At 39.2% G+C, this 1,153,433-nt stretch overlaps 5 protein-coding genes, 2 long non-coding RNA genes, 2 other non-coding genes and 3 pseudogenes across 18 annotated transcripts in view; 6 read left to right on the plus strand and 6 right to left on the minus strand.

The window, feature by feature from the left end:
* Positions 1-21,452: 21,452 nt before the first annotated feature.
* On the plus strand, positions 21,453-29,472 carry LOC122213452. The gene is made up of 3 exons (XR_006199521.1): positions 21,453-21,538; positions 23,102-23,205; positions 28,838-29,472. It is a non-coding gene; the product is annotated as an uncharacterized LOC122213452 (long non-coding RNA).
* A 119,059-nt stretch (positions 29,473-148,531) lies between these two features.
* SUGCT (succinyl-CoA:glutarate-CoA transferase) lies at positions 148,532-895,605 on the minus strand. Of its 6 annotated transcripts, XM_042914488.1 has the most exons (15): positions 895,439-895,605; positions 868,395-868,446; positions 867,670-867,743; positions 858,887-858,972; positions 857,563-857,613; positions 849,779-849,899; positions 794,861-794,920; positions 794,561-794,652; positions 757,002-757,145; positions 711,511-711,606; positions 575,235-575,306; positions 567,347-567,444; positions 521,801-521,903; positions 251,335-251,398; positions 148,532-149,907 (listed from the first exon to the last, which is right to left on the minus strand). In XM_042914488.1, exons 1-15 carry the CDS (start codon positions 895,536-895,538, stop codon positions 149,744-149,746), a joined length of 1,377 nt encoding a protein of 458 aa, XP_042770422.1. In that variant the 5' UTR covers positions 895,539-895,605; the 3' UTR covers positions 148,532-149,743. The 6 variants fall into 6 exon arrangements, with proteins under 6 accessions (XP_042770422.1, XP_042770429.1, XP_042770437.1 ...); XM_042914495.1 differs by lacking the exon at positions 794,861-794,920; XM_042914503.1 differs by lacking the exon at positions 757,002-757,145.
* LOC122214646 lies at positions 306,180-306,281 on the plus strand. Its single transcript, XR_006200026.1, has one exon. It is a non-coding gene; the product is annotated as a U6 spliceosomal RNA (small nuclear RNA).
* On the minus strand, positions 608,446-608,592 carry LOC122214723 (annotated as a pseudogene).
* On the minus strand, positions 653,266-654,331 carry LOC122213619 (annotated as a pseudogene).
* Positions 895,606-895,727: 122 nt separating the features above from the next.
* Positions 895,728-897,958, plus strand: LOC122205912 (M-phase specific PLK1 interacting protein). Its single transcript, XM_042914537.1, has 2 exons — positions 895,728-896,369; positions 897,437-897,958. The coding sequence occupies exons 1-2, from the start codon at positions 895,905-895,907 to the stop codon at positions 897,635-897,637; spliced, it is 666 nt and encodes a 221-aa protein (XP_042770471.1). The 5' UTR covers positions 895,728-895,904; the 3' UTR covers positions 897,638-897,958.
* Positions 897,959-929,408: 31,450 nt separating this feature from the next.
* CDK13 (cyclin dependent kinase 13) lies at positions 929,409-1,052,024 on the minus strand. Of its 2 annotated transcripts, none has more exons than XM_042914560.1 (14): positions 1,050,811-1,052,024; positions 1,025,362-1,026,021; positions 1,017,051-1,017,221; positions 1,015,328-1,015,467; positions 1,013,353-1,013,523; positions 972,056-972,245; positions 970,957-971,013; positions 951,764-951,865; positions 951,591-951,668; positions 942,533-942,649; positions 941,849-941,980; positions 935,663-935,868; positions 933,061-933,333; positions 929,409-932,441 (listed from the first exon to the last, which is right to left on the minus strand). In XM_042914560.1, exons 1-14 carry the CDS (start codon positions 1,052,022-1,052,024, stop codon positions 931,588-931,590), a joined length of 4,365 nt encoding a protein of 1,454 aa, XP_042770494.1. In that variant the 3' UTR covers positions 929,409-931,587. The 2 variants fall into 2 exon arrangements, with proteins under 2 accessions (XP_042770494.1, XP_042770485.1); XM_042914551.1 differs by having other exon boundaries at positions 933,061-933,513.
* Positions 963,410-995,231, plus strand: LOC122205924. Of its 2 annotated transcripts, XR_006196302.1 has the most exons (4): positions 963,410-963,595; positions 967,588-967,700; positions 991,190-991,314; positions 995,064-995,231. It is a non-coding gene; the product is annotated as an uncharacterized LOC122205924 (long non-coding RNA). The 2 variants fall into 2 exon arrangements; XR_006196304.1 differs by lacking the exon at positions 967,588-967,700.
* Positions 1,052,025-1,091,906: 39,882 nt separating the features above from the next.
* Positions 1,091,907-1,092,212, minus strand: LOC122213453 (10 kDa heat shock protein, mitochondrial-like). The gene has a single exon (XM_042927567.1). It carries the CDS (start codon positions 1,092,210-1,092,212, stop codon positions 1,091,907-1,091,909), a length of 306 nt encoding a protein of 101 aa, XP_042783501.1.
* A 38,683-nt stretch (positions 1,092,213-1,130,895) lies between these two features.
* LOC122214668 lies at positions 1,130,896-1,130,997 on the plus strand. The gene has a single exon (XR_006200048.1). It is a non-coding gene; the product is annotated as a U6 spliceosomal RNA (small nuclear RNA).
* A 17,309-nt stretch (positions 1,130,998-1,148,306) lies between these two features.
* On the plus strand, positions 1,148,307-1,149,342 carry LOC122213144 (annotated as a pseudogene).
* Positions 1,149,343-1,150,028: 686 nt separating this feature from the next.
* The window catches only part of RALA (RAS like proto-oncogene A), a 72,785-nt gene continuing 69,380 nt past the window's right edge, over positions 1,150,029-1,153,433 (minus strand). For all 3 annotated transcript variants that reach the window (XM_042914600.1, XM_042914610.1, XM_042914615.1), the window contains one exon: positions 1,150,029-1,152,014. In XM_042914600.1, the coding sequence (XP_042770534.1) occupies positions 1,151,892-1,152,014 (123 nt within the window). In that variant the 3' untranslated portion in view covers positions 1,150,029-1,151,891. The remainder of the gene's footprint in view (positions 1,152,015-1,153,433) is intronic.

Below are 1,153,433 nucleotides of genomic sequence, written 5' to 3' on the forward strand. Positions count from 1 at the left end.
GCTGGATACAATGCCACGCTTTTCTCATGCCTGAGCTCATTGAAACCCCAAAACCTTATGAAGAGCCCTCAATATCACCCACACATTACAGATGAGGAAAGTGAGGCTCGAAGATGTCAGCCGACTCGCACGGAGGCAGGAGGCCTGGCGGCCCTGAGATGACAACCGCATTGTTTCGGACTCTCTGAGCCCCAGCCTGTCGTGATAATGTGACTGTTCATCTGAAGTAGACCAGACAGGAATGTGGGTCTTTCAAATCACAGACTTTTTGTGGTCTTCACGTGACATTCAAAAATCAAATATGCCCCTGTTATGTCTATTTTCTCCTAATATTTTCTCAGTGGGAGCTTGAGATTCTTCCACTGGAGACAACCGGTTTATATTCCCCAAGAGCCAAGTGGAATGCCACGAATGACAATGTCATTGCCCTGAATACCTTTGATCCTCTCATAACCACAGATTGTAGCATGTATAAAATGGACATACAAACTTCCTGCATATTTGTCCCTTCTGTTCCAGGCATGCTTGCGCCACAGGATGTTATGTATATCTAGGAATGAATAGGTTTTTTAACAGGGGAATTCCCCTGTTCATCCCAATATAATATAAGCCTCAAACCTAATCAGTGACATGGTAGAATTACCGTTTTTCTGCTCCTGGATACCACAGAGCCACTGGGGACGGGGGAAGCCAAAGCCCTTGGCCCATCCTTAGCCCTGCACTGGGCAAGTCTTCTTTCCAAGGGCTGGTGCCACCACTCACAGTGCCCAGGGCGGTCCTTTCTTTGAGACTCTGACCTTGGAATTCCCTGAGAAGTCTGTGGAGGATAATGACATGGGATGAGACCTAGGGATTTTAGAGGACCAGCCCTAAAGGTCCCAGGTGGAACGACTGAACTTCTTTTTCCAGAACTGTTTCAGCTTCCAAAAGCAAATATATGAATTAGCCACCTCTGTCTCAGTTCTAGAAATAATATTGATATTAAAAAAATTTTTTTAAGTATAAATGCTAAGAACCAGATAATCGTCTATGAAAGCCTGCATTGGGCAGGTGCCTTTGATATGGATAAAGACTGTAAAAGACTTTCTGCCTAGGAGTGTATGTTAATCCTGTGTAAATACCATCATATTGTGTTTACCTAAATACAACCTAAATAGTCATTGCTGCAATACCATAACTGCATTTTGTATTGCACATTTACTTTACGTGGTTGCTGTTGGTTTCAATGAATATAAATAGGATGAAATAAAAATATAAATATAAATATAAATGGTACCAACATGTCAGTTTTGAGGTGAATGTGGCCTTCCGCCCCTGAACACCTCAAGTTCCCCAGAGCTCTGTGGCTACAGGGCAGCTGTCCTCCGGGGGCACAGATGGATCCCCAAGATCAAAGCTCTAAAGTAGCAGAAACCATGCAGATGCCTGCAGGGGGGTGGCAATGGATGTAAATGGCAGATTCCATTTAAGTGTTGAGAGCAGGGATGAGCAGGTGAGGACAGAGGAACAAACCCCTTTGCCAAGAGGGCGTGGCCAGTCTCTCCGTGCCACTGGCATGAGGGACCCAGTGCAACATGCAAATGCAGGGTCCTTTGTCAAGACAGCACCAGTGGAGCATCAAACCAAACATGGGGGTGCGATGTGTGACTGCACAGGTCAGGGGCCCATGCAGGTGGCCTCAGCCAGGAGAGAATGGTGGGCCATGTTGATGACAGAAGCACACAGAGACCAGAGCTTGCTCTCTCCTTGAGGCCTTTAACCTCAGCGCAGGACCCTAGGTGGATGCTGTAGGAGGTGGCCTGGGGTACTGAGGGGGTCGGCTTTCCACGGCCCCGCTGTCCTGCCTCTCCTGGCGTCTGCCCCTCCACTGTTTCCACCAGCTCCCGGGCCTGTTTGGAGCTCCTGAGCTCAGTCACCTGAGTCTTTGATGACGTGGCAAGGAGCTTTCCAGAAAGCCATGGGAACACAGCTGTGGGATTCGAGGTCAAGACCTGACATGTCTTCCTTTCATGTGGTCCTGTTCTAAAACAGAATTCATGTCTTCCCTCCACCCATGATATTTACATTATTTTCCACTTTTATTCCTAACTCATTTTATTCAACGTTGTTTATTTTATAATGTGTTATTCATGTTTTCTTTCAAATATTTATTATGTTTCAAACATGCAAAATAATTGATTACATTTCAAACATAATATACAGACATCCAAACATATCTAATCTTCGATTTAATAAATGTTGGCATTTTGACATATTTCTTTCAGCTCTATTTTCTTTGTTTTAAGAAGAAATATTATAGGAGCGCTTGGCTGGCTCAGTCAGTAAAGCACGTGGCTCTTGATCTCGGGATTGTAAGTTCAAGCCCCATGTTGGGTGTAGAGATTGCTGAAATAAATCAACTTAAAATAAATCCTTAAAAAAGTAAAAGAAAAATAAAGAAATATTACATATATATGTGAAATACCCCATGTATTCCTTTCCCTTTTACTCCAGAATTAACCACAATCTTGACGGTTTTATAACTTCCCCATCAATGGTTTTATGTTTTAGGTTTTGATACTTAAGTAAATATATGCATTTTTCCTTTTTTTTAATTTCTAATTGAAGTATAGTTGACATATAGTGTTAAGTTAGTTTCAGGTGTACAGCATAGTTATTCAACAATTATATGCATCATGAAACGCTCACCACGATAATTGTATTACAATATTATTGACTATGTCCCCCATGTGTGCCTTCCATCCCTGTGACATTCATTTTATAACTGGAAGTTTCACCTATTTTGCTCTCTTCCTTCCCCAATTTCGCTCATCCCCCCACCCCCTCTGCTTTGGCAACGACCAGTTTGTTCTCTATATTTATGAGTCTTTCTCTCTTTGTTGTTGTTGTTTGTTTGTTTGTTCATTCGTTTGGGTTTTTTTTTTTTAGATTCCACATGTAAGTGAAATCATATGGTATTTGTCTTTCTCTGTCTGGCTTATTTCACTCAGCATAATACCCAAATTTTCAACTTGTTTTTTTTTATTCCCTCAACACTTTCAGAATAGATCTATGTTGATGCAGTACATCTAGGATATTCATTTTAACTGCTGTTTAGTAAGTCCCTATATGCATATAGGATAATTTATTCATGCCTCATGCATGAGTCTTTCTGTTTCTTTCTGATTTCTTGTTATTGTAAACAATGTGCAGCGAAGATCTTGGTATATGGGTCCTTGTGCATGTGGATACATTTCTCAAAGCTATGGGTTGTGGAATTTGAACATTTACAGGTTGGGAGCAGCTTGACAATATCCAATCAGGGCTGTTTATACCCCACACTCAGTATCTCAGAGCCCCCAAATCCCATATCCTCTCCCACACTTATTATGAGACATTATTTTTTTGGCCATACTGATGAGTGTGAAGAGATGTGTCATTGCTGATCTAATCTTAATTTTTGTCGCTGATGGGATCAGGTGTCTTTCCTTATGTTTATAGGACATTAGGGTTTTCTCTTTTACCAAGCATTTATTTATATCCTTTGCCGTTTAAATATCTTAGATTGTTTGTCTTTCTTATATTGCTATGAGGATGTCCTTTATACATCCTGGTATGGATTAATTTTCAGTTAAAGTGTAGCAAGTATCTTCTCCGGGTCTGTGGTTCACTTTCTCACTTTGGATGGTCTTTCCTTACACAGAAGATTTTAATTTTAATGTGAAATTTATCATTCTTTGCTTTTTACATCTTTTGTTTTGTTCTTTCTATGTCTTGTTTAGGGAATCCTTCTTTAATCCAACCTTATAAAAATGCTCTCCAATATATTTCTTTCACATAATTTTGTAATTTTGCATTGATAATTAAGTCTTTGTCCATAAGCATGTATCTTTTTTAAAAAATTTTTTAATGTTTATTTATTTTTGAAAGAGAGAGCATAAGCAAGGGAGGGGCAGAGAGAGAGGGAGACACAGAATCTGAAGCAGGCTTCAGGCTTTGAACTCTCAGCACAGAGCCCAATGTGGGGCCCGAACCCATGAACCATGAGATCATGACCTGAGCTGACGTCAGACACTTAACCCACTGAGCCACCCAGGTGCCCGTAAGCATGTATCTTTTTTAAAATTGTGGTATAATGTTATGTGTATAAAAATACACATAAAATTTAACATCTCTCCAATATGTTATTCTAAATATTTTAAAGTAGTAGTCTCCATATGTATGTCTTTAATCCTCTTGGAATATAATTTTCTCTATTACAGAAATAGGGAACATTTTTATTAGGTAGGATGCTGATATTTCTTTTTATTTTGTTAATCTTTTTAATGTTTATTTATTTTTGAGAGAAAGAGAGAGACAGAGTGTGAGCAAGAGACAGGCAGAGAGACACAGAGACACAGAATCTGAATCAGGATCCAGGCTCTAAGCTGTCAGCACAGAGCCCAATGCTGGGTCTCGAACCCACAAACCACGAGATCATGACCTGAGCCAAAGTTGGACACTTAACACACTGAGCCACCCAGGTGCCCCAGATGCTAATATTTCTGAGGTAAGATGCTAACTTAATGTTTTTCCAAATGGGAGTTATCTCAAGATGATTTATTTAATAGCACATTCTATTTCTACTTACTTGTAATGCCACTTCTGTCATATATCAAGTTCATATATCTTTATGTTATCTTCCACTGGTCAATTTGTTCCTTCAATAACACCATGCTGTTATATTTGCCATAACTTGGTCATGATCATTGATACCTAATGCTTTGTGAGGATGCTTTAGGCTGCAAATAATGCTAGCATAAAAAAGTGGGGTTTTATAAAATGCCATATAATAAGGAATCTGAAGGAAAATGGCCATTGCAACTTCAACCATCACTTTCTCACAAAATCCCATTCAAAGACAAAAAGATACCTTCAAAGTTGTCCCTTGCTTTTTATCAGAGAAAAAAGAAATCCTTTTCCAGAAGCCCTTCTAGGCATTTCTGTCCATGTGTCATTGCCCAGTCATGTGTGAGACTGACAACCAACCATCCACCATTTCCACCTAGCAAAGGGAAATGGGGGTTCAGGACTTGGCTTATTATTGTGACTTGTCCATCTCTCCTCATAATTCTGTCATCCACTTTGACTTCACATATTTGGGGACTCTAGTGTTAGATGTTTAAAGATTCAGGATTGTGATCTTCCTGGCAGACTCTTCCTTTTATTCTTATACAGGAATATATTTTCTATTTTTTCCTTACTAATTCTTTGTTGTCTTGCAGACTATTTTGCTTAAAATTAATTTTAATATTCTGGTTTTCTTTTTGTCAATGCTTTTCTGTATCTCTTTTCTCATCCCTCTGCTTTCAAGGTCTATTTCTTTATGTTGTGCATATTCCTCTTGTGTGTATCAGCAAGCATGGGCTATGCTATGCTTCATAACAAACAATTCTAACATTTCTAGAGCTTAAAACAGCAAAGATTTTATTTCCCTCTTGAGCTACGGGTCCCTCCAGGATTTACAGAAGGCTTTGCTCCACCTGGTCCTTACCTGGGGTCCACAGCAGCCACTCTCTGTAGTATCGCTAGTGGGCATAGCAGAAGAGAAGAAAAACTTGATATATCATTCACTGAATGTTAACATTTCCACCCCTCTGTGTCACACATCACTTCAGCTTCTTCAAAATTTGTCGTGACAAGTTACAGAGCCACATCTCACTCCTGAGGAGCAGGTGAGTGAAATTCAACCCAAGAGTCCAGAATGAGAATAAGAAATAATTAGTGAACAGCATTAATAACTGCCATGGCAGATATTTAAACGGTTAAAATAAAATTCAGTGTGAGAGGCTGCATTAATTGGTAAGATTATACTATATATTATATTATGTTATATATTATATTATATTTACTGTGAATATTTATATATGGACTAATTTGTGCTTTATTACCTTGCTTTTATTTCTCTTGTCCACTTCCTTTACTCTCATTTATTGGGATAAAGAACACATCTGCTATTTCTAGTTTTACATGCTTACCTTTAAATTTTGATAAGTGCATTTAATGAAGCAAACCAAACATTTTTGTATTACAAGAAACTCAAAATACAGTTATTCTACAGAGTGTCTGTCCTCTGTTGTCTGTGGTGTTTGCTTTTCTAGCACTTTCGTCTCAACTTACTTTTAAATTTCTCTTGAAATCTTTTTTAAAAACTATTTTTAACAGTCTTCAACTCTGTAGACTTATTGTCCATTTTAACAATCATTTGCTCACTACTGCTTTTTCCCTCCTGTTCATGTCAGGGTTTATTTTCTTCTAAGTTGATTACAGCAAGTAGTTCTTTTATCAAGCACATTTAAAGAATGAACTCCCACTCATTGTTTGTATGAAAACGTCTTTATTTTGCCTTCTCTTTCGAAAGGAAGTTTAGCTAACTTATAGAATCCTACACTGACGACTGTTTTCAATATACAGTTAGTGAGCATTTTGAAGATATTATCCCATTGTCATCAGGTCTCCATTTGGTGATAGAAGTTCATTATCAGCCTAATTATCGTTCTTTTATTTCAAATATCTCCCCCCACCGCAGCTGCTATGAGGACCTTCTTCTTGTCTTTGGTGTTCTGTAGCTCCACTACAATGTGTCTAGGTGAGGATTTTATTTTTAATCTATCTTGCCTAGGATTCACTGAGATTCCTACATCTGAGAATTGATGCTTTAAAGCAATTCCAGAAAATTCTGTGCCATTATCTTTTTGAATGTTGCTTCTCTTTTCACTCTTTTCTTTCTGAAAATTTAATTTGCCATATTAAAAATTTTTTTTTAATTTTTTTATTTATGAGAGAGAGATAAACAGAGCATGAGTGGGGGAAGGGCAGAGAGAGAGGGAGACACAGAATCTGAAGCAGGCTGCAGGCTCAGAGCTGTCAACACAGAGCCCGATGTGTGGGTTGAACCCACAAACCATGAGATCATAACCTAAGCCTAAGTCAGATGTTTAACTGAGCCACCCAGGCACCCCTGTCATATTTTATTTTATTTTATTATTTTTAAAAATTATTTTTAATATTAATTTTTGAGAGAGAGAGAGACAAAGCACAGGGTGAAAGGGGCAGAGAGAGAGGGGGATACAGAATCTGAAGCAGGCTCTAGGCTCTGAGCTGTCAGCACAAAGTCAAACCATCCCACAAACCATGAGATCATGACCTGAGCCAAGTCTGATGCTTAACCAACTGAGCCACCCTGGCGCCATATTTTAGACTCTGCCTAACTCTATTGTGCATATTGCTTATCTTCTCCTTCACATTTCAATTTTTACAGCACTGCATTCTGCATTCCAGGTAATTTCCCAGATTTTATGTTTTTGTTTATTGATTTTTTTTTTCTTGTAGTCTGTTTAATGTAACTTTTAGCCTATCCTTTGAATTTTTAATTGTAATTTTTTCTCTTCGCAGAAAGCCTTGATTTAGTCATTTTGATTAATTGGATTGTTCTTCATGCACAATATCATACCTTTCAGCACATTTTCTATTCCTTTTAAATAGAATAATAATTTTAGATAGTCTCATTTCCTGGTTCCAGATTGTTCTATTCTAGTTCTTGGGAGGGGCATCATCTTCCTATTGATTGTATCAACTGTCTCTTATGGTGAATAATTAATTGCTAATATCATTTGCAGCATTTTTCCTGCAAGTTCATCTTGAAATTTTTCAGACTGGCATTTTTTTCCTGAATGGTGGTTTCTCAAAGAAAGTAACCCATGATCTGATTCTAGCAACACAGAGAACCAAACTATCTGGGACTCAGCTCCACTACAAACTGCAAACGTACTCAAGTGTCGGATGAACTATAACAACAGAACGGTACGTAAAACATGTGTGAGGGAGAAAAAGTAAAGGGAATCTCTTTTTTATCGTTAAGTCACCAGCTCTGAATCCCTAGTGGTTTTTTTTGTTGTTGTTGTTGTTGTTTTGTTTTTGTTTTTGTTATTTTCAAGGAAGCCAAGGATTTCACCTGAGACCAGATTTCATGTTATTTACTGAGTTCAAATTCTGCACTAGCTGGTGCTAAAAATCTGATTGTCACTCTGTGCATGTGATAGGCTGGAGTCTTGCTTCGTTTTCTACTTTTCACTGTGCCCCAGCTTGCCACATTGCTCCTGGTGGTTTTCCTATGAAGGGTTTTTCATGGAGTGAGTATCCTTCTAGGGTTCAATGCCAGTGTCAGTTCAAGCACTATGCCTTAGGGAGTCAAAGTCCATGTTCTCTGTCAAAGGGTGAGTTAGTACTTCAGCCCATCAGTTGTAGGACACTTATCTAAATCTGAATGACCCCACTATCATTTTGGGTTGCTGCTAATTTAGCTGTGCACTGGCCAAGAGTTCACTCTTCATTTCTGACAACTAGAGATTCCTTGTGTTTACTTTTCCTCTCAGATACATTTTATAAGCTGCTGTGTTATTATAAAATATCCAGAATTTATATGTTGTGGCAAGAAGCGTAATAGTTCAGTGCTCCATGTTGCTGGAACCACCCAGAGCTTTACTTTCTGTGTAAGAAATCACCACTCAAGGAAAGACATCACCAATCAGTAATTACTCTGATGGAAATTTATTAAAATATTGAATTTCCTCAATGAATAAAACTTAGAAATACATATATGAATGCGTTAGAATGGTATCTACACTTCCAAGTAAGAAAAATGTTCTCCATGACATCAGTCACTATTTACCTTTTGTGTCTCAGTTCGTGGCCACGTTGTTTTAACTCTGTTTTAGTAATGAAACTTTTCAAAATTAACATATGGAACTGCATTTTTGTTAAACTATTTACTTCTCGTTTCTTGTTTCCAGGTTTAATTTAATATTATCCTTCACTCCAGCTACCATACTTTGTAGAAAATGCGTTCTCTTGCAGAGCCAAGGAAATGTAAAACAAAAATGACACACACACATGTCCCAAAAGTATCCATCTGTTCATTCACCCTTCTGGAATTTAGGAATTTTTTCATCTACTAGTATGGAGACTTTTCCCCTTTAAGGCTCATATATCAGCTATTTTGTAAGACCTGGTAAATCCATAACATAGCATGAGATAAGTTCCAGGGAGTAAGATAACATTTGTTATTTACAATTCATTCAATCCCCTTGACAATTGAGTGTTATTTTCACTTGAAGAGAAATGGTAAAATGAATGAGAATGAAAATTAAGTGCTGGGAGTTGGCAAAATAGGACCTTTATGTTGGTGAATATTGAACACAGGGAAAATGACGAGTGACAGCCAGCTAGGAATTATATTTCATGGGAAGGGACTTCATAGCCAAATATAGACAGAGGGGATTACTGCTCTTGAAATCCTATTTTGGAATATTTCTTAAGATTTTTTTTTTTAACTGTGTTTGTTTTCCCCGTAGCCAAAGCCCCAGAAAACCTATAGTAGCCCTCCTCCCTGCCCTGTTCAAGACCAGAGCTGTTGTGGAGAACACCGCCCCCACCCACCCAGGCACAAGTTGTATTTACTGAATCAGCTCTAATTACAGCTTTTGCTGAGGTTGTGAGGTCGGGAGAAGCAGTCACATCTTTCTCAGAAGGAAAACATGAGGTTGGAAAATTTTATCTGCTGAATTTGTTTTCCCAACCCAAATATAGGCAGGTAGTCTATCCACGGTATATAAATAATTGTGCCTTTTTAGTGCGTCTTCTATCTCGAAATCCTAACAACTGAGAAAACAATATAAAGGCAGCTGCTAATCCATGAATAGTTTGAGTTCTGAAATACACTCATAAGTGTAGGAACAAGAGTGAAGTGAGGCACCACCTCAAGAACTGGGAAATAATTTTGTCCCTTTAGAGTTACATTAGAAATTGACCTATAAGGAATCAGAGTCAGGAGAACAAAGTCACTTTAATATGGTAGAACTGATGGTTCTAATAGATGTATGGCAAGGGCGTGCATGGATGACAGGGAAATCGATATGAATTTGGCAGTTCATCGCTAAAGTTTGAAGCATGAATCTAAACCTTGATCCAGCCAAAAGAAATACCTAAGGATACATGAAGTAATTGTATCAGTGTTGTTCATAGGGAAAAATAAAGAAATAACCTAAGCTCAAAGAGGTTGGTTAAAGAATTATTAGTAATTGTTAGTAATTATTTTATAACTGTTAATAATTACAAAGCAATATTATAGAATAGTTCATACAACACAGGGAAATGCATCAGTTAGCCTCTGTACTTTTGTCTTCCACTACTTCTCCAGACCTATCAGGTAGAGGGGGTTCCTCTAGATGGAAACTTAAGGATCTCCATATTTGGTTTCATTTTTTAAATCATTCTTAGCATGCAATTCTCCAAACTTAGAGCTTGGTTTCAAGAGAAAACTTCTCTCTTTATCTAACTTGGGCCCTCTGGAGGTAGGTAGTCTAGAAGGGCTGGTGGTTCCTTATGCCCCCTCATGCCCCGCTCTATTTCCTCACCTTTCCCCCATTTTTCTATTTTGCCAACTGGGGCTCTTACCCCCTTCACAGGGTTCTGGTGAAGAAGGAGAGTAGTAAGGGAGCAAGAAAGTTTCCTGACTTGGTTCTGTAATGAGAGGTCATGGGTCTGGTTGGAGGCCAAAGCTTTCTTTCTCTGCTAGGCCCTTTGCTGGACTTTTGGAGGCTCCCAATGGACTCATTCGATTGCATTTTCCATGACTTTGCATGTGTTCCCTAAATTTAGTCACTATCCTCGCAGCAGCCCACTCAGCAAGACTATGTAAGTCCCAAGGTCCCCAGGAAATGCTCTTGGGCTGCACTGAGAATGGTCCCACCAGTTCTCCCTGACTGTGAGGCCACATGTGGTCCATAGGAAACACCCACCTTCCTCTTCTCTGAGGGCAGGCAGACTCAGCCTAGTGCATGTAGCCCATGTCAGCTTTTAAGTTTTCCAAGCAGAAGTCGGTTATCAGTCTACTGTGTCTCTCCAACTAAGGAGAACACATATCAAATCAATTCTGAGTGCTCCTTGAAGCCTCTCTTTTAACCAACAACCTGATGTGACCTGGAGAGCATCCCACTCCCTGTCTCTTTCTGGTTTGGATGGGGGTTCTTACATCCCACTAACTGCTCCATTCAGTGAAATCTTTCTAAAGATTACCTTTCCTAATCCCTAGTCTTGCTTTTATATCCTCGATGTGAGGGAAGGCCCTAGGAACTATGAAACTAAGCTTTTAACATCTCCTTTGAAACCCCTACCATGTGGAATACATGGTTTTCAACCCCCTTTGTCTTTGCCATGTATCACATCTCTGGATCTTAGTAGAAACTACATGCCAGAAATGGGGACATGAATGGCCCTTATCCAATAACTCCAGACTTTTTGATCATGACAGTGTCAGAGCTTTGGGGGAGACTTTGTGTATACAAAGGGAATTCCTGAAGTTAAATTTGGAGGCAAGTTGTCATATATCTGAATTGCTTTGCAAGAAAAAAAAAAGGGAAGAATATGATTTCTCCTCCTGAGAAGGAAAAAACACAATCAATGGGAAGGGGGAGAGAGTACATGACTGGGTAACATGGCTTTAGAACAAAACAGAAAATTCCAGGGGAAATGATGTCTACTATTTAAATGTAATAGTCTTTACATCCTGAAGTGAAGAGGGCTACACATCGAAAAATCCTCATATGGGTGATTTGTTGTTACTGTCGAATCAAAGAAAGAACCTGATTTCCACATTTGGGTCTATAGCCAGAGCAAAATAAAGCAACAGCTGTAGGCTGAACAGTAGAGAATGGAATTCAGAAGAAACAGGAAGTCGGAGTCACAGGTGATCATTAGAATGTGAGACTCTGGGAAGTTGCCAGAATCCTGAGAAGAACAATGAAATGAAGGACCAAGGCATCTTATCTAGATAATAAGGAGCAGAGAGACCCATTTGACATCTGGCTTATACATATAAGTATACATATTAAAATGTCTGGAAGATGTTAACTGTGGTTATTGCTAGATGGTAGGATTACAAGAAATCATTATCTTCTTTTTCATTTTTTTTTTTACTAATAGATGTTTCTTAGATTTTCTACCATGTTTTTGTAATTAGAAAAAAAAAGCAAATTTGAGTTTAAAGGAAAAACATAAGGAAAAATATGACTCAGAATCAGGTGAGTTAAGAGGACAGATATCCATGGGCTCTACATTACATAAATGTAATGTTCTATCTGCTATCCTGTTGGCTGTTACATTTTAAAATGCAAAACAATAGATTTCTATTTTGTTTCACCCATGCATCCATCTTTAAGATTAGTTAACATGTGTCCACTCTGAATGTGTTTACCAAACAATAAAAATAAAAATAATTAAGAAATTTCAAACCCTCCACCTTGATCAGAAATGGAAGCCTTGGAGGGAATATGCTAGTGCCCTATCTCCTTCTGGGAAAGGGACTTGGGTCAGGAAAGTAGACTTTCCTTTACCAGGGCAGCCTAACAGATGGAAAGAAAAAATGAGAGTGGGATGGGGGAGAACAATGGAGAGTCGTCACCTTTTCAATCTGTTAAGAAAACCAAAAACACAAAAACAACAACAACAACAAAAACAAAACAAAAACTTTGATCAACAAAGATGATGCCCAGATAATATAGTTGTAAGAGGTGGGGCTCTGGAGTCTGCCTGCCTGAATTTGAATCATGGAATTGCCATTTACTAACCAAGACCACGTTTCCTAGCCAAACACTCTCATCTGTAAAAATTAGGATTATCAGAAGGCCTGTCTCATGGGTTACTGTGAACGTTAGATAAGCTAATATGTGTAAAGTGCTTGCCACAGTGCTTGGCTGATAGTAATGATCACTGAATGTCAGCTCTAAGGATTGGTACTAAGGCACGTGGCTGTGCTGTCATATAAAGCCCCATCTGCCACCACCCCCCTCCTAACTTGTTTCCTTCCTGGGACCTCACTTGTTGACCACCAGGAACCAATCCCACCCCTTCTTGTTCGAGATGGGAGTTCTTGATTTAATGAAAGTCATCAGGTTTAGCCTTTTGAGTCAATACTGAGCTGCCATGTCACCCAGATATTTTGTACTCTTTTGCAATGTGTCTACAGATGTATCCCTTGTTGTAGACGATAGAATTGCTGATAAGGGACATTTAATATACTATTTGGCTCTGAAGATCAGGGATGAAGGAGGATCATAGGCATTTTTAAAATCCAAGAAAATAAAGCTTAGTTCTTTGGGAACCACTTCTGAGATGTCAGCCTATGCTTAATCTCTTCTGTCCCCAAACGTGTACCCCTGAGTGCATATGTAGATATTGTTTTCTGCAATAACCCATTTTGTCTCCATTTGTTTAAAGAATAAAGTCCAAAGTCAAAAACAAACAAACAAAATTTCCCAGCCCAGTGAGGAAGAGGAATAATTATATGTAGGCTAAAGTTGTCATCTAATCCACCCAACAAATTCCCCAAATGGCAATTATTATTGGCCCAGGCTCAGGTAAGATAATTTACCCAAAGACACAGGTAGGAAAAAGGACCAGATTATTTTCTCTAATTTCAAGACAATTGCTTAATTTGGAGAATAAGACCAGAAAAAGATAGGTTCTTCTTTCTCACCTCTTCTCTGTGAATGGGCAGAAGAAACCAAACATTATTTAACTTAGCTCTTATTTTTAAGTTTTTTAAATGTTTATTTCTTTTTGAGGGCAGGGCCGAGAGATATGGAAAGGACCAAGAATCTGATGTGGGCTCTGTGCTGCCAATGCAAAGCCCAGCGTGGGGCTTGCACCCATAAACCGTGAGATCATGACCTAAGCCGAAGTTGGACGCTCAAGGGACTGAGCCACCCAGGCGCACCTAACTTAGTGCATTTGAATGTTACAATATCTGAAGTGTGTTTGAAGACTTGCTAGTTCCACACGAGGTTAATGGATAAACAGGTAAGACGGGGAAAAAAAAAATGAAAACAGAACAAAATAAAGTTTCACGTCAAAGAAGTTTTGGTAATGTTGGATTAAACCAAAGGAGATAAATTTCTTTATTGTGGGAGTTGTCAGATTCTTTTACATGCTGAGGTGGGTCTCCAGAGTTGTATTATGGAACACTGTGTATGTCCCAAAGTAATCTGGGAGAGGTTTTGAATGGGAAATCTGAAATCTTTTTATTTATTTATTTATTTATTTATTTATTTTTATTTCTGTGAATGGGAAATTTTTTTCTCAATCAATATTCCTCTTACGTTCTCCTCTATTCCCATTTGGTGAAACTTTCAAATATACTTGACTGACCACATTTTGGATGGGCAGGGAAAGGGGGCAAACTATAATGAAAATGAGCTTCTGTATAAACTGTTGACATCAATAACAAAGTTTATGATAGGAGAGGTCTGAAAGTGGTGATCCAGTGAAGACCAAGTGAGAAGCTTCCTGGGTCTTGTGTGTGCACATGTGTGTGCACGTGTGTGTGTGCATACGTGTGTGCATGTGTGCACTTGTGCGTCTAAGGATGTACATGTATGCTTTAACGCAGAAATGTAATAGCTTTTAGTTTTTTAATTGTTTATCATCATGTTTTGATTCATGTTCTTAGAGGAGCATGAGGCATGTTAGTAAAAAGATGTCACAGTTAGTTCTGGAGGAACAGTCCCTATGGAATGAGGCAGGTAGAAGGAACTGGTATAAGGGGAAAAATGAGTGTAAGAAGAAGACCAGAGTAGCAGTTTCTCAGTAGACAATGTGTTTTGGCTTTGTTTTTCCTGCCACGGCTATTGTGGGGAAACAGGAGTAGTAGAGTTTGTTACTCACTTTTTAAAAAAATCATGGGGCCCCTGGGTGGCTCAGTCGGTTAAGCGTCTGACTTCGGCTCAGGTCATGATCTCACGGTCCTTGAGTTCGAGCCCCGCGTTGGGCTTTGTGCTGACAGCTCAGAGCCTGGAGCCTGTTTCAGATTCTGTGTCTCCTTCTCTCTGTGACCCTCCCCCGTTCATGCTCTGTCTCTCTCTGTCTCAAAAATAAATAAACGTTAAAAAAAAATAAAAAATAAATAAATAAATAAATAAATCTTAAAAGCTTTTATTTTAAAACAATTTTAGATTTATAGAGAAGTTTTGAAGGAAAAAAAAGCATTTCCCTGTGCCCCAGGCCCAGTTTCCACCATTATTAGCATTGTACATTAATATGGTACATTTGTCACAACTGATGAACGAATACCCATACACTATTATTATTGAGGGCCCATACTATATTCATATTCCCTTGGTTTTTACTTACTGTCCTTCTTCTGTTTCAGAATCCCGTCCAGGATTAGCATATTGCATTTACTTGTCATATCTCCTTGGACTCCGCTTGGCTATGATAGTTGCTCAGACTTTTCTTGTTTCTGATGACTTTGACAGCTTTGAGGAGTACTCATTAAGCATTTTGTAGCATATTCTTCAAGTGGGGTTTGTGTGAAGTTTTCGTCACGGTTAGATAGGAGTTACGGGTTTAGGGGAGGTAAACCACAGAGATAAAAATGCCATTCTCAGGGCACCTGGGTGGCCCACTTGGTTAAGCGTTTGACTTTGGCTCAGGTCATGATCTCACAGTTCGTGAGTTCGAGTCCTGTGTCAGGCTCTTGCTGACAGCTCAGAGCCTGGAGACGGCTTTGGATTCTGTGTCTCCCTCTCTCTGCCCCTCCCCTGTTCACACTCTGTCTCTCTCTCTCCCCAAAATAAATAACCATTAGAAAAAATAAAAACTAAAGTGCCATTCTCATCACATTTCTAAGGCCGCCAAAGATAATGGCAAACTATGGAAACTGTGGTGTGTTCACCAAAATATGTTTCTATTTTTTGCCTAAGCACATGATTAGACTGCATTTCTTAGCCTGCCTTAAAGTTAGTGAGACCACGAAACTGGGTTCTGGCTAACAAAATTCTCAAGCTTTGCCCATAGTGAACCCGCCATGGGTTTTCCACATTATTTACTCATTCCTCACGCTTTGGTCTAAGGCAAAGACTCCAGTGGAGAATTGAAGGCCCTAGGAAATAGTAGAGTAGAGAGAAGGAAGGACCCTGGGTCCATGAATGACCCTGTGGAGCACAACCCCCAAGTGGTCTACAGTGCACTGTGATGTGAATGAGAAATTAAACTTGGCTATGTTAAGCCACTGAGGTTTGTGTATTGGAAGGAACACAAGTGGACCTTCCCTGCATAACCCAGAGGTGATCAGGGTGAAAATCTCTGCTAGTCACAAAGAATCCATCTTTGAGGAAGACCTCCTACCCTTTTGTGAATCTGGCCAATGAGGTCGTTTTCAAAAGAGAGCCAATCTTATGAGCATGCTTTCCTTGTAGCAAGTCCTTTTGAGCCAGAGACCTCCCTGAAACACTAGACCTTCAAAACCATTTGTGATGTGCTGTTCTAACTGAAAGTAGAAACCATACCAGGAAGGGGTCTTTCCTGAGCTGGTCCCTCCTGGTGCACCCCCACTCCTACCTACACACACACACACACACACACACACACACACACACACTCAGTGCCTAGTCCAGGGGCTTTTGTGTGGGATGTTGGCATTCAAGGGAGGAAGCAGGAAAGGTATTTGGGGAGAATATATGTTACCGGATTCTTGGGTTAAAACAGACATATCTAGAAATGAAATTGCACCGAATGTGTTTTCCCACACAGGAGAGTTCACACTGAGTCTGCCATGTCTCGGGGAGTTCATTGTTTGAAGGGCCCTGCCAGGAACCACCCCTGGACAGTCTTGTTGCCTCAATGCAGTTGAACAGAAATGACCTGATTCCAGTATCACCTGAAGGATGGGAAACTGAAACATCCATTTATTTCTACCTAGTCCAAACCTGGGAGATATTAAGAATCACCCAGGGAGCACTTAAAAATATAGAATTTAGGGCTCTACCCTCGAAAATTCTGACTCACAGGTGGAGAGGGAGGCTTAAGAATCTTTATTTTTGAAAAGTTACAGGAAGTAATGATCAGCCACATCTGAAAACCTTGCTCACAACAATTTTCAGTAACAGTCTGACACACTAATCAGTAATACACTAATTTATTTCACTGAATCAATTGTTTTAAATTAGCATGTGCACACACACACACACACACACACACAGACACACACACACACCATCAAACCAATGAAAAGTAAAAAGTCTCTATTCACTCCACTGTTAATTCATCAGTCTTTTTCCCCCCTCTGGAGATGAGAGCCTCTTGTCTGAGCTCCACCTTTGTTCTATTGCCCTTTTCTCACCCTTGACTCCTTCAATGACCATCAGACTGGTGAGGGGAAAAAGTCTTCCCATTGTCAATGACTCATCAATTTCTCCCGCCTACAATTGTATCTCTCCTTTAATTAAAAAAGTTTAAGCTGCTGGGCACCTGGGTGGCTCAGTTGGTTAAGTGTCCGACTTTGGCTCAGGTCATGATCTCACTGTTCATGAGTGGGAGCCCCATGTCAGGCTCTGTGCTGACAGCTTGGAGCCTGGAGCCTGCTTCAGATTCTGTGTCTGCCCACCCCCCACCCCGTCCCCCGCTCCTCCCATGCTTGTGCTCTCTCTGTCTCTCAAAAATAAATAAACATTTTTTTAAAAAGTTTGAGCTGCAATAATACTTCTCCCTTTGTTTTAAAAAGATCACAATTCTCGGGCGCCTGGGTGGCTCAGTCAGTTGGGCATCCGACTTCGGCTCAGGTCATGATCTCACAGTTTGTGGGTTTGAGCCCCCCGTCCGGCTCTGTGCTGACAGCTCAGAACCTGGAGCCTGCTTCGGATTCTGTGTCTCCCTCTCTCTCTGTTCCTCCCCCACTCATGCTGTCTCTCTGTCTCTCAAAAAAATAAAATAAAATATTTTTAAAAATTTAAAAAAAAAGATCGCAATTCTAAGTATTTTATCAAGAAATGAATGGATTGCCAGCATATGCCATGTAATCCTATGCTATACACTTTCATTTGGTCACTACCAGTTTCTCAATCCTGTTCATACAGAGGCTGCGAATTCTGTGTCCCTAATGTATTATGTCTGGAATTCAGAAAGTTTGGTAAAAGTTTTTTCAGGGATCCTGTGTTGCTAGACAGTTCTCCCTAGTTTCATTTTTCCTTGTTTAAGAAACCATCTTCATAGTAATCAGTTCAAACTGATTGCTAGGATTAATGTCAAGTCTGGTACATTCCCCTTCAGTGATCATCAGCTCCAGCCTGGCAAAGACACCCCCCAGGTCCTCTCAGTTCTCTCAGGAAGAAACCGGAACTCACTGGGAGAGGCTGGGATTGTTTTACACTTTTCAGACCCCTTTTATCATTATTTATTAGGGGTTTCCAGTAGGGAAATTGTGCTATTTGACTGAAAAGATGAAAGTAAAACTCCTTCTCATTTTTTAAATTTAATGTGCGACTATGGGGAAAGGGAGGTATGAATGAATTCATAAAAATATCTAAATTTGATGTTTCTTTTTTAAAAAGAACAATTAATATATGTAATGAGCGAATTTTTATTAAGGAGTCACTGGAAGTTTCATTAGAATATTTGCCATACCAAGTAAATCCATTTCCCACAGTCACACACATACATACACACACGTACTCAAATATGGCCACTTTAAAAAAATTGTTTTGCAATAATTAGATTCACATGAAATTGCAAAGATAGTACAGACAGGTCCCACGTACCTTTCATGCAGTTTTCTCCAATGGTTTTTATCTTTTCTAAGTATAGTATAATATTAAAACCAGGATATCAGCCCTGGTATAATATGTTATACACACTTCAAAAAATTTGAATGGAAGGAAGGAAGGAAGGAAGGAAGGAAGGAAGGAAGGAAGGAAGGAAGGGAGGGAGGGAATAAAAAATCTGACCTGGTTATCTAGGCGAAGCTTCCTTCTCAAAAGCCAAATTGACTCACTGACTTTCACTGAATCAACATCAAATCACAACTGCCTTGCTGTGTGAACCCAAGTTGGTAGATTCAGTCAAGTGTTTTGGTTTGTTTTTGAATTGGACTATAGTTCGCCAAAAAAAAAAATTCCCTAAACAAACAAACAAACAAACAAAAAGATCAAAATGAAAAGAAAAAGAAAAAAAAATGATCATGCTGATTTTACACGATGTATGTTTCAGTTACCTGTGCTATGAAATAAACTCAAAATGTAGTAGCTTAAAAAAATCACATTTATTTTGCTCACAGATCTGCAACTTGGGCAGAGCATAGTGGAGACAGATTGTCTCTGTTCTATTGTATCACTGCATATCAGCTGGGGAGGCTCAAAGGCCTGCAGGCTCTCTCTGGCTCTACTTGGCTAGCAGGATTACGGCAGAGTGGGCATGGGGCTTGGGATCATCCGAAAGCTCCCTCAGTCACAAGCATCTTTACCTGCTCTGCTGGGAAAACTCAGAGAGCTGGGGGTTGGGCTACTTCGGCTTCTCAGGTATGTCTGTCTCACTTTGAGTAATGCTCTCTCCCCAGGGTGCCTCCAGAAGACAGCTTTAGGGAAGCTGGACTTCTTACTTGTCAGCTCAGGGCTCCCAAGGTACTTGTGGAGAGAGACCGAGACTGAGACAGAGAATCTATATACGCTTTATGGCCTCGCCTCAAAGTCATGCAGCCTCACATCCACAATCTTTTGTGCATTGTGAAAGTCACAAAGGGGTACTCAGTTTCAAGGACAGAGGATTTAGACTTTACCTTTTGATGGAAGAAGAGCAAAGTTTTGTTTTTTGTTTTTTGTTTTTTTATTTTCTTTTTAACGTTTTTATTTTATTTTTGAGACAGAGAGAGAGCATGAACAGGGGAGGGTCAGAGAGAGGGAGACACAGACTCTGAAACAGGCTCCAGGCTCTGAGCTGTCAGCACAGAGCCTGACGGGGGGCTCGAACTCACGGACTGTGAGATCATGACCTGAGCCGAAGTCGGCCGCTTAACCGACTGAGCCACCCAAGCGCCCCAACAAAGTTTTGAAAGAGGATGTGAAACCAGAAATACTGTTATGAGATACTGTTAGGAAGATACATCAGTGAAAAAAATCTAAAGTTGATGTTTTCATTTTCTTAAGCAATTAAATATGTCATGATCACAATTGTATTAGGTAGCCACTTGAAATTCTGTCAGAATCTTTGCCTTCCTAAATCAGCTCATTGCTGCAGCCACACACACACACACACACACACACACACACACACATGCATATACAGCATATAAATATATAATACCCATATACACACATGCTAACACACCACTTTTTATTATTATATTTTTTATCTATGTCCTCAGCCAAAGCTTCCTTCTCAGAAGTCAGAACTGACTCACTGACTATCAATGAATCCAACATCAAGACACAACAGTCCCCAATGTGGATGCAGGCTGGTAGGTTCAGCCAAATTGTTTTTGGTTCGTCTGTGAACTGGGTTATGGATCCCAAGAGAAGGAACTGAAATCATCAGACTAATTTCACATGATGTACTAAGAAGAACACAGTACCACATGAAAGAGCTTAGTGATTAGTTTACCAAGCCATCTAGCTCTATGTAAATGACCTGTGATAAATGACTGGTCAGCCAAAGGAGCAGAAATCATGTATTATTTCCGCAGTTCGAAGTGAAATGCCATTTGTATTTATCATTGTTCCGAAACAGCTCGGTAGATTGCGTGGGACAAAACTTTCTGCAAACACATAAGTAACATTTTGAAAAAAAAAAAAAAAAACAATATCAGATTTTATCAGAGGTTCTTTACTTGGATTATGAACGGTGGCTTGCAGATGGTGTTATTGTGCTGGCAGCCGCATAACTCACACAGAAATTTACAAGAGTTCTGAATGTGGAAATACTTAAATAAGGTCAAGCTCCTTTGCCTGTCATTTAGAATTTTCATTATAGATCCTGAGAGTCTAGCTCTATCACGATACATTTCCTGATTTGGCATCCTTCTGCTTTCTTTTAATTTTTCTTTTAGTTTCCCTGGATAGAAGATTAGTATAGTTAAATGAATGGGTGGCATTCTCCTCACCTAAAACCTCTAAGAATCTTAGGGCTTGCCCTATGCAGAGAGAGTACAAGTAATCACAACGTAAATGAGGCCACTTGATATATCATTTCTTAAAAATCAATCTTACCTAATGAATTTACCATTGAGGGCCTCAGATAGCCTCCACGTATCACTTTTTGAGTGCTTGCTTACATGCATGTGGCGTGCTGACAACTTTAGGTAACATTGTCTTTTTGATAATGACAAATTTCTATGCAGCTGCTCTTATTATTTCTATTTTACAGGTAAAGAGACCACAGCTCCTCGAGACTGAGTAACTTAAGCAGGATCACAGAGTAGTGGGGCTGGGTTGAACCTGATCCATCGGACATGAACTGCTGCCCTAAGCCGTTACAGTGCACTCCCCTTTATAGAGACTAAAAACCTCCAAAAGAAAGAAGGAAAGAAAGAAAGAAAGAAAGAAAGAAAGAAAGAAGAAAGAAAGAAAGAAAGAAAGAAAGAAAGAAAGAAAGAAAGAAAAGAAAGAGCAATAAAAGGCAATAAGGAGTTTGAGTGGTGATGGAAAGCAGCACGGTAGAGTGTGAGCTAATTAAATCTGGAACCTCACGAGGGGTATAAGTAAGTACTTCAGAGTGAGAGAAAGTTCACTGGAACTAATGAGGGAGGGTCCCTGGGCCCTGGAAAGAAGCTGGTTCCGGGAAATTTCCACACTTGAGAAACCGGGGAATCATTATTTTTCCAGCTGAATGGCAAATGATTACAATTCTAACTGTCTCAGTTTGGCTTCCCCGGTTATTGGTTGACCCGGGGCTGCACTCAAGAAAGCTACGAGAGTGGAAGATGAAGTGAAACCAGGAGAGGACATAAAATATAATTCATGAAAGGAACTGGGTGTAATTCAGAGGGAAGAAAGTGGTTTCAAAGTTACATTGTAGAGAGACAGAGACAAGCTGATTTGGGGTTGGAACAGTAGACATGTTCCCACCAATGCATTCCTAGTGCCTCCTATGTGCACATAGATGTGCATTGTGGGTCTGTCTTCACCGTTGCAATTCTTGTGACCCATCCAGGTTCAAAGGGCACGGTGGGAGAACTACTTACACTGCATTCTGTCCCATGGGATTGTAATTCTCTCTCTTTCCTTACCTCATCTTATCTAGTTTTCTTTAAGCCCTCTAACACAATGCTTTGCAAACTGAAATGTGCTTATGAGTAACTTGGGAAATCGTGTTAAAGCACAGATTCTTCTTTAGTAAGTCTGGGTTGAGGCCTGAGTTTCTGTATTTCTAACAAGCCCCCAGCAGTTGTGGATGCCCTCGTTGGAGAACCACACTTTGAGTAATGGGATTCTAAAAAATGAAATCATCCCAGCACAAGAGAACGAGGATTATGTCTTTCTCCCAGGCATACACTTCTTTTTTGTTGCTACACCCCATTCTCTGTATGTTCTTACTTGCGGCTGAGGCTGAGGACAGGATGGACAGCAGGTGCCACACCAAATCCCAGGCCTGTTCCCAGTGCCTGTTTCTCCCCTGTTCTCCCCCTTTGCCTGCTCCCATCTGGATGGCTGGCCTTCCTTCCTCTCCAGAGGGAATTCAGTGAAACAGCTGCTTCCTCCTCATGTGTATCAACCAGTGTTCTTATAGAACGGTTAGAATCTAGAGCTTGGAACCGAGCATGAGAAATCAGCTGGCCTAGCCTTCTACTCTCAGTAAGTAAATGTCTAAATCATTCAGAGGGAGAGAGATGCCTGTTTTCCTCACCCAAACCACCATCATTTCTTTTGTCTTTCTTAACTGTTCCCATTTTCAAACATCAGCGTGGGCCTGGTGCTGTTCGAGACTCAGTCATCAAGACCCTATTTAGATTAATTTGGTTCCAGGTCAAACTTTCCAATTTCACACATTTATCCCATGATTTCCTAATGCTATCGAATGACATCGTTTTATTTTTTTCCCTTTGTTTTTCTCTTTCAACTAATTTATTTAATGGGTCCAAAATGGGTGATTAGACCATAAAAACATGTGGTATCCTAATTGGATTTTGAAAATGTGTAAACATGGCCCTCCAGTGGCTTCCTATTACCATCTGGACCAAATATAAACTTCTGACCATTGATTCCAATTCTCCTCTTCCTACCCCACCCTGATGCCCCTCTCATTTGTTACTTTTCTTCTCCAGGGTCTCTCTGCTCCAACTAGGCTGGCCTTGTTATTTTGCAGAACGCTTTCCTCAATTTTGCCTCAAGGCTTCTGCTTCTGCCTGAACTGGTCTACAGAGAAGAAGTAAGTCCCTGCTTTTCATTTTTTACACATTTCAGAAGGGTTTTCAGATTTTAGTTCAAGATCGATACCTTTAGGGATGTTTCCAAAATTAACCCCATCCATTCTTCAATACCTTGTGGTCCCTAGTTTACTTCAATGCCTTCCAGTTATTTTAGAAAAAAAAATATGTTTTACTCATGTATACATATGTGACTCTCTGAGTCATTAAGAGACAGTTACAACATGTTTCTTCTGTGTTAGGTAATAATCCAGGTGCTGCCAATCACGGTGAACAGGAAGGCAAGCTTCTTAGTATCAAAGAGTTTACATTCAAGTTTGGGAAGGTGGAGAATGAGCAGTAAACAAATAAACGAACAATAATTTCAGGTGATGAAGAAGTACTTCCTACTGGATGTTATGAGGGCTACAGGGCATGAAGTCAGCTCACTTTTGGTTTGAACTCTCTCTCGGACTTCATAGATAAGCACATCAAAGTTTGCATGTGGACAAAACATGTTGAACACGTCTCAAGGGAAGGTTCTCCTCGAGACCACTTATGTCTGGGAAAATATCACTGAGGAGACCAGGCATCAATTTCGTTGGTGAAAAGTTGCCCTTCTGTAGTCTTCAGTATAGCCGAGCTTCAGAAACTTGAATGTCTCATTAGTTTCTCCAACTTAATTGGATTCGTCTGGGGCACTTGTTTAAAATGCACATCCAGATGTTCCAGTGCAGTTGACCCTGGGACTCTATAATAAAACGCTGTAACACTTTACGTGATGATCAGGACACTGCGATGGATGGATGAATGAATGGATGGAAGGAAGGGTGGCCAGAAGGAAGGCTGAATACATAAATGGACCCAAAGATTTTTAGGCTGTAAGTTAGTAGCCAAATTCACAAAAGGTTTCTGAGCAAGTGGGCATATGATACAACATATGTTCCATGACTCTAACTTCGTCCTGTGGCACTGAGCCTATGATTTGGGAAGGTAAGCTCAGTTCCATCTCCTTCCTCTAATTTTTCATGAAGCAAAAGCTTATTCTCTGAGTCCTAGATATAAAAATCATTTTGAGAATGAATAATTAAAATAGACTGTGTGAAATGTAATCTTTCATTCAATTGCCCACCATATACCAAAATAATTACATTTTTTGGAATCACATTTTCCCCGAATAAGTCACTTCTACTAATTTTGCTGTTATAACAAGATATTTAATACCACTGGGAACAAAGATATCCCCATATTCTGACAAGACCCTCAAGAAGCCACCATGCATCAGGACCAGACACTACCCCTCATAGTGACTGAGAGGCAGTAGGATGTTCCCACTTTTACCAAGCGCCATCCCACCAGGCCCTCCATAGTCTAGGGAAGATGGCAGGAGATGTGCTTAGCAAGGTCCTTATGTAAATTGCAGTGCATGTTCTCACCCCTAATCGAGGGGCAGGGAAATGTGTGTTTCCCCTCCTGAAACAAATTGAGAGGGCTCTTGGAGAGTCACTCATAACGATTGGGGCACCTGCAATGAAGGGAAACTGGCATCTCATTCTCCAAATGGAGGCATCCTGAGCTTCCAAAGTTGGCAGACCCTCCTTCAACATGTCTCCATAGAAGAATAGGTGCCAGACTTGTGGGGGGAGCCAGATGTGTACCACTGAGGTATGGCAGATGTATACAGAATTATGCACTCTGTGGCCCTCTTTCAGCCTATACATTTCTGGAGGCATGAATATCACAACTTGGAAGGACTGTGGCAGAAATACCTGGGGAGGGCAGGGTGATCTCCAACCCATCTAGGATGTTTTCCATCCCTGGATGAGGTGAAAGAGGACCCCAGCCTTCCATTGGCTTCACCTAAAGGAGCTCAAACATTAGTGGAGGAAATGGAGCCATGGGTTTCCTCCATAGCCACCAAGTGAAAACCTGGAATGTCCACACAGGGTTGATGGCAGCCAACGCTGCTTTGGGGAATGTGGGGCAAGCTTAAAAGCACACATATGCCACCTCTGTGAAACCCACTAGTAGTAGACAGAACCAGGGAGAATCACATCAGTGTCCAAAGATTCCTCCCTCTCAAGGGCAAGTAGATATTTCAGGAAAGATTTCTCTGAGTCCCTAGCCCTCCTTTCGTCTTCCGGAGGAGCTGGGTCTAGAGGAGGGAGGGGATAGTATTGATTCAGAGCCAGATCTTGCCCCCCACCCTCTTTGTAAGCAGCCAGAGTCACAGCTCTAGCTGTAAATTGGATATGCAATTAAGGGTTTAAATTAAGCCACACTAAGTTTTAATTACCAAATGTGACCAGGAAGTTATGGAACACACCCAAGATTTTGTTAAAGGAAGAGAAAATAGTGGATTCTGCATAGCACAATCGAACACAGAAACTTTAAAAAATACATACAACTATTTCTTTTTTCTTTGGATTAGAGTTGCAATTCTTCCAAGATCCCATTGTCACAGAAACCTTTACTTTAAGCAATTTTTGTTCTCCCTGGTCAAATAATCCAAGAATGTTAATTTCCCATTTCATTTTCTTACTTTTTGCATATTTCTGGCATTGCATAAGGTGGTTTCACTCATTGATCACCCCACATTAAATCTTTCATCAAAAGTTCAAAGTCAAGTATTTGGTCATTTGCAAGAGAATCTCTCTGGCATTGAAGACTAGGTCTCCAGAGTGAAGGGATTAGATGATGCACCAAAGCATTGCATCTGGTTCCCTGGGTGATATCTGAAGGCGTGTACACAACAGGAACAATACTCCAGCCAGACTCAGAGCAGAGCACATGAGTTCTCATTTGGAACACATGCTTGGGTCTACCCTTGTTTATATTTAGCCACTCTTGTATATACATAGCTTTACTGTGGATTAAGAAGGCCTTGACTTGATGTAAAATGCTTTTGGAAAAGCCTGTTCAACAAGGGCAGTCTCAATTGGTCAAACAGGATTGCGCAGACTGATGAGTAGGGCAACAGTAAGTCAAGTTAGTGTACAAGTCAAGAACGGAGATCCATCGTTTCTTTTCACGTGAAGAGTCTTGAGCCAAAACCTTTGTTTTATTGTTAACAAAGTTAAGACAGAAAGAAAATGCATTTTAAAATAAAATAGCATGTGTGTTTCTGCTCTTTAATTTTAAACATAAATTACGAATCTCTAAGCCTAATATTTTTCCATATCAATAAAATGAAGAATTCTTCCGGGAGCCTCCCTGAGACCCCTCTTCTTTAAATTTATATAAGCTATATAATTAATAAAGATGTATGTTATAATAGATCCCTTCACTTCAGTGGATAATTATGTAGCTTTCAGAAATCACTTCACAATCTTAAAATAGTTTTCTTCAATCAGCCAAGATATTCAATCAATAAATGCCATTCCATGTGATCATGACTGTGACTGCCAAACTATGCAATCTTAAAATGTAGGGGAAAAACAAAGGACAAGAGGGGTGACTATCCAGGACAAGACCAAGTATTTTATGGCAGGAGGCCTTTCAGGTAGACTTTCCGGGTTCCACATAAGTCCCTTCATATCTGGAAGTCTTTATCATTGTCTTAAGCCTGGAAATCAATGACCATCATCCCCTTGAGAGTCCGAAACCTGAAACAACTATATTTCTTTAAGCACCTTTGCAAAAGCGCTTAATTTTCCATGAGAATTCACCATTTTGACCTGGCTCCTTGAATTCAAGGGAAGGGTGGAAAGTCGAATCTAATAAATGGATAACATTCAGGAACTTCAAACTTCATTATTTCTGATGGCAACCCAAAGCTTTTTCCATTGTAAAAAAGAAAAGAAAAAAAAAAAGGTGAGGCATTTTACGTTCAAGTAGCTCTTTCAAAGAGGGGAATGAGAGCACACAGCCCTCTTTACCCTGGTGAGAGCCTCATATTCTATATCTTGTGTCTTTGTTTCGAGTCCAGCCCCTGGTTGAGGGTCAGCTAAGGAAAGACAGAATGAGGTTCAAATTCTTTAATTAGTTTTGTCAGTGATTCTCTATGGTTGGCAATAAAAGAAATACTTTCTGGGAGATCAGGTTCTCCTGCTGGAACTTTGGATAGGATAAAGCCCTTGAAAGGCCAAGATCATTTTCAGCCCATTGTTCTAGCCTGTCTCTGAACGGAGCTTTTTGCTAAAGAGCTTTGGAGCCAAAATTTTTATGTCATCTCCGCAATCATGGCCCACAGGCACCAATAAGAATGTCGCTTTCAGAAATTAATGCACAGAGACCTGCCGTCTTAGAAGGTCTTCATAAAACAGTGTACTCCACGGGCAAATTGGGAGAAAACATTTTTTGTTTGGGAATGTTGTGAATGAACATTGCAGTCTGGGATACATATTTCCTGGAATTCTCAGAAGTCAAGTTCTCCAAAGAGAAAACACTTACAAAAGGGATGAGGGCAGCTCACCAAGGATGCTGAAACTTGCTTAGAAGTCAACATTGGAGGAGAGAAAAAAAAAACTTTCATAGAAACATCTTTGGAATGGCTATACCCTTTCATATGGGCAAGTTCTATTCTCTAGTATCCACATAGATCCACTTAAGACTGACTGCCTAGCCTGATACAAAGGCAATAACCTTAAAAATATATACCTACATTGATGTGATCATGGACAGAGACAAATTCTTCATATAACACAGGATAAAAATATGATTCCAGCTCTATCACAAAAATGGGACATTGCAAACTCAGGCAAAATCCACAAAGAAGTGACCATGTCTTTCCGGCTTATGGAGCAGCTGGATCATGTCTAAAAGGGACCACACCCGCCGCCTCCTCTGTGAGTCATCACCCTCCTCCTTCCTTGGGGAATACCAGCCTCACTTCCTGACGGAGGAGAAAGTTTTATATGGAGGCACCCTTCCTCTCCCCTCTGTGTAGGGTCATAGGGCAGCAAGAAGGTTATCAAAATTTATATTGACATCTAATTTTACAAATGTTTCTATTGGGCAATCTGATTTTCCTCTATAGAGCTATTTCAAACCCAGACTACATATCAATTAAGAGGGAAACTTTATTTTCTAAAGTTATCAAATCTCCTTCAAGCTTGACTATCCAAGAAGAAAATAATAATAATAATAATAATAATAATAATAATTCCTTGTGAGTATCACTTCTCTGATTTCTGGTACCAGATGACTCCCAAAATCATCTTGTATCAACTTCATGTTCATCAAGTGAGAAACTCAAACATCAAGACAGAAAACAAGAACAAAGAGAGAAGATAGACAGTAGGCATTCGTTTTTTGAGCAAAGGCTCATCAGTATCTGTTTCTTCCACAGGAGATATACATTTTGTGTTGTAATTTAGGGCCATGTCCACTGATGTCATCAACAATACCATGTCTTGGGAGCTTTCTTCCCAGAAGAAGAATCAGCCACTTGTTTTAGTGAGAAGAGTATTGAGATATAAAGGATTTCTTTCACACTGCACACAGAATTTGTAGAATATTCAGCTGTCTGGTGACTTTTCCATAATATTATCTGGCTCTTAATTCAACAACTAGGCAAATGTTCCCAGAGATCAGGGAGAATAGGAGTTGCAGCTCACTGGTAGGCCCTGATAGCTGTCCTCTTCCCTCTGGACATCTTGTTAGATCAGCGACGGTTACTTTCTGACCCAGTGGTATTTGTGACTTCTCCCACAGTATCACCCATTGCTGATATCTACACATCAGGCTGGACTCTTTATCTCCCGGCATCCAAATTCTGCAGCAGAGTTTGAAGTTTTTGTGCTGGGTCTTTAAATTATTTCTCCTGCCCACCCTTGCTTAGGATTGCTTGGAAAATGGCAAATAACAACAACAAGCCTGTCTTAACTTTGCCAAAACAAAATTGCCTGGGATTTTTCAGAAGCCACATTCAATTTGTGAGTAAATGCAATGGATCTTCTGGACCAACCATGACTATAAGCACTGGCCTACATATTCAGGGCCTGCAAGGAGTCGAGGCCAGGGGCCTAATGAGAAGCAGTCAGCGAATCTAATGAGAATCAGACAGAAGGCCTAATGAGACATTTAACATGCTCTGCCTCTCCCTCCTCTTTTGTTCCATTTTCATGGGAATCTGTGTTTAGGGAGCTTAGTTGCACTGGCTACAAGCAGATACATATGGTCTTAGTGGGACAATCCAGGAAACAATACAAAGACTTGAAGATGGCCAGGGATAGGGAGGGTGGAACTTGGAAAATGTACCCAAATGCCATGATAATGTGGCAAGGTGGGTTTCCATTCGACTTACATTTCAATGGATTGCATCTATGCCTTTTTCAGAATACAATGTAATCATAGAGCTATTGGTGATGATACAATAAACAGGCAGAGATTGCCATCGCATGACATCACTGCTCTGAGGGAAATAAAGATAAGAAAAGTATGCTGTGCTGTTTCTGTGGCTGACTATTGCCATTCAGAAAGAAACGATAGGAATGCAGGTGTTGCACAATGGAGGATACCTGGAATAGTCTCCTTATGAGGCAACGTTCCTTGAACACTAGGTGTTTTCATTTGTTGACCTTGGATGGAACAGCCAGAAAGAAAGATAGCTATCAAATTATAGGCTGGGCTGGGCTGAAGGTGAGGGCGGGAACACAGACCTTACTTAGTTACAGCTCGCATCTCTGTTACCTGAGCTGGAGGCAGAAAAAGGAAAGATGGATATGTCCGTGCCTCTGTTAGAAATTTTGTCTGACCCTTGGATTTGACATTTGGGGAGCAGAGCTTGATTCTGAGAAAGTAGGCACTATTTCTGTCTTATTTAGCTCGCAAGCACAAGAAATTTGCATTGGCTTTTGTTGCTCTCCTATCAAATAGCAGTTTCTTAGGATATACATACCCTTTGTTTTATTTGCTTGCCCAACTATATGCTTTAAATGCAACTCTATCCCTCTCTCTGTCCATTTACTTATTTATGACAACTTTTCTTTTGGTTGCTGAGGTCCAACTTTGGCTTGCCCACCTGTGTCTGAATTCAAGACCTGAAGGTAAATCATACAGGCTTGCTCTTTGGTGGCGCCACCTAGTGGCCTCCCATGGCAACACAGTTCTTAGCAATCAAAAGACTAAGGATGTAGATGTCTGATTACCAAGGTTGGTAGGGGTGGGACAGAGCAGAAGTGCACCAACCTTCATAAGTTCCAGGTGCTAGTCTCAGAATTCATACATGTCAGCTTTTTGAAACTTTACCAAACTTCTGCTGAGTAAATAATATCATTCTCTAAATGCTGCTATTCCTATTAGCTAAAATGTACTGAATGTTTCCTATGGGCAGAGCATCATGCTAGCTGCTTCATATGCCATTGGCTTGTCTTTCCTAGTAATAACACTATGAGGTGCAAATTATGTGGTCCTTTGAGTCTAATTGCTAGGGTCTGTAATGAGCTCTAGCCCTTACTTACCATGTGACCTTGAACAAATTACTTAATCTGTCTGTGCCTCGGTTTCCTTACCTATAATAGCACATACATCATAAAGTAAGCACTTGTAAAGTGCTTTTAAAAAGTGTCTGACACATAGTAAGCATTCAATATATGCCAGCTAGTATTTTTCATAATAGTAGCCATGGGTCCTGCCCCAGTGCAGCTAAACATCGGTGGACAAAAACCCATTATACTGACTGGTCTTATAAATTTCATGTTGAAAGTCTCAAGTGGACACTCGAGAGTCCCAGGAAGCCTATCGTATTTCCCTTTCATGTTCACTTTTAGACTCCCCCAAACAACTATTTTCTACCTATCCTCATATCTTGTACACCAAGGCTATTCTCACCCTCAGCTGATGACCTTGCCTCATTATTGAGGAAACAAGCAAGTAACTAGGAGCTTTTTCATCTCTCCTCCACCATACTTGCTGACCACCTGTTTTCTGCTCTCTGCCTTTTGCTAAGGGAGGAAGTTCCCATTCCCACCAAATGGTAGCTGTTCCAATTATATACCTGGATCTCATGCCCTCTCGTCTTTTCAAAGACTTGGCTCCAGTCTTTGCTAAATCATCAAATTCTCCCTTCCTACTGGATCACTGCCATTAGCATCCAAACAGGCAACCTTAAAATATTCCTACCTTGAGGCTACACCCCCTCCAGTTAACATCCTATTCCCTGCTTCCCACTGTCTAAGTAGAATGAGGAAAAACATCTCATCCCAGTAAGACCTCTATTTCTACTCTACCCTTGAGTCTGCCTTTGTCAAGGTCACCTCCGTGCCACCACCAAATGCATTGGTGGCCTCTCTCCTCTCTTTACTTCTCAGTGAGATTTAATGCATCTTGTCTGAGTGGCTGTGACACCGCACTCTCCCGCTTTCACTTCTCCCTCACTTGCCTTCTCTGATTGACCTTTAAATGTAGAAGTGCCCACCCGAGAGTACCATCGTAGCTGTCTTCTGTTCTCTGTGTTTTTAACTTAAAAAATTTATCCAGACCCACCATATTAAATTCACCTACATAAAACTTGAAAAGAGATAGCCTCAGCCCTGGTCTTTCCTGAAACTCCAGACTCAGAACCTACTCCTGACTTACCATTTCCATGTGGATATATGTTAGGCACCTCAAACCGCCCTGGCAGTAATTTCGATACCCCCCAAACATGTTTCTTTTCCATTTTTTTTTTCTTAGTAAGTAGCATGACTTTCACCTACTTGGTCCTGTCAGAAGCCTTAGGGCCTCTGATAAGGAGACTTTGATGCTTCTTTTCCTTCCCTAACCTTAAAAATATGTTTCACCTCAGTTTGTTACCCTCAGTGTGGATATTTCTCACCAGCAAGAGCCCCATCATTTCTCACCTGGCTGAAATATGTCTCCTAACTTATTATCCTGATCCCATCTCCCATGTCTACAATCCATTAGCCACACAGCAGCTAGAGACATTACTTAAAAATATAAATCAGATCATACCACTTCTCTCCCTTAAATCCATCGATAGTTTCCTTTCTCATTGTAATTAAATCCAAATTTCTCACCCTGTCTAACAAAGCACAACATAACATAGTGTCTTTGAGAAAAATGGTCATGAAGCTTTTTTTTTTTTATTCCAAGCATTCTCCATTACCTTTCCAGCAAATTTGCTTTTTTAACCTAAGTTAGCCAGAGTCTAATCTAGTCGCTTACAGTTGAAGGGCTGTCATTAGAGAGCCTAAGGAAATTATTCCATTTAATGTCAGGCTCTTTGTAGGAAGACATTTGGGATCTGGATAAATCATGGACATATCAACCAGATTGCAAACTCCTTCCATCCAAAACCAATAGGCTGTGTGTGTGTGTGTGTGTGTGTGTGTGTGTGAAGTGTAATGAGAAATACATACGCACACACAGAACTAGTGATAGTGGTGCTTAGCAAGAACTTGTGGAGTTGCTTTAAATTTAACTTATAATTTCTTGTGGGTTTTTTTTAATGTTTATTTATTTGTGATAGTGAGAGAGACAGAACACAAGCAGGGGAGGGGCAGAGAGAGAGGGAGACACAGAATCCAAAGTGGGCTCCAGGCTCTGAGCTGTCAGCACAGAGCCCGACATGGGGCTTGAACTTGTGAACCATGAGATCACGACCTGAGCCAATGTCGGCCACCACATTCACGGCCTGGTGACTGACTGAGCCACCCAGGTGCCCCTTCACCTGTAATTTGTCTATGAAATCTGCCTGCTCCAGAGTCTCAGAGACAAAGCAAAGCATTCCTCTCTGGTCCTGGAAGGGAAAAGAACTGGAAAAGTAAAAGCCTTTGCTGTGAGCCTGTTATGAAGGAATCAATGAAGACAAAAGTGCTAGAAAGGCACTCTCGAATGCCATACTTGGCCCTGCTTCTGGAAGCTTTAATCTCTACAGGTAAGTTTGGGAAGGGGCTTTAGGAAGCAAAAATAGCAGTTTTCCACTGTATTTATTTGTTTTTGTTTAACCAACATGTAAGTATGGCTAACTGGGTGCAAGGCGCTATTCTATTTGCTTCCTAATCACCAAGTCAGACAATCTACGGTCTCCTGGCTAGCCTACCTCCGCAAGATGAATGTGCTTCAAAGACCAAAATCAACGTGAGCACAGAATTTTTGAACCTGTAATTCCAGTGTGGCATGTATGGAATCGCTGAAAAAGTTAAAAATCGTTGAAACTTAAGTTATAGTGCCAAGGGTTGACGTACCATTTAATCTTCCCGGTGATGGTCGGTCTTGCTTCAGGAAAACATGACGAATGATTTACAAAGAAAAATAAATAAATAATAACTGTGAGCAAGAGGAGAGTTTGTCTATTGGGCAGCCCCCTCACCCTGAAAGATGTTATTAGGAAGGAAAAAATTTTTTTCCACCCTCTAATCTTCTGGCTGGTCTAAGAATTAAACTGACATCAGATGAATAGAAGAGAATCACATTTAGCTACACAGGTACAGGGAATCTACATAAACACGAGAGATTTCAAAGATAGGTAAAATAAGGTATATTTGTCATTTTAGACTAAGGAGAAGAGGGTAGGGATCCCAGGCTTCAAAGACAGAGAAGGCAATTCACGGGAAGAATGGAAAGAGTAAACAAATATTGGCTGAGCCATTCAGAAACATAGGACTTTTTATCAGACAGGCTTTGCTAGGTTCCTCCCTGTCTCCCATACCTCGTTCATATTATACCTAGTCATCTATGGTGATGTCTCTTTCCCCAGGTCCTCTATCTAAATTCTTTTAGGTAAATAGGGGCCAGGCAAGCACAAAAACTTCTAAGTCTTCCATGTCTTAAAAATAATCAGCCTGAAATAATCCACATGCCAAAGAGACACATTTTGGAGTGGCAAATTTTGCTCCCCTCTAATGTCCTCCCACCTAAGTTTATGAAGGCAGATCTCCAGACTTTCTCCAAATAAAGTTTGAAGTATGTTATTTCAGCAGGTCACAACACAGCAATGCCTGTCCTCCCACATTCTGTGGAGGTATGCACAAAATGTGTTACATTTGCATCGGGTATGTATTTATATGTGCCAATGCCTATCAATGCTTACATTAACTGTGACAAAAACATAAATGTGATCCTCTTGTAGGTTTTTTTTTCTTCAACAAATGCCTCCCATAGTGAAATTCCAAGTTGAAGAATCATTTGAAGCTGTACTAAAGAGGGATCACCTAAGCTTTTGTAAAATCCACTGTCATTAGGGGCACAATGGACAAGACTCACTCAGGCTGGGAAGAAGCTAATGGGGAGAAGCTCCTTATAGACCAATCCTGTATACTCAAAAAATCATTGGAGGACTTTCTAGAAGACACCAATACTTAGGCTCTACTTGGACCAGTTAAATCAGAATCTCTGGGATTGTACCTGGCCATTAGCTTTTCTAAAATGTTCCCAGCTGATGCTGATACACACCCAGAATTCAGAAAGCAAACATTATTACCAACTGGGTATGAGGTCCACTAACATCTCCAAATAAGATGACCAGCCCTTTGTGTCTATTGGATGCTACACAGTTGTTACCCCTTCCATATAACCCTACATTCCTCACTGTCTTTATTCTGAGACAACTTTCTAATTTCATAGTAATTATATACACAACCCACCAAACCTAGTTTCAGAGTAATTCAGGAATTAAGTCCTCATTTATAAAGCTTCTTAGAACTGTAAAGAGGCCACTGAGGTCCAAGACTGGATCCCAGAACCACAGAGAAATGCCCTAGCTCTCCTGGAGGGGTAGTTCACCAAGACACCAGGGGCAGCATCACTAGAGGAACAGTCTAAACCATTGCCAAGATAGGAAATAGAGCCAAGTCAAGAGATCAATGCCAAGAATGCTCACTTGAGGAGAAAATGCAACCAATCGTTTCCACTTACCAAAGACTTCTTGAGTACCTATTGTGTTCCAAGTATTGGACCAGGCATTGCAGGTACAATCCCACTCTCTGAGATCTGAGAGTTTAGGGAAGATATGTCATCACATAATTTCAAAATTACATGGAAACTTATGAGCAGAGTGAGAAAGGACATTTGTCCCAAAGTGGCGTATTTGAGAAGATTTCTAGAACGTATAACCTTATCCGAGTCTTGAGAAGTAAATGTTAGTGAAGCAAGTTAGGAATGCCTGGGAAGTGGGCAAAGAAAGGGCAACGGCACAAGTTATGGTACCATAGAGGTATGTGTGGAGGGCGGTGTCGGGTGGATTATAAACTGTCTGGTATGACCAAAGATTAGAATGTTAGGCAGGAAAGAGCAAGGTCAGATTCATATGGTAGGGTGGCTGCAGTGTGGAGAATGTGTTTGAGAGTAGAGCTGAGGTAGAGAATACGGCCGGAGGAGGGTGAGCAGAGCATGACGGCGATGATCTAGGCGAGAGACGGTAGGACCAGCACCAGAGCAGTGGCAGTAGAGGTGGATATGGATGGGCAGGGAGTAAAATCAGCAGGACTTCAGGACTGATGGGATGTGTGGGATGAGGGAGAGAGAGACTAGACTATCAATAAGGAAAGTCAGACACCGTGAGAATGTTACCCTCAGGACGTGGAGTTTGAAATAGGTGGGGACAGGCAATTTAAGATGAAGACCATGAGCCACATGAGGATTTGGGGTGCTTTTTAATAGGGTGCTTTTAATAGGGTGCCAGCTGTGTAGTTCAGGTAGGGCACAGCCTTGAGCTGTTAAATCAGATTGAACACCTGCAGAAAGTGCGGCAGAGAGATCTTGCCTGTCTTCTTTACTTTCATTCTGTAGTTTACTCATCACATTGACAGTTGGGATTAGTACTTTCCTAATTCAATTGTTTTTGTAAATCCCCGTTCATCTGATGATTGATTACAGGTGTCTATAAACAGAAATGACAGTGTAGCTTGGCCTCCCTTCTCTCCTTCCCTCAGCAAACCAGAGGCCTGGAAAGTCTTGAGGCTGCCTCGGGAACAGTAACACACTCTAAATGAGGAGCTGAAGGAAGGTGGAACATTTAAATTAACCTTCAGTGGAAACCCCAACCCACTTGTTATGGTCATTCTTGGCACAAAAGGCCTCTCGTGCTGGCTAAAATCCAGAAACATGAAAATGGTAAAATAACAGGACAGAAAGTTGGCATGGACCCTGTGGTGATTTCCCTGTCCCACTGACTCCCCTGCCTTGGAATTCTGTCTAGACTTGGCTTCAAGGCACATTCTTTCAGCCTTTGGTAGGCAGAGGTGTCCGGCTTTTGCAATGTGTACATGATTTAAAAAGAACTAAGAACAGGCTCTCAGCAAACCACTGCTTTCTAAAGGTCAAATCTCACTGCTCCAAGTGTTACCGGGAAACCCAAATATATTCCAGATCGCTCAGCCCACAGGTGCAGAAGCTGAATGCTGCAAATTCCATGTGCAGACTTGCGAGGTCCTTACTCTGAGTCTCCAGATGCACAGGGAATGTTTTATGTACAGGAAGACAGAGGCTACACAGGGACAGCTGGGTTTTGGAGAAAAAAGTATGGACATGTAGTTAATTCTACCACAAATCCCCATATTGAAGCCACCAACATAGCAGAGAGAAAGGAAGCATCCAGGGGGATTTCATCCACATATTCATCCCAAAACTTTTGAGTGCTTACTATATGTCAAATATTTTCCAATGATATTTTCCTGCCTGTGACAAAATTGCACACACTGGAGAAATATGTTTCTTGCCACTCAGAAATCACTGTGCGATTCAGGGAGTTACGACATTGGCATACCATTTGCCCCTGATTTGTGATATCACCAGGAAAGTGATTTTATGACTTTCCTTTTATCTAACTATCCTAGTCACTTTTCCTAAACGCCTTGGAGAGAAACATACCCTGAGAAGTGGATTTTACAAAGGAATCAACCTGACTGAAGGAAGTTAAGAAATGTTTAACTTGAAATGCAATTGTTGGGCCCTCCTGTACCCAATGCGTATACTGCCAGGAGGCTGTTGCCGTGGAGAGCGATAGGTTTTCAAATTCTCCACAAATAGAAATACAAAAAAAATTTATCTGATGATTGTAGTGGTGATGATTAGAATAGGCTAATAAAAATAGTGAGGGAGGTAAGTAGAATGAGAGAAAAAAAGCACAAGAGTAATCTAAAACTATAATGTGAAGGAAGAGTTCAGGGACATTGATACACCAGGGCATCACTCTTTCAGAGATATTTATTGAGCACCTATTATTTTCAGACCGTGCTAGGTGCTGAACATATAATAATAGTAAGCAAAGAAATGACACTTCCATGAAACTTCCATTATAGTGATGGAAGAGAGAAAACTGAAATATATATATATATATATATATATATATATATAGAGAGAGAGAGAGAGAGAGAGAGAGAGAGAGAGAGAGAGAGAGAGAGAACAGAATCCAGTGGCTAAATGGACTGGTGTAGCCTTCACTTTGAGTGTCCTCAGTCTCATTACCTATCAGAATCGTACTGTTGATTATCAGAATCATCTTCTGATTATTGGACCATGTGGACTAAGACACAAGAAGAGTTTATGATCAGTCTGTCTTCTGTGACTTCCTCTGGCCAGGGTCCAGCTCTCTTGGTCTGTGTGCCAGGTGGTTTCTGAGTTATTCTTGCTTCTTCCAAAAACATCAAAAAACCAATCCAAAGCATGTGCTCCAATCTCTCCAGAATAAGGGCCTAAGACTTGTTAATTCAGATCAAGGAGTTAGAAAAGAATATTAAGGAGCTGGCAGGCTCCGGTAACTCTTTGTTAGAGGAGAGGTATGGATACTTTTCTCTCTTCTTTTCCCTTCTTACTCTGGATTTTTGGGGTATTGCCATTCTAGTAGCAACCATATGGAGGGAACTGACCCCATCCTCTTACTCAAATGTGCTTTATTAAAGCAATAAGAGCTCGTTAGCTTCAAGTTAAATACACCCTGTGCACCTCTGGGGGGCCATCTAGTCCACCCTTTGGAGTCTTGCTTTGGCTGGCTCTGTTCTGACCAGCATCCTGACCTTGGGGGCAAGGCTGACCAACCATGTGAAACAGCATGGTACATGACAGATTTCCTGAGTGGTTTGTGCTTTCTATCTGATTTTCCCCTTCCTTAGGTGTATTTAGGTTCCACCTAATTTGTTTTTAAAGTCTTAGACATAATTTTACAGTTGGGCAATTGGGTAGCTAAGCTGCCTTTGAACTCTTGCCCCAATACTTCACAAGTGTATAATGTTTTGTTTGTTTTTCAAAGTTATTCCATCCTTTTTCTCACTTGTTCCTCATGAGAGGGCTGTTAGAAAGCTTGTACTATTTGATAACCTCCACAGATGAAAAATATGAGTCTCAGGGACTCAGGGAGGTTGGGTAGCTTGTCCAAGAACCTGAGCTGGTAACTTCAGAGCTCTAAGTGATATGAAGTTCTTTGGAGTCTGAAGACTGCTCTTCAATTACATCTCAAATGTGCAGAACCCTGGGATTGGATTCTGGCCACATGTAAAATTCTTGCCAATGGGAAACAAGTCCCCTTCTTACCTGCCTTCTACCCAAAAAGTAATTTGATCTTCCCAGACTCAACGAAGGAAACTGCAGATGAAGCTGTTTCCTGTGCAATGAGATGTGAACATCCAACAATGGTGAGAATGGTGACATTGAGAACCTTTCATTTCCTACCTTCCCTCCCTAGGAACCCTCCACCCAGGCCTTGGCCATGATTCCACCAGTGCTTTCTGACTTGTGAGCTCAGCTCCACTTGTAAAGGAGTTTCCAGTTAAGCTACACAGGATAAGCAGAGGTGATGGGGCATTCCCTTCACCTGCCATAATTAAGCCTTTTCCTCTAGGTAGTGAGAAACGGCAGCATGTAGAACACTGAATACATCAAGAAATGACATCCAATGGAGAGTAGAGAGGGCTTCTAGGGAATGAAAGTAAGGTCCATCCTCATTTGTGATCTACAACTTTGCTAGCCAAGTAGTCCACAAACCAGCTGATCAGTATCATTGGGAGGTGGGAGCTAGTTAGAAACATAGAGGCTCAGGCCTCATCCAAGACCTCTCAAATAAGAATCTGCATTTTAACAAGACCCCATGCCCTTACTTTCTAGTCACGTCTCCTCTGTCTTCCTCTCTCTCTTTCTCTCTCTCTCTCTCTCCCCGCTTCTCTGTATTGTTGTGTCTGTCTTCGTCACAACATCCAATTCTCACAACACTCAGGCTCCTGAATACATTCCTTAAATTTTCACAACTTGTAGATAAGGTTTCCCCCCACTTTTCTGGCACTGAAACTGAGGTTTAGAGAGTAATTCATCAAGGGTAAGACTGCCACTAAGTATAGGTGAACCTAGGATTTGAAGTCAGGTTTGGCTCATTGCAATGCCAAATTTCTTCCCTTTATAACCAGAACTACTGTATACAAATCCTCTGTGGCCCACTTTTTCCAGATGAAGGCTTTTCAGAACAAGGGAAAGGCAATGCTTACCCATCTCAAAGGCTCAGAGAAGGGACACTTCCTTGGGCAGTTCAGGGCTCCCCTGTGCGGTCACAAAACGGATGCGAGAACTTCAGGCTTCACAAATTCAAACATCATCCAGAAGAGAGCAAGTCTCTTCTGATACATTTACTTGTCCTGGCATCTGTTATCAGTCCTTGGCTCATATTGTTTCACTCCCATTCTTGTACTGATCACAGGGGCTGAAGGTGGAAACACTGACTGTTAAACCAACTTGGGTGTACTCCTGGAGCTGTGAGTGGGGTCTTTCCACACAATCACATGGCTAAACAGGAGGAAGTGAATATCTTCCCCCACCCCCTGCACCCCACCCCAAACCAGCCAGGATATAATAGGTGAAATGAGAATATACAGAGAAGGGGAAACCAAAAAACCTTTACACCTCTACAATAGTTAAGGCTGTTCTAAAAATATATTTATGGACAAGATCATACATTAACTGGAAAAAAGTCAAGTCACAAAAAAATTTTTTTAGCATCTCCTATGTCTTTTCAAAAAACTATTTCTCTATAAAATAGGTACCTAAAATAATGCTAAAAAGAATAAGCTATGGCAGATTTTTATTCTTGATGTTTTTCTCAATATTTTAGGGTTTTTTTCCTCTACAACAAACATATATTGTGGACTACATATTTATATTTATTTATTCATTTATTTATTTATTTATTTATTTATCTATTTATTTATTTAGAAGGCATGTGCATGTGCACTTGAGTGGAGGAGGGGAAGTGGGAGAGGAAGAAAGAATGTTAAGCAGGCTCCTTGCCCAGCATGGAGCTGGACTTGGGGCTCAGTCTCACAACCGTGAGATCATGACCTGAGCTGAAATCAAGAGTTGAATGCTTAACCAACTGAGCCACCCAGGCACCCCTTGGACTACATATTTAAAACATTTTTAAGCATATACTTCTTTTCTTTAGCATCATTATTATCCTCAATGTCAATATTCAGATTTTAAGACCTATACAGTTCTATAGCATTATTTAAGATGAACTTTGTTGAAACACCTCCTGTTGGTATTATCTCTGTAGCTATGGCATTCTATAAGAGATCCCTTCTAGAAAAGCAAATCTTCCCTAAGAAAAAGTAATCCAGAACCTGGTAGCACTAAAAAAGGAGAATCTTCTCAAGGCCGGGGGGGGGGGGGGGGGCCATGAGATAATAAGCGCACCTTCTTTTCCCTGGAAGTTGCCCTCACCATAAGGTCTTTTCCCCACACCCACCATTCTGTGGCCTTTAACACTTCTGCACACATTTAAAATGATGGGGGGGTGGGAAGGAGTGGAGGGTGGGTGAGGGGTATTGAGGAGGGCACCTGTTGGGATGAGCACTGGGTGTTTTATGGAAACCAATCTGACAATAAATTTCATATTAAAAAAAATAAAAATAATAAAAATAAATAAAAATAAAAAATAGTACAAACAGCTTTAGATGTGTATCAGCAGAAGACTAGTAAATTAATTATAATATATGTAGGCAACACAAAACTGAAGACCTATTAAATGAATTAAAAAAAATAAAAATGAAATGAAATGAAATAAAATAAAATAAAATAAAATAAAATAAAATAAAATAAAATAAAATAAAATAAACATCTTCACCTTGTTACGTCTTTGCCAAGTTGAAAAACGTTGGATTTTTTATGAATAAAATAGAAGAATGTACTAATGAATGAGGAATTACAAAAAGTTAATAAATTTAAAGTACAATGATTCTATTATATATGCCATGCTCTTTGAGGAATATTGATGGGAGCTCACGCAAATGAAACCTTCTAGAAACAAGGCTGCATCCTGCCTCCTCGATGCATCCCAGCTTTCTCCAAGATTTATTTTCTCTTTTTTAAATTGAACTATAATTGACATATAATATTTGTTTCATATGTATTACATAGTGATTCAATAGCTGTATGCATTGCAGACTGGTCACCACAATAAATCTAGTAACCAACTGTCATCATGCAAAGTTAGTACAATATTATTGACTGTAATCCCTATGATGTACATTATATCCCTATGACTTACTTATTTTATAAACGGAAGTTTGTGCTTCTTGATCCCCTTCACCCATTTTGCACCCCCAAACTCCCTCCTTTCTGGAAATCACCACTCTGTTCTCTCTAAATATGAGTCTGGGTTGTGGTTTGGTTTTTTGGGGTTTTTTTTTTTTTTTTTTAATTCCATTTGTAAGTGAAATCATGTGATATTTGTCTTTCTCTGACTTCTTTCACTTAGCATAATACCCTCAAGCTTAATCCATGTTGTTACAAATGGCAAGATTTCATTTTTCTAAATCTTTCTTTTTAAATTACAGCTGAGTAGTATTCCACTGGTTATATATACTATCTCTTCTGTATCTATTCATCTACCAGTTGCTGTATCTTGACTATTATAAATAATGCTGCAATGAAGAAAAGTGTCCATGTATCTTCTAATTAGTGTTTTTATTTTCTGTGGCTAGGTACCCAGAGGTGGAATTGCTAGATCATAAGGTAATTCTATTTTTAACTTTTTGAGAAGCCTCCATAATGTTTTTCATATGGGTTGCACCATTTTACATTCCCACAGATAGTGCACGAGGTTCCCTTTTCTCCACATCCTCGCCAACATTTGTTTCTTGTCTTTTTGAGAATAGCCATTCTGAGGAGTGTGAGGAGATAGCCCATTGTTGTTTGATTTGTGTTTCCACAGATAATGATGTTGAGCATCTTTTCGTATGCCTATTGGCTGTCTGTATGTCTTCTGGGAGAAATTGCCTGTTTGGGTCCATTTTTAAATCAAAAGGTTTTTTTTTTTGTTTTTTTTTTTTGTTTTTTTTATTGAGTTGTATGAGTTCTTTATATATTTTCGATATTGAACCTTAATCTGATATATGATTTGCAAATAGCTTCTTCCATTCAGTAACTTGCATTTTTGTTTTGTTGATGGTTCCTTCACTGTGGAAAAGCTTTTTAGTTCTATGCTTATTTTGCCCTTTCGTTTGTTTTGTGGACCTGGCCTTTGGAGTCAGGTAAAAAAAAAAAAAATTCTGATACTGGTGTCAAGGAATTCACCACCTATGTCTTCCAGGAGTTTTATGGTTTCATGTATTACATTCAAGTTTTTCATTCATTTTGAGTTAATTTTTGTATGTGATGTAATTTTTATTACATACATGATATATGGTCTAGTTTCATTCTTTTGCATGTAGCTGCCAAGTTCTTCAAACACCATTTGTTGAGGAGACAGTCTTTTCCCCGTTGTATATTCTTGTCTCCTTGTCAAATCTTAACTGATAATATAAACATGGGTTTATTTCTGGGCTCTCTATTGTGTTCCATTAATCTGTGTGTCTATTTTTGTACCAATACCATACATCTTTGTAGTATATCTTAAAATCTGTGACTGTCATACCTCCAACTTTATTCTTTTTCAAGATTGCTTTGGCCATTTGGGGTCTCCTGTGGTTCCAGATTTTTGGATTATCGGTCATAGTTCTTTGAAAAATACTGTTGGCATTTTGATAGGGATTACATTAAATGTCTAGATTGCTTTAGGCAGTATGGACATTTTACATTAATTTTTCCAATCCATAAGCCTGGTTCATCTTTCCATTCGTTTGTGTCATCTTCAGTTTCTTAACCAAGGGGGTTAAAGACCTGCACTCTGAAAACTATATAAAACACTGATAAAAGAAATTGATATATTTCTGCTACTTCATTATTAGGGTGTAGAAATGCAACCAATTTCTGTGTATTAATTTTGTATGCTGCAACTTTACTGAATTCATTTATCACTTCTAATAGTTCCCCCCCACACACACCGGGATTCTTTAGGGTTTTCTATGTATAGTAGCATATCCGCGGCAAATAGTGACAGTTTTACATCTTCCTTACCAATTTGGATGCCTTTTATTTCTTTTTCTTGTCTGAGTATTGTAGATAAGACCTCTAGTGCTATGTTGAGTAAAAATAGGAATAGTGGACATCCTCATCTTGTTCTCAGTCTTAAAAGAAGAGCTCTCAGTTTGTCACCATTGAATATGATTAACTATGAGTTTATCATACATGGTCTTAATTATGTTGAGGTATGTTCCCTCTAAACCCACTTTGTGAGAGTTTTTATCCTGAATGGTTGGAGAATTTTGTCAAATGTTTTTTCTCCATCTACTGAGATGATCATATAATTGCTATCTTGATTTTATTTATTGGGGTTCTCTCTTTTTCATAATGAGTGGATAAAAGTTTATCAATTTTGTTTATCTTTTCAAAAAACCAACTCTTTGTTTCATTGGTCTTTTCTATTGTTTTTCTCAGTCTCTACTTTGTTTATTTTCACTCTGATCTTTATTATTTTCTTTCTTTTACTAACTTTGGGCTTTGTTTTTGTTTTTTTGTTTTGTTTTTTTCTTTTTCTGGGTTCTTCAGGTATAACGTTATGTTCTTTGTTTGAGATTATTATTTTTTGAGGTAGGCCTGTATTGTTATAAATTTCCTTCCTTAAAACTTCTTTTGCTGGGTCTCAAAAATTTTGGACTGCAGTGTTTTTATATTCACTTGTCTCCATTTTTTTATTTACTCTTTGATTTCTTCACTGACCCATTGGTAGTTTAGTAGCATGTTGTTAGCCTCCACATGTTTGTGTGTGTGTGTGTGTGTGTGTGTGTGTGTGTGTGTGCATGTGTTTTCAGGTTTTCTTGTAATTGACTTCTAGTTTAATACCATTGTGGTTGGAAAAGATGCCTGATATTTCAATCTTCTTAAATTTATTCAGACGAGTTTTGTGGCCTGACATGTGATCTATCCTGGAGAATATTCCATGTGCACTTGAAAGGAATGTGTATTCTGTTATTTTCAGATGGAATGTTCTGTGTGTGTCTAAGTCCATATGGTCTAATGTGTTGTTCAAAGACACTGTTTCCCTACTGATCTTCTGCCTGGATGATCTGTCCGTTGATGTAAGTAGGGTGTTAAATTCCCAACTATTATTATATTAATGTCAATTTCTCCCTTTATGTCTGTTAATATTTGCTTTATGTATTCTGGTGCTTCAATGTTGGGTGCATAGATATTTAAAATTGTTTCTTTTTCTTGTTCTTTTTTTTTTTTTTACAACTGTTATACCCTCTAGTTGGATTGATAGCTTTACCATTATGTAATGCCCTTCTTTGTTTCTGTCTTTGTTTTAAACTCTGTTTCTCAGGGCACCTAGGTGGCTCAGTCGGTTGAGCATCTGACTTCAGCTCAGGTCATGGTCTCGCGGTCTGTGAGTTCGAACCCTGCATCAGGCTCTGTGTTGACAGCTCAGAGCCTGGAGCTTGCTCCAGAGAGATTCTCTCTCTCTCTCTGCCCCTCCCCTGCTCATGCTCTGTCTCTTTCTCTGTGTCAAAAATAAATAAACATTAAAAAAAAAATTTAAACTCTATTTTCTCTGGTATGTATTACTACCCCAAATTTATTTTCACTTGCTTTTTCCTGCAATATCTTTTTCCATTCCTTCACTTTCAGTCTGCATTTGTTTAAGGTCTGAAATGAGTGTCTTCAAACAATATGTAGATGGGTCTTGTTTTTGTTTCCATTCTGTCACCCTATATCTTTTTGATTGGGACATTTAAGCTATTTACATTTAAATATTGATAAGTATGTACTTATTGCAATTTTGTTAATTGTTTTTTGGTTATTTTTGTATTTCTTCTCTGTTCCTTTCTTCTTCTCTTGCTCTCTTTGCTTGTGATTGATGACTTTCTTTAGTGTTGTGCTTTACTTTCTTTTTATTTTTTGTTTATCTGTTATAGGTTTTTGGTTTGTGGTTACCATGAGGTTTATATATAACATACTAAATAAATATTATATATATAAGTATTAAGTTGATGGTCACTTAAATTTGAACACATTTAAAAGAACTTCATTCTTCATTTGTACTCCCCCCCACCATGTTTTGTGTATATGTTTTCATATTTTATATCTTTTTAACTTGGAGTCCCTTAAACTAATTGTTTAGATATAATTGATTTTACCATTTTTGTCTTCTAACATTTTTACTAATTTTATAAGTGTTTGCTCTACTACCTTTACTGTATGCTTGCTTTACTCATTACATTGGTTCCTTTCGTAATTTCTTGCTGCTAATTATGGCCTTGCCCATTAAAAGAAGTCCCTTTAAAAATTTTTGTAAGGTTAATTTAGTGGTGATGAATTCCTTTAACTTTTGTTTGTCTGGGAATCTCTATCTCTCTTTTTATCCTGAATGATCACCTTGCTGGGCAGAGTATTCTTGGATGGAATTTTTTTTTCTTTTAGTACTTTGAATATGTCATACCACTTCCTTCTGGCCTACAAAGTTCCTTCTGAAAAATCTGCTAATAACATTATGGTGTTGCCCTTGAATGTAGTAAGTTTCTCTCTCTCTCTCTCTCTCTCTCTCTCTTTCTCTCTCTCATTGCTTTCAAGTTTTTTCTTTACCATTAACTTGTCACATTTTAATTCTAATTATAATGTGCCTTGGTGTGGGTCTTTTTGGGTGTCCTGACGTGGAGTTCTGTTTCCTTCCCCTGATTAGGGAAGTTTTCAGCCAATATTTTTTCAAGTAAGCTTCCTGTCCATTTCTCTCTCTTCTCCTTCTGGGACCCTAATAATGGGAATGTTATTCCACTTGGGGTTGTTCTATAGGTTCCTTATGGTATTTTTTTTTTTTTTTTTGCTTCTTTGTCTGGTGATTTTTATTGCTTCATCTTCCAGCTCACAGATTTGTTCTTCTGCTTCTTCCAATTTGCTGTGGAACCCCTCTAGTAAATTTTTTATTGCAGACATTGTATTCTTCAGCTCTGTTCCTTCGGTTTTATACTTTCCTATATTTTCTCTTTGTTGAAATTCTTACTGTGTTCATTCATTCTTCTCCTTAGTTTGGTAAGCATCTTTATGACCATTACTTTGAGCTCTTTTGGGTAGATTACTTATCTCCATTTCATTAAGGTCTTTTTCTGAGGCTTTGTTGGTCTTTTGTTTAGAACATATTCCTCTGTCTTCTCACTTTGCCTGATTCTCTGTGTTTGCTTCTATGTAATAGGTGAAAAAGCCATCTCCTCCAATATTGAAGGAATGACCTTGTGTAAGAGATGACACATGGAGCCCAGGATCGCAATCACTCTAGCTACCATAGCCAAGTGCTCCAGGGGTATGTCCTGTGTGGGCTGTGTGTGCCAGCCAGCTGTGGTCAAGCTGTGGCTATGGTGCAGGGGGTGGGGCATTTACCCACCAACAAAGAAGGGTGGGCTCCTTGCCCAGTCAGTGGTTGTGAGGCTGGGCTGTAGAGGGTTGAGGCTAACCTCCTTGTGCTAACAGGTTAGAGGAAGAATGTCAAAATGCTCCACCAGCACTGGAATTAACAAAGTGGAGTGAAATTGCAAAAAAAAAAAAAAAACAAACCCAAAAAACAAAAAACAAAAAAACAAACAAAAAACAAAAAAATCAATCAAACAAACAAACAAAAACAGTGCCCACCAGTGCGTCCATCCATGGAGAGAGTCCCAACAGGTTCCTGACTCTCTAGCCATCATTTTAAGGTTTGTAAGTGAGTCTACTTCACATATAGTCTAGGCACTTTTCATATTGCTGCTTTAGCACAGGGTTTCAGGGTGAGTGAGTCTGTGTGAACACTTTATGGGTAGGTTCTCCGTTACCTACAGTTCTGTTTCTCTCTGATGCAGGACTTAAGGGTTGGGGTCCTGATGTGGTGTAAAAAGCCTCACTCCTCATGAAACAGTTCCATATTTTTTACATTTCTCCTGATTATGGGTTTCCAGAATCTGGGGTAGGGTTTTTGGTGGCAGTGTTTCTCTGACTCTCCTGTCTCAATGTGACCCTTTTATCCTTTGTTGTGAGGTTGTTGGTCATTTAATTTTTAGGACCTTTTAGAGGAAATTATTTCATATGTATCGGTAGATTTGTTGTGTCTGTGGGAGAAGGTGAGTTCACAATCTCCCTACACTGCCTTCTTGAACCACCTCCTTCCTATTCTCTTTTTTAAATAGAGATAGATGAAGAGAGAGTTTTTGCAGTGTATTAATCAATCTCTTGGTTATAAGAATGGCTTTTGCAAAGACCCCAGATTGTCAACAAAAGTATTTATTTTATTTATACTGGATTCTCTTTGGGGATAATAAATAAAAAGTAAAATCATGGTTCCTGCTCTAAGAAGTTTGCCATTTCTGGTGGGAATACCCAACAAATGCCTGGAATTCATGTTGTAAAACCAAAAAAGAAATGTATAAAAGCTCTCCATTTATCATTTAGTTCATGGTTGGATGGTCTACCTCCTTCCCCACTGCTTCCTCAAATCATACGTGACCCTTATAAACCAGCTGTAATGGGCATCTCTTCCAGAAAGCCTCCTCTGATCCCCTCTCCCAAGTCATAGAATTCCTCTTCTTCTGAACTCCCAGCATACTCTGTTCTTCCTTTAGGAGGAATTTTGCAATTTAATACAATGATTCTTCACTGGGTTAAATAATTCTTCACCAGGTTATGCTTCCTTTGAAGAAGCATAAAATAATAGCCACAAAACAATAAATATCCTTCTTTATTAAGAACTTACAAGCTTAACATTATAATACATCCTTTCACAGTCACTCATTTAGTGATAATGAGTTTCAAAATGATTATGTAACTCATCAAAATCACACAGGTAGTAGAAGGCCCCACATTTTAGCCCACGTATGTTTTATTTCAAAGGCCCTACTTTGAATCACCAGTGCCTTTTGATGATTTTCAAACTATTTCCCATATCCTCCTCTCCTCCCATTCTACCAGCCTGGATTGTGGCCACTTCACTGTCTGCATACTTTTGTCAATCAATGGTGAGTCCTTGGGATTGGTGGCAAGGGCCATGTCCTTCTCAGATGCTGAGGTGAAATAATATTGAGGATCACTCTTTTATCCTGTTGATCTGCCTTGTCTCCTACTGGGTTTTCACCCTTATGAGGAAGAAACTGTATTTTCTTTATCTGTCTGCTGTCTCCCCTATATACCATCAGAGTGGGTCCTAGAACAGTGTCTTGCTTCAATCGTATGAGTTTTTAAATAGCATTTTTAAATAAAGAATACAGAATAAACAGATTATGTAAGTGAAAATAATATAAGATACAAGTGATAATGTATTTATGTAAAGAGAGGTTTCCTGGAGGAGGTGACATTTTTCATTTCTTTTGGCTGTGAGGACCTTGATTTAGCTGAGGTGAAGGTGAAAGGCAGTCTAGTTTGGGAGAATTACATAATGGTCTGAAGTAAAACATTCCTTGATGCTGATGAGAAATAACAATGCTGATGGATTTCCTATGACCATAGAACAGATGAGCAAGAAAGTTTAATTCTGGGAATTTCTGTTTTCCATCCTAGGGATTATTCTTTGGGCCATTATCACTTCAGTGGATGAAGGTGCTTGCTAAAAATAAGCTCCTAATGTTTTCCTTAGAATTACAGCACACGTCAGAAGAGACTAATGACCCAATGCTGTACTGTTTTCTTTTCATTTCAGTTGGCCTCAAACAAATAAACCTGATAAATATTATCAGAGTCACATATGCTCATTAAGGGTTATAGTCAGTGGCTGTGTTTGTTTTACTGTGTAATAGATGATGAAACCATGGTGATGAGTGGAGTAAGCTGGGATGGTTTTCATATTTTCCCATCTCAACACTGGAGACTTGCTCATTGTTGTTTTCACTGCCTTGTATTAGAAATAGAACAGCTTACTAAAACACTTATTCATTTTGACATGTCTTAAAGCAGTCCACATTCATATCTTCTGATTTAGTTCAATGGTACAAGATAGTTGTTTGAAGGTCATTCTTAAATAATAGCATTTGATGTTAAATAATCACTTTTAGTGGCTGGACAGCTAGTGTGAAAACTTTCAAATAAGAAACAGTATTCTTTAATAACCTATTAACTCACTGTAATTGAAGATTTTGTTGGTAATTATTTTATGGATTAGAGACCAAAATTTGACTCATGCTATATAAAACTTATGTTATAAAAAGTCGAGGTACACTCTACTGCCTACTGTATTTTTTTTTCAGGTTTCAGGCCAGTAAAAGAAAGTAAGTACTGTAATTATTTCCTAATGAAAATATCACATATTTTCATATCGGATCTTCATGGCTTTCATAGTTTTGAAGAGACTATGAAAAACAATGAGTCTTCTCACACTTCTGTAAATTCGTATCAAAAGAATGAAATTGTACGTGTCATTTGACTATCTGTAGGGGCTCATTTCCCCTTCTTGCTCTAATTCATCCTTCTGCAACAGTGATCTTTCTAAAACACAGTCTGATCATATCACCCTCCCATGTAAGAACCTTCAGTGATTTCCTATTAATAAGACCCAAACACCTTTGTTTGATATACATACAACTATTTGCATCGTGGCCTATGTTAGCTCCTTTTTAACTCCTCCTTTCACTCAGCTATTACTTCCTTCTGTGCTACTCACAATCACCCCTATGTCCTGACGCTTGCAGACTTTTGTCTTTCAGTCTTCAAATATCTTCCCCCTTATCTTCTGGGTAGAATTGTTTTCATTATGACTCCACCCAGATAAAACTTCTTCTGAGATTCCCCCTCCACCACCACCAATTTACTCCCTAACATCTAGTAATTCCCACTAATTCCCTTTTCTGTGATCCTACAGTACGTTCTCCAGGCATTCGTAACAGGACATTTCTATCCCCCTGCATTTTCATTATTTGTCTTAATGTCTGTTTTCTCCTGTGCTGAGAATTTTGTCCTTTTTTTAAAGTCACATCTCAACACTGATACAATCTTAACCCCAACAGGCTGCTCCATAAATGTCCATTTGCAACACAATTGAATAAAGGAATCACAGTTTCTCCTGAAGAAGGAACACACCCAGAACTCATGCCTTTTAATGCCTTGATGCTAGTGGTGGTTTAAGACAGAAGTTGCAGACTGGAGTTTGCAGCAATACGGTTCTGCAAAAGTGTCCAAGTATCTTTTAGTTTCTAGTTAAAACCACATATACCCAAGAGAATATCAAGAGTGATTACTTGCACAACCACCCGTCACTTAGTGCCGGTAAAAATGGTGAACACATATGCTTTCTTCTTTGAAAGTTTCTTTGAGTTTCTGCTGAGATGTATTTACTTGGAAGAACAAAGGGTGATTAGCATGTCACTAGCCAGACAGCAGGAATTGTATGTTTGACAGCCACTTCCACAGGGATACAGGCCTGCATTTAGTTTCCAAACAGATTTCAGGGACCTGACTTGGCGGGGGAAGTACAATCTTTCAGGGAAAGCTGCAGGAGACCAAAGAAAACAGACTTGCACTTGATAGCGTTAATGATTCCACCAACATCTTCCAAATCTGCTCTTTAGTTATACACTTGATGCCATTTTAAGATGATAGCCATCAAAATATAGTTATGGAAACATAGAATGACATAGATGGAAGGAGCCTTAGAGGTTATCTTGTTAATACCCTTTCTTATTCAGATATAGATGCAATGGCTAAACAACAAGTTCTATTTGTGTAACTTACTTGGGATACAGGGGAAGAAATTCAGGTGAAGATCATGCATTGAGGTGGCAGTGTGATAGAGTGGACAGGCCATCAATTCTGGATCACGTAAGTCTAAGTTTATCACTTATCGCCTCTATGGCCATGGGGAAGTTACCTAACCTTTTCAACCGTTTCTTCAACTGTAAGAAATACATCTATTGCTATTTTTTTGAGGGGTTGTGCTAAGGATTAGCGATTTGACATATGGAGCATCTAGCCCAGTGCCTGAAAAAGTAACAGAAGCCCTCAAAAACTGATGGGTGTTATTATTGTAGTGGGAATAGAGGGATGCGAGTCATGTTTGGGGTAGACTTTTGTCATTTGAGGCTACAACATCCAAATCTTAGTATTTTGAAGAACCCTAGGGGAGAGGAGTAAAGCTTACCTTCCACTATAGAAGCTGTTAGTGGGAGAGTGAATACATGGTCACCTCAGCCAATCAGAACTTCTTCGCCTGGAGCTCTGAATCTGAAAGTGGCAGGCTGGTGGGGCACAACCCAGCACCCTTACCAGGCCCCTGCCCTGCTTGCATTCTGCCAGAGGATCAAGTTCAGAGTCTCCCTTCGTTCCTAGGTGTGCTCTGAGCTTGGCGTTTTGGGGAGCTCTCTGATATCCCCCAGCAAATTCCTTATGTATTTAGGTTAAATAAACTTGATTTCTACCATTTGTCAGAAATAGTATGATGCTCATTATAGATATAATTGTAATGGAGGCAGAGAAATCCTTTCCAATCTGCTCACAGTCCATTGTTAACACACTTAGAGCTACATCACTTTCTCAATTATTACCACAGCTTAATTTCCTGTGTTTATGGAGAAAGAGTAGTGTATAAAGATGGGAAATTGCAGATGAACCACAAAGTTTACTTTAATTCACAAGATTAAGCAATTATACACACAAACTTAGGCTTGTGAGGTATCTCTGTCTATTCTGAGTTGGGACCTGACCTAAATGCCAGCAAAGGAGTGTTGGTGAGTAGAAGCCCAGAAAATTCAGTCTCACCAAATTAATGCCACTTATAAAAGAAATGGTCAGCTAGGGCAGACGTGACTTAGTGTTCAGTAACCAGTGATTTTCTGATGTTTTTAAGTTGGAGGGAAATATATGCAGATATGTTGGCTTCAGCAATAATAAAAACAGCTCCTTAAATCAAGGCAGGGTTGGTGGGGGGGGGGGGAGGGAGAAGGTAATACAACACAGAATTAAATGAGGAGGGAGTGGGCAGGACTGTCTGTTATGGTTGAGGGTAGTAAGGGAATGATGTGCTCAGTAGCAGTGAGCCAGGTGAAGGTGAGGAGGCCTGGGACTACAAACATCAACCAGAGAACTGCCCTGAACCGGACCCTGACAGAATACAATATACAACTAGAAGAACACAAGAGGGATAAAATGTTAACAGAAACTCAAACAGGGCAATAACATTAACGCACATTCACGTAAATTTGATAAAGGAAAGACAAGGAAATAGTGGATCAGTAGCCTGTGCAGAAATCCATCGTGGCAGTAATTCTCAACATTTTGTGTACGTTATCTGTGACTCTTGTTAAAAGCACAGATCCCTGGACCTCCACTCAATAGGTGCTGCTATAATGCTTTTTGTGTGGAGCCAGAGATGTGTATTTTCTGATGAGGGAGCATAAGGCAAGCTCACAACCCCCAGCCACCCCCCACCCCAGGTGGGATATGTGTGTGATATTCTTCAGACACTCCTGGCTGCCCAAGAACAAAGGAAAGGGCAGAAAACAAATGGTTAAACTGATAATCCCCATCAGTTTACATATATCTCATCAATAGCCTAATCTCTAGGAATTCCCTACTGTCTTAATGATAATGCTTTGCTAGAGGGAAAAACAACCTTAGCTTGACAATAGCTAAGCCTCCACCAATCTGTGGATCCTCTTTAGCATATGGAAATCCCTTTAAGAAACTTCCTCTTGGCTTTACCTCCCCCAACTCTACAGTATATAAGCAATCACTCTGCGCAATCCCTTGCAGCTCTTCCTGCCCATGGGTCCTGTCCCCATGTTTTAATAAAATTACCTTTTTTGCAACAAAGACATCTTCAAGAATTCTTTCTTGGCCTGGCCGTCGACTCCAAACCCCTACCAGTCCTCCAAAACCCCATCATTCTCAACTGGTTTGAAGGTGCTTCTAATGCACGTGGCATTATTCAATATACTACAGCAGCGTCCGGTAAGGTTTCTTCTAGTTTTCATAGGTACAACACCAGGTTGTATTGTCCTAGAAGGATATGCTTGAGACTAAGACATTTGACATTACAACATTATGAATAATCAGGAGTGAATTAAACTCATTTATGAAAATTCTAATTTTCTGGGTAGACTTGTTATCTGGTGATATGTACACCCCAGTGATAATAATAGCCATTGTGTATTGAACCCTCACTGTGGGCCAAATATTGCTTTTCAGTTCACTCTTCAAAGTAACTCTGGGACGATGGCTTTATTTCCATCCCCATTTTATAGATAAGAAATGATAGAAAGGATGAGAAGCTTGGGTATCATATATTGTGATTGCTATTTTTGTGTCAACTTGACTAGGCCATAAGGCATCCAGGCATTTAGTCAAAGGTTATTCTGGGTATGTTTGTGAAGGTGTTTCTGGATGAGATTAAAACTGGTAGATTGAGTAAAGTAGATTACATTTTTTAATGTGGGTGGGCCTCATGCAATCAACTGACCTGAATAAAACAAGAAGGCTGGTAAGAGGGAACTTTGCTTGCCAGATTGCTTGAGCTAAGATGATTTTTCCTGGCCTTGGACCTTGGACTTGCACCATTGGCTTTCCTGGTTCACAGGCCTTTGGAGCCAGACTGAACTGCAGATCTTGGTATCTCCGGCATCTAGAACTGTGAGAAAGTTTAATTTCTGTTGTTGAAGCCACCCAGTCTATGGCATTTTGTTATGGCAACTTAAGTAGTCTAAGTAAGACAGATTTTGGTACTGAGAACTGAGTACTGCTATAACTACCTAACTACGAGGAAGTGGCTTTGGAATTGAATGATGGGTAGAGGCTGGAAGAGCTTTGAGGTACAGGTAGACATGTGGGTATTAAGGGCCATTCTGGGGAGGTCACAAACAGAAAGGAACATGTTATTGGAAACTGGGTGGAAAAGTGATCCTATTACAAAGAACTTGACTGAACTGTGTTTGTATTTTAGTGTTTTGTGGAAGGTAGAACTTGTAAGTGATTAAACTGGTTATTTAGCTGAGGAGATTTCTATTTATTTATTTATTTAGAGACAGATACAGCACAAGTGAGGGAGGAGCAGAGAGTGAGAGGGAGACAGAGAATCCCATGCAGGCTACCCACTATCATCATAGAACCTAATGCAAGACCTGAACCCAAGAAACTGTGAGATTGTGACTATAGCCAAACCAAGAGTCAGATGCTTAACCAACTGAGCCACCAAGCACCCCAGCTGAGGAGATTTCTACACAAAGCATTGGAGTGGTTTGTTTCCTTCTGAACTCATAAAGTAAAAAGAGAGAGAGTAAATTGAAGAAACAATTCTTTTTTTTTTTTTTAATTTTTAAACGTTTATTCATTTTTTTGATAGAGACAGAGTGGGGGAGGGACAGAGAGAGAAGAAGACACAGAATCTGAATCAGCCTCCAAATTCAGACTGACAAGGGGCTCAAACCCACGAACCATGAGATCTTGACCAGAGCCAAAGTTGAAAGCTTAACTGGCTGAGCTACCTAGGCACCCTGAAAAAACAATTCTTAAGCAACAAGAAGCCAGAATTCGAAAATTTGGAACTTCTCAGCCATGGTGAAAAAATGAGAAAGCTTGTTTTGAAGAAAACACTAAGGGTATGGCTGAACAACCATTTGATAGGAGATCCTGAATTCTACTTATAAACTTAATTTGCCACCTCAACAGAAGCCAAGAGTAGAGAAGAGATTATATCAGCTGAGACACTGCCAGTTTGAACTAAAGGAGGCAGAAAACGCGGGACAGTGAAAGAAGGTTGCTGGACTTCTTGGAGTTCACAGAATGGGACCATAGGGCTATTCAGCTGCAAATGTGCGCTATCTTTGAGCAAAGGGAAGAAGTACTCCACAGGCAGTTCAGAGATTATCACAGCTGCCACTCCCACCAGGGATGCAAGGAGCAAGGCTGTCTCAACCTCAATTTCAAAGGTAAGGACTGCCACCTTTGCAGAGACTCCATAGGCAGGGCCACCTTCCTGAAACTTGGAGATGATGCTGCCACCCCAATGGGCCTGGAGGGCAGAGCATCAAATCAAAGAGGATTATTCTCAAGGCTTAATTAAGATTTAATGGAATTTTCCTTGCTAGATTTTAATTTGCTTGGGACCCAGCACCCCTTCCTTTCTTCTAATTCCTCTCTTTTGGAATGGGATTGCCTATTTTCTGCTGGCCACCCATTGTATTTTGGAAGCACATAACTTGTCTGGTTTCACAGGTTCACAATGCAGAGGAATTTTGCCTCAAGATGAATCGTACCTAGAGTCTCACCCATATCTGATGTACCTGCTATTTATCTGAGACTTTGGACTTTAAACTTTAGAGTTGATGCTGGAACAAGTTCAGACTTGGGTATGTTGGAGTGGGATGAATGTAGTTTGCATATGAGAAAGACACTATTTGGAGGGTCCAGGGGCAGAATCCTTTGGACTAAATGTGTCCCTCAAAAATTCATGTGTTAAACCCAAACCCCCAATGTTAGGGTGTTTGGAGATAGGGACTTTGGGAGGAAATTAGATGAGGTCATGAGGATGGCCTTCATGATGAGATTAGTACACTTATCAGAAGACACACCTGACTGCACTTTGGGCAGGGCTTTGGGTGCTCATGCTTGCACTCAAGCTTGCTTGCTCTCTTTTTCTGTCTCTCACTCTCTCTCTTCCGTGTGAGGACACAGTGGGAAAGCAGCCATCTATCATCCAGAAAGGAAAACCTCACCAGAACCCCACCATGCTGGCACCCTAATCACACACTTCCAGCCTCTAGAACTCTGAGAAATACGTTTCTGTTGTTTACCATATATTGCCAGCCAGCCAATGGTATTTTAATATGGCAGCCCAAGCAGGCTGACATACACCTAGGAAATGGTAGTATTGGGATTTGAACTCAGAAGTCTGATCTGAGAACTTTTCCCATGACTACTTTCAATACTTTCAATAAAATCTAGAGAGCTAGCTTTATCTTTAAAGTATGTTTCAGTCTCTCACATTCCCCTTATACCAGTGGGATAGAGAAAAATGTGACTTAACTGAAGGTTCCAGGTGCTTGGATTTATTCTTTCTTCTTAAAATGTCTTTGAGTAGTAGGACAGAAATTTCCCCACTCCTCCCTTCATGAACCTGTGTAGACAGGCCACCAAGGGAAGGAGCAACTGAATCTCTCATTTCTACATGACTTGACCATGTCACCAACACCTGTGTCGAAATGAAGTTTCACCAGATGCAGCCTGGCCCCTGAGGGGACTGCACAGCCACAGCATCTCCAGGAGGGCCCATTGATGACACACACTCCAAGCAGCTCATCAGACCACTGTGTGCTGACCTTCTGTAGTCTGGTGAGAATGGAGCGCTTGGAGAAAATACAAACGCATATTTAGTACTGACATGAAGGTAAATGCAGCAGCATTTCTGGACTTTAGATTAACACATGCAATGTATCAGATTCACAGGTAGTTCGGATCAGTTTTGAATCTTGGTGAAGTTAGTGATTGGTGATAGAATAGAGTTGACAAGAATCACACTTTTTTCATGTGAATGGGAACAAGTGTCCCAAGGAGGTTTGCTTATGGATATCTTGGAACCTGAAAGTGGAAAATGATAAGGGGGAAACCCAAGTTAAGAAAGTCCCCTTGTAAATGTGGAGTTTAGTATTTTGTGGAGACACAGGCAAAGGGGTATGATGAAAAAGGTGTGGGGGACAAGGGACCCTAAATATGTGGGGTCCACCACCTTTCACCTACCTCCAGTCATGGAGGTTCATCATGGAACTACACAATGCAGATAAAACAATGTACTACAAGTGGAGTCATCAGCCATACAATCTTCATAAATTCCAAACCAAACTATGGCATCCTTGTCCTGCTTAAAGCTTTTCAACCCCTCCAACTACATAAAGAAAATGGTTGAAAAGCCTTGACCTCTCCTGCAATAATCTATCTTGTGCACATTCCAATAACTTAATATTTACCTTTTCTCCTTTTCTACCTTCATTCCCTCACACCACTCTCCCCTCAGTTCCTGGAGTGTGTCTGTCCTCTTTTGCCTTGCAGCCTTGACATATGAAGGGCTTGTCTCAGATTAGACTGCTCATCTTCTTGACCTTGGCTTAGTCTTATCCTTCTGGTATTATTACTTGTCCAACCCAAGTCTCACTTCCTGTTTTGATGGTATTTTCACTCTTATAAGTTCCTTTACACTAGAACATTATGAAATTACTTTGCGTGTTGTCCACCTAGACTGCGAGGCCCATGATCACCAGGACTATGTCTGTGTTCCACCACCTGATATTTGCCTAGAATTTGGGAGGTGTTTAATAAGTATTTGTTGCATGAATGAATGAATGAATGAATGAGTTTAAAGTCTCTGTGACAAGAGCTGAGCCTGTTCTGGTCCATGCCAGGATGTCGCAGTTGCCTGAGGTAGAAGTGAAAGGAGCCTGGAGAATGAACACTGACTGACTTGCCCTGTGTCCGACCTCTTTGTGACACTTTGGCAAAGAGAAAGATGAGAAGTGTTGCCACCAACCAGGCCCACAGTGTGTATCTGTGTGAGGGTGAAGGGGTGTACCTGGGGCCGAGGACATGCCTGCACTTCACTGTACCCTGGCTTAGCTGCTTCGGTCTACAGAGGGATGCTTTCTACTTTGTCTGTCAAGAGCAGGGAGCCTTTGGTAATTCACAAAGACACATTAGGGGCTATCCAGGACCCTGTCAATAATTCAAGAGAGTACAGACCTACAAGCCAGTGGTGACCAGAAAAAATATGAGTCTCAGGTCCAGGATAGCTGAGCTTACCAGTCAAGTGACCAGTCCACTGGGCCACAGAGGAAGCCTTTGGATCACAGAAAGACATCAACTAGACCCAACACTAAAGCCTCCTTGAAGAGCAGGGGTTGGAGGCACTGAGACAATATCTACCGGAAAAGGGATGCACTAGTCACTCTAATGCAGTTTGGCACTACTTAACTTGGAGGGGAAAGCAAACACCAGGGGAACCAGAGAAATAAGACAAAGCAGAATAACCTTGTCCTGGTTCTTTATCAAAACCAACATTCCCATGGGAAGGAGTGATTTCCATTTCTGACCAAAGCAGCAGCTTCATAAGTTTATGTCCACCTCCTTCCCCATCAACCCCATGCAACCTGTCACCAAAGAATCCCTTGAGAAATGTTGAAGCTCTAATTCCTTCATACCCCTCTTCCCATGGAATACATGGAGACCTGAGTAAAATGGGATAGCACATGCAAGTTGCTTTATGAATTTACAAAGACTCATGACAGACTTTAAATAATCCAGCCCAAGGGAAAACGAAGAGGATGGAGAAATTAAAGAGGATATTGCCATTCTTTTTAGAAGTAGGAGCTCTGTACTATCCCTTTAATTTTGTAGCCAGCAGACTGTGGAAGTCAGATCAGTAGCTCCCTTTTGCAGATGGTCTATTGCACTTGCTATTGACATTGCAACCTGTTCCCTTTTTTCTCCCTTCCAGCAGCAGCCACAGTATCTACCAAAGGCTCTTGAAAGAAGAAACACATTCAAGGCCATTAGTCTGTGGTTGCGTGTGTATTCGGGCCTCCAACTCACACTCACTCCATCCTGACAAGTGCAGAAGGTGAAAACATTGCTAGACAGTCTGTTTCTGAGAGGGATCAACCTGTTGCTGAAAGATTTATCATCAGGAAACTGTGAGGTAGGAGAAGGCCTTTGCTTGAACTAAAATTGGTCATTCAGAGTTCATTCTGTAACTTGATCATTTATTTATATTTTATGCACCTTCCACCAAGGAGAAGAGGATGCATGTGGGACCATTACTTCACTGAATGTAGTGTGGTCAAGTGACTGTCTCCTTGGACAGCCTTATAGAGACTTTATTGTGCAGCTCATGTGAATGTTGCTTTTAACCCCTTGGGTTCTGTGTGATCTCCAGTGAGTAGGGTGAAAAATTAGATTGTGCCTTTGCTATTCACATCCACTGCAGATGGGATCATGAGACATGGCTACTGCTTCTAGCAGACACATGCTCCGTACACATACATGTCTCTCTCCACCCACTCATGAAAGAGAACATAGCTGGGGAGAGGTGACAGAGGCCTGGAAAAATCTAAGGATGGGTGTTAGGAAAGAAGATTCTTATAAATATTAATTGTCTATGTTCATGAGTTGTTCAGTGGCATGCAATATATCAATGACCAGAAAAGGCAGCGATATCTTGGCACTGTTCTAAAAATTATAGTAACACCTTCTAGGTACACAAGTCCTCACACCTGTCAGAATGTACTTATTCCATTTTCTCACTTAATCTGTGGATATCTCTATTCTTACTTCACAGATGAGGTAATGGAAATCTAAGGGATGATTTGCCCAAAGTCATAGCCCAAAGCTGGGGTTCAAGACTGTCTTTGGATGCTTAGACCAGGGGTCTCTTCTCCAAGGTCTCTAAAACCACATCTAGAGATTAGCTATATGAACCCACATTTGAACTACCCAAGCTTCACCCTCAGCCAGCAGACCCCCAGTCATGATTGGCTCACATGGGGAGGGACACCTCTCTGGGTTGGCCATCCAGATTGAAACAAGGTAATGCAGATGTGAACCTCCATGGAGCTAAGTTAAGCAGGGCTGCAAAAGGAATACCCATAATCTCTTGTTGCTGAAGTCTCAGAAACTATGTTTCTTTCCACTTCTCCAAGTCTTGTTTGGGATTCTCAAAAATCTTCCTTTTCTTACCTAAGATAATATGAAAGATACGGAAGGTTGGTTCATCTAACACACATCCTCAACCAAGCTTTTCCTTGTCTTCCTCTCATCTTGGCATATAAGGGTGGCTACACAGTGTAGTTTTAGCCAAGGAGACATAGGCACAATGCCTTAGGCTTAACTATGGATTCAAAAATAAAAAGGCAAAGATGTGCCCTTCCCATTCCTTGCTGGCTGGAAAGCAGATGTTATGCCTGAAGAGGCACCTGGAAAACATTAAAAACAAAGCAAAACAAAACAAAAAAACAAAAACAAAACCTATGGAGCTAAAAGATCACTGAATCAGGGTATCATCCCTGAACAGTCTACCTCGAGACTTTGTGACATATATAAAAAGAAAAATACAACTATTGGTTTAAGCATCTGTGATTTGGGTATTCTGAAATTTCCAAACAGAAGAGGCAGCTTCTTGAGTTTAGAACTAACAGATTATTGCACTCCTTTTAAGCATATGAAACTGATTGAAAGGGTTTAAACATCTCAGCTGTGACCTAAGGCGTAGGGAAGCCATCCACACATAGAGATCCAGATGAATATATTGTACAGGTAAGGATGGTCCTTGAGATGCCTACTTCTAAAGTTTCTATCCTTTACAGATTGGAACTGGATGAAGGTATACTAGTCGTATTTCTTTAGGTTATTTGAAGAAAGATGTATATAAAATGTGGGGTAAAGGTGGTTATTGCAAAAAGAGAAGAAATGTGGGATAATCTGGAATATTGACCAAACACGTAGTCAGTTCAGATTCCATTTATTACTATTTTATTCATTCATTTGTTAATCATGCCACAAATGTTTAACACCAATAGCAATGCCAGGTGCACATGTTCCATGATAAATAGGGTTTATCAGCTTTCAAAAAATGTTAATATGGATGTCAAGACATGATTCAGCCAACACTTCCTATAAAGTTGATGAACATCTGGATAGTTGAGATCTGCATTAAGTTCCACAGAAAAATGGAAAAGTAGCTCATCACAGCTAAGAAAAATAAAAATAACAACAATAATAATCTGTTCGGTTGTTGTCGTTGTTCACCTAGAATTTGTGCTTTCCCAAGAAAAGATTTGATAAGATTGGTTTGAGACCAGTCAGGGTGAAATAGCACTCTTGGACACATTTTGACAAAGGTAATTGGATTCCCTCCTGTTCAGTCATAATGGCTATTGCTGGGGTGTTTTCATGACTGTGTTAGTCTGCTTAGGCTGCAATGACAACATACCAGAAACTATGTGGCTTCAACCACAGAAATGTATTTTCTCATGATTCTGAAGACTAGAAGCCCCAGGTCAGGGTCTGGCATGGTCAGTTTCTGGTAAGAACTCCTTTTCTGGATTGCTCCCTTCTTGCTCTGTTTTCACACAGTGGAGAGAGAAAGCTTGGATGTTTCTCTTTTTAAAAAGGCACTGATGCTATCAGATTAGAGCCCTACCTTTAGGTCCTCCTTTAACATTATCACCTCCTCTCAGGCCCTATCTCCAAATGCAGGCATTTGGGGGATTAGGACTTCCATTAATGAATTTTGGAGGGGGGGAGAGGGGAGGGACACAAACATTCAGTCCATAACAATGACCTATTCTGCCTGCTTGGAGAACACTCTTTGCGAACATTATTACCACAAGATCAGGAAAAAAAAAATTGCTTCTAATTTAGCTCTTTAGACACTATGGATTTTCCTTCAAACATTCCTTCAAATCCATTCACTATGGATCTGTTTTCCTGGTATGGAGATGAAAATAAAACCGCTGGAGGGTACGGTAATCAGGATCCCCCTCTGCAGAAAAAATAGCTCAGCACACCCTGCCCATTCACTTCAAGGAGACACCATATGTGGCCGAGAGCAAAACCATTTCCATTGATCAGTTTCTTTTATTTAAATTTTTTTTTTTTTTACATTTATTTATTTTTGAGAGACAGTGTGAGACAAAGTGAGAGTGGGGGAGAGGCAGAGAGAGGGAGACACAACCTGAAGCAGGCTCTGAGCCGTCAGCACAGAGCCCGATGCGGGGCTCGAACCCACAGACCGTGAGATCATGACCTGAGCCGAAGTCGGACGCTCAACCGACTGAGCCACTCAGGCGCCCCTCCACTGATCTGTTTCCAGTGCCAGGAAACGCATGGGCAAACCATATAGAGTCACTACTCAGGAATAAAGGAGGGGACTCCAGGGTATAAAATGCTGCCTGAGATCTGTACTTGGGTCTCACACACATAAATAAAAGCAAGGATTTTTCAGGTAATTCTCAAATTGAAGTCAGGATCAGACATTTGCATTCTCATTTAACAGAATAGGAAACCAAAAAGAAGTGAATACGGCAAAGTCGTAGGAAGAGCTTATGATAAAAACAGAATGCTCCATGCCCCAAACCACTGGCCCCAGCCACTACCAAGGTACATGGAGCACAGTCCTATCCTGTAGGAGGCCTGGATGTAAGGACAAATCTTTCCTATTTATTTAGCCCTCCGATGGTTAACCTTGCCTTTTAACAATGTTAGCTACTGCTCAAGGGTCCTTTCCCAAAGTTTTCCTATGTATTAAAGACAACATACCTGGAAAAGAGAGACTGAAACTTTCAACATTAAAATTCAGATTGGCACAAGCCAAGAGCCCCCAGAGAAGGATAGTAAAAAAGTAAGAATTGCATATTTCCACATCTGGTTTCAATGAGACTTATGTCAAATAATTGTATTCTTTGAAAAAAAAAAAAAAAAAAAAAGCAACCCAAAGAATTACTTTGTTTTTTCAGAATGCCTTGAAATGTCATTAAAATTCACCTATCGGCACACAGACATGACATACCACCTGTCCATAATGTTAGATCAAATGAGAATACAGGGGCCTGGGCCTCCTGGATGGAAAGACTTGACCTGCTGCAGAAGGGGGGAGGTGATACTGTGCTTAGCATTCCTGCTCCCACCATACTGGGGCAAGCTATCTCTTTCCAGCTCGACACCAATCAGGAAATGGCTCTGCTAAAATACCCTCCCTGTTAATGCAAATGAGACATATCCCTGGAAAGGAAGAGAATACAAATATGGGCCTGAGTCCTCAAATGAGGGAAGTCATTGCTGCTAGCAAGTGGATGACAGTAGTCATTTTACAGAACACAACTGAGAAAGCAAATGTGCAAGAGTAAGTTTTTAAGAGATGATTTGGTAACACGAACAGAAAGCCTATAGCAGGGCAGACTGTTTCGTTGAGTAATGTCAGTCCTTTGAATTTACCCAAAGGGTATTTAAAGATGTATAGGCAAGATGCGGATTATTAGGAGAGAGCCCTTCATGGTTCTCTTGTGCTCCTAAACAACTTGCTGGGGTATGCCAAGAAGACAACATCTACCACCTCACCCAGGCCATTTCTCAGGCTAGTACTTAATTAAGCCAGGTGAACTTAGAGGAGGAGGTAATGTCTCTAAGTTCTCTTGCAAAGAGAAGGCTTGCTTACTGCTTCTGTAGAAGTGGATTCCATAAACTCGCTGGGTGCACAACATCCATCTGGGCTTGTGGAATTGCTGCCTGGGGCTTGGGGGCCAGGAGGACCAGACCACAAGGTGATGCCCACCTGCCTGACACGCTATAGGTTATAAAGTACCTTGTCTCTGACCCAGAGGTTTTGTGTCTTCTGCCAGCAACTACAGCATAGTACTAGGCTTATTTCTGAGCAGGCAAGTAGGATCAAATCAAACCCCAAACTTAAAACTTAAAACAGCGTGGTTTATGGGGCGCCTGGGTGGCTCAGTCGGTTAAGCGTCCGACTTCGGCTCAGGTCATGATCTCTCGGTCCGTGGGTTTGAGCCCCACGTCGGGCTCTGTGCTGACAGCTCAGAGCCTGGAGCCTGTTTCAGATTCTGTGTCTCCTTCTCTCTGTGACCCTCCTCCGTTCATGCTCTGTCTCTCTCTGTCTCAAAAATAAATAAACGTTAAAAAAAAATTAAAAAAAACAAAAAACAGCATGGTTTAGCAAAAATAATGAAACTAAATGGCCTCCAAAGAGGATTGATTAATGATGGTACATGCATACAAAAAGGATGGCACAGGCATTTCAAACAACGTCAGTTTGTATCTTTATTGACATTGAAACAATATAATAGTATATTTTGAATGAGAAAAGCATGTAATTGAGAAATGTGTATAGAAAATCCACCTTTATATAAACACATAGATATTTCAGTCATACATGCATCACATTTCTGGATGGTTTTGACAAAAGAAATGTCAACTGAAGCTTTCTTGAGATAGTGGACCCAGGAATGAGTTTTATTTATTTTCTCATCTGTATGGTCTCTCATTTTCTGCAGTGAACATGTATTATTTGTGTAAACAAAATAATATTAATTAAAAGAAAAGAGCTGCTAGACAAAAAAGAATGTGATAAAATATTTGTTCTTGAAAGAAACTGTAAACAAGTAATATGCAAATAGAGAGGAGAAGTATAAGTCGAAGTAAAGTTCCTGATGGGATGCAGCTCTTCATGTGCTACAGATGATAATCCACAGATCCTGAAAGAGTAGAAGTTATAGAAAAGTCCTTTATTTGACACTATCTTCTTAGAACATCAAAGATGACTATCAGAACCTACCTTTGGAAAGCTACCTAATTATGCCTAATGTTTTGATGGGTATTGAGACAATCTGTCTTAGCTATTGTGAGTAATGCTGCAGTCAACATGGGATTGTAGACATCTTGCCAATATCTGGTTTTCATTTCCTTTAGATAAATACCCAGAAGTGGGATTGCTGGATCATATGGTAGTTCTAATTTTAAATTTTTGAGGGACCTCCATACTGTTTTCCATAGTGGTTGCACCAATTTATATTCCTACCAACAGTGCATGAGGGTTCTCTTTTTTCCACATTTTCACTTGTCATCTCTTGTCTTTTTGATAACAGCTTTTCTAGCAAGTGTGAGGTGATATCTCATTGTAGTTTTGATTTGCATTTCCCTGACGATTAGTGATGTCAAGCATCCTTTCATGTACCTGTTGACTATTTGTCAGTCTTCTTTGAAAAAATTTCTATTCAGTTCCTCTGCCCATTTTTTAATTGGATTATTAGGTTTTTTGGGTGTTGAATTTTATGAGTTCTTATACCTTTTAATTTAATTTAATTAATTTATTTAAATTCAAATTAGTTAACATACAGTGTAGTATTGGTTTTAGGAATAGAACTCAGTGATTCATCACTTACATATAACACCCGGTGCTCATCCCAACAAGTGCCCTTCACCCATTTAGCCCATCTCCCACCCACCGCCCCTCCAGCAACCCTCAGTTTGTTCTGTGTATTTAAGAGTCTCTTATGGTTTCCCTCCCTCTGTTTTTATCTTATTTTTCCCACCCTTCCCCTATGTTCATCTGTTCTGTTTCTTAAATTCCACAGATGAGTGAAGTCATGTGGTTGTCTTTCTCTGACTGACTTATTTCACCTGGCATAATACATTCTAGTTCCATCCACATTGCTGCAAATGGCAAGATTTCATTCTTTTTTATCACCGAGCAACACTCCATTGTATTTATATACCACATCTTCTTTATCCATTCATCAGCTGATAGACATTTGGGCTCTTTCCATACTTTGGCTATTGTCAATAGTGCTGCTATAAACATTGGGATGCATGTGCCCCTTCGAATCAGCATATTTTTGTATCCTTTGAATAAATACCTAGTAGTACAAATGCTGTGTCATTGGGTAGCTCTATTTTTAATTTTTTGAGGGACCTCCATACTGTTTTCCAGAGTGACTGCACCAGTTTGCATTCCCACCAGAAGTGCAAGTGTTCTCCTTTTTCCACATCTTCACCAATATCTGTTGTTGCCTGAGTTGTTAATTTTGGTCATTCTGACAGGTGTGAGGTAGTATCTCATTGTGATTTCAACTTGTATTTCTCTGATGATGAGTAATATTGAGCATCTTTTCAGGTGTCTTTTAGCCATCTGGATATCTTCTTTGAAAAAGTGTCTATTGATGTCTTCTTCCCATTTCATCACTGGATTATTTGTTTTTTGGATGTTGAGTTTGACAAGTTTTTTATAGATTTTGGATACTAAACCTTTATCCAATATGTAATTTGCAAATATCTTCTCCCATTCTGTCAGTTGCCTTTTAGTTTTGTTGATTGTTTCCTTCACTTTGCAGAATCTTTTTATCTTAATGAGGTCCCATTAGTTCATTTTTGCTTTTGTTTCCGTTGCTGGAGACATGTCTAGTAAGAAGTTGCTGCAGCTGAGGTCAAAGAGTTTGCTGCCCATTTTCTCTTGTAGGATTTTGATGGCTTCCTGTCTCACATTTAGGTCTTTCATCCATTTTGAATTTATGTTTGTGTATGGTGTAAGAAAGTGATCCAGTTTCATTCTTCTACATGTCACTGTCCAGTTTTCCCAAGCACCATTTATTAAATACTCTTTCCATTGGATACTCTTTTTTTGCTTTGTCAGAGATTAGTTGACCATACATTTTTGGGTCCATTTCTTGGTTCTCTATTCTGTTCTATTGATCTATATTTTAGATATTACCCCCTTATCAGATATATGATTTGCCAGATGCCTGGGTGTCTCAGTTGGTTGAGCATCCTACTCTCATTTAGGCATGGGTCATGATCCCAGGGTCGTGGGGTTGAGCCCTGTGTTGGCCTCTGTGTTGAGTGTGGAACCTGCTTAAGATTCTCTCTCTCTCTCTCTCTCTCTCTCTCCTTCTGCCCCTCTCCCCCACTTGCGCTCTCTCTCTAAAATTAAAAAAAAATGTATATGATTTGCAAATAGTCTCTCCCATTCTATAGGTTGCCCTTTCATTTTGTTGATGGTTTCCTTTGTTGTGCAAAAGCTTTGATGTTTATTTAAGCATATTCACAATAGCTAAGATATGGAAATAACCCGAGTGTCCATCAACGGATAAATGGATAAAGATGTGGTGTACAATGTATATATGTGTGTGTGTGTGTGTGTGTGTGTATTCCATTGTGTGTGTATATATATGTGTGTGTGTGTGTACAAACACACATATATATACACGTACAATGGAATATATATATATATATATATATATATATATATATATATATAAAATGGTATATTATTCAACCATGAGAAAGAAGGAAGTCCTGCTATTTGAGGCAACATAGATGAACTTTGAGGGCATTATGGTAAATAAAATAAACCAGAAAAAGAAAGACAAATACTTCATGGTATCACTTACATGTGGAATCTTGAAAAAAAGAAAAGAAGTCATTCATAGAAACAGAGAATAGAAAGTAGGAAAGTGGTTGCCAGGGGCTGGGGTGAGGGGTGGGAGAAATAGGGAGAGGTTGGTAAAAGGGTACAAATTTAGCTACAAGATGAGTGAGGTCCAAGGATTTAATGTAAACTGATGAATAGTATATAATTGTATTGTATAATTGAAATTTGTTATGAAAGTGGAACTTAAATGTTCTCACAAAAAAAGAAAAAAGATAAATATTTGAGGTGATGGATGTGCTAATTAACTAGATAGGAGAAGTCCTTTCACAATGTACCCATATATCAAATCACTATGGTGTACACTTCAAGTATTATACAATTATATATGCCGATTGTCCCTCAATAAAGCTTAAATTGAACAAAGAGACAATCTTTCATGTCTCTGAGTTATACCATAATTTATACCTGAAGTCTGAGGCCGGCCCTCAATCTCAATGATTCATCTCTATCTGTATGTCTTTTGAGTCTGTTAGGTCCCTCCCTTCCAGTTTGTCTCAGGGCTCTGGCCTAACTCCCTGTCCTCCCCATCATTTTCCTGGATACCACAACAATCTTTGAACTGATCTCTGTCTCCATTTCACATTTCTCTGGACTGTTTGTAACTGCTACCACGTGATTAAAACACACACACACATCAGAGCATGTCACTTCTTTGCTTCAGATGCTTCCATGCCTCCCAAATACTTGCCAAGTGGCCTGGCAGGTAAGGCCTGCCATAATCTGCTCTGGCTGGCTCACCACACTTCTTTCTTGGCCTCTGTGCCCAACTCTCCAGACTCTTTTCTTCTACTTCTTGTCCCTTCCTTACAGAATGCCCCCACCCTGACACTGTTAGGCAAATGCTTGTTTCAGGATTCAGCTCTATGGAAGTCTGTCATAACCACCCCAACCACCCCCCCCCTCTTCCCCCCCCCCCCCCCCCCCCCCCCCCGCCCAAGTTGAATTCCCTCCTAGGAGTCCCAACTAGATCATATGCAAATTAATCAAAGCCCTTCTCATCCTTTTGTTTGTTTCATACTATTGTTTCTATTGGCTTATGAGCTCTTTTTTTTTTTCAATGTTTATTTATTTTGATAGAGGGAGAATGGGGGAGGGGCAGAGAGAGGGAGAGAGAGAATCTCAAGCTGTCAGTGCAGAGCCCGACTCGGGGGGCTGGAACTCAGGCTTCATGAGATCCTGAACCGAGCAGAAATCAAGAGTCAGAAGAGTCAGGAGCCACCCAGGTGCCCAGGCTTGTAAGCCCTTTAAGGGAAACGGTGTATCTTATTTATATTTATATTGTCAATATCTGGTCCCATACCTGGCATAAAAGAGCAAATCTATGCATAAACTAAAACATACCGTTAAAATTTAAGAGTCTGAGTTTAATCATACTCAGCAAATCTTTATTCTGAAAGTTCCAAGTTAAGAACCCCTCCTGACAGACTCCGAATATGTTGCCATCAATATTTTACTGCCCAGGAAGGGCTAAATTAGGTGATTTCTACTTGCAAAAAATGTGGCTTTGGAAATCTTCGTTTCTGTGTGACACAGGGCAGCCCACTCTGCTACCCTTGGAGAGAGAACACCTTAGGAACGTCCACATCCCTGGGAGACAGGCCAACAGCAAGAGCTAACATTGTAACAGCATAGTTTGCTTTATAAGATTATCACAGGGAACTGAGCATACTAAACACTTTAAGCTTTTTCTCTAATTTGTTAATAAAAACATTCAAGGACAGAAACAAATGTGAACTTGGGCAAATCAAAGAGATGCAGAAAACAAAACGAACAAAAGCCTTTAGACATAATGGCTGGTTCGATAGGATGTGGGGCTGAATTTGGACATCAGGCTTCTATATTCCATGTAAAATGTATCACATGAGATAGGTCCCCAAAAGATGGACCAAATGTAGATTTGGAATTTTCTTTATTTCTTCAGTGCGACCTCTTATCTTAAGCAGGGTGTCATAATAAGGTGTTTACTGCAAGGTTTCGAAATGTCAAGACAGACCCTGTAGCATGATAGGACTTGATAAGCCATTTCTTACATGAAGATTTTTGCCAAGAAAGACTCTGGAACAACCAGCAGCAGTGGAGTTTACAGAGCTCTCTTTTAAATCACAATCAGGACAAGCCATCCTGTCGTTAAAGGTTCTTTCTCCTCCTGATACTCCTAGCACCCTGAGTGGGCCTTGCTCAGCTGGTCAGAGAAGGAGGTAGAAGAAAAGCATAACTGAGGGGCTCCTAGAAGGGACTGGGTCTCGGGAGCTCACCCAGCATTCACATCCTCTCTGGACACTCACATCACAGGGGCTCCAAGTGGAAGGCTCTGAACTCTCAAGTCTATGGGTACAGAAGAGTAACAGCACATGACCTGCATCGGGTCCACCCCAGACCTCCACAGATGGAGCATGGCCTTCTTGTTTTGCTTTGGAGAACTCTTGCTTTTTTTTTTTCTTTTCTTTTTTTCCCAACAATTCTATACATTACTCAATGCTTATCAAGATAGGTGCAATCTCTTCTCCTTTATCTATTTCACCAATCCCTCCACCCCCCCTACCCTCTGGCAACCACCAGTTTGTTCTCTCTTTTTTTGAGAGTCTGATTTTTTTTGCTTGTTTCTTTTTCCTTTCAGTTTTTTGGTTTGCTTTGCTATTGTTTGGTTTTGTTTCTTAAATTTCACATATGACTAAAATCATATGGTATTCGTCTTTCTGACTGATTTACTTCATTTAGCATTATACCCTCTAGGTTCATCCATGTTGATGTAAATGGAAAGATCTCATTTAAAAAAAATTTTTTAATGTTTATTTTTGAGAGAGGGAGACAGAGCATGAGTGGGGGAGGGGCAGAGAGAGAGAGAGAGAGAGAGAGAGAGAATCTGAAGCAGGCTCCAGGCTCTGAGCTGTCAGCACAGAGCCCTACAAGGGGTTTGAACTCACAAACCGTGAGATCATGACCTGAGCCAAAATCAAGAGTTAGATGCTTAACTGACTGAGCCACTCAGGTGCCCCAAGATCTTTCTTTTTTATGGCTGAGAAATATGTCATTGTAGGCATATACCACACCTTCTTTATCCATTCATCTGTCAGTGGACACTGGATGCTTCCATATCCTGACCACTCTAAACAATGCTGCAATAAACATAGAAGTGTATATGTCTCTTTTAATTAGTGCTTTCATTTTCCTTGGGTAAATACCCAACAGTGGAATCACTGGATCATATGGTATTTTTAGTTTTAATTTTTTGAGGAACGTCCATACTGTTTTCCACAGTGGCTGCACTAGTTTGTATTCCTACCAATAATGCATGAGGGTTAATTTTTCTCCACATCCTCACCAACACTTGTTATTTCTTGTATTTTTTTCATCCATTCTAACAGGTGTAAGATAATATCTTACCATGGTTTTGTTTTGCCTTTTCCTGATAATTAGTGATGTTGAGCATCCTTTCATGTATCTATTGACCATATGTATGTTCCTTTTGGACAAATGTCTATTCGGGTCCTCTGCCCTTTTTTAAATCAGATTACTTTGGAGTTTTTGGTATTGAGTTGCGTAACTTCTTTATATATTTTGGATATTAACCCCTTATTGAATATATCATTTGCAGATATCTTCTTCCATTCAGTAGGTTGCTTTTGATTACTCCATCTTGGCTTATTCATCATTGAGGCCCACATCCCCTACATACCCTTAGCCAGCCCATACTTTTTATCTTGTGATCATCATGACTTCCTTTCCCACAGTCCCAGAAGAACTTTGTTCTGTTAGTTGATGTCTCTTCCAACCTCAGAGGCTGACTCCCACCTCTGAACTGGTCGCAACGAGGTTTGAAACTCATGTGTGGACACCACACTCATCAGTTTCTCTGTTCCTCAGAGCTAGAACCACCCACCAAATTACATACACAGAGGAAACGTGATCAACTGATCATGATTTACTGTACCCCACCCACGTCTAAGTTTAGCCCCGATAATAGGATGAGGCTGTCTTGAAGCAGTTCTTCCCACAGCCGACTTGGCAAATGCAGTTCCATTATTCAATTCAAAGTGGCGGGCATGGTTCAGTTTGTGACCTAGTCTATGGGTGTTGTAAATTATTTGTTGTAAAAAGAGTTGATTTTGCAGTTTCTTCAGAGATATCTAGATTGTCTTATTGCATTCTTTCTAATTTTACAAAAGTATGTTAATAATACCCAAATATATGGGCAAAAAAAAAGAATTTGTTCCAACCCTTATCATAGAATGGTAGAATTAGTGTGTTTTTCATTTGGAAATTTCCTTAGGTTTGTGAAAGAAGAAAATAACAATGGGTGGGTTACACAGAAACTTATAAAATACCATATTTTGCTAAAATTATGCTCTACAGATTAGAAATATTCATTATGCTTAGTTTTCCTTCATTGCTTTCAGTATTAGGCTCTATTTTAGGGAAGAAGTAGTGGAGGAGTGACTTTATGTGGTTATTGTTTGTATTTCTATATGAGAAATCACTGTTTTATTTCCAGAAATTCCCTGAATTTTAGAAAGGACATTCAAAGCTACTTAGCCAGAATTTAAACAAGTACATCATCAACATCATTTTGATTGAGGGTGGGAGTGTGTGAGATTGGGAAACGGGGAGGCGGTTATTTTATTTTAATTGCTTGGGTGTGGGAGGACCTGGTTATCAGTTTCCTATGAAATGCACTCCGTGCTGAGGGGTTCTTTGCTCGTCTTAGTCATTAAATCAAGATTCTGTGATTCTCTCATTACTTACACATGAACTTAGTGACTTACAATAACACTTCATGATCCAATCTCAACTTGCTCTTTTCCAGCCGTGACAAGGATAACATCCCTGCTCCTGGGAGCTTGGCAGCACCTTTCCCACGCCAGTGAGTTTGTACTCTGGCCCATTGCAGAAGCAGCAGCTATTGGGTAGCACAGGGTTCTGTAGTAATGGGAGAGAAAGCACAGGGCATGTCAGTTCTCACCCCACCTGCGCAACAAAGGGGATCCTCTGTGTAACTTTTAAGTTGTGCTTTATAGATACTAAGCCCAGAAAAGATGTGTTTAGTCATGCCCAGGGTCATGTGCTGGTAATCATCAAATTTGCAAAAGATGGAAGAAATATGATGGATGCACATGTACATCTTTTTAGATAAGGGACCCAAAACTAAGTTAAACATCTCTGCACGGGTTGAAACAGCCTCCAGAACAGTTTCAATTACGTCCTCTCCAAGCTCTTTCAACCAAACTGTAACTCTTTTTCAACATGACCGTCCATTGCTCTATGTTTAAGTCAAGATTTTAATCACCACTTAATAAAATTCTTTACTTCTGACCATTACCAGAAAGAAAATATTGCTGTCCTAGGATCACTAATGTATGTTTAGAGGATGATGCAAAACAGGTTTGTTTATTCGTTTTCCATTTTTCCATCACTGAAGAATCCTTCTCTTGAGTCCTCTCTCTCCTGGTCTTCCTTCATAGTCTTTATGTTCTGCTTTCTTCATCCAAGATTCCTGGCTCCCAACCCGTTGTCCTATTTACTTTCACAACCTGTAAAATCTCTGTCCAGTCTATGGAGTCCTGTTTTGTCCTTGGAAGTAGCTTTAGGTTCTTCATAATTAAAATACACATGACAAAACCTTGTCTTGATAATATTATCCACTATCTTTCATAAACTTTATGTTCTGTACAAATAGTGACCTGATCTCTATTCTCTGATTAATTTAAAAAAGAAAGTTCTTGAGTGAGAGAGTGATGAGGTAGAGAAGAAGAGAGTTATGAGGGAAGAGACAATAGGAGGAAATCCTGTCTTGTGGTATTTGAAACTAGGATATTACCATGACTAAATTCTCATAACATTTTGGATTTTCCACCGTCTTGTTTTCCATCATGGTATCTGCAAGTCAGTGAGGCTCAGCTAATGTAAATAACTTTCATTTTCATTTGTCATTATCCATTTTAAAATGAAGTGTTTAATCTCTAGTAGTAGCTGAATAGGTTGATTCTCTATAAGTTTTCCCAAAAAGGTCTAGTTTATCTTTCAGAAGTAGAACTAACAAATTCTTGGAACTTAAATCAACAACAACTCAAATCAACAACTCAAATCAACAAGCAACTTAAATCAACAAAAGTATTTTTTTATTTTGTTTTATTTGTTTTCATGTGAATATATAATACTTTAGAAAAACATCATATGCAACTCAATTAATATGATTCATGGAAGTGTCATTAGAAATTGGCCAATAATCATGCTGAAGTGAAGCAATCTTGGTATTTTGAAAATTGCCAAACATTGTTCTTTTTTTGTTATAATTTATACTCTGCCTCTTTTCCCAGATTAATTGATGAGGGTAAGACTAAAACACATAAGTTAGTGAAGAAAGGACAAAAAGAAAGAAAAGAAGGGAGGATGATAAAAGAATGTAAATACACAGGCCATATAAGCTTACATAGTTGCAAACATCATTAAATTTGGTTCTAAGGCCTCTGTCAGCCAAAGCAAAAAAAAAAAGGGGGGGCGGGGGGGAGACATGGGCTATTGCACAGTTCTTATTATTAGATAAGAAGAAACACACTCGTTCCTCAGGAAAGCAAATGTATTTTTCTTGTATTAATTTCTCAAGGAAATCACACTGATGGGGCCTCATACAGGAAACACAGTGATGTCATACACAGTATATTCAACTGGAGTTCTTCACGCAAGGATACCACACAGACCTCCCGTCCCTTAAAAATTAAGGACACAAAATTAAAATGCAGCCTAATTAGGCAAATTTCAAGTCCAAATATGACGATTTCTGTGAGTCCAGCTCAAGTGGAAGCATGAATGGAATGTTTAACTTTTAGATATCTCTTTTGTTGAGGCTGGTAACAGACATTTTAAATGTTACCTTTTCAGCGGGGACATGAAAGGCCAGTGCTATGATGAGATGGTTGAAAGCAGATCCATTGTTCTCGGCCAGAGATAGTCACCGCAACATATGGGCTTACTACAATGAAGGTGCAGGTGAGCAGTGATTACACTCTTCATTGATGGTTCTCCCACTTCCGCACAGAGTTAGGCCCTGTAGGTAAAATTTCTCATAAAAAGTTATTTCCAGCATATAAAGAATTGAATATGCACCTTTTGCAAACAGGGAAGATTATATACTTGGGCCCTACACAGCAGGGATCATGTCCATGGATTTGCAGACTGAGATTGGAACAGCTCGGGAGGACAAAGCATCCTCACCCAGTTCTGCAAACAACTGACTGGTTTCATAATGTGAATTTTGCGATGCGGGATGGCTGGGTCCCATCCAGAGGAAGCCAAGTGTCTATTACATTTGAGGACGTTGCCTGGATTGTGCTTTCCTGAACCCGTCTCCAGAATCTGGGTCTCAGAAGCAACCCTCTTACTGATTAGCACAGTCAACCCACAAAGATTGAATGTACTTGCTTTTAGGATGTAATGGTAATGTTTAAAATTAAGTTTGAATTTTAGCAGGTTCCTTTCTGTGTCCTTTTCATACACTGTCTTTTTGACCTAAATGGGCTTTTCTTTCTTTTTTTTTTTTTAATTTTTAAATTTTTTTAAGTTTATTTATTTATTTTGAGAGAGACAGAGACAGCACAGGTGGGGGAAGGGCAGAGAAAGAAGGAGAGAGAGAATCTCTGGCAGGTCTATGCTGCCAGCGCAGAGTCTGACACAGGGCTTGAATTCACGAAACCACAAAATCATGACCTGAGCCCAAACCAAGAGTCGGACACTTAACTGACCGAACCACCCAAACACCCCAGTGGGGTTTTCTTTCTACCCAAAAAGACCTTCCCAACCAGGAGCTAGATAGGCAAGGTCCATGTTTATTCAAACATAGTGAGACGAATCTCTTTCAATTTATAAATGATTCACTGATAGGCAATAAATACCTCTTTTTTTTTTTTTTTTAATTTTTTTTCAACGTTTTTTATTTATTTTTGGACAGAGAGAGACAGAGCATGAACGGGGGAGGGGCAGAGAGAGAGGGAGACACAGAATCGGAAACAGGCTCCAGGCTCCGAGCCATCAGCCCAGAGCCTGACGCGGGGCTCGAACTCACGGACCGCGAGATCGTGACCTGGCTGAAGTCGGACGCTTAACCGACTGCGCCACCCAGGCGCCCCAATACCTCTTGAGAGAAGGCTAATCAGACATTTCAGTATCTTCAGAGCAGCAAAGAATGCTACACAGAATATGACAACTTTTCCAAAAACTCCTAATACCATTTGTTCAATTCAGTCAGTGGGCTGGGAGACATCACTTCAAGAGTAAAATGAAGGAAAAAACAGTTGCTCTTGACATGTCCAGGGTAGCCCTCTTGAGGATCGTTCTAATCAGGCTAGATGAGCAAGTCAGCTTCATGCAAATGCACAATCTAAACATATTTGATGTCTTTTCAAAGGATCCAATTATTGAGTGATATAAAATGTTGCTATGTTTGACCTATTTTTAACTTATATCTTGATGATTTGAAGCTGTTTCCAGATAATCTAGATGTGTATGCTCGACCTACCAGAATGAAAAGAACAAGCATGCACCGATGGCTATATATAATAAAGTAACTAGGATATTGATATATGTAGGTATAACTAAAGAACTGATTATGTAAGTAATATTTTCCCACATTTATCCCATAGAGTGCCATTTAACATTATTAAATTGTGTATGCAAATAAATTTGGAAGGGAGTATTCCATTTAATTTAACACAGCTCTCCTTAAGGAGAGCAACACGAAAACAGTACAAATTGGCTCCAGGTAAGGCACGAAAACATATCCTGCTGTTCAGGTTTCTGGAGACAATTATTTCCATTCCTAAAAGCACAGAAACAAAATTGATGTTAAAAAGCTATCTAATTGGAGTCTAATGTCCAAGCAAACAGTGCATTAGTTGTGTTGGACAGAGTAAAAATCAGCAAACATCTCTATCTCATTGGAAAGTGGATTTGGGATAGGATACAATCTTATTCAGTGGACTGAGGAGCTTGGTGACAGTCTCCACTTGGGCAGCCAACAATACCTTCTACATCTGCCAAAAATGGCTCTTACTTCTGGGTTCAAAAACCAAAATACTTGAAAATAGAATAAGCACAATACATACATGTGGGAATAATTCAAATAATAATTAGGTAAATTTTGAAATGGTATAACTCAGAAGAGAGAACTTACGAAATCACAAGCTGGAGGAGTACAATAATGCTGCCTTATTTATTGAAATTCCCAGGAAAGGTGAAATTGATGCTTAAAATACAGTCTCTTTGGTTTGGTCAGCTTCTTCTTTGCCATTATTCTGAGGGCAGGGTGCTAGAAATACACTCCTCTCCAGATGATCCACCTGGAAACCAGCCTAAGAGAGAGATACATTGATTTGAAAATAAACTGGCTAGGACTGATTAGGGTAGAAAAGTTTCCAGGAGCTGATCCACATTACTGCTATCTAATAAGCACATTGAATTCTGCTATATTCCTTATCAAAAGTCAACGTAGAGCCATTGTGTGATCAGCCCAGGAAAAGAAAAGTCACCCACCTATTTCCCATTGAATTGCATACTGTTTTCATGACTTTGATGACTTTTCTACTTAGAATCTTTACTAGTAATGCAAGTATGCTGCCTGCCTGGGCAAAACTCACTATTTTCTTGAGCTCATCGTTATTATTGTTGTATATGGTTTGTCTTTGAAGGGATCCCCATAGAAGGGGCTGGGAATCTTGGGGAGGAGAATCTCTTCAACTATTGATATCACTCAGTCTGAAACATATAGAGACAAACTGCCCACTTGAGGAAAGAGGACAACAAGCACCCTACCTCTGTTCTATCTTAGACTTTGGTTGCATTTGAAGCAAATACAGAAAAACTGGGATTTTCTGAGTTCGTCCTTCCCTCTTTGTCAATAAAAGGTGGGAGATAAAGTCCAACCTAGCAGAAGCCAAAGCCAGGGAGTGGAGTGACTGATAACAAAGAAGAAAAGCAAGAAAGACATGACAGAGTCCTGAAAGCATCACAGAGTCCTCAGTGAGGGAGTCTTTGGTCACACTCCCTCACTCTTCTTGGAGGGCAGGATGGGTTTCTGTGTGTGAACCCATCTGCCTCAAAGCCTTCACTTGGAGAGTGTCCATGTGTAGACAAGAAGTTTAGCCTTCTAAAGACTATTAACTTGGACTTGGTAAACTTTTTTGCAGTTTGAAACCATTCAAGATTATTCAAGTATTTCTAAGTATATTGAATCAACTATGGAATTTAAAGTGACCTGCTGTGGGTGGGGAAGGGAAGAATTAACATACAGTTGCAGTCAATCATAATAGTGTTATTTCATAGTATCATCTGTGTGTACACAACATTTTTTTCCCCTTAAGAGTATATCCCAATCTTTCAAGAATGAACATTTGCCTTCAAAAATCTTCATGGTAATACTTTTCAGATCTGTCTGTTCAGGTAAGTTTTCATATCACCGGTGATGTCTGGGGTTACTGTTGAACACCCACTACAACACATATATATGTTTCTTGACTGATGCATTAAAGTTCTGGAAGAGAAGTAATGTGCCGGTATGCTAAGATATATTAAAAGAAACATAAGATGACATGAATACTAAATGTTTTATTTGAAAAAAGAAAAAAAAATGTCTACAGGCGTGAGAAAGATTGGAAGAAGCACAAGTGAAAAAGACACTCCAAATTTTTCCAAAATGATGTGCCATAGATTTGTAATGTTTCTCTTTAAAAATATATGTTTAGTGCAGGTCTCTGAATTTCTAACATCTTTTAGATTCATGGGGCACTTGAAAGTATTTACAGTATCTGGAATGGTTATATATTGTGCAAGACCTACTCTGGTTTCAAATGTTCTTGTTTGGACTTGGAAGCAAAATGCAGCAGCCTTCTAATGGCACTAATGGGACTCTCTTTGCACTAATGGGACTGATGTCATTTATGTTCACTGAGTGCTGTTAAGAATAAACCTGTATGAGAACAAAAGACTAACGTGAACACAAGATATATATTTGTCAAGTCTCATCTTCCAAAAAAATTGCAGAAACCACCATGAGAAACAACTTTGAAGCATGGGATGCAAATGAAGTGCTATATCCTTTTGTGGGTAGTTGTTTGTTTCCACTTCACAAAGAGCTCAGAATCTTATGATCATCATCAGCAGTTGGGCAATGTAGCATCAAAGGTTTTTTGGGGAGCAGAGTTATTGCTATATTCGACACTAAATCCGTTTGTGGGTTACATTCCAGTGCAAGTGACATGAATCATGGAATGATGGAGAAAGTCATCTATTAAATGTTGCGTTAGTGATCTATCTTGCAATTACTTTGGAACACTATCATGGGTCGCAGTTTTTTGTTTTTTTTTTAAAGAGATAGCTGTGCTTGTATTTTCATGTATAGAAGAAATGGCATGACTAAAACAAATACATAATTGACCTGTAAAAATTATTTTCTGTTTGGCATTCATCTACTTGTGCAATGACACAGTACATGAGGAGAAACTTTGAGACATCCATGACATTTCTTTGTAGAAGCCAACCAGTCTAAGGGTATGCTGTGTTTTGCCAAACACATAATGAGAGAGGATCAGTTATTTCTTTGCTGTCTTCAAAATGGCAATAGAAGCTTCACTGGCTAAAGAAGAGACTGTCTTGCTGCATACTGGATAGGATAAAGGTCCAAGCATTCCTGCTGATATTCTTTATGGTTTCACCAAGAAAGTGCTGACTGAACTTGAGGCTCTACACGAGCAGTAAGTGAAGGCTAATGCAGAGTTGTAAACTGCCTACTTGAACAGTGACAACATCGTTCAAGACAGGTCCTTGGCAAAGGCTGGTAAATGGGCATTTGAGGAACTCTCTTTCAGTAATTAGTGGAATAGTAACTTTATTGAGCAGAAAGTTCAGTGTCCACACATGGCAAACAATATAGGCTTTATAAATGAGCTTAAGAAAATCATTAACAAACAGCATCGAGAAAAATAACAAAAAATAGCAACAACAACAAATTCCATAGAGGGGGTAGAATCTGATTTCCAGAGTTGTACATTATATTATTTAAAAAGTTAAGTTTTCAACAACAACAAAAAATAACACATGCAAAGAAGTGAAACAGTACAGCTCACCCACAGGAACAAAAGCAGTCAGTAGAACTCGTGAGAAAGCTGAGACACTGAACTTTACTAGAAAAAGACTTTAAATCAGATAATTTAAATATGTCCTTACAGCTTAAAAAAAATGTCTAAAAAAAAAAGTATAAGAATTATGCCTCATCAATTATAGAATATCAATGAAGATAGAAATTACAAAAATAACCAAATAGAAATTCTGGAGTTGAAAAGTACAATAACTGAAAGGAAAAATTTACCAGAAGGGAGCAGCAACAAATTTGAGCCAGTTTCAGGAAGATTTAGCAAGCTTGAAGGTAGTATAGCTGAGATATCAAATCTGAAAAATAGAAAGAGTGAATAAAAATGAATTGAGTCTCAGAGACCTATGGGATTCAATCAAGAGTACAAATATACATATAATGGGAATCTCAGACGGAGAGGAGTGAAAGAAATGAACAGAAAGAATATTTGAAGATATAATGTATGAAAACTTTACAAATTTGATGCAAAATATTGATCTACACATTGAAATTGTGTAGATCTACACAATCTACACATGGAATTTCTTGATTCCAAATAGGATAAATTCAAAGAGATCCTGATCAAAACATGATAATCAAATTGGTAAAAGACAAATACAAAAAGAGAATCTTGAAAGCAGCAAGAGAGAAGCAGTTTATCACATATAGGGAAGGATCATCAATAATATTAATAGCTAATTTCTCATCAAAAACCATGAAGACCAGAAGACATTGGGATAACATTCTCAAAGTACAGAAAGAAAATGAGAATTTTATATCTAGCAGGTTTTGTTCTTAAAAATAATATTAAAGAAGAAATGAAGACATTTCCAGAAAAACAAAACTAAAATAATGTGTCACTAGCAAACCTGTCCTATAAGAAATACTAAATGGAGCTCTTTAGGATGAAATAAAAGGACACTAGAGAGTAATTCAAATCCACATGAAGAAATAAAGAATGCTAGTAAGGATAAGCCCACAGATGAATATAAAAGACAGTACAAATGTATTTTTTATTTATAACACTTTTTTTCTCTTTTCTGATTTAAAAAATTACATAAAGCTATAATTATAAGTCTTTATTCATGACCATATGATATATACAGATTTAATTTTATGAAAATAATAAGAAAAGGAGGGGGAAGAAGGAAAGTTTTTGTACACTGTTTGAATTAGTTGGTATTTATCCAAATGAGATTGTTATAAATTAAACTGTTAGTTGTAATCCCCAGGGTAACCACTGAGACAATAATTCAAAAAAAATAGTGAAAGAAAGGACAAGGGAATTAAAATGATACATTGAAAAAATGTTTAACACAAAAGAAGGCATAATGGAGGAATAGAGAATCCAAAAGATATCAGAGTATAAAAACAAAAAGCAAAACAGCAGATGTACCTTATTGACAATTACATTAAATATAAATGGATTAATCACTCAAATCAAAGAGCAAAGATTTGAAAAAGAAAAAAGTCCAACTGTATGCTGTCTACAAAACACATTTTAGATTTATGACACAAATTAACTGAAAGTGAAAGGATGGAAAAAGATATACTAGCCAAACAGTAATCAAAGGAGAGCTATAATAAGTATACTAATAACAGAAAAAATAATCTTTATGACAAAATTGCTGCTAGAGACAAATAATGAAATTTTATAATGATAAAAGGGTCAATTTATCAAGAAGGCGTAACAATTATAAACACACATATACCTAATATCAGAGCTCTACAATGCATGAAGCAAAAACTAACAGACCTGACAGGAAAAACCTACAAATCAACAGTAATGATTGGGGACTTTAATATAGCTCTGTCAATAATGATTAGAACAACTACAAAGAATAATTAGGGAATAGAAGATTTTATAACACTATAAACTGACTAGACCAACAGACATCTATAGACTCCACCTAACAACAGAAGAATACATATTACTCTCAATTGTACATAGAAAATTATCCAGGACAGATGATGTTAGGCCATAACAGGAGTATCAAAAATGTAAAAAAATTGAAATTGTACAAAATATTAACAGTCCATACAGTGATATAAAATTATAAATCAATAACAGAAGAAAATTTGGAATATGTATAAGTATGTGGAAATAAAACTGTTAAATGACCCATAGGTCAAAAAGGAAATCACAGAGGAAATTAGAAAATACTTCGAGATGAATAAAAACAAAAATACAGGCTCCCAGATATGGAATGTATAAGTCACAGGAATAAAAGGCACAGCATACAGAATATAGTCAATGATACTATAATAACGTTGTATGGTGACAGATGGTAGCTACACTTGTGAGCACAGCAAAACATATAGAGAAATTGAATCACTATGTAGTATACCTGAAACTAACGTAACATTGTGTGTCAACTAAAAAAAAAAAAAAATTAATACAACATGTCAAAATACGAGGAGCAGCTAAAGCAGTATAGGAAGGAAATTTATGGATTTAAGATACACATATTAAAAAGGAAGAAATTCTCACATTAATAGTTTCTTAAGAAACTAGGAAAAGAAGCACAAACTAAATGAAAGCAAGAAGGAGAAAAAATATATACAGATTAGAAACTAAATAAATGAAACAGAGAATAGAAGAACAACAGAGAAAACCAATAAAACCAAAAGTTTATTCTTTCAAAAAGATCAACAGTGATCAACAATAATTATTGTTGATCAATAAGATCAAACAGATCGTATTGATCTTATTGATCAAAAAGATCAACAACAATAAACTTTTAGCTAGACTGAACAGTAATAAAAGAAAAGTCTCAAATTATTAAAATCAGGACTGAAGGAAGACACATTAATACTGATCTTCAAAAAATAAAAAAGGCTTTTAAGGGAGCACTATAAACAATTGTAAGCCAACATTTAAGATAACTTAGATGAAGTGGACAAATTCCTCAAGATATGCAAACTACCAAAACTGGGTCAAGAAGAAAGAGAACATCTGACTGGACCTATAGCAAGCTGGAGATTGAATTAGCAATAAAAACGTACCACAAAGAAAAGCCCAGACACAAATTCTTCAGTAGTGAATTCTACCAAAGACTTGAAGAATTATTAACAATACTTCACAAACCCTTTGAAAAAATAGACAACTTATTCTATAAAGCCAGCATTCCTGTTTCCAAAATCATCACTAGAAAGGAAAACTACACACTAGTAGCATCCCTCACAAATATAGATGCAAAATTGTTAAACAAAATATCAGTAACCCCAATGCAGCGGCATGTAGAATGAATTATATACATCATGACCAAGTGGAATGTAGCCCAAGAATGGAAGGTTGGTTTAAACATACAGAATTTAATCCATGCAATGTACCATGTGAATGAAATACAGGGCAAAACATATAACCATCTCAATAGTAAAAGCATTTGACAAAACCATTATCTTCTATGAAAAAAAAAAATACTCAACTAAGAATCGAAATGAAGTCCTTACCCTGAAAAATGGCATCTATGAAAAAAATCACAGTTCACACCATACTTATAAAAGACTGAAAAGTTTGCCTGCTAATCTCAGGATTAAGGAAGAATGTCTGCTTTTACCCCTTCTATTCAACATTGTACCGGTGATTCTAGTCAGGGAAGTTAGGCAAATGAAATAAATAAAAGACATCTAGATTGGAAAGGAAGAAATAAAACTATTTTTCTTTGCATATGACACAGTCTTTTGTATAGAAATCCTATGGAATCCACAAACACACAAAAAGGAATAGTGCTTATTATCACTAGTTTAGCAAGGTTGCAAGACATAGGATCATATACAAAATTGACCATATTTCTGTACATTATTTTCCTGTCACAAAATATGTTTCCCACATAGAGAGTTGGCACAAGATCTCCTCAGCCACAACGTCTAAACAATTATACATTCGGGCACTGTAGGAACATTCAAGTTTGCAAGAGACCCAGAAGCTCTATTAAAATGAATCAGTCTTCACTACTTGAAATTGAGCTCAAAATAATATTTGGTTTTGAGAGAAAGACAAAAACACCACAAACAAATAAAAAACAAACAGACAACAACAAGAAAAATAGTGTATTAGCCTACTTAGGCTGTCATAACAAAATATCATAGACTGTGGCTTAAACAACAGAAATGTATTTCTCACTGTTCTAAAATCCATTCAATTCAAGATCAAGGTGCCAAGTGAGTCACTTCGTAAGTGAGAGCTCTCTTCCTGGCTTGTATATGGTCACCTTCTCACTTGTTCTCACACAGTAGAGAGAAAACCATCAAGTTTTCTGGTGTCTATTATTACAAGGGCCCTAATCTCATCATGAGGGCTCTACCCTCTGACCTCATCTAACTCTATCTCCCACATGCCCCATCTCCAGATGCCATCCACATTGAGGGTTAGGACCTCAACACATGAATTTAGGGAGTCACAAACATTTAGTACATACCACAAAACAAACTACTTGAATCTAGAAAGTCTCTGATTACCTTTATCTGATGTTTTCATCGATTTTTTTAATGTTTTATTTGGGGGGTGAGGGGCAGAGACAGTAGGAGAGAGAAAATCTCAAACAGACTCCATGCTGTAAGTGCAGAGCCCAACACAGGCTCAATGCCACAAACTGCCAGATCATGACCTGAGCTGAAATCAAGAGTCAGACGCTCAACCAACTGAAACACTTAGGCACCCCCCTTTTTTTTTTCTTTAGCATCCTTCTGGTTTCCATCAGCAATTTCAGGAAATTACCTGATCTAGTATCCACAAAGAGCCCATTTCTCCTTGAGGGAAGGAATTTTGTGGATGTTTGGCTGAGTAAAACCAAACAACCAGTCCAAGACAAAGAAAAAAAAAATGATCGAATTCTGAAGAGCTCCTCTCTGTTTTCCCTTATAAACTAAGGCTCAAGATTCTCCCTATTATTGAAATATTGAGTAACATTCATGGTCCTGTTTAGAAAGTATCAAACTGTATTAGGAAGTATTTACTCGGTGTCAGTAATACTCCATTAGCAGAATGAGCAGTGGAATGGGAAATTTCAAATGACCATTCATCAAATGTTTATGTTGTTAGGCTTGACATAAATTTTGTACATCAAGTAAAACACCAAAGGTACACTATGAAGATGTCATTTTAGAGGGGATAAGAAGCTGTCCAGTTTCCTTATCTTGACATCTAGTTCAGCCACTTCCTCCTCCTTACTCTGAAGTGGAGTTTCTCCAGTCTTTTACAAAGCACAAGCCCAAAAGAGCTGTCCTTTGCGAATGAGTGTATTTTGGGGCTCTCGGTAAGGGACTTTGTAGAATAGAGACTGGTAGCATTTCTTATAAATAGTGCTGATATCTCAAAAAAGTTGAAACCATGCGATGGTTTGTCACAATAGTTATCTCTGGGAAGGTATGCAGATAACTGAGGGAGGTGAATGCATTGTAATTGCATTCTATTGAGCGTAGAGCAAGTCAGACAAGACGTTCCCTGAAGGGATTCAGGTTGAAGGTGTCATGCAGAAACCAGTCTTTACATGCAGGGAATACCATGCAGGCTCATCCTATAAGTCAAGAATCCGTTCTCAGTGTGAATGTTGGCATTTGGCTACTATCAGAAAGCTTTACAAGTCCAATAAGAGCAAAAAGGCAAGATTCACTCAAGAAATAGTAAAATTATTCTAAGAGAAAAATCAAGGGCTTCCTCTTATAACCCAGAGACATCACTAAGCTTTGCAAACCGTGGCCTGCTATAGTTCTCTTCCTTCTAGAAACACAGACCACAAAGAGTTCTGAGCATAGACACTCAACTTAGAGAAACTTGCATATGGTGCATTAGGAGCCATATACATGGATCTTCATAGAAGCATAATATCCATGTGACTGGAGAATGGATAACTAAATTATGGCATGACAATAGCATAATATATAGTGTTAAAAATAAGTGTGTTACAGTTGTGAACAACAATATGAAAGCATCTTAGAATCCGCGAGGGAAAAAAGTTCATCTTGACTTTACGGAAGTATTGATGATACAGAATTACTAATTAACAGGAACCTTCTATGTTTCCTTCTACTGTTCTCTAAATAGATTAAGAATTTCTTGGGCATGTGGACTGTGTTTTATGCAATGTTATATAATCAAGCCCCAGAGTGGTCCTCCCTGTTAAAATGTGCCCTGTAATGAGTACCCAGCTAAAGCAGAGAGCTGTGGTTCTTGGACCCAGGATGATGGCTAATGGGCTAATCCTCCAATCTACTGGGCAATTTTCCTGTACAGTTTAACCATAGAAAATGGAAAAAGCTAAGCTACCTAAGTTGAAGGCCAACTGAGGAAGTTCATCACCAGCAGGGAAAAATCTCTATTCATGGTTCAGAGGGATCAAATTCTGTGGCCTTAAGAATGACTCAACATTGAAGGAGTGAAGTCTGGAGGAGTGACAAGGACTCACTTAGAGGTGTAGAGAAGATAACTCATAATACGATCTGCAACACCAAGGATACAAGCAACAATGGCCTGGAGAAAATGGCAGATTTAGAGAATAGATTGGTGTTCCCAGAGAAGACCTTTGGCCAACCAATGCTTGTACCTTGGAGAAGGGCCAGTTGAGGGGCCTGTGTATTTTTTCTCAAGTTAGAATTTATGCTGACTATTTTCTGCCTCTTTAGAGTAAAGTAAAACTACAGGCATCATTTGCATTAATGATTGTCACTTACTGAGTGACAACTCTGTAAGTACTTCATGTGTGGATGTGCTCTGAATGAATGAATGAATGATGCAAAAACTTGGTTAATTATTATCAATGACCAAACTGAAATCACTATTTGACTTAGACTTCTAGTCAAAACTTCTTATGACCCTGATTTTCTGATTCTCAAAGGGTATTTTTCGGACCAAATATTTCCTGGATATAGTATCTTCAACATACAAAGCAGACAATTCTGTGATATCTTTTGGGACTCACTTTTTGCCAAGCAAGTATGATTTTTAAAACCAGGCAAGGGACCAGGGGTTATGAGTTCCTAGATGAAAGCTCCACAGGATGCATACTCTGGATAGAACATTACTCATCTTTCTTCTCCTTCTTCACACTTAAAGGCTAAGGGATCTCCTTCAACTCCTATCTATCATAGAGAGGCTCCAACTGAATCTCAAATGTGTTTGCCATGACATCTACCTTCTGACCCCAGTTCAGCTTTGTAACCTTCCCAGGAGCACGGATGGAATGTCCTTGCACCAGTGTGCCTGCTCTGTGTCTGTCTAGTAGCCAAGAGCTGGGCACTTTCAAGACAGCTCAGGGGCCAGATCTCTCACTGGTAATTATCCATGTTGTCACTGCTCGTGTAAAGCAGCCAAAGAACAGCAACTACCACTGGGTACAGAGAGAAAAGGTAGAGGTCTATAAAGAAACTTGTTTGGGGCAAGTCAGCTACTTGTGACATTTACTACCAGGTAAATTCCATTCACCGTTATCATAAAGTTACTAACTCCAATTTGAGGCAAAGGCCAAGGGCACCTGATTATTAACTCAGAGCTTACTAGGTGTGTCATTGAATACAGCTCATTTTTGGATGAAATGAAATATACTGGTGGGTATTTTTCCAGAGAAGAGACCATCGTAGTGGACGTGTATACTCAGAGGGGAAAGCCAGTGTTTTGTTGCTTCCTTTCAAGCACACATATGATTTCAGTTTTGCCCGAGGCTGCTGTCTTGGGCTCCTTGCCGAGGACCAAGAACCCTGCCCCATGAGTCAGGGTCTATCTCCTGAGGCATGAACTCTAAAGTGGGTGGCAAGAGCCACCTGATGGAGAACAAAGGTGATTTTTTTTTGTTTGTTTTTTTGCTTTCAAAAGTGCCCAAATCTTAGCAGGCACAATCAAAGGGCTGAAGGGTTTACTCTCCACTCTTCTTAACAATCAGGAGTTCACAGGATTCCTGTGAATCAGGGTTGGACTCTGGTGTCTCATCCACCAGGGAGACCAGATGGGATGTCTTCTCCCCTGGTCAATTCTAAAGAAACACGGGAGTAAGTGGTAATCATTTTACTAAGCCCAAAAGGGTCCCTGGGAGACCAATGCAAAGTCCAATTCAGAGAAACACCTGTCTTTATTATCAATGAGCCTCTCACCCTTAAAATCCTGGCAAAAAATCAAGTGTCTCCCCTCACAGCATGGACAACCCTGAGGAAACAATCCAGGTGATGATAAGAATTTTTTTTCTTTTTAACGTATCTGAGCTGATATAAGAATACTTGAGTCTCCTTTGAATCTGCGAATTAACTGACTCTAACATGATTTATATTAATATTATGGCTATATGCAACTTTTCCAGGTGGGAGTGAAAAAGATAGAGATATCTTATTTTCATGTTCTAAATAAGAGGCTGGACCTGCCACCTCCTTCTTGTGACATTGTCCTTTTCTCCAATTTGGGGTCTTCCCTCACATGATAAACACATACACAAGCACACAACACAGAATTCTTCAAAGCACGATGGAAACCTCACTTTCCAGCTGGAGCCCCTGAGAGACAGGAAGGTACACCTACCACTCCCAGAAGCTTGTAGTTTTGGAACCAGTAAAGGCCTCCGTAGAAGTCTGGGAAATGCCAAGTCATCTGCTGATGCTACTCCTGACTGGGCCCTTATTTACCATTAGAGAAAGTCCATAACCTTATGTGGCTATGGCAGCCATTCTTGGAGGTGAAGAGGTTGCTGCCTAAACCAAACTGGGTCTCCCAGAGCATCCCCCTCTCCCTTAGGCCTTGAACCTGAGCCAAACCTCAGAACAACTACACCCCTCAACCCCAGCAGAAGGCCCCACCTACCCCTGCCTCTCTTCGGCTCCACTGATACTTTCAGAGACCTTGCAAGTCCCCTTCACCAGGACCTTTCCATCCAGACAACTTTCAACAACTTTGAACTTTGAAAACACAGGATTCAGGGATATGAGTCTCCCTGCTTTTAGGAGGTCTCTGTTGTCCATGTGCAAATTTACCCTCTGCTCTTCCTAACAATATCTTCTCTTGTGAAAAAAAATAAACAAAAATAAAAATTTCACCTTGCCCACACCTGCTAAAGTGAGTCTTGCAACATATTTTCTGTTTATGTTAGTGCGTTTCCATCTATCTCTCTAGAGCACTGGCAAATGTGGAAGTTGTTAGTAATGTTCAACCTACAATGGGATATATGGGCACAGAGGCTGGACCCAAGGTCACCCAACCCAGGGACATAACCCAGGGGGTCAACACCAACCTGCCTACTTCTAGCCTGGGTTCTTTCTTCAAAGGGTGCTCAGAACAGAGGTACAACAAGACTACAATTTAATAGCCATCCAAAGAAATGAGTTTTGCATTACTTTTTTTTTTTAATCTCCTTACAAAACTTTCAGATAACAAAGGTATTAAGTCCTTAAGTCTTAAAACCACTTATCTTTTATTTACCTCTTGGCCACATCCTCTCACACTATTTCTCCTTCTGTGTCTGATAAGATCTGAAAAGAAGCTACCCTTTCTCTTTCATCTGGGAATACAAGGACTCCTTAGACCAAACAGAAGATTTGCCAGCTAACAGTCTGGGATGATAATTTTCTTGCAGGGCAAAAATGGTGGAGGAGAAAGAAGAAACCAAACCAACCAACAAGCCAATTAAGGACAAGAAAAGCAAAGCACAATTCATTTTTAAGTATCTGACACAACCACCTGCAGACAGGAAGTTGCTGCCGAATGGGCTGCATGAGAATGCATCCTTCTGGCCACTCCTAGAGGAAAAGTCCTATCCTCTCCTTCAGCCCTTTCTGTTGTCAATATCAGCAGGTAGAGGGCAGGTGGCAACAAATGTTGAACTTTCCAAGGCTTCTCATGACGTTCTGGTTAACCTCATTCACAGTTACCATTTGTCTTGTGCATGGTGTATTTTCCTCACAGATGAGACCCAATCAAAGAAAGAAATATTTGTCACAGCATGGTATATGCCAGATATGGGCACTTAGAAAATAAGGGTGACCAGCACACCATTCTTTTCCCAGAGAAAAATAACAGTCTAGCAGATGTGCTAGACATATAAACAATTTTAATACTATGTCATAGTAGATGAATTATAATGTATAGGAGAATGGGCACATATAGGGGCCTTTAGCCCAGTAGAGGAGGTGGGAAAAGGTAGTCAAGGAAAACTTCCCAGAGAAGGTGCTCCTAAGCTAAGTTATAAAGAACAAATAGAGGACACTATAAGAAAAACTATGGATGAAGAAAGAGAAAATAATGGTCAGCAAGATGTGTTCTGGGAATTAGAGATGATGCTAGAACAAAAAAGGTGCAGAGGGGCTGATAGAAGAACTATGAGAGATGAGCTCAGAGAATTGGGGTAAATCAGGTTGCGGAGTGCCTGGATGAATTCATAGGTGTAACTCATAGGTGAGTTACACAACAGGGAGTCACTGAAAGGTTTTGCACAAGGAAGTGAGATGGTCAGATCGAACCTTCTAGCAGCAATCTGGAAAATGAATTTGGGGGAATGGATGATGGAGAAGGAGAAAACTGGGACAAGAAGGCCTGTCAATCAGTTATTATAATATGTAAGGCTAAGAGACCCTAAAAACTAAATTAAAAATGCCTAGGGATGGGATTATTTGTGAGGTAACAGTTATAGGCCTTTCTGAGTGATTAAATGGAAAGTGGAGGAGAGAGAGGATTCAAAAGTAACTTTCAGGTGTCTGACTGGAGCGACTTGGTTCACAATGGCACCAACAAATAACATGGAGAATATAGGAGGAAGCTTACTTTGAGAGAAATAAGGGTGTTAGGCTGGTTGAGTTTGAAGTGCCTGCGGGGCATCCAGGTGGGGATGTCTAGTAGGCGTTGGGTGGGCATATGAGTATGGAGCTTGAAGAGAGGTCATGGTTACAGAAATAAACGTATGAGTCATCTATACCTAAAAGGTGGGTAAATGTACGTGACTCAATGAGCTCTTTCAGGAATGAGGAGAGAGGAAAGACAAAACTCTGGAAAACCCCAACAGTTAAAGTGGGTGGCTCTCCATTCCTGTGAAGTAAATCAGAGTGTTTAGGATAACCTTTTTCCCATCATCACTTTTGAGGGGATTTTTTTATTTGCACCTGATCTTTCAGTCAGTGGCAAACATTTGAATCAAACAATGGTATAATAGATTAAGCATTACCTCTCCTTGTGAAATTTAGACTCTAAGGGACTCTGGCTGCTTTGGTGTTTTAATACCAATGAATGAACCACTAAGAATGAAATTTCAGGCATAAGCAAAGATTGTTGAAGCCAGGACAGACATCATGGAGTTCATTCTCTCTTTTTTCCATTCTTGTTCCATCTTTTTATTCCAATCATCACCATGCAGGATTCTGGTCTCATTCAGTGGATGCTATGCATTTCACCCTGGAGAATAGCTGTAAGATCTGACAAATGAAAATGTCTCTAAAACAAGTAAATTATCCTCATGCAAATTTGAGGCTCCTCATGTAAGTATAGCCTCATTGCTTTAATAGTCTAATAGAGTTTCCATATTTTTCCCTTTCTCACTAAAGATTTCAGGGGGCAGAGTATGTGGTAAAAACTATTTTTTCCCCACCAATTTCATCCTCCTCTCTCCAGGCTCATGGCTAGGCAACATTTCCCACTTCCCCTTGCAATGACGGTCTGGCTAGCTTCTCTCCTGTCCTGCCACTCCTGTCCATAGACCTTGTAGCCTGTGGACAGGCTTCTTTTTCCTTCTTGTAGGCTATGGCCTAGTCATGGCTGCAACTCAGATCCTACCATGCTGATGACAGCAAGGCCCTAAGAGATGATGTAGTCACAAGATGAAAGGAGTCTGCATGGCTCATTGGATCCCACTGACCTTGAACTCTTACCTTGAACTTTTAGAGAAAAATTAACTTTTTATTTCTTGATCCACTAAATTTAGGGGGAAGGTATCTTTGTAAGAGCAGCCTACCTCCACTAACTAATGGCAAGATAGAAATAGTGGGTAAAATGGGTAATAACACCAAGATCCACTCCTTCCTCTCAAGAGAAATTAATAAAGTATAGATAACATCGGAAGGTTATTTTATAATGATTAGAAGAGTCAAAGACATGAAGATAATTTGCCAGACAGTTGACATCCGTGCATTTTTGTCCTCAGTCTTCGCCATTTGGGGCCAATGCTTCTCGACTCAGAAGAGAAACCTAAATTTTACGATGGACTCTTCATGTTCCTCACTATATCCTTTGAATAATAACTTACTGTTGTGTCAGGTATTCCCAGTCCACTGTCAACACCTAACAAAGTCAGTATCTGAAGCCCTTTTTTTATCTACAGTGTCTCTCCTGACTCCTTATTTACTTGAACCAATAGCTTCTTTTTGCACTCTTAGTGATGGTCAGTGTGTTTTACATCCTACAGCTATTACAGCCTCCTTCACATTCTGTCAATAGATTTATATATTGATATTTTTATAGTATAATATCTCTGCATATGAAGAAACAGGCAATAAATGTTAAAAACTTATAGTCTCACACTCAAAAATGCTCGTAGCATGTCTTCATCTTCTCTGCATGCACATACACAAACACCAAATAGTGGTGCCACCAAAAAAGTGGCAGCTCACTAGTTCAATAAGAGAGCTATTCAAGGGTAGACCTGGTTTCAGCTGTGATAGCATGTCATGGCCGATATGATGTTATCAAAATTCAGTTTGTTTCACTTCTTCTGTATTGGTTCCATTCTCAAAAAGACTCTTCTTGACACAAGATCTCAGAGGCTCACAGAGCTACATAATCCCAGCTTCAAATCCAGTGGTAACTAGAGTCTTCCTTCCCTAACAGTCTCAAAGTCCTGGGATTCACTTTCATTGGACATGCTTTGGTCATACCCATCCCTGAATTGATCACTGTGAGCAGAATGCAATGCAGTGATTGGCTTAGACCTCCACTCCTAGAGCTGTCAATGGATCCACACCCAAACTATGTGGACTGAGAGAGAGAGGAAGGAGCAAACCCCAAACAAAATATTAGGTCTGTTCCTCAAAGGAGAGGAAACAGACGACAGAGAAATAAACAACCATCCACAACAATATGCCTCTTGGCTATCCAATATTTATGTACAATCTTAGTACTACTGTATGTAGAGAGATGTTTTTCATTCTCTCTTTAATGTCTACCCCCAGATATAACATAATCAGTCCCCAGAAAGAGAAAGTAAAATCTGATTTGATGCTTGCACCCTATTTCAGGTTTAAGATTATTGAGTGATGTGCAACATTTTTAAGCATGAGGCCAACATACCCAGTACACAAAGGCAGAGAGAGAACAGAAAAACCAGGGTGGGAATGGAAGCACTAGTAATCACTGCTTCGTTGCACATACAAACTTCTGCTTTGTTCACTAATGTATTTCTGTATGTATATAGGTCTGGGGCATAGTAGGTGCCTAGAATTTGCTGAACTGGTGAATACACAGCTGAACAGGAATAGCAAGGACTTTCTGTCTTAACTGTTGAGTGAGTCTTTGCTCAGCTGGTCTAGCTTTCCTGTCCTTCTATCTGAGAATGGCTCCAGTCCTCTGCCTTTGTGGCCAACTTTTCTGCCCTTTGGTAAAACCTTCCTGACCTATTATCTTCTGTTGCCATATCTCAGAATAGCCTTGTGGAATATGCCCCCATGAATAGCTCCCACTTCTTTGGTTAACATCTCTCAAGTCTGAGGGCTTTCTTAGGGTCATTCATAAACAACATTTACAGACAATTGTTCTGGCTCCTCCTTTAGAAATGTTTCAGGTTTTACCTAGTTCCAAACAGAACTCCAAAGGCTAGAATCCAAACTCAGAGACCTTGTTTGGTTATGATCCTTTCAGTCTGAATCCAGCTTGAGAATGTCTGTTTCTCAGTAATAGGATAGGCGCTCTCTCCCTCCCTGAAGTCCTTCCTTGAGCGGCCTTCATCTTTGCTCTGCCCTAGAGCAACCTGAAATGATAGTCAAGATAAGAAAACTGAGCTGGCACGTAGGCAGCAGCCAAGTGGGCCACGTGTGGGTAATCATGATGTTTGTCCTGTAGGAACCATGTATCAGGAGGTGCTTGGCAATGATATGAAAACAACTTCGCCACATATTCTAATATCTTTTGATATGGTTCCTCCTTCCTGATTTGGTTGGCACTAGCTTTTGATTGGTAGAGAATAAATTTTTCTAACCCTGCAAATATCCAGATTACCTAATTCTCAACTTTCTTGTTCTACAGATTTCACCACAAAAAGTGGTTCACATGTTCCAGCATCCTGAATTTCTCCTACCAAACTCCCTAATGCAGCAACGTTTGTAGGCGTGTGGTCCACGGTCTAAGATGCAGTAGTTTGGGACACGATTGTACCAGTGAGTAACTTGACTCACAAACTTGTAAGCTGTGAATAGGAGTTTTCAGTGCTTTCCACTCTATTCCCTCAGCTTAGCATTTTCATAATTTAGGGCTTACTACTATACCACATTCCTGGTAATGATTCTTGGTAAGTCAAGATCCTATCTGTGCTTGATTTCCTAAGTATGAGGTATGAAGCATAGACACTAATTGATGAATAAAACTTGAGAGTCCAGAAGTAGACATGGCTTTGAAGGTGACTTTAAAAAACAAACACAACAGATAACACAGGGAAAGGGAAGGAAAAATAAGATAAAAACAGAGATGGAGGCAAACCAGAAGAGACTCTTAAATACAGAGAACAAACTGAGAGTTGCTGGAGGGGAGGTGGGTGAGGGGATGGGTTAAATGGGTGATGGGCATGGAGGAAGGCACTTGTTGGGATGAGCAGTGGGTGTCATATGTAAGAGACGAATCACTGGGTTCCACTCTTGAAGCCAAAACTACACTGCATATTAACTAACTTGAATTTAAATAAATACAAATGAAAATAAAACTGAAAGTCCTTGTCCCAACAGTTAGCAGCTTTGTCTGAAGATACATAAATCACTGTGGCAAAGTGGAGGTGATTTGCTCTTAGGGTCATACGCTCCACTCCTGGGACGAGGTGGAACCCCACCCAGACATGCACAACTGAAAGAGGGGGAGGATCCTAAGACAAAACTAAATATGTAAGGAAAGTAATGCTGCCTGGGTTAACTCAAAAATATGCCAAAAACCGGGGCGCCTGGGTGGCTCAATCAGTTAGGCTTCTGACTTCAGCTGAGGTCACGATCTTATGGTTCGTGGGTCTGAGTCCCACATTGGGCTCTGCGCTGACAGCTTGAAGCCTGGAGCCTGCTTCAGATTCTGTGCCTCCCTCTCTCTCTGCCCCTCCCCCGCTCACACTGTCTCAAAAACAAATAAACATTAAAAAAAAATAAAAGAATATGCCAAAACCCAAAACAAAACAAAAAAACTGAAAAAAAAATCTCTATTTAACAGCTCTTTTAGTCTCTTTTTTAAATAACATATGTTGTGCGATAGTTTGGATTATTATTAAACAAATATTTCTTTCTTTCCCTTTCCTGTGAGGGTGAAGTTTGTCTTCCTGACCTCCTGATGCTCAATTTAGCCATATGATTTTCTATAGCCAATGGAATGTCAGTGGACATGACATGAAGTGGCCTTACATGAGTTTCTTCATTTTGGCTTGGCTCTCATGCTTTGGTAACAAGACAGAAGAACAACATGCTGTACATAGAGCTGCCCCATCAGTCTGCATCCCAGAATGGACACATATACAGCAGACCTGAATCCAATCCTCAGCCTCAAGCAAACCCACCTGGATGAGTCTATTCTACAAGAGCTGCAGGCCTGCATAGCTGTAAAAGAATAAACGCTTGTGTCGTAAGCCACTGAGCTTTGGGGTGGTCATGCAGCATTATTTTGGCAACAACCTCATTGAGACATTTTTGCCATAGATGCTCCAGAATGTATTCCTAAATGTAGAATTTCTTTCTAAATGCAAGAATACAGAACAAGGGAAGTCATCTTGAAGTTGCATTTACAGAGGAATGACACTTTTTACTTAGAAGGTATGTTTACTTTAGGTCGGCTTGTAGAGATTTGGGGGGATGGTGTGATGTCCTCAGTTCTAAGATGTACCTTTCCCACTCTAACATTTGTGTCCCAGGATGCGTTATTAAATCAATGTGCTTGAGGCCTAGTGGTGGATGGCAGAGTTTCTCCATTTCCTTGGCCCTACCCTCAATGCTGTGTCCTCTAAAAGTAGACTCAGTGTGTCTTACAATCCAGCCATACAGAAGTCAGGAAGCACGTGTAAGACTGGAGCTGATCAAGGTTGTGCTCTCTGACCAGTGCATTGTGACCAGTGCATTTATTAAATATTGAGAGAGTACGAGTTAACTGAAAGCAAAGTCGTATTCTGTTGGGAAAACCAGTGAATTCCACTCTGCAGTGTGGTGGAGTCAGCTTTTTTTTTTTTTTTCTTTGATGCGCCTAATTGCCTGAATGCGTAGTTTTTCAGAACCCAGATTACCGTATCATGTAGCAACAAAGCAATTATTTTTTATTTGGAAATTGTTCAGAACAGTTATTATCAATTGGCCATCTTGACAGTGAAAAAAACTACAAGCATGGTCCCATCCAGCATGGGAAACTAGGCATCATAAACCCATGATGGATGCTGGTACTTCGTTGTCGCTTTGTGAGTGCTGGCAATTGTCAACCAAAACAAAAGTTTAGCTTCGGGTTATCTGATATCAAGCTGCTCTGTTTGATTGCAATTCGTCAACAGTCTCAGCTGCTGAGCTTTTCCCACGGAACAATATTATAATTGGTTGGATAATTGGGGGTTGTGTTCCTGACCAAGGACTCAGTAGCAAATAAATCATAGATATAAGCAATAATGTGTCATACAAGCAAGATACAACAACCATAAACCTCCAAAGTCGTTTGAATTAGTAAAATTATGATCCCAGTGCCATAAAATGGGCAAGAATTTACCAATAATACATAAATGTATCATAAGCCAAATGCATCATAAATTTGGCCAATCTAGAACTAATAGAAAAAATAGCTATTGTAAACATTGAATTAAGACTGTTGTAGGATGATGTGGATGGCCAGAGTCTTCAAGAGAGGAAAAGCAAGCTGTCACAGTAAATTTAACTGATGGATTCTTCTTTATTCCTCAATAAATTCCACTGCTGTAAATATGTCAAATAAAAGCCAATATTGTTTCTTGAAATGCAAGACCTTGGGGAAGAGTGTTTAGGACAAAACACCAATAGACCTTAAATTTAAATTGCCGACATTTCCATCTATCTCCATATGTAATTAGCTGGCACCTGTGCGTACACGCACACATACACCCACACTGTCCCTCCTGCATGAGTCATAATTCTTCCAGTGTCCACCCCTGAACATAGGGATATGAGAAGTAACACCAAGAAAACTCCTTATCATGGTTCCTTTCTACCAGCTGTTCTTAACTAAACATAATTTTTCTTCTACAACAGGAAATTATCCAGCTGTAAACATCAGGGGTGCCAAATTTAGACAACATTGCCTTACACAAAAACTTGTATTATAGAAAAAAGACACGGATTCGGCCATTCAGCCTAGCTGGCTAAACCTTGATCATCTATTTGACTTCTCAATTTCTAGTCATCAGTAACCCTAGCAAGGTAGTCTTCAAGGAAAGCAGGACACTTGATTGTTTCATTCATCACTCTAGTATCAGTGGATACTAGGTATCAGTCTAGTTCCTGGCACATTTCGGTGCCTTAAGGAATATTTGTTAAATAAACGAATGAGTGAATGGAAAGGGGAAGAAAGAAAGATGGAAAGGGCGGGGGAGGAAGGAAGTGGATGATGCCAGAGCCAAAGTTCACTTGATTTTGGTGAACTTGCTTTCCTTTCATTCACTGTCCTCCAGAAAAACAATAGGCACAGGTTCAGCTAATGTTTATTATTTACTAATTACTATTATTAATTACTTCTTGTATTGAACGTTATCATATTAATGGCAATTAAAGGACTCAAGGTGTTAACAATCACTATGTGATTGTTTTCATAGCTGCTCACAAATAGAAGATGGTAAAATAATGTCACTAACTGTCCGTGTCAATGGCACTCAGTTTAAAGGTTATTTTCAAAACAGCAATCACAACATCTAAATAACCTTCATGAGAGGTTTTGGGGAGCTGTGTTGTTTGTTCGCTCATTTGCTTTGTTGTACTTTGTCTGTTGCTTTTCTTCTTAGGTCTCTTGGCCTTTCCTTACCCCTAAGCAATATCCCGAGGCAAAAACATCACCAGTGCCTACTTGGAGGTAAGTGTTCAGGAAGAATAGAAAGTTAGGCTTGCTGGCCATGGTCCCAGAGAAGAGGTTGGGAAAGGGAGGGGGCACAATGATATATATTAATAAAATCCAGACTTATTCCTTTTTTTTTTTTTTGAGAGAGAGACAGAGACAGCATGAGCAGGGGAGGAAGAGACAGAGGAAGAGAGAGAGAATCCCAAGCAGGCTTCTCACTGCCAGCATAGATCCTGACATGCGGCTCAAACTCACAAAACCATGAGATCATGACCTGAGCCTAAATCAACAGCTGGACGCTTAACCGCTTAACTCTCAGAGCCACCCAGGTGCCCCCAGACTTATTCTTATTTTTAGCATTCTCTTATCAGAATCTCCTCCTTCTTTCCTTAAATCACAATCCAGCATCAGCATGGTCTGTTTTACAAACAAAGCCCTACAAATCTCTGGAAAGCCATTTTGACTTTTCCCAGGGCCTATCATAAGTTCTACATGTAAAAGTTAGTCATTAAATAAATGCCAAATTCATAAATGTAGTCGGCATCTATTGTACTCCATGGTCTATATTGGGTATCTGGACATAGATAAAGTATACTTCCTGCTCTCCAAGAAAGGAAACATGGGCTTGCCATAAATATTAAATACTGATCAATAGATAGAAGAGCAGATTAGTGGAATAAGAAACCAAATGTAGCAAAGGCTGATTGTAGCTGCCAAATTCACCAAAACAACAGCTTCAATTCAATAGGGCAGTGAAACCCTTACTTGGTATTAGGCACACAGATAGCCATTCTCACTTTTTATCACATCTAAGTGTCATTACTCTCCAACCACACCTTATAAATATGGATCAACTGTCGAGTTTATATCTCATCATAACAATGGTCCATATTCTTATAGGCATCTATAGACAGGCATGTCAATGTCTCTTAAACGCAAACCATGATGGGTTAACTACTTTCTGCACATAGCAAGCACCAATTTGAGTTTATAAGTCTTGCTATTCTCCATTCAGGGTTGATTTTCTCAGACTGGGCATTTTGCCATCTTTATCATATGTCGACCTACCATCCATCATCCTTGGTCTTAATCATCTTTCTACAGCTTGATACACATTTCTTAAGCCCATGATCACTTCACGTCTCAGACACTTCATCTACTCAATGGGCCCTTCACAGAATCTTCCCTTGTGGGGAATAGGACTTAGAGGAGCATTTTTCATGTTGAGCATGAAAAAAATACAAACAACAAAGCAAACAAAACAACACAGAACAAAACCCCACCCCACCCCCCATCCAATTTAATGCAGGAGCAGCTGGATTAGACTGAATTTTTTTAACTGGATGTGCTCCCTCTTGTCACCAGCTTTTAACAAGGAAAATGAAAAGTGAGTTCACCTGTTGAACCTCAACTCAAGGAGTCAGCTGGTAAAGTGAGCACATCCCTGGGAGATGCCCCTGGATGGGCCCCTGTCTAACCAGGTTGCTGTTTTTAGACTCAGACTTGCTGGCTCTAAAAGCCGCCATTCTGTAGGAATTTTCACACAGATGAATTTAGTCTTCTGAAAACTTTCCTGATAAAGCCACGAGATGAGTCCAAACTACCTCATAACCTTGGAGTCAGCCTGTCTGGAAGGTGCCAGAATAACCAGAGAAGTGGCCTAGTTGAAATCTCTCATGAAATATCTGGAAGCAGGTTATAGTGAGAAAACAGAATATTCCAGATGAAGCTGTACAGAAAGGCAAGGCAAACAAAAGCAACCATTGGCAAAGAACTGTTTAAGGATAGAATATTTAAGGACAGATTTCCCTCTCGCGCTTTCCTCCCTGTGATGTCGCAAGGAAGACAGCAGCACGCACCTCGGTGACCAGCTCCGGCTGTCGTAAAATAAACCAACACTCAACCGGAGAGCGCTGGCCAGCGGCCCACGAGCAGGAGCTGAGTGAACCCCGGGCGACGTGCAGCCGCACGGCAGGGTAGTAAGTCAAAGAGGCAGGTGGAGGCACACGCTGTACAAGTCACACTCGGAACCCAAACCAGTGTCCGCAGTGTTGTTCCCAAGTGATCTACTGCTTTCCAGACCTCAGCCCGCCTTGGCGGAGCTGTGGCCCAGGTGACCTGAGCAGGAAATGTTGACTTTGGAAATGGCTGGGGCTGTATTTCTGCCACAGCAGATGACTGGGTCTGTACTCTTTTTGACTTAATAAAATTTTATTGCTGTGCTTGCAGTATCTGTCCATTTTAGAAAAAGAAATGAGAATAAAGAAAAAAAAAAACCATAAATGTCCACCCAGAGATAGTTTTGTGGGCATTTTAACATATGGCATTCCAATGATTTTCTACCTTATATATGTATCCTTGCATATTCTTCAAAAATGGAGCCATATTTTGCATATTAATTTTTTAAATGTGAATATAACAGGGGCACCAGGATGGCTCAGTCAGTGAAGCGTCCGACTCTTAGTTTCAGCTCGGGTCATGATCTCACGGTTGGTGAGTTTGAGCCCCGCATTGGGGCTATCAGTGCAGAGCCTGCTTGGGATTCTCTCTCTCTGCCTCTATTTCTCTCTCTTTCTCTCTCAAAATAAATAAATAAACTTTAAAAAATGTAAATATAACATGCATGCAAAAATGCACATATAAATGTACAGCGCAATAAAATCCCTATTATGCTGTAAATTCTTCTTTAATAATTCACTGTGGCTGTCTAAAGCTACAAAGAGCCCGCTTTGTTTTAACAGCTACTTGATATTTAATTGTAGGGTTCTTCTAAAATTTGCTTAACCAATTCCCCTTGTTAGACATTCCAATGAAAATTCTGGTAGCTATATATTCTGCTTCTAATTTTTTTTACTATTTCTTAAATTATGTTGTATTACAAATTGCTAGAGGAAGAAAAAAAATGCTGTGTCAGAAGATGGCAGATTTTGACACACTTGGGCAAAATGCTCTCCAAGTTAGTTGGGGGGGTCTTTTGTCATACTGTGTCCAACAATATGCATTATTTATTTTAGAAATGATGCCAATTTGATAGTCTAAACTGGTTTTTTATTAATTATTTAATTCGTAGTTCTTTGATACTGATTTTTTTTTTTAATGTTTATTTATTTTTGAGAGAGAGAAAAAGAGAGAGAGAGAGAGAGACAGAGCATGAGTGGGGGAGAGGTAGAGAGAGGGGGATACAGAATCTGAAACAGGCTCCAGGCTCTGAACTGTCAGCACAGAGCCCGACACGGGGCTCGAACCCACGAACCGTGAGATCATGACCTGAGCTGAAGTCGGATGCTCAACCGACTGAGCCACCCAGATGACCCTGATGCTGATGTTTTAAGTGACTTCCCTGGTGATGCCTTTCCCATTTTTCTATTAGGTTGAGCGTGAGCTTTTTTTCTTACTGATTTGTATACATATCTTACAAAAAATAGGATAGTTACTTTCGAACATTTTGAAAATACAAAGTAACGAACTAGATCTCTATTTCCTAGAGTTAGGAATGAAACACTAAGGACTGCCTCTCTCTCATAAGATAAATAAATTAACAACCCTTTCTAGTTTTACTGTTTCGACTTTCGTGAGGATGAGGTCAGACTTTTATCTTAGATTACAGCTGTAAAATACAGTGTGTCTCAGGCACTGGGCATTGTCTACACACTCTCCTCATCTTTACACATTTCGGAGTTGGAGATCCCGTCCAGAAATAACATCGTGGTTAAGTGACAGGGCTGTGATGTGAATCAAATCTGGACTCCAGTTCTCTCTGCAACCCACCAGCCATGTGACATCGGGCAATATAATACAGACTTCATTACAGTTTCAGTTTTTTCAGCTGTGAAATGGGAAAAGCAATAACGCCTACTTCATAGGGTCTTTTTGTGAGCATTAGATGAGGCAACACATATAAAAATAATAAGAGCTACATGTTCACTACACTTAGGCACTGCTTTACGAGCATAACGCCTGACATTGAATGATCACTTAATAAGTGTTGGCTGGATTAAACTAGTATTATTACATCTGTTCCTCATGGGATCTAACAATTAGAATGAGGAATTCAGAGCCCAGGGAGGTACAAGGTAGATTAAGCACCAACCCTTATGGTGAGGTTGATTTCTGTCTGAGAATGTGACGTATAACACAATACTAGGGGGGGCTAAGTCAGGATGTGGACACTGTTCTTCTGAGTGGAGACAGTGTTTAATCATAAGTGTGTTCAGGAGAAGTGCAGGAGCCAGGAAAGCTCATAATCATGAATCAGAAAGCACGTCCTCACCCTCACATGTCTCTACATACATGCATACCCTCTCCCTCCCCGCCCCACACCTACTTAGGAGAGATATTTTGCCTGAGGAACAGATCCCTACCTCCAGTTTCCTACCCTGAACTCAAACCTGCCCCATTATAAGAACAAAGAAACATCCAGGTAAGCCCATGGCTTCTGACAACAGCACCTTCACAACGAAACGAGAGAACCATCTTGAGTCTCCGTGAGACCACTAGTGCTTGAAGGGATAGCTCCTTCTCTGGGAATATTTTGTTACTTGGTTTATAGACACTAAATTATATAGCAATTTTTAAATTTGACTCCCACCTATTTCTTAGGCAGCCAACTCATGTGCTTATTCTATTCTCTCCTCTTTCCCTCCTCCTAGTGTTTTAGGTAGGTTATATTTTGCCAGAATAATACAAATTATGCCATTTTCTCCACATTAATTTTAGGCTTCTATCTACAATTAAATATACGCAAGGCTCACTGCTAGTCCTTCTGCCAAAGTTTCCTCTCTGATTTAGATGAAGCTTCTCTCTTTGGACATCCCTCAGGAAGGACTCAGAGTACAGGAAGGCCTGAGTGGTATGTATTCAAAGTTGGTGAAGGATAGCTTGGCTGGGTATAATTCTTGGACCACATTCTTGAATTTCTTGAAAATGTTCTCCACTATGGTCTTGTTTATTGTTGAGAAGGTTGATGCAAAACCTAATTTCTTAAATTGCCTTAAGGCCCAAAGGACTTTTAAAATTACCTTTACAGTGTAATAGTTTTATTGATATATGTCTCAAAGTTGAGTATTCCATTTCTTAGACATATGGTAGGCCCTTCCAACCCATAGATTCAGGACTTTATTTCTGGAAAGTTTCCTTGAATTACATTGTTTGTTTTGTTTTGTTTTGTTTTTAGTTCTTATTCATTGTTTTGTTTTGTTTTTCTCTTTCAGGGACTTCAACTATGTAATGCTAGCTCTTCTTTATGGGTCTTCTACATTTGTCACATGTCTCTGATTCTTTTTACTTTAAAAAAAATTTTTTTTACATTTATTTATTTATTTTGAGAGAGAGACACAGAGAACAAATGGGGAAGGGGCAGAGAGAGAGGGAGAGACAGACTCCCAAGCAGGCTTCACAATGTCAACAGGGAGCCTGATGTAGGGCTTGAACTCACAAACCATGAGATCATGACTTGAACCAAAACCAGGAGTCAGATGCTTAACTAACTAAGCCACCCAGGCGCCCCTTTACTTACTTTTTAAAATTGTGTTTTCATGCCCTTGGCTCTTTTCCTTCCTCTATTTGATGCCCCTTATTACATGTTTGGTCAAATCTGTTCTCCCTGGGGTGCCTTGTAACTTCATTTTTTCAGTTGATTTTATCTTTTTCTTAAATTTCTTTTCTGAGCTTGGTTTCTTTGCATTTCACATCCTCCTGACTTATGTTCCTTTTTGTTCTGAGATTTTGAATTTTGTTTCAAGGAATTCTTCATATCTACAAATGCCCATTAACAGATGTTTAAATCAGGTTGGGGTACTACAGTTTCCTTCTGCTTTGAGATTTTATTTTGGGGCAGAACAGATTCTTTGTGAGCTGAAAGGTTTTCTTTCTTTTTAGGTTTACTTCTTAACAGTAATGGTGTTCAGGTGTTGCCTGTCATTTTCTGCTCATCTTGAAATGTCTTGTATTTCTTACGTCAGCAGTAATAGGAGCACAGGTGCAGGCAGGAATGACTTTTTAGGTCCCTTAGTTCAAGAGGCCCCTCTTTGAATGGCAGTGTAAGGGGCAGTTTCTTTAGTAGGTGGCATTTTGGAGGTGCAAGGGGGTTACTGAGACTTCCCACTTTGTGGCTCACTTTTATTTCTATAGTGCTCTTACTTTTCACCTTTTTACTACTTAATCTCCAAAGGCTACTTCACCTCCCAAGTTGCCCATCTTTCCTGGAAGTGGGGCTTTCCTAGGATGGTCATGTCTTCCTCCTCCAATTCTCATGCCACCTTCCTTCTTTAATTTATTGAATCACCAATAGTCTCACTTACCAGATCTCAGGCCAAGTCTCTGTATTTCCTCACTAAGGGTGGGCCCCCCCCCCTTTCCAGGTGTGACCGTATCCATGTAATACTACTCTATTTGGTTGAATAGCATCCCCTCCAAATTCATGCCCATCTAGATCCCGTCAATGGGGCCATATTTAGAAATAGGATCTTTGCAGATGTAATCAGGTTAAGATGGGGGTCATGGTGGATGAGGGTGGGTCCTAGATGCAATGACTGGTGTTCTTATAATGAGAGGGAGATTTGGAGAAAGAGAGATGCAGACACACAGAAAGAAACAGGCCATGAGAAAACATGGAGAAGAAGACCAACTAGGTAGCCATGGAGCCAGATATTGGAGTAATGGAGCTACTTATGGATTGCCAAAGATTGCTGGCAACCACTAGAAGTGGAGAGATAGGCACGGAACACCGTCTCTCCCAGAGCCTCCAGAAGGAACCAAACCAGCTGAACTGTGGGCGAACAAATTTATGTTGCTTTAAGCCACCTAGATTCTGGTAATTTGTTATAGATGCCCTAGAAAACGAACACAGTCACCAACACTAGCCACTGCTGTCCTCTCCCTTTTGCCTGTGCAGCGTCTTCCTGACTGTCGATGCCCGTGTTGGCTCTGGAGCCAACTGCTAGTTTCGGGTGCATCTTTCCCTCTTCCGCACAAACTGAAATCTGTAGTTATCTCAGTCTCATGTACATTATTAAGTGTGAGCTATGAATGATTTTATTTAGATTCCTTTTTAATCTGTATGTTTCTGGAAGACGTGTGGAGAAATTCAGATCTATGTACTTGCTAATATCCTACAGGTAATGTGATTTGTTTTTCACCGAATCAAGTGAGTGACAGATGTTCTGGCATAGTGAGGACACTGGTTCTCAAACTGAACACAACATTGGAATTACCATAGATTCTTGGACACTATTTCCCAAATTCTATTCTAGGATTCCAGGGCAGGGACCAGGATCTGTACTATGAAATAAGCTTTCCTGGTGTTTCTGATCTGTGGATACCTGTGGGTTATCATATGTGAGCAATATAAGACAGGATTTTCCCATTTATGGAATCTGAGTTTTGAAAGAAACAAAGAAATAAATAATAATTTTAGGGAAATATACCAGTTAAGGATAAATGACACATAGATTCAGATAGTTACGCTAAGCCAATTTCTTCAATATCTGTATTTCATACAAGGCATAATCCACAGATACTCTCAAGGTACAAACCAGTCAAAGTTCACTGCCTTGGCCTCATTTACCAGTCACTCAGCTTTTTGTCCCCACAAAAGTCAAGAAACTTCATCTTCCTGGTGCAGTAAATTATTTTATTTATTTATTTATTTATTTATTTATTTATTGCATTCAGATCCACTCATTGCTGAGCTCCATGCAACTCCAGCTCTCTCGTAAGGAAGGCATTCCTTGAAGTTCATTCTCTCAGCAAACATTCTCTTCCTTCATACCTATGGAGGATATTGGTAGTGAGAATTTAATCGATTTCTTATCTTCTTCATAGAGTAAAAACAACACTTCATAGAGTAATGTTTTGATGGGCTGGCTGAATGGATTTAGTATGGACATAATCTTCTGAGCCTTCTGAAAGTGAAGCTAAATGATAAAAAGGCTTGAAAGTGAATGTGAGTTGAGTAGCAAGCATTCTGTAGAAGTCTTCCAAAATGAAGGCCATGTTTATTTTCATCAATTTGGCCCACTATGTCTCATTTATTTTTAAACCTTTCCAGAAGTTATACCTTATTTGCCCATCACCTTAAAAACAAATTACACAGAAACCTAAACATAAGGGCTAAAACTACAAAACTGTTCAAAGAAAACATAGGGGAAAAGGTTCACAATGTGGAAGTTGGCAATAATTTATTCAGTGTGACACCAAAACTATAGGTAACAAAAGAAGAAAATAGATAAATTGGATTTTTTTCAAAATTTAAAAGTTGTGGGGCGCTTGAGTGGCTCAGTTGGTTGGGCGTCCAACTTCGGCTCAGGTCATGATCTCACAGCTCCTGAGTTCTAGCCCCATGTCTGTGCTGACAGCTCAGAGCCCTGAGCCTGCTTTGGATTCTGTGTCTCCCTCTTCCTCTGCCTCTCCTCCACGTGCTCTCTCTCTCTCTCTCTCAAAAATGAATAAACATTCAAGAAAAGTTTTAAAAACATTAAAAATTGTGCATCAAAGGACACCATCAACAGAGTGAAATGGTAACCCATGGAATGGGAGAAAATATTTGCAAATGACATTCTGATAAAGGATTAATATACAGGATATATAAAGAAGTTCTACAACTCAACTAAAAGCACTAACAACCTGATTAAAAAATGGGCAAAAGACTTGAATAGATATTTTTCCAAAGAAAATCAACATAGTGTACATCTTAAATTTACACAATGTTATATGTCAGTTAATTCAATAAAGTGGGGGTGGGGGGGGATGAAAAAAACTAGCTGATGCAAATCTAAAACTTACCTCTGCCCTTTTCTATCCTCATCAGTTATGCTGAGCTGTATTTTTAGCACATAGTATGAATTTTTATTATTGTATTCAGAAATTGTATAGCTGTTCATAGATAGCAATTCATGGGCAGAAAGGACCCATTTAAGAAACTTTAAAGTCTCATTTTTGCTTTCAGATGAGCCAAGGAAGACTGAAACTTATCTCTTTCTTGCTGGAAGCAATAAAAGTATCCAACAAACCACAATATTTAAATATACAGCTGAGTCCTAAGATGAAATATATGACCATTTATCGGACTATGGAGATCACTATAGGCAAAAGAATAACAGTTCTTACCTGAGTATGGTATAAGTATCACTTACATTAATATCTCCAAACAGTCTATGACTTTAAACTCCTCATACCCAAGTACAAATTTTGTACTTGACTCTGTGTTTTGAGAGTTATTTAAGAGAAGCCCATTTCAAATTTTCATAAACAAAATGGGAATGCATCAGGTTATATAACTAAGAAGTCCAATGCAGATGCTTAACCATTTCCTTCTTGTTTTTCTTCTTATCTGTCTCTGTCTCTTGTCCTTCACCCTTATGTCATGCTATCCATTTTCCCCTCTGTTCTCCATGTATTATTACCCTCTCCTGCTTCTACTTCTACTTCATATTGTCTTTTCTCACACACCCAGGAAATATCTGCAAGTTCCCTTTCACCATGTCAGGTGACGTATTCACAGGTTCCAGGGATAAGGATGTGGATACCTCTAGGAGGCCATTATTCAGCATTATCACAGATGGGTTTAAGTGTCTCATTAAAAAGATTTTGGAGACTGGCAGATGAACAGGTTTGCAGGGTGGAAATCAAAAGTTCATTTGGGGGAATGTTATACTCAGAGTGGCAGTGAGTCACTACAATGGAGGTATCAAAGAGGGAAATACCTGTGAGTCTCAAAGTTTATTGGAGATTTACACACTGCAGTTATCAGTGTGAGAGTTAGCATATGGAAAGATGCTCATCTTTTCAACGTTCTCAGTTTTTTCCATATCTGTTCTTTCTGTTTAATTTTCAACATTTTTTGTGGGGGGAGTGTAAGAATATATATATATATATATGTGTGTGTGTGTGTGTGTATGTAGATATATATGTAGATATATATATATACTGTATATATGTATATACATACTGTATATAATATATAATAATATGTAATATAAATTAAAATTTTAAGCATATGTATATTTTTAATTAGTTTCCAAAATAATTCATATTGCATTTTTTTACATTTTAAATTATTTATATTCATAATTTAAACATTTACTCCTTCTAAATATGTATATTTTTGTCTTTAACCTTTGTTTTTTGGATTAGTATTGCTGAAATAAATATATTACATAACATCATGAATGCTTCAATCCATTAATTCTACTTTTATTCCTTTTTTTAACCAATCTCCATCAACCATCTAACATTGCATGGCTCTACTTTAATTATATTTGTTTAATTATAAATTTTAAAACTTATAAATTAAAAAATTTTAAGTTCAAGTTTAGATATGGTTATTATCTTTGTTTAATAATCAAAATGATGAAAGGCTAAAAAATAAAACAAAAATAAATAAACATACTGTCATCCCCTAGCTGATATGATAAAGCTAAAATGTTTTAATCATCTTATATTAACCCTAGATGGTGATGTTACCAAAGACTAGAAGGTGAAGTTAAATATGTGCTTCAAGAAAGGGGTTCCTAGGGGCGCCTGGGTGGCTCAGTTGGTTAAGCATCCGACTTCAGCTCAGGTCATGATCTCACAGTCTGTGAGTTCAAGCCCCGCGTTGGGCTCTGTGCTGACAGCTCAGAGCCTGGAGCCTGCTTCAGATTCTGTGTGTTCCTCTCTCTCTGCCCCTTCTCCGCTCATGCTCTGTCTCTCTCTGTCTCAAAAATAAATAAAAACATTAAAATTAAAAAAAAAAAAAGAAAGGGGTTCCTAAACCCATCCTCTACCTGAAGACAATAGCATATGTCTTCAACTTCCAAAATATTTTTGATTGCAGTACAATATATATAACATAAAATCTACCATTTTTTAAAGGTTTATTTATTTACTTTTAAAGAGAGAGAAAGCAGAGGAGGGGCAGAGGGAGGGGGAGAGAGAACCCCAAGCAGGATCAGTGCAGTCAGCACAGAGCCCAGCACAGGGCTTGATCTCACAAACCATAAGATCATGACCTGAGCTGAAATCAAGTCAGATGCTTAACCGAATGAGTCACTGGGGTGCCCCAGAATCTGCCATTTTTAAGTACATAGTTTGGTGCACTCACATTTTGTGCAACCATCACCACCATCCATTCCCAGAATATTTTCATCTTCCCAAACTGAAACTCTGGATCTCTTAAACAATAACTCCCCTTTCCCCCAACCCCTGGAAACTATTATTCTACTTTTTGTCTCTGAATTTGACTATTCTACATACCTCATATAAGTGTAATCATGCAATAACAAATAATTTTTTTTCATTGCAACGGAATTATCCTAATTTTAATATTGTTAATCAAGAAAATTATGTTGCCTAAACTATAGAATCAACCCATCTTTGGTGGATACAAAGACCTCATGGTTTTGCAATGGAATCTGAGCCTTGGCCTGATGTGGAGTTGCTGCCTCCATCGGCCAAATACAAAGCCCCCTTATTTATCCTATTTAGTTGAACCCTGAAAGTCTCACTGGCATTATGGGGACTGCTTATATACTTTGTGTGTTTCTGACGGTGCAAACTCAGTCATAAAAATATCTACAGTACATGCTTTAAAAGTACTTGCTGCCACTTAACTGTAAACAGACTTGTAATTTAGCTGTAAAAATTCATGACTTGCTGAAAGGGGCTATAATAAAGTCATAATGATTGCTGGCACAAACACCGTTGGAGAGGCCAAGGATGGTTGGCTGGGCACAAAGGATGGTATGTATGATGTAAGTTGAGCAAAGCTTGGGCTGGGGCCATCTGATATTGCTTGTAGAGAGGTTTGTCTTTCTTGTGACCTTCAGTGTCCAGCTATGTCAAATCCTGATGGGTTCCTAAGTATTAACCCAGCGACTCAACATCAATCTTGGCTTTATTGTTGTACAAAGACACCCTTCAAGACCCTCAAGTACCTTGAACAACAGGGGTCTTTGTTTTGGCAAAAACCTATGAGGCAGCCTTGGAAATGAAGAATAGAGATAGAGGCCATTTCATGCTAAAAACAGTTCTCATTGAGAGTCTAGTGTGCCATCTCTTACCTTGTGTGTGACAAAAGATCAGGTCTCCTTTCTCCAGGAATTGCTAGAGGAAGGTTTAGCCAAGTAAGGAGGAGGTTGTTTTTATTCATTCTGAGGCAGGGGAAGTGTAACCAAAAGGTGGACCCCTCAGGGCCAGAACTAACCTGGTATCAATAAGCTTGTTTTGTGCTGTAAGAGCTCTCAGAAGTGTCCAGGGAAGTGAAACTTTGACTCAACAGACCACAGTCTAAGCAGAGCCATGGTCTCACAGAGCCCACCACCCCCACTGCATTAAGAACTATCCTTTGGGTGACACTAGTTCTGGGTGAAGTCCACTTAAGTTTGCTTCTCACCCCAGACACAGCTAAGTAACCCTTCAGAGGAGGAGAATTTGACTAAACAAAATGGCTGTCTTACCTTGGATTTGCCGTACAACAAGCCCCAGGATGGCAGAAAGTACCTTGATTTGGAGCCGGGAAATACCTACCTGGGGGAAAGAATGGTATCTTACTGGCTTGCATCCTCCTTGTAACATGAGGTGATTAAGTTCATTTTCTGAGGTTCTTTCTAGCTCTAACAGTTCTGATTTTTGAGGTGAAGATAACCTCTTGGGGCCCTTGGTTCTCTACCCTTTCAGAAAGATGAGGCCAGAGAAGAACTGGATACAAGAGGACCTTTATTTCAGTCAGAGTTCTTGCTTAGACATAGAAATAAAGAGAAACACACACATATCCTGGAAGCCAACTTGGAAATATCATTTTATTTGAGATTGTATCAAAATTGAACTATTCTTAAAAAAAATACAAGGATATGACTTAAATAAACATGGGTATTTTATTAATTGTCTGTGGTTTCATCTCTGTTTATGCAAAAGAAAAAAGTATATTAAATATAAACATATCATTCTGGCCACAAGTTTGTCTCCAATATCTGGATTCACAAGAAATCCTGGTCTGAACACTGATCTCATGCTCTCTGTTACATGGAAGGAAAATGCATTCTTATTTTCTTGCAGAACCACCCCCTGCACAGTAAATGTTGGCTGTTAGAGCTGAAGGTGATTTTGTGCCTTGGTATGTGCCAGAGAGTCTGGGGCCCACGTGAGGACATTAACAAATCCTGATGGGGCAGGATGATGATACTTTACTGTATCCGAGGCCCTCCTCACTTCTCCATTCCAATCTGCCTGAATTAGACTTGATTGTGTTACCACACTCCTCATGTCTGACACCACCGTGTAAAATGACCAGTGAATCCCTACTAAATTATGAAATTCTGAGATTCTGAGATTCTCTACTTTTAACAATATCCAACACATTACCAAAACTTGCAAGAAACAAAGACGTCTTCCTTCAGTTGGAGAATGCATAAATAAATTGTACATAAATAAGCTCTCCCTCCAGACAATGGAATATTATTTGGTACTAAAAAGAAATGGGGGAGGGCAGCCTGGGTGGTGCAGTTGGTTAAGCGTCTGACTCTCAATTTTGGCTCAGGTCATGATCTTGCAGTTCGTGAGTTCAAGCCCCACATCAGGCTCTGTGCTGATGGTGCAGAGCCTGCTTGGTATTCTGTCTCTCCTTGTCTCTGAGCTTCCCCCACTTGTGCTTTCTCTCTCTTTCTCTCTTGATCTCTCTCTTTCAAAATAAATAAGTAAACTTTAAAAAAATAAATAAAAAGAAATGAGGTATCAAGACATAAAAATCCACGGAGTAAATTTAAATGGATATTACTAAGTGAAAAAAAACAATCTGAAAAGGCTACATACGGTATGGCTTTTAACTACATAACATTCTGGAAAAAGCAAAACTGTGGAGACAGGAAAAACAACATCAGAGGTTTCCAGAAGTTGGGAAGACGGGAGAGATGAATAGGTGGAACACAGGATTTTTTAAGGTATTGAAAATATTTAGTGTGGCACCATAACAATGGGTGCACATCATCACATGTGTCCAAACCCATTGAGTGAACACCACCAACAGTGAGCCATGATGTGCGCTGTGGACTTTGGGTGATGATGATGTGTGTGTGTGAGTTCGTCAGTGGTAAACATGTACCACTCTGGTGCAAGATATTGACAGTGGCAGAGGCTGTGCATGTGTGGGGCCAGGGGTATATGGAAACTGTTTTAAAAAACTGTCTTAATAAAAAAAAAATCCAGCAACCCTTTTCACATTTAGCTTCTCTGCACTATTTTAAATGATTTTTAAGATTGTAACCCAACTTATTCCCATCAGAAATAAGATATATTCTTCATTTCCCTTGCTCCTCTTTGTGCTTATTTTTCAGTTCTGCTTCTTGATTTATTGTCTGGCATCCTCTGCTTTGATATATATGTGCCAAGAAAGTCCCACAGTTAACGTGGATGCAGAAATGCACTTTGATCTTCTGTCTGAAGATGACCATAAATCAAGGCAGATTGGAAACCATGTCCAGCAGGGCCTGAGCTTCCAGAACACCTCGGGATGACCCTCTAAATGGATGCACACCAATGGCACTGTCCAGTACTCTCTAAGGTGATGGCTGCTGAACAGCATGTGTTATGAAGATTGATGGAATTAAACAGTTTTCCTCGTGAGAAGGAGATTGAGAGCCAGGCTCCTGGACAATTACCAGTAAGTTGAAACAAACAGTAAGGACAGCTTTGTCTGGCCAAAGTGGTGGCCAAAGGATCTTGCTGAGGAAGCAGAGACTTAGGACAGGCTAGGGACCTGTCATCTTCTTCCTCACTAGCCTTCTCCCTGAGTCGCCTTTTTATTGTCCCCTCTGTGGCCATTGGTCTCTAAAGGCCATGGGTGACTCTTTCAGTCCTGAGTAACCAAGTTCTGCTTAGAATCTATGCAAGAGCTGGCAGTCATCTGGAATATTTACTCTTCAATGGACTTAAAGCCAAGTAGATACGAATCACAAGATGAAGCACCCAAGAGTGAGTTCAGAGATAGGACATGCTCCCCAACTCTCATCCCTGAAACCTACACATATTCATTCTAACTTACTTATTTCTTTATGTTCAGTGGACCTGTACTTACATATGTGTGTGTGTGCATGTATATATATGTGTGTGTGTGTGTGTATATATATATATATATATATATATCCTTATTAATCTTATATTTTGAATTGCTCTTATATTTTGTTTTTTTATAATTTTTTTTAATGTTTAATTATTTTTGAGAGAGACACAGTGCGAGTAGGGCAGGGGCAGAGAGACAGAGGGAAACACAGAATCTGAAACAGACTCTAGGCTCTGATCTGTCAGCACAGAGCCCATCGTGGGGCCCAAACTCATAGACCATGAGATCATGACCTGAGCCAAAGTCAGACACTTAACCTGAGCCACCCAGGAGCCCCATGAATTGCTCTTATATTTTTAATTATATTTCTGAAAATCACCTAAAATCCTTGGATGAAAAGTAATGTACAGATCGATCACTCCATAAATGAAAAACCAACGAGGTGCCATTTTTCTTGTGAGGCGCCCTCCCTCCAGCCAGATGTTCTTACCCTATTCTGTCCCTTCAGCTCCTCGTGGAAGCATGGCTTCTATGTTGTCTTGTGGTTTATTAAACACAGGTAGCTTCCTGAGAGTGTCTGTGCTCTTCATGGTCAAGGACCATCATGCCTCTTTGGCATTCTTGTCAATGTCCATTGGCACCCACCCAAGCCGGTCCTGGGCCCAGATCATACCTTTGATGACCAAACAAGCACTGTTGTTTTATCCATCCGGCTGCATGGAATTACCTTAGGAGATCAACAGAGGTGAAAACTAGTTTTCTTTCTACATCTATTATGCCCACAGTCAGACTTTAATAGTTGTTGAGTGACTGAGTGAAGGTCCTTGAGGAAGGTGATGAATGAAAGATGGCCTCCACAAGGCTGGCTAGCCTGGGTCACAAAGACCACTTCCTCTGGAGAAAGCCAGTGTTCCTCTGTGTGCTTTACCACCCCCCACCCCGCAGGGGTCTGGTTAAGTATGGGATTCCCACCCTACAAGGCCTGATGCAGAAACCCCTGGACTGGGTTCAGAGTCTGCAGATTTAACAAGCCACCCAGCTGATTCTGAGCCAGGTTTTCCCAGCAACACTGATGAAGGATAAAGACCAGCCTGGAGGGTATGGCCCTCCCTGGAGGAGGGCACCTCCGCCCCCCAAGCCTGATGCCCTCAAAGCCTGGCAGGAGGTGGGGAGCTGGCACCAACCCCACAGCCAATGTCAGCTGTGAGCTTGGATCAGTCACTTCCTCTTCAAAGTTGTCAGTTGAGCAAAACAACTGTCCACATTAACCTCTAACACAGGACACATAAGACAGGACATGTAGAAAACTTTAGTGAACACTTTATTCATGAAAACCAAGTCTCTCCTTTGCTATGAGAACACGTTACTGAAATCGAGGAACAATGCAAACACAAAGCGGCATTACAGACTCCAATCTCAAATACGATGGTACACTCGTCCGTGGTCCCGCACCACCTGATGTTTGCACGGATCCAAACTCTCAGTCTGAGGATCACTGAGAGGCGAGATCGGGCAGCGCGGCAGAGAGGCTGAGGCCTTGAGACAGAGGGTCCTGGGGTGCCCCAGTTCCACCTGTCCCTCCCTGCAGAAACTCCTGCAAGCTTCTTCATCTCTCAGGGACTGCAATTTTTATACCTGCAAAGGGCGGGAGGGCTATAAACCCAACCCTTCTGGAAGGAGAGGGAGTGGCAAATACAATCACAGTGTAAGGAAAAGAGGTGACTGGTGGGAGAAATGCAAGTTAGTGACAAGCCTTCCCATGAGGCTGTGAGTCATGGAGGATGGAGTCCCTGACTGCCTCTACCCCTCAACCATCCCTCCCCCCCGCCTCAACCGCTGTCCCCAGGGCCTGCAGAATACCCAACCAAGCAAGAGCCTGGGCAGATTTAACTGGCCGAATTAATAGGCAATAGGCCAGACCCCATGCTGAGTGTTTCCTGGGCACAATCTCAATCCGTACGGCTAGTTTACTGTACAGAAAAGGAAACATAAAGAGGCTTAGTAATCTGTCCAAGGTGGAACATCACCCTGAGCTCAGAATTCCAGCCACGAGTCCACAGGGGGCAGGAGGGGCCAGAGGAAGAAAAGCTGGGACTTAGGGATGCCTTCATGGAGCCCAGGGTCCTTGCTGGGCCTTGAGGGATGGCAACATTCGAGAAAAGCAGAGAAGAGAGGATATTTAAGAGGAAGCTGGAGCCAACTTTCCAGAACTGGAAATCACAGGCTGTCCTGTGCGAGCTCCTTCCACAGCTCCGTGGTGGAGGCCTGGTGGTTGCCCCATACTCAAAGTGACCAGGGTCTCTGTGTGACCAAGACCGCTGGGCCCTGCCCCCTGCTGTGGAGCCCCGCGTCTCCAGAATCCAGCTGAACTTCTCCATGGAGCCCCACGCTGTGTGCTGATACACTTCAGCGTGCTCAGGGCCGGGTGGCAGCTTAGAGACTTCATTTCCTGGCCTCTTGGCCTTGCGTCACCCTCTTTAATGACATTTCAACATTGAGCGGGTTCCTGGGATTTTTTTTTCCCCCTCTTTTTGAACTAAATATACAGTAGGCATTTTGTGTTTAATTTCCTAAAGAAGAAAGTGTATTGTAGGGGTGAAACGGTAAAAAAAAAAAAAAAAAAAAAAAAAAAAAAAAAAGTAGGGAGAAGTCCTGGAAGTTTATAAAAACCATATTGTGTGCTCCAGGGACTGGGGTGCCTTTCTGGAGCCTCTTCCTTCTCCTGGGAATACTCATAACGTGGGCTTATGAGTTGCGCTTGTGGCTGTGTTTTTCCCTTCGTTCTTTTCTTTCCTTTTCAGCCCGTGCTGCGTCACCTCCTGAGCTGCTTGTCTTTTTATGTGCTTCTCTCAGAGGTGTGTTGCTGGCACAATAGCCCCAAGCCAGCAGGCTCTGGAGCCGCTTCTGTTCCTCAGTGTAATTACCTCCACAGGGTGTATTTATAGCAATGCTGGTGCCAGCGAGGGGGGGTGGGGGGGCGGTGCAGGGAGGGGGAACAGAGGGCCCAGCCTCCCAGGGGCGCACCTCCTTGCCTTCCGAAGAGAACCTCTGTCCCACCAGGTCGGTGGTGGGTGGCCAAGTGGCTGGGGGCCCCGTCTGTTAGCAGAGAGCAGGCCTGACCCCTGCGTGTGTCAGCAGGGCAAGGACGCCAGAGGTTCGACCCTCTCTCCACCCCCATCAGGAGTGTGCTCTCAGAACCCTGGAGGGGCTTGGAGGCCACTGATGGAGAGAAGCCATAGATGGGGGCAGGGCTTGGCTCTGGGCCCCCTCTCCAGCCCCAGTGAGAGCCACTCCACTTTTATGCGGCTCCTTGTGGGAGTTCTGGACATGATTTTGTTTGAAGAGTTTGCCCCTCATCTATAGGAATTCTCCTCTCCTATCAAATGAACCATCTCATGGCCCTCTGAGAGCTCAGTAAGTTTGTTCCCCCTCCTCCCTGCACACACCCTCCCAACTCCCTCCCCTCCTTCCTTCCCACTGCAGTGGCCCCCCAGTGAGATCTCTCTGCTTCTGGAGACACAACCCACCCTTCCCAGCCACCTGAGTGATCATTTTGCAGCATGACTTTGCTCCTATCCTGGAGGTTAAAGCTCTTCTGTGGCTGGCCCACCTCCTAGAAGATAACAAAACAAAACAAACAAACAAAAAACCAAATATGTTAACACAACACTCAGGGCCTGCACACTCTGGGCCTTACTTACTTTCTAGCTGCTCCCCTGTCTCCCTATCATCCCCCATATGGCAACCACGTGGACTTTGTATTCACTCAGTGATTGAACAAGTATTTATTTTTTCATTTTTTGAGACAGAGTGCAAGCACGCGTGTGCAAGCGGAGGAGGAGCAGAGAGAGAGGGAGAGAGAAAATCCCAAGAGCAGGCTTCTGACAGCACAGAGCCCGAGCTAGGCTGGGCTCAATCTCAGGAACCGTGAGATCACGACCTGAGCCGAAATCAAGAGTGGGACACTTAACCTACTGAGCCACCCAGGCACCCCTGAAGAAGTATTTATTGAGCAACTACTATGTTGCAAGAATTCTGAATGAGAGATGTAAAATGACTGCCCGGTGGGGGGGACTTGCATTCTTCAGGAGAAAGGAGCCTACACACAGCAGGGATTGTGCAGAGAACAAGGTGAGTTGCAAGGCTGTTTTATATAGGGTCAAGGCTAGGACTCTGGGCAGGTAACCTTTGAGCAGAGACCCGGCAGGTGAACAGCGGAGACAGGATCTGAGGAAGTAGCGTCCGGGCAGGGAGGCTGGCAGGGTCCAAGCCCTGCAGGGCTGGAGGGTTAGGATCTCTTCTCATTGTGGGAAGATATGAGGGGGATTGGAAACTAGTGGAGGGTATGACCTAATTCCCATTTTTAAAAGACCTCCCTAGTTGCTGTGTGGAGAATGGTGATAGAAGTGGTCAGAGAGGGGTCAGCCTGTTCAGGGACCCCAGACTGACCCACAGAGGGGAGGGGACTGCTGCTGCCCAGGACGGGGGCAGACCCTTCACAGCAACCTCCTCACCCTGCCTTTTGGCGGCTGCAGACACAGAAGTGGATTCAGGAGTGAGAAAGAGGGGCAGAACTTTCCTTGAGCTTGGCTAGAAAAGGGCCCAGTGAGGTAAGACTGTAGCCACCTGGCAGTGATATAGTCAAAGGAGGTTTGTTCAGTTTTTTTGTATTTTGGGGTTTTTTTGTTGTTATTGTTTTTCCATTATTGGATAAAATCACTGGGCTCAATTTTATTATCGGTTAGAGTCACATTGTATCTAATGCTGCATTTAGGAAGTGTACTACATTGTTGTTTAAAACCTTTTCCAGGGCCACCTGGGTGGCTCAGGGCTACTCTTGATTTGGCTCATGGTCTGTGAGATCAAGTCCCAAGTTGGTCTCCTCGCTGACAGCAGGGAGCCTGCTTGGGATTCTCTCCCTCTATCTCTGCCTCTGCCCTTCCCCTCCCTTCTCTCTCTCTCTCTAAATAAATTAAAAAAAAAAAAAACACATCTTTTCCAGTATAATTTGCTATTATTATGAACTTCCGCTGGATAGTGTCTCCGTGGATGGGGCAGAATTCCATTTGCTGTGCGGCTAACACTCATCAAGCTCATTGTTGCGATGTTCCGGATGCTTTTACCTATCGTGATTGATTCCTTTCTCAGTCCCAGCCTCGTGTTCACCAGGTATGAAGTTCGGGTTCATATTTCTCATCCATCCCTCCTTTTTACAACTTTGGATTTTAAGTGATTGTAAAAAATTTTTTTAATGTTTATTTATTTTTGAGAGAGAGAGAGAGAAGGTGAACAAGGGAGGAGCAGAGAGAGAGGGAGAAACAGAATCCAAAGCAGGCTGCAGGCTCCAGGCTCCGAGCTGTCAGCACAGAGCCCAGCGCAGGGCTCGAACTCACAAACCATGAGATCATGACCTGGGCCGAAGTTGGATGCTTAACCCACTGAGTCACCCAGGCACTCCTGGATTTTAAGTGATTGTAAATGCTCCAGAAAGTCTTAGATTTGCATTTTTAACACCCTTATGGAGGTATTAGTCATATTTTTTTTTAAAAAAAACCTGCATATTCTTAACGTGCACAAAATAAATTTTGATATACGCATATGCTCATGAAACTACCACAATCAAGATAATGACCCCCAAGTTGTGCAAGGATTAAGTCTTCTGCATCTTTCATGATTCTTATCTACGTGTTCTATTACTGACTGAGAGAAGGAAGTTGAAATCTCTGACTACCGTGATAGACTTGTCTCTCCTTGAAGTTCTGTGAGTTTTTGCTTCGAGTGTTCCAAAGCTGTAGTATTAAATGCATAAACATTTAGGATTGTATTGTCCTCTTGATGAACTGATCCTTTTATCATTACTAAATGAGCTTCTTTATCCCTGGTCATTTACTCAGAAATTCACTTTGTGTTATATTAGTATAGCTGCTGAAACCATCTTTGGTTTGTGTTACATGTTTTTGTTTTTGTTTTTTCTATCCTTTTACTTCTTATCTGTCTGGATCTTTATAATTAAAGTGGCTTTCTTATAGGTTGCCTATAGTTGGGTCTTTTTTTTTTTTCTGTTTGGTTAGATAATCTGTCTTTAATTTCTTTTTAATGTTTTATTGATTTTTGAGAGTGATACAGAGTGTGGGGGGTGGGGGGCGTGCAGAGAGAGAGGGAGATGGAGAATCTGAAGCAGGCTCCAGGCTCTGAGCCCATGTGGGGCTCGAACCCAGGAACTATGAGATCATGACCTGAGCCAAAGTCAGATGCTTAACCAACTGAGCCACCCAGGAGCCCCAGAAAATTTGTCTTTTAAATGGGGTGCTTTACCTACTTACACCTAATATGATTAGTGATGTAATTTGATGTCAATCTAATTTCTTATTGTTTTCTCTTTGTCTCCATCCATTCTTTGCTCTTTTTTCCTCTCTTTTTGTCTTCTTTCAGATAAGTAATTTTTTATTATCCCATTTTTGTCTTCTTGTGGGCATATTAGTAATAAATGTTTGTGGTGTTTCTTTTTTTTTTTTTTTTTTTCAGTTTTACTCGGAAATAATTGACACACCTCACTGCATAAGGTTAATGCAGACAGCGTGATGGGCTGATTTACTTACATACATCATGAAATGATTACAATAGGTCCAGCGAACATCTATCTTCTCAACGTAGATATCGTAAAAAAGAAGCGGGGAAACTGGAAAAAAAAAAATGGTTTCCCTGTGACAACAACTCTCAGGGTTGCCTCTGTTAACAGTTTCCCTGCCCATCACACAGCAGACCTGGCTGCAGTCATGCCCTACATTGCGCTCGCGGTGCGCATTTACCTCGTGACAGGCAGCACGAACCTTCGTCCGCCTTCCACCAATCCCCCGCCCCCACCCTCTGGTAACCACCGCTGTGATCTCTTTTTCTGAGTTTAGGGGTTTTCTTTGTTTTGTGTTGTTTAGATTCCCCACATGAGATCATACCTTGTGTGTCTTTTTCTGTCTGACCTATGTCATTTAGCATGATGACTTTGAGATCCCTCTTTGTTGTGGCAAATGGTGGGATTCCCTTGTTTTCCATGGCTGAGTCGTATTCCCTTGCATGTATATACCACAACTTTCCTATCCGTTTATCCATCGATAGACACTCAGGTTGTTTCCAGTTCATTTTTTTTTTTTTTTTTTTTTTTTTGGCTTTGAGGCAATGTGGCGATGGAGGAATTTACCTTGTGTGCATGTAGGATTTCACAGGCAGGGATCTTATTCTGTGAGGAAGAGAACCCACTCCCAGGGCCTCGGGGTGTGGACTGGGATGTGAGGGCCTGACCACAAGCTGTGTTTCTGATGCTGAAGACAGGGAGGGTATGTGATTAGACAGAGGAAAGGCCTCCAGGAGCCGCTCTAGTCGGGATCTGGGAGCTGAAAGGAGACAAGAGCTTCCCAGGGCCTGTTGCCAGGTCCAGTCCACCCCAAGGTTAGCAGTGTTCCAAGGCCCCTTCTCCTCCCGTTAAGGGGGTGGCCCCACGGGGCACACAGCACTCAAGTTTTGAAAGTAGTCGTCCTCCCAGGGAATGCTGCAGGCCACGTGAGACTCAGCCACAGACGCATGGATGTCCCCTACTTTCTAGGTGCCCCCCCGGAGCCACCGTGGCCAGCCGACCCACGTGCCCTCCAGGGCCCACGTTCCCACGGCCAGGATCCATGCTTCCAGTCTGGCCCATCGAGCTGCCTCAGGGTGCAGCTTAACTCCTGGATCCCCGCTTCACCCGTCGGAGTCAAGCTCCAGCACGTTGGCATTTTCCTGGCAGCCTTTGTGTCAAAATAAAATCAGTCAAATAAAACATAATCACGCGGCATCAGGCCACAGGCTGTGTGTCTCAACCTGACTGACAGCTCAGGGAGGAGAGCAGCCCAGCAGCCCAGGGTTCCAGGAACAGAGACAGATACTGCCCGGTGGCATCTGAGCCCCTCCAACCCACACTCTGGGGAGGGTCACCTGGGCCTTGCTCAGGCTTCCTGCCTGGAACCCGTCCCTGGCCCTCTCTGGCCCCAACTGAGGCAGGGGACAGTGCCTGTCTGAGGTGGCCCATAAGCTCTCCCCACTGAGGTGAGAACGCCCAGGTGCCCCCAACCTATGGAGGTGCCCCTCAACCTGCTTAGACATCGCCCTTAGATATTCTGTGATGCAGCTACCAAAAAGCCTACATCCCTGTTTTAAAGCACAAGGCTAAGAATGCCATTCGTCGTTGCTTCCTATGCAAATCAAACGTACTCGGATTCTCCAAAAACATTCTGACATCCAGAGACTGGGTGTAGCTCTACTTGCGAGGTGACCTCTTCATGGAGAGCCATTTCCAAATATTTCCAAGTCTCTCAATCCCGTGATGGGCACAGGGGAGGAGGCGAAGCTGCTGGAGGTGAGGAGAAGCCTTGGGATGGAGCCCCACTTGAGGCCTTGGCTGGCCTGTTTTGCCGCCTCATTCCCTGACGCTCAGTTCTTTATCTGCAGAACGAGCACACTGTTGCCTAAAGAGCATGGTGGAGTAGAAGGGGCATCCGCTTTGGAATCAAACAGACCTGGCTTTCAACCCCCCACTCTGCCACCTTGGGGATCAGGTAAGGTGCTATGAGTAGATCTCTCCCGCAGAAGGCTCAACCCCCTCACCTTGTGTCTCCAGCCCCACCCATCCTGGAACTCCAAGGGGTCATGGAGAAACAAATGCCCCCTTGGGACTCCATCTGAATTGCTCAAACACAGAACGCCTGATTCTCCCTGCCGCAGAGGTTCCTCATCCCCGAATATTTCATTTCTGCTGATAGTTCCGCTGTCCCCCTGGTGGCTGAAGCCAGAAAAAAGAGATTTTCTCAATTCCACCCTTCCTGTCTTCACTACTCCTCTTATTGGTCATTGAACTCCATGGTTCTATATCTAAAACTTGAATCAAGACTTGTTTCTGTGACCCTGCACCCCCCCCCTTAGCAATCCAGTTCCCTCCCACCTCCCACTGAGACCCCTGAAGTATCTCTTTGCCGGCTTCCTGCTTCCAGCCCTGCTCCCACCCAGCACCCTCTCCAAGCAAGTGTGCTGTTTCTAACTCAAGAGCTAGACCATGTCACTCAGTGGCTTACTCCCCTCTGGTAACTGCCCATCATATGTACATTTAAATTCAAACCATTCTCAGGGCTCCTGGGTGGCTCAGTCGGTTAAGCGTCCTACTTTGGCTCAGGTCATGATCTCACAGTTCGTAAGTTCGAGCCCCGCATCGGGCTCTGTGCTGACAGCTCAGAGCCTGGAGCCTGCTGCAGATTCTGTGTCTCCCTCTCTCTGCCCTTCCCCCACTCATGCTCTGTCTCTCTCTGCCTCTCAAAAGGAAAGAAACATAATAAATTCAAACCATTCTCTGGGAACTGGGGATGCTTTTAACCATCCAGCCAGCTTTGCCTACCTCTACAACCCCCGATGCCATTATCCCCATCCCCGGATATGTCCTAATCACCCTGGCCTCTTTCCCACCTCAGGGTCCTTGCAGGTGTTATTCCACTGGCCTAGAACTTTCTCCCATTCCCAGTTTCTAGGACCTTTATCCAACATGGGTCTCTGGCATAGGTGCATGAGAAACCAAAGTGAGAGATGTCGTGGGTTCAGAATCACTTCTACTCTCTCAAGCTAAAGGCTTTGACAAGAGTCAGCTTCTTGGAATGGTTATTTTCCCTGATGGCATCCTACTTTTTAGTATACATAGACTTTTCTCACCTGCCTTTCCAATAGTTCTGAGCTGTCAGTAGGTCTAGATTCCTGTGGTGGAAACAGGCCTAGAATATGCTGGGATGCCCACTGCATACCAAAATGGGTATCTCTGAATTCCCTCATCTCTTGGAGTTAAGAGTTCTGGGAGTTGGCTAGTTAGCAGGGTTGGGGAATGGACCACGATGGAGACCTCCCATCTCAGACAAATTTCTTTGTGCGTTAGTCAAGCCCACCAACATGTTGGCCCAGCTCAGTTTTCCATTCACTGCTCCCCCCACACAGCCTGTGTTCAGTTCCACGATGCCACCCACTGTCTAATGAATCTATCTTCCACAACTCTGTTCATTTCTAGCCACGCAGCTTCCTCAGCCACTGTGGACGGTGCTCTCCTTCAAGGCCCAGATCGAATGTTGGCTGGGAAATATCCTATATCCACGTGTTCAGTCCTAACTGGGGCCCAGTGTTCACTCCCCAGGCTTTAAGGCACGGTGTTCACCTCCCACTGGTGGTCCCCACCACATCTTATGGTGGATTGAGCTTCAGCCCCGTGTCAGGCACTGTGCTGAGCAGTTTATAAGCCTTCTCTGACATACTTAGCATGGTATCTATGAGGTGGGCACCATGAATCTCTCCATGTTACCCAGAGGGAGACAAGGCTCAGAAAATGAAGTGACATGTTCCCAGTCACAATTCAAGCCCCCCATGTCTGACTGTCTCAGGCGTTGTCTCAGCCATTGCACCCTTTTGCCTCATTTACAAGCATGCCTGTATCTCCATGGCCCTTGAGACTCATCTTCATCTCTCATAGGCCTCCACAGCACACACTTTGGACAATGTGCTGTTAATTGGGTGGTTTCTTATTCTGCTTCTGGAAAGTCTCTTAAAAGGGGAGGAAAAAAAGGTGAAGGTCCTTCTACAACAGGCTTAGCATTCTGTTATAATGAGAAAAAGTCGGGAAGTTGATATCTAAATGTTCCCAACACCAACATTAGCTTAAATTCTCATCCACACCCTTGGCCTAGGAGGGGCCACACCAAGACAAGTCAGCCTGCCCTTTGGAGCCCGTTCATTAGAGAAGGGAAGTGTTTATGTGGCCTTGGCTCTGGGATGATATAATGATTGCCTTTCCTCCCAGCAGGTCTCACCCTGTCTCAGGAAGACGTCAGGGGTCAGCACAAGGCCAGACTCCGAGTTGATGAGTCACTCTGGGAGAAGGCCAATCGCAGGATGAAGGTTGGCTCCAGGGGATTGGTGAAAGGAAATGGTACCTTTCCCTTGGAGGAATGAGGTTGAATCTGACCTCAGTCTGATGGCATGGAAAACCACCTGGCCTGTCTGGCAAAGGATCCAGGAGGAGGAACAGGGGTCCCCAGAGAGGAGTACTCAAAGGTCAGGCTCTACCCGGGGCTCTTAGGAAATCCTCGCTGCCAGGTCTTTGAAGAGCTCAGGTGAGGCAGGTGTCAGGAACATTGACCCTTCTTATTTTTCTTCCATTTGTAGGTCTGGTTCCATTAAAAGCAGGGAAAGTGGTGGAAAAACGTATTTTGGAGAAAGCAGTAGAGGGGTGAGGCCAAAAAACTTTGGTTCCTCTCCAAGCCAGTACATCTGCTATGGCACCCGTGGAGAACCACTGAAAGGTGTGGTGAAAAGCTAGAGCCCACATGCATTACTGCTCCTTCTTTCCCACATGTCACCACCACCATTACCTCCATTACTACACCTCTCCACCGTCATCACCATCTCCACCCCTACCCCCCATCACCTCCACTAGCTCCCCTCCAATGCCATCACATTATTTGGCAGGTACCATTCTAGGATCTGTGTTTCCTTTTCATTTAATTTATTTAACATGAGCTGTTTTCTTTAATAACGAGGAAACCATTAGAGACATCAGGCAACATGACCAAGGTATATGTCTTGTGGTCACAGAGTTGGAATTCTCACCCAAGCCTGTCTAACACTAAGGCTGTGCTCTCGACCACTGTGCCAGACCGAAGATGCCCCTTGGGGCAGAAGGGTAGAGTCCAGATGAACAAACAAACCACAAAGCAAAGGCCGATCCTACTCCATCCCACCGACAGCCACTCCTCTCTTTCTGCTCACATGGACGTTCAGTGACACCATAGTACTCTTTAGAATCATGGGTGATTATTATCCTTCTTCTCCCTTGGGGCCATGGCTCCCTTCTTCATTTTCACCAGCAAGAGGCAGTTGCCACGTCCCTTCTATTGTAAATCATCATGGCCATTCTTGCCTTCCCAGTGGGTCACTGTGACCTCTGCTTGAGGATTTCAGGGAAATACCAATTTCTTTCACAAAAGCTCCCCAACGTCTAGCACAGCAGGAGACGTAAGCCAAATCTTAACATGTGAGGACTGAACGAAGTGCAGGGCCACCTGCTAGCCCCATGTGCCCTAGGCTTAGGACACACAGCACTAGAAAGGCCACCTTTCCAAGAATCCCAGGCATGTGTTCCTTCACAAGAAGATTAGAGGCCAGGGGAACACAGGTGAGTCAGTCATGAGCTACAAAGAGTTAATGTTGGAGCAGACCTGGCAAGGAGGTAAACAGTCTGTCGAAGGTTCCTGAGTCTTTTCTCTGCCTGTGCCAGTACCAGAGCAATGGCTCAGCCAGGTAGCTGTCTCCTGTTGCTGGCTTGGAAAATTTTCCAGGGGACTCTTCGAGCATTAGCATCTTGGAATGAACCTGATCCCAGTTAAAGAACCAAATGTCAGAAAAGCTGAACATAAATCTTGCCTAGGGTAAGGATTCCTTGACAGATTTTTTTTTTTTTTTCACTAGGGTTACAAGAAAGAAAAGGCCAACATGATTCTATGAGCCATGATCATAGTACTTCTCTTTCTGGAAAAAACTTGTGGTTGCAGAGGTTTTCTGTTATTTGAGCTCTTGGAAACTGTGGCTGTGGGTCCTGCTCCCGCATCAGGGTGCTGGTTCCGTGGGACACTCCCTGCAGTAGACAGGCAGCATTAGTCTATTCTGTCAAATGAGGTGCAGCTGTATTCACTGCTTATAGTGAAATTCACAGGAAGTTAAACCACAATCCGTGTTACAGAATCCATTCCAGGCATTTGCATTTTGCAATATTAAAGCAGGTAAAGTACATCCTCGGGGTCTTCCACCCCCAGCTTCCAGAAGGCCAATCTTATACTACTTACAACAACTGCAGCAGCTAACATTTAGAGAGACCTTACTCTGCCCTAAGTATTTTACATCCATAATCTCACTAATCCTCATGACAATCCTATGAGATACATACTATCCCCATTTTATAGATGAAACTGACCCAGAAGGGCTCCAAAACTTTTCTAAATTCACACCGAACATATGTCAGAACAAAGATGTGACCTTCAGGCTGTTGGATTCCAGGGATCCTGCTACTAACTTCTGGGTAATGATACCTCTGGGTCAAATAAAAGACACTGAACCCCAGTGGAATTGTTGCTTCCACATCTTCCAACCCCCAAGGTCTTCAAAGACACACACGCAGTTGACTACAGGAGTAAATTTCAGGTGAGTTACTGGGGCCAGTGCACCGAATTTCCAGAAGCAGGCTGCTTTTGATGGGAATGTGTGCCTGGGAGAGCTCTGTACCTGTGCAACTCAGGAGCTGGACTGATACCTAACGAACACACCTGTATCATTAACAAGAAAGAATAGTGAGACCCGGCAGACTGACCACACCAGTGTAAGTCAAGAGCACTAGGTTCTGATCACCTTAATGTATAATCTCTTGCTTTGGGTTAGATGGGACGACTGAACCATGAGGAAGAGAATTGGAGTGAGTGGTGAAGATTATTCTCCATCAATCCCTGGGCACTCTGTTGTCAGCACAGAGGGCTAGGGCAGAGAAAGAGTTCTATGAAGAGAGAAGGAAAGCAAGCTGACCCACGTATTCTGGGAGTGTGTGTAAGGGACAGGTGGATGTGGGTCCAATCTTTTGAGCCCCCACATCACAGCAAATCATTCTAAGGGATACCAAGGACAAATTACTGATTCTAGGGCAAACGAAATAAGATGAATCTGGTTTTACCTGATATAACACCAATTCTGATCACCTCTTTTTCTTCTCTTTAAAACTGGACTAAGAACTCAATGACTTACTTTATTGTTCTGTTTAAACAATTAAATTTATGCACCAATGTTAAAGATACCTGTAGTATCTTTATTATTTTTTTAAGTTTTTATTTATTTATTTTGACAGAGAGAAAGCACAAGCAGGGAAGGGGCAGAGAGAGAGGAGAGAGCGAGCATCCCAAGCAGTCTCTGCACCACGAGAGAGGAGCCCAAAGCGGGTTTGAACTCATGAACAATGCGATCATGACCTGAGCTGAAGTCTAACGCTTCACCGGCTGAGCTCCGAGGTGCCCCAGTGTCTTTATTATTTTAACTTTATTCTTTCAACCTTAACCCAATTTCAACAGGAAGCAAACTTCACAAGCTCTTAGTGTGAGCATTACTCTCAGGACCTTATTATTATTCTAATACTGAGCAGATACATGCTTTTCTTCTGCTAGTGACACTGGGGATCTGGAGAGCTCACACATACACACACACACACACACACACACACACACGCGCGCCTTCGATGCGTGCTACAAATAGTAGTATAAATTCTATAGTAATCATTGGGTATTGCTTTCCTTTGGGGAAAAGAAGATAAGTTTGTACCCACAGCCCTGGTGGTTACAATGGTCTTCTCTGTAACCGGAGTGTAAAGAAATCCAATCAGTTGATGATAGACACAAGAGCCCCGTGACTCACAGAACAACTGGGTCATTTTGACTGCTTCTGAATAGGAGTAAATAGAGCTTTATGTAAAATTGTTTATACTGGCCAGATTTCAAAGAACTTAAACTTAAGTGTTTGTTATTTCATAACCTTCATAAATTAAAGACTCTTTCCTCCATAATTTTCATACTGGTGGATCATCCTCTGATTCCTGGAGTGTAGCGGGAGACATTTCTGCTTGTGACAGGTTTAGTGAGTTGCTTTCATGTCTATGCAGACATTTCAGAGCTTCCAAAACTTGTCTAAGAGGAAACTTGGAAGCAAGCAAAGGTGTGAGAACAGGAAACTTTCTCAGGGATTTAGACAACAATTAGAGCCAATGTTGATTTACTTAGCAAACCAAGTGATCCTCTTTGTCTGCTGGCTCTTACATGTACATTTTTTTCTACACTAGTCTTCGTGTTGCCCGAGATTGGGCTGCTTCCCAAGGCTTCCCATACAGATTTTCCTGCTGCTCCTTCTGCTGTCAACTTTCCCTGAGGAGGGAGTGAGGACCGCAGAATAAACACTGTTTATCAGGAAGGTTCTATCTTGACTCTCTACCGGACCAACCTAGGGGGTAGAAGCCAGTGTCAACATCTACATGGGGAAGGATGTCATTGTACTTGAGATCTGGAAAAGAGATCTGAAGTAATCTCCCATTCTGCTGCTTTACTTGGCATAACCAGCCACTGCGGTTCTCATGTTAAGGCCCAACAATGTCCTCGTTTATATCAGCACATGGGGCCACCTGCATGTCCCAGCAGAAGCAAGAGAGAGAACATTTGATATGCAATAAACAAGTGGCTGTCATTCAGATGATCCGTTCACCTAAGTCCATCAACATGTGCCTGGGTCACAAGAGAAGAAGCAGTAGGTTCAACTTGAAAGGCCTGTTTCACTAAAATCTCTATAAATCATTGGGTGCCCAAGAGAATTGCTTTTCTATTCATGCAACGAGATGGAACATAAACATGGAGAGGAATTCTTCCCACTTCAAAGGAAGTCAGAGCCATACATCAGGGAGTTCAGAGAATATAGCAGAGCTATGTACTTCTGTAGTGGCAGGTTATGGTTTCAAAGCAACCAAGGCTTTGGGTGATGGGTCATGAGAAAAATTTAATAATGGATGTGTCCATGTTTCTGAGAACATGGGAGTACATGGTATCCCATGCTAAAATATGGGAATAGTTCCAGTGTACTTTAGAGGAAGCAAAAGGTCCTATAGTGGGAGGATGAAGAGAAGATAAGGATCAAGGCTATGTCTGTTGTAATTATTAATCCTGGTTTTATATCATATATTGGTATGAGATATATATATATATATATATATATATATATATATATATAAAATTTGGTGTGGCTTCCAAGGACTGAAGGCTTGAAAGTCATTCTCCCTTCACCTTACAAGAAACTGTTGCTCAGGGGGACCTTCCATGGCTTCATCATAATCCAGCCTTCTCTAGGCCAGAGGGAGAGTCTAACTGGCTACCTTTGCACACTCACAACACAGCTGTCCTTCTTTGTCCTGTCATGAAACACTGGCTCAGCACATGTCACTGAGAACCATGAGAGATAAAAGGTACTCAATAGATCCTCTGGCTCAGTGCTTTCTAAACTGTCTTAAATAAAATATTTTCAAATAAAATTTTACTCAGACACCAAAATATAAAATAAATTTAGTAGCTGTGATTCAATATGGCAGGTCAGCATCACTTTTTAATATTCTTACCTCATAAATAAAAATGGACTGAATTAGAAAAAAAATCATCATTTTGCATTCACTAATGAGACAATGGATGTAGGCAATAATCATGAATGGAGGTTGAAACCCTAAGACAAAAGGCTGGTGTGGGAATTTTTTTTTAAGTTTATTTATTCATTTTGAGAAAGACAGAGACAGCATGTGCAGGGGAGGGGCAGAGAGAGAGGGAGCAAGAGAAATCAAGCAGGCTCCACGCCACCAGCCATGGCACCTGATGCAGGGCTCAAACCCACGAACAGTGAGATCATGACCTGATCATAAATCAAGAGTAGTCAGACACTTGACCAACTGAGCCCCCCAGGTACCCTGACAGGGAACATTTTAATGGAAGGATCCAGCTGGTACCAACTGAGCCCATTGACCAAACAGCATTAGAAAAATGGGTTAATCAGTTGTACTGTGGTTTCAGAGGTAATGCAACAGAAGTACATATGAAGAGTATCCACGAAGTACTCTTGCCTTAAAAAATATCAAACTCACATCCATTCAGTCTTGTAGGTTTAAATACCAGTGCCCAGGACATAAAAGAACAAATCAAACAATACCATGAGGAAGCAATCAGCCAAATTCAGAACGTGGGACACTCTACAGAACAGATGACCTAGTTTCTCTAATTGATCAAAGGCATGTGCAGTGGATTTTATTATTGCCCAATTATTCATCTTGGAAGATGAAGGATTCAAGAGGAAGGATTATTCATTCGTAAAAGGATCATACATTTGTGCCTACTGCCTTTTGGCTGGCCCCTCTCCTGGTGGAACTGTGTGTATTCCTGTTCCGCTCACACCGGTTGGGCCTCATGACTTACTCTGCATGGTGGTGAGTAAGTGAGACTAGGCCACATCTAAGAAAGCTTTGCTGGCCATCCCGTCACTGGTTTTGTTGCCCTTTTACTTCTGTGGCAAGAACGTCCTGACACAATTTCTGGGTCCCAGAATAAGAAGACACATGGAGAGGAGCTGAACCACCGCCAAACTGCAGACGATGGGCAATGGAAGCCAGAAACAAAAACTTTTATTAACATTTTTTGTTATACCATTGAGATTTGGGGGTCATTTGTTACCCCAGGAGAGCTGGTAAATTTCATATGAACCTCCCACCACCCCAACATACACACACACCCACACACACTTGCACACACACGTACACACATACAAAGAACTGTTATAAAGTAAAAGAAACTTGAGCAATGTAACTGTTGAAGACATGTTGTGGATCGTGGATCACAGTTCAAACAATTCAAACTTTAAAATGTCACTTTGGGGATAATTGAAACAACTTGGATAATGTCTGTATGTTATTTAAAAGTAAGGAGTTATTGTTAATTTTGTCAGGTGTGAGCATGCTCGTATACACATGTATTTCTCAGAGATGTATTCTGAGGTATGTATGGGTCAAATGACACGATACCTGAATTTTCTTCTGAGTATTCCAAAAGACAGTAAGAGGATGAATAAACGTCACACAATGTTGATAATTGTTGAAGCTGGATAATGAGTACACAGAGGTTGATTATACTATTATCTATAATTTTATGTATGTTTTAAAATTTTCCTTATAAATAAATATTAAATTGTAGCACATAAATTAAAAAGCATTAACAAACAATGATAGGATATAATGGTAGTCACCAGCAGGCAAGGAAATTCCAAAATTTATGGAAGATGCAGTATTTGGATGAAGGGTAATTTAGAAAGTAAGATTAAGAAAGCTTCATTCTTGTGTGGGTAGCCTGAGTGTGTGTGTGTGTGTGTGTGTGTGTGCACGCACGTGTGTGTTGGGGTCTGCAGGGGTGACAGTGTCCTTAAAAAGAGCAAAGCACAGAACTGACAACAATGGGTGCAAGTGAAAGTCTGTATAAGCAACAGTTGACATTATGACATCCACCCATCCACCCACCTATACACAGAATCATGCCCAATAAAGTATTTACTGTTCAGGTGAAAACTAGCAGACTTCCTTTCTTTTATAAATAAAACAAAACAAAATCTCTCTGGGAAAACTAGGACAGCACGTATTGGTACTGACACACAAGGGCAAAGCACTCCCCAAACTGGTATTTTAATGTAATGGTTCACCCTGAAGTGAAGCCCGCCAGAAAACCAGCCCCACAGAAGAATACAGACCAGGTGACCATTGCTCCATTGCTGAATGTGAATGGACTATTGAGGTTCACCATACAGAGGAAGGGCTGCAGGATGACAGAGATAAACACAGAGGAAAAATGACACCAGAGAAAACAGAAATAATTAGGAAACAGAGGCTAATATTTCTGAAAAAGGAAACACTTTCAATTAAAGAGAGAAGAGATCAAAGAGATTTGAAACAAAGTGGCATCCAGAAAACAAGACTAGGATTCTATGAAAATGGAAAAATCAAAGTTAGAAGTTAAAACTAAATCCCAACCTCGACTCTGTCCCATCCAAACAAAGAAAAGATAGATGAAGATAATGCAGGCCCTACCAGATGAGAAAGAGAACTAGGATACTTGCCATCTCAGGGAAGGTGAAGGAAGTATTAGGGGCACGCAGAAGATGGGTGGGTAAAGGGAAGGACAGTGCACACCAGAGCTTTGTTCCGATATTCAGTTTCGCATCATATCTGATTGTGTCACTGTGCATTTTCAGAATATATGACACTCACACGTGCAGAAACAATTTAATGTGATGAGCATATTTTAGAAATGTAAACCAAAGATAATTCAGCATCCTAACTGGCAAATCCTCGAGTATCTAATAATTCACTCAGGTTCTTATTTCCAGAACCAAAAATCTCAAACTCTCGTCTCTATATTGTCAGCACTTGGTGTAGAAAGGTTAAGGTTCCAAAAAGACAAAACAAAACAACAAAATTAAAAGTTTCTCACAGCAAAGGCAATTACTTCCCTAGAGAAGTTCCTGTCATTTTTGTTTCAAAAGCTTGTGGATTTTAGATGAGAGTTATGTATGAAATTTTTATAGAAAGAAAAGGTTTTCATATTGAGAACTTCAACTCACACACACGCCCCACTCACAGAGCACACATTAAGTGCTTGCAAGTTCATTATTGAAAAATCCATGAAATATCTCAAAATCACCTTCACACAGGCTATGTCTAAAAATGCTTATCAAAGTGCTTAAAATCCATTTGGTAATGATTTAAAGGAAGCTATCCAATGATGAACCTTGCAATTATACATGATTTCCAGTAAACACACATAAACACAGACACACTTTTGGATATAACATGAAAGATACTTTAGGAGGCTCTTGCTAAATGGTTTATTCCATTTTATCTAAAGATCATTTACAGTTTTGATCACCACCCATAATCCAAGAGAAACTTTGTTGTTCTGAGAGCATCCTTTGGCAAAGGGAGGCTTCAAGTGGGTTAAAGTGATCAATACACAAAAGGGAGATATTTCTTCAAAAAAAAAAAAATCACAGGTAGACTTCAGCTTTAAATGTTTTTGAACTTCATCCAGGTTCTAAGTGAAAAAGAAGAGAAATCCATATATGTACTGAGAAAGAGAAAAGTGATTATGAATTCTGGGGAAGAGTACTGTCAAAAGGCAAGAAAGAAAGAAAGAAAGAAAGAAAGAAAGAGAGAAAGAAAGAAAGAAGAAAGAAAAGAAGGAAGGAACCAGCTGATCCCAGGGGAAATTCGAGCCCTGATAACGTGCTGCCTGGAATGGCTCCAGGCTGCCCAGGCCTTTCCCGAAGCAGCGTTTGCACAGACAGCGTCTGTTCGCGGTGGGAGCCGTGGCACTGAGCATTTGTCAAGTGTGGCAGCCCTGGGAGGGACACACACATACACATTCATTCAGCATCACGATTCGCTAACCCACCTCAAAGGGCTTTACCATCCCAGAGTACCAACTCTGCCTTCCTGAGACAACCCATGTGGCGTTTGGAGAGGAACCTCTGATTTATGGTGGTGAAGCTTTCCTTCCTTCTGAAATATAGCTCTGGCCCGCTGGAAGGAAAAAAGCCAAATTAAACACTGTACGTAGACTTCTAAGTTGTGGGTGTCATTAGCTCCTTAGTTGTCTTCAACTTGGTAAAGACACATAATCCCCTTTCCTTTAATGTGTTAGAAAAAACTTCTTAAAAACTTCAACATGCCCAGCCTGTACACTTCCTAGTATCATCCTTCATGTTTTTTCCATGGAATAAATTGACAGACAGCTTGACTCCAGCATACTGTTTAAGAGTGTGGGTGCCTTAGTACAAATGATGGCTCTGATGCATAAGTGTCCCCTGCCCTTAGGAAAGTCACTTATACAATCTAATTCTCTGCTCCCTCCCCTAAGAAATAAGGATGAAGATAGTGTCAACCTTATAGACCTATGATGAAGGCTGAGATAATCCCTGTAAAGTTAGGATATCCCCCTGCCCAGAGGTGTTGTGGCTGCAAACCACAAAAGGAGTAACTCAAACTGGCTAAACAGTAAGTAAATGTGTGTTTCATATAGGCTGGAATCCAAGAGAGCACACTTCCAGCACAAAACGACTCATAGCTTGATGGGTTGTCAAAAACCTAGGTTCTTTTCCTCTCTAATATCCTATTTTTGGCATGAATTCATCCCAAAGCTGTGTCTTCTCCTGGTCACAGTTTGGCTTCCTAGGGCAAGTAGGACTACATCATTTCTCATATTCAATAAGGAAGGGCAAGAAAAACTTTCCAGAGGCTTTCCAGTAGACTTCTCTCATTCCATTGGCCAAAATTGGGTCACAAGCCTATTCTAAAATTATCACTGAAGGTAGAATAGGATCACCAGGACTGGCATGGAGTCACCTTTGGAGGAGAAATGGATGTAGGGGAAGATCACTTAACCACCCAATAAAGATGACCTCTTATTAACATTAATGTCCACACTGTGTTTGCTGCCCTTACAGTCTTATAGGAAGTTCTCCTGAAAATGGAACTGGCTAGGGGCGCCTGGGGGGCTCAGTCGGTTAAGCGTCTGACTTCAGCTCAGGTCATGATCTCACGGTTCTTGGGTTCAAGCCCTGCATCAGGCTCTGTGCTGACAGCCTGGAGCCTGCTTTGGATTCTGTGTCTCCCTCTCTCTCAGCCCCTCCCCCACTTGCCTTCTGTGTCTCTCTCTCAAAAATAAACATTAAAAAATTTTTTTTTTAAAAAAAGTGAAACTGGCTATAGTTTCAATGGTCTTGAAATGGCAAATGGATTTGTGTGTGTGTGTGTGTGTGTGTGTGTGTGTGTGTGTGCCACTTCAGATTTATTTCTAGTGGCTGTCCAGAGTGGTGCTTAAGAATTCTGGGGTTCTGTCTTTGGAAGGGAAAGGCAAAACGATCAGTTATAGGAATCAGCCACGGGTGCGAGATATGGCTTCATCAATGCTCTGGGTAGAACTGAGTAACTGGGCGTTCTTTCTCTCTGCCGCCTTTTAAACTTTAGGCCACAAAGAACTACCTCTAGCATGCCTTCAAGTCTTTCAGACTAAACTCAACAGTGCATTTGCGTTACTGAAGAATGAGTTTGACAGAATAGCTGGTCTTCCAGATTTCTGAGAGAGTGAACTTTCTCAACAGACCGATTTAGCAACCATTTACTGAGCACATACTCAGTATTTCCTGTTTTGTGCCAGATGCTCAGCAGAATACAAAGGGAGTGTAAGACATACATCCTATCCTTAAGAAACTTCCAATCTATCTCTAAAAATAAAGCATGTGGATGGTAAAACATCAAATAGTAGAACAAGATTACCTAGAATTCACAGCCTGAGAAAATTGCTACAGCCATTTTAATTGGCCATGACTAAACCGGCCGGCAAGAATCCCATAATTAACGGCAGCACCTTTTTTGCAGACTGGCATGTGGGCTCAGCCCAGTCTGTAATAGGGACTGATGCTTTCCATGGAGCAGGCAGACAGGTAGCCTCACAGGTTTTCAGACTTAGCATCAGTTTCTCCCATGTGCTAACAGTCGCCATGATCATGATCTTGTATCTATGTCTTCTTTCAGAGGAGGATCAGTCTTGAAGCCTGATGAGATGGTAGGTTGCCGGAGCTCTAAAAGTATGGCGTGGCTTCTGAAGGCTCCATCTTCCAACACAACCCTGAGGATTCATGGCTCAAACGTGATTCATCTGATCCAAGCAGCTCTGCACCCTTGGCCTTGGAGAACATATTGTGTAGAGAAAAGATCGTTTGTCACAAATCCTTACATGGTTGCCATACCAACGCAGGGTGTTTATAAACCACTTGGAGCAGCTAAGCCTGATCGAAAATGTATAGAGTAATAATAACAATAACTTTTACTCATCACCAGGCACTTAATCTTTAGTACTGTCTAGGCAGGAACATGCTAATAAAACTAGGAGGAAATGTTCCTGGTTTACAAGACATTTATAATCTGAGTGAGCTAATACGACGTAGATACACGGAACAAAATGTATCAAGTAACATGCTAGACTGCTATCTCGGGTCCAGACCCTCAGGGACTCATAGCCAGAATTATGACAGTCGGCCCCCTTGGCTCCAGTCCTTCTGTTCCAGTGTGCTCTATCACAAATACCAGGTTGTGCTACCTTCCCAAAGTACAGCGCCGGGCAAGTCACATGCTTGTTAGAAAATCTACAAGGGCTTCCCAGTGTCTACAGAAAAATTGCCCTCTTGCCATTCAAGGTCTCCAACCACCCTCTATAGTTTGCTCCTCTCCAGGCTTCCAATCTCCTGCCAAGAGAACGGCCCTCTATCACTGCTCTCTCTTTCCAAATGTGGCATGGCCCTCCTGTCCTCCGTGGCCTGCTCAGTTCTGCATACAACACTCTTCCTGCCTTCACTTGTTTTAGTCTCACTCTTCTTTGAAGATGAAGGTTTGCTTCCTACATAATTACTTCCCTACACACCAGATTATAGAGGTTATTCCCTCCTCTGAACTCCCCTAGTACTGGCATTTGTATGTATACTATGAGTTATTCTGCATCGAGTTCATATGTGTCTTGCCTTCCCAGCTCGATTTCCAGTTCCTTGATGTCAAATACCTGTTCCCATCCTCTCTACTTGCCCAATGCTTAACGAACACGAGATTTTCAGTGATGCCACAGACAGCAAAATAAAACTAGGCATAAGTGTTGGACAAAGTAAAGGACTGATCAGTTATCATCAGAATGGACTGGAATGAATTTTAAAAGACTTCATAGACAAGTGACTTTTTATTTTTTTTTATTTTTTTTTTTTTTTATTTTTTTTTTATTTTTTTTTTTTTTGACAAGTGACTTTTTAAACTGGGTTTGGAAGAAAGGAATGGAACAACAGGCAAGAAGGAGAGGAAGCAAGAAGGGCGAGGGTTAACATGGTGACTGTGGACATGGAAAGGAATGGGTGGATTCGGGAGCCTGGCCATGTTCTGATAGTTGAGTAAAATCAACAAACTGGTACAGAAGTCTGGATGCCAGATGCCCTTCCCTCTGCATATCTTCTAGGTGTAACTTGCGTAGGTCCATAGAGTTGACAATTACAGCCAAGAAAAAGTCGTCATTTAGGCTTAAATTCTATCTTATGACCTTTAAATGTTCCTCTTCCGTTCAATTCTTTGAAATATCATTTCCTTTGGCAAGGGAACTTTTTCCAATGGGAGCTTGGTGGTGAGTTTTTTGGTCCTCGCTTTAGCCTTGTCAGAACAACTGGGCAGAATTGCAAGTGTTGATTAATATTTTGCACACGCGCTTATTCTCCTTTTCATGTCCTCAGATCCCCCTCAAAAGCTCCATGTTGTAGAGAAAACCCTATCACATCCTGACCTGTAGGTTTTCAGAGATATTGAGGATATTACTGGGCATGTGCTGATCAAAGAGTCAGCTGGGTTCTGCTGAGGTGACAGCTGAGACCCCATCTACAAGCCCTGACCTGAGACCCTTCCCATGCTAGACACTTCAGCCTCAACCACATCTCAACTCTTCTCCAGAGCAGACATCTGCAGGGTGCATAGATCAAAGAGATAAGAAGATGTGCCAAGGAATGTGGGGATTATCCCACTTCTATTGTTAACTCTGTAAACACTCCCTACCATTCTGGATTACCAGATACCTAAAAGGGGTTCTCCTAATTCCTCATTTAGATTGTCTTTCTCCTTTAAACAATATTGTTCAAACCTGCCACCAGTTTTGTCAACACTTATGGCATTCTCTGTGCCTCCATAGAATGAAAGACCTACAGAATGGAAGAATTTAAAAGGAGGATCTCAGTCGTTGTCTCATCAAAGTCCTTAACTCTACAAAGCAAACTACAATCCAGAAGGAGACTGCAGCCTTGGCCACTGTCACTTGGGCCATGTTACAGTTCTTGATTATACTGAGGACTAAGATTGTTCTGGCAATTTGATTTATGTCTTTAATGTAACTGCAACTACGAAAAACAACGGAGTTCCTTCCATTCCCGAGAATGCTTTGCTCCGTCCTCTTTAAAAGCAACTCACCACAAGAAGCCAAAATAAAGATTTCACATTTCCAAAGAAAAAATTCAGGATTATATTATACCCAGCAAGCCCACCTCCCTTCTCCCTTAAACTTACATAATGTAAAAAAAAAAAAAAAAAGACATAGAGGTGACAGGCCCCCACTCTTCTGTCTCAAGGATCAGCATTTCTTATAGCAGCCCTGTTGACATTTCAGGCTGAAAAATTCTTTGTTGTGGGGCTATCCTGTGTGTTGTTCACATTTGTCAGCATCTCTGGCCTCTCCTCACTAGAAGCTAGTAGCAAACTTCCCCTTCCCCCGCTTCTCCTTTAGACCACTGTGGACATGGAGGTTATCTGAGGGGTCCTGTTCAGAAGTTTCTCATCAAAATTTGTGTTCCACACCCCCTCACCTCCCGCCCCACCAACTCTACTATTGCTGCTGTAATTTCCATCCTGGACTCCCACAGAGAGGCAACACCATCCCTTATTGTTTGTGAGGTCCCCACACAAGCTGTGCATGTGTATTGTGCTTAACAGAGTGGAGATCATTGACAAAAAATACAACGTCAAAGGTCAAAACTGAAAATCATATATATTTTTGTTAATGTTTATTTATTTTGAGAGGCGGGGAGGGGCAGAAAGAGAGGGTGAGAGAGAATCCCAAGCAGGCTCCACACTGTCAGCACAGAGCCCAACGCAGGCCTCAATCTCACGAACCGCGAGATCACTGCCTGAGTTGAAATCAAGAGCCGGACTCTCAACTTACTGAGCCACCCAAGTGCCCCGAAACTGAAAGTCACGTATTAGAAATAACTCTTTGTCATAATCTAATGGAGAACTTTATTAGTTATCTATCGTTGTGTAACAAATTGCCCCACACTGAAGCTAATCTAATCTATTAAAAGTAAAGCTAAAATAACAACTACTTATTATTTCACATGGTTTCAGGAATTATTTCGCACAGGTCAGGAATCTGGGAGTAGCTCAGCTGCATGGCTCTGAGATGTCAGTAGGCTATGGGCCGGGACTACAGTCAACTCCAGGCTATACTGAGGCTGGAGAATCTGCTTCCAAACTTACTCATGTGGTCTTGGCAGGCTTGCAGACCTCAGCTCCTCACTGGCTATTGGCCAGAGGCCTTAGTGCCTTGTTATGTGAGCCTCTACATAGAGTTGCTCACTCCATGGCAACTGGCTGTCCCCAGAGTGAGGGATATGAGAGAGAGAGAGAGAAGGAGAGAGGGAGATAGAACAGAAGCTTCAGTTTTCACCTCCTCTATATACTATTGTTTCCACAGACCAGCCTTAGTACAATGTGGGAAGGGACAACACAAAGGTCCCTTTTGAGGCCGGGGCAAGGCCAATTGGGGACCATCTTAGAAGCTTCCTACCATGGAAACCCCTCAATAACTTAAAATTTTCCTAAGTTTAACCTCTTCCCAGATCAGAAACGTGATGATTTCTGACCATCCTCAGTTTCACCTGAGAATGGGAAGGGATTTTTATCTTGTCAGAATGATGACCCTGAAGCATCACATAATCAAAATAATTCAACATACTCCATTCCTTAAGTAACAATAGTAAGTCAATTCATTTTCTTTAATTTTTTAATGTTTATTTCCTTTTGAGAAAGAGAGAGAGAAAGAGACAAAGTGCAAGTGAGAGAGGGGCAGAGAGAGAGGGGGGACACAGAATCTGAAGCAGGCCCCAGACTCCAAGCTTTCAGCCCGATGTGAGGCTCAAACTCACAAACTGTGAGATCGTGATCTGAGCCGAAGTCAGACACTTAACCAACTGAGTCACTCAGGCGCCCCAATTGATTCATTTTAAAGGAACTTTCAACAAAAGGGGGGTCTTGGTTGCCCTCTTTCAGTAGAAAAAATAATTAATAAACCATAACATATTACTTCCTTTTTAAAAAAAATATTTATTTATTTTTTTGGGGTGGGGGGAGAGAGAGTGAGAGAGAGCACACGCATGAGCAGGGCAGAGAGAGAGAGAGAGGGAGACACAGAATCATAAGCTGGCTCCAGGTTCTGAATTGTCAGCACAGAGCCCGATGCAGGGCTCGAACTCATGGACTACGAGATCATGACCCTGGACTGAAGTTAGACACTTAACCAACTGAGCCACCCAGGTGCCCCATCACTTCCTATTTCAACTAGCCAAGATTCCATGAAAACTATTTGATAATATGAAATATTTATTGAGATCCTTCTCTGAATTAGACATTTGCTTATATATTGCTATACAACAAACCCCTTGAAAACAGTAGATTGAAACAACATCAATTTATGTGGGTCAGAAATTGGGATAAGGTTCGGCTGGTCAGTTCTGCTCCATGTGGCACTGGCTGGGGTCTCTTAGCTGTATTCATGTGGTTGCAGAGGTGAGTGGGAGGTCCACGGAAGTTTCACTACCATATGTGGTGCCTTTGTGCCCTTCCAAGTGCCCGTCTCTTTCTGAAGATAATGGCCCTGGGCCTCCTTGGGAAATGGTGGTAAGACTTCGTTCATGGGGGTTGATTTCCAAGAGCAAAAGAAGAAGATGCTAAACACCTTCAAGGCTTGGTCTAGAACTGGCATAGTATCACCTTTACCTCATTTCATTGGTCAAAGTGATCCACTTTTGGAAAGTACACCCTTTTGGAAAGTTCTCTCATGTCAATTCTTTTTGTGTTTCAAATCTTTGGCCTAACATCTTTGACCTCTTAGACCTAGATTCAAAGGACTTAGGGATTAGGTCAGGCCCACCGATAATTTTTCTATCTTAAGGTTAACTGATTTTGGACCTTCCTTACAGCTGCAAAGCCTTTCCGTAGGGGCACTTAGTGCTTGAATGAATAACTGGGAGAGAGTGTGTGTAACAGGGACTACAAATCTTAGGGACTCTTTTAGAATTTCTGCCTGCCCAAGTGAGACAGCTGGTAAAATATGAACATTTGTAGATTAATTAATAGTTCACACCAATGCTAATTTTCTGCCTTAGACATTGTACACTGGTTATATAAAATGTTAGCTTTAGCAGAAAGTTAACAGTGAACAGTATGTAGGAACTCAACGTACTATATTTGGAAGTTTTTGTCAAACTATATTTGGAAGTTTTTGTCAATCTAATATTATTTAAAAGAAAAAGTTTAACCTAAATAAATCAACAAATAGGGTAAGTCACCAGGCCAGTCCAGATTCCAGGAAGAAGGAAATAAAGTGCATCTCTTGATAGGAACAGAGGCATGTGCATAGAGGGAAGGAGGAATTGATGGTGACTATCTTGGAAGATTATCTATTACAGGCACCCCGAGTAAGAAAAAATGAATATGAGCAGTTCCTTTCATAGAGAACACATTATCTGGTGGGTGAGAATATGTCTGTCCAACAGATATTTACCGTGGATCTCCTATAGAGTAAGCATCGTGATAATTCCTGGAGATACAATGGTGATGAAAGAACCCACAAGGATATTATCATTTAATGGGAGAGCACGATTGGTGACCAGTAATTATAACTCAGTGTGTGATAACTGTCACGCTCAGGCAAACACAGAGGACTGAGATGGTAAACAAGATACAGAGCTCACTCCCAACTGTGGAGATCAGAAGCAGCTTGATTCCCAGATCAAGAGACAAACACCAAGATGTACTTCCCGCTCCCCTCTACTCTGATATCTTGAAAATGCTCCAAACCAAAAGACATTGTTTGTATGGCTCACTGCTGTATCTTCTCACGGGGAGGGGCGGGGGGGGATTACATTTTTCACTGAATTTTCTGATTGAGTAGGTTTTTACACAAATGAGTATCTTCCTACTAATACAGTTTTTAGCTCTTGCTAGGGTCATCAGGATCATTGTAGACATCTCTCATAATTCTTCCACCTTTCCAAGGAAAATCTGAAAATGGGTATCCCTCATTTTCCGACATTTTCCAGTGATCTCTGATAAGCCGTAGTTTATTTACACTGGAATGTCCCTCCGTCAATGCCCATTAGGTTTCAATACCACTCTGGCTGTTGTCCAGCGCAAGTGATGTTCATCTAAGTGGTTAAACCCAAGAGCTCTTCCTTCTCTCATTTTTCTCAAGCAGTGGCCTCTGGGAGAGCTGCTTTGACCTACTTCATCAGCCACTTTATCAGGACTCCACTTGACCTTTAAAAAAAACTAGAAATGGCAGTTTGTATTTGTACGTTTACACACAGAAAAATATGCTGGGGTGGGGAAAACATTTTAAGATCTTAGTTTGTAAAAGGATATATTCTTAGGACTTTTAACACGCGGGAAACTGTAATATCTCCCTGAGGTGGTAACCCGAGAAGACTTTCGCGAGGGTTTTGCTGACAACGTTTGAGCTCAGCTGACCCTCTTTGGAACCTTGTTATCTTTAGATCATTAGCAAAGGTTGAAAATACTTGGACTAGGGTCTTTTTGGTCCTGACGTGTCTTGTCCTTCACGCCTTTGCAGATTCCGAAAGTCCTGGGCCCTTGAGCTTTAGGGATATGCTCTGAGGGTAGCATCCTGGTAATCACAGCAGGTATCATTTAGTCCCACTGAATGTGGTGGACTAGAGGACACGTGGATGGCCCACTCAACACGATGCCCTCTTCAGGAACATCCGCTAGGCCCTCCCAGGCAAGTTTGTCAAGTCGGTTAGTACATGTAAGTCTACCTAGAATAGCACTTTACGTACAGTGCCTACTAGATGTTGTTGTTAAGCATCAAATGTAACCCCAGTCACAGAATGCATGAAAAGACATGCCAGCTGAACTATAGCTGCTATGTGTCCTAAGAAAGTAAAAAGATTATAATAAGAATTCTTATTTTACAGGGATGAACGGGGTAAATCTACCTCCATTCTGTATAGGAAATAAAAGGTAATAACTGACGAGTGGCAGAGTCTTCTTCCTCCTCCAAGGGGGCCTATTCTAGGTCTGAGGGCTCGTGCTCCAAGCTAACAAACCTTCCCTCAGTTACTAAACCTTCCCCCAGAAGTGCACCCACTCAGAGACCCACCAAGCTAGTCGCTTCACCTCACGTCCCCGGGGTTACACAAGAGTCGCTGTGCACAATGTTGAGTTTCCACTCCTGTCATCTCCCCATGGTTTTGTCAGTGAGTTCAGCTGAGCACCACCTCTGCTTGCACACGGAACCCACATCCTTTCATCTAAGCTCTCCCAGAAAGTGAAGCTGGAGAACCAGACACAATGTTTGGGACTCAGAAGATGGGAAACATGGGCCCAGAGATGCAAGCGTCAGGGATTGGATATTTCCGACTCTGTCATATACTTAAGAATCGGACACTAGTTCCCTCTGGTCTCAGACCTTTCCCATTGTACAGTTCAGCAAATCAGGCTGAGAAGATCCTACGTCACTGGGCACTGTTTCCAGAGGTGACCTGTGGGTCACTGCACTTCTGTCCTGTCCTCTAGTCTTGTGCCAGTGCCCGTCTGGTTAGACAATAGCAGTGCCATGCCTGTATACATGAGCCACCCTAGACAGGGAAATATAGTTCATTTTTCTGCCCCCAGAAATAGTGATTCTTTAACAGTCCTCTCAAAATGGATGCTACGATTATCTTGACCCTCTCCAAAGAAGGAACACAACAATGTTCATTGATGGTATATTTCAAAGCTTCTGTCAAGAACAGACAGGAAGTTCTTTGTAAAACCTAAAAACATAAATCCAAGACCCTCAGGGTGAATGTGTGTTACACATGTTGCCATGTCTCTTACCAAGAGATGCTATGGAAATCCGAGTTCTTCTTTGGGGGTCACGAAGAGGTAAAGGGGTGGAAAGAAAGACATTTTCCTATGGCAGTTTCACATTAATTTCTTTCCTCTCAACATCTTGGCTGTGTGCTCTGAAGCGGAGTGTCTTGCTTCATGGCGAGCACGTGTGCAGAAGTTCTGGGCAAGAAGAAAGGGTGCAGGCAAAGGGATGAGGAGCAGGAAACATTGTTGCTCCCATCTGTGTGGTCAGGAGCCAAAGAAACCAACTTGAGTTGAATAGACTGTCATGTGGTTAATTTGCAAAGAAAAAGAAAGGGTGGACGGTTGGGGGGGCGGGGGTGGGACGGGGGTGGAGGAGGGATGTGTCAAAGAGTGTTTCATCTTGTGGAAAGAAGAAAGCAAAGGTTGCTCCGAGGATCCACTCGCCCTGTTTAACAGATGGCAAAACCAAGGTAAAGGAGAAGGCAGCAGGCCTCTGGAGGCCATTTGACTAAAATGGCAAGCGACAAACTACTCACTCCCACCTAGAGACCGAGAAAACCCACCGTTTCTAAGAAAGAGCAAGAAGCGGAGCCTAGTTGCTGGAGCAGAACCATTGTCCATCATGCCCTCCCTCCCCTTCCTCTGAAGGCTCAGTAACCACAACAGTACGACCCTGGCTGTCACAAAGTCTAAACTCTGCTCTGTATTATATTTTATTTATTTTAGTTTTTTCTTAGGACGGAGGGCATGGGACAGGCATGGACATGGCTGAGGGCATTGCCACAGCCCAGAGTAGCATTTGGAACACTCCTTCGTTTCTTTTCCTGAGTTTCGGGGTGGGTAGGGGGCAGGGAGGGCAGCCACTTATTAATTCAAGATAGCTAGTGGAGGTGAAGTCATGGCCAGAATTACTGCTAGTTATCTTCCAAATTACTGAGCTAGTCCTATTTTTTCTTTTATTTAAAAAAAAATTTTTTTTAACATTCATTCATTTTTGAAAGACAGAGAGAGACAGAGTGCAAATCGGGAAGGGGCAGAGAGAGAGGGAGACACAGAATTCGAAGCGGCTCCAGGCTCCAAGCTGTCAGCACAGAGCCCAATGCGGGGCTCGAACTCACGGACCGCAAGATCATGTCCTGAGCCAAAGTCAGCCGCTCAACCGACTGAGCCACCCAGCCGCCCCAGTCCTATTTTTTCAAAGATCAGTCACAGGGTTGGGGATCCATGCTGTGTAACAGGGATGTATAACTCTGCGCAGAAAAGGGGAGAGAAAGAAGATAAGAAGAAAGCAGGATGGAGGAAGAAGATAAAAGGAAGAAAGAATATTATTACCACTGAGAAAGGAAGGAAGGACAGGAGTTTCTAAGAATGAGAAAAAAAGAAGGTAGGAACAGTGGTAGGTAGAAAAAAAAAAGGGAAGAGAAAAAATGGAATTACAAGGTGAGTTTTTTCCTGTCACTTTAGACTTTCAAACAAAGGCAGAATGCCCTATCAGTTTACTCCTGGTGCTGTAAAAAATATCACACATTTAGTGTCTTCAAATAATACAGATATGTTGCTTTGTGGTTCTGGAGACCACAAATGAGTCCAAAATAGGTCTCACTGGGCTAAGAAATCAGGTAGAGCTGTGGTCCTTCTGGAGGCTCAAAGGGAAAGTCCACTTTTCTTGCCTTTTTCATCTTCTAGAAAATGCCCACATTCCTTCATTTATTTCCATTTCAAATCTAACAACAATTGGTAAAGTGTTTCTTACATCACATCCCTCTGACATTGACTCTTCCACATTGGAAGGACCCCTGTGATTACACAGGGACTGCCAGGATAATCCAGGATAAGCTCCCCATTTTAAGGTCAGCTGATAAGCAATCTTTATTCCCTCTTGCAAAGTACAGTGGCATATTAGTAGGTTCTGGGCATTAGGACATAGGCATCTTTGGTGGGCCATTATTCTGCCTACCAGAGCCTTTTATTAAGAGTATTGTAAAATATGGGGTGCCTGGGTGGTTCGGTCAGTTGAGTGTCCAACATTTGATTTCAGTTCAGGTCATGATCCCAGAGTCATGGATCAAGGCCTGCATCAGGCTCTGTGCTGAGTGTGGACCCTGCTTGATTCTCTCTCTCTCTCAGCCCCTCTCCCTCATTTGTGTGCTCGCTCTCTCTCTCTCTCTGAAAAACAAAACAAAAAATAAAATGGAATGAAATAAAATAAAATAAAATATTGCCGAGAGACAGAAGATTGGACAAGCATTTTAATGTTAGGGTCTTAAGGAATAGGGAAATAAAGGTATTTCTCAAGAAAGAATATGAAGTGGGTGAAATCTATTTCCTGCAGTGTTTGAGCTCCTTCTAGTGCTTGTCCTTCCCTCTTGGCATCTACACCTCAGGCTGGGTTCATACTGCCATGGGTTCACCAGACTCTCCGGAAAAAATGCAACCTTGGGTCTGTCTGACCTGGGCATGCTTTCTCTTTTCCTTTCCTGCTAATCAAATTGACGTATGTCACCTCTTGTTTTTTCCAAACTCTCCTTTTTTGTGTGTTTCCCCCCTCTGGTGTGTGAAATAAATTTATGTGTGCAAAATGTTCCCATTCGTTTGTCTGTAATACCAGAGTGATACTAGAAGACTTGTTTTGTTTTTTGTTTTTTTTTTTCAATGTTTTTTATTTATTTTTGGGACAGAGAGAGACAGAGCATGAACGGGGGAGGGGCAGAGAGAGAGGGAGACACAGAATCGGAAACAGGCTCCAGGCTCCGAGCCATCAGCCCAGAGCCTGACGCGGGTTTCGAACTCACAGACCGCGAGAACGTGACCTGGCTGAAGTCGGACGCTTAACCGACTGCGCCACCCAGGCGCCCCTAGAAGACTTGTTTTTGAATGGGTGTCAGGGGAAACATGTCTTGGAGTTGCTTAATCACCACTAATCTCACCACATACATGCCCTGCTTATAGCTAGTTTAAAAGTGCAGGGCCATTTGCACTCAGAAGATAGCTTGGTATGTCTATATACAGAAACTATTTAAGAATCTTGTAAGAGTAGCAATTTATAAAACCTTCAACCCTGGTAGAATTGTAAGAAATACAATTTTATCCTGATGTCTGAGGAAACTTCTACACACCAGTATGAGAGCCTTGGTGATGTATTTTTTATTTTCCCTAACTGCTGTTGGCAATAGAAGTGTGTACCCTTTTATGTTTTTAACGTTTTCATCTTCCTTATTGAATGATGAATGTGCCAGTCCTGGTACCACAAAATCGAGAAGGAAAAGAAGGGAGCTTGATATTCTGGCCTCGTAAGGATCATTGATACTACGATGTTCCAGGTGAACAACCTGTTTTCTTTAGGCCCACTGCATCTGAAGAATCTCATCAATTGTAAGAGCTTGGTACAGCAGAGAGTCTCCCATAAATAGAGGCAAGTGCAAGAAGAATCTCATAATCTTGGGAACAAGTTTGAAAATGAAGAGCCCAGGGTCAGGGGATGTTTTTCCCACTCATTTCCTTTGCTGGTTGAGAATTCATGGAGAACAGTCAGAGGAGAGACAGAAGATCTGGACAGTCTGTTCAGCTCTGGGCTGGCATTCTTTCCCAGAGCCTTTAAGCCCACTATTTGGAGAATAAGTCCTATGGACGAAGGCAAAATTGAGCTATGTGGGAGAATGGCAAGCCAGACTCAAATCGACAAAGCTTTTCAAGTAGACAACGTGCTACTGTCATGGGATGAAAGAGTCCATGTTGAAATATCGTATTTAGGTGAGACATGAGTGGGGTGGATTTCCCTGAGAAAGGCTGAAAGTAGGGGTCATGAAGTCTTCATGCAAAAGCCCTCCATTGTGGGGCTATCGGGGTTAGGTGGCCTAGTGACCTCATATGAAATAGCCTATATGAGACCGCCTATGTGTGTTTTTTTAAGTGTTTATTTATCTTTGAAGGAGAGAAAGAGACAGAGTGTGAGTGGGGGAGGGGCAGAGAGAGAGGGAGACACAGAATCCGAAGCAGGCTCCAGGCTCTGAGCTGTCGGCACAGAGCCTGACGCGGGGCTCGAACCCATAAACCGTGAGATCATGACCTGAGCCAAAGTCGGATGCCCAACCGATCGAGCCACCCAGGCGCCCCCCTCCTGTGTTTTTTTAAATCAAGATTGTACTTCCATGGGGCACCTGGGTGTCTCAGTTGGTTAAGCATCCAACTTTTGCTCAGGTCATGATCTCAAACCCTGCATCAAGCTCTGTGCTGGCAGTGTGGAGACTGCTTGGGGTTCTCTCCCTCTCTACCCCTCCCTCACTTGTTCTCTCTCTCTCTCTCCCTCAAAATAAACAAAATAAACTTAAAAAATAAAAGATTGTACTTCCAATTCCTAGGAGATGAATCGAAGACAAAGGAATACCAAATAACTGGACTAGTCACACACAATTGGTCAATGTTCATTTCTCTTCTTCTAGGGAAACATTCTGAATATCAGAGTGCATGCTGGAAAATATCATGCTTGATTAACCAGAAAACCATGGCAGCAAAAAGTTGAAGGAAAAAATCAAGAGAGGGAAGACTAGCTGCTTGTGGACACACCCTCAGTTCCATAATGATTAACCCACGAAGTTTCGAAGAATTTTCTAAGTCAACCTCAGACACAAACCTGCCAGAAGGCGGGCCTTGACACACACTGAACTTGAGCATATGGTCTCTTAGTAGTGTGCTCAGCTTTGGGAATGTGTAAGAAAATAGGCCCTGATAATTAAAACAGCACATTTGTTTATAAAGCATAACTTGATCTGGGCATATTGCTAGAAATTTTAGCCAGCGCAATGCTTCTTTCAGGACTAATTATTGATCTGAACTTGAAATATATTCTAAATGATTTCTCTCACTAACTCAGTAGAGTAAATGCTTTCCGTTGGGTAACGAACAGTTTCAAAGTTCTCTTGGATCATTCTGAATTGTGTAGGTGGAATCTGGATACATTTGTCTCCCATGGTAACTCTTCTATGGATGAAAACTACAGTCTCGATGGATTTCAAGGTTTTAGAGGCATTTTGTGACCTAGTCTGAACGATCGATATCGTCCTACACAAGGCTACCCAGATAGTTAGGGTTACTGTTCAGTAATCAAGCAATTTGCATTTCAAGAGAATCTACTTGAACCAGCAGGAGAAATGATGAATCTGTTTTTCAAGATCATGTGGTCTTGCCAATTCTCTGTCATCCCGTCTTTTACCATTTTCATTGCTAATTGTATCTGGCCTGAAGGGAATGTCTCCAAATGTGTGTCTACGGGTTAGCCATAGGGAGGAAAGCACTGCAAAAGGCATGAAATTACCGTTGTATGATGACATTCTAAACGGCAAAAGGCAGGAGAGCCTCAGAATAAAATGTTCACAAAGAGGAAAGCGGGGCGCTCCTCTCCCAGGAACTAGTAGGCATGCTTCTAAAAAGTCCCACGACGCCTGTGAGAAGACATATTTCCTTATTTATTTGAAATCCTTGATTCTAGAAACCTACTGGGGCTTACAGCATAAATGGCTCCAATCACTCCAATACAAAAAGAACACAAAAGGAAAACTAACTATGACTCACAGTTTGAAAGATGAACATTTGTAATTTAACTTTCAGTTACCACTTGGGATGTCATGACATGGCTTTAAGATACGCGTGCTTAACAGTCGTGAACTGTGATCATATCAGGATGTGATCATCTGATCCCTTGGTCTATACCTTGGGCTTTGGTGATTGGTACTTTGAGAGATGACTGATCCCAGAACATAATACAAATCAGCTACTAACTTCTGGACAGAAAATGTTTTCTATACTTCAAATTCTCTGACAAAAACTTAAATATGTAAATGCAAATATTTAATATTAAGGCATGATGTATTCTTCTACAATGAGTGCTCAGATTATATTCTCCTATTTGTCATTATTTAAACATTATTTAATACTAGTCATTTGACATTCGTTTAAAAACCTGTTACATTTGTACTTGGCTCAAAATAAGGTACTGATCAAAGAACCACTCTTCACTCCCTAATGCAGATAGACACATACATTCCAAAATGCATTCATGGAAATTGATTTTCTGCCACATGTCATGAAATGATCAGAGAAATACAACATAAAGCAAATATTTACCCCCATGGAGAGAAAGAAGCTCAGTTTTATAATGGACATCAGCAAAGTCCACGGTTTAAATTACAGATTAACAAAGGGTTCATGAGCTCAAAATTAAGTTATTCTGTTTAAAATCAATCACTGAAACTGTCATTCTACTTATTGCTTTGACTTCCTAACAAAGGTTTAAATGAGGACTTTATGTGCAAGTAGAGAACGGCAAGAGATCTGCTCTTTTTCAGACCTGCGTGGGCTGGAGGGGCAAATGTTTGGGCGATTAATGTAATTAGAAAGAGGAATGTATTTTTCCAGAAAAAAAAAATCTTTACAAAAAACCCCCACAAATTCACAATTAACCTATTATCTGGGTGGGGTGGGGGGAAATGGTAAGGAGTAAAAGGTGGGGTACATTTAGAAAGCACGAGATGCATTGATACCAGAGCCATTCTGGAGGCGCCAGGCAGGAAATCTGGAATTACTCTAACTTCTCTTTGCAGAGGCAGGCACCAGAACTGTGGAGAAGGGTCCAGAAAGACTATTGCTTTTGCTAGTGAAGTACATTCAGATTGCGGTTTTGAGAAGGCATTTTTCGTCACTGAGCTTCATGTTGGGTCACCACTCCAGTGCTGAGCAGCTCCCCAATGGCCTTGTCATCGTATCTGAGGACCTCCTTCAGGACGCGCGTCGTGTGCTGCCCAAGCAGGGGAGGCGGCCTGGCCTCTGACATGTCGAACTTACTGTATCTCACAGCTGGGCCTGTCAAAAGAGGAGGAAAGCAGGAAGCCTGTTAATGACTAACCCTATGAAATTAATTACCCAAGCAGCCTGGGGTGTTTTCAACGAATGCCAAGAATATCACTGCCAGTTACAACGGTGTAGGTCCACCATCATTTTGGAAAGACGTGTGTTTTCACATGAGGCTTTTCCTGCCTCAGTCTCGTTCAACTGTGCAGTGGTCATCTGACCTGCCCCCATCATGCAGGGGGCGGCATGTACACGCCCAGTGGGTGCCAGGATCGTTCCGAAGTCTCCAGTCCTGTTGCAGAGGCGCTTAGGGGTCCGTCACACAACTGGGCAGGCTCTCTGGATCCAGACGAACCGTGACCGCAGGTACACAGTGTCTCTCTGAAGCTGGAAACCTGAGCCCAGGTGGAAGGGGGTCTAGCAGTTTATTATTCAGGGTCGAATTCAACAGACTGCAGATCAACTAAACTTCTGCCAGACCCTGGTGAAGCCTTTTGGTGGTACAAGCTTCATTGTCAGGGAGATTTGGGTTTGCACATCAGCTCCCCTACTCTGTGGCAGAGCCGTCTCGGACAAATTGCTTAAATTCTCCGAGCCTCATGTTCTGCAACTAAACTGGGTATGATCACGTAAGGGTTTAAATGAGATAACGGAGGGGCGCCTGGGTGGCTCGGTGGGTTGAGCTTCAGACTCTCGATTTCTGCTCGGGCCACAGTCTCGCGGTTTGTGAGTTGGAGCCCCCTGTTGTGCTCCTCGCTGACAGCATGGAGCCTGCTTGGAATTCTCTCTCTCTCTGTTCTTCCCCCCACTTGTGCATGCTCTCTCTCTCTCAAAATAAATTTTAAAAACTTAAAAAAAATTATTAAATGAGGTGATGGACAAGAGGCACACACTAAACATTCCCTAATCCACGCCAATGCACGAGACTGGCCGGCTACTATGAGGAGAAAGCTGCCGCCGAATCTCTCTTGACACGGACAGAGCTGGGGGAGAAGGCGATTTATTGCCCTCTGTTTGCTGAGCACTGAGCCACTGTAAACCCGGAACTCAAATGGTACTTTCAACACCTACTGGAGATGGATTCTATTATCCTCCTTCTTCATTCACGTCAGGACAACGAAAGCCCAAAAAGCTCAAGTTTTGCTCGAGGTCACATGGCTAATAACTAACAGCACTGGGATGCTGGCTGTCCTTCACATCTAATTTGGTTAGGCTTTGGGAAAACAAATTAGATAGTTGCAAGAAGACTACAAAACAGTACGTTTCCATCTCTTAAAAAATTCTCCAGCCTGCTCCCGATTTGGGGAGCGCAAAGGAAGAACACACAAAACCAAAGCGCGTGTGGGTAACAGAATGTCAGTTAGTAAAGCAGCAAATGTGCTTCAAGCTCTCCAGAGAATCCCATTAATAAAAAGTACTTTTGTAGAAGCCATTGTCGATGATAAAGAGGACACAGACCTCCCCAGCCGGTCAAAAGCCACACTTTTTTTTTTTATGTTTTTTTATTTTTGAGAGAGCACAAGCAGAGGAGGGGCGGGGGGTGGGTGGGAACAGAGGATTTGAAGTGGGCTCTGCGCTGACAGCAGCGAGCCCGATGTGGGGCTTGAACTCTCAAACCGTGAGATCGTGACCTGAGCCGAGGTCAGACGCTCAACTGGCTGAGCCACCCTGACACCCCAAGCCACGTTTATTTATTTATTTATTTTTTTAACGGGGGAGGGGCAGAGAGAGAGGGAGACACAGAATTGGAAGCAGGCTCCAAGCTCTGAGCTGTCAGCACAGAGCCCGACGTGGGGCTCGAACTCACGGACCGCGAAATCATGACCTGAGCTGAAGTCGGACGCTTCACCGACTGAGCCACCCAGGCGCACCCACCAAGCCATGCTTTTGTGTCAACACACACCATCCACTGTGGACAAATGGCAACTTTCAGCTGCTGGCCAGAGTTTTGTTTCTCTGAAGCTCAGTGAAATTCATTTCTTCTCCTCACACTTCTTTTTATTGTTTTAAATTATATTTACTTTTTTTTTTTCCTGACGTGTAGTGGACACACGACGTTACATCGGTTTCACGTGTATGACACAGCGAGTCAACGAGTCCGTCCATTATGCTGGGCCTGCCACACATGTGGCCACCCCCTGACAGTGTTCTCCCTGCTGTGCCTTTCATTCCTGCCTCATTCATTCCATAACTGGAGGCCCGTATCTCCCAATTTTCACCCATTTTGCCCATCACTCCCCCTTCCCTCTGGCAACCACCAGTTTGTTTTCTGGCTTTAAGGGTCTGTCTCTGCTTTTTGTTTCTTTATTTATTTGTTATGTTTTTAGGTTCCACGTGGAAGCTCACGCTACCTTTTAAAATGTCCCAGGGAAGACTGTTTTTTTTTTTTTTTTTCACTGGTTGGTCCCTTTTTCAGTTAAGGAGCACACGTTGGGAGGCAGGGTCCACTACTCTCACGAGAAGGCTGATCATTTGATGTTTCAGGGATGTGATCCTTACCACTCTGAGTCCGTTCCATTTTGACATTAATTAACAACAGTTTTAATCGAAAATTTGTCTTTCGAAAGAAGGATGCCACTGAGGGTATAGGCTGAGGTCAATGTCATGTGACTCCTTCCTAACAGAATTCCTGGAGCGTGACTACCAGCTGGAAAATAGTCACTTGACTACACTGAGAATCTGGGCTGGAACTCGCTGCTGGGATTGCTGCTGGTGGTTGTAGCACGATAGCTGCAAATATTTCATAAGAACCTGGGATCGATAACTCAGCCACCGTGCAGTCCTGTTAGAGAGCCTTCACAACAATCCTGGGCGGACACTGAAGTTAAAGGAGACTTTAGGTACAGGCTTAGGGTTCAGGTTAGGGAATGAGAATAATCTGTCCAACATCACCCAGGTAGGAAGAGTCAGTTTCCAAATTTGGTTCTGTTAGGTTCAGGAACTTGGGTTTTTAAACAAAATAATTTGTCAGGGGAAATCCACATAACATAAAATGAACCATTTAAAAGTGAACAGTTCAGGGGCACCTGGGTGGCTCAGCCGGTTAAGCATCTGACTTTAGCTCAGGTCATGATCTCACGATTCGTGGGTTCAAGCCCCGCGTCGGGGTCTGAGCTCACAGCTTGGAGCCTAGAGTCTGCTTCAGATTCTGTGTCTCCCTCTCTCCCTCTGTCCCTCCCCTGCTTGTGCTCTCTCTCTCTCTCTCAAAAAGAAATAAACATTTAAAAATAATAAAATAAACATAAAAATGAACAGTTCAGGGGTGCCTGGGTGGCTCAGTTGGTTTAGCATCTGATTCTCGGTTTCAGTTCAGGTCATGATCTCAAGTTTTGTGAGTTCAAGCCCTGCAGTGGGCTCTGAGCTGACAGTGTGCAGCCTGCTTGGGATTCTCTTTCTCTTCCTCTCTCTCTGCCCCTCCTCTGCCACCCTTTCTGCCTCTCTTGAAATGAATAAATAAACTTAGAAACTTTTTTAAGTGAACAGTTCAGTGGCATTTAGTACATTCGCAATGCTGTGCAATGACCACCTCTATTTAGAAGTTGCAAGATGTTTCCATCACTCCGAAGTTAAACCCTCTGGGCCCGAAGCAGTTTCCCTCAACTCGGCCCTCCTCTAAATCCCTGGCAACCACTAACCTACTTTCTGTCTCTGGATTGGTCTATTCTGGATATACCTATTCTATACAAATAGAATCATTCAATATGTGACCTTTTGTGTCTGGTTTCTTTCACTTAGCATGTTTTTGAGATTCATCCACCTTGCAGCATGGAACTTTGAACTTCCATGCAGTGATGGCATAAGGGAATTCTTCAGGTCCAGCCATACTAAAGGGCAGTTCAATTTGTGTTACTCCCACTAAACACTATTCTTTCTTGGAAGCTTCCAGATATACACTAAAGACTATGCTACCAATTTGGGATGAAGGGTATTTAACAGTTTGCACAAAAAGTCTTAAAGAATTTAGAATGGTTTTACTACATACCATTTACTAGAATGGTATTATTAAAGCACTAGAATGGTATTGCTTGGTTTTTAGAATTGCTGGCATAAAGACACCTGGAAGATACTGTATGTTTGGAAAGCTTATGCTTCTCTAAATAAGTGTATATTATTAAGGAAACCATATCACAATTTAATAAATTGTATATGTTTTTCCATAAGCGCTGTCATAAACCAGGTATTTTGCATATGGTTGAGTTCAGAACGATTCTGAAGCTGGGGTTTGTTCATCTAATTTAAGATCAAAATATAGTGTATATATATATCTACTGTACTGGCAATTTTCAAATTGTAATTTTTATACATTTTTAAAATAATTATTGTTTTGCCACGTGGTTTATTAAAAAACAAAAATTTATAGTCATATGTATTTTTGCAATGGAAATATACATATATATATATATATATATATATATGTATATATATATATAGTTAAGCAATGGGACAATTAAAAGTGATATCCAGATCCCAGAGAAAGCTAACTTCTCATGAATCAATTGAAATCCCCTGTTCTTGCAGCCCTGTGCAATAATCCTGTGTACCAGGGACATCCTTTCCAGTCGAGACTTTGCACAAAGGGAATAAAGGGTTCTTAAAATACATTTGTCTCAAGAAGTAGAAAATGCTTGACATAATTATTTACATCTAAGGTCCAGAAAGAATGAATAATTTGATCTTCCATTAAAAAAAGATGAGCAGATAAGTCACATGTTCTTAAATTACTTTTTGGCAAAGTAACATCTATGTTCACATATGCTTTCAAACACTTGCAAGCTGTGTGATCTTGAGAATTCTTAAAGTCCCTGAGCCTCAGTCTACACATTTCTAAAATGAGGTTGACAGTACCTATGGAGGGTTGGTTTGAGCATTTGGGTAACATAACATGGATAATATTCACTGTCAGTAATAATCCAAGAAATACATATGAAGATAATAAAATAAGGTAAAATTTTGTTTGTAAAATTAGCAAATCTTGTGGCTATTTTGGTTTGTTTTTAAGAGGTCAGTGACAGGTAGGAGTATAAACTGATACAACCCTTCTGGAGGGAATTTTGTCAACTCAGTACGACGAGTTTCTTGGATGGAGAAATCCTGCTTCAAAAATTTTCTTCTATGGATGTAATGAGGAATGTCGACAAATTCTATAGGCAAGAATCTATACAAATTTCCAAATACATTTTATATTCTTAAGACCTATCTCCTTCCCACAGAGCTTTCTAATTTACAATTTACAGGCTGTGAGGGTTCTCTGTGTGGAATTCTGTATGTATTTTTTTTTTAAAACTTCTAGCTTCCAAAAGTGACCTTGTTAGGACCCGGTGTTTAGCAACTCTTTGTCTCACATACTGCTCCCATAGGTCTATCTCCAACCCCTTTCTTCCGGATGAAGAGGTCACACAGTCACAATTATCAAAAAATATTGGAATATATGTCCAAAACTTGGGCACTGGTCAAATAAATTATAGTGCCTCCAAACGATGGCAACCTGTACAATAATTTCAAGTTGTATTTTGTGGGTCTTTGAACACAAATATTATCTTCACTCTCTCTTGAAGTACCACTGACATAAGAGTTTAGAAGTTAAACAAATATAAAACTTCAAGAGTAAAGAAAGTGGGTGGTAGCATCACTGGTGAATAGGATATTACAACAAAGTTAAGAATGACATGGATAGGATAATGTTGATGTGTGAAAAAGAGCGAGAGAAATCTGAAGCCCAGAATATTCTACAAGGAGACTGAGAGGAAATGGGTATTCATTGGCCCATTTCACCCCCCAAGACATTCTGAACTTAAAATCCGTGGTGAGGAGAAAGGTCTTGTTACTTTATTTTTTTTTTTTAATGTGTATTTATTTTTGAGAGAGAAACAGAGAGAGCACAAGCAGGAGAGGGGCAGAGAGAGAGGGAGACACGGAATCCAAAGCAGGCTCCAGGTTCATGAGCTCCGAGCTGTCAGCACAGAGCACGACGTGGGGCTCAAACCTACAAACCATGAAATCATGACCTGAGCCGAAGTCGGACACTTAACCGACTGAGCCACCCAGGCGCCCCGAGACAGGTCTTAAAATAGAAGTAGAACTTAAAGCGGAAGGATTGAATGTGTTAGTTCAGACTAACTTACTAGTTTGTACTTGCAACTAGAAGGAAAATGAAGCTTGCTTTCAAGTTTCTAAATGAAAATGATATTCAACCTAGAACTGCATATCCAAACAAATGATTAATCAAGTGCGAAGACCTTTTGAAACTTTCAAAGATTATAAGTTTACTAAATAATTTCTTGATGTTGAATCCAGTAAAACATGGGAGTAAATGATGGAAAATTTTGATACTCAGAACCAACCAGGGAGCACAGGGAAGGAAAGTCCCAGGATGATAGCTCAGACCAAGACAGTCAATAACATAGAAATGGAAGAGGACAGAGACATTCAAAAGAGGAGTCTAAGAAAGCAAGAAGAATGTTAATTGTATAACTAGAATAACTTAAAGATTGGAACAATGTAATAATAAGATAAAATTAGGGGCACCTGGGTGGCTCAGTCGGTTAGGCATCTGACTCTTGGTTTCAGCTCAGGTCATGATCTCATGCTCTCATGAGTTCAAGCCCCATGTCAGGCTCTGCACTGGCAGCACAGAACCTGCTTGGGATTCTCTTTCTCTCCCTCTCTTTATGCCCCTCCCCCACTTGCTCCATCTCTCTCAAAAGAAATAAATTTTTAAAAAAATTTTAAAAGAAGATAAAATTACATTATACAAGAAAATAATAATTAAAAACTCTAGAAAAACGAAATTTGCATAAGAAAGAAAAGATCCAAATATGAAGCAAATTATAATGTGGCAAGATTTTAAGTAACTGATGGAACACAAAGAAAATCCAGTTGACCTTGATGCCAAGAACATCTGGGTAGTACGTATTACCTGTGCATCCTCTATACCAGCACTAGGCATATTGTATTCCACTGTCTACTTAGTTGTCCGTATCTCCTGTGAGGGCAGGAACATGCCAATTGGGTTTATTAATGTGTCCTGCATGCTTTTTACGGTCCTATGAAATGAAGATAATGGCAAACATCCTTTCTTAAACACCTATAATGATTGTAGATTGTGGTTTTTTAAATGCTTTTTTATTTATTTTTGAGACAGAGAGCACAAGCAGGGGAGAGGCAGGGGGGTGGGGAGGGTGGGACAGAGGCTCATAAGCAGGCTCCATGCTGACAGCAGCGAACCTTATGGGGGCTGAAGCTCAAAAACCATAAGACTGAACTCATGAACCGTGAGACCTGACCCAAAGTTGGACACTCAACCGACCGAGCCACCCAGGCACTCAGCTGCTCTAGATTGTGTTTTTTATTTGCATTATCTCATTGGAATTTTCAATTTATAAAATAGAGACCCTTATAACTCTCATTTTATGGATCAGAAAACTGAGGTCCTTTAAAGGGTTAGTTTGTCTAAGGTTAAGCAGCTAAATAAATAATAGAACCAGGACAAGATCTGTGTATCAGATTCCATGGGGCATGCTCTGTCATTTGACATAAATGTATTGAATTAATGACTGCCAGTAATTAAAGGTATTTGAATAAGTACCATTTATGTCATTTTAATTAGTTTTTCCACTAATTAAGTCTACATATAATTTTTTAGTATTTATCCCTGTGTCAAGATCTTGGCCCTATGAGCTAGATATATATTAGCAAAAAAAAAAAACAAAAAAAAACCATATCTGGTCCCTACTCTCATGGAATTTATATTCTGATTTGGGAAACAGACAATAAACAAGCAACTAAATAAATAGCTAAAATTTTATAGAAAAAATAAAATTGCTTAAAATCTAGCTGGAAAGAAAAGAATATTATAGGCAGAGTGGGGAGAGGCCAGGGTAGCAGGAAAGGACTGTTCTAGATGGAATGTGTGATAAGGCCAGACTGATTAGATGATCCTTAAGCTGAGCCCTAAATTGAGCTATCCGTACAACTAGTGGAGAAAAGAAAAGTCCAGGCAGTGTGAACAGGTTTGATGTTCAAGAAACTAAAAAAAAAAGATCCAATGTGGCTAGAACTCAATTTGGCAGGAGAAGAGAGATTCTAAATGAAGTTGGAGGAAGAGGCAGAACAGAGTGTAGAAGAGGATTTAGAAGAAGCAAAGAGTTCAGAAGTTATAGTCGTGAAGCTAGATCTTATTCTGAGTTCCATGGGAAGCCACTGGAGCTTTGAGAGCAGTGAAACAACACTCGTGTTGCCAGGCAGAGAGTGAGATGAGATGTGTTTGGAGGTTGCTGTGGGCAGACCAGCAAAGATGGTGGTGGCCCGGACTGGGGTGGTGCCTGTAGAGTTTGAGAAAAGTGGATGCATTTGAGGGACATGTTGGTGATAGGAATGAGAGGGCTTGCTGATGGATTACATGGGCCGTGGGGAAGAGAAGGAGCAATGGAGAATCCTGTGTTTCTGGATTGAACAACTGGTGGGGCCATTTGCCAGATGGGGAAGACTGAATGGATTCTGTATGGACAAGTTTGGGTGGAAGCAGAAGTCAAATTCTCTTTCTGACATGCTGTTTGAGGTGTCTGTGAGATAGCCAAGGGGAGAGGTGAGTGGGCCATTAGTTATGCGAGTCTGGAATTCAGAGAAGATTTGGGTCCAGGATATACATACATTTAAGAAGCCACTTACCATCTAAATGTCCATATTCCAAAACACTGTATTTTCATGGTAACTGTATTTATTCCAACGTCCTTGGTGCTGAGGTTTTATTTTTATTTTTTATTTTTTATTTTTTTTTAAGTTCATTTATTTTTGAGACAGAGAGAGACAGAGCATGAACGGGGGAGGGGCAGAGAGAGAGGGAGACACAGAATCTGAAGCAGGCTCCAGGCTCTGAGCCATCAGCCCAGAGCCCGACGCGGGGCTCGAACTCACGGACCGCGAGACTGTGACCTGAGCTGAAGTCGGACGCTCAACCGACTGAGCCACCCAGGCGCCCCAGTGCTGAGGTTTTAAATGAGATGTTTGCACAGCCTTTTCTTTACTAAGTTCTAGCTCAGTATCTATCACATCAAAATGTGTTCTGTCCCCAGGAAGCAAAGTAAATTAATAAAAAGCTAATCTCGACAGTCGATAAATTTGGAGAAAAATGCATTTCTTAAAAAGGGATTCCATATTCTTGGGCTTAAACAAACACATTTCCATTGACCTGACAGCAGAAAACACGGCATTTTTATTTTTGAAGGAACTGTGAGTGTTGTTCCCCATAGAAAGAGATGGGAGGGGGGACCTGAGTCATAGCCACCTAGGGATAAAGTAAGGTGGGAAAATTTTTCCTCTGCCTTAATAGAGGAGGTCAAACTAAAAAACATGGAAACAAATGGGCACATAACTTGGTACCAAATCTGCAACCCCAGGTGCTGTCCTTTTGAGGAGACCACCTAGTCTAATGATTGGTGGTCAAGACCATGGGTATCCTTATGCCCTTCACCAGGAAGGGGGCTGGGTGGCACAGCTTGTAGGCTGTACCCATCTCTAAGTGAGGACTGTGTGTGTGTGTGCCCTCACACAAGGGATTTCTAGGAAAGCGGCAATGACCTTTATTTCAACTTCTATTGCATTCTGTGCATGCGCTTTCCTGAGAGGCTGCACTGATAAACTTCATGGACTCTAGAGTTCAAGAGCTGGAGGCCGACACCATGCAGAGGCAGGGGAGGAGGAGTCGCATCACAGCCTGCAAGTCAGACATGGTAATGTCTGAAACTACTACTTACTGAGTCCCTCCTCTAAACCAGGCCCGGGGCTCAGTACTTTCTAGATCCTCACGATCACTGTAGGCAGTTTTTTGTATTTATGAATGCATTCCATTCCTATATCCCCGAAGAGCAATATGTTGCTGAGAGAGGTTGTGAAATGCATGTAAGAGCAGGTATAGCAGGTGCACATATAGACCTGCTGACTTTGTAGCCACGGTTTTTGACAAGTGATATGGCAAGATGATGAAGAGTGTGGGTTCTGGAAGCAGAGTGTCTAGTTTCACATCCTGGCTCTGCCATTTACTAACTGTATCTCCTCGATAGCGACCTAATCAGCCTGTGCCTCAATATCTTTCTCTGGAAAATGGGGACGATAATAGCACCTACCATATCAAGTTGTGAGGACGTAAAAAAAAAAAAAAAAAAATTCTTCGAAAGTACCAGAAACACAGTAAGCACTTAATACATGCCAACTGCTATCATTTTCTTTCCTTCTCTTCTCCAGTTTGCCTTAACAACTTAGATTCCTCAGCAGAGCCCCGGTCACCTCCTACTTCAAGACCTTCCAGAACACTGACAAGTTAGCTGCATTTGTTTTTTAATGTTTATTTATTTTTGAGAGAGAGAGAGAGAGAGATGGGTGGAGAGAGAGGGAGACACGGAATCTAAAGCAGGATCCAGGCTCTAAGCTGTCAGCACAGAGCCCAACACGGGACTCGAACTCACCAACCATGAGATCATGACCTGAGCCGAAGTCGGGTGCTTAACCGACTGAGTCACCCAGGTGCTCTGAGTTAGCTGCATTTTCAGTTCATGGCAGCAAGTTGGGGATAAAAGTGTTAACTTTTAAAAATTCCTTTAGAGTCAAGGATACAAATATTTCAAGGGAAAGGAAAAGGGAGAAAGGAATCAACCATTACTTAAGCACATATTACATAACAGACACTTCTCAAATGTTTATTTTGTTCATTCTCCATTACAACCCCTTGAAATAGGCATTTTCTTCCTCTTCCTACAGATAGCAAAGAGAAGGCTAAGGAAGGTTAGATTACCCATGTCACACATCTGATAAGGGCACACTTACTGTTTTCAACAGCATCAGAACCTACACCGGAAATTAATTTTATACTCCTTTAGATTTTAACTAGGTATAGGAGAAGGAACTTAGAAAACATGGAACTTATTTGACTTATTTAACAAACACTATGCGCCAGACACTATTTTATGTGCTTGACACATTTGATTCATTCAGCCCTTAGGATAATTCCAGAAGCTACTATTGTCATCACCATTTTACAACCAGGGAAACTGAGAGACTTGGTGGGGAAGTCACTCGCTAGGGGTCACAGAGTCAGTAAGAAGAAGAGCCAGGCTTCACACCCAGTCTTGCTCCAAATCCCCAGTCATTGCCAATGGGCCACACTACTTCCTGGGCAGCAAAAGAAGAGGGGGTTAGCTAAGGTTGAAACTGAACTCAGGCGCCTTGGGGTAGAACATGCCAAGGACAATTTCACATTTCATCTTCTGACCAGGCTGTTCTCTCCGTCTTTCTAGATTACAGTGCCTCCAGATACCTCATGCACTATGTATTCATTACTACCTCATCTTTTCAAATTAACTTGTCATATGCCACTAATTTCCTTGTAGGAAGTCCCGGGATCAGAGCAACATCAATACATCCCCAATTTCCCGTGTTCCTGACTCAGGCAATGTACGCTTCTACCCGCCCCGAAAGGAATGAAGTCTTCCCTGTGCTCTCTGTGGAAAGTTATCTGGTTCAAGGCCCAGGGAGGGTCCAGTTCCTAGTGTGCCAGAAAATTCCTCAGACAAGCCCTGTGGTGTTTTCCAGCTGTGGTTTGAGGCCCTTCAGTAACAAGACCCTGACTATTTTGTCTCATCTCCTTTTAGAAAACTTCCATGATTCTCTTAGGCTAAAAAGGGAACTACCCAATCTATGCAAACATCCCAAGCTACTCTAACTATATTCAGAATTCAAGCTACATTTCTATAATCCAGACCAACTTAATAATGTAAACAGTTGCAGGAAACAGAGGTAGCCAAAAACATGTGGGAAACCATAATGAATATTCAAGTAATGGGAACATAATATCACATCATCATCATGAGGGAAGGGACCTAAACAGTCCTTTTTTCCAGAACTCCATGCACCTCCCGTCTTGATGATGCATTTCTAAAGTGATGAAACAATCCATTGCTCAACCTCACAGCAAACTGGCAAATGGTCAACGCTAAGGGTTAAGTTAATTAACATAGCTGGCCTGTCCAATCATAATGGAAGCAAGAATAAAAAAAATGATGCTAAGTGTGTGGATCTTTTTTTTTTCAATGTCTGATATGGGTGTCAACTTTTAAAAATATCATGAATACTTAAAAGCAAACATCTGTTTTATAATATATGAAATGCTATATCAAACGTTTTTATTTTGACTTCTTTGGCCCATCTCTAAGATACATGCTGTAGATACCATTTAATCTTCAAGGCTTACTAGTGTACTAAGAAGCCAAACTTTATTTTGCTGAAAATAATGATAGCTCCAGTACCGAGTTGTTTCACAATTTCCCCTCCAGTGCTTGAACTCATCATCATAACAATAACAATATTTTTTATATGGCGCCTCTCAGCCATAGCATCCAAAGTGCCAAATGGAGCCACACAGTTAGAACACATTAAGCCCATTAGATGTGAGATAAAAACAGATAAAGCCATTTAAAATAGCATGGGTGATGGGGGAAAAGCCATAGAGAATAAAAATGGCTTTGGACTTCTTTAACAAAAGCACTCAATCTGTGGCACTGCTTTCGTGGTCAGGCATCCCAGAAACTCAAGGCAACATGTGGTTTGTACCACCACTGGGATAGGGCACCCCTAGTCTCATTCAGAGTTCACAAGCACCATTTATCATTACTGCGGTCACAAATTTTAATTCATTATTTTGCAACTCAATAAAAAATTCTTCAAGTGCCGCTACCTGTAAGGTAAGAGTATATTTTCAACTGTGTCTATGACCCTGTGGTAGTCATGAGTGTTGTCCATTGATTTTCCAATTCTCACCTTCCAGGAGTATGCTGGCATTACATGCCCTAACCCCTGTGATGTTGGACGAGGCCATGTGACTGTCCAACAATCTGTGAATAGAAGGGCTGTGTATGCCACCTCCAGGCCAGAACACTCAACTGCTGACTTAAGAGCCTCTGGGTCTCTCTGGTGCTGGTGTGGTGACTTGGCAGTGTGTGATATGGTGACTGCTCCACCAGTCTGGGGCCATTTCAACCCACGATGGACATATACCGTGAGCAAGAAATATATCTGTGTTGTTGTAAGCCAGTGTTACTTGGGAACTGTTACTACAGCATAACCTAGCCCACGAAGGCTGATTAGACGCCTCATCTTTAATCCAGAGATCTGTTTGCTGCGACCAAACGAGGGACCCCTTAAGCCTCAGCACTCCTTTAAAAAGCAATCAGTTCAGATGGCCCAAATACTTTGAAACTCTCATTTTGTGTGTAGCCAATTTGGACCAGTGGAATGATGATAACAGCTATTATGTATTGAGTACTTACATGTGTTAGGCATTTGGTAGAATGCTTTCCATATATCACCTTGCTTGAAAGACTAAATGACTTGAAAAAGTAGGATTATTATTACACCATTTTATCGACAAGGAAAGTGGGGTTAAGTAACGTTATCAAAATTACACAGCCGGTCAACTAAAGAATTTCGTTACTACTTAGGCTGCCTAAATACAAAGTGCATGCTCGTTAACACTGGGATGTATTTCCTCCCTGCATAATGTGGAAGAAAATCTGTTCTCATATCAGTGGCTGAATAAATACCATTCTTTGGCAGATGGTGTTATAAAGCAGTATTGTATTATAAACACTTATATATTTCATGATTGCTAATCCATTAAGGCATTTATCTTTCATTTGAAAAAGAAACAGGGTGACTTGTACTTGATTTATCTATCTTGTTCCAACCCACTGAAATGTCATAGTAGATTATCCGTTTCCTGCTGGAAAAATATATGGCCCATAAGGAAATGCTATTCATATTCATTAACAAACATGCCATCTCCCCTCAGAGTGTGCTCCCCAAACCGGTGGCTGAGGTCCCTGAAAAATGCTGGACTAGAAGAAGCGCTCCCCTTAATGCTTCTTTCCAACATTTGTGTTTGCTTCTAATTATTTTCAACACTTCTGCAAACACTAAAAAGGGTGAAGAAACACCTTGCTGACAATGTGCGCTTTGCCAAAATAATCAATTCTCCCACTTCTTTGCCTTCTAAAATTCAAGTATCCAATACAAGCTCTTTGGGTGCATTCCCAGGATTTTGTTTGGTTAGACTTCACCATGGAAAACAAAATTGGTTCAGCTGAAGTCTGTAGCCAGAACATTTTAAGCTTCATAGACCTTCAAAGTAGTGACCTCCTCCTCACCTCCTCTGCCTCTGTGCTCCATTAAGGAAAATACCGGAAGAAGTTTCCAGTCAGAGAAGCCAGATTGCATTTCGATTCAGTTTTGAGGGGAGGAACTGAACAGAGCTGGAGCAGGTGGTTATTTGTGGCTCTTACTACAAATGAGCTTTGAAAAGTTCTTCTGTAAACCTCTGAAGGTCTTTCATAATTTAATAAAATTTTTCTGTGCTTCTTAATCTCTGTCTTAAAGGAATCAGCTTTATATCTACCGTCTTCAGCTTTGCTTTCCCAAGAGTGTCTGAGATCACACAAATCACAATCATAGCCCAAGCAAATGGAGGATCCAGAAAATTAGGTCCCCAAACTTGCTGCTGGGAAAATGCGGATGTGTTGACTCTTTGCCACAAGAATTGATCTTAATTTTTCCCTTTCACTTTATTGCTGACGTCCACAGGGAAGGATTTTAGAAAACGCTTTCCCTCTATGCCCCTATTTCCATTTTGGCATGTTCATACTCTCAACCACCTTAATCGTCAGCCTTGCCTTGTAAACTTGCTATCCCAGTGCTCTGGCCTCTGAAATGCCTCTCACATATTCCCATACTTACCTTTCCTGCCCCCTCCTTGGGCCCAAGCACTCTGAAACAGGAGGGCTTCTTGCCTAATCTTTATTCCCAGCTCTTCCCTCCAGCCCAACTGCGCTCATTCTCTCCTGGCTCTGACTCTGTGCCAGCCCCTTTGCTGACCTGGAAGGTATCTCAACATGGCCATCCTCAAGCCCATGTTATTCTTGAGGCTCTGCTCAGGCTAATTTGCTGTTGAGCCTTCCTTTTGTTCTCACAGGTCAAAGGAACATCTCTCTTGCTTGGTTCCCTCCAACATTTGATCTGTTTTTTCCTCAATGATGTATCTCAAACTCTGATTGTATTACCTCCTGTGATCTTTTTTGAGACCAGAATTAATGTTCTGCTCATCTTGATCTTTCATAGCGTCTACCACCTGGTGAGTGTCCAGTAAATAACTGAAGGAGTAGACAAAAAAAGAAAAAGCCACCTAACTCGAATCCTAGATTAGGAAACAAGGCCACTAGAAATATGTGAAACACGGAAGGACAGAAACGCTAATGCTTGTTTACATGGTGTATAAATGGAGTCATCCTGACTCCTCTTTCTCTGACACTGCATAACCAAATCATCAGCAACTCCTATGGGCTCTACCTTCAAAATATATGCAGAATCCAACCTCTTTTTTTATAAACATCCTGGATCTAGCCACCATCACCTCTTGCCTGGATTTCTGTGGGAGCCTCCTATCATGACTCCCTGTCTGCATGCTTACCCTGCAATATATTATCAATAAGGCGGCTGGAGTCACCTTTTAAAACCCTAAGTCACATCACATCATTCCTCTGCTCAAAATTCTGCAAAGCTTTCTTTGTTTCATTCTTGACAGAGGGCTCTGAGATTCTGCATAATCCACCTGCCTCCCCACTAAGCTACCCTTGACCTCCCATCTTACCCTCCCCACTCCTACCCACCTGCTCCAGGAGAGCTGGCCTTCTTGCTCTTCACCAAGCATGCTCATCCTTAGGGGCTTTGTTCCAGCTGATCTCCCTGCTTGCAACGTTTTCCCTTCTGCTATTTACACTAATTATTCCTTTAAAGCCTTCACTTCTTTGCTCAATGAAGTCTACTCTAACTACCCCACTGGACATTTTAACCTGCCATTCTGATCCTGCCACTTCCAATCTCCTTTACACTGTTTTACTTTCTCTTTTTTTCCATCGTACTTTTCATGTATGTCCACTTTATTTGTCTCCCTTTGCTAGGATGTAAACTTTATAATAGCAGGGAGCATTGTCTGTTTTCCTCAACAAATATTTGCTGATTGTGAGTGAGTGAGTGTGTGAGTGAGTGAATGAATGATTTCATTCAACTAAACTTTGAATGCAGTTCTCAAAGTTCTAAAACAATGAAACTCGAAGTGTCCATAGCCTCAGACCTCAAGATTCTAGCGAAATAAATCCTGTTGAATAGACCCCAAAGCAAAGTAAAACCCTATTGCTGACTATGAGCCAAAATACTTACACACAAACAGAAAAGTGCTAAATGCAGTGTGTTTGTTCTCACTACCTCTGGGTTATCCAGTTGTGCAACTTATAGTTATGCTACCCACGAAGACAGACACCTGCAATATTCCAAAGATGAAACATTCCAACAGCTGTGCAGAATTTTTTAGTATCAACATTCATTTCATGGATTGGGTAAAAACAGGTGTTCAGAAGAATTTTGAAGCTCCATGAGGGCAGGAATCATACCTGCTCTGTTTGCATTGTCTCCAGAAGCCAGTAAATTGGGATGCCCAATACATATTTGTTGAATGAATGTATGCCTGAAGAAAAAGGACCCCTATATTTTCAGAAATAAACAAGGCAGTAAAAGGCAATTTCACTGTTCACAAAAAGAAAGGTTTTACCATCTGGATGTTGGTACAATGATACCAAATTTTATCTTAATTTAATTTGTTTAGAAGTTAATTTTTTATTTTGACAATAATATGTAGGACTCTATGAACAATGTAAAATAGCTCAGGAAAACACTGTCAGACTCAAAAAAATATTTAGTCCTTCTTGGAAGAACATAAGGTCTTTGGATTTTTAATGACTATTTGTTTTTCTATTTGGAAAACATAAGTCTTGGTTTTATTTATATGAGACTATAATCTTTACAATTGCACATTAATTTAATTTTGTTTCCCATGTTTCTTTGCTAGTGGGTGTTGTAAATTTCACTTAATAATAATACACGCCTGTTGTGATACACAAACATTTTCCTACTTATTGATTCTTCTCCCTTTTTCCACATTCTCCTCGTTAGCTATTTATATTGGTGCCTACAAAATGCCCTGCTGACTCTCTTGCACATTAATTCTATGGTTATTCTTTCCTACTACCTTTTGAATTATTTAAATGTATTTAACACACAAGGTAATAAGGGCTATTAAATATCTGAAGTGTTGTTTTCATTTTCACAGTTTCATTGTAAATTTGAAGATGGTCATTTACTTTTTTATATGTTAATTAAATACATGGGTAATATTCTCTTTCCATATAAGAGCTCCTTGCACAGCTTACAAGAACACAAACTTTTCTTCTGCTAAGGGTAGAGTTGGCTGTTGTCTATGAAATGGTGAGGATATCCTCAATCCATGCTGAGTGGGAAGACATTCTTTCCACATTGGAATTTCATTAATTTTGCCTGAGTAATAATCCAGCTTAACCAAATGAAAAATATGAAGCATTATTTCTTACAAATAAATAAAACTAGACCAAAGATGTCTTGTAAATCCATAAGAAAACTTAATAATACACACAAGTGGATTTTAAATAGTAAATCAGTTCTTTCCTACAAAGGGTACTCTTTCTGTGTTTCAGCATGCTTATTTTTAGGAACATTTGAAACATTTCCTGTGTAATCATCATTAAGTCAATAATTTGTTCAGGGATTTGTCTTTAACAAGATAGCACAAAGATAAACTTCAAAATGATCCTCTAAGTATCTAAGTGATCATACCTTCAAAGTTGATGAAAACCAAATTTAAAATTACTACTTAAAGTTACTATTCTCAGGTCTCTAAATTCACAAGGTCCATAAAACCAGAAGACCTGGTCCCAGATTATAGATTATCCTGAGTTAGAAAGTCTTTGATGAGCAGTGATTCAGGGATAATTTGTCAAATGTCAAATTCTTAACAAAAATAAGTACATAAGAAAAACTTTAAGTAGAAGGTTTCTACAAGACATTTCGAACCATGTGAAAGAAAACGGGTAAGCATTATAACAATAATGTGTGGTAAATTAAGAGTCCTCTCTGGATTAAACTTTCCCTGAAAGTTAATTTTTAAGTTACCTTAAAATTACATGACAATGTATAAAACAGTTTATGTGAGGAAAGTGACTATTTTTGTACACTATAAAAGGATCTGGTAGTTGGAACACTATAAAAAGAGTGTTATAAAGTCAAAAACATCCAAGCACATGATATGTATTTTGAGGATAACCATGATTTTGTCTCCAATGAAATGGAACATTCAAGAAACATCCAAGTGACTACTCTGGAGTGAGTCTGATTGCCCCGCCCAATGGTGTGACAGTGAATGTGCAGTAAACCCCATAGAGCCTATTAGAAAGTCCTGGACATCTTCTTGGGGAAAACCCAAAAGAGAGGACCATCCTCAAATTCTTGTTTTCTTTAAAAAGGACAAGTGTGCTTGTTTTCTTCATCCTTTATTGGTGACAGCCATCTAACCAAAGACAAAGCAAATGCCTCAGTACCTCAGATGTTTGTTAAAGTGTGAGTAAAGGACTTCCTACCTCAATTTTCTAGCTTGCCAAGTCAATATTACAAATTGCTGGGCCCAGCCTTACACCCACCAGATCAAAATCTTTGAGAATAGCGCTTGTTATCTGAATTTGAATATGCACATCAGAAGTTTTTTGAACGCTAAGTTGGAAAAGTCCTGTCACTCCCAAGCTATGTGGATTTGATGTCAAATATTTCCGTGTCCTCATCTAGAACAAGAGGGTGATAACAGTATCTAGTTCACATACTACTTTAGAAAATTAAATAAAAAATGCTGCCAAGTACTTAATCCAGAACCCAGCATATATTAAGCAATTGAAAATTGTTAGTTCTTCTTTTTCTTCTTATTATAATTAACACTGCAGGGTTTTAGGGGCAGGAGCTATGAGAATTGAGTTTCTGTTTCATCATGACCAGCAGTGATTCACTCATGTTTAGGATCTAGACTGAAATTTGTGCAGAGAGACTCTTTTTTTTTTTTTAATTTTTTGTCTATTTTTGAGAGAGAGAGAAAGAAAGAGAGAGAGATAACGAGCCGGGGAAGAATAGAGAGACAGTGAGAGACAGAGAATCCCAAACAGGCTCTGTACTATCAGTACAGAGCCCAATGTGGGACTGGAACTCATGAACTGTGAGATCATGACCTGAGCTGAAACCAAGAGTCACTCAACTGACTGAGCCATCCAGGTGCCCTGCACAGAGACTCTTTCTGAAGGGAGGCTATTTATTTTACAATTAGAAAAGATGAAGTCTTAATAAAGCATTATATCAAAAGCAATACCATTCCTCCCAAGTCCTCCCTGTTCCAAGTAAAAAAACTTTGGACACAAGGCAAAAAAAAAAAAAAAAAAAAAATAGGAAAATTCTGAGGAGTTGAAACAAAAAGCTGACTGCCAAAGGATCTTGTGACTTGAAGAACTACACTGAGGAGAGTTTTCTGGGCTTCCTTGTTGCCTCCTACATATCCTGGACAAGGCACTACAGAAACCTCCAATCTGGGACCACAAACGGACACAGGCAAAATAAATAGCAAGAAAAGTCTGTTCCTTCTAAGCCAGAGCACCAGGAAAGGATGGTCTAACTGAACCATAAACCCTTTGGTCAATACCTGCCATACTCTGGGCAAACACCAAAGGAAGTCCTCTTTACCACTACTGCCCAGTGATTCTGGTGTGGCCAAGCCAAGAGCTGATCTTCTAGACTATTACTCCAATACCACTACCATGGAAGCAGGCAGTGGCATTCTGATTTTCCAACCCTGTGTGGTCAGCAGGACTAAAGGGGAGAGCAGATACCTCATTTCCTATCCAATGGAAAAGATGGTACTCTAATTACCTGCCGAGATAATGCCATGGTCATCCAGCAGTGAGTTGAGTGGGTTTGGGGAATCCAGTAGGAAGCTGACCATAAAGACCCACCCTTCATGCTACACCCTAACAGGAGGGTTGTTTGCTAAAAAAGAGAGAGAGAGAGAGAGAGAGGGAGAGATTGAAAAGGATACAGAGAGTCATATCATAATATCCAAAGCACCCTGGATACAATAGAAATTCACTGATCAAAGCAATAACCAGGAAAATCACAACTTAAATGAGAAAAGACAATCAACAGATGCCAATGTCAAGATAAATCTGACAAGGATTATAAAGCAGACATAAAAATGTTTCATAAATAAATGAAACAAATGAAAAAATAAAATCAGCATAAAAAAGAAGTTGTTAAAAAGAAAAAAATAGAAATTGTAGAATTGAAAAATACAATAACTAAAATTTTAAAAATTAACTGATTTGTTCAGCAACATAGTAGAGATGACAGAGAATAAAATCAATGAACATGGAGACAAATCAACAGAATTTAGCTGTCTAAGAGAAAGAAATAGACTGAAAAAATAATTGCACAGAGAATCAGGACAACAACAAAAGAGCCAAAATTTCTATCACTGGAGTCTCAGATGAAGAACAGGAGAAAGTGAGACTTTCTGAAAAATATTTGAATAAATAATGCCCCCAAACTCCAGAAAACTTGGTGAAATACATAAATGTATTGTTGTAAAAAACTGAACAAACAAGCCCATAGAAATTGATGCCAAGACACATCATAATTAAACTTCTAAAAACAAAAGACAGTGAAAAAACATTTTTAAAGCAGTCAGAGAAAAGCAGCAGCTTATTTATAGGGGAAAAACAATTCGAATGACAAGAGATTTCTCATCTGAAACCATGTAGGACAGAAGGAAGTGGAAATTTTTTAAATTACTGAAAGAAAAGAAGTGTCAGCTCTGAATTCTATATCTGGCAAAAAATATCCTTCAGGAATGAAGAGAAAATCAAGACTTTTCAGACAAAGGAAAACTGAATGAATTTGTTGATAGCAAACCCTTATAAACAGAAAATTCTCTAAACAAAAAGAAATGATAAAACAAAAAGACTCTGAGCTTCAGGAAGAAAAGAACACCATTCCACTTCAAAGAAGCAGAATACACACTTCTCAAGTACACACAGACCATCTCTAGAATAGATCACATGTCAGGCTACAAAACAGGTCTCAGTAAATTCAAGAAGTTTGAGATTATATTAAGCATCTTTTCTAACGATGACGGTATGAAACTAGAAGTCAATTTCATAAGAAAACTGAAAAAAAAAGAAACTTGGAGACTAAACGATATGCTTCTGAACAGCCAATGGGTCATTGAAGAAATCAAAGTAGAAATAACAATATGTAGAGCAAATTAAAATGGAAATATGACATACCAAACTATAGAATGCAGCAAAAGTGATTATAACAGGGAAAGTGCATAGTAATACAGGCCTACCTCAAGAAACAAGAAAATCTCAAACAGTCTAACTTCACACCTGTAGGAACTAGAGAAAGGAGAAGAAATGAAACCCAAAGTTAATAGAAGGAGGGAAATAATAAGGATCAGAGCAGAAATAAATGAATTAGAGACTAAAATGACACCAGAAAAGATCAATGAAACACAGAGCTGGTTCTTTGAAAAGATAAACAAAATTGATAAAACTTAAGCTAATTCACCAAGAATAAAAGGGAGAAAATTCAAATAAATAAAATCAGAAATGAAAGAGAACTTAACAACTAATACCACAAAAATACAAAGGATCATAAGAGACTATTACAAACAATTCTATGCCAACAAATTGGACAACCTAGAAGAAATGGATAAATTCCTAGAAATACACAATTTTTCAAGGCTGAATCATGAAGAAATAGAAAATGAATAATCAGACTACTAGTAAGGGGATTGAATCACTAATCAAAAACCTTTCAACAAATAAAACTCCAGGACCAGATGGCTTCACATGGCCTCTACCAATCATTTAAAGATTTAAAAGTTATCCTTCTCAAACTCTTCCAAAATATGTAGGAAGAGTAAATGCTTCCAAACTCACTTTAAAAGGCCAGCATTACCCTGATACCAAAAGCAACAAGAAAAGAAAATTACAGGTCAATACTCCTGATGAATATAGATGCAAAATCCTCAACAAAATGTTAGCAAACCAAATTTAACAATACATTAAAAGGATCATACACCATGATTGAGTGGGATTTACTCCACAGATGCAAGAATGGATCAACATCTGCAAGTTAATCAATGTGATACACTATATAAACCAAGCGAAGGATAAAAATCGTAATAACTTCAACAGATGCAGAAAAAACTCAGATGGTTTCATGGGAGAATTTTACTATTTAAAGAATTAACACCAAGTTTAGACAATCGCTTCTAGAATACAGAAAATTAGGGTACACTTCCCAACTCATTTTATGAGATTAGTATTACTCTGAGCTCAAAACTAGACAAAGTTAGTACATAAAAACAAAACTAGAGGTTAATGCCTCATGAACCTTAATCTAAAAACTTCTCAACATATTAACAAATTAAATGTGTAAGAAAACAAGTATACTCAATGACCAAGTGGGATCTATTACATTTAGCAAAACTGGTTCAACATTTTAAAATCAATTCCTTCAATCCACCATATCAATGGACTAAAAAAGAAAAAATCATATGATCATATCAATTGATGCAGAAAAACCCAAGGCAAAATCCACCATCTATTCGGTTTTTTTTTAATTTTTAAAATTATTTTTAATGTTTATTTATTTTTAAGGGGGGTGCAGAGAGAGAGGGAAACACAAAATCCAAAGCAGGCACCAGGCTCTGAGCTGTCAGCACATAGACTGATGCAGGGCTTGAACTCACAAACTGTGAGATCAGGACCTGAGCTGAAGTCAGATGCTTAACTGAGCCACTCAGGTGCCTCCCAACATCTATTTGTGAAAAAATTCCTCAGCAAAGTAGGAATGAAGGCACTTTCTTAACTTGATAAAAAGTATTTACAAAACCCAATAGTTGCCATCATACCTGATAGTAAAAGATTGATTACTTTTCTTTAAGATTAGGAACAAGGCAAGGATGTCTACTTTTATCATTTTTATTCAACAATAAGTACTTTAAGTTCTAGTCCCTATAATAAGACAAGAAAAAAATGAAAGGCATATGAATTACAGCGAGAGTAATTAGTGTCCCTTTTCACAGATAACATTGTCTATGTAAAAAAAATCCCAAATAATCTATAAACAAACAAACAAAAAACACCTTTTAGCAAGGTTGGCTTGCTAGAAGTGAACATTAAAAAAAAGGTTACAGGATACAATACAAACATACAAAAAGTAATCACATTTCTATCTACTACCAAGGAAAATGTGGAAACTGTTATTGCAAACATAATACTATTTCCAACTCCTGTAAAGAAAATGAACAAACTTTGTACAAAACAAGTATGCTGAAAATGACAAAATACCGGTGAAAGAAATCATCAAAAAGTAAGTAAATGGATCTACATCCATTGGAAGACTCAGTGTGCTTGTCAAAGGTGCAAAATCAATTAAACAGAGGAAAGATAACCTTTTCAGCAAATGGTAATGGAGCAACTGACCGTCCACAGGCAATCTAACCTCAAGCTAGGTTGTACACCTTATAAAATTTTTTTTCAAAATGGATCATAGCAATAAATGCAACATGTAAAACTATAAAACTTAGAATAAAGCCTAGTAGAAAAATCTTTGGGAATCAGGACTAGGTGAATAGCTCCTAGATTTGACACCAAAAGCAGGATCCATAAAAGGAAAAATTGATAATTTGGGTTTCATTAAAATTAAAAATATCGTTTTTTCAGTGAAAGACTATGTGAAGAGAATTAAAAGCCAAAGTATAGACCTGGAGAAAATGTTTTCAAACCACATGTTCAACAAAGTAAAAAAACATGAAATGCCAAACAATCCAATTAGAAATGAGAAAAATACATAAACAGACATTTCACTGAGTACAATATACACTTGGCTAGTGTATATTCAAGACTGAACCATGAAGAAATAGAAAATGAATAGTTCATGAATATGTTCAATAGTATCAGTGAGATGTAAATTAAAAAATCAGAATAACTAAAATAAACAATAGTGATAACACCAAATCCTGGTTATGATGCAGAGAAATTAGATCACTCATACATTGCTAGTGGAATGTAATTTACAGTCACACTGGAAAAGAATATGGCAGTCTCTTTCAAAACTATATGTGCATTTACCATATGATCCAGCTATTGTACTCTTAGATACTTATCTCAGAGAAATTGATGTTCACCCAGAAATCTGTTCACAAATGTTCATAGAAGCTTTATTTGTAACAGCAAAAGCTGGAAAGAACCCAAATGTCCTTCAACAGGTGAATTGTCAAACATCGTTATATGAACTACTATTCAGCAATAAAATGAATGAACTGTTGATACAAGCAACACTTTGGATGTAGCTCAGGGAAATTATGTTAAGTGAAAAGGGCCAAAATGAAAAAGTCACATAGTGTATGACTTCATTTATATAACGTTCATGAAATGACAAAATTATAGAGATGGAGCGCAATGCTGGTTAATAAGGATTATAGAAGGTAGGATGGTGGGAAGTGACATTGCCTATAAAAGGTAGGATGACGGGTCCTCGGGATGGAACTGTTCTGTACATTGACTACCATGGTATTTTCATGAATCTACATGTGTGACAAAATTGAATAGAACTAAATATACACACACACATAACTGAGTCCTGTAAAACTGGAGAAATCTGAAAAAGATCAGTGGATCATATTAATGTCAATTTCCGGTCTGTGATACTGTATTATAATTATGCAAAGCATTACCATTGGGGTAAACTGGGTGAAGGGATTATTTCTTATAATTGCATATAAATCTAGAGTTATCTCAAAATAAAAAGTTTTTAAAAGCTATAAAAAGACTACAAACAAAAGCAATACCTTACATTTGATTAATGCTTTTCTTTTTTTTTATTACAAATCATTCCATATTGAACAACTCATCTCAAGAAAATAGATGATACTAATGATTTACTCCAAATAGAAGATACTATTTCCCTAACTTAACTGGATGGATCTTGAAATCGGAGCATTGATCTGGGGAAGTGATTTTTCTGAACCAGAGGGCTTAATAATGGGTTAAGAAGATTTACCTCAAACCTAGAATAAACTTTGCCTCAAATCCAAGACGATGTTTATGTTTTCTAAAGTTTTGAAACCAAATGAGAAAAAACAATACAACCATTAAATATGGTCTCCTGCCAAATTGTTGGCAAGCCTCGGGGGATTGCCTACATGTCATGGAATCAGTTTACAGTGGGCCGAGTGCAGCAAATGCAGGTCCTTTTGAAAAACACTGCTTCTGGAGAACTCGCATGAGAATATGAGTGCCAAAGAGAGAGCACCAGCAGAACTTAATTTCTGCAATCAATATTTCAACACGCAAGGAATGGGGGAAGGTGCTCTGAAGCAGACATCATCTGATAAGAAAAAATTAGAGGGGCTCCTGGGTGGCTCAACTGGTTAAGCATCTGACTTTGGCCAGGTCATGATCTCATGGTTCATGAGTTTGAGCCCCGCGTCAGGCTCGGTGCTGACAGCTCAGAGCCTGGAGCCTGCTTCAGATTCTGTGTCTCCCTCGCTCTCTGCCCCTTCCCCACTCATGCTCTGTCTCTCTTTCCCTCTCTCTGTCTCTCAAAAAATAAATAAACATTAAAAAAATTTGTTTTAAAGAAAAACTTTGAAGAACCTGAATATGAAACTTAGGAAACACCTAGAAGGTATTTTAAAAATAAAGAGTTCACATTTAAGTCATCTGGAAATTAGATTTTAATTCTTTTCCTCATTTGCTTCTAAGAATTTGGATGAATATGGAAGAGACCAAAGACCCAATTTCAAAGCCATTAGCAAGGTGAAATGGGAAAGAAAGGCAATGTGTGGACCTACACTGCCCAGTACCATAAGCACCAGTCCTATGCGGGTATTTAAATTAAAATTAAAGTTGACTAAAATTAAAATCCAGCTCCTCAGTCGGAGTAGCAAATTTCCAGTGCTCATTAACTACATGTGGCCAGTGGCTATCATACTGCACAGTACAGAAAACATTTCCATCATCTCAATCAAGTATTGAGAAGCTCCAATCCAGATGATGAAAGAAAATATTATAAAATTTCAAAACATTCTTTTTTTTATTCAAAAGGGACACAGTTTCCTAAAATGGCACCTCTATAGAAGTATACCCATGGTCTCCTTGAAGGGCATGGTTGGAAAGGATCTGAACATCATCATGTCAAAACAGCTTTCATGTGCTAAAATCTTTCTAGTGGTCCAAGACTACGTTTGAACACATCCTTTCCTACGGCAAGCAATTATTATTTCCTTAATTCTTTTTTTTATGTTTAGTTATTTTTGGTAAAAAGAGAGAACAAGTGGTGGAGGGCAGAGAGAGAGAGGGGGACAGAGGATCGGAAGCAGGCTCCGTGCTGACAGTAGAAAGCCCGATGTGGGGCTTGAATTCACGAACCGTGAGATCATGACCTGAGCCAAAGTTGAACACAACCATCTGAGCTTCACAGGTGTCCCTCCTAAATTCTTTTTCAGGTCAAAAGAAATATTTCTGTACTTTGAAACCATTCTATGGCTTTAGGTCTTTCATTATTCTGGCTGTTCACTGCTGAATACAAATCTGGATTCCAATTTATCCCCCTCTCTAATCAAATTAACTGTGCATGTTATTAAGATGCTCAGAGTATAAAAGTGCCAAAATTACGTGCATGTTTCAGGTGCTTAGAGTACAAAAGATTTATCTTTTCCCTTATTCTGGATATCATATCTCTATTTTTACAGACTGAAATCACAAGGTGTCTTAGTAACCTCACCAGTCAGTTTATTTGCAATGAACTTTCAGTCAAATAAAACCCTGGTTAATGTGTCCCACTGCTCCAGCTAATTGACATGTTTTGTATCTTATTTCTTTTTTTTTTTTTTTCTTCAACGTTTTTTTTTTTTTTTTTATTTTTTTTTATTTTTGGGACAGAGAGAGACAGAGCATGAACGGGGGAGGGGCAGAGAGAGATGGAGACACAGAATCGGAAACAGGCTCCAGGCTCCGAACCATCAGCCCAGAGCCTGACGCGGGGCTCGAACTCACGGACCGCGAGAACGTGACCTGGCTGAAGTCGGACGCTTAACCGACTGCGCCACCCAGGCGCCCCTGTATCTTATTTCTAATAATGTGTCTATGAAGTGGATCAACAGTGTGCTTTTCTGTATTTTAGGTGGCAAATTCATTAACACGCTCGGTTTTGTGTCAGATGCAAATGCAGGGCCTTTTACATCTTTCCCAATCTAAGTGATAAAAATAGGGACAATAGAAATCAAGGATGCTTCCCAAGTCCTTGGAAAACTCTCATGACCATTCACCTTCAGCCCCATAACCATGAAAGTTTTGAAAAAAACCATTCTGAAGTCAGTCCAGCTATAGTAGTACAAGTCCATGTTTCTCTGTTCTACCACAAAGACATACCTAGTAATCTAGGTTCCACTGAATTTCCTACAACACACCTCACGTTTCCCAGAAAACTAAAAAGCAGGTGCCAAAAATTTTAAGTTTAAGATGATAGAGGGAGGTTTTTACAACACAAAAAAGAACTCATCAACCCTGAAGCACTAAGATGCACTTAGACTCTCAGGATGGCACAGTGGGCAACTAGAATTTTATATTAATGCAATGCTGAGAATATTTTCCAATGATTCTACTGATTTTCAAACAATAATAAAAGTGAGGTCCTGCTTATCTGAATTCTAATGAGTTTGGTATTTCCCACAGTCCTGTATCTCTGGTATAAAACCATTGGAACTGGCTTTAGCATTCTACATGCTGCCTTCACCGCTGTTCAGATAAGAGTTTTTAGAACCAAATCCTACATTGACTCATCGGTCCAGAGACAAATAGAGGAAAACTTGTAGCATCTGATCTCAAAGCAGGTGGCTATACAGTAATGATGTAGCAGGTGCCAAGATCCTGAAAGGCAAGGTTCTAGAGAAACACTGCAGGACATAATTATTTTTAATATCTTGCCAACTTGAAAATGGTTTGTGTCCATGGCTTCAATTTTCAAAGATAAATATAGTCAGGGACTTTAAAACAGAGAATCTGACAGATTGGCCAATATGTTTATGAACCCATGTTGAAATGACAAAGCCTAAATAGGTTGACTTCCCCTACAGAAAATAGGAATTTGAAAGGAGCCAGTCGAGTCAATGTTTACTCTCCACATAGGAACATTAGGTCCCAAACTGGAGAGAAATAATTCAGCAGGTAGGGGAAAAATACTTTCCAAATAGAGAACTCTCCTTGAGTTGTTAATGTTCCTTTGTTACACCCAGGATCCTGGAATACAATCCATCTCATGTTAACATTCCTACACATGGAGTTTGGATAAGGATTTTTTTTTCCTCCAGAAATCTGAAACTAAAATGTGATCTCTTCGATTGTTATTAAGTTTTTAAAAAGGATTGTTGAGGGGCGCTTGGGTGGCTCAGTTGGTTAAGCATCTGACTCTTGATTTTGGCTCAGGTCATGACCTCACAGTTCTGGAATCGAGCCCCGGGTAGGGCTGCGTGCTGATGGCATGGAGCCTGCTTGGGATTCTCTCTCCCTTCTCTCTGCCCCATGCCCCCCTCTCTCAAATAAATAAACTTAAAAAAATAAAAATAAAAAAGGACTACTGATTAGATTAGATTCTTCTCCAGCAGTACAACAAAGAAAAAAATGGGCTGCTGGAAAGGTAAATCCTTCTAAAGGGAGCACATCCACACACAGAGTGCTAAGCTGCATGGTCTGAGGGGATAGAGGCCAACAGACAAGGAAGATGAGGAGTAGGAGTGGCCAGTTCTCAGCCTGGAGCATATGGATGTCTGGGCTGAAATCTCCCTCTTTAGATAATTCTCAATTGCTAGGAGTATTAAAAAAAACAAAAACAAAAAAACAAAAACAAAAAAAAACCCCACTTAGTGACTAGATGGAAGTTTTTATATGTCCCGCTCATAGTTGTTTTTTACCAAACAATATTAATTTCTGGAGAGCAGGTGGCCTATTGTGTAATGCTAAGTATAATACTAACAGGGCAATGAATGCGCTAGAAAGCATTTTCATAATCATATCATAATAGATGGTCATCGTGACCCTGCAGAGCAGAGGGTAATTGTGATTTTTCCCACTTAACACAGAGGAAAAATAAGGCTTGAGAGACTACATGTTAAGGAAGTGGAGCAAGGAGTGGGGCCCACTGGCTCCCATTCTGGGTGCTCTGCATGACTGGGCACTGCCACCCCATTGCATTTGCATTCTCCAAAGACATCAGGACCTACACAGGAAGCAGTCATACATCTGCATGTGTTATCCCTTCTGAAGGGTGACTCCCTCCCTACTGCTAACATTCTGTCATTACTCTGCCTGCTCCAGTCATTGTACCACAGCACAAAAGACACCCCCCCCCCCAGCACGTGCCGGGCCCTGAAACTGATGCCATTACTACATCCAGATTCTAAGCACAGGCTATGCCCTGCCCAATAACCCTACTCTGCAAGCCCTCTTTTGTGCTTCCCTCCTTCAAATGCCCAGCACCTTCCACTACCCGAGGCCAACAACCACCCCTACTGAATTCCAGCTGGGATGGGGGCACGTGACAAGGAGAATGTCACACAGAGACCGGAGCATGAGGTGAATAATGTGAACAGAACTGTTCTTGGTGTCCCCAGTTGGAACTCAAAATCCTGTTTTTCCACAGAATCCATGTGACTGATGTCGACTTGCTAGTGAGGTTCAATAATTCTAGGAATATCTAGTGGTATCTTGATTGGGCATTCACATTAGTCAGGGCTTCATGGATGACCCAAGGCCCTATTCATCATTGATGATATTGCTTCTATGGGGAAATGTGTTTCAAGTTGCATCTGACTATCCTCCAAAGAAATTCTAGCAAACAAACCCATTTGCAAGTTGGGCACCATCTGCCTTCTAGCACTAAATGTTCTCTTCGACCTAACCTGTTTGCTCATGTCCAACTTCTGGGTGGCCCGTGAGAACGATTGCTCCTCTGAGACCACAGCAGGCATAAGCAATGAGTAGAGGGTGAAAGTTCTGGGGAAAGGTCCCTGCGGCAGAGGGAGGGAGTGAGGAGAGGGAAGGAGACAGAGTTGGAATCATTCACGAGACGGCAGGGATCAGAAAGCCTGTGCTGTTGACAAGCTCCAGGGAAAGAGGCCTTTTAGGGGAATCAAAATGGAACTTTGAGGCAAACAGGATGGATGTGTTTAAGAAAGCACGAGCTGCAGAAGAGGCAGGGCTGGGCACATTCTGTCACTGAGTAGAAGTGGTGATTTTAAGCTAAATATTTCACCTCTCAGAAGGCTGAGTTTTCTGATCTCTAAAATGGAGATACCGCTAACTTCTCAGGGTGTTTGTGAAGATGAAAATAAGTTTGTCTGTGTGACCCACTCCATCCCTGGAGCACAGAACAGACAGTTGAATGCTGTTTCTCCTTACTTTCCTCCTTGGAGAGCCACAGTGTGGTACAGGGGGAAAGACTGGAGCAAAAGGAAAGGTGTTTGAGTTCCATCTTGGAATTGGCACCAATGGAGCCTGTGAGCCTTCTCCAAGGGTCGGTCACCCATGCTGTTCAGAGATGACTTTTGTGGGAACTAAATGATTTAATGCCTGTGACCAGTTCATGTTTGAGAAGTATTATTAATTCTGTATTTCCACAAATGTGCAATTGAGTGCCCACGATGGGCCAGGCGCTGGTCTAGAAGAATGAATACAGACAAGGACAAGGAAAGTGACAGGGCTGTTTTGTCCGACAGGGTGATGAGATTTGCCCAGACCTGAGTGAAGAGAAGAAGGGGGAGAGAGTCATAAAACTATCCAGGTAAGGGGCGCTTGGGTGGCTCAGTTGGTGTCTGACTCTTGATTTTGGCTCAGGTCATGATGGCTCTGTGCTGACAGTGTGGAGCTTGCTTGGGATTCTCTATCTCCCTCTCTCTGCCTCTCTCCTGCTTGCTCTTTATCTCTCTCTCAAAAATAAATATAAACATTTTTTAAAAATTAAAAAAATATGCTATCCAGGTGAAGAGGCATTCAGACAGAGGAAACAGCCAAGACATATGGCCAGACTACTGGGGCCTGCCTGGCCCTCACTGAGAACCAGGGACACACGTCCCTTGGAAGGTCCTTATGACTCTAGTCAAGGGAGCAGGGACAGGATGGGCTGGGAAGGGACTGGTGGCCCAGTGATGAGCACTTTACAGACCACAGAGAAGCCTTTCTATTTGATTCTGAGTGCAAGGAAGCCCTGGGAAGCTTTTAAAGAATCCATATGGATTCTTGGCTGTAGTCTAAGGGTGGTGGAAGGTGGAAGCTGGCAGGCTAGGAGGCTCCTGCAGTCAGCGGTCCGGGCCGGATGGCACTGGGGCCAGGCGTGGGGAAGCTGAGACGCATTCTGACCCAATGTGTATTTTGAAATCAGAGCCAATAAGATGGGCTGATGGGTGGGTCGTGGAAAGCAACAGAAAGAAGGGAGCTGGGAACAAATCCGGGCGACTATTTTTACTCTAAAGAGGATGGGAACTTACTGTGGGAGAAATAGTTTGGGGAAGTCAGGCTTGCTTTTGAGCAGGTTGGGTTTGATGCACCCTCGGGTGTCTGTGTGATGCACGGCAGGTCCTGGGTGCAGAAGGGCATGGGCCTGGGGACAGATGCTCTGGAGGCCTCAGCAGGGCCCAGTGATTAAGGATGCTTCTTACAGGATGTACTAAGGAGCTACTTAGAAGATACATCAGACACAGTGTCTGAGAGGTGTGGGAGCAGATACACATCTGGGGAGGAAGAGTGGAGAAAGACTGAAGCCCCACCCAACCCCTGGCAGCAGGTGAAGGTCAATGGGGATATACTCCCAGGGTAGAACTTGAGAAGGCATGTCCTTGGGCAGAACAGGTGCTTTCTAACCCCAAATCTGCATGTTTCTCTTTGTTATTGCTTTTGCTTGCTTCTTTTAATTAAAAAATTAGGGGGCATCTGGGTGGTCCAATTGGTTAAGCATCCAACTTCAGCTCAGGTCATGATCTCGCAGCTTGTGGGTTCGAGTCCCAAGTCGGGGTCTGTGCTGACAGCTGGGAGCCTGGACCCTGTTTCAGTTTCTCTGTCTCCCTCTCTCTCTGCCCCTCCCCTGCTCATGCTCTGTCTCTCTTTCTCTCAAAAATAAGTAAACATTAAAAAAAAATTTTTTAAATTAGGAAGTGTTTCAAACACACTGAATACCGAAAATAAAACGAACACTCCACCCAAATTTGTAATTTGTGAACACTTTGCCAGTTTGCTATATTCGCTTCGAATACAATTAAAGTCTCGCCCCCACCCCCTTCTTTCCTTCCCAGAGGCTTTAGTGAGCTAATGAGAACAGCACCCAGCAAACGGAAAGTTCTCCATAAAGTTGGGCACTGTGGTCCTGGTGGATGTGGCTGTTGGTGTTCTTATTATGCTGACGTGTATCCTCATGCATTTTCTACCTTTTTTTATTACATAAATATAACTTCATGACAATTTGCAGTCCAATTTTCTCTTTAAAAAATTAATGTACATGGTTAATATTCATACTATATTTTTATGTACCTTTATTTCACTCAACATTGTTTTTTTTTTTAAGTTTATTTATTTATTTTGCATGAGGGGAGGAGCAGAGAGAGAAGGAGACGGAGAATCCCAAGCAAGCTCCTCACTGTCAGTGCAGATCCCGACATGGGGCTCAAACTCACGAACCCATGAGCCAAAATCATGACCTGAGCCAAAATCAAGAGTCGGGCACTTACCCAACTGAGCCACACAGGTGCCCCTCAACGCTGTGTTTTGGAGGTGTCATATCTTTTCTCTCTTTAGTCAGACACAGCTTAGAAAGTAAGAGTTAGGGGGGGGAGGAAGTGAACTCTGCAAGGAGAGGAAGGTGGGGTGTTTGGAAGTCCCTGCTACGCACCTGCTCCCCAGCACGCTCTCTATCCCTTCCCCCTCTCCATCCCTGCTCACCTGTGCAGCTAGGGCAGAGGAAAGCCAGGCCCACTCAGTGTTGTAACAATATTAAACGCTAGCTTCACAGACCATCTGGTCCAATTGCCCCCAGCTCGTTCCAATGCTTGATCCCCAACAAGGAGCTGAAAGTGGGTGACAGTCCTCACCCCAAGGAGTTTATAACTCTGGGGCAGCCTCATTTTATTAATGAATCCTCTTCTCTTCTACTAGCAAAGAGGAAGTGAACACAGAAGCTCTCCTTGCTGGTTACAGTTATTTCCCTGCACTCTCATATTCCAATTACCTGTTTTATGTTTATTCCAGAGTCTTAACAAGAGACGCAATGTTTGGATTTAAGCTCCAAAGTGAGGAGGGTAGACAGAGGGCACATTCCACATAAGGATTCAGGCATGAATTTCAAAGTGGCAATTTGACCAATGTCATTGTGGAGCTTAAGCTGGAGGACAGGACTGGTTTTCAGGACCCTGCTTCCAGGGTGTGACAGATGGCCCCCTCGGTGCTGGAGGTATCAAAGCAAAGCCACCGGTGGGAGGAGCTGGCCCTCTGTGGTGGGTCAGTTCCCATGGGGCGGCGAGGGGGGGGGGTGTTGTGGGGGGGGGGACCAGAAGCGCTGTTGCTATTGCTCTTATGAAGTTTAAGTTCTGTGGCTTTCTCCCTTTGCTAGCCTTGCTCGGGACCAAAGGAGAGATGGAGGGTGACCTCCCTCAGGGGGGCAAAGGTCTTGCAGCTCAGGTCCCCTGTCCCCTGGCCACAGCGAGCAGAGATCAGGCCCACAGCTTCAGGCCTGAACATACCCAGGAAGGGAAACGGTCCTCAAGGTTAGTAACAGAGCCACCCTTCCCCTGCCTAACCTTTCACATGTCAGTCAATTCTAGAGGATTCTAGAATCCTGGGGGCCCCATGTAGAATTGGCTTGAGCAAAGGAGCGACACCTTGGCCTGTAAATGAAGGTAGCTCAGTGTGTCCCCAGCAGCCGCTTTGCCGCCGCCCCACGCCGCCCCACTTCCGGTTTCTCTCCACTCTCCTGATGGTGTGAACCTCAAGCAGCAGGTGCCTGAGCCCTGCGGAATTTCTCCACCTCAGAATGTCTCCGAGCAGGGCAACAACCTTCCACCCACACACCCTATCACCTCTGATCCTTTGCCATTTGCATTTGTGGGTTTTCATTTGACCCTACATTCCAGAATCTACTTTTGTGTTTTTCTTTTCTGTGCTTTCCTTTCTCTGCCCGTCCCTCCTTTCTTCCATGGCCCAGGCTCACAGAGCATCTTCCCTTGTTTGTATGAGAGGGATTCCTTTCTATTCATCTGGGTTTGGGTTTTGTTTGTTTGTTTGTTTGTTTTTTAGCTATGCCTGACACAAAGATTTGAAATAGAAGGTGCCAAAGAAAAACAAGATAGGCAAATCTAGTGGATTTGGAGGTGAAGGAAAGCAAACTTGCATCCCGCTTTTCCAAACCTCAGACATATTTCTTTTGTTGGCCAAGTTCTCGGTTACTCACCACAGTGTTCTTATTTTGTGCCCTAAGGGACAGGAGAAGGCTCTTTCCTGCTCAGCACATACTTAATACGTAAAAGCAATGCCCTTCCCTTGTCTAGCAACGCACTTATTGGCAGTGGAAAGACAGGGCACCCCAGAGGCCAAGCACTAGAAACCCATGGCCAGTTCTTCCCAAGACGACGCCTCGTGAGCCCCAAGTCAGACATCCCCGAGTCAGAAAGAAACAACATGGTAGCCCTTTGTGTTGAGCTGTGAATTTCTGAGAACCGTTTCTCTAGCCTACAGCAAGTCTGGGCTTCAGTCGTGAGGCCCAGAAATCTAGCTTCTTCACCCAGCGCTTGCAAAATGTTTATAGTGAACTCAAATACCTTCCACAGATTCCTCTGATTCTCCATCTGATTTCTCCACCAGCTGTTCCCTGCCTGATTCATTGTGCAGACTTCTTTCTGGTGTAGTGGATATTCCCTAGCTACCCACCATAATGCTAGGTCTTACAGGTGTATAGCATGCTTGTAATGCTTGTTCATACACTCCCAGGGAAAAAAAAATCATAAAATACAATCTTATGTGTAATTTTCCTGAATACTAAATGCTTTGCCCTAAACTTTTAAGATAGTGTATCAGTTGAAGGATGCCAGGAATTACTTCACCTCTTGCATATGTACCTGTTATAGATTAGATTCATTTTCAAATTAATTTCAAAGCCAGCTGTGATTTTTGCTAAAAGTAATCCTTGCTGGTCTGCTTTAGCAACTACCATTTAAAACTTAAAGAGACAACTAGCTGTGCAATATGAGGAATTAAAAATACATAGTGTTTGGATTGTTTATTATGGTTTCAAGTTTTGAGTTGAAATCTCCTTCTTAATCATATTGTCTGTAGCACTTAATAAAGTTTTAGGGGAAAAGGAAATACATATATATAAGGTTTAACTTTTGAGTGATTTATTTTTCTGTATTTTTTTTCTCCTATAGTCATTTAGTTATGTGTACAAACATGCTAAAATTGAAAGCCAGGCTCCTACACCAAGGGGCTTATGGGAAGTTTGAGCTGGGAATGCAAGTATCTATGTAATCTTTTGTTTGCTTGTTAGAGAGACAGAGAGAGAGAGAGAGAGAGAGAGAGAGCTGGGGAGAGGGGCAGAGGGAGGGAGAGGGAGAATCTTAAGCAGGCTCCACACTTAGCACAGATCTCGATGCAGGGCTCAATCTCATGACCCTTGGATCATGACCTGAGCCTAGATCAAGAGTCAGATGTTTAACCAGCTGAGCCATCGAGGCACTCCTGTAACCCTAACCCAGAATACGACCGCTCTCATTGCCACAGTTGTGTATTTTGACCATCTGACAGCAGGGCAGGATGGGACACCTGCCTAAGCTACTTAATGTGCTGAGTCAACTCTGACAGAGCTGGGAGGAAGTATCCCCTTCAGAATGGACACTTCTGAGGCCACCCTCCATTTTCCCTCACTCATGTGCAATGCCAGTACTTTAAAAGAGTTTGATTTTCTTTTTCTCTTTTTCCTTTTTTGCATGGAATTGACACAGGGATTATAAGAAAGAAAGAAAGGAAGAAAGACAATTGACATAAAGAAAGACGAAAGAAAGAAAGAAAGAAAGAAAGAAAGAAAGAAAGAAAGAAAGACATCTTCAGCCAATGCCATGCACTTCAAATTAGGTTTCCTCAGAAAATTTGAAACCTTAGAAATGTTTTTCACTCAAGCCATAGAGAGATATAAATACTAAGCATATAGATTCAAACTCTTCTAAGTAATGTTGAAACAAGACAGTCAGTGTTCCAACAAGGGCAAGACCTTGCTTGTTGTATGCTTTTTAGGACTCTTATCACTGTCAATTGTAGCTTGATGAAAGGACTACCACATGTCAGAGACAATGCCATATGTTCACCGAAAACAATTTCTTTTCCTTCTGGGCACACAGGAAGACTACATTTCCCAGTTTCTTTTGCAATTAGTTTTGGGCCGTGAATCCTGGATTCCATCCAGTGGGATGCAAGAAAAGTTTCGTGTGCCACTTCCAGGACTGGTCACAGCCCTGCCTCCTGCTGCCTAAATTGTGACACCTCTCTAGCCCTTATTCAGTAACACAGGGACCACCTAATTAATGGTGGCACTACATAATAGAGAGGTTCGGGGGGCCTGAAAGACTGCATGAGGTGATGTCCCCTCCTCCAGGACCTGATTAGACCATGACAGAGGCAAATAAGGAATAATTATTTGAGATCCAGAGGCTGCTTGTTACAGCAGCTAGCATTACTGACAACTCATTTATACCCCATCACATAACAAATGTTCTCTCTGTTGCTTAGTTCCTGCCTTACCCGTAGCCATCATTTAAGGTAAAAAAAAAAAAAAAAAAAGGGAAAATACTTCGTCTACACAAGTGCTTCCTCTGTCTCCCCACCTGCTGTTTCTCGCCTTGGTCCCTGCTTCTACCACACACAGACAGGCACACACACCCCTTTCCCTTTACACACCCCTTTTCAGTTTTGAAAGGGCAAGCGGGCCTGTCAGCGAAGACTCCTTGGGCTTTAAGGACATCAATCAGCTTCCTAGTTACAGGGAAAGTTCTTTCCTTCAGGAACGGTTTTTTGAGCAAGGAATATATTTTCCTGTCTCCAGCCACAGAGTGAAGTCAAAGATAGAGCTAAATGCTTGTCATAAGCTTGAGTAAGAGGGAGAAATTTTATATCCACTGCTTTCTGTCACTTTCTCTCTTTTGACACCCCCCTGAAATGCTGCATTAATCTAGCCACTACCTGCTGGTCACCACTAAAGCATAAGCTTTTAGGAAAGGGACCAATGCTTATTCCCTTTTTATCCTCAGGATTTGCAACCTACTAGGTGGTCAAAAAATGTTGTCTATTATCTAGTGGTAAGATTATAAGCCAGGAGACAAATTGGCTTTGACTCTGTCAAGAGGAATTAGGGCAATTTAATGGGACTGCAACAGCTGTCTGGCCCATCTCTCCAACCACGGTTACTTGAGTCCCCAATCTGATACTTAAAGGAAATGAAATGTTAAATATAAATACTACCTTTTAATTCACCTTCAAATAATTTCTCTTTCTTTTTCCCTTGCCTCAAAAGAAGAAGGAGGAGAAGAAGAAGGGGGGGGGGGGGAGAGACAAAAGAAAAGCTTGTAAGAGGTCCATTTTCCTTTCAAAGCAGAAAATGGAGGTCTCAAATGCTTGCAAAATCTGCCCTTTACAACTCATATTTATAGTAAGCAGGGTAGCAGAGTTAGGTGGAGGAAATGGAAAAACTATGGGAGCAGACGTTGTATTTGCTAAGTAAGTACAAATGAAAACTACAGTTTCCACCTTCATTCTCCAGTGTTAATTTTTGAAATCCCCATAGTAGGAAATCCACTTGAAATATGTTTGCCTTTGGGTCTATTTTTAAGTGAACAAATCTTAGTGCTTCTGGTATATGTATGTACTACAGACAGTCTTAACCTAAGACGTTAAGAGAGGAGCCTGGGGGCAATTTATCAATGACAGAGCCCAACACCAGAAGAGAGATTGTAATGGCTTTTTAACAAAGGTTCTATTTTTAAGACCTAATTGGCTTATCCGCTGGGATTATTTCTGGTATTAAAAAATTTTTAAGGGATTGTTCCAAGAAATTCAGACAGGATGTATGGTAAAACTCATCACTAAGGTGATAAACAGCAGTAAATATTTATTGATGCAAAATAAGAAGCTCCAGAATATCTGGGGACTTGCTGCTATGGTAGTAAGTTACGAGACACATCACAACCAAGGCCTGCTTTTGTCTTTCTCCTTGCAGCCAGAGAAATAAATGCAATCCTTAGACTCATTAGAACATCGAAGAGGACCCATGACCTGTCCCTTGGGGATTTGGTCAAACTTCTGCCTGCTGATTGTTCACTTTGACGTTCCCACTCTTTTGTTCTTACTACTCCTGTTGGTCTTTCTAGCTGCCACACACATGGCATTCCTCCATTTTCTTCATGTTCTCCTTGTCATTTTAGTCGTTCTCCATCTCTCTGCCAGAATTTCTCCACATCCAACAATATCAGGCTGCTTCCGATAGGGAAGCCCAAGGACAAGTGTAAATATGTATAAAGTGAACAATGGTCTCTGCCGGATTCCCTCCAGCTCTTTAGGGACCCCAGTCTATGAATCATCTTCTCCTGTGCATACACCACCCTATGTTTCTTTCTCTCTCTCTTCTACTACTATATGTATATAGTAGTAGAAGTATCTTCTATCCTAAAGGACAATCTTGTCTTGGAAGCAAATGTCCTATTAGCTACTGTACCTCCTTCCCTCAAAGACTCATCTATATTCTCTGTCTCTACTAGCTTGCTTCCCATTTGCTCCTCAATCTACTAAAATTCAAACTCTGGCTTCTGTCTCCACCACTCCACTTAAAGTGCTCTCCCTGGTATGCCAATATTTCCACATTACCAATGTCCATGGTAATAAAGAAGAAGCTTTAAAACAGGAAGCATCTTCCAGGGCTACTGCCCCTTGTGGAGGAAAGAAATCCTTGGTGGTTCTTTATGAAGAGGTAATCAATGGTCTGGGCTGGGTGCCATATTGCCTTGCCTTCCTGGCTATAGCTGACTGGACCCCAAGGGGTGGGGATATACAAGTAACTCAAGGCCTCCCAATCTATGGACTATGCCATCGTTTTCCATTTATAAACATGGGGATGAACTAGACCAGCTGGATTTTCTCCCTGAAAAGCCAGTTAGAGATAGTATATGGTTGTGGAGCCAAAGTATGCAGACCTTCGTAGAGAAACAAAGAGTTAGGATTGGCAGGCAGCCTGAAACAGGATCATGGAGCCTCCTCTATGTTCCCGTAGAAGCTTCAGGAGGCAACAAAATATCTTCATTGCAAGAGTTGTATTGTATCCTGAAAACCTTCTGGTTTCTAAGCTGTATTCCACACTCTACAGGATCTGACTCTTCTATTCTCCCCAGACCTGGTTGCATGAATGGGGCTCCTGTGGACCTCATTTTCTGAGTGTGTACTTTCTGTAAAGCCACTACTGTTTAACAAAATTTGAATGAACATATTCTTTGCTAGCAAAAAGCCTACATGAGTAATAGAGACACCTATAAATCATCTTATTTCTGTGATATTTGACTCTGCTGGTCGCTCTCTCCTCCCAGAAGTTCTCTGTCTCTTTGGCTTCAGTGATGAAAGTCTTCTTGGTATTCCTCCTATTTCTGTAGTATTCCTTTTCTTTCTTTCCCACTATCTTTATTTCCCCATGTCAACCCTTAAAAATGGGTATTCCCCAGGCATACCACGATCTACTTTTCTTAAATCTCTACACTCTCTCTTCAAAGAAGTACATATACACTCATGGCTTCAACCTCCATTTAAATTCTAATGACAGTTGCTTTCTGGACACCTTGTCTTCACGGCATGTTCCACAAGATCTTCAAATTCCACATGGTTAAAACCAGTCATCATTATCTTGTACAAAACAGCTCTTTGCCTTGTATCCTTCCATTAGTGACTCTAAATCCACCTAACCCATGCTTAAAGGTCTCTCTAATAGATCTTCACCACTGCCTTCCTCCATTGCTACTTTCTTCAGGTCCTCCTCCCTGACTCCCCAGTGGTTCTGTGTTCACATAGTACCTTCTGTATACGTCAGTCATAGCACCAAACCCCTATACAGAGAGTGCAGATTTCCTGTCTCCTCCAACACTGTGAATTTTTGTGGGTAGAGATCCAGTTTCAGGCACATCAGTACTGCTACCACCTGGCACAATAATGGCCAGTTGCAGGTACATATCAGTGTGTGTGTGTGTGTGTGTGTGTGTGTGTGTGTGTGTGTTGAGTACATAATAAATAAATGAATAAGTAAATAAAAGTTAGATTTATCTGAGCCATACACAAAAATGAAGACGCCTAATTGCACCAAAACCCACTCAACTAAACATGGGAAATGTAATCTTGAACGGCAGAGGTATTGGTTCACAGTCTCTAAACCTCTCCTCTCCAAAGAACCTCTCTTCTGAAAAGGTGCTAGACACAAACATTTCTCCCTCACTCCAGTCCCATCCCTTTGTCAGACTCCTTCTCTGCAAGATTTTCTTGCAGCTCTTATTTGACTTATTTTTGTCTACTCCTACCAAGCCAGGCCCTGCCTCTGAGGTTAATGGCTATAGCTAATACTGCAGAGTTGTAATGACCTCGCTCATCAGGATTCTGTTCGTTTCATATTACAGAGGACCTTTGCACACACAATGGGATTGCTGACGAATGCCCTTAACAACCTCCTCAGCTTTAAAACTGCTGTCTTCATAAGCCATTGACTCAAAGGGAAGGATTTGTACAAAAGCTTGAGGAACCAAATGCTGGATTGATAGTTTTTAATTGAATTTATCCTAGATTCTACTAATGGGAGGAAATCCAGTTATTTTTTGTTTTGTGTGTGTGTGTGTGTGTGTGTGTGTGTGTGTGTGTGTCTTTGTATGTGTGTGTGAGAGAGAAAGAGAGGAGAGAGGGAGAATACATATATGCACACATACTTGTGTATATAAAATAAAATATAGTTTCACCATTGCCCATCTTAATTTGCCCAAACTAAGGGAAAAAATATTAGCATATATGGTAGAGGATAATAGATTTATGTAAAATTAACACTTAGAAGGAAAATCAGAGATGGGAAAAATAATAGGAACTAACATTTATGCAGCACTTAAAATATTCAGGCACTGGTAAGCACTTGAAGCATTATCTTTAAAAGATCCTCCTAACAAACTTGTTTGTAGATAAGAAAACCGAGACTCTGTTATGGCTGAGTCACCTTTGCAAAGTAACAGAACCAGGATTTAAAATCACATATCTTCATTTTCAAAATCCTGTTCTCAACAGGAATAACACACTGCCTATCAAATTTGCCTCATAAATTCCAATGTGCTCAGTATCCAAATAAGAGAACTGAGGCCCAGAGGTGTGAAACAGCTTTTCCAAAGGCACACAGTTGATCAGCGACAGAGTCAGGCCTAGGCATGAATTACCATGGGGCATCTCGCCTCACCATTGAAACAGGTGACTTCTAAAGGCAGATATCAATGAAGAAGAAAGACAAGTCTGAGAGGTGGGCAAAGTAAAGTCCTATGCTCTCCTCTTCTGCTTAACCTCGGGACGGTCTGCGTTCTGTTTCTTATAAAATCTCCAAGAGACAACAATTACATTCATGAGAAGGAAAACAGTCTGTTTGAATGACACATACAAGAGATATTTTTGCATAAAAGCAGGGAATTGGGCCACTTACAGCCTCTTAAAGATCAAAAGGCCCTTGGAGGAATGTTATTCCTCACCACCAGCTTCTTATCCCAACCCACAGCTGACTGACTTCCTTATTAGGCTTGGACAATGGAAGGGCAAAGAATTTAAACCAAGGAGGCTTTGTGAAACTGCTGAAGAGTAAGGCTTGGGGAATGGAGGCAATGTCCCCAGGGAGCATGGCTGGAAGTAGACCATTTGGGCAGTGAGGGAAGAGACAGTGCCCAAGCATAGAGACGCCTCTGTGCAGATAATCCAGACTTGGCTGAACATAGCTTTTACAAATCTAGGGCTTCTTAGCTTTCCAGATGGCCATTCCCACTTGTTCAGACTGCCTGGGCCTCTGCTGCTGGATACCAGAAGTCCTCTATCTGCAGATGAAGCTGGGGGCCAATCTCCAGAGAGGAGTCCTTCAGATGTACCTGGGAATCAACCAGCTCTCTCAGGCTTGGAATTCACTGCTCAGCCCTTGTGCTGCCTTCACCTACTTCAGTGGTTCTCTTGGTGGCAAACAGGGTAAGGCTGGGGTGGCCTGGGGACATGTAGCCAGAGAGCCCTTCCATCAAAATTCAAACTACCCCCTCATCATATTATTCTCATCATATTACTGACCTTCTGTCTGGCCGTCCAGCTTCCTCCTGCAGACTCTTCCTCAAGGGCCCATAGTCCTTTCCTAAATTTCAGCTTATTGACTAAGTTTTAGTTACATGGTCTGGTCCTTGGGCAATGTGCTTGCTTCTTCTCAGAAATGGAGTCATTTCCACAAGACACTACCTGCCTTGGCAACCTTCCCTCCCCCTCGTCACTAGTCTTGGTTTACTGAAGATCTATCATGTGAGGCATCACATCCAGATCTCCAATTCTATCACACTAAGCATCAAATCATACTTGTTCTTTGACAATGTAAATAGAACTGGCCTATTACTTGTCAATGATTCTCTCGAACTTGTGGGATTGCACAGAACCAAAGTTACCGCCACTGCTGAGAAACTACAGCTACTTCTACTACCACCATTACTAATAGCACCTTCTCAGTGACGGGTGTTGTGCTAAGCACATTACAGGTATGAACGTGTTTAATCTTTACAACTATAAAAGATGGGTTGTAGATATCTTTATTACTTTCTTTTTATAGAGCAAGAAACTGATATATACAGAATTGAAGCCAGAGATTGCTGCCTGCTATGCCATGGCACCACATGGAAAACAGGTTGTGAGCCTTCCGATCATCTCACTCCTTATGGCCGCTGTGCCAGACTCTCCAGTCTCTGCCTCAAGCGGCCCCATTTGTTTACTCCAGGGTTCTTATATCAGCATTTGTACCAATATTCTCACTTTTCATTTATTCCATGACATTCAAAATGGTTGTGAAGCACCAGTTTAAGCCACTTGGTTAAATGGTGGAGCCACTCTGAATTCGCATCTGTGGAAATCAGAACCCGATCTCAAGGTAAACATTCATAACGATGTTTGTCTGTCCTAACAAAACAAATTAAAGGGGAAGGAGCAACAAAACCAGGCTAAAATTCCGCAAGGGTGGCATCAAAGAATAACACTAATCAGAACCACTGTTGTTTCTCTCTTTTTATAAAATTTCGAGAAGAAGGTAACAGAGATGAGCAAGAAGGAAAGTCAGGTTGAAGAGGGAAGTAACAATGATGATGGTTTAGAAGAGAAGGCTATGGCTGTCTTGAATGGAATTTCAGTCTTCAATGAATTCCCCAGGAAGAAATTACTCTCAACGTTCATAGAAGCATGGACAGGATAAAGTAGATTTAAAGCAGGATGGATTTGGGGTTGAACATCTGCAACTTGCAACCATAAGTTTGATGAAACTTACTGGCTACTCAGGACCACCTGGAACCCTTTGAGAACAAAACCTCATCAGTATCGTAGGATTTAGACATCCCCCTTCTTAAAAGCTGGAATTTAGTCCAAAATATTGAGCCCTAGGTACTTGTAAACTTGAAAAAAAAAAACTTTAAGCTTTTGGTTTTCTTCTACAGACAAAAGATCTCATTAAACTTAATGATTTTCACTTGGGTGCTTGATAGCTGAGGATTTGGAAGCATATCTACCCATTGCTTCTAGGAGTTTTCCCAAGTGCTTTCCAAGATGCATGCACCACTTCCAGGAGACTTTTCTTCTCACTGCTGTACATTTGTGGTGTTTGACTCTGAGGCTCCTTAGATGCCATTTCACACACACACACAATGATCTTAGACCAAGTCAGAGCAACACCCTCATTTCATGCTACCATAACAGCTTGATAATACACATGGAACCATTTAATATGTTCAAAAGAAAAGCACTAGCATTTTTATATTAAAAAGTACCCCCAAAGGAATATGTGCTCTTTTCACAAGGGCATAAAACAAATGACAAATACCATTAAATCAAGACAGAAGAAATATTGATTTCTGACAGTGGAGGCATTAACATTGTCCTAGGCTGGGTTCATGTTTGGATGATATCAAAGTGATGGCTCCCAAAATGGTCTACAAGAACTTGAACTTTAGAGGGAAGCTAGCCATCTTACTTTGAGGTGTTGTCAGCTTGCAGGCTGTCAGCTTGGGTCGAAGTGGAGAACCCCAAACATACTTTGGCTTCCAGACAGTGAACGAGCAAATGATTTTCTTTCTAACTAAATCCAAGGAAGAAAACTATTCATGTTTGGTTTGATGAATGAGTTATTCAGAAGCAGTGAGTTCATCTCTTTTGGCATCCAGAAATTGGTGAAGGCCCGTATAAATAGTAAACAATGCTTTCTTGGCTTAGACCCCGACTCAAACAGTATGTTACATGCAGCCAGCCAGACTTTGCCCTTAGACACACCCAGATGAGTCCCACTGTAGTCAATGAAAATTCTTGGAGAATTTCAGGGGAGTAAATTCAGCTGGGGGGCTATGCATGAGGATCTAAGGGCAGGGTTTGAGCCCAGAACCTGGCTCAGTGAGTTGGATTCATGTGCCTTTAAAGACAATGCCTTTTCTCCTTGCAGCATATTAACTAGCATGCTTCGGGCAGGCATGGGAAAACTGATCCAGGATCCAGTGAGTCCTAAAGCTGTCCAACTGTCTGAAGTCATACTATAAAAAGACATAGTCATTTTACTTCTGATGTGTGCTTTCGTGTAGACATATCAAGCTGACCACAAATAAAAGTGAAAACAGATCCAGAATAAGTACAGCAAACAATGGAAAACAAATGGATCCTGGAGTTCAGATGCAAAAGACTGGTTTCGCATGCTTCCATATTCTGCTTCTTTTTACCCTAAAAATATTTTCTTAACATTTCTAGCATTATTAATGGAATTAAATTATTCCACATGGGTGCAAAATCAGTCCCATGGTGCCAACATTTGTTTTCCACACTCAAGCTGGGATCAACACAATGCGCCTCTATGACAATGGCACTGATCTTTTATTATGGCAATTTAGGACTCAGTGCTTACCCATGGGAAGTTGGGCATCATTCAGAACATATAAATGACAAGGACTTTGTCCTTGAGTGTCTTATCATGTTTTCTAACAGATGCTTTTACTTAAGATATTCAGTGCTTGAATCACCCGCAATGTCGATTACACTGAAAGGATGTTTTTTGTCTGAGAAGAGTGATGGCCTGACAGTGATATTCTTAAGAGGAAAGTGGACAAACCCACTGTTCCCCCTCACAGATACATAAATGGAGAGGTGCAGTCTCCCCTTGATTCCTTCTCTTACAGTTCACATTAGCTAAGAAGTACTTATTAAGCATCTAGTATGTGCCAAGTACTTTTCTACATGTTAGAGACATAATTAATTAAGAATGCCAAATGTCCAGGTGCCTGGGTGGCTCAGTCAGTTAAGCGTCTGACTCTTGATTTTGGCTCAGGTCATGATTTCATGGTCCGTGGGCTCTGCACTGATGGCACAGAGCCTGCTTGGGATTCTCTCTCTCCCTCTCTCTCTCTCTCTGCCCCTCCCCTGCTCTTCTCTCTCTCTTTCAAAATAAATAAGTAAGCATTAAAAAAAATTTTTTTTTAAAGAATGCTAAGCATCTGCTCTTATGGATCTGGCATTCTATTTGGAGTGCAGAAAACAAACATACCAATACTTTCTTGTTCACTTATGTACTTGCTTAAAATTTGGGTAAGGGCCTGCACTCAAGTTTTATATCCAATGTTATATTTATGCAGAAGGTGCATAATAACAACGCCAAAATGTGTAAGCTTTTGGAAGCAGAAAGAAGTCTACCCACTTTTCTCTGGGGCAGTCATTAATTTGTAGATGATTGCCATTACCATCACCATCCTGGAAACAATGACTAAAATACAATTGACTCAAAATCCCACGTTCCATGTGGTCGCCCTACTGTGAGGAACTGTTTTTCATGCAGTAAATAGACCTTGTGTGGTGTAGTTGGTCTTTCCAGATAGACAAAGTAATATAAATTTCTTCAGAACCACTGCTTGATTTCCTTAGGTTACCCAGAGAATCCATCCCTAGTTGTATTATCATATTATTTGTGTACCCTTTTTTTATTTTTCTTCCAAAATTTTATTTAAATTCAAGTTAGTTAGTATATAGTGTAGTATTGGCTTCAGGAGTAGAATTTTGTGATTCAACAATTGCATATAACACCCAGTGCTCATCACAAGTGCCCTCTTTAATGTCCATCACCCATTTAGCCCCATCCCCCCTCCAACTCCCCTCCAGCAAACCTCATTTGTTCTCTGTAGTTAAGAGTCTCTTATGGTTTGCCTCTTCTAATAACCCTGAAAATTAATCATAGTAGTTTCTACTATTTTTAATGGTTCAAAAATATCATTTTGGATGATGGACTCTTGTTTCCTTCTGGAGGATGGAATAAGAAAACACAGTGTGAGGGAAGGAAGGGACGACCACAGGAAATACAATGATTTTCTTAGAATTTAAATGAAAATGTGTCTTGGGGCTCTTGGGTGGCTGAGTCAGTTGAGTGTCCGACTCTTGATCTTGGCTCAGGTCATGATGTCACAATTCGTGAGATCAAGCCCCATGTCAGGCCCCACGTGAACAGTGCAGAACCTGCTTGGGATTCTCTCTCTCTCCCTCTTTCTCTGCTCCTCCCTAGCTCATGCTATTGCTCACTTGCTCTCTCTCTCTTAAAATAAATTTTTTTTTTAATAAATGAAAATGTGTCTTTCTGAGGCTTATAGGCATAGAGACATAGGCTTTGGAGTCAGGAAAAAAAATGGCTTGACTTCTGCTACACACCTAGTTGTATGATTTTAAACATAGTTGAAACTCGCTAAGACCAATCTTCTCCCCAGTAAATGGGAACATTTTACTTATAGAGCTGTTGTGTGGACAAAATGGAATATCTATAAATCCGTTAACGCAGGGTCTGGCATATCTGTGAATACTCCATAAATGGTTACTGTTTTTTATTATTACTATCATTGTTATTTTGTTTTACTGTTACATATCATGAAGCCAGATGGAGAATCTTGCTTGATCATGACCATGAGTAACAAGGAAAAGAATGGATTATAAAAATAATAATGATGATGATGATGATGATGATGATGATGATAGCTTTGTTTTCAAAAAAAATTACAATTGAAAATAAAAATCAACATTTTGTTCTATTTCATTATGGCCAGTTACCTGGAGTAGGTAAATATATACTTTTTAAAGAAACAGGTAACCAATTCTCAAGTGTCCCAAATCAGGGAATAAAAGTTAGCATAATTGAAAATCATAAGTAGTCTTTAAATTTTAGTCAAGTGTCTTATTGTATCAAACACAAAGTAGAACAAAAAAGTAAAAAAAAAAATCCCATCATTTCTATACTCTCTGGTGTAAAACAGGCTAAACTCTAAGAATAGGAAGGAGGGGGGATGGTTATGCCTAGCATTGCCACCTTCAGTTCCAAATTTGCAAGAAGTTAGTTCCTCAATATTGTGATTTGTACCAGCTTCTCAACAGATGGAAGAAATGGTCAGTGGTTTTCTGGTTGGGTGCTCTTTTTAAAAATTTTAAATTCTGGTTAGTTAACATACAGTGCAATACTGGTTTCAGAAGTAGAATTCAGTGATTCCTCACTTACATGCAACACCCAGTGCTTATCCCAAGTGCCCTTTTCAATACCCATCACCCATCTAGCTCATCCCCCCTGCCACCTCCCCTCCATCAACCCTCAGTTCGTTCTCTATCTTTAAGAGTCCCTTGTGGTTTGTTTCCCTCTCTTCCCTTTAAATGAGCCTGGTGAAATGTCCAGCTTCTGTATATCTCCATTGCATGGGAACTGGGTGATCTTTTTTTCCCCCACTGAGTCTCAAAGAGGAAGTTCCACTACTCACTGCTTGCAATCACCAGGGCTCACCGGGAAAGGTGTTTACAAGGCTTTAAAGATGACCAAGGGGAACTTGTAAGGATTTTACAGCCTGAAAGGAAAACTTCATCCATAATGAAGGAAAGGGAGGAGCAGAATAGATAGTAAATGTAAGACCCAGCAATTTTGAGGTTTTAAAATGCTGTTTGGGTGATGATCAAATTGAAAAGTCAGAACTGTGTGTTGTGTGCATGTGGTATGTAAAAGAGAGAGAGAGAGAGAGAGAGAGAGAGAGAGAGAGAGAGAGAGAGAAAAACACCAGCTGACACCACTGAGGAAATTTCCATAGGGGATAGAGAAAAAATGCCTTCATCCATTCTCCACAACCGTGCCTCTGCAGCAGATCTTCAAGTCATTTGTCTGGTCTAGTTTGAAATGACTAAGTGATGGGGCTTCCAAAATGTTCCCAGTGAGACCATTCCACAGTCTACAAAATTTCACTGTTTCCTCTTATTTAGCTTAATTTTACTCCACTTCAATTCACTGTTCCTATCCAATGGGGGGAGGGGGGAAAGTCAGTCTGTTCCTTAAATTCATGTCATAGGAAAGAGTTTCTGTTTTATTTTCACTTTAGTGATTGGGTTAAATCATCTGTAGCCATGCCTAACATTTGCTTGAAGGGACTCAAGACTATATACGCAGATTGTTTTCTTGTTCGAAAGAGGTATATTGGCTGGTCTGTGAGGTCAAATCCTCATCCAGTAAAATTATGAGGGCATTTTTAGTTGTATCCACTGTGGCCCACAGGGGCCTTAAGCACATCTGATAAGCCACCTATGACATAATAATATTTTAAGGGTTGTTTTTTCCCTATTCCTATGTCCAAGGTACATAAGTGTGAGTTCAAAGTTCAGTCCTATTTGAAATGTCCCACAAACTTTTATTTCTAAACTTAGTTCGTCAGAGGAGTACACTGCCACCTGCTGTACCTTCCAGAAGAAGGGGCATCCTCTCTTAAAAAAAAATCAAGTCTTCATGTTCATGGTTAAGATCTTAGTCTACCTCGCTGTTGCCAGCTTCTCAAAACTGCTTCTTCACAGCACAGGTGAAATCTGCCCATGAAGATAAACTTGAGGTCTGCAGAGTTTCTTACCTGGGACACATCCACAAGATAGGAGAGGTGTTCAGGATAAAACTGTAGCATCTTTCTGTCCTCTCTGAAACAACTCCAAGTCTGCAGGTACAAGGCACAAATCCCTAACGAAATACCTCCCAGGCACACTCAAGAGGCTCTGAATTATTTGGGAGTGCTTACGTTAACGCAGACTCAAACTCCAAGGCTTGACAGATCAGAAATTTCTGCGGGTGAGGCCAAAATTAATAAATGCGTCAGGTGATTTGTACACACCATAGAATCAGAGTACCAAAGGTTTTCATTATTTTGGCTCTATCCACAATGGTGCTCACAGACTTTTAATTTGTATCCCCTGCCTTCCATGCATTGTCCTCCCCCTCAGCTGCTGGTGCTCAGAGAATGGAACCATCATTCTCTATGGACATGTGGATCTGGTTCACACGAACAACACTGCTTGCCTCTGCCGTGTGACTGCTGTAACCCTGGCTTGGTAAGGTGGTTGACTTAGTTGTCACTTACTGGGGGGTTTGTGATCCTGGCCAAGCCACCAGTCTCTGTCCCAGTCTCCTCAAACCTCACACAGTAGTAATCATAGCACCTACCTCAGGGGCTAGTGTGAGGACCATAAGATTCAATTAATTAATGTTAGAGAGCTTCAAATATAGTCAACACTGTGGGGACACTATAAATTTAGGGTATGTACTTTAATTTCAGTACACAATATAGAAGCTCCTGCTTCCCCTGTATACTGTCCTGGGTAGAAAAGAAAGAAAGAAATGGAGAAACTTGGATCTATGGGAAGCAGGGGCAGAAAAAAGAGAAGAGAAAAGAAGAGGAGAAGAGAAGAGAAGAGAAGAGAAGAGAAGAGAAGAGAAGAGAAAGAAGAGAAGAGAAAACAGAAAAGAAAAGAAAAGAAAAGAAAAGAAAAGAAAAGAAAAAAGAAAAGAAAAGAAAAATTGGCCTCTGTGGTATCTATCATAAATAAAAAAGACCTTAAAAGGCTACAGTACAACTCCCCCACCCACCCCGAGGCCACAGCCACTCTCCAGGGTGAGAATATTAGCAAGAGGGTCCTAGAGCCCTGCAGCCCCATCATTATGTGAAGAGAAAGGGGTAAGTTCTGCCTTTTGGCTGGGCAGGCAAGAATGACTGTGGACATTTATGACAATGAGTCTTGAATGTCAGAAATGAAAACAAACGTCTGCCTGGAGCACAATGTCATTTTCCAGGAGCACAATGTCATTTTCCAGGCCCGCGGTTCCTGGAGCCGCCATAGGGTTCGTGCTACGAAAGAATTTTCCTTTGCACAAAAAGATTCCGAATATGATCTTGCTGATTATCAGGAAGACAGCCCTCCTCAAATTTGTTACCTGGCTCCATCTGTGACAGGTTTGCTATGGTAATGACTTTTTCACGGCAGGTATTCAGCATTGTGCTTGTTTCACAAACTTCCTTCACCACATTTTCCAGCCTGCTGCCCAGGGTAAGGCTTCTCCATGCCAAGTTTTGTGAAAATTAATAAATCTACTGCCATAATCCTTACTGCTTCAACTGACAAATTTAATAAATGACAGGATGCAAAGCCCAGGTTCCTTAATGGGATTGCTTTTTGTGGTTTTGTGTGTGTGTGTGTGTGTGTGTGTGCGTGTGTTATGTTTTGTTTTTGTTTTCGTTCCTTTTTTTTTTTTTTGGCCTTTGACAAGTTTTGCACGATAGCACTTGTGAGACATAGTCAAGTGCTATAAACCTAATCCTTAGCAATTTCCTCCTCAGCTCAAATAACCTAAACATTTGATGAATGGTAAAGGGTTTCATGTGTCAAGCATCAGCCAACCAACCCGTGTCGATCCCTTGCTCTGTCTTTCCTTCTAGTTGTTTGGGTAATTTTCTTTAAAAAAAAAAAAAAAACCAAAAAAACTTCTGTCAATATTGCAAACAATATGCACAGGATGTTTTCAGTATGCTTTCTTTAGAAGGTTTCAAAGTAGCATGCTATTCCTAACCAAAGCTATCAAAATATTTCAATAACCCTGATGTTAGTTTAAAAGAAAACAAAAAAGGTTTGATTTGAGTGTTTAGATAAATAAGAAGGCTGGATTCTAAGAGATCCAAAGGGCCTCATGGTCCACAAGAGGAGGGGTGGCTCACGACACCTTTCACGGGAGAGGCAGTCCTGGTAGACTGTCAGGCCTTTTAAAGCCAAGTGGAGATGTGTTTGAGCCTAGGACCCACTCTGCCTTGAAGGAGCCTTCATCCACAGTGGCAGTGGGCTTCCTCAGCCCACAGTATTGGCCTCCAGCAAAGCACAGCAATTCACCCTGGAGCCTACTGCAATCTTCCTCAAGCAATGATCTACTGGGATTTATAATGGCGCAGTGTAGTATAACTCATAATTGGGAATGACAAGTTATTATGTATTTGTGAACCTAACATTTTGGAATGGAGCCCATCTAGCAAAAATGGCTTAAAAAAATAAAAAAGGAAAGAAAGCCATCAACATGTATTAGTAAGCGGTAACTATGTCAGCCAGTATTTTAGGATCTTAGGTATTTTACCTTCTTGGGTCATTAGGATGATTATGTGAGATAGGTATAATTTCCTACGCTTTAAGGTAAGGGTCGTGATGCTCAGGAAAGGTAAGCAGCATGTACAAGACATAAAGGACAGAGAAAATACATGGCAGTATTTGAAACTTGTAGCATTAAAGAAAACATGATATTTTTATTTAAAATCCAAGACACCAATACACTCTGAAATACTACCCACTAGTGTGAGGATATATTATATGGTAAAATTGGTTAAAACTTTACTTCTTATTTTGACTAAAGCTATGTCAGCAAGCAATGGATTCTGACTTTATCTCTTATAACTGTTAACTTACAAACATTTTCTATATCTTTTCCCTATCTGGAGGTTCTAACTCAGCAATCCTAAAAAGATCATTTCCTTTCATGTATATAATATATAATCAGGTATACAGTTCTCGCAGTATCTCAGAGAAAAGAGAGCGTCACAGAAAACAACAGAATGTATCAAAGCAGAATTTCTTTTTCATAATTGATTAATCTCAGCACAATCATTCATTTGACATATGCATGTATTGATCCAGGTCTTATGCGATGGGCTGGGGATAAAAGGTAAGTCAAACTTTTTTGGGTCTACACTCAGAGAAGGTCCCTGGTCAGTGGAGAAGATATAGTAGCAAATTATTATTATAACACAGTTTGAGAGATGCTAGAAAGCATACCTGCAAAGGGGTGTAAAGAAGCTTGGAGAATGTGTGTGTGGCTGGGGATTCCATCAGAGTTGCTGATGCCTGAATTCTGATGGTGGGATTAGAGCTCTCTGGATGGACATGAAGGGGGTGCACACTTCAAGCACAGGAAAGAACATCAAACTGCATAAGGGCAGCAATGTGTCTAAGTGGGTCACACATATGTCGTGAGTTTGGGAGTGGGGCAAGAGAGACAGAGAAGATGGATGGGGTCCCAGTTGTGAAGTCTTTGGATTCCAGGGTATGGAATTTAAATTCTGACCCATATGCAAAGGCATACAGGGTACGAATCTAATATTGAGAGGTCCAGAATCCTAAAAGGACCCACCACTTGCATTACCCCTTCCAAGCAAAGCAGGTCATTCCTTCTGGATTCCGTGTCTTTGATCATATGACCCCATAAGTTTGACACGATAAACCAGGCTGAGCATCAGTGTCTGACCCAAATATTAGACATGAGAAAGCAAACTGGCTTGTAAGGTAGAGAGGATGGGGAATTTAGGAAAGGAGAGGAAGGGATACATTTAAGAAGCATATAGAACTTGGAATGGAGGGCTCTTTTGACCAGAAGGATGTGGAGGATGAGGGAGAGGAAGCCCCTTAGGCATGAACTACTAAGTTTCCAGCTACGGTGACTGATGGGGCCAATAATTCATCGAGTAAACACAAGAGGAGGAAGAGATTTCAGAAGATGGATAGAGAGATCTTGAAATAGGAAACTGAAATAAATAAGCTGTGTATTGTGAAGAGAGTAGTCATATTTTCCGAGTGAAAAATTGGTTTACAACTGCCCAATATGCAGTTTTTTTAATGAGAAAATAAGACAGGTATTTAAGCTTGGGTTATTACTACAACTATGAAGTTCTGTGTACTTTAAGTTAAATACGGAGATCAAAGATCAATTTTATGGTTAAAAAAACAATTCATGCTGTGCTATTTCATAAATACTAACCTAAATGCATGGAATGAAGTTGTACATCACCTACTCTCCTCTCCATCCTATTAGAAACGTGAAAAGTTGTCACAAGACTTAAAAGAGCCCCTCCAGATACCCTATAGGCTACAGGTTGAGGAAAATTGGCCATGCCCACTAAAAAATGCTTTTTCAGAAATGTCCTGATGCTCTTACTATTTTGTTCATATCCCAGTTAACCCTGGCTCATCCCTGCCTTGCTCCTTGACATTTGACTTCCAAGCTGCCCCTGGCTTGCCTCCAGAAATCAGCCATAGGCTCATTCATTGCTGACATCCACTCAATGCCACCTTCTCTTCAGCACTTGGTCATGCCCAAACCACTGGGGTTACCAGTTGGCTCCAGACTTCTTCCACTAGTTTAGATTCACTACATAAAGTCAAACCCTTTTTCCAAAATGGTAAAGATATTATATATATATAACCTTGGTGATATGGTGACAGACTAGACTATAGTGGTGAGCACTGGATAGTGTATAAAATTGTCAAATCATGATGTCCTACTACCTGAAATTAACATAACACTGTGTGTCAACCATGCTTCAATAATAAAGCTTTTTAAAAGATATACCCTGTAGCTATACCTGCAATAGGAGGCAATGTAACTTAGCAGTTAAGGCCAGGAATCTGGTGTCAGAAGAAAGCTGGGTTCAAATTCCTCATCTGCCACGTATGTTGTAAAATCTCAAACAAGTTACCTTAGCTTGTTCACTCTCTAAGCCTTGCCTGTAACAGGGATGATAATAGACACGGCCTCTCAGCTCTGAGGTACAAATGTAATATAGTATGTGTTCAGTACTGAACTTGGTATCTGAGAGAGAGTAAAAGTTCAATATCTCTTCTTCTCTTTCTCTTCTGCTTTCTCATTATTATGAATTTTCTATAATATTATTTTTGCTAGTGCAAATTCTGTCAATTTGCCATCTTACAAAGCACAATCTCAGAAATGCTCACCTCCCTTCTTAGCCTTAACTGAAAGTTCTTGCCTTAAAATATCTATAATGTACTCTTTGAATACTTTTGTATATAGCCACTTATTTTAAGGATTGATGACCAAATGGAACACCAACACTTGGATCCCAAACCCAATATTCACCCTTGCTGTCCTATTTCAATATTAGTAGACATCATGAACTGACTATTTAAAAGAGTCAAGGCACTGTGGTGGTTTTTTTTTTTTCTCTGAAAGGTATTTGTTGTACACAGAGAAAAGGAAATTCTAAAAGAAAAGAACTTTGAGGTCTAGGATCCAAAGGCGTTTATTACAATCAATTGAGAGTGTTTAAAAAAAAAAAGAAAAAAGAAACATTTAAAAGAGGTCAAAAAAGTACCTTGACAGAAACTCTTTCATTTACATTGTTTCAAGTAAAATATCACATATTCAAAATGTTCCTATTAATTTTCATATGCTAAACTCACTCAGCATGTTTGACTACTTCCCTTCATAATGTTTTGGCACAAAAATGTAAATAACATTATCCTTCACCTTCCCAAGTTCCCACAGTCCACTTTCTGGGTAAGAGGGGGAAGAATACACTAACAGTCAGAAACTGCACATTCTCCTGGTTGAAATCCAAAAGTAGTTTTTTAAAAAAAAAAGTTTTCTGTCACAACTTGTTCTTGGGAGTTTGTTCCCTGCCAACTAAAAACGATGGTTTTTGGGAGAGTACAAACCCTCTTCAAAATCAGACAAGATGACTATATCTCTGCATTGATTTGGATGGAAGCCTTCTGAAAACATTGATTTTCTACATCAGGTCAAGATCTGGAACCCTGGCTTTTCTACTTCAGATTTTATTTTCCTTGAAGAACTTCTGGAGCATGCCTATTTAACTGCCTTTGGGAGACAAGCCAACTTCCCTTTCATCGAGTGAAAGAAGACGGGCTCCAAACGCATTTCAATTTGAGGATGGGGTACTACTAGACATAGTTTCACAAGGAGCTATTTACAAAATGTTTCATTGTGATGATAAAGAGGAAGAGAGAGTTAGAAGAACCATGTTCCAGTCTTGGCTCTGTTATTAACTGCCCCTATGGACTTAGGGATGTCATTTTTACCTCTATGTCAGCTTTCTTCAAGTTCACCTCAGGGAAGTGCACCAGTCCTGTGTTATCCACTCTCAGAATTGCACAACACAGTACACACCACACAAGTTCTTTCACTGTAACTTTGCTTAAACCAGTGTTACCCAAGCTTATTTGACCACTTAACTACAAATTCCTGTTCTATGGAATTCACTTTGGGAAATGCTACTTAGGTATACATTTACTCATCAGGAAAAAAAAAAAAGATGAGGGTATTAGAAAAACATATATTAGGATTCCTGTAAATTTTTATATTGCTTGATTGCTAAAAATGTCTGTGGCATGAAATGAGAATTGGAGAATGAAAAAAAAATCTCAATTACATTTTAAAAAGAACATGAAACTTCTGTTTATGGAAATATGGATTAACTATCAAGGAAAAAACCCTCTTCATCTAAGACATTTAAAAATGTTAGGATATATTTTGTAAACAGTTTAAATGTATGGCTGAGTTAACAAGAAAGTAAGAAACCCTCGGGGGGTGATGAGGGGTTGAGGGAGATGGGGAGGACCCAACAAAGAGAGAAAATCATAAAAAGTTAAGTAAGTTCTGAAGTGAGCAGGTGCCCCAAGACCATCTATCAATGCTTACTTACCTGTAGCTGTGGAAAACAGAAGACAGAGTCGATGGGTTGTACAGGTGAGAAGTCATATTTGAGACTTCTGCTTAAAGCTGAGATTCCCCGCCCCCACCACCAAATGTTATTCCTCAGTGATATGGTAAATCAGAAATAAGATCCACCTTGTGTGGCACAGTGGCATAAAAAACAAACAAACAAACAAAATTCTGCCTTACTCTGATTCTGATGAAAATTGATAAAATAATTTCCTTGAGAATGTATAACCACATATACAGTCCTCATACAGATTTGGAGCTTGAATTCACACCATTGTGGTAGTCACAAAAAAACTTTAAGGAGAAATTTACTTTCAAGAGTCATTAGGTTTGAAGCGTCATGGATGTCTACCAGAAACCAACACAAAGGAACACGTTTTCAATCTAGGCCATGAAGAATTTAGACAAAGTTCCAATGAACATAACATGCATAACATAATATACCTGGCAACAAGTCACCGTAAACTAGACAGTGCAAAACAAATAAATAATCAGGTATTTAATTATTTCAGATATTAGATGATCAGATCCAGTATATAAATATGTTTAAAGAAATCAAAGGAGGAATCAGCGCTATAAGGAAAAAAACCAAAAGCTGTTAGAACAATCAGAAGTATCTGAAAACATAGCATCTAGAAGTAAAAAATAAAGTCATTAAATTAAAAACTCAATGGAAAGATTAAACATCATATCAGACACAGCTGAAGAGGCATTTAGTCAAGTGCAAAACAGAACTGAAGATACTACTCAACATGTGATAAAAGGAACAAAGTGTTGGAAAATATGAAAGAGAAATGAAAAGACCTAAAAGATAAAGTGGCAAGGTTGAACACACATCCAGCTGGAGTCCAGAAGGAGAAAACAGAGAACTCACTTTTGAGGAATTTTCTAGTGTTGATGAAAGACATGACTTCTCAGATTCAGAAAGCCTAACAAATTCCGAGTAAGTTAATAAAAATATCAATAGATCTATAACTAGACACATCTCAGTAAATTGGGAATAAAAGAAAAAGTCGAGGAGAAAACTTTCAGTTGAACAACAGAGACAGAAAGGGAAAATACTGCCTACAAAGTAACATAATTAGACAGACAACTGACATCCCAACAGCAAAAATTAAGCCAGAGGTATAGATGTTCCTGATCAGTGAAAATGGTCTCATTAATAATTATGCAAACACAGTAAAAGGAATCAGAATCTGACCAATGAAAAAAGTAACTAGAAAAAAGATACCATTTGGCAAGGGTAAGCATCCCTGAAGTCTGTAGGGAAGGGAGTAGTGAGCTTGGCTGCCTATTTACCACATCTAAGATGCCACTGCCTCTTCTCATGTTTTTTGCACCCCCCCCCATTCACCTCTTCTACAAATTCAGAAAGGTGTATTATGGTTGCTCAACCAGAAATTCCATCTAGGGCCAAATTTGTAAGTATTGTGTAGGCAAATCTAGCAACTCACTAAATCTAATTATGGCTTTCAAAAAAATCAGTTAAAAGAAAGCACATATGAATGTCGTATGGAAACAGAGTCTAAAGCAGTGGTTCCCAAACATGGCTATGCATTAGAACCATCTGGGGAGTGTTCCTTAAAATGTAAATAGCTGTACTATATCTGATCTACTGAATCAGCATCTCAAACACAGGAATCTATACTTTTAAAAAAGCTCTCCAGTTGATTCTGATACACTGAGAAGTTTGGGAACTATTGGTCTAAGAGAATTCCAGCTAGATCTAGCCTTGTGCTTCAAAGACCCAGAACCTAGTTCTTATCAGCTCTAAGTTCCATGAAAGCTGATACACTCAAAATCAAACTGTCTTTAAGACTGAAATAGATACCAGGATGGCCACTCCTTAATTATATAACTGTCACGTGAAGCACAGATCTTCACGTTTACATGATTGGCCCTTCTCCACCTATAGTCAACTACATGAAACCATAATCACAAGAAGAGACTTGAACAACTTACATCAGCAATCATTGTCACATGTACCCCATAGTTACATTAAGTCTAGTATATTCTATCAGCATAGTTTCTTCTTGGGAATTAGCAGGTTGCTGATGAATAGAGAATCAGAACGAGGGGCATTAGGTAAATTAAAAATCCCTTGAGATATCCTTCCCACCAAAGGGAGGGTTTTCAACAAGGCTGGAATATGCAAGCGTGTTGACAACAAGCAGCTTTGTGGATGAGGTCGTCTGCCTCAGGAGCCTCCTGATGATGACGCTGACAGTATTTGGGTGGGATCGGGATGTGCACAGATGATACTGCCTCTGTAAAACTCTTTAGCAAACCACCCTAGCCCTGCTTCAGATTAAAACTTTTTGAACATACACTGTTCCTTTCTATTCTAAGACACAAGCACATGTTCATATTTCTAAAGTCAAGATGTGTCTTAAGACAGATGTGTAGATTTAATATGACTTTTTAAAAGATTAATTCAGAGAGCTCCAGTTATATGATACAAACTCTTTTTTCTATTATAATTGCAAACTTTCTGTGGTGATGCCTCACATTTGCTGGAGTTATCCTAGGTCAACCCTCGAATAATCAAGTATGGCCAGAGGGGCAGGATTAAAATGGTCATGCTCTCCATGTGTGTGGGAGGAATTTCCCCCAGGGGGTATGGGGGGTGGGGGGGGGGGGGAAGAAAGAAAAGAAAAGAAAGGCTAGGAAAACAAAAGAGGGAGATAAGCTAGCTGTATTCATAGTATTCTTGATTAATTTCAAAGGGAGCTTCTGTCAGAAACAAACCGATTCATTAAAGTAGCATGTTTATAAGAGCAGGGTGGCAGCCCAGGTGAGATCTTAAATATATTTTTGGATTGTTTTAACAGTAAGAATTTGGACGGAGGTGAGGCAAAATGTAAATCCAGGAATAATATTTCCATTTTTCATTCATTTGTGCCTTTATTAAATGTGGGCCTTGATTGCAAAAACTTGCCAACCTTTTACTGTTTGTTTACATGGGACCTATGGAAACAGCATTAAGCAATTTGTTCCTTCAAACTACCATCTTGCTCTTAAAATTCTAATATGCAACACTATGGCTGTTCTTTTGGGTCTACCAAGTTGACCTCATTAGCAAGCCTTGCAGAATTCTGATCCCTAAAGTAAATCCACAGATAAAATATCCAGCATTGAATGGTAGTTCCTGGAAACTCAGATCAGTTTGAAATTTGGTTAAGCAAAACAGCAAGTTCAAACAGTCTCTGATTTTTAATTATTTTGTTTTCATCTTTAAGTAAAATTATTTGTCTGTATCGTATAGACAGTAAAGAGTTACAAAGATAAAGTTTATGGTAATGGTTATTTGATGAAAACAAACTTATGTTACACTAATTTTAATCCAGGGGTCTTACCTTTACCATAACAACTTTTATTTTCTTAATTGAAAAGGAAAAAGATACATTTTGGGTAAACAGCAAATGCATTTTATGTCAAATATAATTAATGTCTGATAAATAAAGTTTATGAATTTTGGAAAAGAAAAGGTTTTTGTTTAGCTTTTGAACAATCTTGAGTAAAATAGCTTTCTCTGCTCTTTTGACATCTGTTAGCTCCTCCATATCCTGGAAACATTAAGTGTATTATGCTTTCAGCTGGAAGCAAATAAGAACAAATCTCAGCCACCTCATTTTATAAATCCTTTCAATCATTTGTAATATTCTTTGACTAGCAAATAAAAGGACTGCATCAAAAAAGCAATTTAACTCATTGCTTACAGATGGAAATAATGAACATCGGTCATTGTCTAAGGACAGAGTATAATACTATATCCAAAACAGATCACGCTCAAATATCTATTCATCCCTTTATAATTTAAAGAGTGTTTCTAAAAAACCCACCAGTAATACCTCAAATTTCTATTTTCCCAAGGTACAATGATCAGAATTTAAAGATTACACGCACATAAAGAAACATGTGGTGACATAATATTCCTGAATTATTACACTATTGCATGGAAATTAATTTTATTTTCCTGAGAATAATTTCAACAGACTATCTTATTACTCTCTCATCCATTGGAATTGTTCTCTAAATCTGAATTAGGCTTTCAGAGAAAAGAGATTTTAATAAAACACTCCTCTTTGTGTGTTGGCATATCAGTATATATCTAGAAGTTGTACCACAGCAGTGAAAATTCAGTGATAGAGAAATTACTACTTGTATCACGTTTTATCTTCCTCACATATGTACAGACCATGCTTACTTCAAAGGCGGTCTTTGAGATCAGCCATTTCAGACCTTGAGGTTTACCTCTGGCATTTACTAACAAAGGGAACTTGGACACATTTCCTAATCTTTCCAGGTCTCTTTCTTTATTCATCTGTTAAGTGTGGGCATCACACTCACCATGTTGGGTTTTATGAGGATTAGACAAGTTGGTGAATATCAAATCTAGTATGGTGCTTTGAAAACAAAATAAGCACACAATAAAAATTAGCTTCTTTTTCTATTTTTAATCCATAGAATTATAAGATAAAATAGGCTCTTTTTTCTTTAGGATTCTCTATTTCTTGGGCCCGTTAAGAAGCAAATGACCTCATGCAAAACCCAACTCAAAAAAGGCCAGATCAATCCAAGTGATCATACCATGTCACCAGGACCCTCTTGTCATGTCTTCCTTCCAGTCTCTTGGCTCATCTCAAGCAGGCTGCCACCAAGTGGCAGCACATATGACATCCAAGAGCCTGTGCTTACATGTTAATAGTTGAGTTCTCTTTCCCAATACTTCCAGCAAGAATTTCAGAATTTTCTCTATCTTGGTCTGGTTAGTTGTCTAACCCTGAACTAAACTCTAAGGCCAAGAGAATGTGATAAAGAAGAATGCATGCATCCCTACTTGAGTCACCATGAGTGGGAGGAGACGAGAGAGGGCCAAGTGGAAAGTAACAGCTGAGACAGACTTGGGAAATGTCTGAACTGTAAACGTATGCCCCAGTCCACACCAAGATCGATCTAAAGAGAATGGAAACTTTATAGGCTGAACATGTTCTATCATTTCCATTTGGTCTTTCATTATATGTTCCATTTCTTTGCAGAGACATTCTATTAATTACTAACATTTTGTACTTTTTTTCCTTTATTGCAAGTGTGTTTGCAATTTCTTGTTGAAGCATTTTTATAAGACTGCCTTAAAATCTGTTATATAATTGCAACATTTGTGCATTCCCAGTGTTGAAATCCGTTGGTTGTATTCTCATTCAAGTGGAGATTTTCTTGGTTCTTGGTATGAAGAGTGATTTTCAATTATATCCTACACATATTTGGTATTATGAATCTCTACATCTTATTTAAGTCTGTTTTTAATAGGACTCTTCTGACTCTGTGCTGGCAGGGGAAAGGGGGTGCTTTTTCATTGCTGCCAGCAATGTGGTAGAAACCCAGTTTTTCCATTCCATCTCCACTGACACCCTATGCTGGTGGGGTTGGAGGGGCTCCTCAAGGCAGTACGGGCGGTTTGGGTTCCCCACTAACTTCTGCTGATATCAACCTGGCTCACAGAAAGGGGAGTGCCTGGTTACTCCTGCTCACCTGGCTTTGACTGATACAGCAAGTAGAGTCGTTGGCTTGCCATTACCGAAAGATGATGGAATTCCAGGCTTTCCACTCAGCCTCCCCTGACACCACTCAGCACAGATGGGGACAAGCGCCTTGTTACCACTGAGTGGGAGTCAGAGTAGAAGTCCATTCTCTTCCAGGGCCTCCGCTTTCACCATGGGGGACTTGCTCGTTACCACCAGGCAGAAAGGAAAGTCTAGGCTCCCCACCTGGCTTTCTCTCACAGCACCCTAGCATGGGTGTGTGTCGAGTGGGGCTCTCATTTCAACGGGGCAAGGCAAAAGTCTAGACTCCCCACTTTGTTTTGCTGATAGAGGTGGGGGTGGGGCTGCAGTTTGGCGTTTGACTGAAGTGGGCGGGGCGGTTATTGTCTAAAAGTCTTCTGTCATTCTAGCCTGCGTATTTCCTGACCCCTTTGGCAAGAGAGAACAGGCACTTCCTGGAGTTTTTTTTTTTTTTTTTTTTTTTTTATTTATTGTCCAGTTTCAGCCTTGGAATTTGGAGCTGCCAGCTTCTCCAATACCCAAGTGTGATATGTGAAGAAAACAAAAACAAAACCAAACCCAGGCAAATCAGTGCCATGTCAGTCCCTGGGTTCCAGGATCCCTGGCTGGTTCTCCTGATTCTCTCCATCTTTCAGAACCTTTTATGTTCATCTTCAACATCTACTTTTCTCTCAGTTCTTGTCCCATTAAGTCCTGGCTGCCTGAGGTATCCCAAAACTTAAACCCAAACCCGGCAAAATCTTGCTCATTCTAAGTCACCACTGATGTTGTGCATCAAGAAATGGTGCTGTTCTAAGTGAGGGAACATATTGGGCCCACCTCACTGTGTTTCCCTTCTCTTTGGGATTTGGCCCCGGAAGCCCTAGCTTTCTTGGTAGTTCCCCAGTGCTTTCAAACTGATCTTTAAAAAGTGTCCTGTTTTTCTTGTTGTTCTTGCTGGGAGGGTTGGTGTGCTAAAAGCTAGCCTTTGCCTTACCAGAAACGGAACTCTCAGATATCTCCTATGGGTGGGTGTCCACACAGCACTGTCCCTGGCATTCTTGTCTTTTATAACTGCCCCAGGCTTACAAATTAATTCTGACAATGAAGGCCACAAAGTCGGGACAGATTCCATCCTTAAGGTTTAATGGGAAATGCATCAAAAGTTTATCAATGGATTATTAAGTATTTCCATGGCTGATATTCAGTTTGTGTGCACCGGCATATCCATTCTGGTTACTAAAACATTGATATGTTAATTACTAAATAATTGTTGTCTTCCATTCCCTGTGCCCTCCCCAGGATCCCACTGAAATTTCTAATGATCCAAGGTATAAAGGGCGAACACCTGGTCAGGATGTCCCTTCAGCAGCCCCGCTCTGATGTCATGGCTAGCATCCTATCATTTTTGGTGAGGGCCCAAGCTTAGCTGTTGTTAAGTATTTTCAATATCACTCCTGTGTACGCCTGAGCCATACAGATCCTAGTTTGCTTTTTCTCTTATTATAGGAATTAATTATATTTCCCTCTTAGTTATTTCCATAGAGAATTGTTTGGCATGGTTCTTCCATTCATTTGGATGATAGGCAACAATATAATTAGCAGAAATATTCAGAATTGTTTCTGCTAATGAGCCCTATTTTAATTTCTAGTCTATGAATAGCTTTACCTTTTATTAACATAATTAAAATCAGAGATAATAGCCAGGTTAAGCCAAATAACTTCTGATAAGGCTAACCTCACTGCTGAGATAATTTTCTCTTACTAATCAAAAATGCTATGCTGACTAGATGAAACTAAGAACACTCTATAACACATCTGACAGAAAATAATCATTGCAAATTTATGAATAGTGGCCATCTTTATTTTTCTATTATTCACTGCAATCATTTACTCCTTGAACCTTGGTCTCCTATATCATTGCTGTTATGCTTGTCTGAGACAACATGTTCAAATTTCACACGAACACGTGAGAATTTTATGTTTTATGTTTACTACCAGTCTTCATCACTTATTCACTTCTTTCACTTATTTACTTCTACGGGAAGATTCGAGGCATTTATTAAGTTAGATTATTTTTTTCTTTGAACTAAATTACAAACCAAAGCCCAATTAATGATTTTACTGACTTGTCATGCAGGGGTAAAATCTTTGCTTCCTTGTATTTTTTCACTGAAACTGACCAATCGAGATGATATCACATGCAATTTTTTTTTTTTTAATGCCTTAGCTCTTTTTTTTTTCTTCATATGCTACTTTGGAAATGCTGTTGCGTGCTGCCAGGAGAAGGAAAAGCATTACAGACGCATTGCTAGTTCCCAGCCATTGTGACCAAGCCTTGGATGCTGTTCTGGGACCTACCTCAAGTACCTGGTGAGCAACCGAGTCCAAAGAAACCTCAATACCTAATTTACCCTGTTTAACTAGGACTAAGCTTCTTTGACACGGATATGTGAGACTGACCTACCTGAAGCTACTGTTAAGGATTGGGTTACAAGATACAGGAAGACTGCCAGATGGTCAGGATCTATTTCATATTGAGCTAACTGGGTCATGGTTCCTACCCCTAAAGAACTGGTGAAAAACAGGTAGTCAGACCAACTCCATCTGAGAACAGCTTTCTTCTCTAGGAATGACAACTTGACAGTATATGCTTCCTTATAGAAAAACAGTTGCTATTAATTTTGTGGGCATTCTGGTACAGTTTAGAAGGCAACTTTCCATCGTAAAAAATGCCAAATTTATAAATGTCAGGGTGTCCAAGGGATTAAGAGACTACCACCAGCTAGCTATTGGCCATCATCAGAAATGTACATGTCCTCTTATGAGTGGTCTCTCAAGATGTTATATGCAACATTACCTTGCGTTTGTGGATCCTATAGATAGATAATATGTTAATGTTCTTTCTTTCTGGCAGGAAGTAAAGTTTTAAGTGAGGAAATGGAAGCTCGGTGTGAGTCAGTGACTCGCTCACAGTAACAAAACACCTAAGTAGAAAAGTTGGATTCTAGTCCAATGTCCTTTGCAATTGACCACCCTCCGAGTAATGTTTGCATATGCTCGATGTCTGATACAGGCATATCTCAGAGATATTGTGGGTTCAGTTTAGACCATCACAATAATGGGAGTCAAATGAATTTTTTGGCTTCCCAGTGCACATAAGAATTCTGTATATATTATACTCTAGTCTATTAAGTGTGCAATAGCATTATGTCTACAAAAAAGTACATACCGTAATTAAAAATGCTTTACTGCTCAAAAATGCCAACCAGCATCTGAACCTTCCGCGAGTTGTAATCACTGATCACAGATTGTCATCACAAATATAATAATAATGAAAAAGTTTGAAATATTGAGAGAATTACCAAAATGTGACAGGGACATGAAGTGAGCAAATGCGCTGACAGATTTGCTGGAGGCAAGGTTGCCACAACCTTCAATTTGCAAAACAGTAAAAAAACAAACAAACCACACTATATCTGTGAAGCACAATAATGCAAAGTCCTGTAAAATGCGGTATGTCTGTAATGCCGTGCAAACAATTGTCAAGGAATTTTTAAGTCATTTTTGCATTGCGCTTATAACTGTTTTAAATTTACTCTCTTCCCTTGTCCTTACAGAAAAGATAAAATAGAGGTCAAAAATAGAGGTCATCCTCTGGCCCAAGAGATCAGGAATTAACAGGGTATTAATAAGGGATTAGTCAACAAGAATTCCTCCCCAAAGCAAGTGAATCTAGTCTTCTGCATGTAATCTTGGCAATGTAGGATTTTGATGATATACAAGCGTTAGCCATGGCTATGAGAAGAATATGGTCCCAGCAGTGCTGAATGACCCAGATGAAACATGGAACATGAAGATGAAAAGAAATCTGTCAGCCTGCCTAAGAGAGACACCATCAGAGAAGCTCAAGTCTCAGATAACAGCAAATATTTACTGAGGAGTGGAACAGAGATAATCTTTCATGAAGCTTTGAGATCACCCTCCTCCTGTAACTGCTCTAACCCACCTGCTCCTATGTGCCCTCAAACCATGCTGAAACCATCTTGCAAATATATCAACTTGCCATACGATGTTTTTAAACTGAAAAGGTACTGTTGGCAAGGGCAGAAATGTCTAGGCATGGTAAAAGGCTTTTCTCACACCTGACTTAGTACAGGTTCATTCAACAAGCATTGTCTGAGTCACACATCCATGCTCAGCACTGAGGAATCAAAAAATGATAAAGATACCCTTGCCCTTCACAAGCTCAGAATCTAATTGGCTTTCTGGTGCAAATTAGTTTTATGTGAATTTAAAGGGCATGAATCAACTATATATACAAAGATCTAAAACTTCCTGGGTGAGCAAATCATAGCGATCCAGTGCAGATAACTGAGAAATCTCTGAGAAATTCCAAGGTGAAAGCAAATCTAACATCCCAGTCTAAATAAATAAACTAGCATTCGGTCAAACCCACATCAACACTGGCTCATTTTCTCAACATGTCACCACTAATTTCCTTTCCTAAGACATAGTTAGGGACCTTCAGAGTTTAGCACCGGACAGAGAATCTACTGCTAGGAAGGGACATCTGGACAAACACCCCTCAGGTTTTCCTCTTGAATTTATCTCCCTGTTCAAGTTCCCGTCTCTGATTCTTACTCCCCTCCAAATGGCCCCTACTGCCTCTCCTGTTAGTGTCTTGAAACAAACATAAACCAATTGGTTTTGTTCATTAACTGTTCATTAGCTGAAATTGGCTAAAACTTTCAGAAGTTTCTCTACTAAATGTTCAAGAACAAAAAGGAAATAAAGAGAATATTATATATACAGGCAAGCTAATTAGGAAAAGTTTTCTGACCCTGTCGAAGCTAGGTAGCTTATGGGGCTATCTCCTTCTGTACGGGATTCCCTGAAAAGGGGGTGGCAACCTCTAGATCTCCAGGACTAAAGTAACTCTACCAGCAAGGCAGACTGACTCCCCTTCGTAGCACCAGCTGGCCCCCACATGGCAAGCTTCAGTTGCCCCCACCCAGCGCTTTTAACAAAAGACACAAGCTGTATTTCAATTTCTGACTGGAAGTCTGACCAGTCTTTGATACCGGGAAGAAATCCACGCTCAAGAAGAACCTTCCTTGGGACGCCTGAATGGCTTAGCTGGTTGAGTGTTCAACTCTTGGTTTCGGCTCAGGTCGTGATCCCAGGGTCATGGGATCGAGCCCCCAAGAGATTCTCTCTTTCTCTCCCTCTGCCTCTCCCACCCTCTCTTGTGCACACTCTCTCTCTCTCAAATTAAAAAAAAAAAAAAAAAAAAAAAAAGACAAACCTTCATCAGCACAGAACCAGCTGAAGCTCAATATCTTACCACAACATTATATCCACACACTACTCATAGAGGCAGAGTTACAGGTGGGGAGCTAGCCCCTCACTCATTCCTGCCGACTCCCATCCCCCTTCCTACAAATGCATAGCAGGGAAGGAAAAGGCAAACTGAGGCCAGAAACGTCACCTAAGGAACAATGAAATCTCCTGAGTTTCTTGGGCATCCCTGTGATAAAAAGACTCTTCATGATCAAGAAGTATGTTCTTCCATTCTCCTGTTGCTTTTGCTAAACAGGAACACTGGCAATGTCATGAGTTGGATTTAATCCAAAAAAAGGCAAGGTATAAGGCCCATGCACTACTTTCAACCTTAACAGCAATGACCTTTTTTCTGGATTCTCCAGTTATTTTCAGACTCTGTGAATCTGTGTGCCAATCCAAATACGTGCTGCCCTCGAACTTTTTTAGAGGGTCCTTCAGCTTGGAGTTAAAGGCAATGATCTAAATTTGGTGGCTGCAGCAGCAATTCTGCTGAGGATTTCGTCTGAAATCTTTAGTTAGGAAAAAAGGAAATTTCCAAAGCCCATGCACTATCACTCAGGCCACAGATAGTAATCGAAACAAACTGGTGATGGCATCTCAAAGTTTTGCACATACTTATCTTAATAGAGAATCTTAAAGTAACAAGAAAGGAAACAGCAAAAAGACTTGACATTGGTAATGCAAGTATGAGAAAACTAGAGACTTAGAAGTTACTAATGAATTGTCGGGCACATTTAAGAAGTATGGATATAAAGAAATAAGGATATATAGGATATCGTGTGGCTTATGAAGCCCTGATATTGCACACTGAGAAAAAAATTAACGAACATACTTTAAACTTTCTAGGAAAAAAGTATTCTAGTTCTTCATACTCTATTCCTAAAAAATAAGGTACAGGCCTCTTTTCCTTGTTTTTCTGGAAATATTTTTTCTATATATTAAAGTAACACTAATAATTTACAAAAATACTGAATACAGACGGTGAAGAGTACCCATAATCTTACAACCCAGAAAGATATATTTTTTTAAATTTTTTTAATGTTTATTTATTTTTGAGAGAGAGAGAGAGAGAGCAGTCAGGGGGTGGGCAGAGACAGAGGGAGACACAGAATCCGAAGCAGGCTCCAGGCTCTGAGCTGTCAGCACAGAGCCTGACGCAGGGCCCGAACCCACGAGCCATGAGATCATGACCTGAGCTGAGCTCAGACGCTTAACCGACTGAGCTACTCAGGTGCCCCTAGAAAGACAGTCTTTATATCGTAATATTATTATTAATATTTTGATGTATTTCCTAACAGACATTTTTTTTTCAGGAGCCACAAACCTCATTATACCCATTGTGCTAAAGGTTGAATGTTACAAATCAATCTGAAAGTTGGGTTTTAAACAAATGGCCAGCTCTAACATCTTGATAGGAGAGAGGAGGAAAACAAAGAGGTAAGTACCATTTCATATTAAAAAGTCAGCCAAGGATGTTGCCTTGTCTGAGAAGCTGGTAGAGTTGCTAATTCAACGACAGGAAAACAATTGCTAACCCACTACTGTAAGCTCTACTTGGCCCACATTACCCTCTGTAGTTTGATTCATCCATGGACCCCTGCACTTTTTAAGAACTCCTCTCAGTCTCACAAACAACATTTAGTCTTTCTGTTCTGATCTGAAGTCCCAGAATTTATCGGCATGCCTCTCAACACGTGCTGTAACTTACACATTCCGTTATCCAGATAAATAGACATACACGTTGGTGTACACATATGTGGGCATATGTTTAAGTAGATTATGTTACATGTCTGTGTATGCGTATTCCTATGTAACATGTATGTGTATGTGCACATGTGGATGTAGATCTATATCTCCGGTACTGGAGCATTTTTTCCAAGTTTGGCTCTTGCGCATCCCCACTGCTGGCAGGGGCCTGAAGCATTTTTCCTGAGCCAGTAGATTTCGATTGTTACTTATGTTTTATTATGATTTACATGACTATCATTTTATTCAGGAGAAAAGGTTATCAATCCCGCTGATGTCCTTTTAATTCCGAGGGAATGGAAGATGGAAACGTACTGTCAGAGACCCAAGGCTAAGAATATGCAGATAATCAGAAAGCCTGGAGGCTAACGACGTTGGGTGTATATAAACAACACTGATACATTATGTGCATAACTAAAGAGGAACAGCCAGCTGAGGCAGACTTCAAGGAGAAGGAGGCTCTAACTGTACAGGAGAAGAAAAAGAGAAATGAACTCTCTGTAAAAGCCCGTGTGATACCAAACCTAAGTAACAAAGTCATCAGCATGAGGAACCTAGTGCCTGAAGAATGCAGAAAGATAAAAATCAGTGACATTGTACTTATTCTTTCTTTTGCCGAACTTCGTCATGGGAAATGGTTCCTTTCTTCCATTTTGGAGATTTATCATGCAATTCTTTATGTTTTCGTGAACTTCAAGCTGGCCCCTAAAAACTGTTTCCTCAAAATGTTTAAAAGTTTTCAATGTTGGTGTTTTTAAATTTTTTAAAGACAGAAAATAAAAAAAAAAAAAAAAAGAAAGAAAAAGAAAAACCCACACTAGGAACTCCAAGTCCTGCCAATTTTTCCTTCCTGCCAAGTCCTATTAGTATAAATGAACGGTTTATTTTAAGAAATGCCTGATAAATTACTCTACACAATCAGTAATGAGGGTACTGTCAGCAAAGGAGAATCATTTCCAAAATTTACTTGGCATTAAGGAGCTAGTGCCTTCTAAGCTCAAACTGGGTTATGTGGCCCCAGCCTCTGTGGATTCCATAAATCTCTCCCTTCTCAGAGGACAGAAGGATCAGCCGGGATGTGTAACTGCTGAGGTTTCTCTGTGTCAGCTTACAGTTTTTAAGAAACTGCAACAAAACATGGTCATTTTCAAACTTCCCTTGTCAACAGTTTCTACCACTCTGCACAGAGTTCCATTTCTTCTTGGGCTTTGCCCCGGAGGAAAATATTAAAGACCTCAGGTTGTTAATAGTAAAAATCAAAAATCCCAGGCCAGGACAAAACAGAGAACAGCGGGACGTAGAAAGGAAAAGGTCAAAGAGCCTCACATTTCCCTGGCGACATAAACATTCACTCAGGGCCTGATCCATATCCAATGTGACTTTGGAGAAACACAACTGGAGCACGGGAGAGGCTGCGAGTCACTATCCAAACATAAAAGCAAAGGAGGGCAACAAATGACCACTTCCTCTGGAAAGAGGAAGAAAGGAAAATGCCTAATTAAAGCATGTGTGGATTACGAAAACCACTGCAGCTACAGTTCAACAGTGGGGGACGAGAATCATCCATACTGGCCCATCATTGCGCCAGTGTGGCCACGGGCACCTACTTACATAACCATCCTGTGAAATCTCTTGTATTTCTATTAAGAAAATTCTGGAAATACCTTGTCTTAAAGCTTTACTTTTCTAAAGGGAGACATGGGTGGATGTTCGGTGTGATAAGTTGTGGCAGCAAACCCCTGCAAAGCTGTTGGGGGGGATGAAGAGTTTTGAACCGTGGAGTCTGTGATTTGTAAAGTTTTTTTGTGTGCGTGCTCTTTAGAGCAATAGCATTATAAAAGTTAATGTGCAAATAAAATAAACAAATACCTCTAGTCCTCTGCCCACCCATGAGCGGTGTAGACTGGTTCCCCTCATCTTTCCTAGGCCCACTTATAAATCCCCAGGGATGGGCTTCTGCAACTTTTGCCATAAGACTATTTTCCAGCCACCATCTAAAAGACTTCCACTTACTCTTAGTTAGCCGTGTCTGTATAATGTTCGTGGTGACCCCGCACTGAAATCTTGTTAGGCCTCCAAGGAGGAGACCAAAGTGTTTCACACAATTTATACTACTCATATTTTGTATTTAATATGTTTAAACACGAGGATCGGAGCTCAGCGTTTAATGCAGTGCAGTCTGTATACAAGCTGACTAAATTACAGATGAGCAGAAGAGACGCTGCATACTTCCTCCAATCTTATAGCAAGAGGAGAGACACCAGCTCTTCTTAGGAAATATTTATACGTTCCACGCATTCTTAGCGTCATTAACAAGCAAACTCCACAGTGCTCATTAGTGATCCCTGAGGGGAACGGATGCCCATTTTGCAGATGAGGGTGCTGAGACCTGGAAAGAGATGGGGTGAATTTTTCGAGGTCGAGAACAAAGAGGCACAGAACAAGGAAAGGCCCCAGGGGATCTCAGACCCCTGAGCCATCCTAGCCTGGTCTTTTTCTGCAAAGTCACTGCTCAGAATGCAACCTATCTCCTCTTTACAAGGCTGGGGGAGGGTGGGAGTGTTGGTCAAGGCCCATGCTAACATTTCTCGAGTGGCTGGAAGGAAGCCGAAAGGGCCCAACAAACAGCCTCTACTCATGGCTTGATTTGTACTTGGTACAAGCCATTCAGGAAATAACAATAGAGTGAGAAAATCTCCTTTTCCAAAAGATCTCAGCCTCATCTTACTTACCAAGAAGATATATGGTTCTAGAAAATATTTTATTTCAAGGCTCCCAGGTCTGATCCCAGGTTACTGCTAACATCATATTTCATTAATTGGAAATGTCAGGCTAAGAAAAATATAAACTTTATATCAAGTAGAACCCAGCTTCTTCAGCCTCCAAGCCTATGATGCACTCTGATTATTTTCTGATCACCTACAGAGTACAGAGCACAATGTAAAGAATCCTTCCTTCATAGCCTCACCTCACCGTTGGGCAACCAAGCATTCCTAGATCATTAAATTAGGAAGTAAGCCAATGGCAATAATTATAGGAAAAATGAGTACTTCTAAAATGAATCTACCTCAGCCAGAAAAAGAAACTGTTAAGATGGATGTAAATTTCACACAGGGTAAGTGGCATAGTTAAGTTTCGAAATGTAATGTTAAACCTACTGTCCACTCTCTGAAGCCAGAGAAGTGGCTACTGCACTGTTCCACCAGTCCCCCCAGGGACATCCCGCTGATTCTTGTGACTCTAATTCCAGGCTTGGTCATTATACTCTCATGTCTCCAACAGGGCTGGAAGCACACACATACTGAAGTAGGCAGCTGTGATGTGTACAGTCTCACTCTACAACCTCTGACCATACCTGACTAAGCCAACAGGGCTCTGACTCAAGGACAGCCAAGCCCTGGACTTCCATCTATGTGACATCATGATCAATGAGTTGGCCTGGAAAGAGAAGCTGTGCCCAGGTCCCCTCTGTGGAAGTGAGAACTGGGATCCTAAGTCACTAAGCTAGTTCTCTGGAGCCAGGACACCTAATAAGTAGAGGTAGGCAGAACTGGGGTGGCCACTGTAGGCCAGCTGCATGTTGGATTTATGAGGAAGGAGTGACCTGTGGGTGCTGAGGGGAAGCCAGGAGAGAAGGGCAGGGGCACCACGCCTCGGAAAGACAGAGATTACGAGGGCAGTGTGCTTTAACTTCTGTCCTTCTGAGGCTGGTCATTCAGCTTCTCCCATGCACAAACTTGCAATAAATCCTCCTTCACGTGAGGCAACTTAAGTGCATGTCTGTTTCTTGTAACCAAAAGAGCCTTGAGAAGAACAAAGGCCCCCAAGGAAATGATTAAAGACCTTCTGGGGTAGTCCAACCGTCGCAATGTGCAGCCCCAGGCACACACAGCTCTCCCCAAACCCACAGCAATGCCAGGACTCCTGGAAGAGAGTGCCCCCTAGTGCAGCTCCTGGTCAATTAGAGCACTTCAAGTAATTTGGTCATTCTTCACCCCAAATTAATATGAAGGACCGCTACAATTTTATACTACTTGCACTTAGATTAAAACATGACCCAAAAAAGTGAGTGGCTAAAAAAAGAAGCGTAAATGGGAATATGATTATTCAGTTTGGGTGTGATGTCTTTTTGCTCTAACACTTAATTAACAGGAAGGCTAGGAGTTTACCCCGATGTTCATGGAAAAGGTGAGTGCCCATCCATCGCATATCTCCATAACATATCTTTGTGTTCAAGCTAAGGAGAAAAAAAGTAAGTAGGAACCATCCTTAGAGACTAATCTCAGTCCAGGCACAAGAATACGGGTTTCATCAGAGTTTGGTGAATACGAATCTGAATTCAAATCTCCAGATTAAGTATAGTATTTTTATTGTCTATAGAGGGAAGCAAATTCTTCCTTGCCTCTAGTAGTGGGATTTTTAATTCAAAATTTCATTTCTTGACAAAGGATTTTTCATAGATGGGCGTCCCCATTACACTATTACAAAGCTTATAAGAATTTTAGGGCTTTTTCTCTGGTTCACTCCTCCACTACAAAATATCTTTTCATTAAAGTTTCAAAGTGCTCCCTGAGGAGAAAAACCTATGTTTGCTTTGGTGTTTATTACATGGGGCATTGTTCCACGGGTGGCAAATTGATTTTATCCTGCAGGCCAACTCCAAATGACTGAGCCTTGTGCCAAGAAGGGCTCTTGAAAGCCAAGTGACCCCTACGCTTGGTGGTAAAGAGCCCAGGATTGATTAGCAATGTCTGCCACAGGCATGGGAGGGAGGAGAGCCAGGATGCTAGGTGCAGGCCAACTTCAGTTTGCACCTTTAATGTATAAGCAAGTGTTTGACTTAGCACACTGCATTTTTGAGCCTAGCACAAAACTATTCAGCTTCAAATATCCCTTTTAGACAGAGGTGTTGACACTGAAGACTAAAATAACATATAGAAAATAACACTGATACAAAATTTGTTGCCTCTAGGTTTGGAAAAATTAATGGTAACGATTAATAACTGAAATTTCCAGAAGAATATGAAAACTCTAATCCAGGAAGTAGAATTTTTCTCATGATGTGAAAGAACCATATACCAGCCCAAAAGAGAACTATAAACATGGGGGCCGGGGGGGAAGTAATGATGTCATAAGCTAGGACTCAGATCCTTAAAAAAACTCAAAAAATCCTTTAAATCTAAACAAGGCTGGATTCTCTATTCAGAACATGGCTTTTTTTCCCCCTCCTCATTTTGATAGTTGAGAAACTGAGGCAGAGTAAAAAGGAAAAACTGATTCAAAGGCTCCAGTGTGAATCGAGAGCAGGTTCTGGGCATAGAAAACGTTTAAGAGTTGCTTTACAGCTGACTTCCTGTAGTCCTCAGACACCAGGATTCCCCAGCTAGCTTTCCCAGTGACAGGATGGAAGTGACCTCTGGGCACCTCCCTACAAACTACAATACAGACCAGCAGGAGATAGGCAAAGTTTCGTGATAGGCAGAGCTCCAGTGAGCGGTCAGGAGATTAGCTGACATTGAAGGGTGATGTATCCCACCTGGATAGAGTCTTTTGAAACTTTGGAAACAGGAAAAGAAATGTTCTAACAATTCCAGAAACCAAATCACTTCTGGAAGGCTCATCTGTGTTCAAAATACGTATCGAGTGTGTATACCATATGCGGACTTGATTTTATGTTGCTGCTTCTTTAAAGGAATCTGGAATAGTGCACCTATTTTGACTTATTTATACTTCCATGAGAGAGATAAAGTGCTGAAATAATCCACTCACTTTACACTTAAGCCAGAGACAGTTTAATATCTTAGGTTTGCCCTCCAAAAGGCATAAAGTGCATCCGTCTGAAATCAGACTAGATTCTTTTCCCGAAGTAAAGGAAAAGAAGGTGTAATGACTTTAGAATCAGGCTCACATCAGTTGGAACACTGGTCCTGCCTCTCACCAGCTGTATGACCTTAAACATACCCTTAATCGATCTGAACTCTGGTGTTCCAAAGCAGAGAAAATAGTATCCACCTTGCAAGAGGAAAGAATATTTTTAGAGTAGTGTGTGTTAGGCACCTAATCCAGTGTCTCAAATAGAGTTAGCGTTCAATGCATAGCAACTATTAGCTTATAGACATACCTCTTGGTTTTGTTCATTGAGAATACTTGTGGATGCTTACTTTTCCAGAAGAGAACGTGGGACTCCTTCACACGCCAAAGACCTCAGGTATAAATCAGTGGCTGGGTCCAGAAATAAAATACATCAAGTTGAAAGGCTATGTAACTGCACCAAAGACACCCCGCTCATTCTGAGCGGAGCTCGTTAGCGTGTGCAGGTCCTTAAAAATCACCTTCTTCTAAGGGGCGCCTGGGTGACTCAGTTGGTTGAGCGGCCGACTTCGGCTCAGGTCATGATCTCGCGGCTCGCGAGTTTGAGCCCCGCCTCGGGCTCTGTGCTGACAGCTCGGAGCCTGGAGCCTGTTCTGGATTCTGTGTCTCCCTCTCTCTCTGCCCCTAACCCAGTTGCATTCTGTTTCTGTCTCTCTCAAAAAGAAATAAACATCAAAAAAAAATTTTTTTTTTAAATCACCTTCTTCTAGTATAAGCCACATTAATGGTTGCAGAGGGAAAGTAGGTTTATCTTTCAAAACCTTCCAAAATACTCAGGCAGCTCTTATGGCTCTCAAATATAAGTTTGTTTTTGTTATTTGGTTTGTTTCTTTGCTCATTTATTTATTTTTTGGTATCTCTTCTGTGCAGAAACAAATCCTGGTGATACCACAGTTGAAACTGCACTGTGTAGTAAGTAACTATTAAATAATACTGCAAAATATACATTTTCCAATAATATGCATTTGGCCCACTTAAAGGTTTTGTTGTGGTTGGTTCACAGTTTTAAAAAAATGCGAATCGTTTTAACAACTTTCCCCTCTTTTTTTCCTGAATGTTATTAATGGAAGAGCATTAATGACCATAAAAACTCATTGTATCTTGACATTCAGGACAAATTCGTGGGTTTTGCCAAAATGCTTCAGTTATATTTCACAATTCCAGTGTTTGGGGTAGATTGAAAACATGTAACCTGTGGAAAAAGCCAACATAAAATCAAAACCCAGGAGTCTTTCCAAGTCTTTATAATAATCTGCATACAAATATCATCAGCGTCAGAAATCACTCTGTTGGGAAATGTAATTGCATTGAGGTGAGATACCTTTGGCCTACAGGTTCTACTTGGGCATCTAAAAACCAAAATGTAGCAAAAATCCACCAGATCAACTGCCTTCCCATGTCCACAATGAGTAACAAGAAAATGACAGATTAATTTCCTGGGACACTGGTGTCTGGGAACTTTTCAGGCTTAATTTTTAACATCTATTCCAAAACAGGAGAGCAACAGACACATAAACACGATTGTACTTACTGAGTTCCCTTTTACGTGTGTCAGAGAAAATCTTTTCATTTTAGTTTTTGAAGATACTCTTTTGGCAATAATAACTCTGGCCTTTCACTAGATGAGTTAAATCTACTTCATAGTATTGTTTTCTGACCTTTGATAAAAGCGAAGGAAGACTGACTTCTCAAATTGTGACACAATCACAAGCTTTACACAATTTTGGTGAGCCTTAAATTAGGGGGGTGCAAAAGAAGCATAACAAAAGAAAGATTTCGGTTCCCAGATGAATTAGGCAGTACTGTGGAATCCTAACATCTGATGTAGTACATTTGCCCTCCCTAAAAGGTGTTCAACACATTTCTGTACAAAACAGATTTATAGCATCCATTTTCACTCTGATTTCCTGTTTCTCTGTCCATCCACTGAGCAAGTATTTGGAAGCCTAAAATGGCTATGTGGAGTGTTTTAAGAGTTGACCTAGGAAGTGAGCACCCCTCTGGGAGCAATTTGATTGGTTAATACTAGTTCTGAGCCCAGTATGTGAATCTTTACGACTGCACAGCTTCAGGAATGAATTACTTGACCTCAACTTTCTCCATAGGGGTGCACACCTTAATTTTCCACACTAATTTTCAAATAGAATTACAAAAACACTTTACTTATCTAGAGGTCAACTATTTGACAAACCCCACTACTTGGAACACAGACAAAAAGCAAGCAAAAAAGTATCTGTGCAGCCAAAAGTGATGTCATAAAAACCCATAGATTTTCCCCAATGGAGAGTTGCTAATCAGTTAGAGCAAAGTTACCTTGATTTCATTAACAATTCTGATCACTATACTGATGTTGTTTTTGAGCCTACAACAGATGAGAAGAAACGAATCATGAGGGAGAAAGAGGAATGGACAGAGGCAATAAACCTAGAACAATATGATAGAAGAAAAAAAGATATTCAAAAATTATAGGAAAAGGACAAACGACCCCATATGCCTCAAGAGTCCATGAGGACATCACTTACTATATAAAGAAACAATAATTAACAGTTCTAATGATTATGAAAATAATGTTTTATTCTTTTTAATTCATATAAATTAAAAGCCAGATAGGTATTTAAGTCATTTTATAAAATTCTATAAAATAAGGAAAACATTTCTCAAGGATTAGCACTTAGAAGGTTAAGCTCAGTCGGTTAAGCATCTGACTTTGGTTCAGGTCATGATCTCACGGGTTCATGGGTTCGAGTGCCACATTGGGTTTCTGTGCTGACAGCTGCTTTGGATTCTGTGTCTCCCTCTCTCTCTATGACCCTCTGCTGCTCATGCTCTGTCTCACTCTGTCTCTCAAAACTGAATAAACATTTAAAAATGAATAAATAAACTATGTTTAAAAAAGAAGAGGATAAGCTTTGGTGATCTACCTACCATTTACCTACTGATCAATTGATCAGTCCATACACCATGGTCACCTTTATGAAAAGTTCACTCCCTCAGAAGAAAATGTTTTTAAATGCCAAAGCCAAATTACAGTGGATAAAATTATTCAATTTGAGAAAGGGTGTATACTCAGCACAGATGATCATGTAGTAATCTAAAGAAATGCTTTTGAGGAGTACCCGGGTGCCTCAGTCAATTGAATATGTGACTCTTGATTTCTGTTCAGGTCTCGTTCTCAGAGTCATGGGATTGAGCCCTGCATGGGGTTCTTTGCTGAGCATGGAGCCTGCTTAAGATTCCCCTCTCTACCTCTGTCCATTGCTCTTGCTCTCTCTCTCTCTCTCACTAAAATTAAAAAAAAAAAAATGCTTTTGAGCTCAAACACAGAAATTTGGCTTTTTTTTTTCTTTAAACCAGAGGCATGTTCTCCTCCAAAGAATAAAGGCTTTTTTTGTCCACAAAACCACAGGAACTTGAAACAATCTGCAAGACTTGAAGATAGGCTGATATTCAGCAGGTGGTAGCAGGAATATAGAATCCAAAGCCAGAATCTGAACCTTCAAGGAGAATAAGTTGCCCTCCTTTCCTGCTTCTCCATCCTTGGGTGTGGAAAGCAAAGGAAAGAGAAGTGTAAGAGAGTACATGTTGGAGTAGCAGGCTGGAAGCTGGCTGATCCGGGAGGTGAAAGCAGCACTCTAATCACATGGGCACAACAGGTATAGATGGAGACAGGCCCAAGCACACTGGAGGCTATGGTCACCCTGGTTTTAAGGAGCAAGGTGAAAAATATGATGCCAATTGCCCTACAACCATTCTTTTTTTTTTATTTTATTTTTAAAAAAATTTTTTAACATTTATTTATTTTTGAGACAGAGACAGAGCATGAACAGGGGAGGGGCAGAGAGAGAGGGAGACACAGAATCTGAAACAGGCTCCAGGCTCTGAGCTATCAGCACAGAGCCCGACGTGGGGCTCGAACTCACGGACCGCGAGATCATGACCTGAGCCGAAGTCAGACGCTTAACCGACTGAGCCACCCAGGCACCCCTACAACCATTCTTGAGGTAGAGGATGGTGGGAAAAATAGGAACAGGTATTCCTTAGAATACGCTGAAGAAACGTTCTCCCCATTTGCTATGGTCATTCATCCATTCTCTCAGTTCACCTCAGTTGTAACTACTATAACACATTACAATTTTTAGTATAGTCTCCCTTCCCTCCTGGATTACGTGTTTTTAAGAGAAGGATAATTTCCCTAACTTGAGATGGTTAACTAAATCACATCTGCAAAGTCCCTCTTGCCATAGAAGATAACATTCACACTTTAATGGGGACTCTTGTCTGGCCTATCACAGCAAGGAATTGAGTAAAAACCCCAGATTACAAAACAGGAAATGCAAATTTTGATTCTAGTTCAGTCACTCACTTGAAAAGCCACATCGGTCAATTCCCCACTCTGCACTTAAACACAACATTCCTGCTAAGTGCCCACCCACTGTCTATTTCCACTGAACTCTTGTGATGTCACCATCTTGCCAGAAGATCAACACTCTCCCCACCCTTGTCTTTTCCTTTACTGCTCCACGTGTAAGAAAGTTCGTCCTTATTTTAAGCCCAGTTCCCCTCCCTGTAACGTCTGTTGGTCCTAGCTCAGTCCTACAAAGGCATATCTCTCTCTAAGTTAATCACCATATCCAAGACTTTTCATAAGCATGTCCAGTGCAGGACATGATGTCAAGATCCTCACTCTGCTGGTGGCTCTCTCCTTCAAGAGCACTTCATCACACATTTCCCTCATCAAGATACACTGTGCAGCAGTCTAACAGTGCAGCGTGCTGAGGTTTGTTTGGATGCTTAAAGGTGTTTACATTAAAAAAGGAATGGCAAAAACATATTAGGTGTCTTATGACTGTATCACCAGCAGCATCAACCACAACATGAAGGCATCTGGATTGCAATGTGGTAAATACATTATTTGAAAGTAAGTGAAGTGACTATAGGGCCCAGTGTTTTAAGCATCGAGCATGGTCTTCATAGCCAATATTCTTTTGAAAAGCACCACTGTGGTTAATCATGTTGAACATACTTCTTTCCTACACATGGTGATGGAGAGATGGATGGTTGGGTCTGCAAGGTCTTTAAAACCTATCAGTTGGTGTCATCTATCTATCCCAATAAACTGAACAGACTCCTGGGTGTCCTTCCCTCCTGGTCAAAAGGTAACTCCCACCAAGTAGCCTAGAGAAGTTGCAACATCTTGATGCCTTTCATAGGGATCAAGAGTCCATGGGGCCATCAAGGACCCTGGGAAATTCCTGAAGGGTTGTCTGGGCAGGGGAACAGATGGATTCCTGCAGACCTACTGCCATGAACTCTCCAGGAGCAGGCATGGCCTCTTCCAATGATGCTGTACAAAGTTCTCAGAAATAAGCTGTTAAATAGCTTGAGACCACTGCCTCTGTACTCTCACCTGCTGAACAGAGAGGAAAAAGCCCAAACTTAAGCTGGAAAACACTCCCTGGGTAATATCCTGCTTGGCTCTCTGCCCCTTGATACTCCTTCCTCCCTTCTGCAGAGCCTGGGAGCCTGGGATCCTCCCAGAGAAGACTGAACTCAGAAGACACAGGGCCAGTCCAGTGCTCACTGCATGCTTTAGACCCAGTCATGGGCTCTACCTTGATCCCAAACCAATTCCTGCCTTTTGGTCAAGTTTTGAGAAGTAGGTTCTGCCTTCTTCCCTGGGACACAGCTCTGCCCTTAAAACCATCCCAGCAGCCTCATCCTTCCGGGATATGGGAAAATCAATGATGTCATCTTGCTCTTGCCTCTTTCTTTCTCATGCCAGGATTTGAGTTGTGCTCCTAAATGCCAACCCTGGGGCTGAGGTCTTGCTAAGCAGAAGGTTATAGCTGAGGTCCACTGCATACTATTTGTTATGATTCTGTGATGTTCCTTGAGCCTACAATCTCAGTGCATTTTGTCCCTTGTCTGTCAGGCACCTTGTCATCTCTTGGTAAATATGAAACCATGTTTCCCAGTTATCATGCCCCAGCTGATAGGTTGACATTCTCTCTATTGCCAGTAGGCAGGTTGTCCTTGCCATTCCCCTGAGCCACACCAGCATGTCTATCGAGTTCTGAGTCCTCACATGACTGGGCTCCTCTTTCCTGCAAGGTGAACACCTCTGCCACTGCTTGGGTCATGAGACCCTGGGAATCCCACGAGTGATCCTTTGAACTAACGACATTTTGAAAAATACCCCATTAAGATAGTTTTTGGAGTGCTAAGGCTTAGGAATACCATCCAGTTTTCTTTTATATCATGTGATTCATATTCTATAGCACACCTTTTGTGTATAGAAGTATAGATTCCTCTCCAAGTACAGGAATTAATATTAGAAAATTCTATGAAGAGTGGCACCTGGGCGGCCCAGTAGGTTAAGCATCCCATTCTTGATTTCAGCTCAGGTCGTGATCTCACAGTCCTGAGATCAATTCCCACGTTGGACTCTGCCCTGGGCGTGGAACCTGCTTATGATTCTCTCTCTCCCTTTCCCTTTCTCTCTGCCCCTCCCCCCATTCATATGCACACATTTCTCTCTCAAAAAAAAAGAAAAAAGAAAATTCTATGAAGAGACCACCTACATTATAAAAAGAAAAAAAAATTAGGAAGTTAATTCTTACTGATCTGTTTGGTTTTAGTCTTGTGGTTTAGCTTAACTTTTATCTTTTTTTTGCAAAATAGAGACTTAAAGGTCTTAAGGAACCTTAAGGAAAGGTCACTGGAACATTTTCAAATGCACCTAATAAGCAAATAGACCAGATAATACATGTCTAAACATTTCTTACATTAGATGTAGAAATGCTGCTATTGTATAATCATCATCTTCAGAACAAGATCTCCCTATGAATAGACTCCAGTTTTTATGCCAACACTACTACCTATGATCTCTCACCTCCATCTAACATTATAAAATTTCCCACAACACATATATAGTAATAGCAAAACTGACATGTATATAAACTTAAAATACTTGGCAAGACATTTTAAAATACATCACACAAAAACATACACACACCAAATTGCATAGAAGTCCAGAAGATAGGATTGGACTGCTTATATTGAAACTACATATATCTGGTAAAGTCTAAAACTGGTTGATTTTCAAGTTATCCAGAAGTTCTTTATATTTACTTTAATAGAGCATTGTAAGGAAAAATTGTTTCAAAGGCTTAATTATCACTAACATACTGAGATTTAGATTTTTGTTTTAGAAAGTAAAAATAAATTGACTTTGGAATTTGCAGGAATTTGGATTGGGAGAGAAATAAATAAGCATAATACCCATATATAAAAATATAAAGCTGGGAGAGCATGGGTGGCTCAGTTGGTTGAGCGACCGACTTCGGATCAGGTCATGATCTCACAGTTTGTGGGTTCAAGCCTTGCGTCGGGCTCTGTGCTGACAGCTCAGAGTCTGAAGCCTGCTTCAGATTTTGTGTCTCCTCCTCTCTCTGCCCCTCCCCTGCTTGTGCTCTTTCTCTCTCTGTCTCTCAATAATAAATAAACGTTAAAAAAAATTAAGAATATAAAGCTGGATTTTCTTGTAACACCAGACTTGACACGAGGATTTGTGTAGAAATGACACGTATTGCTTTTTTTAAGTAATTTTCTGGGGTTTTAACCATATCACATGGGAATGCAAGAGTAAAGTTACATCATAACAGAATTCTGTTGTGTTTAAACAGAAGAGAGCTGAAATAAACATTCTCCTTTTCCCACCTCACATGAAAGGTTAAATGTTGACATTTCTTTTTGTATAGTGAAAAATTTAATAAGGGTAAAGAAGAGAAGTCCAAAGAAAATAATAAACATGCATGAAAACTCAGAGGGTGATGTGATATTCAAGAAAAGCACAGGGAGCCGCCATGTTGTGGGAAGATTTCCTGCATCTTAGAGGAGGTGTGCTGGTTGACTAGAGCAGAAGATTTAGGCAATTTCAGAAACTGCTTAAATATGAGTGTTCCCTCTATTTTTTTCAGTCAGAAATTCTATTCCCCCCCACCTTGGCTTGCCTCCCTTTGGCCTTCTTAGTCATTACTTCCTATGTCCTTTTAATGTTTGTTTTTTCTCTTTTCTTTTCTTTTTCTTTTTTTTTTTTTTCTTTTTTTTTAAGAGGAAGAGAGTATGATTGGGTGACGAGGCAGAGAGAGAGAGGCAAAGAAAGAGAGAGAATCCCAAGCAGGCTCTGTGCTGTCAGCATGAGATCATGACCTGAGCCAAAATCAAGAATCAGATGCTTAATCGACTGAGCCATCCAGGCACTCGGCTTATCCTTTTAAATAGAGGCAAAGGAAATAAATAATAAAGATGGGCCCAATTTGCTTTTTATATTGGTTTGGAAACCTCTGATTCTCTGATTTTTCTTTTGGCTCAAATACTCAAATAGATCATGTGAAGGCTTTCAAGGGAAGCACATAGTTTTTATTTACTTTTCTGAAACAACATGGCCCTAACAGCATTTATTGGACTCTCTGGATCCCAGGTAGGGCGTCTGGGGACAACTGAATGCAAGAGCCCACGAAGCTGTGTCCGGCAAATTTCGTTTCTGTGTTGGTTTTTTTTTTTGTTTGCTGGTTTATTTTGTTTTGTTTTTGTTTGTTTGTTTTAAAGGGAAACAAACAAATCTATTTCCACAGAAAATATCTTGGTATTTCAACCAGAATGGAACCTCTGGTTTGGAGTTCCTATCATTTTAATTTGATTTAAGACCAAATGTGTTTAAGTGACAGCTTTTTTTTTTCCCCCCTTGTCTTACTGGAAATTTTCGCAATTTAAGATGCGGAAAAATGAACCAGAAAGAAACAAATCTGTAATTCACTACAAACGAACTGCTGAATCTAAAACTCCAAGCATGGAAGAAGCCATCACTTTTGCTTTCTGATGCCTCAGGGACTCTATTGCAGACCACGGAACTGAGAAACATCATTGTGATGAGAACCTGAACTACCAGGCATGCAGAGGACCTCTAAAGTTGTAGTAATTGAGAAAGATGAGCCTCCAGCACCATCAGGGAGAAATTCTCTCCTCAGAAAGAGCATGTTGTTCCAACCCGTGTCCTGATGTGGAAAGCTGGGTGTGTCCCAGCTGCCGTAGTGCTCCTGTCCAGGAAATCCACAGCTCACCTTGGACACTAGGTGGAAGGGGCAGGAAATAGGACTGAGGTTCCCTTGATCAGGAGTGTCGACAGGGAAGATGCATTGGCCATTTCAATGCAGGAAAACAGCCCCAAAGAAGCTTAATTTTTAAAAAATATGATCTTTAGGATGACATTGTTTTGCTTCTAGAGTCTACTCCACCCTACTGTCTTGAATGATTCCAGAAGAATTATTTAAGTAACTTATTTTTTTCAACCTTCCTGTCAGACCTGGTTTTTCCATCAGTACTAATATACCATTTTTGTTTTTTTTTTTTAAAGAAAAGAAGAAAGCATTAAAAGATAGCCAAACAAGATGATATATATCATCTCTGCTAAGGTCCTGCTATGGAACCAAATTCCTGAGATTTGAAATGCGTTCCGTGAATGTAAAAGACATAAGTAGTCAGTCCTGATGGTGAAAAAAGGCGAATGAGGTAACGGTCACACTGAGGGGCTGTTTGTCTCAAGTGTCCTATAAATAGGAATGTGAAATTAATTTTTTCAATCTACATTCCCCCTAGTCAAAGCAAACATTCACTCCTCAGTGGTAAGCTGAGGTAAGGTATTTAAGAGAGAATAATTAGTGGGGCACCTAGATGGCTCAGTTGGTTAAGCGACCAACTTTGGCTCAGGTCATGATCTCACAGTTTGTGGATTTGAGCCCCACATCAGGCTCCCTGCTAACAGGGCAGAGCCCTCTTTGGATCCTCTGTGTCCCTCCTCTCTCTAACCCTTCCCTCCCCCCCACCCCCCACCTCTCTCAAAAATAAATAAACGTTAAAAATTTGGTGAAAAAAAAGAGAGACAATGATTAGAATTTGTTACTTCCGTGTTTATAATTTGGGAACTTCCTACTGAAATAAAAAGTACAGCACAGTGCAGATTTCCTCAATTTCCTGTAAAACTCGAATGCAGGAGGACACTTTTGGGGGAAACTTTTTTTTTTTTTTTTTTTTTTTTTGTCTTCCAATGGAGTCTACTGGAAAGATCTCCCCCTGCTGTGTGGAGGGTGTAAGGCAGTTGAGAAATAAGGCTTCACCCCAGGCCCGCTATTGTAACAGCTGGTGGCGTTGGCATTTTCATGTAAACACGCAAGCCTAAGAGGAATTTCTCCTTTATAATTGGGCCCATTCCCCCTTTCTGGGACATTCCACAATGCCACCAACAATGAAGTGCTCAGAAAGGAGGAATCATTTCTGTTTATGTGAAAATAGATCTGAACTCCATGAGGCAAGGGAAGAAATAACAAAATCTTCAAAGACCACAAAGAGAAGTTATAATCAAATCTGGATGCCGTTTGCGAGATCTGACAAAGCTCCTCCATACATCAGCTCTGACTGCGCGGAAAGCTGGAGCCACCGTCCCTTCCTCCAGCCCTGTCTAGTTCATTCCCCGTGCAAGTGCTTGGCTCCAGCCATGCCATAGCATTATCTGCTCTGGGTGTGGGCAACAGTCTTAGTGACCATGCACTCGCACACATGAGCAGACCATTTCACTCTCAGGAGTACTTCATATACACTAAGCCATTGGTCTAAAGTGTATAAAAGCGATGATCAAAAATGCCTTCAGGAGGCAGCATAACATCGCAATAAAAGGGCATGGAGTTTTGAGTAACTCAGAATTGAATGCAAATTCCGGGTCTGCAATTTACTGGAGTAAGTTTGCAAGTTACCAAATAACTTTGGTCAAGTTATTTAATTTCTCAGTTTGCTCATCTGTAAAATGGGGATACTAAGGACTCCCTCAGAATGTCGATGTGATAATTAGAGACGATCTCTGTCAAGCACCAGATGCCTAATCACACTGACTGTTGGCTAGTTTTAGCGAGTGTTCCCTTAAGTAACTCTTCTTATGCTTTACATCACAAGCGTACCTCCCCACGCAGTAGAACACAATGCGTAAATTTTCTATGATTCTTACCACCAAGAATATTACTTATAATTCAGCCTAAGGGAAAACGCATCTAGAGGCTGAAAACAACCGTAAGCGTTGCTACCAGCTCATAATACCCTGCCGCAAATTAAACGTGTTTCTCCAGTCTGCAATTTCTGCTCCTAAGAAACATGAAGATGTATGTATTCACTTTAAAGAAAGAAACTTTGTTGGCCTCAGGATTTTATAAGCAAGAAAAGTATCATCCTGAATCTTTGCCCAAATAACTCCACTGACTTCCTGTGTGAAGGCAGTCAAATCACCCTTACTGGTAAATAATGTTTCCCTAACAGACTTCAATTCAAGTTTCCCTTTTGTGCTTAAAGCCTGTTTCTTCTCATTTGCCGCATTAGGCAATTAATTGGGTATTTATAGGCAGCTATCATATACCCCACTGTCATCGCTACTCAGTCATACATCTTAAATTCTCCACATCTCGCCACTTAAATTCTACCCTTTAATCACCTCATCATCTTTGTCACATTTAAAAATTTTCCTTTCACTTAATCAACTCCATTTTCTAAGCCAGCGTAAGAACAATTGTGCAGAATCCCCCTAACGCAGCGTTACTGCGGAGCGATGAAGAGAAAGTGTTCCTCCTTAAGTGATTCCTTTAGATCCCAGGATAGTTTTTGCTCCTAGAGCAAGAGCATCACCGTGTGAGCTATTCCTGATCTGCACTTCAGTGTTGCCCTCAATCCGTGCCCAGTGCCTTTCACTGCTCAATGTGGCTCTCGCTGGCCGGGGCTGAACCAGCTCGGAGGGAAGGCGCCCCACCTCCACGCTACAGCCTGCTGGCCCCCCTGAAGCCCCCATGGCTGTGCTCCTGGCTGACCCTCTCCTGCCCAGTGTTTCTGGGTGTTCATCCCTCACAAAAGAAAGAAAAAAATCTTCTAATATTCCTCAGGACGCCTGGGTCCCTTGAGCTAAGAAACAAGAGAAAACTCTACCCTTCAGAGAAGGGACACTTTTCTTAGCTGGTTTCCCCTCCCTTTCTAACTGTAAACTAGCCAAATTTATCCAGTAAATGACCATTACAACCTGTCCCATGTGGCTCTAAGGGACACATGTTCCCAGTGGGGTAACCCACAAAATGCTTTTCCATGAGCTTTGGGGGAGAAAAAGGTTCCACTGTCAAATAACGTAAGGAAACGGGGCATTTAGTATCTCCCTCTTAGTGACCGAAAACATATCTTAGAATGTTCATAGTTCTGAGAAAAGTAGAACATTCACTGACCTTTGTTTAACATAGGTTTCCCAAAGCTGTTTGACAAGAGTCATGTCTTGCTGGGACAATTATTAAGACTTCAAGAAACCATGGGGTCTGCAGAGTATATTTTGGAAATGTCGCACGGCGTCACAGCCCTTCTCTAATTTCCCTTAAACAAACTGTTACATCATCAGCTGCCATCCCTGAATTATTATTTTCACCTGCATGTTTTGTCGGAGAACAATGCTGTTTGGGAAGGATGCTTTCACGCTACACCGTCTCCACTGACTCCACGCATGACATATTTATCCGAGAGCACCTACCTGGAAGATGAATAAAGAGGCTGGTTTGTCCTAACACACACAACTGGCAGTGACTGTGCCACCGTTTCCGTATCCCCAGGGCATTTCCCCGGATCGGTCGCTGTCAAATGCAACCACAAGACCGAGTTCCTTGTCTGCCTACATTTGGCACAGAGTAGATCCCAGACAAAAGTTTGTGAAACAAAAAAAGAATGATTTGCGTCATTTGTATCATTGCATCACATCTGACCTAGAGAAAATGCCCATGATTATTTCCACTTTTAAAATTTGACAAATAACTAATAACGTGGCTAGTTTTATTTCTCCCCAAGAGTCTTTGTTGCTGCAGGTACTGTTAAGAGTTTATTAATTATTGGGGCACCTGGGTGGCTCAGTCAGTTAAGCGTCTGACTCTTGATCTTGGTCATGATCTCACAGGTCATGATCTCACAGTTTGTGAGTTCGAGCCCCGTATCAGGCTCTGTGCTGACATCCTGGAGCCTGCTTGGGATTCTCTCTCTCCTTCTCTCCCTGTTCCTCCCCTACTCTCTCTCTCTCTCAAAATAAATTAAAAAAAAAACTTAAAAACAGAGTTTATTAATTATCTACAGCATGCTTCCACTTACTCCTTCTATGTGCTGAACTTTGGCACATAGTATTTAACGATTGTTAAGTCGCAGTGTGTGATTTTGTATTACAGATAAGATAGGTCACTGAGTCAGACAAGGGAGGCTGTCTATTATCTCCATTTATAATCTGCAGAGCCGGGTTTTGCACTCAGGTCTCACTGGCTAAGTCTACATGCACTCCACTCCACATCCTTGGATGCACACCACATGGATAGATCACATGTACACAGGAAAACAACTTAGAAGTTAGCTACATTTTTTTAGCAACCATATTTTTATTGGGACAAAATATCGATAATATAAAATTTACCGAAGTGTCCAGTTCTGTGGCATTAAGGGCATTCACACTGTTGTCCAACCATTAGCACTGCCCACTTCCAGAAATTTTTCATCATCCCCAACTGAGACTTTGTACCAATTCACCACTAACTCCCCATTCATCCCTCCCCCAGAGCCTGGCAACCAATCTTCCACTTCCTGTCTCTATGAACTTAACTACTCTAGGTATTTCATATAAGTAGAACCTTACAGAATTTGTCACTAATTACTTTTTAAATTCTTGCTCTAGATATAGTACCAACCATTCACTTGAAAAGAAAATCATCTTAACTTTCTTATACCAACACCAAATTGTTTGCAGTTTAATTAGTGTTACTCAAAGGGAACCAGGTTCTGACTTTAAAACAAAATCAGTCCCCTGTGAGCCAGAGGAAATTTGCCCACACAGCACCAGGGCCATGGTCAGATCATAGGAAAGATGAGAAATCTGGGTAAGTCAGGGTGACAGCTTAACATCTTCAGTTTTTTTTTTTTTTTTTGATGATTGAAATCTGCATATACATCCCAAACATTTCTCTTTTTTTTCCCTTTCAAACTGCTTTTCTGTTAATGTGTGAAAACGGCACAACTTGAGGGAAATGTAACCCACATGTTTTGGTGCATTTACACTTCCATGCTCTTGAGAATATCAAAATGGCCTAACAATATATTTTCCAAAGACTTTTTTGTCTTTCAAAGAAACATAATTATAGACTTGGTAAAAAATAAAAAATAAAAAATAAAGACAAACTTAATTCCCAAAGGAAATAGTCTCTAAGTTCAAATTCTTGAAATTTAAGCATTCTTTAAATAAATTGCCTAGCTGATCTTTTTTAAATGAAACATTTAAGATACATTAAGGGGTCTTCCTGTGAGAGACTAAAGTTGTAAGGTAAAAACTCAATGATTGGCTCAACTTTAGGAGATGGTAGTAATCGGGAAAAAGAGGACAGAGTTCAAGGATACCCAGATGTGGGTTCCCAGTGACCCTGCAACACTCAGCGAGTGTCAACTTTCCCATCTGTAAAAATGCACATGATAATAAGCAGCGCCTGGGTGGCTCAGTCAGTTGAGCGTCTGACTTGATTTCAGTTCAAGTCATAGATCTTAGGATTTGGTGAGATTGAGCCCTCCGCTGGGCTCCACCTAGACAGCATAGAGCCTGCTTGGGACTATCTTCTCTCCCTCTCTCTCTGCCCCTCCCCCACTCCTGTGTGCACTCTCTCTCTCTCTCTCTCTCTTTCTCTCTCTCTCAAAATAAACAAATAAACTTAAAAGAAAAATAATGAATGGTTAACTGAATTGTCCTGGAGATTAAACACACTGTGTCTATAAAGGGCTCATATATGTACCATGTATAGAGAAAGACTCAACAGATGTTCCCTTATAGTCCCTTGTTTCCAATTTGAATGTTCCCCAGCAATGAAGTCATTAAAATCTATTCACAAAACATATTTGCATGCAGTATGGTGAATTGCATCTTTCCTTTAAATTGAAAGGCCGAAAAGATCAATCCCATTAGAACATCAAGACAAGACACTAAAAGGCAAAGTGAATCACTTAAGGTCACATGCAAACTTGAAGGCCCAGCAACAAAGAGAAAACAGGTTAGGTCTTTGAGGGCTTAATGGGAGGGGGTGGGGGGCGGACTGTGCTGAGGACAGTCTCTAAATCTATACAGGGTACTGCTTCTCTTACTTGTCAGTACATGGCCATACACTCTCTTCAAATCCCTAAAATATCTTGGATTAATTTTTCCTTTCCTATTTAATTAAAATTAGGTTTTTGCTTAATTGTTTGAAAAGCACTTGGTTTCTTGTAATGAACTGGAGAATAGGGTTCCTAGGGACACTTTCAACAGACACAGGGTTCTGAGTGGGTTAGACTAATTGTTGGGCCATTCCAAGAGCCCACTGCACCTTATATGATATTCTGATGAAGGACAAGCTGGGGGAGCACTTCAAAGTGCCTCATCCCTCCCCCTCTATGCCCCCTCTGGGCTCAAAGGATGAGCCCAGAGACACGCTGACTAGTGATGCCATAGCAGATAAAGACACGACAACACGGAAATTTGGTTCCATAGAAGCTGATACATAATTCACACACAAAAGATAGCATCACTCTTACAGAGAAAGAGATGAGCAATGAACCCCAAGCGCCCAGCTCAAAGCCAAGTAAATCCTTATGGTTTGGAGGTGATGTGATACATGGGATATTGCCCATGACCTATTGGTTGTGTTAAGATGGCTGCAGGTTCTTATCTAACCCTTTACTACCATTTCTTCACCTCCACCAATACTTCTCATTAATATTAACATAACACTGTAGGCCTAGTCAAAATTAAACTATCATCCTTTTAAACAAAAAGATGGCTTACTCCGATGTTTTCTCTGGCTAAGTCTTAACAGGAATGTATCTTGACATTAAGGAAGCATATTTAAAGAAAACAACTTTCTTGGATCCAGCCCGATTGTCACCTCTTCATGAACCAAAGAGTTCCTACCTGGGAGCGCTAGAGGAGAGCAAAGCCATTTCTCTCAGAGAGGACTGGCTCTCCAGCCATGAATAAAATGGTAATGAAGCCAAGCAATTCACTCTAGGCTGAAGCCCACTTGGAGGCAAAAGTAGTGTCACTTCTTGACTATCCAAGGTAACTCTATAACACGGAAGTCTAAACTGAAAGATTATTTTAACTTTTTTTGTACTTAGCTATTAGATGACATCTGATTTTACTTCTCCAGCCAATGTACATGCCTAATTACATTTAATTAATTGATCCTCTAAAGACCCATCAGAAAGTCTGTATTTAAATTTGATCCAGAAAAAGACTTCTCTGGGTACCCAATGTAAGTTGGCTGCTACTAGGGCAGCAAGGACTCTAGCACGGATCCCAGAAGACATCTAATCCATCCACCTTTTAGGACAAAATAACCAAAAATGCTTAACCATCCCTGAGACTCCCACTCTTCGTGTAGCCATTTGTTTTTATTTTGTTTGGTTTGGATTTCTAGATTTTGTTCAACATTCAGTGGTCTTCTCAGATGATTTCAAACACCCCTAACCTCAAGGATCATTCTGCAGAGTGATAGTTGGAGAAAACACCTCCAATTAAATATTCACCCAGAAAAAGTCTTCAGCCTACATGTCACTTCCTAATAGTGAAAACAACTCTGCGCCCCAGAACTTTATTGATAACTTAGGACTGACTTGCAACAAGAGTTTATTGTCTACTAGACAGATTCACTTATCTCAGTGCTGAGATTGATGAGGACAGGTTGAAGAGGAACAACTGAGATCTTGGCCATTTTCCCAGTCCCTACTAACAGGAACATGAATTCCCTGAGCATGAAAGCCCAGCTCTCACAAAATATTTCTTCCTCATGGCACAGATAAGCATAGTTGATGGAGATCCCTAAGTCATATCAGCGACAGTAACTTGGCTCTTAGGGCTTCTCCAGTTCCTTATGGAAAGACATTCCTGGAGATGCGATTCACTCCTCCTCTGCTTCCTCCCTGCTCTCCTAGGAAGGGAAGTCACTGTGCTATTCATTTCTCACTAAAGGATAACAATGTCTACGGCCCTGCCTCATTGTAACAAGAATGCCAGAGAAGGCTGCAGGCACTCAATGTCAAATCACCTGGGAATACACTGATTTATTTAACTCTCAGTACATTGCCATGGGTTAAGGGTTTAATAAAGTTAAAAATAATTGAGGACTTTGGGAAGTACCATGGCTAGTCTATTTGAAAATTCATTTCCCTGCCAGCTTTCTCTCATTCTGTTGACAGCCTGTAGAACCTTGCTTTCATCTGTTTCCTCTCTTTACAGCTTAACCTGGTCCCCGAAGGAGTATGCTCTTTCTAGAAGATAGATTGAGTACTACACACAACATGAAAACTTTACACACTCTTCCTGTTGTCATCTGAAAGATTTTTCTACCTGGAAGAAATAACTTATCTCACCTTCCACTCTCAGATTGGCTTTACATAGGATTCCTTACGAGCACACCGACATTTTTAAACTTTATGGAGGGATACAAGCTGAAACTTTGGTTCCTCTTAATTTTTCTTTCTCCCTGGTGAGATCTGTGACAGCTTTGTCCATTGCTGTAAACGATTGTAGAAATGTAACTGCACTTTGAGGGTATGTGATTTCAGAGACACTAAGTTTCTATCTAAAGGGAATAAAACAGCTAAAAGCACAAGGACGACATGAAAGCTTAGCGGAGGAAGACTGGTGACGATACAAGAGACTAGGTGGTCACTCCATGTAAAGTGTGTACTTCAAACTGGAAACAAACTAAAAATGTACAATAAATCTCTTTCAGATAACTTCCACGTTATTCTGTTCCTAAATAGTCCATCTGTTCATAAAAAATCCATACTGCTTAAAATTGTCACAAATCATGTTTTTAATTATTTTTCACCTAATAGTTTTTTATTCTAATCATCACCCAGAAAATGTCTATTAATTATTTAGTTGGTATAGAGGGTGCTGGTTTGATTTCAAATGATATTTTTGTCCTCCAGAAGCTTACAAAAGAAGGATGTTCATCATTTATAAAAAGTCTTGCAAAACATTCAGAAATTAAAAAATAGGGGCACCTGGGTATCTCAGCCAGTTAAGTATCTGACTTTTCAGCTCAGGTCATGATCTCATGGTTTGTGGGTTCAAGCCCCTGTGGGGTTCTGTGCTGACAGTGTGGAGTCTTGAGTCTGTTTTTGGTTCTGTGTCTCCCTCTGTCTCTGCCCCTCTCCTGCTTTCACTCTGTCTCTCAAAAATAAATAAATGTTTAAAAAAACTTTTTTAAAGAAATAAAAAAAAAATGTCAGGTAATCACAGAAGTACATTCAACTTTTTCAAATTTCACTATAAAATCCAGACATCAATATTCCAATAAGTTGGTTTGAGCTCCATTAACTCACAGCAGTGATTGTCCTTCCTGCCCCAACACTGACTAGTTAAAAACTGTTGCAGAGTCCAAATACGAATGTTAAAATATTATGGGGAAAAGACTTAACAAAAGTTTTATTTAAAAGAACTTAAAGAAGTGTCTGGGTGGTTCAGTCAATTAAGCATCTGACTCTTGATTTTAGCTCAGGACATGACCTCACGGTTCATGAGTTCAAGCCCCACATTGGGTTCTGTGCTGACAGCGTGGATGCTGCTTGGGATTCTCTCTCTCTCTCTCTCTCTCTCTCTCTCTCTGCCCCTCCCCTGCTCAGGCTCATTTGCTCTCTTGCTCTCTCTCAAAATAAATAAATAAACTTAAAAAAATAAAATGAAAGAACTTAGAGCTGCTTGCTGAAAAACACAGATCAGGGTACAAGCAGGCAAGGGTAATTCAATTTAAAATCATTTCACATCTTCTTGATCCATTCATCAGTTGATGGACACTTAAACGGAAGGCTGATGGGGGAAGGGGAGGAGGGAAATGTGGGTGATGGGCACTGAGGAGGGCACTTGTTGGGATGAGCACTGGGTGTTGTATGGAAACCAATTTGACAATAAATTATATTAAAAAAATAACACATTTAAAATAAATAAGTAAATAAATAAATAAATAATAAAATCCCTTCACAGGCACAGAAGACTACTTCCCTTTAAGAGCACTGACACACTCCCCATTAAAATACTTCCCAGAAGTGCTACTGGAATCGGACAATTGCAGTACACACAGGGAAGTATCTGTAAATGGTTATGGTGAGAAAGTTTAGAGTTACACATCAAACTCTATTTCAGTGACAGCCTTTGAAGTTTGGAACTCAAAACCAAGGTGATTTGGCACCTACATAGACCATGGAGGACAGCATGTTCCACTCTGGCTAAAAGGCCAATGGGCAGCAGAATTACAAGATGCAAATGACAAATGGCGTCTTGGAAACGGGCAGTCCTTTGGAATGTGATAACCAGTGGAATATCTTTCCACTACAGTCACAAATAAGGTGATGTTTATATAATGGCCAATCTCTTTTTGATGAAATGTTGTGGTGTGAACTTTAACTTACTTTTTAATTTAGCAATTACATACAAACTGCTATCAGTTTCATAGTTTAAACTTCAGGACATTATGAGTTTTACAAAAATCTCCAATGGAGTTAGAAGGTTTCTAGAAATTATACCTAAAAGCAGTCAGTGAGAACATCTGCCAAACCAGGTTGAGGCTTCTACCTGAGCTCCTCTTCCAGATCCCTTCTCCAGATACTAAGGACCTCAGAGACCTTGGCATAGATCTCCTTTACATTCTGATTTGTTTTTAGTTTGGTCATTAGTTCTGTGTTAGGTCTTATTCTTCCTGCCTCTGCCTACCTCGTCAGGGTGACTGTGAACCTGCCCCTCTCACTTAGTCCCTTTGAGCCCTTCCTCAGCTCCTCCTGTACACCAGCATGGCCTCCTGAAGGCCCCCACAGCCCACACCAGATTTGCCAACTGACAGCTGGCCATTTTTTGTGTGTCTGTACATTTCACTTCTTAGGGAAGCCTCCCCTGATGCCACACACTAGATGAGGTCTCCCTGGTCTGTGCTCTCCCAGCACCCTGCTGTGGCCTCAGGTTCTCCATGGAAATTCTGGTTCCCCTTTTCCTTCTAGTCCAATAAGCCCTCCCTGGTGAAGTGTAAGCCTCCTGAGCGACTGAGCCTGATCTGGGCACAGCTCTATTACCAGAGCTTCATCTAGCCAATAGAAGACCATAGAGTGAAGTTTGTGTGTTTGAGATTTTACTACTCAACTCAGTTCTCAGGTTACATTAGTTAATTATGAGCATATTAGTACATTGTGCTCACTGTGCTGATACCTCCGTCATTAAACTAATGGTGACCTGCGACTAATGAACGTTGCCCTCCTGGGGACTCTTGGAATACCAGAATATTTAAGCCTGGCAAAGAGAGATAGGATGCATTTTGTCATTTATATCCCCACTAAGAATTAATTTTTCTTAGTCTCTTTCCACTTTTAAAACTGTCAAATAGGCTTTAAAGCTCAAATGAGAGAGTAGTTTAATGAACAATATATGAAATAAAGAACAATGGTATGAGCTTAACTACGACTCATACTTACAGATAGTTCATGAACATTAACTAGTTCATATGTTTTCAAAGACATGTATCCACACAAATGAAATTTCTTTCTTAATTATTGACTATAGATTGGAGGTAGTGGGAAATGATATGAAAAGGGAGTATGTTGCAACAGATATAAACTAATAAAAGGAATAATTTAGATCGTACTACTCACTTTAGTATCAATAATGATTACAAATATTGAAACAATGTATTAAGTACTTACAATAATTATTTAAGTAGCTAAAAGAAATTTTGAAGAGGTTAATAATTTCCTATCCTTGTTAAAAGAATATTAAAATTGATTGACCAAGACCTTTAAGGTATTGATCAATTAGTATCCTATATGAGAGCTCTAAACTGAGCACCTAAGGGAATGGTGTGGATTTATCATCTCTAAAAATGGTGCAATAAATATTGTATAAGAATTATTGCTGACCTCTTTGACCTCGGACAGAGAAACTTCTTACTAGACATGTCTGTGGAGGCCAGGGAAACAAAAGCAAAAATGAACTATTGGGACATCATCAAGATAAAAATTTCCCCATGGGAAAAAAAAAGTCAGCAAAACTAAAATGCAATAGATGGAATGGGAGAAGATATTTGTAAGTGACATATTGGATAAAGGGTTAGTATCCAAAATCTATAAAGAACTTATGAAACTCACCACCCCCAAAAAACAAATAATCCAGTAAAGAAATGGGCAAAAGACATGAACAGACACTTTTCCAAAGAAGATATTCAGATAGCTAACAGACACATGAAAAGATGCTCAACATCACTTATCATCAGGGAAATACAAATCAAAAACACAACCTCACACCTGTCAGTAGCTAAAATTAACAACTCAAGAAACAACAGATGTTGCCAGGGATGTGGATAAAAGGGAACTCTTTTGCACTGCTGGTGGGAATGCAAACTGGTGCAGCCACTCTAGAAAACAGTATGGAGTTTCCTCAAAAATTAAAAATAGAACTACCTTACAACCCAGCAATTGCACTACTAGGTATTTATCCAAAGGATACAAAATTTGAAGGGGCACATGCACCCCAATGTTCATAGCATCACTATTGACAATAGCCAAAGTATGGAAAGAGCCCAAATGTCCATTGAGTGACGAATGGATAAGGAAGATGTAATATATATATATATATATATATATATATATATATATATATACACACACACACACACACACACACAATGGAACATTACTTGGGGATCAAAAAGAATGAAATCTTGTCATTTGCAACAATGTGGATGGAACTTGAATGTTTTGTGCTAAGTGAAATAAGTCAGTCAGAAAAAGATAAATATCATATGATTTCACTCACATGTGGAATTTAAGAAACAAAACAATGGACCTAGGGGAAAGGAAGGAAAAATAAGATAAAAACAGAGAGGAAGACAAACCATAAAAAACTCTTAAATACAGAGAACAAACTGAGGATTGGTGGAGGGGAAGTGGGGGGGGATGGGCTAAATGGGTGGTGGGCGTCAAGAAGGGCACTTGTGGGGATGAGCACTGGATGTTCTATGTAAGTGATGAATCACTAAATTCTATTCCTAAAACCATTATTACACTATATGTTAACTAACTTGGATTTAAATAAAATTTAAAAAAAAATTTTTTAAAAGAATTACTGCTGTTCTTCAAGAGACATATTTCTAGAACTGACTAAGAAAACTTTTCAAATTAGTGCATTGTATAGAAAATTCAGTAAAGGTCACAAGAAATTCCTTAATATTAAAGGAAATTTAAATAGGTAGTTTTAGGTAATGTTAATAAGGATTTTTATTGGAAATGTAAAGATACATATATAAATATATAAACTGCATTTAATGAATTCAAAAACATGTCTCCACTAGCCAACTAGAACACAATGTAGCATAATATCACTTTTAACTCCACTCTGGGTTTCCTGTTTTGGCAGATTCACCTCATTGAGGCATTGTGGGAGAATTAGAGGTGTTTCTGCAGCATTCAAACTATAGCCTAAAACTTGTCCAATGGGGACATCCTTTACAAAGAAAGGCAGAACTATCATAGGTAAATACAATCAGTGAAAGGGGAAATCCACAGGAAAAAATGTAATTATTTACTTATAAATTCCCTTTACATTTAATACCTCTTACGCTGTCTGAGTGGCCTCGCAGTAGGATACAGTGAGTTAGGAAATACAACAGCAACTTCTTTTTTGACATCCATAAGCAGAATTGTCTCTCCTCTTTCACGGGTGGTCCAAATGTGCTGCTCTCAAGAGATGCTCAGATGCTAATTCCAAAAATAACCTAAACATATCCATTTCACCAGAAATCTGAGATTTCCTATACTGATAATCTTATAGAACGGATACAAGGTAAGTCAATAAAGTAGATATACCAAAAATATGCCTGAACTCAACAGAAATTAAAGAAACAAAAATAGTATTTTCCAAAGGGAAATAAAGATAAAAATAACAGATAAAAACGAAAGAGCTGAAGATCTGAGAATTGTATTGTGGTAAATTGAATTTTTGGCCTCAATTATTTACCCCTCTTTGCCCAGGCTTCCATGTAACTCTGCAATTTCTCTTAAAAAGAGAGAAACATTCCTCCACTCCTTGGAACACAGCCTAAAACTTGCTTTGGCCAATGGAATGCCGACAGAAGGGTCTGCTAGTTATGCATCGGTTCTTCTGTGGCCTTGTGGTTTCTGTTTGCCTTCTTATTTTCCTGCCATTGCCATGTGAAGAATGTGAGAGATACGTGGGGCAGAGCTGAGCCCATGTTATAGTGAGGAACCACGCTTGGCCAGACCTGCACCCAAAAGCAAAGTCACCCAGGCAAGTCCAGCTTGGCTACCCCCTACCTGGTCTACTTGTGTGGAATAAATAAATGCTTATGTTTGAATGGAACTGAGATTTTTGTGGTTATTTGTTACACAGCATTATCATCACAGTAGCTAAGTGATACACTTATAAATTAAAATGAGCAAAAAGGGGGGCACCTGGGTGGCACAGTCAGTTAAGTGTCCATCTTCTGCTCAGGTCATGATCTCACGGTTCATGAATTCAGCCCCACATGGGGCTCAGTGCTGACAGCTCAAAGCCTGGAGCCTGCTTCAGATTCTGTGCCTCCCTCTTTCTCTGACCCTCCCCTGCTTGTGCTCTCTCTCTTCCTCTCTCTCTCTCTCAAAAAATAAACATTAAAAAATAATAAATAAATAAAAATTAAAAATAAAATAAAATGAGCAAAAAGGGTATGCTTTTTCCTTAGGAATCTAAAAAAAAATATTTCTCTCTCCCCAAGATTGATGTTCATTCATTTGCCAGGAAAGCCAACAAATTCACATCTGATTGATTGAGAGAGTGCCAGAACCAATAACTTCATTGTAGGTTGACCACTGACTTACTTTTCTCCCTCCTATACCAACAACTATAATTAACTTTCAAATGTTTACCCTTTCCTCCCATGTATTGAGGATATTAATGACTATGATCTCATCTGTAAACTTGTAGAATAAAGTTTCATCAGAGGTTCTTGAATGTTCTTTAGATCCCATGGTTCCAAGCAGGTGTTTGGAGGAGACAGCCTGATGGAAGCAGTGGAAGAAAGCTTAACAGTTAGTGTGCTAACCTCTCAACCAGCAGAACTCTGCTTTAATATATTTTAGATATTGAGGTTTCACTTGGAACTCAATTCCACTGTTTTAAAAATTAAAATTAAAAACTGCTGGATAGGGGCACTTAGGTGCTTCAGTCAATTAAGTGTCAGACTCTTGATTTCAGCTCAGGTCATTCTCTCACGGTTCATGAGATCAAGCCCCCTGTCAGGCTCTGTGCTGATAGCATGGAACTGCTTGGGATTCTGTCTCTCCCTCTTTCTCTGCACCCCCCCCCCAAGATAAATAAATAAGTAAACATTTAAAAAGTAAAAATAAAAAAATAAAAAATATTAGAGAAAATATTTTTTAAGATCTCCTCACACTGAAAACACTGATTAAATTTTTTTGACCACCCCCACTCTTCACTGCTATTGCCATGACCCTAACTTAAGAACAGAATCACCTGAAGTACCGTAACAACTTCCAAACGTGACTGCCTGCTTTTAGTTATAAATTGTGCCATTTCACTCCCCTGCATCAAATTAGAGTAAAACCACATCTGGCAGGGTGTCCCGGCTCTGCCTCTCTCTGCAGTCTGACTTCCCACTCCTTACCTCACCTTTCTTATTGGCTTAAAATAACACCCTGCTCTTTCCCAACTCAGAGTCTTCTCACATGCTGGTCCCTCTGCTTGGTATACCGTTCCCCTACTCTTCAAATGTCAACTTCTTATTATCCTTCAATTCTCCATTGATAGGTGACCAGGCTTTCTCTGATCACTCAAACTAATGTAAGTCCCATCTGCCTCCATTATTCTCTACGACAATACATGGTCTGTCCTTTCTTTCTTTCTTTTTTTTTTTTTTTTTTTTTTTGCACTTATCATGACTTAACCCTTACCAGAACATTTGTTGGTTGCTTTTATTACCTGACTCTCCATTGAGTTTGAGCTTCATGTGGTCAGGTCTGGTTTATTTTTACATTCCCAGGACCCAAAGCATTGCCCATGGAATGTGTATATGGAGTATGCTCAGTAATATGAGTCAACAAGTGACTGTCTTAGCTTTTATGATAATTCTTTTATTTTTCCTCCACCACATGTCTACATCTCATAGCATTTCCCTGTTCACATGTGGTTCCAGTCTCTGACATGCTTACACCTGCTCTCTCTCTCTCTCTTAGTTACCTTCCTTAATTCCCAGACAGTGGTCCTTATACTCCTGTACATAAGAATTTCTCTTTCAACTTACTTTATCATCCCACTTTCCTCTTCTTTTCCTTCTTGCACCAATGGTCATGATCTGATCTGTTCTGGGACTTTGTTATCAAGCTGATCCTGAATCTTGAAATTAGATTATAGCTACATAATACCTAACAATAGCAGTTATTCAATAAGTGCCATCTGATACCTAGAGAAGTAAATATTCTATGCTGTTTATTTATTTTGAGAGAGAGAGAGAGATAGCGAGCAAGCATGGGGGAGGGGCAGAGACGGGGGACAGAGGATCCAAAGCAGGCTCTGTGCTGACAGCAGAGAGTCTGATGTGAGGCTGGAACTTAACAAACTGGGAGATCATGACCTGAGCCAAAGTTGGACACTTAACTGACTGAACCACCCAGGCACCCTTCTATGCTGTTTTGACTCAGGTGAGTGAGGGGTTTGGGGAATGCCCAAATTTCAAGCAAGGTAACCAGCACTGAGCTTCAAGTAAACAATGACCAAAATTGTATCCTAACTAATTTCATTATCCTCTGTCAGAAGAAAAGACAAAAATAAGTGTATGGTTTATATATAGCCTATAAAAGAGGGACCCGAGGAACAAGAACATGGTGTGTTTTCCCAGCAGTGCCCCAAGTAGAGACAACTGAGCTGAGGAACAGTAACATTATGGTTGTTAGAGAAGTGAGATTTGTCGGGGTAGCAAGCTGGTCATGAGCTCTCACTACAGTTTGGATGCTCTGAGGCTTCTGGCTGCTGGAAAGAGAACTCTCTCCCGGAAGTGAAAAAGTTGGCATTTTGGCTCGGACCAAAATGTCTTAGTGAGTTTGTTTGGTATGAGTCAACTTAGAAAAATTCAATGTATTTTGAGTTAAGTGAAAATATTTTGTTTCCTTATCTACAAAGCTGAGATCCTCACCGTAAATCATAGTTCAGGAAAAAAAATGTCCTGGTCTGAGCAGCCACTAGCCTTCCCTGGATGCCAGTTCCATTGTGCCTGGCTTACCTTCCCATTCACCTATGAACCATGTGTAATTTCAGAATAGTTGCCACATCTATTGTTGTCTATCTTCGGCAGTTACATTGTGTAGTTTTGTGAGCATGTGATTACATAAAATGGAGTCAGATAATATGAGCAATTTTGGTTACCAGGGCAATCAGATATTCGTTAAAACGAAGACACAAGTCCGTAGCCTAGGTATATGTGCTTGTGGGTAAGATTCTAAGGTTTCCCTTTCATCCAAATGAAGAAGTTGGATAATGTCTTGACAAACTGTTTGGGGAATCACCAGCTACCCGCAGGGATCAGCACAGGGAATAATTAATGAAGGAAGGTATTGAGGAAAATAACCAAAGTTTTCAAACCTGGGACTGAGATCTTCCCCACGGTCGGATGCTTCATCTCCATAATGAGGCCATTGTGTAACACCTTCAAATGTAAAAACAGACAGAAAACTAAATTACAAAATAAAATTACTTAATCTCAAGGAGTTTGAAAAGCCCCCTATTTGGCCCACCAAAGAAACATTGCAAAACACAGAATTTTCAAGTTTGGAATTTTAATTTGAAAGTAAATATTTGAAACAAAAATGTTTCCATCTTATATTAAACCAAGTGATGCCAAAAAGATTTAGAAGGCACTACATTTTTTTTTTATAAAGTCTTCCCACTCTTAAAAATGCTATTTGCTCCTAAATATACAGTATGATTTTCCCTTTTTCATCTGTGTTTGATCCTCTAAATACTGAAGCTCTGCCTCTTCTGGCATTACTTCATCACAGGCCATGGCCAAAGTCAACTGCAGAAGGACAGAATGGGAGGAAGAACCAGGACCAGGAACTGAGGAGCCCATGGGGATGGTACATGAGCTCCTAGCAATTTATTCAGTGGAAGGTGTGGGAGTCAGTCCAGTTTGAAAGGTGAATCAGAATAACCAGAAGGCTCAGTGACTGCCGGAAGTGGACATATTCAGGGCTGCTGTGACCAGTAATAGGCAGGACCAGCTGACCGGGAGCCCAGAGTGGACTCATGTCAGAGGCTTGAGCTGGAGATTGGAACCAGAGAGGTTTTTGGTGGTAATAAGACCATTATTATAAGACAAGATCTCAGAACTGGGAGTCAGTGGGGAGCTGGCAGGGAGGAAATTGAGCAAACAAAACAAAACATAGACCCTGTCCTGAAGGGCTGGTTAGGTTCCCGTGCACTAGGACCACGATAGGTATTTGGTGGTCCAAATAGCTTGGACCTCCAAGCTAGGTAGGTCCTGGCCTACCTAGACTTGGCCTCAGGTTCAGACTCAAGGCCAATTACTAGGACAGGGACATTCTATTAGGGACACAAGCAGAAGAAATGTGGCTTGATGTTGAATTGCTTGCTACTGGAAAAGAGCTACCTACATCCTTGGCTTTCATTTTTCCTATGGGGTGGGCAGGAACACAGAATCTGCCAGGGATCAAGTGCCCTCATAGGTAAAGGATGAGACAAGGGCATGGAACTAGATTCTAGACTACAAAAGTTGAATTCTGGGAGGCAAAACGTTTGGTCATACACAAATGAAAATTCTACAAAGTTGTTTTCCTTTGTTTAATTGTTTTTAATAGCTACTGTCTAAAGAACCCCAAAATTCAATTTACTATTATTATTACTGACTGTTCAGTGAGACATATATGGGTGAGTCACATATGAATTGTGCTCTATCTGTACTATCTACCAAATGGAGAGCTTCTCTCTTCCTGTTTTGTACATGGATCTAAAGGGCAAGGGTTTCAGTGGCACAGTAAACTTGCAGACCATGATTTCATGCTAACATCCCCAAAAGCAGCAGTTGTAATGGCTCTATAGCATTTTGAGCTTCAGGTAAAGGCAAGATTTGCATATCCATATCCTTATCCTAGTCTTTTCCCAGAGTTAAAAGAGCATGGAATAAATAAACTAATAAAAATGTAAAACTCAGGGAAAGAGGTCACATTTCTTAGGCTCTCTCCATTTCCTGTGAGCTTTTTGGTCACATTGCAGAATAACCCACCAATAAGACAACCTTATAGGTGACATTTTAAGGTTAGAAGTAGAACTCTGCTGTGTCTAAATATTCTGGCTTCCACTGATTTCTTTGGGAATGGTCACCACCTTTGGGGTGATGCTCTTTAAACAACCGTGTCAACCTCCCTCAGTGAGGGTGATGCCACACCATATGGAGATCCTTTCTAGGGATGCCTTGCCTCTCTTTTGGAATCACCAGCTTTGCACCCAAGAGCTGGCCAGAGAAAATTCTTGCCAGTGTTAGAACTGAGCTATAATTTAACTCTGGTGTGGCTCGTTCTCAGCACCCGCCCAGCACAGCCTCCTCCTGTGTGGGGGTGGGGGCTAAATGCCAAGGCGAGGTGCTAAATCTCAGTTCTACTGAGGACAGGAACAAAAATACCAAGCTAAATTTCACTCGAAACAATTATCTGCACACTGAATCATTCTTCTCTTCTCGTATCTGTTGCCCTCGTGACTACCTCTTTGTAATAACACTGCAATGCTACTCACAGAAGACAAAAGTGAGTGTTCTTGGCTAAATATAACTTAACTGATATTGTTGAAATTAATTAACGCTGAATTTTAATCATGTAGGAAACGTTAAGTGTCAAACGTGAAAGGGTAGTTGGTAAAGGTCAAGGGACATATGTCACAGATCTGCAAAGCAAAAGCTAGCAGTTGATTGAAGTTTTTCATGGAAGCAGCTTAAAGAATGTGCTTCCTTCGCCTCTACCCTCATTACGGTCTGTGTATGATATTCCCAACATGAAACTTTGAAATCCAGCCTTACCAGTTCCTTTGCATTGAAAGTCCTTCAGTTTTAAGCAGAAATATAAATTCTTCTCATGTTTGGCTCAGGAAGGTTAACTGCGGTTTTTCATCTGCTACGGCATTTGTACAATTATGAAATAAATGGGCTAGTCTGAGCCCCCATCTTCAGAAAGATCTGACCTATTCCATTGCTTGGTTGCTATCCCCCTTTTTAGGTAAAGTTTGGAGTCAATACAATTCCATAGGCTTTCTTCTGCGAATCAGGTCAGATTATCTCGGGGAACAATCGAGGCCGTGGCACTGCTGTCCCTGGAAACCCTGCCTAATGACTCGGAATCTTGGAAAACTCTCCAGCCTTGTTTGTGGGGCAAGTCCTGCTCTGCTTAGTAACATATTCGAGAACCTCAGAACGCAGGCAGGCTGTCTGAATTTTAGCATAAATCTCTCCTGCTGCACTTCAAGCGTATTGTCTCTCCCTAACTTCACTGGAAACGGAGGACCTGGCGCTTACTAACATTTGTAGAACGCTTCTTTGGGAACGGTTACTAAATGTTCCCCATTTCTTTTTCTCACCCAGCCTCATCACCCCAGCCTCTATTACCTCAACCTAGAAATTCAGATTTAAAGTGTTTCATTTTCATGGGGCGCCTGGGTGGCTCAGTCGGTTAAGCGTCCGACTTCGGCTCAGGTCATGATCTCTCAGTTTGTGAGTTCGAGCCCCCCCTCCCACTCCCCATTGGGAGTCACCACTCTGTGTCACCACTCTGTGCTGACAGAGCCTGGAGCCTGCTTCAGATTCGGTGTCTCCCCCTCTCTGCACCTCCCATGATCATGCTCCGTCTCTCTGTCTCTCAATAATAAATAAATGTTTAAAAAAATTTTTAAAATATAAAAGATTTCATTTTCTGACCACTAACAATGGAATGGGGGAACCTCAGCTTTAGGGACCTCCAATACCATTTTCTCTCAAGGAAATGTCACGCCTGGAGCCTCAGTCTGGCCATCCAGGGCACCTGGGGGTATCTATTTCATTATTTTTGAATGAGGCAAGGAAGCTTCCCTAGAACTTTATAGTGGATTTCATCCTTCTTTCACTTATTTTATCCTCCCTAGATCTTTCATGGTTGGGTAGCTCTTCTAAATATCATTTCTTTTCCTTATAATTGCAAAAGCCTATTCCTGACAAGAATAGAATTGTAGAGAGTGTACTAACCTCTTTAGCAAAGAATCGGGCCTATTTAAAATAAGGTCTTTCTTTTTTCTTCAAGAGTTTCAGAGATTGACAGGCTAATGACAGAGTCAAATGGTAATGTATTAATGATGGGGGGAAGGGGGGGAGTAAAATGTATACCTTGAAGTGAAATACGAGTGTAAGTTAAAGTAAGAAAGTCTTTTGATAAAGTCCTATGGCAGGAATGGCAGAACAAGTCTGTGATATAGCACTAACAGGAAAACAATGTAAAAAAATAAAAAATCAATTCCCCCCTATCTGGGTGGTGAAAACCTCTAAGAAAAGCAAGAGATCTAGGTCAAGAGTAGAACTAACAAGGCATATTCAGATGAAAAGAGACTGACAGAATGGCGGCATTAAATGACATACACAAACGATATGTGTAAAGACCATATTAAAAATCAATATGATACCGTCCATGACATTAACAGTGATGCTCAACAGAGAACGGACGATGAATAGAGACATGGCCAGTCGTTCAGTTTAACAAACATCATAGAGCACCCATGTACTGAATGATAGCAAGGGGTTGGCAGTAAAAAGATGAATGAACATGCATTCAAAGTGCCTATAATTAGAAGACAGGGATGGGAATAAGAGACTTGAGCCGATTTTTATAACAGTTTAAGCTTCAAATGAAGGAGCAAAATCTAATAAGTAACAAGTAAGTAACTTTATCTACCTTGGAACGAAGCTAAAGGACATAGATCAAGGAGTTCAGTGGAAGTCACAACACAAAGATAATACAGAGATAAAACATTAGGTTAACAATTGCAAGGATATATATAATTACAGAAGCTATTGCTCAACAATACTCTTAAGGGTCAGTCATTGTGTTAGAAGGGAAAGAGTTGTCTCTATTTAATCCTCTCATGAACTAAACCCCGTAGGAATTACTCTCATCTGCATTTCTACTGATAAAGTGATGGAAGCCTAGAAAGGTTGAGAACTTGCCCAAGGTTTCACAGCTAATAAATGGTTGACTTTGGATGATAATTAAGGTGCCTCTGACCCTAAACACTTTGCCAGTTGGAGACTTAGTAAGAGAAAGAAAAAAAAAAAAAAAAAAAAAGACCAGCATAATTTGATTTACCATTAAAATAACTAGCTGATGTAGTCAATTCTGTAAAATAAATTAGTCAATTCACTGGGGTAAGAAAATCAGCCCAACGGATTGCTTGGCACCATATAGCCCAATTAGTTAATAAACTGAATGCTCCCTTGTAGCTAGCCAAGGCTACCACAGATACAAAGGCCGTGAAAAGAGGAAGGATTTTGGCCCCAGCATAGCTCAGATTTTGAAGGGGACAGACCCAGCGAGTGACCTTGGGCAAGGCACTTAAGTACTCTGAGGATCAGAACCCTCCTCAGTAAAAAGGTGGCAATAATATCTGTTTCTCCAGAGTCTGTAAGGATTAAGTGAGAGATGGGCGCAAAACTGTGAGCACAGGGCCTTGGACACAGTGAACTCAAAATTCATGGCATCTATTCATCATTATCCGAGATCAACATAAATTGAATGAACTAAGTAGCAAGTGCCTCCTTTTGGTTTCATTTCTTTATGGGGGGGGGGGGGCAGGATTGGAAGCTGTTGTCTCTTTTAAGCTTTTAACAAATCCCTAGATTTCTCTAGACATGAAAATGTTACTGGGTCCCCAAAATATATTTATTTTTAAGAATTCAGTTACCCAGTTCCCGTGTTGCCTTCCTGCAATTTCCTCAGTTTCCTAAAGCTTTCCAAATATCTTGCATCTGCCTTAGTTATCTTGCCCACATCTGAAGGCACTGCAGAGGCCATGCTGAGGAGCTACACGAGGACCATGGTCATTAACAGTGAAGAGAGCCAAAAAGGGTGATGTGGGAATTCAGCAGAAACAGTGGATATGCACATTATACGTGGGAAGTGAATCTACCACACTTGAACACCAGAATCATAGCATGCTTCTTTACAGGGAAAACTCAGAAAACCATTTCCAAAACATGCACTAATATCTTAGAAAGCAAAAAAGCACTGGAGTGAACTAATTTATTGCATTGTCCACTCAGTCATTGCTTTCACTTGATAGGAAAACAGCAAAGACTAATATTTGAAAAGTTACATAACTGAAGGTCTAACACACAACTAATATGTTAAAAGTTAATTCAACTATTTTGAAAACCAAAAAATGCAAAAATAACACATAATTAATGGAAAATAATGAACAAGTAAACTTTTCCTTGATAACGGAGGTCAGATTTAAGTGATGACATTTTTGTTTTTCTTATTTCTTTTGAAACAATTGGCTGCAACCAAACTTACTATGGTGCTAAGGCACACGACCGAGCTTTTTTTCCTCTTTTTTCTAATTAAAAACATGAATATTTGTTATTCAAAGAGGTATTATAACATATACATATAGTTTAATGAGTACTAATAAAAACTTAAGAATGCTTACATCTCAGGGGCACCAGGGTGGCTCAGTCAGTTAAGCATCTGACTTCAGCTCACGTCATGATTTTGTGGTTCATGAGTTTGATCCTCGCATCAGGCTCTGTGCTGAGAACTTGGAGCCTGATTAGGATTCAGTGTCTCCCTCTCTCTCTGCCCCTCCCGGGCTCACACTCTGTCTGTTTCTCTCTCTCTCAAAAATAAACAAACATTTTTTAAAAATTAAAAAATAAAAATGAAAAAAAGAATGTTTACAACTCCAAGTTTGCTCCAATCCCTCCCTCTTCTGTCCCCAAACAATCACTCTGCTGGTTTTTTTTCCTTCCTTTTTTTCCATCTTTGTATCCCATATGTTTATATCTCTAAGGATTCAGTGCCTGTTTTCACCCATTTGTAAGATTTATAGCAATGAAATTGTGTATATATCTTCTTCTCTGATTTGCTTTTTCTCTTTAACATTGTTTTCGCGACTCACCCACTTGGAAGTATGTGGCTGAGGGCCAATTATGGCCATTAATGTAACATGTCATTATAGAAATACATCATAATGTATTAATTCACTCTGCTCTTACACTGTTTCCAGTTATTTTACTACAACAAACACTGCTGTCATACACATCTCTTCATGCAACAGTTGCTCTAGGGCACGTGCCTAGGGCTCAAAGGCTGACATAGGGTACATGTATCTTTCATGTTAGGCAAATTATTTTTCTCAATGATTTACCAAAAATTCCCACCAGTAGTGAATATTTTTATTTGTTTTACAATGGTAGCAAAACTTGATATTATCAGTGTTTTTAAGGCTTTGCCAATCTAATCACTTTGAAATAGTATCTTACTGAAGCTGTAACTTCTATTTCCTTGATTACTAAGGAGACTGAATATATTTTCCCTGCTTATTATTTCCTCTTCAATGAATGTGTGTTCAAGTCATTTGCATTTTTTTCTATTGGCTTAATTAACTTTTCTTATTGATTCATGAGTTCTTTGTGTATTCTGGTTATGAATCCTTCACTGGAACATAAATTGAAAATATTATGGCTTTATTTCTCACTCATTTTGTGGCATTTTGATGAACAGAAGTTTTTAATTTCAGCATTCTTGAATTTATTTTTTTCCGTTTATGTTCTGTATCTTTTATGACATATTTAAAGAATTCTTCCCTACCCTAGATGATGCAAATAGTCTCCTAAATTTTCCTATAAAAATGTTAGGCATTGCTCATTTATAATAAAAGTTCACGGCAAGTCAAGGATTGAGAGGAATTACCTTAGCTTGATAAAGACTGTCTACAAAAATCCTAAAGATAACATCATACTTAATGGTAAGAAACTGAAAGCTTTTGCTCTAATTTTGAGAGCAAGGCAAGGATGTTTGTTGCCACCATTCTTATTCAGCATATTACTAGAAGTCCTAGCCATGGAAATAAATCTAGAAAAAAGGCATGATCTGCATAAAAGCATACAGATTTTAAGGAGAAAAAATAATGGAATAAATAGTAAATATAAAAGGAAGAAATATAAAAAGAAATATAATAAAAAGAAGAAGAATAAAAGAAAGAAATCACACAGATGACATGACTGTGTGCATAGAAAATTCCCATGAATATACAAAAATACTCCTGGAACTAATAAATGAGTTCTTCAAGGTCAAAGGGCAAAAGGTCGACACGCAAAAAGCAATCACATTTCTGTATCCCAATGATGACATGAGGAAACCAAAATGGAAAACACAATGCCAGTGACAATTGCTAAAAATAAATGAAATGCTTAGACAGAAACGTAACAAAATAGGTATGGACTCTGTATGCTAGAAATTACAAAATTTTTGTGAGAGAAATCAAAGACTGCCTAAATAAGTGGGGATGCATATCATGTTCTTGGATTTGAAGACTCAACATAGTAAAGATGTCAATTCTCCTCAAATTTATCTATGGGTTTAATGCAATTCTCACCAAAATCCCAGCAAAGATTTTTTTGTATATTTTAAAAAGCTTATAAAAAAATTATATGGAAAGACACAGATTTTAGAATAGCTTAAACAACCTTGAAAATAAGAATTAAATGAGAGAGAATTAGTCTACCTGATATTGAGGTATACTAGATAGATGCTATATAGTATACAGCGACTTAGAAACTATGGTAATGGAACAGAATAGAGAACTCAGAAATATATCCACTCGAACATGCCCAAATAATTCTGGCAAAGGTGCAAAAACAATGGAGGAATGACAACCCCTTAAATAAATAGTCCTGGAACAGTCGGCAGAAAAATGAAAAATCTCAACCTAAATCTCATTCCTTATTCAAAAATTAACTTAAATGCATCATGGGCTTCAGTGTATAATTTAAAACTCTAAAATCTTAGGAAAAATCTTTGATGTTGCTCTGCAAAGATCATGTTAAAGGGATGGAAATTAAAGCTACAAAATGGGAGAGATATTTAAAGCAGTATATTGGGCAAATGACTAGTATTGTGTGTGTGTGTGTGTGTGTGTGTGTGTGTGTGTCTAATTCTTATGACTTAACAGTAAAAAAAAATCCAAGGAGAAAATAGGCAAAAGGCATAAACAGACATTTCACCAAAGAAGATATATAGATGGCAAATAAGCACATGAGAAGATGTTCAATATCATTAACCGTGAAGGAGATGCAAGTTAAAAGCATAATGAGAGGAGCACCTGAGTGGCTCAGTAAGTTGCACATCCTACTTTGGCTCAGGTCATGGTCCCACAGTTCGTGAGTTTGAGCCCTGTGTTGGGCTCTGTGCTCATAGTTCGGAGCCTGGGGCCTGCTTCAGATTCTATGTCTCCCCCTCTCTCTGCCCCTCCCCCACTCTTGCTCTGTCTCTCTCTCTCAATGATAAATAAACATTAAAAAAAATTTTAAAAAGCATAATGAGATAATACCAATGGCTGAAGTTTTAAAAAGGTACATTAAATATTGGTAAGCAGAAAATGAATCATGCATACATTTCTGAGGAGAATGTCAAATGGTACAGCCACTTTAGAAAACAGTTGGACAGTTTCCTTAAAAAAACTAAACCTGCAGCTACATACAACCTAGACACTGCACTCCTCAGCATTTATCCCAGATAAATGAAAAGTTATGCTCATACAAAAACCTGCACATGAACGGTCATAGCACCTTTATTTGTAATAGCCCAAAACTGAGAACAACACAGATGTCCTTCAACCGATGGGTCATTAAGCCAACTGTGGTACATCCATGTTGTGGAATACTAAGCAATAAAAAGGAACAAGCTATCGATTCACCCAACAGCCTGGATGCATCTTGATGGAATTGAGCTGAGTGTAAAAAGCCAATCCTCCAAAGATTACATAGTATATGATTCCATTTACATAGCATTGTTGAAGTGATGAAATTCCAGAAGCGGACAACAGATTAGCAGTAGAAGATGCAAGAGAGATGGCAGTCGAGGAGAGCTGAGTGTGTGTGGCTGTAAAGGGCAGTAGGATTGATTTTGAGATGGAGCTGTCTGTATCTTGACTGTATCGATGTTACTATCCTGGCTGTGATACCGTGAGATAGTTTGGCAAGATGTTACCATTGGGGAGCGGGACAAAGGGTACCCGGGGTTTCTGTACTATTTCTTATGACTGCATGAAAATCTATCATTACCTCAGAATAAAGTTTTATCAATTTTTTTTAACTTTGGTTTTCCATATTTTGCTTTTTGAGAAACTGGAATTGAATTTTGCATATGATGTAAAAAGGGATTCAATTTCATTTGTCCCCCTAGAAAACTTCTGAGCAGTCTGTCCCTCCTTTCCTCATGAATCTGCAATAGCAGTTATGCTGTCGATCATTTCCATACATGTTGGGGTTGTTCCTGGCCTCTCTGTTCTGTCCTACGGGTACAGTTGTCTACCCCATGGCCAATACCACACTGACCGGATCACTGTCTTTCATCCTAAGTATCAGTGTTTCATTTGGCATGATCCCCACCACACCCCTGCCTTCAGGGATTCATGGGATTCATGGGATTGTCTTCAGGGATTTGTGGCCCTTTGCTCTTCTCTGTAAATTTTAAAGGCAACCTGTCAGGTGCCAGGAAAACCCTACTGGGAAGAAATAAACTCATTATAATATTATCTTACTACCTATTAAAAATTTACTTTAATAATTTCAGTTTATTTAGGTAATTTTTAATATGTTTTATAAAGTGTTAGCATTTTTCATAAAGGCTTTGAGCAATTTTTCATTACATTTATGCCCTATAAAAGCAGTCTGTTTTAGCTGCTATAGTAAAATGGATTCTTTTTAAAAAATAAAACTTGCTGTTTATTGCTAGCATATAGAAATGAGATTTACTTTAACATTTTGATATCACATCTGGCAAACTCTCTTATTAATAACTGATTGGTAGACGCTATTGGTTTTCTGTAAAATGAATGATATCATCTCAGAATAAATACAGTTTTATTTTTCCTTTCCAAATCTTATACCTTTCATTTTGTTTTCTTATATTATATTATTGGCTAGGAATACCAATACATTGATAGTGTTAGCAGATAACATTTTTATTTTGTTCTCAATTTTAAAGGAAATGTACATAATGTTTCATCATTATGTTTATATCAAAGCATTGTAGGGACACTGTATTAGGCTAAAGAATCTATTCCTAGTTCGTTGAGAACTTTTACCATAGATGTTGGCTTAATTCCTTTTATCCATTTATTAAGATCACATAATTTTTCCATTTATGGTAACATAGATAACATAAATTTTATCCATTTATGGTAACATAGATGTTACCAAATTCCTTTTATCCATTTATTAAGATCACATAATTTTTCTCCATTTATCTGTCAACATAATTTTCTAATGCTGAACCAATCTGACATTTCAAGAAAAATTAATTTTGGAGTTTTGTTTGCTAATGTTTTGTTTAATATTTTCTTGAATCTATTTCATAAATGAGAATGATCTGTAATTGTCCTTGTATTGCTCTTGCTGAGTCTTAGTAACAAGATTAATCTTTCCTTCATAAGGTGAGCTAGAGTAAACCTTCTTTTCCTATTTTGTGAAAGCATTTCTGTAATATTGGAATATCAGTTCCTTCATATCTGATGGAAATTCACCTACAAACTATCTGGAACTGGTGTTTTGTGAGTGAGAAGATTTTCCATTATCAATTTACTCTTTTAATCAATATAGGGCATTTAAGGGACACCTGGGTGGCTCAGTCAGTTAAGCGTCCAACTTAGGCTCAGGTCATGATCTCACAGCTGTGGGCTTGAGCCCCACGTCGGGCTCTGTGCTGACAGCTCAGAGCCTAGAGCCTGCTTCAGATTCTGTGTCTCCCTCCTGCTCATGCTCTCTCTCTGTCTCTCTCTCTCTCTCAAAAATAAATAAACATTGAAAAAATTTTTAAAAATATATATAGGGCATTTAAGATTTTTCTTTCTTAAGTACGTTTCAATAATGCGTATTTTCTAGGAATTTTACAACTCCAATTTACTCAAATTTACTATCTTAAAATTGTTCATCACTTATACAATTTTAGAATTATTGTATCTTTTTGGCGAATTGAAATTTATACGAATGTGTGGCAACTTCTATAGTAACACGTTTTAAAGTCTGCTAACATCACTGAAGTTACAATGAGCTTAATTTTGGTTTGTTGTGTCTTCATATACCATTTTGTGCTTTGTAATCAACCTAAGTTTTACGTTTTAGGTGTATCTCTTGAAAATGGAAAATCACAGGACTTAGCAAGTCTTTTATCTGGAGGATTTAGTGCATTTACATGAATCGGGATAATTAATAGGTTTGAATTCATTTCTGGCATCTTATTTAGGGCTTTCTTGTTGTCCCACTTATGAAAAAAAAAATCTCGTCTTGCCTCGTTTGAGATTGGTTGATATTGTTTTCCTACACTGACTGTTTTCCACGTTTACTAGTTTGGAAGTTACACATCTTCGCCTTTCTTTCTCCTGCAAATTTTAACATGCATATTTAACTTAAAAAAATAGAAATTTCATTCATACCTATCCAGTTATCCCCATGCCAATTTATATTCCAGATGGTCCCAAACTGTCTCTGTTGCCCGTATTCATAGTGTCTAATTTTTTTCACTGTGCCCCTAGGCAAATGGAAGAACCTTTTGTTTTGGTTATTAACTAATTTTGTTTTGTTCATTAAATAACTAGGTCAAAACAACTTATCATGTATTTGGATCCTAATAACTTAGGAGCTATTTGAAAAAGTAGACATGAACTGAAAGAAAAAATAATAATTTTATTTCATCCTTAAATAACCACAGTTATTGTCTCGTAGCACATGTGCACTTGTGAGGCACTGCACAACTTCTCAAATCTTGGAATAAAATTATGTACTTCCGCCATTATTTCTTGTTGGATATTTATCTTCTCTTGGTATTCGCTTTGTTTTTCCATAGAAACATCCATATGAAAACTTGGTTTCATACAGATAAGATGTAATCGAAAGGAACATAGTGAATTCACTGTTGAAACCGTGAACTGCCTTGAGCTAGCATTCCATGCTGCCTCCAACAGATGTTCCTGTGTCTTCCTAGAAAATGTTAATAACTTCTGTTTCCCCTGCGTATTCACTAGGATGCTGTGGGTGCCTCAGTACATAGTTTGGGAACAACAGTTATATGTTCTTGTTGGCAACATTTGGGTTCTCTTTTTTAAAATAAAAAATGAGGCAATATCAATATTGTTTTTCAAAGTCAAGGGTTTTTAGCTTACTACACGTTTACCATATTTTTGGCTCACTTTTTTCTTTTTTATTGTAGACCTTCCTTCAGTGGTTATATTCCCTTTTTCTATGCGATGTTCTTTTTTTTTAATGTTGATTTTTGAGAGAGAGAGAGAGAGAGGAGAGAGAGAGAGAGAGAAGAGAGACAGCAGGAGGGAGAGCACGAGCAGGGGAAGGGCAGAGAGAGAGGGAGACAGAGGATCTGAAGTGGGCTCTGTGACAGAGCCCGATGCGGGCTCGAACTCACGAAACTTGAGATCATGATCTGAGCCAAAATCTGACACAACTGACTGAGCTACCCAGGCGCCAAGATGTTCTTTAGAATTTCCTTAATCATTTGTTCGTAATAAATCCTCTTCAGTTTTACTTTTTGTTTGTTTCCTTTTTCTTCTTTTTTTTTTATCTTCTTTGTTTTTATCTTAGAAGTTACTTCATTTTTCCCTCATTCTGAATGATAGCTATACTGATTATACGTTTCTAAGCTGATAGTTATTTTCTGTTGGCACACTGAGGATATTCTTCCATAGTCTAGTGATTTTCATTGCTGCTTTTAAGAAATCAGCTACAGGCTGAATGGTCATTCCCATGTAGGTAACCTGACTGATTAAACATCCTCTCTATGTTTTTGATTTTCTACCATTAGGCTTAGACTCACTTTTTATTTAAGTTTTGTGATTTTTATGTAATCTATTTTGCCTTCAGTAATCTGAGGACTTACGTCTTCACAAGCTCTGGAAACATTCCGAACCATGTTCAAGTATTGCCTCTACCAATTCTCTCTGGCTTCTCCTGGAGCCCCAGTTAGATATATCTTAGACATATATTTGCCATGCATTGATCACTCTACATGTCTCTGCATCTCGTACATGTGCTTCATCCAAAGATGATTTGCACTGGTTTCTTCCAGGCCAGTGCTCAGGGGCACCACCAAAATGGGACCACATTAAATTAAATTTTGTGCTTGTATATTTTGGGACCCCAGTAGAATTAATTCCTGCTCTCTATGCAGACCAGTAGGTTTGTGGCTAAAAAACATTCATGGGAGATTTTCTCTTTATATCTTTCCTGCAGGAGCCAAAGTCCAGACAGGCCAGAATAACAGCCATTTCCTTCTTCCTTCAATGCAGGGTTTTACATTTATTTGTTTTGCTTTGTTTTTTTCCCAAGTCTACCCATGGAGAATGCTGACTTTTGGATGTCCGAGGTTTATTCAGAAGTCCAATCTCCCAGCTAGCATGTGCTTTAGGATTTTTGTTCTGTCTCCATGTGTTATGGCCCCTCCAGCCCAAGTTCTAAGCCAACAGATATTAGCCAGTATTGGTCCAATGTATGCTTCTCTGCATGCATGTTTTCTAGTGATTTCTGTACCAGCAGGATTTCTCAGGTCACAGAGTCCTCCACATTGACAGAGACAGAGGTCCTTCACTGTCGTCATCCATGCTCTGGATATCACTGTGTGGCATGCCTCTGGATGTCTTCTCTAAGCTTCAGGATTCAGGCTTAATTTGGTGCTCTGACTTTCCCAGGAATAATTATCCCAGGGAAGAAGAAAAATAATAACTATTAAATGGAAGAGGAAATACAATAGCATCCAGTTAAATATAAAGGTGATTTATGAATTTTAAAGTCAGGATATTAGGACTTTTATCTTTAACTCAGTCCTCCTTGGCAGTGGGGCCTTTAAGGAAATTGTCCCAGAACCAATTGCTATGAACTTTGGTGGAGGTTAAGAAAACATTTGTTCCCCTCCAGCCCGTGAAAGGAACCATTCCAAGAGGCGGTCATCAGGGTGGTTATGTGTGCTGTCTTCATGTAACAAGAACCAAATAATTCCTTTGTTCTTAGGAATCTCCCAATTTCCCAGTGGGAAAACTGAGTTTTGATTAGTTATGAGGACAGGTCAGGAGGTTTTAAGTATGTCATCTTTCTTCCTGGACACTCCTTCCTGGACACTTCAGTGTCCACTTCCCAGACACTGAAGATATTAGGCAAAGATTCAGGAGCTCAGTCTAAGATGCATAACCCAATCTAATTTATTTAATGAACCTTTTTGATTGTTTTCAGAAGCTATGGAAATAATCATATTTCTTATTAATATTCATTTATTGGTCAAGAAATCCTCACTTAGGGGCGCCTGGATGGCTCAGTTGGTTAAGTGTCTGCTTGGGCTCACATCGTGATCTTACGGCTTGTGAGTTTGAACCCCACATTGGGCTCTGTGCTGACAGTTCAGAGCCTGGAACCTGCTTCGGATTCTGTGTCTCCCTCTCTCTCTGCCCCTTCCCCACTTTCCCTCTCCCTCTCTCTCTCTCTCACAAAAATAAACACTATTATTTATTTTTTTTTTTAAATCATCACTGAAATGTGAATCACTGCCAACTGCTCTACTCTTTCAGGGACCAAAGTAACAAATGAGTGCGATAAGGAAAAAGGCCAGTTGGATAACAAAATACGGCACAACAACAAAAAACTTACGTGGAGTCTCTGAGTGTGCACAGTTTTCTAAGTGATGTGTCAGGGTTCAAGAGCCTAGCCAGCATCAATGTAAAAAAAGGACAGGGGTGAGTGTGAGAGATTAGCACCTACCTACCACCTACAGCGCAATTTGCCACCCTGGGCTCATTTTATCCACACAGAGGCCCAGGGAAATAGGTGTTATTATTTCCATTTTATAAATGAAGAAACAGGGTTGGAGAGGTAAGACGACTTGAATATCATTAATAGAGAAGAAAAAAAAAAGGAGGCATACTCACGCTTCTCCCACAGCAGAGCATATTATTGTTTCCCACTGCATTATGCCGTCTCTTAAGTGTTCAGTACCTTTTCTCACTATAATAAGATCCTAGTGTCCTGACCTGAGTGCAACATAGATAGATGGAGAAAGAATCATTGGGGACCCCAAGTATTCCAAATGAGTGCCACTAGCAATTTGTCATTTCTTCTGTTGGCTCAAGGGCCACCGGGAAGCTCAGGTATAGAAAGATGCAGGCCATATTTTATTGAGGGCTTCCTTTCTGTGTCTTTGATGGAAGCATGTTGTAAACTCTATTGAGATTAAATCTCCCCTGGGAGCTAATTACAATAAGGCATCTCTTTATTGGGTGTAGTAAAGCTTTTTCTTACTAAGTCCACAGGAACACAAAGGACAGCAGGAGGTAACCAAGCATCAGTATCTGATTTCTTCTTTCATAGAGTCATGCATGCCAAATATGTTTGACTCATTACCATTCTTGATACAGTATGATATCAGTTTAACCAGGAAAGATTTTCAGCATCGGGAAACCATAGAGGAAATGATGTCGTGGCACACACAGTATCTGAAGAGCCACAAAGCAGAGTGGCCGTTGGTAAATGGAATGATTACTCAGTTGTCTACCATGAGGAAGCAATACCACTTGCTTACTTTATGTCAGCCATTCTAGAGAACCATAACTACCCAAGAGGCAATCCGATGACAGTCCTGTAACTACAGAAAGATCATAGACACTGCACACCGTATCTTCCTCACACCAGATTCATCATTCACAGAATCTGCTCAGATTCAGAAAAGAACAGAACCATTATGATAATTAGCCTGTTGCTAAGACAAAAGCACTAAGACGTGGTTGTAAAATTGAATAAATTGCATGTTTTCATTTACATTTTGGTTTGGTTTTCAGGGGAATTGTGTTGTTGGGGAAATACTTTGCTCCAGGGCAAGAGATAAGGACAAGTGTTTTAGGAAGGAGTCTTTGTGACTCGGGTTGGGGGAGATAATATTGGTAAGTGTGAGGAGAGTCACTGATAATTTTGTGGACAAGTGATCCTTGGGATATTGCCAAAAGATTTTATCCACCAGAAAGGGCTGAGTCATGTATATATAATTATGGCTAGAATTAGTTGGATATGGAGGGGAGGGGAGGGATGGTGATACATAGAAACCAAAAGAGAAAGATATGAACCCAGTTGAGGGTTAAGCCTGAGCCCCTTTTAGACATATTCATTTTCTCAGCTGACTTTTTGCATCCAGTGGCTCATAATTGCAATCACTTGTTATCAACTTGCCTCATAGACACATTTTTCAACCTGGAAATTCACGGCAGTATCGCATCTCAGCAGAGCGGACAGAAAAGTGGTTCAGGCCTCTGGTTTGCTTAACTTGAATATCATGGGACACACTGTCTTCTGAATCCTAGTGGTTTGATCTGTCTTCCTATTTATAACCATGCTTTATCCTTGGGGCCTGACATCTGACAGCCCCAGTCTGATTTGGACATTTCACTTCTGCTCACACTGAAGATTTTCCTTTGAGCTGAGCCCCATGGCCAAACACACATCTTGTTTAGCTTAGTCCTTGAATCAACCATTATACCGTATGTAGTGAGGTTGAATAACGGCAGGGTTATTAGGGTTGTTATCAACCCCTAATGCCTGAAATTTACAAGCATTGCCTGATTTGGAAAAAAGAGTCATTGCAGATGTGATTCAGTTAAGAATTTTAGAATACCAAGATTATCCTGGATTAAAGGCCTAGGCCCCAAATGCCATCACAAATGTCCTTATAAGAGACAGGTGAGAGAAGATAACACCAACACACCCAAGAGGTGGTGGCAGTGTGACCAGAGAGGCTGAGGATGGAAGGAAGTGGCCACAAGCCAAGGAACACCTGGAACCACTAGAAGCAGGGAGAGGCAAGGGAAGGTTCTCCCCAGGGGCTGTCAGAGGGAGTAGGGTCCTGCCCACACCTTGATTTTAGATCTGGCCTCCAGAACAATCCAAGGATAAATATCTGTCCTTGTAAGCCATAGTTTGTAGTCATCTGTTACAGCAATCCTACAACCCACTGTATCTAGCTCTTCAGTTACATCCAGATAGATCCTCAGAAGCTAGAATTATCAGTTTATCATGAACCCCTATCTAAACACTCTCCCCCTTCCCCTCTCCCCCCCAAAAAACCACTTGCCTAATCTTATCAATCCAAGTGAGATTCAGAGGTCCTACATAATGGAGACAGGAATGTTTACGTCCAGATTTAATCCATCCGGATTTCAGTCAACCAGCTGGTATTTTATTGAAATTATTTGCATGAAGGAATAATCCTGTTTTGTACTCTTTTGGAACTCGCTTTGTCGTTTTCAATAACCTTGTAAAAACTTAAAACCAAATGCTGTTGTCACATCAAATTTTTTCTTCTTCCACTTCGGTGGCTTGTGTGTGCACCTGACCTGAGTTTAGGTAGAGGGACTGCTTCATGGGGGTGTGTACCATGATATATCCTTGCAATTTTGGCTCCTTGGTAGCACACAATTATTTTCTGAGGACTCTAGAATATTGACTTTCCCAACTTTTTACTTAATGTATGAAGGCATGATTTATGAGTGCTTTGTATTTCCCTATCACATAAGAGTACCCAGAACCTAAACTAAGGAAATGATGAACATTTGACAGGTATTTCAAAAGATCTTGATCTTGTCTGAAAGCCATGGTGACAAGTAGCAGGAACCCTTGCCAATCTCAGTCCTGCCAAGGCTAAGGACTTGGACAAAGGTTTTTCACCTCTCTGAACATCAATTTCTTCACTGTTAAAAACTGGGTTAATGTGATATACCTCATAGCCTTGTTAGGAGAATTAGATGAATTACACTATTTTTACCGGAATACTATGACAGACTCTCAAATTCACTAGAGTCCAAATAAAACTCCTTGTCACCACACCTCAAACCTGTTCCTCCCAATTCCCACGCACTCAGCCTCACGTGTCTTCTAACTGGGAAGTCTCCTTGACCTTTCCCCCATCTTACACATATCCACCTCTCCCCCAGTCAAGTTAAATTCATTACCAAGTCCTATCACTTCCTACCACTTCTCAAATATGCCCTTTACTCCTTTTTTTATGAAGATAGATGTAAGTTGAGACATCAGAACCACTTGCCAACAGCACTAAAGAGTCTCCAAATCGGTCTCACCATGGGCCTCATCTATCATCAAAGACAGCAACCATCTGAACTGAGTCTCTAAAGTTCAGATCTGACCATGCTATCCCTGCTCTAGGTTCTTCCATGGTCTCTCTGCATTAAGAGAGGGTGCACCCAAGCAGCTTTCTCTGGCTTGCATGATATTTTATCACCTTCATCATTCTTGTTCTTAATGGCCAAGATTTAAAATGTGGAGAATTTTACATATAAATCTAGATTTGTGGATTTTCACAGAAAGTGAAAGGGTCTGGAGAGTCTGGATGTAACCTACGCGAGCTGAGAGGCAGCTATCGTCTTTAGCTGTGACATGTGCTTTCCTGTCTTCCCTACTCCTGGTTACCTTCTCTGATTTAGTCATTGGCTTTAATCTGTCAGGTACCCATAGGTATTTGAGCTGTGACTTCAGATCCATAGGATAAAGTCTAAACCCTTTCACATGGGCAACAAAACAAAACCCTCATACCCTTTCCCTGGACTACTTTTCCAGTCACACCTCACCAAAATGTAGCATCAAACACTTCCAGATTCCTGAACATCAAAGTCTTCCAAACCTCCTTGACTTTTAACATGCTTCCACCCCCACACACACCCACACATACGCACATACACACACACACATCCCAATGCTTTCTTTTTTGCAAATATGTACCCTATAAGAAGACTCAAAAGGCAGTACTTTTGTCATCTTACTTTGCCAGCCCAGAACAACTTTGTGTTTCCTCTTCCAGTCCTACACTATTAAATCATTTATCGCATAGGCTTCTAATTATCTGTGGACATACAGTCCCTGAGAAACGGGACTGAACCTTTTATACCCCTACTCTCCAGCACAATACCTGGTATAGATAAGTGTTACTAACTGTTGATTAAATTTGTAATGTTTTTATTTATTTTTGAAAGACAGAGACAGAGCGCAAGCGGGGGAGGGCAGAGAGAGAGGGAGACACATAATCCCAAGCAGGCTCCAGGCTCTTAGCTGTCAGCACAGAGCCTGATGCAGGGCTCAAACCTGAGAACTGTAAGATCATGACCTGAGCCAAGACCAAGAGGATGCTTAACCGACTGAGCCACCCAGGAGCCCCTAGTGTTAATTAAAAACACAATATGCTGATGTGCTTATCCACTATTTGGCACATAGCAAATGCTCAAATTTATTTGAATTAGAGTAAACAGTATTGAGCATCACAGACTAAAGTTTAATATGAATAAGCTGCACTCTGGATACCATCAAAAGAGAAGATCATAGTGTAGCAGCTCAGGGTACAGGCTCTGGAATCAGACTTTTTGAATTCGAGCTCTTCTGCTTGCCAATCGCTCAATGTTTGGTAAGAATCTTTTCTAAGTTAGTTTGAGAACCTGAAAATGGGAATTCTAATAGTACCTGCTTCAAAGGTTACTGAAATGATTACATAAGGTATTTATAAAACTCTAAGAGCTTTCGGCACACAGCTGAAATTATTAGCTGTAATTATTACTTTGTTATATAAAGCCTTCTTTATATCAAGAAATCTCCGTTGGGGGCGCCTGAGTGACTCAGTCAGTTAAGCATTCTACTTCAGCTCAGGTCATGATCTCATGGTTTGTGAGTTCGAGCCCCACATCAGGCTCTCTGCTGTCAGCACAGAGCCTGCTTTGTGTCCTCTGTCCCCCCTTCTCTCTGCCCCTCCTCTGCTCTCACTCTCTTTCTCTCTGTCTCATAAATAAACAAACATTAAAAAACAATCTCCCAGGGCGCCTGGGTGGCTCAGTCGGTTAAGCGTCCGACTTCGGCTCAGGTCATGATCTCGCGGTCCGTGAGTTGGAGCCCCGTGTCGGGCTCTGTGCTGACAGCTCAGAGCCTGGAGCCTGTTTCAGATTCTGTGTCTCCTTCTCTCTGTGACCCTCCTCCGTTCATGCTCTGTCTCTCTCTGTCTCAAAAATAAATAAACGTTAAAAAAAATTAAAAACAAAACAAAACAAAACAATCTCCCTTGAATAACAAACCCCCATTGGACACATAGAACAGGACTCCAGTGAGACAGCTATATTCTGAAGTCTCACATTTTACTAACTGAGGTAAAAATTATATATATTCAAAGAAACTAGAAAGTTCTTTTTTCTCATAGGTGGGGCCTTCAGAAAACTCTTTTCCTAAAGCTCCAACTTAGTTATAAATAAATATACTTAAAGAAAAGCCATCCTAGTTAAACAAAGTCAAGCAATAAGATACAACATACCTACAATAACAACTAAATACCATATTTTAATTATGACATTTCTAAATATGTATATTCTTAAATAAGGACAAACCTTTCAAGGGTGAAAGGAGACATATAATCTTTACCTTGAAGGTAAGGGTCTAAATTTATATAACTTTTTGAGAAGAGGATATATATACACACACACATATATATATATAACTTTATAAATATAAAATATTAACATATATATTTCATATTTATATAATATATATAGCTTTAAATATGTACCCTTGACCAAGTAATCCTAATTCTGTGACTCTGCTCTAAAGAAACAACTTTAAAAAAATTTTTTAATGTTTATTTATCTTTGAGAGAGAGAGACAGAGGGCAAGTGGGGGAGAGGCAGAGAGACAGGGAGACAGACAACCACCTCTAAAGAAACAACTTTTAAAAAGGAAAAAGACTCATACTAAAAAAAGGTTCATCTCTGCATGTTTGTAGCATTATCAAGTTAGTAATAACTTAAATGTCCAAAAATAGAATGATAAATAAATAATACAAATCATGACTGAATACTGAAGAACTATTAAAAGTATATTTACAAAGGTTCTTTGGCAACGCAGGAAAGTTACTAATTAAAATTCAAGATACAAATTTGTATGAGTAAGATAATCCCAAATATGAAAAGAAAAAAAAGATGAAAGGAAATATGCATCACTTATTTTTGTACATAGGTATCTAGAACCGCAACATTCCTAGGGCAGGCAAAAATTCTTTCCTTGCCTAGAGTAACTAAATATTTCATCTTTAGGGCACATGCATTCAGATCTAGCCAAAAAGTTTCCATTAAATTGATGGCGACGTTGGTTGTCAAGAGTCAAAGTTCAGAAAGCTCAGTTCTTTTTTTTTTCATTTGTAGTCTTTCAACATTTTTTATTATATCATTAAAAGTATCATTTATAAAATTTCCATTTTTTAAAATTAGAATATAGAGATGAATTAGAATTTGTACCTTGACTCTATAAGGCAACTGATGAATTCACTTATTTTTTTTGTCTTTTCAAAACTTTTTATTTTATTTTATTTTATTTTTTTTAATTTACATCCAAATTAGATAGCATATAGTGCAACTATGATTTCAGGAGTAGATTCCTTAGTGCCCCTTACCCATTTAGCTCACCCCCCCTCCCACAACCCCTCTATCAACCCTCAGTTTGTTCTTCATATTTATGAGTCTCTTCTGTTTTGTCCCGCTCCCTGTTTTTATATTATTTTTGTTTCCCTTCCCTTATGTCATCTGTTTTGTCTTAAAGTCCTCATATGAGTGAAGTCATATGACTTTTGTCTTTCTCTGACTAATTTCACTTAGCATTAATACCCTCCATTTCCATCCACATAGTTGCAAATGGCAAGATTTCATTCTTTTTGATTGCCGAGTAATACTCCATTGTATATCTATACCACATCTTCCTTATCCATTCATCCATCGATGGACATTGGGGCTCTTTCCATACTTTGGCTATTGTTGATAGTGCTGCTAGAAATGTGGGGGTGCATGTGTCCCTTTGAAACAGCACACCTGTATCACTTGGATAAATGCCTACTAGTGTAATTGCTGGGTCATAGGGTAGTTCTATTTTTAGTTTTTTGAGGAACCTCCATACTGTTTTCCAGAGTGGCTGCACCAGCTTGCGTTCCCAAAGAAAGATCAGTTCTAATCTGAACAGGATGACTAATTTGGAAGAAACTATGCCTACATGGAAGGATTTCTTGCTGAGCCTTAGCACAGCTGTCAGATACGAAGGCATAAGTGAATATTTTCAGTCGGATGGTCTACATTTGTATCAGCGTGTAATGAGAAAGGATGATAATGGCCCTTGGGACTCACCTAATGCAAAGTGCTTCTCAGGGAGGACAATGTCCAGAGGGTTAGATCCTCTTGCTGAAGATGATAAGGCTACCTGGTGACCAGTTGCCCAAATGCTGCTGCTTTCTAGCCACTGAGACTAGGGACCCAACAACTGGGGCTGGGAAATGCAAAAGTGAATTCATATCTCTTGGATAAGCTGAAGAATAACTTCCCGGGGACACCAATGATAGATGTTCTCCTAAAGAAATCATGACATCTTTGTATAAAGCATGGAAAAGCATACTTGTGGAAAGCAAAAAAGAAATCTCTAAGGCCACAAAATCCTCGTATAGAGAAAAAGTTACTGCCTTAGCTAACAGGGAGCGAGGAGTCACTAACAATAACACGATACCATTCCTACTAATATATTATGCAGTATTTGACAGCCCGCGGGGGCCTCACCTGTTTCTCCAAACACAATGCACACAGTCAGTGCAGCCTTTCAATCACACACACTGCTCTGTGAGAGCCTTGCTTAAGTACCTCATTCATCTTTCACCTGTCATGCAAGTGTTGCGCCTTGTTTATATATCATCCTTTGTTTTCTGAGCACATGGCCCTTTGGCTATAAGCACTAACCCCTCCCTCGATAACCAAGCGTACTCCTTGCATGACAATGCCTGTTCCAAATGGCACCTGTGCAGTCAGTGACAGTGTGTGCCCTCATGGTGAGGGGAGCCCACCCATTGCGGGTGCGCCCAAAGTTCACACCCTGGCATCTCGGCGGCTGGATTACCACACTGGGGTGAAGCCTCCACTTTTCTTTCACCTTGCCCCACACGTAATCTCTCTCCGTGAGTTACTATGCAAGAATAGAATACAAAACATCTTAGGTGTCTTTATGGACATCTGAGAAATAGGTGTCTTGAGCATACAGATTAGTACATACTAGGTTATAATTGCAGTATTTAATAAATGTTTACTATGTCCCGAGCATTTTCTACAGATTATTCCCTTTCATTGTCTATTAGCCCCATTTTACAAACAAAGAAACTGAGGTATAGAGTCCATGTAATTTGCCAAGGTCACCCCACTAGTTTAAATGCCAGAGTGGTGTTTGAATTGGGACTACGTCCCAGGGCCCAAGCTGTCAACCCCCATTCTGTACGGTCTTCTAATTACTGTCTTCCTGATGATAAAGTTAGCTGTTATTCTTCATGAATTGCTTGCTTTTCCTCTCTGTAAAGTTCTCTCTTTAAACCTCTGGCAGGTTCCTTGTCTAGAAAAAAAAAAAAAACATATCCTCCCAAATCAAGACTGTCAAAGGATTTAAAGCAGTAGAAACAGGGCAACATCTGGTTTCTACAGAGAAAGAGTTTGGGGCTTGTATCAAGAGCGCTAGTGACTTGGATTAAGTCTGTTGAGAAACAATATTTTAAGGTAGGTATAAGCAATTAATATAGGATTTGAGAGATGATCTCTAGGAGGGAACGTATGAGCCAAGCAGAAGAACAGAAAGTTCTGGTGAATCCCAATCATTAAGAGAGAGAGTGAAAAGATAACTGAGAAGGCTTGGATTCTCAGCTGTGGGGAAGAAAATAGGGGTCTCTACTGGCCAACATCCTTTATGGCCCTCAGTGTGTCAGAGTGGCCCCCTACTCAGGCAGCCAAAGGCCCCTTTAATGGTGGCAGAATAGGCGTTTAAAAGGACTTTTCTTTTGTTTTCTCAAATCTTAAATAAAATAAGCGCATTGGTGTTTTATCTGCTTCCAATTTGTCTTATTTTTAAATAAAGGATATAAGGTTGATTCCAATAGAAACTTGGCTTTTGTGCATAGGAGATAAACATACATATACAAGTCGTATATAAAAATGTGTGTATATATATATATTCCGTATAACATCATATACATAATAAACACATATAGTACATATATAATACATATTCAAGTTGCACTGAACTGACTTCAGAGGAGAGGTCAGTAAATCACTTGCAGCACCTAGATCTCAGATTTCCAGGCCGCTGTCTTCAGCAGGCCCCAGATCTTCTTAATAGGAGACAGGGGTGACCAAATATGCCTGATAGACATGAACAGGTCAGATGTGGCAACGGGCATCTGCAATGTCCTCCCATGTGCTGCGGACCCCCCACGTGAGGAAACCCTCTGTGTGCTTCATTTTCTCAGGTTAAGAAAACAATACAGTCGATCAGGGATTCGTTCTTCACCTCAGTTTAGAGTCAAATCTAGTGCTTCCATGATCTCATCCCAGTCCCTGGCCCTTAGCATACATATCTTTTCATTTTCTTCACATGGTGCCTCCTTTGTTTGTTACCTTCATTTTATTGTTCTGTTTCACATGTGTTTCATTACAAAGTGCCTAGAATCCTGTTAGGAAATAGACGGGAAATACGCAAATATTGATACATTTGTTGATTTCGCAACAGCTGCCCAGTGTCTCTGAAGTGGTAAGTACTGGAGATGGAGGGGCATAAGATCCTCTCTCCTAAAAATACAAACAGAAAATATAGACAACTGCAGTGTGTAGGGCGTTAACAGCTCAATTTCCTCATTATGTGTCTAACGGATGGAGTACGTGAGATAAGGAACTCTGTTTCCTGGAAAGTCATCATTTTTTTCCCCCCCACCAAACAGTTCCTCTTAAAAACCAAAGTAGTCAGAGATTTCCTGTGGTTTTATAACTTAATTGGAAGTCAATATCAGAAGTAGGAGTCTATTACCAGAAATGAGCATCAGAAACTGCTCTTGTTAAATCAAAACCTCACTCTCTCAGATAACTGTGACTTCAAGGAAACAGGACATCCCAGAGGATAAATCCTCACCTATTCGGTGATCAGGGGAGGTATCTGTGCTTTTATGATCTTTCTGCAAATAGAAGCAAAAGGAAAGAAAAAATAGCAGCCCCTATGCCTGCTGGGAAGGGGAGAGACAGAGTCCAGTCTATCTACCTCCTGCTAAATTCAGAGATCTTATGTTCGGTGCTAGGTGAGCGTCCAAGGTTCAGTGTCACAGACATGTACCTGATGTGCTTATCAAGTGGCAAGACCCCCAGTTTCCCCGGCATACTTCAGATGCATTTCATTCTTCTAGTTAGCTAGAATTTTCACCAGTCCTATAAGAAGTTCATAGAAAACTCTGCCAGTTTGCGTTCTGTATTTGGACCCCACGCTTGCTGATCTCAGAAGCAAATCGCTTACACAGCACTATTGATAGATTCATTTCAGATGGTAAACATTACTTGAAAGTACAGATGTTGTTTATGATGTATACAGCTTATAAATAACTTTATCAGATTGAAGGATATTGCCCTAATGTGTCACATGGACATTTTCTGACCCCCCCAAAAAAAGTGTGTGTGTGTGTGTGTGTGTGGTGGGGGGAGGATACTTCACTTCGAAGGGACACATTAGAATGATGTGGTAAGAAAAGGAAAGTAGGAACATGGTAATTGAGCTTAGGGAACAAATATATACGCACTGAACATTATATGGAAATGTATTGCATTCCTTCACACATTCAAGAGGTATTTACTGATTGAATCTAGGTTCAAACTAAAAGAAAATATCAGGGTGCCTGCGTGGCTCAACCAGTTAAGTGTCCAACTCTTGATTCTGGCTCAGGTCGTGACCTCACAGTTTTGTGAGTTCAAGCCCCATGTCGGGCTCTGGGTTGACAGTGCGGAGACTGCTTGGGGTTCTCTCTCTCTGCCCCTCCCCACTCATGCCATCTCTGTCTCTCTCTCTCTCAAAATACATAAATAAACTTAAAAAAAAAAAACCTAAAAGAAAATCTCTCTTACACATTTGTGATGTTTAATAATGTATCAACCGTCCCTTTTGGATGTGTCCCTGGAGTGAGTGGCTTTACCAACCCGTAGTTCCAAGTAATGTGTTTCTAAACCTACTGCTTTATTTACATACACCATATATCCTTCTGAGAAGTCTAAACCCTTAAGAATAAAACTTATAAAAGATACTATGTGGCCATCCCTCTTCAAAAACTACCTTTGGGCAAGATTACATTATAAAGTAATTCAGTAAGGATTCTTTTTATTCCCTATAGCTTTTCTGATTTCAGGCTACACTCAAATACAGAGGACTCAACATACTAGGATTTTGCTAAAATCATCTCCCATAGAAGGGAAATTAGTTACTATATTTACTATATTATTTGTCTGAATGGATATAGTCAAATTAATGCAGACTTCCACATGTGAGCTTTTTGGAACCAGAAACCAAGCATCTTCTGGGAACACCTACTTTTCTCAGTCTTGATTGGCATGATAGACCATGGATGAGCAACATGTTGTAAAGCGTACAAGACTATTAAAATGCATAGTAGTTTGATTTTTTATAGTTTCTCTCCTCTCTGAGCCAGTACACTTCAAAATGTTGACTTTCTAAGAAAGAAGATTCAGTTACCTGTTTGACCAGTTTCCTGAATGATGGATGCAAAGTTGTGCCTTCCAGGGATTTGTGGTTTGTTTTAGGTTGCCTTGAGGAGGGATGTACAGAACTAAGAGGATTGGGGATAGCTTTGTTTGGCTTTATGTTTTGAATGCCAACCACCAGGCTTAAGCAAGGCAAGTACCAAACCCCCTCAGGAACACACACTCACTGTCCGTGTCTGCACTTGTGTGCCTGGAGCCTTACCCGTCGGATTCAGACTTGTACTACGGCACCTTGTTCTCACGTCCCTGCGCGTGACTTCTGGAGGGTTGAAAACAGTGTGAAGACTTGGACTCGATTTTCCCTTAACTTTCTGTTTATCTCATTCGCTGAGTAAAGGCATCAGTGAAGAAATCCCTAAGTCTTGCCCAGCACTCTTTGACCGCCATTTCAGGACAACGCAGTTCCGTGCGAGGAGTCACTGAGAGTGACATCCTGTGCAAGGTCGTCTGCCGAGAGGCTGCTTGCTGAGATGGAGCTATCAGACCAAGGTGTAGGTTTAGCCCCTGAACCTGACTAAATCTCCTCATGAAGCTGATTCCTTGTAAGGAGACGCTTTTGCCTCGGCAGGAGAAATGCACACAGCGTGCGTTCCGGACTCATCAGCTGCACCAGAGGTGAAAATTCTGTGCACAGGGTTGTGGGGAACGGAACAGTCTCTGGCCATTTGCCAGCACCACAGCCCGGGATCTTCACAACATCTGTCCTCCTCAGGAGGTGATAGGTCTAGAGAGCACCCCCTTCCACCCCACCCCCCCGGGAAGTTCCTGTTTGGGGGACCACAAGCATCTTAAGAAAATGCAGATTCATCGGGGCTCCTTGAAGCCCACTGTGTCTAGAGTGGATAAACAATGCGGTTTTAGAATGTTCATTCCATCCTCTTGCCCGTGTCGATGGGATTCCAAAACAACCAGTGGAAGAAGTGAAAAATTCATTTTCATGCTACTGGTTTGACTGCTTTTTGGAATTGACTATATTTGGTCTAAAACTGACTGTTTTCTCATTGAACGAGCCAACATTCCCAAGGAGCATTTAAATGAGCTACATCGTCACAGCATGGGAACGGCTGAACACTGCAGCAAGGTCTATTTTCACTTGATTATATGTGTATTTATTATACAAAAATAGAGCAAAACTATGACTCTGCCAAAAGGCTCTCCTACGTTATAGTATAAGAGCAGGCTCGGATTTCTTTAAATTGAGGAGCTGCATGCTTGTTTGGTTTTCACAGCCATCAGCCTCTTTTTCTGTTAAAAATGTTCCCCAATTGATTATTATGCACTGTGCTTATTATTTAGGAGAATTTACTGGTAGCAAAGTGTGCCTGTTGGTAACCCAGAAAGAGGAAGTTCTCTGCTCCATCAAGTTGTGGTGGATGGAGTTGTTCAGATAAAATAAAAACTTCCGGGACAATGGCCCCAAACAAGGCCAGCTTGCCTCAGACTTAAACAGGTTGGTTTTCTTTCCTGTCACAGCCTTCCGTAAGACCGGCTTTCACCTAGGACCACAACGGAGGTGCAGCACTAAAAGCCTTCACGAAAGGGCAGTCTTCAAGTACCTCCAATTCTAGAAGGAAGTCTCGTTGGGAATCCTATTTGCTTCTTCAAGCAGCGTAAACCGAAATTTCAAAGCCTACCATTTCTCCACAGACTGTATCTGCATGCACGAACCGGGACACAAGAAATCCTATCCCCACTACAGCAACCCCAAACCAAAGGACACTCCTCAGGGGCCAAGAAGGTCCAGGTTATAGGAACGGAATGAAGCCACTTAAGAAAATGGCCAATTATGGAATGTTCTGTACCTAAGTATGTCCATTAATTAAGAACTGAACTGAAATTACTAATGGATTTCGTAATGGCCACCAACCAGCTGCCAGTTGGCTGTAGCTTGGTGACAGATGGTAGTGACTGATCTGGACTAGATCTGACCTAGAGATAGTCCATCATCTATTAAATCGCAGGCCCAAATAAAATTCCATGCATCGCAGCACTTCACCATTATGTCTCACAGAGAGATGCGCTGATACTATTCCTTATCTGCTGCCCCTGGGCAGAGAGCGAACTATTCAGAGGGCTTAAGTAGAACATTCGGTGAAGAAAGCCCACGATACCTCTCAAGAGATGAAAAACAAAAAGACCGCTCGAATGAGTGGCACTTGAATGAGGAATAGTGTAACATGGGAACTCTGTGCTAATCTGGTTGGTTAACCCCCAGCCCCATGATTTACCTCCTGCCTTTTTTTTTTTTACTTTATTATTTGTTAAAATGTTTATTTATTTATTTTGAGAGAGAGCGTGAGCAAGCACAATCAGGGGAGGGGCAGAGACGGAGAGAGAGAGAGAATCTGAAGCCAGCTCCACACTGTCAGCGCAGGGCCTGATGCAGGGCTCGAACTCACGAACTGAACTGTGAGATCATGATTTGAGGTGGAATCAAGACTCAGCCACTTAACCAACTGAGCCACCCAGGTGCCCCTACCCCCCCACCAACCTTTTCTAAATCAAGGGGTGCTCACTTCCACAGCAACTGACAGGCAGTGACTGTCTGGGCCCTGCTTTCATCCCTCAACACATCCTCAGAGTGAAGAGAGCCGTTACAGCCTGGCTCCAGAACCTGCCTACTCAGCGGCCTCGCATAAACAAGTCACAGAAGTGGGCAAATCAAAAGCCCCAGTTACTGTCACCCAGACTCATTGTTTGGGAAAATGAACCTTAGCTGTGCTTTTGAAAGATAAGGCTCATAAAGACCAGGGAGGAAAATTCCTACTGTAATAAATGCAGGTGGAACTTAGAAAGACATGAGAAAATATAGTTCTGTTTTAAAATCTTGTATGGAACCTGTGGTGGGGCTTCCTTCATGTTGTCCAAATGTCATGTGTCTTCCTGTCCTATTTCAAAACTGGTATGTAAAAGATGAGCTTGAATACAAGACACATACATTCAAGAAGCAAACACACGACAGATTGGTGACATTTGGTCATACCAAGATTATTGTGTTAACTTATCTCAAAGAGGCAGAATACTACTCTTGACAAAGTTCCTATTTAACATGTTACACTAATCTTTTTATTAAAAAACAAAACAAAAAAGAACCTCTTGTCTTAGCTTGAAGGAGCCTGGGTAATCCACACATGTGCACTGAGAGGCCCTCAGAGATTTGGGGGGAAGCCTACAGAGGCCATGGATAACATTTCTTTGTAATCTCATGCTTCTCTTAAAACAGTATTCAAATTTTGCATTTGACTCCTAAACAAATCTATTTTTCTGTAAATTAAAATATATGATGTTAATGTTGTTCCATTATATAAGATGAATGCTCCAAGAAGGTACATCATTTAAAAAAAAAAAAAACAAAACTTTTTTTTAATGGCTGTTTATTTTTGAGAGAGAGAGAGCGTGTGTGTGCGTGTGCGCACATGAGACATGAGTTGGGGAGGGGCAGAGAGAGAGGGAGACACAGAATCCGAAGCAGGCTCCAGGCTCTGAGCTGTCAGCACAGAGCCCGACGCGGGGCTCGAACTCACGGACCACGAGATCGTGACCCGAGCAGAAGTCAGACACTTAACCCACTGAGCCACTCAGACACCCCGAGAAGGTGTGTCATTTATAATCCTACGGCTTTGGGAACCCCTGCCATAGCCCCATGCACCTCTGAATATTGCCAAGCCAAACTTTGGCAAATACAGAGCTTACAGACAGCTTGTGACCTCACCAAGTCATATGACTCTAAAATGATTACATGACTTGTCCAAAGTCACAGGGAGCAGCAGAGTGACTACAATTTCAATGTGTGATGGTCCCACTGGAGGCCTGTGTGCCGAGCGCCGCCTCAGAGGTCGCACATGAACTTGCGTGTCCTCACACTGGTTCTCCAGGTGTCTCACCTCATCTTGCCCACCAGCTTCTCTTATTCGTCCCAATTCTCCCTCTGTGTTCACCCAATTTTCAGCCTTATTCTGCTTTTGAATTTTCTGTCATGGGCTTTGGTAACTCTTTGCCTGACCCCCTTCTGGTCAGCTTGAGCTGCTTTTGAGTCGATGGCTATGCATTTTGAGGCCCCTTGACTTGCAGGACCTGAGGGCTGGCTATAGCCGTGTAGGTTGTCAAAGGGATCAATGTGGGAAGAGCAAGTGGAACCAAAAGTTTCTGAAGGAAAGGAGAGTCAAGAGTGGAGAAACTGACTTACTGCAAACACTAGACAGAGCAGCCAGAAAGTTATGTGAGGAGGAGGAGGAGGAGGAAAGAGGGGGCGGGGGAGGGGAGGGAGAGAAGGAAGGGGAGAAGGAGGAGGAAGAGGGAGGGGGAGGAAGAGAAAGAGGAGGACGTGGCAGGTGAAGAAGAAAAAAAAGAGGAGAGGAGGAGGAAGACGGAGAAGAAGAGGAGGAGAAGGAGAGAAAGGAGCAAGGTAGAGTGGGGAGCAGTAGGCAGGGAAGGATGAGGTGGGGAGGCTGGCCAGGGCCAGATCACACATAGCTCTGTAAGCCATGTTAGGGGACTGGAACTTTATCCTAAGGACAACAAAGAGACGCTACAAAGTTGAAGCATGCAATAACTCGATGAAATTTCCACTCTAGGAATGCTGCCTAGGAAATCTCCAGAACTATCTTAGTAGCTGAAGCAGCTACATTCAACCACCTTTTCAAAGTGGTCTCCTTTCATATCTGTGGGGTTTTTAAAAAATTTTATATGATGTAGTCTTTGGGAAGAAAGACTATAAATAAATATTTTTGTAGTCTCTAATATTATAAGAACTTGTTCCCAGAGTTTGTGGCAATAGTGTGGACACTGGCTCGGACACAAGTATGTGGAATCCGTTTCAATAAGTATTATTTAAAATACTCAAAGTTCTTTCACTTGAAAAAAAAAATGCCACTGCAGAATCACTTAAAAAATGTTTACGTATATACCTAAATCTCCAAACTGCCGATGGCAATTTTAAATGGAAGGCCAAAAGCTGTTTCTCTTCCTTTTTATTGGACTATTATTAACCAGTCATAAAGCCTAGCAGTTCATTTATCAGAGGGAAAAATATGTATAAATGCTTGACGGATGAAGGCTATAGCCATAATGTTATGACTTTATTTGAATTACATTATAGAGACAAAGCATGCCAATCCATCCGCCTCAAGTTACTGCTCTGTTACCTATGGTAACAGTCAGATATTTTCCTCATTACTTAATAATACCAGATCTCAAATAAGTATCACAACGTGAAAAACAGATGTTAAAATGTGACACTGAAGGTCAGGTTACACTGAATACTTGTTAATTTCAAAGTGCCTGGTTACTTCTCAAGAATCGTTTCTGAAATTTTTCACAAGGTCTTGTTGAATTTGGTTGCAGGGGTCAGAGTCTTAATATACACATGAGACACAAATAGGAACTTGACTTGTTATTAATCAAAGTAGCAATAAAACAGGGAGAAACCAGTTTTTATACCAGAATGTTCATTACTTGGCATGAAAAATGATTTTCCACAAATGCCTAAAACCAAGGGCATAGTTTATATTTCTTATTTCAATAATTTTCATTTGTATTCTCCCCTTAATGTGTCAAATAGTCTTTTAAATCTCTTCAAGGCAGACTTTCATTTTAAATAGACATAACATTTCATTATTGTGCTAGTATAAATTATATTTTTAAAAGAAACTAAAATATATGAGAAAAAATAAAAATAAAATTAGCATTATAGCACCACCCTCAGAAAAACCACCTCTAATATAAATTTAGTTCCAGCTTTTTCCTCTGTATATTCATATCTACATAGCTACATCTATAGATATTTTCTTGGAGAAATGAAATCAAAACATGCAGCAAAGATCTTTTCCTGCCAATTAATCTTCATCTACAGCGTCATTTTTAAATGACTGAAGGCAGTGCCCTGATATGGATATGCTATAATGTGTTGCAGAAACTAATCACTGATTTCTGAACATTTAAGGTATGCCGATGTCTTGGTTTTATAAATATTATGGCAGCGAACAAATATGTAGCTTAATCTTTCTACACATTCTTAATGATTTCCTCGGCGCAAATTCCAAGAAGTGAAATTTGTGGGTCAAAAGAATGCATGTTTCAAAAATCTTGGTACATAACTGCTAAATTATATCCAGAAAGATTGTGCTAAGTTATGTTCCCATTGGAGGTGAGTAGATGACATGTTTCTGTCATGTTTTTTTTCTCTAGTTTGCTACCATACCTCCTCGATCCCAAGAGGCACATTTTCCACCCACATTTTAACATCCTTAAAATCAATTCATGTTTCATAATTGATGGCCTATCATATTTTAACTGGTGGTTTGTTATTTTTCCTGCTTTCAGTGACATTGATAATATAGTGATGCATCATATAATTGATGTCTTGAATGCCATAAGATATGGCATTTGCCTTTATATGTGTGGCTGTGCTCATAGATACACAAAGGACTTTAGTTTTTATATGGTCAAATGGTTTCCTCAATAGCTGTCTTGCTCGTAATTTCTGATTTTACGGAATAAACATTCACCTAGGTTTCCTCCTGTTATTATATTTTACTTAATTCTTTAATAAAGTTGAAAATTACTTTTTCACAAATGAATACACCAATCACTCTAGTGTTTATTGAGCAATTCCTTTTTTTGTTTGTTTGTTTGCTCACAGTAGTCCCAATCATTTTGGCATCCACAGAACAAGCATTTAATAGATTTCCATTGATGGATTAATTTGTAGAAACAATTTGTACACTTTGGCTTAAGTTATAGGTTTGAAGCCACGGTGCAGGCTTCTGAAGGGATTCTAGTTTTAGGGGTGAAAGGCCATTTTGGCTTCAGTCACGTAATATATAATAGGACCCAGCGAACTAAAAACTAGTGTTTCTCATTGCTGGTGACCATTCCTCTGGCTGGAAGCAGGGAGGAGGGATTACCAAGCAAGACTGGAAAGTTTCTGCTTTCAGTACTCAACAAAACTCCACAGGAATTTATTAGGAGCCTACCGGGACTAAAGTCAGGAATACATCCCCCACTCAGCTCAGCAAATGAGTTCACAAGTTCATCTTTTACAATGCCCACATCCAGTCGGTGCACTCAACTAACACTTGCTGAGCAGCTACTCTGTGCCCAGCACTAATGACAGGCAGATGGGTACAAAACTGCCCTCAGAGAACCAGCCAGCGGAGAAAAAAGATTAAGTCGATTAGGAAGTGCTGTAAAACCCAATCCTCAGTTTAGCGTGTCCAGGGGGAGAGCGATAAGGGGACAAAGAAGGAGACAGTGGTCCAAGAGGAAGGGAGGAGGACAGAAAACCAGATGGAAGAGATGTCTGAAGAATCAAAGGGCTCCGAAGATGCAGAATGGGACTTGGTGTGTGTACCAGCAGCCTGTTGGGTTGAGGAAATGACAAGCTGACCTATGGGATCAGTCACTGAAATGGCAGTGAGAATGTCCAATGGCAAGTCTGGGGAAACTGAGCCAGAACCAGGTTAGAAGATGCAGTGGGGACGAGAAGCCTGGACACATTATCCACTCAGTAGCTTGCATGCTTGGTGACATGCTTGTGCCCAGCCAAGAGATAGAGAACACAGGAGGCTGGGGGTGGGGGAGATGGCGGGTAAACTCCACCCACACATGTAGAGTGTGAGCTGCTGTCCGTGGCCATATTCGAGGGGGATATGCCAGCTCACCGCTGGATATGTACATATCAGTGGCTCAGTGAGCAGTGGCTCACATCCAACTGCAAATCGCCTCACTTCATTTGTTCTTCTAGTGAGAGCACCCGCTGGGAAATGAAGAGTTGGGCCTTTTTGCTTGTTAGTTTTGTGGGAAATAAGGAGAATTCACCATTGGAGCATGCTATAGAGTGATAGTCCTTCCATCCTGCAGTCAGGCAGGAGAGAATGTGCCAGGAAGTAAGAGAAGGGGCTTCAAGAAGGCCAAATGTTTGCAATTGTGCAGATTGGGTCACAGTGGCAAAATCTCTCCATCCCACCCCCACATCAACACCTCCATTGTGTTTGCTGCACTGACCATAAACTGCTCATTCTCTGTTATGCAAATGGCATGAGCAAATACTCAAGAATGACCTATCTGTACTAGGTTGGTCTGTTTTAAAGCAAAAAAAAAAAAAAAAAAAGGATTTTATGCTTTAAAATATTGTTTCAGTAGAATAGAAGGCGTGATTTTCAGAATTCAAGTCATACCCTTGCAATTCTTCTTTTCCAGACAATCTTAACTCCTGGCAGGTGGAAAGAAGAGGCATCTCCACAACCCACTCGGCATACAGATTTGTGATTTGCATCCCGAGTTCCCGGATGTGACATACCTCCAGTGTGAATTAGATTTTTCTACTGTTAAACCGGGGTCAGAAGTAACACTACCCAGGATGGGAGTTTAGGTTGATAAATTGCCTTCCTGGAAGGAGGAAAGGATGGATGGGAGCTGTACAAGTATTAAGTATTTCATACACATATTATTTTTATGTATTGTCCTGTATAGTCTGACTTGTAAAAATTCAAAGAGTTTCTAACTTCCTCCAGGGTGTTACAATCGGCTTTAAACATGTCCAGAGTTAAATTTGCTTCTGAGAACAAGTGTTTGTGTTAATGTGACTTAATTGATAACAGCCCATGTGAACCCTATTATTTAAGACCTATGCATTACTAAATAGTTTCATTAAATAATGGAGAAGAACTTTAAAAAGAAAAACAAAGAAAACCCACACAAGCACATGGTTTTCATTTTGGCAGTAAGGGCTGGAGAGAGGCTCTGCTCTGAGGTCGACTTCGTGGCTTCAGGCAAAACTGGGAGATTAAACAGAAACTACAGCAAAACCAGAGACCTCAGTTTTAGAGACACTTAACTCAGTACATGACAAATCTCAGGAAATCTTTGGACTTTTTTACGGGGGGAGTGAGTAGTTGTGTTTCTTTTGTTTTGTTTTGTTTTGTTTTGAGTAATTAATGTTAGCTAAATAGTGTCGCCATGGAAAGTGACATAAAGTTAAAAATATTTCAAAAAAAATTTTTTTAAATAAAATAAAATGGAGCTCCTGGGTGGCTCAGTCAGTTAAGCATCCGACTTCGGCTCAGGTCATGATCTCACAATTCGGGGGTTCGAGCCCTGCATCTGGCTCTGTGCTGACAGCTCAGAGCCTGGATCCTGCTTCAGATCCTGTGTCTCCCTCTCTCTCTGCCCCTCCCTTGGTCATTCTCTCTCTCTCTCTCTCTCTCTCTCTCTCTCTCTTTCAAAAACAAATAAACATTAAAAAAATTAAAATATTTCTTAATACCTTTGGACAGTTTCTACATGGCAAAAGCGAGGTAGATGCCCAATGATCTCCCCTGATGTGGTCATAATGCCCCCTTTCCTAAAGAGGGAAGAGAATATGAAAGAAAATGTACAGCATGTTGCAAGGGGATGAGAGTAGGGGTTAGAGAAGATGGGGGCTAGAGTCTGAAAGAATAAGTGTTTGAAAGAATAATTCAAACAATTCTATACACACCTGGTACTTCTCAGACAAATACTCAAACTGATGCCTGCTACCTGCCTATGTCCAAAGTTGGACTTAAAGTGCTACAGGATATTAAAACAGAATCACGGCCACCTCTGTTTTAGTTAAACACAAAAGGCCCAAAGGTTAAAAGCAAAATAACAGGTGGCTGTGGTTCTAGACCACCTTTGCAGGACTTGCAAGGAGGTGGAGAGAATTAGTTTTGTAGCCCTTAGGTCAACAGCCCCCTCCTGAGAATGAGAATGCTGGAGCATAGCAGCATTTATGAGAATACCACCCTCTGGCCATGTAAGAATCCTCCTTCCCTCAAGCTTATAAGAGAGGCTTGGGGAAGACAACAAAGGAAGAACTGGAGGTGTATCGTACCCACTGGGTTCAAGCCTGGGGCTGAGGAAATGCTAACTGGCAGGTGCAGGGAGGCACGTCTGAGTCAGGGGCCTGCAGTGGGATTTTCTGAGTGGAAGACCCCTGAAAGCATATCATGGGAGGGCCAGCCTCGAGCAGTCTCCAAGCGCAGAGAGAGTCTACCCAACATCAGTCAGGTGAGGCTTTTTCTGCCCTGCTCTCTTTGAGTCCTTTTCCAGCAGGACACTGGAATGGTGGTGGTGGGAGGCGGGGGGGCGCGGGGGGGGGGGGGGAGGGGAGATGGGGGATGAAGGGGGAGGGAAGGGGGTAGAAGACAAATGACAGTGAGAAAATGGAACAGAAGCCAACTGTGTACCCCTCCTCTGCCCTGTGTACCCCTCCACTGTAGACTTCTAAATTAAAGTAGGCCTGGGCTGGGGGAAATAGGAACTTTCATCTTAAAATAAGTTCAGGGGCACCTGGGCCGCTCAGTCGGTTAAGCATCCGGCTTTGGCTCACGTCATGATCTCCCTGTTGCCCAGTTCAAGCCGCATCCCAGTTCAAGCCGCATGTCAGGCTCTGAGCCGACAGCTCAGAGCTTGGAGCCTGTTTCAGATTCTGTGTCCCTCTCACTCTCTGCCCCTCCCCCGCTCGCACTCTGTCTCTGTCTCTCAAAAATAAATAAACATTAAAAAGATTTTAAATAAGTTCAGACATTTTATTCTCCCGTGGCAACTGACATATGAATTACATTTGAGATGAATCTTGCAACTGACAGTGATGTGGGAGAATTCTGTTATCAGATCACTGAAAAGGTTACAGGATCTCCCCAAGATCCAGTGACAACAAAATCCAAATTTTCTGGTTTCTTTTAAAGTTTATTTTTTTATTTATTGAGAGAGACAGAGAGAGAGAACAAGAGGGGCAGAGAGAGGGGGCAAGAGAGAGAATCCTAAGTGTGCTCTGCACTGTCAGCACAGAGCCCGAGGCGGGGCTTGAACTTACAAACTTAACACACTTACAAACTTACAAACTCATGACTTAAGCCAAAACCAAGAGTCGGACACTTAACTGACTGAGCCACCCAGGAGCCCCAATCCAAAAGTCTAAAATGAATGGAGGACTGTCAGCATCTTCTAAAATCTCCTAAATTTAACTCTAAAGAGAGGTGAGACCTGCCCATGCCAAGGACCCCACAGGGGACCCACCTCTCTGGCTCCAAGACGCCATCCTTCTCTGAGTCTAGGTCAGAGGCTCAATGTTGAAACATTTGATCCAATGTCCTTCTTTGCAAGGATACCATCTAACTAGTAGTTCTAATAAGTATGAGAAAAGAAACAAATATACTTTGGTTTTATATGGGTCATTTCCTTACAAGGAAGGGTTGTTGCATACCCAAACCAAGTTTAAGATGATCTTAAACTCTTTTTCTCTACAGAGGCAATAGGTAGTTTCTTTTCCACACTGTATCATGCTATATATAGGAGGCTTGTGCAACATCTTACAACAAATTAGAAGGGGAAATCAAGTTACCTACACCATACAATGTAAGATATACACTGCTTTCCAGCTCTGCCTCATGAAACACAATATGTTTTATCTGGCTAGAAAATAGAGCTGATCTGTTCTTATGAAATTGCTTGTGGCTGAAAGGAGGGAGGTTTTATATATACATATATATATACATATATATTTTTTTTTTTTGAGAGAGAGAGAGAGAGAGAGAAAGCATGAGCAGGGGAGGGTCAGAGAGAGGGGAGGCATGGAATCTGAAGCAGACTCCAGGCTCTGAACTGTCAGCACAGGGCCCGATGTGGGGCTTGAACCCACAAACCTTGAGATCATGACTTGAGCCAAAGTCAGACGCTTAACCAACTGAGTCACCCAGGTGCCCCACAGGGTGGTTATATTTTTGATCAGACCTCACTAACCTCCTTCTCTGTTCCTATTCCCACTTTAACAAATAGTATATCCTAGAAGTTATAAGATGATTGTAATCTGGCAGTCAGTATGAAAAATAATTGGAATACTCAATCACTGATTCATTGTTGAAAATACCTATTTACAAGCAAGTAGCTGTAGTCTAAATAATTGTAATGTATTGAATGTCTGTGTCCTGCCACACCCCCAAGGTTTACATGTTGAAATCCTAACCCCCAGTGTGATGGTATTTGGAGGCGGAGCCTTTGGAATGGAATTAGGCCATGAGGGTGGAGCCCTTTTGAATAACTCAGTGCCTTATAAGAAGAATGTGTCTTCTTCTCTCTGCTCCCTCTGCCAGGTGAGGCCATCTGCAAACCAGAAATGAGCCTCACCGGACACCAGGTTTGCCAGTACCTTCACCTCGGGCTTCCAGCTGCCAGGACTATGAGAAGTAAACATCTGTGGTTCAAACCACTCACCCTATGATGTTTCTGTTATGGCAGCCTTACGTGACAAAGACAATAATGGAAAGGGCAGCAAAGTCAAAGGCAGTCAGAAGCATATAGCTCCTCCCATTATGAGTGGGTCAGGCCAGGTGGGCTTGCTGACACTGTCTCCTCATCTTCAACGTGGGCCTGGCTTACAGAGCCATGAATAAGGACAAAGAGCCTCTGCCATAGCGTGGGTGCTAAGTGCAGGCCGGCCGTCCTGCCCTGTGCATGTCGAGGGAGGGCAAAGCCTTGAGACGGGACATTGTGCTGAGAAGAGTTCACAAGCTTACGATCCAGCTGGGGTACCATGAAGACATTTTGACAGTGATTCGAAAGTTCCCGTAAAAACAGAATTCACAAAACAGTGTAAATTCATATGCGTGGCTCAGAGAGTGAGGGCTAGAATTCCACAGGAGGGAGTGAAGTCCAGAAGCCATAGTGTTTGGGTCTCAAAAGAATGGGGGACCGGAGCTTGGGGAGGGGGACTGGATAGGAAAAGAGGAATTGGTATGGCTCCATTGTAAGATTTCACGACAAAATCCTGATGCAGCTTTCCTTTCTAAACACAGAAGCTGAGCCTGTGTCGTCCCCAGAAAGGGAAGTGTGCCACCACAGGGCTCCGTTCTGCATTTCTTCCCTCTTCTGCCTTCACTCACCAGCGTTCCCTGACGGGTCCTGCTGGGTGTCTGGGATTCTCATCTCCGAATTAGAAGCTTCAGCACCTTGGGGTGCCCGGGTGGCTCAGTTGGTTGAGCGTCCGACTTCGGCTCAGGTCACGATCTCACAGTTCGTGGGTTTGAGTCCCATGTTGGATTCTGAGCTGACAGCTCAGAGCCTGGAGCCTGCCTCAGATTCTGTGTTTCCCTCTCTCTCTCTGCCCCTCCCCTGCTCTCTCTCTCTCTCTCAAAAATAAATTAACATTAAAAAATTAAAAAAAAAGAAGAAGAAGTTTCACCACCTTGTTCAAGCAGGGATCCTAACCTAAGTGAACATGAGCCTTCTTGGGCAAACACACATTACTCCCTATTCCTTTCCTCAGCCCATTCCACTGGTGAGAACCCTTCTTCCAATATCTTCGGGCCGCATTCCACACTCCAAACACAGAGCACCGACAGACAAACCAGGAGTTTATTTTAGATGGCATCTTTTCAAGTCAAAACTCTTGAAGGAAATTTTCTTAAATTAAGATCCCAGGGAAAAAAAATAATCAAATGATAATACAACCACTGATGAACATTCTGGCTGATCTTTCAATAAACTGATGATTATTTGCTAAACTTGTCCACTCAGATAAAATTACCTAGTTTTAGCACTTTTTGTTATTATTGTTGCTCCTGGGCTAGTTTTTATTTTTTATCTTACTTATTATTTTTTAAAAATTTTTAAAGTTTGTTTGTGTATTTTCAGAGTGGGAGCAGAGAGAGAAGGAGAGAGAGAGAGATTCCCAAGCAGGGTCTGCATTGTCAGCACAGAGCCCAACACGGGGCTCAACCCCATGAACAGCGAGATCATGACCTGAGCCAAAATCAAGAGTTGGACACTTAACGGACTGAGCCACCCAGAGTCCCCTTGACAAGTTTTTTAATGTGACTACAGAGGTTTTTTGTTTTTTGTTGTTTTTTTAATCTCTTTTTTTCCTTAGGCATGATTTTAGAAATCTCTCTCAACTTCTCTCATTTACACAAACATATAGACAGATACCCTAAACCCTAAAACTACCCTGTTTAGCAAGATCTAGAAAACTGAGGATGTAGGAGGAATGGGGTGGAAGAAAGAGAAAAATTCCATCTGAGGTAGAACATTAAAGACCTCACCCCCCAGTGCCCCATACTCATCAGCTACAGAAGAGAGGCTGGGACATATGTATCGTTTCCATAAACTGTGAGGCAGATCATAAGCAGTTTGTTCCTAAGAGCTATAGAATAAAAACACACACATAGCTTGTTTCTATGTAAATAAAAGCAAATTCAAGGATATGTTTGTGATAATGTCTGTCTGTCCTGCATTCTACAACACTTTCCGTAATGGGAAAGAAGTGTCCCATCTTAGAGCTAACACTCAGAGAATGTTTTATGACACGGGGTGTGGGGGAGAGGGGGAGATGGTAGTTGTGGTAAGGATGAAAGTGAGCAGAGGAACAGTATCTAAAAACTATCCTTTAGGGGTGCCTGGGTGGGTGGCTCAGTCGGTTAAGCGTCCGACTTCGGCTCAGGTTATGATCTCGTGGCCCGTGAATTCGAGCCCCAGTTCGGGCTTTGTGCTGACAGCTCGGAGCCTGGAGCCTGCTTCAGATTCTGTGTCTCCCTCTCTCTTCCCCTCTTCCACTCATGCTCGCTCTCTCTCTCTCTCTCTCTCTCAAAAATAAATAAACATTAAAAAAAATAAAAATAAATAAATAAAACCTATCTCTTAGAAAGTTTGCTGAGTGTGGTGTAGTGTATACATACCCCTACCCCTTCTTCAAGAGAATTTCGAGAAGGACTTCTGTTACTTCCAGTGTTTTTGGGATTAAGATTTGTGTTTCTTTTGTCTGAGATTCTTTAAGGGAATCTTAAGTATGATATAACCCAACCATCTTCAAAACTGTTCACCTAACCCCTGACTAGTATCAGCACCACCTGGGAACTTGTTAGAATAGATCTTTGGGCCCCACTTCCCGTCTGTGTCAGAAATTGTGGGACTGGAGCCCAGCGATATGGACTTCAAGTAGCCCTCCAAGGGATTCCGATGTGCAATGAATTTGACAACTATAACCTGTGGTGCATAGTCACTACTGAGAAACCATCTGTGGTAGAGGTTGTGGACCAGCCAGCACACCCATCCTTTGCTTGCTTTGAGTAAGACTGCTGAGGATGTTCTCCTGTGACCTTCTCCAGTGACTTATCCTTGGCTGACAGACAAGGATACATGCCTGGGAAGCCAGCCACCCACCCACCACCCCAGCCCCAGGGCACCCAATGACTGCTTGGTATCAGGTTCTTTACCCTAGACCCTTTGAAGGGAAGGAGGGTTCTGCCCTGTGAGCCCTGTGTATCAGGCCAAAGTTAGACTTTACCTAAGATCGCTTCCTTGGAGATTCCTTCTCCTTCCCTATCTTGCTGTCTTCACTCTCTTCCAGTTTTTTCCTAAAGACTACTCCCTCATGAAATCAGTGCACCCCAATCCCTTTCTCACATGCTGCTTCTAGGGAACCAGACTATGACATTATTAATAGTTCTAATGATTAGAAATGTTTGGAAAGCTTCTCTTAGAGCAATGATAGGTGGGAATGGTTACTGTTTGGTGGGGGGAAGAATTCCCAAATATGGGAATACCCATGGGAGTCTTCTCAAAAGTATATGAGACTATACTCTGCATCTCAGCAAGGAGAAAATAAAGGTTGGGCTTGAAACTTTTAAACTGATGGGCTAGATGATCTCTATTGACCATTCAAGTTCTGAAATGTATATGTCGTGACAATCCCCAGTAGTGAATATTATACAATTTTATTTATGTTCAATTAGATGAAGAGAAAGGATGAGAAGTCGCCAGAGGGGAAGGTATTCACATTCACTAACATAAAACAATTCATTCGACACGTTTATTGAGCTCCTATATAGGGCTTCCACAGTAAACTTTGCAAGCAAAGTCTCTCCCCTCAGGGAGCTTCTGATCTGATGAGGGAAACAGGCAGTAAACAGAGGAATATGTGTAATCTGATATCCAAGAGTGAAAAATATTATGAAGAAAAGTAAAGCAGGGGAAGGAGATAGAGAGTGATAATGGGGTGGGGGCAGGGAGCTCAGTGAGGAGGCAATATTTGAGCAGACCCTTAAAAGCAGTGAGCAAATTTCACTTTCTATAAGCAAAGTTATGAGACTATCTACTGTTCTAGACAGAAGAAACAGCAAGTATAAAGTCTCCAGGCAAGGGCTTGGTTAGTTGGGGGTGGGAGAAAGGAGGACAGGGGCAGTAGATGGGTTTAGAAGGTAGCCAGGGCCCTGACCGTGTAGGGGGTAGTAGGTCAGAGTGGAAACAAGATGTGATGGGATGCCCTCGGGGGTTCTGAGCAGGCAGTGGCATGAATGCATTTATGTTTGTAAAAGTCTCCTTAGAGAGAAGAGACTGCAGGTGGGGCAAGAGAATCAGAGACCACAGATAAAATGATATTGCAATAGACTAGGCAGGAATGAGACGAAGGTGAACAGCTTCCAGGAAAGCTTATTTATCTACTCATTGACTTTAATCCCTTGAGAGCTCTGAAGGGCCCTACAAGATGTGCACACCCTGTTTAAGTCTCCTTCCCTCTTTGCCTGATCACAACCTGGAACAGGAAGGAAGGATTTATGAAGGCACTGAGTCTCAGACATCCAGACCGAGTTAGGGACAGACAGCATTATTGCACAGGGTACCAGGGAAGTGTTTCGATCCTGGAGCCCCACGTTGACATTACTACTATTATGTTTCACGAAACAGCTCCCTGATTCCTGTTGCTTCATACGGTACTGTGCAGGTCCCGGGAAGTTTTACTGAGAGCAAGTTCTACTCTCGAAAGCCACAACGTAAGGATTTTTTTTTCCCATTTCATTTTATTCAAAGTGTATAAATACGTTGGTAAACAATACCATGAAAGAAGACATTTGATAACATCTATGCTAACAACTAAAAATTTCCACTTGGTGTTTTGCTCCCAATAAAACCTATTCTTTGTTAAAATTTTATTGTCAGTGAGTTTTTAAGTGCACAGAAAAAAGATTTCAATTACAATTTATAACCGAAGCAAGTTTGAACATAAGGAAGTCAGTTCTTTCAAAAGGAACAAAAACCCACCAGAGCTTACTTTGAAACAATATTTAAGGCTTCACTCCACGGAGATTTCTAATACTCTTTTTCTAAGTGGAATTCAATTTTCCCATTTGTAAGTTTCCCAATGTTGGTGGTTACAGAGTATGTGCCTGTGGTCAGGCGATTTAGGAAAAATGGGAAGCATGAAGGTGCTGGTTTTAAAATTAAATCTGAAGCTTTCACGTGCCTTAAGGACCACGTCCAAAAGAAATTGCTTTCCTTGGGACCAAAGGTACTATCTCGCCATTCAAAATGCAAAGGGCCAGAAGTTTATTTATACCTTCTCCATGATTTGTTTCCCAGATTTGGCTTTCTATAAGCACTTCCTTCAGGAAAACACACACTTTTCCTCCCCTGCAGCCCAATTTCCTGTAGGAGGGCCTCTTCAGAAAATGATAATCACAGCGTCCTTCTTGTGTTTTCCAGTGACACACAGAACACTCACATTCACACATACAAAACACCTTTCAAAAGAAAGTGAGGATGAAGCAGGGTAGAGAGAGTAAAGAAATTTTCTCCTTTTCCCCAAACTGCTTCTCCTTCTTAAAAACTACTTGCTGTTGCTGTGTTTTCATGGCATATACTGGGATTTCACATCCATTCTCCTCATTTGAGGGCAGATTCTTCCTTGGGTTAGATGTAGATTTATGTAATCTGAGCCACTAGCAGAGTTAATTCTACCCCAGGCAATTACAGGATGCCCAGGGCTGCTGTTGGGACATGCTAACCACAGACGTGTTCTTGTGTTCCAAGGTGAAGATGACAATGAGGGTGGGGAGCTCTCCAATTGTCCGAGCTGTGATATAACCACAAACTCTGTGACGCCTCCTGTAAGGAACAGGTCTGAGCAGACCTATTTGAAGAAGGGGTGGGATAGCTGAGTTCCATAGCCTAGCTTCTTGAACACAAAGTTATCATCCAAAACTATCTGGTAAACTCTTGGAAATGCTGTGGTTTCCTCTGGATTAAGACTTAGCCGGGTCCCTAGAGATGGCTACCCACTGGGAATGGTCTCGGGAGCCTGAACAGACTAAGACATTGATAATTAGCTTTGTACACAAATCTTATCATGATCATATTTCCTCAAATCTAAGACTTCCCACACTGACTTTTCAAGAGGGAATAAGAAATGTCATCATGATTGAAGGCACATACAAATATAAATAATAAAAATATATTTCCATTGAATTCAAAGATATTTTATTAGAAATGAATATGATCATAAAAATCCTAGACTATGTTAAGCCCTTCCTCGGCTGTACATTTAAATATATTACCTCATTTAATCCGCATAAAAATCATAGCCCTCCGAGAGAGATTGAATTTTCCTCATTTTTCAGATGAGGAAACTAAGGCTGAAGAAAAATTAAGAAAAGTGTTGGCACCTGAAGTTTTGTAACTCTGATCTCATATCCAGGCCCCTGAGGATTTCTGAGATATACTGCCCTGGAAGGGAGCCACCAATGGGTACAGCCTTCCCCTTTGATAAATTTCAAGGAAAAAAGGCAATAATTTCACACCAACAGCACAATTAAGTGACCCAAGACCCTGATGTAGGTTCTGTCGTGTCCGATGGCATAAAGATCAAACCCCACTGCTTCCAAGACCAAATTTTTAGGAGATAAAGTGGTGGACTGGGAGGAACAATGGCTCTGAGGTCTGAGGAATGCAGGATTTGTTAATTACGTACTGCTGGAGCTGAAGAGTGACATTTCTAATCATGTCCACATGATAACTTATAAAATAAATGGTACTGAGGAAATCGGAAAGTAGAAAACAGGTTCTTTACTTCTCAAACATCAAACTAACCTCCAGATGAACCAACAAATTTTGAATAAAAATGGAAGTGTAAAGATCTTTATGGCGATGGAATAGTTCTGTATCTTGCAGTCAAGGTTTTTATTGTCAATGAGTAGATTACATCATGCGTAGATTACATGCATCTACATATGTGATAAAACAGCACAGAATTTTGCACAGACGTTGCCCTGATGTCTATTTCCTGATTTTGATAGTGTACTATAATTATGTAAGACATACCCATGGGGGGAAACTGGATGAAGAGTACACAGGACTTCTCTACTATTTTTGCAACTTCCTGTGAACCTATAATTATGTCAAATAAAAAGTAAAAACAAAATTTAAATATAATCATAAATAGAACATGGTAAAACTGAATACTGAACTTGGCATGGCCAAGGAAGAATCCAATTTTTAAAAACTGATCAATTTAACCACTTATAAATGAAAAGTTTCTAATGTCCAAAAGCATACAGTTGAAAGGCAAATATTCAGATGTTTTCCATATATACAGAAAATGAGGGTTTAGTTAAGTTAGTATCATTTATATCCTGGTTAAAAGAGTGGGCTTTGGTTGAAAGGGCCAGAATCTTTGGATTAAAAATCATGGCCCCATCATTTGATGGCTGGTGACTTTGAGAAAATTACCTTCACTGAGCTTTGGCTTTACTGTCCGTGAGATAGAGATAACGGTGGTGCCTTCCTCAATGAGCTGGTGTGAGGATTAAAAGACTTAAGAATTGAATAGTATCTGGAGCACAGTAACACATGCAGCATTAGCTGGGTTCTTATAATTGTTACAATGCAATACAAAAACCAAAACAAACAAACAAAAACAAATGCTAAATCCTTCTGTGATGCCAAGCTCTTGGCTATTCAGGATCTGACTGGGGTAAACTCATTCTTGATAACTCTGACACAGATTTCCCTGATATAATTAAATCCTCAGGCTGAATCAGGCCTGGACATTTATGCTGACAGCTAATGATCTGTGGTAAGCAATCCTTACCCTTGTGGTCACCTGTGAGCTAGAATTTTTTGCTGTCTTCAACACATCTACCTCTGCGGTTATTCATCCCGTGTCCCGTCTACTGTGGTGTTTCTAGGCCACCGTAACTAGGTAACAGGATGTTTGTGAGAGCCCCTTGTGCTGGTATCCGGTGTTGTGATTTGCATTCTCCCATGCATTGGGTTGCTCTTACTATCTCTGTTTCATGAAGAGATGGCAACTCAGAGAAGTTGTAGTCAGTGGACTGCCCAAGGTCACACAACCAGCCAGTAGTAGCACCTAATCTCAAAACCAGCTATTCTGAATCAAAAGCCTGGACATTTCCAAAGTGATGGGAAACCCTCTGACTCACAATTCTAAGTACCATGTCTAAACTAGGATTCCCAATACAGATCTATGAGGTTCCACATTTTTCTGGCATGGGCTTTTGGACAACTTTGTTGACTCCTTCCTGATGGGTTTTCCTTTTCCTTCCTGATTCTTGCCAGTGTTCCAAATAGGAGTATTTATCATACAAGTCCCATCGTGGCAAGTCAACTGTGAGACCACACTCTATGGAGGGGCACATGTTGCTTTCTGTGCTCCTTATGATGTTTTAGAGCTCTGTTTCTCCTAGTAGATTGGAGGCTTATAAAACACAGGGACCACCTGTTGTCATTATCTGGTATCTACTCAAAAATAGCTAGTACAATAGACTGTAACTTCAGGTTGTTGGCCTCTTGATCTGGAACAACACTTGAAAAGGCACACTTGGTCCATGTTTCTATTTAAGAAGCTCTTGTGTATATGAATGACCACCTGGATTATAAGTATAGAAATCTGAGTATCAGTTACCCTGGTGCCAAGGAAGAGGAATATTTGCTTTATTGCTAGCTCTTGGAGCTAAGAATGGAATTCTCATAAAATCACTATCCAGTGTGATCTCAGGCAGGTGATTAAATTGTACTGGATCTCTTTTCCCACATGGTGAAAGGAATTTATCACTTTTAAGGAAATCTACTCTGCAAGAGAGCACCTCCAATCCTTCCCACCTCCAAAGACATTTGAGTATTTACAGAGAGATGGGGCAAGGTGAGAAGAGGAGAGAGCTCAATGCACACATTTGGGCCTGGGCAACAACCAACACTGATGGAGAAGACAGGCAGACACAGATATGTATACACGTTCTCTCCTCTCTCTCTCTCTCTCTCTCTCTCTCTCTCTCTCTCTCTCTCTCATGCATACACACTCACAAATATACACATTCACCTATATATACACTCACACACATACATGCATTCACACACATACACACAAAATGTATATTTCTCTTATTATAATACTTTACATAGATATTACTTAGATGCTTTTCCTTGGAATCACAAAAGGTAGGCAGGAATGGTAGAATGGCTTTGTTACGTGTACAGAAAAAAAAAATGGCCTCTAGTCAAAATCTTCTTGCACACTTGTGGGTGGACTTGAAAGTAAGCATGGTTTTTTACTGTAACATGTTCCGTGTTTAGCTCTGCTTTATAGGTGAGGACCCTACAAAATAAGAAACCAGCTCGGGAAAAGGCATTTTGGTGATCTTTTATGGAGATGGAAAGGCCTTATAGGTGCTTGCACGGCATTTATAACAACACCCTGTTCCACACAGTTGTCTCAATCCTAAAAACATGGAGCATTAATGTTGATAGGTCACCATAAAACTGAAAGTAATTTAACAGTAGGTTGGCCCCAAAAGCAAAGAGTGTTAAAGTGAGGTGGGCGCAGTACCCTTAAAAGACACATAAATCTAATGTACCAACAGCATATGCTCCAGACGGCAATGCTGAGTGCACAGGGGAGGAAAAGGCAGCCAGGTGTCCACAGCCCAAAAAGCTAAAAAGGTAATTTGTGGCTTTTAGAGGTCATGAATAATGATTTCACATGGTTTTCTTGACTTTGATGTTGTTACAGAAAATCACATGAAAATGTGTGTTTTCCACTCTATTATTTCCCTCATCTGAAACAGAGCCAAGTTTCTTTCACATTAGGAGAAATATCTCAACAGGACCAACAGTTAGAAACTGGATTTTAAATTTCTTCTACACTCGTCCTAGCATCCTGCGTGCCCATCCAGTAAGATAGTAAAGGCACAAAAGAAATCTGGTCATTGATAATTACCTCTCTACGGCCACCTAGACAATGTGAGAGACACCTGGCTGCCTTCACATTGCCCTGTCTCTGGCAGAAGGCTCGGGCTTCTGGTGCTGGTGAGGGTTATTCCGGGAAGCTAGTGCTTGGCCGGGTTTACACAAAGGGCCGAAACAGAGTGAGAATCACAGCCCGTGATGACGTAAACCAGGTGGGTCTCCCATGAATCTGAGTCTTATGCATTTCTAGGGCTTTGCCTTGACAAGCCTGGGCCAGTGAAGGGTCCTAACAGTGGCCCTGAGGTATCCCACAGACTCCCAGCCTGAGGCAGGATTTTTAGAACGTGTCTCACCTGAACTTGCCATGTGGCTTCAGGCAGTGCATCAACTCCTACAACCCACTTTCCTCCACTGAAAGGTAGGGGGAAGGCCCCACTTACCTACTGCACAGAACTGCTTAGTGGAGTTTTAACAAGTCAGGATGGCAGAGCTTATGATGTGTTTACGATTGCAAATATACTAGTGGCCAAAAGCAGCTGAGGAGATGACATTTGGTAGAAAGGAGAGCTCAGATTCCCCTTCCATCAGTGTACCCGAATGGCTTGTGGAAGTTGGACAATTCCTTTCACCACTATATGTTTCTCTATTTCCTTAAATAGCTTCTGTCATTTTCCAGATAATCACCTGGAAAATACTATGCATAGAACCTGCATAGAATCACTGTTTCTCAGGACACCTGTCTTTCATAACGTAGTGCCTACCATCCGAAGCACAGTGCTAGTCTTAGGAGCAGCCAGCCTGCCCTGCTGAGGTTGCTTTGTGCCCTCCTGCCACCCAGCACCCTTCACAGACGGCCCCCCGTGGGCTGGGCCTCCGGACGCTGGGACGGCGGATGAGCTCAGCTCTCAGAAGTGGCTGGCCTGGCTGAGACAGGGGTGCCCTGCCACACTCACTTCCTAGAGTACGAGTTCAGCCAAAGCCACATTAAAAGATGGTTGCTTAACGTTGGCAGAACTTTTCGGGAGGCACCAAAGGAGGGTGTGTGGGAGGGGGGGAGTGGGCAACAGTGTCATAAAATGACGAAGCCGGACAAACGTTTCCTGTCCTCACATTTAAAATCTCCGATGGGGGTGGAAGGCAGCCTCAGAGGCCCGGGGCTTTCCTGAAGAAACTATAAAAGGAAAAAAAAAAAATGATAAAGCTGGGCTTTAGCAGGCTACTACCACCCAAACCAAAGAGGGGAAGAGAAGTTTCCCTTCAGCTCCAACCCTTGCTTGTAATCTTCAGGCTGGATTTGCTGCAGGAAGCTTTTCAGAGGGGATGTGAGGTTTGGTTTTGTTTCTGTGGTAGCTCTTTTCTCCTCCGTGAGTGGCTGTAGGTCAGATCTAGTCTTCTCGTGTTGCCACTATAATATATTTAAGAAGTTGAACAGGAATCAGTGGCGTCTTTGTGCATCCCACACCTCCTAGTGGTCTCCAACAAAATGTATTACCTGCTCAGAAAGTATCCCTTGCTATATGAATTGTTGCTGCCTGAAATCAGGAAAATAATCTCTTTGGACAAGGGCCATAACTTGGATATAAAAACCACTGACGTAGTCGATACATATGTTTTCTTCATGGGGTTTCCAGGACAAGGGAAAATCATGGAGCCTTCCCTCTGACATCTGTCAATTTTTCAGTTGCAACAAGAATATGAGTAGCTGATATGAAGCAGAACAAATGGAAAATTGTTCAAAATACTCAGCACAATTGGCCTATTTCCTTCAGCTTTCCAAGTTACTCAAGCAATAGCGTATTGGCGATGTTTCTCATGATAGACTCCCTGTAGAGATTCAATGCTCAGGTCTATCATTTCATGACCACTTAAATCCTGCAAAGTAAAATCTCATGCAGGCAAGGCCTGAGAGACCCATCCCCTAAGAAAAAGATAAGCTCTGGGGCACCTGGGTGGCTCAGTCAGTTAAGCTCGGACTCTTGATTTCAGCTCAGGTCATGATCTCATGGTTCATGAGTTTGAACCCTGCACCAGACTCCGCACTGACAGTGCAGAGCCTGCTTGGGATCCTCTCTCTTTCCCTTTCTTTCTCTGCCCTTCTCTGTCTCAGAATAAATAAATAAATAACTTTTAAAAAGAAAAAGAAAACTTCTCCTGTTTTCAGAGTCTCCAGCCCTAAGATGGGACTGGAGATGTGACAGCAGACCCACTTAGCGAACGCATGTACACTGTGTAATTTAAATCACAGTGTGTAAGGCAGCCTTTCAAGAGACTCCACACATCTTCAGAGTTCCAGGGATTGTATTTGACTCACAAAATTTAGAATTCTTCACCCACACTTATCAGTGTCATCTTCCTTCTCCTTGTTCTACCCTCCTCTATAAAGCAAGAGACACATGTAGCTGCCTACAGCAACCTCAAAGATTTCTCCAATAAAGCAATGAAAAGTGTGGCGGGGGGGGGGGGGGGGGGGGGGGGAGTGGAGAATGTTCCAGAAAAGCTCACAGAGTTTTGTGGCTTAGGAGTTAAATCAAATAGCCTGGGGTTCCAATTCTGATTCTGCTAACAATTAAATAATGAAATACACCCTCTCTGTATTTCAAGTTCTTTAACATGAAGTAATTCCTTTGACCTTCATAACAAACCTCTGAGGGAGAAAGGGAAGCCTCGTCATCCCAAGTTTGCAGATGAGCAAGCCAACTCTGAGGTCTGCATAACCTGCCAAAGAGTGCATTGCTACATAGGCAGAACTGTTATCGACGCAGCCTTCTTGCTCATGGTTCACGCCATGTGGACTGAGCTCTCTCTCTCTCTCTCTCTCTGAGTCATGACCTCTCTTACCTGAACATACATATCTACTCACTCTCCACCCTCTGCGCCCCTCAGGAGCATGTGAGGCCCACCTTGGATGGCCTGAGGACATGTCACTGCATCACGTGGGCAGCACGTGCTCAGTAAATATTTGGCAAATTGAAACAAACTGAATCAACCTGATCAAATTGCAAAGCAGGTAAATTTTGTGAATTACCCTTCATCCTGTAACCCCTCGTTCTTAACCTCGACTCCCGCCTGTCAAAACCTATACTTCTAGATCTTTCAAATGCATAAACTCTATGATTGATAGGGACTTAAAGTGTTCTCTATCCCTGTAAGGTGACATTTGAATCTAGTGGATGTGGCTGTAATTAATTTCAGGCACAGCCAGAAAGTCTGGGATGACCTGAGAAAGTCAGGGCCTTCCGAGCAGGCCAGAAATCACATGTAGAACTCAGTGGAACTTCAGCCTGTGCCGAAATCACAGGCATTCACAGTCACCCACCTTGGTTTTTCTCATCTATGAGTTGAAAAGTGTGAGTCATAAACTGTTGGAAGTATTTTTAACTCCCCAATTATTTGGATCGTAAAATGCAATGTTTCAACCCTAACCGAATGCTAAGGCCAATCTTAGCAACCAATTAGACAGAGTTGACTTTGAAACCAAAGAACAAGTCCAAGAGAGAAAGAGTAAGCTATTTAAAAAGATTATGTGGATATCCCAATATGTGTAACTCAAAGCACCCATGAACTCTCCATGCAAACAACAAAGTACGATTGTGTCTTCTCCTTGACGTGGACTAAGGGACACTGCATCCTGAGCGCCCCCTCAGCCCGGAGCTTGCACTCCACTTACAAATGGACACATGCTAAGGTGTCTGCATTCTGTCCTTTAAGATTCCTGAGGCTCACATCACGGGGGAGCCCACTCTTCAGCCTCAGCTTTTTCAGTTTACACTTTGAGCCACTAAGTTCTGTCGCTGCCATCTCCTGTCCCTGCCTCTCCTTCCTGGCACCTCTTACAGCCTCAGTTCAGGCCCCCTGAACCTGCAATACTCACTGAGGGATACCGCCTTTCCCTCCCCAATGGCCTCTAAGCCCTAATGCCTCCCCCAACCCCTGCCATGCTGACAACTGGCAGGCTTCCGCCCTGGTTCTCTCTCTGTCTGCCAAACTTGCTCATGCTATACTTTGGCTCCAATGCCCACCCCAGGAACTCCCACTTGCCCTTCCAGACTCAGCTCATACAACCTGGGAAGTCTTTACTGACTGCCAGGCTGAGTTAGAATCCCTGCCCATGCTTTCCCAAAATCCTGAGTATATATCAAACACAGTGTTAATGACACCAGATAGTATTCCTATTAACTTCTCTACTTGTGTCCTTGGTTCTCACAACATGCCAGAACTTGCTGACTGGCTGACTGACTCACTAAAAGAAGAGACTGCAAGAAGTGTGGTCAAGAAAAGTCCCAACTTCCTTTGAGATTTTCCTTAGTGCCTAACACAGTGTCTGCTGCAGGTTCCCAGGTAGTTAAATAAAACTGAACTACATAATCCTTTCCTTGACCAGTCCTCATTCATTCGGTCATCAGGTATTGACCATCCAGGACGTACTGTGGAACTGTGCGTAGTAGACACTGTGGAAGAAACGACCGGGTAAACCAAGGGCCTGGAGGGGTCTAGAGTCAAGAGGAGTAATAGGTTTATAAACAGTAGAGAGTCGTCCACGTCTGAGTGAATCACCAGCAGCCCTTTGTAGGGGAAATAGGGAAGATATAGCCATGGAGAGGAGTTTTCAGGCAGGTCTTAACTGATGAGTACGTGAATATCCTTTGTTTGAGTCTTCTTAGTCATGTGTGTACGTGTGCCCGTGTGTTTTGGATACGTGCTACTACTATCCACAAAATTCCCTGGAATGAATATTTATGCAAATGCTAATTATGCACTAATTACACACTATAATCTAAAACTCCCCTAGGTTATTTCCTGCCAACACAACGTCCCTTTGCTGCGCGTCTCTTAACATTTTAGCTGCTCTTTGGATGACAGTGGTTTTAACATTCCACAGACCCTGGTCTACCATCCCTGAACTGCTTCCTGTCCTGAGTCCTGTTAATCTCTCACGTTTATTATCATTTTTTCAGCTGCAGTCATTGCGAACAGTAGTGTGCTTCCCCCACATAATAAATATTCATGTGCTTATGAAGTCGCAGAGAAAACGTTGCTGAGCATGAAGAGTTGATGTCAACAGTCAGGAGTGGATGAAACACAACACTAAATCTATTAGCATTCCCACATCTTCCTAGAGGCTTAATTGTTTCAGACAAGAGGCTGAAGCATGGAGTTTGGAGGTTTTGAGAATGACTACAAGATGGGAAGGAAAACAAAAGATATAATTGGCAAATTATGGCTCTGGGAGTCACTTCTTTTCACAACAGCACATGGGTAAGAAGCCTTTTCACATTATCTAATTTATCCCTTGGAGACTGGGATGGTCTACTGACCCCGAGCATGAGATAGAACCTGGGCAGCGGTGAGCCAAGCCCTGCTAGGAAATGAGGAATTGCCTGCAATGGGAACTCCTAGTCTGAACTCGTACCCATATTTCTGACCTTAGACCTCTGTTCAGATGCAGCTCTTGGCTCAGAGACAGCTACTGTCATGACACAAGTGGAAATTTCTTTTTCCACAATTCCTGTCTGATGGCATCTAAGAATCAATGCAAAGTCACTTTAAGAGTGTTCTGAAATACTGCTTGCTTCTGCAGTGCATAGACTAAAACTGGAACGATTCAGAGATTAGCATGGCCCCTGCGTGAGAATGGCACTCAAATTCGTGAAGTGTTCCATATTTAAAAAAAAAAAAGAATGCTTTGAAATATTAACAGTTATTTGCTGGACATGAGTGCATGCAGGTGTGCACACACAGTACACTAAGCAAATGCCCAGTAGATGTATGATATTAGACAGAAGTGAGAGAGAGGACGGTGACGTGGAGTAGCGGTATAGGGTAGTAGATGAGCACTTTGTCCTCAGAAAAGCTTTGTAGTCCTAGCTCTGCTACTTACCAGCCATGAGACCTTAGGAAAGCTGCTGAACCTCTCCAGGCCTCAGTCTCATCATCTCCTTAACCCAGTGGTTCTTAAGTGGGGGCAATTTTGTGTGGGCTATTTGAGTGCCAATGACAATTTCAATGCCCCCCCCCACTAATACCTCATAAGTTTTCATCTTATGCCCAATACTGCCTTCAATCTTTCCTGAAACCAAGACTTAGGTCATAAAACAAAGGGATGGTCAGCAAAAATATGTCTAATTTTCAAGCCAAAGCCACTACATGACCAGGCGACCCAGTGGCATTGGACTATCTAACGTCCCCAAAATGTCTCTAGGCATGCAGTCCAGATTCATTCCGTTTCTTCTTTTTTTTTATTTTTTAAAATGTTTATTTATTTTTGAGAGGCAGAGAGAGACACAGTGCAACCAGGGGAGGGGCAGAGAGACAGAAGGAGACAGAGAATCCAAAGCAGGCTCCAGGCTCTGAGCCGTCAGCACAGAGCCCGATACGAGACTCAAACTCATGAACTTCAAGGTCATGACTTGAGCCAAAGTTGGATGCTTAACCAACTGAGCCATCCAGACACCCCTCATTCTGCTACTTCTTAAGGCAAGATGCTAATTTTATCTTAGAAAATGCAGCATCATCTCCCAGGCAGTGACATGCTTGGAAAGGAGAGATCTGGCCACCAATGGCAAAAATTGTTTTATCTCTTTTTAGGTTTGTTTGTTTAACAAGACCAAAAGAGGACAAAGTCATATCTTTCTCACTGACTTCAGCAAGGGCAGTGTTCTATTTAGACACCAGGAAGAACAATGTGGAAATTGTTCACTAGCAATGTGAATCATTTTCAGACAATCCCCAGAAAATCTGGGATAAGTTAGGTAGAAGAGAGATAGATGACAGTACGTGGAAAACTTTATTTATGAATGTTAATAAAATTTCTATTGCAAAGGAAATACTAGAGACAACACTGAAAAGCCCTACATTGAGAGTGAAGCTTATTCCAGCCTGACTCTAAGATGCAAACAAGCCAAAGACCGATTCATTAAGTGCCAAGTTCAAGAGAAAGATGGCAGGCTAGTGCTACAGCTGGAGAAGTTCCCCTCCTCAGGGTTTTGCCAAGAGCCTGCTCACATGCCTTGCAGACCATGATAGATACATTAGGGCAGACCTGACATCCTTGCCGAGCTTTCTTCATGTCAGCTTTTTGCAGCATGGAAATGTGTTGGTAGGTTTTGGACTAAAGGCAATCTCCCTCATTCATACCTGGGACCTTTGACAGAAATTTTCAAAATGGAAAACAAAAATGGCAGCCAGTCAAAATCAAGGTTCTAATTTTTGCAACATCTGGAGATCCGTTTTGAAGACAACGGCCGATAAAAGCAGAATGGGCTTGGATTTATATGAAAATGCACCCCAAGAAATATACAGATATTTGTTGGTTACACCATGGATTCTGACATCTTTCATTTGTTTGAGCTGTGGGAATGTTTTCAAAAAGTGTGGTGAAAACATGGTGGGACAAAGATTTTGTGAGGGCTTGATATATTGACTTCTATTTTCCACAGGTTGGAATGAAATTGTTTTAAAACAGCAATTGAGGGGCACCTGGGTGGCTTAGTTAGGTAAGTATCCTACTCTTGATTTCAGCTCAGGTCACCATCTTACAGTTTGTGGGAGGGAGCCCCACATCAGGCTCTGTGCTGTCAGCAAGGGGCCTGCTTGGGATGCTCTCTCCCTCTCTCTCTGTCCCCCCCTTCTCTCTCCCTGTCTCTCAAAATAAATAAATAAACTTAAAAAATTAAAACAGTGATTGAGACGTATACCACTCCTTACAAGTTTCCAGGTCATGGAAACAGTAAATATTTTAACTGCGTATAGTAACCAGAATTTGTGAGGAAGTGAGTTTCAGTTAAAGTGTCATCAAGGTAAGATGAAGGTTTCAAAATTCTAATACTGAGAAATATGCTGAATGTCAGAGTCAAGTAAAAAGCCAGGCTTTCTAAAACCTGGCTAATCCTTATTCCATGATTATATCTCCAAGAAATTGTGCCCAAATGGTGTATACTCATGGGGATTTGTAGAACATGGTAGCCAAACAGAGTGACCTTTGCAGCCCAAAGATCTGGGTTCAAATCCCAGCTCTGATACTTGTGTGGCTTTGGGGAACTTATTTAACCTCTCTGATCCTCAGCTTCCTCATTTGTTAAATGGGAATGATAATGGTACCTGCCTGATAAGGGCTCTTTATCAAACATTAAATGAGTTTAACATCTAAATGCATGTGAAGCATTTGGAAAGAACACTGCCTGAAATATTTTCAGCGTTCCATCAATTCTGGCTCTCCTCATGTCATTTCATCTTCACACAAACCTTGTGAGATAAGTACCATCCATAATTCTCATCTCACACATGGGAAGATGAGGATTTGATAGGTATATTAACTCGTTCAAGGATAGACAGCTCATAAGTGGTGAAGCCAGTACTTGAAATGACCTGCTTTCAGCCCAAAGTCCACTACATAGTATATTTGGGAATATGACTGAGAAGAGAAAGAGTTGGTTTTTCCTACTAAGGAAAATAGTTGCTAGGGCAGAAATTAGCAAAATCGCTAGTCCAGGAAGTAACTTTCCATTTCTTTCTATGGGACATTTGCCACTCTATTCCTCTCCCTAAAGCACTCAGAATAGGAGAGAAGGGGTGTGATTACAGAGATGAACCCTTTCCAAACTCTTTTTCCCTCAATTTAATCAGATCCCTTGCTTAACACTTAGCACAAAGCAGGAAGAGCCGAATGCCTTTCTCCTTCCTCTTCCCCAACAAAGTTCACAAGAATGTGCACCTCTCATCACAATCAAGTCTGTTGTTAGTAGACTTTTGCTGACTGAGTGAACATCGGCTGACTTATGGGTAAAGGCAAAGAGGTCTAAGAGGTTCTCGCAGGATTTTAAAAGGAAGGTTAATGTTGGTGCCTGAGCCCTCTCTTTACCTGTCTTTCTCTTGGGACCCTCTGTCCCCTGCCATGATCCCTGCCCACCTCCCCTACACCACCCCACCCCTACTTCTTGCCAGGAATCCAGGCTCTTTGAATTGTTCTTGGGTTGGTGAAAGTGTCCACTATGGCAACACATTCACATCAGTAACAAATGTTGAAGCTCAGTTTTTCTCATGCAGGTTTCCATCAGCAAAAGCTCCCATTCTCTTTGTACACTTTGGAAGACACCTTGTGCATTTTCAATGACTGTCCGATGGAAGTCCTTAAAATCAGGACCTTGAAGCCTTCCAACATTTGCTTCTGCTGTTCTTTCTAGACCTCGGATACCTTCTTCTTTTCCCTCAACTACCCCCACCTGTTTGCCCTGTTAAACCGAAAAACTCCTACACCTCCTCTAAGGGGAAGAAAAATGCCATGCATCACTATAGATTTCCTAGCCCACATGAACATCTGTGTCCCCTGCAAGGCAACACTGTTTCTTTACATTCTTCAATTTCTCATAATGCTATCACATTTAGCACAGTGTATCATAATCTTTGTTCAGCACCAGATAAAGTCTTGAAATGTAATAGCCACTCAATAGGGTTTATTGAGAAAAACTATTAAAAGGTGACTTAGGTAGGTGAGGTTTAGTGAGAAAGAGTATAATTTTTGATATCCGAGAGATCTAGGTTCAAATTCCGGTTCAATCACCTCCCAGTTGTGTGACCATAAGAAGTCCTCTACAAACCTCTGTTTCTTCATTTATGAAATACACAGTATTGTTATAAGAAGTAAATGAGAAAAGAATATAAACAGTTTTGCTACATGGTGCACATTTAACCAATTTTTGTGTCTCTCTTAAATTTTGCACACATTTTCATGTCTTTATATTCCTCCTCTCCTCCCCGACCCACACACTATTTCTTCTTAGAACAGAGGAATGTAGCTGTTGAAAGTTTGGATAAAAGAGTATTATAATGACAGGTTTTAGAATCCTTATAAGCAGAGCCTAAGAGAAAGACAGAACCATTTGACTTAAATACTACAAGCCTGATATCAAATATACATGGATATGGATATAGGATCTTAAACCAATGGCCTTTAATATTTCTGGGCCCACTGACAAAGTTATCACCATTATGGAGTAAATATAGCAGGCTATCTTGGTTTGGCTCCATTAAAATTGTAATACATCTAACATGATTATTCTGATTCCACTCTCACCAGAAAGCTGGGCCAGCCTTCTGGGAAGAATTATGGGTCATGCTGATTTTGACTCTTTCCAGGCCCCTATGGCTGTGACATTTCACAATCAGGAAATAGCATGGCTTCTGATTATGATCTGGCTGTGAGAAGAAAGCTTCTGGTCTTATTTCAGTAAGTGGCTCCAGTAAAGTAATCAGTTTTCTGGAGTCTACCACAAACTCATATATATTTTATCTTACATGAGACAGTATTGATTGACCTAAATGCAAACTTGATTTCTTGTGTCTTCAAGGAGAGGTCCAGGTCACCCCAAGACTTCATTTAGTTTTGTTTTCCCCCCTATTCCTATAGACTTCACCAGGATTCTTTGAGGTCCTCAGTTCTCTAACAGAAGGAGATCCACTCTCAGTTTTTCCTCGGTTTTTTTTTTCTTCTGCCTCCAAGAAAAAAAATCAGAGAGCCAAAGGCAAAAGGCCCAAGTATAGTTGGTCTTGATGAACTATTGTCTTCACTGTTGGAGGAGAAACAGACTTCGTCAGTGATTTTTGGCCACAATCTTTAGGTCCTCCTAAAGATTCCAGCTTAAATGTCTGTATGGATGAATCTCTCTTATTAGTTCATTAATATGACTTGCACCAGGACCTATGAAAATGTGTCTTTTCAATAATTAATAGGTAACTTAATTAGCCATGGGGAAGAAGTCAGCACTTAAGACTGATAATAGTTGATTTATACAGTATATTTGAAGGAGACTGGATAGAAAAATCTAAAGTCTAAAACAGTTTCTTGTTTTAAACTCTCTTTTGAACAGAAGTCAGCTCACATCACAAAAATGTTCTTGTTCATACATATAATGATTCTGTAAATACAAGTTTTAAAAAGAGCTTTAAGGCAATAGTCGCAGACAACCAAATTGTAACCATTATGTTTACCATCTTGGCCCATGTCCCAAGCTCCACATGTTTTTGGCATAGTTTTTTTTAAATCAACAATAAGGGCTCAACTATGAAGACCCCTTTTTGTTGCTATTCCAAATGAATAAGAGAACAAATCCATTTATCTAAAAATGAATTTGAAACTCTTTGGTGTATGGTGACCATATGCATCAATCCTTGAAAAGTAAAAGCAAAATATTAACTTCCCTCTCTGGTGGAACACTTTAGATTTCTGACATGAGGAACTGATCCTATTAACTGGTAATTTACAGTGGCTACTTATTGCTTAAATGTGGAAAATCCACAGGGGTAGACATTGGGACTTAAGGAAGAGAGTACCCTGAGTACAATAATATGCACAGCTAATCCTCATCATTCACCCTGTATCATTCTCCACCATACAATTCCCTACCCACTTCCTCACCCTCCACTCCATCCACCGCACCCCCAGCTACTCAGTTAAATAAGAAATGTCTGGCAGAGTTTGCTACAAGAATGTGAGTTGCAGCAAACGGACCTGGTCTATTTATAAGAAATGATTCTTCTGCCATTTTCTTTCTTTCTTTTTTTTTAATATGAAATTTATTGTCAAATTTTCATGTCTTTCATTCCAGGATTCCAAGAAGTTCCCCTGTCTTTACTATATGATGTCCTTCACATGGTGAGAAGGAAGGAACTTTGGATCAAGGGAAAGTTTCATCTCTACGGAGGGCCAACAAACCAGCAGCAGAAAGTCTCCCTCTAAAATCCAAGAGGAAGGGGTGTCTCAGTAGCTCAGTTGGTCAAGTGTCTGACTTTGGCTCAGGTCATGATCTCATGATTCCTGAGTTCAGGCCCGTGTCAGCCTCTGTGCAGACAGCTCAAAGCCTGGAGCTTACTTTGAATTCTTCCTCTCTCTCTGTTTCCCCCCACATGTGTTCTTTCTCTCTTTATCTCTCAAAAATAAATAAACATTCAAAAAATTTATTAAATAAAAAATAAAATCTGAGAGGATAGCTATTCCATTAAGATTGTTTCATTAGGAAATTTCTAGTTATCTCATCCTTTGAGAGTGACATTCTAAACAAACCATACTGCTCCTTTTTTGCTTGGAAATCTACGTTTTGTTTTGTTTTGTTTTGTTTTTAATTCAGACATAAAAAGATTTAAAAAAAATACTGCCTTCCCATTATTTTTATTTTCCCCAGAATTGGGGGACCCATCACTTCCCATAAACTGGACACTTAAATCTTCTCCAGAACAATGAGATGTCTGCTCCAGTGAAATCCGCTTTTTCTATTACTTGATAGGCTTAAAATGAGTAAACACAGAGGGAAAAATGCAGGGTGGTGGAAACTGGAATACATAACGCTCAGTCTGTGGCTTTCTGAGCAAGTCTTGCTTATGATAAACTTTTAAAGAAATGTAAAACTGGGTCTGAACCTCATAGAATTGAGTCAATTTCTTTCCTTTCCTTCCTTCAGTGACAAACTATACAAGGCATAGACAAACTCCCACTCCAGCCCCCATAGGCCCATAAATTAGCCTTTAAGTAAATCCATTCCATTTCAGAATTCCACAGTGGGGCCTTAGAATGTTTACTCCCCCCAAAGTTTCTTGCAGATATGAATATAGAATTCAAATACTTAATCTGCCAATTTTAATTTAAGGGTAAATGTATTTTTATTATATAGATCATTATATGATAAAGTATATAATACATTATATATTATATATAAATTTTTCATAAATTATTTTTTGACTAAAAATAGAATAAAATTTCATTATAGTAAATATGGGGAATGCAGAAAAAAATTTTAAAGGGGAAAAGTTATCCATAATCTCATTCCCAAATATGATTAGTATTAGCATTTGGGTGCATTTTTTCCTTCCTAAATGTTTTTATATTGTATATTACTTTTATTACAAATGTGATCAAAGTGCACAGAAATTTTGTATCTTGCTATCATCTCTGAAATGTTACATACATTAAAAAAAATTTTTTTAATGTTTATTTATTTTTGAGACAGAGAGAGACAGAGCGTGAGCAGGGGAGGGGCAGAGAGAGAGAGGGAGACATAGAATCTGAAACAGGCTCCAAGCTCTGAGCTGTCAGCACAGAACCTGATGTAGGGCTCCAACCCATGAACTGTGAGATCATGACCTGAGCCGAAGTCAGACGCTTAACCAACTGAGCCACCCAGGTGCCCCCATACATTTCAATGGTTTGATGATAACCTATTGTTTGTATATAACTGCTTTGGGACTTTGGAAATTGTTTGTAATTTTTTATTATTAATGGCATCTTGGGGGCAAACATAATTTCAAGATAAATAAAAGTGCCATACCAACTACTCTAGTAATTGGGAACAATGCCAGGTTTTTGATTTATTGGGACAAACTGGAACTCAGAAGCACAATGGCTAGCAGGTCTTGAAGCATCTCACTTTAGATCTCTGGCAACAGACACCTCTTTGGACTCTGCAGATCCAGCTAGAATTCTGATAAGATAGGGAGATTGGGTCTCTAATGGCATCCACTGCAACATGGACATTAGCAAGAAGGTTCAGTCTCTTGGACCAAAATTCATCACGTCATGGGAGGCCAAAGGTCTGTACCTGCATAGCACTAATATTTACTCACTATAGCACTAAGAATAGTACTAAGATTTTACATTTCTATAACACCTGCTAGATTAGGTCTTAATATCTTGAATGTCCAATAAATTTTATTGAAGGATGAATAGCTCCATATTACCAAATCACTTCCTTGGTAAATAAGTTCATTGATGAAATAACAAATCTGAGCCTATAATTCCAAATACACATAAAAGAAATGAACAAGAATTATTTATCTTCATCATTTTCAAGTATAGCCACTTCTCCTTTGCTTGAGACTTGCTGACTTATAGAACCCAGAAGATTCTCTGAAGATGCTCCCAAGAGGATCCTCATGACAGATCCTTAGAGGAGTGACATAGTCTTGTGAGGTATATGTGGGTGATCAAAAGTTGAGACTAGTGCTTGATTCTCATCTAGAGATTACTGAGGGAGGGCAGCAGCCCATGACAACAAGCATCAATTAGTTGCAGTAAAGCATAGTGTTTGTGGAAAGAAAAAAAACTATAGTGCTTGTGTGAAAGAAAAACACATGCCCCCCCCCCCCCACAAAGAGATAAAAAATTTCTGATATGAAGTAAGGGGTAAGTCTCTCCAAAGGCAGGAGTTGGGGGCATGTCCATGCATTTTTCTTTCACATCATCCAGTTCCATAGAGGAACTGGATGGAACCTCTTTCACACCATCCAGTTCCTCAAGGAACTCTTTCATACCATCCAGTTCCCCATGGAACTCTGAGGATGTAAAAGAGGAATTTAGTTATTCCTAAGCTCCTCAAGAAAGAACATACAAGTTAGAAGAGGTGCATGAGCTATGGGGCTGCAAAAAGGCTACCAAAAACAGCTAGGAGGCACTAGTAGGCAGAAAAGGGATTGGGGCATTGTCGACTGGTACTGCTAAGGGAAAATTTACCTGACACTCTGAGAGGGAGCAGGAGTAAAGATGGAAGTAACCACAGGTTGATGATGAAGGGAAACTTCAAAAAGTCATTTGAACAGCAAAACTACAGAGAATTAACCCAAGTTAGAGCAAAAAGATAAAGAACTCCAGGAGGGATGTCTTTAGGTAAATACTAACTGATAAATAACATTTCGTTGTTATTTATCTTATCACAAGCACTACATCAGCACAGTCTACCAATATCAGAGAAAATAAGACAGAACTGGAAATGAGAATACATGTTCACAGACAAGTGTCCACTGATGTCAGATCTCTGCCTCCACACCCCTCATCCACTGCAAAGGGAGCCATGCCTTGCTTAGAAAGGACAATTAGACATGGTAAATTGAACATAAATGTTTATTATTAATCCCTCCCAATTCTCCATGAAAATGACAGGAAAGGAAATTTTCTAGACCTAGAAAAGGACTAAGAAGGACTGGAAGGACTAGAAGACCTAGAAGGACTAAGAGATAAGGGAAAGAATTGACAGAAGATGAGAAATGGTAGCAATATTTTGTAAGCTGAAAATGCAATGGATGAGCCATCATTTACTTAGAGATGGGAAAAAGCTGAAACTGTGGATTAGAGAGTGGAGCAGTGAGGAACATTAAGCTGCAAAATCCTGGAACTAGAGGCACCAGCAACCTCAAAAAAGGCAGGGGTACAGGGTAAAACTGAAAGCAAGCATATGCAGACAGTTGATGTTGACTGCCCCTCCTCATCCTTCTGGAGAGGCTGAACAGGGCCCACAGCTGAGGACAAAAGTTATATTCCACGCAGGAAACTAGACAATTAAGTAAAAATCTGCATGGCAATCATGAGATTCCCTAGCCTCCTTCCCCAACTTGACCTCAAGAACACAGATTACCAGGCTAAAACTCCAAAGACAGAGATTTGTAGGATTTCTCTCTCAAGAACTGAACAAACCAAGAGAATATCTGTAGATGCAGATATTTGGGGTCCCCCAATGAAAAGCCTTCCTATCAGCCTACACTCAAGAAATGAACAGTCCATAAACTCTGCCCTCACCTATAAGCTTCCAGCTAGCCTTTTAGTGTCACCTTCTTCAATATTAATAGGTACCCAATATGTCTTTCTATGTGATGTGCACATTTTCATTTTTACAAAAGTTAATTACTTTAACCCTTTACATATAGTATTAGTGTTTTGCACATATACATGTAAATGTATTTCATCATAATAGCTCTATAATGTAAGTACCATTACTGTTCTCATTTTTCAATAAGGAAACTGAGGGACCTAAAGACTAAGCAACTTGCTCAAGGTCACAAGCTATGAAGTGGTGTGGCCAGTTTCACAACCTTTAAGTTTGGAACCAGATCCAATGCTTCTAATCTCTAGATTATACTGCCTCAAAATAAATGTACAGACAAAGTTAGACAACCAGAGAGAGAGGGAAACAATGGAAACAGGCAACCAAGGACCAAAAGAAAAGTGTAAGTTAACTATAACACATTTACTCAATTTATTCATTTGTATTACTCAATTTATTCATTTGTAAAACAAAGCAAAATAAAATGCCAAGATGCTCCCTTATTCAGAGAATGAGTATGGGAACAGAAGATTGAAGTAAATGAGTTATAAAATAAACTTATAGAACTAAAAGGAAAAGACAGAAAATAGGAGAGAAAACTAAGACGATCTACCTAGGAAAGACAGAGTAAGCTGTCATTATGAAATTACCCAGAGAAATAATACAAGAAAACCTCCAGAGTGAATGATCCCATGAATATCCAATTAGCACAATAAATGATAAAAGAGTTCCACTATGACACACCACTGATAAATATAAAAAAGATTATTCTGGAAGTTTCTAGGGAGGAAACTAAACACAATCAGAAGATAAAGATTTAGAATGACATTAGGCTTCTGAACAGCAATTCTGAAAGACAGAAGACAATGAGTGGCTTCTGACCAAGTAATGATCAAAGGTGAAAATAAAATAAAGAGCTTTTCCAACACGTGAGGTCTCAACAAAAATTTTGTCCCTTCTGTCTTTTTTTTTCCTATAGAAAGACAGTGTTCTAGAAAATAACCCCAATTTGATGATGCAGGGAAGCTTCAAGAAGTCATTCAAATAGCAGAACTAGGGAGAATTAATCCAAATCAGAGCAGCAGGGGAGATGTCTTTGGGTAAATACTCAATGATAGATCATCTGTTTTGTTGTTGTTATTCTTGTTCATCTTACAGTGGAATTTTACAACTCCATTGCAGAATTTAGGTATGAATTACTCCTACAAACATTAAAAACTAAGGAATGGATAAGCAAGACAGCTATTAATTCAGAATAAAAATAAAATACTCCTACAACAGTATGTCTCTCAATTGTGAGAAATAGTTATTTACTCCCAATAATGTAAATACTGGCTATGGATTTAACCAAAAACAGTTACCAATTATGTTGGAAAGGAGGAAGGGAAAAATAGGTTGTAAGTTGTATGGGAGATGATTCTAGAGAACTGAATTCTCATCTGAATTCTCATTCTCATCTGTAGGACAGAATAAATATATAATGTCCACAATTCCAAGAAGTTAGGAGATAGCAAAACTGTGTTATTTAGAAATATGAAGGTAATTAGTAGAAGAAACAACTTTAAGCGTTTTCCAAAAACAAGAATTTGGGAAGGAGATGGTGGAGCAGGAGGATGCTGCTTTTTATGATAAGCCTATGAATTCTACTTGTTTCTTCAAACCATGGATATGTATTACTTTGATAAGATGGCCTTTTTTTTTAATTACAAGGAAACACTTTAAAAGGGTGGATTAGAGTCTCAGAACTGGACTCCAAGTAAAATCTCATTGCATCTATATCCCCTAGATACACAGAGACTCTTAGGTCCCCAAACATGTCAGGTCCTATTTCCTATAATCTGTGATATTACCTTACACAGGAAAAGTATAGATGTAATTAAGGTTCCAGATGGTGGTCCAAATTAATCACATGAGACCTTAGGAGTGGAGAACCTTTACTGGCTGCAGTAAGAAAGATGAAACATAACAGGGCCCAATCCACCCTTGTTGGACTCTGAAGGTGAAGACAGGGGGCCATGAGCCAAGGAAGGCAGCAGACCATCCCTCAGCTGATAATCAGCAAGAATATGGGGACCTCAGTCTTATAACTACAAGGAACTGAACTCTTCCATCAACCAGGATGAACAAGGAAATGGATTGTACCATAAAGTCTCCACAGAGGGATACAGCCTACTGACATCTTGGTTTTAGCTTGGTGAGGTCCATGCCAGACTTCTGACTTACAAAATTATTACACGATACAGTCATGATGTTCTAAGCCACTACATCTGTGGTAATCTGTCATGGCAACAATAGAAAACTAACACAGAGTGCCAGATTCTAAACCAACTCATGCAATTACTATGGATGAACATTGAGTGACAGTTTGAGAGTGAATGTGGACACTCAATGGGCTTAATAAATCCATAAATTTAAAAATCACCAGAGAGATTGTTTTATCTTCTTAATACAGTTGACTAAGGTCAACTGTGAGTCAAGCAATGGAGAACCCACCAGCCCATCAAACACTAATCAATAGTTTTGAGCATGGCTAAGGGTTCTGAAGGTTCCCACAGTGGAAAAGGAAGCTTCAAACATCCAAATTGCTTCCACATTCTTCTGCTAGAGCCATTCCTATCAAATGCATCCAAGCCAGTGGGATGGGTTTATGATGGAATATAAATATTTGTAAGCACCCAACATAAAATCATAGTCTCTGATTTCACAAGTAAGCCCTGCAAAAACAAGGTGGTAGTCTTGGGCACAGGTGAGCAGGTGAAAAAACTGACCTGCTCAAACAGCAAAAGTTTCAGGGCTAAATCAAGCTTAACTAAAGGTGCAAACTGCCCTTTATTTCAACCTGAGAGCCAGCAAATGAAGAAAATAGCTCTGATCTTTCTTTCTTCCTTTTTTTCTTGTGGGAAACTTCTTTTTAAATTGAGATATAATTATCATATAACACTGTGTAAGTTTAAGGTGTACAACATGCTGCCTTCATACATTTATATATTGCAGTACCACAGTGTTAGCTAACACCTCCATCATGGCACATAATTATCACTTCTTTTTTGTGGTGAAAACTTTAAGATTCAGTCTCTTAGCAACTTTGAAGTATAATACTACAATACTGTGGATGCGGTGCTGTGCATTCGATCTCCAAAATGTATTCATCTTCCAACTGTAAGTTTGTACCCTTTGATGCATGTCTCCCCATTCTGCCATCCCCCAGCCCCTGGTAACCACCATTCTATTCTACTCTCTGTTTCTATGAGTTCAGCTTTTTTAGATGGCACATATATATGAGGTCATACAGTATTTGTCTTTCTCTGTCTGACATCTCACTTAGCATAATGTCCTCATGGTTCATCCGTGTTGTCACAAATGACAGGATTTCCTTCTTTCTCATGGCTGAATAATATTCAATGAGGAGTGTGATGTTGGGACCTTTTTCCTGATTTTTTTTTTCTTGCTACATTAAAGCCTGATGAAATTTACACAGAATAATTGGGAAATTGCTTTTCACAGAAAAGTCTAGGTTTTTTTTTTTCAAGCAGAAAATGCATCTAAACCAATTTTTAAAATAATAAGTTACTGACATAAAGCAAAGAAAATAAACTGACAAGCTACAAAATATAAAGGAATCCTATTTCCACTATGGACGTGCCACAGGTCCACAACCTGTTGAAAGAATAGCAATGATAGAAATGGAATGGACCCTTTCCACTTTGGCACTACAGATATTCTTGGTCTTCAAATCCTTTGCTTTTGGAGACACCAAACAGTTAGTATACAATAAGAAGAATGTAATTTACATCACAAAATTACATTCACAAAATGAACAAAGAATAAAGACTATTTTCAAGCTAAGTAAAAACACATAAAATATAAACTTCTCTCCTTCCTACCAGAGAGAGTAAGGGGATTTATTTTTGTCTCTTGCCTTAGTTTTGTGTGTAATCTCCTCAAGGTCCCTGGCACTTAACGTGTATTTACAAAAGGGGATCAGGCTGTTTTGACATTAATGTCCTAACAGAAGTCTTCAGTTGTCCTTTGCTAGTGGAAAGTGTAAGTTTTGCTTAAGTTTAAAGAAAATTCATGGGCTTTCCTAATGGAAGTGTGGATGTTATCCGATGTTGAAATGGATCATGGTAATAAACTGGACCTGTGCTTCATCTCATTTCTCATTACTATCCCTAGGGTCTCACTTACTGTACTACTACTGAATTGATAGCCATCCCCAGGTAGAATGACTGTGGCTACACTGGCCACACATCCCAGCTTTGGAACAGGGAACTATGGTCACCATACACCACCAAAGAGAGCATAAAAAATGAAGACAGAGATGTGATTTCCAATCATAAATGATGTCAAAATTCCCTCCACATTGGACTTTACCAATGTGAAATATAGATTTCTTTCCTATAAAACTTCATGAGACAAGGAGTAGTCACATCCCTGAGAAGGGTATGGGGAATATAATTACCTTTGACAATAGAATGTTCCCTGGGACTTTCAAGGCAAAACCGTTAGGCCTTTTATTTTTCTTTTACTTCTTTTGTGGGTGTGCAATCCTTTCTTAAACATTTGGTCTACATATGGATAGACCTGTGATTTTAAATGGCCTAATGAGCTTCAGACAGACTTCTAAGTAACACTCATGAATAAGCCAAAGAGAGAGTTTCAGATGCTAACATTTACTGTACTAAGAATTTTTTTTTTGTTTGCTGATTTTTTTCCCCCTTTAAAAAGTTAACACTTATTGAGCATAATATATCCTGAATCTTGTGCAGGTGTTAAACAGCTGACTTTAATTTTTTAAAGAACCAAATCCATCTTTTACCAACCCCCCCACAAAAAAATTAGCCCTATTTATTTAGGTAATTTTGACAGTAAATCCTTCCTCTCTATTCTGTCCCAGAAAAAGGATTGCATTTCTCTGTAAAAATAAACTTTCTGTGAAGATTAAGACATGACCTCATGACAACTTGGTCCTTAAAAAACGATGGGTCCATAATGTGACATTACATTGTTTCTTAACCCTTTAATTTAGGATGGAGGGACACATATTAGCAATACTGGCTTAAAAATGAAATAGTCTATCTTTCTATAATGGCATAAAATGCCATGGAATGGCAAGTGGCTCTAAATTAGGAATCATCTAGACTGGGTATGAAATTCCCATCATAGGAGAATACTGGAGTGAGTAAAAAGGAATCAATCACAGCATAGCAAATGAGATTTGAAAACAGGAGGGGATATTTAACAAAAACAAACCAATTGAATTGGTGAGGGGTTTGGCCTTGGACTCAGGATTCTACCCTAACTTATGGGCTTTTTTTCTCATAAACTTTCTGGTGTTACCACTATTTTAATGACTAGTTATTTTCTGTTGCCATGCCAGACAAAGTGGTCTCTGCTTCCACCGACCAAAACAGGAGCCAAAGCAACAAAACAGGAGCAAAGTGGAAAAAGGTACCCAGAGTACTACTCATTGTTAATAAAAGACCTTGACTTCCTTGAAAAACAAGATAATACAGGGCAGATGTATGAGGCGGGATGCAACCTTTGTCCAGCTTTCCGGAAAGTGGTTATTATGAGATTGCAACTTTCTTTTAAATATTCCAGTGTAGACAGTGATGTGTCCATGCAGGTTAGTTTTCACCTATACCCTTGGAATGGTCATCTGCACTAATCACCCCAGGGGTGGTGAGTTAGTGTGGGAAAAGTCTTAATCAGAAAACCAGTTCCAGACATAGTTACCACAAGATAGTCTTCAGCTATCTTCAAACCTGATAAATGCCAGGGGCTTTGTTGGTTAGCATAGTGAATATTGGAAATATTCTTTAATCATGATATTAGTAACAAAATATGTGATAGGAACATGGTAGGTAGGGGCATTTTTACTTTCACATAAATAAATGACATTTAGGAATCTGGTAAGCCCAATAGCCTGTACCCTTCAGAATGGTGGCCTGGGCTCCTAGAAGAAGTCTCGTATCCAGCCTTTGATGGAAGAATCATTGGTCACCACTATCTGGAACTCTAAGAAGCTACCAAAACCAACCAGAAAGAACCTAAAAGTTATGAATAAGCAAATTGGCTAAGGTTGCTTTGCAATCAGGAGACTTGCCTAAATATTTGGGGCAAGTAAACAAATTGGTTGTAATGAGGGGTTAATTGAATCAAATTACCTATATTTTCTTCATGTAAGAAAGCAATACTTGTCTTAAAAATCCAGAATTGTATTCAAAATTACATAGTCTCTTGCCTCTGGGTCTCATATACCACGTGAGTTATAATCACCCCGGAGAAACAATTCACACCACTCACTCTACGTTAATGTAATGGAGTTTTTCCAGTGAGTTTACTCAGGAGGGGAAAGCAGGAGTTGCCCCGCATGCCCTATTTGTGGATTGTTTTCCTTCTGTTGATGACTGGCAGTTCAGAAGGATTTTTCCGGTGAAGTAAGGAGGTATGGATAATTATCTCTTGACAGCTAAATATAACTCTAGATCAAGCCTTTTTACTTCACACATTCATTCATTCCTGCTCACAGATCAGGAGGAGAGAAAACTGTAAACATGTCACCATGGCTGCCAATGAAACACTGTGAGGCAAAAGCTAAAAGAGGAGCAGTACCTTACATTTTCACTGCTGTAGTAGCCAGTTCTCAAATGGCAACCAATTATCCTTGCTTTCTAGTATTTTCGTACTTGTGCAGTCTCCTCCTTGAGGAATAGGGCTGACCTGTATGATCAATAGAATACTACAGAAGTAATGGTGTGTGAACTCCAAGAATAAGTCATAAAAAAATATTATGCTTGGGTTTTATGCTTGAATCTCTTGAACATGGGAAGCATGGAGAGGCTTAGCCAGTGCCAACTTGCCAGCCATGACTGTGGGCCACCTTGGAACAGAACTTGCAGCCCCAGTCAAGCCTTCGGATGACTGCAGCCAAGTGAGACTACAAACTCATAAGAGACTACAAGGCAAAACCACCCGGCTAAACTGCTCCTGAATTCCTGACCTACAGGAACTGTGAAAGAGAATAAGCCACTTATTTTGTTTAAAGTTACTATGTTTGGGGGTAGTTTGTTACATAGCGATAAATAACTAGCCACGGCTAACCCTACAGCATTTTCAACTCCATTCTTTTTTGAAAGTCTCCCACATAGAGGTTTCTAAAAGCAAGATACTGATTTTCTTATTAGCCTTTCTTTTACTAGAAGTGGCCATGGAAACTGTTCTGGCCAATGAGACATAGTCTGCTAAGAGGGTTGTCTTAGAAAAAGAACAGGTACAAACAGAGTTCACTCACATAGCTCTCCCCACCCTTCCAGGTTTCTGCTCTGAATATAATGATGTCCAGAGGTGCCTGGGTGGCTCAGTCGGTTAAATGTCTGACTCCTGATTTCAGCCGGGGTCATGATCTTGTGGTTTGTGGGTTTGAACCCCACGCTGGGCTCTGCACTTACATTTCTCTCTCTCAAAATAAATAAACTTTAAAAAAATAAAAAAAATAAAAAAAATATTAATGAATATCATGACGTTTGGAGCTGAGGCACCTATCTTACCGCTGGGATGCAGCAAAGGAGCGTGGAGTAAACAGGAGAGAGGTTAGGTTCCTGACAACACTGTTGGCTATGTGAGGTAGCACTGGCTGGTTACATCCTACCACCTCAGAAAGTGACTAAAACAAACCCAACTTTTACATCACTGTCAGCTGGGGTTTCTACGACTTACAGCCGACAGCATTCCTCACTGATAGAGAATTTGGAACGGTGGCTGGGGGGGTGGTGGGGAGGCTTGACACGTAGACCTGGCTGAGGGGAAGAGGTAGGACATCAGCCTCTGAGGTTCTGATTATTTGTGTTTGGCAAAAAGATTACCTCGGTTATGCAGTGATGAAGCACCTTGTTTAAACCGCTGCCTGCTGGGATGCCGACTCGGTACCAAAACAAAAAGATGTAGTGTTAGGGGGAAACGCAGAAAAATGAGCTGTGGCAGCATTTTTTTCCATACATCTTTTTTGGCTGTTTCAGAATGTTTAGGAAGCTCACATGGGGAGGCAAGGGACTTGAGTGGGCACCTCAGGACACGGCAGGTCAAAGAGGACACGTATACACTCAGTAGTCATTCCGAAGGCTGTGGGTTTGCAAGCTTGGTTTCCAGTAACAACTGTTGTGCGAAACTGAATAGGTGACTTCCAAACATGAAAGGTTTTTCTCCCTTTGTCTCTCCTGTGCTTTGATACATAGCAATGAAGCAAACCTTTTGTAGAGTCTGATGTATACTTTTCCCATTTAGCCCACGAAAGGGAAACAGAAATGGACAGGCCTAAGGTCTCATGAAACGTATTTCACTTTTTGTCCTGTGATAGAATATCAGCCATTAGAAAGGTAGTCGTAACCGTTTGTCAAGCCGGTACTAGGTTTCAAGGCATTGCTATATGCATTACTTTATCTGATATTTACAACAACAGTCCCTTTGCCAAAGGAGAAAATTGAAGATGCTTGCAAAGGAAGCCCAGCCTCATTTGGCTCCAGAACTCTTCGCTCATATCATTATGCTGTAATGCCTCCAAGTGTTTCTGTTAATTATTTATTTAGAATATTGCTCACTGTTGTCTGCTTTCCTGATGTGACTGGCCTCCACCTCCTCACTGGTCTCCCTGGCTCTCCTCCAATCTGGCTGCAGTCACAGACATCTTTCTCAAGTCTATACTCGCTCATGTTTATACATTGTTGTTTAAAGGCTTAAGTCAAAACTCCCTGACGTGACGCCTCCAAGTTCTGTGTCACTCACCCCTATTCCCTGCCCGCCTGCCTCAGCTCTTGGCATTCCTCCCTGTCTTGACACCTCTTTCACGTCGTAGCTCCCCCTGCTCATTCTGTGTCCTCTCCTGACCGGCTTTCTCTCACTTCCTTATGCTTTTTCAGTCCTACCTGCCCCCTCTCCCTGGGCACTGTCTCTTGACTTTTCTGGCCTGGTGACCTCCCACACGTCCTTCATCTCAAACATCACTTCTCAAGCACTTTATGCTTCAACCAATTTCAGTTCTTACTGTCTTTTCTTTGTCTCTCTCTTAGCTTGACTCTGTAAGTAATTTTTATCCTTGTGCTCCCAGGGTTCCATTGATGCTCAATTCATTCATTCTTTTAAAAATATTTCCATGCTCAGAGCACCTGGGTGGCTCAGTCGGTTGAGCATCTGACTTCAGCTCAGGTCATGATCTCAGGTTCCTGGGTTCGAGCCCCACGACAGGCTCTGTGCTGACAGCTCAGAGCTTGGAGCCTGCTTCGGATTCTGTGTCTCCCTCTCTCTGTGCCCCTTCCCTGCTTGCACTCTGTCTTTCTCTGTCTCTCAAAAATAAATAAACGTTAAAAAAAATTTAAAAAAACAAACAAAATGTTTGCATGCTCATTCAAATCAAAATTGGTCAAGATACAACCTATTCTAAAGAGCTCACAGTTTCTAAGGAACAAAAGTGAAACTGTGTTCTGTCCATTAATTTCCATCACAACCAGCACCAAATCATCACAGTAAAACTTTGTTGGTACAATGCACGCTACCCACATTTGTATAATTATAGGCAATATTCTGCTAGTTTCACAGATACAGCATCTTCCCCTATTCTATTTTTTCTATTCTCTTCTATTCCATTCTATTTAAGTAGGCTTCATGTCCAGTGCACAGCCCAACATAGGGCTTGAACTCATGACTCAGAGATCACGACCTGAGCTGAGATCAAGAGTTGGAGGCTTAATCGACTGAGCCACCAGGAGCCCCACCCCTTATCTATTTCTAAACCATAACCATTTTTCTAATTTCCTGGCTTATTTTTTAATTTGCCTTAATTTTTTATTTCTCATCAGATGAAGCTACTCTTTTCTAGAAGTTAAAGCATGCATGCAGAGGCCACAGATTTGGGTCTCCATCCAGTTTCTTTCCTTCTATGGTTGATAGAGTTCCTCCGTGGCCATCAAATGGCTCAGTATTATCATTGCTTTTCATAACTGTATAAGTTCCTATGTCTTCATAAGTATTTCAATAGAAAGTTAAGAAAGGGCATATTATGAAATGTGAATATGATGACATTCTGAACCAGACGGCTCTTCTCACCCTTCAAAGGACTTCTTTTGTCTTAGCTGGCACAAACCAGCTGAATTTCTTGGACGTCAAGTGTCAGATTAAGCAATAGTCTGTAATAGAGAGTTTCACTACAAGGTACATGAAGTTTCCATAGACTATATCCTGTGGTAAAAGTCTCTATTGCGTGCAGTTACTCCTTACAGAAAATTAATTATTTCCAGGGAGAAATACCATTTAATACTATAATGACAAACTTGTTCTTCCAAAAACAGAAAGAACAGTTTCACATTTTAAGCCTTGTGTATTTGTTTCTTTAATAACTCAGCTTAATCTTTCATTTACTCTTCCTCTCCACCTTAATTTTAGAACTTTTGAATGTTTAAAATCTGGGCCTGGTTTTCATTGTTGTTATTGCTGTTGTGGTTGATTGTTGTTTTAAGTGACTTTGGCAGAAAATGAGTTTGGGAAACAGAAGAGGATTCTAGGTATCTGCAATGTCTTTTAAGGTAGCAAAACTCCTTGTAAAATTAGGGGAGGAATTATTTCTCCCCAATAAGATAGGTAAATTCACAATGCATACAATTTTTGGCCACGAAACATTAAAACTGGCTCCAAAACACAAGTAATTTGGTCTCAATGATTGGTTATACAAAAACAACATGAAAAAAAATGTGCTACACTTAATTCCTTTATGTTTATTAAGTGATAGGTGACTATAAAAGAAGTTTATGGAAGTTTATGAATGGTATATCCTCCATTTGTATGTTTTATTTCAGTCACAGACATTTTATGGGTGGTTATATAATATTCTTCGGCTTTACATAGTGCCCTTAAATAGAATCACAAAATTCCTCACTGAGAGTTTCATTCATAAAGAAAAAAAGAAAAAAAGAGCTTTGATGCAAGGTTTAAATAGAGGAAGTGACTCAGTGATTCAGGGGGAGTGTTGGCAGAAATGGAGTAGCATCCAAGAAGAAGAAACAAAATTATAAAAGGGCATGGGAGGTTAGAATTTGATCAGTGATGTGAGCAGCAGGACCCACAGGTAGTATTCAAGAAACATTTAAGCACATAGCACTATCCAAATCTGTATTAATAGTTGAAAAACATGTTACTCTACAGAAAATCTAATCAGTGATTGAGGGGACAAAGATGAAATGTTCTCTTATCACAGAGGGGAAAGAAACAAAGAAATGAAAATGACGTGAGAAAGAAAATAGCAGATATGGAGGACAGAGATTCCAAAGTGTACATGGTGGTGGTTACCCGGTTGTATGCCTTTGTCAAAACTCATCAAGCTGTACACATTAAAAAAAAAAAAAAAGCATTTTAGGGGTACCTGGCAGGCTCAGTCAGTAGAGCATGTAACTCTTGATCTTGGAGTCATGAGTCTGAGTTCCATGTTGGGTCTGGGGATTACTTTTAAAATGCATTTTACTATACTGTAAATTACCTAAAGTTTATTTTTATTAAAATTTTGATTTTGAGATAATTATTGATTTGCATGCAGTTGTAAGAAATAATACAGAGAGATCCTAAGTAGTCCCTACTCAATTTCCCCCAATGGTAACATTTTGTAAAACTGTAGTACCATATCACAAGCAGGATACCAACATTGACACAGTGAAGACACATTCCTTTACCACATTGCCATAGCCATAAAGATCTCTTCTGTTGGCCTTTGACACCCACACTACTTGATTCCTGTCCCCACCTTCTCCTTAAACCCTGGCAACCATGAATCTAGCCTCTATTTCTATAATTTTGTCATTTCAAGAACATACATTTATTCATTTATTTTTTAAGAATGTACATTTAAAAGGAATGATACAATATGTAAGTTCTGGAACTGCCAGCATAATTCCCTGGCAATCAAGAAAAGTTACTGTATGTATCAATAGTTTGTTGCTTTTTAAAAAATTGCAATAAAAACAAATGACATGAAATTTACCATCTTAACCATTTTAAGCATACGGTACAGTAGTGTTAACTATATGTACATTGTTGTGCAACAAATCTCTAGTAGAACTCTCTCAACTTGCAAAACTAAAACCCTATATCCACTTAAAGCTTCAAATTCTCCACCTCTACCCTAGCGCCTAGGAACCACCACTCTACTTTTTAGGTTCTAAGAATTTGGCTACTTTAGATACTTCCTAAGTGGAATCAAGCAGTATTTGTCTTTTTGTGTCTAGCTTATTTCACTTACATGTCCTCAACTTCATCCATGTTGTAGCATATGACAAAATTTTCTTGTCTTAAGGCTGAATATTTCATTGTATGTATATACCACATTTTCTTTATCCATTCATCTACTGATGGACATTTAGGTTGTTTCCACTTCCTGGTTACTGTGAATAATGTTGCAATGAACATGTGTATGCAAATATCTCTTTAAGATCCAGTTTTTAATTATTTTGAACATATACCTAGAAGTTTGATTGCCGGATCATATTCTTAGTATTTTGAGGAACTTATATACTATTTCCATAGCAGCTGCACCATTTTATATTCCCACTAGCAGTGCACAAGGGTTCTAATTTCTCCATATCCTTACCAACATGTGTTTTTTTCTTCCTTTCTTTTCTTTCTCTATTTTTCTTTGTCTCTTTCTTTCTCTCTCTCTTCTTTTCTTTCTTTCTCTCCTTCTTTCTCCCTCCCTTTCTTTCTTCTTTCTTTCTCTCTCTTTCTCTTTCTTTCTTTCTTTCTTTTCTTTCTTTCTTTCTTTCTTTCATCTCTCTCCTCCCTCCCTCCCCCCTCCCTTCCTTCCTTCCTCTTTCTTTTTTGTTAGTAGCCATCCTAAAGGGTGTAAGATGATATCTGATCGTGGTTTTGATTTACATTTCCCTGATGATTACCTATGTTTTTGTATACATTTGTATATGCATATGTACATGTATACATGGCCATTTGTATACCTTCTTTGAAGAAATGTCCATTCAAGTCCATTGGCTATTTAATCAGGTTATTGTTGCTGTTGTTATTGTTGTTTTGTTGTTATTGAGTCATAGGAGTTGTTTTTTATTGTGGATATCAGCCCATTATCAGATGATTTGCAAATATTTTCTCCCATTCCATAGTTTGCTTTTCCACCATGTTCATTATTTCCCTTCCTGCACAGAAGTTTTGAAGTTTGATATAGTCTTACTTGTCTATTTTTGCTTTTGTTGGTTGTGCAAAGAAATCATTGCCAAGTCCAACATCATGACTTTTTCTCCTACATTTTAATAGTTCATTCTTTTTTGTTGCTGAGAAATATTCCATAGTATGAGTGTACTGGTTTGTTTGTTTCTAGTTTGGGGCTATTAAGAATAAAGCTGCTACAAACATTCATACACATATATTTTTTTAAATGAACATAACTTTTCATTTATCTGGGACAAATGCCCAGAAGTAATATTACTGGGTCATGTGGAATTCAAATAGTTTTTAAGAAACTGCAAAACTGATTTCCAGAGTGGCCATGCCATTAATTATGCCCATCAGCGAGGTACAAGTGACCCAGTTTCTCCATGTCTTCAGCCAACATTTGGTATTGTTACCATGTCTTGGCGTGATAAGTGGGTAGTAATATCTCATTGTGGTTGTCATTTGCAATCCCCTAATGGCTAAAGATGTTGAACATCCATGTACTTGTGTATCATCTTAGAAGAAATATCTGTTCAAGTCTTTTGCCTATTTTCTAATCAGATTTTTTTTTTTTTACTGTTTGTATTAAGCTTGTTTTGTCTTGTTTTTAAACTAGGACTACTGGTCCTTTGCTGGATAATGTGGATTACAAATATTTTCTCCCCCTCTCTAGCTTGTCTTTTATCTTCCTAACAGTGTCCTCATGGAGGAAAGTTCTCAATTTTAATGAAAGTCAATTTACCATTTTCTTCTTTTGTGGACTTGCTTTTGTTTCAAGTCTAGTAATTCTCTGCCTAGTCATAGATTCCAAAGATTTTTTTCCTGTTTTTTTGAAGGTTTTACAGCTTTATGTTTTAGATTTAAGTTTTTGATATATTTTGAGTTAATCTTTGTATAAGTTATGAATATTACATTTATTTTGTTTTTTTTTCCCATGGGTGTCCAATTTCTCCCACACAACTTGTTGAAAAGTCTATCTTTCTTCTGTTGAATTGCTTTTGCACCTTTGTCAAAAATCAGTGGAGCATATTTGTGGGGGTCTATTTCTGGGTTCTTTCTGTCTTCCCTTCCATTGATCTACATGTTTAGCTGCCCTCCTATTCCACACAGTCTTGACTAGTGTAGCTATATAAGTCTTAGAATTGAATACACTAATTTTTTAAAAAGAAAATTTAACATTTATTTATTTTTGAGAGTCAGAGCAAGACAGAACATGAAGGTGGGGGGCAGAGAGAGAAGGAGACACAGAATCTGAAGCAGGCTCCAGGCGCTGAGCTGCCAGCACAGAGCCCAATGTGGGGCTCGAACCTATGAACTGTGAGATTATGACCTGAGCTGAAGTCAGACGCTTAACTGACTGAGCCACCCAGGTGCCCCAAATACACTAATTATTTTATCCTTCTTCTTCAGTACTGTTCTAGTTAGTCTAAATCCCATGCTTCTCTATAAAATCTGGAATAAGTTTGTCTGTATCTTGCTGGGATTTTGCTAAGAATTCCATTAAACCTATATTATCAATATTCTAAGTGGCATCTTTCTTACGTTGAGTCTTCCCATCTATAGACATGGCATTTCTCTCCATTTATTTAAACTTTCTTTGATTTCTTTCATCAGCATTTTCTGTTTTAGCATACCAGTCCTACATACTTAATTATTTCATTTTTATTTTTCAAATAATATAAACGACACTGTATTTTAAATTTGTTGTCCACATGTTCATTCCCAGTATATAGAAATAAAAATGATTTGGATATGGTAACATCCTGCTACCTTGCTGAACTCACTTATTAGTTCTAAGAGTTTTCTACAGATTTCTGAGGATTTCCTATATAGTCAGCTATGCCATCTGCAAAGACCATTTTAATTTTCTTCCTCTCCAATTTGTATGCCTTTTATTTCCTTTTGTTGTTGCAGTGGCTAGAACTTCCAGAATTTTGCAAATGCTCTTGATCAAGTTGGTAAAATTCTCCTCTACTCCTATTTTTCTGAAAGTTTTTTTCATAAATGGGTTTTAAATATTTCTCATGTGCTTTTTCTTCATTGGTTGATATGATCATATTATTGGTCTTCTTTAGCCTATGAATATGGTAACTCTCTAGTACTCCACTGATTGGAAGACTCAATATAGGAAATGTATAGATGATCCCTATATTGATAAATAGTTTTCACACAATTCCTATCGAAATCCCAGCAGGATATAGGCAAGCTTTGATTTGCAAATATTGTACCTTGCATTTCTGCAATAAACCCCACTTGTCATAATGTATAATCCTTCTTACATATTGCCGAATTTATTTACAAACTTTTATTTAGGATTTTTGCTTCTATATTCATTAAGAATATTGGTCTTTTTTTTTCTCTTTTTCTCTATTGGTTTCTTTGTTTTTGATATCAGGGTAATATTATCTTCTTCATAAATTAACTAAATAATGAGTTTTATTCTCTTAATTTCTGGAAGAGATTGTATAGAATTTATGTTAGTTCTTTTTTAAATATTTCTTTAGGGAGTTTTAAAATTATGACTTCAATAGCTTTTTTTTCCCTCTAAAAAGACAATTTTTAATGCAAAGGTAGAAAATTTAGGAAAGATAACAAAATGAAGAAAATGAATTACTTATCATGTCCCTGGTGTCTTTGGATATTCATCTATATATCTGTAACACATATTTTTTATTTGTCTATTTATGTATTTTTTTTAAATTAAGGTCATGTTCTTAAACTTATATTTGCTATTTATAATTTTACAAACATTTGTCTGTGTCATTTATATATTGTATAACATGCTAAATTGATACATATTATCCTATTATAGAAATATTTTTTAAAAACAGATCCCATATTATTTCTTTCTTTTTTAAAAATTTTATTTAAATCCAAGTTAGTTAGCATATAGTATAATAATGTTTTCAGGAGTAGAATTTAGTGATTCATCACTTACATATAACACCCAGTACTCGCCACAAGTGCCCTCCTTAATACCTATCACCCATTTAGCCCATCCCCTCACTCACCTCCCCACAAGCAATCCTTAGTTTGTTCTCTGTATTTGAGAGTCTCTTATGGTTTGCCTCCCTCTCTGTTTTTATCTTATTTTTCCTTCCCTTCCTCTATGTTCCTCTGTTTTGTTTCTTAAATTCCACATATGAGTGAAATCATATGGTATTTGTCTTTCTCTGACTTATTTTGCTTCGCCTAATATATCTAGGGAAGGACACAAACATTAAAATCCAAGAAGCACAGAGAGTGCCTATTAGACTCCAATTGCATTAATAGTTATAGGACTATTCAAATTATTTATTTGATTACTTAAGTATTTGATATTGGGTGAGTTGTGGTTGTTTGTGTTTTCTGGAGAAGTGATTTTCCAGAGAAGTGATCCATTCCATCTAAGTTGTCAAATTTATGTACATACAGTCATTCATAGGATTCCTTTATTATCCTTTGGATATCTGCAGGGTCTTGTTAATATCCCGTTTCATCATTGAGCTTGGTCATTTGTTTTTTTTCTTTTTATCTTTGTCTGTCTTTGTACAAGTTTGTTAATTTTATCAATCTTTTCAAACCACCTGTTCTTCGTTTCCTTGATTTTTCTCTATTGGCTTTTCTATATTTAGTTTCATTGATTTCTGCTCTTTATTAATTCCTTCCTTCTGTTTGCATCTGTTTTATTTTGCTCTTCTTTTTCTAGGTTCTTGTGGTGGGAATGTAGTTTATTGATGTGAGACTCCCTCTTTTCTGACTTTTGCATTTAGTGCTAACAGTTCCTTGCTGTTTTAGCCATGTCCTGTGAATTTTGATATGCTCTATTTTCATTTCCATTCTATTCAGTTAGTTCCTGTTTGTTTGACTTCCCTTAAGACTTTCTCTTTTATCCACTAATTATTTATAAGCATGTTGTTTCATTTCCCAGTGTTTGGAGACTTTTCTAGGATTATCTTTCTGCTATTGATTTCTAGTTAAATTCCATTGTCCATGTGTACTCAATGATTTTTACTCCTTTAAATTTGGTGGTTTTTCTTGTGGCCCAAGGAATGGTCTATATCTGTCTATGTTCTATGGACACATGGAAAGAACATGTATTCTGCCATTGTTGTTGGATGTCAGTTGACAGTGTTAAGTTCTTTCATTCCCTTGTTGTCTGCCCAGTTGTTCTCTTGGTTGTTGAGAAAGGGTGTTGAAATCTCCAACTATAATTATGAATGAGTCTATCGGGTTTTTTTAGTCTTTTTCTTTTGAGTCTATCAGGTTTTTGAGTCTTTTTTTGAGTCTATCGGTTTTGATTCACACATTTTACACTCTGTTGTCTGTTGCATACACATGTAGAATTTGCTATCTCTTCTTGATATATTTACACTTCTATCACTACATAATATCCACCTTTGTTCTCATATATTAGCTCAGCTCTGAAGTCTACTTTATCAGAATTAATATAGTCAATCCCATTGTCTTCTGATTAACATTTTCATGATCTTTTTCCATCCTTTTACTTCCAACCTACATTATACTGAAGCAAGTTTCTTATAGATAGTACAGAGGTGGGTCGTGTTTTTTTAATTCACTCTGCCAATCTTTATTTTTAATTGGTGTATATAGATGATTTACCTATAATGTAATTTTTGCATATTTTATAACTTAAGTCTGCCATTTTGTGTTTTCTATTTCTCTCACTTTTTTTCTTTTTCCTACCTTCCTGTGGGTTTCTCACATGCTTTAAAAAATTCCATTGTGGTTTAGATATAGTATTTTCAAACTGTGTACCTTTGTACAGTTTTTAAATGGTTGCACAAGATATTATATATACATATTCGGTAACTGTCCACTGCTCTTGTCACTTTACTAGTTTTTTTTTTTTCAGACATTTTATCACTTTAAATGAAGTGTAGAAATCTTACCTCCTTTTACATCTGTTTGTCCTCCCTTGTATATAATTGTCTTAAGTAGTTTCCTGACATACATTTAGAACTACATCAGACAGTGTCTGACTTTTTGCTTGAATCTTCAAACATAATTTTAAAAAATTCAAGAAGAGAAGGAAAGTCTATTGTAATTACCCATATTTTTACTCTTCATGTTCTTTCTTCCTTGCTAATGTTCCAAGATTCCTTCTTTTATCCTTTTCTTTCTATTTAGGGTTTCCTTTAGCCGTCCTTTTAGTCTGCTAGTGACAAATTGTCTTAGTTTTCTTTCATCTGAGAATGTCTTCATTTTCTCTTCATTCCTGAAGCATATTTTTGCTGTTTATAGAGTTCTGGGTTGACAATTTCTTTCTTTCAGCCCTTGAACGATCTTGTGCTACTTCTTTCTTGGCTTCCATGATGTCTGATGAGAAATCTGCTGATATTTGAATTGTTTTTCCTCTATAGGTAAGGTGTCCTTTTTCTCTGGCTGCTTTAAAGATTTTGTTTTTCCAGGTCTTTAGTTTTTAGAAGTTTTCAGAATTATGGTGTGCTTTGGCATGGATTTTGTTTGTTTGTTTTTCTTCAGGATTTGTTCAGCTTCCAGATTCTCTACATTTATGTTTCTTGCCAAATTTGGGAAGTTTTTGGTCATTATTTCTTCCAGTACTTTTTCAGCCTCACCCTTTTGATTTTGTCTTTCTAGGACACCAATAACAGGAGTGTTAGATCCTACAGATCCCCGAGGCTCTGTTCTTTTATTTTTTTATTTTTTTTCCAGTCTATTTTCTCTCTGCTGTTCATCTGAGGGAATTTCTATTGCTCTATCTTGAAGTGCACTGATTCTTTTCTCTGCCCCCTCTGCTCTGCTATTGAATCCATCTAATGAGTTTTGGGTTTTTAAGGGATTTTTTTATTATTATTCTATTTTTCATTTTTTTACATCATCTATTTTTCTGCTGGCACATTCTGTTTCTTATACTTTCTATTGTTCTCATCTGTTTCAAGCACATTCATAATTGTTAGTTTAAGTATTTTAATTATGATTGCTTTAAAATATTTGTTAGATTAATTCCATTTGTTTATTTAACTCTGCTTCAGCAAAGCCACCTTCCTTCCTTCCTGCCTATTAACTGTACTTACATATTTATTGGCACATGGAGCATTAAAATGAACAATCAAAGAGATTTCATATAACCCTCCCTGCTCTGAGAAAGCCCAGCAGTTTGGAAGGGAACGGCCCCACTGTTTGCTTCAGAGGTTCCTTTCATTTGGTCAAAGGAATTCAGAGTGGCTCCTCTGCCCTCACCATCATTGATTTGAGAATGGGCACACACAGCAGCCTCAAACCTTTCAGTACCTAGTGCTCCCTGAGCTTCGCTGTAGTTCAGGGACAAGCAATGTCAGAAGTAGGCCCAGTCAAGCTAAAGTAAAGCACCCTCCATCTCCTCTGGAGATGACTGAGGAAGCAGGCAGCCATGATTGCTGCCAGCAGAAGCTCTTGACCTTGAAGGAAATCATCTGAGGACAAATCAACATAGAGAGCTAGAATCAAAGTCAAACCCTGATCCATCACACTCAGAGTTTACACTATGCAGGATTGTTCAGTTACTTAAGTAGTTCCTATCCCTGGCCATCCTTTAGATTCTTCTGGGAAGGTTAAGGATACATGAAATCCATCCAAAAGAGTCTTAGGTAAGTGTTCTGAGTTGGGCCCCGGGCATTTGTATTTTTTAAAAGCTCCCCAGGTGATTCTAATGTGCCTCCAGGGTTCTGAGCCACTTCAATCAGTACTCTTTGTTGTTGATGACTGTGGAAGTCAGGTTCTTCCTTACTTGCCCTTGAAAGCACTCTAACGCCTTATTTCCAACATGCATAAAACTCCATGTTTTATTTGCATAAAAATCACTTGACGATTTTGTTAAAATGCAGATCCTGATTCACAGCTCTATAGAGGGAATAGTTTGCTAGGGTTACTGTAATAATGCACCACAAGCTTGGTGGCTGATACAAAAGAAATGTATTCAAAATTCTGGAATCTAGAAGTCCAAAATCAATGAGTTTGCATGGTCAGTTTCTTCCAAAGGCTTTGAGACAAGGGTCTGTTCCAAGCCTCTCTCCTTAGTTTATGGATGGCATCTTCCCTCTATGCAAATTTCTAAATTCCTGTCCAAATTTCCCCTCTTAAAAAGGAAGCCGTTCATATTGGATTAGAGCCTACTGTAATGACCTTATTTTAACTTATTTCTATAAAAACTATTTCCAAAGGACATTCTGAGACACTGGAGATCAGGCCTTCCTATGTAAATGTTGGTGGGACACAATTCAACCCAAACCAGGAGGCTTAATAATTTGCATTTCTAACAAACCTCCAGGTGATGCTGATATTGCTGGTTCATGGATCACACTCTGAATATGTTTCCTATGAATGAGGCTGGGTGGAATTGAAGCCCTTCTATTCAAGATGAATGGCCTTGAAACTACCTGAAGGATAACCAAGTGATGGGCAGAGGGCTAGAAATGGGTTATTGGTCATAGCTATGGTATGGATTAATTTAAGAACATGTGTACAAGAGACCACCCAGCTCACAGACGACCTCCAAGAGAGACTGAGGGGGAGGGTACTTTAAATAACTAAGCACAATATACATTACACCAGAAAGTCGTAAGTAATTTTCTCTTGATGGCTTTAAAAGTAAGAAATACTTTTACATAATTTTCTTTTTTATATAAATTTTCTAAATTAAAAAAAAATATTTATGTATTACATTAATAAGCAGGAAAAGAGAAAAAAATGTTATTTTTAAAAGAATTCTCCTTAATTAAAAATTAAACAAACAAAAGCAATGAAATTAATGAGCCTTTTATCTATCATCATAAAAGGGGGCAGTAATTCTTATCTGTGGTATGGAGATACACTAGTACACTAATGCTTTGCCATTATTTGGACACTAAGCTGAAATTTGTATTAATGTCGCTTCAAGTAGTAAAATCTCCTGTGTTCTATATATGGAAAACACGACTACTACCCATTTGAGATTTTTGGTCATAAATTTGAAATGAGTCCAGTCAGTAAAGTTGTAGTTTTTTTTTTTTTTTTTTTTTTTTTTTTCACTAGCAACATTCAGCTGCACAGATACATGTGTGGCATAAGTAGATAGTTGGATTTGACTAGACTTGGGGTTTTTCCAGTCAAGTACAACAACAGAAAAAAAAAAAAAAAAAAAGAGGAGCAAAGAATGTGAGATTGTAAGTGCTGAGCACTGGAAACGAGGCCAGTAGGCAGAGTGGTAAGGGCACCAGGAGAATAATGAATTGTTGAAAAGAGACACAGCTGAGGATTAGTGGGAGACTCTTAGAAAGATAGAACCAGAGTAAGTGAGTTAGAAATATAGCAGGTGGGTTGCTCTTATCAAATTGAGTTTTCCGAGGTGGCACAACGATCAGTGATTAAACATCTCCAATATTAGTGCCTGAATAAGTTGCAACATGTGGTAGGTCGATAAGATCATGGAAGCCAAAGGGATAAGAAAACCAAGGCACCGGGGTATTGTTTGAAGTAACTGCTTGGACGTAGAAATTGTCAAGAATGAAGGGATAAGTGGTCAAAAGTGAGATAATCATCTAAATGCTGACATCATCATTAGATATGAGATCAGAAAGCCAAGAGATGCCGATGGGAAGGGCTATGGATAGTAGAGTCTGATGACATGCATGTCAAAGACTGAAGATGACAGGACAATTTAGAAGCAGAAAATAGAGAAAGTGATACCCACCTGACCTTCTAGCCCTGAGATCTGTACAGGAGGAAGTCAACACCACTGTCATGTTAGAGGGCTGTAGGAGAGGCAGTGTTCTCGGGACAGAGCCAGGTTGGTTATGGTTAGAGCAAGAAAGTCAAGGGAACTTTCCAAGAAAAGGTTGAGGGTATAGGAGAGTTGATGAGATATGATGGGGAGGTTTGGAGAGTGAGAGAGTAGGGTATAGCAAATGGGATATGACTGGTGTGGTTACACAGCAGGAGGGGAAGCACAAGGTGAGGAGCTCTGAAGGCAACTGAGGGTGTGAGGACTGCTGGGACTGGTCTTGAGTTTGTGCACTCAGTGACTGGCAAGCTCGGGGATTCTCTGTGGCTGCTAGACATTTGACCCCAGGGAATGTGGTGCAAACCCTGCAGGGAGGGGCTCGTCTATGTGTGTCATGCTTCATAGATGGCAATGACTAGCCATCTACCAAAGGTTCATACTCTCCCTTCTCAGTGTTGAGAGAGAGACAGCTTCCCAACCAAAGGCTACATTTCCCAGCCACCTCCTCCACCCTCATCCTGTGTTTTTAGGTAAAGGCATGAATTAGGTGTAACTAAGTTCTGGCCAACAAAATGTGAACAGGAATGATGAATGCCACTTCCAGTCTGGCCCACAAACACTTTACACATTTTCTGTCTCAGCTCTTTCGCTGGCTGGGTGTCAAGGTCAGACTGACATGGCAGGCCTGATACTGAATATGGCAGAGCCTCTCTCAGCCTGAATGACTATACAGAGCAAGTCTCCTGGTTAGGAGGCTTTATGTGGGAAAAATAGAAATTATATTGAATAAGCCACTGAAATTTCAGGTGTATTCATTACCCAGATAATACTACTTTAACCAATAAATATCTATCATGTGTCTCATAATTAGAGCCAGGGACCTCTTCCAAAAATTACCAAGATGTAATTTAGTAATTTACACCCACCAACCATTACCCCACATCCCTCCTCCCTAGCTTATATAAAGACAGCGTTAAGAGGAGGTGAGACCTGAGTTGCTGGCTTCATGAGTAGTCCAGTGTGTCTAAGCAGAAGGAGAGAGTGATGGTGCCCTTCACCCAAAGTCAAGTGAGAAAAAAGGTAAAAAGTGTGGAGTGATGGATGTGTTCGCTAACTTGGTGGTGGGTATCCTTTCACAACACGTACGTGTATCAAATCGTCACGTGGTACTCTTTAAATACATTACAATTTTATTTGTCAATTATACATCAATAGAAAGGTATAGGAGAAAAAGGTATTTGAAAAAAAGAGAGAAGGAAAGAAGATATCTGCCTTTGCTATTCCTCCTGCCTGAGCCCAACAGATAAGGATCTAAGTGTGAAAGAGGATGTTGGAAGAAGGTAACCCGGAGCCAGGGCATAAACTCCTCCACTCTAAGGGAGAAGTCTAGCCTTTGGTAGGAAAAAGAGAGGGCTTTAAAATGAGTATGGGATTCGACTAATATCTGGCCTAATATTAAACTAACTGGAAATTTATGGAGTCATACCAATGTAGATGGGAAAGTGGGGGAGGGGTTCAACAGAGTTAAAAACAGTCATCAGTAAACATCAAGACCATTTCCTGCTTCTATCTCAATGAATTGAGACTCCTCAATATAGTGATTATATTTCCTATGGTCATTCTAACTTGTAAATACTTAGAGGTCGCTAAGTGAAATGCCACATAGAAAGGATAACGAGAAGTCATAGATAGGAAATGGAAGGTTAGCAGAAATCCTGAAACAAATTGATAGAAGCACAGTGTGTTTGACTGTCGTTTGGGGCTTTAGTTTTTAGTAGTGGGACTGCTGGGTAGTCGAGCATTGTACTTTGTGTCCGTGGACCACGTATTGCAGCCCAGCTCTATCACTTGAGAGCTCTGAAAGCTTCACAAGACACTTACCTTCTTTGGCCTGAGGTTCTTCATCCGGAAAATGGTTGTCTGTGTGCCTAATACTAAGCAAGGTTTTTACTGTCCTATCTAACTGAAGCCGTTGTTTTGGTGAATTTGGCAGCTACAATCAGCCTTTGCTGCATTTGGTTTCTTATTCCATTAATCTGCTCTTCTATCTATTGATCAGTATTTAATATTTATGGCAATCCCAACGCTTCCTTTCTTGGAGAGCAGGAAGCATGCTTTATCTATGTCCAGACACCCAGTATAGACCATGATGCACAATGGATGCCAACTACATTTGAGATTACCATTATCATTGAGGTTACCAGCAAAACGCAGTAGGACCCACCTGGACACCGGTTATAGAATGTGCTTTCCTGAAAGACACTTGAAGCAGAAGCTGACATTTGTAAATTTACAAGGATGGTAAGCTAGTTTTTATCCTGTCTTTGTTGTCAACGTCAAACACAACACAGATATAGTACTGACACACCAGGACCACGAGCAAATTATTCCTGGGCTGACGACCACAAAGGAAATTATTCCTTTCTGACTCACCAAAGGGGGGAAAAAAGTACAATACATATATACACAAAATCTATAATAGTTATATACATATAACTGTTTTCATGGAAATTTGATTTATAGCTTTAAAGAAAAAAATAGCCTTAAAACCATGTAACCCCTAATGTATCCTTTCCCTAAAGCCATAAACACACCTCTAGTTATCCCATCCAACAAAAATACACCACAGCAGGTGGAGTCACAAAAAAGTAAATGGTTTCAATATTTTCATTCATTTTAGTCTATTCCCTCAACAAAAACTTCAAACTGCAGGTGCACGCAGCATACTTCTGCTATGACAAGAGCAGTGTATCTTTGTAACCCGGGCTTCACCTAATGATGTGTGAACTAAATGCTAACTGCAGCAAAATGACTCCAAGCCAAGAAAGCCCCAGCTGAGGGTCCTGCCTGGAAGAGGGGCTACGCCACAGGAACATACCAGACTAGAGTTGGATCTTTGGTCCTGGGGAGATCATCGTTCCTTCCTTCCCTTCAACTTCTAATGTTTCGAGAACAGCGCGTAAATTAAATTGGAATTTTCAGTTTGCAGACATTCCTCACTTTAGGGTCCAAATCTGATTTCAGTCTGGAGACCAGAATCTAAATGAGTTTGAGAGAGGAGTAGGCTTTACGAAAGGTCAGACCAGTCAAAGTAGAACACTCACCAATTATTGCAGGCAAGCAGTTTCACATCTGGAATTGGTTATATGTGGAACAGAAGGAAGAGTTTTCTTAGGACAGTTGGTTTAATTACATGTTTAAAACAAGAAAGAGTAGCCTAGGATTTCGAGCTAATCTCAAATGCAAACAGGTCACTTGCAGATAATGAATATATTCGCTTCTTATTTCAGTGCGAATCATTAGTACTATATCTATATGTGGTTTCTGTCCGTGGTTGGTGAACTAAGGCAAATTTTTGAGTGTCCCTTTGAGGTGCACATTTTGCCTGGGAGTTTGAATGTTAGGGTGAACTCTAGGTGTTCTTGTCTCTTTAAGAAAGAAAAGATGCTGAGAAAGAAGCACGGTTTTGGCATCAGAATGACCTAGATTTTAATTTACTAGCTGTGTGGCTTTGGGAACGTTACTTAATCTTTCTTTATCTTTTCCTTATCTGGGAAATGGGAATATTTCTTATCTGGAGGAGATCTGTGTTCTGATTATTATATTAAATTATCCAGCATATGTAAAACAATTATGAGACTGTGTGGCTATAAGTATCCCACAAATGTTAACTCTCTTGACCCTCTCTTCTTTGTTAGCTTATTCTTCTGAAAGCAATATATTTTTGGCAAATATAATGAGACAGGAAGCTGTCTGTACCCTACAACCTAAAATGTCAGTAGGACAGCACAAAAAAGTATAAAAGAAATTAAACATACACATGGATTTGAAAGTGTTCTCCTTTAGATGGCTCAGAAAAGTTCATCATTGCAGTTAAAGGCATTCCATGAAAAGTATGTCCTGGCATCTATTTTTATGATTGCAGCAAACTGTACCTTTATGATTTCACCACTGCCCCCACCACCCGCCCCCCGAAATAGTCAATAGTAGCAGATTATAATCATCTTGCTACACCAAAATCAGGTCAGGGCCCTGGGGTTCGGGTGTGTCAATCCCTTTGTAACTAGTCTCTAAACCATGGACAAGTTCGTCAACTGACACTCTGCCCGGAGTGCAAGAGAGAATTCTGCTTTGCGATGAAGAAGTTCAGCGTAGCTAGGAGTGATGCTGAAAGTGACATTTCACTCCTGGGGACCGGGTTATGACCTTTCAAATGAAACTCGGCCAAAACATTTATATCACATTAACACCAACGGAAAAGAGAGGGAGGATATGATTCTACTTGCGAAGGCACCGTGGCACTGGTTGTGTTGATGGCCTCTCCTTTAAGTTTTTCTGAGGCTTGTAATATATGTCATAAAATTAATGGCAATGTTGAATCCCTTCCATTTCCCCACGTGAGTCCAGGCACGGGGTCCACCTGTGAGGATGTGTCAGGGACTGAGCGAGTCTAGTGCTGTCACTAGAACGATGGAGTTCAGGGTGACATGCAAAGAGGATTTCAAAAACACCAGATGCTACAGACCCAAAGTGGTGGAACAATGCATCAGAATTATCAAAAGAAAAGAGACTTGTTTGTCCACATTTTTAAGCCCTTAAGGACGGTTTTCAGGCACTTAGTTTGGGTCTTTGTGTGTGGGAAGCCTCAAATGCAGGATAAGAGGGAGTCGATATTTAAATGGCAGGCAAGACAAGGGAGCCGCTTGATGGAGCTGAGCATTTGCTCTCCTTACACTCTGTTCTGTTTATAAACATTCCAGCTATGTGGATAATAAAAAGCCAAGCACGGGCCTTTGTCATCCCTCCATGATCTTTCTGGTACTGGAGGGTTCAGGAGGAGGTGTTGAGTTTCTGTGTGCTAAAGCTTGTCAAGGGCACATCAAAATGCAATAACGAAATCAACTACCAGACAGATTGGATGGCAGATTTTGGCAGCTAACAAGGAGCTTTCTTGTTATAGGATGTGCAAACTTGCGGATTGCACTGCAATTAGACATTTTTTTTTTCCTGAGCTCCTCTTATACTTTCATTCTCGTAAGTGACAAGAGCAAAAGATTCCTTCTCACTCCCTAACGTACTCTATCCATCTCCTTGTTGCTAAAGTAACTCGTGTCTTAATTTAACATCAAATTGTCAAAAATCAGATCAATGCTATTCAGTGTTTCGGAGATATTGATACTTCAAGGAAAAGTCGGTGATACGTGAATTAAAACTAATTCTCTTGCATTTTTTTTCAGCGTGTGCAAAATATCCTTTTGGTACTTTGTGTAATTGTTGTTGTTGTGGTTTTAACCATATGTCTCCAGTAGGAAAGCAAGATCTTTGTTTCTTAACAGCTGATGTGTATTTGCTACTGTGTCACACAGGAGTCCGTAATACTGTTAGCGACAACTAAATCATTTCCACAGAAACTAATTTTAGCATCCAGGCAGGGAAAAACAACACTACTTTTATGCTACTTAATAGATGGAGTTCATGCGAAACAGCCCAGTGAACCAGGTCAACCGGTTTTGTAGAGGTTAAAGGTGAGACACCTAGAGGGCTAAGTGGTTTCCTCAGGGATTTACAGCCTAACTGCGCCAACATTAGGACTCCATGAAGCTGACCAGGCAACTCCCAGATCATTCTGGTTGTTTATGCTATAAACGGGACTGGAAAGGAGTAAAGTGGGAACTGAAAGGGAGGGGGAAGGGGAGGGGGTGTTTGAATCCAGATTTTTAAATACGCTTAGGGAATGTCCATTTACGAGTTGGCTATCATCCTCCATCGTTGCTTCCAGTAGGAGGGTTGATGTACCCAACTGTCACAGAGAGGGCGTAACGAGCACCAAAATCACAATGCAGTTTATGAATTTTTTTACAGGATGAGAGGTTTTAATTTTAGTCAACAACAGCGAAACCTCAAGAATTGAACTGTAAATCCTTAAGAGAAAAGAGGACCTAAAGAGAGGAAATAGCCCCCATATTTACCACTCCTTATTTTACTAAGAGCAAGAAGAAACGTACTTACACATCCAAGTTTTCCTTGACTCAGAAACCATTTTTTGATGCATTTAATGTGTTCTAGACATACTGCATCAGATGGACCAGACAATATTGGGTCTGTGTCGGGCCAGACAATACGTACCAGGTTCTGGCGATATAAAAGTAAACTAGAAATCTCTGCTTAGCCACGGCCAGGTAAAAGTGATGAGGAGAGAGAGGTACTGAGACCAGCTCATGCAGGGGACCTGGTGGAGGCACAGAATGGAATTATCAAGTCTCCTTTTCGTGGAGATGAAGCAGGAACTGCCTCGAACAAGCACTTTCAAGACCAGCTGGGAAGAAAGGACAAAATGGGCAGAGGGAATGCCACCAGTCAAAGCACAGCGGGTTGGAATGCGGTGTGAGGGACGAAGTGGGAGCTTTAGGCAGACATGAGATTTTTGAAGATCAAATATTCCATGGCACGGAGTTTGGATAGGAAGGATGTTCGGGGACAGGGCAGGGAGTGGGAGTGGCACAATCTATGCCTTACAAAGGCATAAGATCTGCTTAGAGATCTTGCAAAGACCTATAAGCAGCACTGTGGCAAACATATTGGAGAGGGCAAGTATTATGATATCAATACAGATTTTTCTTCCAAAACAATGTTTGGTAACAGCCACTGGTGCAATTCTTGTCTTCCTGTTAAAATATCCATGAAGGCACAGAAAAAGTTAAACACACCTAAAACCAGTATCAACAATGTCTGGATCTAGGAAAACAGGCAATAATTCGAAGGTGGGTGGAGCTGGACTACCTAACATCTCTCTAAGAGTCTATTTGCAGCCCTGGACAGAAAGCCAGGAAGCTATTGGGTGGTAAATAGGAGGGAGGCGATCCTAGAGATACAGTGATACATTTTTTTTTAACGTTTACTTATTATTGAGAGACAGAGAGAGACAGAACGTGAGCATGGGAAGTGCAGAGAGAGGGGGAGATGGAGAATCCGAAGCAGGCTCCAGGCTCCGAGCTTTTGGCACAGAGCCCAACGCAGGGCTTGAACCCACGAACTGCAAGATCATGACCTGAGCCCAAGTCGGACGCTTAACTGACTGAGCCACCCAGGTGCCCCTACAGTGATACATTTTTAAAAAATGTTTATTTATTTATTTATTTTCAGAGAGAGAGAAAGCACAAGCGAGGGAGGGGCAGAGAGAGAGGGAGACAGAGAATCGCAGGTAGGTTCTGTGCTGCCCTCGTAGAGCCCGATGCAGGGCACGAACCCACAAACCGTGAGATCATGACTGGTGCCGAAATCAAGAGTCAGATGCTTAACTAAGCCACCCAGGCGCCCCTAGGGTGGTACATTTTAGAAGCCTTGGATCACAAATGTTAGAGTATTTGATGTATTAAATCACCAGAGAAATAAGAAGTCAGAGAGGGAGTGAGTTGCTCCTTCAATGGGGTAGAGATGCAGCATAATTTAAGCCTAAAATGAGAGGCAAATATATAAACCTGCCTCCACATGCGCAGTCAAGAAACTAATTCAGTCTCAGGTACGGAGAGATCTATCTAATCGCCTTATTTATTGAAAAAGTGAGTCTGGACCCTGTTCGAAGATGAGTAAAAAGAAAATTGACATGGAGAAAAGATTTCGTAGAAAAAAATAGCATTCAGCAGATAGGGATGAATAAAACACTTTGTAATATTACTTTAGGACTGAGAAGAATTTCCAGAAAATGTTTGTTTTCCTCAATGAAGGACAAGAAGACAAGGCAACTATAAATAGGAACAAATAATTTTAAGGAAACAACAGGATGAAGTGAAAAATAAAATGAGGAATTAAAAGGGTGAGGATAAAATGAAAAACCAATGGCAAGGACATTGAAACCACACTATTAGAATGAACATCTTTGAAATCTACATTGAAGTTAGGGTAGAACCAATGATATAAAAACTCAAGTGTGCATCATCATGGTGGGCATAGAAGTTTTTTTAGAATTATGGAAAATTCCAAGCAAGAAGAAGGAAATGAGCGCCACAGATGATCAAAACCATAAACTCAACTTGAGGCTGAAAGTTGTTTCTGAAGAAAAGAATAAAATAAAAGAAAACCAGCAATAATCAAAGACATAAAAGGAAAAGATTTCCTTGAGATGAAGAAAGGGCAGTGTAAGCAGATTGCAACAGTTGACAGCTTATAGTTCACAGGAAAACCAGTGAGAAAGTGCAGGCCTAAGCATATCCCTAAGTTAAAATTAAGTGGAAAAAATTCCCAGGTTCAGGAATACAAAGCAACACATTTTAATCACTCTTAACAATATCCTTTACAGCAATAAATACAAAATGACAATGAAGGGAGATCTAATTTATTGCTGAAATTTGGTTAAGGCATATCCATGTGATCACTGCCAATCATTTCTGCCTAAATCAGATAAGAGGTGGCGGAACATTGCCCCCAGAAGCATATGCCAAAACTCTCAGTATCAGTTTCCTCTAAAAGATGTAAGGTGATTCTAACCTTCTCAGAAGTATGATTTTAAAATGTTCTCACATGAACAGAGAACTAAAACCAAGATGTGGTAGGCAGCCTCTAAGATGGCCTCCAATGATCCCCATCTCCTGGTATTCATGCTCTTGTGTAATCCCTTCTCCTTGACAGTGGATTGAATTTAGTTATCCTCTTGTAGGATATATATATATCCTACAAGATATATATATCCTCTTGTAGGATAAATATAATGTGGCAGAGGTAGCAGAATGTTACATCCAGGATTAGGTTACAAAACGAATGTGGCTCTTGCCTTGGACACACATTCTCATTCTCTCCCTGGCCCTGGAACTCTTGCTGCCATGTTGCTCGCAATTGGGAGTCCCACATGGTAAGGAACCAAAAGAGGCCCCCTACCAAGAACCTGTGAGGAACTGAGGCCCTCAGCCCAACAACTTATGAGGAAATTAACCCTGCCAACAAATCCACTCCCCTGGTTGAGCCTTCAGATAGGAACGTATCCCTGGAAAGCAGGTGGATTGCAATCTTGCGAAAAAGACCTTGAGCCAGAGGCATCCAATTAAGCCATGCTCAGACCCCTGACACAAAAACCCTGAGATAATAAATGTTTCTTATTTTAAGCCATTCAAGTTTTGGGGTAATTTGTCATGCAGCAGTAGATAACCAATATATAACATGTTAATACTGAGTAAATAATAAGGGGAGAGAACATAATTCTTTGGCTTCTGGGTCACTTGGTGCTCTGAAATTTCTACCATATGGCCTATTTTTGAACAACTGAAAATTAGTCTTGGTCTGGAGATGCGAGACATCCCTGATCAGATCAAGAACTTGATACATGTGCTAAATCCCATCAAGTCTCTGATCATGGACTACAAGGATTTAGAAATCAGCCAATCAGTCAATTAATCCATCAATATATCTCTTTTTAAGTTTCTAATAAAATTGCAATCTATCTTTAACACTAAACAAAAATGTCCAAAATTATCTTAAAATAGAATATATAATTAATGTAGAACACCATAATCTATTACAAGTTAGGCCTAAAACGCCATAATTTATTCGGAAGGCCTGATAGCATAGTGGTAGAGAATCCAGCTCCAGAAATAGAAGACCCTTTTTTGAATGTTGGGTCAACCAGGTTTACATGATAACCTTGGGCGAGCTCCATAATCTCTCCATGCTTCAGTCTCCTCATCTGTGAAGCAGAGATATGCTTTTGCGTGTAAACACTAGTACAGCATCATGAAACCTACTCAGTAAATGTGAGGTAACATCACTGTATTTTAAGAGCTAAAAGTGGAAACGAAGGGAAAAGTAAATTTGCTCGACTCCTACTAATCTCTCGTATAGGCAATTCAGATAGTGCTGTTTCAATCTTAATTCTGACAATTAGAAAAAATATAAGACAAATAATGATTTTGAAAAGCATAGAAGTAATAAAAGATACACTTTTGAAAACAATGGCTAAGTATACATAAATAAAAAGACCAAAAAAAAAAAAAAAAAGTAACATTAGGAAGCAGATAAAAAGAATCAAGTAAGTCAAAGATGTTAGACTAATTACATTAATGATAATAACAAATGAAAATTGATTAAGCCCTCCCATTTTTTAAAGAAAAATGTCTTTATACAAATTTGTATTATTTTATATGATTTCTAGGGCTTCTGTAACAAATTGCCAAAAACTGGGTGGCTTAAGACAACAAAAAATTATTCCCTCCATTTCTGGAGGCCAGCAAGGTGTCAGCTGGCCTGGGATCCCTTAGAAGGTTCTAGGGACAAATCCTTACCTGCCTCATTCCAGCTTCTGGTGTTGCCCACAGCCCTTGGTCTTCCTTTTTTTTTTTTTTTTTTTTTTTTAATTTAATTAATTTATTTTTTAATTTACATCCAAGTTACTTAGCATATAGTGCAACAATGATTTCAGGAGTAGATTCCAGTGCTTCATCCCCTAAGTATAATACCCACTGCTCATCCCAACAAGTGTCTTCCTTAATGCCCCGTACCCATTTAGCCCATCCCCCCACCCACAACCCCTATAGCAACCCTCTGTTTGTTCTCTGTATTTAAGAGTCTCTTATGTTTTGTCTCCCTCCATTTTTATATTATTTTTGTTTCCCTTCCCTTATATTCATCTGTTTTTTAACTTAAATACCACATACAAGTGAAGTCATATGATATTTGTCTTTCTCTGACTTATTTTGCTTAGCGTAATACCCTCTAGGTCCATCCACGTAGTTGCAAATGAAAAGATTTCATTCTTTGTGATTGCCAAGTAATACTCCATTGTGTATATTTACCACATCTCTTTATCCATTTGTCTGTCTATGGACATTTGGGCTCTTTCCATACTTTGGCCATTGTTGATAGTGCTGCTATAAGCATTGGGGTGCATGTAACTTTTCAAAACAGCACACCTGTATCCCTTGGATAAATACCTAATAATGCAATTGCTGGGTCATAGGGTAGTTCTATTTTTGACTTTTTGAGGAACCTCCATATTCCAGAGTGGCTGCACCAGTTTGCATTCCCACCAGCAGTACAAAAGACATCCTCTTTCTCCGCATCCTCGCCAATATCTCTTATTGTCTGAGTGAGTTGCTAATTTTAGCCATTTTGACTGGTATGAGGTGGCATCTCATTGTGGTTTTAATTTGTATTTCCCTGATGATGAATGATATTGAGAATTTTTCATTTATCTGTTAGCCATCTGGATGTTTTCTTTGGAAAAGTGTCTATTCATGTCTTTTGCCCATTTCTTCACTGGATTATTTGTTTTTTGGGTGTTGAGTTTGATAAGTTCTTTACAGATTTTGGATACTAACCCTTTATCTAATATGTCATTTGCAAATATCTTCTACCACTCCATCAGTTTCCTTTTAGTTTTGCTGATTGTTTCCTTTTCTGTACAGATGCTTTTTATCTTGATGAGGTCCTACTGGGTTCATTTTTGCTTTTGTTTCCCTTGTCTCTGGAGACTTGTTGAGGATGAAGTTGCTGCGGCCAAGGTCACAGAAGTTTTTGCCTGCTTTCTCTTCAAGGATTTTGATGGCTTCCTGTCTTATGTTTAGGTCTTTCATCCATTTTGAGTTTATTTTTGTGTCTGGTGTAAGAAGGTGGTCAAGGTTCATTTTTCTACATGTTGCTGTCCAGTTTTCCCAACACTATTTGCTGAAGAGACTTTTTTTATTCCATTGGATATTCTTTCCTGCTTTGTCAAAGATTAGTTGGCCATATATTTGTGGTTCCATTTCTGGGTTCTCTATTCTGTTCCATTGATCTGAGTGTCTGTTCTTGTGTCAGTACCATACTGTCTTGATGATTACAGCTTTGTAGTATAGCTTGAAGTCTGGGATTGCGATGCCCCCAGCTTTGGTTTTCATTTTCAGGATTGCTATGGCTATTCGGGGTTGGCCTTCCTTTATGGACAGGTGTATGACATCGGTTCCTGCCTCCATCTTCCTGCGGCCACCTTCTCTGTACGTGTGTGTGTGATTCTGCTTCTAAATCTCTCCCCACTGATAAGGACACCAATCACTGGATTCAGGACCGACCCCAACCAGGATGACTTCATTCTAACTCAGTTATATCTCCGAAGACTCCATGTCCACATGAAGTCACATTCATAGGTACCAAGGTTAGGACTTCAGCATATATCTCTTGTGGCACACAATTCAACCAATCACAGCTATGCACTATTTATAGAAGGAAACCTAAATATACCCAGAAACAATTTAAATATGTGACAATAAAGAAACAAATTAGCATGCCTCTACGTAACCAAATATTTAAAACCAACTGAAAATCAGTTGTGGAAGAATAATTAATATGGGAGAAAGTGTTAGGGATATGATACCAACTAAAAATACGGAAATATAAATAAACAGGTAAAAAGATATAATGACCTATGCACAAATATGCATAGAAAAAAGTTTTAGAGAAAACACACTAAAATATTAATAGTGGTTAACACTGGTTGATAGCATTAGGGGTGATTTTATTTTCATCTTTATAATTTTCTGAACTGTCAATATTTTCTTACAGTTAGAATTTTTTCAGACTTTCACAGTCTTTGTCTGCTTTATAACAGTAAATGTAGTGTGTATGTTTCATACCTGCCTTCTGATAGCTGTGGATATTCCTGTGTTTTTTTGAAGGAATTCAGTAAAACTCACAGAATGTACGGGATTGAGATGGCTGTTTCCACGTCACATATTAGTTAAGATCACATACCAATAACCTGGGCTTATGTTCAAGATCTATTTCTTCCTGGCTGCGTGAACTTGGGCAAGCCCTAACCTCTAGGTGTTTCAGTGTCCTAATCTGTAAGCAGGAAATATAACAGGGCTTGACTCAGAATATTGTTTTAGCAAGGTTTTTGCTCATATATTTAACAAAAATGATGGCTCAACTGCTTTTTACCTACAGTTTGACCAACAATTTCATACAGTGTATGAAATGTAAATTTCAGGTCCAGCAATGCCATATCGTGTATGAAATTCCAATTATTAATATTAGCAGTATTAGTAGGAATAAAGGGGTGGTAGTAATAATGTACCTTCTAGATTTCCACACGTATATTCTGATTCAGTGCATTCCTGAAATGCAGCATGATAATTTCAATTGTACACAGCCACAGAGGTCCTAAAGAGACCCAAAATGACGATAGGATAGTCGTTCCTGCCCACCCCCTACCAAATACACAGGCAAGTCTGATATATTTCTAGGTATTTTTTTAAATATTTATTTATTTTTGAGAGACAGCGAGACAGAAACAGAGTCTGAGCGGGGGAGGGGCAGAGAGAGAGAGGGAGACACAGAATCCGAAGCAGGCTCCAGGCTCCCAGCTGTCAGCACAGAGCCCGATATGGGGCTTGAACTCATGAACCGTGAGATCATGACCTGGGCCAAAGGTCAAATGCTTAACTGACTGAGCCACCCAGGCGCCCCTCCAGGTATTTTTTTATATCCTTCAAATGATTTAATATTGTAATGATTTGATGATTATAGGCTTATAGTCACCTGTCCAGCCCCCAGTGAAAGAGGCCACAGAGGATGCTGAGGGCCCTGACATTAGTACAGATAGTGTTAGAACAGAGAGTATTCCTGCCATATTGTGTCAGGCTGCAGGTGTTGAAGGTTGGTGGCCTTCCTGTGCACCCAACCCAACCTGCCAAACCCTGGGCATTGTGTTCAGAGCACTCTCTCCAAGAGCACAGCAGCCCAGCAGTCCAGGATTCACACACTGCACTAGCTGCTGGCAGGTATGCCCAATTTCTGAGTTGGCATCACCACCTTGCTCACCCAGACCCTTGCAGAGTTAGATGATTCAGTCATGTAACAAACATTCATTGAATACAAGGTCTTGTATTAGATGCTGAATAAAATAGCACCTGTGGTCCAGGAGCTTAGTGAATTAAAGCACTACACAAATATAGATCTAAACATTGTAATAAGCAGCAAGAAGGGTATAAAGATGTAAAAGAGCCAAGAAGAGGTGACCTAGTGAGACTGGGTAGTCAGGGAAGGTCTCTTTGAGGAGGTGACAGTTCATTGAAAACCTCAAGGATGAAGGGAGAAGCCTAGACAAAGAAGACGGCAGGATAGTGACCTGCGTGAGGGAATTCTGCATGAAGGTTCTGGAGGGGAAACCACTGGACAAACACAAACAATAGAAACAAAGCAGGTGTCCTGGCACAGGGGAGAGAAGAAAGATACAGGCTGGCTAAACAGAGGCCAGCCCTTGCAGAGCTTGGTCTTGTAGAACACAGTAGGAAATACATTTTTTAAATGTTTTTTAAATATTTATTTATTTTTGACAGAGAGAGAGAGAGAGACACAGAGAGCGTGAGTGGGGAGGGGCAGAGAGAGAGGGAGAAACAGAATCAAAAGCAGGCTCCAGGCTCTGAGCTGTCAGCAGAAAACCTGAGTGGGGCTTGAATTCATGAACCGTAAGATCATAACCTGAGCTGAAGTCAGATATGCAAGTGACTGAGCCACCCAGGCACCCCAAGAAATACATTTTGATTCTGTTTTATGTGCACTGAGAAGGCATTGATAGGTTTAAAACCAAGGAACAGAACAATGCTTTTCCAAATTATGTTTTTGAAGCATTGACGGCTTTCTGGAAAATAGAAAATAGAGAAGAATGAAATGGGGAGACTAGTGAGGAGGCTAGGAAGAGTTCCAGATGAAGTGTAGTAGGGCCTCTAACCAGTGGGGAGGCAGGGAGCTGGATGCATTTGAGTTTTCTGTGGGGAAGGAAATGATAGAGCTTGCTACTATACTGTGTCTAAGGAAAAGGACACTTTTCCAGGATTCTTGCTTGAGCAAATGGCTGGCTGCAGGGTCACTGATGAGGAAGCTTGGAGAAAATTTTATTGGTGGGTTGGTGATGGTGGAGTTGAAAATGAGGCTAAGAGTAGAGTCTTCCATGTGATATTTGAAATATATTTCAGATATGGTAAACATCTAGTACCCCGGTGGAGATGTAAGCAGGCTGCTGGATATACACATCTGGAACTGATATGGAGGTCTGAGCTCGAGATGAAAACGTGGATGTTGGTCAGGGTCAGAACTGCCTAGACCTTGTGAAACAGTTCCCACTTTGACTTGAGCCTTGGCCTGAACCCCAACTTGGTTGGCTGAGGGACTGACCTCCCACCGATCCCTTCTCCCTGAGGTGGGGGCCTTGCAGTAGACTGAGGTCCACTCTTGGATCCCGCTGGGATCCTGTCTGACGTATAGACTAAAATGACCTAGATATTTCCTGCCAGGCTTCTAGAACCAAGATCTGGCCTGCACTGGACTATGTGCCTGTGCTCTACCAGACACTTTGATTCTAAATGAGTCTTAGTGGAGGGGCACCTGGGTGGCTCAATCGGTTAAGCGTCTGACTCTTGATTTTGGCTTGGGTCATGATCTCGTGGTTCGTGGGATTGAGCCCTGCGTCGGTGACCATTGCTTGGGTTTCTCTCTCTCTGCCCCTCCCCTGCTCTCTCTCTCTCTCTCTCTCTGTCTCTCAAAATAAGTAATAAAAATAAAATCATTAAAAAAATTTTTTTAAAGGAGTCTTCATGGAAAGGCTGTGTCTCTCCAAGGAAGATAAATCACAGTGTTTCAGGGATGCAAGGGTGAGAAAAATCACGGGGTAGAGAGCCTCTGCATTCCACTGTGTGCTCATGTGCATGAAGTGAGGAACATACAAGAAAAGCAGCCCTGAGAGCATTTCTGTCATGTCTACATAGCCTCTGGCCCTTTCTGCATTGCTGGTCCTCCCACGGGTACACACTAACCCGGGGGGAGAGAAGAGAGCCATGGTCAACAGCACCAGGCCCTGGAGTTCTTCTAGGATGGTGTTCTCACTTGTCCTCAAGATCAGAGGCTCCCCGTTCTTGCTGCCCAACCCCAGGCATGGTGGGGAAGGCATTTTAAGCAGAGTAGCCAATAGAAGGGAGGCAGGAAGGCACGGTTGAGCCTCAGCCTGTGTGGAAGCCAGCAGCAGTTCAGGTATATGCTCTACACTCAGGTAGGTGTTGACAAATAGATGGAAAAGAGCAGGGCACAGCACGTGACTGTGCCGAACAGAGTGATCTGCTCCAGTGGATTAAACACCCTCCTCTACGGACTCAGTCAGCGGGAATACATTGCACAAGCCATGGGAATGGAACATGAGTAGGGGGCAGGGGTGGGAAGAGGGCAGGAAAAGCACTTTGAAATATATCATGCCGGAAGCCCTGGAGAAAAACAGAGACAGAAATACACCAACAGCACACCTGAGGCAAGGCATAGGATGTGCTTCCCCTGAACACAGGTGCAGGGATGAGGACGGACCCACAGAAGGATTCTGGTGGACACCATGAGGCAGTCTGAGGCCAAGTGCCACACAGGGCCTGCCCAGGAAAGAAATAAAGAGACAGAGGAATGACAGGGGCTTTCTCCTGGCGCTGCAAACTTCATGCCACAAGGCTTCCCACCAGCTTGCAACTGACAGACACCTCCGTTTGCCATGGAACAGAGGGAGGCGTCCTGAGATTAAAGCGTTGGGCGTGTCTTCTTGTGAAGACCAGATCCACTTCTGGTAGGTCACAGGGCTGTGAATTCACCTGCACTGCAAAGGCAGTGTGAGGAAAAGTAAGTCACCGGGACAGAAGAGAGCATGTGATCAGTAATGAGAGTGGCTCATAGATCCAGTAGAGAAATCATTGTGCACCAGCTACGGGCACAGCCTAGAATAAGAGAGGTGGTGAGGTGAGAATAAGAGGACAGATTGTTAGTCTAGACACAGAAGGCACTGCCGCACCGGCCAAGAGATCAGGGGGTAGGGGCGGGGATGTTCTGTATACTGGGGAAATTGAGAATTAATGGCCAGGGAATGAGGCTTTCGTTGTTGGAGTTTCTCCAAGGAAACTTACTCCATCTCCCACCCCTACAGTTTCAGAACTTACTGAGAAATGAATGCAAGAGTCACATGGGGATCGATCTGTCAGTTTTATTGCTAGTCAGTCTGGCTCAGAGAATGTGGCTAGGACTGAGGTCACGGTCAAGCTCCCCCCTTCCCCATACCCACCCCAAATGGCAGGTTTTGCAGACTAAGAAGCACAGCCTTCCCTGTCTGATTTCCACAAGGAGGAAAGAACATGCCCTGTCTGCAGGCAAAACTGGGCTGACAGAAAGAAAATCCAGCGGGGGTTGAGCCACACAAAGTCCAGTTCCTTTCTTCAAATTAGTCAGTCAAAGAAGTCCCTGTCTCCTCTGGGAGGGGGCCTGGAAGAAAGGCTGAAAGTTTCCTCCCTTCCCAGTATCTCCAGAAGGACAGATGTTTCTATTTTATGGGCCTCAGTAGGGACGCCTGGAAAAGGAAGGAAATTATTTTCCTTGCATTATACTGGCATACACTGTCAGATTGTGCATTTTGATATTTAGAGGAAAAATTCTAATTTCTCAGTAAGCTAAAAGACCTGAAGATCGTTTGTTCCAGGGGCCTTCAATATTTGTTGTTATGGATTTTAGTTGTTGAGGTCATTCTTCAGATAGAAAACACAGGAGACGGAGCTGTCCTGGCTGAAAGGAGGAAAAAGGTAAGAGGTGTAGAAAGCCCGGGCAGAACCCACAGGGACGCCACCTCCCCTTCCTCAGGAGCCACCCAAAGGCAACTCAGAGGAACCGTAGTACTTCAAGCTGTAGTTTCTAGACCTCTGAAGTAGTTCCTACTGTGCTGGGAAAATGCTAACCCCAGAAATTATGTTGCTTAGTTATTAAGAAAACTGCTAACTCAATTTGTGCAGCTGAGTCACAGGTGAAGACAGAGCTTCTGAAACCTTCATGGTGATTGTCACCTAGAGAAGGGCTTGAAAGCAACACAGAGAGTTTCCACTCACTTGGAAGGGACTGTATGAATACGGGTCTTTCTTTTTCTATCACCATACACCCCATCTAGTAATGCCCCTAGGTCTTAGAGGCGGCTGCGTGTAGCTGAGGGGTTCACTGAAAAGCATTATGAAGAAGAGCTAGGGATACCCTTTACTGCCGTTGCTGCTGATACAGACCTTAACGAAAGGGTAAATAATTATCAGGATGGTTTAGCCAGAGAGAAAGGGATAAACTACTGGAGCTTCCCAGGTGACCTCCAGCACTATAATTCGAAGAAGGTGTCTTTCTGTCTCTCCTATCCCAAAGGGACCAGAAGACAAAGATAATCAATGTTGGTCATAATAGACATCTGCTAGTTAATACCTCCTGCCCTCACTATAGCCCTGGTCTTCCAGGAGAAAGGGGTGGTAAGGGAGGTGTTTTTAAACCAGAAGGATAAAACTGATTTACTTACTGCAGACAGAATTAGGTTGAATCAATGAAATGAAATGAAATAATGAAATGAAATGAAATGAAATGAAATGAAATGAAATGAAAGCATTGAATCATATGTTATTGATTGTTTTATAAATCATAAATGATTTTTGTTGTTGTTTTTGTTGTTGTTGTTGTTGTTGTTGTTGTTGTTTTATAAATCATAAATGTCCAAGTATTGTCTCTCCAGCCTGTTTCAACCTCTATTTCGCTGTCCTGGTTCCAACTGACTTGGACCTTCCAGTATATTCTAGGCAACAGGCTTTGGTCCATGTTCGTCCCTGATTCTGTTTTTTAATTTAGGACCGGGACCAGAAACAATTGTATGGCCTTTGACTTTAGGTTTATGTATGTTCTACCAAGGGCGACTGAGGATGTCACAAGCATTGTCTCATGCCTTCCTGTCCCCAACACTGGTTCCTGTCCGAAGCCCTTGTTCACCCTACCCTCAGCTCATGCCCACACACCCACACCATACAGTGGCTGCACTGAGACCACCAACTGACTTCATATTGGTTGCTGAATGCTTAGAATACAGAACAATGTTTACCGCTGTCAAAGGTCACAGAAGAGCCAGGAATCGGAGTTTAGTAGCTCGGTATTTGATCACTTACTTTCCCTAAGAACATTATCAAATGTAGGGAAGAACATACTTATTTCTATCATCCCTCTCATAATTGTATCCAGGGAACAATCCCTGCAAAGCACATGTGTGGTTTTAAAAAGCCACCCTGTGAGTGTCAGGGGAAATCACATCATCACATGTTGGCAAGCCAGAATATCACTATTACTAAACTTACTTTACAAAACAAGGTGGGGGTAAAACCAGGGGAAGGGAAACTCGAACATCAAACAGGATTGATGGGCTTATCATCATTGTGCTACATTACAGGGTGACCTCTGCAGACTGGAAATTGGGTTACATCAACAAACCTTTCACTTTAAAGTGTGAGATGAAAGAGTGCCTCCCCCAACATTTCGCAGTATTACTGGCTCAGGTTTAAAGAAAGTATGCAGCCAGGTACCTGTGTCACATTTCAATCTGTGATATTGACATGGATGTGAAAACCCAAGCCTTTGAAACTGAGCCTTTCGTATGTTGAACAAAAACCTGAAAAGCACTCTGCTGCAAAGACCTGAAGGAGAGAGAAGGTAAGATGATAAAGGGGAAACCTTTGCACGTGGAACGTTTCTGAATTCTCCTGACATGGGCCATAACTCAAGCCCGCTAGAGTAGAGCTTAGTTCAGATAACTGACATCGGTTTGTTTGGTTTTCCTCCATATCAAGGCTTACTTACCTTGTAAAGATTCCAAAAAGTCAGTGATGTGTTTCCAAAGTAAGGAAGATTACTTATTTAACACAACCAGCCTTTTTTAAGACCAACTCAGTGGTAGTCCCCCAACACCACCCACCTAATAGCACTATCTTGTCTTTGATTTATTTAGCCTAACAGGTTTCTGTTGCCCCAGCAGATTCCCAAGCAAGCAGTGAAGAACTCAAGTATTAGAAGACCTCAAGTATTAGATAGTAGCTTTAAAATATTTTAAATACAATATTCCAAAAGGAAAATGTCTCTGTCCCATACTTGAAGTTTTTAGTCTTGTATTTTTGACCTAGAAGTCAACAGATACCAAGCCACATAGCTCATCCTCTGGTTTAATCAGTGGGCATGCATGTAGGAAACAGAGAATGCAGGGAATTTCTCAACTTCCCACAAATCATTTTAAACAAGGTCCTCAAATTCTGCACAGCCGTGACCTTCAAGTTAAGGTCCAGGAAGGGTAAAAGTGATATCCTAAAGGGCATTTGAACTCCTTGAAAATGGGGCTAAAAGGCAATCTGCTAGTATCTGGTGCTGTAAAAACAAGTCTCTAAAAGTAGAACACAAGAATGCCCTGATATTCTTAAAGCTCTGAAAACATCTCCAGCCCAGGTCCTTCCTTGGCATCCAGCCAGGTCTCGGTCCCCTTTACCAGGAACAGAACCCCAGGATGCATTACCCTTCCTAATTCTTCATAGTCTGCTTCGTTTGGCAAAGGACCTAAACCTAACCACAATAGTTAAAAAGAAAGGCTTACATTCTACTATAAAATATACAAATCATGTGATGTATACAACGAACAAAAACAGTTTCAGTACTATTTGATGAGAGGAATTTTATGTGGCGCTTTTTTTTTTTTTTTTTTTTTTTGGTAATTCGGCATTCCAGTAATGTGAAACCACTGTTTAAGGTAGAAAATCATTTTTCAATCTCAGGAAACATCGTTACTAGCTGCCAAAAGTCGATCCATATAATAAGAACTATTTGCTAATGCTGAACACCTGCACTTTTATAGATAGCCTCTAAGGATGACTGTAGCTGAGTCTTCGAGTCTACTGATACAGCAGCCAAGCACAAACACAGAATTTTAGATAAGAACGCTTTCTGGGGAAAAAAAAAAATGCTTGCCTGTGGAATTAGCCTTGCATGTATCCACACTAAGTCTAGTATGTTTAGTGGTAGACTCCGAAGTCATCACATACAATAAAGAGCAAACAAAATACGTCCAGGATGCGGATCCCAGCTGCTAGAAGCTTCCATCTTGAGGTGGTAGGATACACAAATCAAGACATACTAAAGGTATAAACATATATCATGCTTATGGAAGCCATGTGTAAATATTTATTTCACTTCCCATGGTTGGTTTTAGCTTTTTTCGTTTCACTGTTTGATTTTCTGACTTACTGGGTTTAATGGGAAAAGAGAGCCACCAGAAGTTTGAAGGGAGGGTTCATTAAGAAGGTATAAGCATTGTTTTATATTCTTCTGAAATGAAGAATTTCTAGCAAGCATCTTAAGGATGGTTTGCACATTCTCACATACGTTTTCAAACACAGTGATGCTAGAATCTTCATAGCTTGTTCAATGAAACAAACACCAGAGAAAGATGACTTTAATCGCTTATTATTACAAATAATAGAAAGCATTTATTGAGCACCTACTAAGAGCCATAAACTGAATGAAGTATTTTACAAACACTATCTTTAATTCCTAATATCTTTGTAAAGCATTTGCTATTACCCTCATTTTACAGGCAAAAAAAAAAAAAAAGCATAATTAATGTGACTGGCTCAAGTTAGATAATTGCTAAGTAAATGATAAACCTAGAATTCAGGTTCATCTGGTTTGAAATGCTATGGTCTTTTCTCTCTATTATGCTTCCTCTTTGCCAACATCTACTTAGCAATGATTTTTTGCCAGGCACTGTACAGGGAATGTATGAGTTAGGAGGGTAGATGTGGTCCCGCCCTCACGGTTCACAGTTTAGCCAGGAAGACAGACGTACAAAAAGTACTAATAAGTGAAATGTGGGCTATTAACAGCAGGCTAGCACATTAGGGAGCACACTCTGGACCTGGCCAAATGGTACAAATTCTGCAGGCTGCACAAGAAACTGCCGAAAAATATCTACTGAGTAATCACATTCATCTCCCCAAACTGTAAGTCATTCCACTGCTAACTGAATTCAATCTCAGTTATCTTGATGTTTCCAATTAAGTGGATATCATCCAATCAATGTTCCTTGGTTGACTGTGACTTCTGAAGGGCCAAAGAATAAGAGCCGAGGTACTAAAAGGGCTCTTAAATGCAAAAAAAGAATAATCGGCCTTGGATTATTCTTTCCTTGGATTTCAACTCTTCATAATGCCCTCCTATCACCTCCTCTGTGTGTCCTAATGATATCTCTGAAGCCATCCATTATCCCTTCTCCCTGCCCAACTGGACCCTCTTTGTCTCCATCACACTACCCTGAGGTCCTTTTACATCACAGGCACTGTATCCCTAACCATCCTTCTCCTAATGCATGTGCCTTGTCCCTTCCTCACTGCTGACCTGTGCAGCACCTCTGTGCCCTAGAAATGAACACGTCCCACAGGCAGATAGGACAAGGTGGTATCATTCTCGGTACCTTTGTCCTTTCCCCCCTCATGCTAAGCAGAAATGTGAGAACTTTTCTGGAAGCACTCTAATCCAGCTTTCCCCACTTTGGGACATGTGCTCAGTCATTGTGGGCTTGAGATATTTAAAGGCAGACACAAGCAAAGCACCAGGATGAACACAAAGTGCCAAATGAGCCAGAACCCTTCAATATGCACATAATGGATGACGACATGGGAGTGATGCTGTCATAGCTCCATCTAGTCTCTTCCACCCAGAAAGCATTTCTGAAGGCAAGTCAGAGTGACAGCATTAAAGGGAAAACCCTGAATTTGCTCTAACTTATCTCTAATAAACCACTCTAGAATTTCACTTAACTGGTGGTAAACAATGATTTATGCTTCACAACACACCTCACAATCAAGGCATTGTGGTTACTAACCTGCCACCAAAAATGATTGCAAGATGTTTGAAGGCAATGGTTAGTAACCTTGCCTTCTGAAGGCAACTGACCCTTACTTTTAAGGCAAATCATTGCTCAATAGAAGTAAACTTAAAGACTTTTCCAACCATCATATTACATTCTCAAAGGAGTACATTTGTGCTGTTAGCATAATAATCAGTTAGTGTGGGGATATCGCTATTATAAAACTAAGAAACCACAGAGGTAAATATATTAGAACACTTGTAAGGGTTCTCAATTAGTGGCAAAACATGAAGAGACCACGCTCTGGCATTCCTAAAGAAAGAAAGGCCATCATGCTGAAATGCAGGCAACCAATTTCCTAAGGCCAGTGAGCTATGTGCTATGGTAGTTTTCTGACTAAGGTCTGATAGTAAAGAATTAACATCAAATATACCAGAAAGACGTTTCTATTCATGAGAGTAACCCAGGGTCTGATGCCGTACAAAATGATCCCAGGACTGAGTGTCTGCTGTTCACAACTAAACATATTTTTATGTTTTAGAGACACTGGTTCCTATGAATTAGCCACACTTCTCCCTGATACCAGCACGGAACTCAAATGTTTTGGTGGAAGCATTGGGCGTGCATGACAAGACTGCAAATGTCCTGGGGCTGGTGCTAACTGGGTGGTCAGTGTTAACACGCTTCTCACCAAGTCCCACTGTAACTCCGTGAGGAATTGAGGATATTTGGCTTTTCCAGCCTTTGGTGAATAGAATGAGGAAGCTGGGTTTAGTAGTTAAAAATCTCCATGAGAACTTCCCTTTTAGTGAGGTTTCCCTGGAATGAAAGGATATTCCTAGTTCATCAAACATAAATAGGAAACGTGTGCTTCATCAGCCATCTTATTTATTAAAAGCCAGTTGGGTGGCTCACCAAATAAAACAGCATTTTCCAAATTTTTCTAGATCTTGTGGCCCCGGGAGCACATAGCAAGCAAAAGTCACTGCTCCTTCCAATAGTAATATTTGCCCCTACCTTTGTGGAATCCGTCAGGACAGGGAGGAGTGAGGAGTTCATAGCTTTATGAATACTTTTGGGACACACATGTGCCCAGAGAAATATTAATTAAAATACTTTAAGACCAAGGGGTGCCTGGGTGGCTCAGCTGGCTAAGCATCTGACTCTTGGTTTCGGCTCAGGTCATGATCTCACGGTTCATGAGATCCAGCCCCAGGTCGGGGCTCTATGCTGTGAATGTAGAGCCTGTTTTGGATTCTCTGTCTCCCTCTCTTTCTGCCCCTCCGCTACTCACACTTTCTCTCTCTCAAAATAAGTAAATAAACTTAAAACATACTTTAAGAATACTTTAAGGACAAAATAGCCAAACACTGATTCGTTACAATGGGCGTAGACCATGTGTTACACTTGTTGTTTCATGGTAGCAAAATATACATAACATAAAATTTATCTTTTAACCATTTTAAGTGTACAATCCAGTGGCATTAAGTTCATTCACAATGTCGTGCAACCATCACCATTATCATTTGCAGAACCTTTCATCCCACCAAACAGAAAGAAACCCTGTATGCGTTAAACAGTAATGCACCAGTCCGCCTTCCATCCAGCTCCCAGTAACCTCTGCTGTGTTGCGTGTCTCTGTGGATTTGCCTACTCTACATATCCCATGAAAGGACTGTGACTTTAATGTCTGTAATTCTTTCCTGCCCATCAAAAGGTGAATCTAATTTCTCCTCCCTTGAATATGGGTCTGCCTTTGTGACTCACTTGTTGTTTTTTTTTTTACATTTATTTATTTTTGAGAGACAGAGAGACAGAGTGTGAGCAGGGAAGGGGCAGAGAGAGAGGGAGACACAGAATCTGAAGCAGGCTCCAGGCTCTGAGCTGTCAGCGCAGAGGCCGACGTGGGGCTCGAACCCACAAACCATGAGATCATGACCTGAGCTGAAGTCGGATGCTTAACCGATTGAGCCACCCAGGCACCCCCTTTGTGACTCACTTCTAGTGAATAATACTTCTAATGAGGTAAATGTGGCCCTGGCTGACTGAGCCTAGGTCAAAATAACAATACAGCTTCTACCTGGCTTCCTCTCTTCTCACCCTGGGAACCCAGACACCAGAGTCCACGGAAGCCAAGAGTAGGTATTCTGGCCACAGCCCCAGCTGAAGTCCCAGCCAGTGGCTGGCACTAAGCACCGGACATGTGAGCGAGTCTTGAGGTAACTGCAGCCCCCAACTTTGGAGCCACCCCGGCTGACACCAAGGGAAAGACAGACAAGCTGGCCTCATTCAGCCCTCCTCAAATCTCATATTCACAAGCAAGATAAATGTTGTCAATGCTTTCTATCACTAACTTTTGAGATCGTTTGTTACACAGCAATAGATAATTGGAGTAACAACTACTCAGGGTAAATGCCGGTATGTCACATAGCTGTGTATCAGCTGAATGTCAGACCTCTGTGTATCCCATACGATGGATCAAGCAGGAAAAAAAAAAATCAGAAACCCATTCCAGGGAATTTGGAAGATAAGATGGCTTTCGAATAGTCAGTGAAACGAGTTCATAGTAACTTAGACTAGAGTGAAGGCAAGAAGAAAGCAACAGTCTTGAATCTACCAGGGTTACTGGAGTATCTACATAATAGCTAGTAATATTCATACCTTGGAAATGAATATTCATACCTATGAAATGAATAAGTCACAGGAATCAAAGGCACAGCATAGGGAATAGAGTTAATGGTACTGTAATTAGCGTTGTATGGTGACAGATGGTAGCCGTGCTTGTGGTGAGCACAGCACAACATAGAGCTTGAATCACTATGCTGTATACCTGAAACAAATGTCACACGGTGTATCAACTATACTTTAAAAAAAAAAAGATAAGAAGTATTATTGATGTATACGTGTAACACCAGCAAAACCAAAGTGTGTTTCTCCTTGGTGAGAAAATAAAATTCAAATTTTGCCTATTTTAATTGCTTTCCCCTTCCTTTAACAAATATTGGTGATAAAAACAAGATAATAGGTGATCTTCATGGCAGAAAGAAAGATAATAATGCAAACAGGCTGTGTTCTGGCAAAAATAAGACTAAAAAAAAATAACGTTTCAAAATAATACCTTAATGTAAAGCTTCAATAAAATGTGTTTATAGGCAGAGTTTTGGGGTTTTTTTTTTTTGGTTGTTTTAATTTACACTGATTGCCACTCCATGCTTTATCTGGCTGGGAATGCACTTCAGTTCTAGAAAATTCTCAGCTGTTATCATCTGTTAATATCTTTTCTTCATCCTATCCTCCTGGAACTCCTCTAAGAAATATATTTCAGGGGGCGCCTAGGTGGCTCAGTCGCTTAAGCATCCGACTTCGGCTCAGGTCATCATCTCATGGTTTTTGAGCTAGAGCCCTGCATCGGGGTCTGTGCTGACAGCTCAGAGCCTGAAACCTGCTTTGGATTCTGTGTCTCCTTCCCTCTCTGCCCCTCCTCTGCTTACACTCTGTCTCACTCAAAAATAAATAAACATAAAAAACACTTAAAAATATATATTTCAGTGTGTCATTCATCCTGACTCTCATATCTTTTATACTTTTCATATCTTTTTTCTTTTTCAACATGCCATGTAATTTACTCAGTTCTAATTCCATTTCATTAAGTATTGCTTCAACTTTATCCAATTTATTATTTATTTTCTTTATTAGAGTCCTTGTTTTCAATTTTTAACCTATATGAAAAATTCAGTTGCAAGGTTTCTAATGGGTCCTTAGCTGCATTCATCCATACTACTTTCAAAAATTTTTATTTTTATTTACAATCTCCTACTACTGTTTAATGTGGATACGAGGCCTTTTTTTAATTATTTCAAAGATTTCTAAAATAATGCTATTGAAATCATTTGACAAATGTTTGATTATTTCTAAATCCTTCAGTGTAATTCCTCCCACTTATTCAATAAACTGGCTATCTGTCATAGTATTGAATTTCTACATATTTTCTTTTTTAAAATTAAAAAAAAAAGTTTAATTGGGGGCTCCTGGGTGGCTTAGTTGGTTAAGCAACCAACTTCAGCTCAGGTCATGATCTCACAGTTCATAATTTCAAGCCCCATGTCGGGCTCTGTGATGACAGCTCAGAGCCTGGAGCCTGCTTCAGATTCTGTGTCTCCACTTTTCTCTGCCCCTCCCCTGCTCACGCTCTGTCTCTCTGTCTCTCAAAAATAAATAAACGTTAATTTTTTTTTTAATTTAGTTGAAGTATATTTGGGCGATAATATTAGTTTCAGATATACGACATAGTGATTTGACAATTATATCTCTCCCTGCCCTGCCTCTGCTTGCACTCTCTCTCTCAACAATAAATAAAACATTTTTAAAAATTCATCTTTTTATCATAATGAAGAAAAGGTAAAGTAAGTCTATATTGCATAAAATGACAGTATTTGCTATAATAAAGAACTGAAAATAATTCTCTGAAGCAAATGCTATAAGTAATGCAGGGGTCTGACAAATATTTGATTCAATGTTAGTGTTACCAAAAGAATACAACTTTTAAATACATGTGCATATTTATGCAAAAGGAGAAGATACACAGAAAATCACACGTTACATTCCTCACATGGGAAACGAACCTTTTGTAGATCTCCATAACTCTGTTTAGGAGCCTTTATATCTTTTGAATTACTGAATTTTGCTTCAGAAATTTTCATAACTTAACGGGCTCCCAGCTACATGAGAACTGCTTCTTTAGCTCTTCTAATTGTCAAGGACAAGTTCTGATTGCACCAAGCACCTGCTAGAATTTACCGTTTTTCTGATTGAAGGTGCAGAGACCTTGATATACACACTGACAGTAGACTTCATATAAATATGTGTATACCTGTCATTTCATTGCGGGCAAACTTTAATATGTTCAAAAACCCTGAGCTGAGTCAGCCCATTTCAGTACAGGCCTATCTTTCTGCAAAGAGGTCAGTTTCTGCATATGGGGTTGTATCATTTATAGAAAGTTTATGTTATTTTAAAAAGATACACTTTCAGTCCTTAATATTATGTATTAAATAACTTAAAAGAAAATACAATGCAGACAATTTCAATTTCTGATTTTACTTAAACAGATGTCTGTACAGGAACTCAGAGGCAAAGTTACTGAGTACCTACACTGGATAATACAAGGAATGTGTAAGACACAATTCATCCTCTAGCTGACTTTATACTATTTATAATATAGTTGTTTTGGGGTGCCTGGGTAGCTCAGCTGGTTAAGCGTCCGACTTTGGCTCAGGTCATGATCTCATGATATGTGAGTTCGAGCCCCGTGTCGGGTTCTGTGCTGACAGCTCAGAGCCTGGAGCCTGCTTCGGATTCTGTGTCTCCCTCTCTCTCTGCCCCTGCCCTCCTCACACTCTGTCTCTTTCTTTTTCTCTCTCAAAAATAAACATTTAAAAAATTATAATATGGTTGTTTTATGCTATGTGATGAACCCTTCTAAATCAGTCTCTCTGTTTCTCTCTCTGCTTGTCTCTCTCTCTCTCTCTCTCTCTCTCTCTCTCTCATAGTTTTTGAGATATTCTCCTAGGGATACATTTTTTTTTAACTAGGGGAAGAAAACAACTCTCTTTATAATTCAGTCTGTATAGAGACTTATGAAATGTGCAGGTTATGACATGACTTAGTGGCATTTAGAAATACTATTGTCCTTAAATTCAAGGCATTTATTGTTTAATGGCACTAGTCATTATTGTTTAATATTTCTAAGTGGGAGATTCTAAGTCTTCTCTTTTTCAAAAATACAGAGAAAATACTTTAGGTTTTCAAAAATTTGTGTGACTGACATAGAGTTAATACTCATTAGTGTTTTTTAAATGAATGAATATGATTGTACGCCATCTGCATAGGAACAGCTATATTACTTTTTCTTCTTGCTCAGGCGTAGAAGGGCAAGAAAGTCAGAAGAAAGAAATTGGTGGGTGGCTCCATATTCCCTTTTTCATTTTTGCTTAGGTTATTTTCATGCTGAGTGAGGTTGATTAGGAAATGGAAAGCAAGTGGGGAAGGACAGATGCCTGAATAGGGATCACACACTGCTTAAGAAGAGACTAAGAGGTAGATGATTCAGATAAGGAAGTCTGGCATTTACTAGCCTTAAGCTTTATGCCTGGCATAAAAGAGCACAAATCTCATCTTCCAGCAAAAGCAAGTCGTTTTCCAAAGAAGACATTCGAATGGCTAACAGGTGCTGAATATCCCCATCATCAGGGAAATACAAACCCAAACCACAGTAAGACATCACCTCACACCTGTTAGAATGACCAATCACCCAAAAGACAAGAGACAATAAATGCTGGCGAGGATGTAAAGAAAATAGAACTTTGGTGCAGCGTTGGTGGGAAGATAAATGGGTACAGCCACAATGAAAACCAATATGGAGAATCCTCAAAATATTGAAAATAGAACTACCATATGCTCCAGCAATCCCACTCCTGAGTATTTGTATTTATCCAAAAGTAACAAAATCGCTACCTTGAAGAGATCTGCACTCTCACATTCACTGGAACAACATAAGAGTCCATCAACAGAAAATGTGAGAAGTGTGTGTGTGTGTGTGTGTGTAATGGAAAACTCTTCAGCCAGAAAAAAAGAAGGGAATCCTGCCCTTTGTGACAGTAGGGATGGACCTTGAGGGTATTACGCTAAATGAGATAAGTCAGGGAAAGACAAATACTGTGTGATCTCACTTATTTGTGGAATCTAAAACACCAAACTCATAGAAACAGATCAAATTTGTGGTTGTCAGAGGCAGGGGTAGGAGGTGGGGGAATTGGGTGAAGGTGGGCAAAAGGTACGAACTTCCAGCTATAACATAAACAAGTTCTAGGGATGTAACAGAAAACATGATGACTAGAGTTAACAATATTGTGCTGTATATTTGAAAGTTGTTAAGAGTAGATTGTAAAAGTTCTCATCATAAGGGAAAAACCATAACTGTGTGAGCTGATGGGTGTTAACTAAACTTATTGCAGTAATAATTTCACAATTTATACATATCAAATCATGATGTTGTGTACTTTAAACTTACACAATGTTATATGTCAATTATAGCTCAAGAAAACTGGCAAAAAACTTTTAAAAGCTTTTGCTATCATGCTATATGATCAAGACTGGGGCAGGACTTCCATCCCAGGAGGAAAACAATCTCAGACAAGAATGGGTCATCCTGAGTGTCTAGTGGGACAAAATTCATTCCACACATATTTATGCAAGACACTATTCTAGGCCATGGAGACACTGTGGTAAATGAGGCCCCGCTTGCACGGGGCTGGCATTCCAGTAAAACCAAAAGGGCTCTGGGCCTGGAAGCATCTACAACGGGTCAGGTCAGGGTCCAAAGAAAGAATCCAGTAACTTCAAAAAACCAGCTGGGTTAAAATTCAGAGGTGGGTGTAGATGTGGGGGATGATTCCAGGTTCTCAAAGAAGAACCTTCAAATCCATGCAGCAGTAAAGTGGACCTTTATTTTCCTAGAGAAGATTGGGGGTCGGGGGGGCGGTGTCCTCTCCACAATCAAGGGAATCTCAGCTCTGTGGTCTCCTCACTACGCCTGTCATACTCTACTCAGGCCTTTGAGATGGAACAGCTCTTATATCTCAGGAGAGATGGACCTCTACAGAAGGATCTGATCTGAGGAATCTGTGGTATTACCTTCTTGATGACAAAAAGCCTAAAACTAATGACTCCATTCCTGCCACAGTTATTCCAGATCCAATACACACACAACATGTCAGATCACAAAGGGGCTTTTTTGACAACTTGTGAGGCATCTGCTGATGTAGGTCTCCGATGAGGAAAAACCTCTTGAATGTTGAGTGTGTACAACTGAACCTAGACATTTGGTGACAGGGACAACAAATGTCCCATGGTCATCTTAACGCTCAGGTGGGTGCATATTATGTTCAAAATCCATAACAATACACATACAGCCAAAGTTCGGAAGAAAGGTGCCATGAAACATAAGTTGGGAGTGTATGTTGAAGGCTAAATGGTTCCTTGCTACACAGAAATAATGCCGAGAGAAACCCAAAACCATCCAGGGTACGGCTGCACGACACGTGTGTACAATACAGTGCTCATGATAATGATTAGTGTTTTCTGTTTCCATCCAGTTCTGTTCTATCCTCCTAGAACATAGGGATATGGAGACAGGAGACAGTGGAATGAAGTAAAACAATGTGGGACTTTGGAGTCAGACAGATTTCAGTGTGAATGTCAAGTTAAGCACCTACTACCTGACCTGGGTCACATTACACTGCCACTCTGAGCTTCAATTTTCTAATCTGTAAAACAGAGATATTAATAACTATCTCAGATTAATAAAATCTCATAGGATTTTCATATGGAACAAATGAGATTCTCTCTCTCTCTCTCTGTCTCCACACACACACACACACACACACACTCACTCACTGGGTAATCAATTCCCATTCTGTTAGCTCAGAATCCTGTGTGTACTCTATTATAAGGCTTTTTAAGTATTTTTTACAAATTTACCTTCTCTACTAAACCGAGAGCTCTTTGGAGACAGACGTGTAGCTTATCTTTCAGGCATGAGGATTCAGAAAGTTCTTGGCATAGAGGAGGTACTCAAAAAAATGTTCTTTTCTGTCTCTGCTTTTCTAACTTTCACTATGTTCATGTCACAAGGGCCCTTGTCTCCATTTAAGCGAGGAAGAGAGAACAAGAGAAAGACAACATCTCAGTGCCAACATTACCAGTGCGCACATGCAAAATCTTTTCACCACAAATGACGTTACAATCAGAGGTCTGGTATTTCTAGTGTTTTCTTGCCCTTGGCTTGTGGTTACTCTTTCCTGAGAAATAGTATCGTGGTTCTCAGATATCGGGTCAAACAGATATGAAAGGATACCAGGTATTTTATAGTATGAATTGAAGACGTGGGAGATAAAGAAGGAAAAGATCTACTTCCCCACTTCCCGAGAGCCAACATGGAGCAAGACAGGTGGCTTCCTCCTTCCATGTGACTTGATAGGGAGCTGGTATCAGAGGACTCTGGGCTTGGGCTAAGGAACAGTCACTGAAGGAGCAAAGCAGAATAGGTGAACTGAGGAAGCCCTGACGGAGAAGTGGTTTCCTGACAGCACAGAGCAAGTGGGTAGAGGACGTATTGGCAAAGACAGAGTGTGGGACTAAGCTGGCTAATTGAGGGGAGGTAAGGGTCATTCTCTGCCTAAGTGGAGGCTTTTTTATTATTATTATAGATAGAGAGTGTGAGCGGAGGAGAGGGACAGAGACGGAACGAATCCTAAACAGGCTTCACACTCAGCATGGAACTCAAGATGGGGCTTGATATGGAGCTTGATCCCACAATCCTGGGATCATGACCTGAGCCAAACTCTGAAGCCAGACACTCAACTGACTGAGCCCCCCAGGTGCTGCCTAAGTATAGGCTTAAATCAAGAAGCAGGAAGCCAGAAGTCAGGAGAAGTATAACCAGGCTGCCCCTGAAAACTTTCTTCTCCTGAAGTGCCAGGTTTTTATTTCCCCTACCGAAATCGGCCTCACAAACTTAGAGATGTTTCTTCTCAAACTGTAGCTTTTCATTGTTTGTTTGTTTGTTTGTTTGTTTTTAATGTTTATTCATTTTTGAGAGGCAGAGAGAGACAAAGTGCAAGCAGGGTAGGAGCAGAGAGAGAGGGAAACACAGGATCTGAAGTAGGGTCCAGGTTCCGAGCTGTCAGCACAGAGCCCAATGTGGGGCTCAAACCCACAAACCGTGAGATCATGACCTGAGCAGAAGTTGAATGCTTAACCACCTGAGCCAGCCAGGCGCTCCAGTAGCTTTTCATTCTAACTCTGCCCTTTGTAAGTGGAGTTCTGCTTATAGACTGAAAGATCTTTTAAAGAGTCATGAATATTTTCCTCCTTTGATGTTTAACCTGGCATGTCAATTTTATATTTGGATAAAATACATAATACCGATTCACAGGATTGGTAGTTTTTGATGTATAATCTGACTGATGAGGCCATCTTCAACTCTGATCACCAATTTTGAACAATACCTTTTCTGGCTCATTCTTCAAATAAAAGAACCTGAATCTCAACTTAGTTACTAACATACTAAGTGGCCTCAGACAACACATTCTCCCTCTCAAGGTCCTTCAAGACTAGCCCCCTCCTCCTGTGACACTCTTACCCCTTATTCTTGCCACACAGGATTAGTGGAGGTCCACAAACATCATCCTGAGAGCTGTGGCTTGAAAGCCCCTCTGTCTCTTGTGTCTTTGGGAAACTGAGTCTACCTTTAAGGCTACCCTCAAAGGTCTTCCTCTGTGAGGCTCTCGTCTAATGATGCTTAGGAAGAGAAGAAGGAATTTTCTCTTTGCTCCTGGCTTATTACTTATTTTCTACATGGGAGACTTTCTGAGTTCAAATGATTAGCTAAAATGTTGAAATAATACATACCCTGAGGGGTGGCACACAAGGTTTTTTTGCTGGATAAATATACCATTCTTTGATTTCAACTACATACATACGCTTAGTGAGTGTCAGGCTGTGTGTTTGGCTGGGCTTATGCAAACATGAAAAAGGCCTAGCTCCTCATCTTGGGGATATCACGGTTTAGTAGAAGCTGAGTAAATGGAAAATTATAAGATGATGATGCAAGGACTATGATAGAGAAAAGCAAAAGTTGCTAAGAGATGATACAGAAGAAACAAGTCCCAAGCGGAGAACACAGGGAGAAGGGAGGAAGGAGATCCTGAGCAGCAGCATCTGTGGGGTGAGGACATCTGGGCAGACGAAGCAGTGGGCTGGAAATCACAGCGTGCACTCTGGGACTGGATGCTGTTCAGTGAGGACACAGCACAGGCAGTGAGAGGACAGAGCTGACCGCAGGGGAGGAAGGTGAGGGCTGTGGGTCCTGTTCTGAAAGAGTGAAAGCAGGTGACTCCATCCCATGTGTACCTGGAGGCTGTGAGACGGTGATGTGAAGAGGGAGACCTCTTAGGACTGGTATAAAACATGTGAGAAATGATGAAGGCCTAAATAAGGCAGTGGCAGTGAGAGTGAAAAAGAGACAGCAGATCCAAGGAAGATTTGTTTGTTTGTTTGTTTGTTTGTTTGTTTGTTTGTTTTTTAAGATGTTATTTTTAAGCAAACTCTATGCCCAACGTAGGGCTCAAACTCACAACCCCCGGATCAAGAGTCACATGCTCCACTGACTGAGCCAGCCAGGGGCCCCCCAAGGAAGCTACTTGCAACATTCTCTCTGTATAACTTAATGACAGTTGAATGTGGGGGCTACGAGACAGCCAGGTTCGTTTCCAACGGGAATGTCTGCTATTGTTGAGAAAGAGGAGGAAGGGCCAATTCAGGAGGTGAGAGAAGGAAAGATATGAGTTTAGTTGGGACACATGTAAGATCCTGTGGGGCGCCCAAGGAAAAATTTCCAGATGACAAAGGACTGTATGTGTCTAGCCTGTAGTAGGGACAATTAGACTAAAGATAAGACTATTGGAAAAGCCAGCATGTACGTGGTAGCTGAGTTCTATTTAGAAGCAAAAGAAGGAGGTATATATAGAATGAGAAGTAGGTCTTATAAGCTTTGACTATGATGGAAATCCATTAAGAGATATTCAGAAACCAGAACACTAAACTTTGTTTTGCCATAGAATTCCCAAGCTCTACCCTTCACCTTCAATCTCCTTCATAAATTCCCCAAGGAAATACAGGCCCATATTCTAATGCCAGAAGCAGATACAAAGGATCTAGGGCCTTTAAAGTAGGCTGAGAAGGCTGTTTAGTCCATATGCCCTAAACAGAAACACAAGTCTTAGTCCTCTGTATCTGCCCACTCCAATGTCAAAGGAAAAGTAGACTGAGGTAAACAAGAGGACAAAGCAGGGGTTTTCCCATGGTCTACAGCAGAAACTGTCTAATCCAGGCACCAAGGAGTTCTCAGGATAAGGTATTTCCCTGGAAGTAATGGTCCCAAATCCATGTCACTCCCAATTTCATAGGAGAAAGAGAGGTATTGTATAAGGGTAATAATCAAGAGATATATTGAGAGAGAGTCCGCTGCACCTGGATCTAATAAATGTCATTGCTCTTGATCCCACTTAATCAGCCCTCTTCCTTGGGGATGAAGTTAGGAATCGGAAGTTACTATGACTTGCCAAGAGCTCCCCATTGAACCCAAAAGGCCAAGCATGGGACCCTAATAAATAACTAAATTTTAGGGACCAATAAAACAAGAGGAACTTTTAAGGGGGTGCCTGAGAGGGAAGACTAAAGGGGCAGAAGGAAAACTAGAAGAGGGTGTATGTACACTTCCAGAAGTCAGGGGAGGATAGAATTTAGAAAGAGCAAGTGGTCAAGAGAGCAAAATATGACTGGTTATGACCAGAAGGGTCAAAACCTGCCTCAGTGTAAATGGTTTTCAGTGGAGAAGTGCAGGATCAGACCTCTAACAGTTGAGTGCAGGAATGCACACGACTGGCATATATACTAAGATCTGCATGGCTTAGAGCATGAACTGAGAATTCTACTTTTGCATGACAGCTAGACAGCAGTCCTTGGTACTGGCTAATGGCCAAGTCATAACAGAATTCTCAGCTAAGTAAGAAGGCACCTCAATAACATGGTCTTTGCTTAGTTAGTGCCCAGATGGCTCACTTGAGTTTCTGACCACCAGATGGTGAAGTATCACAAGTGTTCTACTTTTCGATGAGCTGTGAACCTATACATTCTCCTTTCCTGCTTACCAGTTGGACAAATGTGGGTTAGTATTTCTTTTGGAACTGGAGATGAATAAACTTTTTATCTTAAATTTCATTCTAAACAAAGATGAGGAGATTAAAGAATGCCGCCCCACCACGCGCGGGTAGGATCTCAAATATAACATGTCCAAAACTGAACTCACACACTTACACACGCACCAGCAAAGAGGCAGAAAGACATGGAGAGAGAATAAATTATGCCATCTGGTATTATATTAAAATAAAACACCTATAGTGAAATCATACTAATAATACTTTTGTGGGATGATGTGAATACTGGATTCAACTTCCGGCTGTGCCACTTACCAGCTGTGGATCATTGGCAAATTAATCTCCCTGCTTCCGTTTCCTTTTTGGTAAAGTGGGATGATGACAATGACATCCAGCTCATAGAATTTTAAGAATTTAAATATAAGAACACATATAGCATGGTTCTTGGAACAAAGTTAAGACTCAATAAGTGTTATCTACTATAATTACTATGGCACTTCAGAATCTGGTAGGGCTTCCAATTGATCAGTATGACTGTCAATAATAATTACCACATATGTACTAGGTCAAGGTCATTTGCATTAATAGAACACACATACACTTGCATATACATGTGTGTAACAAGATAGCTTCTCCAAAAAGGCAGTCTCCATATTATAAAGAGCTTCAATCTAAAAATATATTGATAAGAATGTTTTTTGATCTTGGAAATGTTTTTTTCCCCTCACAGAAACAATGACTAGAATAAAGTATTCGCAGAATTCGAGGACTCAAATTAACTTTTAAATGATGACACTTCTGAAAATATAATAAAATGAAGTGCAAACATTCAAGCTGCAAGGGAATTAGCAGATGCTGAGAATACATTGGTCCAAGATCTATTCTAGCTCCCTTCTAGTTAGCAAGAGATTGGAGAGTTAAAATTTGGGGGAAAAAAGAAACACAACAACTAGAAGACACTCTTGTAACTAGGGTTTCAGGCAAGACTTAGTTTCCACCAATCAGAGGACCTTACATGAAATTCTGATCTCGAATAGTGAGTCTCATGGAGAGAGAAGCAAGTGTGGGGCATCTCACTTTCCGCCAGAGACTGTGTTGTTCCTGAATTAGGTTCTTCCTGGCTTAGCAGCCAAAGTTGCTTTCCTGAGGGCAGCAGAGGAAGCAGAACCCTCGTAGCAATAGCCTCCTTACCATCAGTTTCTCGCAGAAGTGGTGCAGCTTTTCAGCAGCACAGCGGAGAGGTTCTGTAATCAATTCTGCCTCCTGCAGTGGAGCCATCCCTGACCAACAGAGACAAGTGGAGTAAATACAGCTTTGGACAGGAATCCAGTCACTGCTTAGGCAAGTCAGACTCACTGAGATCCCTGTGTAAGAGTGGTATATGCTAATTACTACTGCAGTTCCTTCTTCCACTTCAGAGCCCATAGAAACCCAACAATCTTTATAAAACAACTTTTTATAAAGAAACAACATGGGATGGGAGGGTGGAGGTGGAAGAATAGAGGCATTCAGGGGTACAAAAGGAGCAGAAGCAGCTATTTGCATGTATTGATTATCTGCAATGTAGCTACTTGTGTTTTTTAAATGTTTTATTTATCTGTAAGAAAGAGAGCTAGCATGCACATGTGTGCTAGCAGGGGAAAGGCAGAAAGAGAGGCAGAGAGAGAATCCCAACCAGGCTCAACACTCAGCACAGAGCCTGATGTGGGGATTGATCTCACGACCATGAGATCATGACCTGAGCCAAAATCAAGAGTTAGACGATTAACCTACTGAGCCACCTAGGAGCCCCTGTAATGCAGCTATTTGAAAGACAGGCACTATTTGTACAGAAACACTCAAGCAGAATAGATGATAGAGATTAAGAGTGTGCTTATTATCATGATGAGCACTGAGTAATGCACAGAATTGGTGAATTGTTTTATTGTATGCCTGAAACTAACTGTATGTTAACCATACTGGAGTTAAAATTAAAAATCTTGAAGAAGAAGAAGAAGAAGAAGAAGGAGGAGGAGGAGGGGAAGGAGGAGGAGGAGAAGGGGCTTTTGAAAAGTCAGGATTCTTAGATTCCAATACAAGTTAACTCACTCAGAGCCGATGGTAGTGGGTGGCACCTAGGAGTCTGGCAATTGTAATGGGTATTGAGGTTTGAGAGCCACTGAAGTATAAGTATAGACAGCAAATTTCAAAGTTTTTACTACTATTCACTTTCAGAAATAATTTAGAACCTGAAGGGAGAAAGAACACTTTATCTTGGACACAGGTTTCCTTTTAGCTTGTAGTTATTGATGTTAAACAGTAGCAGGATTGGCTGCCTGATGAAATCTTTCCATTCAAGGTGACAGGAGCCCTTGTGTGTGTCTCAGCACTAGCCCGAGGGCCTGATTCGGATGTCTCACCTCTCAGCTACCACTCACTTAAAGAGAAATTAAATGGCAGAGTCTTATGATTGAACAGTGTAGATATTTTGTGCCTATGGTTATTGGGAGGAGAAAGTTGTCAAATCATCGGACTGATGCTTACCACCCAATGTAGCTGCAGGAAGCACCTTGCATTTGAATGAGCCCATTTAAATTACAAAACATTTACAGTAAATTTGGAAATAAAGTCACTTAATATAGTAAATGTTGGCATGCTTGAGTTGCTCAGTCAGTTGAGTGCCTAACTCCTGATTTAGGCTCAGGTCATGATCCCAGGGTTGTAAGATCGAGCCCTGCTCCATGGAGCCTGCTGAAGATTCTCTCCCCTTCTCTCTCTCTCTCTTTCTCTCTCTCTTCCTCTTTCTTTCTCTCTCTCCCTCCCTCTGCCCCTCCACATGCTCACACTCTTTCTCTCTCTATAAATAAAAAAATATATTTTTAAAAAATAGATGTAGTAAATGTTGATCACATAAAAATCCCAAATTCCAACTAGCCAATAAACTGATACGTTCAGATGAACACAGGCCACATGTTTCACTATGAGGATGTGAAAACCATCTTTAATTCCTTCACAAATTTTGAGAGCCATCCTGCCATCCAGCCCTGACAAAAAGAGTTTTACCTCACGGGGTTCGAATCCACCTCCAACCTCTTGTCTACATGCCTTTGCCTCTTCACCGAAACCAGGAGCTGGATAATAGGCCTCTCCTTGTTGGCATTTAGAAAGACCTCTATTTTTATTTTTTTTACAAGAAAAATGCATATAAAAAGTTAAAGAAAACTGAAAAAGTAGAACACATTCATCCTATCACCTTCCTTCAACTTTCAATGCTGAAATCACTTGGAATTTTGAGCAAATACAGAGTAAATATGCTGATATGAGAATGTCAACTACAAAAAGGAAAGAAACTAATATTCATTACGCATTTTCTGAGTGTCAGGCACTATGGCGGGGAAGTAGGTATTATTGTGCCCATCACACAGAAATAGAGGCTATGTAGAAAACAAGCAACTTGCCATCAGACACACAAGAAGATGTAAACCCAGGATGGAGGCCCATGACTGGGCCCCTTCCCCACAAGCTCTGTCATTATTGTTAAAAAAAAAAAAAAAAGTTTACTTAGCACATTTCATTTCGAGATACAGATATCTAAATATACAGTTAACATGACTTGCAGATAAGCTTGGTTCTCTGCTGTATACTGGAAAAAGCACATATTCCCATAAGGGAGCCGAAAATAGTTGCATTCCTCGGAGTCTCTCAGGAGGCAGGAAAAAGACATGGAGCCTGAGGAACTTCCCATGGGGAGTAAGGGGTGCTAGAAGGTGGACTGAAACACTTAGGGAAAGAAGTATTCTTCTGACCACTGGGTGGTTGAATAACGTAGCACTGTAGTCAAGAGCATGGCAAGTCTGTGTGGGGCCCAAGCAGGCTGTCCTAACTGTGAATCTGCAGCAAGGTGCTTAACCCCCATCATTAGTGAAAAGAAAATAGAAATAATGTACTTCACAGAGTGTGAGATTTCAATCAAATGACAAATGTGAAGTGCTTCGCACGGTGCCTGATGCTGGTTTTTACTACTGCCTATTAACAGTGCAGGAAGAAGGCAAATTGTTTACCCACCCTTTACACAGGCCCCTGACTCTTCTCCAAGAAGGGTTGAAGTCAGCCTCCAGTCTGGGCTTGCTGATCCGCCTGGCCACACCCTTCCAACGGGGCTATCCTGTGTTCATGGAGCTGGGGGGAACCCTCTCAACGGCTTACCATGGTTTCTTTTGGAGAGAAACCTAACTTTGTTTACAGAAATACCCTACTATGTTGCTCATTGCTCCGGGTAGAAAAGTTGAGGTTCTGGGGTACGTGGTTAAGAAGGAGGCAGGAAACAAAACCTAGCTGAGGAAATGCAGAGGGATTTTGAATTGAGGGATGGCAAGGAAGAGAAAGAGTCTGGGAAGAAGAGAGGGGAGGAGAAGGAGGGAGAGAAGGGAAGGGGAAAGGGAGGGAGGGGGAGAGGAGGAGGAGAAAGGAGGGAGAAAGGAAGGGAGGAGGGAAGGAGGGAAGAGGGGGAGAAGGGAAGGGAAAAGGGAAGGGAGGAGAGAAGGAGGGAGGAGGAAAGGAAGGAGAATGGAAGGAAGGAGGGAAGGAGGGAGGAGGAAGAGGAGGGAAAGGGAGGAGGGGGAGGAGGGAGGGGAGTAAGAAGAGGGAGGGGAAAGGAACTGAGAGGGAAAAGGCTTGGACTGAACGTGCCCTGCAGAAGAATGCCCTGCAGCCTGCAGTCAGTTAGAAATTCCTGGTGGCAAAGAGACTTAACATGGTTTCAGAACAAGGATGCTTAATCTTCCATTTAAATGTTTTGCTGGGATGTCAACCCTCTCCTGTGGCCTGCAGGTCTTCACTATGGAACAGTTCTCTGTGGGAGTGAATTGTGGACGAAGTGAGGGTGCAAGTGAAGAAAAAAGAACTGAGTTCCCCTCGAGGTCAGCAAGCAACACAGAGGAAAAGGCAGCTGTGGGAGGTAGGATGCAGTGAGGTCAAGAGTTTGCCAGGGAAAACTGCCCCTGAGAGTAGGTTCGAGAATGTGCAGAAATCTGAACGATGGCGCTGGAAACTTCCAGGAGATAGGAAATGGGGGGCAGAGACAATTTTACTTAAATCTCAAAGGACAGGGTGACCTCAGAGACAAGGGAGACCTCAGTTAACATCTGAGTTATATTAGCATTTCCAGATCAGGGGGGAAGAGATAAGAATATGCTGTGATAAGTGGGATGCTAGAAAGCAGTCATTCTCAAAGCGTGTTTGTATTTTACAGAGAAACTCTTCAAAGGAAACATTACTTGGAAGTCCATTGTGAAAACAGATAAAAGAATATTTGCTCAGCTTGATGTGTGTGCACATGCATGTGGTGTGTGGGTGAGAGAAAGAGAGAGAGAGAGAGGAGAAGGAAGGGGACACAGAACCCTACCTACTTGCTTCTCCCCCCGTCCACTTTCCTGTCATCTGTCACCTTTAGAGCAGCTCTTCCTGTGACTGGGACCTCATCATCACAATTTCACAAACCACATACAACAGTGCATCTGGTTATTCTTTAAAGATGAGCACATTGAGGGACTGAGAGCTGGCTCAGTAAGTAGACCATGCAACTCTTGATCTCGGGGTCATGAGTTCGAGCCCCATGTTGGGTGTAGAGATTATTTAAAAATAAATTAACAAAAAATTTAAAAGATGGAGCACATTCATCAAGCACACAGGTCTCCATTCAGTTTGCCTGTACTCATCAAGTGGGTCTAGGCAAATTACCTTAACACTTTTTTACTCTTCATATAGATAGTGGGTGTATCAAAGACCCCACAGGCTTATTGTGATGATTGAGTGCAAAATTGCATGTAAAGTATTGTAAAAAAGTCTTGGCACAGAGTAAATAATAAATGCTAACTGTTATTGTTCCTTTAATATACTTCCTTTGCAATGAAATAATACAGAGATATTAGATTATCAAATAATTTCCAGGTTGGCAATTACTCAAAAGAGGTCTTAGCAGAGAGGAAAAAGGGGATGGTCCAACAGAAGGAAGATACTGGGGAGATAAACCAGGGTGGGGGGCTCTGGGGCAGCCACAGATTGAGAGGAGAGTGAGGGACGCACCTCCATCCCAGGGGAAGGAAAGTTCTCCATCCCAGAAGAGTACCCACTGATACCACTCCAAATCAGAAGGCACTTAAAACACACAACTAAAGTTACTCCACTACCTGGTGAACTCAAATCCATTTGACTGATGTGCTTCAGGCCACATGCTGACTCTTTCTAGTATTTTGGTCCAAGGACCTTTATCTATCATTAGCAGAAATAAAGTATCTGAGACATCAAAACCCAATGTCTGGAGGGGCATGGTATCTTGAGGCAGAAGGCAGAGCAAGACATTAGTAAAAAAAAGAAGCATTCACAACTCCACTGCTCCAGCTGTATTCTGAAAGGAGAGGACCAGCCATTACAAAACATCATTTTCTCCTCTGCCACCCCACAAAACTCTTGACTGCATACTAAAAAATGTGTGTGTTCCCAAAACTTAAAAGACACATATTATCTGAGTTAATGATCTTCCAACAAAATCCAAAAGCTGAAATAGTGCATATTTTCTTTAAAAAAAAATTCTTGGAATTGTATTGCTTTTCATAAAATTTATTAGCTTAATCATTTTCTATAAAAGGAGATGTTAAAAAGTAGAAGGAGTATAAAAATGATTTGTGGAGGCTCATAAAGCAATAAATTGTACTTTGCAGAATGCAAAAGATGGGAGAGAAACTCAGCTCTCATCTATCTACAGTAGCCACGTGAAATCCAGGGCAGAGTACAGTTCTGCACAATGCACACTGTTCCAAAGCAGCCTGGGCAGTTTAGTTTTGTGGGGTATGCATTTGGGGACAAAGTCTGGAATCCTGGGGCAGGCTGAAATAGAGTAGCATTGCTGACGCACTTTTGGAAAGAAAAGTAAGAAAGTAGTTCTAAGACTTGGGAAAACAGCCACAGTTAGACTCTGGAGTCCCTGGCATGGGGAAATGGGCAAATGGAGAAAGAGAGTTAAAAGCCTGGAAGATAATGAAGTGTAGCCTTCCCTTGTGGAAGCAAGGAGTGGTTCCATATGTCTTTATTGGCAGGGAGATTTCTAGAAAATCCTGTTATCAAGCATCAGAGAGTTTGGACAGAGATCAAATGAATTGCCCAAGGTCACACACTGTGTCAGGGCAGACCCAGAGTTAGAACTCATAGCCCTGAAGTTTCTAGTCTATTGCTTGGCTCCTTAAACCACAAATGCTTGTCAAGGAAGTAGTCTCCCTAGAGCTGAGGCAACACAGCTGGAGAATATTAACCCCAAGATTTAAAACACACAGGATTTCACTGGATCATGGATCCACAACCTGTTTCAATGGATACACAGGGAAAGCTGGAGAGCAAAGGAGGGCGGGGCAGGACTGGCTGAGGAAATAGGGAGTTTAAATTAGGTGATCGGATCGCCCCACCCAACAAACCATCACCCTTAACACACACACACACACACACACACACACACACACACACACACACACACGTTATTGGCTGATAAATTCAAAAATACTTGTCTGCAAGAAGAATCACTGTTTTAGAATAAGTCACTGGTGTGTGTGTGTGTGTGTGTGTGTGTGTGTGTGTGTGTGTGTGTGCATGTACACACACATACATGTATTCCTTAAACCCAGGAAAAAGACTCCTATTAGATCATTAAGTAGATATGAGTAATGAGAAGATGAACAAAACAAAACACAGGGGCAGTTAAGTCTAAGATCATTGAAAAAAGTACCTTCTACCTTCTAAATGATCTTGTATTCTTGGGTTTGTAACCTTTCTTGGCCATTAACTCCATCAAGAACTTAATTAAGGCTGTGGTCCTTTCCCAGGAAATTGCTCATGGACCCAGACTTCCAAATGTAATGTTAAAATTTCAGGAGTTCACAGATTCCAGAAGTCAACAGACCCCCTGTATGAAAAGCTCTGTTGTAAGAGACTTTGCAATGCTCAGAAGAAGATGTGAATGGTGTTGACTGGTCCAGTGGTTCTTAAAACCTGTCCAAGCCAGCTGCCTCATGACCACATAGGACACTTGCTAAAAATACAGATAGACATCTGAGTATCTTCCAGATCTGGATCAATCTAAATTTTCAAGTTTATAAAGGTGGAGCAGGTACCACAAGAACCAGTATTTTAACAAACGTCCCAGATGATTCAGATACACAGTCAGATTTGGGAACTACTGCTTTGGACAGCTGCTTGATGATGCTGTTAACTACTTGGAAACAATGTGATAAAGGTAAACAAGAGCTGACAGAGGAGGATGTAAGAATAATGATCGTATTTTGCAATCCTGATTTGGTACCAATGGTCTAACAATGGCGAAAATATTTGACATCTGGCCCATCCTAGGAAATCTGGGACATATGGTCATCGTGATATAAGATGAAAAATGTCTGAGAAATCACTGCTTTAAAGATAAGATGACCAGATGGTCTAGATTAAGATGGAAAGTTCCATCATTTCACTTCACATCCTGCATCCCTGATTTTCCCTTGCTTGTTACCTTCTCCTCAAGCTATTGAAACACCCTTCTTCCTTTTATCTCCAGATTTCTCCAACTGTTCCATATGTCAGGAAACCTCACTCTAGCCCCTTCTGAACAGCCTCAGGGCTGGCTCACAGGCCAAGACCAGCCTCCCCTGTTCTCTGCTGTGTAGGCAAAACCCCAGAGACTTAAACTGGTTCCTTCTCCTTAGGTACCTACTTCTACACACTCCACCCTTGAGACTCTGTCCTCTCAAGCTACAAGCCAGGGAGCGAAATGCAGTTTAGCAGTCCAGCTGACATTGGTCCATCATCATCACTGATCAATACAAGGAGAAAGACAGGGGAAAAAACAACAACAATAACAACAAAGTAACAAACACAGGAAAGCTCCCTGTTCAGTGTTCTTTCTATTGCATTCCTTGGCCTGGAATTGCTGACTTTCTTGTGGACCTTCTATTTCTCGTTTCCTGTTTATTTCCCCACCTGCTGCAATCATAAATTATAATAACAAAAATGTATATAATATGCATTCCATATGTAAATATAAATAAGTGAATATAATAAAAAGGTCTTAGAATACAGGATGAATAAAAACGCATGATAAATTGTTGGTGCTTACTTCAAGAACTGTTTTACTGTTTCGGAATAGCAAAAGGAAACAGACTGCAAAATACAAAACATACTTCTCACTATACTTACCATAGTGGTTTGCCATATGATGTGTACTGAAAATAGATGCTGAATTAAATCAAAAAAGTTAAAAGACTGATAAGAGAAAGAGCTCACCAGGACTATGTCCACCTAAAAACCCAAGTTTCTCCCCTCATTTTACTATTTTGTTCTTCTTGCTACTTAGCTAACAGTGAGTAAGGGCTTTCCAAGGCCTTGGAAGTTAATACTACCAATCTGTTTGTGTTCGAAAGGATTATTTTTATCATTAACATCATTATTATAGCCACTGATTAAGTTCCATGCCATCTAGATAATGTTAGCTCATGTAATTTTTTTCAAAAATTTTGTGAAGTAGGTACTGGCTTCCCAAACTTTGACAGAGATAAAAAATGAGGCTCAGAGAGGTCAACTATCTTGAGCAAAGTCACATAAATTGTGTCACACCAGGGTTGTGCTGGTAAATGTTTACCAAGCAACTCTTTGGGGTCAGGGAAGAGTTCCGATTTGTAGTATTCGCTAGTTCCCATGGTATAAATACTCCCAGCAAGGAATTTCAAACTGCCAAGGAGATGTTACTGAGCATAGAGTTGGGAAGGGATGGGGCTCAGTGACATCTTAACTGTGGCAGTGCTCCCACACACCATGGCTTGAGTCTTGGACAGCCTTATTCAGAATGTGGAATAATTCACCCACTGCTCCATGCAGGTGACCATCTGAGTGGGGGAGGTGGACCCTGGCCATGTACCAGACAATTTGCAGACACCAGATTCTTTTTTCATTCACTGAAAAGGTGAGGGAAGGCACCAAATTATTCTGTTGTTACAGTACAAAGTTAGAATCAAAAGTGAAAACTCTTTGTAGACAACTTTGAAAGCCGAATTGCAAGTAATAGAGCAAAAATATCATATACAGGATGACAAGTCTACTACTAATGGGGAATATCAGCATTCTTTTGACATGGGGCTTAGTTTCTTTATTTAAGACTCTTTTCCCCCCAAACCGAATGTTTTAATTCAATAAAGCAAAGTCATACTACCTAGTCCTCAGCTATAACATACAGAGTTTTTCCTCTTCTTTTCTTTCATCTGTACACCACGTTGGCTAAAATAATTCAAATGTCATTGACTTGTTACTCTTTGAAATACTCTAATATTCATCTCTTAGGACAAAAGTTATACATCAATACCTGTCTGCTATACCTGTCTAACTCATAACTACTGATGAAAAGGAAAATGAGAAAAGCACCTCTCCATTGTTCTTTTTTTCAATGTTTGTGTGTGTGTGTGTGTGTGTGTGTGTGTGTGTGTGTGTGACAGAGAGAGAGAGAGAGAGAGAGAGAGAGAGAGAGAGAGCTCAAGCCAGGGAGGAGAAGAGAGAGGGAGACACAGAATCTGAAGCAGCCTCCAGGCTCTGAGCTGTCAGAACAGAGCCCGATGCGGGGCTCAAACTCCCAAACAGTGAGATCATGACCTGAGCCAAAGTTGGATGCTTAACCTACTGAGAGACCTAGGCGCCCCAGCATCTCTTCATTCTGAAAAATGAGACTATGGCATCCATCAGTGCCGTTGCCCAGAAAGAAGCCAGTGGATGAAAATGTAGGTCTTCAACATTTCCTTTAAAACTAATCATTAGCCTGGTCATGCATCACAAATGAATGTGAGGAAAAGGAATTTTACAAAAGCTTTGCCTGGCTGACAAAATCTGTGAAATACAAGGTAAGAATTACTTCATGTATGATGGTAAAAATAAAATAAATCTTCCGCCTCTATCTGACTTTAAAACCTATTTCATGAAAATATGTCCTCATACCTGTTAAAAATTTCGAAACAAAAGTCGTACACCTAATAGAGAGGTCATTTATCACTAATGTATGAAAACTGGCCAACACAAAAACAATAAATAATAAAAGTGTCAGAATGACTTCCTTCATCTAGCTTTTCATGTAAAATTTTTAAGTACTCTGAGTGAAGAAAAATTAATAGATGAATAACATTTGGCAATGTGAAATACAGAATATATTTTTCAACTATTTGTCAGGGTATTTCTTTAGCTTTCATTGTAAATATACTGGCCTACGATAGCATGAAGAAAATAAGACAGATATTAAATATTAAAGAATTAATGGACAAGGCAGTAGTCATGACTAATAATTTAGCAGTTTCAGTAATTTAATAAAAAGCAGTTCTATTCATGAGAAAACAACGAGCCTAGCAGTATCTTTGACGTATGGGTTCCTATAGAAGCAGAGATGCCTGTAGGTCTTTATAAATAACAGAATCTCATCTCTGAAAGGATGTGTGGGCAGCATCCCAAAAAGCTACCTAGCCAATGTGGGATTCCCACGGTATCCCTGGCCAGAGTGTGAGAGGTGATGGAGTGGTTGGGAAGAGAAGGGGGGCCGGATATCTGCCTCTCCTTAAACACCACCATGGGGAGAAAAATGTTCATCTCTGCAACACAGTCTAATGTTGGATGATTAGCTCTGATTATGAGAGTGTCCATTTTTCTCAATAAGACTAAGTTCAGACTACATGTCCTATTTATGCCTTCTAGAAGACAGAAGCAAAGTAGCAGAAACTGTAAGATTTAAAAGGAAAAGATCAGATTTAAATTCTGAGGTCATTCACCATTAATGGGCTGAGATCAAATCACTTAGACTCTGAGCCTCAGTTTCTCTATCTGCAAAACAGTAATAAAAACAGCTCCCTAGGATTGTGAAGATCAAGTGATATAATTATGTGAAGTGCTTTATAAATTGTAAGTTGCTCTACAAATAACAGACAATGTGAACTCCAACAATTACTTCTTACTGTTTGCAACTACTTGACAGTCCCTAAGTTATTTAAAAATAGCTACCGAATGCCACCAAGGGTTGTTTCTGGAGGGTGGAATTCCAAATCAGAATGAATCAAGACAGGTTACCAGCCTAGCTGTCTCTACTTAAGTGTTTGTAAGTGACAACAAAGTCATTTGGTCATGTACGATTCTGAGACAGACTATGGCTACCACTCCAAGGACGCACATGGTTGCAGTAGAGGTCTGGTTAGATGCTCATGTATTTCGGCAGGAAGGCTAAAGCATTTCCTGTTGGATGAGATGTGGAGTGTGAGAGGAAGAGTCAAGTGCAGCTTCCGGATTTCCGGCCTGAGAAGCTGAAAGGATGGGCCGGCCACTAACAAACATGAAGGGTAGAGCAGGTCTAGTGGAAAGACCTATTACATTTGAGATGTTTACTAGATATCAAAGAGGAGACGTCAAGTAGTGATCTCACAGAATAAGAATAGAAAGACCAAAAGAAAGACATCAGTGCTATATAATGTTGAAACCAATTCAAGAGTTCTTTGAAAATAATTCTTGTGATGTCAGCTTTGCAACAGGCCTAGAAAACAGTTGGTCAAAATTAAAATGGGAAATCAGTGGAAATCTCCAAGAATGGCTTCTAGAAAGAGAATGAAATGGATTACAAGAAATATACAATGTGATTACAGAGCAGAGTTATAATAAAGTAGAAATATATTTTTGTCCGCAGTATATAAAAGGCAACTAAAAACAGGAAGAAAAATATTATTGAGATAGTCTGATGGAATACATATGAAGAACCTGAAGTAAGACATGATTTCCAATAATTGGTAAAATGTAAGAAATAAGAATTTATTTGACTTTTTTTTTTAAGTGACGTAAGGGGCATGTCACTGAAACGATCAAGAAAACACAGTCGTTTCTTTCCACTTAGAAATATGTATGTAGTTATTGATTTTCCATATTTAAAATAAAGTTATAGGTAAAGATCTGAAGAAATAAAATTTCTGAGGTGTTTTAAATCTTCTTAGATTTGAAAACTTAACTCCTTAATACGACTAAAAGTTATTTTTATGTATGGAATCCTTAGTGAGGGTCTACAGTGATTTGTTTTAAGTAACTAATTCTCTTTTTTCCTTGAAGAGGTCAGTTAATAATAATTTTTTAAAAAGAAATCTAACCAGTGGAACTTATATCGGAATTTTACCGGACATCTGAGCTCTTTTACTGTGAGAATCAAAACTTCTTCTTTAAAAAATATGTCAAAAGCACACATTTCATGGGCAAACTTCAGATAGCATAAAAGTATAAAGCTTCAAGCCCAACAGAAACCTTGGAGGAGATCTTATTCAAAGCCCAGGACTAGATGGCCTTCCAAATGCTTTCATCTACCCTTGATCATCCAAGAGCATTCATTAAGCTCCAGTATGACAAAGGTGTTCTACTGGACATTAAAATGATGTTCATCCATCTTTTAAAGACATACCCCCAGTCTTTAGGAATGCCTTCTTCAAAATAGAAGTAGAAGCAAATGTCTTTGGAATTTTTTTTTTTTTTTTGGTCAAACATTCAACAGGAAATAAAATAAAGGTGAAAAATGAAGTTTGAGTCTAAAAAAAAAAAAACATAATATTCATTTGCCTTGTAGCATGGTATGAAAAACAGTCATAACTATTCCTGACCTTTAATCCACTAAAGATATCCTTTTCATATTTGAACTGGAAACTTTATTGAATATCTGGATTCATTCATAGGCAAATGGAAAAATCTAGACTTTGCCACAGCAAGCAACATTAATCAAATAAAAATATCCTGATAAATGTGTTGTCCTCAAGCCCACACCATGCGGAATGGACTGCCACTTAAGCTTTAAGCTCTCCTGAGAGTAAAGTGTACAATAGGGGGTCACAGCCCACTTCTACTGAAGACCCTTGCCTGGAGACCATAAAGGCCCTTAGTCCACTGCCACCTTCAAGGTCTTCTCTCTAATAATCCCACAGTTACATCGTCCACTATACACTTGAAACGGACTAGTTAATTCCCGAAATACTTCTCTTTTCCTCTGAAGATAACTAGGTTTGTACTCCTCTTCCATCACGTACTAGCTCTTGGAGCTTGCACAAATCACCTGAACTTTAGCCTCGATTTTCTCAAAACAGACTTCAATACCTAGTTCTTAGGTTTCTTTCAAGAATAAGGAAGATCCTACAGCCAGATATGTAAACGTACTGTGCAGTATCGGGACGTAGTAGGCATTCAGTTAATACATAACTGCGGTTTGCAGTTATATATTTATTATAGTTTTGACATTTTAGATAGTCATCCTGGAATCAAAAGTGTACAAGTGACCTTTGAGGGAAAGGCAGCTGTTCCTATTTCCAAGAGTTAATTAAGTGCATTAATTAAGTCCTAATGATGGATGAAACATTTTGAATGGTGGGTGACTTTCAAGACTGAGAGCAAACTCTTCTATATCACCAGCAATAATAATTTGCTCTCCATTCTGTGTGAAGAAGAGGGTTCATTCTTCACATTTGAAAGAGTGTCAAAAACAACGAATAGGATAAAAGCTGAAGCAGGGAGGAAGATTTGATTTTTAAAATAAAGCTTATACTTGGTCTTATGATTATATACAGCAAAGTGAAAATTATTTGTATTTGCTCTCAAATGACACTTACGTGTTCCCTAACAATCTAGGAACTACAGTGTAACACAGAACCCACATTTCCATGCACTAAGGAACCTACGAGGTCATGTATTCTGCCCCACCACTTCTTTGAACAGATGGGAGGTCAAAGCACTGGCAGATGAAGTTGATGCCACAAACGTGTCCAGTAGCTGCTCTGTATCAGGCATGCTGCCTGTTGGGATATGAACTTAACAAGGCCACCAAGACCTTTTGATTTTCTGTCTGACTATCTTCTTATTTTCACGATAGCAAAAATTAATTTTCTTCCTACCTAAGAATTAAAGGGCATAAATTAAAATATCACCATAATAAATTATCCCATTTAGTATTCTGGGGTTAGGAGGTTCTGGTAAAATGGTTTTTTGGGTCAATGGGGATGTCCTAAAATATGTTTGTTTCAATCTCTATTATAAAAATTATCAGTCGTTTATTAGTCTATATTGTACTGCCTTGCATTGGTAGAAGGAGGATAAGGAGGAAGAGAGGGGGAAGAAGAAGAGGAAGACGAAGAAGAAGAAATACAACATCTTTGATGGTTGAGGGGCTTGGGGTACCCTAGGTGTCTCTCAACAATCTGACTGTAGATAGAATATGTTTACTATTGGATTAAATTTCTGGTGGATTCAGGATTTGGTAGAGAATCAGATTGTATTTTTAAATTAATTCTATTTTTCATTTTTGTCATTTTCCTCTTTTTCTTAAGTTTGATACCGGGGAAAAACATTCTAGTAAGTTCTGAATTCAAGATTTTTTTATTTTTAATAAGCTGTGGTATGCCACTTATTTAATCTTTAAAAAATAATAGTGCAATTACCATTAAGCCCTGGCACCTTTCCCTATTTCTATCTGAAAAAATGATGACTATATAAATTAGCATTTCTCAGAGCATGGTCCTCAAACACTAACTCTAAGACATTGCAAGAAATAAAGATGTCACAGCATCCTGGAGTGCTTGGGTGGCTCAGTCGGTTAAGTGTCCAACTTTGGCTCAGGTCATGATCTCACGGCTCATGAGTTTGAGCCCCATGTGAGACTCTGTGCTGACAGATCAGAGTCTGGAGCCTTCTTTGGATTCTGTGTCTCCCTCTCCTCACTGACACTCTGTCTCTCTCCCTCTCTTTCTCAAATATAAGTAAACATTCATTTTTTTTTTAAAGAAATAGACACATCTTATGATCATCTCCTGATGAGTACACGGGACTAGCACAGTCTTACAAAGTCCAGCAGAGAAGAAGCCTGGGTATGCTGTATAAGCCAGGGTGTCCCAAATGAATGTGAAATCGTGCACTCTTCTAGCTAGAGCATCTATTAACATCCTCTGACCTGCCATTGTAAACAGACTGGGGAAGCAGGCAATAGCCACACGGAAACATGTTGTCTTCTTGAATGCAGAACTCAACAGAATGAAGAGAAAACAAGAAAAATGAAGCAACAATCCCTCAAAGTCAACTGGATAACAGAGTGGGTTTTGAAACAAACACTGCCTTGGGTTTGCTTACGGTTTTTTATTTATCGTATTCTCCCCTTCCCAGAGCAGTTTCCCTGAAGGAAACTTTAGGCTTTCAGAGAGCAAGTACTGTAAAAAATTTTAGGCACAGATACGCCATTCAAAACCCTGAACAGAAACAACTTAAAAATTAATAGAAATCAAAACTATAACCCATAGCATTCACTACTGTGTTATTTAGAAATACTGGGTGCATGATAAGGCTGGGAGACATCAACAAAAGTGCATGCTGGCTGTTGTGAGCAGGCCGTACCACTTGGCTTATTGTCCAAGAATGAAAGAATCAAAGATGGGGAAGGCACCGTGTCACAAGGTCATTGTATATGTTCCTTGTCTCTCTCTCTCTCTCTTCTCCTTCTATCTTGGGTCTGGAAAATAGTCATAACTGAACTAAGTGAATTCTGATTCCCCACAAAACCAGAGAAGAAGCTGTCTAAACATGGTTTCTAAATGCCCAAAATAAATGTAGCAATGTGGTTCATTTTGGCATTTTCAGTCAGTTCCCCCACCAGCTACTCCAGCTGTGTTAAGTAGCCTCATGGTGTTCTCCCTTAAGCCCTATTATAATAGCCCACACTCTGACTTTCAGAGTAAGACAGTTTGGTACACATAGACTTTGAAAGTCTGATATAGCTTATAGAAGTATTCATTAAATTGGGCTCCCAGGACTTAATCTGTGACTTTAAAATTCAAAGTATACTTGTGAAATGCAAATGTAAGTGTCTTTCTAATAACCATGATAATGTTAGCTAATCTTATTTGGATGCTACCATATTCCAGAAACTACACTAAGAGCTTTAGGTAGGTTTTTCTCTTTTAATCTTCACAGCAGCCTTGTAAGGTATAATTTTTCCCATGGGAGAGATAAGAAACCCAGGGCACAGAGAGTTTGGGTAAAGTTCCCAAGGTTGCACAGCTCTCACGGGATAAAGATGATGTTTCAATTTAGACAGGCTGACTCTAAATCTCATCCTCTTAATTCTGATACCTTGCTGCTTCTCATAAATAAAATAAAAGCTTCAGTTCGGATTGGCCATCAAAGCAAGTAAAAACAAAAGTGTCATTCATAGATGTCTTGATTTTTCCTGCTTGCGTGGTGGTTGAGTATGGGGTCTGAAGCATGATAGCCTCAGTTCAAAGCCCTGCTCTGCCTCTAACCAGCCTCATGCCTGTGAGCAAGCATTTGACCTCAGTAAAGTCTCAGTCCCCTCCTCTGTAACATAAAGATAATAATAATTAGAATTTTTGAGCACTTACTGTATGCCATACATTCCAAGCCCTTTGCATTTATTAATTCTATAACGTAGTTAATTATTATCTTTACTGATACCTAAGTAATAGCTAAATTGAATGTTTTAATGCATGTAAAGGACTTTAAAAAATGCCTGACAAAACATCAATAAATGTTAGCTATCAGACCCATCATGCATATACACTTAATCATAACATGATTTTTGTTATGGTCTTTGTTAACACACAGGGATGTTGTTTACAAATCTGTGGTACATTATTTTTAAAAGGGGGGTTAATTTAGGTTTCTGACAATGCTTTAATGTAATATAAATGTAAAAAATATCAACAATAAAGAATGACGGAGGAGGCAGCTCTTCTATGATAGTGGCTTAAAAACAGCAGCTCTGGGGCACCTGTGTTAGTCCACTGAGCGTCCAACTTCGCCTCAGGTCATGATCTCACGGTTCGTGAGTTCGAGCCCCACATGGGACTCACTGCTGTCAGCACAGAGCCCGCTTCAGATCCTCTGGCCCCCTCTTCTTCCCCTCCCCTATTTGTGCTCTCTCTCCCTCTCTCTGTCTCTCTCTCTCTCAAAAACAAATAAAACTTAAAAGAGTTTTAAATAAATAAATAAATAAATAAATAAATAAATAAATAAATGCAGTATCTCTGTCTATGGGCTGCCCAGATCAGAAAATGCGCTCTACTATTTAATAGCTGTGTGACCTTGGGCAAGTGGCTTACCCTGTCTGTGCCTCAGTTTCCTCACCTGTAAAGTGAAGATTCTAAAAATGCCTAGAGGGTTGGACAATGGAGATAACAATAATGTTTGCCTTCTAGGATTGTGATATTTAAGTTAGATAATAGATGTAATGTACTTAGAGGGAAGCCTGGAAGATATTCCAAAAAAAATGTTTGCTATAGTAGTAGAAGCTATTACTGTTCCTACTACTGTGAAATTCTACTACATAACTCAGTATATCTTGTAGTTGTTTTTTTTTTCCTCACAGAAGTACTGCCCCCAGAGAAACAATGGAACACATGGAATGTGGGGATACCATCTGATTTAAAATAAAATCAGTGCTCCGTGTGAAGACCCAAGAACTTTGTCTCCCAAAGTTTGCAGAAGGACAGCCAGGGTGTTTGAGTCTGCTTACAATCACTCTTGCCATTAGCAACCTAAAATGGAAAACTTCATGGGGTATTATTTTCTCAGTCGTCACCAACCATCATGATATAGCATGGGGACATAAACGGCACTCTAAAGAAAGCTGAATTTACTGAGACATTTGTTGTACTCGAACAAGGGAATGACTGATTGATTGTTTACGGATTCACGACCTAACTGTCTTTTCATTTTCTGTGTTGGAAAAGGAATTAGACCTCAAAGCATACGATCATTCTGGAATTTTATTGCTAAATCTGATGTCTCCTGACTATAAAAATGTATGAGAGAGCCAGGAAATGTACAGCAAGTATATGTGAAAGTGCCCGCTTATACTATTAACAGTGGGAGGTCAGGCTTCATGCTACTGGAACTCACCATGCTCAGGAGAAATGCCTGAAATGCATGTCCTTCCTCAGAGTCTACGTCCTTCCTTCCCAGCCTCCCCAGCCTGGGTTCTGGATCAGAGGAGGAGTATCCACTGAGATGGAGACTCTGACCTGCACTCAGTGGCTTTGAGAATTACCGTAATTAACCTTAAACTGACATGGGGCAACGTGGAGGTTCATGGTGGAATCTGAAGTCATAAGCATGAATAAATCCCCTTGGCACGAAGCGGGTCCACATAGCAATAAGATGTTAAAAATCAGGATCATCGTTCAAACCAACACTCTGATCCCAAGGGCAGTCCAAAATCATGGGGATTTTCTGGTCTCTTCTAAGAATGCCCCCTCTCCAAACACTCAGTTTGGGGTTTGTATTTTCCAAAAGGGAGGAGACCTCATCTGCTTACACCTCATGTAAGCTGACCCATGTTTTTCTTACCCATTACGAGTCAAATGTCTGGCTCCTTTGGGAACTGCATCAAGGTTTAACTGGATTTTTTTTTTCTGATATATGTATGTATCTATTTATTTGTTTTATTAATACCCCCTCTTCCTCAACAAAATATATGAGATAACTAATTGAAACCAAAATCTAAAATTCAGGGCCAAGTAAAATAAGACCCAAGCTAAAGTATCATAGGCGAAAATAATCGGGTCACAGATTCAATGTTAAGCTTCCTGATGGTCAAAGCAAGTAAAGAAAAGAACTGTAAGAATGAAGTTAAAGGGACTGAAGATATGCAGCCGGATTTAATGGGATTATTTCAAAATTACAGGTCAGACTATTTCAATGCATGTGTGTCTACTTAAGACTCACAGATGAATGTTTCCTTCACACATGTCTCTTCCAGAGCAATATCCTGCAGCCTTTTCCCATAGAAAGGCCTCTAGACTCTCTAGAAGGAAGGTCTCTATGAACAATTGCATTTCAGTTTTTAAACCAAGGAAGTGGATTATTTCCAAGTAATGACCCTTATATTACCAATAATGCATTCTTGTTTTGCTAAAAATAAAAGCAAAACAGAACAAAACAAAAATCCTCCCAGTTTTGAAATGTAGACTCACCAAGAATTTGGAAACAGATAAGTTCTCATTTGCTGATCCAACGTAACACACACAGCAAAAGCTCAGTAAATATGCTGGATCAAAATTAGCCCCAGTTCCTCAAGTATCAGATATATAACCATAAGCCACAGTCATGGTTTTCATATTATTTATTAAGGATTTTAAGTGCAATTTTAGAAATATTCATATATAAATAAAAGAAAGTTTATAAAAGAATAAAATCATAATAGTATGTGTATCATAAGGAATAAGAGAAAGTATTTAACATGCAGTGAGTAATTACCCTGTATACACCATCCTGGTCTCTGGTAATTACACATATTATCTAATTTAATCCCCACAGTAATCCTATCAGGTAGACACTGTCATTATCATTGTTTTACAAATGAAGAAACCAGGGCTCAAAGAGGTTAAAAAATTCACCCAAGATCACAAAGCTGGCAAGAGAAAATGGCCCCCGCGCATACATAATTGCGAAGCTCATGGGATTCCCAACACACATCAGAACTTTCTCACAGCCAGGCACATGATAGTAGGCCCATTTGCTAAGTGTGGAACCCAAAAAAATCAACAAGTCAAATGGTCTTTCTAATGTATAGGAGAGCCAGAACTAGAACTTGGAACTTTTCTACTACATCATAGTTGGTATGATTGAAAGAGAAGAATTTGTAACAGTGGTTTCATTGATAGAAAGTTGGTGACACTCTACAAAGCTTAGGTTAATAAATCAAAATAATGTGCTTTCTTTCTTTGTTTGTTTACCCATTTTGGCTCATTGGTAAATAGACTTTGTAAGTTTATTTATGAATTCAACTATTGTACTAGAAGTACAAAGGGGTATAATTGAGATAAACTAAAAACATAATAAATGGACTAAAAATATACCATTTTCACAAGGGAAACCACAGTTTTCTAGGCTGCAGTCCCTGGAGCTAGAGAATATACTTCTAATGAGCTTTGAGTAATCACATAAATTGAAAACCTAACCTTGTAATGCCTGATAGTGATCTAAACTACTTAGCTATGTTTTGTATTATACCACAAAACAGTGGTTTGTTCACGAAATGTAACAAAATATCTTGTGTTACTCATACTTTGGCCTTAGGCTTACATGTGTTGAAACCATAATCCCCAACGTATTTCAGAGTATGTTTGGACAACCAAAGTTACTCTATGAAAATGACCCAAAAGGAAAACCCTATTCCATTAAAAACACAAATTGCTAAGAGTTAAATGTTTAAGTATTGCCTAGAGTGTATAAAGAAGATTTAAAATATAGTGCTCATTTTTCCCACTTAAAAAAAAAAAAAAATGAAAAAAGAACATTCAGGAACCTTGCAGGAAAGTTGTAAATTAGCTATATCCTGATCTACTTCATATATGTTGCATTATGTAATGCAGAAGAAACGAGATACTACAGCCCAACAAAGAGCTGTTTGATACCAAGAGCTTCAGACTCAGAGAGATCACCCTGGTTGGTAAATGTAGACTTGTCAAGGTAATGTCAAGGTTAGGGTTAAGGTGAATGCCAAGGGTCACCATTAGACTTCACAGTTTGAAGATTCTCAAGTCAAAAAACCTGAAGCCCATCTTGGCAAAGTTTATGGAGATTACTCAGGCCGAAAATTCTCCAAGGACAGTGCTATACGGTAGTTAAGAAAGTAGGCAGCGGAATCAGATAGAAACAACATTTGAATACCAATTTTGTAATTCACTAGTTCCACCATCTTAGGAAAATCCCTTCACCTCTCTGAGCCTTAATTTCCTCATCTCTAAAATGGGAAAAAGTGCTTTCTTCCTTCACAGGGTTGAAAGGATTAAATGAGATGATATATGTAAAATATTTAGCAAATCTCCTGGCACTTGGTAAATGCTCATAAGTTTTAATTATTATTATCATCATTATTTATTATTGTCATTTTATGAATAGCCGTTGTGCCCTTAGTACCTAACATAGTGCCTATAAATAGTAAGGGATCAATAAATGTTTGCTAACAAAATCGAGCTTTGGGGCTAATGGTTTGAAATATTACATTCGTCCACTTAATTATAAAGGAAACCTTCAAAGCACCGCTCCTCAAACTCTGGGAAATATTGGGTTGGTCATCAGATAAGACTGGGAAATCTAAGTTAAACAAAATCAGTATTTTCTCTCCTGCAGAACCTCTCGGAGCCTTTAAAGAGACAGCATGAATTATGAATCTCCTAAAGAGACATAAGAGGCAGCGTGCAGTGTTTCTTAAATTTACTGTGCAGTTTCCTTGTCTATCAAACAGAGGATTTTACAAGATCTCTAAATTCTTCCCTCCTCGTTAAGAGATTAGAATTCTAGGCATTTTTCAGAACTAGTTATGCATATGAATAGAGATTAAAATGAATGCTGATCCCCTTCCCCTTGAGATCATAACAAATTAGATCTTTTCCCACTTTTCCATTCCAAAGCCCACCCAAAAAGAACTGAATCTTTATGCTTTATCATGTATATAGCTTAATCCTGGCTTTTAACTTGCATAGATCAAGTTCATTGAGAGTTTATTTTTAAGTCATTTCTGATTTAATATGACTTTTTGAAAAAATGTATTAGATGCAAAAGCTAACAGGCTGCATAATGAAGACTGGATCATGTAAGGAGCACAGGTTTTTCTTTTTCTTTTTCTTTTTTTAAACTTACTCTTAAATAGGTTTTTCATTAAGAGAACATGTTACCCAAATCCACATCCTCGACAACATTTAATATTTAAAAAGCAGGTTATGAAAGGCACTTAGGTGGCTCAGTTGGTTGAGTGGCAGACTCTTGATTTCAGCTCAGGTCATGATCTCATGGTTCCTGAGTTTGAGCCCTGAGTCCAGCTCTATACTGACAGCACGGAGTCTGCTTGGAATTCTCTCTCTTCTTCTCTCTGTGCCCCTCCCCTGCTCACAGTCTTATTTTATTTTATTTTATTTTATTTTATTTTATTTTATTTTATTTTGTTTCATTTTAAAAAAATAAAAAATTAATAAAAAGCAGGTCATGAAATTGTCACCTAACTCAATGGAGTAAAAGAGAAGTGTGAGACGTTCCATTTTTGCCTATCTTCTGTCCACGCAGAGTTCTTGGACACTCTCACTGATTCCTCAGGCTCCAGCTGGTGAATCTCAGATCTCCCTGTTAGCCATGCCCCCTTTCTGAGCTCATGACCTGCATTGCCATCTACTGAAGGGCATATCCTCACATGCAGTCACCTCGAATTCAGCAGGCCCAAAGTGGAGCTCACTACGGCTACCCCAAATCTTTTCCTGCTCAGCCCACTATCACCGTCACCTGGCATCTAACTTGTCTTCATTCTTTCATCTTCCTCATCCTCCACAGCCAGGTCCACCTCTTAAGAGGCTGTCCAGTTAACCCTTTCCCCAGGATCCCCACTCTCTGTTTTGTTTTGTTTTTCTCTTCGACTCCCAGCAGTTTTCTAAATAGCCTCCTCTTGATACTTTGACATTGCCCAACCCTCTATCCACCCTCTACCTTCCTGAGATATTTCCACAGTGAAAAGCGGTCATTTTGCCCTCCTGGTTATGGCCTTTCTGTGAGGCCCCACCGCCCGCTGTACAATCCTATCTGCTCAGCACGCTGGATCCCTTTCTTTCTTAATACCTTTTATGCTGCAAGTCTAAACACCACCTTGGAGACTGAGCCCCTCGAAATTCTGGGTGTCTCTTCTCTCCTCTCTTTCCTACTTCTCTATACAACACTGTACAGTGCCTGGTATATAGTAAGTGCCCCTTAATGTTTGTGAAGGGACTAAAAAAAAATAAGGCATGAAATTCAAATAAAAGTTTAAGCCCTGATATTGGAATATTAATGTTAGAAAGAGCTGAGTTAAACATAAGGAAAAGCATTCGCATATGCCAAAGTCTTCCACTCTCTCCAAAATATGACATGTTAAATAGAGAGTGTGAGTTAGTAAGTGATTCTTCTTGTGATCCTGTTTACTCTGAGCACAAAGACACTTTGATGTATTGTGCCATTGAACCGAATGCCCTGACAGTATGATTAAAGCCACAATCAGCAGAGAGGAAATGGGTGAGTATGAGGTTGACCAGGATAAAACATAAAATGAGTTGTTTGTTTGCTCAGATTAGACTTAAAACTACCTTAGAAACCCAACGCTCTGTTTTCATGACCATCATCTTACACCAGCAGAGCATCACCCCTGAGAAGAAAATCTGCCCCTGGGGTTAGCAAAAGCGTGAAGTTCCTTAGGCCAGGTGCCGTGGGGCGGCCGCTAGTGTTGCTCTGACCAGCAGAGGGCGCACAGCTCCCAATACCTTGCCAGACCGGTCAACACAACCGGTGGAGCTGGGGTGAAGTTGTTCAATAAACCAAAACCTCCAAATCCGGGTCAGTGCGCCTGCCCTCCTGTCCTTGCCTGCTCCCTGGCGCTCCGTTCTGTTCTTCCCACTGACAATGAGGTGTCAGTGAACTTCCAGATCTCAAGCACACCAGTTTTGGAGTAAATGAGGAGAGGGCAAAGGGGAAGCTGTTCACTTAGAAGTGTGATAATTTCTTGGAAAAGAAAGCTTTAACTCACTAGTACTTAGCAGGACAGCTACAGAAAAGCGTCCTACACTGGTTATATCATACATTCTGATTCCTTCAGGCTTAGAGGTGGAGGTTTGCAAAATGCCCCTCCCCCCAACATGAAAGCAATTACTTTCTGCTCTTACTGATTTGGTTTAGATATTTTAGGTATCGGAAGTGTGACTTTAAGGTCATCAGGCTATTAAAAGGCTGAATGGGGGTAAACTCCTTCCTCTAGGTAGATATTTACATTTTATGAGGGTTAACGAGTGGAAGCAGAGAAAAAATATCACATACTCTCACATTCTAGAGACAGATGCTTCTGTTGTTAAGAGTAAGGGCCAGTGATCTAGAAAAGCAAAATAAAAATAAACTGAACAGATTCATGTAGCTCTCAAGGAACCCCACAAGGATTTATTTGAGGAGAACAAAGGAATATCATAGTTCTTATGGGGAGACTGTCTGCTCGATTAACCCCAAAACCTGCTAGAAAGGAGCAGATAGCAAGGGTCTCTTGTTAATACTCAGAAAGAGTGTGCGGAATATTGTCTTTTTCCTTCAAAATCTACCTCAGGCAGACGTGAGAGGTCTACCTGGGATTTTACCCATGCACAGGGCTCCAGAAGGAGAATGGGGAATGACTGCTGGAGGCCCACAGGTGCTCCAGACGGGGAACAGAGCTGGGGAGTAGTGAAAGACAAGCTGGGTATACCCCATGGCCATACCCCATGGTCGTACTATGGGGTATGATTTTCTCCCCGTGCCAGAAGAAACGCTTGGAGAGTTTTAAACAGGGAGTGAGTGACCTGATCAAACTTGCATGTTGGGAAGTTCACTCTAGAAATAAAAGACAGTGGGGCAAGCTTATGCATCTCAAATATGAAATGTGAAATTAAATGCCATGCTTACTAATTATGATAAGGCCTACCAAGATCATAAATCTATTTTTGAAAAACCAGAGTGTAGCAAGTAAGAATGGGGAGTTTCTTCCATTTCTGCTCCACTTGCTTTACCCTAGACCCAGGGCCCCGTGCCTTGCCACCATTTTGGTGGACCAGAAGGCTTAGAGCCAACTGAACTCAGAATAAAACCGCAAGTGACCTAACTTGTAACACTACTTTCCAATTAGAAAAGTAGTGTTATTTACAGAGGGACTTAACCTCACAAATATTTATGGAGCTGCTACTATGCTAAACCACTGTACTAGACTCTTCTGGGAACTCTGGGGCTAATGAAATGTAATCTCTGTCTTCTAGAAACTCACAGACGACTTCAAATCAAGTAGAGAGGAAAACACTTTTTTCACAGGTTATCTTAGGCAGATAAAAATACCAACAAAAGCACTTTATGTTGTCATTGTGCATTTGTATACATCCATATGTATCTAAGCCCTCTTAGTCTCGAAAACCCAATTCTCTAAGCATGAACAAATAGTTTGAATTTAGGGGAAAAAAACAAATTTAAATCCATATTAAGTCGTATTTCCCCTAAAAACAGGCTGGATATTCTAAAAACACATGAGCACCAAACTAGAGAATGACCACAAATGAAAAATGTACCTAATTCCTCCTAAAATTTAAGTTCCCAACAAGCTCAGATGAGAGTTTTTTGTTCCCTCAGACCTATTTATGCTTAAAATGGCTTGTCCAGCCTGTTTGCTCCAAAATCCCATCATTGCTGCAAGTCTGAAAAGCAGTCACCCAGGGCATTAGGCATTAGGCCTGTCATTTTCAGGAAGCAAGTGGGCAAATCTTAAGGGCATCATTTCTATTGAAAAGGATGATGGGGGGGAGGGGGAATGCCTGGCTGGCTCAGTCAGGTAAGCGTCCGACTTCGGCTTGGGTCATGATCTCGCGGTTTGTGGGTTCGAGGCCCACGTCAGGTTCTGTGCCGATAGGTCAGATCCTGGAGCCTGCTTCAGATTCTGTGTCTCCCTCTCTCTCTGCCCCTCCCTCACTCAACACTCTTCTCTCTCAAAAATAAACATTAAAAAATTTTTTAAAAACATTTTAAAAAATGAATGAAAAAAGAAGAAAAGGATGATGGGGCTACTATAAACAATGTCTACGATGGGATTGCTAATTCTTGGAAGGGAGACAGAGTGCACATAGAAATAACTGAAGCAGATGGCAAAAAGAATTGAAGATGTCAGAAGGGAAGGAAATGGTTCTAGTAGGTTCTCATGAGGTCACTAGGATTTCCTACTGCTTCAGTAACTCATGGTTTTGTGTTTGTCTGTTTGTCCCCATGCCTGAAGTAAGTATACAGCTATAGCCATACAATCTAACCCTGTATTATAGCAGACAGGATTAGGGAACAAAGGAAATCTTTTTCACTCAGCAAAGCTGAGCTGAGATTATTTAGTACAAACCACTTTTAAAATCCCGAGTGTTGTTATATGAAGAGGCCTTCCAAATAATGACATAAATTAACATTTTAGTTTCAGTACAAAATTGAACTTGTGTGTCTATAAAAGGCCAAAGGAACTATTTCTTTTTTTACAAAAACGTTTTGAATGTTTATTTATTTTTGAGAGAGAGAGAATGCAAGCAGAAGAGGGGCAGAGAGAGAGAGGGAGACACAGAATCTAAAGCAAGTTCCAGGCTGACCTGTCAGCACAGAGCCCAAAGCGGGACTTGAACCCACGAACCGTGAGATCATGACCTGAGCTGAAGTCAGACACTTAACTGACTGAGCCACCCAGGGGCCCCAGGAACTATTTCTAATGAGATATGCTTTAAAATGCAAACTTCCAGGCAAAGGGCAATTCTGGACTTTCACATACACTTGAACTTGGCCATTTGAATGTTTAGATCTGATTGTGTGTAATATTTTCTAGGCTTGGGCTTTCTGCAGCAAACTGCTATCATCCAACACTGGAAGCGGGTAGAGCAAGATTACTGTGATACTCCACGTGATGGAATCTCGTGTTAATGAACCGCAACGTGAAGCCAGGGAACTGCGTGGTTCACATAATCATTTCCGTTACACACGTGAAACCTTCAGAAAATACTTCTAAGCAATATTATTTTATCACGCAGAAATCGATGACACTAGCGACACATGGATTTGAGATAAAACTGTGCTGGATGGTCACAGCCCACAAGAAAGCCTGGTACCTGCAGGCCCACGATCTCTCCCTCTGGCTCCGGAACAGATAGAGTAGGAGCTTCAGGTCTACACCACAAGACTCAAGATAAACTTGAGTCCCAGGGAATATTTGTAGTGTACATTCGGGTGTCAAACACTACAGGTCTCTAACTTGTACAATTATTACCCTGGAAGCTATTTGTTTCCTTTTGTACCATCTAGGCCGGAACGTGTTTGTTCTCCAATTACCGCGAACAGTTCTGTATTTTACGTAAACATGTGACCTAAGAAACGTAGTCCCGTCCTCCTCTTCCTAGAATTCGCACCAGATTCGTAGAATTCCGGGTATGTTGTTATTAGAATGACAGAGGTACATGTCATGTTTCCACCAGGGAAAATACTGGAACGGAGTACGGAACACAGGTAACAAAAAATGTCCTTGAATGGCACCCATATCAATGTAAAGATGGTTTCAAAACAAAACAAAACTGCCTTTAATTAGAAAACCCCACGCACATATCTACTTCCTGTGCACACAGTGAATGCCTGTTCAACTGGATCTAATCCACAAGTTAGAAAACCTGGACTCTTTACAAATTCTGAACCTTATGCCCTCTTGACCAACAAAAGTGGTTCACCTTGATTTTAACAAATTCCACTTCTCCCCCCAGTATTTGAGGCTTGATTTTTCGAACCACATAGGAAGTCGAGTACTAAGTTGTCTGTGTCTCCTGCCGGAGAAAGAGGAATGGGGACTGTTGCAACTTTATCCCCTAGACTTATGTGAAAGCCCTGGAGATTAAGCTGATGCCCAGAGGTTCTCCTAAAACATGTGACATTCGCAAAATTAATGCCTTGGATGACATTCTTCAAATGATGTCACCGTCATCCTTGATAACCGATTCATCTAGTGACAGTGATGTGTTGGATTCTGGGGAAGCGATTTTGCAGCCTACCCTCTTCAGTGTGGTTAAGAAACACTTGCAAGAAGTAACTTTTATGTGTGCAGGAATCCAGCTTGAATCTAAACTGGGGTTTAGCACACCTGATGAAGGGGTGGGTAAGAACTCTGGCTCTTACGCTTTTGTTGCTGGGATTCTTTTGCTTTTATGTGTGGAGGGCAGGTTCCTAAAAATGAACAATAAGATGGCTTTTATACACATCCAGGAAAACACTGTGACAGGCAGAACAGTCCATAGTCGGGCGCCTGGATGGTTCAGTTGGTTAAGCTTCCAACTCTTGATTTTGGCTCAGGTCATGATCTCATGGTTCGTGAGTTCGAGCCCCGTGTCGGGCTCGGTGCTGGTGTTGCAAAGCCTGCTTGGGTGTCTCTCTGTCTCTCTCTCCTTCTGCTCTCTCTCTCTCTCTCTCTCCCTCTCACTCTCTCTCAAAATAAATAAATAAAAACTTTTTAAAAAATTAAAAATAAAAAATAAATTAAAAAAAAAAAAAAAAAACAGCTCGTAGTCTACAGCAGGTACAGAACCCCAGAAAGGAGAGCTGCAAGGAAAGCTGACGGAGCGCTTTCTTGATCCGCACAAGGAACGCCGCTCCAGGGCCAAGAGACAAAGTGTAACTGCAAAGAGGAAGAAAGGCAATTTCTTCATTTATGTAGAATCCAGGACAGTTTTCCCACAAGGAGACATGCAGGGACCCCAGCACCTTGAAAGAGCTTAAAGAGGGCAGGTGTCAGCTCTTTTCAGGCACACACCAGTATTCCTATGGCGGGCCCTGGTGGCCACATAGGGCACTTACCCCTAAGTGTCCCTGGGGCTTGCACCCCAGCAAGGGGTTCAGGGCTGAAGTGGGGAAAATAAGAAAGGACTGTGTAAGAGTGTGATTAGAAACCAGGAATTATACTAGTGAGTGGAGATGATATTTCAGTTTATGAAGTATTATCCACAAGCTGGTAAGCCTAGGGAGACTTGGTTAGAAATAAAAAACAATTGGATTTTAAATTTGCTTCTAGAAAGAGTAAGAGAGTTGTGTGTGTGTGTGTGTGTGTGTGTGTGTGTGTGTGTTAATATTTATTTCTGAGAGAAACAGAGAGACAGAGCATGAGAGGAGGGAGGAACAGAGAGAGAGAGGGAGACACAGAATCTGAAGCAGGCTCCGGGCTTCGAGCTGTCAGCACAGAGCCTGACAGGGGGCTGGAAGTCACAAACTGCGAGATCATGACCTGAGCTGAAGTCTGACTTTTAAACAGACTGAGCCACCCAGGCTCCCCTAAAGAGTAAGAGAGTTTTAAGAAAATCAGATGGGCAGTTTAGGGGAAGAGAAAAAAAAGACTTATAATCAATAAGGTTACTTATGTTACCCAGAATCACGTTCACACGGGAAATCTTGTAAAATGAACCCATCCAAAGGGGGAACTGTACAGCCTTCTGAGGGACAAGCTTTGGTGCTGAAGTTAATGTAACCCCTGAAGCAAAAGCAAGTAAGCCAGTGCGATCTGGTGTAAAAAAGCATAGCTATCATCTAACCTCCCACGCTTCATTTCCTCTACTTTAAATAAAGACATTCCTAAGCCTCCAATTTATCGTCAACAATCGAATTTCCTAATTAATGAGAATGTACAGGCTGCCCACGACTTCTCCACAAACTCCCCCTGACATGGTGGTCTCCTACAGCAAGGATAAGGAGCGATGGCCAGCAAATCTCAAGCACCAGCTTCTGAGGCTTCCCTGAAAGTATTGGTTTCAACCTCCCTTTCTTGCATCTGACCACAAAGTCAGGCTGCTTCCTGTGGCTTCTGAAAGGGGCAGCAGAAAGGAGAGACGGCATTTTATTTAGGGGGAAGTGAGGAGGCAGGCGAACCACGTTTAGGCTGTGCCCACCTCTGCAGCCACTGTCACGTTGAGAGCTGTGGATGGAGAAAAAATATGGTCTTGGAGATGATGGAGATGATCTCTTTAGGAATCACTATTCCTCTGTCGGTGTTTTGAAAATCCCATATGCTCCCTCTTTCCAATTTAGTTCAAAGAGAATCTTCTCGGTTCTAGAAGTCATGTATCACATGTGAGAAGTTTGGAAATTGGCACCCTGTACTACAAAGATGCTGTGTTTGGGACGGTCAAAGTTATCATCTTATATTACCTGCTTTCCCATCTGATTATCCACATCATGTCCTACAGTGATTTCTCACTCCCCATGTATCCCAACAAACTCCTTTCCAGATGTATGTCTCATTAGATCCCCCTGTCTGCTCCAACCCCCTGGGAAAAAAAATCATATACTTTGAGGCTCAAATCAATTATCACTTCAATAAAGGCTCCCTCCTATCACCTTTCACAAGAGCTTCTGCTTCTATAAGAATGACAGAGCCTGATGTATACATCAGAATTTACTGTGTATGTACCTGTCTGTCTCCCTGAGCAAGGATCAAGGCGTTGATTTCCTCCTCCTTGGTGGTGAGGATTATTGGACTGTCGCTGATAAATCATGACTCTAACTATGATCAGCTGACACCACAGAGAGGGACCTGCTATGGCCCAATACTTAGGAGAGAGGTGTGGTTTCAGTATAGTGAGTGCTGTGGTCCACTTACCCTTCCATACTGCTACACTTGGGCAACGGCTAAGGATGTAAGTGTGGATTGAAGCAATTGGAATCTGGGCATGTGGCAGTACTTACACCTATGGGGGATCTGGACCAGCAGGAGTATTATCACTCTAGAGGACAAAAAAGCCACTTTGTGAGAAACTGGGGACAGACACAGAGACGCTGTGGTAGACACAGAGAAAAGGCAGTAGTGGACTTTTCAATCTTTTTATGACCTTTTTGGATAAAACAAAACACTGCATTTTGGGGGACAAATTGATGGAGAAGGCAGATGATAGTCTCTGAGCACTCCAAAAATTAGCTAGAAAAATATTACCTGCACGCATACTTTGGGCCAATAGTGGACTCTGCTCCTTTTAATCACTCAGGGACCCAGACTGATAGAGGAGCCACCATCGCAAGCATTTACCAGCCCATGGCACCAAAGAGGATGATAGCTATGTAGGGTCTCAGGCCCGATATTAAATGTTCTGGCTTAGAAATGACATACGCTCTTCGTTCACAACACGTTGGCCAGATCTAGTCACATGGTCCCATCTCACTGTCGGAAACCAAGAAGTGCAGCCCTACCATGTGGCCAGAAGGGAGAGAGCTGGAAATATTTGGTAAGTAGTGCTGAGGACTAGCACATGACCTTATTTGTACCCCAGGCTTGTAAAGAAGATAACAGCTCTTACAATAAATTGAACTGTATTGTACTGGAACAGGTTTTCCTATTGATTTAGTTTAAGTGAATACAATGCACATTGTTCATAGATGTCTTGAGGGTCTCTGTATCCAGTTTGAAAGATTCTAGAAAAGTCTATTTGAACGTGCAGTGGCACAACTATACAGTTATATCTTCAAGGACTTTGGCTAAGGAAGCCTGATCAGACCAGTCCCTGTTGTTTGACAAACATGTTGGGGAAAAATTAGTCCAGTTATTAACAGATTTTGATGAGTTAAGAATTTCCTCTTGAAGGAAGAAAAGTCTGCTAGAAATCAAAGATGGATGAGAAAGGCAAACATCTGAGATCTGGTTCCTCATTTTCCACCTGCCTGTTGCTTAACTTCAGAGTCTTATAAGCTTATGTGCTTCAGTTTTTCTATCCAGTTGCAGATAACATTATTTCATACAATTATCCGATGTTCATTTAATATCCACTGGATACAGGCACTTGGCTGAAGCGTTCATTCATCACTTCATTGGTAATACAGAGACTAAGAGAAAAACGCATGATCCTTGACTTCATGAATCTTGTAATCTATTTACCACCAGTGATAGAAATCACTTGATTCTAAATAATATAATGTGGTAATACATGATTAACATCATATGAAAATTACTAAGGCTTTCACTAATGTGTTAAATGCACTGATATATAAGCCCCTAAAGGGAGCTCATAGGAAAAATAAGTGATAGGGGAGATAAGGAATACAAGAAGAATACAAGGAACACATTAACACCTCACTGTTAGAAAGATCTTCATCCATCGCCAACTAGTAGATCTCTAGCATGCAATGAAACATGTCCAGGTAAAAGATACATGAAGTCAAACCTGACAGTGTGTGACCCATTTATGGAACCGGAGCCTTATGTTTTCTGAGCTAGCTCATAGGGCCTTTAAAGGTTTTCCTTTGATTTCCTAGGTATTCAATTTAGAACAATTTGGTCTTGTTTTAAAGGCTCTAATTTCCTAAACAATATATGAAAATGTACATTGCAGCAGCACACAACATTACCAAAATGTTCTCTCTATATTCGCAAAAGCAGTTGCAGAATTTTCTCTGTGCCTCTGTGGTCCTCTTAATATCGGTAGTACCAACGTGTCTTCAGAGGACTTGGTGTACTCCCAATGCCTATTGTAGTTTTATTATTTAGCTATTTTTATTGGAAGGAGTGAGTCAACTATTAAAACACAAAGGATCCTTTTAAAGCTGCAAAGAAAATGTGCAAGAAGCAATGAAAAGGATAAGAAATGATTTCTAAATTAAAGTTTGTTTTATTATTAACAATAACAATAAAGTAAGTCACATAGCTCCTAAGTCCTCCCAGATGAGACATCTGTAGGATTCTCTGGTCTGAAAAGAACCTTAGCTTATAAACATGTCAGTCATGTTCTGAATAAAATGAACATTTCACACTACATGGGAATGTGACTATTTGCCCTTCAACATGTCCAAGATTGAGTGTTGTTTTAAGATGATCTTCCATCCAATTATTTGTCCTATTTAGGACACTTTTTTCCATCAACTTTAGGCAGGAGAAGAGGTACCAGTAATTGCTTTTGATGAATATACATTGTTTAAGCAACAAAGTTTAAGATCGTAAGCTACCAACCATTGGTACAAACTCTAAGTCCTACCCAGCTCACAGGTGTGAATAGGCTATGTTATGTTTCAGCCTTCATACAAAGGCTTCATACAAACACCCTCTCCATATTTTGGTTGCCACATTTCACCTTTAACAAGTTGTGACCGCTGAGTGATCCTGAAGAAGACAATGGTAATATACTGTAGCTAGTTCCTAACATTGAAAATTCACTGTATTCTTTTTTTACATGGAAAAGGAAGGGAGGGAGGGAGGGAGGGAGGGAAGGAGGAAGGAAGGAACGAACAAACGAATGAACGAAGGAAATTAAAAGGAAAGGTTAGATCTAGTAGCCCAGTAAGATACGCAACATGCAGGGAGCCACTAAAAGTTCCTGAAGTTTCTCCTTTTCCACACCTCTGTCCAAGAAGTAATGCGAGGCTTTGTCCTCTACCTCTAACATGTTTTCAGTCTTACCAACGTCAACTTGCCAGCTACCTACTCCCAACTTCCTGTGAAATGCTTTCCAAGGTTCACAGGCTCTACTCCACTTGCTTCTCTGCCCACAGCATTAACATTCCTAATAATACATTATAGCAGAAATTAAGCAGCGCAATACATTTCCTGAAGCATCCATAGAAGGAACGGGGGAATGGAAAGAATGTGGCCTTTAGTGTCATACAGATCCGTCACTTTGTAGTGTTATGACCTAAGCCAAATAACTTCACCTTTTTTAGGCGCCCGTTTTTATCTACCATAATGTGGAGGATAGTAGTTTTGTCACAGAATTATGGCACATAGCATGGAGGATAAGATATTTAAAAGCACCAGGCACACTGTAAGCTTTAACACTTTTTGTTTCATCTTTATAATATGAAGTATATGGAGAACACTCTTTTCTCCAGAGGTTTGACCAAAAAAAAAAATCCCTTCTTGTTTCATTATCAATGCCAGAGGATACTCCAAAGCAAGAATGATTCAGTAATGACACAGAAAGAGGAGACGGTCGATAAACTACTCCTAGGAGAAAGGATGCATTAAAGGTGTGATTTTCATTCTAGACCAGCAGAGTGGCCTGCAGGGTGGTAGGGCTGGGGAAGCCCAAGCAGATGAGACTTTGGGTTTCTTGCCTGACTTCAACCAAAGCAGCTCTACTTTGCTCTGTTTGATACCGACCGTGTATAAGGGTGGGATCAGAAAATGCGCCAGTGATGGTCTAGTTACGATTTTCTTGTCGGTGCCACACACCTGGCCGTACTTCTGTGAAGGGAGGAGTTTCCCCAGAAGAAGACAGCTCTTCTCACTGTGAATAACCCTGGAAAAGTTTCAGAGTCAGGCAGGCACATCTGGGGCCAAGGTTTGGCCCTGAACCCCAGCCTGGAGGCTGAGTGGTCTGGGAGGTGGAGAATGAGCCACATCTCTGCCCTGTGGGGGAGGCCGGGCGAGGCTGGCACTGGCCTGAGGAGGGTCTGGGCTGGGTCTGGACTTGTGCTTACTTTTGAGAGTCATTCCCTGTGCTGTATTCTGCCTCTGCCATCCCCAGATCTGTATGTGTCTCATACAAGAGACACGGTAGACTCTGATGGACTTGTGTCCGCGTGTGGGGAAAAGTAGTCCAATGTACTTCGTTGGAAACCCAAGTGTGGAGTGGCAGTCATTGTTGCTGGAAAAAGGTGCCTAGCCTGGCGTGCTCTCCCAAGGCCACCATTTGGTGACTTGAAGAGTTTGAGCCAGATAAACAAGAGGCAGGGAGAAGGAGGAGCTTATTCTTGGGCATGTATGAGGCAGAAGCAGACAAAATAATTATAAATTATCACTTATACGGCATTCTATGTGCCAAGCCTTAAGTGCTGTACAATGATTTACTCATTTAATCCTCACTGGAACCCTACTAGGTAGATATTCCCCTGGTTTTACAGAGGAGGAAACTGAGGCATAAGGATGTTAAGTAACTTACCCCAAGTGGGATAATTAAATTGTTTGAGGACATTTTGAGATAGGCTAATTGTCAGCAATTTGGCAAGTGGAGGTTCCCACCATAATAACTGGGTACGAAAAGTGTGATCGTATTTTGCAATTATGATGGAAGTGATGATATAGCAAGGATTTGACACCACATTTTATTTGAAAAAAAGTTCTGAGATTTTTTAAGTGAAAAATTTCCTATTTAAGATTTTTTTTGTTTACTTTTTAAATTGATTTTAGTATATTGTTTTCAAACTTCCTAACCCATGAACCCCTCAGACAGGCCAGACCCTTGGGGTAACAACTCTCCTGGTTCCCTTTTGCCAACACCAATTTTCTGGTCACCATCAAAATCCACCTATGGGCCCTGAAATCAGCATCCAGGGATAATACACCTATGTATTATCTCTATGACCCTGAATTCCTAACAGTTCCAGGAGGCTTCTGCCTTCTTACCTGGCCGTGTCCTTCATCATCTTTGTCTTCTTCCTCTTTCTGTCACTCAGTCACTTAGAGTCTGGCCCACAGCTATGCTTTTCTCAGAGGCTCTGATCTAGATTAATCACCTGGCTCTTGTTGTGACCTTAATTCCAAGCAGGATATTTCATTTAGCTCTTTGGAGAGCTTTTTGATGTAAATGCAAATGGAAAAAATCACTGTTTATAACTGAGAAATGTGGACAACAGACATCTCTAAACTTTATTCGCCATTCTCAAGACCCAGAGATGAAGAAGAGTAATGAGTTGAAGACCATCCTTACCTCCTTGGTAATGGGGGAAAGATAGGGAATTACTACCATCTCGCATGGGTTCTCTCTCCCTCTCTCTCCAGACAACCAGTGATTGTAGGGCTTTCCGTACAGTAGCCCGCACAAGCAGGAGCAGCAGGCTTCATTATTTTATCTGAGTCTCTGCCCCAAGGGAATGAGGGAAACAACAGGACTTGGGGCTCTGTCTTTTGAGCCATCAGTTTTCAATAGCTAAACTGATTATGGCAATTAGCAATTCACAAAAGAGAAAGGGACTTGAATGAAAATCAAAGTCAACTTTTCAACAAATGTTTAAACCTGTCCTTTAACATTGCCAAAGATTTGTCTTCCGATGTAAGTTTGATACCTCCTGCCACACAGCTAAAACATTCTCTCCTTTTGCAAAGTTTTTCTCTATTTTGTGAAAAGAAATAACTAGAAATGGGTAGAAAAGGCATCCAAATACTTCTCCAAAATGCTTTCAATCTAGTAGAAGATCCAAAACAGAAATTATAAAATCAACAAAGTTACCATTTTGTTCTTTGGTTTTAAGTTTTCATTAAGTGTCTAAAGAAATAGTTATGGAGATATTAACATTGCCTTAACACAATTAAGAGACAAGTTCTCTGACCCTATTTATAATCTAATCTCTTTCCCCCTATATATCTTTAAAGTGAAATTACAAGGGGAAAAATAAATGGAGTAAATATGAAAATGTTGCCTAGGTTCACACACACACACACACACACACACACACACACACACGGGTATATTATGTATTTAAATGATCTATAACATTATTAAATGGAGTGACAGGTCACTATGACACCAATTACTGATTTTTTAACCAGTTCAAAAAGCACTTTTATTTAGATTATTTTAATTAGAATCTCTTTGAAATTTTATTATATGTAGATGTAGATATATAATTACATATTTATTTGTACCCCAACAGAAATATTGCCTAGCTATCAAAAATATCAGATGTCAGCTTTCTCTGCAAATGTATGCATTATACCACTCAGGATTCTAGGAAAAACAAAAAGTACATGACTGGGAGATAAAAATCAAAGAAAAAATACAACATTTGTTCAGTGCTTTATAGCCAGCAAAGTGTTTTCATATTCACTACTTCAAATTCCACATTAGTAAATGGAATTATTCAAAAAATAACATATCCTGTAATTTACACTTTCCCTAAGAAAGCTATTTTAAGATTAACCAGGGTTATTAAAGTATTATTATGTATGATAATAAAGCTTGAACCTGGAAAAATGCTTAAAGCAGAAAACCCAGAAAAATACTTAAATCATAATCACTAATTAATCTTGTTTATAGTTCTTTATTAAGATTAATCACTCTTTACACATAAAACCCTAAGCATTAGAAATGTGATCATGGGAAAGTTATTTAACTACTCTGTATGTCCGTTATAAACCAATTCTTCAATTATAAAACACAGATAACCCCTTATCTGCCCAGAGACAACAGACTGTGCCATACAATATTTTGACATCCCCTCCGCCTAAATATTTAATGTATCCGTGATTTTATGAACACACAGCAACATGAGTGAAGACAAAGTCATGTGAGCCTTTTACATAATCAATTCTGCATGACAGCTTTCTTAGAAATACAAATATAAAAAGAGGAAATCAGTATATGCAAAAAGATCCATTGTACTATTGTCTCATATAAATGGCTTAAAAACAAGAATTTCATTATGTACTGGGAAATTTTAAAGCAAGCTTTCAAAGGAGCTGGTGACCTCATAGGGTAGTTATTCTTCACTTAAACAAAATAAAAAGAAAATGGGATAAGTCATCTGACATCTTACCATTCAGGTTTAATTAAAATATCTCTTCCTCTTCCACCTCGAGCCTCTTTCCCATGCCAATGGCAAATAAACACCACGTTGAATAAACATTTACTGTGTCAACTCATGTTAAATATAAATTTAACTGCTTTAGACACACACACACACACACACACACACACACACATCTCTTTTAAAGTCTTAAATGCCTACATCGCTTTTTTGTTGTGTGTGTGTGTATAAATATATGTACATATATAATAAATATGAAGATATGTTTAGACACAAAAAATTTAGAATTATTTATTTTTGAAAATATCTGAGTTAGAGAAACCAACCATATTCCCACCTGCCTTTGTGAAAATAAACTTGGATCTATTTGTAAGTCTTTCTTTCTTTTTCAGTCAAGTTTATTCAAGTATAATTCACATATAGTGAAATTCACCCTTTTTTGGTTCACATTTCTGTGAGTTTGACAAATACATGGTCAGGTAACCACCACCACAATAAAAATGTAGACTATTTCATCACCCTCCACCCCAATTTTTTTGTTTTCCTGTAGTCAATCCCTGCCCCTCACCCCTAGCCCATGACAGTCACTGATTTGTTTCTTGTTCCTATAATTTTACCTTTTCCAGAGTGTCATATAAATGGAATAATACAGTATGTGGCTTTTTATTTTATTTTTTAAAATGTTTTTTTAACATTTATTTATTTTTGAGAGACAGAGAGTGTGAGCAGGGGAGGGGCAGAGACAGAGGGAGACACAGAATCCAAAGCAGGCTCCAGGCTCAGCTGTCAGCACTGGGCCCAACGCGGGGCTCGAACTCACAAACCGTGAGATCATGTCCTGAGCCGAAGTTGGACGCCCACCCGACTGAGCCACCCAGGCACCCCAATAGTATGTAGCCTTTTAAATCTGGCTTCTTCCATTTGGCATAATGCATTTGAGAGTCATCCATATTGTTACATTTATCTGCAATTCTGTAACTGTTTATAATGCTAAGGAGTATGCCATTGGTTGGGTATATTGCATTATTTGTTTACCCATTTACCAGATGAAGGACATTTGGGATATTTTTTACTTGCCAGTCTTTCTTAATATGTCAAAGCATGAGACAGTATAGTATGGTGCTTAAGAGCCTAGTTTTTTGAGCTAGACAGACCTTTGTCCAAATCCAAAGTCTGTCATATATTAATTTGTTCCCTTAAGCAAATCACTTATATTTTCTGAGTCATAATATTGGTGTGAAGATTAAATTAATGTGTGACTTGTAGTGTGAATTAACAACTGCTATTATTATTACTATTATCCTTAGTTCTCAAACTGTTTTACTTCAAATCTTCAAACTGATCCCAAACATAACATCTTCAACCACCTCAGAGCTTCCACTATGCCCCTTTATTTAAAACACATCACCCCCAGGGCGCCTAGATGGCTCAGTCAGTTAAGCGTCCGACTTCAGCTCAGGTCATGATCTCATGGCTTGTTAGTTAGAGCTCTATGTGGGGCTCTGTGCTGACAGCTCAGAGCCTGGAGCCTGCTTCAGATTGTGTCTCCCTCTCTATTTGCCCCTTCCTTGCTCATACTCTGTCTCTCTCTTTCTCTCTCTCTCTCTCAAAAATAAATAAATATTTTAAAAAATTAGAAACACATCACTCCTTCTTTCTGCTTCCCACCCTTAAGACCCAAGTTCATCTTCTTCCATAAGGAAGGCCACATGTTCCAATTCATAGCCCACATTTATCTTTCCATTCTCCACATTCCTGTAGCACACATTATCCAATCTGGTGGCACATGTGGCTTTTTAACTTTAAATTAATTACAGTTAAAATAAAATTTAAACTCAATCCTTTGGTCACAGTAGCCACATTTCCAGTTCTAACTTGAAAAGGTGGCTAGTGGCTGCCATATTAGGCAATGAAGATACAAGCATACCTCGTTTTATTTCACATCATTTCATTGTGCTTTGCAGATACTGCAATGTTCACAAGCTGAATGCTTGTGACAAACCTTCATCCCGCAAGTCTGTTGGTGCCATTTTTCCAACAGCATTTGCTCACTTGGTGTCTCTGTCTCGCTTTGTTAATTCCTGCAATATTTCAAACTTTTTCTTTATTACTGCACTTATTATGGCGATCTGTGATCAGTAATCTTTGATGTTACTATTGCAATTGTTTTGGGGTACCATGATTGGTGCCTGTATAAGATAATCAACTTAATAATACATGTTGACTGCATCACCAACCAGCGGTTCCCCCATCTCCCTCCCTCTCCTCAAAACTTTGTATTTCCTGAGACACAAAAATATTGAAATTAACCCAATTAATAGCCCTACAATGGCATCTAAGTGCTCAAATGAAGGGAAGAGTCATACATCTCTCATTGTAAATCAAAAGCTAGAAATGATTAAGCTTAGTCAGGAGGGCATGTCAAAAGCCAAGATAGGTGAAAAGCTATGTCTCTTGTGCCAAAAAGTTAGCCAACTTAGACATACAAAGGAAAAGTTCTTGAAGAAAATTAAATGTGTTACTCCAGTGAACACATGAATGATGAGAAAGCAAAACAACCTTATTGCTGATATGGAGAAAGTTTGAGTGGTCTGGATAGAAGATCAAACCAGCCACAACATTCCCTTAAGCCAAAGCCTAAAAGTGCAAGGCAGAGCAGAAAGTGCTGATATAGAAGCCACAGCAAGCTATCCAGAAGATTTAGCTGAGCTACTGACACTGGCTACGCTAAACAACAGATTTTTGATGTAGAAAAAAACAGTCTTCTCCTGGAAGAAGATGACATCTAGGACTTCCATAGTTAGAGAGAAGTAAATACCTGGCATCAAAGTTTCAAGGGACAGGCTGACTCTTCTCAACTGCTAGTGCAGCTGGTGACTTTAAGTTGAAGCCAATGCTCATTTATCATTCTAAAGATCCTAAGAACCTTAAGAATGATGCTAAATCTACTCTACCTGAGCTCTATAAATGGGACAACAAAGCCTGGATAGCAGCACATCTGCTTACGACATGGTTAACTTAATATATTAAGCCTGCTGTTGAGACCTATTCAAAAAAAATTCCTTTCAAAATATTACTGCTCATTGACAAAGCACCTGGTCACCTAAGAGCTCTGATGAAGGTGGACAATGGGACAATGATTAATGTTGTTTTCATGCCTATACTAAAAACATCCATTCTGCAAAACAAAGATCAAGAAGTAATTTTGACTTTCAGGTCTTATTTTTAAAAAAAAATCCATTTCATAAGGCTACCATTGCCATAGTGACTCCTTGGATGAATTTTGGTAAAATAACTTGAAAATATTCTGGAAAGGATTCACTATTCTTGATACCATTAAGAACATTCATGATTCATGGGAAGAAGCCAAAATATCAACATGAACAGGAATTTGGAAGAAGCTGATTCCAACCCTCATGGGTGACTTTCAGGGGTTCAACACTTCAGTGGAGGGAATACCTTAGGACAGGATGGAAACAGCATGAGAACTAGAATTAGAAGTGGAGCCTGAGGATGGGACTGAGTGGCTGCAATCTCACCATACAACTTTAATGGATGAAGAGTTGCTTCTGATGCAAAGAAAGTGGTTTCTTGAAATAGAATCTACTCCTGGTGAAGATGCTGTGAAGACTTGCAATGATAACAAAGGAGTTAGAATATCACATCAACTTAGTAGATAAAGCAGCAGGGTTTGAGAGGATTGACTCCACTCTTGAAACAAGGTACTGTGAGTAAAGTGCTATCACACAGCATCACATGCTACAGACAAATTGTTCATGAAAAGAAAGGTCAATTGATGTGGCAAACTTCATTGCTGTCTTATTTTAAGAAATTTCCACAGCCACCCCAACCTTCAGCAACCAGCACCCCAATCAGCAGCCATCAACATTAGGCAAGACCCTCCACCAGCAAAAAGAGTATGACTCCCTGAAAGCTCAGATAGTTGTTAGCATGTTTTAGCAATAAAATATTTTTTAATTAAGTACACTGGTTTTTTAGCTATAATGCAATTGCACACTTAACAGACTGTAGTATAGTGTAAGCATAACTTTTATATCCACCAAGAAACCAAAAAATTCATTTGATTCACTTTATTGAGATATTTGGCTTATTATGGTGGTATGAAACCAAACCCACAGTCTCTCAAGGTATGCCTGTATAAACTATTTCAATCATTACAAGAACTGCTGTTGGACAACATTAATGAACATTTAAACTATACAGTTCCATTTGTGACTGGGTTACATGATATAGTCATATTCTCAGTTTTTCTGTGCACAAAACTAATAATTAGCAGACAATGACTGAGCATCTATTCTGTGCCAGACACTGCCAGGGACCGAGGACCTGAAGAGCTGCCTTGTATTACAATACAAGCATACAATGTTGTAGCGTTTAGGTGATGCCTAACCACCTGGATGATAAATGCTGAAGAAATTTAAAAGAAGCAACAATTACCAAGGTCTGGCTGGTAAAAGAAGTGGGTCATTAAAAATTTAGGACAAAAATGATAAGGAGAAATCCAGGTATGTAAGAAGTAGGTGGAACCCTATCTTCTACTTTTTTATATTCCTTCCAGAGCCTCAAGCCCAGTCCTATATGCACTGATGGGGTTATAACTAACACACCAAGACAGGGAGGAACCAAATGATCAGGAACGGGAATAAATACAGTCACGTGACAGAGGGTGCCATGTGATGGACAACCATGTGATGAGCATCCAAGAAACAGATGCTCAGAGCAGATCAAACCAAGGGCAGATTGGCAAAGCTGTGCATAGAACCAATCCAGAGGTAAGGGATAAGAAGCAAAGTCAAGTCAAGTTGAAAAAAATGAATAGATGAACAGAGAACAGGAAATCAAAGTGATACTGAGATAAACATAGGAGGGGGGCAGTGTCCAAAGATTAGCTCATTGCAGCCAGGAACAATTCATCACCTAAAAGATTGAAGGCTATGAGAACGGGTGCCCATACAGGAGGCTCGGCTGGGGAATGCAGCCAGTTTGGAAATGTGGTTCCAGCTATCTTTTATCCCTGATGGTTCCAGATGGGATGGTTTGTCTTCCTGTCTCAAATGCTCAAATGACATATGGAAATCATACAAATCTTTTGGATAGGCTATGTTTATTGGCTAACGGCAAGATAGCTGAAGCCTTTGTATTAATATTTTTGAATTAAGCATAAAGGCAAAAATCTGCAAAAGCAATATTGAAATGTAAGGTATAAAGTAACATCCTTAAGTTTACTGGCTTTCTGCAAGGACCTAGCTGCCTCTAATGGTGTCCCTCCTTTTTTCCATCACTTTATTGGGCTTATATTTGGCCCGAGTGACTTCCTCAAGGAGCTGGTTACAGAGACATGGCTTCAGCTGCTTGTTGGGTTCCACCACATATGTTTTGCCAAAAGATCTAGAGTCACAAAACAGCGTTCTTCCCGGCTTGTCTGAAGCAAACTGAATCTTAACAAAAATGTAAACTTCTAAAGTCCAAGCTTTGGGTGAGAAATCAAATGTGTTTTTAGAAGAAAAGGCAAAACAACAACAATGAAACTTGACAGCAGTAGCTCTGTCACTTCTAAATGATCCGCCTTGAAGAGACACTGTAAGTCTCAAGAACCAACCCAGTTACTATGTCACCCAGCCTTTGGGCACAAGGCCAAGACTCACTGTCTGAAACCACAATGCTCACATAATCTTCAGAGTCTCTAGAATAACCACACTTGGCCCGAGTCACCAATGGACAGGAAGCTCATTAAGAATCCCCCATTTCCCTCCCACTATCATCTCTTACCACAAGAAGCCACCTACAACAGTGGGAACTGGGGCCCCTATCATTCCAATCACATCTACTCAGGGAGCAACCTGGGAACCACTGAAGGGTGAATTAAAAGGCAAACCAACAAGGTCAGCTTGGATGTTGTGAAAGGATTAAGCCATGACATTGTCGTCTGGGGTGCACTTGCATTAGAAGACCCTGGTTTTCTCATTTCCCATGTACACAAGAATGTCAGGAATTCTTCCTGAGAGGGAGCAGAATGCCAGGTTCTCCTGGGAAGCCAGAGTATTACCTCAGATACAGAGAACTATAATGGCAGGAGAAAAGCAGCCGGCATAGATGACGTGCCACAGACTCAGAGAAATATAAATAGCACAATAGGTCAAGATCAAGATACACATCAGAATCGTAGTTCTATCACCTTCTGGTTGAGCGACCTTAGAGCAATACCTTAATTTCTCCCGCCATCAGTGTATTCATCTGTAAAGTGGGATAACACATTCTTTAACTACTTTGGTGGGGTGTTGTGACAATCAAATGAGATAATGGCTGGGAAAATACTTCACGATCTGTACATTGCTACGCACATGGGAGCTATTATTTGGTCTTCTTCCCTAAAATACTGTGCCTTGGAACTCACTTAGCCTGGGGTTTTCCAACCACACTTCTAAAAGAACATTTTTGGAGCCACTCAAATGAAGACTTACACAAATATGAGAATCTGTTTTCTGCTTCTTTTTCTCTGATCCAAGGAACTTGCTTCCTTTCACAGATTTAGCTCTTTATGTCATTAACTAAATTTAAATCATGCCTAAAGACTTACTTGTTTGGCAGCACAGTTTCATATCCTGTTTGGTTTAATTTTTAAAATTCTTTTGTAAAGCACTCCAAGATGTTTGCATGAAGATCACTCAACAAACGGAAGCCTCTCTTGAATACACACACAAGGACACACCCACATCAAGGGGAAGAAACATAATACAGACTTTTGTTAACATGGTAAAACAAGTATACAGAAAACAGTTCCTAAAATTACATCCACTGCCACACTGTATGGCCATTTCTTGGCTGAGAGATGCTTAACCCCCTCAAAACCAACTGGGAAGGCTAATGTGATCTTCTAGAATCCAAGTCCGCCAGCTCATATAGAGTGTAGATTTAAGTGTACAGCTCAACATAGACACGGTATTTTCCATGAAGCCGGCATCCTGGCAAGAGAAAATTCCCTAGTGTTTTGCCATTTATCAAGAGACTAAACATCAGATCCTGAACTGTGTTACATAAGCACAATACCCTTATTGTTAGCAGCTGTTTGTTGGTCACCATTGCACAACTGACCAGGTGCATGGCAGGATGGAGTCTTGTCTTTATGCAGAGATTCAGGGTAGATGGGCTCGGGACTTGTTCAATGATGGTAAAACACTGATTCTAAGCCATCAGGATTATTATAGTCCATAAGGTACTTTGCCAACTTAACGCATACGTGGTAGAAGTTAAAGCATGCTGCAGATACAGGAAGTGCCACCGGTTTAATTTGGAAGCATTGTTTTCGGTTTTCTATGTTGAAGAATTGATTTTAAGCTGAACTGTCTGGATGTGAAGGTAAAAACATTGAGTCAGTGTGTCACTGAAGGTCATCAGGCAAGTCAAAAGAAGATCTGTTTTGGAAGATTGACTGTGAATTAACAATGGCAAGGATATTGACCTTTCATGATCGCTTTAAGAAAAATACATAATGCTAAAATGTGCTTTATTAGAAGAACCAAGGAAAGATCTATCCATGTAGGACAAAAGAGTTTTTTTATAGAGCACTAAAAAATCTATGTCCTTCTACAGTCAAGAAAAAAAAATCTCTTTTACTTTTATATTGTCTTATTATAGGAATTCAAAGGCTATTTTTTGCACCTATGCACTTCACTGGGTTTTTTAGGTTTTTTGAAGTACATCTAGCTTTCCTGATGTAGCCAGCCATTCTGTGAAGTTTTTGCTTTCAAAAGCTTCAGATAACTAGTTACTTGTTATTTCAGAGAATTATGTGGTGAAGCAAGTTACTGAACTGCCAATTTTTGTGTGCAACAAATTGTATTTGCATAGTGAGTCACTTTTTTGTGCTTGTGTTGGTTTACTTTTTAAGGAAGATATACCTATATATAAAAGAGAGCTAACATAAGGGTCTTTGGGGAAAAAAATGACAGTATCTAGGAAATATTAATAATAGCAGCATTATTATTATTACTGAAAATGCCACACAGTGACATTATTAAACCCTTGCTTTCCTAACCTTTTTGGATGTAAAGCTAATATATACTGAGCATGGGCTCTGTGATAGGCATGAAGCCAGCAGCCCGCTCAACACAAGAGCATTCGTTTCCCTGGTGCATAGACAAGGAAGTTAAGGCAAAGTGGGGAGAGAAAGCTGAGTCATTGGATTCCAGAGCACTTGCTGTTACCCAGCAACCCAATTTTGTGTTTGCAGCAGTAGCTGGCAGAGGGGGAGGAGACCTTCAATAAAAGTCTTCTGTTAGAGCACTAGAAACAAGTTCTAGTTCAAAGTTTGGGCCACAGTGTCTCATCAGGACAGATAAAAAACTAGGGCCCACAAAAAAAAAGCACTATTAAATACCAAATTATGGGTAAAGTTTATAGCACTTGTAGTAATGAAAACCAATCTTTAGGCCCTATACCTTGATTATAATCGTTTAGTGGCAAACAGTGACCCAACATTAGTTCTGGTTGTGAAAACAATAATGGGATTCAGATACATCACTGTTGGAATATTATTTAGCCACAAACAAGAATGAAATCTTGCCATTTGAAATGACATGGATGGAGCTAGACAGTATTATGCTCAGCAAAATAAGTCAGTGAGAGAAAGAAAAATACCATACAATTTCACTCATATGTAGAATTTAAGAAACAAAACAAACGAGCACAGGGAAAAGAAACAGAGGCAAACCAAGAAAGAGACTCTTAACTATTGCGAACAAACCGATGATTACCAGAAGGTAGGTGTGGGTACGGGTGAAATAGGTGACGGGGATTAAGGAAGGCGCTTGTTGTAATGAGCACTGGGTGATGTATGGCAGTGTTGAATCATTCAATTGTACAACTGACACTAATGTTACACTGTATGCTAACTAACTGGAATCTAAATAAAAACTTTAAAAAATACATCATTGTTGAGAGACACCAAAACCATTACGCAATTTGTTAATATGTCTTCAATTAGGAAACAACACACAGAATATACCAGTGAAGTGTATACTTCATAATCCTCCCAGTGCAATCATTCTGAAGGGGATGACTCTATTTTCAGACCCAATTATAGATGTAGGTTTATAGTCTACCTATGACCCTATTTTCCGGGTGAGGAAAGAGGATTTCTTCTGTTTGCCTATTGTTTCTGGAAGCAACATCTCCTAGTGGCTTTTCCCTCTATCCTTATAAGAGTTGGTATATGTTTGTCCAGGATTGGACTTTATAATGGAATCCGTGAGAGATTGTGTGTGCCCCTGATCCATACTCCCAGTACCAAAGTATAAAGAAGGAAGATGATGTTTCCTGAAGTTCCGTTTCCCCAGATTAGTCATGTAGGAGGAGGGACATTTACTTCTGTGCCCATTGGTCTCCTGTCTTTAGCTTCATAGATGAGTCTTTACAAACATGGAGGCGACTGTAACTCTTTGAGATTCTCTCCACTTACTTTGAGGTGGACTTTTCCTTCCCATGCTATAAATGCCAGGCTGAGTAGAACCTCCCTAAATTAGATCCTATTTTTACTACATCTTGCAGAAATTATTCAAATATTCTAGCCTGTGGGGATTCCTATTTCTTATTTCCTGTGCAAGTACAGTCTTTTACCTGATATGTATCAGGAAAAAGATTATACACACACATACACACACATCATTTGGGAGGTAGGGTATTAAATGTGTAGGATAAAATCACAATTTTGAAACAAAAATAAAGTAATCTTTTTTAGGCTTCCTCCACAATTACCATACTTAAGAGGGAAAATTAATTTCCACATCTTTCTCCAAAAATACAATAAAAACTAAAATAAGTTACTGTCCTTCTTCTTCCTTTAGCTCTGAAAGTAAAACAAAATATGCCAAGTTGAAGATTTTCTGGAAACCCTGAAATATAAAATAGTCTTTGGCTGGCTGACTCCTTCTAAGCTTAAATGTCACTTAGCTGCCCATCTCTCATTTAAATTGTATCCCCCACATGAGTTTCTCATAGCCCATGTAGATTCAAGTAAGACTACCCCTATTGTAATAGAGATTTTAATCCCTGCCTCCTCCACTTAATACTAAACTTCTAAAAATTTTAACCATTATATACCCAGTGCCATCACAGTACCCGGGCACATAATACAACTCAGTAAGTATGTATTGGGGCGCCTGGGTGGCTTGGTCGGTTAAGCGTCCGACTTTGGCTCAGGTCATGATCTCGCGGTCCGTGAGTTCGAGCCCGCGTCGGGCTCTGTGCTGACTGCTCAGAGCCTGGAGCCTGTTTCAGATTCTGTGTCTCCCTCTCTCTCTGCCCCTCCCCCATTCGTGCTCTGTCTCTATCTCTAAATAAATAAATAAACATTAAATAAATAAACATTAAAAATTTTTTTAAAAAACCTTTCTTCACTGAAAACATAAATATTTTAAATGTTCATAGGACATATTTTCCAGGCAGAATATTCACTACCTTTGGCAGCCTAGAGTTTGTCATCTCATTTAGACAGATACACATATACATAAATACTATATACATAATATAGTTAGTATATGTGTAACATATATACTATGTCTATAGTATAGATATACTGAAATGGAAAAAATATATCTTGTTCATGCTCATGCTTCAACTAATGGATTCTGTCTAAAGTTTGCATTGCAAACACAAAGTTCTAGGTTAAGCTTTTCTCAGGGCGTAATAATTAAAGACATAATAAATATAGATAAGCTAGTCAAACGTCTCCTTAATGTTTGTTTCCATACAGTGCCTATACTGGCTATGAGGATCATTTCAAATGGATGAATAAATCGCTTTATAATTACTCCTTTTTTCTATAATAAACCTGACCACATAGGGCTATTCTCTCGGAAGGAAAGACTGCATGAAGAAATGCCAACTCTACCTAACCCCTAAACCATCTTGCTCCAGTCCAGGCAGGACTCCCTCAGATCAGTAAAGGGACTACTCGCTTTGGCCTCACATGAGGTGTGTTAGCTACAGTCTCTTAGACTCGGCAGATAGATTTGCTTGGCCTGCAGTGCTCTGGTTCTGATCTCCCTGAATGAGTTTCCCTTTCCCTGAAATTTCTGCCGTCGAGATTTAGTCACTGTCTGCTGATTAAAGCCTCTAGAATGTAGACACTCCACGTGCTAAAGCACACCCACACCACTGATGTCTATTTCTATAAAAATGGATGAGTGTGCACTTGTTTATGTGTTTTCTCTGTGTGTGTTCCTGGGCCCTTTCATGTGTGTGTCCAGCTGAACTGAAGGACTAGAGAGTACTTCCTGCGGCCAACTACAGCATGAAGGCTCGGCTCTGGGCTTGGACCACCAGGAGGATCCCACCAAAGACCCGCCGCGTGGGAGAAGAAGTTGTACTGTCTCACCTCTCCTCAACAGCACTAGGCTGCAAGGGAAGGCGGAAGAAATCAGAGTCCTGAAACCATGGCTTGGGTTGTTTTAAGGCAGAGGGTTGAAATGTAATTTCAGTTTCTGTAAATCACTGGGTCCATTTAATGGTGTAAATGTGTTGTTGATAGCTGCAATGAAAAGACAGGATGCTAGTAATGGTCTTTGAGTGGCAAGGTGTTTCCCTTTTATTTTACCATTTACTTTCCTGAGGTGTAGGCGGAAAGCACTATTTTTTTCATCTGTTGTTAGTATTGTACTGTCCCTAGTGCCTAACATAGTGCTTAGCACATTGCAGGCATGGACTAATATTTATTAAGTGCTTACTTGGTCTAGATACTATTCTGAGATCTGGGGATATGGTGATAAGATAAAATTCTTACTGTCATGGAGCTTGAATTCTATTTGGGGGGTGGGGTAGTAGGAAGCAGAAAACAAATAAATAGAGAATTAAAGAAAGAAGAAAAGATGAGAAAGTGGTACATGCTATTAGGAAGCGTCAGGGTGAGGGGTTGAGGAGCTAATTTAAATGGAGTGACTAGGATGGGTCTTTTTCACTGAATGACTGGAGCCAGCCACAAGAAGATCACAATACCTGTCCTTTGTGGTTGCCCATGAGAATCATTGGGGATGTTAAGGAATCAGAGATTCTGATTTCACTGTGCTCAGATGGTGGGGCCTGGGTACTGGCATATTTGAATGTTCCCAAGCCAATTGTAATGGACAGCTAGGAATGAGAACCACTGAAGAGAAAGAACCTTCCAGGCAAAGAAACTGCTAGTACAAAAGTCTTCCTATGGGAGTAAGGCTTGTAATTAGAGCAATGATTAGAATATAACCCTTGATTAGAATCATCTAGAGGGCTTTAGTCCATGTGCCATTAGAACGTCCTAAACCCATCAAATAAAGACTATGGAGCAGTGAGGGCCAAGCAAGCATCAGTGTTCTAGAAGACTTTGTAGAAGACTGCAATATACAACTAAGTGTGTGCCACTTAAGGTGACCAGTTATCTTGGTTTGCCCAGGACGTGATTTCCAGGACATGGGCCTTTAGTGCTAAAACTGGAGCTGTCCTTGGAAAACTAGTCAGACAAGTGGTTCTCAAAGACTGGTCCTACTGAATCAGAAATGCTGGCGGTGGGACGGGGGGCGGACAATCTGTGTTTTAGAATCACATGATTCTGATATGGGCTGAAGTTTGAGAACCCCTATGTTAGAGAAGACAACTCTGTGTCTATAATATAGATAAAGTTAAAGAAGTAGACACTGGCTAGAAGAATGAATGAATGAATAAAGGAAGAGACAAATGAATGAATGAACTTACCAGGATTCTACTGGGGGATAAATATTAAACTCTCCTTTGATTTTAGGAACATGTAAACTGGAGAAAAGGCATATTGTGCTCAAGCAATAAAACAATTGTTTATGGTTTTTAAACAATCATAGGCAAAAAAAAAAAAAATCAGCATAAGGTTTAAACTACTGTGAAACTCCTAAGAATAGAGTACCTTGTTAATACAATGCTAAAAGAATATTACTCAGTCAAAAAATGCATAATTGTTACATTTTTCTGAAAGAATTAAAAACTGACAAATGCTCTGTCTTGCCATCAAGGGGCTGCCTTTGTACTAGAAATGGGGTGGCCCAAATCCACTTCTTTTCCCTCCATTCCCCAAATCCACTCCAACCCAAGCATCTGTCTTGAGCCTAGCAGGTGGCAAGGCCAGCAGGCAGTCAAGCAGGATGAAGGAGATGTCACACCGTAGATACATGAAAGGGATTGCTCTCCTTTGGACCTTCTTGATTCCCTGGTGACCAACCAAGCAGTCTCTTGACTTGGTTCTGAAAAGCTGGGCCTACTGGTGTCCTTGAAGCCCAAGATACTGAAGAATATTGAACAAGTAGGCTGCATGCTTGGTGTGGAGACCAAAGAACGGAGTGGATTTCTAGTGTTTGAACATAAACCTCATCACATGCTTGCTGCTGCATTGAGGTCAGAGACAATCTGCCCTCAACCATTCCCCATGACCACAACCACTTGGGGTCCCCTAACCAGAGGACTTAAAAAACAAAATTAAAAACCACCATAATTTTTAAACTAAAAAAATTGTTACATAAGTTGAAGGAGAAATTGGTCTCTGTCAAGAGTCAAATTAATAGCCTAGAAAATCAAAGAGAAAACATGCAAAAAGATAGAAATCATAAGGAACAACAACAACAAAAAAAAAACTAAAGACAAATCCACAAGCCCTTAACATCCAAATAGCGGATACCCTGGGAGGTCAGGAAGAGGAACTAACAGAGGAAAGATAAGTATTGAACAAATTTTTTAAAAATCCTCCAAAATGAAGAAAGACTTGAAAGAGTAGACTAAGTTTCAAATAGAATTGATGATAAAATACATTTAGACACATACGACTTAAAAAATCCTTAAATCCAAGGATTTAAAAACAAAATCTTACAATCTTCTAGGTTGAAAGAATGATTTCCTTACCAAAAGAGAAAAGAAACAGACATGAATCAGACTTGTCACTTGCAAACCTAGATGTTAGAAGACAGTAAAATAATATAATCTATAATACAGATTATCTAAAGGATTGCAACTCAAAGAACCTGCACCCATTATTAGGCTTGAAAAAAACACCTCGTGTCTTTAGATATGCAAATATTCAGATAACAAATAAACCATATACCCAACTAAAGAAAATACTCAAAAAACAAATCTATTGAAACACTGAATCTGAACAGAAGCCTCAAGATTGAGAAAGGAGGAAACATTAATTAGAAATACACACACATACATACATATGCACATATACTATCTCCATATAATTAAATCTACAGATAATGATACACTGACAGACTCTCTAGAAATGTGTAAAGTGCTGCTAAATAAGGACTCCTGAGATAAAAGAGATATATACCATGAGAGAAAATTTAATTAATTCCAGAACTTAAAATATTACATTATCGCAGTACAACCCAGAAGTTTGGTAAAAATATGGGGAGAGAGGAATAGACAGTAAAGGTTTTCTATAGGTTTCATTCATCTCCCTGGAAGAATAGAGTATGTTCCTAAGAGAAATCCTGGTATCTTGATTTCATCTGACAATTAAAAAATATGTATAATATTGTGAGTATTAGAGAGTGAAGGCAACCACTAATGGAACAGAAAAATAATTTAGAAAAGGGAATAAAGTAAATGAATTACAGCATCAGAAAATTGGTATAAATTTTTCAAAAAAAGAAAAGGAAATAAATATTGAATGTAAAACAAAAATGGGGAAAAAAGAATGCTAAGTATATCAGTGGTAAAATAAATGTGAATGGGCACATTTTCCCACTTAAAAGCAATTGGCAGATTATATTTTTAAAAATTAATCCAAAGTGCTAAAGATTTAATATAAATAAATGAGCAAAAAGATAGGCAAATGCAAATAAAGAGAAGATAAAAGAGCCAATATTAGTATCAAAAATAAGGAGAAATTTGAAGACAAAACACTAAAAAGTTCAACAGATATGTAATGGGGGTGCCTGGGTGGCTCAGTCGGTTAAGCATCCGACTTCGGCTCAGGTCATGATCTCACAGCTTGTGGGTTCGAGCCCCGTGTCGGGCTCTGTGCTGACAGCTCAGGGCCTGGAGCCTGTTTCAGATTCTGTGTCTCCCTCTCTCTCTGACCCTCCTCCGTTCATCCTCTGTCTCTCTGTCAAAAATAAAGAAAAACGTTTAAAAAAAATTTTTTTAAAGAGATATGTAATGATAGAGGCATAATTTAGTTTTTAAAATATATAAATACCAATCTTGAATCTGGATATATGAAAACACAACAAAATTAAATACTTAAAACAAGAAACAAAACCAAATAAACACAAAATAGACCCATGAGAAAAGGATACAATTCCTATTGATAATTTAGAGTCGTCCTGGCCTACAGAAATAGAGATCAGAACTCGAGGAAACTACAGCTCCTAAAAAGTGAAGAGGGAACCCCAGAAAGGAAAGAGCCTGAAAGGGAAATGTATAAATTCTGCCCAAACCATGATGACCCTGACCTGTCCATGTAGCACTGACAGCTAAGACTAAGAAGAACTGAGCCAAGATTTGAGGTGCAAAGGAGAGAGATTCTGCAGTTTGAGTCCAGAAAAACTTAGAGCCTGTTTTGAAAACCAGCACTCTTCAGAGGAGTATACCAAAATACAGAATCTCTACAACAGATCATTCACAATGACCAGAAAACAAAGCAATTTACTCACCATACGTCTCCTCCCTAACAACAACAACAACAACAACAACAACAACAACAACAGAAAATACTCAGGAAAATATAACATTTTCAAAAGAAAAAAAGAAACAATGGAAATGACCCAGATATTAGCAGTTACATTCTGAGATGCTTCCATTCGATCTTCCTTTCCTGTCTCCTCCACTCAGGGTAGACCTGTGCTGAGGTTGAAACAGCTCTCCCAGCCTTTCTCAGTTCCCTCTCCATTTTCTCTAACAGGTGTTTCCTCTATTAAAAATCCTTGCAAGTTCAATTTCATCTTGGTGTCTGCTTCTCTGAGGACCCAATTAGGCAACTGGTCTGAGAAATCTAAAAGTCCAAACTAATGGTATAGTAATGGTTCTCAAATACTGGTGGTCTTGACACTTGCAGGTATTGTTAGAAAACAGCCTGCTGGGTCCCACCCCCCCCCCCAAGGGATTTTGACACTGACTTTGCAGTCTAACAAGTTCCTGGTGATCCTGATGTTGCTGGTCTTGGGCCACACTTTGAGAACCACTGGTCTGAGTTCCAAACATGATCGTATGGTTTCCAAACTGTGTCCTGGGGAAATCTGATGCTTGAGGATCAGCTGTCAGCAGAAAGGTGAAGCTTCGGAGGCAGGGCTCCAGACCCTCGCCTCACTTCATTCAAAGCAGATCTGTTGTTATCAATTTTATATATTGATATTTGATTTGATAAAAGGGTTCAAGTGATAAGAAATACATTTGAAAACAGTGGCTCTAACAAAACTCAACCAAGCCTCTTCCTATAAAATGAGGACAATGCTGGCAATTCTCTCCTTCTGGTCTGCTTGACCAACAAGACTACACTGCCCAGTAGCTTTTTGGAACAGCCCTCCCCTATGACCTCATTCTAACTTTCACATAATGCTCAGGTTTCCAAGAGCCTTCTGATTTCCCAAATTCACATGTTCTCTGCTCTCAAAGGACTGAAGATATTTTTTATTTTATTTTTGGGGGGCATAAACAGCTTTTTTAGAAGCTCATAAGCTGAATTGAAAAAGCATTTTCTGGGGTGCCTGAGTGGCTCAGTTGGTTAAGAGCCTGATTTCAGTTCAGGTCATGATTTCGCAGTCTATGAGTTTGAGCCCCACATGGGGCTCTGTGCTGACAGCTCAGAGCCTGGAGCTTGTTTCGGCTTCTGTGACTCCCCCTCCCTCTCGGGCCCTCCCTTGCTCATGATCTGTCTCTTTCTCTCTCAAAAAATAAATAAACATTAAAAGAAATAAGAAAAAGAAAAAGCATTTTCCTCTGGAGAGCAGACCCCTTTCTCTACTTTCTCTCTTGCCTTTTCACAAACTGTCACCTTCATTTGACAGCTGCAAGGCAGAAGAGAAAATAGATGGAGTAGCCAAAAGTTACGAAGCTGCCGCTAACATTCAACCTTTCAAGCTGCTGCTCTACCAACGGATAAACACCTTTTGTTACTTAAAAAAATGTTTTTAATGTTTATTTATTTTTGAGAGAGAGACACTCTCAAAGAGAAACAGTCTCTCTCAAAGAGAGAGACAGAGGGGCAGAGAGAGAGAGGGAGACACAGAATCCAAAGCAGGCTCCAGGCTCTGAGCTGTCAGCACAGAGCCAGATGCAGGGCTCGAACTCACAGGCTGTGAGATCATGACCTGAGCTGAAGTCGGACACTCAACCGACTGAGCCATCCAGGTGCCCTTCACTTTCTGTTACTTTCAATTCTTTCAAACACACTCCTGTTCTGCCACTAGCACTGGGCTGTTCAAAATGCTAAATAAGCTTTATGAGCCTTATTTTTTAATCTTCTGTGAATAAGAGGCCCATCCTTTACGCTCCAGTGCTAATTGACAAATGCCAAATATGAGCAACAGCGAATTAAAAAACTGTTTTGTCCCAGTTCAGCAATCCTGTCTAGTTTTCACAACACAGGGCAAGGCTTACACGTGACATACCTATTCAGGTACAGGTGATTCACTGTGAGGAAACCTTAGAGACTTTTAACTTTTCTGCTCTTTACCACTCTCTATATATCCACTTAAAGAATCAATAGGACTTCCGAGATTAAAAGATGAAAAAAAAAAGGAGTTGAAGTTCTACATTTGATGTTGATTAGATGTTCTGGCAAAAAATGTAGTGGGAAAGTGCAAAGAGACAAATTCAAGATTTTTAAGCAACTAGTAATTTAAGTGTCATCCTCTGTCTTCCATGATCCTCAGAGCTATCTTTTAGTGGTTAGCATACTAAACTTGTTGCCAATTAAAAAAAAAAAAAAGTATTGGTGGTAAGAAATTACACCAAACAAGTTATACACAGAAAGAAAGGCAATAATAACAAAGTAAAGATTAGTCCCCTTCTTTCAAAAGTGTAACAGTTACATTTTTCATATTAGTGGTGGTGACTTTTGAACAGATATATACAAGGCAGACAACCCAATGAATTTATCCCCAAACTTCCAAAACTTCTCTCAACTTCCCTCTCCAAAGCCACTCTTGTACCTTATTGCAGTATACTTGTATATTACATATACTGTATTATATATTATACTTGTATATAATTGCATACTTAATTGAAGTATAGCACACTGAAGAAAATGCTTAATGATACAAGAATGGATGTAATTGGGAAAAAATACTTGAGCACTGATTCCACTGGTTGAATTTGAATTAATTTCAGATTCAGCCACTATATGGATGTTGGACAAGATGTGTACTTTGTGCAATTCAGTTTCCATAGCTATACATTGAGTATGATAACTTAAACCCCTGCAATAGTTGCAAGGATTTCATTGAGATGTCTATAGGAGCAGCTGCTATAGTTATTTGTAATAGTAAGTGCTCAATAATGTCAGTTAATTGGAAGTAAAAGCTGTTGCTCCAAAAATCTGTGAGACTGAACTAATAGACAACATATGTGTTCAGAAAACAAAATTAGAAATAAATGTTAAAAGGGTTTTAAATTATTTAGAGGTTTGTTCTACAAAGGATTCCATTTTCTATATTGTGGAACTGGGGAGAAAAGGGTTAAGTGAATTGGGGTGCCTGGGTGGCTCAGGTTGAGTGTCCAACTCTTGATTTCAGCTCAGATAATGATCCCAGGGTGGTTGGATTGAGCTCAGCGTGGAGCCTGCTTGGGATTCTCTCTCTGCACCCCTCCCTCATCTCTCTAAAATTAAAAAAATAATAATAAAATTAAGAGTTAAGTGAATGAATAAATAAATCAATATAACACAATGTAAAAAGTGCTCATAGTCACATATGTAAAGGATTGCTAGAGCACAGAGAAGGGACAGCTGGCACGGGAGAGGGGGTGAAGGGAGGTGGTTGTCTGGGGAAGGTTTCACTTTGCACAGACACAGCAGAGGAGCTGAGCCTTGGTTATCAGTGGGGATTCATCAGACAGATGAGATGACAGGAGGGGGAGGGAGCAGCAAGCATACCAGACAAATAGAACTTACATGTGTTCACATAACTTATGACTTCAGCATAACATAATATCACAAAGTCACCATGGAAAACAAGAAAAAGGAAACATCATAGGTCATTAAAACTGGCCCATTTATAGCAGACAATTTTAAGTGGAGAAAAAGAGGAGAAGAGAGAGATATATCAATGAAGCTCTCAAATCACGTGCTCCAGAGGAAAGAGCACAGGAGTTCAAGGACCTGGTTCTAGTCGAGCTCTGCCAGCCACTACCTGCGTGATCTTGGGTAAGTCTCTTCAAACCCTGAGCCTTGTCTTTCTCATCTTGCAAATCTGAGTTGGCTTATCAGATCATTAAGGTATCTGTCATCTCTTAAAAACCCCAGGAGACAATGAAAACTGAGGCTCCGCTTTTCCATACCTATTCATGAAATACATCAGTCAAGTCTCTAGTGCTTGTTTAAAAAAAGCAACCCATTGTTTGGAAAACTCACTTCACAGTAAAAAATTGTGTATACATAAATTTCATGTGTGTACATATACACAAGTATATAGGCGCGTGTGTGTGTGTGTGTGCGCGCGCGCGCGCGCGCGCGCGCATGTGTGTGTTATTACAGTTTATTACTTAGGGGAAAAGTAGGCTGGATTAAGTCACACCTGGTTAAGGTGGAAGGGGAGGGAGAGAAGGGAAGGAAAAGGAATTTGAAATGTCTGCAGAGCTCGTTAGTACCCTGATACCAAATGATTCAAGGACATCTTTGGCTTTGATTCAAACAGTTGTTCTGTTCTGAGTAACATGACGACAATCAAAAGATCCACAGGTGGACTCTGGAAAATCTTGTCTGATTCTTCTGTTATAAAAGTAACAGATTTGCTGTATAGGTTGTGGAATGCAGGACCATTCCAGAATGAGTCCTGTCAAAGTCAGAGACTCAGAGGAGCGGCTTTATGCCATTTTGGTTAAAACAACAACAACAAAAACAAAAACGTGAGTTGTTTTTCAGTTGCTCCGGTATTAGGAAAGGCTGAGCAAGCGATATTGAGACGTCACAGCTCAAGATGAAACAAAACGTGAACGTCTGTGCTCACACGTTGTGATTGGATGGGTGTCTCGTTACTCTCATCTTCCTCAGCCCCAGATTTTGCAGCCAACTCTCCAAACGACTCAGACAGATCTCTTCATCAACGTGAATCACTTACCTGTGCAGCTTACATCCTGTCTCTTCTTGTTCCAGAGAATTTGATGCCACAATGAATACTACCAATGACACTATTTTATTTAGAAATAAGCAGACACGCTGGGTCTTTCTCAGACACGCCCTTTGTTCTTTATTAATCACAGCATCTAAAGCCAGTGGGGACCTCGCACATCATCAGTTTAGCTGCTTAGTCTTAGGGAAGAGTTAATACTTTAAACACACAATAATATGATGAGATTAAAATCAGAAACTTCTTCCAGAAGTTGTTAAAGCTTTTCCCCAGATGCCTTTTTCCACCACTGCTCTTTAAACTAAAGATAATCCCCATTAAGTTTAGGCCCAGATTAATGCAATAAATAACTTCCACCACTTCCTCATGATCTTCAAGGCTCGTTCTAACACAAGAGTACCTGCCATCCTCATACAAGACCCCCCAGCCCATCTCTTCATGTTTCCTTCCTTGACCCCCGACAAAACTCTCCAGCATCACCTGACCACAGATGAATGGACCCTGAGCCATGTGAGAGCTAGTGCTCCCAAAATTTCTAGGGATGAATTTATTTCTCTCCAACTATAGACGATAAGCTCCAAAGAATCTTTTCCTTTGGGGACGCAAAAGAAATATTACCCTTGCTGCCAAACCAATTTTCTCCCCCAACCACCCCGCATCCTGAATTTTTACAGGCAATTTTCTACACTAAAATTTGCATGCATAGTGTAAATTTTTCAGGAGCTTTCCTCCTCGAGAGCCAAGTTCATATGATACACCTTCCAACAAACACTGACCACATCCTGACCAAAGCTAAGCACTGTGTAATGCTAAGCAGACCTGAGCCTGCAGGAAATAAGATGCCACATTCGGGACAGCTGTCAGCACTTGTCTAGCACCCTGCTTCCACGCATCCCTCCCTGCAATTAGCCAGGAGTGAGATCTGGAGGTGAGTAGACAGCTTCACACTCCAGAAGCAAAGGGAAAAAGTCACTGGATGGCTGTCTTAGAAATATTTTGCTGAGGTTGACCACTGTCTGAAACTATTTCATTTCTATGTGTTTCCGACTAATCGTTTTCTCCTGAGACAGTTGAAGACCATCTTACACATTCTTACATAATCTCAGAGAATTCTAGAACACCACAAATCCACGCTTTATTTTTAAGAAACTGGTGCCTGACAAAAGCTTTTCTGAAGACAGAAGAGCAGCTGGGTGATGACTCCTGATACATTTTAGCAAAGTTTAAGTAGGATTCAAGCCAATGGATTTTAGTCATTGATGCATTCATTCATTCAATAAACATTTTCTTGTGTACCTAGTCTGCTCAGAATGCTGTAGCAAATGTTGCAGAGATATGAAAATAGAAGAGACTCCTCTCAGAGTTAGTAATGTGTGTCCGTGCACGCTGCACACTCCTGTGTACAAAGAGTCTAGAATTTTGAAATAAGAGAATAATTACAGGGTGCCTGGGTGGTTTAGTTGGTTAAGTGTCTGACTTCGGCTCAGGTCATGATCTCACAGTTTGTGAGTTCAAGCCCCGCGTTGGGCACTGTGCTGACAGCTCAGAGCCTGGAGCCTGCTTCGGATTCTGTGCCTCCCTCTCTTGCTGCCCTTCCCCTGCTCTCTCTCTCTCTCTCTCTCTCTCTCTCTCTAAATAATTTAAAAAAGAAAATAATTACATGCATTCCCAAAATACAAGAAATCATTAGGGAACCCAAAACTGTACATTTCACTTGTGTTCACATCTCCCCCTAATGCATTTTATAGTCAGATGAAGAAAAATGTAAGAGAACAGGTGATTTATAATTAAATATGGGGGCACCCGGGTGGCTCAGTTGGTTAAGCATCTCACTCTTGACTTCTGCTCAGGTTGTAATCTCACGGTTCTTGAGTTCGAGCCCTGCATCGGGCTGTGCGCTGACAGCATTGAACCTGCTTGAAATTCTCTGTCTCCCTTTCTCTCTGCCCCTCTTCTGCTCAAGTTCTCAGTCTCTCAAAAATAAATAAATAAACCTTTAAAAACTTATAATTAAATATTGATCCTCATTAAGATATTTAGATTTTCAAAACTTTAATGTTTTTAGTTTCTCTTACTCAATATGGAGGCATTGAGGGTGCTGATATTTAAAGAAGTAGTTAACACCTCCAGATGATTAAGATGTGGCAAGCTTAACTATGGAAAGCACAACAAAATGCAATTAATTTTTAAAGATCTTTTATAAAACCATTGCAGGTCAAATTACAGACTGAAAGGGCACTTATGGGGTGTTTTGATCATTAGCCAGCTTTTACAGATGAAGACACTGAGGTTTAGAAGAAAGGGGTCCGTTTATAAAGGCTTATAGATTTTGCCTAGAGGAGACTTCTCCTCAAATTCATGGTTTTTTACTCATACCTTAGACACGATTCTAACTAGTTTGGTTATCTGATCTTTCGCCTCAACAGAAAGCAACTTAGAAAGAAAGAAGATAAAGTTACCGGACTCAGATGCAATCATTGCTTCACAGTCAAAGAATTAACAATAATGCACAAAGAAACCAGAGGAACAGCATCAGCAGCATAAATAAAAACGCCACACGCATCTCGCAACATACAGTAACTCGGTGACGTGTAAGGTGAGGGCAAGAGCTCTACACATTTCACGAACAGCCCCGCGAGGTCTAACTGTGCTCCAGTCTGTCGTTTTCAGTCCATTGCTCCATTCTCTTCCTCCTCACTAAACTCCTCCAGGCGAGGTGACACTAGGAAGTGTCACTGGATGGGCACTAGGCAAACGTTTGCCAAATAAATAAATGCAAGAATAAATATCTATAATGTTAACTCTGTGTCATTCTGATAAAGCTACCTCTGGTCTAAACTAGCTTTTTAAGCAAAGAGTGAGATACATAGAACTGTATGTCTACCAACAATATTTAAAATGAGTCAGTCTTAAGGATAAAAACAGTAGCAACTTCAGGTAACTGGCAGGACTCTTATTTCCCGAAATGGGATACAGTTTACCACTGAACGACTGCCCCCAATGCAGTAATCTCTCTCAAAACCCACATTTTCTTTACTATATGCAAATAAGGTTTGATAACAACGTGGCTATGCAGCCTTCGCCTCTATGGAAGCAAGCTGCATATCGTCAACTCTGGATGCCATGTTTCAGATTTTGGTGGAAGAACTGTATCAATTTCTGCCTATTATTTTTTCCAATTAAATAAATGAAGGGCAGCATCTACCTTATCATTTAGGTTGGGGCTCAAAGTTTAATGAGATTAAAAGCTTTTCGGGGCATTTATATGTTCACAATAGACCACAGGTCAAAGGGATTAGATGGTCTGATTGTTTTTCATAATGTAACTTTCACCTATCAATGAATGATTTCCAAGTTCATTTTTTATGATCTTTTGACATTCAGATAATTGAGATTTTTACGGTAAAAATTCAACCTCCCATTTACATCTTCTCAGTGACTTGCTAATCCAAGTTGCTCAGTACACAAGTTTAAAGAAGATTCCTCTCTGCCCCGGCTGTGCCAGTTCAACCTGGGTTGGGAAACATTGAGTTCTGACACTCTTAAGAGCTACCAGGATTCTGTGATGGAAATGAAGCTGACGGCTCTGTCAGGGCTGTGAGAAGCAGAATTCGATCCAGCTCATTCCTGCAGGGAGGTGCTGGCTCTACGGGGCTGCAGACAATAAAAGCAAATTTGGCGGCTGAAAGGAGCAGATAGAAGTCAAAGGCACATGGGAAGAGAGAGCAAGCAAAAGGAAGACATTCACACTTTTACTGATCTGGTGAATGCTGCCTTTGCCAAAGGTTCAGTAACCACTGTAGGAAGGAAGGCCGGTAAGTGTCTCCTTAGGATTCCGCTGTTTCTTACAATCTAAACTTCCTGCCTCCTCATCTCACCTCCCTTATTTGATATTTCAGGTATTTGTAATGGAGTTATAGGTCCTTGGTAGCATATATGTCCTGTGCTGAAACTTCCTTTTTTTCATTTATTTTTGGGAGAGCATAAGCAGGGGAGGGGTGGGGAGAGGGAGACAGGGGATCCAAAGCAAGCTCTGTGCTGACAGCAGCGAGCCCGATGTGGGGCTCGAACTCACAAACTGCGAGATCATGACCTGAACCCAAGTCGGACGCTCAACTGACTGAGCCACCCAGGTGTCCCTGTGATGAAACTTTTCATGAGCCAAAGCCCTGTTCCTCAAGTAAATGAAATACCTGCTTTTTTAAAAAGTCATCTGGGGCCAGTACGTATATTCCCTATAATCTTTCAAACAACCCTTCAAGTAGATATTATTATTTACGTTTTGCAGACAGGAAGAACCGAGGCTCACAGAGAAAATTAACTTACCCAAGATCATACAGTTAGTGAGTAGCAGAGCCAGGATTTAAAGCCACACTCTTCAGAATTATACTATTCTCTTGCCTTCTACTGTTGCTGATAGAACAGCCATTCTCACTGAGGAAGTTATCAAGCATTTCTGCTAGGGGAAGATACTTTCCTTTTATAAAATGTAAAGTAAGGAAAATCTCCATAACCATGTCAAACACTTCTATAATCTTGACATCAATAAATAACAAGTTTACCTGAGACTATGTCCTCGGTTTCCCAAGAGCCGTCATGTGTCTACAGTGTCATTTTCCAGCCAACGTCTGGACAGGCATGTTTACACTCTGCAAAGGTGATGAGGCCAACAGTGCTGCCCCCTGGCCCCAAGAGAACTTGGAAGTACTGTCCCTGGGTGGGGTTGGGGGGCGGGGGGAGGGCAGCCAGCCTCTGTTAGCTGACAAGCAAATTCTCTGGCAATCACTGAAATGGATATTTATGTTCTTTAAGTTTTGTTCAAGTTTGCCCTTTAAGGTATGGAGAGAATCCTTTACAAAACCTTCATAGATTTCTAGTTTGGGGTTACCCATTTGTTTGTCCCCTGATCTTGAGGGGTGTGTGTGTGTGTGTGTGTGTGTGTGTGTGTGTGTGTGTGTGGCTGATAGGTAGACAGATGTTCTCAGGGTGCCTGAGGAGCTCAGCTGGTTAAGCATCTGACTCTTGATTTCAATTCATGTCATGATCTCACAGTTCATGAGTTCGAGCCCTGCATCGGGTTCTGCATTGACAAGGCAGAGTCTGCTTGGGACTCTCTCTCCCTCTCTCTTTCTCCTCCTCCTCTGCTTGTCTGCTTGCTCTCTCTCAAAAATAAATAAATATTTTTTTAATTAAAAAAATAGATAAATGTTCTCACTGCTGTTATATGTTATGCTTACTGTGCACCCGAAAGATGAATTTAAAAAGTAAGACATGTGGTCCGACCTTACAAAATTAGCCAGTGTCTTATCTAACTCAGAACCTGTCTTTTCATACCATCATAAGATACTCCACTAAGTAATAGTCTCTGTAGCTTCAAAGGGTCATAGTGTTGCTGAATCTGACATTCCGTTTGACATTTTAAAAATTCTATTTATTTATTTATTTATTTATTTATTTATTTATTTATCTTGAGAGAGACAGAGAGAGTATGAGCAGGGGAGGGCCAGAGAGAGGAAGAGAAAGAGAATCCCAAGCAGTATCTGCGCTGACAGATACAGGGCTCGAAATCATGAACTGTGAGATCATGACCTGAGCCCAAATCAAGAGTTGGACGCTCAACTGACTGAGCCACCCAGGCGCCCCTTATTTGAAATTTTAAATTTAGGGCTATCTTCTTCCCCAGGAGTTACTAAGGTCACAATTACGGTCTGGTTGTCGTGGCTGCTGCGGGCCTCACAAGGTAAGAAGCTGACTTTGTAGAGTGTTGGAATGTAGGCCAAGAAAGAAGAGATGTGAGAATGGCTTTCCAAGCCAGACAAACTTACACGACACTGATATTCCCTGAGTCACCCCTTTGAGAGCCCTCGTGATGAGGTCAGTTGGACCAAAGGCCTGAGGATCAGGGAGGGAAGTATGATGCCCATATTGAAATTCCCAGAGTCGGGGAGGCAAACTCTGTTCATGTTGCATTAATATTTTCAGCGACTTCTCAGATAATGTTCAGCCCTATAATGATTACAGTGTGGTTAGGAAATGAACAGTAATGAACAGTGTTGAATCATTTCATCTTCTAAGAAAAAAACCAAGAACAAAGTCTAATGATTATCCCTAGCAAGTAAAATATTGCAGACCACAAAATGGCTTGCCATTCTGATCCATTTCAAGCGTAAACAAACACATACTTGCATGTACACCCACCCCTACACGGAAACCGTCGTCAAAAGCTGAAAGAGTTAATTTAGGCCTTGGAGAAAACCCACTTGAAGCACTGGTTCAAAAGCTCTTAAATAGCAGAAAAATCAATACACTTTTATCAGACTTCAGTGTTTATAGAAGCAATACAAAACAGGATTTTGTTAAATGTATATATTATGCCAGATCAAACTATAAGTGAAAACATCTGTGTCTAAGTTAATCTCAGATACAGCACGGAGATTATTTGAATTGTGTGTTTCCTTTTGTGACCTTTTTAGATGTGGCTTTGGGAGGGGACAGGCGGGGGAATAATTTTCTTAAGCTTTTAGCTGCCTGCAGTGGTGCCAACAGTCAAACATAACAGCAATATTTTTTTTAAGATACCCAAATGAATAACAAAAATATAAAGAAAACCCCTTTAGTAATTTCAAAATAGTGTTGTATTGGGAATCTTAAAAAATAAATTATAGACACATAAATATAGGTATGTGGATCTAAGACTGCTATAGGCTATCCATGACATAAAATTTTCAATTAAAACCACTTTTATGAGCAATAATCACATTCTGAAAAGGCATACACAACTTGCTAGTGGATTATACTACTTCCCCGATGAAATGAACCTTAAAACATAAGCAAATATAATGTACTTAGTTTAACATGCACTGATGTTTTTAACACAATAAAGTCTTACAGAAAATGTCTCATAGAAAGTTCTTAGTTCTCGTTTAGAGGAGACAAGAAAACAAGAACTGAAGTTGATGGAAGCTTTCCATTTTTAGATCTGTTTTTAAGGGATCAGACATCTGTAAATCAAATCCATTTGATTGAAACAATAAATTTGAGTCAATTCTGAAATTTCATTTCAAAAGTGTAAGAGAGAAATTCATGGGACCCCTCAAAGTAAATGACAAGCCCGGTCTCTGAAATATGTCAGGAACACATTAACACCATGTAAAAATAACAGCAGAGCCAAACCAAAGTCACAACGGCCAAATGTCCCGAAAACAAGGCTCTAGGAAAGGAACTCGTGGATCTAATATTAGTTGTATCTTTGGTAGGTAACCGGGACTTATGATTGAATTCCCTCCATAAGCATTTTTGGTGTAATCATGCTATTCCTTCCTTGTTGAGCTGATTATGTGCTGGGCAAGAGACAAGAACTCAAGGTTAAGAAGACTGAATTGTAGATGCTTCAAGTAAACCACAGTCTTTCAACAATCTATAAATATTTGTTGATTTATATATTATGCCCAAGTACTATCTTAGGTGCTGGAAACGTTAACCATGAACAAAATAAAATAACTGACTTCATGGAGTTTATATTCTAGTGGAGGAAAAGGCCACATACACATGTATACACACATGCACACACACCGTGTGTGTGTGTGTGTGTGTGTGTGTGTGTGTGTGTGTGTGGCCAGGTGCTTATAGGTAATATGAAAGTGAAGCCAGAAAAAGGAACAGAAAATAAAGAGTATTATGTTAGGTAAAGCACCTCTGTTGAGGTGACATCTGGGCAGACCCCTGAATAAAGTGAGGGAGTAAGCACCATGGTTTCTATAGAAAGAGTATTCCATAAAGACAGAATAGCAAATACAGCAGTCACCTCTTATCTGCAGGGCACACATTCCAAGACCCTCAGAGGATGCCTAAAATCACAGATAGTACCAAACCCTATATATACTATTTTTTCCTATATGTACATATCTATGATGGAGTTTAATTTATAAATTAGGCACAGTAAGACAGTAATAACAATAACCAATAATAAATTAGTTATCTAGATACTAGAATTATCATAACAATCTACTGTAATAAGAGTTATGTAAATGTGGTCTCTCTCTCAAAACACTTTCTTGTACTGTAATTCTTCTTCTTCTTCTTGTGATGATGTGAGCTGATAAAATGCCTGTGTGATGGGAGAAAATAAGGTAGATGGCATCAGCCTTGTGACATAGAGTTAGGCTACTGTTGACCTTCTGACACTATGTCAGGAGGACCATCCGCTTCTAGGCTGTGATTGGCCGTAGGCAACTGAAACTGTGGAGAGCAAAACCATGTGTAAGGGGGCACTACTGCACAAGAATCCTGCAGCATGAGCTTGCTAAGCTTGCCTGAGGACCATTAAGGGAGTCAGTGGGGCTGGAGCAAAGTGACGAAGTTGGGTGGAGGCAGGAAATAAGGAGAGAGCTAACCTGGGCCACATTATGTAGAGCCTCGGAAATCCTGCCAATTGTGATGGAAAGCCACCGGAGGGCCCAAGCAGAGAAGGGACATGATAATCACGGTGTCCAAGGACCAGGGCAGGTCACAGCAGCTTCTAACTAAAGCCGAGCCATAAAATCCTTAACATGCAAGTACTTAAAACAGTGCCTAGCACGGACAGATGTTTACTAAAGATCTGTTGAATGAAAGAAACGCTGAAGGAATATATGATGTGATGGTAGCATCATATCACCCCAATAAAAATTTATCCACCATTGGATTAGACCTTTGTTCCTTTAATTAAAAGCATGTTCCCTGCTCTAGTGGAGAATGCATCTGAGCAGCATCACAACGTGGTCACTGTAAGCCATCGGTGTGTTTCATGAATTGGTTGACAAACAGATTCTGCCCAATGTGACCAAAAGCAGAAAGCAGTTTTCATAAGCCTCTGCATAAAAAGAGATCTGGGAGACGAAAGCTGTGTCTTAGGTTCTTGATAGGAGTTGAGTAATAACAGAATTGGAAGGAAGCCACTGAAAGGGGAAGTAGGAAGACAATGACAATGATTCTGCCTATTTTTCAGTGGCCCAAAGGCCAGTCCTGACAATACTTGCCCACATCTACAGTGTATTTGCAGTGCCCACCCTACTTCTGCAGAATCCAGGGTTTCTAGTCAAAGGGCGTGGGTATCATTCCTGGATTATTTTTATACTCATAGCACAGGAAGTTGGATGTGGCTCTACTTCTAGGAGAACACGGTTAGCAAGTGCCTTTTATGTAGACCAAACTAATACTGGGGCCCTTTGGAGGATAGAAAATGGTCTTCATTCCTAATATACTAAAAGGCTGTTCTTAATTCATAAGTATGTCTCTTAGAGTGTCCAGTTTGGTAGCAAAAAGGAAACTTGATTATTAGAGAGATCTGAGTCCATCCATCCTTAAGTATAGGAGTTTAGGCTCCTATGACAGGCCATGTTAACAAGGACCATTGGCCCAGGGCTTAGTAATAGCAAGCCTTTTTTATGTCACAAAATTATCTTCATTCTCAAGATGTTAAATCATCTAAAGTCTAAAGGAATGGACAAATCTCTAGCCCAGAAAAGAAAAAAAAACCCTGAGATTCTAATTAATGACTTGAGGAAAGTAAACAGAATAAATTAAAATGAATTCTTACATACAGAATAATTTCAAATACATTCCTTTCCCCCAGTATACATATATTAGTGTTGCTTTAAATTTTAATGTTTATTCATTTTTTGAGAGACAGAGAGCATGAATGAGGGAGAGGGAGGAGAGGGAGACATAGAATCTGAATCAGGATCCAGGGTCTAAACTGTCAGCACAGAGCCCGATGAGGGGCTCAAACCCATGAAATGCGAGGTCATGACCTGAGCCGAAGTCGGATGCTTAACCGACAGAGCCACACAGGCACCCTAGTGTTATTTTGTTTTAAAATAATTTTTGGGTGATGTTAAAAGTTACACAGGCTTATTGTTTGAAACTTTGTATATTTTTAACAATTAAATTGCCTACAATTCAACAACTCAGATCTAAGAAATAGTAGTATTTTGGTATGTTTCCTTCCTTCCAGTTATTTTATGTACATGACATATAATACAAATATTTTATATTAAAATATATATAAAATATTATATACATATATAACATAATATATATAACATAATATATATTTTATATTATATTTATATAATATATATTTTATATGTATTATATGAATACAAATATATAATGTAAAATATATTTTCTATATTCATATATATTTATATTTATCTATATATCTTATATATTATCATTTATGTTATAATATAAAAATTTATATTATATATTATATAAATATTTGTAATATGTATCATATAAAATGTATCATACACATCACACATATATATGTAATCTCCACTTGTATTATTTATGTAATGATCGATTCTGTGTCTTGTTCCACTAAAGACTTAACATTGAAAATCCAGTGGGCAGTTATTGCTTCTAAATGCCATTTATAACAGAGAGGATTCACATTTCACAGGAAAATATTTTGAATTAGTACATTAGGTTAGGCTTGAGTTCAATGAATTTCTTTGCAAAACTGTGTGATATAGATGGATTGTCATGGCCAAAATGGTGATGGAATCTGCCAAACTTTCTATATCAATCCTATAACTCAGGGGCTAGCAAACTGTACCCCTGGGGTCAAATCTAGCTGTCACCTGTTTTTGTAAATAAAGTTTTACTAGAACACAGCCACACCCATTTGTTTTTGTATTAACCATAGCTGCTTTTCTTCTACCATGGCAGAGTTAAGTTGCAATAGAATGATATTAACAGAGACTGCAAGGCCTGCAAAGCCTGAAATATTTATAGTCTGGCTGGCCCTTTATAGAAAAAGTGTGCTGACTACCCCCACCCCCATCTAACTCACAGAAGAAAAATACAGTGTGGGCATCCAACTCTCCCCTCCTCCATATTTATTTTGGCTTGGTTAGGTTTTTAACTGCCATAGTCCGAGTTTCCAAACCAATATGTCCATATTGAATTTTTAGAGGTTTAGGGACACACTACAATTTGTTTTGCTTTCTGCTTTATTTACCCTCAGTTGCAAGGTGGTGTCCTTGAGGTGCTGAGGGTTAAGAGAGGTAAAGGCAGCCTAACAGAAACAGTTCTGATTTGGGCAATAATCTAGAAGAGCCTCTCCAGTATATACCTATGGTCCTCGTGTGACTACCTGCCAGAAGCTGTCTTTTCAGATCATGTTGTAAAGTAATTGCCAGATCCTTAATTAGCAAAATCAATTCTATAGAGGGAGTACTGTTTCCAAGTAGAATGCAGAAACTCAAGAAAGTTCTTATCCTAACAATGAGAAAAAGCCAAATAATTTACAAACCAAGACTTTTCTTGGGTACTTCCTAGAGCTTAAAGAAGCAGGGCAATCAGGTGAACCAAATTCCAAGTGGATCACCCCTCTGGGAAGAGGTGGGACACAGGAAATGTTTCTCCTTTGGCAGAGTGTGGGAAGAAGAGATGTCTGTCATAAAGGCTAAGAGAAAAAGAGCTAAACTTTTAACAAATTCTTCAAATCTGACCATGGGCTAGCATGACAGGATAACCGGAAGCCACGGGCAAAGGGGGAGTCTGCACCCTAGCAAGCTCTTCTCCGTGGGTATCCACAGGACAGGAGGCTAGAGAGAGCCCCTGCCATGGCATGTGCATGCAAGTGGCACTCAGCTGCTAATAGGGGACAAGCGTTAACCACCCTCACTTCCCTGGACCCGCCTCCCATGGGAAGACAAGCCCTAAAGGGAGGCAGGGAATGCTCTAGGAGCGAAGGCAAAGATCCATACTGTTATGATTCACTCGCAGTGTCTTCAGGCTCATCACCTCTGTCCCATACAACTGATCAATACCTGTCCCTTCTTAAAATTTTTCAGTCTCTCCATATCCTACAAGATGAGGTCCAAACTCCTCAGTATGGCAGAAAAACACCTACCTTTCAAATGCTTCCCCCAACTCACCCCTAGGCCCACCCTGAATCTTATGCTCCAACCAAACTGAATGAATTGTGATCACACCATCACCAACAACCTGCAACCTTTTACACTTCAGTGCCGAATATGACTCAGTCACTCCTCCTGGAAGATCCTTCCCTGCCTCTTCTGTCTGGTAAACTTGCATTTGCTTTTATGCTTTAGCATCTAGTTTTCTGTGAAATCTCTCAGCACTAGCCCCAATGTGCTGCCCATTATTTCCCTGCTAAGCTGTGATACCATCAAGGTAGAGATATTGATCCCATTGTGTGGTATTTTCAGCAGAAACTTCAGTCCCTACCACAAGGCCTGGCACATAGTAGATGTTCAATATGTGTGCTGACTAAATTTTAAACCTGACATGAAGGCCCGTACACAACACCTCTTTCCACATCTCAGATACAATAAATGATTAAATGTTAATGATCAATGTTCCCAATGGGAGGCATCCCAGTTCTCCAATTTCAGATGAAATCTATTCTTCTGTTTCTATTTAACAGTTCTGAAGGAGGGGTGCCTGGGTGGCTCAGTCGGTTAAGCGTCTGATTTCAGCTTGGGTCATGATCTCACAGTCAGTGAGTTTGAGCCCTGCATCTGGCTCTGTGCTGACAGCTCAGAGCCTGGAGCCTGCTTTGGATTCTGTGTCTCCCTCTGTTTCTCTGCCTCTCCCCCGCTCATGCTCTGTCTCTCTCTGTCACAAAAATAAATAAACACTAAAAAAAAATTTTTTAAAGAGTTCTGAAGGAGACTTTAGGAAAAGGGAGCTGAATTTTCTCATTCCGCTTAGAGGACAGAAAACCTACATAAAGTCTTTTATAAGACAGTTTTGCCAATACAGCCCTTGGTGAGGTAGAGGAGAATCATCATGGCATCATGGCACTGGTAGAATTCTGTAGCAAGCTGCTTTTACTTACCTAGGTCAAAAGGCTTGTATCTAAGCCTTACCCATTCATGAGTAATTTCTGAAGGGTATGTGTTCAGTGATAGCACTCCTAAATGAATCCAAACACAGGCGATGCTTTAAAGAAAGAACAATGTGGTGATAATCACCATTTAATTTCAAGTGTTGCATATTTGTTTCAACAAATTTCAAAACATTTCCCAAGGGATTTTAAAGAAAGTCACCAAGTATGTTTAACAAAACAACATATGGAATGCTAATTTTGTTGTGATGCTATACTCTAATACAGCAAGAAACAGATTTTTCATAAAATCAGCAGATTTGCAAACACTAATTAAGAAACACTGAAAACTATCAAGGTCAATTTAAAAATCCATTTGAAAACAAATATTCCTAGTCTTGTTAGTTCTAGTAATTTCCCACTAGGGATTTACTGCTCATCAACCAACTTCCACCATGGAAGTCTTGCAGTAAAGGGAAATAAACAAAGGTTTACTTTTGATTTTCAATACAAAGCCGAACAGTAGGGTTTGGAGGGTTGAGTGGAAATAACCAATTTGTCTCTATCTGTATAATCTCTACTCAGGAATCCAAGACCTTGGGTATAGGATTTCCATTTGGCTTAAGATATATCACCCCTAAGAGACTTTTTGGGAGTTCTGTGCATGCCATAAGGGAGTAAGCTGTGATGCTGTTAACTCCGTGAGAATTAACTCTCTGCCTTGAGTGGAGAGAGCAAGTAACCCCCAGAAATTAGTTTGATAAGTAAAACCTTAAAGAATACTGCCCTCTTCCCTGCACCCATTCCTTTTTCTGCCTCTCTGTTCATTGGCTATGTCACTGTTTGTCAGGTCCCTCCACTCAAAAAGCAGAGAGAATATACATAAATATGTACGTACGTATGTATTATGGGTACATGTATATATATGCACATGTGTGTGTGTGTTGCTTTCCAAATGCTCAGGTTTTCAACTAGTGGGTATTGACCGAGTACTCACTTGGTCAACCTAACTGTATACTCAAAGCTACTCATCTCTTGTCACAGTTAACTCCATTTACAATAGATGAAGAGATGTGTTGTGTTTACACTGCCCGAGAACAGATCCACCAGTAACAAGCATCAAGATGTCTTCAACAGGATAATTTACAACCAACTCCCTTTTCACCTAAGACCTCTAGACCAGTAACAAAAGAGGAGCCAATTTGAATCCAAATTGCAAACATAAGAAATATACTATTGCATACAGAAATTTTGTATTGAATAGTTCAACATACACTATTTTGTCCCTTAATGACTTGTCTTGTTCTGAAAAAGGCTTAGAGTAGAATAGTTTTGTTTGAAATAGGTGTGAGACTGGCTGAATTTGGGAAACTTATTGTTAAATACAATTTGGGCTAAAGTTCCTATTGTGTCCCTTTTGATGAAACTGGATGTGAGTTAACATATATTTGAATAGATCAGTCCTCTGACCCAACAGATTGGCCAGAGGAAGACCAAAAAGTCTTAAAATAAAGATGTAAATATAACAAGCAAAGACAAAAAATATATCAAAGTAAATGTCATGAGGGTTAGTCAAACGTGCTGACTGATTCCTTGAGGAACACTACCTCATAAACAAACGAACCTTCTCTTCTCCTTACTTCTTTCATTTCACTTCCCTATTTATGATAAAAATGAGGAGAATCTTGGACTGTGGGGTAGGAAGAACAATCTTAGCCAATGAGAGGCTCTGTTAGATTTAATTTACTCTTACGTCTAAGGTTTTTGCCTACAGACACAAAGAGCACAGCAACTAAGACACAAGACATTGGAAGTTTTAAAACATTATTTATCGCTAAGTCTAAAACACTCAAACATCACAGCACAGTGATTGCCAAATTTAAATGAGAGTCTGTGGGATTTTTAAAAGTTTCTCTTCAGGGGAACATTCCAGCTCTATGGAGAGGTGTGATAACGTAAGAAGATGGAGCATCTGGCTGGAGACCAATTTGCCTGTGAGCCCAAACCAAGTGGACCCATATGGACAGCTTTTATAAAACCATAAACGGTAAAGCTGAAGAAAACTCTAGGCTCAGACTGCTTTATGGCATCAATAATTAAACTTGACTCATTGCACTCAGGGGGTTATAACTAATTCTGACTAAAACTAAAGAATTTTCAAATAATCTATTTTTCAATTTATTCATGTTTATCCACAGTTTTTTCATTTCTCTGCTTTTGTTTGGTTGTTTAAAAATTCACAGCTACTCAAGCACTTTGCTTAAATGCACGTAGATGAATCACATGTCTTTCTTCCATGAGAGAGAAACGAAACATTGAGACAGATAACAAAGTCCCAGAGACAGAATAGGAATAGCAAAATGAAAGACTAGGATTAGTGCATTTTCATTGTACTCTGGTAAAATACACATAACATAATATTACCCATTTTAACCATTTTTGAGTATACGATTGCATTAAGCACATTCATAATGTTATACAACCATCACCACTATCTATTTCCAGACTGTTTTTATCATCCTAAAGGGAAACTTTGTACCCATTAAACAAGAACTCCCCACTCTCATTCCTCCCCCAGTAACCTCTGGCCTACTTTCTGTCTCTACGAATTTGTCTATTCTAGGTACCTCATGTAAGTGGAATCATATGGTATTTGTCCTTTTATGTCTTGCTTACTTCACTTAGCATAATGTTTTCAAAGTTCATCCATGTTGTGCATGTACCAGAATTTCATTCCTTTTTATGGCTCAATAAGTTCTATTGTATGCAACATTTTGTTCATACATTCATCTGTAACGGACACTTGAGTTGTTTCCACCTAGTGGCTATTGTGAATAATGTTGCTATGATCATTGGTGCACAAGTATCTCTTAGAGTGTTTGCTTTCATCTCATTGGAGTATATACCTACTGGATTACTAGACCGAATTACTGGACCATATAGTAATTCCATGTTTAAATTTTTTTTCTTTGTTTTTTCCCCATCACCTATTTCAGCCATCTCCCCCCACCACCTCCCCTCTGGTAACCATCAGTTTGTTCTCTATAGTTAAAAGTTTCTTTATTGGTTTGTCTCTTTTATTTTCTCCTTTGCTTCTTTGTTTTGTTTCTTAAATTCCATGTATGAATGAGACCATACAGCATTTGTCTTTCTCTGGTTGATTTATTTCACTTAGCATTATACTCTCTAGCTCTATCCATGATTTTGCAAATGGCAAGATTTCATTCTTTTTTATGGCTGAATAATATTCCATTATATATATAATATACATTATATTGTATATATATAATGGAATATGCATATATATATATATATATATATATATATATATATATATATGCATGACACCTCTTCCTTTATCTATTCACCAATCAATGAACATTTGAGCTGCTTTGATATTTTGGTTTTTTTAAATAATGCTGCTATAAACACAGGGGTTTGTGTATCCCTTTGAATTAGTATTTTCTCATTTTTGGGGTAAATACTCAGTAGTAGGATTGAGTAGTATGATGGATCGTAGGGTAGTTCTGTTTTTAACTTTTTGAGAAACCTCCATACTGTTTTCCATGGTGATTATACCAGTTTGCATTCCCACCAACAGGGCACCAGGGTTCCTTTTTCTACATCCTCACCAACAATTGTCGTTTTTTGTGTTGTTGGTTTTAGCCATTCTGACAGGTGTGAGGTGGTATCTCATTGTGGTTTTGATTTGTATTTCCATGATGATGGAAGTGATGTTAAGCATCTTTTCATGTGTCTGTTGGCCATCTGGATGTCTTCTTTGGAGAAATGTCTGTTCATGTCTTCTGCCCATTTTTTAAATGGGTCATCTGTTTTTTGGGTGTTGAGTTGTAATAAGTTCTTTATGTACTTTGGATAATACCCCTTTATCAGATGTCATTTGCAAAATCTTCTCCCATTCCATAGGTTGCCTTTTAGTTTTATTGATTGTTTCCTTCACTGTGCAGAAACTTTTTATTTTAATGAAGTCCCGATAGTTTATTTTTGCTTTTGCTTTCCTTGCCTCCAGAGACAGATATACAAAAATGTCATGGTCAATGTCAGAGGAATTACTGCCTGTACTCTCTTCTATGATTTTTATGGTTTCTGATCTCACATTTAGGTCTTTTAATCATTTTAAGTTTATTTTGTGTATTGCATAACCAGTCCGGTTTCATCCTTTTACATGCAGCTGTCTAGTTTTCCCAACACCATTTGAGGAAGAGATTGTCTCTTTCCCATTGTATATTCATTCCTCCTTTGTTGAAGATTAACTGATCAATAAATTGTGGGTTTATTTCTGGGTTTTCTATTCTTCTGTTAATCTATGTGTTTATTTTAAAAATTTTTTGGTAAATGTTTATTTTTGAAAGAAAGAGAGAGAAAGAGAGATAGAGCATGAGCAGGGGAGGGGCAGAGAGAGAGGGAGACACAGAATCTGAAGCAGGCTCGAGGCTCTGAGCTGTCAGCATGACCTGAGCCAAAGTCAGACGCTTAACTGACTGAGCCACCCAGGCGCCCCTATGTGTCTATTTTTATGCCAAGACCATACTATTTTCATTACTACCACTTTGTAATGTAACTTGAAATCTGGAATTATGATACCTCCAGTTTTATTCTTCTTTTTGAAGACTGCTTTGGTTATTTGGGGGTCTTTAATGGTTCCATACAAATTTTAGGATTGTTTGTTCTAGTTCTGTGAAAAATGTTGTTGGCATTTTGATAGGGATTGCATTAAATCTGTAGATTGCTTTGGGTGGTATAGACATTTTAATAATATTTGTTCTTCCAATCTATGAGCATGAAAGTTCTTTCCATTTCTTTGCATTGTCTTGAATTTCTTTTATCAATGTTTTATAGCTTTTAGAGTACAGATTGTTCACCTCTTTGGTTAAGTTTATTCCTAGATATTTTATTGCTTTTGGTGCAATTGTAAATGGGATTGCCAATGCTTAACTTTTTGAAAAACTGCTGAACTGTTTTCCACAGCAGCTGTACAATTTTACATTCCCACATTGCATAAGGGTTTCAATTTCTCCATATGTTTACCAACACTTGTTATTTTCTGTTTGTGTGTTTATACTTATTCATGTGATTATTCACTATTTGCATATCTTCTTCAGAGAAATGTCTATTTGAGTCCTTGGCCCATATTTTGAATTGGATATTTTTTTGTTGAGTTGTAAGAGTTCTTGATATATTCTGGATATCAATCCCTTATCAGATGTATGATTTTTAAATATGCTCTCCCTTTCTATGGGTTGCCTTTTCACTCTTTTGATAGTGGTTTTTGGCATATTAAAGTTTTTAATTTTGATAAAGTCCATTTCATATATTTTTTTTCTTTTGCTGCCTGTACTTTTGGAATCATATCTAAAAAGTCATTCCCAGACCTAAAGTCATGGATATTTTCCCCTATTTTTTTTTCAAACAGTATTGTAATATTAGGTCTCACATTTTAGGTTCTTAATCCATTTTGAGTTAATGTTCATATATGGCAAAAGCTTTTGTATGTGGATATCCAACACTTTGGTTGAAGAGATTGCCCTCTCCCAGCCATTGAATGGCCTTGGGACCTTTGTTGAAAATCAACAATTGATCGCCTATATAAGGATTTATTTCATATATGAAGGACAGCCATGAACTGTCATCCTTATACTGGTACCACACCATTTTGATTGCTATAGCTTTGTAATAAGTTTGGAGACTGTGAGGTGTGAGTCCTCCTGCTTCATTCTTCTTTTTCAAGGTTATTTCAGCTATTCAGAATTCCTTTAGGACTTTTACTTCTTCAAAGAAAAAAAAAGTGCCATAGGGATTACACTGAATCCATAGGTCACTTTCAGTAGTACTATCATCTTAATATTGTCTTCCTATTGTTGAACATACTATGTCTTTGGATTATTTATGTTTCCTTTCATTTCTTTCAATGCATTTATTTTTTTACTTCTTTATACAAATATTTAATTGGCATTTACTCTATTCTGGGAACTACACTCAAATGCTTTACAAGTATTGATTTATTTATCCCCTCTTAACATCCCCGTAAAGAACGATTTTAACTCAATTTTATGAACAAAGAAACTGAAACACAAAGAGGTTTAGTGACTTGCCCAAGGTCACAGAGCTGAGAGTGGCAGAACTGGGATTTAAACCCAGGCAGTCTGGCTCTGGAGTCCAAGCTCCCCACTATGATGTTACTTTCCTTTTCAAGCATTCATTCATTCATTCAATAAGCATTTCCACAATACCAGAAGCAGGCCCTGAGACAAGAGTTCATGCAGAAGTGATTTATTAAGGAAGTGCTCCCAGGAGAAAGCCACTGAGGGAGTAAGAAAAGCAGGATAGGAAAGGAGAAGATGGCAAACAGGAGTGTGATTTCAGGTGAGGTCCCTGTGTCAGCCTCATCCCATGAGAGCTGTGCAGCATGTGTGTCCCCCTCAAGGCAAGGGCTTTTGTACTCCTGCACTAGCTGTAGGTCATTCTGCTGGGGGTGCAAACTTCCAGACAATTCTAGCTCTTCACGTGGTTGAGATAAGCGGCTCTGGTGGTTCAAGTTTAGTCCTCTAAAGAAAGTCAGAAATTCAACCTGGTAGGAACAAACCATACAGAAGTGTGAAAGATGGATACACAGAGGTGGTAAATCTCCAAGGAGATGTGGGCAGAGCAACAACAGAAACAGTGTGTGTGTAAAGCACTGTAGTGAACTTGAAGAAGCGAGATAAAAGAGACTAATACCTTTGCCTTCAAGGAGCAAAGCCAGGACATGCATACTTTATATAGAGTAGATGGTGGTAAATACTATGAGGGACAAATAAATTGCTACGAAATTGGGGAGAAGAGATCATACAACAACGGTTTCATGCCCTGGGTAAGGGAATCATAAAAGACCACTAAAGCGGTGGCATTTAACCTGGGTGTTCCAAATGACAAGATTTAGGGAAAGCCTTCAAGATCAACCAAACTACATGAGCAGCCGCACAGAGGTATGAAGGCATAGAGCACTTTCATAATCAGATAGTATTCAGCAAATATAAAGAGTTCCAAATATGTATGATTTCCCACCCCCACCCCAGAAAGTGTTAGAAATGCAAAATCTCAGCCCCCACTCTAGACTTACATGAATCAGATACTCTGCAATGGATCCAGTGGTCTACTCTAATGAGCCCTGCAGGTGACTCTTCCACTCCCTCTCTTAAGTGAATAACAACAGCAGGGATGAAAGTGGATCTTGGACTAGACGAAGGGACAGCCATGCCAGAGAGTAGCCTGAACTACAAGCTTGATGCTCAGGCGATGAAGAGATCCATGAAGCCAATTCAATGAAAACAAAAATGATAGAGAGGAACAATTTCACTGGCCAGAGGGAAGGGCCTGGACCACCATAAGGGCCATCCTCCCTATTCGTCTCCTGGAAGTCTAGAAGTTCTTGCTGTTCCTTCTTCCTTAAGGACTGGGGCAGCTCCAGGGGCTCACAAATACTCACACAATGACAGGCTAACAGTTTTTGCCAACAGGCAGCACCGCCATATTTTGGAATTGTGTATCAAATGCCGTATGAAAGATGAGAGAATCCCTATAAGCAAATGGTTTAGAAGTGACCACGAATATGTAATATATAAAAGTATGCTTTATGAAAGAAGAACAGTTTGGTGGGACAGGGTATGAAGAAAGGAGTCATGGAAATATGATTTTAGGAAGAGGCATTCTAGATCAGGGTGAGGAACCATCAGGCCGGGGCATGAAATAAACAAGAGCTGGGGCTTTAGGTAAGTGTCTCTGGCAAGGGAAGCAAAAAGAATTAGAAGAGATCCTGGAAAAAAGGGAATATCTTAGGAGGCTCAGAAGTAGAACTACGGCAAGGCAGAAAAACACATGAAAAATTCTAGAGATAAACTTGACAAATATTTAACCACGGAAAGACAAGGGAACATTTTTTCTGCAGACTGCTGATATCAATTAATGTGCCACAGCTCTTCTACAAAAGTTGGATTTTTTTTTCTGAAACCAAACATTCATTCTTAGCCACAGAACAACAGTCATTAAAATTATCCCCACGGCAAAGCAGGGGACAGAGAAGCTGCAACCATGCAAATGCTGTTTAACTCTCATATTTACCATAGGAGAGCTCATGAAACGTGGACAAGCTAAATGACTCCAGGCGTCTTTAAGACACATGCATGGGATCACACTTTGAGCTTAAGTCTATAAATACATCCATTCCCTCACAAAGCTGGCAGGTTATTTCAACAAAATGCTGATTAGCAGGCCACTACATTCTCCAGATCAGTTGTCAGAAAAACACTTACCCTCAGAGTTAGACATTGTCTTATTAATTGGCCCATCATAACAAAAGGTAACATCTGCATAGTTTTTATAATTTAATAATAATGGCAAATATTTAACAAGTGCTTACTACATACCAGGAACTTTGCTCTTTATATGCATTGTATTTTTTTTTTCTGAGACACAGAGAATTAAATGAATTGCTTGAGGGTACACAGCTTTTTTTTTTTTAAGTTTATTTATTTCTGAAGGAGAGATAAAGCATGAGCGGGGGAGGGGCAGAGCGAGAGGGAGACACAGAATCCGAAGCAGGCTCCATCCAGGCTCTGAGCTGTCAGCACAGAGCCCTACGCGGGCCTTGATGACAAGCCATGAGATCATGACCTGAGCCAAGGTCGGCGCCCGGAGTTTACACAGCTCTTAAGAAGCAAAGCCTGGATGCAAATCCACACATGCCCACTCCAGGGCCAGAGTTCAAAGCACTAGGTCTCTTCATACATTATATCTTATAATTTAATCCTTTAAAGAACGCTTTGTGGTACTCAGTATTGTCACCATTTTACAGGTGAGGAATATGAGACCCGGAGAAGTCAAATGTCAAGTTCAGCAAGAGTCTACCTGGAAGGTCTAACCCGAGTTGTCTCAGTTCAGGGTTGTGCTGCTCCCCTACCTGCTGTGGTGGTTACTGACTGAGATCATCCTCAGTATTTCCAAAACGTGCCAGTATTTTCTGAGAAACCAAGCAGAGCGTTTGAAATACAACATGGCTGACAGCACTGAAGATACATACAAACGCAAGCATGCTTGGATGTGAGTGCATGCACACACGCACACAAATGTGGCAGCTTGGTAGGGGTGATAGGAGTGTGGGGGAAGTGTCCACGCTTCAGCTTTTCCATGACCAGTTAATGCTGTATCAGCCCGTGTGGGTATGGGAAGATCTACAGAGTCATGTATCTATAAGATACACATGCACATATAGATACCTGATTTCAGAAAGGAATGAGAACAATCACATGGGCTAGCTGTGATTTCTGGAGATCCAGGGAGGAATTACCATCTGTTATAAAATATAATCAATCATATTGATAAAAAAAAAAAATCCACGGAGCATTTACAACTGCACTAAGCAAGAGCTGCCTTATTCAACCTCACCTTTCCAGGTCTAGTCTATACAATGGGCTCAGAGACAACATCAATCTAGAGAACAATCATATAAATTTTGCTAACTAAAACTGGTGTTATCTGAGTGTTATTTTTCTAAAAGAATTAATCCTCTTGGTTAATTCCCAGTCATTCCCTACCTTTTGGCTATATCCTCGGTCCATCTCTCTCTTTCTTCAAGACACCAATATTCGTTTTAAAGAGAGGAAGTGTAGCATGACATAAGTCAACTCAGACACGCTGCAAGGTATTTTATAAAAATCTGGGACACAAGCCCAAAGGGAATTATTACCTGTCCGATTGCTTCCATAAATCATTGTTGCCATTACGAACGTTATTTGTCAATATTGTTTTAAATGAAATGCATTCCGAAAGTAAACTATCATCGGCTCACAACACAAGCGGAGATCACCCTTCCTCACTCTTCAGGAGAACGGCCAGAACCATCCCAGATCCTGAGTACAGAATGACAGATGTGAGCTCAGCCAGGTACGAAGTTTGCAATCACGGCCACAGCTTCATATAAACAGAAATCAGTATGTCCCAGATCCTGTGATTAGGTCAGGAAACCTCAAATCCCTGAACCAATTGATTAATACAGCGATGATGGGTTCAGGAAACAAAGCGAGGGGCGGGGGGTGGTTGGAAGCGGCTGTGTGAGAAAGGCTATACTTAAACATAATTGGCCCCTCTCCTTCCTTGCCTTTGGGGAAAGTGTGATGGAAGATGCTGCCTGGGTAGCAGCCTCTGTGTTTGGGCAAAGTTCTAGGTTATCGTTTATGTATCCGTCTTGCACTTTGATCTCAGTCTTGCTGACAAAGAAAATGAGGAGCAAGCAGGGTAAACCCCCAGCTCATGGTAATCTTGACGGAGGACACGGGGGTTGAACAGTTCCATGTGGCCTGGCAGGTCAGCGCCAGACCCTGTGTGATGGAGCAGGGGTGTGAGCCCAGGTGCGGGGACTCCGGGCTCACCCGGTGCAGCCCGGGCCCTTAACCTATTTAAGCATCAGGGGGAACTTAAGAAAAAAAGCATGCAATGGCAACGTCAGTCAGGAAATGGTTACAAATTAGAAAAAGAAAGAGAAATCGAGGGCAGAGGGCCTTCTTCTGCCACAGTAATAAAAGCAACTTCCTCTTTACCCTAATTTCGGAACCACAGAGTAGAATTCTCTCCATATGAAATTCCTTACAAGTCGCAGGCTGCACTAAACCACTGCCTGCCTGTCCTCTTCGATGCATTCACAGCATAGCCGCGCAGAAACAGATGTTACTGCTTTGCTAGCACGCTGTCAAGGGAAAGTGTCAATGTGACATGGGAAACAGCGACCTATGGCCTCTAGAGAACAAGTCTCAAGCATCTCATAGATGCTTTTGTTCTCTAGGCAATCCGGATCCTTAGAGTTTGAGAAAGCGCTCCAAGATCGCCTAGCTGAAGTTCAACAATTCTGATAAACTCTGTACTTGAGCTGAAAGTGGCCTCTCACGGCTTGCACACCAGGTGTAATGCTGGCCTGTGAAACCTCGTGTATTCCAGAATCTGTCGTTCTCAGGCTGACTAACTGAACACCATCACTGCAGAGCAGTTTCCTGGGCTGGGTCAGAAGTATTTTTAAAAAACTTTTTTTTAACGTTTATTTATTTTTGAGAGACAGACAGATCATGAGCAGGGGAGGGGCAGAGAGAGAGGAAGATGCAAAATTCAAAGCAGGCTCCATGCTGTCAGCACGGAGACCGACATGGGGCTCGAACTCACTGACCGTGAGATCGTGACCTGAGCTGAGGTCGGACGCTTAACCGACCGAGCCACCCAGGCACCCCTGGGGCAAAATTATTTACATTCTCCTTCTGTGTGTCCAAGATTCCTTTATATGTCTGTATTGCGGCACTCATCCTACCACACTGTAAACATCCAGATTCACGTTGGTCCCTCCAACGAGACTGACTTCTGTACGGACAGAAAGTATGCTTTCTACTGTCTCATGTCTACAGAACTCAACACATACCATGTTCCGTTGGGGTGCGTTCTGTGAACAAATAAATGTACTCCAGTCTGCCTTGTCAATACTCATTATGACCCAGCACAATACATATTGATTTCTCTTTCTGGCTGACATCGGATACTTCCTCATGATTGAACCAAACTGCTTCATTTACGATAACACTAAATGTGTTTTAAAGTCATATGCGAGTATAGGTTGACCATATTTGTAGCAATGATGGTATTCCTAGTAGCATGCAGACTGGAAGCCGATTCTCTCCCTCCAAAGAGATTGTATATTCTGAGGGAAAATAAATAAAACTTTACATTCAGCAGAAACTGAGTTGTCTTTTATACCAGAAAGCAGCTTTTCAACACAAAGGCCAGAACCCTCACCGAGGATTTAACCAAAACAGATGAGGGGCAGAGGGGAGGTGTAGAGTGGGGAACAGGAGAGCAAGAAAGTTGTAATCTGTAAAAACAAAAGTGGCCCGAGAGAATCATCAGGAGGGGGTCCTGGGGAGACCCGTTGGCCAGAGAGCATGCCCACTTGAATGTGGAAGGCCTGAGAAGGGCTTGGTGAGGGCCTCTGAGCAAGAAGTCATCACAAAGACACAGGACACCTGCAGCCGATGAAAGGCAGGAAGCAGGCTGCCAAGGGGGGAGAAAAACCACAAAAGAGACAGAAAAAGCAAACAGGCCAAATGAGTAAAAGGGAAAGCAAGAAGAAGGGAAACACTTCCTAGCGAGGAGAAATCTAATAATATAGTGAATGGGTCCTGAGGAGAAAGGTGAAATGTATGTGAACCTTGCCAAACAGCTAGAGCACCTTGCAAGACAGAAAAGGGAGTGTGAGAGTAATGGAAAGAGAAAGGAGCCATGGCTATTCCGGCGAGGGAGAACTTCCCAAGTGAAGTGAAACCAAGGGCCAAGAAGAAGTATATTGGTGTATTTGTACTTGTTGGTAATGTTAATACAGTTATTTCATCATTTTAGTTCATGCTTTCTCCACAGTGTATGATTACATGGTTCTCAGATAAATCTTTGTTGGTTTTAAGTCTCAAGATACGATGCCGTAAGGATATTCTTGTCCCAAATGTGAGAGCAGCAACAGCTGTTCTCCACCCAAATGGGAATAAATAGTTTTTGATTGGATCTGCCTCTGTTCCTGTCTTCCTGTCAATAAAGACCAGAGGTGGAATAGAGAAGAATCGGTCCATGAAAGCAAATGCAAATTCATAAAAGACTAGGTGTTGAAGAGAAGATGAAATCTGGACTGTTAGACCATTAGCACCTGCTAAATAAACATTAAAAAAAAAAAAAACCCACACAGATAAAATCCAGGACAGTTTAAATTCCATTAAAGTATCTCTTCCTCAGGTGTTAGAGCCACTGTTATAAATAACAGTTCCTTGTGGATAGTCACCCTGAACCATTGCTTGTATTCTCAACTGTTCTCTCACCTCCAGTGTCTAGCCCTTGCAAGTTATCTTCTCTGACAAAGTCAGAATATCAACCTGAGAGATAAACCCAATCATGCCATTCTCTGTTTTAAAACCTCTCCCCCTGTAGAATGAATTCTGAGCTGCTTAGAATGACATTGAACAGTCATCAGAATCAGACCTCAATCTACAGGCCCATTTTTTTCCTTCTACCATTTTCCTCCTCCCTCATCTTTTTTTGTTCCCCCACTACACAAGACCCTTCAACATTCTAGGAACAAAAATATATGTTCAGATGTTTGTATGCCTCTTCATGCTCTCCCCAACACTTCCAATTCACTTTCCACTACTGACACATCTAAATCCTACTTCTCTTTCAAGGCCCTGCTCCAGTGTCTTTTTCTCAATGAATCTTTCCTTGACCCTCTTAGTCACAGTAATTATTCCCTTTCACACATTTGAATTATGTTAATGCCTAATTGGCATCACTAGAGAGTTGTATGTGTCCAAATTTCCAACTAGACAATAAACACCTCAGGCAGTTTTACCATCTAGGTGTTTTCCTCCTCAACAAAATTTCAGCCTATCCTTGCATTTTGTTAATGCTTGTTCTAATTTCATACTCAGTTTAAATTTAGTGATCACTCCAAGGCCTCCTAATATGTATTCGTAATAATCACACGAAAGAGTTCTATTTTCGGAATGCAATATTTTCCATCCATAATTTCTTAATCAAATCTATAGAAAGTCTAGATCATCAGACCAAATATCAAGTGAAAGTCCAAACAAAAAAGTGACAGTGGATGTCATGTTAACAAAGGGCAAAATCCATGTCATTAATTAAATGGAACAATGTCAGGGCGCCTGGGGGCCCAGTCGTTTAAGCGTCCAACTTCAGCTCAGGTCATGATCTCATGGCTTATGAGTTCGAGCCCCATGTCGGGCTTTGTGCTGACAGCTGGAGCCTGCTTCAGATTCTGTGTCTCCCTCTCTCTCTCTCTGCCCCTCCCTGGCTCATACTCTGTCTCTGTCTCTGTCTCTCTCTCTCTCAAAAACAAACATTAAAAAAAATGGAGAAATTTCTTACAGAAAATTGTATCAGGGAAAGCACAAGAGTGCCCCAAATAATTTTTTATCTTATATGTATGACACAGATTGTTGGCTATATCTTGAGATGTAGAAATAGTGTCTCTTTGTGTCTCACTGCACCCTCAAACAGGACCACTGCAATAATCTACACAAGGAAAAGTACTCAATAATGTGTCAAGTGATTGAAAGATTGAGAAACTCACTATTTATGTTTAATTTGTGAGCTACCAAATTTTCAAAGCTGATAGGAACTACATAAGATAATTTCTTTAGGACTTAGACTATCGAACTAAAAATAGCCTAATAGTGCACAGTAAGTTTTATTAACAATTCAAATCAATTACAATAAAACCTTGAATTGCTAGTAACTTGTTCTGCAAGATGAACAAACAATTTAATAAATTTTAACTTAATAAACAAGCGATGTCTTGCCATATGAGTAGTATGTGACACTGAACATCACATGATCACAACTGAGCCCGTGGTTCTTGAAATTCACTTTGACACACAAGTGCTCTGGATCACAAGCATGTTTCTGGCACAAATTATGCTCTCAAACCAAGGTTTTACCACTCTTGATATGTTTATATCTTTATATAAAAATATAAAATATGACTCTTTCCTTCAAGACGCTGATAGCTTATCTGGAGGGCTAAAATAAATACAGGCAAGAAAGTAAAGAACATAAGACAGTATAAAACCAAGGTCACCAAATTAAAAGATTTGCTTTAGGAAGTTGTAAAAAATATAGTTAGGAGAAGAAGGTGAAAATTAGGCAAAGTAGTTTAGAGCTGATGTGATAAAGAAAGTAACAATTCACCTGTGTTTTTTTATAAAAGAATAATTAGGGGCGCCTAGGTGGCTCAGTCGGCTAAGTGTCCAGCTCTTGGTTTTGGCTCAGGTCATGATCTCCTGGTTTGTGAGATTGAGCCCCACATTGGGTTCCATGCTGACAGTGTGGAGCCTTCTTGAGATTCTCTGTCTCTTTCTCTCTCTGTCCCTTCCCCGCTCACTCTCTCCATCTCTTTCACAAAAATAAATAAATAAACTTAAAAATGAAAAAAAAAGAAGAAGAATTAGACATGTATGCAAGGCTACATGTACAAAGTGGTATCTCAGAATAAAATGGAAATTATCTTGGTATCCAATACCGAATTAGTTAACAAATTATGGGGACGTTCATAAAGAAAATACTGTGAAATGATTAAAAATAATCCTTCCATAGGTATATGTGCGTGTTAGTGGAAAATAATACTCAGGATGAGTATTACATGTAACATTTTATAAAACTACATACACAAAAGTCTAAAAAGCTATAGAGGTTACCTCTGACTCTTGAATCAAGGAAGACATCTATTTCCTTCTTTTACTTATCTCCATTATCTGTATTTTTTATGATAAACATGTATTTATTTTATAACAGAAATAAATACTATAAGATTTTCTTAGTGCCTCAGAGCAATTTGGCACTCAAAGTCAGCCTTCCCTTCTCTCTGTGTCCAAGTGATGATATAATAAGATTAAGTCCAGGAAAGAGTTTTGAAATGATAATAAGCTCTGATAAAAAGGAAGAAGGAGAAGGAGAAGAAGAAGAAAAAGAAGAAGAAGAAGAAAAAGAAGAAGAAGAAGAAGAAGAAGAAGAAGAAGAACAACAACAACAACAACAATAACAACAACAACAACAACAACAACAAGAACAAGAAGAAGAAGGAGAAGAAGAAGAGGAAGAAGAGGAAGACATAGCCATTATACCTTCTGAAGGAAAGTATGATGGTTAATTTTATGTGTCAACTTTACTGCACCATGAGATGCCCAGGTATTTGGTCAAACGTTAATGTGCATGTGTCTGTGAGGATGTTTTTGGATGATATTAACATTTGGGTCCATAGACTAAATAAAACAGATGACCCTCTCCAATGTGGTGGCCCTCATCCAGTCAGTGAAGACCTGGGTACAATGCTGAGTTAAGGGGGGGCTTCACCTGTCTGACTGTGTGAGCTGGGATCTCAGACCTTCAGCTTCAGACCAGAACTATGCCACTGGGTGTGGGGGTGTACATATGTGTATCTCCTACTGGTTCTGTTTCCCTGGAGAACCCTAATACAGAAGGGATTCTTGATAAGAAATAGGTTTAAAGGGGTGCCTGGGTGGCTCAGTCAGTTAAGCGTCCAACTTTGGCTCGGGTCATGATCTCATGGTTTGTGAGTTCGAGCCCTGTGTCAGGCTCTGTGCTGACAGCTCGGAGCCTGGAGCCTGCTATGAGCTCTGTGTCTCCCTCTCTCTCCCTCTCTGCTGCTCATGCTTTGTCTCTGTCTCTCAAAAAAAAAAAAAAAAAACCATAAAAAATTTTTTTTAAAGAAATAGGTTTAAAGACAGTTAATCTTATAAGTGATGTGTGGGATGGACTACAGGTGAGAAAGGCTAGAGGCTAAGAATCCAGCCAGAAAGATGCTTCAGGGATTGGGCAAAAAGGATGAGGGATGGCAAGCGTGGAGGGGTGCAGCCAGCGGGAGAGCACAGCTATGGTGTTGGGAAAGTCAACAGGGCTGAGTTCTAATTCTAGCTGAGCTATTATGCCTTGGAGTGAATAAATCATTTCCTTTCTTGAAGCCTCTGATTCTTCATCTATAAAATGAGTTGTTACCAGAAATCCTCCAGGGTCCTTTTTCTTGTCTATAAATCTCAGATTCTATTATCAATAGGAAACAACACTTAGATGTTTTTATTCAAACTGTGAAAACACTGGCTTAACTTCGTTCTTATGCTATACTGAATATCCCATCAGTGCTCAATAAATAATACATTAAAGCAAGCTCTTTTGGACATCATGGTTTAATTGTAGGGCCTGAAAATGCCCTGCCTTTTGGCAAAGTCTCTGCAATATCAATTACTTTATTAACTTTGCAAACATATAAAGGAAAAATGGCCATGTCACTTTGAAACAGGCCCATTTTAATCTAATTCTCTTTCTTAATCACGGAAAAAGCCAATTTATGAGAATAACACATTTCATATCAGATAATTTATTTATAATGAAACATTAAGTAACTTCAGCACTTATGCAATTTGAGGATATTGCACAGGGGTTAAGTGAGTTCCAGTAAAGCAGACCATCATGCCAGTTTGATCTGTGTGCATTCCCTTCCCATAGGTCTGCTATACCTGATGGTTACCGATATCTGAGTCTAAGACAGCCTAGGAAGAAAGAGCCTCGTTAACTTTATTGCAAATAGAAATCTCATGTCAAAGTTGAGGGACCCTTACTGGAGTACTGTACTCGAAAATTAACTTCCCTGGATGTTGAAACTCATGCGATCCATATTATATATCATTCTGATTTTATAGGTACATGTGGTTAAACCCATCTCATCAAATTAAAGCAACTTACAAACAAATCACCAGGCCACAGAAGATGCAATAAGCCCACAGAGAATATATTGCCTCACCCACACTCACCAATGCCATCCTTATCCTAATTGTATGGTTCTCTGGGTATTGTTCGAATCACAAATTTGAAAGAATACACCATGATTTTTCTGTGGCTAGCATACTTAGTTATTCTCTGCATGCCTGTACAAATCAATAGAAAAAAAGAAAGAAGTAAATGCTAAATCTAAATCTCTAAATATGCTAAATCTCTTCAGCCTGTTGTCTGATCTCTTAGAACCTGGACACACGGACCAGCTTTTACTTTCATAAAATTCGTTTCCTTCCTCTGTCTTGGACTCTTTTTACAATTAAACCTGGATCTAACAGCATTTAGCATCCTGAAGCTTTCAGGTAAGGCAATATTCTACATCATATTTTATTTCTGGTCTTGGCAGTAAACTTGGAAGTAGCTATTAAGTCCAGATTTCTCATCTGGTCAACTCTTGGAAAAAGTACAATAGGGAAAAGAAAGAAAGAAAGAAAGAAAGAAAGAAAGAAAGAAAGAAAGAAAGGGCCAGATACCTTGACCAACAGGAACTATATGAAATCAGAGGAAAAGTAGTCCACTTGTGCTCCAATAGGAAAGAAAAAAGGGAGGCTCAACATTCCCATCATCAAATGAGAACTTCTTCCAGTGGAGGGGCTCCACGGTAAGCCTTTCGCAGACTTCTATCTAGGCATACTGAACGTGTCATAATGCCTTTCAACTCTTACCTCTTCAGTCCATGCTATCAACTGAGATTTGGTAGATCTCACCTATTATTTCTAAAGGGGGGGGGGGGAGAATTTGTTCCCAAAATATCTGGTTGTCTATCCCCACCTGCCTTCATTTATACAACAAGCCATCTAAATCTCGCAGGCTATTTTTCCACAGGCTTGTTTATAATGTGGTAATGATTATGCTAATTCCAGCTGGGAATACATCGACGTGGACATGTTTTGTGAGTTTGTTGGGATGGGGGAGGGCTACATAAGTGCACGAGGACAACTCCTCAATAAAATTATAGTACATGTGTAGCCCTTTTTCCATATTTACTAGTTTGTTGTAAGCTCCTTCTCAAATGGGAAATAGACCATGTTTCCTTTGCAGAGGAATAGTTATTGAATAACGAAGACCATGTGTTCTTGCTACGTCTTATTCATCTGAGTACTTCTGCAACTCTTTTCTGAACCAAATTAATAACAGTATACTAAACTTATTTCCCCAGTGAAAACTTCTGGCTACTAACAGTGTCAGTATATGCAGCTCACTGTCCCCAAGAGCACAGGTCACCACTACGCAACCAAGTCCATGATGGCATCTGAGCGAGGAGAATGCAGCTTTCACGGTATGCAAGGGAAAGCAGACACCCTCTAATTGAATGATACTGTTTACACAAGCAATAGGGTATTACATCACTTTCCCTACAAAGAGAAGAGAATGTAAAATTTCAGAAAAGACAGATAGCAATTTCATGTGTTGCTTGTCACCACAGTCCTCTCCAACATAATAAAACACACATGGAAAAATCCCTTGTAGCAAGCCTGCTGCATAGCCGATTCTCCCTTCGTCTGGGTGGGGGGGTGTGTATGTGTCTGAAGGAAATGATACCTCTCCTTCGCTCACACACCCACTTGCTGCACAGAGAACTTCAAACGGCATTTCTGAGAAGTGTCTGCTGGATGCTGGGGGCATGGAGGCAAGAGGCTGGCAGCGAGCCTCCTGGGTGGTTAGGGAAGAAGGAAGTACCTCCTTCCTACAGATCAAGAAAATGCACAACCACGTGATGGTTAAACACAGGACAATCCGGTGTTTAGAGAAACTGCCCTTCTTCATTTTTACCTCCCTCCCCAGAGTCAAGTAAATTGTAGACAAAGACAATACAATTCTGGTAGTGAACGGATCTCAAAAAAGGATTCTTCTAATTTTTCTACTATATTACAAATTACAGTACCTCCTTAGCACGTATGACTTTTGCCACATCAATATAAAGGCATTTTTCTGTACCCATACTTGGAAGCAAATAGACTCCTTTATCTCAACAAAACTTTCAGTGAATGTTACCAGTTACAGACGTTTTGTAACACGCTTGTATTTCAAATACGGCGTTTTTGTTCCCAACCCAATATACAGACATGTATGCTTATTATTAAAATGCACTCTACAAAATCCCTACTGGGGGGATTTTAGTTCCATTTGGACATCACAACTGAGACATTCTATTCCGTCCACAGCATGTTCACTCTCTCCAAGTAAAAATTCTTTCTGGTGTTTCTGATATAAACTGAAAAAGTTCATTATAATTCACACATGAAAAATCTCTTTAACAGTTGGAATCAGAAGTAGTAAGAGTTAACGGTCCAGTCCAGTGGATATACTTTTGCAGGTTTCCATCTGAAAGTCATAACATAACCTTTCATTCTGTGTGTCATTGGTACAGAAGGTTTTTCAAGGCAGGGTTCTTCAGCTTGCAAGATGTTAACCAGATGTACTGTAGAGCCTTCCAGGTCTAAACTATGAAGAGTCTGTTTTCAGTCTGTGTGTTGAATTCTTCGTTTGTTTTATTCTTTTATCAAGATCTTCAGGTTTGGGTATTTCTTTTGTTAAAATTATTTTGTTGCTCTCGATTGTTTCTTAAGCTGCGTATTTGCTTAGAGCCAGATTTTGAAACATACTCTTTTTGAACTAAGTAAGGCATACTAATTTAAATTTTGCCATTGAAAAGTATATTTTCAGCAGGAAAATCTCTGCTCCCTATAGCAGGTGCTGGAAGCCCAATCCCAGATGTTCTGATGTGTAAATAGCAAAGAAAGAATTTGAGAAATGGGTGGAGATGCAAGAAAGAGGAAGGCATAAATAAAAAACAGACCTGTCGAAACTTCATTTCACTTGAGTCTATCACTAAAAGCCCTTTCTCAACACTCTGGCCTTTGTTTTCCATTTGTGTGTGTCTATATGCAACCGTTTCTCTGTTTGCAAATGCCACTTCCCAAAACATGGAAACTGTCATAGTACTTGGCCTCAGTGTTCACCTGGCTATACATTTCCAACAAACCAAACTCTACTCCTACATCGACCAGAGTGATATGTCCTGATATGTTCCAGTTGAGTATGCTGAGATTCAAAACCCTATCTTATAGATGTGGTCATTCCTCTCATCTTTATGGCATAGAAGCTTAGAGTTTAATCAAGGCAGCATGATAAACAGGGCCCAGCTAAAGCTTCGACCTCAGTCTCCATAGTTAAAAAGCTAGTTTTGCCCCTTTTGTTCTTACCCATTTGTTACTTGAAGGGATTTCAGAACGCATAGCTTCAACAGGGTTAAAAGGGTGCTTATAAATGTTTTCTCCTTATTTAGCTTGATGTTGGCACAGCCCCTCCATCATTTCAATGAGAGACACATGAGCAGAAAGGCCTTTATAATATAGGCAGAACTTTATAACATGGGCAGCTTCCTTCTCAAATATCCTTTTGCTATCAAACTAATCAGTAGTAAGGGATAATTAAAGCCATACACAGCATAGGGCTGAGTTCTGACTACTTTAACCCCTTCACTACCAGGCCCTTCTACATCTACGCTGACAGAGGAATAGAGAGCATGGCCTTGAAAGGGAGGCGAGCATGGGGGTTAAGGGCACAGGCTCTGAAGCCAGAGATACCTGGCTTTTCGTCATGTATCTAGCAATTACAGGATGTGCAGCTAGAAAGTTACTTACCTCTTCAACACACTTCCCCATCTGTAAAGTGAATGATGATGATTGATGATGATTAAGAGTAGAATATCTGTATCATCTGGCCATTGTGAGGATTCAGTAGATAAGGTGCATAAAAGACTCAGCTTAGAGCCTGACACTTAGCTGTTACTACAGTGCCGCACCTGTACTCTATGCATCAGCCAAAGTGAGCCCTTCTCTCCTCACTGAACCCTTGCCCCTTGTCACTGTATTGCCAAGCATTTGTTGGCCCTGCTTTCCCTGGAAGGCCCTTTTCATATACCCCAATATCTACTCCCTGTACTGGCTTCCCGTCTTCTCTAACCTCTGTTCAGATTTTACCCATCCTTAGAGACATATGTCAAGTGCCACTTTTCTATGAAGTTATTTCCTGAACTCATCAGGTTGTAACTCTTACCACCTTGAATCTCCATGATTTTTGTTTTGCTTGTTGTAGAGCATTGAATTCAACATGCTCCTCATTTAATGTCATGTCACAAAGATTGGTTAATGGATAGGGGCATCTGGGTGGCTCAGTTAAGCATCTCTTAGTTTTGGCTCAGGTCATGATCTCACGGTTCATGAGTTCATCAGGCTCTGTGCTGACAGTCTGCTTGGAATTCTCTTTTCCTCTCTCTCTCTCTGTCCTCCCCCGCTCACTCACACTCTCTCTCAAAATAAATAAACTTAAAAAAAAAAAGATTGGTCAATGGATAGTCCCTGTGTTATATTTATTTTCCCTTTTATTCCCAATCCCCATTTCAATTCTCTTCTTCCCACAAAAACCCATAAATATGTATCTTTTTATTAAGTGTTCTTGGGAAATATACACTATTTTTATGCAAGCATGCTAATTTATTTAAATAGATACCATGATAAATTTTACTCTGCTTCTTTTATTGTTCCATGCTGTTTCGTGACCCTTCCATGTTTCTTCTGGTATTTCTAACTACTGCGTAATACTCTATGATTTGCATTGCTCACACTTCACCTACACTTTTTTTTAACGGTTTTTGTTTTTGTTTTTGTTTTTTGAGAGACAGAGAGAGAGCCAGGAAATGAGCAGGGCAGGGGCAGAGAGAGAGGGAGACACAGAATACAAAGCGGCTACAGGCTCTGAGCTGTCAGCACAGAGCCTCATGTGCGGCTTCAATCGATAACACGAGATCATGACTTGAGCCAAAGTCAGATGTTCAACTGACTGAGCCACCCAGGCACCCCTCACCTACACTTTTGACAATATACTCCTGGCTGCCAGAAATGAGTATGTTCATACATGGCCCCGTATGGCCCTGTTTGGGAATTTTATTGAGATATATACTGAACAGAACAAATGCAGCATCACAGGAAGAGGTAAGCCTATTGACTAAGTAATGCTACACTGTCCTCAGAATGTCTGCACTGGCATGCACTCTCACAAAGGTGTGTGTTGGCCTCTATATCCCCACATCTCTGCCAACTTCTGGCTCTATCCAGACTTCTAATTCTTGTTACTTTATTCAGTGTAAACAGACATCACTATTTACATTTGCATATTTCTGCTTACTAATACATTTATTCTTTATGGTTCTATTTTTTTCTTAGACATTTAGCTTACATAACTTGGAGAATTTTTAAATAAAATACTTGCTTTTTTTCTCTTTACCTTCTGCAAGATCATAAATTCCTCTAAGGTGGTTTGTTTTGTTTTTTGCTCATTTTTGCACTCCCTACGGTGCCTACCACAGCACCTGAGGAAAGACATAAAATGTACGTACACAAAAACACGCTGCAAGCACGGAACTATGAGTGGATGGGAAAAGTTACAGAGAAAAATGAGTGCTTTGAATTCTAAAATAAGTTGGCTATGGTTCACCCTCTTCTTGCTAAAACCATGATTTCCCTTGGCCAGCTGAAATGAACACGGCAGCACCCATAGGGACAGGTAAGAAGAAGGTGAGGAATTCTAAAGTGGAGATTCTACTGAGATACATACTAATCAGATGTGTAAGTATATACTCTTCACTACTCACTTTGAGGACCTAATGGAAATTAGACTGGCAGCTTCATCCTGATAACTCCCAAAGACCTGCTCTTAAACACAGGAGCAACGATTGGTTAAGAAAATGCCCTGTTCGCCAACATCAGTATGTCCTAGAGAGTAAGTAGGCATTTACCAAATGTCCAGTGCAGACAGCTATACTTTCTATGACTTCCCTGGTAAGGACAGAGCAACAGTGGTCTCTCACTTCCATCGTGAACGCTTGTTGGACGTAGATCACGAAGGCTGCCAAGCCACACATTATGGTGATCAAAACAAGGTCTTTGGAGTCAAACAGACCTGGTTAGAATTTTCACTGCCACACACCAGTTATGTCCCTTTTTTTCCTTCTTCTGACATCAATTTTGTCATCTGCAAAATGTGGACCATGACACTGGCTTTAAAGGGTTGTTTTAATACCAAATGAAATCATGGTGTAGTGCTTGACAAATGGTGGCTATTTTATTATGCCTGGTATTTCTTCAACTTATTCCACATTATGAAGATTAAAGCAACAGATGAAGGTATGCTGCTAATATCTGAAATAAGTATTGGAAAGAAATGTCTATACCTATGATACGTGATTCAGTGGGAGGTTTCCCCTGCAAAATTGAATTGCATTTGCTGTAGTGGGGAAAATATACTATTTTAAGAAAGGAAGATTTGATTCCAGTTTGAGCCCCAATTATGCTACTTCCTGGATGTGGAAATTCAAGCAAGTGAGTCCCTTGACCTCAAACCAGTACCCACCACACTGTCAACAGAGATAATATTATCTACACCACAGAGACACTGTAAAAATTGGATGTTAACAATGAATGTGAAACCACTTTGCAACCTGCAAAGTAGCATAAAATATGTTAAAATCATTGATTTCCAAAGACAGGCACCTTGGTTATTACTGGCATTTAGTTAGTGCTAAAACAATAACGTGTTCTATGATTGAAAATGTCAGGAGCATTTTTCTAGGGATGAAATAATGTTGGCAATTTTTTTTCCGTTTACCTTATTGAGAGGTGTTCAACTTCTTCTTCGTACTTTGTGAATGAGAAGATTCTGCCTAACATTTGAGACAAAAGGAAAGGAATCACCCTTTCCCTAACTCTATAAGGACTAACAAGAAAAATATCTATTTATAGAGTCAGTAAAGGAGTTTGCTTCTCCAGAACAACGGTTTATTTTAATTTTACGAAAACCGTGAGGCTTGTAAGGGATCCAGTTTCCTTCTCTTTGCTGGCTGATAGAACTCTCAGAAAAAAAATGTGAGGTCACTTCTGAATGTGCTGGAGTACACAGCATTTTGTATTTTGTGTTCTCAACTCTTCCCAGATAGATTTTATTATTAATATATAATAATATATTAATGTATATATAATAATATATATATATACACATTTTTTTGGCCCAGATTTTCCTACTTGGTCTTTTATCTTCTTGAGTAAGAAAGTTAAATAAAGACCCAGAACAATCTCAATGATGAGGGAGGGGTGAGTTTGGAGCTTCATAGAGTCTTTTAAAGGAGAGCTACCTTTCACCTGTGTGTCTTCCTTCTGCTCTGTACAGTCCCAGAGCATCTCATTCAGTATTTCTTCATCTGCACACCCACTGTACAAGTTCAGGGGTATTCTGTGTTCAGCGTTTCCTCAAGAAAATATCTCTGGTGAGGGGTACCTGGGTGGCTCAGTCGGTTAAGCATCCGACTTGGCTCAGGTTGTGATCTGGTGGTTCGTGACTTCGAGCACCATGTTGGGCTCTGTGCTGACAGCTCAGAGCCTGGAGCCTGCTTCGGATTCTGTGTCTCCCTCTCTCTCTGTCCCTCCAACACTCACACTCCATCTCTCTCTCAAAAATAAATAAACATTAAAAAAATTTTTTGAAAAGAAAATCTCTCTGGTGAAATTTCTGTCCTTGTTTCTTATCATTCCTTTGTATCGTCAATACTGAGCCTTCAACTTTGTCGTTTGTGTTGTTGAGAATCATTTCTTTAAAAATTTACCCAGATTACTAGCTTCTATATTCTAGGCCTTTAATATTCGAAAGGACATGGCCTATCTACATGCAGTGCTTATATAACAAAGGTGTTTATTTTGTTTTACACAGTTCTAACCTCTGACTGGAAACTTAGAGGCAAAATGACCAGCTCTAATTAAAAAAAAAAAACAACAAAAAACAAAAAACAACTTAGTGAGCAAAACTATAATCTTATCTGGTTGAGTATATTTTAGGGAGGAGGAGAGAGGATTATTTTGACTGCAGAGATCATGTCATAAGCCTTCATTTTCTACTGCAGGCTGTGCACAAACTTTAAACTTTTTATATCATTTAATATCTCCAGGACATTTATTTGGTAATCAGAAATAATCCTAACATTTGCATCCTTCCAGTTGCTTTCAAACAAAGTACCAAAGTCTAAGCATTAAAAATTACTAATGCTAAGTGGATGAATAGGTGGTAATGATTTCTTATGTCAAAAAATACCAAGGCTAGACGATACAACAATAATAATAGTCATTATTGTCATTAATCACAGTAATAAAACTGAACTACCAAAACACAATACATTGTGCTTCACTACAGACACATTCTCTTACTTGATTTATTATGAGAGCGACATCAATAGTAGAATTAAGTTGATCACCTACAGATGAATGTCATTGAGGCTACAGAAGGGTTAAAGTTCATTAGGTAAAGGAAACAGTGTTTTGTAGATATCCTTGATTTTTATTCTAACAACAAAAAAGGAGTATAGAAATTCCAATAGATGTAACAGAGCACACTAAAATGATTCATAATTATTAATTATATAAAACATGTATACGTTCTTTTCTAAACTTCCCCAAGTAGAAGTTCCCTTGCTCGGAATGTAGTCAGTCTAAAACTAGACATGCTACTGTGTTTTGGCTGTTTCTTTTTTTTTTTTTTTCTTTTCTTTTCTTTTTTTCTTTCTTTCTTTCTTTTTTTTTTTTTTTTTTTTTTTTTGAGAGACAGAGAGAGAGCATGTGCAAGTGAGGGAGGGGCAGAAGGAGAGGGAGAAGGAGAATCTTAAGCAGGCTCCACGCCCAGAGCAGAGCCGGACAAGGGACTCGATCTCATAGTCCTGGGATCAAGACCTGAGACAAAATTGAGTCAGATACTTAACCAACTGAGCCACCCAGACACCCCTTGACTCTTTCTTTTTAATCTCCAAAATTCTTAAATGTTCACCACCGATAGTTTCTTATCTGTATTAAACATTATTAGGAAAAGTACTTAACAGTCATTTGGGTTATATTAAGTTCAAAATCGTTAAGATCACTGACAAGAGGCCAATACATCTGAATGTTAGGGGGACCCCACAGTAAACGTTTTATAATGGTTTAGTCAGAGCTGTAGAACCACAAAAATTATTCCTCAAACAAGCACATAGGATTTAGTCTACATGTACATCTAAGATTCTAATGGATGTGTCTGTTTTCTACTGTTTAAATTACTCCCTCCAAACACCAGAGTTGCACATGGGATGTATCCAGAATTATACTGAAGTTATTAGTGGCTACTTCTTGTTAATAAAGATTAAGCTTTTAGGATTAATCAATGAAGCCTAAAAACTACTCAACCACGGGGGGGGGGGTGATCATGATAAGCTTTAATTGTGGATTTTATAGTTTTACCCCAAACTTTAACAAAAATATGAATAATAGCTTCAAAACCTTTTTTTTTTTTAATGGCAAAAGTTTCCCATCAGATTCAGTGACCCACATTTATAGGGAATGTAGCTTTCTTGAACCGGGGGCTCCAAGGTCCGCCACGCTGCTCTGGCAAAAGGTACAATTTTACTTCCCAAAGAGAAAACACAGGCTTAAAGGTGCTATGGTATGAAACTGCCAGAAAGAAGTAAAGAAGAGGCTCATTTCTCAAAAAATGTAGAAAGACCAAGACCTGATGATATTATTTGAACTCCTAAATGCAGCCATTCCTGAGACCAAGAATGCCTCCCAGACTTTGACAATGATGTGAATCTCTAATTTCATTCCTTTCTCTTTAATCCATTTTGAATTAGATTTTGGTCACTAACCAATTAAAGAGTCTAAGATGTTGGTACTCATTTTTTTTTTTTTTTTTAGTCTTGGTAGCTTATTTCCTATTGTTCTGTCAGATGTCACTTAGAGCATAACTGAGACCTTAGAATTTTCTGCTGCTAATTTCCTTGAAAACTAGATAATCTTCTTTGAAATGCATAACGTAAAGCTAACCAGGCACATTAAAAGAGTCTAAGAAGCTCTCCTTTAGAAGAAAATTTTCCAGCTTCTCTCTTCTCCCCAGGCTGAGAAACACATCCCTCTCTCAGCTCCCACGGCAGCACCCGCATGGTAACTAGTGACTTACGCATCCGCAGACTCCTTGGGGACCAGGACCAGGTCTTTCATCTCTGTATCCCCAGAGCCTAACCAAGTACTTAGCATGTGGCAAGCCTTCGGGAAGTGCTTATTAAGTTAATGGGTCTCAGCACGACACGGCTATTTGCCTGGCCCTAGCTGGCTAGCTCACCTCCAAGTCTGAGAATAGCCAACCAAAATTTTCCATTCTCACATTCCTCACAATTGCCTTGCCTTCTCCTCTTCCCATTAACTAATCATTTTGCCCCCAACCTCATTTTGAGCAAATGAACAAAGCATGAACTCTTTCTGCATATCTTTTCACCTTCACACCACCCATCTCCCCTTTCTTTCTGCCAATCTCAGGGCATAAAGTGCCTTCTCCTTGGTTCTCTTTCTTCTCCCTTCCCATACCCTGCATGGTCACCATCTTTCTTTTTTTTTTTTTTTTTTTTTTTTTTAACGTTTATTTATTTTTGAGCCAGAGAGAGACAGAGCATGAACGGGGTTGGGTCAGAGAGAGAGGGAGACACAGAATCTGAAACAGGCTCCAGGCTCTGAGCTTCAGCACAGAGCCCGACGCGGGGCTCGAACTCACGGAACGTGAGATCATGACCTGAGCCAAAGTCGGCCGCTTAACCGATTGAGCCACCCAGGTGCCCCAGGTCACCATCTTATTCCACTTGCCATGCTCCTTCTTTCTCCAGATATGCAACCTCTTCCTCTCGGCTGTCAGTGCCTTCTCTGAAGTGTGCAAGTCTCCCCCATCCTTGATCTAACATCTCCTTTTTTTTTTAATCCTTCCAGAAATTATTTTTTTAATATATGAAATTTATTGTCAAATTGGTTTCCATACAACACCCAGTGCTCATCCCAAAAGATGCCCTCTTCAATGCCCATCACCTACCCTACCCTCCCTCCCACCCCCCATCAACCCTCAGTTTGTTCTCAGTTTTTAAGAGTCTCTTATAACATCTCCTTTTAATCATCCCTCTGACCTTCTATTCACAGCCAAGCTCCTGGAAAGATTGATCCAACGGGTTCACTCACTCCCATGAATACCTAAACCCCAATGCTACGAGCGCCCTGCCTCTCCCATTCCACAGAAATCTTTCTGAATAAATAACACCTGTCAAGCACTTGTACAATTTTGCAAACTATTTGGTCACTGATGTGGGGTTCCTATGAACTTTAGTTACTTGGCAGCAATATTAAAATAAAACTCTGTGTTATAATGTTTCCCTAAAACGGGGAAGTCAAGCCATAGTGCTAATGGCAAAAGGATAACATAACTGAGTATTTTGTTAGTGTAGATCTGCTATCAATGTATTCATAGATAACAGTGCTATTGTAAACCTGGATTCCATATACAGTGTGAGAGTCATAAATATAAGTAATATTGTATGCACAAAATTATCCCTAAATCATAAAAATTTGGGGGTGCCGGGGTGGCTTAGTCGGTTGAGCGTCCGACTTCGGCTCAGGTCATGATCTCATGGCTCATGGGTTTGAGCCCTGCATCGGGCTCTGTGCTGACAGCTCAGAGCCTGGAGCCTGCTTCCAATTCTGTGTCTCCCTCTCTCTCTGCCCTCCCCTGCTCATGCTCTGTCTCTTTCAAAATAAACAAAGATTTAAAAATTTGTTTAAAATAAATAAGTAAATTATAAAAATTTTAAAACAAAATCTTTTTTAAAGCATCTTAATATCTAGATAAGTGATAATCAGGATATTACATTTAAATGTATACAAACTTGTTCTCACATCAAAAATTTAATCTATAGAGAACGGTTGCTCACAAAATATTTTAAAATATTCACAAATCATTCAAATAATTATATTTAAAATCATTGCAGTTTTGGAATGAATCCCTTTGTGATCAACTGTCACCCACAAATTATAAAAACATGTTAAGAAAAAGAAAGAGTAGGCGAAACTTATGGTTGAAAACATCTTATTTCTTAAAAACATGTTTACCATTAAGATGGCATCAATAATTTTTTAACTGTGACTAAAGGTTTTGGGAAATTACTGAAAATCAGAATGGAAGATAAAATTGTTTTAACTTAAGAAATAAGTTTTTGATTCTGACAAATTTGCCCAAATTCCATATAAAATCACTGGCATAACAAAGATCAAATTCCTACTGAATACCATTAATGAGATTTAATGTTCTTCAGTCTATTCAATATCAGATGTGACAATAGGTACACCCCAAAAACAGAATCTATTTGTATAAGATACAGGCAGTTGACATCAGAAACCATACTAAGGAGAGACCTTGGAGAATAGTGGGATCATCCAACTAATTTTTTTTTTAATTGCACCAATTCAAAATTATTTTCCTAAAACTTTAAACCAGGTCTAATATCATGCCATTAACACACATAGACATTTTGCTGCAAAATTTAAGTGTATTTACTCTGTCTTACATGTCTTTTGGATTGAGAAGTGGTAAAGTTTCAGAGGAGACGGCAAGAACTGGAAAGCATTCCCAATACTATCAGCTCCTTGTGTGCATCTGCAGAAAGATTGGCCATTTGTCAAAATATCAACAAGTAGAGATTAATAATGTGCAAGAAGCTACATAATTTTTAGAAATGTGCTGGACTTGCACCCTAGTGCATTATTAGGTGTGATCGAAACATTCCAAAAGCTATGAAAACATCGGATGTTGTAGAAAATGATTTTTCAATCAAACAAATAGGTGGCTGATAAATCAAAGGATTTGGTGATAGTGTTGTACAAATCTGAATTTACTTTGGGTTTAAAATTTCTTTATCATATGCTGAGTCTTTAGAAAGACTTCTTTCTAAAAAGGTTAAACACAGAATTACACGTATTTTCTTACTTTCAAAATTAGAAGTGATTCTTCAGCTAAATTTCAAAATGGATTTTGCAAAAGAGTGGAAACCATATAAAAAAGTATTCTCTCCAAACATGTAAAAATCAACAAAACCATCTTCTTAGATAGGACAAGATTATAGTTTTTTGATTTAGGTATTTCTCCACAGCTCCCATAAAAAAGATAAATACTGATATTTAATTACTATTCTGAAATATGTATTGCTTATATTGGATGCAATATTATTCCAACTTAAATTTACCTTTTAAGGCCAGTAATTTGAGCAAAATGAAAGAGCTACCCTTTAAAAGAAATAAACGCTGAAACAATTGAAGATTTGCAAAAACTCTGTAGATGATACAAACATGATTCACAGATTTTAATTTTACTGATAACATAAGATTAAATTTTTTACAGTTGAATTACCTTTACACATTCTGGTTCTTTGTTTATTCAATACAAACTTCATAGTAATGCACCCTGCATTTCATGGCTATTGCATGGTATATTACTTTAGCTTGTACATATATAGTTATTACATAGCAACTCATATTCTATTCTGAATTATCTGAAAAAGTTTTGGAGTTTGAGGGGACAGTTTATCAAGGGACTTAGTAGCATGTCACAAATTTTAAAACACAGAAATTGTTAACCAACTCAACTGAACTTAAAGATAGCTATTCTATTCATTCATATCAGCTGAGAGAAGTGATGATGTGATATTGATTTAATTCCATCATAATTAAAATACTGTTATAATTGACATTTTAACACTTATTTATAGGTCCAAAAGCTTTATTGTTGTGGAACAATGTTGATACTATTGTTTGGATGAGATAACGGAATCAGCATGTTATTTTATGAAAATCCTCTCTTAATATTAAAAAAAAAAAAACCTTATTTTGTCAAATGTTAAAATGAAATGCCTTCTAAAACCTCTTGCATGCTTACTTAGGATCAAATCTGGAGAATTCAATCCTACAAATTAAAAGTAATCTGAGACCACACACACACATACGCGCATGCACACGCACACTCACACACACACTCAGTTTGGGGTGTCACACTTGAAATGTTTCTATTTTTTAATGTCTATTTCTTTTTGAGAGAGAGAGAGACAGAGACAGAGTGTGAATGGGGGAGGGGCAGAGAGAGACAGATACACAGAATCTGAAGTGGGCTCCAGGCTCTGAGCTGTCAACACAGAGCCCAACGCAGGGCTCAAACTCACAAACCTACATCATGACCTGAGCTGAAGTCGGAAGCTTAACTGACTGAGCCACTCACGCGTCCCTTACATCAAATGTTTCTTAATCTTTCCTGATTTGGTCCCTTTAAGAACATAAGGAGTCCTATAGGTTCCCTCCCTCCATTCCAGACATAGTATATACACACAGACCCCTGGCTAAAGCCTAACATGGGAACTCTCCTAAGGAAAATGGGCCCCAGGTTAGTCAATTTTTCTTCAAACAAGATGATTTTCCTTTTGTGGTCCCCAAAGGATCATAAGACATAGTTTAGTTTTGTTTTGACTTGTTTTGTATTGTTGTAAGAATTCTAAAATAAATTCTTCTAGTGTTTCTCCTGTGGTAAAGTCACTAGAAGACATCAAACCGTTTTGGTTGGATCCTTATTCCTGAAGAAACCATGCACAGATTTTAAACAACCTCATAAAAATCCACATGAGGCCACCCGTCCAGTCTGCCCCATTCCTTAGACCCATTCCCTCGGCTGTTTGATCTCATCTCTCAGGCTTTTGGAAGGAGGATATTCAGAAGGACTAGCTAAAGACTGTCCCATACATGTGGCAGAAACATATTTTTAAAATTTCACATGCTCAGTACAAACTGTAAGCACATCACTGTGGAGGTGACTGGGAACTTCTTCCTTGTTATAATAAGAGCAAGAACCATTATTATTATTATAATTATTATTATTATTATTACATTTTTGAGTAGTTTAATTTTCTAAACAACCACAAAGCAATTCTAATTTAATTCTTTCTCACATGTTATGGATAATTATATCGTGGCGGGGGGGGGGGTGGGTGGGGAAAGAGGCCACGAAGAGACTAAAAAAAAAAAAAAATCCTGTGACCTCCTCGGCTGCATCACTGAATTTGTAGTCAGAAGACCCCCCCCCCCCATCTCTGCTGCTTACTGTGTGGCCATAAGCATGTCTAAGCTTCCCAACTCTGCTTCCTCATCATTAAAACAGGCATAATACCACCCACCAGACAGAGTTGTTGTGAGGTTTAAACTAGATAGCTCATAACCTTTCTTCCACTCTAATTTTTAATCCTTACACTGAAGTGTCTCTATACTTCGTCAGCATGCATCTTGTATTCTAGTCACACCAAACTCCTGAAGCTTCTCTAAAAATGTCATCTTCTGGACACCTGGGTGGCTCAGTCAGTGACGCATCAGACTCGGTTTCAGCTCAGGTCATGATCTCACTATTTGTGAGTTCAAGCTCCACATTGGGCTCTACACTGACAGGGCAGAGCCTGCTTGGGATTTCCTCTCTCTCTCTCTCTCTCCCTCTCTCTCTCTCTCTCTGTCCCTCCCCTGCTCATGCTCTGTCTTTCTCAAAAATAAATCAATAAGCTTTAAAAAAATGAAAATGCATAATTAAAAAAATAAGTTAAAATGTCATCTTCATTCTTTCCCTTTGTTTCAAAATCCTTCTTCATCTGTTTACTTGGATAGTATAGATTAACGCATCAACACTCAAGAAACCCTTTCCTGACCATCTCCAAGTTGAATGAGCTCATCCTCCAGGCCCCGCAATCAACTTGTACAAATGTAATATTTACCTGTCTATTGGTCCAACTCCCAGACCACACTCTACATCCCTCGAGTTCCTAAACTGTGCCCTCCATCTCTTCCATCTCAAATTTTGTACCTAGCACATGCCTAACCCACAGTGCGGGGTGTGGGGGGACTCAATGGATGATTAAATGAACATACGACATACAGAAAAGAATTGGGCTTGGTTTTTGTGATATTAGTAGATTCGGAGTAGGTTAGCACAATCTGAAACTTAAACCCTCAGAGATGACGGAGCCTAAGCGTGCCCTGATATCACTTCATTTTTGTGATTTAAACAATAACTGCTGGTCTTCCTGAGATATGTTTTATAAAGAAAATGAAAATCCTCATCAAATGAATCCCACATATGGTCAGCACACTCTGTTAAGAATGTTTTATCTTGTTTGTATTAAGTTAGCATCAAGGTCTTTCAGCTTACAAATCCCATGAAATAGGAAAACTGACATACAAGACTTCAATACACCACAAAGCTAAATTGTAAGCATGCTTTTCTCAGGTTTCAGTGTGGTCACTGAATTCGACTGCTTAGCAGTAGAATTTGAAGGCTTATATATACTTCCTGCTATTGGCCCGTATGATTCTTTATTAAAACAATTATATCTTTGTGCCATAATGTACATAGTCTCTTTCAAATAACAGTAACGGCAGAGAAGGAAAACTAAATTCAAATAGTCATTTTCTGTAGCTAAAAATTACAGAACTATTCCCAATTTGATAGAAGTTATAATTAGAACCATTCAAAGGGACAAAAAAATAGCAATAAAGCAAGAAACAAATAAACCGTAAGAGTGAATCACAGTACTTTATACCAAATAAACACATACATCGCTGGGGTTCTTGTGCTAAGGAACTACATGACAAAAGAGGCTGACTGCAGGCAGATGATTATGTGGGCAGAAACATGCGGGATAGAATTTAAAGCAGAGAAATTGGAGTCAGGTGAGCAATTAGGTTAAAAATCTCCAGACAGTGGGACTCTGGGGGCATGTGGTCCGTTGTGGGGCTGAATGAGCTGTGTTTATACTCCCGCATTTCTAGACCTTGGGAAACTCAACCTTTCATGTAGAATGACGATCTTAACTAATACTCAGTGTCGTGGGGTGAAATTTCTGTTCTACAATTCACCTACTTTAGCTTCCTTCACTGGTAACGTTTTCCTTCCAAGTCTCATTCTTACTGATGACACAACAAACAAACAAAAAATCTTTTAACTTGACAATTGAAAGGAAAATTTTTTTCCTCCCTCATCCTTCTTCCCGAGGTGGCGTTGTCTGTGTGCAGAGGAGCATCTGGTTCCTGTATCCCCTGGGTTTTCTCTGGCTTCGCTGAGATGTCCTGCAATGTGCCGTCTGCTGGGAATCCTCTGTTAGTGAGACTGATTTCTCTGACCTGGTTTTTGATGGTGTCGGCCTGGTACCCACTGCTGATGGCCATGAAGCTTGCCTTCCCTCCATTCTGCATCCTCCAGTACCTGGCCCTTTGGTCCACTTGTCCTCTCAGAATGGGAACGGTGGAGAGCAAATGGGGAAGAAGAAGCTTTCAGCTGCTTTCTCTGCTGGACATCTTGCCATGACGAAGGGTCTGCAACTTTCCCAGGCTTTTCCCAAGTGAAAGGGAATACTGACTGCTGAATTCAGACAGATTTATTAATATTTAATTCTCCCCTCCCAGTTTCAAGATCCCACCATACGGTCACAGGATGCGGAAGTGAAAATGTTCTGTCACCTTTCTGGACCTACTTCTCTTCCAGTGATTCTCTCCAGTCCTGTGACATTTGCTCCTTCTCATATGGTGGGAATGCCCATGAGTTCTGATCTGTGCTCTGCTCTGCTCTTTTCTGCTCCACGACCCCTCCTCCAAGTTCTGATTTATAAGAAAACCATTACATACGCCCCTCTTTTTTTTTCTTCCTCAAAAAAGAATGGCTTCTGCAAATAAAAGGTGCTTACATAGCAAGACTATGACCTTGCTATCGATGTGACAAATTCTATTTGGAAGTTCAAAGCCGCATTATAACTCTGCTGTTCTCAGCTGGGTCTTTCCTTCCCAAGAAATAATGGGTGTTATTGATTTAATGAGGCAGGAGAATCAAGGCACAAGTAGGAACTTGTCATTAGGAATCCAAATACATCATTTTAATATCTCCAAAGTATCTTCAATGTGCATCTCAAGTCCAAATATACAATCAGTTCAGAAGAACTCATTTCTATGAAGTTATATTTAACTTGAGCCATTCTTAATGGTTTCAATAGAATTAACAAGTTGTGCTTTTTTGTGCAAACTTTTCATTCATCAGAGAAAACAGAACAGAAATAAAAATCACAGATCCCACTAAACAAAAAAATCCAAAGTCTACTGGCCTAAAAGAATTCCCCATTGTTAATGTGTGGGGCAATTACTGTAAAAGAAGATGGTTTCTAACATGGAGAAACAGAACTCATGACCAAAATATCACTTATTTGATTCTCATAAGGATGGTTCTGAATTTATAATATTGGAGCCATATTAACTCTCCACCATTCCCAATGATATTCTAAATAGCCATTGACAGGGAGGTTGTCATAATCTTCCTTCTCTGGGAGAAATAAGTAACCAAACCAGGAAGTCCAACAAAGTAAGCGATAAAAGCTAACATTGACGGACTCTGCTATTCTGTGCCAGAAACTGCTCTAAGGGCAGTACGTGTATTATTTATTCTTTGCCATCGTGTTTCAAGGTACGTGTCCTCATTTTGAGTTGACGAGTTAGGAAATGGAAGCACAGAAAGGTGAGTGGCTTTCTCAGCAGCACTCAGTAAATAAGTAGTGGAGTCAGAACTTGAACTCGGGCAGACTCATCCAACCCCTGTGTGAGTGCTGCCTCACAGGCGAGGAAACGTGAGGGCACTGAATGTGACAGGTAAAAAGAAAAGAACGAGGCACAAATGACTCTGCTATCTTTATAAGGACAAAAGAAGGAACTGAGATTCCATATTAGAGTTGGCATGCCTAATAATTCCCAGAACCATATGTTTCAAATGACCCAATCATTGGGTCTTTCGTTTCTGATCATTTGACATTTTTAAGCATGAATCATCGAATGAAAAATATTACAGGGCTTTCTTTTGAACACATTGTTTATTTGTCACCAAGAGATCTCAGATATACTTTAAACAAATTCCTTCTCTAAAGGAAAGACTACATACCCTCATGAATGGCATAATCCAAAAATAGAAATTATTTAAAACAGCTCTAACACCTTTTCTAAATTTCCTACATTGTGAAATGACAGCAGTGTCTCCCTTTCAACACTGCCTTCTAGTCAATGTAAAAAGAAATAAACCATCCCCACATGCTCATATTTGGTGTTTACTTTTCCGTCAGTCATCTAAAACGGGACGCAGGAAAAGGGATGTGTCTGTCTCTGTTAGAGAGAGAAGAAAAGTGAAGGAAAGAAAATCTAATGCAACAAGAGAGTTGCCAGATTTGGAACTGATTGAAAGAGTTTCGTGTCACCAAACATTTTTCAAAGACCGATCAATCTGCAACTCTTTTTATAAACCAACCTGTAATGACTGGTGTTTCCACACATTTTCTTCACACAGTTGCTTCTGAGTTTGGCAGTGCCTTTGATTTGAAAACGAATTTCAAACTTTAGATGATCACACAGAACCTTTTTGGCATCACGGGAAAGAATATTTAGATCATAAAGACTTAAAGGAATGTAAGCTAGAGTTCCAAGTAGTTTAAACTTTCATTACAGAGATGCCGAAAGCCACATTGCTCTGCTTACACAAGTATGTTTATAAGTGATGCCATTTGTAACTCTGACTAATTAAATGAGAATTTAAAAGGGTGTGAGAAAGAAAGGCACGGATTTAAAATTAATATTAAGTGAAAAATATAAATTCTGCAGTATAGCAAATACCAAGAGAGACCCAAGCATCACCATGAGATTGCTCCTATTCACATCTTCTGGCATCAAGGGAAAACCACCTTGGAAAAACCAACAAATCCTTAAAATAACAGAGAAGTGCCAGCACTAACAGTGGTATACTTAGTAATCCCTGGGAAAATTCAAAGAAAGTAGAGTAATGAAATTTGTCACCTGCTGACTGGTTTCTGCTGCTTCAGAAAACAAAGAGCCCAGCAGACTAGGGTTCAGAATGTACAGCCAGAAAAGAAGGGAATTCCTAACTGCAAAGTAACTGACTCCATTATGAATACAAATCTCATTAACCTTCCTCCCAGTCCCCAAACCGCTGGTTCTCAAAAACTTAGTCCCCAGCCGGCAGCATCAACATCTTCTGGGAACTTGCTACAGACACAAATTCTCAGGCTCCACCTAAGACCAGCTGAATCAAAACTCTGGGGATAAGGCCTGGTAATCTGTGTTTTCATCAACCCAAAAGATTATCTTAATGCACACTAAAGTTTGAGATCCACTGCCTGGAATGGCACCACACAATCCGTAAAAAGTAAAGATGCCCATCTTCAGTCTGTGGGTCTTAACAGTTCATAGTTACTGAGGGCTTCACTGCGAGCAAAGCCTCTTCATGACACATACATATATATATATAATGTGTTATATATATATGTCTTTATGACTTGTATGTATTACTTAGATTCACCCATGTAATCCTTATGGGCAACTTTGTAACTGCTATGCCCATGCAACTCACCAGCTCAACAGGGCACAGTGAAATTAAGACCTAAGAAAAGACAGTGCTACTATGAAAACAGTAAGTTTCTTGAAAATCCAGCTACGGGTAGACGCAGAGGCAAAAACAGAGGAACGAAGAGAGAACTTTCATGTGTCTCTACAGCAACATTTACAGCTAAAAAATCTTCATAATATTTTGAAATTTCTTTTGAAAGACAAACAGGTCAAGGTCTAGTCTTTTCCCCTTCCCCTCCAGAATGGGATCTGGACCGAGTGCAGCTAGCCAGACACAGTGAGTAGTTTGGTGGTCAGTGAGGTGGCAGGCACCATACTACACTGTCCTCAAGTCTGACCAGCACATTCCTCAAATACCGTCTTTTCCATCCCCACGGCCAGCTCCACAGCCTTAGGAAATCAATGGATATTCTTAGCATCACTGGACAGGAAACATAAAATAATTCATTTCTGATCATTTGACATTTTTAAGCATAAATCATCTAATGAAAAAATTAGATGAAAATAAAGAAACAAAACATGATGGGGTCGAAGTGTTTAAACGACAGCTAAAATTGGGGGGGGGGGGCGGATAGCAGCCTCTTTTTATCCCCTTATTTAAGTTCTGTTACCTCTTTTAGTGATCTAGGCTTGAAACCTTGAGGTCTTTTCGAGCATTCCTTTCTCTTTATACTCTCATCCAAGAAATCGCCAAAGGCTAAAATGATTTTGCTCAGACTCTTATATATGTCACTTGCTTCCCATTCCAATTTCCCTTTACTTTATCTCAGGACCTTATTATCTCTTCCTAGATTACCACAGTGGTGTCTGACCTCCTGATACTTATCATGGAGACAGCTCTCAAATAAAGCCACTTTTATCACGACACTTCCCTGCTCAAAACCCATCCAAAATACTCCGTTACTGACAAGGTAAAGTCCAAACTCCTTAAACATAAACATGAGCATCTTCACAGCTTGGCTCCAGCTTTATCTCCAATGGTTTCTTTTTGTGAATCCTAAATTTGAATCACAGTTGTATATTCACTGTCTCCAAAACATTTCATGGATGTCCCAGTAACTGTTCTTCATCCCTCCTCACAGCTTCAGACAAACAATAATGGATGTAAAATGCAAAGTGAGAACAGGCATTAAGGCATGGAATACATTAATGTCTGTTTACTATCCCAGATTTAATTACAGACTAGTGCTTCCAATTTTATTATTCTGCCATATTGAATTTATAGCCATTAGAAGAAAATAATAAGTGTCTAAAGATTTAACATGGGTCTTTGGTTAGCCTATATGGCAGCATTTGGATTAAATATGAAGTCTGCACTTTCAGATGCCAAAGATAAAAATGTTGATATAGGAAGAGGGCTTCTACTCTAGAGTCCTGAGGTCATGAGGTGAAGCAAACATCCAACACCCTCCTTCCTCTCTCCACAGAACCACCACCAAGGAAGTTTTCCTGGGATTTGACCAGATCTGTCGCTGAAGGAACAGGATTTCCTATTTATCCTTAGGGAGTAACCATCCAACTACCAAAACCATTCAACAGAGTCCTTCAACTCTAATTAACAAGAATCACCAACATTTAAGGGAGACCAATGGAATGATAAAAAGGTTCCAAACAGAACAAATCCCTATGAAAAAAGAATTTCTGAAAGAAATAAGAAGAACTTTTCAAAGGACTGTAATTATTATAATCAACAAAACTAAAGAAAATATTGCATTCTTTAAAAAAAACATTGTGGATATGAAAGAAGAATAGGAAGAAAAAGGAAGAGAAGGAAGAAAAGAGTTAGCATTTTTGGAAATTGAAAGCAGTGTGGCTGAAATAAAACAAATCAATAGATGAGTAAACAATAAAGTGGATATGAATATGAATATGAGTAAAGGTTCAATTAATGATTCAGAAGATCATAAGAAATCTTCCAGAGTAGAGTAAAAGGGACAAAAAATTGGCCTTAGCAAAAACATTAAGAAAAAAAAAAAAAAACATAAGGAATAAAAGCATGTAGTGTAAGAAACAAAATTAGCATTCTTTACCAACAGTCTGATGTCTAGCAAAACATTTAGAAAATTATTAAAATAAATATGAGTTTACTAAGCCAGATGGAAACAATGTCAACATAAAATCAGTAGCTATCTTACATGCTAACAGTCACAAATTAGAAGATGAAACCCATAAAGATTTCATTCAGAATTCAAATAACACTCATATAATAACTAAGAATAAAGATCAAGTAAATGTGCAAAAGATATTTTTAGAATAACTGTCAATCTTATGAAGGACACATAATAAAGCTTAAATCCTAGAGAATACCATGTTCCTGGGTAGGAAGATTCAATATTGTAAAAGTGTGAATTTGCCCCAAATTAATTTATAAATTAAAGAAAATCCTTCATTATACTAAAATCTATGTAAAATACATTCATGAAATGAACAAAATCATTTCTTAAAAAGAAGAAAATTTGGCCTGACATACTATGCAAATACAGTATTTAAAAATCAGCAAGTAATCTAGAGATACATAGACTGGACGGTAAACAGAATAGAGAATCCTGAAAAAGATCCATGCATACATGAAATTTATCATGCTAATGGTAATATTTCAAACCAACAGGAAAAAAAAAGACTAACAACAATAAATGGCATTGGGATACATAGCTTTTTACTTAGTTAAAAAAAAAACTAAGTTATATTATTATCTTATCCCACACCATAGACAAAAATTCTTGATATAATAAACAGCTAAAAACAAAGCTATAAAGCGTCAGAGAAATAATGAATTTTAATTACTTTGAGAGGGCAGACCTTTTTACATAAGACACAAAGCTCAGTCTCCATAAAGGAAAAAAAAAAAAAAACCCGACTTATTCAACTACACTAAAAACCAAATATTATTTTTGGCAAAAAATAAATAAGTTTAAAAAAATTTTTTTTTTTACATTTTTATTTTATTTATTTTTGAGAGAGACAGAGCACAAGCAGGAGAGGGGCAGAGAGAGACAGCGAGACACAAAATCCCAAGCAGGCTCCAGGTTCTGAGCTGTCAGCACAGAGCCCGACGTGGGGCTCAAACCCACAAACTGTGAGATCATGACCTGAGCCGAAGCCAGACCCTTAACCGACTGAGCCGCCCAGGTGCCCCAATAAATTTTTTTTTTTTAACGCATAAAGCTAAAAGGCCAGCATCACTCAGGAAACAAGTTTACTGTTTATAACTAGAAAAAAGGATTAAGATCCATAATATACAAAGTTAAGAACCTCTTAAAATCTAAAAGAAAAATGGGCAAAGGATTTTAACAGGACAAATGGACAGAAAAAAAGTTCTCATTCTCATTTTTAATCTAGGAATCAAAGAGCTAGTGCTAATGTTTATGAAATGCAAATGCCACCTCTTTTTGAGTCACAGGAGTGAAAGCTGCAAAGATGGATGGCCTCTAGTATTGGTGACAGTGTGAGAAAACCATTCTCCATTCAACGTTGATTGGAGTACGAATCAGCACAGCCCTCTGAGAAGCATTTTGGTTGTTTTTACTGAAATTTAAATTGTGCTTACTTGCTCTACCAGAATTAATACTTCAAGGAATTTATTCTAGAAAAACTTGCATGTTGTCTTACTCCATGCATCTAAACATTTCAAGCCACATAGGCGCCATCTAAAAAATTTTGTTATTCCCGTATACCAAATGTGCATCCTTTAAAAATCATTTGATATTTAAATAATTAATCATTAATATAACGTAATATATAAATAATTAACGATTTTAAAACAATTAAAATCATTCTTTAAAAACACTGACTACATTCCTTCCCGTTGCACAATTACCCTTAACCATTGCATAATATTTACGTGGAAATTCTCTGCCTCTATTTTTAGATACTATGTGCAACTTTATTGGGTCCACTGAGTCAATAATTGTTCTGGGTTGCAGACCACTGCCATAGGCAAAACAATAACCCCTCAAAGATGTCCACACCCTAATCCCCAGAAACTGTGAATGTGTTGTTTTACATAGCAATAAGGGCCTTCTGAGTGTGATTAAATCAGCAGGTTTGAGATGGGGTGATTACCCTGGGTAACCTGGGTGGGCCCAGTACAGTTACAAGGGTCCTTTTAACAGCAAAAGGAAGGCAGAAGAATCTGTTTCAAAGTGAGGTATATAACAAAAGGAAAGACTCAGATGTACACTGCTGTCTTTAAAAGGTGGAAGGAGACCATGAGAGAAAGAATATGGACAGTTTCTAGAAGCTGGTAAAGGCAAGGGAATTAATTCTCCCCTAGAGCCTCCATAGGAATTTAACCCTGCAGACATCTTGATTTTTAGCTCAGTGAGACCTATTTCAGATTTCAGACCTGCAGAATTATAATAAATATGTATTGTTTTAGTATGTAAAGAAAATTGTTTTAGCAATCATAGAAAACCAATACAATCAGACACTGTTACAAATACTAAGATATCCTCCTGCCTTTGAGATCACAGTACTTCCAGTGGAAGAAACAGATACAAATTACAAATTTTAAGATACATGTTAAATGTCAAAGATATAAGACTTTCTGATTCTTTTTAATGATGCATAGTTTCCTTATGTCTGCTGATAGTCTCACTTTAGAAATCTGTAGATGTCTGCATGTTAATAAAATTGATTTTGGTGGTTTGTTATTACTGACCGAAAGTAAATAAACTTACAACTTTGTCCTAAATATCTTAGTCTTTGCTATTAGGACATTCTTCACATCTTTCTGAATTCTATAGATAATGTCATAAAATTATTTATTATTAAAATAGGGATAAAGGGACATTCACTTTCTATATTTCATACCCAGCTTCACTTAAGAGTTTGGCAACATTGGTTGCCTAGGTGGCTCAGTCAGTTAAACATCCAACTCTTGGTTTCAGCTCCGGGCATGATCTCAGGGTTTGAGTTTGAGCCGCTGTCGGGCTCTGCTGCTGGCAGCATAGAGCCTGCTTGGGCTTCTCTCTCTCATTCTCTCTCTCTGCCCCTCCCTTGCTCGCTCTCTCTGTTTCTCTCAAAACAAATAAATAACTTAGAAAAAAAAAAGAGTGTGGCACACATTAATTATAATACATTATTGAGCATCTATGCATAAAATATAGTTTAATAGATATTGAATCCTGAAATTTTTAGAAAGTAAACAAAATGTGTCAGTTAGAACTTCTTAAATAGAATTTAATAAATAAACCACATGGGAATTTACTCCTGGGGAAGAGAATTGCTGGCATTGCCCCCAGGTGTTATAGCCGGCCGCACCTGCAACAGTAGTGTGAACCTGTCCGCAGCAGGGACAGAAAATGATTAGCGAATACATGCGCAAATAGGAAGAACTTTGTTAGCTTGGAATTTGAAGGTTCTTCCTAGAGTAACTTCCAGTAGGTCTACTCACCAGCCACAACTAAAAGGAAAAAGGACAACTCAGTCTAGTTACTCCCTTGATGGAAAATTTCAAATATTTATGAGATGCTTTCCCTTGTGGTATATTTAACATTCCCTACACAAAATTTTCTCCAAATTAAATTGTTTTTATGCGACTTTCAGAATCAGTCAGGGTCAAGTCAAGAGGCAGAAAGCACACCATTTCTCTTTTCAGAGACAATCCAATAAGAATTCCCCCCAAAGTTGTTAGCAAGGTAACTGAACAGATAAAAAGAGAACTCTAGGGCCACCTGGGTGGTTCAGTCGGTTGAGCATCTGACTTTGGCTCAGGTCATGATCTCACGGTTCGTGAGTTTGAGCCCCGCCCTGTGGGGCTTGCTGCTGTCAGCGCAGACCCCACTTTGGATCCTCTATACCACCCCCGCCCCCGCTCTCTGCCCCTCCCTTGCTCACACTCTCTTTCTTAAAAATAAATACAACATTAATGCACAGTTTTGAATGGTGTATGTGCACTGTGATAAATTTAATCTGTTAAAAATGAGAGGGAGGGAGAGAGAGAGATAAAGAGAGAGAGAGAGAGAGAGAGAGAGAGAACTCCAAGGTATTACAAAGTTAGCAATTCCTAGGACTAGGGGAAACAGTAGAAAATGTCGGCATTATTAAACCTAGGCCCTTAGAGATAGAAATGGCAGAGTTAAAACTCAGACCCCTGAGAAGGTGCTGGTGCTGGCCAGTGAGAGCCGGTTTCTCTGAGATTGGACATTTTGCAGTTAATTCTGAAAGTGCTGGAAAACTTCAAACTTGACTCAGCTGCTGCCACATAAAAGCCCTGCTGCCCGCAGGGGAAGGGTTGCTGGCATGATGAGTTCAAGAGCCACAGATGAACTGGAGTCCATGGGAGGATGCAGAAAAATAGTAAAGAGGAAGTCTTTTTCTTGCTCCTCCCACCTTGCTGACTCCCTCTAGTGCCTCCTCTGTGCCAGCTTCAAACACAAGTCAGGTGGCAAAGCAGAAATGTGGTTTATTTTTTTAATTTTTTAAAAAGTTTTATTTATTTATTTTGAGAGAGACACAGACAGGGCGAGTGGGGAAAGGGCAGAGAGAGGGAGAGAGAGTGAGAGAGACAGAGAGACAGAGAGATAGAGAGAATCCCAAGCAGGCTCCACGCTGTGAGGACAGAGCCAGATGCTGGGCTCGAACTCCCAAAACCACCAGATCACGACCTGAGCTGAAACCAAGAGTCAGATGCTTAACCGACTGAGCCACCCAGGCGCCCCCAGAAATGTGGTTTAGAGTCCCAGCTCCAACATCACAAAGCAGAATACAAAAGCATGGATATGAGGCTGAGAAAGAACTTAGTAACTGGTCATCCCCTCGAGGATGCACATTCACATTTCGTCTAAACGACAACAACACAATTCCGTTTCCACATAACAAGATGCACCTGTTAGTGCAAACGAAGACACCCTCCCTTGAAAATTAATAGAGACAAAAATCTTAACAGTCATGGCACCCATTCCTGTGCAATGCTACTGTATACCAAATCTGGCCACAGTCCCATCTGAATTTTCTCTTACCTGGTACCAACTGGAAAATAATCTCTAAAAAGCTATAAAACACAAAGAGGAAAAGACATCGCTGCTACACTATTTATGAAACTGGTCATGAGTCTGTCACTGATGTTTATAACATCCTTCTTTTACTACCTATTCCAAGTTTCCTCCCCCTCAGCCAAAACTTCAGTAAGTCAGTGTTCTTACCTGATGAGGTAACCTGAACCCTCATTCCTGATGTGTCTGAATCCTGTTTCATTGTAACTTTTACCTACTGGACATGGAAGTACTAAGAGGCTTCCAAGAAAATGTGCTGGTTTTCAGACATGGTCTTCCCTGCTCTCATTGTGTGGTACCAACCCTATTTTCCCTTGGCAGTCAGGATCAGCCACCCCAGCTAGCAGCTACATTTGTTACTTGTTGCTTCAGTGGCATTTGAATCCCTACATAGTCAGGTGGCTGACTCATCTTCAGTTCAATGAATTGGTACTGGGTCACCTGGTAGAGGCTCTCTTTCCTTAGGAAATGTGACTATTAACCAGCAGAGCTTAATGTTGTAGAGAGAGAAACCAAAATTCTGAGAATGGGCTCGTAGATATTACAATGAGTGGAGCCACTCCTAATTCCTTGGTTTCCAGACCCATAGAAGACACAACACCAGAAGTGGGACTCTGATTCAAAGCAGATACTGCATTCTGTAAGACAGCGCCCATTCTTCCAGGTGCGGTCTCCATTCTACCCTTCCATGGGGAAAGCTGCTTCTGAGTGATGAGACAAGGGCTAGGACAAGTTAATTTCACAGGCTTGAGCCTATCACCACACAGTTTTGTGGTGAGATGCTGCACGATGTTGTGCAAAGTATCATGATAATGGATAATACATTCTTGTGAATCCCTGGATGCTGGCAAAGGCATTATGGGCAGGGAAGGCAAATCCACATCAGGATTACATGCCAGTACAGGGAGGGGGGAAATCATGCCACCTCCATGATGGCATGTGCCTAATGTAATCAACCCACCCTAAGTGGTCTCTGCTATTGGCAGGGTAGGCACTACACAAGGCGCTAAGCCTTGATGAGGAGAAATCTATATTGTTGAGCCCATTCATAGCCTCTATCCCTGCATATGGCTACTTTGTACATGGATCCATTGAGCAGGTACTCGGCGGGGGGTGGGGGGGGACTGAGAAAAGAGGTTTACTGACATCCATTAAAAAATGCGTCATTTTGTCTGCTTGATTATTGAGAGCTGTTAATGAGCATGAACATGGTACACAAATATCTTCACACTCTATACCTACTCGGGGGGTGGGGGGCTGGGGGTCACAAATAAGACAACAGAAGCCTAGAGAGGTTTGGCAATTTCAGGGAAGTTCAACAACTTGTCCCAGGTTACAGAATAGAAACTAGAGAGACAGGACCCTTCCTCAAATCCATTTGATTCAAGCCTACACAATCTCTCACTATTCTACAGTGCCTCTAAAAGAAGGAAGAAGAGGAACCAGAAAATTAAACTTAAACAGAGAAAGGACATGAACTATACTATCAATAAAGCTAAAAACAACAACAACAACAACAACAACAACAACAACAACACACCTAATTTTTAAAGTTTATTTATTTTTGAGAAAGAGAACACAAGCAACAGAGGGGCAGAGAGAGAGGGAGGGAGACAGAACCTGAATCAGGCTCCAGGCTCTGCACTGTCAGCACACAGCCCAATGTGGGGCTTGAACTCAGCAACTGTGAGATTATGACCTGAGCTGAAATCAGACACTCGACCGACTGAGCCACCCAGGGGCCCCGAAAACACCTAGTTTTTAAAGGTGAGGCTCTTCGCCAAGGTCAATGTTGCAAAGAGTTGAATAGACAAGGTATGGGGTAAAAAATAGACTAATAGGAAATCATTTTTCACCTTTCAAATGAGAAATGGAGATATTAACCAAGTATCACTGGGTCCTGCTAGGTGTTGTAAGGAGATCAGCAGGATAATCAAAAGACAAGGAGGGGATAGCGGTGGGTGACAACAAAAAGAAGACCAGAAAGGAGTGACCAAAAAAAGAGGGCTGAAGGGGGGCGAGGTAACATTAATAAAGGTCGCGTTAACGTTATGTATGTATGAAGGAAGTATGAAAAGACTGGGTGAGGAAAGCCAATGTTAAGTCCTGTATATTCTCCAAGTGCCCAAATAAAGGAGAATTTATAATGGCATCTACTTCTAGAACCACTTAGATTATTAAACAATAGGTGAGTTCACCCAGCAACAGTGAGCGGGTACATAGGAGGCACTCAACAAATAGGAATTAACAGTGACAACAGTAGTGACTAGAACAGTAGCTTACGTTTATTGAGGCCTTAACATGTACCAATACTGTGCTAAGTGATACTTATGCTATCTCATTTCATCATCACAGCAACCCTACAATTGTCAGTATTATAGTCACCAGTTTATAATTGAGGAAATTAAGGTTTAGAGATAAGTGACTTGTTCAAGGTTACATAATTAGTGACAGAGACAGCTAGAAAGCCCCCAGAAAAGATCATTTTAATAACCACCAGAATTGCTTCAGTCTGTCTCATCTTTAGCCTTTCTAATTATATTCAATGCTATATGTTGAAAATTATGGATATTCCAGTTTTGTAAGGATATCATGTGTTTTTAAGTATTTTATTTTTATTCTATATGTCTAGGACACTTGGTATTAGAATCCTCTACACGTGAATTGGGTGCCAAGCCTTATTTGGAACTTTCATTTTCTTCCAGCTCAATGTAAAAATTCCTTATTATCTCCTTTTGATTATCCATTCTGCCTGTATTCAGTAAGCCAGTTTCCCATTGTTTATTTCCATAGTCTTCCAAACTTTAAAATTAGAGGTTACTCAGCTTCCTCTTTTTAAAGACAGTCCAAATTCCAAAGTATCAGAAAGTATGAATCATATGCTTTGGTAACTGTCATTTACTCAGTCCCTGGAATGAATAAGTAGTTGAATGAATTTTTCAACAAAGTTGAAGTCTGTTGGACACCTTTATAAATTATCCTAATTTTGCACGAGATAGAGTTCCATGAAATTCACACTGACTCTGTATCGGCAATGTAAGATTCCCCTACTGGAAGGAAAATCCACATGCATTATTAAGCAAAAATAATCTCGTTTTTGTTCACTATTATAAGCTAATAAAATTTATCAATATCTTGTCTTATCTTTATGAATTACCTCCATTACAGTACTTTTATTATGAATTCTACTCTTCTGGCAATTTGCTTCGGAGATTTAAATCAGACATATGCTGTCAGGATTCTTCTTTTCCTTTCCTTTTCTCAGTTCAAAGAATTTTTTTGTACGTATTGTCCATAAAGCATCTTGTGATGTCTTTTATACAATGTTGTTTCACTTCATTTTTTGTTTAACTATTTCAATTATTTATTTTGAAATAAGTTCAGACATAAGAAAAGTTAAAAAAAAATAGTTACAAAGAGTTCCTATGTATGCTTTACCTAGCTTCTCTTAGTGCTAACCTCTTACATAACCGGGTAAACTGTCAACACTGAGAAACTAACATTGGTACAATGCTATTGACTAAATTATAGACTTTATTTGGGTTTTAGCAGCTCTTCCACTAATGTCCTTTTCCTATGCCAGGATCTAATTCAAGATTACACCACCACCACCACCATCATCATCATCATCATCATCATCATCATCACGGGTGATATTACCAGACTGCAGAGTTAAAGTGTGTCTACCAGTTTTCACTGCTGTTAACTTATATTCTTCTTAGCGTCATTAATAAATATTTGGGGGAGGATGGTGATGTACTGAAAATATCCTGCTTCTCATTAAACATTCACACACTAATATAAGCATTCACTGGTGGATTTTGCCTACTGTAATTACTCTTGTGATGTTTTAATGGTGATTTTCTATTTCCTTCATCCCTTCTACATTTATTAACTGTAATATTTCTGTAAGACTTGTCCCTTATTCTTACTTATTCATTCATTTAATCATTTATTATGTCAGTGTGAACAAATAAATATTTTATTATTTGAGGTATGATTCAAATACTTTTGGCTTTTTGGTTTTTATGCCTTTGTTTGGATTATTTGGTGTTCTACATGTTCTAACTTTGACCATGGAAAGTTCTTTCAGGTTAGCTCCCATATCCTTTTGATATGTCCCCACACTTTTTTTTTGGACCTCCATATTTTCTGGCATCACCAGATGCCTAGGTTTATCCTGAATTTTTCCTGCACAAGCCCTGGAACCAACTATTTTTCCAAGAAGCTCTGATACTATGTAATAAAAGAATAATATTTAGAGAGCAAGGCCTGGGAGTTAAGTATGTTCATGACAACTGTGGATTCCCTGCTTCTATGACCTCATGTGTATGAATGCTAACTACTCATGCACATATATCTGTATTTGTTTCTGTATTTCTGTATCTGTATGTATTTTTAAAAAACAACAACAAATGAATTGATATTGATTCTAATCAAGCACCAGAGGACTCATTCTATTATTCTTACTGTGTTTATTTATAAATTCTTTTACAACAAAAGAAACCTGGCTTTCATTATCTACAATATATCTGCTTGTCTGTTCGACCCTATTACACATATGAAAGCGGTTTCAGAGGTGCTAACCCATGCCCATTTGAAAAACAAATTTACCAGCTACAGTACATTGTTTGTATGTGGTAATTTTTGTCTTTAGCCTTACAGTATTTAGTCAAAAAACTGGCTTCCCAAGTCAGGTTAGCTCCTTCCTTCCCTATCCTCTGTAGTGTAGTTATGCTGTTCATTTGTCACAGTCAAGATCTGGGTTTCTTGACATCCTGGTTGATTTTTTATCAATTTTGATACTCTTCATACGATAGAGTGGTATGAGTTTTGACCAATACATAAATTTCCGTATTACCACCACAGCACCATATGGAACAGTGCAATCACCCCCAAAATTCTCGTGTGCTGTCCCCTCATAATCAATCTCTACCTCAACTCTTAACCACTATCAATCAACCTGTTTTCCAGCTCTTCATTTTCACATCTTCTGGAATGTTATATAAATGTAATTAAATAATATGCAGTCTTTTGTGCCTGGCTTAAGTGCAGCAAGATGCACCTAAAATTTACCTGATGTGGGTGTGTGTGGCAGAGGTTGGTGGGGGCTGTTTGGTAACTTCCAGAATGATAACACAAATAGCTCCATGGATTCACTCTTCAGTGAAACAACCATAGCTGGTAAAAACCACTTTTAAAAACAACCATTTAAAGTTTCTATAAATTATCCAAAGAATATACAGCAAAGGAAGAAATATTTATTCAATAAAAGCTACTAAATCTCAGAAAGAAGAGCAAAAGTCTGTGGCATTTGGGCCACAACCCACTCCCTCCACCAGTCCCCCTCTTTTAACCACCACTGAGATCAGCAGGATAAAACTCTACTCCCAGTGGGTGCCTCTAAGAACACAGGGCTCCCCATCCACCCAGCTCCCAACCAAGGGCTACAGTGTCTCTCCAAAAGTTATAGGCCAATAGCATTTCTTTTCTTTTTTTTCTTTAATGTTTATTTATTTTTGAGAGAGAGAGAGAGAGAGAGAAAGAAAGGCACAGAGAGAGGAAGATACAGAATCCAAAGCAGGCTCCCAGCTCTGAGCTGTCAGCACAGAGCCCAACGTGGGGCTTGAATTCACAAACCATGAGATCATGACCTGAGCCAAAGTCAACACTTAACCGACTGAGCCACCCAAGAGCATTTCTCATTGCCAAACCTCCCCTACTCCCAAGCTCAGTACTGCAAATTCTCTATTTCAGGCAAGAAGTGTTAGAGGTATAGGGCTATCTTTTTCCACACAGCTCTGACTCATAGAACATGGTTTTGACCCCAGGGATGACAGGCCAAGAATACTGAGATCCCAGTTACTCTTGTCCCACCTTGCTCATAGAACAGAGATTCCCTAACTGGGAAAGGCAAACCAAAAAGACCAGAAGTCACCACTCCCACCAAGTGCTCTGCTCATAAAGCAAGGATGACACTCTGAGAGAAGCCACCACTGTCCCTGACTAGATCTCCAGAGCAGTGCCTCAGAGATTTTGCCCACAGACTGAAGGAAGTGATAAGAACAGGAAGATCAAGAGTTCTCCCAAAGGAAGTGACGTATTTGGAAAGAGTATGGGGAAGTCTAGGACTAAGGATGCTTTCGAAAACAATGGAGATCTGCTGATAGGCAATTAATAGGAGGCTAGTAGCTATATGAGAGCAAAAAAAGTAAACTGGAGGCCACTTTATTTATCAGAAGCAACCAAAGAGAAAATTAAGTAGAGTCCCTCTTGGGTCAGAACAAAACACAAAAGCTGGCCTCAGAAAACCATCCCTACAAAGGGGAACCAATTTAGTTGGATCAGACTATGGGGCTATTCATGCTCAAAGGCATTGCTAAAAACAATACAGAAAAACCAAACAATAATAGAGCCTAACACCCAGATGTGATATCCACTGAGGCAGATAATTTAACAGAGAGATTAGGGAAAGTCAAAGAGAGCTCTGCTAAAACCACTGCAGTCCTAGGTTGAGACTACCTATGCCCAAGGCTACACCTTCTGAATGTCAACAGTAGAGGGTTCAAACTGCAAGGGGAAGAGGGAGAGGAGAGACCTCACAGAATCAATCCAGAAAAGTCATTAAACAATAAACAAGAAATAACAACAAGCATTGCAGAGGCATGGTGAGGGAATCTGTACCCCAGACTGCTTACAGTACACTATCTAAAATGTCCAGTTTTCAGCAAAAATTATGACACATGCAAAGAAACATGAAAATGTGACTCATACACAAGAAAAAGAGTAGGCAATAAAAACTACTTCTGAGAGTATCCAGATGTCAGACCTAATGGATAAAGATTTCAAAATAGCCTTATAAGTATGTTCAGAAAACTAAAAGGAAACCATGCTTAATGAATTACAGGAAAGAATGATGAAAATATCTTGCCAAATAGAGAGTATCAATAAAGGAAAATAAATTATTTTAAAAGGACCAAATGAAACTTCTGAAGCTAAAACAGTAGAATAATTGAAATTAAATATTTACTACAGGGGCTAAAAAGTAAATTTGAACTAGGAGAATAAACACTGAATGAGCCTGAAGATAAATTGATAGGGATTATGAAGTCTGAAAAAACAGAAAAAAAGAATAAAGAAAAATAGACTCAGATAAATGTGACAGCACTAAATACAGCAACATAGGCATAATGAGTGTACCAAGGAAGAAGAGAGAAAGAAAGGGACACAAAATGGCTAAGTATTTCCAAAATTTGATGAAAACATTAACCTGCACATCCAAGAAGTTCAATGAGCTCCAACTAGGATCAATTTAAAGAAATCCACACCCAGACACAACTTAGTCAAAATGTTAAAAACCAAAGACAAAAAGAAAATCTTGAAATCAAGAGAAAAACAACTTGGAACAAAAAAGGAACACCAATAATATTGGCAGCTGATTTCACATCCGAAACAAGACAGGGGTGCCTGGGTGGCTCAGTGGGTTAAACTTCTAACTTTGGCTCAGGTCATGATCTCCCAGTTCATGAGTTCGAGCACCGCATTGGGCTCTGTGCCGACAGGTTAGAGCCTAGAGCCTGCTTCGGATTCTGTGTCTCCCTCTCTCTCTCTCTCTCTCTCTGCCCCTACCCTTCTCACTCTCTCTCTCTCTCTCTCTCTCTCTCTCTCTCTCTGTGTCTCTCAAAAATAAGTAAACATTCAAAAAAAAAAAAAAAAGGAAAGAAGAAACAATGCAGTACAGAAGGCAGGGGATGATATATCAAGAAGTTTCACAAATATTTGGGGGAAAAAACCCAAAAAACTGTCAATCAAGAATCTTACATACATACATCTTGCAAAATTATTTCTCATAAATTATTTTTCAGTTTTTTAAAAATGTAAATGAACTAAAGACATTCCCAGATAAACAAAGACTGAGACTGTGCTGTTAATAGACCTTATAAGACATATTAAAGGAAGTCCTTTGAGTCCATATGGAAAAACCAGTAAAGGCAAGTATCAAAATATAAAAGACATAAGAAATGTATATTTCGTCTTCTTTCTTATCCTAACTAAATAAAAAAAAAACCCTATTACACACATACATGTATGAGACCAACTCATTATATGAGTTTTGAATTCATTATATGAGGCCAGTATTACCCTGAAATAAAAACAAAACAAGACATAAGAAAACTACATGCATATATACATACTCTTATGAAAACAGACCCAAAAAATACTCGACAAAATATCAGCAAACCAAACACAGCATCAAATAAAATGAATTATACACCACGACTGATTGCAATTTATCCCAGGAATGCAAGTTTGATGTGACAACTGAATACCAATTAAGGTAATACACCATATCAATGAAAAAAGACAAAGAACACATAATCATTTCAATAGATACCGAAAAGCAACACTCTTTTATGATAAAAGCATTCAACAAACAATAAATTCAAAATAACTTCCCCAGTCCTGATACAAGGCACGTATGAAAAGACCACAGCAAATGTTATACTTGGAAGTAAAAAAATGAATGCTTTGTCCCTTAGATCAGGAACAAGACAAAGATGTCTGCTCTTGCTACTTCTATTCAACATAGTACTGGGGACTCTACCTAAGGAATTCAGGCAAAAACTGAAATGAAAGCCATCCAGATTAGATAGGAAGACAGCATAATCTTATATACAGAAAATTCCCAAGGAATCCACAACCCCTCCTAAAAAATACTATTGGAACTAGTAAGTGAATTCAGTAAGACTGAAGGAAAAGTCAATTTTATTTCCATGCAGTAATAACTAAAATTACAAAAGTAAAATCGAGAAATAAATTCCATTTACAGTATCATCAAAAAGAGTAAAATACTCAGGCATAAAATTGGCCAAAGAAATACAAGACTTGCACATTGAAAACGACAAAATATGTTTGCAATAAATTAGACTAAATAAATGGAAAGACGTAATATCTTCAAGGATCAGAAGACAATATTGCTAAAATGGCAATGCTACCAAATTGATCTACAGATTCAGCACAATTCCTATCAAAATCCCAACTAACTAATTAGCAGAAACTGACAAGCTACTCCTAAAATTTATGTGGCAATGCAAGGGAGCTGGAATAAAAAACAATCTTGGAAAGGAAAAACAAAGTTGAGGTTCTCTTCATTTCAAAACTATGACAAAGCCACAGTTCAAGACAGTGTGGTACTGGCAAAAGAACAGACATACAGATTAATGGAACAGAAATAAACCCTCACATTTCCTATGAATTGATTCCCAACAAGGGTGCCAGAAAATTCAATGCAGGAAAGAATAGTCGTTCAATAATTGGTAGCATGCCACTGGTTATTTATATGTAAAAGAAAAAAGTTAGACTCCTATCTCACACCATATGTAAAGACTAACTCATAGAGTTAATTAAACTAAATGGATTAGAGACCTAAATGTAAAGGTAAAACTATAAAATTGTTAGAAGAAAACATATTCATAAATCTTTATGTCCTTGGATTCTTGAATACAACACCAAAAACACAAGCAATGAAAGAAAAAAAATAGATAAATAAGACTTCATCAAAACTAAAAGTACTTGTGCTTCAGAGACCATCAAGAAAATATAAAGACAACCCACAGGATGGAAGAAAATATTTGCAACTCATACATTTGATTAGGGACTTGTATCCAGAGGATCTAAAGAACTCTTTATTTTTTTTATTTTTGAGAGAGGGCAAGCACAAATAGGGGAGGGGTGAGAGAGAGGGAGAGAGAGCACAGAGCCCGACCCCAAGGTTTGATCTCACTAACCATGAGATCATGACCTGAGCTAAAATCAAGAGTTGGACGCTCAACCAACTGAGCCACCCAGTTGCCCATAAAGAACTCTTTTAACTCAATAATAAAGACAAATAACCCAATTGAAAAATGGGCAAAACATTTGTATAGGCATTTATCCAGAGTGGACATACAAATGGTCAATAATCACTTTAGAACATTTTCAACATCATTATCATTAGTGAAATGCAAATCAAAACCATAGTGAGATACTACTTCATATCCACTAGTATGGCTATGAAAGGAAAAAAGGAAAGAAGAAGAGAAGGAATAAAGGAGGAAAGGAGGGAGAGGGAGAAGGAAAGAAGGAGGATGGGAGGGAAAGGAAGAAGGAAGGAAAGAAGGCAGGGAGGAAAGAAAGACTAAGTAAGGAAGGAAGAAGGAAGCAAGGAAGGAGGGAAGGAAGGAAGGAAGGAAGGAAGGAAGGAACGAAGGAAGGAAGATAATAAGTGTTGGCAAGGACATAGAGAAATTGCAACCTTCATGCACTGTTTGTGGGACTGTAAAATGGGGCAGCTACTTTGGAAACCAGTTTGGCAATTCCTCAAAAAATTAAACAGAATTATGTTTACTCCTGGCTATCTATCCAATAAGTATTAAAACATATATCTACACAAAGCCTGTACATGAATTTACATAAAAACACCTTTCAAAACAGACACTATGTGGGTATAAACCAAATGTCCATCAACTGATGAATGTACAAGCGAAATGTGGTGCATCTATACCAAGGTACATTATTCAGCCACATAAAGGAATGGAGTATTGGAGGAACCTTGAAATCATTAGGCTAAGTGAAGGAGCCACTCACAAAAAGACACATGTTGAATGATTCTATTTATATGAAATGCAGAGAATAGGCAAATCCATAAAAACAGAAAGCACATTAGTGGTTGCAGGAAGCTGGCAAGATGGTAAAACGGAGAGGAAATGCTAATGGGGCTTTTTAGGGGGTTATAAAAATGTTCTGAAATTAGAGGTGATGGTTGCACAATTCTGTGAAGTGTGCTGAAAATCATGGATTATACACTTTAAAGGGGGAATTTTCCACTATATGAATAATATCCCAATAAAGCTAGTAGTTTTTTAAAAGCTCACACACTGTAGGATCGCATCTATCTAACATTCTTGAAATGACAAAATTATAAAGATGGAAGGAAAACTCATGGCTGCTGTGAATTAGAAACAGGGAAGTGTTTGATATGGCCACAGTGAGGCAGCAGAAGGGATATGGATGTGGTTACAGATGAGTTCTGGGCCTGGATTGTGGCCATGGTTACACAAATCTACACAATCATGTAATAAAACGACATAGAACTATATACACACATTCTACCAACGTCAGATTCCTGGTTTTGCTGTTATGCTGTAATTATGTAAGCAAGACATAATCATCGAGGGAAACAAGTGAGGAGTCCACAGGAACTCTCTGTACCATCTTTGGAATTCCCTGTGAATCTAATTATTTCTAAATAAAATGTTTAAAAAAAATTTTTTTAAACCTCAATGGTCTTCTAATCTGATCTTTGTCAACGATGTCCTAATTATTAACCTGGTTCTCAATGAGTTGCTCAGTACCTAAAAAAGATACCCTGGCAAATAGATATAACATATTAAAGGCTTTGAGGCAATTAAGTCTCTCATTGCAAATAAATTATTTGGTACCTCTGTTCATTAAGTAGTCTCCTATTTGCTTAGAGTAAACCTAGTATTGTGATTCTTTCTCCCCAGTGCTTAGCACACTGCTTTGCACACAGCTGATACTCATGAAATATTTGACTATGAATCAATTCTGATCTTTAGGTCTCAATAAACAACTGTAGCAGCTCCACTTCATTACTGGGAAGCCTCTCCCAAAGGGAACAGCGAGGGGTGCCTGGGTGGCTCAGTCAGTTAAGCGTTCAGCTTTGGCTCAGGTCATGATCTTGTGGTCTGTGAGTTTGAGCCCCATGTCGGGCTCTGTGCTGACAGCTCAGAGCCTGGAGCCTGCTTCAGATTCTGTCTCCCTCTCTCTCTGCAACTCCCCTGTTCACACTCAGTCTGTCTGTCTGTCTCTCTCTCTCTAAAAATAAATACATATTAAGAAAATTTTTAATAAATAAATAAAGGGAACAGCAATCTCAGTTTAGGGCACCTTCCTTTTTTGCATATTTAAAGACCATTTTCTAGAACTGTTTTAGGTTCACAACAAAACTAAAAGGAAGGTACAAAGAGTTTCCATATATGCCCAGCCCCCACACATGCATAGCCTCTCCCATTATCAACATCTGCCACCAATTACATCACTACAAATAACCAACAATGACACAGCAGAATAACCCAAAGCACCTTCTTTTCCACATATAAATCTCTCAGTCTCTGAAAAAAATACAGTCCTTCTTTACTTGTTCTTCTTACTACAGTTGGCAGAAATATACTTCTCTGAGCCACTGACCATGCAATCACCACTATTTCTAGGAGAATCTCCTAACTTAAACAAGCCCTAGTTGCATTCATAAACTTTTGGGGGATAAGAGTCATTAAAAAAAAGTCACTTTTTCAATGAGATGATGTCATTGTGTGCCTTGGGTCAGAGGACCCCAGACTATAGAATAGCATCCTACTCGGCCCGTGTCTGCTCCTGCAAATAGGTGTCCTGGCTTCCCCACACTTCAGTCTGAGGATAAGTAAAATGAATCTCCACGAGACTAGGAACTGAATCTTATCCTGGAAAAAGTTCTTTGAAATAGATTTTACCCTCTGACATGGCCAAGAACAGGGATTAACATAGGATCTGTTAGTCTAGTTGCAACACAACGATACTGTTCCCCAAGATGCCCACACATGTCTAGAATTATTAAAGTAGCTGATTTCCTAGAACCTGGAAACTACGTTTCCACAATGCTCAGATATGGTCATCTACAGCTAGATTTTTACCAGAATTTGAGTTTATGAGGGGTTCAGGGCCAGAGTTCTGGCTGACAGGATATAAAACAAAGAATGAATAGCTTCTAGTAACTCTTACAGTGCATGATTTTTGGTAGGCTATATCAAATATGGCTTGAACCTGAGGAATTCTATCTTATATCCTGAATCTCTACCATGAAACTGATAAACTCCACATATGTCACACACAGCTGTACATCGGCGTGTGTATCCTGCACCCTACATCCTCCTGGGCTTCATTGCTACCCAGGATCACCAGACAACATTGCTGCTCATACAAGTTCCTCTGCTCCACTTCCAGTAGTTGGTATCACACTACAGTCTGACATTTTGGATGTAGATCAAGCCCTTCAGCATGGCATACAAGTACTCCATGAAATGACTCTTGGGTTCCCTATTTTCACCTCTTACCATATCTCCCCCACACTCTAGGCTCCAGCCATAACCCAACACCTGAGCTTCTCAGACCTCTGCAGGCAGCTCCACATCTCCTATTTCTTTGCTTGGTTAATGCTTCTGCCTGAAGTGCTTCCCTGTGCACCATCGCATTTTCCAAAAAACATCTAGCCATCTTAAAAAATGAATCAATAAAAAGTGCTTTCATTTTAAATACTTCATATGCACTATGTCATTGAAATATTTTTTTTAATTAATGAGATAGAAATCATTAAAAGCTCCATTTTACACAGGTGGAAACTGAGGCATAGGAAACTTGAGTAATGCTCAAATCACTCCATGAGTAAGTGGCAGAGCTCAAATAAAAGTCAGTTCTGTCCAACTATAATGACCATGTTCATAAACAACACTCTCCTCTCTCCAAAGCATTCTGTGGTTCTACAGTAGAATCCTTGGGGAATCTTCTAAAAATCCAGACATCCTTAATTCTATACTAACCTGTGTTGTCAGAATCCCTGTTGCTGGAGCTGTGAGATCTATATTTTGAAATAGTTCCCCAGGTGACTAATGGATACCCTGTTTGAGAATCCCTGCCTGCTGATCTAAAAGGGCTTACATCAACTATTGACACTTCAATGTACCAAGAAATTGGGTAGCATCTGAAACCAATTTTGAAAATTTAACCATTTTTCATAAAAGTTAAATGAGACATATCTATTTTGCAAAAATGAGAATCTGTAGAGAAGTATTTCCAAGAGTAACTGCATTCTGGTAACATTTTAATTACATTTTATAAATTAGCAAAAATCTGTTTTGTAAAGAAAAATGAATTTAAATTATCTTTCATTTAAATTTTTGACAAGGAATCAACTACAATTGTGTGGAGAAGATCTGAACATTTGATTGAGTGTATGCTGTCTTCGTGGTCTTCAGGCATCAGAAATAAAATCTCAACTATGATGCAGAAATATCAGTAATAGTTCAGGCTTCAATTACTCAGTGTTTCATATCTCTAAAAAAGTAAAGGGAGAAGTATTATAACCAGTCAATTTGAAATGTGAGGGGAAAAATGGTATATAACAGTCTTCAGACTTTTTAATAAGCATTGTTTTTAAGTGACTGAAATCTGAAAGAAAGGCAATGAAATTTGAAATTTTATTTTATCTGTTCCGTAGGACTTCCCTTTGTTACATTTCATTTTAATTTTCTTTTAATGCAAGCCTCTTTGTTTTTGCATTTATATAATATAAGTTATTTGAAATGAAATTTTTTCCGATTTTTTTTTTATTTTTATTTGGAAATAATTTTAGACTTACAGAAAAGTTGCAAAGCACAGTACTCAAACATCACTTCATCCAGCTTCTACTATTAACATCTTTCCTAACCATAGTAAAACTATTAAAACCAACAATTTTAAATGGGTACTATATTAGTAACTAATCTAGAGACTCTGAATTTTGACAAGTATCACACTGGCCCTTTTCTCTGGTCCAAGGTACAATCCAGGATCCCACACTGCAGGTAACTGTCAAACCTTTTTAGCATTCTCCAATCTGGGACAGTTCCTCAGTCTCTGTCTTGCATGACCTGGACACTTTTAAAGAGGACTGGTCAGGTATTGTATAGAATGTCTCTCAAATTGAGTTGATCAGATATTTTCCCATGACTAGGTTAAAATTATGCATTTGGAGCAAGAAAGTGATGTCATGAATCATCTCAAAGGGTTTCTGATGCTGACAGATCTTAGTACTAACTTGGATCACTTGGTTAAGCTGGTATTAGTAACCAATCCCCCCCCCCCCACCCCAGCATAAAGTTACTAGCTTTTCCTTTGTAACTGAGAAGATAGAGACATACTTTGAGATTACTAACATCCTCTTTTTCACTGTAATTTTAGCATCCATCAATGGTTCTTTCCTGAAACAGATTTTACTGTGATGTTTACCTAAAGGTAATTTTCTATTTCCTCATTCCTTCTATGTTTGTTAATTGAAATCCTACAATCTGACCAGCTCTTTTCCATTCTTCCACATTTATTTATTGATTCAATTATTTATTTACATTAGTATAGACTCATGGATATTCTATGGATTACAGTTCATTACCATAATTATATTATATTTATTTTGTTACTCAAAGGGTCCCATCCGGGCCCTTGGGAACTCTCTGAAGTTGGTTCCTTTGTACTTCTTTCATGTTCCCATCATTTTGTGAGCACTTCCTCACTGTCACCACAAAGTGTTCCAGGCTTATATTACGTTTGCTGTGAAAAACTGGACGAATGATTTAGCGCTGCTCAGAAACAAGAAAATAGACTTTTTTTTCCTCTTAGTATCCCTGACCATTGCTGGCTCTGATACGTTATTCCTCTTTCTGAAAATTCTGTTTTTCCTCATACTCCAAAATATTTCATTTGCCAGGGAACAATGAAGAAGTGCTAGATGTATGTCAAATGCCTGACATGGAAAATTGGTATTTAAGGAGAGTACCTTAAGGACAAGCTGACGAGTCATTCCTACAAGTCAGAAGATTTTCTTCTCTTTAGCAGAAAAGCCTTTATTTTAATGAAAAAAGTAAACAAAACACCAATATATAAAGCATTCAAAAGCAAGAATGTATTAGTCTAGTTATGTAAATGTATCGTTCAAAACGATAACATTTGCTTACCCTACAATCCGTATAAAAATTGGGGTTTTCTATTATAGTTCAGGTTATTTAATAACTTTTTTGTTCAATTTATTTCTATATTTTGATTACATATTTCATAAAAACCCTAATTTGCATGAATAAGTAGTTACAAAGTACACGAACTTTTTGAGCACTTCTACTTAACTATGATAGGATTCTCTTTGAGAAAAACTATTCAAGAGCTTTTCTAAAAATAGTAAGAAATTTTGCTTTAAAGTTGAAACATTCAGGTTCTGGGTAACAGAGAAATAAGTATACTCTACACTGTCTCCCACTGAATGCGGCTATAAAACCTCGACAGAATACAGGGAACGGCTATTTGAGGATTCAAAAGTAAACAGCAGCAGATGGATTGGGGAAGAACAGAATTCAAATACCACCATATAAGCAGTAAGTTTACCAATTTTTTTACTGCTGTATCCCCTGGTCTGAACTCATCACATAGGAAACAAAGAAGTGAACACTGGGAGGCTGCTATAGGCTGAATGTTTGTGCCCATCTTCCATGCCCAGCCCCCCATCCAAATTCTTATGTTGAAATCTAGTCCACCAAAGTGATGGTATTTGGAGGTGGAGTCCTAAGGAGGTGATTAAGTCAGGAGGGTGGAGCCCTCATGAATGAGATTAACACCTTCAGACCTCAGGGAGCTCCCTCACCCCTTCCAACATGACAGAACAAAGCATAAAAACAGCTGGCTATGAACCAGGAAGTGGATCCTCACCAGACGCCAAACATGCCAGCATCTTCGTCTTGGATTTTCCAGCCTCTAGAAATGTGACAAATAAGTTTCTGTTGTTTATTAGCAACACAGTCTACGGTATTTTTGTTACAGCATCCCAAATGGACTACAATCGATGCAGACAGGGAAAACACTGAGAGAAGCCCTTTAGTTCTGGTTCAAGGAGTGGGAAAGTGAATGCAAAACAGTCAACAAGACAGTGGAACCCCCCTGGTTTTTTCTCTTTCTTTTATCTATCTCACTCCCCGGCTCTCAGGCAATGCTGTGGTGTCAGGGTAGCAGCAGCTTTGACAGCAGAGGCAGTGGGAGCCAGCAGAAGACAAAATCCTAAGAAAGGGAATGTTCCTTGAAGTTTGATGGAACTGCAGTTGCAAAGGGTGGACTCAGATCTGATGGCACTTTTTCCTTCATTGTCCTGCTGCCACTTGGCCCCAAAGACAGGTGCAGTTGTGGAAGTGCACAGAGAACAGCATAACTAAAGTCATAGCATTCTGGCCAGAGGACCAAAAAGATGCACCCCAGGAAACTGGAAATTACCAAAGGGATCTTGAGAGAGGAACTCAGGAATATGGCTGTGTAACGTTACTTATGAACTCCTAGACACATGTATGTGTCGAGTTCAACAAACCACACTTTGAAAACTGAATTAACAGATACAACACGACCCAGATCCCATACTGGCTACAAGGTGGTATATATGCACCCCACATTTGGATAGCTCTGCAAAAGGTTAGAAAATTGAAATGACATTAGAACCATTTCCCACTGAAGGCTAAGCAGAACTTAGTATGAACCCAATCATGTTGAAATGACCAATGTCATGTGAAAAAAAAAAAAAAAGAGAGAGAAAAACAATTGAATAAAAAAACACAGTCAGGGTGCCTGTGTGGCTCAGTTGGGTAAGCGTCCGACTCTTGATCTCAACTCAGGTCACAATCTCAGGGTTCGCGGGATAGAGCCCCACGTCAGGCTTTGTGTTGATAGCACAGAGCCTGCTTGGGATTCTCTCTCCCTCTCTCTCTGCCCCTCTCCTGCTCGATCTCTTTCTCTCTCAGAATAAATTAATAAACATTAAAAAAAAAAAAAGTTCTCAGTGATCTGTGGGACAATAACAAGAATGCACGGGTATTATATTCATCCTGTTTACAACTACATTGTAAGCCTACAGTGAGACTGTAATTAGGGACACAAAGACCAAGAAACCCAAAGGAATCTGCTTTAAGGGAGTATATGAAATTTTCTACTCTTTCATAAAACTCAAGACCTAACCCAGACTTCTCCATGTTCATCCCTATACAACAAATTAAACCCTCCCAAAACTCTGATTTGTTCTTTAACAATAGATTTCTAACCTCTTCTGGTATCTTTTTTTGTTTTTATTATTATTTTGAGATATAATTTATATATCACGAAATTCATCCTTTTAAAGTGTACAATTCAGTGGTTTTAAATACATTCTCAAGTTTGTGCAACCCTCACTACTATCTAATTCTAGAACATTTTCATCATTCCAGAAGGAAACCCCATACTCATTAGCAACCATTCCCCATTCCCCCTCCTTCTCTCAGTCCCTGGAAGCCACCAATGTATTTTCTGTCTTTCTGAATAGGTTTTACCTCTTCTGGACATTTCATATAGTTGGAGTCATACAATAGGTGGCCTATTACAGGTATCTCCCTTCACTTAGCATAATGTTTTCAAGGGCCATTCATGCTGTTGCAGAACTTCATACAGTTTTATGAATGAATAATATTCCATTGCATAGATATACCACATTTGATTATCTATTCATCTGCAGATGAAAATTTCGGTTGTGTGTGTCTTTTTAGATATTACAAGTAAAGCTTTCATGAACATATGTGGGCACATTTTTGTACAAACATATTTTTCTCCAATTATTATACCTAGGAGGGAAATCGCTGGGTCAGGTGGTAACTCCATGTTTAACATTTTGAGGAACTGACAAACTATTTTCCAAAGGAGTTGCACCATTTCACACTGTCACCAGCACTGTACAAGGGTTCCAATTCATTTATACCCTTAACAACACATCACTTTTTCATTACAGTCACCCTAGTTATATCACACTGTAATTCTGATTTGTATTTCCATAATAATTTATGATGCTGAGCATTCTTACATGTGATTAATGGCCATTTGTATATCTTCTTTGGACAAGTGTCTATATAAATCGTTTATCCACTTTTAATTGTATTATTTCTCTTTTTATTATTGAGCTGTAGAAATTATTTATATAATCTGGACATGAGACACTTATAGTATCTTTGACTCTAAATTGTAGTGTTCCCAATATTCAAGTAGTCACTGAGTCCAATCACTTCTTTTTTAGTGTGGCTTTTATCTCTTATTTTCCAGACCCATCATAATCATTTTAGTTCAAGCTTTTAACATCTGATGCCTAGAGTAATCATTCAGCAACATAATCCTCTAATTGATCTATGGCAAAAGCTTTCTATAAGATCTTCTTTCCTATGATTTTAAAAGCACCCATCAAATAATTTTTTACTTGGTATCCAAGTTAATATTTCCTACATAGAAGTTCTTGATATATATGGCTTTTTTAGAAAGTCTTCACTTTTAATCAATGCCTATATTAGGCTGACAATCTTTAGGAATTTTAGGGGTTGATAATATTTCAGAATTTAAGTACAAGGTTACTGTCCCTTTTTCTTATGGCATTAGTGGAGGGTAGTGCAGAGAAGTAAGCAAGAAAGCTAATCCTATTAAAAAATAACTCCCTGCACCCAGTATCTGGTTTAGAAATTCATTTGAATTGCTGGAAATACTCTTTTAAGTTTTTATTTGAAAGAGAAAGAAACAAAGTGATGCTTTAAGATCTTTGAGGGGAAGGGTGGATGAGGTCATGCTGAGCTGGTAGGGAGTCAGAGACAATAGAAAGGAGAGGAAGCAAGGATAAAAGAGGATAAAAGGATGAGGGCCTTAAGTCCTTAGTGAGTGAGTGAGGAGCACACAAAGTGTCTGCAACAGAGCAGGGAGACCATCAAGGAAGGTGAGAGAACACAGAAGATACTTAGTACTATACACATAATATGTAAGGCCATTTTTGTTTCCAACACTTAGCCCACAGGGAAAATTCAAATCCTTTAGAGAAATATTTGAGGTGCTTCACGATCAGGACCCAAGCTACACTTCCAACTTAATCTTCTACCATCTCCTATAATGGTTTTCAAAATATAGTTTGTACCAGAATAATTCTGGGAAATCTACATAAGCCAATACCTGAACCTCATCCAAAGACATTAAAAATCACTGGGCTTGGTTAGTTCCAGAAATATGAATTTTAACAAGGCCTCTGGATGATTCTAACCCAGGTGTTCTTTTGGAGACCACTCTAAAAACACTTCCATAAAACTTTTACATTTGTCTTTCAAAAGTAGCAATAAATGGGAGACCAAACCTAGCAAGGTAAGGACAAGGAGCCTAAGAACTCCAGCAGAGCACAGTAAGACCTTCTTGAAGGTGTAAGCATAAGTGTAAAGAGGGTCAGCACAAAGTACAAAGTAAAAGAAATTTAGACGTGGATATTCTGATAGGGTAAACAACTTCAGGACATCCTAGAAAGACAGACTGTAAGTTACACTTAAAAATCAAATCACAATTACTTCTGGAAGTCTAGGAACTGTGTGAGTGTCCAAGGTTGTGATCTCTCAGAAGCAGTCACAGAGGAAATCCCCAAGCTATTAGTCCCTGGCTAAAAAAAAAGGCAGGGGGTGGGGGGAAGGAGACTGTAAACTCAATAGCAGCTTCCAAGTCACACACACGACCAACTACAAAGGATAAAAATCTAACTGGGTAAGAACATCCTCAGGGTTCTTAGTAAGTGGCTTATACCTACTCAGGGAAGACCTGGAGCTAAAAGATAAAAGTAAGTGGAAACCATCTGAGCTGGGACCTCAGTGGCTATGCATTGCAAGGAAAATGGTTCTCACAGAATGGATGCAGGCAAGTCACTGTTGTATTACCTGTTAAGCAACAAACAAAACAATGCCTGGGGTTGGAGGAGATCTAATATATCCAGATGGCAACAAAAAGGTATGAGACATGCAAATAAACAGTAAAGTGTGATCAATACACAGAAAGAAAATGCTGGCAATAGAAACTGCCTTTGAAGAGGCCCAGATGGTGGACTTAGCAGGCAAAAACTTCAAAGCAGCTATTATAAATATGTTCAAAGAACAAAAGGAAATCATGCTTAAATAATTAAAGGAAGATATGAGGACATTGTCTCATCAAAGATACCATATCAATAGAGAGATAGAAATATTCCAATTATTTAAAAGGAACCAAATGGAAATTCTGCAGTCAAGAAGTACAATAACTGAAATGAAAATTTCACTGGAGGGGCTCAACCATATACTTGAATTGGCAGAAGAAATAATCAGTAAATTTGGAGATAGATGAATAGAGATTATGCAATCTGAAGAAGAGGAAAAAATGAAGAACAGAGCCTTAGAGAAATGAGAACAGAGCCATTTAAAAGCACCAACATACACATAAATGGGAGAACCAGAAGGAGGTATGAGAAAGTGATGAACAATACCAAAGAAATAATGGCTGAAAACTTTGGAAATTTCATGAAAAACATTAGTCTACACATCCAAGAAGCTCAATGAACTCTAAGTATGATCAATGTAAAGGGATTCACATACACCCAGACACATAATACTCAAAATGTTCAAATACAAAGAAGAAACCCTAAAGGAGCAAAAGAAAAATGACTGATAACATACTAGGTAGCCCAGTAAGACTAACATGTAACATCTCATCAGATACCATGGAAGTCAGAAGGCACTGGAGCAATGTATTAAAAGAGTTAGAAGTAAAAAACTGTCAAACAATATTATAGCCAGCAAAACTATCTTTCACAAATGAAAGCAAACTAAAGATAATCCCAGATAAACAAAAACTGAAAGAATTTTTTGGTATCAGATTTACATTGTAATAAATAGCAAAGAAAGTTCTTTAGGCTGGAAGTAAATGATATCATATAGCACTATGAATCCACACACAGATACACAGCAGAAAACCAATAAAATAATAATTAAGGCAATTACAAAAAACAATGTAATTACATATTTGTTACTTTCTCCTCTTGACTGATTTACATAGCTACTGCAAAATCTATAAAGACCTTATCAAACTCAACACTCAAAAATCAAATAATCCAGTTAAGAACTGGGCAGAAGACATGAATGCACATTTTTCCAAAGAAGACATCCAGATGGCTAACAGACACATGAAAAGATGCTCACCATCACTCATCATCAGGGAAATATAAATCAAAAATATGATGAGATACCACCTCACACCTGTCAGAATGGCTAAAATGAACAGCACAGGAAACAACAGGTGTTGGTGAGGATTCATAGAAAGGGGAACCCTCTTACACTGTTCATGAGAATACAAATTGGCACAGCCACTTTGGTAAACAGTATGGAGTTTCCTCAAAAACTTAAAAATAGAACTACCCTATGACCCAACAGGTACACTACTAGATATTCACCCAAATGATACAAAAATACTGATTCGAAGGGGCACGTGCACCCCAATGTTTATAGCAGCATTATCTATAATAGCCAAATTATGGAAAGAGCTCAAGTGTCCACTGACTGATGAGTGGATAAAGACGATGTGGCATGTATGTATGTATGTGTGTATATATATATATGTGTGTGTGTGGATATATATATACACACACACACATACACACACACACACACACACACACACACACACAGAGAGACAGAGACAGAGACAGAGACAGAGACAGAGAGAGAGAGAGAGAGAGAAATATTGTTCAGCCATAAAAAAATAATAAAATCTTGCCATTCACAACAACAGGGATGGAACTAGAGAGTATTATGCTAAGTAAAATAAGTCAGTCAGAGAAAGACAAATACCATATGTTTTCACTCATATGTGGAATTTAAGAAACAAAACAGATGAACATAAGGGGTAAAAAAGAGAGAGAGGCAAACCATAGAACAGACTCTTAACTATAGAGAACAAACTGAGGGTTGCTAGAAGGGATGGGCTAAATGGGTGATGGGCATTAAGGAGGGCACTTGTGATGAAAACTAGGTGTTGTATGTAAGTAATGAATCACTGGATTCTACACCTGAAACCAATATCAACTGTATGTTAACTAACTAGAATTTAAATAAAAATGTGAAACAAACAAAAGCTATTGCAATAAACAGTATGTATATAAATATACTATTGGGCCTATAATATGTAAATGTAATATATTTAACAATAATAGCACAAGGGGGGTGGACAACAGCAACAAGATTTACTGGATTAAGGAAAGGACATCAGATCCAACTCAAATCTTTAACTCAAATCCATAGGTATAAATTAAGAAAATAAGATGGCATAAAAAGATTAATATAAAAATTCTATGAATATTTATTTGCCCTTATTTCTTTCATCAGCAACTCTGAAAGATTTAATACTGTATAACATATTTTATAGAGAAATAATTGTAACAGTGTATTGCTGAGTTTATAATATGTATAGATGTTATATATCTGAAACTATATATATACATATACATATATATTGTATACATATACATGTATATGTATACAATATACATATATTATACATTATACATACAATATACATATACATGTATATGTATACAAATATACATATATTGTATATATATATGGAGCTATATAGGAGTAAAGTTTCAATATTTCACTGTAACTAAGTCAGTATAAAACTGAAGTCAATTCTTTTTTTTTTAATTTTTTTTAACGTTTATTTATTTTTGAGACAGAGAGAGACAGTGTGAACAGGGGAGGGGCAGAGAGAGAGGGAGACACAGAATCCAAAACAGGCTCCAGGCTCTGAGCTGTCAGCACAGAGCCCGACGCGGGGTTCGAAGTCACAGACCGTGAGATCATGACCTGAGCCGAAGTCTGATGCTTAACCGACCCAGCCACCCAGGAGCCCCTGAAATCAATTCTTTTTGACCACCTACCCACCCTTCTTGCCTCTGGCAACCACCAGTTTGTTCTCTGTATTTATAGGTCTGATTTTGCTTTTTGTTTGTTCATTCATTTGTTTGATTTTGTAGGTTCCACATATACAAATCACACAGCATTTGTCTTCCTTTAGGACCTTCTAGGTCAATCCATGTTGTCACAAATGGCAAGATCTCACCTTTTTTATGGCTGAATAATATTCCTGTGTGTGTGTGTGTGTGTGTGTGTGTGTGTGCGCCACACCTTCTTTATGCATTCATCTACTGATGGACACTTGAGTTCTTCCATATCTTGGTTATTATAAATAATGCTGTAATAAACATAGGGGTGCATATATTTTTTGAATTAGTGTTTTCATTTTCTTTGGGTAAGTATCCACTAGTGGTTATAAGTGAAGGTAGTGGGAGATACAGGCTGCCAGTTATGGAATGAATTAGTCATAGGAATAAAAGGTGCAATGCAGAGAATATAGTCACTGGTATTGCAATAGTGCTGTATGGTGACATATGGTGGCTATACTTGTGAGAACAGCATAACTATAGTTGTTGAATCACTATTTTGTACACCTGAAACTAATGTGACATTGTGTGTCAACTAAACTCAAATAAAAGAAGCTGAAGTCAATTCTGATAAGTTAAGGTATATATTATAGGCCCCAAAGAAACCATTAAAAAAAGCTCAAAATATCATTAAAAGTTATGAAAGGAATTAAAATATTACAGAGGAAAATATCTACTTAATACAAAAGAAGGCAATGAAAAGAACAGCAATAAAAAAGACTTGAGACACATAAAAAACAAAAAGCAAAATGTCAGGTGTAAATCCAACCACACCAGTAATAACTAAGTGTAAATGGCTTAAACAATTCAATCAAAAGGCATACATTTTCAGGTTGGATTAAAAAAAAAAAAAAAGATCCAACTATATACTGTCTACATAAGAGATACTTTATATTCAAACATGCAAATAGATTGAAAATAAAAGGATGAAAAAGATGTACAATGCAAACAACAATCATAAAAGAGAATGCAGTGACAATACTAATATCAGAAAGTAGATATTAAAACAAAAAATCTTGGAGCACCTGGGTGATTCAGTCAGTTAAGTGTCTGACTCTTGATCTCAGTTCAGGTCACAATCTCACTGTTCATGACATTCAGCTCTGCATTGGGCTCTGTGTGGACAGCATGGAGCCTGCTTGGGATTTTCTCTCTCTCTCTCTCTCTCTCTCTCTGCCCTTCCCCACTCATGCATGCTTGCTCTCACTCTCTCTTGCTCTCTCTCTCAAAATAAGCTTTAAAAAATCAAAAACAAAATCTTACTAGAGTGAAAGACAAACATTTTATGATGATAAAGGGATAATTCATCAAGATGATATAACAGTGATGAACATATAAGCATGTAACAACAGAGCCCAAAATAGATGAAGCAAAAGCTGACCAAAAGGAGAGACAGACAATTTACCAATAACATTGGGAGATTTCACACCCAACTTTCAATAATGTCTACAACAACAAGGCGGAAGATCAACAAGGAAATATAAGAGTTAAATAATGGTAAAAATAAATGAGACCTAACAGACATCTACAGAACACTCCAATAGAATACACATTCTTAAGAATACATTGAACATTCTGAAGAATGGATCCTATAATAAGACATAAAATAAGCCTCAATAAATTTGAAGGAGCTTAAATCATTCAAAGTATGTTTTTCAAACACAATGAATAAAATTAAAAATCAGCATTAGAAATCTTGAGAAATACACAATTGTGGAAATAAATAAAAATGTTTAAATAATTAAAGTTCTGAAATGAACACTTACATTAATAGGTTTTGAACAAGAATGACAAGAAAATTCAATGGGAAAAGAATAGTCTTTTTTTTAACAAATGATGCTGAAAAATTTGGATATATCCATATGCAAAATAGTGAAGTTGGACTCCACACCTTATAGGATGAGCATACACACACACACACACACACACACACACGTGCCAGATTGTTCACAGACCTGAATGTAAGATGTAAAACTTACAAAACTCTTAGAAAATACAGCCGTAAATATTCATGTCCTCAGATAAGCAACGGTTTCCTAGTATAGCACATAAAGCACAGGTAACAAAAATAAAAGAGCTAAATTGCAAATTCAGGGTCCATTTTTAACTGCTGAGTTCTTACAGAATGTTGAACTCCATTTCAAGGTCCCTTTAGACTTTGAATACACCATTTTGTGGGTCTTCTTTCTTCATCATTAATCATTTTAGGAAAGTTCTTCAAATATCAATGGTGCTCAGTCCCTGTCAATCATTGTTCATGTTCAGTACTACCAATAATACAAATAGAATGCTTTTTAATTAATAACTACAATACCATGGTAATGAAAAATGTTCTTATTTGACTAAATCTGTGAAATCATAACATTCAGTATTGGCTGTCTGAGACAGAGAAATACAGAGAGAATAACTTTACAAAACAAACAAACAAACAAACAAACCCTTCAGATATTCCCAGGTCCCAAATAATTTCAAAATCACTGAACAGTAAAAGTTTAAAACCTCCATTAAATTCCTCTTAATCACTGAAAAAGAATATATGAGTAATATGACAAACTGATTACAAAAAGTATTTAAAAGAATAAAGAGTTTTTTGGTAAGTTTCATGATAAAGACATTTTGCAAGTCTTTGTCATATCTTAAACTTCTGTTAGTTCATTAAATAGGATGATTTGTGACTATTATTTCTCACTACTAAAATGCCCAAAACATTTATATGTAACTCTTCTGTGATTGATGGACACTCTTTACCTTGAACTGGACTGCAGGACCTCCTTGGAGGAAGCTTTATTTTTGTTGATTTACTGTTTTCCATCATACTCTCTTCCCTTGCAAAATATCTACTACAAAACCAATATATATATAGGTATATGTATTGGTATATATATATTATATATTATGTAATATAATATCTATGAGAGTGTGCATGCACACAAGCTAGTGTTGGCCATCAATTACTATTTGCTGAACAAATGAGTGAATGTCTGATTGAATGAATAAGCAAATACATTCTCCTTTGCCCTGAACCATGCCTTTGACATTTTTATAACAAGATAAAAAGTAAAGGAGGCTTTTTTTCTTTAACATAAACTCTACAATCTTATTTCCATCACCATCAGTCAAGTAATGTTCAAGGCATTTGAATTGGCTATCTAAATATATAGAAGTGTTATCATTCAAAGAAACTGGTGCATCCAATTTTCTTAGCTATATTTTAAAAATAAGCACAAAATGCCAGTAATGTTATAATATGTCCTTAATTTTGATTTGACATTTTAATCGGTTTCCTCTTACATTATTAGGATCCTTCTCAACACAATAAAATAACACTAGATATTACTGCCTAATGCTTTTTATTTTAATATAAAATTGAAGGCTTACACTCTCCATTTTTATTTCATTTAATCACGTAAGTCTAAAACACATTATTTCTTCAAAAATTTAAAGTATTAAACCCAGGTTCATAAAACAAACACACACATAATATATCTGAATTTGTTCACCATCTAAAATGTGTCATGTATATATTCAGAGATGGGCACAAAATTTGTTTTTTTATCTCCTTCATCTCCCAGGAATTATTTCCAGACATATTGTTTTACTTCAGATCTTCATCAACTGTTTTCCTGTTGCAAGGAGCACTGTAGGTATGCGTGCTTCCCAGCAGTATTAGAGACAAGGATATAATTTTGTCTGAGGTGTATAAGACCCCCAGGGCTATACAACTGCATTTCAATAAATATTAACTAATGTCATTGAGAAGGCAATCTTTAAAATGCATCAACAATGTGTGTGTGCATGCGTGCGTTTGTGCGCATGTGCAGAAGCACGTGCATGCATGAGTGTAGAAAGGGCTTGAAAAACAGCTTTGTATATTGGGGTGCTTCTGACACTTACTACATGAATATTGAAACTTTTTTTCCCAGATGCTCAGATATTTTGCCAAAATGTGCTAAAAAAAACCAAATCACTTAGAGAATATGAGCTAGCCTAGAGATTAATAAAATCTCCAACTTCACAGGCTTCCACAAATAATGATATGAAAACAACAGATAATTTTAAGCCATCAAATATTTCAATACTTCATTCTGTTTGTTTCTATGACATATTTACCCCATACGAAAGATTTGCTAACGGAGTTGTAATGGCCTTCTGGGACCGGAAGAATAAGGTTTCTGTAGAAAATGTTAAATTAATTTTGATGGTGATACAAAGTTAAGGAAGGGTTGTTAAGGGATGGCTTGCGGCCATGGGGTGGGGTTTTGTTTTGGTATCCTTTTAGAGCCTGCAGGTGTTTGGCACCAGCTAAAATCAGGGCCAGCTGTGATATTTCAGTTCTGATATTTCCCTCCCAATAGTTCTCAGAAGTGATGCTTCAGGGTGATGTCTTACACCTGATGTATTCAACTTGTGTGGTAGAAATGTGAAGACTTTGTTAAATAACATCAGTTTTGCGACACCCTTTGCCCTCTCTTCCCCACCCACAGGTCATGGCATCAAGGAGAAAAAAAAAAACATTAATCAGACATTCAGTCATTCATCTCTATATATTTTTTTTAATTGCGCAGTTCAGCAAAGAATACACTAGAATCGTCAAACACACAGTATTAACCAAAATACAAAAGACAGGATAACACAATCTCTTTTGATTCTCATGGTAGATAATGATGCTTTTAAATGCTCTCAGTGGTGAGATCCATACCTATTTTTGCAAGAATTTGAATAGTTTCTATTAAAAGCTGCATTTTCTTTTAAGTTTGTTTGGGTTGGAAAACCTCAAACCACAATGTATTTCATGCACATGTTCCCAAGGGTATGTTAAATAGGACCATACTGAGGTCATCTAGCAAGTTTTTTAAACTTTTTAAGAATTCCTTTAATGTATTGCACAATCTTGGCCTGATTAAAAAAAGATATTTTAAGAAAGCACTTGGAAAAAACGACCATGAAAATCTATATGCAGATAATCTCCATTATACTTCTATAATACACAGACTTTTCCACAGATAATTTATCACTGAGGGAGAAAAACAATAAAACTACCACTAAAAAGGCTTTTGGATCAAAATTTCTCAAAGCTATCAGTAAATCCAGACCAAAACCCCCATAGTATTCTTGATTGACTTAACAGTGGATACTTTAGGATCATTTCGACTACGCAGTCTGTAGCATATAACCAGAGGATAAAAGGTAGACAACCTTGTCTCTATCCAAGAAAAAAAAAAATCATCTGTTCTTTCAGTTGAGTCAAAAAATCAAGTTTTCTTGGAACAGGAGGCCATGATGAAATTATTTAGGTTAGCAGTAGTTTCTACCGTCAAGTAAATTTTTGTTGTCTACCAAGTCTAAACCATAGATGAAATGTACATGTCCCACTATAAGCAGGCCCACAGAAAATTCTCTCTTGCACTGTGATGCTTCTTTTTTTTTTTTTTTTTGGGTTAGACATACCCCCTCTTCACTTCATCAAAGCCTCACTTCCTGCGCCATGTTCCAGGCCTTGTACTTCACCCAAGTCAATTTTCAGTTGAACTAGCAGCTGTGCTGGCACAGCACACACGGAGAGCCAGCCACGGGCGCCAGCGGCACGGTCCCACATCTGAGCACAAGTGGCCGGTTCCACATACCCAGGGCCAAGAAACTCTACAGCTCATGGGGGAAAAACAAGGGAGGACACCTTAAACGGAAATGATACTTGTACAGAAAATAAAAAATAAAATAAAAGGAATTTCAGCAATCAGAAATGATGAAGGTTGAGAACTTGGCACAGAGTTTGTAGATGCATTTTCTTAAAAGAGTATTAGAGCTCGGTTTTAAGCTAACGATCCCCTCCCCACAGCCACACTAAGTTTGTTTGTATCCACGAAACAAAGGTAAGTAAAAGAGGGTGTTTCTTTTTTTTTAAACAAAAATATGACCTTAAAGAACACCATCATAACCAGGGATATTACCATCTGGCAATCCCTACTGCCCTTGATAAACACTATCTCTCGTAACACAACAATATAGAGACAAGATCCTATTTCACCACTTTACAGTTGAGTAAACTGAACCCTAGTAAGTTTATAAAGCTGCCCAACAATTTTGACTTCATGGTCTTAACCATTATGTTGTGCTTACCTCCCCTAGGCTTTCCAGACAAAGGGTTTCCAGCCAGCACTATAGATAGAGCTTGTCAGCCCCACTCAGGGGTGCACAATAGCCACCTGATCATTTGGAAAACCTATACTTTGCAGAGTTAGCCAACTCATTCATTCACTGATCCATGCATCAACAATATTTAATGTGTATCTGCTATTTAAGTCCATTTTAAATTTATTTTTCAGAACGTAAGATAATTACTAAGTTCATGCTAAATCCCTAGCACTTGGTACATAATAAGTACAAGACTGGTTTGCCCAATGAACTTTTAAAGCAGTCCTAAAAAACAACTCCATGATTTTGTCACATTTTACATTCCTTCCAAAATTCCAAATTATATGGAATTCTTTAAAAAGAGCCCAGCAATTCCAAGCATAGGGGAAATACAGTGGCCTTACCTCTTGTGCCAAACAATCCTACATACAACTGCCAGAGCCATCTTTGGTAACTTTCAAAATGTAAGGGTATGCTGCTCTCTTGTCTTTCTAAAACTCCAAAAAACTTTGAAGTGTACGCTTGGTATTTAAATCGCAAAGAAGAATGAAATTATATATAAAAGAGACCAACTCTATTCTTGCGACTAGGGTACCTTGTCAGTAATCATCACTGTACAGTTAAAAATTTTTGATGTTAGAATTGTAATAGTTACAATCTTCTTTTTGGTGGCTAAGAAGGCAGTTTTCAGAGACCCTTGGGGTAGTAGCACAAGTTGGTGTCCTGGCTCAGGTAATACCACTCTTCTCCATTTGAAAAATGATTGAAGTCCTAAAAACATGCCATAGACCAACAATAAAAACTTCATGCAGGTCCAAAAGAGACGAGATACAGAGATTCCAGTAATTAAACTAAACTACAAGGGAAAATTGGGAATGAAAAATCTAATTATCCTAGATTCGGTCTGAACCAGAGCAGACTGCATTGATCAATTTGAAGAGTGGAACCTTGGTTCCTTGTTCAACAAAACCTAGAAAATAGGTCACATTAGAATATACCTACTGATTTTTAAAATAACATTCTTTGGGGTGAATTTACACCTGATGAAACAGGTGGAGCAATGGAAATGCTGATGATAAAACTCTCAGAAATTATCTCTAGAGAAACATGCCCTCACATTAATTGAATTAAACACCAAGTCCTACACGCCTCAGTACCACTTTTAAGCGGGAAAATAATAGTACAACGCACCCACCCATTCCCCCCCAACAATTTAAAGTCAGAGCTTGGCCTCATTCAAAGTCGTGAAGTGAGGAAACTGGTCCTCTGGGTCTAGTACATTTCAGGGCATGCATGCTGCTACATCATTGCAAAGAGTCACCAGACAGTGATCCATGATATAGTGAGGACCCTTCCACATAAACTCAGCACACATCAAGTGGGCCCCCTTATCTCAAATACTTATTGGCCATTGTTTTATTACAGACAAAGCCTTGCCATTTTCACGATCTTGGCAGGAAAATAAACCCAAAGCAGAATTCCTGAATTCATTCACTTTTTTTCCTCCAGTAAATACTGTAACCATTGAATCAAATACATCTCAATTCTCCTTGAAGCAGGTATTCATGTAAAATATAGATACCAAAGGTAAAGAATTAGGTCAGCTTCCAACGAAGTTCTCCTCTCTTAGAAAACATCGTATTCCATTTTCAATAATTCATTTCAAAGAAAAATCTGTTACAATGAAAAGAATTTTTTTAAACCTGTAATTTTGAAGCATTGGAAACTGACAAGATATGTGAATAATCATAGTGAAACCTTCATAGAAAAATGGAGTTCCTCTACCTTTTGGGATTAATATGTGAATCCAAGAAACAGTAAGTTGCCTGCAGTGATACTGATTAATAAAATCAGAAATTATTTCGATACCATCTAAAAATAATTATTTGAACAATGTTATAGAAAAAAATATTTTTTCAGGTGATCCTTATTCCTGGGCCCAAGAAGAAGCCTATAAGAATTGTACAGATCAAATCTCTATTCAAGAACAATTAATTCTTCACAAATAATGCCCTTTATTAATCAAAACATATAAAAGCCTCTCATTTGCAAAATCAATGTAACCTGCTTTGTACAGTTTAAGATAGCCATCTGACAAGATATGGACTATAACTGTGAGAGCTGTCATACTTCCTTCTACAGAGAATGATCTCCAAGTGCCTGATCCCAATCTTTCAATTGTCTATATTTCTATTTTTCAGGAAAAACGAATGTCCTGACCTTGCAGGCTTTATGTAGAGACTGTTGAAGAAATATGTTAGATCTGATGGACATAAAAGCATGATTATAGACAGCCAGTTCCAAATTGATTCTTTTTACTTCAGACCCACAGTCTAACATAATAGTCAAAAATCATGTTACATGACTTAAGCTCAAGACCAATGGCTAACAGGTATTTATATGAATCAATCTGGATAAGAAAGAGAGGCAATATGTACTAAAAAACTGCAATGTACTAAAAACTTCAAAAACCAAACCTGGGGTTCTGCAAATACATTCTTCATGTTGTTGATTGGGCCGTATGCAACCCCACTGCCTTCAAAGAGGTATAACCACTTGCTGGTCATTTCTTTTTCAAACCTAGGAACACACCAAAAAAAGATGTATTTTTACAAAGAATGTAACACAACATTTTTTCTCATATGGCCCTCTTTTGAAGCAACCAATAATGACAAAAATATGTTTCTTAGACTCTCTTTGCTCCTAGTTTTGAGAATGTTGTCTAACTGAAACAACTCGACTTGCCCTGCAGTGGTAAGAACAGCCACCCAGGTCCCATTGTTTGAAAATCCACCTTTAGAGATAAAACTCCTCCTACTTCTGTCCCTGTGTGCTTTTTGACAGAGAGCCCACTGGAGAAGAGAGATTATGTGGGGAATGGTTTTAACTGAGTTTCAATTGTTGTGGTTTTGAGCAGTTTATAAATATAATAATAATAATAATTGCAATTTTGAGCATAATGTCATTGTGCAAAGTATTTTTTAGGTATAAGGCATAATACACCAGTGTAAGGTAGACACTGACATACTAAATTATTCCTCAAAACAAAAAATAAACAAATGTTGCATTAGCGGTGCCTGGGTAACTCAGTCAGTTTAGTATCCGACTCTTGATTTCAGCTCAGGTCATGATCTCATGGTTCGTGGGTTCAAGCCCTGCATCAGGCTCTGCACTGGCAGTATGGAACCTGCTTGAAATTCTCTCTGCCCCTCCCCTGCTCACACTCCTTCTCTCTCCCTTGTTCTCTCTCTCTCAAAATAAATAAACATTGTTAAAAATGTAGTTGTTTTAAAAGAAAGCTATGTGTTCTACCCCTATTATATTTAAGGTACATCAGAGCTAACAGCCACAACCATTGGCCTAAAAACAACTTTAGGTACTTATTTGCACTGTGATTTACTAATCAGAACAAATCTAGGCATGTGAAGACTGATATATCAGTTTAGCCATTACCTCTCAAATCCAACCAAGTCCCTTACCTCTGTTTGTTTTTTCTATAATTTAAAATTAGGCTCCACAGACCTAAAAGCCTAATTGATTGCCTTTATTTTCTCTATTAGGTCTCAAGAAAAGGGGACCTAATTCATTAATGAGATTCACTGTTTTGTATTTTTTCTTGTTAAGACAATGAAATAGAACACAATCTTGGATCTTCAAGGCAACTGAACAGTGATAACTTGTAAAAGAGTTTAGAATTACTAATTGTTAAAGTGGCGAACTATTTTCAGTTAAGTAATAATCTAGGTGAAAAGAGATTTTTAAAACGCCTTAGGTAAAATAGATTATTGGGAGCAAGTAGAAGGTACTACTATGGAAAAACAAGTGAAAATATAATTGAAATTGTATTCATGGATTTCCATTCAGCAATCTTACACATAGCTAGAATTAACGTTAAATTTGCAGATTCTGTGGGAAATTATGTAAGAGAAATACACTACTCCTTCCACTGTTTAAAACCAGGGTAAAAACAGTATCAATACTTTGAGGACACTTTTCTAATCTTATTATTATGACAAGATTTTCTTGTACATTTGAATCGCAGCCAGTAATGTTAACCATCCCTATGTAGTATACAACCAAACACTTCCCTTCTACATACTGAAAAGCATTCTTTCATGGGAACACCACCATGCACATTAAATGTCTTACAATAATCAATTCTTCACAACCTTATTTTCTTTTCAATGACTGTTAAAGTCATCTCCTGGCCAAGACTTCCTGAGACATATATATCACCAGAATGATATATGCTGAAAGAATAAAAGAGATACTTTGAACTTGGAGCCTTTTCAATCAAGGTGTCAATTACTTAAATTTTCATAAACGGAGTTTTATAATGGTTAAGCTGATAAATTTTCAAGACAAGTGAATTTATCGCCACTGGCCTCACCCAAGTGGCCTAAAAGAGCCGCACAGAAAATGCATGTCAATATCCAAACAAACCCATGGCTGCAGACTTGCCAACAGAAAACTCAGGGGAATAGTTGCAGTTTTAGTATTTATATAAGCTTTTCACCACTGGGCAAAAGCAAGGGATTTATTTCATGTTATGGAAAACAATGGATGCACTTTGGAAATGAGACAAGGGAGAGAGGCAGTGTCTGGAGCTGCAGTTGTGACCACTGTTTGTGTATTTGCGTGGGTGTGGGTGTGGAAGTGTTCGTAAATGCCTTAAACTCAATCAGTCAGAGACAGAACATCGCTACATTCCGCTGCTCCCAGAGGACACATCCATCATTTTCCTCTGAAAATCTATCTCTTGATCTAAATCTGATGTGGAATCCTTTCCTTTATCTATGCAAAAAAGCTGTAAGCGCATGTTTTTATTAACCACAAAAATTCTGCTGAAAAAAAAAAAAGGAAAAGGAAAGAGCTGCTCTAAATCACTTTTCAGGCAGTATAATACTGAAGGTAAGACAGGAAAGTGTCCCTAGATCCAGTGAAGTGAGCCTCAAAACTAGAGCCTCCTCTGGGACGTTACTTGGAAACTCATTAAACAAACCAGACTTAATTGTGAACTTATTAAATCAATCCACATATTACATTTTAGATTTTTGCTGAATTCACTTGATGTCAGAATGAGTATCGTTAACCAGATCGCATCACTTAGGTAGATGAAACACGAAGACGGACTTGAGTTTAAATTTCTTTGCATCAAGATTTCACTTAAAAAACAAAAACTCTTCTCTTTAGAGAATGGTGTAACGTTGCAGCCAAATGCAAGACCAGAGAGAAACTAAGAGGCATGGGCCATGAAGGTGGAGTTGGAAATAATTCTAACGTTAATGATTACTAAATACTGGTTATTAAATTGTTTGGTCTATATCTTGTAGCTTTTATCCTCACAAGCTTACTGTAAGGTAAATATTATTCTCATATGATCAGTAGGAAAATCAGGTTTGGAGAAATGAACCTGCTCAAATTCATACAGCTTTAGCCCCCCCAACCTTTTTTTGAGGTATGACTGACCAATAAAAATTGTACACATTTAGCTTGTACAACATGGTTTTTTAAAGAGTGAAATGCGGTGCAGTGATTTAATATACATATACATCATGAAATGATTATTGCAGGCAAATTAATTTACACATCCTTCACCTCATGGTTACCATTTATGTGGGTGAGGGGGGGAGTGAGAACATTTAAAATCTACTTAAGAAAAATTTAAGTATAAAATATGGTATTAAAACCTATAATGACCATGCTATGCATTCAATTCTCAGAACTTACTCATCTTATAACTGAAAGCTTGTACCCTTTGACCAGTATTTCCCCACTTTCCCCACACCCTAGTCCTGGGCAACCACCATTCTACACTCTGGTTCTAGGAGTTTGACTTTTTAGATTCCACACATAAGTGAGATCAATGCACTGTTTGTATTTCTGCATCTGGCTTATTTCATTTAGCATGAAGATGCTTTTTCACTTCAAGCTCTATCTCCTTACATTAATACTCATTCATTCCTGATGTTTTTAGTAATAGTGTGTTTTGTGTCAGTCATGGGGATTACAACAATAAAAACGCCCCTGTATTCAAAGATCATAAAGGAGACCTAAAGGGAGAACACAGCTAAAGAAATTGATGAATTGCAATGCAAGATGCTAAAGCAAAAAAATGAGTATACAACCGAGTTAAAGTACCAAAAAAGGAGACCTGAACGGGGCCTGGTGAGTCAGGAAGGAATTAAAAAACCAGGTGACATTTGAGCCAGCTGTTGAAGGATGAGTTAGCATTTTCCATGGGGAAGATGGAAAGAAGGGTCTTCCAGACAGAGAGAACAATATGTACAAAGACCCATCCTGGAAAGAATCTAAAGTCTCCTGTGCCCTGAGTGGCAAAAGATGAAAAATTGAGAAAAGAAGGTTAGAACTGGAGTGCAAGGCATCTTGTCTGCTATGCTAAGGATATTGGATTTCCACTGGCAACGAGGAATCCAGAGAGGTCTTTCAGCGGGGGACTGACATAATCAGCATTAACACATTAACACAGAGAACGGAGAGATACAGATGAGACCAGAGGCAAGAAAACTTGAAAGGAGGTAATGTACTCTCTCTCCGATGCATCTTAAATCTTCCCCTCTATCAATATCTTCCATATTATTGTCAATAATAAACAATTTTCATTGGAAAAAAAAAAACGTTTTCTTGGAGCTCTTACCCCTTTTGCCCTCTTATTTATCCATTTCCAGTCTGTCACGGCTGCATAAGCCTCAGAAATCTGATTTGTTCACCAACACTTTTTCTTACCCAGACTCCAAGAGTCTTCAGTTACCACTTGTCAAACCCAATATTCTTTTCACAGTCCTCATCTTACCTGCTCTCTGCACAGCATTTGATGCTTTTGACCAGCCTATCTTTACATCCTATAGTACTATACTTATTGGATTTTTAAGACCTCTTTGGCCATTTCAGTTTCTTCTTTTTTTTTTTTTTAATTTTTTTTCTTAATGTTTTTATTTATTTTTGAGACAGAGAGAGACAGAGCATGAGCAGGGAAGGGGCAGAGAGAGAGGGAGACACAGAATCGGAAGCAGGCTCCAGGCTCTGAGCCATCAGCACAGAGCCCGATGCGGGGCTCGAACTCACAGACTGTGAGATCACGACCTGAGTCGAAGTCGGGTGCTCAACCGACTGAGCCACCCAGGCGCCCCTCAGTTTCTTCTTTAAATTCTTTTACCTTTTTCTTCCAGTCTCAATATTCTTTGTTCTTTTTCACCTATCTAAGTAATCCTGTCGTCTCCATGGAGATGATACCCAAATCTGTATTTCTAGCCCTGACCTTTCCCCCATCTCCTCTTCCTAGTTGCCATAGGATATTTCCACTCAGATGCACTACCATCCCCATAAATACAACACGCCCATGGATAACTACTACTTCTGTTGCCCCCATAAACCTTGTATTTCTCCCTTTCCTGAATTCACACTTTTGGCTAACTCAGGAACTCGTTTTTTCGTCATCTCTTATAATTGACACATAACGGGCCTGCAGGATCAACATTTCAATAGTTAAGTTTTACTTATCTAGTCTGACACTTGGACTGTGGCAATAGTAGACTAAAAACTTATTGCCTCCAATTTTCCTCCTTTTACTAAAGTGAATTTTAGATGTCTCAAATCTGTCCAATTGTCTCTTTTCCCAGGATGACTATCTTCTCTCACACTAGAGAAACAAACTATCTCTTCACTGCTATATCCCCAAAACTGAGAACACAGTTGGCACCCAATATTTGCTAAATGAATGAGTATACGACTAATTGGTCAGAATAAGAGGGTCTTAGTCACATTAGCTTGAATAAGTGGGGTAGATTACTTTCTTCCAAAACCTTGCTGACAGTAGGTATATTTAGATACTGAGGTTTGGAGAAGGAAGACAATCTGAGGGTCTTAGGTTTAAATGCAGTATCACAATATCTCCTCTTTTCCTTCTTCCTTCACACTGCTCTTTAAATTCTTCACAGAAATATGTCTTATTGAAAATAAATTTCAAGTTCCCAACAACTAACTTACAAACAGATGCTTAAAACATAATGTTTTGATTTAGGGACTGACTATGTTATCCAGAAAATCATAAGATCTCAGGAATTAAAAAGACCTTAAAAACTATCTATTGTTTTCTATGGCTCTATAAAATCATCCTATTTTGCACATTGTACATATTTCTATTAATAGCACACTGTCAGTCCAGTTACTGAAAGTATTCAAACACAGGAAGTGTGCACAACAGAAAAGGCATGAGATGTGGATAGATATTGAGTTACAGCCCCAGCACCACCTACCTATATGACCTTAATAAAAATATCAGTTAATAACATTCACAATTTTTCAAATCAAATCAATTCTCACAACGATCCTGTGAGAAAGGTATCATCATGGTCATTTTAAAGGTTTAAACCTTTAAATAAACCACAGTTTAGAGAGTTTAAGTAACCTTTTTAAGTCGTATCAAATTAAGTAGCCAAGCTGGAAGTCTATCCTGGGTCCAAAGCCCATGTGTTAACCACAACTTTCTACTGTTTGACTCAAGGTAGCAAAGTCCAGGAGAGCAGACCAGACAAAGCTCTGTGAGTCATGTGCAGCCAAAGACCAGCCCCAGAGAAGGCTTCAAAAGGAGTACTTGAAGCCTAGCATCTTGGTGTTACTCTTAACTGAGAGCCTTTTATCTACTAAGCACCATAAGAAATACTTTGCATATATTATTTCTAGTCATCATAATCCTGGGAGGTGAGTTTTATGATTCTGATGACTGAGTAAATTAAGGCATAGAGAAGTCAAGTAGGGAGGTATATGTAAGAGAAGGCTCAAATCTATCCACGGGTGGGATTTTGAACTCGTCTTTCTCTATGTTTGCTCAGTAGGGTTGACCTGCTAGAAGTCAACATCAACCCAACCAAGCTCAGCATACAGTGGCACCCTTAGGCCACTGGCATATCAAAGTTGGGGGACAGAAGCAAGTTAACTCTGTACTGGGTGAGGTGCTTGGTCTCCAACAATTCCCAATTTCTTTCCCACTGACCATTGATCAATGCTATGGTCCCATAATGTCTCATAATATTGACCACCATATTCCAATCTGATCTTTTCAAGAATCCTATGAGAAAGGACAAGTTATCATTATTTTGAAGACAAAAAATTTGAAGCATAATTGGGAGTCATACTCAATCTTTATATTCTTGGCTCAGAGCTCATCTCACTATGCACTGCTGCCATTTATGAAAGATAATCAATAAACAAATCAATAAATGAAATGTATTTCCAAACCTCCCTTAGCTTTGTGATGGTAGGTAAGTGGTTTAACTTTTCTGAGTTCTAATTTTCTCATCTGCTATAAGAAAATTATAGTTGCAAATTGCTTAACATGGCACATAGCACATAGTAAGTACCCAATAACTGGTATTCCACTTAGTAGTTGTGTCACTTATACTAAAAATAAACACGATAATAAAATATGCCTAAACTGCAATCCAAGGAATGCATTTTAACAATTTATACAGCAGATCCTATTTACTGCTGATCATCTCTCAGATATTTTATGGCTGTAAAAATATAAGCATATATATGTCAAATCATTCATTATGCTGTACACCTAAAACTAATACAGTATTATATATCAATTACAGTTGACCTTTGAACAATATCAGCTTGAATTGCGTGGGTCCACTTACACACAGACTTTTTTCAATAAATACAATACAGTACTGTAAATGTATTTTCTTTTTTATGATTTTCTTAATAACATTTTCTTTTCTCCAGTTTACTTTATTGTAAGAATACAGTTTATAATACATATAACATGCAAAATGAGTTAATCACCTGTTCATGTTATTAGTAAGGCTTCTAGTCAACAGTAGCCTACTACTAGTTAAATTCATAGACACTCAAAAGTTATAAAGAGATTTTTCAACTAACTGCGTGGGAGTCTGGCACCCCTAAGAGTCAACTGTGTACCTCAATCAAAAAATATTATTTATTTATTTTAGAGAGAGAGCAGATGAGAGGGGCAGAGGGAGGGAAAGAGAATCCTTAAGCAGGCTCCATGATCAGCACAGAGCCCAATGCAGGGCTCAGTCCCATGACCCTGGAATCGTGACCTGACCCAAAACCAAGAGTCAAATGCTCAATCTCCCGAGCCTCCCAGGCACCCAATCAAAAACTATTTTTAATTTTGAAAATAAAAATTCAAAGCTTCTGGGACTTCTAAAATGTATTTACATGTCACTTTGTTATTTTTTTTCTAGAAAATATCAGTGTTTGTGCAGTGTAAATCATTGGTGATGCCACCAGTGTCAGGAATCTCAACTGGTCTTCATTACATCTGGAGATCTCATGGTAGGTAGCCACAATGCAGAGATTTCAAGCTAAGCAGGGGGTAGTAGAGCAAATACATTTTAACCAGGATAGCATCCAGGAGGGTTGTAACAATTTAAAGAGGTACCAACATCACTATAGCTTGTAGAGAAGCCACAGATGTTAAATCTTGTCTTTCTGGCTCATCCTAGTGGTTCAGAGGAAGTACAAAGTCTCAATTCCTGTCAGTGACAAAAGAGAATGCCTACTGCGAGGTCACACTGTGTCCATAGATAGACAAGGTCTCATTTCCTTAAGAGGTCCATGGATACCCCTGGGCAAAATATGGTGACTTAAAAGTTAGTGACAGCAACTTGGAGCCTTTGCCCTTTTACCTATATCTCCCGCCTGACTTTATGAGAGGCTCAAAGAAACTTTGTCTTCCATGGTCTTCAGAGTTTCTTGAGTGAAGAATATGGCAACATTTGTGGCAAAAGTAAAATCACATCCATCTTGGTTTTATGAGTTTCTCCCCACTTTTGGGTCAGAACAGAAAAGTATTTCAAGGATAAACTATATACAGAGACTCTGCAACAAGTTTTTAAATCTTTGAGTCCCCTCAATCATTTTTCCACATCAAAATTCAGGACTCAAAAATATAAGTTATTTTGGAGGTCTAGTTAGTTGTATTTTCAGAGAAGTTTTATATGAAAATCCAAATGTAACTTAACTAACATTGGAATATGACTTTATGTTATAAAAGCATTCTTCAATGCACACAATGATTTGTTCATATAATTGGAAATATGAATCAATTTGCAAAAAAAAATATATTTTTTGCATAAGCACAAAGGTAAACCTTATCTTGCTGCAATACTGTTTCTACGGAAGAGTTGTCAATTTGCCAACCACAGTTTTTTTTAATATAAGTGTCAATATCTGTATACCCAGAACCCATAATCTTCTAAAATTTGTACACATTAATTCCATCCCCTTATACAAATAAATATAAATACATTTGTGGATTTCCTCTAAGGGTGGCTCTCCAGAACAGTGGAGAGAAAGTTTTCACACCCCATCTTCTTGATATACAAAAGACTGTGCCTTTAAACTCCAAATAATTTTGTGAAAAACACAGAAAGCTAAATAAATACCTTGCGGGGACTTAACAAAAACAATGGAGAATTGCAAAATACATTACACTGGAAGACAGTGAGAACTGAATATAACTTTGTAAAGAAATGCTGTCCACATAACATACAAGTTTTGGGGAGAGTTTATTTCAATATAATAGCAATGCTTTCCTGTGATTTTTAAAAGAAAATTCAGGAATGTTATCCACTAGAGTTAGTTTTTAAATTATTAAGTTTATTTTTTATTTTACTCTTGTAAAATATTTCAAACATGCCAAAAAGTATAGGAATAGAAAGCTATAGGAAAGAAAATAATACAAATACTTATGTCCCCTCACCTACCCACATCATTAAAATCTTAACATTTGAGCATCTGTGTTTCCTATCTTTAAGGAACAAATGTTGCCAACAGAGGTGAAGCCCCTTTTGTACCTCTCTTTTACCTTGTTGCCCTTTTTCTCCTCTTCAAAAGAAGCACCATCCTATTAAATACATGTGTATCTGTTGGAATTAATCCATGAGCAATAAAAGGTATCATGTGGGTTTTTAAAATTTATACTGGAACTTGCTTTCATATTAAGCATTTTAATTTCAAGATCTATCTGTATTCATACATACGGATTTGGTTCATGTGCTTTATCCACTGGGCACATTCCTGTGTGAATATTCCGCAATTTATCTTTTTTCCTACTTATGGTCTATTGTTTCCAGTTTCCTACTATTACACATGATGCTCAATAGAACCTTATAATTTTCTCTATCTATTCAAGTAGGATTGATTCCCTAAGGTATACATAGAGAAGCAGAATTGCTGAGTCATAAAGTAGACATATCATCAGCTGTATTAGATTTTGCCAGACTATTCTCCAAAGAGCTCCATACAGCCTGATGACAATTTTTGCTTCTTTCATGCTCCATATTCTCACCAACTTTTGTTATTGTCAGACTAAAGTTTTGTCACTCTGGTAGAGATGAAATGGTATCTCATGGTTACTTTAATTTTTTTATTGTTTATTTATTTTTGAGAAAGAGACAGAGCACAAGCAGGGAAGGGGCAGACAGAGGGAGACACAGAATCCAAAGGAGACTGCAGGCTCTGAGCTGCCAGCACAGAGCCTGACGCAGGACTCAAACTCACGAACCATGGATCATGACCTAAGCTGAAGTCAGATGCTCAGCCAGCTGAGCCACCCAGGGACCCCTCTCATGGTTACTTTAAATTAAATTGCATTTCTCACAAGTAGAGAAGGTAAACATCTTTTCACAAGTTTAAAGAATATTTTTTTCTTTCCCTTTCATATTTTTTGCACTTTTCTCAATTGGACTATTTCTCTTTTACTACTGACTTAACGTGCTTTAAATTTTTTCTACACTATAGCTCGTCTTTTAGCTTTCTTACCTTTTCATACAATAACTATTAATTTTAATGTAGACAAATCATAATTCTTGTCCTGTCATTTTTTTGCTTTCTGCTCTGATTTAATAAGCAGTATCTAGCTTGTAAGCTTGTCATGAGGCATTAAATTTAAAGGTGTATAGAACAGTGCACGGTATGAGTCAGTGCTACAGAAGTGTTAAATAAATAAAGCTACACTAACATTACTGGATAGGCAAACTGTTGGCAACAAGGGGGAAGAAACTAGAAGTTTTGGAAACAAAAATTTGGTAGATAAATATACTGCCTATAGAAAAGGTCTCTTTGGACAAATCTGAGTAAATCCGACCCAAACCAATAGGATTCCATAATATCCAGGCTAAAGTCTACAATGCATTAACTATAAACAGGCCTGTGACACTTCTATAACCCACAGAAAAACAGCTGGAATTTGTTGGTCGGTGTTCCTACCGTAAACAGAACCACAGACTTAATATTTCCTGTAATCTTCTCAGACCTTATTTCCTCTTAGAAATTTATCTCTACTATTACTGATAAATTATGATTAAAGTTATCCCTTTTTCCCTCTAGCATTCACTAGCTCTCTCCTTTGCCTGAATGTCAATCTGCAGGCCACACAAAAGATGGAGTGAGAATTCCCCCGGGGAATCCAGTCACTGCCTTCCAGAGCAGGGTCACTCAGAACTTTTCATACAACTTGCTCTTAAACCCATCAAGACACTTACTAGGCCACTATTTCTTAAGATTCACACTAACTGTTACCACAGTAATAATTCTGGCCCATACTAACGATCATTCACAGTTCAGAAACATACTCTGTTTTGTACAGATTTTAAATGAAGTGTGGGTCATAATATTATAACGGTTTGACCAGCATCTGCTGTGACTGTACAAACAGCCCAAGCAGCATCACTGCAAAGCTAATATAGGAAAGTTGCCCACATTTCCAAGGTCCAGAAATAACTTATACCAAGGCCTCTCATACTAAAACATAAGCCTCTTGAACTGAGATCTCTTTGTGAAGACCTACTAGTAAAGCAACACGTAATTTTTGTAGAAAAATATTTAATATCAACAGACACAAAAGAAGAAATAAAATCAATTACAGAAATAATTTTAGGAGCGCCTGGGTGGCTCAGTTAAGCTTCTCACTTCAGCTCAGGTCATGATCTCACGGTTCATGAGTTCGAGCCCACGTCGGGCTCTGTGCTGACAGCTCAGAGCCTGGAGCTTGCTTTGGATTCTGTGTCTCCCTCTCTCTCCATCCCTCCCCCGCTCGTGCTCTGTCTCGCTCTCTCAAAAATAAATAAACATTAAAAAAATAATTTTAGAAATTTAAAAGAGATCACAATAGTTTTTTTCTTTTCATTGTGTTAAAATAAATACACATAACTTTAAATCTATCATCTCAACCATATTTAACATTTTATTTATTTATTTACTTTTTTTGAGAGAGAGAGAGACTATAACTACAAAGTTATAGTAATCAAAAGAGTATGGTTTTGCATAAAGACAGACATACAGACTAACAGAATAGAAAAGAGAGCCAGAAATAAACCCTAACATTTATGGTCAGATGACTTTTAACAGGGTGCCAAGACCATTCAATGGGGGAAAGGACGATTTTTCAACAAATGGTGCAGGGAAAACTAACTGTATATCCACATGTAAAAAGAATGATGTTGGAATCTTATCTAACACCATGTACAAAAATTAACTCAAAATGGATCATGGACCTAAATGTAACACATAGAACAAGAAAGCTCTTAGAAGAATACATAGGACAAAAGTTTCACAACACTGGATTTGGCAATGATTTTTTGGATAGGACACCAAAGGCACAGGTAACCAAAAAAAAAAAAAAAAAAAGATAAACTGGACTTCATGAAAATTTGAAAAATTTGTGCATCAAAGACACTATTCATAAAGTAAAAAGCCAATGCACACATTGAATTCAAAATTACATTAAAAGAATTATTCACCATGATCAAGTGAGATTTCCTGGGCTGCAGGGCTAGTTCAATATTCACAAATCATCAATGTGATACAACACATTAATAAAAGAAAGGTTATGATCTTCTCAATAGATGTAGAAAAAGCATTTGACAGAAGTATCTATTCTTGATAAAAAACCCTCAACAAAGTAGGGATAGATGGAACATACCTCAACATCATAAGGGCCATATATGAAAGACCAGCAGCTAATATCATCCTCAACGGGGAAAAACTGAGAGCCTTTCCCCTATGGTCAGAAACAAGACAAGGATGTCCACTCTCACCATTACTATTTAACATAGTACTGGAAGTCATAGCCTCAGTAATCAGACAACGAAAGGAAATAAAGGGCATACAAATTGGCAAGGAAGAAGTCAAACTTTCACTATTTGCAGACAACATGATACTCTACATGGAAAACCTGAAAGACTCCACCAAAAAAATAGCTAGAACTGATACATGAATTCAGCAAAGTCACAGAATATAAAATCAACGTATAGAAATCTGTTGCATTTATATTCACCAATAATGAAGCAACAGAAAGAGAAATAAAGGAATTGATCCCATTTACAATTTCACCAAAAATCATAAGAAACCTAGGAATGAAACCTAGAAAACTAGGAATAATAATAAACCTAGGAAAAAGAATAAAACCTGGAAACCTAGGAAACCTAGAAAGCTAACCAAAGAGGTAAAAGATCTGTACACTGAAAACTATATAATGCTTATGAAAGAAATTGAAGAAGACACAAAGAAATGGAAAAATATTCCACGCTCAGGGATTGGAGGAACAAACATTGTTAAAATGTCTAGGGGTGCCTGGGTGGCTCAGTCGGTTGAGCGTCCAACTTCAGCTCAGGTCATGATCTCGCAGTCCGTGAGTTCAAGCCCCACGTCGGGCTCTGTGCTGACAGCTCAGAGCCTGGAGCCTGCTTCAGATTCTGTGTCTCTCTCTCTCTCTCTCTGCCCCTCCCCTGCTCATGCTCTGCCTCTCTCTGTCTCAAAAAAATAGATAGATAAAAAACATTTAAACATTTTTTTAAATGTCTATACTACTCAAAGCAGTCTACACATTTAATGCAATCCCTATCAAAATACCACCAGTATTTTTTTTGCAGAGCTATAATAAACAATCCCAAAATTTGTGTGGAACCACAAAAGATGCTGCCAAATAGCCAAAGCAATGCTAAAAAAGAAAAACAAAACTGGAGGCATCACGATTCCAGATTTCAAGCTTTACTACAAAGTTGTAGTCATCAAGACGGTATGTTTTGGCACAAAACCAGACAAATAGATCAATGGAACAGAATAGAAAACCTGGAAGTGGTCCCACAACTATATGGTCAACTCATCTTCAACAAAGCAAGAAAGAATATCCAATGGAAAAAAGACAGTCTCTTCAACAAATGATGGTGGGAAAACTGGTGGTGACATGCAGAAGAATGATACTGGACCACTTTATAACACCATACATAAAATAAATTCAAAATAGATGACAGACCTAAATGTGAGACAGGAAACCATCAAAATCCTAGAGAAGAACACAGGCAGCAACCTCTTTGACCTTGGCCAGAACAACTTCTCACTAGACACATTGCTGAAGGCAAGGGAAACAAAAGAAAATATGAACTATTGGGACTTCATCAAGAGAAAAACTTCTGCACAGCAAAGAAAACAATCAACAAAACTAAAAGGCAGCCTATGGAATGGGAGAAGATATCTGCAAATGACATATCTGATAAAGGGTTAGTATCCAAAATCTATAAAGAACTTACCAAACTCAACACCCAAAAATCAAACAACCCAGTTAAGAAATGGGCAAAAAACATGAATAGACCCTTTGTCAAACAAGACATCCAGATGGCTAACAGACAAATGAAAAGATATTCAACATCAATCATCTTCAGGGAAATATAAATCAAAACCATGGTGAAACAGCACCTCACACCTAACAGAATGGCTAAAATGAACAACACAAGAAACTATAGGCGTTGGCAGGATGTGGAGAAAAGGGAACTCTTTTGCACTGTTGTTGGGAATGCAAACTGGTGCAGCCACTCAGGAGAACAGTATGGAGACTCTTCAAAAAACTAAAAATAGAGCTACTCTATGACCCGGCAATTGCATTACTAGATATTTACCCAAAGGATACAAAAATAGAGATTCAAAGGGATGTATGAACTTCACTGGTTATAGCACATTATCAACAATAGCCAAACTCAGGAGGGAGCCCAAATATCCATCAACTGATGAATGGATAAAGAAGATGTGATACATATACAATGGAATATTAGTCAGTTATCAAAAAGAATGAACTCTCGCCATTTTCAATGACATGGATACAGCTAGAATGAATTATGTTCAATGAAATAAGTCAATCAGAGAAAGACAAATGCCATATGATTTCGCTCATATGTGGAATTTAAAAAACAAAACAGATGAACATATGGGAAGGGGTGGGGAAGAGAGGGAAACAAACCATGAGAGACTTCTAATGATAGAGAACAAACTGAGGGTTGATGGAGGGAGGTGAGTGGGAGATTGGCTAGATGGGTGATGGGTACTATGGAGGGCACTTGTGATGAGCACTGGGTGTTTTATGTAACTGATGAATCACTAAATTCTACTCCTGAAACTGATATTGTACTGTATGTTAACTAAAATTTAAATAAAAATAAATAAATCAAGTTCCTGTATCCTAGCATTAAGAGAAAAAAAGGCAATGCACAGAATGGGAAAGAATATTTGCAAATTATATATCTGATAAGGGATTAATAACCAAAATATATAGAGAACTCCAAAAACTCAACAACAAAGAAACAACACAGTTTAAAAAATGGGTAAAGGACTTGAATAGACATTTCTTCAAAGCACATGAAAAGATGCTCATCTTTAATCAATGGTGAAATGCAAATCAAAACTACATAGAGATATCACCTCACACCTTGAAAGTATGACTATTTCAAGAGAAGAAAAAAACCCAGAAAACAAGTGCTAGCAAGGATGTGGAGAGATTGAAACTCTCGTGCACTGTTGGTGAGAATGTAAAATGGTACAGTCACCTGGAAAACTGTATGGATATTCCCCAAAAAACTTTAAAAAAAAAAAGAATTGCCATATGACCCAGTAATTCCACTAATGAGTATATACCCAAAAGGAGTGAAAGCAAGATCTCAAAGTATTTGTACACCTGTGTTTATAGCAGCATTATTCACAATTGTTATTTTTTAAATTTTTTTTAGTTTATTTTTTTATTTTGAGAGAGACAGCATGAACTTTAGTAGGGGTGGGGTAGAGAGGGAGAGAAAGAATCCCAAGCAGGTTCTGCATTGTCAGTGTGGAGCCTGATGTGGGATTCAAACTCACAAACCATAAGTTCATGACCTGAGCCGAAATCAAGAGTTGAACACTTAACCCACTGAGCCACCCAGGCGCCTCTATTCACAATAGTTAAAACGTGGAAGCAACCACATATCCATCAATGGATAAATGATTTGCGATGCTTTGTAACCATTTCAAATTTAGCAATCACATGTCCAACAGTCAAGGAATAGTTACTTACTATGGCATTTGGATATTTGTGTTTTATTTTCTTAAGGTATGTGAATGTTGCTTCAATAAACATCATCACAGCTTATTCTCTATACATGATCTTATTTCCTCAGGATTTATTCCTAGAAATGAAAATCTTTTAAATGTGCATAATTTTAGAACATTTTTATATTCATTCATTGAACAAGTATTTACTGAGTTCCTACTAAGTGCTAGGAAGTGTCTAGGATTATAGCAGTGAACAAAACAAAAATTCTCATCTTCATGAAGGAGACAGGATAAATGAGTAAAATCTATATTTCTTGCAGAAGTGCTGTGGAGAAAAATAAAGCAGAAAATAAACACCTTCCATGAGTGGACACACCATTAATAGGATGACTTAAGAAGGTCTCAGTGAAAAGAATAAATGTTGCCAAATGCACTGTATGGACAGTTTCTCTTACAGTAAATCGGAAACTATCATTTGATTTGATTTTTCCCAATTTGGTGAGCCAAAAGAAAAAAGAAAGACATCTTGCTAATCACTAATGCTTTTGATTATTTGTGTATCTTTATTTATAAAATGCCTGATTATATTCTTTCAATAATTTTCTATTGGGTTTTCCTCTTTCATATTAATGTGTGACAAGCTTTGACAAGTTTTGTATTTGCCTTTAACTTTTACTTACGGTGGTTTTTAATGTACAGAACTTTTAGAATAATTTTGATTCTCAAGGACACAGGTGATAATAGAATTAGAATAACTCATAATTATCCATTTGCATTATCCTACATCACATACACAATAATCTCAGAATAACTACTTTAATCCTACCACAATTACGATTTTTTTAAAAAATATTTTTGTTATGTGGCCCCAATTGTACTCCCCATGTTTAACTTTCTGTATCTATGTATCTACATAGCCAGAATATATTGCCGGTGCATACTACATACTTTCTCTTTGACTTTCATTTACTTATATTACATATATTTCATATTTATAAATGGGGCTTGCCACAAGTCTTTAGGTCACTATATTTCCAGTTACTTTTGTTAGCCCATTTTTTAGTAGATTACACAATTCCTGCATAATTATTAACAATTTGTATCCTTTTTACTTTAAGGTCAGGTTGAGTGTTTATGAAAATCCTTAGCTTTCTTTCTTTGAATATCTTTAAAATGTTACTCCCCCCTTTTTTTTTCTGGAATAAATTACTGCTCCTGAAAAAAAATCTGATAATTTAAATTTCTTGCCCTTATACATTATGCGTTCTTTTTGCCTACTGGCTTGAAAGATATATATATTTTTTCCTTTAAAGTCCAATAATTTTACTATGTCTTAGCATTGTTTTTTAGAGTCAATAGTCTCAGATACATGGTATGCTATTTCAATATATAGCTTCAAATTATTTTTTTTAACTTCAGGAAATTGCCATCAGTTATAGTGACTATCTTAAAAGTCTGGAAACAGATAATATTATTATGTTCTTAAATATTAAAAGTGTCATTTATGAACTAAACAATCTATTCTTTAGGCTACCTATATATGTGTTGAAAGTACATAAAGAAAGGAAGGAAATGAACACAAAATTCAGTGTAGCTGTTCCTTCCTCCCGGAGGGTACCAGGAAGATGATATAGGTGAGTCACATACAGATAGATTAATATTCTAGTTCTTGCATGAGTAGTAATTCCATGGGCATTCATTACACCATTTTGCTTTAAAATTTAAGTATATATTAACTGTATTTTTTTAACTGTCTTTTATGACATAATGTACATTAGCTTATATTTCCAGACTTTTATAGACACCCTGTTGTTTCTGTATTTGTTCTGTTCTCCTGCTTTGGTTTTATACCTTGGAGACTGCTATTAGTCATGTGTTAGATTTTCTTCCCCCCTCCATCTTCAACATTTGGCACTTTCCTCAAATTCTTGCTTGAAATATATTTCCATTGCTTTTTAATTTTTGAATTTTTTTTTTATTTTCCTGAAGACTTTTCTGTTGTTGATTCCCTCTTGTGTGCCTTCTCATTTAATCTTGATTTTTTTTCTTTCATATGTAATATTTTCTGAGTTCTTTCACTTAATTTCTGTGTGTTTCAAATTCTTAGTCAAGTTGCTCTTTCAGATCTTACATCATTTTTAGTGTCTTTTACTTCATTTTTATCTGTTCTATGGGCATGTCTTAATGGCATGTTTTCATTGCCTATAGGAATATCATTCTGCTTCTTCTCTTTTTTAAATTTTATAACTGATAGGATTTGATCTCAGCACTTTTCTGTTACTTTCTCCTTTTTTATGTAAAACTAGTTTTCCTGAATTTTTATTTTTTTTTATATACTTTTAAACTTTTTTTAATGTTTATTATTTTTGAGAGACAGAGCAAGATAGAGTGTGAGTGGAGGGAGGGGCAGAGAGAGAGAGGGAGACACAGAATCCGAAGCAGGCTCCAGGCTCTAAGCTGTCAGCACAGAGCCCAACGCAGGGCTCAAACTCACGAACCGTGAGCTCATGACCTGAGCTGAAGTCAGTGCTTAACCGACTGAGCCATGCTGGCTTCCCAATACCCTGCTCAATTTTTATCTCACTCCCTGCAGTTTTTCAGCATGGAGTCCTCTCCTGGAGGGGACTGTCCACAATTCATAACAACTATACTGCCCCAGTTTCTTCAGAGCTCATTGGGAAGCCCTGCACTCAGTTCCTAGCTTCTGTTGCTGTTCTCAAAATTGCTCGTCCCTTCCTGAAGAATGCGTCTAGGTTATTCTGAACCTATGCTCGAGTCCAGGACAGAGGCCCCAGTGCTACCCTCGGTTTTTCCCCTTACAGACAGATGCTATTATTCAGGTCCTATGCTTTTGGTAGTTTGTCTCCACTCACATTTTGGGGTTGAAGAGGTTTGTCCTTTTGTTGTAAGTGTTTTCCTTGTTTTTTCCTCATTTTGTTCTTTAGTAGCTCTGTTTTTATGTGGAGATTTGGGAGATCCAAAAATGATGCTGCCACTGCCACCACCGTCTTCCCAGAAGTTCAAGGGTATTGTTCAAAAAAATGTTTAAGTTTAGAGAGAGCAGGGGAGGGGCAGAGAGAGGGAGACAGAGAATCCCAAGCAGGCTCTGCATTGTCAGTGGGGAGCCCAATGCAAGGCTTGAACCCACGAACTCAGATCATGAGCTGAGCTGAAATCAAGAGTCAAATGCTTAACCAACTGAGCCACACAGGCGCCCCTCCAGGGTATTATTTTTAAGAAATGTGGAGAAGCTTCCTTTTGGCTGTGAGTCACGTGCCATTTTGAAGTCAAAGGAAACTCATTTATGATTCAGTTTTTATTTTTCCTGGCCAAGTTCAACCTGTTATCACTTGACCAACAGGCATCTTTTACTTACGTGCTTCTAGTCCTGCCCAGGAGTAAAATGTATAACCCAGGTGATGTATGACGTCCACCTCTTCTACTCACTTCAAATACACATTTAGACCATTAGCATCATATCAAACACAATCTGAATCCAGGTATAAGCTAATGCAAAGCAACACACCCTAAAAGGCAAGCTTGCAATTGTTCCTTAATTTTCCTGCTTCAAAACACTGCTTTTCAAGGCATCTCTACTGAATCTGATTTACACTCATTAAACAAAAGATATTTTCTTTCTTCTTTATTTTTTTTAAGTTTATTTATTTATTTTGAGAGAGACAGGGGCAGGGGCAGAGAGACAGGGAGACAGAGAATCCCAAGCACGAGTGCAGTCAATGCAGAGCCCAACACGGGGCTTGAATGCAAGAAACCGCAAGATCATGACCTGAGCTGAAACAAAGAGTTGGATGCTTAACTGACTGAGTCACGCAGGTGCCCCAAATAAAAGACATTTTCAAATGAAGTGTGAAAATCTACTACTTCACAGATTTACCCACTTTCTCATCTGGTGTCTTCCATGAATGAACACCTTTAGGAAAGGGCACATGATTTTGTTACTGGACATAATACACTAACATGAAAATGATAGGAAGGAAAAGAGTTATAAGACAGAGAATCTACTTTTTTTATTATTCCAAAGGATACCAGAGGGAGAATGAATTCTATTGGTAATGTCTTCCAATCCTTAAAACCCAGAAGGGTGGCCGTCCAACCTGCTTTTGCATGTAGATAGTACAGACAGTGCTCTGCCAGGGAAGACAGTACCTTCAGAAGGAACTCACTTCATATTTGGAAATCTCTGAAGAAGGATTCTAGCTTCCCAATCTTTCTCTTCTTTTCCCATCCTCCCTAGCTCCACCCACCCTGGTACCCTTTCCCTGAGGGTGGGAACCAAGACTGTAAATGTTAGAACACAACCGTTCACATCCATCCTCGAATCTGCCTCTGGAAATGTCTTCCCCACTGATCCTTGTTGACTCCTGGGGAGCCTCAGACCACATTCTTCCCCATAACAGTCTTTTCACATTCTAAAACAGCAGCCATGATCCTCCATCAAGTCCTCTCTTCTGGAAATTAAACACCCTGACATCCTTTACCTATTCCTCAATATGGCATATACAAAGAATTTAAACAATTCATAGCCTACCCATCAGTGGAGAAAAACATGTTATTCAAAGGGAAAAGATGAAAATAAACCATCACAGAAAAACATGCTCAGCCCCACTTATAATTTAAGAGATGCAAGTTAAATGATTTGAGGTATCATTATACACTGTAAGAAGTGGGGGGAAAAAGTATGGTTACATATTACTGAGGTCCTACAAATTAACTCAGATTTTCTTGAAAACAATCTGTTAAGAAGTAATAAGAACTATAAATCTGTTCATGCAGTTTGAATGATTCCATTTGTACAGTGATATTCAAATCAAAAGCTTCTAATGCAGTAAAAAAGTAAAAATATCCTAAATGCCTAGAAAACAGCAAAATGCCTTTGTACACTACAGAATATTTATACAACAGGTTAGTACATAAGCAATTTAAAGTAAATATATAGCCAATATACACTAAATACTTTATACAATATACACAGAAATACTTTAGGAAATGCAAAAACAGAACTCACAATTGTATGTGCATATAATTATATCTAATTATGTATATACATTAACAAAACTCCACAAAACAATTTGGCAAGATATAAATAGAACTAAAAAAAAAAAAAAAAGAACTCATCGTATTCTTTTTTTCTTCAAAATTTCTCAAATCCTTAAAAGAAACCAAGATGATTAAAGCAGTCTCATGGCTCCATAAAAAATATGGGGATCCCCACTAACAGTAAGTACTATGGGGCAAGAGATGGGCTTGGCTTGCTTTCTGTTGTATCCTTATACGACGACAGAGCCTGACATTTGATAGATGACATTTACATAGCATATTCTATGTGCCAGACACTACTTTAAGCTCTTTACATGGATTACACATCTAATATAACAACCCTATGACATAGATACTATTATCATCCCCATTTGATAGATGATGAACCTGAAGCATGGCGAGGCTTCAGTGACTTGGCAAGATCACACGGTCAGGAAAAGATCCAGGATTAGAATCCAGATAGTATGAGTTCCAGAATCCATGCTCTCCCCACCCTTCCCCTATGCTGTACCACTTCAGTAAATGAGGAGGTGAGCAATAAAAAATGTATATATGGAAGAATGGATCAACGGATCGATCAACTGATTGACTAATGAATTGTTTGTGTTTACTCTCTCTGGAACCTGAGAAAGGAAACTGACGTATTAGACACCTATGCACTCTGGAACCATGATAGGTGCTTTCATACATTATGTCACTAAATCATAGCACGCACTTTGCAAGGATGCCTTATATGGCCCATTTTTTTCAATATGAGGAAACTGGGTTTTTTGTTCATTTGCTGTTGAATCTTGGAAAAGTCACCCTGAGACACAAAAATGATGCTTAGCAGAGTAGGAGCTCAATACGTCATTGAATACAGGACTTTAAAATAACTTTTTAATACTTATAAAAAGAAGTATTCTTTTGATTGGGTTCATACAGGAGTGTGAAGGAAATACGAATGGGCAGCGTTCCTGGATTTCACCAAAGCTACCCACAAGGTCATTAAAAATGTCCTTGTGGATAAGACAGAGAAATGCAGTTTGCATAAGGACATGATGTGCAAATTTCAAGCCAGGCCACCACACACCCAGACAGTTCAGTTTCAATCCTGGATAGTAAGGGTGGTGTCTGTTGTTGAATCTAAATGAGGATTAGGATGATGTCATGTTGGTTGGATTTGTGCATAATAAGAAGCTAGTAGATACAGCAATCAAGTTGGTTTAAACAGAGCCAATTGTGTCTTAAACAAAGTTAATTAAAAAAAAAAAGGAAGTTACATACAAAAATAATAAATGCACAGAGAAACAGGGCTTAATAGTAGCCAGAGTTTATTTTTAATTTTTTAAACGTTTTTTAAATGTTTATTCATTTATTTTTGAGAGATAGGAAGAGAGAGAGAAGGACAAGCAAGGGAGGGAGACACAGAATCTGAAGCAGGCTCCAGGCTCTGAGCTATTAGCTCAGAGCCTGACGTGGGGCTCGAACTCACAAACTGTGAGGTCATGACCTGAGCTGAAGTCGGATGCTTAACCCACCGAACCACCCAGGTGCCTCCAGGGCACCTTTTTTTTTTTTTTTTTTTTTTTTTAAAAGGTGCTTTGAAGGGCACCTGGGTCACTTAGTCGGTTAAGCATCTGACTCTTGATTTTGGCTCAGGTCATGATCTCACAGTTTGTGAGATGGGGCCTGGTTGGGCTCTGTGCTGGATGTGGAGACTCTCCTGCTCCCTCTGCCCCTTCCCTGCTGACTCACATGTGCTCTCTCTCTCTGAAAGGAAGAAAGAAAGAAAGAAAGAAAGAAAGAAAGAAAGAAAGAAAGAAAGAAAAAGAAAGAGAGAAAGAAAGAAAGAAAGAAAGAAAGAAAGAAAGAAAGAAAGAAAGAAAAGAAAAGAAAGAAAGAAAGAAAGAAAGAAAGAAAGAAAGAAAGAAAGAAAGAAAGAAAAAGGGGGGGAGAGAGAGAGAGGAGGGAGGGAGGAAGAAAAGAAAAGGAAATAAGGCGTTTGTGGTCGCTTATTGAGAGTCAACATGCCACATGGCTGCGGAATAAGAGTGGAAACTGGGACAGCAACAGAACTGTTACCCAAAACAAATGAACTACCACTCCATTAGACTGCCCCCCGGCCTGTACAATAAGTAACACATTATCTAGTGTCTGCCCTATGCCAGGCATTCTGCTGAGAGCTTTTCCTCTGTGTGTATTCACCCATTCAATTCTTCCAACAATTCTAGACGTAAGGATTATTATTATTATCCCCAATTTACAGATGAAAAATGTAGAATATCAAAGCCTCACAGCTTGCCTAATATCTTACAATTGATAGGACAGGACAAGTGTTGAAAGCTGAGAAGTCTAATTCCAGCTTCAACTGAGGTTAACCACGATTCTATTCAGCCTTTCTTGTCCTCTGACACGAATAGCTGCAGAGGCTGTAGAATCCCCACCCCATGTGCCCTTGACCAGCATGAGCTCTACCTCAGCTCTAGAGAGTTCCAGCCCACTGATGGCTTCCTCTTGCAAATGCCTGCATCGTTTCCTTATATGTGGGCTTTCTCCAACACCGTGGGAATTTGCTGGATGGCACCCGCAGGGGCAATCCTCAAGCACTAGGGACGGGAGATGGTGGATAAATACCCAGTGTCCCCATTCTCTGGTGAGATGATAGTGAAGCACGTTCCAGGCCATTTTCAATGTTCCCAGAATGACTGACCCCAGCTGCCCACAGTGGCAACCTGCTCATCAAAGCACCCTTCTCTGTCTTATTTTCCCCTTGTTTATTTGTGTTTCATGAGATCATTTCCCTAATAAATTCCCTCCACCCAAGTCCCTGGATCAGGATCTGCTTTAGGGGAAACCCAGCTAAGTGATTTCTGAATCACTCTTAAATCTTCCACTAACTTTAAGTAATTAAGTAATGACTTAATTTAATTTCTTCAAGAGTTTAAGTAATTTATCTTTTTAAGCATACCATGGATAGCTCTGACATTAATTATACACGCTTTGATTGTTTTATGTTCTGAGCTAAACTAGAGCATGTCTTGGGGGAAAATAAAAGGGGTTAGCACGATTTTCTTCTAGGTCATTAGCTAAACCCAATAATAGGTTTAGGGAAGGAAAGATGGCAAAATAATGGGAAAGGAACATGAGACAGGAATTTTTAACATAATCACTGTAACTCAAGTACAATGTATGTCTTTGCCCACCCTGTCACCCAGCAGTGGATTTCCAGTACCAAATTACAAAACTGCCCCCATTCTCAAGGATATTTCTGAGAGGGATGAGTTCCTTAAATCATTTCCTTTTTGGATAAGCTCAAAGGGAGTTGTTGGTACTTAGGAAAATAAATCATACTGGATCTATCAAACTGGAAAACCAAATCATGCCACCCTTTGCTACTGCATTCTGAGGTCACAGTTGCCCCCTTCTAATTCCAGGAGTAATTTCAAGAAGCAGTGGAAAGTGTTATTGATTAACCAGTAATGCTAGGTTTCTGCTTTCTTATAGAATGAACAGTGCAGACTTAGAAACACCTTGGGAATGGGAAAAGCATAAGGCTTCTTGGGAAGGTATCCTAAGTGCAATCTTACTTTGTAGCAATTTTTTATTTTACTGAAAAATAACATTTTAATGATTAAATGTTGCATTCTACTGCCAGTTGTTGCATGGAAAAAAATAAGGTGACCCGCTATCAGAAAATTATTGACATTTCTCAAACATACAGCTTTTGCATGGACATGTTGCTTTAAGATGCTTCATATGGTTACTGTTACAACAAATATGTAAGCTTTATTGAACAATACGGTAAACAACCACAAAAAGCATGCATAAATTGTTAGTAGATTCTCCAAATTATGGCAGAATTCATTGGTGGACTGTGTTTCATCAAAATATTCTTTCCCCCACTGAAAAATGAAAAGTTTTGTAGCACACAAAAGACACGGTCCTTTTTCTTCTTACCAACTTTACACTTTCCTTTCCAGAAGTCAAAGCACAGAATATATACAACCTTCTCAGTAAATGTAATAAAAGTACAACTGAAAACAAGTAAAATGTATAGGACATTATCATAAAAATGTAGCTACTTATCCAGATTAACATTAAGGTTAGAAAAAAATCAAAGATACCTGTTTTTATTTTGAAATGCACACCAAGTGAAATTAAGAACATGCACTAACGACAGGAGGCATCTCCTTAAACAGCATTAACTTCTTACCTTTATTTTGACCTCTATGTTCTGTGCTATTCTTAGCACTCAATGACCAAACACTTATAATAAAACTGTTGGTGTGTTTACCAATTAGGCCAGAGCACAGAATTTTTTATTTTTTAGTTATTTTTGGTGTTATGTTGTTTGCTCTCCTAAAATGGGTGAAATTACAATTCTCTCCAGAGACAACCATGGTTAATATTAACCAATACTTCTCCCCTTGGTGCCTTTCCTTTGCTGTTGTTAATATAGTTTATAGTTTTTCCTTTTTAAATTAATATTATATAATAAGCATTTCCCTTCCTATAAAAAATTTAATTTGGGGTGAATGAACAATATTCTACAGTAAGTGCTTACTTATTACCCTAATGCCATATGTTTATGTGCTTTGCATATTTCATTATTGCAAACAACTCTGGAAGTGTCTTTAGCTTGATTCCTCTAAAGAGATTTACTAGAATGCAAAGGATGGTTATTTTAAAATAGAATTATAAAGTCACTAAGAATAGTCACTTTAATGTTCTATACACCTACTGTCCACGTTCTTTCTCCTCAGCATGGCATCAACTTCTATATCTTACTATGTATTAGGACACATTAATTATTTTGTTTAATAAATATTTGAATAAATAACATATTTGAGCCATCTTTATCTACATATATCTAATTATTAGCAAAACCAAATACTTCTTCATATATTGACATTAAGATTTCAGCTTTTATGAGTTATTCAGGTTAATCTGCTGAGGTTGCTGTTGTTGTTTGTTTGTTGTTTTCTAATCTATTTGGCTGTTCTCTTGTAAAATAACTACCATTATCTGTAGTTACTGTTGGAAATACTTTTCCCACTTCATTTTTCTTTTAATTTATTTATGGTGTTTAAGGGGAGCCTAGGTGGCCCAGTTGGTTAAGTGTCTGACTCTTGATTTTGGCTCAAGTCATGATCTCACAGTCGTGAGATCAAGCCCCATATCACGATTCTCTCTCTCTCTCTCTCTCTCTCTCTGACTCTCTTACACAGAAAATAAATATATGCATTTATGGTGCATTATGGTGTTTTTAGAGTTGTTCTAATACATAGTAGGGATAGTAATCTCTAATACTTCTTAATTCATTTACTCTATTCTTAAAGATAAATTTTAGAATTTGTTAAATTCCCAAATTAATGCTGTTGAAATGGTGTTTGGATTTTGTTAAACAACTAATAATAAGAAAAACTGACATCTTTACAATATTTAGTTCTCCTAGCAATAAATTTTGTGATTTTTTTTTTCATGTAACTCCCATACCTTGTTACCATTTTCCTAGGTGTTTTGTATATGGTGTTACTGCTGGTAGGTATGGAATCTCTCCTTCATTACATATACAATTATAAAGGAAAGCAGTATTTTCTGTACATTGATTTTGTATTTGATCACATGCTTAACTCAATTAGTTGTAAGTTTTGTTAAAAGTATTATTCCTTTATTATATGCAGATCAGTGTTTAATACTCTTTTCCATCTGACAAATATAATCATTTTAGTGAACAATCTGTATTTACTAGTGTGCATTCAGATATTGATTTTATTCTCTCTCCCAACTTTCAACCCATTCTCTGGATTTAGTATTTTCTAAACCCTGGATAAAATCCTGGAAAGATCCTGCAGCCTTCCCAATCTGTCTTAGGTAATGAATGCATGGTCCTTTCGTTCTGGTATTAAAATAATCTAGTTCAGTCCAAGATCTACATAACTCTACTCTGCTACAATATAACAGTAAAAGGTAGAACCCCTGTGCAAGTTCAAGTCCTAGGTTTCCTGTAACTTTAATATTTGAGATAAGCTCTACTTAACTATAGAGGTTTATGTTTTTAATACATTCTTATATTCTGATATTATTTCAGTATCTAGTTTCCTAAATTATATTAGATTATATATCCTGATTTCCAAACTGTGTTCCAAGGCATGCTAACATCCCTTGATATGTTAATAGGAATTGGGGCTAGTGGAGTAGAAAGGAGAAAACAGTTTCTCTGGCCACATTCGTTTGGAAATCACTGCTTGCTACACTTCTCCACTGAGATTCATAATATATGTCAGCATATTAATGTAAGGAATTCTCTAAAAAAATAAAATATTTTCCTCCAGTTTAAATGTTGGTTGACCTTGGGATGCATCTAGACTAATAAAATATGATGGAAGAGATACTGTGCAAGTTCTAGAGTCCACATCTCAAAAGCCTTGTTGCTTCTGCCTTTGCCCTTCAACGGTATTCAAAGAGCACCATATAAGCAAGTCTCTGTAGCCTGAAGGATTAAAAAGATGAACAAGAGAACCAAGTAACTCCATGTAACCAATAGCCGGCACCAGCCAGACAAGAGAGTAGGGCCATCCTGGACTTTCTGGCCCAGATAACCTACTAGCTAAAAGCAACCACTTAATGGAGCCCCCAAGTCCAACAGGACCACCAAGCCAACTCTCAGAATCATGAGAAATAGTAAATCACCATTGTTTTAAAACAGGCTCAAAAACTCAAAATTGTGACCCACGGGCCACATTTAGTCCATCTGTTTTTGTACAACCCTCAAGCTAAAAATGGACATAGGAGTGACATCCCGAGGTGTAACATACATCATTCCTGACTGTTACTCCTCATAAGAATGACTACCAGCTATTTAAGAAGAAGACACCACTGAGAGAATTCTTTTTTTTTTTTAATGTTTGTTTATTTATTTTTGAGGGGCGGGGAGAGAGAGAGAGAGAGAGAGAGAGAGAGAGAGAGAGAGAGAATGAGAGAGAGAATCCCAAGCAGGCTCCATGCTGTTAGTGTGGAGCCTGACATTCGGCTGGAACCCATGAACCGTGAGATCATGACCTAAGCTGAAATCAAGAGTCAGATGCTTAACCGACTGAGCCACCCAGGAGCCCCACTGAGAGAATCCTACAACAGAGGGCTGAGACTTAAGTGCCCCCCCCACCCCACAGAGACCAAGACAGACTGCATTAGAAGGGCAAGACAAGTGGTGACACGATGACCATACTGTTCCTCACCCCAGTCAGCATAGCACCACAAGGAGAGGTCTCCCCTGCGGCTATGCTTCCTCCAGTGAAAATGGGAACCCTCTCCAGCATTGTGGGTCACTTTGCAGGAACCCCTAGTCTGATCTCAGACCACAGAGATTACAGGGGAACCTGTAGGGCACAACCATTGGGGATCCAACCGTGAAGGAGAAAAGGGGAGGGGCTTGCAAAAACCAGTTCATGCTTGTACTGCCAGAGCAGTCCTCCCAACCAGTGGCTTTGCTCATCCGCAGAGGCAAATTAGGGCCACACTCTGACCAGGGAACTCAGTGGAACACACATCTGCCCAATTTGGATCCTCAAACAAGGAGTTTTGAGGGCCCTAGAGCCCGGTTTGCCCACGCCCAGGCAAGGAGTTGAATCGCAGCCCCACCCACTGTGGAGAGTGGCCTCCAGCCCCATCTGACCAGGACTGATGACAGCTACCGGAACCTGTGCTGGCCCGTGGCGCCTAAGGTAAGAAATAAGCAGGCAGCACTAATCACCCCCAGAGCAGAGCTAGTACTGAGCATGGAGTAATCCCATGCTATATACAAGCAATAGATTAATTCATAGCCAAAGCTAATAGTAGCTCCCAGCCTCACCCAATAAGATAGCCTGTTTGAAAAATTGAGAGTGGTCAGGAGCAGCCCCTCCCTCTATCAGCCATGCAAGGGAGCTGAGACATAGCCTCACTCACTTTGGAGAGTATCTTCCAGGCCCATCTAACCAGAAGGGCCAGTCACAACCCCTGCAAACTGTGCAGCCCGGTGGCACTGAAGTGGAGAGGTGGGCTGCCTGAGCCCACAGTCTACAGAACAAAGCCAGTAGCTTTGTTTGGTCAGAGAATTTAGGGGCAGGTTGGCTTGAGTTAAAAATAACAACAACAAAAAAGAGCTTTGCCAGCTTTAGAGCTGCTTCTACGGTACCCGGGGAAGGAATCTAATTCATAGTCCCATTTATCACTGAATACAGCTATCAGCTGGTCCAACCAGGGAACCTGACCAAAACACACAGGAAGCTGCATGGCTCATTCGACAGCTCCTCAGAGAGTGGCACCTGAACAGAGAGCATAGCTCATGGCTTCCCCCACCGTCTTCACCTGACCAGGAAGTCCAGTGCATACCCTGGCCTGATTTGGGTCCCCAAACAATGAGCTGTATAGGCCCCAGGTCCCATCCTGCTGCCTTGCCAGGGCAGGGAAGCTAATTCATAGCTCCAGCTACTACTGAACATAGCACCCAGTCCCTACCATCTGGTAAGCCTGACAGAGAATCCAGGCAACCGTGGACCCATCCTACAACCTCACTTGGGCAGGGAGCCAAGACAGCAGTCCTACACAACTTCCTCAGGCATTGGCACACCACCTGCACTCCCATCCTCACAGCCTGAACGGTTGCCTTGCCCCCAAAATAAATCATAATAACAGACCCCACCTGCTCAAGGACATTACCAAGAGACACACCCAGAAACCCAAGCCGCCTGGTGAAGAACTGTTTCTGCCAAAACAAGCCCGTTAAGTGTGCATGTGATTACTCAAATGCAGAGATAAGAACATAAGGAAATCAAGGATGAAAAACAGAGAAATATGACAGCACCAAAAGACAACAATAAAGCTTTAAAAACTGATCTTTAAAAAAAAAAAATGGAGATCTATGAACTGTCAGACAAGGAATTCAAAACAATCCTCTCAAAGTAGTTTAGTGACCTTTAATAACACACCGACAACTAAATAAAATTAGGAAAAGAATGCATAAGCAAAAGGAGAAGTCTGACAAGAAAATAGCAGCCATCAAAAAATAATAATAATAATGAAACAGCAATCCCAGAGTTCAAAAATATAATAACTGAACTGAAGAATTCAATAGAGTCTCAAAAGTAAACTCGGCCATGCGTAAGAATCAGTGATCTGGAGGATGGGACGTTGGAAATTATCCAATGAGAGGCACAAAAGGAAAAAAGAATGAAAAAGAGTGAAGAAAACTTACAGGAATTATAGGGCACAATGAAGAAAGAGACAATATTTGCATTATGGGAAATCCAGAAGGAGAAAAAAAAAGAGACAGAAAGTATCTTTAAAGCAAAAATAGTTGAAAATGCCCCAAACCTGGGGAGAGAAATGGACAGCCATATCAATGAGGCCCAAAGGACCCAAACTAAATTGAGCCCTATTTGGGATCAAAGCCCTATTTAGGATAAAATTTAATTATAGTTAAATTGTCAAAAGTCAAAGACAAAGAATTTTAAAAGCAGGAACAGAGGGGCGCCTGGGTGGCTCAGTAGGTTAAGCGTCCAACTTTGGCGCAGGTCATGATCTCACGGTTCATGAGTTCAAGCCCCGTGTCGGGCTCTGTGCTGACAGCTCAGAGCCTGGAGCCTGCTTTGGATTCTGCGCCTCCCTCTCTCTCTCTTTTTCTCTCCTGCTCACACTCTGTCTGTCTCTCTTTCTCTCAAAAATGAAGACTAAATAAATAAATAAATAAAAGCAGGAACAGAAAAGAAAGAAGGTACATACAAGGAAACCCATAAGATCATCAGCACATTTCTTAACAGAAACTTTTCAAGCCAGGCAAGAATGGGATGACATATTCAAAATATTGAAATAAAATAGCTGTCAGCCAAAGCTGTCCTTCAGACTTGACGGAGGGACAAAGACTTTCCCAAACAAAGGCTGAGGGAGTTCATTACCACCAGATCTGCCTTACAAGAAATGCTAAAGGGATCTCTTGGGGTAGAAGTAAAAGAACAACAATTAACATAATAAAAACGTAAAAGGTAGTGTATATCTCACTAATAACAGTAAATATGTAGTTAGATGATAAGAGTGGTATATAATTCACTTACAACTTTTGTATGAAAGTTTTAAAAAATGAGGATAGTAAAAATAACCATGCCTGCAATAGTATTAGTTGCATGATATTAAAAACACATAAATTTTAACAGCAGTAACCAAAAACTTGACAAGCAGGAGCAGTAAAAATATAAAGTTCATGAATTCTATTGAAGTTAAGTTGTCATCAGTTTAAAACAAGGTGTTATAAAATTAAAACATTTTACATAAGCCACAAAGGAAAATCCTGTAGTATTTAAAAAAAAGAACATGAGAAAGAATTCAAAACAGGGGCACCTGCAGGCTCAGTCAGTTAAGCATCCAACTTCAGCTCAGGTTATGATCTCACTGTCCGTGGGTTCGAGCCCCACATCAGGCTCTGTGCTGACATCTCAGAGTCTGGACCCTGCTTGAGATTCTGTGTCTTTTTGTTGCTCTCTGCCCCTTCCCTACTCGTGCTCTCTCTCTCCCAGAATAAGTAAACAAACAAAAAAATTAAAGAACTCAAAACATACTGATACAAAACATCAACACACACACACAAAGATAGCAGGATAAGAAACAAGAAACAAAGATCTCTAAAACAACCAGAACACACACAACAAAAGACAAAAGTAACCAAAAATGAGTAGGCTTAGCTATACTTACATCAGACAAAATAGACTTTACAAATGATGAAAGGAGACAAACAGGGGCACTATATGATGCTAATGTGATCAATTCATCAAGAAGACATAACTGTAAATGTAAGTGCATTCAACACTTGGAACACCTAAATATATAAAGTAAAAACTAACACAGCTAAAATAAGAAATAAAATTGAATAAAATACAATAATACAATACAATACAACACAATAAAATACAATAATACAATAATAGTTGGGGACTTTAATACCCTACTCTCAACAACAGATAGATCATCCAGATAGAGAATCAATAAGGAAACAGCAGATCTGAATAACACTAGAGACCAAATGGACCTAAAAGATTTATACAGAACATTCTATCCAACAACAGCAGAATACACGTTCTTCTCAAGTGCACATGGAACATGTTCTAGAATAGGCTATATGTTAGGCCAAAAAACAAGTCTTAGCAAATTCAAGAAGATTGAAATGATAGCAAGTATCTTCTCTGACCACAGTGGCATTAAACTAGAATTCAAGAACAAGAAAAAAACTGGCAATTCATGAATACATGGAAATAAACAACACTCTCCTGAACAAACAATGGATCAAAGGAAAATTGAAAACATAACATGCCAGAAAAAGAGATCAGACTTGTGATTCCCAGAGGTGGAGTGGAGAGGAAGGAAGAGTGGAGAAAGGTAGTCAGAAAAGACAAATTGCCAGTCATAAGATAAGTAAGTACTAGGGATATAATGTACACCACGATGACTGTAGCTAACACTGTTATATGAGATGTAGGGAAGTTAATAGAGTAAATCTTATGAGTTCTCATTAAAAAATGGATTTTACCTTTTTAAATGGTTGGAAGGAATCAAAAGAAGAATATCTCATAACATATGAAAGCTCTATGAAATTCAACTTTTGGTGTCCACAAATAAAATTCTATTGTAATACAGTCATGTGGGGTGCCTGGGTGGCTCAGTCGGTTAAGCATCTGATGTTGGCTCAGGTCATGATCTCGCAGTTCAGGAGTTCAAGCCCCTCATTGGGCTCTGTGCTGACAGCTCCAAGCCTGGAGCCTGCTTCAGATTCTGTGTCTCCCTCTCTCTCTGCCTTTCCCCTGCTCTCTCTCTCTCTCTCTGTCTCTTTCTCTCTCAATCAAAAATAATAAAAATTTAAAAAAATTTTTAAAAATTTTAATATAAAAAAACGGAATACAGTCATGTCCACTCATTTAAGTATTGTCTACGGTTGCTATCTGGCTACAATGGTAGAGTTAAGTAGCTGTGATGGAGATCATTTAATCCACAGAGGCTCAAGTATTTATTATCTTTATAGAAAAAGCTTGCCAAATCGTTTTAAAGCGATAAGTTTCAGTATGGTTTGCCATGCCACAATAGTTAACTACGATTTTACAATTTTAATCCCATTTAATTCCTTTTTACTTAAACACTTTGCTTTATAGTTTTGTCTATAATTGTATTTCTAAATTTATTATTAAGTTTTAGAATATTTCATTGTAGTTGGTTCTTTTGAAGCTTACTGAAATTTTTTTTTTGTAACCTAGTCTATAATCAGTGTTTGTAAATGTTCCACAGACACAAGACTATGTGCTCTCTGTTAGCAGGGTACGTAAGGTGACGTATATCTAATACTTCCATCTCATTCAATATACTAAATAAATCCTCTTTTTAGTTCTTAATCTAGTTTAGAAAATACCATGTTAAATTATTATAAAATAATCATGTGTCTCACAATTTCTAACTTTCTAATGTTTTAGAATATATAACTTTCTATGTTTTGGAATATATTTCTATATCTTTCCATGCTTAAAAATAACTTGGAACAATCAATGACTCTTATTTTAAAGATACAGTATAGATCAATGACCGCCAGGAAGGGTCAGTCCCAGGGCTATGAAGATACAGACCAGCACTCCAATTTTCCTTTTTTTGTTTTCCTTCATTAAATTGAACAGAGTACTGAGACTTAAATAAACTCAGACATTCCAATGTCTGGATTTTTCTTTCCAAAGTTAGCAAATGAGAAAAAGAAAAACAATTCACAATAGAGGGAAGAAAAATCATTAAGAAAGGAAAATGTCAATTTATAAATTCAAAGATTAAAAGTTGTGTGTGTACCTGTGTGTCTGTGTGTGTGTGTGTGTTTGTATAAGTGTGGGGGGTGAGGTGCAGGGTGTTTACTTGTTTCCTTTCCCCGGCCAGTATTATTCTAAATATGAAATTTATAGAGAAAAGAGAAAAAAAGCAGTTATTCTGTGAGTGCTGTGGAAAAGGCATTGATAATCAAGAGATTCCCAATTTGAGCCTCACTAATGACCTATGTGTTATTGGCCAAAACATGTTAAACTAGAACTAAGGTAGGTTTAGTCTGACATTGGGAGCGGCGAGTAGCTTGCCAGGACTACTGTGGATCATCCAGGTGAAGGCGGTCAGGAGCAGCTGGTCACCAGGGAATATTCCAGGATGCTGGACAGCTGGTGGAAATCAAGACCCAGCAGGGACGTCAGCTGTCAGCACTGGAAGAGAGGTGGAGTCTGCTCTTACTAGAAACATCAGTTAATGTAAGATCAAAAAGAGCAGAGGAAGGCCTATGCGAGGGCACCAAAGCTAAGAAGAGATAAGAATAGAACCCAAGTAGGGGCAAAGTAGTTGCAGCACAGAACTCGGTGTGAGCCAAAGGCAGGCAGGAAATTGGGCAGGGCAGGATGAGTCTGGGGAGTCTGAGGAGCAAAGCAGTGTCAAGAGACTGAGTCAAACTCCAGATTCTCTATCCAATTTGAAAGTCAAGAGCAAAACAAGGTCAGCCAGAAAAAGGCTGGAGAGATGTGCCTACACCCTTCCCAAAGGAAGGCCTTCTGAGCTGGCTTTGTGCAGTCTCCCACCAGATCAGGGGTCTCCAGCCATGATGCTGTTAAATTCTAAGTTCTTACACTTAGGAAAGGGTTAAGTCCAATGAATGGTATCTGAGGCCCTACCCAACTCCCCAAATGTTTAGGACTTTAGCATTCTATAAATCTAAAAATATACATTAAGTTCCAGTGGAGAAACGAGGGTATTAAATGTTTTATCCAGGGAAACATAGTTTACTGGACTCCCTCTCACAGCCATCACCCCCCCTTCCTGCCCCCACACACATATATAAATATCCCACCACCACCATCTAATTCTTTCTACTAAAAGGCAGTATGGAATGGTTTATAGCCCTCCTGGAAAGAAAAAAATGGGGGTGGGGGGGGAGGAGCAGGATGACATTCCATTTCATCCTGACTCACTTAAAGATATCATTCGATCCTCAGTCACAAAGAATTCTCCTAACAGGGTAGAAACAGCCCTTCGTTTGGAGTTGCAGTAGTTCCTTATACGATCCGTAAGCCAAAAGGATACATTCCAGGGCTGTGTTTCTTTCATTCTTTTTCCCTCCAGGCTGATTTTATAGTAACAACACACAGCCACTTAAAGCTATCTCCAAATAGCCAACATTCAGAAAACGTACCACATAAAATAGAGACATTTTACAAGGAACCATCTATTAGCTGATAATGGCAGAGCTGCCATGGAATGCAAAAGAAAACCAATGTGACCCTCACCAAAACATCAGATCCATTTATCCCAATCAGCCCTCTGCAACAAATGCCAGATTAACCTACAGTATCATTCAAGGCATTATAAGAGGTTTGAGGGGGGGAGGCTGCAATAAACTAAACATGTAGGTTGAGGATATATATAAATCACATGAATTGCAGCCTCATAAGATACTAATAGAAGTCGGGGGGGGGGGGGGGGGAAGGCTGGCAGGAAGATTTTAAAATGTGATCACATGGGAAAGAGAACTTTAGACCAACCAAAGAGTTTCAGGGGGAGCGAACAATAAGTTTCTCTCTATATATTAAAAACATGTAGACATGGGAGAGTCGATGGTTGCCAGGTTTAGAGAGGAGAGGAATCAATCAGAGTTAAAAGAGACTTCCCTAGCCTCCCAGCCCTGGCAGAAGCATCATTGGGGGGAACTTGATCTCTGGGGCTCCTGAGTGCTCTCAGCCTTTCACTCTGCTCTCGGCCTCGCTGAGGCAGCCTGGGCTTTGATGATTTCTCTACTGTCTCCACATGAAAATCTAGTCTGAGGGGAAAGTCTGAGAAAACTTACGCTAAGGAATAAGAGTTCAAGCTTTAACTCTCTCTGTGCTGTCTGAAGCTTAAGAATGGACAAACTTAGGGTACCTGGATGGCTCAGTCGGTTAAGCGTCTGACTCTTGATTTTAGCTCAGCTCATAATTGCACAGTCTCGTGAGTTCGAGCCTCGGGTTGGGCTCTGGGCTGACAGCACAGAGCCTGCTTGAGATTCTCCCTCTGTCTCTATCCCTCCCCTCCTCACACTCTCTCTTTCTCAAAAATAAATAATAACAAAAAACTTAAAAAAAAAAAGAATAGACAAACTTTTGGGGCAAAAAAAAAATCTATAATTGCAGACCTCTGAAATCAGCAGTGTAAGGAAGGGTTATATTCCATGCAACAGAGGTTCCTTCCAGCCCTTCTGAATTCTATCATATAGGTGGACACTGATAAAATTCTCTCTGTTCTCTGAGCAAACTACTTATTCAAATGAAGGCTTCATGCAAATAAATGAAACCCAATTATTAGGAAGGTGATACATAATATCCATTTAGAATTTAATTTTAAAAAGAGATCAAATTCTCAATAACTGGATGAGGACAGGAAGATGGAACCAGAAAAGGAAGACAAGAGGATGAACTAAAATGGGGTTTAAGACAGGGATAAAGGGAAGGAGTGAATGATAGCTCGCCATTAAGAAATTAAATATAAAGAAGAGTTGGCCCTTAAACAGAACAGAGATTAGGGGCGTCAACCCCACACACAGTTGAAAATCCGTGTATAACGTTTGACTTCCCTAAAATTTAACCAAGAGCCTCCTGTTGACCAGAAGCCTTACCAATAACAGAATAGTCCATTAACACATATGTTGTATGTTATATGTATTATATGCTGTATTCTTACAATAAAGTAAGCTAGAGAAAAAATGTTCCTGGGAAAAATCGTAAGAAAGAGAAAGTACGTTTATAGTCCCATTTTTATGTATCGAAAAAATTCTGCATGTATATGAACCTGCACAGTTCAAACCTGTTTTGTTCAAGGGTCAACTGTAGCTTCATTTTCTACTAAGAATAAAAATTAAGGAAATTATAGATGTTATTTAGCAGATAATTAAAGTCAATAGCTTTCAGGAAGGCCAAAAATGCCCATTAAAACTTTGAAAAAACTTAACCATAAAAATGACACAGGAGAACTCATGGACATATTTTTTCAAGTTCAAAGGCCCTGGCTGAAGCTTTTCATAGAGACTATTAACACAGCATAGCAGCTAAGGAACGCAAAATGTGTCGTTCTTTATGAGGGTATAGCCACCAATGCAAGGAATAACTTAAATGGAGTGTTCACAAGTTCCAAATTCATCGCCCCCACCAAGAAACAAGTGTCTCTTGAAAGGGAATAGACTATGGGCCGTTAAGGTCCATTTTGGTTTAAAAAACTAAGCACTATTAACAGTCTTCATTAAGAATAAAGTCTTTATTCCAAGCCTTGTGAGCTATTTTTAACTTTTCAAGAGAGTTGAACAGAAATCATTTAGCTGCAAAAAGGATATACAGGCCTACTACAATATCCTGCTTTCCTTTCACTGGGATCAAATCAGTACAATAATCAATGATACTCGTTGTATCATCCTAAGCAGGGTTTGATTGGCAGTTGAATAGACCCTGATTAAATAAAAATTATGGAATTCATGAAATATTTACAGCTTGGGAGAGAAAAATTTCTCAAAGATAGGGGGTTCATGAGTAAAAAAAAAATTATACAGGAGAAATTTGATGGTAAAAAAAACAAAACTGGGGAACTGTGATTTGTGATTCTAGGGGATTGAGATTCTCCTAAAACAGACCGAACATTGCTGTGTGCTGTGTTGGGCTAGCTGCTCTCAGGCCTGCTCTGGTTCGTAATTCTCACTATGGTGTAGGTATCGTTATGCACATTGTATGTATATATATATATATATATATATATATATATATATATATATATATGAGGACCTGAGGCTCCAAGAATCGGGGCTAGTTCAAGGCCACAGAGTTAGTGGAAGACTCTGGCCTCAAATTCAGGCCTTTTGACATTCAGTGATCATAATACAGTCCTCTTAGGTTAGTTTAGAAAGTTTTCATCTCTGGCTACCATTGTTCTTTTTTTTTTTTTTTTCCTTTGCCTTCCAAGATTTTATTTGAATTCAAGCTAGTTAACATACTCGTAATATTGGTTTCAGGAGTAGAATTTAGTGATTCATCATTTACATATAACACCCATTGCTCATCACAAGTGCCCTCCTTAATGCCCGTCGCCCATTTAGCCCATCCCCCACCCAACTCCCCTCCAGCAATCCTCAGTTTGTTCTCTGTACATAAGAGTCTCTTTTGGAACCTGGATGGCTCAGTCGGTTAAATGACTTTTGGTTTCAGTTCAGGTCAGGATCTCATAGTGTGAGATCATCAGGCTTCTCTCCCTTTCTCTCCTTCTGTCTCTCTCTCAATAAATAAATAAACTTAAAAAAACAAGAGTCTCTTTACGGTTTGCCTCCCTTCTCTGTTTTTATCTTATTTTATTTTTCCTTCCTTTTTCCTATGTTCATCTGTTTTGTTTCTTAAATTCCACATATGAGTGAAATCATATGGTATTTTTCTTTCTTGAACTGACTTATTTCGCTCAGCATAATACACTCTAGTTCCATCCACATCACTGCAAATGGCAAGATTCCATTCCTTGTGATGGCTGAGTAATATTCCATTGTTCTCTTTTTATCTTAACAACACTGGGAATTTGTCCTCTTTTCCTTTTGGCCACTTCTTCCAAACTTGGATGGTATTGCTCCTTGGGTAATACGTTGACTAACTGAAAGATTGTTTATTGAGTTCCAGAAACCCAACAGGCATTAGAAATAAAAATCAAAAGAGATATATTATCTCTTATGATGTGTCCATGTAGGTTCATCAATTGCACCAAATGTACCACTCTAGTGGGGAGTGTTGATAGTGGGGGAGGGGGATATATGGAAACTTTCTGTACCTTCCTCCTAAAACTTCTCTCAAAAACATTTAATTGTTTTAAAAAAATAAGAGGGGCACTTGGGTGACTCAATCAAGTGTCCGACTCTTGATTTAGGCTCAGGTCATGAGCTCACAGTTCGTGAGATCAAGCCCCAGGTCCAACTCTGCACTGACAGTGTGGAGACTGTGATTCTCTCTCTCCCTCTCTCTCTGCCCCTCCCCCCACTCCTGCTCCCCCCCTCTCTAAAAATAAATAAATAAACTTAAAAAAATAAGAAATTAAGAAATGTGAAACTTATTTAAGAACTTTACTGTCTTGTCAAGGAGGACAACTGATGATAGTTGGGTGCGATGGATGCTTTGATGTCATGGCATCAGAGGGGCTGTTTACAACAGACAAGTGAGGCAGGAAAGTCTCCTGGGGCTCGTGCTCATTTGGAAGGAATGGAAGCAGCCAGTGAAGCCAAGAAGCTTCATCATTTTAGTGAAAAGCAAACAGCATATGGGAAGACACAGAGGATTAAAACACCAGGCCACGTTATAAGGAGTTGCAGGTGGTTCTTGGGTGACTAGGTAGGAGGCAATTACATGTATTAAGGCAAATAGTTCAATCTTTGTCCTCAAAGCTGTGGAGACTCCCTGAAAGACCTAGGCAGGGAAGCAGAAGGACCAAATTTGCCGGATTGAGACCAAGATGTCAGTTTTTATAAATTAACATTATATTCAGGCACCTTTGAAAATACAACCCCCTACCAACAGCCAAAAAACACTCTAGGTCCAACTCTCCAATATTCTAAACAAGCCAATTAAAAATAATTTGGGGAGCGCCTGGGTGGTTCAGTCGGTTAAGCATCCGACTTCAGCTCAGGTCATGATCTCACAGTTCGTGGGTTCGAGCCCTGCGTCGGGCTCTGTGCTGACAGCTCAGAGCCTGGAGCCTGCTTCAGATTCTGTCTCTGGGTCTCTCTGCCCCTTCTCTGCTCGCTCTCTCTCTCTCTCTCTCAAAAATAAACATTAAACAAATTTTTAAAAAATTAAAAAAATAATTTGAGCATCATGGGATCAAGCCCCATATTGGGCTCTGTACTGAGTGTGAAGCCTGCTTGGGATTTTCTCTCTCTCCTTCTGCCACTCTCCTGTGCCCTATCTCTCTCTAAAATAAAAAAATTAATACAATGATAAAATTAAATTTAAATTTAAAAATAAAATAAAATAATTTGATACCAAATTTTGGAAGTGATCAGATTAGATGAAGCTCTTTAATAAACCTTTGATTCAGTTCACCAATATTTATTTAGCACTTCCGCTTAGAAGGCCCTGAACTCCAGCACTTAATTTCATTGTTTTTTGGGGTGCCAGGGTGGCTCAGTAGATTAGGCGTCCAACTTCAACTCAGGTCATGATCTCACGGTTCATGAGTTCCAGCCCCATGTCGGGCTCTGTGCTGACAGCTCAGAGCCTGGAGCCTGCCTGCTTTGGATTCTGTGTCTCCCTCTCTCTCTGTCCCTCCCCCACTCACGCTCTGTCTCTCCATCTCTCTCAAAGTCTCTCAAAGATAAACATTAAAAAACATTTTTTTAATAAAAAAAATTTCACTGTTTTTTAATACAGTAAACTCTGAAAGTAAGTAAATATTCAATCACATATCAGAAACTTAAGAAAAATCAGATCATTCGAAACCAAAACCAATTACTATTTCACTAAAGGAATTGTCACAGCATTGTAAAAAAGGTAAGTTTATCTCACATTGTTAATTTTTATTTATATCATCTTAGTGTAACCAACTTTTTAGTAACGCCTTCACTAGGACTATATTGACAGACACTTGCTTAACATGTGCAGCATTTTTCAAAAATCAATTTAAAAGTTGTCATCAGTTTCTTTCCAAGTTACCTTATTTTTCTTCTCCTATGACTTATTTTTTTTTCTCCCTGTGAAATTCCACTTGATCAGATAGTTCTTCCTTTGAGTTCTCTTTTCTCTTCTCTTCACCTCATTCTATTTGTCCAAGACTCATCTGGGGTGGGGCGGGGGGTGCGCCTGGGTGGCTCAGTCAGTTAAGCATCCAACTTCAGCTCAGGTCATGATCTCACAGGTTGCGAGTTCAAGCCCTGTGTTGGGCTCTGTGCAGAGAGCTCAGAGCCTGGAGCCTGCCTTGTGTTCTGTCTCTCTCTCTCTCTCTCTCTCTCTCTCTCTGCCCCTCCCCTGCTCATGCTCTGTCTCTCTCTCCTTCAAAAATATACAAACATTTAAAAAAAAAAAAAAAAGACTCATCTCAGGTGGCACCACCTCCAGGAAGCCTTCCTGGACTTGCCCACGTTGAGGGAGTTACCCTTCTCTGGGCTGCGGGCACCCTGTGAGTGTGTTTACCAGTTGTCCTGAGCAAACACTACTTAAGCCACTGCTTTACCTGCTTATTTTCCTAACTAGATCATGAACTCCTCACAAGCCCAGATCTTTTGTTTCATCTCTGTAGCTGCAGGACAAGGGCACACAGTCAGTGGCCAGTAACAGTGAAGAAAGGAAGGGAGAGAAATAAAGCAAATTATATTTCTATTTTCTCCATCATTTCTCTTCTCCTTCCTCCTCATTTCATGTCTTCCTCTTATTTTCCCCAACTACTAACACAACATCTTTAACCTTCTCCTCTTGGTTTCAATGCAGGTTATGATGTTCACTCTCTCCCTTGAGGTCCTCACGGTGGCAAAAGTGCTGATTCAGTGTGTCAGGGGCCCTGACTTAGGAGTTATTGCTCCTGGGAGCTGCAGAGAAGGGGTTTGTTTTAACGGGCCCTGGATTAGTCTCTATTATGTCTCTTCTGTTTTAGCTGGGGACTTTTAACATGCTTTCTCCTTGCACCGTTTTCAGTCTTAGCAGCTGGGTAAACAGACGTTCTGCAACACCCTGGATAAAACGGCAAGCCCAAGGGAAAAGTCTCCCATCTTGAAATTTAAAAAAAGCAAAACTTGTTCAGGGCCGGCCTGGTGGGGGGCGGGGGTGGGGGGGTGGGAAATAGTAACACCTGAGAACACCTGAGACACACTGTGTGCTGTCTGCGGAAAACTCAGCGGATGACAAAAACATGCAGCTGCCTTCCTGAATGAGCCTGGCTGCTCAGAGAGAAGCATCACACGATTTTTAGCAGGAATAACAGAAAAGTGAGGTAAGCGACTGGCTTTCCTGGTAGGCTTTCAAAAGAGTCTATGAATTCCATAGGAGAACACAAAGAGGACTATAGTTAACAATACTGTATATGTGAAGGTTGCTAGGAGAGATTTTAAAACCCAACACAAGAAAAAGAAATCTGTAACTGTGAGGTGATGGGTGTCAACGAAACTTACTGGGATGCTCATTTTGCAATACATGCATATATCACATCATGATGGTGTATGCCTTAAACTAATACACGGTTATATGTCAGGCATGTCTCAATCAAACTGGAAAAAAATGTGTCTTCAGGTTGGATAGAAAATAGTAGTGGCTGAGAAGCAAACTGACTATATGATGAAAATAATCCCTTCATTTCACGAGTTTAAGAAACTACTTTGTTATAAAGTCTATCATAACTTTTAAACATGATTTGCTGGCCACCTCCCCCCACTCTCTCTACTGTCTCCCTGGACCCACCCTGGACCCACATCCCTCCATTCTCTCTCTCTCTTTCTCTCTCTCTCTCTCTCTCTGGACCCACCTCCCCCCAACTCTTCCTTTTGATCATTGAGTTTGGGCTCACTGTCCTCTCTGGTACTCCCTAAACTCCCACCCATGCACCTGCTGCCTAAAGAGCTTCTTCCAGTTCTCTGCAGGTCCCTTCCCTCACCTCCTTCAGGACTCTGCTCAAATGTCCCTTAAGCAGAGAAGCTCTCTGTGACCAGCTTAAATGAAATAGCCTCACAACCAACTTTTGGCACTCCTCATTTTCCTTCCCTGCAATATTTTTCACCAATGTTCTTTGTTTCGTTTATTCTCTATCCCTAGTGATCAATAAATATTTATTGAGTAAATAAGCAAAGACAGGGTAACGTTCCGTGCACCACTTTAGGGGAGGCAATATGACATATGGAAAAGATACAGCCTTTTGAATTCTAAACTAACTATTCACTATGTTTCTAACCTTGAGACTAACCTCCCTACACTTCAGAGTATTCATCTGTAAAGTGGGAATAATAACGCTTTCCTGATAATTAAAGGCATCTACTCAGTGCTGCTTTCTCCCCTTCCCTTCTCCCTGCCTCCTTTCTGTGGTTGGGAGCTAGCGTGTCTGTGATTCACAGGTTCTGCTGTGGAATGAAAAGAACAGCGTGTCAAGCACACCTCTGACAGAACCATTCCCAACAAGTTAATGCCGATTCTGTTTGTGTTTGATAACTGGTAGGCTGGATACGAAGCACGGAAGGACACCTGCTTTTCTGCAAGTGTTGTCATCTGACTGGGACCCCAAAGAGGGACGTTTGAGGATGGTTTCATGAAGCTGTGGAACTGACCTTGGAAGCACGACTATGTTTCAGAATCGTAGTGAGTCTGGGAAGCGTTCCAGACAGAGAACAAAAGACCCCACCGAATGGGAGTGTGGCCACAGCAGGGCCTTTATGTTGAGAAAAGGTGGAAAGAAAAAACCATGTCAGACTGTGGAAGACCATGATGTCAGACTAAAAAGACCAGCTTTCATCCTATAATAGAGAGCCACTAAACATTTTTAAATTTTCATAGAGAACATAGAATCAGCTAATGAAAATGATACACTTTTAAACTTTCACAGAGACCCCCTGAAAGCCAGGCACTGAACAGTACCGGTGAATCCAGTGACATTTGTTCAGAAAAACAAACGACAAGGTCATAAATGGGAATGAATCATATCCTAATCTTCCCCGCTCATCACCGTTCGATCCATCACGCAGAAGAGACTTGAGCTGGCAGAGACTGAAGACTGCTTACCACAAGAGAGCACCAAAAAACATCAACACACTCACACAACAGAGCCTCCAAACAGTGCAGGCTCTCTGTGGTCTGTGCTTTAACAGCAGGACCTGTGATAATGTGACCTCCCCTATCGAATTTCCTCTCTGAAGACAACCCCCCAGTCTCTTCCTTGTGATTGGATTCCTTAACTCCTTGTTAAGCCCTGAATAAAGACATAAGAACCTTATGGGTTTCCACAATGAGGAAACTTCCGCTTCTGCGTGCGTAAGAGTAGAAAGAAGAAGGCGACAAATTATGTAATTCACAATGAAGAGAGAAAATAGAAATTAATCTATTACAGATGCTACTAAAAGTCTTTCTACAGCAGAATTCTGTCACAGAATTGAGCAAGGAAGAAAAATCTTAAGACATGGGAAACCAGTAATGTAACTTTGTGGCCCTTGATGTTATAAAAGGGGCCAGCAGCTGAGTACGAAGATGACACTTTTATCTGCCTCAGTTTTGTATTTTTCTTGGGTCCACTTCTCACAGCATGGATACGATCTATTTAGACTCTCAAAGAGCTTTTGATAAGGTTCTCACAAATGCCTATTATTGAAAGTGGGTAACCGTGGTGTGAAAGGAAAAAGTCCTATCAATGAATTAAATGAGAGGCAAAGAGCAGAAATAAATGGCCAATTCTCATGTGAAGAAAGGTTAATGACTGAGGGCTCTCAGGCTCTGTGGTAGAATCAGACTGATATTTAACGAACGACAGGGATAGGGGAGCCCGATTCTGGCTCCTGCATTCTCTGCACATCAGTCCCACACAGAGCCCCCCGCTGATCGACCGGCATGGGGCACAAGGCGAAACAGGCATTGCGAAGTGTCTGCGATCCAGGAAAGGGAAAATAGGTAATGAATTGTTGCTGATTCACACAGAGATCCCCAAATACCAAGGGGACAGAAATAAAAATTACAGTAGCAGAATCTTATTGTCTAAGAACTTTGGTACATACTACACAGAAAAATAAGGGCCCTTTCAAAAGACAAGATATGATATTTGAACAAAAGTACTTAATTCATGGGCATGATGACAGCAAATGTTCCGTATTGAAGAACCGCTTCTGTGGGCATTTAGACCCACAAGAACCCTGATGCCTATTCTGTAGATGGAGTTTAGACATAAACAAAAGCGAAACTGGTAGGAAATATGCAGGATTGGTACCCTTTTCTGAGGGATACCTGAAAGACTGATACGGGTTTTAATGAAAGCAAAACCTGACATGAATGTTATAATTTGGAAATCAAATGCTCTAATTGACTAGCATTAATCCTTTATGACCCATAACTCAATCTGGCATTTTCCAAACGTCATCATGATAAACTGCACAGGAGAACAGAAAAGCCAACAAACTTTTGACTTCACTGTTCTTTGCCTCAGTTTCCTTATCTGTAAAATAGGAATAGAATTTACCTCACAGAATGATTGTAAGGGTTAAAAGGGGTCAGATATGTAGACTGTTTAAATAGTAAAAGGTAAAAAAAAAATGTTAAATCATTATTACTAGTAGTATTGTTGTTATTAGAATTCATAATAGACTAATCCCAAACACTCACATGCTACAGAAGAGCAACCTAATTCAAGTCATTTGACTTTCTTATTTATATCATTGTTATGACTCAGTACTTAATAAGACATGTAAAATGTTTTCAAATAAAGAAAAAACATGGCTTTGAAATATCTTTCCACTAACCAGCTTTGTGAAATGTTAAAGAAATACAAGTTAATTTAAATAAGGCAAAAAAGAACACCAAAAAACAAACAAACAAAAAAAAACCCAGGTAAATGCTAATGACATTAATTCTTAAGTGTACACACAGTAAATCCAAGCTTACCGTGCAGATAGTATTTTGATAAGCTCTTTTCTATTCTGTACCCGAAGGTGGTTAGTTTTATACTTGGAGTCATCAATCAGTTCAGGCAAATTCAAGATCTAAAAGGGAAAAATAATGTTTTTTAACATTTATTTATTTACTTACTTTTGAAAGAGCGGGGGGGGGGGGGGGGGTGGAGGGACAGAGAGAGAAAGAGAAGGAGAGAGAGAATCCCAAGCAGTGTCTGTGCTGCCAGCACAGAGCCTGACTCAGGGTTTGAACTCATGAACCCTGAGATCATGACCTGAGAGGAAATCAAGAGTCTGATGCTTAAGCAACTGAGCCACCCAGGCGCCCCCAGGAAAAATAATCTTAATGTATAATTCACGATTTTGGGGGTACTTGCCTGTGAGTGCAAGTGTTCAGCAACTACCACACCCTTCCCAACACCATCCTTTGCTGACCTTTATGCTTCCAGACAAAAGCATATAGAACAGCAAAGGAATATAGAGGGAAGGATCGTGCAATCAAGATGGGTAATGTTGAGGGGCCCGGGTGGCTCAGTCAGTTGAGCGCCTGACTTGGCTCAGGTTATATTCTCACGGTCAGTGAGTTCAAACCCCATGTCGGACTGTGCTGACAGCTCAGAGCCTGGATCCTGCTATGGATTCTGTGTCTCCCTCTCTCTCTGCCCCTCCCCCACTCACTCTCTGTCTCTCTGTCTCTCAAAAATGAATAAACGGTACAAAAAAATTTTTTAATATGGGTAATGTTGTGACTGAGTTTGTCATTTATGAGAAGTTTTTGCTACATTTGTGTAGGTACCTACAAACAGGAGCATAGAAAGAGTTATCAGATCCCCATCATAAGCTTGTCTGGAGAGAGTAAGTAGAGAGATACAAAACTGGATAAAACGGACCTAATTCTGAGAACCAATATCATAAGTACTTGTCTGCACTTTCACAAAGCCCACGATCAACATATATCTTGTAGGTACATTCACTTATTTGTTCCACATGTAAATAAAATAATATTATCTGTCCCAGAAGTCCAATCCAGGATGTTGTACAAGGTGCTAAAATAGAGGAAAAGCATATACATTTGCCCCAAATGCTCACCATTAAAATAATGTCAAATTAAAAGATATTCTTCCTATAGAAGTGTCACTATTTTTCTTTAATATGTCTCCCTGAAGGAATAACAAATAGAAATGCTTTTATACACTTCCTCTTTTGCTCCTCCTCAATAAAGGGAAATCTATCTTGCAAGTCCCTTCGGACATCTTGCAATTTTAACAAGACCGTAATGAAAGTACCAAGTGGATTTGGAATGGAAAAGAAGTTTTATAAAGAATGTGTGGAGGCAGTGTTTGGCAGTTGTGTTGGAAAGTCAGAAGGAGCATTTATGGGTTCCGGGCAGGCCATGTGGCCCACAGAAAGCTTCACTACCTCTAGTAATGTATTTGCTTTAAATATAAACATTTAATGGTTTCATTTGTTTCCCACAGTTTAAATAAAATCAATCCATTAATCATCTCACAAAGGACAGAGAAGTGAAGAAGGTTCCCTGGAGTAAAGAGAGCATCTCCACGGTGTCATTTCTCTTTTGCATGGTTCACTTATTCATTTCCTTTAGGAATAATAAAGACAGCGTTACTCTCCCAGAGTTTAAAAAGCGACACCACATAGAGCATCCTTTTTCAAACCCTCCCTGTCACCACACCTGATCCCAGAATGGCCTCCAGCCTTGTCCAGGAATGGAAACCCCTTCCCTCCCCAAGAATGAATAAGTCATTTCAAGAAAAAGCAAGTGCCTTCACCAAATCACAGGTTAAATCTGTAAATCTAGCCTCACCCAGAAATAGTATAAGCTACATTAAAAAAATAAAATAAAAAACACTCAGTGGTGCGCCTAGGTGGCTCAGTCAGTTGAGCATCTGACTTTGGCTCAAGTCACGGTCTCAAAGTTTGTGGGTTAGAGCCCCACATTGGACTCTGTACTGACAGCTCAGAGCCTGGAGCCTGCTTCGGATTCTGTGTCTCCCTCTCTCTTTGTCCCTCCCCCCTCATGCTCTGTCTCTCTCTGTCTCTCAAAAACTGAATAAATGTTAAAAAAAAAAAAAAAACCATTCAGTGATTTTACTCAATGGGAACCAGGATATCCTCATTTGTCCTTCTCTAAACTTGACATATTAGACCTCTTTTCTATTTGAAAGTTGATACGAAACAGTGGGTCACAATAATTATCGTTCTGTGTTCAGCCACGCTGCCATTCAAAATGTTCCTAGAGAGACCGCTTCGTTCCGGGTGCTGTGATCACAACCATTCCTTACGTGCTCGAAGCAGTGTTGCCTGGGACGGAATGAAGCCATGTCAGTGAAAGTGCCTGACATCTTGAGCACTAAATCCATGGGAAGCATTCCAACGAGGTGCATTTTCCCCCAAAAGAAATAATGAAGTATGGGTTTGTTCAAAAGAGAAGGATGGGAAAGAGGAAGGCGGGGAGACAGGGAGGGAGAATGTCTTTAATTAACCTTCATTTTCTGAGAATATTTCTACTGGATATAGAGTTCAGGGTGGACACCTCTGTGCCACTTCTCTCTGGGCTCCCAGGTTCTTATGAAAAATCTGCAGTCAATTGAGTCCGTGTCCCCCCACAGGTAATATATCATTTTTCTTCGGGTACTTTCAAAACATCTGCCTTGGTCTTTCCTTTTCAGCGGGTAGTCTTGGGTGTGTTTGTGCATGGATTTATTGGGGTTGATCCTATTTGGATCCTATTGGGGTTCGCTGAAATTATTAAATCTGTAGGTTTTTGTCTTTTGCCAAATTTGGGAAGTTTTCAGCAATTACATCTTCAAATATTTTTTCAGCATAGACTTTTGGGGAGGAGACTCCCTTTTTTTCTTTCTCTGTGGTTCAGACTGAATGATTTCTACTTATCTATCTTCAAGTTCCATGACTAGTTTCCTCTGTCATCCCCATTGTGTTATTGGGCTCACCCAGTGAGGAGATGCTTTTTTTTTTTATTTGGTGGCTGTATTTTTCCATCCTAGAATTTCTAGTTGGTTCTTCTTCATATCTTCTATTTCTTTGCGGGACATTTCTATTTTTCCATTTATTTCCACAAAGTCTGTGATGCCTATCGGAACATTTTTATAATAGCTGTTTTAAAGCCTTTGTAAATTAATTCCAACATCTGTGTCATCTTGGCATTGGCATTTATTGACTGTCTTTTCTCATGCAAGCTCTGGCTCTGCATATGCTGAGTAATTTTGGATTGTATCCTGGACGTTTTAAATATTATATTATGAGTCTCTGGGTCTTGTTTAAATCCTACAGAAAAATCTTGTTGTTATTGTGTTTAGCAAGCAGTTGACCTGGTGAGGTCCAGGCTGTGAGTCCCACAACCCACCTTTGGTGTGCTTTGGTTCTAGAGGTAGTGGAGTTCTGAGCGCTTGCAGTGCTATTCGAATCTGTCCCACATGTGCCCTACTTAATGGTTATGCTGCCACCTGGGCAGTCATCTGTTCCTTAACTCAGTCCTCAACTCCTCTGGGGTGCTGGTTAGCACCAGATCAGTGTATGTGCAACTCAGAGGTGAGTGAGGGGTTCACCAACAACTTCAAGGATTGCTTTCCACAGCTCCTGCCTCTCTGCAGTCTCTTTCCAGCTCCCTGGTAGAACTACCCCCTTAGGTAGCCTACTCCCCAGCAGACTTGCAGGGTGGAGGCCAAGCAGTGGGGGGAGAGAAAAAGGCAACAGGAATTCACCCCTCTTTCTGGGGGATCACTGCTCAGAGATAAAGAGGAAAGTTCTCCTTCCTCAGAGTTTTAGTTCCTGTTCATCTGCTGATACCATTACAGGGGTTGTTTGTGGGGTGGCGCATGAGAAAATGGAGAGGGAGAAAAGACGGAGGATTTCCACACTCTCTCTGCTATTAGAGCTCTCTTTTGTGGTCCTCACTCTAAGAACAAAGGGCATCTCGTAGGGCTCAGCTCTGTTTCCTAGTGCCTACTTCCATGTTTCAGGCTCCACTGTATAAGGAAGTCATTGCAGAGAAACTTACTGCTGCCTTAGAGATACTTTAAATTCTGGTGTTCTTCCCCAATTCTCCTCCTACTACTTACTTCTCAGAGCCCTCTTACACCCTCTCATAGATGCTCCCTGCATTCTATCCAGGTTTTATCGCTGCATTCAATGGAAGAGATAGGGAGAAGTGTGCTTACTTTATCTTAACCAGAACCAGATTCTCCAAACCCAATTTTTTAAGATTTATTTATTTTGAGAGACAGAGAGAGAGAGAGAGAGAAAGAGAGAGAGAGAGAGAGAGAGAGAGACAGCAAGTGGGGGGGGGGAGGGACAGAGACAGAGAGAATCCCAAGCAGGCTTCATGCTGTCCATACAGAGCCCTACAGGAGGCTCAATCTCACAGAGATCATGACCTGAGCTGAAACCAATAGTTGGTTGCTTAACTGACTGAGTCACCCAGATGCCCCCCCACAAATGTAATTTTTATTGAGACCATTTATTAAGTGCATACTGTGAGTCAGGACTAGACAGACTATTTTACTTATCCAATCTAACTCTTGCAAAATCCCAAAAGTTATATATTAGCATAGTCATGTATTATAATATTCATTTTGTCATGAGAACACAGATGCTTAACAAAGATTAAGCATCTTGCCAGAGGTCACCTGACTATCTCCAAGACTCACAGTATGCCTTAGAACTATGCTATAACGTCCTCAAACCACCTGCTCCAAAATCAGCTACAACGCTTACTGAAATTGAAGTTTCCCATACCCCACCTCAGACACACTAAGTCAAAATCTTTGGGTATGAAGCTCAAGGAGATTTCCTATGCATGCTAGAGTTGAGAACCAATGCATATTGCCTCCAATAAAAGAAACTTTCAGTCTAAATGACTTTTGAAAGGATGTCAATGTACTTCAAATAGGAATACCCATTAGTGTTGGCATCAATCAGCTTAAAATAGCTTACATATGCTCATGTTGCCTACTCTTCTGTATCACGTTAAGAGACATAAAATGGGATTTGTTCTAAGCCAAGGTTTGGTTTATATGCAGGAAGATTTTCTGAACCCCAAGCCTTGAACCCAATTGCTCTTGTTCTCACCCTAATTCCTGACAATAAGAGCTCCTTAATAGGACCCCCTGCCCCAGAAGTATTAGTCAACCAGTAGATCTATTTCAATTTTGGAAAGAGATTAGGCCCAAGTAAATTCTACTCATTCATCACAGACAATACTGCTGTATTTCTCCCTAGGAGGTAGAGCCTCCCTATCTTTTTTTTTTTTTTTTTTTTTGGATGTTTGTTTATTTTTTGAGAGAGAGAGTGAGAGAGAGAGACAGAGCATGAGTGAGGAAGGGGCAGAGAGAGAGGGAGACACAGAAGCCATAGCAGACTCTAGGCTCTGAGCTGTCAGCACAGAGCCTAATGTGGGGGGCTCAAATTCACTGACTGCAAGATCATGACTTGAGCTGAAGTCTGACATTCAAACAACTGAGCTACCCAGGCACCCGAGCCACCCTATCTTTTATGATAGGCCTTAACTGGCAAAAGAACAATTGATGGGCATCATGTGAAAACCTGGGAACTTCATCTTCCGTAAGGTCAATTTGAATCACAAGCCCCTTAGCAACAGATAAATCTGAACCAAAAATACTTATAAGAAACCCACTATACATGGCATAAGGGAACAGAGCATTTTTCTCAGGTTAAAAGGTTTTATAGGGCAAGTTCACATGTAAGGATATAATTATGAAGGTTAAAAAAAATCAATCAGTTTGCAATGTTCGCTCAAGATGCCTAGTAAGTGATGTAAATAGCATTAAAATCCTGGACACATAAAAATTTTCTTCTGAGTGTTTCAAAGAATTTGATAGACATTGTCTTACGGGCTCATAATAGGGATTATCATTCCTAACTCACATATGGAAAAACAAGGTCAAGTGTACCACTCTCAAAGGCCCTCTGATGGTCTCCTTTTAAACAAACGTATCCTAACACACCATCACAGTAAGTCATATTTTAGTACTCAGACTTATGGCAAATATTCTGCTTTGAAATAAAAATCTTTTCCAAAAAAAATGTTCTTATGGATATTTATGAGGAAGTTCAAAAGTTTCAAACTGATCAGCAGTAATGAATCAAAAATAAAAAGAGCTCAGTACAGTTATTTTCAACAGTGAAGAATATGTCAACCAGTAATTTCTACCCCCCCCCACCCCGCCCCCCTTTCTGGAGAGAGAAAACTCCAAAACATATGGCCCAGGAAGAAAATCTGTACTCATTTATAGCAATGAACTGGCTTTTACATCTCTGTGGCTAGAGTACGCAAATGACTTCACAGGCAACGGCTTCCGTATGTTTCATATTTTTAACGTTGACCGTTCATAATAAAGATTCTTTGATCCTGGATCAAATGTTTGAATCGATTTTCTCTACACTTACTCAGAGTCACCGTTATGAAAGCTCCCTCTTCCCCACCTCAGATGTTCCAGCCCTCCCTGCCATAGGAACCAGCTCCATTTGTCACCTTCTCCCTGGTACTTCCCACCCCTTTGCTGTGGTTTTGAGCTGCGCTCCCTACCCTCTCCTGCAAAAGAGGCACCACAATAAAGAATTTTTGTGCATAACAGGTTAACTGCAATACAGAAGGTTCTAGCAGGCTAACTGCAATAAAGAAGGCTCCTCTAAGGAATATTTGGGCATCTTTAATAACGCCGGAAGTTCACAGTGGTACGTATGAGGAGTGCAAAAAAATTAAAACGTCCTCAACAGGTGAGGCCTTTCCCCTACAGGAAAGAAAAATTAAAACAAAAACTTAAATACATATTTTTAAAGCTAGATCATACTTCTGGGACTAGAACTGGAAAAAGTGAACGGGAACCTAAAGACTTAAATAAAAGCAAATCTAAAAAACCCTAAAATCTAGGTAAGTAGTAAAGACATCAAATAAAAAAAGTGTCTAAGCGATGCCAAAAATGTAAAATCTTCAATATAAAATTATCTCAAACTATTCCAAGGCCTTTTTTTAAACCCAATGAGTAGCAACATCTTTAATACAACCTTAATTGCTAACACTTTAAAACATGAATTTTGCAGAAAGGTATTCTGCAAAATTAAAAGCTAATGTGAAAAGTTGTTTTTAGTTTTCTAGTGGTTAATACAATAAATTTGGTATTATACTGTATTTGGGCCTAATTAGATCTCATGTTATTACAAAAAAAAAAGAAAAAGAAAGAAAAAGAAAAAAGAAAGGAAAGAGAAAAGAAAAATATCCTGGCAATAAAATTCCCTTTAAAATGCATTTTTTGGGGGGCACCTGGGTGGCTCAGTCGGTTAAGCATCTGACATCGGTTCAGGTCATGATCTCATGGTTTGGTTTATGGATTCAAGCCCCACATGGGGCTCTGTGCTGACAGCTCAGAGCCTAGAGCCTGCTTCAGATTCCGTGTCTCTCTCTCTCTCTCTCTCTCTCTCTCTCTCTCTCTCTGACCCTCCCCCTCACATTCTGTGTCTCTTTCTCTCAAAAATAAATAAACATTTAAAAAAAAAATTAGTGCATTTTTTTCTTTCCTTTTTTTTTTCATTGGACTGGTAGTCAGGTCCTGTTTGAGGATAAGTTAGGTTCCTATGTACTATGATTCATTTCAAAATACAGCCAGATAACCTGAAAAAAACATATAGTCAGAATGCTAATTCAGACCATGTCCCGAGCACTTGTACGTATCAAAATGGCACATTGTTAGGTGTGAAGGCAAGGGGTCTGGAGTTGGCTGTAGACTTAACAACATTGTTCTAGGCAAAACTGAACTTTCCTGGCTGTATACAAAACGAGTTGTTGCACGGGTCATCCGCCCACCCCAGTGATTCAAGATTACCTTGCACACAGTAGCAAACTGTTGGTTATTTCCTGCTCCAACTACAAGATATCCATCCTTGGTTTTAAAAGCCTAAAAGAAATCAATAAATACATAAGTACACACATACATACATACAAATACATAGATACATGAATATATAACTTTATATATTGAAAATACCATAAAAGTTAGCTTTAATTTCTAAAACTTCTATATCGAAAGCATGTTCTAAAGTACATTACTAATTAAATAAATATTAATTAGTAGATTTTGTTCTTATATTTGCATAGTTGGTTTCTTTTGTTTTGTTTTGTTTTTCTTAATTTGGGATTTTCAAAGCACTTCCTGGCTCTTCCATTAACTGTTGTAACACGGCTTGGAAAAATAAAGAAAATACTAAATTAAACTAAAACAGTTTTATTATAATGCATAACATGAAATTCTGTATTCATTATAGTATGGATTAATGTTGGGCTTTTCCAAAGTTTTATATTTTGTTTGTTTCCATTTTTCCTTGGAGGGAAAAGGGCAAGAGGATACAATGTTTTCTACAAACTGAAAGAAAAATAAATGAATGAGAGGGAGGGAGGGAGGGAGGGAGGGAGGAAGGAAGGAAGGAAGGAAGGAAGGAAGGGAGGGAGGAAGGAAACAGGGAGGGAGGAGAGAGGAAGGGAGGGTGGAAGGGAGGATGCATACACTGATACATTTTATCTTTGAAGATCTCATATGTAAACTTTTGGACAATTTACTTTTCATTAAGTGAAAATTGACACATGTGGATCTCTGAATCTCATGTGGCTTTTTTGTACTTGAAAATGTTTGTTGCTTCTAGGAGACACATTCATTTGAGCAGCAACAAGAATATAAGAAATTGATACACTCACCTCCCAGAGCATCTGGAGAACTCCCTTCTCCACATTTGATCACAGTGATGGTTGGAGGAACCAAATTTTACCCACAGAAGGCCTCATTCCCACTTTCTTAAATGAGTTCCTTTAGTTTCCTTCTTTTCTATGTAAACATTACTCTGTATTTTCACCTACTCTTTCTTTACTTACTCCTACCTCTGAGAAAGATGACTTCAATCTTCCTTGCCAGGGCTTGCTCCTATACTAAAAACCCTCGTCCCACCCTCACTCATATCCTTCAGAACCTTGCTCAATCATCCTTAATCTCTTCATTCCGACTAGATCCTTTTCTTTCTGCCTAGATATAGGCTCATGTCTACACTAAAAATATTAACAGCAACAAAACAAAATTTCTATCAATCCTGTTATCCTTCTCAGGCTATCTTGAAATTTTCTTCCTTCCCTCCATCTCTGAATGATATAAAATTCCACCCGCCTACACTTCTTCACCAACGCCACATGCCAATGCCCTTTGTCATCAGGATTTTTATCCGATCTTTACACTGAACTATTCTTTCTTGACCCCTCTGTATTATTTGGTACTGTTAACCATCCCTTCCTCCAGGAACCTGTCTTATCACTAGGCTCCATCTGGGTTCATCTCCAATCTCTCTGACCTGTATTCCGCATTCCCCTTTCTCAGAATTATCTTCTTCTTAGCCTTCAGGATCTGTATGTGGTCTTTCACTTCACTTGCTTCCTATAATAGCCATTAGCCGCATGTGGCTATTAAATTTAAATAAACTAAAATTAAATTAGCCAGTCACAAAAGTCCACATATTTTGATAGCATTTATATGATACGTCCAAAATAGGGAAATCCATAGAGACAGAAAGATTGGCAACCACCCAGGGCTGAGAAGATGGGGAGAATTTGGGGGTGTGACCACTACCACTAATGAGTTCTGGGTTTCCTGATGGGGTGATGAAAATGTTCCAAGATTGTTGTAATGTACACTTTACATGAGTGAATGATGATATATCAATTATATCTCAGTAGAGATGTTATTCAGAAAAATGTAAGTAAAAGTTCAGTTCCACAGACCCACTAGCCACAATGTCAAACATTCAAAAGCCATGCCTGTCATATCAGCGTAGATAAAGAGCATTTCCAGCATCATTGAAAGTCCCATTGTCTGATGCTGGGAAACTGAAGCTGGAAGATGGTATGTTTTCTTTTTATTCTTCCTACTAGACCTAACATGATATCTGAAGAATGTTAGGCAATTAATAAATTGTCGTAAAATGTAATGAATCTCTCAGATAACTGCTTCCATATAATAGACTCATGGCTAAAATGAATCTCAGGCAAAACATTATTAATGGGGTTTATTCTATTTACATTTTGCTTGATTTGGTAATGAATGCTACTAAAAAGATTTCACATGAACTATTTTAAAAGTTTATCTTCCCTGTTCACAGGGCAAAAGCAAAGTTTGTGTTATAAACAATGCATTGGTGTTTCTCAAACTATAGAAAGGGAATTTGCAATGGAGGTATGAGTGAGGAGCAAAGGATTTTGAACAGAGATGCCCCAATAAACCATTGATAACTATGAAGGTACACAGATTGTCGGCTTGTTTTTTTGTTTGTTTTCCAGAGAAAAACTGAGTTGGGAAGCGAATAAGTAATATGAAGTAACAATGTATGCTACCAAGTATAATGTGAAAAAAGATTTTCAAAATTTTAGGGGTGCCTGGGTAGCTCAGTTGGTTAAGTATCCGACTCTTGATTTTGGCTCAGATCATGATCTCACAGTTCGTGAGTTTGAGCCCCACATCAGGCTCCACACTGAGAGTGCAGAGCCTGCTTGGGATTCTCTCTCTCCCTGCCCCTCCCCTGCTCAGCCTCTCTCTTTTCTGTCTCTCTCTCAAAGTAAATAAATAAATAAATTTTAAAATTTTAGATTAGTGACAAAAAACTCAGCAAGTTTACATTTTTGGAGATCCTCATTCCCTTTTAATTAATGAAGAAGTGTTTCTTCCTTAAGCCTTAGCTATGCCATGAAATATGTCTTTATCAATATAAAACTTTCAAAACTTTAAGCAGAGATAACCAGTTAATGATCACAGGAAAATGAAGACTGCATAGTGGCTGAGCCACTAAACACAATTAAAGATCATCAAATAGATTTATAAGGGTAAAGGTAAGATTGAGTTCTTTAAATACTTATTTGTTCCCTGTTACTGTTCCTACAGTGTTTATTTAATACATATATTTTAAGTAAAAACTTAAAAACAAAGTATTGGCTGAAGAGTAAATAATTATGTCTCAGAGTCGCATGTTGAAATCCTAACCCCAATATGATGGTATTAGGAGTATGAAAATTAATAGAGGGAAACGTCACTAAAGTGGAGTCAGGAGATTAAAAGGAAAAGCTGTATCACTTGTAATTGACAAGCGTCAATTACAAGAATAGCTGTCCATTACAGACCCCAACACAAGAGTCATCAACAGGAAAGAAAGGCCTCACAGGGACTGACCCTTGAACAATGGCAACCCACACACACATAATCCACGTGTAACTCTCTCTCAAAAATAAATAAAAGGTAGGGATTCAATAAATATCATTATTATTAAATAATTGCATCCTACCTAAAAGAAACTTTCTTATGTATTCTAAACCCTTATATTCTGACTCTTGGGCCCTCATCTACTCTGCAACAGACTCCTCTCTCTCTCTTTATTCCCTTGGTTGCCTCATTCTCCAGACTGAGCAAAGTAAGTGATAACAAGCCATACGCACAAACTGCCAGCAGGCTTTCCACACCAGGGAGAACTCACATCAAAAGCATCGAATTGGGCTAAAAACACTCATGGCTAGGGTGTTTCTCTCATAAGGAATTTAGGCCTCAGGAGGCAAGAAACCATTGCTTCTGCATGAAATGATGGGGGAGAGGGCAGCAGGGGTCTATAGTTTTAAAAGGACAAGGCCAAACTCCAGTATTTACAGCAGCACTATCGACAAGAGTCAAAGTACTGAAGAGCCCAAATGTCCATCAACAAGTGAATGGATAAAGAAGATATATATATACACAATGGAGTATTACACGGTAATCGGAAAGAATGAAATCTTGCCATTTGCAGCTACGTGGATGGAACTAGAGGGTATTATGCTAAGCAAAATTAGTCAGTCACAGAAAGACAAATATCATATGGTTTCACTCCTATGTAGAATTTAATATGCAAAAGATCTGAACACAAGGGAAGGGAAGCAAAAATACTATAAAAACAGAGAGAGAGACAAAACATAAGAGACTCTTAAATACAGAGAACAAACAGAGGGTTGCTGGAGGGGTTGTGGGGGGGGATGGGCTAAATGGGTAAGGGGCATTAAGGCAGACACTTGTTGGGATGAGCACTGGGTGTTATACATAGGGAATGAATCACTGGACTCCTGAAATCATTTTTGCACTATATGCCAACTAACTTGGATATAAATTAAAAAATACATACATACATGCATACATACATAAAATTACAAAAAAAGAGAAACAAAAAAACAAAAACAAAACAAACAAACAGAAAAAGGACAAAGCCAAAACCAAGCCATTCCTCTTAGAAGACCAGATTTTATTAAGCTTATTACCATGGGTTGTGCTTTCTCTAGGGTAAGTTTCACCATTGGGGAGACCACACAGAAACTGCACAGTTTTCTTCACATTCCAGTTCACAATGAACCTTCTCTCCTGGGTGAAGAGGTGTTTCTCAGACTGAGAAAATATTGATGGGCCAAGTGATTGGACGTGCCAAAGAAACTGTACCACTTACGAGCAAATTGGGAGACATGTAAAGACAAGAAGGTATGGGGAGTCAGAGTTTCATTGCTCTGGTTAGAACAGTGTCACAGGTTAAATAGGACCACACCTGAGAGACCCAGGGGTGGCGATAGAAGATATAGGAATAGAGAATACTGAGCAGACATGAAGTCAGAGATATAAGAAGGTAAATCTGGAAGTGTCTACTGCTTCCGAAATGCTCTGCTTTCCCTGCTTCCAGGCCAGCTAACCCGGATTGATGATCTCTTAATTATTGATCTGGCTACAGATAAAATCACAGAAGGACCCTTCGAAGTTCTGCACCAACTCAATATATTTCATGGTCAAATGGAAAAAGGAAAAAAAAATAAAACTGAAACTTCCTGTGTCACTCTCTTAAGCTACCATATTGATGCATCAGTATTTCCTCTCGTCTAAATAAAGTACATACAAGTGGTGCTGTGTCTACTTCAAAAACAAGCCCTCAAACTCTTGGGTCTCCCAGGACTACCTAATTTTTAACAAGATTTTCTTCCACAAAAGGTAACTATTGCTAAATGACTTCATCATACACTGGAAAAAGACATTCCATGAAGTTCAACTCACTGCCATGAGAATGTTTTCTGGAATGTCAAGCAGTTACCGACTTTGGGTCTGTGCTAGTACATCATGACAAATATAGAGCACTATTTCCTACCACAAACAGTTCAGTTCACCTTATGGTGCTGAAGCTGGTTGAGCCAGATGGCAGTGAGGCATAAACCACTTAGAGCTCAAGAACAGTGTCATCTATGGGATGAAACCATGCAACAAGTGGTAAACGAACCCAGGAGTCCCTAATCTCGCCTACTACCAATTTGCCTTCGTCTGTACATTTTTCATCATGAAAAAAAAAAGCCATTTTGAAGACCGATTTCTAAATACAAATCTTTGCCTTGAAATTTAGAATAGCCTTTACAGAGGTATTACATGCTTATTTCCTTCCACCCCAGATCAAGGCCAGGATTTGCTGATTCCACAGGAAATTTGAATGTTCAAAAATATACTGGAGGTTCTTCAAATCAATTAAGTCTCATTTCAAATTGAACATATGTATGATCTTCAATCACTCAGTTTCTGATACTATGCAAGTGCAAAGAAGAAAATGGGAAATGTCAAATTTTTTTTAATATTCTTCCCACACTGTCAATGGATTTTTTTTTAATAAAAGAAGTCCTTTGTCATGAAAGCCTCCTGTCAAAAATGGAGTCATCGTGCATCCTGGACACAATGTAAAATGGCACATGGGGTTCCTTTCCTTGGGAAGTATGGGCCAGAAACTGGTTTTGATGATGATCCTGAATTGATTTCATTATAAAGAATAATAAGCCAGATTATTTGAAATAGGCAAGCAAAAGCAACAACCAAAAATTCCTGGATAAGTCCATATTGATTTTTCAGGAGCACTTCAAGGTGTTAAGCATTTTCAAACTTCTCTTTATCTCAAACATGTTACAACAATCACAGTCCCAACGAGTTATGTTCCATCCATGAAAATACCATTTCTGAAAATGAGCCTACATTTATTTCAGACTAGTTTAAGGCATTCATTCATAGACCAGAACTTTATTCAAGATGCCACCATAGTTCACTTTCAAGCCAAAAATCAAGCTATAAAAGGATATTAATTATAATTACAACGAGAATATTCTAATGTGGATTATAGAGTGGATTGCCAATAAGGTTTTCCAAACATATTTTAATTCCATCATGTCTCAAGATTCATCAATGACAAAACATAAGCGATTAGGATTAGGAGGAGGGAGGCCCTGACATGAGACCTGCCCACTACACCTGAAGCAAAGCAGTGGGGTACAGGTCCAGTTGACAGCAGAATTTCACCGCAGAGTATGGAAAGTTTAAATAAGCATGGTTCAGGAAAGCAGTTGGCAAGATAAAGTATGGGAGTATAGGTAGAGAATAGGGTGAGAAATTCTGACAGAATAATTCTTGAAGGCAGTTGGCCACTGAGATGTACAGATAGAGCCTATAGGGTCCCGGTTATGGGAAGGAGGCTCAAAGACTTGTGAAAACAAAGCAAAAGTTAGAGGGACAGGAAACAGGAAGTTAACTAGACGAGAAGCTCAGAGAATAGAGACAAAAGCAGAAGCCCAAGACTTTGAACAAAGATATATGAATCAATGACAGTTCCTATAAGCACGGGAGTCTGGCTGGCATATAAGAACTTAGAGCCCATGGTAGTTATACCTAATATCTGGGATTATGTCTGGCATGGCAGGCTTCAATACATTTTGTTAAATGAAAGCCAATGTATTAACATTAAATAACAGCAAACTAGGCAACTCATGAACCATTACTCACTATACAAAAGGCATGGCAGCAAAACTGGGAAGCAAGAAGTAGAAGAGATGAAAAAATGTCAAGGACTCGAAGAGGGTGCTTACTGAGCATGGCAAACACACTAAGAATCAATTCCCACAGCAAACGTCCTTCCTTAGAGATGACTGCCTAAATTTAAAGGTGAAGATTAAGTTTTAGGGGAGATGGAGAATATAATTCCAAAAAGAGTTCCAGATATGTCCTGTAGTTGGAACAATGAGGGACTTAGTCCCCCTAATTAAGTACTCCTCCTTCTTTCCATGGTCAAAATTTAGCCCCTTCACAATGTCCCTTTCCAAAGACCATTTAGTTGTCTGAAAGATCTCTTCCCTTATCTCCCTAATACTCATAGCCAAGGGTTTCTTAACCCATCGTGATGTTTGCAAGTCGCTACCTTGTAGGATGGTGAGGAGAAATCTCCTTAGCATATTGTCATGGGGCAAGGATCCATGCATACTGCCACTACCTCCAACCACCAATCCCACCATTATCACCCTAATCCAGTATCCACTCTGTCTTGAAGCATATAGGATCATCCTTAGTATTCTTCCCAAGAAACATTCCACATAGCTATTACCAAGTCATTGGACATGAACTGGAATTAAAATTTATTTTCCACCCAATATAAAATGAGTTCCTGTACAGAGGCTTGGAATCAAAGTATACAGATTCTCAAAATATCTGTGGGCTTGGTCTAAAGATCACGAGAAGCTACGTGGCTTAACATGGTGGAGAATAAGCACTTTAAGAAGGACCTGCTAACTCACAGGAACAGGTAAAATGTAGCCTTCATGGGATAACCAAGTATCTAAAACAAGTTAACTCAAGAGTCAGAAAAAGCACAGGGGAAAGCTCTGTCTTAAATATCTGTAGACATTTCTAAGGAAAGTGATGGAAAAAGCAGTAGGCTATAAGTAGCTGTTAGGAATTTGATGAGATTGCCATATTCCAGGGTCTGGACTGGTCCCTCAAAGGACCTACTCCTTCACTGGATTATCAGGACCTGAAAGCCTGACGTAGGCCATCTAAAGTGCATGGGAGATTAAGGTAGACACCAGGATGATAATATTGCCACTATACAGTGAGAAAGAACTATATTAGAAGCCAGTATCTTTGAAGACTAAATGCTCCATAAATTTTCTCCCTTGAAAACTAATAATCAGAAGGCAAAATTATCAGAATTGAACGTGGATTAAATACTTCTTGTCTCAAGTCCTCTTGCATCTAGATGCTGAGTCAAGTCTGAATCTGTCGGTGGAAAGGTCAGTAGACCCTTCCACATATGGCTATAAGAAGCAGGGGGAAATGAGCTCAGACTTGTTCAGCAGAAGAAGCCATGCTGAATCACTAGAGATCAGAGATCTCAAAATGTACCTCAACCATTTACATTTCATGAAATACACAAGAAAAAACAAGATGCATTCTGAATACTATTCTGTGCATTCCTGTTTCAATCACTGGTGACCCAAAAGAGTTGGACTCACATGGGCACATATGGCATGACTGAGTCATGAGAGTGTTATACAAGGTTCTTTTAGACCAACTAAGAAGTTGTCCCTTCCAAAGTAACTTAACAGCACAGCATTCTTACAAACAACCTGAAAAGAATTTTCAGTAGTCCTTCTAGTAGGTCAGAAGGTGAAAGAAGCAATAATCCCTTTCTGGTCTTCTACATAAGCACTTAACAGAACATATTTGGTACTTCCGTGCATCCCTGTCAACATTAACAGGTCATTTTAGTTAAAAACTCAAAGGTAGCAGGAGATTCTGTTTTATTTTAGAGTTTATTTATCTATTTTGGATAATTTATATTTTAGTTCCTCTGGATATCATGTTCTACAAATGAAGGTGGAAACTTATTCTGCATACGAATTTTTATACATAATAACAGAATGTGCTGGAAATAACTTACCATTCCCTGTCTCTTCAAACACTACAATTCTTCATCCCAATTGCATTAAATATGTTTAATATCCATTCCATCCCAACCCTCACCCCTTGAAGAAGCAACCTCATTCTTCATGTGACTGATCATTCCTCACCCCTGGTTGACTAGAATAGTGTGGATACCATTCCCAAGCCAGCTAATAGATTCACTGGACAGGAATCAATTACATCAACTTGAGAATTCAAAAGGTCACGTGGAGATGGGGCTGAAATGGCCATATTAGGCTTACGTAAGTAAGTAAGAAAGCCTCAGACAGGCTACAAGTGAGACAAAAGACTAGACTACACAAAGGAAACTGATAAGGACTAAGCAACTGCTCCATGTCTGATAGTACCCTGATTTTCATGAAACCAAACTATACTTTTGTTTCTGCAAAATCTCTATAGCCTTACAATGACCTCCCTCTTATCCACCTCATCTCTATTTATCAGAATTATCTTGGCTGCATTTCTGTTTGTTAGAACCAAAAACGACTTAATCATAGATTTCCTAAATGGTGCTATATGGTGCGAACTGAGGATCAATAGATAACTGGAGTTCTCTAGCAGAGCAGAGTTTTGGGGAGCAGTGAACAAGCTGGGTCAATATCTTATGGACTCAATGTCTATTTGCTTAGCACAGGGCCTGATATAAAGGAGGTCCTTATACTTATTTGAAATCTTTTCCTTTTACTAGAGATTTTAAACAGGTATTTCCCAAACTAGTTCCACAAAACACTGTTACATAAAGTGTTAATAATAGCCTTCTCTCTACTTTTCTCTCTCAGCACCACACACATACAAACTTTTTCATTTCTTCACTCAAATAAGTTTGAGAAACGCAAGTTCAACAGCTTTTTAAACTCTACTTTTCAAAACCCTTAATGTGATAGTGAATTTTACGAATCTCCAAAAGAGGCCTAGAGTCTTTAAAAAGGAGTTCCTCAAATTAGTTTGTTCATGAAACCCTTTTTTCTACGCATACCCATTAATTTCTCCCAGAGGAGTGTTCCACAGAACAATATGAAAAGGGCCAAAAGAGTGTTCCACAGAACAACATGAACCTGTCAGATCTTTAAAGGAGCAAAGACCCTGCTGTCATCCAGAAGAGCCTACAAACTGTTATCTTTCATTTTCTTCAAGGTTAGTTTCACAAATTAACTGATTTAAAGTCTGATTTAACATTATCCCCTAATGGATAAACCATGCTTGAAATTTTATACAAGTCCCTAAATAAAGGCTTTGGCTAAACTCCAAAAAAAAAAAAAAAAATGCTATAAATTATTTTACCTTAATCTATATTTTCCACCCAATAAGTTCAGTTTTTTTTAAATATGATAGCTAATTATTTAGATAGGATAGTTTTTTTTTTTTAATGACCTTGAAATCTTATAAATCTGGTGCTCTGAGGAGAGAAGAACATGTGCAAAGACTAAATAGTTTAAGTTCTTCAGGAACCTCTCTAAATGTTAAAAATTAAAATTCAGGTGACTACACCTATTGCGGTGAGCACTAAGTTATATATAGAATTGTTGAATCATTATCTTTTGTACCTGGAACTAATATAACATTATATGTTAATTATACCTCACTTATAAATAAATAATAATAAAATTTAGTGTTTAATTATTTACACTGCATACAATAAATTACTTTTCTTCTCAGAGCAAAAGGGACTCAGAGGGTCCCTCTCTACTTCCATTTCCCTACCATTTACCCCTTCCCTCCATCCCTGGGATGTGCCCATCCCAGAACGCCAGAAAAACTACTGTCAAACGCCATCTTAATCACAGTATGTTTTCTCAAAGTCCTCACCTTTCTTTATCTCTTTGTCCTCAAACCTCCCATTTTACCATTGGGAGAAACTACACAATCTTACTTCCTTCAGATTCCAACCCCATCCATTCTGGGGGGGTTCTTGAGCTTTCCTCCTCAGGTGACCTCTCTCCCTCCTCCTTACCTTTTGGCACTGTGACCTCACTCACTAGCAGAGATTCAACCATAACTTCTATAGGAATTCTTTTTCGGACACTGACCCACTCCCAAGCTCTTGTACTAAATTAACCAAAGTTGGTAATCAAGTCTAAACCAGGACTGGGACAAGTTGAGAAACTGCATCAAGGGAACATCCTCATAAAGCTGGGACACATAAAGGGCTACTTTACCAGTAAACGTGTAAATGAGAAAGATCCATTCATAAGAAAAGGTGAGAGAAAAAAAGACTCCCCTGAATAATCCTAATCATGGCTTTTCCTTAAAGAGGTTCGAATTTATCTGTAAAGGTGTGGATCACAAAAAACAAAAAATTAACAGAAAGCCAGTCCTTCTTTCTACTGCCTTCAGTTACTATGCAAGAAACAAATACAAATCCTATTTAGAAGGAAACCCTCAACTGAAATTGAGGGAGATTTTCACTGAGATAATCCAGTTGTATTTGAGCCTATAATGCAACATTATACATGGAAATAAGCTACCATGAGCCAGAGTTGGAAGCAACAATAAAAAGCAGAATTCGAATAACAAGATCTTCAAATAACAGTATTTCTAGAAATAAAATATAAAATAAGCATGGCTAATATTTTTAATGGAGTATAGATTCAAACATATGAGGAAAGTAGAAGTTACTCTTTAAAAAGGTACATTTTTGAAAGAACAAGATATCATTTTTTAAAATAAAAATATCATTGGGAGAATGCCTGGGTGGCTCAGTCGGTTAAGCGTCCAACTTCGGCTCAGGTCTTGATCTCACAGTTCGTGAGTTCAAGCCCCACGTCGGACTCTGTGCTGACAGCTCAGAGTCTGGAACCTGCTTCCTATTCTGTGGCTCCCTCTCTCTCTGCATCTCCCTGCTTGTGCTCTGTCTCTGTCTCAAAAGTAAACATTAAAAAATTTTTTAATAAAATAAAATAAAAGTATCACTGAAATTTAAAATTCAAAGCTGAAATAAGAATTGTTGCCTGAAACAGACATTTTGAAAAATAACCTAGATAGAAGCTAGATAGAATTAAGCAGAAAGAAGAGATCAAAACTATAAAAGTGATATTAAGAGACAAGGAGGTTGGGATGCCTGGATGGCTCAGTCAGTTAAGCATCTGACTCTTGATTTTGGCTCAGGTGATGATCTCACAGTTGTGAGACTGAGCTTCGCACTGGGTTTCACACTGGGTGTGGAGCCTGCTTAAGATTCTCTCTCTGTCTCTCTCTCTGTCTCTCTCTCTCTCTCTCTCTCTCTCTCCCCCTCCCTCTCTCTCTCTCTCTGTCTCCTTGTCTCTCTCCCCCAGCTCTTCCCATGCTCTCTTTCTCCTCTAAAAGAGAGAGTGAGAGAGCAGGTTAAAATGAAATTCTCCAATTACAGATGGAAAGACAAAGATAATGGAGGAAACACAGTATATAAAAGATAAATATCCAGAATTAATTAATCCTATAAACTCAATGAATCCCAAGTGGGACAAACAAAAGGAAATGGACAATCAGATATACCACAGTAAAAGTGAAGAATACCAAAGCCAAAGTAGACATGTTAAAATCATCCAAATGGAAAAGACAGGGGCACCTGGGTGGCTCAGTTGGTTAAGCGTCTGACTCTTGATTTCAGCTCAGGTCGTCATCTCATGAGTCATGAGTTCCAGCCCCTGGTCAGGCTCTGTGCTGACAGTGAAGAGCCTGCTTGGGATTTTCTGTCTGTCTCCCTCTTTCTCTGCCCCCCCCCACCACTGCTTGTGATCTCTCTCTCTCTCTCTCTCTCTCTCTCTCTCTCTCTCTCTCTCCCTCTCTCCCTCTCTCTCTCTCTCAAAAATAAATAAACATTTTTTAAAAAGGGCTGAATACCTGTAAAGCATATCATTTACACCAGTAGCAGAAACTTCAATAGCAATTATAGAAGTCAGATGATAAAACTGGGGTATAATAACTGTTAACAAAGAATTTTATACGTAGCTAAAATATTGTTAAAGAATGATCTTGAAATAAAGTTATGTTCAGACTAGCAAAATCTAAGACAGCTTATCACCACCAGATCCTCACTAAGCAATTTCTAAAATATATGCTTTAGGAAGACAGAAATTGAATCTAGAAGAAATGAAATACAAAAAGGAATTGTGAAAAAGGAAAGAAAATACATATGAGTTAACCTAAAGCACTAATATGAAAAAGGAGAAGGTGGGGAGGAGGAAGAAGGGAGGCAGTTAATAGTAGGAGTGGTGGTAGCAGGAATGGAAATGAATCACTAAGATCTCCCTTAAAGATGTGAGATGACATCAGCAAAATGGCAGAATAGGAAGCCGTAGCTGCCCATCCCCCATGTAAACACTGATTCAATAACAATACATAGATCAATTTCCTTTGTGAGAAACTCAGAAAAATGGCCAGAAGTCTGCTGCACCCCAAGTGAGTGTGAAACCAATCACATCAAAGCCAGCAGGAAAATCTGTAGAACTCACTGGCCATATTCCCTCCCTGCCCCAGCTCAGTGAGGCATTGTTGAGCAAAAAATCCCAGCTCCTGGCTTTTCCTTGGGGAGGGAAAGAAAAAAACAAAATGTATGTCCAGTAAGCAGACTTTCTGAAGGGCTACCTGAGGAACTGGTTTTTGTCTTGCCTGAATCTAAGTGCTAACAAGAATGATGTTGGGCCGTGAGCTGCTGAGAATGAAAGTGAGGGTTTGGACTAGCACACACTCTCTCATCATAGTCCTTCCCCCTGGTTCACTGTAGAAAAAGTGAAAGAAAACTCCTAACTCCTGGCTTTTCCTTGGGGAGGGAAAGAGTTGGAGACTGTGTATAATTTTCTAAATTTTCAGGGGGCTGCCCAAGGCACTAGTTTCTGTTTTGCATGTCTCAGAACACTTATAGGACACAGCATACTCTAGATGCCTTAGGATTCCAGATGGAAAAAGATACTTAGGTGGCCTGTTACTATTTCAGAGGAACAACAGTACAACAGATAGAGGCCAACATAGTGAAGTGGCCTCCCACTCAAAGGGTAGGAAAGAGGAGTGGAGTGTGCATCAATATTCTGGCTTCTCAGGGGCTGCTCAAGGGACTGGTTTCTGTCTCTCCAGTCTCGGAGCACTGATTTGACACAACATACACTGGATAGCTGGGGCCAGGAATGGGGGTGATGCGGCAGTGTAGAATGAGGATAAAAGAGAGCTAGGAATTTGTGTCACTTCTAGAGAAACTGCAGTAATGCGCACAGATGCCAGAGGGAGCAAAAGATTATGAGCTCCTGAAAAATAAAACTAGCAAATCCCTCTGACTCTATATAAACCAGTCCAGAGAATATGCACCCACCAAAAAGATTTGAGGAAACCCCAGAATATCTAGCGAGGATAATTGGTAAAGGTCTTTCCCTGAACAGAGACAGCCCATAAAAACTGGAAAGCTAGCTGTTTTTTCAAGTACATGAATCCCAACACCAAGTTAGATATAAGGTACATGAAGAAACAGGGACATATTGGTCCAATCAAAGAAACAAAATTAATCTACAGAAACCAATCCTAAAGAAATGGGTATAATATGAGTTACTTGATAATATACTAAATGACCATCATGAGAATGCTCAATGAGCTCAGGGAAACAATGTATGAACAAAATAGACTAACATCAAAAACATGGAAAATATAAAAAAAAAGAACCAACTTAAAATTTTGGAGCCAAAGGATACGATAACTGAATTGACACACAAAGAATTTGTTGTTCACTTAATTGAACAACAGTCGACTTGATCAGATTGAAGAAAGAATCAGTGAACTCAAAGATAGGTCATTTTAAATTATCTAGTCAGAAGAAGAAAGGAAAAAAGAATGAAGAAAGCATAAGGAACTTATGAGACACAATCCAGTAGACTAATATACATTTATAAATGTCCCAAGAAGGAGAATAGAGAAACAAAGGATCAGAAGGGTTACTAGAGAAAATGATTAAAACTTCCCAAATCGGCGGGGGGGGGGGGGGGGGGGGGGGCGCCTGGATGGCTCAGTCTGTTGGGCGTCCAACTTCAGCTCAGGTTGTGATCCCACAGTTCATGGGTTCAAGCCCTGCATCGAGCTCTGTGCTGATTGCTGAGAGCCTTGAGTCTGCTTCAGATTCTGTGTGTGTCTCTCTCTCTCTTCCCCTCCCCTGCTCACATTCTGTGTGTGTGTCTCTCTCTCAAAAATAAATAAAACATTAAAAAGAATTAAAAAAGAAACTTCACAGTTCTGGGGAAAGAAATGGATATCCAGATTCAAGAAGCCCCACCTTCCCCCCAAAAATCCAACTAGAGTAAACCTAAAGAAGTCCACACCAAAATACATTATAATTAAAATGTCAAAAGTCAAAAACAAAAAGAGAATGTTGAAAGCAGGAATAAAAAAAAAAAAAGCAATTCATCACACACAAACAGGCTCCCATAAGACAATGAGCAGATTTCTTAGCAGAATCTTACAGACCACAAGAGATGGGATGATATATTCAAAATGCTGAAATAAAAGAACTGACTACCAAGACTAGGATTCCCAGCAAAACTGTCCTTCAAAATAAAAGACAAATAAAGAGTTTCCCAGATAAACAAAAGCTAAGAAAATTCATCACCACCAGATTTGTGTTATAAGAAAGGCAGGAGAGGGAGATTCATGTTCTTGCCAAAAACCCCACCCCAGGCATGGTGACTCACTTTCTGGAAAGATCTCAAAAATATGAACTTTCCCCTGAGGTTGAGGGGTTTGTGTTCTGTATCAGGTACCCCAACCTTGAGTCCTGAACTGGAGAGTCAAGACCATGAAACATAAAACCGATGGGAATTATGTCCAGGAGAACCATAAAACTGTACGGGATGAAGAATCTACCCTTAAAGGGCTTGTATGCAGACTCAGGCCAGGCAGGGTTCAGCACAAAAGTAGCAGTTTGAAAAGCACCTAGACCATATATCATATGTGAAGGAGAGCTACTTGCAAATCTTAAAGAGACTGTCAGAAACACAAGAACCTGTTGGGACCCTTTCCAGGGACAAAAGTGCTAATGGGTACCATTTTTGCAATCACACCATACCTTGATAATGCCTACCCTGGTGGGTGCCTTTATGGCAGTCTTCCTCTAACCTGCTAGCACAGTTGGGAGTACAATGGCTCTCCCTCCACAGCAGCCACACCATAGCTGATGGGCACACACAGCCTATGCAGGAGAGCCCCCTGGAGCACTTGGCTCTAATGGCCAGGGAGAATTGTGATTCTAGGCCCCACATATCATATCATCTCCTATACAAGGCAACTCCTTTAAGACTTGGAGAAGTAGCTGTTTTGCCTAATACATACAAACTACACAGAGAATCAGGCAAAATGAGGAGACTTAGAATACAGTCCAAACAAAAGAATAAGACAAAAACTGTAAAGAAAACATTAGCGAAATGGGAATTAAGTCATCTACCTGATAAAGAATTCAAAGTAATGGTAATAAAGATGCTTAAGACACTAGAGAAGAAAAATGGATGAACACAGTCAGAACCTCAACAAAGATACAGAAAATATTTTTAAACTTAAAAAAAATAATGCAATGCCAAACAAGTCACAGAACTGATGGAATAAAATAACTGAACTGAAAAATAAACTAGAGGGGTTACAAAGAAGACTGGATAAAGCAGAAGAATGTATCACTGGCCTAAAAGAAAAAACAATGAAACTTACCCAGGCAGAGCAGCAAAGATAAAACAAGAATTTTAGAAAGTGAAGAGAGCTTAAGGGCCCCATAGGAAAATATCAAGTGGAATAACATCCACATTATAGGGGTCCCAGAAGGAGAAGAGAAAAAGAGATGGGCAGAAAACTTATTTGAAGAAATAATAGATGAAAACTTCTGAAATGTGGAAAAGGAAATAGACATCTAAGTCCAGGAAACAAAGAGATTTCCAAACAAAATGGACCCAAAGGGATCCATACCAAAGACACCACATTATGCAGGCAGTCCCTGATTCATGACAATTCAATTTATGATTTTTTGACATTATGGTGGTGCAAAAGTGATATGCATTCAGTAGAAACTGAAAAAACTGAAAAAGCAAATTTTGAATTTTGATCTTTTCCCAGGCTAGTGATATGTGGTGTAATACTCCCTCATGATGCTAGGTGACAGCAGCAAGCCACAGCTAGCAGTTTGCCAGTCAATCACAAGAACAACTGATATACTTACAACACTTCTGTTTCTCACTTTCAGTACAGTGGGTGTTCAATACATTACACGAGTTATTGAACACATTGTTATAAAGTAGACCTTGCATTAGATGACTTTGCCCAACTGTACACTGATATAACTACTCTGGGCATGTTTGAGGTAGGCAAGGCTAAGCTATGATGTTCAATAGGTTAGGTATATTAAATGTATTTTTGACTGAAGATATTTTCAACTTACAGTAAGTTTGTCAGAACATAATTCCATCATAAGTCAAGGAATATCTTTAATTAAAATTTTTTTAATGTCTATATATTTTTGAGAGAGAGATGGAGGGCGAATGGGGGAGAGGCAGAGAGAAAGGGTAACAAAGAATCCAAAGCAGGCTCCAGGCTCTGAGCTGTCAGCACAGAGCCTGACTTGGGGCTCAAACCCATGAACCGTGAGATCATGACCTGAGCCAAAATTGGGTACTTAACCAACTGAGCCACCCAGGTGCCCAGAGGAATATCTGTAATTAAATGCTTAACGACTGAGCCACCCAGGTGCCCAGAGGAATATCTGTAATTAAAATATTAGAAATTAAACATTAAGAAAGAACTGTAAAATTAGCAAGAGAAAAACTTGTTACATACAAGGGAAACCTTATAAGGCTACCAGCAGATTTTTCAGCAGAAACTTTGCAGAAGGGAGTGGCATGACATATTTGAAGTACTAAAAGGAAAAAAACAAAAACAAAAACAACAACTTCCAACCAAAAATATTCTGCCTGGTCAGAGAAAGACAAATATCATATGATTTCATTCATATGTGGAATTTAAGAAACAAAACAAATGAGCAAGGGGGAAGAAAAGAAAGAGAGAGGCAAACCAAGAAAGACTCTTTAATATAGAGAACAAACTAATGGTTAGCAGAGGGGAGGTAGGTAGAGGGATGGGTTAAATAGATGATGGGGACTAAGGAGTGCACTTGTTGTGATAAGCACCAGGTATTGTAAGGACGTGTTGAATCACTAATTGTACACCTAATACTACACTGTATGTTAACAAACTGGAATTTAAATAAAAACTTAAGGGCCGCCTGGGTGGCTCAGTCGTTAAGCATCTGACTCTTGGTTTCGGCTCAGGTCATAATCTCAGTTCGTGAGTTTAAGCTCCACATCGGGCTTTGTGCTGACAGTACAGAGCCTGCTTGGGATTCTCTCTCTCTCCCTCTCTCTCTGTCCCTCCCCTGCTTGTGCTCTCCTCCCTCTCTCAAAATAAATAAATAAACTTCAAAAAATTTTTAAATAAAAATAAAAACTTAAAAAGAAAAGTATACTCTGTCTGGCAAGGTGATCATAGGACAGATTAAAAACTTTTCCACATAAGAAAAGCTAAAGAAGTGCATTACCACTAAAGCAGCCTTGTAAGAAATGTTGAAGAGATTTCTTTAAGTTGAAATGAAATAGCACCAATTAATAACAAGAGTAATTTTTACAAGAGTAAAAATCCCACTAGTAAAGGTAAATATATAGTAAAGGTAGTTGACTAATCACTCATAAAGCTTCTATGAAGGTCAAAAGGCAAAAGTGACAAAATTAACTAAAATTACAATAATTAGCTAAGGAATACATAAAGTTAAAAATGTAAAATATGACATCAAAAACATAAAATTGGGGGGGGTGTCAAAATGTGGAGTTCGGCAATGTATTCAAATTTAAGTTTCTCTGACCTTAAAATAGGCCATTATATGGATAGTATGTTATATGTGAACCTCACAGTAACCACAAAACAAAAATTTACAGTAAATACACAAAAGAAAGTGAAAAAGGAATCTAAAAATAACACCAAGAAAGTTATGAAACTACATTACATGAGAAAAGAGAGAGAAGAAAGAAGCATATAAGAACTACAAAAACAGCCAGAAAACAATTTTTAAAATGACAATAACACATACCCACCGATAATTACCTTAAATATAAATCAGCTATATTCTTCAATCAAAAGTAGCTAAATGGAGAAAAAGAGGAGTTTGTCTATATGCCGCCTACAAAGGACACACTTCAGAAGTAAGACACACACAGACTAAAAGTAAAAGGATGGAAAAAGATATTCCATACAAAGGAAAACAAAAGAAAACTGGTGTAGCTGTATTCATAACAGACAAACTAGACTTTAAAACAAAGACTAATAAAAGACAAAGTAGTGCAATACCTAATGACAAAAGGGGTGAACTGAGCCAGAAGATAAAACCTTTATGAATATATATGCAACCAATATAGGAGCACAAAAACATAAAACGCAAATATCAACAGATCTAAAGGGAGAAATAGACAGCAAAACAATTATAGTAGGAAACTTTAAAACCCCACTTACATCAATGGATAAATCATCCAGACAGATAATCAATAAGAAAACATCAGCCTTAAATAAGACCAGAGGGACTTAATGTTTATTTATAGAACATTCCATCCAATAGCAGTAGAATACATATTCTCAGTTCACATGAACCATTCTCCACATCACATGTTAGGCCACAAAGCAAGTCTACAGTAAATTTAAGAAGAATGAAATTGGAAGTGCCTGGGTGGCTCAGTGATTTAAACATCTGACTCTTGATTTTGGCTCAGGTCATGATCTCACAGTTTATGAGTTCAAGCCCTGCATCAGGCTCTGGGCTGATAGAACAGAGCCTGCTTGGGATTTTCTCTCTCTCCCTCTCTCTACCCCTCCCCACTCATGTTCTGTCTCTCAAAATAAATAAACTTAAAAAAAGAAGAATGAAATCATATCAAGCATCTTTTCAGAAAAATGGTATGAAAATCAAGTACAAAATGAAAAATGGAAAAACCACAAAAATGTGGAGATTAAAAAACATACTATCGAGGAACTAATTGGTAATCAAAATCAAGGTAAATAAAAAAATACCTAGTGACAGATGAAAACAAAAATGCAGTGTATCAAAATCTATAGGATTCAGCATAAGTGGCTAAAAGAGGGAAGTTCATAACATTTCAGGTCAACTCAAGAAAAAGAAAAAGCCTGAATAAACAACCTAAATTTCCATCTAAAGGGGCTAGAAAAAGAACAAACAAAACCATTAGTAGAAAGAAGTAAAAAATAAAGAACAGGAAGGAAATAAGAAATAGAAACTAAAAATGCAGTAGAAAAGGTTAATAAACCTAAGAACTGATTCTTTGAAAAGATAAAGAATTTGGACAAACCTTTAACTAGGCACTCCAAGAAAAAAAAGAGAGGGCCCAAATAAGTAAAATCATAAATGAAAGAGGAGAAGTTACAACTGATACCACAGAAATACAAAGGATCATAAGAGACTACAATTAATAATTGTATGTCAACACATTGCACAATCTAAAAGAAATGGGTAAATTCCCAGAAACATACAACCTTCCAAGACTGAATCATAAGAAATAGAAAATCTGAACAGACCCATCATGAGTAAAGAGAGTGAATCAGTAATCAAAAACCTCCCAATGAACAAAAGTCCAGGATCAGATGGCTTCACTGATAAAGTCTACCAAAAATATAAAGAACACCAATATAATTAGTCATATAATTAATATCAATCCTCTTGAACTCTTCCAAAAAACTAAAGAGAGGAAAACACTTATAAACTCATTTTACCAAGGCCAGGGTTGCCTGGGTGGCTCCGTCAGTTCAGCATCCGACTCCTGATTTCAAATTTGGGTCATGATCTCACGGTTCATGAGTTTGAACCCTATGTCAGGCTCTGTGCTGACAGCGGAGAGCCTGCTTGGGATTCTCTCTCTCCTCCTCTCTCTCTGACCCTCCCCAGCTTGCTCTCTCTCTCTCTCTCTCTCTTTCTCTCTCAAAATAAATAAACTTTACAAATGAACAAACAAGGCCAGCATTACCCTGATACCAAAACCAGACAAGGACACCAAATAAAAAAAGTACAGGCCAATATCCTTGAGAAAAATAGACGCACGAATCCTCAGTAAACCTAATTCAACAACACATTAAAAGGGTATGACACCAAGATCGAGTGAGACTTATTCTAGGGATCCAAGGATAGTTCAACATCCACAAATCAATCAACATGATATATCACATTAACAAAATGAAAAATAAAAAACATGATCAGATCAATATAAACAGAAAAAAACATTTCACAAAATTCAACATCTATTTATGATAAAAAAAAAACTCCCAACGAAGTGTCCATGGAGGAAATGTACCTGAATTTCATACAAAGTGTATTTAACAAGCCCCATTTAATATCATACTCAATGGTGAGAAGCAGAAAGCTTTTCCTCTAAGATTAGGAACAAAACAAGGATGCCCACCCTCCCCACTTTTATTCAACATAGCATTGAAAGTCATAGCCAGAGAAAATAGCCAAGAAAATGAAATAGAAGACATTCAAAATGGAAAGGAAGACTTAAAATTGTCACTATTTGCAGATTTCATGATACAGTATGTAGAAAATCCTACAGACTCCATCAAAAAACTATTAGAGCTAACAAATGAATTCAGTAAAGTTTCCAGATACAAATCTAATATACAAAAATCTGTATTTTTATACACTAAAATGAACTGTCAGAAATAGAAATCAAGGGAAACAATACCATTTATAATTGTATCAAACAGAATAAAATATCTAGAAATAAATGTAATCAAGGGGGTGAAAGATCTGTACTCTGAAAACTGTAAGACACTGTTGGAAGAAACCAAAGACACAAATAAATGGAAAGAATACTCTGTGCTCATGGACTGAAAGAATTAATATGTTAAAATGTCCATACTATCCAAAGGAATATACAATCATTGCAATATGTATACAATGTACAATCAATATAATCCCTATAAAATTCTAATGGTATTTTTCACAGAACTAGTACAAATAATCCAAAATTTATCATCTCCCAGAAGCCCCACCTCCTAATACCATCACCTTGGAGATTAATTTTCAATATATAAATCGGGGGGGGGGCACATTCAGACCATGGCAAGTGTCATTATCACTTGTTAGTTATCAAATAAACATAAAATGCTTATTATGCACTCGGAACTCCCCACAGTTTGATCCCAATCCACCTGTTGAATCTCACCACTCACAACTCCTAGACATATATTTATATAATTTGACTAAAATTTAAAATGTAGCATTCTCTGAAGAAAAGACATGCTCTCCTGCTTCCATACCTTTTAGTCATACTTTAGCACCCACCATTTCCATAAACCTTCGCTGATCATAAACCCAGATATTCTCCAGTGCTATAAAACTTGAAGGGCCTGAGATCCAATTCCAGAATTTCCACAAGGTGGTTGTCACCCATCTGCAGTAACACTTCCAGTGATGCAGAAGTTAGTATCAGCCAAAGTCACCAAGTCCTTAAATAGGTATTTCTGACCATCAACAGAGGTACTTTATTTTTTAACCCAAATCCATCTTTTTGTAGCTTGCTCTTCCTTCAGGTAGTTCCTAACTGCTGGAGGTCACATAGAACAAGTCTAATACCACTTTACATGTAAGCCTTTCAAACACCTACAGGATCAGAATAGATAAGGGTGGGGACCAGGAGTTTCAATTTTCTAAAACATATCTGGTACTGCTTTAAGCCCTCTAAACCTCAGGCTCCCCCTTTCCAATTTACTGCTCTTAATGTTTTGTTCCAGAGTTGATCACAGCAGGCAACTAGCCTGGCTTTCATTAGATAATCCAGTTCTAAGTTTTAGATTATTCTTTTATCCCTCTAAATCATAAGCTCCTTGAAGCAAGAGATGATATCTTATTGATCACTACCTTTGCCCCTGCACTTAGCAAAATTCCTTGTATAATAATAAAACATCACAGGCAGAAAGGTTTCCATTGCCTCCTCTTTACCTCATTGGTGAAGGAGGGAGCCCCTACCCTAGGATTAAAGGGAATGGCCAAACACATAACACCTAAAACTGGGAAGATAAGAACAACAGTTTATTAGTCACTTGTACCCACAGCCTAGGGAAGGAGGGCACTGCACACCACACAGGGCCACATGGGGGCTGCATTCAGGAACAGAGTGAACAACCAGTGGCTGTGGGAAGCAAGGCTTTGCAAGATCAGAGGGCAGAGTGCCGCTCTGGTTCCCACAGAACCATGTGATGGGTTTGTTTGGATAATTCCACAGGCGGGCAGAAGACTGAGGCGTGTTCCTCAGAAATAAGCAGGAGCTGATAGGGAGATTTGATCAGCTAGAGGACTTTATCCCTGGGAGCAGAGTGGGGACAGGAACTTGCAATTAGGCCATTCTAGGCTCTCCTGGTTCCAGATGCCAAGGCGGCACATCACAGTAATATTAGGTCTTATACCATATAGGGCTTTTTCCCCCCCTTTTAATTTCAGCATTTTAAAATGCCATCACATTGTCTCCCGGCTTTCACAGATTCTGGTCAAAAATCAGTCCTTATTCTTTATGTTGCTCCTTCACAGGTAAAACGGCTTTTCCCCCTACTCTGGCTTCATTTAATGAATGAAGATTCATTTAGATTCTGAGGTTCTGAGATTTCTTTTCAGTTGCCTGAGATTCTTGATTCAGTGGCTGGATATCTTTCATCAGGTTAGTAAAATTCTCAGCTATGATTTGTCCAGACATTACTTAATCCCATTCTCTGTCCTTTTCTTCTGGGATTAAAGTCACACATATGTTTGAGCATTTGCACATGATCAATTTATACCTATACTTTTTCTGCTTACATTCTTTCTTCTTGTTGTTTTTTCAATCTTGAATTTCAGTCTGGATGTTTTTTACTGACTTATCTGTGAATTCACTAATTCTGTCTTGCTGTGTGTAGTCTGAAATTAAATTCATCTAATGAGTTCTCATTTCAGTTATATTCTCCAAATGCTCATTTAATTAATGTTATATTTCTGTGTAAATATCCTATCTTTTTAATTATCATTATTTTTTCCATATTTCCCTCTATTTAACACACTAATCATGATTAATAAAATAAAACCCAATAAAATTTAAAAATCCATCTGGATCATCTCTGTGTCTGTTTCCATTGAGGATTTTATCTTTTTCTTATTAGTGACTTTTTTCCAGCTTTCTCACATCTACAAATTTTCAGTCGTGGGTTAAACATTATAAAGATTATATGCCTAAGGTTCTGGATGATGTCAACTTCTTATAAAATTCCAGGATGTTTATGTTAAGTTCTGTTATGGCAAATATATTGTAGCACCTGAAAGATCACCTTGATCGTATCAAGATTTGGCTTTAGCTATCAACAACAGCCAAATTATGGAAAGAGCCCAAATGTCCAACAACTAATGAGTGGATAAAGAAGATGTGGTTTATGTATACAATGGAATATAACTCAGCAATGAGAAAGAATGAAATCCTGCCATTTTCAACAAGATGGATGGACCTGGAGGGTATTATGCTAAGCGAATTAAGTCAGGCAGAGAAAGACAAATATCATATGTTTTCACTCACATGTGGAATTTGAGAAACTTAACAGAAGACCATGGGGGAAGGGAAGGGGAAAAACAGTTTCAAACAGAGAGGGAGGCAAAGCATAAGAGACTCTTAGAGAACAAACTGAGGGTTGATGGGTGGGAGGAGGGCAGGGGAGAAGGGAAAATGGTTGATGGGCGTTGTAAAGGACATTTATTGGGATGAGCACTGGGTATGTAAGCGAAGAATCATGGGAATCTACTCTCGAAGCCAAGAGCACGCTGTATACACTGTATGTTACCTAACTTGACAATAAATTATATTTTAAAAATAAATTAAAAAATAAAATGGTCAAAAATAAATAAATAAATAAATAAATAAATAAATAAATAAATAAATAATAAAAAACAAAAAATAAAAGAATTGACTTTAGCTTTTGTTAGGCGTGGTGTGTGTCAGCATTTTCCTTACTCATAGACCTTGGCCCTTATGCAGAGGATGTGGTCTTTCCAGGTCCTCAAAGTAATAATATGGAGTGCTGACAAGACCTACTTTTGGCAGAGCATGTAGAGATTTATAATGAATTTTCATATATATTGTTTTATTTGATCAAACAGGTTCTCTTACAAAGAGAACTAAAAGAGAATATTCTGCACATACTACAAAACATCCAAAAGTTCTCCACATTTACTAGGCTATTCCTTGTCCCAGGATTATTTAATCAAACTGCCATTATTCATTCATCCAACACATATTATTATGCACCTACTATATTTTCTTCAGGCTGCTATATTAGACACTGGGGCTATAAACACGAATAATATACTCTCAAGAAGTCCAATGTAAAATCTTATGATCTTGTGAATAAAGGAAGAAATGTGAGAGCTAACAAAAACAAAATGTCTTCTGTCTTATTTGTTTCCACATTTTCCTTTTGTGGTTGATTTTTGGCCTTGATTTTCAATGCTTATGTCTACATTCTAAGAAGAATCTGGGAAGATCTAATGTACAAATACATGGTTCTTATTAACTGTAAATTGATGTCTTTTCTATTAATCTTTAATGCACAACTTTTGCATGTAATATGCCCACATCATTTCCTTACTCAAGCTGCTTCAGGCTGCACAGATTTCCCCTGAAACTCCATGATCAGAAATTAAGAAATTAAGTAAACAGGGGTGACTGGGTGGCTCAGTTGGTTAAGCGTCCGATTTCCACTCAGGTCATGATCTCACGGTTTGTGAGTTTGAGCCCCACGCTGGGCTCTGTGCTGACAGCTCAGAGCCTGGAGCCTGCTTCAGATTCTGTGTCCTCCCACTCTCTCTGCCCCACCGCTGCTTGTGCTCTGTCTCTCCCTGTCTCTCAAAAATGAATAAATGTTAAAAGAAAGAAATTAAGTAAACAGAAGTTAAGCCTTATAAACAGTTAAGAAAAACCATATATTTTCATGTCTTGGGATACAGCAGAAATTTGTAGTTGGGGCAAATTTGTTGCTGAGATTTTTGAGGCTCAGGTGGACTGCTATTTGGGTTTATCAAAACCTAGAGCAGCATTTTAGAGACTAAACTTTAACTACAACTGTAACCAGTCAGCACAGCACTTAAAAGTCACTTTGGAGCAGCAGCAGAAAACAAATTAAAAAAACACATTACGAATGCCATATCTAAAAGAAGACATTTACTAGCCACCAGTAAGTTTTAAAGTTAAGGCAATCATAATAGATATTAACTAGATGTTTTTTAAAAGTCATCTTTCGAGGGGCGCCTGGGTGGCTCAGTTGGTTAAGCATCCGACTTCGGCTCAGGTCATGATCTCTCAGTCCGTGAGTTCGAGCCCCGCGTCGGGCCCCATGCTGACAGTTCGGAGCCTGGAGCCTGTTTCGGATTCTGTGTCTCCCTCTCTCTGACTCTCCCCCGTTCATGCTCTGTCTCTCTCTGTCTCAAAAATAAATAAACATTAAAAAAAATTTTTTTTAAGTCACCTTTCTAAAACAATGGAGGAGGAAAATCCGGCAGTGATCTTGGAGTCTAGTTAGAATAAGGTCACTGAAATGTGTCTTAGACTCGGCCTCTTGAGCCTGAGATATACCCACCTCACTTGTATTTATTGGAAAGTATACTATTCCAGATGCTTCATGCCCTAAGAATACTGAATACCCACGTTGTTGGCCAGCTCAGGCAACAGGCTTCTGCCTTAATTTCTCTTAAGAGAAATTACAAATTAATTCTAGATTAAGCACCTGCCTTAAATACCTCTTTTATCTGTTCAGACTAGAATGCTATCCTAAGTTGCGGGTGCCTTTGTTGGGACCTGAGAACATAGCAAGTTCTCCAAGCACTTTCTCAAGGGATAGAATTTACCTCCCTGTAACAGATCTTCTACCACGGAGAGACTGATTACATGGAGCTGTAGTGATGGCTATTGTGTACTAAGCAGTTACTATACTGACCGGACACTATGCTACATTCGCCTCGTGAATCAATCACCTTGTTCTATGATCAACACAACCGTAAGATACAGGTATTAATACAAACGTGTTATTGAGAAAAGCAAAGCACTGAAAGATAAGTGACTTCCTCAAGCTATCAATTAGCACAGCACCCCTGGAGCTTAAGGTGCCATATTGCCTTTCTGACTTTGAAGCTTCCATCCCACTGTCTGGATACCTACCTGGTGCTTGACTTTCTGGTTCAAACTGACATCCTTAGATAATTGTTACCTGAACATACCCGAGATCACAATATCCTTTAGAAAAGGAGTATGGCTCCATCCAGGTGATTTCACAAGGGCCAGTCTCTGCCACCAGGTGAAGTTCCCCAGCACCAGCCTCACCCAAACCTTTCTTTCAGCTCTATGCTGCTGGTCCCAAACCATCTCTCCTAAGTTTACAAAAGCTTCAGTTTTGTCTGAATCCAGTCATTACTTCTTTTCCCTAAATGTTCTGGCTTAGAGACAAGAGACCAAGATTCTGTCACTAACCTACTACGTAGCCTTAGGCAAGTCACTTAAACTTGTCAGGTCAGTTTCCTCACTTATAAATTTAGGGTGTTGGAATGGTCCCTTCCAGCTATAAAATTCTGTGATTTTAAGATCAAACATGAAATCCTGATAGGAGGATTGTAGTAAAACAGTGAAAAAGAAAGAAAATGGTCTGGTCTAGAAGATCTTGCTTATTTTAAAGCAAGTGTTTGGGGCTATTTTATATATGTTTACATGCACTTAGAGACATTTAAAATGAGTACATTTTATAAGGTAAGAAACAAGAAAGCCCTCACACATGATATTTAAAAATGTGGCTCCAGAGTTCACAACACCCTCATCATGTATAAATAGAACATAGCATTTACAACCACTTACTCCATAATGTATTTCTTTTGGCTGAGAGGTCATGTTCAACTACATGAGTTTCTCAGAACACTGACCTTTGTTCTTTATGTTGTTGAACAAAGTAAAGCTATTTTGTAAAGACACAGTGTCCTTAGGCACTCAATCCAATTATTACCGTGTTTTTTGTAAGTAATTATAATGGCTCCATTCACTGAGCACCCACTACTGGGTGTGACTCCCATGCTTGGTAATTTACATACATAATCTCATTCTTCCAAAAGACTGCAAAATAATATTATCCCACTTTACTCATAAGAAAATCAGGCCTCAGAGAATACGGTAGCTTAGCTGAACACCATTAAATAAGAAACCGAGATGAGAACGCAAGTCCATCAAGCTCTACTCTACCTTTCTGCCTCAAAATAAACCGGTTTGCTATTGAAATAATAATAGTTGTAAAATTTATTGAATCCTTATTGTGTAATAACCCTGTGAAGCCTCCCAGAAATGTTCTCAGCTAGAGAGTACTATGGTCTCCATTTTACAGGGATAGAAACTAGAACACAGAGAAGTTAAGCACCGTGTCCAGGGTCATACAGTTAAAAAAGATGAACACTCTCAAACCCCTTCCAGCAAAGCACCTACCATGTAGTAGAAGCACTGAGTCTTAAAGAAAAGTACTCATTTCTCCTCAGGCTTTTCGAATTGCTATTTAGCATGATTAGACTGAGAAGGCAATGATTACAGAGTCTCAAATCATGAAATGCTTCCTCCTCTACTGTTTTCCCATACATCTACACATATAGCAAGCGTGTATGAAAAGAGATTAGCTCCCAGGCTTGCACATTCCTATCACATTTCAATTACTTTAGTTCCCCACAACTTCGTTCCCTTCTTTATAAAAACTACACCAGCTGTGGTGCCTGGGTAGTCCATTAAAGCATCCTGCTCTTGATTTCAGCTCAGGGTCATGATCCCAAGGGTCGTGGGATCTAGCCCCAGGTCAGGCTCCGTGATGAGGGTGAAGCCTGCTTAAGATTCTCTCTTTCTCTCTCTCTCTCTCTCTCTCTCTCTCTCTCTCTCTCTCTCAAACAACAACAGCAAAACTACACAGGGCAAGTATCTGTGCCCTGTGCCCATATCAGTGAGGTCAAAGATGATGATTGTGGTGACACCTTTTAAATGATTATTTTAAACTCCACTATGTCTATCGTTTGACACACTACCCCACCATGGCAGAGCATGCTCTCAAATTTAAATGTCAGAAAAATAATTTATGAGAGAAAGCTTAATTAATCACTTTGAAATCCTAAGGCTTGTTTATCCTTATTGAAAATTGAGTATAAATAGTCTGTTCAGCCTAAAGAGAGAAGCATAAGAAATATTTGGTCAAAGAAATAAGAAAAACCTCAAAATGGGGAGCATAAATAATATATGGTCGGTTGTAAAATATGTTTTAAATATCATAAAGTTTATGATAAACCTTAATTCCAAATAAACCGCTTGATGTTGTAAACATACACTGTGCTAGAGTGTTTAAAAATATATACACAGAATCAAATTCTCCATTGCAACATTAATTTTCCATTACCTTTTCAAGAGCATCCTATGAAAACATACACATATAGAAGATGGATACTTTACGATAGCAACACATAGGAGCCAGTGTAATGAGGTTTATGTCAGTGTTTCCATTTAAGCTACTTTTTTTCAGTAGTTAATGACTGCACCGTAAAAATGCAATTAAGTGAAATATGGCATCTGTGTTCTTAGTAAGTAACATTTTTTAAAAGTGGGTGGGGGGGAAGCAACTGTTGACCATTTGGAAGAAGTTTTTTTCAATTATTTTGAAGAACAGGTTCTGTCAAGGAAAATTAAATAAAAGCTTTTGGCAATTAGATTCATAATATATTTTGGAAGTTTTTGCCAAATAAATTTAATCCTATCTTTTTCTTTAAGTTTATTTATTTATTTTGAGAGAGAGAGTGCATGCAAGCAGGGGGAGGGGAAGTGAGAGAAGAGAGAGAGAATCCCAAGCAGGCACCATGCTGTCAGCCTGGAGCCCGACAGGGGACTCGATCTCACAACCATGAGATCATGACCTGAGCCAAAATCAAGTTGGACGCTTAACTGACTGAGCGACCCAGGCGTCCCTAATCCTATCTTTTTCTATAAAATAATCTACCATTTCAGACACTTTGACATGCACTTTTTTTTTTATCAGATATGACATGCATCATCAGTAACATTAATATTTTTCTACAGTCATTTGTCACGGTATTTGGGAGTCCAGGTGTTCCTAGAAGGGTGGTATACCAAAGAGTAATAATGGAATTAAGTGTGAGATGAGACTCAATTTAGAAATATACCCCTGAAAACTGTTGACACAGTTGGGATGACACATAAATGTCAGCTCTGTACAGCAACTTTGTGTGAGGCAGGCAACCTACCTAACTTCTCTGTGCCATAATCTGATATAATAATAATACCTGTCTCTGAGAGCCTGGGTGGCTCAGTTGGTTAAGCATCTGACTTCCCCTGAGTTCATGATCTCACTGTTCGTGGGTTTGAGCCCCACCTTGGGCTCTGTCTGGACAGCTTGGAGCCTGGATCCTGCTTTGGAGTCTGTGTCCCCTTCTGTTTCTGCCCCTCCCCCACTCATATTCTCTCTCTGTCTCTCTTTCTCTCTCTCTCTCAAAAATAAACATTAAAAAAATAATAACATTACCCATCTCCTAGGACCCACTCATTCAAAAACTGAGCACCTACTGTGGCAAACAGTTATAAACTAGACTTCCTGGGACTTCCTTTATTAAAATACAAAATAAGATACTCTTAAATCATAGAAGTTGTTCGAAATGAAGTAATTCTTAGTGATTATATGTTTTAAAAAGGATGTTTGTTTTGGCAGCTGGTTAGTTCTCTAAGATGGAAGGATGAAGAGCAGCAAACCATTTCAAATCATATTAATTACGTGGCTGTTAAAGAACATCTGCCTATTTTAAGTGAGATAAATTAGCAAAACTACCCAAAGCACCTGATGTTTAACCCAACAGATATTCACTGAACCTCTACTTTATTTAGGGAAAGTGTCAAAGATCACATCCAATGTGCACAGACTGGAATATCTTGACAATGTAACGATTACAAAGTGTAAGATTTTCACATGAAGAGGAAAGAATGGTGGAAGAATAGGTGGAAGAAAAAACAGACACTAATACAACACACACAATAGCCAGGAATATGCTGAGTTGTCACAAAAGGTTCAAAGATAGTAGAAAATGAGTCCGGACACGGTGGAAGCCAAATTGTGAAGAGCCCAAGAAAGTGTTTATACATGAATTCAGTGAAAGATGTGTTGACAGTTTTTCCAAAGGATTAAATGAAATAATACATATGGTAACTTTTAGCATAGTGCCTGTCACCTACTAACCACTAAAACTGCTAGCCAATAAGTTAGTTATTAAAAATTTAATTACACCTCATTCTAAATACTAACAAAATACTACCAACATAAACAAAGAACCCTCCCACTTGTTCCCACCATATCTCGTGCTTATTATAAATTTAAGACTAATTTAGAAGCATTTAAATCCATTTTAATTGGGTTCCACAGACTTCTAGGGATCAAAAAAAAAAAAAGTTCAAATAGTTCCTTCAGTTATGTATACCTAGTCTTGATCTGGGAAAAAATGACTCAAGTGGTAGATATTGGAATTTGCCAAAACATGGTCCCTATGGACCAAAGAAGAAAGTAGGGGCAAGATAAAGAGCTCAAAACTGGGTGAACACATCAGTATTCACACAGCCCTTTTCTAACAACTGTTCATTTAACTCCAATAGCTCAGGGTTAATGCACAGTCTTAGGGATAGTGACAACTATTAGTCTTGGGGAGTTCTCAAGGAAGCAAGCATTTCCTGACATCCTTAGAAAGTAGGTGTCATACCGACTGTTTGGCTCACCACAGTATCTCCAGTGGCCTGGCACACAATTACTAGGTAATTGGTAAATATCGGTGAAAGGAATAGATGACAAAATGAATCAGGGCCAATCTTCTGTCTAGACCAGAGGGCAGCAGGAATACCAAGCCTGAATTCTAGTAAAGTACCCTAGAGCCCGGTCTGGTCAGGACAAGGAGTCAGGTGTCCCTTGTTCTGTGACCTCTCAGTGCAAGATGATGCAGGTGGTGATATATTGAGGAGAAAACAAGGGAAAAGCAGCAACAGATCTCTAGGAACTGGACAATAAGACAGAAGCTCAGGAAATTAGATGTAAGCAGAACATGGAAGACAGAAGCTAGAAAAGTCCCCAGAGCTGCAAAACACAGCTCCTAAAGCTGTTTAAAAGGTGCCAGAGGAAGGTGCCTGGGTGGCTCAGTCGGTTGAGTGTCCAACTTCGGCTCAGGTCATGATCTCGCGCGGTCTGTGAGTTTGAGCCCCGCATCGGTCTCTGTGCTGACAGCTCGGAGCCTGAAGCCTGTTTCAGATTCTGTCTCCCTCTCTCTCTGCCCCTCCCCTGTTCATGCTCTGTCTCTCTCTCTGTCAAAAATAAATAAACATTAAAAAAAAAAAAAAAGGTGCCAGAGTTCTCAGAAATCAGTTAAGAAGCATCTATTACAGCTCTCTACCTGGCTGGACATCTTTGAAGACCCAAAGATGGGGGAAGGTAAGAAGGGGACTCAGTGAGAGAGCACAAAGTGAGCACATCAACAAATCCATCTGATAAGTTGTTAAAGGAAATACTGAAAATACCGTTGGAAAGATGGGATAGAGCCTTTGACAGCAGTCACATTAAGAAAGCTGGATTTTAGCCAATAAAACCTTCGAGAGCCTCTGTAAGTTTGTGAGCAGGAGAGAGACCTGATCAAAGCTCTGCTTCCAGGTTCAAGAGAGTATATATCAGAAAGAAAACAAGGGAGAAGGTAAACTTGTATAATCTTCCAGGTAAGCAAAAGTGAGCTACCGAGTTAAGGCTGTGTTCGTGGAAATGGAGATGCAAATCACAGCAGCACAAAGAGCCAGTCACAGAAGCCTCCCCATGGCACTTAGAAACGTCAAGGAAATGTGCAGACGTAACCTTCGTACAAAGCAACTTCCATAGTGGAATCTGACTCCTGCCCATTGAAGTACCTGTGCCTAGGAAACTTTCTCTGCACCAGGAGAGTAATGCACCCATAGTTACCCACCCACATAACACAGAATGCTAGTCCTTGTCACCAGAATGTCCTCTTTCCACCTTCTTCATTCAACAACCCTTTCTCATGCTTCAAATTTCACCTCGGCTTCTGATTCTCCCGAAGTTCTCTGATCTCCCCGCGTCTGTTACTCCACAGCAGCCGTCCATTCTCTGCTCCAGTACTTAACACACACAAGGTGTTGATTCCCATTTTCTGTTCTTCCTCCTGAGACTGTAAGCCATCACAGGGAAAGGAAGTCAAACACACAGGTTAGGAGCACAGGCTCCTGGTTTTTTGTTTTTTATTATTTTTTATAATTTTTTACACTTGATCTTAGCCAAAAGGCCGAGAAGCGATTATTTTTTATAATTTTTTAATGTTTTTGAGAGAGAGAGACAGGGTGTGAGTGGGGGGGGGAGGGGGGCGCAGAGAGAGAGGGAGATACAGAATCCGAAGCAGGCTCCAGGCTCTGAGCTGTCAGCACAGAGCCTGACGCAGGGCTCAACTCATGGACTGCAAGATCATGACCTGAGCCGAAGTCAGATACTTAACTGATTGACCCACCCAGGCACCCCTCACAGTCGCTTGTTTCTGCAGTTTACCACCTACATAACACCGTTGGGCCCCTATCCTCTTCTGCAAGATGCATGTAAAGCCTACCTCACAGGACTACTGCAAGAAGTGTGGGAGACAATACTTGGAAACTGATTAAAGCAGTGACTGGCATGGCAGAAGCATTGAATCATACAGCTCTTCCATTAACTATTCTCATGCTGTTGCAGATTAAACAACAAAGCAGACCAGGCTACTTGACCAAAGTCAAGGACTAGAACTAGGCTTTCTACCAAGATCTCTAGCCTCTCAACCACCTTCCATCCAGATATGCCTCTTGGCAGTGGACTTTCTAAGAGAGGACTTGGACTGTAAATTCACAAGGAGATACCAAGCTCTTGAATCAATTGGTCATTTCTTCCGACAGCTATCGGACAAGAAAAAATGCAAAGAGGGAACACCAAAAGTATAAACTGCACTCGGCGTACCTTTGCAACCAGGTTAAAAAAAAAAAACAGGGGGAAAGTAGCTTTTTACTGGTTAAAAATTATAACTCTCCTCCTTTTCCTTCTAATTCAAGCCAAAATTATTTTTTCCCCTTCAGTAACGAATCAAGTGATTCATGAGTATATTGGGGATTCTGTCTAGGTTTAGAGTTGGCTAGCGATATAACAAAAGTGGATGTGGTTAATTAAGTAAAAGGAAGAAAATGAATTTCTGCTATCAGATCTCTATTTGCACTACTTTTTAGTAACTTTGTCGTCAGCCAAAGAAATTCAATCCATAAAACCCACGAAGAACTCTCCGTTTATGGTATCCATTTACAATATATAAACACAAACTGTCTTTTGTTCCATTGCAGCAGGAACTCACTGCCCCATAGATGAACACATTCCTTTATGATTCTGCTGCCTTTCAGGACATCAGCTGAGTTAACATAGTTTACACTGATGTTCTTCTTTACAATTACATTTCTTGCCATAATAACTTCCAAATATATTTACAGCACTATACTTTAGGCAGGGAGTAAGAGAAAAAATAAAGCATTATTTCAGGACCCTAATGAACACTAAAATTCTTACTATAAATACATTGCAGTTTATGGATTCTGATGCTGTAATAAGGCATTTTAATTTCTTTGCAGTTTTCCAAAATTAAGTTGTCCAACCTTCAGAGGACAAATGGGAAAATGTAACTTCCTCTATTTTACAAGTGAGAAAAACTAAAAATGGGGATGCTTTTCATTTGTTTTTTAAAAATATTTATTCATTTTTGAGAGAGAGAAGCATGAGTGGGGAAGGGGCAGGGGGGTGGGGGGAGAGACAGAGGATCCGAAGCGGGCTCTGAGCTGTCATCAGCAAGCCCTATGCAGGACTTGAATTCAAAAACCATGAGATCATGACCTGAGCCAAAGTATAATGCTCAACTGACTGAGCCACCCTGGTGCCCTGATGATGCTTTTCATTTAAAGAACCTCCTGGCAATTGACAGATTATACAAGTAATGCTGTCACTGCCTATCCAGACCACACCTCACCATAATCTGCCTCTTTCTAACTCCTGCACCCTAAGTGGCTTTTCCTCTACCATGGGAACCCTCTCTTGCCTTAGTTCATGAGAGTTAGACAGGGGCACCTGACCAGTAGCAGCTCAACGGTGGCCTATTCTTGACCATAACTTTGAGCTGGTCCAATCTCATTCTCCCAAACATTTGATACTGGGAAAAGGAGAGGCTGGGCCATTAAATGTGAAGCTGGAAGCAAAAATACATTATGAAAGTGACTCAAGGCACATAGCAAGGCTATTTATTGCCTTGCACCACACATGCACCCCAAAATAATGAAGGAGCAAAACAACACTGACTAGCTGGTGAGGAAACCAATCATTGGAGATCACAGCATTATCCAGGGAGAAGCAGAGAGGGCAGAGAGACCGGTTCCTAGAGAAGACACAGTTCCTGAAATTTCCAATCTGTGAGTCCTTACAACAAATGTCTTTTTACCCAGTGGCTCTCTGCTTGCAATCAGATATACAGCGACTTTTAACGTGGTGTCTATTGGATAACTGATACAATTTCAGAATTAAGAAAAAAAGCACTTTCACAAAATGTAAAATTCAAAAACATAACAGAAAGGAAAATTTCTTCTCTTTAAACATCAAAATAAATATGCAACTTTGGGGTTATAGTCACATGAAAAATACAGATTTGTCTTAAACCAGGTGACATCATGTGAAGCTTGAGGCTCATATGAAATATAAATGCTTATCAGATATACCGATTTTCTATGCTACATAATAAATTACTATAAACTTAGTGGCTGAAAAGGGCATCCAGTTATTATTTCAGTTTCTATATGGCAAATCGGGACACAGCTCAGCTGAGTTCTCTGTGCAGGGTCTCAACAGCTAAAATCCAGGTACCACCCAGGGCCTGGTGCCATTGGAGGCTTGACCAGGAAAGGATCCCTTTCCAAGCTCCCTTCGTTTGCTGATTCATTTCCTTGTGCTTGTAGGACTGAGGCCCTCAGCTGCCAAAGGCCACACCTCTACAAAAGGAGTTCACAACATGGCTGTTTGCTTCGTCATGGCCACCAAGAGACTGTCTCTCACCCCAGTCTACTAAGACAGAGCCATAGGCTATAACATAGTCATAGCAGTGACTAGCCCATCACCTTCCCCATGTGCTGTGTGGGCTCGAGAACAGGTTCTAAGTTCCACTTGTATTCTAGGGAAGGGGATTACACAAGGACATGGACCATTGAGGACCATCTCCTAATTCTTCAGACAATCATTATCACTGACTACTGTGCTTCTGCCTTTTCTGTTTGCAAAATAAGCTACTCAAAATTCTTCTGCTTTGGAAGTATCTTCAGAAAATTATGAAGAAATATCAGTTCAAGACACAAAGTTCCATACAAATACCCTGTGGTCTAAGTCCCAACAGTAATCTTTGATCACCAAGACATCCACTTCAATAAGACTTTCTTGAATAAATATATTGCCAGCCACACTAAGTAAAAAGTCAAGCCACCACCACCAACAACCCCCCTGCCCAAGGCACTTTTGTTTTAGAGATGTTGATTTCTAAATTTGGTCACTTGTCTTTTCTGTTCCCCACACTTTGAATTCCCACTCTTATGTTTAAATTCACCAATAAAGAGTGAGGCAGCAAAATCCCAGGTCTCCACCCTCAACCCTAATAAAAGCAGAACCCCCAGCCTACACACTCTTGCTCTCTCTCTCTCTCTCAATCTCTCTCTCTCTCTACCTGTGATCTTATTGTGGCCCCAGGTGTGCTGTGTAATTTCCAGGTCTTATAAGTAATAAACCTTGACTTTTTCAAAGTTCCCAGTGGTTGTTGCTGAAGGGTGTCTTGCAATCATATAAGAATCAAAAGGGATAGACCAACCATGACGCTGGTTATTGATAGGCTGAAACCAGCACAAACACACCCTCTCCAGCCAAAATTAATACAGATCACCAAACGGCAAAAATGTTCTTATAAAATTAATACTTTTAAAAGAAGTAAAAATAATTTTAAAAAATAAATAAATAAAAATAAAAGAAGTAAAAATAATTTTAAAGAACAAATCCCATAATCTGACAAAAGCAAAACTGATAATAAACATTTTCCATAACATCTTCCACACATCATCCAGAGAGATGACAGATAGACAGATGATAGATAGATAGATAGATAGATAGATACAGATTTATGTGTTTATGCTTTTACAATGGTGGTCATAGCACAGAAACAAATGAGTTAAGCCTTTCCCAATACAGTCTATTAAGTTTCAGTGCCTACTTAAAATACCATGAAGTTGATACATCATAATTCAAGATACCATTCTCCTATTAGATATTAGATTTGTTATTAGTTGTTGCCATAAATAAAATTCCTCAGGGAAAATTTGCAAAAGTGGGAATTATGAGCCAAAGTACAAAATTGCTGTGTTTCTTGAAAGGCATTGCCAAGTAGTTTTTCAAAAGTAGATTACCTATTTATACAGGCCAAAGCAAAGCAAAACTATTTAATTTCATTAAAACATCAGATATTATCTATTTTTTGTGAATTTAAAGGATACAAACTTAAGACTTTTCTTTTAAGTCACATTAGTTTAATCACCAGTAAGGCTGAAATAGCCTATCTATATTTTTATATAGGCTGTATTGTTATTGATGTAAATTGTGTTCTTTGATCATTTTTCTATTGAGGTATTTCTTTTCAATCCATAGGAGCTCATTATATAACTCATAAATGAGGATAATTTTACCTAGCATTTTCTTTTTTTAAAATGTATTCTGTACTAACATATTTTATAAATCAGTATGTTTATACTTTTTAAAAAACAATAGAAAAAGACTAAAATTAAAAGAAAAACAAAACAACGGACATTCAAGTGCAAACAAAAAGGAAAGCAGGGGCAGTGACAGTAATCTTTGATGAGCCAGAATTTAAGTTAAAAAAATTAAACATGACAGAGAATAGCATTACACAGTAATACAAAATATGATTTATACAAGGAAGGTTTAATTTCAAAAACATATAACTTAAAAGTTAAATAACAAAGATGTTAAATAAACAAAGTGAAATAACTGAGAAGTAAAATAAACAAAACAAAATAAATAAAGCAAAAGCTAATAGAAATACAAGGAGAAATTCATAAACAATACAATCAGAGAGAGATATTAATCTTTCAAAAGACCAAAGAGCTAGTACATTAAAAATATGTAAGCACATAGAAAAGTTAAATAATATAATCAATAGAAAAATTGAATCACATAATCCAAAAATAAGATTTTATATAAATACATAATATACAGTTTCACATACTATAAATGAAGAACATTTTCTTAATGTCCACAGAACACTTTTTTAAAATAAATCATACATTTGAACACACACATACACAAAATGTTTAACAAATTCAAAATCCGACAAACTGTATGGGTCACTTCTATAAACCAATAAATTAGAAAATTATAATAAAAGTTAATAAAAACAAACCTCTTTGGAAATTGATCATTATTTTCCTAAATAATGCCTACATTAGAAAATAAATGAAAACTGCAATTACTAATTATCTACAAGACAATGAAAAGGAGAGACTAGTTAATATCAAAACCTCTGGGAAACATAAAATCTTATTTACAGAAAAATGTATAGCTTGAACTATTATTATTAAAAAATAAAACTGAAAATAAAGGAACCAAGTATACATTTTAAGTATTTAAGAAGAAGCCACAAGATAGGGGCACCTGGGTGGCTCAGTCAGTTAAGAGTCTGACCCTTGATCTCAAATCTTGATCTCAGGGTTGTGAGTTCAAGTTCCATGTTGGGGGAGAAGGAGAGGTGAAAAAAGAAGTCACAAAATAAACCAAAAGAAAATACAGCACAGAAATTAACAAAAGGAAAAGCTGAAATATATGATAGAAAAATAATAGAAAAAATAAAAAATTCTTTGTTAAGACCAATGAAATGCATAAATTTTCACAAGTTTGATAAAAAAAGAAAAGATAAATAAAGCAGGCAAAAAGAAACAAAAACAGAGACATAAAAGATACACAGGAAATTAGGAAAAGGCCTAAAAATATTATATGCAATTCTGACAACATATTTGAAAGCCTAACATAAATGGCCAATATTTTCTAGAAAAATATCAAAACCAATGAAAAAAGTATCAAAAACTGAACAAACCATTAATGATGAAGATTATAAAGGCTATTAAATTATGACAATCTTAAAACGAATCATTTCTAAAAGCACGAGACCCAGATAGATCTACAACTGAACTCTTGCCAAGTTTTAAAGGACTCAAATTCCAATGTTATTTAAATTATTCCAAATAAAATCTATTAATATTTGCAATATTTCAAAAGAATGTTGCACTATGATCAAGGAGGGTTTATTTCAGAAAGCCAAAGATGATCAAGAAATATAACAAATGAATTGCATCCAAAACTTCAAAAAATTTCATATTTATGTATGATTCTATAAATGATACTAAATGTCACTTTATAAAATTCAACAATAATTTCTAAGAGCTCCAAGTAAAATTGAAAGTAAAAAGAATACAGTAAGACTATATAAAAAGATAAACATCATTAAAATCACGATGACCCTTTATCACAGTTGTTAGCCAAAATTGGGCTTTGAGACTCCAGTATATGAAGATAAGAAACAAAATGACTAACATACTAGAAAATTATACCTAGAAAATTCAAAAGACCCTAAAAATAAAGCTGCTACAATCCATGAGATTATTTGATAAGGTGACTAGATATGTCATATGCAAAACCAACATTTTATGCCTGACAAACAAAAGAAATTAAAATAAAACCAAATTCCTATTCACAATAGTGAAAAAAATCTATGTAGGCATAAAATTTTATTCTCAGATACAAATAAGATTTTAACCAGTCAAGAGGCAAACCATGTCCTTGAAAAGGAAGATTTGATGCCAAAATATTATAAATATATATAAATATGTCTTCCTAATGCATATACTTTGAAAGTATATATTTTTCATTTCTTCATTTTTTCTGGATTGCAAGCAATCCAGTTGGAATCCTAATTATTTTGACTTAAGTTAAAATGATCTTAATATTCATATGGAAGATGGGTCGCCTGGGTGGCTCTGTCAGTTAAGCGTCCTACTATTGATTTCAGCTCAGGTCATAATGTGGGGTTCATGAGTTCAAGTCCCCATCAGGCACTGCACTGACAGCATAGAGCCTGCTGGGAATTCTCTGTCTCCTCTCTCTGCGCCCCACCCCTGCTCCCTCTCTCTCTCAAAAATAAACATTAAAAAAATATTCACATGGAAGACTACATTTGTAAGAAAGAAAAAATATGAAAATAAGAGTAAGTTGAGGGCTTGCAACCATCTACTAAAACTTACTATAGAGGTGCCTGCGTGGCTCAGTTGGTTAAGTGTCTGACTCTTGATGTCAGCTCGGGTCATGATCTCAGTTGGTGAGTTCAAGCCCAGCACTGGCAGTGCAGAGCCTACTTGGGGTTCTGTCTCCCCGTCTCTCTCTGCCCCTCCCACTCATGCACTCTCTCTCTCTCTCTCTTTCTGAAAATAAATTTAAAAAACAACAAAAACCAAAGAAACTACTGTAACATAATCTTAATCAAACAAGAAATAAATAATTCAGTGGAATGGAAGAGAATCAGTAGTAGGTCCCAATATACACAAAAATTTAATATGACAGAGATAGAATTTTATTTTAGAAATAAAAAACTAGTCAAAATTCTGTCAAAACTAGCTATCCATCTGTAAGTAAATTAAGTTGGACACTACTTCCTGTCATATAAAGAAACATTTCATATTGGGGCGCCTGAGTGGCTCAGTTGGTTGAGCGTTCGATTTCAGCTCAGGCCATGATCTCATGGTTCATGGGTTCGAGCCCCTCATCAGGCTCTGTGCTGACAGCTCAGAGCCTGGAGTCTGCTTCGGATTCTGTGTCTCCTTCTCTCTCTGCCCCTCCCCTGCTTGTGCTCTCTCTCTCGCTCTCTCTCTCACTCTCTCTCTCAAATAAATAAATAGATAAATATGTTAAAAATTAAAAAAAAAAGAAACATTTCATATGGAGTAAAGACACAAATGTAAAAATAAAACAAAAATAGAATAGGGGAACCTGGGTGGCGCAGTGGGTTAAGTGCTCCTTCAGCCGAGGTCATGATCTCATTGTTCATGGGTTCAAGCCCGGCATTGGGTTCTGTGCTGATAGCTCAAAGCCTGAAGCCTACTTCTGATTCTGTGCCTTCCTCTCTCTCTACCCCTCCCCTACTCATGTTCTACCCCCCTCCTCTCTCTCTCTCAAAAAGTGAATAAACATCAAAACAAATTTTTTAATAGAATGAAATAAAGAAAAATAAATGTTGAGAAATCTTTTAATCAAGGCCAAAACCCAAAAGTTCTGGAAGAAAAATCAATTACATTTGATTAGTTAAAAAATAAAAACATAGTGAAAGATGAAAGTTACATTGAGAAAATATCAATATAAGAAGAATTCCTACGTATTGAAAGAAAAATACTGAAACAAACAAAAATATAATATGACTAGAAATGCAAATATCCAATATTAAATATTTAAACAGCAATGCTCTTCAACTTCTTACCCATTAGGGTTGGCAAAAACTATGAAAAGTGATAATACCCAGTTTTAGGGAAAATTAGAGGCAGGACAAGAGCTTTTTCACATACTGCTGGTAAAAATGTGAATTGTTTCTTCATTCCCTTAGTTATAGAAATCCCATTCCTGATAACCTATCCTGTGTATATAACAGCCATAGTTTATTCATATTTAAATGAATATTCATTACAACATTTATTATCATGGCAAAAAAACAAATGGAACCAGTATACTGTCCATCAGTGGAGAATAAACCAAGTTATATCCAAGCCATGAAATATTATGCAACTATTTAAAAAAAGACCTTGAAAAGTGAAATTTCCATGGTAAGTATTATTAGTGGATAAATATTGTTGACTTTTCTTTACACTTATCAATATAATAAAAAAATTATATCTCAATACTGTGATTTGTACTTATTTAATTATTAATTACATGAAAAGATTTTTTTCACATTGTTATTAGCCATTTGTATTTTCTTCTGTATAAGTTATCTCTCAATATTGTTCATTTTTTATTAGGATTTTCATATTTTCCTTATTGGTTTGTAAAACTTCTTTACACCAAAGCACTTATTCCTTGACCATCAAATCATGTTATAAATATTTTTACTTACCATATAATAGCATATATGGAGTGGGCTTTCTCACACACAGACGTTATACATTTTCAAATAGTTAAATCTCTCAGTAACTTAATTTGTCTTTATATTGGACTTAAAATGTACATTGCCACCCAAAGAGTATATAAACGCTTTCCCATATTTTCTTTGAGTACTTACAGAGTTTTTTTTTTTTTTACATGTAAATCTTTAATCCATCTGGAGTTTATTTTGGTGGATGAAGTGAGTTAGGAATCCGACTCTCCTATTAAAGTAGGGTTTTTGCCTGAGACAGCAGGCAGCTCCAGGAAAGAGGTCAGACATAGCCAAACAGTGTTTTTTAGGGGAAGCAGGGAAGAAAAGAAACTAGCTTTGGAAAGCTAAACACAGCTTCCCCACATACGGAGAAAAAAACCACACAGAGAGAAAATTTCCCTGCTTGGATGTCCCCCATGTCTCCAACTTCTTCCAGATTGCTGGGTCACTAATATAAAGTTACCCCAGAAAGCCATTAGACTGTAAAGCTTAGGGAAGAATCCTAATATTATATAGGAGAATATCGTGAAAAGTCCCCTCTCGAAATCCATTCATGCTATTTATTGGCAAATACATGGTCAGAATACATCTTTTTCATTTAAGAATGTATAAATATAAAGATGAAATGATACCCATAAAGAGTTTATGCCCTATGAAAGAAAACAAATACAACATGTAAGAAGTAAAGAGCATATTTAATGTAAATATGGCAGAAAACATAAGTAAAGTTTAGAAAGCATTTATTTATGCTCTCAAGTAAATTAAAGAAAACATTCTGGACTCCCCAAACAAAAAGAGTGAATATGAACTAAGAAAAAGCACTTACAGGAAAAGAAAATCAACGGACTTGCTAAAAGCATGTAGAGAGTAAAGAGAGAATGACTCAATAGAATTAAAATCACACTAAAACTTATAAATGTCAGCATCTATACTGCAGAAAATCTAGTAAGTCAGCAGAAGCACAAACTTTTAAACCTAGCCAACATTGAAGAAGAAAGGGACACAATATTAAAATGCTCCAAAAATGGTAAAAATTATAGAAGATACAAAATGGAGATTCAACATTACAATAATGTATTTTGTTAAAGATGAAATCTAAACAAATAAAACAAAAACATCTAATATGGCACAAGAAACCACCCTTAAAAGAACAGTTGGCGTTGTTCAATCTTCTCTTGGAAGAATAAAGAAAAAGCATCAGCTAGTGTTTCAAATACAATTACTCTGAGCAGTAGTAAGGATGATGTCTTGGGGCGCCAGGGTCACTCAGTCCTTTAAGCTACCAACACTTGATCTTGGCTCAGGCCATGATCTCACGGTTCGTGAAATGGAGCTCCACGTCAGGTTCTGCACTGGCAGCACAGGCCTGCTTAGGATTCTCCCTCCTTCTCTCTGACCACCCCCCCTCACTTGCACGTGCTCTATCTCTCTCAAAATAAATAAACTTTAAAAAAAAAAAAAAGAATGCTGTCTTGTTCAGCACCTTCAGCCATCAAAAAGTGTTAGTTCCTGATTAAATATTGTCTTCCTAACGAGTAGAATAGATGCACCTGTAAGAATTAAGCGCTGTATTTGTGAGTCAAACTTAGAGGAGGAAATAAGCCAATGAGAGGAGAGTGGCTTCTGATATGTGTCATAAACACTATGAACAACAGCAGAGTCTCTGGTCTAACAGACAAAATTTTGGGGGTTGGGAACACTATTAAAGGAATGATCAGATATGAAACCATACTGGTGCCTTTTGACTTCCATCCTTCAACAAGAATTCATTTACATCATATTTGCCATCAACAATGCCCAACCAGAAGAGGAGCAGCACATAAATAGGGTTGGGTTAAAGGGGGCAGGAGGAATGCCCTGCCACATTTCTGTCCACCACACTCAATACATGTCCTTTTTTTGCAAGCCTGATTCATTGGCTTATGTCAGTGGGTTAGGGAGGAGTGAGATGTGCCATTTTGCCAAATCTGTATTCTTTTAGCTTAATCACAGTTTTTCCATAAAAAATAAAATTACTGAGCTGAATAAAAAAATCTAAATCTGCTGACCAAAAACCTTCACTCTATACAGGATACAACTAATTATACCTAGAAAACCCCTGATATATATTTGTCAAAGGTAAATACTCCTTAAAAAGTTTTTTATAACGGTAGATTGGTCTAGATCACTTATTCACAATATTACAGATAGAATAAAATTATTTTAACGGGTAAAGATTGCTTAAGAATTCTATAGCCAGACAAATCATCACCCATTTGTAAAGACAACAGAAATATATTATCAGATATGTAAAGGCTTATAAAATATACCAACTATGTATACCAGAGGAAAAATAAAATGCTTGGAGGCATATTTCAACCACAGACAGGTTAAATAAGACAAAAACCTCACAAATATGCAAACTGAGCTATGAAAGAAATGGGAATGAATACTGTCACCACTTAATCTCATAATTATAATAAAATAGCTACTAAAATACAAATATAAAACAACATAATAATTATCGAAAGAAATGATACAAGTTAAAAAAAATAAGTAGTAAGTGAGATGAAAAATGACAAAATCTGCAAACAAATCTGGAAGCTGTAGGGAGAAGAAAACTAAAGGCACAAATTCCTTTAATTCATATCAAGAGAAACAATATGGTTTGTTTCTTTTTTTAAGTTTATTTATTTTTAGAAACAGAGAGAGGGTAGGTGGGGGAGGGGCAGGGAGGAGAGAGAGAGAGAGAGAGAGAGAGAGAGAGAGAGAGAGAGAGAATGAATCCCAAGCAGGCTCCACACTATCAGCACAGAGTTGAATGCAAGGCTCAATCTCATGAATCGTGAGATCATGACCTGAGCCGAAATCAAGAGTCAGATGCTTAACCAACTGAGCCACCCAGGTACCCCAATAGGGTCTGTTTCTTAAGGTGGATAGGTATACAATATATTTTCAAGTATATACACTCCACATTACTAGAAGGAACAAAAAAGCAATACAGCAAGTTTTGAAAAGACACAAAGCAAAGGGAACAACAGAAAAGTTTTTTTAAAAAAACTCACATAAGAAGCAGAACCAAATATATCAGTATTACAGAAATAAGCATTTATTTAAAACTATATTTTAAAAGACATAACTAAATCAAAATAATGGGGTGTGCCGAGCGTGGAGCCTACTTGGGATTCTCTCTCCCCCTGTCTCTCTTCTCTCTGTCTCTCTCAAAATAAATAAATAAACATTAAAATAAATTAATCAATCAAAATTGTTCTATAAAGTTTAAAATATATATAAGAATAACAATGATAATAGCATATACTTATATAGTGTGTAGTACACTTGAGACACGAACCATCACAAGCATTTTACATCTGGTTATTCACTGAAATCCTCAAAACGTTCCCATTCTATAGATGATATAAACTGAGGGACAAAGTGGTTAATTAATGTGCCTAAGGTCAATCAGGTAGTAAGTGGCATAGCCATGACCAAAGGCAGTCCCGCACCAGAGCACATGATTTTAATCATGATATTGCTGCTCCACACAGGTGTTCCTCAATGCTACCCCTGCAGATCTATCACCTGCCTCTCTCTGTTGCCTTCATTTATGGACAAAGTCATACCAAACAGATAAAATAATGTCATACAAGCAAACAAAAATTAGAGAATTCAGGGCAAAAAATATGAAATTGAATAAAAAAGGATAACTTAAAATAACTACATAAATTAGGGAAAGTTAATATTATACAACTCAAGATCTGAATTAGAACTAATTAGAAATAATAAAGGATTTTGGTGATGTGTCCAGTTATGAGCCATATATATCACAAGCAGTTAGTACCTGGCAAACATAATGGGAAAAGATCCTATCCACTACAGTTCCCAAAACATGTAAGATAGCCAATAATAGGCAAGAAAAAAAGTATATGACTTAACATGAAAAAAATATGCAAAACCGGGCTGAGGGGTGTACTGTAAGGGTTGATTACTGTCATATTCCTGGATGAGACAATTCAGTTATGAATCAGGTCACCTCTAGCCAAATTAATTTTTATATTTAAAGAAATTCCAATCAAAATCTGAAAGGATTATTTTTCTTAATTTATTTATTTTGAGAGAGAGAGAGAGAGAGCACATGCCAGCAGGCGAGGAGCAGAGAGAGAGGAAGAGAGAGAATCCCAAGCAGGCTCAGCACAGAGCCCAACATGGAGCTCAAACTCACGAATTGTGAGATCATGATCTAAGCCAAAACCAAGATTCAGACGCTTTACTGACTGAGCCACCCAGGCACCCCTGAAAGGATGCTTTATAACTTGACATTTTCAATCAAACTTTCCCTGAAAGTATACACAGATAATAATAGGCAAGAAAATATTGAAAAAGAATAATGCTAGAAAGCTTAGAAGTCTGAAGTTGTTATAAAGCTAAAATACTGGTAATAGAGTTTAGCTGGGAGACAATGGACCAAACATAAAGTCCAGAACCACGTGGGCCTGGGTGTATTTGTGTTCATAATATTAGTTCATATCACTGACAGATTAAGTTAATGAGTTAACTATTTGAAAGAAATACATAAATGGATGCCTGGGTGGCTCAGACGGTTGAGTGTCTGACTTCAGCTCAGGTCATGATCTCACAGTTCATCGGTTCAATTCCCACATCGGGCTCTGTGCTGACAGCTCAGATCCTGGAGCCTGCTTCAGACTTTGTGTCTCCCTCTCTCTCTCTCTCTGCCCCTCTCCCACTCACACTCTCTCTCTGTCTCTCAAAAGTGAAAAAAACATTAAGAAAGAAAGAAAGAAAGAGAAAAATATGAACTGTACTCATGCGTAAAATTACAAATAATTTTTATTTTGTTGTGTTGCAGATTGTTTTGTCTTTCCTTAGCATTTTGATATTTTCCCGAGCTCTCCAAATTTCCAACATTGCAAATGTTTTAACTGTGTAATTAGAAAAACCTCATAAATGTTATTTTAATGCTGTGGATTCCATTAGAGTTGTAATTAGAATAGAAAAATACGTTGTTTTCATTCTATAAACTTGAGATTCCCTCCACAGTGAAAGGCAACTAAGGAACAAAAATGGCTTTGGTAACAAACTATCACCCAGATAAATCTGTGAAAGAGAAAACGGGTGAAAACCTCCTTAGAAAGCTGGGAACTGCCCTGGAAAGGCAGGACTCGGTGAGGCGACAGAGTCAGAAAGGAGTTCCATGAGGCCACCTTCTGCAGGTAGGAAGGGCATGCGTCCTGGGAGGGATATATAAATAATCAAAGAAAGCCCATCCTTTCTCAGTTTGCATAAGCCTGTTTCTAACATGGTTTCAGGAAAAAAAATAGTCAAATACAAGTGACTATTTTTTCTACGTTACTACTAATACAGATGAGCATCTCTAGAAAAATCACTAGAGCATATGTTCTTAGTAGCGACTCCAGCATATATGATGAATAGAATATGCACATACCCACATTACACACTGATCATTGGGACGCCTGTCCTTTAAAAGAAAGATGATAGCTGGAAGGAATGCTCTAGGAATATTGTCACATTCCTTTAAAGTCACCCCCTTCAATTTACCTATTACATTTTCTGACATAATGACCACTAAAAGATTACATAAAAGTATGTTTGGTTTGAGTGACTTGGAAAAGCTTACTGGCATCAAAATCAACAAGTTACTAATATCCTTCCAAGAGAAATAGGTAAAATGTTTTCTTTAGGACTAAAGAAAACATCTGAACTCAGGGGTAGGTTAGTGAGTTAATGTAATAGAAAACTATCCCAGCCTCATTGGGGACTGAATCAGATGGCTCTTATTTCAGAGACTGTGTCCTGTTTTAAGCGAAGATAATCTAGTTTAGAATGAATATAAATGAAAATGTTCCTCTGGTCCATGTTGCCAATTCTGTGTGCATTGAGAAATAAATTGGGGAAGGGGGTGTTAAAAAAAAGGGTACTCCTATTACATATACTCCTTAAAAAGCCTTCTAAAAGCTCAGACTTGCCAAATCCTTTTGCTGAGGATTGCCAAAACTGAATCAAAAGCAAAGTATTGTCCATGTTGTTTATTCTTCAATACGTACAGGCTGAGCTCAATATATTTTTTTTTCTTGGCATGATCTTCTTAAGTTCTGAAACTATTTCTATCCTTTTACAACTTAAATTGGACTACTTTCAAACATATATATCAGATAAAAAATAATATTCCTTTTGTTTAATTTTTTGCCCAGTAGCAATACACACACAATTGTATGTCTTTATCAACTTCATCAAAAGATACAACAGAAGAGTAAGGGAATACATTTACCTTAAGTTCATATAACATTCTGACAATGCTTTCTGACTTCTATTGTTTTAATCAAACAAAATAACTGGAATTGCTCTTAAATTTTAAAAGCTGTTTCATCCAGCTCTTGAAATCTTGCATAGCTATGTTTATTATATTTTTATTCAGGGAGCCAAACAAGTCAGGGGAAAATTTGTCTTCAATCAACATATAGATGTTGATAGTAAAAGTTCATCTTATGACAATAAAATAAATTGCAAGTATTTTTCTAGAAGCTTGTGTATTTGGATTCTCATTTTCATTCATATTTTCTGTTTTCTTTGTTGTAGTCTTGAAACCAATAGACCTTGCAACTCCTTTTTTTTCCCAAAAAAAAAATGTATTTAATGATCTCACATACATATCTGAAGTCTACTGGAAAAAACTTATTTGTTTTAATTTTGAAAGCTAAGCTTCATCTCAACATTTTTTTAAACCAAGAACCTAGGCTATCATTATGTTTCCCAGTTTTCTGCTTATATGTATAATTTTTTAAAATATCTATTTATTTGGGGAGAGCGCAAACGGGAGGGGCAAAGAGAGGGGGACAGAAGATCCCAAGTGGGCTTTGCAGCGACAGGCTGACAGCAGCGTGCCCAACGTAGGGCTCGAACTCACAAACCCCGAGATAGTGACCTGAGCCCAAGTCTGACGCTCAACCTACGGAGCCACCCAGGTGCCCCTTATGTATAATTTTTTTAAAAGCTTAGCAAAAACAGCAAATAAAAAGAGACCCTTTGTTTCTAGTCCCAAGCCAAATGATCATTGTAAAAACTCAGAATTTGCTAAGCTGTCAATGAATATGAATAAGCACCTAAACAACCAGCACCTTTTACGATAATATTACTCACTCTTTTCTGACTATGCGACGACCTTCTGAATAAATGAGATTTGTATAAATCAGCTCAGAACTGAACTAACTCTAATCAGATTAGCTCTCCAACACAAATAAACTACTTTACTTTCCTAATTGCATCACGATTAAAATCTGCTGTGATAGCATTATAGGACTTCATAAATCTAAAGGGACATTTCCTTATTGTTCAAAATGCTAAGTTTAGGGGCGCCTGGGTGGCTCAGTCGGTTGAGCATCTGACTTCAGCTCAGGTCATGGTCTTGCAGTTTGTGAGTTCAAGCCCTGCATCCAGGCAACAGCCCAGAGCCTGGAGCCTGCTTCAGATTCTGTGTCCTCCCTCTTTCTCTGGGCCTCCCCCATTCATGCCCTGTCTCTCTGGCAAAAAATAAAATAAATATTAATAAAAAATTTTTTAAATGTTAAGTTTATAAAATATTTCCTATAATAAGAAACATTGGCATTATCAGAAGCAAAGTTAAATGTGCTTTGCAATAAAATAAAATGTAAAGCAGTACATGTTCAAATGCTAACTTTAAAGCAGGAAACCTATTATATTAATGATAATGCAAAAGGAAAAGACATTATCCTCATTATAGAAATGAAGAAAATGAGGTCCCTATTCATGTAACAGGTTTCCTATCACACCTACATCTTCTATCTCTTTTAAACCAGCATCAGGGCCCCTTGGTGGCTCAGTCGGTTAAGCGTCCGACTTTGACTCAGGTCACGATCTCACAGTTTGTGGGTTCGAGCCCCAAGTCGGGCTCTGTGCTGACAGCTCAGAGCCTGGAGCCTGTTTCCGATTCTGTGTCTCCCTCTCTCTCTGTTCCTCCCCTGCTCATGCTCTGTCTCTCTCTCTCCTTCAAAAATAAATAAAAACATTAAAAAAAATTTTTTTTTAAGATTTATAAAAAAAAAAAAAACAGCATCAAACACTGAGTGTGAATGAGGTTACAGTATCCTGACTGGGGACTCTCTTACTCTTTCTAGCCATGTGAGCAGAGATCAATAAACTGATGCCACCACAGCGTCGTCTGGACAGTCCAGGAGGGGCCTGGATATTTAAATCCTTCTTGCGTTCTGGGGGATCTGCAGAGAGACTCTCATCTCTGATCTCCTATGCAGCTTTCAGGAAGGTAGTGACGTTTAGGTTTCAATTTCAGGTGATGAAGAGGCTTAGAAATTAAACCACATACCCTGCTCAGTACCCCAGAGAGCCCTGCTGTGATGTTTCAAGCTAAAGCCCGACAAATTCCATCAAGATACTAGGATTAAGGACAGGAAGCACTTAGTCCCAGCGTTACAAGGGCACATTTCTCCATCAGAAGTACAGATCCAGGAGAGTTTGGGATCATGCTGAAGAGCCTCTGTTGGCCTAAAAATTATTTTTGTCTACAAGAAGCTATGTTACCAAAATGCCAGAACATCAGGAACTCCTCTAGGTACAAAGATAGAGCAACAAACGCGACTAGACACCTCTCCAAAGGAATGTCTTCCCCAGACCGAGGAAGCTAAAGGAAAACAGAGGTCACCACCATGGTACTCGCTCCTGTGCAAGGTGTCAGAGGCCTTACCAAGCTTCCTAGTTAGTAAGACCAATGTCACTTTCCCTCTTCTACGTAGAAGCATGGAACAGTAACTCTTCAAGGAACCTCATCAGCTCGAATTCTTCATCTTACTGACGAGAAAACACAAGACCAGTGAAATTCAGCAACTTGCCCAAGGTCACTCAGTCAGAGTAGAGTTTCCTGAGATGCAGGCAGGGGCCCTCCCATGGCAGAGAACAGTGTTTCTGTGTCTGCTTCCCTTCCTACGTGACCTGCATGCACTTTGTGTTTGATCCCTGGACAAAGCCAGTATGGTTCTTCTCTTGATCCCTGCCTTATCTCCTTTTCCTGTGACACTTAAAACCTGAGAAAGAAAACCTACTAAAGGAAGGAAGGAAGGAAGGAAGGAAGGAAGGAAGGAAGGAAAAAGGGGAGGGGAGAGGAGAAGAAAGGAGAGGGGAGGGAAGGAGAGGGGAAGGAAGGGAAGGGAAGGGAAGGGAAGGGAAGGGAAGGGAAGGGAAGGGAAGGGAAGGGAAGGGAAGGGAAGGAAAGGAAAGGAAAGGAAAGGAAAGGAAAGGAAAGGAAAGGAAAGGAAAGGAAAGGAAAGGAAAGGAAAAAAAGAGCGAGCCAAGACTGGAATGATGATTCCATCTAGATTGATTACATTTCATCAGCCAGCGAGCCAGTCAGAAAGAATCACCAGGAGCAGATGCTGCTTCCAAAATTAATCTTCAAAGAGATTAAAAAGGCATGTTCATACTGTAAACTCAACCTGTTTGCCATATAGACAAAGAAAACACGAAAACATGCTTGCCATCAAACTGCATCAAATTAGTTCCATTCTCTTATGAAGAAATTGAGTAGAAATAAATTATGAATCATCTAAGCACATCAAAACCAGAGACAAGGTCAGCCTCAGACTGAAATTAAACATTTTAGCTACTCTGACCTATGTTCAGGTCATAGAACATGCTCGGGCTACGTAAACAATTCTCGTGAGTTTTCCACTGGATCCTCCATTTTTATGCCTATATAACCTTCCTCTTTTGCCCAACATACTAACAGTGAAAAATATAGTTATTATTCCATCTTTGAAAAAGCTATTCCTCTGTCCGTTTAGATTTGCAGTCCCTCTAGCAAAAGTCTGTGTTCCTAAAGATGGTGTCACTATTTTTAATACAATAAGATGAATAAGTTGTGGCATATTCAAGTGTGTGGTGAAGAAAACCCTACCCAGCTTCATTCCTCATGACAAGTCTTGTTCTATTTATTAGTGAGCAAAACTTGCATGGGACTCTTTACCTACTGACAAGGATTTTTAGATTGTTTGCCTCATCTATGTCCTTATTTTTGTGCCAGGTCAGCAGCATTTTTGTGTAAAACCTAATAAAATTATGGGGAAATGACAACAAAAAGAAAAGTATTGTGTTTAACATTGTCATCTACTCCCCAAAAGCAAAAGAAGGAAAATGGAAAAATATAAGAATGAACATTGAACATGAGGAATAAGGTTACAGCTTAAAATATAATAAGTGGCCCAGACGTCGAGACCAGCTAATGCCTCCCTGCATTTGATCAGGTACTGAACTGCTTCTAACCTATTGGAAATTAAGTGCAACATGAATTTTCCAGTAAGAAGTCTCTGGTGCTCTCACCTATATCCACGGATGACAGTAGTCCTCATCACTAAAAACACACAGAAATCAGCAAGTTGGCAGTGCTCACTGTGGAGGGTCCAAAGCTTAATCCGTTTGGAGACTGAGCTTTCTCTTACTCTAAAAAGGGTGGATCCTTCCCAAGCAGGATGAAGCAATAAGAGAGGACTTCCTAAAAGTTGAGAGACTGAGACAGAGATTTTATTCCAAAACCATTTAATGTGGCTCTTAATAAACTACAAATACGAACTCCCATCCTAACACATTTGGGCCAAGAATAGAAAAGTTAGATACATGTTCAAAAGTGGATTTACAGGAAATAACAGAAAGAAGATACATGGAAATAAACAATACCTGCAGAACAAAGAGAAATCGCACTGTCTGCATGAGTACAGTGTTATTGGGCTTTATTTTTGTTTTATCGTTAGTGTTTCTCTACAGGAGTTTATAAAAAGAATGTTGCCCTTCTTAATTAAGACAGCTAATTTCCAAGCCATACAATGTCAGAAAGCACAAGAGCAGACAGCTTGATTTTCTACATCAGCCATAAACTGCACTCCCATAACCCTCTCTATTCACTCATCTTAAAAATGAACATAGGGGGCACCTGAGTGGCTCAGTCAGTTGAGCGCCCGACTCGATTTCTGCTCAGATCATGATCCCAGGGGCATGGGTTCGAGCCCCACATCGTGCTCCACACTGAGCATGGAGCCTGTGTAATATTCTCTGTCTGTCTCTCTCTCTCTCTCTCTCTCTCTCTCTCTCTCTCTCTCACTCTCTCTGCCCCTCTACTCCACTTGTACTCTCTCTCTAACATAATTTGTTTTAATTTTAAAGATAAATTGAACACAGATTACAACAACTCATCTTGAATGTCTCAACCACCTCAAATGAAAGGCTGAGAGGATCACAGATGCTTTAGCAGCACAGGATCTGGGACCACCCTCCCGACCACCTTTAGCTTCTTCATTTGAGAAAAAAAGGGGGGGCAGGGCGATAATAGCACGTATTTCATAGATTGGGCATAAGAGATAAAGAATATAATCCATATGAAACATTTAGAACAGTAAATGCTCAATACATATTAGCTATTAGCTATTATTATTATTATGTGTGTTCACTGAATGTGCTTTTCATGAAGCAATTTGGAATGTTTAGTTAAAAAAAACGGTAGTTGTTGTAACCAAAAATATTACAGGGAGCAACCTGGAGCATTTTTGAAAGATTACCAGAAAGAAATGGGATCATGGTTAAGGACGAAGGAACCCTAAGTAGACTAGAGTACTCTAATAGTTGGGATAGGCTTTTCCTTAGGGACCCTTCTTTATTCAAATAGTATATATTCACCAAGTTGCTTTCTCGTCTTGATTTACAGCTCCTGTTATTTCTGGTCTTATGTAAACTTCCCTTCTAGGAAGAAGGATTTGCTATTTTAAGTTATTAAACTAGTTTTGAGCTAAAATCAGAATTTGGTCATTGTGAGTACATTTTCCCCCGGGCTTAATCACTCCTTAGATGAACTGAATGGCCAACTCCCAGACTGCAAAATTGAAGTACAAACCCCAAAGAGTGGAGAGGAGAGGAATGAAGGGTTCCTTAACCTATCTTTCCAGAACTCTCACAAGGTTGGCTGACTCTTCTCTGCTTGGATACTAACAGTGTGCTGCATAAATTAACAAATTAGCAGCCTCTCACATGCTGTTCCACTTCCGTTTTCTTATCCAGTCTTCAGTGTCCACCACTTCTACTCTACAGGGTTGCGGAGCACCCAGAGGGCAGAGTCTTTGTCTAATCATCCCAAGGTGTAGCCCTGTTGCTTACCTGGTATATAATAGACCCCTTAGGAAGACGAAGTGAAATGAGCATCCTGCCACTGCATCTTTTATTGTCATACAACAATCTCTCAGGTTTAGTGTAATAAAATCCCAAGAAGATTTTTAAACCAGCTGGTAATGAGGGGAAACTCTCCTTTTGAAGACAGAGACTGCAATTTTTAAAAAGCATGGCTTTGTGACATGCAGGCTCGTCCAGAAGGAAAAAGCACCAGCTGGTTATCTTTCCTTACTCTCCGAAGTTAAGAAGAATCAATTCAAGATTGACAAGAAAGGGGTCAATCACAGATAGATTAACATTAGGATGAAAAAAATGATGTAAAACAAGAGCATTTTAGCAACTTCAGACAGATCAGTTGGGCAGCTTTTTTTGACCATTACTTGTATCACAGAGATCCACCCAGTTCTGTTCAAACCCATCCAACTACAGGGGTGGGAAGCTTTGCCCCCTCATACTCCACCACTTTTCTGGAGTGTGGGTTCATACTCTATATCTGTAGGAATTGAGTTGAAGGGGGTGTGAGTATCCAAGGACACTGAAAGGTGTCACTTAGGTAAACAGAGTAGAAAGTAAGCAAAATGTGGAGGCACAAAACTGTATCACATCAGTCGAAAGTCAATGAAAAACATGCTGACAGGGGGTTAGGTCCTCACCAAATGCCAATTAGAAGAACAGCTCCTCACATCCTTGCCACAGGTGAGGCATCAGTAAATTCTTCTCAGATGAAGACTCAAGTTAGCTCCCAAGAGTCTCCCATAACAGTGGGCACTGCTCAACCTTTAGAAACTAACTCTGCTCCTACTTGTGAGCCCTATCTCCTCATTCGATTCCACTCTTTCCCTCCTGCCCCACCAACCCAGGGAATCTTATCTAGTCTTGGTGATGAGAAGCCTTGTTCTGCCTCATTGGGTATAATAGTCATTTGTTGTACCTTCAATCTATCAAAGAGCTTCCGCTCTTCTTTCTTGCAGCCACAGGACCTCCATTTTTTTCAGAGGAACCATCCCTCTCCCATTGTCAATGAACACACTTCGGTAAAACTGACTCTCCTCCTTGAGAAGTAGGGTAAGATCATGAATTAAAATAAGTTAATCTTCTTACAAACTCTGTCAGTAAATAGACGAAGAGGGAACACTTTCCAACTCATTTTATGAGGCCAGCATTACCCTGATATCAAAATCAGATAAACATATTACAAAAAACAATGCAACAAACCAGTATCATTCCAGAATGTAGACATAAACATTAAGTGCATGCACACACACACACACACACACACACACACACACACATACACACACACACATACACACACACACACACACACACACACAACTGAATTCAGCAACTTTTAAAACTTATCCAATACGTCATGACTTTGTAGCGTTTATGCCAGGAATCAAGGTGAGATCCATTGACATAATTCACCATACTAACGGGATAATGAAGAACATCCACATAATCATCTCTATTTATGCAGAAAAAGCATTTAATAAAATTGAACACCAATTCATGATTTTTTTTAAATCCTCTGTAAACTAGGAATGGAAGAGGGCTTCCTCACTCTGATAGATGAAGCCTTATAAAAAACCTACAACTATCATGAAGTTTGTGTAAAACACTAAACCATTTTTCTCTAATATCAGGAAAAAGCTGGGATCCCTGCTTTCTATGCAACATTGTACGGGAGGAACTAGACAGAGCAGTAAATCAAGAAAAAGACACAAATGGCATACAGATTAGAAAGTGGAAAGTCAAATAAGCTAATGTGCTCATTTCATTGACATGAGCTCTGTTTGGAGATGGACACATGACCCAAGTCAGGCCAGTGAGGTCCAATTCCCGAATTTGAGTATGAAATCTCTTTTCTGCTGTATTATTTTTTCTTGTGGTGAAGAGACTCTCAAGTCTCTGGGGTCCGTCACACAGTCTGAGAATAGAACTACCCCATTAAGTGCAGGGCCTAAAAATGACCTAGGGACGTTGAACCATGAATCATGCTAGTCTGAGAGTAGTTCTATCCCTGGACTATTCCATTATATGAAATAATAAATTCCTTTTTTGGCTTAAGCCAATGTAGGTTGATCACCTAAGAGTCTAATTTTTTTTTTCTAGTATCTTCTTTCTTACCTTAAGTCCCCCTAGGGGTTAGACTTTTGAATTCTTTTCCTGCTGTTTTTTCTACCTTGAAGGTTGACTCTAAATATATCTTGCATGGGTAAAATAACATATAAATTAGTATATAAAAATAAGAGCCTGTCATATGTGTGAGAAATAAATGTAATGTGGTAATTTTTTTTTAATCTCTAACTGGTGAATCAAAGTCAATCCTCTGTAAACCTCTTCCCAATGTAAGAGCCTGACAATGTAGATTCATCCATTATACTTCTGGATTCAATCTCATCATTAAAATAGCAGTGGAATGCAATCAGACATGGCAGATTTGTTCAGCATAGATGTATAAAATGTATATTTTATTTATACTGATTATGGCAAAATGCAACAGGAGATATGAGAACTATATGGTACACATTTTGTTTTTGAGCATGAAGGCTCAATACAATCAACTGTTGTCTACAACCCCAGGCCATCCCTTTATGAGTCCATCCTTCGTTCATTGTACAAATTCTTCCTAGACCCCTACAAAAATCCTTTTCCAAAATGATGCAAACTAAGCCACATTTTTCCCACTCTGATTACCCTGTGTATGTTTTATCTGTGGCTACTGTCACTGATTACATTATTAATATAATGTATATACACTATTACATTGTAATAGTATAATACACTGATTACATTATTAATATAAAGATTGGACCTCATCATGGAAGTAATTTATTCTTTTCTAAGACCTCAGTTCTACTTGGTCAGAATGTCTCAGGATAGGTTAACCCAAAGGAAGACCTCGTTTGCTGTGTGATCGCGGGAAGCACAAGTTAGGGAGAAATAAAAGTGAAATCAGGAAAGGAAGAAAAGCCAATAAAAAAAAATGAGATAATGATCAGATTATTGCTGTGGCAGGCTGAGACTCAATCCCACTGGGGCCCTTCTGGCAAACCACATACAATATACCTCAGAATTGTCACATCCAGGAAGAGACCAGATAGAATGTGAAAACACTGACAGTCATCCCTCACTGGTGGAGGGTTGCCCAGGGAGGCATGAGTTCCCTGGCATTTCTGAGCTAGCCTATATGTGGGTGAAGCAGTCACCTATGACACAGAAGTAAACAGAAGTGTGTCTGGCAGAGACACAGAGAGACACAAATGCTTGAGGTGGGAAGCTTTCAGGGACCACACACTGCAGGAGAACTCAGAAGTAGATGCAAGCAGCATGGGGGCAGGAGGGTTGACGTCAACAGTCTCAGTTACACAGGCTGAGATTTCAAGGTATCTCACCTCTGCGATCACAAGAACCCCAACATTCTTCTGTCTCCCATTATTTCCTGGATTTCTCTACAGTCTCCACATGCCTCTTCATTCACCCACTTAAACTATTGTATTTCTACATCTAACAACAGATCCAATTCCTGTATTAAATATAATATTTTCCCTTTTGATCAACATCATCCAAAAGACAAAAGAAACTTCTGCTTGATATAATCTGTCCTTTTTCTGACCAGTCTCTGTCTTTAGACTCCTCAAGAATGATCTTGTGGAAACAGGAGCATTAACTTTCAAGAGTTTCAGGAATAAAGAAGACATAGTCCCTGCTCTCCAGCTGCCTAGCAAAGGAAAGAAATCAAGGTCACAAATAACTAAAACATAAGGCAGAATGAGCTAAGTGCCATAAGAGAGGTACATACAAAGTGCTTTGAGGGCTCAACGGAGATAAATATCACATCCAGTTGGCAGGATCAGGAAGGATATGTGAAGGAGGGGGCTTGTGAGCAGAGTTTTGAAGGATGGATGGGATTTTGTCAGTAAAAGGTGGCTAGAGGGCTTTCTAAATATAGAGAATATTATAAGCAAAGCTCCAACCACAGAAAAATGCATGCTCCTCTGAGAAACAGTCTGATTTGGCTGAAGCATAATGTACACATCACAGAGCTATACGGGGGGATATGGCGGGAAAACACCACTCTGCATGAACTTTTAACCATTTCAGTAATTTATTATCGGAGCTTTCAACTCCTAAAAGTGGCATGACATCAGTGTCTCTGGCGGGAAGGCCAATCAGCAGCATATCATTTTCTAATACCAGGTTAGTATTCATATTTTAAAATTTCCGCACTATCAAACTTGTTGAAAGGAAATGTAGGAAGTCAGAGGAGGTCATTCCCTTACGGTCATATAAACATAGCATAAAAGTTTAAAAGTCTGTGATCTTTTTTATCTCTGTTTGTCCAAATGGTGTTTAAAGAAAGAAGTGTTGGTTACCGTTTTGCAAAAGAGTTGGATCAAGGTAATAAAAAAAAAGATGAATGAACAAAATCAGTCAAGGCTTAATATTCTCTTCAACAGGTGTCCAAACCTACACGTATATGTGAGTTTAAAAGGAAATTAGCCAAAGTAAATAACGTGGGAAATCAACGTTAAACACATTTGTATGCATGTGGTTTTTCTCCACATCCTGGGGGAATTAACATTTTAGTCTTGCTACAGTTCCCCTATTAATCTTTCTCTTACCAGAGTCAAATGGGAAGCAAATCTGCGAAAGTGTTATAACCGAAGCTAAAAGGAAATGGTTTCTTTTCTTGCAGAACAAATACTTCAGTTCAGCCTGAAGACTGTTGTAGACAATCAAACTAACAATTGTTTTGTCAACCTGCAAATACACTCACAGCCTTAGCCCAGCTCACAAAGGCATGAGTTCGTCTGCATCAGAAAAATCAGTTCATACTTTTCAGAGCCTCCCCACTTCAGAGTTGTGATGAGGTGTTTTGAGTCCCACTTTTCATGTTCTTCCCAATTTACCTGAAATGGGTCTCAGTAGGAAATATTATTTGCTAAGTAATTTGCTTTTGCCCTACGCAGGGCAAAACAGGTGGGGCTCACTTCTTTCAGTAATGGCCTCACTATGAGTGCATGAGCTAATCTTGAGACATTTAATATTCCCCCATGGAATACTGGCTGGGTGGCTCATCTGGGTGGCTCAGTATGTTAAGCATCAGACTCTAATTTCGGTTTAGGTCATGATCTCACGATTTGTGAGATCGAGCCCCATGTCGGGCTCCGTGCTGACAACACAGAGCCTGCTTGGGGTTCTCTCTCGCTCCCTCCCTCTCTCTCAAAATAAATAAATTAAAAAAAAATATTTGTCCATGATTTCCATGGTTTTCCTCCCATAAAACCTCTTTTACATGCTCTTGGATATAGTTTTCTGGAGTTTCAGAAAAGTTCTTGTTAGAGGCTACTAAATAAATTTAAGGTTTTTCTTAAGGAAAAATTTGGTTCTGCCTCTAAAACCCAAAGTGTGCTTGTTCTATATGAAGACAGATACTCTATATGTGCTAGAATATAAATTAAAGCTCTGATTTTCATAACAGAATGTCAACTTTCCACTTATAAGTTCTAAGACCTAAAGCCAGACTATGTGAATTGTTAAGCAATTCAGAAACCTGGATGACAGCTTCTTGCCACAGAATTCTCCTTAAAAGCTCTCTAACTTCATTAAAAGATCACTGAGACAATGGGGCCAATGAAGGAGCTCCCCTACTTTCTGAGCCGGGTAGAAATGGGAGTAGAATGGCTTAGAGCAGATTAATGACTCTCAGACGTTAACGTTTTTATTTATTTTTGAGACAGAGAGAGACAGAGCATGAATGGGGGAGGGTCACAGAGAGAGGGAGACACAGAATCTGAAACAGGCTCCAGGCTCTGAGCTGTCAACACAGAGCACGATGCGGGGCTCGAACCCACGGACCGTGAGATCGTGACCTGAGCCGAAGTCGGACGCTCACCCGACCAAGCCACCCAGGCGCCCCTCTCAGACTTTAATCTGCATATAAACCACTTGAGAATCTTGTTAAAATCCAGATTATGATTCAGGAGAACTGGGTTGAGGCTCAAAATTCTGCACTTCTAACTACCTTCCAGGTGATGCCAATGTTCTTAGTTCAGGACCACACTTTGAGCAATGAGGGTGTAAAGCAGGAGTCTGCAAACTGCAGCCCATGCCAATACAGCTAATGAGATAACGGTTTTCATATTCTTTTTTAAAAAATTTTTAATGTTTTTATTTATTTTTGAGACAGAGAGACAGAGCATGAGCAGGGGAGGGGCAAAGAGAGAGGGAGACACAGAATCCGAAGCAGACTGTCAGCACAGAGACTGATGCGGGGCTTGAACTCACAGACTGTGAGATCATGACCTGAGCTGAAGTCGGACGCTCAACCAACCGAGCCACCCACGCGCCCCGGTTTTCACATTCTTAGATGGCTGGTCAGGGGTGGGGTCGGTATCAAAAGAAGAGTAATATTTTGTGACATGTGAAAATTATATGAAATTCACATTCAGTGTCCATTTTACTGGGATACAGCCATGCTAACTTATTGGTGTATTATCTTTGGCTTCTTTTGAGCTAGGACAGTTGAATAGTTAAAACAGAGACTTTAGAGCCCACAAAGCCCAAACTATTTACTGTGTGGCCCTTCACAGGAACCATTTGCTGACCACTGGTCTAAAGCAGTGGTTCTCAACCCTGGCTGCATCATCAAACCACCTACTGAGCTTTAAAAAATATTGATGACCATGGGAACACCTGGGTGGCTCAGTCAGTTAAGCCTCCAACTTTGGCTCAGGCCATAATCTCATGGTTCATGAGTTCAAGCCCTGCATCAGGCACTCTGCTGTCAGCACGGAGTCTGCTTTGGCTCTTCTGTCCCCCTCTCTCTACCCCTCCCCTGCTCTCTCTTTCTCTCTCTCAAAAATAAACAAACATTAAAAATATTTTTAAAAAAACACTGATGACCATGTACCACCCAAAATCAGTCAACTCAGAAACTAAGGGGGTAACACTGGCATCATTTTTTCTTAAAAGCACTCCCAGGGACTCCTGCTAGCAATCACTTTTGGAAACCTCTGGTCTAAAGGAACTACCCCCTTCCTACGCAATGTCTCAGCACCTGTAGACAAAGTCACCAAAGTCAAAGCTTAAAGTCCAGGTCAACTACTCATAGCTTGTCCCCTGGGTGACCATCTACATTGTGGTCACCAGGACCCAAGACACAATACTAGCACAATCCTTTGGGTTTGTTGTTGTTGTTGTTGTTGTTGTTGTTGTTGTTCACTCCAGCACTGCAAAACAGGTGATAAAGCTTCACCCCTCTCTACGTCTCTCGCCACATTTATTTTCAAGAATTGTCATTACTTCCTTCTTCCAGATGGCTGAAACAAGCAAGCTGTGTTATCACCGGACTAACATACAGGACCTGTAAGTGATCTGTAAGTACACCCATATTCATTCTTCTCCTTCCTTCCTTCAGGAAAGGAATGGCCTCGTAATCCCATGCCAGGTCTGCGTCTCTTTAACTCAGCCCCAGGGCCTCATCTGGGTCCTGCACATTGGTCATAACTCTCCTGTATCTTTAACCCTTCCCTCTCAGTGGCCTCCTTCCCCACAACCTAGAAACCTGTTAAATCAACCAAAAAGAAAGAGAACTTTCTTGGCATCTTAATTCCCAGCCTAACATTTACGTCTAAACCCAATGTGTCATGATTTGTGTCAACCACTGTCACCATTGTACTAGATTTCTTCTTGCAAAAGTCACCTGTTACCTCCATTGCCTCATTCTATAGACATTTTCCAACCCTTATAACACTGCTCTCCAGCACTCCACACCTGTTTATTGTTTTCCTGAAATTCTGTTTCTCTGATGCCACACACTGTTGCTTCATCATCTCTCTGATTATTCTTGCTCTGTCTCCTTAGTAGGTTCCCCTCTCTTCACCCAACCTAGGTACCCCAGTGGCCCATTGATAGCTCGCTATTCTCACTTGCACCATGATCTTAGTTACTATAATAGCTGCACCTATCATAGCTGCTTGTGATTCCTAAGCCTCTCTACCTCAAATCGCTGCCCACACTGTCAGACTGATATAGTCAATTTCTGTTGAAATTGAAAAATACGTTTGGCTGTATCAAACCCAACATGTCCCAAACTGAACTCATTTTATCTTCTGCCTAATCCTCTTCCTCTATTTTTCTCAGTCTTAACTAGTGACTCTACAAACCACCCAGTTATGCAGTATGGAAATCTGGCACTTAGTATTTACCCCTTTATTTCTCTCATCACCCAGAGTTAAGCACCATTAAATACTGCAAGTATGTACCTTAATCACACCCTATATGGATCCCCTAGCACCACTGACGTAATCCAAGTCTTCATCATCCTCAGAAGACTGCAACTGGACTCCCTCCCTCAGTTTTGTCTACTAAAACCATCTCCTCACCCATTCAAGAGTGATTTACCTAAAACACAGTTATAACCATGCCAGTTATCTGCCTGAAAACTGTCAGGGTCTCTCTATCCTATCAGAACATGCTTAAGCTCTTCAACACAGATTCTCCAATATTTTGACCTTACCTCTCTGGCATCATCCCCTGTCTCATTTAATACTCCCAATACACTGCAAGTAACAGCAACAGTTCTTCGACTTACAGAATCCTCTACCTGGAATTCCTTCCTTCTCCCTCTCTACTCTCCCATGTCTCCTCCAGAAACACCCTTAGCTCATTCATATACCTTAGGACTCATGTCCCCCAGGCTTGGTGAAGTGTCTACCTCAATATGTCCATAATCACCTGTGCACTTCTGTGTCACTCACATCATAATGCAGTAGTTGAGAAAACTGGCTAATGACAGAGATCTGGATTCCAACCACTGATGCACCATTTGTCAGCATTCTTACCTGAGAAAATCATGTAACTTCTTTAATTTCTCACCTCCTTCATGTGGACAGTGGGGATAATATTCACCTTATTGCTTTGTCATTAAGAATTAATGAGATAGGGGCACCGGGGATAATATTCACCTTATTGCTTTGTCATTAAGAATTAATGAGATAGGGGCACCTGGGTGGCTCAGTCGGTTGGGTGTCCGACTCTCGATTTAGGGTTGGGTCATGATCTCACAGTTGTGGGTTCATGCCCGCGTCAGGCTCTGCACTGAGAATGGAGCCTGCTTAAGATTCTCTGCCTCTCCCTCTGCCCCTCCCCCTCTCTTGAGCTTGTTCTCTATCAATAAATAAGCAAATGAATAAATAAATATTAATGATATAAGGTGCTTAGGATATAACCTGGCACAGAGTAAAACCCAATAAATTGGAATTTTAATTATTATCAATATTTGTTGTTGATTTTAAAGCCAGAACACAAACTTGATGAATGTGCTCCATAATTATTCAAATGTCTTACTTTTGCAAAGGAATCTGAAAAATACTTTGATATTTTTATCTACTTAAGTTAGTCTTACTAGGGGGCGCCTGGGTGGCTCAGTCGGTTAAGCGGCCGACTTCGGCTCAGGTCATGATCTCGCGGTCCGTGAGTTCGAGCCCCGCATCGGGGTCTGTGCTGACAGCTCAGAGCCTGGAGCCTGTTTCAGATTCTGTGTCTCCCTCTCTCTGACCCTCCCCCATTCATGCTCTGTCTCTCTCTGTCTCAAAAATAAATAAACGTTAAAAAAAAAATTAAAAAAAAAAAGTCTTACTAGTGCTCACAAATATCTCTTCCTTACAAAAAGAAATTATCTTGACACATATTAAACCAATAACAAGAGGTGGGGCGCCTGGGTGGCTCAGTCGGTCAAGCGTCTGACTTCGGCTCAGGTCATGATCTCACGGTTCGTGAGTTCAAGCCCCGTGTCGGGCTCTGTGCTGACAGCTCAGAGCCTGGAGCCTGCTTCAGCTTCTGTGCCTCCCTGTCTCTCTGCCCCTCCCCTGCTCATGCTCTGTCTCTCTCTGTCTCAAAAATAAATAAACATTTAAAAAAAACAATAACAAGAGGGAAAGTCTGACGATGACAGGGCAGCATAGTTTTTCTCTGGATAAAGGAACATGTCAAACATATTTCTTAAGTTCTTAATTGGTAAAAACATGAATACTGAGAACCATGGAGGACTTTTTCTAGAAGAAAAAAGATCCCTTATAACTAAATCATTATGAATTATCCACACTCAAAATAATAGGAGATCCTGCTTTTATTTTACTTCAGAGCATAATGTGAAAATATAAAATGTGAAGTTCTACAAGAACATCTGCTAATTTTTAAAATGTTCACATGTTCTGACTTGTGCTTTTCCAGTGATTTGTATTTAAATTCATTTCAATTCCAAAACCAAAATTCTCTCATTATACGTTAAGCCTGTTATAATCACCCTAAGGAAAATAAAATGTAACCTATTACCAACATGCCCACTAGCCTGCTTCATTAAATGCCTATAATTACAGACTATTTGTCAGTAGTGCGTAAGGGGGATTCAAACAAATATATTCCAGGTGTAAACCCTCTTACTCAACAGACTTAACTGGATTCATTTTTTTCAGTCTGAACATCGGGATCATTCTGATTGGATTTCTGCTTCATTATTCTACTTTCAATCAAAGAGTGTGTGCGGGCATGTACAAACAAAACTCAGCAATGCAATAACTCAGCAATACAATAAGGTGAGCCCGAGCCCCTCTCCCCCTCACAGTTGCAAAGAGGATGCTTCTCTCTGTACTTGCAACCAATTCCAACTCATCCCCTCATAGGCTGTTTCTCTGGGCAAGTAAAAAACTCTTTAAGCCTATCATTCTCTGTGAAATGGGGATAATAATATCTATCTTAGGAAGGTTTAGGGGAGCATAAATGAGAATGCACAAAGACGTAAAGTACTTAGCACAGCACCAGAACGCATTAACATGATCTCCTTACACGGCACCTACTGAGTGCCAGGCTGTGTTCTGGGGACTTTCTGTGTATTAATTCCTTTAAATCTTTAATAGCCCCACGGGGTAGGTACTATTATCATTCTCCTTTAATAGATGAGAAGCCAAATGTAAATCACAGTTCTGATTATTTCACAGGGCAACAGGACCAGATAAATGGTATTAATGCTCACCACTCCTAAAGGTTCAGCAAGAAAAGTAAATCTTAATGCCCCTAATGCCTAATCCTAAGGCATCCATTGCACGGAACAAATTAACTTCTCTCCTATCAAACTAGAAAGTACCATCCACAGGAGAGTTGTGAATAGCCGCTCAAATAGTTTTCTGCTTTCTGTTGTTCAGCTGAAAAACTCCAAAAAACAAAAACAAAAAACAAAAAAAAGTACATATGCTCTCAGTTCTATCCAATTATTCTCTGCCTTTGCCTCAGCATTACCAATAGCCATGGTCCTATTTGTCCAAGTTATGGAGCTCCGATTTCTGTGGAAAAGAAATCAGACCAAGGGCACCTGGGTGGCTCAGTTGGTTAAGTATCTGACTTCAGCTCAGATTATGATCTCACAGTCATGGGTTCAAGCCCAACGTCGGGCTCTGTGCTGACAGCTTAGAGCCTGAAGCCTGCTTCAGATTCTGTGTCTCCCTTTCTCTCTGTCCCTCCCCACTCATGCTCTGTCTCCCTCTCTCTCAAAAATAAATAAATATTTGAAAAAGCAGACCACAGAGGTAAGTCAGCACCATTCATTTTGGGGGGATGTGGTATAAAAATTTATACTTGGATATGTGCTGGGATAATGCACTGAGATATTAACTAGCTTTTTGGTTTCAGTGCCATTGAATGATGTCAAAGGGTGAAATGACATTGAGTAGTTTCTATTTTCTATTTTGCCTACTTAGTTTCCACCCCTACTTTCTAAGAACGGATGGCCAGGCCTTCTGCACTCCCTTGCCACAGTGTAGGCTGCAGGGATGAGGCGAAGTAGCCTTAAGAGAACTTCTTTTCCTTGCTATAGCTTTCCAAAAGCTTTGTTCTAGGGAAACAAACAAACAAAAGCTAATGCACTTTAGCATTAGCTAAATGTGAGAGTGTGAGATTGTGAGATAAAGGTGAGGACAGGGGTGGCACAAGCAGCAAGACTGTCCCAGGCTTAATGAAGGGCTGGAAGTCTGTGGGACCTTCAGCAAAGGTATCTGCAGCTTCTCTCTTACAGAATTCCAGGAAAGAGGCTGGGTCTCCATAGGGAACAATAGCAAAGTGGCCACGAAAGACTCCATTCAGAGCACCTGAGCCCAGTGGGTCCCCACATGCTGGGTGACACAGTCGCCACAACACCATCTGACCCCAAAGGATTGGCTGGGGAAATAAAAGTAGGTACATTAGGGGGTCCAACTAAGGCGCTTTAGAAAGGGAGGGAAGACTTTTGTTCTTATAGTTGTTGTCAAAACAAGTGACAGTCACAGATGCCAAAAACATCCTACAGTGACATGTTCTACGCCACAAAACCTGTCCCACCCAAAATGCCAGGACACTCTGTTAAGAGACACTGGCAGGCCATGGGTATCAAAGTGGAAACTAATTGGGACGAAAAGACCAAGGATCACCCTTGAACGCTCTGTTCTGTGCAACACGCTCAGGAACTGGACCCCGTAATTTTGTGAGTGAGAGAGGGAGTGCCTTTATGACTGAGACTCAATTCAAGCTAGTGGGATGGGAGTTCAGAGCTGGATGTAGATTTATTTAAAAGAAAGAAAGAATGTAGCATTTCTTATTACTGGAGCTTACTGAAAAGACTGATATGCCCCATAGCTATTTCATTTTTAAGAGCACAGTGTTTAGGGCCTTTCTGAAAAGCATGAGCACCTCTCGAGTGCTCTTCTGAACAGTCCTTTGTACCATCTTCTGTACTATTCTGAAAATGGCCTTCCACACTGCATCTATGTCTTAGAACAATGAAGAAAGAACCAATCCAGGTTCCTGTCCCAAAGAGAACACCCCATATTTCTTTACTCTGAATTTCTTATGAAAATGGCAGCAGTGATTGTATTTTTAAAGTTTTATTTTAAGCCATTTTATTTATAATCAATAAAATCTGGTTAAGCATCTGCATATGCATCCATCCCACCTAACAATTGTTCCATGTCACAAGAAGATTGGCAAGGAAGGACTCGGGCAGTGCTTTATAAAGTGACACAAATTATTAGTTTCGTGAGAAATGTCCACACGTCACCTTAAAAGCTGTAAACAGCCATGTGCGTTAAAAAAAATAAGATTAGAAAGAGACATGAACGATTTTTGACTTTTGTAGAAAAATTAATTTGATCGAAGGAATAAAACACTAGATGTAGCATCTAAAAAGGTACCATAGGGTGGGGCACCTGGGTGGCTCAGTCGGTTAAGCGTCCATCTTCGGCTCAGGTCATGATCTTGCGGTTAGTGAGTTCGAGCCCCTTGTTGGGCTCTGTGCTGACAGCTCAGAGCCTGGTGCCTGCTTCACATTCTGTGTCTGCCTCTCTCTTTGCCCCTCCCACCCCTAGCACTCTGTCTGTCTGTCTCTCTCTCTCTCTTGCTCTAAAACTAAATAAACATGAAAAAAATAATAAAATAAAATAAATAAAAAGTACTATATGGTGTAATTCTTCATACTTTTACTAAAAGGAAAGAGGGGGAAACACAGTCGCTTTTTTATATGGGAGAAGATTGCACAAAGTCAGATTTCTTGCCCAAGGACAGTGATCAGTGGACATAGGATCCAAATACTGCACAGAGATTAAAACACTAGTTAGATCCCATTCTCTTACAAGCACTGTATCTTTTTTTTTTTAACATTTATTCATTTTTGAGGGACAGACAGACACAGAACATGAGCAGGGGAAGGGCGGAGAGAGAGGGAGACACAGAATCCGAAGCAGGCTCCAGACTCTGAGCTGTCAGCACAGAGCCCGCCGTGGGGCTCGAACTCATGAACTGTGAGATCATGACCTGAGCCAAAGTCAGACGCTCAACCGACTGAGCCACCCAGGTGCCCTGACGAGCACTGTATCTTTTTAAAAAGACATCACTCATTGAATACTTAGTACATACAAAGCAGTATGCTTCAAATATTCATCTCACTTAAGTTTTACTAAGAGGTAGATACAATTTTCCCCACTTTACAGCTGAAGAAACTGAGGGCAGTGGCATTAAGTAGCTTACAGAAGGTCACCCAGCAAGTAAGTACTGACTGAAATCCAGCCAGGACTGTTGGACTCCAAGGCCATGCTCCCAGCTATGAGTCCTCCTTCTTTCTTTACCCCTCACAGGGGTACCCCTCACATGACCCCTCAGGTCATGATCTCGAGGTTTGTGGGTTCAAGCACCATATCAGGTTCTGTGCTGACAGCTCAGAGCCTGGAGCCTGTTTCAGATTCTGTGTCTCCCTCTCTCTCTCCCCCTCCCCTGCTCGCGCTCTGTCTCTCTCTGTCTCAAGAATAAATAAACAAAAAAAAAAATTTTAATGTTATGATCATTGAAAAGAGCCCTCCCTGGTTTTATCTTCCATAGTTCCCAATCCCTTCCTCTATCAGTAACACTAATCACACCACATTTTAATTACTTGTTTCATATGCCAGACACAAGACCCTTGAGGACAGGAAAGGTTTCTAGCATCATTTACCATACTCTCAACACCTAAACTCCACGCCTGGCACATAGTAGGCTGTCAATAAACATCTGATGAATGAAAAATTGAAGAAGCCAGGGCAGTCTTATGAGCTAAAGGAAGCATGGCGTAGTGGTAACACCAGGGTCAGTAAGCCTTCATTGTCCACTGCTGGATAATCATTGACTTATAGAGAACCAGTGGTCCAAGGAGACAAAACAAGAGCAGAGATGAACAACTGTAACTCCACCTACCTACAACGACTTTGAAAACTCTTCACAAGAGAACTAATGGCTAACCCCCAACGTAGGCATGAAACTCTCATACCTGGTTTTCTCTGTGTTTCCTCCATCACACTTACTTCTATCCTTAAATTGCATACATTCATCTTTGTATCCCCAGCATCCCATAAAGCACCTACACATTCAGTCTTTCTTTATCTTCTACCCAGTGCTCTTAGCATTGACCTACAGTTACGATTTCTTTATGCCTCTTTTCAATAATGACTGGCCCTTACCTGTAGTATTTCTCCACAATCAAGCCTCAACCCATATTCCAAATCTATTACTCACTGTCCATCCCTTGACCCATTTTAGTGTCATCTAAAGAGAACTACCTGCTGATGTTCTGACAATGTTCCTTTGATCATGCAGCTCATTTTGCACCAAACGCCCTTCATTTTCATGCTTGAGCCCAGCTCAATTATCATTCCCTCCAGGAAGCCTTCACAAACTTATTCCCAATGGACGTTAATTCTTTCTTCATCTCAATTCCCATATTTTATCTAGATTTTTCTTTCAGCATATATAATTTTAGTCTATAAATTCATATATGGCTTTACATTACCTACTAGATGAAAAGTTCCCCGAAGGCAAATGCCACATATCAGTCACTTCTGTATCTTTTACATCAAGTAGCACAGAGTCTTCCATGCAGTGGTGCTTTATAAGTTGAGTAAATAAATGAACAAACAAGAAGTTAAGTGCATCTTTGTCCTGTTATTCTTATGTCTTGAACCTGGCTTAATAGAAGGGGCATTAAACATAAATCATAAATCCTACTTCCATTTTTCTCAGAAGTAGCTATGAATCAGGCAAGTTACTTAACCTGCATGGATTCTAGTTTCCTTGTCTGACAAAGGAGTGAACAAGGGTTGATCTCTCAAGCCAATATTAATGTGTCAATATATTATATAGTATAAAATATGTGAAAAATTCCAACCAGAGGAAATAGGATTCTCCTTACCCTGTGCCTAGTAACTCTCAGTGTTTCTTCAGAGCTCAACTCATCAACACTTCCAGAGAAATTTCCCTGATGACCATGATTACATCAAACCCCTCCACACAATGCTCTCACAGCACTATAAATCTCCACTTTGCATGACTTACGATACTTAGGATTTTTATTCATTTCTGTATTACTTAATTAAAGTCTACCCCTATTTAGCTCCCCTACATTTAATAAAATGAATATGAAAAATGAAAATGAGTGTAATCTGTCTTAGAATATGAGATCTTACAAACAGAAGTATATTTCTCAGTAGTTTTCTTTGTAATGTATATAATCACGTATGTTTCAGCATTTAAATGCTTTCCAAAGATGATGGAGAAAAGCTAGGTGATCACAATTTCAAAGAGTTAACATAGTTTTCAAAACATCTAATTTGACATTTCATCAAAGACTATATATTCAAATAATATGGTCTCAGACATTTCTAAGCACGAAATCTAAATTAAATTCTCTTTTGTTTTATTTCAACTCTTTGCTATTTTAATTTGTATTTTTTCTCTATTTAAAAGAAATTTGTTGAGGCACCTATGTGGCTCAGTCAGTTGAGTGTCTGACTCTTGATTTGGGCTCAGATCATGACCCCAGGGTCATGGGATTGACCCCTGCATCAGGCTCCACACTGAGCATGGAGCCTGCTTAAGATTCTCTTTCTTTCCTTCTGCCCCTGTCCCCTGTTCTCTCTCTCTCTAAAATAAAAATAATAATAATGATTTAGAAAAAGAAATTTATCTATAAAACAACTCATCACATGTGTTTTCTTGGGTCATTAGGTAAAAATACCAATTTAGAGATTCTATTTATGATATAGAAAGTAAGCCCCTTATTATGAGCAAGGAAAAAAACAAAAATATTTCTTTATATCCATAACTTAATATTTGATTTTTAAATCAACAAATAACAATTAAACAGATTTAATTAGTTAAATGAAATATCAATGAAATCTTTTATAAATGCAAATCTTTCATGTGAATACTAAGGAAAGACTATCATTTGTAGTCTAACCTAGCTGTAGTACAGCTAACCAAAGCAGTAGGAAATAAAATTTGAAATGCTTAACTTGATATAAACATTTGAAACATATTGGTTTCTTTATCTCATGAATATATCTAAATTAACACAAATATATTAGATTTAATAAGGTGTAACCCTTTGTTCCTTGCTAAGTCCATGTAAACCATTATAGTTAGCACTGTAATTACGAGTTAAAGGTATGATCTTAGACACAAAGCCAAGGTTTTATATCGTCTTTCACATGCTCCTTTCTGTACATTTGAGGAGTATTCTTTACCATAAAAAGGAGAGATTGACTGAAACTAGTAACCCATGACCTCTTCCTATCCAGTAATGTGGAGTGGATGTTCCAAATCCTTGGGAGTGTTGTTCTCTCAAGGGACAACATGAGACGAGCTAAGCTCACTTCCTTCTACCTTAAAATAGCTCTTTACATTTTTAACCATAAATATATGAAGAGTATAAATGTGTGAAGAGTAAACCTACAAGCAATAAAATTCTATTCCTCATAACATAATTCTGAGAGCCACTAGATTATGCAAGATCCTGAAAAACTATCTCTAGAAAAGAAACATGCCCATAAGACTCTTAAAACAGGATACTCAGGGACACATGAAAATAAATATACTAAAATAGCATTGCTTATATTTTCAAATATATTAGGCATTTTTTGAAAAATAATAACAGTGCTATTAATTCAGTATCCATGTCTTAATTACCAGGTCCAAGAAATGTCTAGGGTTTTACAGACAGATGCCCCTCCCTTGATGGTAGGAACTACATTACTCTGGTTCTGTGTAATCAGCAGAACTTGCATGATGTGTTGGATGAATAAGTTAAGTTCATCAACCTCTTCTAAAATAACTGTCCAAAGAAAGAAATATAAAATAAATATAAGCACAAATGACTGACATGAAAAAAAAAGACCACTTATTGTCTTGTTCCTTAACCAAATTTTTCCAGATGTTACATAGTTATCTGTTCTGACAGAATTTTTGTGTGCCCATTTGTGATTTTTTTTTAATGATTAGGATATTTGGCACAGTGGGGGAGACAAGGGAGATAACATATTTTGGACTTTCCAATATAATCATTAATGTATCAGGTTTCATTACATCCACACTGGCACAACACCACTGGGTCTAGGGTGGTTCCTGTAAAATGGAAATAACCTCATCACACTGATTTAGAAATTACTGAATTTCATATTTTTTTCTGAAAAAGCAATCAACAGATTTAGGAGTTTCTTGTGGGGAAGGGGTTGTTTATTTTGTTGTTTTTTTTTTAAGTTTATTTATTTACTTTGAGAAAGAGAGAGAGAGAGAGCTGGGGAGGGTCACAGAGAGGGAGAGAGAGAATCCCAAGCAGGTTCCACACCACCAGTGCAGAGCCCGATGTGGGTCTTTGAACTCAAAAACTGTGAGATCAAAACCTGAGCCAAAATCTAGATAGAGTCAGATGCTCAACTGACTGAGCCACTCAGATGCCCTGTTTATTTTGTTTTGTACAAGAGCAAAACTGGTAATGCTTTGTGGACAGTTTTTTAAAGGAATTGGAGTTTAAAAGAATTTAAATTGTGAAGGTGACACATTCACATTTTAATATTTTATCCATGTGAACAAAAGAAACAGTACTATAAGACTGGGACAAACAAACCTAAATAATGCAACTGCCTTATAATATTCCTGCACAAAGGTAACTAAAAACACAATTTACATATTATTAAAAGTTTTTCATTATGATTACTATTACTAGTACTACTATTTCTATTATTTATATATTATATATCCAGCCGCATTCAGGGTCATACAGACTTGCAGCATAATTCTGTGATAAGAATCGAGCTGACTCTTAAAGAATCAAATAACTTGAATTTAAAAAGATAAAACAAAGTGAATTCTTTCATTTTTCTCAACACATTCCACCACACATTCTTTAAAACCAAAATTCCCATTTTATAGACATTTACTTTTTATTTTAAAGTAAATAATTCTGCACCATTTCAGAAAGTCAGTACAAAGAAGAAACTGAATCACAAAACCTCTATCCCAAAACCTAACAAAATAAATACAAAAAGGAAAAAGAATCAAAATGTGCAAGCAGCAAGCAGAAGAAGACAGCAGTAACACCCCAAATTTTGTTAAGTGTCATCATAGACAACAGACTGAAGATTTATGATATCAACATTTAGCTCCTTTCATTATTGTCCAGAAGCATTATGGAGATGAGGGAAACTGAATCCAGAAAATTGTGAAAATTCTTATTGATATTCCTCGATTAGGAATGAAGTAGAATCTAGAGGATGAAATGCGACTCAAAGAAAAGGCCAATAGGAATCGAGGGAAACAAAAAAAGACCAGTAATGCCACTCCAAAGTACAGAATCTTGCCCTTTCAGAGGTAAACCATAAACACAGCAAGAAGTGTCTCAAAAGACTTGCCATTTGGCTATTCCCTGTTTAGGAGGCAGCCTGCACACTCATCATCACCTCAAAAAACAAACAAGGACTTATAAAAATGAATTAAAAAGAAATTAATACTAAAACTATAGTAAAGTCATAAGGCAAAACTATTGTTAAGTCCTCTCCCCTCCATCCTATAAAAACACTTCACCCAAAAGCCACATGTTGGAGTGACATCAGCAAATATGGAAGACTAAAGACCCCCAAAATTCTCTCCTCCACATAACAATAATATCATTGGTGAAAATAGTCAATAAAACTTTTTCAGAACTTTGAAAATTAACGAAAGGCTTGTGGCAATCCAGAGAGCATTTATTTTGGAAAAACAGCTGAGTCACAGTAAGAACAGTGAGCTTCATGACATTTTAACTTAACCTGTTCCCATCCCCCAATTCCAGCTACCCAGTAGCCTTGAAAATCAGTAGTCTGCAATCACAGTGAAAACCAGCTGTCTAGCAGCCACTAGCGAATACAGAATGGGGTTGGAACTTTCAAGGCCTCATTAACAGAAAATTGTCAGTATTTGACCTATCTGGAAGACCCATTTGGAAGGCTTCTTTTTTTAATTGTTTTTTTTTTTTTTAATTTTAATTCCTGTATAGTTAACATACATTGTTATATTAGTTTTAGGTGTACAATATAGTGGCCTGAAAATATCCAAGGTATGATCTCAATCTTTTTGTACTTGTTGAGGGCTGACTTGTGTCCCAGTATGTGATCTATTCTAGAGAATGTTCCGTGTGCACTCGAGAAGAATGTGTACTATGTTGCTTTAGGATGAAATATTCTGAATATATCTGTTTAGTCCATCTTATCCAATGTGCTATTCAGAGCCATTGTTGATTTTCTGTTTAGATGATCTGTCCACTGTTGTAAGTGGGGTATTGAAGTCCCCTATTATTATGGTATTATTACCAATGAGTTTATGTTTGTGATTGATTTATATATTTGGGTGTCTCACGTTGGGGCATAAATATTTACAATTGTTAGATCTCCTTAGTGGATAGACCCTTTAATTATGATGTAATGCCCTTCTTTATCTGTTACAATCTTTATTTTAAAATCTAGTTTGTCTGATGTAAGTATGGCTATTCCAGCTTTCTTTTGACAAACATTAACATGATAGATGGTTTTCCATCCCCTTACTTTCAATCTGCAGGTGTCTTTAGGTCTAAAACGGGTCTCTTATAATCAGCATATAGATGGGACTTGGTTTCTTATATATTCTGATACCGTATATCTTTTGATTGGAGCATTTAGAGCATTTAACGTTTGACATTTACAGTGAGTACTGAAAGAGATGAACTTGGTGCCATTGTGGTGCCTGTAGAATTGGGTGTTTCTGGTGATGTTCTCTGGTACTTTCTAGTCTTTGTTGCTTTTGGTCTTTTTTGTTTTGTTTCATCTTTTCTCCAAAGAGTCCCCCTTAAAATTTCTTCAGGGGCAGGTTTAGTGGTCACAAACTCACTTGGTTTTTGTTTGTCTGGGAAATTCTTTATCTCTCCTTCTATTTTGAATGACAGCCTTGCTGGATAAAGAATTCTTGGCTGTATATTTTTCCAATTCAGAACGTTGCATCTATCCTGACACTCCTTTCTGTCATGCCTAATTTCTGTAGATAGGTCTGCTGTGAACCTGATCTGTCTTCCCTTATACTTAAGGACTTGTTTTCCCTTGTTGCTTTCATAATTCTTTCCTTGTCTGTCTTGGAGAACTGAAACTATGAAGCCCTCTATGGTCAGTACACTAAGCAGATGGAAGGACTTGCGCTGGTCTTCCAGGGTGTGTGCTTGGAGGGTGCAGTTGGGCAGGACTTGGTGTAATGGCTCCCTTCTCCACTAGGTGGCGCTGCTTACATTACTTGGGTGGATCAGTGTGACACACAAGCGTGTGTGCAGGAGAGGTGGAAATGGCTTCACCCAGCTCCCTAGTCTTGGGCACAGGAACTTTGCTCTCTCACCCACCAGCGATCAAGCCCCTCCTTTGTCTCAGGCCTCTGTCCACTCCCCACTTCTACTCTGTCCATGTCCAAGCCATCCGCTTACCAGGCAGCACCTCCCTCCAGAGTTTTATATCAGATGGGGTTGTATTTCAAAATCACACACTTCAGAGACCCCTGCAGCATGGACTCAGGCCAACTCTCTGGGGGAGGGTCTTGCTGAGCAGTGGCCAGGTGCCGGCTTGTCCCAGAAAATGTTTGTGCAATAGTGCAGCAACAGAGCTTCAGAGATTATAACAAATCATAACACCCAGCTGGCACAGGTTTCACCATACTCTGGCATCTTTTTCCCAATACCAGCAAACACGGCTGCTCTCCAGAGTCTGTTGGGACTTTTGCCTGTGGGGAGGCTATATGCCCTCTACCAAATGCTCTCCAAGCAGGGGAACTGCTTCTTCCTGTGTGGCACATGAACCTCTCAGACTCTGCTGCCTGTTCCTGGTGACTCACCCTACTTCCTCCCCAGAGCACAGCCAGCCACTGAGCTCCGGAACTTCAGACTGCACTCCACTGTTTATGGAATCCTGGTGATACTGAAACCCTCTCCTTTCTTCCCATCAGTGATTTTGGGGAACAGATTTCTTGTTCAGTCCCCTGTGAGTGTTTTCACTCTCTCCCTCTCTTTCTCTCCAACTACTTCCGGGGGAGTGTTTTTCCTGCACTCTCCCAGTGTGCTGCACTCTCCCCCTTTCTCTGTCCTCTCTCTACAAAAACAGCTACCCTTCGGCTTTTCTCTCCCCCCTTCACCTCTCCGCAAGGCAAGGTGTACCTGACAAGCTCGGAGGCTCAAGTTATGCAAATTGTGTTAATCCTCAAATCAATTTCCTAGGTGTGCAAAAATGGTTTGGGGCTGATCTGGCTGTGTTTCAGGAATGGGACAAACTGAGGGTCTCCACTCTGCTCTGCCATTTAACATCTTCTCTCAGGTGTACAATATAGCGATTTAACAATTCTACACATTACTTAGTGTTCTAAGTATGCTCTTTATGGAAGGCTTCTTTTTATCTGACCTAACTCAGAGTTCCCTCAATGCCAATAGCCTTGTCTTGAGGGCATTTGTTAATTGTTTAACATCACTGCTGACTGAGGCAGTGCTGGGGCAAACAAAAGACTAAGCAAAAAGCTTATCAAGGGAAATCTGGGGAGTGAAATGTCAATAAGGAGCTTTGAAAAGCACCAAAATATTCCTGGAAATCTAAAAGGTCCATCACATGTGTGGGGTTGTTTGCATCTCCAGAGCTGTGCACATGCTCAGAAAAGGAGCTGAGAAGACCCTAGTTCTCAGCTGTGACTGACCTTGAAGCTATGTGCAAGCAGGAAGTAAAAGTAAAGCAGAATTGTCAACTGCCTTTCTGAGTGTGAAAGACATACACAACACATACAAGACAGCCCCTCAGCAGAAACTTGGAGACTTACTGGTTCCACAAACTTACACAAATCTCTGTCCAATCATTAATTGATCACCAAGCTAACAGAGAAGAGACTTCAGTGATCACACACAACAAGTACAGACTTTACAGACTGAGTTCAGAAAAATCATTAGGCAAACAGCAACAACAAACCCTGAAGGGGGAGAAGAATCTGATTTCCAGAGTTGCCACATAATATTATTTTATTATAGCACTCATACTATTCTTTATTTATATTTTAATGTAAAAATTTGAAGTACAGTGAAAAGTTGAAGAAATTCTTTAATACACATATATCCACTACCTAGATTCTATAATTAACGATGTACCGTACTTTTTTTTATCACCTCTCTATCCATCAATACATCTTTTTTTCTCTTCATTTTTTAACAGTGCACTTCAAAGTAAGTTGCAGATACTCAGTATACTTTAGCCCCCAAATACTTTAGCATATGTATCATTACTTAGAGTTTAGTATTTTTCTTAGTTTTTCCTCCCTTAGGTAAAACTTATATACAATGAAATGCACCAAATTTAAGTATACAGAAATCTCTGCAATCTAAACCTCTCTCAAGATACAGAATATGACTTATCACAAAATAAAAAAGTTTCCCATACCCATCTCAGTATATCCCTCACCCTTTTCCAGCCCCCACCCAGAAGCAATCACTGTTCTGAAATTTCTACCCAGATTATCTTCACTTTTTCCAGACCCAATCATATAAATGGACTCATTCAATATGTACTCCTTTATGTAAGACTCCTTTTACTCAATACAATGATTTTTAGAACCCCCATGCTATTTTTAAAAATATATTTAATGTGAATTTACCTACTTCATGAAAATGACTATCAAGGTGAGACAGATGCCCACTATCATAAGAAAGGGATTAGATGGGATTCGAGAGGAAGACTGGCTTGTGGAACTATGATAATGTGCCCCTTTTCTCATATGTGAATTCATCTTTCAGGGAACTAGCTGATGATTCCCCAGTAAAGACAGATGGAATGTCAACTTTCTTTAGCACATCAAAGTTGTTGGATCCCATGCTAATGAGGTTATCAGAGTCAATATTGTCAACTATGTCTGCTTTGTATCCTGCTCTCTGTGAATTTAAAACCTTTACATCAGGGGCACCTGGGTGGCTCAGTTGGCTAAGCATACAACTCTTGGTTTCAGCTCAGGTCGTGATCTCAAGGATTCGTAAATAGAGCCCCACATCAGGCTCTGTGCTGACAAAGCAAAGACTGGTTGGGATTGTCTCTCTGCCCCTTCCCTGCTCATGATCTCTCTCTCTCAAAATAAATAAACACTAAAAAAAATAAATAAAACCTTTACATCAAAATTACAATCAAGTCTTCTAATTACCACAGTGAAAGTGCCAGATGAATTGTCTTTTAGTGGGGGAGGCACTATGGGTTCACAGTGTTCTCTGGTTTTGAATTAATCAAATACATTTGATTTGTATTTAGGAGCACCTGGGTGGCTCAGTCAGTTAAGCGTCCAATACTTGATTTCCACACAGGTCATGATCTCTTGGTTCATGAGTTCGAGTTTCAAGTCTGGCTCTGCACTGACAGCTCAGAGCCTGCTTGGGGTTCTCTGTCTAACCCCCCGCCCCTCCCCCACTCATGCACACATGCTCTCTCTCTCTCAAAAATAAATAAACATTAAAAAGAAAAATAAAGAAAAAAAAACAAATCTTTAAACCTTCAGCTGGAAGTCTATAACCAAGTCTTACTGGACAGTCATCAAATGTCTGAGATGCATTTTCAAAATTATATGCTAAAATGTCTGCTTCTATAGGTAGCAGGTTTAAGAATGCAAAGAGCTGGATAGTCAAGAATGAATAGACTTGTGTGGCTGATAGCATGAGCATCCTTATGGAGAGTAGCATCTCATTGTAAGATCACCTGACTGGCCAAGTGGGCAAGGATAAAACCTCATCCCCTCTGCATGGTGTCCAGGCTGAAATCTGGACAGATGGGACCAAAACTCACCAATGTCTTAGGTAGAGTGGGGGTTGCATTTCATGAGAGCGGCATGAAAGCTGAAAGCAAGTACCTGGTCACCAGGCTTGGAACTGTGCTGATGTCAGCACTCTGAGCTTGACACACACCATCCCCAGGACTCAGCAAAAGTCAAACCCACCACATAATATTATTTTAAATGTGCAATTCCGATAACAAAAATATGAAATATGCAAAGAAACAAAATTTATGGACCTTAACAGGGAAAAAAAGTAGTCTACAGAAACTGTTCCTGAGGAAGGCCAGACATTGGACTTACTAGACAGACTTTATTAGTTTCCTACGGCTGCCATAACAAATTATCATGATCTTGCTAGGTTTAAATAACATAAATTTATTCTCGCATAGTTCTGGAGCTCATAAGTCTGAAATTGAGGGGCTGGCATGGTTACATTCCCTCAAGAGGCTCTAGAGAATATTCCTTTCCTTGTTTCTACCACCTTCTATCACTGGCTCTCCTTGGCTTGAGACTGATCACTCCAATCTCTGCCTCCATCTTCACATTGCTTTCTCTTATTTTGTGTATCTCAAAGCCTCCTCTATCTCTAGTAAGGATGCATGTGATTACAATTAGAGCCCACCCAGAAAACCCAGGATAATCTCCACCTCTCAAGACCCTTAATTTAATCACATATTTTGCCATAAATTACTCTTTTGGCATGTAAGACAGGCTTTAAGGATTAGGACATGAATACATCATTGAAACCACCATTCAGCCTGCTACAAAAATTGTAAACGAGCTATTTAAAATTTCTTCAAAGAATTAAAAGAAACCATGTCTCGTGAACTAAAAGAAAGTATGAGAGCAATGACTCACCAAATAAAGAATATCAATAAAGAAACACAAATTATAAAAAGAACCAAATAGAGATTCTGGAATTGAAAAGTAAAATAATATAAATTAAAATTTCACTAGGTGAGCTCAATAGATTTGAGGTAACAGAAGAAAGCATCTGTGAACTTGAAGATAGGTTAATTCAGAGTATACAGTCTGAGTAGCAGAAAGAAAAAAGAATGGGGAAAAAAAGTGTAAAAACCCTTAGAGACTTGTGGAACACAATCAAATGTACCTACATAGGCATAATGAGAATTCCAAAAGGAAAAAGGAGAGAAGAGAGAAACAGAAGAAGAGAAAGAGATAAAAAGAAAGAAAGAAAACAAAACAAAACATATTTAAGGAATTAAAAGCCAAAAGCCAAAAACATCCTATATTTGATGAAAATATTAAAGAAAAAAAAACTAACTATACATCCAAGAAGCTCTGTTAACTCCACGTTGGATAAACCAAGAGCTCCACAGCTAGACATATCATAACCAAACAACCAAAAGCTAAAGACAAAGAAAGAATCTTGAAAGCAGCAAGAGAGAAGAGACCAATCACATAGAATAAATCTTAATATTTTTATAAATAAACTTTAATAAACTTAAAATATTTTAAAAGCCCTATGTTTTAAAAATAATTTTTTCTGCCCTTGAGATGGAGGCATCTGGATATAGCTGCTTGGGAAGGTAAGAAATATTAGGAAACAGAAATGCAAGGCTAATTTTCTCTATTAGAAAAAACTATGAGGTGGGGAAATAAAAAACTTGAACGTAGCTTCCTTGGGAAGTCCATGTGCTCCTAACTATTTAGGAATTATAGCAAAAAGGAAAGACACAATAGTGCAAACTTTTACACCAACTGTGCCAACCCACAGCTCCATGTGGCTTTCAGCTCTTTATCACATTTCTCCCCTCTCTCTGCCTACAGGAAACAGAAGATCAAATTGAACCTAAGCCATTAATATTTCATCCTTAAGCATAAATACCAACAGCACCTATAAAAGGTGGAAAAATGTTAAATGGAATTCATTCACACCATATTTGAGGAAAAAGAAAGCTGATATACAGCATCTCATATCAAAGTTATATAAAATTAAAGGCAATTATACAACACTGATGCAAAATCACTGCTTAAAGAAAACAAACTAGGAAAGTGCATGGAGGGTAAAGGAAGATGAAGGATATGTTCTGGAAGAAGACATATCACAAAAAAATAGTTTCCCATAGCAAGTATTTCACTCTCCTGAAAAAAGTAGGGACAATGTGAAACCTTATACAAAAAGAGATCAGAGGCAGGATGATAAGAAAGCTAAACTAAATGATATGGGAATAGGTAGAACTAAGAAAACATATTTAGAGTAAAACACTGCATAATTAATAGATAATTATAAACGATGACGAATAGGATAGAGTTCCAGCTCCCAGTAAGGGAAATAAACACAGGCCAAGTTTTCTCTCCCAATGAATCCAACTATAAAACCTGGACAGAAAGCATTGTGCAACTATTTGACTTCAAAAGGTAAATATCAGCAGGCAGATCAGAAAACACCAGAATGTAAAGTATTACCAAACTGGCAGTGAGTTCGTCATTCTGTTTACCTCCACGTACCTCCTGATCTGAACTCAATACAGCTCAAATCCTAAAAGTGAGCACTGCGGTGCAGACAAAGAGAGATCTGGAAGTAAACTTCTAGTTCAAAAAGAAGAAAAAAAAATCTTACAGTTCAAAGTGAATGGGGGAAATTTCCATAGGTTCATTTTCTTTTCCTTTCTTTTTTCTTTTTTCTTTTCTTTTCTTTTGTCTTTTCTTTTTTTCTTTGACCCTCTCATGCCCTAGTAGAGAGGTAATATTGTCAAAAAGGGCGATGGGTGGAGAGGTAGCAGTGAAAGACAGCCAGTAATATGAAAGTAGAAACTATAACTATATGGAGGGGGAAGCTCTCTGTTCGTTGGAGTCCCAGTGGTGTAAGAACAAATCCCTTGCTTTTATTTCCTTTCTCTTGGTTGGCCTCCCACCACATGGCCCCAGAATTAGTGTAATTGGAGAAATAGGCAGTTTTTGGCCTGAGAACCATGAAGAGTAGCCCAGGGAACTGGAAAGAACTAGAAAGGTAGTACAAAGGAAAGAGGTCTGGGAAGAAATCCTATGAAATTGTTTATGAACACCTTAGTTCACCCCTTATCTATGCCTATTAAGATATGGCCTTCATTGGTATATCAAAGATTTTGAAAATTGAGCTAACAGAGACCTTAGCCCAAGTCTCAGACCACTGAGTAGTGCAAATGCAGGACAGATTCAAATAGTACTGCAAAAACTTTGAAAGTAAACCACCATTAGAACCAACAGAAGGCAAACAGAAAGCACTTTGAACTTATGGCCTAAACTTAACCAAGTCAAATGTCCACTAAAACAAAAATATAAAACTTTGCCATAGCATTTAAACAAGACCCAGGGTCCCACAACATTATATTCAAAGCACCCATAATAAAATTCAAAATTTCTCAGTATATGAAGAGCTATGAAAATTTCAAACCACAGAGCAAGACATTTAACACACATCGAGGATGAAATAGCACATATACGAAAATTATCTGACAAAAATTTTGAAGCAGCTGTTTAAAAAATGCTCAAGTGATACTAATACTCTTGAGACAAATATTAAAATAGAAAGTATCAGAAAAAAATATATAGAGAAACCAAATAGAAATTTTAGAAGTAAAAAATACAATAACCAAAATTACAAATTCACTGATGAACATGAGAGCAGAATATAGATGACAAAGGAAAGTGTCAGTGTACTTGAAGATAGATCAATAGAAATTATTCAGTCTAAACCTGAGTGGAGAGAAACGTTTGAAGAAAGAATGAACACAATGCACAGAACAGAATGAAGAAAAAATGAACAGGGATCTGTTGGACAATAACAAAATGACTAATATTTACATCTTCAAAGTGTCAGAAAGACAGGGAAAAGGGTTGGTGCTGAAAAAATGTTTTAAGAAATAATGGCTGAAAATTTCCCAAATTTAGTGAAACAGATTAAAGAAGGTGAATGATTTCCAAGTAGGATAAACTCAGAGCAACCCATGCCCAGGCACATAATCAAACAGGTGAGAGTTTATGACAAAGAAAAAGTACTTTGAAAATTGCCAAAGAACAACGATGCATTACCTATAAGGGAACAATAATCCAAATAACTATGGGTTTCTTACCAGAAACCATGAAAGGCAAAAGAAACTGAAACATGTTCAACATGCTGAAAGAAAAGAACCATAACCCAGAATTCTATATCCGGTAAAATTACCATTCGGGAATAAAGATGAAATAATGACATTCTCAAATGAATGGAACTAAGAGAATTTGTAGCCAGCAGACCTGCAAAAGAATTACTAAAGGAAGTTCTTCAGACAGAAGGGAAATTGTAATCAAATGACACTTTAAGAGAGTTTATGCAATTGTTAAAAAACAAGTCATTATATCCTTATGGGTTCACATGAGAAAATATTCAAGATACGCTAAATGAAAATTGCAAATAGCAGAACCATACTTCTATTATAATCAAAATGGTTTAGACAACAAGGGGATAACTAGAGATAAGTAAGATCAATGACAGATATATACACATATAAAATTTATAGAAAGACATGTAAGAATGTATTAATAGTGATTAAATGGAATTAGGGGGAACTAAAAGTTTTACTTTCCCTTTGCAGCCTTTTCTGTCATTTAAACTTTCTACCTTCAAAATGTATTAATTATGCAATTTTTAAAGAATTACTCAATATTCTACTTTAGCAGTAAGAAATTTTCAGCAGTAGTGTGAGATTTCCCTATTGCTATTACACATTGAATTCTTGTTACAATGCACACTGGAAAAACATCTTCCACATCCTCCATCTAATATGGGAATTTAGGCTTCCCATCAATACCCATGGTTTTATTTTTCTTCGGTTGTATTCCCATTATTTATTCATTTACACATACTTATTTGAGTATCCATTCTGTCATGGAACTAGAGTCTGAATTCATAATCTCTGACCTTACAAAATTTATATTCTCTGAGAATACTGTGGGATACATTACTCTGAGGCTACATTTCCACAAATATGTACATAGACAAAACAATTGTAAACTGATTAATCCTATGGTAAAAATTAACAAAAGATAACAAAAAATAACAAAAAATAACAAAAAAATAACAAAAAAATAACAAAAGACAAAAACAACAACAAAAAACACAACAAAATAAAGGTGGAAGGAGCTTACTTTTTAGATGAGGTTTAGTTAGGAATTTACTTTTTAGATAGGTCAGAGACAATCTCCCAAAGGAGAGATAGTTGTGCTGATATGTAAAGAACTTAAAAGATAAAAACAAGTCAGCTTCATTAAGAATGGAGAAGAACATTACATGCAGGAAATAAAGTATGTGCAAAGGCCCTGAGGTGGAAAAGAAGTTCATGATTTCAGAATCCAGACATAAATATACATAGGTAATTTCTCATAACCTTATTTCTTCTCCAAAGGCTCCAAAGTCCATTGGAAGAAAAGAAGCAACTGTCCCCACAAAGTATCCAATCAAAGGGACTTGCCTTAATTAGGTATCTCAGGAAACAACCTTACACATATACAAAAACAAAACAAAACAAAACTGATTGCACATTTCTACTCTTCCCCGACCCTTAAAAAATGTATCTATCCAACAACATGCTTCCAGTGTCCCATTAAAGTGTACTAGTAACATCAGCCAATGTTCAGAGCAATACTCAGGAACTTAACTCACTTACCGTGATTGCTTTTCCAACCTCAGAAGACAGCATTGTGACCCTGTCTACACAATAGTGCGTTCCCAAGAAATTGGACCTACCTCAATTAAGCTTGAAATTTTAGGACCTCCCTTCCAAGGACTGTCCCTCATAGATCATGATATACTCCTACTCCCTTGGACTATGGCCAACTCATCCAGGCTAGTTTTCATGGAAGAGGTGGGGTGGTTGGGGGAGGTGGAGGGACAAGTAGCATCCATAATCTGGTCCTTGGCAACTTTCTGCCAAGGTCCCCCGGATAAAAAGCTATGCTCAGGCCAGATGAAACTGCTCCCTACGTCCACCCTTCATCCTTTCCTCCATGTGATCGTTTTTGGTCATGTGATTCATTCAGCTCAGGACTGCATATTCAAAGAACATCCAAGTCCAAGCAGATGATATAGTGAGGGCAGTCAGATGAGAATAATAGAGAGTAGTGGAGACTGAGACAACCAGAAAATGCTTCTTCTACCTAAGGCATTCAAATTCAGACTTTTTAAAAAAACACCAGACTACTCACACCAAACTCATCCGCAGGCTGAATCCAGTTGGTTGATCACTCATTCAGTTTGTGACATCCCTAGTTCCACACATCTAGATTTTGCCTTTCCTTGAAGGTTTTGAAGCATTGCCTGTCTCATAAAATTTATGCTGATCCCCTTAATATGGATGCAAACTTTGCTTCTGTCTCCACTTGATAGAAAGAAAAAATAAAGAATATAGAGCCAGGAGACTTGAGCTAAATTCACTTTGCTCATCTATGACTTAAGGCAATTCATATCTCTGAACCTCAGTTCCCTCGTGTATAAAATAACAACACATACCTCAGATGGTCACTTTGAAGGTTAAACCAGAAAATACATGCAAATATCACCATATAAATGTTAATTCAAACTGTAATTATTGACATCTTCAACACAGAAATAGCTTTTCCTCAGGGCTAGATTAATATCCCTCTTTCCTGGATCTTTCCTATATAAGCACTTGCCCAGCAAAGTACCTGACACACTTTATCAAAGTCTTGCCCTATGGGCGTATACAGTAGTGTTGTACAACTTTAATAGGGCTTCATGTAACTCAGATGCTTCACGAGGAACTTCAAATCTTACTTCACAGCAAAAATGTAAAAAATATTTACCAGAACATTTTTGTATTTGACCAAATACGAATGGGGGCCTTGGGTATATGTGCTGATAAATTGCAGGCATAAAAAGAAAAAAATTAATACAGCTATTTTGTACCTACCCAAGTGAACTCTTTATGATAATGAATTCAACTTGCATATACTTTTTATCTACAGAATATTCTAAACATCCTCACAGATTTCTATTACTCTTGTCATTGACTCATTTCTATTAAAACTCAGTTATTTTGTCAAAACCCCTGAAAATACTTCCAAAAGTGATTTGCCACAAACGGAATGAGTCAATCATAGATAAATCACTTGTCTATCTCTGCTGTTACTTACAAAAATAAATTCACATTCAACTTCTGATATCAAGGACAATCAGAAATACACATATATAGACAGAATGATGTCCACAGACAGTATCTTCCTAATTTAAATATGAGGACTTCCTGGTATTATATTCCTTTTTCAAAAATACATACTCTCCCATTGAAAACTTCTCCCATTCAAAATTAATATCCTCAAATTATGAGGATATGACTTAAAGTCTCATAATGCTCTTCAGGGATAAAATCTATAAAACTTTAAGGTTACATTTCACTGATCTAAATTTGATATAAATCTTACTTTATTTGAGCTAATAATCCCGTCTTTATAAATTTGTGCTGCAACTTATTTTTATTAAAAATCAACATGGATTTGAGGGGCACTTGGGTGCCTCAGCTGGTTAAATGTCCAACTTCTTACAGTTCATGAGTTCGAGCCCCGCGACAGCTCAGAGCCTGGGCCTGCTTCCGATTCAGTGTCTCCCTCTTTCTCTGTTTCTCTCCCACTTGCACTCTGTCTCTCTCTCTCTCAAAAGTAAATAAAGATTAAAAAAATTTTTTTAACTCAATATGGATTTGATATTATGAATTCTTAGAGGGCAACATGACTAAATTACTTGTATTGAATTTTTCACAGTTATCTGATTAAGAATGTATCTGCTCCTTAGGTCACAGTCGTTGCTGTTTTTTACAACAGATAGTACCTTTTCATGTAAATGAGCATTCTTCATTAAATATTCTTTTTTCTTAGAAAGCATTCTCTATGATCCTTAAGTTTCTCTTTCAAAGCTGATATAGATGTTGGTTTAGTTGCCTGAATAATTTTACAGATTTTTCCCATTGACATAAAAAATTAATTCTATTAAGAATGAAAATGGGGGCGCCTGGGTGGCTCGGTCGGTTAAGCGTCCGACTTCGGCTCAGGTCATGATCTCACGGTCCGTGAGTTCGAGCCCAGCATCAGGCTCTGTGCTGACAGCTCAGAGCCTGGAGCCTGTTTCAGATTCTGTGTCTCCCTCTCTCTCTGCCCCTCCCCTGTTCATGCTCTGTCTTCCTCTGTCTCAAAAATAAATAAACATTAAAAAAAAAAAAAAGAATGAAAATGACATTTGAACGGTGTTTTCCAGATGAGAAATAAATCTATATCCTTCAGGAATATATATGTACCAGGAAAATCAGAAGAAGCAAAACTATGAAAGCTATGCCTATATAAATGGTAAATAGTGCAAAAAGAGCTCAAAAGAAAAAAAGTGCTTGGGATCAGCTATGGCACATATTTTTTTAAATCAGATTAATGCATTTCGTGTGGAAACAAGAGAAAAATATGGAAAGAGCTAACCATTCAGTATATTTCAACAGCCAGTTTTATTAATCAATTGCACAGTGCTGTGTGAACATTAATTAATTAAAGATGTAAGGTCTATGATCTGCAGTACGAGGCATTTTGTAATGGCCTCAATCAGTCTTCAAAATTCCAGATGACTAATAAGAAAGAAACAGACACCTGAAAGATGATGTTACAAAGACTGTCTCCATGGGAATCTGCCAGCTCTTCAACTCTTATTCCATCACTGAACTTATAAGAAAACAGGAAGAGCGTCAGAAAAATAAAATTCAAAAACAAAACTTAACAACAACCAAAAAAACCCTCAAGCCAGTAACCATGAAAACATACATACACACACACACACACACACACACACACACACACACACACACACACAACCCTGGATCTCATTTGAAGCACGTTACATAATCCTGATTTAAAAAAAAAAAAAAAAAACACCGTACTCCTCAACCTATACTATTTTTAACACACACACACATATATATATACACCCGCAAGCAAATAATTATGTTTCCTGTTTATTTAAAAGAATTATAGGGGCGCCTGGGTGGCGCAGTCGGTTAAGCGTCCGACTTCAGCCAGGTCACGATCTCACTGTCCGTGAGTTCGAGCCCCGCGTCAGGCTCTGGGCTGATGGCTCGGAGCCTGGAGCCTGGAGCCTGTTTCCGATTCTGTGTCTCCCTCTCTCTCTGCCCCTCCCCCGTTCATGCTCTGTCTCTCTCTGTCCCAGAAATAAATAAAAAAGGTTGAAAAAAATAAAAATAAAAAAAAAAAAATAAAAAAAAAAAATAAAAGAATTATAAAGAATTTCCTGTGAACATGATTTTTAAATTAGGGAGGAGAAAATCAGAAGAGTCTTTTCTTCCTGTACCTCAGGAAATGAAATGGAAGTTTTTGTAATAATCTGTTTGAATATCAGTACAATGTTGAATGTTACCTCTGAGCAGTGACGATTAAGATCCTAAGGAAACAATACCAAAATTCTTTGATGACCGAAACATCTTCTAAAAATATTAAATTTAATGACGTTTGTTGCACAGCTGAGACTTCTTATTAATATTTTTCAACAATGTGTAACATTTTGTCAGGTTCCCAAATTTGCTCAGTTAGCCAGGGTAGAGAAAACAAAATATAATGAATTCATTGTCTCCATTTCTTTGATTACTTTTTTTTTTTATTTTTTTTAACGTTTATTTACCTTTGAGACAGAGAGAGAAACAGCATGAATGGGGGAGGGTCAGAGAGAGAGAGGGAGACACAGAATCCGAAACAGGCTCCAGGCTCTGAGCTGTCAGCCCAGAGCCCGACGCGGGGCTCGAACTCACAAACCGTGAGATCATGACCTGAGCCGAAGTTGGACGCTTAACCGACTGAGCCACCCAGGCACCCCTCTTTGATTACTTTTAAAAACTTGAAGTGCCGAGGAAGTCATGCTTTGCCTTTAACCTGACTCCACACCTGCATTCCTGAAGGTTAACAACTGACTTTCTTTCTATAGTAACCTTTCCTATACTCTTTCCTCACTGGCATCGCTGCTTACTGACTACACGCCCACAAACTGTAGGAGAAATCAAAAGAACAAACTGAACAAACAAAGCACAGAAAGCAAAGCATAAAGAAGAGTTCCTGGCTCATCCTGCACTGTATTTATGAAAAATAAATGAAAAATAACCAATCAGCATTTACTGAGCCCTTATCTAGCAACACACTGTTTTTAAGGAACTAAGAGAGAGAGTGCATTGGATAAATCACAACTGAGAACTTGGTCAAAATGGATTCTTTTTGCATTGTTTCTTAATGTTCATAATAAGAAAAACGATTGTATAAAAGAAACATTTATGGTCTTTTGAGCTGGGACTGTCTAGCTCTGTGTTACAAAAGTCTCTGGGAAAGTCATATAATTTCTCTGAGCATCAGTTTCTCCACCTGTAAAATAATAATCATAATATATGTTGTACAATGTTACTAAGAGTCACTTAAGGTGAAGTGTTTAACACACCATAGTTCCTCCATACATTAACACTAAACTTGTTATTTGTTGGTTTCAAGCATGTTTTGTGCTCACATTTTTGCACAAATACAAATTATAGCTGAGGTGCTTTATAAAAACATTTTTTTCTTATTAAAAAGTAATATACACAAATTGTAGAAATGTTCAGAAAACACTGAGCAGCAAAAGAAAAAATGAGAATCACCCCAACTCTTAAAAGTGAGATAACCACAGTTAACCTTTAGGCATGTCTCCATCTCTCTCTCTCTCTCTCTCTCTCTCTCTCTCTCTCTCTCTCTCTCACACACACACACACACACACGCACACGCATTTTACCCTCTACACACATCCTAAGCATAGTGAAATGAACCCCTGCAAGTGAGGATCCCTAGGTATAGGGACACTGTAGCCCCAGCTACATATAAAGCAATCAATTTCATACAGAGGGACTTGGCAATTACCCCCTCTTGGGGAAAATCACTCTTGATCCTCCAGATTGGGCAAAGTTAGAAAAATATGCATGTAGGAAAGAGCAGGTAGAGTTCAGAGTCCCACTTATTCCGTCCTCAGGGATCTCATGAGTTAATCATCACCACCATGGCATGCAGATCCCAGGGGTATCACTCTGCACATGGTTTACAATCTGCTTTACTTTTTCCATGTTGATGGACTTTTTAAAGTTAACACTGAAATGCAAGAAGAATGTGTATATATTTGCCTACAATAAGAAGAAAGTAATATATACAAAGAAAATAGCATGGCCAAAAGCAGAGAGGCCTGAAGGAAGATGGCATTTTCAGAAAATTACATTTGTCCCATATGGCTGTAGCTCAGGCACTCTGCCATGGAGAGGGGAGCAGTGGAGAAGGGAACCTAGAAGGGAGGGAGGGCCAGCTAGTAAGGGAACTCATCTGCCATGCTAAGGCTTTTAGACCACAGAGACAAATGGTTAGAGGCATGAAGTTTGCTGTCAAACTGTCCTCAGTTCCAGCTCCAGGTACACCACTTACATGACCTTGGGGAACTTAGTTAACTTCCATAAGCTTGGGTTTCCATTTATAAAAATGGGATCATAGTAGCATGCGTATAAGAATTAATTGAGTCCATATACAGTCAGTTCTTGTTATTTGCAGTAGTTATATTCAATAAAGTCACAGGGAGCACTGAGTTAGCAAATACTGAGCTGTTCTCCTAGGTGAAATACACGGTTAGGTTCCTGAGAGCCTCTGGTCACATTTTCATCGACTCATTGTTACATAGACTTGTTTTATGTGTGTTTCTGCTTAAAGACACCGTATTTAATATATATTGTTGACTCATTAACACTGAACTCACAGCCAACAGCACTAAACTCATGCATGAACAAAGCTTATCTAACACTTGTAGTTTCTCCAACAGGCACATTACAGCCTCCTTGCACTTAGGAAAACTAGATCGTGCATCAGCACTACACTTGTGTTCCATTTTTTTTTTAAGTTTTTTTATTTGTTTTGAAAGAGAGAGAGCGGGGGGAAGGGTCAAAGAGAGACAAAGAGAGAATCACAAGCAGGCTCCACACTGTCAGCACAGCGCCAGACGCGGGGCTTGAACTCACAAACCATGAGATCATGACCTGAGCCAAAGTCAGACGCTTGACTGACGGAGCCACCCACGCACCCCTACACTTGGGTTCCATTTTAAACAGCAAAAGCACAAGAAAAGGCACAAAAATGTGAAAACCAAGTTACTAAATAGACCACCAGAAGGGCACCAGTTTGCAGTATAAGAAAAGAACATAGCCGTGTTTGACTTCAGCTGGGAACATGCATGACGGACAACGCTGCTGCTCCGTGCAACACTGCACATGACCATGAAACCACACAAGTACTGATTTGGGGTTACAAATAAATGTCAGGAGGTAGGCAAATTGACGATACAGAGTCCGTGAATAATGAGCATGGACTGCATATAGGAACTCCAAGGTATATTCAATAAATTCTTCTCTAATTTGTCAGAGGTAATCACTAATTTGTCAGAGGGAAGTCTTCTCGGCTGGGTGGTGACACTCAGTTTTTAAGGATAGAAAGAAAACTTTAAGGAGGCATCGGAGCAAGGAGAGCAGAGAGGCAGAGAGAACAGCTAAGGAAAGGAGAGGAGAGAGATTTCAGAGATGTTTAGGAGGTAGAATCAATATCACATCAGGATAGATAAAGTGAAAGAAGAGAATTCAAGATTGACCACAAAGCTTCTAATTTGGGCAACTTAGTAAACAAAGTATTCAGAGAAAGTATGGAAAGGAAACCGGTCCATCCTTAAAACTGATCCCTCCCTGGCTTTTGCAAGAACCATTCTTGTTTTCTACTTACCTCCTCTAGGTGTCCTTTACTAATTAATCTGAGGGGGAAGGGAGGCAGATATGATGAGACAGCTTTTTACTATTCACTTTCTACTATCACTGTGGAGTACCAGTGATCAGTACATCAGAAGCTCTACTCCCACTAGCGAGTAGAGTCAGATATTTGCAAACTACCCTAAATCCCAGATCCAATGTGCCCGGGGTGCCTCACCTTCCCCTACTCCCAATTTAGCTGCAGTGCTGTGTGTTACACAAACAACACCAGGGCTGCACAAACCACGTGTCCTGAACTAAATTTTTGCCACCTGTCCAATATCATATTCCCTGGATGTTGGAGCATGGAGTATCATACTCCCTGCATATGGACTTCACCTTGGCCATGACCTCAGTTAATCTCGCCATCATTCTGAAATGCCGCTAGATGTCACCAGTTGCCTTCCTCCTTTCCACAACCATCCTCCATTCTTGACATAGTCCCACAGTTATAGGAACCTAGGGTCTACTGCAACTGATCCTTGAGATCATAATCTCTGGGCCTAGTTTTTTCCTTGTGGCCTCCATCCAATACTCCTTCTCCATTTCCTGCCATCTGCTGCTCACAATAAACCCAAAATGGTTACAACTTTTCTATGTCTCTTAAATATATGACTTGGACTAATGCCCCATCCTCCTTCTTAGGGACCTGAGCAGAGTCATTCCTTGGCATGGCCCTACCACATCTGAACTTCCTTCCTTCTCTCAATGGTCTATTGTAACATTCCATGAGTGGTTGGACATAGATGTATATAAAATTGCTAAGCAATTATATACCACACTGCTGCAATGTGGAAATGGAAAGTCAGGGCTAGGATAGGATATCTGATAATACGATGGAAGAAATTGTAAAGATATTGATATAGACATTGAGCCTTAGTTTCTTCACAAAGAGCTCAACTTAGAAGTTTTCTTTCCACAAAAGCCAGAGAAATGTGTAATAATACTCACCTCCCTCCTCATGCTCCACCCTACCTCCAAGACAAAGAGGGAAGACAGTTACATCGGCATTTTGCCACATTTTCTAAATTACTGGTTCCCATTTGTCACTCTTCAGTCCAGTGCTAATACCACTGGATGTGAACTACCTGGAGAACTTACCAAAAATATGGACATCCAGGCCCCAATCAAAAGTTCTAATTTGGGACACCCAAAACCCAGGAATTTACATTTTGAAAAGGTCTCCAGATGATTTTGAAAATCAGCAACTTGGGGAATCGGTACATTATAGGAAAATGGATTTTCTTCAGTTTCATGTTGCCTAATTCTGAGTAGTGGTAAATTATGATCAACATTAATATTAGCTATAGATATTCAGCCAGAGAATATACTCTGTCCTTAAAGTCTGAACTTCAGGCAACTGCAGACAGAAGATGAAAACTCTATGCCATCATCATATCAGCTCAGTGTAAGAGAAGCATTCCAGTCAAGAGAGAACAAGAAAGAATATGGAAGTCAGAATACAACCAATCAAGGACAATGGGTCCATTCAAGTACTCATTCACTCATTTTTTTTTAAGATAATATATAGTGAGACCTATTATGTGCCAAACAACGTGCTATGTGTGGGGAATACAAGAATAAGCAAAACAGATCAAGCCCTTGTTCTTACTGAATTTATGATCTATTAAGACAGATAATGAACATTACACAAATAATCACACACACACAACATATAGATAAAGTCTTATAAAGGGAGATTTGACTCAGTAGGCAAGAGCAGGAAGTATGAGAATGTGGTCAGGGAAGACTTCCCGAGGAGGTGACTAAAAGATAAGTAGGAGTTTATGAGGCACAGAGATGAGGACAAGAGTGTTTCAGGGAGATGGAAAAATGTCAGAAAGAAAGGCTTAGGGACTAAAAGAAGAGTGATTCATCTGAGGGAATGAAAGCAGGCAGTTTACATGTAGTGCAGTATAGACAGAAGACAATGGTAGGAGATGAGCATGGGCAGGGAAGCAAGGACAAATCGTGCGAGACAGGAAGGCCAGTTTAAAAATAGGTCTTCAAGGTTTGCGAGGCAAGCGTGAAAGCAAGGGAACAATGAGATTCTGCAGGATTCTGAGGGATGATGGCCCAGACTAGGGGCAGCAGTGATGGAGGTAAATGGACATAACGGGAGAGATCTGTGAGATACTGAAAATGAATATCTTTGGGGCATCTGGGTGGCACAGTCGGTTAAGCATCCGACTTTGGCTCAGGTCATGATCTCCTGGTTCATGGGTTTGAGCCCCCCATCAGGCTCTCTGCTGTCAGCACAGAGCCACTTTGGATCCTCTGTCCCCTTCTCTCTCTCTGCCCCTTCCCCACTCTCTCTCACTCTCTCTCAAAAATAAATCATTTTAAAAAAGAAAAAAAAGAAATATCTTTGCTTTAGTTAAATCTTACTTTCTTAATTTCCATTATATTTATTCTTACTCTTACTACTCATGGCAAATGATGTTGGGTTTCATTGTATGGAAGTAAAATAACAGTTGTGCTTTGTTGTTTTTTTTTTAAATAATGGATATTTTTGGTGTTGTTTAGTGAGTTGATATACTTTTAGCAAATACCTCAGTGCCAGCAGTTTTTTAAAATGAGTTAGGGTGGTTTTTTTTGTTTTTTTTTTTTTTTTTTGCATTTTACTTTGTAATTTTTAAAACTAGAACTGTTTTCATATATATTAGATTAAATTATATTTTGCAAGTCAAATGACTAAAAGCAAATTCTTTTCCTATCACAAAGGTCAAAACTACATTTTTTTTCTGGCGTTAGATAGTAGTAACAGTTATACAACCTTGTGAATATACTAACGTTTTTTTAATGTTTATTTTTGAGAGAGAGAGAGAAACAGAGCATATGTGGAGGAGGGACAGAAAGAGAGGGAGACACATAATCCAAAGCAGGGTCTAGGCTCTAAGCTGACAGCGCACAGCCCAACACGGGGCTTGAACTCATGAACTGTGAGATCATGACCTGAGCCAAAGTCGGATGCTTAACTGACTGAGCCACTCAGGCACCCCAAAATTGCACATTTTTAAAGGATGAATTCTGTGGTATGTGAATTACATCTCAACTTTGTAGAACTATATTATTGCTTCCAGACTTAAGCTTCTACTTCCAACTTTCCTCCTAAGTTGGATGTAATCTTTAATACTCACAGCTATATAGTACTACAACAGAAAGAGATAACTATACACACACACTGAGGCCAGATACATGTAGGAATTCCTTGCCAAGCTCCCTTCTCTAGCATGCAGGCTTAGTCTCAGAGTCTTTATCCATAGCACTCATTGTTATCCTATACATCCCAGGAGGGATGGTGGTGGTGATGGGAGACTCTGGAGATTATTGAAGATTGGTTGGTTGGTTGGTCTTTGAACTCAATTATCTGAGTCAAGCACATACGAGGCAGCTATACCCAATGTCCCTGAAGAGCGTTTCCTTGGACTCTGAGTCAGGCCACCTGTCTTACTCTTAAGTGTCACGATCGTCCATATTCTTTCCTGGGATCTCTCCTCACTCTGGGCCAGAGCTTCTCAAACCTTGACCCAGGTCAACCTGGATCAATTAAGTCAGAATCTCTAGAGATACGTCTCAAGCATCAGAATTTTTTTTCGAGGTCCCCCAAAAAATTCCAATGTGCAGTCAAAGAGAAAACTACTGCTCTTCATTCCCTCCCTGGATAATTTCTTCCACATGGTCACTTTAATTAGCCTCTTTATGCCAATGATTCACGGATCAGTACTTCCAGTTCCCACAACCTTTGCCATTCAAAATTAAACAACCTTAAACAACAAAATAAAATTTTACTTTTAAACTGACACAAAATTTTAAAAGTATGCTGAAGTTTAAGTAACTTCTTTCTAGATTTTTCTAATTTTCTCTCTCTTCTTTGAGGTATGAGGTGCCTAAGCTTTGTTGGTATCCCAAAAGCTGACTAGATTGCCTGCTGGGAAATCAAACACATGCTAGACCTTTCCTTTCCTTTCCTTTCCTTTCCTAAGTTTCCTTTCCTAAATTACAGATATTGGGATGGTATGGCAGGGAGGGATCTCCATCTGAAGATCCCATAAGCACTAAAAAAATCAATATGTCTAAAAAAGAACTCATCATCTCCCCAATTCCCCAGACAAAACCTGTTCTTCCTCTCACATTTCCTATCTCAATGAATGGCACCAACATCTACCCAGAGGCTGAAGTAAAAAACCTGGGACTTAACCCTCCATCTTTTATATACCCTCACCTTCAATTAGAGACCAAGTAACCTCAATTCTAACTCTTTAACAGATCTGGTATCTGTTCGCTTTGTCTCCATCCCCATAACCACCATTGCCTTGAGCCCAGAGTGCTGCAACAGCCTCTTAACTGGTCGTCTTACCCACAACCTTTCTTCCTTCTGCACTACTACCAAAACTGTATCTCTGAACACAGACGCCTTTGTGTACTTAAAACCTTTCAGACGCTCCTTCCTGCCGGTAGGATGGTGTTCGTGTTTCATAACATGGTGGACAAACCTCTCCAGATGCTTTCACTGCTCCCTCTGCTGCTAGTCCATTGCCCTCATCACTATGTCACCAGACTTCAGATTTCTTCTGGGAAATCTCTCGTCTCCCAAAACCAGTTAGATGCCCCTTTCATTCATGCCCGTATGATCATGCACTTACTCTGTTACCGTATCCATCGCTAACTTGATTGTCTTCCCAGCTACAAGTAAGCTCCTTAGGGGCAGAGGCAATGTCTTATTCTTCACTGTCACCCAATGCTTGGTACATTGTAGGTGCTCAGTATTATTGAAATAAACAATTAATTAATTAATAATCATCCTTAGTATCCCTTCTCACAAACCTCATTAGCAAAATCTGCATTAATCCTCTTCAAGCAAAGTCAGAATGCAAGAAAAACAGTAGTTAAAAAAAAGTCTTGCACACACATGCACAACAGACCCATGGCTACCCTGTGGATATTAAAAGGCTGTGGTTCATTTATCCAACATTTGTAAGTAGTTACTGTTTAACTCTGCCCATAATGACCTTGTATTATGCAGTGTCAACAGTCACCTAGTCATCTTAAATTAAGAAATATTAAAGTAAGAAATCTGTCATTTAATATAAATAATAGCTACCATTACCATTCTCCAAGCACTGTGCTCAGCAGTTGACACATATTGTCTCATTTAATCTCCATAATCAAGCTCTAAAGGAAGATCATATTACAGCTTCTCAGAGAAATAAACCAAGGCTCGGTAAGGGTAAGCACCTTGCCTACAAGAACACAATTAGGATGTGAAAAAAGCCAGTATACAAACCCTTCTCTTGTATACTGTTATAGTGGGCAGCAGGGTCGGGGGAGGGGGGGTGGTGGGGATGAACAGGAAACCTGTACTTTCATAGCCATGTCATGTTTAATCTTGCTCTAGTAACAAAACACAAAGTTAAGGCTGCTGTGAGAAATGCCTCTGACTTTATAATAGTGTATATCCATGGAACACAGCCCTATGTCAAAGCTTAAGAGCTGAGTTCTCTAATTGCATGTGATCTAAATGAATTTGAAATGTAGTTTAAAGTACACCTTTGGCAAACAGTCACAGGTATCCATATCCTATGTCAAAGCACACTCTTGAAGGTACACACTAATTGGGGAGGGAGGACTTTATTTAAATATTCTAGTATATTAAATAGCTAAAATACACTGAGTTCACCCTCCTGGAAAATGCAATTAGCTACTAGCTTCTTCGGTTTGAAATTCTTTCCTTGCTGAAAAGTCTTTCATTTTCTCTGCATAACTTTTTTTAATTGAGGTGTAACTGACATACAACATGTTAGTTTCATAGAGTGTATTATGCTAAGCAAAATTAGTCAGAGAAAGACAAATATCATATGACTTCATATGTGGAATTTAAGATACAAAACAGATGAACATAAGGGAAGGGAAGCAAAAATAATATAAAAACAGGGAGGGGGACAAACCATAAGACACTCTTAAACACAGAGAACAAACTGAGGTTGCTGGAGAGATTTTGAGTGGGAGGATGGGCTAAATGGGTGATGGGCATTAAAGGAGGGCATTTGTCGGGATGGGCACTGGGTGTTATATGTAGGTGATGAATCACTGGGTTCTACTCCTGAAATCATTATTGCACTATACGTTAACTAACTTGGTTGTATTTTTTTTTAATTAATAAATTTTTAAAAATAAATAAATAAAAGTTAGTTTTAGCCAAAAAAAAAAAAACCCACAAAAAACAAAAACAAAAACAAAACATGTTAGTTTCAGGTGTGCAACACCATGATTCCACAATCATATACATTGTGAAATGATCACCAGAGTAAGTCTGGTTACCATGGGTCACCATACAAAGTCACAAAGCAATTCGTGTGTGTGCATGTTGAGGGCTTTTAAGATTCACTTTCAGGGCGCCTTGGGTGGCTCAGTCAGTTGAGTGTCTGACTCTTGATTTCAGCTCAGGTCATGATCTCAACAGTTCATGGGTTCGAGCCCAGCATGGATCAGGCTGTGTGCTAACAGTGTGAAGCCTGCTTGGGATTCTCTCTCCCTCTGTCTCTGCCCTTCCCATGTGCTCTCAGTCTCTCTCTCTCTCTCTCTCTCTCTCTCTCGCTCTCTCTCCCTCTCTCAAAATAAATAAATTTTAAAGAAAAGATTAACCTTCTTAGCAACTTCCAACTTTACAATATTATTGGCTGTAGCCACCATGCTGTACATCAAATCCTCAGGACTTATTTGTAACTGGAAGTTTATACCTCTTGATCCTCTGCACCAAGTTCATCCATCCCCCACACCCTCCCCTCTGGCAACCACCAATTTATTCTTTGTACCAGTAAGTTTTGTTTTGCTTTGTTTGTTCATTTGTTTTGCTTTTTTAGATTCCATATATAAGTGAAATCATATGGTATTTGTCTTTCTGTATCTGACTTACTTCACTTAGCATAATACCCTCCAGGTCTATCCACATTGTGACAAATGGTAAATTTCATTCTCTTTATGGCTGAGCAGTATTCTAGTGTGTGTGTGGTGTATCTCCACATCTTCTTTGTCCATTTATCCATTAGTGGACGCATAGGTTCTTTCCATAGCTTGGTTATTATAAATAATGCTGCAGTGAACATTGGGGTGCATATATCTTTTCAAATTAGTGTCCTTCTTTTCTTCAGATAAATACCCAGAAGTAGAACTGCTGCATCATATGGTAGTTCTATTGTTAATTTTTTTAAGAACTTCCAAACTGCTTTCCATAGTGGCTGTACCAATGTACATTCCCACCAACGGTGCCTGGGGGTCCCCTTTTCTCCACATCCTCACCAATCCTTGTTGTACTTTTTTGAAAACAGCCATTCTGACAGGTGTGAGGGAGTATCTCATGGTGGTTTTGTTTTGCATTTCCCTGATGGTTGACGGTGTTGAGCGTCTTTTCAATGTGTCTGCTGGCCATCTGGATGTCTTCCTTTTTTTAATCTTTATTTTTGAGAGTGAGTGAGAAAGAGAGAGAGAGAGAGAGACAGAGAGAGAGAGAGAGAGAGAGAGTGGGGGAGGATCAGAGAGAAAGGAAGACACAGAATCTGAAGCAGGCTCCAGGATCTGTCAGCACAGAATCCGATGCATGGCTCGAACTCATGAGCCATGAAATCATGACCTGGGAGCCGAAGTCAGATGCTTAACTGATTGAGCCACCCAGGCACCCCTGGATTTCTTCTTTGGAAAAATGTCTGTTCAGGTCCTCTGCCCATTTTTTGTAATTGGACTGTTTGGTTTTATTGGTATTGAGCTATATGAGTTCTTTATATATATAATTTTAGATGTTAACCCCTTATCTGATACATGATCTGCATATATCTTCTCCCATTCATTAGGTTGCCTTTTTATTTTGTTGATAGTCTCCTTGGCTGTGCAGGATTTTAGTTTGATGTAGTTACAACTGTTTAGTTTTACTTTTGTTGCCACTGCCTTTGTAATCAGATCTAAAATAATATCACCAAGAACAACGTCAAGGAGCTTACTACCTATGTTTCCTTATAGGAGTTTTACGGTTTCAAGTCTTTAATCCATTTTGAGTTAATTTTTGTGCATGGTGTAAGACAACTGGTCCAGTTATATTCTTTTGCATGTAACTGTCTGTCCAGTTTTCCCAGAACCACTTTTTGAAGAAACCGTCCTTTTCCCATTGTCTTTTCTTGCGTCCTGTGTCATAAATTAACTGACCATATATGTGTGGGTTTATTTTTGGTCTCTTAATTCTGTTCCATTGATCTCTATGTCTCTTTTTATGCCAATACCACAGTGTTTTGATTACTATACCTTGTAATATTGTTTGAAACCAAAGAGTATGATACCTCCAGCTTTGTTCTTCTTTCTCACAATTGTCTTGGCTATTCAGGATCTTTTGTGAGTCCATACAAGTTTTAGGATTGTTTGTCCTTGTTCTGTGTAAGATGCCATTAGAATTTTGATAGAGTCTGTATAACATTGTTAAGAGATCTAGTTATAATATCTAATGGTAAAGAGTCTTATTGAAATAGCCTACAGAGTATTTTGTTTACCTGCTATACCTCCCTAATATCTGAATTACCTTATATAATAGGTTCCCCAGTTATTATTACTTAAATTAGTAGCCTGGGGGTGCCTGGGTGGCCCAGTCGGTTGAGTATCCAACTCTTGATTTCCACTCAGATCATGATCCCAGGTTTGTGGGATTGAGCCCCACATGGAGCTCCACACTGAGCATGGAGCCTGCTTGGGATTTTCTCTCTCTCTCCCTCTGCCCCTCTCCCTGGCTCATGCTTGCTCTCTCTCTCTCTCTCAAATTAAAAAAAAAAAAAAAAAAAAAAAAAAAATATATATATATATATATATATATATATACACACACATATATGTATGTATATTGTATATGTACATACATATATATGTATACATATATGTATATGTATATGTGTGTGTGTGTGTGTGTGTGTGTGTGTATATATATATATATATATATATATATATATATATATATAGCAGTCTGGCCAAAATAATTCCCAGATACTAAACACTTTATGCTTCTCAGGGCTACCCCTCTCTATTTTAACTTCTCTAAGATTAAACAATCCATTTCAATCTCACTATCTTTAAGATCCCATAAATTATAATGATACATAATAAATCATTCATATCATTAATCCAACAGACTTATTCTAGGCTTTTTATATGCCAGAAATTCTCTATAATTTATTACTCAAAAAAATACTGAGCATCTATGTGCTAGAGATTTAATGTTAAACAAGGTAGGCAGGTTTTCCTAACTGTCAAGTCGTAAGCAGGGCCTAGACATCTGTATTGTTCAGTGGCTCTGAGATTCGAAGTGACCTAGATGATGAGGAGAATCAGCGGTCAGCAAACAATGGCCTGCAGGCCAAACCTAGACTGCTGCCCATTTTTGTTTGATCCACAAACTAAGAATTATGTTTACATGTTTAAATGGTTAAAAAAATCAAAAGGAAAATAATATTTCATAATAGATAAAACATATGGCATTCCAACTTCAGGGTCATAAATCAATTTTTATTAGAACACAGCCACACTCACCTATTCACACCTCTGGTTGCTTTTGCACGTACAAAAGCTGAGAGGTTGTAACAACGACCCCATGTGGCACTCCCACAGTCATGGCTTTGCACGCCTGCCTGGTGCACTCCAAATCACAGTGATGCAGCTAGAATTCAACAGTTTTTCAAATGTCACATGTATCACCTTACCACAATGCACACCCATCATGTCAAAACAAAACAAAAAAAGAGGTGAAGTGTGCCATACTCTTAGCACACACTGGAAGATGGGCTATTTTTTTATTGAATTAGATAACAAGGTGTTTGGTTTATTATTCAATGATATTAGGTCCATGCTAACTACTACAATATACACAATTAAGTGTTCATTGCAATATGCCCAACTCATAGGAAAAGAAGTGGTCAAAAAACTTAGAATAAAATTTAAAACAGAATATCTCATCACAGCAGAATTTCTTCACAAAAGTATAAAAAAATTAAAAGTGAGATGGCAACAAAAGTCAGTTTCTGAGTGGCTGCTCTGTTGGCCAGGCAAGGAAAGCCATTTACCAATGGTGAGTTAATTAAGTTGTGTTTGATTGCAGCAGCTGAAGCAATGTGTCCAAAGAAAATAAACTTGTTTAGGACCATTAGTCTTTTGGTAAGAACAGTTGTTCAAAGAGTTGAAGACATTGGGAGTAATATCAATAGTCAATTTAAAAATGAGGCAAATTATTCTGAGTGGTTTTCCTTGGCTTTGATGAGTTGACAGATGTTGTTGGATACTGCTCAGTTGTTCTTTATAAAAAGAGTCAATTTTGCCGATTTTGAAGTGACTGAAGAATTAGCCTCTATGAATAGGCCGCATGGAACAACTACAAACAAGGATATTTCCAAAGAAGTTGAAAAAGCACTAATTCAATACAACTTAAGCTATTAAGTGGACTCTGCAAAGATATGTTACAACTTAAGGTGGTAAAAATTATGCGTGGGGCAAAAACAGACTTAGCTGAACAAAGGTGCAGAGCTTGTAAAAATATCAGGTGTTTAAAGCCAAGGGCTGTTCATTGTTTTATTTGTCAGCATGTATTTTGAGGAAAACACTTGACTCTATCGAGTGACATTAAACCAGCAGTGTTAATGGTGATTTTCATTTGTTCTGATAGCCTTAACTGTCGTTAGTCTCATGAAATTTTCTCAAAAATAGAAGCTGAATATCGTGACCCACTCTATCATACAGCAGTACTATGGCTTAACACTGGTCAAGTTATTTTTTTATGTTTATTTTTTTTTTGTTTATTTTTTTAACGTTTTATTTTTTTTAATGTTTTATTTTTTTTAATGTTTTATTTATTTTTGAGGGAGACAGAAAGAGGGAGAGGGGGAGGGGCAGGGAGAGGGAGGACAGAGGATCCATAGCAGGGCTCTGTGCTGACAGCAGCGAGCCTGATGTGAGGCTCAAACTCATGAACCCTGAGATCATGACCTGAGCCCAAGTCCAATGCTCAACTGACTGAGCCACCCAGGCGCCTTTGACTGTGATTTTTTTAAAGCTCATGGTCAAGAATTAGTCTTTTCTGAATAAGAAGAACCACCCTCAACCACCATAAATGAATGCTGAGTAGCTCTGGAAATTACCTCTTCCTGTAGAATTGGTAATGTTTTTTTCATGAATTCAACCTAAAATTATAAGGAAAAACAGAACTAACATGCAAAACTTTTACGGTGATAAAGTCATTTCATTGACAACTAATGTCTGAATCACCAGTAATGCTTTATGTACTCCCCATGCTGGCAAAAGTTAAAACAAAAAGTGAGATTTCTATTCCCACACAAACTTGCAGCAGATTCATTTTCTGAACTCAAACTACAGCAGTGGTTTTCAGACTTCCATGCAATTGCAAAGGAAATTTCCGTATTTCAAAATCCATTTAACTGTGCCATCAAGGAGCACTTCCATTTTAAGTGATGAATCTGCAATGTAACAACACAAAAAAGGAGAACACCAGGAGAAAACTCTACTAAATTCTATAAATGTTCTCTAGGCAATGAATACACTCAATTAAAATCAGGTGCTTGTGGATTGATATCACTATTTGGCAGCACCTTTCTGTGTGGGAAAAAAAAATTTTTAATGATGAAATATGTAAATTCTTATTACAAATCAACATTAAGGGAAAAACATTTGCGATCAATTCTGGTGATAGGGAACATTAACTTTGTACCCCAATTAAATAAAAATATTACCCTCCCCCAAAAAGAATTTCACTCTTCTCATTAGTAAATGTGTTTTACAAAAAATAAATAAATAAAAACTGTACTCAATTATTATATTTCTAATTTTACTAATGAAAATTTTGTGAAAATTTGTTTTCTCCCTTATTATATAAGTACTTGCATTATGCCCTCAATTTTGCCTCTTGGCTTGCAGAGCCTAAATTACTATCTAGACCTTTACCAAAAAAATTTGCCGACTCCTGCTCAAAAGAGTTGGTGGTAAAATGGAGGATGTCACAGTCTCCAAGGAGCATAAACTGTTTATATTTCCCAAAAGTGGAACAGTTTACAATAATATAAAGATAAAAAACTATCACAGGTTATGATTGATATAAATCAAAAACTCTTGAAGTATACCCTTATCTGAAAGAGGGACAAAGTACAACATACCTTCCTAAGGCTCTTGCCAAAAGATTCTGACACAAATTATGACATCAGGAATGACTCCCCCTTGGGGCTCACAGCCTCCACAAAGATGCCGGCATTCCCTAGGTGATAATGCAGGGATCTCAGGTCACAAGGGGGGAGGTCAGCAGAATCCAGCGGCCTGGAAATTAGAGTCTTCCTTATTTATCTGGGCACCATGCGAATGTCCTGGCTTTCCATGCAACTCAGTGAAGAGGGCAGGAGCCTCTAAAATAATGACCGAGATACAATCTCCCAATACAATTAAAGGTTCACAGCCAAATCTGAGTCAATGTAAAAAAATAATTGCATACGTATTTGTGGACACGAGTCATAACTGCAACTTAAGATGGCCAAATCCATAACCATGTGAGGGCTGAATGGAATAAATTATATAAAGTATTTAGCCAAATGCCTGGGCCCAAAATTATACTGGCTATTATTAATATTTATCCAGCCACATCTGTTACTCCTCTCTTTTCACATTCCCTCCTTCCTTTTCTCCTTTTTATTCCTCGGAGTTGCCAATCTTCTGCATTTCCGTGCATCAGCACGTAATGTTCCTTCTCTCTGTAACTGCCAATTCTCCCTTATCTCCTGGTTCTTTTACTTGGTCCAACCTCCATCCATTCCCAGTGTGCTCTGCCCTGCTCGGCGCTCTTGACACTGACCGTATGGACCGCAGTACCCAGTTCCCTTGCCAGTTGACTTTTAATTAGATTTGACCAATGGCAGGCACCAATGGGAAGAGGAAGAGATCAAGGAATTTCTTAGCAGCTCCCTCCCAGCTTAGGCACTGTTATCTCTGGAAGCAGCCGGGTGTCTCCACTACTACAGCTTTAACCAGGTGGCCTCTCCTCCACAGCTCTAGCCCTCACTGGGCTCCGGGACCTCTATTTCCTTCTCATCCCTTTGGCTGTATAAAGAGGTAATAGTGTCCCACTTTGCCTGCCTTTCCATCCTTTCATTGCCTTCTACCCTCACCGTTGTATTTAGTACCTCCACTTAAACTATCAGGGCTGAATTTGTTTCCTGCTGACCCCTGGCTGATAAATCTGCCTAACAAATTCTCTTTTTTTTTTTTTTTTAATATTTATTTATTTTGGGGACAGAGCAAGTGGGAGGCGGGGGAAGAGAGAGGGGAACAGAGGATCTTAAGCTGGCTCCACATTGTCTGGCTGACAGCAGCGAGCCCAGTGTGGAGCCCACAAACCTTGAGATCATAACCTGAGCCGAAGTCAGGTGCTCAACTAACTGTGCCACCCAGATTCCCCTGCCTAACAAATTCTTATCCAACCTTCTACATTCAGCCTGAATAGATGCACTTCTGTGAAACCTTGTTCAGCAACACTTTTCCCCAGCTTGAGCTGAGTCTTCCCTTGCTGGTGTTCCTCTCATACTCTCTTCATCGTTCTGTGATTGTTTTGCATATTCCCAACAGAATGTCAGCTCCCTAACAAACAGAGTCATATCTTATTCACTGATTAATCTCTGCTGCCTTATAAGTACAGAGGAAGAGAGGGAGGAGAGAAGGAAAAACTCTAAATGTCCTCATTTACTCTCAGGTGGGAATCAAGGTGAAAGGGAGGTGGAAAATGGCCTAAAATAATGGACCAATAACAGAGCTCCCCACCCCACTTAATTGTTTTCCTCAATGCAGCACTTTTTTCCTTAAAGCACTGTCTCAGACTCTCAAAACAAATATAAAAATGAAAGCAGAAAATAGTGATAGTCATCAAAAGAGCTGCAACATGAACATGAGACAAACCCAGAATCTTCAATTTTATCAGAAACAAGTGAGGAATAAAAAGAGAGAGAGAGATGGGGAAAAGGGTTCAGACACATTCATATTTGATATCAACGAAGCTGATGACAGCTGTCATTGTTTCTTATACTTAATATGTTATAATATTAAGACTAAGAGAAAAATCTCAAATTTTATATCATATGTTGTAAAAAAAAAAATCCAAGTCCATCAGACAAAAGTAAGAGCAGGCTATAAAAGCAGAAAAACAGATACTAGTTTGGCTTAAAAACTGATTTTATCTTTACTGCAAAAGTAAATATCTGAGCCCAATTTCAAAAAACTAAATTTTTGTTTGTTTGTTGGAGATGTTTTTGGTTTTGGTTTACCTATTTGTGAGGTCCCCTTCATCCTCAATGTGCACACAAATCCCCTGGGGATGGTGTCATAATGCAGACTCCAATTCCTTGGGTCTGAGAAGGAACTGGGGTGGGCCAATGCATTTCTCAAGCTTCTGCTGAGTTCTGCGCTGCTGGCCTGTTAGCAGACTTGGAGTAGTTAGATTGTTCTTGCTCTTGAAGTCTCATTTTTAAAGTAGTTTTCTCAAGCCTTCGCTGCATTAGAATCACCTGAAGGCTTGAGAAAATACATATATCTGTTGTATTTTAAGTGTGGTGGTGGCACCCATGATAAAATTTCATAGACCTAAACACACACTCCAGTGTAAGCCAAATTGGTGAAAATGGGGGCGTCTGGGTGGCTCAGTAGGTTACACATTTGACTTCGGCTCAGGTTATGACCTCACAGTTCGTGAGTTCGAGGCCCACGTCGGGCTCTGTGCTGACAGCTCTGAGTCTGGAGCCTGCTTCACATTCTATGTCTCCCTCTCTCTTTGCTCCTCCCCCGCTCCCACTCTGTCTCTCTCTTTCTCTCAAAACTAAAATAAACATTAAATTTTTTTTAAAAACCTGGTGAAAATGGATCCCTGTATTATTTCTTTCAACTTCATGTGAATCTACAATTATAACAAAAAGTTAACACACACACACACACACACACACACACTGCCAAGCCCTATCCCCAGAGTTTCTGATTCAATAGGCCTGAGACATGGCCTGAAAATTTGCATTTCTAACAAGTTCCCAGGTGATGCAGCAAATCTGGGGACAACACTTGGAGAACCGCAGATGTCAAATAATGGTTTCCTACGCTGGCTGCACATTAGAATCACCTGGGGAGCTTTTTAATAACTCTTAATACCGAATTCCAACACAGAACAATTAAACAGTAATTTCTGGGGGTGAAACTTAAATATTAGTGTATTCTAAAAAGCTTCTCAGATAATTCTAATATGAAGCCAAGATTGAGAACCACTCAATTTAAATTTAAAATCTCCATGTGTTCAATCATAATCCACCTTATATCATTTAAGAAAGATGTACGACAGTGGCAAATTTTCCACAGATTAAAAAATAAAGTCAGAAAATAAAAGTTGGCAAAATAGAACTATGCTTTTATCCCAAACTCTAAATGTGATGTCAGGCAGTCATTAAAGACTGCTTATAAATGTTTAGTTAACAAAATTAAGCCTTATTTGTTCTGGGGATTTTCTAAAAACAGCCTTGGGATTCTGATCACAGTTATTACCTAACCCACAAGGGTGTGGTGTGAATTAATGAGATACTACTAACAAAAGCTTGAAGCATCTTGGAAGGATAGTGGAAGAAAATACAATCAAACTATTATAATTATACTGAATCTCAAAATAAGTCTAATAATCCATTCAAGGAAGATAGGAACATAGTTTGTTTATTTTTTAAAGGGAGGAAATAAACATAAAAATATTTTCATGGGAAATCATAAAAATTTGACAAAAGAAGATCAATTATTGTCATATTTCAGGATGCAACATACTTTTTTTAATGTTTATTTTTGAGGGAAAAGAGAAAGAACAGGAGCAGGTAGGGGACAGAGAGAGAGAGAGAGAGATACAGAATCCAAAGCAGGTTCCAGGCTCTGAGCTGTCAGCACAGAGCCTCATGCGGGGCCCAAACCCATGAGCCATGAGATCATGACTTGAGCCAAAGTCAGACACGTAACCAACTGAGCCACCCAGGAGCCCCTGAAATGATTTTTAAAATAAGAAAAAAGAATGCTATAAGGATCATGAGTACTGGAACAGAAATGTTGAAGATTTTCTGCTAGGTACATTCTAAACAAGCCAAACTAAATGAAATCACCAGGGACCCACAGATAACTCCCACAAGTGAAAAAAATAACACTGGCAAAATGCGAGAAGGACCTTATTAGAGGAACCAAATCATACGGCAGTTTGGAAGCAAGTGGCACAGCCTCCATTTGGGGAATAAGCAATGTTTGAAAGCAGGGCTCTGGGACCAAGCACCGTATTTTGTGCACGGACAACACCAGACAGAAAGCAGAATACCAAGGGCTGGACTCAATTATTTCAGATAGGACACCCAGCTTATACTTGGAACAAAGACAAGTATAATGTCAGACACAGAAAGCTAGTCACTGGAACAACAGGCTGAGAAGCAACCTCATTGCCCTGATGGGACTGTCTATCTACTCCATAATGACTTTGAGTCTAAGTTTGGACCAGTGAGTATTTCACATTAAGATTTAAAAGAAGCATTTTGAACAGTAAACAGATAGTGATGAGTACTAAAGAGAAGCAAAGCCACCTGCTTTGTAAACACCAGACAACACCGACGAGAGCTCATTCAGCGAGAATTATGCAGAAGAGAGATGGAGAGGATGCATAAAATATTCTATAACATAGAAGAAAGAGAACAGAGAACTCCAAATACATGAAAAAGACAAAAATTTCAAAATTATTTATGCAGGGAAAATAAGTCAATTACAATGAATACCTGCTTTGGTCACTCAATAAAATTCATGGAAATACAATCTTTCTGAAATAGGAGATAAACCATACGATTATGAGATAATGGCATGACCTGAGAGGTCAGAAGGATTTACAACAGAGGTAGGCAGGAATATGATGACAAAAATATATTAAAAGCAAAAAGCCAGTTTCAGCATTGCAGAAGTACCAGAGTAAGTCGTGTGTGGGACGAACCCCAAAAGTTCTTCCAGAATGAAGAAGGAAAAAAAACGAGAATGAAATTGAGGAAACATAATAAGTATGGAGAACAGATAGACACCCAAAATAAAGATAATCTGGTATTTCTAAGAAGAGATAAAAAGATAATGGGAGTACAGCCCCCTAATTTTTTTTAAAAAAGACAGGTTTGTAAATTAAAGACCCCCAAAATTACTAAATGAAGACCAACCTAGATATATCTTGCTGCAAATTTCAATTTCTAGGAAAAAAAACACCATTTTGATAAATCAAAGATGAGATTCTGATTTGTAAAAAAAATTAAAACTAAACTTGAATTAATTAAAATAGAACAAGAGGGTCAGTAATCAAACACCCAAAATTAGAACAAAGACCTGGTGACAGAGGAGATTCATAAAGCTATACAAAAATAACATTATATAATTCAGTGCAGGTGACCATAAAGTAAGCTGAACAACTGAAGACACAAAGAAATACTATAGACTAAAACTGACTCCCGAAGAAAAAGCCCTGGAGTCAGATTTTAGGAAAGTTTCTTACCAAACACTCATAGAAAAGATACTTCTGTTACGTAAAGGTCAGCTTCAAAGTTGGTAAGAGACTAGCTCTTACATGTTCTCACCACAAAAAAGAAAAGATAATTATATGACAACCAAGGCATTAGTTAATGCTATGAGGGTAATCATGTTGCAATATACAAATGTATCAATTCAATGTATTGTACACCATCTTAACTTACACAATGCTGTATGTCAGTTATATCCTAATAATTTAAAAAGATCTAAGAAAAAAAGTTCAACTCTTAATAAAACTGGAAAACTGCCTACTTTGATATCCAAAATCTAGCATTGTCCTCAAACTACAACCTAAAACATAATAAAGAAAACTTATGAATCAATACTTAGAAAAATAGATGTAAAACTTGTAACTAAAATACTACCATATTAGATCAGCAGCATATAAGAGAAAAATAAACTATGACTGAATACAATTGGTCCCAGAAATATCTGAATAACTCAATATTAAGAAACTTATACGAATGCATTAATCAGTAAGTTTAAGGGAAAATCCTTGCCCAACAATTTATATGTTCAATGTAATCTTAAGAAAACTTGAAAGGGATTTCTTAACTTGAAAAAGACTTTTTACCTATTTTGAAAGAAATCATCACCAAAAAATCTAAGTAAATGATGAAAATGAAAATGAGGGGCGATATTCACCACAGAATATTAGAGCATATTATAGAGTCACAATGTGACACAGGTTTGAGAGAAGACATCAATAGAATAAACAGAACACAGGAGTCAGAAAATGACCAATATATGTAAATTTGATATGTCACAAAATTAACCCTTTAAACAGTGGACAAAGCATGGATTACTTCAATATTCTGGAATAATTCACATATTATTGAGAGGGAAAAAAACTGTTAAAATTTACTTCAGATTATATAGCCATAAAAACCTGAGATGAATTTAAAATTCCAAAAAATAGGAAAACAAAATCATCCAGGCAATTTACTCCAAAAACTGAAATCTTAAAAGAGTGATGGATTTGATCACATTAAAAAAACCAAAGTATTCTACATAAAGAAAACGACCACATATAAAATTTACATGTGAATAACGTAAGAAAAATATCACAACTGTATGTCAAAAGATTAATATCTTCAACATATAAAAAGTTTTACAAATGAATGAGAAAAAGATTAACTCCACAAATGATTAACTGAACAAAAACTGCAAATAAGCTCACTAGCCAATCGAGAAATGGTGTGTGGGCGGAGGAAGAAGAATGTATAAACTTCTGGGGTTGAGCTAGAACACAACACAAATACCAAGTGTTGATGATGACTGGGGAAGGAGCGACAGGATACTAAGAATTTGAAACAGGAAAGATAAGAACAGAACAGATCCCTTATATCACATTGTTAAGGAGCTTAAATTTAAACTCAAGTGATAAAGATGATGTTTTTCAATGTGACAAGTGACAAAAATCAAACACGATAATGAAATCCATAAAAACACTAGGAAAACCACGTGGGTAATTTCTTCTTCTAAAAATCTTTGTTATATACATGCCTATTCACCACATCATCATTTTTAACCCATGTGACATTAAAAATCATGTTTTTGAAGGGCACCTGGGTGGCTCAGCCGGTTAAGCATCTGACTTCAGCACAGGTCATGATCTCACGGTTCGTGGGTTGGAGCCCTGCATCGGGCTCAGTGCTGACGGCTCAGAGCCTGGAGCCTGCTTTGGGTCTCCCTCTCTCTCTGCCCCTGCCCCGCTCACACTCTGTCTCTCTCTGTCCCAAAAATAAATAATAAACATTTTTAAAAATCACGTTTTTGAAAGATACATAATGATATGGCAGATGATCAAGATAAAGAAAAATGGAAAAGATGGAAATGCACATTTATATGCATATGTGTTGCACACATATATACACATGTGTACATACACATTTGTCTATGTATACATGTACATACATGCACACACATATGTACATTTATATATACACCTCTCCAAACCTAGCAATTCAAATAAGCACACAAATACATCTACACAAACACATGGACACACACATAAAAAATGAGAAAGAACAGACTAGAAAAAAGGCATACGAATTTCAATAATAGTTATATTATATCTTGGATGATGGATTTCAGCCAATATTTTTTCCTTTATATACTCATAATTTTTATTGCCTATAAAAAAATTAATATTGGGAATGCAAGCTGGTGCAGCCATTCTGGTAAACAGTATGGAGGTTCCTCCAAAAACTAAAAATAGAACTACCCTACGACCCAGAAATTGCACTACTAGGCATTTATCCAAGGGATACAGGTGTGCTGTTTTGAAGGGACACATGCACCCCATGTTTATAGCAGCACTATCAACAATAGCCAAAATATGGGAAGAGCCCAAATAGCCATCGATGGATGAATGGATAAAGAAGATGTGGTATATATATACAATGGAGTGTTACTCGGCAATCCAAAAGAATGAAAATCTTGCCATTTGCAACTACGTGGATGGAACTGGAGGGTATTATGCTAAGTGAAATGAGTCAGTCAGAGAAAGACAGATATCATATGACTTCACTCATATGAGGACTTTAAGAGACAAAACAGATGAACATAAGGGAAGGGAAACAAAAATAATATAAAAACAGGGAGGGGGACAAAACAGAAGAGACTCATAAATATGGAGAACAAACTGAGGGTTAAGGGAGGGGTTATGGGAGGGGGGATGGGCTAAATGGGTAAGGAGCACTAAGGAATCTACTCCTGAAATCATTGTTGCACTATATGGTAACTAATCTGGATGTAAATTTAAAAAAATAAAAAATAAAACAAGTGAATAAAAAAATAGTAAACAAAAAACAAATCAATGTTAAGGGCACCTGGGTGGCTCAGTCAGTTAAGCATCTAACTTTGGCTCAGGTCATGATCTCACAGTTGGTGAGTCTAGCCCCACATCAGGCTCTGGGATGACCCTGCAGAGCCTGCTTGGTATTCTCTCTCTTTCTCTCTCTCTCTCTCTCTCTCTCTCTCTCTCTCTCCCTCTCTCTCTCTCTTCCCCTCTCTCACTTGCACCTTCTCTCTCTCTCTCTCTCTCTCAAAAAAAAAAAAATTAATGTTAAGTTATTCTGGATACCTCAAAATTTAGTTTACCATTCATGCAATATATATTTACAAATAAGTAAAAATATTATTTCCATAAACTTGTTTTTATCCAGTCGATTTCAATTGTTAAATTATAGAATTTCATTATTTTTGCTATTATTTCCAATGGCTTCCTGATTAACTTTGTAATTTACTGAACATTTCCTTCTTGGCAATAATGACATTTCACATATAAATTTGGAAACATTCAAGCTTATATTAGAGGATAATGTATAATCAGAGCCACAGAGGGTCAAGAGAAGATGGAAGTCCAACCATAAGCAGGACAATTTCTCAACACTACTTAAAACATATAACATATGATGCATATATACACATATATGTGTACATATATACATGGACACATATGTATATGTACATGCATACAAACTATGCCATAATAAGCAAGCCAAGAATCTATCCAATCCATTGTTCTATGTATAACAGTATCACCAGTATTTATAGGCTCTTCGCTGATGTATTTTTAACCAGTGTTCATGAAAATGATTACTTCCTCACATGCATTTTGCCTACATGATCCAAAAAAGGATTCCTATAGGCAAAACTAAATGAGAAAATCCATATCTTAACAGTAATCAATCTACTCTTTTATATAAAATAAAATTCTTCTACAAAATACCTACACATAAAAAATCATGTAATTACTATTAATCCAGGTAGATAGCCTGTCCCGGGATCTTAGGAAAGATCAGGTATCTAATATATAACCCTTAAATGTTTCACTGGGGTATAATGAAGAAAGACAGAGATGATGAGACAGTTGTAAGCACAGAAGATGTGGGCCATAGCTGAAACCATGAATGATCTTCAAGCAAGTACCCAAGACCAGAACCAGCCAAGAATGCGAAAGTCAGCTGTCAAAAACAGACAACAGCCATAGTGACATCATAAATGACAATTAAAGAAGTCAAGAACTTTGAGGATATTCCAGAAATCAGTAAGAAAAAAATGAAAATTGTAAAATTGCTTAATGATCTGAATAAGGAAGTTACAAAAGCAGAACAAAAATATGGCTAAAATAAAACTCTTGAGATCAAATAAATGTCAACTAAGATAAAAAAAGGCAGTATCATTTTTCATCTGCAAATAGGAAAAGATTTTTTTAATGATAATATCTAGCATTGCTGGTAAGAATGAGGAAAAATAGACACTTTCACATACTGTTGATGTATTTTTAAAAAGCAGGGCTCAACTAGAAAAAAAAAAAATGTCGGCCTGCAAGGGAAATATAAATGTCTCCACGTGAGATAGGGAAGAAAAATCTTCCCTAAAAATCATGGCAGCTTCTTACATGGAACTTAACTAACCCAGTCAGGTCCAAGTAGTATATTAGTCTGCTCGGGCTTCTATAACAAAACACCACAGACTAGGTAGCTTAAACAACAGGCATTTATCAGTTCTGGAGGCCAGAAGCTCAAGATCATGGTTCTAGCCAATTAAGTTTCTGGTAAGAGTTTTCTTCCTGGCTTGCAAACAGCCACTTCTCAGCATGTCCTCACATGGCCTTTCCTCAGCGCGTGCACAAAGGAGGGGAGACTCACAAAGAGTTCTCTGGTGTCCCCACCCTTATGACCTCATTTAACCTTAATTACATTCCATAAAGTAAATGTAGCCACACCGGGGGATGGGGCTTCCATATATGAATTTGAGGGGCTACAAACTTTCAGTTCATAACATTCCATCCCTGGCCCCCCCAAATTTCATGTGCTTCTCACATGCAAAATACATTCATTCCATTTCAACAGCCTCAAAGTCTTAACTCATTACATCATCATTAAAATCTGAAGTCTCATCTAAAATTCATCTAAATCAGGTTTGGGTGAGACTCTGGGTACAATTCATCTGAGACAGAATTCCTCTCTGGCTGTGAACTTATGAACCCAGACAAGTTATGTGCTTCCAGAATATAATGGGAGAACAGGCATAGGGTAGCCATTCCCATTCCAAAAGCGAAAATCCGGAAGGAAGAAAAGGGTGATGGGTTCTAAGGAAGTCCAAAACCTGCCGAAGTAAATTCTAGTAGATCTTGAGGCTCAAGACTAACAATACTCTGATTCAGCGCTCTGCCCTCCAAGCTCACTGGAGTGGTAGCATCATCCCCACGGCTCTGTGGGGCTGCCCACACAGATCTTTGCAGTAGTCACCTGGCACACTGAAACTAAAGAGGGGGCTCCACCTCTGAAACCAAAGAGCAATCAGCCTTAACCCCTGGGCCTTCGGTGGAGGGAGAGCCCCAATGATTTCTGAATTGACTTTGAGGTAATTCTTCCCTTTTCTTGAAGGATAACCAGGACTGCAGCTGGATAGCTCTATGGTCCCTTTCTGTAGAATTCCAGAGGTCCCCAGCCTTCCTTCACTTTGTCCTGTCTCCAAGCCCTTCAGTCCAAATTGGCAGTATTTCTGCTCATATAATCATATGATCTCTTTATCAAATTATAGTTTAGCCACCTTTGGTGTTCTCCTCTAAACATGCTTTCTTATTTTTTGCAATATGGACAGGCTGAGAAATTTCCAAATCTTTAACTTCTGGTTCCCTTTTAGTTAACAATTATTCTTCAATTCATGTCTCTTCTCTTACATTTTACTCTAAGCAGCCACACTGAGAGTTAAGGCAAAATCCATATATGAATTTTGAGTGACACAAACATTTAATCCATGTCTATAATGTATATATTACATCATCATATGTATAATGATGTATATATGTGCATGTGTGTGTACATGCAGATAAGATAGATGAAAATATATATATACGTATATACATTTGTGTTTACGCACATATGTGTACATATAGGTATTTTTGTGTATATACATTTTTTTAGGTTTATAAAATTCTAAGTAGAGCCTGTAAGGTAAATGCTATTTTACTATCATTTTTATAGTTGAGGAGCTGAGGCACAGAGAAGTTTTGTAACTTTCCCAAGGTTATATAACCCGAAAATTGGGTAACCTGTATTCAAACAGAGATAATATGGCTATATAGTCTGTGCTTTTATTCACTACCCTATAGTTATTTTCTCTATGTTAGGAATGAAAAGAAGAAAACAATAATAGGTACAACAGTATCTATTTTTTTAATTATGGTAAAATATGCTTAACTTTATGAGAATAAATTAGAATACTTAGATTGCATGGACAAATTTATAGAAAAAAATGTAACTCAGTAAAACTGACTTAAAAAGAAATAGAAATCCCATATATAGATCTTTAATCTTTCAAAAAAATCTATAATTTAAAATCTATTCATCCAAAGACTACTAGAACCATTTGGTCTAATAGACAATTTCTACAAACTTTTAATATACAGATAATTCTAATCTAGAGAACAGCAAAGGAATGGATATTCTCTATCTCATTTTTTAAATTTTTTTAATGTTTATTTATTTTTGAGACAGAGAGAGACAGAGACAGAGCATGAGTGAGGAAGGGGCAGAGAGAGCAGGAGACACAGAATCCAAAGCAGGCTCCACCCAGGCTCTGAGCTGTCAGCACAGAGCCCAACACGGAGTGCGAACTCATGAACCATGAGATCATGATCTGGGCCAAAGTCGGACACTCAAACAACTCAGCCACACAGGTGCCCCCTCTATCTCATTATGAGATTTATATTAAAACACACACACACACACACACACACACACACACACACACACGAGTACCATGACAAAAGGAAGTTCTGTGCCAGTTTACTTATAATGTAAAACAGATGTAACAGTCCCACATAAAACTCTAGAAAAATAAATTTATAAAGATGTAAAAACAATACAGTAAATCAATGGGTTTTCCTGGGAATCCAAAAACTGATGCAATATTAGAAAATCTATTTATATAATACAGGCAAAGTTGAAGATACAAATATCTATGACCCAGCACTTCTATTCTCAGGTATAGATTCCAAAGAATTTCAGATATATGAACAACAAAAATGTACAGAAGTCTTTCAACAGGTAAATGGTAAACAATGTGCCATACTGATGGAATGGAATAATACAGGGCATTAAAAATAAATGTATTAGAACTGTATGTGTTAATGCTGATAAAACTTATAAAAATGAGGTTGAAAGAAAAAAAGGCAATTTTCAAAATGATGTATCAGTATGATACTATTTATATAAAGTTTACAAGCACCTAAAACAGTACTATGTATTATTTGAAGACATACATGTATGTACAAGGCTAAAAGCATTCATGATATTGATAATACCAGACATAGGACAGTGTTCATCCCTCTACAGGGAAGAAAACGAATGGGAAGTCACCTGGACGCATTCGTCGATCCATGCCTTGTACACACACAGGCTTCAAATACTCAAACCCTCTTCTCCCCATTCTCTCTTCTTCACTTATCAAGCTTCTACTCAGCCTTCAATATTTAAATCAAACTTCATTTCCTTTTTTTTTTTTAAACGTTTATTTATTTTTGAGACAGAGAGAGACACAGCATGAGCAGGGGAGGGGCAGAGAGAGAGGGAGACACAGAATCGGAAGCAGACTCCAGGCTCTGAGCCATCAGCCCAGAGCCCGACGCGGGACTCGAACTCACGGACCGCGAGATCGTGACCTGAGCCGAAGTCGGCCGCTTAACCGACTGAGCCACCCAGGCGCCCCTCAAACTTCATTTCCTATATGAAGACCTTTCTCACTCTTCTGGTGAAATGCCATCATCTACATAGATCTCTATGGTTCCTTTTCCTTTATCTTTTTTCCAAAAGATTCTAGGACTGAAACACAAGGCACGGTTTCAAAGAGGTTTCTGATTTCTTGGCTTTGGAAAAATCTGGATTCAGGTCCCAAGTCTGCCTAATTTGCTCTATCACCCTGGCCAGAAACATTCTGTGAGGTGGCATGTTGGTAATTATTATAGATAAATATCATGACTCACTAGTACGCAAATTAATTTATATTTTGCAAGTAATTATAATAGCTGTGAGTTCATGGGCCAATAGAAATTTCTAATACATATAACAATAATAATCTTAGGAATTAACAGATGAATTAGAGTAACATTTTGAGATAAACTGGAAAGTGAAATGCTGATATAGATGTATATATTTGGGTATAACTATGAAACTCACTCCATAGCTTAGCCTGGATTTTAAACAAACAAACAAAATAAAGATGTTTATCAACAGTGATTACTTCATATTAGAAAGCTTCTTATATGCCACGCTTCTAAAAACAGCAAGATATTTCAGGCTACATTGCTTCTCAAGACTGAGGGAGACCAACAGTTAAGATTTTGGGACCTTCTATTAACTTCTAATATGCTGGGATTGGAAAGTGACAACATCGGTAATAGGTTGCCCAGCATTTTTTTTAAAGACTCTTGAGAATGGAATCCCAGGTAGTCTATACACTTTCCACAGAGCCCACCACTCTGAGTTAAGCATCTAGTAATCACCAACTAAACAGAGATGTGTAAGCTTGTGTGTCGGGAACTTTATGATTGATTACACTCCTGAAAAATCAAAGTTCAGAAATTGGTCATTTGTCTCTCATTTACTTTCCTGAGATTTGATTTCACCCTATATTCCTGGTCCTCATTCAGAAAACAAGGAGTGATGTCTCAGGTCCTTCTTTTCTGTTGTTCTATAACTTACAGAAAGGTAGCTTTCAACTAAGTATAAAGTACTTAGTGACAATTATTAAATCATCTTCCTTTAAAGCGAGTTCCTTGTAGGTGAGTTAGAGAGAAGCTGGATCAGCATCTGGGATGGAATATCCTGTACCAAGTGACAGACTGAATGATTTCTTCCAACGAAGAGCATCTAATCTCATCATGCCCCCTCTGGGACTCTGCATTCAATATTTGCCATGGACCATGGTTCTAGGCAATTATACATGTTATTTAATTTGGTCTTCATGACAGTGTTTTGAGGACTGTGTCAGGGTTTGAAACCAGGTATCTGTCATGTGCCTTTTTGAGATAGGAGGGTCAAAACCAAAAGAATACATAGGCACAATGGTTTGGCTTCACGTGTACCTTTGTTTTCAGAATCTCCCAACATTCTGCCGGCCTATTCAGAAGGATGAGACATTCTGACGGGCTACTCAGAAAGGAATGATGCCAAATTCCTTTTCTGGCTTCTAAATGAAAGCAGGTTTCTAAATAATTCAGAGCCCAAAATTTTACGAGTTTACTCTGGTTTCTCCATAAATGGGTAGCACTTCTCCCAGTACTTTCAGCACTTTCAGCCTCCCAGCCACTTTCTTCTCCACTTATACAATCTTTCAAAAGCTCATTCGTGCTGATTTTTTAATTTCACCAGCCAAAAGAGCTCAGTCCTGCCCCCTCTGAAATTTCATGGTGTACTTACTCTTCCAGATTATCTATAAACATGTTTAATAAAGAGCCCCAGCAGAAATCCCTGGAGGGGCCTCACTGTTTACACGTCTCCATCAACAGCAGGCTCACACATCCTACTTTTTGTTTCCTCTATTCACACCTATGTGTGACAAAATAGTCCTTCTCTAACCATGGTAACACGATTTGGAATAGCTTTGTTGTAAAACTTTGTAACTGACTCCTTGAAGTCTAAACAAATCACATTTGTTGTTTTTGTTTTTTTCCTGGTGCTTATGAACCTCCTCAACCAATTCAGACATGTTCTAGGAAACAGAATGCTCCTCTCCACTCATTACACTAAGTGGCCAATGATCCCTTAACTTCTGGAGTTTACCAATATGAGTGAGCTTCACCGGTAGACTTTAGGGCCTCTCCATTAGAAATGAAACAAGAGTAGACTTCACGAATACTGAAGAATACATGCAATAGCTTATCTTGCACTTTGGTCACTTATTCCCTTGAGCTTCTTCAGACCTTTATAACAGATGCCATAAAGTTTCAACAATTTACTCATATCTGGCATGCCAAGCAGGTAGAACGTCCTGTTCCCCTACCATCATTTGATCTCATACTACATCTCTCGCCTCTTTGCTTCAAAAGACGTGATGACAGTGGAAATGTCTATGTTTCAACAAAGACCAAAGCAAAGAATTCAGTGAGCCTCCAGATCTCCTTTCTTCCCCGGGAGCACATCTTTTGCATCCTGATCATCAAGCGGTCCTATTGATTCCCCAGTTGACCTTCTGCCTTTCATGTATAAAAAAGCTTTTATTTCTGGATTAGAGTCCTTTTTGTGCTGTTTCTTGAATTCCTTTACAACCTGACTTATTTACACCTGACCTGTCACACTTTGAGGCCTTCCTTGTTCTCGACTGGCACAATCTTTTGCCTACTTTCCCCCGACCCCCACTTTTGCTTCTTTTACACTTTATGAGATGGATGCAAACGTTTTTATATAAACTCCTAATCTTTGGTATGTGACATATTTCCCTGCCCTTCCATTAATGTGCTTAAAGCATTTCCAGGTTTCCTACAAGTTACAGACTTTTTAAAATATTACTTTCAATGTTAACTGCATGCACACATTGATTTGATCATAGTTCCATTCTCTAGAACTGAATAATAATGTGACAGGATTTTTTCGTCTTTTACTCCCCTTCAGAAGGTTGAATGTAATTGAGTTGTGAGCATTATTACAACAGTCACAGATAATTTCCTGCACTAATCCCTGTCTAATCTTAGGCTCAAGGCCAGTATAATTTCTCTCCTTCCTTAATTTCAAAACTTCTTGCCTTATGAAACAGATATTTGTGTGAGATCTTCCAATCTTAGGGTATGACTTCCCTCATAACTATTATTTGGTCTAATTCTCCACTGTTATCAATAGAATTTCAATATCCTTACCCTATCTGGTTGGCATTTAGTGGGGAATCTTAGCCACGGTCCAGGAATGGGTGCTGGGAAGTCTGAGAAGCTCCTGAAATCGTAGGCAAAACCACACATGTCTATGGGAATGTGGACTTTTCTGAGAAAGAATTTCAGAGTTTCTCACAGGGATTAAGAAACAAACAAAAAAGTTTAGGATCCATAGTGTCCCTAAATATATTATTATTGGGCATGAATTTCTCATCCACACAGAATGTATTTACCCAGCATTATTTTGTACACTTTTGTTTACTGTTTTTATTATACTTATTCTGCTTTCATCATTTCTGCTCATAAAATGTTATAACCCCATCAGTTCATCCATCCCTAATATTCCCATGGATTCCCTAACCCTGTTGTAACCAGTTTTCACCAGTTCCTACTAGTTTCCTCCTTCTACCAAGCCTAAGGAGGGGGGAAAAAATGGAATTGGGATCCTTACTTGCTACCAATCATTCTATCCACTCTTCTTTTTTAAAAAAAAAAATAAAGGTTTATTCATTTTTTGAGAGAGAAAGAGCATGAGCAGGGGAGGGGCAGAGAGAGAGGGAGACACAGAATCCAAAGCAGGCTCCAGGCTCTGAGCTGTCAGCACAGAGTCCAACAAGGGGCTTGAACCCATGAACTTCGAGGTAATGACCTGAGCCTCAGTCGGACACTCAACCGACTGAGCCACCCAGGCGCCCCATCCACTCTTATTTATACTTCCAGAGTTTATATATCCACTATGCACTTAAATACGTGAGACTTTGCTTTTCCCCCAAAGTACCAATTCTGTTTCGATGGATGGACAGTTTTTCCATCCCATCTTCATCCAACATGCCAGAATCCCTTCTCCTCCGACCCCTCCTTCCACACCCCACCACCATCTCCTTAGCAAGATCTGTGTCAAATTGGGTCTCATGCTTCCTGTGCACTTATCAACTTTCTCCCAATTTTTAGGTTAAACTCTAAACTGCCACTTAACAGATTTGCTACACACAGAGCTCATTTTCTGGCCCCCCACATTAACACAACACCTCAATGCACCATTATATTTGCTGAACAAACCTCAGATTCTTTTGCAATCTACACAGTAACACCATTATAAGTTTTGCTCCCTACCCCCTCTTCTTTGAACTGGACTGAACTTACTGACTTGACTCCTTGCAATGGAAACAAGAATGATATGATGAGGGGGAAAGAATGATCCATGCCCTTTTTAAGGTTTTTTGTTGTTGTTGTTGAGCATGCATTTTAAACTACTGAAAATACATATTAAGATTCACTATGTAAAAAAATCCAGTGCAGATTCCAAAAGTCTAGCAAAGAAACAAAAAGAGTGAGAGTGTATTTTTAAGATACATCATGCTCATAATTCTTAATATTTTAAATCCTCTTCTACTTGAGGCAGCACACTCCTACAGCTACTGCTACATCAAAATCTCCATTGTTCTTCATCAACAGGATATTATCAAATGAAACCACAGGGCGGCTTACAATGGAATTGCAAAGACTCTTACAAGGATGTTCTCGGATGAAGTATCTCCTCAGACTTCTGCACAGCAGCTCTCTGAGTCTGCTGCTAACCAGGTAATGTTCCAGTAACCCCAAGGTCTAGAGATCCTTCAGGACCAAAAAAGTCATTCCAAAGCAGTTAAGATAAGAAAGAGCAAATGAGCTGAAACATATGTTACAGAAATTCAATTGAGATTTGGCAGTTTGCATCTCAAGGGTTTTTGTTTTGTTTTGTTTTGTTTGTTGTTTTTTTTGTTTTGCTTTAAAAGCATTGTTTAAATTGGTGAACAGGGTCATGGGCCAGGCCAGCCTGTCCTGTGGATGCACTGATGATCCTAACAGTCCTCTCAATTTTCTGCTGAACGGGACCACCATTTTATGACCCTGAGGGAGATGTCTACCAAGAGTTCCAGTATGGGCTGTGAGGAAGACTTCTCTCCTCCCTGCAGTCCTGGGCCAACACCTGCTCTATCGCTCCACCACCCTCGTCATCTGCTCCCTGCCCCACCTCCACCACATGCACATCGGCTGGGCAGAGGAAAGCAAGACTCTTCCTTGACTTGGAGAGAAAAAGTATAGGGACAGGGGCTCCTGCCACAGTTGGTGCAGGGATTTTAACAGGAGAGATGGGGATACCAGCCACAGGTCTGGGGGCTGTGGGATGGATGCAAAAATGGTGATAACAGCTACCATCTACTACACTATGTGCCTGACTCTATGCTTCACACACTTAACTTTTTTTAAGTTTATTTATTAACTTTGAGAAAGATAGAGAGAGACAGAACACCAGCAGGGTAGGAGCAGAGAGAGAAGAAAAGAAAGAGAATCTCAATCCGTGCTGACAAGGCAGAGCCAGACGCGGGGCTAGAACTCATGAATGGTGAGGTCATGACCTGAACCAAAATCAAGAGTCTGATGCTTAATCCGTTGAGCCACCCAGGCACCCCTATGCCACATACTTCATATGCACTGTCTTGCTCAATCATCACCACCACCCATAAGGCAGGTAATAGTATCTCTACTTTACAAACAAAACTAAGGTTCAGTGAAATGAAGCAGTTTGCCCAAGGTCTGTCTCACTCCAAAGCCCATGCTTTTAAATAATACATCTAAAGTATGCTTCTACATCTGACAGCATCAAGAGCAACAATTAAAAACAAAGGACAGAAGGAAATTCAACAGTAAAAGGGATGGTGGTGCAAAATGCTATCGCTGCAGATGTAGAAATTTAAACCATGGCTAGAATGGGAATAAGCATTTTAGGCTTGCTTTCCATAATTTAGATTCTGTTTTTAAAAATGAAATTGATTTTCAGTAAAATGCTTGAAATGCTTACTTTTGTTCCTCATCATTAAGAATCACATCATTGTAAATGATGTTGCCAAAAAGATTCTAAAGCTTAGAAATACTATGGCCACTTTAATTATATTGAACAAAAGAAAAATTATATTTAAGCAAAAACCATATTGTTTTCATACCAATAAGAATATTCACTTGACTGAAATCAAATTAAACATTTTGCATTCGTTTGGTGATATTACCAAATTAAATGACCCTCCCACAGACCAAGAAGAGGAAATATACGTGCTCATCAAACACACCCAAGTGCACGCGCACACACACCTGCTACTTTATGAGTCGTTTGCTACCCTTGTTAACTGAAACAGATGAAAAACCACATCAGACTCAGAGGGAAGAGAGTTTTGCAAGGGTTTGATTTATTTCAAGACTAACTTTTCTCAAGCTGGGCATCCGGCAAAAAATTGGATATTCTAAAGCATAGTCCTTAACCTTTTCACCCTCTTTCCTAATATGCAGACCTAACCAGTTGTTATCAGGACTTGTCCTAGGGGCCTCATATGTTTCTGAAAGTATATCATCTCCCTATGGATTTTACTCTACAGTAAAATTTACCTGTAAATGTCCCTTACATCCATCTGCATGGCTGGAACTAGCACCCCAAAAGGTTACACTTGGGACACTTCCTCCTAAGCAGAAGTGAACTTGATCTTTTTTGTAAAACCACCCTGGAGACACCCCGAGAATTCAGAAAGGTCCACACTTCCTCCAACAATCACACAGAGATTGATGCTAATTTCAGGATACAGCCTTGCTTCCTTTCTGCTCCCAATCACTTCTGCAGAAATCAAACCTGCTCTCTGTTCTCTCGGTAAGCCAGTCATTCAGAGCAAGTGCAGTATATTCTGTGCTAAGGTTATATAATGACAGAACTAGCCCAAGCAACAGGGGGCTTGAGGAGGGAGAGACAGAAGGCATGAGTGCTAATTCAACAAAATGAAAATCACTTCCAGGAATCTCTCTCCAGGACTTTGAAGCAAAAAGAAAGGTAGTTTTACCTAAAATAATCAATGTGAATATCAGTAGCTCTAAGGATAGGGAGGAAATCACCTAATAATGTGCTCATTATTCACAGATTTTTTTTCAAGTCCCCATTGAAAAGTGCCATCCCATTATCAGGTTACAAGAGTGACATCTAGTGGACACATAATACAATGACCGAAAGTATTTTACATGTACTTTAGACCAGGGCATCTCAAAATCTAACATGAACATGAAATCACCTGAGAATCTTGTTAAAATACAGATTCTGGTTCAGTAGAATAGACTAGAATCTATTATTTCTAACAAGCTACAGGTAATGCTGATGCCACTACTCCATGGACCATTAAGAGAGTGGCACGGACCTAGAACAGTTCATACCTGCATTTACCCTCAGGAAAGAAAAGAGGTAAGGGACATTTGAGAATCATCACTTCCAGGTTAAAATTAGGTCAGATAAATTATTACCATGATTTTTTTTAAGTTCCTGGTTCATTCGCCCAACTCAGCCTGCACACTTATGGTCTCCTGTCTGAGCAGAGTCCTGAGGCCAACACTCCTCATCCTAAATACCACCAACAAAACTAAGAAGGAAAAGAGCTTACTTCACAACCATATTTATTTGTGACATGATTTTCTCAAGTCTCAGGTTCACTTCAGAACTTAACATCTTGTAAGTTTTCTTTCATTGTTATTATTTTATTTGCTCAATATCAAATTATATTATAATAGTAATTTGAACCATATCAGAACTCAGTTCTTTTTCCCTCAGGTAACCCAAACCTGAGCAGGAAGCCATTGGGGTAATGTCTAGGCACTAAGCACACCTCCTCAGAATTTCAACAATATTTTGCCTGGACATTCCTAAGTACAGAACAGGATGTGTGACTATATCCAAATCCAACTGTCTCCAGAACCCAGTCCTATGTGATTTATCTGAGCCAAAGAGCCTTGACCTCCATGCAGAGCACCCACACTAGACTCTTAGCTGTAAGGTAATGTATGAGCTCTGTCACCCAGTTGATCTGTCAGGCCCCACTCAGACTCCTCCTCAGCTAGATGAAACCCTTTGGTTCTAGGCCACAGTGCTAGGAGCCATCAACATTGAGGAAAATCAGTCTCTCTTTCCCCAAACACACACAGAACCATGTACAAAACCCACTTTCTAGTCTAGGAGAATCCTTTAGTACAAACAGATTGATCCAAGACAAATAATCTTTTTTTTTTTTTAAGCAGTGGGATTCCTATTTCAAACAAAGAAAAGTGGACCTGTTTTGGCTGAAATAGAATTAGAGTACTTGGAGATCTAACTATCTGATTTCTCCCCAGCCTGCCCCTCCCATACTCTAAATACTCCTCTTCAGGCCTTAAATACTCCTTCTCACCCCAAATCCCACCCCAGCTACTACCCTCACAGAAACACAGTTTGAAAACCAGAAACTGTGAGTCTCACAACAGTTCAAACCATCCCAAGCTCCCATATCGCTCAAGGACAATATTGTTCTCATTACCACAGACAGAGCTAGAAATATCTGTTTCACTAGAACTTGACTTAGCTATGATTCTAATAGTTTCAGCATCTGCAATCAAAGGATTTATTCAAAAGATGTACAACTTGATTTCCTGATGGAAATCTGCTTTTAAGTCATAATTAAGGATGTTTGTGATGGGTCAACAACAGAATTGTTTCTACATCTTCAATTATTCTTGGCAGTCCCAAAGGGGAAAAGTAAGTAGAGGAAAATGTCACATAATTCTTCCTCAAAAGTGGGACAAAGACAGAAAATGAAATAACATGCCAGTGTCAGTAAGTAGCCCTGCATCACCTGCCTATTGTTAGAATCCTATTACACCATTTACTTGCATATGACCTTGGGCGAGTTGGTTACCTAACCTCTCTATGCCTCAGTATCCTCATCTGAAAGTGAGGACAACAGCAATATTTCAGAGGGTTGTTGTGATGACTGAATTAATATAGGTAAAGTAGTTAATAACTAACATGGAGTAATCATTCAATAAATGTTACCTCTAGTGATGGTTATAACTATTAATATATTATTAAGAGTAATGACTATTAATATTATTCAAAATGGTGTTTAATTCTCTTGGATAATTTTAGCCAAGTTTTTTTTATTATTCTTTTTTTTAATTCAAATATAATGAACATGCGGTGTTATATTAGTTTCAGGTATAGAGTAAAATGATTCAACAATTTCATAAATTTCTCAGTGCTCACCAAGGTAAATATACTCTTAATCTCCTTTATGTATTTCACCCATTCCCCCACCACCTCCCCTCTGGCAACCACCAGTGTGTTCTCTGTATTTAAGAGTCTGGTTTTTTCTGTTTGTTTGTTTACTTGTTTTGTTTCTTAAATTTCACACGAGTGAAATTGTATACTTGTCTTTGACTTATTTCACTTAGCATTATTCCCTACGGATCCATCCATGTTGTTGCAAATGGCAAGATTTCATTTTTTTTATGGTAATATTCCATTATTTATTTATTACCATATCTCCTTTATCCATTCATCTATGGATGGACACTTGGGCTGCTTCCATATCTGGGCTAATGTAAATAATGCTGAAATAAACATAGGGGTGCATATATCTTTTCAAATGTGTGTTTTCATTGTTTTTGGCTAAATACCTAGCAGTAGGAGCTACTGGATCACATGATAATTCTGTTTTTAATTTTTTTTAGGAACCTCCATACTGTTTTCCACAGTGGCTGCACCAATTTGCATTCCCACCATCAAATTTTAGCCAAAATTGATAGGTATAAACAACATACAATCCCATCAATTCTGCTTATATATTGAGAATATTGAGAATGCAAGAGAAGTTGATAAAATCCTAAATGAATTTCAGGTATATTTCTTAAAATACATTGCCTGTCCTTGTGTTTCTATTTTACCTCTTAGTAAAATGCATTAAAAAACCATATTGGGATGCCTGTGTGGCTCAATCGGTTAAGCATCCCACTCTTGATTTCAGTTCAGATCATGAGCTTGCAGTTTGTGAGACTGAGTCCCATGTCAGGCTCTGTGCCAACCGCGTGAGGCCTGCTTGGGATTCTCTCTCTCCCTCTCCCTCTCTCTCTGCCCCTCCCTGCCTCTCTCTCTGTCTCTCTAAAGAAATAAATATTTTTTTTAAAAAAAAGACTGTATTTGTCAATTGGAGGCAATTCTGATTTTTAAAAAGCACATTAGTTTTTGAACAGTCATAACTACATTTATTATTTGTGCAATATGCTCTCCTTAAACATCATATTGTCAAATTTCTTTTAAACTTCAGAATTTTATTTTAAACTAAAGAAAGCTGAACTTTTTCTAAGGAGAAGCCCAGAGAGTGGCAACTATTATGCCAGTAGCTGGCATATTTGCCCTAATTTTATCTGCCTGTTGGACTGCCCAATTACCTATATTCTTAGGACTGTGGCAAAGTCCAGGCCAACTGGCTTCAAAGTAACCAGAATCTCCAAATAAAAATTTTTGTTTTGCTTTAACAAGAATCCAAAATTCATAAGAACTGAGGCACACACATAAGCTTTATAGCAAATACTCCAAAGCTACCTTGCCAAAAGCTGTAGAATAAAGGATGTGGGAGATATTCAGATAATTCATGCCTTAATTTACCCAAAAAAAAAAAAAAAAAAAAGACAGACATTTGAATATTCTAACTTGTCACTACTAAGTAATCCAAAAGTTTTCAGAAACCTCAGAGATGCAATCTAATGTATTTCCTATCACCAGCACTTTTGTTTCAAATAAATCCCCAGGTATTTTTTTACTGGGTAAACATTATCAAAGTTCATTGCAATCTAAGATTACAAGAACAGATGTTTAAAATATTCTCTAATTCTCTCACTTTTTAAAACTGGAGGACAAATCACCGTAATTTTTGGCCCTCAAAGGGAAATGTAACTTTTATAGAGATAGGTTCTCATCTTGTGGGCTTCTCAGAGATTATTTCTGAAAATCATTTTTGTCATGTTTCATTTTGCTAACTATGAATATATACTAAATCTCAATTAACCAGACAATTCGATAAACAAGAAGCCCTATTCCCCTTGACAACTCAATGATATTGCGATATATGATTCTCCTCAAACTATATTTCTTTCAAGAAGTTGTTGAGAGTAAATTCTCAAACTAGATTTCTTTCAAGAAGTTGTAAGAGAGTTCTCAGCACAAGGAGAAAAAAAATTTTTTTCCTTTTTTCTTTTTCTCTTTTTATTTTTTTGCAACTACAAGAAAAAATGGACATTAGCTGAATCTATTGTATTATCACTTCACAATATGTGTAAATCAAACCATCACACTGTACACCTTAAACTTATACAGAAATGTATGTCAATTATTCCTCAATACAACTGGGGAAAAAAGAATGGTACATTTTGGCAGTGGTACAACTTGCAATTTCTTCAAAAGATCTAAGAACAGTTTTCTGTTTTCTAAAACAAACAAAAATACCACAGCATGTTGCTCTCCTTTCCATCTTGAAAAGAAAGAAACAAATTAAAGTAGAAATTCCATTATGAAAGAAATTCGGCTATGTATCTTTATTCTTTATTTACTCTGCCCCTCCACTGCCATGGATAGCTTTCACAGAGATTATTTCGTAGTTTCCTAGAAACTTTCACAAAGTAATAAGTTCAACTACAGAAGTAATAATAGGAGCCACCTTCCACTGAATTCTTACAAGAGTCTAGTACTGCAGCAAATATCCAGCGTATGCTATTCCATTTAATTCTTTCAGACAAACATGGAAACTACTATCATTATCACCTTGTTGTGTGGGAAGCAGCTAACACTAGTGATATCAAAAGACCTGTTCGAGATTTCACAGTCAATAAGGGGCAGAGCCAAGTTACGAAACCTGGTCTGACTCCCAAGTTCAAGCTCTCCCAACCATGCCTGCTGTAGTGCTTCTGACCTCCTTGAAATCAAAGGCCGAGTTCTTCCTCATCTGGAAGCCTTCGAGAACTAAAACACTGCCTATTCCACTGGAGGCTCAAGAAACGGTTTAACTGAAAAATCAAGAGTCATTTGAAAGCATACGTTGAAAACATGATGGAAACCTACCATTAATTGCCCCATAGCTCAAAATTCAAATGTACTTCAATGTCATTTATTAGGTTTGATGCCTTCCAGAATCATAATAAATAGGTCATTTGTCAAGATGATGGAAAAATATGAGAAGAATTCTACCATCTATCAAAGAAACTAAAAGACAGGCATCCACAATGTATCAAGCACCAAAAGAACTACTAGTTTAAATATAGAGGGAAAGGAAGCAAGTTTTAGAAATATTAAAACCATGGTTCTGAACCAGGGTCTCGGATTTTCTACCAATGGCCACAACAAAGTTGCTTTCTCTCTCTTGGTCTCCCTTTCATCAACATATTTACATATATATAACTTTTACATATGTGAGTATATATATATAATTTATATAAAGTATATATTATGTAAATTTATCATATAATTATATATTATTTATTATATAATGAATATATAAAAATTTATATAATTTACATAATATATAATCATTGTTTCAATGGAAGCCAGCATGATTATTTTACTGTTATTTACTAATACATCAATGAAATTAAATACGCAATATAATCATATGCCTGTTTAAAGTATACTTTCAAATTCCAGTGAATGCTTTAGTGTGACTATGGTAAAAAAAAAAAAAGTCACACAAGAAGAGACAGATATATATCATTTACATTTTCACTTTTTACAAAATCTTAACATGGGCGAAAAAAAAAGATTCCCAAGGTTACCTAATCTGTTATGATTTAACAGCATTTTAACGTTTTCTAAGGAATGATAGCAAAGTACTGCATCTCTTCAAACTTGGAATTTACTGCCTGTCTGAGTCTCTGCTTGTGCCAAATTAAATATACAGTATAATGTCCATACCAGAAATAACAGAGCAAGCTTCCTGCTCTATTCCTTGGTTGAATGAGCCCAAACTGAAGAAAAGGAGACATGATTTTATTTAATCATCTAAATAATTGTTTTCTTCAATTTCTTGGTTTAGAGGGTACTCCAGAAAAAGGAAGCTTTAAAAGAAATTGCCATGTGAATTCTCAGGCCATTTAGAGGAAAGGTTTCTTTTGAAGGCCCTACATTTGAAAGCCTCAAGAAAAAGCATAAAAAGAGTAATATTAATGAACTGCTCAGAAAGTCAACTTCCCTGAGCTATTCCACAGCACCCAAATGGCTGAGGACTGAGGACTGTAAAATCTCTTTGCCTGTGAGGTACAAATGATATTGCAAACTAGATGATGTAGTCCTTCTTCCCAGCAGATACCACCCAAAACTCTTCTGAGGAATTCTGTAATACAAGAGCACAGAGAAATGGGATGGTAAAAGGAAAAAGATGCCTTGGGGGTCTAAGGAAGGTTGCTGGGGTTTTTAAGGTGAGGAACATGATCACATGACTACCCACAGATACACAATGCAGGTGACAGAGGAGATAAAGTACAGGGGCAATGCCTTTAAATAGGTAAAATGTGGAAAGGGACAATTCATTCATTGTGACAGGAGGGAATGAAGTGAACCATAGATGGGAACACATTCAGGAGCTGGGGAGGCATGGCAAAGAAAAGATGAAATAGTTCTTTTCCAATCGCATCAATTTTCAGTGAAATAAGAGACCATCTTTGGCTAAGGATGAGGAGATGGGGGAAGGTCTGAGGACAGAGATGTGAAATGGTCATCTCAGAGAGAGAAAATAAATATGTAAATAGTGTGCCAGGATTGTGGGTAAGGATGAGGGACCACTTGAGAAAAATGGTGGTGAATGGAGAGGGAGCTTGTCAACATGGTAGCTGTGTTTTCCTCTAGCCATATTCGCTACTTGAGTGTGGGCGCAGATTGAAAGGAGCATTAAGTCTAATCAGCAGTGGGCTTTTGCCACTTGAATACAAAGGAGACGGTATAGTTACCAATAAGAATATAGTCATTTATTACTCATAGTGCAGCATCAATATCACCTGGAATCAGACAATGCATCTTACGATTTCTATGTAGAGATTCATATGCATGTTAAAGCTTGAGAAATACCTGAGTGGTAGTCAAGTGCAAACAGGAAAAGATCATTAAGGGCCATGGGACGCTAAAGAAATGAGATGCCAGGATGTTGCTTGGGTCATCTAAGTGGATTGTAAAGCCACCAAGACTGTTAACAGAAGAAATAACTGGGTCAAAGGAAGAGATGAACGGAGCCATGTGAGAATAATTGTGCGGGTGATAACACATAGCCTGGAAGGCTTGGAGTCCTGGTGGTGATTGAGGCAAATGTGTAAAGGATGATGGGATTGGTGTTCTTTTAAGGGAAGGAGGTAATTGTGGTTGTCTCATTCCCCAGATTGGTCTCTGTGGCAGTACATACTAATCATGAAGGCAATGCTGTAGCTGAAGAGATTGTGGGTTTTTCCCACAAGGAAGCACATAGAACTCTGTGAGCATCCCCAAGTCCTGCTGGTAGTATGGACTGGGAGAGAGATGGTCTTATCAGGAATCCAGAGGGAGCTCAGTGGGCTTCTGTTAGATCCATATACCAGCATGCTCCTTAGGGCACAGTAGCAATACATTGTTAAGCATTTAGGGCAGATATGGCCACCCAAAGATCTGTGCTTGCACTACAGAGCACAATAATTCTGTATAAGAGTAGAGAAGTTCGTTGGTCTCCGAAAAGAAGAGGGGAGAGAAAGAGGAACAGAAAAGATGGGGAGATTCTTATGCTATTCAAGATAGTGAAACTCCCCAGTAGCAGCCAAAAGATATGGTTAAGACAGGTGAGACTTCCTGTCAGAGACTGTATAAGTTTCATCTATAAAATCTCCCCCTTTTCCTTGAAAATGTTCAGTATAGTCTCCTCTCTTCATGAGTATATGTGTGAATGAATCTTCTGGAGAGAGGGAGAGGGGTCAGTAAGGATCATGAGCCTGGAAACCAGAGGGGAACATACAAATACAGGCTCCTAGCATGTTGAAGAAATATGGGAGAGACTTTTGGATACACTTGGGTTATGAAATTAGGGGGATTATGATGTTAAGCATGTATGTAAAGTGCAGTGGCCCCACTGATAACCATATTACACAATAAAACATATTCTTTTTGAAGACCAGCCAATTGCTTTCTCTGCACTCTTCTCTCCCATCCCCCAAAACCCTCCTGTCTTTATAAATATAAATGTTTGAAGGGCTGAGAAACACTGGACTAATACCAATGCATTAAAAATCATCAGCATCGCATCAGCATTATGTAATTATTAACCCCTTGGGCTAGGTGTTTCTCAGAGGCAAGGCCCAATGGTAATGGTAACAAAAGAAACACTGAAATCCACTTTTTAAAAATCTGAATTCTCAGAAAAGCACCCACCAAATCTATTCAACAAGTAGCAGAATGACTATCTCAATTCTGTCTACTTTTGTTTGGTTTACTCATTTTCAGAAAGTTGGCAGTTGAAGAATAGGGAAGAATGAACACAAGTGGATAATCAACCCGAGAAGTTCAGGATTGAGGGTACATAAAATAACACACAAATGAAGGATCCTTACTTTTCAGAAATTTACATTCCATGCATTCAAGGTCTGTGATCTTTCAGATAGGGTTCAACAAGAATTAAGCAGAGTGAGCAGGGTGCCTAACTAATTCCTGAGACCATTGGGGTCTTCCATTATAGACTTTCAGCTCCAAACGCAGACAACTCAAATTAGATGCAAAGCTATAATTATTCTAGAAAACTGAATTATAATTATCCTGGCACTCACCCATAAAAATATTTCCCAAATCTATTTTAAAAATTAAAAACAGACCAAGGTCTAGAAACATATCTAGGATCCATCTTAATATGCTGGTTTCATTCAAGCTGAATTTGCATTTGTTCCTTAATCACAGTGCTGAACCGGTCCTCTACCAAGAAAAAACAGATGAATTCTGAGTTCCTGAGGAAAGATCCTAGTAGATCTTCTCTTATTTCTTACAGATAATAAAGCTGCAATCAACTAGATCAAATAAGCACAGTATCCACTTTATGTGACTGGGACAATTCTGGCAGGAAAAGTACATTTCTGTCTTCAAAGAATATATACACATGCACACACAGAGTCTCCCATATCCTTTACCTACTCTAGTAAAAGCCAAAAGTTTCTAAATTTCTTTTTACCTCACAGTAAAATAATTGACAGCATACTCAAGACTCCTGAGCACAGGAAGGACAGCCAAGGTCTATACAAAACTTTTTTTTTTTTTAATGTTTATTTATTTTTGAGAGAGACAGAGAACGAGTGGGGTAGGGGCTGAGAGAGAGAGAGGGAGACACAAAATTGGAAGTGGGCTCCAGGCTCTGAGCTGTCAGTCCAGAGCCCCAAGTGGGGCCGAACTCAAGAACCGTGAGATCATGACCTGAGCCAAAGTCAGACGCTTAACTGACTGAGCCCCCCAGGCACCCCAATATACAAAACTTTTTCAAAAGACATTCTATTTTTTCTGGGGCGCCTGGGTAGTTCAGTTGGTTAAGCGTCCGACTTCAGTTCAGGTCATGATCTCACGGTTTGTGAGTTCAAGCCTCGCATCAGGCTCACTGCTGTCAGCACAGAGCCTGCTTCAGATTCTCGGTCTCCTTCTCCCTCTGCCCTTCCCCACCACCCCCTCTCAAAAATAAATAAATAAAACATTAAAAATATATATCTTTAAAAGACATTCCATTTTTTAAAAAAATAATCAAAAAATAAACTGTAAACCTTACACTACAACACAGTGAACACATCCCTATGTGATATGATTTGGAATTATACTATAAAGCCTTCCGAGTCAAAAATGCTTTCTCCACACACCAAAAACTAAAAATACGCCTTCCATTATTAGTGATGAACTCCCACAGGTTCCAACATTTCCCTCTGCTAAAATGCCTTTGAGATGGATCTCCACAGTCAGTGATAAGTATCAATTAGTTGATGGCAACCTTTCAGCCATGAGCAAGTTTGACGGAGAGGGTATGGTTTGGAATAGAAGAAGCAACTGGAACCACAGCACTCTCCTGTCAAAGGTAGCAGGATCTGAAAGACTAGTCAACAAGGAGCAGATCAGAGTTGGGATTCATCTATTCAATACAGGTATCAAATTCCTTTTTTTTTTTTTAACACTTATTTATTTTGAGAGAGAGAGAGAGAGAGACAGAGGGTGAGCAGGGGAGAAGCAGAGAGAGAGGGAGACACAGAATCGGAAGCAGGTTCCAGGCTCTGAGCTGTCAGCATGGAGCCCGACTCAGGGCTTGAATTCATGAGTGGTGAGATCATGACCTAAGCTGAAGTCGGACGCTTAACCAACTGAGCCACCCAGACGCCCCAGGTATCAAGTTGCCTATCAGAGAAGTGAGAAGGCTGAATTTGATGATCTCTAAAAAGTTCAAAAATGCAGCTTTTGGTAGGTCTGGCTAGAAGTTTAGCCACAGAGGGCTAAGAAGTAGGGAACCCAAATGTCACTAACAGTGGTCATAAAAGCACTGCTAAAGAAAAAAGGGGAGGCACTCAAGAAAATGTCTTCAGGGGTACCTGGGTGGCTCAGACAGTTAAGTATCAGACTCTTGGTTTTGGCTCAGGTCATGATCTCACAGTTCATGAGACTGAGCCCCATGTCAGGCTCTGTGCTAACAGTGTGGAGCCTACTTGGGATTTTCTTTCTTTCTCTCTCTCTCTCTCTCTCTCTCTCTCTCTCCCTCTCCCTCTGCCCGTCTTCAGCTCACACTGTCTCTGTTTCTCTCAAAATAAATAAATAAAAACTTAAAAAGGAAAAAAGAAAAGAAAAGAAAATGTCTCCACTACTGTAGTTACGCCAAAAGGCACTTCTACAAGGAAATCATAGTAACGCCTCAGGGACAAGGAGAAGATACACAGAAATAGAAAGCGAAAAATTCCAGATTCACATTGGGTCACTGAATTGCTCAAATTGGTATTAAAAGAAATGGAAAAGAAGCTAGTTTTGCTGAAGGAAATAATGTTCTTAAAACTAAAAGGATGAGTAGCAGTTGTTGATGGATTGATTTCCTGGTAAATGCAAAATGCGGACTTCTGCATGCTCTGTCAAGGCCATTAGCACTGAAATGGCTACAGTAAACTTCACTCCTTCATTCAATAGATATTTACATGGTGCCTAGTCCATACTTCTGCTGGATGTGAGAAAGGATATGGTGATGAAAAAGACACCTCTATCTCTTAAACGTATTAGAGAAGATATAACAAATATATTAGTAAATACAATGAGAAATGATACTACGAAGCTAAGCAAAGGTTAAGGGTTTGGAAGAAGAGTTAGTTTCTGTTCTTATTTTATTTGTGAAAGATCACAATTCCTTCACATATTCATTCACACTAGCCAACATCAAGAATTTCTAAGGACAAGTTTAGACACTTAATAAAGAACAGCAGTTCCTGAACCATCTGCTTTGCTCTGAAAATAAAGATCCGTCACACGCGAGTTTTCATTTTACTCCAACCCTGTGAGAATATTATTGTCAGCTGGGGTAGGTAACATTTGGTTTATAACTGACATGGTGAACAAACCATGCTTTATAAAATGGCTACAATCAGTGTTTCTTTGGGGTGAAAAAAACACAAACCATCATGTGTGGCCAAAAGTCACTCACTTTCAGCAAGTTCCTTTGATCCATTTAAGTGTCCTGTTACTAATCTTCTGATGAAGAAATGTGCAAAACACAGAATTTAAAGTGAACAACAGAACCTTGTTATAGTCAGACAAAGATACATAACAGAGTATCCTGAAAGGTTTTTTTTTTTCTTAGCAAGGGAAATAATTTCCCAAATTCATATCATACGAAACTGCAGATTACAGTTGCCCAACTCTATGTTGTATGTATTATTCTTACCTGGTAAGGAACAATACTGCCATGAGCTGTGCCCCATCGTTCTGCTTCCTTTTGGGCAATCAGATAATTAGCAGCTACCTGGGTCAGACAGGCCACCTACCAGAGGAGGGGGGAAAAAAGGTAGTTAACCCACAATTACGAACAGAAGGTTATACTGTGAAAGTTCTCATTTGAGTTCATTTCATGTCAGGGCAGAAGAAAGTAAAAGAGAGAAGAAACTCCAAATAGGTTAGAAAATACACAGGAGGGATGCCTGGGTGGCTCAGTTGGTTACATGTCCGACTTTGGCTCAGGTCATGATCTTGAGGTTCCTGAGTTCGAGCCCCACATCGGGCTCTGTGCTGACAGCTCAGAGCCTGGAGCCTGCTTCCGATTCTGTGTCTCCCTCTCTCTCTCTGCCCCTCCCCAACTTGTGCTCTCTCTGTCTCTCAAAAATAAATAAAAACATTTAAAAAATAAAGAAAATACACAGGCCACCATGCCTTCATCACGCAAAGAAAGATAGAACGGTATTACATTATTGCCTGAGACTAAGTATGAATAACATTCAGCTCCCAGAAAGATCACTGGAGGACAGGGGTGCCTGGGTGGCTCAAATCGGTTTAAGCATCCAACTCTTGGTTTTGCCTCACCACAGTTTCATGGGTTTGAGCCCCACATTGGACTCTGTGCTGACAGCGCAAGGCCTGCTTGGGATTCTCTCTCAGCCCCTCCCTTTCTCATGCTGTCTCTGTATCTCTCAAAATAAATAAATTAACTTAAAAAATAAAATTTAAAGATCAACTGAGGATGGAGGTCGACCCAGTAGATGAAACCCTGGTCCAGCCTTTAGCATCAAAACCACATCAAAATACATCAGCATCTAGTACATTCCTTTCCCCTCCTCACCCGTGTCCTTTTGCTTTCTGTCAGGATGACAAAAAGAAGAGCTGGTGTCATCCCTGAGCAGCTGAACCAGCCATGAGCCAGGTTCCTCTAAAGTTCTCATTTCATGAAAAAAATAACAATAATAAACCTCTACTTTGTTTCAATCAGTTCAGCTGCCCAAAGCATTCTTACTGACACAGAGAATCAAAATTATTTGACTTTTTGAAATTCCCCGTGAATTGTCCTCATTTAAACAAAAACTGCTGTACCTCTCTCAAATTAGTCCTAACCCCATACCTTCATTATTATACCTATTTCAGGTTTCAAAAGCCTTAGATCTCTTAAAGGGATCATCTAAAACCTTAGGGTCAGCTTCTGACTCTTGCAGTATTTCATACACATATCTTGAAAACCTACAATGATTCAATAGCATAGTAGGATAACATGAGGATAATGACTTGATTCCCGATGACCCGCCACGAGGAGCCTGTGTTCTCACGAATACCCATGCCCCCAAGGGCTGTGAACTATGGAAAGGCAACCGAATAAAAATTTTCCAAAGTTTCCAGAAAAAAAAAGCTTCTGGCCCCATAACATAATCAGGATATTCCACATATACCATGGGTTTATTTTCCCCATTCTGGATCATCAGGTGTGACTGGGAATCTCCCAAGCCAGTAAGTTGAACATATCCCAAACTAAGTCTGGCTCCTGGAACAACTCAGGGGTGGTTTTTCAGGGCTCCGTGCCACGACCTGTCATTGCCCTCTCCCTGGCATGGCTTCTTGCCTCCCTCAAGGCCTATCAAGAGGGCTCGGCCTGGATGAATCTCCTTACAGCAGCAGACATTCTCCTTTACTTTATTCTTGGGATTTACACTCACTTTTATGTTCATTTACTGCTCTGTTGAAATTGGAACTGCCTTATGGCAGCTGGTTCGGCTGTACTGCCCAGGTGGCAAAACTAATAAACTTTGAGTCATCCACTTCTGGACCTCCATCTGGTCTCGGGCATTTGAACCATGGAGCATTCCAGGGCTGCCTGGGGCTGCCTCGTGCTAATCACCATTTCACAGATCACTTCTGTGTCTTTCAAAATGGAAAATCAAATCAACATTTTGTAGTCAAAAAAATGCACTGGATAGGAAGTCCAGTTTCATGATTTTGCATCTCTGTAAACTCTAAGAGGTTGTACGGCTGTAGGTATTTAACTACTTTGACCTTCAGACACATTCTCTATAAAATCTTGGGCATTTGGCCAAAATGGGTGCTTTTCGATCTTTTTAAAAAAAGGGGGGGGGGGGGGGGAAGCAGAACTCCTGTACCAAACCACATAATGCACAAAATCCTAATGTGTGAGGAAGTAACCCCCAGTGTTCTGGTTGAAGCGGAAGCAGGCCTACAATGTCACCCGGGGCAGCATAAACACAGAACTCAATTTGCAAATAGTAAATGGTCTTAAATTTGCTTCCTAGGTCTATACTTCTGACTCTTATTCTTCTTAACAGTCTGGCAGATAAAAATGATACCAGGGATGCAATTGTAGTCATTTTCCCATTAAAGCTCTTCCTGAAATTGGGTAAATTCTCTCAAGTCTGAGGTTTTTCTATAAGAAAGGTTTTTCTTTGATCTAACTATATATGAGAGATGGGGGGAGGAGGTTGTTCTTCTCAAATAAATTCTGGTAAAAGTCACTCTCCAAGTTGCTCTGGTGCTACTGAAGGCCAAGGATTCACATTAATAAAGGTAATTCTCTGCAAGCAAAGAATCATAAGAGGCTTGGTATTTCCACTCTTTTAATTTCAAAGTCAACTGAGAGTCAATAGACCAACATCAGCAATAGCTGCAAGAGGTAGTGAACTGACTGGATGATCACAGGTTAACCTGAAAATCCTAGATTGATCTGACATGGTTGCCAGGAGGATGTATGGGCTGGATTCTAGGCTGGAGATGAGCCCGACTACCTCCTTTCTTGCCCATGACCTCTTTCTCTCATCTCAATTTTGACTTCTGTGTTTCTGACCCTACCTTGCTAAGCTATATCTTTGATAACTATTTAGTAAAAGCAGAGTTATTTAGAGTAAGTTTGAATGAAGAGTCAAAACTCATCTCACCAACTGTTTCTAAATGGGATGCCCTATCAGTTTCTTGCACACAACAATAACTCATGAAAACAAAAGAGCATTTCAGGACTAACAGCCTCTCACTGGGCAGAAAGGTTAGATAAGATTTTAAGCCACTGCCACCCAAAAACAAAGTGTGATTTGTCAGTAACTATTCAGAGGCAAATTTGGGGGAAAAATGAATTCTATTTAAAAAAAAAAAAAGGGAGCGACAGGGCTAAATTTAGCAACCCAGTGTTTAAAAGGGGCATTGCAAAACTAAGAGTAATCTACTATTTGCAATGAAGTATTTTAAGGCAGGAGAAGGGGGAGAAAGTCAACAGCTATGACGTGATTATGTATGAAAAATCAGAGGCTTCCTGGCAATTAATGACAAATTTTCCACAAATCAAGAGAATGCAGGATGTGACTTTTAGGTTAATAACTACATACTGTATATCCATTCTAAATATTGCATTAGATCATTATTTACATCCCCTAAACTTAGGGCCATTATTTCATCATGTGGACGCTATATAATTTACTCAGAATGTTGCCTTTATATGGTTTCATCTGAACAAAAAAGCCAACTTTGGTTTAATAATAATCATTCTGACAGAAAAACTATTATTTTAGATAACATAGTGGGTCCTGGTATTGTGTGTCTAACCAGAAAACCAATGGCATGGTCAAAGTGGCTCTCAAAGGGCACAGCCCCAAAAGACATGAGGAAGAATACACCCAATTATTTCCCAAAGCAGCCCCATGGGGTCTGTCACCATGTTTCACTTCTACCGAATGAGGATCAAACTGCAATAATAGAATTTTTCATCTCCAAAAAACCAAGTATGATGGGAAAAGTGGGGAAAACAATACTGGGATTGGGGTCCATTGCATCACAACTGGTCAATTTTTCCCTCCTGCTCCCTTGCACATATTCTGGCCTCCAACTAAGCTGGGCTAAACACCAATCATGCTTCACTTCTGCACCTGCCCATCTTTCCAACCATTCTTCAAAGTCCATTGCAATGTCACCATTTCCACTAAGTATCCTCTCATCACCCAAGCAAACAAATATTTCCCCTGCCTCTGAACAAACACAACCCCTTAATCTGCCTAACTCCAGCTGCCCTTTCACAGTCCACCTTATACAACTACACTTATAAGATGGCAAAGCTAAGAAAACCTAGATCAGTGGTTCCTAAACCTACCTGTGCATCATAGTCACCTGTAGAATTCCTGGACCCACCACCCCCCCGCCCCGGACCTACTGAATCAGACTCTCCAGGGATGGGGTCTGGGAAAAACATAATTTAACCAATGTAACCAGATTTGAGAACCAAAGCCTCAGGGAAATCTAGCCTAATCTCTTAAGGTTAGAGATGGATAAATAAAGGAACAGAGAAGGAAATAACTTACTTGAAGTCACACAGCTGGCTAATGACAGAACTTTAAACTACTCTAACTACAGTGTCCTCCTCCAACCTAATAACTTATTATCCATAGCTTATCCTATCCCTCCTTTTAAACTGGGAACTATTTCAGGGTAAGAACTGTTTGCTACAAACCCTTCATATATTCTCCCAGCACCTAACATAGAATTTCCACACTATTTTTTTAATGTTTATTTTTGAGAGAGAAAGAGCGTGTGAGCAAGGGAGGGGCAGAGAAAGAGGGGGACAGAGGATCCAAAGCAGGCTCTGTGCTGACAGCAGTGAGCCCGATGTGGGGCTCCAAGTCATAAACCGCAGATCCTGACCTGAGCTGTAGCTGGATGCTTAATCCATCCACTGAGCCACCCAGGCGCTTCCACGCACTAATTTTTTTAACGCGTGAATGGAAACAGTAAGTATTAGTTTATTTACTCAACAAATACTGAGTGCTGCTTTGTGTAAGGTATTATGTCAGCTACTGGGTACAAAAGTAAATAAAAAGACACAGTCCTGCTCTCTTTGGACTTAAGAATAGTGGAGAAGACAACTAAACAGTTATAGGAACTTGCACGGGGAGAACTTTAAAAACAAAGAGAATATCATGTGGGCAAGCCCTAAGGCAAGAAAGAGAGTGGCATACAGGGGAAAAAAAATCTGAAAGTAGATGCATATAACTGAAGCATGACAGGAAAGAGACAGGAAATGAAATTAGAGGTGGACAGATCCTGCCGGCCCCTGAAGGAGTCATTCTCTGCACATCTTTCAGAATGATCATTTTATTTTATTTTATTTTATTTTATTTTATTTTATTTTGTTTGTTTGTAATTGATCTCTACACCCAACGTGGGGCTCAAACTCACAACCCCAAGATCACAAGTCTCATGCTCCACCGACTGAGCCAGCCAGGTGCCCCTCAGAATGATAGTTTTAAAATCAAGAATTATATTATATCATCCTTCTACTTAAAACTCATAGGGCTTCCCACTGCATTTGGAATTAAACCCAAAGAATGGACTGAAAAGAGACAAGAGAGAAAAGGGACCAGTTACAGATACTGTGAAGGTCCAGGCATAAGCCTATGACCGCTCAGACTAAGTTCGTGGCAGTGGAAATGGCCAAATGAATGGATTTAAGATCTCCTTTAGGGATAGAATGGACAGAACATGTAAAAGACTGTATGGGAAGGGGATGGCAGATAAAATGGTGAGGAAGAGGAGGGAGCTACACATAACTCCCAGGTTTCTGGCTGAATATCTGGGTAGGCTATGAAGGCACTAACAGAAATAAGCAAATCCAAGAGAGGAAGGAGGTGAAGGGAAAGGAAAACAAGAACCCTCCTTTGCATATGTTGCATTGGAGATGCATGCAAGACAATCATTGGGGCTGCAGTCATCAGCATATAGAAAGTATATAAAGTCATTCCCTAAGGGAAAATAGGGAGAGAAAATTAGAGAAGAAACCAGGAACAAGGTAAAACAAAAGAAGATAAGTCTCCATGCCAAAAATAGCCTCTAATCAGAGGTATGAATGATGATGCAATTCAAACCACCAGCACCAATTTACCCCAAAATAGGGAGTAGGTGAAATAAACTATGATATTTAAACATAACAGGAGATAAAAGTAGGCATTTAAAATGGTGCAACAGAAGAAGATAGTACCATGTGAGGAAATGTTTATAATTTTTTTAACTTTTTATTTTAGAACGGTTTTAGAGTTACAGAAAACTTACCAAAATAGTAATGAGTTCCCATATACTCCACACCCAGTTCCTCTATTATTTTTATTTCTTTTCTCTGCTGATTTAATTTCTTATTTATTTTTTAGCTGACACAATGTTACATTGGTTTCAGGTGTACCACCTAGAGACTCAACTTCTCTAGACGTTATGCTGTGCTCAGCACAAGTGTGGCTCCCATCAGGCTTCCTTCAACGCCATCCCAGTACCATTCACTATATTCCCTATGCTGCGCCTTTTATTCCCTTGACTGTTCATTCCAATGCTCCTATTAATTAGCCTCTTACCCCAGTGTGATACATATTTTACAATGAAAGAGCCAATATTGACACATTGTTATTAATTAAAGTCCGTGTGTTCAGATTTTCTTCATTTAAAAAAAAATATTTTTAATGTTTGTTTACTTTTGAGAGAGAGAGAGACAGAACTTATTCTTTTTGAAGCAGGCTCCAGGCTCTGAGCTGTCAGCACAGACCCAGGACGCAGGGCTCAAACACACAAACCGTGAGATCATGACCTGAGCCCAAGTTGGATGCTTAACCGGCTGAGCCACCCAGGTGCCTCAGATTTCCTTCATTTTTAATGTTCTTTTCAGCTCCAAGATCCTATTCAGGATACCTATCACATTCTATTTGGTGGTTGCTTCCGTAGGCTCCTCTTGATTGTAACAATTGATCATACATTCCTTCTTTCTGAGGACCTGGACAGCTTTGAGGAGTACAGATCAGGTATTTTGGAGACTGCTCCTCAATAGAGATTTTTCTTCTATTTTTCTCATAATTAGAGAATTATGGGTTGGTCTTTGGGAATTTGGACTTTTTGGAAGAAAGCTCACAAAAGTAAAGGGCCATTTTCGTCCATCTTATCAAAGGTACAAACTATCCATACGACTTAACATTGTTGGTGTTGACCTCCATCACCTGCCTGAGGTGGTGGCTATCAGGTATCTCCACTGTAAAATCATTCTTTTTTTTCTCCCCCTTTCCACAATGAAATCTTTGGGGGTGAGGAGTTATGCTCCTCCTTTTCAAGGATGAACTGTCCACATAAATTATTTTGAATTCTGCATAGGATATTTGTCTCTTCTCTCCTATTTATTTATTCAGTCATTTATTTATATCAGCACAGAGTCCTAGGTATTTATTTTATACTTTGGGTTATAATCCAATATGACTCTATTTTGTTGCTCAAATCATTCTTTTTTGGCCACTGGGAGCTCTTTCAGTTGGCTCCTTTGACACACACCCCATCATGGTGAGGTTTTTGTTTTTAAGCACTTCTTTTTTTGTGGCACTACAGGATACTCCAGGATCATCTCTAGAAGTCCTGTTCCAGGCTTACAAGAAAGCATAAAAAGAAGGGGGATCAAAAGGTAAGTAAAGGGAATGTCTATTTATATATTATGTTAATATATTATATATAATATTTATTTAAGTGTCAACCAGTGCCTCATTCATTCATTTATTCAAAAATCTTGACATCACACCTACTATGTGCCAGGAACTGTTCAAGGCACAGGGGAAATAGGAGTGAATAAGACAGACATGGTTGCACTGTCATGAAGCTTACATTCCAGGGTCAGCTACATTCAGGCATAAAAAAACAGGAGGATATCAAGAAATGATAGATAGAAATGATTTTCTAGACCAGCAGGTTAGAAAAGTCTCTTTGAAGAGGTTAACACTAGGGGCACCTGGGTCACTCAGTCGGTTAAGCGTCCAACTTCGGCTCAGGTCATGATCTTGCAGTTCAGGTCATGATCTCCCAGTTCTTGCGGGTTCGAGCCCCGCATGGGGCTCTGTGCTGACAGCTGGAAGCCTGGAGCCTGATTCCGATTCTGTGTCTCCCTCTCTCTCTGCCCCTCCCCCACTTGTGCTCTGTCTCTCTCTGTCTCTCAAAAATAAATAAATGTAAAAATAAAAAATTTTTTGAAGATGTTAACACTTAACTGGAGACCTGTAGAAAGCATGTGAAAATCTAGGGGAATCTTTCTAGGCAACCACATCAACAACTAAAAGACTTTCTTGCGGTAAAAAATTTACCATATTTCAGAACAAAAATAAGGTCACTGGAGCAGGAACGTAGTAGGTAAAAAAGGCAATAGTATAAGATGGGGTTAAGGAGGGGGGCGCCTGGGTGGCTCAGTCAGTTAAGCGTTGGACTCTTGATTTCAGCTTAGGTCATGATCTCACGGTTTGTGAGTTCAAGCCCCCGTGTCAGGCTCTGTGCTGACAGTGTGGAGCCTGCTTGGTATTCTCTCTTTCTCTGCCCCTACCCTGCTCATGCACTCTCTCTCCCGATTCTCTCTCTCAGAATAAATAAATAAACTTAAAAAAAAAAAAAAAAAAGATGGAGTTAAAGAGGGAAGCAAGCACCAGAACATGTAGGTATTGCAGGCCTGAGTAAGGACCTAGAATATCATTCTAAGTGTCATGGGAAGCCATTGATTTATAATAATTAGATCATCTGGCTGTTATATGGAGTATTAAGGGGGAATGAATGAAACCAAATGATCTCACATGACGTTGGTATTACAGCCTCTATTTTACAGATGAAAAAACTACGCCTAGGCAGATTAGGTGTCTCGTCTAGGTCACACAGTGAGTTGCTGAATGGCAAATCTATGACTCACTCGCAGGTCAGTCTAATCTCCAGCCCATAGGGCTAAGGAGGGAACGCATTCAGGAGTGGAATGGCTATCCCATGTTGAAAAAAGAACAAGAATTATACCTATTCATACTGCATTTACCATTTTAAGCTTCTAGTATTCACTAACAATAAAAGCTAATATCTATATTAAGTACTTACTGTGTACTGTTCTAAGCATTTTATGCAAATTATCTTATTTCATCCACATGACAACTGTATGAGAGAGGTGCTATGATGAACCCATTTTACAAATGAGAAAACTGAGGCACAGAGCAGTTTCATAATCTTCCCACAGTTATATACCTAGTAAATGGACAAGCCAGGACCTGAACTCAGCTAGTCTGGATTCAGGCATTCTATTCTGTATTTCATACAGAATCAAACTCCTTAGTATTCCTGAATGGCCACGATCCTAGAAAAGTTTTATTGACTGTCCTACTTGGTAAAGAAAAGACAGTCAGTAAACATCCTTTTCTATTAGGTAAACCTCTACAGATAAGTCCGACCTTAATTATTACATAATCCTTAATATGGTACTCACTCAAAGATTTCTGCTTTGCTGCAACTATGTCTTTACTTCTATTCTAATGTAATTAGAAATAAACTTCAACCTATAAACATTTTACCTGTAAACACTGGAAAAACCAGTAGAGCTGTTATGTAATTTTAAAATCTCTACCTTTATTTGCTTAGCAAAGGAAGAACATATTGTCAAATCCTTCTCTTTGGGGCATTTTTTTTTAACCTAATGAAAGGAACACACACATTTCACATTCCTCTGAACTATCACTAATGGTAGTCAAATCATATTGATGTTTATTTTATATACTGAACTCAAAAAGAAAACATATTTGCATCATACTCAGAATAATTTTGCCAATCCATCTGAATCAAAATCAGACATGTGGAAACTGGATCTCAAATGCCAGAAGGTAAGACCAGACAACACAGAGAGACAGAATTTCAAAAGCATGTTTAGTGTAATACATCAAACATATTTCTTACCATTAACCACTGACCCAGTCAATCATTTCACTCAAAAAGTGGTTATGAATAACTAAAAGGAAAAAATGTGATGAGTAAGTGGAAATATAGAAAGGTAACAGTTAGTGACATGATGTACTTATTTATTCCTGTGATGTCTTCGGTTTCAAATGTTTTCTTCGAATATGGTTTTACATTTGAAATAACTTCATTCTTTAAAATATTTGTTTCTTAAAACAAATGAATAAACAAACAAAAAGCAGAATCAGACTATAAATATAGAGAACAAACCGATGGTTGCCAGAGGGAATGGGGGTGAGAGAGTGGGCAAAATGGATGAAGGGAAGTGGAAGATACAGGCTTCCATTTATGGAAGGAGAAAGTCTCAGGAATAGAAGGCATAGCATAGGGAATATAGTCAACGATATTATAACAGCACGATATGGTGACAGATGGTAGCTACACTTGTGTTGAGCACAGCAGAAGTACAGAGTTGTTGAATCCCCACGCCGTACACCTGAAACTAATGTAACATTGTGTGTCAACTACACTCAAACATTTTTCTAAGTTCTGTTTTTAGAATACATACATTGCTCTGCAACAGCTAGTTTTAAAAAGAAGTTATAAGAAATGAAAGTTACTTTTGTTTATTGCTTCCTTCATGCATTTAGCAGATATTTAATAAGCCCTTATTATATGCAGAGCACTCTGTCAGGTGCTGTCAGAGGTCCCAAAATAAAAAAAAAAGAGAGTTTTATCTCTCAAGACAGTTAAAATCTTTTTTTCCATTTTTGTAAATGTTTTTATTTATTTTTGAGACAGAGAGAGACAGAGCATGAGCAGGGGAGGGGCAGAGAGAGAGAGAGGGAGACACAGAATCTGAAGCAGGCTCCAGGCTCTGAACTGTCAGCACAGAGCCCGACGCAGGGCTCCAACTCACGGACTGTGAGATCATGACCTGAGCCGAAGCTGGATGCTTAACAGACTGAGCCACCCAGACGCCCGAAAGCTAAAATCTTTAATTCAAAATAGAAATAATCAGTCCCACAAGAGACTTTTTAAAAAAAATCTATCAAGTAGACAGGACGCCTAGGTGGCTCAGTAGGTTGGGCGTCCCACTTTGGCTCAGGTTATGATCTCGCAGTTCGTGGGTTTGAGCCCCATATCGGGCTCTGTGCCGACAGCTCAGAGCCGGGAGTCTGCTTCAGATTCTGTGTCTCCTTCTTTCTCTGCCCCTACCCCACTCATGCACACTGCCTCTCGCTCTCTCTCTCTCTCTCTCTTAAAAATAAACATTAAAAAAAGTTTTTAAATACAAAGCAGCATTTTTCACAGAGCTACAACAAATAATCCTAAAATGTGTAAGGAATCACAAAAGACCCTAAATAGCCAAAGCACCTTGAAAAGGAAAAGCAAAGCTGGAGGCATCACAATACTGGATTTCAACTTAAATTACAAAGCTATAGTGATCAAACCAGTATAGTACTGGCACCAAAACAGACATATATATCAATGAAGTAGAATAGAAAACCCAAAAAGGAACCCAAAACTACATAGTCAATAAATCTTTGACAAAGCATAAAAAGAATATGCAACAGGGAAAAGATGGTCTCTTCAACAAATGGTGTTGGGAAAACTGGAACAACATCCAAAACAATGAAACTGGACCATTTTCTTACACCATACACAAAAATAAGTTCAAAATGGATTAAAAACCTACATGTAAGACCTGAAACCATAAAAATTCTAGAAGAGAACGCAGACAGTAACATCCATGATGCCAGCCGTAGCAACTTCTTTCTAGATATGTCTCCTAAAGCAAGGAAAACAAAAGCAAAAATAAACCATTGGGACTTCATCAAAATAAAATGCTTCTGCACAGCGAAGGAAACAATCAACAAAACTAAAAGGCAACCTATGGAATGGGGGAAGATACTTACTTGCAAATGACATACCAGATAAAGGGTTAGTATCCAAAATATATAAAGAACTTATAAAACTGAACACTCAAAAAACCCAAAAAATCCAATTAAAATGGGCAGAAGAGAAAAAAGAAAACATCCAGATGGCCAACAGATACATGAAAAGATGCTCAACATCACTGATCATCAAGGAAATGCAAATCAAAACTACAATGAGATATCACCTCACACCTGTCAGAATGTCAACAACATAGAAGCAACAGATGGTGGCAAGGATGTGGAGAAAGTGGAACCCTCTTGCACTGTTGGTGGGAATGCAAACTGGTGCAGCCACTCTGGAAAACACTATGGAGGTTTCCATCCAGCAACTGCACTACTAGGTATTTATTCAAAGAATATAAAAACACTAATTTAAAAGGATACATGTACCCTGATGTTTATAGCAGCATTAACTACAATAGCCAAATTATGGAAACAGTCCAAGTGTCTCTCCACTGATGAATGGATAAAGAAGATGGGAGATATATATATTATAATATATAAAAATTATTAATATATTACATTAATGTATAATATACAATGTATTATACATAATGGAATATTACTCAGCCATAAAAAAAGAATAAATCTTGCCATTTGCAACGATGTGGATGGAGCTAGAGAGTATTATTACTAAGCTAAATAAGTCAGTCAGAGAAAGACAAATACCATACGATTTCACTCATATGTGGAATTTAAAAAAAAAAAAACAATCAAAGGCAAAAAATAAAAGAGAGAGAAGCACTCCAAGAAACAGACTCTTAACTATACAGAATAAACTGATGGTTACCAGAAGGGAGGTGGGGGGGGGGGGATGGGTTAAATAGTTGATGGGGATTAAGGAGGGCACGCGCTGTGATGAGCACTGGGTATTGTATGGAAGTGTTGAATCACTACACGGTACACCTGAAACTAACATTGTATGTCAGCTAACTGGAATTTAAATAAAAACTTAAAAATAAATTAAAATAAAATAAAATAAAATAAAGGTTAAGCTCAGAGAGACATGCTCCTGCCGACCTTGACAACACAGCCTGCATGGGCTCTACAGCCACAAGGAACAACCTGTCAACAACCTGAAAGGGTTTGAAGGACTCTGAGCCCCTAGTGAGAGCTGCAGCCCAGCAGACACCTTGATCGTAGCCTCTTAAGACCTGAGCAAATGGTCCAGGCTTTCCTAGACTCTTCACCCATGGAAACTATAATGTAATAACCTTGTGTTATTTCGAACTATGCATGTGTTAATCTATTACATGGCAATAGAAAATTAATACAAGGCTGAAGCCGCTGAAGTAGATGAGTCGGCTGAATGCTTCCAAGGAAAGCAGAGGACAGGGGCAGGGCTCTGGAGTCAACCAAAGAGGGAACAAAAAAAAAGAAAAAAAAAAAAAAAAGAACATAACTCTAAAGGATGTGAAGGTGGGAAGAATAACAGAAAGGTGTGGTGTCTGGAGGCCAAAGGAGAAGCATGTTAGAAGAACAGTGTTGAATGTGTGCCAAATAGCCAAGTGAGGCCAAGGAGGAGGACTGTGAGAATCTCAGACTCAACAAAAAGAAATTAGCCTTCAAAGGCAATGTCAAGAGAGAAATTGGAGTGGATATCATAACGCAAAGGATTAAGAAAAGTCGGTGGAAAACAGAAAACTCAATACAAATAATACATGTAAGTCTGGCAGTAAAAGGAGGAAAGAGACAGAACAATAGCTGGAATGCTTAGCCAAATTACCAAAAATGGTGTCAAGTGAAGATTGTTCGTGATGTTACCTTTTCCAGGGTATACAGACTTTAATAGAAAACTAATGAACACAAAAGCCTTAGAGCTAAAGGAATGAATCTCTCTGAGTGGAATTTCAGGCATTTCCCTCAAGTTCATGGGAGAAAGATTTTATAATTGAGTCATTTTCCTAGAACCTTGAAGTCACAGAGCTATATAAAACAACGCTGCATAGAACAACAGCTTATAAACCAAGCTCCGACATGAGAACAAAAATTCATTTACACACTCTGACTACATCTGATCATTCTAACTGACTAAAATCCAAGAATGTAAAGGTGATTCGAATGAGGATTTTTGTCTGGCCACATCACACCGCACTGCTCTCCTGAGCTTCTGTGGCATGGCTCCCAGAATAACAAGGGAGACTCACCAGCATACAGGACATGATTAAGTTCTTCAGTGGTGACTCTTCTTAAAGTGTCCTCATGGGACTTCAAGGGAGAGGTGCAAAACCAGGTGTGAATTAGGGCAAGAAATCATGTCAGTGACCAAATGATTCAGCAGGTAAAGTATGTGTCACATTATTACACTTCAAGAAAAAATTCATGCACTGAAGACAGGTACACAGTGCCAAGGACTGCCATTTAATTAACAAAATCAACTCAGTGATAAAAACAGACAAACAAAAAACTCTAAGAACACCAAGAAAGAAAAAATACATTATGTTTTTTTAACGTTTATTTATTTTTGAGACAGAGCACGAATGGGGGAGGGTCAGAGAGAGAGAGACACAGAATCCGAAACAGGCTCCACGCTCTGAGCTGTCAGCACAGAGCCCGATGTGGGGCTCGAACTCACGGACCGCGTGATCGTGACCTGAGCCGAAGTCGGCCGCTTAACCAACTGAGACACCCAGGCGCCCCTCTATTTTTATATACTAATTCTGTTGTATTTGAAAGTGTTAATCTTGTACTTACATTTCATATCTTCAATCAACAAATACGTATTGAGTGACTACTTTGTTCCAGGCAACGTGCAAGGTGCTGGGAATACAATAGTGAAAGAGATAAATCCTCTGCCCTCATGGAACACAGGGTCTAGAGAGAGGACACGTTAAACATGTACAGCCTATGGGGCGCCTGGGCGGCTCGGTCAGTTAAGCCTCTGACTTCGGCTCAGGTCGTGATCTTGGGGTTTGTGAGATCGAGCCCTGCATCAGGCTCTGTGCTGACAGCGCAGAGCGTGCTTGGGATTCTCTCTCTCTCTCTCTCTCTCTCTCCCTGTCTCTGCCTGTCTTCTGCTCTCTCACTCTCTCTCTCTCAAAATAAATTTAGAAACTTAAAAAAAAAAAAACAACCATATAAAGCCTAGTGAGGTGAGGAATTTGGGGACAAGCCTAGGGGACTTTGAGCAAAGTGACCTTGGCATGATAAGCATGATAAGCATATTCTTTTCACACTTCCCTGCCCCCTCCTGCCACCAGGACACAAAAACTGCTTTTGGCAAATATAACTGCTACGTTACAGCCATCTTTACTGGTGTGGGAGTCACTTCACGGGAACAGAAACAATAATAACACTCCACTCTACATACGAACACCTGGGCAACCTCACCTCTGTTCTTACTAACACATCTGACCAGAGACTAAAACCAAGGAAACTGATTTCAGAACCTTGCTAACTTACATCCCACAGTCAGAACTCAACAGCAAGCCACATGACACAAGCTGGATGGCTTTTAAGGTCTAAGTTGCAAACTGTGGATGTGTTTGGACTTTTCAACATCACCTTTAAGAGACCTCAAAGGTACACCGACATAATCAGCCTTTGATGACACACTGTATCATATATCCACATTCTCATATGCCCCTAATTTCATACATTTGCATACGATCTGCATTCTAACGTATCCGCAAATCTGTTTTTCTCTGCTAGAGGACTGTAATATGATAGAGCCCTTAAGGATCCACTTTGCTTTGTTGTGTCAATCCTCATATTCATCAGACAATGATCAGTCTCTTAGCCACATCCTCCACCTACTCCTTAACCACAATTGGAGGGCTAGACAGTTCTGAAGAGGGCAGAGTCTTTGAATCTTTTTGATATCCTCAGCAGTTTGGTGGAAAGATATTTGGATCCTGAGTCCCAGGGTCAGCCTAGCTCTTCACTACAAAGTTCTGAACCCCGACTCAGGTTTGCAAAACATAACCAACTTCTTTATAGCCCTGTTCGTATAACTTCACAATAACATGGTAAAAGCACTTTGAAAATACTCAAATGTAAGAATCCTAAAAAATTATCCTTTAAAAAAAACATATTATCCAAGCAAATACAGACCAAAGAGCTCACATGGGGTTTTACTCTACAACAATTTAGTAATTTCTATTAGATTGATGCTCTCCATCTTTCATTCATACAAATAATCCATCTAGGAAAAACAATTCCCAGAGATGACAAAAACAGGTCAGTCAGCTTTAGAAATTCCAGGTATATTGATTGTTTTTATTCATGAAAGAAGTTTCTGAACTGCAAATTTTTTTAACTCTTATAAATATTAAACACACTTTAAAACACTGCTGGTTCAGAAAAATAGCAGTGGAACCACTGATTAAAATCAACACTTTGTACCTGAAACAAGTATAATTCTGTATGTTAATTCTATCGGAATTAAATTTTTTTAACTCAATGTTTGGATGAATCAAACCATTGATTAAATCTTCAGGTAGACTATAAAGCAGCAAAAATTGATTTCTAATGAGATTTCTAAGACAAATCATCAGCAGTTTACCTCCAGAGGTTGCAAACGGGCAGCTCGTGAGCAGGATTCCATTCACAACTGCATTTTGTCTGGGCTACGTAGCATTTCGAAAATTAAAAAGTTTTATATAAAAATTCAAATGTCTTACTTCAAAAATTGAAGATCTGGCTATACTGGGCCAGTATGGTGGAACTGGCTTACACTGGCTCCGCAGAGTTGATTGTTAGCATCTCCTCCAAACACGTTCAGTAACGATCGTATTAGAGGCTTGAAATCAGCCATGTGGAAATGTTTACACAATGAGAATTGGCAAATGCTACAAATCGCTGCTCTTTTTTTTTTTTTCTTTTTTTCTTTTTGCTTTAAGAAAACAAGTTGAACATTTACAAGCACACCCCACACTTGGGACCACAATCTCACATGACGGCAAATGCTGGAGTGAGGAGTGACTAAGCCCTTCCTAGCCCATATCCACCACTATTGTTCCTTGTCTGGCTCACTTCACTCATTTTAATAACCTGCCTGGCATATTTAAGTATTTGCAACTCCTGGTTTACAGTCATAATGTATTCAAAACAACTCTTAGGTGATAACAAAGAAAAAAACAAAGAACAAAAACCAAAAACCTAAGCCACTGTGCTTGCTTGATAATTAAAAACAAAGACCAGGCTTAAATTCAACACAGTTGGACAAAGTGAAATACCATCTACAGATTCCTTCTTCTCCCTATTTTAGTCATTGTGGTATTTAGGCAAACAAGAACATTGTGATGGTTTTCAAGTCATAAATGGAACAGTTAGCAAATATAGATATTTTTTAAATGATAAGAGTATTGTTTAACTGTATACCCTTAAGAAACAAATAATGAAAAGCTGAGGATTTTTATTTCTAGTGGGGGAAAGATCATCATTGCTTTTCAAAACTCTGAAGGCTTTGGTTTGTCTGCAAATGGATATATGACAGATATCTTGAAACCCTGAGCAGAAAAATTCTGACACGAGACAAACCTCTGATTAAATGACTCTTGACTAGAATGTCTGAACATGAAATCAGATATGATAGTGGTCAGAAAAATTCCCTTTCATGTCACATTACATGGGTTCACACACAGATGAACCCATGCTTAGCCTGCCCTAATACATAGGTCTGTGCTTCCAAAGACAATAATGCTTTCATTTATCCCTCCCTTCCCTTGGGGCATGAGTATCAGAGTCCCACCCACCAGAAGAAAAGCATTTTCCAGAAACCACTTCCACAGTCCCAAGAACAAAGACAGAGGACAAAATCTGGGGAGGAATGCACACCAAGGGAAGTTCCTAAAACAGTTCCCATCGACTGGTTCCGTAGATGTGAATACTTCCCTGCCAGTAATCACCACCACCGTAAGGAAGGGGCAATCTGACCAAGTGCCAGAAGCCTCAATACACACCACTTTTCAAATTCTATCTTCTCTCCTCCACCTCTCGCTACATTTCTCTTCAGTCTCAGACCTACTTCAGCATGATTCCTGGCCTTTTCTTTTTTTCGACATGCCCCAAAATGACAAGTATTTGGAACTCTATCCTAGTCCCCAAATTATCATATGTTCAATTTTACTGTGGCAACAAATCAAGGATAGTAAAGCAACAGGAAGAAAGAAATAGAAAGGAAAGAAGGTGAGAGGGACAGAGGAGAAGAACAAAGAAAGGACAAAAGCATGTTTGAGGTAACATGAGAGAAGGGAACCAAGTTGATAAAAAGGAGGAAAGCCACTATTGTGTTTTTGATTGCTCTTAATATAAATGTTGAGTTAGGGGCGCCTGGGTAACTCAGTCATTTAAGTGTCTGACTTTGGCTCAGGTCATGATCTCACGGTTCCTGAGTTTCAGCCCCGTGTCAGGCTCTGAGCTGACAGCTCAGAGCCTGCAGCCTGCTGCAGATTCTGTCTCCCTCTCTCTGTCCCTCCACTGCTTGCACTCTGTCTCTCTCAAAAATAAATTAAAAAAAAGAAACACACACACACACACACACACACACATATATATATATATATGTTGAGATATATATATATATATATATATATATATATATATATATATATATATATGTTGAGTTGGGGTAGAATCCAAATACTATTCTTGGTCACCCGTGAAACATTTTGCCTCCGATTTTCGACATGCTCTCACTTCCATGGGACATTCTCCAGTATACATGGGAAAGCTTAGGAAATGATCCAGCTAAACTTAAAAGCAGTTTGTTGATAATACTGAAAACAAAAACAAGGCAGAACAATAACAAAAAGAGCAAGAGTTTTACCTACATTCAGTAATGTGTACTAGCAGTGCTAACTTACATCGAGTTTTTTGTTTTCTGTATATTGATTTTCACTGATCTAATGCTAAAGACCTGGACCTCAAGAATAACAGAGTTCTTCTCATTTTATTTTATTTTATTTTTTATTTCAATTCCAGCATAGTTAACATGCAGTGTTATGTTAGCTTCAGGGGGTACTGAGTGCTTTTAGTAAAAGAACTCAAGGTGAGCCTGAGTACTTCTGCTCACAATTCTCAGGCGCGTACGGCAGCTGACTGAAAGTATTTCCTGGACTTACAAGTGGTCTCAGCCCACTGCCTAGTCTGAGCTCCAACCATCATCCACGGGCCTCGCCTGTATAATGACATAAGCAATATGTCACCACTATTTTTAGCTTAATTTTAGCACACACGTTCCCTCAACTTAAAAAAAAAAAAAAAGCAGTAGCAAGATTTTTACTTTTTAATGGTTGTATTCTAAATGTTTTTTTTTAACCTTTATTTATTTTTGAGGGACAGAGAGACACAGAGCACAAGCAGGGGAGGGGCGGAGAGAGAGGGAGACACAGAATCCAAAGCAGGCTCCAGGCTGTCAGCATGGAGTCGACACAGGGCCGAACTCACGAACTGCGAGATCATGAATGGGCGCCGAGGTCGGACGTTCAAACGACTGAGCCACCCAGACACCCCTTAATGGTTATATTCTAAATAATTAATCGCAAGACTAGTTCACGAGCTCGAGTCCCAGGTCGGGCTCTGTGCTGACAGCTCAGAGCCTGGAGACTGCTTTGCATTCTGTCTGCCCCTCACCCACTCATGCTCACTCTCCCTCTCTCTCTCTCAAAAATAAATAAACATTAAAAAAATCTTTTTTAAAATTATTTTTGGGAAAAAATTAAATAAATAATTGCAAGACTTACTCAAAAGTAAAAGCTTTGTGTAAAAAAAAAAAAAAAAATCAGTCTCTGCTGCAACCAATATAGCTCCTACGTCTGGACATCTAAGGTTAAGAAAGGCAGTAATAAGGTAAGAGTGTGCAAAAGGTGGGGACAAGGAAAGGAAACAAAACAGGAAAAACTAAGGTAGAGACAACAATAATAATGATAATACAATAATAAAAGTTAACACTTATTTAGTGCTTACTATGTAATGGACTCTGCAGTAAGCACTTTACATGTATTAACCTATTTTAATCCTCATAGCAATTGGAGGAGGCAGACAGTGTTATTATCCCCATTTAATGAATGAGAAAACTGAGACAGAGCCATTTTATGACTTGCACAAGTCTTTAGCTACTTAGTAGCATATTGAGGATTTAAATTTCAGCAGTCTGGCTGGAGAGTCCATGCTCCTAACCACTACTCTATAGTCTAAATAGAAAGGTTACCAAATGAGAGAAAATAATTCAACAAGCTTAAAATTAAATTTAAGGGGTGCCAGGGTGGCTCAGTCAGTTAAGCATCCAACTTCGACTCAGGTCATGATCCCATGGTTTGTGGGTTCAAGCCCCCCATCAGGCTCTGTGATGACAGCTCAGAGCCTGGAGCCTGCTTCAGATTCTATGTCTGCCTCTCTCTCAGCCCCTCCCCTGCTTGTGCTCACTCTCTCAAAAATAAATAAACATACATTAAAAAATTAAATAACAAAAAAAAAGAAATGAGGTTTTACCTTATAAGGAAAAAAATACATTTTGCATTCAGATTAAAATGTTCTACCTAATAAACACAATATAAATTTTCATGTGTATTTGGCAACAGGTAACAAGCGCAATTACAAACATTAGAAATGAATATAAAAAGCCTTCTCCAGAAAGATGGGAGCACAAGATTTCAGCCACCAAGGACAGCCTATTTCTAGTGCAGTTCATGAGCCCACAGTGCCATCCAGTGATAAGGTAGGTGAATCACGCATACATTTCTCCTGCAGGTTACTATCTTTCCTATAGCTAATCCAGAATTTCCACACAAAAAAGGAAACTTACATTAGTAATACCTATCTTTTAATTTACTATAACTTTTGCAGAATGACCCTTACATTTAAATTTCCCCCTACTCTTTTTAAAAAAAATTTTTTTAAGTTTATTTATTTATTTTTACAGAGAGAGAGAGAGCAGGGGGAAGGGCAGAGAGAGAGGGAGAGAGAGAATCCCAAGCAGGCTCTGCACTGTCAGCATAGAGCCTGATGTGGGGTTGAACTCATAAACTGTGAGATCATGACCTGAGCTAAAACGAAGAGTCAGACACTTAACCGACTGAGCCACCCAAGCACCCCTCCCCCAACCCTTCTTAATTAAACATGCGAGTTTGACCAGAACATCCCAAGCTATTAACTTGAGGGGTAAGAAAGGTTGCTGATAATTTAGTAGAGTGATTCATTTCCCTCGAGAAAACATTCAAACTATTTATTAATAGCATCTGTCACCTAGTGACACCATATAGAGCACTTCAGCACTCGTGAATGTAACTGTTCAATTCATGGATAATGGAGTTGAGAAGCAGTCAGTGGCAAGGGCTGAAATATCCACTCCAAAGAACAACACAAATTGTGGGGAGCTCCCCATCAGCAGCACCTGTACTGTGGAACTTCCAGAAGGAAAATGGATGCAGCAAGTAACCATGTGGTGGAGGAGTGAGAGGTGTAGGGAGGAGAGCCAAGCACATATCCAACAAAGCAAAATTTCTCTAGAGACCTAAATAGGCAGGTGATTCGCTTTCAAAAATTCTCACGCTGGGAATGTTTACAATATGACTCAACTGAATTCTAAAGTTTAGTTTTTCATTCAAAACCATAATATTATTGGGGCACCTGAGTGGCTCAGTTGGTTAAGCGTCCAACTTCGGCTCAGGTCATGATCTCACAGCTTGTGGGTTCGAGCCCCACGTCGGGCTCTGTGCCAACAGCTCGGAACCTGGAGCCTGCTTCGTATTCTGTGTCTCCCTCTCCCCTGCTCATGCTCACCTGCTCTCTCTCTCTCCCTCTCAAAAATAAATAAATGTTAAAAAAAAATTTTTTTTTTAAATCATAATATTATCACTGATTATATCCTAAGACAAAATAACTATATATGTCCCTGGAAGCAATTCAAGAAAGATGCATTAGTGAGTTATTTTAATAAAATCTTTTGCTGAAATAGTCACCAAACTTTTAATAGTAGTTATTGCTAAGGAGTGGAATTTCAAAAAACTTTTAGTTACTAAGTTACACATTTGTATATTTTTAACAATTTTTTCATGAACATGCATTTCTTTTGTTAAAAGTCTGGAAAAGTCCTGTGCTCCACTCTATTACACTCATCAGGAAGAAACACTAAATAAGACATTTGTCTCTATTTTCTATATATCCCTTCTATATTTCAATCATGCAATTGATATGTTCACATACACTTCTAAAACTCAGCTTTTTTGCTTAAAATAACAAATAACAAAGAACTGCTTATAAATCTAATTATTTGGTAAAGTGTATTTCCCAGTTATCAGCTAGGCCAGATTTTTAAATTCTTTCATTTTTCAAATGCCATGATTGATAACATATCTATGGGTACAAATATGATTAAAAAGAAAAATATGTGAACTCTGGTCACCAGTATGTGAGAAACAGAGTCTGACTTGAGGTTCATGTCTGTGGTCCCTGGAATGTCCCTCTCTCCAGCTGTTTTCCTTTAAGCTAAGGATTCAGGATGAAGAGTTCCCACACTCCTAAAGACTGTAAGTCACAGTGACCAGTTAGCTGCTGATTTTCATTTATTCCACACCATCAATGCCTAAAGTTGTGTTCAATTTACCATACAGTCATAAAGCTAAGGTTGTTTCCAAATTACCTTATGTTCTTTTGGTTCCCTATCTAGCTACAGGTCCCGTGGAAGCTTGTAGAGCAAAGACTTGAAGTACAGTGATGCAAATAACTAAACCCAGCCAAAAAAGTTGTATCAAGTATGACTTGAGTTTTGATTAAAACTTGGGGCACCTTGGTGGCTCAGTCAGTTAAGTGTCTGACTTCAGCTCAGGTGATGATCTCTCCGTTTGTGAGTTTGAGCCCTGCGTCGGGCTCTGTGTTGACAGCTCAGAGCCTGGAGTCTGCTTCGGAGTCTGTATCTCCCTCTCTCTCTGCCCCTGCCCCGCTCACACTCTGTCTCTCTCTCTCTCTCTCTCTCAAAAAATAAATAAACATTAAAATTTTTTTAATTATTTGGGGGAATTTTAATGCCATTTAATTGTACAAGTATCAAGATGATATATGGAAGAGATATACCTTGCAGGTTGACTGCAAGAAAAGATTATGGTAGCATGCAGAAGAAGTGTACATGTGACTCACCTACCTTATCCCTGGAAGACCAACCTCCTTTTAAAATTCTGGGGTGCCCGGGGTGGCTCAATGGGTTAAGTGTCCAACTCTTGATTTCAGCTGACAATGCAGAGCCTGCTTGGGATTCTCTCTCTCCCTCTCTCTGCCCCTTCCCTACTCGTGCTGTCTCAATCTCTCTCTCTCAAAATGAATAAACTTTAAAAAAATTTTTTTTAACGTTTTATTTATTTTTGAGACAGAGAGAGACAGAGCATGAATGGGGGAGGGGCAGAGAGAGAGGGAGACACAGAATCGGAAGCAGGCTCCAGGCTCTGAGCCATCAGCCCAGAGCCCGACGCGGGGCTCGAACTCACGAACCACGAGATCATGACCTGAGCTGAAGTCGGCCACTTAACCGACTGAGCCACCCAGGCGCCCCATGAATAAACTTTTAAAAATAAATAAATAGGGGCACCTGCGTGGCTCTGTTGGTTGAGAGTCCAACTTCGGCTCAGGTCATTATCTCAGCTTGTGAGTTCGAGCCCTGCTTCAGACTCTGTGCTGACAGCTCAGAGCCTGAAGCCTGCTTTGGATTCTATGTGTGTGTGTCTCCCTCTCTCTTTCTGCCCCTCCCCTGCTCACACTCTGTCTCTATCTCTCTCAAAAATAAATAAACGTTTTAAAAAATTAAAAATCAATCAATCAAAATAAAATCTGACCCACAGGTCAAATGCAACAGTCTCCTGGGATGCTGCTTCAAACTGCAGGCTTCAAAGTTCTGCCCCAGAACTGGAAGTGAATGCTTGAGTGTGAGGCCCAAGAATCTGGGGGTTTGTTTGTGTGTTTGTTTGTTTGTTTGTTTGTTTTCATCTCCCTGGACACAGCTATTAGAATGGCCAAAATCCAGAACACTGACAACACCAAATGCTGGCAAGGATGTGCAGCAACAAGAACTCTCACGCTGGCAGGAATGCAAAATGGTACAGCCACTTTGAAAGACAGCTTAGTGGCTCCTTACAAAACTAAATACAATCTTGCCATATGACCCAGCAATTGCACTCACCATTATTTACCAAAAGAGTTAAAAACTTACATCACTCAAAAACCTGTTCGTGGATGTTTATTATAGCTTTCTTCATAATTGCCAAAACTTTGGTTATTCATAATTACCCAAGCTGTAGTATATCCAAACAATGGAATATTATTCAGCGTCAAAAAGAAATGAGCTGTCAAGCCATGAAAAGACATGGAGGAAGCTTAAATGCATATTAGTAAGTGAAAGAAGCCCATCTGAAAAGGCTATGTACTGTATGATTCCAACTATATGACATTCTGGAAAAGGCAAAACTAGAGACAATGAAATGATCAGTAGTTGCAGGGTTGGGGAGGGAATGAACAGAGGATTTTTAAGGTAGTGAAAATATTGTGTATGATATTATAATGATGGATACATATCATTGTACTTTTATCTAAACCCATAGGATACACAATGCTATGTACATCCCTAAGTTAAACTATGGACTTTGGGTAATTATGATGTGTCAGTGTAGGTTCATCCTGGGTAAAAATGTACCGTTCTGGACAGTGATATTGATAATAGTATAGGAAGAGAGAGTATATGAGAAATCTCTGTACCTTCCTCTCAATTTTGTTGTAAACCAAAAACTAGTCTTAAAAATACTGTTGTTGCTTTTTTTTTTCTTAAGTTTCCTAGTGAACTTCATACATCATAATTTGGGGATCACTTTGTGGAGTGGCAGTTCTCAAACTTTGCTGTACATTAGAATCATCTAGAGAACTTTTAAAAATTCCAATGCCCAGACCATATCTCCAGAATTTCTGGGGGTGGTACATAGGTGACGTTTTTGAAACTCCCAAGGGATCCCAATGTGTGGCCAAGTTTGAGCACTGGCTATTAGGTAAAGCACAGAGGCCAAATGCAGCATTCCTTGGCGTCTAGGCATATTCAGCTTGAAGTTTTTAGCAGTAACAACAAGAAAAAATGTTTAATACCCACTTAGCCATGGTGGCAACAAATAAAACCTAACACACTGCCATTAAGAAAAATGTTAAGTATGGTTTAAACATGGAAAAAGATGGGGTGCCTGGGTGGCTCAGCTGGTTAAATGTCTGACTTCAGCTCCAGTCATGATCTCATGGTTCATGGGTTCCAGTCCTGCATCAGGTTCTGTGCTGACAGCTCAGAGCCTGGAGTCTGCTTCGGATTCTGTGTCTCCCTCTCTCTGCCCCTCTCCCACTTGTGCTCGATCTCTCTCTCTCTCTCTTTCTCTCTCTCTTTCTCAAAAATAAACATTTAAAAAAATTTAAACATGGAAAAATACTTTTTACCAATATGACAACATTCAAAAAAGGGAGGAGAAAAAGTTTTCAACAGTTTGAAGTTTTCAACAGTTTGAGGCAATGGAAAAGGAAACTTATTAAGTCCAGCCTTCATTGACAAAAAACTTATGCTCTAAATATCACAGGTCAGTTTCATTGTATGACAAAGGAAGTAACAAATATTGTACATTTTTTTCATACCATTATAAACCAATCTGCAACAGTTTAGGGATATTTAGTAGATGCGGAAGCAGAATGTGTATCAAAACAAAACAAACTAAATATTCAATTAGGTACCAATGTCAGAGAAACCAAATTATTTCTCCAGTCAAATCTTTTTTTCTGTAGTTAAGAAGACTGACAGATGCACCTGGTTTTCCCTCAGTGGCTTACAAGACACTACATTAGTAAACTGGAAATAGTATATCCAAATACAATGGAAAACTACAGTCCTAGAATTCAAAAACCCTATTTTTACTCAAAGAAGTGCAAATTTCAGCCTCAAACTGGGCCTATAGGTTGAACACAACACTAAAGGAGAATGTACTCACTTTACTATTGTGGCCTGGCTTGAGTTCAATAAACTCAAAAATATAAAGAATTATGGAACTATTTGGTGGGAAGGAAGTCATCGTTTCAGAAAAGACTCCACAATTTACATGATTTCAAATCATGCTTTAAGTTCTGCAGTTTCCTTTAGAAAAAACCTCAGAACCTATTTGTGTTATCATCTATCCTCTAAGTGTGGTTCCATTTCAGAAAGAATTGATTGAACTGAAAACAAACTATCCCACCAAGAAGACACCGTGTTCCTGGAATTTTAGAGATAAATATATAGATTCTAGAGCTACCCTGAAATTTCTGGCAATCGTCTCTCAGTAATGGTTTAATCCTCTGGCCCTGTGAAAATTCATCTAAAGTATAAAATTGCTGAAACTAAAAATGAGTACTTCAATCAGTGACACAAAGCTTGAGTTGATATGGAACAGGGAGCCTGGGTGGCTCAGTTGGTTAGGTGTCTGACTCAATTTAGGCTCAGGTCTCGATCTCACAGTTAGGAGACTGAGCCCTGCATCAGGCCCCACACCAGGCGTGCAACCTACTTAAGACCCTCCCTCTCCCTCTCCCTCTGCCTCTCCCCTGTCCTCTCCCTCTCTCAAAAAAATAAAAACTAAAGAAATAATTGATGTGGACCTTAACATACACAGAACATGACTTCTTTAATATTAACAAAAATTTATATATGAAGCCAAACTTTCTATAGCCATTTCTGCCTGCTAAGGTGGTAAATTAGTTGCTGCTAATTCCCACTGCTGCTATTACAGATGACCCCAAACTTAGGGGTTCAAAACAACACAAATTTGTTATCTTATAGTCCTGGAGGTCAGAAGTCTAAAACCACTGTCACTGGGCTAATGTCAAGGGGTCAGCAAGACTGATTCCTTCTGGAGGCTCTCTGGTGAGAATCTGTTTGCTTTCCCCTGACAGTTTCCAGAGGCCATCTGCGTTCCTTAAGGTGTGGCCTCTTTCCTCACACCACTCCACTCTCTTGCTACCATTGTCATAGCTCAAACTATTGACTCTGATCTTCCTCCCTCTCTCTTACAAGGACACTTGTAAGTACAAAGGATACTCTCCCTGTCTCAAACTCCTTAACTTAATCAGATCTACATTGTTCCTTCTACCATGTAAGGTAACATATCCACAGGTTCCGGGAATAAGGACATTAACATCTTTCAGGGCCATTATTCAATCTACCACAGACAGTAACGGGGAAGAAGTAGATGGTGGACATGGTCATAGTTAAACATTATGTTTCCCTTTCAACACAACTGGGCAAGGATTTCTTTTACTAGAATTTCTATGCTAGAATTTCAACACATCTACCCATTCTTCTGCCTTCTAAGACTGTTCTGGCCATTGCAAAAGCCACTAGCCACATGTGGCCAATTGAGCCTTTCATGAGCCCTTCATGAGCCCTCCAAATTAAGATGTGCTAGAAGTATAAAGTATGTATCAAATATGGAAAGACTATTGGCCTTCCTATATCATATATATGTATGTAGCAGTATGTATACTATAGGTCTGGTCCTCTAGAGAACTCTGACTTTTTGAAAAAATTTTTTAATGTTTATTTATTTTTGAGAGAAAGAGAGAGACAGAGCACGAGCAGGGGAGGGGCGGAGAAAGAGGGAGACACAGAATCTGAAGCAGGCTCCAGGCTCCGAGCTGTCAGCACAGAGCCCGATGTGGGGCTGGAACTCAGGAACCACAAGATCATGACCTGAGTTGAAGTCGGACACTTACCCGACTGAACCACCCAGGTGCTCCTAGAGAACTCTGATTAATACAACTTCCAAAATGAGAACCCTGGAAAAATTCTCAAAATCAACTTTTTCAGAACCTGCAAGTTGAGCAAAGCCTTGGAGCTTGATGAATGATTATTCAAGAAAAATGACTGAATTTAAGTAAGAACAGTGAGCTTTTCTCTTAACTTGCCATATTACCATCCGCCTTGACCAGTTCCAAGGCAACCTTGAAAATCAACAGCCTCACAGCTAGCAACCTAGAAGCCACATAAATGGGCAGAATGAATTTGAAGTTTATGAAAGAGCACCATCACCAGAAAACTGTCACTATTTAACCTGCCTGGCAGTGCCCTAGAAGAGCGGCATTTTCAGGTTTGCCTTATTTGACTTGCCTCGGAGCTTACTCAGTACAAAAAGCCCTGTCCTCAGGACATTTGGAAAAACAATTAGCAGTAATTTTTTAACATCACAGCTAGCTGAAGTGGCAATACCCATGAGAGGAAACAAGAGGCTACCCCCAAACTTAAAAAGAAGCACTGGGTAAAGAGATGTCCATAGGGAATATTGGAAAGCTCCAACATATTCCTGGGAATCTAGAAGGCAACATGCATGTGCAGGGCCATGTGCATGAACAAGAAAGACCTGACAAGACCTAATTAATGTTTCACTTACAGCCAACCTTCAGGTTCTGCACAAATGTGAAGTGAAGGCTAAGGTAGAGTTGGGAATTCTGTTCCAACACACACAGTGCAAAACTAAGAGATATATCGGCTCAAGACAGTTAAGGGAAATTCTCTTCCTACCTTAGGTGGTCTAAGCCTAGTACTCCTCAGACAACTGAAGATCTCTGGCCAGGGTGGCTCCCCAATATGATCTGAAGGTCTGAAGGTAAGCAGGTGAGATGGTCCATGCCTGCGAGGGCTAAGGACCCCTTTCCTTTCTCTCTTCTCCCACTCTGTCCCCCTGAGGCCTCCATTGGCAGAAGAAGCTCCCTCAGGGCGAATCTGCACTAGTTTTGGACTTGCAGGGGACCCTTTCCTGACACCTCCTGACTCTCAGAGGCCTTGCTTCCTGTGTGCCCCCCTTTTCCTTTTGTTCCCACAGATCGGCCATCATCTTGATCTGGCAGCAAAATATGAGTGAATCCAACAATTCCATATACAAATCATGTTTCAACAAGGATTCCAGCCAATAGCATCGGAGGATCCCCTACCCCTAAATCCCGGGGACCTGACCACCAAGGAATTTCACTCAAATCACCCATCAGCCTATTACTATAATACCATGCTTTGGTCTATAACTGCACAGAACCCCTGACAGATTGGTAAGTTTGGGTAGGGACAGCACTCCACCCCCATCCAGCATGAAGCAGTTACTGAATTTGAGCCCTCTGCCCAAATGCCAAAGATGTATCATTGTAGATATGTCAGGGGGAATGTAGAGGCTGCTTTTAGGCAAGCGGCTTGAGCAATGGAAACCTGAGTAAAGAAAAAGGGCCCACAGTGACCACTGGGCTAGATGCAAATAGACACATTAGGTGACCCACCTCAAAATATCCATAAGCCCTAGCTGACCAATGGGCTACTTACAACTGGGCACAGATACCAAACAAGGAAAATTCCATATGTGCCTATACCTTCTCACTTCCCCCCTTAACTACAGCCCCCTCCATCACTGCCTCCAGGCAAACAGTCTCTCCTTCGCTGTCCTGCCTCCTGCTACCTTGTAGTGTATTCAGTAAACTTCAATCTCCAAAAGAAGAAAGAAAGAAAGAAAGAAAGAAAGAAAGAAAGAAAGAAAGAAAGAAAGAAAGAATGGAAGAAATAAAGGAACAAAAGAACAATGGAAGAAATTGTCTGCCTAATCAGCAGCTAACCACTGAACTGAGCACAGACTTCAGCGGCTACACAAGACAAACAAGAAAGACTTTACAGAATTCATTCGATAAAGTCATTAAGCAAACAAATAATAGCAACAACATATAGCAACGATAACAAACCGTCGGGTACAGGAAAAATTCAATCTCCATAGTTTCTACATTCTATTATTTAAAATATCTACTTTTGGGGACATCTGGGTGGCTCAGTCAGTAAAGCGCCCAAGTCTTGATTTTGGCTTGGGTCATGATCTCTGCTCTGATAGCATGGAGCATGCTTGGAATTGTCTCTCTCCCTCTCTCTCTGCGCCCCCCCCCCCCCAACTTGTGCTCTCTCTCTCTCTCTCTCAAAAATAAATAAATAAACTTAAAAAAATAAGATATCCAGTTTTCAACAACAACAAAATTAAGAGACATGAAAAGAGATGGTAAATTATGGCTATGCACAGTGGGGGGTGGGAGGCGGGAGAAGGTAGGGGAAGGCAGTCAAGAGGAACTATCTCTGAAGAAGCCCCAGTGTTATACTTCCTAGACAAAGACTTTAAATCAGGTACTGTAAGTTTGTACAAAGAAAGACCTGAAAGAACCCTGCCTGAAAAATTAAAGAAAAGTGTAAGAATGACTATGAGAGTGGAGTCAGAAGAGAGGAAAGAATAACAGTGGAAGAATAAATATTCAAAAGAGCAATGGCCAAAAACTTCCCAAATTTGATGGAAAACATTAATCGACACATCCAACAAGCTCAGCGAATTCCAAGCAGGACCCAAAGAGATCCAAATCTAGACACATAAAAAATCAACTGACAAAAGACAGAGGCAAAGAAAGAATTTTGAAAGTAGAAAGATTTCATACCTGACTTCTCATTAAAAATCACAGGTCCCATAGAATAACATATGTGGGTAGAGAGAATTCCAAACAAGAATTTTATTCCTGGAAAAACTACCTTTCAAAACTAAAGGAGTAATTAAGACATTTTTAGAGAAACAAAAAAAAAAAAAAGGAAGAATTTGTTGCTAGCAAACCTGTCCCACAAGAAATACCAAAGGGAGTCCTGTAGGCAGAAATGGAAAAAATAAATAAATAAGTACTAGACAGTAACACAAATCCACACAAAGAAATAAAGAGCACCAGTAGAGCTACCTAAAATAAGTAAGGATAGGGGGCTCCTGGGTGGCTCAGTCAGGTAAGCATCTGACCTTGGCTCACGTTGTGATCTCAGTTTGTGGGCTCAAACCCCACGCTGGGCTCTGTGCTGACAGCTCAGAGCCTGGAGCCTGCTTTGGATTGTGTGTCTCCCTCTCTCTCTGCCCCTCCTCTGCTTGCGCTCTGTCTCTCTCTCTCTCTCTCAAAAACAAATAAATAAACATTAAAAAAATTGGGGTGGGAGGGGGCAACTGGGTGGCTCAGTCGAATAAGCATCCAACTTTGGCTCAGGTCATGATGTCATGGTTCGTGAGTTCTAGCCCATTAGGCTCTGTGTTAACAGCTCAGAGCCTGGAGCGTGCTTTGGATTCTGTGTTTCCCTCTCTCTGCCCCTCCTCTGCTCACGCTCTGTCTCTGTCTCTCAAAATAATACATAAATATTAAAAAATTTTTTAAACAAAATAAGTAAGCATAAAAGACAGTATAAATATATTTTGTGCATAAATCTTTCTTCTTCTACCTGATTTAGAAGAGAACTGAATAGAGCCTATAGTGGTAAATCTGTGTTGATGAGCATACAATGTATAAAGATGTATCACAATAGTGGTGCAAAGAAAAGAGGAGGAAACAAAGTTATATTGGAGCAAAATTTTTACCTGGTATTCAAATTAAGTTGGTACTAATCTAAAATAGATTGTTTTAGATTGAGATATTATTTATAATTCCCAGGACAACACTGAGAAAATAAAAAATTAATATATGTATTATATATATAAAGGGAATTATAATAATACACTACAAAATATCTATTTAACCAAAAAAAGACATTAATGAAGGAACAAAGAAACAAAAAATATGTAAGACATATAAAAAACAATAGCAAATAGCAAATTTAAAAAGCAGAGATTAGCAAAATGCATTAAAAAAGTCAATCTAACCATATTCTGTCTATAAGAGACACACTTTAAATTCAAAACCACAAAGAGGTCAAGGTAAAATGATGAAAGAAGATAGACCATGTGTCATGGGCTGTGCCTTCTCAAAAGTTCATGCATTGAAGTCTTAATCTTTGTACCTCAGGATGTGACCACATTTGGAGACAGTGTCTTCTAAGAGGCAATTAAGTTAAAATGAGGTCACTGGGATGTGCCCTAATCTAAAATGACTGATGTCTTTATGTAAAGAAAACATTTGGACACAGAGTGCAAAAAAATGATGATGTAAAAACATAGGTAAACATGACCATCCACAAGCAAGAAAAAAGGCCTGAACCAGATCCTTCCCTCATGGCCTTCAGAAGAAATCAACTCTGACAACACCCTCACCTCAGAGTTCAACCCTCTAGAATTATGAGAAAATAAATGTCTAGTGTTTAAGCCACTCAGTCTATGGTACTTCATTATGATAGCCCTAGCAAATAATACCTCATGAAAATGGTAGCCAAAAGACAGATGGAATACATACAAATATCAGACAAAATAGACTTTAAGACCAAAAACTTGTTACTGGAGGCAAATGAATTCATTTTACAATGATCAAATGGTCAATTTATCAGGAAGACATAACAATTATAAACATATATGAGCCTAACAACAGACCACCAAAGACCTGAAGCAAAAACTGAGAGAACTGAAGGAAGAAAGAGACAATCCAATAATAACAGATGGAGACTTATATACCCCACTTTCAATAATGGATAGAGTGACTAGGCAGAAAATCAACAGAGAAATAGAACTTAAATGCATAAATGTAAATCAAAACCACTTTACATGAATTACTTTATAAGAACTAAATTAAAAAATTATAGAGGGGCACCTGGGTGGCTCCGTCAATTAAGCATCCAACTCTTGGTTTTGGCTCAAGGGCTGATCTCTCACAGTTCGTGGGATTCAGCCTTGCTTCAGGCTCTGTGCTGACAGAGGGATTCTCTCTCTCTCTCTCTCTCTCTCTCTTTCAAAATAAATAAATAAATACATTTTTAAAACAAATTATAGAGAATAGCTAGTCATGTTAGGAAAGGATGTGGAAAAATTAGATACTTCATAAATTGCTGGTGACATTATAAAATAGTGCTGCTGTTTTAGAAAAAAAAATGACAGTTCCTCAAAATATTAAACATAACATTACTTTACAAACCAACTAGACTTAACAGGCATCTATATAACACCCCACTTCACAAGCACACCTGGAATATCCTCTAAGACAGACCATTCATTAGGTCAAAAACAAGCCTCAGTACATTTAAAAAGACTGAAATTCACACAATGAACGTTCTCCAACTACAATGGAATGAAGTGAAAAATTAATAGCAGAAGGTATTTGGGAAATTCACAAAAGAATGGAAATTCAACAGCACATTCCTAAAAACCAATGGATCAAAGAAGAAATCACAAAAGGAAATTAGAAAGCAATTTGAGATAATTGAAAAGGAAAACACAACACACCAGAACTTATGAGATGAAATTTAGTGAAACAGTCCTTAAAGGAAATTTACAGTTGAAAATACCTACGTTTAAAAAGAAAATGACCTCAAATAAATAACTTAACATTCCACCATAAGACACCAAAAAAAGACGAGCAAACTAAACCCAAAATTAACAAGAGGAAAGAAATAATAAAGAGCAGGAATGAATGAAATAGAATGGAGAAAAACAACAGAGAAAATCAATGAAATCTAACGTTGGTTTGCTGGAATGATCAACAAAATTAACAAATCTTAAGGTAGACTGAGAAAAAAAAGAGAGAAGACTCAAATTGCTAAAATCAGGAATAAAAGAGTGAACATCTCTAATCATCTTACAGAAATAAAAAGGGTTATATAAAAATACTACAGGGGCACCTGGGTGGCTCAGTTGGTTGAGCATCTGACTTTGGCTCAGGTCATGATCTTGCAGTTGACGAGTTCGAGCCCCGTGTCAGGCTCTGTGCTGACAGCTCAGAGCCTGGATCCTGCTTTAGATTCTGTGTCTCCCTCTCTCTCTGCCCCCCACCCCCACTCATCTCTGTCTCTGTCTCAAAATAAACGTTAAAAAAATTTTTTTTAAATACTACAATCATATTCCAATAAATTAAGTCACCTAAATAAAATGACAAATTCCTACAAAGACACAAATTACTGAAACTGACTAAATAATAAATAGAAAATCGAAATAAACATATAACGAATAGGGAGATTGAATTAGTACTCATAAAACTTACAAAACAATTAAAAGTCCAGGATTTTTTAGCTTCATTGATGAACTCTACCAAACAATTAAAGAAAAACTAATGCCAATTCTCCACAAACTCTTCCAAAAACTAGGAGAAAAAGGAAAAACTCATTGTATGTGATATACCTGATACCAAAAACAGAAAAATATCCAGAAGAAGAAAACTACAGACCAATTCTCCTTTTGAATATAGACCCCAAAATCCTTAGCAATATAGTAGCAAACTGAATAGAGTAACAGATACAAAAAATTATGCAACATGACCAAGTGAGATTTTCCCCAGGACTACAAAATCAATCAATCAAAGTTAACCAATTAATAATCAAATAACAATTTAATAGGATAATTGATGAAAGCCAAATAATGATCTTAATAGTTTCAGAAACAGCAGTTGCCAAAATCTAACACCTTTTGTTATAAAAAAACACTCAGCAAACCAAGTATAAAAGGAAACTCCTCAATCTGATAAAGAGCATCAATGAAAAAACCACAGCTCACCTCATACATACTGGTAAAAACTGAACGTTTTGCTCTGAAATAAAGAAGAAGAAAAGGTTGTTTGCTCTTGCTACTTCTATTCAACATTGTACTGGGATTCTTTCTACCCAGGGCAGTTAAGCAAGAAAAAGAAATAGCAGGCATCCATTTTGAAAAGGAGAAAGTAAAACTATCTTTATTCACATATGATGTGGTCTTGTATATGGAAAATCCTACAGTATCCACTAAAATACACTTAGAACTAAAAAAATGAGCCCAGCAAGGCTGCAAGATACAAGATGAATCTACAATCATGTTAAGTTCTATTGCTCAGTGCTAATCACCTTACTGATTAAGATCATTCTCCCAAAAGATAAGTCAAGATATATTCTTTTTGTAAGTCCTTCTTAATAGCCAAAACATGTTCCCCAAACATCCCTATTCATCATAACAATATATTTCTAGCATTGGGCACTTAAAGATTTAAGTGCATAAATAAATTAATGAATAGTGGGAGGGCCTTATACACTCAAGGAGAATAAAAATATAGCAGCCTCTGGATGCAGACCTAGTTCAGGTTCCAGCTCTACCACTTAGTTAATGACTATGTATTATTATTCTGTGCCTCTGTTTCCTCCTCAGTAAAATGGGAACAATAGAGCTGTTGAGGAAATAAATTAGTTAATATATGCAAGGTTCTTAGAATAGTGTCTAGTATAAAGCAAACATTATACAAGTTTTATTAAGTTGTTAAAGCCATTCTCAGTAATTCAACTTCAGAGAATAAAAGCAGCCTATGTAACACAGCATCTACTCCAAGGTCAGCAAGGTGATAGCGCTTTCCCAGTGTTGCACCTTGGCAGACACCGTTGTTAATAACCACAGCACTGTCTCACCACAGAACCTGTCTCAATCTTCTTGGTACTGGTCTCCAGTCAGCCCAAGTGATTAAAGATTAAAGCTATTTGCAGTCCTGTGTTGTTTCTTCTATCATCCCACTAAAACAGCACTTTGAGAACTTCTAGTTCTGTTGTTAACAGAACTCAACTCCTACCCTACAGGTTTGACCTGTTACCTACTCCTAACTTCTAATGGGCCTACTAATTATAGATTATTGGGTTATTATTTAAATGTCACAACCCATGCTTATTCCTCAGATGATTATTAATAAATGACCAGGTTTAGTGCCAGTGTCTACTTCAAGGGATGTCTTGCAGTCAGTCACATCAGACTTTTGTCAGTTCCTAGAACATGCCAAGTCCTGTCCTGCTTCAGGCCTTTGCATTTATTGTTCCCTCTCTCTGGAATGATCTTGCCCTGGCTAACAGACGTGCCCCTGTTATCTTTATTACACTGTTTATTTCCTTCTGCAAATGTGTCACTTATTACTCGTTTTTTGTCTGTGTCTAAATTCCATTAGACAAGGAACATACTGGCTTATTTATCATTTATTGCATACTTTGGCGTATAGTAGATGAGAAACAGGGAGCAAGGATGGACGGATGGCAGGCAGATAGACTCCGTTAGTGCAGATTCTCCTTCATTTCTTACTCCCTACAGTGAGTATCCATAGGTTGAAAAAAAAGAGAAAAAGATCTGAATAATAACTTTTAAGGTGAAAATATATTTAGTATATGGCATTTACCACAACAGAAAGGTAAATTAAAGCATATTAGAAGATTTTCTATGAAAATGGTTGAAACCAAAGTAGTTTCCTTTTAGCCTCCAGTCATCTACAAAATGAAATCAACCAGAATATCCAAATTGCTAAGTACTTGAGCTAATCAAGATCTTGTTATGTATTGCTGGTATATAATGACTCAAGGATACAAAAAAACTTAAAAATTACTCACCATTATACTTCATATACATTCTGTAAAGAACTTAAAGTGATTTTCCTAGAAATTAAATCTCAACCACCATGCTTCATGCTAGTGGTTTACTTTTCCTTTAGCTACAATGATGACATAATGGTTGGGGCCAAATAGATGTGTTCCACTAGGAATCAGTTGGTCTATAACTATGGCAGGTATAGAGCTACTACTAATTAGCCAACACAGAGGATATGATTACTACATTTCATTCTACATAAAATGTTCCAACCCTAGGAAGTACAAAGATGAAGGTAGAATCGATTAACTTAGCAACAAAAACAAATTGTTGTAACTCTAGTAGAAGAACATAAGTGATTCTCATACTGTTAAATCCACCTTTAGGAACAGTCCATTAAATTCATTATTCCATAAGATTCTGCAAAACTAAAATCTAAATTCAGTGACTATTTATCAGCACCAATGGATCTTTCTCCTATCTCTTTTGTATCTTGATCTTAATCATGTTCCTATTTTTTTCAGAACATTTTGAAAGTACCAAATTGTTTTAAAGTATCTAATAAGAGAATTAAATTAGATCACAATGAAATTTGTCCTCCTGTTTTATTCTTTTCTCCTTTGAGATATTCTCTCATCACTGATTATCAATTATTACAATTAAAAGCCCTAGTTTCCCTCACTGTGGTTCATGTCATATAAAAATATGCAATGCCCATGAATATAACTAAGGATTTCAGTTATACAAAGCTAGAGCATCCTCCCAATACACTTACATTTCACTGGATCTTCTAGAAGAAGGAGAAGGAGGAGGAGGAGGAGGAGGAGGAGGGAGAGGGTGAGGAGGAGGAGGAGGAGGGAGAGGAGGAGGAGGAGGGAGAGGGGGAGGAGGAGGAGGAGGAGGAGGAGGAGGAGGAGGAGGAGGAGGAGGAGGAGGAATAGGAGCAGGAGAAGAAAGAAAGAAAGAAAGAAAGAAAGAAAGAAAGAAAGAAGAAAGAAAGAAAGAAAGAAAGAGAAAGAAAAACAGCCAACCATGTTTTATATTACAGCCAACTTGCATTCAATCCAACCAACAGTATAAAAATAAAAACATAAAATAATAGATTATCTAAAATTCTAATTTTCTTTGGAAATCATCTGAGATTTCATTTTTTGGTGTGTCTTTACCTTCCTAATTAGTCATCTTCATATTAGATAAGTGTTGATTTTTTTTTTTTTATTCCCTGAACTATAATAAAGGAGCAGGAGGCCTTGGAGAGAATGCCAGTTAAAGAATGGAAGCTGGACAAGGATTTAAAAATTGGCTTCATGGGACACCTGGGTGGCTCAGTCAGTTTAGTGTCCAATCCTTGCTTTCAGCTCAGGTCAGGGTCTCAGTTTGTGAGTTAGAGCCCCAGGTCAGGCTCTGTACTAACAACGCAGGACCTGCTTGGGATCTTCTCTCTGCCTCTCTCTCTCTCTCTCACTCCCTCTCTCTCTCTCTCACACACACATACACACACACACACACACACACACACACACACACACTAAATAAATAAATACATACATACATACATACATACATAAATACATAAACTTACAAATTAAAAAAGAAATGTTTTTAATGGGCCTCAAGTAACTAAGGATTGTCAGGCTGACAGGAGTCTTCAGGGCAGGAATGCATTAGGCTCCTCAAAAACGGGAGATTCAAATGCAAACTCACAGTTCTCTGATTTCTTAAGCTTTCTGATGATATTACCTCCTCTTTTTTCTCTCCCTACTCCATGCTGTCAACTTCCTTGGTCATAGGCTGCTGCCTCTCTCCCTTTCCATCCTCTATTCACCCTTCAGCATGATCTCAACCTTCAGCCTCTCACTTCCTTCCTGGATACGTAATTGTCTTTCCTCACAGATCTGGCACATTTACAATATTCTTAAGGAAATTCTTTCAGAGCTGACATCAATATGATACAGTGCTCGTGATACTTGAGAGGTACACAAAATGTTTTCATTCTAATTTCTTTTTTTTTATGTTTATTTATTTTTGAGAGAAAGAGAGAGAGAGAGAGAGAACGGGGAAGGGGCAGAGACACAGATAGACACAGAATCTGACACAGGGTCCAGGAACTGAGCTGTCAGCACCGATGTGGTGCTCAAACTCACGAACCACAAGATCATGCGACCTGAGCTGAAGTCAGATGCTTAACCAACTGAGCCACCCAGGCGTCCCAATTCTAATTGCTTTTTAAATCAGAAAAAAATTAATGCAATAATAATTAATACACATTAATGAATTATATTCATCTTTATACCAATGCATCTGTAATTCATAGTATTTTTATTGGAGCAAAGGACCTACAAGGGCAAAATTTTCTAGGGCCCACAGAAGTCATAATGGGCCCTGAATTGTGAGTCAACCTAGCCCTACATCCTTCCCACTCAAAACTGGTCCATGCTAGCCTTATGGATAAGACCCATACCAGAAGTGACCATATGAGTATTTATTTCAAAACCTGACTTATGGTGACGGTTGTATCACTCAACACATACACTAAGAATTATTAAATGGTCCATTGAAACAGGGTGAATTTTATGATGTGCAAAATATACCTCACTGAAACTGCTTCTTTAAAAAGATATAGAAGGGCACCTAGGTGGCTCAGTTGGTTGAGCCTCCGACTCTTGATGTTGGCTCAGGTCACAATCTCAAGTTCATGAGTTCGAGCCCCACATCGGGCTCTGCACTGACAGTGTGGAGCCTGATTCAGATTCTTTCTCTCCTTCTCTCTCTGTCCCTCCCCTGCTCTCTCTCTCTCAAAAAACAAATAAACTAAAAAAAAATTTTTTTTACGATACAGAATAAAAAAAAAGCAGAAACACAGGTGTATCTAAAAACACAAAAAGATAAATTTCAGATTACTATACTTATTTTAAATTCAGAAGTTGATCCCCACAAAAATGTGCCATAATACTGGGAGTTAAAATTTTATCTACCCTAAATATGAACACTTTTACAAACATGAAAAAAGAATAATGACATCAAAAATGTCAAAACATTCTATATGTGAAAATAATTATGGAAGTTTGGTGCTAAAAAAACTAACTCATTGTAGTAGTAATTAAGGGAGCCTGGTTGCAATTAAGTACAGGAAGGATATTAAAACTTCCAAAAGATATTTCTGTCAGCCACAACAGAAGAATAAGAGCAACAGAATAATTGGAACCACATCCAAATCCACTTCCTTGTTATTTACCAATATCATCTAAAGAATACTGTTTAGATGCTGACGTGAGACAATCTTCAGTTGACAACTTTAAATCATATTAAGACTTAAAAAAAAAATCAAAGAATTTTATGACAAGGGTTAAAAGTTCACAGCCTTGAAACTACAAAAAATCTGGTGCCCACTATAAACCACATCCTGGCAACTGTCATGTCTCTACAATGAAACGGTTTTGTTGTGGTCGAGGCAATCAGCTCTGAGTTAATAATTAGCTACTATTCAAATCAAGTGTAATTTGTGTAATTGTACACTAGATCACTTTTAGGAGAGGGAGTACAAAATTTCATTTTTAGCAACTGATATTGAATGTTATAGTCATTCATTTGTCATCCTGTGTAACGCAATCAAAATGAGTTAGAAAAGCCTGTTTTTTTACCCACTGCATGAAATCACAGTCACTTTCCAGGCATCTGAAATGAAGTTCGAATGCTATCTGCTTAACGCAGGTGAACATTTATATAAAAAAAGAAGAAGAAGAAAGTGAATACATTTTTTAAAAGGTGAAGTTTCCTATTATATTACTTTGAAAAGCATCTAGAAATAGCACTTCACATTTACATGAAGCAGATTTTAATCATTTTGGGGTTGGGTTGGGTTTTTGGATCTAGGATCTATGTTATCTTAAATTGAAAAACTAAGTAAAGTGGGATGTCTGGGTGGCTCAGTCGGTTAAGTGTCCAACTTCAGCTCAGGTCATGATCTCATGGTTCATGAGCTCAAGCCCTGTGTTGGGCTCTGTGTTGACAGCTCAGAGCCTGGAGCCTACTTTGGATACTGTGTCTCCCTCTCTCTCTGTGCCCCATTTTTTTTAATGTTTTATTTTATTTTTGAGACAGAGAGAGACAGAGCGTGAGCAGGGGAGGGGCAGAGAGAGACAGGGAGACACAGAATCTGAAGCAGGGTCCAGGCTCTGAGCTGTCAGCACAGAGCCTGACGCGGGGTCTGAACCCACGAACCGCGAGATCATGACCTGAGCCGAAGTCAGACACCCAACCGACTGAGCCACCCAGGCACCCCCAAAAAAATTTTTTTAAGGAAAGACTAAGTAAAGTTAGTCAAGATTTCTCTACTATGAAAAGTTATAATAATTATGATAATAAAATAATTATGTCAATAACCAGTTTTTTTAATCTCAGCCCATTTCTTTCTTTTTTTAATTTTTTTTAACATTTATTTATTTTTGAGACAGGGAGAGACAGCATGAATGGGGGAGGGTCAGAGAGAGAGGGAGACACAGAATCTGAAACAGGCTCCAGGCTCTGAGCTGTCAGCACAGAGCCCGACGTGGGGCTCGAACTCACGGACTGCGAGATCATGACCTGAGCCGAAGTTGGATGCTTAACTGACTGAGCCACCCAGGTGCCCCAATCTCAGCCCATTTCTAACACTGCAAAATATTTTTTAAATAACCTAATAAAATTAATGCTAGTCATCAGAATACTTTTATGAAGAATTTTTCACATCCTTGAGAGCAGTAGATTCTCTAAACAACCCAGTTATGTTAGTAGAATGTTGATTGGCCCCCCAACATTTATTTCCCCTTCCTCTGGACAAAAGATAACCACACAATGCTTTAGGTGAATCACATCTCCCCAGTTACAGTCTTATGGTTTGGGTAGAGTTAACACTATCACTAGTACCTAGAACAGCTTAAGCCAAATAGCATATTTCTTTCAGTCCTCATTAATTGGTTCAGGAATGGTCATTTAACCCAGTAAAATATATGGTCTTGTTTTCCGGGGCTTCCAGAAAAAAGGCCTTCCTTTCTCTTCCATGCAAACTGCTAAACGATTCTGTAAGTTTCCTTAACCGTACAGTATAAGGACGTAAGACCTGGGACCAGAACTGCTTCACCTATAGCTCCACATCATGAAACATGGAGAAAAGGGGACAGAGGAAGGCAGCGACAGCACAGAATAGGAGTGAAAACAGGAAAGTAAAGAAAGACAAGTGAGAAATAGACAGAGAAAAGAGATGCCCAAGGGTAGAGAAACACACGTGAGAAGAAGTACAGAGACAAGACAAGGGCAGAGGCAAAAAGAGAAAAACAGAGCTTGGGCTGCAGTGGGTTAAGACAACGAAAATGTTCTTCCCACCCGCTGCCTGGCACCTCAGACAGCCTTCAACAAAAAATAGTGTCTGTACCACTGCCCTCTGAAACTCAAACGTTGTCCACAGCCCAGAGGTTATTCAGCACATGGCAACTATAGCATGTACCCAAGCAGACGTAGTCTTTGGTTGAAAAGACCATCACCAACAGAATTTGTAGGTAGAGAAACAGAGGCCTTGGGAGGTTAAAATCCAGATTCCGAAGCATAACATACAAGGCCCTTAACTACCTTGGTCCAACCATGCTCCAAGGCCCTGTTAGAAAACCACACCTTAGACTCTCCTTTCTGACACAGCTGCCTCTTGTATTAAACCTTGGACTGAGGTGTCACTTTGCACTCCAACCTAGCGACCACAGAGCCTGGGGCACAAGGAGCCCTCAGTTGGCCAGAGTGCATAAAAAAATCCAGGTGTCCATGACTCCAAATGCTGTTTTTCTCAAAATTCTCACATTTCAACAGAAACACTGGTCCATCGGGTTAAATTCCATGATAGTTTTCATTCACTGGATCTAAACATGATTTAGATAATGATCCAGAGGGGCCACCTTGTTGCACTATCTTATTCTGACTCTTGGCATGCAGGTTGGGGGGCAGGGGAGCCAGTCCTGTTATGTTTTCCCTTGTTACTGAGTGCTCTTTTGCTTCCTCTGCCTCTTACTAAATTTGCCTTCTCCTCTGGAGCCCCAGTGTAGGAAAGCTGGATCTTGCCTGTCCCTCAGTGCTAAAAATCTAGCCTTTATGAAGCAGGGAAAAGAGAACCAGCCAGGATATCGGAAACCAAATTCTCGCTGTGACTCTTTGGTCAAGCAGATCAACCTCTCCTACTTCAGTTTCCTTATAAGTAAAATAGGAATAAAAATTCCTGCCCTACCTACCTCAGGTGATAATTACGAAGGTCATATAGAATAGTAAACATGGGGCACCTGGGTGGCTCAGTTGGTTGAGCATCTGACTCTTGGTTTCAGCTTGGGTCATGATCCCAGGGCCGTGGGATCGAGCCCCACATCAGGCTCCACACTGAGCATGGAGCCTGCTTAAGATTCTCTCTTTCTCTCCCTCTGCCCCTTTCCCAGGCTCACACTCTCTCTCTCTCTCTCTCAAAAATATAATAAAATAAAATAATAAAAATAATAAAAATAAAATAGTAGATGTGAAAGTCCATAGCTCTAAAACTAGACTTAATCAATTTTTTTATCATAAAAGGTAAAAGGTAAGGACAACAGTCAAGGTATGTAAACAAGCTAAGTGTTCATCGGTGGATGAATGGATAAAAATAATGTGATACATATACACACACACAATGGAATGTTATTCAGCCATAAAAAAAAAAAAGAAGGAAATCCTGTCATTTGCAATAACATGGATGGACCTTGAGGGCATTAAGTAAAATAAGCCAGACAGAGAAAAACAAATACAGTATAATCTCACTTATTTTTGGAATCTAGAAGACTTTTTTTTACTTAAAAAAAAATACTGAGCTCATAATACAGAGAATAGATTGGTGGTTGTGAGAGGCAGAGGGTGGGTAAAACGGGTGAAGGGGGTCAAAAGGTACAAATTTCCAGTTATAAAATAAATAAGTCATAGGGATGTAATGTACAACATGGTGACTAGTAATACTCTGCCACATATTTGAAAGCTGCTAAGAGAGTAGATGGGGAAAGTTCTCACCATGAGAAAACAAAATCAACCGATGTTAACCAGACGTGGTGAGCGTTTTGCAATGTATACAAATATCAAATCATTATGTTGTACAACTGAACTTAATATGTTATATACCAGTTTTACCCCAGTTCATTTATTTTTGAGAGAGAGCGAGAGTGGGGGAAGGGCAGAGAGAGACACACACACAGAATCTGAAGCAGGCTCCAGGCCATTAGCTGTCAGCACACAGCCTGACACAGGGCTTGAACCCACAAACAGCGAGATCATGACCTGAGCTGAAGTTGGATGCTTAAGCGACTGAGTCACTCAGGTGCCCCAATTTTACCTCAATTTTAAAAAAGATAATGAGTCTTAAATACACAAATAATTTTAGCAAACTTTGACTAGGTTAACTACAGCACCATCAGCTACAGCTAAATCACTGCTACCTAGTTTACTGAAAACACATCATTTCATCATAAGTTGTTTATTAAGTACTTATTCAATTCAATGGTTTTCTACCTTTTTCTAATCTTTCGTAGCAAACCTAAAGGCTGTGTGACATACCTACTGGTAACAGTGGGTCCCCGACTGATCTCAAAAGACTGGGAGAGACTGCTATTTGACAAATACTGGGATATGCTATTAGGTTACCACTGTAAACAGGAACAAACACTCCTGCATTCAGGGAACTTACAGTCTTAGGAAATAGCATGAACAACAAACACAGACACATACCCAAAATGACTGGAATGTGTATATGTGTGTATGCATGCATGAGTTTGGACTTACTGTACCCTCACTTCGAAACAGCCCTACCAGTCATACCACCCCCCTCCATTCCCATCTCCAGGGACCCACACACCTCTGAGTTGTGAATCATTGCATTAGGTGATGGAAGAGAATTAAACTCTATAATACTCTACAGGAGAATTTCTTCCAAAGCTAATTATCATTGACATATAAGTAAAGCAGTCTAAATACAGTTCAGGAGTCTTAAGGACTTTAAACTAAGCCTAAGACCCTCTGTGATCAGACAGGTCAAACACCCATGAAACCTTCATGTCTTCCATACTTATTAAATGTGTAACTTGTAAACAGTCACTTAACCTCCATCAGGTTTCTTACAGCTATTAAATTAGAGGAGGAAAGAAAAAGGCTTTCAGCTTCTTCCCATAACTAACATCTGTGTTTTTCTATTCAAAAGACCATTCATTCATTTGGAGAGAATTATTTTACCCTTTTATTTAACCATTAAAATGCTCACTGTAACTCAAAGCTAATGTTGAAACTCCAGACATTGTAATTCACCTGCAACCATTTGATATTTTTCTTACCTCTAGATAATTCCTCAATTTTGTCTAAGAGAAAATATCTCGAAAGCAGTTTTCCAACTTTATTAGTCTCCCGTGTATGCCATTTAAATCTGAAATTCCTAACTGAGATCTCCATCTATAAAGTAATTTTTCTCACGGTAAAATATCTCCTTGCACAAATTAAACTATTTTCTTTTTTATTCTATTCCCGAAAAATTATCTGTTCCAAATCAACGTCCACCTATGGTACAGCACCTGGGTCTGCTCCAATAAAAAGGAGGCAAAATGTCAATGTGAGAGTTAGTTAACTCTTTTATTCTACCAGTTTAGTATTTAGCATAACATAACTGATAACTGTCTAAACCAAGGGTTCTTACTCCGGAGTCCATGGAAAGAATTCTGGCATCTAATTAACCTGAACAGAAAAAATTAGATCTTTATTTCCATCCAACTCCTAGATAAAATTTAGCATTTTCTTCAATTACGAGTATAAGCAGCAAACCACAGGAGATTAGTAGTACCTATGGCTTGATCACCAATAAATATTATACATATTTTCATATCATATTATAGTTATTGTAGGTATCTTAAAGCATCATTTATGTTCAACATTTCCTCAAAATTGTAGTAGTTACTAGGCCCAATAATAGATCTTATGGTTTAATGTGTTAATAAAAAAAACGATATGTTATTATAACACAAAATTGGTTTTTACATTGAAATAACTATATTTCAATATAATTGGCTTCCCTTGCAATCCTAAGTATATCATTTTATGCATTTAGAAATATAATTCTAAGAAAAGGTCCATAGACTTCACCAGAGTACACAAGGGGTCTACAGTACAAAAAAGGTGAAGAAACTCTGGTCAAAAGAAGTTACAGAGCTCATGTGACAATAAAATAGAACCAAACGTACTCTTGTCTCACTCTTGTCACACTCATTCTAATATAAACAGTCCTTAAAATTCTAATTCAACAGCAATGCCTATTACAACAAAATCTTCATGGCCCACTTATTTTAAGATGACAATAATTAACTATATCAAAACAAAATAGCTTTTGCTGTTGTTGTTTGTGGGTTTTTTTCTGTTGTTTTTATTTTTGCACATGTGACCATAAAATTTGATATGAAAGAGTATGACCCAGATACACGTCTTTACAGCACAATCTAGAATGCTTTTTGGATTGATACCTGAGATGACAGCAGGTTGCAATCAATGAACAGTCCTTTCCCAGTTTTATATCTTTGTATCAATCCAGCCATAATGGCTCCATATGCATACAGGCCAGTAGCAAGATCAGTCATGGCCACTCCTGGACGAACTGGATCTCCATCCTGATTGAGGGTTGGGGTGAGAAAAACAGAGAAAATTGAAAATTGAAACCATCAGATGATTTCTCAAATATTCTAAGATCAAACAGAAGAAAGAATTGTATATGACTTGTGCATGCACACACACGAGAAAAACCAACAAGCTGCTACTGTGGATACCTGTTGGTGGTGAGAATATACATTTACTGTATTTCTCACTCCATCTCCTACCAACCAAACTAAACCAAACCAAATAAGATAAAATATTTTTTAAATGTGTCTGAAGTTACTTTTTTTAAAAAATAAAATGTAATGTTTATTTATTTTTGAGAGAGAGAGAGAGAGAACATGAGTGTGGGAGGGGCAGAGAGAGAGAGAGAGACAGAATCTGAAGCAGACTACAGGCTCCGAGCTGTCAGCACAGAGCCTGATACGGGGACCGAACTCAGGAACAGCAAAATCATGACCTGAGCCGAAGTCGGACAATGAACTGACTGAGCCACCCAGGTGCCTTCTTAATATATTTTACCTGTTTGGGGCGCCTGGGTGGCGCAGTCGGTTAAGCGTCCGACTTCAACCAGGTCACGATCTCGCGGTCCGTGAGTTCGAGCCCCGCGTCAGGCTCTGGGCTGATGGCTCGGAGCCTGGAGCCTGTTTCCGATTCTGTGTCTCCCTCTCTCTCTGCCCCTCCCCCGTTCATGCTCTGTCTCTCTCTGTCCCAAAAATAAATAAAAAACGTTGAAAAAAAAAAAAAAATAAAAAAAAAAAAAATATATTTTACCTGTTTATAGTAACAAAACAAATAATTAAATTTGAATTTAAATGAGTTAATCTATTGGGAATGAAAAAGAGCATTTTTTTTTTCCTGTTGGGTAGGAGGCTCTTCCAGGAAAAAAGGCAGAAGACCTGGGCTATTCTCCTTATAAGCATGCTAATTACTGGCAAATATACTAATGGTATTTGCTTAAAAAAAAAAGTAATACTTATCCATAGAAGGCTTTTAAAAGCAGATTATTCCTGGCTTAGAATTACTATGATAAACAAGCCTAGAATCTATAGGCTTATAAGGGATGGGACACCAGCTATGCATTATCAAAGTATAAAATGTAACATTTCACAGCCTGCAATGTTCCCTACTGTATGAGGTAACCCATGTACTTCATTAGGTATAGTACCTACTGCTCTGGGATTGAGAATTTTGTCTATTGTGGGAAGAAAGAAAGCCTCTCTCAATGTTCAAGACCTCAGTCTGATTTTCCTGTGCCTTTTGGTTCCTTGTACCCTTAAAATTACAAGTAAAGCTTAATACTGATTAACATCTTCAACTGATGTCAGTCGGTTTTGATAATCCAATCCTTGACCTATACGTACAGATACTAGAGCTGTGCCTGGCAAACAATAAGTACCAGATAAAAACGAGCTAACACTATCATTTACATTATTATCAGTCATTGTAACATCATAGAGTTCTTATTTTTCACTACCTTGAATTCTGTTAAGCCTTACATTACACAGAATACCTAAAAAAACCTACATTTCATCTGGTTGATGCATTTATTCAATCACTTCCTTATTCATTAAGTCCAGCTGTTATTCAACCATTTTCAGAAGCTAGTTTTCCCTTTTCTGCAACCCATACACAATCTGTCAATCACCTTATAAGAGTACTAAATAATGTTAAAAGCAAGTAAATGAGAATATTTAATGACTAAACTTTTTTTTTTTTTTTTTTTTTGCTTTTCAACACCATTTCAAGAAAGATATAGCAATGAAAATTGGCAACTTCTAGCTGTTTTCTAACTATTATGATTGGAAAAACTTGTAGTTTTGTAGCATTCTATGTACTAATACCAAAATAGTAGAAAGAGAAATTAAGAAAATAACTCTATTTACAATTGTACCAAAAAGAATAAAATCAGTAAATTTTAAATTAAATTTGTCACTGGGATTTAAAATTATTTATTATGTTAAAAAATGAGAGACAAGGGGCGCCTGGGTGGCTCAGTCGGTTAAGCGTCTGACTTCAGCTCAGGTCACAATCTCGCGGTCGGAGTTCGAGCCCCACGCTGGGCTCTGGGCTGATGGCTCAGAGGCTAGAGCCTGCTTCCAATTCTGTGTCTCCCTCTCTCTCTTCCCCTCCCCCGTTCATGCTCTGTCTCTCTCTGTCTCAAAAATTAAAAATAAACGTTTAAAAAAAATTTTTAAAAAATGAGAGACAAGTTCAAATCTAAGTTTATAGACACATTTCCTCACTATAAAATAATGTACTCATATTTTATCTGCTATGCTTCTCAGACCAATAGGAATAAAGTAGATAATAAATCTTTTAACTTATATATAAACTTATTGAAAGGGGGAGACTTCACCTGATTAATATTCTAAAAATATCATTATGTTATCCAGAATAATAGTATTAAATGTATGGACATTAAATAAACATGAACTCATCTACAGAAACAACATTATCACTCTTAAAAGTGACAATTTGTGCCAGATAATTTTAGTGAAACACTAAGTGAAACAAGCTTACTAACACGCTTTAGATTCAAAGATACAAATTGGCTGAAAATAAAAAGAAAGCATGGGGAAAAACAGATCTTGCAAACAATAGCCATAAAAATGCTGGAGTGGCTATACTACTATCAGACAAAATAGATTTTAAACAAACCAAAAAAAGTCACTAGAGAAAATAAAAGATTTTATAAGGAAAATGGGGCCATGGCACTGGGAAGATATAATAATTATAAACATATATGCACCCAAAACAGAGCTGCCAAAATATAAAAAGCAAAAAGTGACATATTTGAAAAGAGAAACAGACACTTCAGGTATAATAGCAGGCTTCAATACTCAAATACAAATAGTGAATAGAACAACTAGAGAGAATATCAGAAAAGAAAGAAGAGATTTGAACAACACCATAAACCAAATACATCTATATTTAAATGACTATAAAACACTTCATGCAACAACAACAAAACGCACATTCTTCTCAAATGCACATGGAACATTCTCTAGGACAGATCATATCATAGGCAATAAGACAAGCTAAAATAAACTTAAAAGTAGTGAGTTCACACAAAATATGTTCTCAGATAACAACTGAATAAAATTAGAATCACTAACAGAGGCATATTTTGGAAACTCAAAAATATGTGCACAGTAAACAACATAATCCCAATATACCAATAAGCAACAAAGAAAATCACATAAGAAATTAGAAAATACTTCAAGATGAATAAGAGGCATCCATATAGGTAAAGTTTAACCTAGCTCTATTTACAGACAACATTGTACTACACATAGAAAATCCTAGACTCCACCAAAAAAACTATTATTTACTGAGTAAATGAATTCAGTAAAATTTCAGGATACAAAATTAATACCCAGAAGTCAGTATCATTCTATATACTAATAACGAAAGAGAAATTAAGAAAATAACTCCATTTACAAGTATACCAAAAAGAATAAAATACCTAGGAATAAACTTAAAGAAGAAGGTGAAAGTCTTGTACTTTGAAAACTATAAAACAAGAACACCTATAAAACAACAAGAAAACAATGAATAAAATGACATTAAGTACCTAAAAAAAAAAAAAAAAAAAAGAAAACTATAAAACATCGATGAAAGAAATTGAAGATGACACAAACAAATGGAAATATATGTCATGCTCATGGATTAGATGAATTAATCTTAAAAATGTGCATACTACCCAAAAGCAATCTACAGATTCAATGCAATCTCTATCAAAATACCAACAGCATTTTTCATAAAACTACAACAATCCTAAAATTTGTATGGAACCACACAAGTCCCCAAATAGTCAAAGCAACCTTGAAAAAGAAAAACAAAGCTGGAAGCCTCACAATTCTGACTTCAAGTTATATTACAAAGCGGTAGTGATCAAAACAGTATGGTACTGGCACAAAAATAGACACATAGATCAACAGAACAGAACAGAGAACCCAAAATAAACCCACAATTATATGGTCAATTAATCTATTACAAAAGAGGCAAGAATACACAATGAGGAAAAGACAGTCTCTTCATAAATGGTACTGGGAAAACTAGACAGCTACATGTAAAAGAATGAAACTGAACCACTTTCTAACACCATACACAAAAATAACTCAAAATAGATTAAAGACCCAAATGTAAGACATGAAACCATAGAAAACCTACAAGAGAACACAGGCAGTCATTTCTCTAACATGAACTATAGCAATAGTTTTCTAAATATGTCTCCTAAAGCAAGGGAAAAAAACAAAAATAAACTATTGGGACTACATCAAAATAAAAAGTTCTTTCACAGTGAAAGAAACCATCAACAAAACAAAAATGCAACCTAGTGAATGGGAAAAGATATTTGCAAATGATAAATCCAATAAAGGGTTAAGATCCAAAATATGTAAAGGATTTACACAACTCAATACCAAAAAAAAAAATTCTGATTAAAAATGGGCACAGAACCTGAATAGAAATTTTTCCATAGAAGACCTACAGATGGCCAACAGACACATGGAAAGATTCTCAACATCACCAATCACCAGAGAAACAGAAATTAAGACCACAATGAGATATCACCTTACACCTGTCAGAATGGCTGACATCAAAAAGATAAGAAATAACAAGTATTGCCAAAGACATGGAAAAAAAAGGAACTTTTGTGCTCTGTTGGTGGGAATGTAAACTGGTACACTCCATACTGTGGAAACAATATAAGAGTTCCTCAAAAAATTAAAAATAGAAAGACCATATGATCCAATAATTCCACTACTGGCTATTTACCCCCCAAAAAACAAAAACACTAATTCAAAAAGATGTATATACCCCTATGTTTGTTGCAGCCTTACTTACAATAGCCAAGATATGGAAGCAACCTAAGAGTCCATCAAGAGCCAAATGGACGGGGTGCCTGGGTGGCTCAGTCGGTTAGGCGACCAACCTCAGCTCAGGTCAAGATCTCACAGTTCATGAGTTCGAGCCTTGCATCAGGCTCTGTGTTGACAGCTCAGAGCCTAGAGCCTGCTTCGGATTCTGTGTCTCCCTGTCTCTCTCTGCCCCTCCCCTGCTTGCACTCTGTCTCTCAAAAATGAATAAATGTTAAAAATTTTCAAAAAAACAGAGAGAAACAAATGGATAAGGAATATGTGGTATATTTGTACATGTACACACACACACACACACACACACACACACACGCACACACACACTGAAATATTACATTGTCATAAAAAAGGGTGAGATACATCCATTTGAGACAGCCCGGATAGACCTGGAGGGTATTACGCTAAGTGAAATAAGTCAGAGAAAGACAAATACCATACGATTTTGTTTATATGTAGAATCTAAAAAACAAATGAAATAACAAACAAAAAGCAGAAACAGACTTTGTTTGATGGTTGCCAGAGGGATGGAAGGTGGGGGCTAGGGAAAATGGTGAAGAGAGGTGGCTTCCAGTTATGGAATAAATAAGTCATGGGAATAAAAGGCACTGCACAAAGAATATAGTCAATGGTATTGGAACAGTGTTGTATGATGCAGATGGTAGCTACATCTGTGGTGAGGATAGCATAACATATAAACATGTGGAATCACTATCTTGTACACCCGAAAATAATGTAACATTGTGGGCCGACTACACTCAAATAATTTTTTTTTAAAAAAGGAAAGAAAATGCTTCAAGACAAATGAAAATAAAGGTAAACATACCAAAATTTATGAGATGCAGCTAAAGCAGTATTTGAGAGCAACTTATAGCTGTACATACCTGTATTTAAAAGAAGAACTATCTCAAAATAACAGCTAAGCATTTAAACAATTGTCTACCAAGCATTTAAAGAAGAGTTAATATTAATTCGTAATAAATGCCTCCAAAAACTGAAAGAGAACACTTCTGAGCTTATTCTTTGAGGCTAGTAATATACTGAGGTCAAGCCACACAAAGACATCAAAAGAAAATAAAACTATACAGACCAATATCTCTTATGAATATAAACACAAAAAAAATTCTCAACCAAATACTAGCAAATTGAATCTGGCAATATACAAAAGGATTATACACCATGAGCAATTGGGATCAATTTTCTCAGGAACAAGGTTGATCCAACATTTGAAAATCAATCAATATAACAGACCAAATCATTAAAATAAAGGAAAAATGCAAAATGATCATCTCAACAGGGGCAAATAAAGCATTGATAAAATTCAACACCCTTCATGTTGAAATACTCAACACACTAGGAAGAGAAGTGAACTTCTTCAATCTCATACAGGACATATGTGAAAAAGACAGAGGCCATATCATAAGTAAATATGAAAAACTGAATGTTTTCCTTCTAATATCAGGAATAAGAGAAGGATGCCTGCTCTCATCCCTTCAACGTTGTACTGCAGGTTGTAGCCAGTGCAATTAAGAGAGAAAAAGAGAGGCGCCTGGTGGCTCAGTTGGTTAAGCGTCTGACTTCAGCTCAGGTCATGATCTCGCGGTTTGTGAGTTCAAGCCCCGTGTCGGGCTCTGTGCTGATAGCTCAGAGCCCGAAACCTGTTTCAGATTCTGTGTCTCCCTCTCTCTCTCTCTGACCCTCCCCTGTTCATGCTCTGTCTCTCTCTGTCTCAAAAATAAACAAACGTTAAAAAAAATTTTTTTTTAAAAAGAGAGAAAAAGAAATAAAAGGAATCTAGACTGGAAAGAAAGAAGTAAACCTATATTTGCAGATGACATAATCATATATACAGAAAATGCTTAGAAACCCACTAAAAAACTCTTAGAACTAATAAATGAGTTCAGCAAGTTTGCAAGATACAGGCAATATAAAAAATCTATTGCATTTCTACACAGTAACAATAAATAAACTAAAAATTATATTAAGAAAACAATTCCACTTACAATACCATCAATATGAATAAAATACTTAGGAATAAATGTAACAAACTTACATTCTGAAAAGAAAGAAATTAAAGACCTAAATAAAAGGAAAGACATCCCACTGTCATGAATCAGAAGACTTTATATTGTTAATATGGCAATACTCCCCAAATTGATCTACACATTCAATGCAATTTCACCTACCAAAATCCTAGATGCCTTTTTTTGTAGAAATAATATCTAATCTTATAATCCATATGAAAATACCAGGGACAATAGCCAAAAAAAATCTAGAAAAAGAAGAATAAAGTTGGACAATTCAGACTTCCCAATTTCAAAACTTACTGCAATGCTACTGTAAATAAGGCAGCACGGTATTAAAACAAGACAGATATACAGACAATGGAAGTTTTCAGATTTACTTTCAATTAATTTTTGTAAATTATATTTAGTTAACATACAGTGCAATATTGGTTTCAGGAGTAGAATTCAGTGATTCATCACTTACATACAACACCCAGTGCTCATCACAAGTACCCCCCATACCAAGATAATTCAATGGGGAAAGAGTAGTCTTTTCAAAAAATGGTAGTGCAAAAGAATGAAGTTGGAATCCCTCCTTACACCACATAAAAAAAAAAAAATTAACTCTAAATGGATCATAGACCTAAACATAAGGGCTAAAACTATACAACAGAAAAAAATATAGCCATAAACTCTCATGATTGTAAATTTGGCTATGATCTCTTAGTTATGACATCAATAGCAACAAAAGATAAAAATAGATAAATGAAACATCATCAACTTAAAAATGTGTAGAATTTATAAAGAAACTCAATAATTTACAACTCAATAATAAGAAGGCAAATAACCCACTTTTTAAATGAGCAAAGTGGGCAAAACAGACATTTCTCCAAAGAAGATATACAAATGGCCATTAAGCACATGAAAAAAGATGTTCAACATCACTAGCCATCAGGGAAATGGAAATGAAAACCACAATAAACTTACAACCCAACAATAAAAAGACAACCCAAGTTTCAAATGAGCAGAGTGTTTACACACTCAAAAACAAGATGTACAGATAGCCAATAAGCACATGAAAAGATGCTCAACATCCATAGCCATCAGGGAAATGTAAATGAAAACCACAATGAAATGCCATAGTACACTAACTAGAATGGCTGTCATGAAAAAGAGAGATAATAGCAAGTGTTAGCAAGGATGTGGAAAAATCAAAATTCTTATACAGCGCTGACGGGATTGTAAATGGTGTGCTCACTGTGGAAAACAGTCTGGAAATTCCTTAAAGAGTTAAACATAAAGCTACCTTATGACCCGGCAATTCGACTTCCAGGAATATACCCAAAAGAATGAAAACATACGTCTTCACAAAAAACTCAATGTACAATTCATAGCAGCATTATTCATCTTGGCCTAAGAGTGGAAGTAACCCAACTGTCCATCAACCAATAAGTGAATAAATTGTGGGATGACCACACAATTGGATATGTTAGGCAATAAAAAGAAATGAAGTACCGATACATGCTAAGACTTTACACTAAGTGACAGAAGCCAGTCCCAAAAGGCCACATATTATATGATACTATTTTTGTGAAATGTCTAGAATAGGCAAATCCATAGAGACAAAAAGTAGAGCCAGGGTCTGACAGGAAGTGGAATAGGAAGTGCTGCTAATGAGTTTGGGGTTCCTTTTAAAAGATGAAAATGTTTTAAAAACATTTTTTTAATGTTTATTTCTTTTTGAGAAAGAGACAGAATGCGAGTGGGGGACAGGCAGAGAGAGAGGGAGACACAGAATCTTAAGCAGGCTCCAGGCTCTGACCTGTCAGCACAGAGCTCGACTTGGGGCTCGAACCCAAAAACCGGGAGATCATGACCTGAGCCAAAGTCGAACACTTAACCAACTGAGCCACCCAGGCGCCCCTAGATGAAAATGCCTTAAATTGGTTGTGGTGAAGGCTGCAGAACTCTGTGAATATAAAACCATCGACTTGTACACCTTAAATGAGTGAATCATATGGCCTATGAATTATGTGTTCATAAAGCTGTTTCACTTTTTAAACACCATTATAATGCTGATAATTAAACAAAACAAAAAAAAAAGAAGTCATTGGAAATAAAGTTTTTAAAAAGTCTTTTTATTTTTTAATTTTTTTTTAACGTTTATTTATTTTTGAGACAGAGAGAGACACAGCATGAACGGGGGAGGGGCAGAGAGAGAGGGAGACACAGAATCGGAAGCAGGCTCCAGGCTCTGAGCCATCAGCCCAGAGCCCGACGCGGGGCTCGAACTCGCGGACCACGAGATGGTGACCTGAGGTGAAGTCGGACGCTTAACCGACTGAGCCACCCAGGCGCCCCTAAAAAGTCTTTTTAAAGTCCTGCTAAAAGGTCATGTATTTAGTGGAAACTCAAGAAGCTACATTTCATTCAAAGCTCTTTGGTATCAATAACTAAGGATGTACCACTCATCTTCCAGTATAATTCAGAGGTGGCTATGCTCATACTTTGGAAATCCCTCATAATCATATTCCTGTCATTGAAGAATTGTCAGCATGCCAGAGAAATAAGGAAGTGCCAATAAAATACCATTTAGTAAGCAGGAAATCCCACAGAGAAGCACACTGTGGCTGTGAAATGACTAAGTATTCCCAGGTGCAATCTAACAGAATCAGAGCGGGGACTGTGTACATACAAAGTATGAAACTCCCCTTCCACATCCAGAGCTCCAGCCCTATTGCCTTGACAATACAAAACAATGTGTCTCTCCTCCTGAAATTTGGGATAAATGGGGTGGTGTTATCTCTGCATGTCAATAGATATAGGAATTTAGGGGCACCTGGGTGACTCAGTCGGTTAAGTGTCCAACTTTGGCTTGGGTCATGATCTCACGGTTCCTGAGTTCAAGCCCCAAGTCCGGCTCTGTGCTGACTGACAGCTGGGAGCCTGGAGCCTGCTTCAGATCCTTTGTCTCCCTCTCTCTCTGCCCCTACCCCGCTTTAACTCTGTGTGTGTGTCTCTCTCTCTCAAAAATAAATAAATGTTTTAAAAAATGTTTTATTTTTGAGAGAGACACAGCATGAGTCGGGGAGAGGCAGAGAGAGAGGGAGACACAAAATCCGAAGCAGGCTCCAGGCTCTGAGCGGGCAGCACAGAGCCGACGTGGGGCTCAAACTTACCAACGGCGAGATCATGACCTAGGCTGAAGTCAAATGCTCAACCAACTGAGTCACCCACGTGCCCCTAAAAAAACCTTTTTAATAGATATAGCTCATAACACTTAGCCAAAACACATTTGAGGAAAAAATGGGTAATTAACTGATCTTGTTGAGCAATATGCACTAGAATTCCATCCATCATCATTGTTTGGAAGAAGTGGATCTAAACTGTATGTTATGTATATGTATATGTATATGTATATGTATATGTATATGTATATGTATATGTATATGTTAGAAATACTAAGTCTTCCCAGTTATTCACTTTCTACATCCATTCATGTATTTTTGCATCCTCAACTGTTACCAGTGTTGTTTTCTTAAGCTCTCTCATCCCCATTCATTCATGCAATTCAAAAGTAAAACCTGAGCATTAGTTAAAAATAAATAAATAACTAGCAAAATCTGACTAAACTGGAGTATAGTTTAGGTAATAGTCCTGCACCAGTGTGAATGTCTTAGTTTTGATCATCATACCTATGGTTTTGTAAAAACATTACAAATGGTGAAGGGTATGGGTTGAAGGTTATACGGTATAGGTAAGGGTATTGGTAAAAGGTATAGGAACTCACTGTACTATTTTTGCAACTTTTCTTATAAGTATAAAACTGCTTCAAAGTTTAAAAAGTTGAAAAGTAAAACCTGAATTATTTCTTTAAAAAATAAATATGACAATTTTAAGTGGTAGAAATGTTTTAGTGTTTTTTTGTTTCTTAATAATGCAATCTAGAGAAGGGAAAAAAAAAAAAAAAACCTAAAAGGTCATTTTGTTTCCTTTACATCACAGTGTCCTAAATTAAGAATTTTAAAAAAGATTATCTTCCATACATGATTTAAGGCTGTGTAATATTTTCATTTATTTCTCCATATCCCCACAACTTTCAGAGGTTACCAAATAAATTTTTAAAGGAAAGAAGGGAGGGTGGAAGAAAGAAAAATTATGTGATTTTCTAAGTTATTATTTAAAACCTTGTTTGGTTAAAAAAAAAAGTACGTAAGAAACTGTAAATCAATTCTGGAAGGTGTTCAATAAAGTGGCATGAGTTTAAGGAGTCACCAAGCATTTTTCTCCTTAGTTATATTACTCAACCTAATTATTTCATAAAACAACAAAAATGTTAAAACTTTTTTTTAAGTACTTGGCTTCATTTCCAAACTAAAAAGTTATCCTTAAATGTATCTGTGTCCGTATGTCATACATTTATTTCATACTGAGTCATTCATTATACTAATGTAATCTACAGAAAATTTTGTTTCTACCTTGGGGCACATGAATTTTTTCAGTGACCTATTTTCTAAAATATGAATTCTTCCACCATTACTCTGGAAAGTTCTTAGCCATTCTAATTTTTTCCCAATTGTCAAATGCTGGTAATGATAAAATCTACTTCATCACAAGGTATGAGAATTAAATAAGAAAAGGTGTATAAAAGCACTTTATACACAAATGTGACTTTTTATAAGATACTTGGTGTGGGGCTAGGAGATCCATCAGAAACATTTAGCAATAGTCCAAGGGAGAGAGCCATAGAGAGAACCTCAATTAAGGACAGAGGGAATGGGTTGATGCCAGAGATCCTTAGAAATTTGAATTCTTAGACTTTGATTATGATCAAATGAAAAGAGAGGTTAAAATTAAATGAATTTGAGGGGGAGGCCACTGGATGGCTCAGTCAGTTAAGCACCAGACTTCAGCTCGGGTCATGATCTCACAGCCCGTGAGTTCGAGCCCCACATCAGGCTCTGTACTGACAACTCAGAGCCTGGAGCCTGCTTCAGATTCTGTGTCTCCCTCTCTCTCTGTCTCTATGTCTCTGTCTCTGTCTCTCGAAAATAAATAAACATTTTAAAAAATTTTAATTGAATTAACTTGGGAAAATAATCAACATGAAATTAACTTTCTTAATATGAAAGTAATATTTTGATTACGAAAAACACTGCAAGTATGACTTAGAGCCCCAACTAGTAGGAAAAATATCTTTAGTACAAAGGGCAACATGGCACACAACAACAACAACAACAAACTATGATATATTCAGATCAAACAAGTCTTCCAGGGCACAAGAATACAGTCAGTCACCACGGTCACTGCCCCCACATTTCATGGGTGCAGGCACTGGAACCACACAGTATCCAAACCTTCTGTTCTAAATACACACTGTACCCAAACCACTCACTGAAGCTAAAAATATGCTGATAGTGACATCCACATATAAATTTCTATGAAGTACTATTTCCCTTACATGAAGAGAAAATCTATGTAGTGGCTGAAACACTGAACTCAGAGCTATAGATCCAACTCCTCCATGCCTTCACTTTCTCACCTGTAAAAAGGCCCAGCAAAATCTATCACCTATGTGCCTCACTGACTCCTCCAACCTAAATCACATCTTTTTAGAAGTTAAAAGGATCTCATGGCTCAGTCCCCTATCAGCGAAGGCAGAAAAGCAGGAAAGTGTGTAGTTGCTAAGAGATCAGTCGATGCTACTTACTAGCAAACAGATACCCAGTAAGAAAGAGAAAATGTTGTTTTGCATCGAAATGCATTAAAGCTAGGCTTTTAGGGGTGGACGGTACCAACAGGAGAAAAATCTTTAGATGTTTCACCTGGAGACTGGAACAGGAAGATCACCTTTCTTCATCACATCCTGAAAGACTTGAAGTTTCAAGCCAACACATCTCCATCTCAGCCTCAACAAAGCACAAGTCAGAAGCCAAAGTCACAACAAACTGGGACCCCAGAAGGAAGGAAGGAAAAGAGAAACTGAGAAGGGAGAGAAGATCAGAGAGTCCACACCAGATAGGCAGCTCAAGGGTAAATGTAACAAACCAATTTGTGCCATTCTCTGGCTGCTTGTGAATGCTTCATTACCTGTTAGGAAATTTCTTTCTGGTAATGAATTAAAGGTTTTTGTACTTCTAAACATTAAAAATAATACTTAGAGGTATTAAATTTACAGAATATAACATTCTTATAGTGCACTTTAAAACCAGTATCGAGGGGTGCCTGGGTGGCTCAGTCGGCTGAGCGTACGACTCTTAACTTAGGCTCAGGTCATGATCTCACGGTTGTCACACACACACATACATACAAGCCCTACATCGGGCTCTGCACTGGTGGCACGGAGCCCGCTTGGGATTCTGTCTCCCGCTCTTTCTGCCTCACCCCTGCTTTCTCTCTCTCTCTCTCTCAAAATAAATAAAAATAAACTTAAAAAAAAAAAACAGTTTCTAAGGGGCACCTGGATGGCTCAGTAGGTTAAGTATTAGGATCAGGTCATGATCTCACAGTTTATGAGTTCAAGCCCTTGCATCAGGCTCTCTGCTGTCAGCAGAGTCCACGTAGGATCGTCTATTCCTCCTCTCTCTCTGCCCCTCCCCTACTTGTGCTCTTTCTCCCTCTCTCAAAAATAACTAACTAACTCTTTGCACAATCCTTCGAAGTAAGCAATCCTTGTGAAGGACAAGGAACTGAAGAACACGTTACAATCATTTAGTAGCTGAGTCAAAACAAGACCCCAGGCAAGTGGCCTCGAATCCACTGCCTCTACCACATTACTGCATTCAGCTATATTCCTAGGGCTTCATGAGCAGGTTTGGATTCTTAACTATCTTGTATTTAGTAAGCTAGTAAGAAGCTCTCTTCAGGTCTCCTGCAGGTCTACAATGCTGTATGAAACTTCCTGCTTTTCAAGGTACTTTAACTATGTTAAAGTTACATTTAGTTTTCCACAACAATTCTGTAAGTACCAATATTATCTCCATTTTAAAGATTATGAAGGAAGGATATAGATGATAAATGAACTTGTCAAAATCACAGAGAGCATCGGGTACAACTCGGACTAGGACGCAGGAATTCTGACCCTAAAGCTTCTGTTCTTTTCACTACCATCTTGCCTCCATACATTATTCTAATTCCAGTTCATCATCTTTTCTTCAGGCAATCACTAGAGCCCAAAACTTTCAAAGATGTGAGTTGATGTGTCATTTCTACAACTTCAGTAATCAGTCCCGATGTGAGATCATTTGTTCTATGTGATTCAAGTGAACTGCAAACAATCTAATGCACTTACAAAGAAATATGATTTTATCAGTGTGAAAAATGTAAACCACACATTTTTCAGAAAAAAACTGTAAAAATCCATTCACTGGATGGATTAATGACTCCAAAATAAAAAGTAGACAAAATTAAAAATTTTCAAAAATGTTTAACACACCAATTAGAATATTTTCTTATCCAGTGATTAAATACCATCTAAATCATTTTAAGTTAACTCCCACTGTGAGATGCCCAAAATATCATAGTTTAAATAGGGTAAGACTGGGAGAAAATGGAATGGATGGTTAGGGAATTCTGACATTTTAAGGGATGGCCTAAGAAATAATTTGGAAAGTTTTTTTTTACTTCTTTCCATGTTGTTCTTCAAGAATAGTTTCTGTGTTAGCGCTTTCTGTGCTAATGCATCAGAAAGAAGCAAAGTCAAATCTAAAAGTCAATGTTTTTCTTTTATGAAGTTTTTTAAATTTTAATTCCAGTTTAATTAACATACAGTGTTATATTAGTTACAGGTATACCATATAGTGATTCAACAATTCTACACATTACTCAGTCCTCATCATGGTAAGGGTAATATACCACTGTGTGTGTGTGTGTGTGTGTGTGTGTGTGTGTGTGTGTGTGTGTGTAATCTTCTTTATCCATTAATCAGTTGATGGACATTTGGGCCCTTTCCATAATTTGGCTATTGTTGATAATGCTGCTATAAACACTGGAGTGCATGTGCCCTTTTGAATCAATATTGTTGTATCCTTTGCAATACCTAATAGTGCAATAGGGTAGTTCTATTTTTAACTTTTTGAGGAACCTCCATACTGTTTTCCACAGTGCCTGCACCAGTATGCATTCCCACCAAAAGTGTAAGAAATTCCCCTTTTCCCGCATCTGTTGTTTCCTGTGTTAAACAGATGAACTCTTGAGGGCTTTTCCTATCCTATGATTTGTACCTACTTCATTTAATTTCATTTCCCATCAATGAATGATGTATCAAAGATGCACACTATGTACTTTGAATGCAATCACTTCTTGTAGAGAAATCTTTTACATCAGTATTACGACTTATCCAGTACAATTCTTCCTGAACCCTCCACATGCATGGAATTGCTAGGTTAAGCCAAATAAAAGCATGAAATAATCCGGTGAAAACAATTACTTTAGTTGTTTAGTCAGGACAAAAATTAGGTAGAACCAGAAGCATATTAAGGCCAAATTTGGTGGTGCACAATAATAAGCCATCAGCACATAAGGAAACATTTATCTTTCTGCTCCCTATGACTGTGCATTTGTTTTATCCAAATGGATTATCAAGTCATTAAGATACAAGTTCTAAAAGATGAAGAATAAATGGTGGTAACATATCCTTTTTACCTGCTCAAAATTGCTATTTAATGTGTCAAGAGATAATCTGCTTTGTTCCTTCCATCCTGCTTCCTTCTTTGGTGATTAGGTTCAGACACTAACAGTAGAGAAGGCTGATACTGAGATCATTAAAGCTTAGTCCATAATTGATTTTTGCCACAGGCAAAGCCAAGAAAAGATCAATCAATGCTATGAAAAGTCCATTGTTACTTATAGATTTCTCCACAAAGTGGAAAGATTACAGAAAGATTGAAAGTACTTTGCCACTTCCTGATCCTTGAATCTGGATGGTCTTGTGACATGCTCAGAACCAAATAAAAAGTTGCAGAAGGGTTAGAGCATAACTTCCACAACTACTACAGCACAAAACATATATGGAATGGGGCCTTTGCCGTGTTTACTGGAACACTTGTGCAAGTAGAGCCCTGAGCCCCCATGTAAACGGTCCACACGAAGAAGCCCTGAGATTACACGGAGAGGTGCCTGGCAGCCGCAAGACGCTCCAGCCCCCACTGCTCCTGCTTTGACTACAATTACTTGAGAAAACCCCATGCCAGAACCACGCAGCTAAGCCCTTCCCCATTTCCTGAACCATGGAAACTATGAGAGTTAATATAATAATTGCTCTTGTTGGAAGTCATTAGGTTCTAGGGTGAATTATTACACAATAATTGTTAGCAGAATAGAAATCAAGGCTCACAACTGGCCAAGAGGAAAACTGGCAATACATTATAGAAGGAACACTGAGGACACAAAAGGGTACAAGCTGCAGTTCTTAACCCTCTTCTGTAGTGAAAGTTCTTCAACATCCCTTACACATCAGGAGAGGAATTGTAATTTACTCACACCACTGTGAGCTTTCTGAAAAATTCAAAATTCTTTTCCAGTGACTCTGACTATAAACCAAGTATTTAATATTTTTTGCACTGGCTTATCCTCAATATACAAAGGGAAACACTACTTCTAGCATTTGACTAAAATCACATTTGACTCTACTGAAAGCTATTGTGTTTGCACAGACTTAAGTATCATTCCTCCTAATATTTTAGAACTTTTCATGCCAAAAGTGCAGGTGTCTATTCCTCTCTGAACATGTAGTAAAAGAAAGAAAATTAAACTTCCTTCTCAAAAGTAAATGCGGAAACTATTCCTCAGTTACAGCTAAGCAGGGTTATGGTGTCTGACCCCCAGCCAGAGGGATAACAATGCGTGAAAAGAAGGTGGTTCAGAACTAAGACTAACCGAGCTAAATCTCATTTCCTCAAGGCTGCATACTCCCCTTTAAGGACCCTCTTAACTCCTCCTTTTTAGCACTTTACCCTGATCTCACATAGATAAAAATGCCAGGGTGCAAAATATACATTGTGATCTGCCCTACAGTCCAATGTCCTAGGGAAGATGCTAACTCAGAATTCAAGCTCTCATTAACTTTCCATCAAAATTCTTTATGGTTCAAAAGGTAATTCAAGACACTCTGCATCTTTCTTTTTACAGTGTATAATGAAGTATGAATCAAACACTACATACATCCTTGACTGGTAAATCTTTCCCACAAAAGAACTTAAGAACAATCTATTACTTGGTTTCCAAATAGAGCAGTAAATAAAGACTCCTAAAGATATAAAAACTCTCAAAAGGGCATTGGGCCTACCTCACTACCTTTAGACGGGTGCATTTCTAAATTTTCCAGTACAGATGCTTATCCTCCTCTCCTTAAGGATCTCCAGAGGAATAAGAACAGTTACTGACTACCTAGTACATACCAGGCATGCGCCAGAAAGGGAACAGGAGCTAGCGTTATTTCCCAGGTGCTTGACTACACATTATGTCATTTAATCTGAGGACATCTTTCCCCCCGCATTGGGATTTCTTTTAATATGAAATTCATTGTCAAATTGGTTTCCATACAACACCCAGTGCTCACCCCAACAGGTGCCCTCCTCAATGCCCATTACCCACCCTCCCCTCCTTCCCACCCCCCATCAACCCTCAGTTTATTCTCAGTTTTTAAGAGTCTCTTATGGTTTGGCTCCCTCCCTCTCTAACCTTTTTTATTTTCCTTCCCCTCCCCCATGGTCTTCTGTTAAGTTTCTCAGGATCCACATAAGAGTGAAAATATATGGTATCTGAGGACATCTTTCAGGACGTGTTAGTACTCTCATTTTTACCAATGAAAACAATGAGGTTCAGAGATGTTAAGTGGGACTATGGTTCCTGTCTCAAAGCCCAGTGTCTTTCCACCAAACTAATAGAAATGGCATGACCTTCTTCTTCATGCACTGCACTGTTCAATACCCTTCATTTAGCTAACTAAAATCTCCTCTCTGATGTGAGCACGTTTTCTCTTGTTCATTATTCTTTGAGCAATGAAAATAACTATTCTACATTCTCTCCCCAAAAATAGATGAAAATAGAAATCAAATTATTTCTTTGCCCTATCTCAGGTAAACAAATCCAGTCCCTATAGGCTTTCATTGAAAAAAAAAAAAAAAACACTATTTTATATCCCTGGGATAATTTTGGCCATTCTTTTCAGGATCTTCTCTGATTATAACACTTTTTCAAAGCATGATGACTCAAAATGAACACAACGCTCTCAAAAGCAACCATTTAGTGAGATAGAAAAAAAAAGGAGGGGGAAGATTTTTCTATTACAAGATTCAAAAAACAAAAACATTAGAAAGAAACTTATTTAAATGTTTTTTAATCCTTACTTCAAGCTGTACATGTTTTCAAATATTTTTACCGTATTTTTCCAAACAGTCACAACCCCCAAATTCTTTATTCTCATTTTCTGAGTATGAGATGTTTATGTGATCTACCCAATAGGAAAGATATTCTTTTTATTTTCATGTCTCTTAAAGAACTTTAGGGGAGCCTGGGTGGCTCAGTTGGTGAAGTGTCATGATCTTGCGGCCCATGGTTTGAGCCCCGCATCAGGTTCTGTGCTGACAGCTCTGGAGCCTGCTTCGGATTCTGTGTTTCCCTCTCTCTCTGCTCCTCCCCCTCTTGCACTGTCTCTGTCTCCGTCAAAATATAAAAAAACATTTAAAAAAAGCGTGAGGGAGTGGGGGCTCCTGAGGCACTCAGTCAGTTATGCGTCCAACTTTGGCTCAGGTCATGATCTTGTGGTTCGTGAGTTCAAGCCCCACATCAGGCTGTCAGCTGTCAGCACAGAGCTTCAGATCTTCTGTCCCCCTCTCTCTCTGCCCCCACCCCCAACCACTCGTTCTCTCTCTCTCTGTCTCTCTCTCTGTCTGTCTCTCTCTCTCTCTCTCTCAAAATTAATTTTAAAAAAGAAAGGACTTCAGATGGAAACTCAAATGCCATAGATGTTGCTACACTTTACCAACCTCTTTTTATCAAATGGAAAATGATCCTTCCTGAAACAATGAGATTCCAAATTCATATGTAACAGTCAGTGAGTACCAACTATGTAGGAGATCTGTATTGTACTCTAGGCATACAAAAGTAAGTGTTCCAAAGACACTCTCCCTGAATTAAGCCACTTATATTCTTTTTTTTTTTTAATTTTTTTTTTAACGTTTATTTTTGAGACAGAGAGAGACAGAGTATGAACAGGGGAGGGGCAGAGAGAGAGGGAGACACAGAATCTGAAACAGGATCCAGGCTCTGAGCAGTCAGCACAGAGCCCGACGCGGGGCTCGAACTCACGGACCGTGAGATCATGACCTGAGCCGAAGTCAGACGCTTAACCGACCGAGCCACCCAGGCGCCCCAAGCCACTTATATTCTAAAGACAGAGAGACATACAGTTAACAGCATAATGAAAATTATACAGGTACATAGAGAAAGAAGTGGCAAATGTAGCCTAAAAAAGTAAGAAAGGAACCAGGTTATAAATGATGAATAAAAGCCCTGGAAACAGACTAGTGCTTTCAATAGGGGCACTACTGGCATTTTACAGGGAGAATTTTATTTATTTTTTAAGATATTTTTAGTGTTTATTTATTTATTTATTTATTTATTTATTTTGAGAGAGAGAGAGAGAGTGAGTGTGTGTACACAAGTGGGGAAAAGGCAGAGAGAGAGGGAGAGAATCCCAAGCAGGCTATGAACTGTCAGCACAGAGCCTGACACGGGGCTCGATCTCACAAACCCACAAACCGTGAGATCATGACCTGAGCTGAAATCAACAGTAGGACAATTACCCAACTGGACCACCCAGGCACCCTTGGAGGGAGAATTTTAGATTCATGAGCCCATCCATAGATTAAGGATGTTTACTCATCCCTACCCTAAGTACTAAGTGCCAATAACAATCGCATGTCATTTTAAAACTCCCCAAAGTAGGGATAGAGACTATCACCCAGATGAAAACAATTTCTAGAGCATAGGCTACCTCAAGTTCAGAACTGACAAAGTGCAGAGACCCATCATCCTACTTCTTAGTTACAGACAGTAGCAAGGGAAATGAAGTAAAAGAAAGGTGAATGACTAAATGAATAGGAAGATGGGTTTAAAAGATTAAGAGGGATAATAAGGTGAAGATATTTGTGGTGTGGAAGATGCAATCAGAGAATACATACCAAAATGGAATCTTTATGTTACACAAAATATAAAATGCAGACATATCAGTTGGTTTGATGAACCAAATTAACTGTCACTACCTAAAAGATGACTATAGAACAGGCACTGAGCATGGTTTCCCATGTAATTCATGTGATGCTTCTACCATCACTTGACCACTTTACAACCACCGTTTTAACAAGATGTTTTCTCTGTCTTTTAAAGGAGAAAATTAATGTAGACAACTTGTCTTATGTTAAACTGAATGACAGGATGAACGTTCAAACCCAGATTCCTAATTCCTGGGACCATTCAATGAAGGTGTTAAAACAGTTCAAGATAATGACAGGCATGGGGACTTGACAAGACAACTGTGAGGGTCAAAGTTCCAGGATAATATGGCAAAAGAGAGACAAGACCAGGATGACTATAGCTAGAAGCACGGGAAAGTGAGAGTTTGTGCAGAGATTTTAGAAGTGGAGTGAGTGTTGGCCTAAGTTGTGGAACCAAACACTAGATGTGGGGATGGACAGCAAGAAGACTAGGACCCCATCCCTAGCCTGAAGTTTGCAGAAGGTGCAGTAGCCAAGCACAAGCATCCTCCAATTGAGAGGAATTTGAAAAAGGTAAATAAAACCCATACATGATACAAATAATATTACAAAACACCCCAATGTATAATCCCTTTCTATATTGGTAAATGTCCTTTTTGTCCTACAACATTTAAATAAACTGTTTATATTTACTTTAGTCTTTCCTCCTGGTCTTAAAAAAAGGATTTTTTTTTTCACATTTCTTTGGGATGTTTCCAACTTGTTGACATTTCTCTGGCATTTTTGGTGTTTACAAATCAACTCAGTATTACATTTCCAGGAGTACCAGTGCTATATATAGATAAACTATAATAATCTTCTTCCTCTGCAATGTGAAACAAGAGTGGATACAGCTCAAAATGATATTGACAATATCAAAGGGATCAACATAAACAAGTAATTTGGTTGAAGAAAATGCTAAATAAACATAACTTATTCAAATTCTGGTTGTATATACTGGACAGTTTAGAAACATGATAATAATGACCAGCCTCTATAATAAGAACTGCTGACCATTAGGAATCCTCACTCCTGGGCACCTGGGTGGCTCAGTTGGTTAAGCATCCGACTTGGGTTCAGGTCATGGTCTCGCAGTTTGTGGGTCTGAGCCCCACATCAGGCTCCATGCTCAGAGCCTGGAGCCTGCTTCACATTCTGTGTCTCCCTCTCTCTCTCTGCCCCTCCCCCACTCACACTCTCTGTCCCTCTCTCTCTCTCAAAAATAAATGTTAAAAAAAAAAAAAATCCTCACTCCCAAACAAACTAGGTGCTGAGACTTCCTCACCCCCAAAAGGGTAATACACATGCATCCTCATTCCTCAGTCTATGTAATCCCAACATATAATTTTTTAGATGAGAAAATCTCCAACTGATGATCAAAAGAAAACATCAGGGGAAAACTAGATTGCAAATAAGAGAAAATATGCAAACCTACAGATTATAAGCAGACAATTCAGCCTGTTTTTTTTTTTAACTCTTTCATAAAATGAAGAAAAAATAAAATCACATCTTTAAGCCTCCTGCTATTGTTCTTTTCTATTGCAATTTATGGATGAGTTCAAACTGAAGGACGTCTCTATTACTATTCTCTTTCAAAGTTTAAAGCAAGTATTTGCTTTTTATCCTATGAAAAGTAAAGAATCATTAAATATAAATGTGTTAAATTTTTTAAAGGAATTTTCTTTTTTTTTTAATTTTTTTTCAATGTTTATTTATTTTTGAGAGACAGAGAGACAGAGCATGAGCACAGGAGGGTCAGAGAGATAGGGAGACAACAGAATCCGAAGCAGGCTCCAGGCTCCAAGCTATCAGCACAGAGCCCGATGCAGGGCTTGAACTCACAAACTGTGAGATCATGATCTGAGCCCAAGTCGGAAGTCGGACACTTAACCAACCGAGCAACCCAGGCACCCCAGGAATTTTCTAGAAAAAAAGAACAGTACATTTTTAAAGGTATTTAAGTTACAGGGAAAAAAAACAACAACCAGTAACCGAGAATAATTTGACATCTTAAACTATAGAAGATTGTATGGCTTTTTATAGTATAAAGAAATTTTTAGCAAGCATTGGCTATTTCAGAATAAGACATAATCCTTCTAAAATGAAATGCTTTCCACCCCAGTCTGTGATATTTTGTCAGAGCAGCTTGAAAGGACTCAGAACCTAGAGAACTAGCTGATTATTGTACATTTTGTAAACAAATAAAAAGAATCAGGCATTAAAAAAAAAATAGAATGCTTTCTATAAAAGAAAAAACTTAAATAAAGGAGGCCTTTTCTCCCCAAAGAAATATAGTTCATTTCTTAAAAAACTGGGATTGTGTGTTTGTGTATGCATGCATGTGTATAAAATCTTTTTTTAATATTTTTTTAAACTTTATTTACTTGAGAGAAACAGAGACAGCATGAGCAGGAGAGGGGCTGAGAGAGAGGGAGAGAGCGAGACAATCCCAAGCAAGGGGCTCAAACTCATGAAACCATGACCTGAGCTGAAACCAAGAGTCTGATGTGTAATCAACTGAGCCACCCAGGATCCCTGTGAAATATCTTATTAGAGATCTGTTTTAGAGGAATTTGAGGATTTTTGCATTCCTTCATTAATTTCACAGCTGACTCTTTCTTTGTGTTCACTTCCATTTAGGGGTCAAATATGAAGAAAACAAAGCAAAACTACACTGTAATACACACTCTATGGAATAGCAGCTAAAACACCAAGTAAGCTTCAAAAAGAAGTATCAGTAGTGTTAATGTCAGTCAGTAGGATCAGGTTCATAAATCCAATTCTATACAAACTAAACTAAATTGAATAGTCAATAAATCAACCAACAAATCGGTTGTACACAAGGGGAAAAAAAAAACATAATTATTTCTTTTCTCTAAATTTATTTGCAGTTTCACTGAACTGACCTACGATCTAGTTGTTTTAACACATGTAAATGTACATCTGCATTCAGTCAACCAATGTTTGAGTGCCTGTTATGTTCCAGGCATTGTCATAGATTCTGGCAGTAACAACAAGTTCGTGACCTCACAGAGCTTACATTTTAAAGGTGAAAATGGACAGTAAACAATAAACGGGTAAGAATAAGGGCACCTGGGTGACTCAATCAGTTACGCATCTGACTCTTGATTTAGGCTCAGGTCATGATCTCACAGTTTGTGGGTTCCAGCCCTGCGTCAGGCTCCATGCCTGCTTGGGATTCTTGCTCTCCCTGTCTCTCTGCCCCTACCCCATACGCTCTCTCTAAAAATAAATTTTAAAAACTTTTAAAAAAAAGAACGAAATATAATTCCACACACGACGATAAGTGCTATGAAGAAAAAATAAGGAGGGTAAGGAGTTGGGGAGTGACTGGAAATAATGTGGGATGGGTGGACAAACTAAAAGTAATGTTGCCCTTTCAGGACTGACCTCTACTACTAGGACACTAATTCAAGTATTCCATTTATTCAGTACATACTCTTATTCAGGCACTACAGTGGGTAGAATCTTCACAACAATTATGAAAAACAGGTATGTGACTGCCATTTTATAGATGAGGAAATGGAAATTAATAGTAGCTTGTGTAAAGTTACTTAGATAATAAATAGCAGAGCCTAGATTCAAACTCTGTGTAACACCAAAGTCCATGCTCTTTCTTCTAGATCACACAACTGCTCTGATAAAGATCAAAATGGCCTCATTGTTTCCAAACTACAATTCCTTACCATAGTTATAATATTCATTAGCTTTACAAAGGTTTAACAAATCAAATCCTTCGTATACACTACATTTCCAAGAGGTGTTAGGAAATAAGAGGAATGATATGTTATTAACCCTTAAAATTCAGTACTTTCAGAATTATCATTTATAACGTCTGTGGTAATTGTATTTGGAAATTCTTAGCAACATTTTCTGTGTCTCACAAAACATCTTCCATGATCTGGACACTATCCCAAAATATTTATTATAATAAAACCATATTTACCAACATATGGTATATCCTTAGGACTTTTTTATCTTGGAATCTTATGTGACCTACAGAATTGTAACTTTAATAACCAAATAAAAATGTTATTACACATTGTTTTATTTGGGAAAATACAAGTCCAATTGGAAAATTACTGTTTTCAGCTGGTGAACAGACACATTAAAGCACAATTCTACCACCCCGTTTATACTTTCCCCATCATCTTCTTTGTGTGGATTTTAGGTTTTTGTTTGTTTTTCCTACGTCATACAAATTGGTCCTATTATGAACCAAAGAAGTAAAATTCTGCAATGATGGAATGATAACTCTAAAAGGCACAGACCATGAAAAGAACCAAAAATTGAGGAGCACCCATGTGGTACAGCTCCTCACTTCCCCTCCCTTGCCCAGACAATACTAAGGAAAGATAGGTTTAGTTGACCAAATACTGAGAATCCAGATCAAAACTCTCTAATAGGAAAGAAGCACGATGAAAGGGTTAAAAAAAAAAAAAAAAAAAAAAAAAAAAGAACTCTCAGAAAAGTTAACACAAGTACCCTTAAAGGAGGGGCGCCTGGATAGCTCAATCTGTTAAGCATCTGACTCTTGATTTTGGCTCAGGGCATGATCTCATGGTTCCTGAGATCAAGCCCCGTGTCTGGCTCCATGCTTCAGCGCAGGGCCTGCTTGGGATTCTCTCTTTCCCTCTCTCTCTCTCTGCCCCTCCCCCATGCTCCCCCCACTCTCGCAAAATAAATAACTAAATTTAAAAAAAAAAATGCCCTTAAAGAAGAAAGTCTAAGGTCCAGAACCAAGGCAAGAAATGCCACCAGGATTTGCCTTGTCCATTCTTGGGAGTTCCACACACCATTGGCTGGCTGAAGCAGGTGTAGCACAGGGCACTTGTTGGGGTCTAGAAAGAGGGCAACCCTAAGCCCCAGTAAAGACTACACTCAGTCCTGCAAGGCTTGGCCTCCTACCACCCCCCACTCAACCTCTTCTACCTCACCCCACTCCTATTCCTATACCTCAAGCAACTCCAACTTGGAGAAATGATTGTTGCAGTCCAGAACTTCAGTGCTATAGAACTTGACTAGAGCTGGTATTAGAGACAGAGTAAGTGAATAAAAGTACTTAAGTATAAATACTAACTAAACTTTGACTAAGTCAAAGTACTAATCAGCAACAATTGGGAAGTGATGAAAGGGAGATAGAGGGAAGAAATGTAACAATGCTAATAATTTCTCATAGCACGAAATCAACACACAATGTTTAAAAATGAACATGAGGTTAGTTAACGAAGCATGAAATGACTCCAACATTACTTGATGGGTTTTCATAATCTCTTGTCTCAACCTTGAAAGGATCTGTTATGAACAATTACTTTTGTAAAGAAGGAACACTTAGCTAAATTCAAGCAATGCCTTCTATTTCACTTAATTTATTGTTCCTTTGTTAAATTCAACTAAATTTAATACTTATTGGCTTTAAATCAACAAGAATATTATAATTAAGATACATTATGATCTTGTTCTTATGAAATTATTTCCATTTATCATGCCATCTGAATATGTCCACTTGTAAAGCATAAACAGATGTCTGGAATGATGCTCACCAAGTATTACTACTAGTAACTTCTGAGTGGTGAAATCTAGGATAATTTGTTTTCTAATCCATTGTTTTCTGCATTGCTTAACTTCTTTTTATAACTTTTCAATTCTAGTTAGTTAACATACAGTGTTATATTAGTTTCAGGTGTATAATAGAGTGATTCAACATTTCCATACAACACCCAGTGCTCATCACAACAAGGGCACTCCTTGATCCCCATCACCTATTTAATCCGTCCCGCCTACCCATCTCTTTTCTGGTGACCATCAGTTTATTCTCTATAGTTAAGAGTCTGTTTCTTGGATTGCCTCCTTCCCTCTTTTTCTTTTCCCCTTTGCTCAGTCATTTTGTTTCTTAAATATCACATGTGAGTGAAATCATATGGTATTTGTCTTTCTCTGACTGCCTTCTTTCAGTTAGCATAATACCCTCTAGCTTCATCCATGTTGTTGCAAATGGCAAGATTTCAGTCCCTTTTATGGGTAATATTCCACTGTATATATAGACCACATCTTCTTTACCCATTCATCCATCTAAGGACACTTGGGCTGTTTCCATAGTTTGGCTATGGTAGATAATGCTGCTATAAACATCAGAGTGCATGTATCCGTTTGAATTAGTAATTTTGTATTCTTTGGGTAAATACCTAGTGGTGCAATTGCTGGATCATAAGGTGGTTCTATTTTTAAATTCTTGAGGAACCTCCATACTGTTTTCCAGAGTGGTTGCACCTCTTTGCAACCCCACCAATGATGCAAGAGAATTCCTTTTCTTCCACATCCTCGACAACACTTGTTTCTTACATTTTTTATTTTAACCATTCTGAGAGGTATGAGGTAATGTCTCATAGCAGTTTTGATTTGCCTTTCCCTGATGAGCAGTGATGTTGAGCATTTTTTTGTATGTCTGTTGGCCATCTGGATGTCTTCTTTGGAAAAATGTTTATTCATGTTTTCTGCCCATTTCTCAATTGGGTTATTTGTTTTTTTGGTGATTCAGTTTAATAAGTTCTTTGTAGATTTGAGATGCTAACCCTTCATCAGATACGTCATTTACAAAAATCTTCTCTCATTCCCTAGTTTGCCTTTTAGTTTTGTTGATTATTTCCCTCACTGTGCAGAAGCTTTTTTTTGATTTAGTTCCAATAGTTTATTTTTTATCTTGCTTCCCTTGCCTCATGAGACATGTCTAGAATGAAGACGCTACAGCCGATGTCAACAGAGGTTACTGCCCGTTATTCAATATAGTACTGGAAGTCCTAGCCACAACAACTGGACAACACAAAGAAATAAAAGGCATCCAGATCAGCAAGGACAAACTACAACTTCCACTATTTGCAGGATGACACGATACTATACATAGAAAACCCAAAAGACTCCACCAGCAAAACTGCTATAACTGATAAATGAATTCAGTAAAGTTGCAGGATACAAAATCAATGTACAGATACCTGTTGCATTTCTATGCACCAATAATGAAGTGGCACAAAGAGAAATTAAGGAATCAATCCCATTTACAACTGCACAAAAAACAATAAAATACCTATGAGTAAACCAAACCAAAGAGGTGAAAGACCTGTACTCTGAAATCTATAAAACACTGATGAAAAAAATCGAAGACAACACAGAAAAATGGAACAACATTCCATGCTCGTGGATCAGAATAACAAACATTGTCAAAATGTCTATACTTACCCAAAGCAATATACACATTTAATTCAACCCCTATCAAAATACCAACAGCATTTTTCACAGAACTAGAACAATCCTAAAATCTGAATGGAACCACACAAGTCCCCAAATAGGCAAAGCAACCTTGAAAAAGAAAAACAAAGCTGGAAGCATCACAATTGCAGACTTCAAGTTATATTACAAAGCTGTAGTGATCAAAACAGTATGGTACTGCACAAAACAGACACATAGATCAATGTAACAGAACAGAAAACCCAGAGATGAACCCACCACAATTATATGGTCAATTAATCTTCGACAAAGCAGGAAAGAAAATCTAATGGAAAAAAGACAGTCTCTTCAAAAAATGGTGATGGGAAAACTGGACAGCAACATGCAAAAGAATGAAACTGGACCACTTTTTATACCATACACACACACACACACACACACACACACACACACACAAACTCAAAATGTATTAAAGCCCTAAATGTGAGGCCTGAAATCATAAAAATCCTGGAAGAGAGCACTGGCTACAGTAACCTCCATTGACATGGCCTGTAGCAACTTCAGCAAACTCAACACCCAAAAAACAAATAACCCAGTTAAGAAATGGACATTTTTCAGGGGCGCCTGGGTGGCTCAGTCAGTTGGGTGTCATACTTCAGCTCAGGTCATGATCTCACAGTTTGTGGGTTTGAGCCCTGTGTCGGGTTCTGTGCTGCCAGCTCAGAGCCTAAAGCCTGCTTTGGATTCTGTGTCTCCCTCTCTCTCTGTCCCTTCCCCTGCTTCACACACACACACACTCTCTCTCTATCAAAAATAAATAAACATTAAAGAAAAAAAGAAATGGACAATTTCCAAAGAAGACATCCAGATGGCAACAGACATACAAAAAAATGCTCAACATCACTGCTCATCAGGGAAAGGCAAATCAAAACTACTATGGGACATTACCTCATACCTCTCAGAATGGTTAAAATAAAAAATGTAAGAAACAACAAGTGTTGTCGAGGATGTGGAGGAAAAGGGATTCTCTTGCATCATTGGTGGGGTTGCAAACAGGGGCAACCACTCTGGAAAACAGTATGGAGGTTCCTCAAGAATTTAAAAATAGAACCACCCTATGATCCAGCAATTGCACCACTAGGTATTTACCCAAAGAATACAAAATTACTAATTCAAAAGGATACATGCACTCCAATGTTTATAGCAGCATTATCTACAGTAGCCAAACCATGGTAACAGCCCAAGTGCCCATCGACAGATAGATGAGTAAAGATGTGGTGTATATATACAATGGAATATTACTCAGCCATAAAAGGGAATGAAATCTTGCCATTTGCATTGGCATGGAAGAAGCTAGAAAGTATTATGCTAAGTTGAAAGAAGGCAGTCAGAGAAAGACAAATACCATATGATTTCACTCATATGTGGAATTTAAGAAACAAAACAAATGAGCAAAGGGAAACAATAAAAGAGAGAGAGGCAATCCAAGAAACAGACTCTTAAGTATAGAGAACAAACTGATGGTTACCAGAAGAGACGTGGGTGGGAGACAGATTAAATAGGTGATGCGGATTAAGGATGGTGCTTGTGATGAGCAGCAGGTGCTATATGGAAGTGTTGAATCACGAGCCTGTATACCTGAAACTAATATTACACTGCATGTTAGCTAATTGGAATTTAAATAAAAACTTAAAGAAAAAAAATTGTCACATCTATCCCAGCCTTCCACAACCACCACCCTAATTGATCAGCAGCTACCAACATCAAGGCAAAACCCTCCACCTGCCATAAGATTATAACTCACTGAAAGTTCAACTGATCGTTAGCAATTTTTGGCAATAAAGGGTTTTTAAGTTAAGGAAGTGCATTTTTTAAGATATAATGCTATCGCACACTTAATAGACTACAGTGCAAACATAAATTTTATATTCACTGGGAAGCCAAAAAGTTCATTTGACTTGCTTTATTGCAATATTGGCCTTATTGTGGTGCTCTGGAACCAAACTCACAGTATCTCTGAGATATGCCTGTACATAAATATTTCAAATTTCAATTAGGTCCTTATTCTCAGACATTACTGACAGGAGTATCAATTGGTTGAATCTCATGGAATATCAATAGCTATCAAAAGTACAAATGAAAAAATCTTTTGACACAGCATTTTTCTTCTAGGGACTTTTTAATATATATATATAATTACACATGTGAAAAATAACAGATGCAAGAATATTCCCTGTAGGGGCACCGAGTGGCTCAGTCAGTTAAGCGTCCAACTCAATTTGGCTTGGGTCATGATTTCATGGTTCATAGATTAAGACTCACATCTGTCAGTGCAGAGCCTACTTAGGATTCTCTCTCACCCTCTCTCTCTCTGTCCCTCCTCTGCTAGAGCACACTCTCTCCCAAAATAAATAAATAAATATTTTTTTAAAAAAGAATATTCCCTGCAGTCTTATGGAAATAGCAAAATAATCAAAAGGAATGAAATGCCCATCAAGAAGAGGCTGCTTAAATAAATTATGGCATATCCGTAGATGTGGACACAATAAAAGGAAGTGTACTGATACAGAATAAGCTCCAAAATATATAAAGTGAAATAAAATACAATACAATACATTTAGTTTATGTAACCCAAATTGTGAAAATTTAAATTCTAAAGCTTCTAGAAAAAAAAAATAGAAGAAAATCTTCCTGACTTAAGGCAAGTAAAGATTTCTTAAACAAGACATAAAGGACAGTAACAAATAAATGGAAAACATTAATTTGACTTAAAATTAAAAACTTCTCATCAAAAAACATTATGATACTAAAAAGGCAAGCCCATAGATGGGGAGAAAATATCCGCAATACATTTATCTGACAGACACTTGTATCCAGAATACAAAAAGAAATCCTATGAATCAATGAGAAAAAAAAAATAACGCTCCAAAAAAAAAAAAAAACCAGAAAAGATTCTAACATATAGTTCAAAAGATATCCAAATGACCACTAGCAATATGAAAAAATTGTATATCATTACTCATCTGGGAAATGCAAATTCACATCACAATGAGGTACTACAGCATACCCACCAACATGACTATAACTAAAGAGACTAGCAATGGCAAGAGTTGGTGAAGATAATTAAAACTTCCACTCATTGCTGGAAGAGTATAAACTGGTACCATTCTGGAAAACTGGTAGTCTACTAAAGCTAAATGTATCTCTAACCTATGATCCATCAGTCCCACACCTAGGTATATATCCAAGATATAAAGGAGTGTGAATGTCCAAAAAAAGACATTCAAAAGAATGTTCATGGGAGTTTTATTCATAACAGGCAAAACCTGGAAACAGCTCAGATGTTCATTAATAAAACAGTAGATAAATTGTGATATATTCAACCAGTGAAATACTATATAGCAGTAAAAACATGTCAGTAATGCACACAATTGAATGAACCTCAAAACATTATGTTGAGCAAAAGAAGCCAGACATTAAGGTACTCCTTTACAATGTGATTCTATTGATAGATGTTTAAGAAATAAAATAGTCCATAGAAGTGAAAACAGTGGTTAGGAGAAGGTGGTATTACAATATTGTATTATTGTAATATTACAATATATTTGTAAATCATTAAGCCATACCCTCAAGGGGTGCCTGGGTGGCTCATTCGGTTAAGCATGCGACTTTGGCTCAGGTCATGATCTCACAGTTCGTGAGTTGGAGTTCCACATCAGGCTCTCTGCTGTCAGCATGGAGTCTGCTTTGGATCTTCCGTCCCCCTTACTCTCTGCCCCTCCCCTGCTGGCGCTCTCTCTCTCTCTCTCTCTCTCTCTCCCTCTCAAAAATAAACATTAAAAAAAAAAACCATACCCTTAAGATTTTTCACGAGTATAATTATACCCCAGCTTTTATGGGATTTTAAAACATCAAGAAAATATAGTACCAACTGTGTTTCTTCAAAGCTAAGGGAAGACTATTTTGCTTATTTTTTTATTAAAATTTTTTAATGTTTATTTATTTTTGAGAGAGAGAGAGACAGCATGAGCGGGGAAGGGGCAGAGAGAGATGGAGACACAGAATCTGAAGCAGGCTGCAGGCTCTGAGCTGTCAGCACAGAGCCCAATGCGGGGCTCAAACCCACGAACTGGGAGACGTGAGCCGAAGTCAGATGTTCAACTGACTGAAGCACCCAGGTGCCCCTATTTTACTTATTTTTGAACAGAGTTTCTCTGAAAGGATGCAAGAGAAAAGTGGTAGCACTGATTGTTTCTGAGGAGGACAAGACAGTCGGATTTACATTGAGGAAAGGAGATTTACACTGTAGACTCTTAAATTTAGGGTGACAAAGACAAGCCTGGTTTACACCCCAATGTTATTATGTAAAAACCCTCTTCCACTCTTAAAAGAGTCCTGGTTATAGTTAAATTATATGGTCAACATATTCACATGTCTTGTAGATTTAGTATATGAATGTATTACATCTTCAAAATAAAATACAAACTAAATGTAATACAGTGCCTTTGGACAGCACCGTAAGAGCATTTTCTCTTTATGCCATTATTTGTGCTTCCTTGGCTTTCACTTAATTTTTTTTTAATGTTTACTTTTGAGACAGAGACAGAACATGAGCAGGGGAAGGGCAGAGAAAGAGGGAGACACAGAATCTGAAGCAGGATCCAGGCTCCGAGCTGTCAGCACAGAGCCTGATGCAGGGCTTGAACCCACGAACCATGAGATCATGACCTGAGCCAAAGTTGGCCGCTTAACCGACTGAGCCACCCAGGTGCCCCAAGTGCTTCCTTTGGTTTTAAAAGGAAAGATAAATATCTAAGAAGCATTGCTTGTGAACCTCATTTTATCAATCCTGCACACTTGAGACAAACTAATCTGAAGTACAGCTTTCATCACATCATACCTCTTCAAAAACCTCCATAACTCCACCATGAGCAAACAACATCCCAACTTCTTCGCTTGAACTTAGACTTTGCAAAGTAGCACCTTCACCACTTTTCTCCCACTCTTCTGAAACCTTAACTCAGCTCTTCCATACCTAGCCCATATACTTGCCCTACATAAGCCTGATTCTATCCTGCTTCTCTGTCTTTATCCACTCTGATCTCCACTACGAATGTCTCCATCCATCTGAATGCTATCCACTTTTCCAGGTGGCCTTCAACTCAAATCTTGCCACTTTCTTCAAGTCCTGCTCTGAACCACACTTATATTTTACTTCAAGTTACAGTAAATTCTCTACAACAGATTCCAAGTGAGCCATAAATTGGCTTTTGAAGAATTTATTAGTTACATTTAAAAAAAGAAAACATTTTTAGAGTATCTATTGTTCTGGGCACTAAGACATCAGGTTGAATAAGAGGATGTCCCCACCCTGGAAGATCTCACAGAAACAGCTGACAACTGCTCCCATACCAACTTTTCCTCACATATCTGCCATTCTCAGCTGCCTGCAAAGCACTTAATGCGCAATCAACATTCCACATACAGACACACACACCCACACACATACACATTTCCTAACCCAGGCCTCTAGGATCATAAAACTCAAAGGCTTTCAAAAGTTCCTTCTCCGGAAGAAAAAGTTAGAGATCCTCTATCTTACAGCTCTCTACATTGTCTGCTACAGAGCATTCCACTTAATTTTATGCATTTTCTATTCTTTTCTAATTTTTCCGTAAGTATATGTTGAATCTAGTCAATCATATTGTTACTTATAGAGTAAGATACTAAACTTATGATATCTAATACAATACTATACACATATGGTAAATACATCATTGTTCATTGACCGATCAAAATAATCCATCTTGATGTTTACGTGTACTATAAATTATAGGTGAATTATTACTCAGAATACATGTTACATATTTATCAGTCATCTACTTTTCAAAATCTCATACTTATTGGTTTTGTTCCCAACCCTTCTCCATATTCCCTATGCATGAAGAAAAAAAAAAAGATAGATGGATAGATAGATACCTGTTTTGAGTAATGACTAGTTAGCATACAGCCATGAACATGAAAAAGATAATATGATTTTGTTTGAAGCACAAGATTATAATTTAATCATAATATATAGACCTTAGTAAGTCATTGGCTTCTGTCAGAGGCTATCAAAGAATATCTGCTGCCTACTTTCAGTGCAAAGGGGTTTTTAATAATAATACCTCACATAATGTTTCCAAGTGTTTCTCAAACCATCTCCATCAGAAACATTTGGGGTCATCATTAAATACGCATTAATGATAAGCCCACAAATCAGTATCTCTAAGAGTGGAGATGAGAAAACTACAGATATACCAAGCACTTGCTGACTATTTTATATACTATCCCACATTACACACAATTTTGTGCTTTTATGTTTTATAACAGATATTTTATTTGCTTAATCTAATACTTGAAGAGAAAATATGTGAGTATCACTTCGAGGTGCACTTCACTGAAACACAGAGAAGCTAGGTGATATGTTCAAGGTCACACAGCACAGTGCCAGGTATTCATTTATTCATTCATTCAACATGTATTCATTAAGTGCTTACCAAGTGCCAGACTGTTCTAGGCAGAGATACAGCAGTGACCAAGCAAAGACCATGGTCTTATGAGGCTTATTATTCTCTTGGGCACATTTTAGGCAGCCAGTAAACATTACACAAGAGAAATTAGATACAGTCAGGCCTCCAGACTCTTAATCAAATGCTTTCTCCCTACAACGCATGATTGATTCACTAACTGTAACATATCATATCATGTAGCCTGTGTAGGCAAAATGCAAATACAATAAAAATCAAAATTCATTCTTCAGGCAGTATGGAGAGTGGATATAGTGTCAGGGTGTAAGGAGTAAAGGAAATCTGGGTTAAAAGCCTGGCTTTTGTGCTTCATATACCATGACAGCACTCTGGACAAGTTATCTAACCCTTTAAGCTTTTGTTACAGAATTTATCAATGCCTACCTAGAAGGATTGATGTGAGGATCAAAACCTGTAACAGCGTATGTAAAGCATCAAGCATGGGTCCAGGAGAATGCAGGCATTGGTTAGCTTTTCCTCCACAATCAAATATGAATCTTATCTGACAACACCACAGCATGCCTAACCTAAAAGGCCAGATTTGAGATCTAGTGGAAGTCAACTGTAACTGGTTTGCTTAAATTTCATCATAGAGACTGCTTTCACAAATTTTATCCTACATTATATACTTAGGTGATACCCCGTTGGGATAAAAAGCGCAATATTATCCTGTTATTTAAAAAAAACATGCGGGGTGCCTGGGTGGCTCAGTCAGTTGAGTGTCCAACTTTGGCTCAGGTCATGATCTCAGGCTTGTGAGTTCGAGCCCTGCATCAGGCTCTGGGCTGACAGCCCGGAGCGTGGAGCCTGCAGCCTGCTTCAGATTCTGTATCTCCCTATCTCTGCCCCTTTCCCAGTTCACACTCTGTCTCTCTCTCTCTCTCTCTCAAAAATAATTAAACATTTTTTAAAAAAACATGCATTTTGAGGTTTTATTATCATGATGCTAGTCTATACATTAGGAACATCACTTCATTTTCTAGGAAGAATTATATCGGATCATCACTTAAAAAGTGTGTATATATAATAATGTATCTTCTCTTTTTATCAAACTGTTAAGTAATATAATAAGACCCTAAAGACTAAGTTCAGCTACCATGTCCTACCTCCCCAACCTAATTTTCCCCCTTCTTTGTCAGCTCACAACAATCCAATGACACTGGCATTCTTCTGGCTCCTCAAACGTACCAGACCCTCCAGCATTTAGACACCAGCATTGGTCACCAGGCTGATGCCTAACTGGGTCGCACCTTATACATCTGGTCCTCAGAGAAGCCTTCCCTGACCAACCATTCCGACAGTGTTAGGCTGCACAGTGTAGGGTGATGTGGTGAAGCCTCAGGACAATGATACATGATAGAGAAGCCTGGGTTCCATTCAGTCATCTGACAAGGTAGATAAAAGTTCACGAGCAATAGGATATAACTGGCAATAATGCATCTGCATTGGCTAGTTGAAGATATCAGCCAGAGCTTTAAGTGTTCCTTCCTCTGCCAAGAGGTATAAAATATTGCTGACAACAGGGAGTACTATTAAAGGGAACTCCCAATGTGGCCTAATTCTCTCCACTTCTGCTTTTATTCTTTGCTGTCAAAACACATTTTGCAGAGAACTTTGGAAGTACACTATTATAATGGTCTGAGGCACACTGTTGTATATGTTAATAGTATATAGAGCCCTTTTTCAGAGTTCTTTTTATTTGTCTTTAATGTTTACTTTCTGCTAATGTTTGTTTTCTCCACTTAAGGACTGTGCCCCCCCTGCCCCCCGCCGTTGCCTGCTTTATCACCAGTGCCTGCCAGTTCCCAGCATAGAGAGGGAACATGTGCAAGAACCATTCACTGGATCGATTAATTAAGATATAAAGATGTGTCCATGTGAAAGAAAGAAATACAGTATATGGAAGTTAAGTTTACCTAATACCTGTAAAGTACATAAAGTAATGCTGGGCACTTAGTAAGCACTCAATGAATGCTGTCTTTATCTGCTTAGCTAGAACAAAAATCTCCCAAGTAGGATAACAGAAGACAGAACAGCTGTTAGTGACTGACAAATACTAAGGTTGAGCACATGCTGGGTGGTTACCCCTGTCAGAGTATATATCACAGTGCACTAAAGGAACCAGAGTAATGCTTCACAACAACTGTTTTTAAGTTATTTCATTTTAACATGTGCATATACAAATTTAAAAGTCCAAGATCCAGGGCGCCTAGATGACTCAGTCAGTTAAGCGTCTGACTCTTGGTTTCAGCTCAGGTCACGATCTCAAAGTTCATAGAATCAGGCCCTGTGTTGGGCTCTGCGCGGAGCATGGACCTTGTTTGGGATTCTCTCCCTCCCTCTCTCTCTCTCTCTCTGCCCCGCCCCCACTCTCTGTCTGTCTCTCTCTCTCTCTCAAAATAAATAAATAAACATTAAAAAAAAAAAAGAAAGTCCAAGATCTTTTCACATATTCGTGGTTGAGTTCAGTACTCTTAAAACAAAACCACCCACAATAATAAAGTCTTGTACACATAAGCACTTCTATGGGATAGAGCAAAGAGATACATCCATCCTCCATTCTCCTGGCGGATGGAAAGAAAACTGGTGCCCTTAAATATTTTAAGAAAAGGCTATACACATTTTTCTTAGACTTGTGAAAATGAAACAGGCAATAAAAGCAACAAATACTTGTATCTCAAGACACTGAAATCCCAACAGCTGCTTTAAAATTAATAAAAAGAAGGAAAGGCAGATAAGAGAAGACTCAAGGTCACTCTGCCTCTGTTTAACCCAAAACTGCAGGAATATTTCCTAAAGAATTCACTGACTAAAGTGATTCAGGGAAGGAACACCTAACTGGGAAAAGGTTTCAGACCTACCAATCCAATCTGTTTTGGAAATGGATGTCTTTAACTATTTTTATTTATTAGACTTTCACACTTTTTTTTAGCTTCCACGCCATTCTTACCGTTTTCTCACAGAGTCCATTTTCTAAGAGTCTTCAAGTGAACCAAACACATTTTAGTCATCTCTACATTTTTTAGGAAATTCCCAACCTATTATTAATAAAGAGGGTTTGCTATAAAATCAAATAATTCTCCCACTGTCAGAACCTAATGTATATAACAAATCAGACACAACTCCACCTGAGGCTTTAAGCAACAAATTTTTAAATACATAACCACTTATTAATACTCCAGAAGGAAAAAGAGACCTTCCGCTCTGTACATACGCCAAATGAAGGTATGGTCTAGTCAGCCATTCTACTTGACAGAAGGACTATTCCTAAGTTACATCCGGGTGCCTATACCAAGCTTGAACAGTGTAATACACGCAGAAAAATGTGTTCATCGCTTATCTGTTGCTTCTTGCTTTTTAAAAAGACTGTTATAAAATTAACTCAAATTTAGGCTTATAGGTTAATGAAGAGGAAAATCCCTTTGGAAGAAACAGGGAGTAAATTTATGAATATTCTAAAGCTAAAGAATGACACCTACCTCAGGCCCTGTGATGTGCATCAGACCAGAAACAGCAGAGGCAACAGCATCATAACCAGCTCGCTGAGACAGTGGACCTGTCTGACCGTACCCTAAGACAAGAACAGACATAGTCGGTAACAAGCCGGGGGAGCAATGGTACAATAGTGTGTTAAAAACTCTTTGTATCCAGAAATCTTGCAGCAATTTATTACTATTACAAGGCATATAATAGTATCCCTTGAAAGGAAGCAACAAAAATTATTTATGATCTTATACCCCAAAAGGGTGCAAACTGGAAACTCGAGGTCTGAATCCCACCTGCATGAATGTTCTGTCTGGCCTGAAGAGTGTCCTGGAATGTTTTTATTGAGTTTCCAGCTGTTTAAAAAGCAGGAGATAACACATAAAATACAAATCTCTGGCTTTTCTTGAAAAATCAGAAAATAAGTTCAAAACTAGGTCCATGCAACAATCAATTAGAGTAAGTAACAGCTCTTCCCTTTACAGAGGGAAATAAAATTCTCCAATTTGCCTTTCCTCCACCAGTCTTACTCCTTTATGCCTAAGCCTAATTCAGTCCCAGACTCCAATCATATATGTTATTCTTGTTCTGTACAAACCAATAATACAAAGTAAAATAAAACAATAAACCAATGTCCCTCTGGAATCTGTTTACATATTTTCTCAGGTATGTAAAAATATATACACAAATGATGATTAAAAACTTTGAACATAAATAATATGATTGCATGACCTAACAGTGTGTTCTAAGATTACAAACAGAAGGTGAAGTTATTATTTTTTTTTTCCTCCAGCAAAAATCAAGAGAACACAAGAAATAGTTTCTCCTGCTCTCCTAGGTTCCTAAGCCCTGGCACTTATTGTTGAATAATAAAGAGTATTTCAGGTGCTACATGAATCTGTCTCCAAATACCATGTTATCAACCAAAGAGTGAACACATGAAAAGCCTTCCAGATCCGTAAGCTATTAGCTGAAATCTCCTGTATACCTTACTTTAGAAACCCAGAAAGGGGTGCCTCAGGGCCTTTGCTTGCCTCTCCAGTTACCTAGGACATTCTCTCTCCATTTCATTCCATATATCCATATACATCACTCCCTCACATCCTCCAAATCTGCACTCAAATGTCTCCTTACCAGAGAGACCTTCCCCAAAGAACTTTTATGAAAGAGCACTCTCCCTTCTCACTCTTAATCCGCCTTATCTGACTATATTTGTCTTCATAGCACTCATCCCAAGATATATAACATAGCTATATGTTTACTAATTTAGTCTGGTCTCCTCCCTACGAAAATGTGTGCTCCAGAATTTTTTTTCCATCTGATTCACTGCTGGGTTCACAGAATCCAGAATAGTATTCAGTAACATTTATTGAATAAATGAATACTTGTTACATAAAATACATTAAAAGAAATAATCTATAACAACTAAATTAATAAAGAAACTAAAGAACTTTTTGTTTTGTTTTGTTTTTGACCAAAATTGCAATCTAGGAGGTGCCTGAATTTTCCTCCTCCCACAGACACACCAAATGCACAGCTCCACGTGGACTAATTCCCTCTGAGAGAAATCCAGAATTAGTTGTTTGACTACTACATGGTGTAATGGAGAAAATACCCACATCTGAATGGGTAGGAAAGGCTGAGTCACACTCCTGCCATAAACCCCACTCCTGGCACAGCACCATCCAATCAAGAAGAAACTCCCAGCTCCAACTTCTCCTTCAGGAGTAAAAGGTTTGGGCCACATATCAGGTGTCCCAACTTTTAAGGCTCCCACCTGAGGGAAAGGCCCCCAAAGCACCTCACTCTGAGATCCAGCAGGACTAAAGCAGAACTAAAGTAAACAAAAACGAGTCAATGACAGGTGCATAAACACTAACCACAGGCTATCTTCCCAGGGATCGGCACAGAGGGAGCAGGCAAAAATGTCCATCTCCCAGCTTTTCCCTACAAATGGTCTCACTGCATAATTTATAAGCTACCACCTGAGGATTTGGACTGTAATTAACATATATCTAGGTGCTGACTGCAATTCTACCTGGAATTCAAAAGAGCTAGTGGTTCATACTCCAATAATAACACCAGGTCACCAGCATCTCTCTGGAAAGAGCTTCTACACATGTCTGGACCCAGGCTTTTGTAACTATTGCCCAAGGGATGGGCCCCAGATCATCTGACTCTGACAGCCAGTGTGGGTTTACATTCACAAGTCCCACAGTGCTATACCTGCTATAAAGAAGCAGTTTTTAAACAGGCAAACTTTGGGGCGCCTGGGTGGCTCAGTCAGTTAAGCATCCGACTTCAGCTCAGGTCACAATCTCACGGTCTGGTCCATGAGTTCAAGCCCCGCGTCGGGCTCTGGGCTGATGGCTCAGAGCCTGGAGCCTGCTTCCGATTCTGTGTCTCCCTCTCTCTCTGCCCCTCCCCCGTTCATGCTCTGTCTTTGTCTCAAAAATAAATAAACGTTAAAAAAATTTTTTTAATAAATAAATAAATAAACAGGCAAACTCCATGGCTATACATCAGGCTCAGCACAGAAAGAGAGCACAAAAACACCTATCTCCCAGTTTCTCCACAGAAGGAGTTTGAATGCATACTTTCTCAGGTGTTGTCTGAGGACCAGCTTCTAATAAACCTACATGTACGTGTTAACTGCTATCATCCCCTTTGGGGACACTGATGGATCTTGGCACACACTCAACCAGCAAAAGACATGAAGAACAAACACAATGGCTTGGGCAATCATAAAGATTTGAGAGGAAACTTGGAGCTCAGGCCAGGGTGATTAATGAGGTTTCTCTCCTATACAAAACTGGTCTCAAGACTGAGAGAGGTGGCTGTTTTAGATAATATATAGAAACCAACACAGAGAATCAAGGAAAATGAAGAAACAGGAATATGTTCCAAACAAAAGAACACGGTAAATCTCCAGAAACTGACCTGAAGGAAATGGAAATTATTTTTCTGACAGAGAGTTTGAAATAACAATCATAAAGGCAAGATCAGAAGAGCAATGCATGGTCAAAGTGAGAACTTCACAGGAAAGTAATGCATGACCAAAGTGAAAATTTGGACAAAGAGAGAGAAAACATTTAAAAGTACCACAGAAATCATAGAGCTGAAGAATACAATAACTAAAGTGAAAAATTTGGTAGACGCATTCAACCACAGACTAGATCAGCTGGAAGAAAAGATCAGAGAATTAGAAGAAAGGCAGTGGAATACATCCAATCAGAGGAACAAAAAGGAAAATGAGTGAAAATAGCTTATGGGTTTATGGGACATCATCAAAAAGACCAATATACATATTATAGAGGTCCCAGAAGAAGAAAAGAGGCAGAGGAAGAGGCAAAAGTTTACTTAAAGATATAGTGCCTAAAAACTTCCTTTATCTGAAAGAAAAAACATGATATCCAGATCCAGGCAGCCCAAAAATACCTAAAAAGATGAATCTAAAGAGACTCACACTCAGACACATTACATTAAATTGTCAAAACTTACTGCCAAAGGGAGAACCTTAAAACCATCAAGAGAAAAGCAACTTGTTGCATATAAGAGAACTGTCATAAGACTAACAGTAGATTTTACAAAAACTATGCAGGCCAGAAGGGAGTAAAATGAGATATTCAAAGTGCTGAAATAAAAAAATTGCCAGCCAAGGACACTCTATTCAATAAAGCTGCCTTTCAGAATTGAAGGAGTAATAAAGAATTTCCCAAATGAACAAAAGCTGGAGGAATTTATCCCCATTAGACCAGCCTTGCAAGGTATGAAAACAAAAGAGTGCTAACTGGTTACATTAAATTTATCAAAGTATGACACTTTGGTAAATACATAGCTAAATTCAGAAAACTCTAATGTTGTAATGGTGGTGGGTAAGTCACTTATATAACTGTAATATAAAAGTTAAAAAACAAAAGTATTAAGAACTCCCATAACTACAGTAATTTCTTTTTTTTTTTAGGTTGTAGGTTTTTATTTTATTGTATATATAATTTATTGTCAGATTGGTTTCCATACAACACCCAGTGCTCATCCCAATAGGTGCCCTCCTCAATGCCCATCACCCACTTTTCCCTCTCCCCCACTGCCCATCAACCCTCAGTTTGTTCTCAGTATTTAAGAGTCTATTATGGTTTACCTCCTTCTCTCTCTGTAACTTTTTTTCCCCCGCCCCTTCCCCCTCGTCTTCTATTAAGTTTCTCAGGATAAGAGTGAAAACATATGGTATCTGTCTTTCTCTGCCTGACTTATAGTAATTTCTAAATAGATACATAATATAAAAAAAATATAAACTGTGACATCAAAACATTAAAATGTCAGGAAAGAATGTAAAAATGTTTGTATACATCTAAATTAGGTTGTTATCAACTTATAATAGACTGCTATAATTATAAGATGTTTTATGTAAGCCTCATGGTAACAGAAAGCAAAAACCTATAACAGCTACACAAAAAAGAAAGAAATCTAAGCATACCACCACAGAAAATCATCAAATCATAAAAGAAGAAAACAAAAGAGAAAGGAAGAAACAAAGCAATTGCAAAACAACCAGACAACAATTAACAAAATGACACAGTTAAGTCCTTACCTATCAATAATTACTTTAATACAAATGCACTAAGTTCTCTAATCAAAAGACATAGAGTAGCTAAATAGATTAAAAAAAAAAAAGACCCAACTATATGCTGCCTACTAAAGACTTCCTTAAACTTTAAGCACACAGATTGAAAATGAAAAGATAGAAAAAATATTCTATGCAAATGAAACCAAAAGAAAGCAAGGGTAGCTATAGTTATATCAAGTAAAATAGACTTTAAGCCAAAGACTCTAATAAGAGATAAACAAGGGTATTGTGTAATGATTAAAAAAAAAGTCAATCCAACGGGAGGATATAACACTTGTAAATATTTATGTACATGCTCCTAAACAACCAATGGGTCAAAGAAGAAATCAAAAGATAAATAAACATCTTGAGACAAATAAAAATGCAAATACAACTTAACAAAACTTGTAATATATAATATATAAGCAGTTCTAAGAGGGAAGTTTACAGTGATAAATGCCTACATTGAGAAAAAGGAAAGATCTCAGATAAACAACCTAATTTCACACCTCAAGGACTAGGAAAAGAAGAACAAACTAAGCCCAAAATTAGCAGACAGAAGGAAATAACCAAAATCGGAACAGATAGAAACTAAAAAGATAACAGAAAAGATCAATGAAACTAACATCTTTTTTTTTTAAATATAAACAAAATAGACAATCTTTAGTTAGAATAACCAAGGGAAAAAAAGAGACAGAACTGAAATAAATAAAATCAGAAATGAAAGAGAAGTTACAAGTGATGCCACAGAAATACAAAGGACACAAGAGACTATTATTAACAATTATACAACAACAAATTGGACAACCTATACATTGGACAACTGCCAAAATCTAAAAGAGGAGGGCTTCAAAACTCATTTTACAAGGCCAGTATTATCCTGACACCAAAACCAACAAGGACACTAAAGAAAAGAAAATTACAGGCTAATAACCCTGATCAACATAGATGTAAAAATCTCAACAAAAATTAGCAAACTGAATCCAACAGAACATTTTAAATACACCATGATCAAGTGGAATTTATTCCAGGAATGCAAGGATGGTTCAACATCCACAAATCAGTCAATGTGATACATCACATCAACAAAATGAAGGATAAAAATCATATGATCATGTCAATAGATACAGATAAAGCACCTGACAAAATTCAACATCCATTTATCATAAAAGCTCTCAACAAATTGAGTATACAGGGAATGTACCACAACCTAATAAAGGACATATATGACAAAACCAGAGTTAACACCATACTAAATGGTGAAAAGTTATCAGCTTTCCCTCTAAAATCAGGAACAAGACAATAGTACCCACTCTCACCACTTCTATTCAACATAGTATTTGAGGACCTAGCCAGAGTAATTAAGCAAATTAATTGAAGAAAAAAAAAAGTGCATCCAAAGCAGAAAGGAAAAATAAAATTGTCTGTGAATGATACGATCTTACATATAGAAAACCCTTAAGACTCCACCAAAAACTGTGAAAATAAACAAATTTAATAAAATTTCAGGATACAAACTCAATATACAAAAATCTGTTGCATTTCTATACACTAACAACAAATTATATGAAAGAGAAATTAAGAAAACAACCCTATTTACAACAGTATCAAAACAATAAAACATTTGTAATATATTAACCAAAAAGATAAAAGATCTGTATGCTGAAAATTATAGACATTAATGAAAGAAACTGAAGAAGACACATTAAATGGAAAGATTCCCCAAGCTCTTGGACTGGAAGAATTAACATTGTTAAAATGTCAGTGTTACCCGAAGCCACCTACAGATTCAACACAATCTGTATCAAAATCCCAATGGCACTTTTTATGAAATTAGAAAAATAATACTATAATTTATATGAAACCAGAAAAGACCCTAAATAGCCAAAGCTATTGTGAGCAATAAGAACAAAGCTGGAAACACCACATTTCTTGATTTCAAAATATATTAAAAGCTACAGTAATCAAAACAGTACATGGTACTGGCATAAAAACAGACAAAGAGACCAATGGAACTGAATACAGAGCCCCCCAAAAACCACAAATATATGTCAACTAATCTTTGACAAGAGTACCAAGAACACACAATGGTAATTGACGTTCTGTTCAATAAATGGTGTTGGGGGAAAAAAAAAAAAAAAAATATATATATATATACATATATATATAAATATAAATATATATATGTGTGTATATATATATATATCTCCACATGCAAAAGAATGAAATGTATCCCTATATTACACTATACACAAAAATCAACTCAAAATGGTTTAAATACTTAACTGTAATATCTGAAATCATAAAAGTTCTAGAAGAAAACATAAGGAGAAAGCTTCTTCACATTGCCCTTGGCAATAATTTTTTGGATATGACACTGAAAACAGGCTAAAATAGACAAATGGAATTACATTAAACTAAAAAGCTTCTGCAAAGCACAGGGAACAATCAGAAATGAAAAGTCTATCTACAGAATGGGAGAAAGTATTTGCAAACCATGTAACCTGATAAGGTGTTAATATCCAAAATTTATATGGAACTCATACAACCAAATAGAAAAAAAAACAAATAATCTGATTTAAAAATGAACAAAGGACCTGAATAAACATTTCTCCAAAGAAGACATAACAAGAGACCAATAGGTACATGAAAGATGCTCAACTTCATTAATCATCAGGGAAATGCAAATCAAACCCACAATGAGATATTACCACACACTTGTTAGGATGGCTATTATCAAAAAGACAAGAGATGACAAATGTTGGCAAGGTTCTAGTAAAAAAAAAGGAACCCTTGAGCACTATTGGTAGGAATGTAAGTTGGTATAGCTATTATGGAAAACATTATGAAAATTCCTCAGAAAAATAAATTAATAATAGAACTCCATATGATACCACTTCTGGGTATATATCCAAAGGACATGAAATCAGTATCTCAAGAAGGTATGTGGACTCTCATATTCAGTGCGGCATTATTCACAATAGCAAAGATATGGAAACACATTATGCATTTTGAATACATACAATTTTGTCAATTATTTCTCATTTAGCTTGGGAAAAAAGAAAAAAAAAGATAGATATGTAAAACAAAATCTCCAGCTAAAATTATCACTTAGTATTAAGAAATTAAAGTGGTTCAAGATTAAGTTATATTTATCAGTACCGATGACAGAAAAGATGTCACAACATGTATCTCCTATATGCCTTATTTTGGAAAGTTTCACACAAATAAAAGTTGGAAGAATCATATAATAAGTCCATTAGCAACTTCCATAATTATTTATTCATAGACAATCTTCTTTCCATTACACTTATTTTTCAGCTAAAACTATTATATGAAGAACAAAGTAAAAACCATAAAAAGTCTTGACTCAGGTAAAAACTATTCACACAAAATCCTAGACTCTGCCATGCTGGTGTTCCAGTTTCAGAAACAAAACTTGTAAATTCTGAACTGTTACTTTTTAAATCTTTAGAAAAGCAAAAATGGGATATGAAGGGAATATAATGGGAAATAAAGCATAAGGCAATATTTCTCCAGAAATACAAAAATTAATACCAAGCATTAGGAGTGAATTTATATTCCAGGGCAGCTAATTTACAACTGTAAAGGGCGCTCTAGACCAGCCTTCCAGTATTCCACACAATAGTTTTTAAACAGCTGGTATCTCCAACATAAACAGGCCCCCTGGAGCAGAGAAAAGCTCCACCATAAGAGAGGAACATTGGGGTGCCTGGGTGGCTTGGTTGGTTAAGCATCTGACTCTTGATTTTAGCTCAGGTCATGATCTCAGGGTCATGGGATCGAGCGATGCATCAGGCTCCAAGCTGGGCTCCACACTGAGCTTAGAACCTGCTTAAGATTCTCTTTCTCCCTCTCCCTCTGTCCCCACCCTCTCTCTCTCTCCAAAAAGAATAAAATAAAATAAAAATTAAAATTTAAAAAAACCTGTTAGCTCAACAGGAAGTCAAGAGAAGGAATTAAGTTTCAGTCCACTCTCAGGTGCTCAGGAATTAGGAGTCCAAATCCCTCAAATCAATCAAGGCCCATCAGCACAACTCTATATGGAGTCTTCTAAATAAAGGCCTGCAGGAAAATATGCTCAGAAAAACAAACAACAGGCTAAATAAAAGTGCACCAAAATAGTTGCCTTGTGATACAAATTTTCTTGTTCAGTTTACAACAAAGAGGAAGCACAACTACCAAATTACTTTAAATTACAAATTCCAAGTACTTTTTTTTTTCCATCTAACTTCTTTTTCTTTTAACTATTTTTTTCTTTGAGCACAGAGGCCAACATGCAGCTTGAACTCACAAACCATAAGATCATGCCCGGAGCCAAAAACAAGAGTTGGACACTTAACCACCTGAACCACCCAGGTGCCCCCAAGTACTTCTTTTAAAGAGAGATGTAGTTGCTCTCATGGAGACAGTAGGGCATACTGAGTCAGAAGATGAGTTTTCAGGACTGAAAAAAAAACATGGATCCACATTATAGTTCTGCCAACTACTAAATCATCAGCAATTTATTTGATCTTCCTGAGCCTCAATGTCCTCATCTGTAAAATGGCAATATTCACACTTATCTCATAGATGTCTTATGAGGATTTTATTTGATAAGACAGCATAAGCAAAGTGTATTTTACATCAAGGGCTAAATACACTTCATTAATAAATATGCCTTAATCAGTATACTAATAATGCAGTAGCTTACTCTTTCCACAACATGTTGAGAATAAAAAGAAAACTACCTTGAGGTATGTTGAAATGATGACAATAAATATTCTAAGCATTGCAATTACGTTATATAATAATACATAAAAATTGAAAATTTTTGTACTTGAAAGCTTGCATATGTTCGTTTTGGAGAAGAAGCGGACAATAATAAAATATATATATTTTGTAATACTGACGAGGGTCAGGAGCAGAAAAATGTTCACCTTTAGCCCAGAAGGCTGACCTATAGCCTGCGTAGTGCTGACAAGGATCAAACATGCGCTGGTTGCTACATTTATCTTAAAGGGTCTCATGACTGCCTATACATCCCACTGATAGTTAATATCGAACTGAACGATAAGTATGAGAGAAATCGTGTAAAGGTAGTTTTATGAGTAGAAATTTGAAGAAGACAGTTATGATCTAATATGCCCGGTATGTCCTCTCCCCATTAAGCACTAAGCATATAATCACCAGCTTCATACAGCAAAAAGTGGGGCTCTTTCTGTCCCCAGGTCCTGTCCCTGTGTTACTTAAATAAATTTAGTAAGTTGCACTGTACAACCTCTCAAGAACTCTTTCTTGACTGTTACACTTGATCATCCTGCAACAATATGAGTCAAAAATTATTCCACCTTTTCATCCTACACTTAACCTTAACTATCTGAATACTGACTACCAGGACTATTAACCAATATTTCTGACAATAAATAGAAAGGGTTTTTTGTTGTTGTTGTTGTTGTTGTTGTTTCTTTTTTTTTTTTTATGAAATTTATTGTCAAATTGGTTTCCATACAACACCCAGTGCTCATCCCAAAAGGTGCCTTCCTCAATACCCATCACCCACCCTCCCCTCCCTCCCACCCCCCGAAAGGGTTTTTTTTAATTTTTTTTAACATTTATTTATTTTTGACAGACAGAGAAGAGCACAAGCAGGGGAGGGATAGAGAGAGAGAGGGAGATACAGAATCTGAAGCAGGCTCCAGACTCTGAGCTGTTTTAAAGCTGGGAACTGATATTATCAAATAGTATTTTGTAAAGATTACTCTGTTGGCAACGTGAAGATTGATTTATTAATAATTTATTAAAAGGCTGAAAAAATGATAAGCCTGGGATCCAGATAGTTCTTTTTAATTTTATTTTAGCTTACAATTCCAAAATAAGTATAATCAAAACCTAAACTAAAGAGAAGAAATCTAAGCATGTCAGTTTTATTGCATATTCAAGTAATGGGGTAAGGAAAATTAAGGAGGTTATGGAAAATCAGAGAGGAACGCCACACATTCATTCATTTTTTCTCTCGCTTTCTTCTCTCTCTCTCTCTCTCTTTCCCTCTCTCTCTGTCTCTCTCTCTCCCTCTCTCTCCTCTCTGTCTCTCTTCTCCCACCCCTTAACTTCATTCACATTCATTTTAAGGAGCAACCTCGCCATCTTGTGGTTTTTATGAACATTGACCATAAAGCAAAACACATTTCCAGACCTACAAGCAAAACTGTGAGGAAAAGAAACTTAAAGGGAAAAGATTTCTTCTTTTAATATTTGTCCTGAATACCACATGATCTGGTCTGCCCGCTCCTGGCTTCACCATTTTTCTTCTTAATTATATCTGTGTTTTCCCTTTGTCCTTAACTTACGAGCACTTAGAAAGCAGGAGCTCCCACGGGTGCTTTTGTTTTCTATAACTCCTATGACACCTCCCACAGTGCTCAACACGCTATCAAAGGTTAACCTTTTGAAGGTCAAACACCCCTCTGACAAACTGGCAAGAAGTTAGAACTCCTCCCCAGAAGAAAAAAACAAAACATTTCAAACCCCGTTCATGCACCCCTAGTGAAGAGGCAGGTTAAAGGACCCTCTGCAAGTTACCATTGCTTGCATCTATCTACTCCAGGCCCACGGCACCTGCATCATCAGTATAACTCTCCTGCTGGGGATCAGTTCAAGGACAGCTATGAGGCTTCCTAGCAACTATGAGCTCCAGCATGCGGCTTTGGCCTGATAATAAAAAGAAAAGGGGGGAACGAAACACAGCATCTCTCATCATTAGCCTCCTGCTCTAGTCTCTCTCCCTCATGCTTCCCTCTTGTGTTCCTGGTGATCTTCCTAAAATCTAAATCAGTGTGTCCTACTTTCCTGCCTAAAGCTTTCTAGGGGCTTTCCAAGCCATCTAGAGTAAATCCAAACTCTTCATGTCCGTGTCTTAGTTCTTGCCTGCTCTCTGGACTAATCTCATCAGTTTTCCCACTGCCCTCTACCTCGAGTCCCCCTGTTATTCTTACTGTTCTCTGAATACACCCACAGCTTATCTCCATCCTGGAGATCTTGCACTACCGAGAATGTTCTTTCTTCCAGTCTTCCCATGCCTGCTACTACTGATTATGTCATCCTGAACATACCCTCTTCAAAAAGGCCTTCCCTAACTACCCAATCTAAAATAGACTTCTAGGAACTCCCTAGCACTTTATCATATTTTCAGTCTCTCTAAAGTACTTATCACTATCTGATGTTTAATTTTTTACATGAATATATATCTCCCCTCTAGAACGTTAGCCCCATGAGAGCTGTGACCGAGGTGAATATTCTCTGCGATTCCTTCAGCACCTAGATTAATGTCTACCAGTATCTCAGTAAATGTGTGTTAAACAAATGAATGAATATAATTAAATAAGCTAGGGAAATAAAAATAACACTTATCTTACTACTGGCTATAACACAAAGATTAAATTGTACCTCCTCTAGTAATACCTGAAATAACCTGTTTGGGGCTTGGGGAAAGGGACAGTGTGGGAAGGTCCAGGCAAACTAAATTTCCCAGGTTCAACCGCTGACATTCCCCAAGAGTCCATACATATTTGGCCCCCTCTCTTATTCTCAGTGTTCTAATGAACTTCATCCATACCGTGGCCTCAAACAAGATACTGGCAACACCCTATCTAGAATAATAATGACGATTTATCAAGTTACTATGTAGTAGACACTGATAGATTTTTGTCCATTAGAATCACTTAATTCACATAAGACCCTTATGAGTTAGGTACCATTATCCCTTTTTTACAATGATAAAATCTGAGGCTTAAAAGGTTAAGTGACCCATCCAAGGTCATACAGATAAGAAGTAGCAGAACCAAGATTTTAACCCAAGTCTGAATCCTTATACACAAAGATGTTTGCTTGTGTGTGTACAGACATCTCCACCAAAAAATCGAAGGCACCACAAGTTTAAAGATGCCCTAAACAGAAAGTATTACCCCAGCACATTCACCCTCAAGATCACCAACCCAGACTGGGAGACCACTTTTGTTTCACTGAGTGAAACTTCACCCACACATTTGCACAACTCCAAAACCTAGAAGTCATCCTGGACTCTTTCAGTTCCTGCCCATGTCCAATTGGTCCCTAATTCCTTATTTGATCTGTTAAGTAATTCTCAATCCATCTAAGTCCTTATACATTGCAATAGCTTACTTACTGGTCCCCCTGTCTCAGTTTGTTCTTCACATGGCTACAAAGATCTTTCAAATACGTAATTCTGATCAAGTCATTTCTTTCATTAAAATTTTTTAATGTTTTATTTATTTTTGAGAGAGAGAGAGAGAGCATAAGTGGGGTAGCAGCAGAGAGAGAGGGAGGCACAGAATCTGAAGCAGGCTCCAGGCTCTGAGCTGTCAGCACAGAGCCCAACACAGGACTCAAACTCATGAACTGCGAGATCACGACCAGAGCCAAAGTCCAATGCTAACTGACTGAGCCCCCCAGGTGCCCCTTAAATTCTTATTAAGTTGCCCATAGTATAAAAATTACTCAGTATGACCAACTGAGTCTTTTGTGACCTAGCCTCTAACTACCCCATACATCTTATCTCCTCTCACTCCTCCAAAACAACTCATATTCAGTATAGCTGCTCTCCAAATATGCAAGGCTCTTTCATTAACTCTGGGCTTCTCTCTGTACATGCCATTTTACTTGTGATCCCCACTTCCCCCATCTGTCTAGGAAATATAAACCTCCTCAAGATACAGACTTAGTCAATAATGGCTATTATGGACGATAAAGAAGGAGGTTTCAAAGAGGACTACTATCTACCCCGTTGATAAATTCAAAACAAAAGAGGAGTATGTTTAAAGTTAATACTATGGCTATTATCTAGATAGTTAATACTACTATTCCAGCAGCTACAGAAACTCCAACAATAGATTATTTACCAAAGAAGATCAGAAGGCAATAAAATATTTTATAGCAAATAATGTAATCCTTAAAAACGTATATTAATACAGTTGGTCAACTGCACAGGTTTGAACTGTGCACGTCTACTTACATGCAAATTTCTTCCAAAAATACAGCACAGTACCATAAATATATTTTCTCTTCCTTACAATTTTTTTAAGTTTATTTATTTATTTTGAAAGAGAGAGAGAGCACAAGTAGGGGAGGAATAGAGAGAGAGGCAGACAGAGAGAATCCCAAGCAGGCTCTGCACTGTCAGCACAGAGCCAGATGCAGGGCTCAAACTCATTAACTGAACCATAAGATCACGACATGAGCTGAATCAAGAGTTGGATGTTTAACCCACTGAGCCACCTAGGCACCCCTTATGATTTTAATAAAATGTTCTTTTCTATAGCTTACTTTATTTAAAAGTACAGTATATAATACACACAACATACAAAATATGTGCTAATCTATTGTTTATGTTATTGATAAGGCTTCCAGGCAACAGTAATTAGGCTATTAGTAGTTAAGTTTTGGATGTCAAATGTTATACACAGATTTTCAACTGCATGGGGCGGGGGGGGGGGGGGGGGGAGTCAAGAGCCCTAACCCCCACATTTTCAAGGGTCAACTGTATCTGAACTTTGTTTCTTTCTTTGCTCATTTTCTCATGTACAAAATGTTTCTGAATTAAAATGATAGATTATGAACTAATAATTGATTTTATTTTTAAAGGATATTTATTTTCTTATCTGTCCACTGAAAAGGCCTAGAACCAAAGACTAACCCAGTGGCAATGAGCATTCTTAGTATCCAGACTGTGGTCTCTAAATGCCATTTCCTACTAAAAGGAACTAGGATTCCATGAAGAAATGGTTGATCCCAGGATAGAGCAGGAAACATACAAAATTTACCTAGAATATCTTGTTTGGCCAGAAATCAAGGATCCTATCAAAGACTACTGGTCATGTCAAAAAAATATGCAGATGCCAACTTGAACTGACCTGCAATGACCAAAGATGAGACGATTTTGAGTATGAATCAAAATAATAGCTGCAATGGACTGAAACACAACAAATATGGCAAATCTTGAGAATTCATAATGATATTTTTTAAATCACCAGTCACCCTGGGAGGATAATAGGGAATAAATTTGTTATTATGACAATTGGTGAATAAAAGGAAAGAATTTACATCTGTGTTGCCTTTGCTTGTCAAATACTAATCCAATAGTTGATGAGAGGATATTCTTTTACAGAAATTTCCCAACCAATATATGAAGAAGGACTGGAAAAATTAGGATATTATCATTTCATAATTCCTAATGAATTAACAGATGTAGGCAATCATCATCAATGGCTTCTAACATCACAAAGAGAGCAATAGCCAGCCCTTATGTGCCTCCTAATGGAACTACACATCACCTTCTGTGAAATACCCTTCTATTTAATGTTTATTTATTTATTTTGAGAGAGAGAGAGTGCAAGCAGAGGAAGGGCAGAGAGAGAGGGAGGGAGAGAATCCCAAGCAGGCTCCGCGTTGTCAGCACAGAGTCCAACATGGGACCTGATCCCATGAACCATGAGATCACGACTGAACCAAAATCAGAAGTCCAACACTTAACCAACAGACCCACTCAGGAGCCCCTCTGTGAAATATCCTTAACAAAAAAAAAAAAAATATCAAACCAAAATCTGAGCAAACCTACAGATGCCAATTTTTTAAAGAACAACAACAAAATTAAACACATGGGCACCAAGATAAATAAACTGATATTTTAAACAAATAAGTTATGGGGCACCTAGGTGGCTCAGTTGAGCCAAAGTGTCCGACTTTGACTCAGGTCATAATATCATGGTTTGTGAGTTCCAGCCCCATGTGGGGCTGTGTGCTGAGAGCTCAGAGCCCGGAACCTGCTTTGGATTGTGTGTGTGTGTGTGTGTGTGTGTGTGTGTGTGTGTGTGTGTGTCTGCCTTTCTCTGCTCATGCTTTTTCTCTCTCAAAAATAAATAAACATTTAAAAATTAAAAAAAAAAAGTTGCAGGAAAAACAAGATTGAGGAGGAACAATCAAATTAAAGAAGATTTAAGAAACATATCAATCAGTTTCAGTGACTAGACTTCATTTGGATGCCAGTTCAAAATTAACAAACTATAAAGAGAAAGAGAGAGGGAATTGGGAAAATTGGAACACCAGCTGAATATTTAATAATATTAAGGAATTATAGTCCTTTTTTTATTTACATGTGATGACACTGAGTGTTGATGCTTTAAAAATAATCCTTTTTTGGATATATTCTGAGGTATTTAGAAATGAAATGATATAAAATCTGAGATGTGCTCTTAAATAATCAGGGGAGAGAGAATATGTGGGATTATAGACAAAATAAGATTGGTCATAAAGAGATTATGGGTGTACCTCAAGAGCCATTATACTCTTCTGTCTACTTTCCTGTAACTTTAAATTTTTCTACAATGTCAAAAAATCAACTGTCAATGATAGGAAAATTTCATTTTGTATGCCTGAAAGTACACCAAGGCATATTTGAGTTGAATGGGTCTGGGGCAAAAATTATGGCTTTACAAATGAGAAAACTGAGGCCTACAGAGATTAACTGACTTGCCCAAAGTCATAAAGCCTATCAACAGCAAAACTAGAATGAACACTCAAGTTTTCAGTTTCCCAATCGGGTTCTCCTTCATCTAAACAGGAGAGTTTTATTCTATTCTGAAGAATCTTCTTGGCCACTTTCTATTTTATACAATTAATCCAATAATAATAGTTAACATGTACAGAGCACTTGCTATGTGCCAGGAACTGTGCTGGTGCTCTGTACATGTTTAAGTCTCATGAAACCTACATGAGGTATTTTAATTACCGTTGAGAAAAATGAAATTTTGAGAGACTAAGTGCCTAACCCGAAGTCACACAGCTGCTTACTGTGATTCTATATGTAATTATCAAACTGTTGACATTCATTACTGTGTAACCACTTTTACAAAATATTTCCATGAGTATCAAAAGTGCACACATTGTTCAAAGACCAGAAATTTGATATATTAATCACTAGGTTTGTTCCCTCAATGATCTTTGAAATTAGACTCCTCACTCTCTATTACAGGGAGGCATCAAAACTGGGTAACTAACTGTACAGCACCCAAGCATCTGAAATATAATACTAATAAGCATATGTTCCTAGTCAGAAAGGGTAAGTGAATTTGTAAGTTAAGCAGTATTCTGCAATGCGGCTAAAGCATACTAAGCAAAATAAAAAATAAAAAACAGCTTACACTGACGATACATGTCTTTATCACAGAATTACCACTTCGTTTTACAATACACAATTTGCTGACATTAATATAAAAGTATCTGTGTTCAAGAATTGTTTCTTATGAGATATTTCATTTTCCCCAACTAGTTAACATAACAATAAGCACACAGTAAGTACTTAATAAACATTTGTCACCCGACTGGTGCATATTTTTGTATTTTATACTATTTCATGCATGCCAATGATATTCTTCACATAAACTATCAAATGTTTTTATTTTTATTTTTTAATATAATTTATTGGCTAATTGGCTAACATGCAGTGTGTAAGGTAAGTGTGTTCTTGGTTTTTGGGGTAGATTCCCATGGTTCATTGCTTACATACAACATCCAGTGCTTATCCCAACAAGTGTCCTCCTCAATGCCAATCACCCATTTGCCCCCTCTCCTTCACACACCCCCCATCCATCCTCAGTTTGTTCTCTGCATTTAAGAGTCTCTTATGGTTAGCCTCCTTCCCTCTCTGTTTGTAACTATTTTTTTCAAATGTTTTTATAGGATTGACAGGAGTTAGGGATAACTGGGTATCAAGATACAATCTTGTCTATAATATACACAAAGTTTTTTTATGGAAAAGAGATCAAAACTCTTCAATAATTCCATCATCCAACAGGAATCTACATTTTCAAAGACTGTCATGATCATGTCAATGCATCATGCTAAAAGTGACTTAACTACACCTCAATCACGTGCATACACACACACACGCACACACACACAAATTATCCTTAATTCCTTAAGACTTATTCAAGTAGGGAGGGAAAAACACTATTACAAACCAAATTTAAATAATGAGAATAGGGCCGCCTGGGTGGCTCAGTCAGTTAAGTGTCCGACTTCGGCTCAGGTCATGATCTCATGGTTCGTGAGTTCGAGCCCCGCGTCGGGCTCTGTGCTGACAGCTCAGAGCCTGGAGCCTGTTTCAGATTCTGTGTCTCCCTCTCTCTCTCTCTGACCCTCCCCCGTTCATGCTCTGTCTCTCTCTGTCTCAAAAGTAAATAAACGTTAAAAAAAAATTTTAAATAATGAAAATAAATTGCAGAATTTGTCCTGAAATTAAGAATCCAAATATATTTTCACAGGATCTATTTTAAAGAAACTATATTAGTAGTTACATCCATATCCCAAGAGTCAATATTTTCTATTAGACAAATACAGTTCACATTCTGACAAATGCCCCATAAAAATCATTAAAGAACAAAGAGAATGACTATTGCTATATATATTCTTCATTTTCAGGTACAAAATCAAATTTTAAACGTCAGAAAGATAAAACACACCCTATGAGTTGAAAAGAAAATAAAAATTGAGCCAGACTCTCACGTAAAACCAACTCCCTATAGCTAGATTCCCACACCCCAAACAGCAGCACCACGTCAGACTGTGAAAGAACATTCTAGGCAAAGACCATAAAAATGTTCATTACTGACCTCTTTTGAGAGACTAAACATCATCTCAAATTAAATCCAGATAAACAGATAACTCGATTGAGTAACAAATTAACAAGAATCACCTTTAGCCTTCGTTCATTGCCAAGAAAAAAATATTCAATTAAGTACAGTCTACATCTTTATTTAATAGAGATCAATGAGGGAAAAAAAGGATAACAGTAACCCAAGTAAGAAAGATATCAAATAAAATCCGGTAATCCTCGAACTGCCCAAAATCGCAAATAATTAAAGTCTTTCCAAAAGTACAGACTTCTGCGTAACCAATGTTTCCAAAATAAGCACATACACATAGTATTATATGTGTATACAATAAATCCAAAAGCAGGAAAATAACATGAAATCAAGAGGAATAGTATAACATGTAATGGCACTGGTGAAAATAATCATTTGTAAAATAAGCTGACGGAAGCTTTTAAAAGTTTGCAGTTATGAGGACGTCTAGTGCTTAGATCTTGGTTTGTAAATACCATTCTCCACTCAGTGGAATCAGGGCTACTTGGAGAAATGGTCAGTTCCAGGACTGGGACAGGGAAGGAGTGGGGGTGACACAAAACAGGATAAACCTACACCATCTCATGCCAAAACCTCAGAAAGTGCTCAAAAGATGGTGAGCACATATCAAAAGAATACAGAGGACATCTTGAAGGTGTTCCTAGTGGCCAAATCTGGGGCAATCTGAGCACCAAAATATATAGTGAGAATAAAGGATTGGAACTGATCAAATAAAATATGAATTCAAGAGTCAACCCCGATATAAGTAAATAAAGGAAAGGGAAAGCTCTTCCTTACTGTAGAAAGTCAACTAATAAATGTAGAAGGAACGGTAGAATTAGAAAATCACTAACATCATCATAACAATGGTAAACTCAAGTAAGAACTATCAATATATGACAAAAACAGTGGATGGTAGCTTAAGCAAATACCAGAATATTTACATAGTCTCAAAGTATACTGTCCCTCACCCATTACAACATCTCCCTTTAACTGTAAAAGAGAAAACAATAACTTTACCCTGTAGAAACTACCACCTAAACCCAATGGTCAAAATTACATTGCTAGTAATAGACTAATCAAAAGCATGTTCCTCCTAAACACTGAGAATAAACTGAGGGTTGGGGGGGGTGGGGCGGGTGGTGGACAGGAGGGGAAAGTGGGTGATGGGCATTGAAGAGGGAACCTGTTGGGATGAGCACTGGGTGTTGTATGGAAACCAGTTTGACAATAAATTTCATATTAAAAAAAAAAGAAACCAATTTGACAATAAATTTCATATTAAAAAAAAAAAAAAAAAAAAGCATGTGCCTCCTGACAATGCACTGAGAACTTAGCATCCCTTCTGTGGCATGAAGGTCAAAAGACCTCTCTTGAATCTCTTCATGAAGAAATATCAGACAAATCCAAATTGAGGGATAGTCTACTAAATAACTAACCTATACTCTTCAAAAATGTCAATGCCAGGAATCACACAGAAAGACTCAAATGCTACAAAGATAGGCCCAGATGAAAGGAGGCTAAAGAGACATGACAACTGAATACAATGCAACCTACGTTTTCTTTCTTTTGCTGTAAAAAGACATTAATGGGACAATAGATAAAACACCAGTTAAGTCTGAAAATTGTACGATAGTATTTTTCAATGTTAATTTCCTGATTTTGGTAATTGGTTACATAACAGAATTCTATGTTTTTATGAAATACAAACTAAAAAATTTATGGGAAATGGGCATCACATGGCTGTAGCTTACTCTTATTGGGTTCATAAAAAATGTAGACAGGGGCATCTGGGTGACTCAGTAGTTTAAGTGTCAGACTCCTGATCTTGGCTCTGGTCACGATCTCACAGTTTATGCGCTGATAGCATGGAGCCTGCTTGGAATTCTCTCTCCCTCTCTCTACCCCTACCCCACTCATGCTGTCGTTCTCTTTCTTTCTCTCAGAATAAATAAATAAACTTTAAAAAATGTAGATAGATGACAGATTAATAGATAGATAGATAGATAGATAGAAGCAGAAAGAAGTATAAAGCAAAAGTATTTGTATATCCAAGTCCATGGGACTGGATGGGAAGCAGAAAACTGGTTCTCTAACCTCTGAGTTAACATGGAAGCAGACAGCCATGCTAGTGTGTATGCTTTCTCTCAACCTCCCATCAAAATACCTATGGAGAGAAATAGTAAAGATCAAAACTTATAATAAACTATAAGTAATGAGTTCTAACACACACCTGAACGCCATTAAACTCAGCCCTGTGCTTAAGGAAGAAAAGGAAAATAAAGAGGAAGACGAGGAGCGGAAGGCAGCAGTGGCCAAGGAGGAATAGCTAACATTTCCTGAGCACTCCCTTGTAATAACCCTGTAACAACCTTTATAATAACCCTTTCTTACAATGACCCTAAAATTTACAGATGAGAAAATTGCACTTGCAAAGGTTAAGTAACTTATCCAAAACCACGTAAGTAGTAAGTGACAGAGCCAATGTTTGAACCAGTCTACTGTATAGGGGACAATGCCCCCTGCTCTCTTTGCCCTGCTTTGATCTGAGCAGCTCTACCTTTATCTGTGTTAGGCTTCTATGGAAGATATTCGAAGAAAAGCCTCAATAACTTTAAAACACTATATTACACTATTCTCCCTCACAATGTTGCCAGACGACTCGCCCTAAAGTTGCAATGAGAGTATCACTTGGGAAGACACAAGACAAAGGCTATAAAGAGGTCAGGACAAGCTAAGTCCAGTACTTTAAAGCAAAGCTTCAGGAAGGAAAAGAACACCCACCACAGTGCTCAAACCCAAAATAGGAACCTGGATAATCATTTCATTTCTAGTAAATCAGTTACATTTTATTCCACTAATATTGATTGGATAAGTATCTACTGAATATCTATCATGTGTAAATGTTACTTTCAAGAAATCAGTAGCGTTAAGAAAACTCATGAGCATCCAATAATGACAGAATCCAACTCTGTGTAGCTTCCCCATTTGCTAAGCTTAGTTTCTAATGCCTCCATGTTCGGGCATATGTTAGAAGGGATGGGGGTGGAGAAAAATGAGAAGAGGTATGGTCAGCAGGGAATGTCTTCTTAATTGGTACTATCATGGTGATCTAGACTTGGCAGGGGTTTAAAGCCTACTTGTTTCACAGAGTACTTTAATGGGTTCTTCAAAGACCTCCCCTACTCCATCAGCGGGGGTCTCTTACCTCCAGGGTCTCTTTACACTGGTCAATCTCTCCCTTTTCCAGTTAATCACTTATGATCCTTCCTCATCCCCAGACGTCATTAGTACACCACCAGCTTCCTTCTGCCCTCTTGGACAGGATCTAAAGCAATCACACAATGTTTTTCTCGTTCTCACCCTGATCCACAGGAAATATTGGCAAGACCACAGTGGCTCCCAAACCACAGCCCTCCAGACATCCTCTGTCTCTCTAAAAATCTCAGGCATGAATCACATATCAATCCACTTATCTACCAAGCTCCAGGGAACAAACACCAAATCCTCCCAGGGGTCCCATTCAGGGTCCTTTCCTTTGGTTTAAGATTCTAAATTCGTAAAACTATTTCTTTTGAAACTTTAAATGTTCGATTAAAAAATCTCAGTGTAAACATGATTACGGAAATGCACCAGAATCTTACAATTGTTATCTCAGGGTGGTAGCATTGTAGCTCATAATTATTTTTTTTATAGCCCTCTACTTTCAGAATTTCCCACAATAAACATTTATCACTTTTATGACTGACAAAAAGCAATAACAGGTTTTTTTCATTAAGGAAAAACATAGATAATGTAAATATCTGCTTTATTCTATAATCAGATGTCTAATCAACAACAGTTTCAAAGTATACTTCCCAATATTAGAGGAAAGCTGCTTTTTATTTTTTTTCTACGAGCAACAAATGTCAAGAGGAGATCTAACCATACTCACATCTTTGGTGTCTCCACTGGTGGTGAAGACAGAGACCCCTACCCAAAAAAAAAAAATGTTCAGTTACTGTATCCCCAGTACAAATCTATGTTTTTATGTCACTAAGCTTATCTTCCTCACAGTTTGAACTAAACTCATATTAAGATAAATTTACATTTTCTTTCAAGAATCCAAACAATGGCAAAGGAGGAGGATTCCAAACATTTTGTGTCAGGGGGAGTCAGCTCAGGTTCCATCTTTTTTTCTTTTCCCCTGTGGATAATCCAAAAATAAATAATTTAGAATTTACCATGCTAGAATAAGAAACTAAAGTGAGGCTGACCTTACTTTGTAGGAAATCGGTATTTCTACTTATTTATGGGGAATTGTGCCAGGAGTAGAAAATTTCCCAAACTATATGAGAAATTATTGCATAAATTGTAGTCTCTGTTGCAGCCCTCAGTTTAATGGCCCTGATGAAGTGATTAGAGACTTTCAGATTTTGTCATCTCCACATGCAATTTCGATTAAGCAGTTCGTTCCTCCATCATCACTCAGGGACTATCACTTGGCCTGATGGTCTGATAGCCTCAAAGTACTTAGTAACAGACTTATCACAAAGCTCTGAACCAATGCCAAGTTTCCTCCTGATACAGTCAAGTTCCAAAGCCAGCTTTATGTTTTTAATTAATACTATCTTTGCACCAGATGTAAATAAATATCTGGGACACTCTGGGAATATCATTAGAGCCAGATGAAATATCAGGGAATGTATCAAAACTGGTTCTTTAACTTCTGAGTTAACAGGGAAGCAGACAGCCATGCTAGTATGCTTTCTCTCAACCTCCCATCAAAATAACTATAGAGAGAAATAGTAAAGATCAAAACTGGGGAAGGGGAAGGGAAGGGAAGGGAGAGAGGAAGGAAGGAAGGCAGGCAGGAACGAACGAACGAACGAACGAACGAAGGGAGAGAGGAAGAAAGAAGAAAATAAGGAAAAGAAGGGAAGGAAGGGAAGGAAGGGAAGGAAGGAAGGAAGGAAGGAAGGAAGGAAGGAAGGAAGGAAGGAAGGAACTTTGAAAGGAAGATAACATGACAAGCAATGTTCCATGGAGAATTTCCATGGAAAACATCATTGGTGCAAAGGGTTAAGATGCATTCTTGAGTGATAGATCATACACATCCTATTCTGTACCAGAACCATACAGGCCACCTTCTAATAAATAGGAAAAAAATATTTTTCCCCTACATGTTCCTATGCTAACAAAAAACAGCCAGAGATTAGGGCAGACTTCCTCATCTTCACAAGGTCCTAATAAATTAGTTGATACTTTTTATAAGGCAGTAAACAAAAAAGATTTAGAATTCTAAGGAAAAAAGTTTGGTCAAAGGGATTTTTTAATAAGGTCTCTTTTCATTTCGACATTAAGGTATTATCTGTAATGGTTTTTTTCGGTCCTTTGCTGATAAGGACTTTTTAATTTTGTACTTTTGTTTCGTACTTTTGTTTCACTGTGTCTGCTCAATGTTTGCTTTAAACATGCAAAGAGCTGTCACACCCCTACAACCAGCATGCCTGGTGGAGAGAGGTCACCCATGGAAAATATCCACAGACACGGCCCGGCCACCACCTCTCCAAGAGACAAGGTGACCTGACTTTTATAACTGAGATGATTGATCATTCAATGACAATTAATGAATGACATCCAATTACAAACTGTTTTCTCATTTGGAGCACTGGTAGTCAAGCTTCCTCCACTCTTTCCTAGAACTATTACTACCACAAAGTAGTATGTGTGCACAGTTCTCTGAAGAGTAAACTAAGCATCTCTTGCTTTCACCCCTTTCTTTTAAACTGTGTGAAATGTCCTGGAATGAAGCTCCCTAACCATGCATGACCAACTCGAGGGACACTAGTGACAGTTTGTCACTCTTTTTCCAGAAGGATTATCACATTGCAAGTGGTCAAACATCTCTGTCCACTCTTTTCCAAGAGTACCCTGGCACAGTCACTACTTCTAGAAGCCATAAAGCATATAAAGAAATGAAAGCTTTCCAGAACCACAGTTTGGGTCTTCCATCAGTCCCTTTCACTTTTCTGTTTCTATAACCATTCCAATTCCTACAAATTCCTGGTACAAAACACAGAAGAAATTGCATAAGGATTAGTAGACGGGCAGGATACTGGGATGCTTTGTGATATCTAAGCAAAAGCACTGTGAGCAGGAGTGAAGACAAGGGTAATTCTGGAAGCAATTCAGGGTGGGGAAGTTGGCTGGGAGGGGGTGAAGGAGACTTCACATGGTATCTGTGACCCTGGCTTCATCATAGTAACAGGAAACAAAAGCAAGACACTAAAAACCTCAGTGCAGCAAACCTCTGCTAAATTCAGATACGGATTCTATAAATAATGAGCCATGCAATCTAGCATGGAGAGAGGGGAAACGCTAGCCTCCATGTGGACAGGGTAGAAAAGAACACTCCACCAGGAACATCCTTGCATGTGGCCTCCTAGCTACCCTGTCAGCCCTTCCCCTTCTTACATAAAGAGGGTACAAATAAATTACTACACCCTTCTGAAGCAAGTTTAGCCAGCTTGTCCCTCATGCTTCCCCCTTTCTTTTTTTAATTTAAGTACAACTGACTTACAATGTTATAATAGTTTCAGGTGTACAACATATTGATTTGACAATTCCGTCCATTACTCAATACTCACCATGGTAAGTGTAGTCACCATCTGTCACCATACAATGTCGTTACAATATTATGACTGTATTCCCTATGCTGTTCTCTTCATTTCTGTGCCTTGTGTATTTAATAACTTCAAGTTTGTACCTCTTAATCCTTTTCATCTATTTCGCCCATCCCCTACCCACCTCCCTTCATGCTTTCTTGTAAGCTATCTATACATCTGCACCAAGAAAAATAATAAAAAAAAAATTTTTTTAAGCACTTTTGTTTCCCAAAACAAAGAAAGAAAGTAGAACAGGACTTTCCTATAGATGGAAGTTGTAAGTAAATTTCACTGTTGATCCAGAATCTCTCTCCCAATAAAGGTAATTATAAGCAGCTATTTCCTAAAATGTCTGAGCTGTGGGTTGTAGTCATCTACCTCCATTTAACTAATAATAGAGAAACAGCCGTTCCAAAATCCAGAGCCATTCATAACAGAGAGGTTCCAGGGGCGCCTGGGTGGCTCAGTCGGCTAAGCGTCCAACTCTTGTTGTCTGCTCAGGTCATGATCTCATGGTTGCTGAGTTTGAGTCCCACATGGGGCTCTGCGCTGCCTGCTTGGAATTCTCTCTCTCCTGTCTCTCTCTCTGCCCCTCCCCCTCCAAAATAAATAAACTTAAAAAAATTTTAAAATGGCCGACACTCAAAAAAATTTTAAAAAGTGGGTGCGTGGGTTGTTAGTCAGTTAAGCATCTAACTCTTGATTTCAGCTCAGCTCATAATCTCACAGTTGTGAGTTTGAGCCCCATATCAGGGTCTTTGCTAAGTGTGGACCCTGCTTGAGATTCTCTCTCTCTCTCTCTCTCTCTCTCTCTCTCTCTCTCTCCCTCTGCCCCTACCCTGCTCGTGCATAAATTAGCACACACTCCTTTGCTCACTCTCTCTCTTAAAAAAAAAAAAAAAAGTATCCAATGGGTTTCCAGGCATGGATGGTGAGCTCTGGCATCACAATTCTCTCTCCCCATTCTGACAGAAACAGCCAAAGAACTACACAAATGGGTAAAACCTGTATCTCTGACCCCCAAATTATTAGGAACTTCTATTAAACACAATTCAAATGGATTAGTTTAAACATAGGTCTGGAATGCAGACATGTAATTCACACCTGTAGGCTTCATTTCCTCACAGGAAAACAACAGTAGGGAGTGTGTAGGGATAGAGGCAGGGCAGTGAGAGTGCCTGGTTCAGAGTCTGGCTCCACGGCTTACTAGCAGAGCAATCCTGGACAAGCCACTTAACTAGCAAACTTGGACTAGTGATTTAACCTCACCGTGCCTCAGTTCTCTCTTAAAAATGATGAATGATAACAGAAGTTACTTCACAGGGCTGTTGTAAAGACTGTATCAGTTAATATATTTAAAGTGACAAACAGTACCTAACATTCAATATGTTCAATAATTGCTATTATTATCCCACAACAATGTAGACTCTATGAGGGCTGGGATTTTTCACTGTTTTGGTTACTACTGAGTTCCCAGGGATAGAAGGGCCTGGAAGGAGGGAGAAGCATTGTGGGAAAATGTTCGCACCACACCCATAGGTGTTTCCTCAACCAATCTATCTCAGAATGAGCGTTTCAGAAGAAGGCGTATAGCTTAGGGGTCAATAACAAAATGGTTCTGTTTGGTTCCAAACAGTGCTGTTTCATGTTCTCTCTAGGATACTTACCACATGGGTTCCATTTCAAAATTAGTAAAAATGGAGATAATATCTATCCACCTCACAAGGCTATCTTGGGGGTTCAATGAGATCATGTATATAAAAAAAAAGCACTCGGTTGCAGGGCTGAGGCAAGGAAAATACAAGATGAGCATGTCCTAGTACCAGAAGGTAATGTTAGAAAAAAGGAGGAAGTGGAGGAGGAAATGTTGGGGGAGAAGAAGAAACAGGGAGGGAGACAGAGGGAGAAAGAGCAGTAGAGAGAAAAAGAAAGGAAAAGATGGAGACGTGTTAAAAAAGGACATAGAATCCAACCTAAAAAGTGCAACCCATGGCCAAAGCTGGAGAAATTTTAGCAACAAAGCAACAACAGCAATTGATTATAACCAAATGAATAAGACAAATATGCATGAGCATGGGCGGATACGAATGAGTAAACAAACACATGAGCAAGAATGGACAAATCCTCTTTTCAGAATTACGACAGATATCTGTAGATACTCCCACTCCAGAAGATGTACCTTAAGTCCCCTTTACTTGCGAGTAGACTGAACTTAGTGACTGGACTCCCAAGAATACAGTACGGAAAGAGAAAAGTAGTGGATTTATAGTGGAGAAAGCTGGCAGACAGCACTCTAACCAGGAGATCAAAGTTAACATCACCAGTGACAGGTCATGTTGATATAGTATACTGCTGACATGACGCCATGAGAAGGACATTTCACTTCTGTGATGTTCTTCCCAAAAAGCCCATCACCCCAGTTTATTTTGCTAAGAATTTTTTTTAAGTTTATTCATTTATTTGGAGAGAGAGAGCACATAACACACATGAACGGGGGAAGGCACAATGAGAAGGAGAAGGAGAGAATCCCAAGCAGGCTCCATTGTGTCAGCAGGGAACCTGATGCAGGGCTCGAACCCAGGAACTGTGAGATCATGACCTGAACCGAAATCAAGAGTCGGATGCTGAACTGACTGAGCCACCCAGGCACCCCTACCCAAGTTGAATCGTAGGAAAACATCAGACAAATCCAAAGTGAGGAACATTCTACAAAACATCTAACAAGCATTCTCCAAAAGTGTCAAGGGCATAAAAACAAGGAAAGCCTGAGGAACTGTCACAGATTGGAGAAATTTAAGGAAATATAATAACTGTATGCGATGCAACATCTTGGAATGGATTCTGGGACAGAAAAAAAGACATTAATGGAAAAACTGGCAAAATCTGAATAAAGCCTGGAATTTAAAATATCATATCAATGTTAAAAAATTAAATTAAAAGAAAATATTATACCAATGTTAATTTATTAATTTGACAAATGTATCATTGTTATATGTTAACATAAGAGAAAGTGGGGTAAAGGGTATATATGAACTCTCTGCACTATCTTTGCTCCTTTCCTGTCCATCTAAAATTATGCCAAAATAAAAAAAATTTCAAGGACTTACCATATCTTTAACACATAGCATCAGTAAGTGTTAGAAAATGAGCACAGCACCTAAGACAGAAAGAAACAAGCCCAGTGGTCTGAAAGAGACTGACTCCAGCTTAGGCAGGTCCCTAGAGCTTTTCTATTAGTAGATCACATTTGGTAGAAACCAGTGAGCCTCAGAAGCAACAGAACATAGGGACAGTAATAGCCACAGACAGGGCAGCAGGACTGGAAAGCTTCGGGCTCAGATTATATGTGACAAAAAATACTCTCCGCCCTCCTGTCCTCCTCCTACTGCTACCTCCATTAACTTTTTTTCTTTTTTCTTTTTTAAAAGAAAGAGCAAGGGGCGCCTGGGTGGCGCAGTCGGTTAAGCCTCCGACTTCAGCCAGGTCACGATCTCGCGGTCCGTGAGTTCGAGCCCCGCGTCGGGCTCTGGGCTGATGGCTCAGAGCCTGGAGCCTGTTTCCGATTCTGTGTCTCCCTCTCTCTCTGCCCCTCCCCCTTTCATGCTCTGTCTCTCTCTGTCCCAAAAATAAATAAAAAACATTGAAAAAAAAATTTAAAAAAAAAAAAAAAAAAAGAAAGAGCAAGAGAGCAAGCATGAGCAGGGCAGAGGGGCAGAGGGAGGGAGAGGTTTCACACTCTGTGCAGAGCCCAACATGAGGCTCCATCCCCCCCAGATCCTGAGATCATGAGCTGAGCCACTGGACACTCAACCAACTGAGCCACCCAGGCGCCCAACTAACTTCTAAGACAGATTCTCAACTCTGGATTCACGTTTGAATTACATGGTGAGCTCCTAAAAAAATATGAGCCCAGGCCTCACCCTGCCCTCTCTGAGATTCTGATTCAATGGGGAGGTGTCTAGGCATCACTATTTTTTTTTTTTAATTATACCAGGTAATACTAATGTGCAGCCCGGATTAAGAACTTCTCTCTTAGAGGAAAAGTTACCTTAATCAGGACCCACTAACAGAGGAATGTTTGTACCACACATGTTACTTCCAGAAATTGTTAGAAATATTTTGGGAAAGCAAGTCATAAAAAAAGAAAGAGTGGTTGCATGGAACTAGAAATATATATCATACAGGTAGGTAGTAAGTAGTTTCAAAACAATAAAAGGGTCAAAGTAATATCACGGATGGAAAAGTTGGAAAGGCTCTCTCTTAGTAGATCACATTTACCTGAGACCTAAATTAAACATAAATAAACAAATAAATCCAGCATTAGAAGGGCTGGATAAAGAAATTCCAGGCATAAAAGTCATGCATAAAAGCACTAAGCATTAGCTTGGAAGGTTGAAGGACAAAAAGAATGCGAGCGTCCCTGAGGTTCAGTGAGCACTGTAGTAAGGAATATACGGTAAGATGCAGTTGTAGATACAGGCAGGGTCCTACAGGCCAAAGAGGAGTCTGGATCCCATTCCATGTGCTTTGGGAGGGTTTTTGAGGGAGCTATTGGAGGGTGTAAAGCAGGAGAGGGACATGGTTGCTTTGCAGTCATTCCGGCCACTGTTTGGAGAACACAATTGTGCAAGCAGGGATCTCAGTGGTTTGGAGTTCAAGCCCCACCTTAGGTATGGAGCCTACTTAAAAAGTACTTAAAAACAAACAAACAAAAAAAGGATACTTTAGTTAAAGTGTGTGTGTGTGTGTGTGTGTGTGTGTGTGTGTGCGTGTACCTAGTCTGAGAATCTCTGACATTAACTGGAAACGTTAATCCTTTTATATTTAAAGCAATTGTAGAGCAGCACCGGATCCAAGATGGTGGCCAGTTGGAGGCTGAGGAAGGAGCTTGAAGAAATCTGCAGATGTAGAATGAAAAACCTAACAACCCAGGTTGGTGAAGCTAATTTATTGACTTGGCAAGGGCCTCTTGTTCCTGACAAGCCTCCATATGATAAGAGGGCCTTCACAATGGAAGTCATGTTTCCAGAAGAGTCCACGTTCAAACCTCCGTAGATCACCTTTAAAACAAAAGACCACCGGAACAACCATGAAAAGGGGCAGGTCTGTCCGATAATTTGTGCTGAAAGCTAGACGCTATAGCTGAAGAATACTCTAAGGGCGGTAAAATGTTACGTAAGAATGCTTCAGAGGCTACAAAGAAATACAGGGAGAAGCCACCGACGGCAACAAGCCTGTGCACAGAGACCCCTACACTCAGACACCCCCCAAAACAGGACCCATGTGCCACCTGGCATTTGCTCCCAGCAGTTACTCACTGTCTACTGTTATCTGAATCAAAAGCAGTCTAGGTAACCTGTAAAGGAAGGATTAAAAATTTAAGATGCTCTAGTTCTGCTTTGTTTTGAAAATCACTGCATCAATCTACTTTAAAAGTAGACAGCCTGGGTAGCTCAGTCAGTTGAGCAGTGGGACTCTCCATCTCAGCTCAGGTCATGATCTCAGGGTCCTGAGTTCAAGCCCCCACCTTGGACTCCAAGTTGGGCTGGGTGTGAAGCCTACTTAAAAAGGAAAGAAAGAGTGGTGTTTCTTTTCTTGTCCAAATTTATCCAAAATCTTCCATTTACATTTAGCCCTTAAGGTTAAAGAAAGAAAGAAAAAACAAAGGTTGCAGTTCCCTTGCAGCTCCCATTTTCTTGCACTGGGTTTATTTTTCACTCATTCCCTTCCCCAGACCAGTCTCCTCCGCAAGGAGACAGCTCGTGGCTGTCTGGTGGCTTCTCCCATGTTGCACTGCCCTGTGTGGGAGTTGGTTCAAATCTCCTGGAGGCTCCAATTTATAACATCCTTTTTTTTTTTTTAATTTAAAAACAAGCAAATCACTACTCACCACCCCACCACCTCCTCCTCACCACCAAACCAAACAAAAAACAAAAGTCATGAAAAGGGAGGCCCAGTTCTTACGTAAAAATCTGGCCGGCTGTTACCACAAAAACGTCAATCGAATGGGCAAACCCTGATGTCTGCCTGCGTGACTGACTTCCAGCCGGGCCTGGCCTGCTCAGGGAGACCCGGTCTGTGGGGCCCCAGGGAAGGGCCCGCCGACCAGAGGATGGCCGAGCACTTGGGGGAGGAATTCCTCGCCAGTGGGTCTCCGGAGGCCAAAGGGTGCCTCTCCTCCCTGCAGCCACTGGAGAAAATGTGCGGGTCATTGCAGGCAACGCTGAAGACCTGTCACGAGCTCGCTCCCCCGGCTTCTCAGTGCGGCGCAGTCCCACCGGGACCCTCCCTCGACGACCCTCCCTCGGCACAGTTTGACCTTTTTCGGAGCTGGAATTGGCTGGGATTGGCTGGACACAGCTGTAGCCTCCACCAGGCTGGGTCGCCTGCGCCCCGCTGGCCCCTTCCTTCGGAGCAGCCGGCCAGGCCAGGACAGAGACCAGGCCTTCCCTCTCCTTCTGGACTCAAAGCCTTTGCAGAGGCAGGCTGCACTCGAAGCTCACTCAGCAACATCCTTTACATGTGCTTTCTATTGTTTTGACTGCTTTTTTTTTTTTTTTTTTGTAAAAATAAAATTGACCTTAGAATCTATCATCAGGAAAAAAAAAAAAAAAAAAAAGAATTGTATCGTCTATTTGGTTTTAACTCCTCTATCATCTCCTAACGTCCTTTATATCTGTCCCAACTGTTCTATGTTCGGCTCTCCTCTCTTAACTTCTTTTGGATAGGCTGCATATCTGTTGTCATTCTTTATCCCTTGCATTAGTTTAGAAGCTATGCCCCCCACCTTGTATTTTTTTTTTTTTTTTTTTTTTTAGCTGTCTTTTCTATTTTCTTAGCTTAGAAAATGTAGTATTCATCCTTGGAATTACCAGTCTATCTGATCTTTTTTTTTTTTCTTCTATCCTTCTCCTGGACAGTGCAAAGACATTAGAACACTTTTACCCCCTCCTAACTTATTTGCTATGGTCATATATGTGTGTATGTGCTACACATATTATGTACTAATGTATATGTACATACATACATATTTTTAATACCCACATATTATGTTTTATATAGTCAGCATTTATTTAGGTTTACCCATTTAAGCTCATTTTCCTTCTGAAGAAGGGCCTGTAGAATTTTTTGGTACGAGTTTGCTACTAAGTGAATTCTCTCAGTGTATTTTGTTGGAAAATGTCTTTGTCGTCAACATTTTTGGAGAATATTTTTGTGGTTAGAGAATTCTTTTTTTTTTTTTTTTAATGTTTATTTTTTAGAGAGGGAGAGAGAACAAGCGAGCAGGTGTGCACACAGGGGAGGGACAGAGAAACAGAGGGACAGAGGATCCAGAGTGGGCTCTGTGCTGACAACAGTGAGCCCTCGGGGCTGGAACTCACCAAACGAGAGATCATGACCTGAGCCAAAGTCGGAGGCTTAACCAACTGAGCCACCCAGGAGCCCCTTTAGTTACAGAAGTATTAATTGACCGTTCTTTTATTTCAGCACCTTGATAAAGATATTTGTCCACTATTTCCTAGCTTTCAATGCTGCTATTAAGAAGCCAGCTGTCAGACAATTCTCATTCCTTTGACAATAAACTGTCTTCCCCTTCCCCTTCAGCTACTGTTAATATTTTCTCTGTCTCTGATGTGCGGAGATAAGGATTTCTTCCCATTTACCCTGATTCAGGTTAGAGGGACCCTCCTCATTCCACACACTCACTTTCTTCATTTGAAGCTGGTTTCAGAGGATCTGACACAAGATTCAAATGCTCTTGATAATAGCTGAGCTACCAAATGAAAGGACCCAGTCCTAGGATGATTATACCAGTGCAAAGCCCTCTCTCTCTGAGTCCTACTATTCATGATACAAATAAGAAATAAACCATAATTAAGTCATGGAGATTTGGGACTGACTAGAGAGCAGTATACCTACCCTAACCAATATAGTATCCTTCCAGCCGTTCAGGCAAAAAAAACTTTGGAGTCATCCTTGATTCCTTTCTTTCTCCTGCATTACACATCCAAACTTTCACCAAATTCTGTCAGTTCTAACTGGAAAGTAAGTCCAGAATCTGACCACTTGCACTACCAGCCTCCTGGTTCAAGGCCATCAGCCTCTCACACTCGGCTCTTTGTTGTTTTTTTTTAAATGTTTATTTTTGAGAGAGAGAAAGAGACAGAGAGAGAGACAGAGAGAGAGACAGAGCATGAGTGGGGAGGGGCAGAGAGTGGAAGACACAGAAACTGAAGCAGGCTCCAGGCTCTGAACTGTCATCACAGAGCTCAACGCAGGGCTCGAACTCACGAACCGCGGGATCATGACCTGAGATGAAGTCAGCCACTTAACCAAATGAGCCACCCAGGTGCCCCTCACACACAGCTCCTTCTTAACTGGTCTCCTTGCTTAACTCTTTCAAAACACAGATTGTATCACTACTCTGCTCACAAATCCCCCATGGGCTTGGCATCTCATTTAGAGTAAAAGCCAAAGTCCTTAAAGCTGCCCACAAGGCCCCATGAATCCAGTCCCCAACCACCTGTCTAACCTAAACTTCATTAAGTGTCCACCCACTCTGATCCAGCCCTATTAACTCCTCAATGTTGCTTGAACAAGGCAAGCTCTCTTCTACCTGAAGACCTCTGCCCTTCCTAATCTCTGCTTAGAATGTTCTTTTTCTAGATACGAGTTTATACGAGACATTCCTTCACTTCCTTCAGGCCATTGCTCCATATTCCCCCAATCTATGGAGTTGTGAGTTCGAGCCCCATGTTGGGCTCTGTGCTGACAGCTCAGAGCCTGGAGCCTGCTTCAGATTCTGTGTCTCCCTCTCTCTCTGCCCCTACACTGCTCATGTTTTGCCTCTTTCTCTCTCTCTCTCTCTCTCTCTCTCTCTCTCTGTTTCTCTCTCTCAAAAATAAGTAAACATGAGAAAAAAAATTTTTTTTTAATTTTTTTTTTTAATGTTTATTTATTTTTGAGACAGAGAGAGACAGAGCATGAACAGGGGAGGGGCAGAGAGAGAGGGAGACACAGAATCTGAAATGGGCTCCAGGCTCTGAGCTGTCAGCACAGAGCCCGACGCGGGGCTCGAACTCACAGACTGTGAGATCATGACCTGAGCTGAAGTCGGACGCTCAACCGACTGAGCCACCCAGGCGCCCCGAAAAAAATTTTAAATGTATAGTTTAAATGTTGCACTATCCATTCTCTAAAATTTTATATAATATTGACTCAACTTTTGCATTACAGGAATGTATTATCAAAGCCTGCCCAATACTTTCTGCCCTCGAAGCTGCCATCCAAATGCTCTCTTTCCTTTAACCTAAAAACTCTTGAAGAATTGACAACTCATTTTTTTATTTTATCACCTCCCATTCACTCCTAAACACCCTTTATAATTTGCCTTCTTCTCCCAACATTCTAGTGAATTGTTCCTGAAGGATTAACAATAACCTCTTAATGTTTAATTTAATGGCTTGTTCTTCCAGTCCATATCCTGTTTGGCTCAATAATGACCCCAACAAACATGTTTGCATTACTTCTGCATTACAGACATCATCCTAGTATTGGGAGCATAAAGAAGACTCAGTTCTGCTATCAAGGTGATCACAGACTCATACTTGAGGGGAGAAGGAATTCAGCTAAAGAATTACATTATATTGCTTTGCATTGAGTAGATACAACACTTACTTTGCTGAATGAATGAACAAATGAATGAGTGGATCCATGCATCCATCTAAATATGGATGAATACAATCTAATAAATGCTGAAATCAAAAGAGTAGAAAAGGGGCTATGAGAGTACAAGGTCAAAAATGTCCTCTGCACAGGATCTGACACTGATTATTTTATCTTCCCCGTGAAATTCTCTCTTCCCACTGCTCCCAATATTGAACTTATTTTCATTTCTCCCTGATCCCAGAATGGCTTAAGCTAGACAATTTGAAATCATCTCAATTCCTATCTTTTTCCTTTCTTTTGGTCACTCAATTCACATGCTAAATCCTTCTTTGATCCACCCCCTCCACTCTAGCCCCATTGCTTCTTCTTTGTGCAGAATGTTTCTCCCGTTATTTTACTATAACGGATGAACTGCTGTCAGGATATTCTCTGCTTGAATGCAATTCTCTACCTGCAGTTAATTATCTTCTTAAAATGGATTTGACCAGGACATTTCCCTGCTTAAAGTCTCTGATGATTTCCTATTGATAACAGGATAGAGACTGAACTTGTAAATCTGGCATATAGTCTTTCTGTGGGGCCTCACTCTACTTTTCAAGCCTCATCTTCTACCTCACATTTTATCCACATAGGCCTCTGTACTTTCTTTGAACACACCATGTCTTTGTGTCTCAATTCCTTTGCCCGATCAATCCCACTGTCTAACACATCTTATACTTCCACTCCCTGCCTGGAAAAAAAAAAAAAAACCTAATCATATTTCAAAAGCCAACTTAATTATTACTTCCTTTGTTAAGACTTCCTTAGCACCCCACCACCACCGTGGAGTTAGTCAACCCCTAATCTGTGCTTCAGAGTACTTCTGTCCATTCCTTAAATTGATCTGTAACTATTGGCTTCCATACGAACCACCTCCTTTCCCAGGGGCTGCTGGCTGCCCATGTGACTCATTAATCTTTGTGCTCCTGGTACCTATCAAAGTATCTACATCAGTAAATATTTCTTGAATGGACAGCTGTCACCTCAGGATACGTTCCACAAATTCTTTCTTGCTTTTAACTGAGAAAAGAACCCTCATTTGTATTTTTTTTTTATTCCGGCTCATATAACAAAGCAAAAATAAATGAGCTTCCATACAGCATATAAAGAAGTAAGCACAGAAAGCAGCATTGAGCCAGAGAACGTGGGAGACATTAGAATGTGAGGATTAACATATTTAGTTCAGTCTCTGCCCTGAGAAATGGTAGCTCGAGAGCAATTTCTTGTCAACTTTGAGTTTCACTATAGAGGGTATGTGGAAGGAAAAGGTCCGGAGTACCGTGGAGGAGAGGGGGGTAGAAGGCTCAAGGTCTGAGAATAACATTGCTTGTTAAGACTGTATCACTTTTATGGATTCCATTTGCACTCCTACTTAATCCTTATAATAACATCACCAGGGAGGCACCAGCATCAATGTTCCTATAGTACAGCCAGAAAACAGAGATTAAATAACTTGACAAAAGTTATACAGCCAACAATGTTAGAACTGGGAATTTACCCCAGGTCCTCCAACAACTCAGCCTTTGCTCTCCATTATGCAGTCTCATGAAAAAGAGTACGACTAGTGTTACACACAATATAAAATTTACATAGCATAACCTGAAACATATTTAATGACTTCATGTCTCTAATATCTACATAATAATTTACAACTTTGAAGGAAGTTTCGTGAATCACATCTCAGAGTCCACTAGAAGTTTATGAGGAAGCAGGGCAGATTTCTTTCCATTTTAGAGATGAGGACATTTAAGCTCAGATCAGTGTAATGACTTCCCCAAGGTTACAAGACATTACAATACACACATCATAAATCCTCATTGAGAGCTTTTTTAGATTATGCTACATGGTATTTTTTATAATTGATAAGCAATTAATATAATTACAAGATCTGCCTATATGTTAATTTGCCAAATATGTTATATGAATAATACATAATAAATGCTTACCACAGTGCCTAAAACATAATAAGCACTCAATAAATATTAGATATTATGGGAGTGCCAGGGTGGTTCAGTCAGTTGAGCATCTGCCTCTTGATTTTGGCTCAGGTCATGATCTCTCAGTTCGTGGGTTTGAGCCCCTAGTTGGGCTCTGTGCTGACAGCATGGAGCCTGCTTGGGATTCTCTCTCTCCCTCTCCCTCTGCCCCTCTCCTGCTTGCTCTGTCTCTCTCGCTCTCAAAATAAATAAATAAACTTTATTTTTTTATTATGTTCATTTATTTTTGAGAGACACAGAGCACGAGTGGGGGAGGGGCAGAGAGAGAGAGGGAGACACAGAATCTGAAGCAGGCTCCATGCTCTGAGCTGTCAGCACAGAGCCCAATGCTGGGCTTGAACCCATGAACCGTGAGATCATGACCTGAGCCAAAGTCTGGCGCTTAACCGACTGAGCCACTCAGGTGCCCCTAAATAAACTTTCAAAAAAGACTTAAAATATTAGATGTTATGTTATATAGCCACTCTAAATGTAAATTTTTTCTTGATTCCATTTATTATGTCTATAATCATTTTCATTGTAGAGAATTGTTTTCCTTCTTGGGAATATAGGCACAGAACTCAGATTCTAGCTTTAACATCATAATGCACTTTCTATCCTAAATATCCTTAGAGTTTTTACTCAAAAGAGAATGAAAGGGAACAAACAAATAAATAAAATAAAAGCAAAAGGATAGTATTTTCGTCTCCATCCTGCGGTATCATCCCACCTTCAGACCATTAATAATGCTCCAGATCTGGGACCTGCAAACTCTGTCAAGCACTAGATAGTAAATATTTTAGACTGTGTGAGGTTGGGGGGTGTCTCTGTTGCAACTACTCAACCCTGCTGTTGCAGTGCAAAAATAGCCATAGATAATATATAAACAAATGGAGATGGCTGTGTTCCTACAAAACTTTATTTTCAAAAGATGACAACTGGACAGATGTGGCCCACAAGCCCTTCCAGGTGCCTGCTCTATGTAACTGAATTGAGGAACTTCAAGGAATCCAATGAAATGCTAGAAGTGCAATGGTAGGCACATGAGAGGGAAACATTTGCCTCTCCACACCCATATCTCACAATCTGAGATTCTTCCTGTGCCTTATCCGGCACACCCACCCCATTTTCACCTGAGAAGTACTTGGGCCACACAGTCAGTGACTATTCCTTTCACATTAGCTTTGGTTGTTTCCAAGACTGCATAACTCAAGAGAGTCAAAAAGACAGACCAGACAGCTTAGGTCCATTATCTCCATGGCTTTCAGATATAATAAACAATTTAAGTCCAAGTGACAGATCAGACCTGAGATGGTGGAGAGGGTAAAGGACAGAAGCATACAGCATCCCCCCCAAAGAAGCAAAAGACCCACAGAAGCACTGAGGATAAAAACTGAAGACTGGGGGCGCCTGGGTGGCTCAGTCGGTTAAGTATGGGATTTTGGCTCAGGTCACGATTTCATGGTTCGTGAGTTCAAGCCCCGCTGAAGCATAGAGCCTGCTTTCGATCTTCTGCCTCCCTCTCCCACTGTCCCTCCCCAGCTCACACGCTCTCTCTCAAAGATAAGCAAACATTATAAACAAATAAACAAGTAAATAAAGACTTAGTTGCTGATAAATGATCCTGAGCACCTTCAACTAAATGCTGACAGGTAAAAGATCTAAATGAGGGTATCTGTGTGGACACAAACACGTACAGCCTGGTGGAATCACTGCACCCACATGCTGTGTTAGAAATAGAACTGATAGTATGTGAGACACAAGCGCCCAAGGTTCTGTGCGGGAAGAAGAGTAGAAGATTCAAAACATAATGGTGGAGGGGTGCCTGGGTGGCTCAGTCTGTTAAGCAACTGACTTCAGCTCAGGTCACGATCTTACGGTTTGTGGGGTCGGGCTCTGCGCTGACAGCTCAGAGCCTGGAGCCCATTTCGTAGTCTGTGTCTCCCTCTCTCTGCCCCTCCCCTTCTCACACTGTCTTTCCTTCAAAAATAGATAAACATGTAAAAAAAAAAAAACATAAGGGTGGTAATAGAACAAATAAAGTTCTGAGTGTATCTAATATGGTGACGGTAGGAGGTCCCACACTACCATTTTGGCTTTCCTTGGGGATCTGTGAGAAACACGACTGAAATTTCTGGCTGGAGTAGGAGAAATGAACCCTCCTAGAAATATCTGGGACTATAACATTTCATTTGTCAGATTGGAAATTTTTATAAAACTGTACCTTTATTTTGAAGTAAGACCGGCAATTCTCATAGAACTCTCATGATTATAACTATTTATTCTGACAGGCAATTCTTCTTTCCAGAAAGGATTCATTTAGATGAATAAATATTTGCCTCAATCCTCTGAGTATTTCATAGGCAATGGTAGGAATGATAAATTATTCACAACAGAATGATAAATATAGGGTGAAAAGCAGTAAGAATCTAAACACATAGAATTAGTATTATGGAATAGGATTTTGACCAAAAGAAATGAAATATTGGTCATTATTAGTATTAAGCAAATTTACAATTATATTCTAATATATATACAGATAATAATCCCATCAAATTGAAAAGAAACAAAATCCTTGAAATAAAGGGCTTTTAATTTATACATATAAGAATCAATTTATTCTTGAACAAAGGAGTGTTTTATATATTCAATACTTAGTCATCAAATATTTATATTTGTATACCACTATTCCAGATACAGTAAAACATTTTCTTGTGGCTGTAGCATAGTAATTATAATTTTTCCCATAGTATACCTTGTAGCTTAAACTATTATTTATTTTACTTAATTATTTAACTTATTTTTTAATTTGAATTTCTACCTTTTAAATCATGATAAAGTATGCATAACATAAACTTTGCCATTTTAACCAGGTTCAAGTGCACAGTGCAGTGGCATTTATATTGCCATCACCATTCAACCATCTCCAAAACTTTTTCACCTTCCCAAACTGAAACTTTGCATGAAACAAGAACTCCTCATTTTCCCTCCCCACAAGCCCCAGCAACCACAGGTCTACTTCCTGTCTCTATGAATCTGACTATTCTAGGTACTTCATATGAGTGGAATCATAAGTATTTGTCCTTTTGTCGCTGGCTTATTTCACTTAGCATAACATCTTCAAGGTTCATCCTTTAATTTTTTTTAATGTTCATCCACCCAACTTATGGCCATCTTGAATAATGCTGCTATGAACATATATGTGTAATATCTGTTCAAGTCTCTGTTTCAATTCTTTTGCACGTACACCCAGCAGTGGAATTGCTGGCTCATATGGTAATTCTGTTTAAATATCTGAGGAACCTCCATTGTGGTTTACATCATTATACATTCCCACCAACAATGCACAAGGGTTCCAATTTCTCCATATCCTCACCAACACTTATCTTTTGTAGTTTTTAATAGTAGTCACCCTATGAGTGGTATCTCATTTTGGTATTGATTTGAATTTTCCTAATGATCAGTAACATTGAGCAGCTTTTCTTGTGCTCATTGGCGTTTGTATATTTGCTTTGGAGACAAGTCTATTCAGGTCCTTTGCCCATTTTTTAACTGGCTTGTTTAAGACTAGCTTTTCTTATAAGCAAGTATGTTAGCCAAATTTTTAACATTGGTATTTTTTCACTTGATAAACTTTTGTGGATTTTATGTTCTTTACAAATCAGAATCACTGATTACACAATCTGATATTCTAGCAACATCCTTTATCTTTCAGGGTGCAGGACTATTACTTACTCCACATTTTTTAACCTCTGTGATTAAAAATACTGTAGTTCAAATCAAGGACTGAAAGTTGTAATATTGCACTAATGCTGGCTTGGAAGACCATCCAAAGACTGGAAAATATCATTAGTATTCATGAAATAAATGCTATCTAAATTTTATCTAACATTTATTTTTTGCATCCTTTGAAGTATAACATTTCTTCTTATCTAGCATTGCTTCTTTAAATTTATGGATTTATTTCCCAGGCCTATTACCATAAAGGGAAACAATTCAGTTTGATGACAGGGTTTTGGGATGATGGCTAAGTCTTGGCATGTTGATTTGGCATGACACATGAAACACTTGATTTGTGAAGATTTTGAAATTATTACTGCTTTAACATTACCTAACATTGTCATCTTTTTTCCCCTCTTGCTGGTCGCTAGTCCCCAAGAAGTTCTTTAAATTGGAAACCATTATCCATATATTAGAAATTGAAGACCAAACATGAAACCAGCTGATTCTAGATGTATACCATATTTCTAGGCCAAGCCTGTCTCTTTTCTTCTGGAATTTTAAAGCACTGAGAAAACAGCTCAACCTCCCCACATCTTGAATTCCTCTTTTTTAATTTCTTTTAATGTTTATTTATTTTTGAGAGATATAGACAGAGCATGGTCAGGGAAGGGGCAGAGAGAAAGGGAGACACAGAATCCAAAGCAGACTCCAGGCTCCAAGCTGTCAGCACAGAGCCCGACGCGGGGCTCAAACTCATGGACTGTAAGATCATGACCTAAGCCGAAGTCAGACGTTCAACTGACTGAGCCACCCAGGTGCCCCTTGAATTCCTTTTTTTACTGATCAATAGTATATGAAAAATAAAAGTAACTGGGGACTGGAGTAGGCCAAACATACATTTATGTATAAAATTCTGTCATGAGATGGTACTCACTGCATATCCATAAATACACCCAGCAGAGATCTTTTAAGAAGAGCAATTTTGTCTCTTTTAACATGATGGCAAGTCATTTTGTCCATGTTCCAGTCCAGTAGATATTCTTAATCCCACAGTTTCATAAAGAGTTCCCAAAGGGGGAGCCTGGGTGGCTCAGTCAGTTAAGTGCCCGGCTCTTGATTTCAGCTCAGGCCAGGATTTCATGTTCGTGAGTTCGAGCCCCATTTGGGATTCTCTCTCTCCCCCTCTCTCTCTGGCCCTCCCCTGCTCATATTATCTCTCTGTCTGTCTCTCTCTCTCTCTCAAAATAAATTTTAAAAAGGGGTGCCTGGGTGGTTGAGTCGCTTAAGCGACTAACTCCTGATTTCGGCTCAGGTATGATCTCATGGTTCATGAATTTGAGCACTATCTGTGCTGATAGTGCAGAGCCTGCTTGAGATTCTCCTCTCTTCCTCTCTCTCTGCCCCTTCCCTGCTTGTGCTCTGTCTCAAAGTAAATAAATAAACTTTTTAAAAAATAGTAAAAAATTTAAAAATAAATTAAAAAAAAAAAAGAATTCCCAAGGGAAGCTATTATAATGCTCCTTATACCCAGTAACAACTGAGTATCAGCTATAAAGTGGTATTTGCTATTGAGAAAAGATACTTACTTGGAAATTATGTATATGGAAAAACTTGACCTTTGCATTTGTGTTCAAATAATTGAAAACACATAGGAAATTAGCCAAAACATTTTTATCATTAAATATTATCCTTTAATTCTTAAAAATTTTGAAGATAGATATCTCAGGTCTGCTCTACTTAATATTATTCTTTATCACCTGAAAAACATTTCTTCAACAAAATAGTTAGAGTGTTCAAATGTCTCACCTCAGTTCATCTGAGGCTTCAAATCCAAAAAGAATGCCATTAATTGCCAGAATACCAGTGTAGGTCATGCTGAACTATTATGAAACCAGTCTTGCTGCCCTTAGCTTATCATCCATGAAGGGATGCAAGAAGGTAGAGGCAAATAAGACCTTTAGCAAGGGTTTCCCTAGAAGGAGTTGTCAGCAGGCCATGCATTTCACCCCACCAAACTGCCTCCCCTTTCCTTCAAGCCACTTGAGGGACTCTTCAAAAAGAGTATCTGAGATCTTGGCCCTGTTCTGAGAACTGGAAATTATGTAAGGACTTGACACGTGGCCTAAAAACATACCAAAAGCAAGAAGTTATGGTTAAATCAGGTAAAAGCAGCAAAAGTAACAGGTTTGGGAGTAAACTGCACTCCTGCCAATGATGAAGAGAAAGGAGGAGTTTTCCTTATGAGCCAAGTAGACCATCAGCAGAGCACAACTAGCTCATATAAAAGGAATTCTATGGGGCATCTGGGTGGCTCAGCAAGACTTCAGCTCAGGTCATGATCTCACAGTTCATGGGTTCAAAACCAGGGTCGGGCTCTGCACTAACAGTGCAGAGCCTGCTTATGATTCTCTGTCTCCCTCTTTCTCTGCCCCTCCCCGCTCATGTTCGTTCTCATTCTCTCTCTCTCTCTCTCTCTCTCTCTCTCTCTCTCCCTTCCTGTCAAAAAAAAAAGTATAAGGAATTCTATCCATGAGGGCTGCCTATAGGACCATGTGACCTGAATGGATAGTCTCTATGTACAGAGGACCACAATGAGACAGAGACTAGAGGGGAAGAACTACAGTCTGAGGTCTCAGGATCCTACAAAGCTCCCCGCAAGACAAAGAGCCACCACCTGAGATTCAGGGGAACAGAAGTCTCCAGCACAGGGCTCCAATTACACCAGTCAACTGAAGGCTTTTTGTGGGCTCACCAACTCAGTTCCCTTTCCCTAAGAGGACCTGACTCTGAAGGAATTACAGCAGCTAGCAGTATGGAAGAGAATCATGGAAGAATGAAGAAAATATCACCTCCCAACTCTCTCTCTCTCTCCCTCTCTCTCTCACTCCAGGTTTCCAAAAAGACAGGCCCAAGTTGGGGAAAGAGAAAAGTCATAAATTCCACAAGAGTCTGAAGTTATGATTTTAGATTGAGCTGGACTTTTTAATACTTTACATGAAACAGCAGGAAAAATATTGATAGGACTTGCCTGGGATTTCATCCATGAGCAATGAAAATGAGTCAAGACTGCAGGTTGCAGAGGTAGGGTGGGGGAGAATAAAGTTTCTGCCTATTCTCCACTGAGTCCAACTCGAACAACACATCTGTTATATGTGTGAGGGTAAAAAGAAGTATTTGAAGATAAAAAGGTTATTCCCTTCGGGAATAAAATAAAGGCATAAAGTCACTTTCTGGAGCCAGTCCATGTCTACAGACAAAATATAATCTCAGTCCTCAGCTTTATGGGCTGTGTTTTGAAATCTTGTATTTATGTGCTAAGTTTCTCTTCCCCTGCAGAGATGGTGTCATTATTTGTTTAAATAACGAGTTTGGTATGAAATGGTAAATATGTCAAACCACACTTTTGCTGGGGATCACTGACTATAAAGTTGGACAGATGGCCACAATACTCTGAATTTCTGGAGAAAAAAACACTTCCTGAGAAGACAGGGTGCAACCAAGACATTCATAATTTAGACCAGTAGTTTCCAATTATTTTGACTATAAGGACACTTTTAATGTCATATCCATATTGATTATTGACCCAATCTAGAAATGATGCTTATTGCCATGTGAATCCCACATGAACTAAACTGGACTACAAATTTTAGAGGTGAAAAAAAAAAAAAAAAAAAAAAAGAAAGAAAGAAAGAAAGAAAAACAAAAACAAAAACCAAACTTGCCCATTGTTATTCCATTTGACTTAACTCTGAGTCTTTCTCTTCTTTCCTTCCTTCCCTTCTTTCTGCCATCCTCCTCCATCCATTCCTCCCTCCTTTCTTTCCTTCCTTCTTTTTCTCTCCTTCAAAATTTTGATGGATTTACAGTGCAGGCAGACTTCTAATTATTCTTTTCTAAGAGATGTGGTTATGCGGTGAATATGCAGAAAATGATGAGAATATATATATACACACACACAGACTAACTCACTCCGGAAGAATCCAACCGCAGCACTGTTTTGTTTTGTATTGCCGTTGCCATGATATGAATGTTGGATGCAGTTGCTACATGATTTGCCATATCCATTTGGGCTCACCCCTCTCGGCTATCAACTCTGAAGCACTATGGAGGCATGGTGATTTCTTTAGTAATCTACAGAAATTTCATTTTAATAACTACTCTCTGTAACATGAACTGTATTTCAACGTCCAATTTTTTTTCACTTTTCTGAATGGCTTCATGAAAATATAATTTATACAGCATTAAATCCACCCACCATAAGTACATAAATCAATAGACAGAGTTTTACAACCATCGCCACAATCTAAAAAGTCTCCTCATGCTCATTTGCAGTTAATCCCCTGCTCCCATCTCCAGCTTTAGGCAACCACTGATCTGCTTTCCAGCTTATAAATTTGTCTTTTCCTAGACATTTCACGTAAACGGAATCAGACAATACCTAGTCTTTTGCATCTGGCCTTTTTCATGTAGCTTGATGTTTTCTGAGGTTTACCCATACTGTAGTATGAGTCAATACTACACTCCTTTTGACAGCCGAGTGGATCGCGCTCTTTATCATATGTCTCAAGTCACAGTCAAAGCCAAACCTCATGCCGCTTTTCTCCTATGTCCTTCTTGTGTGCGCTAATATGGTTACCATAGATTTTGAACATTGACCTGTCCTGCATTCCTGGGATGAATCCCACTCGATTGTGATGTATTGTCATTTTATACACTGCTGGATTCAATTTGTTCATATTTTGTGGAGAATTTTTGCTTCCTTGTTCATGAGGGACATTGGTCTTTGGTTTTCTTTTCTTGAAATGTCTTTAGTTTGGAATCAGTGTAATGCTGGCCTCACGAAATGAGTTTGGAAGTATTTCCTGCGTTTCTAATTTCTGGAAGAGGTTGTGTAGAACTGACAGCATTTCTTACTCAGTGTTGGTAAAATTCACCATGAAACCATCTGGGCCTGAAGTTTTCTTTTCTAAAGGGTATTTAACTAAAAATATAATGTCTCTAATAGATATAGCACGATTCACATTAGTTCCTCTTGACTGAGTTTTGGTACTTTGTGTCTTTTAAGGAATTATTCTATTTTATTTTATCTCAATTTTTTAATTCGTGGGCATAGAGTTATTTGTAATATTCTGTTGATATCCTTTCAATGCCTTTGCTGTCAGGAGTGATGGCCCTTCTTTCATTCCTGATACTTTGTATTCCTGATAACTTTGTATCTTCTCTCTTTTTATCTTGGTCAGTATGACTAGAAGTTTATCAGTTGTGTTTTGTTTTTGTTTTTGTTTTTGTTTTTTTGAGTATAGTTGACACACAGTGTTACTTTAGCTTCAGGTGTACCACATAGTGATTGAACTTCTCTATACATTATGCTCACCACAAGTGTAGCTACTTTCTGTCACCATGCAATGCTATTACAATATTGTTGATTATATTCCCTACGCTGTGCCTTTTATTCCCATGACTTACTCATTCCATAACTGGAAGTGTGTATCTCCCACTCCCCTTCACGTATTTTGCCCACCCTTTCCCCACCCCCGGCAACCATCAGTTTGTCCTCTGCATTTCTAGGCCTAATTCTGCTTTTGTTTCTTTATTCATTTGTTTTGTATTTTAGATTCCACATATGAGTGAAATCATATGGTGTTTGTCTTTCTCTGATTTTATTTCACTTAGCATAATACTCGAGGTCCATCCATGATATCACAAATGGCAGAGCTCATCCTTTTTTATGGTTGTGCAATTCAGTGTTCAATATTTATAATGAAGTTCTTTGATGACTTAATCAGTATTTGATTCCTACTTATTTTAAAGATTGTTTTTAATGTAATTTGGATCGTATCCCTCTACTGCTTAAATCTTTCCCAGTATGCCATGGCCCTTGCACCCTTATATAGTGTCTTGTCAAGCATCCTGGTTGTTTTTGGTATTTCAGTCACAGTGGTATTCTCTTAGGCTTTTTAAGGTATCTAGGTCCTTCCTACCTCAGGGCCTTTGCACACGGTGTTCTCACTGCCTGAACTGCTCTTCCCCTTGATCCTTGAATGGCTGGCTCTTACTCATATTTTAGGTCTAAATGATAACTCCCCAGAAAAGCCTTTGCTGACCATCCCATTTACACTATGCATCCCCTCCTCTATTAATCTCTGTCACAGTACCTTATTTGATTCTTTCATAATAACACAATTTATTAATACATGCCATAGTATTTTTTTAACTTCTTTATAAAATGTCTCTAACGCTAGGCTGTAAGCTCTCAAAAGGCAGAAATCATGTCTGCATTGTTCAACCTGTACACTCAACACAGCCAGGCAATACAGAAGCTCAAGAAACATGCATTGGAGGGGTGGCTGGGTAGCTCAGTCAGTTGAGCAGCCAACTCTTGATTTCAGCTTGGGTTATAATCCCAGGGCTGTGGGATTGAGCCCCACATCTGGCTCCATGCTGGGTGTGGAGTCTGCTTGAGACTCACTCTCTCTCTCTCTCTCTCTCTCTCTCCCTCCCTCCCTCCTTCCCTCTCCAAATTTAAACTAAATTTTTTAAAAGCAATATGCATTGGAGTGGGAGGAGGAAGACAGAAGAAAGTAAGGGAGGGAATTATTTGGGCATTTCTGGATCTTTTGTTATGTCAAATGTAAAAGGGTATACAAGAATAATATAACAAATACACATGCTTATTTGGCAAGCAAGTTGAAGTCTTGTGTCTTGTGTCCCTTCCATGTCCCATATCCCTCCCTTTCCACTCCCCAGGGGTAAGCATTCTCTTAAATTTAGTATTTCTCACTACCATGCAGGTCTTTATATTTTAACCACATTTAAGTGAATTACTAAAAAATATACATGATTTTTATTATTTTAACTCTGCATAAATAGCATCATCCTGCATATCAGTTTTTGTAACTTGCTTTCTTCACTGAATTTTATGTTTGGAAAATGCATCGAATTCATTTCACGTTGTTCTAGCTTATTCTTTCCACTGCTTAATAGTATCCCATTATATTACACACTTATCCATTTTCATATTGAAATACACTTCATCTCATATTTTCACCTTTTGGCTATTAAAAACAATGCTGCTGTGAACATTTTCCATGTCCCCTCATGCACATGTTCAAGACTTTCTATAGGGACATGCCTAAAGGTGAAACTGGAGATCATAGGGTAGACTCATGTACAATCTCAAAGAGCTTGCCAAATTGCTCTCCAACACGGGTATCATTTTCCAACATGGATATCAGTCCTCCAGCAATGTTCATGGATTTCTTTGCTTTATCCACACTTAGTAGTGTCAGACTCTTAAATGTCTTACAATCTCTTCAGTGTGAAATGGAATATTATTTCTGTTTTAATTTGCATTGGTCTAAAAACAACTGAGCCTGAGTAACTTTTTATAGCCAGTCAGGTTTCCTTTTCTGGAGATTGCCTATTTTTCTGCTGAATTGTTTCTTTTTTCTATTTGATTTTAAGGAATTTTTAATATATTCTGGTTATTAATCTTTGGTCCGTTACCTTCTAAGGGTCTGTGATTCATCTTCTTGCTTTTATATGGTGGCTTCTGATGCACAAAAGTTTTTCATTTGAATAAGTAGTGAAGTTTATCAATCTTTTCTTTGTAGTTTATACTTTTCGTATGTTGTCTACAAAATTCTTCCCTGCCCTAAGGTCATAAAGATGCTTTCCTATATTATTTTCTATAAGTTTTAAAGTTTTGCTTTTTATATTTAGGGCATAAATTGACCTCGAACATTATTTTATTATATAGAATAAACTAAAGTTTATTCAATTTTTATCTTTCCCCATAAGGATAATTAATGTTCAACCATCAATTATTGTTTACTCTATTCTTTAATGATTTATAGTATAAGCCCTAAAAAAACATGTTTCCATATATATGCCCACATGTTTCTGAGCTCTCTATTCTGTTCCATTGATGTATTTCTTTATCCTTGTACTAATATTATGGGTTGCATGTCTTTATATCTAAAAGGGCAAATCTGCCTACCAGGTTCTTCCTTAAAACTGCCTTAACTATTCTTAGCTCTTAAGTAGAGCCCTCAGACTTTTTCTATTTAAAATTTTAAAATGGGTCTAATTCTCTAAAATATTCTCTTTGATATGAGTCCTGAGGTCCCTCCTGAGTACCTATCCCCAAGAGAAATCCTGTAATCTGTCCATACAAGGACAGAGATTAAGAAAATGCCATGGGAGTTGGGGGGTGGTGCCTGGCTAACTCAGTCAGTAGAGCTTGCAACTCTTGATCTTGGGGTTGCGAGTTAAAGCCTCATGATGGGTGTAGAGATTACTTAAAAATAAAATTTTTAAGAAAAAAATAAGAAGATGCCATTGGGGAATTCACAAAAATCAAAAGGGTACTTTGCAAACCGCTTTCCTAATAATAATAATAATAATAATAATAATAATAATAATGATTTATTAAAGGGCAAACAGTGTTCCTACCACAAAATTAGTCTAGTCAATAATATAATGTAATGTTTATCCTTCTAGGAAGAAAAAATAATGAAGTTGATAATAAAAAAAGTAAATATTTTAAAATGTGGTAGAGAGGTATGGCCAACTAATCTTTGACAAAGCAGGAAAGAATATCCAATGGAATGAAGACAGTCTCTTCAGCAAGTGGTACTGGGAAAACTGGACACCGACATACAGAAAAATGAACCTGGACCACTTTCTTGCATCATATACAAAAATAAGCTCCAAATGGATGAAAGACCTCAATGTAAGACAGGAAGCCATCAAAATCCTCGAGGAGAAAGCAGGCAAAAACCTCTTTGACCTTGGCCGCAGCAACTTCTTACTCAACACATCTCTGGAGGCAAGGGAAACAAAAGCAAAAATGAACTATTGGGACCTCATCAAAATTAAAAGCTACTGCACAGCGAAGGAAAAAATCAACAAAACTAAAAGGCAACTGACAGAATGGAAGAAGATATTTGCAAATGACACATCAGATAAAGGGTTAGTATCCAAAATCTATAAAGAACTTATCAAACTCAACACCCAAAAAACAAGTAAGCCAGTGAAGAAATGGGCAAAAGACATGAATAGACACTTCTCCAAAGAAGACATCCAGATGGCCAACCAACACATGAAAAAATGCTCCAGATCATTCATCATCAGGGAAATACAAATCGAAACCACAATGAGATACCACCTCACACCTGTCAGAATGGCCAACATTAACAACTCAGGCAACAACAGATGTTGGTGAGGATGCAGAGAAAGAGGATCTCTTGCATTGTTGGTGGGACTGCAAGGGGGTGCAGCCACTCTGGAAAACAGTATGGAGGTTCCTCAAAAAACTAAAAATAGAACTACCCTACGACCCAGCAATTGCACTACTAGGTATTTATCCAAGGGATACAGGTATGCTGTTTCAAAGGGACACATGCACCCCAATATTTGTAGCAGCACTATCAACCATAGCCAAAGTATGGAAAGAACCCAAATGGCCATCGATAGATAAATGGATAAAGAAGATGTGGTATATATATACAATGGAGTATTATTCAGCAATCAAAAAGAATGAAATCTTGCCATTTGCAACTACATGGATGGAACAAGAGGGTATTATGCTAAGCGAAATTAGTCAGTCAGAGAAAGACAAATATCATATGACTTCACTCATATGAGGACTTTAAGAGACAAAACAGATAAACATAAGGGAAGGGAAGCAAAAATAATAAAAAAAAACAGGGAGGGGGGCAAAACTAAGAGACTCTTAAATATAGAGCATAAACAGAGGGTTACTAGAGGGGTTGTGGGAAGGGGGAGATGGGCTAAATGAGTAAGGCACATTAAGAAATCTACTCTTGAAATCATTGTTGCACCATATGCTAACTAACTTGAATGTAAATTTAAAAAATAAATAAAATAAAAAAATAAAATAAAACAGGGGTGCCTGGGTGGCTCAGTCAGGTAAGAGTCTGACTTCGGCTCAGGTCATGATCTCGCAGTTCACGAGTTCGAGCCCCGCATTGGGCTTCACTGACAGCTCAGAGCCTGGAACCTGCTTCGGATTCTGTGTCTCCCTCTCTCTCTGCCCCTCCCCAGCTCATACTCTCTCTCTCAATAATAAATAAAACATTTAAAAAAATTAAAAATAAATAAACAAAATAAATCCTAGCTCTGAAAAAAAATAATAAAATAAAATAAAATAAAATAAAATAAAATAAAATAAAATGTGGTAGAGAGGATTTTTAATACTAAATTTTTATAATTAATAACACGCTCAGAAGATGCAAAGGAAAACAGGTACAACCTAAAATTAAAGTGTTAATGGGGCGTCTGGGTGGCTCAGCCGGTTAAGTGTCCGACTTTGGCTCAGGTCATGATCTCACAGTTTGTGGGTTTGAGCCCCACATCAGGCTCTGTGCTGACAGCTCAGAGCCTGGAGCCTGCTTCGGATTCTGTGTCTCCCTCTCTCTCTGTTCCTCCCCCGCTCATGCTCTGTCTCCCTCTCTCCTTCAAAAACAAATTAAAAAAAAAAAAAAACATTAAAATTAAAGTGTTAAGGGAAGTATTACACTTCTACAAGTATACAGAAGTAGAGAATGGTCACTTAAAACAAAAAACTTAAAAAATATAAATAATGTACTTTAAGAGATTTTTCTCTACCCACTGGTACAAAGGAAACACTAGTTTTCTCAAAAAGTAATTCCTGGGGCACCTGGGTGGCTCAGGTGGTTAAGTGTTCGATTTTGGCTCAGGTCAAGATCTTGCAGTGCGTGAGTTTCAGCCCCGCGTCGGGCTTTGTGCTGACAGCTCAGAGCCTGAAGCCTGTTTCGGATTCTGTGCTTCCTTCTGTCCCTGCCCCTCCCCCACTTGCACTCTGTCTCTCTGTCTCTCTCTCTCTCTCTGTCTCTCTCTCTCTCTCAAAAATAAAGATTAAAAAAAAATTTTTTTTTAAAGTAATTCCTAGTGGCTTATAGCTTTTTAAACACTGCCCCCTAATGTTCACACTCTGAAATGATAAGAGGACCTCGCTAACAAAAATAATCTGGTCCTTCCTCCCCTGTGATCAGTCTAGCATTTTTGTCCTGCAGACCAGATTTCACATACTGAGGCAATCTCAACCACACAACTGTCAGAGTGCATTAAAGTAAATCTCTCAACCATTCTAAGATTACTCTCATCAGCAATAAGGCCAACATGTGAGTGAGAACAGACTATTTGGGCTTGGACAGCACTGACAGAACAGCAATGCCACTGGGAAACATCAGGAAAGTCTAGGATCCCAATCATAACATGTGCAACTTTAGACTGATCTAATCAGTCTTATTAAAAAATATCAAAAACAAACACTGATTACCAAGAATATCAAACTTTTAAAAAAGAGATGGCCCTTACTTTATATACACAAATTCATGACTCATAAATGACCTTTGCTTCCAAAAGAATCTGTTGAAATTTAAACTCCCTGATGAGCAAACTTGTTCATGACTTCCACCACTGAAAATATGATTAACAACAAATGAAAGAGAAGAGCAAGGATATGTTATTCTCAAGTCAAGCTGTTCGGTGTCTTATGGTCGCAAAGTCCGTGTCATTACTTAACAATGATATATGTCTAAGTTTGGAAAGCATAGGGCACTTAATATTTAGTCAAGAGGCCTGAGTTTTAAACCCATCTACCATTAAATATCTGTATGACCAGAGGTCCCTTAGATGTTCTGGACCTGTTTCCTTATCAGGAAATAAAGGAGAATGCACTGTATGGATGTTATTCTAATGATTGTCAGGAGATGGGGATGTAAAGGATTACAGAATTATGGAAGGTATTTTTCCAGACTACAAATGCTTTTCCCCATCACTTCTTTATTTCCCCATCTGTAACACTGAAAAGAATATGAAATCCCCATTCTCCCCATAGCTGAGAATTTCTGAATTATATAGTCTATCTCCAAGGCCCTTTGCCACACCAAAATGTTAATACGGGATCTGAGAACTGGAAGAAAACACAGAGATTCTCTAATCACAAGCCAAGGCCCAGAAGAACTCTTGGCTCTAAACATTTAGTTATAGTATGTGGAACTTTGAGAACTGTGAGGCTCCCCATGTGGATTATTAGCATTTTATTAGGCTGGGGGATATGATAAAATACATTATTATTCCCAAACTTTACCCCTCTTGAAATCCACACCTTGCCATGTGACTCCGTAGTTCCTGCCACGTAGAGTAGAATATATTTCGACCACACATTGGTAGTGGCCTTTGGCCATATGACTTTCCTTGACCAAAGTAAAGTAAGCAAATCAGATGCGAGCACATGCTTTAAATGTGCTTGTGAATTTGGGCTTGTTCTCTGTACGCTTGCCTTTCACTATGAGAAGATGCATTTGGTAGCCACTGATCCAAGGAGTATAAGAGACATGGAGAACAGGCCAGGCGCCCAACATAAAACTTGGAGCCCAATCTAACCAGTCATAGATCAGCCAAATCGCAGCCCACCCAAATTCATGAGAATGAGAAATAAAGACTTACTGTCATATGAGATTTTGCATTTGCCAATTACATAGCATTTTTATGATAACAGGATAATTCAGAAGATAATATTTTACCTATTTTAATAATTCAGACTTCAACATTTCCATTGGACTGTGATATTTTAGGGAAAAATATTTCCCTCTCTCTGACACATATAAATATTGTCATACAGATACAAAAACAAAAGTGTGATTACAGGTCTATAAAATAGCACATCTAAGAAAGACTCAGATCTAGAGGCAAAGAGTCATCTACTATGTACAGACTCTGTCTCTCATGCTGATTCAGTAGAGAAGTTAATGATCATTGGGCCCTTCATCCTCTCTAAAATAATATCAAATATTGCAGTTATAGCCTAATTTATATGAAAATAGCACCACAAAACTATACCATGAAAAGCACTATTTTTACTAAAGCAATATGTCATAGTCAAAGTATTATTGTATCCCAAGTAACCCGAATGCATAGAAACAGAAGTATTTTGGTTATTACTTTATGACTAACAGATATCTTTAATCCTATCACTCTTCAACTACCTCTACCATGACTACTCTAATTCAGGCCACCAACATCTCTAGCCTGGACTAGTTCAATAGCTTCACAATTGTTCTTCCACTTCTACCCTTGTCTTCTACAATCTTTTTCTCAACACGGTAGCTAAACTCATCCTTTAAAAAAAAAAATGTCACATCATATCATTCTTCTGCTCAAAACACTCCATTGGCTTATACACTTATTCAAAATAAAAGTCAAACTCCTTCAGTAAGAGTCACCCTGAACTCTTCATGATCTTGCTAACCAACATCTCCCTGATTTTCTTCCTATGACATTCCTCTTGGCTCACTCTGCCTTGCTGGTCCTCAAACATGCCCAGCACATTCCTGCCTCAGGTCCTTTGCACTTGCTGTTTTATTTTTATTTTTTTTATGTTTATTTATTTCTGAGACAGAGAGAGACAGAGCATGAGTGGGAGAGGGGCAGAGAGAGAGAGGGAGACACAGAATCTGAAGCAGGCTCCAGGCTCTGAGCTGTCAGCACAGCTCACAAACTGTGAGATCATGACCTGAGCCAAAGTCGGTCGCTCAACCCACTGAGCCAACCAGGTGCCCCTGCACTTGCTGTTTTTCTTTCCTGAAACCATCTTTGCCAATATCTACATGATTCACTCCTTTACTTCATCCAGGTCTCTGCTCAAATGTCACCTTATCAAGGGAAACTTCTCTTACTTCCAAGCATAAAATAGCTCCTCCTTACCTCATCCCCCTCGCCGTACTTTATTTCTCTTTTGCCCTTATCACTACTGGGTTCAATTATAAAAGACAAAAACAAAAGAATGTTTTTGTTTCTGTATTTACTATCTATCTCCCTAACCTATAATGCAAACCTCAATGAAAGTATAAATATGTGTTATTCAGTGCTACATCCCAGGACCTTAGAATACTGCCTGGCAGATCATAGGCCTGCAGTAAATATTTAGAAGATGAATGAATAAAGACTGAAAATATTAAGAAAGTTTTCTGACAAAAACTATCAATGTAACTTGGAATTTTCAGAGCCACCTCTCTATATTGCATCCCTAATTAATACACAATTGCTTATAAAATAGAAAACTTAACTAATATAATGACTTTTTTCTTTTGGACCTAAAGACACACACGCACACACACGCGCACACACACACACACACACACACACACACACACACACACACAATGTTCACCGGCTCAACAATCTGGAAGACTATATATAAAGCACTCTTTTCCTTCACCTGGCTTAACGCTTTTGAATATATTAAAGGGATATGTTGGGATCCTGTGCTATCTTTTTTTTTTAATGTTTTTATTTTTATTTTGAGACAGAGAGAGACAGAGCATGAACAGGGGAGGCGGAGACACAGAATCTGAAGCAGGCTCCAGGCTCTGAGCTGTCAGCACACAGCCCGACACGGGGCTCTAACTCACAGAGTGTGAGATCATGACCTGAGCTGAAGTCAGACACTCAACCAACTGAGCCACCCAGGCACCCCGAGACCCTGTGCTATCTTAAAGCCAACTAATATTTCACCTATATTTCTATGTATTAATTAATAACAGTACTTCGTAAATGTTTGTAGAATATCAGTAGAAAAATGGGCAAAAAACTACAGACATACAATACAAGAAGAAATACAAACAGCCAATCAAAGCATGGAAATCTTCATTTAGGTTAATGTTCTTTAACGATGAGTTGGGGGTGAGGGCAAGGGAGAACGGAATCACTTCAGGAAAGCCAACACTAGCAAGAGGTTTCTTACGTACATAAAGAAACCCAATAACTGAAAAGTCTACTCACTGGGGAGGGTGTGGGGTACAGATACCTGTGATGGAACAATAGATGATGTGAGGAGCAATCTTGTCTATATCTTCATATCCTAGGCCCATTTCAGACAGTTTGCCAGGGACATAGTTTTCCACAAACACATCACAAACAGCTGCAAGCTGAGGAAAGAGGTGAAGATGAGTCAGACTTCTTCAGGGACCTTCCAGACTTTCAACAAGCCCCCACATGACACAATTCTAATTTCAGTAAACACAGTTGATCTTCACTTTGTAATAGTCCAGAAAAACAACAAGAAAAGTAGAATTACAAAGTAGAATTAAATAAACACAAAGGCTCTGGTCAACTACTTGAGATATTACTGCCAATAAAACAATGGCCATTAAAATATTCGGTAACTACTATGGCGTTAAGTGGATTCTGCTTATGTTAAATGTAAGAAATATCTAGGTTACATGGTCCCAACATATTCTCAGAAGTTTCAGTAGGAAAGGTAAAATATATGTATAAAAATATATGAAAAACATCTTCTAAACTCTTTATAAAAAACTAAATATGATGTTTTTTGCTATTCATCATGGTCACTATGCAATGTTTGTTCCTCATTACAACCTGAACATATAGGTGTTTAATACATGTAAACATGATTCAGAAATGTCTTCATACTTTTCAGATGCTTCCTTTCCAAAGAGTTCTAAATGTATTTAATGAGTCATTTAAATATATATATTCATATTAATATAATATATATACATATATACATATATATAATATATATAAATATGTATATTAAACCATAGCTCAGTGAATCAGTAAGTCAGAAACAAGACCCAGATTTTGATTCCCAGATCACTGCAATCCGAATTAGAGGACAATGAACCACTGTAAACCTTAACCTTAAATTTTCAAAATTTCAGTTGTGACTACACACCTTTTAAGGTATGTTTTAAAGTCATCCAAAAATTATACTATTTCACCCAGAGAAATTCATTACAGTAATCCTTTTTTTTAAAGAATTTATTTTTAAGTAATCTCTATACCCAACGTGGGACTCGAACCTACAATCCCAAGATCAAGAATCACATACTCCACCAGCCAGGTGCCCCCATTACAGTAATTCTTGAACATATTCAAGTGCCTAATAACTATTCAACAATTTTTTTAATTGCCATGGTGACATAGACTTAAATATATCCACGCATACAAACTAATGTAATAGAGTAAGACTCTAGATAAAAGATGGGCAAACTTTTTCCATAAAAGGTCAAATAGTAAATATTTCAGCCTTTGAAGGCCACATACATTCCCTGTCAGATACTCTTCTTTATTTTCCTTCAGCAATCTTTAAAAATGTAAAATCGATTCTTAGTCCAAGGACCATACAGAAACAAACCTGATATGACCCACATTATCTACAAACCTCTGCTCTAGATTAAAAAGACCGAATTAGCATCAACTTTAGATGGAAACATGTAAATAAACTGAATGCCTATATGTTACTGTGTCACTGAGTTTGGAATATATATATGGAATTGTCAGATTTAACAAAATTTGGAGGGAGGGGATCTCAGGAAACATCTCAAGGAAATAAGCTGTCATCCTCCAGAGCTCCTGAAACAGTGGCACCAGGAGCCAGGTAAACACTTCTCTAGAGAGAAATGATAAATATATTAAGACATAGGACAGAGATAGAAAGGTTGAAGTATGCACTCCAAATCTCAAGCCATATAGGTGTCTTTCCAAATTTCAGGTACCAATTAACATTTGAGCTGTTTGTAAGCAACTCCATACAGGGAGAGTCCCAATAAAAATGCATTTACTTATTTATTGTTAATGATTCTACCAAGTACTGCTTGCTTAGGGATTTGGAGGAAGGCCAAGTGTTTATTTTAAATAAAACAAAATGGTACACTTTAATTTATTCCACAAATTCTTCTGAGCCTCTATTTACTATTGACAAGGCACTCCTGTGGGCTGTAAAGAAAACAAACTACATCAAACACATCTAGACTTCTACACTGGTCATCTCTTGCTGCATATATTCTGCATGGCGCACTATATAGCACCTTATGCAAATGACATTTAATGAATTATTTAATTTTTAAAAACTCTGTGTGGGTTCCCCAAGAAGTTAAACATAGAATTACCATATGACCCAGCAATGCCTCTCCTAGGTATATACTCAAAAGAACTAAAATCAGGGACCCGAACAGATACTTGTATGCCAATGTTCAAGGCAGCAGTATTATTTGCAATAGCCAAAAGGTGGAAATAATCCAAGTGTCCATCAGCAGACAAATGTATCCATCCATAAAGTGGAATATTACTCAGTTGTAAAAAGAGAATGAAGTTCTGATACATGCTAGAACATACACAAACCTTTAAAATATTATACTAAATGGGCTCCTGGGTGGCTCAGTCGGAAGGGCGTCTGACTTCGGCTCAGGTCATGATCTCGCGGTCCGTGAGTTCAAGCCCCACGTTGGGCTCTGTGCTGACAGCTCAGAGCCTGGAGCCTGTTTCAGATTCTGTGTCTCCCTCTCTCTCTGACCCTCCCCCATTCATCCTCTGTCTCTCTCTGTCTCAGGGGCGAATAAACGTTGAAAAAAATTTTTTTTTAATATTATACTAAATGACATTAATCAGACACAAAAATACAAATATTGTATAATTTCACTTATATAAAATACTCACAATAGGCAAACCCATAGAGACACAAAGTAGATGAGAGATTATCAGGGGCTGGAGTGAGTGGGAAGTGGAATTATTGCTTAATGAATACAGTTTCTGTCTGGGGTGATGCAACATTTTAGAAATAGATAGTAGTGGGCCACCTGGGTGGCTCAGTCGGTTAAGCGTCCAACTCTTGGGTTTCTGGTCAGATCATAATCTCATGGTTCGTGAGTTCAAGCCCCACATCGGGCTCTGTACTGACAGTTGCAGAGCCGGCTTGGGATTCTCTGTCTCCCTCACTCTCTCTGCCCCTCCCCTGCTCACTCTCTATCTCTTTGTCTCAAAATAAATAAAACATTTAAAAAAAATAGCAGTGCTGATTGTACAGTATTAGGAATATATTAATGCCACTGAACTGTGTACTTAAAAATGGTTAAAATGGAAATTTTTATGCTCTATATATTTTACCACAACAAAAAATTTTTTAACTATGTAAGGTATTTGTATTTTTAGACTTCTAAGGAATCCTAAGTCACATCTCAATCTACATAAAGTATATAGATGAACCACAAACAAATGCACTATTTCAATAACAGAAGGAAATAAATATAATGAGTAATTTATATTAATATAAAAGTATAAAAATATTTCAAGTAACCAAAAAAAGCAGATTAAAAAACAATATACATGGTATTATCTCACGTTTTCGGGAAAAATAAGTATACAAGGACATAAAGAGATTGGATATGATATACTAAAATATTAATGTCTTTGCATGAACTTGTATTATTTCTTGGGTAACATGAAAAAAAAATGGTAACTAAAAAGAGCTGTGCTCAGAGTACCATGTAGTCTGGCTCTACAACATTACAAGAAAAATACAGAAAAGTTGAGTTTAAGAGCTACATATTTCTACTAATAAAGATGCACAGTAGTTTTTTTATGATTACCCAAGAAATCAACATGTATGCATTTTGATATTTATTTATTAAGAAATACCCCAAAAAAGTTTATAGGGCAGAAATTATTCCTTTCTCCATTTTACAAATATTTATTTTAGATATGTACTAGCCACTTACTAGATATTGATTCCAAGCTGGTCTGTCATTGACCATATTCTCTCTCCCTCTCTGTTTTAGGATATTCACCCATTTCAAGATTATATCTATTCCCTTGGGGCGCCTGGGTGGCTCAGTCGGTTAAGCGGCCGACTTCGGCTCAGGTCATGATCTTGCAGTCCGTGAGTTCGAGCCCCGCGTCGGGCCCTGTGCTGACAGCTCAGAGCCTGGAGCCTGTTTCAGATTCTGTGTCTCCCTCTCTCTGAACCTCCCCCGTTCATGCTCTGTCTCTCTCTGTCTCAAAAATAAATAAAAACGTTTAAAAAATAAAAAATAAAAAATAAAAAAAATAAAAAAAAAAAGATTATATCTATTCCCTACAGCTTTAGCTAATCATTCAGAAGTATTCTAAGAAAATAGTGCAAAACTCAGAGCCATGAGAAATTGATCTCCACACTAACTACAAGTATTATATGTGATAGTTACCTCAGTAGAGACCAAATGTTTACTGCATTTCCCTGATACAATGATCTACCAGGAAATAAAGGGAGAGAAGAAAACTAGTTCCCAGTTTTACTGGTATTATATCCTCTTCCTCATCTAAGTGCTTACAAATCATTGAAAAAATCTATTCTAGAATCTGGCCCAGAATAAAAAGCAAGCACAATTTTGTATGACTTAGAGAACCTACTATCTTTTTTCTTTCTGAAAGGAGATAAAAAAAATTCTTCCCTCTAGTCACAGAGTAAATAAGAACTAAAATTCATTTGAAATATAGAGTATCTAATTCTGAGTTATCTTTATTAGATGTAATTTAAGAACAGACTAGAGATCAGAAATAGTACAGTAATTTTTTTTTTTAATTTTTCAATGTTTATTATTGAGAGACAGAGAGACACAGAGCATGAGCAGGGGAGGGGTAGAGAGAGGGGGAGACATAGAATCTGAAGTAGGCTCCAGGCTCTGAGCTGTCAGCACAGAGCCTGATGCGGGGCTCGAACTTACAAACTGCGAGGTCATGACCTGGGCCGAAGTCAGTTACTTAACCAACTGAGCCACCCAGGCGCCCCAGTACAGTAATTTTTTAAATGTTGTATCAAATAATGTGCTTACTGGTAAGAAATGTATTCTAAAAGATTTAAGTGCAAAGTTTCATGATATCTCCCACTTTAAAATAGTTCAAACACACACACACACACACACACACACACACACACACACACACACAGAGATAGGTATACATATGTAAATATGCAAATATAGCAAAATATTAAAATTATTACATGTAGGATAGGGTTATTGAAAGTTCATTATACTATTCTTTCAACTTTTCTGTACGTTTGAATTTTTCATAATAAAATGTTGGAAGAAAATAAAATCCATGACATTGCTCTATGGACCATAATATGTGCACACAATATGGATATTGTGACTATTGACTAACATAGAGAATTATTTGAAATATAAACGACATATTAGAAAGTTATCAAATCATATTGCCATGAAACTACCAGGCTCTACATAGATTTTCAAAGCAGAGTTTTGTTTTTTGCACAAGCTGTTTTTGGTTAGCCTTGTACAAAGGAGTCATATTTTTTGGAGCTCTCATGTATCCAGCTGATTGGTTTGTAAGCTACTTTGGAACTATTTCTATAAACTAAACTCATTATGTTAGCAATCATAGCCACCACGGTCTGTATACAGAGGTTGTTTTACTACTCTTAAGCTAAAAGAGAAATCCATGCCAGAAAGATTAAAAAGACTAAGCAAAAGATAATTTTTCCCCTAGGCAATAAGATACATAACATGAATGGTACAACCAGCAATGGATATGAATAATGTCCCCATACAATCTATTTAAGTTTAATATGAGTTGAAATGTACTTTATTGTTATCAATCAGACATGAAGAGAAATCAAGCCCATGATGAAATTTATTTAAAGTTGTTACAGTATAGTAGAAAACTGGCAAGATCCAAGGAGAATTAGAAGCAAGTCCTGGAGATTCATTTACTTTGGTCTGAACTACACAAGCAGGTCCAAAATACTCAAATGTACATTTATGTCTTAGTAGCAAGAGTTATGAACTCCACCCAAATACTGCCTCATTGAGAAGCTCTAATGAAATTGCAAAGTATGGGTTTAATCAAATCTGAAACCTTGACTTTTGAGGATAAAATATCAGAATGCCCTGAAATCGAAGCAAAGAAGCAGGAGCTATGAACACTAAAGATGAAACTGAGAGACAGGACATAAAGAAGAATTGAGGCAAGAACAATTGCCTAAAACAAAATTAAATAAAATCAACTAACCACTGAGGAGAAAATAAAAAGAATGGTCTGAGAATGCAGACAATGGGAATTGGGTTCAAAGTGAGGGTAGGCCATTGCAGAAAAAATAGAGCAGGGCAACAACAATGGAGAAAAATTTAGAAAAATCAAACTAAGGTTCAATTGAAAAAGAAAACAAACAAACAAACAAAAAATGTAAGTTATACTGTAGAAAAGATATGTGGAAATAAGGCACTAAGATCAGGACAATTACCACGCCTTGTGTTCAAAATATATCTAGTAAACAAAAATTCTAAATTTGTTGGAATGACCCATGAGATCCAAAGCGGATGGTCACTGATTCTAATCCTAATGATTAAAAGAAATTATCTTTCAATCAGCCAGATGGATAAGGAAAGTAGCCAACAGAGCAATGATGTCAAAGTTGACGCTTTGATATGAAACAAATTTGGGGATTTGGTTCTCTAATCAAGTACATCCACTAGGGTAGATTTTAAACTTTAACAAAGACAGCAAGCAAGTTCTATCTCACATGATGAATCCAATTTCATGTGCATCAAGAACAACAATAATAGGGGCGCCTGGGTGTCTCAGTCGGTTAAGCATCCGACTTTGGCTCAGGTCATGATCTCACGGTCCGTGAGTTCGAGCTCTGCGTCGGGCTCTGTGCTGACAGCTCAGAGCCTGGAGCCTGCTTCAGATTCTGTGTCTCCCTCTCTCTGTGCCCCTCCCCCGTTCATGCTCTGTCTCTCCCTGTCTCAAAAATAAACATTAAAAAAAATTTTTTTTAATAAAAAAAAGAACAACAATAATAGCTAATACTTAATGAGTACTAACTATGGCAAACACTCTTCTATATATTTTACACATATCAACTCAATTCTAACAAGTTTCAGATGCAGGTACTATTATTATCCCTATTTTACTGGTAAGGAATGAAGGGCATAAAGATGTTAACTAAGGGGCGCCTGGGTGGCTCAATCTTCCAACTCTTGATTTCAGTTTAAGTTATGATCTCACGGCTGTGAGATCGAGCCCCCACGTCGGGCTTCATGCTGAGCATAAAGCCTACTTGGGATTCTCTCTCTCTTACCCTCTCTCTCTGCCCCTCCCCTGCTCATTCTCTCTAAATAAACAAACATGTAAAAAAAATGTTAAGTAACGATCAAAAAATAAACTTAAGTAACCTACCTGCAGTCACATAGCTAGTAAGTAGAGAAGGCAGGAATTGAATCTCAGCACTGGAACACTAAGGTGTGCACCAAACCATCACACAATCTTGCCTCTCAAGAAAAGATGCTCAGATTAGGTCTGGATATATTAGCCATCTGAATAAGGGTTAGAAAAAGCTTGAGCTCTCCAGTGATGTGACCTGGGTTGAAATTCCAGCTCTTCCCTTTACTAGCTATGTGATCTTTGGAGCAACACTTGAGCCCCATGAGGCTCATTTCCCTCCCATGAAAATGAGGATCCTAATACTTCATTTACAAATAAAATTCTGAGGATTTGAGGAGATATACTGTAAGTGCCCAAGCCTAAGATCTGATGTAGAGTAGGGATTCAGTCAATAGTAGCTAGTATTAACTGAACACTTACACACTGTAGAGAAACATTATACACAACATATGAGAAATTATAAAGCATATTTTACTTACGATAAATGTAAAGTTAAATTCCCAAATGGCATTCATAGCAAAATTAGAGACTGCCAATGAAATAAATTTTTAAAACACTTTTACTCTGATGCTCAAATCCCCAATTACAACCCAAGTGACAAGATGCCTTCCATAGAGCATACTGTACCTCTTTGATGATTTTCACCCCTCTTGGATCCTTGATATTAACAGCTATACTCTAAAAATTAAAATATATATATCTTAAAATAGTATCATAAATGTTTTTCATAGTACTAACAGTTCAATAAGGGAGCCATCCATACCATAGATTCTCTTCTTAAAGCAAATGTATTTTCCTCATGAAGAAACATTTAAATTATCTTTACTGATTTTATTTGCAATGTAGATATGTTAGGATGAGAGCAAGTGTCATAGACTCTGGGTCTGGAGTTCTCTCTTGTCCAGCAAGAAACTGGGACACAGGATTAAAAATGCAAGTGAGGCTAATGTGCAGGAGGAGACAAAAGCCTGAGGAAGGGTCCTTGCTCTGTTTTTCTTAGGATCAGAAGGCTTAAAAATGTGGTGATGGATATGCACAAAGAGACGATGAATCGTGAATATTACCTCATGGACATGAGAGAAAGGGGATTTTGAAGATATGTGGTGTTAGGGGTTTGGGTCAATACAAAACAAAATCCTGGCTCCCGGCAGAAGGTTGTTTACAGCAGACATGAGGCCCCACCTCTGTTTGCCTAAACTGGCCTAGGGGACAAGAGCATGCTATCTCAGGGTCAACAAAGTATCTTTCTTTTGCTAGTTAGCCACTTCGCTGGCCCATAGGGGTCTACACCTCTATTTACCTGTTTACCTAATTTGGTCCTTCCTTCTGTGAAAGCAGCTTTCTGCTATTGTACTAAGTTGGGGGGGGGGGGGGTGTTTCCACCCTGAATACCTAATCTTGGATGTTTTCATCCTAAAATTCCCTATTCCTATACCTTTGTCCTACACTGGGGGCCTTTGCCCTGTTTACCTAATCTTATTCACCTAATCTTGTTTACCCAAACTTGGGTGTGTACATCCTATGGCTTTCTAATTCTTTATGTCTAGTTAACCCATTGATGAAAGCTCAGGGAAGTCCTAAGCTTATTCCCCACAAGCAAGGATTATACAAAAAATTTTTCAAACTATAATATCAAGTGTTAGGCAATTAGCAATCTCCAAAAGAATGAAATGTAGAGAATCAAATGATTTCTTCCTCTAATAAAATTATTCCCATTATAAACCATTATAAATTCTCATGAAATTTTTAAGTTAGTAGAGAAGGAATATTAGTTTCAAAAAAACTCTATTGTTTCTATTTGGTAACTAGTGAATGAATAAAATTTCATCTTATTTGAAATATTATTTATATATACAAAAAAAAAGGGTAGAAATGAATGAACCAAGGTAATACCTAAAGTTTTATTATTACAAGAAAATTACACAAAAATCAAAGAAAGAAATATTCTTACTTTTTTATTTCGATTAACACTGAGAAAATAAGTACTTTCTGTCCCCACAAAAGGTGGCCCCCAAGTTCGTGTATCATCACCAGCTCCTGAAAATAACAGTATGAGCTATTAATCTTTATCTCTGAAACATCATAAGACATTCAAACCAACCCATCATATACATTCACAGATGCCTAAACAAAATCAGCTCAATTCAGTGGAATTGGCAATCTAGAGGGGCCATAAGAACTTGCTGGAACTGTCCAAACTCAACCTGCTCATGTTAATAATGAAATCCTTCCAAATCATCTTTCACTAGAAGCCATCCCTAAAAGTCAAAATCCAGAAAGAAATGCCCTACTAGCAATCTTTAGATTTAATAAATAGCAAATCTGAAAAAAAAAAATTAATAAATGGCAAATCTAAAAGAATCACTCTCAATTTTTGGCAAGCAAGTTGGTCAGCTCTTTGGGTGTTTCTCAGCATTAAATGTACAAAGAAATGCTGAGTCTGCAAAAGATTTTTGTTAAATATTATTTAAACCAGAATAATGGTAAGTGAGATTTTATAATAAAACGGCATCTTAAGAACAATGATAAATAAATAAATCTATAAATTTTTGTGAAATTCCAGAAATAAACCAAGCATATATGGTCAACTAATATTTAATGACTTAAATAAAATCAACCTACCACTGAAGAGAAGATAAAAAGAATGGTCTGAAAATGAAGACAATGAGAATTGGGTCCAAAGTGAGGGTAGACCATTGCAGAAAAGTAGAGCAGGGAAACAACAATGGAGAAAAATTTAGAAAAATCAAACTAAGCTTCAGTTTGACAAGAGAGCCAAGAACACTCAATGAAGAAAAGATAGTCTTTTCAACAAATGGTGCTGGGATAACTGGATAGTCACATGTAAAATAATGAAACTGAACCTATATCTTACACCACACATCATTCACAAAAATAAACTCAAAAAAGGGGCGCCTGGGTGGATCAGTTGATTAAGTGTCTGACTTCAACTCAGGTCATGATCTCATGGTTCGTTAGTTCAAGCCCTGTGTCAGGCTTTGTGCTGACAGCTCAGAGCCTGGAGCCTGGAGCCTGCTTCAGATTCTGAGTCCCTTCTCTCTCAACCCCTCCCCCACTCATGCTCTGACTCTCTTACTCTCTCTCTCTCTCTCTCTCTCTGAAAAATAAACAAACCTTAAAACAATGTTTTAAATTAACTCAAAATGAGTTAACTGAGTTAAATGAGTTAAAGACAACTTTAAGACCTAAAAGCATGAAACTCCTAGAAAAAACATGGGAACAAAGTTCCTTGACATGGGTCTTAGTTAATGATTTTTTTTGGATTTGACACCAAAGTACCAAGCAATAAAATATAAAATAAACAAGTGAGACTGCATCAAACTGAAAAGCTTCTGCACAGCAAAAGAAACCATTTCACTTTGTTGAAGTGAAAAGACAACTTACAGAATGGGGAAAAAATATTTGCAAATCATATAGCTCATAACAGGTTAATACCCAAACATCTAAAGAACTCACACAAGTCAACAGCTAAAAAACAAATAACCCAATTAAAAAATGGGCAAAAGGGGGCACCTGGGTAGCTCAGTCAGTTAAGTGTCAGACTTCAACTCAGGTCATGATCTCACAGTTCCTGAGTTCAAGCCCCGTGTTGGGTGAGCTTGAGCCCCACTTCAGGTGAGTCCCACTTCTCTCTCTCTCTACCTCTCTCTCTCCCTCTCTCTCTGCTCCTTGCTCACATGCACCCTCTCTCTCTCTCTCAAAAATAAATGAATAAATACATAAACAAACACATTTTTTTAAATGGGCAAAGGACCCAAAAAGACATTTTTCTAAAGATAGACAAAAGACCAACAGGTACATAAAAAGAAGCTCAACATCACTATTCATTGCAAGAATGCAAAATAAAACCACAACCTCACACCTGTTAGAATGGCCACCGTCAAAAAGACAAGAGACAACAAATGCTGGCAAGAATGTAGATAAAAGGGAACCCTTGTGCACTGTTTGTAGGAATGTAAATCAGTACAGCCACTATGGAAAACAGTATGAAATATCCTCAAAAAATTAAAAATAGAACTACAATATGATCCAGCAATTCCACTTCCTGGAATATATCCAAAGGAAACAAAAACACTAACTCAAAAAGATATGCATCCTATGTTCATAGCAGCATTATTTACAATAGCCAAGACATGAAAACACCTGTGTCCATTGATGGATGCATGGATAAAGTTGCAATATATATATATATATATATATATATATATATATATACACACACATACACACACACATATATATACATATATACATATATGTATACATACACATATACATATACATATATACGTATATATACGTATATATATGTATACTACGTATATATACGTATATATGTATACATATATATACGTATATATACGTATATATATGTATACATATATATACGTATATATATGTGTATATATATGTATATATGTATACATATATACGTATATATATGTGTATATATACGTATATATATGTATATATGTATACATATATACGTATATATATATGTGTATATATATATAGAGAGAGAGAGAGAGAGAGAGAGAGGGAGTATATACACAACTGTATGTATACACACACACACACACACACACACATACACACAATGGAATATTAAGCCATAAAAAATGAGGAAATCCTCCATTTGTGACAACATGGATGGACTTGAAAGCATCATGCTAAATGAGATAACTCCGATAAAGACAAATATTGTATGATCTCATTTATATGTGGAATTTTAGAAAATAAAAAACCAAATTCAGGGGCGCCTGGGTGGCTCAGTCAGTTAAACATCCGACTTCGGCTCAGGTCATGATCTCACGGGTCCGTGAGTTTGAGCCCCGCGACGGGCTCTGTGCTGACAGCTCAGAGCCTGGAGCCTGCTTCGGATTCTGTGTCTCCCTCTCTCTCTGACCCTCTCCCATTCATGCTCTGTCTCTCTCTGTCTCAAAAATAAATAAACATTAAAAAAAAAATTAAAAAAAAAAAAAAAAACAAATTCATAGAATAAGAGATCTGACCTGTGGTTACCAGAGGTGGAGGGTGGGGGCAGGGGAGATTGGAGGAAGGTGGTCAAAAGGTACAAACTGCCAGGCATAAGGTCAAGTAAGTATGAGGGATGTAACGTACAGCATCATGACTATAGTTAACACTGCTGTATGATATACAGGAAATTTGTTAAGAGAGTAAATCCTAGGGGCATCTGGGTGGCTCAGTCAGTTGAGTGTCCGACCTTGGCTCAGGTCATAATCTCAAGGTTCGTGAGTTCGAGCCCCACATCGGGCTCACTGCTGTCAGCCTATCAGTGCAGAGCCTGCTTCAGATCCTCTGTCCCCCTCTCTTTGCCTCTCCCCTGCTTGCACTCTCCCAAAAAATAAATGCTAAAAAAAAAAAAAAAAAAAAAATTGAGAGAGTAAATCCTAATAGCTCTCATCACAAGAAGAAAATTTTTTTCTTTTTTCTTTTCTTATCATGTCTACAAGAGAAGAGGGATGTAAGCTGAACTTATTGTGGTAATAACACGATAACTAAGTATATAAATTAAACCATCATGTTCTGTGCCTTATACTTACACAGTGATGTGTGCTAATTATTTCTCAATACAATTGGGAAAAAAATTTGTGTTATATGGGCACCTGGGTGGATAAGTCATTTAAGTGTCCAACTCTTGATCTTAGCTCAGCGTCCTGAGTTCAACTCTTGATCTGATCTCAGGGTCCTGAGTTCAAGCCCCACGTTGGGCTCCACACTTGGTGTGGAGCCTACTTAAAAAAAAAAAATGTGTTATAAACAATCAAAAAAGGCAAAATAAGTAAATGAATAGCATATTTATTTAATTTAAAATACTATTCTAGAATAAAATTTTACTCATCTAGGTCTTGCTACAAAGTAAAAGTTTAAAACCATCAAAATATAGGGTGTTTTCTTCTGAACATCTACTTCAAGTCATATGTTTGTGTTAGATTCAAAGACAACACTATAGAGTTACAGAAAAAAAGTTTCCTTTGCACAAAAAGCCACTGACAACGTAGACAGAGCTCAGAAAATGAATCAAGGATTAAGTGGCACAAAATAGTATCACTTAAGAATTTTATAAAGTCTGATTAAATATTGATATTAGAAACTAATCATTATATAGGTAATTACAGTTAAAGTATTTATCTCTAGCCCCCAAGAAGAGAGAACTTGAGAATGAATTAAAGTTTAAATTCTGATCTCATCTAAATGATATAATTAATCTATTGGCCCAGTAGACTTTACCCACTGAAACTAATCAAGAAAAGCAAATACAGCCTTTTGGAAAACAAAACAGAGGCCAAAGAACAGACTTGTGAAGGAAGGAAGGAAGGAAGGAAGGAAGGAAGGAAGGAAGGAAGGAAGACAAACCTCATAAGAGAGAGGACAACAAGCCAGAGGAGAAAAGAAGCATTAGTTCTAACTGGAGATGAACCAATAACAACACAAAGCAATCAGTGGTAAGTATCAAAAGGAATGGCATGCTCAAAACACCAGGGGAAAAATAAAACTACAAGATCCGAGAAAGGCAATCTTCTAGTAAAAAACCAATTAGAGGCTTCATGGAAAAGGTATGTGTGAATCTGGACCTTCAGGATCAGACAGGACCTCACAGAGTCAAGAGAAAATCCAGCCACTTCCATTTTTTTAAGGCTCCCAATATATTAATTTTTTTTAATAAAGCAATGCCAACATAAGGCTAAAATTAAATAATTTTAAATGTTTACATTCATCTCAGGTGGAGATATTGTCAGGAATCTAAATTGAAGGCCTACAGGGCTTTCCTGCCCCATCTGTCTTTGGGAAGTATCCAGGGCTTTGGAGAGGATCAATGGCCTCTCTAAAGAATCAGTGCTGATGGGAGGGCCGGGTGGCTTAGTTGGTTAAACATCCGACTTCCGCTCAGGTCATGATCTCACGGTTGGGAGCCTACTCTGGATTCTGTGTCTCCCCTTCTCTCTGCCCCTCCCCTGCTTTCACGTTCTCTCTCTCAAAAATAAGTAAACATTTAAAAAAAAAAAAAAGAATCAGCACTGATGGCACATGACAGGATATAAGGGCTAAAGTTTACAAACTGGGAAAACTGGCAGTTTGAGAGATGTCTTATTTGACCCACACATAATTTAAAGTTTTTAACTAGCTGCCATGATTTCAAAATCTGGAGATCTCATATAAAATTTCACACTGCCTTTCTTAAATGATATTTCAACACATTCAAGACACTCAGCAAGTATTTATTGGGTACCTACTATGTCACAGACACTGCTCTATGCAGAGCAGACACAGCAGTGACCAAAAGATCAACACCCCTGCCTTCATATCCCTGCCTACAGGGGATAATCCAGGAACCCCAGTCACATCATCTGCTGCCCTACACTGTCCACTTCACTCAGCTAGGTTACAGACTAAGGTAACTCTACAGAAAGAAGGAGAAGAAAATTTATTTGCTCTTTGATTATAAAAATAAGAATAGTCCAAGTCCCAATTCCCAAAACTGTAACCAATTCTATGTAATTAAAGAACAGGAGAAGCAGACATGAGAAAAGACTAGTTCTCTACTGAACTTTGATAACTCTGCCAAGCCACTTCGCCTCAGATCTGGGTTGAACAACTATCTCAAAAACCCAAAACTGCTAAATACACAATATGAACAATAAAATGCATTGGGCAGAAGGGTTAAGGGAAAGAGAGTAATCAGTCAGGCAAAAAGCAATGAACACCTACCTGCTAGCAGCAAAGCTTGCTACCAAGTGTAGGACTGTGGAATGCCTACACAAGGAAGGTGCCCCCCACTGAAAAACCGAAAAAGTACAAAGGAGAAATAAGGCCCACGTAAACAGGGGATAATGATCTCTAAAATTAATATAAATACAAATATGTAGACCAGTGATCAACTGAAATAGCAAGAGAGAGAAGATCAGATGCTCTACCTAGGATTAGAAGACCTAACAGCTAAAATTTCAAAGTGCTGTCGTGTTGAAATTGCGTAACAGTGTGGAAATTAAAGTTTTATGAAATGTGGAAAAGAAAAAACAGATATTCAGCTAGAAAGTAAACATGTAGACAGCATGTAGCCAGCAATGACCAAAAGTGGTGAACAACACTATCTAGATAATTGAAGCATTATCCCTGAAAGCAGGAGCTACCACCTGGAGCCTGATAAACACAGGGTCCGATTATACAACAGAATAATATGTAATATTCCCCATGCTGATCAGAGAATCTTATGGTAATTTGCTTCAGCCTCCTAAGAAATCTATTTATCAGGAAGATGAATCTTCCACACCAAGTATTCTACTTTATGGCATTTAATCACTTATGGGAAATTAATAAGGTGATGTAATAAACTCGACTCTTATGGTCTTACAGATATACTCACACTATTCAAGGGTAGACCATTTTCACTGATTTAGTAATTCTGTTCCAGATCCATATGGATCCGATCTTGAAGAACAAATAATAATGCTAACTTTTAAAACCTTCCAAAACAATAGAATGATGTAGAGGATATGGAGAATATGGACTGTGCCCTTCAAGTGCTTGCAGGAGAGAAAGAGCATACAACATGACACTTTCAATACCAGCATGAGCTCAATACCAAAATACTGAGAAAGCACCAAACGGAAGTGAGAATTATGTACACAGAATAGGTTTATCTGGTGGACACAGGGGAAAGAAAAAATAGGAAAGATGTCAGATAAAAAACAAATACAAAGAATTGATCTCAGCTTCGGTGTTTCTTGCTCAAAATCTTGAAAATCATATAATGAGAAAATGTTTCTTTTACTAGAAAGAGAAAAGAATGACTTGGATTGGAGTATCTGAGTTCCTTTCGGAAGGACTTGGATTCCTTTCCCTCTCTCCTTCTTGTGTGTGCTAAAAGGGAAGACCCTTTTACCCTCCCTCCTCCTCGCGTTCCCTTCATCCCACAGCGAGGGAATGTGGCGGGGTCGACTCTAAATTCAGTCTCAACAGTAAGGTTTTAAAAAAAATTTTTTTTAACGTTTATTTATTTTTGAGACAGAGAGAGACAGAGCATGAACGGGGGAGGGTCAGAGAGAGGGAGACACAGAATCTGAAACAGGCTCCAGGCTCTGAGCTGTCAGCACAGAGCCCGATGCGGGGCTCGAACTCACGGACCGCGAGATCCTGACCTGAGCCGAAGTCGGCCGCCCAACCGACTGAGCCACCCAGGTGCCCCATCAACAGTAAGGTTTGTATGGGGCTAGGGAGGGCCAGGACCAGACCTGAGCGCCTGGATATTCCTTATTACCTGTGTGACTTTGGACAAACTGCTTTATCTCCCTTTGTCTCTGTCTTTTCATTTATTTTTTTAACTTTTTTAAAATTTATTTTGAGAGAGAGAGAGAGAAAGAGAGAAAGCAGGCACCAGAGATGGGCAGAGAGAGAGGGAGAGAAAGAATCCCAAACAGACTCCGTGCTGTCAGCACAGAGCCTGACTCAGTGCTCCATCCCACGAACTATAAGATCATGACCTGAGCCAAAACCAAGAGTCACTCAACCAACTGAGCTACCCAGGACCCCTGTCTTTTCATTTTTAATCGAGGAATAATAACAGCAACCCATAAGGCTGTTGTAGAGATTAAATAAATTAATATAGGCAAAGTGCTTAGAACTGTATATGGTACTCTGACAAGTGTTAGCATCTGTTACTACGAGCTGCATCTCAGTTTCTACCAGAGGCTTTCAGGTGTGTGTGAAGGACCTGACTTAAGCTTTAGCCCTTGGCACTTATAAAAAGCAAAAAGAGGGGTGCCTGTCTTCGGCTCACGACATGATCTCGCAGTTCGTGGGTTCCAGCCCCATTTCAGGCTCTGTGCTGATAGTGCGGAGCCTGGTTCGGACCCTGTCTCCCTCTCTCTGCCCTTCTCTCCACCCCCCCACCCCCTGGTCATGTGCACATGGGCACAAGCTCGCACGCTCTCTCTCTCTTTCAAAAATAAAATTTAAAAAACACTTTAAAAAAGTGAAAGGAAATCATTAGTATAGGTTCAGAGGAAAGTAAGGAATGGAGGAAAAAAAATAAACATTTCAGTCAATTCTCTCCTCATTCCACATATAGGTACATGGATATTTCAAAAACCAGTTAAAAACTGTTATTAGAGCGCTTGGGTGGCTCAGTTGGTTAAGCATCCAGCTCCCGAGTTGGGCTCCATTCTGACAGCACAGAGCCAGCTTGGGATTATCTCTCTCTCTGTCTCTCTCTCTGCCCCTCCCCTGCTTGAGCTCTCTCAAAATAAATAAATACACTTAAAAACAAACAACAACAACAAAAAAAAACATTAGTTTGCAGTGCCTGGCTTGCTCAGTCAAAAGAGCATGAGACGCTTGATCTCAGGGTCGTGAGTACAAGCCCCATGCTAGATATAGAGGTTACTTAAAAATAAAATCCTAGGGGCGCCTGGGTGGCTCATTTAGTTAAGCATCCGACTTCCGCTCAGGTCATGATCTCATAGCTCTGTGCTGACAGCTCAAAGCCAGGAGCCTGCTACAGATTGTTTCTCCCTCTCTGCCCCTCCCCTGCTCAAGCTCTGTCTCTCTCTCTCTCTCTCTCTCTCTCTCTCTCTCTCTCTCCTTCTCTCGGTCAAAAATGAATAAACTTTAAAAAATAATAATAATAAACAAAATCTTAAAAAAAAACTGTATTAGTCTGTTTCTATGTTTTAAAGGGAGTAATAGCTTTACCTGGTCTTTCCACTTTTATAACTTCTGCTCCAAGATCTCCTAAATTCATAGTAGCAAAAGGTCCCGCCAGTACTCTACAATATTAACAATGACAAGTAATCACCACCTTGAAGATGTTTATATTAATTCTTTTCTTAATAATCCATTAACACAGACAAGCTCATATAATGCTAGCAAGATTTAAAATTGTTAAAACTGTTCAGAATTGCAATTTGACCTTATGTATTAAAAGCTTTAAAAAGTATACTGATGCAGTAATTCCACTTTCAGCATTCTATCCTGAGGAAGAAATCCTAAGATTTCCTGAGGCAAAGATTGATGAACAAGGAATTGTACATCAGGAAGGAAGCCTAATTTACAATAGTGAAATCTTGGGGGATGAGTAATTATGTGACAACCATATAATAAAATATCATCTTACATTTTTGTTGAATTTTTAATGACATGGAAAAATACTCAGAATATAATATTATCTTTTACATGTGGGTAAAAACTATAATTTCAGTATGGTTCTAATTTTTGTCTTTAAAAATAATATATAAATATGCAGATTGAAAAAAATGCAAATATTATACTAATTATCTGTTAGAATGATGAAATTATACCATTTTTTTATTTTCTTTTCTAAAATTTTAATAGTAAGCATTAAAACCCAAAAATGAATGAATGTTTTTTTGAAAGAAGGGAAAATTCAATCACCAAAACATAGATAAACCAATACAAACCTTGTTAGATCCAGAATTTTTACACCCTCCAGTGGCTTCATATTGTCAGTATCTGGCAAAACACAGAAAATATTTTAAGAGCATTGATGACGAATTTTCAGAAGGAAAAGTGCAAAATTGTTAATATTCTGTTTTAAGTAATCTCTATTACTACCAAAACTATATTTTTTCCTTTACTATATTTCTGCTTTATATGTAACACAGAAACTTTTGACCTGATCCAGTTAAGTCAATCTGTAAAAATTACAACCTCTAATACCCTATTAATAAAGTCCACAGTTACACCTAAGATAATTTGTCTAATGAAAAATAAGGATTTTTAGGGCACTGTCAATATAGTTTGTAACAAATTATACTCTGGCGGAGGGATATGGATAATGGAGGTGTGTGTAGGCAAGGGGTATATGGGAAATCTCTGTACCTTCCTCTCAATTTTGCTGTAAACCTGAAACAGCTATAAAAAAAATAAAGTCATAAAAAAAATAATAAAAAGTGAACTAAACAACAAAAAATTACTAACAACTAAAAAAGAACAACAAAGACCTCCACGTATTTATTCTACACTTCAAACAGGGAGAAAATATGAATTTTTAAAGTTTATTAAATAATTTATTTACAAAAAATATTTACATATAAAATATATGTGTATTTACTTCTTCTCTTCACCCACCAGCTATAAAAATTAGCAGATAGGTCAATAATTGTATCATTAATTCACTAAAAATATTTAACATCAACACTAAATCACAAAGTCAAATTCTAGCCAAATGGCTTACAAAGTTTAGATCATGATGACTGAGATCAAGCTGAATTTATGGGGGAAAATGATGAACTACTGGTTCAATACATTTTTTAAATAGACTTTTTTAGAGAAGTTTTTAGATTCACAGCAAAACTGAGCAGAAATTACAAAGAATTCTCATGTACTTCTTTTCCCCACATGTGCCCAACATCGCCCATTTTGAACATCCCTCACCAGAGTGACACATTTTTCACAACTGACAAAGTTACCCTGACACATCACTATCGCATACTTTAGAATTCACTCTTGCTCTCGTACATTTTATGGGTTTAGACAAATGCATAATGGCGTGTATCAAACATTATAATACACAGAATACTTTCACTGCCCTAAAAATCCTCTCTGCTCTGCCTATTCATCCCTTCCTCCCCACCTCAAACTCCTGTAATCCAATCTTTTTACTGTATCCACAGTTTGCCTTTTCCAGAATGTCATATGGTTGGAATCATACAGTAGTAGCCTTTTTAGATTGTCTTCTTTCACTCAATAATATTCATTTAAGTTTCCTCTGTGGCTTGACAGATCATTTCTTTTCAGTGCTGAATGATATTCCAATACCTTGATAGACCAGTTTATTTATCCATTCACCTACTAAAGGGCACCTTGGTTGCTTCCCAGGTTTGGTGGTTACAAAGAAAGCTGCTAAAACATTGTGTGCAGGTTTTTCTGTGGACATTAAATTTTCAATTCATTTGGGTAATTCTCAAGAAGTGCTGATTACTGAAAAGTGTGCTAAGAGTATGTTTCGTTTTCCACCCCACCTTCCAAAGTAGCTGTACCGTTTTGCATTCCCACCAGCAATGATTGGGAGTTCCTCATGTCAATACATTTTTTTAAAAATCTTAATGCATCTCCATCACCAGTGGATTAAGAATAAGAGTTACAGATTTACACATATACCACACATTTACACACATATCATTATAGTCTTGAGAAGGATCACAAGAGACACAACAATTCTTAGCTAGGAGTGTCCTCAGCTAAGAGGACATTACCTCAATGTTCTGGTAAGGAACATTGAAATTCCATATAGTGGGCACTTGCTCCTTGAAATCAACCCATTCATTCTTTTAAAATAAGAAATTGCTGGAGCTCCTGGGTGGTTCAGTCAGTTAAGCATCAGACTTCGGCTCAGGTCATGATCTCACAGTTCGTGAGTTTGAGCCCTGCATCAAGCTATCTGCTGTCAGCTCAGAGCCCACTTTGGATCCTCTGTCCCCCTCTCTCTCTCTGCCCCTCTCTCTCTCTCTCAAAAATAAACATTAAAAAAAAAAAAAAAAAAACATTAAAGGGGCACCTGGATGGTCCAGTCGGTTAAGCCTCCAACTCTTGATTTTGGCTCAAGTCATGGTCTCACAGTGGGTTCAAGCCCTGTGTTGGGCTCTGCACTGACACCACGGAGCCTGCTTGGGAGTCTCTCTCTCTTCCCCTCACTCTGCCCCTCCCTCCCTCTCAAAATAAGTAAACTTTAAAAATACCATTTAAAAAATGTTTGTGGAGGGAAAGAAAGGACAGAAAGATGAGGAGAAAAAAAAAAATCCTCATTTTGCCACAATGCATTAATAGATTGCCATAATGGAACACAGTGAAAAAACTACAGTCCCATTGCAGCAATATTACAGGTGGGGTTTCTTGGTGCCAAGATGGATGCTGCAGTGTTTATAACCTAATCTCATATGTGACATATTATCACAGCTACCATATGCTATTAGTCACATAGGCCAACTCTGGTGCAGTATTAGGGAGTACTCCATACACAAGGGTGTATGAGGAGGTAAGGATCATTGCAGCCATCTTGGACACTGGGTAATACACTCATAGTGGTTTCAATTTGTATTGCTGTGATGACAAGTGACATTGAGCACATTTTCATATGTTTATTGGCCATTATCATACCTCTTCTAGTAAACATCTGCTTGTGGGGCATCTGGGTAGCTCAGTCAGTTGAGCATCAGACTCTTGATTTGGGCTCCAGTCATGATCTTGAGGTTTGTGAGATCAAGCCCCAAGCTGGGCTCTGTGCTGAATGTGCAGAACCTGCATGGGATTCCCCCTCTCTCCCCCTCCCCCACTCATGCTCCCTCCCCCACAAATAAGTAAATAAATAAATGTTTTAAAAATACATAAACATCTACTTGAAACTTGTGCCCATGTTTAATTCAGTTCCTTAAGGAGCCTACACAACATTGCTTCAAGCACCCTTACCATCCTTGTCACTTACACTGCAACATAAACATCAAGCTGATGAAGAGAGGCTATTGAGTTTTGCCCCCTATAAAATCAAGTTGCCTAACTTCAAATTCATTGTTACCCAACAACCTATTGCTCAACCCACCTCTTCCCAAAACAGCTATTGCAAATCTTCTCCACTCCATAAGTCTCCAAATCCCTTTCTTCTCTAGCTGCCATGTCAAATAGCTTTACTTGAAAATTCCTCTTTGGAAAAGAATTTTATCAATCCAAGAGAAAATAACTAAAAATACTGATAGTAGTCATTGACACATAAAAGTCCAGCCATATCATATCACCCGACATTGAAACTTGTCAATCAAGAAACCTTATTGTAGTGTTCTGGAGCTGCCGTAACAAAATACCATAGCCTGAGTGCCTTCAACAATAGGAATTATTTTTTCATAGTTCTAGAGACTAGAAGTCCAAGATCAAGGTATCAGCAAGTTTAGTTTCTCCTGAAACCTCTCTCCTTCATTTGCAGATGGCCACTTTCTTGCTGCCTCTTCACAGGGTCATCCCTCTTTGCACTACATCCCTGATATCTCTATGTTCTAACCTCTTCTTATAAAGACACCAACCAGTAAAGACCCACCCAAATAGCCTCATTTTAATGTAAGTATCTCTTTAAGGGAACTATCTCCAAAAACAGTCTGAGATGTGGGGGATTAGGACTTCAATGTATAAATTGAGGGGGACAAATTCAGCCCATAACAAAGCTCGACCCATGCATACAGTTTCTAATCAGCTTTTTATTTTTTTTTAATTTTTTTCTAATGTTTATTTATTTTTGAGAGAGATAGAGCATGAAAGGGAGAGGGGCAGAGAGAGAGGGAGACACAGAATCTGAAGCAGGCTCCAGGCTCTGAGCTGTCAGCACAGAGTCAGACACGGGGCTTGAACTCACGAACTGCGAGATCATGACCCGAGCCAAAGTCAGACACTAACCAAGTGAGCCAACCAGGCACCCCTCTAATCAGCTTTTTAAATGTCCATCCCCTATTGTATAAAAGAACAGTCAAAAAATCAGCAAGATATAGGGAAAACCTATATCAGGAAAGAAAGAGACCAAGGCAAACATGAAAAAGAAAGAGCAAACAGATATAAGACAGGTAAACTACATTACAATTCCATCAATATGACATTCTTGAAAAGACAAAGGATATAGATAGAAAATAGGTAAGAGTTGGGAGAGGCTGGGAATGAAGAGAGAATGACTGCAAGTTTTGAGAGGTGAGGGAAGTGTTCTATATCGTAATTATGGTGATGGTTACATGACTCTATATGTTTGCCCAAATTCACAGGACTACACGCCAAAAAGAATTTTACTGTACGCAAGTTTTATGTCCATAAAAAATTATCAATATTATCAGAAAAATGAAGAACTTGCACCTATAAAACAGAAAAGGACACTTGTAAAAAGTATTTAGAGAATGAAAATATGATCTTGGAACTTTAAAAAATGACAGAAGAACGAAAATGTAAGAGAAAGGCAGAAAGATAAAGATAAGAAAATTACCCAGGGGCGCCTGGGTGGCTCAGTTGGCTAAGTGTCCAACTTTGACTCAGGTGACAATCTCACAGCTTGTGGGTTCAAGCCCCGCGTCGGGCTCTATGCTGATGGCTTGGAGCCTGGAGCCTGCTTCAGATTCTGTGTCTCCCTCTCTCTCTCTGCCCCTCCCCCACTCACACTCTGTCTTTCAAAAATAAATAAACATTAACAAAATTAAAAAAAAGAAAAAATAAAATCACTCAGACAGTAGAACAAAAAGAAATGATAAAAGTGAAAAATGGAGGAGAGGGGGAAAAAAAGAATCAGCCTAGGAATTCCAATAATACAGGTTTCTCAAAGAGTGAACAGCAAAAACAGAAGAGAGAACATTAATAAATAATTCAGATCAAGATCACAGAATTGAAGGATATGATTTTGCAGACTGAAAGGGCCCTTGCAGCACTTGGGTGCTGTAGTCGGTTAAGCTTCCAACTCTTGGTTTCAGCTCAGGTCGTGATCTCAGGGTCTTGATCTCAGGGTCATGAGATCAGGTCCCTCATAGGGCTCCGTGCTGAGCATGGAGCCTGCTCGAGATACTCTCTCTCCCTCTCTGCCCCTCCCCTCTATATCTCAAAAAAAAAGGAGGGGGGCTCTGCATGCCCTGCCTAGACTTTAAAAAGACACACCCCATTTTGAAAAGATACATGCACCCTTATGTTTATTTCAGCATTATTTACAATAGCCAATATATGAAAGCAGCCCAAGTGTTCATCAATAGATGAATGGATAAAGAAGATATGATACACACACACACACACACACACACACACACACACACACACACAGAGTGGAATATTACTCAGCCTTAAAAAAGATGAGATCTTGCCATTTGCAACAACACGGATGAACTTAGAGGGTATTATGCTAAGTGAAGTAAGTCAGACAGAAAGACAAACATCACATGATTTCACTCAGAGATGAAATCTAAAAAACAAAATAAATGAATAAACAAACAAAAAGCAGAATCAGACCTATAAATACAAACTGATGGTTGCCAGAGAGGAGAGGGGGTAGGAGGATGGGCAAAATGGTTGACAGGGAGTTAGAGATACAGGCTTCCAGTTATGGAATGAGTAAGTCATGGGGATAACAGGCAAAGCATAAGGACTCTAGTTAACAATATGGTAATAGCATTGCATGGTGACAGATTATAGCTACATTTGTGGTGAGGGTAGTATTAACATACAGATTTGTCAAATCACTATACTGTATACCTGAAACCAATGTAACGTGTCAAATATACTCAAATTTTTACAAATTAATTAAGTCAAATTAAATTAATAACAATAAAGACACACACCAAAAATGAATAAGTCATGGGAATGAAAGGTACAGCATAGGAGGGGTGCCTGAGTGGCTCAGTCAGTTAAACATCCAACTCTTGATTTCAGCTCAGGTCATGATCTCACTGTCAGTGCAGAGCCTGCTTGGGATTCTCTCTCTCCCCTCTCTCTCTCTGCTCCACTCCTGTGCTCTCTCTTTCAATCTCTCTCTCTCTCAAAATAAATACATAAACTTAAAAAAAAAAGGTACAGGATAGGAAAAATGATAAATGGTGTTGTAATAGCATTGTACAGTGACAGACGGTAGCTACACTTGTGGTGAATATAGCATATATTAAAGTGGTCAAATCACAATATTAGATACCTGCAACTAATGTAACATTGTGTCTCAACCACAATAAAAATTTTAAAAGGTGACAAAGTGCTAGAAATTTAAAAACAAATAAATAAATTAAAAACATACACCAAAGCACATCAGTGTAAGAATTTGGAACACTAAGATTTTTTGTCTCTGCCAAAAGAAGATCTGAAAAATCTCTAAGGAGGAAACAAGCATATATAAAGGATTGGCTAACAGAATCTCATTGAACTTCTCAACAGTACTGGAAGCTAAAACATAAAAATGGAACAAAAACCTTAAAATTTTTGAAAGGAATATGTATTTCTCTTTTAAATTCTAAACCCAGTCAAGCCATGAGTCTTGTGTGAGGGTAGAAAAAAGAAACTTTTTAATCAGAAAAATTTTACCTTCCCATCCCTTCTTGGGAAAATTATTTCTAGAGGATATGGTCCACCAAAAACAGAAAAAGAAAGAGGGGCACCTGGATGGCTCAGTCGGTTGAGTGACCAACTCTTGATTTTAGCTCCAGTCAGGATCCCAGCATCGTGAGTTCGAGCCCCATGTTGGGCTCTGTGCTGACAGAGTGGGGTCCCGCTTAGGATTCTCTCTCTCCCTCTGCCCCTCCCCCACTCATGCAAGCAAGTGCACTCTCTCTTGCTCTCCATCTCAAAATAAATAAATAAACACTTTTTAAAAAGAAATAAGAAGAGGGGCACCTGGGTGGCTCAGTCGGTTGAGCATCCCACTTCGGCTCAGGTCATGATCTCGCAGTTCCTGAGTTCGAGCCCCACGTTGGGCTCTGTGCTGACAGCTCAGAGCCTGGACCTGCTTCGGATTCTGTGTCTCCCTTTCTCTGCCCCTTCCCTGCTCATGCTGTCTCTCTCTGCCTCTCAAAAATGAATAAATGTTAAAAAAAAAATTTTTTTTTAAAGAAATAAGAAGATAAGGGATCCAGAAAATGAGGGATCTAAAGGAGAAAGATGAAAGGAATCTTCAGAATGAAAGTAAAGAAAATACTAACACAATAGCTGAAATATCTTCATGGTTCAGTTGGGGGTGAATTAAGGACATATATTGAGAAAGTAAATAAAGAAGCCATACAAATATTAACACAAGGAAAAACAAAAAGGTGTGCAAGAGCAGCAATGTCATCCAAATCTGAAGAATAATTGTATAATCATAACGATGCAAATACTTGAATTCTGATCTAGCAAAATGTATGATTTGATAAGATAGAAAGTGTATGTGTAGTTGTTGGCATGGTGGTGAAAGAGAGCTAGTCTTTCTCACTACAGATAATTCCTAAAAACAAAAGCAAGAAGTAGCATTATAATTACATTACTTAGAAATTTGAAGGTAAAAGCTAAAAGAAACAGCTAAAAGAATTGACATTTGTTGTCTCTGGGAAAAAGGGGCAGAGGCATCAGAGGTTACTATTTTTCGTAGTTAACCATATAGATGTGAAGTATATATAAAATATTGATTTTAAAAATTAAAAAATAAACTATAAGTTATGTTAAATTCATGAGCGACAGTTGAGGAATCATTTTGCTGTACTGCCCCCTGCAATGTTTTGATAAATATTGCACTCTGAGGCTTTCCATTTAATTATTTACACAAACTGCAGCAGCTTCAAGGGGAAATTATAGTCTATTGTCATCATTCGCAGATTCTGTATTTGAGGATTCAACTACTCACTAACTCCAAAATCAACATTTTCAGTGCTTTTGCAGTCATTTCAGGCCATGCACAGAATGCAGAAAAATTTCAGTCACTTGATGTACATGTTCCCAGCAACACTCTTCTTGTTTTGCCTTGTTAGGCCTTCTTGTCTCAGGTCTCATACTGTAAACAAGTGTCCTTAGTGTGGTGTACTTAGTGTCACATTTTCACGTTTCTGTGCTGTTTTGTTGGTGATTTCACCATTTAAAATAGCCCCCAAGTCTAAGTCGCCTGGGTGGCTCAAGTCGACTGAGCATCCGACTTCGGCTCAAGTCATGATCTCATGGTTTGTGGGTTCGAGCCCCGTGTTGGGCTCTGTGCTGATAGCTCAGAGCCTGGAGCCTGCTTCTGATTCTGTGTCTCCCTCTCTTTCTGCCCCTCCCCAGCTCGTACTCTGTCTCTCTCTCTCTCTCAAAAATAAAGAAAAAAAAATTTTTTTTAATAAATAAATAAATAAAATGGCCCCAAGAGTAGTGCTGAAGTGCTGTCTGGTGTTCTTAAGTGCAAGAAGACCATGATGAGCCCTATAGAGAAAATATGTGTTAGATAAGCTTTGTTCAGGCATGACTATAACTATATAAGTTATAATGCTCTGGCCATGGATTCAATGTTAATGAATCAACAATATATATTAAATAAGGTGACTTTAAACAGAAACACCCATAATACAACATTATGTGTATTAACTGGTAGACAAAAATGTGTGACCAAAGACTTGCAGGAACTTAATCCTATATTTCTCCCAGGAGCAATGGTTCAGTATTCACTAATTTGGTGTTCAGTTTATAGAACAAAACTACTTCTAATAACGAGAATTAACTGTATAAAAGAGGCAAGAGAAAGATCAGCACTACCTCAACCAGAAAGCCCTGACCAGCCTTGGGAAGCTTTCAAACAAACCTGAGTGCCATCATCAAAACACAGTTTGGAAGGGTGGGCCACAGGGGAAGAAAAGGTAAAGAAGATTTGATAAATTGATTCTAAAATTCATCTTGATGAGTATATGATCAAGAATAGCCTAGAAAAAAATTTTTGTGGGGAGAAGAATATTTAGCCTACAAGGTAAAAATAAAAGTATAATTTTTAAAATAAGATATTAACATATGAACAAAGAAACAGCCACACATAGAAATGAAAAATTATTACACAACAAAGAAGAAATCTCAAATCAGTGGGAAAATGATAAATTATTTAAGAAACAGTGTTAGGAAAATTGACTATCCATATAGAAAAGAAGACGTGTGATCTACACTTAAGTTCTAAGATCTAAATACAAATAAAATTTAAAGTAAATAAAACCATTAAAGCAAGAATGTTTGAGAAACTTTGAGAAAAGTTCTTCTCTATCTAAAAAAAATTTTTGAAATTAAAACATCATCAAAGTTGACAGTTCTGACTACATAAAATTTTAAACTCAGTACAATGAAAGATACCATGATTAAACTTAAAAGATAAATAACATACTGGAAGAATGGAAATATTTGCAATAAAAATAAAAGACAAAGGTTTTTATTACATATAAAATACTGTTAGAAATCAGTAAGAAAGAAAGAAAGGAAAAATTGGAAATATACACAGTTAATTCACAGATAAATAAAAATTTCTAGTATGCGTAACAAAAGACATTCATAGCAATTTCATCTACAATGAAAAGATGAAAGTTATAATAATAATAATATTTTTCTCACCAGATTGGCAAATATTTATAATACCCAATATTGGCAAGGGGGTGATGAAATGGGCACATTCATACACATAAATCACTAACAACTTTGTAGGGCATAAAAATTTTAAATGTTAGGGGCACCTGGTTGGCTCAGTCGGTTAAGCATCCAACTTCAGCTTAGATCATGATCTCGTGGTCTGCAAGTTCGAGTCCTACATCAAGCTCTGTGCTGTCATGACATTTCAGAGCCTGCAGAACCTGTTTCAGATTCTGTGTCTCCCTCTCTCTCTCTGTCCCTCCCCCACTCACACTCTGTCTCTTTCTCTCTCTCTCTCTCTCAAAAAATAAATAAAAACATTAAAAATTTTTTTAAATGTTAATATCCTCATACTAGGTTTTCCTGTTGTTGGCATTTAATTCACAAAACAATTCCACAAGTATGCCTAGACATGGGTAAAAAAAAATGTTCATTGCAGAACCTTTTTGTTTTGATTTTCAGCTGTACTTCAAATGTTTTTCAATCAACATTGTTAAAAATAATTTACATATAATAAATTATACAATTAATTAAGTTTTGACAGATATATATACTTGTGCAGTCACCTCCACAATCAATAGAACTCTCCATCCCCTGAAAGTTTCTTCCTGTGAAAGAAGATTCTTCCTTTGCAAACTACCTCTCCCTCCACTCTCAGCCTTAGGCAACCAATGATCTGCTTTCTGTTACTAAAATGTAGTTTGCATTTTCTAGAATTTTATGTAAATGAAATCACTTAATAGAGACTCTTGCATGTCTGGCTTCTTTCATAAAGCATTATAATTTTGAGATTCATTCATGTTGTTGCATTTTTATAAGTGAGTAGTATTCTACTATATGGATATACCACATTTGTTATGCATTCAGCTGTTGATGGACATTGAGTTGGTTCCAGTTTTAGGCTACAATGAATCAAACTGCTATGAACATTGATGTACAAGTCTTTGTATGAACATGTTTTAATTTTTCTTGGGTAAATACCTAGTGAAACGGCTGGGTAATATGCTAAGTGTATCTTTAACTTTCTAAGAAACAGCCAAACAGATCTTCCAAGTGGTTGTAAAACAGTGCATGTGAGTTCTAGATGCTTCACATCCTCGCAACACTGGAAATTGCTGTTATTTCCAAAGTTAGTCATTCTAATGAGTAGATATTTCTTGTTGTGGTTTTAATTTGCATTTCCCTGATGAATAATGATATCGCACATCTTTTCGTGTAATAATTGGCCATTCATACATCTTCTTATGAACTGCCCCACTATGTTTAATAGTGAAGCAAAATAGGGGCACCTGGATGGCTCACTTGGCTGAGCGACTGAATCTTGATTTCAGCTCAGGTCATGATCTCAGGGTCAAGCTCTCCAGTCACTGGGTGAGGAGCCTGCTTAACATTCTCTCTCTCTCTCTCTCTCTCTCTCTCTCTCTCTCTCTTTCGCTGTGCCTCTCCCCTGCTCACACACTCTTACTAAAATTTTAAAGAAATGAAAATACTGAAGCAAAATATTCAAAACAATGCAAAAATCCACCAACAGGTGAAATGTTAAATAAGCACTGGCACATTCATACAACAGATTCTCATATAGATATTTTTAAAAATGAAACAAGGGTGCCTGAGTGGCTCAGTTGGTTAAGCATCCAACTTTGGCTCAGGTCATGATCTCACAGTTCGTAGGTTCGAGTCCTGACTGGACTCTGTGCCGACAGCTCAGAGCCTGGAGCCTGCTTCAGATTGTGTGTCTCCCTCTCTCTCTACCCCTTCCCGACTCACACACTGTCTGTCTGTCTGTCTCTCTCTCTCTCTCTCTCTCAAAAATAAATAAACATTAAAGAAAATTTAAAGGGAGCCTGAGTGGCTCAGTTGGTTGGGCGTGTGACTCTTAATTTCAGATCAGGTCATGATTTCACATTTCATGAGTTCAAGCCCGACACCAGACTCTGCACACACAGCACAGAGCCTGTTTGGGATTCTCTCACTCTCCCTCTCTTTCTGCCCCTTCCCCACTCGTGATCTAAATAGATAAATAAATAAATAAATAAACAAACAAACTTTTTTTAATTTAAAAAAAAAGAAAAAAAAATGAAACAGACTTACATATCCTAACACGAAAAGTGGACCAGTATATATATTTCTTTTTTTTTTAAGTTAATTTATCTTGAGAGAGAGAACGTGCACATGAGCAGGATGTGGGGGAGGGGCAAAGACAAGAGAGGGAGAGAGAGAATCCCAAGCAAGTTTTGCACTGTCAGCACAGAGCCTGACACAGGGCTTGACCTCACCAACCGTAAGATCATGACCTGAGTCAAATCAAGAATTGGATGCTTAACCGATTGACCCACTCAGTCACTGAGCCAGGTGCCACAACCAAGATATATTTCTAGTTAAAAAATAAAATCAAGTTATAGAATAAAATGCATATTATCCTATTTTATAAATATACATAATAGCATTAATAATATATGTTGGTAGTTGTAGAAGCATTCATGAAATTTTATCAGGGATTAAATCTTGGGAAAAGAAGTTATGGAGAACTTTTACCAGCTAAGTTTTATTTTTCTGTAATTTTGTTTAATTTTGATTATGTTTCTAATCAGCAAAAAAAAAAAAAAAAAAGAAAAAACATACAGAATAAACAAAAACATTGGAAAAACATTTTCAAGAATAAAAACATAGAAAAAGACCTCAAATATGAGAGGATAGTTTGACATCATTAGGAATGAATGGACAAGTAATTCTCTTTGTTATAAATGTCTCCAAAAATACTGGTCTTGGGTTCTCAAATCTCTTTTTAGGGCCCCTGTTTTATTTCAAATGATGCATAAGATACGTTTAGGAATCTCTTCATCCCATAAATCTCGTTTCATTACAAATCTATTAAGAGAAGTCTATATTTCACTACAATGTCATCTCACAGCCATAAAAATTAGTAAATTTTGTTTAATGAAGCAAAAACTTTTATTTATTTTTAATTTTTATTTATTTGAGAGAGAGAGAGAGAGAGAGAGAGACAGAGTGTGTGTGTGTGTGTGTGTGTGTATGAGGGAAAGGCAGAGAGGGAGACAGAGAATCCCAAGCAAGGCTTTGCACTGTCAGCGCAGAGCCCAACATGGGGATCAAACCCCTGAAACGTGAGATCATGACCTGACCCGAAATCAAGAGTCAGACACTTAACCAACTGAGCCACCCAGGCACTTCAATGAAGCAAAAACTTTTTTTTTTTAATATAATTTATTGTCAAGTTAGCTAACATACAGTATATCAATGGCTTCGGGGGTAGATTCCCGTGATTCATCGCTTACATACAATACCCTGTGCTCATCCCAACAAGTGCCCTCCTCAATGCCCATCATCCATTTTCCCCTCTCCCCCACCCCACCCCCATCAACCCTCAGTTTGTCCTCTGTATTTAAGAGTCTCTTATGGTTTGCCTCCCTCTCTCTTTGAAACAATTTTTTCCCTTTCCCTTCCCCATGGTCTTCTGTTAAGTTTCTCAAATTCCACATATGAGTGAAAACATATGATATGTGTCCTTCTCTGACTGACTTACTTCATTCAGCATAATACCTTCCAGTTCCATCCACATTGTTGCAAATGGCAAGATTTCATTCTTTCTCATTGCCAAGTAGTATTCCATTGTATATATAAACCACAAAAACTTTTAAACTGAATTCATTTCATATTAGGCAACAGAATTTTGTATTGTCTGAGAAGACACCCAGAAAGGACTTCTGGAACACACTGAAGTCAAAATTAATAAATGAGCTTTCAATAGTAAAGAGCATGAACTTTGGAGACTGACTGGATTCAATTCCCTGCTCCAGTACTTGCTACCTTATGACCTTCAAGGTAACTTCACGTCTCTGAGCTTCAGTTTCCTCATGTGAAACACCTAAATCATAGAGTTTGCAATATTACATGAAATGTTGTGTGTAAAGTGCTCAGCAAACTTCTTGGCATATAGTAAAGGCTTACTAAAAGTTTACTTTTGTCATTATTATCACTATCATATATGTATTACACAGTCACACCACCTATTAAAGTAAATAACTTATTCTAGATTGGAAAATAAGAAAAGAAAAACACAATTATTTTAAGGTACAGAAAAAAATATGACTCTCAACACTCTATACTTAAGGATATCTACATCCACATTTTGGCAGTTTGTGAAAGACAAGAATAAGTTGGATGGGAGTAAAGGGTGATTATAGGAGGAAAAACAGTTGGAAAGGGCAACAGTTGTTAATTTTCTGTGATATATCAAGCAGTTTGTATATCGCTCTATTTATTTAGCCTCTAGGATGGAAAGCTATTATAAGAATACAGCCAAGCAATCATGCAAAGAAGTATAATTGTAATGAAGGAGCCATCAATTCCCTGCTTGCTAGAGCTGTTTCTAAGACTCCCCTGGTATGTGGCCCTAAGGTTTCCAGGACACAAATAAACTTGAGCAGCATGAGAGTAGACATAATTGACAGATACCCAGCTAAGTGGCTCATCTGTGTGACAGCAATCATGGCATCCCTCCCCACCGTACTAGCCAACATTTAAGAAAAAAAAAAAAAAAAGGCGAAGTCATAAAACAAACTGATCAAATAGAACATGTAATATACATTAAAAGGATTTTTTTAATTTGATATTTTACAGAGAACTTAACTACCAGAACTTAGGAGTGAGAAAGCAGAAGATGGACATTTTTTTCAAAGCATGTTCTCTTAATCTGCTGAAGCTTTATTTAAAATAGTTAGCATGATGTTTTCTTTCTGGCATGTGTTAGAAGTCTTGAAAAAATCTCTGTTACTAATGATATAGTTTGACAGGTAATTTTAGGAGTTTAGAGTACTTCAAAAATTACTATCCACCGGAAGACATTCCAGGGAAAGTAGAATTTCTGAGTTGTAAAAAGGTAGTGTGGGAGTGATACTCAAGTTATGAGCCAACCATACCACTTAGAGACAACCAGAAAATAGATGGGTAATAACTTAGAATAATTGGGGTGCCTGGGTGGCTCAGTCAGTTAAAGCATCTGACTTCGGCTCAGGTCATGATCTCACAGTTCATGAGTTTGGGCCCCGCATCGGGCTCTGTGCTGACAGCTCAGAGCCTGGAACCTGCTTTGGATTCTGTGTCTCCCTCTCTTTCTGCCCCTCCCTCCCTCCCTCTCTCTCTTTCAAAAAATAAATAAACCTTAAAAAATTTAAAAAAATAACTTAGAATAATTTATAATCTACCTCCTATTGACACCAGTTTCTTACCAACTGCCCTTCACCTATAAGAATGCAGCTATTATTACTGTGGGATTTGCAATCAAACAGGTTTTATAACTGCCGGATGCCACTATTTTAATGAAAAGAGAAGTTTATAGGAAGAACGATGGCCTCTGATCAGAAAGAGGGCTTCTGAATCATGAGTAAAGCGTGCCACAACCAAAATACACGTCAGTGCTAATTCCAAATCCCTCTGCTCCTCCACACTTCCAGCTTTCTCTTGCAGTGAGATTGGGCTCAAATGCCTGGGGTCTGGCCAATGAAATGGATAGATGGAAGTAACTTAAGCCAATTCAGTACAGACCCTTAAAAACATCCCATGAAGGAGCACCTGGGTGGCTTAGTCGGCTAAGCGACCAACTCTTGATTTCAGCTCAGGTCATGATCTCACGGTTTGTGAGATAGAGTCCAGCATCAGGCTCTGCGCTGACAGCATGGAACCTGCTTGGGATCTTTGGTCTCCCTCTGTCTCTGCCCTTCCCCGGTTCATGCATGTGCACACACACACTCTCGCTCTCTCTCAAAATAAATAAATAATTTTTTTTAATCCCATGAAATCCTCCAGGTTTCTCTTCTACTGCAGCAACCCTGGAGGCTGCAAATTTCACATAGTGAAGACAGACGTGCAAGAAAGATGTTTTTATTGTATTAAAGCCAATGAGATGGTGGGCTAATTTGTGCTGCAGCACAACCAAGCCTATCCTGACCACTTGAGATGCCAAGCATTGAAGGAAGAAAAATGGTAGCCTCTAAGCAATTTCACGGCAAGAAAGCTAACAAGTGATAAGTCCATTTCAGGGGTAGATTGTTTTACTGTCCCTTTAGCAGCAGTCTTCAAACTGAGATGTGTGAAAACTTTCTTAAGAGATACATGAATCATTTTTAAAAAATCAATTTCCAGGTTTTCAACTTCCATACATACATTTTTTTAATTTTTTAAATGTTTATTCATTTTTGAGAGACAGAGACAGAGAGAAAGAGACACACAGAGAGATAGAGAGGAGCAAAGAGGACAGGGAGACACAGAATCCAAAGCAGTCTCCAGGATCCAAGCTGTCAGCACAGAGCCAGACACGTGGCTCGAACCCAAGAACCGCAAGATCATGACCTGAGCTGAAGTCAGATACTTAACCAACTAAGCCACCCAGGCGCCCCTCAACTTCCATATGTATTCTTGCCTAAAGTTGATTAGCCAGTGAATAAGCCTTCTTTCATGATAACCATTCTCCCCACTAGGCTAAAGAAAAGCATATTCCTCACACATCCCAGATCTTAACTCTCACTTTAGTTCATATTATAAAATGTATTTAAGTGATAAAAACTTTTGGTTATAAAGTCTTTAACTCTAGATTGATTTATAAAGTCTATAAATTGGTAGCTTTCCAGCCTTCCACATACGAATCTTTAGTAGCGGTCTAACTCCTAAATAACTTGTAAACAATATCTTGCATATAAGTTGATACTTAAAGGAAAACAAAGACCATGCTTCCAAATACAGAGGCAGGCCTTATGGTGGCCTAGCTGTGTTCATGATACAAACTCTTTAGTACTGTTAATACCAATTATCAAATTGTCCATGAGAAAGGTAGTACTAATATATGCTGGCACCAGCAGTGTATGAAAATAGTGTTCTCCGCCATCTTCCATAACACTGAATATGATCTCTTGGCTTTGTAGGATTTTTATTTACTTGTTGCAAATTTGAAAATTAAAAATGTGCATGTCATTGTCATTTTAATTTGCATTTATTTAATGACTTCTGAAAGTGAAGAGTTTTTCGTAACTGCTCTTGTTTCACATCTTCCCTTATAAATTATTCTTATAAATTCTCTTATAAATTATTTTGTTTGCCCCATATTGCTTAGGCAGAATTTTCTTATTATTAATTTTTATGGACTCTTTATGCAGTAAGAATATTAACCTTTTATCATTAGTATTTAATAAAAGTAACTTTTCCCTACCTTCAGTTTGCTTTGAGTAATTTTGGAATTTTACTTTCAAAAAAATCATTTTACTTTCCACCTTTGGTATTTATTGTTTCAGAATTCCTCAAGACTACCCATACTTCCAATGATTTGCTAAAAGGATTCACAGGATTCGGCATATAGCTGTTTCTGTGACATTACAGCAAAATGATACATGACAAAATCAGCAAGGGAAAAAGACAGGCACAGTCTGGAAAAATCCATGTACAGGCCTCTTATGTTCTCTCCCTTCTGTGAGGGGCCACACAATGCATGCTTCTTTCTCCAGAAACAAAAAAAATACAGTAACATGTCCAAAGCTTCTGCTCAGGGAAGTGTATTACAAACTCAGAATCTAAGGTTTTCACTGAGCACTATCCACATAGACATGCTCTGTTTACCATGTACCAAAATTCCAGACTCAGAGGAAAAGCAGGTTAACCATAAAAGACATGGATTGTACAAACCATCTAGGCACCTTTATTAATTAGGTTCAAGTGCCAAGTTCCCAGATGCCATCCAAGGGCTAATTGAAGACAGTTCTTCTAAAGGCCTTCTAAAGGCCTGAGGCCTGCTATGTTAATGATTTTCTGCACAGGTACCATGTTATCCCAATCCCAGATTACATAAATGTTCGTGTACAGGTGGGTTTCCCATTTAAAAAGCTTTTATTTTCCTATTTAAAGGTTTAAGCTACCTAAGGCTTATTTTTTCTATTTAAATATTAATAGTTGCTTCTTAGATAAGAAATTAATCTTGCTTTCTATTTTTCTAAACACTTCAGGTTTTCTACAAATTTTATTGTTTTTATAACTGGAAAATATACAAGAATATGACTTCCAGTGAAATAAAAATTTTATTTTTTAATTTTAAAATAACAATTTGTGGGGCACCTATGTGGCTCAGTTGGTAAAGCATCTAACTCTTGATTTCGACTTCAGGTCATGATTACAGTTAGTGAGATCAAGTACCGCATCAGGCTCTGTGCTGAGTGTGGAGCTCAGCTTAGGATTCTCTCTTTCCCTCTCTCCCTCTCAAAATAAATAAATAAACATTAAAAAAATTAATAATAAAATAAATATCTGTCTCAAAAACAATATTTATACTCTTACATATCCCTTCATATAGAAGTACTCTGTCAGCAACTTTATTCTCAAAGAAAATTTTTATATAAGTGTGAGTTAATGCTTTAACATCTGTGTTAACACCTGAGTAAAGAATATTAGTCTACAAAGAAGTAAATATGTGGGGCACCTGTGTGGCTCAGTCAGTTAGGCGTCCGACTTCGGCTCAGGTCATGATCTCACCATTTGCAAGTTCAAGCCCCTCATCGGGCTCTCTACTGACAGCTCAGAGCCTACAGCTCAGAGCCTGGAGCCTGCTTCAGAGTCTGTGCCTCATTCTCTCTCGGCCCCTCCCCTGCTCGCACTCTGTCTCTGTCTCTCTCAAAAATAAATAAACATAAAAAAAAATTTTTTTAAAGAAGTAAATATGTATAAAACAATTCACCTGTGCTTGACTACCACAGACAATGCATACATGCTTAGAGTTAAAAAGAAGATGATTAACAGTAACCTTTGGCTCTCATATGTGGAGGCCCTTTTTACACAAACAGGTTTGAGCAATGATGGAATGCAGAAAGGGCCACAGTGACCACCTGGCTGAACACAGCCCCATCAGTGACCCACCCGGAAATACCTATAATTCCTAACTGACCAGTGGGCTACTTATAACCAGACAGTTACCAAAAAAGGTAAAATTTCATACCTCACCTCCACTCCTTACAAGCAGCCCCCTCCCACTGTCTCATCGCAGACAGCCTCTCCTCTGCTGTCCTGCCCTCAGCTCCCATTCCATGTGTTCAGTAAACTTCTATCTCCTTTGTTCTGCTTCAGGTGAATTCTTCCACCTCAGGGGCCACTGGCTTCCACCCAATCATCACCCCACATTTGAGGGCCCCCATCTGATCAAGAGACCCCCCCATTTAGAAGGCACCACATTTGGTGCCCCCTCCACCCACATTTGGGGGAACCCTGCACGAGGAGCCCTGCCAGTCTGGGACTCTCCTCAAATTCTCTTGGGAATCTCTCAGGACTTTCCCTGGGTGAACCAGCTCTACTGCTCTTTGGGGAACTGATGACCTCTGTCAGGGGTTACTCCTCATGCAGGATTCAAAGCCCCAGGGAGAACCAGCCTGACGCCCTTGCCAGAAAGGGTGAGGGATTTCCCCTTTTGCCCTTCAGAGGGGAATCCCTCCCTCCCGCTCCTTTCTCTTTTCGACCCTTCAACAGTCTAACCCCTAGTACTCCTCAGATAACTGAAGGCCTTTGGCCAGGGCGGCTCTCCAGTGTGGTCTGAAGGTCTGAGGGGGAAAGCTAGAATTGTCCGAGCCTGGGAGAGTGAAGGACCTCTTTTCTCTGCTCTCTCATTCTGTCTCCTGAGGTCTGTTCCCAAAGTCTGACACAACTGGCAGGTTGCCCAGTCTGAATCCCCACACACTATGGACTGCCTTGGGACCCTTTCCTGACACTGGCTGACTCTGAGCCGCTGCTTCTTTTGGCCTCCACCCTTTTCCTCTGTTCCTGCAGATCCAGCTGCCATCTTGATCTGTGGGCAAACATGTTCCCACGCATCTGCATGGGTCTGACCCAGTCTGGCCAAACCGGTGTCTGGCTCTCCCTGTCGCCAGGGGACACCCCACCAGGAAGTGCCATGCCATTTGCTGCAACCTCTTGGTAATACACACCAACACGGTGGGATACCCCAAGAGTTGGTCACCCTGTATTTGCCATGACTTCTCTCCATGGTGGGACACCACCTGAAGAGTCCATCCCCTCCTATTAGGTCTGGTCCTTTTTCAGGTCAGCCCGACGCCCTGACTAAAATCCAGACCATGAGTCCGAACTCCATTCTCTTTGGCAGGACACCCCTTTGGGAATCAGTAGCTGGTCTTTCCGACGATGGGACCTCTTCTCTTCCTTCTGACTCACTCTTGGGCTGTGTTCTTAAAAGCAGGAACAAATTGGATCCACAAGGCCTGATGTTTCTGGGCCTTAGTACAAACCCCCTGATTAAGAAGTATGGCCCTTCCACAGAACGCTTTCGTATAATACTTTTTTCAGCTTGACCTCCTTTGCTAGAACTCTTCCAAATGGTTAGAAGTCCCATATCTTCCGACATCTTGGTCAGTTTCATGGCCCTAAATCAGCACCTTGACATAAGAGCCATTTGCAGAATGTGTTTGGCCAATAGCCAGTCGCTGCCTGACATACTGGATGCTGATTGCCTCACTGTGCTTCCTGCTAATAGATGTGGGGGCTTCTCCCTCATTCATTTCCCAAGTTAATGGCTATGATAATTTGGAGCCAACTGTCTCTGGTTAATCTATCTTTGAGGGGGACTTTAAGAAATATTCCCAAGCAGCTGCAGAAACTCCCTTTGTTTTGGGAAAGTTTCCTGTCTTCTCCCACCCCATGCGAACTGCCTACATTTTCATCTGATGACAGGAAAACATGGCATCTGCAAATCTGTCCAAATTGAGAAGCCAAGCATTAGGACTGGGGAGTCCTTTTTCTCTGCCTTCTAGTGGCACCTCACCTCTTCTGCCTCCACCTCCTCCTGTTTCTGCACCACTTTGGGTTCAGCCTACCTAACTGGTTCCTATAGCATCCTCAGTGCCTCCAGCACCATTGGCTCCTCCTTCTATCCTTGCAGAGCCTGGATCCTGCTTCAGATTCTGTCGACCTCTCTCTGCCCCTCCCCTGTTCATGCTCTGTGTCTCTCATTCTCTTTAAAATAAATAAACATTAAAAAAAAATACTTTCTGGGGCGCCTGGGTGGCTTGGTCAGTTAAGCATCCGACTTCGGCTCAGGTCATGATCTCACGGTCCGTGAGTTTGAGCCCCACGTCGGGCTCTGTGCTGACCGCTCAGAGCCTGGAGCCTGTTTCAGATTCTGTGTCTCCCTCTCTCTCTGCCCCTCCCCTGTTCATGCTTTGTCTCTCTCTGTCTCAAAAATAAATAAACGTTAAAAAAAAAAATACTTTCTAAGGTTCTAACAAACTTCTCCAGGTTTAAAACTGTAAACTGAAATTTCTGACTAATTCGGCTTGTTTGCTTGGTATGTTATATTCTGGTAGAAAGTCGTCACTCAAAATTCCTATTATTAAAGTATTTTGTGTCACAGAAAAAAACGAATTTTCTGTGTAGAAGCCAAGAGCACCCTTTTGGACTTAGACCACCCACTTCAGAGTTCCTCACCGGTGCCCCAGGTAAAAACTGACATGGGGACAAACTGATTGACTTTTAAGTGCACCCAGGTGAAACATAATTCAGTATTTAAACTAATTGAAACTTTTATTCTACCAAGATTTACTGAAGGCCAAATAAGCTCATGTTATTCCTGTTTCAATTTGTTAGCAAAAACATGACTTAAAATAATGGTGAATTTTGTTTGTCTCAAAATTTTCATAGGTTAAGATAGCTTTAAAAGACTTTGGTAACCTGAAATTGTACAGTTCCGCTTAGATGATAAATGGGATTGAATTCGTTGGACTTCTAGGTCTTTTCCAAATAAGATAAAATATTAACACATTGATTACTAAACATGAGTTTTATCTGGTTTTGACTTCTTATTTCAGAAAAACTAAGAATATTTGGGTACGTCGGAAAACATGCTTTGTGCTTAATTGATTCATAAATTTGCGATCCAAAGAATCTTGGTGCAACAGTTCACAGCTCACAATTGGTTACTGCTTAGTTTTCACTGGAGACTAAGGTTGCTAAGAGTTTACAATTCTGCTTTTCTCTCTGTTAAAAACACAAAGTTTCCTTGGATTGTTCATCGGCTCTTGATAAGAAAATGTAAACAAAGTTGTTTTCTCTTTTCTTTGCCCCGAAAAACCAGTTTCTATGTTTTGTCTTTATCAGGTCTTTAATGATCCATAATCCTATTTAGGCATGTGCTTTAAAACTTTCTAAGGTTTTAGAGGTGCCTGGGTGGTTCAGTCAGTTAAGCATCCAACTTAGGCTCAGGTCATGATCTCACAGGTTGTGAGTTCGAGCCCCGAATTGGGCTCTGTGCTGACAGCTCAGCTGGAGCCTACTTAGGATTCTGCGTCTCCCTCTCTCTTTCTGCCCCTCCCCTGCTCACGCTCTGTCTCTGTCTCTCTCAAAAATAAATAAACATTAAAAAAATAAATAAAGACTTTCTAAAGTTTTAACAAACTTCCCCAGGATTTAAAATTGTAAACTGAAGTCTGTGACTAATTCAGCTTGTTTACTTGATATGTTATATTCTGGGATAAGGACATCACTCAATATTCTGATTATTAAACTGTTTTGTGTCACAGACATAACCAAGTTTTCATGCCAATTGCATCATAATGAACTCTCACCAGATTGTTAACAATGTCTTTGTGATTTATATTGTTCTGATGCTCTTGCAAAATGAATTTTGTCTTCAAGGAGATTTATAAAAAGGGCTTTTGACAAATACAGGTATTTGACATCTTTAAGATCATAAAACTGAAATGGGTAAGAACCTCCAGAACTAACTAAAAAGCTGCATTCTAACTGAACAAGAATTAGTAACATGAAACTAAGTGAATTGGGGAAAATTACTACAGTTTTTGTAACTCTTGTTTGAAACATTGCTGGTTCTGTAACGTTTGCTCTTCCAGATTAAGGAAACTTTCTCTTAAGATATCTATGACTTACAGAAATGTGGTATTCATTTGTAAACAAATTGAAGTATTTAATTTTTCTCTCTATCTGAACCCTTTGAAGTTCAAAAAGTCTCAGTGAGTATCCTTTCTTCCATGGTAATCATAGTCATTTGCATTAAGTTCAATAAGAATCTGTTCTCCTTTTAACAGGAAACCATTGGAAACACTAGTTCTTTTACCAAGGTTTAGACTGGAATGCCATATCTGAGAAAGACATGCATAGACTCAGATGACCAGACAGCTTTAAGGAACTGAGGTTGACTTTATGAAACATGGAGTCATAAAGTCCCTTGGAAATGTTGGCCTGATACCCTGCTTACAGAGTTCCCAGCAGCCTTACCAGGTGAGTAAAGAATGTCACTTCCTGGCAGGTGCAGGAACCTCAGGATACTTTGGGGACCTCGAAGAGGAAATCGCCCAAATCTATACGTATTGGAGGTATGTCTGATGACAAGTATTTGGCTTGGCTTCTGGCCTAGAGAGGCTACTAACAGTTCAATTGAGATTCCTCATGAAAAGTTCCAGCGAAGCAGATTTTAAAAGATCTATAAGGCCGGGGCGCCTGGGTGGCGCAGTCGGTTAAGCGTCCGACTTCAGCCAGGTCACGATCTCGCGGTCTGTGAGTTCGAGCCCCGCGTCAGGCTCTGGGCTGATGGCTCAGAGCCTGGAGCCTGTTTCCGATTCTGTGTCTCCCTCTCTCTCTCTGTCCCTCCCCCGTTCATGCTCTGTCTCTCTCTGTCCCAAAAAATAAAATAAACGTTGAAAAAAAAAAAAAAAAAGATCTATAAGGCCAAATGCTATTCTTCCTGGGCTTGCATAAATAATTAGGCCAAGGGGCGCCTGGGTGGTTCAGTCAGTTAAGCATCTGACTCTTGGTTTCAGCTCAGGTCATGATACTAGGTATGTGTATCTAATATGTCAAGGCATTGTAAGACAGCCAGTTGGTTAGGCCTATACATACAGGGGTTGAACCACAGGAAAGATCCCCAAAAGTATAAATGTGGGAGTATATATATTATAGCTGCCCAATTGCCACCTTTCCCTGAGAAAGGCAGAAAAAAGTTAATCTTCCTAATGTAAGCAAATTTTCCTTAGGAAGAAAAGGGAAGGTCTCTGAGTTCTTACCCTTTGGAATGTAAATAAATGTCTCAGGGAGAGAAGATTAACGTTACAGAGGGAAAGATTAATTTTACAGCTTTACAATCTCAATCCTGAATGTCTCCAAGGCTCAGAGTTTTATACCTCTTTGAAATAGAAACATAAACTTCCTGGGAATTCTCTAACAATCTAATCTCTTAACAATCATTTAACTTCCAAACCTTGCCCTTTAATCCAGGTTCTGGTTTTCTTGACTTAGAAAGCTGTGATCACGCAGAAAAATGAATATACACACTTCTTGGTAATACACAGTAAAACAAGCCAAAATATTCAATATTTTCAGCCCTTGTTAATATCTGACACCTCCTAAAATACTGGCTTTTGTACTCTTTCTAGAGAGCCCTGGGAATTCCTCAGAGGTGCCTCAGATGCCTCTTTTCAGGGGAGCATTTAGAGGTGCATAGTGAGCAGGGCTCTGAAACCCCAATTCCTGCTTCAAGCACAGCCCATATGCTCTCATATTTGGGGTTTCCAATTATGTTTTTTAAAGATAAGACTCTACAAAAAAACAAAACAAAACAAAAACTTGAAATCCACTGGAAGAAAAAAAAAAAAACACTGAAAAATCTTAAGCAACCTAAATAAAAATCCTGTCTTACAGAAACAGACATGGTTCCATTGACATTTTCGCTTAAATTTCCTTGGCTTGGTACTCTTACTTGCATTAATGTGAAACTTATAAAATACACAACACCATAAAATTAACCAATTATTTCTGGGGCTCCTCATATTGTTCATAGGTACTCAGAAAGTTCTTGATGTTCTGTCTGTTGATGTCCTATGTACACAATGCCACTTGAAAAAAGACACTAAGTGTCTTCCATGAAAGCACCAACCTATCCAGTACCCAATTTTCTAATGTTGATACTCCCTAAACAGGGCTGCAATTCTTTTTTTTTTGGCGGGGGGGGGGGGGGGGGGGGGGGGGGGGGGGGGGGGGGGGGGAACCAAACCTCTGTTGCTCACAAAATAAGAAGTGCCCTTTTCTCTCCACAGGACTCAGACTTCAGGGGGGCAACTACCATACTCTCATATCTATCATCCCAGTTCTTCACTTTTTTACTTCTCCTTCCCCTCATCTCTCTCCCCCTGAACTCACCACCATACATTCAATACAAACAGATGCCTCAGACGGACCAGTTCAGGCACCCACATTGCAATTCCCATGCTAACACCTGAGAAGATTGTAGCTACACTTATAAAAAATCAGTATTAAGGCTATTACCTACTAATCTCTAAATCCAAAACAATATGCTACACAGCATTTTCAAAATTTTACATGTTCATTTATCTATTGCAGTTTCCAAAGCACAGACTAATAGTCAATTCATATATCTTTACGTAGGAAAAAAAATCTCCTGGGATTCAAGAAGCCTGAGTTCTAGTCGCACCTCTGTTTGTTATGTGAACTTAAGCAAGTCAACTTGACTTCTCTTGGGCTATTTCTCATCTCTAAAAAGGCAAATGGCCTATGCTCAGAAGTGATCCAAATGGAATATGGAGTTTTCATATAATTAAGAACTCTCACACAATCCTCATATGTATCTGCAAACCTGGTGAAGGGTACATTGTCATGTATAATCTACCTGTCAAACATTCTGCACTGTATTTCTTTCCTTTACTCATCTATTTTTTTTAACATTTATTTATTTATTTATTTATTTTGAAAGAAAAAAGAGAGAGCGGGCTTGCATGTATGCATGAGGGAGATGGGCAGAAAGGAGAGAGAATCCCACGCAGGCTGTGCTGTTAGCACAGAGCCTGACACAGGGCAGGGGCCCAGGAACTGTGAGATTATGACCTGAGCCAAAACCAAGGGTCAGAGGCTTAACTGAATGAGCCACCCAGGCACTCCTCCCACCCCATTTCTAATACAATTGCATACGTGTAGAAGATAGCAAGACACCGCTACAGGGAAGATCGTTCTAAAAGTGTAAGCCAAGTAAAAAGACAACATACGGTATTTTAATCAATTCTGCAAATCATTTGCCAGTTATAAAAAAATTAATAAAGGTAATTTTGGCCTCCAACACCCTCATTTTTCTGCTTCTCTCCCCAGAAAAGTAGATTGGTTAATTTTACACGACAGGTATCACTGATGATGTCGTGACCGACCCAATCGTTTATTCAATAAATACCTGACTGCTCAATTACCAGGCATTAAGCTAAGCACCACAGACAAGGCACAAAAGTTAAATTTTTGGCCAAGATAGAAATACACAATAAAGTAGATAATCTGGGTCCTCACGCCTTCATTGCGTCACAAGGCCTTGATGGCATTATCCTGCCCTGATCGATTCTACAACTTGGGTCTAAAGGACAAATTTGGTGAACAGAACTTGCTCAGAATAAATAACAAAAAACAAAAACAAAAACAACCATTTGTGTCTCCACTTCTCAAGAGGGATGGAAGCTGAGAAGACAGCACGCTCTTCGGCTAGCCATGTCACCGAGCAGTGACAGAGAGGCAGTGAGGAGTGACAGCTGCAAGGCGTACAGCCTGGAAAGGAGAGGTCCCCGCTACCCGTTAGGCTGTGATTTAATGAGTCCTAAAGTTCCTTAAGATTCTGTTTCCTGCGAGCTGATTTCAAAAGTCATGGTGGACTATCATTCCCAAATTCTGAGGGAGTAAAGAAAGTTCTTTAAAACGGTAGTCAATTTAAACTACATTTTCTAAATAAAATTCTGGGACAGGTGTCTGGTACAAAAGCGTGTTTTATTATACAGTAGGTGTCGTTCCTGAATTAGCACATTCGTCTTTATAACCAACAGTTTGTGAAACAGTCAAGATTTTAAAAGCTTCGGTCAAAGTTTGCTCTCTGAAAATCAGCATCTGCCTCGGAGCCGCCTCCCTAACCCGCTTCCATTTAACAAGAACAAGGAAGGGGCTGAAGTCCGATATGAGTTACCACAGGCTCTCCCCCCAAGTTATGCAGAGATGTATTCTGAAATCCTTTCTGAAATGCGGCTGGGTGCACCTTTTTAAAGTTACTTAAACTCGGGGGACACAGGGAAGGGGGAAGGGGCAGAGGCGAGGCGTCCACCCAGTACGATCGCGCAGGGGCGAACTCTCGGGCCCTCGGCCGGGAAGCCGGGCAGGTGACCCCGGGGCGGCTGCGGGCGCGGGGCCAAGCCGGCCGCGGGGCCAACGAGTGAGGGCCCCGGGAGATGGGAGAGGCCAAAGGGCGGGCTGCGGGGACAGGAGACACTTCAGGAAAGCGCGGGCGCTCTCTCCATGGCGCCGCCCGAAGGGGAGACAGGGGCTGGGTTCCCCTTCGCCGCCCGGACCGCGTCTCGGAGGGTACCTGACTGCGGGCGGCCGGTCCACAGCCCCCTCCCGCCGCCCGGGCCGAAGAGAAGGCGGGTTCTCCGCAGAGCCGCAACCTTCGCCAGCGTCGCCAGCATCGCGCGCCTCTCGGTTAGCCTAGGACCCTGCGTGAGGAAAGAGCACAGCGCGCGCGCCGTTCGCCGCCACTGGGGGCGCCCGCGAGCACACCAGGCCCCGCCCCCAACTGGGCAGCCCCCCACTGGGCGGAGCTCCGTCGAAGTGCTCTGGATCCCTTGTCACTGCGTCCGGGAGTTGTCTAGTTAGTCGGTCCCGACCGCACACCGCAAAAGACGACAGAGCTCTTTGCTGGAGCCGAGGGTTCGGCCTTTCTTTTGTTCTTTTTATTTATCTTTCCTTTACTTCAATCCGCTCAATCTCCACCCAATTCAGTAATCCACGTTCTGGCCTGTGCCTAGCGGAACCCTTGTGACACCGGAACCAATATGCTGTACTGCGCTGAAAGGCAGAGGACTGTTTTGGCGAAGGACCACCGAGTCTCTGAGAAGGGTTGGTCGGGACAGTTCCGGCGGGAGAACGCGGCAGTGAGGTCTTCGTCTTCATCTCCTGATATGCACCGACAGAATTTTCGACCCCCGACTCCTCCCTACCCCGGCGCGGGTGTAGGAGGTTGGGGTAGCGGGAGCAGCTTCCGGGGTACCCCGGGCGGAGGCGGACCGCGGCCGCCCTCCCCTCGGGACGGGTACGGGAGTCCGCACCACACGCCGCCGTACGGGCCCCGGTCTAGGCCCTACGGGAGCAGCCACTCTCCGCGACACGGCGGCAGCTTCCCGGGGGGCCGATTCGGGTCTCCGTCCCCTGGCGGCTACCCTGGCTCCTACTCCAAGTCCCCCGCGGGGTCCCAGCAGCAATTCGGCTACTCCCCAGGGCAGCAGCAGACCCACCCCCAGGTAATAATAGCCAGCGTTTGCCGAGCTCTTACTGTATGGCAGGCATGGTGCTAATAATCCCTTTACATGGATTATTTTGTTTAATCCTCTATGAGGTGAGATACTATTGTTGGCCCTGTTTTGCAGATGAGTAAACTGAGGCTGAGAGAAGTTAAGTAACTTTCTTTAGATTATCTTAAGTAATAGAGCTGTACTTTGTGTTTCTAGAGCCCTCCTGCTTTGAACTAGTACACTGCCATTCATACATAGATTTCCCTAATTCCCTCCCCTTTGCCAGGGACCTTGCCAGTTCGTGTGTGTAAATTATTCTCCGGGGGGGGGGGGGGGGGGGAACGAATGACTCACCAGCATAGAGTTCCTCTGAGTTACTGGGTTCTAGCCTGGTGCCATTTTCTTACTACCGGTACCTTTTTTAGGCGAGGGCGGCGGGAGGGGGTTAGGAGCTTCAAACGACACTGTCTCCTGCTCCAAGCCTTCTTAAAGGAAAATCGGTGATACTGGAAGTTTCCCATTCTCAGTAAGTGAATTCAGGAAGGCCCAGGGGGTATTTCTGATGTGTCTAGGGTTTCTGTCGTTTAAAACTTACATGGTTTTCTAACTTTCCTTATACTAAACCAACCTCACCCCCTTAGACTCTGGTGCTTTATAAAGAGATAAAATTTCGTAGGATGTAAAGGTTCTAGAAATTTTGAAGGTGTAAGGTTAAAAAAAAAAGTTTTAATTTCCTTTCAGAAAAAGATGAAAATTTTGAGGAAAAATTGAAATATAATTAATTTCTTATTTCATCACCAACTGATAGTTCTACAGAGTTACTACACTAGAAATCTAGAAGTATTTGAAGGTGACAGTTGGCATGGACTTATTAATAAACAGGTATATCAAACTGGCTTAAATACTTTTAGGAACAAAAACACTAGATTAAAGGAAGAACCGACTTTGCAGTTGAACATGTTTGGGTTCAAAACACAATTTTTAACTAGCAATGTGATCCCCACTAGCTTTAAAAAAAAAAAAGTGCCAATTATCTCTACTAAACATTTTTTTAACTGATGATTTTTTTTCTAAAGGGTTCTCCAAGGACATCTACACCATTTGGATCAGGGCGTGGTAGAGAAAAAAGAATGTCTAATGAGTTGGAAAGTTATTTCAAGCCTTCAATGCTTGAAGACCCTTGGGCTGGCCTAGAACCAGTATCTGTAGTGGATATTAACCAACAGTACAGCAATACTCAAACATTCACAGGCAAAAAAGGAAGATACTTTTGTTAACATTTCTGAAATTCACCGGGAAGCTTCTTGTGACAGGAACATCTTGGACAAAACTTTTACTTGTGTAATTAAGTTGAACCCTAAGATGGTGACTTTGAATAATTAGTTGGGTCTTCTTGGTATTTTTCATCATATCAAGTATTGTTGATAATAGAGAAAACATCCAGTAGAATAATTTGCAATATTTAGCTCTTTGGAAGTGCCTACCACATTTTAGAAGATTTACAGTTTCCAGATATTTAACGTTCATGGTTATATAATGGACATTTGTCTTTTCAATGGTTTTTCCAATGTTTTAAAATAAAACATTTTGTCTTTCTAGATATATTGTGGTTTTGTCGTATGCTAAAGAAGTGGAATTATCAAAATAATGCCTGTAATCACTTGCTTAGAATTCATAGATAAATATTTTGCATACTACTTTTGAAAGTGAAATAAACCATCCTTTGAGCTGTAGATAGTTCTATATTTGTTCATAGGGAAAAAGGGTGAAGGAAGAGAACAGAAAAGAATTCTACTCATATTTATTATAACCATTGTTTGTGCATAGTTATGTAATGCTTTTGTAAAAATGCATTGAAACTTTATTGAAAGTCACAGAAACCCACTTACACTTAAAGAGGGTATTTATTCTTTTTATACTCATTTAACTAGAAAGGGCAATGATAGACCTATTTCTTGTGTAGCTAGATTAAAGTGTTCTGTATCTGAATTTCTCAACATCTCAATATTACGGGGCCATCTTCTCTTGAGCCAAGGAAGATGGATACCAGCAGTCTGAAATCACTTCCATTGTGAAGAGAACATTTCCTAATACCGTCCATCCCAAGAAAGACAAATTTGTCATGCCTGATTGATGTTTCTATAGTCTTGAACCAATAATTATGCCCAAGGCAGTGAGGCCTTGAACTATTGACCTCCCCTATAACAAGACAGGGTCCCATAATCTTCAGCCCTGCTAGGCCTGCCTGGATTAGAATAGTGGTTTTCCAAAGGAAGGGATGCTACGTGTATATACCTGTATTTCTCCCGCAAATATTTAAATAAAGCTAAGTTTTCTAACATTCAGGCTTTTTAGATGTTTTGAGATCACAACATGATGAAGGTAGAGCTAGTTAAAATTCTTTTTAAACATACCCAAAAAAGAAACATCTAAAAATGAAAAGGTCACACACCTATTTGAGCCATACTCTGTTCTGTTAGGTCTTTGGCAGAGGCAAAGAAGAAAATGAGAAGGGAAGGAGTTTAGCTTCACAACAGCCAGGACTGTTTGTACCAACTACTAGCTGATTCAGTTATTTAACTTCTCTATGCCTCAATTTTTTCATATGTAAAATGAAAATAGTACCCATGTCATAGAGGTATTGTGTTTGAGGATTCAATGGGTTTATATGTGTGCAACTCTTAGGCCAGAGCCTGGCACATAGTAAGCACTCAATAAATGGTAGCTATTACTTTCTCATTCACCCCTATAGAGCCTCAGCTCCTAGAATGATGTCTGGGAAATAGTAGGTGCTTAATAAATATTTGGTGAATGAATGTAGACCTTCTGATTATAACTACTATATTGCTCTGCCTTGTCTCCTCTATATAAAAGGGATAGTAAATTAGTAATTTTCCCCAATATTTTAAAGGAAATGTCTTTATTCTTTAACACATTGTCTTTCCAGATTATTTGAGGTCATGATGTGTGATGGAAATTAGAGCAAGTAGAATACTTATAAATCTTTTAATGAACTTTATAGGTAAGATATACTATCTTCAGGAAATGACATTTGGAAATAATTATTAAACCACCTCTTAGAGATCACTGGGTTATTGGCAAAGATGAAAAAGGATGTCAGGAAGAATTTTGTGCCAATGTATTCATATCATATTTGGAAGATACACAAATTGTAACGGTTCCAATGGTTTATGTGCATTTTATTTCACTATAAGTGTAATGTTAAAAACTAAATGTAAAATTTCTTTCTTGCCAAGTACCCAACATCTACTTCCAGGGGTCTGACCTTTTCTGACTTTTCTTAAGAAAAACTTTTTTTTGTCCTCAGGGAGGGTGCATTGCTATTTCGCTCTAGTTAGTAGTGTCTTCAGATATCCAAGTTCTTGCAACATTGATAATTTGGTTTGTTGCTATTATTAGCCTATCTTTGTTTAGCTGAATGAAAGGAATTGATCATTCTTTAAAATGAAAAATAATTGTTTTCTAGCGTTTCAAAATACACATTTTTGCCTCCATAGAAATGCTATATAAGTTGGAAAAAGTTTTAGTTAAGTATACATCCTGAATATTCAGATAACTAAAGAACAGAAGTATAATCTGTAGTGGGGTCTTCAAACAAGGGTGTGTGTACTTCTGGGAGTCTTCAGCCTTCCAAGGGAAATGCAGGCATAAAAACCTTTGCAGATCCTCAATTCCCATATATACTCTTTGTTAAAATGATCTGCCTAAAGAACATTTTCATGTTTGGTGAATTGTGCCAGTTCTCCTTTTTATCTTCTGCCTTTTCATAATAACCCTTCTCCCACTTTACATAAGAAAACTATGGCAGCTTGTGTTTTCCAAAAACAAGCCCAACAATATTTCAGGTCCCACATACTCTTCCAGAACCTTGCACTACCCCATCAAGATGTGGAGTTACATCCCTTCCCTTGCAACCTGAACAGACCTTTTCTGACTGCTCTATTTAAAATATGGTGGAAGTTAATTTTCATTGTGAGTGAAGTGTGGTCTTAGAAATGGGTTATATTGGCCAATGTGGAGATTTTCAGAATTCAGATGTGTGGTCAAGTAGGAGATAGTATAATGATAGTTCTTATTTAATGACCTTGCCTTTTTTGTTTCCTGATCAAAAATTCATTATTCCTGTGGGTGAATCATGTGAAAGTAAAGCAAAGAGCAAGAACATAAATGAAGGTAAAGGTACCTTATTTTTAGGTAACAAATGATAAGATTATTTGCCTCATCTATCTTAGAATATTCGAAATTGGTACAAAAACATGATGGGTTTTGATAAATGCTGTCAAGCAAACTATTTTCACCATTCTCAATAATGGTAAAGAGCCTGATAAATAATGTCTCAAACCTGTCTCAGTAGCATAATTAGCATGATTTCAAGGAGGAAGAAATTAAAAGTTCCATGTTTATTTCTGACATACTAATATTAGATTTTCAAATGAATAGATCACATACCAAAGGTAAGTTCATGATTGTATATTTTCCAGAGCATTTTTCAGATTTCTTAGGAGAAACTTATTAACCTTTGCCAGTTCATTATTAGATTTTGTAAATCCTTATTAATTTTTTACCTAGCCCAAGTCTCTTCCTTATTTCCTAAGCTTTTTTCATTCTTAATATGTATTTAGGTTTAAATTAACAAAACTATTAACTATTATGGGTTTTATTATAAATAAAACCCATAATAGTCATCAATATACCTGGCTTACTAGTGATTCAATATAGTTTTTACCTCCTAATTTCCACAACCTAATTTTTCATCTAATCTAAGACGCTATTCTGTGATTCACTGTTACACACCACTTAGTAAAAAACACTACCCACTATGATATGCCATCAATTGTAAGATGCATCCCAGTTTCATAAATGTTAAGATGTGTATCTTAGTTTGATAAAAATACCATAAACAATAATCATAAAAGCAGAACATATACTTATATTGGTAAATGGAATAAGTATTCCCAAAATGTACACTAGGACATAGTACATTTAACTTTAGAAAATCAACTTTATTTAGTTATGATTAATTCTTTTATATTACATCCTAATTTTGTAAAAACTATAACTTTCAAACATACAGTTTCTAATCTATATAAAATTATCCTCAAGAAATCTGTGCAATTTCAAATTTTGTGGGGGTATTTTTACTCCATTTTATCTTAATTTTAAGCTCCATGAGCAAGATGACTCTGTGAAAGAGTTATAGATAAGTCTTAGTAATAAACATCTTTGGTTAACTTTCCAAAGAATTGAGAAGGAAAATGGCTTGAAAATAAGGTCTTTAGTGAGGGTAGTTTTCAGCTCTTTGCTTTCAACAAAATTGAAGAAAGCTTAATCAGATTGTCAATTAAAATCATTAAAAATAATTTGATGACAGACTAGTTTATAAGTTTTGGCATATAACTTAAAAGGAATTCAAGAAATGAGTGACATCACTACAACAATTCTTTCTATCCCTTTTTACTATATACGTGAATGAATTTTCTTAGCATTTATACATACGTATATTTAACATTTATACATTATATATTATATATGTATACATTTTATATATTATATATAGTACATTATACATAGAAAATAGTAATAAAATAGATGTCTTATTCTAGCAATTAGCAATATTTATGAAAATAAAATACAGCACTATCCTCATTAAGATACATTTCCAATAAAACTTAATGTTATGTTTTTAATAATTTATTAAAATTAATATTTATGTTTTTATCATTTGAATAGTGATGATAATCCAAACAACAATCTTCAACACTTGGAGGTTTATAGTTATTAGAAATATATTTTTTTAATTTCTAAAAATATTTTTTATTTCAGTAAATGTTTTTCATGTATTTTGAGTCAGAGATGTATAATAAAGTATCAGTAAAAGACTATCAAGCAATACACTATATTCCAATGAGATAAAATTACATGGGAAAGTATAATGGAGATATAATTTAGAAATAAAATAGCATAAAATTTCAATAACTTTTAAGGAGTAATGGTGAATATCAAATTGCTGTGATGTATCAGCTGGATACCTTTGTAATTTAATGGACTTAGCTTAAAATTTCAATATTACAGAAATTACTTCCTTTACGATAGAGAATATATGACCAAAAATTTTAAAGATCTCCAGCAGAGGAGGAAGAAAGTATAGTAAACCATAAATCCAAAAGAAATCAGGGAAGGAAAAAAAAGTAAAAATGACAGTAGTAAGTCCCAATGTATCACAATGAATCTAAGAAAAATAAAAATTTGTTTTAAAGAAACATCAGATTGGATTAGGAGAATGGAATCAATATATTTGCTGGTTTTAAAAAGATACATCTAAAAGGGTTATAAAGGGTTACAAAAAGATTCAAATTCACAATCACAGTGGGGATTTTAGCACATCTGTACCAGACATGGACAGACATATCAAGCAGATGTGGAATTTGTAAGGATACAGACAAAACAGAGGTTATGTGTATATATATGTACATTCTTTCCAACTACACACAGCATATAATTTTATATGTTCTAAATGACAGAGTGCAAATTTCAAAGATGTGATTGATATGCAGATCAAGTTCTCTGACAAAATGCTTGATAAATTTAAAAATAAAAAGTACCCTCCATCAAAAAATAAAAGGATAAATCAGTGAAACAGAAGGCAAACTGTAGAGAATGTTAAGAAAGCAAAAGCCTATTCTTTGGATAAGTGAAACAAAAATTGATGAAGGTGGGTTGCCGGGAGGGGGGGGGGGGGTGCAATGACAGATGAAAAAACCTAAACTATTAACCTTTGGTGTAATATCAGAAACTATGCAAAAAAAGAAAAAAAAAGACTGTAAGAAAACAATAGCAATGGAAGTAATCACCTAGAAGGATAATGCAATAGTGAAATAAATCATCATTGCATCATCCTTTTTTATTGCATTGCCTGAAGTACTGCATCATATTTTAAGAAGATATACAAGAAGTCTAGAGACAATCCATGCAACCATTTTTTTAAGCTTTCACTGAGCACAGTTAGCAATTTGTAGTTTTTTATTTTGCATTCATGATGGTAAAGAAAAAGGTATTTCACAAGCCCTCTGGATTCTAACCCTAACTATAAATTTTCAAATGAAAATACCCTAGAAAATTTTTCCGAAATTCAAGAATCAGTGAGTGGGCAATACATTTCTAAGGACAAAGGAAATATGTAATCCATATAATTTGTCATCTAAAAGGACTTCATTACAATACTGTCTCGCAAGAACATCTTTTGTGTTCATCAAAATTTACATGATCTAGTTTGTAAGACAAAATTTAAAGGCAGATGCATATTTAAAGGTGATTGAAATGAAATGATGTAAAAGTGAAAAATTGGATTCACCATTTTAATTAGTGTTTACAAATCTACAAGTGAAAATGTTTTGCCATTACAAAGCACAGAAGATAGCCATTCTCTTCAAAAGTGTGACATCAAAGTCTTAGACTATATTGCATTTTGAAGATGCAAGTGTAAGAAGAACCAGAAGTAATACTAATCCAGAGCCCATTAGAGATTTACTTGAAATCTGGAGTCAAGATTTATAAGTTGAATATGTTCTAGGCTCATGACAGTTAAGGAATGTCTATTATATTCGAAATACACTACCAGTGTCTCCTATATTAATACCATGAAAACAAAGAAAATAACAAAAATTGGGATTTGCTATGTTTATATTTTTATTCAAATTTCTAATAAAGTGCTTCTAACTATATATTCTGTACATTTTGATAAATAACTTAAAATACATCTAAAAATTAAAAGGATGTGTTGGCCCCAGATAACAAATGATGTTTATTTTTTTCTGGTATATTGAGGATTAAGATGAAGAAATTCTATTACTACTGATAGAAGCTTTGAAAGTCATTCAAACATAGTATGGCCAAAGCATTTGAAAACAGTTAAAATGAGTAATTTTTTAGAAAAGGACATGATCCAAATTGACTCAAAAAGAATAGAAAGCAGGAATAAACCAACAGCCATTATACATATTGAATTGATAATGATTCTCCCCAAAAATGACATCAGACTTAACCAAACCTTCCTGGAACACCTAATCCCTGTATTACAAAACCTTTATCTAAAAAAAAAAGAAAGAAAAGAAAGTATCCAACACAGGCTACAACCTTGGTATTAACTTGATCTCAAACCTGGCCAAGGACCTATTAATGGAAATTGTACAATATTTAACTTATGAACATAGTGGTCAAAAATCTTGAGCAAGATACCACACTAAAGTAATTACAAAACAAGTAAAGTGGGGTGCCTGAGTGGCTCAGCCTGTAAAGCATCCAACTCTTGGTTTCAGCTCAGGTCATGATCTCAGCTTCGTGGGTTTGAGCCCTGCATCCCACTCTGTGCTGGCAGTGCAGAGCCTGCTTGGGATTCTCTCTCTCCCTCTCTCTCTGCCCCTCCCCTGCTCCCTCTCTCTGTCTCTCTCTCTAAATAAACTTAAAAAATATTTTAAATAAGTAAAAATATTTGTCCATGAATTTATGTTTATTTAAAGTTATGATAGGTCAATTCACTCACAAATTGTGTATAATAACCTGACCATGAACTCAGCATAAAAATATTTTTATTTTTTTTTATTTTTTTAACGTTTATTTATTTTTGGGACAGAGAGAGACAGAGCATGAACGGGGGAGGGGCAGAGAGAGAGGGAGACACAGAATCGGAAGCAGGCTCCAGGCTCTGAGCCATCAGCCCAGAGCCCGACGCGGGGCTCGAACTCACGAACCGCGAGATCGTGACCTGAGCCGAAGTCGGACGCTCAACCGACTGAGCCACCCAGGTGCCCCAAAAATATTTTTAAATCTTACTGAATAAAGTATCTGGAAGCCTCCTTGCAAAAATTATTTTTGCAAATAAAATAAGAGAATTAAAAGATGAGCTATTTTCTTCTGCAATATATAACCTAGAAAAATACTTGCTGTTGTATTTTTTTTGCTGAGATATAGTTAAGAATGTTCTTTGCAGTGATGTTTGTAAGATCAAAAGATTGCCAATAATCTAAATGACCATTGATAGGAAAAAGGTTAAGTTGTAAATTTGCAAAATGTAATAGAATTCAGCAAATTAAGCTACAGACACAAATAATTTTATGTAAAAATAATTTTATGTAAAGAGCAAAAAAAAAAAGCCATGTGATATTCTTTACATGAAAATTTAAGTCTGCCAAATAATAAAGTGTATAAAAATATGAACGAAAGTAAGAAATCCTACTCATGATAGTAATTATTTTGGGGTAGGGAGATAGAAGCTTCAAATGGATTTGGGTGGATGGGTAGATGGGTGTATATTACAAGCTATCAAAAGTTGGAAAATATTAAAATCTGCCCCTCCCCCACTTGTGCTCTGTCTCTCAAAAAATAAATAAGTGTAAAAAAATTTTTTTAATTAAAAAAATCAATGTAATTCATCATATTAACAGGCTAAAGAAGAAAAATCATATGATCTTATCAATATAGGCAGAAAAAGTATTTGACAAAGTCCAGCACCCATTAATGATTAAAACTTTCAACAAACTAGAACAGAAAGGAAGTTTCTCAAACTTGAGAAAGAATATCTACCAAAACCTACAGCTAATATCATACTAAATGGTGAGAAAAATAAGCTCCAACCAAGATCAGGAACAAGGCCAGCATGTCCCCTCTTACCATGGCTTTTCAACACTGTACTGGAAGTTTCAAAAAAAAAAAAAAATTAAAGGTGTACAAATTGAGAAGAAAGAAATTAAAACCTATTCACAAATGACACTATTGTCTATGTAGAAAAGCACAAAGAATCAAAAAAAAAAAAAAAAAAAAAAACCAAAAAAAAAAAAAAAACAAGACAAAACATCCTGGAATAAGCAATTACAAAAAGGTTGCAGTATACAAAGTTAATAGCTTTCTTGTATACCAGAAAGATTAGAATTTGAATTTAAAAATCCAATATAGCTTACATTAACACCAAAATAATAATAGTAATAATAATAAATACTGAGGTATAAATCTAACAAAATATATGTAAGATCTCTATGAGGAAAACTACAAAACTGGTGAAAAACACAAAAATTTGAAATAAATGGATATACTCCATATACACAGATAAAAAGACTCAATATTGTCAAGATATCAGTTCTTCCCAATTTGATTTATAGATTCAATGCAATCCCAATCAAAATGCCAGGAAGTTAAATATTGACAAAATGATTCTAAAGTTTAATTGTAAAGTCAAAGGACTGTAAAATTTAATTGTAAAGGCAAAACAGCCAACACAATATTAAATAAGAACATAGTTGGAAGATTGACACTATCAGACCCCAAGACTTCCTATTAAGCTACAATAACCAAGACCATGTGGTACTGGTGAAAGAATAGACAGCCAGGTCAATAGAGCAGAATACAGACACCAGAAATAGACCAACACAAATATAGTCAACATCTTTGATGAAGGATCAAAGGCAATTCAGTGGAGAAAGGACCGTCTTTCAACAAATGGTGTTAGAACAACTGGACACAGACCTTACACCTTTCAAAAAATAATAATGAATCATAGACCTAAATAGAAAACACAAACCTATAAAAGAAGGTAACTTACAAGAAAATCTAGGTTACCTTGGCTGTGGTGATGACTTTTTAGATACAGCACTAAATGCATGATCCATAAAAGAAAAAGTAAGTTAAACTTCATTAAAATTGAAAATTTCTGCTCTGCAAAAGACAATGTTCAGAAAATGAAGAAACAAGCCATGGATGGGGAGAAAATACATGCAGAACAATGAGATACCAGTTGTAATGGGTAATCCAGTGGATAAAATCCAAAACGCTGAAAACACTAAATGTTTACAAGAATGTAATGCAACAGGAACCCTCATGCATTGCTAGTGAGAATGCAAAATGATGCAGCCACTTTGGAAGACAGTTTGGCATTTTCCTAAAAAAACTAATTGAACTCCTTCCAAATGATCCAGTAATCATATTCCTTGGTATTTACCCAAAAGAGTTGAAAACTTATGTCCACACAAAAACTGCACATTTGTATTTATAACAGCTTTATTCATAATTGCCAAAACTTGGAAGCAACTACATGTCCTTCAATAGGTAACAAACTGTGGTACATCCATACAGTTGAGTTATCCAGCAATAAAAAGAAATCACTTATCAAGTCACGAAAAGTCACGGAGAAAACTTAAGAGCTAAGTGAAAGAAGTCAATCTGAAAAGCCTACACATGCTATCATTGCACTGATGTGACATTCTGGAAAAGGCAAAACGATGGAGACAGTTAAAAAGACCAGTTGTTGCAGAAGCTTGGAGGGATTGGTGGGTGGAGGGAAGAATGAATAGGTGAAGCACAGGGGATTTCTAGGGCAGTGAAACTATTCTCTATGGCACTGTTAATGGTGGATACATGTCATTATACAATGACCCACACCCATAGAATGTACAGCACAAAAAGTGAACTCTAATCTGTGACTTTATATGTTAAATAATGTATTAATAATGGCTCAGTTACAATAAAGGCACCACACTAATGCAAGATGTTAATAGCAGGGGAAATGGGGGTAAAAGGAGGATGAGAGGGTATATGGGAACTTTCTGTGTTTTCTGCTCATTCTTCTGTAAACCTAAACTGAGAAAAATAAAGTCTATTAATTAAAAAAATTTTTTTTTACTTTGACTTCAGTGTGGAAAACAGAATAGACAATAGATTCCCAAAGACCATTTAGTAAACCACTAAGATAGGGCCACAGAGGGTCATGCATTGCATTGAAATAGTGACAATAGAGCTGGAAATGGATGGATTCCAGGATAAAGCAAGTTTAAAGTATTAGTCCTACAGCTCCATTTTTTTCTTTTAATTTTATTTTGAGAGAGAGAGCGAGAGAGAGCACATGCTAGTGAGCGGGGGAGGGGCAGAGAGAGGGAGACAGAGAATGCCAAGCAGGCTCCATGCTGTCAGCACAGAGCCCAACTGGGGGCTCGATCCCACAAACGGTGAGATCATGACCTGAGCCGAGATCTAGAGTCGGATGCTTAACCGACTGAGCCACCCTGGGGCCCCCCTACAGCTTATTTCTGTGTGAGAGAAAATATAATCCCTTCTTTGTTTTTCTCACAGTCCTATTACCTTATATGTAATCTGTGTTAAATGTTTGCAAATGCCTAGAATTGAATTGTTGCTGTAGCACCTTAATTCTGTATACCTTTAAATATACATTTGCAGAAATCATTTAACACAAATTAAATTTTAAAACCATGTATATAGTAAGTAATTTGGCCTTCAACTTTCATTCATCTTCCCTTGTTAGAAAGATGTTTCGTTTTTTTTAATGCTCCAACCCTTTTGCACCTAATCTCTAAATATAAATCTGTTTTTGTACGTTAGACACACTTGCCCAAGATTTGGGAAGTAGAAGTTAGTCCATCTTCAGGGTGGCTTCTGGCTGTTGCCACTGGTTAGGAAGATTGTAGTTTTCCTGAGAAGATTCCAAGGTTCATTTGCCAACTTTGTAGGTGTCTCCGGCTTCTTGACCTAGTTCCCTAGTGCCTGGATGCAGTTGTCTTCCTATTATCTAGATGCAGTTGCTGGCAGTGGTATCCCCAGTTTTAGTGTGGCTTCAGTGCAGTAAGTTCCCTACTGGACAACTTCTATGTTTTCAGAGAGCATTCCAGCGGCCCAACTTAAATCCTGCTCCTTCAGGCATGCCACTGGTGTTAAAAGAACCTTCCCACTTAATAAATATAGTGAATTTTGTTTCATGCCTTGGATTAGTTAGATGTAACACAATCCATAGAGATTTTAAAAGCAAAGATTTGCTGGGGCACCTGGGTGGCTCAGTCGGTTAAACGTCCAACTTCAGCTCAGGTCATGATCTCATAGTTCGTGAGTTCAAGTTCCTCATTGGGCTCTGTGCTGACACCCCAGAGCCTGGAGCCTGCTTCGGATTCTGTCTCCCTCTCTGTCCTTCCCCCACTTGCCCTCTGTCTCTTTCTCTGTTTCAAATATAAATAAGCATTAAAAAAAAAAAAAAAAAAAAAAGGAAAGATTTGTGTTATCTGGAAATCCTTGTTAAGTTTGTTTTTGTAATAGGGAATGAGGAATGGAAGAGAACAGATAGATGCCCTTGAGGATGAGATTGTTAATGTACAGACCAACTTTCATTACCTCAGCTTACAGCTTCAATGAATGTCTCGGCCACATAGATTATCCAAACCCTGCTAGTTCACTAAGTTTTTCATAGTTAAGATTCATTAAAGAAACGCCAAAACCCAATGCCTATGAGGCTAGGGTAAAAAGAGTCAAAGAAAACTGTCAAAATTTTATTTTTCTTTAGGTGAGCATATCGTCTGGGATAAGTATATTTGGTGGGGTTTTATGACTCTAACATTCAAATTTCTTCCTCTCCTTTATTCTCTAGTTAGGGTAAGCTTACACCATAAGAAAGTATCAGCATGCTTTCTATTTGTTTTGTTCTGATTTTATGAAATGGCCCTTAAACATATTAGATCTGTAATTTGATGCTGCAAAAGCAACATTTAAGTAAATACTGCACATTACCTTTCCCTTTGGTCTTCTAGATTGTTATTAATCCTTTGGAAGTCAGAATCCTTAATACTTCTTATAGAACAGTGAGCTCTATGTTATTGAAGAATCTTCAACATTCGGCTCCCAGAGAGAGGACTGCAGGGGAGGGGGATGAGCCATTTCTCTTGCCATCTTTTTCCTACCTGCATTTACATGTGACAGAAGCTGAGAAGTTAATCTGTTTGTAAATTGGTACAAAATGCCCAAAGCAGAAGTGCAATGATGCCAGATTTTCCATTTTTCAAATGACTCCTAGAAATCTGGACTTTTTTACACAAATCCTCCCAGTTTCACACTAATTCTTTAAGTGTTTAAACACTGTAAACCAAAGAAAACCACCTATAAACTGAATCCCTACCTTGGGTCATCAGTTTATAACCTTTGTTCTGAGTGATTCACAGAGAAATGTGCACATGTTGTCCCTTGGTAAATGCTTTTTCGTGTCCTCAATAAATGCAAGGGCCAGGGATAGAGGAGGGGGTACACTTTTCAAGCTAGGATTGGAATCTATTGAGTAACTTTTCCAAATATTCCCCAAATATGTAGGTATAAAGGAATTCACATTGTTGGTTGATATTCTACATGTTAGGACCAATTTTGTAATTCAACAAAGTTTAATGGATGATTGTGATAATTTTTTTTTCTTTCACCACAAGAGCCCATAGAACACGTGATGAAATTCCCATTGAAGGACACTATTGTATTATGAATCCTGAATTTAAAACAATGAACTACTTCATCTCAAACTTTGGTACTATGTACTATGCTGTAATCATTTTAAACTCGTAACCCTAGAAAATGAATTGGACCAAAAATCAAAGGTAGAGGGAAGAGATGTTAACAAAATAAAAGTCTGTACATTGCTAGAGTTTTCTCTCAAAAGCTGCATGTTTTTCATGCCTATCTTTCATGAAATATTCTGTATGTTTGTCATGAGCAAAATGTTTATCACTTTCAGCTATATGGCATGGATTAAGAAAAAAATCTTAGTGGCTCAGCCTATCACTTGAGCCAATTAAATTATCTGACTAACTGAACAAGGCAAATTAAAATAACTAAGGTCCAGCTGTTTTTAATTTGATTTTCTTTACCATAGATATCTCACAGGACAGCAGTCTATATTTGCTACCTCCAGTGACAGAAATACCATATGTCCTTAAGAGCAATTCAGAAACGTGTAAAGCAGGCTGTAAAAGTCTTATAACCCCAATCCAGGTAACAGATTAAATCTTTCCAAAGATTTTAGATGCCCAAATATGTTTTCAAAAGGTATCATACTAGATGAACAGTTTAGCATTAACCCACTCCAGTTAGAAATTTTTGAACTAGTCTGCATCCAAGTTGCAAGCTTCAGAAAATCCAACTTAAATTGACCTATTCAGCAAACGAACTTTATTGAGCAAGTCCAAGGCTAGCTGTAGAGAGCTATAGAGAGGAGCTTAGATGGTGTTATCAGTTCATGGATTTGCTCTCTGGGTGGTGGTTGTGCTCTTTCCTGTCTTGGTACCATTTTCTAGGGAATGGTCATTTCTGGGAATTGAGTCTCACAGACATTGATTGAGGGACATATCCGAGGATATGATATTAATCAGTAGGGCAAGCCTGGGGCACTTGCCATCCACAGAGGCAGAGGAGAGTCCATGGCTCTCTGAAACATGAATACTGAGAGCAAAGGAATGCATAGTTTCCCAATAGGAAGCAGAATGTTCTTGCCAAAGAGGAAATGAATGCTAAGTAAGAAAAGATATTCCATCTCCCAGCAGTCCAGTTTCCATATATAGGTTTCTTTATACATACACTGTTTTCAGGGGTTGGTTTATATTTTTAATGTTAGACTTACAGAAAGTTGCAAAGATAGTACAGAGAGTTCCTGTATAGCCTTTACACAACTTTCCCTGATATTAGCATCTTATATAACCACACTGTACTTGTCAAGAATACTAAGCTGCAGACTATTTGGATTTCATCAGTCTTTCCATTAATGATCTGTTCTAAGATCCAATCCAGAATTCCACACTGCATTTAGCCAACATGTACTTTTAAAAGCCACACCTGATAAAATGTAACTACCGTATATGACCAAACACATCTTTTTATAGAGACAACTCTGTCTCATTATTCATTCACACTGAAGTTCAAAAAAAACTCTAGATATGTATTTCTCTTTTCAGGTTTGCTATGGTACAACTCCTTATGGCAAACTGAGGCTAAATTACATACTTAACCAGTTCCTCCATACTCAAATAGGCAGTTGTGGAAAGGAAACCGGGTATTTACAATTAGAAGGAGAAAGAGGAGGAGATGAAGAAGGATGAGAGAAAGAAGGAAGGATGGAGGGAGGGGAGATGGAAGAAGGAAGGGAGGGAGGGAGGAAGGAAGGGAGGGAGGGAGGAAGGGAGGAAGGAAGGGTGGAAAGAAGGGAGGGAGGGAGGAAGAAAGGAAGGATGGAGGGAAGGAAGGGAGGGAGAGAGGATGGAAGGGAGGGAGGAAGGAAGGATTCCATTAGGATGGGAAGGAAATGAAAATATGTATATAACATAGCCTAATTGAAAAGCATAGCAAAAAACCCTATGGAGTTTTTTACTGGACAGGAAAGTAAGTTTTTTCATCAGCCATGGCTCTGTCTGAATCTCCTGTGTCTTTGGCATATGGTCATATCTGAAATGAACAGTGAGGTTTTTTCCTTCAAGTGACTGCTGTTCTTCAACCACCTCCCTCTTTTCCTGTGAAGTGTTCTGCCTTTCTTGGGCTGACTGAAACTTTGTTTCATTTTATTGTCTTATTTGATATACTCATATTTCTACTTCCAGGGAAGGGTTTCCTTTTTATCCATAAAATCAGTATTTGTTCCTTGAATATTGAGCTTGTATGGTGTGCCAGTCACATTTCTAGAGACTGGGAGTAGAGAACCATAAAACAAAACAAAACAAACAACTGGTTCCCTTGGAGTTTATATGAGGGGAAAAGTCGATAAAGCAGGAGGGAGACACGGGCTGGAGTGAAGTTCTTTTTTTGGCAAGAAGAGATTTCCTGGGAGAGAGTTTATCCACAGTAACAGGAAAGGCATTCATGAAATGGGGGCAGTTAGTGAAAGGTGGAGGTAGCAGCTTTGGGATTTCTTATTTCTGTATCTGTAATAAAGGGGGGAAAAGTGAGGATGGGAGAGTGTGATGGGCAGAATTGTGTCCCCTCAAAATTCATATGTTGAAGTCCTAGCCCCCCAGTACCTAACAATGTAACTGTATTTGCAGATAAGGTCTTTACAGAGGTAACCTAATTAAAATGAGGCTGTCAGTGTGGCCCCTAATCCAGTATGACTGGTGTCCATATAAGAGGAAATTGGGGCACACACAGAGGGGAGACCATGTGAGGACACAGCGAGAAGGCAGCCTTGGGCAGAGAAGTCCTGGAGGTCTGAGGAGAGAGGGGAAGAGTGTGAGATGATCATGATCAGGACGAGAGAATGACGAGGACTAGAGAATTATGCTGCACTTCATCAAACCCAAAATGCCACTTGAGAGCCACACCAATGTTTTAGGTTCCACAAAAAAGGAAAAGCTCTGCCAATCAAAGTATGACATTTGATAGTGACGTATACAAGGCACACCCTCGTTCTGGAGATACTAAGTGTGACAGCGTGTATGTTCTAGAACCGATGGCATATGGCAGGATAACTGATGGGCAGCCAGTGGGCCCACAGTGAGACTGGTGATCATGAAGTAAAGGGAAACTAGATGGCACAGCTCGTTTCTCCACTATGTTCAGCTGCATGGATACAGGCATAGTGTGGATTCAAACAGTGTTTCTGGACTTTGGGTCTAAACAGAGTTTTCATTTTATCAAGTGAGTACAGGAAAGAAAGGGGATGCCTGAGGCAGTTGAAGGGGTATATAAGGAAGTGAGGGAGAGATGATAATGAAAACAGGTAGCGGAGTCTGAGTACTGGGAGGGTGAGCTACAAACTTAGGAGGGGTTCCAAAGAGCAGTATGAGTAGTGTGCTTGACATTGAGGTTTGTGGAGGGGATGACATTATTGGTGTTGATAAAGTCCCAAGTATGACAAGGGCGTGAGTAGCTGAGATGAGGTGGAGGAAAAGACCATTAGAGAAGTGGGCAAGGTTTGAAGAATCATCCACATGTGAAATCAAGATAGAAATAGGCAAGAGTGAGTGAGCCAGGAATTAAAATCTTGAAAGAATGCGTGTGGGGTTGGGTATTGGGGGGAGGGTGGAAGGAGAAGAACAACTCAGAGGTCAGTAAATAATAACAGCAGGACAAGTGGAGTGAAACAGTCTAAGGAGAGTCAAAACTATGTAGTTTGGGGGCGCCTAGGTGGCTCAGTAGGTTAAACATCCGACTTTGGCTCAGGTCATGATTTCACGGTTTGTGGGTTCGAGCCCTACCTCAGGCTCATGCTAACAGCTCAGAGCCCGGAGCCTGCTTCCGATTCCGTATCTTTCTCTCTCTCTCTGTCTCTGCCCCTCCCCTGCTGGAGCTCTCTCAAAAATCAACATTAAAAACAAACAAAAAAAAAAACTATGTAGTTTTAAGGAGGCAACAAGAGAAGTCTAAAACCAAAATTGAAAGTCAAGAAGGAAACCTAACTGGACTCCAGGCACAGTGGCACAAGGGAGAGAAAACAGCTATCACTTGAGAAGGCTGCAGGGCAATCGGTATCCTTAGGGAAGGGCCAGGTATCAGTCAAAGCAAGCAGACCAGGAGAACACAACTTTCCCTTCCCACACTGAGTAGGGTATTCTAAAGTCAAAATGATTTCCCTTAGACTTTGCAGTAACTTTTAGCATCCAGTGTTAATGGTGAGGGGTCCAGTGGCAGTCTGATTCTCTCTTTTACTGACAGTCTATTTTTGTTATTTCCTCAATCTAAATAAATCTAAAGTTCCAATAAAACTGAAAACTCTGACATATGTATTTCATGTGTAAATCTTTTATCATAGGTCTTGCTCTGGACCTCTTCCATTACAAGCCTCATGTCTCTTTCAGTTCTGGGAAAGTTTCTTCTAATACTTTTTTGCTTATTTCTTCCTCTCCAATCTCTCTGTTTTCTCCTTTTGGAACTCCTATCAGATGGATACTGGGATATCCATCTACTTATTCAATTTGCTTATACTTTTCCTTATTTAGTTTAGTGGTGAATTTGGGGGAGGATCATCCCCAACATCTTCCGGCTTGATACTCAGGCTCACTAATTTGACCTTCAGCTATGGATATTTTACAGCCCATCCAACTTTTTGTTTGTTTGCAATCATGTTTTTAATATCCAGGAACTCTGATTCTCACTTTTGTCAGATTTTTTTTTTTTTTTTTGCTTTTTTTTTTTTTTATGAATGCTTAATAAGAAGTGACTCTCCAACATTTCTTTTTTCTTTTTTTTTTTTTTAATTTTTCTTTTTTTCAATGTTTTTTTATTTATTTTTGGGACAGAGAGAGACAGAGCATGAACAGGGGAGGGGCAGAGAGAGAGGGAGACACAGAATCGGAAACAGGCTCCAGGCTCCGAGCCATCAGCCCAGAGCCTGACGCGGGGCTCGAACTCACGGACCGCGAGATCGTGACCTGGCTGAAGTCGGACGCACAACCGACTGCGCCACCCAGGCGCCCCCCAACATTTCTTTAACCATGTCATTCCTCGTTCAGTAGTTGGATTGGCAATGTGTATATAGCTCGATTCTGGCTAATGAGATGTAGTTCTTAAGAGGCCATCCGTCTTGCTCTAGAGAGTTTTGTTTGTGATACCGGAACAGCCACAACAAACTTGCTCCCCTGCTGAAATGAAACCAATGCACAGAGGACAGAACCGATCAGGAAAGCTACAAAGAAGTAGCTGGCATACCATGTCTGAAAGTTACCCTTTTCTGGGTCTATGTGAGAAAATAAATTTCCCTATTGCTTTTTTTTTTTTTTTTTTTAATGTTTATTTATTTTTGAAAGACAGAGAGAGTGAGCAGGGGAAGGGCAGAGAGAAAGGGAGACAGAGGATCCAAAGCAGGCTCTGTGCTGACAGCAGAGAGTCTGATCCAGGGCTCAAACTCACAAACCACTACATCATGACCTGAGCCAAAGTCAGATGCTTAAACGACTGAGCCACCCAGGCGCCCCATAAATTTCCCTATTGCTTATGCAACTTTGAGCTGGATTTTCTGTGATGAGCAACCCAAACATGCTGACCTGATAGAGATTGTGGTTAAAGGAAGTAAGACGCTTCAAGTACCACAGCACATCCTCAAATGTATAATTGGCAAAGTCAAGGATGTGGAAGATTGGACAACGTGATTCCCACTGTTCCAGGTTTGGATGACCCTTGCATTTGGCTAAGTTCTTACCTTATACGTTGGGACATTAAACATATACCTACAGAAATGTGGTATCAAGGAAAATGGTAGGGAAAAATGAGGATGTTGGAATATGTTGGCCATTTCTTACAGCACACAAGAAAAGATCCAGCCGAAGGTGACCTATCTGAAAGCACAAGTCCTTCCCAGGTCCAGCCTGCAATCCAAGTCAAGACCCTGAGGTTTGAAAAGCTGAATTCTCTGCTCCAGGAAGTGGAAGACATAGTAGGAGATAAGACTGAAGAAAAAAAAGATAAATTTTATTATGCCTTTCTCAGAACTATAGGGTTATGAAGCATTCTTTCTTACCTAACGCTGTTGTTTCAAATTTCAAGGGCAGATATAAAGTAGAAGGTCAGAGGGATGAAGAGATTACAAAAGTGAAGGGTAGAATGAAAGGCATCTCATTGTGTTAGCAACACTGTTTCATCAAAACTATTACATCCAAAAAGACAAGTGATTCAACTGGTATCTTTTTAACACTACAGTTGCAATTATAACAAGTTTTGTTAACTATACATTTAATACATTCATTCTCATGGCTTTCATAATCATTAAAGATAAAGTACCGAGCGAACTTTTTCCCCCGTCGTAGAATTCCTCACCCCCATTGGGAGTGGATTCCCTGTAAGTTGTTTGCTGCTGCACCAATTTTCCTGGCATAAGAAGGATCTATATTTAGTGGCTCCGACCTTGGAATTTCTCTGTAATATTTCACCATGTGGTTTCCCCCTATGTTTTTTAATTTTTTTCTTAAACTTTATTTTTGAGAGAGAGAGTACAAGCAGGGTAGGAACAGAGAGAGAGGGAGACACAGAATCTGAAGCAGGCTCCAGGCTCTGAGCTGTCAGCACAGAGCCCCATGTGGGGCTCGAACTCATGAACAACGAGTTCATGACCTGAGCTGAAGTCGGATGCTTAACCGACGGAGCCACCCAGGTGCCCCTGTTTTAATTGTTTTCTATCAAGTTTCTCCAACTTCTTTGCATTCTATCTTCCAAGAATTTCTAAAACCTTCTAGGACATAAGAGGCCTGTGTTCTGACACTGTTATTGAATTATAAATACACAAAGTTTTGAAGAAGAGTGTGCTCAATATGCTAATCTCTCCCTGTATCAATTTCTTACAGAAAATGTTTATGTGCACCTTAGAATCAGTGGTTCTATGTGGACTCTGGAACCAGACTGTGTCCCCAGTCTGGTTCATAAACTAAACCTCTAACAGCTTCATAAACTAAAGCTCTAACCCCCAGTGTTGTTAAATAAGGAGTAAGGAATCATTAAGGTTAAATGAGGTCATTAGAATGGGCCCTTGATCCAATAGGATTAGTGTCCTTATCGGAATAGATGCCAGAGAGTTCTGTCTCTGTCTCTGTCTCTGTCTCTCTCTCTCCACACACTCAGAAGAAAGGCTATGTGAGGACACAGGGGAAAGGTGGCCATCTACAAATCAGAAGAGAGCTCTTACCAGAAACCCTGCTGACCTTTGTCTGGGACCTCCAATCTCCAGAACTGTGAGAAATAAATTTCTGTTTAAATGTAAGCCCCCCAGCCTGTGGTTTTGGGTTATGGCCATGTTTAAATCCCCACACTGCCTATAACTGATTATATGACCACAGGCAATGTGTTTAATGTTTCTTCACCAGTATCATCCTCTGTAAAATGTACTTAGGACTAGTATCCAGCTCCTGAGAGTTATTAGGATTAAATAAGTTAATATTTATAAAGGTCTTAGAACAGTGCATAACACATGGTAAACAGGAAAAGTGTTGGTTAAAGAATCAATGACACCAAATGCAAGAATAATTTCATTAGTTTTTGTATAGTGTCCTTTGATAAAAAGCTGAAAGCTTACCAATAAAATGTTAGTTAAGGCAATTCTACAAACTATCCAGATAATGGTAGCAGTACTTAAATATTCTGAAGGTATGGTTTGATCTAAGGATACCACTTAGAATATGTAGAAGAAAACATGACTTTCTTCCTAAATTTAATGAAATATTAGTGCTTTTGTGTTTTGTTCAGAGTCACAACAAATGTATTTTTTTCTATAAGCTTTGCTTTTTTTATCTTTTTATTAAAATTTTTTTAATTAATTTTTTAAACATTTTATTTTTTCTTATTTATTTATTTGAGAGAGAGGGAGGGGCAGAGGGAGAGGGACGGGGAGAATCTCAAGCAGGCTCCACACCTAGCCCGGAGCCCAACTCGGGGTTCAGTCCCACTACTAGGAGACCATGGCCTGAGCCAAAATCACGAGTCAGACACTCAACTGACTGAGCTACACAGGCACCCCCCCTTTTTTTTTTCATTTTAGAGAGAGAGAGAGCATAGGGGGATGGAGAGAGAGAGAGAGAGAGAGAGAGAGAGAGAGAGAGAGAGAATCTCAAGCAGACTCCCAACACAGTGCAAAGCCCAACATGGGCCTCACTCCCATGACTCTGGGATCATGATCTGAGTGGAAATCAAGAGATGCTCAGCCAACTGAGCCTCCCAGGCATCCCATTTTTAATTTTTTTTAAAGCAGGCTTTACAACCCAACATGGAGCCCAATGCAGAGCCCAAAGTTGGGTTTGAATTCACAACCTTGAGATCGAGACCTGAGCTGAGGTCAAGAATCAAACGATTAACCGACTGAGCCACTCAGGTGCCCCAAGATTTGCTTTTTTAACCTTTCACATTTAGCCCTATGATCTATCTGAAATTAATTTTTGAATACGATATATGACTCAAGCTTCATTCCCCCACACACCCATGGATACCAATTACTACAGCAACATTTATTGAAAAGATTATTTTGGGACACCTGGGTGGCTCAGTTAAGTATCTGACTTTGCTCATGTCATGATCTCACGGTTTGTGGGTTCGAGCCCCACCTTGGGCTCTGTGCTGACAGCTCAGAGTCTGGAGCTTGCTTTGGATTCTGCGTCTTCCTCTCTCTCTGCTCCGCCACTCCCCCTCACGCTGTGTGTGTGTGTGTGTCTCAAAAATAAACATTAAAAAAAGTTTTGGAAAAGATTAGTTTATCTCATTGAATTACATGAAGGTGAGTGGGTATGTGGGGATTTATTTCTGGACTTGTATTCTGTTTCATTGGTCTACACCTACCATTGTGTAAATACCACACTATTTTAAAAGCTGTTTCTTTACATTAAGCATTGAAAATCTGATAAAGTTCTTCAATTTTATTCTTCTTCAAGGTTTCCTTGGCTATGCTAGTTCCTTTGCCACTTGGCCTTAAATTTTAATGTCAATGTGTCAATTCTCTCCCTCTCTCTCTCTCTCTCTCTCTCTCTCTCTCTCTCACACACACACACACACATATACACACCTGCTGCGTTTCTGATTGGAATTGCATTAAATCTATAGATAGCCCAGTATGAGTAGGATTGATATAATAAAACTGAGGCTTCCAATCGATGAGCTTAATATATTTACCCATGAACTAGTTCATTGTCTGTCACTTTTTCTCCATAGTTTTAGGCCTCCTTTAACTTCTCTTGGCAGTGTATTGTAGTTTTTAGTATAGAAGTACATTTTTTGTAGGATATTCCTATATTTATGTTAATGTAAGTGAGGTTTACTGAATTTCATTTTCTTTTTTTTTTTTAATTTTTTTTAATGTTTATTTTTGAGAGAGACAAGAGCTCGAGTGGGTGAGGGGCAGAGAGAGAGAGAGAGAGAGAGAGAGACATGGGTTCGGAAGTAGGCTCTGGGCTCTGAGCTGTCAGCACAGAGCCCGACGCGGGGCTCGAACCCACGAACCGCGAGAACATGACCTGAGCCAAAGTCAGTGCTTAACCGACTGAGCCACCCAGGCGCCCCATGAATTTCATTTTCTAACTGTGCTAGTATAAATAAATACAATTGATTTTTGTATACTGATTTTTTATTCAGATTCCTTGCTAAATTAACTTATTATTTGTAGTTTCTTTTCTATTTTTATTTATACAATCATATCATCTGCAAATAAAGGCATACTTGATTCTTCTGTTCCAATCTTTACATTCTCCTCCTTGTCTTATGGCTCATACCTCTAGTAAAATATTGATAAGCAGCAGTGATAGTTAAACATCCTTTCTTGTCTGGACCTCAGGAGGAAGAGTTTGATATTTTTCCATTAGGTATGTAAGGTATAGGTTTTCTTTTCTTTTCTTTTTTATTTTTTTCTAATGTTTATTCTTGAGACAGAGAGACAAAGCATGAGTAAGGGAGGGGCAGAGAGAGAGGGAGACACAGAATCCAAAGAAGGCTCTAGGCTCTGAGCTGTCAGCACAGAGCCCAATGCAGGTCTCGAACCCAGGAACCTCAAGATCATGACCTGAGCCAAAGTTGGATGCTTAACCAACTGAGCCACCCAGGCGCCCCTAGGTATAGGTTTTAAATAAATACCCTTCATCAAATTGAGGAAGTTCCTCATGGAGATGATGACATGGCTTTTCTCCTTATCATGTGAATGTGGTAAATTGCATTGATTTATGAATTTTAACCCAACCTTGCATTCCTGGCATAAACTCCACTTAGTCATCATACATTTTTTTCTTTTAATCTGGATTTTCTACTATTTTGTTAGGGATGTTCAATGAGAGATATTGGCTTATAATTTTCTTGCAAAGTCCATGTTAGGTTTTAGCTGTCAGGGTTTTGTTGAACTCATGAGTGGGAATATATTTCTTCTCTCTCTAACCTCTAATAGTTAGTGTAGAATTATTAGTTTTTCTGTAGGTGTTTGGAAGGTTTCATTAGCAAACCATTCTGAGCCTGCAGTTATATGTTTTGGGTTCTTTGGGGGAGGTGGGGTGGGGGAGGTTTCTAATTACAGTTTCAATTCAAGACTTTTCAATTTTCCTGCCAGTCTTAAGTTGTATTTGCCTGTTTCATCTACCTTATCAAATTTATTTGAACAAAGTTGTTAATAAGAGTATATACTGTCTGGCTCCCTTAATTTGAAGCCTAGGAACAGACAAAGTCCTAATCAAAGGTGATAGAAGTTAGAACGGTAGTTCCTAGGAGTCCTGCTTGGGAAGGAGTGTGACCTTCTGGAGTGATAGAAACGTTAATCTGGGCGGTGGTTACATGGGGTGCAAACATGTAAGAACGCATTAGGTATACTTAATGTTACTTTAACTTATCCGTGTTATACCTACGTAAAAGTTTAAATGTTCAGTTAAAAATAAAACTTAACATGTGATTCTAATGCCCACCCAAGGCTGAAATTTCGTATTCACACGTGGCTTGAGAGAGCCGGTCTGAGCACTGATGGAACCCTCCATTTTCAAAATGAGTGGTCCCAATGCTTATTAGACCATTTTCCTGTAGTGAGCGCAGAACTAGCTTTACTCCTAACTCCTCTGATGGAGATCGAGAAAGAAATCATTTCTCTGAACTTGCAGATAGTAAACATTAGTGCTTGAAGGAGAAAGAACAGACAGTTCTCTGTTAATCACTTCTTTCTGGTGTTTAAGGTGATAGTTCAAGATAGTTTTTATATTCTGTGGAAAGCCTCAAGGGTAAAAGTTATTATTTGTTGACCGAAGTTGATACCTTCCAACTTAAAATTTTTTATTACAAAAAGATGTTAAGATAAAGAGCAAGAATAGGGGTGCCTGGGTGGCTCAGTCGGTTGAGCGTCTGACTTCAGCTCAGGTCATGATCTCACACTCCGTGAGTTCAAGCCCCGCGTCAGGCTCTGTGCTGACAGCTCGGAGCCTGGAGCCCGCTTCAGATTCTGTGTCTCCCCCTCTGCCCCTCCCCTGCTCATGCTCTGTCTCTCTCTGTCTCAAAAATAAATAAAAACATTTAAAAAAAAATTTTTTAAAGATAAAGAGCAAGCATGAATGAAGCAGCAAAATTTGCCCTTCACCACTCCTACCCAATCTGTCGGTAACAACATGAGTATTCACGAAGCACTTACTAGATACCAGGCGCTATGAAGTTACTGAACCCATAAAACTTTAGTATTTTACCCATTTCACAAATGTAAAAACTGAGAATCAGAGTTTCACTAACTTGTCTAAGGTTGTACAGATTAATACATGGTAAAGCCAGAGTTTGATGCTGGCTTAGAAGCCTGCCTTTTAAACCACTGTGTTATTATTCATTAACCCACAATCAGTTTTAGTTTTCATATCTTTCCTATACACCATATATAGACACATTTCGTTAATCAAATGGAATCATACTATACTTTTATCCATAACAATATTTAACTATTCTCCAATAAAGGGATATTTACATTTACTACTTTGTAAATAATATTATTTATGAATAACAGATTCCCAGAAATGGATTTGCTATGTCAAAGTGCATTTTTTCTTCCTCCGGATTTTTAATTTTTGTCACACAGACCCAAGAAAACGTGTATTTTAAACATTTGCCTCTTTTTGACGTTAGTATTTGTACTTGCATATAACCAATTGTCCCAGAAAACTTAGTATCCGGTAGAACAAGTCCAAATTCTTATTTTTTCAAAATTGCCTTTGCTATTCTTGGTCCCTTGTTCTTCTGTATAAATGTTTTAGCCACTTTCTCAAATTGCATATTAATGCTAATAATTTTCCCATGGATCTCTGTTGCAAGTCCTCCATAGTCAGTAATAGAGTCTGCCATTAAGAACTTTTTCTTCCTTTCCAATCCTACTCTTCTCTTCCTTCCTCCTTCTCCCAGCTCTTTCTTAACTGTGTAACAAGACCTGCCACAAAGTGTCGAATACCAAGTAGTCACTCATAATGGGCACGTTTGTCCATTCCTCCTCTTAAAGTGAACGTGTCTAACATTATATCCCAATATATTGGTGGCATTAGGTTTTGGTAATGATTATAATAGCTATGTAACAGAACTGAAGCACAGTATTTTTAAAATGAGTCTAAAATCATGAATTTTACTACCAAAAAAGTAGCAGGAAGTAGGTTAGGAAATAGGGAAAGTAGGCACATTTCTTTTTATATAAGTGACAGTCTATAGCAACTCCCTCATTCCTGACATTATTCATTCAAAATATAGGTTTACATATGTCTTCCAAACATTTAAAGATAAACAGGAACATTACAAATCAACAGAAGGCCCCCAAACACAAATTTTAAAAAGAGAGTAAAAGAAAGTAAGTTAATAAAAGATTAAAAACAAAGCCAGCAAGGTAGCATTAAAAAAAAAAAAAAAAAAGGCAAGAAGGGATTATAAAATAAACTTTCAGAAGATCAAGTGATAACATTAATAGTGATAATCTTAAAACTGGACCCACTGGAATTAAAAGTTTTCAAAAATGTGAAGAAATGGAACAAAGATTCAGTAGTTATGAACCTGTAAGAGCACAGAATATATATAACAAAAAGGATTAATATGGAAAAATATGTAAAAGCAGTATGAGAATTTACATATCTCACTCCTTGAGAGACATATAGATAGTAAGTAAAGATCTCCCCAGTGTTCAATGAATAATATTGATTGAATGGTTATATGACAAACTGTACCAAAGGAAATGCCCTGTACCAGAGCACCCAGGAAATATTTACAAAATGTGTTTGGTTAGCAGGTTAAAAAGATATCCTTAATAAGTTCCCCAAAGTGGACTGTATACACTGACTACATGTAATACAAACTGTAAGTTATTGGGGTACCTGGGTGGCTCAGTTGGTCGAGCGTCCGACTTCAGCTCAGGTCATAGCTTGCCAATTCAAGCCCCGCGTCGGGCTCTGTGCTGACAGTTCAGAGCCTGGAACCTGCTTCGGATTCTGTCTCCCTCTCTCTCTGTCCCTGCCCCACTCACGCTCTGTCTCTCTCAAAAATAAACATTAAAAAAAAAAAAAAGAAAGAAAAGAAACTATAAGTTATTAACAAAACACTAAAGTAAAAAAATAAAGTATATCCAGCCACCTGGAAATTCAAACACACTATCCTCAGTAAGCCTTGGATCAAACAAGCTATCAAATTTGCAGCCACCAAATATTTAGAAAACAGTAATGATAACACACCATCCTCAACGTATGGAATGGAGCCAAAGAAAATAATCAGAGAATCCATACCATTAACATGGCTTTAGAATCGAAGAAAGAAAAATAAATGAATCAGTCATTCAAACTCAAGAGGTGGGAATAAGTAAGGGAAGTAGAAGAAAGGAATCAAAGTCAAAATACTGAAATAAATGAGAAAACAAGTAATAGATCCTTCCTTCCTTGGTAGTGAGAGAAAGGATGGAGGAAGAAGGGAGCAAATCAGAGCTAGTCTAATCAAGGAGAAGAAAAGACACAAAAAGGAGATTGGTAATAGATAATATATGTATTTACAACAGTGAGATTATTAAGTGCAACTGTATGCTAAGAACAGTTTAAATATAAGGTAGACCACAATGACAAATTTCCAGAAAAAGGAAAATTACCAACATTTACTCAAGAAACAGAATGCTGAACAGAGCAAGAACATATGAGGAAACAGAAATACTGTGAAAGAATTACCTTCAAGAAAAGAGTCAGGTCTATCTGGGTATAAGTAAAACAGCATCAACTTCAATAAACAATCATTCTCAAATATATAAACTATTCCAAATCAAACAAAACAGGAGATAGTTTTCCAGTTTATTCTGCACAGCTATCAAAACCTGTAAATTAAAACCAGACTTGTTTCTTATGAACAAACGTAAATAGAAAATCCTAAATACAGGGTTAGTCAATAGAACACAGCAGCATTTTAAATGAGCAGCTCAAGATTGGATTCTACTAACATAGTTGGTGTCTATGATCAATAGCTCAAAGGAGAAAATCTGTATAAATATAATGGTAGACACTGAAAAGGCATTTGAAAAAAAATTTAACATCTGATCTTAATAAATGGGCTTCATGAATAATCTTGACATAATAAAGCACTGTCAGCACAGAGTCACAAACCATGAGATCATGCCCTGAGCCAAAATCAAGAGCCAGACGCTTCACCAACTGAGCCACCCAGGTGCCCCATAAAGCATTCTATTTCTACTCTATAGGTTAAAATTATACGTGGGAGTGAAATACTACAGACTTTCATAAAGTCGGAAACAAGAATGCCCATTATCATATTAAATCAAACTGAAAATTACTGGAAATTATAATAAAATGTCTTCAGTTAAAAAAAAAAAAGACTGCTTTCCTATATAAGCAGTGACTAGTTTAAAATATTACAATACTATTATTTAATAATATGAAAAGGCCATTTCTAAAGGCAACAACAATATTTTTGGAAACTTTTTAAAAAATTAACAGCTACAGTAAAGAAAATTTTGGAACTTTCAATGAGGAACATGCGAAAAACCAATTCTATGTTCTCAATGGAAAGACTCCTAAGTGAATTTAAACACTTAATGTTTCCAGTTAAAATCCTAACAAGATACCTTGGGGAAAGTGAACAAAATGATTCTAAAAGTCACATGAAAAAATAAACTGGCAAAAATAGAAAACTTTGAAAAAGGGACAACTAAGCTCTGTCCTACAGCAAGTATTACTGCCTGCAGTGTGCTATACATCGTTATAGGGATTGAAAATAGTGATTAAAAAAAGGACTACAAGGACCGATGCATAATTTATACAGACATAATGCAACTGTAGAACTTGTAACAGAAGAGATGAGGGTGGAACGCAACTGAAAGCCCAGAAACAGACCTGAATAAGACATAGATGGTATTTACAAACTATGACTAGGACGTACTGCTCACCAATGCTGCTTGCGTCATCAGGTTAGCCACTCCGAGAAAGCCTTAAGTCGTCGCTCACCTCACAAAACTGAATTCTAAGGTGATTTAGAATTAAGTGTAAAAGAAGCCAGAGAAGTAAAATAAAACTTATGTGAATATTAAAATAATCTTGGAGAAAGCTTTTCTAAGGAGAAACCATAGGAAAAGATGAAGAGAACTGGCTACATATATAATTATAAATTTTTCCTACATCAAAACACACCATACAGTGTTTTTAAAATTATACTTTACATAGGGCTATCTTCTTTATCTCTGTTGCTCTTTCAAGCAATAATTGAACATGAATAGTTAATAAAACAAAATATACCTGGCTAACATGAAATAATAATGAATTTCATTAGTAATCAAATAAATACAAATCGAAATGATTTATCACCTGTCAAAATGGCAGATTTAAAAGTTTTAAATACCCAGCATAGCTAAGTGAAAAGTAATAGGAATGAATGTAAAATTTGCAAACCCTTCCTGAGGGCAATTTGGATATAGCAGAAGTTTAGAAGTATACTCCTATACACCAGCAATTCCAAGGAAATCATGCATATTTGTTTTTATGTGGATTTTCATCACGTTATTTATAACAGGAGGGTTAGAAATTATTTGTGTCCAGTAATAAGGAAATTGGAAGCTACGGTTCTTCTTTTTATAAGGGAATAACTTAACAACCATTAAAAAGAGGGTAGAATTTAATTATTGGCATAGCAGGATGTTCACAATGTATTATTAAATGAAAAAAATAAACTACAAAGTTACGGGTAACATAAACCCATTGTTTTAAGAAAAAGATTAGATATGCATTTATATACATCCATCAAAGTCTAATTATTAACGGTTATCTTTGGAGGTGTTCCTACATTTTCAAATATGTACCAGTCTAAAAAGGACAAAGTAAGTATTCCGGGTTTTAGGTTTTGTCAATAAAACACGGCACAATGGATAATAAGTGGTCATCTTTTTCAGATTATTTATTAAGATTATTCCTGGAAGTCTGTACTGGATATAAGCAAGAATAAAACAAGGCTAAAAATGGCCTCGAATTCTTATGGCAGTTTATTTACAGACTATCGAATACAGCCTTTATTTATTTTTAAACAAATGGCTTCTATTAAACACATTAGATTTAACAGTTACAAGACTTTACTAAAAGTTCTTGCAAAAAAGTACAACACCTTTACAACAAACTAGCTGTCAAAGAAAACCAAGGGGTGATTCACTTACAGGGCCTCATTTTGAATGCAACTACAACTAGGAATTGTTTTGACGTGATGAAGAGGGTAAGACCCACAAAATTTGTTAGTCTACACAATTTAAAGACAAAGTTCTGTTATGGTCAAAATTTTGTTTTCTCCATCTTCAAGTGGATCCCTTGATAGCTTATTAATTTAATAGCTTTTATTTTTAATTAAATTAAAAGCAGCTTGAGAAATTATCTGGAGAGGCTTTGGTAAATGACAAACCGTTGCTCCCTCATGACACCACTGGAAATTATAAACCCTTGAAAGATTATAAAAGCAATGTTTGCAGGCCTGCTAGCATAGACTTTCCTCCTCTAAAGAGAAAACAAATGTAAATGATTCAGTTCACTACCTAATCGTTATTTAAAAACTACTGTTGTTAAAAAGAAACAAAAAACAAACCAAAAAAAACGAGGAGCCTCCTTTTGAAGAACTATCCATCCTGTATAGGCTTCTAATGAAGTTTTTCTAAAGTTTTGTTTTAGTCTATTTCTCTATTTTTTGAGTCATTTTATAAGTTGGCTTTTTAAAACCATTTGTGTTAAGGTAGTTGTTCAGTATTCTAAATTTAATTATTTTACTTCACTGTAACACTGGTAATTTTTTTTTTTTTTTTTTTTTTTTAAGTTTGAGAGAGTGAGTGTGCACATGCGTGAGCAGGGGAGGGGCAAGAGAGAATCCCAAGCAGGCTTCTGTCAGCCTGGCCCCAACATTGGTAACCATTTTAAGTCAATTTTTTAAAAAAGTTAAGTGTTTTCTGCAGAATTTAGATGAGGCTTAGAGGAACTGCCCTGGAAATCCATCTCATTTCTCTTAGGCTGTAAAAGTGAGGGGACAGACCAGATGATTAGAATATTGGAAGGAATGTCCTGTTCAGACTTTAAAAATCTCAAAACCAGTATCCCAGAGGATCAGTAGATTTTCATTCAGAACTTGTATTTCAAGTTTATTTTAACAAAAGGTGGGGGGAGGGACTATGGTGAAAAGTTGTGTAAAATATGATTAAGCTCCTAGCAAACACGGCAAAACTTTGACTCACAAGTTCCAGTGAGAGTAGTTTGGAAGCACTTAACCCATTTACCTTCCACTTTTCTTAAGAAATCCTGATATTTCCTACAAATTGGCCTATTACAAATTGGCCAGATGCAACTTAAAATTTGTTTTCATCATAGAGTTTCCAGTTGTTCTATTTTGTTCCAGAATGTTATTTCTTTATTCAGTTTCCACTTTAAAACTGCACACTCACATGGTCACTTCTTACATTCACTTAAGAGTAATGCAGATACAGCTGAGAGTAGCAAATACTACTAGCTTCTCCAGCCCCTTTTTAAAATCTTATCAACCCACTGGAAGTGTGACTGAATGCCCTTCACAAGTTAACTGACGTAGCCCAAGGCACTGAATATATATACTCACTGACAGAATGAAGCCCTGAATCACAGCTAAAGCATTATCTTAATTCACATTCCACAAACCATTTTCATCAATAAACCTCTTAAAACGAGTCTTAAAAATTTCATGGGTGACTACAATTCTTCCACAAAGAACAGACTGAAGACTTTTGAGTTGCATGCAGAAAAACTTGCTGCGTCAGGAAATATAAATGGGAATTTCACATGGGAGATAATAAGTTTTCTTCTTTTGGTAGGTCAGTCTTCTATTTTCATCTTCATTATTTGCAATCTGACTTACCTGATTCTTTCCCCAAAACTTAAGTTAACGTTTTATGGTCCTTAGACTTTACTCAAGAATACTCATGATTACTGCAATTATAACCTATGTAATTAGTGATTTCCATCCCGGCTCTTTTTATTAATCCGTATTTACTGAAGTATTAAATGGTATGGAAGGATGCATTGAGATTTTTATTACCGTATTTTACCAACTGTTTCATATAATAACATCTATGAATTTGGAAGTATCTGACAATTACTGCATCTGGGCATTGTGTTGTGGTTTAACCGGCAAGATTTTTTCTAAGTGGTGCATAAGATACTGGTATATTTCACAATTAATACTGTCTAAGGGTAATATTATAAGCTGTAGTTCAAATTTCCAATTTCAAGCAACAATTTCCCTGTCCTCCCAGCCACTCTCCCAACATAAATATATAACTGAAATGTTGGAAAAACTATCCAAACACAGTTCAATTTTATATAAAATATTTAATTTTTAAAACACAGGCTATTCATGTCACATAAATATCTTCAATTTTCGGTTAGCTGCTATGGTCAGCAGAATTATCAAGTGTGACTATTAAGAATAACTTAGATACTGTCACTTATAGGAAAGTCTAAAGCGCTAAGACTCACCATATTAAAATTTGAGATAGTTGAATACTGTAGCTATTTTGCTAAATTTGAAGTATTTCTTCACCTCCTGCAATGTAGTTTTAAGTTGTTAGTACTCAAAATTCAAATAAAAGCAAAATAATTTTTCTTCCATTCATTTTTCTCCCCAATAACAAAAAAAAAATTCCATCAAAAAAATAAAATGATCAACTGACATCAACTCATTTTATAGCAGTAAAATGGTAAAATATCCACTTTAAAATATCCTTGCTGTCACCAAACTGTAATGCTTCCCATATAGTATTTTGAAATGAAGGTTCACAAGTCAGAGGGCATGGGGTTAAAAGACTGACTTTAGAACTGGAGCAAATTTCCATTCTAAAACAGTTCTTCCGATTTACAATTCCAATGAAAAAGTAAGTTACCAGGAGAAAGAACAGTTAAAACAAAATGGTTAATTGGCACAGCTCTCATTTCCAGAGTTTATTTTTCCATTCAGGGATACTGGAAACACTGGTTATTCACCTTTGGTTCCTTTTGAGAATTTATTGTAATTGTATGTGTGCCTGAGCGTGCACGAGAAGTTAGTTAGACTTGACACCATTACAGCTTACATAAGGGTTAGTCCATCCTTCTTTGCTGCTTTTAATAAAAGAGAAAAATGCTAAAATGAACTAAAGTTGCTCTAAGTCTGGCAGAAGTCCTAATAAACCTCACAGAAGGTGAGAGGAAGGAAGAGAAGAGGTTTTCTCTCACTACTTTTTCTTTTTGTTTCAATAAATTCGGTGTAGGCAAAGTTTCTAGTTAACAAACTGAACGGCTTTTTCTTAAAATGGCAATTGCGTAACTTAAAATATGATGTCTGCCTCCCCTCCCCCCATGAACTTTAATAGAATCAGGCAATTCTATTTATTAAGCCTTGCTTCTGCACTACTGCCCTCCAATTATCCATGGCAAAAGGAAAACAGGGACAATATGGCAGCCTGAAAATGGGTACTCTAAAATTCTCATTTAGCTATTACTTTCAACCACTTAACTGATGTAACTTTTTAGAACATCTTGGAAGTAACAAGGTACTGACTGGAGTTCTAATCCCTTTCTTTGCTCTCACGCTCCTATCAAGACAAGGTGGTAGTGGAAGGTAACGTAGCCCAAAGACAGGCAGGAAAGAAGAAAGTGTGACAGGCAGAGGGAATGAGTCTAGTGGGAACTGAACAGGCAGCAGTCCCTAAACACTGGAGAGCTCCCTGCCTCTTCAATACAGTATTGATTCCCTTTAGAAGACAAATGGGTGTAAAGGTTAACTGCTTTTTCAGACCTTCAGCTTACCTGTTAAGGCACTTACTTACCCTCCCCACCCCATATTTTTCATATAAAACCCACTATTTCATTTGAATGCATTTTGCTCGGCTATGATAATCTGCAAAATAAAACAAAAATAACGTTGACCATTTTTTTTTATAAAACTGTTGCATCAAGAGAAAGGTTGTGTTTTATTTTCTGAAGTGAGCACAAAGTACACCTTTCACAATAACACTGGAAGCAGGTGCAAAGACTGACAGTGACCTTTGACTAAAGGTAGCTTTGTAAAAAGAAAAATACCAAATAAATCAGTGCCCTTTCTGATTGTTGTAAAACTGGAGCGGGGGAGGGGTTGGTTGGTTGTTACATAAAAGTTGGTCCAAACTTACAAAAAAAGCACAAATGTGCATAGTTCAGAAGATCTGCAAGAGGGCCATAAAAGACTCTTATGTCCCTAAGATTAGCATCCACGTAAAACTGCAAGAATACAAAATAAAATTGTTAACTAGAATTTGTGAAGATGTACAATCAATAGATCTAGTTTTTAGAACAGCATGAATTTAAGCAAAGGTTTTTTTTTTTTTTTAACTATTGTATGCAAGACCCTTTTCCACATAAAAATAAAGCTGTTGTTGAATTAATATTATTCAAGTCTCTTGGATTGCTGCCTTAAATTGCAGCTAGAAAAGTCTTTCCAGATAAAAATGATGTGCCTGAGGAAAAACAGATACTCAGTATGGTAACCCTCTGCCTCGACCTCTGCCAGCTGATGTGCTAATGTGTCCCCTGTATCCTTGTGAATATCCAGGTCCTTGGGCAGGAGAAGTCCAGGTCTGTCCATGCATGAGGCCGGGGCCACCTGGGTTTTCCTGTAAGTTACCACCATAGTTATAGTTGTGCATCTTTGCTGGCAAAGGATGAGTACTCTCTGGCCCTGTGGGAGGGTCACTGCTGTTCGCCAGGACTGCAATGGGGCCATGGCTATATTCAAATCTATGGTCCTTGTCTCCACTGAACAACATGGGACCAGTATTGAGGTAAATGTCTCCGTATCCAGCTACTGAACTGGGAAATGACTCGGAAAAGGCAGAAGGCTGAGGTGGACCACCAGAATGAGATGAAGAAGTACTGTAGTTATCCAAAGACTGAATATCTGAGTTTCCAATGAAGCTACGTCGTTCCAATGGTGGAGGAGCAGAGCTACTTCCCAGACCATCATTGCTAACATAAGGAGCGGAAGAGAAAGAAGAGGATCCAAAATTGTCCTTGTAGTCTGATGTGGGCACATAAGTGTCTCCTGCCTGGTAATCCATACCACTTTCTCTTTTGGGATCATCCTGGGGCTGATGCTGAGCGAGCAGCTGTAACAGGGCGGCTTTCACTCCGGCATGAGGGTCAGTTAACGAAGAACTGGTGGTGGGTACGTGCTGGTTTTCTGTCCGATAATCCAGATCTTCTTCGGTGACTGGTGGTGGTTCAGGCGGTTCAGGAGGTCGCTGATCAGGAGGGAGGATACGAGGCCGGTCCGGTTCTGGGGTGAGCTCCAACATCCTCATATCTTGGTGCTGAATGAGGTCATCTTGCCCTAAGTGAAACAAAGCAAAAAGAAAAGGAAAAAAAAAAAAGAGAGAGAGAGTCAAAAGTGATCATGGAAAACTACGTGTTTCAAAATAGTCAGTTTCCTACAGGTGGTCCTAAAGAACATCACAAGTTCCGGAAGTTCCATTTCCAGCAAAAAAAAAAAGGAACGAAAGGAAACAGGGATATAAATACTAATATTGCCTGCTACCATTTAGGTCTGTGGTGACTGAAAAATTTAACTGCATCGGACTTTTCCAAGGTATCTCACATCTACCTATTTATTGCCTGAAGAACAAAAGCTACCGTACACACAAAGTTTCTGCCTTGCTCAATCATGTTGTTGTAGTTGGAGTAAATTATTTCTTCCATCAGAGGTTTACATGAGAAAAATCTCTGGCATTCTTAATGAGCTACAGCACACATGGGTAATTTGTCAAAGAATCTACTCCTCCTAGGAGTAAATGGACTCACGAACCAACCTATGACCAGTGACCTAGGAATTTTCAGAACATCTACTCCTAGCAATGCCACCAAACGATACACATCAGAGACCCCCTCCCCCCCCCCCCCCATCAAGAAAAACAGTGTGAACACTGTTAGCGGTCTGCTCTCTGCACACTCACCCGATGCCGGAGTGCTAGGTTCTGGAGGTGGCCTGAGTTGTAATGACGCTTCATGTCCCGACCCATTTTCCCTCTCTTCCAGTAGCACGTCTTTCTGCTTGGACTGCTGGGCCTTTATTAACTGAGTCAGCAGAACTGCGAACGCGCTCTGCACGGCCGCCTGGGCAGCATCAGTCTCCACTTTAGGCTGCGCGCTCTGAGAAGAAGGCTGAATTCCTCCCAATGGTTTCGAAGACTCCTGTTGTGGTGTGGATGGGTCTGTCTGTTTTTCACCTGTTGCCAAAATTCCAGCAGGAAGGTTTATTTTATTTAGCTGCTGTTGAGTCTCAGAGTTTACCTTAATGTTCAACACTTGGACAAAATCAGCCATATTAACACTTGTTTTAGACTGTAGTAGGTTTAGTAGAATTGCCAATTCATTGTGGTTTAACTGCTGTCCAGGGCCTGTTTTTACTAAAGACAAAATTTGTATTAATTAGAATTGCCATAATTCACAGCACACCCCGCCCCCCCCAAAATGGCTCTATATTACCCTATTAAAACGTCCACTTGTGGGACAGTGTGTAGGAAACACTGTGAAACAGGAATCTCAGTCTGGTTCTAATTTCATGTACGTACATTTCAGATGTAACTGCACGTAAGTCAAAACAACAACAACACACTGCGGCCCGTTCTGAAGAATTCTCTTCAGGGCTCAATAGTTCAAAAGGAAAACCAAGACTACTGCTGGAGCCCCGTACGGTAGGTGTGAGTGGGAGCCGCCAGCTGTGAGCAGGGACTGGAGGCGGCGGTGCCGGGCAGCTACGGTGTCAGGCACTCTTGAAGCATTTGGGATCTTTCATTCCTCGCAACAACCTTGAAGGCACCCTCTATTATTACGCCCAGTTTGTTTGTTTTTAAACTGAAGAAGAAACTGACATCCAGGGACACTAAATAATTTGCCCAAGTTGAGATCAGAACCCAGGTATTCTGATTCCGGAGTCTGAGCTCTTAACTACTCACTAAAATCATCTCTAAAATCATGCTTATTATCTGAGGACCTAACCTGATTTTGCTGTAAATTCAAACTGAGATGTTATGGACTCCTTAATAAAATGTATTTTATTCAAATTACCTTTTTTTTAAGGTAAGTCCCTTAGGGTAAGTTAGGAACTCCTACAGAAGCATGCTTATAATGCTCCTGCAAGATGGTATTAACTCATCACCAACAAAACAGATGGCGTTGTTTTTCAATTTTCAGTTGAGGCTTGTGACGGTTTACACAGGTTCTCGTGCAAGCTTCTCTGAGCCACACATAACGAGGCTCGAATGTGTATGATACCACAGAAGTTCAGCGACACTACCCTGATAAGCAATTTCTATTATAAGAATGATGAACCAACAGAAGAGAAACTCCAAGAAAATAAAAAACTGATGAGTAATGCTCTCCTTTTATTTTCTCTCTTTATATATATTTTAAGAGACTTTTTATTACTTCTTAATGTTATTTGTAGGTTAACTCAAAACAAACTTTTGCAAGTTCTTCCTGTGACTCGCAGGCATTAAGAAACAAGGAGCCATGTCTGTTTGCTGCATCCTAAGAGCCAGTTTCCCCTCATTTTCCATTTAATTTCTACATCAGCAGAGGCAGGCTCTGTGTGAGCTTGCAAGTATTCTGTAACTATGGTGTCTCCTCTAACAAAAAGGGCATTTTCTTTTAAAATAAGACAGTTGATGATGAAGAAAATGAAGCAGAGAGGATTCATTCCTATTTCACAAAACCAGGATTCTTCTTAACAGTGACAGTTTCAAAAAAAGGAAAACAAAAGATAAAATGAAACTCTGAGCAACAAATAACAATTGTTTTTGGTTTGTAAAGTAACGTACCAGTACTTTAATGCAGTCTGACCAAGGTCAAGTATAAGCTTGCAGATTACATGGGAAAGCATTAATGGTAATCTTTCTCAGCTAATCTACTCTATATTTATATCCAACCACCAAAGCTCAATCTGATCAGCAGATCTATTTTAATCAACTAACTGATCTTTAAAACTAAATGACAGAATGAGTTTAACAACATTTCTGACAACACTCAAGAGGCCGAATTCTCATGAAGAAGCTTACTCTTATGACAGACTGATCCAGAGGAAGAAATTTAGTAAGTTTCCCCCAGATAGCCTTCTTTATCATACTTCAAGTCATTTCTCGAACAATATGAGATTCTAATTTTTGAGATTCTATAATATAACAGGCCATGTAGTAAGAGTGATCTGAGGACATTATAAACAGAATGAAAGAACTTCTATTATGAATTTTGGCTGTCTTCCTGTATCTTTCTCTGGATTCTTGCCCTAGGGGGAAAAAGGAAATAGAGAAATCTGACCATTCACTAATCATATGTAATTTGATGCTCTTCTGAAGTGCCTCTTACCTTAAGATTGTTTCATATTGTGATGCCAGTAGCAGTGAAATGTCTATACTGGCACAAGCAATTAACAGGGAAATGTCAAGTTTGGTGAGTAAATCTTAATGTTTTAGCCACAAATGCTTTAACACGATAGCAACATAATCACCGCTAGCCACAAAACGAGGGAAGAAAACCAACCCGGGAAGCATTACTGACCAGGTGCTACGTTCGAGTTGCCCTGAGGTTTCAGCTGTGAAGACGGCAGCACGCCCTGCGGTGTGCTGGTCCTGCTGTCATCTAAGCCAAGAGACAAGTCCTTTCTGGGGGCTTTAATTGTTGAAACATCATCAGTCATGCCCATCTGCTTCTGTCTTCTTCGCTTTTTACTCCACAGCTCATGACAATCTTGCCATAAAGGAAGACTGGAAAAAAAAAAGGTATCAAAATTGTTTGTCAGTGTTATTTCTTAATGACAACCAAAACCTGCTAATATTTCCTACACAGCACCAAAGCTGCCACCCCACACCCCTGCCAGTTGATCTTGAAGACTCCATACACATGCTGTGTGAGCCCCTCAACAAAAATCATCCTTGAGGCCCCACCTCTGTCAGGGATTCACTTTTACAAATGGACTGTTTTTCTGTGGCTTCTGAATAATTGACAAATAATCATTTATTAAAACTATGAATGAAGGGGGTGCCTGGGTGGCTCAGTCGGTTATGCATCCGACTTTGGCTCAGGTCATAATCTCGCAGTTCGTGGGTTTGAGCCCCGTGTCGGGCTCTGTGCTGACAGCTTGGAGCCTGAAGCCTGCTTCCAATTCTGTGTCTCACTCTCTCTCTGCCCCTCCCCCGCTCACGCTCTGTCTCTCTCTCTCTATAAAAAATAAAACATTAAAAAAATTTTTAAAAACTATGAATGAAGAACACATGTTCATAAAACTTTGTTACTATTATCCTTGGTGCAGTCTTTTAAAGCCAGTTCTTATCACAGTACACCATACACTGAACAGGACATGGAAAAAAAGGCAAAAAATATGCCATTCGCAGGAAATGGAAACAGGATTAAAGAGTAGTAAAGGCTAGGAGATAACATTTGTAAAAGACTTTCTAGTAAAAGCTTTTTACTTTTTTAATACCCTCTTATTTACTTCCATAATCAAATGCTCTAAAATGAAACTATGCTACAGAGAAGGTTCAAAAATAGGTAGTCCAGGCTAATTACTCATCAATAAAGAGTTCTGAATGCCTAGCAGCTATCAAAATTACCCACAATTCTGAAACAGTTCTACCTTCATTAATGTAATTTCTTAAAACTGACAACACTACAGAGTAACTTTTGCCTAAAGAAAGATGTAAGTGGTTGATTTATAAATGTTTTCTTCTTATCCTAATAAAAATTCCAATGGGAAGTTACTATTATATCTATTTTAAAGATGAGAAAATTGAGGCTTGGAAAGGTTAATAAACTTGCCCAGAATATCTACAAATTCTCTTAAGCAGCCCCAACCTGGTTGATACAGCTACAAGTCTTCAACCTGGGTGTGTTCACCTCTAGGGATGCTTTTGAAGGGGATGCACCTGAAATGGTTTTAAAACAACTGACATAGCTCCGTGTCCTTTCTTACAATTGACTTTGGAGAATGGCCTGCACAGCAAGTTCTTTCACACCTCCTCTTTCACAATTACTCTCATCTCATGTTACAAAATAAAGGCATATGCAACAATATGGTCGAATCTTAGCAATATAATATCAAGTAAAAAAAAGTCATTCCCAAAAGATTACAAACAGCATGACACCCTTTTATAAAATTAAAAACAACTAAAAATTTTAAAATATAACTTTTTATGAGTACATATAGATGGCAACAAAAGTATATACAAAAGAAAACGGGGATGATGGTTACCTCAGGTGGAGGAAGGCAAGGGGATAGGTCGTGGGGCAGGGGGTGGGGAGAGGGTATGATATGACTAACGTAGGTTATTTCCAAGGTTCTAGCTTTTATTTGGTAGGTTCATGGCTGCTTATTAACATCATTTAAAATAACTAATTAAGTAACTAAAAGAAAAAAAAGAGAGCCATGCATGGACCAATGATGAGTGACACAAGGATTATGATTAAACCAAGTCTATGCACCTGAGGTCCAAAAACAAAACAAAGGCATACCTCTCAGCCATCTTACTATGGTGCATTGCCTCAGCGTGTAAAAACCTCCTGGAGTAACAAACAAAGGTACAATTTGAAATATTGATATTGGGAAGCTTTAAGGCATCATAAACCCGCCAAAGACTTTCCTTTCTGTGTGTGTGTTTATGTATTTTAAGATGTGTGGCCTTAGCCCCTGCTGGGATATTCCGAATTCAGATATACTGTAGTACTCAGAGTGGGGCAACAGGAGTGACTTCACTTCTTCCACCCTGATGCTCTTGCAGGAGAGCCCCATAACGGGAAAGCAAAGAAATCCACGGGAAAGGGCTTCTGGGCTCCCTCCCACAATTTAAAGCTGAGAGATTCTTTACGGATGATCTCCAAGCTCATCTCTAGGAAAGACCAACATTACCCAACCAATAGCTGTAATGTATAGGTTAGTGATGCAGACTCTGGATATACCGGCAATGTTTTCCAGGATGACCACATTTTTATGTGCTTTTTCTGAAGGTTCAAATACCGGCTCAGCCACTTACTTACTGGCTCTCATTAGGCAAGTAACTTGACCTCTGTGCCTCAGTTTCCTTATCTTTAAAAATGAGATTAACAATATAATCTACCTTATGGGGTAGAGGTAATGATATATGTTAACATATGTAAGCGCTGGACAGTGCCCCTCACATAGTAGGCACTGTATTCACGCTTGATACCCATTTATCATCATTCCGTAAGATAGTTTAAAACTACTTTTATCAAATCACTCACATCATGAAATGCTTATTCCAATTACAGTTGATCATATTTTATCTTATAAATTGTTCAGTGCTTTTCACTTGCTGTTGAGAAAAAATAAAATTATAGGCTAGCTGTCACTCTTTCACTTTTTAGCGATATGTTTTTTTCTTTCCATTAAATATGCCAGTAAAGTCTTGACACCACATCTAATATAATTAATGCAGTTGTTTTGTTTTTTTGTTTTAATATCCTATTCTCATTTGATTATTCCTAAAATTAATCACAATATCATTATACTTTCAACCTGAATGCTTTAGTGATGCATCCTGTAATTTATTACTGGATTACAGCCTGTTCACCAAAATGTGTATTAATATGTTTTTTTTTTTTTTTTTAATATGCTTATTTTTAATGGAGAAATGCAGTCAGGTGTGTTCTGGTAAAAATTAAGTACATTTAGGTGATGTGTTTGACAATATGGACAGATTCCAATTAGGTTATATGACAGATGTTTTCCATTAATTAAATAGGGTGTATCTACAGTTCCAAGGTTTTCACAAAACCATGCATATTTTAAAAATGTAATAAGAAAAAAGATGTAACAAAAAGATTGGCGAAGTTGTACTGATGTTACATGTTGACACCCTAAACTTTTCCAAGTATACTTACTGGATGAAATAAGTGTTAATAAAAGAAAAAGTACGAAGTATAAGAAATCATTTAATAAGATACTAATGAAGCTTCTTTAGTTTATTTTCTCAAAATTTGAAAAAATAAATAATGAATGACTCTTAAAAATCTTTTCAAGCCATAGGCTTTCCAATTCTTTACTGTCAAGAAAATTAAAACAGAACCTTAAGTCGACATCTGAAAGGTCATTACCATAATTTCTGATGACAGATCACTCTGTGATTTTTGGACATAATATGGAAGGAGTGCAAAGAACTCAGTGATAAAACTATGACAAAAGACCATTTGTTCGCAAAGGCTTACTTACAAGGGTACTTATAAAAAGAAAAGAATAAAATTACAATTAATGTGGAACTCTCTCATTCTAGAATGAGTAATATTAATTGATAGATATAAAAAGAAACCACAGTCCTACCTATTTCATTAGGTTGAATTTACAAACAAATTTATTAATTTTTTCTTTCCTTAAAAAAATGTTTTTAATTGGAATATAGTTGCCATATAATTTACCATATAATATTATATTAGTTTCAGGGCTACAACATAGTGAGTCAACAATTTTCTTTCCTTTTTTAAACTGAAATATGTACTAGTAATATTCACAATGACCAACTGATCAAGAAGAAAAAAAGCTTAAAGTCAGAAAAATTTTAAAATTAAATTTCCATTTATATACATATATTTGTTTTAAAGAAGTTCAATACGGTAATCAATAAAATACTTTCAAGCATAAATATGTTACATTAAAAACCTGTGAAATTAATGTAAGTTCCAGATTAAAAAAAGGGACACTGTCCAATTGTTGAAGAGTATTCTGTATTTTCTAAATGAATCTTGATGAATATCAAAATGCTAAGATATTTTGATCCCAGTGGGTACATTTACAAGAAGTGAGATAACTGCTCCATTTAAAAGTGTCAACACTTACCATACACTGAAATTTACATCTTTTGCAACTATCTCCACCCTTGATTAAAACAAGTTTAGATGTTAATTAAAAATATGCTCAATATAATTTTTACCAGGATTCTTTCATGTGGGCCACTTGAACCAGGAGATCAACTTAGTATTACCAATAATGGGAGAAGAGTGACCTTACATTCCTCCTGATAGGATAGAGCAGGAAGCACACATCACTACCTAAGTACTATTCTTGACAAAAAAAAAAAAAAGTTATTCTAATTTTGATCACAAGAAAGCAATTACAGCCAAAATGTAGAATGTTTTACAAAATAGCTAGCTTGAACTCTTCAAAAATGCCAATGTCATAAAAGCCCTCCCCCAAAGAGCAATTAAAGACTGAAGAGAATTACAACCAAATCCAATGAGTGAGCTTTGAATGAATTCTTCATCAAAAAAACACAAAAAACACAACAAAAACTATAAAGGAAATTACTGGGACAACTGGAGAAATTTAAATATGGATTGCCTACTACATACTGCAATGTTAAATTTCTTATGCTTTATAATGGCACTGTAGTAACAAAGTCCCAGTTCTTATAGCTACATGACAAATCATTTATAAGTATTGTGTCACTTCCACAATACAATATTCAGATATTTCAGGACGAAAACCTTATATATAGTATAAAGCAAATGTTAATAATTATTGAATCTAGGTGAATGACATATAAGTGCTTATTGTACTGTTCTTCATATTTTTCTGCAGAGGTGAAATTTTTCCAAATCAGAAGTTATAAAAGATATACTTTGAAGGGGTACTGGTGCCAAAGTCTCAAGCCTGCTGATATATACTGACAAGCAAAGAACAACAACAACGACAACAAAAACCCCACCATGAAACAATTAATTAAACAGCGAATGATTCAGGTCCTTCAACATGTTAAGTGATAGATCCTTTCTGCCTGTCAAATCATCCCACAATGTCTATTCATATAATTCAATAAATACCTAATGAAGTTGAACGTGAAGGTCTCAGAAATAAAGTAAGTCCAATCTAAGTGATAAGTGGAAGAGCCAGGATTTGAACTCCAAAGCCCATGTTTGTTCATTCACAATATACTAATTTTATTACATGGAAACATTTTATTATAGGGATAGGCCTGCTTTTGTGACACTCATCGTTAAGTTTTTAAATTACTATAAAAATCCCTACAAAAGGGACTGCTCTGTCCCCTCCCTTTTTCCCAAAGCAATCCTAGAGAAATTACAGGAGCCACAGGGAAGGAAGGTTCAAGAACCCAGCTATTCTGACTCCCAAACTCTATACATTTTCTCTGCTTCATCCAATAAACTCCTTCTATACAGACTTTTGTTACTAATGCTCTTTTATCCAATGATAAGGATTTTCTATTATATAGTATGCCAGGAATATTTCAGAACTTCTCTTTGCTACTGAACTAACTGGCTGGCTCCACCCTTTACTAGATTTGTATTCTTGGGCAAGTTTCTTAACCTCTTTGAGCCTGCTTCCTCCTCTATATAAAGAGGACAATAATAATACCCACCTGATAGGATTATAAAGATTAATGTAATACATGAAAAATGCTTAGCATAGCACCCAAATTTTTAGCTATAGCAACACCGGGGCTGGCAGAAGTAGTACTAGAATAATATTAGCAGCAGGAATATTTTCCTAGAGTTGAAATCTATTAATAAAATTAGAAAGAGGAAAGCTGCTCTTGCTATGTTAGCAGAACATTAAGCAAGGTTCTAAATTCTAGATGTGCAAATTATGTGTATTACTAGTATTCTATTTCTTTTGACTTATTCTTTTTGACTTAATCATGCAATAGCTTCTGATCATTTTATACAGATGCTACTAAAACTGTCCAGATGGGATCTAATTATTAATAAAGAGCCACTTACTCTGGTGGAGGCATCTTTGAGGGCTCCACGTCCCGAAGGAATTCGCACTGAAGAGCCTGTTCTGCAGTGCAGCGCTTACTAGGATCCAAGGCGAGCATGTAATCAAATAAGTCTAATGCGGCTGCAGGAATACTGGCATGAGAGGATTACAAAAGTCATACATGGTCTTTGACATAAGTTTAATGCTTCTTTAAAATAACATTTTATAACATGTTTGTACTACTTTAGTCCAATAAATTCCAAATTTTCCTTTGAGACATATTTTTACATACTTTTTAACTATCATTCTAAATAATTTGAAATTTGGCAAACAGTAGTGTTATTTTATTACTCAATTGGAAATATGCAATTTTAACAATGAAGAACTGAATAGTATAGTTTCCTATAACAAAATAAAAACCTGAACTCAAATAACATGTAAGTTGCTTCATTAAAATTTTAAATGATGCTAAAGTTCCATCACGTAAACTCCAAATCAAACACACAACCCCAAATCACTGAAACCATAATGATAGTGAAATGGTAATTTGCATGTAGCAAAGGGAAAGTCAAAATTAAAGGACATAAGAGAATTGTGATCGGTCTACGTTGGGTCAATAGAGGACAGTGACATTTAGAATTCACAATAACTAAAAAGAAAAAAAAAATCAATGCAATATGGACATTTAAGCATCCCCTTCTTACAAAACAAATTCTTCTCTTAACTTTCGACGATATTGCTTCTTTGGTTTCATGGTGTTGAAATATGGTAGTTTGATTACATCAGGCCACACTGCAGGACATGGACTCCCACATATACGGCTAAACAACACACAAAAATAAGTACATCAATATAAATTACACAGAAAAAAAATCATACATACGACTGCCACATAAAACCTCAACTCATTATTCAATACATAAAGGTTACATAGAATCTTCATGCAATGTATGAGAAGTTTTAGTCAATATTTTAGTCATCCCAACTTAATTACTTGTGTTAAGATATCAACTTATTTTCAGTAGCTACTTCTAACACTCCAAACATTCCTGAAAAGAAAACCTTTATATTTGTACAATCAAGTCTGAAAACACTTCAAATATGCTGACCATATTGTGAAGCAAGCTAAAAAATTTATGCCAATAAATTAAGGAGCAAGAACTTAGTAGGTCTTTCTCTTGTTCTATAGGTACCTGTCATCACCTTCTCATGACTATGATGAAGTCTGTGAGAACACTGGAAACAAACTTCCTACATCCAGGAAGGGAACTGTACTATGTCTGCTGCTGAATTCAGTCAACAGGAGGACCCTTGAAAGTAACATTCTTGAGACATAAAAGTTCTTCAACTTAAGTAGTGCCACTGATTTCAAGGTATTTAGAAATTTTAACTGCTTTAATCTCTGCTTATCTGTATTTTGGAAACCCTATTTTTGTACTAACTAGTAAGTCCTTGTTATGGTAATTTGTAGAAGAAAGGCTATAACATGGATAACCCCAGCTGCTAAATATTTAAACACTGATTTGATAATATATAGATGAAAAATCATTAAATATGCTTACCCTCAGTACACTGAATCTCAAAAATAAATGTGCATTGTACATAAAATCCTCAGCTGGTCTTCATATGTAAAGAGGAAATGTCCAGGCATCACTGACTAAAAGTAACTGTTCTGTACATAATAAATATAAATGCATGCACCAATGTGTATAAACAAGCGATGGCTAAAGTTGCCAGCCATTCTTTAGCTGAGCTGTAGAACGCGGTCTCAGAAACACACAAGAAATAAAGATTTCTTCTTTATGGAAGAAATCGCAGGTCTTTTAAGCTATGCCACTGAAAAGTACATTTTTGTTTCAACATAGTTCAGGATTTTTGTAAACCTAAGCTTTTAAAAAGGTATTAAGGCATTTGTCCACTGCCAGTCTCTTTTTCCTTACAACTTCCTCAAAAATACAGTGGCTGTCTCAGAAAACAAGGTCAAACTCAGGAGTATGGTTCTATGATCTGGTTTCAAACTGCCTTCCCAGTCTCATTTCCCAATTCATCCCTCCCCACAGATCAATCACTCTTCCACATTTGTGATATTTCCCCTTGCTAGATTCTAACTAGCAGAATCCTTTTCATTTCTCCAGATTCAGATCAAAAATAATGTATTCAATGAGGTCTTCTGTGTCCCCATAGCTACCGAGAACAGTCACTCTGCTTTCTACTTGCTTCTTTTGACACTATTTCACTGTTTTGTATTTTAGTTTACGTATCTGTTTTTTCTTACTAAACTACAGTTTGGGAACTGTGTCTTTTAACTTTTGTAAACTTCTCTCAATAACAATATAAATATAAATAATCCCAGGCAGAGTGATGTACGTTATTACAGAAATATAAAGTATACTGAAATTTTCAAAAGTGAAGGATGCTTTCAACAGCAGAAATACAAGAAAATGTACTCAAGTTATGGAAGAGGTACAGAATTTTGGCTACAGCTCCAAGGATAAGTAAATAATAGACAGGTGGAAAAGAACAAAAATGTTACTGGCAAAGAGAAGTGCATAGGCAGAGGCACAGAAGTAGTCCAGTACAGACATATCAGAGGAAGACTAAGGAAATAGGTGGAATTTAGGGCTCAGGGAGGGTTGCTGGGAGCACAGATAGGAGCCACACAGTAAGTTTTAACAGGCAGTTCGCCTAACTAGAATGAAGGCAAACTCTGAAAACAAACTTTAGAACTGAAACCTGCCTGTGACAATTGGTCAAACTGCATTGCTTAAAAATCTGTTTCTTCTTTTGTAAAAGGCAGATTAGTTTTACTTCAGAGCTGTGAAATTAAATGAGCTGGCATCTGGCCCATTCAATAGCAATAAAATGAAAGTAAGTTTCATTACCCCTTAGCTAAAGAGTTTCAACTATTTTACTCTATGTGTTGTGAGAAGATAGTTGAATAGTGAAGTTATCGAACTAGTAGCAGGTCATTAGATCATCTGAGGCAGGGAAAGTTACTAGAAACTGACGAAGCAGACATGACAGCAATTGATGATAACTGCATGTTGGTTAAGATCTGTACCCGATGGCCAACCAGCTCTCTCAAGATCACTTACCGAAGAGGTCTTGAGATGCATCATATGCTAAATCCCCAAATACCTGAGATCTATTTTGGGACTTTATTCTGACTCACCTACTCTGGTATCAATACCATACGGTAGCTTTTTATTTTTTGTAAGGCCAACAGGACAAAGCCTTCTATCCACCCACACCTCTAATTACTCTCCTTAGAATTTTCTTACAGATTGTAGAATCAATACTGTCACACTCCAAAAGTAAGAGAATCTGTTCAGATTCCACTGCTGCTCTGAATTTATAGATTTAGAAAGAATTGCTATCTTCAGAAGGTTTAATATTTCTATCCCAGAAATACACATTTATATTTCCTTCAGTTTATATGTATCTTTAATTAGATCTTATATATTGCTTTTTATCATCTTTATTTTTTGCTTGTTTGAATGTATTCTTATTCCTATTAGGAAAGTCCTATTATAGAAAACGTTTGACATATGACACAAAATTTTAAATAGCCATCTGAGATCCTATGGGTCCTAACATAGTTTTAATAGTTGTTTCTTTGAGGCTTTCCGGGTTTACAGTCTTCTCACCTATAATGAGAATTCTCCTCTATTTTTTCAAACATGCATACCTCTTTATCATTATGATACGGTATGTGGCAATTTCAAAACAATGTTACAATGATAATGATGCCATACGATACTGGGTAGTTTAGTTTCTGACTTTAAATGGGAGTACTCTAATTGTTTACAACTGGGAAGGATGATGACTTTTGGTTTGAGAAAAACATAAAGATATTCATACACACACACACACACACACACACACACACTCACATATATCCTGTTAAAAATTAACGTATTCCTTTTTACTATGGGTTTTATTTTGTGGCTTTTAAATGTTTAAAAGGCAGTTTGCCTAACTATAATGTTTTGCACTCTTTTGTTAGTTTCATTTTTAGTTTGTTAGCTTCATTTTTAGAAACTATTATAACCATCATCTGCATTTTCCTCCCTGGGTTACTAATGTTGTATATTATATTAAGAGCTTTCCTAATACTCATCCTTAACATTTAAATGAGGAATACACCTGGCCCTGACAAAAGTACTATTATTTTAGTGTAATGCTGTATTCTAGTTGTTCGTTTGGATGTTTTGCATCAATATTCGTATGTGAGATTGGTATACAGTAGCAGTTCTCAAAAAGGGGGTCCAAAGACCCTTGGATAATAATCCCTTGGACCCTTTAGCAGTCCGGCAGGTGAAAGATGTTACTGAAACATTATTTGCCTTTTTTCAATGTGTTGATTATCCACTGATGGTATAAAACTATCAACAGTAAATACTCTTTACTACTATACAATCTCCCAGGGCAGGGATGATACAGAACAGCCATTTCACTTACGGTCATACTTGTTGAAGCACTAAAAACTGTTAATGTTATTAAACCCTAACACTTGAGTATACATCTTATTTACACTCTCAGTGAGAAAACAGAAGATAAAGCACTTTTGTTGCTCAAGAAATTCTGATGGTTATCTTGAGACACACTTGTGTTATGTAACTGCTGAAGTAGCAGTTTTTTCACAGCCCATCATTTTTCCCTATATGAATAAGTAACACACTACGGTCATTCAGACTTGGGTATCTGCCAGACATTTTCTCACATGTGAACAAAGTCAGCTTGTTACTTCAAGGGAGACAAGTGTGGTATTTATTTTCAATTATAAAATCCAAGATTTTAGGAGAAAATTAGAATACCAGAAAGGTTTTATCTACACCATTGACTTGAAAGCTTCACGATAAATACCTATAGGCTTTTCTGATGAGATTAGTGGTGATAACCAATATTATATAATGAAATGTTCCATTTAGAAGATCCGCTAAATTCAGTGATCTGATATCTTCCAAATTACCAATGTTACAAAATCAACACAGATCCAGAGTGCAAGACAGACTAATGGATTTTAATACATTAGAATACAATATATTCCTTCATGTTTTCACACTGCACTTTACAACTAACCTATAAAAAATAACCACTTATTTAGTATAGTTTCAAAGGAGAATACACACGATTATCTAAAAGACTACTGAAAACAACATATCACAAAGAGGAGAATCCAGATGTTACTACTTTATTAAGCCAGATATTAAATGATATATAAAAATGTAAAACAATGCTACTCATTTTCACCAACATTTATTTTAGTTTGGAAAACAAAGACTTTTACAATTAAACCGTATTAATATATTGATTTAAAGTGAATATTTTTAATTTTTCAGTTTTAATTTCTTGTATGATAAATATCAATAGATACAACTAGCATAAACAAAGCTCCTGGGATCTTACATAATTTTTCAGGGTGTAGAGAAATTCTTAAGAGCAAAAAGAAGCACAAGTCTAATGTTTATGCTATTGATTTATGAAGATATACATGCTTCATTTTTAAAAATATGGGAGCTTCCCTTCTTGAGCTATATTTTAGAACAATCAATGGCTAAGCTTTTAAGGTGTTAAAAATTTCACCTGTGTGACCATAGGTGGATAGAAGCAGAATTCTTTTCATTCCAATCTACTTCTCACTTTTTCCATGATTATAAGTGTTTTTTATTTCATAAGCAATGTAATGTATACTGTGTGATATAAAAGTTCTTCGTGGAGTTAAAACAGTGACTCTTGTGTTAACAGTTTTTGCTCTCAATTCATCCCATTTTGGCATCACCTGTTTTCACTTTATTTTGCCGTTGATTTTAAACCCAAGCTATTTCTTACCACAAAACTTTTGTAATTTGCCTAAAATAGTTTCTGGAACAAGGCTAAGTAGACAGAACTTAACCACTGTAGTGTGAAGCTTTTAAACACAGATTCTGACTAGTATTCCCACCTTTGACTAGTTCACACGGATTTTTATGCAGACTAGAACCCATCATTCCTGCGGCTTTAGACTGGGGATATACTCAAACATAACTGCAAACAAAGTTAGAGGGAGAAGCAAGAAACTTACACTAAATTCTTACAACCCTAAGCATATGATTAATCCTGTTTTACTTGTGAAGAAACAAACTTAGAGGGTTATGGAACTTACCCTAAGTCACAAGAGCAGGAAGTAGCTGAGCTGGCATTAGAACCCAGGTCTGGAGGATTCCACAGCCCACCCTTTCAATCAATAGTACTCTGATGCCTCCTTCATATCAGGGAGTCAGGGAGACAACTGTTTCTTTTGTCAGAAACGTCTTTTTCTTCATGTTTTAAAAATAATGCCATAGAATCACAATTCCACCATCTTTTTATATTATAAATATTTGGTATCATACCAACAAAAACAAAAACATTCTGAAATATATAAACTGGAATGTAAAATAGCCCCCTCTCACAAATCATGCTCAGACAGTAACTCCAGACTCTTTTGATGTGTCAGTCTTATCTAAATGGGACCAAACCAAACATAGCCTTCTGCAAAACGGTTCTGTAAAACATCATGTAATGATGTTGCTTTTCTATGTCAACATCTCCAGATCTACCATTTCCTTTTTAATCTCTGTACAGTACGTGACCAAGTGGATGGGCTGAGTTCACTAATGGACTTAACATGTTCATAACAAGTACACTCATGCATCAGGATCTTTATTTTGCTGTCCCCTCACTTCTTTCAGATCCCTGCTCAAATGATACTTTATGGGAGAAACCTTCCCTGACTCTATATATGACACTACCTCCTGTCATTTTCTATCCCTTATCACCACCTGATCCATTTTATTAATTTGTTTTGTCTTGTCTCTCCCAGTTAGAAAGTAAAAAAAATTGTGTGCCAGTCACTAGGCACTGAGGATACAACCCAAACCCTTCACTGTACCCTCAGTGCCAAGTAACTGGCACACAACCAGCAACCAATAGATACTTGTTCAGTTAATCCCCCTGGCCTTGAAATGTTTTCTCTATACTATATTTGAAAGTCCATATAAACTTGCTTTATTTCTGGACTTGCCATATAATTCCACCAATTCATCTATGTATGTTGTGCCAGTGCAAATGGTTTTAGTTGCTATAATTTTAACATATGATATGCCAGATTTTCCTTCTTTTTAAGAATTTTTCTGGTTATTTTAACGTTTATCTGGAGGGCTAATGTCTTTTGAAATTCTCATTAGGACTATACTGATTGACACAGGTTGAACTGCCATCTTTAAAAAAGTTAAGGCTTCCAACCAAAAACAAGATACATTTCTCCCAATAGTTATTCAAATCTGCTTTACAATGTTAAGTGAGATACTAGTTTTCACTAAGCATGGAGAATATATGATGGTGCTTTTGTTAAAGGGATCTTTTCCCTCAGGTACGTTTCTAACTGGTTATTATTGGTACATATTTTTAAGAAGCTACTGCTTTTGGCATAAATGTATTAACGTATTAGGGTATTGTATGTATATACATATATATTTATATACGTGTATATTGTGTATACACACACACACATATGTATATACATATATACACACATATGTACACACACACAGGGTTTCTCAACACTCATCATTTTACCAAACTTTTTAATTTAAGGTCTTTCAGGTAATTCCCTTGCATGGTGCATGTATGCAATGTTATCATATACAAATTATAACAATACTGCCTTATCTTTCCACTATTTATACCTCTTATTGGTTCACTTTCATAACACTACTAGTTAACTGGTTGGTACTTCTAAAAACACTCTTAAAGTAATGATACTAGAAAACACTTTTTATAATTCTTGTCTTCTATCTTCTAGTATTTCAACACTAAATATTCTGGATATTAGTCTGTAATACATCTTTACATCACATTAAAGAATTTTACCTCTACACTTGGTTTATATTTCTAGTAAATGCCTATTCAATGCCTACTAAGATAAACATATTATTTTACTTCTATTAAAATGATGAATTATAGTAATAGATTTCCTAAAACTGAAACATTCTTGTATTCTTGAGATGACTCCTACTTGACTCTGCAAGTTGATTTTTAATGAAAAACTAGATACTACTGACTAATCTTTTCTTTAGAAGTTTTGGATTAATATTCTGGAGAAATTTTTCAGGATGTTTGATCAATTATCGATGCTTATGTCATACTAACCAAAAATCTCCAAGCAGTTTTATTTCCTACATGGTGGAGAGAATGAGTTAGAAGTTTAGCTACTATGGTAAAACTAAATTCAAATCTCAAATTTGCCACTTGCTAGTTCTATGACCCTGGACAAATTCTTCACTTTCTAAGGTTCCATTTTCTTAACTATAAAAAGAAGAAAGAAGGTTGTTATGAAGCTTAACTGAGGTTAATTCAGGTGAAATTCTTAGAACAATGCTTGCATCATGTATAAAGTAAATAAATGTTAACTTATCATTAATAGGAGCCTTAGTATCCAATACAATCAGGACCAATGCCTTGTTAATAGAAAAAATGGGTAACAGGGAATGATTTAAAACAAATAAAGAAACACAGATACATAATTTAAACATTTTATTGTAACTGAAAAATAAAAAATGTACATTTATTCTCCAATTTTCTGACACAGAGCAAGGCCTTCCCTTTGAACAGAGGATGCGTTGAATGGGACTCTGTATTCGCTTTCTTGAATAAACCACACCCATAACACATCATATCAAGGATTTAAAGCAATTTGAGTACTAAATTCTTCCAAATGTTTATGACTTATCTTTCTAACTTGCCCACCCCAACTTTGTTAAGTCTTTGCAAAGCACTGCATCTGTCTATATTTAATTAAAGGATATATATACAATAATAAAACGTAGGCATACAAAAAAAAAAGTCGGTATACAAAAAAGTCAGTAAACAACTATTTCTTAGTCATCATACTTCAACTGGTAAGATAAATACATAGTCTTACTAGAGAGTAGTAGCCTATTAGCTGCAAACATTCAGTTTGCCATGTTATCAAGCTAGTGTTACTTACAGGGGGACTGGGGAGCATCAATTAATCCAATTAAGTCTGTTGAAAGGAAGGTTCATAGTATACTGGTATCTGGTATATATCATAGTATACTGGTATCTGGTATCATAGTATACTGGTACCTCATACCAGTACCTTTCCTAAAAGTTCTCATCCATATTTTGAGAAACACACAAATCTTAGAAGTTGTAAATTAACATTATTATATATGAAAGCCAAGGCTCTTTAAAAAAAATATTTTAAAATATTAAAGAGAAATGTGATTAACATGTATGCCATTGATGACATAGGCTCTACAATAGGCTCCAAATAATGAAGACTTATGTTAGTGGGTACGTGCATATGTATACATTTGGTGTGTAGACATTCATATATAGATACATATAAATGTATATGCATATGCATATGTATATATAAAACAGATATTCTTTTACAGTACTCCAAAACATGAATTCTTCCACCCTGCCATACTAAAAAAATGTTACCTATCACATATTGTCTCCTTCCTCATATTTATTTACTCTTTCTTCCCAGTCTTATTTTTTGGGCCTCTAGCCCTTTCATTTAATTGCAAAAAAGATCTAGGGACTTTAAGATCCTTAATTTTACTAGAACGAGGATCAAAGTACCCACATTCTAGTTTTTCCTCCACTCAGCAATCATTAGCCTTCAGGAAAACCACGTCGTTCTCCTGAAAACACAAACTTGAGAGACTTTAAATACACCCCCAACAAATATTACAGTCATGAACTTACCTTATTAATTCTAGTTGTGCAAGTTCCTGATTTGCTTGAAATATAGGTTTTTTAGTGAAGAGTTCACCGAGGATACATCTAACGAGAAAAATACCCATCATTACTAAGTGATACGAATTTACTTCACTACCAAAAGTTTCAAGTAAATTAAACCATCAGTAAAACTATCTTACCCACAGCTCCATACATCAATGGCTGGTGTGTATCTTTCTTCTCCCAACAGCAGTTCAGGTGGACGGTACCATAAAGTGATGACCTTGTTAGTATACGGCCGACTAAAAGAAAACAAAAATCACTCCTTAGAGTTAGTATCTGTTAGAATAAGAGAGATTCTCTTAGGAAATATTATTTTGGCTAATCAAAGCATAACAATCCGAACTAAAACCAATTCCACCTGCCTACGAAATTCCGACATGCTATTACATCTGACTATGATCATAAAATGCATCTGAGAGCAACGTGATTAACCGAAAATTCCCTTAATACATAAAAATGAAAAGTAGTTGGCTGATTTTAACTGTCATTTGGTCCAAAAAAGGTCTTTATATTTCAACTCATCAGTTTGGTTTTTCCTTTCCATAACTTTAAAAGGAATTAACTGACTTAAAGGAAGTTGAATGATTTTAACCAAAGCCGGCAAATTACTAATGTGTGGCAAGATACGGTACAAATTGGAATCACCTAACAAACATTTTCACCTGGACATATCTTTGACAATATTTCAACCCACTTTAGTATGCAAACACAAAGTACGTGAATGTACTGTAGTAGCTGAGGTCTACTCTGCAAAGCGCCACAAGCAATAGGTATGATACCGTATCAGACGATTCCTTTGTCACCTTCTAACAGAGAAAATATACACATACTGCTACCTCTTTATTTGCCAGTGGGGCTTACATCCAGGGGACCAAACAGCCTGTAGGGAATTGAGATACTTCTCTTAAAAGGCTTGCAAACAGGCTCCCTCAAGCCAGGGACCAGCACAAAGTAGCTGTTTAAAAAGCAACTAGATTATATGTGAAGGATATTAATTTGCTAATCTTAAACCATCCACCAGAGGGGTAGGGGCCTGCTGGGACTCTCTCCAGAGACAAAGGCACTGCCCTGTGCCACTGTTGCACTCTCCCATGGCCCCACTAAAGCCAGCAGGCGCACCCCAGCCTGCACTCTCCCGCAGTTGCACTAAACCTGTTGGTCACACACAGTCTACACAAGAGATGCTCCCTGATCACATGGCTCTAGTGGCCAGGGGTGACTGCGTTCCTTAGTCCCGTGAGAATGTAATAATCAGAGAAAAGGTTCTTGGCAGGCCACCATAACCAGGGCACCACACAGACTGAAACACACCCCCAGGCTTTCTGTGAAAAAGGCCCATTTATCTGTCCTAGAGCTTCAGCCTAAGGGACAGACTTCAGGTTTGCCACACATCTAAAGGCTACACAGGTGCTCTTGGGGAATGTCCGGCAGGGGACACCATCTTTGCACTCTCCATTGGCCTCATTACAGCTCACTGGTACCTCCCAGAAAAGAGCTTATATATTTTGACTTTTCCAATTGTAGCCTAGGGATATCTCCAGATCACCTGGTCTGTAGGCAGAGGATTTACAATTGTGGTACCATACAACTATATATATTTGCATACGTTAAAAGCTGCCGCCTGAGGGTCTGGCTTCCAATCAACCTGAACTTAAGTGTTGACTGAGATCCCTCCCTTCAGAACACTGACTGGTCTTGGGACACCCTCAATAACTGGTTCCTAGCAAATATAAATCAGGCTGCTTAGACAAACACAAAGGTCTGAGAAACAGAAGAGCTAGGGCAAGGTTGAAAGACAAAGTTCATCTCCCACACAAGGCCACTCCTTAGGACTAGAAGAGGTAGCTGTTTTCCCTAAACATAGAAACAACACACAGAGTCAAGCAAAATAAGGAAACAGAAAAATATGTTCCAAACAAAAGAACAAGATAAAACCTGAGAAGAAAAAATTTAATGAAACAGAAATAAGTAATTTATCTAACAGAGTGGAAGTCATGATCATAAACATGTTCACCAATCTTGGGAGAAAAGTCAACAAACACAGCATGAAGTTAAACAAATAGATTGAAAATATAAGAAAGTATCAAAGGGAAGTCACAAAGCTGAAGACAGTAACTGATCTGAAAAACAGAAACTAAACTAGAGGGATTCAACAGCAGACTAGATTAAGCAGGAGACAAGAGTAGTGATCTAGAAGACATAGCAGTGAAACTCAAACAAACAGAGTGGAAAAAAGAAAAAAATTAAAGTGAAGAAAGCTTAAGGAACCTATGGAACGACATCAAGCAGAATAACATCCACCTTATAGGGGCACCGGAAAGAGAAGAGAGAAAACAAAGGGACATTAAACTTATTTGGAGAAATAATGGCTGCAAATATCCCTAATGTGGGCAAACAGATGTCCAGATCTAGGAAGCCCAAAAGGTCCCATAAAAAAATTGAACTCCAAAAGATCCACAGCAAGACATAGTATAATTAAAATGTCAAAAGTAAAAGAGAATCCAAAAAGAAGCAAGAGGAAAACAACTTTAAGATACAAGGAACCCCCCACCCCAGCCCCCTTAAGACTTTAAGCAGATCTTTCAGCAGAAACTTTGCAAGCCAGAAGGGAGAGGCACAATATAGACAAAGAGCTGAAAGGAAACTTCCAACCAAAAATACTCTACCCAGCAAGGTTATCATTCAGAATTAAAGCAGAGAGAGTTTTCCAGACAAGCAAAAGCTAGAGAAGTTCATCATTGCTAAATTGGCTTTAAAAGAACTTTTAAAGGGAAGTCTTTAAGCAGCAAAGGAAGTACACTAATTGAATAAGAAAACATGTAAGTCTCACTGGTAAAGATAAATATATAGTAAAGGTAATGGATTAATCACATAAAGCTACCATACAGGTTAAAAGACATAAGTAAAAATAATTGTAACTACAATAATCAGTTAAGGGACACACAAAAGAAAAAGATGTAAAATGTGACATCAAAAACATAAAATGGGAGGGGGGAGCATCATGGTAACCACAAAGTAAACATCTACAAGAGAAACACAAAAATAGCAAGAAAGGAATCTAAGCATAACACTAAAGAAAACCATCAAATCACAAAGGAAGACAGCAAGAGAAGATAGGAACTACAAAACAGCCAGAAAACAAGGAACAAAATGGCAATAAGTAAATATCAATAAGTACTTTAAGGTAAATGGACTAAATTCTCCAACCAAAAGACAAAGTAAGTGGCTGGAATAAAAAAAACCATCGATCTGCTACAAGAGATTTGCTTCAGATGTAAGAACATACACAGCCTAAAGAAATGGAAAAATATATTTCACACAAATGGAAACCAAAAGAAAGCAGAGGCAGCTTTACTTGTATCAGACAAAATAGATTTTAAAACCAAGAATGTAGTAAGAGACAAAGAAGAACTTTACATAATAATAAAGGGGTCAATCCAACAAGAGGATATAACATTTCTAAATGCTTATGCACCCAAGATAGAAGCACCTAAATATGTAAATATTAACAGACCCAATGGGAAAAATGGACAGCAATACAATAATAGCAGGGGACTTAATACCCCACTTACATCAATGGACAGATCATCCAGACAAAAAAAACCAGTAAGGCAACATCAGCTTTAAACAACCAATTAGGGGCACCTGGGTGGTTCAGCTGGTTAGGCATCTTACTTTGGCTCAGGTCATGATCTTGAGAATTGTGAGTTGGAGCCCTATGTCAAGCTCAGTGCTGACAGCTCAGAGTCTGTGTCTCCTCTCTCTCTGCCACCCCCATGCTTCCCCCCCCCCCCCCGCCCCCGTGACAAAACTAAATAAACATAAGAAAAAGATAAACAACTAGGATAAATCATGTGAGGCCACAAAGTAAGTCTCAATAAATTTGAGAAGACTGAAATCACATTAAGCATCTTTTTCAATCACAATGGTATGCAACTAAAAATCACATGAAAAAAAAAATAACTGGAAAAAAATCATAAGTATGTGGAGATTAAACAATATGATACTAAACCACCAATGGGTCAATGAAGAATTAGAAGGGAGAAGTAAGAAAATACCTCAAAACAAATGAAAATGGAAATACAACTTACCAAAATCTACGGGATGCAGCAAAATCAGTTCTAAAAGGGAAGTTCAAAGCAACAGAGGCCTACCTCCAAACAATAAGAAAAATCTCAAATAAACAATCTAACTTTACATGTAAAGAAACTAGAAAAAGAAGAACAAAACCCATAGTAGTAGGAAGGAAATAACAAAGATCAGAGCAGAAATAAATGAAATAGAGACTAATCAGACAACAGAAAAGATCAATGACACCATGTACTGGTTCTCTGAAAACTAAACAGAACTGACAAACCTTTAACTAGCTTCAACAAGAAAAAAAGAGAAAAGGCTCAAACAAAAATCGCTAGAAACATACAGGCCTCCAAGACCGAATCATGAAGAAAAAATGTGAACAGACCAACTACTAATGAGACTGAATCAGTAATCAAAAACCTCCCAACAAACAAAAGTCCAGGACCAGACGGCTTCACTAATGAATTCTACCAAACAGAGAAGATTTAATACCTATCCTTCTAAAACTCTGACAAAAAATTGATTAAGGGAGAACACTTCCAAACTCATTTTATTAGGTCAGGATTACCCCGATAACAAAACCAGACAAAGACATTTAAAAAAAAAAAAAAAAAGAAGAAGAGAAAAGAAAAGGAAAAAAAAAAAAAAAAAAGAAAATTATAGGCCAGTATCCCTGGTGAACACAGATGTAAAAATGACAAAGATGCCCATTCTATCCACCTTCATTCAATATGTCAAATTGCTCTAGCCAGAACAATTAGGCAATAAAAAGAAACAAAAAGCACTCAAATTGAAAAGGAAGAAATAAAAGTGTCACTATTTGTGGATGACATTTTATATGTAGAAAACCCTAAAGACTCCACAAAATACTATAAAACAAATTCTGTAAACTGCAGGATATAAAATCAACCACACAAAAATCTGTTGCATTTCTATACACTAACAATAAACTATGAGAAAGAGAAATTAAGAAAGCAATCCCACTTACAATTGCATCAAAAAGAATAAAACACCTAGAAATAAATTTACTAAGGAGATTAAAGACCTGTTCACTGAAAACTATAAAGACACTGATGAAAGAAACCAAAGGCACAGATAAATGTAAAGACATATTGTCCATGCTCATGGACTGGAAAAATTAATATTGTTTAAAATGTCTATACTACTCAAAGCAATCTATAGACTCAATGCAAGTTCTATCAAAGTCCCAATGGGATTTTTCACAAAAATAGTACAAACTGTCCCAAAATTTGAGTGGAACCAAAAAAGACTCCAAATAGCCAAAGCAATCTTGAGAAGAGAGGTGAAGGCATCACACTCTCCCAATTTCAAACTAATTTACTAAGCTATAGTAATCTAAACAGTATAGCAGTGGCATAAAAACTGACACATAGGTCAATGGATCTGAATAGAGAACCCAGATATAAACCCACACATATATGGTCAATTAACTTATGACAAAGCAGACAAGAATATAACTAGAGAAAAGACAATCTCTTGAGTATCGATGGTACTGAGAAAACTGAACCGCCACATGCAAAACAATAAAACTGGACCACTATCTTGTCATACACAAAAGTTAACTCAAAATGGATTAAAGACTTGAATGTTAACACCTGAAACCAGAAAACTCCTAGAAGAAAACACTTGACATCAAGTCTTAGTGTTGGTTTTTTGGGGGTTTTTTTTTGATCTGACTCCAAAAGAAAAGGCAAAAAAGGTTAAAGTCCCAAGTTGGGACTACATCATATTAAAAAGCTTCTGCACAGCAAAGAAAACCATCAACAAAATGAAAAGGCAACCTACTGACTGTGAGAAAATATTTGCAAATCATATATCTCATAAGGGGTTAATATCCAAAACACATAAAGAACTCATACAATCAAATAGCAAAACAACCCCCCCCAAAAAAAACGGATTTAAAAATGGGCATAAGAAAAAAAAAAAAAAAGGGCATAGGATCCAAAGAGACATTTTCCCAAAGATGACATACACATGGCCAACAGGCATATAAGATGCTCAGCCTCACTTATCATGAGGGAAATGCAAAACCACAATGAGAGATCAATTCACACCTGTTAGAATGGCTATTATCAGAAAGATAAGAAATAACAAATGTTGCCAAGGATGTGGAGAACAGGGGACCCTTGTGCACTGTTGGTGGGAACGTAAATTGGTACAGCCACTATGGAAAACAGTATGGAGGTTCCTCAAAAAACTAAAAACAGAATACCATATGACCCAGCAATCCCACTCTGTGTATTTATCCAAAAAAAAAAAAAAAAAAAAAAAAGTAAACACTAATGGAAATAATAATCTGCACCTCCATGTTCACTGCAGCATTATTTACAGTAGTCATGATATGGATCAACCTAAGCGTCCAACAATGGATGAATGGATAAAGAAGATGTGGTACACAAAGTAGTCCCCCCCTTATTCATAAGGGATACAATCCAAAACCCCCCAGTGGATACCTGAAACCTTAAGTAGTACTGAACTATATATATACTGCTTTTTGCTAATCCACACAGAACTATAATAAAGCTTAATTTATAAATCAGGCACAATAAGAGATTAGCAATAATAATAATAATAAAGTAGAACAATTATAACATATAGTAATGAAACTTGTGAATATGGTCTCTCTCTCAAAGTATCTTACTGTACTGTACTCATCCTTCTTGTGATGAGAGATAACAAAATGCCTATGTGATGAGACAAAGTGAGGTGAGTGATGCTGACACTGTGATGTAGCATTAGGCTACTACTGACCTTCTGATGATACATCAGAAGGATCATCTGCTTCTGAACTGGGTTTGACTGCAGGCATCTGAAACTGTGGAACACAAAACCCAGACCTGGAGACTACTCTCTATATAATGGAATACTATGCAGTCATAAGTCATACTATGCAGGCAAGAGAATGAAATCTTGCCATTTGTGACAACATGCATGGACCATGAAGGTATTGTGCTAACCGAAATAAGCAGACAGAAAAAGACAAATACCATGTGATCTCATTTATATATGAAATCTAAAAAACAAACAATAAAAAAACTCATGGACATGAAGAACAGAATGGTGGTTGCCAGGGAGGAGGTGGGGTGATTTGGATGAAGAGGGTCAGGAGGTACAGACCTCCCATTGTGAAACGAACAGGTCATGGGGATGTGCTGTGCGGCATGGTGACTCGAAGTCAATGGTATTGCAGTGCATATTTGAAGGTTGCCAGGAGAGTGGATCTTGAAAAGTTCTCATCACAAGAATGAAAATTTTTCTTCTGTAACTTTTTATGGTGACAAATGATAACTAGATCTACTGTCATTTCACAGTGCATACAACTGTCAAATCATTACATTCTGAAACTAATATAAAGTTGTATGTCAATTATACGTCAATAAAAAAAATTCACCTGTTTATGCCTTAACTCCTTTTAAATTTGAAATTCCCCATTTTTCTCATTCAATCCTGTACCTCCTTCAAGACATAGTGAAAGACCAATCTTCATAAACTCGAATCTCTATTATCAGCAGATTTTCACATTCTTATTTTTTATATCATACTTACCACTGTATTGTATTTTATGTTTTCTATCTTCCCAGGAAGACAAAAGACCCCAGAGACCATTCTTTATTATGAACCCCACACACAAAGCCCAGAACAAAGCTGAGCACAGGACAGACACTTTAATGGATATGGCCTTGCAAGTTTAGTTGACCTATATGAATTAGCTGGGTGGGAGAAATTTGTGAAAATGATAATGGCTAGTTTTCTAAAACATTTCAAGGATTTTTAAGCATATGAAACCTATGGTCTCATCGCCTCAAGTGCAACTAGATATCTACAGTCTCAAGAATATGTTTAAATTAATATAAATCTGTAAATAGTTTATATTTTATCTTTTTATGTTTAGCAGTATATTTAAATATAATTTTAAAAATAAAAGTATGTTGAATTATGTAGAGAAATTACACAAATTAAAGTCATTAAGTTTTATTGAAAGCAATATTTAAATAAAAGATTATTTTATATACTATGTATCAAGTCTTAGACAACATTTACAACATAGTCATCTTTAAGCAGTTAAAATTAGACTAGTTTAATTTTTTAACTTTTATCAAATCCAGAAATGAAAATATTTAGTATATTATCAAAGATGATTAAATGCAAAACTGGATGAAATCCACTTCTTTTTTTTTTAATTTTTTAATGTTTATTGTGTGTGTGTGTGAGAGAGAGAGAGAGAGAGAGAGAGAGCGCGCGCGCACGCAAGCGAGCATGAGCAGGGAGGGGCAGAGGATCTGATGTGGGCTCTGTACTGACAATGGAGGGCTCAACAGGGGGCTCGAACTCAAACTGTGAGATCATGACCTGAGCCAAAGTCAGATGCTCAACTGACTGAGTCACCCAGGAGTCCCAAAATACACTTCTAAATATATGGCAAAAATATTTCATGTATACTAGTTGACAGCTTTTTCTAATATTTCCAAATTCTTAGTTTCTGTCAGAAAAAAATAAGAAGTAGGGAGACCAAGAAAAATCATTCAACTGTAAAATTTGACCCAGAAAGCTCAATTATATATTTTTTAATTAAAAAAAAAAATCTTTTTATTTTTTTGAGAGACAGAGTGCCAGCGGGGGAGGGGCAAAGGCGGCGGGGGGCGGGCGGTGGTGGTGTAGATACAGAATCTGAAGCAGGTTCCAGGCTCTGAGCTGTCAGCAAGAAGCCTGACTCGGGGGTCAAACCCACAAACCATGAGATCATGACCTGAGCTGAAGCTGGATGCTTAACCGACTGAGCCACCCAGGTGCCCCTAAAAATATTTTTTTTATGTTTATTTGTTTTTGAGAGAGAGACCACGAGCAGGGGAAGGTCAGAGACAGAGGAAGACACAGAATCCAAAGCAGGCTCCAGGCTCCGAGCTGTTAACACAGAGCCCGATGAGGGGCTCAAAATCACAGGCTGCAAGATCATGACCTGAGCCAAAGTCCGAAGCTTAACTGACTGAGCCACCCAGGTGCCCCAAAAAGTTCAATTTTAAAACACGAATATCTCAATATTGGGGAAATTCTTTTATTTGTAAAGTGAATAAAATATTCAGATTGATATACACCTTTTATAAAACAAAGTACCATTGTGAATTTTCACTGAATTTTTCTTTACATTCAATGGAGGTATCAAGAGAGCTCAAAGACTATCTGTTCGATGATAGATTTCAACACTCTGCCTTTAGATAATCCCAGGAATTCAAAAGACTGGGGTGGATCAGGGGAGGTGGTGGGAAACAGTTACAGACTTGCCTACCTTTTTTCCCAACAAACAAAAGCAATGCCTGGGATGCCTGGATGGCTCAGTCAGTTGAGTGCCCGACTTAGGGTCTGGTCAGGATCTCACAGTTTGTGAGTTCGAGCCCTGCGCTGGGCTCTGTGCTGACAGCTCAGAGCCTGGAGCCTGTTTCAGATTCTGTGTCTCCCTCTCTCTGCCCCTTCCCCGCTCATGCTCTGTCTCTTTCTGTCTCTCAAAAATGAATAAACGTTAAAAAAAAATTAAAAAAAAAAAAAAAAAAAAAAAAAAGCAATGCCTTAAGGGTGTGTCCCGAGGCTGGTAGGCAGCTCAGCCTCCTATCTGGTCTAAATAAATAAAAAGGCAAAAAAGCAAATGTTCAGAGCAAGATCCTAGACCCCTGAAGTATTTGCAGGTTCTACATAATTAAAATTTACAAACCAGAGTTGCTAACTTTGTTAAAGACTCTTATAAGAAATAAAAAAGAATTATATAAAAGGAAATACCTAAACTGCTCTAAAATGCTTCATTCTTTCAACATATATAGTATGCCTGTACTTCTTTTAGACTATAACTTATATTTTTGAGAAAAACATGGAGAGCCTTCTGCTAACAAAATTTATCATATGCACAAATGCCATGTCTCCCTTCAGAATCTACTGTAGAAACACCTACCAAACCTACAAAAGAAATCTAGGACCTGTTTTTAATACCTACCCTCCAGAGGTCAAAAATATTCTGTCATCCTTGACTCTTCTTTCTTTCAAATCTCACATCTAATCTGTCAACAGCTTTTGTCATTTCTACATCCAAACAGATGCTAAATCCAACCATTTTCCATGATTTCAAAAAGTGAAAGCCAAGATTATCTTTCAGTCTAAGTCATTATTATTTTTTCATTGGTATGAGTTTCCCTGCCTCTATTTCTATCTGGCCTCCCTCCCCCATTTTTTTAAAGATTTTTTTCAAAGCCTAAAATCAGATCCTATTACTGCAAGTACATAAAATTTAAACTTTACCTCAGTTGATATAACCATATTCCTGGGCATCTCACCTCCTATTTTTACACTAGGCAACTTTCTGGCCCTTAAATTTTCCAAGTCTATTCCCAGGTTTTGCAGTTGCTCAGTTCCTTCTACTGGAATGTTCTTGCCCTATGTCTTCATTAAGTTATCCCATTCTCATCACTCATTATTCAGGTGTCAGGCTCAATTTTACTTCTTTAAAGGTCTGTCCTAACTACCTTAGCTAAAAACTACCCACATGCCTAGAGTGACCTCGCAGTCACTATTTTGTTTTGCAGCACTTAAGTATTTTAAATTCTTTCCTCTATTCCACAGGTTCATGTCTACCTCTGCCATCACCGTGTAAATGAGACCATGGACCCGGTGTCTTTCATAGCTATATCTCTAATACTTAACCAGTAGGTATTACCTAGGTCAGTGTCTGGCACAGAGTAAGCACTTGTTAATATATATGTATATATTTTTTAATGTTTTATATTTTTGACAGAGAGAGAGGAAGAGAGAGAGAGAGCGCGAGCGAACATGAGTAGGGGAGGGCCAGAGTAAGACAGAGATCGAGAATCCGAAGCAGGCTCCAGGCTCCCAGCTGACAGCACAGAGCCCGATGTGGCCTCGAACCCACGGACCGTGAGATCGTCCTGAGCCGAAGTCGAAGTCAGCCGCTCAACCAACCCACTGAGCCACCCATGCGCCCCTCATTAACATATTCTTAAGTCTATTTATTTTGAGAAAGCAGGTGAGAGTGGAGGAGGGGCAGATAAAGGAGGAGGGAAAGAGAATCTCAAACAGGCTCTGCATTGTCAGCAGTGTGGAGCCCCACACGGGGTTCAAACTCAAGAACTGTGAGATCATGACATGAATCAAAATCAAGAGTCAGACATTTAACCAACTGAGCCACCTGGGTACCCTGCACTTACTAATACTTTTAATGAGCTAAGACATGCCTTAACTATATATGATGAACACAATTTTTTCACATGCCCCTTCCCCCTTACTTTTCTATCTTCACTCCCACTTTCTTCCTGATATTTTCCAAGAAAAATAACTCTGAAACTTCTGTATTGTAACACTGCTGCAAAGAAACAATAATTTTTTTTCCCCAACTAAGGTCATCTTACCTGTTTTTACTACACATGTAAATTTAGAAGTCCTAAAAGTACCTGTATCTTAACACATCCCAAAGGAAATGTATCATCTTTTGCCACACACTTGCTTCCTGTTTCCTGTCTCAGGAATGTATGGTAGACACTGCTAGCTGTCTTCCAAAATCTGTTCTTCTTTTCTTCAATGGTAGCTGCCCACCTATAGTCCACTGCCTACCCTCACTGTAGTTAGGTGTGTGTGATCACAGCACCATGTTCTCACTAAAAGAACATGATCATAAACGATAAGCACCATTCTAGGTCTGGCTCATAACATCCCTCTCTCCTTTTTTCTAGCTTCTGGTTAACAGAGGTGGTGTCAGCCTTGGAAGTCATGTGAAGAAGATGGCAGATCTTCCAACTTGGATCCCTCAATGACTATATGAAATAGTCACTACTTGATCTAATGAGATGGTTAAATACTCTTCGTTGTCCACTGAGGTAAGCAATATCCATTCCTGATCATTAAGTGAGAAACACATACAAACTTCATACTCTTTAAGCCACTGAATTTCCAGGTTCTTTTTGATGTAAAAGCTTAGCTTACCCTAACAAACCATTTATTCAGTTTCTTAAGCAGAAATCTACAGTAGAGGTACAGACAGGGATGTGTCTAAATAAACATATTCAGGGGCGCCTGGGTGGCTCAGTCGGTTAAGCGGCCGACTTCGGCTCAGGTCATGATCTCGCAGTCCATGAGTTCGAGCCCTACGTCAAGCTCTGTGCTGACAGCTCAGACCTGGAGCCTGTTTCAGATTCTGTGTCTCCCTCTCTCTCTCTGACACCCCCCCCCCCCCCCCGTTCATGCTCTGTCTCTCCCTGTCTCAAAAATAAATAAAACGTTAAAAAAAAAAATTAAAAATAAATAAATAATAAACATATTCAACTATCAAGTTTTAACAATTTTATATCTTATGATATAATTCATCTGTTTTGCCAACATCTATGCCCATTCCCAAGTTCTAGCCATAATCATCCTACCCAGGTTTACTGCAACAGCTCTCTGACTGCCCTTGCTTCCAGACTTCCTTTCCAAATAGTCAAAGGGACAACACAAAACGTCAATATGTTATACCTTTAACACACACACATTCTCTTCCTCCTAGAGAATATGCACATAAGGCCTATAAAAATCTTTATTACTAGGGTGCCTAGGTGGCTCAGTTGGTTAGGTGGCCGACTTCGGCTAAGGTCATGATCTCACGATTCACGAGGTCGAGTCCCATGTCGGGCTCTGTGCTGACAGCCCAGAGCCTGGAGCCTGCTTCCAATTCTGCGTTTCCGTCTCTCTCTGCCCTTCATGCTCTGTCTCTCAAAAATAAAAAAAACATTAAAAAAAAAATATTTACTACTTGGTTCTTGTTTCAAGCACACTGAACCATCAGTTCCTGAGAAGGCTGAGTAAATGTTCATTTTCTAGAGCTAGGAGATAAGCCAGGGAGAGAGCAGAGCTAGCAAGAAAACTTTTAAGATGGTGGTGCTATAATTATGTTTTAAATGTCTGTGCTAAACATTTTTTAAATAAACATTTTAAATAAGCTTTTCAATAAACTAGTTTTAAATGTTTAGAAGTTAATATTGACAAAAGACAAAATGATTGTTTAAAAGTTAAGAAAAAACTTACATGATTTATTCAAGTATTCTGCAAAACAGGTGTCCCACCTCACTTTCTACCTTAGTGTCTAATAAGAAGGAAGCAAATATTGAGAAAGTATGCAGACAGACTTTTAATCATAAAAGCAAATACCAAGATAGATGGAGTTGGCAAATAAGGCCAATTTCAAATTACCTAATTCACTAATTTAAATGATATTTATTTATTTATTTATGAGAGAGAGCGCAAGCACATGCACAAGTGAACAAGCAGGGGAGGGCAGAGGGACAGGGAGAGAGAGAATTTCAAGCAGCCTCCAGGCTCAGCACAGAGCCCGACTTGGGGCTCGATCTCACAACTGTGAGAACACGACCTAAACCAAAATCAAAAGTCTAATGCTTTTGATTATATACTGTGAATATATGTGTATATGTGTATATATGTATGTATGTATGAATGTATGTGTATATATGTATACATACATATATAAAATATATAAAGTACTATGCACAAATGCTAGTTAAGTTTGTTCCTTCTTCACAAAGAGAGAGTGAGCAAGTACACAAGCAGGGGAAGGGCAGAGAAAGAGGGAGAGAGAGAACCCCAGCAGCCTCCACACTGTCAGCGAGGAGCCCAATGTGGAGCCCGAACTCATGAAGTGTGAGATAATGACTTGAGCCTAAATCAAGAGTTGGACCTTAACCAACTGAGCAACCCAAGGGGTCCCTGTTCCTTCTTTATAAACAAGTATTTACTGACACTCTGAGCTAGGTACTGCACTAAGCACCAAGAGATGGCTAGACCAAAGAGCCAACCAACCAAGTAGTTGTTTAAAGCCTTGAAGTCTGGTGGTAATATCGATATAAATTACAATAATATACTTTAAGTACTACATAAAATAATGAAAAATGTACTCTGGATACATAAAGGAAGATGTGACCAATAATGACTGTAGGATTCAGGGTAAATTTTTAAAAAAAAACAAACGTCAGACTCAGATAATGGAAAGTATAATTCCATACAAAGGAAACAACTTATGTAGACTCACAAAGGCATTCAAGAGCTTAACCTGTTTAAGGGAACTACCAAGAGTTGACATTGCTATTATCTGGGGGGCAGGGGACAGCAGTTGGTAAGAATGGCAGAAGGAAAAGAATGTTAGGGAAACAGCCCAGAGGCAGGAAAACCAATACAATTCTACTTACAGTGGTCTATAGGAGACATATCTATATGTGAGAGTGACTGATACCTTCAACTAAAATGGGGAATAAAGGAAAAGAGCAAACTTTTTTTCTGGAAATACGAAGACAGGCTTTGTACAGTATGTTTAATTTAAAGCACCTACACCACCTAGGTGGAGTTGTGCAGTTATGTCCAGTACAGGTTTAGAGATCAAAAGAAAGATCAAGAGAAAGAAAGAGAAATTTGTAAATCTTCAGCATTGAGGGAATACATTTACCCTACATGAAGAGGGGGAACACCATACTCCAGATAATTAAACTGCCTTTCCCATTTTATATGCTCAAAAATGTAAGCTACTCCATTAGGGCCAAAGGAAGTACAATTTAATCTGGATCATATGGTTAGGTTAGTAATCTAAATGAGATTTCCATTCCTAAAGCTTGTTTAGCCACATTTTTTATTGTTATTAATACGTTACTAGCCATCTTTTTATTACTATGGTCCTAATATTGGCCCAGGATCTCCCAGAAGTACTCTGTATTATCTGTAGTCCCCAGAGCTCCCTGCACTAATCTCTATCAGGAGGGTCCTGCAGATCAGAATGCTGGTCTCTTGGATCAGAATTAATCAAGCAGTTAGTGTGAATGTGTTTTACACTTTAGGGCATAAAAAACATAAAAGTTTAAAATATGGTCTCTGTCTTTAAGATGACTACAATTCTAGCTTGACTGAAAAGGCAAGAACACAAGTAATATGTCCTGAATATAAATTCATCTAGTCCTTGGACAAGCTGCAAGAGGTAATACTTTCTCCCTTTCCCACTGATACTTAGCTTTGGAAAAATTTAATTTTGCTTTTAATGGCAATTTTATGAAAAGCCACTAGATGGTGATATTACCTTTAAAAATGTTTAAGAAACTTTTATTTTGATTACACTAACTCTTAGAACCATAAAAGATAGGTTTTTCAATATACTTTAAATAAGGATTTTAGAGATTTTAAATCTTTCATCTTGGGGCACCTGGGTGGCCCAGCCGATTAAGCGTCTGGGTGTTGGTTTTGGCTCAGGTCATGATGTCACAGTTTGTGAGTTCGAGGCACAGGTCAGGCTCTGTGCTGACAGCGTGAAGCCTGCTTGGGATTTTCTCTCTCTCTCTCTCTCTCTCTCTGCCCCTCCCCTGCTCACTTGCACGCGTGCGTTCTGTCTCTTCTCTAAATAAACTTAAAAAAATTTTATAAAACAAAAGCTTTCATCTTAAAGTTGTGAATAATGAAATATAGAGAGATTAAGTGACCTGCCCAAGATTAACTTCTTAAAGAAATGGAAATGCCAGGACTAGAACCAAAGTTTTCCTGATGCACATATTTATTCATATGGGACAGTCACATAAAGAGAAAAAGATATCCCATCATTTGGGAAAGCAATGGAGCAATGACTTGGTAAAATAAAAACTCAGAAGTGGGTATATTACCATGGCTAAAAGTTTCAGGAAAAGTTGAACTTAAAATAGCTACTGAAAAAAATGAATGGGTGTAAAGAAATGGGCAAAACCCTCTGTTCTCAAGTTCTATATTTCCCAAAATGAGAAAAGGATTTTTCAAGTTTAAAGGAATCATTTTCACCCTAATTTTAACTCAGTGGTTCTTTCTTCTGTAGCACACGTGACAGAGGAGATCCACAATGGTCACATCACCTCCCATGTTCAATTCCTAAGTACTAGAGAGAATTCCATCCAGTTCTCCAAATTCAAAAAAGATATCGGAAACCAAGTGAGTGAGAATGTAGTTGAAGCTATTAGTGGTAAGCTGAAATGTGCTCAATTTCTAAACAAAAAAACCTTGCAATAATTTCTTGAACACTTCAGTTATTCTATCTGTAATAGCTAGTTACTTAGAAAACACTTCAAACTGATTTAACATTTGGATGAGTGTTATTACTGTAAAGCCTTACTCTTATTCCTGCTTATAATAACAAAGAAGTATGAATGAAATATCATGGTATGTTTATTTTTAAAAATATCTAGAAAAGTTGGAACAATAGTAAATCTGCTAAAGGCAGTATGTTAGAAACTGGTAGGTTATTAAAATTTACTATAACAATATATATATTTTAAAGTCATTCCATTAAAATTAAGCCTACTCTGATCTTAAATTGGAATTATTCAAATCTGAAAAAGAAAAGTTGTAAGGGAGTACATAAGCCCCTGAAAAACTTTGCTTACAAAACAAAATAATACACCAAAAGGTTTTATCTTACGAAAATTGGGTAAGCAGAAACATTTACTACACATTACCTGAAGATGCAAATTTTAAACTTCCTACCTTTCTAAGCTCAAAATTCCCGTATCAATTCAGTACAGCAATGGGGACCCCGGCTCAGTGAACACACCACGCCCTTGGCACTCCCCTGAAACCCAACACTCCATTTAAAAAAAATTTTTTTTAACGTTTATTTATTTTTTACAGAGAGAGAGAGAGAGAGAGAAAGAGAGAGAGAATGTGAGCAGGGGAGGGGCAGAGAGAGAGAGGGAGACACAGAATCTGAAGCAGGCTCCAGGCTCTGAGCTGTCAGCACAGAGCCCGATGCAGGGGTTGAACGCATGAGCAGCTGTGAGATCATGACCTTAACTGAGGTCAGATACTTAACCGACTGAGCCACCCAGGCACCCCCCAACACTCCATTTTTAAAAGGTAAAATAAATTAGAAAATGTATTTTGATAGGTAAAACTTGACTTTACAGTCAGTTTTTCTGGAACATATCTATTCTAATGTGAATAAATATCAACATAAAATGAATTATACAGTGGAACTTTCTCACAATAGTTTGTTTAAATAAAAGATTCTAGTGAGTTTACAACAAACATATAACTATATATAAAATTGAGGTTTTTTTTAAAAAAAGGAAGTCCAAATTAATAACTAAAACAAAATTTATGAGCTTAAACATACAGTATAAAAAGCATATACTATACTAAGATTTTTCACTAAACATGAAAATAAGACAAAAAATGGTAATTTAGCTGTTCTCCATTTCTACTGAAACCTAACATGAAATCAAGAAGGGATTTACATTTAAGTTTGACAAAAACATATACCTGTATTAAGAAAGGATGATTGAAACTACAGTGAAATCTCAAATAACCAGCTAAGAGGACAGAATCTTTAATTAAATAGAACTTCCCCAGGGGCGCCTGGGTGGCGCAGTCGGTTAAGCGTCCGACTTCAGCTCAGGTCACGATCTCGCGGTCCGTGAGTTCGAGCCCCGCGTCGGGCTCTGGGCTGATGGCTCAGAGCCTGGAGCCTGCTTCCGATTCTGTGTCTCCCTCTCTCTCTGCCCCTCCCCCGTTCATGCTCTCTCTCTGTCTCAAAAATAAATAAACGTTAAAAAAAAAAATTAAAAAAAAAAAAAGAACTTCCCCATAAAGAATAGTCAACGAAATTTAGTTACTCAAAAAATATACTCCCAAGAGAAGTTTTGGATTAAGTGCATACTTGGCCAGTTTATTTTTTTCTTCAATTTCTACCAAGAGGCACTATTATAGGTGAAAGAAAAAATAAAAAATTGGGAGTTGGAAACTGAACTACATATACTCTGGACTCTGCCAACAAATATTTTTTTATCTTTAACTCAACCCTTTCTAGGGCTCAGTTTTCTCAAACGCAAGATGAGGGTTACAGTTTTTAAGGCTTTAGAAAAGTTTCAAACTTAAAAAAAATAAATCCTACGACTCTTTCTTAAAATAAAATATTAATTAGAAGTATGGCAGGTAAAACAACAAAAGCCAAAAAGCTCTGCCTTTTTAAAGTAGGTCTGTAACAACTGGTCCATACCATAGTTTCTGAGGGATTTAATGAATTCTGATGGGTCCAAAACACACCATTTAAAAACCTCTCTACACTAAACAATGAAAATAATTTTCAGAATGACATAACAGACAATGCAAGATTCAAAAAGAAATAAATTTTCACTGTAAAAAATTCAAAGAGGATTTTTTTCAACCAACCAGAAACTGGCCAACATTCAGTGAAAGTACCTATTTCTGAGAGTACCTATTTCTGAGAATTCTAATTAACTTTTGTATCATGATTAAATTATAGTTGCACTAAAGAAATTACAGAATTGTCAAGCATAAAGTATTTCAGAATATATATCTGGAAATAAAGAAACAGTGTTGTTTGATAGGAAAGAAATTGACCAAACTAGAGATAGATTAAACCCAATTAATTCCATAGAATATTTATATAAAATCCACTACTTCACAAAAATAATTTTGAAATTCCATATTAGTTTTCTTCTTTTTTTAAGATTTTCTTTTTAAGTAATCTCTGTACCCAGTGTGGGCTTAAACTTACAACCCCGAGATCAAGAATCCCATGCTCCACCCACTGAGCCAGCCAGACTCCCACATATTAGTTCTAATGAGGCAAGTCCTATTTCACTACCACCAGGCCCAAAGGAGCCAAAATGGGATACACGTCCCAAGTGCAGCCAGGGAAGCTCCATACAGAGAAGAGTTATACAATGGAACTTTCTCACAATAGTTTAAATAAAAGGTTCCAGAGAGTTTACAACAAACATAACTATAGATAAAACTTGAGTTTTTAAAAAAAGGAATCCAAATTAATAACTAAAACAAAATTTGTGAGCTTAAACATGCAGTATAAAAAAAGCACATACTGTACTAATATTTTTCACTAAACACAAAAATCACCAACATCTTAATATCTGGATCTGTACTTAAGCTACATTTAAAATGACACATTTAAAAAAAAAAATTTATTTACCTCTAAAGTGCCAAAAAAGCAATTATTTTTAAATTGAGATAAATACATAAAATTTGTAATTAAAACAGTCAATCCAATATGGTATAAAATTATATTATTTCCTGTATTTAACAATGAAAAGTATAGTAGATTTTCCTTTTCTTAAAAAAGTTTATTTCTTAAAAAAAAAATAAACTATCAATAAGCTGTCCTTAAAACTGGTCTCTATTGTCTATAATACTCATTTGAAAATACTCTTACCTTTCTTCTGAGCTATACAATCGAGCAAGTCCAAAATCTGCAAGTTTTATTTGCCCTCTGGTGGAAGACAAAATGAACATAAACTATTAGCCTACTCTGAAATCATACATATTTGTACATATTCATAGATATCTAATCCTATCATACACATTCATATTCTATTCCTAGGACTAATAAAAAATATACTTATATAAACTTTAACATTGATCACACAGCAGTACCCCAAGTCCTATAAGGAAAGGTAAACAGATAAACACGTAAAAAAAAAAAAAAAAACAAACAGTACTTTTCCTTTGACAATTTCAGCTACTATTATTCTAGTACCACCACCACAACTATTACTATTATTGTACTAGTATTAACAGTATTTTAGTATTAGTTAGTTCCTATTTAGAAAAGTACACTTCAATGAAAATAAAATGAGATTATTGTTGCTACTCAGTATTAAGACATATTACTTGTTCAAATCAAATCAGTAAAGCATGAGAATGAAATCGTATCATTTTAAATTTATGTTTAATTTTCCAATTCTTAGAGGGGCTAGGTACATAGAACCCTTTCTAGTAACTAAAATCAGAACCAGGCATATCTCACTTAAACTAACAAGGAGTACTACTTACAAAAGAATTATCAGAGCTCAGGTTATGCTGTCAGTAAAATGTTTAACATAAACTTTAAATATCTACTTGTGTGTGTGTATAAGTATATATGTGTGTGTGTGTCTGTGTATACACACTTCAAAAAAAGTTCACTTTAAAACTGTGATACTGGTGTAAAACAAATTCTAAATTAAAAAAAATTCTCAGAACTATTCTTAACCTAAGGCTGAAATCATTATTAATTATAAGAATATCCATTCACATTATCTGGAAGAATATCAAATAAGAAAATTGATTAAGTATTATTTTATGTACACCAAAAAGTATTATCGGAAAATTAACCAAAGTGTATTTAACACATGTTCAGATGCAGTTCTGGCAGTAATAACACTGATTATGTTATAACAGCTTGAGCAATAAATTTTAAATCTTTTCAACAGAATCAAAGTATACATTATATAATACTCATTTGAAACACATATATCAGACTCATACCATACCTATTATTTAGAAGAATATTTGAACATTTAATATCTCTATGCAAAAAGTTCTTCTTATGACAATAATCCAGGCCTTCCATAAGCTGTCTCATAAATGACTTTATGTGATTTTCATTAAAATGAACCAAGCCTGATTCCAGTAGTCCCATCAGATCATGGTCCATATATTCAAACACCAGATAAAATGCACCTAAGAACAAGAATAGTTAACACATTAAAATTTTTATTCTTATAAGACTTTTCTATAGGCTCAAAATTTAAAAAAAAGGCTGTGAAGAAAATTATCTCTTGAAAAGAAGTCCTACTTTGTGACTTCAATAACATTCATCTTTCTCTCTGAATTTAAAATCAATAAAAACGTCCCAAGGAAACAGAAAACTGTTAAGATATGGAAATCAACCCTACAGTGCATAGCTTCTGGGCGTGATTAATGTAAAATAAATTAACTGTTTTATACACTGAACAAATTGTCTCTCAGCAGAAGCTGAATAAAATCAGTACAGTTCATCAAAGAAAATTTAAAAGTGTTAAAAGAATTGTATTTAATAAGAAAAGAATCTGAGCCCAGTTTGATTTTAGATGATTTCTATTAAGCCTTCAATAAACATATAATTTAATTCTGTTTGTACATCTCCAGAGCATTTGAAAGCACACAAATTACAACTTTATTTTATAAAACCAACTTAATCTTGCTACCAAAACCTAAAATAGCACATAGCACATACATAACAACTGTACTTATAAGAGATCCAAAAACCCTAACTGAAGCTTGTAGAAATTGAATCCAAAGCTGTATCTAAAAATATTCATGGAAAAGCTGACAAAATTCAATATATCTATCAAAGAAAATAAGCTATCAATATGCCAAAAAAGTCATCTGAAGAAAATTAACAATCAGTTCCTAACTAAAAACAGAGCCAAGATCTTACTTATAGTAAACTTAAAAAAAGAATACTCTTAAAAGTTGGGGATGAAGGAGTGAACTTGTGATGAGCATCGGGTGTTCTATGTAAGTGCCGAGTCACTAAACTGTACACCGGAAACTAACGTTACACTCTATGTTAACTAACTGGAATGTAAATAAAAATTGAAAAACAAGTTTATGATGGTACCCTTCTCTCAAACCAACAACCAAGTCATATTTAGCAGTAAAATGCTTGGTGTTATAAATAAGAAAAAACATTAATTATTACTAACTGCTGTAGAAGTTAGTAAGGAAAATTAAAGACAATGTGTAAACACTGAAAGGAAGAAAAACAGAATTACTGGTAGATGACTATTTTCCTTGAAAATCCAATAGAATAAAAAGAGACTACCTAAGTTAGAGAAAATCATATACAAAAAGCAAAAGGTGCATTCATATATGCAATTAACAACTTATTAGAAAATAAAATTTACACTACTCCACAGAAGAAACATTACTACAAATGACCAGGAAAATAAACTTTAACAATAACCATACAAATTCATTACGAAATACCAAACTATAAAATTCTGTACTATAAAATGGTTTCAATAAAAGAGCCAAGGATTTGTTTCTATTTTCTCTTGCTAAGAAGATACTTAACTTCACAAAATAATGCTAAAATTCACCTTAAAGAAAACAAGAACCAAAGTACCAGCCAAAATGTTTCTGAAAATGAACATCTGCCCTACCAGAGATTTCATATAACCTGTAGGGACAGAGAAGTGCAATATAATATACACCAGAAAATAAAGCGTCAATATACATCTAATAATTATGAAAGCAAGCATTTGAAGTCAGTGAAGAAAAAACAAGGTGAAGCTGGTATTGGAACAAATACCATAACCCCACAGGAAGATGGGTGAGTTACACCAAAGACAAAACACAACCCCATAAAAAAACCAACAGATTTCACTAAATAAAAATTTAGAATCATGTACATAAGTAAACAATATGAACGGTAAAGGCAAGGGGTGCCTGGGTGGCTCAGTCAGTTAAGCGTCTGACTCTTGATTTCGGCTCAGGTCATGATCTCACAGTTCGTGGGATCAAGCCCCACTGAGAGCACAGAGCCTGCTTGGGAGTCTCTCTTTTTCTTCTCTCTGCCCCTCCCCTGCTTGTGCACGTGTGCACTTTCTCTCTCTCTCAAAAATAAATAATAAATAAACTTTAAAATACAATTTAAAAAAGGGAGGTAAAGGCAAATGGCAAACTGGAGAAATATATTTGCTACAAAACAGATTAATATCCTTAATATAAAACAAAGTCCTACAAATTCCTTAATATAAAACACAGTCTTACAAATCAGTACGTTAGAAGACCAATCCCACAAAAGAAAATGATAAATAAAATGAACTGTCAATATGCAAAAGATGCTTATATCCAAACACACATTTCACTATCAATCAAAATATACAAAGCAATATACCACTCTTAACTGAAGGGTTACCTAAAGGGTTTTAACTAAAGGCATTTCAAAAGAAAGACAATAAATACACAGTATTAACAAAGGCTTCATGAGGTAAATAGACACTGTTATGTAGTATCAGTAAATTAGAAGATTCATAAAATATAAATAGGCAATATACACCAAAGCTTTAAAAATTACATACCCTTTTACAGAGCAAGTGCATTTATAGACATTCAGCAAAAGGAAATAAAGATTGCAAAGATTTAACTATAAGCATGTTCACTAAAAGCAATAGTGCAATAAAATACTTAAAGGCAAAACAATAGGCAAACAAAAAACAAACAAAAAACTGGCTTATTATGGTACATCTATACCATACCATGCGCTTTGAAAATTATTGTAGAGGTACAATATTGATGTGGAAACATATTAATGATGTTAAGATAAAGTAAGTAGATTATAAAATAGTATGCATTTGACAGATTAATCTTTGATGACATTAAATAACACAGTTAGAGAAAGTATTTAGAATGTGCATGGTGTTATACAGTTGCCACAAGCCACATGTGGCTATTCAACACTTGAAATCTGGCTAGACTGAATGTGCTGGAAGTATAAAATGTATAACAGATTTCCAAGACTTACTACAAACCAACAAAAAGAATATAAAATACTTTAATAATCTGTTATACCAATCACATTCTGAAATAATCTACTTGATACACTGGGTTAAATAAAAATATTATTTAAACAGACTGATTTTTTTAAAATGAGGCTAACAGATAATTTTAAATTAAAATATAACGGCTTGCATTCTATTTCTATTAGAATTGAATTACAGGTGTAAGAATTAAAACGAAAACTATCTCTCTATACAGATGAAATTATCTTTTGGTCCCTGCAAAAGACATAAACATTCAATGAGAAAATTATTAAAAACAGTAACACATTTAAAAAAAACAGCAGAGGGGCGCCTGGGTGGCTCAGTCGGTTAAGCAGCCGACTTCGGCTCAGGTCACGATCTCGCGGTCCTTGAGTTCGAGCCCCGCGTCCGGCTCTGTGCTGACGGCTCAGAGCCTGGACCCTGTTTCAGATTCTGTGTCTCCCTCTCTCTCTGCCCCTCCCCTGTTCATGCTCTGTCTGTCTCAAAAATAAATAAACGTTAAAAAAAAAAAAAATTAAAAAAAAAAAAACAGCAGAAATAAAACATAAAGGAGTCACTAACGTAACTACCAGTTAAAAGACAAAATGGAAGGCTCTGTTTCTAATAAAAGATTAATTTTTTTTAATTTAAGGAATGTGCCAAATCCTTCAAAGATAAACTTGTAAGACTCTTATGAGACAAAACTATACACACAAAAAGTGCATACACTCTTAGATAGGAAGGCTCAACATGAAAAAGATGTCAATTCCCCCTAAGTAATTTATAAATTAATCACAAGCTCAATTTTTTAAAATAGTTTTTCTTCCCTACAATTAAACATAAAGTTGATGTTATATCCACATAGAAAAATAGAAGAATAGCAATGAAAACATCTAAAAGGGGATCTGGGCATGAGGCTCTACCAGATATAAAGACAGTATTAATGTCTATAACTAGAAAGTGTAATATTTGCAAGTAAACATGAAATAAAGCAGAAATCCAGAAATCTATTACCCAAGCACATACAAAACTTTAATATATGATAAAGATGGTGTATCATTTCAATAGGGCAAAATATGGATTTATTGACAATATTTGAGCAATTGAAATAGACAGAAACAGATAAAACTGGTCTTTTCCTCACAACATATACCAGCATAAAAAGCAAACGAAGAAGTGCTAAATATAAAAAATAAAATCATGAGACACTTAAAAAAACAAACAAACAAAAACCATGAGTTTCTTCCTAACTTCAGAATGAGGAAAACTTTCCTAACTAGGAATCAAATCAAGAAGCAATAAGAGGGAAAACACTTCCATGATGCGACTATGTAAAAATAAAAATCTATTGCATGGCTAAAAACACTACAAGCAAATTTAGAAGAGTTAAGCAAACTGGAAAATATTCAATTGTAACTTATATTCCAGGCAATTTATTAATATCCATTATAAAAAGTCCCTCTAAGTCGGAAAGAAAAAGATTAACAACCTTAAGAAAAGTAGGCAAAAAAAAAGATACCCCCCCCCAAAAAAAACCCACAACCACCAAAAAACCAGTATAGCAAATTGCCATTCCATCAATGGAAAGTTGCTTAACCTCGCCCAGAATAAAAATTTATTTTTTCAAACTGAAAGCTCACCACAATAACAAACTGACAACAACCCTAAAGTATGACACCAGACTCTACTGCAAAGCTTGTAAGGAACACTCTCTCGGACATGCTAGGAATCTGTTAATATCTAATTTAATTATATTTAGCATTTCCCTTTGACCTATAACAAACCCAATTCTAGGAACCTGTCCCAAAATTCACTGACAAAAATGCTAAATGATATAGGCACAGAGCTACTCAATGCAGCATTATTTCTAACAGTAAAAGACTGAAAACGATGTAAATGTCGACCAGCAGGAGACCAAATAAACTGTACATCCGCATGGTGGAGTGCTGTGTAGCCATAAAAAGAGGTGATGACAATCTCTACCACTATGGAGGAAAGAACCAGGCACAGGAGATCATTTACTATTATGCTCCTATTTATACAAAGAGAGGAGGGTGAATATGTAGAAAAGAAACTGAAATGAATTAAACTTTAAAAACAAAAACATAACAGTTACCCATGGGAAAGGGACAGAATGAGAAAAAGAGAAATGCGAGTGAGCCTATTCTGAATGTGCCCTGTTTTAAAGTTGTGAGTTTAGAGTCATGTAATGTTTTACATGATAAATATACATCATTAACCAAAAAGGGTAAGAGTGTATTTCCATAAAAGATCAGAAACAGATGAACCTAAACGTGTATCAAACTGGCTGCAGGTCTGTATCATAGTATTTTGACTAAATATCCCTAGTGGGGTATAGTCTAGGAACAAAAAGAAACATTAAGAAATCTAAAACCTTATTCAGTGTTCTTCTTAGTAACTAATATTAGCATTGTTATCTTGAAATTATGTGTATATTGTAGGACTAGGTTAGTACCTTGGGAATTAAGATTTTTAATATAAAACAAAGAAAAGTATAAGATCAAACAAATATAAACCTTATTCTTTTAAATTAAAATTATCTACAGTAAGGGCGCCTGGCTGGCTCTGTTGCTAGAGCATGTGACTCTTGATCTCAGGGTCATGGGTTCAAGTACCATGCTGGGTACGGAGCCTACTTAGAATAAAAGATAAGTAAATGAATTTCTTTAAAAACAAATCATCTATGGTTAGTCAGCCTCCAACATGGTCCCCAACAATTCTATGTCCAGGTATCTATGCCCTCCCACAGTGGTTCGAGGGCAGCCTGTGTGACCAAAGGAATACTGCAGAAGTGATAATATCAATGACTGCCAAGGCAAGATCGTATATAGACACTGCAGGTTCTATTTTACCTTCTCGAATAACTTGCCCTGGGAGAAGACAGCCATGAAGCTGTCAGGATAGTCAAGCAACTCTACTGAAAGGCCCATGTAAAGAACTGAGACCACCCACCAACCGTGGAACTACACCTTGCCAGCCATTTGAGGGAAGGTGATTCTCCAACTCCAGTCAAGCCTTCTAGTGACTACAGATCTAGTCAACACCTCACTGCAACCTCATGAGAGAACGTGAGCCAAAAGTGCCCAGCGAAGATGCTCCCAAATCCCTGCCCATAGAAACCATAAGAGATAATAGCTTCCAGCATCATCTTTTAAGCAAAACTGCCAAAGAATCAAGCTTATCTCTAAACAAGCATCTAGATCTAATTACCATTTATAGCAAATATGAGAGTTAGAAGAACAATCCAAAAACACCAAAAGGAAGCATTTAGCCAAATCCAAAATGTGGTCTAATCTTCAGTAAATAAATGGAATGAAATTTTTAAAACGTAAGAGCAGATAATTAACCACATACAATGTAGATCTTGTTTGCATCCAGACTTCAACAAAGCCCTCATAAAAAGTATTTCTGAGACAACTTGGTAAATGTAAATATCAACTATTAGAAAATATTATAAATTATATAAATATTATATAAATTATATAAATATTATAAAAAACTGCCTCTTCTCTTTTTTAACATAACCACAAATTCATTATATACTATAGGCGGAGGATTAATCAAGTATTTATGTTTACAATATGATGTCTAAGACTCACTTAAAAATAATCCAGGCATAATAAAAACAGGTGGGGAGAGAAATGAAACAAGATTAGCAAAATGTGATAACGGCTAAATGTGAGAAATGGCAACAATGGGTTTCATCATACTGTCTTAAGTATGTTTGAGTAGTTCAATAATACTATTTCACTAATACTGAATTGTTTTAAATGTTTGCAACAAAAATGAATAAATAAAAATTTCAGTAGGTTTTCAAGTTATCCTGAATTAAGGGATAGAATGTTCCCATATCAAAATGTTTCAAAAGTTCCAACTTTCAAACTGGATCATGAAATCAATTTAGTGAGTCATAAGCATTTATTTTTATTTTTAAAATTTATTTTTAAATATTTTATTTTTAAGTAATCTTTACACTCAGTGTGGGGCCCAAACCCACAATCTCAAAATCAAGAGTCATACACTGCACTGACTGAGCTAGCTGGGCACCCCACAAAATGCATTAAAAAAATTTTTTTTTCCGGGGCGCCTGGGTGGCTCAGTCAGTTAAGCGTCCGACTTCGGCTCAGGTCATGATCTCGCGATCCGTGAGTTCGAGCCCCGCGTCAGGCTCTGTGCTGACAGCTCAGAGCCTGGAGCCTGCTTCGGATTCTGTGTCTCCCTCTCTCTCTGACCCTCCCCCGTTCATGCTCTGTCTCTGTCTCAAAAATAAACATTAAAAAAAAAAAAAATTAAAAAAAAAATTTTTTTTCTACTGCATGTTATTTTTCCTTACATTGTATTGAAACATTAGTAAAATCGTATGTAATAATATTTTTTATAATATAGCATGCCAAGTAAACTTTCATTTTGGTAGGAATTTATATACATACATATGGTTAGAAAAATGTCCAATATCAAAATTCTAAGAGCAGTTTATCTCTGTGTGAGCAGATGGGTGATTTTTACTTTCTTCTTTTGCTGCCATTTTCTGACTTTTCTACGAGGAACACAAACAGTAATTTTTAAATATATTAACAACTATGTCTAATATACAATTTGTTAAGGAAAAAACAACCCAACTGAAAGAAATGGCAATGTCACAAAGAATGCATGTGGGAAATCAAAATGGTAATAAGATGCTCCATACCTCACTAGTAATCAGGAAAGTACTAATCAAAGAAACAATGAGATACCATTTTTACCTATCAGACTGACAATATTCAGCAATTCCTTCTTTCTTTCTTTCTTTCTTTCTTTCTTTCTTTCTTTCTTTCTTTCTTTCTTTCTTTCTTTCTTTCTTTCTTTCTTTCTAAGTTTATTTATGTAAGAGAAACAGAGACAGTGCAAGTGGGGGAGGATCAGAGAGACGGAGACAGAGTATCCCAAGCAGGCTCCAGGCTCCCAGTGCAAAGCCCAAAGTGGGGCTCGAACCCACAAAACCATGAGATCGTGACCTGAGCCAAAACCAAGAGTCAGATGCTTAACCAACTGAGCCACGCAGGCACCCCCTCCAGTGATTTTCAAATGAAAGGAAACTCATACACTACAACTTTTTAGCAAAGTAACCTGATTACCTACTAATTAAAACTACAATGTCTGTTGACTTAGCTATCCCACATTTGGGAGTAAATCAAAGGAAATAATAGCGCCAGTATGCAAGTATACATGTATACTTACACATGAATAAGGACTTTAAAAAAAAATGTTTATTTTTAGAGAGAGATTGAGAGAGACAGAGAGTGTGCGCAGGGGAGGGACAGAGAGAGACAGAGAGAGAGAGAATCCCAAGCAGGCTCCACACTGTCAGCCCAGAGCCCAATGCGGGGCTCGATCTCATAAACTGATGTAGGGCTAGATCTCATGAGCCATGAGATCAAGACCTGCGCCGAAATCAAGAGTCAGACACTTAACTGACTGAGCCATCCAGGTACCCCATAAGAACATTTCTAGCAGAACTGTTTGTAATGGAAAAAATGATGGGAAATATTGAATGCCCATAAAGAACTGACTGAATAAAACTGTACATATCCACACTGTGGCACATCATGCAGCTGTGTCAAAAAAATTTTATCACCTAGAGGTATGTTTTATTCTTTAATAAGAAAAGTAAAATACATAGTAAAAAAGCAATTAACACTAGGTCTTCCTGATTCTGGTCTGACATGTATGGAATTTGGAAGTTACCAATCCCATTGTTACAACAAGAAAATAGGAGAATAAACTGAAAATCAACAACTCTTCTTAGATCAGAGAATTAAGGGTCACAGAGCAAACCACTGCCCCCCAAATTAGCAAAGGAGACAGGTGGATAAAGAGAGTCAACTCACCAGAGAAGAAACCCAGGAAAAGAAATCTCCATAGAAACTATTATCAGGGTAGGAAAGCCCAAAATGTAGTTGACAAATGGCTGGATACTCCACATGAACAAGTCTAACAGTTAAAAACTCCAGGGGATCCAGCCTTACATAGGTTCCCATACTTCTGCAAGTTTTCCCTTCAGGAAACCTACCAGGTTATCACATCGAAGATCACAAAAAAATTATACTGTGCTTCTAGCAAGGGGTGGGGGAAAACAGTCATGATCAAATACACTCAGAGCATTCTGTTCTTAACACAGCCTGCTCTCAAGAGAAATTATATTAACAGAGACTAACTGACTGGGGTTCCACAAGAGCTTTATCGATCTGGCAGAAAAAAAATAAAATCCCATCTCCACAACACTCTAGCCTTTCACTTAGAGGAAGGAAATACTCAACTGCAGCATCCTTTAGTATTCCTGCCTCACTTAAGGGGGAAAAATATAAGAAAACTGAGAAACACTTCTGAAGGACACAGCCCAAGGATACAGGCTTACTAAAAAACAGACCGAATCATAGAAGTACAGAATACTTTTCCTCCCCCCATAACTTACCACCGTATAAATAGGGCTTCTGTATAGTAACAAGGGAATACAACTTAAAGAACTGCACATCCCAGATATTATTTAAGAAGTCTCCAAGGAACCCAAAAGACAAGAGGGGAGAGCTTAGCCTCTGACACAGCTTCAGCAAACAAAAAGCACAGCCTAGCCACTAGGCAGATAAACATAAACCATACACTAAAAGCCAATTTACCTCAGTTACTTTTATCCAATACATTGTGCGTCTGGTTTTCAACTAAATATCATACAGTATTTTATAACACAATCTGAAGAGAAAATGCAAACATCAGAGTCACATTCAGATATAGCAGAAAAACTAGAATTATCACACAAGGAATTTTAAAAACTATAATTAATATTCTAAGGGCTCTAATGGGAAAAGTAGACAATAAGCAAGAACAAATGGGTATTGTAAGAAGAGAAATAGAAGTTCTAAAAGAGAATGAATAGGAAGTACTAAAAATCAAAAAACACTGTAACAAAAATGAAGAATGCCTTTGATGGGTAATCAATATATGGGACATGGCCAAGCAAAAAAATCACTGAGCTTGAAGATATCAAAAGAAACTTCCAAAACTGAGCTGAAAAAAAAAAATGCAGAACAATACAAAATACTCAAAAAATGTGGGACAATTACAAAAGGTGTTAACACACATGTAAAGAGAATACTAGGAACAGAAAAAAGAGAGGAAGGAAAACAAAAAATCTCAAGTAATAATGGCTGAAATCTCCCCCAAATTAATGATAAATCCAAACCACTGATCTAGGAAACTCAAAGAATACCCAGGAAGACAAATACAAAACATCAACATCTAGGTATATCACATTCAAACTACTGAGAATCAAAAAAAAAGAAAGAAAGAAAGAAAGAAAAATCTTGAAAGAAGCCAGAGGGAGGGGGAAACTCACCTACAGAGTAGCAAAGATAAAAATTATATCAAATTTCTCCTCAGAAAGCAAAGGTACTGCTTAGAGAAAAATTACATCACTGAATGCATGTATTTGAAAAGACCTAAAATCAGTAACCTAAGCATCCATCTTTCTAGGAAACTAGAAAAAGGGCAAATTAAAGTCAAAGTAAGCAAAAGAGAAATAATAAAAATTAGAACAGAAATCAGTGAAATTAAAAGCTGATTCTTTGAAAAGATCAAATAAAATTAGTAAACCTCTAGCCAGGTTAATTAGGGGAAAAAAGAGAATATGTACAAATTACAAATCTCAGAAATGAAAGAGGAAACATCACTATTTCTCTCAAAAACATTTTAAAGACAGTAAAGGAATATATGAACAACTCTGCCCACAAATTTAATAATATAGATGAAATGAACCAATGCCTTGGAAGACACAATGTACCAAAACTCACAAAAGGAAAAATAATAGGCCTATATCTATTAAAGAAAATGAACTAATAATTAATAACTTTCCAAGACCAAAAGCATCAGGCCCAGATGGGCTTACTGGTGCATTTTACCAAAAATTTTAAGAAGGACATTATATCAATTCTCTACAATCTCTTCCAGAAAATATAGGGAGACAGACTACTTCCTAACTCATTTTATAAGGCCAGCATTACTCTAATACCAAAACTAAAGTCACCACAAGAAAGAAAAACTACAGCCAACATCTCTCATGAACACATATGTAAGAATCCTCACCAAATATAAGCAAATCAAATCCAACAATGTATATATAAAAAATATACACCATGACCAAGTGGGATTTAGTTCAGGTATGAAAACCAGGTTCATCATTCAACAATTAGTCAGTGTAACCCATGACATCAAGGCTAACAACAAAAAAAAAAATTATCTGATCATAGCAACAGATGTAGGAAAAAGCATCTGACAAAATCCAGCACTCATTCATGATTAAACAAAACAAAACAAACAAAACAAAACTCAGTAAACTTCCTCTACAAAAGTTTCTACAAAAACCTGCAGCTAACATCATTCTTAAATGGTGAGAGATCTCCCACTGATAGCAAGAATAAACCACGGATATCCCCTCTTACCACTTCTACTCATCGTACTGTAAGACCTAATTAATGCAGTGAGACAAGAAAAAGAAATAAACGGCATTATTAGAAAGAAAAAATAAAATGTGCATTATTGTCTGTGTAGAAAATCCCAAAGAATATCGGGGCACCTGGGTGGCGCAGTCGGTTAAGCGTCCGACTTCAGCCAGGTCACGATCTCGCGGTCTGTGAGTTCGAGCCCCGCGTCAGGCTCTGGGCTGATGGCTCGGAGCCTGGAGCCTGTTTCCGATTCTGTGTCTCCCTCTCTCTCTGCCCCTCCCCCGTTCATGCTCTGTCTCTCTCTGTCCCAAAAATAAATAAAAAATGTTGAAAAAAAAAATTAAAAAAAAAAGAAAAAAAAAAAAAAAGAAAATCCCAAAGAATACCAAAAAAAGTCGGGCAACTAATAAGCAATTGTAACAAGGTTGCAAGATACAAAATTGATGTACAAAGTTAACTGCTTTCTTATATACCAGCAGTGAACAACTGAATTCGAAATTAAAAACATTATACTATTCACGTTAAGAACAAAAATAATTAAATATTTAAGTTATAAATCTAACAAAATATGTACCAGAAAAACTACAAACCCTGATGAAAAAGCAAAAATCTAAATCAATGGAGACAGTCCATGTACATGGAGTGAAGACATAATATTGTAAAGATATTTCTTCCCAACCAGATCTATGCATTTATTGCAATCCTAATCAAAATCCTAACAAGTTATTTTATGAATATTGGCAAAATGATTCTAAAGTTCATACAGAGAGGCAAAATTCCTAGAAGAGCAACACAGTAGAAGAAGAATCAAGTTAGAGGACTAACACTATCTAACCTCACTTACTATAAGCTACAATACTCAATACAATGTGGTATTTGCAAAAGAATAGGCAAGTAGACCAATGGAACGGAATAGCAGAATAGCCCAGAAATAGATCCTTAAAAAACAGTCAACTGATCTTCAGCAACAGAGCAAAGGCACCTCAATAGTGAAAGGACAGTCTTCAACAAATGCTGCTGGAATAAATAGGCACTGGCATGCATGCCAAAAAAGAAAAAAAAGAAAGAAAACCCACAAAAAACAACTGAAAGAATCTAGATACAGATACTACATGCTTCACAAAAATTAACTTAAAATGGATCATAGACCTAAGGGTAAAATGTAAAACTATAAAGCTCCTAGAAGATAACACAGGAGAATATCCAGGGGACCCTGAGTATGACAAAGGCTTTTTGGATGCACCACCAAATTTACAATCTGTGAAAGAAGAAATGGTGTTAAGGAAAAAGAGTTGGACTTCACTAAAATTAAAAACTTCAGCTCTGTGGAAGACCCCCTTAGAAGAATGAAAAGGCAAGCCACAGACTGGAAGAAAATCTTAATAAATGTATCTGAGAAAGGACTGGTATACAGCCATGTACAAAAAATTGTTTAATTCAACACTAAGAAAACAAACAGCCCAATTAAAACATGGGCACAAGATCTGAACAGATACCTCACCAAGGAGAAAAAAAACCCAAAAAACCCCACATACAGGTGGCACATAAGCATATGGAAAGATTCTCAACATCATACTTCATTAAAGAAGAGCAAACTGAGGGCCACCTGGGTGGCTCAGGTATGATTTTGAGGTTTGTGAGTTCAAGCCACATGGGGCTCCCTGCTGTCAGCCTGTCAGCACAGAGCCCACCTTCAGATGCGCTGTCCTCCTCTCTCTGCCCCCACCCACTTGTGCTTTCCCCCAAAATAAATAAATATAAAAAAGAATGGCAAACTGAAACAACAATGGGATACCATACACACCTACTAGAATGACAAAAATCCAAAACATTGACAACACCAAATGCTGGTGAGGCTATGAAACAGCAGACCTCTCATCATTTATTACTTAATGGAAACACAAAATGGTAAAATCACTTCTGAAGACCGTTTGAAAGTTTCTCAGAAAACCAAATACATTCTTCCTATATGACCCAGTACTCATGCCCCTTGGTATTTAGCCAAAGAAGCTACAAACATATATCCAAACAGAAACCTGCATGTGAATGTTTACAGCAGCTTTATTCAAACCCAAGCATCCAAACCCAATAATCCAAACCCAGCATGTCCTTCAGTAGGTGAATGGATAAATGGGGTACATGGAGCCAGTGGAATATTAATTAGCACTAACAAGAAATGATGCATGAAAACCATGGAAATCCATGGAGCAAACTTAAGTGTATTATTTAAGTGAAAGGAACCAATCTGAAAAGGCTACATACTGTTATTTTTCCAATTATAATGACATTCTGGAAAATGTAAAACTAGGGAGATAGTAAGAAACAAACAGTATTTGCCAAAGAATTTAAATGTGGATATGAACAGGTGAATACAGGGGATTTTTAAGACAGTGTAAATACTCTGTCAGATTCTCTGTGTCTGGGGGACTTTCTGTGCCCCTGTCTCTCTTTCTCTGTGTTCCTATCAGTTTCTCTCAAACTCTACCAAACTGTTGGATTCTCTGTCTCTCTCTGCTTGACTGTCTCTCTGACTCTCTCTCTCTCTCTCTCTCTCTCTCTCTCTCTCTCAACATATAGATTTAAATATATATTTCTAGGGGCACTTGGGTGGCTCAGTCGATTAAGCATCAGACTCATGATTTTGAGTCAGCTCATGATCTCACAGTTTGTGAGATTGAGCCCCACGACAGGCTCTGTGCTGCCAGCACGGAGCCTACTTGGGATTCTCTCCCTTCCTTCTCCCTCCCTTGCATGTGCTCTCTCTCAAAATAAATAAACTTAAAAAATATACATTTCTATTATTTCTATTTCTATTTCTATTTCCATTCCAAGACACAAAGGTCTTGAAAGATATATAACAGGCTGTTAACCCTGGATTCGGAAAAAAGTCTCAAGAAAAAACCAGGAAATTAATTTTTTTCTTTATATATATTTGCATTATTTCAAAGATTATGATAAACTAATTTTTACTTTTATACTCATTACAGAGGAACTCTTTCAAAAGAACATTAAAATAATAAAGAATTTATAGTTAAAAGTCCTTAAGATACAAGAGATTTTAAATTCAGTAAAAACTGATCACAATAAGCTCTACACTCACAGGCAAAAGCAATAAAATGCAAAACGGAGAACAAATAAATTGGGGGGAATAAATTACGTGTTACTTGCATTTCTGATTCCCTTCACTGAATAGACATTTGAATCATTACTGTTCATTGTAATTAGACTGAGTCCTTAAATGTCAGCCCCACCAGAAGGTCAGGAACAACCCTTTATAAGGGGTAAAGTCAAGCATTTGAGGCCTAGGAATCACAACTTAACCTGAATTATATTTGGTGGAAACCCTCCAGTCAATCCCAGAACAATCCTGTGCTACTAGGACATTCTAAAACCACAGGATATTTTAAGATAGACCTCCCTAATCCACACCTACAAGAGTCAAAGTATACTGACCTGAACAAAAAAGTTGATTTATCAATCTCCGAAACATTCTTTGTTTTGGGTATAGAGTGAAACGGAGTTTTCAAAATCCTACACCTAGAGTCTAGTCTCCTCTACATGTCAGTGCTGGCCTTAAACTAAGAACCTATACTGTCACAAGGTGGCTGCTGCAACAACAGTTCCTTCTTGCTCTCAAGCTTACACCGCACAGGTGAGACAACCTCACTCTATGCATGAAATCTTGGAATAAATCTCAACCTCATACACAAGAAGACCTTACTCTAACTGGCCAGTGATGTGCCCCTAAGGCGCTGCAAGTGGAGTGAGCTCTACTGCTAGACCAACCGAGAATAGATAAAAGGTGGATCCTCAAAAACAAAAAGTCCACAGCTGTTACAGGAAGTATATAGGAAATGGGGTAAATGGGCAGTAGGAGACTCCAAAACACATCAAATACAATTATCAACCTCAAAGTAGAGCCACTATCAAGCTATATTCTAGGACTATGCTCTCCATTCACAAAGCATGAGTCACAATTGCCTTTGAAGCACCTGAAATGTGGCTAGACCCAATGAGATGAGATGTGCTATAGATTTTGAAGACTTAGTACAAAAACATGTAAACCATCTCAATAATTTTTAAATAATCATTACATGTTATAATTACGATTATATTTTGGGGTATTTTAAATAATATAAAATATTATTAAAAATAATTGGCAAGGATGGGACGCCCAGGTGGCTCAGTAATTAAGCGTCTAACTTTGGCCTAGGTCATGATCTCATGGTTAATGATTTCAAACCCCGCATTGGGCTCTGTGCTGACAACTCAGAGCCTAGAGCCTGGAGCCTGGAGCCTGCTTCAGATTCTGTGTCTCCCTCTCTCTCTGCCCCTCCCCTGCTTGCACTCTCCCTCACATTAAAAAAAAAAAGATCATGATTAGCAAAGAGAAAATATTTTATTATATTATTAAAAACATGGCAAAAAGGTAGGGAAGGGGAGGAATACATCCAAAAAATGAACAATAAATTCACTAGCACACTGACTTATGTGAAAATCAACTGTCCACTTAGTACTAATTCAAATATAGTATTTCACCCATGACCAAAATATATGGAAAGGTAAACTCATGCCTAACATAATTTATAAAAATGTGGTGTTTTAATGTTTATTTATTTTGAGAGAGAGTGAGAGTGCAAGTGGTGGAGGGGCAGAGAGGGAGAATCCCAAGCAGGCTCTACACTCAGCACGGAGCCTGACACGGGGCTCAATCTCACAAAACATGAGATCATGACCTGAGCCAAAGATGTCTTTTTTTTTTTTATTGTTATTTATTTTTGAGAGAGAAAGAGAGTGAGCACAAGTGAGGGAGGGGCAGAGAGAGAGGGAGACACAGAATCTGAAGCAGGCTCCAAGCTCTGTGCTGTTGAACCCATGAACTGTGAGGTCATGTGAGCCGAAGTTGGATGCTTAACCGACTGAGCCACTCAGGCGCCCCAAAAGAAACAGATTTCTTAAATAAACAGACCAACCACTCTGTTGGAGATTGCCTTATTTTTGAACATGGAAGGTTACCATGCTGTTAACTAATTACCATAATAAACAATGCAAACAGAAAAAGCATTCTAGGGTGCCTGGGTGGCTCAGCTGGTTATCCCACTCTTGGTTTCAGCTCAGGTCATGATCTCACAGCTTCATGGGTTCGAGCCTCACATTAGGCTCTGCGCTGGCAGAACAGAGCCTCCATGGGATTCTCTTGGTCTCTCTCTCTGCCCCTCTCCCAATTGTGCTGTCTCTGTCTCAAAATAAATTAAAAAATCAAAAAAAATTAAAAAAAAGAAAAGAATGTGAAAGACCAATCTACTTTCAACTAGTCATTCTAAAAATCATCTAGTATATTAAGCCTAGATCCTGCCTGTTCAAGGCAAATACAGTAATACTGGAAGCAAACACAAGGTATAGGAATGGTGAATTTGAACCCAAAATTACAAGTTTCCACTTGTAAATTCTAATTTATATTATTTTTGAGATCACATATGTTTTGTAAATGTATCAATTATTTCAGAATTTTACCTTTGTGAGACATTTTTCAATAGAGCAGTCAACAGAAGTATATGGCTTATAAGTACAGATATGACTAAGAGCTGCTGACATCAAGAGCCTAATAAGGTAGCACTGCAGATATTAAGTAAATAAAAATACTATAGTGCTGTAACTGAGAAGCTTAAAATGCAGTGGTATCCTGATTAGGGAATTGAGAAGAAACATTTTAACCTGGGTTTAAAATCAGGGCTAGGAGCAAGCAGGCTGACAGGGGCAAGGAGTATGCTCAGTTTGAGAAACCCTTGTGAAATGTCAATATGGAGACATCTAGTGAACAGTTGTAACTGTACGGAGCTCAGGTCTAGAAAATTTTTACAAGGTAACAGAATAGAGCCAATGATGGTAATAGCCTTAGCCAATGAGAGTATTTGAGAATTAAGAGAAGACCACCAAGGACTTAACACCAACATTTAAGTATCAGGCAAAGAAGGGGCCAATGATCAAGGCCATGAAGCCACAGTCAGAGAAGAAGAAAACAAATCTGACAAGAGCTTTTTCAGAAAAGGCAAGAAGACATTTAAGAAACAAGTCAACAGTAAATACTGCCCATATAAAGAAAAACTGAAAAATTACCACTGGTTTGGCAAGAGATCATTAATGACGTTATCTTAATAAAGTAGTAGGAAAATTCAGATGAATGTGTGATTGAAAAAGTGAGAAATACAGACAGCAATTGTTCATTACTCTTTCCAAATGTCTGGCAACAATGGAAAGGAACAAGAGTAATGGAGTCATAAGTAGACGCAAATCAGAGAAAGATTTTTGTTTCGTTCAAGACAGAAGAGATTTGAGTAGGTTTAGTCCTGAAAATAAGGAGCCAGAAAAGAGGGAAGAGGACGAAATACAGAAGAGATAACACACAACCAAGATCCTAGGAACAAGAAGGAATCAGCCTTAAGCAGGAAGAAACATTACTTCAAAGAGCAAAATAGGTACAGAGTGAGGTGAGTGCATGGAAAGTCAGAAGTAGAGGCAGAGAATTCTCACCCTGTAAAAACAAAGTATAAGCTGCATTACAACTCTGTTTTCTCAAATTCAACATCAGAAATAATCAAGGAAGGAAAGTTAATGGACATGCTTTAACAGTTCTCACTGTAAAACTAAGGACTGCCAAAACTGCATTGTCTTTACTTAAGAAAACAAGGAAAAGAATCATAGTCTCAATATTTGGAATGTATACATTTTTAAGACATTTATATAAATTCAAAAACATTTCTGCCTGAAATCTGCAAGGAAAGAAAAAGAAAGTAAAAACATTTCTTCTTGTAGTCGTCTTTGCCTTTAATCCGTAATTGCTAGAAAACATGATGCTACATTAACCACTTAACATCAGCATCCCAAACCATACAGTATCACTGAGGATGGATGGGGACATTCCTAAACTCTCCTTTGACTCTGTATTCTGTCCAAGTTGGAGGAGAAAAAAGCAACTTCATTTCCCTATTCCCTTAAATCCTCCCCAGCCCAACCCCAATCCTCAGGTCTTACAATAGAATATCCAAGACAGCCAGTCTTATTCAATTAGAATGTTAAGCACCAAAAGGTAGAAAACTTGTCTATCAAATGTACTGCCTATACCTAGCACCTAGAACAATGTAAAGCATATAACAAGTACTCAACAAATACTTGTTAAGTAATTTCTTCGAAAAGTATCCAGACAATTTTATTTCGGCATTCAGTAAATACATTACCCAGAGTCACTTTCTCATCTCTGCATTTCCCACAGGCCAAAGAGGAAAATGTGTCTGGGGAAAAGGGTTTGGGTGTTAAGTACTGGCAAAGAAGGAAGAAAGCTATCCTCCTCTGCTTCTCATTGGTATTAGTGGCAGAAAACTTAACAACAGATATATGCACATTACACGAAGTTGTGACCAAGAGTGGCGGTCAGTAGCAAAAAGAGAAACAGATCAATTCCTGAAATGGCAGAAAGAGAGAGGTTTGATGACTGTGCCTGCCTGAAACCAAATACCTCAAATCCAGAGATTTTTCTATCACAAAAAAAAGCCCAAAAGCTTCCAATTCTGAAAACCTGAGAGCTCCTGGCTTGTCACCTGAAGGTCTCCATTTCTCATTTCAGGCCTCCAAGGTCACTACCAGTGACAGTGAGTGGAGTTAGGAAACGTGCTCCCACCATGTGAAAGGTGAGCAGAAAAGAGGAGAAATCCATTGAATGCCACCACAGCTGAGAATGGCAGGAAACAGGTGTGTACTTGGCCTTAATATTTGTATTTCTAATGCATTTTCCCACAAAAATACTGTGATACATCAAAGTCAGATTTTCTACATCCTATTAAAATCAAACAAACTGAAATGTCCACTTGAAAAAGAGTATTTCTAGTCACTATTTTTCATATACCAGGTATTATGTGTATTTAAGAGTGGTTCTGATGTTTTTACACCTCATTTCCTTCTCTATTCCTCAGATTTTTTATGAGGATTAAACGAGTTAATATTTTAACTTGTTTTATTTTTTATTTTTTTTAAATTTACATCCAAATTAGTTAGCATATAATGCAACAATGATTTCTGGAGTAGATTCTTTAGTGTCCTTTACCCATTTAGCCCATCCCCCCCACCCGCAACCCCTCCAACAACCTTCAGTTTGTTCTCCATATTTATGAGTCTCTTCTATTTTGTCCCCCTCCCGGTTTTTATATTTTTGTTTCCCTTCCCTTATGTCCATCTGTTTTGTCTCTTAGAGTCCTCACATGAGTGAAGTCATATGATGTTTGTCTTTTTCTGATTAATTTCACTTAGCATAATACCCTCCAGTTCTACCCACGTGGTTGCAAATGCAAGATTTCATTCTTTTTGATTGCCGAGTAATACTCCATTGTATATATATACCACATCTTCTTTATCCATTCATCCATTGATGGACATTTGGGCTCTTTCCATACTTTGGCTATGGTTGATAGTGCTGCTATAGACATGGGGGTGAATGTGTCCCTTCGAAACAGCACACCTGTATCCCTTGGATAAATGCCTAGTAGTGCAACTGCTGGATCATAGGGTAGTTCTATTTATGTTTTTTTGAGGAACCTCCATACTGTTTTTCCAGAGTGGCTGCACCACCCTGCATTCCCACCAACAATGCAAAAGAGATCCTCTTTCTCTGCATCCTCGCCAACACCTGTTGCTGCCTGAGTTGTTAATTTTAGCCATTCTGACAGGTATGAGGTGGTATCTCATTGTGGTTTTAATCTGTATTTCCCTGATGATGAGTGATGTGGAGCATTTTTTCATGCGTCGGTTGGCCATCTGGAGGTCTTCTTTGAAGAAGTGTCTATTCATGTCTTTTGCCCATTTCTTCACTGGCTTATTTGTTTTTTGGGTGTTGAGTTTGGTTAAGTTCTTTATAGATTTTGGATACTAACCCTTTACCTGATATGTCATTTACAAATATCTTCTTCCATTCTGTCAGTTGCCTTTTTAGTTTTGCTGATTATTTCCTTTGCTGTGCAGAACCTTTTTATTTTGATGAGGTCCCAGTAGTTCATTTTTGCTTTTGTTTCCCTTGCCTCCAGACATGGTTTGAGTAAGAAGTTGCTGCGACCAAGATCAAAGAGGTTTTTCTCCTCAAGGATTTTGATGGCTTCCTGTCTTACATTGAGGTCTTTCATCCATTTTGAGTTTATTTTTATGTATGGTGTGTGGTCCAGGTTCATTTTTCTGCATGTTGCTGTCCGGTTTTCCCAGCACCACTTGCTGAAGAGACTGTCTTCATTCCATTGGATATTCTTTCCTGCTTTGTCAAAGATTAGTTGGCCATACGTTTGTGGGTCCATTTCTGGGTTCTCTATTTTGTTCTGTCTTGATGATTACAGCTTTGTAGTATAGTTTGAAGTGTGGGATTGTGATGCCTCCTGCTTTGGTTTTCTTTTTCAAGATTGCTTTGGCTATTCGGGGTCTTTTCTGGTTCCATACAAATTTTAGGATTATTTGTTCTAGCTCTGTGAGGAATGCTGTTGTAATTTTCATGTGGATTGCATTGAATATGTAGATTGCTTTGGGTAGTACTGACATTTTAACAATATTTGTTCTTCCTATCCAGGAGCATGGAATCTTTTTCCATTATTTTGTGTCTTCTTCAATTACTTTCATAAGCTTTCTATAAGTTTTGAGTTAATATTTGTAAATTGCTCAGGAAAGTGCCTGGCCCACAGCAAGCATTATTTTTTTTTAATTAAATAAAACACTACTTCATTTTTCAAATTTGTTAAATTAATTCTCTCATTAATTTCTAATTAATTTTCAAAAAAGTATTTTTGGCTCTACTTTTTTTTGCTTTTTTTTGGCTTTACTTTTTTAGTGGGGTTTTCAAAATTCATTTTTTGATCACTTCAAAATGAATTATCCAGAATTCACAGTCAAAATTATCATTTCAAAAGACTAGCACATCAACTGCTCTTTGGGAACTTCAGATTAATTTATAACTTCATAATTTGTAACTTTTCAGTATGTTTAAAGTAACCTTATCTTCCAAAGTTGTCCTGTTTTTTAAAAATTTTACCTAAAGGGGAGCCCGGGTGGTTCAGTTTCCTGCTTGAGATTCTCTCTGCCTCTCTCTCTGCCCCTCTTCTGCTCACACAAAATAAATAAACTTAAAAAGAAAAAAAAACCTTTAAAAAAATTAAAACTTTATCTACAACCTATTTTACCCACAGCCATATTGTCACTCCCTTAAAAGTATATTTGTTACGTTTCAGCAATTTTTTTTCATTTATTTATTTCTGAGAGAGAGAGCACAAGTGGGGAGGGTGAGAGAGAGGAGGAGACAGAATCCGAAGCAGGCTCCAGGCTCTGAGCTGTCAGCACAGAGCCCGACGCGAGGCTCAAACTCACAAACTGTGAGATCATGACCTGAGCCAAAGTTGGATGGTTAACCAACTCAGCCACCCAGGATCCCCATGTTTAAGCAATTTTTATTTACCTTAATCATGTACCTTTATTTACACTTAATCATGAGTGCTCCATTAAACTGCCATCATTTAATGCAGCTTCTGCTGTAAGAGTTGGATGTACGGTGAGAAGTCTATGCAACCTCAATTACATTCTAGGACAAATACAATCACGTAACATTTTAGGGACAGCTGATGCCAGTCCAGTCTTTCTTATGCAACTCAATACGTTGGGGGAGAGTGAACAGCTTTAAAATGAAGATTAATAGTGTGTAGGGAATCCAAGTTGGCCAAGTGGCTGCTGCATAAATAACATGAGATGACAGGAGAATCTGAACTTTTTAAAAGTTTACTGGTTATATTAAATCTAGAACAAACTGTAAAATTCCAATTCACTTTCAGAAAACTCAGTTAAACCCAGAAACAAAGAACAAAAAAGCCGAGAAATGCAAAACGCATTCAGTTGTTACCCCAAATATCTGTGATAATGGACAAATCTTATGATTACATAACATTTGCTAGAAAATCCAATTATATGCAAAAATGACCCCAAATCCCCAAATTAAAAGTCTGGTACCTAAAAACCCAAGAGCGAAATGAACATAAGCCCTAATGAACAAGCCCAGTAATAGGAGCCAACAGTCAGGAAATAATTACTACATTAACTAAAATAAAACACTTAAAGTCAGAACGTAAAAAGACAGTATCAATGCAACTTTCCATATCCTAAAATAAAAAGTCAGTAATTCCATTGACTTCATGACTCAGTATTTTGGCTGCCAATTCCCACCTGTCCTAGGGACACAGACTAACCGAAAAAGAAAAAGTCTGCATAACCTTTACTTGCATAACACAATACGTATTTCTCAATCTTCTTTTGTAATACTGTAGCATCTTCAGATTTCATGTAAAGCCAAGAATCAGTCTCTGCCCAAGTCAGCTATCTCCCTCCCTCCCAATAAGGTCCTGAGTACTGAAAGTGGTATTTTGCTTAGTTTGTTTTCTTTTCATCATATTCTAATTACAGTACATTCTATGTTAACTTAACAGCTTAACTTAACAGATGTGCAGGCACAGAAGATTTGGGCCTACTGAGGCACTGATGAGGGGCCCTAAGAGAGAAGCCTTCATGGACTTCAGAAATGCGTGGGAAGGAGCGTCTGGGTGGCTCAGTCAAGCATCCAACGTTGGCTTAGGTCATGATGTCGCGGTTCATGAGTTTGAGCCCTGTGTAGGGCTCTGTGCTGACAGCTCAGGCCTGGAGACTGCTTTAGATTCTGTGTCTCGGCCCTCACACTCTCTCTCTCACAAAAGTAAATAAAAGGAAGGAAGGAAGGAAGGAAGGAAGGAAGGAAGGAAGGAAGGAAGGAAGGAAAGAAAGGAAAGGAAAAGAAAGAAAAGAAAAGAAAAGAGAAGAGAAGAGAAGAGAAGAGAAGAGAAGAGAAGAGGAAAGGAAAGGAAAGGAAAGGAAAGGAAAGGAAAGGAAAGGAAAGGAAAGGAAAGGAAAGGAAAGGAAAGGAAAGGAAAAAGAAAGCAAGCCATGCGAAGCCAGGCTCTCCCCTCACCAGATATGAGTAACTGCCTCTTCAAGCCATCCTACTGTGAGAATAAAACAGACACTGCAGATGGCATAACTTGAGCCTTTGATGACATCCGAAAGCCACTGAATCAATTAACCCTAAAGCCTGCCCTATCTCTGGACGACTTTTTATGCAAGCTAATACATTCCCATTATGATTTAAACCATTTCAATTGAATTTTGTTGCTCTGCTGAAATCACTCTGATAGAGTGTGATGGTTAATTTGATGTGTTACCCTGACTAGGCTACAGTGCCCAGCTGCTTGGTCAATACCAGTCCAGATGTTGTGTGAAGGTATTTTTAGATGTGATTAACACTCAAGTCAGTAGACTTTGAGGACAGATTACCTTCAATAATGTGCGTAGGCTTCATCCAACCATCTGAAGGCCTCAAGAGAAAAGACTGAGGTCCTTTTAAAGAAGAAATTCTGCCTCCAGAATGCTTTTGAACTCAAGTCTGCAACACAGACTCCTGCCAGAATTTCCAGCTTACTAGCCACTCTTAACAAATTTCAGACTTGCCAGCCTCAACAATTGTCTGACCCAATTCCTTAAAATAAATCTCTCTATATATTCATATATTCTATTGGTTTAATTTCTGAAGTAATAAACTCAATCGTTCTCCTTGAGCTTATTACACTTTAACTGAACAAAAATGTTTTCCAGTTTCAATGTGTTAATTGACAATAATAAACTGTACATATTTAGAAGATACAATTTAAGTAGTTTTCACATAGGTATACACCTGTGAGACTGTGTCTACAATTAACATAATGAACACATCCATCAGCCCCAAAGGTTTCCTTGTGCTCCTAGACTATATTTTTAATACAAAATATGGATTAAACTTTACCTATTCCTTTATAAACTTTTTCCAGCTCATAATACATAGAGTGAACAGTTTTCCTTATCATTGAACACAATTATAATGGCTACATAGTACTCCAAAGTAATAATACACCATAGTTCTGTTCAATCATCTTCTGATGTTAGACATATAAAGTTTTTTTTTTTTTAATGTTTATTTTTGAGATAAAGCTCAAGCAAGCAGGGGAGGGACAGAAAGAGAGGGAGACACAGAATCCGAAGCAGGCTCCATCCTGGCTCTGAGCTGTCAGCACAGAGCCCCACGCAGAGCGCCAACTCACAAGCTATGAGATCATGACCTGAGCCGAAGTCGGACGTTTAACCGACTGAGCCACCCAGGCAATTTAAGTTGTTAGACACTTAAATTAATTCTAATGTTTTGCTATTATAAGCCATACTGTGAACAACATTCTCATAGCTATATTTATATAAAGTCATGATTACTTCCTTCTATGTTTCTAAAAATAGAATTGCTGAGTTAAAGGACAATTATACTTTAAGAAATAATTATTGTAATATAATATCAACATTAAATACTTATACAACATGTAGTATGTGCCAGGTATCATACCATGCCCTTCCTCTATGAAATAAGCTGTACCAATTTTCAGTCTCAAGTATTACATGAATATACCTATGATTTCATACACTGAACAAGTTTTTTAAAAACTCCTGCTCTTCCCCAAATAAACCTCAACATAATTCCAGTCAAGTCTCCATTTTTAAGTTTTCACACTTCATGAACATCTAAATGTATAAAAATAAGATCTTTTCTTAAGGAGCACAGAGGAGGAGACCTTTATGTACCAGAAATTAAAATGTAATATAAGATTACAATAATTAAAACAATGTATGATAGCAGGACACCCAAAGGGATCTATAAAACAGGAAAGCCCAGAATATGTACAAACTTTATATATGATGAACATGACAGAACAGAGTAAGAAAGATTAAATATCCAAATGTTTTTAAAAACTCACATAGACATTTTTAAGAAACCAGAAAATAGAAATACCTAAAACCCAGCAATTGTGCTACTAGGTATTTACCCAAAGAACACAAAGATACTAATTCAAAGGGATACACAGACCCTGATGTTTGTATCTACAACAGCCAAATTATGGAAATAGGCCAAATAAATCAGTCACAGAAAGACAAACACCACAAAATTTCATTTGTATGTAAATTTTATTTATTTATTTTTTACTTTTATTTTTATTATGAAATTTATTGTCAAATTGGTTTCCATACAACACCCAGTGCTCATCCCAACAGGTGCCCTCCTCAATACCCATCACCCACCCTCCCCTCCCTCCCACCCCCCCATCAGCCCTCAGTTTGTTCTCAGTTTTTAAGAGTCTCTTATGCTTTGGCTCCCCCCCTAACCTTTTTTTTTCTTCCCCTCCCCCATGGTCATATGTAAAATTTAAATAAGAGAAAGAAAACAAATGAGCAAAGGGGTAGGGGGAGAGGGAAACCAAAAAACAGACTATTAAACTACAGAGAACAAACTGATGGTTACCAGAGGGGAGGTGGATGGCGGGATGGGTTAAGTAGGTGATGGGGATTAAGGAGCGCACTTGTGATGAACACCCGGTGTTGTATGGTAAGTGCTGAATCACTGTATTATACACCTGACACCAGTATTACGCTGCATTAACTAATTAGAATTTAAATAAAAACTTTAAAAATATGTAAACAGAAAACATTCTTACAATTTTCTAGGGGGCTAAGCCTTCCTAAGCGTGAGACAAATCACCTTCCTTCAAAAAAAAATCCCACAAACTGACATATGACCACATATAAATTTCAGAATAACAAAGAACACAAGAAAAACAAAGGTGAGGGCAAACAATGGAAATGGGAAAAATTATCTATGCTATGTGAAACACATAAAACATTAATATGTATTTTAATAAATCTTTCCAGTTAGTAAGCAAACATCAAACAAACGGGCAATTCACAGAAATGGCAAAAACCTGACAAATCTTTAACCTTTCATAGTTGACTGCCCTAATGCTGATGCTGCCCTAAATGGTTCTCTGCCACTTCCACCCTTCACCACCCACCTTGCCCCACTGCAGGATTTAACTGCTAAAGTTCTTCTATTAATGGCCACAGTATTCACAATGCAGATCACCCGCTTTTTAACTTCTCCCTCTACTCTCCATTTCAAACCGATACCATGGCTTCTGCAATTGGCATCTGTCCTACGTGTCTGTTGCTGAGTTTCATTCTTACGATCCCCCTTTCTCTGCCTGGGTTTGAGCTCACTTTTTAACTTCCGGTAAGGTTAACCAATCAAACACACCCTAGTCATTATGTGACAACTTTTTCACTCTTGACAACTTTTACTATTAATAATTAAAGACTACTTGTAAGCTTTCAGAAAAAAGGTTGTTTTTTTTTTTTTTTTTTCCTAATTTCTGGGTCTGCTCTCCAAAACTTCACTGGAGGACTAAAACCATTTCTCCCAAACCTCCATCCTCTCCACCTAATTAAAACAATTACTGTATTATTGATCTATTTCTACCTTCACAATCAATAGACTACCAACCTATAATAAACACAAACTTTATTGTGTTCTTGCTGTGTGCAATATTCTAAGTGTTTCTCATGAATTATTTCATCAAATGCAACAAACCTATGAATAATGAATTATTACTCCATCTTCCAGATGAGGAAACCAGAGATGGACGAAGCTCGGATTCAAACTATGTACTCTTAATCATTACACATATTTCTCATTACTTTTACTTTATAACATCTGCCCCAAAAGAACACTATTTCTTGTTCAGCTACTCAGGAAATATTGACAAGAGAAAGGCACTTCCCCTTTCCATTCCCATCTACTTCTTCCTGCCTTTCCCACAGATTCCTTTTCCCTTAAACTCCACAATCCCTTTGCCATAAATCATTTGATGGGCAACTAAACATTCTGATTTCTCTATGTTCTTTAAATTTTTTTTTTTTTTAATTTTTTTAATGTTTATTTTTTTTATTTTTGAGACAGGGAGAGACAGCATGAACAGGGGAGGGTCAGAGAGAGAGGGAGACACAGAATCTGAAACAGGCTCCAGGCTCTGAGCTGTCAGCACAGAGCCTGACGCGGGGCTTGAACTCGCGGACCACGAGATCATGACCTGAGCCAAAGTCGGATGCTTAACCGACTGAGCCACCCAGGCACCCCTATGTTCTTTAAATTTTTAAAGGCACCTGGCTCTTGATCTCAAGGTCTTGAGTTCAGGACCCACCTTGGGCATAGAGCTTACTTAATCAAAAAAATAAATGAAAATAAACTCTTAATTTCAACACATGATGCTAACTCTGTATCTTCTTGTGATTCAGAAAGGAGTCATTTCCAAATTAAGATTTTACGTTCTTTCCTTTAAAAGCATTATAGGCAAGGGACACCTGGGTAGCTCTGTCAGCTGAGCATCCAACTTCAGTTCAGCTCATGATCTCCTGGTTTGTGAGTTCGAGCCCCACATTGGACTCACTGCTGTCAGCATGGAGCCTGCTTCGGATCCTCTGTCCCCTTCTCTCTCTGCCCATCCCCCACGCTCACACCCACATGGTCTCTCTCTCCCCCCCCCCTCCACTTTCTCTCTCCCCCTCCCCCATGCTCTCTCAAAAGTAAACATTTAAAAGAGTAAAAGTTTTATATGCTACATTTCATTAAATGTAAATAAAACACTTTCCTATACCTTTTAACTGATTATGCAAAATTCACAATCATGAAATATTCATTTGGTTATTTTGGAACAGAATACAATCTGTTTTATAAATATTTTTCTCCTCGATTCAACTCTAACATTTACTGAGCACTAACATAAGAAACATGAGAGCAAGGAAACCAGATGTCTGGACAGTTTCTATATAAACTACTCAAAAGATGAACATTCTTACTATGTTACAAATATATTCAAAACTCAATTAAAAACACTAATACCCTAATTTTAAAAAATAGGCAAGGGACATAAATAGGTAATATATGTTAAAAAAATATATAAATGGCCTCTAAGAACAGGAAACTGTCCAATCTCCATTGTAATAAAAAATAATTATTAAAAAGACAGGATACCATTTTTTACCTATCAAATTATCAAACAAAATCATTATAAATGCTGGTCAAAATACATGACAAGCTCTGTGCTATTTTTTCTGAAAAAAGTGAGTATTTTGATTCCTTGGCATTGTATTTAATGTCAAGCACCATTTTTGGTCCTAACCTACCCTTCCAGTCTCATCTTCTAAACAAACCCACCCCATCCACCACACACACCTCTCCCTCTCAATCTACCCAGTATTTTCATCAGAACAAAGAATTCTGGGGTGCTGTTTGGATTTTGTCTTAAATAACAGCTTCATTGAGATTTAATTCATATATCATACACTCACCCATTTAAAGTACACAATTCAATTGGTTTTAATGTATTCAGAGTTGTGCAACCACCACCACAATGAAATCACCTCAAGAAGAGCCTCATACCCATTAGCAGGTATTCCCCATTTTCAACACCTCCCCAAGTGTCTGACAACCACCAATCTATTTTCTGTCTTTACAGATTTGCCTATTCTGGACATTTTATATAAACAGAATTATACAATACACAGTCTTTTTACCTGGCTTCTTCCACTTATTGTTTTTAAGGTCCATTCATGTTGTAAGATGTATCTGTACTTCATCTTTTTTTTTTTTTTTAAACTGTAGCAAAATGTATATAATATAAACCATTCATAACTATTTTTTAAGTGTACCGTTTAGGGGCAGCAAGTTCATTCACACTGTTGTGCAACCAATCAGCAGCACCCATTTCCAGAACTCTTTTCATCTTGCAAAAATGAAATTCTGTACCTATTGAACTGTAACTGCCCATTCTTACCCGCCTCTACTCCCTGGTAACCGCCATTTGACTTTCTGTCTCTATGGATCTGACTACCTCAGGTACTTCCTGAAAGTAAATTCATCTAGTATTTCGCTTTTGTGATGTTTATTTTACTTAGCATAATGTCCTTAAGGTCCATCCATGTTGTAGCTTGTGTCAGAATTTCCTTTTAAAGACTGAATGATATTTCATTGTATGTATATACCACATTTTGCTTGTCAATTGATCCATCCAAGAAGATTTAGATTGCTTCTGCCTTTTGGTTACTGTGAATAGTGCTATTAACAAAAGGTACAAATATCTCTTCAAGATGCTACTTTAGTTCTTATGAGTATATAACCAAAAGTGGAAATGCTGGACCATATGGTTAATTGTTTTTAACTTTTTAAGGAATCATCATATCTTCCACAGCAGTTTTACCATTATACATTCCAACTGGCAAAGGCCAAGTATTCCAATTTCTCCACACCTTTGGCATCACTCGTTATTTTTCTGTTGTTTTTATTTTTGTTCTTTTGAGAAGTCATTTTAATGGGTATGACTGGTAATTCAATGCCGTTTTAACGTGCATTTCCCTAATAGTGATGTTGAATGCCTTTTCATGTGTTTAAAATCCATTAAAGTCCTTTGGTATTTTATTTTCATTGAGTTGGAGTTCTTTACATAAAATGAATATAAAACCTTATCAGATATGTGATTAGCAAATATCTTCTTCTATATCCTGAGTTGCTTTTTTACTCTTATGTCCTTTGATGCCTAAAAAATTTTGATTTTGGGGACGCCTGGGTAGCTCAGCCTGTAAAGCATGAGACTCTTGATCTCGGGGTCATGAGTTTGAGCCCCATGTTGGGGGTAGAATTTGCTAAAAAAAATCAAATTTAATTTTGAGTAGCCCAACTTTTTCTTTTTCCTTTTGTTGTTCTGTGCTTTTGATATCCTACCCAAAAACCATTGCCAAACTCAATGTAGTCAAGTTCTCCCCTATGTTTTCTTATAGAAGTATTCTAGTTCTAGCTCATACATTTGGGTCTTTGATCCATTTTGAGTTGGTTTTATTTTAAGTTCTTCTTTTTGAGAGAGAGAGAGAGAGAGAGAGAGAGAGAGAGAGAGAGAACGTAAACAGGCAAAAGGCAGAGAAAGAGAGACATACACACAAATCCTAAAGCAAGCTCCAGGCTCTGAGCTGTCAGCACAGAGCCCAACACGGGGCTCATACCACCAGATCATAACCTGAGCCAAAGTTGGATGCTTAACCAACTGAGCCATCCAGGCACCCGTTTTTTGTTTTGTATTTTCTCTTAAGTGATCCTCAGTCTCACTTTTTTTTTAAAGTTTACTTCATTTTGAAGGAGAGAGACAGAGAGAAACCATGCAAGTGGGGGAGAGGCACAGAAGGACAGAGAGAATCCCAAGCAAGCTCCACACCCAGCACGGAGCCCAAAGCAGGGATGGATCTTATAACCATGGGATCATAACTTGAGCCGAAATCAAGATTTGGATGCTTAACTGACTGAGCCACCCAGGCACCCTGATGTTTTATATTATTTCTATTTTTTTAGTTTTTTTAACTAAAAAAAATGTTTATTTTGAGAGAGAGAGAGAGAGAGAGAGAGAGCGCGCGCGCGCACGAGCAGGGGAGGGGCAGAGAGAGGGGGAGACACAGAATCTGAAGCAGGCTCCAGGCTCTGAGCAGTCAGCACAGAGTTCAATGCGGGGCTCAAACTCACAAACCATGAGATCATGACCTGAGCTTAAGTCGGACACTTAACTGACTGAGCCACTCAGGTGCCCCTCAAGGTTTTATTTTTAACACAGTATTAGGCTAAGAGTCCAACTTCATGGTTTCACATATAGATATCCAACTTTTTCAACACAAATTGTTGAAAAAACTTCCTCTGTATTAGTACTCTTGTCTAAAATCACGTGCCCATATATGCCAGGGTTTATTTCTGGGCTCTGAATTCTGTTCCACTGGTGCATATGTCTTGTCTTTATGCCAGTACTACAGTCTGATTACTGTAGTTTATGATAAGTGTTGAAACTGGGAAGTGTGAGACCTCCAACTTTGTTCTTGTTTCAAGTTTGCTTCGGTTATTTGAGGGTCCCGTGAGATTCCAAATAAATTTCAGGATGAATTTTTCCAATCTGCCACAACCATTGTTGGGATTTTCATTAGAATTGCATTAAATCTGTAGATTACTCTGGGTAGTACTGATATCTTAACAATATTAAGTCTTCTAATCCAGGAACACCAATATCTTTAATTTATGGTGTCTAACTTCTTTCAGCAACGTTTTATAATTTTCAATATACAAATATTTCATCTCCCTGGTTAATTTACTCCTATTTTATTCTTTTTGATGCTATTGCAAATGAAATCATTTTCTTTTCCTTTTCAGATTTTTGCTGTTAGAATACAGAAACTCATCTTTTTTGCACATTGATTTTGTACCTTGTGATTTGCTGAATTTACTTATTAATTCTAATATTTTGTTTGGTAGAATCTTTAGGACTTTCTACATATAAGATCATGTTGTCTATGAATAAAGATAATTTTATTTCTCCCTTTCCAATTTTGATATATTTATTTCTTTTTCTTGCTTAACTGCTTCCAGCACTATACTGAATAGAAGTGACAAAAGTGAGTATCCTTGTCTCACCCTGATTATAAAATAAAAGCTTTTCATCTTTCACTACAGAATATGATGGTAGCTGTGGACTTTTCATATATGGGCCTTTAATACGTTTGACATAGTTTCCTTCTAATCCTAGTTTGTTGAGTGTCATTATCATGAAAGAATGTTGAATTCTGTCAAATGTTTATTCTGTATCTAGAGAGATGATCATGTAAATTTTTTTCTTCATTGTGTTAATGTAGTGTATTACAGTGACTAATCTTCATATGCTGAACTATCTTTGCATTCCAGGAATAAATCTCACTTGGTCATAGAGTATAATCCTCTTAATATACTGCTGAATCCAGTTTGCTAGTATTTTCTAAGGATTTCTGTATAAATATATCTCTGAAATATTGGTCTATAGTTTTCTTATAGTGTCTTTGCCTGGTTTTGGTATCAGGATAATGATGTGCTTACAGAATGATTCTCCAAGTGTTTCTCCTTTTTTTTTTTTTTTTTTAAATGTTTATGTATTTTGAAAGAGAGAGAGAGGGAGAGAGTGACCATACAACCAAGGGAAGGGCATAGAGAGGAAGAGGGAATCCCAAGCAGGCTCTGAGCTGTCAGCTCCAAACCCAATGCAGGGCTCAATTCCACGAACCATGAGATCATGACCCAAGCAGAAATCAAGAGTCAGACGCTTAACCAACTGAGCCACCTAGGCGCCCCAAAAAGTGTTTCTTCGTGATCAGTTTTTTTGGAAAGTTTTGGAGAGGACTGATGTTAATTCTTCAAATGACTGGTAGAATTCACTGTAAAAGCATCTGGTCCTGGGCTTTTTAGTTGTTATTGTTGAAGTTTTTGTTACAGATTCATTTCCTTACAGTTATAGGTCTGTTCAGATTTTCTATTTCTTCATAATTCTTGGAGGTTGTACATTTCTATGAATTTTTCCATTTTATCCAGGTTATCAAATTTGTTGGTCTAAGTTCTTCATTCTCTTTTATGGTATAATACTACTGCACTGCATGGGTGTACCAGATTTTGTTTATTCACCAATCGATAGACATATTCATCAACTGATGTTGGCATTTTCTGGCCATTATGAATGATCCTCCTATGAACATTAGTTTACAAGTTTCTGTGTGGATATATCTTTTTATTTTTCCTGGATATGTCCCAAAAGTTGAAGTTCTATAGCTCATAACTCTTACGTTTAATATTCTGAAAAACATGCCAGATTGCTTTCCAAGGTGGTTGTACCATTTTACAACCCCACCAGTAATGTATGAGTCTCCCACCAGTAATGTCTGAATCTTCCAATCTCTCCACATCTTCTTCAATACATGTCAATATCTATCCTCTTTCTTATGGCCATCCTATAGTGCATATGAAGTGGCATCTCACTCTAATTTTGATTTGCATTTCCCTGATGGCTATGATATTGAACATGTTTTCATGTGCTTATTGGTCATTTGCCTATGTTTTTTTTTTAAACTTTTTAAATCTTTATTTATTTTTGAGAGAGAAAGAGACACAGAGTATGAGTGGGAGACAGGCAGACACAGAATCCGAAGTAGGTTCCAGGCTCTGAGCTGTCAGCACAGAGCCTGATGCGGGGCTTGAACTCACAAACTGAGAGATCATGACCTGAGCCAAAGTCAGATGATGAATCGACTGAGCCACCCAGGTGCCCCTATTTGCCTATCTTCTTTGGAAAAATGTTTATTCAGATCCTTTGCATGTTTAAACAGGTTGTCTTTTTATCATTTGGTTGTAAGAGTTCTTTATACATTCTAGATACAAGTTCCTTATCAGATAGATGCTATACAAATATTTTCTCCCATTCTATGAGTTGTCTTTTCACTTGTTCTCAGTAGTGTCCCCTACCTAGAGCACAAAAGTTTCTAATTTTGATGAAGTCCAATATATCTACTTTCTTCTACTGCTTCTGCTTTTGGTGTCTTAAGAAGGCTTTAGCTAACTCAAGGTCATGAAGATTTACTGCTATATTTTCTTCTAAGAGTTTTAAGGTTTTAGGTCTTATATTTAAGCCACTGAACCATTTTGAGTTAATTATTACATATGGTATGAATAAAAGGCCCAATTTCATTCTTTTTCATATCCACTTGAGCCAGCACTGATTACTAAAAAGGCTATTCTTTTCCACTGAATGGTCTTGGTATCATCATTGAAAAATCAACTGACCAAAAATGTGAGTGTTTATTTCTAGACTTCCAAACCTATTCTACGGATCTATATATTTATCCTAAAGCCAGTACTACACAGTCTTGATCACTCTAAGTTTTATAGTAATATTTGAAATCAGGAAATGTATGTTTATTTTTGAGAGAGAGAGAGAGACAGAGCGTAAGTGGGGAAGGGGCAGAGAGACAGAGGGAGACACAGAATCCGAAGCAGGCTCCAGGCTCTGAGCTGTCAGCACACAGCCCAACGCAGGGCTCGAACTCGTGAACTGTGAGGTCATGACTTGAGCTGAAGTCAGACACTTTAACCAACTGAGCCCCCAGACACCCCAGTTCTTCTGTTTAAAGATATTTTTTGACTGTTTTACCTCTCTTGAATTTTCATATGTTCTTTCTTTGTCTTTTTCTTTCTTTCTTTCTTTCTTTCTTTCTTTCTTTCTTTCTTTCAAAAGTGTGAGCAGGGTAGAGGGGCAGAGGGAGGGGCAGAGGGAGAGGCAGAGGGAGAGGCAGAAGGAGAGAAAGAGGGAGAGAAAGAGATTCTGAAGCAGACTCCATGCTCAATGCAGAGTGACAAGAGGCTCGAACTCATAACCCTGGGATCATGATCTGAGCCGAAACCAAGAGTCAGACACTCAACCGAACGAGTCACCCAGTTGCCCCTCCATATGTACTTTAAAATCAGCTGGTCAGTTTCTGAAAAGGAGTCAGCCAGGATAGGGACTGCAATAAACATACAAATCAATTTACCATCTTAGTAATATTAAGTCAACAGATCCATGAACAAGGAACGTCTTTCCATTTATTTAGGTCTTATTTTTTTCAGTGATGTTTTATAGTTTTCAGTGTACAAGACTTTTACATTTTTTTTGTTCATTTATTCCTAGATATTTTATTCCTTTTAGGGCTATTACAATGAAACTGTTTTCTTAATTTCACTTTGGACTGTTCATTGTTAATATACAGAAATACAACAGTTTTTTGTGTATTGATCTTGCATTCTGCCACCTCAATGAACTCATTTATTAGTTCTGAGTTTTTTAGTGGATTCTATAGGATTCTCTATGAAGATAGAGTATGTGTGTACGTACGTACACACACACACACACACACACACACACCATGCACACATTAGAGATAGTATTATTTCTTCCTTTCTAATCTGTTTATCTTTTATTTAATTTTCTTGCCTAACTGCCTTGGCAATGCTGAATAGAGGTGGTAAGAACAGACATCTTGTTTTTCATAGATGCCCTTCATCAGGTTGAGACAGTTACCTTCTTTTCCTAGTCTGTTCTATTCCTGCTTTATAAATTGGCACAGCCTTTCTGAAAAACTTGGTGACATGTGTCAAGAAATTTCAAAGTTCAAATCCACTGACCGAGTAATCCAATTTGTATTAATCTATTTAAGGGAACAATCAGAGGTGAATTAAAGTTTTATGTACAAAGTCACTAAAACAGAAGGAAATCTGGCTCCAGTGTCTAGGAGAACTGTGTATGACATGCAATGCAAATGCAGGGGAGCACCATGTGAAATCAGAAATCATAGCAGTGACATATGAGACTTTTTCCCTCAACCGTATGGTGACACTTTGCCACAAACATTTACTATAGAATATTGTTTTTTGCTGATTTTTAAGAAAATTCCAAATTAAAAGATTACACAAATTCCATTATTAAATAAGTACTAATACTGAAAGTATTATAGCTTAATTTGAATATAGTAATTACAATTGCAGCTTTTGGCTGTCCAGCATATCATATTATTTTTAAGTACCAATACTATTTTGTTGGAATGATACCATTATTTCAGTATTTAGGTTTTTTTTTTTAACCTGAATACAAAATATTTACATTTTGAGATGGAGATCAAAGACTGTAGTTTTTATTTTATAGTGCATATAATTGCAAAAACAAAGTCTTCTCTGCCCAGAGAATTATAAACTGCTTTAAATTTTTAATTGAATATTATTACATTCAGTCAGAAAGTATCTTTCCATAAATTCATAATCCTCAGTGGGAGCAAGAAAATAAAGCAAAACTTTTGTTGCAAAATAGTTCATACTTTAGTTCAAAAATTTGAGGAACAGTGAAATATGAACACCAGAGTACTGAAATTAATACAAGTAATTATATCCCACTCTCCTTTCATACTTGAAACTGCAAATCTAGAAGTACAAGAAATATTTTCCTTGAAACAAAAACTACCCTTTGCTAACACTTAAAGACTGAAAAACACACAAAAAGGTTCAAAGATTCCCCTCAGTTATTAAAAAGATGAGACTGCCTGAAGATAAAGAAAATTAAGAAAAAAATTTAGAATTAGTTTAGCCTCCCTCCATTTCCCCAGATTATTTCAGAAAAAGCTCATTCAGCATCTCTAAGATTTTGCACAAAAATCCACCTATGACTTATGGAAACCACTTAACCCTGTTTCCTTAAGGAAGTAGAGCCAAGTGCTTTGTGCTATGGCTTCTGTTATAATAATGCAAATCTTTATATATATTCGTTTTTATTTTATTTATATTTATTGATTTTATTTATATTATTTATTATAATATATTTACACTATATATTTATATATAGTTTTTACTATGTTTTTATATTTTTTTAAGTTTTTACTTTTTAAATTTTTTTTAAATTTATTTATTTTGAGAGAGAGAGAGAGAAAGAACTAATGGTGGGAGGGAAGGAATAGAGAGACACAGAGAGAGACAGAGAGACAGAGACAGAGAATATTCCATGCAGGCTCTGTAGCCTTAGCACAGAGACCAACACAGGGTTGGAACTCACAAACCATGACATCATGACCTGAGCCAAAGTCAAGAGTCAAAGGCTTAACCTACTGAACCACTCAGACACCCCAAAAGAGAGAATCTTAAGCAGACTCTAAACTCAAAGCGGAGGCCAACTTTGCACTTGATCTCACAACCCTGGGATCATGACCTGAGCTGAAACCGAAAGTCCAACACTCAACAGACTGAGCCACTCAGGCACAAAGTTTATATTATTATGTTAGCAATTTTACTTGATTTTTGTGTTGTTTACAATTTTCAAATTTAAATTATTGTTAAGTATTTGGTTTTACTTTGTTGTTTTAGTTTCATCAATTCTAATATAAAATATTAAATCAAAGTTTCCATACTGTCTTTCTGCTCCAGGACAGCAATCACAATTGGAATAATGGTACACAGCTAACATGATCAGGATTAGAACCCAAAGACTTCAGATCTAGTTCCCTTTTCACCAAATCAGTCTGCATCATCGTGGTTCTCACCAGAAAGAATAGATTCATGGGGCACCTGGGTGGCTCAGTCAGTTGAGCATTCAACTCTTGATTTTGGCTCAAGTCATGATCCTAGAGTTGTAGGATCGAGCCCTACATTGGGCTCTGCTCTGAGTGTAGAGCCTGCTTAAGATTCTCCCTCTCTCTCTCTCTCTCTCCCTCTGCCCCTCTCCCCTGCTCACACACTGTCTCTCTCTAAAATAAAACAAACCAAATTTAATAGATTCATTGAAAAAGGATTACGTATCACCTCACACCTATTAGAATACCTATTATCAAAAAAGACAAGAAATAAGCGTTGGCGAGGAGTACAGGGTACCCTCATGCACTGTTGGTGGGAATGTAAAATGGTGCAGCCATTATGGAAAACAGTATAGAAGCGCCTCAAAAAATTAAAAGTAGAACTACCATATGATTCAGCAATTCCACTTCTGGTTATTTATCCAAAAGAAATAAAAATCTAACTCAAAAAGATGCATGTACCCCCATGCAACATTACTTACAACAGCCAAGACATGGAAACAACCTGTCTATCAAAAGATGACTGAATAAATAAAATGTAGCATAACTATATGGTATAATATAATTCAGCTGTAAAAAAGAAGGAAATCTTGCCATTTGCAACAATGTGGATGGACCCTGAGGGTTTTGTGCCCTGAAGTCAAACAGAGAAAGACAAATATCATATGATCTCACTTACATGTGAAATTTAAAACAAAAACAAGAACAAAAAACCCCCCAAACTCATAGATAATCTAAAGAACAGACTGGTGGTTGCCAGAGGCAGGGGACAAGAGGTGGGCAAAATGGGTGAAGGGGATCAAAAGATAGAAATTTCCAATTATAAAATAAATAACTGTGTGCATGAGGGTGTAATACACAGTATGGTGACTACGGTTAATAATACTGTATTGTATATTTGAAAGTTACCAAGACAGTAGATCTTAAAAGTTCTCATCATGGGGTGCCTAGGTGGCTCTGTCGGTTAAGCATCCAGCTCTTGATTTCAGCTCAGGTCATGATCTCAGAGTTGTGAGATCATGCCCGGTGCTGGGCTCCATGCTTGCATGGAGCCTGCTTAAGATTCTCTCTCCCCCACTCTCTCTGCTCCTCTCTGACTCATGCTCACTCCAGCTCATGTGCGCTCTCAAAAAAAAAAGTTCTCGTGAGAAAAAAAATGTAACTGTGTAGTGATGAATGTTAACTGGATTTATCACGGTGCTCATTTCACAATATATGTAATACCAAATCATTATACTGTTAAAACTAATACAATGTTATGTCGATTTTATCTCAATAAAATAAATAATTCTGAAAGAGGATTATGTTTTAAATTCCATACTCCTTGACATACTGTAGTATATTTAATAGCTGGCATCTAAATGTAACTTCCCCACAGTAAAACACATTATGTATCATGATTCCAGCAATTACAAACAGGATTATGGTGGGGGAAAAGATGAGGAAGCAAATAGAGGAAAATCTATGGTTTGTAAAATATGGTGATAGACATTGTGGGGGAGACACAAACCAAAAAACAAAGGACTGAGGAAACTTATAATCCAGTAAGGAAAATAAATAAGGACCATAAATATGATACAAGGAAAATTCTGACTACTGCATTCTTTTAAAAAGTATTGGGGCGCCTGGGTGGCTCAGTCAGTTGAGCGTCCGACTTCGGCTCAGGTCATGATCTCATAGCTTGTGAGTTCGAGCCCTGCGTCGGGCTCTGGGCTGACAGCTCAGAGCCTGGAGCCTGCTTAGGATTCTGTGTGCCTCTCTCTCTGCCCCTAACCTACTCACATTCTGTCTCTGTCTCTCTCAAAAATAAATAAACATTAAAAAAAAAATTAAAACAAAAAAAGTATTAAAGTATGAACAGGCTATAGTAAGCAGAGTTTAATTACCAATCCAGCAATTAGTTATTCAGTACCTTCTATGGCCTAGTCACTGAGCTAGGTAAGGGTTATAATAATGAATAAAACAGGTATGGTCCCCATTCTCATATGGAGATACAAGTAAATAACAAATCAGTAGTTATTCTGGAAAAAGTTATGAAGAAAAAAACTAAGGCTTTTAAATTGCCTGTGTCTCCATTCAGTTGAAAGTGGTCCATCCAGTTAGGCTTCACTGATGAATAAAGTAACATTCAGTCTGTGACCCAGAGGATGAGAAAACAGTCTTTCAAATTGTGTGTGCATGCATGCATGCATGTGTGTGTGTGTGTTGAGGGTAGAGAGGTTTAAGCCCAGGGAAGCAGCATATGTAAAGACTTTAAGGCAGTGAAGTGCATTGGCATATGTGACCTATATGACTGAAGCTTGGTGGACAATCAGAAAAATGGCAGAGATGGGGTTAAAGAAATAGGCAGGGATATGATCCCCCAAATCAAAGCAGCAGGAGGTTCAGGGTATGTTGGAGGAAGAACAAATATATTAATTTTGGCTATAGTATGACATTAATGAAAAATATTTACATATAACCCTCATATATAAGATCTTAATTTAATCCTTACTACACAGTAAGAAAAATAATGTTTCCTTTAATGGATGAAGAGGTCACAAGGGCTCAGATGGGCTAAAGATCTTGCAAATAAGGTTGCACTGCTTGTAAGCAAAGTCACAAATCTCAGACATTCCAACACAAGTCAAACCAGTATCCTTTCTACTACACAATAAGAAACGATGAAAAATATAAACTGGATTAAAATCAAGCTAAGGAATATTGGTGTTATTATGGACAACAACTAATGAAAGTGGTATCAATTAAAAAGATGATTCTAGGGGCTTAACTGCTCAGTCGGTTAAGCGTCCAACTTCAGTTCAGATCATGATCTCATGGTTCACAAGTTCAAGCCCTGCATCGGGCTCTGTGCTGACAGCTCAGAGCCTGGAGCTTGTTTCAGATTCTGTGTCTCCCTCTCTCTCTGCCCGTCCCCTGCTCAACGTTCTGTTGGTCTGTCTCTCTCAACAATAAATAAACATTTAAAAAATTTTTAAAAAAAATTCAAATTTTCTACATAGTGCACACAGAATACTTTGAGAAGAAGTTCCTTTCTACAAAATAACTATTATGTATTAAGTCACTCATTTTTTATACTGTTCCCCAGAAGACTAAGATTGTGTGTGTATGTGTGTGTGTGTGTGTGTGTGTGTGTGTGTGTATGTGTGTGTGTGTGTGTGTGTGTGTGTGTGTACAGTTGCGGATGGGAGGGGGTTAAGTACCATGTTCAATCAGAACACCTATTTTAATCTATCTTATCTTAGATTTGAAAAAGAATTTTGCTCTTTGAAAACCACAGGTTATAATGAAGTCAACTTTGGTTCCAAAATCTTAAAGATCCTAAAACCTACTGGAAGTAGAGCCTTTTACCTACCATATGCCTTATGATAACTACTTTAATGAGCATGCTAATTTCTTTTTAGTTTTTCTGCTAAAAGCATATACCACTATAATTCATTAAAGGCAATTTCAGGTAAGATTTTGCCTCCACACGTTCAGAAATAACATAAATGCCTACCATAAAGTTTCCTTATATGTTAAGGCATTAAAACATTTTAAAAATGTAAGATAAGCATATATTCTATACTACTATAAACTATTTCTCAATAACTAAAAAATGAAGATTAAAAATTATACATTGATGCTCCAAAAAACTACTACTACTAAATATGTGTAATACTGATAAATATGTTTTGTTTCTTAGGGGACTCAAATATCACTAAAGTAAATAAATAATTCTTCAACTCAACTACATCTAAAAACAGAGTATGATATTAATGCAATAGTTTTATGTACCTAGTAATTACTCATATAGTCAATACCTATGACAAAATCTGCAAGTTAGCAACATCATGTGTATGCAGAACTGGTTATGTAAATATGCACACATACCTTTATCCTTCTTAAAATCCAAAGCATCTTCTTTATCAGTCACTATTTCCTTCATATTGATAATACTCTGGTGGGTAAGCTGCCGGAGAATTTTAATTTCTCGAATTGCTGTAATTGGAAAGCCTTCCTTTTCATTATCTAGACGTACTTTCTTTAAGGCTACCATTTCTCCTATAAAAATTAAGTAAAATCAAGTTAGCAGCTGACAAAACCAAATGACATTTTTCTTAATTTTAACTTTATTTTAATTCAAAATTTCTGTTCCTACCTCTTACTATTCACAAAATATATTTTAGCTTTCAAAGTACCAATGATAATGTTCATAGCTCAAGAAATTAAGTCTCTAGTTAAATTATCCAAACTGTGGAATACTATATAACTGTTAAAAAGGAGGGGGTAGGTCCATAAGTATTGTTACTGTATGCTCTGTATGATATATTAAATGAAAAAAGCAAGATGATGAACAGTAGCTGCATTACACTACCATTTTTAAAAAGTGAAGGAGGGGATGGAATGCCTGGATGGCTCAGTTGGTTAACTGTCCAGCTTGATTCCATCTCAGGTCATGATCTCATGCTCTTGAAATCAAGTTCTGCTTTGGGCTCCACACTGAGCACAGAGCCTGCTGAAGATTCTCCCTTTTCCTATACCACCACCCCTCGGCTCATGCTCTCTCTCCCTCAAAAAAAAAAAAAGTAGAGAGGAGGTTAAATTTATATAATATGCTTATACATACATAAAATCTCTCAACAGATGAGAAGATTCTATACATTAAGCAGGTGACAAAATGTGCTCAGACATATTAACTTGTCCAAAGCTGCCCAGCCCAGCAGTGAGACATGGATTCAAAATCTGTTTTAGCTATCTCAAAAGTATGCGCTCTTCCCACTACACTAAACGACATTATAATTCAGATATGAGTGAGTACTGTCTCAGATAAGATCTCACTATTAAAAGAACACACACACACACAAATCCTGTAAGTAAAAGTTCACTATAATAAAGGTTTGTTGGGGCGCCTGGGTGGCTCAGTTGGTTAAGTGTCTAACTGCAGCTCAGGTCATGATCTCAGTTTGTGAGTTAGAGCCCCACATAGGGCTCTATGCTGACAGCTCAGAGCCTGAAGCCTGCTTCAGATTCTGTGTCTCCCTCTCTCTGCCCCTCCCCAACTCATGCTCTGTCTCTCTCAAAAATAAATAAATGTTAAAAAAAAAAATTAGAAAAAAAGGTTTGTTCATTCTACTTCTTTGGAGAAAAAAGGAATTCTGTACTTACAAATTTTCCAAAAGAAGGATGTTTATCCTTTTAATCATTAAAATTTATTTAATTCTCTTTGATGGAAGTCTAAAATAAAGTATGATTCCTTATTTGTTAAACAGCTTTTAAAAGCTACAATTTAATCTCTTTTTGATAATGCAGAATCACCAGTATAAATAGTATTACTGTATGCCGTAACCGTGTTCCAGAGTTTCCAGGCATAAGGTAGTCTAGTCTCCCCTATAGTAAATGGCTTCAAATAGCTATGCTATTTTAATCTATTGGTTTATTTCAACAAGGAATTATAAGTAAAGATTAAACACTGGCTCTAAGAGTTATTAGTAAAATATGTAGCCTCTGCACAGTTACTTTTTACTGGCTGCAAAACCTTTAAAACTGTCTCACAGGTTCCTGATTATGTTCTAAAAGATTAAGCTGCCAAATATGGCCTCCAAAGGGTAACTGACAGAAAAAAAGAATATTTTGCTAAAAGAAAAAGTGCTGCATAAGGCTTAATTCACCAAAATTTACTACTAAGGCTAATTAAGGTCAAGATACTTTTTTCCCCCTGATTACTAACAATGTAAGAATTTATTCACAATTAAAGAAATCTAAATCCCACCATGCTACACATCACAAATACTAAAAAACCACTTTAAAAAACACAAATTAAGTACATTCAATAGATCCAAAGATCCACAGTATTTGGCATACTTACCAGTGTCTTTATCCCTGGCCTTGTAAACTTGTCCATAGGTACCTTCTCCAATAATTCCGATGATATCAAATTTATCCACGCAGCGTTTTCCCCAGTCAATATCTTTTTCTTTGATTTCACCATAGCGAGGCCCACATATTCTATCAAATATAGTTCTTAAGTTTTTATATACAATCAAGCAAGTTGAATAAACTGTTTAATATTTAATATCCACCCTCTCCCAAAAAGTATTATAAATTATCATGAAAGTCAAGGCATCATTTCTCCATGCTGACTCTTCTTCTATAGACTAACAAACTGGAAAAAGAACTAAGGCTTATATGAAGAACTTCCAGATTAATAAAATGTAATTTTTCAATGAGTGGATAAAACCAACACTGATACAAAGAGTCAAAGTTCTCTAACCAACCTTTAGGAAATTTTCCTTTTCATTCATCATCTATATATATAATACATATTATATATATATATATACAAAATATATAAAATGCTTCCAAAAAGCAAGTTTGATAATGAACATTACCAAAAATCTAACTATAAAGCTTACTGACAAATTTAGACTTACAGCTAGATGAAATTATCTTAAAAATGGAAATACTAGAAAGATGTTTAGTCCAAGAGAGTAAAAAAAGTATTAATAGGGGCGCCTGGGTGGCTCGGTCGGTTAAGTGTCTGACTTCGGCTCAGGTCATGATCTCGCGGTCTGTGAGTTCGAGCCCCGCATCGGGCTCTGTGCTGACAGCTCAGAGCCTGGAGCCTGTTTCGGATTCTCTGTCTCCCTCTCTCTCTGCCCCTCCCCTGTTCACATGCTGTCTCTCTCTGTCTCAAAAATAAATAAAAACGTTAAAAAAAAAAAAAAAAAAAAAAAAAGTATTAATATAATCAACTTCCAGGAATCCATACTTTGTGGCTGTGTGTGTGTTATATATGACAAATATTTGACATTCTTCAAAAGATACATAATTTAATAGTCTTTCAATATTCTGGTATGTAATAGAAATTCAAGTAAAGGAATAAAGCTACAATACTCAGAAAGACTTTTAAAAGTTTTCTAGTTTTCTACTCTATACTAGAAAATTGCCTCATACTCACACGAGGCACCTGAACAGCAATTCTAAAATCAGATCTAACTCAAAGTCTTACTCACACTTTCCCTTGGTTAAGTAGAAGTAAAAAAAGAAATCAACATGCTCACTTCTTAACTGATGAACACATTTCAAGGGAGTTATCTCTAGGCACTTACTTGAAGCTAATTTAGGATACAGATTTCAAACCTTCTTCCACTCCACCTCTTGCAAAATGAAAAATGCATTTAGTTATAGGAGCAAATGGAGCTAAAAAGCAAAGAAAACATAGCAGCTTGCCCATTACTAATTTTGTTTGGGCTCACTGAATGCTGACTTCCACCTTCTCCAATTTCAGTGTTTTGTGTTATTTAAAAACTTAATTATAGAAATTATCTTTAACATATAATACCCCAAGAAATTAATACATTACAAACCATGAGAGAAAATTAAATTTAGTTTTATTAGTCATTTTGAATAGGTATGCAGGGAATTATGAATTTTTTTTTCAAAACTCTAGAATTTATTCATATACTTAAGTTTAAAGAATAAATATACTTTTTATTATTTTAAATCTTAATTTTTTGTGTTTTATGATTTTATGAGGACCCAGAATCATTTCTGGTCAATTTAAAAGCAGGTAGAAAGCAAGCACATACTTAGGCCTCCTTTTACTATGTAACTGTGTTGTTGTTTTCTTTTCTTCTGGACTCTTTGAGAGATCATCTCCTCCTGGTAGCTCAGGGGGCAGTGGTAAATCAGCAAGTAAACATCGTAGTTTCTTCTCTACTTCTTTTTTAACTGCTTTTACTGAAATATTTCCTCGTAAGCTAAGGAAGAAAGGAGTCAGACAAACAAAACACATTTGAGAAATAATAATCAGCCATGTCTTACACTTAAGTAGTAATGGCAAAATACTAAACTAAGTTACTTTCCAGCTAAAATAATAAACTGTATTCAATTGCAAAATACCAAATTTGGGGGTCAAAATGATTAGATAAAAACTAAGGAACCTGAGCAAAGTATGAACTTTAGTTACAATAATATTTTGATATTTGTTCACTGATTGAAACAAACATACCATATTAATATAAGATGTTAATACTGAAAAAACAGAATACAGTATCTATGGGGACTCTCTGTAGTATAATTATAATTTTTCTGCAAATCTAAATCTGTTCAAAAAATCGTATATTTTAAAGATGATTTAGAATTACTATGAAACTGTAAATTAAGACTAAAAAAATCAATTAGTCATGCTTCACAGAAAAATTCTTTAGTTCTGTGATAGCATCCTGACTCTGTTGGAGAGACATAAAGAGGTTTTATAGAAATAAATAACACTACATGGGGCACCTGGGCAGCTAGTCAGTTGAGGATCCGACTCGTGATTTAGGCTCACGTCATGATCTCAGTGTTCGTTAGTTCAAGCGCTGCAAACACAGAACCCACAGGATTCTCTCTTCCTCGCTCTCTGCCCCTCCCCCGCATGTGTTCTCTTTCTCTCCCTCAAAATAAACAAACATTAAAAAAAAAAGTCTCGGGGCGTCTGGGTGGCTCAGTCAGTTAAGCATCCAACTCTTGATTTCAACTCACATCATGATCTCATGGTTCGTGAGTTCAAGCCCCGCATCGGGCTCTGTGCTGACAGTGTGAAGCCTGCTTGGGAGTCTCTCCTTCTCTCTTTGCACCTTCTCTACTCATGCCCTCTCTCTCAAAATAAATAAATAAACTTAAAAGAAAAAGTCTCTTATTAAATAAATAACACTAAATGGCGTTATTTATCTTGCCCATTTAAATAACCACGAACAACTAGTTTAGCTTTGCCCTTTTCCAGGGTTAATTTTCTTAAATTGGATAATGACTCTCTTAAATATTTTTAAGGTTCTAGCTTATGGAAATTACAGGTCAAAATTTAAGTTGTTTGTATTGTACTTTTTTGAACGCATAAAGAACTCCGAATTTTAACTAGGTAATCTGATTATTTTAAACCTCCCAGTTACTAAAAAATCTGCTTAAAAATATGACATTTCTTGGGGCACCTGGGTGGCTTGTCAGTCAAGCGTCAGACTTCGGCTTAGGTCATGATCTCACAGTTCATGGGTTCAAGCCCTGCATCAGGCTCTGTACTGACAGCTCAGAGCCTGGAGCCTGCTTTGGATTCTGTGTCTCCCTCTCTCTCTGACCATCCCCACTCACACTCTGTCTCTCGTTCTCAGAAAATAAATAAAATGTTGAAAAAAATTTTTAGAAAATGACATTTCTTGAAAGAAAATCTTATAATGATAACAAAATTTGGACTTCACACACTTTCATAGCAGTTATGAGTCCGATAATGAAAAAGTTTAGTGAGACTACACCACTGGGGTCGGAAATTACAAATGACATTATCAATGTAAATCATTTAATTATAACTTCTATTCATGTTAAACAATATTATTGTACAAATGCACACTTTAATACCATCTGATAAAAACCATTTATCAGTAACTACAATAAAAATGTGCCTTTTCTCCATAGCCCCGTGTTACTCACCAGAAGGTTCTTTAACAGAGAAAACATGCTCAAAAGGAAACTAGTTTGCAGTTTTATTTTTACAGTAATGGTATATAGCCTCCTTTTCAATGTTAATGTCCATACGTTCAATTGATTTTATGCTTCTATGTACTAGATGTTAGGTAAGGCACTGGACTTTAACAATAAAAACTATAACAAATACATTAAGATACAACTCCTGGGGCACGTGGGTGGCCCAGATGGTTAAGCATCCAATTTCAGCTCACGTCATGATCTCATGGTTTGTGAGTTTGAGCCCCACATTGTGTCTGTGCTCACAGCTCAGACCCTGGAGCCTGCTTTAGATTCTGTGTCTCCTCTCTCTCTGCCCCTCCCCTGCTCACGCTCTCTCTCTCTCTCTCTCAAAAATAAACAAACATCAGGGGTGCCTGGGTGGCTCAGTCAGCTGAGCATCCGACTTCAGCTCAGGTCAAGATACAACTCCAGGGGCGCCTGGGTGGCTCAGATGGTTAAGTGTCCAACTTCAGCTCAGGTCATGATCTCATGGTTTGTGAGTTCGAGCCCCACATTGGGCTCTGTGTTGACAGCTCGGAGCCTGGAGCCTGCTTCAGATTCTGTGTCTCCCTCTCTCTCTCTGCCCCTCCTCTGCTCACACTCTGTCTCTCCCTCTCTCTCAAAAATAAACATTTTTTTAACATTTTAAAAAAATAAAAATAAAATAAATAAACATCAAAAAAATTTAAGATATAACTCCTCTCAGAAAGGAACTTAGACTTTTGGAGAACATAGTCAAGCAAGCAGTAGGATAAAGTACTACACAAATGGAGTCCTAGAGTAATGTAGCTAAAGGGTCGCTAAATCAGGATTGAAAGATAGTAAAGGCTTCTTTCTAAAAAGGTACCACTTGAACTGTGCCTGAAAATAAACCTATTCCAAATAATTCTTAGAAAACTGTAGTCTCAAAAAACAAAACAAAACAAAACTGTAGTCTCTTACTTGTAATTAGTTTTCAGTCAAAAATTCTCATTTGTCTGAAGATTCAAATCAACATTTTTAGAGGAAAAAACACAAATCTTTACTTATAACTTAAAAATTAAAAGACTGCCTATATTCATATATATGTTATGAACTACCAAATTCAGCAAGACTCCCAGGCTTCAGAGAAATGAAATACTAACTATCCAAGAATAATACTATATAATTAAAAGCATCATTATTTTTATTGAATACCTACAATAACCAAACAGGAAGCATGACATTTTTAATAGCTCCCATATACTACAGCAACAAAAACAATAAAATGCCTTAACAAGAAATATACAAGGCCAATAGAAGAAAATTTAAAAATATGATGAAAATAAAACTGGATCTGAATGAATGGAAAGAAACAATGTTTTTGTACGGGAAACTGTAATGCTGTAAAGCTATTAGTCTCCAAATTAGTCTACTACACTCACTAGAGTCCCACACAAAACACAAGCAAAAAATTTTTTAATATAACTTGACAAGCAGGTTATAAAAATCTAAGAATAAAGACAAAAATCTGCCAAAAAACACTTCCAAAAAACAATAATGAAGTGAGATTTGCCTTGTCCTGTGGTCAACCTGTTTTAAAAGATCACAAACTAGGGGCACCTGGATGGCTCAGTCAGTTAAGCGTGACCTTTGGCTCAGGTCATGATCTCCCAGTTCATGAGTTCGAGCCCCACATCCGGCTCTGTGCTGATGGCTTGGAACCTGCTTCGAATTCTGTGTCTACTTCTCTCTCGGCCCATCCCTCCACTCATACTCTGTCTCTCTCTGTCTCTCTCTCTCTCTCTCAAAAATAAACATTAAAACAAATTTTATAAAAGATCCCAAACTAGAAGCCCAAGATTGGCTGAAGTCAAGGAATATATATATTCTGGTCTACCCAATGTTTTATAAGAAAAAAAACCCAAAAAACTATGAATTAAATTGTAAATATTTTTAAATCAGAAAATTTACATAAACATTCAGATTTCAGGCTTCTTAAAAAAAAAATCAAAGGCTCTAGCAACACTGGGCTCAAATTCATATACAGTAGCACTGAAGCTGAGGCTGAATAGCAGAGCTATTCACTAATCGGTATTTGAGTCTGAGAACCAATATACTATTCATCTAAAGAAGTCAAAACAAAAAAGTACTGGCAAAGAAATAATAAAACACATTAATAGAAAAGAGGGTCCAGGGGCACCTGGGTGGCTCAGTCGGTTGAGCATCCAACTTCGGCTCAGGTCATGATCTCGCAGTCGGTGAGTCTGAGTCCCACATAGGGCTCCGTGCTGACAGCTCAAAGCCTGGAGCCTGTATGGATTCTGTGTCGCCCTCCCTCTCTGCCCCTCCCCCACTCATGCTCTGTCTCTCTGTCTCTGTCTCTGTCTCTCTCTCTCTGTCAAAAATAATAAAACATTTTTAAAAAAAAAGAAGAGAGGGTCCAGAAATACAGGTATCTATAAGAATTTTCATATATGGCACCACAAACCAGTGAGCTGGGACCATTCAGTAAGTGATGTTGGAAATAACTAGATCTATCAGCCTACAGGGTGGTGGGGAAGAGCATTTTTCTTCCTCATCTAATAACCAAAAACAAATTTCTGTATGATTTGAGTCAAGTTTTTTTTAACTTTATGAACCCATAAGTTTTAAAGGAAAAATGATAGATCTGACTATATTTAAAAATGGAAAACATCCGGGGCGCCTGGGTGGCTCAGTCGGTTGGGCGGCCCACTACAGCATGGGTCATGATCTCGCGGTCTGTGAGTTCGAGTCCTGCATCGGGCTCTGTGCTGACAGCTCAGAGCCTGGAGCCTGCTTCCGATTCTGTGTCTCCCTCTCTCTCTGCCCATTCCCTGCTTGCTCTCTGTCTCTCTCTCTCAAAAAATAATAAACATTAAAAAAAAATTTAAAAAAAAGGAAAACATCCATATGGCCAAAAACAAAACAAATAAATGTCAAAGGCAAGCAATAGACTCTGAAAGGCAAGATCTTTAACATAAGGAAAAAAAAAAAAGAAAAACAGTATTAAGGAAAAGCCAGCATAAGATATAAACAAGTAGTTCACTGGAAAAAAATAAATAGCCAACAAGTATTCAGAAAGATGCTATCTCAATAATCAGAAAAATGCAAAATTAAATAATCATATATTTTATAGACTGTATAAATTGGCACACAGTCTTATTAAGACACAATTTGGCAGCTTTTATCAGATTTTAAATGTGTATACTTCAACCTTATAACTATCCTACAAAAATTGCTCAAACGTACATAAAATATTAATATAACAAGAGTGTGATACAAACAATTATTATAAATCTAAGTATCCCTTAACCAATAGAATAGCTAGTAAGAGCATGATTTATCATTCCTATAGACAGGAATATTGAACCTATCCATATACCAATATGGAATGATCTCCAACATATTAAATGAAAAAAAAAGTCGAGTATTATGCATAGTATAATCCTAATTTCCTTTAAAACAAAACAATTTATTATATGAAAGTATATAGTTAACAGTCTATCTTGTGATTTTTAAAGAGTAATAAATTCCGGGTCTGAAGGAGAAGCAAAGTTCAAAGTAACCCTAAAAGATATTACTTGGCTAGGAAGTACTCAAAACCAAACAGGTCATGTCAAAAGGACAAGACAGTCAGCTTAAGGAGTTCCCACTGACCAAGGACAATGGAGCATCAAAAGAAGAGTGACTGACTGGTGTTGAATTGATCTGTGGCCACACATGTTAGTAGTAGTAGCCAGGGGTCTTAAAAACTTCTATATCCATGAAATGTGCAAACATATTCAAAGAAAGAAGAACAGAGACACAACAGAAAAGCAGAAGAGACCAAAAAGAATACAGGTCAAAAAAATTTTTGATGATAAGCATGACATATACCAACATCTCATTAAAAATGGACGCACACTGGGGCGCCTGTGGCTCAGTCGGTTAAGCGTCCGACTTCAGCTCAGGTCATGATGTCGCGGTCCATAGGTTCGAGCCCCGCATCGGGTTCTGTGCTGACAGCTCAGAGCCTGGAGGCTGTTTCAGATTCTGTGTCTCCCTCTTTCTCTGACCCTCCCCTGTTCATGCTCTCTCTCTCTCTCTCTGTCTCAAAAATAAATAAACGTTAAAAAAAAATGGATGCACATGGAAAACAGTATGGAGGTTTCTCAAACAACTAAAAACAGAACTACCCTATGACCCAGCAATTGCACTACTAGGCATTTATCCAAGGGATACAGGTGTGCTGTTTCAAAGGGACACATGCGCCCCCATGTTTACAGCAGCACTATCAACAATAGCCAAAGTATGGAAACAGCCCAAATGTCCATCAATGGATGAATGGATAAAGAAAATGTGGTATATGTATACAATGAAGTATTACTCAGCAATCAAAAAGAATGAAATCTTGCCATTTGCAACTATGTGGATGGAACTTGAGGGTATTATGCTGTGAAATTAGTCAGAGAAAGACAAAAATCATATCACTTCACTCATATGAGGACTTTAAGAGACAAAACAGATGAACATAAGGGAAGGGAAACAAAAATAATATAAAAACAGGGAGGGGGACAAAACAAAAGAGACTCATAAATATGGAGAACAAACTGAGGGTTGCTGGAGGGGTTGTGGGAGGGGGGATGGGCTAAATGGGTAAGGGGCATTAAGGAATCTACTGAAATCATTGCTTCACTATATACTAACCAGTTTGGATGTAAATTTTAAAAAATTAAAAATAAAGTTAAATCAAAAAAATAAATAAATAAAAAATAAAAGATGCAAAGCTAAATGGGGATTGTACACATCCGAGATCAGAACCTTAGATTCTATTGTTCAATAAATCAGTCAATTGTCAAAAAAAAAAAGGATGCACAAAAAATACCCTCCTTAAAGCATTCACCTGCATGCATCTTGAATTCTTGAAAATACCACCAGTAAAAATTTATCTCCATAGGATATATGAAAAATAGAGAATAACCAGTCTCACCAGCCCAGAATTACTAGATTCTTGGCAAATGGGTTATTTTCTCACTAATGAAGTGACTCAGTTCTGCATTCATGCCTCTCTGCTGGAGAGTCCATTCCACAACTCATCAAAATTACAAATCACTACTCTGTTTATGAACCTTCAGTGTTCCTAGAGAATAGTGAAACCTGTAAATACCATAATTAGAGTGGTATAATTGGAGAATACCTGATTATATTGGATAAGTTCTCCTGGCAACATTTTTGATTGTAGAAAAAAGACATTATAGTGGACACAAAACACAGGAATTATGATTTGTTTTAAATTATAAAATGTTCATAATGCCAGCCAAAGTGAGCACTTGAAAGACCTACCCACACAGCATTCTCATCCACTTGTTTCCAAATTCTATAAAGATGTCAGCTAGGAAAACTGCTCATATAGTTGCTTTTTAACAGAAAATGAGGGAAAAACAGCTCTAATTTCTCCATAAAAATAAAAATGAAAAAGGTTAAGTGGTGTAACAGACAGACATTACACAGTAGCATAATGCTTCTATCCTAGCATATGTTTCAGAAATATTCTTAGAGCCACATTTACTTTACAGACACTCTTATCTTCATCCTCTAAAAAATAAAATGTTTCAAAAAAAAGTCATACTCCCAATATTCATAAAAGAATCTGTAAACATGTTAAAGGAAAGCATAACCACATTGAGTTCTCTGTAATACATAATGAATCTCCAATTGCACAAAATTAAAAGGGTCAAGAAAAGCCTAAAAAATAATAAATTCATAAAGCTACCCAGAGTGATAAATGTATAAGGCCACAGAAGAAACCTAGAAATAACGAATATACCTGCTTTAATCACCCAGGACAGAGTCTCTCATAAATGTCCTGTTTCTGATACTGTCATTTAAGGAATATTAAATCAAAGAAAACACAGTACTAGCATTTCTAATTCCCAAACTCAATCGGAAATATACATTGTATTCCGAACCCAACAGCAAATTTTTCCTGGAATTCTTAGCATAAACTATATTTTGTCATCTTACAAGCAGTGTGCTTCATTTTAAAGTGTACATAATAAAAAGTTTACTTACTTATGATTTTTTTATAACCTTTTTATGGGGGGGGGGGGGGCATTTCAGGTAATTTCTCACTCCAAACTTACATTTCTTTTTTTAAACTGTTAGTGACAAGGGCGCCTAGGTGGCTCAGTCAGTTAAGCGTCTGACTTCAGCTCAGGTCATTAACTTGCGGCTTGAGAGTTCGAGCCCCGAGGCTGGTTCTGTGCTGACAGAATGCTTCACATTCTGTGTCTCCCCCATCCCCTCTCTCTTTACCCCTCCCCCACGCTCATTTGCTCTTGCTCTCTCTCTCTCTCTCTCTCTCAAAAATAAACAGTAAAAAAATAATTTCAAAATAATAAAAATAAACTGTTAGTGACAAAACTTTTCTGCGCTTACCTATCGGCATCTTTATCTTCAGGCAGCATGGGAGGCAAAGGTAATGGTGGTAACGTAGAGGTCACTAAAGCCACATGTTGCTCCTTCTCCTTGGCTCCTAAACTTGGTGTAAGTGGTTTGGTTTTCTCTTTAAGAGATACTGGTTCGTCCTTTGTAGCAGCAGATTTACTCTCCTTCCCAACTACAACTGCTTTCTTGGCGGCTTTATCTACAATCAAATTATTGTCCACCTTGGTTACCTGAAGAGGTGGCTTTGTTTTTGCCTTGTCGTTTTTTAAAGTCCCACCACTTGACGGAGAAGGTGCGTGTTCTGTTTTCAGTTTCTTCACATCCTTCACATGGTTTGTTTGAGATGCACCGGCACCCGTCTCCGTGCTCCCCTTCGTAGGTGTAGAAGTGTTGGAGGCTTTGGCAGCTTTGGCAGCAGCCTCAGCAGCCTTAGCTGCTTCTGCAGCTTTTGCGGCTTCTGCAGCTCTTGCTGCCTCTGCAGCCCGTGCTTTTTTATTCTTGTTCAACTCGGCTGCCAGGCTACTCTTCAGAGTTAGTGTGCTAGGAGAAATGCTAGAGTGACGGCTTCTGGATCGAGACAACCTGTGCCTGCTACGAGATCTTGAATGCCTAGAGGAATATGGGCTTCTGCTTCGGGATTTGGCAGAACGTCTGGTGGAAAATAATGAAGATTTAGTCAGGAATTCAGAAAAGTTCAGTCTGAAATTTACAAAAACTACTAACTCAACCCTGTTACATAAAATACAAATTTATTAAATTTCAAAATCATAATAGTTTTTTGGGGGGAGACTTTTTTAAAAGACAGAAAATGCTTTTAAGCAGATTATTATCTATTTGGTAGCTAAAATTTTCCTGAAAATAGACTGTCTTCATCCTGGTCTAGCCTATGAATGCTCAAAGGTGAGACTGGATGAAAGCAGATCTCTGGTAGAAGAAATACTCTAAGGATTAGGAACAAAAGTGTGATGAAGCATCACTGCTGTCTTTAGAAAAGAGAAGTACAGGGGCGCCTGGGTGGTTCAGTTGGTTGAGCATCCGACTTCAGCTCAGGTCATGATCTCACAGTTCATGAGTTTAAGCCCCGCGTCGGGCTGTGGCTGACAGCTTGGGGCCTGGAGCCTGCTTCAGATTGTGTCTCCCTCTCTCTCTGCTCCTCCCCTGCTCACACTCTGTCTCTCAAAAATAAATAAAGATTAAAAAATAATTAAAAGAAAGAAAAGGAAAGGAAAGAGAAGTACAGGGGTGCCTGGATGGCTCAGTCGGTTGAGCGTTCAACTTCAGATCAGGTCGTGATTTCACGTTCGTGAGTTGGACCCCGTGTTGGGCTCTGTGTTGACAGCTCACAGCCTGGAACCTGGAGTCTGCTTCAGATTCTGTCTCTGTCTCTCTGCCCCCCCCCCCATGCTTTCTCTCTCTCTCTCTCTCTCTCTCTCTAATTAAATAAACATTTTAAAACATTAAAAAAAAAAAAAAAAAGGTCTTTCTGAGGTCCCTGGGAGCCTCCTGCTTAAAAAAAAAAAAAAAAGAAAGAAAAGAGAAGTACACAACAAGGGTACACCAATGGTAGCAGTAGCAGGGTGAAGTCTGACCAATCTTTCACCAAAGTCTAATCTCTACATCTGTAAAGCTTCCTCACCCCACAAATTCAGTAGTCGGTAGTGCTCTGTCTACAGCAAGAGTGAAAAAGACAATGCCTGTCATTGGGCAATAAGTAAAAGCAGTCTCTAAATCTTGGTAACTACTCAATAATGACTGCAATTCACTTTTCAAAAAATACTGGAAAATACAAAAACTATCATATATATTTAAAATACAGTGACAACCAAAATTCCTATAAAACAAATGCAGCACAGCACCATGTGAAAGGAAACTGAAGTTTTCAAATCCTCACCTTATCAAAACTAAAAACAAGTATCTACAAGACAAAGGCACTATGATAGTACTCTGACATGTTTACCAGGTCTCATTTTAATGCTCACATCAATCCTAGTGAAGTATCTACAGTTCACAGATTAGAAATGTAATCTAAAATATTATGTTACCTAAAATCAATCCCATACTCATCAGTAGTTGTACTGGTTATTACTTACTGTCACTACCCTATTCCTCCAATACTCTTCTATCCAACTCTGTGCCAAAGGAGGCTAACCTCAACAAATGCACCTTCTGAGTTTCAGGGCTGTCACCGGCAGATCAGAAGGCAGAGAAGGCCGGATTATTTCTTCCCAGCATCCTCCCTTTTGGTCACATTTTCTGACAGAAGCTGTGTCCCCTTATCACCCTCTCCACAGCTCTCATCAGGCTCTAAAAACACTGTATTTTCCTTGCTTCCCTCTGTAACTACAGGAACATCCCTTGTGGGTTCCCTTAATCCACCCCTTTATCTGCAATCCTTCGTGAAAGTCTCTTGCACCATCTCAGTTGGATTCAGTTTCCTTTCAGAACCTTGCCTGATCTACCTTGTATGCCAGGTTTTAAATCCAGACCTTCTGACTGAAAAGTAGCTAGGTTAACACAATAAAAAAAATTAACACACTGTGAAGGAGAGAACTCTTGCTGAAATTTTGTAGAAGCTATGGGGAGAGAGTAAATAAAGCAAAGAAACTCCTAAGAACCCATAATTAAAATAGGGCAGAGAGAAAAGAAAGGACTGGAAACTCTGTTTATATCTGATGTTAGTAAAGTATGGAAGAAAACCGTTAGAAACATTCTATAATTCTAATATGAAAATAAAATGATGATTAGGTTTAGGATAAACTCAAATACAAATTAAACTTCTCCCTCACTCTTTCAAAAACATTTCAAAATGTACTGAGGGCCAACTGCTGTTCAACATCGAGCTTGTGTTTCATACAAACCCAATATTTTATATAAAGTATTTATGCAACACTATTTTAGATTAATGGGAACACAGTTTAGAAAATACTTAAATCTAACACTTGCTTATCATTAAATATTCATATACACCAATCATTAAAATCACCAATAAGCTTACAACTATTTACGGATATGAGAGGAATTGTTTTGCTAAATATAAAGTGGTAACTATCTCAGATAACTTTAATACAGGAACCAACAGTGTCATAATATGAAACAGCCACATTTTTTATGTCTTCTCCCTTTAAACTCTTGGGCCTCAAAACAAGTCTCATATGCCATGCTTCTAAAGCAACAGAAAGGTACACAGCAGGAGAGAGCAAAGAGACTATCATTTCATCAGAGGTAACAGTACAGAACTTTCCTCAAATTAACTTTCCTACACTAGCAAGATTCGGATCATCAATTTCATACAGACACATAAATTATATTTAACTGAGAGATTTATGACTAAGTTTTACCTAAGAAAAGAGACAAAGATATCAGGTAAAACCCTAATACAATTAACTCCCGTGGCCTATTAAATTATTCTTTTCTGGATAGAATCTGGATAAGCATTATCAGCAAAGACTTAAAAATTTCTGGTCTATAAAAGGGATATATATATTGGAGGTGCCTGGGTGGCTCAGTTGGTTGAGCGTCCCACTTGGACTCAGGTCGTGATCTCAAGATGTGTGAGTTCGCGCTCCCATCCAGCTCACTGCTATATCCCTCTCTCTACTCCTTCCTTGCTTGTGCATGCTCTCTCTCAAAAATAAACATTTTTTTTAAAAAAGTAAAAAATAAAAGGGTTATTTTAGAAATGAGGTTTTTATATGTTTTGATCTCTGTATCAATTAAATTCTTCTGGACATACTCTCCATTCCTCTCTAATTCTATTTCTCTTCAAAAATTTAACTTTTCATTTTTTAACTTAAAAAAATGTTTATTTACTTATTTTGAAAAAGAGAGAGAGACAAACAGACAGACCGACTGCATGAGTTCAAGCTGGAGAGGGGCAAACAGAGAGGGACAGAGAAAATTCCAAGCAGGCTCTGTGCTATCACAGCACAGAATCCGACATGGGGCTCCATCTCACAAAAGGTAAGATCACGACCTGGGCCAAAATCATACCGACTGAGCCACCCAGGTGCCCCATAAGTTCCTTAACCTTTTAACTTCATGTCCTAGGAAACATGCATTCTCTCAGTGCTTACGGTCTGAAACAAACATGGTTTGGGAACCTAATATTAAATATAAACACAAAATTCAAGTTTAAGTCATTTTTACAAATGATCTAATACTTCAGCCATACAAAGTTACGAGGGTAAGAGAGAAGTGCGTCTTCAAGACTACAGAATGAACGATATCATGGTATCTTAACCAAAAAAACGAAATGGATGGTAGATAGCAAGTCTTTCTTTGAAGATAAGATTTTTCTTCTTTTTAAAAATGTTTTTTCTAATATCTCTACGCACTGAATACATATTAGCTGTTTGTCTCTTTTTAATGTTTTTGAGAGATGGTAGTATCTCTTTAAGAAGTTGAGAAAACTTTCCATGTTTCTAAGGCTTGCAAATTCATACAACACAAAGCAGAACCAGAATCAAAACTTGATATCCCGAAACTCAACTGGTTAGTGCTCATTGTGAATTAGGTTAGTGTTCCTTAGAGAAAGAGCATGGTGTAGTATTCACTCAACTATATCACACAATCTCTCCAAGAGTCCAGGTATGCTAACACTAACTCTTAAAATTTTTACTATAATAATATCTAGTTCCTCATTATATAAAACAATATATAACCACTATCCAAAAGAAGTTTCTAAAATGATAGAAATGTTCTATACATGTTCATGTCTGATACATTAGCCACTATTCTCAACATTTTTTAGCTTAATTTTTCTACCCTGTTTATTTCACATTCTAACAGCAGCTATACACATTTCAAAAACTTGATTACCCTCCCAAAAAAGATATAACAATGCTTCCCATGCAAGGACGGTCCAACATATGCTAATCCATAAATGTGACATACCACATCAACAAAATGAAGGATAAAAATCACAGGATCATCTCAGCAGATGCAGAAAAAGCATTTGACAAAATTCAACAACTTTGCATGATAAAAACTAAACAAACAGTATAGAAGGAACGCACCTCAATAAAAACTTTCAGTTACAAGATTAATAAGGTTTGAGGATCTAATGTGTAACGTGGTGACTACCGTTGATAATATTGTATAACTGAAATTAACTTAGAGAACTCTAACCAAAAAATTAAATCTATGAGGTGATGGATGTATTACATAACCTGATTATGATATGAGAATCCTTTCCCAATATATACACATAGCGAATCATCACAATGACACTTTAAATACATAATTTTCTCAATTATATCTTAATAAAACTAGTAAAAAAAAATGACTTCTAAAATGAAAAACAGTACCTGAAGTAGTCAAAAACCTGCCTTTCTCAATCATCCCTTTTGTTACCTTCTCAGTCAAAATTTTAAATATTCCTATGTAATTTGTCATGTACTGGTATTGGAACAGCTCAATTAACTTTTTTTTTCTCATTTTTTTCAAGTAACTATTAACAATACTAGGGCAGCCTCTTAAATCCGTCTTCCTGTTTCAGATCTTCCTTTACCCTAACTAATCTATACTTAATGCAAAGCGACTACCTTCCTCTAATATCTCCTCCTGTAATTTTAATTTCACCACTCTTTTCCACCCATTTATCCAGGCTAGAAATCTTCCCAGTTACCTGATGCCCACAGCACATCTCATCAACTGCCTCACTTTATCAGTTCTAACTCTGCATCCCCTTACATCCACACTTCTATGCATGTTTCCTATTGTGGCTATAACAAATTACCAGATTTAATGGCTTAACCACACAAATTTATTATCTTACAGTACCTGAAGGTTGAAATTCCAAAATCAGTCTTATTGGGCAAAAATCAGCACATCACCAGGGCTTTGTTCCTTTTGCAGTCTCTTGGGAAAATCTGTTTCCTTGCCTTTTCTAGCTTCTTAAGGCTGTCCATTCCTTGGCTCTTGGTCCTCCAACAATCTGACCTCTGCTTCCTTTATCACATTTCCTCTTCTGCTGTTTCTGTCCTCACATGGCCTTTTCTGACTCTGCTGACCCTCCTGCTTCCTTTTATAATGACCCTTGTGATTACAGAGGACCCACGTGTACAGTCCAGGATAATCTCTCCATCTCAAGATGCTCATTTTAATCTCATCTGCAAAGTCCCTTTGGCCGTGTAAGGAAGTATACTCACAGGTTCACATGGACACCTTTGGGTGGGCCATTATGTAGCCTACCACATCCTCCCCTCTGTATTCTCAAGGCCACTTTTCTATTTCAGACCTCATTATCTCCCCTGAGAGTACCTTATCATCTCAAAAATCTTCATATATAGTCTCTCCCTACTCCAATTATTTCTACAGACACCATCACCAAACAAATCCTCACTGTTCAGTGAATGTTAAATGCTCCAAATTCACTCATTTCCCTTCTCTTTTTAGTAGCTATTCCAAACCTTCACAATTTATTCCAAACCTTTCTGTCTTCAAGTTAACACCATTCCAAAGTCTTTTCTTAACATTGTTTTACTTCTATTTTGCAGAAATAAAAAAAATTATCAGGCATAGCTCCCACCTACAAGCTTAATCTGTATCTCCATCTACCTCACATTTTACCTGATCTCAGAATAGAGGTGTTCTTCTTCCTATCCAAGACTAACTCTTTTATAATGCTATCAATGCCATACTCTCTAGATCTTACTTCAAAGAGTATGGGCCACAAACCAGCAGCATTAGCCTCATCTGGGAGTTTGTCAGAAATGCTGTATCTCAAGCCCCAACCCAGACCTTCCGATTCAGAGTCTGCATTTTAACAAGATGCTCACTAAAGTTTGAGATGCACTATTCTAGGCTCCTCCATGACTATTCCACTATTTGTGACTTCAACCCTTTGCTGTCCGTTTACTATTTCAAGGATTAAATAATTCATCTTTAAAATCTTTAAAAACAAACAAGAAAAATACGTACATAAATACATACATATAAAAAAAAACAAACAATGGTATTTTTGTATTTTATCTTTTTCTCTGCTTCCAATTACAACCAAATTCTCTACATACATACACCCCTCAAACCCCTATAATTTGGCTTGTATCCTCACTGAAATTAATTACTAGGGTGAACAATGACCTATCTTTGGGGTGGGGGAGGAATATCAACATGTGTGATGACCTTCTTCCCACTTCCAACTAACCTACAAGAACCTTCAACACAATACAGATAAAACTATTAAGTCCTCTCCAAATCCACCCCTTTTCTTCTCAGGCAATAGCAGATTCTGAAATTCTGAAACAGCAAAGATCCAGAAATCATTCTATATTCCATATGGTCCTTTTCCTCTCTTCTCCCATATCCAACTGATCTGCAAGTCCTGCCAATTGTACATCTTAAGCATCTCTCTAGTTGTCTAGGCTCTTTGTCCCATAGCTACTATTTCTCATTTGGTCCTACATCACCTCTCACTTCGCCCAGTCTAACAGTCTCCTTTCCAGACTCCTCACCTCAAACCTCTATCCTTTCCAATTTAGTCTCCATACCACCACCTGAATCTTCCAGTTACCCCTGTAACAAAGCTCTAGACAACCTTGCACTGCATACAAAGACCTCGTCCAGCCATCCCAAAACACAGAATGCCTTTCTTATATTCCTCTCTTCATCTCTGGTACCTGGTAAGTACAAAGATACCTCATATCATAACAAAAGGTCTACTATACTTCTATAAAGCCTTCCCTCATTATGCCAGAGAGCTGGAGATGTTCCTTGTCCTATGATCCTGCCTCATTAGAATAACAGATAATTTGTCTTCCGCAAATAGACTGAGATCAACTGTATCTTCATAGCCCTAACTAGCACCAATGTGGCAATGGCAGATAGTCAATAAATATTTGCAGAATTAAGCACCTGCTGAGAATATTCCTATTGAATGGAATTCATCTTCCTTATCCTAATATTAAGGTGCTGCATGATCTAATTCTAAACTACCTTTCCTTATCACATTCTGAATCTGCCTAATATTGCCATGCCTTTACTCACAGACTCACCTACTGAGAATATTCTCTTCCCCTCCATATTCTACTGAAGTCCTACAAGGCCTCATTCAAGAGCTCTTACTCTAAAAGCCTTACCGCCAACTCCAAGAAAGAAGAAAGCTCTTCTTTCTTTGAACTCCCCATAGGGCTTTATCTGCATCTTTCTTAAGATGTTTACCATTCTTAACTTTGTATTTTAGGTATTTACCACATTGTCTACTAGACTATATCCTCTTTGAGCAGCAGAAACCAGGTATAATTCATTTTTGTTTAATCACTCCACAGTCCTTAGCATAATACCACACAGATGATAAGTCTTTTCCTGAGTAAACAAACATACCATATTGCATGTCTCAGTTTACAAAACACTTTTATAAACATTGTTCGTCTGACTTGCTCTTCACAGCAACCAAAGTACACAGAAAGATGAGAGAAACTAAGAAGAGAGTTAAAAATTTTATGTAGAGGCCAAGAGCTATAAAGAAGTAGAGTCAATACTGAATACCAAGTCTTCCAATTGAAACCCAGGCGTTCTTTATTGCTACCACATCAAACTACATCCTTCCCCTCCATTTATTTCTTACTTGCCTTTATGGATCAAGTTAAAGTCCCAACTCTGTAACCTCCCCATTTGCTGAATAATACTTGTGACATACTGTCTTGTATTCTATGTCTATCAAAAATATAAACTGGATTATACCACACCTTTGCCTAAAACTCTCCAATGGCTTCTCACTGCATTTAAAATTAAAATAAAAATCTTTGTTGTGATCCACAAGACCCAAACTGCCTCTCATCTTCATTACACTCTCCTTTACTCACTAGGTCCCAGTCACTAGTCTCTTTTATGATTCTTCAAAGTTATGCTTCTTCCTGGTACCTTGGCAATACTGTTTTCTCTTTCTGGGATACTGAGATCATCACATAGTTGCTCTTTCTTGTCATTCAGGGCTCCATATATTTATCAACACCACAGTGAGCCTCTCCTCAGAAAAATAAATAAGTACATCATGTTCCCTCCCCCCTTCCACCACTGTCTTGTTTATTACTCCATCCCAGTGCCTAGAACTGTGTCTGGTATGTAATAAGGAATCAAAAGATATTTAATGAATTGATGAATAAAAGAGCAAAGCACATGTTTATCATCTATTCTCTAACTGCCCATAAATGCTAACTTTGTATAACTGATACCCAGCTAACTAACAGGCAAAGGTCCACTGATGAAATTCTACTTAAACTAAAAAGATTTGAGACAGAATAACATTTAGCTAATTAGCTTCTTCATATAAACACTGAGATGAATTTATCATTTTATTAACCAACCATTTTATATCCATTATCCCATAGGGATTTAATGAACAAAACTAGTTTTTCTGTTGTAAAACTATATTCATTCCTTATTTTTAATAACTAGAGTCTCTTCTTGATTAGAAAAATATGTAATCACAGAAGAAATGCAAATGGCCAGTAAAGAAATTTAAATGCTCTCTTCTCTCTCATAACCAGAAAAGGCAAAATAAAGCAATGGTAATTAATTTGCATCCATCAGAATGTCAAAAATTGGAATTCTGAAAATATAATTTATGAAAATACACAGAAATGGTCAGTTACATAAATTATCAGAAGGAATATAAAATTACTCAGCCTTTTTAAAAGGCAGTTTGGTAATATCTATCAAATGCTTTTGATCTGCAATTTCACTTATGAGAACATATCCTACAAAAACATTTCCATATGTGTCAAAAAGTTATTACACAGATACTCTTTAAAGGACTGACTATAATACAGAAAAAATGAAAAAACAGTGCCCAACAACTGATAGGTAAATAAAACTTGAAACATTTCAGTATGGAATTCTATGTAGCCAATTTGGAAAGAGCTTCAAATACTACTGCTAAAAAAAAAAAGTAAATAAAAATTTATGGCATAGTCACATTCTTAATGTTTACATGTACACATGTTTGTATGAAAGTATATACACAGAAAAAACATATACACCAACTACGTACAGAGTTATACATTTTAAAAGGAACAGGAACAAAAAGGACATCAAGGGTAGCTTTCACATCTTGCTGTATATTCTTCTGTATTGTTTTCAAGTATCTCATATATAAGGTTTTTTTTTTAATGTTTATTTATTTATTTTGAGAAAGAGAGCAAGCAAGCAGGGGAAGGTGCAGAGAGAGGGGGAGAGAGAGAATCCCAAGCAGGCTCCATGCTGTCAGTGCAGAGCCTGATGGGGGCTCAAACCCCGGTGAGATCATGACCTGAGCTGAAAACCAAAAGTCAGACACTTAGCGGACTGAGCCACCCATGCACCCCTCATATGTAAGTTTTAAATACAAACAGTATGGGTTTTTAAAAAAGGTAACACAATTTCATTGTAGAAAACTGAAAAGTACAGAAAAGTTTAAAAATAAATACTCATAGATCTTGCCCATGGTTCTGTGGTAGCTTGTATGCCCTTGACTGCTACTGTTACTCTCGAATAAACCCACTTTTGTTAGTAAAAAATAAATTTTTAAAAAAATTTTAATGAAAATAAACACCAACAGTGGTGCCTTGCTGGCTCAGTTGGTAGAGCACGCAACTCTTGATCTCGGGGTCGTGAGGACAAGTCTCACACAGGGCATAGAGATTACTTAAAAAACAGTGAGTATTCAAAACTCATCAAAAGAATACACAAACACCAACAGAAAAGTTTAAAGATGAATACCACCAGAAATTACAACAAACCAAAATCTATGCTATAAAGAAAACTTGTCACTTTCTTTAATAAAAATAAAAAAGGCTGCACAAATTATTCTTACTACAGTACACCACCTCTTAACCTTAAAAAATTAAATTTAGAAAATCATGACTACTTAAGTAACACTAATTAAAGAAAATACTGTGAACATTAATGCATATATTTTTAACAATAAAACATTTTTCAAATGTTCCTGTAGGAAACCAATATAGCTAATCATTATCATTACACACATGCTACAAAATAGGAGATTTTCCTCTTTTCCTGGACTCTGTAAGAGTAATAAATAATTACACAGGCTCATATGTAAGAGTCAAGCAAAGCATCTAGAATTTTTCTGACACCAAAAATTAGACCCCAAGGGAAACAACTTTAACCAAAAAATAAAAGTAGGATTTATGAAAAATTCATAGCTAACATCATTTTGTGGAAAAAGACTAAAATACTTTTCCTATAGGATCATCAGGATCAACACAAGGAAGTCTCATTTTACCACTTCTAATAAACATTGTACTTGGGGAGCGCCTGGGTGGCTCAGTCGGTTAAGCGTCCGACTTCAGCTCAGGTCATGATCTCACGTTTCGTGGGTTCAAGCCCCACATCGGGCTCTGTGCTGACAGCTCAGAGCCTGGAGCCCGTTGCAGATTCTGTGTCTCCCTCTCTCTCTGCCCCTCCCCTGCTCACACTCTGTCTCTGTCTCAAAAATAAATTAACATTAAATAAATAAATTAAAACCCACAAAACATTGTACTTGAGATTCTAGCCATTGCAACTGAGCAAGAAAAAATAAGTAAAAGGAATCCAGACTGTATCCATTTGCAAATGACATAATCTTGTATACAGAAAATCCTAAGAAATCTACTAAAAACTATTAGAACTAATAAGCAAGCAAGATGGCAGGATACATGATCAATGTAGAAAAATCTATTGTAGGTCCAGACACTAGCAATGAACAATTAAATGAAATTACAAAAACAACTCCCATTACACTGAAAAAGTATACTTAGGAATAAATCTAACAAAAAAAAGTTCAAGGATTATTCCCTGAAAACTTCAACATACCACTGAAAATATTGAAGGGACATAAATAAATGCAAAGACATTCCATACTCATATATTTTATGACTTACCATTAAGATGGCAATACTCTCAAATTGATCTCCAGATTCAGTGCAATCCCTATGAAAATCCAAGCTGCCTTTTGGCCAGGTAAACCTAAAATTCATGTGGAAATGCAAAGGACCCCTCTCCTCCTCCAAAAAAGAGGGGGAAAGGTCAAAGCAATGTAAAAGAGTAAAGCTGAAGGACTTGCACTTCCTGATTTCAAAAATCACTGCAAAATTAGAATCAAGCACTTCCTAATTTCAAAAACTACTACAAGATTAGAATAATCAAAACTGTATGGTACTGGCTAAAGATGGACATGTAAAATCAATGGACTAGAGCTGACAGTCCATATATAAACCCTCTCATTTATAGTAAGTGGATTTTCAACAAGGGTGCCAATACAATTCAATGGCGAAAAAAATACATAGCCTTTTAAATAAATAGTGCTGGCACAACTGGTTTTCCACACAATAGAATAAGGGTGGACTTCTTTCTCTCACCATACACAAAAATTAATCCAAAATAGATCAAAGATCAAGATGTAAAAGCTAAAACTATAAAACTCTTAGAAGAAAATATAGGAATAAATCTTTGTGATGTTCAATTAGGCAAAGACTTCTTAGATACAACATCAAAGCACAAGCAACAAAAGAAAAAATAAACAGGACTTCATCAAAATTAAAAACTAATGTGCATTAATGGATGTCAACAAAGTGATACAATGGGGGAAAAATGCAAATCATGTATCTGTAGCACAATTTAATTGCTCCTAGTCATTGTACTTGGGTTGTTTCCAGTTTTGTTGTTTTATTTTTCTTTTTTTTACTAGGTAGGCATTATACCTCCCATTTTACAAAGTAGAAAGACCAGAGCTCAAAAATTGAATTGCTTGATATTGCTCTGCTATGAAAGCAACAGAATTAGTACCTAAATCCACATCTATATAATTTCTAGTCCTTGCTTTTTCCTTTATAGCGGATATTTACCCAGTCAACCCAAGGTAGAAGGTCTGCCAACCAGACAGTAGTCTTTTGGTTGTTCTGTTAACACCTCGCCCTAGGAATTCTCTTTTTTCTTCTTATGAGTCCATAGACAATGACTCAAAAGCTAAGTGACTTGTCCAAAGTTTACACTGTGAGAATGGCCTAAGCGGTTACAAACAAGTTACCCAGGGAGAGTCCATTATTTTGCACTAAATTAAAATGAACTCTCGTGAATACAAGAGTTCTTCTTTCTAGAAGAAATGTCATAGTCATATTAGTACCTAGAATATATAAAGAATTCAAGACATTCAACAATAAGAAGAAAACCCAATTTTAAAATAGGTGAAGGATATGAATAAACATTTCTCCCAAAAAGATATACAAATGGCCAATAAACATATGAAAAGCTGTTCAACATCATTAGTCACTAAAGAAATGCAAATCAAAAGTACAACGAGATACCAGGACAGATGTAATAAAAACAGACAACTATTGTCAAGGATATGCAGAAATTGAAACCCTCATATATAGCTGGTTGGAATATAAAAAATGATGCAGCCACTTTGGAAAAGAGATTGGCAGTTCCTTAAGATGTTAAACAGAATTACCACATGACCCAGAAATTCCACTCCTAGGTATATATATATCCAAGAGAAATAGAACAGGGGCACGTGGGTAGCTCAGTCGGTTAAGTGTCTGACTTCAGCTCAGGTCATGATCCTGCAGTTCATGAGTTCATGAGTTCAGGCTCTGTGCTGACAGCTCAGAGCCTAGAGCCTGCCTCCGATTCTGTGTCTCCCTCTCTGCCCCTCCCCTGCTTGCTCTCTCTCTCTCTCTCTCTCTCAAAAATAAACAAACATTAAAAAAAAAAAAAAGGAAGAAAAGAAATAAAAACATACCTCATGCAAAAAAAATCTCATGCAGGGGCGCCTGGGTGGCGCAGTCGGTTGAGCGGCCGACTTCAGCCAGGTCACGATCTCACGGTCCGTGAGTTCGAGCCCCGCGTCGGGCTCTGGGCTGATGGCTCAGAGCCTGGAGCCTGTTTCCGATTCTGTGTCTCCCTCTTTCTTTGTCCCTCCCCCGTTCATGCTCTGTCTCTCTCTGTCCCAAAAATAAATAAAAAAATTAAAAAAAAAAAAAAAAAAAAAAAAAAATCTCATGCAAAAACTAAACACAAACGAAAACAAGAAACTAAACACAAATGTTCATAGAAGCATAATTCATAATAGCCAAAAACTGAAAACAACCCAAATGTCCATCAACTGACAACAAAATGTGGTATATTCATACAATGGTACACTATTTTTCCCTAAAAAGAAATGAAATACTGATGACACATGCTACAACATAGATGAACCTTAAAAACATTAAGCTCAAATGAAAGCAGTCATAAAAAACCGTGAATCATATGATGCCATTTATATGAAATGTCCAAAATAGGCAAATCCAAAGAGATAAGAAGTATATTGGTAGTTGCCAAAGATGTGGGGAGGTGAGAATGGAGACTGACTACTAACAGGCACTGAGTTTCTTTTTGGAGTGATTAAAATGTTCTAAAATTAGTGGTGATGGCTGCACAACTCTGTGACTATACTAAAGGCCACTGTCTGTATCAGTTAAAATTAGAGTAAATTGCATGGTAGGTGAATAATATCTCAAAAAAGATGTTATTTTAAAAACTAGAAAAATTTAATATAAAACTGAAATGTTTTGTGTTTATTTGAAAAGTATACTTCCTTTCATGTTCCTTATGAAACACTAAAAGTTAAGAAGATTAAAGACACATGACTGACTTTTTGTGGATTTGCTCAGGCAAACAAGTTCTAGTCCACTGAGCACATAAACTGTGTTTGTCTTCATGTTTCACTGAACCATGCCCTGAGATATGTTTTTGAAGACAGAAAAAGGAAAGATGGTGAGAAAAGTAGAGGGAAAGCTTAATACTTGATTTGCACAAAGGCACATATTTTTGATAGGTCCAGCTCTAGCCATTATTGATTTATTCATAAATCAATATTAGACTCTATTAATATTAAAAGGATTTTTTTTTTCAAATTCTGAGGTGCTGGATATTTTCTTATCCAAACCAATTTAACATCATTTGTTAGGTATCTATTTCCTATCATGTGCTGTGGTAGGTGCTTAAGAGACAGTAAGATTAAAAAAGAACCTCATGAGACTTAAATCCAGTGACTGAAGCAAAAACAAAATATTATGTAAATTCTTGTCAAACTACCCAAGCCAGAAGTGGAATAACTTAAAGTAACAAAGGGGGGGGGGGGGGGGGGGGGAGGAAAGTCCATGTAGAATTCCATACCCAGCAAAAATATCTTTCAAAATAGAGACTTTTTCAGACAAACAAGACAGCAGAGTGGCATTGGTAAGAAATGCTGAAAGGGGTGTCTGGGTTAAGCATCTGAATCTTGATCTCGGCTCAGGTCTTGATCTCAGGGTCATGAGTTTAAGAGTTTAAGCTCTGCGTTGGGTTCCATACCCAGTGTGGAGCCTACTTTAAAAAAAAAATAAAGGCTAAAAGCTATTTCTCTCCCTACAGCAAAATACTACCTCAAAACTTGGATCTACACAAAGGCATCAGAAGTGTTTCAAAAGGTACATTAAGGGGTGGCTTCGTGGCTCAGTCATTAAGCAGCTGACTTTGGCTCAGGTCATTATCTCACAGTTTGTGAGTTCGAGTCCCACATCAGGTGAGCGCCAGCCCTGCTTTGGGTTAAACACAAGTCCCAGGTGAACACCGCTTCTCTCTTTCTCTCTGCCCCTCGTGGGATTCTTCCTCTTTCTCTCTCTACCCTTCACTCACTTGCACCCTCTCTCTCAAAAAAAAAAAAAGAGGTATATATTAGATATAAATTTTTTTCTCATTTTTTTAATTTCATGTCTATAAACAACGTACATAAGTCATACTTCTGTAGAAATAACACATATGACAAGAATAGTACATAAGAAGAGAAGGAGGAAATAGAAGCATACTCTTGCAATATTATATTATACATGAAGGTAGCCTGTGATAAACTAAAGTGGTACATTATAAAACCAAAGAGAAAGTCTTTGTGACCATAAGTTAGACTCAGATTTGCTAAATTAGATTTCATCAAATTCTGCTTTTCAAAACTACTGTTAAGGAAAGGCAAGCCACAGAACAGGAATACTCATTTACAAACTGACAAAGCTTATATCTATAATATGTACAGAACTCTCACAATTCAATAAAGCAAATAGCCCAATTCATAAAAAATATGGACAAAACATTTTAAGACACTTCACAAAAGATATGAAGAGCAAATAAGCATATGGAAAGATGCTTAACATTATTAGTCATTACAGAATTGCAAATAAAAGCACAATGATGTACCATTACACGTCCACCAGAATAGCTAAGAACAAAGACTGATAAAAACAAGTCAGGATTTGAAGCTACCAGAATGGTCATACATTACTGACTAGAATGAAAAATGGTACAACCATTTTGGAAAAGAGGCTGCTTATAAAGTCAAAAACTCACTTCCTATACAACATAGCAATCCCACTCCAAATTTATTCATGAGATATGCAAAGAGAAAAAAACTATTCAAATGTTCACAGCACCTTTGCTCATAATAGCCAAACACTGGAAACTTAAATGCTCATCAACTGGGTGAATGGACAAGCAAATTATGGTATATCCACCGACTGTAGATGTAAATGGAATACTACTAAACAATAAAAAGAAACAAACCACTGGGGCACCTGGGTGGCTCAGTCGGTTAAGCATCCAACTTCAGCTCAGGTCATCTTGCGGTTTGTGAGTTCGAGCCCCACATTGGGCTCTGTGCTGACAGCTCAGAGCCTGGAGCCTGGAGACTGCTTGGGATTCGGTGTCTCCCTCTCTCTCTGCCCCTCTCCCCATCATGCTCTGTCTCTGTCTCTCTCTCAAAAAATAAATAAACATTAAAAAATTAAAAAAAAAAATCACTCAAATGCACATCAACAACAATGAATTTCAAAAGCATGCTAAGTGAATGGCAGACACCAAAGATTACATACCATATAATTCTACTGATATGAAGTTCAAGAAAGATAAAACTAATGTGACAAAAAGCAGATTAGCAGTTGCCAAGGACCACATGCAGAACAGGGGACAAACTACAAAGGGGCACAGGGAAGTTTTTGGGGTAATAGAAATGTTCTTTATCATGATTGTGTAGAAGATACACAAGTATATCTATTTGTCAAAAGCATTTAATTTTATACATAAATTGGGAAATTATACTGTATGCAAATTATACCTTAATAAAACTGACTTTTTTTTTAATGAATGAATGAAATATGTCCAGTATACCTGGGTGGGAGGGGACATCTCAAATTAATTCAAGCCTGGATGTGAGAGGTCACTTCTAGATGACATTAATGAAGAGGACACCTCAACTATGGCTGGAAGAATGGACAAGGAGGATTAGCCAACTGAGAGAAGGGCATAAACTAAAGTGTAGGGCACCTGCAATTCCATGTTTTTAACGTAGTAAAGAGTCCAGCTTGCATTGTGATCAGCATATATAAATAAAGGTAGTGTGGGTCGGTCTGGGGTAAGGAATCATAAATGCCCAGTTCAAGAATTTGATTCGGTAAGTATGCTTCAGAGAAACATGACAGAATCAAAATGGTATTTTAAGATTAATTTGAACGCAGAAAACAGGAAAGTGTCTAAGAGGAAAAACCCAAAGCAAGCAAACCCCACAATAAAAGCGTAAAGTAAGGAATTCCAAAACCAAAGTAAGAACAGATAGACTAAAGACCACTGCAAAAGGACCAACAGAACAAGCAATTCACTAGAACTGGGGAAGAACAAGAGGCAAGTGAAGTATTACTGCAGTTTTGGACCTAGGTGCCTTGGAGAAACTGTCACTTAAAACACATGAATACATGGGGGGTGGGAGGGAGGGGAGGGTGGGTGATGGATATTGAGGAGGGCACCTGTTGGGATGACCACTGGGTGTTGTATGGAAACCAATTTGACAATAAATTTCATATATAAAAAAAAAAACCAAACCATGAATACATGCATAGCACTTCTTAAAACAAAACATTATATAAACAACGTTAAAAAAAAAACAAAAAACAAACCCATGAAAAATAGTTGCTAGGCCACAGAAAGTTAATACCCCTAATACACAAAAAAGCTTACAAATTAATAAGAAAAACAACAAAGAGAATAAATCAAGAAACTAAAACACTCAATAAATAGATGAAAATAAAGTCAGTCTTATTAGATATTAAAGAAAAGCAAATAAAAAAATAATGGCGTATCTGACAACTCCGAGTGATGATAGGGCTGAGGAAATGAGCAGTGGCACATTGTTGGGAAATAAAAAACGGTAAGAGCCTTCTGAAGGACAATATGACAGTGTATCAAAATTACAAATATGAGTACCATTTCTGACCCAACAATTTTACCTCTGAAAAGTCCAATATATGGGATTTAACGGGACAAATGCACATACAAAATATCTGCAACAAATACATACACATGTCAAAAATAAAAAACTAAGATTCTAGCAAAATGGAGTTGGCCAAATAAGTTACAGTACATCCATACAACAACAAAAGCCAATAAAAAGACCATACTACAGAGTACAATGTACAAAACAGCATTGTAGTATATTCCCATAATTCTTAAGATTTATATAAAATCTTTTGTCTCTATGCTTTGCATATATGCATAAGTCCCATATATTATGCAGAGAGAAGTCTAGAAGAATGTTATTCAGAAATGTCAAAGATGATCATCTCAGGTGGTTGGATTCAGAAGGACTTTTAATCTCTCACACTGTTCTGTAGTAACCGAAAACCATGATTCTCTAGAATCTTTGTAAACAGGTGAAAAATACTGAAGAGTAGCATCAGAAGAAGAAATGATTTTAAGAATGGTGAAATAATTAACTTAATATTAAATAAAGTAAGTTTGGAGAATCAATAACATATCTCAGTGAAAGTGCCTCTGTGCAACTGAAAATGCAGTAACAAAAGTGGGGAGGCATGCAGCCCATTAACTACTTTCAGTTTTCAGTTCCTCTCACTACCTTTTTCATTTCTTTTTTATAAACTCCAGTTTTTACATGAGCAAAGGGGAAAAAAAGAGCAAGACAAACCAAGAAACAGACTCTTAACTATAGAGAACAAACTGATGGTTACCAGAGACAAAGGGATGAAGGAATGGGTTTTGAAATAGGTGATGGGGATTAAGGAGTGTACTTGTCATGAGCGCCCGGTGTTGTACGGAAGTGATGAATCACTATATTGCACACGTGAAACTAATATTACACTGTACATCAACTAACTGGAATTTAAATTAAAACTTTAAAAATAAATAAATTCCAGTTTCTAACCTAGATTTTATTCTGTACATTCATTTTGTTTTCCAAATACATTAAGCAAACTAGATTCTCTCACGATTTACATATGTAGAAATTCAAGTAACAAAAATCACTGCAAACAAGTAGTACTTCTGATTCTAGCTTGATACTTTTGTTTCTGACATCCACTTAAAAGCATATAAATATCTAGCTATGAAACAAAGCCAACCAAAACCAAAATAACAGCAATAAAAATTTAAATGAGGGGTGCCTGGGTGGCTCAGTCGGTTGAATGTCTGACTCTAGACTTCACCTCAGGTCGTGATCTCGTGGTTGGTTCGTGGGTTCAAGACTCCCACGTCCAGCTCTGGCCAGCAGTGTGAAGTCTGCCTGGAATTCTCTCTCATTCTCTCTCTCAAAGTAAATGAATAAATTAAAAAAAAAATTAAGTGATATTCATAGAGAAAGTGTAAAACAACAGATTAAAATGATCTAAAATATAAATATTAAGCAATATTAATTTTCAACTTATTTTTCAGAAACAGCTACAATTTTTCAGTTAGGAAATAAAGCTTGACATACAGTCAACTTGTTCAGAAAATTTTCACCAAGAATAGCATATCACTTATCTTGATTAGTACCAGAGTGCAAATATAAACACTAGGTCTGAATTTATTCTACTCACACAGAAAACGAGTCCCAGCATCTTCAACTCATGCCAGTAAAGAAGCAGCTAGAAAAAGAAGTTCTTAGCTTTTCTCCTTACAAAATAAAATAATTACTTCATCTATCCTAGAGTATATGTGAACCAAAATAGCAAGTATTTTTTTTTAAATTTTTACTTATTTATTTTGAGAGAGACAGAGAACGCAAATGGGAGAGGGGCAAAGAAAGGGAGAGAGAATTACAAGCAGGCTTCATGCTCAGCATGGAACCCAGACGCAGGGCTTGTGGGATCATGACCTGAACCAAAATCCAGAATGGATGCTTAACAGAACGAGCCACCCACGCATCCCCAAAATTCCAAGTTTAGAGACACAACTGGATTCTGCACAAACGTTGATTTTCATTAATCTATGGTGAAAAAATGCTATCTAAACTAACTCAACCACTAATCAATACACTTTAAAATTTATCCTCTAGGAGGTTACAATCTTAGAGAGAAAACACAAATGTACGCAGCCAAATAATTAGAATATTAAATAGAATTTTCTGAAGCTCTATAACAAAGATAAAGCAAAGTGCTGCAGTAATATAAGAATTAACTTTTTCTAGATGAATGGAGCAAGACCTCAACATGGTTCAACTGGAGCTAGGATTTGAATGCAAAGCCGGAAGCAGAGAAGAGGGAAAAACAGGGGCATTTCAAGGTAAAAGAACAGCAAGAGCAAGAATACAGAGAAATAAAAGGGCCTCTGGAAATAGAATTCTGATAGAATGGGGCCTGATCATAAAAGGTATTACCTGAAAATCCACTGAAAAGTCTGGACTTAATTCTATAAAATGGAAGTGACACCTTCTAACCAAGACTTTAAGAAAATTCTCCTGATGGGGCGCCTGGGTGGCTCAGTCGGTTGAGCGTCCAACTTCGGCTCAGGTCACGATATCACGGTTCGTGGGTTCGAGCCCCATGTCGGGCTCTGTGCTGACAGCTCAGAGCCTGGAGCCTGCTTCAGATTCTGTGTCTCCCTCTCTCTCTCTGCCCCTTCCCCACTCATGCTCTGTTTCTCAAAAATGAATAAACGTTAAAAGAAATTAAAAAAGAAAATTCTCCTGATAAAGAATGAAGTGGGAAGAAAGGGATGGAAGAGAGAAGAAAAGAATGATAACAGGAAGTCTGAGTGAAAACTAGGGCCTGAACTAAGGTGCTGAATGAAAATGAAAACGGGAGAAATACCAGTGTTAGAACAAATATATGATAAATGGGGCAGGGCACCTCGGTGCCTCAGTCAGTTGAGCAGCGTCTTGATATTCGGCTCAGGTCAGAGTGTCACAGTTTGTTGGTTCGAGACCCATGTTGGGCTCTATACTGACAGTGCAGAGCCTGTTGGGATTCTCTGTCTCCCTCTCTCTCTGCCCCTCCCTCACCTGTGCTGCCTCTCAAAAATAAATAAACTTAAAAAATATACATGTGATAAGGACTACATAGATATAAATGCTGGGTAAAGTTTGGTCAGAGAAGAAGCAAAACACAAGCCTACTTTGAACGTGAAATAAGTAACTACAGGTTTGGACACTTAAGACACTTCACCTAAATTTCCATTCCTTCTGTGTATTTCTTCATTTATTCTAGTATCCTTTATTCTAGTATCCTATACACTCAACACTTTTAAAAAGCATTTTAAGAATTACATTCATCTAAGGATACTACCATTCTAGTAAGTACAAACCAAATCAGTAGCATTATCGGTTAATAGGAGCTTTTTCATTATCCCGGAGTGGTTTTATTTTACATATTTTTGAACACAGATTTTAAGACAATACACTAAATAAATCATGACAGAGGTATCCCACATCATATGCAAGTAAATACTAATAACTTCACTGATTTACACCTAGGGTCCACCCATCTTTAGATTTTCAGGGTCTCTGTAATGGAGGCTTTTGCTCCATTTAGAATAGAACTTCCACAATTTCAGACACAGAACCAATTACAGTATATATAACAATTTATTATACTGGTTGTAACTGATGAGACTTGAGTGACTTCAGATCAAGACATTCCATTACAAAACAACTGTCAATAACTAAGTATAATTAAAGCCTTCAAGGAATTGTTCTTAGACTCATATTCATAAAAACTACAAGTTAATAAAGACCAAATGAGCTGAAACAATCTTTAGAGAAGAATTTCTTTTTTAAAATTTTCAAAATGCTGCAAAGATGGCCAGGAAAAAAAAATCAATAAATAACCAAACAGGGAGATGAATTTCAGCAAAACAGATTATCACATGAGACGGTCAGCTCCCTTGAAAGCCAGCTCCCTTTAATGCATGACAATACCAATACTTAATATCAAGAACACATACTTCAGTCAGCCCTGGGTTTGAATCCAAGCTGACTTAACTTTTTATAGCTTCAGTTTCCCAGTCTATCAATAGAAGTGTATCTTAGGAGATTTGAGGGTGAATGTATGGTAAGTACTTACCAATGCCTGGCATATAGTAAAATCCAAATCTCAGTACCATTCCCTCCCTTTATTAAACAGCTCTCTCTTCAGTACACTCTCACACTTACTATAGGGCCAGTCAGCAAAATTATGTGACTTCCCACAGCCCGATAGTCAAGCAGTAAAGAAAATATGGTAAACTGGTTACACAGAGAAAACGTAAAGCTAAGGAGGGACTGATGAAAAGAAAAGCAGGAGGAGAGGACTGAAAATTCAGATGAAGGCCTAGAGAAAACTGTGATTTAGAAGTCACTAGAATGGAGAGGATTTATTCTAGGAATTAACACCAAGAAAAAACTTCATACCATGGTTTCAATACCATTTTCAATGTGCATGCATTTCCTTAAAATATTACACTGACAATTTATGAATACATTAGGTCCATGTGGACTGGTAAAAGATCTCACTGATATTTCTCATAGCATAGCACATGGTCTCTATTAAATACTTATGCAATCCAGGCCCACTCTAATATTTCACATGCTCCATAAACTCCATCATCCCTTCATTTACCCATTCAACAATTATTAGGAGACTACATGCGCCAGATGCCATGCTGAACACCAGGAATACAGTGGTGGGCATGACAGGATAGCTGCCTTCACAAGGCTCACGATCTAGCAGTCTATTCATTAAACAACATGAGACACTTAAGACATTACTAAATTCTGAAAGTAAATAAAACTTTTAGCATTAAACTGGACAAGTTCAATTTCCTAAACAGTTATAACACATTTGTTATATTTAAAAATCTTTAAAAACCACACCTCACGAAAAATGAAGTTCTTGGCCCTAGAGAAGAAAAGAAGACATGGGAAGTGTCTTTACATTTTAAAGAGGTGGCATACAGGTTTGCTCTGTATCATTCCAAAGGGATAAACTTGAAGCAATGGGTAGAAAGTTATATGGAGATAGATTTCTGTTTCAATGTGAAGAATTCTAATAATTCAAACTACGCAATAATAACTCAACATTACACTTCTATCATAATCTATAGTATTTCTATACTTTACAAAACACAAATTTTCACTTAATCCTTGAAATAATCCAAAAATCACAAGCATTTTCCCATTACAGTTCAGAAACGGGAGCCTTTAAGAGAGGGTCTTGCTAAGTCAGGACTAGAATTCAAGTCCCAAATCTAATGGAACAGGCCATCTCAAAATAATGTTTTCCCAGGTCTGGATGTTTCAGGCACACACCAAATGCAAATGGACAGCTGTCAGGAATGTTGGCCAAGATACTCTAAAGCCTCTTCCAAATCCAATCCATTAGAAATACTGGTGGTCAGTATAAACACCATGAAAAGATTCAGCAATGAATGGCTCTCTAGAATGCAAGCTTCATGAGGGCAAGGACCTCATCTCCCTTCACCAATCTATTCCAGTCCCTAGAACAGTAACTGGCATATAATGTGCTTAATAAATATTTGCTAATAAAGATGAATAATCCTAATCATACATACCACTACTCTACAATATATATAAAATACACAGCACCATAGTGCAGGGCCTTGCTAAAGTAACCAGCAACTAAAAAACCAAACAAACACATAAATCTACTCTTATATTGCATCATACGCTTAAAAATTACAATGTAAAGCGCTGAAACTTAACCTAATCAGTTTTCAAAAACAGTCAACTGCAAAAAAAAAAAAGAAAAAGAAAAGAAAGCAAGCCTTTTGGCAAACCTAAAATATTTTAACTAAAAGTAAAATGCAAAGTCTTACAAGATATAAAAGCTAAGTGGTCACTGTTAATAGTCTTTATTAAGGCATCAACTAGCATTTTAAGTGTACTTGAACACTGTAAGAAACACATGTACACAGATGTTTTCATTTAAAGACAAACTCACACCCAGATCTCTACTCCAATCACATCTTCACAAATATTTACTAGGCTGACACTTCAAAGAGATCTGCTAATTTTACAGATACATGAATTGAGATTCAACATAATTTCTACTTAGAGATTCTTAGCATCCACTTGGCATTACTGCAAACTAAGGCCAATAGGAAAAGCATAACAGATGCAAACGTCATTCTGTAATACCCTAAAATATAAGGCCTAGAATTTCCAGACAGCTCAAGGAATTAAGAACCTACAAAATATTCAAAAGTTATTTTTAATTCACTTTGCTTCACAGGTATGCATATATCAATGCACACACTTTTCCTGAAGAATTACGTAACAAGGTATAACAACTACATAAAAGATTTACTCCAATTTCACTAGATTAAATTACCCCTTTTAAAGATTCCTGAACAAAGATCCTGATATATAAAAGTATAGCTAACTTATGGTAAATGTAAACAGTAACTTAATGTAATGGTAAATAGTGTAATAGTGTAAGGATGTACCAGACCATTTGCTTGGTCACACCAATTAATTATACGTCATTAGCAACTGGGTGTCATCACAAACCAACAGAGAAACCACAATGTTGTCATTTTTTTTCTACTTTTGAACACTTAAAAAAACATTCCGCACAAGAATATCACAAATCGGGCATCTTCCTTGTCTTGAGAATTTAGAACTATAAGGCTTCTACATCTTAAAAGAATAAACTTTACAGAAAACCTTTTTCTGTCGTTGTATTAATCACCTGAAACATCTGAAATGTACATCTAACTGACATCAGCAAGTGATTCTGATTCTCTCCTACAATATTTAGGCCCTAGCTGCAGTCCGTTCCTAAATCTCCAACGATGAAACCTCTTCATAGGGCTTTCAAAATGATGACAAATTAAAACGTCTAGGTTTACCCAAAGTAATTGTGCTGGAAAAGCAAAGAGCAGTTGAGGGAAATCTGTGAATATATCAATGCAACAAGTTGAAAACTTTGAACTCTTTCTTAGAAATTTTCCCTGCACGAGCGAGAAGAAAAAAACTGCGGGACCTGTTGCTTTGTCCCTCCAACCCACTAAAAGGTGTCGTGGGCGCGCGAAAACGCCTCTCCCGACTTGAAGCCCAGTCTGAAGATGGGTTTTCTAGGGCCGGTTGTAGAGCTAAGTGGCTCCAAGAGGCCAATCACCACTTTCCCTGCCCCCTGGAGATCTGGCCAGCGCTGCAGAGGACCGGCGCGCACCAGGCGGCGGACTCACCTGATCACCGGGCTGTAGGGGCTCCGGGAGCGGCGCCAGCTGCTGCTGCTGTAGGGGCTCGGGGACACGTCGCCGCCCCGCTCGTAGGAGCTGTGGCGGCTGTAGCTGGGGGAGCGGCGGCGGCTGTAGGGGCTCGGGGAGCGTGGCAGCCGCCGAGAGTACGGGCTGCTGCCACCTCCTGCCGGGCTGGGGGACTTGCGGCTTCTCAGGCTCTGCGAGGCCCTGTGGGACACCGGGCTGTCGTCCCGGCCTCCCAGCGGGCTCAGGGACCGCTGCCGCCGCCTGTAGGCCTTGGGCTCGCTCTTGTCCTCCCGGTAGGCCTTGGGCGGCTCCTTGTAGGCCGAAGGCGGCTCCTTGGACGACTTAGTCCGGCTCCGGTGAGCCTTCAGGTCTCGATCCTTGCGGCTACTGCTGCTGCTAGACGTGGCCGAGGCGCTTTTCCGGCGGCCGCCGCTGCTGCTGCTGCTGCCGCTCTTAGCGGCCTCGGCCCGCTCCTCGCCGCTGTGGCTGTGGCGGCTGCGGGACTTGGAGGCCTCGCTGCCGCCGCGCTGCCCGTCCCGCCGCCGGTGCTCGCGGTGGCGCTCCTTGCTGCGGCCGCTGCTGCTGCGGCGGTCCCGGCGGGGCCTGCGCTCCGACCCCTCCCCGCGCCGCTGGGTGCCGGAGGAGGAGGCCGGACTCCCGCCGCTGCCCCCCGTTCCCCCGGCAGCCGTCGCCGCCGTTGCCGCGCTGGCCCCCCCCAGCAGCAGCCCCTGCTCGGACTGGGAGCTCACATCCTCGTATTCCACCAGCGGGGTCACACCCCCGCCGCTACTAGCACCGCCACCGCCGTCCTGCTGCGGCTGGGGCAGCGAGAAGACCCGACGCTTCTCCGCCTCCTGCCCGGCGCGGGGCCCGCGGCGCCGCTTCTGCCGCCCTCCTGCGCGCCTCTTGCCTCTCGCCAGCCGCTTGACCTCCAGAGGGGGGCCCGGGCTGAAGCAAGAGGAGGAGGCCGCGGCGGCGGCGGCTGCGGCGGCGGCCGTGCCGGGAGCAGCCAGGAAGAGCAGAGGCGGCGGGGGCGGCGGCGGTTGCAGGAGCTGCGGCTGCAGGAGCGGCAACAGCAGCGGCGGCTGCTGAGGGGACAGGAATCGCCTCCGCTTGCGGCGTTCCTCCAACTTCTTCTCCGCCCAGCTCAGGCCCCCGCCTCCCCCCAGCGCCGTGTCCGAGCTGCTCGGCATCGCCTAGAGCCCGCCGCAGAGCGCGGCGCGGGTGCGGCCTCCTCCCGGGTCAGATCCTGGCCATCTCCCCCGCCGGAAACGGGAACTGCGGCGGCGGCGGAGGGACACCGAGCACCAGGGCCGGCCAGGGGACGCGCCACGATAATCCGGGTCAGGACTCGGGTCCCTGGGTTCCAGGTCACAGTGGGGTATGCAGCGGCCTCCGGGCCTGAGGGAAGCAGGAATCCTGGTGGCAGAGCTCGCGATCGTGCTCGTCGTCCTCTCCTCAGCAGCAAAAACACCAGATGCGCCGGGCGCTGACCTGCGGGGGAGTCCGGAGTCCTCCAAGTGCCCCCGGGGGTGGGGGAGCGGCCTCGGCCGCGCTCTCGGCTCGGGCAGCGCAACGCGGAAGTACCACCTTCGTCTCCGCTTCACTCCATCGCGCCCTGACGTTGGGTGCGAGTTCAGGGGAGGGGAGTGGGCGAGACAACAACACGCCTCCGCCGCCGCCTCCTCAGCGTCGACGTCGTCCTCCTGTGGTGGCGGCGATACACGGCGGGCGCCTCGGAAGTGGCCTGGGCCTGACAACAACTCCCGGCCTAGGGCCTCGCGCACTCTGCCGCCCGCAGGGACGGGCGGCGGGGCGGGGCGAGGCGGGGGCGACCGGGCTGCGGCTCACGGTTGGGGCAGCGAGTGTGCGGGGCTGGGCGGGGGGCTGTTTCCGGGGAGATAGGGGCGGGGGGGGGGGGAAGTTTCTGAGCCTGTGGCGGTGGGTTCGGGCCCTGACTTTCTTCTTCCTTCGCCGCCGCCGCGAGCAGAGGTGGCGGAGCTCCCTTTTCCTCCGCTCCCCCCCCCTCCACGAGGAGGCTCCTGGTGTGCGCGGCCGGCCCCGGCTCGCTCCTCCCCTTCCCTCGCCGATCTTCGTCAGGAGGAGGGAGGGCGACGGGACTTGCTGGTTGGGCCCTAACCTCCACAACCCCTCCTTCTCGCCTCGCTCTTTCGGCCTTTCCCCTCGGCCCTGACGCAAGGCCGGGGACGCGCACGCACGTCACGCTCCGAGAAAGCCGAAGGTGAGTGGTGTCGGGGCAAAGGAGGCGGGAACAAAGTTGCCGCGCACCAGCGTGCTCGCTCCCGCCGGAGACGGGCGTGCGGGCCGGAAGTGGCGTAACGTAGAAACGGCTCCACTTCCGGTGAGGGTGGGACTCTGTGTGAAGAAGGGTTAAAGAAAGGAGAGGTTTCGTGTACCGCCCACTGCTGTCGCTCGAGACTCTCGCAGTGATGGCACGCCGGTCGTGCCTGTTGCGTCCAACGCGGTGTTGCACCGCCCGCCTGTTGAAAGGTCACGGCGACAGCAAGAATCTAGAGACTCATTAGTAACGCCGTTAGGAGCCTCTGGGCTGGGTAGTCATTCTATCTTGTACCCTCAGCCAAATCCCGGGGATGGAATAGCTGCGACAGGAAAAGAGAGGGCACCGTGCAAAAGAGAGCAGAGGTGGCGTTGGTTTAAACTGTCTTACGAACATCCAAGTTGGAGGCCCCATCTTAACCTAAAAGCACACTTGGGAATCAGAGTCTTGAGCTTTGGTAACACTGAAATTTACTTTAAAAAAGAAAGAGCCTTGAATTGATTTGGGGAATAAATGAAACTTCCAAAGGAACTACTGGAAATCCCAAAATTATTACCAGCAGCTAGAAGTCAAAACATTTTGCTCAAATGAGGACTGCCCTCTTGGCACTTCACCCACTTTCTTCTTAATATCTAAACCTATGGCGCTGCCAAACGTAGCCATTCGGTGACCTCATGTCTCATTTCTTGCCTTCCCAAATTGCCTTTCAGTTATAGACTGGGCTCATAGGATAATTAGATTGAAATTTAAATGGGTTATTGGCTTTTAATATACTTGAAAAAAAGCTGAGCAGTCCATTCAGTGGCTACAAGTAGTAACCCCTTTACATGTTTGTTTTTTCAGATCATCAGTTGGTTCTTAGTTCCCAAACACTTGGTATGCTTCCATCATTCATACCTTAGTGTAAATATTTTAATTGGTTTGACATCCACTAACACTGTATTTCAGACTGGACTAATCTAAGCTAAAATCAGACTTTACTGAAAGAAAGAATACAAAGGGTATGTGTTTGCTGAAGGATAAAGGAGGAGGCAAAGCATTGCCCAGGAAGGTAAGCCTGGGTGGGCCACACAGTGGGCTCTACTGTGCAGCCAGAAGGAAGTGGTAAGGGCACTGGAAAACGGAATAGAAAAGTAAGGGCCAGGGTGCCTAAAACAAATTCCTCCTTGGCAGTATGCTGAGTGAAGGTGTTATAGCCCGCTAAAGACCAGGTAGGAGGTGGTTTTTTCCAAAAAATAGGATTAACCTCTACTATCATCGTACTTTGAAAAGCCTGGAGTAACAGAGCAGGGGAGCAAGATAAGAGATTTATTTAGCAGTTTCTCAAATCTATAACCAATTTCACGTGAGAATGTGATCTATACTTGTACAAAAACTTGACCCATAATTCATGGGCAGCTTCCAGGCCAGGTTGCAAACAGAAAAGATGTACTAAAATATTTTTAGTGGGATTTGCTGCCCACATGTTTCTGTAAAGATTCTATCTTGGGAGCAATGGGAAGAAGTGGAAGAAATGAAGCATTTTGAGCTCCTAAGAGGTACCTGCCTGCATACATGGAAATACTAATAATTAATAGACTCCAAACTAAAAACAAAAGACAAAAACAAAAAATGAGAAAGACCTTCAGATTAAAAGCCATCTGTTTCTATAAGCTTGTCTACTTGTCTTCATATAAAAAGGTTTGAAATTGCCAGTTGGGACTATATTTTAGTATTTTGCTGTTTGTGTGTTATAATTTATTGCCTCTTGATTTTAAAAGAAAAAAAAACAGGTGGTAAGTTTTTTGCTTTTTTTATCTAACAGTCATATCGTACCATATCAGCTGTTCTTAAAGTATGCCTTGAGACTAAAACCTATTCAGCGACTCATGCAGTCAGAACACTTTTCCTAATAATAAGATATGATTTGTCTTTTTTATTCTAATTCTTTCATGAATGTATGGTGGAGTTTTCCAGAGACGACATGACATGTGATGACATCATCGTTCTGGTGGCTAATAGAATGTGTGCTTGTGTGTTCATTTGTTTTCTAGAATGTTCTAAGGTATTAGGTTTCTGAAATGTGTAAACATTTGGAAAATCTGCATAACTCCATGAACTGATATTTTCCATATGAGTAATGGGTGATGTTACAAAGTCATGAGTAAAACATTCATTCAAAGTGCAAGACTGACTGAGGGATTTTAATATAACAGTACAAAACATTCAGGGATAGGATTTGAGATTCCACTTTACAACTAACCTTTAAGAAACTACTGTGGAGTTTTGATGTAATATCAAAGAATAACCACAATTATCTGGAAAGGGTATTAAAATACTCCCTCTCTTTTCCAAGGACATATCTTGTTCATATATTTTCACTGAAACAACATACTGCGACAAATGGCATAAAAAGACAGAAATGAGAATCAGTTTTGGTTCTATTAAACCAGTCGATAAAGAGATCTCCAGAAAGGTAAAACAATAATCCTCTCAGTTTTGTTTTGTTTTGTTTTGTAAAGATAGTTAATTTAAATGTGTTTGTTGTGTTAATATATGACGAGGTTATTGTCATTTCAGATGAATACTTTTTAATTTTCTCCACTTTTATTTTTAATATCAATAGGTACAACTCACATAAACAAAAGCTCTTTGTGGGCCTCAAAAAATTTTAAGAGTGTGAAAGGATCCTCAGATCAAAACCTTTGAGAAATAGTATATAAAATCATTAAAATTCTGATTCTCTGCTTCATGCTTCTAACGTACAAACTGTTGACAGGCCATTCACTATCATTCCAGGATCCTTATCACTAGGAATTTCTGCAGTGTCTTTCAACACTGTTCCGCCTCTGGAGAGGCTGGTTGTTTGACTTTCAGTTAGGTTTTTCTCCACCTTGAAAGAAATTAAGCTCTTCTTAAGTCAGCCCACTATCACATGGGAGATTGCCAACTAAAACAGTGGAACTTCTCAATTCAATAACAAAAACGTAGTGGCTAGTATTTACTGAGCACTTGCTGTGTATCAGGCTCTATGCTAAGTGCTTTATTTTTATTTTCTCATTTAATCCTCATCAGTACCTATAAGTAGGGTGACCATAGTTCTGGGTTTGCCTGGGGCGGTCCTGGTTTATGCCACTTGCTGAAGCGTAATTATTAATAGTATCCCCTTTCCAGCACATTAAGGATTTCCAGTTTGGACATAAATTGTCTTCTCATCTGACTTATAAAAATTATTACCCACAGTTTACAAATGAGGAAATTTAGGCATAGTTTGAATGCCTTGCCCAAAGTACATTGCTAGTAAATTTGGATCTGGATTCTAACCCAAGTCTGTCTAGGTTTGTAGTCCAGTCTTTTAAGAATTACAAGATGTTTCACAGTGATATCAGTCCTGAGATTTATGTTGAACACAACTATAGTAATAAATTTCCCAGAAAAAGGAAATAGAACGCAAAATTTGTAATACAACTTTAAGATCAATTTCACTAGTAAGACTCAGAAGTGAAAGATGTGCCTCTCCCATGCTCATCTTTCACACAGTTCAGAACCCACACTGGCTATCAACCCTTTGCAGAAGAGCAATGCTACCTCTGTGTGTGAAAGTGGGTGGGGATTTGGGGGTACTGGGGGTAGAGTTCTTGCTGGTTCAATAAAGCTGAAGGATACCTATTTACAGAATAGGAATGGTGGACTAAACTGCTAGAGACCTTCCTAGTATGGATTCTCCCTGATCATAAGTAACAGAACACTGGTTTTGGAGGGGGTATAAATGTGCCTAGCTAAAAAAACTACATCTTCCAGCACAATGCAGATGAAGGACAAGAACATATTATGTAGTTCTGGCCAATGAAATGGAAGCAGAACAGTTTGGATGAGGCTTCTGTAAATGCTTCTGAAAACGGAAGACCAGTTTAACTGACCTGTGCCTTTTGCCCTTCACCCTTACTTTTCTTTACGTCTGGATGCAATACTGGAGTTTGGGCAGCCGTCTTGTGACTATAAAGGAACAAGTGTGGGCTAAGGATTGCTAGGTGGAGGGAGAGTGGAGGACCCTGGCTCCCTGAGGATGTTGTGGATGTGCCAAACCAATCCTGGACTGAAAAAGACATAAATCTGGTAATATGTTTAAGCCGCTGTTTTTTCCAGTTTTATTACAGCCAAACTAAATTCCTAAACACTTCAGTGTGACCCCATGCTCATCCCACTTCCATGATGGATATCATTAATTAATGACAACACTCCTTCCTGCGCATCCTAAATATAGCCTCAGACTCCATCTCAAAATAAGTGCCTGAAACCCACAGTGGAGCAGATCAGCCACATTGCCCAGCAGCTCGGGCTCAAGAAGGACATGGTGTGGTTCTACAGCCCTCATTAGAAGGGCAACCGATTTAGCAGTGACTATTCATGATGAGAGGATTTTGAGTCTGCATGCCTCCTTTCTCAGAGGCACCAGTATCCTTTTTCTATGGCACGAGAGCCCCATTTTGGTGCCCCAGGTTATGGGGTCCTTCACTAGGCTGTATCGCATCCATTCAAATTGAGGTGCCTGCCCCTTCCCAGGAATGGGGGGAGAGGAGTGGGAAATCTATGAGAAGAGAACCCTGGGGATTATATCAGGCCTTTGGGGATTAAGCTCTTCATTCACTAAGAAAGGAATTGGGAACACAAAGGGTGTAGGGAGAGGGAGTTTGAGGAATTAGTTGGAGGGAAGGTAAAGTTCAGTGATGCTCTGTTTTTGTTTTTAATGTATTTTATTTTAGAGAGAGAAAGAATGTGTGAGCCCAGAAGGGGCAGAGAGGGAGACACAATGTGAAGCAGGCTCTAAGCTCTGAGCTTTCAGCACAGAGCCTGACACAGGGCTCAAACTCATGGGAAATCATGACCTGAGCTGAAGTCGGACACCTAAACCAACTGAGCCACCCAGGCACCCTTTTGTGGTGCTCTTGATTTTAATCTATACATCACGCATAACTTTTTTCTTAAGCCTGGGGGAGGCGCACACAAACATAGTATATTTCAGAATAAAAGTAAAACACAAAATTTGTGATAAAATTTTAAGATGAATTTTACTAATAATAGATGAAAATGATAGATGTGCTGGTCCCATGCTCATCTTTTCCATGGTTCAGAGGCCCATTACCAATAGGTCAGAGATGGTACCAGCAATTAAATCATTTTTCATGCCTGTCCTAGAGCAACTTTTGTAATTTTGGGGGGGTTTGGTCCAAAAACTAGGATTCACACTTTGGCATAAAACTATGAACATTACAGTTATCTTATACTAGTTATGCCTTAGTTATAGAGATAAATCAAATTAATACATTGAATTATGTCAGAATTTAAAATGGATATACCTTTTTGGGATATTTTGTTAATGTGTAACTTCATCAGAATATGTACTCTTAGGAGATTTTCAGGAATATTTGGAAGTTCAAGTATAGAACAAGAATACTTTAAATTTCCAATTATATCAACTAAGAGAGTTGATGGAGAAAGTGCAAACAAACATGAACAATTCATCTATGTTGTGTTAAAGTTCTTAGTAATGAAGTCATTATAATCTTAAAGTACACGATTGGTGATATAGATCAAGTGAAATGATTTCTCCCAGAACTTTTTAACTGACAATGAGAATCTTATTTTGTTTTCAGAGCATTACAATAAAAGTATTAGAATTTAAGAGTTGATTCACCTTTATTTTTATGGTCAGATCATTTTCAACAAGGGTCCCAAAATAATTCAATGGGGAAGAATAGTCTTTTCAACAAACGGTGCTGGGACAACTGGGTAGCCACATACAAAAGAACATAGTTGGACCCCAATCTCATACCATATTCAAAAATTAACACGAAATGGATTAGAGACCTAATATAAGACCTAAAACTATAGAACTCTGAGAAGGAAACATACAAATAAATATTTGCAATTTTGGGTTACATAAAATCTCAGATGAGATACCAAGGATACAAATGACAAAAGGAAAAATAGATAAATTGGACATATTATGATTCAAAAGCTTTGTGCTTCAAATGACAACATCGAGAAAATGAACAGCTCATATATATGTGTGTGTGTGTGTGTGTGTGTGTGTGTGTGTGTGTGTGTGTTAAGCAACTTGTATCTAGAATATATAAAGAATTCCTACAACTCAATATTGAAATGAAAAAACCCAATTTTAAAATGGTTAAAGGAGGGGCGCCTGGGTGGCGCAGTCGGTTAAGCGTCCGACTTCAGCCAGGTCACGATCTCGCGGTCTGTGAGTTCGAGCCCGGCGTCAGGCTCTGGGCTGATGGCTCGGAGCCTGGAGCCTGTTTCCGATTCTGTGTCTCCCTCTCTCTCTGCCCCTCCCCCGTTCATGCTCTGTCTCTCTCTGTCCCAAAAATAAATAAAAAACATTGAAAAAAAAATTTTTTTTAAATAAAATAAAATTAAAAAAAATAAAATGGTTAAAGGATCTGAATAGACTCTTCTCCAAAGAAGATACAAATAGCTAAAAAAGGACATGAAAAGATGCTCAACATCATTAGTTATTAGGGAAATTCAGATAAAAATCACAGTGAGATACCACTTCAAACACCAGGCTGGCAATAATCAATAGATAAGTTTTGTTGAAAAATGTGGAGAAAATTGACCTTCATACATTGCTGGTAAGGAAGTAAAATTGGTATGGCTGCTTTGGAAAACAGTTTGACAGTTCCTCAAAGTGCTAAACATAGAATTTCAATGTGGCCCAGCAATTCTACCGTTAAGTATATACCTATGAGTTGTGAAAACCTATTTCCATGCAAAAACTTGTACATGAATGTTTATAGCAGCATAATAGCCAAAAAGTAGAAAGGGCCCAAATGTCCATCAACAGATGAATGGATAAACAACATGTGAGAGATCCATACAATATAGTATTTGTCAGCAATAAAAAGGAATGAACTTCTAATACATGCTATAACACGGATGAACTTTGAAAACATTATGCCAGATTAAGCCTTAGTTTCTGTCTTTTCAATGTTATCTAAAGTACAAAGTAGACAGGTTTTTTTTTAAGATTTTATTTATTTTTTTAAGTTTATGTATTTTGAGAAAGAGAGCACGCACATGTGCACACTTGCACACAAGCAGGAGAGGAGCAAAGAGAGAGGGAGAGAGAGAATCCCAAGCAGGCTCCTTGCTGTCAGTGTGGAGCCCAACATGCGGCTCAGTCTTCTGAACCATGGGATCATGACCTGAGCTGAAATCAAGAGTCAGAAGTTTAGCAGATTGAGATACCCACGTGCCCTGCCATTTTATTCTTAAGCCCTGCACAACATAGGTTGTGCTTAATCAATATTGGGAGAATTGATGGATTGATTTTGCCGATTTATCAATTAAAATAATTCTACTGAAAGTTAGAAAGTTAGTTAAAAATCCTAAGTAAAAAAGGAATTTATTGAAGATGTGTAAAGGGCTCACAAATTGAAGCTATAATACCAAGGCTTAAATAATAGGTAAAGACCCAGATAAATCCAGACAGCAAGGAAGCCAGAAAACGTGAGGAAGAATCGCTGAGGAAGGACACAACCACCTCTGTGGAAGGACACTGCTGTTTAGAGATAATGTCCCCACTAGTGTGAATTAAATCTCATCACTTCTTTACTTTTGTGTCACTTGGTTAAGATTCAACTTTCTGAAAAAAATGATCATTGGCTAAAGATCATGTGCCCATGCAGGCTGCTAGGGTAAATGGCCCCTTACACTTCCCGAGTGGGAAGGAGGGTGTGACCTCTCAACGAGACAGTGGGGGAATTTCCTCAAACAGGAAGAAGGGTTGGTTATGCTGCAGCCAAGAAAGTCCAGCTGTCCATTACAGCTGTCTAGAACTAAAGCAAAATATGTGTTCTCATACAGAGCAGTCTGTTTTGGTGCCATGTGTGTGTTTAGGGCCCCTGGAATGGCTTAAAAAGTAATAAAACACAAGAATTGGGCATGATGTTTTCAGAGAAACATAATCTTCATTTTATAATCAAATGGAGTATTCAGTAATTTGGATGTGTTTATGCTAGAATTCTTAATGAAGAGCTCAGGTAAGGATAGAAAGAGAAATTATAAGATAGACATTTGAAACATCATGTGAAAAGAACTTAAAATACTTTTGCTTGCATTATCCATAAGTTCCTTACTGCTCCAATCTCAATTACAGCATACAGTTCTACCTTTCTGTGGAAATGGGCATGAGTCTAGAAATTCAAAGGACTTTGAAAGTTACTCAACAGAAGTTAAAATGCCTGTCAAATTTTGAGGAAACCTCGCAGTAATTAATATTTACTGAGAGACTACCAAGAATTCAGGCTCATACAAACAAGATGAAGGGTTTTTCTCAGATATGAAAGAAATGAACCATCTAAGAAAAAAAAAGTTTAGCATAAACCTGAAGAACCAAGGATGAAAAAGGATGTGTATATAGCTACACAAAAACCTGCACGTCAGTGTTTATAGCAGCTTTTTCCATAATTTCCAAAATGTGGAAGCAACTGAGATAGCCATCAGTAAGTGAATGGGTAAACCAACTGTGGTACATCCATTCAGTAGAATATTACTCAGCAATGAAAAGAATTGAGCTCTCAAGCCACAAAAGACATAGAGGAACCCAGGTGCATATCACTAAGTGAAAGAAACCAATTGGAAGAGGCTTAATACTGTATGATTCTAATGATATGACATTCTGGGAAAGGCAAAACTGGAGATAGTAAAAAGATCAGAGGTTCTTAGGGGAGGATGGAATATTTTTAAGGAAGTGAACTGTTCTGTATGATGCTGTAAAGGTAGATACGTGTCATTATACATTTGTCAAAATCCATAGCATGCACAACACTAAGAGTGAACCCAATGTAGACTATGAACTTCAATAATAATAATGCATCCCTATTGATTCATTAACTGTAACAAGCACACCACAGTAATGCAAGACGTTAGTTGAAGAAACCAGGGGGTGAAGAGTTTATGGGACTCTATCCATCTTGCTCAATTTTTCTGTTAACCTAAAACTTCTCAAAAAGATAAAGTCTATTACTTTTTAAAAAATGTTTATTTTGAAAGAGATTTAGAGCATGAGCAGGGCAGTGAGAGAAGGAGAGAGAGAATCCCAAGTAGGCCCTGTCCTCTCAGCACAGAGCTCAACGTGGGACTCAGACTCACAAACTAAGATCATGACCTGAGCCGAGATAAAGGATCAGACGCTTAACAGACTGAGCAAGCCAGGTGCTCTAAAATCTATTACTTTTTTAGAAAGAGAGAGGGGCACCTAAGAGGCTCAGTTGGTTAAGCGTCCATCCAACTTTTGGTTTCAGCTCAGGTCATGACCTCACAATTCGCGGGTTTGAGACCCGTGTAGGGGTGTGTGCCACCAGTGCAAAGCCTGTTTTCAATTCTCTCTCTCTCCCTCTCTCTGCCCCTCCCCTGCTCTCTCTTTCTTTCTCCAAATAAATAAATAAACTTTAAAAAATAATGAAAAATAAAAATGAAAAGAGAAACACAGAGGTGCCTGGCTGGCTCTGTTGATGGGGCATGCGACTTTTGGTCTCGGGATTGTGAGTTAGAGCCCGGCACTGGGTATAGAGAGTAGAGATTACTTAAAATAAAAGTCTTTTTAAAAAAAGAGAGAGAGAGAAGCACTTACAATTGTAACTTTGAAACTTTGAAATACTATAAATGTCTTAGTTATGTTTGCCATAGTATCTATCATACTAATAAAAATTGATTGGTATTTTCTTCACAAGTGGCAGGTGAAACAGATGCTGAGGAATAAAAATGAAATAGATGGACATAAACACACAAGTAAGTATTTACTGACTGGATTAGACATCCCCCAAGATGAACCCCAATGATCCTCAGGTCCTTTTTATTATTGTTTTAGCCCCTAAATTTTGCAGTATTTGCTATTCAACAATAGATAATTATTACAACACACTTCAACTAGGATTAAATCAATGGATGCACATCACAGAACAAACATCCCAACAACACATAAACAACTCTAGATTTGTAGGGCTTTGGAGAGGTTTCGGACTCGGGTATAGGAAGTATTACAGAGGGAAAGAAAGAGAAATGAGGCAGGATCAGACCATCCGAAGGTGTATAGGGAACAGACTTTGAGACACAGAATAGTTGCCAGCCAGGTGATTACATCTGGAGGCTGGGATGGACAGGAGAATTCCTTTCTAGAGAACTACCTAGAGAGAATTAGGGGTGTTAGGAAGGAGTTGGTAGAGCAGAGAAAAGCTCTCCCTTCTGGCATGGGAGAAGTTTCCATCATAAAAACCAGCCCATGACCTGTACTCTCCAGGAAAGCCTATCAATTGAGAATCTCCTTTGTCTACAAATCATCCAGTCTTACCGTTGCCTCTTAAAAAAAAAAAAAAATCAAATCAATTTTATTACAAAATCAATTTGTTTATAATATAGTGGCAAACACATAAGGCATGTAACCACCACACAAAGAATATGTCATTCACAAAAATAAACTTTCCTCCTGCCTCTTTGCAATCAATCACCACTGCCACCACCAGCCCACCCTAGGCAACTAGTTTTCATGTTCTAGAACTTCTGCTGAACTGAATCATAGAGTATGCAGTACTGGCTTCTCTTGCTAGATGTAGTGTTTTTGAGATTTGTCGTGTTGTAACTCATATCAGTAATTCATTTCTTCCTGTTGCTGAGTAGTACTGCCTTGAATGGATAGACCACATTTCTTATCCATTCACCTGTGGTTGGACATTCAGGTTGTTTCCAGTTGGGAGCTATTATGTACAAAACTATTAAATTCACGTATCTACCACTAGAGTCTCATATAGAATAGTTTCACTTCCCTAAAAAAAAATTCTGTGATTCACCCATTTAACCCTCTCCCATTCCCCTCAAGCCTCTGGCCTGTCAATCACTGATCTTTTTAATACTGCTATAGTTTACCTTTTCCATGATGTAATTGTAATTATAATTATGCAGTAATCTTTTGGGACAGGCACCTTTCACTTAGCAATATGTATTTAAGATTCATCCATATCTTTTTGTGGCTTGATAGCTAATTTCTTTTTTGTGGCTGAAAAGATATACATTGTATGGATGTACCACAATTTGCTTATCTCTTCACCTATTGAAGGATATCTTTGTTGCTTCCTATTTTGAGTGGTTATGAATAGAGCTGATGATTGTCTACAGGTTTCTAGGTAGACATAATTTTTCAAATCAGTTGGGTAATTTTGCAAATCAGCAAATCACTAGGAGTGAAATTGCTGGATCATATAATAATATTATGTCTCGACTATTTTTAGCTTTGTAAGAAACTACCAAAGTGTTTGTACCATTTTCCATTTCTGCCATCAATGAGTGAGAGTTCCTGTTCTCCACATCCTCACCAGCAACAGGTATTATCAGTATTTGGATTTTAGCAGTTCTAACGGGTATACAGTCGTATCTTCTTGTTTTATTATGAAGACCCCTAATATCAAATGCTATTGAGCATTTTTTCATATGTTTATTTGCTATCTGCATATCTTCTTTGATGTGTATGTTGTGTGTGTTTTAGATTTGATGCACGTTTTTACAATTTGGATTGTTTTCTTATTGTTGAGCTTTAAGAGTTCTTTGTATATTTTTCATATCAGATATGTGTTTTCCAAAAAGTTTTTGCCTGTCTGAGGCTTGTCTTTTGATTATCTTCCCAGAACAGATATGTTTAGTTTTTACAAAGTACAAATTAACAAGTTTTTCTTTCATGGATCATGCTTTTGGTGTAGCTAAAAATTCATCACCAAATCCAAGGTCAAATATATTTTCTCCTATGTTCCAAACCGGAAGTTTTATAGCTTTGCATTTTAATATTTGGTCAGTGATCCATTTTTTAGTTAATTTTCATGAAAGATATGTAAAATGTTTTTTAATATTTCATTTTTTTCAGGTTTTTTTTAAGTTTTCTTTTTATGTTGTTTATTTTTGAGAGAGAGAGAGAGAGAGAGAGAGAGCATGAGCAGGGAAAGGGCAGAAAGAGAGCAAGACACAGAATCTAAAGCAGGTTCCAGGTTCTGAGCTGTCAGCACAGAGCCGGAGGCAGGGCCCGAACTCACAAAGTATGAGATCATGACCTGAGTTGCATGAGCCAAAGTCGATGTTTAACCAGCTGAGCCACCTAGGTGCTCCTCATTTTCTTCAGTTTATTACTAGTATTTGGAATTACTATTGATTTGGGGCTCAGTCGGTTAAGCGTCTGACTCTCGATTTTGGCTCAGGTTCATGATCTCAAGGTTCATGGATTTGAGCCCTGTCTCCAGCTCTGCACTGACACTATGGAGTCTGCTTGTGATTCTCTCTCGCCTTCTCTTTTTCTCTGCCCCTCCCCCACTTGCACCTCTCTCTCTCTCTCTCTCTCTCTCATAAATAAATAAACTTAAAAGTTACAACAGATTTTTATTTTGTTTTTAAAATTTATTATTTATTTAATGGGGCACCTGCGTGGCTTAGTCGGTTAAACATCCAACGTCTGCTCAGGTCATGATCTCATAGTTAACGAGTTTGAGCCCCACATCGGGCTCTGTGCTGCCAGCTCAGAGCCTGGAGCCTGCTTCAGATTCTGTGTCTCCCTCTCTCTCTGCCCCTCCCATGCTCATGCTCTGTCTCTCTCTGTCTCAAAAATAAATAAACATTTAAAAAAATGTTTAACAAACTACACATTTTCCTTTAAGCTTTAGCTACCTCCCAAAAATTTTGATATGCTGTGGTTTTGTTATCAGTTGGTTCAAAATGTTTTAAAATTCCTTTTGTGATTTCTTTTTTAATCCATAAATTAATTACAAATCTGTTGATTATCCAGATAATTAGACTCTTCTCATATATCTTTTGGCTACCAGTTTCTAATTTAATTCCATTATGATCAGAGAACATGTTCATTATGATTTCAATACATCTAAATCTATTGAAACTTGTTTTATGGTCCAATATATGGCCTATTTTAGTGATTATTCTAAGTTAAAAACAATGTGTATTCTTCTGTTGTTAGGTATAGTGTACTATGATAAGGAAAAAGTGTTCTATAAATATCAATGGGTCAATGTGGCTTAGGGGTCTCGTATATTCTTACAGATGTACTAATTAGTCTATCAATTACTGAGCTGAGTGAAATCTTGAACCACAATTGTGAATTGTTCTATTTCTCCTTTAATTCTATCAACTTGCGCTTCATATTTTGAAACACTGTTTTTAGCTGCAGATACATGTAGGAATTATGTCATCCTTGTGAATTTAACCCCATATTCTTTTTCATACTGAAATGTCCCTCTTTATATCTGGTATATTCTTTATCCTGATGTTACTTTTTTCTTACTAGAGCCATTCCAGCTTTCTCGTAATTATTGTTTGCCTATTATAACTTTTTCTATCCTTTTAACCTATATGTAAAGCAAGTTTCTTGTATATAGCATTTGGGTCTTTATTTATTTATTTATTTATTTATTTATTTATTGGGGGGGGGGGTCTTGCTTTTTTAAAAATCCAGTTCAACAGTCCCTACCTTTTAATTAGAGTGGCTAGTCTATTTCTAATTACTGTATTCCATTAAATGCATTCCATTTTATCTCCATTATTTATTTGTTAGCTATACCTCTTTATATTTAAAGCAAGTTTCTTGTATATAGCATCTATGTGGGTCTTGCTTTTTTTTAAAATCCAGTTCAACATTCCCTACCTTTTAATTAGAGTGGTTGATCTATTTCTATTTCATGTATTCCATTAAATGTATTCCATTTTATCCCCATTATTTATTTGTTAGCTATACCTCTTTTTTGTATGTCTGTGTGCATGCTGTGGGACTTGCAGTATGAACCTTCATCTTAACAGAATCTAATTTCAAATGATATTATACTACTTCAAATTTGGTGTAAGAACCTTACCACAGCATACTTCCATTTCCCTCTCCCATCTTTTATGCTGTTTTTGCCAAGGTTTTAATTCTACACATATAACATATATGCATACACAATAGAAAGCAAAATGTATTATTATTTCTTTTGCTGTGAACAATCAACATCCTTAAAAAAAATAAAATGAAGTAAAAGGTCTGTTATAATTACCCCTATATTTATCATTTCTGAACCTTGTCACTCCTTTGTGTAGAACCAAGATTATCTGATACCATTGCCTTCAGCCTGAAGGATATTGTTTAACCTTTCTTGTAGTGCAGGTCAGCTCACAAATTTGTTTTCCTGAAAGTTTCTATGTTTTTCTTTATTTTGAAAAGCATTTTTTAAAAAATATAGAATTCTAGACTGACACCATTGATTGTTTCATTGTCTTCTAACTTACATAGTTTGTAGTGAGAAGTCTGTGATAATTTTTTCTTTTTTACTGGCTACTTGATAAATGTTCTCTTTGTCAGCGGTCTTAGCAATTTAATTATTATATTCCTTGCAATGGTTTTCTTTGTGTTTTCTTGCTCGACTTTCACTTGTCTTTTTGGATCTGTGGATTTTTAAAAATTTTAATCATATTTGGAAGTTTTTTGACTATTACTTCTGCAGATCTTTTCTCCACATCTTTCTTCTCCTTTGGGGTCTCAATTACACACGTTTGGCCTCTCGAGATTGTCTCATAGGTTATTGAGTCTCATTAATTGTTTTTCAGTTTTTTCCTCTTTTTCCATCTAGATAATTTCCATTGCTGTGTCTTCAAGTTCACTGATCTTTCTATTTTCAGTATCTAAACTGCTATTAAGTTCATCTAGTGAAATTTTCAATTCACATTTTGTATTTTGTTACTTCTGGAAGTACCCATTTAGTTCTTTTTTATACATTCCATTTTTTCTTTATTATTTTTCTTCTCCTTTAAACATTTGAACATATCTATAATAGCTATTTTCAATTCCTTGTCTGTTAATTCCATCACACCTGTCATTTCTGAGTCTAGAAACAGACAACAGCTCTTAGAAACATTGGCTCATTTTTCTTCTGGTTAGAGGTCATATTTTTACCTTCTTCACTTACCTAGTGAGTTTTGACTAGAAGTTGAACATTGTGAATTTTATAAGACTATTTGACTTTTGTTGCATTCTTTTAATGAATGTTAAACTTGCTTTTATGAGTGTTAAGTTTAATGAATGTTAAATTTAATGAATGTTAATAAATGTTAAATTAGTTACTTGAGGATCAGCTTAATTATTTCAAGACCTAGTTTTAAGCTTTGTTCAGTCAGATCTAAAGTAGCTTTTATTCTAATACTTATTTAGCCCCACTAGAACACATAACACTTCTTAGTTCTCTATTGAATGCCCCAAGTCTTTCATATGTTTTCTTCACATGGCCACGTGGAGATAAAGTGTCTCTTAGCCCTGTGCAAGCTGTAGAACTTGTTTAGCTCATAGCGCCCAGGTTGTGTTCTTTGCTTAGCCCATGCGGTTTCATCTTACATAGGTTCAGATTACTTTTCTGTCAAACAGTAAGGGGATCCCTATGCAGATTTTTGGATCTTGTTCTCTGCATCTCTCCCTCCCCTTTGATATTCTTCCTCACAAACTGAAGCCACCCAGCCTCCCCAAGTCCTTATCTCTGGCTCATCAACTCAGTGAGATCTCCTAGTGATTTTTCTCCTTCCTGCGCCATGGTCTAGAAACTGCCTCCAGGGATAAAGCTGCAGCAATCAAAAGACACATCCTGTGGGTTTCCTTTCTTTCAATGACTGAAAGGAAAAGGCTTCAAGCATTTATTTCAGATATTTTGCTCAGTTTTCTAATTGTTTACAACAGGAGTGCAAGCCCCATACTGGTAACCCCTTCATGTGTAGAAGCAGAAGTCTATTGCCCATTCTTAAATATGCATAGATAACCCAGGATGAACAACCACTTGAGGACCACAGAATATAAGATGTACTTAATATATATATTATATATTATGTATTAATTTATTAGGGCTGCTGTAACAAAGTACCGGAAATGGGGGGCGGGGGGAGGTACCTTTCGACACTAGGAATTTATTGTCTCACAGTTTCTGAAGCTAGAAATTGGAGATTAAAATGTCAGCAGTGTTGGTTCCTTCTGAGGGCTGTGAGGGAGAATCTTTTTCATGCCTCTCTCCTAGCTTCTGCTGGCAGTCTTTGGCATTCCATGGCTTCTGCTGCATCGCCCCAATCTCTGCATTCATCTTGACCTGGCACTCTCCCTGTGGTTATGTCTGTCTCCAGATTTCCCCTTTTTAAGCACATCACTTATATTGGATTAGGGACCCACCCTGCTGCAGTATGATCTCATCTTAACTGATTATATCTGCAATCACCTTATTTCCAAATAAGGTCACATTCTGAGGTACTGGGAATTAGGACTTTGGCAAATGAATTGGGGGGAAGGGTTGGACACGATTCAATTCATAACAATAGTTAAGGTGCTTCTGACAAAATGTGTGAGATGGAAAGGGAATAGAAGAGATAGAGGCGAAGTGGAAAAAACCCAATATCTTGGTCTTACAAAACAGGAAGGGAGCTGTGAGATATTGACAAAAGCTTATGAAGCATGAAATGGGAGTTTTGGTATATTATTTAAAAATTATAAAGGTAAATAGTAGCACAGTTAGCAAACAGACTTTTACAGGAACAAAGCAGGTAACATACATGAAAAACAGGGCTCAGGTACTGGTGCATGTGTTTGCCTCATAGATGCGATGAGAATTTGGGCATACTAGTAGGTGCACGTCCCACTTGGAGAGTTTGGCCACCGGACCAGCTTCGGTCAGTTCTTAGGACGGGGCATATATGCCATGTACTGAGTTAGTGTCCCCTTGCCCTCCAAAATTCCTGTCCACCTGGAACCTCAGAATGTGATCTTTCTTGTTAATAGTGTCTGCAGATGTCAATTACTTAAGGTGAGGTTACAAGGGATCAGGGCAAGCCCTCAATCCAGTGGCTGGTACCCCTCACAAGAAGGGGAGATTTGGATGGAGATGAGGACACACGGAGGAAGGACAGCCACGTGAAGACAGAGGCAGAAATGTGAGTGATACACCTAGAAACCAAGGAACGCCAAGGTTTGTAGGCTCTGAGGAGTCAAAAAAGGATTCTCTCCTAGAGCTTTCAGAGAGACTGTGGCCCTGCCAACCACTTGATTCCAGACTTCTAGCTTCCAGAACAGCGAGAGAATACACTTCCAGAATGGGGAGAGAATACACTGGTGTTTTACGCCACTTGATTTGTGATACTTTGTTACTGCTGCCCTAGGGAACGAAAACATGCCTCATCTGACTTTTTGTGAGAAGCTAAACATTTGGATTTTTTGAAAATGTTAAATCATTTCTTATTATTTAATTATTTTTATTTAATTTTTTATTTTGAGAGAGAGAACACGCATGTGCATGCGCACAAGCGGGGTAGGGGCAGAGAGAGAGGGAGACACAGAATCCAAAGCAGGCTCCAGGCTCTGAGCTGTCAGCACAGAGCCTGACGTGGGGCTCGAACCTGCTGCCCCCTGCGAGATCATGACCGGAACGAAGGGAAGTCTGGCGCTTAACCGACTGAGCCACCCAGGTGCCTCCAAAATTGTTAGGTCTTAACAATTTTTCAGTATTGTGTTTTTTCTTTGTTTGTTTTTTAACTAACGGTAATCCAAATAAAACACATCCCTAGTCAGATTTAGCCTCCAGGCCATCCATTTGCAACTTCTGCAATGAAGAAATGAAACACAGTAAAGGGATATGACTCACACACATGAGGACAGAGGTAAATGAACTGAGATGTGGTGTAAATGTGCCAAATCTTCATCTGTCATAGCAGGAAGTAAGAAGAAAATGTCTAAAGTTGATTAATCAAGAAACAGTAAGAAAATGATTCAAAGTAGTGGCCTCTGGAAAATTTACAGGGGTTGGGTCAGGTGGCTTTTGCTTTATAAGTTCTTTTATATTTTTTGATTTTTGAAAGGTCCGTATTAGGCTTGCCAGGAAGTTGCTTTAGAGGTGAGGGACTAAATTTTTCTGCCAGGAATAATAAAAGAGGCCCATAGGAGAGAAAAGTTGGGAGTAGCAACTAAGGCACCGTGTCTCTCTGGAGAAAAACAGGTCTTAGCACTTTTGAAAGAACAGACAGAATGCATATGTTTCCACACTTTTATGTTTCCCAGAATCTGTTTATGAAGATCGTAAGAGTCCTTAATGCTGAGTATGCTATGAACTAGGGAAATGAAGCCACTGAGTAATGTAATCTGTTATGTTTTACAATATTGGGAAACTAAATAATTAAAAATATATTCTGATTTCATTTTTGAATCACCTATGAAAAACCTTGGAAGCACCATCCGTGTTTCATGGAGATGTTTGTGCTCTTCAAAGAGGGAGTATAGACCCTTAATTGTACAACCATTCATGACGTCTCTCATGACTAATGATTTTAAATGGTAAATCAAAGGAATCAATCCATAGAGACTGCACAAAGGGAATATCATCTCTAGAACTACATCCAGCTTATCTTGAAATTCTTGCTTCCATAAAACCCTACCAACACATCAGCAGTATATACGAAGTTTACAAGTTGAATTTATTTAGGTAGTTATTCGAGATTTCTGGGTTGCTTCTAAGAACAACATTAAGAAATTAAAATTAGATTAAACTTGAGAAACATGTTTATTGTATGTCACTTTCTTCCCTCTGAAACACTGGAGGAAAATTGGGCCAAGAGCCAGACTGTCTCCCTCAATCTGTACACAATAGTCCCGAAGGTCCTTATTCAAAGGCCAATCTGCTTAAGGCCTTCCCCCAACGTAATTCCTTTAATGGGTCTATCTCCATTGCCTTCATGACAGTTAAGATCTTTCATGATGTGACGTCTCCTCACCTTTCTGGCCTCAACTCTTAGCTCTCCATCCAATCCAAACGTGGTGGTTGCTGGTTCTCAGAGCTGAGCTCTTGGGCATACATAGTTCCTTCCCTTCTCAATCCTCTTTCCACTGACTAACTCCTACTTATCCAGGAAAGTTCAAATTAGGTCCACCCCTCCTCCAAGGAGGCGCCTTCTTCATCCCTCCACAGCTGGGTTTTATGCTATCCTGGGCATTTTCACAGCATCTTAGTGGATAATTCATCATAGCTTGGTGTGTTCACTCATTCATTCTCTTCTCACCCCCATTTCACTAGTGGACTTGTAACCTTATGACCATAAAATTTGGGTTTAATGAGAGAGTTTCTTTTTTTGTTTCTAAATGACGATTTTGGTTCTCAGCTCATATATTAAAAAGGCCAGGCCCAAACTAGATGAATAATCCAGCCCCTGCCTGTTCTGCCTCATCTGACCCCTCCTCCCAATCCCTTCACATCCTGTTGTCTGCTTTCACTCCCCATAGGAGGTGTCCCAGTTTAATACCAGAATTATATAAATTCCAACAGAAAAAAAAAAATCAATGGACAAAAAAGAAAAATAAAGAGGATTGTTTTCTCATAGAATAATGCACTCATAATCAACTCTCCTAATTTTCCTTTTGAATGATTTGAATATAAGTTTCCTAGAAGCTTGAATCACGTTCCATTGCTTAGCATAGTGCATAAAATAGGAAGCAGTCACTAAACGTTTACTGCTGCTGATGGTCTTTCAAGTGACCTGATTTCCATTAATCTCTGGACTTATTAGCGGAAACTTATTGCATGAGAGGTGTTTTGTGGGAGATTTTTTGCAAAAAAAAAAAAATTTTAATTGAGAACGACAGGATTCATGAAAATTAAACAGTCTGCCCCGTTTTACAAAAAAGTGTAAAACGGACGATAAGAATGTATAAATTTAGATCCAGATGAAACCAGAAATTCTGTAGGATTTTTTTTCCCTGATGATTTTTTGTTTGTATTTGCTCTGAAAACTCTAGATGTACATAAGTCTTTGATTTACAGAAAATTCTCCGAAAGCAAAAGAAAACTCAAACTGCTCATATTTCAGAAAAGGCAGAACTGGCCTAAATCTGAGAACAATTTTTGGTCATACATCATTGACTTTCCTCAAAAGTACTTTCCAAAACATGTACTGTTTCCTGCTCCATTCTTCTTTCCTTTGGGTGTTCACCTCAGAGTCAAAAGAGAAATTTTTATGTCAGCAGTAAAACTGAACCGTCATTTTTGCATGCTTGTTAATCCAATAAATGCCACGAATAGTTACAGTGCACTAAGCATCCTGCCCAGGACGTTCACAGACAATAACTCATTTATTTTTCATACCACTATTATCAGCCCTGATTCACAAATGTGGAAATGTGAGATCAAAGAAATTATGTCATTTTCTCAACATCACACAACCAGCAAGGAGCAGAACCTTAAGAGACACTCGTAAAGTCCAGATAAAAGAGAAGAGATGAAAGGAATTAGTCTAAAGAGGATGCAGTAGTTTTGAAATGTTTTTTTCACAGCTATTTGTGAAACGACAGCCAGGCAGTGGCTCACGAGATAATGTGAAGTCAAAGCATACTTGTTTTCACCCCCTGACCACTTGAAGGGAAAGGCAAACAGATAATTACTTTGGAAAGCCCAGGACAGATTATTGTATTAGTCTGTCTGACCTTTATCTTATCTTTAAAATTTTTTATTTATTTATTTTTAATTTTTTTAACGTTTATTTATTTCTGAGAGACAGACAGACCACCAGTGGGGGAGGGGCAGAGAGAGAGGGAGACACAGGATCTGAAGCAGGCTCCATGCTCCGAGCTGTCAGCACAGAGCCCAATGTGGGGCTCGAAATCACGAGTGGTGAGATCATGTAAAATTTTTTACTTATTTTGAGAGAGAGAGAAAGTGGGGGAGGGTCAGAGAGAGAGAGAGAGAGAGAATCCCAAGCAGGCTCTGTCCTCTCAAGCACAGAGTCTGACACAGGACTCCATCCTGTGAACCACAAGATCATGACCGGACCGAAACCAAGAGTTGGACCCTTAATCCACTGAGCCACTTTGGCTCAGTTGATTTTTTTTTTTTAATCAACCCTTTTTACTATAAGCATCGATGACAAAGAATTGTTGAGTCCTGCTATATCCATGGGAGGCACCATTCTGGACATAAGAACATAAAGACATAAAATCAACTTGTTTCTTCTCTGACAGCCCAGTTTCTATCTCTTTTGGTGGAAGGTTGATTTGAAATTTGTTTTTATGGCATTCGACCATCCCACGATATAGCATAGTTGAGACTCTTCTTCCCCATCACTAAAAATGGCCTTGGAGATAGTTTATGTGAGTGTTCATATCAGTAGTAGCCCCTCAGTCAGCTCCCCACAAAACTGATTGATGACCCATGTACCTTTTAGCGTATTGAGTATCATTGTACCTTTTGGCCCTGCCACCACCCTCTGGTTTAGGGCTAGGGGAGTAAGTTCAGAAACACAGAATCCCCGTTTGTCTCTCTCATGATGAGGAGTCCCCGGGTGTCCAGGACACCTGACTCAGTGTCATATTTGGACGACTTTCTCATCCCTTCCAGCAATAGCTTCTCAGGGCAATAACATCAGCTAACAGGTGCCAGTTTCTGTTTCCCTAGCCTTATGAAGTCCATACAATTTGCAGGAAAAGTCCTCAGTCACGAAAGGGGGCATCTCTGCTGTGCACTTCAGGGAATGGGCAGGCTTCTTTAAGAAGTCTGACTACCTCCTTCACATGAACGTCACTCCCATATCGCTTTTCTCAGAGAGTTTGAAAGCTAGAAAGCAGTAGCCCTAGTTTTAAGAGAGTTTTGACTTCCCTCTGTACTTACATAAAATGCAAAAAATAAAACAGTTCACTGCTCATTGTAATTACTGAATTTTACCCATATCAGTCTGGAGGATTTTTGCCCAATTAATCCCCCATTAGGTTTTCTTTTCCTCAGAACGGAGATCTGAAAGAGGTTTGCTGTCAGCAGGAGCTGGGTGACTTAGGCTCTAACAGTCTGAGAGGCAGCTGGATCCAAGGGATTAGAGGTCATGATAGCTGAGCCTGTTACTTGGCAGGAGGAAACATGAAGGAAGGTCCTGACAAGTCAGAGCGTGTGTGATCTCACTGATAGCTGTTCTCCCTCTGTGCTCGCCTGACAAATGAGACTGGTTCCCCTGAAAATTGTTTGGAACATTGAATCTTATATTTAATGTTTCAACAGATCATTGGAATTCAACAGAAATTCATTCAAACCAAACACTTTTTGGAGTGCTTCTAAAACTATATTTGTGGGACACTTGGCTTGCTCAGTCAGTAGAGCATGTGACTGTTGATCTCGGGGTTGTGAGTTCCAGCCCCACGTTGGGCGTAGAGATTACTTACAAACAAAATCTTTAAGAAAACTATATTTGCAAACTGCTTTCAGAGCACATTTTACTTTATTAAAGCCAATTAAGAAATTTTAGGATTGCATGTTGTTGGACACACATTTTACCCTTTATAGTATCTGCACCTGTATATAACTTTTAGCTCACTTTCATGCTTGAATCTTTCTCTTAGAGCTTTGAAATTCAGTCCTCTGGTGAAATCCCAAGGGGAAGTGTAATCTAGTGGAAAGAGTAAGAGGCTGAGTCAGACGTACTCTGGTTCTGCCATTAATAAGTATTTTCATTTAATCTCTCTTAGCCTCAGTGTTCATTTCTGTGAAACGACAAGAATGATAGCTTCCTCGCCTATTGTTACAAAGTGCTTGTAATAATACTGGGTAATCCATATGAATAATATGAGCCAGCATGTGAGGTAGGTACTGTTACCCACTGTGTAGAAGAGAGAACCAAGGTTTGAAGTGCCAGGTGACCTCCCCAGGGTCACTCACAATATACCAAACTGAATTTATGCCCCCCCCCCAGACCTCAGGTCAGGCCCCTCTGACCCCACACCCCAACCTTGGCCTCTTACTTGGTGAGCTCCCCTAATCTCCTGACATCCCAGCTGACTCAGACTCCCCCAGGATGAGGGCCTGGCTTTAGCCTGACCTCCCTCACACCCACTCATGAAGCAGCAGCTCCAGCACCCAGGTCCAAAGTGACCCATTGACTGGCTCCTCCCACCACTTCAAGATTAGATGAAGCACTGTGCCATTTTCCCTGCACAGCTCATAGTGGGGTAATTAATGCCCCGTGAAGGGCATTGGACAATGGAAGGCAGGAGATGGCAAGGAGCCAGTAGTTGAGTGCATCTCCCTTCCTCCCCATGATGGGTTGTGCCCATGTACAACCGTGCTACACGGCATCTCCAGAGACATCCTGTGTGGCCCAGCAACTGGTGTGTTTTCTTGTGAAGCTGTGACCAGCTATGTTATGTTTGCCTCTGCTCCTTCCTCTTTTCCATCACTCTTTGTTGCCCTAGGATTGCACTCCCCCCATAAAACAGCTGTTACGATCAAACTCTAGACCTGTACTGTCCAGTTCAGTAGCCACTAACTTCATGTGGCTATTTAAATGTAAATTAATTAATATTAAATAAAATTTAAAATTTGGGGTCTCAGTCACATTCGCCACATGTCAAGTGCTCTATACTCACATGTGGCCAATAGCTACCGTACTGGACAGGACTGATATAGAATATTTCCATCATCGCAGAAAGTTCCATTGAACTATAACCAATGTTTCACACAGAATTTCTACTTTGAGCAGTTCCCTTCTCTGACAGGCACCTTCTCTCTTTCCAACTTGCTCTAGTAACCTCACTTTAATACTTTGTAACCTGCATTTGGACCCATAGGTATAGGTCCTGCATTTTCTCACTGCCTCCTCTTTGCATGTCCTCATCGGCCCCCTTACACCACTTAGATGTAATGATATGTCACTTTATTCTTAATCCCTTAATTCTTAATACCCCTATATTCACCTGATGCAGGTTACCTTCTGTTTGCCCCTCTAGATCCAGACATATATGGTCTATAGTCTTCAGTGAACCCCTTGTCCTCTGGATCTCAGTCCATGGAGATCAAAGGGAGGGAGGAGACTGAGGTTAAGATACTCACTCCTCCAGCTCCCTCTCTAAGAAGTCATCATGGGCTACATCCCCTGTTGGAAGGACTCAGCTCAGGAAAGGCCTTCAACTATTCTCTATTTAACAACAAACAAATAAATAATTCCCAGATTACCATTGGGCCCTGGCATTCAACTATGACACCAAACTCCCCACCATGAACTGGGGAGTGGGAGGTATTATATATTCCATCAAAACGTCAAAATAAGACATGCCTAGCAGATTTCTTGTAAAGTAGAAATGGCATGCTCGGTCTCATACGCAGGTCTGGAAGACACAAGTCACCCACATAAGCAGATGGCACAGACTCCCATGCCACTGCTCCTATGGCTTTTTTGCCTCTTTCTCAGTCCACGCCAGGGCGCTGTGAGGAGTTCCATGCAGCCAGTTAATAGAGGGAAAAACAGGAGCTAGATTTATTGAAGGATCTACCTGTTGCACCATCACCGGCTGGAAGTGGGTGGCTGCTACATTAACACTCTGCCAGAAAGACAAAGGTAAAGGGAAATCCCTATGGACAGAACTCTGGATGCCACATCTGGTTGTCCATTTCATGTGGGAGAAGAGGTAGGCTGATGTACAGAGCTATAATAACACATGGACCATAAATCAATCGGTCAGGGACTTGGAAAGATTAATTTTGGAAAATCAGTGGCAAGATCTCAGTGCTCTTGCCAGTCCCACCAGTTTTTGGACTCTTGGAACATCTTATCTACCGCCATCAAGTCCCACACAACATTGCCCAAGACTAGGCAAAAGAAGTGGGGCAATGGACTCAGCATCTGTGAACTTTTCCATCACATGGAAGTAGTTGCTTTGACCGAACAGTGGAATTGCTGCTGAAGACTTAGTCCTGACACTGGCTGGGAGACAACACCCTGTGAGGTGAGGCTGCTGGTCTATAAACTTAAGATATGCTTTTAGCCAGGGACCGATATATGGTGCCTTATTTTTCCTAGCCAGAACGCCCGGGTGTGGGAACCAAGGATTGGAGCTGGAAGTGATTGATCTCTCTATTACATGATACACTTGAAGAATTTTTGCTTTTTGTCCCTGTGACCTTGGCCTCTGTGGATTTAAAGATCCTAGTGCCTGAGGGAGCAATGCAAAGAATGGGGCTATTGTGCTGACTGGGGTCACTGATCCTGATTACCAGGGAGAGATTGGGTTGCCGCTACACAAGGGTGGCACAGAACTATATTAGGAGCACAGAGGAGGGGCACCCGGGTGGCCCAATGGGTTAAGCATCCCACTTTGGCTCAGGTCACAATCGCGCGTTTGTGAGTTCAAGTCCTGGATCAGGCTCTGTACTGACAGTGCAGAGCCTGCTTCAGATCCGCTGTCCGCCACCCCCCCCACCCCTCCCCTGCTGGCATGCACATGTACACATGTACACCCTTTCTCTAAATGTAAATAAACATTTTTAAAAAATTAAATTAAATTAAAAATCTGTCCTGGGCTTTCAAAAGTAATTATGTTTTCTTTCCCTTCCGGTGGTCAGGGGATGGAAACATATGCTTTGACTTCACATTATCTCATGGGAGTGTGTGCATGCGTGTCTCTCTCTCTCTCAGTAAATAAACACTAAAAAAAAAAAAAAAGAGCACAGAGGGTTTGTGGGGTGCCTCCTAGTACTTACTTGTCCAATTGTCCTTGTCCTCAATGGGAAGTGGTAGCAACAGAGTAAAACAAGACCAACAAGGACTCCAAGCCCATAAAAATGAAGGCTTGCCCCCCCCCACTCCCCACCAGAAAAAGAACTCCATCCAGCTGAGGTGCTATCAGAGGGTAAGAGAAACATGAGGTGAATGTGGAAGAAAATATATACGATCACCACCTGCTTAGACCTCAGGGTCAGTCACAGAAGCAGGGATGGTAATAGCTATGTTTCATATTAATTAATTACTTTTCCACACCCTCATCCTAGCCATCTGATATGAAGAACACCAGTGCTAGCTAATATTTCGGGTTTCAGGTGGAACTATGACTGAACAGACATTTTCCCAACATGGAACTTGGAGGACTTTGAATGTCTCCTATAACAGGGAGACAGATTTTCACCGCCACTAAGAGCAAGAGTTGATGCTGAAAGGGGAAGGAGTTGGAGCCTGCTGAACATCTTCTGTCCGCCTCTCCAGATCCAATCTCGAGTCTCCTCTCCCCTGCTCTGTGTCTTGAGAGGCTAACCTTAATGGACAACATGGAAGGCTCCCTTGCCTTCTGCTTCTGACTGGGTTCAAATTATGGGGAACACCAAAAAGGAGACTAGAGGGAGTGAGAAGGGTGAGGTTGAAATATTTATTGCCAGGCTCCCTCTCTGGGGAGTTGCTGCCTGGTGGCTACTTTAGTTATCTATCAAAAACCTGACTGACTGGGGCATTTGGGTGGCTCTGTCAGTTATCAGCTCAGGTCATGATCTCACAGTTCATGAGTTCGAGCCCCGCATCAGGCTCTGCGTTGACAGGGTGGGGACTGCATGGGATTCTCTCTGTCTTCTCTCTCTCTGCACTACCCCACTTGCTCTCTCTCAAAATAAATAAATAAACTTAATCAAAAAAATTTAAAGAAAACAACTGACTGACTTAGAACCATCACCATTGACCAAAGCTCAGCTGAATGATTCTTTCACTGGTCTCACCAGTAGTTTCTCATAAAGCTGCAGTCACATGGTGACCGAGGCTGGAATGTCCAAGACATCTTCACTCCCACGTCTGGTGGAGACAGCAGGAAGACTGGGATTCTGGGAAGGTGAGATTTCTCTCTCTCCCCAAGGAATCAAGAGCCTCATCCTTTTTGTATGGCCCCCCACCTCCACAAGTTCTTTCCCCATGGTCTCTCCCTCAGAGTAACTGGACCTGGTGACTCAAGAACTCCCAAAGTTACAAAGGCAGAAGCTGACAGACCTTAAGGCTCAAGCCCTGCAATTGGCAGTGGGTCATTTCCATCATCTTTTTTTTTTTATTTATTTTTTTAATATATGAAATTTATTGTCAAATTGGTTCCCATACAACACCTAGTGCTCATCCCAAAAGATGCCCTCTTCAATACCTATCACCTACCACCCTCCCTGCCTCCCACCCCTCATCAACCCTCAGTTTGTTCTCAGTTTTTATTTTAATTTTTTTACATTGATTTATTTTTGAGAGACAGAGCACAAGTGGGGGAGGGGCAGAGAGAGAATGAGACACAGAATCCGAAGCAGGCTCCAGGCTCTGAGCTGTCAGCACAGAGCCTGATGTGGGGCTTGAACTCACAAACCACGAGATCATGACCTGGGCCGAAGCCAGATGCTTAACCGACTGAGCCACCCAGGCGCCCCTGTTCTCAGTTTTTAAGAGTCTCTTATGCTTTGGCTCTCTCCCACTCTAACCTCTTTTTTTTTTTTTTTTTTTTTTTAATATATCATTTCCATCATCTTTTAAATAGCCCCTTTATTAAACCAACCAATCACAATTTGAGTGTGCCATTTGTTTCCTATTGGGACCCTGGAAAGTTCCTACTTGACATGACTCTGCACTCTCTTCATGCCTGTACCCAGTAGAATTGAATTGCCTTGGTGAAATCAGTTGAGTGTACTGATCTATTTCTGAAGTCTCTATTCTGCTCCAATGGTCTATATGTCTATCCCTACAACAATCCAACATTGTCTTCACTATTGCAGCTTTGTACTAAATACTGAAGTCAGCTAGTGTTAAGTCCTCCGGTTTTGTTATTCTTTTTCAAATTTGTTTTGGATATTCTATGTTACATACATTTTCAGATAAATTTGGCATTTTCTACAGAAGAGCTTATTAGGATTTTTATTGAAATTGCAATTGAATCTCTATATCAATTTGGCAGGAATTGACATTTAACAATATTGAATGTTATGGCTCATGACCATGGTACATAATTTTTTTCTACTAAGTTGCATATTTCATGAGCCTTTTCCCCCAATTCTTCGGTGTGTATTTCCCAAGAATAAGAATATTCTCTTATATTTCCATAGTACTGTTAGCAGCTTAGGTAAGTTTAACGAAGATACTTTTATCTTATCCATTGCCTATATTCCAGTTTTGCCAATTGACCCAATAATGTTCTTTATACCATGATTTCTTCTAGTACCAATTCCAAACCAGGATCACATGTCGTATTAGTTGTCATGTGTCTTTAGTCTCCTTTAATCTGGAACTGTTCACCATTAGCTTTTGTCTTTTATGACATTCATATTTTTGAAGAATATACCTTTTTTTTCCTTTCATAGTACCTCTTTTTAAAGATTGCCATTTTAGTGTGAAACAACAGTACTGTTGAATTCCCATATTTAGTTTTTAAAAAGTGGATGTAATTAAAGGCAATCTTTGTAATAATTTTTACTTCTCAGAGGAGAGAAGCCCACTTTAACAAATAAATTACTAAAATGCCTTTTGGATAACAGTTGTTTCCTTTACTTACACATGGAACAGAATAAGCATTGCTGATCTGATTACACAGAAGTATATGTTTTACACAGAAATATATATATTATACAGATAGAGATCGAAAGGACTTATTTGTATCTGGTCCTCCTTTCCAGGAATAAGGAGAAACTGTACTTCCTAGCTGTAGGCTAGATGGGTGTCTAGTTTTTGCCAATGAAAGATGGCATGTGTCACTTCTGGATGAAGATGTTTAAGAGTTAGTGTGCTATCTCCATGTACTTGCTTCCCCATCATGGTGACCTTGGAAGCCTCAGACTGAAAAGGCAGCATTTCTAGATAGAAAAAGCTTGAATTCTGGACTTACCAGATGGAGGACATCTTTGGCTCACCTGAATCCATTTTTTTGCTAGTGAGAAATGTATTCTTTTTAATGTGTGCTAAGTCTCTGAGATTTCAAGGTTTGTTATTTCATCCGATAGAGAATATCCTATCCTATCCTATCCTATCCTATCCTATCCTATCCTATCCTATCCTATCCTATATTATCCTATCCCAACGAATACAATTTTGTGCCATTTATTTGTGTTGGAAATGAGAACTAAAGAGTAGCTGATTCCTAAAATGTCCTTTTCAAGTCACATCACCCTCATGTCAGACAGTTAATGAAAAGTTGGTCTTCAAGCATCAAAAACAATATACAAAAATATCCTAGGGCTATAAAGAAAGTAATAAATGGTTACGAACAAGACTCCTCCCCTGTTTTGGAGTTGTATCATGTGGATGTTTTAAATTGCAAGTGTCAGAAAGTCTAAATCAAATTGGATTAAAAATAAGAAAATGCAGGGGTGCCTGGGTGGCTCAGTCAGTTAAGCATCCAAGTTCGACTCAGGTCATGATCTCACTGCTTGTGGGTTCGAGCCCCAAGTTGGGTTCTGTGCTGACAGCTTAGAGCCTGGATCCTGCTTCTGAGTCTATGTCTCCCTCTCTCCCTGTCCCTCCCCTGCTTGTCCTCTGTTTCTTTCTCTCTCTCTCAAAAATAAATAAACATTAAAAAAATAAGAAAATGCATTATTTTGCATTACTCAACGTCTCAGCTAAGGTAAGGAGCGCTTCAAGACTGGTCAGTTCTACAGCTCAATGTGCAATCAAGGACCTGGATTCTTTCCATCGTTCTCTTCTGAAGTCCTTGGGGTTGACTTCATCTTCATGCTCATAATAAGACAGCAGCAGCAACTCTTGTATTCACATTCTCACAGGAATTGTCAAGTGGGGCAGGGATGACTTCTCTTACAGCTGCCTCTTAGGATTGAGGGAAATTTCTCCAGAAGCTTCCTCATATACTTCCCCTCCTGTCTCATTGGCCAGAATTGATTCTCCAGCTCATTCATAACTACTCATTGACCAGGCGCCGTGAGATTATCCGTGGAAGAATCAGGTCCGTTCTTAGAACTGGGAGCATTGTGACCGTAAGGAGAGAGGTATCCTTATAAACAAAATCTGGTGCCGTTAGGAAGGAGGAACCGTGGCTGTAGCCCAAATGTGAGCTGACAGTGTGGGCCACAGTAGGAAGGGATGTGATGGGGCTCACTCATGGCCACCTCTAAGACGTACTTTGTCAATAATTGAGACAGTCTGGTAATGTAAGAAGAATGTCGCTCGTCTCTGCACTCTCTCAAGTTTGCAAAGGACTCCAGTCATAACCCTACAGGGAATCATGGAAAGACCATAATTTATCACATCTATGTCACCAACAAGTCACCTAGAGCAAAGCTGTCATTCTTATATTCATTCAACATTTATTGAGCACTGGGATAAATGTTAAGGATAAAAATTAATGATTTGTGGTCCACATACTCTGGTGGGGAAATCTTCATAAATTGTTCCAAGAGCTATAAATGGAAGTGTGAACGGAGTCCCATGGCAGAGATAATGAAGTGAGGATGGAGGGATTCACAGGGATAACCACAGGTGCCTGAGCTAAATATTGAATACGAATAAGAGTTTGTCAAACAAATGAGGATAAGGAAGATCATTCTGGGCAAAGGGAACAGCATGTATGGAGACAGTGAGGCACAAGAGGGTATGGCAGAACAGAGGAACATGAAGATATTCAGTGTGCCTGGTGAGTTAGAGTTGTCAGAGTTAAGATTGGTAAAACAAGCTTTGCATTGAGGAATCTGGTAAACATAAGACTGGGATCCTTAGGTAGTAAGGAGCCACTGAAGGATTTTAAGCTGGAGTGTGACCTAGTCCAATCTGTATCTTCCAGGGATGACTCTGGCAGTGGAGGGAAGATATTGCAGGGATGAGGCCAAAGTCAAGCAAAGGAGTAAATTCAGTGGGCTCAGTCACCTTGTCTACAAAATGGGGTTGTAGGGTGGCATTAAACTAGCTTAGGCATCACAAATGCCACCTGTAGCAAGGCTGGACAAATCCCATGTGAGTGCCAGGGGCTGCCCTGGATGGATAGGACACAACCTGTCTCAAAGATGGCAGCAACTACTCAGCCCAGGCTGTGGGTAGCTACGGACCTACTGGTACCAGATTTTCCAGTCAAGGGGGAAAAAAAAAAAAGCCCCAAACACTTTCTGTGAAATCTCCCAACATTTATATGTTGGTAACTAACTCAAAAGTAAAAACCAGGGGCCCCTGCTAACTCCGTCGGTTGAGCGTCTGACTTCGGCTCAGGTCATGATCTTGCAGTCCGTGGGGTCGAAGCTCTGTGCTGCCCTGTACGTCAGGCTCTGTGCTGACAGCTCAGAGCCTGGAGCCTGCTTGGGCTTCTGGGCCTCTCTCTCTCTCTCTGCCCCTCCCCCCGCTCACTCTCTGTCTCTCTCTGTCTCTCAAAAATGAGTAAAGTTTAAAAAAATTTTTTAATTAAAAAACAAAAAAAAAAAAAAAAAGTAAAAACCAGCATCGACAGCAACAAGACTATGCAAGCTAAATAAATACATCTGAATCCTAATGGTATTTCCCAGGATGGGACCTTGGGACATGAAAAGCTCTAGGCTTCTTTCAGCTCTAACAATATCTGATTCCATAATATCCCAAGAGTGTTTGTGCTACACTGTCATTGGCTATTTGTGCTAAGCCGTTCACATGGATGAAAACCTTCAGTGCTGCTTTAACAAGCCTACCCAGGTATTTCCAGGGTAAGTGTTCACCCATGGATATTTTCATTTATTAATTCATTCACTCAACAAGCATTTGTACAGTGCCAATTATACTCAAAGCACTGTTAAATTGAGATAGAGAGACAACAGAAGGAAATGAACCTGAGGGCTTGCGGAGGAGAAGTTGGGATTTCCTTATAAGAAGGAGAAAGTGGTCGTTTCTCGTCTGTTGCCTCCGCCAGCAGGTCTTAGAAGACTGGGTTCTGCAGCCTAGCCCAAGGTCTCAGTGTCCACCCTTTCCAGGGTGGGCAAACTTGCCCATCATGGGTCCCCAGGATACCCAGGATCCAACTGCTTCCTTCTCCATTTTAAGAGAAGACAAATGAAAATAAAGGAAGGGCACCTAAATGGCTCAGTCCAGTTAAGCGTCTGACTCTTGATCTTGGCTCAGGTGATGATCTCACATTCATGAGATGGAGCCCCGGGTCAGATTCTGCTCTGATGGCGTGGAGCCTGCTTGGGATTCTCTCTCTTCCTCTCTCTCTGCCCCTCCCCTGCTCTCTCTGTCTTAAAATAAATAAACTTAAAAAAAATAACATTTAACGATAAACATAATTATCATAACACAATTTTTAGAAACCTGAAAATAAGCTTAATAGCCAGCAATAGGGAATCGGTTAAATAAATGGCATAAATTTGTTATTATCTAGTTGTTAACCATGACTGATTTATTCTCACAGAAAACTGTCCCAGGGAAGCATATTTTGGCTTATATATGAAAGAATCTTCTGACAGCTAGAGTTATGCAACATGGAATGAGCCACCTGGGGCATTCTAGCAAGGCTCTAACATGACAGCAACCATGGGCAATAGGATAGGGCTGGCCAGAAGGGGAAGAACTGGAAGGAACCAGACAGATCATGTAGCTTAGGGGAGTGGGAAAGCCTCCAAAAGGTTAGTTACAATAGGGACCATCAGATAAATACCACAGGTTCAGATCAGTAGGGTCTAAGCCATGTTATATAATTTTAAATTATCTGGCAGCCAAATTTCAAAAGGACAAATAACTGAAATTAGTTTGTTTTTTTAAGATTTTAAAGTTTACTTATTTATTTTGAGAGACAGAGCATGTGCACGCATGCATGGGGGAAGGGCAGAGAGAAGAGAGAGAGTCCCAAGCAGGCTCTGTGCTGTCAGTGCAAGACCGATGTGGGGCTCAATCGCATGACCCTGAGATCATGACGTGGTGTCATGAGTCTGATGCTTAGGGGTGCCTGGGTGGCACAGTTGGTTGAGTCCGAGTCTTGGTTTTGACTCAGGTCATGATGTCAGTTTCATGAGTTTGAGCCCTGCTTGGGATTCTCTCTCTCTCTCTCTCTCCCTTTCTCTCTGCTCCTTACCTACTCTTGCTGTCCCTGTCTCTCTCTCAAAATAAATAAATAAACTTAAAAACAATTTTAAAAAGAGTCTTACCCTTGGGGCGCCTGGGTGGCTCAGTCGGTTAAGCGTCTGACTTTGGCTCAGGTTATAATCTCATGGTTCGTGGGTTCCAGCCCCAAGTCAGGCTCTGTGCTGACAGCTCAGAGCCTGGAGCCTGCTTTGGATTCTGTGTCTCCCTCTCTCTCTGCCCCTCCCCTGCTCACTCTCTCTCTCTCTTAGTAAAAAATAAATAAACATTAAAAAAAAAGTCTTATATTTAACTGACTGAGCCACCCAAGCGCCCCTAACTGAAATTAGTTTTAGTACTATATTTTATTTAACCCAGTATATCCAGAATATTATCATTCCAATATGCAATCAATATTTATTTGTAATTACGAATGAGATATTTAACACTCTTACTATGTGTCCAGAATCTGGTGTGGGTTTCCCACTTAAAGCCCATGCCGCGTGAGCCACATTTCAAGTGCTCAGTGGCCACGTGTGGCGACTGTATTGGTCAGCACTGCTCTAGAGTCTGAGATGTGGGCCTCAGTGCTCATAACACTACTGACTGGTGTTAGTGAACTGGTAGGCTATTTTGTTCTCTGACGCATCTGAACCCTGCTGGGCAAGGAAGCATTTGGGTACACAGATGAACAGTACACCTGCAGATTCAAGGCCAGGCAGCTGCAAAGTCTGTATCTAAGATGATGTCTTCTGAGTGCATGCATGGGAAAGGGACTGATGCCCTGGGAAAGGAGTTGGGCTTTGTCCTTCCTGATGCTGAGTCCCTGACCCTAGGGTGGGCTTCGGGTCCCTCACCTCACTGTTTCTAACAGACACAGATAGAGACAAAAGGTGTCCCAGCTGAACAAAGCTACCAAAACACCACACCATTGTTTTGGTAGGTAGCTTTCTTTTGCCTAAATGTGAATGATTCTGTGTATATGTAGATATCAAATTACATATGCTTTTGTAATTTCTTAATCCTTGACATTTTATTTTAACATTAGGCGTATAATTTCAAGTTGCTCTGCAAAGAGTCTCGTTGCAACCTCAGACTCACTAGCTTGATGGAAGAAAAATGCGGCCCAGAAAAGACCAGGGAAATTTACTCTGACTGGAGCCAGGAGGCTCAGGCTTGTGCACCCTGGCTGGGGCTCGGATCTAAGAAGGTGCAATCCTGTTGGCGGCAGGGTGGGGAAGTGACAGCAGAAATACATCTGTTAGGTGGACAGAAGATATCATGATGATGAGTCACAAGTCTATGAAGCAATTCCTAAATCTTGGCTTGCTTCATGACCACTTAGGGATCTGGTTTAAAATGCACAATTTTATCTCTACCTTCAGAGATTCTAACATAGTGAGTCCAGAGCTGGACCCAACGGGTGTGAATGTAAGCAGCATCCCAGGAGGCACCGATGCATTTGGTCCCTGGAGAAATACTGGTATTGCTAGTAACAATTCCAGGCACAAAGATCAGGAAGTATCTGGCCTCTTACTCACCAAGCTTGCTAAGAAAGATGTCAGGGCCCAAGAGGAGCCATCCTGTGAAGAACTGGGATCTCAAACATGAACCGAGGTGGACGCCTCATCACCCTATGTGGAAAGGACAAGGGGATTCCAGAGAGCCACCGACCTAAACCACAAGCATGGAAAATGAGAGGCTCCTCTCCGACGCCCCACTCCGAGCTCAGACTGATAACCAGCTCTGGCAGGCACGTTGTTTTCCTATGAAATGACCCCAAACCAAAGATTGGCTGTCCAACCGAGTTACTTTATTAGTACTTCTGCTCTAAGCTGGCTTGCAGTCCATATAACCAACGTGAAATCTTGTAACCTCTTCTTGGAGGATCATAGAGTTAGCTGTAAAATTAATAATCCAGAAGCCAAGGGACATAGAACCCTAAAGGCAAAAACCGGATTATTTGGTGTGAACGATTGAAACGAAGGAGTTGGGAGGGGAGTGATGTCTTACTCAGGATGCGTCACCAGAGGGCGCCAGAGCATCCTTCTCCAAAAGAAGTTTCTGTTGCCCTAAAACCCGTTAAGCTTCAATTAAACAAAATAGTTGCCCAAAGCGACAGTCTCCACCGAAGTCTCCCTAAAGACAGAAGACAGTGGACAGGTGGCCCTCTTAAAAAGTTACTGGAGGTATGTAATTTCGTTGATGCCATCAGCTTTATGTTAAAAATTGATGTAACTTTCCCCCGAATCTCCTGCTTTATTATACTTAATACAGCGCACGACGTTTCACATTTCTTACGCCCAGTAAACAGGATGCTCCAGAGGACGCAGTGCCTGTCGCCTGCACACTCTGGCGCCGACCCGCCATCCTGAATTCCTGTAGCCCAATCTCCTGGGGAGCACGAACCCACCCACCTGCTGGACACCTCCGACTAGCCCTGACCCTGAACTTGGAACCTCCGGCTGTCGAGGCTGATGACCTCAGAGAGCCCCAGTTCCCCTGTCCTCGTTTCACACAGGGGAAACTGAGGCGCAAGAGGGGCACAGGGACCTGTTAAGAGTCGCACTTCAGGTTAGTCTGTCGGAGAGGTAAAACTTTTTTTAACCCATAAACTAACCAACAGGAAGGGGTCTTGGTCCACTGATGTTCTAAAGCCTAAAAAAGGATAAGAATCTGAGACCCGGGAAATGGGTTCAAAATGCAAAAAGCCAGCCACGTTGGGGCGTAGGGGAGAGGCGGCGCAGAGCAATACGCTCCTGCAAAATTGCCGTGTGGTGCTGCCACCTTCTGTTCAACTAGGAAATTAAACTCTAACTGCCAAAAAGCTAGCTTTTCCAATAAAATGGTATTTTGTAAAAGAGCTGGTGCTTGCTGTATTTCTATCATAATACTTTTTTCCTAATGCACTTGCTTGGTATTGCCAGGCTCCATGATCATCACTAGAGAAATATGAAAAGACAAACATGAAGAGACATGAGAATTTCACAGCTAATTACTGAGAAATTAAATCAAAAACTTCAGTTTCTGCGGCGCCTGGGTGGCTTGGTCGGTTGGGCGGCCCACTTCGGCTCGGGTCATGATCTCGCGGTCCGTGAGTTCGAGCCCCGCGTCAGGCTCTGTGCTGACAGCTCAGAGCCTGGAGCCTGTTTCAGATTCTGTGTCTCCCTCTCTCTGACCCTCCCCCGTTCATGCTCTGTCTCTCTCTGTCTCAAAAATAAATAAAAGTTAAAAAAAATTTTTTTTTTAAATAAAAAAATAAAAAATAAAAAAACTTCAATTTCTGGGGCACCTGGGTGGCTCAGTCCACTAAGCATCCGACTTCGGCTCAGGTCATGATCTCATGGTTTATGGGGTCAAGCCCCACCACGGGCTCGGATTCCTTCCGATTCTGTGTCTCCCTCTTGCTCTCTGCCCCTTCCCCACTCACACTCTGACTCTGTCTCTCTCTCAAAAATAAACATTAAAAATTTGTTTAAAAAAGTTCAATTTCTTCTAGACTCAGCCATTAGGAGTGTGAAAGATCTATGGATCTTGCATGTCTTATAATATGCATTTGCAGTATAATACCTGGCTCACAAAACATGTTCTGAATTAATACCAAACATATGAGTATTCACCATCTGCTGTATCCATTTTTTTATGAGGAAAAGTATTTTGTGGTGGGTACTTTATGGATACATGGTGTGTCCATACTTCCTGTGGATAAATGTATTTAATCCTCCCCGTAACCCCCCCTAAAGTAGATGCCATTGTTATCCCCATTTTACATAGAAAGCAACTGAGGCATGGAAATGTTGAATATCCCCAAGGTCACACAACAAAAAGATGGTGAACCTAGAGGTTAACCCACTGAGTCTGGCCCAGAAGCCTGCGATTGTAATCAAAAAGCTAATGGTTGGGGTGCCGGGGTGGCTCAGGCAGTTGAGCGTCTGACTCTTGGTTTGAGCTCAGGTCACGATCTCGTGTAAATGCGAGCCGAGCCCCATGTTGAGGTCAGAGCTGACAGCTCAGAGCCTGTTTGAGATCCTCTCCTTCTCTCTCTGCCCCTCCTCTGCTGTCTGCGTGTTCTCTCTCTCTCTCAAAGTAAATAAATAAATAAATAAATAAATAAATAAATAAATAAATAAACTTAAAAAAAAAAAAAGTCAATGGTTCTCAAAATGTGGCTCCCAGACCAGCAGTGCCATCATTTACCTGGAAACTTGATAGAACTGTAAGTTCCCAGACCCCACCCCAGATTTTCTGGGTCAGGGGATGGGAACCACAAGAGAGTGTTTGTTTGTTTGTTTGTTTTTGCTTTTTTAAAAAAATGTTTACTAGTTTTTGAGAGAGAGACAGACAGAGCATGAGTTGGGGAGGGGCAGAGAGAGAGGGAGACACAGAATCCGAAGCAGGCTCCAGGCTCTGAGCTGTCAGCACTGAGCCCGATGTGGGGCTCGAACTCACTAATCATGAGATCATGACCTGAGCTGAAGTTGGACTCTTGACCAGCTGAGCCACCCAGGTGCCCTGGAACCACCAGAGTTTTAACCAGCCTTCCAGGTAATTCTGCCATAGACCAAAGTTTGACAACCACTGATCTAGGCAATACTGCCTCCAAATGTTAGAATATTAACAAAAAAAAAAACCACAAACAATTCTGGGCCTAGCCCTACCCTTGAGATCAGAACGGTAGACATGATTTACACTGCCATTTGTGTTACTACATGTAATTATGGCATATCCAAAAGTCACCGTCCAAGACTAAGTAAAAATAATTCTTTGAACATAATGCTTATGTAATTAAGACCCCTAAAAAAGGTGTATTCTATGGACATATTGGGGGGGACTGTATTCTTCAGTTTGAGAAACCAATATAAAGTAGGGGATCCCAAAGCCAGCTTTATGTTAGAACCTTCTGAGGATCTCTGTAAAAATATACATGCCAGGCTCTATCCCAGACCTACTACATTAGAATTTCTACAAGTGAGGCCAAGGAGTCTGAGTTTTATTTAAAAAAAATTTTTTTTGAGACAGTGAGAGAGTGTGTGCAGTTTGGGGAGGGGCAAAGGGAGAGAGAGAGAGAGAAAGAGAGAGAGAGAAAGAAACTCAAGCAAGCTCCACACTCAGCACAAAGCCTGACTCAGGACTCCATCTCACAACCATGAAATCATGACCAGAGCCAAAATCAAGAGTCAGACGCTTAACCAACTGAACCACCCAGGTGCCCCAGGAATCTGAATTTTAACATGCTCTCCAAGTGATTGTGTAGATTGGCTGGTTTGAGAAACCGTTGAATAAGGAGTTCACTTATTTCTCTCCATTAATTAATGCTTAAATCCATTTTACTATTTCCTGACAAATACTCATCCTGTGTTAGCTTGACTACCCCAGTGAGGGACAGATTACTTTCCTTTGAGTCAGCCTATTGTGCTGTAGACACTATTGTTGTTGATTTTTTTCTTCTCTTGAGCTGAACTTCCGTTTCCCTCAAGTTTTACTTAAGGGTCAGTCTGATGATACAGAGAACAAATTTAGATCAGAACTTATAAAATTATTATTAAACAATAATATTTGTATAATGACCCTATTAAGACATCCTGTCTTCTAAAAGGCTGGTAGTTCTTGGAGAGATTTTTTGACAGAAAATCCCACACTATGTTCTAGATATTGGAACTGATTCTTCTAGGCTTTATTTAATTATAAGGATTCATAAACTGTTGTCTGGCTGGACTATTAGGAAGTGTCTATTATAAGCTTAGGAAATTGTGGGGGAAATATATAAAAATATCTGTACAAGGATTGTGTTTGAGGAATGGAATTTGTTAAGGAATGTAGCTTTTATATTTTTCTCTTCATGAATCTTTTTGTTTGTTTGTTTTGAACACCATTGGTTTATTATAAAAGAGAGACATGAGAATTATTTGTCTAATGAAAAATCTCACAACTTCACTGGAATGGGCAGCTTCATTCGATGCCATTTCAGTGATTCATTTCAGTCTACATACTTCCCAAGAATGGTCACAGTCTCTACAAAAGAATCCATGTCATCTAGAACTACTTTGGTGCCTCTGTATTCTGGGAGAAGAACTCGATCTCCAGTTTTCATGCTAACTGATTGAATCTCTCCCCGCTTTCCTTTAGAGCTCCATCCAACAGTTACAACTGTTGTTTGCAATGCTTTTCCTTGAGATTTTTCTGGAAGTGTAATGCCACCTTTGGTTACAGTTTCAGCTGCATTCCTTTCAACTAAAACTCGGCCAAAGAGGGGAAGAAACTTTCTAAATGCATGTCTTGCCATGACTCTGTCCCCCAGACTTATAGTCTGACCCTGGGGCCACATGAACGTGGGGGAAAAAAGTCTCATGATGAATCTTTTGATTTTATCTTCAAGTTCTTGAAATTTTTCCAATATTGTTTTCCTCCTATCCTCCCTCCATCCCTCCTTCTCTCCCTTCCTTCCTTATTTCCTGCTTTCCTGGTGCTTGTCAACATGTGTTTAGTCTTCCTCTTATAAGGCAGGGGAGAGGCTGGATGAGGAGAGCCAGTTTGGATTTGCTACAGCAACCTAGGAGTGAATAGACAGAGGGAAGTGGTAATGAGGATGGAAAGAAGGGACCGTAATGAGAGTCAGGGAGGGAGACATATCAGGACTGAATCACCAAGTGGGTACAAGGGCACAGGAGATGGAGGAGGAAAAATTACTCCAAGATTTGGGGGCAAAAGGGAAGTGATTGGCAGAAATGGCAGGAAGTAAGGGAGTGACTTCTGAAGAGAAGATAATTCATTTGGACATACTGGTTTGAAGAACTGGTGAAGAATGTTTAATGGGCTTTTGTAATGTAGTGCTGGAATTTAGGGCCAAGGTTAGGACAGAGGAGAAAAAAAAAAAACCTATATCAAAGTAATAAACCTCAAAGACTGCAATTTTAGGCATCAATGGGAAGATTGGAGGAGTATGTTGGAGGAGGTAATCTCTCCTAGAACTTCTAGAATAACAAAGAGAATCTATGCCCAGGGATCCATATTTAGTAATCCTTTGCTTACAATCTTAGAGCACCAATGTCTCAGGGACAAAATACCTTTCAAGTTTTTCTGACTTTCTGCTACATTTTCTACATAGATTTATCTCAGATTTTTACAATAAATTTACTTTTCCTTAGGATTTATAAATTTTCACTTCCTTTGGTCATCTATTTATTTTTTTATGGTAGCCATTTTCTGCCCCAATTACGTAAATTAGTCTGTCCTACAGCAAGTTCTTTGTCTTTATAACTCTTTTTTTTTTAATTGTTATTATTCTGGTAAAAAAAAAAAACAGCATAAAATTTGCCATCTTAACCATTTTTTAATATACATTTCAGTGGCATTAAGTTCATTCATATAGTTGTGCAGCCAACATCTTCCACCCTTAGAGATGTTTTCATTTTGCAAATCTGAAACCTGCACCTATTAACCACTAACTCCCCATTATCCCCTCCCCCTGGCCCCTGGCCCCTGGCACCCCCCACCTCCATTGTACTTTCTGTAGTTTTCTTTCTATGAACTTGACTACTCTAGGTATGTCATCTAAGTGGAGTCACACAGTATTTGTCCTTATGTGACTGGCTTATTTCACTCAGTATAATGTCCTCAAGGTTCATTCATGTTTTAGCACATGTCAGAATCTCCTTCCTTTTTAAGGGCTGAATAATATTCCACATTTTGTTTGTCCACTCATTTGTTGATGGATACTTGGGCTTCTTCCACTTTTGGCTATTGTAGGCAATGCTGCTATGATCATGAGTGTATAAATACCTCTTCAAGATGCTGGATATATACTCTTCAATTACTCAGTTCCTTTTAATTATTTAGGATATATACTGGGTCATATGCTAATTCTATGTTTGTGCCTTTTTTTTTTTTTTTTTTTTTGGAACTGCCTTACAATTTTCTGCAGTGGCTGCACTATTTTACATTTCCACCAACAGTGTGCAAGGATTCCAATTTCTTCACATCTTCACCAACACTTGTTATTTTGTTTGTTTCTTTCTTTGTTTGTTTTTAATGGTAGCCATCCTAATAGGTGTGAGGTGACATCTCACTCTAGTTTTAAAATTTTTCTTAAGGATTTTATTTTTAAGTAATCTCCACCCAACATGGGACTGGAACGCACAGGGTTTTCTGGAACCCTGAGATCAAGAGTCACACACTCCACTGACTGAGCCAGCCAGGTGTCCCTCATTGATATACATTTTGATATACATTTCCCTAATGATTAGTGATGTTGAGCATCTTTTCATACATCTTTTGCTCACTCTTCTTTGGAGAAATTTCTATTTAAGTCCTTAGCTCATTTTTAAATCAAGTCACTTGCTTTTGTGTTGTAGTTGAGTTGGTCATGTAATTCTTGATGGTTGTGTTTCTCTAAGTAATTTCTGTCATCCTCTTCCATATATATGTATGGAAGTCAGCAAAGTGTGTAGCTTCTTTGAACTCTGTTGTGTAGTTTCATTGTTTATTTAGGAATGAAAACAACTTAAAAAATAAGAAGAAAAGAAAACATAAGAAGTGTAGTAGTTTCCGACTGGAATGTGGTGAATTATTACATATTTCATGAGCAAGTCTTATGAAACAGGATTATTTGACTCACATAAGCTGAAAACTAAAGGGGGAAGAACAGATTAACTAATTTAAAGCTTAATGTAGGGCTGCCACAAAGTCACCCAGATCTACCTCATGGCTCTGCTTCCTCTGAGTCTGTTCCATTCTGAGACAGCCTTTCCCAGCATGGCTTAAGATGGCTGCCAACAGCAACTTTTTTCATTTTCCTCCTCTTCTTCTGCCACTTCCTCCTCCCCATCCTGTTCTTTTTCTTCAGTAAATGTTATTTTGACATAATTACAGATTTACAGAAGAGTTACAAGAAGAGTAAAGAATTCCTTTATACCCTCCGTAAAGGAAAACTCACTTCCTGTGTGCATTCTTTACTCTTGACACTACTACTGCATCTCACTTCTGACACTTTTACACACATTAAACAATTCTGCAACACCAGCTGGGTGTCCTGCAATTTAGCTCAATTCTGACACTGTCTACCCGGAGATAGTGTCAGATCCCACAGTGAGGGGCTCGGTCCCACAAGACTGTTTCTCTGTTTTCAGAAGTCAATCACAATTCACCTGTTTCTGACCAACTGGCTATAAATGGAAGGTCCTCATGACCCTCTTCTCAAGTTTAATTACCTTGTTAGAGTCACCCACAGAACTCAGAGAAACATATATTCCATTTACTAGTTTATTATAAACGATAAGCAAATAGCTAGATGAAGAGGTATGTGGGGTGAGATGTGGAAGGGTCCCGAGGGCAAGAGCTTCTGTCTCCATGGAACTAAGAGGCACCACCATCCCACTACATGGATGCTTTCACCAACCCTGAGCTCATCAAATCTTGTTTAAGAGTTTTTATAAGGGGCACCTGGCTGGCTCAGTCAGTTACATGCCCAACTTCGGCTCAGGTTATGATCTCAATGTTGGTGAATTCGAGCCCCACATCAGGCTCCGCACTGCCAGTACGAAGCCTGCTTGGGACTCTGTCTCCCTCGTTCTCTCTGCCCCTCCCCCATGCATGCTTTCTCTCTCTCCAAATTAAACATTAAAAAAAAAGTTTTTATAGAGCTTAATCCTCAGCCCTCTCATCTTTCCAGAGGTTGGTGGGTGTTGCTGAAATTTCCAACCCTCTATTTAGTTGTTCTTTCTGGTGACCAGCTCCATCCTGAGGCTATCTTTGGGGCCCAGCCTAAGTCACCTTATTAGCATAATAAACTCAGATGTGCTCAAGAGGGGCTCCTTATGAATGACAAAATGGCAAGAATTTAGAAGCTCTGTGACAGGAGCCACAGACAAAGACCAAATGTCTTTCTTTCTTTCTTTCTTTCTTTCTTTCTTTCTTTCTTTCTTTTTTTAAGTTTTTTATTTTGAGCGAGAGAGAGAGAGAGAGAGGGAGAGAGAGAGAGCACTTGTACGTGTGGGGGAGGATCAGAGGGGAAGAGAGAGAGAATCTTCAGCAGGCTCCATGCCCAGAGCAGAGCTGGACTCAGGACTCAATCCCGTGAACTGTGAGATCATGACCTGAACTGAAATCAAGTGTCTGATGCTTAACCAATTGAACCACCCAGACACCCCAAGACCAAATGTATTTCTTATTACACCACACTCTTTAACCAGATTCTTCAGTTGCTAACTTTTTATTCCATTTGCTTTACCATTCTTTGTCTTGTCCTCTTCTCTAATGTATTATCTGTGTAAGTGTGTATGTGCATAATGTAATTTTTCTGAACCATGGTTGAATGAGTTGCAGATGTGATGACCCTTTACATCTAAATACTTAAGTGTGTATTACCTAAAAATAAGAATATCAACCACAATACAATTGTCAAAATACAATGATCAAAATCGAGATATTAAAGTTGATACAATATCAGCTAATCCACACATATCTTCTTCCAGTTTCACTAATTGTCCCAGTAACATCTTTTATAGGAAAAGAAAACCACAGATTATAAATTGCATTCTGTTTTCAGCCTCACTGGATATTGCTGAATTCCCCTCTCTAAGGCCATAACCTTTTGCATTCCTACCAGCAATGCATTATAGCGGTAGCTCTAGTCTTTTTTTTTTTTTAATTTTTAATTTTTAAATTTAATTTTTTTTTTATTTTAGAGGAGGGGCAGAGGGAGAGAGGATTTTTTAATTTTTTAATGTTTATTTATTTTTGAGAGACAGACACAGAGCTTGAATGGGGGAGGGGCAGAGAGAGAGGGAGACACAAATCTGAAGTAGGCTCCAGGCTCTGAGCTGTCAGCACAGAGCCCAACACGGGGCTTGAACCCATGAACCATGAGATCATGACCTGAGCCAAAGTTGGATGCTTAACCAACTGAGACACCCAGGTCCCCCAGAGAGAGAGAGAATCTTAAGCAGACTCCATGCTGAGTGTGGGGCTCAATCCCATGACCCTGGGATCATGACCTGAGCCAAAATCGAGAGTCCAGACACTAAACTGACTGAGCTACCCAGGCGCCTCAGCAGTGGCTCTATTCTTATTCACACCTTTTTTTTTTTTTTGCCCTTGTATATACGGTTTATTTATTTATTTAATATAATTTATTGTCAAATTGGTTTCCATACAACACCCAGTGCTCATCCCAACAGGTGCCCTCCTCAATGCCCATCACCCACTTTCCCCTCCCTCCCACCCCCCATCAGCCCTCAGTTTGTTCTCAGTTTTAAGAGTCTCTTATGGTTTGCCTCCTTCCCTCTCTGTAACTTTTTTTCCCTCTTCCCCTCCCCCATGGTCTTCTGTTAAATTTCTCAGGATCCACATGCGAGAAAACATATGGTATCTGTCTTTCTCTGCCTGACTTATTTCACTTAGCATAATACTCTCCAGTTCCATCCACATTGCTGCAAATGGCCAGATTTCATTCTTTCTCATTGCCAAGTAGTATTCCATTGTATATATAAACCACATCTTCTTTATCCATTCGTCAGTTGATGGACATTTAGGCTCTTTCCATAATTTGGCTATTGTTGAAACTGCTGCTATATACATTTATTCACATCTTTTGAGAAAGAATCCAGGAAGGTCCAGGTCACTCATCAATTTTTTTGAATTGAGTCTTTTATACCCTGATTGGTCCAGTTTGGATCATGTGTCTTTCCTGATCCAGTTACTGTTGTCAGGGGAAGTCAATTGTACTGATTAGCTTAGCCTGGTCACATACCACTGCCTGGGAGCCCCTGGGTGGATTCAGGTTCACTTGAAGCATGTGGGGAGGAGGGGGAGGAGGGCTGGCTTTCAGACTGCGGGGAGGGCTGGCTTTCCAGAGCAGAATTGGAATACTATTTCTACAGACTAGAACTGGATGAAAACAACAGAAACAACAACAGATATCCAATATATAGTCCCCTTAACGAGTGCCTGACATCCAGATGTTCCAAAACAACAAATACCTACTGTGCTTAGCAAAAGTGAGAGCTATCAGAGCGAGGTCAACATAGTTTGACCCCCAACTAAGTTTTCATTTTCATGAAGAAAATAGGTTAATATCTCTTCTTTTATTCATAGCACCACTCACTCTATGAGATATTTTGGTCTGTCTAATTTTATTTTATTTTTCAACTTAATTAACTCTCAGCTCTAGGTAGCAGCAGGGAATTGCATGTTTATCCTGCATTTGCAAAGTATGTACTAAAAAAATAAAAATATGTCCTTGAAATTTTTTTTTTACTAAATGTGAAATGTTACTCAAGTAAATAAACTTAAGCCCAGTTTTTGCTCATGTTGTTGTTCCAAACTATAGGTCTTTTGTGACTGTGATCTTTCTAAAAGAACTTGGGTGCTATTTTCCAGTTTCCCAAACAAAAAAACTTCAGAACTTTCATTGTTAGAATGTTTGTTTTCCTGCCTTTTCAAATGACAGAGAGTTTTCATCTTGCATAGAAACTGGAAGGCTCTTGTGTAGGGTGATGATTTCTGACTGTTCCACACCACATTTCTTCCTACACTTGTTTTTCTTCTGATTGTAATGCTTCTAAATGATCAATTGCCATCATCACAGACCCTAGGCAGGTCGTGTTTCCCTGGGGGAGTTTCTTTAAGCCAGAAGCATTAACCCTCCCAAATGTACCTATGCCAGGACAAACTGATCTCTCATTTTACATCCAAAGAGTATTTGGGAAAATATTTTCTGAACCTAAGTGCTTACCGTACTTTGAAGAACACACATTTTATTACCATAGTCATTAAACCTCAGAAAGCCCTACCATTCCTTGATGTAGGAATGTACTCGTATTCCATAATTAACTTTTTTTTCCACTCAGCAGAGATCAGAAATACCTTAAAAAAAAAAAAAAAAACAGAATCCAATTTAAACCAGTCTCCTTTCTTTTTCTTTATTATAATGTTTTTAAAGTTTATTTGTTTTTGAGAGAGACAGAGACAGTGCAAGTAGGGGAGGGGCAGAGAGAGAGGGAGAGAAAATCCCAAGCAGGCTCTGCACTGTTAGTGTGGATCCTGACTGAGGGCTCAAACTCACAAATGGTGAGATCATGACCTGAGTGGAGACCAAGAGTTAGACACTCCACCAACCGAGCCACCCAGGGGCCCCAGTCCCTCTCCATTCTTAATCAACAGACAAACATCAAACAGTGGAAACCCAGTGATGGTCTGCCTGTGTCTTTCCCTTCATGTGGATTTGAAGGAGAAAAATGCTGAGGAGTGTTTTAGAGAGGTGTGGAAGGATGCAGGAAAGGGGCATGAGCCCTCAGAGATTGGAGGCAGGGCACCTGGGTCCTAAGGTGGCTGTGTAACCACAGCTAAGCCACTTATATTTTCTAGGAGTTAGACCATGATGTCAAAAAACACATGCAAAAAACAAAAACTTCAGAATTTAATACAAAAGTCATATTTCTCCCAAAGTGACAATATGAGTCTTCCCGAAAAAACAACCATAACTTTGTAATCTCATAATTCAGATTTCCCAGATGCAAGTTATTTGTATACATCTCCCTAACATAATGATAAAATCTGTCCTTTTAGATGGAAACTTCTATTATATTTGAGTAGGGAAAGGAAGAAGGCAGATTCCTGTGAACCAGCTCTCTTCACCCAACACGAGGTAAACCACAGGCCAATTCTCAATAAGAAGACTAGCCTTAGGAAAAGAAAGGAAAGGCAGATGAACTATTTCTTTAAAAACAACCAATCCAGGGACACCTGGGTGACTCAGTCAGTTAAGCGTCTGACTTTGGCTCAGGTCATGATCTCAAGGCTCATGAGTTCAAGCCCCACATTGGGCTCTGTGCTGACAGCAGATCCTACTTTGGATCCTCTGTTCTCCCCTTCAACTTTCAAAAATAAATAAACATTAAAAAACATACAAAAAACCCCAACTCATCTGACTTCAAATGGAAGAGTTATGAGAAGATCAGTTGAGGCTCTTGAGAGATACTGTCTACTTTTCCAGAAAATTTCTTATCCCAAATTAAATGGCACCTGGAATGCCCCAGCCTGTTTTTGTTTGTTTGTTTGTTTGTTTGTTCATTTTTTGGCCTACATTCTAATGTCTGTAAAATTGGATTAAAATGTGGGAGAATTTTGAAATCAAGGAGAAACAGAATGGGACAAAATAGTCCCTAAAATCTCTTTAAAATAAAACAAGTGGTCAAAATCAATTTCCAGAATTCCAGTTGGCAGCTCTTATTCTTATTACAAAACAGAGGAATTGGTTTGATAAACATCCTTCATATCTGAAGGCTTTGCCTCCAGGTCTTAATTAAAAATTATTCCATAATGTATGTTCGTTATTTTTTAAGGCAAAGTGTACCTCTGGTTTTCTCTACGTTACTATCACCTAGTCTAGAAACTACACTTCACTGGCCCCTGGTCTCTCCAAAAACAAAATAATTTAACCACAAGGAAATGTCCTGGGAGGGTTTCTTATTGTATTCTTACTGGAGAATATTTACTCATCCATTTAAATGTTGATTAACAGCATCTGGGCATACAGGAATGAGCCACAAAACAAAGGCTCTGATCTCATGGAACTGGGTTCTAATGAAGAGAGACCTATAATAAATAAATATATAACATCAGCTGAAAGTAGCCGCTACAAAGAAGACAAATAAAGCATTATATGGATGCAAAGAGCAGGTGGGGCATGTGTTCCATTTAGGTAGGGTGGTCCAGGAAGACCTCTCTGATAAGGTGGCATTTGAGCAGAGACCCTAATGAAATGAGAGAGTGAGGTTATCTAGTGCAAGAGTTTGCAAATTTTTTCTGTGAGGAGACAGACAGTAAATATGTTTGGCTTTGCAGGCCACAATGGTCTCTGCAGCAAACTATTGGATTTCACCCTTGGGGCAAACACGCAGCCACAGACAACATAAAAGAATGGGTGAGGCTATGTTCCACTAATTCCGTACTTATGGAAAATAAAATTCAGATCTCATGTACGTTTCATGTGTCACCAAACACTATTTTTCTTTTGAGTGTTTTCTAACCATTTTATTTTAATTATTTATTTTAATGTTTATCCTTGAGAGAGAAAGAGAGACAGAGCACGAGCTGGGAAGGGGCAGAGAGAGAGGGAGACACAGAATCCGAAGCAGGCTCCAGGCTCTGAGCTGTCAGCACAGAGCCTGACACAGGGCTTGAACTCACGAACCACGAGACCATGACCTGAGCCGAAGTCGGCTGTCCAACTGACTGAGCCACCCAGGTGCCCCGTTTTCTAACCATTTTAAAATGTAAGAAACATTCTTGGCTCAGAGGCCGTACAAAAATAAGCTGTGGGCTATGTTTGCTGATTTCTGATCTGTGACCCCTGACCTCAAGTTAAACACATTCCAGGAGAGGGAAGAATCAGACCTTGAAGCAGGAGCATGCACAACTTGACAGAAAGCAAAGGAAAGGTCCATCCAGAGGATCAATTAGTTGTCATCATGGGAGAGAGCTCCTTACACTCATTCCAAATTATTTTTACCTGGATACGACAAGCTTCTAACTGTAAGTATCTTTAGGACCAAAACTTGTTCTATTGGACTTCCTTTAGAAGACAGATATCACATTTCAGAGGGCTGGATGGGTCTGGAGAAATTTCTCAGAGGAAGTAGGTTTTGAACTGGTTTGGCTTTGAAAAATGAGCAAGGTTTTAATAGATGGTCCTGGACAAGGAAAGAGAAAGAATATTCTAGTTAGAGAAACAACCAGAATATAGGCCAGAAAATAGGAGAGTAGCACGTTGTGGGTTACAGGTCTTTTTGCTATTACTCCAAGCTGTGTGTGTGTGTGTGTGTGTGTGTGTGTGTGTGTGTTGAAATCTCCCTATACCTTGAAATGCAAGCCTTCAAACAATGGCTCTCAAATTCTGGCCTGCATCAGAATCACCTGGAGGGCTTGTTGAACCCCAATGCTAGACCCCAGCTGAGGGTCTCTGATTCAGCAGGTCTGGAGAGGAGCCTGAGAATGTGCATTCCTAGTAAGTTCCCAGGTGACGCTGATGCTACTGGTCCTAGAACCCCACTTGGAAAACCACTGCTGCGCAGGGTTGTCTGCTGCAGAGGAAGGGTGGGGTCTGGCAATTGTCTATTGCCTGGCTTTCAAAATGGGGTAGTGCTTGCCCAGCTACAAAATCCAGGCCCATCGAAGACTTCCTTATGTGTGAATTCTGTTCCTCTCCTGACTTCTTTCCTGAAGGGCTTAAAATTTGTACACGTTTCATGTGGTGCTTCTGCTTTCAGATTAAAAAAAAAAAGTCAGGGGCACCTGGGTGGCTCAGTCGGTTGAGCGTCCGACTTCGGCTCAGGTCATGATCTCACAGCTCGTGAGTTCGAGCCCCGCGTCGGGCTCTGTGCTGACAGCTCAGAGCCTGGAGCCTGTTTCAGATTCTGTGTCTCCCTCTCTCTCTGCCCTTAACCCACTTGCATTCTGTCTCTGTCAAAAATAAATAAACATTTAAAAAAATTAAAAAAAAAAGTCATTAGAGACATGGTTTTTTGCCATCAACAACAAACAAAGCAATAATATGGAGTAGCATACACGCCCCCAAACATTCAGAGCATCCTAGGGTGTCACCGAGAGACAAAGGAAACTGGAGACATTTTGAAATTGACTCACACAGTGAGTTTGTATATCTTTCTTACAAATGAAAGGCCAAGATTAAACTTAAATTCTCCAGCAGATAAGAATATCACACTTAAACTTCTTCTTATGCATACTATCGATTCTTTTGGCGTAACCATTCTTTAAGACTGACAGCAAAACTGAGTGCCACGTGGGGCACCTGGGTGGCTCAGTCAGTTGAATGTCCGACTTTGGCTCGCTGGCTCTGTGCTGACAGATCTGTTTCAGATTCTGTGTCTCCCTCTTTCTCTGCCCCTCCCCTGCTCCTGCTCTGTCTTTCTCTCTCTCAAAAATAAATAAACAATATAGAAAATAGTATGGAGTTTCCTCAAAAAATTAAAAGTAGAACTACACTACGACCCAGCAATTACACTACTAGGTATCTATCCAAGGGATACAGGTGTGCTGTTTCGAAGGGGCACATGCACCCCAATGTCTATAGCAGCACTATCAACAATAGCCAAAGTATGTAAAGATCCCAAATGTCCATCGATGGATGGATGGATGGATAAAGAAGATGTGGTATATATATATATATACATATACATATACATATATATATATATATATATATATATGTATGTGTATATGTATATATATATATATATATATATATATATATATACAATGGAGTATTACTTGGCAATCAAAAAGGATGAAATCTTGCCATTCACAACTTCGTGGATAGAACTAGAGGGTATTATGCTAAGTGAAATTAGTCAGAAAAAGACAAATATCATATGAATTCACTCATATGAGGACTTTAAGATACAAAACAGATGAACATAAGGAAAGGAAAGCAAAAATAATATAAAAACAAGGAGGGAGACAAAAACATAAGAGACTCTTAGATATGGGGAACAGAGGGTTACTGGAGGGGTTGTGGGAGGGGCGACAGGCTAAATGGGTAAGGGGCATTAAGGAATCTACTCCTGAAATCATTGTTGCACTATATGCTAACTAACTTGGATGTAAATTAAAAAAACAAATTAAATAAAAATTTTTTAAAAAAGAAAAAGAAATAAATAAAAAGAAAACATTAAAAAACTTAAAGTCTCACCTGGGTGGCTCAATCTGTTAAGCATCCAACTCTTGGTTTCATGAGTTTGAGCCCTGCATTGGGCTCTGCACAGGCAGTACAGAGCCTGCTTGGGATTCTCTCTCTCTCCCTCTTTCTCTGCCCCTTCCCCACTCGCACTGTCTCTCTCTCAAAATAAATAAACTTAAAAAAGAATTTAAAAAAACAAGACAAAAAGTGAGCAACACGTTATGTCTTTGAAATCAGTCACCTGCACCAAATTTCCAGTGACTAGCAAAAAATCCAGAAAGTGGGCAATGGGAAGATCAATATGCTCCAAAAGAAATATGGGGTTTTTTTAATGGGAAGTACCAAAAATAAAATTCTCCCTTGTGTTCCAAAATGAAACAGTGAAAAGTGAAATACCCATATGTATTTGGAAGTGGCATTTCACAAGTAATCAGGTTAATGTTGAACTAAAATCCAATTGAGAGTATGGAGCTAAACTCAAAGTTTGAATGATCAGAATAACCTCTGTGTTCTGAGCTTGCTGCCGACCAGTCTCTGCTGAGGAATAGGCCCTATTTCCAGATTCTGGGGCCTGACCTGGTAAGGTTCGTATGTCACGACCCTGTTCCCACACCCCCAGCCGTGGCGTACTGATGAGCCAGCTGAGGCCGGGCCAGCCTATGAGGTTGGAGAGCCTGGGTCAGCTGGCTGTGGGAGACAAGTCAGGGCTCGCTGTGGACCGCAGGCAAAGTGATGGTATGAAGAAGCCCGGGGTTAGCCCTGGGAGGAGGCAGAATGGACAGACTCACAAGAAAGAAGTAGAGGGGCCATTAGTGGGAGATCATGTAGCTGCTGCTGGAGAAAGGAACAGACTTGCTCTAGATGACTCTCCAGCCCCAGTATGTGTATCCTTAGAGTCATCTACCTTTTCCTTGAGATAACTAAATCACGTGGGTTTGCTTACAGGGACCTAATGCAAAACAGCAGCTGTGTTTCTAATTATTACCATTGTTTCTAATAAGGAAAGCAACGCTTTTGTTATTTTAAAACATTTCACCGTAGTTACTGGAAAAAAAAGGTTTAGAAGCACGTATGAATCTAGGTTTTGTGCAGTCTGGAGCCTGTACAGATTGGGTGGCCATCTTGAATAAAAAGGATGCAAAATTACCCATAAAAATTAGGGATAGGGCCGTAAAAGAGGAGACCCGTTGAAGTGAGGACCTCAAAGCCCCGAGCTTCATTAACTTCGCGGTGACTTCAACTCCGCTTAGAAGTGAGACCGTGATCCAAAGCGGCAATGTGAGCTTAGACATCTTTCTCCAATGGTAACCATGTTTGATTTAAGCAGTAAGTGCTTCCCAGAAAATTACATCATACTATCCTAGTGTTTTACCTTAGTGTTTTTAAGCCTTAAAGAACAATTTGTGGGCTTTTAAATATTTATTTATTTACTTATTTATTTATTTTATTAGTAAAAAGAATTTTTTAAACATTTATTTATTTGAGATAGAGAAAAAGAGAGCATACGTGCGAGGGAGGGGCAGAAAGAGGGAGACACAGAATCTGAAGCAGGCTCCAGGCTCTGAGCTGTCAGCAAGAGCCTGATGCAGGGCTCAAACTCATGAATCGCGAGATCATGACCTGAGCTGAAATTGGACGCTTAACCGACTGAGCCACCCAGATGCCCCATGACCAGTACTTTTTAAAGGATGATATAGAATAGGAGAGAGAAGAAAACATCAGGGTGCATCCCATGATATCAGGAAACGATTGTTCTGTGAGGCTTTGGTTTCGTTTTACACATCTAATGCCAGTGATTCTCAGGATCTCTTCTCATCACCTTAAAATATAGACAGGACCTCCGAAAGTTTTTGCTGATGGGGGACATAGCTACTGATATTTTCTATATTAGAAATTAAAACTGAGAATTAAAAAATATATGCATATTATATATGTATATACATATATATAAACATGTGTACATATCCGTATATACACATATATACATATATTTTTTAGACTAGTCAAGGGCAGTAGTGGGAAGGAGGGAAAGAACAAGGAGTTTGATCTGTAACAATCAGTTGAGAGAATTCACTACCTTCGGACCAACCGAAAACATATTAATTTATTAATTTTTGCATTATTAACCATCGTCGTCACCCCAGGGAGGCAGCATGAGCCCAACAGTTGTCACGACGAACAGGGTGTTCAGGTGGTGCCCACCACCAAAAGCCTTTCTTCAGGCTTCTAACTGGCTCCGCCAACCGCTGCTGAGCGCGCTGACCCGCGTCCCCTTCGCGCTGTGCGGCGGCCTGCTGGGGAGAGTGCACCTTGGACCGCGCTACTCAGTGCTGCATTCGCTGTCTCCTGCCAAGCCTCTGACGTACATGTAACCAATCCGAGTGGAAAGTTTCAATGGTTGGTGTTCAGGGCCTGGAAATTGGGATTGAGGCCCTCTTTAAAGTGGCCCTGGATCATGTCTCTGCCTCCGCCAGATGCTATCATGCTGGAGGACCCCTTGGCCACCTGGGGAGCCCCTGGGGATCAACAGAGTGAGTGGCAATGGGTTGGAACACCTTACAGACAGCAATGCCATCATTACACATGAGCGGCTGGTGTCCATCCCTTTCCTGGGACATCGCTAATTAAGGATGGGACACAAGGGCCAGCACAGTTAGCAGCTCTACAGGCAGTCAACTTCGCGCTGGTCCCTGGCCAACAATTGACCCCATTTGCACATTTTTACAGGTACCGGTGCCATTCGCTGCCAGCGGTCACCCATCTGGTCCAGCCAATGGCAGCAACAATCCCTTACCCAAGGCGCATCCTTATGGGTAAAGAACTCTGCAAATCTATTGCTAACAGACACCTAAACTATATAATGTTTTTATTTATTTTTTAATGTTTATTATTTATTCTTGAGAAAGTTAGAGCACGAGCTGGGGAGGGGCAGAGAGAGAGGGAGACACAGAATCTGAAGCAGGCTCCAGGCTCCAAGCTGTCAGCACAGAGCCCGACATGGGACTTGAACTCGTGAACCACGAGACATGACCTGAGTTCAAAGTCGGTGGTTCAACCTGAGCCACCCAGGGACCCCTTAGACACTAAATTATAAACCAAGATCACACATATCTCTGCACATACTAAAACCACAATATGAGGATTCACCAAGACACTTCTTCACAGTTCCAAACTTTACCGATAGTGACAAGGCACACATGTCACTTTGCAAAATACACAATGCTGGGCTCTTGAACAAGGTCTTCAACTGAGCTCCCTGACCAAAATCAGGCAACACGTTTCCCAGAGGACTGTAGTAGCTTATTTATTACAAGTACAAATTCAGTTAAATGCAACGTGGCATTTTCAGTCATCAGTGAAACATCAGGAGTGAATTGTAGTAAGTCTGACTCCAGGTTTGACCTTTGAGTGCTGACATCTTTCAACTTCCACTCCTCATTATTTACTTCTTGCCCACATCTGCAAAGGCAGTAAGAAAGCTCATGAACTCCTTCCCTTGGTGCCAAAAAACACACAAACAAAATTCAGACCACACAATCTGGTCCATATGAGAGAACCCTCGCTCCAGCCTCACCCCCCAGCCACCATAAAACTCCAAACCAGTCACCTCTCCCTGCTTTCTCAAGTCATTATGGACCTTCTTGAGAGCCTTCCCTGCTCGTCCCAGAAAGCCTCATTATGTGAGTAATAGATTGCCTTATACCCTCTTGGTAAATGTGCGACCTATCAGTCTAAACAGCTGAGTCAAATTTTGGGTGTGGGGTACATATATCTCTAAGGGGTGACCACAATAACAGTAATAAACCCACTACATGCTAAGTAAAAACATGTTTAAAAATAAATATTTTTAGGGGGATCCTGGGTGGCTCAGTCGGTTGGGCGTCCGACTTCGGCCCGGGGTCATGATCTCCCAACTCATGAGTTCGAGCCCCGCATCAGGCTCTGTGCTGACAGCTCAGAGCCTGGGACCTGCTTCAGATTCTGTGTCTCCCTCTCTCTCTTTCCTTCCCCAACTTGTGCTCTGTCTGTCTCTCTCTCTCTCAAAAATAAATAAACATTAAAAAAATGTTTTAAGTAAATACATATTTTTAAAAACAAAAAAAAACATTCAGTAGGAGAACGGGATTTTTACCTTTTTTGGAAAATCTCTTTGATCCCTAGTTTAATAGAAGACACTTTGACTCTCATATTCTCTATTCAGTCTATTGCAATGTACCTCTGGTTAAAGTGTTTGAAGAAAATTTATCCTCACTGTTATGTAGTTGGAAAGCGGAAAGGTATTTTAATAACATCTTTAGATAATCGTAGTAGCTATTTCTGATACTGCCCCAAACTTGACAAGTGGAATTTTCTTAAGTTGCAATGTGGAATCTGAAACCTTATCAATGTACTTTTCATATTCTGCTGTATTCAAACCCATCCCGCATTTTGCATGGATTTCTTACCCATGCATGTTTTTTTTTTAACATCATGCATTGCTCATTTGGAAAAATATTGATAGTAACTGAATTATACAAATTTTACAAAGGGTGACACATTTCCTTATGTAATATTAAAAAAAAAATCACTTTTGTTAGTATGGCCATAGGTCTTTTCAGAAAAGTCTTCAAATGTTGGGAAACTGTCAAGTTCATACTGGTGGGTACAAGTTTTCTAAATTTCTAATTTTTACTTGAAAACTCAACTTTTAGTACTGCCAACAAATGCTGTTTTCCTTAAAGTGGCAGGCTCACTGCATTCATTTTCGAGGAAATACCTGCCAAATATTCAAATGTGAATAAATCCAGTTTGTCTCTTAGGTGTTCTTTCAGAAAGTCAGACTGCTGCTTCATGAAAAATGCAGCGGTTGAGTCTGCAACTCAAACGCTTCTTGGTTGTCTTCTTGGACAACCCCCAGACTTCAGTATGCAGCAGAAGTGCTTTATGCATATTTATTTCATACATAATAAAAAGATGTGTGGTGTGCCTGGGTGGCTCAGTCGGTTAAGCGTCCGACTTCAGCTCAGGTCATAATCTCACCATCTGTGGGTTCGAGCCCCACATCGGGCTCTGTGCTGACAGCTCAGAGCCTGGAACCTGCTTCGGATTCCGTGTCTCCCTCTCTCTCTGCCCCTTCCCCGCTCATGCTCTCTCTCCTTCAAAAATAAAATAAAAACTTTAAAAAATATATATGTATACAAGGAACAAGATGTGATACAATTAGTGACTTTTTAGTGTTTTACCTAGAACATTCTTTTTTTTTTTTTCCTTAACTTTATTTATTTATTTTGAGAGAAAAAGAGGGAGGGAGAGAGAGAGCGTGCACATGGCGGGGAGGGACAGAGAGAGAATCCCAAGGAGGCTCTGTGTTGACAGCTTGGAGCCTGACATGGAGCTTGAACTCACGATCCCGTGAGATCATGATCTGAGCAGAAACCAAGAGTTAGATGCTTAAATGGACTGAGCCGCCAATGCACCCCAATCGAGAACATTCTTTTTTTTTTTTTAATGTTTTATTTTTGAGAGAGAGAGAGAGAGAGAGCGGGGGAGGGGCAGAGAGCGAGAGGAAGACATGAGGATCTGAAGAGGTTTTGCAGGCTCTGCGCTGACAACAGCGAGCAGGATGTGGGGCTCAAACTCACCAACCGTGCGATCATGAGATCAACAGCTGAGCCAAAGTCAGATGTTCAAGTCAGGTGCCCCCAGCTGAGAACATTCTTGAATGATACTGGCTTTTAAAACACTCGCCAGTGCACGGAGACGACTCACACAGTTTGGCGCCACTGCCTCGATTGATACTGAAGCAAGGACAGATTTACTGCCACTGCTTTGCACCGTAAGTCAACACCCTGTAAAGGCAAATAATGTCTGGTGTTCAGAGGCAGGGGAAACGAAGCTGTGGGCTGAAAACGTGTTTTAAACAGGACAAAGCGGAGACCAGGAATCACACTGTCAAGGGTTCTAGTCTGGCCCCTGTACCATCCAGGGTAGAGATTTACATGTACTGGAGGACCCTTAGATGTTGTCTAGGTGACTGGGGAACTGTTGGCCTTGGGAAATCACTTAGCCTCCATGCGGCTCAACTGATTATAAACTGAGATGAATTAAGTGTCCCAAATGGTCATGATCCCTTGTTGTTCTGCTGAATGTAAAAATTCACCTATCGGTTCGGTCTCTTGGCCCTCCTGTCATTCCTTCACTACCTTAGTGAGAGAGCTTTCGTCCCTTTCCAAATTCAAGAAAACAGTGGGAGTTCCACTTATTTTCTCCAGCTTTCCTAGGAACAGAACACTCTTTGTAGGTATACTGTCTCCTGCGTTTGGAAAGGTACAAGTGGGCCCAGGTGGTGAAATCCTGAAGGATGCTCCCCTCAAAACGTGCGTTTCCATAGGGGAGCAGAGCACATGGATAATTTGATGTGCCAGTTCACCTGTGGAGAAGAATATCGTTTTCTGTCCTTTTTAAACTGGTGCCAGATGGTCGGCAACATCCACGGAAATCTTTACAAAAGACTCCAGTTTATTTGGAGCGAGGTGAAGCCAATGGATCCAAATCAAATGGAAAACCAAGAGGTGTACGAGTGAGTAGGGAAAAGCACCTGTGCTGGGTTGAATGGAGTCCCCACTGTGCCAAATTCATGTCCATCCACAACCTATGAGTGTGACTTTATATGGAAGGAAAGCCTTTGCAGATGTAATCGGGTTTCGATGAGGTCAGACTGGATCCAGGTAGGCCCTAAATTCAGTGACTGGTAGCCTTCTAAGGAGAGTGGTATTTGGAGATGGAGACACAGAGGCCCGGACACAGAGAGAAGGTCATGTGGTCACGAAGGCAGAGAGTGGGGGGATGAAGCTCCGTGCTGAGGAGCGCCACGGGTGGCCGGCCACCAGAAGCTAGAAGAAGCAGGGAAGGTCGACCTACAGGTTGCAGAGGGAGCACCTGCCTGCTGACACCTTGGTTTCAGATCTCCAGCCTCCCGAACGGAATAGAATACGTTGTTCAAAGCCACCCAGTGTGTGGCACTAGGTGACGGCAGCCCCAGGAAACTGAGACGGCCTCTCACAAGTTTGTGAGAAACTTTCTCCATTTGAGAATTTAATGTCAGTAATTACGAATAGTCCTTGGACATCTCTCGGCCTGAAGGTGTGTGTTCTCTGGAAACATCGCCCTGTGACTGTGACCAGTAATTAAAGATAGCAGCTTTAAAAAGAGGACAGTGAACGCCCAGGTCATTTAAATCTGGAGAACTTTTTTTTTTTTTTTTTTTTTTTTTTTTTTTAAGGTTATTCATCTTGAGAGAGAGACAGCACAAGTCAGGTAGGGAGAGAGAGAATCCCAAGCAGGCTCCGCCCCGGCAGCACGGAGCCCAATGCGGGGCTCGAACCCACGAATCGTGAGATCATGACCTGAGCCGAAACCAAGAACTGGACACTTAACCGACTGAGCCACCCAGGTGCTCCTAAATCAGGAGACCTTTTAGGTATGACCTGTGTTTTTTGGGGCCCAGGACACTGGCTTCAACTCCCTAGGAAGACCCACTTTCCCCCCCACAGTTTTAGGAGACCCCAGAGCAGGGCCCTGACTGGGTGAGGCAAGGGGCAGGATGAGTTCTTCCCTAACTGCTGCACCCCAGGACTGCTGCACGTGCAGCTGTGTCCCAGCGTGCTCACAAGTGCCCACAAACCAAAAAACACGTTTTGAAGCCATACCATAGACACCCTGGGTAAGACTTCCCCAGTGGGCAGGTGCAATCTGCATTTCATGAAAATCTCCAGGTGACTCTAAGAAGGAGCCAGGTGGTGCTGGTGGAGGGGGAATCACAGCCAGGCCCAGAAATAGGATTCAAAAAATAGACACGCTTTTGGCCTTACACCTGCTATGTTCATATGGGTTTAAAATGCACAGACTCCAAGGAATGTTAACACAGCATCACACTTAAAGAGGAAAGTGTTGCAAAGCTAGAGAGGAGAAGAAGTGGAGCATGAGGAGCAAATGAACTAATGACTAGAGGGTAAGGAAGGTAAAGGAATCGGTGAGATTCCATTTATGTGAAATGCCTAGAAGAAGCAAATCCATAGAGACCAAAGGAGATCAGTAGTGGCTAGGGGTTGGGGAGAGAAGGGATTGGGGAGGCAGTGTTGATAAGGAACAGGATTTCCTTTTTGGAGATGAAAAGTTCCTGGAATCATCAGGAGGTGAATGGATAAACAGACTGTGGTACACCCAGACCATGGAATGTTATTTAGTGCTAAAAAGAAATGAACCATCAAGCCATGAAAAGACATGGAGGAAATGTAAGTGCATGTTACTAAGTGAAAAAGCCAGTCTGGAAAGGCTACGTACTGTATGATTCCAGCTATTTGACATTCTGGTTGCCAGGGAGGAGTGGGGAGGGAGAGGTGGCTAGGCAGAGCACAGAGGATCTTTAGGACCGTGAAACTGCTCTGTGCGATACTGTGATGGTGGATATGCATCCTTATAAATATGTCCAAACCCGCAGAATGACAACGGTTTCCCCAGTGGAAACCATGGACTGAGGTGGCTCTGACGCTTGGTGGTCTACGTAAATAAACCAAAACCTAAGCCAGAGTCATTGCATTCGAATCCCAGAAAACAAAATTTAAGGACAAACGGCCAACTAGGCTATTCCAAATAAGGCAACCACTGAAGCCACAGCCAATCAAATAATTTTGCTTTGCTTCCATGTCTTCTCTGTAAAAACCTTTCTGCCAGCACGCCATGGAGTGTTCCTAACCACTTTTCGTTAGAGCTGCCTGATTCAGATTATGCTTGCTCAATAAACCCCAGATTTTTTTTTAACCAGGCTTTGTGCTCAGTGCAGAGCCCAATGCGGGGCCTGAACTTAGGACCCTGAGATCAAGACCTGAGCTGAGTCTCTTAAGTGTCAGACTCTTGAGTTTGACTCAGGTCATGATCTCATGATTTGTGGGGTTGAGCCCGGTGTTGGGCTCTGTGCTGACAGCATGGAACCTGCTTGGAATTCTCTATCTCCCTCTCTCTCTCCCCCTCCCTCCCTCCCTCTCTCTTTCTTTCAAAATAAATACACTAAAAAAAAAAAAAAAAAAGACCTGAGCTGAGATCAAGTGTTGGACACTTAACCCACTGAGCCACCCAGGGTGCCCCCAAACCCTAGATTTTTAATGTGCCTCAGTTTATCTTTTAACAGTCACCAGGTGCTGGTGTGCACATTATAGCTGGGAAGAGCGTGTCTAATACCTCCTGCAGCTCCAGGATGCTGTGATGAGAGCAACCAGACAATTCAGCAGAGTCTCAGAGGAAGTCTTGGGTTGTTAATCAGATATCCTGAGTCCACAGACACTTTCTCTGCCCACCTACTGAGATGTGGCACTTAATTTTTTTGTACCTTGGTGTTTTTCACTTCGCAATTACTTTTAGAGGCATTTCCATATCAACACATTCTTAACAACTGCCTAATAGTCTTAGAGCAGTACAGTTTGGCTGTAAGAAAACACCCAGCTTGTTTTGTGCAATCGATACACTGAACTATCTGAGCATAATGGGAATGTCACATTTGCTGATGCGTGATTTCTTCTGCAAGAAATGCTAGGTGACAGAAAACTGCACGCTGCCGAAATGAGCCACAGAAGGATCCATGAGCCGCACACAGGTGCACGCCTCAGACATCCTCCAGGGATCTCAGCCACTGTTGCACGGCAAGCCACACCCTTGCAGGGGATGTAACACTTTCAAAGATAGGTGACACTCCAGCAAGAAGAGATCTGCCCAGTCTACATTTCACTTTTGCACACTAAATGCCTGCACCTCTTTTGCTGGATAGCTCATTCCAAAACTCTGGGACAGGAAAATCACAAGTAGTTGAGACATTTAAGGAGACATTGAAACTTCTCAAATGCAAGAGAATCACATTTCCTTCTGACATTAAAAAGGTTCTGAACACTCCTGTGGGAGGATCTGATTAACACAACAGGAGGAAAAGAATAACAAAATTGGGATGCCAGGAGGTGGCGCCTGGCACGCAGCTGGGAGCCTGGCAGCCCAGATGTAGCCTTCTGGAGAAGTGACAATCCCTCAACAATGTGGAGGCTTGGAGACAGGGCCAGGCAGGAGAAGGGAGGTCTTAGTGGACCCACAGCAACCCAGAAAACTGAAGAGTCACTTTCTGCATCTCCCACTCACTCCCCAACATACGCTAGCTGTTCTCAATCCTTGGGCTGCACAGGAATCACCCAAGATGTTCTGAAAATGTAAATGTGGGGCACCTGTGTGGCTCAATCCCTTAAGTGACCGACTTTTGATTTCAACTCCGGTGGTGATCTCACGGTTGTGAGATCGAGCCCCGAGTTGGGCTCCACACTGGATGTGGGAGCCTGTTAAAGATTCTCTCTCTCGGGGCGCCTGGGTGGCTCAGTCGGTTGAGCGTCGGACTTCAGCTCAGGTCACAATCTCGCCGTCCGTGAGTTCGAGCCCCACGTCAGGCTCTGGGCTGATGGCTCAGAGCCTGGAGCCTGCTTCCGATTCTGTGTCTCCCTCTCTCTCTGCCCCTTCCCTGTTCATGCTCTGTCTTTCTCTGTCTCAAAAATAAATAAATGTTAAAAAAAAAATTTAAAAAAAAATAAAAGGAAATCTATCTAAAAAAAAAAAAAAAAGATTCTCTCTCTCCTTCTCCCTCTGCCCCTCCCCAGCTCATGCACCTGCATTCTCTCTCTCTCTCTCTCTCAAAAAAAAAAATAATAATAATAAAGAAAATGTAAATGTAACAATGGACCCCAACACAAGATTCAGGCTAACAAAATCTGCGTTATAAGCCACATCCCAGGAGATCCTGATGTGGGCGTGGTCCTTAGGTCTCCGCGATAATGATTTTAGAAGAAACCAGCATATTTTACAACTTTTGGTTTGAGCACATTGGTAACTAAACTTGAAGCTCACCTCTCAGTTCACAAAAGGCTTTCAAATCGAAGGTCTTATTTGAGACTCAGAATTACCCTTTTATAAAGGTGGAAACTGAGGGGTCATGCCAACCTACCGCCAGAGTCTTCTGTTTCCAAAGCGCCAGGCAGCCTCTCCAGGGCCCCGGGGTCAAAGCAAGACCAGGCATGGGTTACCTCGATGGTTCTCCAAACACGAGAACCAAATCACCTGGGAATTTGTTACAAGTGCAGTTTTGCGCCGCCCCCCCCCCCCCCCCATGGTTCTGGAGACTCTGGAGTGGGGCCCAGCAGCCTGTGCTTTCACAGGCCTCCTCAGGGGGCGCCAAAGCTTGAGAAGCACTGCGGGTGCTACCTCAACCAGACCCTAAAACATCATGGCACCCTCAGTATCCAGATTCTCCACCGCTGAGCAAAGCCATCAGTTGGAGGAATCTGGGGAGGGGGAACATTGCAGGAGGTTGGAGGGGTGGGCGAGGGCAAACTTGTTTCTAAACCTTTCCCTCTAGTCAAGCATAAACCAGAGCTTGGGACTGGCCTATTTTTTTCCTGCTTCTCTGAATGGTCACACTGTCCATATTTCTCCCCTTCTCCCCAGGAAGTTTATCAGATGTCAGATAAACTTTATCAGAACCGGCCTGGTTCTCAGCCCCGCCCTTCCTTCCCACAGGCCATCTGGGTGCCGCTGACCTTCAGAGCCAGCCGCAGCAGCTCGAGTCCTGGCACGCTGTCCCTGAGAGAGAAGTCTGGAAGGAGAGCCAGAGCCAGCCCACCCTCCGGGAACTACACATCCTCTCCTTCATCTGTCTGCCTGGGTTCTACTGCTGGCTCACACTTTCTCCTTTTTCCAATCAGGCTGTTTGGCTCTTGAAAGCTGAGAATTCCCTGCCTCCCACATGGAGATAGCTGATACCTTGTCTCGTCTGCAGACCAGGCTCAAATAGCTCCTTTGTGACAGCTTTCCTGGTACCCACCCCGCCTCCTTTCCAGGAAAAGTGAGCCAGCTCTCCCTCTGGGCTCCTGTGGCATCTGGGGCTCACCTCCTAGCATTTACCTCACCCTATTCTAAGTCTGTTTACCCCCCTTGAAATCCTTTTCAGATTCCCAGTATCTATGCCTATTCCTGGCCCAAAGGAGGATGTCAGTAAACGTTCAGTGGAACGTGTTCGATGTTCCACGTGCTAGCTGGAACGACTGATTTCCTCCGAACCACAGGCTGGGACCAGTGTACCGTGCTTTCTGCATCTGGGTTCCTAGAATGTGGAGGTGGGGGGTGGGGTGCTCAGACAAATGAGGGTGAGCAAGGCGTACAGGTGAACCAGAATGTGCATCGTTGCCTTCTGGGTCTTTCCCGTATGAGGCTGAACAATTGAGACCCCCCCCCCACCTCCGCACGCTCCCCATTCCTTTTGCCCTTTGGGAACCGGCACAGTGTCCCTGGGCTCTCTCCAAACTCAGGCTTCCAAGTCTTGCTAACTGTGGAGTAAGAGACCCCAGGCGGGTTCTCAATAAGGAAATATGTACTTCGTCCCCTGTATTGGGGCACTTTGGAGAGAGGAAGGGGCAGTATTAGCAGTGACGCCAGGACAAAGGCACAAATGGGGGAGTGTCGCAGGCAACCCGGGAGATGAGCCACGTGGCTACTTGGTCCGCTGGCTTCAGCAGCTGGGTTTGGCGGGGCTGGGCTGGGCTCAGGGAGGAGCTGGACCAGGAGCTGAGAAAGGGGTCTCAGGGCTGAGGCAGACAGCATTTTCCCATGGAAACTAGTGCCAAATTTTGAACTGTGGGCAGGCCAGCTTAGGAAGAAAATTAGGGCTGCCTGGGTGGCTCAGTCGGTTGGGTGTCTGACCCTTGATCTCAGCTCAGGTCACGATCTCACTGTTCGTGAGCTCACGGTTCACTGCGCTGACAGCGTGGAGCCTGCTTGGGATTCTCTCTCTACCGTTGTCTCTGCCTTCCTCTTCTTTCTCAGCGGGCTACCCTGCAATACCCCTTCCCTCATTTCCCAGATGCTCAGGGACCCCAGGAAGCCACCCAACCTAACTATAACCCCCAACCTGCCTAGCTCTTCGGTTAGCACTTTCACACACTTAATCTCTTTGGGGCCACATGGTGGCTTCCTGGTGGGAGGTGGTATGGAATGACTGGGTGTCTGTCCCAGAAACACAGGACCCAGCAGAGTGTGAACAAAAGGAATTCTGTGTATATAAACATACACTCTCCCACACTGGGCAGTCTTTTACATGATTAACCAGAATGCTTACCATTTACTACCTTACTGCATCAAGTTCAAGGGTGAAGTTATTCCCACGACAAAAGGATTCCCCATATTTCAAAAGGGTCCTTTTAAGAAGCAGCTCCTCTTGGGGTGCCTGGGTGGCTCAGTCATCTAAGTGTCTGACTCTTGATTTCAGCTCAGGTTCACGAGATCAAGCCCCGAGACAGGCTCTGTGCTGACAGGTTCTGTGCTGAGCCTGCTTGGGAATCTCTCTCCCTTTCTCTCTGTCCCTCCCCTGCTCACACCCTCTCTCTCTCTCTCTCTCTCCCTCTCTCTCTCAAAATAAATAAACTTTAAAAAAACAGCAGATTGTTATATTTACACTTATAGATTGTTAAATGCTTAACAGAAGGAGAAACCAAAGGCGCCTGTGTGGCTCAGTCGGTTAAGCAACCGACTCTTAATTTCGACTCAGGTTATGATGTCACAGTGGTGAAACCGAGCTCTAAGTCTACACCCAGCATGGAGCCTGCTTAAGATTCTCTCCATCTCCCCCTGCCCCACTCCCCAGAGCGCTGCTCTCTCTTTCCCTCTCTCTCTCAGAAACACACAAACAAAAGCAAAAAAAGGAGAAACCAAAAGCTGAAGTATTCCAACCTGCCACTTATTAAACATAAATACAAATTCAGATAAATTTAACCTGCCATTATTAAAGCAGTGTTTTTATATGTTTATCTCTTAAATGGTCAATTTGCCAATAATGTTTTTTACTTTACTAGGAAGTAAGCTAAAATGCCAGATGTTCAGGTCAGCTCTAACCCAGGGAGAGTTAGGTGACTGGCCCTCCTTCACACGTAGAAGGAGGCCGACCCGGGACTCTGACTCAGTCTCCCCAGGCTCACCCCACCTCCTGGCGAGGGCTGCCTGAGCACCGAATTCCAGCCTCCAGCCCTTCGTACCCTTGGTGCCCTGGCCACTTCCTTGGGTTTTTTCTGGTGAGCCAGAGTGGGAAGAACATAGTGTCAGCAGAGGACCCTGCTTCCCCATTCACGACTGGAGACTCATTTCAGGGCACACCTCTTACTCACTACATCTGGGCCTTTCTCTGAATGTGCGCAGCTCCTTTCCACCTCAGGGCCTTTTCCCAGGTATGGAAAGTTCTTGTCCTTACTGGATTATCGGTGGAATCTCTCCCTGTATGGAAACTGAAAACCTCATACGTGCTTTTGACCATCACCTGTCTGGTTTATGACTCTCCTCGGCACTTAGTATCTGGCATTTAATAAGTACTCGTGAAATGACCCAGTCTTTAGATATGCCCTGTCAGTTGCAGTAGAAGCTTCTGCAGCGGCCACCCAACTGGGGAAGCTTCCAACACCACCATGCAGTTTGGGACTGCTCTGGAATTCTGAGTTATCTTTGTACCACCATGAAATTAAAAGCCAAGGGGACACATTATTAAGTCACCATAAACATTCTAAATAATTGTTTACAAACAAAAGAGACAAGTAAAATTTCTGAAAGATACTGAATTTCTGAAGAGTAACTCACTTATTTCCTCTGCAGAGAATCATTTAAAGACCTCCCTGCCGGAAGATATTGTTTACAAGGGCAATCAAAGAGGGGCACCTGGGTGGCTCAGTGGGTTAAGCGTCCAACTTCAGCTTGGGTCATGATATCACAGTTGGTGAGTTTGAGCCCCACATCGGGCTCTGTGCTGACAGCTCAGAGCCTGGAGTCTTGCTTCAGATTCTGCGTCTCCCTCTCTCTCTGCCCCTCCCCTGCTCCCACTCTGTCTCTGTCTCTGTCTCATTCTCAAAAACAAGCATTAAAAAAAAAAAAAAAAAGGCAACCGAAGATATAAGCTACTAAGGAATAAACTTAAAAATAAAGGTGTCCAGGGGCTCCTGAGTGGCTCAGTCGGTTAAGCATTCGACTTCAGCTCAGGTCATGATCTCGTGATTCATGAGTTCACGCCCCGAGTAGGGCTCTGTGCTGACAGCTTGGAGCCTGGAGTCTGTTTCAGATTCTGTGTCTCCTTCTCTCTCTGCCCCTTGCCCCCTCACACACACACTCTGTCTCTCTCAAAAATAAATAAACATTAAAAAAAAAAAAAGATTTAGACACTCAGCTGACTGAGGAGACACTCAGGGGCCCCTGGTTGCTCATATTTTTCTATTTCTTGACTTGCATGGTATTTATACAAGTGTGTTCCCTTTGAGATATTTGATCAAACTGTCCACTTATAATGTGGGCACTTCCTGCATACAAAATATACTTTAATCTAAAAGTTTGTCTTTTACAAATTATGTGCATTTCCTTTGACCTTGCAATTTGACATTTATGGCTTTTCCCCCTAAGGAAACAATAATAAAAACACCCAAAGATGTACAAAAAAGGCATTGAAGCACTATTTATAAAAAAATAAAAATTAGAAACAATCTAACTGTCTAATGATAGGGGAACCAGATGAATAATTTAGAAGACATGCCTATACTGAGATACTATCCAGCCAGCTGTAAATGACACAGATCTACATTTATTGGCCTAGAAAAAAGCTCACTACAAAGGCTCAGATGACGAAAGCTGGTAGATATACTGATATTTTCAGATATGACACTAAAATGTTTTCTGCAGTAACTTTGGATGGAGGATTATTTGATTGTTTTTGTATTTGCCTCAATGTACTTTCTACCTTTTCTATAAAATCCATGTCTTTAAAAAGATATTTACTCATTTTATTCATATTAAGACAGCCCAAGTAGACTACTTGCCTCTCCTAAGAACGTAGACTCTGTGTATTGATCCAGAATGGTGTTCCAGGCCCAACCACATATTAGCCATGCTACTTTTGAGGTGTTGGCTCAACTTAAGAGCTTCCTTTTCCGGACCCACAAAAATGAAGATAATTGTGTTTAGAGGATTTTAAATATTTCAGTATACGTAAAGCATTTATCATTGGCTGACTCACAAAAGACACTGATAAATGTCACTGCCCTGCTTCTGCTGTGTTCAAGGCACTTGATATCAGAATTTTGATTTTAGATACAACAATACTTTCAACAGAGGCTCAGTGTTCCAGGGGATTAGAAAATAGCCCACAGGGGAGCCTGCGTGGCTCAGTTGGTTAAGCGTCCGGCTTCGGCTCAGGGGTTCGTGGATTCGAGCTCTCAGCATAGAGCTTACCTCAGATCCTCTGTCTCCCTCTCTCTCTGCCGCTCTCCAGCTTGTGCTCTCTCTCTCTCTCTCTCTCAAAAATAAATAAACATTTAAAAAAACGAATGGGGTGCCTGGGTAGCTCAGTGGGTTGAATGTCCAGCTCGTGTTTTCTGTTCAGGTCATGATTTCACAGTTTGTGGATTTGAGCCCAGCATTGGGCTCCGTCTGGCAGCCTGGGATTCTCCTGGGATTCTCCAAGAATCCTGCTTGGGATTCTCTCTCTCCCTCTCTGCCCCTACTCACTTGCTCTGTCTCTCACTCAAAAATAAATAGATTAACTTAAGAAGAAAAGAAAAGCAAATGTTTAAAAAAAAAAAGAATAAACTTTTTTAAAAAAGAAAGTAGCCTACAATCTCTTTTGTTCTTATGAATTGTTTTTGTTTTTTTCACTTTGTGTCAGCAGTTTTTGATCAAAATTGTTGACAGTTCCTGGGCCTTATGCCATCAGGAGGGCAAAATTAATGCGGTTGTCGGGTGAGGGCAGAACATTCTTGTTTATCCCCGTCAACGGGTGGAGTTGCTACGCTTGTGCTCCAAGTTTGATATCGGAAGGGTCAGCAGCCCAAAGGACTTGGAAATAGCTCTGGCAACACCACAGACTTGAGCCAGCAGAGGTCAGAGTCCCCAGAGAAGAGCAGCTGGGCTTCTTGACCGCGTCTCTCCATCCAGGATCCATAACCCAGTGACCTCACGCAGACAGAGCGTGGCACACCCAACTGTCCCTGGCTCTGAAGCGTCAGCCTCCTAAGTGTCTTGTTCCCAATAATTGAAACCAGGAGGCCAGGCCACAGGCATAAGCACAGCATTTGGGCGGTACAGGGAGACCCAAGGGCCCTCCCAAATGTCACTCTGTGCCCCCACATGGTAAGAGGTGCCTTCTCAAACATGACAAGTCCTGGTACAACCCCAATGTCTTACTGACGTCCCAAAGGAGACAAATGCAGTGATCAGAAGCTTGCCAGAACATGAAGCATGTTAGAAGATGAAAACTACATACCGTATGAAACAGAAGTTCATTTATGCTGGGACAGTGTAAACCTGGAGAGTTTTTCATTAAGATAGGACCCAGAAGCAAGTCAACTGTGACACCTTCCTGTGACGAGACCACCCCGGTGGGGGAGGAGAGGTGTGCGAATAATCCTATTTCATCCACTGAAATAGCTACCCCATTTCCTCACCTCTCCCAACAACAATAACCCCGGCTAAGACTTACATCCCTCTTACTAACACTTCGTTACACTGACTCGTTTACTCCCCATGATGACTTAGCAGGCGGGCAGCTTTCAGGTGACAACACTGAGGTCATCAACTGATGAGAGTGGGCCACACAAACGATCCTTCTCGTGCCCCTTTCAGCCACGTTTGTGGTCGGGCTGAAGACCAGTCTCCCCCAGCCAGGGCTCTTGATCAGATCAGAGCTGCCTGAACTTCATCCACCCCTGAGATGGCTTCCTGCCACCAGTCAAGATTGGTGACACTGGGGTGCCTGTGGCTGTCTGGGGCTGCCATCACTGAGACTGCCGGACAGACTCCCAATCCCAGTGACAGGCCACCCGGGTGGAGTCTCACTTCATTGTCCCACTGAGGCTGCTTCTACTAGTTTGGCAGGAGGGGAGGCTGCTGATGCCTCAGATCCAACAGTGATTCTCAATTTTGGGGGCTGCCCATTGGAAGTGCTTGGGGAACATTTAAGAATGCATTAGCCAGCGGCACCTGGGTGGCTCAGTCAGTTAACTCTCTCACTTCGGCTCAGGTCATGATCTCATGGCTCATGAGTTCGAGGCCTTGCATCGGGTTCGCGGCTGTTGCACGGAGCCCACTTAGGATCCTCTGTCCCCCCTCTCTCTGCCCCTCCCCTGCTTGTGCACGCTCTCTCTCAAAAAAAAAAAAAAAAAAAGTCCATTGGCCAGCCACACTGTGGACTAATTGCACCAGAATCCCTGGGGGCAAAGCCCAGATATCAGTATTTTTTAAAACTCCCAGATGAGCTACAGTTGGAATCCACTGTTAGCTGTCACTGACTAGAAAGGGGAAGACCAGACCTCCTTGACAATGGTCTTGGGACTAAACTGTTAGAAAAGCCAATACAGGACGATGATCCAGCCTCCCTTCTTTTCAATTTGTGTATTCAAAGTATAAAACTTCTAAATGGGCTGGTTATCACATTATTCCTTCAAACTAGGAAGGCTTGAATAGAAGAGTCCTCAGGCTAGACCAGAAAGAACAGTCACAGAAAGACCTTTTTTTTTTCCTCTTCAAATTTTAAGTAATCTCCACACCCAGTGTGGGGCTCGAACTAATGAGCCTGAGATCAAGAGTCAAAAGCTCCTCTGACTGAGCCAGCCAAGTGCCCCCCCAGAATGACCATTTTTAAACAAATATTTATTGAGTATCTACTCTCTGCCAGATACTGTGCTTGATACTAGCAAAGACAGGCAAACAGACAGGCAATTACAGTTCAGTATGATATCTATGATGGAAAAGAATACTACGAAACTCTAGAATAAAGACAAAATTTTGTCAGAAAAAATCCAGATGATGAAGGATATTGATTTCTTTCAGGCTATTGCATTAGGAGTAGTCCCCAGATGTGACGGTTGGAGTATCTAGGCAGGGCGGTTTTGCCTCGGACTTCTGTAGGGAGGAGCAGACAGGTTACAGGTGTGGGGGACTTACACTTGGGATTGTTTTTGCATTTAGGGGACATCTCAGTCAGCGAAACAGGAAATGTTTATCTTTGAGTCCAGCTAGTTTCAAGGGGACAGTTTTTTTTTTTTTTTTTAATTAAAAACAATTTTTTTTTTTTTTAACGTTTATTCACCTTTGAGAGACAGAGGCAGACAGAGCATGAGCTGGGAAAGGACAGAGAGAGAGGGAGACACAGAATCCAAAGCAGGCTCCAGGCTCTGAGCTGTCAGCACAGAGCCCAATGTGGGGCTCAAACTCACGAACTGTGAGATCATGACCTGAGCGGAAAGTCAGACGCTCAACTGACTGAGCCACCCAGGTGCTCCGGGGACAAACAGTTCTAAGCTAATCACTCATGAGACAAAGAACGGGATACCGGCCAAAGGCAAAAGGGTCTATGTCTGGCCTTGTCACTCTTAACCAAGATTTTGTGTATGTCTACACATGCTTTTTTTTTCTTTTTTCTTCTCTCTTTCTTTAGCTGGTAAAATTTCAAATACATGCAAAGATAGAGGGAATAGTATGATGAATTCTCAAATAGCGACGGTGCAATTTCATCAAGTATCAAAATTTGGCCAATCTTGATCATTTATCCGTCTTTACTTCTGTTATTTCAACATATTTCAAGACAAATTGTAGACATTGTGTCACTTCACTCCTTACATACTTTGATGCTAACCTGTAAATTGTATTTAGCCAATTCCTGGGGTTTAGGAAGGCTTCCTAGAAGAAGCAACATCTAAGTTGAGATGTGAAGGGCAGGTAACAAATAGCCTGGTGAAAATGTAGGTGGCGGAGCTGAATCAACGAGCAGGATATGTTCTACACAGAGAGAGGAGCATGTGCTAAGACTTTGAGGTACGTTTTGAGGACAAAGGGATCCATGAGTGAAGTCATATGATATTTGTCTTTCTCTGACTAATTTCACTTAGCATAATACCTTCCAGTTCCATCCACGTAGTTGCAAATGGCAAGATTTCATTCTTTTTGATTGCTGAGTAATACTCCATTGTATATATATACCACATCTTCTTTATCCATCCATCCTTCGATGGACATTTGAGCTCTTTCCATACTTTGGCTGTTGATAGCGCTGCTATAAACATGGGGGTGCGTGTGTCCCTTCGAAACAGCACACCTGTATCCCTTGGATAGATACCTAGTAGTGCAATTGCTGGGTTATAAGGTAGTTCTACTTTTAATTTTTTGAGGAACCTCCATACTGTTTTCCAGAGTGGCTGCACCAGCTTGCATTACCACCAACAGTGCAAAAGAGATCCTCTTTCTCCACATCCTCGCGAAATCTGTTGTTGCCTGAATTGTTAATTTTAGCCATTCTGACAGGTATAAGGTGGTATCTCATTGTGGTTTTGATTTGTATTTCCCTGATGATGAGTGATGTGGAGCATTTTTTCATGTGTCAGTTGGCCATCTGGATATCTTCCTTGGAGAAGTGTCTATTCACGTCTTTTGCCCATTCCTTCACTGGATTATTTGTTTTTTGGGTGTTGAATTTGATTTAAGTTCTTTATAGATTTTTTCTTCTCCCATTCTGTCAGTTGCCTTTTAGTTTTGCGGATTGTTTCCTTTGCTGGGCAGAAGCTTTTTATTTTGTTGAAGTCCCAGTAGTTCATTTTTGCTTTTGTTTTCCTTGCCTCCAGAGACATGTTGAGTAAGAAGTTGCTGTGACCAAGATCAAAGCCTTGCCCGTTTTCCCCTTGAGGATTTTGATGGCTTCCTGACTTACATTGAGGTTTTTCATCCATTTTGAGTTTATTTTTGTGTATGGTGTAACAAAGTGGTCCAGGTTCATTTTTCTGCATGTCACTGTCCAGTTTTCCCAGCATCACTTGCTGAAGAGACTGTCTTCATTCCGTTGGATATTCTTTCCTGCTTTGCCAAAGAGGAGTTGGCCATATGTTTGTGGGTCCATTTCTGTGTCCTCTATTCTGTTCCATTGAGCTGAGTGTCTATTCTTGTGTACCATACCAGTACCATACTGTCTTGATGATTACAGCTTTGTAGTATAGCTTTAAGTCCGGGATTGTGATGCCTCCTGCTTTGGTTTTCTTTTTCAAGATTGCTTTGGCTATTTGAGGTCTTTCTGGTTCCATACAAATTTTAGGACTATTTGTTATAGCTCTGTGAAGAATGCTGGTCTTATTTTGATAGGGATTGCATTGAATATGTAGATGGCTTTGGGAAGTATCGACATTTTAACAGTATTTGTTCTTCCTATCCAGGAGCATGGAATCTTTTTCCATTTCTTTGTGTCTTCTTCAATTTCCTTCATAAGCTTTCTTTAGTGTTCAGTGTACATAGACTTTTCACCTCTTTGGTTAGATTTATTCCTAGGTATTTTATGGTTTTTGGTATAATTATAAATGGGATCAATTCCTTGATTTCTCTTTCTGTTGCTTCATTTTTGGTAAATAGGAATGCAACCGATTTCTGTGCATTGATTTTTATATCCTGCAACTTTGCTGAATTCATGATTCAGTTCTAGCAGTTTTTTGGTGGGATCTTTTGGGTTTTCCATATAGAGTATGATGTCATCTGAGAAGAGTGAAAGTTTGACCTCTTCTTGGCTGATTTGGATGCCTTTTATTTCTTTGTGTTGTCTGATTGCAGAGGCTAGGACTTCCAATACTATGTTGAATAACAGTGGCAAGAATGGACATCCCTGTCTTGTTCCTGACCTTAGGGGGAAAGTTCTGTTTTTCCCCATTGAGGATGATATTAGTGTTGGGTCATTCATATATGGCTTTTATGATCTCTAGGTATTATCCTTCTATCCCTACTTTCTTGAGGGTTTTTATCAAGAAAGGATGCTGTATTTTGTCTAATGCTTTCTCTGCATCTACTGAGAGGATCATAAGGTTCTTGTCCTTTTTTTTATTGATGTGATGAATCACGTTAATTGTTTTGCAGATATTGAACCAGCCCTGCATCCCAGGTATAAATCCCACTTGGTCGTGGTGAATAATTTTTTTAATGTATTGTTGGATCCAGTTGGCTAATATCTTGTTGGGGATTTTTGCATCCATGTTCATCAGGGAAATTGGTATATAGTTCTAGGTCCACGTTCTTGAATGGAAGAATGAGGACATTGCACAGTACACAGTTGAGTCCACAGGTCAGGAGGGAGATGAGCTGGCAACAGAGATTTGGGAACAGTCTGCAGACATGTACTTGAGAGGGAAAGTGAGCTTAGGCCAGTAACCAGAGGGATGCCAATATTTAAGTGCCCGGCAGAGAAGTCACATTACACCTTGGTATCATTTCCTTAAGCTTCACGATTGCATTCGTTCATTATTTTTCTGGCACCCAACTGTGCTCCTATAGTAAAAACTACAAAACTGTTAATTATGGCAAAGTCTGTGGCCTTGTCCATGGGGATAGTGAGGACAGGAGGAATCTACAAGATAGTAGCAGGTTGGGCTAGTGCAGGGGATAGTAAAGTGATCAGGATGAGGGAGAAGCAAACAGAGTCCCTAAGAATTACAGAAATGGCGGGGTGGAGTGGTGGGGAGAAGCACAGGAAGCCAGATTAGCCAAAGAGGGACAGAGTTAACAGAATAAGCATGAGACCCAATACAGAATATGCATTTAACAAATATTCATTTTATTTTTTAAAAAAATTTTAATTTTTTTTTTTTATTTTTGAGAGAGAGAGAGAGAGAGCACAAGTGGGGAAGGGGCAGAGAGAGAGGGAGACACAGAATCCGAAGCAGGCTCCAGGCCCTTTGTTAGCACAGAACCCAAGGCCCAGGAAAGGGGGGGGGAGGAGGGGGAGGGAGGGAAGGGGGTGGGGAAGGGGGCCTGGAACTCACCAACTGTGAGATCATAAACCTGAGCTGAAGTCGGACACTCAACTGCCTGAGCCACCCAGATGCTCCAAAAATTCATTTTACTAAAAATTAATTTAAAACACTATAATGACCATTTATTAAGTGCCATGTGCTTGATATCTTTTCTCCATGATTTCACGTGATTCTGGGGACACTCCACTGAATCGCTTTTCAGCCCCCGAATGAGGAAATGGAGGCTCTGAAAGATCACCCAGTGTCTTGCCGGTTAGAAACGCTGGAAATGACCTATGTTCTGACTCAGCCACTTGTCAAATTGGGACCTGGGGCAAGTCCCTTCATCCTGACACCTGGCAGTTGAGAGACCCCCAGCTTGGAACCACAGGCCCAGAGGGGCTCTAATGCCCCTGCACTCCCGCTCTGCAAGCCAAACCTCAATATCCCTATTTTACAGATGAGGAAACTGAGGCCAGAGACAACGCCAGGTCTAGAATCCAGTCTCCTCTAGTTAATAAGAACCTCTAATTTTGAAGCTGAAGCTGCTTTTGGGCCATCGCGGACAGTTCCTTCTCTCCGGATCCACACAGGAAAAACATGCCCAGAGGAGATGCCACTGTGAGACAGACAAAGCTGGAGACCAGCACATTCGCGGTCCCGCTGGTGGCTGGACGCCCGCCTCCCTCACCGCGCTTCCCTTCTGCGGTGGTGCGGCGGAGCCAGAGAGGGGAAGATCCGGTTTCCGGTTTCCAGACACTGCGGGCGTAGCCGCCTCTGCCGGGGGGATCCCGTCTCCTAGAGCAGGCCGGGGGAGGTCCAAGTTGGTTCCTCCCTTGCCAGGCTGCAGTCGCCACGGAGACCGCCTCCCAGGACTCCGGGGACCACAGCTCCCCTCCTTCCCACGCAAGGGGGAGAGGAAATTTCAACCAATGAGATAGCGGGATTCCTGTGACGTCGCCGGTAGCTGGGTGAGCGTTGGCCGAGAGCAGAGCTCCGCGGAGATTGGAGCCTCTGGGCAGGGGTTGGGAAGGATGGTGCGGGATGAGGAGTAAAATGGGAGTCCAAGAGTCACAGCTTACTCTCCTGCTGGGTGTCTCACAGTCACTCCTCTCGTGTTCGCCCCAGATGCACCTGCCCCCCCACCCCCACCTGCTCCTCCTGCCTTGGGTTTCCACGCGGTGGCCGTCGGGTGGGGGAGGATGGGAGAGGAGCATGGTCAGAGAAGCCCTCGCTAAGAAATCCGGTTGCTGACTTTTGCTTCCGCCTGGAAAGGCTGAATGGGGTTCAGGTAGCAACGGGAGGTAAGGGTGGGAGGACTTTTCTCGATGGGGAGGGTGGAGGAGGGACACAGAAGTCTGGACACAGAAGTCTACTCAGCTAACTGAGGTGTACATGGGGGAGGGAAGGGATTGGCCGGAGCCGAGTCATATGAAGCCTGTCTCCACTTCCTCCTGCTGGAGGTGGCCAGCAGACAGTGGAAAATGTGGGTCTGTAAGCCTCAGAGGCCAGAGTGGACATTCCTATGTGACAGGCATCTCCTCACTGGTATTTGTGGTTGGGGTGAGGAAGGGGGGTGTCTTTGTCAACCATTCGTTGGGCCCAGAAGGTTCTGGGGCTGTTCCTTAGAAGGCTGGCGCAAACCAGAACTTGGCTCAACCCAGCTTGGAGGGGGTCCCTGGAGGGAAGTCAATCATTCCTCCGCCCCTCCCTTTCTCAGTAGATGTTAAGGGCCAGCTGTGAGGCAGGCCTTGTTCCAAGAACTGGGGGTACAGTAATGCATAAGACCACAAAGTTCCTGCCCTCAAGGAGGTAATATTCTAGGGCACATTCGAACCTGCTGGAAAGACTCTAATACCTAGACTCTGCTCTATAAGTGATCGTTGTACTGAACATAGTGAAGAGATCATGACCAGACGTGGCCCTATTTTTTTTTAAATTTCAGCTTTGTTGAGGTATAATCGACATATACAATTTTAAGATATTTGAAGTGTACATTTCAGTGATTTGATATATGTATTCATGGAAGGATTCCCCCATTTAGTTAATTAACATATTCACCACTCTTTCTTTCTTTTCTTTCTTTCTTTCTTTCTTTCTTTCTTTCTTTCTTTCTTTCTTTCTTTCTTTCATGAGAGAACATTTACAGTATACTCTCCTAGCAAATTTCGATTATACAATACAGTATTTTCAACTGTAGTCACCATGTTTTATATTAGGTCCTCAGAACTTACTCATAGTTTATCTTATGGCTGAAAGTTTATACCCCTTTACCAGCCTCTCCCTATTTCCCCCACATCCCAGCCCCTGGCAACCAATTTTCTACTCTGTTTCTATGAGTTTGACTTTTTTTTTTTTTTAAGATTCCACCTATAGGGGCACCTGGGTGGCTCAGTTGGTTGAGCATCCGATGACTCTTGATTTTGGCTTAGGTCATGGTCCCAGGGTTGTGGGATTGAGCCCCGCATCAGGATCCATGGGCTTGGGTGTCTCTCTCTCTCTCTCTCTCTCTCTCTCTCTCCCCCTCTTCCTCTTCCCCTCTCCCCCACTCACATGCTTTCTCTCTCTCTCTCTCTCTAAAAAAAATAATAAAAATTTAATATTCCACATATAAGTGATACCATGCAGTATGTGTTTTTCACTGTCTGGGTTTTCACTAAGGAGTGTACCCTTTCTTGATGGCATCCTGGCCATATCCTGAAAACTGCCTTTCCCTAGAGCTAAGGACAGGGCCTCAGGGCCACATCTCCAGGTCCCTGGCTAGTATCCATCCCCTCCACCCAGTATGTTCTCTCCCTTTTGGTCAAATCAGAGGATTCACCTAGGAAGAACAGGGCCTGTGTTCAAGCCTCAGCCCTACCCTGAGCTGCAGTCTCAGGAAGGAGTAAGAGGGGTATGGTGTCACAGTTCGAGGGACTTGGGACTGGCCAAGGACAAACATATGATCATGAGAGGCAGTAACACACAAGTTTTAACAAGGTTGTTCTCGAACAGGATTACATTCCAGAGCAAGTCTCTGACAGCATGAGACATAAGAAGTTTAAAGCGAGCAAATGAGAGGGATCCTTCCCATCCAGAAGAGGGGGGGGGATATGGGATGCAGAGAGGGGCTTACATGTTCAGCAACATGGTGGGAAGTGTCTGGGTCAAAGAGCAGCTTGGGGTCTTATAACTGTCAGGCTCTATCTTATCTCTGGCTCACAGATATGGGGTGAGCTGTGTCTTGCAAAGTATGCAAAGCAGACAGACTCTAAATGGCTAAAAATCTGCTTGTTTGAGTTATTTTTTAAATAAGAGGGTGTCTGGGGCGCCTGGGTGGCTCAGTCGGTTGAGCGTCCGACTTCGGCTCAGGTCATGATCTTGTGGTCCTTGAGTTCGAGCCCCGCGTCGGGCTCTGTGCTGACAGCTCAGAGCCTGGAGCCTGCTTCCCATTCTGTGTCTCCCTTTCTCTCTGCCCCTCCCCCGCTCATGCTCTGTCTCTCTCTCTCTCTCTCTCTGTCAAAAATAAATAAACATTAAAAAAATTTTAAATAAAATAAAATAAGAGGGTGTGTAAAAACTTGAGTTTTGTGCTGGTGGGCTCTTGAGCTAAGGGGTCTCGGCCCGCAGTGAAGAAATGAACGACCTAGGGACCCATACACAAAGGCCATCTTTTGCTCATTTATGGAACACATGGACCAAAGGAAGACAGAAAGGTCTGCTGATGGCCTTCCTTCTGCGTGTGACCTTGTCTCAGGATCCTCTCGAAGAGTAAGCGAAGGCATCTCATTGCAGATATTTTCCACCCTCGGAGGCCTCCTAAGCCTGCTATTCGAGGTCCTTCGAGATCCGGCCCCTGCTGGCTCCTTTGCCAGCCACTAAGAATTGTAATGACACAGTGAGGAGATAGTCTCCTTAGAATACAGCTTTCCTCACATCATAATCCCACTTGAAAGCCACATCTGTCTCCAGCATCACATGTTGTCTTCTCCCAGTGTCCGTGTCTCTCTCTCTTCTTACAAGGACATCAGTCATATTGGATTAGGGCCCACCCTTAATGACTTCATCTTAAACTGATTACATCTGCAAAGATCTTATTTCCAAATGAGGTCATACTCACAGGTATGGGGGTTAGGACTTCAGCGTATCTTTGTGAGGGACATAATTCAACCCATAACACCAGGCGAGTAACTTCCTGTGAAATGAATGTGATAGAAATATATGGGAGCTTCCATAGACCTTTCTTAGGAAACAGCATGTGGGTTCCCTTTGTCTTTTCGCTGTCTCTTCCTCGATCCTGTTGCCCAGAACTGGAAATCTGATGTTGAGGCCTTGGGAGACAAAGCAACAACATGGAGGTGCCTGGGTTCTTCACAATGTGGAGCACGCTTCTAGCCCTGGATGACCAACCCGGACTTTTACGTTAACGAGAAATAAGTTTTAGTGTTCGCTTTGATATACTAAAAATCAGAACTAAAATTGGAAACCATGCAAAGATTAGCATGGCCCCTGAGCCAAGATGACATATGCAAATTCATGAAGCGTTTCATATTTTTATGGATAGATCTAGACAGTATAGTGCTAAGTGAAATAAGCCAGTTAGGGAAAGACAAATACCATCTGATTTCACTCATGTGTGGAATTTAAGAACAAAACAAGTGAACGAGGGATGGGGGTGGGAAGAGAGACCAAAAAACCCAGAATCTTAACTGTAGAGAACAAACTGGTGGTTATCAGAGGAGGGAGGTGGGGGGGCTGGAGGAAACAGGTGGTGGGGATGAAGGAGGGCACCTTCAGTGACGACCACTGGGTGATGAATGCAAGTGCAGAATCACTAGATTGTACACCTGAAACGAATATAACATTGTGTGTGAACTCTACTGGAATTAAAATAATTTGTTTAAAGATAAAAGAAATTTCAAAGTGTATAAATCCCTTAGTGTGGAGTTTCTACCCGGTGCGGCAAAACCCAGTTCTCATTAAGACGCTTTGTGCCATCCTGGACTTGGGACTTCCCCGTGGGGTTTGCTTTCCCCTCGGAGTTACCAAGGGGAAGTAGCAAACTTCTCTGGGGATTCTATCATGTCCTCCCCTTCTCTGGGACACTCACTGGTGCCTAATCTTGTTCTGATATTTTTCTCCCTTCCTCAATTCAGAGGGTCTCCTAAGGCAGGGAAAAAGTTATTCCCTTACAGCCATCCAAATCTGTGACTTCTGTCATAAACTGCCGGCCCCGAGTCCCTTAGGGCTTTGACTTTTGAAACTCAAAGCCTTATCTCTCATCCTGTTGTCCCAAGGATGTAATCTGAAAGTCAGAAATCCAGAATGGACATTTCTTTGTGTTGCTGTACTCCTCCTTTCTCTGGGGTCGTGAGCCCAGAATGCTATGCCGATGCCCTATTAGGGGAAAGGTCAAAAGGCCCAGGAATGACCAGGAATGAAGACATGTTCACTAATTTATCAAACAGGACCCTGCCACATGAGCATTCTCCTATATGTGGTGTCAGAAAATGCCAGTACTAGAAAATGTCTTTAAGAATCTTCCTCAAGTGAGCACGAGCCCCACATCAGGTAAAAAAAACACAAGCCCCAGGTGAGCCCCACTTCTCTCTGTCTCTCTCTCCGCCCCTCACTCACTTGTGCCCTTTCTCTCTCAAAAAAAAAAAAAAAAAAAAAAAGACTCTTCTCCAAAAGAAGAGTTCTGGGTTCAAATAAGTTTGAGAAACAGAGCTTTTTACCAGGCAAATATACACTGTGAAGTAGATAGAGTGCAGTACAGTAAAACCGTGGTTTGTGAGCATAATTCGTTCTGGAAACATGCCTGTGATCCAAAGCACTTGCGTATCAAAGCGAATTCCAAGCACCTTCGGCTCAGTTGTGATCCCGTGACCTTCGGCGACACGTACGACTCGTATTGCAAGACACCGCTCCTTCATCAAGCTGAAATTTATTAGAAACGTTTGCTCGTCTTGCGGAACACTCGCAGAACAGTTACTCGCAATCCAAGGTTTTACTGTCACTCCTAAATGTATCTTTCTTTTCAGAACCATTTACAACACACCAAAGCACAGGAGAGTTGTAAGATGCATCTCTACTAAGGTTATATGGGTGTGTTGTCTGGGAAGAAACATGAGCTGGTACAAATGGTGGCCTCTGGGGAGCCAAGGTGGGAAGTACACTTCCTTCTCACTGTACCACTTTTGGTATTTGGGGCTTATGCTTTCTATGTGTAAGTGTTACCCAATGACCTATCACAGCCACTAACTCAGGAAATGAGCAGGTGAGCCCTGGTGCTGGCAAGCTGAACTGCCCCGTCCTGGAGAACCCAGGGAGCTGGACACATAGCTCCTGGCTGGGTTTGCCAACCCTGTTGCTGACCAAACTCGGATAAGCCTGTTACAAGAGAAGCCAATAACTCAAGAGACAAGGGTTTGGGAAAGAGAAAGAGAGAGAGATTTATTTCAGGTGCTGGGAGCAGGGGGAGGTGCAAGAGAGCAGGCAGAGAGCAAGTGACCACAGCGGGGGATGGTAGTGTGTGTTCAGCATGGGATCGTAGGCAGGGGCAGGGACGTGGAGGGTGTGGTCTTCTAGGCATTCCGTTGCTATCAGGGCTTTCCTGACAGGGCAGTTGGAATGTTCTGGTCATTGCAAAACATCTTCTTCAATGCCTCAAGAAAGTGCAATAAGAAATAAGAACAATGGGTTGCAGTTAGAGCATGAGTTAAGTGGTTTTGTCTACTTCTGGCTTTAACAGCTGGGGTTTATAGTTGAGCAAGAGGGCTTGCTAACACGTACATTAAAATAGATAAAATAGGGGTGCCTGGGTGGCTCAGTCAGTTAAGTGTCTGACTTCGGCTCAGGTCATGATCTCGCGGTTTGTGGGTTCAAGCCCTGCGTCGGGCTCTGTGCTGACAGCTCAGAGCCTGGAGCCTGTTTCGGATTCTGTGTCTCCTCCTCTCTCTGCCCCACCCCCCATGCTCATGCTCTGTCTCTCTCTCTCAATAATAAATAAACGTTAAAATTTTTTTTTAAATAATAAATAAATAAAATAGATAAAATAAACTGGTGGAAGCTTAGATAAGCCCCAAACTGGATATCGAGTTGACATCCTGTTTAAGCGAACCCTCCTCGGGACTGATGGGTGCTGCTCTCTACTGAAGGTCATCGTCAGAAACATCCCTCAGAAGCTCATCACTGAGCCTGATGTAAGAATGACATCGAGGATGCTATGAAATAGGAAAGCAAGAAAAACAAATACATCTGATTTAACTGCTCTGGATATAGAACATGTTTTCAGAGCTCTAACGTGTAGTCAGAATTGAGACCCACTGGCTTCAAGAGGGAACTTCAAGAGGTCTGTATCCACAAGCCAGTTCTCTTGTTTTGGGCAAAGCACTAGGCAGGGGATATTCAAGAGTAAGACTCAGTCTCTATCTTCACATGGCTCCTGGAGCGGGAAGTCACTCTGCTTCTTATCAGAGATGCTTCTGGAGAGAGCTGCTCCCCACACCCCACCACTCCCAGCTTCATTACCTAAGAGCTGGGGCTGAACTGAGAAGGGTTTGCTCAGGGAGAGCTGAACTGAGATATTGTGTGTCAGCCTTGGAACCCTGAGGACAGGTGGCCCTTCCAGGCCCTTTGGGAGAATTCCACATTCCAGATCACACATTGCAGTCCTAGGAAATAGAGGAGGGGTACCTAGGCTTGTATAGCAGCCGGTCCAAATTTGCCCTAGAAAAGCCTTATTGATCACCAGCCCTCGAATGAATGAACGAACTACACATTTTTTGCGATCCTGATTCAGAGTCACAACATTTTTAAAACTCTAGCAATGGAGAAATCATCATTTCTCAGGAGAGAGAGCATTCCGATTTTGGGAAATTCTATTTTATCTTAAAACTTTTATCTTGAAATGATTATGGGCTCGCAGGACACTGTAAAAATTAGTACAGAGAGTCCCGTGTACCCTTCACCTCACTCCCCCCCACTAGTGATATCTTATTTGGCTGTAGTATAGTTTCAAAACCAGGACATTGATCTTGGCATATTACTGTTCTAGACTATAGATAAACCTTATTCAGTTTTCCATCACTTCTTTTTTTAATCTGAATTCATTTGTGTATGCAACTTGTATAGACCATATAATTCATTCATTTAAAGTGTACAGTTCAATGGTTTTTAATATATTAAAAGAGTTCTACAACCATCACCACAGTCAAGGTAGAGCCTTTGTGTCACCCCAAAAAGAAACTTTCTACCAATCAGCACTTATCCCTTATTTCTCCCAAACCCTCAGCTCCAAGCAACTACTAATCACTGATCTGCTTTCTGTCCATAGAGATCTGCCTGTTCTGGACATTTCATACAAAAGAAATCATATCATACTTATAATCATATAATTTTAGCCCTTTGTAATCTGGCTTCTTGCGCTGAGGATAATTTCATCAAGGTTCATCCATGCTGCAGTGGGCATCAGTACTTTATTCATTTTTATTGCTGAATAATATTCCATGGAATGGATATAGCACCTTTGTTTATCTACTTATCAGTTGTTTCCACTTTAGGCTATTATGATTGATTGAATTGATTGGCTATTTTATTGATTGAATTGATTGGCTACTATGAATTGATTGAATTGGTTGGTTATTATGAATCGATTGGTTGTTTCCACTTTTGGCTATTAAGAACAATGTTACTATGAACATTTACATACAAGTGTTTGTGTGGATGTACGTTTTCATTTTTTTTCAGCTGTGCCATCTAGGAGTGGAATTGCCAGATTATATGGTCACTCTATGTTTAATCTTTTCAGGACCCGCCAAACTGTTTTCCAAAGCAGCTATACTATTTTACGTTCTCACCAGCAGTGTATGAGGGTTCTAATTTCTCTACATCTTCACCAACACTTTTTATTATGTCTTTTTGACTATAGCCATCCTGGTGGGTGTGAAGTAGGATCTTACGGTGTTTTTTTTTTTTTTTAAGATTTTATTTTTAAGTAATCTCTACACTTAATGTGAGGCTTGAGCCCATGACACTGGGATCAAAAATTGCACGCCCCACCCAATGAGCCAGCCAGGTGCCCCTCATTGTGGTTCTGATTTTAATTTCTCTAGTGACTAAAGACATTGAGTACCTTTCATTTGCTTAATGGCCATTTGCATATCTTCTTTGGAAGAAATGTCTGCTTGGATCCTTTGTCCATTTTTAAATTGGGTCATTCATTTTTTTATTGTTATGTTGTATGAGTTTTTCATATAATCTAGGTACAAGTCCCTTAAATATATGATTTGCAAATATCTTCTTCCATTCTTTATGCTTTCTTGGTGGTATTCTTTGAAGCACAAAAGATTTTAATTTTGATGAAGTTCAATTTATCTATATACTTTTCTATTGTTGTATGTTTTTTGTCTTATAGCTTTAGAAACCTTTGCCTAATCCAAGGTTATGAAGATTTATGTCTGTATTTTCTTCTAAGACTTTTGTTGTTTTAGCCCTTATGTTTAGGTCATTGATCCATTTCAAGTTAATGTTTTTGTATGGTATGAACAAAGAGTTCAATTTCATTCTTTTGTATGTAGATATCCAGTTGTCCCAGCACTATTTCGTTGAAAAACTATTCTTTCCCTTTGATTTGTCTTGGCACCCTTGTCCAAAATAGATTGACTGCAAGCGATTCTTCATTCTATTCCATTGATCGATTTGTCTATTCTTATGCCTACCACACAGTCTTGATTACACTAGCTTTGTAATACATTTTAAAATCAGGACTTTGGGGGTGCCTGGGTGGTCCAGTGGGTTGAGCTTTCAACTCTTGATTTCAGCTCAGGTCATGATCCCGGGGTCATGGCATCTAGCCCGTATTGGGTTCCACACTAAGCATGGATTCTCTCTCTCTGTCTCTGCCCCTCTCTCCACCCCTCTCTCCTGCTCCCATGCTCTTTCTCTCTCTCCCTCTCTAAAGAAATCAATAATAAAATAAAATAAAATAAAATCAGGACTTTGTTCTTTTTGCAAGATTGTTTTGGCTATCCTGAATTTTTTGAATTTACATATGAATATTAGAATCACTTCTTGCAAAAAATCAGGGATTTTGATAAGGATTTCATTGAATATGTAGATCATTTTAGAAAGTACTGCCATCTTAGCAATATTAAATCTTCTAACCCATGAACACAGGATGTCTTTTCATTTATTTAGTTTGTATTTAATTTCTTCCAACAATTTTTTTTAAGTTTTCAGACCATACATTTTGCATTTCTTTTGTTAAGTTTATCTGTAAGTATTTTACTCTTTTGACACTATTGTAAATGAAATTGTTGTTCTTATTTTCAGTTTCAGATTGTTCATTGCTAGTATATAGAAATACAACTGATTTTTGCATATTGATGTTGTATTCTCAACCTTGCTGAACTTATTAGTTGTAATAGCTTTCAGTGGATCCTTCTGGATTTTCTATATACAAAATCATGTCATCTGCAGATAGAGAGGTTTTTTTCCACGCATTTGAATTGAATTAAATTGAATTGAACATTTATTTATTTTGAGAGAGAGAGAGAGAGAATGTGAGAGGGGTAGAGAGAGAGAATCCCAAGCAGGCTCTGCATTGTCTGTTCAGTGCCCGATTCGGGGCTCGAACCCACAAACCATCAGATCATGACCTGAGCCGAGTCAGCCATTTACCCGACAGAGCCACCCAGGGACCACTTCCATGCATTTTTAAAACAGACTTTATTTTTTAGAGCAGTTTTAGGTCCAAAATTAAGAGACGTATACTTCCTGCCCCTACAGGTGCATAGCCTCCTTCATTACCAACAATCCCCACAAGAGCGGTACATTTATTACCATTGATGAAGCTACATTGATGCATCATTATGACCCAGAATCCTGAGTTTACATTAGGTTTCACTCTTGGTGTCATACATTCTATGGGTTTGAACAAATTTATAATGATATGTATCCATCACTATGGTATCATACAGAATATTTTCACTGCCCTAAAAATCATCTGTGCTCTGCCTGTTCATTCACCCCTCCTCTCTAAACCCTGGCAACCACTGATCTTTTAACTACTTTTTACCTCTTCCAGAGTGTCATGTAGTTGGAATTATACAATATGTACTCTTTCCAGGTTGGCTTCTTTCACTTAGTAGTGTGCATTCAAGGCTCCTCCAGGCTCATTTTTCTTTAGAACCGAATACTCCACTATTGGAGGTGCCACAGCTTATGTATCCATTCCCCTATCAAAGGACATCATAGTTGCTTCCAAGTTTTGGCAATTAAAAATTAACCTGCTGTGAGGCACCTGGGTGGCTCAGTCAGTCTGACTTTGGCTCAGGTCCTGATCTCATGGCTCGTGAGTTTGAGCTCCACATCGGGCTCTGTGCTGTCAGTTTGGAGTCTGGAGCTTGCTTCACTTTCTGTGTCTCCCTCTCTCTGTGCCCCTCCCCTGCTCATGCTCTGTCTCTCTCTCTCAAAAATAAATAAACATTAAAAAATAAATAAATAAATAAATAAATAAAGCTGCTGTGGGACACCTAGGTGGCTCAGTCGGTTAAGTGTCCAACTCTTGGTTTTGGCTCAGGTCATGATCTCACAGTTCGTGAGTTCAGGCCCCACAAAGGGCTCTGCAGGGCTCTGTGCTGATAGCATGGAACCTGCTTGGGATTCTCTTTCTCCCTCTCTCTGCCCTCCTCCCCCCACATCTCCCTCAAAATGAACACATAAACTTAAAAATAAAAATAAAGCTACCATAAACATCCAAGTGCAGGTTTTGGTGTGGATGTAAGTTTTCAGCTTCTCTGGGTAAATACCAAGGAACACAACTGTTGGATTGCATGGCATGAGGATAGTTAGATTTGTAAGAACCACCAAACTGTCTTTCAAAGTGGTTGTTCTCCCCCTCCCACAGGGGACCTGTGATGGGCAAAGAGAGCTAAGCCTGCCCCTCCCACCGCTGTGCACCTTGCGGATCCACCCCAGCTAATACACCAGATCCCATCGAAGCAGCACCACAAGCCTGGCAGTGTGCAAGTAGCCCAGACAGGGGCCACACCACTCCACAGTGGGAGAGGGGAAGAGAAGGTACACACCAGTCTGACTGCGGCCCCGCCCACCAACACAAGTTACTCCAGACAGCACAGGGGAAGTGCCCTGAAGTTTGAAGCTACCCTAGGGACTACCCAAAATGACGAAACGGAAGAACTCTCCTCAAGAGAAACTCCAGGAAGTAGCGACAGCTAACAAACTGATCAAAAACGATTTAAGCCATATAACAGAACAAGAATTTAGAATAATAGTTATAAAATTAATCGCTGGGCTCAAAGTGGCTGTTCCGTTTTGCATTTGCAGCAGTGAATGAGGGTTCTTTCTGTTCCCCATCCTCACCAGCACTTGGTGTTGTCAATGTGCCAGATCTTGGCCACTCTAATAGGCGGGTAGTGGTAGCTCCTTGGTTTAACTTGCATTTCCTTGGTGACATACATGACGTGCAGCATCTTTTCATATCCTTATTTGCCATCTGTATGTCTTCTCTGGTGAGGTGTCCGTTAAGGTCTCTGGCCCATTTTGTAACTGAATTGTTTTCTTATTTTTTTTAAAAATGTTTATTTATTTATTTTTGAGAGAAAGAGAGAGAGAGTGAGCAGGGGAGGGGCAGAGAGAGGGGGAGGATTCCAAGCAGGCTCCAAGCTGTCAACACAGAGCCGATGCAGGGAACTATGAGAACATGACCCGAGCTGAAATCAAGAGTCAGACACTTAACCCGAATGGACCACCCCGGTGCCCCTGTTTTCTTATTGTTAAATGTTAAGTGTTCTTTGCATGTTTTTGGATAACAATCTTTTAACAGATGTGCCTTTTGGAAGTATTTTCTCCCCGTCTGTGGCTTATCTTTTCATTATCTTGACAGTGTCTTTAATTTGCATTCTCTTAATGGCTAATGATGATGAACATCTTTTCATGTGTTTATGTGTTTCATGTGTTTGCCATCTAGTGTAATACCTGTTTATGTCTCTTGTCCGTTTCCTAATTGGGGTTTGTGTGTTACTGTTGAGCTTTGAGAATTCTTTATATATTCTTTAAAAATTTTTTTTTTAACTTTTTTTTTTTTATTTATTTTTGAGACAGAGAGAGACAGAGCATGAACGGGGGAGGGGCAGAGAGAGAGGGAGACACAGAATCGGAAGCAGGCTCCAGGCTCCGAGCCATCAGCCCAGAGCCTGATGCGGGGCTCGAACTCACGGACCGCGAGATCGTGACCTGAGCTGAAGTCGGACGCTTAACCGACTGAGCCACCCAGGCGCCCCTCTTTATATATTCTTGATACAAGGCCTTTGTTGGATATGTATGATCATATGCTTTAAAGATTAATTTCAGTTATGTAAGTAGTACCTGAATGCATTTCTTATTTATTTATTAAAAAAATTTTTTTAGGGGCGCCTGAGTGGCTCAGTCGGTTAAGCATCCGACTTCAGCTCAGGTCACGATCTCACGGTCCGTGAGTTCGAGCCCCACGTCAGGCTCTGGGCTGATGGCTCGGAGCCTGGTGCCTGCTTCCGATTCTGTGTCTCCATCTCTCTCTGCCCCTCCCCCATTCATGCTCTGTCTCTCTCTGTCTCAAAAATAAATAAACGTTAAAAAAAAATTAAAAAAAATGTTTAATGTTTGTTTACTTTTGAGAGAGAGAGAGAGAGAGAGAGAGACAGAGTGTGAGCAGGGCTGGGGCAGAGAGGGAAGGAGACACAGAATCCGAAGCAGGTTCCAGGCTCTGAGCTGTCAGCACAGAGCCTGATGCAGGGCTTGAACTCACAAACCGTGAGATGGTGACCTGAGCCGAAGTTGGGCACTTAACTGAGTCACTCAGGTGCCCCAAATGCATTCCTTATTTAAATATGGTAAGGTTTCAATCCCTGAATCCTTTCCTTTTCCACCATCTGCCCAGTGATAACCATTATTATGTATATGAGGTATATAATCTAGATTTTTTAAAAATGCTTTTCTCAAGATATACAAACTCAAAGAATGTATATGGTGCTGTTTCATATATGGGTTTTACAAAAAAGTTATCATACTGTTTGTATCACAGTGCAAGATGCATTTTTGAATTAAGGATATTTTAGAGAATTTTTTTTAAAGTTTACTTTTAAGAGAGAGAGTGTGAGCGGGGAAGGAGTAGAGAGAGAGGGAGAGAGAGAGAGGATCCCGGGCAGGCTTCTCACGCTCAGTGAAGAAGCCAGATGTGTGGCTCCAACTCACAAACCATGAGATCATGACTTGAGCTGAAAATGAGTCAGACGTTTAATGGACTGAGCCACACAGGCTTAGAGAACTTCTTATGCTGATAAATAGTTGTAGTCTGTTTCTTTACACTGTTGAACTTTTATTTTTTTTTATTTTTGACAGAGCCAGAGAGCGAGAGAGCACGAGCAAACAGGGGAGGGGCAGAGAGAGAGAAAGTGAGAGAGAGAGAGAGAAAGAATCTCAAGCAAGGTCTATGTTCAGCCCAGAGCCCAACCCGGGACTTGATCCCACGGCCCTGGGATCATGACCCGGTTGGAAACCAAGAGTTGGACGCTCAACCGGCTGAGCCGCCCAGGTTCCCCATGTTCCTTTACACTATTGTAAACGCACTGTATTGTATGACTGTGTTATGTTTTGTTTAACCACACCTCTGCTCCTAGACAAGTGGTTCCTGGTGCTTCTCCAGTGAACAATGCTGCAGGAAACCACCTTGAACATGACTCTGGGCACACGTGAGAGTGTTTCTTTAGTGAGACACAGAGAAAGGGAGTGTTGTGAGCATTAGGGCCCGTACGTTTTATATTTTAATAGACCCTGCCAAATCGCCCTCCCAGCTGTGTGTGTTTCCCCACGCCTTGGTCGACAACCTCATGTCTTTTGAATGAATGTAAGACCCACCATTTTATATGCCAATGCCTACCGACTGCAAAGAGGATGGCGGGGAAGATGAGTGGGACTTAGACATATTGCCAGTGAGGCAAAGTGGGGAGCTCACAGTGACTGAGTGCCTTCTCTGCCACAAGGCCTGTGCCCCGACGCTTTCCGGTCATCTCTGTTAGGAACTGTCATTGACTGGAGGGGACAGAGGAGACGTGAAGATTAAGTTCAGTGCGGGTTCCAGATTAGACCGTGAAACAGATAAAGGGGGAACAGTGGTGAGATCTCACGTAGTCTGTAGCTTAACTGTTTTGTACCAGTGTTAATTTATTCCTTGTGACAAGACCCTGGTTATGTTAACATAACCTGGGAGTAGCTGGGAGAAGGGTATGCAGGAACTCTGTACGATCTTGGCAACGTGCCTGTAAATCTAAAATTATTCTAACATAAAAATTTATAAAAGAAAAGACTGGAACATGCAATAAAATATGATGTGTGGACTGTATTTGGATCCCAACGGAAACAAATGAAAAAGAGACTTTTGGGGGGAGAAAACAGGAAAATTTTGAATACAGACTAGGTATTAAACAATCTGAAGGAATTTTTAGGTTTGTTAGGTATGATGTCATGTGTATGAACAAAAATCACCTTCACCTATTGGAGATGTATCCTGAAGTGTTTGTAAGTGAAGTGACGTGAGAACTGGAATTTGTTTCGAAATATCCAGAAACGGGGTGCCTGGGGGGCTCAGTCAGTTAAGCATCTGACTCTTGATTTTAGTTCAGGTCACGATCTCACGGTTCATGAGTTTGAGCCCTGCGTGGGGCTCTGTGCTGACAGCACGGAGCCTGCTTGGGATTCTCTGTCTCCCTCTCTCTGCCCCTCCCCTCATGTTCTCTCTCTCTCTCAAAATAAATAAATAAACATTTAAAAAAATTAAAACAAACAAATAAAATATTCAGAAATCATGGTGGCGCCTGGCTGGCTCAGTTGGTAGAACAAACATGAGACTCTTGATCTCAGGAGTTTGAGCCCCACATTGGGTGTAGAGATTACTTAAAAAAATAAATAGGGGCGCCTGGGTGGCTCAGTCAGTTAAGTGTATGACTTCGGCTCAGATTGTGATCTTGTGGTCCGTGGGTTTGAGCCCCAGGTTGGGCTCTGTGCTGACAGCTCAGAGTCTGGAGCCTGCCTCGGATCCTGTGTCTCCCTGTCTCTCTGCTCCTCCTCTGTTCATGCTTCCTCTCTCAACAATAAACATTAAAAATAAGAAAATAAATAAATAAATAAAATACACATGATGCCGCCTTTTTTAAAAAGTTAAAACAGGAGCGCCTGGGTGGCTCAGTCTGTTAAGCATCCGACTTCAGCTCAGGTCACGATCTCGCAGTCCGTGAGTTCGAGCCCTGCATCAGGCTCTGGGCTGATGGCTCAGAGCCTGGAGGCTGCTTCTGATTCTGTGTCTCCCTCTCTCTCTGCCCCTCCCCTGTTCATGCTCTCTCTCTGTCTCAAAAATAAATAAACTTAAAAAAAAAAAAAAGCCCATATGACTTTGGGCAAATCATTAAAAAAAAAGTTAAAACATTCAGAAACAAAAGAGAAGTGCTTATGGGTAAAGTAAAATAATTTCTTGGGGTTACTTTAAAATACCCCAGAAAAAAAAAAAGTAGTTGTGGAAAAAGATGAAAACAATTGGCAAATGTTGCTACTTACTGAAACTGGATGGAAGATACAGGTGTGCGTGAATGATTTTCTCCATCGTAAAAAGTTAAATAAATAGACAACACGGCTCCGTGGATAGGGGTGGCTTAGTGACGCCCCACTTTTTTTCACACTTCGATAGCACTTCCTATGTTGTTTGACGCTGTGCACAGAAACTGCTTCCTTTCTGGTGTGGAGGCTCCTTGCGGCTGTCTGATCTCTGCACCAACCTCAGTCACTCCCATCAGTGCTTGTTGAGCATTAGTATGTACCAGGGGGACAGGCTGGTCAGTAAAAGCAACATTGTTGCTAACTCATTGAATACATAATCCAGGGGGGTCATCATGTCCTTGGGTCCTGAATTACTGGAAGCCAATGAAGGGAAGGAAGCCAGTGGCTTGGCTGTCTGCTTCTGTTGTCCTGTCTCTGTCTCCAACCTGGACTCTGACCTTTCTGCCTCCATTTTATAAGGATGCTTGTGATTACACTGAGTGCACCAAGATATTCCAGGATGACCCCCCATCTCAAGAGCCTTACTCAATCACATTTGCAAAATCCCTTTTGCCATGTAAGGTAGTAACATATTCATGGGTCCTGGGGGTTAGGACATAGACATCTTTGAGAGGGTGTTGTTCAGCCTACCACATCTTTTTTTTTTTTTTTTTTTTTTTTTTTTTTAAGTTCTGTGTTTATCCTAACAAAAAAATTGGAAGTTAATGCGATGGTTTAAGCAAAGGGAGGACCTGATCAGCTCTGACCTTTGCTCTGACTGCTGTAACCAGGATGGCCTGACTCGGGGCCAGGAGGGGAGCTGGAGTGGGTACAGTGAGAAACTAGGAGGCTATTGGAATAGCTCATTTTGCTTGCATGAGGATGCTGGTGGTAAAGATGGAGAAGAATGAAGAATTATGTTTGACGAATGAACGGATGGATGGATGAATGAATGAATGAATGGTCTGTCATGGAACAAAAGGAACCTGCTTCCTGGCATCGAGATTTCCACTCTAGAAGCACCCCATGCTGCTGCACTGCTGAGACCTGCCGACCTTGACCATCTCAGGATGGCCTTCCAAGGCCCACATAGTCGATGACCTCAGAAGGTTTGTGCCTTCTCTCCTAGAAGCCATTATCTTTGGCATCAGGACAATGACACAGCTGAAGCCTCTCCCAGCAGAGGAGCAAAGGCAGAAAGCAGTTGCTGATTGTCTTGAATGTTTCCATCTCTCTCTGGCAGACACCCAGTAGGGCATGGTGGGGCCCAGGGAGGCAACCCAGATATGGTGCTGGCTGGGGCTGGCCTTTCTGAGTCCTATGTTGATACAAGCTCACGAATGTTACTCTGTCTCAGAATAAATATATACAACCGTGACTTAGGTTTCACAATTTATTTGGCCCATCTCAGCATGTACTGTCCTTTTCATTTACTGTCACTTTTCTGAGATTTACAGCATTTTCCTTATCTCAGGAATGTTGTACGCTGGGGGCCAGATAAGAGAGAGGCACGGTATGATGTGTATATGTAGGTGCACGTACCTGTTTCACCCGTGTGCTTCCCGTATGCTACTGGCCACTCAAGAAGATTGCTTTTTGTGATCGCAAGCCGACCACCGGAACGGAGGATCAAGGTGAAGAGGTGATTCTACTTTGGTGGTTTGAGTCAATGAGCCCCCCATCCTTCCCAAATGCAACCTCATGCATAGCCTATGAAGTGGGGGGTGCTGGTTCTTGGAGCTGGTACCTTGGGTTGCTTTAACTCAGTCGGTGGAACACGCAACCCTTGATCTTGGCGTTGTAAATTCAAGCTCCATGTTGGGTGTAGAGATTACTTAAAAAATAAAATCTTAAAAGAAAATCTTCAGGCCCAAAATTCTTCAGCAATGCTCAACTGTGTGCCTCCTGCACACCAAGTGTCAAAAGACGTTGAATGATTGGATCTCCCCAGACTCGGTCAATACGTGTCCTGAAGGCTTCCCCTAGGCTGGAGGGTTCATGTCAGAGGCCAGAGTGATTACTTATGCCCATGTTAAGGATTCCTGACTTTGCCTCTCCCCCAGGGCTCCAGTGAGGCTGAAGAATCACGAGCTGTATCCGACCTGTCCTTCTTTCCACGATCCTCATGCCTAGTATCCCCCACCTCGCTGGGAGGATTCCTGACTCTCATGAGGTACCAGAGTGGGATAGAACCGCATGGAGTGGACTCAGCCAGCAGAGCAGGACTGTCTTCATTCTGCCTTTCCTGCTGTGACATTGCACAGGCCACCCGGTCTCTGCAGACCTCACTTTCCAGTCCCCATGACTCGTCATCGGAGGGTCCATTCAGGGCTAAGATTCGCTGAGGACCGATGTGGGACAACCTGAATCTCTGGCTCCTTCAACAAGTTTCCTAGTTCCTTTTTTCTCACCTGTCAGCGTGAAATAGACGGGCTCAGGAAGGCATCTGCACGGTTTAATCAATGCCAAACAGAATGTCACACAGACACGGGTTTGGTTGGGAACTGGGGGCCAGGCACGGTGAAAACCTTCCTCTGCATATACGAAATCCATGCCCTGTAGCAAAAATGGTGAGGACTCCTCTGCGGTCCTCACAGTAATCCTAGGAGGTAGGCCGTGCATGCCTGTTTTACAATCAAGAATCTGAAATCCGCCGACTCTCTCCTCAAGGCCGGAGAGAAGCAACAGAGGCTGGACTGGAATCCGGTTCACCAGGTTCTGGAAACCTTAGTCTCTCTTGTGCTGTCTCCATTTATTTTTACTTTATTTTATTTTTAAATGTTTATTTATTTGTTTTGAGAGAGAGAGGGAGAGAGTCCCAAGCAGGATCCATGCTGTCAGTGGGGCTCGATCCCACCAACTGTGAGATGATGGCCTGAGCTGAAATTGAGTTGGATGCTTAATAGACTGAGCCCCCCAGGTGCCCCGAGCTATCTCCATTTAAAGCACCCTCAGGGGCGCCTGGGGGGGCTCAGTCGGTTAGCATTGGACTCTTGATTTTGCCTCAGGCCATCATCTCACAGTTTGTAGGCTCGAGCCCCCACTGATGCTGCAGAGCCCATTTGGGATTCTCTCTCTCTCCCTCTCTCTACCCCTCCCCCACTCACAAGGAATTAGAAGCCAAGACCTGTGCTTTAATTCTGGCTCTTACATCACTTGTGTGATTTTAGGCAAGTTACTTCCCGCTTCTGGCCTGTAATCTGAGGGAATCTTGGCTACGGCCCCTCCTAAGCCAACCTCCAGGACTCTAGAAAATACATCTCCGTGTCTTTCCACGACATCTGGCATCCTTTGCAAAGATCAGTCTGCGCACAACTCTCGGGGTTACAGGCTGAAATTCTTCACCCTTCCTCCACCCACCTTTCAGCTGGGGCCCAGATGTTGGCTTTCATATCTATCTGTTCCTTTCCCTTCCAATCCAACACACTCTTGTATTTTGGCTGTTTCTTTTCTTTTTCTTTTTCTTAAGTTCATTTTGAGAGAGAGACAGCACAAGCAGGGTAGGGACAGAGAGAGGGGGAGAGAGAGAATCCCAAGCAGGCTCCGCACTGTCAGTGCAGAGTCCGATGCGGGGCTCCCACACACCAACCGTGAGATCGTGACCTGAGCCAGAGAACCAAGAGTCGGACGCTTAACGGACTGAGCCACCCAGGGGCCCCTGGGTGTTTCAAACACTCTGCCCTTAGGGGCATTTCCTGCTAGCTGCTTGCAAACACCTTTACACTTCAGCTGTTTGTTTTCATCGGGGCTTTTGATAAAAGGAATCTTGTTCTTCTATCAGATTAGCCATGCAAGTTATCACAGGCCTCATGGCCTCTCTTGAGCACAGTTCAGTGCTCTCTCTCTCATGGCCTCTCTTGAGCACAGTTCAGTGCTCCCCAGGCCCCTCCCCATCCCCAGAAACGGCGTCCTGTAAAGACGGAGAATACGGACTGACGGCCAAGCTCCCTCCCGCCTGCCTCCAGGCCCCTGCCCTGTGTGGGGCTGCTGGAGCAAAGGCCTGGAAAGTCATTCTGCATTTAAGAAAATATGGGAGGAGATTTCCGGCCTGCCAGAGGCAGGCTGACTCCTTCCTGACGTTATGGGAAAAACGCTGTAAGGCTTGACTCCACAGCTGAGCTCTGCACAAAGTTTTCCCTCTCAGCGCTTGGTCTTTGTCTCAGCAACCAGGCTGTACACACAGGAGGCCCCTTCGCCTCCACCTCTCGTTCTCGGCTGCAGCCTTGGGGACGTGTGGGGCGTCTCGCACCATGAATTCTCGTCTCCACTGTGCATTGTGCACGGAGCCAGACCACTATGCTTCCAGTGCCAGGTAACAGTTGCTAGCTTTGTGGCCCCGGGGCAAGTTATTCTGCTCTTCTTTGGCCTCAGTTTCTTCATCTGCAAAATAGGGGTAAATGATAGCACCTACCTCATAGGATTAACACTAAAATTAAATACATATATACAGTATCTTGCATATAGGATGCACAGTTTAATTATTTTTCATGTTGACAATCATAAGAAATAGGCGGTCTAGCCCAGAGTAAGGAGGCCGAATACCTAATCTTTGTTGTTGTTTTTTAACTTCCTCTCCATCGGCATGGGACACCGGGGTAGTTTCTTCCGTGTGAATCTCTGTAATTGTCTCTGACTCATGTTTGTCCTTCATCTGCTATATTCCCAGCAGTGCCCACGGTGGGGGATATACAAATCTACAGAAAATGGAAGGCATGAATGAAGACCTCTATTGACCTGCCACTCTTGACTTCCTAAGTAATTTGCTAAAGGAGACTTCTAACACTGGGTTAAATCAAAAGCATTACTTTGAAATCTTTACAGGAACTTTTGGTAAATGCTTTGATGGTTGCCAAATATTAAGTTTTATGTCCTTGTCCCAGAATGGTGAGACATGAAACTCTGATTTAGTTTAAGACCAGAATTTAATCTAACCTCTGTTTGGTATATATGTAACATCATACCCCATACTGGTGTTAAACATGGGTCCAGTGAGGTTAAAACTATGCCAGTTATAACTTATATGTGCTCATTCTGGCACTGCTTATGAATTAACTAAGAAAAGTGGGGCACCTGGCCCGCTCGGTCGGTTAAATGTCCGACTCTTCTTGATTTTGGCTCAGGTCATGATCTCACGGTTTTTGAGATCGAGCCCCGAGTCGGGATCTGTGCTGACAGTGCAGAGCCTGCTTGGGATTCTCTCTCTCCTCTCTCTGCCTCGCCCCCACTGGTGTTCTCTGTCTCTCTCTCAAAATAAGTAAATAAAACTTTTAAAAAAATGTCTGCTGTTCATGAAATTCTCTCCAAGCTCAGTTTGGAGGGTGATCACTCCACATTCCCAAGTGCATACAGGTCCGTCCAAGAGCACACCAATCTTGATCAGCCTGAGAGTGATCCTCTGAACACTGAAATGACCATCAAGACCAAAGGTGTGGATGAGGTCACCATTGTCAACATTTTGACCAACCGCACCAAGAACAGAGGATATTGCCTTTGCCTACCAGAGAAGGACCAAAAAGAAACTTGCATCAGCTCTGAAGTTAGCCTTGTCCAGCCACCTGCTCCGTGTGATGCTTCTGAGCTGAAAACCTCCATGAAGGGGCTAGGGACTGATGGGGACTCTCTCATTGAGATCATCTGCTCAAGGACCAACCAGGAGCTTCAAGAAGTTAACAGAATCTACAAGGAAATGTACAAGCCTGATCTGGAGGACATCGTTTCTGACACATCTGGTGACTTCTGCAAGCCGACGGTTGCCCTCAAAAAGGGTAGAATGGAAGACGACTCTGTCATCGATCATAAACCGACTGACCAAGATGCCCAGGATCTCTATGATGCTGGAGTGAAGAGGAAAGGAACTGATGTGTTCAAGTGGATCCGCACCATGAGTGAAGAGTGTGTCACCTCCAGAAAGTGTCTGGCTACTTCTAGGGATAAAAAGCTACTGAGCTAGGACATGCTGGAGAGCATCAAGGAGTCAAAGGACACCTGGAAGATGTTTTCCTGAACCCGGTCCAGTGCATTCAGGACAAGCCCCAGTATTCTGCTGACTGTACGACTCCATGAAGGGCAAGGATACTCACGATAAAATCCTGACTAGAATCATGGTCTCTCGCAGTGCAGCGGACCTGGTGAAAATGAGGTCTGAATTCATGAGAAAGTACAGCAAGTCCCCATAGTACAGCATCCAGCAAGACAGGAAGGGCAACCATCAGAAAGCATTGCCATACCTGTGTGATGGGGGTGACCGAGGCCCACGACAGCAGGAGCGGCCAGGAGTGGTGCTTTGTTTCCAGCTAAGTTTTAGAAAATAGCTTGTGACTGACAGCCCCCTTGTGCCCGTCCCCGTGAGGATGACCTTAGCAGTGTCCCCTCACCATCTTTATTTCAGTTGCCTAAGCACCGTCTGCCTCTCATGTCTAGTCTTTTTAGTGAAAGAAATTAACATTTCAGGGAGTTGGAAGGGACACCTATGTGAAACGCTTTGCCTCTTGTGTACTGTGTCATGAACAGATGAATAATCCAAATTTTTACTTTATCAACAAGAAAGAAAAAAGGAGAAATGAAGGAAGGAAGGAAGGAAGGAAGGAAGGAAGGAAGGAAAAAGAAAGAAAAGAAAGGAATGGTAGGTAACAGCATGGTTACTCCTGCCACAATTGGAAATTAAATGGTCTCTGGGGATCATTCCGATTAGAACATGATATAAAGCTGGCCCCCAGCCATTTTAGTTTGGCAGTCTTCTAAAAGTAATGCGCAGTTGTGACCGCATAACGGTATCTTCCACGTAATCGTGCACATGGGGTCCTCCCATTTCTGAGCCCTCCCTGAGCCTGAGCAATGACTCTATTATCCAGGAAATCTGGCATCACTCAAAAGAAAGCCCTAAACTGAGAGTTCAAGACACTCAGTGGCTTTAAAATCTCTGATGAAGAGGCCCAGGTCGGGTCGTCTGAATTTTACATGTTACATATATTGTAAACATCAAGTAACACCACAAGCATTTAAAAAAAGGAAGTTTATTGGTCTTTAAATGGCTCAAATTGCAAATAAACCAATCGGGTAGTGGCATCAGCCTAAGACATGTGATGCGTCTTTGTCAGTTGGCTTCATAGCACCTCAGTACCCAGGAGAGGAAAGGTCTCAAAGCAAAGTCACAATGTTAGTGGTTAGGACCCCTGGTTAAATAAGACTGTGATGAGTACACACGGAGACCGCCGGGCCCGCGGGGCCAGGGTTACATTGGTAACTTGAATTCTGCACACGGCATAGCCTATGAAAAATACGAAACGGAAGATGTACATCTCAAACCCTTTGAGGACAAATATTTAACATGACAAGTCAGATGTAATATCTAAAGAGCTGAGTTCCTAAAAAGCCTATTTTTGTTAACTTCACATACACACCCGTTACCTGGAACGCCTGAATGCATTTTTCACTTGTTGAAATCAGGACTGAGCAAAAAGAAAGACAAAGTTTATTGAATTAGCCGTCTTAGCCCCATTCTGAAGAAGATAACAAAAATCTGGACAGTGGTATATTTCCCATTGAAATTATGTTCCCAAACAGCATGCTAGAATTCCTCCAGTGGGCACGGCACGCCAGGGCGACACAGGCTGGTGTTCGGTCTGCAGATGCCAAACATGCCTTCTGCACCATACTCGGGGTTCACTGCGTGATGTTAGCGTTAGGAAAGTGTGGCTCCGGTGTTCTCCATTATGAACACGGACTACAGGGACTCCCGGTAACTCTCCCGCAGCCAAACTGTCACCTCCTAAGTGCAAATGTAGAAATGAACCGGCCGCAAGCACGCACACCTTCCCGAATGTTCTAGTGCAAAATGCATTAGCATTAACGACACCTTTCCTGTGCCCTGCTCCCGAGAGACCAACAACTTAACACACGCTCACCACTTGTAAAAAGGGAGTTCCAGGGACCGAGGGTTCACCGAAACAACTGTACTGAATCCCCACAGTCTACAATTATCTTACAAGTATGGGCTGGCCCTTCATGTCAAACTACCTTATGGTTAATGAAAAGCGATCAAGGAGCTCTGGACCCTTACTTTCGAGAACCAGAGTATGGCACACATTTTAAGTTTGGACAGACTCCTAGCAGACAGTTATTTTGCAAGAATCGTCTATACAAAAGTTGTACTCCATACCAGGCAAATACTCTCACCAGGAAACGTGGGGCAATGGGCCCACGGCACCAGCGGGGACACATCCAGAATGACACAACCGGGTACTTTTCAGTTTCTAAATTAAGGCATATTCAAAAATTTCCATGTACAAGTTTACATCACTTTTCTACGTTAATCACCAGGTAATTAATGCAGGTTCACAGATGAATTACTCTCAATTTAACTATATGCAACAATCATGCCAATAACTTTTCTTCTATATTTTGCATAACAATGGTTAAAAAAAAGTGGTACAGTTTAACTACCATGTTCACAATTGTCATTTTTCAAGGCAGTAGAAGACCAAGACATTTTAAAATGATATAAAATTTAAGCTTTGTAATAAACCAGAGGAAGTAGCCTTTCCTCTCATCCCTCCCACCCCGTCTCGGCTCTAACAGTTCCAGAAAGACTGCCCGCGACACACAAGCCCATACGCTACATTCAGGACCGCGATAAATGTAGGCAATTATGAGAGAAGTTGAACTCTGCTTCTTGGTGAAGCCACATTAATTTCTTTTTTAAGTGAATTTGACTCTCAGTGCAGTTCCAATTCATGCTTTTAGTGATACATAACAATTTCCAAATCGTTAAAGTAATTTCAGTCAATTGAGCCTTCAATGGCAATGCTTATAAATTATATTTATTAGTATGGTCAAGATAAGAAAGGAGTTTGGACTTCGATTATAAAATGCAGCATCTTTCTCTGATTCTCTTGGCTAAACTTTTCCTCTTCTTTTTTCCATTCTTTTCTTTGCTGTCTTCCATTTTTCTGGCTCGAATTTCCCTCATTAAGTCAAAAAATACCTAGAAAGAAAAAAATAGGGTAAATAAAGCCACCAGATAGTATGAGCTTGGTACTTCTTGGAACCGGAGTGGTAAACCTTGGGAATAAGTAAGAGTAATTACTTAAGAGCTTTTGTCTGGGGGCCACCTGGGTGGCTCTGTTGGTTGAGAGTCTGACTCCTGATATCAGTTCAGGTTGTGACCTTGTGGTCGTGGGATCGAGCCCCGTGTTGGGCTCTGGGTTCTGCACTGAGTGTGAAGCCGGCTTGGGATTCTCTCTCCCCATCTCTGCCCCTCCCCCACCCATGCGTGCTCTCTTTCTCTCAAATAAACATTAAAAAAAAAAAGAGCTCCTGTTTGAGGCGTGTAGGGACAGGAAAGCACAAAACTAGAGTCTTCTTCAAGTACACTGGGAAAATCGGGAAATGTTCTGAGTTATGCTTTTTGGTAGAAATGTTCACAAAATATAACCTGATCTTCCCATCCCAACTTTCAAGACGAGTGATGATAGCTCCAAAGACAAAATTCAATGGACCGTCTTTGAGCAATTTACAATTAATAAATGTATCTTACCAGTTCATCTTTAAAAGTAATTAATTTATGTTTAACAAAATTTATATTTAATAACTGGTTTTTCCTCAGGTCCATTTTTAGAAACAAAGCTAAGGAAAGTGAGTGCTTCCTTTGTCATTTTGATACCAGAGGCTAAGAATTTATCAAGTCTGTCTTGATGTCTAGAAACTGGCAAAGGAGAGATATTAGTATAATAATTTAAAAATTACTAACGTAACAACTCAAAAGTTAAATATCAATAGCAAATGTCTGAGTGCAGACAGACAAGGGCCTAGAAGGATAAGGGCTCACACTGTACACGAATAGTTATGTGTGTGATGAATGGATGAATAACTTTTATGGTTTATACCCAAATTCTGAATTAAAAAATTCAGTTATTACTTCTATTTTATTTTTTTATTTTTCTCAAGAACATGAAATAAGAAGTGACACCACACCGATTAAAAACAAACATTTTGGGGCGCCTGGGTGGCTCAGTCGGTTGAGCGTCCGACTTCAGCTCAGGTCACGATCTCGCGGTCCGTGAGTTCGAGCCCCGCATCAGGCTCTGGGCTGATGGCTCAGAGCCTGGAGCCTACTTCGATTCTGTGTCACCCTCTCTCTCTGCCCCTCCCCCGTTCATGCTCTGTCTCTCTCTGTCTCAAAAATAAATAAACGTTTAAAAAAAAAAAACAAAAAAACAAAAAAAAACCCCAAACATTTAAAAAATTGTGGTTAGCTTGTGCATTCTGTATGCTGTTAGGTCAACAAATGTGGGTTACGTAACGGCCAGTGTGCCTTTTCAAACATGCCTCCAGCTCTCTAAAGGAGACCGACTGGAAAAGCAAGGCGCCGAAAAGCACAGGTAGAGAGTGAGCCTGTGTGTGT

The sequence above is a fragment of the Panthera leo genome, chromosome A2, assembly GCF_018350215.1.
Source record: "Panthera leo isolate Ple1 chromosome A2, P.leo_Ple1_pat1.1, whole genome shotgun sequence".
NCBI classification, from domain to species: domain Eukaryota; kingdom Metazoa; phylum Chordata; class Mammalia; order Carnivora; family Felidae; genus Panthera; species Panthera leo.

Coding starts and splice junctions, on each gene's coding strand:
- LOC122205912 (XM_042914537.1), top strand. CDS start 895,905: ATGCTGTACTGCGCTGAAAGGCAGAGGACTGTTTTGGCGAAGGACCAC. Junction 896,370..897,436: donor AGCAGCAGACCCACCCCCAG/GTAATAATAGCC, acceptor TTTTTTCTAAAG/GGTTCTCCAAGGACATCTAC.
- CDK13 (XM_042914551.1), bottom strand. CDS start 1,052,024: ATGCCGAGCAGCTCGGACACGGCGCTGGGGGGAGGCGGGGGCCTGAGC. Junction 972,246..1,013,352: donor GGATTTTAAGAAGGATAAAG/GTATGTGTGCAT, acceptor TCTTGTTCTTAG/GTGCATTTTATCTGGTGTTT. Junction 942,650..951,590: donor GCACAACTAGAATTAATAAG/GTAAGTTCATGA, acceptor TGTGTTGTTTAG/CCGTATATGTGGGAGTCCAT.
- LOC122213453 (XM_042927567.1), bottom strand. CDS start 1,092,212: ATGGCAAGACATGCATTTAGAAAGTTTCTTCCCCTCTTTGGCCGAGTT.
- SUGCT (XM_042914488.1), bottom strand. CDS start 895,538: ATGCTGGCGACGCTGGCGAAGGTTGCGGCTCTGCGGAGAACCCGCCTT. Junction 857,614..858,886: donor GTGTTAATCGAAATAAAAAA/GTAAGAATATTT, acceptor TTTAATTTTTAG/AGTATAGCTGTTAATATCAA. Junction 794,921..849,778: donor CATCTATTGTTCCATCACAG/GTATCTGTACCC, acceptor CTTTTTAAACAG/CTGGAAACTCAATAAAAACA.